Below are 1,153,433 nucleotides of genomic sequence, written 5' to 3'. Positions count from 1 at the left end.
AGAACTTTTTAATTAGAAAAATTAATGTATTAAACACCTCTTCTTCCTGCATTTGGAACCTGTCCCAACTCCTCCTGGCTGTGCTACTACTTCCAGAAGTTTTTGGTTCAATGCTTGCCGATGGCAAAGAAGTCATAGGGGGATTCATTTCCCTTTGCTGTGTTCCCTTAGGTCTCAGAATGCAGCTGGCCCATTAGGCAGGCCCCCAGTCTGCACAACCTCTTTGCCGTGTGTCGGAATATGTACAACTGGCTACTGCAGAATCCCAAAAACGTCTGTGTTGTCCACTGCTTGGTGAGTAACCTTTTCTGGGGTTGGTGGTGGTGGTTTGGTTTGGTCAAATGCAGGTGACTGTACACAGAATGATGGACAGGTAACATCTGAATTGAAAAGATTTTACTGAGTCCTTACCTGGGAGTTAGGTAATGGGGTATGCAAAAAGGAGAGGGGAATTTGTTATTCTTGGCTTCAATCTTGAGTTCTAGTGTGAGAAGCAGATGTGCACACAGCCTACATCATGCAGGGAATCTCAAGTATTGTGAAAGAGGTAGAAACAAGCACTGTGGGTGCACAGATCATAATGTCATTGAGTTTTATATGAATAAAATTGGCAAACATTTGTATATTCTTTCTTACTACTTGTACTTGAGTAAAAAGTAAAAAAAAAAAAAAACTATGCTCTTGTGATGGCATTCACGGATTATATTTTAGAGCAATTCCTCATGGGAAAGATGATTTTTTGACCGTTGTTTTCCTGGGACACTTTTTCCCAACTCTTTCTCTGAGACCGCTTATTTACCCTTAAAATCCAACTTTCAATAAAATCTTTCTGAGTCTTTCGAGTAAGTATTTTCATAATGCATTCCTGCTATACTCATAGATCTTCATGCCTTGTGTGGTATTTAATAAGTGCATCATAATAATTTCTTCTCCTGCCTGTATTCCCACTGGACAGTTAACATCTTGCAGGAAAGATCTGTGCCTTTTAACTTTTAAATGCCAGGTAAGAAATATTTGAATAAATGGTTGAATATGTGAACAAAGGACTATACAAATGGAATCTGAGCATAAATATTAGAACTGTTTGTTACTTCTATAAAATTAGGGCACATGCACACAGACACACACACACAGATACACACAGATATATAGTACTGCTGGATGATTTCCTCCTCCTGCTTTTTTTTTTTTTTTTTTTTTTTTTGACAGGCAGAGTGGACATTGAGAGAGAGAGAGACAGAGAGAAAGGTCTTCCTTTGCTGTTGGTTCATCCTCCAATGGCCGCTGCGGCCGGCACGCTGCGGCCGGCGCACCGCGCTGATCCGATGGCAGGAGCCAGGTGCTTCTCCTGGTCTCCCATGGGGTGCAGGGCCCAAGGGCTTGGGCCATCCTCCACTGTACTCCCGGGCCACAGCAGAGAGCTGGCCTGGAAGAGGGGCAACCAGGACAGAATCCGGCGCCCTGACCAGGACTAGAACCAGATGTGCCGGCGCCGCAAGGTGGAGGATTAGCCTAGTGAGCCGCAGCGCCGGCCCTCCTCCTTCTTTTGAGCCAGTTGGCTAAAACTAGAGATAAAGTTGAAGAGCTCATTTTGTTTTCTACTTCAATCTTCCTATTTTTGTTAATAAAGGAAAAACCCTTGTGTTTGTAAGAATTTAATATTAAAGGCCAAAGGATTTTCCTTTCAGAGGCACAATAGACTGTGCATCAGCAGAGATGGCTTTGAGGGATTAATAAGCAGCCTTAAGCATATTGATGATTTTCTCTTTGCTCAATACTTTTCTGAAAGCTCAGAGAGCCTAGGTCTGACAACTGCTTAAGGGAATAGGGTTCAACTCCCAGTTCTGACAATACAATCATAAAGAATAAAAACCCAGGAGTGGATGTTCAGCCTAGCAGCTGGTTAAGATGCCCCATGCCACTTTGGAGTACTCAGGTTCGACTCCCAGCTCCGTCTCTTGACTCCAGCTTCCTTCCAATATGACTCTGGCAGGCAGTGGTGGTGGCTCAAGTCATTGGGCTCCTGTTGCCTACATGGGAGATCTGGAATAAATTCCTGGCTCCTGACTTCATCTCAATCCTGGCTATTGTGGGCATTTGGGCAAGAACTACTAGATGAGAGCTCACACTCTCTCTTTGTTTACAAATTATTTTTTTTTCTAAGAAGAGGAACTAATAAAGAAGAAAAGAGACAAAGGGTTATGATTATACAAGGTGTTCAATAGGTGTTCTACGCTTGAAAAGGACATTCATGAATTGGAAGTTTATGCCAACTCTACAGAATGAAATTGAAGCTGGTGTTGGGAGCTTTTATTTTTATTTTGTATATATACAGGCTTGTTAAAGATAATAAGCACCTTTTAATCTTGTAATTACAAAAATAAAACTTTTAAAAAAGACATGCATAGCAGATAAAAGGAAAACAAGAACCATAGACCTGTCAGAAGAGTGTCAGGAAGGCTAAATTCTAAAAAGTATTAATAATGGGAACATTATATCTTTAAAAAATGCATTTGGAATAAGGACAACCAGAAGTTCTTGAGACACATACTTTAATCTTTACAGCTTTCTTCTGTGTCCTTTATCAGAGACAAATGCCTTGCTGGAAAGGAAGGAGTAATGATAATTAAGAAAAAGCTGATAGGTAGCAAGATAGTAAGAGAGCTTCACAGTGCTTGAAATAAATCTGTTCTCTGGACACCAGTTATGTAACAGGATGTTGAAAGCACTTGAAGTTACTGTGGATTCCCTAAGTACTGTGAGGAGACAGGAATAAGAGGTGCTAGGCAAGTGAAGAGAGGAGATTGTCCTCAAAAAAGAATGTTGATCTTGGACAGTTACAGGCTGTTTGAACCTGATAGAAATTCAAAGGGAAATTTTGATAAATTTTTGCACAGATGATTTTCAACTCTCTCTCTTTGTCTCTTTCTCTCTCTCTCTCTCTGGTTTAGTATTTTTGTTATTTAAAAAGTTTTTTTTTTTAAGATAAACCAATTTCATGTAGGTTTTCAACTCTTAAAGTCCACATTAATTCACTATGATAACATACATCAAGCTAACTGAACATTTTGTGACAAGACTAATGGATGAACTGAGATAGTTTATGGAATATCTGCAAGGTATTTCTTAGTTTCTTAGAGTCAAGCTGGAGAAATGTACACATTAATTGGATTATGGCTGAATATCTGCTTCCAAAGGTAGTGATTAACAGATTAGTATCCTCATGGGTGAAGATGTTATTTAGTTGCTCTCTTAATTAATAACTTTGCTAAAGATATGGAAATCAGGCTTAGCAGTTGTTTCAAAATTGGAAGGATCACATAATGAACTCAGATTTTGGGGAGCGTTGTTGTGGCGTAGTAGGTAAAGCCTCTGTTTGTGATACCAGCATCCCATACAGGCACTGGTTCCTGTCCTGGTTGCTTTGCTTCTGACCCAGTTCTCTGCTAATGGCCTGGAAAAAACAGTGGATGATGGCACAAGTGCTTGGGCCCCTGCCACCCATGTGGGAGACCCAGATGAAGCTCTTCGCTCCTGGCTTTGGCCTGACTCCGCCCTGGCTATTGTGGCCATCTAGGGAATGAACCAGCAGATGGAAAATCTCTCCCTGGTTTTCCCTCTCTCTCCCTGTAACTAATAAATCTTTTTAAAAAGCTCTTATAGATTGGTTAACAGAAACTAAGTTTGGTTAAACAGAAACTCTCTAAACTGATATTAAGTACAGTTCATAAAAAATTTAATGGGTTTATTAACTTTACAGATTGTTTGAAACAGCACTTACGGGTTTAATGATTGCAAAAATCAGTAAGAGCTATGGTATGACTTAGCCTGCATGTCAACTAGTTTGGCTTGAGGTTCTGTTAATAAAAGCATAGTCTCCAGACTAAGGAAGATGGTTCCTCTCAAGTTTGGTCAGAACTCATTTCATATCTGGAATTTCACATCTGGACAGCACACTTATGGCAGTTGTTTTAATCTGAGTTTGCTCAAAGGAAGTATACTAAATGATATATCTGAAAATAGAATCTCAGATGAGGAAAAATTAAAGGCACTGGGTTTGTTTTAACCTGGAAAACAGAAGTGTTGATGAAAAAGGAGAGTATTTCAGGTGTATGATGGGTTGTCACAGGCAGAGTGGGGTGGGTTTATGTTTTGTTCTCACAGAAAAAAAGGTCATTGAGAAGTTACAGAGGAATAGACTACCCAACTTTTTCAATCTAAGGAAGCACTTTGTAAATGGAGGAGATTACCTCAAGTAGAAGTAATCTTCCTGTCCCTTATGTATTCTAAAGAGACTGGGTTACCATCCATTGGGAATGTTACTGGATATTGTCTTAGCTCAGGCTGCTATGATAAATATACCACAGACAGGGTAGCTTGAATAACAGAAATTTATTTCTCACTACTCTGGGCTCTGGGATGTCCACTATCAAAGTGTCCATGGATCCAGTGTCTTGTTAGAATCCTGTTGCCTGGATGACTGATGGCTGTCTTCTTTTTGTATTGTTAAATGGCCAAGAACTGTAAGGGGGTGGAGATAACATTAAGTTTACAGCAGATTTATTTCTGTATTGGATGATGTTGAATTAGTTGAAGAGTCTTTCTTTTAGATGAATCTAGTAATATAGTTTGAGTCAAGCATATATGTACACATATATGTTTGTATATAATATATGTATATTATGTATAATAGCATATTCCAATAAGCAGCATTTAGTTAACCTGTGAGTTCTTTATTTCCAATCCTAAACCAACTATTAATAATGATTCTATAAGTCCATAGTTACTTTGAAAATTACACGATATTTTCATTAAATATATACAACTCAAATTTATTTTGCTGGATTTCTAGGGTTAGCATAGAGTCAGCTGTGTCCTAAGAAGAGGCCTTTTCTTGATGTTTTGTAATTTAAATAGCTGAAATAGGTTTTGGTTTTCAAGTGAACAATTTTGAAGTGAAAGTCACCCTTGGTTAAGACAATTTCTTCTCTCCTGCCTTACTCACAAGTTGATCATGTTCATGATGAGTTTGTGAATTTCCTTTGACAGGATGGACGAGCAGCCTCGTCAATTCTGGTTGGTGCTATGTTCATTTTCTGTAATCTCTACTCAACTCCTGGCCCAGCTGTTCGATTGTTGTATGCAAAGCGACCAGGAATTGGACTTTCACCGTCCCATAGGAGGTAAAGTAAGCTCGATGCAGGCTGGGCACAGACATGGTCTAATTGGTATCATATAGTATTTGAAATCTACTTTGAAGGTACTTTTGTTAACTTTCTTTTAATTCTTGTGGCATTATCATGAACTACAAAGACTGTTGAATTGGGTTAGGATATTCAGTTTTTATAGTTTCATACGCCCCCATATGAAAATTTGTAATTTTAAAACTAGAAGGAAATTTTAAAGTTGACTTATATTCACTCCCTGAATTGTGCTGGCGAGGAAACTGGACCCAAGCAGGTTGTGATTTGCTTCAGGTCTGACAATATCTAATGGACACGGGCAGAACATCACCCGACCCCAACCTCTGAGAGCAGTCCCCTTCTCTTTCATTATCTGCCATCAAAATACAAGCAGGTACCTTGCCATGCTAGCCACTAATTTTCATTCTGTGGAGGACAGAGTTAGCTAAAGGAAGTTAAAAACAGAGAGAGAACAGAGAATTTTAAGATTCACATTTTCTTATGACTTTGATATTAGGAATAAGAAAATAGATTACAAAAAATAATCTGAAAAGTAGCTTGAAGAAGAAAACTCTTTGTAGATGACTGATTTATTTATTCCTTTTAGTCATGATTTTATTTCTTTTCTTATTTAAACTTATTTCCTTTTTTTGGGTTAAAAATGCTTTTGGTGATAAGATTCTAAAATGTATCTAAAACCAGCCATTAGCTGATAAATTTATCCTGCTAGATAAAGTATAAATATACTTTTAAATATTGAGCTGGTTGAAAGTTCCTATAAACTTTTTTGATTTAATAAATACCCCCTTATGATTTCTGTGGGGAAGTACAGCTATGATAATAGATAAAAGCTTTCTGAAATTATTGTCCTCATTCTCTTTTGCTAGTTGATAATTAAAAAATTAACAGTAAATCTTTGTTGTAACTGAATAATTTGCAAGACAAACTTTATAGAAAAGATTGCTTTTTTCTCCGGATGTGATGGGCCCCAACAGAATGGCCACCTTCTTTTTCAGATACCTGGGCTATATGTGTGACCTTCTAGCTGACAAACCCTATCGCCCTCACTTCAAGCCTCTCACGATTAAGTCGATCACTGTCAGTCCAATACCTTTTTTTAACAAGCAGAGAAATGGGTGTCGTCCTTATTGTGATGTGCTGATTGGAGAAACCAAAATATATTCGACCTGCACAGATTTTGAACGAATGAAGTAAGTTGGGATGCTTTTGTTCACTTCTTATGTATTGCTCCGTTCAACATCAGTGGTAACTAGAAAAACGTAACTGAATCAAGAGATGCCGTGGCCCATTTCGCAGTGAGCTGAATGATTTGAGCTAAGGGACAAGCACAATGAAGGGTAAGACAGTGATAAAGGTCAAAGGACCTGGACACTTGAGAAGGGGATGGCTTTAATGGGATTCCATGAATGATGATTCTAGGTCAGTAAGTAGGTAGATGGTAATATACTTATATAAGTTATAGAATCCAAAGTAAAGAGCAGGTGTCGAGAGTATGTTGTAGGGGTATGAAGAGAAGACAATGAATGGTAACCTAAAGTGAAATTAGGTGAGAATAATTTAAACTTGGGATTGATGTCCAAGAACTTCACAGAGCATGACATTTCTATTTCTGTGCTGATCATGGTTGGATTTTTTTTTTTGTACCTTTTGTCCCTGCTTTTAATATTAATTTAAGATTAGACCAAAGAAAACATATATATGAGGGGTCTTCAAGGAGTTCCTGGAAAATGTGCATTAGAAAAAACTGTGCATGTATTATCTTTTATTCCATTTTTCCATGAATTTTTGGTGTTCCCTCATACCAGGACTGGATGTATTTGAGGAAAGCAAGCGATCTGCAAAGCTAGACCAGGTGATTACACTTCTGGAACTTCAGACAGGGTGAGAGAGAGGGTTTAGTGTCAGACTAGTGCCATTCCATTGAAGAACCAGTTTCCATTCAGTTGACCCTGGTTGTACTCCTGGTTTTGCTCAAATAGGACAGTGGTTTCTGGGTTCAGGCCTGGGAAAACAGATCCCCTGTCCAGAAGCACAGAGGACTATACCTGTATCTGTGTGATTGTACCAGATTGGACTCTCTTTCAGTACATGTTTTGGTTTCTGTTTAAAGAGAATACCGTGTTCAAGATGGAAAAATATTCATTCCCTTGAACATCACTGCTCAAGGAGATGTGATTGTTTCCATGTATCACTTGAGGTCAACCATCGGGAGCCGGCTGCAGGCAAAGGTATGGTTTTGGGAAGAATCATGGCATTAGCTCATCTGAGTTTTTATAGGGGGCATTTCTGAGTTTCTCCAAATCACTTTGGACGTGAGTGACTTACTTAATTTTTAAAGATGTATTTATTTATTTGAAAGGCATAGTTATACACACACACACACACACACACACACACACACACAGATAGAGTGATAGAGAGAGAGAATTGATTGATCTTCCATCTGCTGGATCACTCCCCAAATGGCTGCAGTGGCCAGGGCTGGGCCAGGCTGAAGCCAGGAGCCTGGAACTTCTTCTGGGTCTCCCACATAGATGCAGGGGCCAAAGCACTTGGGCCATGCTAAGCTGCTTTCTAAAGCACATTAGCAGTGAGCTGGAGGGGAAGTCAAGCAGCAGGGACTTGAACTGGTGCCTGAATGGAATGAGAGCATTGCAGGTGGTGGCTTAATCTATTATATCACAATACCAGTCCTGACTTATGGTTTAAAATAAGAAAGAACGTCCAAAATTGGTAATGTCCATCTTCTTTGTTTTATTGGCAAGGAAAGTGAGACTTGGAGAGGTTGTAACTTGCCCAGAGTCCTGAGCACAATGGCTGTGCCAGCAGTAGCAGCTCTAGAACTTTTAGCAAACCATGGTTTTTAGAGACTGTGCCTCTCTCATTGTGTCCCATTTAGATCAGTATAAAGAGGGAGATTGCTACTAGAGATGTGGAATTAAATAATTATGTATATTTTTCAATTTATATTTTACAGAGATAAAATAATATAAAGGTCCCTTTTTGAAGTGCACAATGCAGTGGTTTTTAGTATGTTAAAATCATTGTGTAACTATTACCACTGTCTGATTCCAGAACATTTTCATCACCCCTAAAATAAACCTATAGCCAGTAGCAAACACTGCTCATCCCTTCCCCAGCTCCGCCCCCTGACAACTATGAATCTACTTTCTGTCTCTATGGATTTGTTCATTTTGGACGTTTCATAAGTATGCGTATAGTCATATAATACAGGGTCATTTTTTGGCTGCTTTTGAGATTCATCTGTATTGTTGCACAAGTGCATACTTCATTTCTTTATACTCAAATAATATTCTGTTGTATAGCTATACCATATTTTGTTAACCTCTTCATCAGTTGATGGACCTTTGGGTTATTTCTATTATTTGGCTGTTATGAATATTGTTCCAAGTAATCGTATTTTGATTCATCAAATATTTAGTAAGTGAATTGTCTGTTCTAGCCTTTCCCTCGGTTGTTCTTGACAAAAATATGACTATGTTTCTACTATTAAAGAACTCAGACTAGTAAGGGAAATTCACACATGAACAAATATCCATGGTACTGTATTAGAGGAAGGGTGAAGTGCTGTAATGGGAACAGTGGTCCAGAAGGGCTACAGACAGGAGATGACATTTCAAAGTGGGTCTAAATGGATGGGCTCACCTGGTTGGAGTAGGGCATGCTGAATAGAAGTTTGGCAATATGCAAAAACTTGGGATGTTAGGGAATAGGGAGGTGGCTTGCTAAGCATGGAGAGGAGAAGCTAAACAAGTAGCTAGAAGGTTGTTTAGTCATCACGAGAAACAAAGGTTCAGATGTAGAAACAGTTGAAGGTGCATGGATTTCCATAATGTAACCCTTGGTTAGCTTCCTTTTCCACTGGTTGATTGTTATATGCTTCTCTCATGAATTTTTAGGTGACCAACACACAGATATTCCAGCTGCAATTTCATAGTGGGTTCATACCACTGGAAACAACAGTCTTGAAGTTCACCAAGTAAGTATTGCTCAAGCCCAGAGTCTGTTTCCATTCCTGCTGCTGTGAAAGGCTCAGGCTCTTCAGTGCTGTGCTGCGGGTGCCCCCAGAACCCTGGGCTCCTGGGCCGCTGAGTGTTGCTTCACCATACAGAGAGGCTGGGTACATTTTTAGACTTCTGTGGGATATGGTTGTCTTGAGAAGTTCACATGGATTAAAGATGTCAAATGGAAAGGTCTAAAAACTCCCTGTGAGGGAACAAGATTGAACAAAGAGCATAGTGTGTCACTGCTTTTATCCTTTGAATCTGTCTCCCTCTGTTTTTTCCAACAGGAATGACAGTAAACAGTTGTATCATATGAGAAATGACTCCTCAGAATGGAGACCCAGCCATAGCACTGAAGCACTGAAGCAGGCTTCCTGGGGGACCCCTCTGTACCCAATATTAACCCCTAGTTGTTATAAAAGTGTGGCCAGGGAACTGAGGGGTGGAAGAAGCTGGGGTGATAGGTGGGAGTTGCTGCGGTCAGGATACCGTAGACTTGCAAGGACTCCAGATAGTGGCTGTGGGCCCCTGTAACTATTTAACAACTGATTCTGGCCTTGCCGGAGCATTCTGGTTGGATGCATCAGCTCTGCATTCCCGGATACTTTCACATGTGGTGATATCCAAAATCCTTTGAGCAGGGATTAGTCTCCCCTTTTCTATAGATGAGGAAACTGAGACTCAGAGAAATCAAGTAACAAATCCAGTTGATGATTGACTCCCCCCCTAGAAATGACTCTTCAGTTAACCTAAAATCTGACCTAAGATAGTTTCTGTACTAAACATCATGCTGGTTCCATTGTTGTTCACTGGTCTTACTCTTTTAAATCCCTATTTAGGCCTGAGTTAGATGCATGTGATGTACCAGAAAAGTATCCTCAGCTATTTCAGGTGACACTGGATATAGAAGTACAGCCCCATGACAAAGTGATAGACTTAACCCCACCATGGGAGCATTACTGCACAAAGGATGTCAACCCCAGCATCCTCTTCTCTTCTCACCAGGAGCATCAAGATACTCTGGTCTTGGGAGGTATGAGTTACATGGCAGTTTGGTTTTTCAGGACAAAGCCTCTGTGTTGTTTATCCCATTGCCTTATTCTCTAAGTTTCACTGATGTCACTCTCTTGACTGTTTTCCTTGCAGGACAGCCTCCAATAGATATCCCTCCAGACAACCCCAGGCATTTTGGGCAAGGTGGCTTTTTTGCCTCTCTCTGTTGGCAAGGTACTTGCAAGCATTTACTTAAGTTACATTGTCCATTAATCTTGTTTTTCATTGCTAAAATGAAATAACTGATTCAAGTTAACTTTATAAGGAAAAGAACACACACTTTGGAGATTGAAAGTCTAAATCATCATGTGATACTGTTGATTCAGCCTTTGGTGACTGCCAAATTGTGTATGATATCACATCATAGTAGAGTGTGTGTGGGAGGAAAGAATCATGTCTTGGAACAGGAACTCAAAGAAGCAACTCAAGGTCAGGTTCTGGCTCTCATAACAACTTGCTCCTGCAAGAACTCACTCCAAGAGATGAGTATTTCCATCCAGTGGTGATATACCCAGTGACCTAAGGACCTCCCACTGGGCTCCATCTCTTAAAGATCCACCACTTCCCACTACCACCACACTGGGGCCGAACACATGAACCTTTAGGGGGACAAACAACATCTAACCCATAGCAGACAGTCAGATGCCTAAGTGACTAAATGACTTGGTTCTTCTGTAAATTCAGTTAGCCTTCAATGTGGTCTAAATTAAAGTAGCACTTAGAAGTCATCCAAGTCCTTTCTCCTTTTATTTCATGTCCTTCCTGTTCATTCCTTTTTCAAATCAGACAGCTCTCATACTTTCAACTTCATAGGTGCTCTCAGACTGACACCTACCTTCTATTTAGGCCGTGTTTTGGGCCACATCTGTTCTGGATTGATGATGAAGTGTGATGTTTATTATGATCTCCCTTCAGGCTACTGAAAACACAGAGAGCTTAACAAATACTCTTCTCTCCTGCCCTAAACTATTCTAAAAACATAAAATTAGGCATTTCTCCCAGGGTGCTGTAACAACCAGCTGAACAGAGCTGAGCTTCCCCCTGGAGCAGGGAAGACAAACACTTGACCTGTATGTCTTTGCTGCTTGCTTTATCTCCATAGCAGAAATTGGGCCTCAATCATTGTATTATTTTCTCTAAAACCTGGAGATATTTTCTGAATCCTTCTCAATACAACATTTAACCTTGCTGCCATCAGTAGGCTGGCTTAGGCATCCTGATCAATATGCACTGGCTGTCCTTGCTTTAGAGTTTTCTTTCTTTAAATATTTTTATTAATCTAAAGAGAACAGATTTCATGTATTTCAAAGATACAATTCTAAGAACATAAAGATACTTCCCTCCCTCCTCTTTCCTTTCTTTTAGTTTTCATGATAAAACCCTTTCAATTTACTTATAATCACAGCCTTAATACTCCACTAAATATAGTGTTTAACAAGTAAAAAGTAGAACAACTACTGTTCCACAAGAATATAGCCAAAGGTTATTAACAATAATAAAATTCAGTTTGTTTTTAGTGGTTTCATTTATTTATTTATTTGGATACTGTCTATGTTAGCCACTTCTCTGGGGTTTGCTAAAGCAAATGGCAAAATTTGGTAGAGAATTGAATAGTTAGTTTCATGTAGAAAAGGGATGGGACTGACTTTGGGGGTGATCTACTTAAAATTCTCTTGATTGACCTTCCTCTAATATATGAATATAAAACTATTTTTTTTGCCTATAGAAATTTTCAGTGTTTGGTGAAAAAAATTATGACATTCATTTGGATTAAAAGGCTTCATGGGGCAGCATTTAGTTTAGCAGTTAAAATGCTGGTTAAGATGTCTACATCTCAATTGGGGTACCTGAGTTTGATATCTGCTCTGGCTCCTGATTCCAGCTTCCTGCTAGTACAGACCCTGGGAGGCACTGGGGATGGCTCCTGTAATTGGAGTCCTGCTATCCATGTGAGTGACCGCAATGAGTTCCCAGCTTTGGCTCCTGCTAGGGGCTGTTGTGGACATTTGGAGACTGTGACTAGCAGATGATATCAATCTCTTTCTCCCTCTCTCTCTCTCAAAAGCAAAACGAAATCAAACAAAAGACTCTAAAGACTTCCTTTCAGAATTTTCTTTTGAGAAATTAAACTAGCAACTTCAAAACTTGGAAAACTCAGTGAAACCCAGATAGCATGGAATTTCTCAGGCCCCTGTTGATTTTCCTTTCCTGTTATCTTCTTTATACTAAGGACTTTTGGTAAAAATTCCCTTTTCCCTTTCCACTATCATTTTAGTAAGTAATTTAGAAATAATTCCTGTAGGCTCTGAAATCAGTTTTAGCACAGGTGCATAATCTCTTATCTGAACCTCTCTGAGCCAGATGTGTTTAGGAATGCAGATTTTTTGGAAACACTTATATGATATATAAACTCTGTGTTACTTAGTGTTCCCAGTGGCATCTCAGACAACAACCTGTAATTAAACATAATGGTGGCAGAACATATACATAATAACCTGGAATCAGATAAGTGTAAATGATTATGATTTCGTAGGCATCCTGGTCAAGTTTTCCACCAACAGTTTGTGCCAAACTTAGGAAAGAACTAGGAGTAAATGATGTGGACCTGTTCATGATTTGGAACATGGATCTGTCTGCCCCTAAGTAGCATAATCATCTCAGTGAGGGCCTGGAAGGTCGCGCAGCAGCCTTTCCTGGAGCTCAGTACATGCTGAAAGTATGATGGTACATCACAATGTCTGTGAACAAATGGAATGAAAAGATTCATTTTGGTACCAAAAGAAGTGGAAATCCATACGTATCTCTTCATGACATGCATTTTCCATGAACTTTTTGCAGAGTCCTTATATCTCCTTCCAGGTTGGTATGAGGGGCATCTGAGGGGCATTCTGTTCACTTACAAGGTGTATGGTTTGCTTATGCTTCAGACCAAGAGAAGGACCTTACTTTAGGCTGCAGGACATGTGAAGAAGTCAGTCAGATATAGATGTCAGCAGGGCCCTGGGAGATGAGGGAGCTGGAAAGCAGTAGTAGTAATGATCAGCATTCACTACTACCTGCCACTGATCTGAGCACTTTATTTTTTAAATTTTTTAAAAGATTAATTTTTTACTAGAAAGGCAGAATTACAGAGATGGGGGGGGGCGGGGTCGATCGATCTTCTATCCATTGGTTCACTCTCCAAATGGCCACAATGGCCAGGGCTGGGCCAGACTGAAGCCAGGAGCCTGAAGTTTCTTCCAAGTCTGCTGTGTGAGTTCAGGGACCCAGGGACTTGCGTCATTCTCCACTACTTTCCCAGGCACATTAGCAGGGAGCTGGATCACAAATGGAACATTTGGGACTTGAACTAATGCTTTTAAGGGAAGGAAGCTGGCATCGCAGGCAGAGGCTTAACCTGCTATGCCACAACGCTGGCCCCAGTCTTGAGCACTTTGTAACATCATCTCATGTAGTTCTCATGGTAGTGTGTGAGTTATGTACTAATTGTTACCCTGTTTTACTGAGAAAGGAGGCCAAGACACAGAGAAGTAAAGTAACTCTGGAATTGGGATTCAACTTCAGGCCACCTTGGTCCAGATTTCCTGCTCGTTCTTTCTTTCTTTCTTTCTTTCTTTCTTTCTTTCTTTCTTTCTTTCTTTCTTTCTTTCTTTCTTTCTTTCTTTCTTTCTTTCTTTCTTTCTTTTTAATTAAACAATTATTTGAGAGGCAGAGAAAGAGAGAAGGGAGAAAGGGAGAGGGAGAGGGAGGGAAAAAGAGAGAAAGAGAGGGAGGGCACTCCTGTCTGCTGATTCATACTCCAAATGCCTGCAGTGGCAATGACTAGGCTAGGCAGAAACTGGAAGCATGGAACTCCGTCCAAGTGCTGCCTCTCAATGTCTGTATCAGCAGGAAGTTGGAGTCTGGAGTAGAGTGAGGTATCGAATCCAGGTACTCTGACATAGGATGCAGGTATCTTCACTGCTGGCAAACACCCATCCTAGAGTTCTTGCCTGCCCTTTACCACCATGGTTCTACCTTCATGTGCTCAACAAATGGTGGTTGAATATAATGTGAAATATATCAAGTTCCCATTGGCAAGGGTCTGAATGCTTTGTTTGCTCAGGGATGGATCCATTCTTTCTGGAATTATATGTGTATAATACAAAAAACTCCATCGATGCTAACCACGTACTGACATACTCACCTTCCATAGATCAGAAATCAGAGAAATCATTCTGTGAAGAGGACCACGCTGCCCTAGTGAATCAGGAAAGTGAGCAGTCGGACGACGAACTTCTGACCCTTTCTAGTCCTCATGGTAATGCCAATGGTGACAAACATCATGGAGCCAAGAAGCCCAGCAAAAAGCAGCAGGAGCCAGCTGTCCCCCCACCCCCAGAGGAGGTGGATCTGCTGGGCCTAGAGGGGTCAGAAGTGAGTAAGAACTTCTCTCCACCGGCGGCTCCTCCCACCAATTCTGAACTGCTGAGTGACCTGTTTGGGGGCGGAGGTGCAGCTGGTCTTGCCCAGGCTGGACAGTCAGGGGTGGAAGACGTGTTTCATGCTAGTGGACCTGCATCCGCCCAGTCAACACCACGCCGCTCTGCCACTTCCACCTCTGCATCTCCAACCCTAAGAGTGGGAGAAGGTAATTTTTCCATGTTGCCCTATACCTCCCAGTTTTGAATTATAGTCTTTGGGCCACACTATAGAAATGGACTTTCCTAGTCAACCAGGGGAAGCTTTGCTAGTGAACTGGTTTCCCTGTCCTTAGAGGCTTGTCTCTCCATTGAAATGGAGAGCACAAGAGAAAATAGAAGTATTGCCCATTTTGCTGGGATGGTGTAAGTGGGTATTTGAGTCCCACACTCCTAATTTTAATTTTCTTTTTCAGGGCTTTAATTCCTAAGCTGCTGTGTCTGCTCCTGCTTGAAGACATAGGCTGATGAATTATTGTTAATAATAGCTAGTATCAGTGGAGTGTTTACTATTTTCCAGACATGGAATTTAACACTAAACATGATTCATTTCTTACAAAAACCCAACTGATGGGTGCTATTAGTGTCCCTATTAATGTGTGGTTGAGGAAAGGAGGCTTAGAGCTAAGTTAGTAGCATAAGTTCATGTAGTCAAAATTGATGGAGCCAGGGTTCAAAACTAGACCACTTCACTTCGGAGCTCCCCTGCAGTTTTCCTGTAAAGTCTTCCTGGAGTTGTAGTTTTCTGAGTACACTTTGGCTGTCAGAGAAATGTTTGGTTATTTCAAAATATACGGGACTCTTGCCAGCAGCACAGCTGACTGGAGTATAGCAGTTGGTATCACGTAAGAAGATTGAGCCCCATGTGGCTCAGTTTTACTCTGATCATAGCTATGGACTCAACCCTTCCCACCACTGCTTATCTGTAAATTTTTGACATTTGCAAAACAGTGTAACTGGGTAATCCTGGTCCATCACAGCTTCTGAAGAACTGACTCAAATGAGCTGCCTCTTGTTACTGTCACTATTAACCAAGGTGACAGCACATGGGAAAGAGCAAAGTGCAGGGATTCAAGTCTCCTGGCCTGCAGGGTACTGTAGAAACTCGCCCCACCTTCACTGCCCAGCTTCTCCTTCACTTCTCTGAAGGCTCCAGGCTGGTTTTGATTGATGGTGATTCAGCTGGAGGCCAATGGGTATCAGCACCAGAGAAAGTAGGGACTGAGGCTCAAGTTCCTCCACTGGTCATTGGTGGAACCAGGCTGTGAAGCCAGGAGCACTAAGTTCCAGCCCAAGGCTATTTTCTCTGTACTTCATTTCCTTTCATTAAGTTCTGACTCACCAAAGTGAATAAAAGTTCTATCAGGTTAAAGAAAAATCCTCAGGATTCAAGATAGCAAGGTACTCAATGTTGAGGTTTTAGGACAAAGCTGCTTGTGTGACTTTCAGTGATTTAACTCATCATAGTCTCATGTTGAGAGTGTTGTTCAGTGTCAGTGTAAGAGTATTGCACTCAGATATCTACTCTTACACCAAAATGGACAAGACTTCTATTTTCTCTTGTGTTTGACATCACCTGTGTCTCAGATTTTAGACAGTGAAACTGAAGCCTAGATATACTGACTTATATCTGAGGCCACCCAGTTGATGAGTGGCAGACCCAAGTCTAGAACTCAAATACAGTGAAAGAAAATACTGGAAAAGAAAACTAAACTAAACCTGGTCAATATTATTTTCTGCTTCTTATCTTAGCAGCAGAGTTGCTTTGACTGGTATTGATCAATTAATTCATTCATCATGAGCATAATTGATTGATTGATCAGCTCCTGTGGTCCAGCCATTGGTTCACCTTGGTTGATCCAGTCTGAAAGTTTGGATGGCTTTTATCATGCTGTTAAGATGTCCAAAGGCCAGAGGACCTTCATTTAGAGTCTTTGTGGTTCATCTCACAGATAACCCAAATGCTATTTTTTTTTTTTTTACAAAGATGAAATTATTGTTTTGTGTTAGCCTGGTAGGAATTTGTAAGTGGGCCTGGAGGCAAACATTATCCTGTTTATTCAAGTATTTGGCCTAGGACCAGGCAATAGTGGTAATTCTTCAGTATTATTTATTGAATAAATAAGCTTGCAGGACAAAGAAATAGATTTTTCCTTTTGTTTTCTAGGTGCCACCTTTGATCCATTTGGCGCACCTTCTAAGCCTGCAGGTCAAGATTTGCTGGGTTCTTTTCTGAACACTTCCAGTGCTTCTAGTGACCCCTTTCTTCAGCCCACAAGAAGTCCTTCACCTACAGTGCATGGTAAGAAAATATTTGTTGTTGTGTTCAGTGGAACATAGTTTTCTGCCGTGTGAGTGCATACTTTTTAAAGTAGCTACTCAGATACAAAAGCATTCTGTAGGTGCTATTTTTGGAAAATTTACATAATGTATCTGTTGGAAATTGATGATTAACATTAATACATTGAAGGCTCTGGGATATCTTATAGGAAAGAAACCTGCTTAACTTTATTATATTCAGCTTCCCTAAAACTTTTTTTTACTGTGGAATTATTTTTTGCACTAGAGCTTTATGCTAAGCATAAGGCACCGTTGGTTGTAGAGTGTATTATTTATTATGTAACAGTAAGAAAGAAGAATTTGCCACTTCTAACTGATTGAAAGATGCATCCTGGTAGGAGCATCTCTGAAGTATGGAAAAATATCAGTCTCAAATTAGCAAAATATATTTCCTTTTTATGAAATGAGTTTCACAAAACAAACTCTGGAATATACTACCTTGATATATTAGAGATATTCTGTCTAATATGATGGCCATTGGCCAATTGTGACCATTGAGCACTTGGAATATGGTTAGTCTTATTTGAGATATGTTCTAAGTATTTTATATATATATATATATATATATATACACACACACACACCAGATTTCAAAGGTGAGTACAGTAAAAGAATGAATAATATCTCACTAATATTTTCATAATGACATACTTTTTTAAACATTTATTTATTTACTTGAGAGGAAAGTTACAGGCAGACAAGGGAGAGACAGAAAGATCCTTCATCCTCTGGTTCACTCTCCAAGTGGCTACACTGGCCAGATCTGGGCTGATCCAAAGCCAGGAGCCAGGAGCTTCTTCCTGGTCTCTCACATGGGTATAGGGGTCCGACCACTTGGGCCATCTCCTTCTGCATTCCCAGGCCATAAGCAGAGAGCTGAATTTTAAGAGGAGCAGCTGGGACACAAGCCGGTGTCCACGTGGGATGCCAGCACTGCAGGCAGAAGCTTAACCTGCTATGCCACAGCGCCAGCCCCTATAATGATCTCTTAAAATATTATTTTAAATAGATTATGTTAAAATAGGTTGAAATTAATTTTACTGTTATCTTTTTTGCCTTTTTTTAATGTGAGTACTAGAAACTATAACTTGTCTAAACAAGAAATCAGTTCAGGAACAATCTTTAGGAGTGAGGTCCAATTAGTCTTTAATCTCATACTATTTGAAGTGTGTCCATTGAATAACATAGAAGAAATTCACCACTCACCCATGAATAGAGTCCACTTGAGAGAGTCTCCTGATTGGGTGTTGGCTGCAGATGGGAGGAAAGATGCAGAGATGGAAGCTAACACTTTTGCTCACTCCTTTACAGTGTAAGTCATGCCATTGCTATTGCTTGGCTCCTGGGGCTCCCTCTTGCACTCAGCATGAAAGCCCAAGTCCTGTGTGCCTTAGAGCCCCATGTGACCTCATTTCTCATTGTCTCCTCCTTGCTCTCTTCATTCCTGCAGTCCTGGCCTCTTTGCTGTTGCACTGGTGGTTCCCTCTGCCTCCAGCACTCCTCTCTAGACATCCACATGGCTGACTCCTTCACCTTCTTCACCTCCTTCAAGTCTTGGCTTCAATGGGGCCTCCTCTGATTTCAAATCACAGCTTATTCTATGCCCTCTACCTTTTCCTTTCCATTGAACTTACTAACTTCTAATATATGGAATATTTTTAAAAGACTTTATTATTTTACTTAAGTGAAGGGGGAGAGAGAGAGAGAGAGAGAGAGAGAGAGAGAGATCGATCTTACATCTGCTGGTTCCCTCCCCAAATGGCTGCAGTGAGTCAAGGCTGGGTCAGACTGAAGCCAGGAGGCTGGAACTCCATCTAGATCTCTCACCTGGCTGGAAGGGAACCAAGTGACTTCAGCCATCTTCCACTGCTTTCCCAGGCATATTAGCATGGAGCTGGATTAGCAGCAGAGCAGCCAGTCTTGAACAGACACTCATATGAGATGCCAGCATTGCAAGCAGCAGCCTAACCCTCTGTGCCATAGCACCAGCCCCGTGGAATAATTTTCTTGTGTGTATGTTTATATTTTACTGTCTATTTTTCCCTACTGGAACAAAGACAGAGGTTTGTGTTTATTTTGTCCATTAATGCATCCCTAGAGCCTGGAAGAATTACTGGTCCACAGCAGGTGCTGTCATCTTTCTTTTTTTCTAATATAGTCAGTTCTACATAGCAACAGATTATGCATCCACAGATCTGACCAACCACAGATCAAAAATATTTATTAAAAATTGCATCTCTACTGAACATATACAGACCTTTTTTTTCCTGATCTCATTCCCTAACTGATACAGTGTAACAAGGATTTATATAGCATTTGCATTGTATTAGTATTAAGTAATCTAGAGGGTGTGGACACTGTGGCACAATGGGTAAAGCTGCCGCCTGCAGTGCTGACATCCCATATAGGTGCCAGTTCAAGTCCTAGTTGTTCCAATTCTGATCCAGCTCCCTGGTAATGTACTTGGAATAGCAACAGAAGATGGCCTAACTTCTTGGGCCCCTGTGCCCATGTGGGATGCTGGGATGAAGTTCCTGGCTTTGGCCTGGCCCAGCCCTGACCATTGCAGCCATTTGGGGGAGAGAACCAGTGGGTGGAAGATCTCTCTTTCTCTGCCTCTGCCTCTTCTTTGTAATTCTGACTTTCAAATAAAATAAATAAATGCTTTTAAAAATAAGTAATCTAGAGATGATTTAACCTATACAGGAGGATATGTGTAGCCTATATGGAAATACTATGCTATTTTATATTAGAGACTTCAGCATTCTTGGACTTTTGTATCTACAGGGTTTCCTGGAACTAATCCATGAGGATATTGAGGGATGACTGTATATAAACATTAAATAAATTAACTCATTTTTTTCCTATCAAAATTTCTTTGGTGCATAGTGATGTCTGTGAAGGTATACATTCTCCTGATTTTAGTACGTAAAACTGTCTTTTTTTTTTAAGAGTTATTATTTATTTGAGAGGTAGAGTTACAGAGAGAGGGAGAGATAGACAGAAAGGTCTTCCATCCACTGGTTCACTCCCCAACTGTCCGCAAAGGCCAGGGTTAGGCAAAGCTAGGAGCCAAGAGCTGCATCTGGGTGTGGGGCCCTAAGGACTTGGGCCATCTTCTACTGCTTTCCCAGACCACAGCAGAGAGCTGGATTGGAAGTAGAGCAGCCGGGACTTGAACCGGCACCCATATGGGATCCCAGCACTGCAGGCAGCGGCTTAACCTGCTATGCCACAGTGCCAACCCTAAACTTTTATGTCCTGTGGACATGAGTGTGCGTACTTCAGCAGGGCACTTCTCTTTCTTGCAATGTGTTAAAATATGGTGTTTATCACCCACTTTAGGCCAGCCATCACTCTTTTGTCCTGTAGCCACATTTCTCATTTTGATCCGTACTACACAATGAGCAAAGAGAACATTTTATTATCCTTGTTGAGAAAACAGTGATCATTCCATGGTTAGTGGTTAGTTGCATCATCTTCATGTTGGAGAGTGTTAAGGTGAGACTTAGCTGTCACCCTGGGGACAGATTGCCCACCTTCAAATCCTTGAGGTGCTACCCTTAGGTTTCTACAAGGCATCACCAGTCTCTTCTGAAAATAAGGAGGTACCACCTTTGAGTTCAGCAATACTTATTAAACATGTATTTTAAAGAGACTAATCACTTGGGACATAGTGTTAGAAGAACAAGTAAGCAAATAACCATAATTAAAGGCAAAATAAAGATTAAGACACTCTATAGTTACATTTTGTCTATTCCTGTCTCCCCAAAAGATTATGTTTCTTGAGGAGAGACATGCCTTTCAGTTCTCTAATCCCTGGTATGGTACTTTGCATTTATTAGGTAGTCCTAAGGATCTATGGGCTTGGTTATAATAAGGTTGAAGTTCCAGAGCCTAGTTCTATGTCCTAGTTGGATGTAAGACTAAGATCAGGGTTTAAAGGGAATCACAAAGCAAATGATAGCAACGTTGTTTAATCTTCACCCTAGTTTGCATGGGTTATTGTGGAACACGAGAAGGGAGTAACAGAAAGGAAAGAACTGTTATTGTTGATAATGGCATATTCTTTTAACTTAATGATGAGAAAGTATAAGATGTCTTGGTTGGAACTAAGTAAATGAAACAGATAAATATAAAGCCCAGAATGCTAATTTTTGTGCCTTGATGATTCTTCTGGTGATAGTGTCGCTCCCCCTCTTCGTGGAGGAGCAACACTGAACCCTGCGCTGTTCTTTTCGTCTGCTCGGCCCTCCCCGGGTTTGCTGCTGGTTCTTCCCGGGTTGGCTACTATCCCTTCCACCTCCGTGGAAGGGCAGTTCCCCCTGGCCACTTTCCCCACTTCCGCAGGGGAGCGGCACACCGCCGGCCGGCTCTCTCGGGGGCTGCACAGGTGTTCCCTCAGATGTTACCCTTACATGTTCCCGGTGCATGCCATCTCTCTCCTCCTTTATAGTCCTCCTCCGCCAATCCTAACTCGGCTGCCCACATGCCGATTACGCTGCTCTCCAATCAGGAGCAAGTCCTACAGTTTATTGGTTGAACTGGAGGCAGCTGTGTAAAAGCTGTTTTCTTCTCTCCCAGCGCCATATTGTGGGAGAGCAGATGCATAGAATAAGTCTTAATTCTAGTAACTCAGTCTAGTCCGAATTGCTCCCCACAGATAGAATCTTTGTATGACTGTGTGTGTGTTTCCAATCACTTGTCTTGTTAGTTTAGTATTAGCATTTCACTCATTGATTTTTTTTTTTTTTGGACAGGCAGAGTGGACAGTGAAAGAGAGAGACAGAGAGAAAGGTCTTCCTTTTGCCGTTGGTTCACCCTCCAATGGCCGCCGCGGCTGGCGCGCTGCGGCCGGCGCACCGCGCTGATCCGATGGCAGGAGCCAGGAGCCAGGAGCCAGGTGCTTTTCCTAGTCTCCCATGGGGTGCAGGGCCCAAGCACCTGGGCCATCCTCCACTGCACTCCCTGGCCACAGCAGAGGGCTGGCCTGGAAGAGGGGCAACCGGGACAGAATCCGGCGCCCCGACCGGGACTAGAACCCGGTGTGCCGGCGCCGCAAGGCGGAGGATTAGCCTAGTGAGCCGCGGCGCCGGCCTCACTCATTGATTTTTAAGGATAAAACCTAGAAATAGATTTTGTCCAAAAGCATTATGCTTATATGGATTTTTGAGGTATAACAAAAGCCTACTGCCACTGTATATACCTTTATTATACCTAATTCTCTTTAGTTGAGTATTGCTTTTAAATTCTACATCTGGAACTTTTAGAGGAGTCACAGTGATCTGTTTTGAAGCTGTAAGGAGTTTATTTTGAGTGACAACAGACATATCCATCACACTAGCCTACTGGATGTGTGTGCCCCATATGTGCTCTGAATGACTTGGCCTTCTCAATTATGTCACAACAGAGGAGAAAACAGCGTTTTGGCTCTAAGTAGATCATACCACTTGGTATACTTGCAAATGCTAAGCTAAGGTGAATTGAGTGTCAGGTGTTTTTTTTTTTTTTTTTTTTTTTTTTTTTTTTCCTTTTTGCACATTCACTCTCTGTTAAGAGGTAGGACATTCAGGGGCCAGCGCTGTGACGCAGCAGGTGAAAGCCCCAGCTTGCAATGCTGGCATCCTATATGGGCACCGGTTCGAGTCCTGACTGATGCCCTTCTGATCTCTCTCCCTGCTAATGTACCTGGGAAATCAGTGGAAGATGGTCCAAGTGCTTGGAGACCTGGAAGAAGCTCCTGGCTGCTAGCTCAGCTCTGGCCATTTGGGGAGTATGAACCAGCAGATGGAAGACCTCTGTCTCTGTCTCTGTCTCTACCTCTGTAACTCTTTCAAATAAATAAATAAAATCTTTAAAAAAAAAAAAAAAGAGGTGGGACATACAAAGATGAATGAGATAATTCTTGCCTTCAAGGGATTCACAATTGAATGGAGACAGACACATGCAGTCATAATTCAAAGCGCGTGAATATGGAGGTTAAACAGAGGAAAGGCAAATAATATATGGCTCCTACCAAGACTCTTGTGAACAACCACAGACAAAGACAACATCAAGGCCGGCGCTGCGGCTAATCCTCCGCCTTGCGGCGCCGGCACACCGGGTTCTAGTCCCGGTTGGGGCGCCGGATTCTGTCCCAGTTGCCCCTCTTCCAGGCCAGCTCTGTGCTGTGGCCAGGGAGTGCAGTGGAGGATGGCCCAGGTGCTTGGGCCCTGCACCCCATGGGAGACCAGGAGAAGCACCTGGCTCCTGCCATCGGATCAGCGCAGTGCGCTGGCCGCAGCGTGCCGGCCGCGGCGGCCATTGGAGGGTGAACCAACGGCAAAGGAAGACCTTTCTCTCTGTCTCTCTCTCTCACTGTCCACTCTGCCTGTCAGAAAAAAAAAAAAAAAGACAACATCAAGTGTTACTAGGTGGTGTGGGAAGGGCTCAGAAGGAAGACTGAATCCCTTGGGATTGTAGGAAACTCTGCAGGCTTCATGGAAGGGACAGAATTACCTTTGTGAGCTCAAAGAGTGGGTTTGGGCATAGCTTGTCCTCATTCTGTTTCTTCTCCCATTTGCAGCTTCTAGTACACCTGCCGTGAACATTCAGCCAGATGTTTCTGGAGGCTGGGACTGGCATTCTAAACCAGGTAAAAGTCAGCATGTGATTTTTGTGTACACGTTTAATCAATTGCAAAGCAGAAGCCTCCACCCAAGATGAAGTGAGGACTCCTGAGGCCACCTATGTCATTTGTCGTGTTTCCTAAAGACTCCTATTCTGGAGGGGCTTTCCCAGTGTACTTGGCATGACAGTGCTGCTTGTTCTGTTACTTAACTTTTCTAAATCACATTTTGCTAAACTGTATACTCAGACAAATACAGGTGTATATATATCACTCTGCCACCAAAGCTCTTGCATTTTTTAAAATATTTCTATTTATTTATTTATTTGACAGGTAGGGTTATAGACAGTGAGAGAAAGAGAAACAGAGAGAAAGGTCTTCCTTCCGCTAGTTCACTCCCCAAATGGCCACTATGGCCGGTGCTGCGCTGATCCAAAGAGGAGCCAGGTGCTTCCTCCCGGTCTCCCATGCAGGTGCAGGAGCCCAAGCACTTGGGCCGTCCTCCACTGCCCTCCCGGGCCACAACAGAGGGCTGGACTGGAAGAGGAGCAGTGGGACTAGAACCCGGCGCCCATATGGGATGCTGGCGCCACAGGCGGAGGATTAACCAAGTGAGCCATGGCACCGGCCCCAGCTCTTGCATTTTTTGACAAGTCTTTTTGCCCCACCTTCTCACCCTCCAGTTGTATAATTTTAAATGAAGTAACTTATATGAGACTTTCTGGAGTAGAGCAGATGCTGAATAAATGTGAATACTCTGCTTTTCTTCATCAAGTTCTTAATTCAGGGGCTGGATTTGTCAATAGTAAAAAAGGTGTCTTTCTCATGGTTACTCTGATGTTGTTGAGTGCTGACTTGTGTGATTCGTCTTAAACACTGGAACTTAAATGCACACACGTCTATACCTACATCCATGCAATGTTCTTATCACAGCAACTCTCCAGGGTAGTTGATATTGCCTTTTATTTGTAATGTGGAGAGAAACCAAGATAAAATTCACTGTTCCTATAATTTCTAAGGATACAGTACAATATTCTCAACTACCTGCATAATATGGTACCATACCCTCCCATCATGCATAACTGAACTGCCACCTGTACCACATAACCACTCCCTACCTTCTCCCCTCCCCAGCCCTTGGCAGCCATCATTCTTCTGTTTCTATGAGCCTCACTACTTAGATTCCTCATACAAGTGAAGTCTGCAGCATTTGTCATTTTATGGAAGGCTTCTTTCACTTCACGTTATGTCCTCAGGGTTCATCTGTGTTGTAGCAAGTAACGAAATGTTCATCTCTTTAAGACTGAATAACATTCCATGGTATTTATATGCTGCAGTTTCTTTGTTCATCTCTCAGTGGGTGTTTAGGCTATTGTGAATCATTTTGTAATGAGTCTGGGTATGCAAATACCTCTTCATGATCCTGTTTTCAGTCCTTATGAGTATGTACACAGAAGTGCTAGATCATGTTTTTAATTTTTTTAAAGATTTATTTATTTGAAAGGCAGAGTTGCAGAGAGAGTTTTCCATCGCTGGTTCACTCTCCCAAATGGCTGCAAAAGCCAGAATTAGGCTGATCTGAAGCCAGGAGCCTGGTGTTTCTCCTGGGTCTCCCATGTGGGTGCAAGGGCCCAAAGACTTGGGCCATACTCCACTGCTTTCCCAGGCACACTAGCAGGGAACAGGATCAGAAGTGGAGCAGCCAGGACACAAACTGGTACCCATGTGTAATGCTGGCACTGCGGATAGCGGCTTTACCTGCTATGCAACAACGCTGGCCCCTGTCTTAAATTTTTGAGGAACCTTCATACTACTTTCTGTAGTACCTGCACCTTTTATATCCCTACCAACAGGGCTACAGGGTTCTAATTTCTCTACATCCTTGACAACACTTGTACGTTTTCTATTTTTCTCTTAATGACCATCCTAGTGGGTTGTGAAGTGATATCTCATATGTGATTCTGATTTGCGCTTCTCTGATGATGGGTGATATTGAGCATCATTTTATTTGCTTATTGGCTATTTGTACATCTCTGGATGTTTATTCAATTACTTTACTCACTTTTAAATTGGTTTATTTGTTAATTTGTTATTGAACTGTAGGAGATTTTTAAAGTATTTTCTGGGTATTAAGCCCTTATCAGATATATAACTGGCAAACATTTTCATTCCATTGCTTGCCTTTCCACTCTGTTGATTGTTTCCTTTGTTGTGCAGAAGTTTGTAAGTTTGATGTAGTCTCATTTGTCTACTTTTGCCTTAGTTACTTATGATTTTGGTTTCATGCATTTCCTTTTTGTTTTTAAGCCAGTGGTGAAATATTGAAGCTCAAAGACATTAAACATGATGCCCAAGGTCATTCAGATAGGAAGTGCAAAGCCAGAATTTAAATCCAGATCTGATTCCAAATCCACAGGAAAAGATGCAGTTGGACAGCAGGAGAAGTGAACACTGGAAATAATAGTTCACACATGTGGCCAGGAACCAGCCTTTTCTATGTCCTGTTGTCACTCCAGACCGCCATTCACCCAAATCAGAGAAACAAGGTCCAGCTATGTGCTGCACATTTTCTAATCTTCTCCTGATTTTCCCTGGAGATAGATGGGTAGTAACTCTGCAATTCAGAATTTCCAGAATTCATCCTTGGACTGCTAACTTATTTTCAATGATCTTATTCTTTTTCAGGAGGCTTTGGAATGGGAAGCAAATCAGCTGCCACCAGCCCAACAGGGTCCTCACACGGCACTCCCACCCATCAAAACAAACCTCAGACTCTGGATCCTTTTGCTGACCTTGGGACACTAGGTATAAACTTAGCAGGTGAAGATATCAGTAACATGTACTTCTGGCTGTACAGCCTTGGATCTAAATCTAGGGTGTCACAACAAGCTGGTTTTGCTAACTAGGACATAAAATAGTGTTCGTAAGCTCTGTTCTGAAAGCTAAGATGGACTTCTTAAAAAAGAAACTAGGAGGCCGGCGCTGCGGCTCACTAGGCTAATCCTCCGCCTTGCGGTGCCGGCACACCGGGTTCTAGTCCTGGTCGGGGCGCCGGATTCTGTCCCGGTTGCCCCTCTTCCAGGCCAGCTCTCTGCTGTGGCCAGGGAGTGCAGTGGAGGATGGCCCAAGTGCTTGGGCCCTGCACCCCATGGGAGACCAGGATAAGTACCTGGCTCCTGCCATCGGATCAGCGCGATGCGCTGGCCGCAGCGCGCCGGCCACGGCGGCCATTGGAGGGTGAACCAACAGCAAAGGAAGACCTTTCTCTCTTTCTCTCTGTCTCTCTCTCTCACTGTCCACTCTGCTTGTCAAAAAAAAAAGGAAAAAAGAAACTAGGAATCAAATAATAAAGCCAAAAATTATTAAAAAAATTAAAAGACATAAAATTACGCATGTCTATTGGGTACTGTGTAAGGTTTTTAAAAGATTTTGTTTATTTGAGAGGCAGAGTTATAGATAGAGAAAGAGAGAGACAGAGAGAAAGGTCTTCCATCCACTGGTTCACTCTCCAAATGGCCACAAAGGCCAAAGCTGGGCTGATCTGAAGGGAGGAGCCAGGAGCCTCCTCTGGGTCTCCCGCATGGGCACAGGGATTCAAGTGCTTGGGCCATCTGCACTCTTTTCTAGGCTGTGAACAGAGAACTGGATTGGAAAAGGAGCATCTGAGACATGAATGGGTGTCCACAAGGAATGCCAATGCCACAGGTGGAGGCTTAGTCCACTATGCCACAGCACCGGCTCTGTGTGCAATGTTTTATTACATGTATACATTATGTAATGTCCAATTAATATATTTTCAAACATTTGACATTGCTTTATAGTGAAAACATTCAAAAATCCAATTTTCTGGTTTTTCTAAATACAGAAATATACAGTGAGTCAACATCTTCACACTACTGTGCAACAGAACCCCAGAATTTCTTACTCCTGTCTAACTATGACCTGCTACTTGGCAATCTATTTATTCCAGTCCTTTCCCCCTGCTTCCCTCCCCAGCTTCTGGTAGCTGCACTTAGATTTTCAACTGCAAAATCATTCTGTTTTTTAAAATTACACAAATGAGTGAGATCATCTGATACTTCTACTTGGCTTATTTCACATAACATAATGACGTTCAGTTCCACCCATGTTGTTGCAAATGACAATATGCATCCTTTTTAATGGCTGAGGATATTCCATTATGTGTATGTACCACTTTCTCTGTTCATCAGTTGGTGGACACTTAGCTTGTTTCTATCTCCTGGCTATTGCGAATAGTTACTACAGTAAACAGGGGAGTGCAGATGTCTCTTTGACAGATGCATTTCATTTCCCTTGGATATATACCCAGAAGTGAGATTTCTGGATCATATGGTAGTTCTATTTTTAGTTGAGGAACCTCCATAATGTTTCCCTCAATGGCTGTACTAATCATAAAACTTTTAAAAATTAAGTAACTTTCGTAAAGCTACACAGTGAGTAGGTAAGATATGCAAGTCAAAATGCTTGACTCCTTAAACTAGCTGTCTGAGAGTAAAAAACTTCCAGACTGTATGGCAGCAACTCAGAAAAGGTAAAAGATAGTGCCTTTCTCCTTAAGATATCTTCCCATTAAACAAGAGTGATAAAACACCAATGCCTTGGTTCCTTCCATAGACAGTCTGGTATGATTGCTCTGGATGTGGCTTGGGTGTTTTAAGAGCTCCCCAGGGGCCGGCACCGCGGCTCACTAGGCTAGTCCTCCACCTTGCGGCGCTGGCACACTGGGTTCTAGTCCCAGTCGGGGCGCCGGATTCTGTCCCGGTTGCCCCTCTTCCAGGCCAGCTCTCTGCTGTAGCCAGGGAGTGCAGTGGAGGATGGCCCAAGTGCTTGGGCCCTACACCCCATGGGAGACCAGGATAGGTACCTGGCTCCTGCCATCGGATCAGCGCGGTGCGCCGGCCGCAGCGCGCCAGCCGTGGCGGCCATTGGAGGGTGAACCAGCGGCAAAGGAAGACCTTTCTCTCTGTCTCTCTCTCTCACTGTCCACTCTGCCTGTCAAAAAAAAAAAAAAAAAAAAAAAAAGAGCTCCCTAGGGGACTATGTCTGGTTCACAGCAATGGCAGTATAGCTTGAAAGCAGCTGGGGGACTGAATGAGTTCGCTGGGATTCTGAGGTCATGACCCAAGCCAGAATGTAAGGGATCAGGAAGGGCTGGCAAAAGTGGCTCTAAGTTGAAACCTGTGATATGATTAGGGTATGGCGCAGGGAAAGAGAAGGGAATTTTCTTCCCTCCCAGACTTTCTGCGAGGTCTTGGAAACTCTAGAGCAGAAACAGGTGGTTTGGAAGTCAGGGAAGCTGAGATGGGGAAGAAGGATCACTTCAACTCACCCAGGCAACTGGTTTCTACCCTTGCATATGAACTCCCTCATTTAGTAGGTTCGCATGCTGAGTATCCAGCATGCAATACAGAATAGCATTCCTGCTCTTTGAAGCTTACTGTACAGTGGGAGAGAAACCTTAATCAGTTGGAAAATATTCACTGTAATAGGGGATACATAAGATGGGACATTAAAAAAGAAAAACTCCCCAGGGGTAATTCTGATGGGCACTCAAGGTTGAGAACTTGCTTTAGTTTTAATGAGGGTAGCAGTGGCCTCTGGGCTTAGCTACTGCTTTGTATGTCTGCCAATTCTTTTTTTTTGACAGGCAGAATTAGACAGTGAGAGAGAGAGACAGAGAGAAAGGTCTTCCTTCCATTGGATCACCCCCCCAAAATGGCCACTACAGCCGGCACACTGCACCGATCCGAAGCGAGGAGCCAGGTGCTTCCCCCTGGTCTCCCATGCAGGTGCAGGGCCCAAGTACTTAGGCCATCCTCCACTGCCTTCCCGGGCCACAGCAGAGAGCTGGACTGGAAGAGGAACAACCGGGACAGAATCTGGCGCCCCAACCAGGACTAGAACCCGAGGTGCCAGTGCCACAGGCGGAGGGTTACCCAAATGAGCCGCGGCGCCGGCCTGCATGTCTGTCATTTCTATGCTTCAATAGCATTAACAATTAGAATTGCTGAACACGGGTAGAAAATATCCTACAAGGGTAGACATCAGAAGGTCCTGCAGTGTGGATGAGCCCCAAGACAGCAGGGTCAGCATCTGCCCTTTCACTGTTGAGTCTCAGCCCGGCATGTGCAATGCTCTACAGTGTGTCCGAAGTAAGAGAATGAATGACAGAGTGGCAGAAATATGCAAAGTTTTAGCTTTTCTCATATTTACAGAAATATTTTTATGTTTTTAAATTTGTACTTGCTGAATTTTAAAAGAGTAAACATATGTATTTAGAATAGAGTGAGCACCCTTAAAATAGGAAATGAAACTCCAGTTTGATTGAATGAATATTATGCAGAATGAATATCAAGCCTTCAGAGTGTGTTGATGTGCTCTTGGCAGGAGGGCCCTGAGCCACCTGGAAAACGCTTCCTTCTGTGAGTCAGAGTGGTGGGGGCACTGCCAAGCTGAGTACAAGCCCTGCCATTACTTTTTCTGTTACCAAGTATTTACTGTGCTCTTATGATGGCTCAAGCATGTGCTTGGCATATGACCTTGGGATTATTTTATTATATTTGATGCCTCTTATTTGCTTAAATCGGAGTTGTGAAGCACTTTGACATAGTTGTGTTTTTATAGTATACCTGTGATGCAGACATAGTTTTGATTTCACAGATGAGGAACTGGGATCAAAGGGACAAAGGATTTCAAACAGCTTTAGAAGAGCAAAGATTCTGTACACCCCGTTTCCAGCTATATGCATGTTCCTACCTGCCAGCATAGTACCATGCACTTAGTAAATGTTCAGCAAATTCTGGTGAATGAATATGTGAATAAGTGATTAAATGCATGAGTAACAGAGCTGAGACTCAAACCAAGATTGGCTCCAAGTCTAGTAACTGTAATACAGCATTCTCAGTGGGGAAGCAGACAGGAGACCCAGGATTGAGATACAAGGGAGGGGCTGGCATTGTGGCATAGCGGGTAAAGCTGCTGCCTGCAGTGCTGGCGTCCTGTATGGACAGTGGTTTGAGTTCTTGCTGCTCCACTTCCAATCCAGCTCCTTGCCAATGAGCAGAGAAAAGCAGCAGCAGATAGCCCACATGCTTGAGCACCTGCCACCCATGTGGGAGACCCAGCTGAAGCTCCTGGCTTCGATTAGGCCCAGTGCTGGCCATTGTGGGAAGTAAACCAGAGGATGGAAGTTCTCCTTTATCTCTCTCTCTGTCTCTCCCTCCCTGTCTGTAGCTCTGACTTTCAAAATTAATAAATCCTTTAAAAAAAAAAAGATGTAGGGGAAATATCTTCAGGAAAAAGAGTAAATGATGAGTTGTAGTGAAAGAGATTTGGAGAGGAATTAGAAATTGTGGTACAGCAAATGTGCATGACATTTGGAGATGTGATACAATATGATCAAGTCCCAGCTCCACTGACTACATGTGTGTGATCATGAGCATATGAATAAGCCTCTCGAAGCCTTGCTTTCCTTGTCTTTAAGTGGGGCAAGAAGTACCACTTACCTCTTAAGTGTGTGGTGCAGATCAAAGGCAGTATTGTACACACCCACATGCTGCGTTACTGTTAGCTATTTTATTATCACTGTTGCTTTGCACTTATTAAAAAAAAGGGGGCCTTGGAGATCCCATTTCAGCTGCTGCTTTTACCTCCTTAAACAAAGCCACAGCTGATCCACATATTTTCGAATCAGCCCACCATACCTGCAGTGAGGAGTTAAAAGTTTGGAGGTTGTAGAATAAGGATTCTACTTAAATTCCTGGAACTAATTAACACTGTTTTTTGTTTTAACGCTGAATAATATCTGTTGTCTTGTTCAAAGTTGTTGTCCATTTTTGCTTCCCTGAAATGAAATGGAAACCTGCTTGTGAAGTTTCACAACACCTTTACTTACTCTTGGGCACTAGCCCTGCTTGTACTTAAACAATGCGTAGTCCTGATCCTTGAAGTTTAAGGAGCTCCGTAAGGAGTGAACTTACTCTGTTTCACTCCCTGTTCTTGTTATTTGGTGGTACCTGTGAAGAACTAGCATCTGCTTTAGAAGGTGGGAGTCTGGAGGGGGTTGGCACGGGTGGAGGAGCCAGGGCCCTTCTGAGTTGGACTCAGAGATCTAGGAGAAAGTCTCAGGTCTGCCATGGGCTGGTGGGTGACTTTGAGAAAACTGACTTAACGACCCTGAGCTGCAACTCTTTCATCTGAAGAAAAACTGAGCTTGTGCATGCCTTGTGCATGCATGCCTAGAAGTGTAATTGGGAGGGTTAAGGAGATAACATATGTGCCTGCCATTGCTGTACCTATTAGGAAGGATGAGTACGCTATCAGAAGGCAGTTTATACTGATGTAGAAGCAGATAGAGATTGGTTTTTAAAAAAATATTTATTTATTTGAAAGAGTTACGGAAAGAGAGAGAGAGAGGGAAAGAGATATCCTCTGTCCACTGGTTCACTGCCTAAGTGGTTTCATTGCATGGGGCTGGGCCAGGGTGAAGCCAGGAGCCAGAAGCTTCAGCCAGGTCTCCCATGCAGGTGGAGGGGCCCAAGGACCTGGACCATCTTCTACTACTTTCTCAGGCCCATGAGCAGAGAGCTGGATAGGAAGTTGAGCTACCTAGTCTTGAACCGATACCCATATGGGATGCCAGCCCTGCAGGCAGCAGCTTAACCTGCTGCAGCATAGCGCCACCCCCCGCAGATAATATCTTGAGATGGAAGAGTGAGCGGCTGCCCAAAACAGGCTTATTTTCTCCTTGCCTCATTTTCTTTCTGTAGGTAGTTCTTCATTCGCCAGCAAACCCACCACCCCAACTGGATTAGGTGGAGGATTTCCACCTCTGAGCTCACCACAGAAAGCGTCTCCCCAGCCCATGGGTGGAGGGTGGCAGCAGGGAGGTGGCTACAGCTGGCAGCAGTCGCAGTCCAAGCCACAGTCCAGCATGCCTCACTCCTCGCCCCAGAACCGACCCAACTACAACGTAAGCTTCTCAGCCGTGCCTGGAGGCCAGAACGAACGTGGAAAAGGATCAGCTAACTTGGGTAAGGAGGACAGTTTGGGCCCTAGTTGTTGGATGTCATGTCTGTGTTGCCCTATTGCCTATTGTGCGTCTGAAGGAGACAGGAAACAATTCTGGTAGTTTCTGAGGCAATCTTAATGTTGTAGAGATACATTTGCCCTTGGATTGCAACTAGAGCTTATGTCTTGATATTTGGTCTTTATATTATGCCATGGTTGGTGGATTCTTGAAATGAATGGACCCCCTGTGAAGGTGCCAGCACTTAGTTTTGGAGGATACTTTGGCTGGGATTCTTGACAACAAGTAAAAACTAATATATTTTGTGTAGCCGGGATAGTTAGATTTGAGTTTGTTTAAAGTCCTGTTTTGATACAGTTTACATCCCCTGCACTAAAGGAATATCATGAAGGAACAGGCCTTTGTGCAGAACATGAGAAAGGCAATTCTTCCACTCTTCATAGTGTCAGTAGCTGACATTTGCTGAGTGTTTATGTATACATGCCAGGTGCTATTCTCGGCATTTTTTATGTATTGTTCCATATATTCTTCAAGATCAATCTCATGTTGTATTTGAGGAAGCTATGACACAAATCTGTAATTTCCTGTAAGTGACAGAGCTAGGACTTGGATTTCAGCAGTCTGACTCCAGAACCCATGCTCTTAACTACCACTCTGTTGGCTGTGACACAGATGTGTTCTCACCACATCCACGTGATAGGAATTCCATCGTTGGGATTGTGTAACATTATATTTTTATCATTAGTAGGTGCTGTTCCTTGGGAATTCAATAGAATCACCTGGTTTCCTGAATAGTTTTGAGGTATCTTCAATCAGAAAATATTTATGGAACATCTTGAGTGTAGGAAACATTGAGGACAGGACAGAAAATAATCCCTAGCCTTGGAGTACTTACACTTCAGTGTGTCCTCCTGTGAGTGTATAATGATGGCAAAAGGATTTCCATTAGGAGTGATTTTGTTTGGTGGGCATGGACAATTGGACTGCTGGTTTTGGTTCTGTTTTGTTTTAATTTAACAAACATTTAGATAGCCATGCAGCCTTCTCATTACTGAAAATGTTACCTTCTTTGCTCTTACAGCAACTCTACCAGGCAAATCATATTACAAATGATTCTCATTTTACAGATGAGAAAACTGAGGTATGGAGATGGTGAGCAGCTTGTCCAGGGTCACACCACTAGGAAATGGCAGGGCTGGGATTCATGCAGGGGGGTGTCTGGCTCCAGACTCTGTTGTTCACCACTGCACTTGGCTGCCTCTCCAAACGGACCTAGAAAGTCTGTGAGGCCACATCCAGACTTGGAGGGAAAGAGCACCATGACCAACTAAAACTGTCAGCTTCGTGTGGGCAGGGAAGTGGTAGCATGCATAGGTTTCAAGTGCCAAAGCCCAGGTCCTATTCCCATCACTGATCCTGATTAGTAGTTAAGGCAGGCAAATGATGAGTATCCTCATCTGAAAAGAAAGTATTGTGGAAATGAAACTGGACTTAGTGCAATGTTCCAGCCTCCAGCCCTAGTATTGCTAGGCACATGTTATCTGATTCTGGGCAGATAGTGTAAGTTCTTCAGACTCCATTTTCCTCATCTGTAAAATGAGTATGAGAATATTTTACTCTGCTCACAGGGTAAGTGTGAAGGGTAAGGGCCTTAGCACATGTAAGAGCATTAAGTGGTGTGAGATGATGATGCCATATTATGCTTAAGAATAAAAAATAGAATGATTTTCAAAAATTGTATTGCAGAAGGAAAACAAAAAGCAGCTGATTTTGAAGACCTGCTCTCCAGTCAAGGTTTCAATGCTCACAAAGACAAAAAGGGTCCTCGAACAATAGCTGAGATGAGGAAGGAAGAAATGGCCAAGGAGATGGACCCTGAGAAATTGAAGGTGCGTGAGCCCCTCACTCAGTGTGATTATCCTGTATGACAAGGTGATTATCCTGTATGACAGAGTCATGTGTGGTGTGTATGTGTGTCTATGTAGCCATCAGCGTGAGAATGACTATTGTTTTAACCCCTTTAGGCTACTATAACAAAATACCATGTAGTGTGTGTCTTATAAACGGCAGAGGCTGCAAGTCCAAGATCAAGGTGCAGTAGGTTTGGTGTCTGGTGAGGACTCTTTCTGATTCATGAACAGCGGCCTTTCCCCTGTACCTGCCAAGCCCTCTCTTAGGCCCCCTTCACAAGGGCACTAACGCCATACATGAGGGCTTTACCCTTGTGGTCTAATCACCTCTCAGAGGCCCTACTGCCTAATAATAAAATCTCAAATTCATGTTTTTTTTTTCCCTTTGGAGACAAACATTCAGACCAAAACACTTACAAAAGGCGCTGAGATTTCTGGCGAGAACCTCATTATGGTTGGTCCTCGGCTGTGTATTATTTTTTTTTTAAGATTTATTTTATTTATTTGAAGGACAGAGTTACAGGGAGAGGTAGAGAGAGAGGTCTTTCATCTGCTGGGTCATCCCCCAAATGGTTGCAATGGCCAAAGCTGAGCCAGTCCAAAGCCAGGAGCCAAGAGCTTCTTCTGGGTCTCCCACATGGGTGCAGGGGCCCAAGGACCCGGGCCATCCTCCACTGCTTTGCCAGGCACATTAGCAGGGAACTAGATTGGAAGTGGAGCAGCCATTACTCGAACTAGTGTCCATATGGGATGCTGGTGCTGCAGGCCAGGGGTTTAACTGCTGTGCCACAGTGCTGGCACTCGGCTGTGCTTTTTAATAGCTGAGTAGCGCTGGGATTGGGCTACACATCCTGTTTAATTTCTTCAGTAATGTAAGTTCTAATCCATAGTGTGGCAATATAGATTTCCTTTGTTTACTTGTTCGAATGACAAGGGCACTTTTTAAAATGTGATTTTTGGTCAATCAGATGGCATTCAGATTCTAAAAATAAATCACTTGAATTTGGTAATAAGAATTATTTATGTTTCTTCTCTGCCTTGAGAGCTTTTAATGAAACCAGAAGTTCGCAGGTTCCCCTGTAACATCAGAACTGCGGGTGTGGAAGGTGGAGGAGAGCAAGGCTTTAGGAGGGGGTTTCCTACCCTCCCCATGGACTCCCACCTTTAGCCAGAGCAGGTTTACTTTTATCTGTTTTTTCATTTTGGTGGTCTAGGTAAGACTTGCTTTTGGGGAAAAAGACTGTTTCTATACTTTTTTTTTCAAATCAGCGACTTGATAAAGTTGACGACAGTGTGAAGACATGGGAGTTTGTAAAGGCCAAGTGAACTGGAATGCTAGGCGGAATCCCTGTGTGGTGGCTCAGTCCGCTGAGCACCTTCAAAACCAGGACTCAGAATCTGACACATTTTGAAAAAAAAAAAAATCACCACTGTTCTCCATCATTTCTTGACAGATCAAACATTTATCTAAATGTATAGGTTCCCTGATATTTTGAGAAATAGAGAGCTCGCATTGGCTAGTTCTTCACCCAGCCACCCAAAATAGCCTTAACAGGATTGGCCAAAGTCTGGAGCCAGGAACTCAGTCAAGGTCCCTTGTGTGGGTGGGCCCAGTTCCTTGAGCATTGCCTCAGCCTCCCACAGTCTATATTAGCAGGAAGCTGGCATCTGGGGCTGGAGCCAGGCGTGGAACCCAGGCACTTCCATATGGGATGTAAGCATCTTAGCCAGCTTCTTAGCTGGTAGGCCAAACCCGTACTGCTTTGATACTTTAAAAAAAAATTTTTTTTAAAGGCAGATGGAGAAAAGGAGGCCGGGGGAGAAAGAATAAGAGAGATGTGGGGAGTGGAGGGGAGAGAGAGAGATTGAGAGACTGAAACCACAACCAGAGCTGGGCCAGGCCAAAGCTAGGTGCTCCATCCAGGTCTCCCACATAGATGACAGAGACCCAGGTACTTGAACCATTACTGTTCCCTCCCAGGGTGTACATGAGCAGGAATCTGGATTAGAAGCCGAGCAGCTGGGACTTGAACCAGGCACTCCTATGTGGGATGTGGGTGACCTAAGAGGCAGTGTAACCACTGCATCACAAGCTCACCCCTTGATACCTTTTTTTTGAGTCTAGTGTAGGATCCTTTATTTGCATTTGCCTTTCACCTCACATAACATCACAGAGGCTTAGTATTCACTCTGAAAATATTGTGCTCCTCAGTAACCTTTGTTCACCAGGCAGACTCTGACAATTTTCTCTAAAATAAAGTTGTGTGTTTCTTTTTTTTTTCTTTTCTTTTCTTTGATTCTCTTTTCTTTTTTTTTTTTTTCTTCTTTACTTAGAAACCTTTTATTTAAGGTACACAGACTTCATGCATTTCATAAATACAACTTTAGGAACATAGTGATTCTGTGTATTTCTTTTAAGCCATTTTTGGTGATTATTTAATGGTTTGGGAAAGGAGCCATGATTAGCCATGACTAAACCATTCATGCAACAACAAACACTCACCCAACTCCTCTGAGCTTCTAGATGCTGGTGTATCTTTTCCCATCCCTTCCACTATGGATGGTCTCAGTTTGAATGAATGACTAAATGGTTCAATTAATTCGATAAGGCTTTTTGAGCTCTATTCTATGCCAAGTATATTATTTCATTCTTGAGACACAGTGATATATTAGGAAGAATCCCTTTCCTCAAACAGTTCTGCCCAGTGTCAGGAAAAGACAGACAGACAATTACAATCGAATGTGACTCTTGTTACAACAGAAACGTGTTTAAGATAGAATGGCCCAGAGAAGTTTGGACTTTTTTCTTCAGGGATATGTAGTTAGTGCAGGGAACAAAACAAATGGAACACAAACCCTCACACAGTTTATACCCTAGGAGTGAGTAGTAAACTGGGAGTGGGGAGAATGAGAGGAAGGAATTCAAACTCTCAAAGATGAACGATGCAGAAGTCCTGAGCAGGCATTTTAAGGAGTACGAAGGCTTAACCAGAGCCACAGGCAGGAGGTGAAGGTGGAGTATGCAGGGCGCTGGGGCAGGAAGCATTGCTAGAATCCTGGTAGAAACCTTCTGGACTAGAAAGCATTGGAATTCCCTAATCCCCTCTGCATTTACAGATTCTGGAATGGATTGAAGGCAAAGAGAGAAATATCAGAGCTCTTCTCTCTACGATGCACACCGTGCTGTGGGCTGGGGAGACCAAGTGGAAACCAGTTGGCATGGCAGACCTGGTAACACCGGAGCAGGTGAAGAAGGTGTACAGGAAGGCAGTGCTGGTTGTGCACCCAGATAAAGTGAGTTGCATCCCATGGCTAGGCCTCACTTCATTTTTATTGGCATGGATTAAAACATTGTATTTTGAATTTGCTTGTTGATTATGCCATATTTTCAGTAACACTAAGTCCCTGGGGCTAGAATCAGGCATTTAAACAAATAGTTATACTCCATGAAGTGGGCAAAAAGAAATCAAAGTGCATATTACAGATAGTTAGAAGGGGTGTGATATTCACCAAGACATTACTTTTAGGGCTCAATGTCATCCTGGATTGCTGTGGTAGAGAAAGGCTGAGACCTGGAGGGACGAAACCTTCCGTCTTTGGGATACAGCTGCATCCTCAGCCCAGAGTTTTGTGGGAAAGCCTCAGGATGTAGTTGGCAACAGTGGTGGGAATCAATAAAATATTCAAAATGGAATAAAAGTCATCATTATTTTAGTTATGTCAGTTTTTATTGAAGTGCTCCACAGAAACTCCCACTACTTCCTGGCCCAGCAGCAATCAGTACACTACAGTAGAAACATGTTCTGTCATGGGACGGGAAGCCATGCTGTAAGTGCCACTGGAGCACACAGGCGTGGATTCAGTGCATTAGATTTCCACTTCTCCACACTTTTGTGACTGGTCTGAAAGCATGAATTAACTGTAAACAATGTTAGCACTTGAATTTTGATGGCCAAAAGAGAAACAGGAACACAGAAAAATCCACAAACTCTATGTCCCTATTAAGGGTCTTAATGTCCCTATTAAGTCAAGAACTTAACGTGTTTTAGAAATGAGATAATGGGAGTTCAGAAACACAGATAACAGTTGGAGATGGGCTGTTATTTGGTAGATGCTTCTGGAGAATGGAGACGTATCTTTGCTGTCTAGTGAGCTGTTAACCCCACTCCCTGACTGATGAAAACTGCCCTACATGAATTTCTCAGGGAAGGGCCTTCTGGGAGAGTAACAGTAATTATCGTCACATATCTGGCTGTAAAAGAGGAAATGGCATGATAGAAAGCATTTCAGTTGCTTAGAACCCACATATTCATGGTGAATAGCTTAATAAAATTTGGGTCTGTGGTGTCTAATGCATGTTTTTCTTTTTTCTGTAGGCTACTGGGCAACCCTATGAACAATACGCAAAGATGATTTTCATGGAGCTGAATGATGCCTGGTCTGAATTTGAGAACCAAGGCCAAAAGCCCTTGTATTAATTTATGAGCTTTCCTGTCTCTGCTGCAGACCTGTGCTAATGCTTAGTGTGTATCACAATTCCGAGGTTTTCACAGATGAACCAAAAACTCCAGTAACATGTTTCCAGTACTAGGCTGTTAAGTTAATCTTGAATTAATTTCTCATAAGAACTGTGGATGTTTGGTTTCTGGAAGAAACAGGTCCTAAGAAGGTCCTAAAAGAACAGGTCCCAGAAGAACAGGTCCAAAGCAGGAGAGAACTTTCAGTCAGAGGACACTGCTGAGTTCCCACACTCCAGCTTGCCCTCTGGGGAGCCTACTCAGTATTTTGCATGGGGGGAAATGGAAAACAGAGCCCACCAAAGGTAAAGGTGTAACACCCAGCTGTCTGAGAATAGAGAATAGGATTAGGAGGCTGAACTTACCAGAAGAGGAGTACGTGATGGTTTTAAATAATGGTTTTTAGATTTTCTTGGAAAGATAGAATTTCAGCAATGGCTTTACACAGACTCCAGGAATACAACCATCAAGTGTTTTTGTTTTCAAACATGAAATTTACTAGGGCCTTTAGCATAATACTGTACATGTCTTTTGGTAAAGAGGCCTAAAAAAATCAAAGAACTTGAATTGTTGGAAGTAATTACACTACAAATCCAATGATTACCACCAACTCTTCCTGGATACGCTCACAAACTAGTGGAAATGCTGACGGGAGAAAACAGAGAGTCTGAAGATGTAGAAATCTGTGTTCCTGGACAGGATGTTGGGCTGCTACCCTCCTTTCCTTTCAAAAACTGTGGTGATTAAAGCAAAAGTCTCAGCTCCGTAACAACTCTAGATCTGATTTAGAAAAAGCTTCTAATTTTGCCATAAGGTGTAACACTCTTCCTTCTGCTTAGCCAAAAAAACCTATTCTTAACTGGAAATTGTAAAGCAGTTGGGCCCAGTCACAGTCTTTCAGGGCCCGTACATAGCGTGGGGTCGGTGTTCTCTAGGTTTGTGGGTGGTCTTAGTGAGACACGGGGAGATAACTCTGAGAGAGTACTGCTCCCAGCAAAGGTACAGTGGCAGCGGGAGAGCTGGTGCGCCTTCAAACCCAGACAGGTGCTCTTCAGTATTTGGGCAAACCAAGTCCCCGCCAACCCGGTCTGGAGCACCTGGACCCTCTGGTCCAGATTATTACAGTGCGGTTTATTATTTACAAAGTGGCAGGGGGCCTGCAGGGACCATACTCAAACAGGGACCTTTGTGAAAGCAAAGCCAGAATGAAACCTTTTCAGACCCTAAACTGGCTGGATTTCAGTTCTGTGTTTTGGCTGATTCTTGTTCCAGAGAGTGAGCGGTTTGCTGTCCTGTGGCTGGAGTAGATCTCTTTGGATGTGCACATATACAATATGCCATAGAGAGAGAGAGCAGATGGGCATACAGAGTTTCATGCTAATCTTAAAAGGTTTATGCTCAATATTGTGAAAGGCTTTCAAAAGTTGTTTTTAAGACAATCATGTTTTGTTTCTGTTTAATTTTCTTGTGGCAAACTGTACCAGAAAAGCAGCATGTCAAAAATACTTTAGGTTCTCTCTAGAGCGCTCCTTTTTTTTTTTTTTTTCATTATAAAGGTTTATTACTTGTTTTACCTTTCACTGACAATGTGAAACTTGCAGAAAATATTCTTTTAAAATATACAGCTGTAAACTGTTCAAGATAACCATATCTAGGTGTTATTTATTAACATACTATAAAATAATGTTTGATCCAATATGTGCTTGTCTTATTTAAAATTGGAATGTGAGACATGTTGCTGTGACCTGTTTTTTTTCGTTTACATTTGTAGATATTGTGTGAACTACAGTATATAACAATAATTAAAGGATATTATGTGGATGTCACGTACATTTTGAAATGATAGAACTATATTAGCTTTGTATCATGTTTGGATAATTCATCAATGTTCACAGTTTAAAACCATCATTAAACATTATGTAATTAGCAATGAGAAAGAATCTTGCTTAAATTTGGGAACTTCCCCCCTCATTTCTTTCCCAGATGAATTATAATTCTGGACCCCTATTTATCTCAAAACTATTAACATGTGCAGACCAACAGGTTTTTTCGTTATTTTAAATACCTGGTTGTGACAGAGCTTGTTGTTGATCACATTCACTGTTTCATTCATATTTATTGTAATATATTTTTTGTTTTGTAAATATGTTACACACAATAAAATGTGATTGGTCTAAAATATTTGTAATGTATATTAAAAGGCTCAAAAATATTTGTTGAAGCCTAAGTTATTTTTGCACTTGTAGGAATATGATGATAAATTTGAATTATCCTCCTGATGTGATTCAGTTTTTTTTAAAAAGGTGTTTTATTAAAAATGTATTTGAAAGGCAGACTTACAGAGAGAAAGAGGGAAAGGCAGAGAGAGAGAGAGAGAGAGAGATCCTCCATCTACTGGTCCACTCCCAAATGGCCACAACAGCTGGAGCTGGGCCAGGCTGAAGCCAGGAGCCAGGAGCTTCTTCTGGGTCTCCCACATGAGTGCAAGGGGCCCAAGGACTTGATCCATCATCTGATGCTTTCCCAGATTCATTAGCAGGGAGCTGGTTGGGAAGAGGGAGTCAGGACTTGAACTAGCACCCATATGGGATGCTGGGGTTGCAGGCGGTGGCTTTACTGGCTACACCACAGCACTGGCCAGACTTTTTTTTTTTTTTTTTTTTTTTAGATGTATTTATTAATTAGAAGGGCAGAGTTAGAGATGAGAGAAAGAGAGGGAGAGCTCTTCTATCCTCTGGTTCACTCTCCAAATGGCACAACATGTGGGGCTTGGCGAGGCCCAGGCCAGAAGCCAGGAACTCCATCCAGGTCTCCCACATTAGAGGCAGGAGCCCAAGGATTTGGGCCATCTGCTGATGCTTTCCCAGGTGCATTAGCAAGGAGCTAGATCAGAAGTGCAGCAGCTAAGACTCAAGCCAACAACGATATGGGATGCTTGTTGATTGCAGCCGGCAGTTTAACCTGCTGCACTGCAGTGCAGAGCCCGGTGATTCACTTTAAAGGAAAACAAGTAATATACTTGTACCACAATGTAAACCAACATAGTATTGCTGGGTTTATACTTTAGCAGCCTCTGTCCTAGCATGCGTGTGCACGCACATATGCATGCACACACATACCTTTTTATCATGCTAAATGAAAATCGTGTTTCACAGACAATCAGCATAGAAATCCTGGGCTCCTAGCTGGAATTTCAGTTGATTTTCGAATGTGCATCTGTGAGCTGAGGCAAAGGGATTGATAAAAGGGAGTCTGGGACTTTACCATAGAAACAAAATCCCAGATGTTTTAGTTTTTTTAATTATTAAAAAAAGATGCATTGTTTAAAACAAAAAAGATTTATTTATTTATTTGAGAGAGTTACAGAGAGGCAGAAGCAGAGAGAGGTCTTCCATCCACTGGTTCACTCCCCATTTGGTCACAACTGCCAAAGCTGTGCCAATCTGAAGCCAGGAGCCAGGAGCTTCTTCTAGGTCTCACATGCTGGTGCAGGGGCCCAAGGACTTGGGCCATCCTCTGCTGCTTTCCCAGGCCACAGCAGAGAGCTGGATTGGAAGTGGAGCAGCCGGGACTCGAACTGGCACTCATATGGGATGCTGGCATGCAGGCGGTGGCTATGCCACAGTGCTGGCCCCATGTTTTAGCCTTTTAAGGAGAGAGACAGCATTTTCATTGGGAAACAGACACGGCAAATGAAAAGCATTTGGACTCTATCATCTACATTGGCCAGGGTTGAGGAGCCTGGAACTCTCCCTGAGTTTCCCATGTGTGTGCCAGGGACCCAGACATTTCTGCTGTTTTGCCAGACTCATTAGCAAGGAGCCAGATCACAAGTGGAGCAGCCGGGATTTGAACTGGTGCCATATGGGATGCGAGCAATGCAGGTAGTGGCTTAATCAACTACACCACAGTGCTGGGCCCACATAATTATTTCTAATTACTAAAACTCCTGCCTTTCTGGTGCATGAGATCTGTGGGAATGATCTCTGCTTCCCTATTCATTAGTTACTACCCAAGCCTTAGTTTTCCCATCTGTAAAATGGAAGACAACAAAACCTATCTCAGAGAATTGAATGAATGCAGGGAGAGAATATGAAAATTTATCCTGGAAAATCCACTGTAGTCCTAGGCAGCAGGACAGAGATCACAGATCTTTTATTTTTGTTAAAGATTTATTTATTTATTTGAAAGAGTTACACAGAGAGAAGGAGAGGCAGAAGAGAGAGAGGTCTTCCATCCACTGGTTCACTCCCCAGTTGGCCGGAACTGCGCTGATCCAAAGCTAAGAGCCAGGATTTTTTTCCAGGTCTCCCTTGTGGGTGCAGGGGCCCAGGGACTTGGGCCATCTTCTACTGCTTTCCCAGGCTATAGCAGAGAGCTGGATTGCAAGTGGTTCGAGTCCCGGCACCCACATGGGATGCTGGCACTGCAGGCAAAGGCTTTACCCCACTACTCCACAGTGCTGGCCCTTGAGGTCACAGATCTTATACAGCCAAGCATTTGACTGATGGCAGGTTTGGGGACAAGGACTCAGCTACTAGAGTTTGATTTTCTATTTGAGGACTCTTATTTTTGAACAAATGCAGAGTGAGTAGGCAGAAGAACATTTTTCCCAGGGCAACATCTGGTAAAAGAAAAGCAGACTTTCTCAGAATATGGGTTACGCCCCTGGCAAGATGACTTTCTCTTTTAAGTCTTTGGTAAGTTGGAGTTGGTAAAGCCACTGCCTGCAATGCCAGCATCCCATGGGTGCTGGTCCATGTCCCAGCTGCTCCACCTCCAATCTACCTCCCTGCTAATGGCTTGGGAGAGGCTGCAGAAGACCCAAGTGTTTGGGCCTCTGCCACCCATGTGGGAGACCCAGATGAAGCTCCTGGCATCAGCTTGGCCCAGTGCTGGCCATTATAGCCATCTGGGGAGTGAATCAGCAGATGGAAGATTCCTCTCTCCTACTCTGATTTCCATAACAAGTATATTTTTAAAAAAAAGCATTCAGTTAATTGGAAATGGCAGTTGGTGTGAGCAGAACATGTGTTGGAGACACTTCCCACTTTTCTGATTCCAGATCTTACCCTGGGGTGAACACCTCAATTTTTTGCTTCTCACCATCTTGTAGTATCTTACTGCCAAGCCCAAGACACTCAAACCAAGATGTGCCTCTGAAGTGTTGTTTGTTTTCTCCAACATCATGTCTGTTCTGTGGGGCAGTCAGCAGGCAGATAAGGCAGGCTCCTGCAAACCATGTAGAGGCATATTGCTTTCCACAGGCCTGCTGGGAGAATGGGAGGGGACATGGAGAGCAGTCTCATCCATCGCAGTGACGAAAGCCCTACTCCCTCATCAGGGGAGCTTGGCACTGCCTGAAGCTTACAAGCCACAGGCTTCCAGGGTCTGGCTGATGTGCAGGTGCCCTGAATGATTTAACATGTGATGGAAACAGTAGGATCCTCAACATAAGGAAACAGAGGTTCTTGTAGGGGAAGGAATAATCTCTTCCTTTACACATCTTAGTTACTCCAGGTGCAGTCCCGTTAATTAGACTGGCCAGAGACACATTAACCAGAGAAAACCAAACAGAAGTCTATTAACATGTGCATCGTACTTATAGCATGTGGGAGTCCCCAGAGATGAGTAATTGGCAGGTTTGGTTAGCACATGGGCTTATGCAGCATCTTGGCAATGGAAAAAGACTGACCAGTCAAAGGAAAAACCTGCATTCTCTAGGGGAAGGTCCTATTTGGGAAACTCACGGTAGACCAAGGCTAAAAGTCAAGTTGGTAACTGTAGATTGCTCTGGGGCTCACTCCGGACTGGTAAGGGTCTAACATGCTTCACCTCTGTCCCTCCCAGTAGTGTGGGCAGCAGCTTCACCTCTGCAAATTTGTGTTCTTTCAGGCAAGTAGGGGGAGAGCAAAGAGCTTTTCTTTCTTTTTTAAAGATTTCATTTTTTTATTTGAGAGGCAGACTTGCAGACAGATGAAGAGACATAGAGGAAGGTCTTCCATCCACTGGTTCACTCCCCAAATGGCCGCAATGGCCAGAGCTGGGCTGATCCAAAGCCAGGAGCCAGCAGCTTCTTTTGGGTCTCCCACACTGGTGCAGGGGCCCAAGCAAGCACCCAAGTGCTTGGGCCATCCTCTACTGCCTGCTTAGGCCACAATCAGAGAGCTGGATCGGAAGAGGAGCAGCGGGACCACGGTGTCGGCCCCAGAGAGCTTTTCTTGTATCCACTTCTCAATTGCCTTCAGCTCAAAATGCTTATGCCAAAGTGGAGTATGTTTTAGTCCCACTCTCAGTGATGTTGAATAGATGGCAGGCTATACAGCAAAGCATGCAGTGCAGGACTGGGTCCGCAAGCATCCGACTGAGCCTGCTATTAGCAACCCAACGTTCTCAGTAAGTGTGCCATCCAGCTATGAGGAGAAATGAGAGGAGCTAGAAGAATCAACTCACAGATAATGAAAATTTGTTGAGACAATAACATGCTCAGAGTGCAGTTTTGAAAAAGCAAACCCAGAAAGCCTCCTGAAAGCTGGTGGTGAGAATTTCTCCCCATTTCTCAGGGAGCCAGGGGAACCCGAGTTCCCACAGGGACCTTGTTCATTTCAGTCCCACTGAAAATGGAGAAAGCAGGAGAAGAGAGGGACAGCTTGGTAAGCTGAATTGGTTCTCAGCTGAAATGAGGAAGAAGTGGAGCCACAGCCAAGCTCCCCCAAAGAACGGTGTGGCGGAATTTCGGAGTCTCCTTAAAGGTAAGATGGAGCACCTGGATCAGGTGGCTTTGAAGGTGTCTTAGGGATTGTCCTCACCAAGACAAAACTCCCAACCCTGCGAAGAAGCCAAGCACAAAAACGTTGGCCTTGCTTCCCCGCAACTCTGAGGCCCCGAGGTACAAAACTAGTAGCTACTTAAAGTGCATGAAATAATATACATTTTCCACGAATGTTTTTGAAGACCTTTTGCATGCATGGATCTCAAAAAAAATATTTTTTGCACCAAAATAAACTTATCTTTTAATTTCAGTTTCACAAACTGGACTACGCTCAAAGCTTCTCGCCAAAATGATGCAGAAATTTGAAGTTGTTTCTTTTATTCTCCCAAGATCATTGATTATTAATTACACATTCATAAGTTTTGGATAAAGAAGCACTATTTAAAAAAAAAATTCATGAGCCAGCGCCACGCTCAATAGCTCAATAGGCTAATCATCCACCTGCGGCGCCGGCACACCGGGTTCTAGTCCCGGTCGGGGCGCCGGATTCTGTCCCGGTTGCCCCTCCTCCAGGCCAGCTCTCTGCTGTGGCCCGGGAGTGCAGTGGAGGATGGCCCAGGTGCTTGGGCCCTGCACCCCATGGGAGATCAGGGTAAGTACCTGGCTCCTGCCATCGGATCAGCGTGGTGCGCCGGCCGCAGCGCGCCGGCCGCGGCGGCCATTGGAGGGTGAACCAACGGCAAAGGAAGACCCTTCTCTCTGTCTCTCTCTCTCACTGTCCACTCTGCCTGTCAAAAAAAAGTTCATGAAGGCCTCAGATACAAAAAGACATTTGGAGTGGATGTTTTGCGCAGTCGTAAAGACGCTGCTTGGGACACCCACATCCCATACTGGAGTGCCTAGTGACAGTGCAGCTGCCCCCCGCTTGGGAGACGGCTTCTTAATGCGTTTCCTGGGAGGCAACAGGTGATGCCCAAGTACTCCTGTGCCCTCCACCTGCGCGGGAGACCCGGATTCAGTCACTCGCTCCAGGCTTCGGCTGCCCAGCGGCACCTGTTGCAAGCAGAGCTCTTGTTCTGCGCCCCCCCCCCTTTTTTTTTTTTTTTTTTTTTTTGACAGGCAGAGTGGACAGTGAGAGAGAGAGAGACAGAGAGAAAGGTCTCCCTTTGCCGTTGGTTCACCCTCCAATGGCCGCCGCGGCCGGCACACCGCGCTGACCCGATGGCAGGAGCCAGGTGCTTCTCCTGGTCTCCCATGGGGTGCAGGGCCCAAGCACCTGGGCCATCCTCCACTGCACTCCCTGGCCACAGCAGAGAGCTGGCCTGGAAGAAGAGCAACTGGGACAGAATCCGGCGCCCCGACCGGGACTAGAACCCGGTGTGCCGGCGCCGCAAAGTGGAGGATTAGACTAGTGAGCCGCGGCGCCGGCCTTGTTCTGCCTTTCAAATACATTTTTAAAAATTAAAGCACTTAACTTTTTTTAATTTAAAAAAATTATTTTTTATTTTCGCCAAAATAATGCAGAAATTTGAAGTTGTTTCTTTTATTCTCCCAAGAACATTGATTATTAATTACACATTCATAAGTTTTGGATAAGGAAGCACTATTTAAAAAAAAATTCATGGGCCAGCGCCGCGCTCAATTTTATAGGGCCTTGGAATCCACAAATGAACCGGGCAGCAGAGGGGCAGCGGCGCGTTTTCATACACTGTACCGTGGTTCCACCCTTACCTGGCCGCCGCAACCCCGACTTTCGGGCGAGACGCCCTGAACCCCGCAGCCTACTGAACCAGACGCGCACAGAGCTGAGCGCACGTCGGGGCTAAGTGGGTGCCCCTCTGTACCCACGGACTGGAGCTCTCCCCGCCTCCGCCTTCACTCAGCCAGGTTTTCCAGCGGGCGGCGAACCCCAGCTCCGTGCCGCCCGCCTCCAGATCTGCCTTGGGGAGCCTCTGGGCCCGAAGTCGGTGTGGAGCCGAGGTTCCGGCTCACAGATGGAAGCGCAGAGCTTGGGGCAGTACTGCACGGGCTCACGGCCAGAGTTACTCTGAGTAGATCTGGCTACGGACGTAGGTAACCCCGGGAGCCTGACTCTGCCAGCCGGGCGGGAATTTCTGGCCCGGCAGGGGTGGGGCTCTGCCTGGCAACGATCACGCCCAGTAGGGAGCGTAGCTCCGCTAGGCGTAGGCAGAGGCGGGACTCTGCGAGCTGTGGGCGGGGCTCTGCCTGCTGGGCTTGAGGACCAGTAGGCGCGGACTCTGCAAGCTGTGGGCGGAGTTCTGGTCCAGCGAGGGCGGGGCTGGGTCAAGATCCGGCCTATTAGGGGCTGGGCTTCGGGGGCTGTAGGCGGAGTTCTGGATCAGTAGAGGCGGGGCTCTGCCTGCTGGGGATGGACTCGGAATCCTTGGGAGGCACTAGGCCTGGCCTGGGCGGTGTCCGGGGCTGGGGCCGTGGCAGGAAGCCGGAAGCAGCCGCGGCCCCAGCTCGGGAGACATGGCGGGCGTTAAAGGTACATCCGCGGCCCCCCAGTCCGCTCGTCTTGCGGTGGGGTCCGCTACCTCCGTTCCGGGCTAAGCGTGGTGCTGTGCCTCCAGCACGCTAGCGGGGAACGGCTTTCCGTAGACCCGACACCTTTCCCGCCTCTCCGGGAGGGGAGGCAGGCAGGCGCTCGCTCCTTTGCCCCTTGAGGTGCGAGTGGAGGGGCGTTTCGGGGGGCACTCGGCCGTTCTTTGCAGGGTCACTGGCGGCAAGCTGTGGCCTGGCGTCTCCCGGAGCCCCCGCGCGGAGGCGTGCCCTGGGAGCTGCGACCCGAGCTGGCCCCGGAGCATCGCCCCCCGTCAGACGCCGCCTCAGTTCCGCGGGCGTCCCCTGCGCTCGGGCCGGGCTGTGAAACAGGGTTCCCACCCCGCGCAGGTCCGCCCTGGAGCCTCTCCCCCCGTTTCCTGCTCCTCCAGTTTTCCCTTTCTTACAAAGGAGGCTTTGTTTCCAGTGGTCATCGACACCGGGAAAGTTAAGCCTGTTTTTCCTAAGGCTTTTTCCAACGGGGCAGAATTGGCTGGGGGCAGGCGTCTGTGGGAGGCACCCGGCCGCGCTCCGTTTCTTTCGCGTTCGCTCTGTTAGCTTAGGGTAGTGTTGGCGTGGTGTGTGTTTTCGAATGGGGCAGTTGTTGCAAAACGGGTACCAAGAACACCAAGAGGACTGGGAGCGGAAACACTGGAGAAGTTACTGGAAATCTTCCCCTTGAGTAGGAAAACTCCGTTTCTTAATCTTTCGGGAAGAGTAGCGTTGCTTGTTTCTCTGTTGGGGTTCCTGTCTTCCTTGAAGTTGATGCACAAAGATGTCTCCTCCCTAGTTTTTATGCGACCTCTGCCATAAACACGTTACGGTGTGCTCTAACTGTATGCGTGTTTGCTATGCATTTATCTGGCTGTGTGAACCGTTAGCAGCAGGCACGTCTTATCATTATTGCTGGCTGACTTTTGTCCTATCAGCGTAGTAAACATGGAGTTTACTTGGACAGTGTCCAGTGTGTAATACATACATTTGCAGCCAAGGCAGAGAATAAATTGACAAGTCGTATCCCAATACTGCACAGTGCTGTCAGGACTAGACACTACCAAATAATAATGTTTCTTAGAAATTGTGGTGTAGTGAGAAGGAAGGTAGGTATGAGAAGGAAAGGGACCGAGGGAGAGCTACTTTTGTGTGTGTGTGTGTGTGTGTGTGTGCTTAATTTGTGAGGGAGAGCTTTTATTGAGGAACTGTTGTAGGTTGGAAATTTGGGATAAAAAGATAAATGAGCAGTTATTCCTAGGTGACAGAGCTGGAAAAAAAAGACCAAAAAGAAGTAAGCAGAGATGAGATTGTGAACCCTGGGAGATTGGTGTCGGGACAGAAAGCAGAGGTCTGCAGTTTCTAGCTTTGGCAGATCTCCTGGAGGGCAGACTCGCAGATGGTCAGGCGCAGTGGAAGGGTGAAAGCCGACTAGGAAAAGGGCATCTGCAATGACGCAGTGCATGGAAAGTTACCTTCTCTTGATGTGTGGACATGTTTCCATTAAAATGTGCCATATACAGAATTGAAAATGATATAAATTTTTTTAAAGATTTTAATTTATTTATTTGACAGGTAGAATTACAGACAGTGAGAGAGACAGAAAGAAAGGTCTTCCTTCTGTTGATTCACTCCCCAAATGGCCGCTATGGCTGGCTCTGTGCCGATCCAAAGCCAGGAGCCGCATACCTCTTCCTCGTCTCCCAGGCGGGTACAGGGGTCCAAGCACTTGGGCCATCCTCCACTGCCTTCCCAGGCCACAACAGAGAGCTGGACTGGAAGAGGAGCAACCGGGACTAGAACCGGAACCCATGTGGGATGCCGGCGCCGCAGGCGGAGGATTAACCTAGTGTGCCATGGTGCTGGCCCCGAAAATGATATAAATTTAACAGTCCTTCCTTGTCCCCTAACATCTGTATAATCCCAGATGGCTTTTAAAAAGCATTGTAGCAACTTCCTTTAAAATAGTGTTCCTGCCAGAGCTGTGATGCAGCCAGGAAAGCCACCGCCTGTGGTGCTGGCATCCCATATGGGTGCCAGTTCAAGTCTTGGCAGCTCTATTTCCGTTCCAGCTCCCTGCTAATATGCCTGGAAAAGCAGTGGGTGATGGCCCAAGTACTTAGGCCCCTGCACCCATGTGGGAAACCCAGAAGTTCCTGGCGCCTGGCTTTGATCTGACTTAGTACTGGCTGTTGTGACCATTTGGGGGGTGAACTAGCAGCTGGAAGAACTCTCTCTGTGTCTCTCCTTCTCTCTCTCTCTCTTTTTTTTTTTTTTTTTTGACAGGTAGAATTAGTGAGAGAGAAAGAGAAACAGAAAGGTCTTCCTTCCGTTGGTTCACCCCCTCAAATGGCTGCTATGGCCAGCACGCTGTGCTGATGTGAAGCCAGGAGCCACGTGCTTCCTCCTGGTCTCCCATGCAGGTGCAGGGCCCAAGCACTTGGGCCATCCTCCACTGCCTTCGTGGGCCACAGCAGAGAGCTGGACTGGAAGAGGAGCAACCGGGACAGAATCAGTGCCCCGACCGGGACTAGAACCTGGTTTGCCGGTGCTGCAGGCAGAGGATTAGCCTAGTGAGCTGCGGCGCTGGCCTTCTCCTTCTCTCTTTCTCTCTGTAACTCTGCCTTTGAAATAAATAAATTAAATCTTTAAAAGAAAAAAAAAAAACTATTCCTAAATCTCCTCTTAAAGTAAAAGGAAGAAGTGGAAAATATTCTTTAGTTTAATCAATAACTAATTGTGAGTATTATGAATTTTTTTCAGAAGAAAATTTGAATAACACAGTGTCTGTGTTTTTTATTTATGCCTTTATCAAACAACACTGCTAAAAAGAGTAGATATGTGCATCTCTCCATATTTATTTGTTGAACACCTCTTTTGGCCAAGAACTTTACATGGATTGTCTCACTTAATTCTCACTCAGTCAGATGGCACCATTCCCATATTACAGATGAGAAATCAAGTTTTAAGAGGCTTGGCTTGTACCCCAGGGCACATAACCAGTTGGTGGTAGAATTGAAATCTACTAGTAGGTCTAACTAGTATCTGTGAGCTGGGAATTGTTTTCTATGAACATATGAAAGCAGTCTTTAGATACTTGAATACTTTGGTTTGCAGAGGCGAATAATCAAAGGTGTGTTTTACAGGGAGGCAGTTTGGGATGTACAACATAGGAAAGGAGGCCTTTCAACATTTAGAGACTCGAGGCAAAATGACCTGCTCAGCTGGTAGTGAGTTTTTCACTGGAGTTGTGTAGGCCAGCTGGGGCCTTTATGATAAATACAGAGGGATTTCATGCGTTGGCTAGCGTTTGGGTACTGGAACTGCTTGAGACCTTTCTCCATGTTGTGATTTTAAAGTGGCAGGCATAGGCAGGTACCTTAACTAGTTTGAGCTGCTTTAACAAATATGCCGTAAGCTGTGTGGTTTAAGCACCAGCATTTATTTCTCATAGTTCTAGAGGTTGGGAAGTCCAGGGTCTGGTGAGGGCTGTGGTCCATTACTGCAGTATTTTCTAGTCAAATTTAGCATCAGTTACTGAATATATACATTGCTACATTTACTTAAATTTACTTTCTATTGAGATATGGTACACATACCATAACATTGATTCTTTTAAAATATAAAATTCCATGGCCTTTAGAATATCCATAAGGTTGGGCAACCATCAATACTAATTTCAGAATATTTGATTACCCCCAAAAGAAACCATACCCTGTATTAGTGGCCCCAGCTGCCATCTTTCCAGCTCTTAGCAGCCAGCGACCTGGCTCCTTTAACTCTTGGTTTTATTTTTCACAGCTCTTGTGGCTTTATCCTTCAGTGGGGCTATTGGGCTGACCTTTCTTATGCTGGGATGTGCCTTAGAGGATTACGGGTAAGTTTTTGTTTCCAAAAGAACCATTCTTTTTTTTTTTTTTGATGTGTGTGTGTCTTAGTCGCTGTTAGCAAGGGTGTTAGAGAGTTTGATTAATTTAGCACCATGCTGTAACCAGTGAGTTAGCGAAACTCAGATTGTGAATCCAGTTCCTTCATGGGTCAGGTGTATTTGTACAGGGAAGAGCCCTCTTCCCAAGTGATAAATCCATTTAATAACATTTGTTAAGCATCTGCTCTGGACCAGCTGGGCTATGATGTCCTCAAGGAGCCTACAGTTCTAGTTGTGAGTGAGAGACAGGCCAACTGCACACTCCATAGCATGACAGTTGTCATGCAGATGTGTGCAGAGTACAGAGGGAACTGAGAGAAAATACATGTGAGTTTCCTTGGGAGGGAACCCGTCAGAGAGGGCTGCAGAACAGAGGTCATATTACAGCCAAGACTTGGTAGATAAACAAGAATTTCTCAGGCTGATGAGTCAGACAGAGGCATTCCAGGCAGAGGGAATAGCCGATCTTTTTTTTTTTTTTTTATTCAACAACTATTGGTTGAATGCTTCCCAGTGCCGGCCACTGTTAAGGGCCTGGGATTCAGAAATAAGAAAGAAAAGACACCGCTCTTTCAGAATCTGAATTTCAGCGGGGGAGACAAAGCACACAAAATGATTTGCGTTGTGTTGGGGTGGAGGCGTGATGAGGAATCAGGGTGAGGATCCGAGGGGTAAGGTGGGCAGGGAAGGCCTCTCTGAGGGGCTGACATGTGAGCAGAAGTATTAAGAAAGTAAGGACACAGACCATATGGCTCTCTGGGGGAAGAGAGCTTTAGGTTGTGAGACAGCTGTTTGCTAAGGCCAGGTTATGAGTTTTAGTTGCCTTTTTTTTTTTTTTTTTTTTTTTGACAGGCAGAGTGGACAGTGAGAGAGAGAGACAGAGAGAAAGGTCTTCCTTTGCCGTTGGTTCACCCTCCAATGGCCGCCGCGGCCGGCGCGCTGCGGCCGGTGCACCGCGCTGATCCGATGGCAGGAGCCAGGAGCCAGGTGCTTTTCCTGGTCTCCCATGGGGTGCAGGGCCCAAGCACCTGGGCCATCCTCCACTGCACTCCCTGGCCACAGCAGAGGGCTGGCCTGGAAGAGGGGCAACCGGGACAGAATCCGGCGCCCTGACCGGGACTAGAACCCGGTGTGCCGGCGCCGCTAGGCGGAGGATTAGCCTAGTGAGCCGCGGCGCCGGCCCAGTTGCCTTTTTGTCTCTATAACAAGAACATCTGAGGCAGCTAACTTCACAAAGAGAAACGGCTTATTTAGCTCACAGTTTTGGATGTTGCAATCCAAGATTGACGGTGGCATTGGTGGAGGGCATGTGGAGAAGACATCACATGGGGATCTGTGCAGCAGAGAGACAACGGCTGGGCTGGACTCAGGCCTTTCTAACCAGCCTTCTAGCCGGAATTATCTCCTTGGGCCACCCTCCCCAGTGACCTACAAATCTCCCAAGGGCCCACCTCCCAGACACCATAATTAGATCAAATTTCTGCCCACTTAGGACCATTAACTTACGACGTTGGAGTTTATAATCCTGTTTGAGTTTAGAGACAAATAATGTCGAACTGTAGCAAAAACGCAGAGACTGTTCAGGGAACTACATGTAGTTCATTATGGTTGAACATAAATTATAGTTGAGAATAGAAGAGTTTGTCATGAATGTAGAACCAGCCCGTTAGAGATCCCTAGGCTGTGAAAAGGAGGTTGGACCTTATATTTGAGGAACTGGAAAAATAGTTTAGGAATGGCCTTGATGGGAAGGGGGTTATGTTAAAAAGTCATTCTGGCCAAAATGTGAAACTAAATAGGAGAGTGTTGAGGCTGCAGTAGGGACCAGTACCGTAGATGAAGCAAAGTGGAAAGGTCCTGGTAATGGGATTGGAAAGAAAAGAGGGAGAGCCACACAGGGACAGAACTGGCAGGTTTTGGTAATGGATGTCAGGGCTCAACAAGGGGAGAGAGCTGTTGGGTGTCTGCTAGGTGGTTGGTGTGAGCAGCTGGATAGATGAAGATGGCGTGTCTGGTGCGACCAGCTGGAGCCAACTGTTATGACATGATGAGCGCAAAACTATCATGGAAATTATTTCAGCACAAAAGGGATCCAAATCTAAGCAATAACTTAATTTTGTCTGTAGCTATCACTTTCTTTTCTAGCTTGAGGGATGTAAGTTATTATTACCTCATTCCTAGCTTGGAAATTAAAGCCCAGGGAAAGTTAAAGACTTACCAAATAGCACAGCAATAAATGGCAGAGATAGAAATGGAACTTTTGTCCTTAGTGTCTCGACCAAAGGTTTTCCATTATTCCAAAGCAAACTCCAGGTCCAGGTGTTTTAATTCCCTGTGATGTATCATTTTTCTAGAGTGTAAGAAAATGAGCTATTACTGCTCCTACAAAGAAGCTGATTTTATATTTTAATGATGGTGGCTCAAGATCATCCCCATATCAGAAGTCAGCAAGCTGGCCCACAGGCCAAATGTGACCTGCTACCTGATTTTATAATTAAAGTTCTGTTGGAACACAGCCATGCATGTTCCAACACACATTATTTGTGTTTATGTATTCTCTTCACCTGCTTTTGTACTGTAGTGGCAGAGTCTTTCGGACAGAGACATTATGGCTTGCAAAACCTAAATATTTACTGTTTGGTTCTTTGTTGAAAAAAAATTTGCCAATCCCTGGCCTACAAGTTTGTTGAATACTATCTATTTAAGCCTTAAGTTTTGCATATGAATGATTTTATTATTATTATTATTATTATTATTATTATTATTATTTTGGTGGCTTATTGTGAATGGGAACACAGACTCTCTTAGATTGTTTTTCAGAAAACGGTCATTGTGTTCCAGGAAGAATTGTGGGCCCTTGGCTGTGGGCAGGTCAGGTGACAGTGGATCTATTCTTGGCTTCTTCCCCTCTTTGTATCTGATATCCTCACTGGTAAAAAGCAGGCTTTGAACTAGAGAATCTAAAAGCGCTTTTTGACAGTATTGTTTGGTGATTGTTGAAATATGTAATGATCATTCTAGTTTAGAATTAGGGAGTCCAAACTCGGTATTTCATTCCTGAGTCCTGGTGGTGGAGGGTAGTTTTCCCCCTGGATTTCTGGGTACCATCTTGCCCTCTTGGGTCTGTGGCTAAAATAGCAAACTTTCACTGGTGTGGCTTCATTCCAGACTACTCCTGCTTGTAGGTGCTGACCACAAGAACATTGTACTGTTGTGATATGTGTTATTGTGGTGCGTATATTTAAAATAAATAGACTATTTTTCTATTTTTTTGAAATATTTTATTTATTTACTTGAGAGGCAGAGTTAGAGACAGAGAGAGGGAGAGACAGAGAGAAATGTTTTCCAGTTTCTGGTTCACTCCCTAAATGGCTGCAACAGCTGGAGCTGTGCCAGTCCAAATCCAGGAGCCAGGAGCTTCTTCCTGGACTCCTACATGGGTGGAGGGACCCAAGCACTTGGGGCATCTTCCACTCAGGCCATCAGTGGAGAACTGGATCAGAAGAGGAGCAGCTGGGACATGAATCAGTGCCCATATGGGATGCTGCTACAGCAGGTGGAGGTCCAACCTACTACACCAGAGCACAGGCCCCAAGAGTATGTCTTGATGGAGGAAAAGATACTAGTTTATTTCTGAAGTATTTATAGAGAAAACATAATTGGAAGCCAGATGGTGATGTTTTAGAAGTGCAAAACATTGGAATTTAGGAAGAAAACCATTTGTTTTTGCATTGCAGTATTATTGTGATCTCTTGTAATAAAGGTTAGTGCCCATCTAAAGCTTTTACCAGTGAGTATATTTATTTTCATGGTTTCCACTCTTGAAATCCATTTATTATTTTGCTCAGTGAATAAGCATAAATGGAACACCTCATTCTAGGCCCCAGAGATAATTGGTGACTAAGAGAAATCAGATTGTTTTTCTCATAAGCAAGAAAAAATGAGAGGTCAGAATGACTGCAGGCAGAAAGTTAAAAGGGTCATAAGCTCAAGGTGACTCGGGGTACTTTAGAATGGATGGTTAAGAAAAGCCACTGGGTGGGGTGTCACAGTGTACACTGCAAGGTGTAAAAGAGCCAGCCAATGAGAAGATCAGGGGAAGAGCATTCCAAGCAAATGGCATAGCTAGTGCAAAGGCCCCAAGGTGGGTTTGAGCTCAGAGTGTTCAAGGAACCAGAAGGCGGCTGGTGTGACTATAGATTAAGCAAGTGAAGGGAGAGTGTACAAAATGGATACAGGAAGTGGACAGTACTAGATCACGGAAGGCATTGTAGGCCAAGGCAAGAAGCTTGGGTTTTATCCTAAGCCACTGAGAGGCTTTAAGCATGCCTGCACTCAAGAACACCTTTACTGAATTAGCATGTGCGTAAGCCCCATTGTGCTATGTTCTATCAGGAGAGCAAAGATGACTTAGTTAAGATGCTGTCCTTAAAGAAATTATAGCTCAGCGCTACAGAAAATGCTATTGTTTCTAGATTATACATTGATAGTTGACACAACATATGTTACCTTCATATTAATGAATTAGTACTTTTAAAATTATCACTACCTCTCTGTTCTTGGTAGAAATCATGTTATATTCTGATTGTACAGTTGATTGAGTAACTTATTGACCTAAAAGTTGACAGTAACAATGACTTGGAAATGTTATATGTCTTTCATTTAAAATGTAACTGTGGCTTTTCTTTTGGGATTTCTTCTGGGTCCATCTGACAGCGTTTACTGGCCCTTGTTCGTCCTGATTTTCCACGCCATCTCCCCCATCCCCCATTTTATTGCCAAAAGGGTCACCTATGACTCTGATGCAACCAGTAGTGCCTGTCGAGAGCTGGCATATTTCTTCACTACTGGAATTGTTGTTTCTGCCTTTGGATTTCCTGTTATTCTTGCTCGTGTGGCTGTGGTAAGTTTTTTCTATTGTTTTGCTCAACTGTTGCTGAGTTTGTTTCAAAGGCTTGTTGTGTAGGACCTCAATTTCTTTTTCATTGTTTAGTTTTTATACTCAAGGCCAGCTGCATTTCTAACTTTTCTCTTCCTCCACTTTAGATCTACCTATCAGTGCCTTGGCCATATTTTCAGAATGCTTGCTTCGTTTCTCTTACAACTTTTAACCAAATCAAATGCTTTCTAGCTTTTTCTGCCTAATTCTTAAATCCTTACTTCTTAAATCTTAGGGCAATCCATGAAGTCTATATGACAATACTTTTCTATTTGTGAAGTAGAGATCATATCAAACTCTTCTTCAGATGGGATCTTGGACTCAGTTCTCAATACAGGAGGCATGTATTCTGAGGGACAAATAGCTTGCTTCTAGAAGATACAGTGAATAAGATGACATCTTTACATCTAGTATAAAAATACTCCTTTTGTCTCAAAAACACATGTTGTGGGTTATTCAGTTCTTTGATGTTCACTGTCTTCCTACTATTTGCTTTTATTTTGTCCAACTGCATTCTGTTTCAGTTTCACAAAATTCTTACTTGGGACACTGAATATCAACTATGTACCAGTTTTGTTTACTCATTCAATAAATATCTTTGGAACATTTGCAATTTATAAAATACCAGGAAAAAGAGCCAGATATAGTCTCTGCTCCTACAAAACACAGAAACTAGCCTGATGGGTAAATATCCTATAACTGTACAATGTGTGATAATTGAGACATTATTATGACACAGCAGGAGCACCTGCTGGGCAACTAAAATCTGTGGAATCATTTGGTCTGGTCCTGCCAAGGCAACCTCAGGCTTGACTTGAAATTCAATAAATCTACAGCGGGTCAATTTTTAAGTTGATAATTTTGTGTGGCCTGTGAATGATCCAAAGAGCCCTCAGCAGGTAAAACGTTCCCCAGCTCAAAAGGTTGAGGAAGCCCGATTAGCATGGTTGAATGCCATGCCAGTCTGAACCTTTGGAAATGCAGAAGCACAGAAGGATTTTAGATAGAAGACTATCATGAACATGTTTTTCTTGTGGCTTAGACTAGCCTTTCTTTTTTTTTTTTTTTTTTTTTTTTTTTTTGACAGGCAGAGTGGACAGTGAGAGAGAGAGACAGAGAGAAAGGTCTTCCTTTTGCTGTTGGTTCACCCTCCAATGGCCGCCGCAGCCGGCGTGCTGCGGCCGGTGCACCACGCTGATCCGATGGCAGGAGCCAGGTGCTTCTCCTGGTCTCCCATGGGGTGCAGGGCCCAAGTACTTGGGCCATCCTCCACTGCACTCTGGGCCATAGCAGAGAGCTGGCCTGGAAGAAGGGCAACCGGGACAGAATCCGGCACCCCGACTGGGACTAGAACCTGGTGTGCTGGCGCCGCTAGGCGGAAGATTAGCCTATTGAGCCGCGGCGCCGGCCTAGACTAGCCTTTCTTAGTATTGCTGTAAATACATTTTCCCCTTTCAATAACACCATTGTATTTTAGGAAGAAACTTTCATTGATGTTTCTTCTGACTAAATTAAAACAGAAATGCCCACTAGAGGGTACTCTCGCCCCCCAGTTGTGCTTCTGTAAAGCCTGCTGCAAGGCTAGAAAGCTTCTTCCGTTTATTTGCAAATTATTATTTAAAATATTTTCTTGCCTAGAAAAGAAACATAGTAATCCATAACTCTCCAGTTAATGTGTGCAGAGCGTTCAGTACCTGATACTGGATATCGTTGTTGGACCATTCATAATCTTTCTACATATATGTTGTTAGAGGCAATTGTTGTCAACTAAAAATAAGTAGAGAAATAGGTCTAATAAGGGAAATGTTAAGGATTATACTGAATGTAATTAACAAGCATCGGGGAAGTACTTTGGCTAATTAGTAAATAGCTCACTGTCTCCTGTCTTATATTAGGAAGCCTTTTACTGGCTTTGTATAATATTTCATTGGAGGTTTCTAATGTAGAAAATTGTATCAGAGATTTGAAAAGAGTAAAATATGAAGACAGTGTAGATTTAATCTCTCTTTTCTTGTGTTTCAGATCAAATGGGGAGCCTGTGGCCTTGTGCTGGCCGGCAACGCTGTCATTTTCCTTACAATTCAAGGTTTCTTTCTTGTATTTGGAAGAGGAGATGATTTTAGCTGGGAGCAGTGGTAGCACTTTATTCTGACAGAAGCATTGAGTTTCTTAGAATTTTTACTGTATATATATGTGTGTGTGTGTGTGTGTGTGTGTGCACATGTGGCATTTTACTATGGAATTTAATATGCTGAATTTTTTATACCTTTCTATCATGTTCATTTTAAGGAAGACTTCCTAAGGATTAGTTTTATTTCCAGAAAATAGACTTCTCCACTTACTGAAGTAAAATTATGTCATTTGTTCACACAGTCCTGATGCTCTCAGGAATCATTAACACTGTCTTACTGACATCTGTCCACTTAGAAATTTGTCCTGTCCCAGGTCTGTACCTGGGCTGGTAACACCGGAGCAGCTCTCTTATGGCCCAGAAAGACAGAGGTGGTGCTCTTTATGTGTTGTAGACCCTTGCTTCCCAAGTGTGGTCCACAGACCAAGGACATCCACAGCTCTCAGAAGCGTATTTAAAATGCAGAATCCGAAGCCCCACCCTGGACCCAGCGCATTTTGATGAAATCCAGAATGGATCAGACCCATGGTAGAGTTCGAGAGGCATTGTCGCCGAGGAATAAACACAACACTCCGCTTTCTTGTCTACCCCTTGGCTGAGCCACTTCACCTCTCTGGGTGTGACCTGCTCGTCTGTGAAAGGTGTTTCACCTGCGCTCCTGTTGTGACCACGCTCAGACTGTCTTTGGTGCTTGTGAGATGTTCAACCCTATCATAGGTGGACTGTTCCTCACCTTTGTGGAAAGTCTTCTCGGTGGGGACCAAATCTGCCGTCCCCTCATCTCAAAGGGAAGTGGCTGTTTTCACAGTGCCGGGAGCACAAGAGAGCCCACGAGCCTCACCGGGATGCGGGGAAGGAGGCTGGGCTGGAATCCTCTCCTCGGCAGGGAGGAGAGAGAACAGACAGGTCATGCTTGTTCATTTCCCTTTACGTGCCGGCATTTCTCTCTGGTTTCATTCTCATGCCACCCTGCCTGCAGTCCTCAGTGGTTCCTGGTGACTGTGGCTTCTTCCAATCAGCAAGCACAGTAGAAACTGTACTCCTTGTCCTTCATGTCCTGTGTAAACATAGAACTTTATGCTGCCTTTGGATCAATCATTGGGCATACATGTCTTGTTGGATCCCACAATCCCAGGTGTCTTTTTTAACTTATCTTTTTGTCCAAGACTTATTGAGAAAGGGGACTACAGGAAACAGAAGCAACTGATCAGAATATTACCAGTGGTATTTAAAGGTTGTTGATGTACAATAGCTGACATAAATACAAACCTTCAGACTTCAAAGTGCAAGATTGGAGTAATTAGCACGCCCTTCAGATGCTGACACGGTGCTGGGACCAGAAGATGAAAGTGAAACCTAAAAGGACAAAGTGCAATGTCATTTTTTTCCTTTTTTTTTTTTTTTTTTTTTACTATATTGTTGTTGCCTGTGACCTTGTTTTCAATGTTCTACGTATATACAGAGTTGTTAAGCTGTTGTTTCCAACATTGACATTGAAACATCATTTAGATACTTTACACTGTTAACCAGCATTTTTAATAATGGCACATGTACCTATTATATTGTAATACATTTCACTTTTAACACAGAAGAAAAGATTCATTGTGAAAGTCTTTAATCTGATGTGGTCTTGCTTACGAGGTAAAGAAGTGGCATTGTTTTGGTGCTTTTGAAATGGGCAGTTTTAGCAGTAATCCCTCCTACCATGGAACAGGAGTAATAACTTTGGATTGGATGTCCAGTTAGCGGTCATAGCTTTTCTTTCCCTACAATGGCAATGGAGATGTGTTCACACTACATTTGGGGTTTAAAGCATTACCTCTTGATTGTGTTTCTAGAATGATGCACTCATATTTGGAATATTTGAAGTAATAAGTTCTTAGAAGTGCCATGTGTCTGTAAAGAGAGACATTTGTTCCACAGTACCTAAGTATCATTTAAATAATAAATATCAACAGGAAATCCTGCTCTAAATGGATGTACAATACAAAAGATTTGTCCTGGTGTTGGGATACAAATGCTGGGCTTTTTTTTCTCCTTTATTAAAGGTTCCCTTTTTCCTCTAAAATGTAGAAAATATTTGAAGATTCAAAGCATGTTGATTATATTTTAAAACTGCGAGTGCACTTCAAACATTGCACACCAGTAAGTCATCTTAGGAGGGGAGTCCCTGAGACATCACAGTTGTCCCTGTGATGACTACTCACAAGCAGAATGGAAATGTGTTTTCTGCAGAACTCATGCCAGTAAGTGGCAGTGGTGCTCCTGGGCCAACCCTTGGGAGCCATGCATCTGACTTGGGATAGAGGAGGTAGCTGCCTGCATCTGGGGTCTCAACAACAGGCTGGTGTGAACAGTTTGTGAAGACAGTGGAGAGTCCACCTCTTTCCTAAGAGCAATGTGCTTCTCACCTTACTTCTGCACCCCTCTTCCGTCCCCTGCTGCCCTTGTGGTCCAGGCGTGCTGCTGTGAGTTTCACTCTCCACCTGTACCAGCTGGGGGCCTTCCTTTTAGGCCGCCCCTGCTCCTCAGGTTCTTCATATTCCAAAATCAGCCCCTTCTATACCCTCAAACCAGTTTTCTTTCTTTCTTTAAGATTTATTTTTTTATTTGAAAGAGTCGTAGAAAGAGAGGGAGAGACAGATCTTCCATCTGCTGTTTCATTTCCCAGATGGCTGCAATGGCCTGGGCTGGGCCAGGCCAAAGCGAACAGCTTCATCTGTGTCTCCCATTGGGGTTGCAGGGATCCAAGGACTTGGACCATCTTCTGCTGCTTTCCCAGGTGTATTATCAGGGAGCTGGGTTAGAAGGGGAGCAGCCAAGACTGGAACCAGCACCCATATGGGATACCTGCATTGCAGGTGGTGGCCTTACCTGCTACGCCACAATGCTGGCCCCTTGTGACCAGTTTTCTAAGTGCAGCTGATAACAGTGTGGTGTCCGAAAGAAAGCAGTCTGATCAAAGGTCTTCCCAGAAAGAGTAAACGAAGCTCTCGCCAGTGCCCGAGATGGCCACCACATGCTGTGGCTGCGTATCTGTAACAGAGGGTGCCTCATAGCCCACTGACTCTCATGCACAGAGAAAGGCAGTGTTTCCAAGTAAGCTGGAAGCACGTCCCAGAGGGCAGAGCCATCCTATCCCATCCCCTCCTCAGGGGAGCCCTCAGCCTGCCTTGCTTGTCACAGTTGTTTCTCCTCCGTAGAGGCCTCAGGAGTCCCTGCCTTGAAGGTGTCCTGAAGACTTCAAGAGGCTGACAGGCTTTGTGATGTTAGTGACGTTTGCTGTGTGCTCAGGGCAGTGTTCAGGTGGAGTCACAAAACTGTGCTTTTTCAAAAATCAGGTTTCTTTTCTTGTAATTTGAAAAGCAGAGAGAGGGCCGGCGCCGCGGCTCACTAGGCTAATCCTCCGCCTAGCGGCGCCGGCACACCGGGTTCTAGTCCCGGTTGGGGCGCCGGATTCTGTCCCGGTAGCCCCTCTTCCAGGCCAGCTCTCTGCTGTGGCCAGGGAGTGCAGTGGAGGATGGCCCAGGTGCTTGGGCCCTGCACCCCATGGGAGACCAGGAAAAGCACCTGGCTCCTGGCTCCTGCCATCGGATCAGCGCGGTGCACTGGCCGCAGTGCACCAGCCAAGGCGGCCATTGGAGGGTGAACCAATGGCAAAGGAAGACCTTTCTCTCTGTGTCTCTCTCTCACTGTCCACTCTGCCTGTCAAAAAAAAAAAAAAAAAAAAAAAAAAAAAAAAAAAAAAAAAAGCAGAGAGAAACAGTGATAGACGCAGAGGGAACTTCCATCTGCTGGTTCACTCCCCCACCTGACTGCTACAGCTGGGGCTGGGTCAGGCCAAAGCCAGGAGCTTCACACAGAAGCCTGGTCTCCCACCTGTGTAGCAAGGTCCAGAGCACTTGAGCCATCACCCACTGCCTCCCAGGGTGCACATTAGCATGAAACTTGAATTAGGAGCAGAGCCAAGACTTGAACCCAGGCCCTACAATATGGGATGTGGGCATCACCAGCAGTGTCTTAACTGGTGCCCCAAATATCTGCCCTGCAAAAGTTAAATTTTGTACCCTAATAGATCCTAACTATGCATAAGCATGCTAGCGTTTTCCAAGCATTGTAATTAGTTCACAACTGGAGCACATTATTTTTGTAGATGAATATGTTATGCATTTTAATTCTTTTCCATTCTGCTTCATGAATACTTTATTTACAGCTCATGAGCTGTAATCTACTTTCAAAGAGCTGTGCTGCTGGGGTGGAGCAGTGATGAGAGTTAAGCCCAAATGTGAGGTGAAAGATCTCTGAGATTGCCTTAAAACACATTTTATATGTGTGATGAGGATCATTATGTTTATATAAAACGTGTCATTTATACTTCAATAAAAGCTTTTATATAATTATTTTTCAAGGCGTCAGCATTGTAATGCAATGGGTTAAGCTGCCACTAGCAATGTTGGCATCCTATATCGGAGCATCGGTTCAAGTCCTACTACTCTGCTTCTGTTCCACCATTTCTGCTAACGCACCTGGAAAGACCTGCCACTCATGAGGGATACCAGGTTGGAGTTCCGTGACCCCTGGCTTCAGCCTGGCCCAGACCTGGCAGTTGTGGCCATTTGGGCAGAGAACCAGTGGATAGAAAATCTTTGTCTCCTCCTCTATCTGTCCTTCTACCTTTCAAATCAGTGTTTTTAAAAATGTTATTTGAAAATCAGAGAGAGAGAATTCCCATCCTCTCTTTCCTCAAGGACACATCAGCAGGAAGCTGGATCAGAAGCTAGCCAGGACTCAAACCACCCAAAGGGCAACTTGTCCACTGCATCAGACTCCTGCCCCATGTACATTATTAAATGAAACAGTTTATACATTTACTTTGGCATACATTGTATTTGGAAAGAAGAGCAGAAGCTTTATTTTTCTATTGCTTTAGTCTGGATGATCTAATTGTGGATTTGACTATTTTTGAGCCTGTGCCAGTAAGTAGTTGAAGAGAAGCAGGTGAGGAATGTTCTGCTGCCTGGAGGCCATCTGGGCCCTCATTGCACCCTTGCTGTGGCCAACCCTTTCCAAAGTGGACATGAAAGATTGTGTGGGGGAGGCTGGAGCAAGCTGGTTCGTCCAAGAATGTGCTTTATTGGAAAACAGTGAGAAATGAAACACTTTCAAAAAGCACTATACATAATCTGGAGTGTTTCTGGATCACTCTAGGAAAAAATGCACTAATGTAAAATCTCACCTAAGGAAATTGTGCCCTACTTACGTATGAAAAATTTGGGGACGATGCCATCTGATGTTTTACAAGTGAATTTAGGTAACTGGATTATAAAGAAATTGAACTAGCTTGCTATTTTCCCCAACTAAGTGTAGTTAAGTTTTAATAGATAAAACCAGCATAACTCTAAAACTTCCAAAAAGATAGAGTTCCCAAATGAGATTAATAGGTGATCATTTAGAAATAATTATTCATTTTCTCTCCTGGATATAGAGGCAAAGTGGTCTTGATCCTAAGATTGCTCGTGTGGAGAACACTCTTGGAGACTGCACGTTAGATCTTCACTGTTGGTTTTATCTTTTTCTAAATTGGATAATGATGTGTCTAAATGGGATCATTTCCTACAGTTCCAGATATTAAACTTATGAGTTTTATTTTCTTCTCAAAATAAATAATGAAACCTTCGGTTCAATTTTAGCAGCCTAATCATTTCACTTGTAATGTGAAGCATAAATGCACACAGGGCATCTGCCTTAACACTTCCTTTCAGTTGAGAAATGAAGTCTGTCACCATGTTCTGTGCATACTTGACTGTTACAGGCTTCGCCTCCAATCTGTGGACTTCTTGCCCTTCCAGCCGTCTTTGCTGCAATCCCCCATTTGTGGTTCCTTGACAATACTTTTGCTAAAATCAACTTGCTGCAGGTTGTTTTTGTTTTTATAAAATATTTTTGCCACTCTCAATTTAGTGTTTTTTTTTTTTTTAAGATTTATTTATTTGAAAGGTAAAGCTACAGAGAGATAGAGAGACAGAGAGAGAGGTCTTCCATCTTCTGATTTACTCCCCAAATGGCTGCAACAGCCGGACCTAAGCTGATCTGAGGCCAGGAGCCAGGAGCTTATTCTGCTTCTCCCACATGGGTGCAGGGGCCCAAGCACTTGGGCCATCCTCCATTGCTTTCCCAGGCTATAGCAGAGAGCTGGATCAGAAGAGGAGCAGCCAGGACTAGAACTGACCCGTATAGTGTGCAGTGCCAGCCCTTGAGTCCACAGATTTTAAGCTGAGGCTCAGTTTACTCAAGATAGCAAACATGGTCATGGCGGTGCATCTCCCAATGGTTCCCAAGTTGATGCATGGCAACCTGAGCCTCACCTCCTCACTTTGCCTGTGTCTGGTGTTTCCTGTTATGGAAACTGATGTTGCCTTGAGACCATCTAGCCAGGGGCTCCAAACATGTGTACCTACATTTATCTTGTCTTTCCCTGTAGCTTATCAGTAAGGGGAAGTTGAGGGTTGTGAGACAGATATACACAAGTAGTTCAAAAGTAGAACATTTTTGACCTAAGACACATCAATAAGAGATGGGTGCAAAGTGTCACATAAAACATACTTATGAGGGATAATTAGCGTTGTGTGTAGCTATGCTAATAGACTCCCACAAATTTAATTTGAAATTTATGCAATGGGAAATTATATGTATTATACATTAAAGGAATGCATTTTTTATTTGTTTCACAAAAGCCTCTCCTGTTCTTTTCTATTAAAGAGAATATTGGCTGGCGCCACAGTTCACTAGGCTAATCCTCCGCCTGCGGCACTGGCACCAGTCCTGGTTGGGGCGCTGGGTTCTGTCCCGGTTGCTCCTTTTCCAGTCCAGCTCTCTGCTGTGTGGCCCGGGAAGGCAGTGGAGCATGGCCCAAGTCCTTGGGCCCTGCACCCGCATAGGAGACCAGGAGAAGCACCTGGCTCCTGGCTTCGGATCAGTGCAGCATGCCGTAGCGGCCATTTTGGGGGTGAACCAACGGAAGAAAGACCTTTCTGTCTGTCTGTCTTTCTCATTGCCTATAACTCTACCTGTCCAAAAAAAAAAAAAAAAAATACTGATGCTTCTAGCTTCAAAATGTATCCATAACCAAATCAGGTGTTTGGCCAAGTGGTTAAGATGCCCACATCTCATAGCCTTTCAGCCCTGGCCATGGTGGGTATTTGAAGAGTGAACCAATAGATAGAAACTTGCTCTGTCCACCTGTGTCTCTCTTTAGGTCTGCCTCTCAAATGAATATTAACTAAATAAAAAAAGGTTTTTAAAATATATACCCATGGCCAAAACACTGCTTCAAAACTACGTCACTGTTATCACTGTGGTTCAGCAGGCTGTTGTGTCTAGATTATTGCACTAGCCTCCCAGTGGGTCTCCTTACACTTGCCTTTTCCCTCCTGTTGTTTTAATACAGCAGAATGAGCCTGTGAAGATCAGATCAGATCACTCCTCTGTTCCAATGGCTTCTTCTCACTTCAATATGAAAAGACAAATAACCCAGTTAAAAATGGTCTAAAGGTCTGTATAGACATTTTTCCAAAGAAAATACCCAAATGTCCAATAAACACAAGAAAAGAAGTTCAATATCATTAATCAGGATAATTTAAGTCAAAACCAGTATATCATTCACTTTGCATCTGCTACAATGGATATAATAAAAAAGACCATAACAAGAGTTGGCAAGGATATGGAGAAATTGGAGCCCTCCTAAATTGCTGGTGGGAATGTGAAATAGTAAAGCCTCTTTGGAAAAGTTTATCAGTTTCTCAAAATGTTAAACATGGAGTTAACATGTGAATTAGCAATCCCATTCCCGCACAAGAGAGATGAAAACATGCATCACACAGAGATTTGCTCATGACTGTTCATAGCAACGTTTTCATAATAGGCAAAAAGTGGAAACAATGCAAATGTCATCATCTGACAAGTAGATAATGTAGTCAATGAATACAAGAGAAAGTTGTTCAGCCATTAAAAGGAGTGAAAGATTGATATGTTCTGCAGCATGGAAGAGCCTGGAAAACCGAAGTGAAAAAAGCCAGCCACAAAAGATCACACACTGTACAATTTTGTTTATATAAAGTTTCCACAATTAGCAAATCAATAGAAATAGAAGGTGGACCTATAGTTGCCAGGGGCTAGAAGAAGGGAATAGGAATGATTGCTCAGTGGGCATGGGGTTTTTGGGAGGGTGATGAGAATGTTCTCTAGTGATGCTTACACTTCAAAGAGTGACTTCCATAGTATGTGAATTTCATTTTAATAAAAACCACAAAATGGCCCAGTGCTGTGGCATAGTGGGTAAAGCTCCCACCTGCAGTGCTGGCATCCCATATGGGAGCTGCTTCAAGTCCTGGCTGCTTTACCTCTGATCTGGCTCTCTACTGTGGCCTGGGAAAGCAGTAGAAGATGGCCCAAGTGCTTGAGCCCCTGCACCCATGTGGGAGACCTGGAAGAAGCTCCTAGTTCCTGGCTTTGGATCTGGTCAGCCCCTGCCACAGCCATTTGGGGAGTGAACCAGCAGATGGAAGACGCCCCCCACCCCAGCCTCTGCTTCTATAACTCTGCCTTTCAAATAAATAAACAAATCTTTAAAAACACACACACATACTAAATCAAAAAACAGTAGAATCAAGTGTATATTGACTGATAACAAATTTATCATGGTAGATGCAAATGTTCTAAATTGACTGTGTGGTGATGTTTGCACAACACTGATATAATAAAAACCATTGAATTGTACATTTCAAATGGATGAATGTTACAGTATGTGAATTATGTTTCAGTAAAATTGAAAAATATGAATAAATGAATTAACTCTCTTTGAACTACTAAAGTATAACAGTTAATCTTAGACTTTGTGTGAAAACATGAGAGGGTTTTCATTTACTTGCATTTTCATTTGTCTAGCATTTGTAATACTTATATTTCTCAGATTTTTTAAATTTGAAAATTTATTAAAAACACTTAGTTTTCTTAAAGAGGACTTCAAAATTGCCTAAGTATAAGGCTCTACAAGATGTAAGATTGAGCCTGGCCACATCAGAGACCATGCCAAAAAAAAAAAAATGAGGGTAATTAAAAATATCTATGGCAAATGCAATTAAAACATACATTTTTTGGGGCTGGTGCTGTGGCACAGCGGGTTAAAGCTCTGGCCTGAAGTGCCAGCATCCCATATGGGTGCCGGTTCTAGTTCCTGCTGCTTCTCTGCCAATCCAGCTCTCTGCTATGGCCTGGAAAAGCAGTGGAAGATGGCCCAAGTCCTTGGATCCCTGCACCAATGTGGGAGACCTGGAAGCAGCTCCTGCTCCTAGCTTCCCTATGGCCTAGCCCTGGCTGTTGTCATTTGGAGAGTGAACCAGTGGATGGAGGATCTCTCTCTCTCTCTCTCTCTCTCTCTGTAACTCTGCCTTTCAAATAAATAAATAATTTTTTTTATAAAGGGATGTCTTTATTTTTCTATTTGCCACTTTTAGCCCAAAGAGAAATTCTTGAGTTCTTCCTTTGCAGCGTTTTTGGGTTTGATGCAACTTTTAGCAACATGGGAATAAATAGTGTCCAAGTTACCAGCCGGATTAAATTAACTCACTGGTAGAACAGCATGTATGTGCTCTGTTGTGTTGTCTATTTGCTATTCAAAAATGCATGTTTACTACTTTTTATATTATTTTAGAAATAAAATGCTTTATTAAGCCTTTTTACTGTAATGTAAATTTAAAATATGTTATCTCAAAGACAAAGAAAAGAGAAAATTAAGAGAGAGAGAGGCAAGGAAGGAGAGAGAGAGTGAGGAAGGAAATATCATTATATTCTTAGAATTGTGTATATGAACTATGTTGAATCTGTTAAAAATGAATTAAAATTTTAAAAATAATTTAAATAAATGCTTCTTGAAAAATGCTGAGTAGATGTAAAAAAGATGAAAAAACAAAAAAAAAAACCTGCCTATGTATATCAGTATTGCTACAAATATAGTGTTTTGTCAAATTTGTTTTAAATCTTTGTCAAATTGTTAAGAATTATGTTACTACAGTTTTTTAAACTTTTATTTAATGAATATAAATTTCCAAAGCACAGCTTATGGATTACGATGGATTCCCCCCCATAGCTTCCCTCCCACCTGCAACCCTCCCCTTTCCCACTCCCTCTCCCCTTCCATTCACATAATGATTCATTTTCGTTTCTCTTTATATACAGAAGATCAGTTTAGCATACATTAAGTAAAGATTTCAACAGTTTGCTCCCACACAGAAACATAAAGTGAAAAATACTGTTTGAGCACTAGTTGTAGCATTAAAACTCAATGTACAACACACTAAGTACAGAGATCATGAGGAGTAAGTGCTCAGTGACTCCCGTTGTTGACTTAACAAATTGACACTCTTGTTTATGGCATCAGTAATCACCCTAGGCTCTTGTCATGAGCTGCCAAGGCTATGGAAGCCCCCTGAGTTCACTGACTCTGATCATATTTAGACAAGGCCATGGTCAAAGTGGAAGTTCTCTCCTCCCTTCAGAGAAAGGTACCTCCTTCTTTGATGACCTGTTCTTTCCACTGGGATCTCACTCGTGGAGATCTTTCATTTAGGTTTTTTTTTTTTCCCCCAGAGTGTCTTGACTTTCCATGCCTGAAATACTCTCATGGGCTTTTCAGCCAGATCAGAATGACTTTACGGCTGATTCTGAGGCCAGAGTGCTGTTTAGGACATCTACCATTCTATGGGTCTGCTGTGTATCTCACTTCCCATGTTGGATCGTTCTCTCCCTTTTTTATTCTATCAGCTAGTATTTGCAGACACTATTCTTGTTTATATGTGATCCCTTTGGTTCTTAGTCCTATCATTATGATCAATTGTGAGCAGAAATTGATCACTGGGACTAGTGAGATGGCATTGGTACACGCCACCTCGATGGGATTGAATTCGAATCCCCTGGTATGTTTCTAACTCTACCGTTTGAGGTAAGTCAGCTTGAGCATGTCCCGAATTGCACATCTCTTCCCTCTCTTATTCCCACTCTTATATTTAACAGCAATCACTTTTCAGTTAAGTTTCAGCACTTAAGAAGTATTGTGTATTGATTACAGTATTCAACCAAAAGTATTAAGTAGAACAAACAAAAAAATACTAAGAGGGATAACATATTAAGTTGTTCATCAACAGTCAGGGTGAGGGCTGATCAAGTCACCATTTCTCATAGTGTTCATTTCACTTTAACAGGTTTCCTTTTTGGTGCTCAGTTAGTTGTCACCGATCAGGGAGAACATATGGTATTTGTCCCTTTGGGATTGGCTTATTTCACTCAGCATAATGTTTTCCAGATTCCTAACAGAGATCACTTTTCAGTTAAAATTTAAACACCTAAGAATAATTGTGTGTTAATTACAGAGTTCAACCAATGGTACTAGAACAACAAAAAAGTACTAAAATGGATAAAGTATTACGTTGTACATCAACCGTCAGGACAAAAGCTGATCAAGTCACTGTTTCTCATAGTGTCCATTTCACTTCAACAAGTTTCCCCTTTGGTGCTCAGTTAGTTGTCGCCAATCAGGGAGAACATATGTTGTTTGTCCCTTTGGGACTGGCTTAATTCACTCAGCATGATATTTTCCAAATTCCTCCATCTTGTTGCAAATGACCGGGTTTCGTTGTTTTTGACTGCTGTATAGTATTCTGTAGAGTACATGTCCCATAATTTCTTTATCCAGTCTACTGTTGATGGGCATTTGGGTTGGTTCCAGGTCTTAGCTATTGTGAATTGAGCTGCAATAAACATTAATGTGCAGACAGCTTGTTTGTTTGCCAATTTCATTTCCTTTGGGTAAATTCCAAGGAGTGGATGGCTGGGTTGTATGGTACGGTTATATTCAGGTTTCTGAGGAATCTCCAGACTGACTTCCATAGTGGCTTAACCAATTTGCATTCCCACCAACAGTGGGTTAATGTCCCTTTTTCCCCACATCCTCTCCAGCATCTATTGTTGGTAGATTTCTGCATGTGAGCCATTCTGACCGGGGTGAGGTGAAACCTCATTGTGGTTTTGATTTGCATTTCCCTGATTGCCTGTGATCTTGAACATTTTTTCATGTGCCTGTTGGCCATTTGGATTTCCTCTTTTGAAAAATGTCTATTGAGGTCCTTGGCCCATCTCTTAAGTGGGTTGTTTGTTTTGATGTTGTGGAGTTTCTTGATTTCTTTGTAGATTCTGGTTATCAACCCTTTATCAGTTGCATAGTTTGCAAATATATTTTCCCATTCTGTTGGTTGCCTCTTCACTCTCCTGACTGTTTCTTTTGCAGTACAGAAACTTCTCAATTTGATGCAATCCCAAATGTTAATTTTGGCTTTGACTGCCTGTGTTTCTGGGGTGTTTTCCAAGAAGTCATTGCCGGTACCTATATCTTGCAGGGTTTTTCCATTGCTCTCTAATAATTTGATGGTGTCAGGTCGTAGATTTAAGTCTTTAATCCATGTTGAGTGGATTTTTGTGTAAGGTGAAAGGTAGGGGCCTTGCTTCATGCTTCTGCACGTGGAAATCCAGTTTTCCCAGCACCATTTATTGAATAGACTGTCCTTGCTCCAGGAATTGGTTTTAGATCCTTGGTCAAATGTAAGTTGGCTGTAGATGTTTGGGTTGATTTCTGGTGTTTCAATTCTGTTCCATTGGTCTATCCATCTGTTTCTGTACCAGTACCATGCTGTTTTGATTACAACTGCCCTGTAGTATGTCCTGAAATCTGGTATTGTGATGCCTCCAGCTTTGTTTTTGTTGTACAAGATTGCTTTAGCTATTCGAGGTCTCCTGCATCTCCATATGAATTTCAGCATCATTTTTTCTAGATCTGAGAAGAATGTCTTTGGTATCTTGATTGGTATCACATTGAATGTATAAATTGCTTTTGGGAGAATGGACATTTTGATGATGTTGATTCTTCCAATCCACGAGCATGGAAGATTTTTCCATTTTTCGGTATCCTCTTCTATTTCTTTCTTTAAGATTTTGTAATTTTCATCTTAGAGATCTTTAACGTCCTTGGTTAAGTTTATTCCAAGGTATTTGATTGTTTTTGTGGCTGTTGTGAATGGGATTGATCTTAGCAGTTCTTCCTCAGCTGTGGCATTGCCTGTGTTTACAAAGGCTGTTGATTTTTGTGCATTGATTTTATACCCTGCTATTTTGCCAAACTCTTCTTTGAGTTTCAATAGTCTCTTAGTAGAGTTCTTTGGATCCCCTAAATAAAGAATCATATCATCTGCACAGAGGGATAATTTGACTTCTTCCTTCCCAATTTGTATCCCTTTAATTTCCTTTTCTTGCCTGATGGCTCTGGCTAAAACTTCCAGAACTATATTGAATAGCAGTGGTGAGAGTGGGCATCCCTGTCTGGTACCAGATCTCAGTGGAAATGCTTCCAACTTTTCCCCATTCAATAGGATGCTGGCCGTGGGTTTTTCATAAATTGCTTTGATTATATTGAGGAATGTTCCTTCTATACCCAATTTGCTTAGAGTTTTCATCATGATAGGGTGTTGAATTTTATCAAATGCTTTCTCGGCATCTATTGAGATAATCATATGGTTTTTCTTCTGCAGTTTGTTAATTTGGTGTATCACATTGATTGATTTGCGAACATTGAACAATCCCTGCATTCCAGGGATAAATCCCACTTGGTCTGGGTGGATGATTTTTTTTGATGTGTTTTTGTATTCTATTGGCGAGAATTTTATTGAGGATTTTTGCGTCTATGTTCATCAGGATATTTTCTTTCAATGCTGCATCTTTCTCTGGCTTAAGGATTAAGGTGATGCTGGCTTCATAGAAAGAATTTGGGAGGATTCCCTCTTTTTCAATTGTTCTGAATAGTTTGAGAAGAATTGGAATTAGTTCTTCTTTAAATGTCTGGTAGAATTCAGCAGTGAATCCAACTGTTCCTGGGCTTTTCTTTGTTGGGAGGGCCTTTATTACCGTTTCAATTTCTGTCTCACTTATGGGTATATTTAGGTTTTCTGTGTCTTCTTGGTTCAATTTAGGTAGATTGCATGTGTCCAGGAATCTATCCATTTCTGATAGATTTCCCTGTTTGCTGGCATACAAGTCCTCGTAGTAATTTCTGATGATTCTTTTTATTTCTGTGGTGTCTGTTGTTACGTTTCCTTTTTCCTCCCTGATTTTATTGATTTGGGTCTTTTCTTTTTTTAGTTGGTTGGGCCAATGGGGTGTCAATTTTGTTTATTTTTTCAAAAAACCAGCTCTTCACTTGGCTGATTTTTTGTAATTTTTTTTTGGATTCAATCCTGTTAATGTCTTCTCGGATTTTAATTATTTCTCTTCTCCTACTAGATTTGGGTCTGGTTTGCTGCAGATTTTCTAAATCCTTGAGATGCATTGAAATATTATTTATTTGGTGCCTTTCCAATTACTTGACGTAGGCACCTATTGCTATAAACTTTCCTCTCAACACTGCTTTTGCCGTATCCCATAAGTTTTGATATGTTGTGTTGTAATCCTCATTTACTTCCAGAAATTTTTTGATTTTTCTTTTGATTTCTTCTATGACCCATTGTTCATTCAGGAGCATGTTGTTCAGTCTCCATGTATTTGCGTATGCTCTAGGGATTCCTGAGTTGCTAATTTCCAACTTCATTCCTTTATGGTCTGAGAAGCTGCATGGTATGATTCTAATTCTTTTAAATTTGCTGAGACTTGCTTTATGGCCTAGTATGTGGTCAATCCTAGAGAAGGTTCCATGCACTGCTGAGAAGAATGTAAAATCTTTAAATGTAGGATTGAAAGTTCTGTAGATATCTGTCAGATCCTTTTGGGCAATAGTGTCGATTTAATCTGCTGTTTCCTTGTTGATCTTCTGTCCGGTTGATCTGTCTATTTCTGAGAGTGGAGTATTGAAGTCCCCCAGTACTATTGTATTGGAATCCAAGTCTCCCTTTAAGTCCCTTAACATACCTTTTAAATAAACTGGTGCCCTGTAATTAGGTGAATATACATATATAATAGTTACATCTTCCTGTAATTGAACCCTTAATCATTATATAGTGTCCCTCTTTGTCTCTCTTAACAGTTTTTGTGTTAAAGTTTATTTTGGTTTATTTTGTCTGATATTAATATGGCTACACCTGCTTTTTTTTAGTTTCTGTTGGCATGGAATATCTTTTTCCAGCCTTTCACTTTCAGTTTGCATGCATCTTTGTTGGAAAGATATGTTTCTTGTATGCAGCAATAAATGGGTTTTGTTCCTTAATCTATTCAGCCAGTCTTTGCCTTTTAACTGTAGAGTTGAGTCCATTAACATTCAATGTGACTATCGATAAGTAGTGACTTTGCCCTGCCATTTTCCGAAAGATATTTTCTAGTAGATGCTTTGAACTTCCTATGATCTTTTACTGGTAGGTTTTCTTCCTTTACCTTCTTTCATATTGATGACCGTGTTTCTGTGTTTCTGTGTGTAACACATCTTTAAGCATCTTTTGCAGGGCTGGACAAGTGGCGACAAATTCTTTCAATTTCTGTTTGCTATGAAAGGTCTTTATTTCACCTTCATTCACAAATGATAGCTTTGCAGGATATAATATTCTGGGCTGGCAGTTTTTCTCTCTTAGTACCTGGGCTATATCTCGCCATTCCCTCCTAGCTTGTAGGGTTTCTGATGAGAAGTCAGCTGTGAGTCTAATTGGAGATCCTCTGAGAGTAATCTGACGTTTCTCTCTTGCACATTTTAGGATCTTTTCTCTGTTTCACTGTGGTGAGTTTAATTACAATGTGTTGTGGTGAGGATCTCTTTTGGTCATGTTTATTAGGGGTTCTGTGAGCTTCCTGTACTAGGATGTCTCTGTCCTTCTCCAAACCTGGGAAATTTTCTGCTAGTATCTCACTAAAAAGGCCTTCTAATCCTTTCTCCCTCTCCATGCCTTCAGGAACTCCTAGAATCTGAATTTTGGGTTTTTAGTAGTATCCTGTAGATTCCCGACAATATGTTTCAGATTTCTAATTTCCTCTTCTTTTCTTTGGTTTGACTGTATACTTTCCTGTTCTCTGTCTTCTAAGTGTGATATTCTCTCTTCTGCTTCACCCATTCTGTTTTTAAGGCTCTCTAATGTGTTTGTCATTTGATCTATTGAATTCTTCATTTCATTATGATTTCTCGTCACTATCACAGTTTCATGTTCTACTAGTTGTTTCATTTCATTTTGATTCCTCCTTAATATTTCATTTTCGCGCAAGAGATTTTCTATCCTGTCCATTAAGGATTTCTGTAGTTCAAGAATTTGTTTTTGAGAACTTCTTAATGTTCTTATCAATTTTTTGAGATCTGCTTCTTGCATTTCTTCTATCTCATCATCTTCATAATCTTGAATTGGGGTGTCTTTTTCATTTGGGGCATCATAGCGTCTTCCTTGTTCTTGTTACCTTGGTTTTTGCATTTGTTGTTTGGCATTGTGGAGATATTCTTTGATTTCTTCACTGTGGTGCTTTTTCTCGTTATACTATGACTCTAGATTAAGTGGACTGTCTGCTTTTGATGGATCCTTAGAGGCTGTGATGGGTGTGGCCAGAGAGCTCTGTTTGGTTCTTCTGCATTAAGGGTGTGCCAAAGGTGACTCACCCAGATTGTTCGCTCGCTTGCTTGCTTGCGCGCGCGCGCTCTCTCTCTCTCTCTTTTTGACTCAGTTGGGAAGTAATTCCACACAGCTGAGTGGAATTGAGGGTAGTTGATGTATGAAATCTGGCCCCTGTGGGTATTAGTCTGCTCTACCCCTGGGACCACACACAGAGTTTATGAAGCCCTCAGTGTGGTCTCAAATTTCTCCACAGTCTCTCACCGGGTTGCCAAGGTTACCGAGTTTGTGTACTCAGTGAGTTCTCTCGTCCCCCCACCGCTCTCAGATTTTCACAGTCTCAGTTCATTAGCTCTACACCTTCACTAGGTCCTAACCTCCTGTTTTTTCTCCCCACTAGAGTCAGGTTTTTCTGCTTGGCTGATGGCGGGCGCCGCTTTATGTATGTCCAAAATGGCACCTGCTCTTCGTCTTGCTCAGCTTTGTAAGGTGAGTGGAGAGAGAGAGGCTGGTGTCCGTGCCAGTTCCCCTTATTTATTCGTTTTTTTCTCTCCTCCAGTCAGCTTGGTGAACTTTCCCCAGTGGGGCTTCAGGCCTTGTTCCCTCTAGGCTCTTTCTGCCTTTCCCCACCAATGTCTCGGGTTACCGAGGTTTTTGTCTCATCTTCCCTTCCAGTGCTGGCATGCAGACTCTGCGGCTGGGCTTCCATGCGGTGGGCGACCTTGCTCTCCCCGTAGGTCCTCCATGTCACATCCACTAGATCCAGAAGAGTTTCCTCTGCAATTTTTTCCTGAGCCTTTTCATGAGACTACAGTAACTCCACTTTTATTAAACTATCTTTTCCCGGACTATCGGTGTGTGCCCTCACTATTCTGCCATCTTGGCTCCACCCATCATATTCTAATACAGTAGACAGACTCTGTTACTACAGTTTTAATGACTTTGTGACCATTTTAAAATTAACATTCTATGAATGAAATTCAACATCTTTTCATTCAATTATTGTTTATATCCCTTGTGTATATTCCTGCTGCACTATGGTCTTTTTACTTTTTAGTTGTTGATTTCACGGAGCACTATGTCTTTGTAATGTAAATCAAAAAATGTGTTATCTCAAAAATAATAAAACATTAAATACAAAATAACTATATGGGTTATATGTATATTAATTAGCTGGATTTAATTATCTCACAATGTATGGATCTTTTTTTATAGTTAGAAACTTCATACACATCCTAATTACAACTTTAGGAACATGGTGATTCCTCCCACCATGCCCGTACTCCCACCCACACTCCCACCCTTCTTCCTCCTCCCTATTCCCACTCTTATTTTTTACTAAGATCTATTTTCAATTAACTTTATACACATATGATTAACTATGTTAAGTAAAGAGTTCAACAAATAGTATATAAAAAACCAAGACTGTTGTGTAACAGTCAAGACAAGGACTATTTAAAGTCATTGTTTCTCAAAATGTCAATTTCACTTCTACAGATTACCTTTTAGGTACTCTGTTAGTTATCACAGGTCATGGTATTTGTCCCTTTGGGACTGTCTTATTTCACTAAGTATGATGTTTTCCAGATTCATCCATTTTGTTGTGAATAACCAGATTTCATTTTTTTACTGCTGTGTAATATTCCATGAGATATATATCCCATGATTTTTTTTAAAGATTTTTATTTATTTATTGGAGAGGTAGAGTCACAGACAGTGAGAGGGAGAGACAGAGAGAAAGATATTCCTTCCGTTGGTTCAGTCCCCAAATGGCTGCAAGGCTGGAGCTGCGCCGATCCAAAGCCAGGAGCCAGATGCTTCTTTCTGGTCTCCCATGTGGATGTAGGGGCCCAAGCACTTGGGCCATCTTCTACTGCCTTCCCAGGATACAGCAGAGATCTCGATTGGAAGAGGAGCAGCCAGGACTAGAACCGACACCCATATGGAATGCTGGTGCCACAGGTGGAGGATTAACCAGCCCCTATCCAATGATTTAAAAAAAATTTTTTTTTTGACAGGCAGAGTTAGACAGTGAGAGAGAGAGACAGAGAGAAAGGTCTTCCTTCCATTGCCTCACCCCCTAAATGGCTGCTACGGCCAGCACGCTGCACCAATCCAAAGCCAGGAGCTAGGTGCTTCCTCCTGGTCTCCTATGCAGGTGCAGGGCCCAAGCACCTGGGCCATCCTCTACTGCACTCCCGGGCCACAGCAGAGAGCTGGCCTGGAAGAAGAGCAACCAGGACAGAATTCAGTGCCCCAACCAGGACTAGAACCTGGGGTGCTGGTGCCACAGGGGGAGGATTAGCCTAGTGAGCTGTGACGCCAGCCTATCCAATGATTTTTTTTTTTTGACAGAGTGGACAGTGTGAGAGAGAGAGAGACAGAGAGAAAGGTCTTCCTTTGCCATTGGTTCACCCTCCAACGGCTGCTGCGGCCGGTGCGCTGCAGCCGGCGCCCTGCGCTGATCCGAAGGCAGGAGCCAGGTGCTTCTCCTGGTCTCCCATGGGGTGTAGGGCCCAAGTACTTGGGCCATCCTCCACTGCACTCCCTGGCCACAGCAGAGAGCTGGCCTGGAAGAGGGGCAACCGGGATAGAATCTGGTGCCCCAACCAGGACTAGAACCCAGTGTGCCAGCGCTGCTAGGCGGAGGATTAGCCTGTTGAGCCGCAGCGCCGGCCTCCAATGATTTCTTTATGCAGTCTTTAGTTGATGGGTATTTGGGTTGATTCCATGTCTTAGCTATGGTGAACTGAGCTACAATGAACTTGGGAGTACAGATAATTCTTTCATATGCTAATTTTATTTCCCTTGTGTAAATTCCCTTGAGTGGAATGACTGGGTCATCTATGCTCAGATTTATGAGATATCTCCATCCTGTCTTACAGAGTGGCTTTACCAGTTTATATTTCCACCAACAGTGGATTAGGGTACCTTTTTCCCCACATCCTCGCCAGCATTTGTTGTTTGTTGATATCTGTATGAAAGTCATTCTAATGGGGGTGAGGTGAAATCTCATTGTGTTTTTGATTTACATTTCCCTGATGGCTAGTGATTCTGATCATTTTTTCATGTGTCTGTTGGCCTTTAAGATTTCCTCTTTTGAAAAATGTCTGTTTAAGGCCTTTGCCTCTTTCTTCCTTTCTTCTTCTTTCTTTCTTTCTTTCTTTCTTTCTTTCTTTCTTTCTTTCTTTCTTTCTTTCTTTCTTTCTTTCTTTCTTTCTTTCCTTCCTTCCTTCCTTCCTTCCTTCCTTCCTTCCTTCTTTCTTTTTTTTACAGGCAGAGTGGACAGAGAGAAAGAGAGAGAGAGAAAGGTCTTCCTTTGCCATTGGTTCACCCTCCAACGGCCGCCGTGCTGCGGCCGGTGCACCGTGCTGATCCGATGGCAGGAGTCAGGTACTTCTCCTGGTCTCCCATAGGGTGCAGGGCCCAAGTACTTGGGCCATCCTCCACTGCACTCCCTGGCCACAGCAGAGGGCTGGCCTGGAAGAGGGGCAACTGGGACAGAATCCGGTGCCCCGACCGGGACTAGAACCCAGTGTGCCGGCGCCGCAAGGCGGAGGATTAGCTTAGTGAGCCGCAGCAACAGCCGCCTTTGCCTATTTCTTCACTTGTTTGTTTTGTTGTTGTGGATTTTCTTGATCTCTTTATATGTTTTGGTTATCAATTTTTTATCAGTCGTATAGTTTGCAAATAATTTCTTCAGTTCTGTTGGTTGTCTTTTCACTTTGCTGAGTGTTTCTTTTGCAGTGCAGAAACTTCTCAATTTGATGTAATCTCACTGATTTCTTTTTCTTGCCTATTGGCTCTGGGTAAAACTTCCAGGACTATATTGAATAGCAATGGTGAGAGTGGGCATCCTTGTCTGGTTCCAGATCTCAGTGAGAGTGTTTCAAACTTTTCTGCATTCAATAGGATGCTGGCTGTGGGTTTGTTTTAAATTGTCTTGATTGCGTTAAGGAATGTTCCTTCTATATCCAATTTGCTTAAGATTTTCGTCACGAAAGGGTGTTGTATTTTATCATGTGTTTTCTCTGCATCTATTGAGATAGTCATATGGTTTTTGTTCTGCAGTTTGTTGATGTGATGTGTCACATTGATTGATTTACAGATGTTGAACCTTCCCTGCATACCAGAGATATATCCCACTTGGTCCAGGTGAATGATCTTTCTGTTGTGTTGTTGGGTTCAATTGTCTAGAATTTTGTTGAAGACTTTTGTGTCTATGTTTATTAGGGAAATTGGTCTGTAGTTTTCTTTTTTAGTTGTATGTTTTGCAGGTTTAGGTATTAGGGTGATGCTGGCTTCACAGAAAGAATTTGGGAGGATTCCCTGACTTTCAATTATTTTGAATAGCTTGTAAAGAATTGGAATTAATTCTTCTTTAAATATCTGATAGACTTGAGCAGTGCACCTTCTGGTCCTGGGCTTTTCTTTGTTGGGAGTGCCTTTATGACTGATTCAGTTTCTGTCTTGGGTATGGGTCTGGTTAGGTTTTCTTCATCTCATGGCTCAATTTACTTAGTTTGTATGTTCCAGGAATCTATCCATTTCTTCTAGATGTCCTGGTTTGTTGTTATACAACTCTTTTGTAATGGTTTCTGATGATAGTTTTATTTCTGTGGTGTCTATTTTTGTTGCATTTCATTTTTCATCTCTAATTTTATTAATTTGTGTCTTCTCTCTCCTTTTATTGGTTAGTTGGGCCAATGGTGTATCAATTTTGTTTATTTTTTCCAAAAATCAGCTTTTCATTTGGTTGATCTTCTGTATTTTTTGTTTCAATTTTGTTTATTTCTTCTCTAATTTTAATTATTTCTTTTCCCCTACTAGTTTTGAGTTTGGTTTGCTGTTGTTTTTCTAGGTCCTTGAGATGCATTGATAGCTTATTTGTTTGATTCCTTTCCAATTTCTTGATGTAAGTGCCAATTGCTATAAAACTTCCTCTTATTTATTTATTTAACAGATAGACAGAGATAGAGACAGAAACAAAGGTCTTCCTTCTGTTCGTTCACTCCCCAAATGACTACAAGGGCTGGAGCTACACTGATCTGAAGCCAGGAGCCAGGTGCCTCCTCCTGGTCTCCCATGCGGGTGCAGGGGTCCAAGCACTTGGGCCATCCTCCACTGCCTTCCTGGGCCACAGCAGAGAGCTGGACTGGAAGAGGAGCAACCTGGACTGGAACCTGGAGCCCATATGGGATACCAGTGCTACAGGCAGAGGATTTAGCTAGTGCACCACGGTGCCGGCCCCTAAACTTTCCTCTTTATACTGCTTTTGCTGTATCATGTAATGTATTGTCTTCATTTGTTTCTAGAAATTTTTTGATTTCTCTTTTGATTTCTTCAGTGACCCACTGTACATCAGGAACATGTTGTTTAGTCTGCATGTGTTTGCATATGTTCTAAAGACTTCTGAGTTGCTGATTTCCATCTTGATTCCATTGTGGTTTGAGAAGATGCATGGTATGATTTTGATTTTTTTGAATTCGATGAGACTTGCTTTATAGCCTAGTATGTGTGGTCATTGCTAGAGAAAGTTTCATGCACTGGTGAGAAGAATGTGTATTCTGTGGCTGTGGTATGGAAAGTTCTGTAGATATGTCAGGTCCATTTCATCTATAGTGTTGATTAACTCTGTTGTTTCCTTGCTGATTTTCTGTCTGGTTGATCCATCCATTGCTGTAAGTGGAGTATTGAAGTCCCCCATTACTGTTGTATGGGGATCCATATCTCCCTTTATATCAAGAGAGAGGTCTTCCATCCACTGGTTCACTCCCCAGATGGCTGCAACAGCAAAGCTGTGTCAATCCAAAGCCAGGAGCTTCTTCCGGGTCTCCTATGAGGGTGCAGGGGCCCAAGGACTTGGGCCATCTTCTACTGCTTTCCCAGGCCATAGCAAAGAGCTGGATTGGAAGTGGAGCAGCCAGGTCTTAAACCGGCACCCATATAGGATGCTGGCACTTCAGGCCAGGGCATTAACCCACTGCGCCATAGCGCCGGCCCCGACAAATAATTTTTAAAAGGAGCAAATATTTGAGTAATGACATTTGATAGTAGTGAATACCGTAAAGTAATAAAAGAGGATTAAGGAACAGAGAATGACTTGCAGGAGGGGCTGTTTTAATAGGGTGGCTAGAGATAACTGATTTTTTTTTAACTTTTATTTAATGCATATAAATTTCCAAAGTACGACTTATGGATTACAATGGCTTCCCCCCCATACTGTCCATCCCACCCACAACCCTCCCCTTTCCCACTCCCTCTCCCCTTTCATTCACATCAAGATTCATTTTCGATTATCTTAATATACAGAAGATCAGCTTAGTATACATTAAGTATGGATTTCAACAGTTTGCTCCCACACAGAAACATAAAGTGAAAAATAATAGATGATTTTTTTTAAATGATGATGAAATCAGAGCAGACCTATTGTCATGTTTAATCCCAGTGAGAGTCAAGTTGGGAATTGATAATTTTTTTTTTTTAACAGAGGATCAGTTTAGTATGCATTAAGTAAGGATTTCAACAGTTTGCACCCCCATAGAAACACAAAGTGAAATATATTGTTTGAGTACTCGTTATAGCATTAAATCTCAATGTACAGCACATTAAGGATAGAGATCCTACATGAAGAGTAAGTGCACAGTGACTCCTGTTGTTGACTTTACCAATTGACACTCCTGTCTATGGCATCAATAATCTCCCTATGCTCCAGTCATGAGTTTCCAAGGCTATGGAAGCCCTCTGAGTTCTCCGACTCTTATCTTGTTTAGACAAGGTCATAGTCAAAGTGGAGGTTCTCTCCTCCCTTCAGAGAAAGGTACCTCCTTCTTTGATGACCTGTTCTTTCCACTGGGATCTCACTCGCAGAGATCTTTTGCCAGAGTGTCTTGGCTTTCCATGCCTGAAATACTCTCATGAGCTTTTCAGCCAGCTCCGAATGCCTTTAGGGCTGATTCTGAGGCCAGAGTGCTATTTAGGACATCTGCCATTCTACGAGTCTGCTGAGCATCTCACTTCCCATGTTGGATCACTCTCCCCTTTATTTACTCCATCAGTTAGCGTTAGCAGGTACTAGACTTGTCTATGTGCTCCCTTTGACTCCCAGTCCCTTCACCATGACCAACTGTGAACTGAAACTGATCACCTGGAACAGTGAGATGGCATTGGTACATGCCACCTCAATGGGATTGAATTGGAATCCCCTGGTATGCTTCCAACTCCACCACTTGGGGCAAGTCAGCCTGAGCATGTCCCAAATTATACATCTCTTCCCTCTCCCATTCCCACCACCATGTTCAACAGGGATCACATTTCAGTTAATTTTCAACACTTAAGAATAACTGTGCATCAATTACAGATCTAAACCAGTCATATTAAGTAGAACAGATAAAAAAACTACTAAGAGGGATAATGTATTTAGTTGTTCATTAACAGTCAGGGCTATGCTGATCAAGCCACCATTTCCCATAGTGTCCACCTCACTCCAACAGGTTTCCCTCTTGGTGTTCAGTCAGTCGTCACCGATCAGGGAGAACATATGGTATTTGTCCCTTTGGGACTGGCTTATTTCACTCAGCATGATGTGTTCCAGATTCCTCCATTTTGTTGCAAATGACTGGATTTCGTTGTTTCTTACTGCGGTATAGTATTCTAAAGAGTACATATCCCATAATTTCTTTATCCAGTCTACCATTGATGGCATTTAGGTTGGTTCCAGGTCTTGGCTATTGTGAATTGAGCTGCAATAAACATTAGGGTGCAGACCTCTTTTTTGTTTGCCAATTTAAATTCCTTTGGGTAAATTCCAAGGAGTGGGATGGCTGGGTCGAACGGTAGGGTTATATTCAGGTTTCTGAGGAATCTCCAGACTGACTTCCATAGTGGCTTAACCAATTTGCATTCCCACCAACAGTGGGTTAGTGTCCCTTTTTCCCCACATCCTCGCCAGCATCTGTTGTTGGTAGATTTCTGCATGTGAGCCATTCTAACTGGGGTGAGGTGAAACCTCATTGTGGTTTTGATTTGCATTTCCCTGATTGCTAATGACCTTGAACATTTTTTCATGTGCCTGTTGGCCATTTGGATTTCCTCTTTTGAAAAATGTCTATTGAGGTCCTTGGCCCATCTCTTAAGTGGGTTGTTTGTTTTGTTGTTGTGGAGTTTCTTGATTTCTTTGTAGATTCTGGTTATTAACCCTTTGTCTGTTGCATAGTTTGCAAATATTTTTTCCCATTCTGTCGGTTGTCTTTTCACTCTCCTGACTGTTTCTTTTGCAGTACAGAAACTTCTCAATTTGATGCAATCCCAATAGTTGATTTTGGCTTTGACTGCCTGTGCCTCCCGGGTCTTTTCCAGAAATTCTTTGCCTGTGCCAATATCTTGAAGGGTTTCTCCAATGTTCTCTAGTAACTTGATGGTGTCAGGTCGTAGATTTAGGTCTTTAATCCATGTTGAGTGGATTTTTGTGTAAGGTGTAAGGTAGGGGTCTTGCTTCATGATTCTGCACGTGGAAATCCAATTTTCCCAGCACCATTTATTGAATAGACTGTCCGTGCTCCAGGAATTGGTTTTAGATCCTTGATCAAATATAAGTTGGCTGTAGATGTTTGGGTTGATTTCTGGTGTTTCAATTCTGTTCCATTGGTCTATCCATCTGTTTCTGTACCAGTACCATGCTGTTTTAATTACAACTGCCCTGTAGTATGTCCTGAAATCTGGTATTGTGATGCCTCCAGCTTTGTTTTTGTTGTACAAGATTGCTTTAGCTATTCGAGGTCTCTTGTGCCTCCATATAAATTTCAGCACCATTTTTTCCAGATCTGAGAAGAAAGTCTTCTGTATCTTGATTGGTATTGCATTGAATCTGTAAATTGCTTTTGGGAGAATGGACATTTTGATGATATTGATTCTTCCAATCCATGAGCATGGAAGATTTTTCCATTTCTTGGTATCCTCTTCTATTTCTTTCTTTAAGGTTTTGTAATTTTCATCTTAGAGATCTTTAACGTCTTTGGTTAAGTTTATTCCAAGGTATTTGATTGTTTTTGTAGCTATTGTGAATGGGATTGATCTTAGAAGTTCTTCCTCAGGCATGGCATTGTCTGTGTATACAAAGGCTGTTGATTTTTGTGCATTGATTTTATACCCTGCTACTTTGCCAAACTCTTCTATGAGTTCCAATAGTCTCTTAGTAGAGTTCTTTGGGTCCCCTAAATACAGAATCATGTCATCTGCAAAGAGGGATAGTTTGAGTTCTTCCTTCCCAATTTGTATCCCTTTAATTTCTTTTTCTTGCCTAATAGCTCTGGCTAGAACCTCCAGAACTATATTGAATAGCAGTGGTGAGAGTGGGCATCCCTGTCTGGTACCAGATCTCAGTGGAAATGCTTCCAACTTTTCCCCATTCAATAGGATGTTGGCTGTGGGTTTTTCATAGATTGCTTTGATTGTATTGAGGAATGTTCCTTCCAAACCCAGTTTGCTTAGAGTTTTCATCATGAATGGGTGTTGTATTTTATCAAATGCTTTCTCGGCATCTATTGAGATAATCATATGGTTTTTCTTCTGCAGTCTGTTAATGTGGTGTATCACATTGATTGTCTTCCGCACATTAAACCATCCCTGCATACCAGGGATAAATCCCACTTGGTCTGGGTGGATGATCTTTCTGATGTGTTGTTGCATTCTATTGGCGAGAATTTTATTGAGGATTTTTGCATCTATGTTCATCAGGGATATTGGTCTGTAATTCTCTTTCAGTGCTGCATCTTTTTCCGGCTTAGGAATTAAGGTGATGCTGGCTTCATAGAAAGAATTTGGGAGGACTCCCTCTTCTTCGATTGTTCTGAATAGTTTGAGAAGAATTGGAGTTAGTTCTTCTTTAAACGTCTGGTAGAATTCAGCAGTGAATCCATCTGGTCCTGGGCTTTTCTTTGTTGGGAGGGCCTTTATTACTGTTTCAATTTCTGTCTCAGTTATTGGTCTGTTTAGGTTTTCGATGTCTTCCTGGTTCAATTTAGGCAGGTTGCACGTGTCCAGGAATCTATCCATTTCTGATAGGTTTCCCTGTTTGCTGGCATACAAGTCCTTGTAGTAATTTCTGATGATTCTTTTTATTTCTGTGGTGTCTGTTGTTACATTTCCTTTTTCATCTCTGATTTTATTGATTTGGGTCTTTTCTTTTTTTAGTTAGTTGGGCCAATGGGGTGTCAATTTTGTTTATTTTTTCAAAAAACCAGCTCTTCGTTTGGCTGATTTTTTGTAATGTTTTTCTTGATTCAATCCTGTTGATTTCTTCTCTGATTTTAATTATTTCTCTTCTCCTACTAGATTTGGGTCTGATTTGCTGTAGGTTTTCTAGATCCTTGAGGTGAATTGAAAGCTCATCTATTTGGTGTCTTTCCAATTTCTTGATGTAGGCACCTATTGATATAAACTTTCCTCTTAACACTGCTTTTGCTGTGTCCCATAAGTTTTGGTATGTTGTGCTGTTATCCTCATTTACTTCCAGAAAGTTTTTGATTTCTCTTTTGATTTCTTCTATGACCCATTGTTCATTCAGGAGCATGTTGTTCAATCTCCATGTGTTTGCGTATGCTCTAGGGATTCCTGAGTTGCTAATTTCCAACTTCATTCCTTTATGGTCTGAGAGGCTGCATGGTATGATTCTAATTCTTTTGAATTTGCTGAGACTTGCTTTATGGCCTAGTATGTGGTCAATCCTAGAGAAGCTTCCATGTACTGCTGAGAAGAATGTAAAATCTTTAGCTGTAGGATTGAAAGTTCTGTATATATCTGTTAGATACATTTGGGCTATAGTGTCGTTTAAATCTACTGTATCCTTGTTGATCTTCTGACCGGATGATCTGTCTATTTCTGAGAGTGGAGTATTGAAGTCCCCCAGTACTACTGTATTGGGGTCTAAGTCTCCCTTTAAGTCTGTTAATAAATCTTTTAGATAAACTGGTGCCCTGTAGTTAGGTGCATATACATTCATAATTGTTATATCTTCCTGTTGAATTGATCCCTTAATCATGATATAGTGTCCCTCTTTGTCTCTCTTAACAGTTTTTGTGGTAAAGTTTATGTTGTCCGATATTAAGATGGCTACGCCTGCTCTTTTTTCATTTCTGTTGGCATGGTATATCTTATTCCAGCCTTTCACTTTCAGTCTGTATGGATCTTTGTTGGAAAGATGCATTTCTTGTAAGCAGCAAATAGATGGGTTTTGTTCCTTAACCCAATCAGCCAATCGGTGTCTTTTAACTGGACAGTTCAGGCCATTCACATTCAAAGTGACTAATGATAAGTGGTAACTTTGCCCTGCCATTTGCCAAAGATAAGTTCTAATATATGCTTTGAATTCCCTGTGATCTTTTGCTGTGAGGTTTCCTTCCTTGGTTTCCTTCCTTTACCTTCTTTCATATTGATGACCGTGTTTCTGTGTTTCTGTGTGTAACACATCTTTAAGCATCTTTTGCAGGGCTGGACGAGTGGCAAGAAATTCTTTCAATTTCTGTTTGCTATGAAAGGTCTTTATTTCACCTTCATTCACAAATGATAGCTTTGCAGGATATAATATTCTGGGCTGGCAGTTGTTCTCTCTTAGTACCTGGGCTATATCTCGCCATTCCCTCCTAGCTTTTAGAGTTTCTGATGAGAAGTCAGCTGTGAGTCTGATTGGAGATCCTCTGAGAGTAATCTGACGTTTCTCTCTTGCACATTTTAGGATCTTTTCTTTATGTTTCACTGTGGAGAGTTTAATTACAACGTGTCGTGGTGAGGATCTCTTTTGGTCGTGTTTATTAGGGGTTCTGTGGGCTTCCTGTACTAGGATTTCTCTGTCCTTCTCCAAACCTGGGAAATTTTCTGCTAATATCTCACTAAAAAGGCCTTCTAATCCTTTCTCCCTCTCCATGCCTTCAGGAACTCCTAGAACCCGAATGTTGGGTTTTTTAATAGTATCCTGAAGATTCCCGACAATATGTTTCAGATTTCTAATTTCCTCTTCTTTTCTTTGGTCTGACTGTATCCTTTCCTGTTCTCTGTCTTCTAAGTCCGATATTCTCTCTTCTGCTTCACCCATTCTGTTTGTAAGGCTCTCTATTGTGTTTTTCATTTGATCTATTGAATTCTTCACTTCAGTCACTATCACAGTTTCCTGTTGTACTAGTTGTTTCGTTTCATTTTGATTCCTCCTTAATATTTCATTTTCACAAGAGAGATTTTCTATCTTGTCCATTAAGGATTTGTGTAGTTCAAGAATTTGTTTTTGAGAACTTCTTAATGTTCTTATCAATTTTTTGAGATCTGCTTCTTGCATTTCTTCTATGTCATCATCTTCATAATCTTGAATTGGGGTGTCTTTTTCATTTGAGGGCGTCATGGTGACTTCCTTGTTTTTATTACCTCGGTTTTTGCGTTTGTTATTTGGCATATTGGAGATATTTGGTTTCTTCACTGTGGTGCTTTTTCTTGTTATACTATGACTCTAGATTAAGTGGACTATCTGTTTTTGATGGAGCCTTAGGGCTTGAGATGGGTGTGGCCTGAGAGCTCTGTTTGGTGTGCCAAAGGTGACACTCCCAGGTTAGGCGTGGTAAATCTCTCTCTCTCTCTCTCTTTTTTTTTTTTTTTTGATTCAAAAGGGAAGTAATTCCGCACAGCTGAACGAAGTTGGAGGTAGTTAGCAGGCAAATAATATACCCACAGGAGCCAGAGATCGGAAGCTCTTTCCCAAGATCCCCACAGGGAATCTGTTCGGCCCTCAGAGTGGGCTCAAATTCTCCTTCAGCCTCCCACTGGGTTGCCAAAGTTACGGAATTGTAGCGTCTCTGGAGAGTGCTCACGTGAATTCCGTGAGTTCTCTCCCCCACCTTCTCTTTTTTCACAGTCTCAGTTCAGTAGCACCACAAATTTACTAGCTCCTAATCTCCTGTTAATTCGCCCCGCCCAGAGTCAGGTTTTTCTGCTAGGCTCAGGGCCGGTGCAGACCTGAGGTCGCTCTGCTTATGACGTATGTCCAAGATGGCGCCTGCTCTTTGTCTTGCTCGCCCTTGAGAGGTGAGCGGAGAGAGAGAAACCCGTGTCCGTACCAGTCACCTTTTTTTTTTTTCTCTCTCTCTCTTCCAGTTAGCCTTGTGAACTTCCCCCCCCGGGGGTCGTTCCCTCTAGTCTCCTCTCTCCGCTTGCCTGCCGGTGTCTCGGGCTATTGAGGTTCAGCTCACCTCGCGTTCCAGCGCTGGTGTGTTGAGTCTGCCGCTGATGTCCCGAACTGTGGACTCCCACGCTCTCCACGCAGGTCCGCTGTGAGTCACGCGTTCCGGAAGAGTTTCTTCTGCTGTTTCCTCCCCTACTCTTCCTTGAACCTGCAGTATCTCCACTTTTATTAAACTATCTCTCCCCAGACTATCAGTGTGCTCCCTTCCTATTCCGCCATCTTGCCGGAAATCTGAGATAACTGATTTTAAGCTGAGATGTGAATAAGAAGAAGGAAAAAACATGATTGAGCCTCCTTTTTAGGTTTACTCATTTCATTCTGGTGTTTTGTGTGTTTACTTTTTTTTTTTAAAGATTTATTTATTTATTTGGAAGTCAGGGTTACACAGAGATAGAAGGAGAAGCAGAGAGAGAGAGAGCGTGAGAGAGAGAGGTCTTCCATCCACTGGTTCACTCCCCAATTGGCCGCAATGGCTAGAGCTGTGCCAATCTGAAGCCAGGAGCCAGGAGCTTCTTCTTGGTCTCCCACATGAGTGCAGGGGCCCAAAGACTTGGGCCATCTTCTACTGCTTTCCTAGGCCATAGCAGAGAGCTGGATGGGAAGTGGAACAGCTGGGTCTTGAACTGGCACCCATATGGGATGCTGGGGTTCTTTTCAAGTCGATGATGTCTCATCCTTCTTAGTGATTCAAACTAAATCTTGTGTAGGCAGAACAAATTAGTATATGTTTATTTTGGTGCAATTTAAAAAAATCCTAACAGTTTTTTAATAATGCAATTTCCATGAACCTTTTGAAAACTCCTTTCTATGGTATGTTAGTGGAAGTGTAAGAAAAAGAAAAGGAAGAAAGAAAGGAATGCAGAATGTCTATGAGTATGTGTATGGGTGATGCTGATTTTAATTTATGATACAGTGGCCAGGAAGGGCTTACTAAGAAGATGGCATTTGAAAGAAGTGGAAAAGGACCCAGGCAATTATGGGGGTGGCAGTGTGGAAGATGATCTCTCCCTCCCCCCCAACAAAAAAGAAATGAGTAAGTACAAAGGTCCTGTCTGGGTCACACCTGCTGGTTGTCATGGAGGATGAGATGGAAAGGGAGGGAGATGGAGAGTGGAGGAGACAGAGAGTGGGGGCAGACAGAGAGTGGGGGGAGATGAGGGAGGGGGAGATGGAGAGTGGGGGGAGATGGAGTGAAGGGAAAGATGGAGACTGGGGGGAGATGAGATAGTGTGCGGTGGTTGGACAGGTTGTAGAGGATCTCATAGGTCATGGTAAAAAGTTTGGCATTTGCTTAGAGATGAGAAAAAGCTAGAGTGGCATGCTTTAAGTAGTTTTGAGATTATTCTAGTTGTGTTTTAACTGAAACTATTGTATAAACAGAAACGAAAACAGTTCTGCTCTTCTAAATCAAGTATGTTTATGTCTGAAACATGGAAACAAAAGAAAGCAACAAACCACAGAAAACATAATTAAATGCATTTTGTTTGAGACAGATGCCTGAAGTAATAAGGGTGAATCAGAGTCACAGAATCACAGTCATGTCTAAAGTACCCAGGAAATGGCTTGGTCCCTAATTAATCATTCTATGTTGTTAAACTCTGTGGAGATAAATTTAGGCATGAGTAGGTGGAATATGAGTGCTCATGAAAACATGTTTTCAAGGAAGTTGGCAAAGAACGCTGAGTAAACCCAAAATAACTGAATCTGCGTCTCAGTAGTGTTGATCTTGGTGTGCCAAATCCCCGGCAATGACCACTTGAGTCATCTGTTCCCAGGACATAAAAGACAGATGGATTTACAGAAGGGAAAGAGGAAAGAGCTAGTCCTGGAACATGTAGATTCCTTGGGGCTACCGCCCCCGAGTGGTGATCCTAGAAGCTAACTTTGTGGTGTGCTGCAGGCATACATATTTGCAGTTAGAGCTCACACTTGATTAAGTTGAAGTTATCGTGAAAAGGAAAGTTATTTCTAAATATTAGCCCTTGGGCTGCATTCCTATGGTTCATTTGGTGGAGCAAGGGGGAAGTAGTAATTTTAATAGCTGACGCACAATTCTTCTAAGGAGAAAACTTTATTTAAACTAAGATGAGCTATTTTCGTATCAAGAGCTAGGATTCAGGACTGGGAGAAAGGGGGTTTGAAGCGTTTCGCATAATAAAGAGAAGAATTTGGGTTTGGCATTAGAACTAAGAAAGGGCAGGTGGGATGGGGTGGAGGAGTACACACTAGTAGGAGTTGGAGGTGGGGGGAGAAGGACAGAAATCTTGGCCAGGAAGGACTGGGGCATGAGGCTACAACACTGCCAATGAGAGTTTCCTTTAGGGATGACCCCCTTCCCCCTTACATATTGCCTCTATATCCTTTGCCTGAATGCCCACCAAAAGTCTGGGATACGCACTGTGGTTGACTCCAGTGTTCTGGTTTATTGAGAGCATGGGAGTATTGAAGAAAAAGAATGGTTGCATGTTGAAGTTAATGTGGGCTAAGAGAGAAGAGGACAGCAAGGCCTGCATGAGACACAGGAGATTGATGAAGAATGTAGAGTAAAATGGACCAAGAGGTGAGTGAGTCCACCAAATGCTTCCAAGGTATTTGCTGGGCAGAATTCTGTTGAATCTGGGTTAAGACTCAATCTCACTAGACAAAGGGATCAGTTTCAGTTCATAATTGATCATAATGATAGGATTAAGTGTCAAAGGGATCACATAAATAACACTAGTGTCTGCTAATACTAACTGATAGAATTAAAAGAAGAGAACGATCCAAAATGGGAAGCTGGATACATAGCAGATTCATAGAATGGCAGATGTCCTATGTTGCAGTTGATTTGTTCTGAGAGGAGGAGCGTGGTGAGGGCAAGAGGCGTGGAGTCACCCCACAGACTCTGGGAGCTGGGTGAAAGCAGACCAGAGGCGAGCAGCCTGTAGACTCATTTATTTCAGTTGCTACAGCAGCTTATATAGCCAAGGCAGCCAATCTGTTCAAGGGGTGGTCTATGCCCTAACCAATCACACCCTGTTGCCAGGCAGTTTCTGAAGCCATCCACTCACAGCCTGTTGCCAGGCAGGCTCCGTTGTCATGTGGTTTCTGAAGCCATCCAATTACAGCCTGTTGTCAGGCAGTTTCTGTTGCCAGCGGCCATCTTGGCATGGCCTTCTCATTCCACCACAGTCCTAAACAGCACTCTGGCCTCAGAATCAGCCCTTAAGGCATTCAGATATGGCTGAAGAGCCCATGAGAGTTTCTCAGGCATGGAAAGCCAAGACACTGTGGCTAAAATAAAATAAAATAGACCTAAATGAAAGATCTCTGTGAGTGAGATCCCAGCAGAAAGAATGGGCCATCAAAGAAGGAGGTAACTTTCTCTGAAGGGAGGAAAGAACTTCCACTTTGACTAGGGCCTTGTCTAAATAAGATCAGAGTTTGTGAACTCAAGAGGCTTCCAAAGCCTTGGCAGCTCATGACAAGAGTCTCAGGTGATTACTGACATCATAAATAAGAGTGTCAATTGTTAAATCAACAACAGGAGTCATTGTGCACTTACTCCTCATGTAGGATCTCTGTCCTTAATGTGTTGTACTATGTGAATTAATGGAAAACTACTACTCAAACAGTACTCTATACTTTGTGCGTCTGTGTGGGTACAAACTGTTGAAATCTTTACTTAGTAAATACTAAGCAGATCTTCTGTATATAAAGTTAATTGAAAATGAATCTTGATAAAGCATGGGATGGGAGATGGAGTAGGAGATGGGATGGTTGCAGGTGGGAGGGAGGTTATGGGGGGAAAAAGCTGCTATAATCCAAAAGTTGTACTTTGGAAATTTATATTTATTAAATAAAAGTTAAAAAACTATTAAGGGAAAACAAAAAAAAATGGAAAGATGATCCCCAAAATGTTGGTGATGTTTGGGACACTGAAGAATTAATAGCTAGCAGGTTGCCATGAAGAAATTAAGAGGAAAGATATTGTTTAAAATTATGAAATTCTTAGCAGCATCATTTGTAAGAGCTGAAACTTGGAAAGATTCCAATGTCTGTCCATCAACATGATAACTGACAAGAAAATGGTGGAAATTTTATGTGTTGCAATAGTTTACAACACTAAGAATGAATGTGGTGCAAACACACACACACAGATCTGAGTGCATCTCACATAATGTGGCATGAAAGAAACTAGATCCACATGTGTATCTTTTGTGTGATTTTCCTCTGTGTACCAATACGGTTCCAAACGAGGCAAAGCTAACCCGTGCTGTTGGAGATCAGAACAGTGTTTCCTCTGGGCTACAGGAACAATAACAGCAAGAGTGTGCAGGGGGTTCCTGGAATGCTGGAAGGTCTGTTTCGTGATCTAGTGATGATTGCATTGAAGTTCCAAGTTTGTGAAAGTTGATTCAGTTGGGTACTTATGACATGTACACTTTTCTTTTCTTTCTTTTTTTTTTTTTTTTTTTAATTTATTTGACAGGTAGAGTTATAGACAATGAGAGAGAGAGACAGAGAGAAAGGTCTTCCTTCCATCGGTTCACCCCTGAAATGGCTGTTACGGCTGGCGCTGCGCCGATCCGAAGCCAGGAGCCAGGTGCTTCTTCCTGGTCTCCCATGCGGGTGCAGGGCCCAAGCACTTGGGCCATCCTCCACTGCCTTCCCAGGCCACAGCAGAGAGCTGGACTGGAAGAGGAGCAACCAGGACTAAAACCCGGCGCCCATATGGGATGCTGACACAAGGTGGAGGATTAACCAAGTGAGCCACAGCGCCGGCCCCAACACTTTTCTATATGCATGATATGCCTCAAAAAAAAAAAATGTAAAGCCAGCAAACACAGCTTGGGAACACAAAGATCCGATACCTGTGGAAGCTTACTACTCACTTCAGCACACATTGTGGAGGACACCAGACACGGGAGACTACACACATAAACTGTAGAGGGCCTTCCCTGGGTATCCATAGGGGATTGGCTCCAGGAACCCCACATGGATACCAAAATCAGCAGCTCTTAAGTCCCTGATAGAGAATGGGGTCTAAGCCACGCAATTCTCCTGGATATTTAAAATCACATCTAGGTTACTTATAATACCGTATACAATATAAAGCTTTTTAAAAAAATAAGATGTATTTATTTACTTGAGAGGCAGAGCTAAGAAAGGGAGGGAAGCAGAGAGAGAGAGAGAGAGAGAGAGAGAGAGAGATCTTTCATCCACTGGCCCACTCCCCAAATGGCCTCTATGGCCAGAGCTATGCTGATCTGAAGCCAGGAGCCCAGAGCCTCCTCCAGGTCTCCCACATGGGTGCAGGGCCCAAAGACTTGGGCCATCTTCTACTGCTTTCCCAGGCCATAGCAGAGAGCTGGATTGGAAGTGGAATAGCTGAGACTTGAACTGGTGCCCATGTGGAACTGGCACTGCAGACTGTGGCTTTACCAGCTGTGCCACAGCGCCGATCCCTGTTATACTATATTGTTGAGGGAATGATAAGCAGAAAGAAGTTTGTATCTGTGCCATATACACACAATTTCTTTTTAGCGTTTTCAATTTGCAGTTTGCTGAATCCATGGCTACCATGGGCCAGCTAAACAGCAGCTTGTGACACATGCACTCTAAAACACTGAGCAACTGACCTGCAGGAGTTATCAGCCCTGTTCCCAAGGACCTCAGACTGTAAGGCAGGGATAGACATGCATAAACTCATAATCTGATTCTGCAATATGACCGCTTATGCTGGTACCATGTGTTCAACATTGTATGAGTATTGTGTAGGTTATAATATGTATAACTGTTCATAGACTGCTTATGTACACATAACTGAGGGATAAACCTTACAAAGATCTGCAGTACTTGGAGAAAAATTTCAGTTCATTGCAGGACATATAAGCTCTAAATATTTAGAAAAATATACTATTTTATATTAAAGGATTTTATAGTAAGTACTCATAAATATTGGATAAATGATTAAATGAATTAATATTTAAAGGGGCTACATTTTATTTTCTCTTTCTCTTTTTTTGTATTCTGCCTTCATTTAACACCTAGAAGACTGCTTGATGCACAGTAGTGTCTCAAAAATATGGAAAGGAAAAAGAAGGAAGGAGAGGAGGTGAAGAAGGGATGATAACTTTATTTGTGGAAGGTATGATGAGAGGGCAAAAATTATAAAATATTTTGAATTCTTTGTGTTACATTACAATTTTTACATTTCTTTAGAAAAGGTTTTATTTTGGAGTCGGTGTTGTGGCACAGTGGGTTAAGCCAAGCCTGCAATGCCAGCATCAGCTATGGGCACTGTTTCAAGTCCTGGCCGCTCCACTTCTAATCCAGCTTCCTGCTAATGTGATGGGGAAAAGCAGCAGGGGATGGCCCAATGCTTGGAACCCTGCCATCCATGTGAAGCCCTGGATGAAGCTCCTGGCTACTGGCTTCAGCCAGACCCAGTGCTGGTCATTCCAGCCATCTAGGGAGCGAACCCACAGATGGAAGATCTCTATGTCTTTTCCTCTCTCTCTCTGTAACTCTGACTTTCAAATAAATAAATAAATATTAAAAATAAGTATTTTTATTTGAGAGACACAGAGAGTTGGAGTGCTCTCATTTGCTTGTTTATTCTGCAAATGCCCATAACAACCAGGGCTGGGCCAGACCAAAGCCAGGAGCTGGAAACTCATTTGGGGTCTCCTACACGTGTGGCAGGGGCTCAACCCCATGAGCCATCACTGATGCTTGCTAGGGTGTGCATTCACTGGAATCTAGAATCAGTAGAATCTGGGACTTGAACCCAAGCTCTTCAGTATGGGATGCAGGTGTCTCAAGTGATGTCTTACTAGACCAAGTGGCCACCCTCCCCCAGTTTTTGCTGTTTCTGACATTCTCTTGCTTTATTGTTGTAATAAAGTGTGTGTGCATAGTTATTTGTAGTTTAAAATACTTTTCATCTGCATGCTTTTATGGGGCTCACACAGCACTGAGAAAAAGCGCCATCTCTGGAGCATCTGGGGGCTCTCCAAGGTCAAGGAACTTGTTTTAGGTAAGAAATAATCTGAGTGTTACTCAGACACAAGTTTTCTGACCTCAGAGGTAGTGACTTTGCACTCTACGCATGTCAGTGGATGTGGCCAGCAAGGCCAATTGCAATCCTAACCGGGACACTTGAGTATGGAAGTAGGTGTCATTCCCAACACAGGGACAATGCATGGGAATTGGGATTACCTCAGACACATCTGTGGTACCTATTACCTATGGGTAAAGACTGGGTATAAATTACCCTCCTTACAGACAACACAAGCCAAAAAGTCCTTTACCAAGCACAGAAGTTAGAAATGCTGCTTCTGGCTTGTTTAATGCATTTTTGGACAAAATCAAAACCAAATGATTTAATGAAGGACGACTATACATTATGGCTTTTTTTGCAAAAGGAATATCATTTGCTTCGACAGGTGAATGTATGGCATGGGGGGCAGAGTTTCTGGGAAGTATCATCTTCCTTTGTCATTTGCTGGAGGCGGGGTGTGTGTGTGTGTGTTGGGGTGAGGGTGGCAGACATAAAAGGCCAAGCCACATTGGAAAACAAAGTGGCAGTCTAAAATACAGTTAATCCCACACTGACCATGCAACTCAGAAATCTTACTTTTAGGGATGTACCCAAGTGGCAGTGTGATTAAGATATCCCTGGGCTGGGGCCAGCGCCGTGACTCACTTGGTTAATCCTCTGCCTACGGTGCCAGCATCCCATATGGGTGCTGGGTTCTAGTCCTGGCTGCTCCTCTTCCAGTCCAGCTCTCTGCTGTGGCCCAGGAAAGCAGTGGAGGATGGTCCACATGCTTGGGCTCCTGCACCTGCATGGGAGACCAGGAGGAAGCACCTGGCTCCTGGCTTCGGATGGGTGTAGTTCCAGCCATTGTGGCCATTTCGGGGGGTGAACCAATGGAAGGAAGACCTTTCTGTCTCTCTCTCACTCACTGTCTAATTCTATCTGTCAAAAAAAATATCCCTGGGCACTAGCTGTAATTTTATCTTCCTCCTTAAAGTCTTTTAACGTGAAAATATGAATGGATCTGTGGGTAAGCTCATTCCCAAGATCAATGAATACATTTCCCCACCCCGTGGAGCTTTCAGTGATTACGTAAATTCTAGAGTTTTCTTTAGCCACAAATCTTTAAATATATTAGCAGTTTTAAGTAAAGATCTGGGCCTGTGCTGTGGTATAATAGGTTAAGTCTCTGCCTGTGGTGCTGGCATCCCATATGGGCACTGAATGGTGTCCTGGCTGCTCCTCTTCTGATGCTGCTGTCTGCTAGTAGTCTTGGAAGGCAGTGGAAGATGGCCCAAGTGCTTGGATTCCTGCACCCACATGGGTGACCTGGAAGAAGCTCCTGGCTCCTGGCTTCGGATCAGCCCAACTCCATCCACTGAGGCCATTTGGGGAATGAACCAGTGGGTGGAAAACCTTTCTCTCTCTCTGTAACTCTGATTCTCAAATAAATAAATAAATAAATCTTTTTTAAAATAAGCAACTTTAGTTATAAAGATACTGAATTTATGGATTTTTTAAATGTTACATTCTTGCAAATAAGCTTAAGGAAATTTCAACTTACAAATAGAACATTTCAGAGTTGATGTGGTGCAGCACATTAAGCCACCTTGGGCAAACATTTTATCCCATATCAGAGTGCTGGTTAGAGTCCCATTTACCCTGTTTCTGATCCAACTTCCTGCTAATATTCTTGGGAAGGCAGTGGAAGATGGTCTAAATACTTGGGTCTTTGCCACCGTGTGGGAGACCAGGATGGATTTCATGGCTCCTGGCTTTGGCTTGGCTCAGATCTAGCTGTTGTAACCTGTTGAGGAGTCCAGCACAGGACAGAGCATCTCTCTCTCTGTCTCCTTCTTTCTCTCTTTTTTCCCTCTCCCTCTCTCTCTGCCTTTCAAATAAGTAAGTAAGTAAATAAATAAATAATTTTTAATAAAATAGAAGACTTCATCAATTGCTCACTGTTTCAAACTAACCTGTAACTGGCTGGCGCCGCGGCTCACTAGGCTAATCCTCCGCCTTGCGGCGCCAGCACACCGGGTTCTAGTCCTGGTTGGGGCGCCGGATTCTGTCCCAGTTGCCCCTCTTCCAGGCCAGCTCTCTGCTGTGGCCAGGGAGTGTAGTGGAGGATGGCCCAAGTCCTTGGGGCCTGCACCCCATGGGAGACCAGGAGAAGCACCTGGCTCCTGCCATCGGATCAGCGCGCTGCGCCGGCCGCGGCGGCCGTTGGAGGGTGAACCAATGGCAAAGGAAGACCTTTCTCTCTGTTTCTCTCTCTCACTGTCCACTCTGCCTGTCAAAAAAATAAAAAATAAAAAAAAAAAATAAAAATAAAACAAATTAACCTGTAACTCTTTAACAGGCAAAATGCAACATTTTAACGACACAAAGTATCAAAGAAGCATATTTGATACAGAACCATAAATATTATGGACTTGATTCTTTTCAATATTTCTTTGCTTAATTTTAATCTTTCTGGGGATAAACCTCAGTTCTGCAATTTCAAGAGTGCATAGAATTGCCAGCTTTTAAATATAAGCCATCACAACAGGGACATAGTCATATTTCCTGGTGGTTTTAATATGTATTTCCCTAATGATTTATGAATGATAATGTTGAGAATCTTTTTATGGACTTTTTTTTTTTTTTTGACAGGCAGAGTGGACAGTGAGAGAGAGAGAGAGACAGAGATAAAGGTCTTCCTTTGCCGTTGGTTCACCCTCCAATGACCTCTGCGGCCAGTGCACTGCGCTGATCCGAAGGCAGGAGCCAGGTGCTTCTCCTGGTCTCCCATGGGGTGCAGGCCCCAAGGACTTGGGCCATCCTCCACTACACTCCCTGGCCACAGCAGAGAGCTGGCCTGGAAGAGGGGCAACCGGGACAGAATCCGGCGCCCTGACCGGGACTAGAACCCGGTGTGCCGGCGCTGCAAGGTGGAGGATTAGCCTAGTGAGCCGCGGCGCCGGCCGGGGGGGATCACTTCTAATTACAAAAGGAAGGGAAATTGACTTATAATGTAGCAGGTCACTTCACAACTATCAGTATATCAATCTTGGACAATAATTTAAGAAAACAGTAATTGGAATATTCTCTGGGGGTCATGGGACAAATACACAGCCCTCACTGAAAGGAGCTTATAGTCTACTCAGGGATATGGACAGTTAAGTAGACAGAGCCACCACAGAGGCAGACTGGAGAACAATGGCCCAGTAACCACTTGGTCAAGCAATGAGAGGAATTCTATCTAAGTCTCCTCTTTTTTCTCTTCCTGTATAAAATATTATAGCTCATATATTAGGATTATTCCCACCGTTTTCCCTTGCCCATTTTCTGCAACGTCACTCTATTTTTTAAAGTTTCATTCTATGTTTCTGTTCTACTCAATATTTATAAGGACCTGGACCTTGAGGGCTGGAGTCTTTTTAATTTATTTTTTATTTTTTGACAGATAGAGTTAGACATGGGAGAGAGACAGAGAGAAAGGTCTTCCTTCCGTTGGTTCACCCCCCAAATGGCCGCTACGGCTGGCGCTGCACCTATCTGACGCCAGGAGTCAGGTGCCTCTCTTGGTCTCCCATGTGGGTGCAGGGGCCCAAGCACTTGGGCCATCCTCCACTGCCCTCCCGGGCCACAGCACAGAGCTGGACTGGAAGAGGAGCAACCCAGACTAGAACCCGGAGCCCATATGGGATGCCGGTGCCGCAGGCGGAGGATTAACCAAGTGAGCCATGGTGCTGGCCCGGGCTGGAGTCTTAAAACAACTACATGATCATCAGGAGATAGGCAGAATGAATTGCTTATGTTCCTCTGCTCTTGGGATTTCAATCAATTAAAAGAAGTACAGCAGGTGCAATTTTTCTAGAACTTCTCTGTTGTCCTCTGTAGAGACATTCATGTCAACTTTTCAGAAGTTAGAAATTTTGATGAAAGTATAAAGCATTGATGAAATAAATCATCAAGGACACAAAAAATGGAAGGATACTTCTTGTTCACGGATTGGAAGGCTTACTATCCTTAATATGTCTATACTGCCTAAAGCAATCTACAGATTAAATGCAATCCCTATCAAAATACTAATGACATTCTTCACAGAATTAGAAAAAACAGTCCTACAATTCATATGGAATCACAAAAGACCCAGAATAGCCAAAGCAATCCTGAGAAAAAAAGATATCAAACTAGAGTCATTACAGTACCTGACTTCAAAGCATACTGCAAAGCTATAGCAATTGAAAAAGAATGGTATTGGAATAAAAACTGACATAGAGATCAATGGAACAGAGTAGAGAGCTCACAAACTAATCAACATACATACAACTAACTGATTTTTGACAAAAGTGCCCAGATCATACATTGGTGATGGATAATCTCTTCAATAAATGGTGTTGGGAAAACTGATGTATATATGTAGAAGAATGTAATTAGATCCCTACCTCTCACCATATACAAAAATCAACCCAAGTTGGATTAAAGCTCTAAATTTAAGACCCGAGACTGTGAAGTTGCTGGAAGAAAAAGTAGGGGAAACCCTTTAATATATTGATGTAAGTGATGACTTCTTGGATAAGACCCCCAAAGTACAGGCAGCAAAAGCAAAACTAGACAAATTGGATTATACAAAACTCAGAAGCTTCTGCAGAGCAAGGGAGACAACAGTAGAGTGAGAAACATCCAGCAGAATAGGAAAACACATTTACAAGCTAATTATCTGGCAAAGGATTAACATCCAAAATATCAGAAAATCAAAAAATTTACCAGAACAACAACAACAAACCCATACTGATTCAGTGAGGAAATGGGCACAAGACCACAATAGACAACACTCAAGAAATACAAACAACCAAGAAATATATGAAAAGATGCACCACATCACTAGCTATCAGAGAAATGCAAATCAAACGTATAATGAGATATCACCTCATCCCTATCAGAATGGTTGTTATCCAAAAGAAAGAGTAACGCACGCTGGCAAGGATGTAGAGAATGAGGAACTGTTACCCGCGGTTGGTGGGAATGTAAAGTAGTGCAGCTACTGTGGAGAACAGTAAGGAAGTCTCTTAAAAAACTAGAAATAGACTTGCATGTTACCCAGCAATCCCAGTACTTGGTGTATACTCAAAAGACTTGAACACAATGTATCAAAGAGGTACCTGCACCACCAAGTTTACAGCAGCACTGTTCACAATAGCCAAAATATGGAATCACCCATAGTGTCCATCATCAGATGAATAAAGAAAATGTGAATATACACAATGGAATATTATTCAGCTACACAAGAGAATGAAATTCTACCATTTGCATCAAATGGATGCAAGTGAAGGACTTCATGTTGGGCGAAATAAGCTGGACACAGAAAGACAAATACAGCATGTTCTCCCTTGTATGTGGGAGCTAAAATTAAAAAGAAAATTAAAAAAAGAAATGCTTGTGTATCAGTATTGCAGCAAATATAGTCTTGTAAAACTTGTTTTATATCTTTGTCAAACCAATGGTTAAAATAATGGAAATTCTATTTTTTGAACATTGGTAACAGTTTAGGAAGTTTTTGTTGCCATTATACACACCCGAACTGAGAATAAGTGCCTGAGGCTGTCCCTGGACGTTTGGAACAGTGTAGAGCAGAGCTGGAAGGTGGCAGTGATGAGAGGCATGAGCAAAGGCCACGGATTAGAACGTCACCTGGTTGTTTGGGGGACTGGGTAATTGGGGTAAGGGTTCATGGAGAGGAATGGTTACTGGGCTAGAAAGTTAGGTGGAGCCAGATTAAGATGGGCCTGGGAATTTGGAGTTTATGCTGTTGGCAACAGATGACCAATCAGCTTCTCTTGAAGGAACATAGGGCAGGAATCACAAGTTGCAGTGAGACATTTGACATTTACACCTAAGCTTTCTTTCCAGAAAGAGCATGGCAGACTAAATTAGTTAAGTATATTAATGCATTGGGTCAAGTTAGAATGAATGTTTTCTGGTGAATGATCAGTAGTATAATAGGTAACAGTGTGTGTGGGTGGGTGGGTGGGTGTGATATACATACATAATTTTTCTAGCTGGGTTAAGCTTACCTGTCTGGGCATAGTAAGAAGAGTTCCCAGGGGCACCCCATCTTTACAGCAATCAGCAAACACTGTAGCTATCCTCATTCTCCTTCCTCCCTCAGTGCCTCTTCACTCTCCAAGGATTATTGGACCGATCCAGAGCTGCCGAAATGGAGAAACCCAGGTGCGATATATGCACACTGCACACAGCTGTGATATTTGACCTGAGATAAAGCCAGCGTCAACAGGAAACCTTTTAAAGCGAGACATACGGCCAACACAATGAGAAGGGTTATTCTGGGAGGAAATTTCCCCCTTTATGCCTGGTTCTCTTTCCTTAGGCACACTGGCATCCTTCGCCTTAAATTCTAGTCTGTGGTTTTTATTTGAAACTCTCCAATCCCACTGGGCTACTAGTTGAGCATACTCCTCCCTAAACAATAGCACTGTACTTCAAAATGTCACTGTGCTAATGTTGGCATTTTAATACCTCAAGAGAGGCTGGAAAAATGACTCCTTGTCCACCACCATCTCCAAGGAGATCAAATATCACCTCAGGATTTACAGTAAGCCCCTCTGGTAAATGCACAAAAATCAGAGGCCAAGAAATTGGCAGCCACACATTTTAAGTAGGATTTTATTATTTGTTGGCTCTTCTTTACTAACAGTGAGTTGAAGTTAGTACTTTTCTGACTCCCATCTGTTGGTTCTAGTTCTGCCAATGAGGGCAGCTGAGAGCATTTTATATATGAAAACTTATAGTTATATATTATATGAAAGAGCATTTATTAATAGTAGCAGCTATTAGTATCCTTGACAGAATTGTAAATGAATAGTGTAAATGTCTAGCGGGCCCCTTCCCAATCCCTGCTGCCTTCCCAAATAAGCAAAGGGACATTGGAATTTAAGGGATATAGTAGTGATGATGTACTACTGATAATCCAGTGTTGTTTGTGACTTTGCTGATAAGATTTATAATTAAAATCTCTTATGTATATATGATAAGAATTAAAATTTATATGAAAGATAAACAATGAATATTCCCAGTATCCAAATGAGTGTTTTCTCTATCCAATAATTGGCATGGTGGGGCAGTTCTATCTGATTTCAAAAATGCCTAAAATATTTTATAATAAATGGATTATTTGAAGTCAAGGATTATTTGAAGTCAAGTACAGTGAATAAAGCAGATAGTCATTTGATGGCAGCGTGGTTCCTACAGAGGAACTCCAAAAGGTGTCCTTATTAGTGACAGTAAGGAACAACACTCATGGTGGTCGATAAACAAGTAATGCAGGCATATTTTATAATGAAACTTCCCTTGCTGATTTCATCATTCCTAATTTGCCTCCACATAAGGAGAAGCAGACTTAGGGTAGGATGCATTTATTTGCTCCATAATTGTTTCTTGAGAATGAGAACATTTTCTGGGCTGGCCACCAGGAGTAAGATGGAGAACACCGTGGGATTGATCCCTGTCTTCATAACTGTACAGTGATAGGTTTTACCATCCAGATATGGAAAAAAACAAAAGCAAATCTGTAAGGCAAATGATTGGAAATGTTATCCACATTTTCTAGTTAAATTTTTACTTTTTCCCAAAACATCATCTTGACAACAGTGTAGTCCTGTGAAATATTCGAGAATGCGGCAATGAATCAGTGGCAGGTCTTGTGCCTTTACAATGTTTGTGTTGTTCATGACCTTTGTGCTTGAATGCTTTTGTCCACGTGGCCAGTAAAAAAAAAAAAAAAAAAAAAAGAAAAGATCTGATTGACCTGTTTTCCCAAAAGACCTTTGACTGAATCTTTGATGGACAAACAGAGAATCATTTTTTCAAGAAGGATCTACTCACAAACAAAATTCTATATGCCATGCTTTTAAAGAGATGAGGACCAAAGATGAAAAAAAAAAAAAGCTGAAGTGAGGGACTTAGTTGAATATTTTTTTAACTTTTTGCTTGTAGAGGTGATGTAACATATTAGGAATTTAACTTGAATTCTTTTTTTTAAAGATTTATTTATTTATTTGAAAGGAAGAGTTACAGAGAATAGAGGGAGAGAGAGAGAGAGAGAGGGAGAAAGAGAGGTCTTCCCTCTGCTGGTTTACTCCTCAGATGGCTGCAAAGGCTGGAACTGTGCTGATCCAAAGCCAAGAACCAGAAGCTTCTTCTGGGTCTCCCATGTGAGTGCAGGGGCCCAAGTACCTGTGCCATCTTCTGCTGCTTTCTCAGGCCATAGCAGAGCACTGGAACAGAAGTGGAGAAGCCAGGACTCGAACTGGTGCCCATATGGGATGCCAGCACCGCAGGCAGCGACTCTACCTGCTACACCACGTTGCCGCCCCTAATTGAATTTTTTTCTCTGATTTAATGACCTAAAAAGTTAGACAGCGCTAATTCATTCAGCAAATACTTATTGAGCACTTACCATGTGCCAAATCCTGCATTCGGTTATATTGTTAGGAAAACAATATAAAACTGTAATTTTATACTTTAGTTAGAAGCAAATTTATAACCACATAGGTAAACACAAAACTACACATTTTGAGATGAAGAAGGAAAATGGTAGAACAGAGGGATCTAATGCAGACTGCAAGGTAGTCAGGATAGGTTTGAAGAAGTGACATCTTTAAGCAAAGACCTAAAGGCTGAGCAGAAAACGGCCTGGTCAGGGGTTAGGAGAGGTGGGTATAGGCCTGAAGAGTGGCAGGGGGCACAGAGCACACTTTGACTTTCATACATTGCATGTTGTGAAACTCTTACAAAGGCATGTAGGATCTTTGTCCTTAGTGTGCTGTACATTGAGATTTAATGCTATAACTAGTACTCAAACAGTATTTTTCACTTTATGTTTCTGTGTGGGAGCAAACTGTTGAAATCTTTACTTAATGTATGCTAAACTGATCTTCTGTATATAAAGAGAATTGAAAATGAATCTTGATGTGAATGGAAGGGGAGAGGGAGTGGGAAAGGGGGAGGGTTGCGGGTGGGAGGGACGTTATGGGGGGGAAGCCATTGTAATCCATAAGCTGTACTTTGGAAATTTATATTCATTAAATAAAAGTTTGAAAGCAAAAAAAAAAAAAAAAAAAAAAGAAAAGAAAATCTTACAAAGGCTGTAATACAAATGTAGCATCCTGTGAAATTAGAAAAATCTCATAATTTTACCTGTCTGAGCAGAAATGTGTCAAGAGGAGAAGCTCAGAGAATCAGATTTCATCCCTCTACAAACAGAATGCACCAAATACTTCCGTGAAGCTTGAGGTTCGTTTGCAATTACTCTTTCATCCTTCCAGAAGAATCTCCAAATGTTGGTAACACAGCACAACTCCCCGCTCCCTGCCTTTGTAAATAAATACACGACGCTAAAATCTGTTTCAAAAGCTAAAGCAAAGAGCAACTCAGGTCTCCAGAACATCATGTAAATATGAGGCATGATCAATCTTTCTTTAAAAAAAAAACAAGGGAGAAAATCATTCACCAAAGACGTGTCAGCGTGAGGTAGTAAAACAGAGCAGCTCAGGCCAGATGCTGGAATTAATAAACAGGGCTGTCATTTGCAAGAGAGAGTGGAGTGGCCAAGGACGTTAGCATGCAGTGTTTGTCCCTTCACTTTTTCCCATCCAACTACCCTGATTCCTCTGGGTCATTTAGCTCTGGCTGTAAGTAAAGATGACATATTCTTTTATTTCTTTTTTAGAGAATTAATTTTTATCTGTCTGAAAATTGTTTGCTTATTTATTTAATTTTATTTGAGAGAGAGAGATATTTAGACAAAGATGTTCCATTTGCTCGTTCATTTCCCAAATGTCTACAACAGCTACGGTTGTGCCAGACTGAAACCAGCTGCACAGAACTCAATCCAAATCTCCTCTGTGGGTGACAGGGACCCAGCTATTTCAGCCACCATCTGCCGCCTCCCAGGGTGTGCATAAGAAGGAAGATTGAATAGGAAGTGGAGCTGAGATTGCAATGTGAGTGTTGCCAAGAGTCTCGAGTCTTCTGTTAATAGCATTTGCTTCTAAACAATTACAGCAGCCTATTGATTAATATATGAAGTTAGGTTGACTTTACCCCTAGTTTCAGCATTGACTAGCTATCACAATCCAGGCATTCCTATTCTCAAATTATCAGTTTTCTCATCTATAGCATAAGGAAGATGGTGTTGATGATGTACAAATTTTTTAGAATTGTGAGAATTAACACAATGCATTTAGAATGTTTAGTGAGGCTGGCGCTATGGCACAGTAGGTTATGCCTGTGGCCCCGGCATCCCATGTTGGTGCTGGTTCTAGTTCCAGCTGCTCCTCTTCTGATCCCACTCTCTGCTATGGCCTGGGAAAGCAGTAGAAGATGGCCCAAGTCCTTGGGCCCCTGCAACCATGTAGGAGACCTGGAAGAAGCTCCTGGCTCCTGGCTTCAGATTGGCCCAGCTCTGGTAGTTGTGGCCATCTGAGGAGTGAACCAGTAGATGGAAGAACTTTCTCTCCATCTCACTGTCTGTAACTCTATCTCTCAAATAAATAAAGAAAGAAAATCTTCAAAAAACATAGAGTGCTTAGTATGATGTCTGGCCCTGTGTTTAATAAATGGTATTATTATTTCTTTATTTGCAGTAAACTAAACTAAAACAAGTATGACAGTTATCCAGATTTCCCTATATTCTGTGTTCATAAATTTGAATTTTATATAAAAATTAAGAAATTTAAAAATCTGTGCAAAATTTTATTATGGCTAAATTTCAGGCAATAATTCCAGCCAGAATTCTTGGTTCTGTCATTCAATATTTTTTTTTTTAAGGGAAAGGGTTTATTGGGAACACCCTACAGACTGGAGTGAAGGGGCGGCGAAGGAAAAAGAGAAGGAGACTGTAAGAGAGAGAGACAGAGAGGAGGAGAGGAGACAAGAGAGTGCAGGAGAGAAGGGCCAAGAGAGCACGTGTTCAGGAACAGGCCCTTTTAAAACTCTGCCTGAGGGCAGGCAGGGAAGCAGGAGCAGCGAATCCCATTAGGATGGGGGTGGAGCCTGGCTCAGGTAGCTGGGCCATGTGGCCACCTGGCTAAAACTGTGCCAGTTTCCTAACATTCCCCCCTTTTGTTTTTTTTATAAAGCAGGATTTGTATGGGGTTACATTAGTCCCAAAAGTCCAGGAGGGGTAGAGGGACGATGATCTGTCTTTAGAGCTACTTCCTGCTGACATGGGGCGATGTCTCAAGCTGCTGTCTCCTGGTTGGGGAGTATATTCCCGTAGCAGCATTTGGTTGACCACCTGATTGCTGAAGGCCTTCGTTTGTTCCATTATCACCTGCTATAAACACTTAGACACTGCAGTATAGAAGACAGGGTGAGAATAGTAACCAATGATCCTAAGAGTAGCATTAACCAGGTAATAAGAGGATTTTATAGAGAGGAAATGGAGGGGGTCTTTGGACCCTTGTGGGGACAGTTTGATGGATGTGGCTTAAACTGATTCCAACCAAGACTGGGAAAAAAGCCACTTAACTTTTACAGGTAGTGGGGTTTGTCTGTAGAGAAATTTTGAACAATCATACAACATTAAGTGGGGGAGAGGACCATTAGTACACACAGGTTGGGCAGGTTGGGAGTAGAGCCATTGGTGGTGATGTAGAGGTTATGATTACAAAGGAATGAAACCCAAGCAGGCTAGACAGGGTCTAGAACAAAGGACAGAGTCATTATTAGAGGAGCTAAGAAAGGTTCTGTCTAAGCTACATAAGTTTTCTGATTGAGAGGCAAATAGAACCTGACAGAAGGGGCTCGATAATAATCTGGTGGGCTTTAGGCCTTGTAAATTAAGAGGCCCAGACCTATCTCTTTACATAGGGTACATCCTAAGGGAGGTGTGAACCTCCTTGGGGAAGGCACCCTGTTGACTTCCATTACCTAGCTGGCCAGGGAGGAGAGCTGGCCAGGTAAAGGCAGGTGGCAACTCCAACAGGAAATATACAGCTCTGCCTGCAATGTTACTGACCCTACTTGGCCATTTCCTCAGTTGCAGTGGTCACTTTGAAAGCTGGGCTGAGTGAAGGGCTTTTCAGCTTAGAGCCAATAAGATCTGTGGCTCTGACCTGGGTGTCCTTCGACTCCAGGGCAGTTCCATTTCCACTGATCCAACTCTTGGCAGAGCTGCCAGGGCTCTTCACAAGCTGACTTCTGCTGAAGCCCAGGCTTACCACATTGAAAGCCGCTGCAATGGACTGGCCTGTTGGGTCTCCTTGAGGGCAGATCACTGTACAGAGCAGCCATTAACAGGCCTGCCACCCATTGCTTCTGATGCCTAATGTCCAATCATCATGCCTGATGTCCAATGCCTTCTATAAATTTTAAGAATACATATATTTGGAAACATTTCTTAAATATCTAATATGATGTAGCTTGTTTAACCAGCAAATTTCAGCACAAGCATATAAAATGTTTCTAGTTTTTTCTACCAACACATTTAAAACATATGATACAGATATTCAGGTCACACGAATTAAAATGTATCTTTGAATTATTTTAGCTGTTTAAATTTATGGACAATCTTATCTATAAGCCAATTAAAATAAAATTCTTAGTAAATTTTCCCATGTAGACATATAATATGTATACACACACAACATAATAGATAGAACAATAAAACAGTTTTAATAGCTTTTTTAAAAATCTAACTCCTGTTTGTAAATTACCAATTGATTTGAATTACTTTTGTTTTAGTAACCTCAGCTAACCATACGTTCTCACAGTTGGTACCTTTAATATATTATTGGCTTCATCTGTTTACAGAGTCATCCCAAAGTACTGAATACAATACAAGTGGCTGGAAAAAGTTCATCAAACCTATAGGAAGACAGCTAAACACAGAACCAACAATGCTTTAGTTTTATGAGCAACAAATCTGATATACCAAACTGTGGATGACAAAAGACTTTAAGTTGCCACATTTAAAATTATAAATTCATTAACCAACAAGAGGCACTTGCTTACTGCACACAGTATTTCTGAAAGCAGGATTTTACAAAGCATGTAACTCTTTTAGGCCTCTGGGGCTTTCTCATTAAGATAACCATTATGTCTAGTAACACAAGATTATTAGACTTTTTAATTCTCAGACATTTGTATTAGTGCCATTTTATATTATAGAAACTTAAAATTTAGCACCACTTCACATCTTGACAGTACTTCTAATATAGTCCAAATAGCCCGAACTGGAAAAACCAAAGTCAAAAATTTACTGGAAATTTCAGAGTCCAAATTCTTTGAAACTTTGATTTTTGATTTTTTGAATGCCTGTCAAGAATATCAAGAAGGCTCAAAATCCAAAATATCTGGTTGAAGTAAGATTCTTTAACATCATAACATAATATAGACCAAATTGGATCATTGTTACAAGGTAATTATTTAAATGTCTGAAAATAAGCACATATTTAAATAAATTATAGCTCTTAATAAAAATTTCAGCTGTTTTTAAACAATTAGAATTTAACAGACATCAAGAGAATATAATAATTACTTTAACACATTGCTTTAACAGAGAATCAGATCTTAATTTTATGTCAAAGAGAAACAGATGAGTATATTTGTGATGTTTTCCATCTGCCAATGTCCTTGATTTACATTTTGAGATAAGCTGTTAAAAATCTTCAAATTAAGATTAAGGTAATGCATCAAGTTTTAGCCTGAGTTACTTTAAACAGTGTTGAACTATTTTCATAGACAGTTTGTAAACTAATCCGAATAGTTTTTTTATAGAATATAACATGTTGAGTATACAAAAGTTTTACCCAATTTAAATTAGCAGTTACACCTAAATGACTTAAGATGCTGATATCTCATATATCTGAATTTAATTAAAATTAAAATTGCATTCATCTAAGACAAGTACTAATTACCCATTGCTGTTTCATTGAGTACTGATTACCCAGAAACCTGTTAAAATAAATTGCAAAAGAAATTCAGCATTTTACAAAGCAATAGTTTCAAAGGTAGTGGTATTCCTAGATTTAAAGAAAAATTACAGTGAGCCAGGTCCACACAGGAAATCTGATTTTTCTGTCTGGCTTGCTCATGATAAAACAAAAGAGCCATCAGAATGGTGGGATACCTAATTTGTTTCTCAATAAGCAGGGAGCCCAAAGGATGGGACTACCATTCCCTTGCTATTCTTATGGTAAGACTGGGACAAGAGAGGGACAAAAGACCAGTTGGAGACCATGGAGACTGCTATTCCCAGAGATAGTAGACTTTGGGCCAGGACTGGTTCTAAGGTGGGAGGGGGAGATATCATGAGAATGGGGGTAGGAGCTACGGAGGAAGTACACGTGGGCAGAGAATGGCTTTGAGAAATAGTTGAGCAAGGGGCTTCAGATAGGACAGAAGAGGTTGACACCACCCCCTGGAATTCAGCAGGAGGGGGAGGTGAGGACACAGCTGCCACAAGGGGGATAATGGCGCTGGAACTTCAGCCGCTGAGGCCTCAGGAGGCGGCTGAGCAGGTGCCTGTAGATTGGAGCAATAAGGAAGTTCATCTGCAGGATGACAGGATCAGGGCAGAAGAAAGGATTTTTTGCTCAGGCTTCTGCCCCCTAGTGCGAATCTTGGAGACCAGAAGGACTTGAGCGGGAGAGCAAGAAGTACATAGGGAAAGTTCAGTTCGAAGATTAGGAAAAGGCTTGAACATATAGAATTTCCTTCCATTTTCCCAAATGCTCACAGAAGTGTTAAAGGTCCTGAATGATATCAGGGTCAAAGGTACCGTGGAGGGGCCATCCCGGTTGACCGTCAAGGTCATACTTGGGCCACACCCGATTACAGAGAAAGATTAGGTGTCTCTGCTTGAGGGCTGGGGCCAATTTGAGAGGGACCATATTACTTAAAAGGCAACCAAGAGGAGAATCAGATGGAATGCGGGAGAAATTTCCCATGGCGACTCAGTAGGTCAGATCGGTGGACAGCAAGTGTCCTTGAAGCCCTGGCAGTCTGACTAAGAGAAGAATGGGAGCAGAAGGCAGGGTCGTCACCCAAGTGCCCACTGGAGCCCAGGGCCTAGCCTGTAAAGAGGCGAACAGAGATGGAGTCGTCACTCGCACCCACTGTTGCCTGGACACAGTGTCCGTAGAGGCTAAAGGCCTTAAGTAGAAGTAAGAGTGGTGGCTAGAGTCCAGTGCTACGACCTTTACGAGAGTATCCAACAGTAGACCACCACTCAAATAGCAGTCGCCGTGAGGAATTTTCGTTCCGCATCTTACCTCAAAATTTGGAAGGCCGATGTGTGGATGGAGATTGCAGACCATTCTGTGGCTTGGAAAGAGTTCCAGAGGTGTGCTTTGTGACCAGCAGAAATCCAGGACCCCAGAGCAGTGGAGGATGCTGGATTACCAATATAAGGCTATCTGAGTCACGGCACCAATGTTATATCTTAATGTTAGCCGTTGCAAAGCACACCGGACACCGGAGTAAGGGAAAGGGTTTATTGGGAACACCCTACAGACCGGAGTGAAGGGGCTGCGAAGGAAAAAAGAGAAGGAGACTGTAAGAGAGAGAGACAGAGAGGAGGAGAGGAGACAGAGAGTGCAGGAGAGATCTGTCATTCAATATTTTATTAGACCTTTCCAGTTTTGTGTCATTTGTCGAATAAACATAATTAATTAAACATAATTTCAATATCCCCAAGTGATTAAACAGAGAAGTCAGTATTCCCATTTGTAGGCACTGTTACCAGGGCTGCATGTGTGTTTCATGGCTTCATTTTGAATTTCCCCTGTGCTTTTCTGTGAGTATCCTACACTTCTTTCATTCCCTAATGATCCCTTGAGTTTTAAGCTTCCCCTGACCTATGATTCTGTAGATTGCCTGATATTGACATAACTGAATCTATTAGCTAACTTCTATAATAGAAACCAGGATAGCTGGGGCTTGGCAATAGCTTTTCCATTAATGTATTTAAGCTTTCTGCATGACTATATTTTTATACTTGTAAAATTGAGCAAATATTTATCATTTCCTACCTTTTAATGATATTGTGAAGATGGATTTAAAAATATACAGGAACATTGTGTCCTTTTTAAAAAAACATTTATTTATTAATTTGGGAGGCAGAATTACAGAGACAGAGAAGGAGCGACAGAGGGGGAGAGATCTTCCACTCTCTGGTTCACTTCCTATCAAATTGGCTTTGGGCCAGGCCAAAGCCAGAGGCCAGGAGCTTCTTCAGGGTCTCCCACAAGGGTATAGGGGCCCAAGGACTTTGGCTATCTTCTGCTGCTTTCCCAGGTGCATTAGCAGGGAGCTGAATCAGAAGTGGAGCAGGGGGCCAGTGCTGTGGCACAGCGGGTTAAAGCACTGGCCTGCAGTGCTGGCATCCCATATGGGAGCCGGTTTGAGTCCCAGCTGCTCCACTTCTGATCCAACTCTCTGCTATGTCCTGGGAAAGCAGTAGAATATGGTCCATGTCCTTGAGGTCCTGCACCCATGTGGGAGACCAGGAGGAAGTTACTGGTTCCTGGCTTCGGATCAGCTCAGCTCTGGCCCTTGCTGTCATTTGGGGAGTGAACCAACGGATGGAAGACCTCTCTCTCTCTTTGAATCTACCTCTCTCTGTAACTCTGTATTTAAAAAAAAAAAAAAAAAAGAAGGAGAGCAGCCAGGACATATTCCGGATGTTGGTGTTGCGGGCTGTGGCTTTAAGCCACTGAGCCACAGTGCCGTCTTGAACATTGTGTTCTTAAAATTTGTGACATACCACATATAAAAAAGTTTCTCATCTACTTACTCTCTAATTAGCCAAACAACTAAGTATTAGCAAAAGAAGTCACTGAGTAAGCAGTGTATGTGATACCAAATTTACATATTTATCACATGCATTTCACTCATAGACTCATTCTCAATTACAGCCTATCATTAATACACATCTAACAAACTTGGTTCTTTTAGTAGAGGGAGAAAATGGAAAGAGACTGCCAAAGGCAGGTAGATTAAGAGTGGCAAGAAACAGTCATTTTAAACAAGCTGGAACGGCCATTTGGGCACACTAGTTAAGATGCTGTTTGGGAGCCTTCATCCTATGTTGGAATGCCTGGGTTGGAGTCCTGCCTTCGCTTCCAAGCCCGCTTCCTCCTACAAATGTGCATCCTAAGAGACAGCAGGTTGTGGCTCAAGTAATTGAGCCAAGCGGGAGACCTGGGTTGAGTGCTCAGCTTCTGACCAAATCTGGTCCACTCCTGGCTGTTGCAGGTATATGAGGAGTGAACTAGCGGGCCAATGAACTTGCTCTCTCTCTGCCATTCAAATAAAATGAAGATAAATAAAAATCCAGTGGATGAAGGGAATTATAAAAATAGAAACTCAAAAATTAGAGAAGTCTGAAGTCCTCTAAGTAATGAGAAAAGTAGCTTTGAAGAGTTAAGTAGGTTCCAAGAGCATCACAGAATCGTAGCTTAGTACTATCATTGATGTTCAAAATGATCACCAATTCTTGTGTTGGAATTCTTTGTTTTTGCATGTCTAGCTTTCGTTTTGCTCTGTTCTGGAAGCAGTACTGTGATTTCTCCTTCAGTGAACTGCCCTTCCCAAGTAGTACTTGGGTCCAGAGGAGGTATTTCTTCTCTGGACAAGGTTAAGCCTGTGGCCTGTGCCAGGCCAGTCTTCTTCTTGTGAAAATTTGGATGTTGACACAAGCTGCTGGGCTGATTCACCCATATGTGGTACTCTGATGAGATGCTGCAGTCTTTCTTTCCATCTAAAACTCTGACCTTTTCCAGATTGGGTGTCTAATTTTTTTTTTAATTTGGGGGACTATTCTAAAGCATTCTTTTAAGATATTTGTTTGCTTAAATTAGCCAAAGGTACTTGCAGGCTGTTCACAACTGAATGATTCATGACCGTCACAGATTCACCAAATGAAAGGCTCAATTTTGTTTCATATTCCATGTTTAAAGATCCACAGACAATTGTAATAATAATTAAAAATATTTCCATCCAACTTTGCTAAAATAACATTGAAAATTTTACCATTAAAGCGATGTTTCCATCCTAAAGAATTTATTAACTTCTAATCAACCAAATAAATAAGTTGTTGGTCCATACAAACCCAGAACATGGTAACATTTTGTTTTATTGCTTGACCGTATCTTGGTTAACTTGTCCTCTCAGCATGGCTCTGGTTGTGCTTTATTAAAATGACACTGATGTCACAGAAACTCCCTGAGGTCGCATCTCAAATGAATGTGCTTTTAGTTCTGGTCAAAACACTTTGAGCATGCAGCAAATATTTATACGTGTTTTTGTGTGATGTGCTGTGCTAAGAGCTACTATAAAGCAATGCGCAAGGTGGGCACAGTCCCAGGATACACGGCGCTGTGCTGCAATAGCCCAGGCGGTATGTGCTGCATGAGAGGAAGAGCTGCCTTTGTTTGCGATGAGCTCATTCCCCATGTCTGTGGCTGTGCATTTCTCCTGCCTAGCAAATTCAGTGTCTGACATTTATTCACATCCTTTACCTATTCTTTACCCACATCCTGTTCCCTTTTCAAGGTCTAAATCAAACAGTGTGTTCTCCTTTAAGCTTCTCACAGTCATCATAATGGCAGTGGAGGGCAGCTGAGCGTTCGTTGAGCTTGATGCTGGCTTCTGCCACAGACTACCTCACTTATTTATCACAATCCCATGAGGTATTTGTTTATGACTCTTTAGTAATCCAGCTGGTGGAAATTTCAGGAAGATTTCAATACATATCTAAATTAAAATATATCTTAAAATATTGAATTTAGATATACCCAGATTCACCAGTGGTTTGGATCAGAGAATCTAAAATGTAAGATAGGAAGAAAACAGCTTGTCCGATCATTTCACATTGTTCTCTTAATTTTCTCATATTAGGAAAACACATCAGCAATATATGCGCTACCCTGCTCTCTGACCGTCCCTGTCTTCAGTGGCTATGCTGTTATCATATGGAAATTCACTATTTTCCATCTCATAGGTTAACATTTACCATCCTTTCTTTATTTTTGAAATTTTCTAAGTTAAAAAAATTTTTCCCATCTATTTATGAGGCTGAGAGATGGGGAAATTTTTTCTAAGTTTTAAAAAAAATCTATCTATTTATTTATGAGGCTGAGAGATTGGGTAGGGAGAGAGACCTGGGAGGACGGAATACAATCTGGGTCTCACACATGCCTAGGAGTTATCCAACTACTGGGGCCATCACCTGCTGCCTCTTAGGGTGCACATGAGTGGGAAGCTGTAATTGAGTGTGGAGCTGAGACTTGAACCCTGGCACTTTGATATGGACCCAAGGCATCCCAGGCCATGTCTCAACTGCTGTGCCAAATTACCCACCTCATCCAACTTTTGAAACTCTCTTTAACCATCATGTTCCCCATGAAGCTTTTCCAGATCTCTCTCCTCCTTCTTTTTCAGCTGGTTCGTGCAGTTCCTTCTCTGGCATCAGTCTTCACCACTAAGTCTAGTGGTGTGCTGTCTAGGCTGTGCATCACGATTGCTGGAAGAGGTTGTAAAAAACAGGGATGTCTGAGAACCTTCTTAACGTTTCCTGTTAAAAACACACAAGCACATGAGCAGAACACAGCACATAAAAATGTGCTCCAAATCCTGTCTTCTAAAGATCATCACAAACAGCACTTTGTTATGCTTCAGTTTTCCTTTGTGGAGCTACACACATTTAACCATAATGTTAGGTTGAATGTTGCCTTATCAATGAGCTCTTCCCTGCCATCTTATCTCAGATTATAACATACCTCTATTCTCAGTTTCCACTACTGATTCGTTTTTTTAAATTAAATTTCTAACCTTCTACTTATTAGTTTATTGTTTTCAAAAAAAGATTTATTTGTTTATATTTGAACATCAGATTTACAGAGAGAGAGAGGGAGAGTTGGAGAGATATCTTCCATCCACTTGTTCACTCCCCAGATGGTTGCAACAGATGGTGCTGACTTAGGTGGAAGCCAGGAGCTTCTCCCAGGTCTCCCATGTAGGTGGCAGGGACCCAAGCACTTGTGCCATCTTCAGCTGCTTTGCCCAGGCCATCCGCAGGGAGCTGGATTAGAAGTGGAGCAGCTGGGACACAATTGGCGCCCATATGAGATGCCGTTATTGTAAACCCACCACGGCACAATGTCAGCTCGAATTAGCTTTTAATTACTTGTTTTCTCTCCCCAAGAATAATTTGTTTCCCACCACACCCCTGTCCCTGCACATACTAGAGTGTCAGCTCCTTCAGGGCAGAGATGTTTGTTTGCTTTGTTCCCAACAGTATCTACAGCCCCTAGAAGGAGCTTTTTGTCCCATGATGGGTACACGAGTGAGTGGAACAGCAAACATGCCCTTCAGAAATGCTGCACTGTTTCCAGTCCTAGCAGAGGTGTAAGGCAGAGCCCTGCCAGAGCCCCAGTTTTAATAGGCAGGATGTTGAGGCAAGTCTTGAAAGCTTCTTAAGATCCCGATGGAGGGCACTGGGGACAGAAAACCTTGCCACACCAGAGCAGTACCCACTGTGGGGACACCTGGCCAACAGCAGATGCCACACACCAGGAGACCCCTGCTCTTCAGTGGATTCGGTAGGAATGCCCAGCTATTTTTCAGTACTTCCGCACATTACTTGTCCCCATTACAAGTTCTGGAACTTGTTCAGTGCTGTGTCCTGGTTCCTTTAGAGCCCATCTTTCTGCCACTCAGATTGCCAATTTTTGAACTTGTAAAGAGCAGAGTACTGCCATCAGAGCTATTTACTCATTTCCCACAACTCTATCCCTTTAGAGAAAGCTTTTAAAGTTACTTGGGCCATTCTGGGTAGAGGACATTGAGTTTCTGTTTTTGTTCAATGAAATAAATGGAAGGCTTCTTGGTATTATAAATGCTCAAAACATGCAGCAGGTCTAGGGCAGTGTGCGGGACAACGATGGCGACAGGCAGCAGGGATCTGCAGGTGAGCTCGGCCTCTTCTTTTTAAGATTTATTTATTTATTTATTTGAAAGACTTACAGAGGAGAGAGAGAGAGAGAGAGAGAGAGAGAGATCTTCTAGACACTGGTTCATTCCCCAGATAGCTGCAACAGCCAGGGCTGGGCCAGGCTAAAACCAGGAGCTTCCTCCAGGTCTCCCACATGGGTGGTAGGGGCTCAAACACTTGTGCCATCTTCCACTGCTTTTCGCAGGCCATTAGCAGGGAACTGGATTGGAAGTGGAGCAGCTGGGACATGAACCGGTGCCTATATGGGATGCCAGTGCTGCAGACGTTGGCTTTACCACTACACCACAATGCTGGTCCCTCAGCCACTTGAAATTCCGAAGTGGGAATGCTTCCGAAGCACTGAAAGCAGCAGAACACAAGCACAGAGGATACCAGCATCTGTTGGGGGTCTTCGTGAAGACTTGGAACTACACAGTCCATTTCTGTCCTTTAAACAATTGCTAAGGTCTGTAGCTTAATGCCCTAGAAGAAGCTTCCTTTTTGAGTTGACCTTTTTGGGCAGTCTTTGGATGAAGACTGCTGAGAAGTTCCAGATCCTGATCCCAAGCCTGGAGGGGCAATTGAAGATGAGGAGCTAAAGCAGATTCTTGATGATACTGGGACCACATGCAGCTTTCAATGCTGTTCTCTATGTGCCAGCCTAGCCCACCCTCCCTGGGTCTGAGGTTGCCTTGCAAGGAAATGCAGTTGCAGTAGACACGCGGGGCTTCCTCCTGTGGGAACAGCCCAGTTTCGTGTTGGCTTCGGTGGCTGTTCAAGTGTCACTGTTAGAGCTGGATGACTTTGCCATCATCTTGAAGTGGCCTTGTAGTGGCTGCCTGTGGCTTCCTCATGGTACCTCTCAGGAAGTGGACAGAGGAGGATGGGGTATAAGTTGTTGACTACCTCATACCAATTTTTTGGCTCCCACATCATTTTTTTTTTTTGACAGGCAGAGTGGACAGTGAGAGAGAGAAAGAGAGAGAGAGAGAGAAAGGTCTTCCTTTTCCGTTGGTTCACCCCCCAATGGCCGCTGTGGCTGGTGCACCGTGCTGATCAGGTGCTTCTCCTGGTCTCCCATGGGGTGCAGGGCCCTAGGACTTGGGCCATCCGCCACTGCACTCCTGGGCCACAGCAGAGAGCTGGCCTGGAAGAGGAGCAACCGGGACAGAATCCGGTGCCCCGACCAGGACTAGAACCTGGGGTGCCGGCACCGCAGGTGGAGGATTAGCCAAGTGAGCCGCAGCGCCGGCCCCCACATCATTTTTTATCCCTGAAGTTTCATATTCATTTAAATGTATTTATAGTTTATGGAACCAGACTAGGTTGTAGAAGATTTAGGTAGGGAAAAAAAGTCTTAGGTAAATGGGAAAGAAAGAATTAAACTCAAATGTGCAGAAGAAAGCAGTTAGACCTGGGGACCACTGTGCTAAGTGTTGTGGGGACCTTCACCGTCGGGTACACAAATACTTTGCCTGTTTTCCTGGGCTGTCTTACAGAGGGATTTGCAATAAATGTCTCTGAAAGCTCTCATTTTGTTACCCTCAAATTAAGATGTTTCCTTTATAGGCCAGACCTGAAGGTGTGGACTTTGAAGTCAACTCTTCATCCACTGGCTTAATACTTAGCAACAGGTGTTCTATGATTGGGGTATTGGAGCAGGAGGGAGTGTGTCCCTCCTGAGCCACTGCAGTGAAGTCACTTGATCTCTAGCTAGGGAGGGAAACACTATAATAGCTAAACGTTCTAGCCAGACCTTTCTAAATGAAAATAAACCAATTTTCTACACACACACAAAACATGCAACTCACACTCGTATTAACTGAAGATTATTTTGAAGTTGTTCTTTAGTTATAGATGTCTTAGCAAATAAGATAGTATATCTGAAAGTAGAAATCTGGAACTAAACACACAAAAGAGCATGAAGAGCTTCTTATCAAAATTAAGAGGGGTAGTAAAGTTTCTCAGACAATTACCAGGAATAGGGTTCAGGAGACTGAGTGAAGTAAAGATAAAAGAGTAGATGGCTATATAAATTTGGGAAGCTCTATGTTAATAATAAAATCAAACAAATTTATTTTTAATAAGATTCCTCATAGTCTTTCATATACCATTATATGCACATTGTGAAAATCTAAGAGATTGGCAAACTTTTGAAACATGGCTCCATTATTTTTCAAAGGATATCTGTGAAAGTTCATATTAATATTAAGTACACAGTAACTAACAGGAATTATCTTTTTTTTCTTTCTCTACTTCTTGAACAAGGGAAACCCTTTTGTATTTCATAGAACTAGATTTTTACTGAATACTATTTGGGAAATACCATCTCCAACTATGCAATTAATATCAAATGCCTAGCTTTGGATCAAATATATCTTCCTCCTTTGACTTCTGACTTGGGAATTATTTTAAGTGTCTGGAATTCATGGAGTAGAGGCCAATTTGTAGTAGGCTGAGCTATGACTCCGGAAAGTGGAGTGGGTTGTGTCACTTGTCCTGTGGCTGTGGAGGTAAAGAAGTAGGCCTTGGCAGGGGTGAGCAGTTGGTGTAGCAGTTGAGACCCCACTTGGCACACCATATTCCATGCCTGAGCGCCTGTGTTTGAATCCCAGCTCCATCTATGATTTCAGTTTCCTACTAATGCATACCCTGGGTGGCAGCAGGTGATGGCTAAAGTGGCTGGATCCTTGCCACCCATGTGAGAGACCTGGATTGAATTCTTGGCTTCCTGACTTTGGTCTGGCCCATTCCACAGTTTGTGTGAGCATTTGGGGAATGAACCAGTGGAGAGATCTCTCCTGTCTTTGCTTGTCTCTCAGCCCCGCAAATGAATTATATAAGTAAACAAAAATTAAAAAAAGAAGTAGCCCTAGCAGGTTGGGCCCAACAGAATATGACAATAGATTCTGCACAAGTATGGTAGAAATTGGGCTGTCATCGCGGGATCAGGTGTGACTTAGGTAACAGAGGACAAAACCTCAGCCTGGTAGAATTCTTGAGTGTGTGATTTGTGGTACTAGACTCATCTCTTTCCCTTCCCAAGTATCTTTCACACATATTTAGAGATACTTTAGATTGTTTTACTCTTTTTGTCCTCTTTATTTAATCTGTATTATAATTGGTCATAAAATTCTGTGGTAGATTTTTGGCCAAGTTGCTTTCATTAAAAAGCACTGATGGCAAAATTAATAACTAAAATTGTTACACACACAAAAAGCAAGTGGTCCACAAAACATTCTCCTTTCATTCACAGGTGCACTGTTATCATTAACCCAGTCTTTTACTATTAAACTTAAAGGGTTATTTGGGGGCCGGTGCTGTGTCTCATTTGGTTAATCCTCTGCCTGCGGCACTGACATCCCATGTGGGCACTGGTTCTAGTTCCGGTTGCTCCTCTTCCAGTCCAGCTCTCTGCTGTGGCCCGGGAGGGCAGTGGAGGATGGCCCAAGAGCTTGGGCTCCTGTACCCACATGGGAGACTAGGAAGAAGCACCTGGCTCCTGGCTTCGGATTGGCACAGCGCTGGCTGGCTGTGGCAGCCATTTGGGGAGTGAACCAACAGAAGGAAGACCTTTCTCTCTGTCTCTCTCTCTCACTGTCTATAACTCTACCTGTCAAATAAATAAAAAATATATATAAAAAACTTAAGGGGTTATTTAAGACAAACAGTTCTGAAACCACCCTTTGATTCCTGATTCAGACTGGGCTGGGGAGTATTAGAGCTAATACTTATTTAGCCTCCTGAGTTTTTTGGGAAGAGCTGGAGACCTTGCCAGCCCCAGCAGCCTTCTTATACCTTGCTTTGAAGACACCCCCAGCAACTGTCTGTCTCCTATTGCAAGGGCAAAACCAGAAGTTCTCAACACACATGGGTTTGCCCCACACCCTACCACTGATGGCAGCATCACCAGATTTCAAGAAGTTAGGGTGTCTTCCTGTTTCTTACTAGAACAGCAATCAATCTTTTCTTCAGGTTGGCAGACTTGGGCAATATAGCCTATGTGACCACTGTTCAAGTACATTGTCTGTCCTGATTTGGCCGGCATGATTCAGGATAATCACTTAAGCAGTGGAGCCAGCTAAAATTTTAGATCCTAAAATTAAAAGTGTAGACATGCAAGGTAAACATACTTTCAAAATTTTCGAAAAAAAGGAAATATTTGTGATTTATGGGAGGTAAATATTTCTTAAGATGCAAAGAGCCTGAAGACTGATTCATTCTCTCTCTCTCTCTCTCTCTCTCTCTCTCTGTGTGTGTGTTTGGCAAATAATTAGGTAGTTAGTATAATTATGCATTATTTTTGCAATATGCAATATTTTTATAAGTAATAGCATAAAGACAGGCAAAGCCATGAAAAGTGTTCTCAAACTCATTAGCAATCTTGAAAATGCAGATGGAAGCCACAATCAGATACCATTACATATTCTTCGGATAGAGGAAACACATTTTAAAAAGATTTATTTATTTATATACTTATTTATTTGACAGGAAGAGTTGCAGAAAGGGGGAGAGGCAGAGAGAAAGAGATCTTACATACCCTGTTCTCTCCCCAAATGGCATCAATGGTCTGAGCTGGGCCACACTGAAGCCAACAGCTTGGAATTCCACCTGGGACCTTCACATGGATGCAGGGGCCTAAGCACTTGGGACACATTCTGCTACTTTCCCAGACACATTAGTAGGGAGCTGGGTCAAAAGTGGAGAAGCCTGGACTTGATTTGACTCCCAAACAGGATGCCAGTGTTGCAGGAGGTAGTTTAACCCACTGTGCCACAACGTTGGCCCTGAAAAACATGTCACAAGCAACTTGTGATGATATTGAATGATGGGAGCCCTTAAACAATGATGGACTTAACGTGGAATTAATGTGAAGGAGTGAAGCCTAAATCTATCAAGTTTTGAGGGAGTTGTGATGTCCCAGCAGCCCCAGACCGGGTTGCCATCAGCCCTTGTTTTTCAACCACTACCAAGACCACTTACCATAAATTCAGTCTTTGAAATGCCCTATATAAGCATGGCCTCCATGGCCTCTCTAATCTCATATCCTATTATTTTCCCTGCTCTCCTGTCTTCCATCTTTCTTGCTACTTCTCACCTATCACTTCACTCTTGGTGTTCATCTTACTAGAATGTTCTAGATATGCACATGGCTCTCTCTCCATTCCAATGCCTGCTGGGAGGTTACCCCTTGGAAACAATTTACTGATCATTTTGTCTGAAAAGTGACCAAGTCCCACACCTGTCACCATCTCCTTTCCTGTTTCAGTTTTTTTATACCCTGTATCACTGCCTTACGCATGTTTTTTATTGCATGTTCATATCCTCCCACTAGACAATTAGCTCCTAGAGGGCAGGGACTTCCTTCATATTCCTACTGTAACCATAATTCCTAGATAGTACCTGGCCTAATGGAGCTTAATAAATATTTGTGTAAGCATGGAATACATAAAATTAGATAAGGTCTTATTTAATATGTTCACATCAACAAGGCATTTTATTTCTAGGTGTTAAAATCCAGTTTACTGCTGGTGCAGCGGCTCACTAGGCTAATCCCCCACCTGCGGCGCCGGCACCCTGGGTTCTAGTCCCGGTCGGGGCGCCGGATTCTGTCCCGGTTGCTCCTCTTCCAGTCCAGCTCTCTGCTGTGGCCCAAGAGTGCAGTGGAGGATGGCCCAAGTGCTTGGGCCCTGCACCCACATGGGAGACCAGGAAAAGCACCTGACTCCTGGCTTTGGATCAGCGTGGTGCGCCGACTGCAGCACGCTGGCCGCAGTGGCCATTGCGGGGTGAACCAACGGCAAAAGGAAGACTTTTCGCTCTGTCTTTCTCTCTCTCTCACTGTCCACTCTGCGTGTCAAAAAAAAAAATCCGGTTTACTAACATTAGTGTGGGCATTCTATTACATATAAATGCCCCACAAGACTTGTTTTTCTTCCTAGTTCATTACATACTTGTTTTTATTTATTTAAAATTATTTTAATATCACTTGAACTTTGGAGACAGAGAGAGAGATCTTTCATTCATTATTTCACTCTTCAAATGCCTACAACAGCCAGGGCTGGATTAGCTGAAGTCAGGAGCCTGGAATTCCACCTGCTCTTCTGTAGGTGGCAGGGACCCAACTATTTGAGCAGATACTTGTTGCACATTAACTAGAGCTGTATTGGAAGTAGAGGGGCCAGGACTCCAACCCAGGCACTCCAATATGGGATGCAGGCATATTACTGTGCCAAATGTCCACCCCTATACACTTGTTTGTAAGTGATGATCTGCTTCCAAGTCTATGTTGTCATACTTACACTTTTGGTCAATATTTATCTTGTTTGATTGTGGTTTATACAAAGAGAACCCCGTCACTGACTCTTGGAACACTGATCCTAGTCAATAAAAAGTAGGAAAAAATTGTAATACAGGACCCTGAAGTCCGGAGTAGGGGTTGGATGAGGCATAGAGACATTAGATCAGAATCTTAAGTGTTCCATGTAACTGAAAAGGTTTGGGGGCTGGCATCATGGCAGAATGGATTAAGCCATTGCTTGAGATGCCAGCATCCATATCAGAGTGTTCATTTGAATTCTTGCTGCTCCACTTCAAATCCAGCTCCATGCTAATTTGTCTGGAAAGGCAGTGGAAGACATCCCAAGTCCTTGAGCCCCCGCTGCCTATGTGGGAGACCAGGATGGAGTTCTTGGCTCCTGGCTTCCTCCTGGCCCAGACTTCGTTGTTGCAGCCACTTGGGGAGTGAACCAGAGGATGGTTGTCCTCTGTCTCCATTCTGCTCCCCCTGATTCCTCTGAAACTCTGCCTTCCAAATAAATAAATGATTAAAATAAATCTTAAAAAAAAAGAGAAGGGGGACCTAGTGGGAGGTCGTGGGGGTCTTCTCCCTTGGCAGGACCCTGGTTGGTTCTCCTGAGGGTGAGTTGTTATAAAAAGAACAAGACTTGCCCCTCCTATCTCTTGACTTCCTGCCTCACCATGTGGTTCTCCTCTCACATGATGCCTTCCGCCGTGATGTGGGATAGCTAGAGAGGCCCTTGACAGGGCCAGCACCACACTGAACTCTGAGTATCTAAAACTGAGCTAACTCAGCCAGTTTTCTCCACAAGTTATTTCACAAGGATTTCAATGTAGTAACAGAAAGAAAATGGACTATGAGGGTACTTCAAAAAGTTAATGGAGAATGAAATTAAGAAATAAATTTATTTTGGTGCAAATATTTTTTAAAATCCATGCATAATTGTTTCATAATATGATTTTTCATGAACTTTTTAAAGACCACTTATATGTGTTGATTTCAGTGTTTTTTTTCTTTTTTCTTTTCCTTTTTTTAACTTTTATTTAATGAATATAAATTTCCAAAGTACGGCTTATGGATTACAATGGCTTCCCCCCCATAACGTCCCTCCCACCCGCAACCCTCCCCTTTCCCACTCCCTCTCCCCTTCCATTCACATGAGGATTCATTTTCGATTCTCTTTATATACAGAAGATCAGTTTACATTAAATAAAGATTTCAACAGTTTGCTCCCACACAGAAACATAAAGTGAAAAATAATAGATGATTTTTTAAATGATGATGAAATCAGATCAGACCTATTGTCATGTTTAATCCCAGTGAGAGTCAAGTTGGGAATTGATAATTTCTTCTTCTTCTTCTTCTTCTTTTTTTTTTTTTTAACAGAAGATCAGTTTAGTATATATTAAGTAAAGATTTCAACAGTTTGCACCCCCATAGAAACACAAAGTGAAATATACTGTTTGAGTACTCGTTATAGCATTAAGTCTCAATGTACAGCACATTAAGGACAGAGATCCTACATGAGGAGTAAGTGCACAGTGACTCCTGTTGTTGACTTTACCAATTGACACTCCTGTTTATGGCATCAGTAATCTCCCTATGCACCAGTCATGAGTTTCCAAGGCTATGGAAGCCCCTTGAGTTCTCCAACTCTTATCTTGTTCAGACAAGGTCATAGTCAAAGTGGAGGTTCTCTCCTCCCTTCAGAGAAAGGTACCTCCTTCTTTGAAGACCCAAATAAGCATCCTTTCTTTATTTTTAAGTCTTTCAAGATGTGAGAGTGGCAGGGAGAGAGAGAGACAGTGAGAGCGAGTGAGTGCCTTTCTGCTTTGGCAGGAGGCCAGAGTAAGGAGCCAGAGCTGGGAATCAAACCCAAGGACTTGGCAAGGCTACACAAGCACTCTGTAAACTTCTCTTTTAACTCTAGTTTTCATGAACTTTGTGAAACACCCTTTTATAGGCCTCAGTAATAACTCATGGGGAAGGAAGGTTGTTTCCCACCTAAGCAGGGTTCTAGGTCAATGAGATCAAGATTTTTTGGTCAGTTTCAGAGCAAACATTGGGCTTATGATGTATCCTTCATTGTGGCTTACTAGAATCTGAAAATTCCATGCTTCTTTTGAAGAAAAGAACAAAGGAATGGGATGAATGGTTCAAGGATACAGCTGTGAGTTCTATTTTTTTAAAAAAGATTTTATTTATTTATTTGAGAGGTAGAGTTACAGACAGTGAGGGAAAGACAGAGAGAAAGGTCTTCCATCTGCTGGTTCACTCCCAGATGGCCACAATGGCCGGAGCTGCGCTGATCCCAGGCCTGGAACCAGGAGCCTCCTCCAGGTCTCTCACATGGGAGCAGGGACCCAAGGATTTGGCTACCTTCCACTGCTTTCCCAGGCCACAGCAGAGAACTGGATAGGAAGTGGAGCAGCCAGGTCTTGAACCGGTGCCCGGATGGGATGTTGGTGCTTCAGGCCAGGGTGTTAACTTGCTGCGCCACAGCGCTGACCCTGTGAGTTCTATTTTGAAATTAATCACAGTATATGTTTGTGAAAGTGTCTACTATCTAGTCAGTGAGAGAGACCATCTTTTAGGAAATTAAGTTCATGTTCATTTCATGTGACTGAAATTCCAATATTAAAGATGGCAGCCAGAGAGAATACACTTGAAGTACAGCTATATTTAGTAATTAGAAGCTACTTGAGTTTAAATTCTTTTTTTTTAAGAATTATTTTATTTGTTTGAAAGAAAGAATTACAGAGATAAGTAGAGCCAGAGAGAGAGGTCTTCCATTCTGCTGGTTCATTCCCCAAATGACCACCAACAGCCAGAGCTGAGCTGATCCGAAGCCAGGAGCCAGGAACTTTTTCCAGGTCTCCCACGTGGGTGCAGGGGCCCAAGGACTTGGGCCATCTTCTACTGCTTTCCCAGGCCATAGCAGAGAGCTGGATTGGAAGTGGAGCTGCCGGAACTCAAACCAGCACCCATATGGAATGCTGGCACTGCAGGCTGGGGCTTTAACCTGCTGTGCCACAGCGCTGGCCCCAAGTTTAAATTCTTTAAAACTACTTGGGCTAAGTTTCAGCTGTGCCATTTGCCATTTGACTTTGAGCATTTTACTTAATTTTGCTCAATCTGAATTTCCATAAAACAATTTTTAATCTAAAAATCAGGGAAGAGTAATGAGAAAATTTAGGTAAAACAGTTAGCACCTGCTTTTTTTTTTTTTTAAGAGAATTAAATTGTTTATTGATTACACATGATAATGGATGATACACAGCTTCATTCCCATCTGTAATTTTATCTGGTACCATTATTCAATTTAGATATATTGCAAAGGATGTGCCAACAATCATTCTTATAACCAAATAACCCCATGACTTTGCTTGGGTGGCTTTTAATGGTGAACTTCAGAAGGTCACAACAGTAACTCATGTATCTGAGAACAGCTTCTCCACCCAAGCATTTTGTAAATAAATCTCAAATGGAACCTGGCATCACCCTGATGAATTCTGACTTTACACTTTTTGGGGAAGTTTACCAAGATGGCTTCAGAGTAGACTAACTTTACACAGCACATTTAAAAAAAAGACACATTTATTCAGCGTCATGATCAGACTATTACATTTAGCAATCAACAGCATGGGTGCAAAAGAAAAAAAAAGAAAAAACTACATTAAAACCCTTTGTTGGAATGCTTTACACTTTCCACAGAACAGAAACTAAAATAACCTGTTATACAATTAGTCACAAATACAGTCCTCGAGTTTTTTTGCCCATACACATGAGTATTGTCTAAAACATGTCTTCTTTGTAGCAGCTAGGCCCTGCCACCACTGTGCTTGGCTGAGTTCACAAATCTGTTGTAACCTGTAGCTTCCCTGTCACTTCTCTGGCTCTCCTCTCCTGCTAAGCTTTGTTTCCTGGCAGTTATTAAAACCTTCTGCCACTGCCATAGCTGCTGCTGCTGCTAGAACCACCATAGCCACCTTGATTTCGTGGTTTGGCAAAATATTGGCCACCACCACCATAGGGTCCAGAGCTTCTGCCTCCAAAATTTCTTCCCTTCATGGGTCCAAAATTTGAAGATTGATTGTTGTAATTGCCAAAATCATTGTAGCCTCCGCTGCCTCCAAAATTGCTTCCGTCATTACCAAATCCATTGTAACCATCCCCACTGCCACCATAACCACCTCCACCGCGGCTGCCGCCGAAGCCACCACGACCACTGAAGTTTCCTCCACGACCAAAGTTGTCATTGCCACCAAAACCACCTCCACGACCACCACCAAAGTTTCCAGAACCACTTCGACCTCTCGGGGTGGACGAAGCGCTGGCCATCTCCTGCTTCGACAGGGCCTTCCTCACTTCACAGTTGTGGCCGTTCACAGTGTGGTATTTCTGAATGACAATCTTATCCACGGAGTCATGGTCGTCGAAGGTCACAAAAGCAAAGCCCCTCTTCTTGCCACTGCCTCGGTCAGTCATGATCTCAATCACCTCGATTTTTCCGTACTGCTCAAAGTAATCTCGGAGGTGATGCTCTTCAGTGTCTTCTTTAATGCCACCCACGAAGATCTTTTTCACAGGGAGGTGGGCACCTGGTCTTTGGGAATCTTCTCTCGACACAGCCCTCTTTGGTTCCACAACTCTTCCATCCACTTTGTGTGGCCTTGCGTTCATGGCCGCATCCACCTCCTCCACGGTGGCGTAGGTGACAAACCCAAAGCCCCTGGAGCGCTTGGTGTTCGGTTCTCTCATCACCACGCAGTCCATGAGCGTGCCCCATTGCTCAAAATGGCTCCTCAGGCTCTCATCGGTCGTCTCAAAGCTCAGCCCTCCGATGAAGAGCTTCCGCAGCTGCTCGGGCTCCTTGGGCGACTCTGACTTCGACATGACGGCGGTGGGGAGAGAGAACTAGACGATGCTTCCTCGGCGGCGTCCGCAGGCCAGCACCTGCTCTTTTTAATATTAATTTTATAACAATTGTATATTGAGTGCTCACTATGGGCCAGGGACTATATTGGGCTAAAATCTTTATGTGTGTTATTTTTCTTGAATTATTAAATTAGGTGTTGTGATTATATCCATTTTCCAAGTAAGTGGAAACGCGTAGAGTAGAGATTAGGAAGCCAGGACTGAAGCCCATGTCTCGTAAGCTCCAGAGTTTACATTTAAAATTCTTGGCTTTCTTGTTTCCCTCTGTCACTATAGGGAGCATTGCATCTTGGATGGGGGATTGGGACACAGATGATCTTCAATGTTGCTTATATAAAACCTTTAACACACCATATGTACAGACATAAACACATTCACGAAGGTCAGCCTATTTTCCTTTTTGATTAGAACTTGTGTAATTGTCCAGTGTTCTACAAGTTAATCACAATGAATCTTACAGCACTTCTATTACCAGTTTAACAGTCATCCTACAACATGGCTTAGAAATATTCTTTTGTAGTCACTGTGGGTATCTTTGAATGTTTCTGCAATGCTGTTTGCACACAGAGTACATGTGAAAAGAATCAGGATGAGGAATAATGTAATAAAGCTGTTGGGAAGCACTCTCTCTGAGGTATACTGGAATTTCTTTCTTTCTTTCTTTCTTTCTTTCTTTCTTTCTTTCTTTCTTTCTTTTTTCTTTTCTTTTTTTTTTTTTTTTTTTTGACAGGCAGAGTGGACAGTGAGAGAGAGACAGAGAGAAAGGTCTTCCTTTGCCGTTGGTTCACCCTCCAATGGCCGCCGTGGCCAGCGTGCTGCGGCCGGCGCACCGTGCTGATCCGATGGCAGGAGCCAGGTGCTTCTCCTGGTCTCCCATGGGGTGCAGGGCCCAAGGACTTGGGCCATCCTCCACTGCACTCCCTGGCCACAGCAGAGAGCTGGCCTGGAAGAGGGGCAACCGGGACAGAATCCGGCTCCCTGACCGGGACTAGAACCCTGTGTGCCGGCGCCACAAGGCGGAGGATTAGCCTAGTGAGCCGGGTATACTGGAATTTCATATGGAATTATTTTGTTTCTGAAATTCCATTTTAGAATCTTAGAATTAAAAGGAACTTTAGCAAATACCATAGTTACATCTTTTCTCCTATGCTGGAGTGACTTTGACAGTATTCCTGTTAGTATAGTTGAGGAGAGAAGCACAATCTCCTGGGATTTTTCACTTTATTTCTGGACTCCACTAATAGTTGGATAGTCCCTTCTTCTATCTTTTTGTAATTTTCATTCTCTGATCTGAGTTTGACTTCAAAAGCATCACAAAATAAAGCTATATTTATGCACGACAAGCCTTCAAAGTTTGAAGATAGCAATCAGATTTCCTTTTGAGGCAGGAATTAGATCAAATTTTGTGCTCCATTTTCATCACAGTAGTATGTAGAAAATATAGTAGGTACTCATTAAATGTCTTAATGAATGACTCAGTGAGTTTTTCTACAATGACAGCTTCAGAGTCCTAAACAATTCTTTGTGAGACATGTCTTCTAAATCTTTCACAGATCTATCATCTATCTATGAACATTGTCTAGTTTGTTGATGTCTACATATTTCTATTTTATATATATATATAGTCTTTTTCTATATATTTCACATGTGAAGCACAAAATGTGACCATTAACTCTTTAAAAATGTGAGTTCCATATGGTCAGGGATCACATATTATTCAAAGTTACTGCAAAACTTCATGGAAAATGGAATTTAAAAGATGTTTATTTTGGTGTAAATATTTTTACATTCATATGTACTTTTTCATAAAATACATTTTCCAGGGACATTTGAAAACTTCTTAATATATGCAATTTCAAATAACTACTTGAATGAATGAATGCTCAATGAGTGTTCTAGAAAAATCATTGTAACATTTGACCATCTGGTCAACTGGTCTTCAACCAGTTGAATTGTAACTACCTGATTTAATCTGGGTCAATCAGACTCCTTTCCTGCAATCCATTCCTGTCTCTGGGAAGATGAGCTGAAAGGTCAAACATCAAGGCTAGATGTGAGGACGTGGCCAGGTGTACCCTCACGGAAATCAAAGTTCCTAGCAGAACCAAGAGTAATACAGATTAATTTTAGGTAGAAGATGAGGTGGACCACATGGCTACCCAGATACATGGTGGCTTCCAAGTCCATTGCTCCAGTTTCCATGAGAATCAGCTGTTCATTTTTGTGGGATTTACGAATCCTTACAGTAATCATTGTCCCACCTTGACAGACACACACGCACACATCTTTATTAATGATTTTCTAGTTTATTTCTGTTCCTCGCAATCAAACTATTACTGAATTAAAGTATATTCAACCTAATTTAGCACACTACTTCTTAGCTCGTGTTCTGCACACAGGTCTTCTTCACACTTGATCTTAGCCAAAAGGCCGAGAAGCAATACGCAGGTCTTCTTATATGAATTGCTGTTAGCCAATTGTATAAGAGATTTTTTTGGAAAGTTTGCTTGTCCAACCAAGTCATTTAATAACAATATGTTAAGCAACCCTTGTATGTTAGTGTAGTCTTAATAGTTTCACAATTTGTCTGTTACCGCGTTTCTACCATTGTCTCTAACAATCTCCCTTTTCTATTTACTTCTTAGTAGCAGTGGAATGAAAAACAGCAGTATTACCAAATGCCAACCTTGTGAGCACTGATAAGTAAAATAAAAGTTCGTAGGCTCTGAGCCAGGTGTGATGCAGTGCTCTAAGTCCATGTTGATTTTGAGGGCAGAGAGAGAAGGGTCTACTGTTTGTTTCCCTCTTAGATTCTGGGTTGTTGAGGGTGTAGTAAATAAATATTGTATACATAGTGTTATGTGCAGCTTTATAAAGATATATATGTATGTATTTCATATAATTTTTATATAAATATATACACATAGCCTGGAAAAAAAATTGAGCACGGCTCTATCAGAATCCAGTAATGAGGAGGAGTTGATCATATTAAAATATAATTATATCTAGAGACCAGTGGATATACTTGTGACTTTCATCCTGTTTTACATCTTGAATAAAACTGAGGATTAAACATTCTCATTGATTGGATTTTTAATTCATCTCTCATCTACTAGTCAGTTTTTTCATTCTTCAAGGAAATACCCCAAACAAGCTACTTATGAAGGAAGGAGTTGTATTTTGGATTGTGGTTCTGGAGATTCATAGTCTAAGATGGGTGACCATAATGGTTCAGAGTCTGATGAGATGATGATGGAAGACAAAGCAGAACACTTGCAGAGGAAGAGTTACATGGTGAGCCAGGAGGTAGAGAAAGAAGCTGGGCTAACTCAGACTCTTGTAGCAAACCGCTCATGAGAACCATCCATCCAAGTGTATGTCTTCAGTGATCCAAGAGCTTCCTACCACAATTGGGTCAAGTTTCTACCATCTTACTATCATCAATTTATGACTTTGGGATTTAACCATCTGCAATGGTTTGGGACTCATATCCTATTCAAGCCATAGCATCTTCCATCCAACTTTTTATTTCAGTTCTCTTAACCAACGTGCAAACACCTATTTCCAAGTTGCTTTACTACAATTCAAATTTGTGTGGAATTCCACTGTCCCCTACCACTGTGGATCAATTTCAAGGATGAGAAGGGACATAGTCAACAAAGAACATTTTTTTTTCCCAAGCTCAAGCGCAAGCACAATAAACTAAGTTTGTAGCTGGCACATCCTCTATTTTCATTAGTAATGGAAACAATATAGTGCTGAGATCAGGGATTTGGGTCCTGACTCTTTTACCTTACATCTAGCCAAACTTTTTGCTTTTCTTTGATCCCAGGGTTTTTTTTTTATTTGTAAAAAGAATAATACTACTAACTCAGATGAATTGTTACAGGGTTGAAAGACTTAAAATCTATAAAATAATTAGCATAGTGCTAGCAGCTCATAGGTGCTCAATAGATGGTATCTTTTTTTTAATTCTACCTTTGCTGTGATTTAAAAAAAATTTACCTGAGAGTTAAAATTAGAAAGAGAAAGGGAAAGAGAGAGAGAGAGAGAGGGAGAGAGAGAATCTTCTCTCCATTGTTTCACTTCCCAAGTAGCTGAAATGGTCAGGGCTGGGCCAGGCTGAAGCCAGGAGCCAGGAGTTTCCAGGAGCCAGGAGTTTCCTCTGAGTCTCATACATGGGTGCAGGGACCCAAGCACTTGTGCCATTTGCTTTCCCAGGCTCACCAGCAGAGAGCTGCATTGGAAGAGGAGCCAGTGGGACTTGAACTGGTGCTAATATGGGATGCTGGCACTGCTGAGAGCGGCTTAACCTGCTGCACCACAGCATCAGCCCCAGTAGATGGTATCTTCTAGTGTTTTCATTACTAGGGAATTGTGCTGCCCAAGCTCTCAAAGAGAAAGATCGAAACAACTTACAAAGTAGAGGATTGAGGGAAGCATTTTATCAAAACATAGTCCATTTTCTGGTAGTCCTGATATCATTTTAAAATGTTAAAAATATGTCAGTGTAACACAATTTGATTAAAAATTTCATCCTAAAGATAATAAAAATTTTCCCATGAGGCTTCCTTATGTGCAAATTCCTTTGTGCATCTTAAATTACTGTTTTCTTGGTATAGAGCCTGTTTTTCTAATTCATTGTGGGCTTTCTGAACTTTTCCCCTTTCATTCCTAGTTGTTTCCATCTCAGCTGTGATAGGAAAGATATTTAGAGGAGAGAGATGTGAGAGAAAGGGCATCTCTTCGAGATGAAACTAGTGCTTTAAGATCCCAGATAATTTTAGGATAATTTTCCATCCCTTCTTAGATATTTTGTGAAAAACGACCTATCCTGTGGATTCTCATCCTTGGCTCGGAGCAGAAGTTCTTAGCAGCCAGCTGTTGTGCCTTTGAAGGCCGACATACTTCTAGTGTGGTCTCCACCCTCTTGGATGGCTTGTGGAAGCATCTTCCAAGCTTCTTTCTGAGTGAGTTTACTCAGAATAAAAAATAGAAAGGACTGTGTCTGTTCATAATATTAGCAGTGAAGATAACTTAGGGTGCTCACGGAACACAGGCTTAGACTCACAGAGGAGGCCAAGGGACCTGGATGCCTGACGATTTCTAACAACAGGATATTATTGGAAAAGCAGGGGACTAGGTGGATCCTGACCCCGAGATTACAATTCCAAAATGAACTCTGTGGGCCAAGCACACCAGACTCGTACACTTGGTTGTTTAATGTCTTTCTGTTTCCTTGCATACCCCACTAAGTCCTTGTTCCCAGCCTTAAGAATCTGCTCCTGCTCGTGGAGATGTGAAGTGGTTAATGTTTGTCATATTCTTAAAATCTGTTTATGGTAAATTCCAGGTGGAGATTTTCCAGTACACCCAGAATACATCAAGGGGATCAAAGAACTCGAGGAAGAGGGCCCATTTCCAGCTGACAGGTCTGGGTCTGTTTGGGTTTAGATTGCAAAACTTCAGAGACAGCTGAAGCACTTGTGCTACTGAAGCAAGAAATGGGACTTTAGGATATATCTCACTAGATAACTTGTGGTTGCTAAAAGACTGTTAGGGTCATGTATATCATCCTTTACCCATGTTTTAAGATTCCAGAGGGAATTGTGGTCCAATTTCTCAACGTGATGAGAATTTTGTCTTCTAGAACAGATACCTTTCTCTGATGATCTTCTGACCATAGAACTTCAGGATATCTATGTTCTAAAAAGCAAGCATCCTTTTCTTTTTCAGCAAATAGCCAGATATTATGGTAAGGAGTTATGTAGACCATCTGGATTGCTTTACCATCCATCAGAGCAGATATGGAAACATTGTGGGCTAGGAACATTGAGTTCCATTTTGATCAGTATTCTTGCCTTTTATAAGGTAGCTGTTAGGAGGCCGGCGCCGCGGCTCACTAGGCTAATCCTCCGCCTAGCGGTGCCGGCACACCGGGATCTAGTCCCAGTCGGGGTGCCGGATTCTGTCCCGGTCGCCCCTCTTCCAGGCCAGTTATCTGCTGTGGCCAGGGAGTGCAGTGGAGGATGGCCCAAGTGCTTGGGCCCTGCACCTGCGTGGGAGACCAGGATAAGCACCTGGCTCCTGCCTTCGGATCAGCGCGGTCCGCCGGCTGCAGCGGCCATTGGAGGGTGAACCAACAGCAAAGGAAGACCTTTCTCTCTGTCTCTCTCTCTCTCTCACTGACCACTCTGCCTGTTAAAAAAAAAAAAAAAAAGTAGCTGTTAGGAGTGCTTGAAGTAAAATGGACGGCTTCTAGAATTGTGAGATGAGCTATAGGATAGCGTTTCTATCTAACCAGGATTTTCCCCCCTTGTTTTGTGTTTCCTGCTGAGAAAAACTGAGTTGGATCGAAGCTATCCATTTATTGAAGTATTAGTTTGCTTTGAGTGCTTTTAGGTTGACTTTGAACATTGTTTCTAGCCATTCGAAAAAGTAAGCTCAGGTAATTTGCAAATTTCATTTCATATCAATTACAATTGACTTATTGTGCTCCTTTCTGTATTGTGACTGTTTAGCAAGCTTATTCAAAGTTTATGCCTCCAGTGAGAAAGACTGACAATAAAAAATTCTTTTCTATGCACAGATGGTGGTAGGACTATATTATACCCAAAATACCAAAATATCTCCAAAGCACCAAGGCTTCAAACTTCAAAATGATACATTATTTATCCATTTCCAACCTAATATTAAATCATTTTCATTTTGGTCCAAACAAATTTTTTTTCTATTTGTTCCTCTTTTTCCATTAACTTTGCCATTTTCTTAGCTCAGGCCCTCTTATTTCCTTCATTAAGTGTTTCTTTACTATCCATTAACTTATCAATTCAACAAATATTTATTATTCACCTACTAGGAATCAGGTGTTTGTAACTGTGAATACCAGCAATAATCAAGATGAAACCATGTGTTGAGTACAATATTCTTACCCAAGTCACTGAAAAGGCCTCTAAATAGTCCTTTTATGTGTTCTTCCACCTTGTTTCAATATGAGGATACTTCAAAGAGTTTGGGGTAGGTGGGATTAAAATATAAGATTATTTTGGTGCAAAACAATCCATGCAAATCTGAGGTCTTCAAAAAAGTTAAGGGAAAAATATGGAAAAACGATGTATAGATTTTTTAAAAGCTTTATTTATTTGAAAGCAGATTTATATATATAGACAGGAAAAGACGGATAAAGAGATAAATCTTCCATCCTCTGATTCACTCTCTAAATGGCCACAATGATGGGGACCGGGGCTGGGCCAGGCCAAAGCCAGGAATCTGGAACTCCATCAGTTTCTCCCACTTGGGCGGCACGGACTCCAGCACTTGGGTCGTCCTCCATTGCCTTCCCAAGGAGCATTAGCAGGGAGATGGATTGGAAGCAGAGCAGCTGCTCATTTGTGATGCTGGTGTCTCAGGTGGTAGATTAACACACAGCACCACGATGCTGGCTTCTATGGTTTTAAAGATTTTTTAAACAAAATAAACTTATCCTTTAATTCCATATAATTTTTTGAAGAGCCTTTGTTCACTAAAAAGCAGACCTTGAAGATGCATTTCATTTAATACGTGATTCTGGTTTGAAGAATTCTATTAGTGTGGCCCTAGTCTTCTTTCTGAGGTCATTTCACATTGTTCTCTTAATTTTCTCACATGTTAGGAAACTGCATCTGTAACGTGGACTTTAGCATGCTCTCCGGCCTCCCTAGCTTCAGTGGCTACGTTGTGATCATAGGGAAATGCTCTATGCTCCATCTCATAGGTTAAAATTTACCCATCTTTTGTTCATTTTTGAAATTTCCTTTTTTTAAAAAATCATGATTCTAGTGATTTTATTATGATTATATACTTTTCTTTTAAGAGATTACTTAAGGTACACAAATTTCATATGTACAGATTTAGGAACATAGTGGTGCTTCCTACCCTACACTCCCTCCCACCCACACTCCAACCCTTTTTCCTCCTCTCTCTCCTATTCCCACTGTTAAAAAAAAATCTATCTATCCACCCATCCATCTATCTATTTAGGAGATGAAGGGGAAAGGGAGAGGGAGAGAGAGAGAGAGAGAGAGAGAGAGGTCTTCCACCTGCTAGTTCACTCCCCAATGGCTGCAAAAGCTGGAGCCATGCTAATCTGAAGCCAGGAGCCAGGAGCTTCCTCCAGGTCTCTCATGTGAGTGCAGGGGCCCAAGGACTTGGGCCATCTTCTACTGCTTTCCCATACCATAGCAGAGAGCTGCTGGATCGGAAGTGAAGAAGCCGGGACTCAAATCGGTGCCCATATGGGATGCTAGCACTGCAGGCCTTGGCTTTACCCACTACGCCACAGTGTCAAACACCCACCCCTCATCCATCTTTTGAAACTCACTTTAACCATCACATTCCCATGATCCTTTTCTAGATTTCCATCCTCCTTCCTTTTCAGCTGGTCCTTGCAGTTTCTTCTCTGGCATCATCCTTCACCACTGAACGACTCCCCTGTATACCCACACATTTTGGACTGTTTATCCAGAACTATGTAGGGCGGGAGCTAGGGATGCCTGGAGCAGTTTTTGGGCAATTCCTGTGATTTTCCCTCTTACTAATGATGCTCTTGTCTCCTGCCTGTTTTCTCTGTCCTCTTTTCTCTGAACTTCCACATCAATTCTGGTTTTATTTTTGGCTTTTCTGTCTGTTCCATTAGCATTTGGTTATTGACTTTCCACAGTGGATTTTAATATAGCATTTTTGTTTCCTTCTTGAGTGGATATTCTTGGGTAAGATCCTGCCTTTGTTCTGTTCCCCCAAATCCAGTCTTGTCTGCAGCCCACCCAGTCAATGGCAGCCTTTCTCTCTCTTTTCTCCTAAGGGGCAACAGAGGTAAATCAATGGTCTTTGTTTACACTTATTTTCATTTGAAAAATTTAAAAAAATTGTGTTAAAAAAGACATAACAAAAATGCCGTCGTGTGCTGTACATTGAGATTTAATGCTATAACTAGTACTCAAACAGTATTTTTCACTTTATGTTTCTGTGTGGGAGCAAACTGTTGAAATCTTTACTTAATGTATGCTAAACTGATCTTCTGTATATAAAGAGAATCGAAAATGAATCTTGATGTGAATGGAAGGGGAGAGGGAGTGGGAAAGGGGAGGGTTGCTGGTGGGAGGGACGTTATGGGGGGGAAGCCATTGTAATCTATAAGCTGTACTTTGGAAATTTATATTCATTAAATAAAAGTTAAAAAAAATAAAAAAAAACAAAAAAAAACAAAAAAATGCCGTCTTACTCGTTGTTAAGTGTAAAACTCAGTAGTGTTAAGTCTATGTGCCACGTTGTGCAACCAATCTGTAGAACTCTTTTGATCTTGATCTTTATATTTTTAAACATCTACTTTTTCACTCCTTTTACTTTGCCTGTTAGACCATAAGTTTCTTCAGGTCAGGGCTGTGTTATTGGTCCCCTATTAAACTGGCATAATGAACTAATCATTGTTTCGTGAAGTTGAATGGACTCTGGCTCCGCTGATGTTCTAATCTAAAGTGCCATCACAGGAACTCTGTTCTGTTGTCAATGCAGTGGAAAGCATCTTGAAAACATTTCCACTGACGTCAGCAAGGGAGATGAAAGTCAACAGTTAGAAGTTGGCATAAGGGGTTGATTGCATCTGCTTTGGAGGTTTTGCTATTCGGCTTATCTGTTCCATGGTGCTGTTGTTTTTGTTCTGAGAGGTGGGACAGTTTTGCTTTATTTACTTTAAGAAGGCAGCAGGCCAGGAACACATAATTGAAAGGAAGTTTCTGTGCTGGCATCTTATTTTTCCAACTAAGATGGCAACAAATAAATTACAATTTCCTTTTGTTTGAAGTAGTGGATATGAACTGGAGCTTAACCTTGTATACTCATAAAATTGCATGTGGCAAATTCTTTCCCAATGCTTGATTTAAAATAGGCCTATACATTTACACACTACTGGTAAATAGGTCTCTTTACATAATGGCCTCAGAGAATTGTACTTTTACTTGTCACCCAAGTCCTTAAGACTTGGAGGAAACCCATTATGTCCACATACTCCCTTGTCCACATGTTTCCTAAGTTCTCAGGGGGCCTGTGTCCCTTATTGTCCCCTCTTGTTCTGATTTCTAGCCCCTTGAAATTCTCTTTCTGACCTGCATTTTGTTTCTTGTGACTGTCCTTGCTCCTTCACTCAACGTATGCCCCAAAGCGTCAGATTTTCCATAATTTCTCTAAAATACCACTTATTCAAGGCAGTTGTTTATAAGAGATATTTAATGGAGAAAGAGGTGGCACAAAGGTGGAGGTTACTATATACTACAATGGTGCAGAAAACTTTAAAGCGGATACAAGGCATCTAAACTTCCTTAGCCACTGGATAGATTTTGGAGGCTGATTTTTCTCTGCAGTTTCTAGGGTCTCCCACCATATTACTGATCTCCTTCTGCTACGTGGTTCATGGAGTATCACAACCTTTCTAAATTTAGTCCTCTGTTTATCTTGCTCTAGTCTCTATCATGCTTGTCTCTTAAAAGATAATTACCTCTTTAGCGGAGGGGAGAGGAAGAGGGAGAGGGAGAGTGAGAAATGCCCACAAGAGTCAGGACTGGAAGGACTGGGCTGGGCAGAAGCTGGGAGCCTGGTCAATCCAGGTCTCCCATATAAGTGGTAAGAACCTAGTTTCTTGGGCTATCACTGTTGCCTTGCAGGGTCTGCATTAGCAGGAAGCTGTAGTCAGAAGCTATTGGTGGATATTTTTTTTTTTTTTTATTTTTTGACAGGCAGAGTGGACAGTGAGAGAGAGAGACAGAGAGAAAGGTCTTCCTTTGCCGTTGGTTCACCCTCCAGTGGCCGCCACGGCCAGCGCACCGCGCTGATCCAAAGGCAGGAACCAGGTACTTATCCTGGTCTCCCATGGGGTGCAGGGCCCAAGTACTTGGGCCATCCTCCACTGCACTCCTGGGCCACAGCAGAGAGCTGGCCTGGAAGAGGGGCAACCGGGACAGAATCCGGTGCCCCGACTGGGATTAGAACCTGGTGTGCCGGTGCCGCAAGGCCGAGGATTAGCATAGTGAGCCGCGGCGCTGGCCATTGGTGGATATTTAACCCAGACTCTGATATGGAATACAGGCATGCTAAAGATTAACCTAATGCCCTCCCACCAAAACACTTTTATAGCAGGTTTAGTTCTAAAGAAAAATTTCAAAGATGGTACAGAGAGTTCTTCTATACCTTACATCCAGTTTACCCTATTATTGACATCTTACGTTAGTGTGGTTCATTTGTCATACTCAGTGAGCTGCTATTGATATATGATTATTAACTCAAGTACTTTATTCAGATTATCTTTTTTCTTAATTTCTCACTATTGTTCAGGATTCCAACCGGAGCAGCACATTACATTTAACTGTCATGTTGCTTTAGACTCCTCATAGCTGTGATGGTTTCTAAAGCTTTCTTTATTTTGATGAGATTGCCAATTTTGAAGCATAATGCCCAAGTGTTTTGTAGACTGTGTCTTAATTGAGATTTGTCTAATGTTTTTCTCATGGTTAGACTGGAGTAAGACCACAAAAGTGTAATTTTACATCATCTTGTATCATATCATATGATATCATAGATACATTAAATCAACATGCCTTACCAGTGTTGGTGTTGACCTTGGTTACTGGGTTGAGGCAGTATTTGTGTAATTTTCCACCCCCAAAGTTACTCTTTTTTCTCTCTTTTACATATTGTTCTGTGGATGGAAGTCATTCTGTGCAGCCACATGTAAGGACTTGAAGATCGAGGAATTGCACAAATTATTCACCTCTTTCACTTCTTTGAAGAATGAGAACTACACAAATTATTTAGAATTTGTCTGCATTTGAGAGTTAACTCTTGTCCTCCATCAATTTATTTATTCAATTATCTATTGAAATCAGTATATATTTATACAATCATTTATTGATATCAGTGTGAACTCATGGATATTAATTTTACATTCTGGGCTACAATGAAATACCACTTAATTTATTTTCTTGTTCAAATTGTTCCTGCTTTGGTCCCTGGTTCCCTTTGACATACCCCCATAGCTGTGGGTTTTTTGGAGCACTTCCTTACTTTCTATCACTATTAGATGCTCTAGGTCTGTTGTGTTCATTCCCTCCTCCAGCCCCAGTGTCAGTCATTTCTCCGTGATCCCTGTTCCTTTGACTGGAGAATGTTATTAGAAACAAGAGTGAGGTGCTAGGTATACTCATTGCTACTCGGTGCTCATGGCTTCTAGGTTGAGTTTACAGAACAAGGAAATACATGTGTGTTTGCCAACCCTGTACGTGCATGTGTCTATAGATATTACTGTTTGTATCCATCTAAATCTATATTAAGTAAGCATGAGTTGACACTGATGTCTCCAACTCTAATCTATTCCACATAGATCATTCCAGACATCTTCCTTTACTTGTTGCCAACTTACCATTCAAAGAGTGAGAAGCCAAGCTCCCATCATCTAATACATGTTCATCTGATCCATGCTTACTTATTTGTTCGATTCCAGTACATGTGTATAGTAGTTTCAGAATTCTCTGTGACAGTTTTGGACAATTTTGTCCCTGTGAGGAACAACTTTATCAACTTGAGTAAGGTGCTTATATACAGTTTATTTTGCCTTTAGTCTTAAGACTATCCTAATTTCTAGTTACTTAGGGCTGCACATTTGTCCCTAACCACCTTCAGTGAGGCTATTTCAAACATTTGTAAAATGATTAGATTTTTTGGATTGTATTCTTTATTTCTTCCTGTGATCCCATAAATCATACTGTAAAGTTCTATTGGTTTTTGATAAATATAAAATCCAAATTATATACATAGTTGAAATATCCTAAGAATAATCTTACTACCCTGAAAATCCTTGTGTTTATCTCCCCCTCTCTCTGAACCCTGAAAGCAACTGACTTTTAAATTTTTTTAAAAGATTTCATTTATTTATTTGAGAGGCAGAGTTACAGTACAGAGAGAGAGAGAGAGAGAGAGAGAGAGACAGAAGGGCCTTCCATCCTCTGGTTCACTCCCCAAATGGTTGCAATGGCTGGAGCTGGGCCGATCCAAAGCCAGCTTCTTCCTGGTCTCCCACTCAGGGGCAGTGGCGCAAGCGCTTGGGCCATTAGTAGAGAGCTGGATTGGAAGAGGAGAGGCTGGGACATGAACTGGCACTCATTTGTGATGCTGGCACCACAGGTGGAGACTTCACACAGTATGCCACAGTGCTGGCCCCAAACCACTGATTTTTTAAAATTACCTTATAAGTTTGTCTTTTCCAGATGTTAAACAGTTGGAAAACAGTATGAAGCCTTTTTAGATTGACTTCTTTTACTTACCAATGTAGATTTAACGTTCATCAATGTTTTTTGCATGAGTTAATAGTGCATCCTTTTTTATTGCTTAATAGTATTCCACAACATGGATGTTCCTATATAATTTTATTTTTTCCCTGAGAACACATTTTAACATTTCATGCACTTTCAGCTCTGCTGTCGATTAATTAATTAAGTATGTATTTGTTTGAGAAGGTCTTTACTTCTATTTGAGGTATAATTTCATTGGATATACAATTTTAGGTTGATGTTTTCTCTTTTAATAATAAAGTATCTGATCTACAATTTTCTTGCTTGTGTGGTTTCTAATGAGAAACCTACTAAGCCTTACCCTTGGTTCTACATAGGAAGAGGTTGAAAAAAACCTCTTTCTTCTTAAGAGAATTTATTTTTGTCTTTGATTGCCTGCAGCTTGATTATACTATGCTTAAATAAAAAAAATTCTCTTGGTGTTCTGTGTGCTTCCTGGATCTGTGCATTTTGTGTCTTTAATTAATTTTGGAAGATTTTCATCCTTTATTTACTTCAATGTTTCTTCTGCCGTATTATCACTTTTCTTTCTAGTATTCCAATTGAACATATTTAGTCCCTGTAGAAATTGTTCCACAGTTCTCATATATTCTTTTTTTTATTCCTTTATTTCTCTGAATTTCATTTTGGGAATTTCTATTGACCTGTCTTCAAGATTACTGATTCTTTCCTTGGCTGCCTTATTCACTTATATGCCCTTAGAATACATTCTTCACTTCTGTTGCAATTTTACATTCTTTTTATATCCTTTTACATTCTTTTTTTCCCAGAAGAAATCTTTTATTTAAGGAATACAAATTTCATGTATTTCATAAATACAGCTTTAGGAATATGGTAATTCTTCCCACAATACCCACTCTCTCACCCACACCCCCACCACTCTTCCACCTCTCTCTCCTATTCCCATCTTATTTTTTATTAAGATCCATTTTCAATTAAATTTATACACAGAAGATTAACTCTAGAAGAGTTTATCAGATAGTATAAAAAAACAAGACTGTTGCTCAAAAGTGAAGACAAGGTCTGTTCAAAGTCATTGCTTCTAAAATTGTCAATTTCACTTCTACTGATTGACTTTTAGGTGCTCTATTAGTTATCACAGGTCAGGGAGAACGTATGGTATTTGTCCCTTTGGGAATGGATTATTTCACTAAGTCTGATGTTTTCCAGTTTCATACTTTTTTTGCAGATGACTGAATTTTGTTTTTTTTTTTATTGCTGTGTAGTATTCCATGGTGTACATATCCAATAATTTCTTTATGTAGTCTTCAGTTGATGGGCATTTGGGTTGATTCCATGTCTTAGCTATTGTGAATTGAGCTGCAATGAACATGGGGGGTACAGATAACACTTTCATATACTGATTTCATTTTCCTTGGGTAGATTCCCAGGAGTGGGATGGCTGGGTCATATTGTAGGTCTATATTCAGATTTATGAGGTATCTCCATACTGTCTTCTGTAGTGGCTTTGCCAGTTTACATTCCCACCAATAGTGGATTAGGATTTCCCCACATCCTCACCAGCATTTTTTGTTTGTTTATTTCTGTATGAAAGCCAATCTAATGGGGGTGAGGTGAAACCTCATTTTGGTTTTGATTTGCATTTCCCTGATGGCTGGTGATCCTGAGCCTTTTTTCATGTGTATGTTGGTCATTTGGATTTCTTTTTTTGAAAAATGTCTATTTAAGGCCTTTGCCCATTTCTTAACTGGGTTGTTTGTTTTGTTGTTGTGGAGTTTCTCTATATATTTTGGATATCAATTATTTATCAGTTGTATAGCTTGCAAATAATTTCTCCCATTCTGTTGGTTTTCTCTTCACTTTGCTGAGTGTTTCTTTTGTAGTATAGACTCTTCTCAATTTGATGTAATCTCATTTGTCAATTTTGACTTTGATTGCCTGTTCCTCTGGGGTCTTTTCCAAGAACTGTACATTGTTTGCTATTCCAATTATAGTCCCCAAGATATTATTCATAGTTATTTTAAATTTCTAAACTGGTAATTTCAACATTTGTGCCATATTTAAGTCAGATTCTGATAATTCCTTTGTTTCTTCAGTCTGTATTTTTTTCTTTCCTTTTGTCATGTCATAATTTTGTTTGAAACCTGGACATGTTCTATACAGAAGTTGACTAAAAAGGTTTTTAGTATAAGGATTTAATCTGGCTAAGAATGATTTCATCTTTGATGTCTGCTATAGCTTTATTTGCTGGAGACTTCAAATTCCTCTACTAATTGTTTTGTTTTCCTTTAACTCCTTGTTCACTTTGTGTTTCCTTAAGAAAGAGTTCTTTCTTAGAAAGAATGTGTTTTGTATTTGTGTGTCTGGGAGACCTAGTCACTTGAATGCAGGTTGATTACATTGAACTTCTTTCACTCTGGAAGAAGAGCAACTATATATTGACTGAAACTGACACATTTCCCTGTCTATTATAAGTTAGCCAACTCTACTCTGTTGAGGGCTGTCAGTAAGTGTTTGATCCTCTAACATAACATTGCATTGGATTAACCTATTGGAACCTGTTTTTATTGCAACGATGTGGCAGGGGGCACATGGCCTTGGAACTATTGGTTCTAGCAACATGCTATAATCTGTAGATACTATTGGCCTGTTAGGATGATGGGGTGGCGTTGGTGGTAACAGCTTAGTCATGATCCGCTGCATGGATAGAGTGCTAACATGCAGGGTGCACTGTACATCCCAAGTGAATCATACAGTGTTCTAACTCCACCTAACATAATATAAGGGATGCATGGAAAATGTGAATTATGGAAAGACTATGCATGTATTTCAAATTTTTGCACTAAATAAACTTATCTTTTAATTTAATTTTCCATGACCTTTTTCCAATCACTTCATGTATGGGAAACAAGGTATAGCAATGGGTATTTCCCTGTTCACCATCGTCTCTCAGTGATCTATTTAGTAAATTTATGCTTTTGCATGACTAGAATTTCTAAATTCCAGGTGGACAATGATTTAACAGCAAGGGTCCTACTAAAAATTATATACTCCAGTTGACACCAGTCATTTTTAGGCTTCACAAAACAAGAGACAAATAGCAAAAAAGAGACACCATCCTGGAAAGCATGCTTTATCCTAGAGTGGTAGGGCTGCTGATATGTGGTGACATCAGGGCAAAGTGCAGTTCGCATCCAGATGGTCTACTAAGTTGCCTCTTGATATTCCCTTGCCTGAGTTGACAGTAAAGGCACAAGTGTAGTAACTGCAGTCTGAGAGGAAGACATGGCAACCAAGAGCTCATCCATCTTGGGAATGAGAATCCTGGGTCACTTACCAGTTAGGCTACCTGGCCATCAGAGATGCTAGCTGAGGGCAAAAGGGATTTAGAATATGAGTAAAATGAGGATAATGAGACGAATTAACTGTGACCCAGAGACCAGTTGCAGTGGTGGAAACTATAGTTTCTTCCACCCACCTCTATTTTGTGACATTTCCAAGAGAAAAGATCAACCAAGATCCCAGAAGAGCTCTTGCTGGATGAAGTCATTGTAACAGATGACCATGTATGCTGCTCAGGTTGCACCTTCAGAGCTGAGTCTCTTTACCCAGCTAATAGCAGTCCTGGTGTGTTGATCTCCCACAACTGAGTCCAACCTTAGGCCTTGTCTTTGGAGAAAGAGGGCAGACTCACTCAAGCTTATCCTTCCCTCTCAGGAGAAACCCATGTCTTGTGACTGATCAGGTCCCAGTTGTGAAGGTCCTCTTTGCTTGCCTCAGTTAGGGCTCTTTGTGGAATCTGGTGAGACAACGGTGGCAGTAAAATTTCCCTTCTTCTTACGTAGCTATCCAATCCTGCTCCTCTCACTCCTGGCAGGTGGATTTTTGTAAACTAATTTCCAACAAACCAACTGCTTACAAATCTCCATCTCAGAGTCCATTGCCTAGGGAAAAGAAAACCAACCTTTGATACATAACAAAAGGGGCCTGAGAATATATAAAGATGCTGCACCTTATTTTAGTCTTAAATTTTAAGTGGGAGGAATGCTGGGTTGAAGAATAGAAAAGAAAGATTAAATAGGGAAATGAATAAAGGATTTCAACTTTGCAGTAAGAGTGTGACAAAGTCAAGTGACAGGAATATTTAATGGATTTGATGGTACTTTACGTTTCAGGAAGGCAAATTAAATATGATGGAGATTATTCGTGGGGTTATTGAAAGGAGAACGAGAGTAATGGTGAGGTGTGTATGGTTGAGATTACTGAAGAAAGAAATTTTCAAGCTTACACTCAAACTGAACATGTAAATGCTAATCAGCCTGCAACATCTTGATGGATTTCTTATTTCCCCTGAGTGTCCCAGTGTACCAGTTTTTGAAATATGCAAGATCAAAGAGAGTCTCATGGGAGGTTTTCTGTCCCATCCTTCAAAGTGGGGGTGGGGTGGGATAGCTGGTGGGGAAGTCAATAGATGGGATTTTTCAGTTTTCGTTTTGTCTACAGTAGTTAGGTGAAAGGCTGCCCTGTCAAAGTGCCACAGGCATAGTGTCCATCCTTCTGGAGCCATACTGCTTGGAAATTCAGCAGAGCTCCTCTCTGAAGTTTGCTAGGCCTCTTGACAAATTCGGACGATGAACTCTTGCTCTTGGTCTCACTGTGATTATAACCAGTTTTTTGATCCTAATATCTGACAGTGCAATATGCTAGAAACAAATGAGATTTATCATACTGATGTACAGAATGCCGTTCAAATGGAATTTATCATAGGTATGTATTTATCATATGATGTGTTGTATGCTGTTCAGCTAGACTGTGGTCTTTGGAAGGCAGGAACCCATCTGTTTTGTTCATTGCTGGATGTCCAGCCCTGTACCAGATCTTGGCTGGGTTATATGTTCAGTAAATTCTTTGTATGATACCGTGAATTCTGAATAAGTCACTCACTATTTAAGATGTTCTGTTACCGCACATATTGCAGCAGGAAAACCATTTCACTTGATGGTTTTCATTATCTGTGTGAAAGTGTTTTAGCACTGAAAAGAAATAATCACATGGAATATTAATTCTGCTATGAAAAGCACTAGATCAAGCCATTTAGGTTTGAAAGGGAACACCCAGCCCGCTCTGCCAACCAGTGCAGAAATCTTTTCTGTAGCATTCCTGACAAACAGTTATTAGCATCTGCTTGCATACATCTGGTGATCTCAATCCAGTTTGTCCTAGTGAGCTCCATGGTCAGATAATTATAGAGCAGTGAGACTTGAGAGGTGGTCTTAGGCCTATCACCAGCAGAGTAACTTGAGACCTTGTTGGGAGTGGAACCTTAGAACCTAATCCAAGCTGAATCAGAACCTACATTTAACAAGATCTGTAGGTGAGCCATATGCACGTTAAAATTTGAAAAGTATGGCGTTAGAGGCTTTTAAAAGTTTGTTGACGTGAAAGCTTACTCTTTACAATATTCATTTATTAGTCTCAATTTAGTCTGCTTCTTATTCCACATAATATCTGTTCACAGATTTGAAGAAAAATCCAACTGTTTCCTTGGCTGGACTCTTCCTAGATCATTTAAGGTTGGGAGCCCTTCCTGGCCTGAGTTATCCAGAAGTACCTTTGTCCTGTAGGATTGTTTTAATGTGAATATTGGTTCTGCAATGGAAGGATTTATGAAAGCAAAGGCAGGCTACATCATCTCTCAGCTGGGAGGGGAATGAGAAAGAAGGAACATTATGAGCTGGTTGTTTATACACTCGGGCCCCAGGGCATATAAACAGGATGAAACCACTTATCTCACCCTCAGTGATTATTTTCTACAGATTGTGGCATTTTCCTAAATTTGCTATTCTCTTAGGTACAGTTTTTAAACTTAGTCCTCTGTTTGCTAAACAAAAAATACCTTGTTAATTCAATGCCTCTTGCATGACAAGATTGGAATGTGAACTTCTGGGGAGATGGGATAGGGTCTTACCTTCATCTTAAAATTTTTAAGTTAAATCAGTGCTTTGCACACGATATGGTCTTAGTAGAGGTTAGTAGAGGGTTTTTTTTTTTTTTAAATACACAAATGGATTAACGACTAGGGGAATGTGGTTGCAAGCCTTGGTTACCATTCAAAGAAAGCACTTTAGTGTGTTATTATCCCTGATAAAATGTGGCATCATGAATTGGGCAGAATACCCCACTTGTTGGATGACCATTGTAGAACAGTATTAATGTCTGTTTTTAATTTGTTTTTTTTTTTTAACTTTTATTTGATAAATATAAATTTCCATGTTGGATTGTTCTCTCCCTTTTTTATTCTATCAGTTAGTATTAGCAGATACTAGTCTTGTTTATGTGATCCCTTTGACTCTTAGACCTATCAGTATGATAAATTGTGAACTGAAATTGATCACTTTGTCTAGTGAGATGGCATGGTACATGCAATCTTGATGGGATTGTATTGGAATCCCCTGGACATTTCTAACTCCACCATTTGGGCAAGTCAGCTTCAGCATGTCCCAAATTGTACATCTCCTCCCTCTCTTATTCCCACTCTTATATTTAACAGGGATCACTTTTCAGTTAAATTTAAACACCTAGGAATAATTGTGTGTTAATTACAGAGTTCAACCAATAGTATTAAGTAGAACAAAAAAAAAATACTACAAGGGATAAAGTATTAAGTTGTACATCAACAGTCAGGACAAGGGCCGATCAAATCACTGTTTCTCGTAGTGTCCATTTCACTTCAACAGGTTTCCTTTTTGGTGCTCAGTTAGTTGTCACCGATCAGGGAGAACATATGATATTTGTCCCTTTGGGACTGGCTTACTTCACTCAGCATGATGTGTTCCAGATTCCTCCATTTTGTTGTGTTTTTTTTTTTTTTTCTGCTGTATTCTATAGAGTACATGTCCCATAATTTCTTTATCCAGTCTTCTGTTGATGGGCATTTGAGTTGATTCAGGTCTTAGCTATTGTGAATTGAGCTGCAGTAAACATTAAGGTGCAGACAGCTTTTATGTTTGCCAATTTAATTTCTTTTGGGTAAATTCCAAGGAATGGGATGGCTGGATTGTATGGTAGGGTTATATTCAGGATTCTGAGGAATCTCCAGACTGACTTCCATAATGGCTTTACCAGAAGCGGGATACACAGCAGACTCATAGAATGGCAGATGGCCTAAACAGCACTCTGGCCTCAGAATCAGCCCTTAAGGCATTCGGATATGGCTGAAGAGCCCATGAGAGTATTTTAGGCATGGAAAGCGAAGACACTTTGGCAAAAACAAACAAACAACCTAAATGAAAGATCTCTGCAAGTGAGATCTCAGTAGAAAGAACGGGCCATCAAAGAAGGAGGTACCTTTCTCTGAAGGGAGGAGTGAACTTCCACTTTGACTATGACCTTGTCTAAATAAGATCAATGTCTGTGAACTCAAAAGGCTTCCATAGCCCTGGCAACTCATGACAAGAGCCTAGGGGGATTACTGACGTCATAAACAAGAGTGTCAATTTGTTAAGTCAACAACAGGAGTCACTGTACACTTACTCCCCATGTAGAATCTCTGTCCTTAATGTGTAGTACAATGTGAATTAATGTACTGAAACAGTATTTTACACTTAGGTTCTGTGTGGGTGCAAACTGTTGAAAACTTTACTTGATATATGCTAAACTGATCTTCTATATATAAAGATAATTGAAAATGAATCTTGATGTGAATGGAATGGGAGAGGGAGCAGCAGATAGGAGAATTGCAGGTGGGAGAGAAGTTATGGGGGGGAAAAGCCACTGTAATCCAAAAGCTGTACTTTGGAAATTTATATTTACTTTATTTTATAATATAATAAATAAATATAAATATTTTATTATAATATTTTCATATTATATAAATCATATAATATAATTTATATAAATTTATTTATATAACAAATATATTTGTTTATGTAATAAAATATATTTATTTATATAATAAAACATATAATAAAATATAAATATATTATATACATATTTATATTTTATACTATATTTTATTATAATATAATAAATAAATATAAATTATTATTTATACATATAAATTTCCAAAGTACAGCTTATGGATTACAGTGGCTTTTCCCCCCCATAACTTCCCTCCCACCCGCAACCCTCCCATCTCCCGCTCCCTCTCCCATTCCACTCACATCAAGATTCATTTTCAATTCTCTTTATATACAGAAGATCAATTTAGTATATATTAAGTAAAGATTTCAATAGTTTGCATCCACACAGAAACACAAGTGTAAAATACTGTTTCAGTACTAGTTATAGCATAAATTCACATTGTACTACCCATTAAGGACAGAGATTCTACATGGGGAGTAAGTGCACAGTGACTCCTGTTGTTGACTTAACAAATTGACACTCTTTTTTTTTTTTTTTTTTTTGACAGGCAGAGTGGACAGTGAGAGAGAGAGAGACAGAGAGAAAGGTCTTCCTTTGCCGTTGGTTCACCCTCCAATGGTCGCCGCAGCTGGTGTGCTGCAGCCGGTGCAACGCACTGATCCTATGGCAGGAGCCAGGTACTTATCCTGGTCTCCCATGGGGTGCATGGGGTCCCATGGGCCGGCACCGCAAGGTGGAGGATTAGCCTAGTGAGCCGCAGCGCTGGCCACAAATTGACACTCTTGTTTATGGCGTCAGTAATCACCCTAGGTTCTTGTCATGAGTTTTAATTTAGATTTTAGATATTGATGAGCTCAGACTAAGAATAACATAAAAGGATATAAACTCCTCCATAACTTGAATATAGAAGGCCCAGGAGACTGCTATTAAGTTGCTTTAGTTTCCCCAGAAGGTGGAATTTGCTTTAAATGACAGTTTTAGAACTTTTTCTTTGGTAGAAGAAGGGCTTTCCATGATCGGGAAGGCCCTCCTGGATTAAAAAGTACTTATGTCTATCCCCATCCTCCTACCCATCGTTCTTTGCTTCCTCTTCCTTCCTCTAACTTCATTGGAAGGCACTGCCCTCACCTGAAATCACTTTTTCTCTTGGTAACTATTGCTGTGAAAAAGACTGTGGATGAGAGTGGTAAACGCAGAGTATATGGATAAACATAATGATCCCAGAATGATGATGATAAAATATGACATTATCTGGTATTGGATGTAATAGTGGTAGAAACAGAAATGGGAAGAACAGACTGGCTCTTTTGCCATGGCAACAATAAGTGCATCTGTTACATAAACAGGGGAAGGAAAAGCATTTATTTGGTCCCTGTGCTTTTCCTTCCTAATTCTCAGGTTCTTCTGCTTTTAGTTTAGACTTCCAAAGATAGCAGTCAGTTACCTTGCCAACGACATCAATCATTTCTTTAAAAGCTGGAGATAGAGAAATACATGCTTGACTTCATGATCTTTTATGATTTAAAAAGAAATAAATCAAGAAATAAATCAAGGATTTCTTTAAAAGCTCTTTGAAGAATAGCTTGAGTCCTCTTTTGTAAAAAAAAAAAAAATAGAAGAATGCTGTCCTTAAAAATTTTGTCTTTATATTGAAGCATGAATCAAGGTAGAGCATCATTCCCGTCCAGAGTCACTAGAAAATTGGCTGGTTCATTCATATTTGTCTCGAGGGAAACTGGTCATCAGCATGCCTCCAACAGAGAAACACTAAGTGAGCCTGGTCTAAAAGGCAGACTGACGTGCACCTGAGTGGCAGCATTCCCTTTATAGAGAGTTCAAAGAGTACTTTTCTTTACTTTGTCAAAATGCTCTTGATGTTCTCTGGTGCCAGAGGAAAATGGAAAGCTATTAAATGCTCATGATAGTGGAACATTATATTTTAGGAAATAGGAAAGATGGGGGAATAGACAACAAACAATCACAATTGAAGTACACACTGAGTTTCTGAAGCAGAATGTCTGCTTCCATAATATTCTTTTTTTATGGGGAAAAGGAAAAATATAAAGAGACTCATTTAATAAGTTTTCTTAGTAACCCAAGATTTTCAACATGAGCTGTAAGAGATGTGGCAGAAGCCTAAAAATATGACAAATTTATGGGTACAAAGATCAGTCCCATTATTTAGTAGCTATGTGACTTTCAGCAAAGTACTTATGTGCCTTAACCACAATCTGCACAAGTGCATTGGTCCTTCCTTATGCATGGGATATAGTTCAAGGCTCCTAGTAGACGCCTGAAACTTCAGACAACATTGAATGCTAGATATACTGTATTAGTATACATATAATCCTATGATGAAGTTTCAGTGATAAATTAGATGAAGTTAGAGATGAGCAATACGTAGTAATAAAATAGAATTATCACAGTATATTGTAATAACAGTTATGTGAATATGGTTTTCATGAAAGAATCAAGACAAATATTAATATTTTTGGATTATAATTGACTCTAGGCAACCCAAAGTGTGGAAAGCAGAGTCTTGGATAGGAGCCTATTGTATAATATCAGGATAATAAATTCTAGCAGAGAAGCATTGTTGGATTTAGTGCCATAACAAAATAATCAAGGAGTCCACAGGGCCTGGCCTATGGCAGAGATGGACGTGTATCTGCATTCTCACTGCCTCGAGAGTTGACAGCTGCAGACTCCCTTCTGCTACATTAATCTCCTTTAGTCTTTATGTAGCATCCATCAGGAGCTGGAGCCAAGTTCTGAAACCAAGCACTCTGACATGGGATGTGGGTGTCTTCATTGTTACGCCAAATGCCCACCCTGATATTCCTAGTTTCCCCTAAGAACCACGCTGGAGGTGTGCCGGAGACCAGCTCCAGCCAGTCCAGGGGCCCCAAGGTATGAGAGGTGTCGGCGCTCGAAGAAAATGAGAGACACTCACAGCAAGGCTGATGGCATGGCTCTGGCTTTTGAGCACCAGACTTTATTATTTTTATATCATAAGCCACATAATGATTCTTTCTTCTTACAATGAAAAGTCTGTTGTCCATTTTTTTTTAAAATTATAATTTCTTTGATTTTCCAGGACATATTTAGAGCATGGGTTACAGTCACAGACAGGTGCGAGATGACAGGCTGCCCACACAAGCCAAGGCCTGGAGTGCTGCTGAACTATGCAGAAACTGGCTACACAAGCTAGAATAGTACCTTCCTAATCTAATCTTTACTAGAAGCCCCAAGTTCAAAGCAGACCCTTTTTAAAATGTATCCCCTCTTTGAAGTTCTTTCTGTACTTCTTTTTTTTTTTTTTTTTTTTTTGATAGGCAGAGTGGACAGTGAGCGAGAGAGAGACAGAGAGGAAGGTCTTCCTTTGCCGTTGGTTCACCCTCCAATGGCCGCTGCAGCTGGCGTGCTGCAGCTGGCACACTGCGCTGATCCGAAGGCAGGAGCCAGGTGCTTCTCTTGGTCTCCCATGCAGGTGCAGGGCCCAGTGACTTGGGCCATCCTCCACTGCACTCCTGGTCCACAGCAGAGAGCTGGACTGGAAGAGGAGCGACCGGGACAGAATCTGGCGCCCAACTGGGACTAGAACCTGGGTGCTGGTGCCGCAGGCGGAGGATTAACCTATTGAGCTGCGGCGCTGGCCCTGTAATTCTTTAATTTCTTTATTGTACTTATTTAAAGGTTCACTTAGGTCTATTCTACAGTTTTGACATCCTAACCATTTTAGTATTTGTGGCATATATTGAATTAAAGCTTTAATAACATTTATCTTTATTCTAGTGGGAAGTATATACCAGGGAGCCTGTTGCCTTTTAACGCTTTTCCACAAACAGCTCAACCTTGCGTAAAGCATTAGCCCTTTGTCCTACACTAACATTCTGCTTGATTAAAATTCTACAAAGCAATGGACATTTTGGGGATAGTGAGACTAAGCATTCTTCCCTAAAATTAGGAATACAGCAATCATTAGCAGGACCACCAGGAAGCTCTGGCTTTCTTAAGCAGAGTGTAGTTCCCAACAAATCTAAAACCACCAAGAGGACCGAAGCTGTCCTTCTCATGCCTTGCTGAGACAGACCTTCTGCTGTGACCTTGTCAGGCAGCCGAAGTTGCCTTGGCCTCACCATCAGTGATAGGTTATTTTTTTAAAAAAAATATTTATTTGTTTATTCAAAAGACAGATTGATAGGAAGACGGGGGCGGGGGGGGGGGGAAGAGACAGAGAGAGTCAGAGTGAGCTGGTTCCTAAGTGTCCTGGCAGCCAGAACTCCAACCAGCAACCCTGATATGGGATGCCAACATCACAAGCAGTGGCTTAACCCATTGAACCACAACACCCACCCCAAGGTGCTAGATTCTTAAAAAAATCAATGAATATTACATTTGAAACAGAGTGTAATAGTATTTAATAAGGCAACACTGACAACATGACAATGTGGAAATTAAATAGGTAATACAGTGGTCCTCATCCATGTCTGCTTTTTTTTTTAAATAAAATTAATTTATTTGAAAGGCAGAGTTACAGAGGCAGAGGCAGAGAAAGAGAGAGAAAGATATATATATATATGTAGAAAGATATATATATATATATATACACACACACACACAAGAGAGAGAGAGAGAGAGAGAGAGAGAGAGAGAGAGACTGACTCTCTCCCATCTGCTGGTTTATTTCCCAGATACCAACAACAACCATTGTTGGGCCCAACTGAAGCTTGGATCTGGGAACTCAGTTCAGGTCTCCCATGGGGGTGGCAGCAATGCAACTACTTGAGCCATCACCTGCTGCCTCCCAGGGTGTGCATTAGCAGGAAGCTAGCATCGAGAGCGGAGTTGGGACTCAAACTCACGGATTCTCAAGCAGATTCTTAAAACTGTTATGCCAAACACCCCTGAAGACATCACTTAGGGGGTTGGAGGCATCACTTAGGAGGTTGGAGGGATGCTAGATGGAACAGAACATGACAAAACAATCTGTGTTACAAAAGTACGAAAAACTCTCACTTAAGGGACTACAGAGAAAAGTTGCTGACTATAAAATTCCCCATGAGGAAATGAGTTCTTAAATCAGCATTCATGAGCACTGGAATTGAATGATTAAGTAAATGGAATGTGGAAAGTGGGAACCAGTGTTCTTGCTGTTGAAGCAGGAGCTTATAGGAAGGCAAGGGGAGAAGGCTGCACGATCCACATGGTTATGAATTGAGTTGCAGGCTTCAGTATAAACTCATGCTTACATTAATAGACACACAGATGCTTATGTATGAAAATATTTATAGATACACGTACATAGGAGCTAGCCACACACACACACACACACACACACACATTTTGCTGTTAGCTGAGAGGGTCCAGAAGCAAGGTCATACCAAGCATCCATTGTAAAACTGTTTATTTCAGTAAAGAGAAGTAACTGGAGAAGTAACTGGCTGTCAGGAAATATATAAATTATCATGTTATAGGTCCATAAAGAAGTGCTTAAAAATATACACAGTAATGGGGCGTGTCAAAAGGTGACAGGAGCCAACATAAAGAATTGCTGTGGTGTAGCTGGTAAAGCTGCCGCCTGCAGTGCCAGAATTCCATATGGCCACCGTTCAAGTCCTGGCTGCTCCACTTCTGATCCAGCTCTCCGCCATGGCCTGGGAAAGCAATAGAAGATGGCCCAGTCCTTAGGCTCCTGCACCTGCGTGGAAGACCTGGAAAAAGCTCCAGACTCCTGGCTTCAGACTGGCCTAGCTCTGTCCGTTGTGGCCATGTGGGGAGTGAACCAGCAGATGGAATACCCTTCCCCTGTCCCCTGCCTCTCTGCCTCTCTGTTAACCCTTCCTTTCAAATAAATAAATGTTTTTAAAAAAGCAAAAAAAGAAAAAAAAAGAATTGCTATTGGCCAAAGATGAATAATTTGAACCACAAAATACATCAAGAAGCATTGAATTATACTCTAGAACATGGAATAGATACCTGTGAGTCTATATTGATATAAATAAACAAGTAAGTAATTAAATGGGAAGAAGGGTAATCTGTAGAATTCCAAATAATTTGTGTATCTTCCCCTGTCTTCCTGGAGGTAGAGTAGAACTTTCAGTGCTGGCTGTGCACTGTGACTTCCTTCCAGAAGGTATAGTAGGGAAAGAGGGAAAACAGTAACAGTGTGGGATAAAACCTGGTAAACACTGCCTGAGCCAGGTGGTCAAAGTCAGTATTCACAGTGGAAAGTCCTGTTGATGGTAGATACCCTTGGTATGATGTAACGACGGTGGCACTTCACCTCCGTGCTCTTTCTCCCTACACAACACAGAAGCACAGTCGAACTACGAGGAAAACGTTAGACAAATCATGAGTGAGGGGCATTGCACAAAATACGTCATCAGTACTCCTCAAAACTGTCAATGCTGTCAAGAACAAAAGAAGTAGGAGAAATTTTCATAGCCAAGAGACATGCCAGCTACAGAATGTGTAGCATCCTTGAGGAGACCCTGGAAAAGAAAAATAATGTACGATAAAAACGAGTGAGATCGGAACAAAGTATGGATTTTAGCTAAGAAAACTGCCCATTGGATTATTGATTGTGAACTATGTAGGATGCAAATGATAGGGCAGACTGTGTGTGTGGCATGTGGGAACTCTGTTATCTTTACAACTTTTCTGTAAACCCAAAACTCCTAAATAAAAATTTTATTTGAAAAATACCTCAACCTAGTTTCATCTCACACCAATTAAGCCAAAATGTTCAGGGGCATGAGCCAGACATGAACATTTTTCAAAGATCCCAGATGCTGTCAATGTGCAGCAAATTTTGGGAATCTCTGGGGTAGAAGTCCTGAGCCATGGAGGCTGTTACATTTTGGCACTTCTTAATTCATGCAAAATTCAAGTGTTGAGCATTGCTTCTATTTTATACCTATGAAGTTGAATTTTTGACGATGAGTGTGATAAAAATAAAATTACTGGAACATGTTGCCCATTTGAGCACCACTTGATGCTACCCTATTGGATTTCGAGTCCCTAATGGACAAATGTATCAGGCATATAATTACAAGCAATATTATGTCTTAAAATTTCTCTTGTAATTTTCCTGCAATTGGAAAAAAAAGGCATCCGGGTACCTACTTTCCCCTTTGTGTAAGGTGTTATGGCTGTCCCCCACGGCTGCCCCTTCAGTGTGCCCCACTGGCTGGCCACCATTTCTGCTGTACATATATGGCCTGCTCAGAGAGCTGACTTTATGAACTGCAACACTCAGACCACCTTGCCCCCTGACTTCCAGTTGGGTTCAGGCAGAAGGCAGGAGATAGCTGGCATAATTTAGCTCTACTCTTTTCATTCCTCATCCCAGTCTGGCAATGGCTATGTTTGTTGCAATCCCAGCTTCTGTCAACCCCAGCACTGACTTGGTCTGGCATCTCTGTCCCCTTCCTTTACCCCTACAGACTGAGAAGCAGTAATGGTTTCCTGCTGTGATTAGTCTCTGGCTAACTCACCATCCCTTGTTTGATTTCATTGGTTAACTTTCCTCATAGGTGTACACATCATCTTTTTAATGGAATGCTTTCAGTTTAGCCTTTCAAGGGTGCCAACTGTTCACTGTCAGAATTCTTTTTTTTTAAAGATTTATTTATTTATTTGAAAGTCAGAGTTATACAGAGAGAGAAGGGGAGAGAGAGAGAGAGAGGGAAAGAAAGAGGGGTTTCCATATACTGGTTCACTCCCCAGTTGGCCACAATGGCCGGAGCTGCGCTGATTCGAAGCCAGGAGCCAGGAACTTCCTCCAGGTCTTCCCATGTGGGTGCAGGGGCCCAGGGACTTGGGCCATCTTCTACTGCTTTCCCAGGCCATAGCAGAGAGCTGGATCAGAAGTGGAGCAGCCATATCTCGAACCGGTGCCCATGTGGGATGCCAGCACTGCAGGTGGAGGCTTTACTTGCTATGCCACAGCGCCAGCCCCTGTCAGAATTCTGAGTAATAACTGTGAGTATACAGTTCTCAACTCTCTGTTCTTGGGCAGGATGACACCCTGATGCCCCTTTTTAAGTTAAGCTCATGTCCTGCCTCCCCTATGGCTTTAAAATGTCCTTTATTTTGTGAAATGATGTTGACTGTAGAGAATAGTATTTTTGCTTAACCCTTGTTTGGTGGAAGGAAGAGTAAACTGGCTCCTTACACATTTTGAAATTTCACCACGTTTGAAATCCAGGGACTGGGAACCATTGATCTAAATGAATATTCAGCTTTCAGACAATAAGGGAATACAGCTGCACTTCATTTTACCACAAGAATCTTACAAATCTGGTGAAAGCTGCCAATGGTGGTCACAGTTAGACACTCAAGTTACTGGGCTCAGTTGTTTGTATAACTTATGTCCCACTCTGGTAGAGAGGGAAATAGTACAAGGGAGGAAATTATAAAACTTAAAGTGGTTATTTTGTGTGTCTATTGGCACAGCAGGAGACTTGGAACACACTTTGAGTCTCAAAAACACAGACCAGTATTGCATTTCATTGGAGATTGAATGGCGGGGGTGGGGGGTGGGGGGGAGACAGAGAAGGAGCATATGAGTGCTCCTGGAAGTTTAAGCAAGAAGTCTTTCAATGGAAGTGAATGTTTGGTGATAGTGACTTAAACTTTCCATGTTCACAGGTCCAGAAATGTTCACATCTGCACAAACCCAAGTTTTCTTTTTATAAATAATTACAGAAACTCTTTAAAGACGACTGCATCACTAAGCAACCCACATTGGACATTTGTGTTTATTGGTGTTTTTAACTCAACAGGCTTCATAATGTCAAACACATTCCATCTATAATTGAAACAAAAATTTTGAAGTACCTTATGCTTGGGCAAGGTACAGGAGCTCAGGGCACGTGTTTATCATGGTTCAGTCTCCTTGACAAAATTTTTTCCGTGCTAGGAATGTAATATCCTTCTTTGTTGTGTTCTGCTACATTTAATTTTGGCTGCAAAGATATTAATATATGGCTGTTTTTTGTTCTCAGTTTACAAGCATTTTTATTGTTTTTATTCTCATTTATCTATTTTTAGCTGTTGACACAAAGTAATCTTTTAAAATTAATTTTTCACATTCTATGTCATTAAAGAGGAACTTAAAAGGGCTGAATATCTTACTCCCAGAGAGTATTTTTTAGATATAATCCAAAACAAGCTATTGTCTATGTAGCATAGAAGAAGAGTTAATGGTCTCAAGAGTTCTTCCTCTTTACATTTCTGCTATTGAAATAAAATAATGGGAACTTTGAACTCTGATACAGTTATTTCCTTCTTCTGATGGTGGAAACTAGTCTATGAAATCTGGGAATGGCCAGCAACATGTTTTCCATGGGCAGAGTGGTCAGAAAGAAAGGCAAGCAGCATAGGTAGAGATGGGAAAGTTACTGGTGGTTTTAGGATCTCTTGAGACCATTTGGATATTTTATCTTCCTGTTATTTGATGGTTAAAGTCTTCCTGCTTCCATGAAATAAAAGTTATCCCTTTGTGGTTAAGCTGTTCCATTGGGTGGGACTCCATAAAGAGTGTAAGTGTAAGACATATGGCTAGGGCCGGCACCGCGGCTCAATAGGCTAATCCTCCACCTAGTGGCGCCGGCACACCGGGTTCTAGTCCCGGTCGGGGCGCCGGATTCTGTCCCGGATGCCCCTCTTCCAGGCCAGCTCTCTGGCCAGGGAGTGCAGTAGAGGATGGCCCATTGGGCCCTGCACCTCATGGGAGACCAGGAGAAGCACCTGGCTCCTGCCATTGGATCAGCGTGGTGTGCCGGCGGCAGTGCGCCAGCTGTGGCGGCCATTGGGGGGTGAACCAACGGCAAAAGGAAGACCTTTCTTTCTGTCTCTCTCTCTCACTGTCCACTCTGCCTGTCAAAAAAAAAAAAAAAAAAAGACATATTGCTAGAATTAGCTTCAGTAAAAAGAGGAAAACAAGGAAAGATCCTGAGATAGCTTACACGACTAAAGGAAGAGTTGATCAATTCAGCTTTAGGGAGGCAAGAGTAGGGACTCCAGGAGGGATCAGAGCCCAGCGCTGGCAGTTAGGGACCGGCAGGACTCAGTTTTCCTTCCTGAGGTCTCTGCTCCCTTTCTAGGCATTGTGTCCTCTGAAGAGGAGCATTTTTATTTCCTGATGTGTTTTTCTCCAGAACTTACTTTGCTTTGCCCTGAATCCTTCTACTTGTGGGTGCCTTTGTGTCCTTTGCCACAGAAGTAGCTGCTCTAGGAGATGGTATAGCACATTGTGTTTTGAGTCTCAAAGATACAGGTGCAGGGTGAATTCAGGCTTGGAAGACTGGAAGAGCTGCTCCACTTTAGGGGCAGGGAGGCAAGCCCAGAGGGAAGCAGAGATCTCAGTTGCTGTTTCACTGAGAAAGGGGCTCTGAACCCAGTGGGTGATTCCATTGCTAGGCAACACAGAGTGGACATTCATGTTTACTGGTGCTTTCTAAAAAGGCAGAGGGGCTGATGCTTTGGCACAGTGGGTTAAAGCCCCACCCTGCAGCGCTGGCATCTCATATAGGCACGGGTTCAAGTCCTGGCTGCTCCACTTCTAATCCAGTTCCCTGCTAATGCGCCTGGGAAAGCAGTGGAGGATGGCCCAAGATCCAGAAGAAGCTCCTGGCTCCTGGCTTTGGTCTGGCTCAGCTCCGCTGTTGCAGCCATTTGGGGAGTGAACCAGCAGATGGAAGAATTCTCTATTTCTGTTTCTACTTCTCCCTGTAACTCTTTCAAATAAAATCTTAAAAAAAAGGCAGAGTGACAAATGAGTGGGGGAGGGAGAGTGAGTGAGCGAGAGAGAGAATCATTTTTCCATCCACTGATTCACTCCCCAAATGCCTGCACTAGCCTGGGCAGGGCCAGGCTGAAGGCGGGAGCCAGGAACTCCACCCTGGTCTTCCACACGGATGGCAGGGGTCCAAACATTTGCACCATCAACTGCTGTTTTGCCAGGTGCATTAGCAGGAAGCTGGATCAGAAGTGAGGCCGCTAGGGCTCAAATCAGCACTCCAATATGGGATGAGGGTGTCTCAAGCTGCAGTTTAACTTACTATGCCACAATATATTTTCCTTTTGATCTGTTTTATATAGATATGTTTTATAATATCAGCTACAGCTAATCTATAATTAAAGCAAATTTTTGAAGTACCCCTCTAGGGAACTGAATTCTAAACTCCGTTGGGGAGGAGCAATGAGTTTGGGGAAAATTCAAGAGCTTAGAGAATCAGTTTAGAGAGAGCTATCTTCCCTCAAACTGGACAGAGCTAGGGACGAAGATGAGACCCCGGTGTCCTCCACAATTTAAGGTAACAGGAGGCAATATTTCAGAACTATGTGATGAAGGCAGTCAGATCTGAAGCAGCCTTGTACAATTCCAACTTGACTTGGAAGGTGTAGGAGCAGCAAATAAATCCTAAGCATAGCACAGACACAATGTTGGGCTGTGGAACGCTTCACCAAGGTGTCCAGAACCCAGAGCAGTGCTTGAGAACACTTCTTGGTACACTTTAGAGAGACAATAGTGGAAAGCCAGGACAGTCAGTGATCCTGTGATCCATGTGGATCAACACTCCACAAACAGACAGGATGAGAAGTTAGACACCACATTAAACAGATGACTGAGAATCAGAACTTCTGCTTGTCCTTGTACTGCCTACTTTATCCTCCTACCGTCCCTGCTTAGAAGTTAGATAGGAACTTATTAACTGAGTTTTAGTTTTTTTTTTCTTTGTTGACCACCTCTTTTTTCTTTTCTCCTTCCTTCCTTCCTTCCTTCCTTCCTTCCTTCCTTCCTTCCTTCCTTCCTTCCTTCCTTCCTTCCTTCCTCTCTCTCTCTCTCTCTCTCATTCTCTTTCTTTCATTTAGTTTATCAGTTGGCAAAATGGAATCTCACTGAAGAAGTTAAGTTCAGTTACACACACACACACACACACACACACAATTGAGCTACACTTTCTGAACACGTGGTTATGTGGCGGAGAACCTGGCTGCTGGCAGCAGCAGCTCCCAGCAGCAGGCATCCCTTGCTACCCAGAAGAGATTGGTTCCAGGATCCTTGCTTATACCAAAATCTGCAGATGCTTGAGTTCCTTATAGAAAATGGTGCAGTACTGGTGTATAACCATTGCACATTGTCTTGCATGCTTTAAACCATCTCTAGATTACTTGTGATATCTAATATAATGTAAATGTTATATAAATAGCTATTTATTTTAAAGTAATAATGACAAAAAAAAGTACAGGTTCAATGTGGACATAGTTTGTTTTTGAATGTTTTCAATCTGCACTGTTGAATCTGTGCATGGGGAATCCATGAGTAGGAGGCCAAGTGTGCTTAACCATCTGAAAGGAAATATGTCTTCACTCCTTTCACTTTCACACCTGGTAGCCCCACTGCATCTACCATTTGAAAGTCCTCAGGGATTAATTTTGCCTGGCTTTTCTCTGGTCACGAAACTTCCAGCTACGGAGTCAGAAGTGTGAGATACTAAGAGAGGTCCAGAAAGGTGGGACCATATGCTAAGTGGCTTCTGAAGCCCTGATGCCCCAGGGGCACCCCCAACTGAACCATGCTCTTGGAGTCAGTCAAGGAGCAGCTCCTTTGCCAAAAGAGAACACTTTGACCAGAGGGAGCAGGAGAGTTGCTGGTAAAACCAGTCTGAATTGTGTTCCGTTTCTCATAAGACCTTGCTAATAAAAGCTTCCTTAATTTCACTTGATATGATCAAGGCAAGAAATTCACATAATATACAAGAGACCAGGTCTTTCATAAATCATTAATTCAGTGCCAGAACTTGGACGGTGGAAAAAAATAACACTTAACCTTCAAATTGTAAATTCATAAACTTTGCAGCAGCTTCACTGTGAGTGTTGGCTTATAGGTCAGTGAATAGGCCTGGTGGTTTTGCTCTGAAATCCCATTATGCTCCTGCAGAGAACAAAGTGCTTGGTGCTGTGTGAAAATTGGTTTGTAGAATGGGTGTACCAATCAGGAGGATCAGAAATATCGGCCACTTTCCTTCTAAGGTCCATAGGGACTTGAAGCTGAAATGTCCTACAACAAAAATTTCATTTAGTTGTATAATCCTGAAGTGATTTTTATTCCAGCCAACTGTTTGTTTATAGCACACTTTCTGGCAATCTTCTAGAAGTAATTTCCCAATATTTATTCTCTTAACTTTATTTTCCATTATATTCTTTTGGGTACAAGGAAATAATACTTTGACTTAAATTAAAATTTGGAGAATTTTGTGTTTTTTCCTCATACACTGGTGCCCACTTCTGATAAATAAACAAAAACATAAGAAATATGAGGAAATGGCATGCGGTATTGAAAAAATGTAAACAAAAAGTTCTTAGGGACAAGCCAACCCCTTAGTAATAGTAGTGGACTTGCCTTTCAACTCAAATCAACTTTGCTGATGTCTCACTGCTGTTACATAGATTTCTTGGCGTTGTAACAATATTCTCCCATATTCAAGTCAACAGCATTCTGAAGGGCTAGAAAAGGTGAGCCAACAGGTCCGAGAGTGTAAATGAGGTGCAGGGAAACGTGGTGCTTGACTTCATGCATGGCTCTAGTTTGCAATAATAAATTTCTAAGAACACATCTTACAAGAGATATTTTCAAATCTCTGTATTTTTTCTGACAATAAAAGTAACATTTGATCACTGTAGATAACTTGAAAAGGTAAAATGAGTTCATCCATTAATCTACAACCCAAAGAAATCCACTGTCAGCATTTTCAGGCGTTTCTCTTAATTTTCCTCTCCCATATATGTATATATTTATTTATTTACATTATTTTATTTAGTTTTTTTATAAATATCTTTTTAAAAGATTTATTTATTTATTTGAAACTCAGAGTTACACAGAGAGAGGAGAGGCAGAGAGAGAGAGGTCTTCCATCTGTTGGTTCACTCCCCAAGTGGCCGCAACGGCCGGAGCTGCGCCGATCCAAAGCCAGGAGACAGGATCTTCTTCTGGGTCTCCCACGCAGGTGCAGGGGCCCAAGGACTTGGGCCATCTTCTACTGTTTTCCCAGGCCATAGCAGAGAGCTGGATTGGAAGTGGAGCAGCCGGATCCCTAACTGGCCTCCATATAGGATGCTGGTGCTTCAGGTCAGGGCGTTAACCCGCTGCGCCACAGACCTGGCCCCTATTTAATTAGTTTTTAAATATTCAATGTAATGTGTAGATACAATTCTAAGGACATATAATATTTCCTTCTTCCCTCCCCATTCCTCTCTACCTCCCACCCTCCTTCTTTCTCCCTTTCTGTATTTTTTTAGTTTCTAAGATAACATTTTAAATTTATGTTTCAGTAAAAAACATAATACTTCACTGAATAAGAAGTTTAACAAGTACAAAGCAAATAGATCCTCGTTTAGTGGGAATATAGACAACAGCTGTAAACATGATTGAATGGGAAAATGGCCATTTACCCATATACAGTTAATTTTAAAGCCATCACAGGTCATTAAAATTATAGTAGTCTAACATTCTTTTTTTTTTTTTTTTTTTGACAGGGAGAGTGGACAGTGAGAGAGACAGAGAGAAAGGTCTTCCTTTGCCGTTGGTTCACCCTCCAATGGCCGCCGCGGCCGGCGCGCTGCGGCCGGCGCACCGCGCTGATCCGATGGCAGGAGCCAGGAGCCAGGTGCTTTTCCTGGTCTCCCATGGGGTGCAGGGCCCAAGCACCCGGGCCATCCTCCACTGCACTCCCTGGCCACAGCAGAGGGCTGGCCTGGAAGAGGGGCAACCGGGACAGAATCCGGCGCCCCGACCGGGACTAGAACCCGGTGTGCCGGCGCCGCTAGGCGGAGGATTAGCCTAGTGAGCCGCGGCGCCGGCCTTAACATTCTTTTTTTTTAAGATTTATTTATTTATTTGAAAGACAGAGTTATAGAGAGGCAGAGGCAGAGAGAGAGAGAGAGAGAGAGGGAGAGAGAGACAGAGGTCTTCCATCTGCTGGCCTACTCCACAAATGGCTACAACGGCTGGAGCTGCACTGATCCGAAGCCAGGAGCCAGGAGCTTCTTCCAGGTCTCCCATGTGGGTGCAAGGGCCCAAGGACTTGGGCCATCCTCTGCTGCTTTCCTGGGCCATAGCAGAGAGCTGGATCGGAAGTGGAGCAGCTGGTCTTGAACCATACCCACATGGGATGCCAGCTCTGCTGGCGGTGGTTTTACTGGCTATGCCACAGCACCAGCCCCAGTATAACATTCTTAACCATTGGTTTGACAAAGACATGACAAAGTTTTACAAAACTATATTTGCAACAATACTGATACGCACAGACACTTCTTTTTTGTTTGATTTTTAAATTTTAGTTCCCACATATAAGGGAATACATTCAGTTTTTGTCTTTCTGGGTCTGGCTTATTTCACTTAACATGATGCCCTCCAGTTACACCCATTTTGCTGCAAATGGTAGAATTTCATTCCTTTGAATAATATTCCATTGTTTAATTTTTTTTATTTGATAGGTAGAGTTAGACAGTGAGAGAGAGAGACAGAGAAAAGTCTTCCTTCTGTTGGTTCACCCCCCCAAATGGCCGCCACGGCTGGCATGCTACGCCAATCCAAAGCCAGGAGCCAGGTGCTTCTCCTGGTCTCCCATGCGGGTGCAGGAGCCCAAGCACCTGGGCCATCCTCCATTGCCTTCCTGAGCCACAGCAGAGAGCTGGACTGGAAGAGGAGCCACTGGGACTAGAATCTGGCATCCATATGGGATGCCGGCGTTGCAGGTGGAGGATTAACCAAGTGAGCCATGGCATTGGCCCCTCATTGTTTAAATTTACCGCATTTTCTTTATTTATCTGATGATAGACACTATGGTTGATTCCAAATTTTGACTATTGTGAACAATGCTGCTATAAACATGGTGATGCAGGTATCTCTTTGATACATTGTGTTTAAATCTTTCAGGTATATACTCAGTAGTGGGATTGCTGGATCATATGACAAATCTATTTCTACTTTTTTTTCCCAAAGAAACTTTTATTTAAGGAATACAAATTTCATAAGGAAAACTTTTGGACTATAGTGATTCTTCCCGCTATACCCGCCCTCCCACCCACACTTCCACACCTCCACTTGCTTCCTCTCCTGTTCCCAATCCAGTTCTCCATTAAGATTCATTTTCAGTGAACTTTATACATAGAAGATCAACTGTATACTTAGTAAAGATTTCAACAATTTGCACACACAAAAACTGAGAACAAGTTTTACAGTTAACTCTCCGTAACTCATTGAGGACAGAGGTCCTGCATGGGAAGTTAGTGCACAGTAACTCTTGTTGTTAATTTAACAATTAGAACTCTTATGTATGATGTCAATGACCACCCGAGTTTTTTTGACACGAGCTGCCTAGGCTACAGAAGCCTTTTGAATCTACAGACTGCATCAGTATTTAGACAAGGCCACAGGCAAGGTGGAAGTTCTCTCCTCCCTTTAGAGAAAAGTATATCCTTCTTTGATGGTCACTTCTTTCCGCTGGGGATTCACTCACTGAGATCCTTCATGTAGAACATTTTTTTTGCCTCAGTGTCTTGGCTTTCTACTCCTGAAATGCTCTTATGGACATTTCAACCAAACCAGGATGCCTTAAGGGCTGATTCTGAGGTCAGAATGCTACTTAAAGTGATTGTCACTCTATGAGTCTGCTTGTGGACTGCTTCTCATGTTGGAACATTTTCTCCTTTTTTATTCTATCTATCATTATTACCAGACACTTAATTCTATTTATGTGATCACTTTAGCACTTACTCCCATCTATATGTTCACTTTAACATTTAATATGATCAGTTTAACACTTAAGATGGCATTTTTACCACCCAGCTTAATGGGATCTGGGGTCCCATGGCAAGTTTTTAGACTGTACCCTTAAGTAAGTCCATAGGAATGTATGCAGAACTATACAGCTTTATAGTTACAAACTTCCTCCTCTCTCTCTTATTTCCATTCTTATTTTTTACTGAGATCAATGTTCAATTGACTTTATACACATATGATTAAATCTATGTTAAGTAAAGAGTTCAACAATTAGTATGAAGAAAAAAAAAACCTGTTTCTCAGCAGTGAAGCCAAAGGCTGTTGAAACCATTGCTTTTTGTAGTGTCAATTTAACTTCTACAGATTTCCTTTTAGGTGCTCTATTAGTTATCATCGATCAGGGAGAACATATGGTATTTCCCTTTGAGACTGGCTTATTTCACTAAATATGATGTTTTCCAGTTGCATTTATTTTGTTGCAAATGAACAGATTTCATTTTTTACCACTATGTAATATTCCATAGTGTACATATCCCATAATTTCTTTATACAGTCTATGGTTGACGGAAATTTGGGTTGGTTCCATGTCTTAGCTATTGTGAATTGAGCTGCAGTAAACATGGGGGTGCAGATAGCTCTTTTTTACTGATTTCATTTCCCTTGGATCAGTTCCCAGGAGTGGGATGACTGGATCATCTGGTAGGTCTATATTTGGATTTCTGAAGTATCTCCTTATTGTCTTCCATAGTGGATTTACCAGTTTACATTCCCATTAACAGTGGATTAGGGTATCTTTTCCCTTACATCCCCTGCATTTGTTGTTTGTTGATTTCTGCATGAAAGCCATTCTAACAGGGATGAGGTGAAACTTTATTGTTTTGATTTGCATTTCCCTGACGGCTAGTGATCCTGAGCATTTTTTCATGTGTCTTTTGGCCATTTGGATTTTCTCTTTTGAAAAATATCTTTTTAAGTCCTTTGCCCATTTCTTACTAGGATGTTTGTTTTGTTGTTGTCATCTGTAATTTTGTTAACTTGGGTCTTCTCTCTCCTTTTTTTGGTTAGTTGAGCCAATGGTGTGTCAATTTTGTTTATTTTTTCAAAAAACATCCCTTTGTTTTAATGATGTTCTGCCTGCTTTTTTGTTTTAATTTTATTTCTTCTCTAATTTTAATTATTTCTTTTCTCCAACTACTTTTGAGTTTGGTTTGCTGTTGTTTTCCCAGATCCTTCAGAAGAATTGATAGCTCATTTATTTGGTGCTTTTCCAATTTCTTGATGTAGGCACCAATTGCTATAAACTTTCCTCTTAACACTGCTTTTGCTGTATCTCAAAGATTTTGGTATGTTTTTATTTTCATTGGTTTCCAGAATTTTTTTATTTCTTTTTTGATTTCTTCTATGATCCACTGTTCATTTAGGAGCATGTTATTCAATCTCTATGTTTTTGCATGTGTTCTAGAGATTCCTCAGTTGCTGATTTCCAGCTTCATTCCATTGTGGTCTGAGAAGATGCATGGTATGATTTCGACTTTTTTGAATTTTCTGATACTTGCTTTATGGACTAGCATGTGGTCAATCCTAGAGAAAGTTCCATGCACTGCTGAGAAGAATGTGTATTCTGTGGCTGCAGGATGGAAAGTTCTGTAGATATTTGTTAAGTCCATTTGGTCTATAGTATTGCTGAACTCTGCTGTTTCCTTGCTGATTTTCTGTTTGGTTGATCTGTCCATTGCTGAAAGTGGGGTATTGAAGTCTCCCATTACTATTGTATTGGTGTCTTTGTCTCCATTTAGATCCCTTAGCATTTCTTTTAAATAGCCAGGTGCCCTGTAATTAGGTGCTTATACATTTATAATAGTTAACCTCTCCCTGTTGAATTAATCCCTTAATCATTACATAGTGCCTTTTTTGTCTCTTTTAACAGTTTTTGTGTTAAAGTCTATTTTTTCTGATATTAGGAGGACTACATCAGCTCTTTTTTGTTTCTGTTGGCATTGGATATCTTTTTCCATCCTTTTACTTTCAGTCTGTGTGCATCTTTGTTGGTGAGATGTGTTTCTTGTAGGCAGCAAATGGATGGGCTTTGTTTTTCAATCCATTTAGTCAGTCTGTGTCTTTTAACTGGAGAGTTGAAGCCATTTCCATTCAAGCTGACTATTTATAAGAAATGACCTGGCCCTGCCATTTTCCCAAAAATATTATTGTTTTTTACTTTGGATTTCCTTTGTACTTTTACTGGGATATTGTCTTCCTTTGTTTACTTTCCTAGTGATGACAATGTTTCTGTATTTCAGTGTGTAGCACATTCTTAAGCATCTTTTGCAGGGCTGGGTAGGTGTTGACAACTTCTTTCAATTTCTGTTTGTTATGGAAGTTCTTTATTTTGCCTTCTTGCATAAATGAGAGTTTTACAGGGTATTGTGTTCTTGATTGACAGTTTTTTTGCTCTTAAGACTTGGACTATATCTTGCCATTCTCTCCTAGCCTATTGGATTTCTGATGGGAAGTCAATTGGAGATCCTCTTAAAGTAATCTGGCATTTCTCTCATGCACATTTTAGAATCTTTTCTTTATGTTTTACTGTGAGTTTGATTACAATGTGTCATGGTGAAGATCTTTCTGGTCATGTCTATCAGGAGTTCCATCTGCTTCCTGTACTTGGATGTCCTTTTCTTTCTCCAGATTAGGGAAGTTTTATGTTATAATTTCACTAAAAAGACCTTCTAATCCTTTCTCTCTTTCCTTCAGGAACTCCTAGAACCTGTATTTTGTGTCATTTGATGATATCCTATTGATTACCAACAGTGTTTTTAGTTTTCTAATTTCTTCTTGTTGTTTTTGGTCTATATAATTTCCTGAGCTCTGTCTTCTAAGTCAGATATTCTTTCTTCTGCTACACCAATTCTGTTGTTAAGGCTTTCCGCTGCATTTTTTTTGGTATTGAATTATTCATTTCCAAGATTTCATTTTGATTTCTCTTTAAGATCTCAATCTCGTGGGAGAAATTTACTTTCATGTTATATACAAATGTCATTAGATCGTGCATTTGCTTCTGATTACTTCTATTTGAATTCTTCTATTTGATTACTTCTTTTTGAATTCTGTTTCTGGCATTTCTTCAATCTCATCCTCTTCACAAAATAATATTGAAGTGTTTTGTTCTTTTGGGGGTGTCATGTTGTCTTCCTTATTCTTGTTTCTTGAATTGGTGCATTTGGTATTTGGCATTTGTGAGATACTTGTTGGTTTCTTCTTTTTTTTTTTTTCATTGTGGTGGCCTTTATCTTTGTACTGTTCCTCTGTAGACTAGTGGAGTGTCTGCTTTCAGTGAATACCCTGTGGTGTGTGGTAGGTGTGGCCAGGAGTTCTGTTTAGTTCTCCAGGTTGAAGGGTGTGTCTAAGGTGACACACCCAGGTTTGGTGTGGTAAATCTCTCTCTCTCTCTTTTTTTTTTTTTTTTTTTTATCAGAAGGGAGGTTTATTCTGTGCTGCTGATCTCTTCTCCTCAAAGGAGACCAGTGCCTGAGCACTAGCCCCAGGGGATATAATATTCATCTGCTCTTCTCCAGGGACCACACAAAAGGATCTGTGCCATCCCTGTGTAAGCACAGATTCCCCAGCAATGTCCCTCACCAGGTAACCAGGAAGCCCTGATCATGTGGACCTTCCCACAGTGACTGCCCAAAGTCCCAGTCACACCATGAGTCCTCCCCCACATCTTCAGTTTTTTTACAGGCCTAGCACATAAGCCTCCCACAGTCTTGAGCACCCACACCCCCTGTCAGTTCTCCCCACCAGACTCAGGAGTCTCCACTCTGCTGGTTGTTGCGTGCCATTGTGAGCTGGCTCAGCTGTTACTTATGTCAAAAATTGCACCTGCTCTTTTGGTTTGTTACAGGATGCTTGCAGGGTAATCTGAGAGAGAGAAATGTGCCCCTTCTTTTTTTTTTCTCCTCTGATTTGGCAGGTACACTATCCCCCTCGGGGCTCCAAGGCTGATTTCCTCTAGGCTCTTCCTACAGCTATATTGCCAGTGGCTTGGGCTATGGCAGTCTGATTTCACCTCAATCCCCAATGCTGGTGTGGTACTCTCAGCTGCTGGGGTCCTGAGTTATGGGTGTGTACGCCCTCCACATGGGTCCACTGTGTCCCTCTAATTTGCATAGAGTTTCCTTTGCCATTTTCTCCCTAACTCTTCTCTGAGACTTCACTCTCTTCACTTATTTAAAAACAATATTCCCCTAGACTAGAGCTCTAGTTTTTTTTTTTTTTTTTTTTTAAAGAAATCTCTACAGTTTTCCACAGTGGCTTCACTATTTACATTCCCACCAACTAGTGAATGAGTGTCGCCCTTTCTCCACATCCTCATCAGAATTTGTTACTCTCTGTGCTTTGGATTTTAGTCATTCTGACAGGGGTGAGGCAGCATCTAATTGTGATTTTGATTTGCATTTTCCTGATGGCTAGTGATGTCCAGAGTATTTTTCATATATTTGTTGGCCATTTGTATTTTTTCTTTTGAGAACCCTCTATTGAAGTTATTTGCCCATTTCTTTACTGGATTGATTGGTTTTTGGTTGTTCAGTTTGTCAGACTGTTGGTTTGCAAATATTTTTTCTCATTCTTTTGGCTTTCTCTACCCTGTATTGATCATTTCCTTTGCTATGCAAAAGCTTACACCACTGAAATACAAAGTAATAGGAAACTACTTTGAAAAACAATATGCTAATAAACTGGGAAAACTTATCTACCAAGAGTTAATCAAGATGATATAGACAAACTAAACAGATCCATAACAAGTATTGAGATTGAAGCAGTAATCAAAAGTCTTCCATCAAAGAAACGTCTGGGACCTGATGGCTTTACTACTGAATTCTACAAAGCATTCAAAGAGGAAGTAACTCCAATACTCTTAAAACTATCCCAAAATATTGAACAAGATGGAACACTGCCACACTCTTTTTATGAGGCCAGCATTACTTTGATACCAAAACCAAACAAAGACACGACAGAAAAAGAAAACTACACACCTATATCTTTAATGAACAAAGATGTAAAGATTCTCAACAAAATACTAGCAAACTGAATCCAAAAGCATATCAAAAAGATCATATATACTGGGGTTTATCCAAGAAATACAAGGGTGGTTCATTAATCATATCAATAGAATGAAGAACAAAAACCATATGGTCATCTCAAAAGATGCATAGATAGCATGTGATAAGATTCAACACCCCTTCATGATAATAATCATCCACAAATTAGGTATAGAAGGAGCATTTCTCAAAATTATAAAGGCTGTATATCACAAACAGCCAATATCATACCAAATAGGGAAAAACTGAAGGCATTTCCCCTCAGATCTGGAACAAGACAAGGATGTCCACTTTTGCCACTCTTATTCAATATAGTACTGGAAGTTTCATTTATTTCTTTGAAAGGAAGAGCAACAAATAGAGAGGCTGAGACACAGAGAGAGAGACTGGTTCACTCTCTAACTAGCTGCAATGTACAGGTTTGAGCCAGGCCAAACCAGGAGCCAAGAACTCTATCCTGGTCTCCCTCAAGGATAGCAGGGGCCCAAGTACTCAGGTGGTCTTTCACTGCCTTCCCAGGCAAATTAGCAGGAAGCTGGATCAGAAAGGGAGTAGCTAGTACTCAAACTGGCACTCTGATACAAGATGCCAGCATCACAAATGTGGCTTAACCCACTACTCGAGTACACCAGCTCCTGCATATATATTTTTAAAATACATTGAGATTGTGCTACATATATAATTCCCATCATATGTTCTATGGAAATTAAGAATAAAAATGCTTCTTTGGTATGTTAATTTTAAATAGTACTGAAGATTTATAATCATTGTGAAGTAAGTATTCATAAAATAAATCACTTTTGCTTTTGTTCTCCTTAGTTATACAAATAGAAAAGTATACAGTTTGCCTTTTATATATCAATCCAATGTATATAAACTGAGAAATTTCCACATCTTACTGCCACAAATATTTTAGGGTAGAGAAAAAAACCCAGCATTGATAAGACACAGCCCTGGGTAGGTATTGTGTTATTGTGGGTTAAGCCACCACTTGTGATGTCGGCTTCCCATATCAGAGTACAAGTTCAAGTCTCAGGTATTCTGCTTCTTTTTTTTTTTTTTTAAACTTTTATTTAATGCATATAATTTTCCAAAGTACGACTTATGGATTACAATGGCTTCCCCCCCATACCGTCCCTCCCACCCACAACCCTCCCCTTTCCCACTCCGTCTCCCCTTCCATTCACATCAAGATTCATTCTCGATTATCTTAATATACAGAAGATCAGCTTAGTATACATTAAGTATGGATTTCAACAGTTTGCTCCCACACAGAAACATAAAGTGAAAAATAATAGATGATTTTTTTAAATGATGATGAAATCAGAGCAGACCTATTGTCATGTTTAATCCCAGTGAGAGTCAAGTTGGGAATTGATAATTTTTTTTTTTTTTTTTTACAGAGGATCAGTTTAGTATGCATTAAGTAAGGATTTCAACAGTTTGCACCCCCATAGAAACACAAAGTGAAATATATTGTTTGAGTACTCGTTATAGCATTAAATCTCAATGTACAGCACATTAAGGATAGAGATCCTACATGAGGAGTAAGTGCACAGTGACTCCTGTTGTTGACTTTACCAATTGACACTCCTGTCTATGGCATCAGTAATCTCCCTATGCTCTAGTCATGAGTTTCCAAGGCTATGGAAGCCCTCTGAGTTCTCCGACTCTTATCTTGTTTAGACAAGGTCATAGTCAAAGTGGAGGTTCTCTCCTCCCTTCAGAGAAAGGTACCTCCTTCTTTGATGACCTGTTCTTTCCACTGGGATCTCACTCGCAGAGATCTTTTGCCAGAGTGTCTTGGCTTTCCATGCCTGAAATACTCTCATGAGCTCTTCAGCCAGCTCCGAATGCCTTTAGGGCTGATTCTGAGGCCAGAGTGCTATTTAGGACATCTGCCATTCTATGAGTCTGCTGAGTATCTCACTTCCCATGTTGGATCACTCTCCCCTTTATTTACTCCATCAGTTAGCGTTAGCAGGTACTAGACTTGTCTAAGTGCTCCCTTTGACTCCCAGTCCCTTCACCATGACCAACTGTGAACTGAAATTGATCACCTGGAACAGTGAGATGGCATTGGTACATGCCACCTCGATGGGATTGAATTGGAATCCCCTGGTATTCTGCTTCTGATCCATCTTCCTGCTAATGGGCCTGAGAAGGCAGCAGATAATGGCATAAGCACTTGTACCCTTGCCACCCATCTAGGAGACCAGGATGGAGTTCCTGGCCTTTGGTTTTGTCCTGGCTCAGATCTAGCTGTTGGTGCTATTTTGGTAATGAATCAGTGGATTGAAGATCTTTCTCTCTCTCTGCCTCTCTCTCTGTTGCTCTGCCTTTCAAATAAATAAATAGATATTTTAAAAATATACACAACCTTTTCCTTCAAGGCATGTGTTCAGCTGTATATTCAAGTAACCATTAGATGGATCAGATAGTGTTTCATGATAAAACAAAAATAATAAATTTCCCAATGATCATAGATGAAAACATACTTCCAATCTGGGAGGATTATTTCATTGGGTCTTGGCATGTTGGCTAGGATTTCAACCAGTAGGTGATGGTGATGTGATAATTGAGAGAGTATTATAGAATGGAGGAGGAACATTCAGGACAGAGTAAAGTAAACAATGTCAGGAAGTGGGAAAAAATGAAAGATATTTTAGGTGACTGTGAGTTGTCTCCTGTCATGGAAGAAAACACTGGTGAGGTAGCTAGGTTGATGAGTGTGAGTACCACATTGAGTTTGAACTTCTTTCTGTAGGCAGAATTCTTTTGAAAAGGAGCATAAAATGATCCAGACTGTACCTTAAGAACACTATACAGAACCTAAAATTCCTAAAAGAGTGACATGGCCATTGGTGTGTAAGTCATATAATTGTTTTCTAAACATCTTGTATTACTTGTTTTATAAGTTATTGGTATATTTTTATTTTTTTCACCCCAAGAATACCTCCTTAGAACTTCTTAGAAGAGCATAAGAATTTCCTGAAGTATCTTAATGTTTAAACTCTCTTGTCTTTATCACAATTTAGGACTTGTTCTATATATATTTGGGCACATTTCCTTTCATAAAATGCTATATTTATTCAAAAAGCATTAGGGAGCAACTAATTGAGTGGAATATTATATTAATTAATGAATATTATAGGAACTTTTGCCCTGGATAATTTGGGTTAAATTCTGAGCTTGAACACAGCACTTTAGTAGGAGATATTTTGAATGTCATTAATTTGAAAAGAAAATTGCTTGCACTTCAGATAGCTAAATTTGATTAGTTGATACTAATTAGCCTGTTAATTAAATATTGATACTCATATGTTCTTTATTTCTTCTTGAATTGCCTTTCTGAAATTTAAAAATACTTCTTTTTCATTGCTTATAGTTATTGTGTTTAACTTTGAATTACTAAAACCTTTTGAAATATGAAATACATCTTAAGGGTACCATTTGTGTTTAATGTGGAAAATTGATTTTAGGCTCTAATTAACTAGCTTTTACGTTATTTGTTCTGAAGTTTCCCTTGTTGAATGTATTTCTGGTGTAGGCAGAGATGCTGGTTATCCTTTACTCAAATAAAGGTGTCTGCTAATTATGTGCAAGTGGCATGCTAAGTGACACCAAAGTTTAAACATATTTATGTAAAAGGCTTTATTTCTATGTTTACTTTAGTCTCAGAATCCATTATTTAATTCAGCAGCTTTTGTTTATTCAGCTAATGCAATTTAGTAAAACTAAATATAACAAGGCATTTACTCAAATCTAAGAATGTACATTTTTATTAATTGTATCAATGAATTCTTTTTTAAACCATAACATCTTGAAAGTTTATGAATAGAGCTCTTTTTTTTAAAAAAGAATTTATTTATTTATTTATTTGAAAGATAGAGTTACAGAGAGATAGAGAGGGAGAGAGAGAGAGAGAAAGAGCGATCTTCCATCTGCTGGTTCACTCTCCAAGAGACTGCAACGGCTGGGGCTGGCCGATCCAAAGCCAGGAGCCAGGAACTTCTTCTTCTTGGTCTCCCACGTGGGTCCAAGGGCCCAAGCACTTGGGCCATCTTCTGCTGCTTTCCCAGGTGCATTAGCAGGAAGCTAGATCGGAAGTGGAGCAACCAGGACTTGAAGTGGCGCCAATATGGGATGCTGGAGCTGCAAGTGGTGGCTTTACCTGTTACTCCACAGCACTGGCTGGCCCCAGATACAGCTCTTTTATTGTTAGATCTAAGTGCTCTGTACCCATTTCAAAAACCTTATCACACATTCTGAGAATTCAATTTCGCTGCTTCATCATCCTTTTTCCCTTCCAAAGGAAGACTAAATCAGAGCAATTATAGTAACACAAAATAAAAATGAAGCTGAGTGGTGCTCTTTCAGATCTTAATAACTAAGCAGTGTCAAATCATTTTCATGAAGTTCTAGTGTTTGAGTGATTTCTCCTAGTTTCTAGACACCAATAGTAATATTGTTACCAGTATGTCCCAGACCTTTTGGACATTACAAATGAACGTGGAATATAAAGCTGGCCAAAGATAAGGAAACTTTGTATTCTGTAACTATAGATACAGTGGTTCCTGGAGGGAACCACAGAGCAGCAGAGCAGACACATTATAAAGTGTCAAATTACCTAGTTATTCTTTCACTACTTGACTAAGCTCCACAAGGCCCGTGTGTGTGTGTGTGTGTGTGTGTGTGTGTAATTCACATCAGTTAATTTTCTATTTGCCAATTCATCTTGAAAACTTCTTCCCCATCCAATGCTGTCCTATATTTCTTAAGGACAGCATTTAGCCTCTATTTAAAAACACCTATGATGAAGACCTCATATCCCCCCAGTAATCTCTTTCCACTTCTAATGGCTGTGTGAGTTATAAATGTATTCCTTAGGTTTGGTTTAAATCCAGCACCTATGCTTTCTACTCACTGATGTAGTTCATTTTATAGGACTTACATGGAATAGTCTTATCATGTCTTTTTATGACCATCTTCTTTGAAATGAATGTCATTTCTTGCCTTCTTCCCAAAGTATATTTTCCCTAGTTTCATTTGATGTACTTATTAAAACGCAATGTTTTTTTTCTTCACCTCCAAAATTTAAAAAAGATGTTTATCTTATTTGTTTTTATCTACTTGAAAGGCACGATAATAGATAGATCTACCTTCAATCTACTTGTTTACTACACAAATGACCATGACAGTCAGGGTTGGGCCAGACTGAAACCAGGAGCCTGGAACTCCATCTGAGTCTCCCATATGGGTGTCTGGGACCCAAGCAGCCATCATATACTGCCTCCCAGGATGCAATGACAGGAAGTTGGATCAGAAGCAGTGGTGCTGAGACTTGAACTGACACTTACTTAGATTTGGGATGCAGGTGTCCCAAGCAGCAGCTTAACCCATTGTGCCACAATGCCTGCCCCTTCAGAAATTTTTTTTCATTAGATCTTTGACCTATTTTGTATTGTTGTCTGTGCTTATAGCTGAGTAGTTTTTATCAGACTGTTTCGTGACTATATAGAATTTTTGGAGACCCAACAGCTTTTTTTTAAATGTCAAGCTAGGAGTGTTTTTCTACTGGTATAAAATTCCCAAGAATCTTATAGGTTTCCTGGGTATATTAAAGATTCACACCAAAAGAAAAGACGTTTTTCTATAGATTTTCCCTAGATAAGCTCATCTCTATTTTGGGATTCTACTGAAATGGCTGTGGGGATCTGAGTCACCTGCTTAATTTCTTCAGGGAGCCTTGTGTGACTGAATAGTCTTTTTCATTTTTCTGAGGTATCAGCAAAAGGTTGGGCAGCACACTCTCAGCTTTTGCTCAACAGTGTGCTCTCCTGACAGTGAATCCCTTAAGTTTTGTGTCTGCTGGAAGTCGAACTCTGTGCTTTGGCCATGGTTTGTCCTACAAAGGTCCATGTGCTGGAAGCTTGGTTCTCAGTGTAATGATATTGATGGGGTGATGGGACTTTAAAGAAGCTGGACCTGTAGTGAGGTAATTAGGTCATGGGAACACTGCCCTTGGAAGAAGGTATTTATGCCCATGGGTTTGGTCTTGTGGGACTGGATTAATTCCTGCAAGAGTGGGTTACTCTGAAGGGTCAGGCCACTTTCACACTCACTTTCTTCCACACATGCCCATCCTCTTCTCTCCCATGTGCTTTCACAATGTGATGCTATCATGTTAAGATGCAGTAGGAGGCTCTCATCAGATGCAGCCATCGAGACTTAGACTTCTCTGCCTCCCAAACTGTGAGCTAACTAAACTTCTTTTCTTTTTTTTTTTTAAATTATCTATCTATCTATCTATCTATCTGAAAGAGTTACACAGAGAGAGAAGGAGAGGCAGAGAGAGAGAAAGAGAGGTCTTCCATTCGCTGGGTCACTCTCCAATTGGCCACAACGGCTGGATCTGCTATGATCCAAAGCCAGGAGCTTCCTCCAGGTCTCCCACGTAGGTGGAGGGGCCCAAGAACTTGGGCCGTCTTGAATTGCTTTCCCAGGCCATAGCAGAGAGCTGGATTGGAAGTGGCATAGCTGGGACTTGAACTGGTGCCCATAAGGGATGCCGGCACTGCAGGTGGCAGCTTTACCAGCTACGCCACAGTGTCAGCCCCACTAAATCTCTTTTGTTTATAAAGTGCTCAGTCCAAAGAATTTTGTCATAGCAACAGAAAAATGTACTCAGATATTGGATAAGCTAAGAACTTTCTAAATCATCAAGTCCTGGTTCTGTTTTAACAGTTCTTTCTTTTATTTATCTCTTTCCTCTCACATTTTATTATAAACAACAAGAAAAAAAAACAGGATGCACCTTCAATATCTTGCTTGGAAATCTCCTTGGCTATACTCTCAATCTCATTGTTTACAAGTGTTTTCTATATAACAAGACACCATTCTGCTAAGCTTTCTACCATTATAATGAGGAAATATTGCCTTTCCTCAGGTTCCCAGTCATATTTCTCTGATTCCCTCCTGTGTCCTTACCAACAGTCACTTAATGTCCTATTTCTGCCAATAGTCTGTTTGCAATGATTTATGTATTCTCCAAGGTAATGTCAATTCTCTCTACCACACTTCTCACCTCCTTCTGAGAAAGGAGAGTTATTAATATCTATATTTCTATTAGAAGTCTGTTTCAGATACGATTGGTTTTCATCTTGTTCCTAAAAATTCTACTTCCTACTCACTATCAAATTCCAAAGGCATTTGTACATTTTTAGGTCTTGGTTACACCAGCTTTCCACTTATATTTACCAAAACCTATCATGTTTCAACTAGAAAGATAGTTATCAAGAAAGAGCTGATTGTGAGGAATCGGTTTGTGTAATTGTATCAAATGTCTGGGCAAATCCGAAGTCCATACGGCAGTCTGTCTGGAGACGCAAGCTGAAGCTCTCACTCGCAGGATGATGCTGCTAGCCACAGCTTTCTTCTTTTTAAGGGGGGGCTTATCTCTTTTCAAAGGCATTTCTTCTGGCTGGAAGGCCTGAAGAGCAGTCATCCAATGGCAAAGGCCTGATTGAACCAAACCAACTCTCTCTTCTGGGATAGTCTTCATTACTTATAGTTGACTGATTATGGACTTTAATCACATCTGAAAAATACCTCTACAGAAACTCCTAGATTAGTGCTGGATTGCATAACTGGGGATTGTAGTCATGTTGACATATCAAAAAGGCCACAGAAAGATCACAGTGTCCCTATAATACTTCTTTCACCAACAAAAGCTGCATCCTTACATATAACCCAGTAATTTTCTCTTGCGCATTCAGGCTACAAGATAGCAACACAAAAAACTTCCAGGTAGGTTGTGAAGACTAGATGAGAAAATAATAAGCAAAGACAGTAGACTACCAGGCAACCAGTTATCTTAACTACAGACATAGTTATTTTTCAAGGCAATTCAGAGAGGTGGTTATCAACTCCATTTTAGAAAAAGAAAAGAAAAAGGAAACAGAGACTTCAGGAGAATAAGGAATTTATTTAAGGGCTCACAGGGAGTATAAAAACTTAGGTGATCAGAATCCATACCTACATGCTTGACTATCCTGCCTCTGATCCATGAAAAACAACTTATAAAATGTTTTTTGTAAATGGAGTGTGTAACTGTTTTTATATGCATGTGTATAAATGTTTTGTATGCATTTATAAATGTGTTATGTACTTTTATATGCATGTTTATATACATTTATAAATGTTTCAAGTGTGTGATAATTAGGCATATAAACAATAGCAATTATTTTATTTTGAAAAAATTCCAGAAAATGTGTAGGGCACCATAAAAGGGATAAGGCACTGTTTTAATTAGCATTATAGTCCAAACGTCCACTGCAGTGGGTATATGTGCTTTTGGGGTCCGCTTTCCCTTTGGGAATAGCACTCTAATCTTATTTTGGGGTAGCACTTTACTCACATCCTTAGTTCTTCAGTTGAGGTGAGACCAGCCTTCCCCCCATACCATTCTCCAGGAGTAGACAAATGACTTACGCCGGGACAGTTGTCATATTCCAGCTCACTGGTCACATGGTTGGTTCAGGGGTGGGCACCCTGGTAATTCAATGAATGAGATGCAGATTGGCAGCTGTAATCATACAGGCTGATTGTGTAAAAATGTTAGGGTGGAGGAATAAGAAGGAGAGAGTAAGTCAGAGAGCAGAGGTAAACTATAAGAGAGGGGACTCAACCACTGTTTGTAAAGAGTTTAAGGAAGGGATGTATTAATAATATCAACTTAATAGTTGAGCAATCTTCATGCTTTTTAAACTAGCAACCAAAATACTTGGATAAAATATTTCATCTACTTTTAAGTATTTCTAAGTTCAGTCATGATTGATTGCTCCCTGCAGGATCTGATTCTGTGTAAATAGGCATCTTATTGATTTTTTTTTTCAAAAGAGAGGATAGATGATCTCATTAATTTCTTTTTTACATCAAAGGTTTACTTTTAGGGATTTTTCCATCATTCAAGAAAATACTGAATGAGTCAGAGTGTTAATCTGGTTTGCTCTAGTAAATTCTGTGTTCTTATTATAGAGATGTTTTTCAATGTGATAATAATTGTCTGGCTGATTGGTGGTGATTTATTTTTATTCATTTATTCATTCACAACTGTTTATCAGGCATCAGATACGCACAAAGCGTTGTGTCAGAGGAAATGAGATTCGAAGGTGGCCTCTAACCTAGAATGTAAACCGGGAGCTATAAGGAGCTCCTGACTCAGAGCCTGGTGTGTAACAGGCGCTCAGCATGGGATCACGTTATCAGAATACCACACATACGGATGTAGGATGTATTTCTGTAACAGTGGTAGCTTGTGTGTGGCCATGCTTGGTCTGTGATTCTAACATGAGTTTAGGGCTGGGGCTTTTGTATTTCTTTCACACTAGGCCGTTATTCTTCATAATGCCTAGGTCAGAATACTCATCTTTCATGGTTCACAATGAAATAATAATACTTTGTGTTGATACAATTTTGAATAATGATGTTGGAAGGACAACTTGATACCACAGTGAACAATGATTTTGGTCCCTATTATTAGCTTATCAGTTGTGGTGGGTTAAATATTGACTTCCTTCCTTCCCTGGAACCTGTGAGTGTGACTTTAGTTGGAAAGAGGGACTTTGCAGATTTAATTAAATTAGGGATCTTGAGATGTGATCATCCTGGATTGGCTGGAGGTCCTAAACCCAACGACAAATGTCCTTACAACAAGCAGAAGTGAAGGCACATACTCAGAGGAGAAGGCCCTAAGAGGATGAAGGCAGAGGCACCGGCTCAGAAACCCTGAAGCCACCAAAGGCTGGAGGAAGCAAGGCAGGATTTCCTCTGGGCGAAGCAGGGACAGTAAACTGTGGACATCTTGATTTTGGACTTCTGGCCTGTAGAACGTGAGAATAAATCTTTGTTATCTTAAAAAGCAAGCTTATGGGAATTTGTTACAGCACCCCCGGGAAATGAGTATGTTAGTTTATGCTGATAACTTAAGGATTGCTCTCGTGTTGTTTAGTTTTGTAATAATCTGGGGAACCTAGTGTGTCTACTGCAGTTCTCATTTCCATCCCATAGAGATACTTGTCTGTTTTTTGAGGTTGGGTGAAAACCCAAAGGATAGTGTTTCTGGGTTATTTTTGCCTGCCTTAGGTACCCCCAGAGGTTTATTTAGTAAGTATGACATTTCTGAATAAAGTGGCTTTGACAAGTGGTTCAGAGACCCAAATATTCTTTTAAAAAAACAAAACAAAACACAAAACGGTCCTGAGAGCTTATCCCCAAGTCCAGGAAGTTCTACGTGCAGAGTTCCCCCAAGTGCCCCGTTTGTGTATATAAGGCAAAGTGAAAACCAGTGAGCCAAGAGGAACTCTCCTCTGATGCCCCGGGACTGTAGGCCACTCATTTTTCTCTCTGCACTGCTGTCTCCCACCCACCCCTTTTTCCTCTGTGAAATCAATGTTCAGAGGCCTTGAAAAAATAACCACTCACCAGCTCTGGAATATAACCACTTCCGTTTATTGTTTCTCCCTTGGCCTCTTGGTTTCCAACTCACCCAGCACAACTGGTACTTTCATCTGGTACTTTCATGAGCTCCTGCTTATGTGTCTGTCCTCCTACCCCCAACTCCAAGGTCAAAGAATGCAATCACTGCACCTAGCATACTGTCCAGTACAACGTGGTCCTCAGCAAAACTGTATGAGATAAACAAATAAATGAGTGTGCATTTTGAGTGGTGAGCAAGAACATGCTATTTACCTCTGGATTGGACAAATTAAGGCTGTCAAGGACAGATTTTTGTTGTTGTTTTTTATTGGCGTCATGAGACATCACTAAGCTTCAGGACTGAAAGAGGAGTGGTCATTTAGTCCAGTGCCCTCCCGACACTCACGACCCTGATGCTGGCTGATGCGTCCTTGGGGACAGGAAACTCACTACCTAACCACGTCTATCCTTTTCCATTTCGCTCCCCTATCCCCACCCCCGCCAATTACTCCATCGTTACTGTGGCATTTTCTACACTTGCCACAGCAGAGGCCAGTCAGTCCCGGGGTACAAAGCACAGGGGAACACCCCACGGACAAGCTCAAGTCAGACGGGCACGCTCAGGGAGGGCGGCTTGGAGCTTGCTGCCCGCAACTCCCGACGCCGCCTTCCAGCGGGCAGGGGTCCCGCTCGCCAGCTCCCGGCCACTGCTCCCCTGGTCCCTGGCCTCGCGCCGCCCCGCTGCCGCTCGGGGTCCGCGGACCCCGCCCCGGTGCTACCACGGAGAGCGCGTGGCGCGCGGGCGCCGGTGCCGCGCTTCCCGCCTCCTCCCCGCCGCAGCCGCAGCTGCTCAGCCCCTCCTCCCCGCAGCCCTGCTGCCCTCCGCTCTCCGGAGAGTTTCCCGGCACCTTCGGCGAGGAGTTTGGAGCGGCCCGGCTGCGCAGCCCACGGCTGGCCGAGCGCGAGCGGACGAGCCGGCGACGCAGGTGCTAGGGCCCCGGGGCCGGCGCCATCTCTGCTTTCCGTCGGGGTTCGACCCCGGGACCAAGGTGAGAACGGCTTCTCTCTCCTCCACCTTCTGCCGCCACCTCTTCTGGCTCAGGGCGCTGGGACCGTGCGGCTGGCGGGGAGCCCGCGGGCCCCTTGAGGGGACCACCACCATTCTAGCAGGGCCACCAGAGTTGGAGGGGCCGGGCCCCGCGGGCGGCGGAGTGGGGTGGACGCGGGGCGCCGCTCGGCCCCGCGGGGCGAGGGGAAGGGGCGCCGCGCCGCGCCGCGCCCACCTGCGGGGCCCGCGGGAAGGACTTGGCCACCCTGACAACTTCTTTTCCAGGTCTCCTGCCTACTTGGGAAGTCGAAGGGACTGCGACGTAAACCAGTAAGTCCTGGGGCTCTGAAGGAGGATGTGTTGCTCCGAATGGCGAATGACAAAAGTTGTACGGTAGAAATGGATGGTGTAGACCCTAGCTTCCGTGTCCCAGCCTCTACACCTTCCCGCAAACAATTCCGAAAGCAAAAACACCCCAAAATACAAACTCTCCCTCCTCCCACTGCAGTCGCAACCGAAGCACTTACTTAAAAGGGATTTGTAGCGGTGAGAGAAGAGACCCAAATGAGGAATCGCTTTGGAAACTCCAGGTACGGTGATAGCATCTAGGAAGCTGGTTATTGCGGGGTCTGGCTCTAGGACCTGTGTTGACAGCCAGATGAGAGTGGCCCTCCTAAGCCCCAGAGGGTTGTTTATCTGGAGGATTGCCTGCCTCAGTGAGCATTTGTTTCCATCCGTGTAATGGAACAGGTCCTCCTTCCGAGCTTTGCCTTGGAATCAGAATATCTGAATTTTGGTTCTATTTCCCATTTATCCACTGTGGTGCTGTGGGGAGCTTAACCTCTGTGGGCCTCAGTTTCCTCATTTTTCAAATTGGAGGGTTGGGTTAAAATAATCTCTGAGGAGCTTTTGATAATATCCAAGGTGTATCTCAGATTTTAAAAGTCTGTAATTCTTGAACTCTTTTACCTGGTACAGTACTAGCTTCATAATTTCATAAAACTAAAAAAATTTAAAAAAAATCAGCGACCTATGTTGATCTTGGCATCAACTTAATACTTTCAGGATTTTCCAGCCAAAAGCTATAGAGAAAAGCATTTATAAAGAGCTCAGAAATATATGTGGTTTATATGTGGATGTTTAGGTCTCCTTTGAAAATGATTTAAAGAATCATATTTATCATTTTGCCAGTGTTTGTAACATTACAACAGAAACAAGTGGATTTAGCCTAGCACATATTTTATTACGGTGTTGCATATTTGGAGGAAATGAAAATTGTTTTGGAGGGAAAGAAAAATTGTACCTTTCCTGACAATTACTGCTGGTGAACAGTGTTTGGTGCTTTTTAGCATAAAGTTGTGTGCAGAATGTTAAAAAAGTGGTTTCAGACCACTTCCAAGCCTCTCTGAAATTAAGCTCACTAGCAGAGATGCCAATTTTAGAAATGTGTTTAGTCCTCTTGGAATGAAGCCCAGAAAATAGCAGAGGTTAACTGCTCAGGTAAACCAGAAATTAGGAATTGATGCCCACTCAAAAGTTGTACCAGGAGTGTGGACTATGAAGTGTCAGCATGCTTTTCTCTTTTTAATTAGAAACCATTGGCTTACTTAAGCAGGCAGAGAATGTTAGAGCCGCCTTTTGTTGCTGCTTGTACCAATAGCATTTTCACCGATAGCATTTTCAAATCATTTGAGATTTAGTCACTAACTAGTTGGGATAGGCATGGAAGTGTTTCTGGCTCTTTTTGGTGGATTTGACCTAAAATATAAACGAATCTCTTCCCACCCATGTGTACTTTGTATGCCATTTGGAAGAGCCAAGTGGATTTGAAGTACTCTTAGGAACACATTGAACTGACTTTCGATGCCTTTTCACCTTTGGGTTGGAAATGTCATGAATCACTCATGTATTCCTGTGAAATAGGTGGTCATCTTCTTAAAACAGACACTCAGAGTTAAGGCAATCGCATGTTGATTGAACAGGGAGTAGCCCAACTACAACGCCCTAGCTGCTAGTCGCTCAGAAAACAGCTGGGACGTGGATAGATCAGGCGGCTCCCCATCCTTGGCCAACTCATTCAAGGCTCTGGAGTGACATCGAGGCTGGCAGAGGCTCTATTCCTCTTTTGTAATGTGAGGCCTTACTTTCTCATGAATTTATCAAGGAAAAAACAGTCATCTTTTCACACTTAGATCACTGTTGTAGGACCAAATGGTTTGCGTTTGTGAAATGCAGTATTTCTGGGAGGTCTGGAAAATAAAACCTAAAAATACTCACAAAAGAACTGAATCCTCCTGGTAGATCCTGTACTGCATTCTTCATGCTTCCAGCCAAACACACACACTCCTGTGGAGTTAAAAATGAAGAAAAAGGCTTATAGTCTGCCCTCATTCTTAAGATTTTACGTGATTTACAAATTCCGATTTTAATTAAATTAGGAAGGCACAAATATTCACCTACTGGACAACCTTAGCACATACAAACTTTTGAAGTTTGTATTCAAATTTAATCTGCTTATGACTTGGAATATCCTTACACTCTTTTTGTGCCTCAACAGTGACATTATCTGTTGTGTTTTCACACACATGGTCCTATTCTTCTTTCACTTTTTTTAACACTTTGAATTAATATATGTATTTATATATGTATATAATAGTTGGAGAAGTTATGAAACTAATTTACAAGCTAACAAAAAGCAGAACACATTATAATTGATAGTTATAAAGCAAATGCCCCACTTCTCACCCACCACCCGAGAAAGAGAACATTGTGATTACCCAGAAACTTCTTGCTTGTTCCTTCTCCTCACCGCAGGTCTGATTTTATCTTGGAAAACGATGTTTCATAGATTTTTTTGCTTACCTTTATATTTGTGAGATTGAGTCATTTCTTCTCTTCCTCTTAAAGCAAAACTTCTTGAAAGCATTGCCTGTATTCCCATCTCCAGGTGCTCTCCTCACACTTTTCAGTAGAACGCCATTCCCTTCTAGCTTGTGTTTTCAGTGCTCTGCCAGGACTGCTTAGTCTGCAGCTGTGAAGGTCCCCAGTGACATCGCCTTCACTAATCCAACAGTTACAGTCAGTGTCCACCCTTCTTCACCTGTTGGTAGCATTGTAACAGTTGCCACTCTGCTCTTTGAAACAGTTCCTTACTGACACCATGCATTCTTGATTTTCCTCCTTCTTCACTGGCTACTCTGTCTGTCTCCTTCACTGGCCTCTCCTCTCACAGGTTTAAACTTGGAGTGGCTTCCGCTCTAGCTCTTTTCTCTCTACCCAGATGACTTCATCCAATCTCCGTGTTTGTGTACTGATACTGATGATTCCAGAAATGACAGCTCCAGCCTTGACTTCTGAACCTCAGGCCTGTGTTTCCAGCTGCCTACTCAGAATTTGTTTGGACATCCAGTAGATATCTGCATTTCAACATACTTCAAATGGAATCTTCATCCTGCTCCAACCTTTGCTATCTGCAATCTTCCCTGTCTCATATCTCATACATAATGTGCTGGGAAATCGTCTCTGCTATATCTTCAAAATAAATCCAGAATATAATTCATATCACTCCCACGGCTGCTACCTGGTACAAGTTGCCATTATTTCCCATATGCATGGATCATTGCAAGGATCTCCAGACTGGTCTCCTTGTTTTTATCCTTTGCTCCTCTCAATTCATTATCAAAGCAGCAACCAGAGCTCGCCTTTTACACTGTTAAGGCAGTTCATGACATTTTTCTGCTTCATACTGTCCAGTGACTTTCCAGTTTTCTACACAGTAAAGACCAAAGCCTGTAGGATAACCTACAAGGCCATACCTGACCTTTCTGCCCTTCCTTCTGGCCATCTGATCTTGTGTCCCACTGTTCTTCCTCTTGCTTACTCAGTTCCAGCCACACTGGGCTCCTTGTTGTTCCTTGAATGTGTCAGAAGCCATCTTTACACTTTAGCTTCCTTTGCTTGGAATGCTCTTCCTACAGATATCCACAGTTTGCTGTAATTACTGTCACTTCCCTTCAATATCTGTTCAATTGTCTCTTTTTCCAGGAGGCCTGGTTATCATGTTTAATATTCTTTCCCTTTCCTTTCTTTTTCTCATGGCATGTATCCACTTTTTACAAAAGATATATTTATTAATTTGAAAGTCAGAGTTACAGAGAGAGAGGGAGAGACACAGAGAGAAAGAGATCAGCTGCCTGTTGGTTCACTCCCCAGATGGCCACAACTGCTGGGGCTGAGCCATGCTGAAACCAGGAGCCAGGAGTTTCATTCAGGTCTCCTGCGTGGGTGGTAGTGGCCCATCTTCTGCTGCTTTTCCCAGGCCATTAGCAGGTAGCTGGATTAGAAGTGGAGCAGCCGGGTTGCTGACATCACAGGCTATAGCTTTATCAGCTATGCCACACACTGGCCCCTGTATTCACTTTTGAAAATTTTGTGTCACTTCTTTTTTTTAAAAAAGATTTATTTATTTATTTGAAAGACAGAGTTACAGAGAGAGAGAGAGAGAGAGAGACAGAGACAGAGAGAGACAGAGAGAGAGATTGAGATTGATTTTCCATCTGCTTGTTCACTCTCAAATGGCTGCAGTGACCAGAGCTGGGCCAGGCCGAAGCCAGATGCCTGTATCTAGATCTCCAGTGTGGGTGGCAGGGGCCCAAGCACCTTGGCCATCCTCTGCTGCTTTGCCAGGCATATTAACAGGGAGTTGGATTGGAAGCAGAGCAGCCAAAACCCGAACCTGCTCCTCATATGGGATGCTGGTGTTCCAGGTGGCAGGCTAACCCACTGCACACCAGTCCTTTGACCTCTCAATTACCTTTTTTTTTTCCTGTAGCATTTCCACTAGAATTTAACCTTCATGGGAGGTGTTTTTTTTCTTCTCATTTTTTTATCCTTAGTGGGAGATAGGGCCTTGCATATAGGAGCTGCTCAGTAATTTTTGTTGTTGATTGAATTTGCTGCTTCTTTGTTTCCATTGCTGGATCTGTTCCACTGTATGAATATAACACATTCATTTAAAAAATTGATTCTGGTTATGAAATCCTTCATCCTTCTTCCTTTTATGTTACTGTAAATGAAGCATCTATGATTCATCTTGTACATGAATCCTGGCACACAGAGGTAGAAGTTTCTTTAGATGAAACTAGGAGGCGATTACTGTGTCGCATGACTTTCAGACTTCTGCTATATTAGATAATGCCTTCTTTTTCAAGTGTCATTTTACCCATTTACATTCCTGCTGTCATTGCTCTATATCTTTGCCAAAACTTATTATTATCAGAACATTTGATTTCGACCCATCTGGTGAATATAAATTATTATCTCATTAATCTTTATTTTATAAATTAGTAGTGAGATTGAACCTGCTGTCTGTGAGGATAGGCTAGGTTATGCTGCAATAGCAAATAATACTCAAATTCCATTACATAATGCAATTTCTCATTCATGCAAAGTCTCCTGTGGATCAAGACAACTTTCCAGGGAACTGTCCTCCATGTAACAACATGGTCGGTTAAGGACAGGGAGGCGTCACCATTCTGCAGCCTTATGATCTGGAACACAAGACTTCCCCATTTGGTGGAATAGAGGAGAGCAGCATGGATAATCATGAACCAGTTTTAGTTTTAAATGCTGCCATCTGGAAGTAACATGGGTTATTTTTACTCACATTTTAGCAAATGTAATGCAATGCCTGTCTCACTTCAAGGAGTGAAGATAAGTAACTATGAAAATACAAGTGAGCAGGATAACTGTAGTTACCACCTATAGTTATGTAAAAAATTATCCCAACTTCAGTGGCTTAAGACAACAAACATTGATCATTTAAAATATTAACGAGTTGATACATGTGTGAGTCTGTTCTGGGGAGTCTGTACTTGTTTATGTGACCTCTCTGTGTATTTGCCAGTGTTACCTGGCCTCGATTACTACAGATTTAAGAGGTAAATCTTGCTATCTGATGGAGCAGATCCTCCTGTTTTGCATCATTTCCAGGAGTGCTATAGCCTTCTTTGGCCTTTGCTTTTCCATACACATTTTAGAATCAGCTTGTCAAGTTCTAAAATGTTTGTTAGAAACTTGATAAAGATGGTATTGAGTTTGTTTCAATTCTATACGATGAAAAGGAAATTATATCTTTTAAAATTTCAGTTCTAGAATATGTGACTATCTTTCTTTATATACTGAGGTCTTTTCTAATGTAAGAAATGTAAACTTTGGCTAACTTTTTCCTTAGGAGCCCTTGAACATTTTTCTATTAGACTTATTCATTGGAACTTTATAGTTTGAAATTATTTTAAATGACATGTTTTAAAATTTCATTGTCTATTTATTGCTGGCATATGGAAGTACACTTAATTTTAAAAGTGTTTTAAAAATAAGCTTTATTGGAAGCCGGCATTGTGGCATAGATGGTTAAGCTGCCTTCTGCAATACCAGCATCCCATCTGGGTGATGGTTTGAGACCTGGCTGCTCCACTTCTGATCGAGCTCCCTGCTAATGGCCTGGGAAAGCAGTGGAGCATGGCCCAAATCCTTGGGCCCCTGAGGTCCCATGTAGGAGACCTGGAAGAAGCTCCTGGCTTCAGTCTGGCCTAGCCCCACCAATTTTGGCCATTTGGGGAGTGAACCAGTGGATAGAACTTTCTCTCTCTCACTCACTCACTCTTACTCTCTCTAATTCTGCCTTTCAAATAAATAAAAATAAATCTTTAAAAAAATAAGTTTCATTGGTCAATCATTGACTATCATTCACATACCATAAAGTTTACCCCTTTGTTGTATATAATGTGCTGGCTTTTTGTGCACTGACAGAGTTTATGTGCCTTAACAGAGTGTTGCCATCATCACTACTGTTAAATACAGTGAAGTACATAAAGAGTATTTTATCAGCCCAGAAACACACCCCGTGCTCATTGCAATCAGTCCTCTTTCCCCAGTGTCCCCATCCCTGGCAACCATGGCTTCATGGCTTTTTTTTTTGTGCCTATGATTTTGCCTTTTCTGGACATTTCAAGTAAATGAAACTGTGGGGCCTCTCCTAACTGGCTTCCTTCAATTAGCATAATGTTTTCAAGGTTCATCTATGTTGTAGTATATCAATGCTTCATTCCTTTTTTATTGCTGAATAATATTTCATTGTATGGCCATATCAGTTTTTTTTTTTAATCTGTATATGAAGGGATGAATATTTGGGCAGCTTCCACTTTTTGACCATTATGAATTTTGTACAAGGAGCAGAATTACTATGTTGTATTACCATGTGACTATATTAAACACCCTTTAACATTAGAAAAATATGCTAAATTGTTTTCTAAAGTTTCTGTATCATTTTACTGCCCACCAGTGTTCTGTAAGTGTTCCAGTTTCTCTATATCCTTGTCAGTGCTGCTATTGTCTTTTGTATTATAATCTTATCAGGTGTCAAGTGGCATATTATTATAGTTTGATTTGCATTTGCTGATATCTTCATCAATATTTAAAACTGCTAAATTTCAGAGGGCACCAGCCAAAAACTGAAAAACAACCCCAAAAATAAAAGAAAATATTTATATGGGAGAAAAATCATGTACCTGATGAGGAACTTTTACCTATATATAAAAAACTCTTACAACACAGCAGTAGAAAGACAAATTACCCAATGAAAAATAAGAAAAGAACATTCTTCTAAAACTTTGTTATATGTTTAATCCTTTTGTATGTTACTGGATTTAGTTTGTTGGTCTTTTTTTGTATCAACATTCATAAAGGATATTGGTCTGCAGCTGTATTGTGATGTCTGTGTCTGGTGTTGATATCAGACTAATACTGGCCTCAGAGAATGAATTGAGAAGTGTTTAAAATTCTTGACGTTGTATAGTTATATTTTTCAACAGCAACCTTGGAAATTAAGTTAAAAAACCTACATGAGGATATTTTTGTATTTTATAACTTTCATGTCCTCTTTGAGTAATGTCAGTTTTGTTTCTTCTCTTGTAAACTTAGCATTCCCATCTCACTTCCCTACTGCAGTGATGAGGACCTCTAGTGTGTTACCAACGTGAAGTGCAGGTACCACTGGGAAGGAAATTTGCAGTGGGCTTGTGGGAGATATTCGTCATCAGATTTAGGAAATGCCCTTCTATTTCTAGTTTGTAAATAGTTTTTGTTGTGAATGAGCATCTGCTGTTATCAGATACTTTTTATATTTGAGTACTCATGTAGTCAGATGCTTTTTATCCTTTAATATATTAAAAGGGTTAATCATGTTAATTGTTTTTTTAATGTGTTAAATCAGAATTGTCCTGCAGTAAATTCTACACATGTTAAATGGTCATTGTTTTTGTATGACAGAATTTCATTTATTGATATTTGCTAAATCTTAAAAAAAATTTATTTCCTACATGAGAATGGCTATACTTTTCCTTTTTCAAATTGTGTTTGTGTTTTGGAATTAAGGTTATATTAACTATAAATATGTATTGGCAGATGTTCACTTTTTTCTGGAAGAATCCTTGCTCATTTACAATTATTCTTTAAATGTTTTGTAAAACTCCCTGATATTTGTGCATTTAATTTCTTTTTCTTTTTTCTTTCTTTCTTTCTTTTTTTTTTTTTTTTTTTTGATAGGCAGAGTGGACAGTGAGAGAGAGAGAGAGACAAAGAGAAAGGTCTTCCTTTGCCGTTGGTTCACCCTCCAATGGCCGCCGCGGCCGGTGCGCTGTGACCAGTGCACCACGCTGATCCGAAGGCAGGAGCCAGGTGCTTTTCCTGGTCTCCCATGGGGTGCAGGGCCCAAGCACTTGGGCCATCCTCCACTGCACTCCCGGGCCACAGCAGAGAGCTGGCCTGGAAGAGGGGCAACTGGGACAGAATCCGGTGCCCCGACTGGGACTAGAACCTGGTGTGCTGGCGCCACAAGGCGGAAGATTAGCCTAGTGAGCCGCGGCGCCAGCCTGTGCATTTAATTTCTTTCTTGTTACTGTGCTTATTCAGGTTTTTTCTTTGTTTTTCAAAATTTAGCCAATTTTGGCAAATTATATTTTCTGTGAATTCATATCATATAAAATTTCAAATTTATTAGCATAAACTTGGTCCTAAATCATTCTGTATTTGTACCTCTTTTTATTCTTATTATTGGTTATTTGAACCTTCTCTCTTTTGATTCATTAATTTTATTTGCCCTTTCAAAATGCTGATTTTATATTTGTTGATTCTCAATCTTGCGTGTTTGCTGTTTTTATATTTTATTAATTTTGTTTATTATTTTCTGTCCTATTTTCTTTAGATTCTGGTTTTACTGCTCTAATTGCTTAACAGAATGTTCTATCAAATATTTTAACCGCATATAAGGAATACTAACCATTATTTTCTGCCTTTTTTTCTGTTTTTTAAAGATTCATTCTAATTTATTTGAAAGGCAGATTGTCGGAGGGAGAGAATGATGCTGGCCCTATGAAATAATTTTGAGATGCTGTTTCATTATCATCAATTTAAAACACTTTCTGATTTTATATCTTTTTTGCCCAATGATTTACTTAATAATATTTTTATTAATATCTTAAACATATGGCATCTGTGTGGTTATGTTTTTGCTCTTTATTTCTGTCTTTTAAAACACTATAGTCTGTATGACTTTAACCCATTGAATTTTTGGGAAAGATATTTTTTATCTTTTTATATGATCAATTTTTTTAAGATTTATTTATTGAAAGGCAGAGCAACAGAAGGAAAAGGAGAGATAGAGGTCTGGGCCAGGTGCAAGAGAGGAGTCAAGAACTCTATCAGGCTCTCAAGTGGGTGGCAGGACCAAACTACTTGGGCCTTCTTATGCTGCCTTCCAAAGCACATTAGCAGGGAGCTGGACTGGAAGCAGAGTGTCTGAGATTCCAACTCCAATATGAGATGCCAGCATCACAACTGGGAGCTTATCCCCATGTGCCACAATACCAGCCCCTGATCAGTTTTCAGTCCTTGAAAATTATGTGTAATCTGCAATTTTTAGTGCAAATTCTATGTACAATTTGTTAATCTTATTCCAGTCTCATACTTCTTCACATGTTTTTTGGTGCCTGCTTATTTTCTTGATGGTTGAGAATAGTATATTAAAATTTGTGCCATATTTATATATTTTTGTCTTTTCCTTGTAGCACTATGAATTTTCACTTTATGCATTTTGAAACTACATTTTTATTATAATGTCTGTATACATTTTTTTTTTGACAGGCAGAGTGGACAGTGAGAGAGAGAGACAGAGAGAAAGGTCTTCGTTTTGCCATTGGTTCACCCTCCAATGGCCGCCGCAGCCGGCGCGCTGCGGCCGGCGCACTGCACTGATCCGATGGCAGGAGCCAGGTACTTTTCCTGGTCTCCCATGGGGTGCAGGGCCCAAGCACTTGGGCCATCCTCCACTGCGCTCCCTGGCCACAGCAGAGAGCTGGCCTGGAAGAGGGGCAACCGGGACAGAATCTGGCGCCCAACTGGGACTAGAACCCGGAGTGCTGGTGCCGCAAGGTGGAGGATTAGCCTAGTGAGCCATGGTGCCGGCTGTATACATTTTAAATGTCATATTTTATTCCTACCTAATTGAAATGCTTACCAATTTGGAGTAACCTTATTTCTCTGTGCATTATAGCCTATTTTGTATAACACTGCTATAACTTCACCAGCTTTTTTGTTTAGTATGCATATGATAAATGCTTCATTTTTTGGCTTTGCTTTCAAACTTCTATATATTTGTTTTAGAAGTGTCTGTGGTGTGTCCTTTTTCCATCTTTCTACATCTTTCTGTTTTAGATGTATCTCTTGTAAAGAACACTGGTTTATTTAAAAATTAATGTATTTTCATTTTATTTGAAAGAGGGGAGAGAGAGAGAGAAAGAGAAAGGGAGAGAAATATCTCTTTCATCTCTTCTATCTGCTGTTTTCCTCCCCAAATGTCTGCAACAACCAGATTGGGTGAGGCTGAAGTTAGCAGCTTGGATTTCAATCTGAATCTCCCATGTGTGTGGCAGTGACCCAAATACTTGAGCCATTACCTGCTGCCTCACAGGGCACACATTAGCTGGAAGCTGGAATTGGAAACGGAGCTGGGACTTGAACCCAGACATTCTCATATGGGATGCAGATATCCCAAGTGGCATCTTAACCACCATGCCAAACTCCTACTGCAAGAACGCTTCTTTCTTTTTTTTAATTTTTAGAATTTATTTTATTTTATTATTTATTTATTTATTTATTTGACAGGTAGAGTTACAGACAGTGAGAGAGAGAGAGAGACAGAGAGACAGAGCAAAAGGTCTTCCTTCCGTTGGTTTACTCCCCAAGTAGCTGCAACGGCTGGAACTGCGCTGGTCCGAAGCCAGGAGCCAGGGGTCCCATGCAGGTGCAGGGGCTCAAGCACTTGGGTCATCCTCCACTGCTATCTCGGGATGCAGCAGAGAGCTGGACTGGAAGAGGAGCAACTGGGACCAGAACCAGTATCCATATGGGATGCCGGCGCCGCAGGCAGAGGATTAACCTAGTGTGCCATGGCGCTGGTCCCAAGAGCGCTTATTTCGTTTTCTTTTTCTTTTTTTCTTTCTTTTTTTTTTTTTTTTTGACAGGCAGAGTGGACACTGAAAGAGAGAGACAGAGAGAAAGGTCTTCCTTTTGCCGTTGGTTCACCCTCCAATGGCCGCCGCGGCCGGCGCACCGCGCTGATCCGAAGGCAGGAGCCAGATGCTCTTCCTGGTCTCCCATGGGGTGCAGGGCCCAAGCACGTGGGCCATCCTCCGCTGCACTCCCTGGCCACAGCAGAGAGCTGGCCTGGAAGAGGGGCAACCGGGACAGAATCCGGTGCCCCGACTGGGACTAGAACCCGGTGTGCCGGTGCCGCAAGGTGGAGGATTAGCTTATTGAGCTGCGGTGCCGGCATGAGTGCTTATTTCTTAAGGTATTTTAAATTTAATGTCATATCATTGGAGAATTTAGTCATTTTACATTTTTATATAATTTTTAAAACTATTTATATATTTATCTGAAAGTCAAAGTAACACAGAGAGAGGAGAGGCAGAGAGAAAGAGAGAGGCCTTCCATCCACTGTTCATTCCCCAAATGGCTGCAACAGCTAGAGCTGAGCCAATCTGAAGGCGGGAGCTAGGAGCTTCTTCCGGATCTCCCATGCTGGTGCAGAGGTTCCAAGGACTTGGGCCATATTCTGCTGCTTTCCCACCCCCAGAGGGCTGGATCGGAAGTAGAGCCACCAGGACTTGTACTGGCACCCATATGGGATGCTGGCACTGCAGGCAGTGGCTTTACCAGTTACGCCACAGCGCCGGCCCCCATTTTCATATAATTAATGATATATTTAGACTTGTATTTACTTTCTTGTTTTTATCCTATTTTTTTTAAAGATTTGTCCATTTATTTGAAAGTCAGAGTTACACAGAGAGAGGAGAGGCAGAGAGAGAGGTCTTCCATTGGCTCGTTCACTCCCCAATTGGCCACAATGGCCAGAGCTGCACTGATCCGAAGCCAGGAGCCAGGAGCTTCTTCCTGGTCTCCCACAAGAGTGCAGGGGCCCAAGGACTTGGGCCATTTTCTACTGCTTTCTCAGGCCATAGCAGAGAGCTGGATTGGAAGTGGAGCAACTGGGTCTTGAACCGGTGCCCATATGGGATTATGGCGCTTCAGGCCAGGGCATTAACCCACGGTGCCACAGCACCGGCTCCTATCCTATTTTTTAAGTTCTGTATTTAAAATTGTTTTTAATCATTCCAAGTTTCGTTTCACTACTTAAAATTTATTTATTTCTATTATTCTGTAATTATTTAGCAGCTACTACATGAATATTTAAGTTATTAAAGTTAAAAATGAATCAACTTTGAATAGTAATGAATTCAAGAAAGTACTGAAGCTCTAATACTGTCTTGATATATATTATGAATATCTTGAATTCCATTTGTTTATTCAACATATATTTGTTGTGAACTTATTTTAGGTTAAGCAGTTTTCTAGATTCTGAACAAAATAGATGGCTTCCTTGTATTTACAAAACATAGCAGGGGATAAACATTACATGAAATCAGTAAATGATGCCATGTATTGAAAGGTGGTAAGTATTATGAGAAGAAAGAAAAAATAGAGGTGAGTAAAAGGGGTCAGAAGTGGACTGAGGGATAGAGGAATGAGAATGAGTAAGAGAGCCCACAAGTGAAAGTTAAGCAATGTGGGAATATGCCTATACTTGGACCAATAATTTACATAGTTTGTGAGGGCATAATAAATGTTTCTTTTTTCCTTTTGTTTGTACTAGATTTTAGTTAAAGGTTTGAGCCAAATAGAGATTCTCAGGAGCTTCCATAATGGTATTATAATAGGCTTTAAAAATGTGAACTCATGTGTCAGAACAGCTGTCACTAAATATCAGTTCTGTGAAGGCACAGGACAACTTAGTTTTTCTCCAAATTATATTTTCTCATTCTGCTTTAACAACAGCTGTTATTTGAATGTCTAAATCTATGAAAATCTAGAAACTATAAGCATGAGGTAATCAAACATTAGATTTCTGTGTGCAGCAACATAATTTCTGAACCAAACTGGTCAGTGTTTAGGAAATGAAAGAAAAAATTACACACATACATAGATACACAAACATGTTCACACAAATGTAATGTGCATGTGTGTATAATGGAGAGAAAATGTGCTGGTACATGCATAAACACCCATTAATTTTTGCTAGACTGTTAGTTAGATGTTATCTCTTTAGAGTTATCACATCCTCATCTTATTAAACTTACCTGAGAGGTAGCTGGGCATTTCTCTAGTGAATTGAATATCTTGCAACAATATAATTACTCAAAAGGCTGATTCAGGAGCACTGAACAATTAGGATGTAAAAAAAGTCAATAAAAGCAGTCATTTTGTTCTGGGATGTCTGGGCCCAGGTTCTTGTCACTGGTGCAAGAAAGCCCAGAGGATGAGCTATAGGTAAATCTTAGCAGAGGAATAGATTTATTGTTAGCAAAGTCAAAGTGTGCACTTGAGAGGGAGTGTTTAGCTCATGATAGTGAGCTGTGTCTAATGAGGTTCTGGTTATTCCTTTATGTGATCTGGAGGAACTGAATATTTATAGGGGGCAGTGTTTGAGTTTTTTAAAAAATATTTATTTGAAAGAGTTACACAGAGAGAGAAGGAGAGGTAAAGAGAGGGAGAGGGAAGGAGGGAGGGTGGGAGGGAGGGACAGAAGGAGAGAGAGAGAGAGAGAGCACTCTTCTATCCTCTTGTTCACTCCCCAATTGGCTGCAATGGCTGGAGTTGTGCCAGTCCAAATCCAGGAGCCAGGAGCTTCTTCTGGGTCTCCCACATGATTGCAGGGGCCCAAGGACTTGGGCCAATCTCTATTGCTTTCCCATGCCACAACAGAGAGCTGGATCGCAAGTGGAGTAGCCAGGACTTGAACCGGTGCCCATATGGGATGCTGGCACTGCAGGCAGTGGCTTAACCCGCTGTGCCACAGCACCAGCCCTGAGGTGGTGTTTGAATACTTCCCATTGACTTGCCCTTTTTGGAGAGAGATTTTCTAAGTGTCATGGCATCAGGTACTTGATGAGACTAGAAATGTCAGTCATGGTAATTTTATTATAATTTAATATATTAGCTTTGGGTCATTTTGGATATTCAGTCAGCATCCAGGTTGAATATTTTCAGCTGGCACTGGTTCTGGATGGCACTTTCGCAAAAATAGTAGTTTCCTTCAACACAAAGCAGGAGCTAGAGGTAGTGGTTTGGGTGGAGTAGCCAATGTTGTAGAGAGACTGGTGATTTCAGTGCTCTCCTTGCTAGCTACATGCCTATATCATCTCTTCCCTCTTAGAAATTTTCATCCCTTAAACTTTAGTGGAATTCAAGGGAAGTGGACCCATCCTTTGTAACTTCTTCATGCTGTGTCAGGGCTTGTCTCTGCCTAGCCCCTGAATGAAAACCCCTTGCTAACTGATCTAGAGGTTCCATTGGAGGAACTCGAGGTTTCTCACCAGACGTTGGTTATCGCTGGAATCACTAGTGATCATCATCTTTACTTAAACTGTTGGATTCTGAAAGAGACAAATTTGACAGTTAAGACAAAAAAGGAGCAAGAGCAAGAAACATTTCAGAGAAGGGAGAGTACTTTTTGCTACTTCCCATATGGTAGAAGCTGAGGGATTTCCCTTTCCTAAAATCGTGGAGTCACTTGGCTTGATCATAAATCCTTTTGAAACCCTCTTTCACAAATCCACTATTGTCAGTGTAAATTCAGCACATTTTATTAATCACCGTGCACACATACTCTGTACCGTTCTGACGGTAAGTAATTTAGGGCTAGTTGATTGTCCATGAACACATTAGCTAGGGAATCTAAAGAACCTTTTAGTTGCCCTAGGGTCTACTCAGCGGTCTGAGTTTCTTAAAGTGGCTTTATGGTATTATGAAGATTTTTCTCATTTTGCCATTATGGCAGACTTAATGGTATTAAGATTTTTCTTCTCTTGCTATTATGGTGGAGGGCTTTATCAGGGAATTTTCCTGCCTATGGCCATTACTCCAAGAAGACAGGAGAAGTATGAAAATCATGTCAGCTGGGAAGCATAATAGCCTGAGTGTCTTTCTCTTTAGGAATAAGTTTATGGCAAAAGCGAAAGTTTTTTTTTTTTTTTTTTTTGACAGGCAGAGTGGACAGTGAGAAAGAGAGAGAGAGAGAGAAAGGTCTTCCTTTGCCGTTGGTTACCCTCTAATGGCTGCCGCGGCTGGCGCGCTGTGGCCAGCGCATCACGCTGATCCGAAGCCAGGAGCCAGGTGCTTCCCCTGGTCTCCCATGCGGGTGCAGGGCCCAAGCACTTGGGCCATCCTCCACTGCACTCCCGGGCCACAGCAGAGAGCTGGCCTGGAAGAGGGGCAACCAGGACAGAATCCGGCGCCCCAACCGGGACTAGAACCCGGTGTGCCAGTGCCGCAAGCGGGGGATTAGCCTACTGAGCCGCGGCATCGGCCAAAAGCAAAAGTTTTATGTATTTTTTAGCTTTTTGAAGATAAACTTAGGTTCCTCAATTGGCTTACAAGAGTATACAGAGTTATACTCTAGGTGTGCCTTTAAGACTCAAAGGACGGAGGTTTATTATTGACAGACATACCCAGCTAGAAATTCCTTGTAATGTGACTGTAACAGGTAATAATAGTAAGTAGCATCTGATAGTTTCCTTTCCATTCAGGATGTAATTTGTCCGGGGGATCCCTGTATCCAAGTTTTTAACAAGACTAGATCTCCTGGAGAGGCTGGCTGGTCATTTATAATTTGTGGGCATTCTTGTTCTCATTGTCTGAGACTTCTCTATCTGACCTATGTTGATACTATGTATCTGAATCAAAGAGGATTTCAGAGATGAGGTAGGGTCTCCCAGATAACATCCTAAAAGGGCTGAGCTTTAAGATAGCCTTGAGTGCTATCGTCATCCTATGGAGGACAGCAAGAAATGGCTTAAACCAGGATTTGGAGGTCTTTTGACATTATTTTGTCAGAGTCTTAATATAATGGTTGCAGTTTTCAGCATTGCATGAGGACTAGGGCCTCCAAGAGGCGTGGAGTTGTAGGAGAATCTGAGTGGTGACTCCCTGATGAGTTGAGAGACAAAGAAGGGCAGTTGCCACTCTGGAGGCACCTTGGGAGTCCAAAATGTGGGATTATTTCTTTCAGCAGTACATTGGATACTTCTTGTGCCCTTTCTCTTTGGGTCAGAAAAGCTTCTATCTATCCAGTGTATGTATCAATGAGGACAAATAAATATTTGTGACCATTTTATGGGGGATGTTAATGAAGTCTTATATGCTAATCCTTACCAGGATAGGTTTTTCTCCCTTGTATGGAAGTCAGTAGGAGAGGTGAGTTGATGTGACTGCTGTGTTATTTTATAGAGAGAGGGGTCAGGGTTGGGTCTTTTCCTTTTCTTTCAAAGACATGAGTAACTATTTAATTTAAGGCCTCTCTTCCCAGATGGGAAGAGTTATTAATTTCTTTGATAATTTTCCACTGAGAGGCCACTGGGAACATTAATTTATGATCTAAAGTCCACCATCCATTGATATCTTTATTGTAATCCTGTTGCTGGGCCTTTTGTATTTGATATGGAGTTTGAACTTCTTGGTGGTTTATTCTCCAAGAAGTGTAGCAGTAACTGCCCTCAAATATCCAGGCCATCTGCAGCCACTGAGGCCAGCTATTTAGAACAGTCCTGGAAGTGGAGCTTATTTCTGGGTGAGTCATCCAGGTCTATTCCTTGTCTTTCAACTGCAAAGATTGTGAAGGATCTGTTTAAATTAGGAATCCCTGGTGCAGGGTCTTTTGTCAGCATACCCCTAGACTTTCAAAAGTCTTCTTGTTTTCTTGTCAACCTGAGTAGATCAGTATCAGGATTTGTTTATGCCTTATACAGGAGGTTGGCCATCAGTCCAAGTCATGGAATATATAACCTGCATAAACCTGCCATCCCCAGAATTGTTCTTAGCTATGTTTTTGTCTGAGGCAGCGCCACATGCAGTATGGCTTCCTGTTGCTTGAGTAATAGAGTAAAATTTCCCGAGGTCTCGGTGTATCCCAAGTAGGCTATTTCCTGTTTAGAGACATGAGCTTTGGTTGGGGGAAACTTTGCATCCTGATTTTCCTAAAAAAAAAATTGAGACCATAATGGTATTTTCATCTGAGTCCTCCTTAGACTGCAGATGAGGCTGTCATCTACATATTATAAATGAGTTCCACTCTTTAATTGAGCTCTCCAAGTTCCTTGGCAAAGTGGATTGCCAAACAAATGAGGGCTATCCCCAAAGCCTTGAGGAAAGATTGTCCAGGTGTACTGTTGAGTCATATTTGAGGATGCATCAGTCCATTCAAAGGTAAACAGATATTGAGATTCTAGGTATAAGGGTATATAGAAGAAAACATCTTTCAGGTGTAGAACTGTGACCTAAATGATGCCTCCATGTATCTGGGCCAAGATAGTGTACAGATTTTGTACAATTGCATAAGGCAAGGTTGTAGCCTCATTCACAACCCTGACTTCCTGAACCATTTGGCATTCACCATTTTGCTTTAAAACTGGCAAAATATGCATGTTACAGGGACTGGAATGGAACCAGGATTTCACGATGAGAAATTTATTAATCAAAGTTTGGAATCACCACTTGCCTTCTGGTTTTAAGGGAAATTGACTTTGATGAGGAAATCTTGCCTTGTGCTTTAGGATAGGGGCAGCATGTGTAGTCTGTCCAAGTATGTCCTGAATCTGGACCTGAGGATCTACTCTGTTTTTTATTTCAACAGGGATATTTTCCAGGGTCTTGTCTCAGCATCATAATAAAACATTTAGATTTAGGGAAGTTAACCTGAGAAAAGTGCCTAGAGAGGATAGATCCCTTCCTAGGAAAGAGGTCAGACAGTTCTGGCATTGCAAAAATCTGGTTGGAGATGAGGAAATTGTGTAATTGAGAAACCAGAGGCAGAGTAAATTGTCAGAAGCAGCACTAATTTTATATTTTTAGTACCTGTAATTGACCTCTTATCAAATATTCAGTTAATAGTTAAATCAATTTATGTATAGGTTTTAACTTACTTTGTTGGTTGGATGCCTACTTGGACTCAGCTCTGCTGGATTTATGATACCTAAATCTATAATTCACAATTTATCCTTTTGTAATTTTTAGGCATTAATTTGTGACAAGATCACACAGAGTCATATCAGGAGTTAAAGTACTTGAAATTGTGTTTTAAAAACAGATTTACTCCTCTGCCTGCAGCGCCGGCATCCCATATGGGCACCAGTTCTAGTCCCGGTTGCTGCTCTTCCAGTCCAGCTCTCTGCTGTGGCCTGGGAAAGCGGTGGAGCGTGGCCCAAGTGCTTGGGTTCCTGCACCCGCATGGGAGACCTGGAGGAAGCTCCTGGCTCCTGGCTTCGGATCGGTCCAGTTCCGGCCGTTACAGCCATTTGGGGAGTAAACCAATGGAAGGAAGACCTTTCTCTCTCTCTCTCTCTCTCTCTCTCTCTCTCTGTCTGTAACTCTACCTATCAAATAAATAAATAAAAAATCTTAAAAAAAAGATTTATTTATTTATTTAAAAGACAAAGTTACAGAGAGAAGGGGAGAAAGAGAGAGAGAAAGTGAGATCTTCCATCCACTCCCTAAATGCTGTAATGTCCAGGTTTTGGCCAGGCTGACGCCAGAAACCAGGAACTTCTTCCAGGTTTCCCTTGTGGGTACAGGAGTACATGTACATGGGCCATCCTCTGCTGCTTTCCTAGGCATATTAGCAGGGATCAGGATCAGGAGCACCTGGGACTCAAACTGGCACCCATATGGGATGCTAGCATTGCAGGGGGTAGCTTAACTCATTGTGTCACAATGTGGGCCCCAATATTGTGTTTTCAAAATGGCCTGTACTTATGCCAGGATGATGTGTATGTGTATATATATATGTGTGTGTGTGTGTGTGTATTTAAAGTAATTTAAATCTTTAGCAGATGGGAATAGCATGAAAAATTTTTGTGATAAGTGACAAAATAGAAGTAATTTTCAAAATGACAAGGCTACTAGAAATATATCAGGCTGTATTTATTGTATTAAATTTTGACACTTAAATAGCATCTTTCATTTATATTTAAATAAAATGCTTCAGAGGTATTACTTAAGTGAGAGATAATTGCTGCTCCAACAGAAAGTAAATCCAAAAGTCAGTGGCAGATGGAGGTCGTTGAGCTCACTCATCAAAGCAATAGACTTGTCAGAATTGCTATCTTATTTTTTTAGAACACTATTTTCAGTTAATTTACTAGAGCCCATGAGCCCCCACAATACTCCATATGATCTTTCTTTCTTTCTTTCTTTCTTTCTTTCTTTCTTTCTTTCTTTCTTTCTTTCTTTCTTTCTTTCTTTCTTTCTTTCTTTCTTTCTTTCTTTCCTTCCTTCCTTCCTTCCTTCCTTCCTTCCTTCCTTCCTTCCTTCTCTCTCTCTCTCTCTCTCTCTCTCTTTCTTTCTTTCTTTCTTTCTTGACAGTCAAGAGTGGACAGTGAGAGAGAGAGACAGAGAGAAAGGTCTTCCTTTGCCGTTGGTTCACCCTCCAATGGCCGCCGTGGCCAGTGCGCTGTGGCCGGCGCATCGCGCTGATCCAAAGCCAGGAGCCAGGTGCTTCTCCTGGTCTCCCATGGGGTGCAGGGCCCAAGGACTTGGGCCATCCTCCACTGCACTCCTTGGCCACAGCAGAGAGCTGGCCTGGAAGAGGGGCAACCGGGACAGAATCCGGCGCCCCAACCAGGACTAGAACCCGGTGTGCCGGCACCGCCAGGTGGAGGATTAGCCTAGTGAGCCGCGGCGCTGGCCCACATAATTTCTTTCTATTTATTTATTTACTTAAATAGATTTCATGTGGTGCATAGATACAATTCTGATTATAATGATAATTCCCCCCATCTCCTCATCCCTCCCTCTCCTCCTTTTCTCTTCCTTCCTTCTTTTTTTAAAGTTTGTGATAACATATTTTTAATTTACTTTAGTCACAGGCTTAATGATCCCTTTAACAAAGAATTCAACAAGTACAAAGTAGAAAGCAGAATTGCTTTATTTTTTAAAAAATATTTAAAACATTTATTTGAAAGGTGGAGGAACAAAGAGGGAGAGACAGAGATGGGTGTGGGGAGTGGAGAGAGAGAGAGAGAGAGAGAGAGAGAGATCTTCAGTCTACTGGTTCACTCACAGAATGGCTGTTGGAACAAGTTCTGGGCCAGGCAGGTGCAGGGCCCCAAGCACTTGGGCAATCTGCTGCTGCTTTCCGAGGTGCATTATCAGGGAGCTGGATCAGAACTAGAGCAGCCAGGACTCAAACCAGCACCCATATGGAATGCTGATGTCAAGGGGGCAGCATTTAACCCATTGTGCTACAAAGCTGGCCCCCCTAGAATTGCTTTCTTAACTCACAAGCTGTTTACAAGCTTCAAGACTTTTGAGATCCTGGAGCAAGTTGTAAATGATTTTGTTTTGATACATCACTTAAACACTGATTGAGACCACTCTTTATATTTAAGTAGAATTTGATAGATCAAAATAATACAACTAATCCTTTATATAAGAATTTAACAGTCTGATTTTTCTGAAAATTCATAATATGATCACTCAGTAGAATATAGACTTTGACTTTACTTTTGCTTGATGTTTATAGTAATAAATGAAAAGTTAGTGTAATGATTAATATGCTTACTGTGTTTTATATATAATGAAAATTGACTTATTGTTTGCAAACGCAAAAATCATGGACATATTATCATTTAGGTCAGATTACAAATGAGTCTTTATAGACTTTATAAAGATTTCTTCAGATGTTTGTGTATTTCAACATAGGTTCTCCCCGCTCTTTTTTTTTTAAAAGACTTATTTATTTATTTGAAAGGCAGAATTACAGAGATGCAGAAGCAGAGGCAGAGAGAGAAAGGGAAACAGGGTAGTCTTCCACCCGCCGGTTCACTCCCCAGATGGCTGCAGTGGCTGGAGCTGTGCTGATCCAAAGCCAGAATGTTTGTTTGGGTCTCCCACACAGGTGTAGGGGCACAAGCACTTGGGTCAGCTTCCACTGCTTTCCCAGGCCATAACAGGGAGCAGGATTGGAAGTGGAGCAGCTGGGATTCAAACTAGTGCCTATATGGGATGCCAGCACTGCAAATGGCAGCCTCACCTGCTATGCCACAGTGCCAGCCCCTTGCTCTTTCTAACTTCCTAAATAGCTGATAAAGTGTTCTCATAAACATGGGGGATAAGTATTATCTGCATTAATTGATTCAACAAATAATTACAAACCCTTACTATGTTCTAGAGAATACATTCACACATTTTCAGAAGTCTAAGATGTCTGAGAAACATGGTATGTATTCTTTTTTTAGTGTTAAATTTATTTTATTGTAAATAGTCACAACAGATTCTCACATAGGAAACCAACAAACAGGATATATAGCATTTTTCAAAATGCACTGTTAGTATACAAATAATTTGTTAACCTCAAGAATCCAATTGAAATACACCAAGACCTGGAGAATCCTGCATATTCTGATTCAGGAAAGATTCAGGGGGTATGATGGTATAAATGAGCTGTGGTGAATTATGTAAATTTAAGAATTGCCACAATATACTCCTTTGTTATTACTTCTGAAAAGTAGGGTTACCAATAAAACACTAATCAGAGTTATTTTATTTAACTTTTATTTAGTAAATATAAATTTCCAAAGTACAGCTTATGAATTACAATGGCTTTTCCCCCCATAACTTCCCTTCCACCCGCAACCCTCCCAACTCCCGCTCCCTCTCCCATTCCATTCACATCAATTATCTTTATATACAGAAGATCAATTTAGTATATATTAAGTAAAGATTTCAACAGTTTGCACCCACACAGAACATAAAGTGTAAAATACTGTTTGTTTCAGTACTAATTATAGCATTGATTCACATTGAACAACACATTAAGGACAGAGATCCTACATGAGGAGTAAGTGCACAGTGACTCCTGTTGTTAACTTAACAAATTGATACTCTTGTTTAAGGCATCAGTAATCTCCCTAGGCTCTTGTCATGAGTTTTCAAGGCTATGAAAGCCTTTTGAGTTCGTGGACATCGATCTTATTTAGACAAGGTCATAGTCAAAGTGGAAGTTCACTCCTCCCTTCAGAGAAAGGTACCTCCTTCTTTGATGGCCCATTCTTTCCACTGGTATCTCACTTACAGAGATCTATCATTTAGTTGTTTGTTTTTTTTTTTTTTTTTTTTTTTTTTTTTTTTTTTTTTTTTTTGCCAGAGTGTCTTGGCTTTCCATGCCTAAAATACTCTCATGGGCTCTTCAGCCATATCCAAATGCCTTAAGGACTGATTCTGAGGCCAGAGTGCTGTTTAGGACATCTGCCAGTCTATTAGTCTGCTGTGTATCTCGCTTCCCATGTTGGATCGTTCTGTCCCTTTTTTATTTTATCAGTAAGTATTAACAGACACTAATCTTGTTTATGTGATCCCTTTGACTCTTAGACCTATCAGTATGATAAATTGTGAACTGAAATTGATCACTTGGACTAGTGAGATGGCATTGGTACATGCCACCTTGATGGAATTGAATTGGAATCCCCTGGCATATTTCTAACTCTACCATTTGGGGCAAGTCAGCTTCAGCATGTCCCAAATTGTGCATCTCCTCCCTCTCTTATTCCCACTCTTATATTTAATAGAGATACTTTTCAGTTAAATTTAAACACCTAAGAATAATTGTGTGTTAATTACCCATCTATTTGCTGCTTACAAGAAACACATCTTCCCAGCAAAGATGCATGCAGACTGAAAGTGAAAGACTAGAAAAAGATATTCCATGCCAACAGAAGTGAAAAAAGAGCGGGTGTAGCCATCTTAATATCAGACAAAATAAACTTTAACACAAAAACTGTTAAGAGAGAGCAAAGAGGGTCACTATATAATGATAAAGGGATCAATTCAACAGGAAGATATAATGATTATCAATGTATGTGCACCTAATTACAGGGCACCGGTTTATTTAAAAAATATGTTAAGGGACTTAAAGGGAGACTTAGACTCCAATACAATAGTACTGGGGGACTTCAATACTCCACTCTCAGAAATAGATCAATCGGACAGAAGATCAACAAGGAAACAGTAGATTTAAACGACACTATAGCCCAAATGGATCTAACAGATATTTACAGAACTTTTCATCCTACACTTAAAGAATTTACATTCCTCTCAGCAGTACATGGAACCTACTCTAGGATTGACCACATACTAGGCCATAAAGCAAGTCTCAGCAAATTCAAAAGAATTAGAATCATACCATGCAGCTTCTCAGACCACAGTGGAATAAAGTTGGAAATTAGCAACTCAGGAATCCCTAGAGCATATGCAAACACATGGAGACTGAACAACATGCTCCTGAATGAATACTGGGTCATAGAAGAAATCAAAAGAGAAATCAAAAACTTTCTGGAAGTAAATGAGGATAACAGCACAACATATCAAATCTTATGGGATACAGCAAAAGCAGTGTTAAGAGGAAAGTTTATAGCAATAGGTGGCTGGCACCGCTGCTCAATAGGCTAATCCTCCACCTGTGGTCAGGGTGCCAGATTCTGTCCCGGTTGCCCCTCTTCCAGGCCAGCTCTCTGCTATGGACCAGGAGTGCAGTGGAGGATGGCCCAAGTCCTTGGGCCCTGCACCCCATGGGAGACCAGGAGAAGCACCTGGCTCCTGGCTTTGGATCAGCGCGATGCGCTGGCCGCAGCACGCCGGCCCTGGCGGCCATTGGAGGGTGAACCAACGGCAAAAGGAAGACCTTTCTCCCTGTCTCTCTCTCACTGTCCACTCTGCCTGTCAAATAATAAAAATAAAAAAAATTTAAAAAAATAAAAAAATATAGCAATAGGTGCCTACATCAAGAAATTGGAAAGGCACCAAATAAATAAGCTTTCAGTGCATCTCAAGGATCTTGAAAAACTGTAGCCAACCTGACCCAAATCTAGTAGAGGAAGAGAAATAATTAAAATCAAAGAAGAAATCAACAGGATTGAATCCAGAAAAGCATTACAAAAAATAAGCCAAACTAGGAGCTGGTTTTTTAAAAAAATAAACAAAATTGACACCCCACTGGCCCAACTAACTAAAAAAAGAAAAGACCCAAATCAATAAAATCAGAGATGAAAAAGGAAATGTAACAACAAACACCACAGAAATAAAAAGAATCATCAGAAATTGCTACAAGGACTTTTATGCCAGCAAACAGGGAAATCTATCAGAAATGGATAGATTCCTGGACACATGCAACCTACCTATTCAGAGTTATTTTTAATAGATATCACCTACCTACTTTCATGTGGTTTATGAGATCAGTATCCTTAGTGTTCTGTTGTAAATTGGTTTACTTTGGAAGTGGACATGTGGGCCTGTGCTATCCCAATCTACAATTATATTTGCCTTATGATGATTTATTATGGTTATTATGGGCATTTGCTTATTCATTTTAAAAATGTTCCCATGCAATCTATCATGTTTCTGCCATGATAGATAGAGAACTTTGGCAACTATGAATGTTTTTTAAAGTGCAGCCTTAGTTTTTTTCTAGTGAGAATGACTAACCATTTCCTAACCATAGCTCAACTCTAAGTATTGGTGATAGTGATTATATTTGCATGTTATATATCTGAGTTTTTTTAAAGATTTATTTATTTATTTGAAAGACAAAGTTACAGAGAGGCAGAGAGAGAGAGAGGAAGAGAGAAGGGAAGGGAAGGGAAGGGAAGGAAAGGGAAGGGCAGGGAAGGGCAGGGAAGGGCAGGGAAGGGCAGGGCAGGGAAGGGAAGGGAAGGGAAGAATGAGAGAGAAAGAGAAAGAGTGAGAAAGAGACAGAGAGAGTCTTTCATCCGCTGCTTTACTACCCAAATGGCTGCAATGGCCAGAGCTGTACCGATCCGAAGCCAGGAGCCAGGAGCTGCTTCTGAGTCTCCCACATGCGTTCAGGGACCCAAGGACTTGGGCCATCTTCTACTGCTTTCCCAGGCATTAGCAGAGAGCTGGGTTGGAAGTGGAGCAGCCAGGACTCGAACCAGGGCCCGTATGGGATGTCAGCAGTGCAAGCAGTGGCTTTACCTGCTACGCCTCAGCGCCGGCCCCAATATCTGAGTTTTTAATATAAGATGTAAATTCTACCTTCTGTTTGAATGACTTCTAAGGCACATGGTTCTTTTAACTGTCTATATATATGTTGGAATGAGAAGGCCATGCCAAGATTGCTGCTGGCAACAGAAACTGCGAGAAAACAGGCTGTGATTGGATCTTTCAGAAACCACATCCTGACTGACAACAGGCTGTGATTGAATGGCTTTGGAAACCACATGACAATGGAGCCTGACTGACAACAGGCTGTGATTGGATGGCTTCAGAAACCACATGGCAACAGGTTGTGATTGGTTAGGGCATAGACCACCATTTGACTGGATTGGCTGCCTTGGCTATATAAGCTGCTATACCAACTGAAATAAACTAGTCTGCGGGCTGCTTGCCTCTGGTCTGCTTTCACCTGACTCCCGGGGTCTGTGTGGTGACTCTGTGCCTCTTGCCCCCACCACACTCCTCCTCTCAGAACGAATCCACAGCAACATATATAGAATGCTTTTATTTTCTGAATTTTTGTGTTGCCCTAAAATTCAGATGTTGGAGGCCAGCACTGTTGTGTAGCAGGTTAAGCTACTGCCTGCAGTGCCAGCATCCCTTATGGGCACCAGTTTGAGACCTGGCTGCTCCACTTTCGATCCAGCTCTCTGCTATGGCCTGGGAAGGCAGCAGAAGATGGTCCAAGCGCATGAGCCCCTGCACACACATGGGAGACCCAGAAGAAGCTCCTGGCTCCTGGCTCCTGGCTCCTGGCTTCAGATCAGCACAGCTCTGGCCATTGCGGCCAATTGGGGAGTGAACCAGCAGATGGAAGACTTCTCTCTTTGGCTTTCTTTCTCTCTCTGTGTAACTCTGCCTTTCAAATAAATAAATAAATCTTAAAAAAAAAAAAAAAAAAACAGAGATTGAACCCTAGTAATCAATGCAATAGTGTTAAAAGATGGGGTCTTCAGGAGTGACTAGGTCAATATGTTGTGCCCAGATTGTTAGATCCCCGCAGAGACCCCCAGAGAGTCGATCACACTGAACTGCAAAAGCAAGGTTTATTCGGGAGTGCAAGCCACAACAGGGACCCCATCCAACCAACCAGCACAGTGGAGGAAGGAGTGAGGCCCTGGTCTTTGTTAGGGAGAGCTTTTAAAGGAAAAAAGGGCTACATCAGCAGGAAAAAAGAGTTACATACAACATGAAAGCTTTGGGTGCAGGGAGTTACTTTGTTTAGCAATCTCTACTGTGGTAAGCTTTGATATTTCTGGAATGCCGGAATGCCTGCTTTTACAAGGACTCGGGTCTACTATGGGAAACAGAGGCTGCTTTTTTTTTTTTTTTTTTTTTTTGGACAGGCAGAGTGGACAGTGAGAGAGAGAGAGACAGAGAGAAAGGTCCTCCTTTGCCGTTGGTTCACCCTCCAATGGCTGCCGCGGCCGGCGCGCTGCGGCCGGTGCACTGCACTGATCCGATGGCAGGAGCCAGGAGCCAGGTGCTTTTCCTGGTCTCCCATGGGGTGCAGGGCCCAAGCACCTGGGCCATCCTCCACTGCACTCCCGGGCCACAGCAGAGAGCTGGCCTGGAAGAGGGGCAACCGGGACAGAATCCGGCGCCCTGATCGGGACCAGAACCCGGTGTGCCAGCGCCACAAGGTGGAGGACCAGCCCAGTGAGCCGCGGCGCCGGCCTGTTTGTTTGTTTTAAAATAATGTCACTTTGGTTCTTCAATAAGGGTGTAACCCTCACAAATGGCATTAGTGTTCTTAGAAAAGAGGCCCAATGGAACCTGACCACCCCTTCTTCTGTGTAAGGCTATGGGTAGAAAGCACCATCCAGGAGGAATGCTTATGAACCATTCAGTTTATAGTACTTTGTTACAGCAACCTGTAAGAATTGACACCTACTTTCCAGGGGATTGTCAGAGAATATTATATCAAATGGACAGTTTTGTGTCCATCAGTGGTTCAATTTATGGAGCTATTCTTATGGGTGATTGCCTGAGGAAGGTGCACTGCATTTGTGAAAATTCAGGAACTCTTAACCTGGGAGTTTGGGCCAAATTTCAGAGGGTTGGCTCACTCCTTGAAATGGTGAACCATAATTTTATCTGCGTGGATTTTTTCCTGGCAATTGATAGACTTCTGTTGCCAAATATACAATGAAGTTCATGTTCCAAAAAATGGATAACAATCACCGTTCTCAAGTTCTTGTTATAAAGCCAGACTTTCAAAAAGCTGAATTTGGATAATATTTGAATCGTTTTTTAAAAGATTGCTTTTACTCAGTTTGTCTTGTAATGCAGCCCTTATTAGGAGACATTTCAAGAGAAAGTCCTGTCCTTCCTTTTGTTCATTCATTCATTCACTTCTTCATTCACTCTCTTAATGTATATGAAGTACCTGCTATCTGAGAGATGGGCTTATGTGTGAAGGACATAATGATGAAAGAAAAAAAACGAACATCCTTTGATCCAATGATGTTTACATTTCTACTAAGGGGTTATAGACAATACACAAGAAAAATAAAAGTGCTATTCCCATTAGTTAAGTAACAAGGAGAAAAAATTTAAGTAAAACAGCAAGTATGACATATCACAGTTGGGAAAACATAAACATTTTAGTTAGGATGGCCAGGGAAGGCTCCTTGGAGAAGCTGACTTGAACAAAAGGGAAAATAGTGGCTGATGAGGTCAGAGAGGCTATTGGGACCCAGGACCTTGAGGTCTTACCCAGGACTTGGATGTTTGCTCTATGTGACAAGGGAGTTGCCATAGTGTTCTGAGAGAGACATGCTCTATGTATGCATTAACAAGATTAATCTGATTGCTGTGTTGAGAATAGATGAATTGAGGAACAAGGGCAGAAGCAAGGAGATCAGTTGGGAGAGTCTTCTCATAGTCCAAGGAAAAATTGATGGTGATTAGAGCAGTGATTGGCAGTATATGGGGCAAGAAATGACTGAGTTTTGAAATTCCCTTGAAACTCTGGTACTGTTAGGATGTTTGTGAGAATGTTAACCACTGAAGAAGCTCTCCAGGGAACATTTCTTAGTGTTCTTAGTGTTTGAATTATTTTTACTCCTCCCACTCCTCCAGCAAAGTGCTTATATTCTCTGTGAATATATCTGACCATAAGAATGTTTAGAACACATTAATTACCCATGCTTAGGAAGCATATTCAACTTAATGGTATTTTGCATATTTAACTTACTTTGTCACTCTTCCATTAGTTTTCCCTTTGCTTGACATTTTATTACAGTTTTAAATTTCTGTCATTCTTTTTCATGTTTTTGAGGCTCTCCTAATATTCTTTTCTGTACAATTTAGGACATTTCTCTCATTGAATCTATGTGAGAAGCCACCTTTCACATTGTCTTAAAGGTAATGCTGGTATTCTTTTCACATTTGTGATTGCTCCTTTGCTATATAGGAAAGAAATTTACTGCAAGATTCAAACCATCAGAATAGCTTGTGTTTTGCATTAAAGATAGGAATGTTTATTGTATGTAAGGAAAACAACTTACCTATTTGGTTATTAAACTCAGCAGATCAGTTGAGTTAAAAGTGAGTCAAATAACAGCAGACTCATAGAATGGCAGATATCCTAAACAGCACTCTGGCCTCAGAATCAGCCCTTAAGGCGTTTGGATCTGGCTGAAGATCCCATGAGAGTATTTTAGGCATGGAAAGCTAAGACACTCTGGCAAAAACAAAACAAAAAAACAAAACAAAACAAAAACCTAAATGATAGATCTCTGTGAGTGATATCCCAGTAGAAAGAACGGGCCATCAAAAAAGGAGGTACTTTTCTCTGAAGGGAGGAGAGAACTTCCACTTTGACTATGACCTTGTCCAAATATGATCAGAGTCAGCAAACTCAAAAGGCTTCCATAGCCTTGAAAACTCATGACAAGAGCCTCGGGTGATTACTGATGCCTTAAACAAGAGTGTCAATTTGTTAAGTCAACAATTTGTTAAGTCACTGTGCACTTACTCCTCATGTAGGATCTCTGTCCTTAATGTGTTGTTCAGTGTGAATTAATGCTATAACTAGTACTGAAACAGTATTTTACACTTTATGTTCTGTGTGGGTGCAAACTGATGAAATCTTTACTTAATATATACTAAATTGATCTTCTGTATATAAAGAAAATTAAAAATGAATCTTGGCCGGCGCTGCGGCTCACTAGGCTAATCCTCCACCTGGCGGCGCCTGCACACCGGGTTCTAGTCCCGGTCGGGGCACTGGATTCTGTCCCGGTTGCCCCTTTCCCAGGCCAGCTCTCTGCTGTGGCCAGGGAGTGCAGTGGAGGATGGCCCAAGTGCTTGTGCCCTGCACCCGCATGGGAGACCAGGAGAAGCACCTGGCTCCTGGCTTCGGATCAGTGTGGTGCGCCGGTAGCAGCGCGCCAGCTGCGGCGGCCTTTGGAGGGTGAACCAACGGCAAAGGAAGACCTTTCTCTCTCTCTCTCTCACTGTCCACTCTGCCTGTCAAAAAATAAAAAATAAAAAAAAGAAAATAAAAAAAAAGAAAATGAATCTTGATGTGAATGGAATGGGAAAGGGAGCGGTAGTTGGGAGGGTTGCAGGTGGGAGGAAGTTATGGAGGGGAAAAAGCCATTGTAATCCATAAAATGTACTTTGGAAATTTATATTTACTAAATAAAAGTTAAAAAAAAAGTGAGTCAAATAGATTTTTGGGCTGAATTACTAGTCCTAAATTTAATTAAAACACTTAATTCAGTGATGTGTTGTATCTGTGACATTTCCTAATTTTGAAAGTTGCCCTTGGGTTTATTTGATGAGAACATTTAATATCATAAGCAGGTAACAAAAGAAATAGTGAGGAATTTGCTCACATTCAACATGATTAGATCTTGAGGTTTACAAACACTGAACTTGATTTCTAGAATCTAAACAAACATTGTTATGTTGGTATATATCAAACCAAAATTCTGATGAAAATTGATTAAAGTCTGAAAAGCAAATGCATCAGACTATGAACTGTTTGTATTTGCATACTTTCTTCCTAAGGAAATGTAAACTGTAAAATAAACAGTTTTTCTATCACTCATCACATGTTGCCATTTCTCAGATATAGGTTGATATTTTAATGCTCTTATGACATATTTCTCACTGAATGTTTTATAATATTTTTGGGGATAAAAGTGTGATTTCTATTTTAAAATAAAATCTCTCAGACTCATAGACACTTTGAAAGGGATTGTAGAGATCACCTAAAGTTCTGATTTGTAGATGCAAACCCTGAAGTCTATTATGTTGAAATCAAAGTCCAAGAGCTTGTTAGTGGACTCCTAACAACCAATTCAGGGCTTTAAGCAAAAATCTTGAATTACTGACATTCAGTGAACTGAATCCCTAGCTCTATGAGATCATCAAAAAGACTGAAACATCAAAGTCATGTTTTCATTACAAGTCCAAGCCCAACATATTAAAAGGTTTATTACCATTCTAATTAGTGATGTGCTAGTACATGGAATCTTCTGTGTGATATATTTCAAGGTGAGTAGAATTCATGGGAAAGCCTGTCTCTGCAGTCTCTCCTATCATTTGTATATACCATTATTAAGCCCTCAGACTTCCTGTCAATTACTTTTAACTCTCCTTTGTGAATATTACCTCATCTACAAATGAACAATGGGTTTCCAAAAGAATTCTGAAAAATTTCTCCCATTAGTGATAAGAAATGTGCCATAATTACCTCTGCTATAACCATTTGGCTTTGTGGTATCACAGTGATGATAAAAGCTTCAAAAAATAAGAGAAAGTTAAGCACTGAGCATGAAAAAATTGAAGTTTGTGATATTAATGATATTGGATTAGCTGTTACCTATTTAATCAGCATTTTGAATACATTAGTTAAATTGAACCTATCCTATAATTCCTGTCTTGATTTCTATGGCAAAAAGGAACTCTGCATTTTTAAAAATTATTTGGCTTATAGTTTAACTATGTACTACATATAGATTGTTCTCAGGAGTAAATTATAACTTATAGTTCAATGTGGGATGCTTCTCTGATATTGATGCAGACTCTTGCAAAGAATTAAAATGTAAAAACTTCTTTGAGAACCTTTTCCTTTAATGTTTTCCACAGATTGTGTATATGAGGTTTTTTTTGTGTATATATATATATGTTTTTGACTTACTGTTTTTCAGGTGCACATATCTGAAGTAAGATGATTTATCAAAAATTCTGCATGATTTTGTTACAATGGGGTAAGTTTGCTATTTTAATGCTCTTATGTAATGCTCATATATATGCTCATAATTAAACTTGCAAACTAAACGAAAGTATAAATGGGAAAATTAAAGTCTTCCTTACCTCCTGAAAACAACCTAATTGTGTATTCCTCTGGGATTTTAACAGACACACATTCTCTCTCTCTCTCTCTCTCTCTTTCTCTCTTTCTCTCTCTCCCCCTGTGTCTCTCCCTCTCTCTTGTTCTCATAATTGCAAAAATAGAATTGGTCTGCATTTTGTTCTGCATGTTTCCTTTCCCATGCAGCAGGTTTTCAGCTTATCACAACTGTTTTTCTTATCAGCTTTTACCAATGTGCTTGTCAATTTAATGGTCTTGTGACAATCCTGTATATGAGTGTATCTTAATTTATTTGATCAATTTTGGATCAGTAAATTCTTTTCTTTAGCAATAATAGTACATTGAAATCCATATATCTGTATCTTTATTTGGAAGCATATTTCTTTATGTTAATTCCTGAAGAGGAATTTACATGTTGAGTAGTACACACATTTTCCAATTTGATACTGTGATAGCTCCTCCACAGAGCATTGTACCATTTGTTGTCCCATCACGAATATGGGTACAAAAGAATGCTGTCCTATTACATTTCTGCCAAAGAAGCATATTATCATTCCTTTAACTTTTTTTCCTTTCAGAAAAGAAATATATGGCAGCTAATTTCAGTTTCATTTATTTGATTATTTATAATGTTGAGCAGTTTCTAGGCCATTTATATCGCTGATACAATTTTCTAGTTCATATACATTGATAATTTTTTACTACTTTTTATTGGCCTTAGTTGAAATTTAGAAATTTCTAAAATGTAATATATATTTAGCCCTATAAAAAGATCTAATAAAACGTATGTGTATAAAGAGATTTATTATGAGGAATTGGCTCATACAATTATGAAGGATGCAAAGTCCCAAGATCTGTAGTCAGCAAGTGGAGACCCAAGGGAGCCAATGGTGTGGTTCCAGTACAAGTTGAAAGGTGTGAAAACCAGGAGAGCTGATAATCTAAGTTCTAGTCTGAATGCTAGCATCCTCAAGACCAAGGAAAGGCTGCTCGAGGCCGTCAGGCAGGATCACTCTCTCTTATCTGTTGTTGTATTTGTGTCTTCAGTTGATTGGATGAGTTGCATTTTATTAAGGAGGGCAGTCTTCTTTCATTGGTCTAGCAATTCAAATGTTGATTTCATCCAGCAAGAACCTCACAGTCAAATGGAATAATGTTTGATCACATGTCTGGGTATTCTGTGGGCTCAGTCAAGCTGACACAGAAAATGAACCATCATATGCCTTAATGGGATGGTTCCAAGATGACAGAGTAGGGAGAGTGCTTACTGCTCTAGTCCAGGAGAAGACAGTTTAAACAAAGTGGAGAGAGTGTAGTCTCAGGGAAGAGTTAGGGAGAAAATGGCAGAGGAAATTCTACCAAAATTAGAGGGACACAGTGGACCTTAGTAGAAGGTATGGATGCCCACAGCTTGGGACTCCAGCAGCTGAGAGCCTACGCACCAGAGTTGGAAAGTGAGTTAAGACCAGACCACAGCAGCTCAAACCATTGGCGATAAAGCTGCAGTAAGATCCTAGAGGGAACCTGGCTTGGAGCTCCATGGGGAATAGTGTTCCTGCCAAATTAGAGGAGAAAAAAAAAAAAGGAAGGACACGTTTCTCTCTCCTTGATCACTTTACAAGAGCATCCTGTAACAAGCCAATAGAGCAGGTGCCATTTTGGACATATGTAACAGCTGCACCAGCTTGTGTCCATACCCAGCAACCACCTTAATGGGGACTCCTGACTCTGGTGGGGAGAATTAACAGGGGCTAAGAGCCTGTGACTGTGTGAGTCTTCTGTACTGGGACTGTGAAAAAAACTGAGGGTGTGTGGGAGGACTCATGGTGTGGCTGGGACTTTGGGCAGTCACAGTAGGAGTCTCCACAAGGTCCAGGGTTCCTGGTTACCCGGTGAGAGACATTGCTAGGGAATCTGAACTTACACTGAGGACTGAACAGATTCTTTGTGTGATCCATGGGACAGAGTGGATGAATATTATATCCACTAGGGCAAGCACTTAGGCATTGGTCTCCTTTGAGGAGAGAAGCTCAGCTGAGCAGAATAAATGTCCTTCTGATTAAAAAAGAAAGAGAGAAGATTTACCATGCCAAACCTGGGTGTGTTACCTTAGGCATGCCCTTAACCCTGGAGAACTGAACAGAGCTCCCTGGCCACACCCACTACAAGCCTCTAAATATTTACTGAAAACAGACATTCCACGTATCTACAGTACATACAAAGATAAAAGCCACCATAACAACAACAACAGCAAAAAACAATGAGTATCTCCACAAACGCCGAACAACAAACACACCAATTCAAGAAACAAGAACAAGGAAGACAACATGACACCCCCAAAATAACACTACACTTCAATACTAGATTGTGAAGATGATGACATAGAAGAAATGGGAGAGGTGGAATTCAAAAAATTGATCACAAGATTACATAGAAGTAATCAGAAACAAATGCATGAACTACTGAAATTCGTACAGGACATGAAAGAAAATCCCATGAAATTGAGATCTTAAAGAGAAATCAAAATGAAATGAAGAATTCAATAGAACAAATATAAATGCACTGGAGAGCCTTAGAAGCAGAATTGGTGAAGCAGAAGAAAGAATATCAGACTTAGAAGACAAAGCAAATGAAAGTAAACAGTCAAACCAAAGACAAGAAGAGAAATTAGAAAACTAAAAAACACTATGTGGAATCTATAGGATACTGCAAAATGACCCAACATATGGGTTCTACGATTTCCTGAAGGCATGGAAAGAGAGAAATTATTAGAAAGCCTTTTTAGTGAAATAATAACAGAAAACTTTCCCAGTTTGGAGAAAGAAAGGGACATCCAAGTATAGGAAGCACATAGAACTCCTAATAGACATGACCAGAGAAGATCTTCACCATGACACATTGTAATCAAACTCACCACAATAAAACATAAAGAGAAGATTCTAAAATGTGCACAAGAGAAATGCCAGATTACTTTAAGAGGATCTCCAATTGCACACACAGTGAATTTCTTACCAGAAATTCTATAGGCTAGGAGAGAATGGCAAGATATAGTCCAAGTCTTAAGAGCAAAAAACCTGTCAACACAAAATATTATACCTTGCAAAGCTTTCATTTGTGAATGAAGGTCAAATAAAGACCTTCCATAACAAACAGAAATGAAAGAATTCGTAACCACCTGTCCAGCCCTACAAAAGATGCTTAAGGATGTGTTTCACAAGGAAACACAGAAACATGGTCATCTCTATGAAAGAAGGTAAAGGAAGAAAATCTCTCAAAGTTCAAAGAAAATTCAAAGTAAAAAATGGCAATATATTTAGAAAAATGGCAGGGCCAAGTCGTTACTTATTAATAGTCACCTTGAATGTAAATGGACTCAACTCTCCAGTTAAAAGACACAGACTGGCTTAATGGATTAAAAAACAAAACCCATCTTTTTGCTGTCTATAAGAAACACATCTCACCAACAAAGATGCACGCAGATTGAAAGTGAAAGGATGGAAAAAAATATTCCATACTAACAGAAACTAAAAAAGAGCTGGTGTAGCCATCCAAATAACAGATAAAATAGACTTTAACACAAAAACTGTTAAAAGAAACAAAGAAGGGCACTACGTAATAATTAAGGGATCAATTCAGCAGGAAGATGTAACTATTATAAATGTATGTGTACCAAATTACAGGGCACCTGGCTATTTAAAAGAAATATTAAGAGATTTAAAGGGAGGCTTACACTCCAATACAATAGTAATGGGAGACTTCAATACTCTACTTTTAGCAATGGACAGATCAACCAGACAGAAAATCAACAAGGAAACAGCAGATTTAATTGACAATATAGACTTAATGAACCTAACAGATATCTACAGAACTTTTCTTCCTACAGTTGCAGAATTCTCAGAAGTGCATGGAACTTTCTCTAAGATTGACCACATACTAGGCCATAAAGCAAGTTTCAGCAAATTCAAAAAAATTGAAATTTGTTGGTAGAAAGAAGCTAAAAATATTTTTACATTTTTGTGCTTTAGTTTGCTGGTTAAACATGCTAAACTGTGTTAGAGATTTAAGGGATGTTTCTAAATACATGTATTCTTAAAATTTATAGAAGGTATTGGTAAATATTTTCATAAGTTTTCATTTGATATTGTTATTGTCAAAAAGTGATCTGGGAAGCTTGACTTTTTCCCCCATTTCTATATTCTCTTCAATATTGTAAACTGAATTCATACTGAAGGACTCTCCAGGATGTACAGTTTGATTTTTGGATCTTATAAAAGGGATGACTAACATTTTATGTAATGATAGCATAGCCAGAGTGAGAGCTTAAATTATGATCTCATGGCTAGATATACCTAACCATGGACACAGTAAACGGGCAAAACCTTCCTTTCAGACCAAAGGAAGGGAAAGCTTTAAAATGAGGACATAGCTTTCCTCATGGGCATTGTCTACCTCACAGAAAACCACTACCATACCTGCCTGTGACTATAGACTTCTAGTTTAGGCCACTGAAAATTAGAGATGGGACTTGAGCACCTCCTCCCCCCTGACTTTACATCCTCTTGTCTGCTTTAACAAAAACCAGGAGGTAAAGAAAGCCAGGCATCAGAAGCAATGTAAAGTTAGGTGGCAGGCCAATTAATGGCTACTTTGTACAGTGATCTGCCGTCAAGGAGACCCAACAGGCCAGTCCACTGCATTGATTTATATGGAAAGCCAGGGTTTTGGCAGAAGTCAGATTATGAAGTGCCCTGGCAGCTCTGCCAGCCAAGAGTTTGGTCACTGAAATGGAACTACCCTGGAGTCGAAGGACTATAGGTCAGAGCCACAGACCTTGCTGGCTCTAAGCTGAAAAGCCCTCACTCATCTCAGCTTCCAAAGTAACCACCACTTCTGAGAGGTTGGCCAAGTAGGGTCAGCAACTGCCAGCAGAACTGTAAACTTCCTGTTAGATATGCCACCTGCCTTCATCTGGCCAGCTCTCTTCCCTGGCCAGCTAGGTAATGGAAGGCAACAGGGAGCCTTCCCAAGGGGAGGTTCAGACCTCCCTTAGGATGTACTCCATGTGAAGAGATGGATAGGTCGGGGCCTTATAACTGACAATGCCTTAAAGCCCACCAGATTATTATCAGGCCCCCTTCTGTCAGTTTCTATTTGCCTCTTAATTGGACTACTTATTCGTGGCTTATCACCTTTCTTAGGTCCTCCAGTAATGACTGTCTTTAGTTCTAGACCCTGTCTAGCTCACTTCGGGCCTCATTCCTTTGAATTCATAGCCTCTGCGCTAATATCAATAGTTCTGTTGGAACTGGGAAGGGGGGAAGGGAGGAGGAGGAGAGGTGGGAATGTGGGTGGGAGGGCTGATATTGTGGGAAGAATAACTATATTCCTAAAGTTGTACTAGTGAAACTTATATTCCTTAAAAAATAAGTTAAGAAAATAACCCTTAACAATTCATTATGTTTGCAAATATTTTTTCACTTACCATTATTTGTTTTTAACTTTATCTTCTTTTTGCAATACTAAAATTTATGCACACACAACATTGATCCAATATACTTAGAAACAAGACCTATTAACATTTAAATATTTTAGTTGTTTTTAGGAAATGCAGCATTGGCGGGTGGGAAGGAAGTTATGGGGGGGGAGCCATTGTAATCCATAAGCTGTACTTTGGAAATTTATATTCATTAAATAAAAGTTAAAAACAAAAAGAAAATGCAGCATTACTCAATTGTAAGCAAATTAGATAATAACAAACATCTTTATTTTCTATATTAGATGATAATATTTAAAATAAATGACCATGACACACAATAAGCTTAGTGTCAGATGAAAAAGGAGATGCCATTTTAAATACTATTCACTATTATAATCCTGACAAACTATTAACAAATATGATGCTATAAGGGGATATTATAAAGGGGTGGTGATTACACTGGAAATTTCCACCTTGAATATATCTCAACAATGCTATTAGAAATTAGATGTATACTAGTCTGTCTTCATTCCCATGGAGGGAATATACTCAAGAGAAAGCATTAAATGTTCCTTTAATGCCTCGTGTTCAACAGCTGTGACCCATAGAAGTTTTTGTTTTTAATCATCTACATGTTGACCATTACTTTTTTGAACAGTGAAACTTAATTTATTATTTATCCTGTTTCTAATTTTTCTTTTAAATTTATTTTATTTAAAAAAAGTTGACATAGAAAACAGTGTGTTTATTATTTGCAACATAGTGTTTTTAAGTCTATATGCAGTGTGGTGTGGTTAAGTCTAGCTAGTTAACAGATGCAGTCATCCCCCTAGTTACCATTTCAGTGGTGAGAACACCCAACAACTTATTTCTGAACATTTTTTTAAAAACACAGCTCATTCACCTTGCTGTGCCAGTCTCTTAAACTTATCCCTCCTATCTCAGCATAAATATGTATCCTTTGACCAACATTTCCCCTCCACCAACAATCCTGTCCTCTAGTAATCACCATTCTACTCTACTTCTATGAGATCAACTTTTTAAAATTCCACGTATGAGTAAAAACATGTGGTATTTGTCTTTTTGTGCCTGGTTTATGTCACTTAACTTGATGTCCCCCAGGTTTTTCCATGTTGTCACAAATGGTATCATTTCTTTCTTTTTCATGGCTGAATACTATTCTGTTGTTTACATACACTGTGTTTTCTTTATCCATTCATTCACGGATGGACACTCAAGTTGATTCCAAATCTTGGCTATTGTAAATAGTACTGTGGTAAACATAAAAGTACAGGTACCTGTTTGATAAACTGATTGCATTTCCTTTGGATATACACCTAGTAGTAGAATTGTCAGATTGTGTAGTGGTAGTTATAGTATTAATATTTTGAGGATCTTCCAGAATGCTGTCCATAATTGCTGCACTAATTTACATCCCATACAGTACACAGGGCTCCCTTTTTCTCCACATCCTCACCAACACTTATTATCTTTTGTCTTTTTGTAAGTCATTCTTTTAAAAGTATTTTATTTTAAATTTTGGTTAACACATCATACTTACACACTTTTTATTTGGTACAGTGTAATGTTTCAACACCTATTCACAACGTTAAGTGATCAGAGAAGGCAATTAAGCTTTCCATTTCCTTATCTTTTATTTCTGTTTGAAGCTTACTAACTCCTCAGTTCCATTTCTTTATACAGAATATAAAGTATTATCATGAACTATTGTCATCCCATCATACTGCAGAGCACCAGAACTTGGTACTGTCTCCTGGCTGTGTTTTGGTACCCATTGTCAAACCTCCCCCAGTTTGATAACAGTCATTCTTTCAGGAGTGAGGTAAAACCTCATTGTGGTTTTGATTTGCATTCCTTTGACAATTAGTGAAGTTGAGCAGTTTTTCATAGAACTGCTTGGGATTTGAATGTCTTCTTTTGAGAATTGGTTATTCAGGTGATTTGCCAGGTGATTTGTCTTATTTGCTATTTTGAACTTTGAGTTTGAATAGTAACTCTTTATCAGATGTACAGGGTCTTCAAAAATTCATGGAAAAGGTATGTTTTGAAAAAACAACGCGTGGACTTCAAATTTTGTTTTGCACCAAAATAAATTCATACTAATTTGTCATCACATGGTTAAACAGGATCTAGTTTAAGAAACTGAGAAAGATAAGACATTGATTTGAAAACAGCCTCTGTTACAGCAACTTAAGTTCTGTTGATGCTGAGCGAGAACAAACTCCAATTTATGGTGAAGCTTGGGTGGGAAAATGTTGAAAAGTCACTTACACTTTCCAAAAAGTTTATGAGAACGATGCTCCAAAGAAATTGATAATTAACAAAAATATAATTTATTTTAAGAAGGAACAAGACAATGTTGTAGAAGCCTGCAGAAGCAGACCACCCACATCAACTTCTAAGAGAAAAACGAATCATATTTGTGCCCTATTTGAAGAAGATCAGATCAATGATTAGCAGAAGAAATAGTAATCAAACTTTCTACCAAATAGGTACCAAAAATTTTGCGCCTAGATTAGCTGAAGACACAAGTGAAGCCTTCAGTGGAAAATGTATACAAAGGGGACCGAGGTACTTATGCATTCCTTCAAAGCGTTGGAACAGGAGCTAAATATGGATTTACCAGTATGATACTGAAGAACAGCACAAAGAAATGGCTACCCAGAGATGGAAGAGATCAAGGCAAAGCCAAAGCACACTAGCCAGAAGCAAAAATGATGGCAACAAATTTTTGTGATGCCCAAGTATTTTTCTTGGTGACTTTCTGGAAGGCCAAATTGTGAGAATGTTTTGAGAAAGTAAGCCAAAGCTTTATCAGAAATACCTTGGGAAAATTTCCCCAGAGAGTTCTTCTCCATCCCGACAATGCTTCTGCCCATTCCTTTCATCAAACAAGAGCAATTCTATGAGAATTTCAGTGGGAAGTCATTAGGCATGCTCCTTACAGTTCTGATTTGACTCCTTCTGGCTTTTGTTTCCTAATCTTAAGAAATCTTTCAAAGGACATCCATTTTTCCTCGGTTAGTACTTGGAAGAAGATTGCATTGACATGGTTAAATTCCCAGGGCATTCAGGTTTTTAGGAATGAACGAAATGGCTGCTATCATCACTCCCCAAAGTACAAAAATGTCTTTAGCTTAATGGAGATTATGTTGAGAAATTAGCTTTATACATTTTATATTTATCTTTTAATTCCATTTCATCCACAAACCTTTTGATATCCCCTCATATTGTTTGCAGATACTTTCCCCTGTAGCTTGTCTCTTTACTCTGTTGATTGTTTCCTGTGCTGTGACGCCTTCTAGGTTGACGTGATCATGTTTGTCTACTTTTATTTTTGTTGCTGTGCTTTTCAGCTCATATCCAGAAAACCATTGCCTTCATCAATGTCATGGAGCTTTTCTCTCTTGTTTTCTTCCTGTAGTTTCATAGTTACGAGTCTTATATTTAAGTTTTTCCTAATCTAAATCTAAATTAGATTGTGTTCCAAGGTTTTGGCAACTGTTACCTGTGTGCTGACCAGTTCTGATCTCTCTGTTGCTACTTGACTACAAAGGGGCTCTTATAACCTTCCCTGCTAGTATTCCTTGTTGTGCATATGATCTTTTTCATTGCAGCTATCTGTATCCTACTGTTGAGATGAGCTCTGCTATTATAGTTTTCCAAAAAACTATACCACAGGGACTATCAAACAGAAATAACACATTATCTTTTATATTTTAAAGATTTTGTTAGCACAGAGAGAAGGCTCTGATCTACTGGTTCAACAGCCAGAGCTGAGCCAGGCCAAAGCCAGGAGTCAGGTCTCCCATGTGGTTGGCAGGAAGCCAACTATTTGGGCCATCACTAATACCTCCCAATTTGCATGTTAACAGGAAACTGAAAATAGAGGTAGACACTCTGATTTGAGATGTGGATGTCCCAAGTGATCACTCTCTCCACCTTTGTTTAAAAGATATATTTATTCATTTGAAAGACAGAGTTACAGAAAGTGAGAAAGAGAGAGATAGAGACACACACAGAGAGAGAGAGATCTTCTATCTGCTGTTTTACTTCCCAAATGGCTGCAATGGCTGGGGCTGGCTCAAACGAAAGCCAGGAGACAGGAGCTTCTTCCAGGTCTCTCACGTAGGTGCAGGGGCCCAAGGACTTGGGCCATCCTCCTCTGCTTTTCCCAGGCACATTAGCAGGGAGCTGGATGGGAAGTATAGCACCCAGACTCAGACTCAAGTATATAAGGGATGCTGGTACTGCAGGCTGTGGCTTAACCTGCTGTATCACACTGCTGGTGCCCCAAGTGACCTCTTAAATGCTAAGCCAAATGACCACTCCTCTTATATTTTTTAAACAATTTTTTGAGATGTATTTAATAGAACTCTTCATTGTCTTTTCCTTTAGCTAATTTTTGTTAGACTCTAATATTTCATATTGGTTTCTGAAAGGTTTGTGGTTTGATCAAGTTTATGAATCAGAAGAGCTCCTTGAATATTGTCACCTGACATATATGCCTTCAGATGAAAATTTAGGATCTTTTGTTGTTTAGGATTCTGGAGGGAAATAAATATTTGTAAAGGAAACATGTAAACAAAGTAGACCCATTTTTTAATTAAACTGATTCTATGTTTTTGTATCTATGAAGTTTATTATTCCATTTTAGACTTCAATACTTCTTTTAGAAGATTTTAGGTTGATTTCATGACAGTCAACTGAATCCTCCATGTGCAGGTAAAAATGCTCATATGTAGTGCTATTAGACATTTATGGTTTTATACAATCAAAAATCTTCTGTATTCACGAGATGTTTTATTTCATAATAATTTGTTAGAAGGATTGAAGTCTGAAGGAACACAATTGTAATGAGGATTTACTTTTGGTGATGTTATGGTACCTAATGTTAGTCATGTCAATCATTTTTGGTTTAATTTTTGTATCTACACATACTTATCTACATATTTATATTTTTTACAAATAGGTAATATTTAACAATAATTTCTTAGGTTGTTGAATATTTTTACATGTATGGACTTTATAGTTAAAACCACACTTACTAATTGGCTTTTACAGCTTCTATTTTCTTACATTTTTAAGTAGACTTTTTTTTTTTTTTTTTTGACAGGCAGAGTGGATAGTGTGAGAGAGAGAGACAGAGAGAAAGGTCTTCCTTTTGCCGTTGGTTCACCCTCCAATGGCTGCTGCTGCCGGCACACTGCGCTGATCCGAAGCCAGGAGCCAGGTGCTTCTCCTGGTCTCCCATGCGGGTGCAGGGCCCAAGCACTTGGGCCATCCTCCACTGCCTTCCTGGTCCATAGCAGAGAGCTGGCCTGGAAGAGGGGCAACCGGGACAGAATCCAGCGCCCCGACCGAGACTAGAACCCGGTGTGCCGGCACCGCAAGGCGGAGGATTAGCCTATTGAGCCACGGCGCCGGCCTTAAGTAGACTTTTAAAAGGAGTTTCACACTCCCAGCAAAATTGGGAAAGGTACAGAGTACCTCCTGCATAGCCTCCCCATTACCAGCATTCCCCATTCAAGTGTTACCTATGTAAAAATTCATGAACCCACTCTGGCATATCCTTGCCACCCAGTCTTTACATTGAGGTTCACTCTTGGTGCTCATTCTATGGTTTTTAATGAATATTTATCTTAGTTACAGAATCATAACAAATATATTCACTGCACTATTCACTTGTGTGTGCTGCCTGCTCATTGCTCCCTGTTTCCCACTCCACTAACTATTGGCATACACAGATCTTTTTATTTCTTCATAGTTTTGCTTTATCAAGAATGTCATATACTTGGAATCCTATTGGGTATAGCCTTATCAGAGCAGCTTCTTTCTCTTAGTAACATGCATTTAAGTTTCCTCCATGTCTCTTCATGGCTTAATAGCTCTTTCGCAATGAGTAATATTTCATTGTCTGGACATAGTCCAGGTTATGCAGCTATTCATCTTGATGACTTCTGTCTTCTTAGATTTTTACATTTATCATAACTCTTCAGAATTCTCATTCCATACAAATTCATACAGAATTCTCAGAATTCATTGCTTATTAGTATATCTGTAAATGATAACACTGTTGGATTACTTGAGTAATTTGAAAAAGGGATTATGAAGAACTAATTATTATTTAATTTTTAAACAGTTATTTAACTTTTGAGTGTTTTTGGGGGTACAGAATTATAGGAGTGTTTCTTTCATTATTCTCTTAAAACTGTATGGATAAAATACATAAAATCTGTTCCCTTTATATAAATTTTAAAAAGCAAAAAAAAAAAAAAAAAAGGTAACATGATCAACAGAAGCTTCCTGTAAGAAGTCTGTGTATATCACTTCTCAGAGTGCATTAAGAAAGTGTCGTATAAAAAAAAAAAAGTGTAGTATATGGTGTCTCCTATCTGGAGGAGCCTGAGTGGATTCAAAGATCCAGGTATCCTCATGTTGATGACACATCCTTTCTGTGGTGTCATTGAAAGCAATGTTCTCGTTTTGGTGTTAGTCTTTTTTAAGAAATACTAAAAGAACACTTTATTGTTTGCTTATCTTATTGCACACACAGATATTTATCATTTGTGCTGATGGTAGAATAACTTCAATTTGGAAAAGGGAATTAAAATATTTAGTGTTAATTTCCTTTTATTAAAGTATAAATATAAGATGTTAGCTTAATGAGGAAAAATGAAGCACAAATTTCCAAAAGGAGGTGCCTGAGAGTAGAGCTGTTTCAATAAATAAATAAATGAACCCTCTTAAGTATAACACATTGAACAACAAGAGCTACTCATTAGGCATTGATTGAGTGTTTAGAACATTAAATAGTTCTTATTGAGCACTACATGGTCTACTCTCATATACTTCCTGTTTATGTCTTCGTCAGAATGATTTCTCATTTTCTATGTCCTTTTAATGTTCTAACAGAGTTTGTTTGTGTGATAACTGCATTTAACTTGGCATATCCAGTTACTCCCTGGAGATTTAAGTTGTCTTGCATGCCAGCAAATGCAACCCATGACTATTTCCTCTTGCCTGCTGGAATCTCCAAGAACACTTCAAATTCTAGTGGACATTATGAAGCAATTATTGAAGATAAATTTAATTCAAGTGACACCTACTTTTCTAACTTATCCCAAACAACATTTTACTGTTGTTTTTGGAGTGAGCAAGATACTAACTGCTCTGTGCGTGCAGACAACATTGAAGGGAAGACATTTGTTTCAACAGTAAATTCCTTAGTTTTTCAACAAGTAGGTAAGTATTGTAATGCTCCAAGCATTTGCTGTTATTTTTAAAAATTATATTTAACAAAGTGTTTTAATTCTCTGAAACTTTAGGAAATACATGCCTTATGAATATGATTTTTATTGTATATTATCATTTTTATGCTAATAGAAATAGGATTCATCATGTGACCAAACTAATAAATAAACATGAAATTATTTTATATCCAATTAAAATGTAATAAGGGAACGTTTTCATCTTTAAGTACATGCCTTGTGGTCTTATAAATTTGCTTTAGAACAGAAAAAGAACATCTTAATTTTGTAAAATAGATAAAATATCAAATGACTATTAATACTATAGGATTTGTTAAATTTTAAAATGTTTATAAATAATTTGTTTAGGCAAAGAATCTCTCTGAAACAATATACTTACAACAGAGAGAGGAAGAGAGGAACAGAGAGAAAACGAGATGTCTTCCGTCTGCTGGTTTGCTCCCCAATTGGCCGCAATGGCTGGAGCTGCGCCCATCTGAAGCCAGGCTCCAGGAGCTTCTTTCAGGTCTCCCACGTGGGTGCAGGGACCCAAGGACTTGGTACATCCTCCACTGCTTTCCCAGGCCATAGCAAAGAACTGGATTGGAAGTGGAGCAGATATGACTCGAACTTGCACCCATATGGGATGGCTGGCAACTGCAGGCAGTGGCTTACCCGCTATGCCACAGTGCTGGCCCCACAATATACATTTTAATCAAGAGGTTTTTCTTGTTTGAAGTATAATGCATACTGAGCATAACTAGTGTATTTAGTAATTCATCTGTAAGTATAAACAATAAATTTGTTTCCTGGAAAGGCTTAAAAAAGCAGTCAGTTGAGTTAGCCATATAAAGAAACTTACAGGATGAAAATACAGGGTGTTTATAACATTCCTATTTAAGGTCAATCAGGATTTCTCAGTTGATGCTGTTAATTTTGGGGCAGATAATTCTTGGTCGTAGGGAGTTGTCCTTTGTACTGTGAGATGGTTAGCAGTAGCCCTGGCCTTTACCCATAGATACAGATACCAGCAGCATCTCCTGTCCAGTTATAATTACCTACAGTAGGAAATCATGCTTGGTTCAGCACTGTTGATTTAGTGGGAAAAATACTCCAGTGTGTTGAAATCAGTTTAGGAATAAGGTTAAAATCTAAAAATGCAATAAAAGCAGACTTTTAAAACAAGTTAGTAGTTATAACACTTAGTTTTTCCAGTTTCATGCATAGCCATTAATTTAATTTTAAATAAAGCACTTAAAAAATTTATACAGAAATTTAGCCGATTCAGGGATTATTAAAATGAGGGGTCTTCATGAAATCATGGAAGATGTGCATTAAGTAAAAACTATCCATGAAATTTTTTTGTACCAAAATAAACTTTCCACAGAATTTTTAGTCTACTTTATATATAAGAGTGCTAGAGATGAGCTATGAAATGATAAAAAAATTATCAGTTATGAAGAGGAGCGATTACTATACTATAGAATTTATTTTTGCAGTATAGATGAAGGCTATTACTTAGTTATTTTTTAAAATGAGCTTACCTTATCAAAACCATGGTGAGAATTTCAACACATTATTCTGCCAAGTCGACTGTTTCTTCATAGAGCTTAGCAGTGTTACACGGTTTTTCTATCTGGAAATGCTTCTGGTTTGATATTAGTATTATCTTACTGTTGTCATAGTTTTCAATAGTTGCTGTTCTTGCTTTCTAAATTACAAATCACAGTTGTTCATCTTCATTATTATCAGGTAAGTGTTTCAGCATGCAGTGAAATCTTTCATCAGTTATATTTAGGGCCAGTGACATTTGAATAGTGGGGCATTAAAGGCATACATCATATTTTGAAGGTGAACCACTGTACCTTCATTTACTAAAGCTGAGACTCAAAACGCTCCTCCAAATATGCTTGTACCTTGACAGTTCTTTTTTTTCTCTTGAAAAGTGAGAATAAACTGAGCCAGGTGAATTTGTGGCTATTTTACCCTACTCGGTTGGCTTGATTTTAAATAAAATTTTGGGAAACAATAATTGAATTTAATTTTCTTACTTTGCAAAAAAGGAAACTAGAGACTGGAGGGACTAAATTACTTGGGTGCATCCATACCATTAGTTCAAGCTGCCCTTTCTCTCTTAGACTGGGCTGTGGATGTTGTATCAGAACATTGGTAAATTTAATTTAGCTCATCTCTTTCATGGAATTGTTCAGAATGTTTTTCGGGTTTATTGTAGTTTGTTTTTAATTCAGGTGCAAACTGGGACATACAGTGCCAGATGAAAGGGGACTTGAAATTATTCATCTGTTATATGGAGTCATTACTTAAGAATCCTTTTAAGAATGTTGGCCTTAAGGTCCATCTTTTATATGTTCTGTAAGTACCAAATAAATTAACTAGGACATTGCTATTACCACAAATATGTTTTTTTAAAAAGTGGACAAGAGCTTATATTTATAGAAGTAAATTATGAAACCTCTTTAATTACAATGTTTCCTCTTAAATCTATGTCCATGTATACAGAACAGTTTTTTTGTTTTTGTCCCCCAAAAACCTTATATTTAAGGTATACAAACTTCATCTATTTCATAAATACACCTTTAGTAATATATTGATTCTTCCCCCACCTGCCTTCTCACCATACTCCCACCCCTCCTCCTCTCTCTCCTATTCCCATTCTTATTTTTTACTAAGATCTATTTTCGATTAACTTTGTACACATAATATTAACTCTATGCTAAGGAAAGAGTTCAACAAGTAGTATGAAAAATAAAACTATTCCTCAATAGTGGAGACAAGGACTGTTCGAAGTCATCACATCTCGGATTATCAATTTCACTTCTATAGATTACTTTTTTTGTTTTTTTAACTTTTATTTAATAAATATAAATTTCCAAAGTACAGTTTATGGATTACAATGGCCCCCCCCCATAACTTCCCTCCCACCTGCAACCCTCCCATCTCCCACTCCCTCTCCATTTCCATTCACATCAAGATTCATTTTCAATTATCTTTATATACAGAAGATCAATTTAGTATAAATTAAGTAAAGATTTCAACAGTTTGCACCCACACCGAAACACAAAGTGTAAAATACTGTTTGAGTACTAGTTATAGCATTAATTCACATTGTACAACACATTATAGATTACTTTTTTTAAAGATTTATTTTTATTTATTTGAAATACAGAATTACAGAGAGGGTAGAGATAGAGAGGTCTTCCATCCCACATGGATACAGGGACCCAAAGACTTGGGCCATCTTGTACTGCCTTCCCAGGCCATAGCAGAGAGCTGGATCAGAAGAGGAGCAGCTGGGACTACAACTGGCTCCCACATGGGTTGCCGGCTCCCACACCAGCGGCCCCTTCTATAGATTACTTTCAAGTGCTCTATTAGCTACCACAGATCAAGGATAACATATGGATTGTCCTTTGGGACTACTTATTTCACTAAGTATGTTTTCCAGGTGCATCCATTTTGTTGCAAATGATAAGATTTCATTTTTTTTACCTCTGTGTAGTATTCCATGGTGTACATATCCCATAATTTCTTTATCCAGTCTTTAGTTTCCAGGCATTTGGATTGATTCCACATCTTAGCTACTGTGAATTGAGCTGCAATAAACATGGAGGTGCAGATAACTCTTTCATATGCTGATTTCATTTCTTTGAGGAAATTACCAGGAGTGTAATGGCTGGGTCATATGGTAGGTCTACATTCAGATTTCTGAGGTATCTCCATACTGTCTTCCATGGTGGCTGTACCAGTTTACATGCCTACCAACTGTGGATTAGGGTACCTTTTTCCCCACAACCTCACCAGCATTTGTTGTTTGTTGATTGTATATGAAAGCCATTCCAATGGAGATGAGGTGAAACCTCATTTTGGTTTTGATTTGCATTTCCCTGATGGCTAGTGAACCTGAACTTTTTTTTTTAAGTGTCTGTTGGCCGTTTGCATTTCCTGTTTTGAAAAATTTCTGCTTAAATCCTTTGCCCATTTCTTAACTGGGTTGTTTATTTTGTTGTTGTGGAGTTTCCTGAACTTTTGTATAGTCTGGACATTAATTCTTCATCAATTTCATAGTTTGCAAATAATCTCTCGTCTTCTGTCAGTTGTCTCTTCACTTTGCTGAGTGTTTCTTTTGCAGTGCAGAAGCTTCTCAATTTGATGTAATCCCATTTGTCAATTTTGGCTTTGACTGCCTATGCCTGTTGGGTCTTTTCCAAGAACTCTTTGCCTAAGTCAACATCTTGTATGTTTTCCCCAATATTTTCTAATAATTTGATGGTATAAGGTTATAGATAAAGGTCTTTAATCCATTTTGAGTGGATTTTTGTATATGGTGTAAGGTAGGGGTCTTGCTTCATACTTCTGTATGTGGAGATGCAGCTTTCCCAACACCATTTGTTGAAGAGGCTGTCCTTGCTCCAGGGATTGATTTTAGCTTCTTTGTCATAAGGTTGTCCTTTGGTTAGTTTTTGGAGTTTCTGTTCTGTTCCATTGGCCTATTCATCTGTTTTGGTACCAGTACCAGGCTGTTTTGATTATAACTGCCCTGTAGTATGTCTTGAAATCTGGTATAGTGATACCCCCAGTTTTGTTTTTGTTGTGTAAGGTTGCTTTAGCTATTTGGGGTCTCCTGTGTTTCCATATGAATTTCAGCATCATGTTTTCTGTATTTGAGAATGTCCTTGGTATTTTGATTGGTATTGCATTTGTGCTTTTTATGCAACATTCATCTCATTAGGTTTCTTCTTTTCCTGTTGATTCAGGTGGCATGATAATAGATATCGGTGAGCATATTGTCTGAGGGAAGTGTAAACTCAAGTCAGGGATTTTGGCTATTTGAGTCAAAAAGGGGGGAAAAGCCTCATTTTATATTCCTTCAGGTAGTTTTTCATGTTTTGCTAACTTATAAATATTTAATATTTATACTAACTTAAAAAATAATTATTTAAAAATTACTTATTCTTGGTAGAACCAAGAGATTGATTTTATTTATTTAGAAATTATTTCTTTATTTTCATTGCATTTGAAAGTAGGGAGAGAGAGAGAGAGAGAGAGAGGGAGAGAGAGAGAGAGAGAGAGAGAAATCGGTCTTCTATCTTCTGGTTTACTCTCCAAATTCCTGAAACAACCAGGGCAGGGCCGGGCTGAAGCCAGGAGCCTGGAGCTCAGTCTGGGTCTCCCATATGAGTAGCAAGAATCCATGTACTTGAGCCATCACCTTCTAACTCTCAGCATGCACATTACCAGGAAGCTGGATTGGAGATGGAGGAGCCAGGATTCAAGCCAGGCTCTCTGGGCTTTGGATGTTCTGAGGAGCATCTTAGCCTCTGAATTAAATACTTGTCTTCAAGATGGTAGTTTTCAATAGCCATGCATCATTTGCCTGCTTATAACTCCAGCAGTAATATATACCATTCTACATGAATTGTAGCTTTTTTTAAAATTATCTAGTCATTTGAAAGTCAAAGATACAAATAGAGATAGAGAGATAGAGAGAGAGGAAGAGAGAGAGAAATTTTCTACCACTGGCTCATTCCACAGATGGCTTCAACGACCAGTGCTGAGCAAAGCCGAAGCAAGAGACCAGGAGCTTCATCTGGTTCTCCCACGTAAGTGGCACTTGAGTCATCTTCTGCTGCTTTTTCCAAACCATTAACAGGGAGCTGGATTGGAAGTGGAGCAGCCAGGATACTAACTGACACCCATATGGGATACTGGTGTTGCAGGCAGTGGCTTTACTCGCTATGCTACAATGCCAGCCCCTAAAATAACCTTTTATTTGTTCTTTAATTTGATGCTTAAGAATAAAGAGATTGGCCAGCACTGCGGCTAACTAGGCTAATCCTTTGCCTGCGGCGCTGGTACTCCAGGTTCTAGTCCCAGTTGGGACGCCGGTTCTGTCCCGGTTGCTCCTCTTCCAGTCCAGCTCTCTGCTGTGGCCAGGGAGTGCAGTGGAGGATGGCCCAAGAGCTTGGGCCCTGCACCCGCATGGGAGACCAGGAGGAAGCACCTGGTTCCTGGCTTCAGATCGGTGCAGTGCTGGCCGTAGTGGCCATTTAGGGGGTGAACCAACAGAAGGAACCTTTCTCTCTGTCTCTCTCTCTCTCATTGTCTAACTCTGCCTGTCAAAAAAAAAAAAAAAAAAAGAATGAAGAGATTTAATTCTTTCAATTCTAAAGTTCTTGAAACCATACCTTCGAGTAGCACATACAGATGTTAGACCCTCTCTGTATTAAGATGAATAGAGACAGAAAGTAGAATAGTGGTTAATAGGAACTGGAGGAGAAGATAAAGGAGAGTTATTGCTTGATGGATACAGAATTTCAGTTTGGGAAGATGAAGGACAGTCTGAAGTTGGATGACAATGACAGTTGCACAACAATGTGAATGTACCTTATGACACTGGACTCCACACTTAAAATGATAAATTTTATAATTGTCCACAATAAAAAATTTAAAAAAGGAAAACCAGAATATTACATAGTATCCCATAAGTATGTACAATTTTTATGTCTGTTAAACTTTTTAAAATTAAAAAATTAGATATGTTAAAAGAAAAAAGGATGAATAGTATCACCTGTGCCCTTGAGGTGCTCACAAAGTAGTGGTTGGGACAGATGAGTGCAGAGTTTCAGTTTTAGTTGTTACTGATATATATATATATATATGATATATTTATATGTATATATGTATATTTTATATATATATATATATTTGACGGTTAGAGAGAGAGAAAGGTCTTCCTTCCGTTGGTTCACCCCACAAATGGCCGCTACAGCCAGCGTGCTGCGCTGATCTGAAGCCAGGAGCCAGATGCTTCTTCCTGGTTTCCCATGCGGGTGCAGGGCCCAAGCTCTTGGGCCATCCTCCACTGCCTTCCCGGGCCACAGCAGAGAGCTGGACTGGAAGAGGAGCAACCGGGACAGAATCCGGCACCCCAACCAGAACTAGAACCCGGAGTGCTGGCACCGAGGAGGAGGATTAGCCTAGTGAGCCGCGGCACTGGCCAGTTACTGATATATATTTGGAAGCACATGTTGTCTTAGGAGCACATGACTGATGAGGGAGGAGAGGAGAGTTAAAGCTTCCTTAGGATGGAGACAGCTGACTTGAGTTTTTGAGACCAATAAGAGCAATAAGAAGGTGTACAGGCTACTGTGTTGTGTTGAGAGAGCGATCAGCATCATTTGGAAACTTGTTAGAAATTTAAATTCTGTGGTTTCACTCCAGAATTAGTGACTCCACAATACTAGGGTGGGATCCATTAATCTGTGTTTTATAAGGTCTTTGGGTGATTCTTAGGAAACTGAAATTTGAGAATTCTTGATGCAGGAGTTAATGTAACAGATTTTAGAGTCCGATGACATGGGTCCACCACTTTCTAAATGTGTACAGATAGTATTTGCTGTGCTGAACAGTGGTTCTTCCACTAGAAATTAACTCAGTGGAAGTAGTCACACTAATGCTTTAATACTATTTATTGAATAGATATGAATTGCCAAAATGCTTTCTTAACATTTGCCAATGTACTCTCCAGAAATGCCTTAATGAGCTAAAAAAAAAAAAATAGTGGTCAGTAGTTAGCCCGAGCATAGAGGTACATTAAGATCTGACTAATATTTATGGATTTGGCAGTGAAAGCAAGGGAGAATTTAGCCAGAGCTGGTTCAGGGAAATGAGAAGGGAGGTTTCCAGAGCGAAGAGAACCTTGAAGGAAAGATCATGAGGAGTTCTTCTGGCACCTGAGAAGGGACCCTGCAGAGCTGGAACTCATATATTCGAGGAGGGCACACCAAATGACAACAGGTGTAGAGGAGTCTCTGAGGAGGCAACTTTGTGGCTAGTTCTGAGAAGGGGAAAAATACTGGTTACTGGAACCAACTGTTGCTGCCAGTGAGGAACCTTCACAGGAGTGATTCTTCCTTTCTTTCTTTTTGTAAGATTTTATTTTTTTTATTTGATAGTTAGAGTTACAGACAGTGAGAGGGAGAAACAGATAGAAAGGCCTTCCTTCTGTTGGTTCACTCTGCAAATGGCCGCAACAGCCAGAGCTGCACCGACCCAAAGCCAGGAACCAGGTGCTTCTTCCTGGTCTCCCATGTGAGTGCAGGGGCCCCAGGACTTGGGCCGTCTTCTACTGCTTTCTCAGGCCATAGCAGAGAGCTGGATTGGAAGTGGAGCAGCTGGGACTCGAACCGGCGCCCATATGGGATGCCGGCGCTGCAGGTGGAGGATTAACCTACTGTGTCATGGCACTGGCCCCAGGAGTGATACTTTCAAGAATAGGAAGCAAAACAAGGAAAATCATGCCCCTTATTGCTCCATTATAATTGTAGTCTCCTCTGCCATTCCCATAGTTAGAATTCAACAAGAATCTAGGTAGTTTAGAACTGTGGCTTGCAGAATTGAAACCCCAACATGGCAAAAAAGGATAGGATGGGTTTAAAGCTGAGGGCTAATAGCTTAATCATCAGCATAGTTCATTGCTTTGGCTACTTAGCATCCACACACACTATTTTCTATAACTTTTCTATGAGTCCATACTTTCACTTAATAAGGTGTACCTGCATCTTAAAGCAAATTGTATGATGCTATGACCTAATTTTCATTATATCCATTTGTGGGCCACATTTACTGTATTGATCTCTGGGGATATTAATGGCTCCTCATATTGAGTTACAGTCCCAACTGAAGGAATATCCTGTAAGTTAACTTGTGAAGTTAATACCACCAAGAATATTTATATACAATAAGAGGAAGGAAGGTATTGAGAAGAAATTAGTTAATATATATAAGAATATACACACATGTACAATAAAAAGAAGAAGAAAATATGTGTAGCTGCTACTGTCCTCATTTTTATATTGATCACCAGGCTATAATTAATAGTTAAATTTATGTCATAGCATTGGATTAATTCTTAGAGCTACCCCAATGGGAGTAGGTTGATGGGGTGACATTGATGTCACATATGGAGACTGAGTGTCTGAGGTCATCATTTCCACCTTTAATACTGGCCACTGGTTGCCATCATGCCAATGAATCTAGAAGCCCTTGCTTTTTTGCACAGCTCTCCAAAGGGTCAATGTCCAGATGAGAGTTTCTGATTGGTGATAATTTGCCTTCACTGCCAGTGTTTCAGCCTTGTATGATGGTAGATGCACCAGTCAGATGACTCACACCATAATTTCTTTGTCCAGTTAACAGTTGATGGACATCTGGTTTGATTTCATATCTTAGCTGTTATGAATTGTGCTGCAGTGAACATGGGGGTACAGATAACTCTTTCATATACTGATTTCTGTTGGTTTGGGTAAATTCCCAGGAGTGGGATGGCTGAATTATAAGGGAGGTCAATATTCAACTTTCTGAGATATCTCCATACTATCTTCTATAGTGACTGCACCAGTTTACATTCCCACCAAAAGTAGAACAGGATACTTTTTCACCCATATCCCTACCAGCATTTGTCTTGTGTTGATTTCTGTATGTGAGCCTTTCTAACTGTAGTGAGGTGAAACCTCATTGTGGTTTTGATTTGCATTTCTCTGATGGCTAATATTCCTGAGCATTTTCTCAATTATCTGTTGGCTATTTGAATTTCTTCTCTTCAAAAATGCCTGTTCAAGTCCTTTGCCCATTTCTTAACTGGATTTGTTATTGTTGAATTTCTTGAGCACTTTATAGATACTAGGTGTTAAGCCTTTATCAGTTGCATAGTTTGCAAAAATTTTCTCGCATCCTGTTGGTTGCCTCTTTGCTTTGCTAACTGCTTCTTTTGTATTGGAGGTGCTTCTCAGCTTGATGTAATCCTATTTGTTAATTTTGGCTTTTATTGCCTGTGCTTCTAGGTTCTTTTCCAAGAAGTTTTTGCCTATGCCAATGTCTTGGAGAGTTTCCCCAATGTTCTCTAGTAATTTTATGGTATTGAGTTGTAGATTTAGGTCTTTGATACATTTTGAGTGAGTTTTTGTATAAGGTGTAAGGTATGGCTTTAGTTTCATTTTTCTGCATGTGGAGATTTAGTTTCTCCAGCACCATTTGTTAAAGAGATTAAAGAGATTTTTGTTTCTCTAGGGATCCACTTGAACTCCTTTGTCAAAGATAAGTTGGCTGTATGGATTGATTTCTGGAGTTTCTATCCTGTTCCATTGGTCTACAAGTCTGTTTTTGTGCCAGTACCAGGCTGGTTTGATTATATCTGCCCTGTAGTATGTCTGGTTTTTTTTTTTTTTTTTTTTTTTTGACAGGCAGAGTTAGACAGTGTGAGAGAGAGACAGAGAAAGGTGTTCCTTCCGTTGGTTCACCCCCCAAATGGCCGCTACAGCCGGCGCGCTGCACCAATCCGAAGCCAGGAGCCAGGTGCTTCCTCCTGGTCTCCCATGCGGGTGCAGGGCCCAAGCACTTGGGCCATCCTCCACTGCCTTCCTGGGCCAAGCAGAGAATGGGACTGGAAGAGGAGCAACCGGGACAGAACCGGGTCCCAACTGGAACTAGAACCCAGAGTGCCAGCGCTGCAGGCGGAGGATTAGCCAAGTGAGCCATGGTGCTGGCCAGTATTGTCTTGAAATCAGGCATTGTGATGCCTCTGGCCATCTTTTGTGGTGTGATTGCTTTAGCTATTCGGGGTCTCATGTTTCCATATGAATTTTAAAGTCATTTTTTTTCTAGATCTGTGAATACTGTCCTAGGTATATTGACTGGGATCACATTGAAGCTGTAAATTGCTTTTGGTGGTATCAACATTTTGATAATGTTGATTCTTCCAATCCATGAATATGGAAGATTTTTCCATTTTTTAAATGTCTCTTCTATTTCTTTCGTTAGTGTTTTGTAGTTTTCATTGTAGAGATCTTTGACATCCATTGTTACATTCCAAGATGTTTAATTCTTTTTGGAGCTATTGTGAATAGGACTGATCTTTCTTAGCCATGACATTATCTGTGTATATAAAAGCTATTGATTTTTCCAGGTTGATTTTATATCCTGCAGCTTTACCCAACTCTTTTATGAGTTCCAATAGTCTCTCAGTGGAGTCTTTTGGATCCTTTATATATAGGATCTTGTCATTTGCAAATAAGGATAGTTTGACTTCCTCCTTTCCAACTTGTATCCATATAATTTCGTTTTTTTTTTTTCCCTAATGGCTCTGGCTAAAACTTCCAAGACTATATTAAATAGCAATGTTGAGAGTGGGCATCCTTGTTTGATTCCAGATCTTAGTGGGAATGCTTCCAGCTTTTCCCCATTCAATAGGATGCTGTCCATAGGTTTTTCATAAATAACCTTGATTGTGTTGAGAGATATTCCTTCTATACCCAATTTGCTTAAGATTTTCATCATGAAAAGGTGTTGTATTTTATCAGATGCTTTCTCTGCATCTATTGAGATAACCATATGGTTTTTGTTCTCCAGTTTGCTAATGTGTTAAGAATAGCTTGAGAAGAATTGGAATTAGTTCTTCTTTAAACATCTGGTAGATTCAGCAGTGAAGCCATCCACTCCTAGGCTTTTCTTTGTTAAGAGGTTCTTTATTCTTGATTCAGTCTCCTTGGTTTGTTTGGGTTTTCTGTGTCTTCATTACTCAATTTTGGAAGATTGTATGTGTCCAGGTGTCTGTACTTTTCTTCTAAGTTTCCCTATTTGTTGGCATACAGCTCTTTGTAATAATTCCTGATGATTCTTTGTTATTTTGTGGTATTTGTTGTTAGATTTCCTTTTCATCTCTGATTTGATTGATTTTGGTCTTCTCCCTCTTTATTTCTGGTTAGTTGAGCAAGTGGTGTATCAATTTTGTTTATTTTTTCAAAAACCATCTCTTCATTTCCCTGGTCTTTTGTATTTTTTTTTTAGTTTCAATTTTGTTTATTTCCTCTCTAATTTTAATTATTCCTTTCTTCCTACTGATTTGGGGTTTGGTTTGTTTTTTCTAGGTCCTTGAGATGCATTGATAGCTCATTTATTTTATACCTTTCTAATTTCTTCATGTAGGCACACATAGCTATAAACTTTCCTATTTACATTGCTTTTGCTGTATCCCATAAGTTTTGACATGATATATTGTCATTTTCTTTTTTTCCAGAAATTTTGTTATTTCTCTTTGGATTTCTTCAATGACACATTGGTCATGTTGTTCAGTCTTTTTCTTTTTTTAAAGATTTATATGTGGGGCCAGCGCTGTGGCTCACTTGGCTAATCTTCTGCCTGCAGCGCCAGCATCCCATATGGGCTCCGGGTTCTAGTCCTGGCTTCTCCTCTTTCAGTCTAGCCCTCTGCTGTGGCCCAGGAGGGCAGTGGAGGATGGCCCAGGTGATTGGGCACCTGCACCCGTGTGGGAGACCACCTGGCTCCTGGCTTCAGATTGCTACAGCACGCTGCCCATGGTGGCCATTTGGGGGTGAACCAATGGAAGGAAGACCTTTCTCTCTGTCTCTCTCTCTCTTACTGTCTAACTCTACTTGTCAAATAAGTGAAAAAAAAGATTTATTTGAAAGCCAGAGTTACATAGAGAGAGAAGGAGAGGCAAAGAGAGAGGGAGAGCGAGAAAGAGAAGTCTTCCTTCCGCTGGTTCAGTCCCCAGTTGGCCACAATGGTCGGAGGTGCACCAATCTTAAGCCAGGATCCAGGGGCTTCCTCTGGATCTCCCACACTGGCGCAGGGGCCCAAGGACTTGGGCCATCATCTATTGCTTTTCCAGGCCATAGCAGAAAGCTGGATTGGAAGTGGAGCAGCCAGGACTTGAACCGGCACTCATATGGGATGCTGGCACTGCACGTGGTGGCTTTATCCCTGTGCCACAGCACTGGCCCTGATCTAGAGATTCTTGAGTTGTTGATTTCCAGCTTCATTCCATTGTGTTCAGAGAAGATGCATGGTATGATTTTGATTTTTTTGAATTTGCTGAGACTTGCTTTATGGCCTAACATGTGGTTTATCCTAGAGAAAGTTCCATGCACTGATGAGAAGAATGTGTATTCTGCAACTGTGGGAAAAAAGTTCTATCGATATCAGTTAGGTCCATTTGGTCCATAGTGTCAATTAGCGCTGTTGTTTCTTTGTTGATTTGCTGTCTGGTTGATCTGTCCATTGATGAAAATGGAGTGCTGACATCCCCTGTTGCTCTTGTATTAGAGTCTATATCTCCCTTTAGATCCATTAACATATCTTTTAAATAGCCAAGTGCTCAGTAATTCAGTGTGTATATATATATTTATATATATTTATTGACAGGCAGAGTGGACAGTGAGAGAGAGAGACAGATGTGGGGAGCAACTCGGACTAGACTAAGTTACTGGAATTAAGACTTATTCTATGCATCTGCTCTCCCACAATATGGCGCTGAGAAGGGAGAAACAGCTTCTACACAGCTGCCTCCAGTTCAACCAATAAACTGTAGGACTTACTCCTGATTGGAGGAGAGCAGCGTACTCGGCGTGTGGGTAGCAGAGTTGGGATTGGTGGAAAAGGACTATAAAGGAGGAGAGAGACAACATGCACCAGGAACATCTAAGGGGAACACTTGTGCAGCCCCCGAGAGAGCCGGCCGGCGGTGTGCCGCTCCCCCACGGAAGTGGGGAATGTGGCAGGGGGAACCGCCCTTCCACAGAGGTGGAAGGGACGATAGCCAACCCGGGAAGAACCAGCAGCAAACCCGGGGAGGGCCGAGCAGACGAAAGAACAGCGCAGGGTCCTGTGTCGTTCCTCCACGAAGACGGGGAGCGACAACAGAGAGAAAGGTCTTCCTTTGCCAGTGGTTCACCCTCCAATGGCCGCCACGGCTGGTGTGCTGCGGCCAGAGCACCATGCCTATCCAAAGGCAGGAGCCAGGTGTTTCTCCTGGTCTCCCATGGGGTGCGGGGCCCAAGGACTTGGGCCATCCTCCACTGCCTTCCCGGGCCACAGCAGAGAGCTGGCCTGGAAGAGGGCCAACCGGGAAAGAATCTGGAGCCCCAACCGGGACTAGAACCCAGTGTGCCAGCGCCTCAGGTGGAGGATTAGCCAATGGAACTGCGGCACCAGCCCATATATATATTTATGATAGTCACATTTTCCTGTTGAATTGATCCCTTAATCATTACATAATGCCCTTCTTTGTCCCTTTTTGCAGTTTTAGTGTTATAGTCTATTTTGTCTGATATTAGGATGGCTACACCAGCTCTGTTTTGGTTTCTGTTGGCATGGGATATCTTTTTCTATCCTTTCACTTTCAGTCTGCATGTATCTTTGTTGGTGAGATGTGCTTCTTGTAGGCAGCAGATAGATGAGTTTTGTTTTTTTAATCCATTCAACCAGTCTGTGTCTTTTAACTGGAGAGTTGAGGCCATTTACATTCATGGTGACTATTGATAAGTAACAACTTGGCCCTGCCACTTTTCCATAAATATTCCTATTGTTTACTTGTGATTTCTTTTGTACTTTTACTGGGGGATTTTTCTGCCTTCATGTTCTTGCCCAGTGGTGGTTATCTTTCTGTGTTTTCTGTGTGTTGCACATCCTTAAGCATCTTTTGTAAGGCTGGATGAGTGGCAACAATTCGTTCAATTTCTGTTTGTTGTGGAAGGTCTTTATTTCACCTTTATTCATAAATGAGAGTTTTACAGGGTACAGTGTTCTGGGTTGACAGTTTTTTTCTCTTAATACTTGGGCTATATCTTGCCTTTCCCTTCTAGACTCTAGGGTTTCTGATGAGGAGCCAGCTGAGTCGAATTGGAGATCCTCTGAAAGTAATCTGGTATTTTTCTTGTGCACCTTTTAGAATCTTTTATTTTTGTTTTACTATGGAGACTTTGACTACAATGTGTAAGCTTTCTATAATAATTTCTGAAATAGGCCTGCTAGCCCATTCTCTCTTTCCATACTTTTAGGAGTTCCTAAAACCCCTGTGTTGGTTTGTTTGATGATATCCCATAAATCTCTAACACTGTTTTCAAGTTTTCCACTTTCTTCTTGTTTTCTGTTTTTGTTGTTTGTTTGTTTACTGTAAGATTCCCGAAGATTTGTCTTCTATTTCGGATCTTCCTTCTTCTTCCTAACCAAGTCTGCTAGTAAGGCTTTCACCACCTTTTTTATTTGATCTATTGAATTCTTCATTTCTAATATTTCATTTTGATTTCTCTTTAAAAATCTCAATTTCATAGGAAAAATTTTCATTTTTATCATGTGTGGTTTTCTTTAGTTCATGGATTTCCTTCTGGTTACTTTTGAGTAATCCTATGATTACTTTTTTGAAGTCTGTTTCCAGCATTTCCTCAATCTCTTCATCTTCTCATTCTAATATTGAAATACTGTTATGTTACTTTTACTTTTTTTGGGGGGGGGTGTTGTCATGGTGTCTTCCTTATTATTGTTTCTTGAATTTCTGCGTTTGTTTTTAGGCATTTGTGTGTTTTTGTTTTTTTTCCCTCTGATGGCTTTCTCTTTGGACTATGTCTCCTTGGCATAGTGGAATGTCTTCACTTTCACTGACTATCAAGAGGTGTGTGGTGGGTGTGGCCAGGGAGCTCTGGACAGTGCTCCAGAGTGGGGCAAGTACCCAGAGTAAAAACCACGTTGGGCATGGTAGATCTCAGTGCCTGGTGTTAGCCCCTAGTGTGTTCCCCACCACCAAATGGACCACAAAATGACCTGAGCAGTCCTCACTGTGAGCACACTGAGTGTGTGGAGCTGCTCCTGGTGTTGCCCAGAGACCCAGCTATGCCCTGCACTTTCTCATATAACTACTGAGTCCCCACAGTCTCAGTACACAAGGGCCCCGCAGTCTCAGAGTACAGAGGTTTCCCTATGCCCTGACAGCCTGCCCACTCTAGAGAGAGGGAAATGCTCCTTGAGACAGCTCAGCCAGGCATCTTGATCTTGGGAGTGTGTGAGCACCTCACCATCCTGTGTGGTTTCCCAGTCACTTCCCATCCAGGCTCAAAGTCAGCAGGGACTGTGGATTGTTCCCTCTGACAGAATCGCTGGATCACATGCATACACAAGAGCCACTGGCTGAATGTTGCTGTCTCCCTGCTACTGCCACCAGTACTGCCTAGAAGATGGCATCAGCCTGTTGCTGTGCATGCACAAAGCCCTCCCATCTCCTGCCCCATCCCAAAGTGGTGCCCGTGCTTTCTCAGCTGAGCAGCAGGCACTGATGTGGGGAAGCTGGGGTGAGGCAAATGTCCCTTCTGCTTCTACTGGGTCTGCGGGCAACCGCTAGTCCCCATGGCTCCAGTCCAAACTCATGCCATGGTCTCCCTCTGGCTATGTCACCATGGATTGCCACAGTCTGGTCTCACCTCCGTTTCCAAGCTGCCACCTGCTCCGGCTCTTGGCTGCTGCAGCTGTGTGTTGTGTTCGTGCTGGACCCTCTGAACAGCTCCACAGCACTGCTCTTGCTCTTGTAGGATCTTCAATGCAGTTTTCTCTCTAATTCTCCCCTACACCCTTTTCCTGCACTGTTTATCCTTTACCTAGCACAGCATGTCGTTTCCTGATCTGCCATCTTGGTTATGCCTTGTGGTCTTCATTTTCTGAAAAAAATATATATAAAAGCATGATAAATTTAATAACCTAGCTGAAGCTGAGAATTTTAACTTTAATTTGATTAGCCGAGTATTCATCTCAATGATAGGACTCAGAATAATGTGAAAATTATGGTAAGTAGATTTTCCAGTTTGCCTGTTTGATGGATTTAACAGATTTTTGGGGGCCTGCTTTCCTTTCAAACTCAAGTTTCTTAAATACAGTAAAGCCTATTAAAATTGCATGCCATTTGAGACATGTTATCTCATTGTTTGCTGCCACATACCTTGTATGATTTCATTAATATATCCATTATGCCAGTTATCACATGGTATTTCTGCCTTGAATTTTATATCTGTGGGGAGCAACTCAGACTAGCCTAAGTTACTGGAATTAAGACTTATTCTATGCATCTGCTCTCCCACAATATGGTGCTGGGAGAGGAGAAAACAGCTTCTACGCAGCTGCCTCCTGCCAACTTGAGTGATGACCTCCAGGAGCTGATCCTGCTCCTGATTGGAGGAGAGCAGCGTACTCGTCGTGTGGGCAGCCGAGTTGGGATTGGCGGAAGAGGACTATATAGGAGGAGAGAGACAACATGCACCAGGAACATCTAAGGGGAACACCTAAGGAACACCTGTGCAGCCCCCGAGAGAGCCGGCCGGCGGTGTGCTGCTCCCCCACGGAAGTGGGGAAAGTGGCTAGGGGGAACTGCCCTTCCACGGAGGTGGAAGGGTCAGTAGCCAACCCGGGAAGAACCAGCAGCAAACCCGGGGAGGGCCGAGCAGACGAAAGAACAGCGCAGGGTCCTGTGTCATTCCTCCACGAAGAGGGGGAGTGACATAATGGTGCCGTGACTCGGATAGGAAACTTAGGAGGGAAGAAACGGGAAGAAGTGGAAAATACCGGAGAGAGAGACTAGCGAAGAGCCTAGGGGAAAGCCGGACGAGAAAGGTGCCGGAAGAAGCTATCGAAAGCCTAGGCATAGACTCGGATACGGACTGTGGGAAAGAAGTTAGGATTTAAAGTGAAAGCAAGAAGAAACTTAGACTCAGATACGGACTGCAGGTTGAAAGTGAAAGTGAAACCTAGAAGAAACTTAGACTTGGATATGGACTGTGGGGAGAAGCCAGGAGAAATGAGAGGGGAATATTGTTGGAAGAAAACTTAGGGAAACATACCGGGTAGAGAAAAATGTTAGGGGGGAAGCCGCCGCGGGGGAGGCGCCAAGAAGCAGCCTCAGGGCGGGCGCCGGGAAGCCGTGGGGATAAGAGAAACGGAAGTTTAGAAGTAAAATGAGAGAAATAGGAATGCTGGCAGATAGAAGTAAAATGGGAGAAATAGGAATGCCCGGAGATAGAGAAATAGAGAAAAAATAAGGCCTCCCCACAACACAGCAATGAGAGAGCTTGGATTCGGTCTGCCTGATTAGGACGATAAGCACCTGCGGGCAGCTAGCAGCTTATGCGCCGCAGGTCACCGAAGACAGGCACGAATTAACATCAATAAGTCTCCCCACAATACCGCAATGAGAAGGCTTGGATTCGGTCTGCCTGATTAGTAAGGTGGTAAGCACCAGCAGGCGGCTCAACCAGAGTATGAGCTGCAGGTCACCGAAGACAGGCACGAACCAACACTAATAAGTCTCCCCACAAGACGGCAATGAGAGGGCTTGGATTCGGTTTGCCTGATAGGGCTTGTAAGTACCTGCATGCAGTTCTAGCAGAGCAGAGCATGCGCTGCAGGGCACCGAACTCAGGCACGCATCAGCGCCTAAAAACCTCCTCACAACATGGCGAAGAGAGGACCCGGATTCGGTTTGCCTGATTGATAGGACTTGTAAGCACCTGTGGGCAACTCCAGCAAGCAGAGCAGAGTGTGTGCCGTGGGGCACCGAAGACAGGCGCGTATCATCGCCAAAAATAAAAAGAAAGGGGGATCTGTGGGGAGCAACTCGGACTAGACTAAGTTACTGGAGTTAAGACTTATTCTATGCATCTGCTCTCCCACAATATGGTGCTGGGAGAGGAGAAAACAGCTTCTACGCAGCTGCCTCTTGCCAACTTGAGTGATGACCTCCAGGAGCTGATCCTGCTCCTGATTGGAGGAGAGCAGCATATTCGTCGTGTGGGCAGCCGAGTTGGGATTGGCGGAAGAGGACTATAAAGGAGGAGAGAGACAACATGCACCAGGAACATCTAAGGGGAACACCTAAGGAACACCTGTGCAGCCCCCGAGAGAGCCGGCCGGCGGTGTGCTGCTCCCCCACGGAAGTGGAGAAAGTGGCTAGGGGGAACTGCCCTTCCACGGAGGTGGAAGGGTCAGTAGCCAACCCGGGAAGAACCAGCAGCAAACCTGGGGAGGGCCGAGCAGACGAAAGAACAGCGCAGGGTCCTGTGTCATTCCTCCACGAAGAGGGGGAGCGACATATATCTGTGTGGCTCTTTAGGTAAGATATCTCCAAATAATTAAATAAGACGATTCAGCTTAGGAGAAATGCTGGCCAACAAAAGTATAACAAATGAGACCTCCATGGAGGAGAAAATCTATAATGGTACTACTTTAGAAACGTTTTTAATCGAAATCATCTTTTCTGAACATCAGAGAATTCACAAGAGAAATATTTTGAAGGCTTCCATGTGTAAAAAAGTATATTTGTTAGGAGTCTAATGTTTATAAGGGATTTAGAACCTCATAAATGTTTCCGTTAAGGGAAAGTGATGTTTGAACTTAGATATTAATGTTTGTCAGAGAGTCTGAAGGAGAGGTACCTAGAAATGTGATGTTTTAAAACTGCTGTAGATATTTTATCTTAGACCCAGGAAGAAATCCTCTTCTTCCTTTTTTAGATGGCTGCTGTGTGTATCAGGCTGAATGTGGGAAACCATGTTTAACAGCACTGACTCACCCTCTGCCTTCTGGAGCCAACAGTCTATGGTGAAAGCAGAGAGGACAACAGCGAAGTTTGAAAGCCCTGTGGTGACATAAGTGCACGGTCTTGTGGAGACATTCTAGGGATATCCAGCCTAAGTCAAGAAGAGGCAGAGGATTATGAGCCTGAAAGAGTGAAGACCTTTTGTAAAGGCCCAGAGTCACAAACAGTTTATGTGAGGGCTTGGAAAACTAAGTGTGGGTGATTTGGGAAGCTGGAGAATGAAGAGAAATAGAGGTGGAAGAATAAACTGGAGTCATAGGAAGAGCACTCCGGGTCATGTAGGGGAGTTTGGAGTTTTGTAACCATCAACACCTGGTTTACTCTGTGTCTTCAGCATTACTCTTCCAGTGTTCTTGGTGATTTCAACAACCATGTGTATGAGCTTCAATTCCTTGACTTCTTTATATTCAATTCTCTTATTTTTTTTCACCCCACCTAAATCACCCCTCCTCATGGAGGTGACTTTGTGATCACTGACAAGTGTGTTCTTTCTACAATTCCAGTTTCAAGAATCCCACTTGTTTACCACCTCTCTCTTCACCCCTCACGTTATCTCTCTATGACCCAACTTCAGAAATAATTCTCCGTGATCCTTGGCTCCCCCTTCTGGGCATTTGGTTCTGGCCTGAGTCTGTGTTCACGAAAGGTAGCCACTATCTGCAGTCTTCTAGTTGTCTCAGACTGCTTCCTCTCAGCACAGTTTTGGGAAGTGCATAGCTTTTTTTCTTTCTTTCTTTCTTTCTTTCTTTTTCATTTTACCCTTTCTGTTTCCTTCAGTCTTTTTAAAAAATTTTTTTAAAAAGATGTATTTATTTAAAACACAGAGTTTACAGAGAGAGAGAGAGAGACAGAGACATCTTCTATTCACTGGTTCACTCTTCAAATAGCCACAACGACTGGAGCTGGGTGGGTCTGGAGCCGGGAGCCAGGAGCTTCTTACGAGTCTCTCAAGCGGGTGTAGGGACCCAAGTGCTTGGGCCATCTTCTGCTGTTTTTTCCAGGCTCATTAGGGACCTGCATTGGAAGTGGAGTAGCTGGGATTCCAACCAGAACCATCCATATGGGATGCCAGAATTGCAAGTGCAGCTTGACCTGCTGCGCCAGAGTGCCGGCTCCCCTTTCAGTCCTTACATTGTCAGTGTTTCTGCTAGCCTCTCACAAATCACACAGGCCTCCTGTGAAACAGCGTGGGGTTCACTCGATTACATAAAAGGTCACAAATCTGTTCAAGATAATCTCTGATGTACCTTTGCTTCAATCTTTGTTCAGAGGCCATTTCTTAATTTTAACAGCATTTGCTATCTGGAGAGACTGGTACTTCAAACCATAAAGTCCGGGTCGCTTCTACCTCACATCTCTTTCCTCAGTGTCTTCCTTTCCTCATAGCAGGAACAAACTCAGAGGCCACTTAAATGCTTGCTTAGAAATCTGAATCAGATCACACAGTTTAGCAGGTGCTTTCCACATAACCAGAGTGGTAACTAAGCTTTCTGTCACTATGCAAGAAACATCCCCATTCCCCCAGTTTCCGATAATATGTTCCTCATTGCTTTTTGTCCTCACCGGTGGTGTCTTCAAAGTCCAGATTTCTATCAACAGTCTGTTCAGCAAGTTAGACTTTCGTTCCCATGCTTCTCCAAATCCTTCTAGCCTCTGTCTGGGTATTTGTTAGGCATCACTTTTGGGTACGAATCTCCACATTAGTGATCTATTGTTGCATAACCAATTACCCCAAAGCTTAGTGGCTTAAAAGAACAATCATTTGTTATCTCACAGGCTCAGTAATCCAGTTGTGGCTGAGCTGGAGATGTGTGCCTGAACGTAGCTCACAGGGCTGCAGAGGTACCAGCCACCAGTACTGCAGTTCACTTCAAGCTGCAGTCTTAAAGGGCTCTGCTACTGAGCTCACTGCTTGGGCTTCCAAGTTCTCCTGGGCTGTTGGTCTGAGGGCCTCATCCTTGCTGCTGATTGGTGGGAGGCCTCCAGTTTCTGGTCATGTACGTCTTTCCAAGTTCAGCTTACAACATTGCAGCTGGCTTCCCTGAGAGCAAGCCAGAGACCCACTGATGACTTGACTTTGGATTTCCACTGGGAAAACAAAAGCAGGTGCATATTTTCAAATGGTTTCTTTTCTCACCCAGATCTACTAGATTGTCCACATTTGTGCCCATGCAATTTCCTTCTCTTTATCTGTGTGTGGATTCTGTGTACTCCAATCTAATGTGAACCCTTTCTCAGATGTTTTGAGCCCTATCCCCTGTTACTTCTCAAGGACTTTATTCTTGGCATTATCCCCTGTCTTGCCTGCAAAATTAAGTTTCCTTTGCAGCTGGCAGATATGCTGTAATAATTCACATTTAAAAGAATAAATCTTCCTTGATCAACCATTTCCATCAAGTAACCACCCAGTTTCAACAACTCCTTTTTAAAGAAAACAGAGCTTTAAACAGTGTGAGAACTTGACCTCTTTATTAAAAAGTCCATAAAAGTGATCCTGGCAATGAGTAAATAAAGTGGCTTTGGATTATTCCCCAGTCATAAACAACTAGGAAACTGCATAAATTTCTGGAGACAGAACATGCACAGGGCTGAGGGGCTTAAGCCAAGCCAAGCAATATTTCTGCACTGAGGAGACAGAGATGTGAGTTCAGATAGAGGTAAGAGGCTCAAATTCTGGGGGCAGAGTACTTGGAAGTAAAGATGTACACAGAAATTTTCATTGTGGTTACTTTGACTTTTGGGCTGAACACCAATCTGGTCATGAGGTTGGCTAAGAAAAATTCTAGGAAGAGGACAATTATCAAGGAGCTATGAGCTAAATTAATTCATTGAAGTCATCCAAGGCTCAGAATCACACAAGTTACCACAAAGCAGATTAGAGAGACCTTATTGAATATCAATGGCATTTCATAAATCTCTGTAACAGCCGCACTTTTAAAGTGTATCCAAATTATCCTTAAAGACAAAACTTTTCCATGCTCTCCCCAAAAAGCTTACAAGAAGGCTCAAATAATTCCCACTGGTGCTCAAATAATTTAATTGATTGCTGAAACACAATCCAACACTCTTTAAAGCAAAATAATACAGTAAACTACTCAAAATGTAACTTTTACAATGTCTGATACCCAGTAAAATAATACTAGATAAGTGAAGAAATAGGAAAGTGTGACTTGTAACCAAGAGAAAAAGAAAAATTATTCAATAGGACCAGGTCCGGAAATCACAGAGATAATGTTTTAGCTCTATGTGCTCATGAATGGACAGGGAAATATCAAAATAGCAATGAAATAAAGCGAAGATGTAACAAGTCAAGTGAAATTCTTAGAGACAAAAATGTATTATTTCAGAAGTGAAACTACTAGATGTTAATTGGGACATTTTTGTAATAGTGCTGTTCAGTCAGGAAACATTTAGTGTGCATAGCCAATAGTGCTAGGTTCTGTGGGAGACACTCTTCCCTCCCTGGTGCCCATCTCCTCTCCTCGCCTCGCCTCGCCTCGCCTCGCCTCGCCTCGCCTCGCCTCCCTCCCCTACCCTTCTGTCCTCTCCTCTCTTCTCCTCTCCCCCCTCCCCTCCCCTCCCGTTCCCTCCCCTTCCCTCCTCTCCTCTCCTCTTCCCCTCTTCTTCCCTCCTCTCCCCTCCCTTCCCTCCCCTCCCCTCCCCTCCTTCCCTTCTCTCCCCTCCCCTCCCCTCCTCTCCTCTTCCCCTCTTCTTCCCTCCTCTCCCCTTCCCCTCTTCTTCCCTCCTCTCCCCTTCCTTCCCTCCCCTCCCCTCCTCTCCTCTCCTCCTCTCTCCCCTCCCCTCCCCTCCCTTCCTGCTTTGCTGCCTTCCTTTCCTTCCTTCCTTTGTGTCAGGGTGGACTCACAGATTCTTATTTTACTTCATGGACTATAATTACTTTCTTCCTTTATTTTATTACTTAGATTGTCCCAGGTTTGGCCAAAAGGAGTCTATTTGATCTGGCTTCTGTGTCTTTTACATTTTTATTTATTTATTTTTGAGGACTTCCTTACTTTCTAGCACTATTACCCTTTAATGTTGGTCTTATAATTTTCCTGACGTAACTCTGGAATTAGCCATGGTTCCTTTTATTGGAGATATTTACAAAGGGAAGTCTGAGGCAGATTGCTCATTTTTACTGGGGTGTCTCTCAGAGATAGCTACATGTGTGTAATAGACATAGCTCTACATTTCTGTATCCCTGAATGTACATACATTAAAAGCACGCATTTATACTGTGTCTCATTCTAGTTCAGAATCACATGGTTCGTGCTAGACTCCTTTCTTCCTCCTTTTCTCTAGCGCCTTCTCCAGCAATGAGAAACCTGGATTCTTTTCTCCACATTGTATTATTTATTTGTTCAGTCCTATAATCGACTTGAGATAGTTTTGACGTTGGAATTAATAAGCCATACCACTATGAAAAACAAAACCACACCAACTAGGGTTTAGCAGAATACTGTTTACACTCATTTTTGTCTCTTCTAAGACCAAAGTTATGTCATCAAAGTATTATGTTCTAAAGGTAATTAGGGTAGGTCTTCCCCTTTCCTTTATGTGATTATGTTATTTACTTGATAGGTATCAAGGTCTGTCTTTTCCTGTTTTCATTCCTCTTTTTTTTCTTTCTCTCCTCCCATCCTGATACTCCATTTGTTTGGAGATATCTTATATCTGAAGAGTGCTTTCCACTTTACGATATCCTTCTTAAACTTGTCTTCTAATAAGATTCATCTCTAATAAGATTCATCAGTTCTTTTCACCTGAGTCTGATTCAATAGGTTTGCAGTAGAGCAAGATTGTTGATTGGAAACAGGATTGATAGCCTCAGGCCTACTGAATTCCTCAAGGAAAGTTAGGAATCTATTAACAAGTGCTCTAAGGAATTCTTATTATGAGACTAGTCTGGGACATTAACTTAGTCTTCAAATGATTTGAGAGTGGCAAGATAAATTGTTTTGGTAACATTTCTATCTATTACCTGAGATTTAAAATAAGTGACTTGGTTAAATAATTTGCAAAGCTAATAGCAAATTTTTGAATTGCCTTTTTATTGATTTTTCTACTAAGTTTAGTAGTCAGTTTATATAACAGAAACTTGTGTGTCACCCATTTGCTATTGTTCTTATAAAATTTAGTGTAGGTCTTGGTTAGAGGGTTTTTAATATATCCAAAGATTTGGGGGGCGGTCAGAGAAATTGTATATAATGTATAGCTAACAAAAATGAAATTTCAGTACTTAATACCATGTCTTCACTTATGTGGAGGAAAACTGCTAGAAAGGTAAAATTTGCAAAGAAGCCAAGTTTAAAATTTGTTTGGAAAATGTTTTTGTACTATTTTCACTTTAAGTAAAGTTTAGTCACAAGAATAGGGATTAACTCAATAGTGGCACTAAATTTTACATGTGTTTTGACAGAGCATAATGTATATTTTTTTTAGAAAAAACTATATTTGAAAGGCAGAGAGAGAGAGAGAAAGAGGCAGAGAGACAGAGATCTTCTATTTGCTAGTTCACTCCCAAAATTTGGCCAGCACTGGGTCAGGCCAAATCCAGGAGCCTGGACTCAATCCAGATCTTTTAAGTGGGTTGACAGGGCCTTAGTTCTTGAGGCATTGGTTGCTACCTCCCAGGGTGCAAATTAGCAGGAAGCTGGCTCAAAAGTAGAGGAGCCAGAGCTTGGACTAGACACTCCACAAGGGTAGCAAGCTTCCCAAGTGGTGATTTAATGGCTGCTCTAAATGCCTACCCTACATAAATTATATTGTTACACATAAAATTTTTAAGAGTTTCAGAAACTCTTAATATTTGGTTGATTTAAGCTAAGTTTATTGTCCTATTTAAAAATTTTTTTGGTTCTTTTAACCTTATGCTTTAAAATGATCAATACTTTTAGACTATCATGTGACATTTATAAAGACTGACAATTTTACAAGTCCTTTGGCAGGCAAAATTTTGTAAATTCTTACACTGACTTTGGCATGTAACAAGGCTGGTGAGTTTCAGGTCTCATACAAAGCTGGAACAGTTTCTCCTCTCATTAGCTCTCATTAGTTTGAGAAACATCAATGCTTTTTCTGAAAAAAATTGAAATATTAATATAATTCTCTAATTCTCTAATTTATAAAAGTATAAACACCACCCAGAGTCTTATTTAGATGTGAGTAACAATATCTTTATTAATCCACTGATAGAATGCCAGTGGCAACAGTGACATTTACCCTGTCCTAGAGAAGGCTTCTTGGTGTAAGGAAATGACTAAGCATGGAGCACAAGGCTTCTGTTCTGCATCTGTGTTCTCTCTGGACTCCAGCTCTCTGACCTGTAAAGTAGATGATATTAGTCCTCTCATTTAATGGTTTGAAAAATTGCACTGGATAGTGTTCCTCAAAGTGTTTCATATATGTTGAAATGATGAAATTTGATAATATATTTAATGTGCTTTCTCTACTTTTGTCATTTACCAATCAGTTGGGGTTAGAAAATGTTTTTCGCCTATACCTGAGGTGGGCACATTTTTTTTTAAAGGGGCAGGTGGTAAATATTTGGGGCTTTGCAGATGATGTAGTGTTTCACAGCTGTTAAACTCTGCCTTTGTTGTGCAAAAGTGGCCACAGTTAATATATAAGTGAACTAGCCTGACTGTGGTTATGATCAGGGCAGTTTGAATTCCATATAATTTCCATGGATTATGAAAAATTTTTCTTTTTTAAAAACCTTTTGAAAATGTAAGAAACTATTTGTAGTTCAGAGGCTATACAAAAGCAGGCAGAAGGTTAGATTTGGCCTGTGGGCTGTAGTTTGCTGATGCCTACCTCAGAACATTTGGAAATCAGTTTAAAATAGATTCCTATAGTTTCTTGATGAGGTTATTTGCTGGAGTAGTTTGAATAATTTATTAAAGGAGTTGTTTTTCTAAAACTTTTGAATTATAATATATCATAGTAAATATATATTATATAGTATAAACACTATTATTTATATAGTATGTATTATATTTATATAGTATATAGTATATTTGTATAGTATAAATTATATATAGTTGATATCGGAGATGACCCCCTAAAATCTGTACAGAAATATGGCCCTTTAAAGTTCCCCAGAATCACCATCTGGGATGCCATATATGCTACCAGAATTTGAGGTGCCGTATGACATCACCATGTGCTTATTAATAAATCCCCAATATTAATAAGCCTGAGAGCATCCTTGCCTAATATTTAGAGAAGAATTCTAAATACTGGCATCAATAAACGAGGCAGCATGGTACATTTTAGGCTTTTATTTAGTGCAAAAGGTACATAGAAAGGTGAGGGCTTTAGTTCAGTTTGAAGAGAGGGGAAAATCTGGAAACTAGAGTAGCATCCATACCAAGCAGAGAGCAGGCCAAAAGCCACATGTAGCAAGCGCTTTGAGCTGCTATCCACCGCTTATCACCGGCAGCAAAGTACAGGCAGAGAGCCTTTTGGGACGCTCCTTGCCTTTTATATATTTTTCACAGGAGAGTGGCTTGTGGGCAGGTGGGTGCTCAGGTATGATCAGGTAGAGCATGATGTCACACGGGGGCATGGTGAGAGTATCAGGTAGGGTGCAAGGTCACACAGGGGCATGGCGAAGGCATGATCTTCAGCTCACAAACCTAATTGGTTTTAGCCTGTTTACTTCATAGTCATTGATAACATATATTCTCTATACTCTGTATATCAATGAACAAAATGAAAACTGAATAAAAAGAAAACACAAAGTGAAGTGATAGAGAAGTTATTGAGATAATCTAATTGGTAACCAGTCCTTTAAAAAATATCTACCATATTTAGAAAAGGATGGCATTGACAAGCCCATCTAAAGAGTAAGGTCATATGATTCTAAGTTCATTTTAAAAATGAAAAATATTGTTGCGGTTGGAGCAGCTGTGAAGAGAGGGTCTCAGTTCTTTGTCTCATGGGAGAGAAGAATTAGCACACGGACAAGGTAGCAAAAGAAAAGCAGGATTTATTGAAGTTGGAAACCTCCTGCCCAAGCAGATGAGAGGGGAGCTCCAAGGGAGGAAAACTCAAGGGCTGATGGTAGTAGGGTTTTAAGCACAACCTTGGGGAAGAAACTGTCAATCAGTACAGGGCAGGGACAAACCCATAAAAAGATCTGGTTTATATTACAATTTTTTTTACCCTGTCTGGTTTGTTTATGATAAAACAAAAAAAGCCAACAGAAGGCTGGGGGTGGGATACCTAATTTACTTTACAACACACTTGGAGCTCAGAAGGGTGGAATCACCACTCCCTGGCTATTCTTATGGTGAAATTAGAGATTCTTAAAGAAATAGGGCAGGCACTTTTGATCTTGCTAAAGATAACTTTTTTGGGGAAAAAAGCATTTTGCTCCCTCAGTTTCCACCGAGACCACCCTGACTGCCTTTTAACCCATCTGATTCCTCACAATATGAATGAAATTCCTGTCCTTTTAAAATTATCAGTGGAGAATATATGTCCTATTTTGTGTTCAGTTCTATTTTTTCTGTTGAAAATTTTGGAGTGCTGGCATAAGCAGTTAGTTTAGCGGTTAAGACATAGGTTAAGATGTCTGTGTCCCATGTCAGATTTCCTGAGTTCATTACCCAGGTCTGTCTCCTGACTCCAGCTTCCCTCCTGCTAGTGAAGACACTGGGAGGCTGCAGTGACAGCTCAAGGAATCCTGCTACTCCAGGGAGACCTGGATTGAATTTACATCTCCTGGCCCAGCGGGTCAACCCCAGCTGCTGCTGGTATTTGGGGCCTGAACTAGCGGACAGGAGATATCTCTCCCTGTCTCTGTCTTTCTCTACTTCAAAAAAATTTGGGATTTCTTTAAAGTATAATACCTTTAAGCATATTTCTGACAAAAAAAATACCACAATTTATTCAATTTCCTCCTGTTTTTCTTGTAAAAAGATTTTTATTTTAAACTGTGAAAAACACATATGGGGCTGTGGTATAGCAAGTAAAGCCACTATCTGTAGCACTGGTATCCTATACAAGTGCCAATTCGATTCTCAGCTGCTCCACTTCTGATCCAGGTCCCTGCTAATGCACCTGAAAAAGCAGCAAGAAGATGGACCAGGTGCTTGGACCGATGCACCCATGTGAGAGACCCAGAGGAAGCTCCTGGCTCCTGGCTTTAGTCTGGCCCAGTCCCAGCATTGGCAGCCATTTATGAAGTGAGCCAGTGGATGGAAGCGCTCTCTCTTTCTGTCTCTGTGCCTCTCCAACTCTTTCTTCTGTAATTCTGAAATCGGAAAAGACCCCCTAAAATTTACCCTGAAATGTGGCCCCTTAAAGTTCCCTAGAAATGTTATCCGGGGTGCCACATGCGCTACCGGAATTTGGGTGCCTTACGATTTCACCACGGGCTTATTACTAAATCCCCGATATTAATAAGCCCGAGAAGGTTCTTGCCTAATAGAGAAGAATTCTAAATACCGGCACAGATAAACGAGGCAGCATGTACGTTTTAAGCTTTTATTTAGTGAGAAAGATGCATAGGAGAGTGAGAGCTTATTTAGGGGAGAGAGATGAATAGGGGTTCATACCGAGCACCAGGAACCAGCCACGTGGATGAGCGTCTAGGCCAGGAAGCCTAGAGCACATGGCCCGAAGGCCCGCGCCCTGGAGGCACAGGGCTACACCCAGCCCTGTCCTGGCAAGAGGCCAGGGAAGAAGAACCGGCCCAGGCACACTGTGCCTTAGGCTTTTAACCCACTCCAAAGGGGAGTGGTTAATTAACCTGAATGGCTGGTGGGCACCCCGGTGTGGCCAGGTAGGGGAATGAGGCCACACAGGGGCGTGGCAAAAGCATCAGGTAGGAGCATTAGGTCACACAAGGGCGTGGTCTTCCAGTTCACAAATCTGATCAATTTTATCCTGTATGCCTGCCTACTTCAATTCTGCCTTTCAAATAAATAAATAAATCTTTGAAAGAAAAGAAAAACACATAAATAGCCTGGTTTGGTACTTTTGAAAATCACATTTCATTGGCTTTGTTTAAAAATTTAGAACTCTGATGATTCAAAACTATTTTGTGGATATATATGGAAGGTTTTTATTTCACCTTCATTCATAAATGAGAGCTTTGCAGGGTACAGTATTCTAGGTTAATGGTTATTTTTTTTCTCTTGAGACTTGGACTATATCTCACCATTCTCTTTTAGCCTATAGGGTTTCTGATGAGAAGTCAGCTGTAAGTCTAATTGGAGATCCTCGGAAGTAATCTGGCATTTCTCTCATGCACATTTTGAGAATCCTTTCTTTATGTTTTACTGTGGAGAGTTTGATTACAAAGTAGCATGGTGAGGATCTTTTCTGGTCATGTCTATTAGGAGTTCTGTATAGTTCCACTTCCATTTCTTTCTCAAAATTAGGGAAGGTTTCTGTAATTATTTCACTAAAAAGACCTTGTAATCCAGTCTTTCTTTCCATACCTTCAGGAATTCCTAAAACCTGTATGTAGGGTTGTTTGATAGTATCCCGTAAATCTCTGACTCTATTTTTTAGTTTTCTAATTTCTTCTTCTCTTTTCTTGTTCTGACTATAAAATTTCAGAGATTTGTCTTCTAACTCAGATATTCTTTCTTCTGCCTCATTGAATCTCTTCTTAAAGCTTTCCACTGCATTTTAAAATTTGTTTTACTGAATTCTTCATTGCTAATATTTCATTTTAATTTCTCTTTAAAATGTCAATTTCATGGGAAAAATCTTTGTTCATGTCATGTACAGATTTCTTTAATTCATGAATTTCCTTCTGATTACTTCTATGTAATCCTATGATCAATTTTTTGAATTGCATTTCTGGCATTTTAGTCAATCTCTACATCTTCACATTCTAGTATTGATGTGTTGTGTACTTTTTGGGGCATCATGTTGTCTTCCTTATTCTTGTTTCTTGAATTGCTGCATTTATTATTAGGCATTTGTGGTGATACTTGTTTTGTTTTATTCCTGTGATGACTTTTCTTTTTTTTTAAGATTTTATTTATTTATTGGAGATGCAGAGTTACAGACAAGAGAGGAAGAGACAGAAAGAAAACTTCCATCCGCTGGTTCACTCTCCAAATTGTCACAATGGCCAGAGCTGAGCCGATCTGAAGCCAGGAGCCAGGAGCTTCTCCCGGGTCTCCCACACGGGTGCAGGGGCCCAAACACCTAGGCCATGTTCTACTGCTTTCCCAGGCTTTAAGCAGAGAGCTGGATCAGAAGAGGAGCAGCCAGACTAGAACCAGCACACCGAGGCTTAGCCCACTACACCACAGTGCCAGCCCCCTGTAATGGCTCTTGTCTTTGGACTATGACTCTGTGGCTTAGTGGAGTGTCTGCTCTTTCAGTGAACACTAAGAGGCATATATTATATATTGGGTTTTGTCAGCAACTCTGCTCAGTGCTCCAGGATGAAGGTAGTGTCCAAGGTGACACCCATGTTGGGCATGGTAAATCTCCTGGAAATTTTTTTTATCAGAGGGGCTTTGTTCTGCTCTGTTGGCATATTCTCATACTCACCTCCACTCCTCAAAGGAGACCAATGCCTGTGTATAATTTTCATCCACACTGCCACAAGAAGCACACAAAAGATCTATGCAGTCCTCAGTGTGAATTCGGATCCTGCAGCAATGATCCTCACCAGAGAATCAGGGAGCCCTGAGCATGTGGTGCCACCCACAGTGAATGCCCAAAGTCCCAGCCACATTGTTTTCACAGACCTGTCATACAAGGCTCCCACAGTCACGAGCACACAGACGCCTGTCAGTGCTCCCAGCCAGACTCAGGTGTCTCCTCTCAGCTGGTTGCTGGGCATGCAGATATGAGCGGGTGCAGCTGTTATGTATGTCCAGAATGGCCCCTAGTGCTGGGTGGTTGGGGAGAGAGAATTACACCCCCTTTTTAATCCCTCTAGGTTGTCAGATAAACTCTCCCCCACAGGGCTCCAAGATAGGCCCATGCCAGGCTCTTCCCACAGCTTTATGGCCAGTGGCTTCAGCTGCATAATCTAGTCTCACCTTACTCCAAAGCTGCTGCTGAGGCTCCTGACTGCTGTGGTCTCAAGCTGTGTGTCCACACTCTGCACATAGGTCCTCAGCGTCCCCCAAGTTTGCATGGAGTTTCCTCTGCCATTTTCTCCTTAACTGTTCCCTGAGATTGCACTCTATCCACTTTTTAAAAAACTATCCTCCCCTAGACTAGAGCAGTAAGCTCCCTCCCTATGCCACCATTTTCTTATTTTGTTAATTTGTGTAGTTCTTTAGTTTTCCTGGTCAGTCATCAATTTTATTTACCTTAAACTGCTTTTGACTTTCTTGATCTCTGCTATTTCTTTGTTTTCCATTTTGTTGCATTCATATCTGATATTAATTTACTATCTCTTGTTCAGTTAGGTTTAATGTTCTCTTATTTTCCACTGGTGTGTCAGGATGGAAGCCGAGGTCTTTGATCTTTCTTCTTTTTGAAAATTGGTATTCAGTCTCTGCCTTTAATGTTGTAATTTTCCTTGAAGTTATCACTTTAAATAATGCCTCACATTTTTATATGCTGTGTTTTCATTTTTATTTACTTTAAATTATTTTTCTGATTTCTTCTTTGATGGTTATTTAGAAGTGTATTTTTAAGTTTCCAAATATTTAGGGCCTTCCCATATATCTTTATTATTGATTTCTGTTATTTATTCTATTTTTGTGTAACTTGAATATTTTTTAAACTTGTTGAGATTTGTTTTGAGACCCAGAATATTGTCTGCCTTGCCAAATGTACTATGTGCTCTTGAGTAGAATGTGCATTTTGCTATAGCTGGATGAAGTATTCTTGCAATGATTATTAATCAAGGTGGGAGTACTATTAAAGTCTATGTCCTTACTGGTCTCTGTCTGCTTGTTATATCAGTTATTAGGAGAAGGATACATAAATTTCCATCAGTAGTTGTGGGTTAGTCTGTTTCTATAAACTTTTTGCTTCATGTACTCATTTTATGAAATTCTTATGAGCTGCATAAATGTTTTGGATTATTATGTGTTCTTGGTGAATTGACCCCCTTTTCACTGTGAAATGACCTTCTTTACTCTGGTAATGCTTGTTGCTTTGAGAACTACTTTGTCCAATGTTAGAATAGCCATTCCAGCATTCTTCAGAATAACCGTGTAATGATTTATCTTTTCCCACCTGTTTCCTTGTACTTATTTGTGCTTTATAATTGTTTCCATGAATGCAATCTATAATTGAATTGGGCTTCTTAATCCAGGTTGATAGTCTCTGCCTTTTAAACAAGATGTGTAGAATGTATTTAATATGATTATGGCTATGTTTAGGGTTTTTTTCTCATTTGTTTTTTGTTACTTTTTCTCTTTTTAATGGAACTTTTTTTTTTTGACAGGCAGAGTTAGACAGTGAGAGAGAGAGAGAGACAGAGAGAAGAAAGGTCTTCCTTTCCGCTGGTTCACCCACCAAATGGCCGCTACAGCCGGTGTACTCGCCAATCCAAAGCCAGGAGCCAGGTGCTTCCTCCTGGTCTCCCATGCGGGTGCAGGGCCCAAGCACTGCCTTCCTGGGCCACAGCAGAGAGCTGGCTGGAAGAGATTCTGGGACAGAATCCGGCGTCCCAACTGGGACTAGAACTTGGTGTGCTGGCGCCGTAGGCAGAGGATTAGCCAAGTGAGCTGCGGCGCCGGCCAAATGGAACATTTTTTTATGATTCTATTTAATCTCCTTTATTGCTTATTAGCTACATCTTCTTGTTTTATTATTTTAAAGGTTACTTTAGCATTTACAATATATATATCTTTAATGTAGTATAGTCTAAGTGGTATTTTATCTCTACGTGATGTGCCACTTCATATATATGTATGTAACCACTACAGCTGTATATTTAGAGTTCTCCCTTCCTAAGGTCATGCTGAAGTCATGTACTTTACTCTGATCTGTGTGACAGATCCCACACTTTTGTTTTAAATATTCCATAGATATTCATCCTTTTCATTCAGTTTCATTCTTTGTATGAAACTGGATTTTTGAATGTTCTCATTTTCCTTTTCCTTAAAGAAGGCCATTTTGTAACAGAAAGGGGGCCAATTCACTAAGACTGTATTACATTCTTTAGCATTTTTTATAATGCAGGCTTCATGGTATTGAACTCTTTATATTCTGGGCTACCTGTAAAAACCCTTCATCTCACCTTTATTTTGAAAGATGTTTCAGTGGGTGTAGGGTTTTAGGATTGCAGTGTTTCTCTCTTTTTAGTACTTCACTGTGATTTTTTCCATTTTTTGCTTATGCAATATTTGATGATAAACCTGCTGTAATCCTTATCTTCATTTTTTGGATATAATATATCTGTTTTTCCCCAGATATCTTTTAAGCTGGATGTCCATAAAGCTTATTTCAATTTGGATACAGTGTCCTTATTGTGAAACCTGCCTAATATGTTCACATCTATGTTAATATTTAGGTCTTATTTTTAAATATAGGCCTGAAATGTTAGAAGATTCTCTTCTGGTCCCCCAGAAAGGCACTTTCCAGATGGTGCAGTGCAACTGCAGTGTTCATGAGCGTTGTGAGTGTCATGTGCCTGTGCCAGCAGCCAAGCTCAACTACACCCTTCTTATGTATTTCAAAGTCACATCTGGTGGAGTGTTTTTGCAGTCCCCTCTCATGTCGGTTCAGCTCATAAATGTCGGTAAGTTGTACATAAAATGGTAATACAGTTAAACATCAGCCATCCAGACAGGCTAAACGTTGTTGACAAAATTTTTCTCTAGCTTATCTCCCATTGACCAATGCTATAAATCACGGTAAGTGTAGCACTAGGGGTCACTATGGAATGATTTAACAGCAGGGTTGACTTCTCTATCATGTCACTTAAATTCCTTCTTAAAAGCAGTTTGGTTTGTTTAAAGCCTGCATCAGTCTCATGGACATGTATTGTTCGGTTGTCAGTTTTTCACATCTCAGATAATTCTTTCTAGAAATAAATCAAATAATTAGAGGGATGCTTCTTGCCTGCATTTATTGCTTCAATAAATATTTCTTAAAGGTTCAAGTCTATTCGAGGATTTGGAGAAATAGCAAAGAATGAGGCAAGGTTCCTACCTCCTAGAAGGGTATAAATATTGGGCAGGTGAAATGATTAAAAAGGTAAATCAGCAAGTAATTTAGCATACAAACTTGATTGTAAGAAGCTGAAACCATAGGCAGTGCCCCATTTTCTTGGTACAGAAATCCTTAATAACTTGAACACACAATTACAAATGAATAATAAAGCCAAGTGTTAACTTGAAATGTTTCATTTATTAACTCAGTTCATGTACATATGTTAAATTGTATATTAGTTATGGATTAGCAGTGTTATTAGTTTCCTCTTAAATTTCCTGAAATAATTATAATCCAACTCTACATCTGATTTGCATCATTGATTTTACCTCATTGGAACAATTTTTTCAAAGTATCTGACATTATTTTCTCTACACCTCCAATTTCTTTCTATTTACTTGAGGTATAACAGTTTTAAAATCTGTGCATGATCCCATATCTTAAGATTAGGGCTTTCAAATAACTTTCCTCTGGGGATATATTTGTGATTCCCACAGCATGATTACATTAACATCCATGTAATTCAAGCAAGAAATTATAACCCAGAAAAATTGCACATTCTTTATTAAATGCCATCTTCTTTTCTTTCCAAATCCAGTTCCCCCTTGGTGAATTTTTAAGAAGTATTTTGAGTCATTATCAAATTGAATTGTTTTTCAAATGAAGTAGTTAAGGGATAATATTATGATAGAATTTATAATAACTTGAAAGATTTCTCTTTTTTTAAGATTTTATTTATTTATTTGCAAGGTAGAGCTACAGACATAAAGAGGAAGAGACAGAGAGAGGTCTTCCATCCTCTGGTTCACTCCTCAAATGGCCACAATGGCCAGAACTGGGTTATCCGAAGCCAGAAGCCAGTAGCCTCCTCCGAATCTCCCACACGGGTGCAAAGGCCTAAGCACTTGGGCTATCCTCTATGCTTTCCCCACGCCATATCAGGGAGCTGGATCGGAAGAGGAGCAGCCAGGACTCAAACTGGTGCTCATATGGGATGCCAGGCAGAGGCTCAACCTACTACACCACAGCATTGGCCCTGAGAAATTTCTTAAATTTGTCTTCTTACAGGGATGATTTTGAAGAAAATCTTTTTCCATATATTTGAGCATGTTTGACAATATCCCAAGATTGTAGGTGTCCTTAAAGAAAAATGGTAGTGTGATGGAGTGTCCAGATTGCAGTTGGTATTCCTTCTAGGGAGGTCAAAGACTTCTCTTTTAGGGCTTGGCTTTTTAATTGAGTGCAGAGGAGGCATTCATGCCAACATCCAGAGCAAAAGGTGCTCCAAGCAGGAAGAACAAAATTCACAAACTCCTTGAGATGGAGTGAATTTGTAAATTTGAGAACAAAAGAGAAGGCTCCGGTACTTGGAGTAAATGAGATACGAGAATATTAGGAGTTGTGGTTCTACTTATTACTAGGGTATAGAGCATATGAGGCCAGTATTGCAGAGTTTGGGCTTTATTCTAGTTGCAATGGCAACTTTGGAATTAGAGGACTGATATGATCAGATGTGTGTGTGTTTAAATTTACTCTGCTCTTTGGAGAATGAAATTGATAGGGAAGGAAGTGAGGCATATTTGGAAGACTGGAGGAAGGAGCCAACATGGGGGGCTTTGGGGATAGTCCAGGTGGTTTAGAGTTCTATCAGTGAAGAAATGAAGAACTGATAGATGTGGATCCCTTTGGATCCCTTTGGAAGATGGTGCTGACCACTGTAGTGGGTTGGATTAGAGGATATGAAGGACAGAGAGGAATCAGGATAAGCCTTAGACTGGTACAGAGACAGGGACACTCAGGGAGGATTAGGTGTGTGTGCAGAAATTGTTCTATTTTCAACACATTATATTTGAAATGCCTGTTAAAATTTCAAGAGATGTTGAGTGGACAGTTGGATAATATTAGTTTAAATTTCAGGGCAGATAAAGTTGGGAATTATTAGCAAATAGAGGTTTATGGGATTGTGTGAGATCACCTGTTTACAGTTCAGGAATAGAATGAGGGGGTGATCAGTGAGAATGGGAATCAAGTGAAGAAAGTATTTCAAGAAGAAGGGAGTCGCATCTGTGTGTAATGCTGCAGCAGGGAGAACAAGACGAACTAGAAACTGACATTGGATTTGGTGAAGGGTAATGACCTTGATAAGGGCATTTTCAGTGGGCTGATGAGGAAGATCTGACCAGAGTTAGATTGGTCAGGGCATGGGATATGAAGAGTGAGAACCACCAGCTTTTCTGAGGAACAATGCTTTGAAAGAGGCAGATAGGTGTGTATGTGTGTGTGTGTGTGGGGGGGGTATCTATATATATATATATATATATATATATATATATATATATATATATATACAGCTGATCTATAGGGGATCCAGGAAAATTTCTTTTTAAATTTCTAATGCTGATGCATAATGGTATGCAGTTAGGAAATGGGTAGTAGTTTGTACTTTTTGATTTCACTTCTCTTTGGTGTCTTTGTTTTGTTTTGAATTTCACATGTGGTTTCCAGACTGATGTTTAGCTTTATAGTAACTAAAATTTGTAATTTGTCAAATTTTGACCAAAGCAAAAGAGAAAACTGTCCAATTTCCTGAAAATATGCAATGTAGATAATATATTGTGCTATTTTATTAAAAATAAAATTTAAATCACTAACTGCTTCAGTATAATGATAATTTCTGTGTATATGAGTGATTCTTATTAATTGTAAAAACCTCGCGAAGTATTAAAATGTGCAAAGAAGAAAATACATCATCTGTTATCTACCATTTTGGAAACACTTTTATTTTAAATATACATTTGTTCATATCCTTTTTATTTGCTAAATTTAACAAATCAGAAACCCAAGAATAAATATGAAACATTTTGAAAGACACCATGGAGCAAAACAAAGACACAAAAGAACAAATGAAACGTTTTCAGTATTCTTCTACATTATGATTTTTATTGTATGTTTTATAGATTTCCATTATGATATGAACCATTGTTAAGATGTTTAAATTGTTTCTACAAATATTTCAAAGGTTTGGTTTGTTGTTTGAAACTATGTATGGGTGTGCACATATATAGCCACATACTTATAAATACAAACACATATGCATACATCAATATACACGCATACATTTGAACACAGAAGTCATCTACCAAGTTAAACTCATTAAGTGAAGAAACTTCATGCCTACTTCTGGTGACAAGGCAGGGCCTGCTGATGCTGCATTTATGCATGTTACTATTTGTGTTCTGGGTTACTTTAGTAGGTATGTCTTGATTGTTATTATTTTAAATCAATAGATATGCTAAATTTTGGGTATTTCTATGTGTGTTCCAAATGGTTTCACAAGTGAGGTGGGTAGGGTTGGGAGGAGACTTCAAATAAATTTGAGGAATGCTGGATTAAATAATGTTAAGTGTTTTTACAGTATTACTTATCAAAATAATCTCACTTACTGATTAACCACTTAAAAGGAAGGAAATTAAGATACATGGCTTGCTCTGATAAGGGGCAAGGAGGAGACACAGTAGTATAACTTTGTTTTGGTTCTGTAAACAGCTCTGAATAAAGGCACCCTTTTAAATAGCGGAAAAGCAGGATATGCTGAAAATTAATTCTGAGTTCCTTTTATTCAGATATGATTATCATGAAATTTATTTGACTTAAAATTGCTCTCTTTGTGTCAATTGTTAAATCAACAACAGGAGTCACTGTGCCCTTACTCCCCACGTAGGATCTCTGTCCTTAATGTGTTGTACTATGAGAATTAACGGTAATACGAGTATTCAAACAGCACTTTATACTTTGTGTGTCTGTGTAGGTGCAAACTGTTGAAATCTTTACTTAGTATATACTAAGTTGATCTTCTGTATATAAAGATAATTAAAAATGAATCTTAATGAAGAATGGAATGGGAGAGGGATTAGGATATGGGATGGTTTGCAGGTAAGAGGGTCGTTATGGGAGGAAAAACTGCTATAATCCAAAAGTTGTACTTTCACAATTTATATTTATTAAATAAAAGTTTGCAAAATGTTGCTTTTTTTTTCCTTAAGTGAAGCCTGATGCACCGTTAGGCTTGCGTATGGAAATCACGGACAGGGGCAATTTAAAGATTTCTTGGTCCAACCCAGCTCAGGTACCATTTCCACTGCAATATCAAGTGAAATACTCAGAGAATTCCACAACAATTATAAGAGAAGTAAGTATATTTTGGTAAACAAAATCAGAAGTTGAAGAGTAACTGAGGAATCCTCAAGTCCTCAGAAATTACGTTCTGCGTACTGAATATACCTGCTCAGCAGGATGAATTGTAACTGAACATAATCCTTATGGCTCTCATATAGAGAGAGAGGCACTTCAAAAAGCTTGTGGGAAATGGAACTAAAAGGTAAGTTTATTTTTTTGCAAAAATTTGTGAAATCTGTGCCTACAAGGGTCCTTTAAGGCATTAATGAAAATGTGTATTGTGAAAAAACTATGCATGGACTTCAGTTTTTGCACCAAAATAAATTTATCTTTTAATTCTATTTTCCATAAAGCTTTTGAAGTACCCTCATGTATGTGTGTGTGTGTGTGTAAATATATACACGTATTTGTTTGTGTATATATATGTATACAATCATGTTGCTTAATGACAAAAATATATTCTGAGAATCTGACCATTAGGTGATTTTATTTTGTGAACATCATAGAGTATATTTATATACACCTTGATGGCTTAGTTTTTTTAATTTGTTTTATTTGTTTGAAATGCAGGGTGACAGAGAGAGAGGGAGAGACAGAGAAAGAATTGTTGACATCTGCTGGTTCACTCCCCAGATGGCTAAGGTTGCGCCAGGCCAAAGCCATGAGCCAGGAACTCCATCCTGATCTCCTACATGGGTGGCAGGGGCCCACGTGCTTTTTTCATAAGATTTATTTATTTGAAAGGCAGAGTGACAGAAAGAGATCTGTAGTGTAAGTCTTGGCATCACTTCTTGATGCAGTCAAGAGTCCTGGGAAACCCACAATGTGTGAGGCTGTGACCTGATACACAGCATACCATTTTACAGTAATTTTATTTTTTGCCATACAAAAATAACAATAAAATTATAGTGTAGCAAGTGTATAAATCAGTAACATGGTCATTTATTGTCTGTGTCAAGTGTTAAGTACCGTTCATAATTGTATATGGCTAGCAATACTGTTTGTTTATATCAGCGTCACTACAGACCTCTGAGGAATAGTTTGCACTGTGAGTGTTATGTTGCCTGTGATGTCATTAGGTGGTAGGAATTTTTCAGGTCTATTATAACTTTATGAGACCCCTATCATGTGTGCTGTTTGTAGTTGACCAAAATGTCATTATGTTGAACATGATTTTGTGTGTGTGTGTGTGTGTCCAGTTAACAGAGACTTGAATTCATAATCAATTTTTTTTCACATGAAGTTTACTGATGTTACATTTCAATCTGACTTTTTAATTGCTCAGTATATTTGTTCACAGGCAGTGTATGCATTTTTGCTGTAACATGTGCCAGGTCATTTTTTTGCATTCATTCATTCACTTGTTGTGACCCTACTAGGTGTCAAGAACAGTTCTCTGTGCATCAAGCAACACTGGTATATATTAACAGGCTAAGGGGAGTTTGGGAGCACTGCTTGGGGAGGGATGATTGTACATTAAATGGACATTGGTGAGGCCTGCTGGAGAGGGTGCCATTTGAGCAAGGAGTGGGAGGAGGTGATGATGTCGATGTCTCCTGGAACTGGGTTTCCAAACAGAAGAGCAGTGCAGAGGCCAGGGTGGCTGAGCCGGAAGGGGAGTGAGTTAGCACAGTGGATGAGGATGGGCAGATACAGGGAGGGGAAGAGGAAGAGGAGCTCAGGAAGGGCCTCTTGGGCCTTGTGAGTACTTTGGCACTTTATGAAATGCAGTGTATGTAATTTAGCAATAAAAACCATTCTTTTAAGATAAAGGCTAAGTTTTTAAGACTGTTTTCACACAGAGCTGCAGGGGAGTCTTTAGCGTTGGGAATGGAAGGACCAGAGTTAAGGCTTCTGCAGGCTTCAGCTTTCTCATCTGTGAATCAGAGACGATAGGAGTTTAAATATCAGTAACCCAGTCCTGTTTCATTTATTACTGACGCTTTTCATCATTTTTAGTCTGTGACACCCTCACCCACAGTTTTCAAAGGCCAGAGAGTTGAATAACTGAGTATTTTATTGGAAAACTGAATGTGTTTGGTAGGTAATGCTCAGCTCTTGGCTGTTTTAAACAAACCTTCCCTCTGGTTTGTACCCTGCATTTTGGTCCCTGCACTACAGCTGCTTATCATTCCACTCTGCATGCAACACATGGCTGTAGAAGGCAGTGGCAGCCGGAAGCTCCCCTATCTTTGGCTGCATTTCTCAAAATTCTAAAGGTCATTTGTTCATTACCATTCAGTTACAATTGTTGCTAATTGTCCTTATGAGGTTTCTTGGACCCATGGACTAATAACATTTCACTGACTAATGTGTAAACATTTGTTATTTTGCTTTTTGGTTTGTTTAATACGGTTATGGCCAGGTAACTACCATGTAAGATTTTACTTCTTTGAAATTTGTTGGGGTCTGCTTATGGCCAATTTTGATAAAGATCCCATCACTTGCTGCTCTGATGTTTTAAAATAATATTCAACAGGTTGCTGAGATTGTATCAGCTACATTCCTGCTAGTAGACATTGTGCTTCCTGGGTCTTCATACAAGGCTCAGGTGAGGGGCAGGAGACTGGACGGTCCAGGAACATGGAGTGACTGGAGTACCCCTCAAATCTTTGTCACGCAAGGTATGTTTTCTAATAGTTTTTGTTGAGAGGGAAATCCGTTTACTGAGTTTGTCTTTGGTATATATTAATTTTAAATTTTACAGTCCTAAAACAAAAGAGGGCACATGGTGTTAGCTTTTTATTTAAATTTTGAATTGGCTAATTTGTTCATTAAAATTCCTTCAGAGTTCTAGATTTATGTGCTTTCATAGCATACCTTGTTGAATTATTATTCTTATCAGAAAGATGAAACAGTTAATTTAAAATCTCTAAATTAACAAATTCAGAAAACCATTTGTATTGATGTTTCCTTAAATTAGATTTGAAAACCTAGGATAACCTGTGTTTATCTGACATACATTTCAAACTTTAAGATTTTGTTTTAATATTATATATTATCTAAAAATATTTTTGCTACAGTGCTTGCTTTTGAGAGTGTTCAGTGTTAATTTGTCATATTTTTGAAGTTATTTTTAACATCAGAAGAGCCACAATTTTAGTCACAACCTGCTTATGAAGATGCTGTGTTTTACTGAGGAATAGTCCCAATCCGCCACGTGCTAAGTTGTGACTATGGGGACACCTACTAGTCCCTTGACTGGTGGCCTGAGCTGTCAAAGGGGCAACAGTTTCTTATTCAGACTTCCTCTGCTTGATTATGGAAATGTGGAGACAGCAAGTACCAAGTGAAGCATGAAACAAATATTCAACCCACTCAACCCAACAGGTTCATTTATTGTTGCCTTGCTACTTGATACTGCTGGTTTAACAGCCCTGACTTTGGAGTCTGATGGAAGTTTGTACAGTCCTGGTCTGCACCATTTATTTGTGAAGTCTGTTAACCTGTCTGTATTAGTCTGTTTTCTATTGTTATAACTGAATACCTGAGCTGGGTACTTACTTATTAAGAAAAGATGATTATTGAAGCTCAGAGTTTTGAAGGCTGAAAGTCCAAGATCGGGCAGTCATGTCTGTTTCTTTTGAGGGCCCTGCTAGCTGTGTCACAACAGTGGTGAAAAAGCAAAGGGCAATGGCTGCATACAGAAGGGACAAAATGTATGGGGTGGCCTCGCTGATAATAACCCACTCTTGTGAGAACTCAGTCAGTTGACAAGACCAGCATTAATCCCTCCAGAGGGTGGTACTTCCATGACCTAACCACCCTACTCTAGGCTCCACACTAAGGAACAGGGTGACAGCACATGCACCTTTGGGCAAAAACCATGTCTAGACCATAGCACTTTCCATGCCTCAATTTTCTCATCTGTAAAATAAGTAATTTTATATGGATAAAATGAAATAATGTACATAAAGTGCTTACTAGGCACTCAGTAAATATTCGATATTATCAGTTTATAATCCACATGTTCAAAATCTCTAAGTGTGCTGAGGGTGAGCGACTGACAAATGTGTAACTAACTGCTTAGCACCAAGTTACTGGCTGGGAGAGCTGGGATCTTGGGTGAATAGATTTAACTTTTCACCTTTATTCTTCATATCATTTTCTTTTTTTTTCTTCATATCATCTCTCCTCCTCAAATAATTATTGACTATCACAATGTATGTATTTTGATGCTGATAATTCAGCGTTTGCAATTTTTCAAAGGAAGGCTGAATCTTCTATTTTCAATGATTATGTAATTGCTTAAGAGCTGAATGATTATCTGGGCAATATTTAGAGAGGAATGAATTAACAGCATCAAATTTTAAAGATGTCCCATGTGAAGGTTTTTACATACTTGTGTATGGTGAGATGGTTAGGGATACAGCGAACTTTTGTAAGGAAAGTAGAAGGCCCTGGCTTCTACATCCCCTGAGGGACCTGTGCCGCCTTATCTGGCTGTAATTGTCCACTGAAGTGTTTTTCTTTCACAGTGAAATGACATCATTCTTTACCTTTTTATTTCTTAATTTGAACTGAAAACCTACCCTCTATGAAAAAGAGATAAATTCTAAAAGAAACAATGTTGATTTTTGAGATTTTCTAGGATTCTAGGTATACATTAAGACTTTTTAATAATAATTCTTAGAAATATTGTGTATTTAGCTGGATTAAAGTGACAAACAATCCAATATAATATAATGGATTTTGTGTTACAGTTCACCCATGATTTTATTTTGCATTTTTCAATTTGGGTTTTTTTTTTTAAATTAATTTACTTATTTGAGAGACAGAGAGGTAGAAATAGAGTTCCCACCTACAGGTTCACACCCTAAATGCTTGCACAGCTGTAGCAGAGTTAGGAACTCAGTCTAGGTCTTCTGTGTGAGTGGCAGGAACTCAACCTCTTGATCCACTACCTAGTGTCTACCATGGTCTGTGTTGGTTGAAAGCTGGAGTCAGGAGCCAGAATCAGGAATCCACTCTGATATGGAATGTGGACATCTTAATATGTATCTTTAACCCCTAGGTCAAATACCTACCCCTCAACTTAGATTTTTAGGTCAATGGATAGTCATATTTTTACTTCCATTTTATTTTGTAGAAATCCTTTTTATAACTCATACCAATATCTACAAGGTTAAATTTGCTTGTTTTAAAAATATGTTGGCTCATTTTTGTGTTTTGTTCATAAGGTAGTCAGATTTATTAGCATACACATAGATTTATTTATTTATTTGAAAATCAGAGTTACACACACATATACACACACAGAGAAAGAGAGAGAGAGAGAGTGAGAGAGAGAGAATGGTCTTCCATCTGCTGGTTCACTCCCTGATTGGCCATAATGGCCGGAGCTGTGCCAATCCAAAGCCAGGAACCAGGAGATTCTTCTGGGTCTCCCACACTGGTGTAGGGGCCCAAAGACTAGAGCCATTTTCCACGGCTTTCCCAGGCCATAATAAAGAGCTGGATCAGATGTGTAGCAGCCTGGACTGGAACTGGTGCTCAAATGGGATGCCGGCTCTTCAAGCAGTGGCTTTCCCTGCTACACCACGGTGTTGGCCCCTAGCTACTTTATTTGCTAGTACAATACTCAGCAATATTACCATTAGCAATACTTAGTCACTACTCAGCCATCTGGTGACTTTGGACCTCCAAACAGAAAATCTGAAAATAAAGGAAAAATTCAATAGTAAACAGTTGCCACAAGGGTAGAATTTACTGATTTAGCAATGACTGTAAAGTGAAGCTTACTAATTTAATGAACCTAGATAGCTTAGTAGCAATTGAATGGTTATACGTGGCCATTACAGGAAAGGCAGAAACTCAGCAGATAGGATATCAAGGACACCAAGAGTGAGTACAAAAACACCCATTCAGGTTGCTCCCAGGTATATTTTTGTGTTATATCACTATTTACCATAATTATGTAATGAAATAATGATGTGTACTGAATCACAAACAAAATGTAAGACTAGGTTCAAAATTCTCTACTGAATCATGATCATGATCATAATCATAATAGTTGATGGCATGCTTCCTGAGTTTGAGGCACTGTTCTAAGTACTTTACATCTGCTTTTATCCTTTCAACAGCTCTATGCGTTAGGCACTGCTATTCATATATTATAGATAAGGAAGTTGAGATTTAGAGAGTAAGGCAAGCAATACAAGTTCACACAGTAAGAAAGTAGAACTGGATAATTACAAAGTCATAAACATTAATAAGGCAGAAAAGGGCATAATGGATGATTTTGATGGATTTCCTGTGGCACTAAAAACATAATCAAATCCAGAACATTTTGTGGAACCCTTCATTTTCACTATCCCTAGGATTATGGAGTTTAGTGTTGCTTATGTTTTTTAGGTTTCAGTTGGCTGAATTACCTTTACAGCAGTTTCTACACATCACAGCACTTACCACTAATGAGCCTTGACCTCTGGATGGTGTGTAACAGAAAAGGATGTTTCTCCAAACTTGGGAACTTCCCATTCTTTGTGTAAAGGGATTTGAATCTAGGTATTTAATATCATTGTTCACTGGTAGGTGATATAATGACATTCACCAAACAGAAACCTTCTTTGACATTGAGTCATTATTTAGAGTGAATTAGCACACTTGCCTGATTGTTTCCAAATACTCTGGGTTTTACTGAACTATTTTTTTTTTGAACATAGGTTTCCTGGTGTAGTACAAACAGTATGAATTATCAGTACCTTTGTAGTTACAGCTTTTTATCGATATAATTTTACCTATCAAATACACAGTTAATAAAACATTAACTACTTTTTTTTTTTTTTTTGACAGGCAGAGTGGACAAGTGAGAGAGAGACAGAGAGAGAGAAAGGTCTTCCTTTTGCTGTTGGTTCACCCTCCAATGGCCGCCGCGGCCGGTGCACTGTGGCCGGCGCACCACGCCTATCCGAAGGCAGGAGCCAGGCGCCAGGTGCTTCTCCTGGTCTCCCATGGGGTGCAGGGCCCAAGCACTTGGGCCATCCTCCACTGCACTCCTGGGCCACAGCAGAGAGCTGGCCTGGAAGAGGGGCAACCGGGACAGAATCTGGCGCCCCGACCGGGACTAGAACCCGGTGTGCCGGCGCCGCTAGGTGGAGGATTAGCCTATTGAGCCGTGGTGTTGGCCCCATTAACTACTTCTAATCAAGAAATTCTTATGAATTGTATTGAAATTAATTAGCTAAAGTGTTGCTATCAGAGGTCTTGGATGATTAGAGGAAAACCAAGGACCTTTGCTAGAACTTAGAGTTCACAAATATTGCAATTAGATTGTGCCGCATACTGAAAACAACTTTACAAATGCTGAATTCTTGTAACACCTTTATTAACTTTATTTGTGTTGCTACCAAGACAGAGAAAAGACAGATATTTGGCAATTTCTATATTTTGTATTTGACAGCTCTTATAATGGTTCAGAGAATATATTTTCCCTTAAAGAAGAATAGGTGCATCTGCTCCAAGAATTAAAAAAAAAAATCACTTTTCCTGGAGCTATAAGAAACACATTTAAAAATAACTTTACCTAAATGTTTTGATTCATGATTTGCATTTTTTAAGTAATTCAACAATGTTTACCAATAGAATTTTATTATAACAAAGTTCATCAATGGAGATCATGTGAAATTATTGCTACTTGGTCATGAGAAGCAAATCATTATGGTTTTCTTATTCAAATTAAATGCTGCATCATGTTTCATATGAGGATAAAATTATATTATTTTGTAAATTAAATACTCGACATTTATCTCTTAACAATCTCAATACATTTCTTCAATGTAAATTTTATAAATTGTTTTTTATTAACATTTAAAAATTTTTTTATTAACATTTAAAAATTTTAGCTAATGTTTAATTATGCCAAAAAACTGTGATTTTAATCTTACTTCTCAAATAAGCCTTATTATCTGATTTGATTTTGAAGTGAAATGCTTTGAAGCTTTGTTTTATCATCTTTAAGATAACAAGCTTCAACTTAATTTATGAAAACTCATACTTTTTTAAAAAAATAAGTATTATACTGAGACATTTGAGTCAGCTCAGTAATGAGGGTGTGGAGCAAATTGAGGTGGATTACGAGCTCTCTGGTCTGCAGTAAGGAGTGGACAAGAGAGGCTCAAATGCCACCCTTGACCAGGGTTAGGGTTAGCCTCACTCAGGCTCAGAAGACTTGTGTTCTGGCTCTGTCCAGTCATTTCGTGCTACAAGATTCTTTTCCTGTTTTTATTTGACTACATATATACAAAATGCAAATATCATTCAGATTGTATGTAAGTATGAAGATGTTGGAACTTACCATGTATTACAATGTAAACTTGGGCAATAAAAAGCAATAAAGTGTTTTTTTAAGCATGGTCCAGGAGATATGTAAGAAAACAGATCTCCTATTCTATTAGCAGAAAATGACTTGTCTTAAATCATGCTTGTGAAATGCACTGATATTCCTATAATGCACTATGACAGAAATACTTTCTATCATTTCATTTTATCCTGTTCTCACTAAAAATAATAGGCAAATGAAATAATAAGCAACAACACAGGGCTGAAAAACAATATGAAATTGTGTGTGGACACTTAAATTAAGTTTTATAAAAATATTGGTTTCTTTTATCCTTGTTGACAGCATCTTGGTATTAAATAGCTAAAGATGACATGATAGATATTGATAGCTTTCCCAGCTTCGTATACTGTGCATCATTCGTATTGCTTTTCCTAACCAATTTTCTTAATTATACTTCACTTTTCTACTTTACCTGCTTATTGAAATTTTCATGTATCCAGTCAAGGTAATAGCAAACACCATTATTTCTTCAGGATTTTTATCTCATGGTGGTTTGTTTTAAGAATTCATTCTAGGTTTTATTGATTCTTCAGACAGGATCTGATGGAGAACATGTTATTGTGGAATTAAGCTATTATTTCATTTTAGTTCATTTTCTGCCTATAATTTAGCAGGTGACAAATACTGAGTAAAACATTTTATGATGAACAGCCTTTGTGTTTAGAAAATAGTGAAGACATTCATGGAATGAATGTCAATTCGTTCACTTAGGATGAGAGTGCTTGGAACACTGAATAACTGTACAAGAACAGGCAGTTAGAGTCGTCCTGTTTCTTAGTCTGCTCATTTTAGTTTTGGCCCTGCGATGTGATGTGACTCTTTTTAACAATGCTGTAAGTTGCTTATGTGATGTTTTCTGTCTTTATCTGATATCCTGCTTTTCTTCCCTCTTCAGATGTCATTTACTTTCCACCTAAAATTCTGACAAGTGTTGGGTCTAACGTTTCTTTTCACTGCATCTATAAAAATGAGCACAAGATTGTGTCCTCAAAACAGATTGTTTGGTGGATGAATTTAGCTGAGAAAATTCCTCAAAGCCAGTATACCGTTGTGAATGATCGTGTCAGCAAAGTTACTTTTCCCAATTTGAATGCAACCAAACCTCGAGGGAAGTTTACCTACGATGCAGTGTACTGCTGCCGTGACCATGAATGCCATCATCGCTATGCGGAATTATATGTGGTTGGTAAGAATACTGAGGTTTTATTTATTTTGTTCCATGAGGTAAATTTTTATGGCGGACCCTATTTTAGAATCCTATTAAAAATGTAAGAAATGTTTTTCATTGGTGTTTTTGCTTTATATTAATATTTTAATGTGTTTTAAATAGATGTCAATATCAATATATCATGTGAAACTGATGGGTACTTAACTAAAATGACTTGCAGATGGTCAGCCAATACAATCCAATCACTTGTGGGAAGTACCTTGCAGTTGAGGTATCATAGGTATGTGTTATTTTTGTTGTTTTTTTTATTTCTGTGGGTATAGTGAGCTAACCATTTTCTTTCTATCTGTTTTTTTAAAGATTTATTTATTTATCTGAAAGGCAGAGTTAGAGAGAGGAGAGGCAGAGGCCGCGAGAGAGAGATGCTCCATGTGCTGGTCCACTCCCCGAATGGATGCAATGTCTGGGGTTGGGCCAGGCTGAAGCCAGGAGCTTCACTAGGGTCCCCCACATGGGTGCAGGGGCCCAAGCACTTGAGCTGTCTTCTACTGCTCTTCCCAGGCACATTAGCAGGGAGCTGGATCGGAAGTGGAGCAGCCAGGACAGGAACCAGCACCCTCGTGGGATGCTGGGCAGGGGGCCTTACCTGTTATGTCACAATCTCAGCCCTGTTCATTTATTCTTACAATCTTAATTTTCAACTTGAAAAACAAATCGCTTTCCTCAGATACTATATTCTGAATACTATCCCTAGCACTACAGTCTATTCTTTGGAAATAGAAAACTGAAGCGATCTGCCTGCCTTGAAAGGCAACAGTAGCTCCTCAGACTCCTGGATGTGGGCATTTTTAAATCAAGGGCATATTCCTGCTATGCTGTTTCCTTTTTAGTCTGTCTTCACATTGTTCTCGTGGTGGTCTCCCATGTAGGAAGGTGTCAGTGGAGGGTGAATATGTCAGTCCACTGTGTCAGTTATCTCACTGACATTTACAGAATAACCATGAGAGCAGCTGTGTAGACTTGGTTGAGTTTCAGCCTCACTAAGCGTCAACATTCTGTGTGTAAACTGGGGAGAATGATAGGACTTACAGGGTTTCTGTGAGAACTGGGTGTCTTTCATTTGCTATGAAGAAATGGCATAATTTCTCCTCGTAAACGTTCAGTGCATGGTCATTGCTGTCCTGATCGCATGGATGCTGACCTTTCTCTACCCAAGGAGATTCCCTCATCCCTCGTTTTCATTTCTCCCCATTCACACACACATGATCGTAATATTGAGGAAATAAGAAAGAAAAGTGTAAGAAAAATTAGCAAATGAGAGAAGGTACATCTTTCCTCTCTCTGTTACCTCCTTACTCCCATTCCAAAGGGAAAGAGTGTCTGCTACATTAGCCATTAATACCAGATTCCGAGCAAACAGTGATAGAAGAGCTGTTTCGCAGAAGTGGAGGAATGCTTTGTACATTCTGAGGTGGAGTGTCGCTCCCCCTCTTCACGGAGGAACGACACTAAACCCTGCGCTGTTCTTTTGTCTGCTCGGCCCTCCCTGGGTTTGCTGCTGGTTCTTCCCAGGTTGGCTACCGTCCCTTCCACCTCCGTGGAAGGGCGGTTCCCCCTGCCGCTTTCCCCACTTCCGCCAGGGAGCAGCACACCGCCAGCCGGCTCTCTCGGGGGCTGCACAGGTGTTCATTCAGATAGATGTTCCTCGTGCATGTTGTCTCTCTCCTCCTTTATAGTCCTCTTCCACCAATCCCAACTCTGCTACCCACACGCCGAGTACGCTGCACTCCTCCAATCAGGAGCAAGATCAGCTCCTGCAGCTCAGTCAATCAAATTGGCGAGAGGCAGCTGCGTAGAAGTTGTTACTCCCTTCTCAGCGCCATATTGTGGGAGAGCAGATGCATAGAATAAGTCTTAATTCCAGTAACTTAGTCTAGTCCGAGTTGCTCCCCACAGATCCCCCTTTCTTTTTATTTTTGGCGTTGATACGCGCCTGTCTTCGGTGCCCCGCGGCACACACTCTGCTCTGCTTGCTAGAGTTGCCCACAGGTGCTTACAAGCCCTACCAATCAGGCAAACCGAATCCGGGTCCTCTCTTCGCCATGTTGTGAGGAGGTTTTTAGGCGCTGATGTGTGCCTGTGTTCGGTGCCCTGCAGCGCATGCTCTGCTCTGCTAGAACTGCCTGCAGGTGCTTACAAGCCCTATCAGGCAAACCGAATCCAAGCCCTCTCATTGCCGTGTTGTGGGGAGACATATTGGTGTTGATAACGTGCCTGTCTTCGGTGACCTGCAGCCGCCCACAGGTGCTTATCGTCTTACTAATCAGGCAGACCGAATCCAAGCTCTCTCACTGCCGTGTTGTGGGGAGGCCTTATTTTTCTCTTTCTCTATCTCCGGGCATTCCTATTTCTCCCATTTTACTTCTATCTGCCAGCATTCCTATTTCTCTCATTTTACTTCTAAACTTCTGTTTCTCTTATCCCTGCAGCATCCCGGCGCCCGCCCCGAGGCTGCTTCTCGGCGCCTCGCCCCGCGGCGGGTTCCCGGTTCTGCGTCGCTTCAGCCCGCGCTTCTCTCATCTGCGCGGCTTCCCGGCGCCTGCCCTGCGGCGGGTTCCCGGCTCTGCCCGGCTCGGCTTCGCGCGCTCCGCGGTCTCCACGGCCTTCGCGCCCGCACCACGGCCTTCGCGCTAGCCCCACGTTCCCTATCTATCCGCGCCCCGTGCGCTCTCCCCACTTGTGCCCCGCGCACTCTCTCTGCGCGTGGCGGCTTCCGCAAGTCACACAGCCCAGCTCACATTTCCGCCACCGGCATTCAGTCCAAGTTCCCTGGGCTAACCTGGTAAATTCCAACCTGGCGGCCCACGTCTCTGCCTCTGGTTCCAGATTTTCGCCTTTTGCTCCCCGGGCTGACTTGAAGAATTCCAAGATAGCTTACGTCTCTGCCTCGTCCTGCCCCCGCGGCTTTAATTTCCCTAACATTTTTCTCTACCCGGTATGTTTCCCTAACTTTTCTTCCAACAACAATATTCCCCTCTCATTTCTCCTGGCCTCTCCCCACAGTCCGTATCCGAGTCTAAGTTTCTTCTAGGTTTCACTTTCACTTTCAACCTGCAGTCTGTATCTGAGTCTAAGTTTCTTCTTGCTTTCACTTTAAGTCCTAACTTCTTTCCCACAGTCCGTATCCGAGTCTATGCCTAGGCTTTTAATAGCTTCTTCCGGCACCTTTTCCGTCAGGCTTTTCCCTAGGCTCTTTGCTAGTCTCTCTCTCCGGTATTTTCCCACTTCTTCCCGCTTCTTCCCTCCTAGGTTTCCTATCCAAGTCACGGCACCATTATGTCGCTCCCCCTCTTCATGGAGGAACGACACTAAACCCTGCCTAGGCTTCCTATCCGAGTCACGGCACCATTATGTCACTCCCCCTCTTCGCGGAGGAATGACACTAAACCCTGTGCTGTTCTTTTGTCTGCTCGGCCCTCCCTGGGTTTGCTGCTGGTTCTTCCCAGGTTGGCTACCGTCCCTTCCACCTCCGTGGAAGGGCAGTTCCCCCTGCCGCTTTCCCCACTTCTGCGGGGGAGCGGCACACTGCCGGCCGGCTCTCTCGGGGGCTGCATAGGTGTTCATTCAGATAGATGTTCCTCGTGCATGTTGTCTCTCTCCTCCTTTATAGTCCTCTTCCACCAATCCCAACTCTGCTACCCACACGCCGAGTACGCTGCACTCCTCCAATCAGGAGCAAGATCAGCTCCTGCAGCTCAGTCAATCAAATTGGCGAGAGGCAGCTGCGTAGAAGTTGTTACTCCCTTCTCAGCGCCATATTGTGGGAGAGCAGATGCATAGAATAAGTCTTAATTCCAGTAACTTAGCTAGTCCAAGTTGCTCCCCACAGTGGAGTGTTGATTTGGACTCTTTTAGAAAATATTTTTAAAAACTTTTCTTCTCAGTATATTGGGCTATATGCTTCATACACATATCAAGGATTGGAATTATTTCAAGCATATTAATTTGAACTTGAAAACAGGAGTGCACCATTAATTGAGCTATAATTGTTGTCAGTTACATTTTCAATGTGTGGTGGAATTTAAGTCCCTACTTAACGGTGTGAAGAATTTGCCTTTCTTCCATGCCAGGAATGCTCTATTACCTTTGGCTATACTTCTAAAATTGTTTTATTAATATATACTAACAGTTTAATTTTCAAACTATTGTAGGTTCTATCTCTAATTAATTCATTATCTCCTTGATAGGACACTTGTTTCACTGCATCCCCACTTAGTGTCTAATGGAATATTTAATAAGTTATTATCTGTTTCTATGGAAAGACATAAAATCGGGATATAACTGGGAATTCAAGTGAACCAGCAGACGGAAGACCTTTCTCTCTCTCCCTCCTTCCCACTGTCCGTAACTCTACCTCTCAAATAAATAAAATTTTTTTTTTAAAAAAAAGACTGCTTTTCTAGTCAGGACATCTATTTCGAGATGGAGCAAAAAAGTCTCTATTTTAAATGAAAAAAAAATCAGTATTCTCCAATATTGTTTTTAGCCATGTTGTATATTAATTGACTACTTTTGTTTCTCTCAAGGAGCAGCCTTTATTGTTCTGATATTCCATCTATTCATCCCATATCTGAACCCAAAGAGTGCCATTTGCAGAGGGATGGTTTTTATGAGTGCATTTTTCAGCCAATCTTCCTATTATCTGGTTACACAATGTGGATTAGGGTCAACCACTCGTTAGGTTCACTTGACTCTCCACCAACGTGTGTCCTTCCTGATTCTGTAGGTATGTGAAACTGTGTTGTGTGCCTTCATTTTTATCAGCAGATTTGGGTACAGATTCAGGATTATTTAAAAATGTATTTTGCCATTTTCTGATCACACTAGATTTTGGAAAAAAAAAAGTGTTCCAGTTTACAATGGAATTAAGATGATAATCAGTCTGAGAAAGTTTTACAGTTTTGAGTTCATTTTAAATTATTAATAGCATACTTTTTCAGCAATTGGAGTACTTTTAAGATGTTTCTTGATGAATAAACATGAGTCACTGTGAACTAAATTTAATAATGTTTTTATAAATAATGCACTATTATATGTGTTCTTCCAGTGGACTTAGGAAAACATTTGATATTTTCAAAAGTCATCTGGTAATATCTCAAAATCTAAACTGATTTTTTAAAACAGATTTTATATATTTATTTGTTTACTTGAAAGTCAGAGTTACAGAGAGAGAGAGAGGGAGAGGCAGAAAAAGAGAGACATTTCCCATCTGCTGGTTCACTCCTCAAATGGCCTCAGTGGCCAGGGCTGAACCAGGCCAAAGCCAGGAGCTTCTTCTGGGTCTCCCATTTCAGTGGCAGGGGCCCAAGCACTTGGGACATCCTCTAATGCTTTCCAAGGCCATTAGGAGTGAACTGGACCAGAAGTGGAGCAGCCAGAACATGAACTGGGGCCCATATGGGACCCTGGTGTCATAGGCAGTGGCTTAACACTATGCCACAATGCAGGCCCCTAAACTGGATATTTCAAGTGTAATCTGAGTGGTCATAACTGAAGGCTTTAATTGATGTGACTGGATTGGAAGCAGAAGGAATTGAAAAAACTAAAGTGAAGTGGAAAGAATAGATAAGAATGATAACATTCATCATGCTATTTAAAACATTCTTTTCAAAAGATACTTTGTTTTTAAAGGATCAAGAAAGATCTAATATCATTGTGAAATCTTAGAGATGTGACCCACTAATGATTGTGCACTAGGAAGGAAAGATTATGGTGCTAGGTACTGTTAGGAAATTCTGCCAAAAATCAATGTTATTGTTTTTTAGTTAGTTCATATTTGAATTAAAACCTACGTTTTCTTAAATGTAGGATAAAGTTGCTTAATTGATCCAATGTGAGATCGTTTCTACAGCGTTGTTCCCAGGAGAACAGTTTTTCTAGTTGATGAGGAGCTACTTAAAATGTTAACAGCTGGTTTAACCAGTTGATGATGTGTCCTCTGCAAAGGAATGCTCACTTGGTGCAGAGAATCCAGGCAGGACTATGGAGTTCAGCACTGAGACGGAGACACTGAGTCAGGATGAGGTCAGGAGTGCCAGAGGCTCCCTGCTGTGCCCAGGCTCTGAGTTGTAAATATGTTGAGTTTCTGTGTTGCCTTTTACTATTAGAAAGGGCTCTCCAAGTAAACTATTAAGAATTTGAGGACCCTTTGTGTAGTGGACAGAAGCCTGAACTAATGTTTTGACTTTAGTTCTGAGATCAGTAGCATAAATAAGGGATAAGAAAAGAAGAAAGATAGGGGCCAATATTGTGGTATAGCAGGTAAAGCCGCTGCCTGTGACACCAGCATCCCATATGGGTACCTGTTTAAATCCTGGCTGGCTCTACTTTCCATCCAGCTCCCTGTTAATGTGCCTAGGAAAGCAGCTGGGGATGGCCCAAGGTATTGGGCCCCTGCACCCATGTGGGAGACCCGGAAGAAGCTCCTGGCTCCTGGCTTTGGCCTGGCCCAGCACTGGTTGTTGCAGCCATTTGAGGAGTGAGCCAGCTGATGGAAGATCAATGTCTGTGTGTGTGTATGTGTCTCTCCTCTCCCTCTGTAACTCTGTCTTTTGAATAGATAAATAAATCTTGGTTAAACAAAAGGAAAAAGAAGAAAGATGACTCTTTTCTTTGCATTTCTGTGGTTTTTCCATTATACCTTTTGTTTGGGTGTGTATAATTACTTATGGATGTATAAATGTAATTATTTTTTAAAAATCACTTGCTATTCAGATCATCTTTATCTCTGTATCTGCCCATTAAAAGCTTGTTTTCCTCAGACTGTAAAAAATATCAAGGTTTTATGCTGAGACACTATCTCTGATTTTGACCAAAAATACTCAATGGTAGCAAAAGAGTTTGAAATTCATACATGTGGAAATTGATGCAGTGGATTTTTTTTGCTTTTAATTACAGCTCTGGATAGAAAATGTTTCCTATTGATATTTATTATGTATTCAGTATGATAGCTTTTGCGTGTAAAAACCAGTGTCTCAATTTCCAGTCAGAAATGACTTAATTTGCAGAGTCACATGGGCAGTGTACTGATTTTTTTCTATTAACCTCTTTTTTTGAAAAATAGAGATAGTCCTTTTCTTATGTGTCACAAAAGTTTTAGGGGATCAAATAAGAGAATGAATAAGTTTTCAAAAATAGATACTGCTTTCTAAATAGTAAGTTATAAAAATAAAGCAATGCATTTGAGCATGTTACTGTTTTGTATAATAGTGTTTTTCAAATTTCTAGTGAAACCGTTGCCTCCATCCATTGTAAAAGCAGAAATCACTGTAAACATTGGCTTACTGAAGCTATCTTGGGAAAAGCCAGTCTTTCCAGAGAATAATCTCCAGTTCCAGATCCGCTATGGCTTAAGTGGAAATGAAAAGCAATGGAAGGTAGATTACTTAGAGCGTTCTTCAACTTGCCTCATGAAATGCTATTTCTTGTATGTTTAACATTTTTAATGATAGTATTTCAAGGATGCCCTTCTGTATTCTATAGCTATTTTCATTAAGTAGTTTAAACAAAGTCTAGCCCTTTTAAAGAGCAAAAATTTCCCGTGATATGTATCCCAGATAATTGCTCCCATAAAGATTTCCTTGAAATAAGGAGCAAGCTGCGTTGCTGTGTCATCCTAGTGTAGAGTCACAGTATATATATATATATATTTTTTTTTTTTTTTTTTTTGGACAGGCAGTTAGACAGTGAGAGAAAGACAGAGAGAAAGGTCTTCCTTCCGTTGGTTCACTCCCCAAATGGCTGCCACGGCCAGTGCACCGTGCTGATCCGAAGCCAGGAGCCAGGTGCTTCCTCCAGGTCTCCCATGCAGGTGCAGGGCCCAAGCACTTGGGCCATCTTCCACTGCACTCCCGGGCCACAGCAGAGAGCTGGACTGGAAGAGGAGCAATCGGGACAGAATCCGGCACCCCAACTGGGACTAGAACCTGGGGTGCTGGCACCACAGGTGGAGGATTAGCCTAGTGAGCCGCCATTTTTTTAAAGTTTTGGAGAAGTTTCTACATTGAAGAAACTTTCATAACTGTTTTACCCAGGTTCCCTAAACCCATTTTTCCAAGGCAGTCTTTTTCCTCTAATGTCTTTTAACATCCATCAGTATGCATAGGCTCAGTGGGCTGCATTTTGGAAGAAGCTGCATTAAACATCTGGAATCAGAGTCATGGTGGCAAGTGTGCACATTGTAGCTTCCCATGTTGGCTCTGTGACAGCAGCCTACAAAGACTTTCAAGTGTCAGGAACCCTAACTATGCCATTAGATCACAGTGATTATAACTGAAATGAATACAATGAAATGCCTGCTTTTTGAAGGAAACTGGATACCAGAGATTCTCCACAGTGTGTTCTAACTACTGAGTTAACATTCTTAAAGGTCATTGTAGACAAAGATAAGTGGTGGGGTCAGAGAATGAGGTTGTAAGTGAACCAGTCCAAAATCTCATTGCCATCAGAAAGGTAATGACACAATGAATAAGAAAAATGCTTGACTTGAAAGGACTCACAATCCAAACCTGATGGGACTATTTCTGAAGGTAGAAAACACAACATCAGTTCCCTCTTGGTTGTGGGGAACTGTTCAAGTATAAGATTAAATGCTGCTGGCACCGTGGCTCAATAGGCTAATCTTCCGTCTTGCGGTGCCGGCACACGGGGTTCTAGTCTTGGTCGGGGCGCCGGATTCTGTCCCGGTTGCCCCTCTTCCAGGCCAGCTCTCTGCTATGGCCCGGGAGTGCAGTGGAGGATGGCCCAAGTGCTTGGGCCCTGCACCCCATGGGAGACCAGGAGAAGCACCTGGCTCTTGCCATCGGATCAGCGCGGTGCACCGGCCGCAGCGGCCATTGGAGGGTGAACCAAAGGCAAAAGAAGAACCTTTCTCTCTGTCTCTCTCTCTCTCTCTCTCTCACTCTCTCTCTCTGTCCACTCTGCCTGTCAAAAAAAAAAAAAAAAAAAAGATTAAATGCTGGCCGGCACCACGGCTCAATAGGCTAATTCTCCGCCTGCGCCGCCAGCACCCCAGGTTCTAGTCCCGGTTGGGGTGCCAGATTCTGTCCCGGTTGCCCCTCTTCCAGGCCAGCTCTCTGCTGTGGCCCAAGAGTGCAGTGGAGGATGGCCCAAGTGCTTGGGCCCTGCACCCACGTGGGAGACCAGGAGAAGCACCTGGCTCCTGGCTCCTGGCTCCAGATCAGTGGGATGCACTGGCTGCGGCGACCATTGGAGGGTGAACCAACAGCAAAAGGAAGACCTTTCTCTCTCTGTCTCTCTCTCTCTCACTGTCCATTCTGCCTGTCAAAAAAAAAAAAAAATTAAATGCATGGGGCCAGCGCTGTGGAGTAGCGGGTAAAGCCACTGCCTGCAGTGCTGGCATCCCATATGAGTGCCGGTTCAAATCCCAGTTGTTCCACTTACGACCCAGCTCTCTGCTGTGACCTGGGAAAGCAGTAGAGGATGGCCCAAGTGCTTGGGCCCCTGCACCCACATGGGAGACCTGGAGGAAGCTCCTGGCTTCGGATCAGCTCAGCTCCGGCTGTTGTGGTCATTCAGGGATGAACCAGTAGATGGAAGACTTCTCTCTCTCTCTGCCTCTGCCTCTCTGTAACTCTGCTTTCAAATAAATAAAATATTTAAAAAAAAAGATTAAATGCACATCAGGACCCTTTAGATACTTGTGTGCAGTAGCCATGAGTTTAATGCTTTGGCTTATTTTACAGGTGTTTGAGGTACATGATTCAAAATCAAAGTCTGCCAATCTGTCAGTACCAGACCTGTGTGCCGTCTATGCTGCTCAGGTGCGCTGCAAGAGGTTAGATGGACTAGGATATTGGAGTAATTGGAGCAAGCCAGCCTACACTGTTGTCAAGGATGTGAAAGGTCAGCAGAGATTTTGCAGCTGTGTCTTGAAAGTGCATACAGATATCTTTTATATTTGGCTGGAAAATATTCCTTCTAAAAAGACATTAACAATTGGGCTCCTTGTCAATTTTGCAGTTCCTGTGAGAGGACCTGAATTTTGGAGAATAATTGATGGAGATGTTACTAAAAAGGAGAGAAATGTCACCTTACTGTGGAAGGTATTCCTGCTTCTTATATTATTCTTAAGTTTTACTTTCATGCTCTTAAAAGATAATCCTGTCATTATTAATCTCCAGAACACTCTGCAATCCTATGTTTTCATTTCATTTTTGAGATTTGATAGCAGACAGCTAAGAGTAGGGCATCTGGAGCTTTGGCATGGAATTAGGAGATAATAATTCCGTTTCAATGTACTATAGTTATGTCAGTACTGTTTTGGAAAAGTTATTTAGAATTGTTGAGCCTCAATTTTGTCAGCTGTATAAATGTAAGCTTGGCCTAGATGATATCTTGTATTACTTTGAGTTCAAAATATTATTCATGTTTAATCCTGAGCAATATAAACATGACCTTACTTACATACTTCAAAGATATCTAAAACATAAGAGATTATTCTGTGTGTTTGATGATGTATAACAATGACTGTTACCATAAACTCTGGGAATTCTGCCTAGTAATTCTCTCTCCCAAATGAATTGATTTCTATCACCAGGGAATAGATTATTGGGTCAGCAGATACCAAATTTGAGATTGATTTGGAAATAAGGCACATGAAGTAAAATACTGTTTTTGATACCTTACACGTGAAATTTAAATGCAGAATTTTAGTTTAATTCCCAAGATTGAATGAGCACATTTGAAAATGGTTTTCTGATCTATGATTAATTCCTAAGTAAAAATTGAGGTTTATAAGAGTTTATGGAGGCCAGTAAAGCAACCTCCAGCAGCACTGGCATCCAACGTGGGCACTGGTTCCCATATGGGATGCCGGCGCTTCAGGCCAGGGCATTAACCCACTGCACCACAGTGCCAGCCCCGACAAATTGCTTTATTAAAATTAAAAAGTTTTGTTCTGTGAAAAGCTATCAAGAGAGTGAAAAGAGGGACCGGTACTGTGGCACAATAGGTTAATCATCCGCCTGCGCGTCCACATCCCATATGGGCGCCGGTTCGAGTCCCAGCTGCTCTTCTTCCAATCCAGCTCTCTGCTATGGCCTGAGAAAGCAGTAGAGGATGGCCCAAGTCCTTGGGCCCCTGCACCCGCGTGGGAAACCAGGAAGAAGCTCCTGGCTCCTGGCTTCAGATTGGTGCAGCTTTGGCCATTGTGGCCATCTGGGGAGTGAACCAATGGAAGGAAGACCTCTCTCTCTGTCTCTTCCTCTCACTGTCTGTAACTCTACCTCTCAAATAAATAAAAATCTTTAAAAAAAAGAGTGAAAAGATAAGGCATAAACTATGTGAGCATATTTCCAAAGCATGTACCTGATTACTAGATTACACAGAGAACTTAAAATTGAACAATAGGCAAGCAAATAGAAAAGTTACAGATGGGCCAACTATCTGAACAGACACCTAACCAAAGTAGATATACAGATGGGAAATATATTAAAAGATTTTCAACATCATTTGTTATAAACGAATTTCCAATTAGCAATGGATATGACTCCATACCTATTAGAATGGCTAATATCCAAACAGTTGACAATGCAAATTGCTAGTGAGAATGCAGGGTATAGAACTTTTACTTACTACGGGTAGAAAAGCAAATGGTACAGCCACTTTGGAAGGCAGTTTGGTAGTCTCTTAAAGTTAATGCAACATTATGATACGTTATTGCGGCATTGCACTCTCAGGTATTTTTTCAGGTGATTTGAAAACTTACATCTATGTAAAAGCTTGCATGTGAGTGTTCAAGTAGCTTTGTTCACAATCACTGAAAACGGGAAGCAACCAAGATATCCTTCAAAAATGAAACTCTCATGTATAATATTGAAATTTTAGGTATGTAGAACCATGCATTTATTAATACTGTAGAACTTTATAGTACAAAGAGTAAACCTTAATGCGTGTAGTTAAAAAAGCCATTGACGAGGCTGGAGGCTCCTGGGATGGAATGCAGGCTGGGACAAGGGCATCTAACTTCATTGCGAGTGTGTGAAACAACTTCACTGAAGGTGGCAGGAGAAACTTTGGAAATGCCTAGAATCTTAAAAATTAGGGACAAAAGAAGCTACACAAGTGCTGTATTCCAGTTGATATATATATTTCATGGAATAATGGGTTAACAATTTTTATACCACTATACATGTATCTTGGAATGGAGCAGTTAAGTAAAATGGATAGTGAATGGTGTGATAGAAGTTCTTCACTGTAGGAGTGAGAGGTTACAAGCAAGCAAGGGAATAGTGCCAGGATGGTCATGTGGTGACAGATTAGAGTTGGAGACATCGACATGAACACATATTTAGCTTAGTACAGTCAATGTCTTCCTCCCTCCTTCCCTTCCTCCCTCCCTCTTTCCTCCCTCTCTCTTCCTTCCCTCCCTCTCTCCTCTCTCTCTCTCTCTCTCTCTCTCTCTCTCTGTTTGTTTATTTTGAAAGAATCACAGGCTGGGTGTGGGGGAGAGGGATCGAGATCCACTAGTCTACTCCCCAGATGACTGCCACAGCCAGTGATAGGCCAGGCTGAAACCAGGAGCCAGGTGCTTCATCTGTGTTTCCCACATGGATGGCAAGGACCCAAATACTGGGGCCATCTTCTGTTGCTTTTCTTAGGTGCATTAGCAAGGAGCTCCATTGTAAGTGGAACAGCCAGGACATGAACCAGCACCCATATGGGATGCTGGTGTCACAGGCTGTGGGCTTTACTCACTATGCCTCAACACCGGCCCCCAGACAATTTCTTATAGGAATACTTAGAGATATGTATATATACAAGGATTAGTATATACACACATTTCTTTGATTATAAACTAAGAGGGCCTAAAAGTAATGACACGGCTAAGTAATAAGCAGCATGCACTCATAGTTTTATTTCTAATATCATTATTTTTTTAAAGATTTATTTATTTATTTGAAAGTCAGATTACACAGAGAGAGGACAGGCAGAGAGAGAGAGGTATTCCACCCACTGGTTCACTCCCCAATTGGCTGCAACTGCCGGAACTGCACCGATCCGAAGCCAGGAGCCAGGAGCTTCTTCTGGGTCTCCCACGCGGGTGCAGGGGCCCAATGACTTTGGCCATTTTCTACTGCTTTCTCAGGCCATAGCAGAGAGCTGGATTGGAAGAGGAGCAGCCGGGACTCGAACCGGCACCCATATGGGATGCTGGCGCTTCAGGCCTGGGCATTAACCCACTGTGCCACAGCGCCCCTCTAATGTCATTGTTAAGAGGAAACAGCTTTGGGGAGAAATGGTTAATTTTAGTGTTGGGGCAGGAACTATATCAAATGAGCCTGGAACATCTTATAGAACCAGAAGATAACGATGTTTATCATTATTTTTACCTGATGGTTACAAAATAAGTATTTGTCTATTAAAATTGACATGGATCTTTAAATAAAATACAAAATTTGAATGGAGACGTTTCTTGCTGTGACTGCTAAAATCTTTGTCCCAGCCTACTCAGATGATTGCACATTGTGATGGGATACATGTGCGTATGTTTATTTTTCTCTGCCCTTCTTACTTGGAGATATCTCGATGGCAAACAAACAAAAGCAGTGTTGTAGTGTGAGGTATTGAGTCCAGCTTTCTCTGCCTTTCTATGAATTGCTAGTAATGCTACCAGCAACAAGTGAAGGTGAATGGAGGAGGAAGCTATATTGTAGAATTCTGTAAAATGGAAAACAGAATTGGACTAGATACATGTTTTATACTGGAATCTTCAGGGACTGGAATGAGTTGTTTAACTGTAAGACAGAAATTCTGGGTTGCTGTATTCACTGGGGTGCTTGTTAACCTTTGCAAACTCCTACCATTATAAATAATCTAAGCATGTCAGAGGAAGGGAAATGAGTGACAGATCTTGCTAGATTAATACACATGATGATATGCACCATCTCAGCTCCTCCTTGTTAACAGAATTTGAAGGCTCTTCCTTGTTTGCTTTTTAGATGAGAAAATTCTACCCATCAGTGCTTTTTTTTTCTAAGTAAAACATGTTAGCAGAAAAATGTCCTAATTGTATTATTTTTTAAAAAAATATTATTTATTTATTTGGTGGGCAAAGTTAAGAGAGAGAGAGAGGTCTTCTCTCTGCTAGTTCACTCCCCAAGTAGCCACAACTGCTGGAGCTGGGCCAAGCTGAAACCAAGAGCCAGGAGCTTCTTCCAGGTCTCCCATGTGGGTGGAGAGGCCCAAGGAATTGAGCCATCCTCTGCTGCTTTCTCAGGCCAGCTAGATTGGAAGTGGAGGAGCCAGACTTGAACCAGCATCTATATGGGATACCAGCACTGGGGACAGTGGCTTTACCTACTACTCGACAGCGCACCCCCACATTGTATTCTTTTTTTTCAAAGATTTTTTAAAAGCAGTTTTCATTTCACAGCACAATTGAGAGTGAGGTACAGAGTTTTCACATACACCCCAGGCGCTACATAATGCATTGCCTCCTCCATTATCAACATCCAGTACTTTGCATTCAAGATTAACTAAGATAATACCTGCAAAGTACATAGTACAGAACACATGAGATAAATTTAAACAAACAAGATTTATGCTAGTTTTAGGGCAATGAATGATAAATCGGAGTCCACAGTCCTGAATTTGAGTCCTTTCCCTGTCATTGGCTAGATTTATGACATTAGAAAAATCTCTTCATAGTATTCGTCTTCAGTCTTCCAACATGTAGCACCATAATAGATTTTTTTTTTTTTTGCTGATTTTTTTTTGCCTGGCTTTAATTAGAGGTTGTCTCCTTTATTTTTTTTTAACTTTTATTTAATGAATATAATTTCCAAAGTACAGCTTATGGATTACAATGGCTCCCCCCTCTCCGTAACTTCCCTCCCACCCCCCACTCTCTCTCCCCTTCCATTCACATCAAGATTCATTTTCAATTCTCTTTATATACAGAAGATCAGTTTAGTATATATTAAGTAAAGATTTCAACAGTTTGCACCCAAACAGAAACACAAAGTGAAAAATACTGTTTGAGTACTAGTTATAGCATTGATTCACATTGAAGAACACATTAAGGACAGAGATCCTACATGAGGAGTAAGTGCACAGTGACTCCTGTTGTTGACTTAACAAATTGACACTCTTATTTATGGCGTCAGTGATCACCCAAGGCTCTTGTCATGAGTTGCCAAGGCTATGGAAGCCTTTTGAGTTCGCCGACTCTGATCATATTTGGACAAGGTCGTAGTCAAAGTGGAAGTTCTCTCCTCCCTTCAGAGAAAGGTACCTCCTTCTTTGATGACCTGTTCTTTCCACTGGGATCTCACTCACAGAGATCTTTCATTTAGGTTTTTTTTTTTTTTTTTTTTTTTTTTTTTTTTTTTTTTTTTGCCAGAGTGTCTTGGCTTTCCATGCCTGAAATACTCTCATGGGCTCTTCAGCCAGATCCGAATGCCTTAAGGGCTGATTCTGAGGCCAGAGTGCTGTTTAGGACATCCGGTATTCTATGAGTCTGCTCCTACATTCTATTCTTACTTCATTATCTTCAAGTGATCTATTACATTTTTTAAAAGATTTATTTATTTATTTGAAAGTCAGAGTTACAGAGAGAAGGAAAGGCAGAGAGAGAGAGAGAGAGAGAGAGAGAGAGAGGGGTCTTCCATTAGCTGGTTCACTTCCTAATTGACTGCAATGACCAGAGCTGCGCCAATCTGAAGCCAGGAGCCAGGAGCCTCTTCCAGTATCCCACGTGGGTGCAGGGGCCCAAGCACTGGGCCATCTTCTGCTGCTTTTCCAGGCCATAGCAGAGAGCTGCATAGGAAGTGGAGCATCCAGGACTGGAACAGTGCCCATATGGGAAGCTGGCACTGCAGGTGGCGGCTTAACCCACTAAGCCACAGCGCCGGCTTTTTTTCTTAAGAAAAAAAAAACCAAGATAGGGAAAGTAACTTTTGTGTGCTCCATAGCCACCCAGACAGCTCTGCAAAGACGGTGGTCAGAGGCAGCCTCTTTCCCTCTCACTTTCCCGGCCCATGAGCGTTTTTAACAGGCTGTGTTGGCCTTGATCTGACTCCTGCCTTCTGTGCAAATGTACTCTCAGAGTTCCCTGAGTTGTTTGGGTATAAGAAGCACTGCAGCCCTGAAACTAATACATTTTTGTGTTTCCTGCAGCCCCTGATGAAAAGTGACTCACTGTGCAGTGTGAGCAGATATGTGGTAAACCATTACACTTCCCACAATGGAACATGGTCTGAAGATGTGGGAAATCACACCAGATTCACTTTTATTTGGGCAGAACAGGTGCATACGGTTACAGTTGTGGCCATCAATTCAATTGGTGCTTCGTCTTCCAATTTTAATTTAACTTTCTCATGGCCTGTGAGCAAAGGTAAGAGGTAGAGTAGAAATCCATTGAGGTGTAATCCATTTCCCCTTGTATTGCTTAGGCTTTGGAAACCTCTCACACTGTCCCAGGAGCCTGAAATTATCTGAATCTGAGAGTGTATCTTTTACTCTTCCTGGTCTCTGTCTGAAAAATAGAAAAATGCATTTTTCATTGGTATGTAATGCAGTCCTTGGGATTCCATTTGGTAAAATGTTATTAACATGGTATTATAATAAATGAAAATGTTCTAATAAATCTAATACTTAAGCCTTTGAAGATTGTAGGTCAATGTCTCTCTCTCTCTCCCTCTCTCTCTCTCTATATATATATATAAGCATATAAATAAATATGTAGAAATAAGTTCATATATATATATAGTATTATATATGAAGATACTTCAGAAAGTTCACAGAAATGTGTATTATTAAAAATTTATACTAAAATTAATTTATCTGGTATTTATTTTTCTATGAGCTTTTTGAAGTATTATCATATATATGTATAAAACCAATATGATAAGTTATATGAATGCTAGTTAAATTTGAGACTTAAAAATTACTGTGGGCTTCATTTACTGTGATTGGAGAATGATTTTTCCCTCATTTTGGTATGTTTTATGAATCAGAGAATTGAGTACAGCTTTCTGTGGGAGTCTGTAATCTGTTTATATATTTAAAGTGTAAATTTTATGGAAAATACAATTTCTGTATCCCTACCAACCAATAAAGGCATTCTCAATTGTTAACCTTCACCATAAAGGCTTTACTTATTGCTTCAACTAATTATGCACTGTCTCTTTTTATGAATCTCAGAGTGCTTTCTACCACAATTAGGGTATTTTATATCCTGCCTTATATTATGATTACTGTTGTACTTACAGTATAAGTTATTTGTAAGTTACACAGCACCCAGCACAAGGTTTTTACACTTCAGAACTTTTTGATAAATATACTTGGAACTCTAAGTTGCGTTGTTGTGCTGGGTGATGGGAATGCCAACGTGAGAAAATCTATAATGGTCACAGCCTTCAGTCCCTTCAGTCTAATTGGTGTGACAGATTTTTTTTTTTTTTTGACAGGCAGAGTTAGACAGTGAGAGAGAGAGAGACAGAGAGAAAGGTCTTCCTTCCATTGGTTCACCCCCCAAATGGCCGCTGTGGGCCTGGGCACTGCGGCAGCGCACCGCGCTGATCCGAAGGCAGGAGCCAGGTGCTTCTCCTGGTCTCCCATGCGGGTGCAGGGCCCAAGTACTTGGGCCATCTGCCACTGCCTTCCCGGGCCACAGCAGAGAGTTGGACTAGAAGAGGAGCAACCGGGACTAGAACCCGGGGTGCCAGCGCCACAGGCAGAGGATTAGCCAAGTGAACCGCAGTGCTGGCGGGTGTGACAGATTTTTTTTTTGACAGGCAAAGTTAGACAGTGAGAGAGAGAGAGACAGAGAGAAAGGTCTTCCTTCCGTTGGTTCACCCCCAAAATGGCCACTATGGCCAGCACTGCAACCGAAGCCAGGAGCCAGGTGCTTCTCCTGGTCTCCCATGTGGGTACAGGGCCCAAGCACTTGGGCCATCCTCCACAGTACTGTGGCCAGCCACAGTAGAGAGCTGGACTGGAAGAGGAGCAACTGGGACAGAATCCGGCACCCCAACCGGGACTAGAACCCGGTGTACTGGCGCTGCAGGCAGAGGATTAGCCTAGTGAGCCGCAGCGCTGGCCGGTGTGACAGATATTAATCAAATAATCTAATATTTACAAACTGAGATAAGTATCCTTGGGAAAGGAATATAATTTTAGAAAAGAAAAGAGAAAAGGATCCTGAGTTGGCATTATAGGCCAGAAAAGCCACCTTGAGGACTTGGGGTTGAGTGAGAACCTGCAGTGGGGGTGGGGGTGGGGGTGGAGTACTGGCTTTGATGAAGGAACAGCCTGAGCAGAAGTCTTCATGATGTAGCAAAGGAAATGAAGACCAGGGTGGCTTCATTGTGGAGAACGGAGAGAAGTGGAGAGGGAGGTTGATACTTGGTCCTTGGGGCCTAGGAGCAGTGGTAGGAATTTTACCTTCCAATGTGGACATCAGTTTGGAGGGTTTTAACTGGGATTCTGTGCAGAGAACATTGCGATGGATGGATTTGTGCTGTGAAAGCATCACTCTCTCAGGAATTTAAAGTGAATCAGAGAGGGTGCTTAACAGGCCTGTTAAACTTTCTGAGACCACTTTCCGGATGATATCACAAAGTTCCTTTTTTTAGATTTTTGAGTAGAATCGTGTTTCTCTTCAATGTTGTATATGCCTAGGTTTCTCTGCTTATATAAACTCTCATGATACAAGAATAATCTCCATGTGTTACATTATTTGTGTAAATTGTCTGCCTTCTTGTCCTTCCCCCTCCCCCAGTATACAGTAAGTTCTGAGAGTAAGAGTAGATTATTATTAATTTTGAATTTAAAAATAAATTTCCTTCTTTTCCCCTCAGTAAATACCGTGCAGTCACTCAGTGCTTATCCTTTAAACAGCAGTTGTGTGATTCTGTCCTGGATACCATTGCCCAGTGACTACAACCTAATGTATTTTATCATTGAATGGAAAAACCTTAATGAAGATAATGAAATCAAGTGGCTTAGAATCCCTTCATCTGTTAAGAAGTATTCTATCCATGGTGAGTTTACGCTGCTTTAATTACTTACTTTCATGGATTAGTGTGATACTGAACATTATTAATTCAAATAATATAGCCAGTGAGTTAAGACTTCAAAACTGTAGAAGATACCATCATCTTAATACGTATGATCCTATCACCTAGTCACAGCATTTAATTGTTTCCTTTGGTTGTTTTCACACTATTTGTTACACTTGTAATTATGTTATGTGTTTTCTTTCTGTACTTTCTGCTATTAATATTTTTAATGTACTTTAATGTTGAGTGCTTATTTTTAAATTTTATTATTTGAGAGGCCGAGATTTAAACATTTAAAGAGACAGAGAGATGCGAACAGACACAGAGAGAGAAAGTGTCCATTTGCTGGGTCACTCCCTAGCTGCCTTCAGCTGTCCTTGACTGGGGCCAATGCTGGGACCTGGGAACTCATTCCAGGTCTCCCACGTGGGTGGCCAGGGCCCAGTTACTTGAGCCATCACTGCTGCCTTCCTGGGTGCAGAAGTCAAAAGTCGGAACCAGATAGTCGAGCCAGGCCACTCCGATATGGGACACAAGCATCTTCACTGACATCTTAACCACTAAATGAAGTATCTGCCCTTCTGTCATTATTTTTAATGATAATATAACATTTCGCTCCAAAATATATTTATTGATTGATTTAATATTATCTATGTTGCTTCCAGAGTTACCTTTTAAAAAGCCATTTTTAAAATGGCTTCTGTTATCTACTGCCAAATTGTATCCCTAACTGTGTGTCAACCTATAATATCACTAGCAATGAGTGGGAGTGCTGGGCTGAAGGCCTGAGGATCTAGCACCTGAGCTATGTCAGTGTAATCTCGCAAAGGTAGACTAGTTATACCAAGAGGTAAGTAGAGTGCACAGGATAAGGTACTTCCTAAGTTTGTAGTAAATGGAATTAAGAGATATGTTTGTTTTGGTGCAAGAAGTTTTTTATTTCCATGCTTGCAAGTGGTCTTCACAAAGTATTATAGAAAACTGTGCGTGGGTTCAAAAAACTTTTGCTCCAAAATAAACATCTCTTAATTCTGTATTTCCACAAACTTTTTTGAATATGAAGCACCCTCATATAAGTACACCATACAACATCTCCAAGTTTGAGTTTAGACTTAAAGTTAAGTAGGAAGCTCAGGATTGCCATGATTCTATTATATGGTACGTTTCCAAGGACTTACACCTCTGCTGCATGCCAGAGACCTAGAGGTTAGGATAAATTTATTTACCAATTATTGATAGAGAGCTGAGTTCAGTTCATTACCATTGTTGTCTGGGAGGTTACTCTTCATGCTTTTGTTTAAGCCTTGGGGCTACAGAATGTTGGCTTCAAAGAGACACTTCTCTTTCGGAGAAATATTTGTGTATCTTTAGTGTTTGTAAAAATCATCGCTGGATCAATTTTGAGCTTTGCTACAGGGATGACCATTTGGACGCCTGTTCTTCACCTGCATCTCCTCATAGGATTTCTCAATCTTGTTGAATGCAGAAACTAAGTAAACTATGTTTTCTAAAAAAAAGGAAATATTACCTGCTTTGGGGATAAAGGAGAGGAGAAAGGGCATGTTGTCCTGGAAAGGAAATGAGGGAAAGAAACAGCTTTTACATCCTGAACCTGACCTGTCACTGCTTTATGACCTTGGAACATTGCAGTCTTCTATCCCTGGAGAAGATTCCCCAAAAAGTGTTTGAAAATTACTGTTATTGCTAGAGAATCTGAACTACTTAGGTTATTTTTGCAACTCCCTAGATCATCAATTCAGTTTGTATGTTTGGATATAAAGGATACTTGCTTCCTTTTAAAAAAAAAAGTTCTACTCATTTATGTTAATTTGGTATAAATGAGCCTTTGCTATGTTTTTCTCCTCAGATAATTTTATCCCCATTGAGAAATATCAGTTCAGTCTTTATCCAATATTTATGGAAGGAGTGGGAAAACCAAAGATAATTAATAGTTTCACCCAAGGTAAATCCTTCACTTGTTCTTTTTACTCTGATTTGTGTTTCCTGATTTGTTAGAAGTAATGTTACCCTCATCTTACTCTTTCTGATGGAATCCTGGATGTACCCTGTGTGGACACATCCCGGGGTATTTCAAGAGAAACTGTGTTTTCCTCTAAGAGTAATTCCGGAGAGATAGAGAAGTGAGTACGCTGGGCCTCTTGTATTTCTGATTCATCTTGCCACGTTTGAAGTGGCAGCATTTTGATGGCATTATCACTCTTTAGATTTTCTTCAAATCCAAGAAAACAGCAGTGAAGTTTCAAGGGAGAAATGTTTCCTCTGCTTTGAGAATCAAATCTTAAAAACCCACTTATATATTATTCGGCAAGTACTTATTGAGTACTGTTCTGAGCACTGGGGATTGAAGAATAATCTCAAGTCTACCATCACAGAGCATAAACTCCCATGCTCCACTGGGAGTGGTGGGCAGCAAAGGAATTAATACCATATGATGTCAGATAGAATTAAAATCACAGAAAATAAAAGTAAATTGAAAGATTGGGGTGGAACTGGGGTATCTCAGGGTGACCCTAAGTGGTCTTCCTGTGGTGGTGATATCTGAGGGTCATCATGTACACGGGCCCTGGTGAGCGAGCATCTTTCGAGGGAGGTGGTGTGTCTGAAGTGAACAGACTGTCAGGTGTCGGAGGACGGCTTCCTCAGAAGCAGATGCTGAGACAGAGTCATCACAGCTTACCTAGCGCCTTGACTCATGAAACTTAAAAATTATCAAATGAACAGGATTGGCAAAGCAACCATTGTGAAAGAATGTCTTGTTGAAGAATGGTAAGACTGAACAAAATTGCTATTGTGTTAATGTGATCATAGCAAACTTTTATATTCCTTTTTTACTTTCGTAGTTGAAGTTAATATAGATTTATGATGAAATCAGGAAAAAGCCTTTTATAATTTTTGATGCATAAATAAATTAAGATTTTATTAAGTTTCTGAGCTGTGTGGATTGTGTTTCTTTTTCAGATAATGATGAGAAACTCCAGAATGATGCTGGTCTATATGTAATCGTGCCAATAATTATTTCCTCTTCTGTCTTGTTGCTTGGGACATTGTTAATATCACACCAAAGGTATTGTATTTGATGTTCAGAATCTTAATCGTAGAAACCTCTAAGCATATGAGAGCTTGACTTGAAGTTGAAGTCATGAATATTAAAAAGCATTCTAAATATTTTTATATATATTCCATATACAATTAAGATGGCATAAAAAGGGAAGACCTGTTTTCAGAAAACAATATTTCATTTTGCTGTGACACATTAAAACTTCTAGAAAAAATCTAATTTTAAACATATATACATTAAGGAAATAACAGGCTTATAATGGGAAATTCTGGGAATATGTGCTTGAAAGTGGCAGGCATGGCTTTCAGAGTACGGCAATTTGGGTTGAGAACTTTGAGTGGTGAAGTGGACTTTGAAAGTGGGCTCTTAGGGGTGACCTGGAGCAGTCAGTTCGTTTATGATCAGCAGGCACCCAGCTCTTTAGAAATCAGCTGCATGGCTCCAGGCTGTCTGGTTTTTCGGCAGATGGCCTTGGATTTCCTGGCTGATTCCAGGCTGCCACGCTACTGTGTGCTGAGGAGGCCAGATCGATGGGGTACTTCACGTATGCCAGATCTCTGTAGAAACTTTTGTGTTCAAGCAAAGAAGCTGGAAGAGGTAGCTTTAGAATTTGAATGTATCTTTTAGTCAAGTGAGTTGGTTGGAGCCATATCAAGTGCAATTCTTTCTGACACCCCCTTAATGGCCATTTATCTTATTTTATTTTCTGGGAAGCACCTATGCAAAGTGTCTAGCACAATGCCTGGCACACAATTTTCAGTAAGTGCTGGCTATTTTTATGATTATGGTGATTATGAATCTTCGTCTGCATAGAAGTTTCATGGAAATCTTTATGGAATAGCATGTAAAAGTGAATCTGACCTAATTTCTATTCTACTATTCAGTAACTGTTAATGTTTTCAATATGAGTATTTTTCTGTAATCCTGATTTCTTGGTTATCCTTTGTAGAATGAAAAAGCTGTTTTGGGAAGATGTTCCAAACCCCAAGAATTGTTCCTGGGCACAAGGACTTAATTTTCAGAAGGTCGCTTTTTAAATTTTCTTAACCCAGAACACGTAATACATCAATGTAGACACCACATGTATTCTTGAGCTTTAACCATTTTTAAATTTTAAAAGTTCTTATTTTATTCAAGTAATTTTAAATATGAGGCTATATATTATATATTTGCAAAAATAACAATATAGAAATTTGAAATCAGGAGGAAACAAAATTCAGTAGATGGATTGCCATATGAGAGTTGACTATATATATATATATATATATATCTTGTGCCTCATTACATAATAAGTAAATACTAGAATATTGAGTCAACTCTGATGGGTATTTGAGTGTGTGTGCGTGTGTGTGTATATATATATATATATATAATTGGTATAAGCTGCTTTCTTTAGACAAAAGGCTGGAATCAATATACCTTTCAAAAATATTTTTTATTTATTTGAGAGTCATGGTGATGGGGGATAGGGCAGAGAGTGAGACAGCACTTTCATTCCCTGGTTCACTCCCCTAATTCCTGCAAAGACCAGGGCTGGGTCTGAGTCAGAGCTGGGAGGCAGGAAGACAACCAGCTCTCTTATGTGGATGGCAGGAAACCAATTACTTGAGCCAATGACACTGCATCCGAGGATCTGCATTAGTAGGAAGCTGGAGTCAGAAGCCAAAGCTGGGAATCAAGCCCAGGCACTCATGAGTGGGACCTGGGCATCTAAACTGCTAGGCTAAATGCCCATTCCCTGGAATCGGCATTATTAACCTCGGTAGTTACCTCTATTAATTCAAACCTATATGATCTTATCCTCAAATATTATAATCTAAAAAATACAGTTATTGTAATAAAGCAGATTTATGCAGGTAAACTACTTTGTGAGATAAATTAGTCAAAAATAATAATTGGTAAATATTTTTATAATTGGATTTTTCAGACAACCTAGAGTTTAAGGAATGTTTTATTAATTCTCATGATTTCTCTTGAAACAAGGCAAGGCTGGCTTTCTACTTGGGTAATTGAAAAAATAAGTTTAGTTTTCATGTTAAAATACATGATTTTTAAAACTATGATCGGGGCCGGCGCTGTGGCGTAGTAAGTTAAGCCCCTGCCTGTGGTGCCAGCATCCTATGTGGGTGCCGGTTCCTGTCCCAGCTGCTCCTCTTCCGATCTAGCTCTCTGCTTACGGCCTGGGAAAGCAGTAGAAGATAGCCCAAGTGTTTTGGGCCCCCTACACCTGCATAGAAACCTGGCTCCTGGATTTAGATCAGTGTAGCTCTGGCCGTTACAGCCATTAGGGGGGTCAACCAGCAATTGGAAGACCTCTGTCTCTCCCTCTGTCTCTAACTTTGCCTCTCAAATAAATAAATAAATCTTTTAAAAAACTGTAATTATTTGGGGTTATCTTTATCATTAATCACTTGTTAAGAGTCTCCAGTGGTTTCCTTCTGCTACCAGATAACATGCAGTCCTCTTAAGCTACTTCTCAACAAACTTCCTCTGCAATATGTTGTTATCCTACATATCCAGTTATTTCTGTCTCTGGCTTCGGTTATACCTTTACTAATCCTTTCCACAAAATACAGAATCTTCCTCATCACCAAAGGTCTTGCCTTAGACCCTTCTTTCTGAAAAATTTCTGCCCCATTTGAGTTTCTAGAGCATTTTATTTATTGTGGATGGTGCTCTGAGTTCTGGGACTGTGTTCTATCCTATGCAAATATTTGTGAAATTCCTTCTGCTATGTGCAAGATATTAAAGTAGGGATTCATTAAACAATTACTGGAAATCATAATAAGAGCATCCATTTATTTATGCGAAAGTCACTGATACAGTCTAAGATTTAATAAGAGTTTTACTTCATTTCTCAGTGTCTAAGTTTCTTCTGCAAAATGAGATTAATAGTGCTTATTTTATTGAATATTTTTAGAGATTAAAAAGGATGGTACTTGTGATATAGTAAGGTTTCAGTAAATATTATTTTATATATTTAAAATATGCAAATACTTGTATTAATCTTTCATGTATGCTTCAGATAAGAATTATTATCTCCCTTTTGTGGAGAAAAAAACTGAAGTTGCTAGTGGTTAGGTGATCCGTTTTAGAGCTGGGATCAGTTTACCATTTGTCTGCTTTTGGATCCTGTTCCCTGTAGCAGTAGCTATCAGTTTTGTTTTGTTTTGACTCTGGCCCACAGTGAGAAGGACGTTTAACTTCGCAACTGAGTACATGCCTGTATATGGATGTGTAAAACATGCACAGAAGTGTTTTACTGCTTTCTTGAAATGTAATAAATAGAATGTGAAAAACAATCCTATTTCATTAAAAAATTCTGGTTGCAACCCACTACGTTGATTTCACAACATTCAAATGGCTGTGATTTGCAGTTAGAAAAACACTATTATGCAGTTTCTCAGTGAATGAATACATAAGTGATGTTGTAGACACAGTGAACAATGCAGAAGATTGAATTGTAATCTTCTCTTAGGAGAAACAATGCCCTGCGTTCAGAACAGGCAGAAGTGTGCATTTGCATAAAACCATCCTTTTTATAGACACCTCCGTTTGCTTGAGTCTGGCCAGCTGCATGTCTGTATACTCCTCAGCTGTGCTGCTGCTCACTGGAAGCTGGGGAATCACCTTTCGTGAAAACAGTGGCTGATTTTTTTCAATTAATCAAATACTTATTACTCTTCCTTTTCTTCCATTATGAATCCATGCAGTAACATTTCATGTAATCATGGTGATATCTCAGGTTCATGTACTTGTATATGTCATTCATTCATTTGTTCAACAAGCACATAGTATTTATGTCAGGCTAGGCTGTTGGTAGGTCCTGGGAGAACAGAGTTTTTAAAATTCTCCTTTCTACTTAGTGAATGGGGCAGTATGGTCAAAGAAGTGTAGCTGGGTTGAAAGTAGAATAGGAAGAATGTGTCTGTTTTTGCCTCTCTAAAATAGTTTGTTTCATTCATTGAGAATATTTTTGAAAACCTCTCCCATGCCAGTCACTATGCCATTCCCTAGGGCTATAATGATGTGAAAACCACTGCACTTTCCTGCTGTGTACAGTTTGGTGGAGAAGATAAGCATAAACCCATTTATCATGGAATTGAGGTTGCAATTTTAATCTACATGTTATAAAAGAAGGGGACCCAGTGTTCTAACTCCTTATGATGTGGGGACCTAGCGTAGTGTATAGAGAGAGGGTGAGTGGGTGAAGTTAAGAAAGTGACATTTGGGCCGGCACTGTGGCTCACTTGGCTAATCCTCTGCCTGTGGCGCCGGCACCCCGGGTTCTAGTCCCAGTTGGGGCGCCGGGTTCTGTCTCAGTTGTTCCTCTTCCAGTCCAGCTCTCTGCTGTGACCCGGGAAGGCGGTGGAGGATGGCCCAAGTGCTTGGGCCCTGCATGGGCACGGGAGACCAGGAGAAGCACCTGGCTCCTGGCTTTGGATCAGCGCAGCGCGCTGGCTGTGGCAGCCATTTGGATGGTGAACCAATGGAAGGAGGATATTTCTCTCTTTCTCTCTCTCACTGTCTAACTCTGCCTGTCCAAAAAAAAAAAAAAAAAAAAGTGACATTTGAGCCAGTGTCTGGTAGATGAATAGTCACAACCTAGGCACCTGCAAATACAAAGCCTTGTGCTAATGAGGACCAGAGCACATTCACAAACTAGAAGTAGAGAGACTAGGAGTCATCAGGAGAGTTTTTGTTTGTTTGTTTGTTTGTTTTTTGGGCTGGGGAGATTCTAAAGTAGAACGTTTTTGGCAAATCAGCTAAGGACTTATGTAAATTATCTAAATTAAATGTTTTTACTATATAAGTATATATTCAGGGGATGACCATCTGTCTCTTTAAAAAAAGATTTTATTTATTTGAAAGGCAGATGACAAGGAGAGTGAGAAAGAGAGACACACACACAAACACAGAGAGAGGGAGAGAGAGAGATTGATTTTCCATTCGCTGGTTCACTCCTCAAATGGCTGCAATGGCTGGGGCTGGCCAGGCTAAAGCCAGAAGTCTGGAACTCCATCCTGGTCACCCATGTAGATGACGGGCCCAAGTTCTCATGCCATCTTCTGCTGCCTTCCCAGGTGCATTAGTAAGGAGCTGGAATTGGAAGCAAAGCAGCCAAGACTCAAACCCATGCTCCAGTATAGGATCCAGCATGGCAGATAGCAGTCCACTGACCTTCATCTATCTCTTAAAAAAGAAGCCAAGACACTCCTTAGCATGTCAGTCTCTGAAATCTTACATATGAACCACCACAGACATGATTTCTGTGTGTTTACCAGGGCAGGGGGATGATGAAGCCCAGGTCTGAAAACCCATGGATTAAACTTTGACCAAGTGATGTTTCCCTCACCCAGAAAATGCCTGGCACAGAGAAACTACTGAGTGGGTGTGACTTGACTCAGTGCCTGGTTGTAGATTTTGTATGCCCCCACTGTCTCGCCTATATGTCCTAAATGAGCATATGTGTTAGCAGCTCTTCTGACATGTATACAAGTAGGCTGAAATATCAGCTTTCCAGGTTTTGATAAATTAAGAAAATGTGAAGAACTTGTAAGTGGGTGTGCATTTTCTTGCTTGTGAGACTGTTTCTACCTTTGCAAATATTTGACTATCTAATCCTACAAGTTGTTCTTAAGCATAACTAAAACACAAGATACTTAGTTTATTACTGGGGCTTAATAAGTGTGTTAGGAATAAATCACATTTGGAATATAATGGGAACATTTAGATGGTGAAGAATAATATAAGATTTTGTTATGATAAAAATTCTTCTAAAGGAGATAAAAATCTTCTAAATAGCTAAAATTTACTTTTTGAAGGAAAATAATGCAGTATAATTCTAAAGGTAATATTAGTAGAAAGGAAGAGGCAGATTTACTATCTGTCCTATGTCTTCATATTCTATTATTTTATCTCATTCTTTTGCAGACTTATTAGCCTTATCTGTCTGCTGACAGACATCAGACTCAGATTAGGTCAATAACTTGTTTTGATCCTCAGCCTGTACATGCAAAATTCTGGTGTCCTTTCCATCAATTTCATATTAATGATATATCCTTTCATGTACTTAATGATAAGTTGTACACTTAAATATTTAAAATGAAATCTTATGTTTTATATATATTTTAAAATTTATTTATTTCATCTAGTTGAAAATACAGCAAGAGAGAGATAAAGAGAGAGAGCAATCTTTCATCCACTGATTTATTCCCAAATACCTGCAATAGCTAAGGCTGGGTCAGGCCTCACTCAGGAGCCTAGAACTCCATCCAGGTCTCCCATGTGTATGGCTGGGGCCCAAACAGCTAAGCCATCTTCTGGTGCCTCCCAGGGTGCATTAGCAGGAAGCTGGACCGCAAGAATAGCTGGGACTCAATTCCACACTCAGATATGAGATGTGGGCATCCCAAGAAGTGGCTTAGCCTGCTGTGCTACAACACTGACATATACATTTATAAATACAGACATATATGCACTTGTTTTATACATGTAAACACAATTTTTAAAAATGAGCAAACTATATATGAATAGGCATTTACCCAAAGAAAGTACACAGATAGCCAATAAGTACAAATGAAAAAATGTTCAACATCACTATATATTAGGGTAATGCAAGTCAAAAATACAAGCTATTACTTTACACCCAGTAAGACTGCTATAGTAAAAAAAATGTTGGTGAGAAAGTGGGGAAATTAGAACTCTCATACAGTGCTGCTAAGAATGTAAAATTGTGCAATCCTTTAGATTCACAGTTCTTCAAAGGTTAAACTTTGAATTACTGTGGGACCCATCAATTCTACTCCTCTCCTCTTCTCCTGTCTCCTCTCCTAGTGTTCCCCCCTCCTAATGCTCCTACTGCATTTTCTTTCAATTCCTATGCAACCTCAGTAAAATCTCCTTAAATGTCCATTTCTTATTCATTACATGAACACTCTCCTGGAGCTCTCCATACCTTTTTTTTTAAAAGATTTATTTTATTTATTTGAAAGAGTTACAGAGAGAGAGGTCTTCCATCCTCTGGTTCACTCCCCAGATGGCCACAACAGCCGGAGCTGTGCCAATCCAAAGCCAGGAGCCAGGAGCTTCTTCTGGGTCTCCCACGTAGGTGCAGGGGCCCAAGGACTTGGGCCATCTTCCACTGCTATCCCAGGCCATAGCAGAGAGTGGGATTGGAAGAGGAGCAGCTGGGACTAGAACTGGTGCCCATAAGGGATGTTGGTGCTTCAGGCCAGGGCTTTAACCCACTGTGCCTCAGTGCCGGCCCCTCTCCATACCTTTTTCTTTGTAAAATTAAAGGACATTAACCCTCTTACCCATTACCCCCATTTCTCCCAATACTTTCCATTATCTCTGTAAAATATAACTTGAGTCTATGCTATAATTTATGGGTTAGTAAAAAATATCAAACCAATAAATTGAGTTTATAATATTGTGATAATGTAAATACGTTCCCAACAGAACTAGGCAATATAATGTGATTATATTTCTTGGCGATTCCAATGTTAAAAGGCAATTTTTTTTAAAAAAAGGAAGCATTATACACCAGTTGATCAGAATTGACTTTAAATTAACTTCATTTCTGTCACTTTTGGTTTTTGCTCTTTTTTCACTTACTAAAGTTTCTCAATGTCTATAATTTCCTTGTCTTTCTTTCTTTCTCCCTTTCTCCCTCCCTTCTTTGTGTCCTCCTCCATGTCTCTCTCTCTCATCCTTCTGTGTGTTTCTTTTTTTTTTTTAATTTTTTTTTTTTTTATTTTTTGACAGGCAGAGTGGACAGTGAGAGAGAGAGACAGAGAGAAAGGTCTTCCTTTTGCCATTGGTTCACCCTCCAATGGCCGCCGCGGCCGGCGCGCTGCGGCCAGCGCACCGCGCTGATCCGATGGCAGGAGCCAGGAGCCAGGTGCTTTTCCTGGTCTCCCATGGGGTGCAGGGCCCAAGCACCTGGGCCATCCTCCACTGCACTCCCTGGCCACAGCAGAGAGCTGGCCTGGAAGAGGGGCAACCGGGACAGAATCCGGCACCCCAACCGGGACTAGAACCCAGTGTGCCGGCGCCGCTAGGCGGAGGATTAGCCTAGTGAGCCGCGGCGCCGGCCCTTCTGTGTGTTTCTGTTATATGAGCTACTTTACCCAGCAGTTGTCTTCTCTGGAGACCTCATTCCTACACACTCTGTCCAGGAGGTCCCCTGTCCTCCTCCTTTCATCTGAATTACACTTGGATAAAATTGCTTGAAGCCATCACTCTGAGCTCTCTGGTAACCAGTTTCTGGTCAGTACTGTTTCTTGGATTCCTTCTCTTCCTCTTTCTTAACTGCGTTCTCGTAAAGCCTTTTAAGTAACATGTGATAAGGTCTTGGTCTTTGATGCCTGAAGCTCCTTTTGTCCTGCCTTCCTTGATGCGTAGTTTGGTGGGGTATCAATTTCAAGTTTGAAAAAGGCTTTCCGACTGAACTTGGAGCACTTCCTGCCTTCTCCTCCAGCATCCAGAGTTATTTCTGAGAAGTCAGATGCCATTCATATTTTGATTTTTCAGTTTACTTGCAATTTTTCTCTTATAAAACATTGTCTCTTATAAAACCTTTTTGATGTTCTGAAATTTTGGTGTTGAGTTTACACTGGTTCTTTTTCCACTTTACACTTTGGATGTCATGTGAAGAGATTCAATTCTGTGTCTCCTGTAAACTCTAAGAAAATCTTACGTTTTCTTAGACAATTTTATTTCCTCTTATTTCTTTGGCTTTCTGTTTTGAGTGTCTGCATTTGTTGGATGGAGTGTGTGCATAGATCATCTGTACTTTTTATCTTTCAGTTAGTGTTTTGTTTCTTCTAGTACTTCTGTTGAACTTGTGTTTAGTATTACAGTTGCAAATTTCCAAGTATTCTTTTTCGGAGTTCTTTGTTTTGATTTTATGAATGCAGTAGTTCCTTAAATCTTACTAGAAATATCAGTTGGAGGATTTAGTTTGTTTTAAAAATTCTCTTGGGGTGGGCATTTGGCTGCTTGGGATGCCTGCATCCACTGTCAGAGTGCTTGAGTTCCAGCTCCTGCTAATGCACACCTGCTCAGCAGGTGATGGCTGAGGTCCTCGGGTCCCTGCCATCCCTGTGAAGGATCAGAATTGAGTTCCAACCTCCTTGCCTTGACTTGACCTAGCACTGGCTGTTGTGAGCGTTTTAGGAGTGAACCGCTAGGTGGAAGAGCTGTCTGTCCTCTTCCCTCACTGATGCCCCCGTCTCAACTCTGTCTGCCTTTCAAGTAAAAATAAGTACATAAATGAAGAATTTTAAAATTCTCTTTTCTTCTACTCCTGAACCTTCTGTTCCTGTTGGGTCATGTTCTCCTCTAGTGTATCCTGGCCTTTCCTCTACTATCTGAGCCTTTCCTCAGATCCATGGTAATCCTTTCACGTGTAGGAATGAAGCAGTAGACAGGCTGTCTGCGAGGGTCGTGTATGTAGGAACCTGTGTTCTGAGATAGTAATCTTGATCTCACGACTGCTGTGCGCCTCCTCAGACCGTTTCTAGGTGCTTTTGAGAACAAGTCCTCAGCTGGGGTGTGGAGGTGGTTCTTACACCAAGCTGCCTCCTTGTTGGGCAGAAGAGTAGGAGAGCCACACCCCATATGCAGAACTGGCGCTGGGCTCCAGTTTTCTGCTTCAGGTTTCTTGCTTGCTTGTGGTCACTGGCTGTTTCTGCACCACTGTCTCCACTGCGTTCAGCAGGCTTAACCAGCCCTGTCTTGAGACAGCTGCCACCGCCTTCAGCTTCTGTTGCTCGTTTTCCTCTGAACCCTACTTGTTGTTTTCTGTCTTTCAGAAATGAATTTAGATCACTCGTTTTCTAGAAGCTCTCTCAGATCATACTTTTTTGAGGGCCTGATTTGATTTGTTCACATACTTTCATTCTAACAAATTCAAATTTCACACTGTAGAAGACTATAACCTTTCTTCATTTGTTTTGTACATTTTTTCTCTTCGGCATTTTTTGCCTAACCTGTTATTTTTTTCTTCCGAATACGAACATCTGATTTTTTTCTGTTTATTAAGCCTTTTTTGGTTCACTTTTCATTCATTTCCCTTTCATTAACTTCTTTTTCTTTATTTTACAGTATTTTTCTCATCATTTATATTTTTGTTGTTGTTGTTGTTCAAGCCTGCTCCTTTTATGTCAGTTTTCACAAGAGTATATTCCACCTAACTTACTTTAGGAGGGCTGAAGTTAAAACCAAATGGGTTTTTCCTTAAAGACTCCCCTAGATTCCTTAGCCTGCCCTGTGTCTCAAGGGAAGCAGATCAACAATCCATGGATTCCAAGAACATCCTCCTCACAGACCCGAGGCAGAAGCATCCCTGAAATTGCTAGAATGGATCTGCAGGTGTCTGTCTGGAAGAGCTGGAATATGTTACAGTTAGAAGTTCTCTTTAGAAGCAGTCTTACCCCTTATGCCTGGAAGTGCATGTTACTGGCCTACAAGAGTGTATTTCATTCTCTTAAAATGTGATTTGTTTTCTTTATCTTCTTGTCCTATATAACCCTCAGCTTATAGAGAATCAGGAGATAGTATCAATTAATCTGTTAACTATCACAGCAAGTAGAACAAGCAAAGTAAAGAACAAGTTCTTCTTCCTGTTTTTCACCCTCCACTGTGTTAGGGAAAGACTGTTGGACTAGGAAAAGGGGGACTAAGTCAGGGTCCTCATCCTGCTGTGATTAGGTGCATAACTTTAAGCTGATCACTTTATTTTGTCTGAAAAAGGGAGGGACCGAGACTTGGACCAGTTGACTTCTTAGATCTTTTCTCTATATGAAAAGAATCCATGATAATGGTCTTGTGATCCTGTTCTTTGCTATTTCAATTCTTCTCTCTTTTAATTTTTCTTTCATTTCTCTCAACTTTTATTTTTTCTTGTTGCAAACTCTCTACTAACACTGCTGGTTCCTCCCTCTTCTAATTTTCCCAGCTCCTTGTTTTCCTCTCCCTGTGCCTATCCTGCCATTCATCTGTAGTTTACTATTTCTTGAGGTAATCAGAACTATCAGAGTGTGATATTAAACCCTTGATTTAAAACATGGGAGATGCTATTGGTTCAAATGGTACCCTTTCCCAGAAGGATGTGTTACTATCATGTAACGTAAGAATTTATAGTCCAGAGCCCAAGCCTGACAGAAAATGTTTTGAAATCTTTTAACTGGCTTTTTGAGTGATTTTTTGTTTTGCTTTCTTATTTATTTTATCTAAACAGAGAACGGACATTCTTTGAAGTCTAATCATGATCACTGCAGATGAACCCAATGTATCAACTTCTCAACAGTCTATAGAGTATTAGAAGATTTTTACATTTTGAAGATGGGGAGAAAATCTAAAACATTTTGGTTGAACTGTTGAGAACTAATATATGGTGGATTATGTTGATTTAGAACAAAATAAATGTGTAAATTTTGGGTCAAGATACAGGTTTAAGTCCAGTTCATTTTGGATGTATGATTACTTTTCAGGTCATTTAAAGTTTGAAAGTAATATTCATGATTTTTGGCTTTTGATTTATCATTTTCCTGGTCATAAAACATTAAAATATTATACTTATTGTGTCATTACATATTAGATATCAAATATTTAGTAGCCAGTGATGTAACTAAATGAATGCTAAATCTACAGTTTCTAGCACAGAACTTTGCAAATACAGTCACTCTTAAGTATAGAAAGCAGTGGAAATATTTAGTTTTTATTTTTAATGTCTAATTTTGGGTGTTATTTTGAATACCTTAAAGCTTTTATGTCTAACTTTGGTCGACCTGAGAATTTTAGCTTTCAATAACCTTGAAGTGGCTTTTGTGCAAACTCCCATTTCAGTTCAAAGAAAGCCATAAGTTGTGGTCTGTGCTTGTCACAGGCCAGTAGAAATTACAGTTCCTATCAGTATGATCCAACATATCCAGGTCAGATTGCCCCGTTCAGAAAAGAACACTAGCATCCAGCCCAACCTCTTGTGAAATTCTTGCCTAAGTCTATTTATTTCCACCGAACTACCTAGGACTTCTGGCTGGCAGGGAAGTAGGCAGTGATACAAGAAAGGGAGACTCTTTGGCACTTTTATAAGTAGTTCATGGTAAGGACAGAACTTTTCCTAGTTGAAAAAAGACCACTTGCTAGTTCCATAAATTTAGCATATGAAGTGTGTTGTATTGTTCACATTCAGGCTAAAACAAAGCCTCTGTTTGATGAACCTAAATAATATTTAAATTTAGGATATATATGTGTAGGTCACTTATATTTAAATTTTATTCAAAGTTTCAGTTGAATATTAAAAAAAACTAGAGAATAGGAAGAATGTGCCTTTTTCCTTTTCATTGATTATTAACAGATGTCACTGGAAAGTAAATCTAAGAGTGGAATTGTGAGAAGTTACTTAATTCCTTCCAGATGAATACATATTTAATATGTGCCCAGGCTGTTGTAAAATCTCCAAAATAATGAGATGCATGGAATGAAATAGTTTTCTAATAAACAAAGCTAAAAGTTTTGTGACCCATTGATAAAATATATCTTAATAATATATGGATATTTCCTATTATTAGTAGAATCTTCTGTCTGTATTTGTAGACATTTACGCTACTTGATTTCAAGGATTAGCTTCCTGTTATGAAGTCTTTCAAAGTATGATCCCTACCATACGCGTCATCTGAAGATCCTCTGTGAGCTGGACTACATGCTATCAGTTACTTCTACATATTTTTGTTTCCATTTTGATAGCATCTGATTCCTTTATTTAGTGATCTGAATTTCTAGGTCCATTTAAATTTTAAGACCATTCAATGAATGCATCATAGAAATGTTAAGAACAGACAAAATAGACCAAGCAAATATTTGAAGAAAATCATAAATGTATGGATTTCTGCCAGAAAGAAAATAGAAATAGAAACTCTTCCTCTTAAAATGTTATATTCATAGAATAACAAGAAAAATTGTATTAACACAATATTTGTCATTATACAGTATTTTAATATCTATGTAAGTCTATTTCATTTTTATACTTAGTGTTTGATATATTTATTCTTTTATGGTTTCAGTCACTAATATATTTCATTTAAAAGTTTTACCTGTGCTAAATAAATTGTAGTCTTATATGGAATATACTTGCTATTATTAAGAACAGTTGAGTATTCCATTATTTCAGGCAGTAGATTTGAATTTATTCCATTAGCTTAAAAATTATAAGATTCAAAAGTTAAAATACATATATGACATATAAACTGAACACATTTTCTATAGCACTAAATTTAGTTGTATTAATTTTTCAACATGATGTATCTACAGAATTTTTTTTATATTCATTTTTTCATTGTGTTTACATTGTATGAATTGGGCTTTTTGCACGTAGATTCTTGATTTGTAGATGCTTGGCAAAACTTTTGTTGTGATGTAACCATTGTTTCTATAAAAAACATGATGTGCATTTGTCCTGTGTATTTGTCTTATTTCACGTGTCCTATAGTATATATTTTCATATGAAGTTATTCATAAAGAATAGTAGTTTACAAGTCTGTGATCACCTCTTTCACCCCCATTGTTTCTGACAGATAAGGATGATTCTTATTTTTAGGTAGTCCCAAGAAGAGTCTCAGTATGACATTAGGTAGATACGTTCTTACTAATCACAAATTTCTTTTTTTAAGCTTTATTTATTTTATTTGAAAGGTGGAATTACAGAGAGGTAGAGAGAAATAGGTCTTCCATCCACTGGTTCACTCCCCAAATGCCCACAACGGCCAGAGCTGTGCTGATCTTCAAGCCAGGAGCTGGGAGCTTCCTCCGGATCTCCCACGTGGTGGCAGGGTCCCAAGAACTTGGGCCATTCTCCACTGCTTTCCAGGTCATGGCAAAGAGCTGGATTGGAAGTGGAGCAGCTGGGACTAGAACCAGCAGCGGCCTTACCTGCTACTCCAAAGCCCTGCCCCTAATCACAGTTTTTTTCTGCCTTCATACTATATTATATAACATAAAAAGCTATTGTAACCATCCTTGAAAAAGTTGTTTTGATTAACGGATTTTGTTTCGATGTACTTTTTAAATTTGAGGCTTACATTTTCAGTTTGTAGAAATGTAATTTACTATAAAATATTAGAAATTCTTTATAAGACCCCATTTTCCAATTATAGCAGCCAATCTTTGTTGAGAAATTAGCACTCTCAGCCACTATTTCATTTATTTCTAGCGCAACACCATGAAGGAAAATTTGAGAACATTTTTAAAGATGGAGACACTGAAAGAAAGAGTTTTATGCACCTGTTCATGGTCATAGAATAGAACTCAAGTCTAATAAGTCTCTCTTGTCCCCCTTTTAAATATTATCTTAGCTGCCTCTCCCCTGTGATGTTTGTGATACCTGGCTCAGTCCAAAATGAGGTACTTCTGGTTGACTCCTGTCTTTCATTATTGACCTGACAGACCTCCACGTCTTCAAGTATGATATAAAGAAGCATCCATTTTAATACAATTGAACCTTAAAATGCGTGTCTTTTCTTTTAGCCAGAAACGTTTGAGCATCTTTTTACCAAGCATGCCGCGTCAGTGACATTTGGCCCTCTTCTTTTGGAGCCTGAAACCATTTCCGAAGATATCAGTGTTGACACATCATGGAAGAACAGAGATGAGGTGGTGCCCGCAGCTACGGTCTCACTGCTTTTGCCATCTCCAGATTTTGAAAAGGATTCTATTTGTATTGGTGAGCAAGGCAACAGTGCTAACTTCTCAGAGGTGGAGAGCTCCCAGGTAACCTGTGAGGATGAAAGCCAGGGACAGCCCTCCGTGAAATACGCCACACTGGTCAGCAGCTCAAAATCAAGTGACACCAGCGACGAGCGAGAGCTGATCAACAGTTCAGTGAGCAAGTGCTTCTCTAGCAAAAATTCTCCGCTGAAAGATTCTCTCCCTAATAACTCATGGCAGATAGAGTCCCAAGCATTTCTCTTATTATCAGATCAACACCCCAACATAATTTCACCACATCTTACGTTCTCAGAAGGATTGGACAAACTTTTGAACCTGGAGGGAAGTTTCCCCGAAGAAAATAATTGTGAAAAGTCTGTCTATTATTTGGGTGTTACCTCAATCAAAAAAAGAGAGAGTGGTGTGTTTTTGACTGACGAATCAGGAGAGCTGTGCCCGTTCCCAGCTCACTGTTTATTCACTGACGTCAGAATCCTCCAGGACACCTGCTCACAATTTGCAGAAAATAATTTCGACTTAGGAACATCTGCTAAGAAGACCTTTGTATCTTACATGCCTCAATTTCAAACTTGTTCCACTCAAACTCATAAGATAATGGAAAACAAGATGTGTGACTTAACTGTAATTCCATGAGAGAGACCTGAGTAGTGTTATAATGGACTATGTGAAGTGTAATATATTCCTCTGCACTTGTGGATGAGGGAGAGAAAACCATTAGAGTCAAATTTGAAAATGATTGTCCCAAACTTCATGGTGTCTGTCATCCCTCAGTCATACAGACAAAAAATGTGAAGAAGCCTTCATAAACCTCCTGATGCAGATGGACTCTTCTAACAATTTTATTCACAAGCTACAGGGGGAAGGTCTCTTTGTTTCTTGCTATAAATAAGCCCAAGAAATACTGTCTTTTGTGAATAGTAGATCTGTGTAGGAAGAGCTAATCTTCTGTATTACATCAACACCTGAAAGAAGACTTCTAACTGACATTTGTGAGATGTAATTGTTGTTTCAGGGGTGTTTGTTTTGCCATGAATTGTCTTTGTTTTGCGCATGCCCCCCCCCCACGTTTACACCTAATAGGTATCCTTGTACATTTTAAAAGTAGGTGTTGTGTTTGTATTTTGCGCTATCAGACTGTGATTTGAAGTAAGTACTTCACTCAGTGTTGAAGATAAATAGAGAGCTTAAGCCTTGTTTAGTGAGTGCGACTTGTGAAGCCTGGTTGTCCCAATCTAAGATGCATTTCATAGAGTGACACCACCCATTAGAATGGTAATACCCATAACCATTATCTTAATGACAACAGAAGCAATTTTGAAAACATAATGTGAATTTTAAGTCCTCTTGAAAAGATCTGAAATTGTCACTTTCTGATACAGTTAGAGTGCACGTCACTGTTTATCACTCTGGAATCATTGTCTTTCCCATGCCCATTTGCACGTACACTGTTTTCCCCCCTCGTGCATTGAGCATTCTCTACATAAACCAACACTGTGCTAATACTTTACCTCAGCTAATTACTGCAGTCATTGTGGGGACATGCTTTACTGTTAAACCTCTTTTAATAACAAGGACATTATTTGCCCAAGGTTACAGAGTTACTGGGTGATGAAACCAGAATTTATATTTAGGTCCACATATTTTAATAATAATGATCTTGTTTTTAATATCTACCTTATATTACAAATCCATTAAGTATACTTACTTGTAATCAAATAAAATTTCTTAAGTATAAATATAATCCTGGATGGAAATAAGTGAGAATTAGATCTCATCCATGTCTTTAAGGACTTAACAGTGAATGCAGAAGTTTGTTATTTGTTTCAGCTTTTGGTATGGTAAGAAAACACAAAGATTGCATATTGGCAGTGAGCTAGGAAATGGCACACACGGATGTCCAATGACAAGAAGTAAGAAGCTGAAGATTACTGATATCTTCAAAATGAGTATTTTTGTGTTAAAAAATATGCCTCTGGGTTTCTAAACAGCATTAGAGTTTCACATGTAGAATTCTGATTTTACTGTTATCCTAAACAAATTCCTACATCCCATTTATCTTCTAATTGTGCCATATGACCTGAGCAATTATAGGCAACAATGAGGAGCCCAGACCCCAGTTGATTTTTTTTTCTTATTTTATGGTCATTTCTCACTCAAATCATTAAAACTGTTTCATTAGTTTGAGAGTATTTCAGCAAGCTCATGGAAAAGTGGAATTAAGAGATGTTTATTTTGGTGAAAAAAATTTGAAATCCCTGAATAGTTTTTCGGAATCTGCACGTTCCATGAACTCTTGAAGCCATCCTGTGTTGTTAAGATGTCTGAGGAGCTGACATACTCAGCTGATGACCCTCTTAGAAGAAAAAGCTAGAGTGTCCATGCCAACTCCTGAACTAGTGTGGTGTGAAAAACCTTTGTTCTATGCCAATACAAATGGAGAGTAAGTTTTCATTGCTTTTTAAGTGGCTTTAGAGATTTAGAGATAGACAAATTATTATATGTATGGAAATTTTGGTAAAGTTATTGTGAGCTTATGCTTATAGGATATAGGTATTTAATTGAAGATGCTATAGAGAAGAGATAAAAAATTAACTTTTGCCTCACTCTCGATGTAACTGGCGATTAAGAACTGAACACATCCACTGAAACACAACATACTCCTGTCATCTGTGACTCAGAACAAGGCAAAAGGAGACTGATACAAAGTCCCTGACACCTGCCCAAGGACACCCCGTGCTGCTTGTGTGCTGGAGTAAATTCGGAAGTCCGAAGATCGCTGTAGTGCTGCAGTTCTGAGTTACAATGTAGTGAGATACTAATCTGAGCTCCTCACCACCTGGGTGGCTTCAGTTCCCAAAACAAGCAATTCAACAACAAAAGCACTTCAGAAGTACTGAGGTTCCAAGGCACTGTCTTCATACTGAGGGCTGAGTTGGTATAGGTTGACCCATTGGGAAATAGATTTAGATCATATTTACTGTCAGTGTTCTAAGTTCTACTTTGGAGGATATCTTTCATGACATATATTTTTTTGGAGCCTTGTGAATATTATCTGATATTAGTGTTTTTTTTCATAAAATACAGAGAAAATTTTAGAATGTTTTATAATTTACATACTCTCCATTTCCTCCCAAAGCTTCTGTTAAAAAAAAGAGGTTGAAGGAGCGAGGAGCTGAAATATGGACTTTAGATTTCAAACTTTTGATAAATGTGGAATTTTGACTAAAAGGATTAAATTGCAAAAAAAGTTACTATTCAACCTCTGTATATTTTAATTTCACTAAAAGAAACTCAGAAATGAACAGTTTGAGCTGTGGCTTCAAATTTAAACAGACTAGAGAGAAATCCTTTGTCAGGGTTAGCAGGATTATAGATTTCCTAGCTGAAAATCTCTAAGAATAAAGATGAAGACAGTGGATGCAAAACCACTCAGAGTTGGGGCCTCTTGTTGGTGTCCTTTTTTCCCATTTGGAGATGAGGTCCATGTTGACGGAGGAATAGGGACAGATACTGTTTTCTTTTTAAATCTGGTGTTCAAGTACTAAAAGAACATGGATGACGTTTCCAAACCAACTGGAGACTCTGGGCTGAGAATAAGCTTTTATAACACTAAGCATGACATTCTTATACTTGCTGTCATTCTTCTCCAATAAAACCAAATCCCTCTTTCCAAATTTCAAACATATGTTCCATTCCTTCGGGAATATTGAGATTACTCAAAAGCTGAAGAAAGACAAACTTTAGGTTGTAAGTATTGTTGAGAGTTGCACATCCAGGGCTCATACGTAGAGTTGGACAACATGCTAATGGATTAAATTATATGCAACCAGAAAGTTCTGTGTCACTTAGATGTGAATGAAAAATACTTCTTCCTAAATTATTTTCTGTAGTCTTATTTTAAGAGAAATTTCTTGTACTTCTCATATTTTAAGAGTCATCTTAGTTTATCAAACTCTAGTATTCAGTATTGAGAAATACACTCTCAATTTTAAAATAGTAAAGGATAGTATAATCATCCACCCTACGATGATTAAAACAGTTGCATTTGAGAAAACATTTAAGCACAGTTACTTGCAATGTGAAGAACTAGTTATAAAAGGAAGCTACCTAAGTCAGTAATTTTAGTCTTTCTTGAATAACGATTTTCTAAAACAATAAAGCACTCCTGTACCTAATCACAATGTTTCAGAAGCAATTTAAGATACAAAAATCCAATAGAACTGAAATGTTATTTCATGTATTTGTATGAGCATCAAGAAGTGGTTTCCACGGTGTTTTATATTGAATGACTTATTTTTATACAAGTTTATTTATTTTAGAAAGCTGGTGAAAATGTCTATTTTTCAAAATTAATTATGTTTAATATATAGGGTATTTAGTTCCATTTTGTGAGGATCTCTGACAGGGTATTTTTAATAATGTTTATTAGAAAAAAACCTGGAACTAAGAATGAATTTGGATGATATTTAATTTTATAGTGAAATACTTATATTGTACATGTTGTATTTTTAAAACCTGTCATTAAGTGGCATGCAGTTAATACTTTCTAGTCTCAATTGCTTTGTTAATAAATATTAGAAATATAAGCGTTGAGGTATGCATCAGTAATTGTCCTATAAAATTTAATTATCCTAATTATCTTGTTTTTCCAAGAGAGAAGGAATATTTTCATCTGTTTGTCATTATGAATCATAAGCAATGTTAAAAGCTTTGAGGAGTGAAAGTCCAAATAGAATTACCATGAATTTATTTTAGTATTATTTTTATTCATTGGATAATAAAATCAATAAATATTTCAAAATATAAGGAAGTAATGCTTACAGTTTATGTAAGTTTTTGTTCATTGTTAAGTTTTAGTTTTAACTTCTCAATTCCTACAAACATGTGTGTTGCATTTGAAGGGGCTTGAAAATATTTTGGATCCAAGTACTTCCAATTACTGTACCCACTCAAAAGATCACCCCACCTCCATGTCATGCTGGCATAGCCACTCGTAGTGAAAGATTACTCATGTTAATCATCAAGAGCTCTTTATTTTGATCTCACAGTTCTTTAAGAAATCTTATTTGTAGTGATTTATGACATGTGTTTTGTCATTTAGGTTCCTAACAATGTGGATTTTGCTTCTATGTGAGCTAGTATTCAGATCTATCCTCCTTCTCACTTTGTAATTTTAAAATGTAATTAAAACAAATTAAAAAGCAAAACCAAATGCACACAGGAAAAAAAATCCATCAAATAGTATAGATAAATATAAATAAAAAGTGCTACGCTTCCTTTGTGCACAACTCTCAGTTTCTATTCCTCAAAATAACTTCCATCGTCCTCATTCCACAAATCCTTTTAATGATTTATACAGTTGGGAAAGTATTCTGCTTGCTGTTAGGAAGTCACCCGCTTCCCACAGCACAGTATCTTGGTGATATTTTTTATATAAATTACAAAATACCTGTATCATTATTTTTAATGGTTGTATATTGTTTCATTTTATCAAAGTACAATGGTTTATTTAACTGTTCACAACTGATTAATATTTAGGTTGTTTTCAATATTTTACTATTATGAACAACACAGAAGTGAGCATTCGCATACATAACTATGTCTAGTCATACTTTCACAAAACTACTTGTTAGGACTTTTGGTTGCAAAGGTGATAACTAACTCAAATTGGTGTATCTTTTTTGATACTTTAATTTTAATATAGTGAATGCAGTTGAATATATTTTCATAAGTTAAGACCATTTTTTTCTTCTTTCATATTCTTTGACTAATTTTCTAATGGGCTATTAGAATTTTATTGATAGCTGGCGCCATGGCTCACTAGGCTAATCCTTCACCTTGCGACAATGGCACACCGGGTTCTGGTCCTGGTCGGGGTGCCAGATTCTGTCCCGGTTGCCCCTCTTCCAGGCCAGCTCTCTGCTGTGGCCAGGGAGTGCAGTGGAGGATGGCCCAAGTCCTTGGGCCCTGCACCCCATGGGAGACCAGGATAAGCACCTGGCTCCAGCCATTGGATCAGCATGGTGCACTGGCTGCAGTGCGCCGGCCGCGGTGGCCATTGGAGGGTGAACCAATGGCAAAAGGAAGACCTTTCTCTCTGTCTCTCTCTCTCTCACTGTTCACTCTGCCTGTCAAAAAAAAAAAAAAAAAAAAAAAAGAATTTTATTGATTACTTGTAACTCTTTTTTACATTGTTCTTGAGACATCCATATATACTGTAAGGTGCACAAGCCTCACTATAAAGCTTACTGAAATTTTACACATTTTCTTCTGGGTAGATAAGAGTAGAATTGCTGGATCATAGGATGGGTTCTTTTACTCACCTTGCCTCAATGCTTAACTTTCGTTATTTTTTAAAAACTGTATTTGATGATACTAATTATGTCATTTGCTGTGTGTAGTGAAACCCATTTGTTGAATTCTGTCCTTTTAGCAATTTTAATGGATTTTAATTGTCTCTTCAAATGTGATACTTCCACTTCATCCATCTTTTCCTTTAGTTCATTAAATATATATGCTTATTATAGTTGTTTTCACCAGCCTTGTTTCTGTACTTTAGTATATGAATGAATGATTTCTGATTCTATTCACTGTTTTTTCTCTTTATTTCTTGATTGTTCACATGTAATTTTTGTTTGGATGCTGGGTATTATGAATAATATGTCTTAGAGACTAGATTTCTGATCTTCCCAAGAATATAAATTTTATTCCTTTAGGCAGTTAGATTATTGATGGGTCACTTTGATGCCATTGGGCTTTTAGGCTGTGTAAGGGAGGTTATATTTAAGCTTTTCTGATCCTAAGCATAGTCTTTACTATCATCCCTAGAAATTCGCTTTCTGGGCGTGCAGCTAAGTTTCCCTGGTGTTCTCAGTGTCCTCCCATTCTGGCTGGGGTGAAACTATAAAACGTTCCTAACTTCACACTCTTATCACTAATCAACAGTAATCCACAAGCAGCTCATTTCTATTAGGGATGTTAGACTTTCACCCCACAGAGGTACAGGTTACGATTTGGCCAAGGGCCCAAGGGACACCAGTATGGATTCTTGGAGATTCCTCTCTACAGTTAGCTCATACTGAGACTCTTGCCTCCAAATCCCAACCTCCTTGCCATTTACAACTATGGCACTCCCTGGGATACTGCTTCTGTTTCTTTAGGCCCTAGTCCCCTATATTTAGAGAATAATCCTAGGGAGAAGTCATAATAAATATGGCTTATTTTGTGCACTTTCTTCCCTCATATCCCTGTGCAATCTTCTGGCTAATGTATTCTATATTCTGTCTAGTTTTGTAGATGCTTTTGGGAAAGTAAAACTGACTCTGTCACCGCCGGCGCCGCCGCTCACTAGGCTAATCCTCAGCCTAGCGGCGCCGGCACACCAGGTTCTAGTCCCGGTCGGGGCGCCGGATTCTGTCCCGGTTGCCCCTCTTCCAGGCCAGCTCTCTGCTGTGGCCAGGGAGTGCAGTGGAGGATGGCACAGGTGCTTGGGCCCTGCACCCCATGGGAGACCAGGAAAAGCACCTGGCTCCTGGCTCCTGCCATCGGATCAGCGTGGTGCGCCGGCCGCGGCGGCCATTGGAGGGTGAACCAACGGCAGAGGACCTTTCTCTCTGTCTCTCTCTCTCACTGTCCACTCTGCCTGTCAAAAAAAAAAAAAACAAAAAAAAACAAAAAAAAAACAACCTGACTCTGCCATGGTCACCACTGGGACTGTGCATGAATTACTTACATATTAAAAATCTGTTCTTTATCTTTCAAATATTTAAATATTTATTAGTTTTTCAGTTATATTTTGGCTTTGTAGTATTTTTGTCTTTTATGCATTTTACCTTCATACGTTATTACATTTTCAACCTTTTAAAATTTCTTCTGGATTTCCATCATCTTTAGAAAAGTAACCCCAATTATAAAAATTCATTAAGAATGATTTTTCTGGTATTTTATATTATATTTTTTGGATTTCTAATTTTGGTTTCTTTGGTATTTAAGCTGTTGTACAAGTGGAAAAAGGATATAGCTTTTATTTTTTTTAAGTGGTTAGTCAGTTGTCCCAATAGATTTGATCTGGGAAAATAATAAGCAAACAAATCTTTCATTCCACTCATGTAAAATGTCACATTTTATCATTTAGTGATTCTCAAATGTATTTATGTTTATTTCTGAGCTATATTCTTTTCTATATAGATTTTCAGCCTGTTTTTCTCCAGTATTAGATGTGTTAATTACCACAGATGCTCAATAAATTTTAATATCTGGAGATACTCTGTTCACTATAACTAACGTATTCTTTCCAGAATAATTTTAGTTTAAATTTTTATGAAAAATTCCTTTGATATTTCAATTGGAGTTAAAAGTGTTGAAAAATGTCCTCATTGCAAAATTTAGTTCCACAAGGTTATATGTCAATTATAAAACAAATTTGGGCTGAAGATATTACTTGAATCTTCCAAAATAATGATCAAGATAAATACATCAGGGCCAGCGCCGTGGCTCAATAGGCTAATCCTCTGCCTGTGGGTTCTAGTCCCGGTTCCAGTCCAGCTCTCTGCTGTGGCCCGGGAGTGCAGTGGAGGATGGCCCAAGTGCTTGGGCCCTGCACCCCATGGGAGACCAGGAGAAGTACCTGGCTCCTGGCTTCGGATCACCGGCGGTGCGCCGGCTGCAGCGGCCATTGGAGGGTGAACCAACAGTAAGGGGGACCTTTCTCTCTGTCCCTCTCTCTCTCACTGTCCACTCTGCCTGTCAAACAAATAAATAAATAAAAATAAAATAAAAATAAGAAAAAAAATCTTGAAAAAAAAGATAAATACATCATATTATATGCAATATTAAATTCCTCCCATAATCTACATTTGATATTAGAGAATAGGGATTTGACAGGTGCTTATCTTAATTCAGACTACTGTAACAGAGTTCCATGGAAAGAAATGGATTCCTCACTGTTCTGGAAGCTGGAAATCTGAGATCAGGCTACCAGCATGATAGGGTCTGCTGAGCACCATCTTCCAGCTTGCAGACTCTCATTTGCTCTTGGTATCCTCACGTGGCAGAAAGAGAGCTATGGAGTGGCCTGAGGTGCCTGAGAACTACTCATTCCACGCGACGGCTTCAGTCTCATGACCTCATTAACCCACATAATCTCTATCTCCTAACATTAAATTAGGAGTTAGAATTTCAAGATACAGATTTTGCAGGGACACGGTCAGTTCTTTGCAGTGCTGCAAATTTAATGCTTTAAAAGTGAAGCTGTAACTAGGGTGGCTCCCTACCCCAGTGTGTCTGACCAAGTTTCCTCTTAGGAACCCTTTGCTAGGCAACATACCATCTCTGTTCTCTTAGGGTCCCTTGTGGAGCTGAGAAGTAAATGGATGCAAATAGGTCAACAGGAGAAAAGCACACAACCAGACTTACTACAAGTTTTATGTGACACAGGAACCCTCATAAGGAAATGAGTCTCAGAGCAGCAGATAAAGTGACCTTGACTGCTAAACCAGAACAGTGGATCGTAAAATGTGATACAACAAAGGGGCTCGAGCTAATACAGAGAAGTAACTAGGAAGCTCAAGATTTCCCTCAGCTGCAATGTTCTGTACCTGATAAGAATCTTTTTCCCTCTGGTATAAGGATATCTTGCACGTGGGAATTCTGTCACCTGCTTTTAAGAAACACAGTGAAAGCCAGAGTGATCTCTTTTCACCTGCTGTTTTTTTTTTTTTTTTAAGTGTCTTTAATTAACAATGATCAAAATGCTAGAGCATTTTGGGATTGGTATGGTCTTAACTCCTTCAACTCTTAAATGTGTCCCAGTTGAGACAGTGAAATTCTCGTATATGGTAATCCTAAATATAAAGAACCAGCCTTGCTGATGTTAGTTGTAACTGTTGCTTCCATCACTTTGATATACCAGGGGTTTTTAAATGTATTCACACATAGAACACCTGGAAATCATAGTGTTCTTTAAAAAACAGCAAGATACTGATACACTTCTATCTTATTATCTCAGAGCAACTGCATTGTAGCAAATGGCTATTATTTGTGTACGTATATCTGCTGCTCAAAAATCAGATAAAGGCTTTTTAAAAAAGACTTATTTATGTATTTGAGAGGGTGAGAGAGAGAGAGAGAAGGGAAGAGGGAGAGAGAGAGCGTCCATCTGCTGGTTCACGCCCCAAATGGCCACTATGGCCAAGACTGGCCCAGGCTGTAGCCAGGAGCCTGGAGCTTTTCCCAGATCTCCCGCCTGGGTGGCAGTGCCCTGAGCAGTTGAGCCATCTTCCAGTGCCTTCCCAAGTTGGATTGGAAGTGGAGCAGCCAGGACACAAACTGGTTCCCATATGGGATTCCTGCGTCACAGGTGGTAGTTTTACCTACAACATCACAATGCTGGTCCCAGATAAAAACTTTTTTACCCAGCAACGTAGTGAGCTAGATTTTCAGAGAAAGCTTTCCCATTACAGCGTAAATTTAAAAATGCTAAATTATAAACAATCATTTTAATTTATGGCTGCAGTGAAAGGAAATGAAGGGACCTCAAGAGGAGGATGTACCATTGGAGTCAACTGCCTTCTCGGACCTGTAGTCTTCCTGTGAGTGGTCCACATGTAGAGGGAAATGGAGATGAGCCAGTGGCCTCAGAAGTGAATGGGATAAAACTGTGCCCAGCACAGGAAGACAGGCGGGTGTACCTAATGTACTCGTGTCTGAACGGAGCAGAAAAAGTGAAAATATTATGGGAATATGTATCTTGATTTTATTCCGAGTTCTTGTCCCCACAGAGATAAGAATTCAAAGCAAAGGCATAAGTAAAGGTGCACAGGTGAGAACCAGATTATTTGAAAGTGAGAGAGTGAATATATGGTCACATGTGAGTGTAGGCAACCCCACTTCGGGAGACACCTGCTGTGACTGGGCTGGAGAAAAACCAAGTCAGGGTGCTGAGGAAGTCATGGAAGAAACAGGGAACAGGCGTGGTCCATGGGACTGTAGGAACTGCCGCGTCCACGCCCTGACTTCCTTCTTGTGGACTCCTGAAAGAGGACATACGTTTTTCCCGTGGGTTAAGCCATTTTAACCCGCTGTCCCGCTGATACCTGAGGGCATCTCAACTAGTAGAAGAGACTGACGTGGGAGTGAGCTGATTACCAAAGAGCAACACGGCTAAAACAGCTCCTCCCAGGAGGAGCCTGGGTTATCTATTTCCGGTTTTGGAGAATGGTCCCTACTAAATTGAGAAAGAAAAAATCAAACGCTAATTTTCAGGTTGAGAGAAACACACAAACATTAACACTAATCGTGAGCTCAGTAAAACTAAAGAACATTTAGTATGTTTCTTTTTCTTTAGAAATAATGCAATTCATGTAAATTCCTGACTGCACACCATGCTTTAAGTAGCAATATGAAGACAAGTAAACAGGTATTGGTCCTGAGACAATACAGATAAAGAGAACTTCAGCAAAAATTAGACTGAACTTGAATTTTACTTGAGAACTTCACGATTTTTGATCCTCGAAGAATGTTCCATTTCCTTCTCACAATGTAGAACTCAAAAGGATTTATGTTTGTGCCAGTGCCATGGCTCGCTAGGGTAATCCTCCGCCTGCGGCGCCGGCACACCAGGTTCTAGTCCCGGTCGGGGCACTGGATTCTGTCCCGGTTGCCCCTCTTCCAGTCCAGCTCTCTGCTGTGGCCCGGGAGTGCAGTGGAGGATGGCCCAAGTACTTGGGCCCTGCACCCGCATGGGAGACCAGGAGGAAGCACCTGGCTCCTGGCTTTGGATCAGCGTAGTGCGCCGGCCAGAGTGACCATTTGGATGGTGAACCAATGGAAGAAGACCTTTCTCTCCGTCTCTCTCTTTCACACTAACTCTGTCAAAAAAAAAAAAAAAAAAAGGATTTGTGTTGAATATCATCAGAAACTTTTTCTGAAGTGCCCAGAAAATCTTTTCTTGTAAGGTAACAAGGTTGTCTATTCCTGTCCCCATGTGTTTTTTTTTTTTTTTTTTTTTTTTGACAGGCAGAGTGGACAGTGAGAGAGACAGAGAGAAAGGTCTTCCTTTTGCCGTTGGTTCACTCTCCAATGGCCGCTGTGGCTGGCGCACCGCCAGTGATCCGAAGCCAGTAGCCAGGTACTTATCCTGGTCTCCCATGAGGTGCAGGGCCCAAGCACTTGGGCCATCCTCCACTGCACTCCCTGGCCACAGCAGAGAGCTGGCCTGGAAGAGGGGCAACCTGGACAGAATCCGGCGCCCCGACCGGGACTAGAACCTGGTGTGCCGGCGCCGCCGCAAGACGGAGGATTAGCCTAGTGAGCCGCGGCGCTGGCCCTCATGTGGTTTTGTGACTTTTGGAGATCCTTCCCCTTTCTGCATTTTAATTGCCTTCCCTGATAAGTGAGAAGCTGGCTTTATTTAATTTCTCCAGTGCCTCTTTTTTAGTATAGCTTTAAATATGTGTATTATATTTATCTATTTATTTAATTTGAAAGGCAGAAAGACAGAGAGAACGAGATCTCCCATCTGCTGGTTCACTCCCCGTATTCCTGCAATATCCAGGGCTGGGCCAAACCAAAGCCAGAAGCTGCAAACTCCATGTAGGTCTCTTACATAGGCAGCAGGGACTCAACGACTTGAGCCATCACCTGCTGCCTCCCAGAGTGTGTATCAGGAAATCGGAATCAGGAACAGAACCAGGACTCTAACCCAACCACGCTGACAGGGGATGCAGGAGTCCCAATGGTATCTTAGTTGCTAAGCCAAATGCCCATCCCTCTGAAGTGTCTTTCAGCTCCAAATTTCCTTTTTTTTTTTTTTTTTTTTTTTTTGGTTTGGTTTGTTTTTCGCCAGTACTCTTCTTTCCCAAGATTACCAATCTCACCAGTGAGGACAAAATAGATGCTGAGCCAGGGGAGCATTTTTCACTTCCAAATGCATTTTTCTTTTCGACTCAGCACTCTGGGTTCTGCTGTGCTGATTTTAATTTCAAGAGCTGTCCTGAAGCTGCACTCAACAGGCTTTAAGCACGTCCACGTGCACACATGTTCTGCAGCCAGGAGGCACGTAAACCTCTGAGAAGGGTCTCATGTGCGTAAAACTGATGGGAACTGTCAACAGCTTGTGTTAGGTGATAGTAGAGCCAGCGGCATGCAAAATTGCTTGTAGTTTCACAGGGACTATGTTGACAACACACTGCGAAATATGGTGGGAGAAATAAATGTATCTATGCACTTTTACATTTTAGAGCTACGCACACATTATATATGTATGTAATATATGTGCATATATATGTGTATATACACATACCTTATATATGTGTGTGTATTGCATTAACGAGAAATAAGAGCATATTAAATGAATGATGATGGCTTATATATATGAAAACATATTTAGTAAAGGAGTCATCTGTAGTCTCTCTCTCTCTTTCTCTCCCTTTCAAACAGAGAGAGAGATAAACTTTCAAAGAGACAGAGAGAGAGAAAGGGAGGAGACCGAAAGAAAGAGAGCTTCATCCTCTGGTTCACTCCGCAGACGGCCACAACAGCAAGCATTGAACCAGACCAAAGCCAGAAACTAGAAGCTTCTTCCAGATTTCCCATATGGGTAGCAGGCGTCCAGAAACTTGGGCTATTTTCTGCTGCTTTTCCTAGGCTGTTAGCAGGGAACTGAATTGAAAGTCCAGCAGCCTACCTTTAAGTTACCAAATATTTCTTAAATTTAAAAATTTCGATGATACCCTTTTAATTTGGCAAATAATTCTTTTAAATCTTCCTAGTCATTTTATGATATCTTCTTCTACATTTATTTTAAAAAAATCTGACATCCATTTTTTTGAGATGGAGGGAGGCAGACGGAGGGAGGCAGAGGGAAAGAGAGAGAGAGAGAGAAACCAACCTACCATTTACTGGTTCACTCCCCAGTGCCTGCAATGGGTGGAGTTGCTGGTCAGATCTGGAGCTTGGAAACCAATCCGCATCTCCCGCGTATGTTCCAGGACCCGACTGCCTGAGCCATCACCTGCTGCTTCCCCAAAGGTCTGCATTAGCAGGAAGTTAGAATTGACAGCAGAATTGGGACTCTTACCCAGGCATCCAGTACGGGATGTAAGTGTCCAACTAGCATCTTAACTACTAGGCTCTTAAATGCCTGCTCCCAGCATCTATTTTTAATACAGTTTATCAGTAATTGTGTTATAGCCTGTAGCCAATAATGCCAGTGTTTGACATCTGATGTCATCTAAATCTATCAGTATTTCTGCAAACTCTAACAAAAGTGGACTGTGTACTCATATTTTTGCATGTTTATTTTAATTGTGAATTCATGTTTAGATAAACTTAATTTTTAAAAATTCTAAGAGCTCTGAGTTAATAAGCTATTCCCCAATGTAGATTTGCATAGTCTTCTTCCTGGTGTTGGGGCACTACTATTCTTTTAGAATCTTATTTCTCAGCTTATAGTTTCACACAGTGCATTGCAGGTATGAATTTGAATTCCAGTTCTACATTCTCATGAAGAAACCGATTAGAGTTACTTCTGTTTTTCCCTGCCTAGAGATATAGGCAAGAAAGATGATTTATTCCTTTAAAATTTCTTATTTTTTTAAAGATTTATTTATTGATTATTTGAAAAGCAGAGTGAAACAGAGAGGAAGAGACAGAGATCTCCCATCTACTAGTTCACTCCCCAAATGCCCACAGCAACCAGATCTAGGCCAGGCTGAAATGAGGAGCCAGGAACTCCATCCAAGTCTCCCACATGAGTGGCAGGAACCCCAGCACTTGGTCCATCATTGCTGCCTCCCATGTGCATTAAACAGAAGGTGAATCCAATGTGCAGGCAGCTAAAAGGAAGGAAGGAAGGAAGGAAGGAAGGAAGGAAGGAAGGAAGGAAGGAAGAGAGAGAGAGAGAGAGAGAAAGAAAGAAAGAAAGAGAGAGAGAGAGAAAGAAAGAAAGAAAGAAAGAAAGAAAGAAAGAAAGAAAGAAAGAAAGAAAGAAAGAAATAAGAAGGAAGGAAGGAAGGAAGGAAGGAAGGAAGGAAGGAAGGAAGGAAGGAAGGAAGGAAGGTTGGAGGGAAGGAGAGAGGGAGGAAATAAAACCATTATATTCTCAGATTTGTATCTATGAACTACATTGAATCTGTTCTCTGTGCATGAATATCATATTAACATGCAAATAGAAAGCATTAAAAAAATTGAAGTGTAGAGTAGCCAGGTCTCAAACCAGGCACTCTGGTATAGGATGTGGATCTCCAAGCAAGGGCTTAACTAGCTGTGTCACAATGCCTGACCCTAAGTTTTATTTTTGACTGACAAGTAAAAATTGTGCATATTTATAGGGTGCCAGGTGACATTTTGGTACCTGTGGTTTTTTTTTTTTTTTTTTTTTTTTTTTGGTAATGGTCAAATCAGGATAATTAACATAGCTGACATCTCAGTTTCATTTCTTTTTGGAGAGAATATTCAAAATCCTCTCTTCCAGTTCTTTCCTTGGACAAAAAGAGGGTCCTGGCTTTATGTGATGCTCTCAGGCCTAGAGCCCCCTGCTTGTGTACACAGAGCGTGGTCTCTTGGTCCCATATGGCATTGAGGGTAGAGTTGCCAGATACAATACAGGTCACTGAGATATGTTAGAATTTGGATAAGCAATAAATGATTTTTTTCTTGCAAATATGTTTTATGTAGTATTTGTTTACCTAAAATTCATGTTTGCTAGAGATTCTGTGTTTTTGTTTTCTAAATCCAGCATCCAAGTTTTGGTTTTCTTATCTTTCTGGTTTCAATTTCCTGCTCAAGTCTTTTGGCCTTAAGGATTTCATCAATTTTTGATGTCATATTGTCACAGGCTCATCATTGATGCAATCATTGGCCATCACGGTGGATGTTACCTTTCCCCTGCGGTGGAGCTGGGAGGGAATTTAAGGCTCAGAGTGTCGCTCCCCCTCTTCGTGGAGGAACGACACAGGACCCTGCGCTGTTCTTTCGTCTGCTCGGCCCTCCCCGGGTTTGCTGCTGGTTCTTCCCGGGTTGGCTACTATCCCTTCCACCTCCGTGGAAGGGCAGTTCCCCCTGGCCACATTCCCCACTTCCGCAGGGGAGCGGCACACCGCCGGCCGGCTCTCTGGGGGGCTGCACAGGTGTTCCTTCAGATGTTCCCCCTAGATGTTCCTGGTGCATGCTGTCTCTCTCCTCCCTTATAGTCCTCTTCTGCCAATCCCAACTCGGCTGCCCACACGCCGAGTACGCTGCTCTCCTCCAATCAGGAGTAGGTCCTACAGTTTATTGGTTGAACTGGAGGCAGCTGCGTAGAAGCTGTTTTCTCCTCTCCCAGCGCCATATTGTGGGAGAGCAGATGCATAGAATAAGTCTTAATTCCAGTAACTTAGTCTAGTCCGAGCTGCTCCCCACAGAGGAGAGCAGATGCATAGAATAAGTCTTAATTCCAGTAACTTAGTCTAGTCCGAGCTGCTCCCCACAGATCCCCCTTTCTTTTTATTTTTTGGTGTTGATACGCGCCTGTCTTCGGTGTCCCGCGGCACACACTCTGCTCTACTTGCTAGAGTTGCCACAGGCTCTTACAAGTCCTATCAATCAGGAAAACCGAATCCGGGTCCTCTCTTCGCCATGTTGTGAGGAGGTTTTTAGGCGCTGATGCGTGCCTGTGTTCGGTGCCCTGCAGCGCATGCTCTGCTCTGCCTGCAGGGGACTTACAAGACCTATCAGGCAAACCGAATCCAAGCCTTCTCATTGCCTTATTGTGGGGGAGACTTATTAGTGTTGGTTCGTGCCTATCTTCGGTGACCTGCAGCTCATACTCTGGTCGAGCTGCTTGCTGGCGCTTACCGCCTTAATCAGGCAGACCGAATCCAAGCCTCCTAATTGTTGCATTGTGGGGAAGCTTTACTGATGTTAATTCGTGCCTGTCTTCGGTGACCTGCGGCGCATAAGCTGCTAGCTGCCCGCAGGTGCTCATCGCCTCACTTGATTAGGCAGACCGAATCCAAGCTCTCACATTGCAGTGTTGTAGGGAGGCCTTTTTATTTCTCTATTTCTCTATCTCCGGGCATTCCTATTTCTCCCATTTTACTTCTATCTTCCAGCATTCCTATTTCTCTCATCTTCTAAACTTCTGTTTCTCTTATCCCTGCGGCTTTCCGGCGCCCGCCCCGAGACTGCTTCTCGGCGGCTTCCCGGCTCTGAGCCGCTTCAGCCCGCGCTTCTCCGATCTGCGCGGCTTCCCGGCTTTGCGCGGCTTCCCGGCGCCTCGCCCCGCGGCAGCTTCACGGCTCTGCGCGGCTTCCCGGCGCCTCGCCCCGCCGGCGCCCGCCCCGCGGCGGCTTCCCGGCTTTGCGCCACTTCAGCCCGCGCTTCTCTCATCTGTGCAGCTCGGCTTCGCGCGCACACTCCGCGGTCTCCACGCACTTCGCGCCCGCACCACGGCCTCGCGCCAACGCCCCGTGCTCTCTCTGCACGCGGCGGCTTCCGCGAATGTTTCCGCCACCACCGGCATTCAGTCCAAGTTCCCCGGACTAACCTGGCGAATCCTGGCGGCCCACGTCTCTGCCTCTGGTTCCAGATCTTCGCCTCTTGCTCCCCGGGGTGACTTGAAGAATTCCAAGGTGGCTTAAGTCTTCGCCTCGGCCTGCACTCGCGGCTTCATCCTCCCTAACATTTTTCTCTACCCGGTATGTTTCCTTAAGTTTTCTTCCAACAATATTCCTCTCATTTCTCCTGGCTTCTCCCCACAGTCCGTATCCAAGTCCAAGCCTCCTCCAGGTTTCACTTTCGCTTTCAATCTCCTAGCTTCCCCGCCATAGTCCGCATCCGAGTCTATGAAAGCTTTCACTTTCGCTTTCAATCCTAACTTCTTTCCCACAGTCCGTATCCAAGTCTATGCCTAGGCTTTCAATAGCTTCTTCCGGCACCTTTCTCGTCTGGCTTTCCCCTAGGCTCTTCGCTAGTCTCTCTCTCCGGTATTTTCCTGCTTCTTGCCGTTTCTTTCCCTCCTAGGTTTCCTATCCGAGTCACGGCACCACTATGTCGCTCCCCGTCTTCGTGGGGGAACGACACAAGACCCTGCCTAGGCTTCATATCCGAGTCACGGCACCATTATGTCGCTCACCCTCTTCGTGGAGGAGCAACACAGGACCCTGCGCTGTTCTTTCGTCTGCTCGGCCCTCCCCGGGTTTGCTGCTGGTTCTTCCCGGGTTGGCTACTATCCCTTCCACCTCCGTGGAAGGGCAGTTCCCCCTGGCCACATTCCCCACTTCCGCAGGGGAGCGGCACACCGCCGGCCGGCTCTCTGGGGGGCTGCACAGGTGTTCCTTCAGATGTTCCCCCTAGATGTTCCTGGTGCATGCTGTCTCTCTCCTCCCTTATAGTCCTCTTCTGCCAATCCCAACTCGGCTGCCCACACGCCGAGTACGCTGCTCTCCTCCAATCAGGAGTAGGTCCTACAGTTTATTGGTTGAACTGGAGGCAGCTGCGTAGAAGCTGTTTTCTCCTCTCCCAGCGCCATATTGTGGGAGAGCAGATGCATAGAATAAGTCTTAATTCCAGTAACTTAGTCTAGTCCGAGCTGCTCCCCACAGAGGAGAGCAGATGCATAGAATAAGTCTTAATTCCAGTAACTTAGTCTAGTCCGAGCTGCTCCCCACACAGAGCACCTTGAATGCTGTGTGCTCCAGCTCTTCAGGGCTTCACTAAGGTCCCCAACCACCTATATGTAGCATTATCACATCCCTTACCCTTCTTTTTATTTATTTATTTATTTTTTATTTTTTGACAGGCACAGTGGACAGTGAGAGAGAGAGACAGAGAGAAAGGTCTTCCTTTGCCATTGGTTCACCCTCCAATGGCCGCCAAGGCTGGCGCACCGCGCTGATCCGATGGCAGGAGCCAGGTATTTATCCTGGTCTCCCATGGGGTGCAGGGCCCAAGGACTTGGGCCATCCTCCACTGCACTCCCTGGCCACAGCAGAGAGCTGGACTGGAAGAGGGGCAACCGGGACAGAATCCGGCACCCCAACTGGGACTAGAACCTGGTGTGCCGGCGCTGCAAGGCGGAGGATTAGCCTAGTGAGCCGCGGCGCCGCCCCCTTACCCTTCTTAATGTCATTGTCAGAACATCAGAGGAAGGGATGATTCCTATCTAACAAAGCCATGGAGACAGAATGCGGAAAGGAAATGCATCTTGCTGAAGTGGATGAGAGTTGCAAGGGAGGCGGTTATTCTTTCAGATCTGCTAGGTATTTGGCCTCTGGTCGAGGGCACTTGAAGTGAGAAATGTTAATTATTTTCTCCAGGGCAACTGGTCCATTAGAGTCCTTGTGACAAATTGGCTGCTTCAGTTCCCTAAATTCCCCTTTCAGCAACTTCAGCAATAGGCGCCTGGCATTGTCTGTACAAGGCTATCTACCACGCACACTCTGTTCATAAAGAAAGAGCAGAGAAACTGCTCCCAAGGTGAGAAGTACAGCTGAATCCAATAGCTCAGCCTGGTGTGCAGGATAAGAGTGCTGGAGAGTAAGGGAACCAACAGAGGTGGTAGAGCTGTGGGAGCATAGCATAATAGAAGAGAATCTCTCTTGGAAAGTCAAACCCAGAAGGGAGAGATTCATGTTGAGTGCCGTGTGGAGGTATAAGGATTGCAAGTCAACCAAATCACCCTTAGCTTCACTACAGGTACAAACACTGAAAGTCAGAAAAGCGTATGGTTGTAAACCATTGCATATGAGGAAATTAACTTTCTAAAATAAAAATCTTTTGCAGGACTTCAATGCTATCAGATTATGATCATTAGTTCCGAAACTACCCAGTTAAGGGCAAGCATTTTTTTTTTTTTTTTTTGACAGGCAGAGTTAGAGAGAGAGAGAGAGAGAGAGAGAGAGGTCTTCTTCCATTGGTTCACTTCCTAAATGGCTGCTACGGCCAGCGCGCTGCACCCATCTGAAGCCAGGAGCCAGGTGCATCCTCCCGGTCTCCCATGTGGGTGCAGGGCCCAAGAACTTGGGCCATCTTCCACTGCCTTCCCGGGCCACAGCAGAGAGCTGGACTGCAAGAGGAGCAACCAGGACAGAATCTGGCGCCCTAACCAGGACTAGAACCTGGGGTGCTGGCACCTCAGGCGGAGGATTAGCCTAGTGAGCCACAGCGCCAACCTAGGGCAAGCATCTTAATTATTGGGAGGTATATGCCAGGTAATCTACAGATTGAAAAACAGCCATTGGCGTTGCTGTATGTGAAATATTTTAGCTCCAGCAAAAATTTATCTTTAAATGGCTTGATTTGAAACTGGAAGGCAAAGCTAACCCAGGCTAAGTGGGTGGCATTGTGTATTTATGTTGTTTTATTGTGCTTGAAGCATCTGTCAGCAATCTAGACCAACTCCCTTGTATGAGAGTGTGGCTTACTTACGAAATGTCTAGGTGGGTGGATGCTAATGGATTGTTGCTGGCAAATGAAGAGAAACAAACTTAGAGCTCAGGCCTTCAGTCTCAAGTTCATTATCAAAGGTAATTTTTGAGACCTAATGGTAATTTTTGAACACTTAAATGGAAAGTATACCTATTCATTCGGGTGGGGAACCTTTTATCTGTGATGGGCCATTTGCATGTTTAAAACAATTCGCGGGCCATCTAAAATTATCAACTTCAAAATTATCCTGCTAGACTTAACGAATTTCAAGTCCCACCTGTGCTTGCCTTGTCAGGGCTAAACCAGCTGATTTTGTGGGCTTTATATGACCTGTGGGCCAGATGTACCCTACCCCTGATGGTGTAATAGCTTCAATTCTTCAAAGATTAAAGAACTTACATGCAGTTGGAACAAACCAAGATTGTAAGCAAAACAGATTCCAGCGTGTAAGCAATCGTTGAGTGTGGGAGATTTATATTAGAGCTGAAAGATTAAAGTTGATGAAATGACCCTTGTAGTTCCTAAATTCCAAAATTATTGGGAAGTGCATCAGACAATATCTAGGTGATGTCCTTCTGTTTCAAGGGTCTTTTAGAAACAAATGATAAAATAGCCATCTCTTTTCTCCGAAGTTTTGCTATAATGCTAAAAAGTTAAAAACATTAAAAAGCTATTAGGCAGTCTTCGAGATATTAGCAAAATGATTATTTGATGATATTTGGGAATTATTGTCAACATTTTGTGTGATAACAGTCTGGTTATGTAGGAAAATGTCATCATTCTTAGGTAATATCTGTTGAGGTTTTAGGGATGACTTAAAATATCCACAACTTACTTTCAAATGATTCAACCTATGATATATAATCCTTACTTACATATACTCTGAGTTAAAACATAAAAATGTAAGCAAGTATTGAGTGCAAGTAGCAGATTTGCCGATGTCCATTATTCTTTTACCTTTCTGGATGTTAAAATATTTTCATAATAAACATTGAAAAAGAGACAATGAATTTAGAAAAGAAAAGCCTCATTAGCCAGTGTGATTTGCATATCATCTAGTATAGGATCTGCTCTCAAACATTTCCTGACCTCACTCCCCAGTCATTTTCCTGGTATGATATAACTGTAGGCTTAAGTTTATTGGTCTAAGAGGTGATAGGTGCAGGCACTGTAGCAAGTGGGTCAAACTACCACTTAGGATGCCTGCATCCCACATTGGAATGCCTAGGTTTGAGTTCTGCCTCCACTCCTGATTCCTGATTCCTGCTAATGTATACCCTGGGAGGCAGCAGATGATGGTTCAAGTGCTAGGGTCCCTGTCAGCCATGTGCGAGACCCATGGAATCCTGGCTCCCGGCTAAGGACTGGTCCAGCCCTGGCTATTGCAGGAATTTGGAGAATAAACCAGTGGATGAAGATCTCTCTCTCTCTCTTTCTCTTACTCTCGCTCTCTCTGCCAGTCTTCCTTTCAAGTAAACAAAAGTAAATAAGCATATTTGCATGGGCTTACAACAAGAGGGAATTGAAAACCAGGGCCATAAGCAACTGAATTTCCTGTTGATTCTCTGTGATATCTGCTGATTTAAGTAACACAGAGGCTTGTGGATTAAGGCATCTTAAGGGCAGACAAGATCTTGGGCCTTTAAGAAGCAGAATTTAGAACTAAGATCAGGTTATTTGAAGGCTACTTGTAGGACTCCATCTGCAGGGAAGATATTAGATAAAATCTAGCTGTTAGCAAGGAAGTATAAGAATAAGCCTATGAAAGTTGTTTTGAGATGTGAGAGGGAAAGAAAAATCTTTCTCTGAGATTTCTTAGTCAGAGTCCTATTGCAATTCAAATTTGGGAAATGAATTTATTCCATTTGCAAGGTTGGGTACTGGTAAGTCAAGATGGTAACTAGAAGTGGTCTTTTGTTGTAATATCCTCATTGCTTTGCCAAAACCAAGTTTGAAACCACCCTGGAGGGACCCATTTTTAGCAAAAGTCTGACAGGATTAACAAAAGATCAGCCAAACATGAACTCATGGTCCAAAGTTACAAAGCTTGCAAGGATACGATCTTCCATGAATGGAGGGGGAAAAAATCAGGATTTAAAGAAAATGATATTTTCAGATGTACACCCTGAATGAATATAAGTAACTTAATTTAGGAAATCGGAATTAAATATATGAGAAAAGAGAGCAAACGTCGAAAAAGACACAAGTGCAATTTATAGAAATAAAATGTAGTCATTGAAATTAAAGTGATGACTACCACTGATAAATCAGAGGTGAATGGCAGGAGGATTTGTTAAATCTCCCTCACTAAAGAGAAGTTCACAATCAAAATTATGCACTATGAGAGTAAGTCATCAAACCCAATTAAAATCAGGGTTAGAGCCAAGAAGAAGCCAAAGAACTGAAAGTGATGTAAAAAGTTCATTAATCAAACACAATGGATTAAGAAACCATTTTTATTCATTTGAAACATACAGAGACACAGAGAGACAGAGACACATAGGGATATTGTCTTTCATTTGCTGTTCACTCCTCAAATGCCCACAATACCTGGTACTGGGCCAGGCTGAAGCCAGGATCCTTGAATTCAATTCAAGTCTTCCCAGGGGGTGGCAGGCACTGAAGTACTTTATTCATTGGCTGCCTCCCAGAAGGCACATTAGCAGGAAGCTGGAATTGAACGTGGATTCAGAACTTGAACCCAGGCATTCTGATATTGGATGAAGGCATTCCAAGTGGCATCTTAACTGCTGTGCCAAATACCTCTCTCTACAGCAGATTTTAAAATGACTAAATACAGCTTTTAGAAATGAAAACAAAAGTCATTACAATTTTTAAAAATGCAATTCAATGTCGGGGTCTCTAGCCCAATGCTAGCCCCTGACCAGCAGGAGCAGCACAAGCACTCCCCAACAAGGCGAATGGGAAAGGTAAGGTCGAAGGTCAAGAACACAACACAAGCACCTGTGAGTTATGTTGAAGTAGGAACCACTTTATTGAGGAAGTGTGCAGGCTTAAAAAGCTTACGAAAGACATGTGCAGTAGGGGAGCCAATCAGCAAAAAGGTCATGCAGGCACGGGTGGACCATGCACAGGGGCATCTTAAGCAAAGTATAGGGATCACACACTGTCCACGTGTCTGGAACTAAAGCGGACCTACAACTGCCAGTTGTCTGATCTTCCGTAGCTTAACTGCAGTGGCCGCCGCAGACATCTGCCAGGTGCCATATTGTAATGGAGATTTTAGGCAATGCCCAACAATTCAACATCAGAATAAACACAGCCAAAGAGAAATTTGGTGAGTTAGAAGATAAAGCTCTTGAATTTATACAAAATGCTGCCCATGGAGAAAAAAGGAATATAAGAAAGAGAGATCTGAAGACATGGATGTAGTGAAAGAGGGCACATCAGGTGTCTAGCACAAATTCTAGAGACAGAATGGAGAAGAAGGCAAAAGGTAATCAAAGTTTCTTTGCAAAACAATGTTTCAGAATCAATGAAAAACCTGAATCTTGAGACCCAGAAGTCACAAGATCTAACTGAGGAAAAAAACTGAGTATCTTAGCAAATAAGTTCAGTGATGGTATGTAAATAAAATGTGACAGTGATGTTGCCATGGTAGTGATTCTCCAGCAGATGGCACTGGTAGCTCCTCCTCCTGGAGAAGAAAGCTGAAGAAGTCCATGGGGAAGGAGGACTCACTGGAAGTCTCCTCAAGTCTCGTCCAGTAATTAACCTGGAGTCTGGCTGATCAGAACGTGGCAACTTGGCTCCCATCTAGTGCCCGTCAAGTGTGATGGGATTCTCGTCCATTTTTGCATGGGTCACTCCCTCACTTCAGGCAGATGGTCACTCAAGTTGATTTCCACAGAGAGACATTCAAGACTAAGCTATCTAAGGTTGTGCCTTTTCAAATCACTCTTCATTTTAAATGAAACCATTCTTCAGCTAAAATTATATTAATATTTATCTGGCTTGCTTTTTTATTTCCTGTGCCTTTCAAGGTAATAGATGCTTCAAAGGAGCATAGAATTGTGTTGTCTGTGTTTCTATTCTTAGAGCAGTGCTTAAAATGGAATAAACCATTTTGGCAAGCTCTTTGGAATTATAGTTGTATGAAGTGCATTTCTCTGACAAAAAAAGTGCATCTGTCTTCCTTGCACCCCCCCACCCCGTAAATGCATATTCAGTTGTGAGAAGTCTGAGCATACTTGCGGCATCACTGAGTTCCTCATTACATCATAAGCCAAGTGCTTTCCGAAGCTAATCTCTCCTGCACAGAGTACATCGATGTGGCTCAGAGTGGCCACTAAGTCCAAATTTGGGGGCACAATTCCTTGATGAATTCCTTGAAAGATACAAACTACTGAAGCCTAATCAAGAAAAAAAAAAAGAAATAAGCAGAATAGACTATATCTCTTAAAGAAATCGAATTTATTATTATCAGTGTTCACACTGGGAAAACTCTAGATCCGTATGGTTTCATTTGTGAATTTAGTCAAACTTTAAAACAAGAAATAACACCAATTCTGCATAATTTCTTCCAAAATAAAAAGAATTCACTTCTTCCCAATTTATTTTATTGACACTGGATGCTCCAATACCTAAATGAAACAGAGACAATAAAAGGAAGAAAACTACACTCATAAACACAAAGATCTTTTTAAAAAATTAACAGTAAAACCAAGCAGAATATATAGAGGATAATATATCACAATCAGTTGGGGTTTATTCCAGGAATATAAGGCTGGAACATTAGAAATTATTCAATGTAATTCATTATATTAATGATTTTTTTTTGACAGGCAGAGTGGACAGTGAGAGAGGGAGAGAGAGAGAGAGAAAGGTCTTCCTTCCGTTGGTTCACCCTCCAATGGCCGCTGCAGCTGGTGCACTGCGCTGATCCGAAGGCAGGAGCCAGGAGCTTCTCCTGGTCTCCCATGCGAGTGCAGGGCCCAGGCACTTGGGCCATCCTCCACTGCCTTCCCTGGCCACAGCAGAGAGCTGGCCTGGAAGAGGAGCAACCAGGACAGAATCCAGCGCCCCGACCGGGACTAGAACCCAGTGTGCCGGTGCCGCAGGCGGAGAATTGGCTTATTGAGCCGCGGCGCTGGCCAATAATTTTTTTAAAATCTGATTTTCCTAATAGATATAAAGAATTTGACACTATTTGTGATTTAAAAAAATTCTCTAAGAATTATAAATGAGAGGGAATTTTAATCTGATAAGAGTATGTGAAAAAAAAAATCCTCACAGTTAACACCATTTTAATGGTGGAAGACTTAATGTTTTCTTCTAAGATTGGGATCCAGCTAAGATATCCTCTGTCACCATTTCTTTTTGCCATCATACTGGAACCCCAGGTCATTGTGATAAGAAGGGGGGTGGGGAGAGAACAGAAGGAGGCAGAGGAGGTAGGGGTGGGGAGGAAGAGGACTAAGAGGAGAAGGAGAAAGAAAGAAAAAAAAAGGAACTTCCCAGCAGGTTTTTTCAAAGATTTTGACACTCTAATTCCAAAATTTATATGGAATGTCACAAGAACTAACATGGCATGATTTTCAAAAGCAATCCAGAAAGGATAGTCAGCAAGTGGCGCTGGCGCAACCGTGTCGTCCTATGTAAACCAAGAACAGCAAAGAAGGACCTTAGTCTACACTTCGAACTGTGTGAAAAGTTAACCAAAACATGGACCACAGACTAAGTGCAAAATCTAAAGCCATACAGATTCTGAAAGAACACCAAGAGAAAACTTGCATGATGTTGGATTAGGCAAAGAATTTTAAAATATGATGTCAAAAGCAAAATTAGTAAAAGAAAACTTGTAAAATGGACCTTGCATTAAAATTTAAATCTGTTAAAGGTTTGAAAAAGCAATCTCCATACAGGAAAAAAGTATTTGCAAATCAATTTCTGAATAAACGCTATATCAGTGATTAGAAAATACTCAAAACTAAACAATAAGAAAATAACTAAATTTTTAAAAATGAGCAAAATTCTGAACAGACCCTTCATGAAAGAAAATATTTGGATGGGGAATAAGCATATGCACAGGGACTCAGAATAATTAAAAATGAAGGAAACTAGAGAGATACTACTGTACATCTAGAAAAATACCTCAAATTAAATGAATCCGTTAATTCTGTTTGGTGGAGCCACTGGGACTCCCTGACACTGCTGGTGACATGGAAAGGAATGTGTCTTCGTTAGAAAACAACTTGGCAGTTTCTTGTAATGTTGAACATGAAATAATTGCGCAGAAAACTTCTGGTCACACAAAAATGTGTTAACACATGGTTATAGCTGCTTTATAACTGGAAATTAAAGTGGTCAGAACTTAGAAACAACCCAGATAGCTTTCAGCTGGTGAGTGAGTAACCATATGGTGATATACCTAGAAAATAGAACAGAACTCAGCAATTAAATGATCAAGGCATTGATTCTGAAAATCACATGGATGAACCCTAAATGCATTTTGCTAAGCAAAAGGAGCCATAGCGAAGGGTCACGTGTTGTTTGATTCCACAGACAAACCTAGAGGGAGGGAAACAGATCAGTGGGTTCCAGAAATGCGGATAAGGAGGAAGAATTTTATGTAAAGGAGACACAAAAGATTTAGGAGTGGGGCATGTGATAGGGGTTTTCTGTGCAGATAACCAACTGTGGATTTGCTAAAACCCATAAAATTTTACAGCACAAAAAAAGGGGGATTTTTATTGCTTGTAGGTTCAAAATTTTAACCAGGACATGGGCCAAGAGAGAAAACCCATCATGACAAATGGATCTGAATGTTCTACAAATGAATTGCCTAACCGACGCTGAGGGGGACGGGGAGGTAAGGAGCTGATCTGTGTAACTCTGGAAAACTGCTTTCACGAGACGGATACTGCACCACTAAAGACAAGTACTGCACAGGCACATTGTTCTCAGTAGGCAAGTTTGCTTCTAACAGGACTGTGGGCTAGAAATTCTGAAACTAATTCACCTGGTTGAACAAGTGAAATAAGTACATTGTGTTGGGAGAGCTAGGTTCCCAGTGTGGGAGAAAGAAGTCGCAACAATGAAAAGCAGGAAAGCTGGACCTGATCCTGTGATGCTGTTGTCTTGGGCTTCAGGTAGGGGTCAAGGTCCCCAGGTTTGTTGCGCTGGAGCCCCACCCTCAACTTTCAGCCCTCCCTGCTGGCCTGTACCACACTCGCCTCTCTCCCAGTGGTGCAGGGCAGGTGTTTGCTCCTGGATTCTAAGCTCACAGTGGGAGAAGAGGATATTCTCTCCTGTTCTGGTCCAGCCACTGTGTGCCTGGTCTCAGGAGTGAGGTTATTTTTGCCTAATTACTTCTGTTGCTTTGCTGCTGTCTGTGTATTGTTCATCACCAGAGAATTGCGCCAAGCAGTGTCTTGCTTAATTTTGTACCTCAAGCATCTGTGACAGTGCCCAAACTTTCATTGAATGTAATCGAACAAACCCAATTTGAGTAAAATGTTTCAATGAGGTGTTGGCATTGCTTGCATCCCACAAGACAGACAGTTAAAAACGAATTAAGGAAATTTCTTGTTTGAGAATCCTTTTCTCCACATCTTTCAAACTGGTTGTAATGACACTCCCCCTCCCCCCCATAATAGATTATCTGCTCCCCTCACTTGTCTAGAAGAGGCAAGATAACTGGCATTTACTGGGGACTTCTCGTGTGGCAAGTATTGTGCTGGTCATTTAACTCTCATGTTCTCATTTCATGATGTTTAATATCCTCAATGAGAAAATGAGGGACCAAGGGCACACAAGTATCAAGGCCAGTTTGTCACATGGACTGCTTCTCCTACCAAGACCCCTTGTGAACTTGGAGATGAGAACGCTTCATGCTGTAACAACTAGAGTGGGCAGTGTGGGGAGGACACAAGAACTCTAGGCTCGGGACCTCCTAGGGGTTAGGAAACAATCATGGGGCGGACAGAAGGGTGAACTCATTCAGTTGTTCTTAAAGTGGTCAGAAGTCAACCTGTGTAAAAAGGGCAGATGCTTCCCGACTTACGATGGGGTCGCGTCTGTATTGAGCCCATCGTAAGTTGGAATATCCCAAGTGGAAAATGCACTGAATCCACGGAAGTCACTGAACATCACGGTTCAGCAGCAGGACACACTGTATGTAGCATGTTCGTTTTCTCTGGTGGTCGCAATGGCTGCCTGGCAGAGGGTAGCCTTCTGCACGCATATCGTCTGCCCAGGAAAAAGGTCAAAATTCAATATTTGACACGGGGTTCTACTGAACGCGTTTCACTTTCACCCCATCGTAGTCAGAAAGTCGTTAAATCCTAAGTCGAACTGCGCCAAATTCATCACCCACCGATTAATGAATGGCTCCTGCCTGCAGTTACTCTGGATTTGCGTTGTGTTTTGCTGCCACCTGCTGGTCACTTACGGGAAGGTAGGAGGAAGCTTCGCTGCACGCGGTCAGAGCTCTGGGGGCTTCGCCGGCCCAGCCCTGGCGAGGACTACACTGCCACCTGCAGTTGATCTCAGGGAGCTTGTATTTACGCACAGGCTGTAACTTCTTTCCGAGGACTCTGAACAGGCCCTAAGTCTGAACTACAGTTTTCAAACAGGTTGTGGGCCGGAGCCTGGCCTTCGGGTATTCCGGGTAACGAGGGAGGTGGGCAGCTCCTGGGAAGGGTCCCCGCTCCTCTCGCTGCCGCAGAGGTTCCTCGGGAGATGCTGGGCTCCTGCAGGTGCCCCATTTGGAACACGCTGAGAACCTGGGGTAGTCCCAAGGACGGGGACTTCTCCCTGGCCGTTAGGACCCCTCCAGCTAACACATCTGCCCGTGGACTGACACAGGAGGGAGCCCCCTCGTGGGGGAGTGTGCGCACAGCGACAGTCTACAGGCAAAGCAGGCAGGTGGCAGCCGACCTCCCAGGAGCCAGACGCCAACCTGGGCAGTGGGCCTGGAAAGGACCCCAGACCGCTTTACAAGGTTGCCTGTTACTTTCCACCCTAAACCTAAGGAAAACACTAGAACCAATGTGTGTGTGTGTAAGTTCACGCATATACAGAGAAGATAAATTTGCAATAAAAGACCAAATATGAACTACTTATCTTAATGTGATAGGATTATTGCTGTTTGCTTATCTTCATCTTCTAGGTTTTTTTCTGTAGTGCAAAGTTTGTTACTAGTGTAATATCTCTCAACCTGAAAAAAGTGTCTCTTAATTACACACTCTGGTGTGTTCCTAAGACTTTAGAAAAGGGTTATTTTCATCTACTTGACAAGGAAGGAGGGAGGGTGGTGAAAGAGAGAATGAGAGAGAGAGAGAGAATCTCATTCATTGGTTACTCCCCAAATTCCCACAACAGCCAGGGCCAGGGCTGGGCCAGGCTGAAGCCAGGAGCCTGGAACTCCATCTGGGTCTCCCACATGGGTGGCAGGGGCCCAAGCACTTGAGCCATCATCTGCTGCCTCCCGTGCTGTATTAGCAGGAAGCTGGATCAGAAACAGAAGTAGCTGGGGCTCAAACCAGCACTCTGATCCATGATGTGGATGTCCCAAGCAGTGACTTAAATGGATACATCGTAACTCCTGCCAATACCTGAGACTGTTGTTGTTAGCAGGATAGACAAAGATTTCCCAGGCAGGAGATAGGAAAAAAAGAAAAAAAAGCAGCTCTATTTCATGATTGCAACTCACTCACATCAGCAGTTTGAAGACAATGGAGAGCTGCTTACATTCTCTGATGCTGTCACTAGCCAGGCAGCTGCTATGACTGGGGTCCAGGGTCTGGCACTGCGCGCTAGCATTTTCCCTCCATAATTCTGAGCTATTTAGACATCCCTGGAAGCAACTCTTCTTCTCACTGAATGCCCTGCCTGCCAATCCCTGAGACTGCAGGCATTGTTTCTGTTTGTGCTCCGGCCGCAAATTTTCCCAGCTTTGGAGACATCTGCCCTGTTTTTCCCTCAGGATGAGCTATGCTGTGTCACAGGAGACATACCTTGGCAGAAGGAGACCTCATATCAATAGGACATGGCTGGAAAGCCCTCCTGACCTACATCCTACCCAAGGTTTTCCCAACCGAGTCGATCATCATCTCTTTTCCCCATTGGGCCATCTCTCTCCATGTGTCCCTGCAGTGAGTGGGAGACTCTCGTGTTCACTGAATTGTACCGATTAAAACCTAGCTGTCCATTTTACCCCTGCTTCTCCCTCACGTCCCATATACAAGTCAATCCAATAGAGCAAAAGTTATCACTTGGCGCTGGTGCTGTGGTGTAGTAGGCTAAGCCTCCGCTTGCAGTGCTGGCATCCCATATGGGCGCTGGTTTGAGTCCTGGCTGCTCCTCTTCCCATCCAGCTCTCTGCTATGGCCTGGGAAAGCACTGGAAGACTGCCCAAGTCCTGTACCTGCGTGGGAGATCCAGAAGAAGCTCCTGGCTCCTGGCTTCAGATCAGCTCAGCTCTGGCTATTGGGGCCATTTGAAGAGTGAACCAGAGGATGGAAGATCCTTCTCTCTGTCTCTCCCTCTCTCTGTCTTAACTCTAATTCTCAAATAAATCTTTTTAAAAAAATGTTATCACTCAACAAACTGATTTCATCACTCTCACAAGTTTACTTCCATAGCCTCCTTACAGGTATTTCAGCTTCCAATTATGCTATACTAATGATTAATGTCCACACAAAAGACTCTTTCCCCAAATAAAAATCAATATCTCTCACCTGTTCAAGCTCTTGTGGCTCCAATTTTACCTGTAGAATAAAGCACACTCCTACTTCCAGGCTGGCTTTTTAACTCCATTTTATGATCTCGTGGAATGCTCCAGATGGCAGCTCTATTTAAGAAAGAAAAGCTGCTCTTTGAAGGCTTCCAGTTCTAACATTTCCAGGAGTGAGGATGAAAGGACTTAGCTTGGAAGGATCACTTGGGTCCTCTGTGTTAATTATGCAGACGTTAGGCAAGCCTGTACCCATTGTCTTGCAGGAAGGCATAATAGGAGTTTTTGAAACTTGGCACAGGCTGACTCTTGCCTCTAGGGAGGAAATCAATAGTGCTATTGAATTTCCTGGTAGCAAAAAGAATGCACTTGACCTCTTCCCCTTTGAGTTCTGACGTTATAAGAGACTCTTTGGTGGATTGACAGTCTCAGCTGATATATTCCCAAGAAGCATGGGAGAAAGGTGAGTTTGGATGCTAAGCGGATCTTACTGATAGGAAACATAACTGGTTCCCATGCACAGTGTTGACACCTACTAGAAGAGGCTCTGAACTAGCAGGCAGACAGAATGACTCATCAAGTCATCGTTGTCCTCAATCACATCACTGCTTATGAAATGGGCACATGAACATAGGGGTCATTTTGGCAGGAAGAGATGCAATTTTGGGGTCCAACTGCAGGGGTTTCATCACTCCAAAGCTGATCTATGTCTACTTCCTAGGATGACCAGCACAGGCCTCTCAGACTATGTAGCCATTCTTACTGAGGTTCTTCCTGTAGACTCTGGCGTGCAGAAGTGAGTGCCCCGATGCGGCTGGGATGGGCTTCTGAAGGCTCAGTCAAGCACGTGCTCTGGGACAGTACAGTTCAGGGATGTCTGTTCTATGCCACACAAATCAATGGCCCATATACCGTGAGTTCATGAAAAATGTGTATTAAACACACTATGTATGGCTTTCAAAAAAATTTAAGGGGCTGGCACTGTGGCTTAGCAGGCAAAGCCGCTGGCTGCAGTGCTGGTATCCCATAGGGGCACCTGTTTGAGTCCTGGCTGTTCCACTTCCAATCTAGCTCTCTGCTAATGGCCTGGGACAGCACTAGAAGATGGCCCAAGTGCTTGAGCCCCTGCACCCATGTCAGAGACCTGGAAGAAGCTCCTGGCTCCTGGCTTTGGATCAGCTAAGCTCCAGCCATTGTGGCCATTTGGGGAGTGAACCAGTAGATGGAGGATCTCTCTTTCTCTCTCTCTGCTTCTGCTTCTCTGTAGGTCTGCCTTTCAACTAACTAAATAAATCTTTAAAAAATTTCAAAATAAACATCTTTTAGTTCCACTTTCCATGAAGTTTCTTTCCCTCCCTCTCCCATCTCTCTCCCTTCCTTCCTTCCTTCCTTCCTTCCTTCCTTCCTTCCTTCCTTCCTTCCTTCCTTTATTTCTTTCATCTTGATTTGTTCATTTGAAAGGTAGAGTTACAGAGAAAGAGAGGGAAAGACCAAGAGATCTTCCATCTGTTGGTTCATTCCCCAAATGGCTGCAACAGCCAAAGTTGGGCTGGTCCAAAGCCAGGAGCCTGGAGCTTCTTTCAGGTCTCCCACATGGGTGCAGAGGCCCAAGCATTTGGCCTATCCTCTGCTGCTTTCCCAGGAGCATTAGCAGGGAGCTGGATCAGAAGTGGAACAGCTGGGACTCGAACCAGTGCCCATGTTGGATGCCAGTGCTGCAGGCGGTTGCTTTACTGGCTATGCCACACCAGCCCCTCTATGAACTTTCTAAAATACCCTTGTGTGGAGTTAAGCTCTCAATAGCTGAAATATTTGGATTTATGCAGCAAGAAATGAAAGTAAATGTGACCTTATCACTTCCAGTGACTCAGCTGGGAAGTTTATGCTGTCTGTCCTCAGAATCTTGAGTCTACTGGGTGGAGGTCCTGCTTCCCTCAGGAGTGGGGGTGCCTCTTCCAGGGCGGGTCTCACTTTGTGAATTGGATGCTGGGACTGCCATCTGGCTATTTTGGACTCCTCATGCACATAACCCATCAAGCAAATAAAGGAGCGACTGTACTTCTTGGCACGTTGGACTGGTGATCACCATGAGGTGCTGCTGTTGCTGCTACGCCATGGGGAGTTTGAAGGAATATGCTTGGAACTCAGAGAATTCATTGAGTTTCTTTTTTTTTTCCCAGCCACTAGATCAGGAGTAGGCAAATGTTTCTCGAAGGGCTAGATAGCAAATGTTTTCAGCTTTATAGGTTATACGGTCTCTGTCACAACTCTTCATCTCTGCCTCGGAGCATGAGGTGGTCACAAATGTTACATAAATAAATGGCATGGCTGTGTTCCAAGAAATGTTATGTCCAAAACAGGCAGCTGGCTCAGTGCTCTCATTTTTGACCTCTACTGTAAATTTAACCTCAAGTAAACAAGAGGAAGACATTAGATGCCACCGTGCAGTCAGCCAATCCAGAATGCGGGAAATTCTACAGAACAAATGACTTGTTTTCTTCTTCAGCAGGTAAATGGAATAAAAACAAAAAGAAAGCACTTCCATATATTAAAAAAGATTAAGAAACACAGTGATAAAATTCAATGTTGCCCCTCAATTATTAAAAATTTAGATTATCAGGAAAAATTAAGCATAAGTTGGCAATGATATCATGTTAAGGAGTCAAAAAAATTTTTGTTGGGTATGATGATGATATTAGGTTATATTAAAATCAAAGGCCTCATCTGTAAATAAAATATGATAAAGTGAGGTATTTATAGTGGAATACTGTATCTGCAATTTGCTTTAATTTAGTTGAGAAAAAAAAAGTAATTTTATGCATGGCTGGTGCTGTGGCATAGCAAATGAGGCCACCAGCTACAGTGCCGGCATCCCATGTGGGCACTGGTTTGAGTCCCAGCTATTCCTTTTCCGATCCAGCTTTCTGCTATGGCCTGGAAAAGCAGTGGAGGATGGCCCAGGTCCTTGGGTCCTTTGCACCCACATGGGAGACCTGGGCTCCTGGATCCTGGCCCAGCTGCAGCCGTTGTGGCCATTTGGAGAGTGAACCAGTGGATGGAAGACTTTCTTCCTCTCTCTCTCTCTCTCTCTCTTTATCTTTCTCTCTGCCTCTCTGTAACTCTGGCATTTAAATAAATAAATAAATCTTTTAAAAAAGTAATTTTATGTGTGTGTAGTGGGAGACAGGTACTGAGGAAATAAAAATAATGCTAAAATATTGACATTAGTTGAAATGGGTTGTTAGGTGCTTGAGGTTTTGTTACAGTATTTTCTCTGCTTTTATGTTTGGAAAAATCCACAATAAAACATTTTAAAATGGCAAAAGTAAGTTTTTGTTTAATGAAAATATTGAAGATGTTGCCATGCAAAATTTTCTGTTCCTTTGCTGTTCGGGTACTTACCAGATGAAAACACATGTGCCCAATTCTGTAACTACACAACTTTCCCAGTTGCCTCTGCTGTAGTTCAGTTTCCAAGCTAAACCCATAGGTAAGTACTTTGTTCTATTAAGTTTTATTTCCCACCAGCAATTCTTTAATCTTTTGAGCTAAAGTATATTTGTTTAATATGTACAGAAGTATCTGAAAGGGGTCCCTCACCTCCATCCCATTCCCTATTTCCTTCAAATTAGGGAAATTACTTGTCTCGATATTAGGCACATACACCCATGTGCCTCATATGCCACAAATCCAATTGCTGCAAGACTGGCCACTTCCCAAATTAACCCCAAGGGTCTGGTCCCTAAAGAAATGGGAAGTTACAAGTGTCCATGACATTGCCTTCAATACATGGAAATGGTCCATCCCTGCATATCCTACATGCTTTCAATTGTTCTGTCTCCTGTTGTAATGTTATTTTCAATTTGAAGGGAATGTCATATGCAGCGCCCCTCTTCATCTTAGTGAGCTTTATTGGCTCCTAAGCTTTCAATAACCATGGTAGTGAATGACTTGCCTTTGACCCCAGGCCCAGGGATTTTGTGCACACAGAATGCATTAGACGTTTAGCTTCAGATCAGCCATAATCTTGATGCTGAGCCAGAGAAGATAATGGGACACAGACACTGGGTGGAGAAATTTAGCATCTCTGAATATCCTTTTGAGGGGCAACCTGCTGAAGGGGCGGGGTGAATGCTGCTAGAAAGAAACTCAGGGCCAGTGCCACGGCTCAACAGGCTAATCCTCCACCTAGCGGCGCCGGCACACCGGGTTCTAGTCCCAGTCAGGGCACCGGATTCTGTCCCGGTTGCCCCTCTTCCAGGCCAGCTCTCTGCTGTGGCCCGGGAGGGCAGTGGAGGATGGCCCAAGTACTTGGGCCCTGCACCCCATGGGAGACCAGGATAAGTACCTGGCTCCTGCCTTCAGATCAGCGCGGTGTGCCGGCCGCTGTGGCCATTGGAGGGTGAACCAACGGCAAAAGGAAGATCTTTCTCTCTGTCTCTCTCTCACTGTCCACTCTGTCTGACAAAAAAAAAAAAAAAAAAAAAAAAAAAAGAAAGAAACTCAGGCTTCTCCACCTCAGCCTTCAACCTCACCCCAAGCAGAGCCTCAGATCCACCTGCAGGCCTCTTACCCTTAGGAAGGCAGCTTCTTACCTCCGAGTCTCTTCCCCTCCTTCCTCCCACCTGCTTAATCCTAGCTGGAAATACAAAGGCCCTGAGTTTCGCCCAAGAAGGCTACATATTCTTGTAGTTCATCTACCTGGGGGGCATGTCTTTTTCCACTTTGCACCAAGACAACATATGTTCTAGGGCAACGCATGGGCCAAAAGCTTACAAGCTTACCCAGGGCTTTCTTCACACAAAGAAAACTGTGAAAATTGAAATGAACAAATGCTATATTAAATGTGTTGCAAGGGAAGTATTTTAATTGCCAATTAATTGAAACATATGTGTAATATATTAAGTGAAATATGGAATGTGGCTGCATTTTCATAGACTTGATGCGATGTAGGGTGGGGCCTTCAATAGCAGGAGAGCCCAGGTGCCTTTAAAGGCTACAATATTGTCCCAGGACCCAGCAGCACTGAAGGCCCCTGTAGATTACACCGGCAGCCCATCAAAAATCAGAAACTCACCGTGCTCACAGCAGGCTCCAATGGAGTGTACACCCCGGGACAGGGGTTTGATCATTGTTGACTCTCAGTGTGGCCCTGGCGACCTATCTTGCTTCATTTCCTTTTCATGGAAATAATTTATGTTCTGAGGGAAGTCAAGGTCTTGGGAACGGCAAGGAGTGCGTTAAGTGAAGGTTCAGTGTAGTCCCCTAGCCCCTGCGGGCAATTTTAGTTAAAATTTTGTCATTTGTGGGGCTGGACTCATCAGCATTCCGTATCAGTTCTAGTTGGAGTCCTGGCTGCCCCACTTCTGATCCAACTCCCTGACAATGCACCTGAGAACCCAGCTGAAGATGGTCCGAGTGCTTGGGTCCCTGCCATCCCTATGGGGGACCTGGACAGAGTTCTGAGCTCCTGGCTTTGACCTGGGCCAGTTCCTACCATTGTGACCATTTGGGAAGTGAGCCAGATCCCCCCCCCCCCCCCGCCCCAACTCTCTCTCTCATTATCAGTCTACCTTTGAAATTAATTAATTAAAATCTTTAATTTTTTTGTCTTTTGCAAAATAATGATGGGTAATATTTACTATCTGGACAGTGACTGAAGGATTAAATGCTCCATGTATGCATTTAATACTCAGTGCATGCTCCACACTTGGCTTTCCTTGTCCTTCCAACCTCCAACATGGTGTTCACCAAGAAGTCACCTTCTGCTGTAAAAGCACTCCTTATTGAAGAACGTAAACTGATTTTGTCCCAATACCTACCGAATAATGGCAGAGGTGGAATTTCACTGTCCAACCTATTCCAAGTGGGAGTAGTGAAGAGTAACATGGCATTATAGTCACTAAGGGGAAATGGACCGGAAATGATGCCAGTTAATTTATCAGAAAGGAATATCTTCTTATGAAGGAAATATATGGGGTTTTCAAAAAGTTCCTGGGAAATACCTGTTGTGAAAATCCATGCCTGGATGGATTTCTCTCTCTCACCCTGGGATTTCTCTCTCTCTCTCTCACTTTTTTTTTTTTTTTTGGTTACCAAGATAAATTTATCTTTTAATTTGATTTTTCCATGAATTTTTTGAAGTACCTTTCATTACCAGGAATGCAACAAAACTGAGAAAGTAACTGGGGATAGAGCCATTTCATTCTCCTTGCTTCCTTGCAGACTGCCAAACAAAAACCCACGATAATCTTAATTTTCCCAAATTCATGATTTGCTTGACCTTTTCCTTTGGGCATGGATTTAATTGCCATGTCCTCACACTTAATTAATTGCTGTGCTATGTATGCACTCATTCCTCACCCTACAATTTTCTTTCTCTTGGAATCCTGCATATCCTCCACAAGTGTCTGTGTTATTGTGACCAAGGACCATTTGAACACTCACTATTTATAATCTAATATTTCTGAAGGGTATTTTGGCAGAACATATATATATATATATATATATATCAAAAGCCTTATCATAGGCATGCACTGTAAGTTAGCAATTCCAATTCTAGGAAGTATTTCAGTGGAAATAATTGAAACACGTTAAAAATGTATTGGGGCCGGTGCCGTGGCTCACGTGGTTGATCCTCCGCCTGCGGCGCCAGCATCCCCTATGGGCGCTGGGTTTTAGTCCCAGCTGCTCCTCTTCCAGGCCAGCTCTCTGCTGTGGCCTGGGAGGGCAGTGGAGGATGGCCCAAGTCCTTGGGCCCCTGCACCTGCATGGGAGACCAAGAGGAAGCACCTGGCTCCTGGTTTCGGATTGGTGCATCGCTGGCTGTAGCAGCCATTTGGGGATTGAACCAACAGAAGGAAGACCTTTCTCTCTGTCTCTCTCTCTCTCACTGTCTAACTCTATCTGTCAAAAAAAAATGTATAGACCATCACACTATTTATGCATTGAAGTACCCTTACATTGTAAAGGGATTATGGAACAGTATCCAGCTATTAAAATTGTGTTGTAGAAGAATAATGGAATGGAAAATGTTCACAATTAATTTCTAACCAGAAAAACAAGTAGACTATAAGGCATTTAAGATAATAAACCTACTGCATTAAAAGCTAGGTTTTATAAAGGGTCTAGAAGGAAACAGGCAAATTATTTAGTGATTCTCTCTGAATGATGGAGTTAAGGTAAATATTTGTTTTGTTTCTTTGTGACTTTCATGTTGACTTTCTGATGAAAACGTATAGAACATGGGTTACCAGTGCTATTCAAACTAAACAAGTATTCTATGATGATGGAGAAGAAGTGGAAGGAAGGAGGAGAAAGTAGAAAGAGAACAGGTGAAAGAGGAAGGGGAAGAATAATGGCAGAGGAGATGCTTATAGAGAAGAAAAGGAGTCCAAGGGTTTGGGAACATCCAAGGAGTCTTCAACACGTTCACAGACAATGCCTATTACAAAAGCAAAAACAAAACAAAACAAAAACAAAAAAAGCTATGCATGGTTTTCAAAAACAAGCATCTAAATACACTTTTCCACAAACTTTTTGAACTCCGCTGTAGAACTTGCCCACTCCTGTGCAGAGAAAGCTGAGCCTGGAGTTTCCTGCATGCCCTTGGGGGATTCCTTGCCTTTCCCCAGAGCCACTGCTGCCTGGATACCGCTGAAGAATTGCAGGATCCTCAGAAAAGCTTGCCGGCCACTGACTTAATTTGTTTCTGGATAATGGTCACAAGTGTGCCTTGGTGGATGGAACCCTTACTGCCCAGCATTTTCAGATTTCAGGTGTCTTTTCCTGATAAACATTCCTACAGCACATATAGGCAGTCCCATTGTTCCAAGGAGTTTCAAAATGCTTTCAAAATGCTGTTATCTACCTTAAAAATTTATGGTCACTGTGATATACATAAATGCCTCAGAAAAGCCTCTGATGGAATAAGGGTTGAGGGGTGGAGACTTTGCACGGTAACTTTGATTTGTTTAATGATTCCTTACTCACAACAGAGTGAGTGTGACTTCAACCAGCTAGCCACCAATGCTCATCTGCTCACGGCTGTGTCAGCATCCATGAGTGAATTGCATTTATATTTTAGTGTCCATCACTACTATGGTGTTTATTTTTAAGAAAGATTATAATAGCAAAATTTTGCAGGTCAAACTACTGTAACTCCATTTGAGTGATCAAATAATATTTGTTGTCACAACTGACACGAGTGGGTCTTGAGAATAAGGTTTCCAGAGCATATGGAATGAGACGTTCATGTAACACAGATCACTCTGCAACACTGCAGATATCTTCTCTCTCAGTTTAAACATTTGGTACAGAGGCTGTGTGAAATATCCTTGTAGCACAACTTCTAGGCTAGGCAGCTAGCTTATGAGGTCTTCTTGTCACTCAACTAGAAAGGGCTCTCCAAGTACCCATCTTATATCCATGCATTTTTTTCAGGAAGGCATTGCATTTTGCAAATATAGCACCCACTTGGATGTCTATTTGAAACTACAGTTGTTTGATGAAGAGGGAAAACAACTACCATTTATTTAAAACATTCCAAGTGCAGTCATCTTGTCACTAATTTGACATGTATCACCACGTCTCATTCTCAAGACAACACTTGGAGGTAGGCACCATGTATGTCCATTTATGAATGGGTCCGAGTCTTTGGCTTGTCCCTGGTGATACAGCTGGTAAGAGGCATGATCAGAATTGAAAGCAGCGTATCTGACTCCGGAGCCTGTGTTCGTGACCGCTCTGGTGAATAGGCTCTTGTAATGCTTTTCCATTAGAACCGTATCTTTATTCATTCTAATTGTTCTTCCACAGTGTAGCACACAACAGGCATTTAAGAAGCACTTGTGTAATGAAATCATATGGGCAACAATGATGATCTGGTTCGAGTTGTGAATACCAAAATAACACTTCACTCACTTCTGAAAGACACGTAGTCTCTAGTCGGTTTTCTCTGTCTCTACTGTCACCACTAGCCCAAGCCACCATACATTTTGCCTGGATGCCTTCAAAAACCACCTAACTATTCTCCGTATTCTTGGCTGCCTCTAGTCTGTTCTCACTGCAGCAACCAGAGGCAGCTCAATAAAAGTCAAAACCTTTCTCCTTCACACTCAGAAATTCAGAGGTTTTCCTTTGCTGCTAGGATTGAGTCTCAGCTCTTTAACATGGGAACCAAAGCCCATTCAGCCTCACCGCATACCAAGTCTCCCATGGTCCTCTGGGTCCAGCCACTCCGCCTGCCTTCAGTTCTCACAGTGCTGGTCTCTACCACAGGGCTTTTGCCTATGCTGACTCCTTTGTTGGAAATATACTTTCCTCTTCCTTCAACCTTCTAGCCCTACTTGTCTTTCATCTTTTTTTTTATTTAAAGATTTTTATTTATTTATTTATTTTAAAGAGTTACACAGAGATAGAAGAAGAGGTAGAGGCAGAGAGAGAGAGAGAGAGGTCTTCCATCCACTGGTCCACTCCCCAGTTGGCCACAACAGCCAGAGCTGCGCTGATCCGAAGCCTCTTCTGGGTCTCCCACACAGGTGCGTGGGCCCAAGGATTTGGGCCATCTTCAACTGCCTTTCCAGACCATTGCAGAGAACTGGACTGGAAGTAGAGCAGCTGGGACTCAAACCGGCACCCATATGGGATGCCAGCGCGACAGGCAGCGGCTTTACCTGCTACGCCACAGCGCCGGCCCCTGTCTTTCATCTTTTAGATCTCAGTTCAATTGCTTTTGCTCAGAGAAGATCTCCCAGATCCCTGTCTAGATTAAATTATTCTACAATCCCTTTTATGGTATCTTGAACTTCTGTAGCACTGGTCACTGTTGCAATATTACACTCAGTTGGTTTGTGGGTTGTCTCTCGCAGTCAACTGAAGTTTCATGGCATAAAGGTGATGAAAAATTTCCCTTGCTTTTGTGAAGGCAGTCAGTGCCTATCTAAAGCCAGGAGCCAGGAGCTTCTTCCGGGTCTCCCACAAAGGTGCAGGGGCCCAAGCACTTGGGTTGTCTTCCACTGATTTCCCAGGCCATTAGCAGAGAGCTGAATTGGAAGTGGAGCAGCCGGGACTTGAAACGGCACCCATATCGTTTGTTGGTGCTACAGGCAGAGGCTTAATCTACTATGCCACAGCGCCGGCCTCTAGGCAATTATCTTGCTCAAGGGGCTGTGCTGGACAGATAATAAAAGGAAGCCACAGGTCAGAATGGCTGGGTCACTGCCCACTTACGTGCTGCCTTCTTTCTCTTCTCATTACCATCTTCCATTTTCCTTCAAGCATGAGAAAAGGCTAGTCCAGAATGCAGATTGCCTGCCAGCCTGGGTGCTACAGAGAGATACTGATTAAAGGTGGAGATGAAACCCCTTTTCTAAGTTTCATCTACTTGAACCTTAGACCAGCTGGGATACAAGCTGCGCTACCACACAATCTGCTGGGAAGCCAACTTGCTGCCTGATGCCACAAAAAAAGATGACATTTGTTCCTTCAAGTGAGAGAGATGATCAGCTCATTAGGAACTCAAAGGAGGAAACACAGTTTTAATTAGGTGTACACTTTTAAGTCTTTGACTAGTTGTAAGAGCAAAAGCACTAAGAGGCGTGTGTGTTTAATGTGTGCACGTGTGTGTGCGTGTGTGTGTGTGTGTGTGTGTTGAGCAATGCTGATCTACATCTTTTAATTCAAAGAATCCATCATGGTGGATAAATTCAACTTCATGAAATGGACATGGTGAGTGCTGTGCTGACTTTTGAAAGTACCTCTGGCCCAAAGTGCTGGAGTTTTTATCTGCTTTTTCTGTGTCCCCTCTGTCTCCATTTGCAAATCTGGAACCAAGAGAAGCAGAGTACAGGCAGCCTCCCAGAGCACATTGTTAAAAAGCGTGGCTTCTCCCCCAGGAAGAGAGAGAAGCCAACGAGAAGGACAAAGCTTTTCTGTACTGGGGCACAGCATGTTTATTTTCTAAGAATTTTCAGCACTCACTCTAGAGGAAAGAAATTCAATATATCTTTCTAAGGGGAAAAAATGAAATGTGCAAAGATGGATATTTCTGTTCAAATGTTGCTCATCCCATCTGTCCCGTGTGATAACCCTCTTCATGAGTGTTTTTGTTTGTCTTACAGATTTGCTTATTATTGAATTTAGAAGTGTTAGAATGTTAGGTACTCCTTGGGGTTGAGAACTTTGGGGTCAGATTGTGAAATTTGTAATTTAAATATTTCTCACCCTGATATCCAGAGTACCAAACACACAATTTCATAGAAGCTAAAATTATCTATCAAAGTAAAGACATTTACCTCTCTGGGTTATCAATACAACTGTTTTTTAGGAGATAAACTTGGGATATAGCGTAGAATTCATTCTGGACAAGACCAATGTCTGTCTTGTTCTTTAATGAATAGCACAGTGTGTAGCTCACAGCAAGCTTCTAGAAAACAGGATGAACAAATAAATGATTCTTGCAACATCACTATTATTTTCAGCACTATCGCCTTAAGCCTCTCATTGTTCGAGCGAGTTTGGGAGGGTCCTTGTTTCTCCAGCTCGGCTTACTTAGCCTTAGACATCAATACCTTCTGCCTGCAGGTCAGCATCTGCCCAGGCTCTGCACTTGCGCTGGATGCTCTTGTTACCCTTACCACGCTCACAGTGCCTGGGTTCTGAAGGCAGCCTTGTTGCTGTAAGCCCAGCACCTGCTAGGCCTGGATGAAATCTGTAGAGTGCAGCGCTTCCGTGCCTGTCCCCCAGCAGCCTCCTTCCTGTGGCTCTGAGCGGTGCTGTTAAGGCCTTCAATCCCGTGGCCCTCTTTTACTGTCTTGTAGGGATTTTGTTTCCACCATAACCAGCCATTGGACAGCCACAGACAACCTGACTTTGAGTTGCTTCTCTGCCTGGCGTCTCCTCCCATGCAACATGCATAGAATGTGTCTTTGCAGTTCAGAGAAATTAACATTAACAGCCAATACTTACTGAGCATTTATGTGCTTGGGATAATTCTAAATGCTATGCCTATTTCATCTTACTTAATCTTTATAGGAACCCTAAGAGGAAAGTACTATCATTATACTCTTTTTTTTTTTTTTAAGATAAGGAGATTAAGTACAGAGCAGCAAAGAGAATTGCCCTAAGGTTTAACAGCAGCATGATTCAATTAAAGTCATCTAATTTCAGAGCTCATATTCCTAAGTAGTTTGCCACAACTAGTGTCAATTTAGGCAGGAAGAATATTCAGCCATTCCACAGTGATAAGTTTATCGGCTGCTGTTTACTCTGACCGACTGGGAATTCATTCTGACTGTCAGGTATTTTGAACATTGGCTCATCCCTTGGGGTGTTGTGAGGGAGACTCTTGGCCGTCTCTTAGAACTTGCTTTGTGACTAAGTCCATGGTGCTGCTCTGTCTGGATCTGGATTCTGTTGCTGCTTAACCAGTCCTACCTAGGAGGTCACGAGGTGACTGCAGAGTTGAAGTGGACTAAGACAAACCCTTGCTTTCAGTCAAGACAGAACTTGATTATCAAATAACAGGCAATGCTTGATCCAGGGCAGCAATGAAGAGATACAGACAAAACCATACTGGAGTTCAGAGAAGGGGAAATCACTAAGACATAAATGAGGTGAGAGTGAGCTGAACCTTGAAGGAAATGCTGGACCTTTAAGACGATCAAGAGAGCCTGAGAATACCATGCGTGCAAAAACCAAGTCAATTTAAACTGATGTTCAGCAGAAATAACTGCTAATCAGCAGAAGGTATCAAAGTTCAAACTCTGAAATTCTTCTAGGTAGATGTTGATAAAAAAAATGGAAGTGAAATTATGCTTCTGGGTTCACTTCCCAGGACACTGGCAAGCTTTCTCTTGTATTGAAACGGTGGTCAGTTGACGTTTTCACTGAGTACTAGTGGCACATCTGACTGTGCACGTACGAGAAGATGAGCAGAAGCATTATTTCAGGTGCTCAAGATGTTGAAAGGGAAGTCCCAGACAGGGGACCTAGTGGGAAAGCTCTATGTCACTTGGGGGAGGGTGGAGTCACTCCTTTTAGATTAGGAAGTGAAAGCATGAAAAATGCGCAGAAATCCAAGTGCCTGAACTTGAAATCCAGTCTTCTTCCTTTACTAGGACCGTTGGATGTATTACTAAATACCCAGAATGAGAGTCTTGGCCTTCTATAAGGAGGTACAGTGGTTGAATGGAAGGGCTTTGACTTATTGGGTTCAAATGCTCACTTTGCCATGCCTTATTTGTAAAATATTTGTAAAGTATTTGTAAAATATTATTTTTTAACCTCTTAGTGCCTTAGTCTCCTATCTGTTAAATGGAATAAATAATAATTCATAAAGTTATTGCAGATGCCATTAACTCATTTAAAATTAGGATAGTAAGCAAATTGATGAGAATTATACACTTATATACTGCTGTAGTTTTAATGATTTTGTGACTTTTTAAAATTTATATGAGTGAAGTTGAACATCTTTTCACTTGATTAATGTTTATAGCCTTGCCTATATTTCTGCTGGAATATGGTGTTTTTATTTTTTATTTGTTGAACTCTTTATTTAGTAGAGCCATTAAGCCTTTGACTGTAATGTAAATTAAAAATTAAAAAAACTAAAATAAAAAAATAGTGCCTGGCACAGGAGAGGTGTTTAACAAATGTTAGTTACTGTTAAAAATCTTCCAAGTAGATAAAATGGCATGACTGCTTCATTATCTTTCTTATGAGAGTTCCAGAAGATGATAACCTACAGTGAAATAAGCTGGTGTATGTTAACTTCTCCATGTAGGAGAAAGGGATGGCATTGCTCCTCCTCTCGGGAAGCCTACATGACAGCAGGTGTTGTGTGTGGTGGGTCAGGCTGCTGTTCTGGACATCTGCATTCCTTACCACAGTGCCTGGTTTACGCTCCAGCTATGTTTCTTCCAATCTGGCTTCCTGGTAATGAATTCTGGGAAGCAGCAGGTGATGGCTCAAGTACTCCTGCCACCCACATGGGAGACCTGGATGGAGTTCCAGGCCCCTGGCTTTGAGCCAGTGAATGGAAGATCTCTCTCTCTCTCTCTGTGTTTCTCTCTCTTTCTTCTCTCTCGTTCTGCCTTTCAAAGAAACAATAAAAGCCAGAAGCTCCCATGCAGGAGGACATCGGTGTGGTGGTTAAGATGCCGTCACATAAATAAGGGAGTGCCTGGGTTCAGTAATGGCTCCCTTCCCAATTCTTGTTTCCTTCCAGTGCACACCTGAGAGGCAGCAAGTGATGGCTCAAGTACTTGGGTCCTTGGCACCCATGGGGGAGACCTGGATTACTGAGTTCTTGCTCTGGATTACGGCCTGTTCCAGCCATGGCATTTTGGAATTGAACCAGTGCATGGAAAAATCTGTTTTTCTTTCTCTCTTTCTTTCTCTCTCTTTTTTTTTTTAATGAAAATAAGTAAAAATAAAAAAAAAAGATTTTCCAATTTTATTTGGGAAACATGATCTTTGCCTTCCCTCTCCCCCAAATTATTTATCCTAGGAAACTGAAGTCCCCAGGCATGGGGTAGTTTCACTATGCTAGTCCTGGGAGGATGACAGACTGCCCTAAACCTCTGCAGGTCTTTGTCCCTAGAATGTCCATCAGGAGTGTCTGATGTTTTGGGATACGATTTTTAAGGGGTGCATCCAACATTGGAACCTGGTGGATTTTGGAATCAGATTGCTAAGTCTGTAGTCCTCACTCTAGGTGAGCTTTGTCTGATTAAACTCTTTGTGTGTCAGGATCCTCCCATGTAAAATGGGGATCAAAGTAATACCTACCCTTTGGGATTCTGGTTAGGATTCAGAGTCAAACACAAAGCATTTAGGACGGTGCCTTACATACAAGCAAGTGTTAACTCTCAGTATGTTTGCCATCATTTCCCATCATTGGTGTTAAACGGAGGAAATATTTTCCTTTTCTGAGGTAAAACTGTCTCTGGCAGGCTCCCATGGGCAGTTCTGTCTCTTTCGGTTTCAAATCTGTCTGGATTCATAAATTAAAAACGTCTGGGTCAAGACACCAGCTCTCCTTTATATGTGTTCAAAGGTAGGACCTGCCCCGCTGCTGAGTCACCAGCCTCCCAGGAAGGAAGTCGGGCTCTGCCCTTTCCCATTGGCCTCTTCAGGATCTCTGCAGTTTCCGATCCATCGCAGGTGGCTTCATGATCTTGGTGTTTCAGATGGACTCACTTTGATGATGCTCTTGGGGGCTCTCATTAAGGTTTCCCTGATGTAGGCAAAGCGTGGCCTTTGACTCACACCCCTGCTTCCACCCCACCCAGCCCCTGGATTTCCCGCTAGTTCTTCAGCAGGTTCTCTTTTATTGGAATTCTCATCAGGACTTGAGTTCAGACTGGCTCTCCTGCGTGTGGCTCATACTCTGACCACAGAGACCAGGCACCATCCCTTGCACAGAAAAAGTCTGCGATGGCTTGTTTATTGCAAATGTGGCTACTTTTATTCTCCACTCAAAGACCACTTTGTCTTTCTCACATGAGGGTCATGCAGCATTCCTTAGTGTTTTCCTGCTTCACAGGGAAAGTTCAAGGTCTCCTAGAGGCCAGTGGAAGCCCCATCACTCAGCTTAAAGTGGCTAAGAAAAACCTTCCGCTCCTTTTCTCCAAGGCACTCTTTTCAGACTCCCTCCCATCCCTGTATTCACTCTCTGCACCCTTTGTAAACTTTGTCTGCAGTTTGATATCTGCTGTGTGCTATATTTGTCAAAACTGAGATAGAAAACTGTCTTCTCTAACATCCTGTTGTTTAAAAAAAAAAAAAAAAAACAAAACTACAGTCTCTCTCTCTCTCTCTCTCTCATCAAGGAGCTAAGGATTCAGCTGATGAAAACCGGCTGGCAATCCTGTTTTGAAGAGCACTGTAGAAGAATCACCTGTATAGAAGCAATTAGACGGCAAGAAATAGCTGGGTCAAATCTTAGGTGGAGGATGGCAGAAGTCCCAGGCTGATGTAATCCGTTTCTTTGTTGCTTATTTCATTTAACCACTGGAAAGAACGCCAATATTCTGCCTTAGGGACTTGGTTAAAAGCTTTTCAGATTGATAGCTGCAGGATCTTGAAATGAATAACGTTTTGAGGTTTTATAGTGGCTTTGCTGAAAACAAGCAATTCTTAATACATTTAATTTAGCTACAGGAATAATTAGGATTATAGATTTATTTTAAACTTTTATTTAATGAATATAAATTTCCAAAGTAAAGCTTATGGATTACAATGGCTTCCCCCTGCCATAACGTCCCTCCCACCCGCAACCCTCCCCTTTCCCGCTCCCTCTCCCCTTCCATTCACATCGATTCATTTTCAATTCTCTTTATATACAGAAGATCAGTTTAGCATATATTAAGTAAAGGTTTCCACAGTTTGCACCCACATAGAAACACAAAGTGAAAAATACTGTTTACTAGTTATAGCATTAAATCACAATGTACAGCACATTAAGGACAGAGATCCTACATGAGGAGTAAGTGCACAGTGACTGCTGTTGTTGACTTAACAAATTGACACTCTTGTTTATGGCATCAGTAATCACCCTAGATTCTTGTCAGGAGTTGCCAAGGCTATGGAAGCCTTTTGAGTTCACCGACTCTGATCATATTTAGACAAGGCCATGGTCAAAGTGGAAGTTCTCTCCTCCCTTCAGAGAAAGGTAGCTCCTTCTTTGATGACCTGTTCTTTCCATTGGAATCTCACTCGTAGAGATCTTTCATTTAGGGTGGTGTTTTTTTTTTTTTTTTTTTTTTTTTGCCACAATGTCTTGGCTTTCCATGCCTGAAATACTCTCATGGGCTTTTCAGCCAGATCCGCATGTCTTAAGGGCTGTTTCTGAGGCCAGAGTGCTGTTTAGGACATCTGCCATTCTATGAGTCTGCTGTGTATCTCACTTCCCATGTTGGATCGTTCTCTCCCTTTTTGATTCTATCGGTTAGCGTTTTCAGTCTTGTTTATGTGATCCCTTTGACTCTTAGTCCTATCATTATGATCAACTGTGAACAGAAATTGATCACTTGGACTAGTGAGATGGCATTGGTACATGCCACCTTGATGGGATTGAATTGGAATCCCCTGGTATGTTTCTAACTCTACCATTTGGGGCAAGTCAGCTTGAGCATGTCCCAAATTGCACATCTCTTCCCTCTCTTATTCCCACTCTTATATTTAACAGCGATCACTTTTCATTTAAGTTTCAACACTTAAGAATAACTGTGTATTGATTACAGATTTCAACCAAAAGTATTAAGTAGAGCAAATTAAAAAAATACTAAGAGGGATAACATATTAAGTTGTTCATCAACAGTCAGGGCAAGGGCTGATCAAGTCACCGTTTCTCATAGTGTTCATTTCACTTTAACAGGTTTCCTTTTTGGTGCTCTGTTAGTTGTCACCGATCAGGGAGAATATATGATATTTGTCCCTTTGGGACTGGCTTATTTCACTCAACATAATGTTTTCCAGATTCCTAACAGGGATCACTTTTCAGTTAAAATTTAAACACCTAAGAATAATTGTGTGTTAATTACAGAGTTCAACCAATAGTACTAGAACAAAAATATACTAAAGTGGATAAAGTATTACATTGTACATTAACAGTCAGGACAAGAGCTGATCAAGTCACTGTTTCTCATAGTGTCCATTTCACTTCAACAGCTTTCCACTTTGGTGCTCAGTTAGTTGTCGCTGATCAGGGAGAACATATGATATTTGTCCCTTTGGGACTGGCTTAATTCACTCAGCATAATGTTTCCCAAATTCCTCCATCTTGTTGCAAATGACCGGGTTTCGTTGTTTTTGACTGCTGTATAGTATTCTATAGAGTACATGTCCCATGATTTCTTTATCCAGCCTACTGTTGATGGGCATTTGGGTTGGTTCCAGGTCTTAGCTATTGTGAATTGAGCTGCAATAAACATTAATGTGCAGACAGCTTGTTTGTTTGCCAATTTAATTTCCTTTGGGTAAATTCCAAGGAGTGGGATGGCTGGGTTGTATGGTAGGGTTATATTCAGGTTTCTGAGGAATCTCCAGACTGACTTCTATAGTGGCTTAACCAACTTGCATTCCCACCAACATTGGGTTAGTGTCCCTTTTTCCCCACATCCTCTCCAGCATCTATTGTTGGTAGATTTCTGAATGTGAGCCATTCTAACCGGGGTGAGGTGAAACCTCATTGTGGTTTTGATTTGCATTTCCCTAATTGCTAGTGATCTTGAACATTTTTTTCATGTGCCTGTTGGCCATTTGGATTTCCTCTTTTGAAAAATGTCTATTGAGGTCCTTGGCCCATCTCTTAAGTGGGTTGTTTGTTTTGATGTTGTGGAGTTTCTTGATTTCTTTGTAGATTCTGGTTATCAACCCTTTATCTGTTGCATAGTTTGCAAATATTTTTTCCCATTCTGTCAGTTGCCTCTTCACTCATCTGACTATTTCTTTTGCAGTACAGAAACTTCTCAATTTGAATGCAATCCCAAATGTTAATTTTGGCTTTTACTGCCTGTGCTTCTGGGGTGTTTTCCAAAAAGTCTTTGCCAGTACCTATATCTTGAAAGGCTTTTCCAATGCTCTCTAATAATTTGATGGTGTCAGGTTGTAGATTTAAGTTTAATCCATGTTGAGTGGATTTTTGTGTAAGGTGAAAGGTAGGGGTCTTGCTTCATGATTCTGCATGTGGATATCCAGTTTTCCCAGCACCATTTATTGAATAGACTGTCCTTACTCCAGGGATTGGTTTTGGATCCTTGATCAAATATGAGTTGGCTGTAGATGTTTGGATTGATTTCTGGTGTTTCAATTCTGTTCCATTGGTCTATCCATCTGTTTCTGTACCAGTACCATGCTGTTTTGATTACAACTGCCCTGTAGTATGTCCTGAAATCTGGTATTGTGATGCCTCCGGCTTTGCTTTTGTTGTACAAGATTGCTTTAGCTATTTGAGGTCTCCTGTGTCTCCATATATATTTCAGCATCATTTTTTCCAGATCTACAAAGAATGTCTTTGGTATCTTGATTGGTATCACATTGAATGTATAAATTGCTTTTGGGAGAATGGACATTTTGATGATGTTGATTCTTCCAATCCATGAGCATGGAAGATTTTTCCATTTTTTGGTATCCTCTTTTATTTCTTTCTTTAAGGTTTTGTAATTTTCATCCATCGTAGAGATCCTTAAAGTCCTTCGTTAAGTTTATTCCAAGGTATTTGATTGTTTTTGTAGCTATTGTGAATGGGATTGATCTTAGAAGTTCTTCCTCAGCCGTGTCATTGCCTGTGTATACAAAGGCTGTTGATTTTTGTGCATTGATTTTATATCCTGCTACTTTGCCAAACTCTTCTATGAGTTCCAATAGTCACTTGGTAGAGTTCTTTAGGTCCCCTAAATAAAGAATCATATCATCTGCAAAGAGGGATAGTTTGAGTTCTTCCTTCCCAATTTGTATCCCTTTAATTTCTTTTTCTTGCCTAATAGCTCTGGCTAGAACTTCCAGAACTATATTGAATAGCAGTGGTGAGAGTGGACATCCCTGTCTGGTACCAGATCTCAGTGGAAATGCTTCCAACTTTTCCCCATTCAATAGGATGTTGGCCGTGGGTTTTTCATAGATTGCTTTGATTGTATTGAGGAATGTTCCTTCCATACCCAGTTTGCTTAGAGTTTTCATCATGAACGGGTGTTGTATTTTATCAAATGCTTTCTCTGCGTCTATTCAGACAATCATATGGTTTTTCTTCTGCAGTCTGTTAATGTGGTGTATCACATTGATTGTCTTGCGCACATTAAACTATCCCTGCATACCAGGGATAAATCCCACTTGGTCTGGGTGGATGATCTTTCTGATGTGTTGTTGCATTCTATTGGCCAGAATTTTATTGAGGATTTTTGCATCTATGTTCATCAGGGATATTGGTCTGTAATTCTCTTTCAATGCTGCATCTTTTTCCTGCTTAGGAATTAAGGTGATGCTGGCTTCATAGAAAGAATTTGGGAGGATTCCCTCTTTTTCAATTGTTCTGGATAGTTTGAGAAGAATTGGAGTTAGTTTTTCTTTAAATATCTTGTAGAATTCAGCAATGAATCCATCTGGTCCTGGGCTTTTCTTTGTTGGGAGGGCCTTTATTACTGTTTAAATTTCTGTCTCAGTTACAGGTCTGTTTAGCTTTTCAATGTCTTTCTGGTTCAATTTAGGTAGGTTGCATGTGTCCAGGAATCTATCCATTTCTGATAGATTTCCCTGTTTTCTGGCATACAAGTCCTTGTAGTAATTTCTGATGATTCTTTTCATTTCTGTGGTGTCTGTTATTACGTTTCCTTTTGCATCTCTGATTTTTTTTTATTGATTTGGGTCTTTTCTCTTCTTTTTTTTTAGCTAGTTGGGCCAATGGGGTTTCAATTTTGTTTATTTTTTCAAAAAACCAGCTCCTCGTTTGGCTGATTTTTTTTGTAATTTTGTTTGGTTTCAATCCTGTTGATTTCTTCTCTGATTTTAATTATTTCTCTTCTCCTACTATATTTGGGTCTGGTTTGCTGCAGTTTTTCTAGATCCTTGAGATGAATTGAAAGCTCATCTATTTGGTACCTTTCCAATTTCTTGATGTAGGCACCTATTGATATAAACTTTCCTCTTAACACTGCTTTTGCTGCGTCCCATAAGTTTTGGTATGTTGTGTTGTTATCCTCATTTACTTCCAGAAAATTTTTGATTTCTCTTTTGATTTATTCTATGACCCAGTATTCATTCAGGAGCATGTTGTTCAGTCTCCATGTTTTTGCATATGCTCTAGGGATTCCCGAGTTGCTAATTTCCAACTTCATTCCTTTATGGTCTGAGAAGCTGCATGGTATGATTCTAATTCTTTTGAATTTGCTGAGACTTGCTTTTTGGCTTAGTATGTGGTCAATCCTAGAGAAGGTTCCATGTACTGCTGAGAAGAATGTATATGCTTTATATGTAGGATGAAAAGTTCTATAGATATCTGTTAGATCCATTTGGGCTATAGTGTCGTTTAAATCTACTGTCTCCTTGTTGATCTTCTGTCCTGTTGATCTGTCTATTTCTGAGAGTGGAGTATTGAAGTCCCCCAGTACTATTGTATTGGGGTCTAAGTCTCCCTTTAAGTCCCTTAACAAATCTTTTAAATAAACCAGTGCCCTGTAATTAGGTGCATATACATTGATAATCGTTATATCTTCCTGTTGAATTGATCCCTTTATCATTATATAGTGCCCCTCTTTATCTCTCTTAATAGTTTTTGTGGTAAAGTTTATGTTGTCCAATATTAAGATGGCTACGCCCGCTCTTTTTTCATTTCTGTTGGCATGGTATATCTTTTTCCAGCCTTTCACTTTCAGTCTGTATGTATCTTTGTTGGAAAGATGTGTTTCTTGTAAGCAGCAAATAGATGGGTTTTGTTCCTTAAGCCAATCAGCCAATCTGTGTCTTTTAACTGGACGGTTCAAGCCATTAACGTTCAATGTGACTATTGATAAGTAGTAACTTTGCCCTGCCATTTGCCAAAGATATTTTCTAATATATGTTTTGAACTTCCTGTGATCCTTTGCTGTGAGGTTTCCTTCCTTTACCTTCTTTCATATTGATGACCGTGTTTCTGTGTTTCTGAGTGTAGCACATCTTTAAGCATCTTTTGCAGGGCTGGACGAGTGGCGACAAATTCTTTCAATTTCTGTTTGCTGTGAAAGGTCTTTGTTTCACCTTCATTCACAAATGATAGCTTTGCAGGATATAATATTCTGGGCTGGCAGTTTTTCTCTCTTAGTACCTGGGCTATATCTCGCCATTCCCTCCTAGCTTGTAGGGTTTCTGATGAGAAGTCAGCTGTTAGTCTGATTGGAGATCCTCTGAGAGTAATCTGACGTGTCTCTCTTGCACATTTTAGGATCTTTTCTTTATGTTTCACTGTTGTGAGTTTAATTACAACGTGTCATGGTGAGGATCTCTTTTGGTCATGTTTATTAGGGGTTCTATGAGCTTCCTGTACTAGCATGTCTCTGTCCTTCTCCAAACCTGGGAAATTTTCTGCTAGTATCTCACTAAAAGTCCTTCTAATCCTTTCTCCCTCTCCATGCCTTCAGGAACTCCTAGAACTCGAATGTTGGTTTTTTTAATAGTATCCTGTAGATTCCCGACAATATTTTTTAGATTTCTAATTTCCTCTTCTTTTCTTTGGTTTGACTGTATATTTTCCTGTTCTCTGTCTTCTAAGTCTGATATTCTCTCTTCTGCTTCACCCATTCTGTTTTTAAGGCTCTCTAATGTGTTTGTCATTTGATCTTTTAATTCTTCATTTCCTTATGATTTCTCGTCACTATTCCAGTTTCATGTTCTACTAGTTGTTTCATTTCATTTTGATTCCTCCTTAATATTTCATTTTCATGCAAGAGATTTTCTTTCTTGTCCATTAAGGATTTCTGTAGTTCAAGAATTTGTTTTTGATAACTTCTTAATGTTCTTATCAATTTTTTGAGATCTGCTTCTTGCATTTCTTCTATCTCATCATCTTCATAATCTTGAATTGGGGTGTCTTTTTCATTTGGGGGCATCATAGTGTCTTCCTTGTTCTTGTTACCTCGGTTTCTGTGTTTGTTTGGCATTGTGGAGATATTCTTTGATTTCTTCGCTGTGGTGCTTTTTTTTCGTTATCCTATGACTCTAGATTAAGTGGACTGTCTGCTTTTGATGGATCCTTAGAGGCTGTGATGGGTGTGGCCAGAGAGCTCTGTTTGGTTCTTTAGGGTTAAGGGTGTGCCAAAGGTGACTCACCCAGATTGTTCTCTCGCTCTCTCGCTCTCTCTCTCTTTTTGACTCAGTTGGGAAGTAATTCCACACAGCTGAGTGGAATTGAGGGTAGTTGATGTATGAAATCTGGCCCCTGTGTGTATTAGTCTGTTCTACCCCTGGGACCACACAAAGAGTTTATGCAGCCCTCAGTGTGGTCTCAAATTTCTCCACAGTCTCTCACCGGGTTGCCAAGGTTACCGAGTTTGTGTACTCAGTGAGTTCTCTCACCCCCCCCTCAGATTTTCACAGTCTCAGTTCGTTAGCACCACACTTTCACTAGGTCCTAACCTCCTCTTATTTCTCCCCACCAGAGTCAGGTTTTCTGCTTGGCTAATGGTGGGCGCCACTTTACATACGTAAAATGGCACCTGCTCTTTGTCTTGCTCAGCTTTGTAAGGTGAGTGGAGAGAGAGGCTAATGTCCGTGCTGGTTCCCCTTATTTATTCGTTTTTTTTTTCTCTCCTCCAGTCAGCCTGTTGAACTTTCCCCAGTGGGGCTTCAGGCCTCGTTCCCTCTAGGCTCTTTCTGCCTTTCCCCGCCAATGTTTCGGGTTACTGAGGTTTTTGTCTCACCTCCCTTTCCAGCACTGGCGCACAGACTCTGCGGCTGGGCTTCCATGCGGTGGGCAACCTTGCTCTCCCTGTAGGTCCTCTGTGTCACATCCACTAGATCCGGAAGAGTTTCCTCTGCAATTTTTTCCTGAGACTTTTCCTGAGGCTACAGTAACTCCACTTTCATTAAACTATCTTTTCCCGGACTATCGGTGTGCGCCCTCACTATTCCGCCATCTTGGCTCCACTAGGATTATAGATTTATATTCATAGAAGCTAGAGATTTGATGTGGGGTTCTGTGATTCTGATGTGGGGTTCATTAAATGGGGAATAATCATAATCCCTTAGGGATTCATTAAAATACTACTGACCTTTGTCCCTTTGTCCTATTAAAATTTTTTAATTTTTAATTGTTTTTCATTTGAAAGAGTCACACACACACACATAGAGGGAGGGAGGGAGAGAGAAGAAGAGGGAGAGGGAGAGTGAGAGGGAGAGAGGGAGAGAGAGAGAGAGAGCTTTCAATCATTGTTTCGCTCCTCAAATGCCTGCAACAACTGGAGCTAGGTCTACCCAAAGCCAGGAACCATGAACTCTATCTAGGTGCCCTGCATGGAATGACCAGAACCCAAGTACTCGAGCCATCATCTGCTGCCTCCCAAGATGTGCATTAGCAGGAAGCTGGATCAGAAGTGGAGGCAAAATTCAAACCCAGGCACTCTGATAAGGTTTGGAGTGTCCCAGGTATGTACCACAATGCCTGACCCTTGTCTACTTAATTCCTATATCAACTACTTAATAAAAAGATACAACTCAGACTGAAATTAGCATAAGTGTGTGAATAGTTAGTATTTAAGAAGTGTAGGGGGGCTGGCACTGTGGCACAGTGGGTTAACGCCCTGGCCTGAAGTGCCGGCATCCCATATGGACGCTGGTTCAAGACTCAGCAGCTCCACTTCCAATCCAGCTCTCTGCTATGGCTTGAGAAAACATCAGAAGATGGCCCATGTCCTTGGGCCCCTGCACCGGCGTGGGAGACCCGGAGGAAGCTCTTGGCTTCAGATCCTTGCAGCTCCAGCTGTTGTGGCCAACTGGGGTGTGAACCATCAGATGGAAGACTCTCTCTTTCTCTCTCTCTCTCTTTCTGCCTCTCCTCTCTGTGTAACTCTGGCTCTCAAATGAATAAATAACAAAAAAAAGAAGTGTAGGAAAGCAGATACATTTTTGTATACCAGGTGGAAGTGTAATTATTACAGCTTTTCTGAAGAATGATTTGAGAAAATACAGCAAAGACCTTAAAAATTACACACTCTTCAACCCAGTAACTCTCTTCTAGAAATCTATCTTGAGGAATGAAAAAATATTCAAAGATATTTTTCCAAAGATATTTTTGTTCATAAAGAAACTTAAAATCTCCACGATAAAGGTTTTACTAAATTACCGTTTATACATATGGTAAAATTTTATGGAATCTTTTAATAGTAGGATATGAGACTATATAAATATGGAAAACACCTAAAGAAAAACAAGTACAAAGGAATATGTAGATTCAAACTCCATGTTTGTTTTAAACTTTTTATATTTACATATAAGTTATATTTAGATCATGAAGAACCAACATTTTAGCAGTGGTTATCACTGAATAGCAGAATTTTCAATGATTGAGTCATTTTCTTACCTGTATTTTTGAATTTTTATATGAGTCATGAATTAAGATGCTTTGAATAAAAGGTAATAATCACAAAGGACTTTAAGTGATCCAGTAATAAGAAATATATCAAAAAGGAGAGTTACATGCATCCAACATTAAATAAAGATCAACTTAAGAGAAAAATATAAGTAACAAAACTGGAATTTTCTTATCAATGAATGTTGATAAGTTGTGTGAGTCTGAGCAGCAGAGAATTCCCAAGATATATTAGACAAAGGGTTTGGAGATGTTTTTGCCTTTTTTTTTAAAAAAAAAAAAAGGACATAAGAAAGCATTTTTCAGGAATGAGTATAACTCAGTTTCCTATATTCTGTGCAAGTGTTCTCAATAGTCCATCTATTTATGTCAATAGATTTTGAATTGTATCTTATTCTTTTTCTTAACCGGAGCAAATTAGTTTTTAAAATTTGCGTTTATTTCTTCCTATGCTGGAAGACATCAGTTATGTTGTAGTTTCAGTTCCTTTGAGTTCATTGGAACCCTTGGAATCACCTTTATACCGAATTCTTTAATCTGCAATGCGAGTTTATTATTCTTCAGGGCAAATGTTTGAAGGGAAACTTTGTGGAAATATAAAAACTCTTGCCGGTGCCGTGGCTCACTAGGCTAATCCTCCGCCTTGCGGCGCCGGCACACCGGGTTCTAGTCCCAGTCGGGGCGCCGGATTCTGTCCCAGTTGCCCCTCTTCCAGGCCAGCTCTCTGCTGTGGCCCGGGGCCCAAGTCCTTGGGTCCTGCACCCCATGGGAGACCAGGATAAGTACCTGGCTCCTGCCATCGGATCAGCACGGTGCGCCGGCCGCAGTGCACCGGCCGCGGCGGCCATTGGAGGGTGAACCAACGGCAAAGGAAGGCCTTTCTCTCTGTCTCTCTCTCTCACTGTCCACTCTGCCTGTCAAAAAAAAAAAAAGAAAAAAAAAGAAAGAAAAGCTCTCAACATACCATTTTATACAACATACAAGAGAGAAAATTTATGCATTCATAAATAACCAACCTGATTGTCTTGGGCCCAACTGCATTGGTTGTGTCTGTTCAGGATGGATAACAAATAACAAAAGGAGATGCCCTTGCTCTAAGCATGCTGAAGAGAGAAATGTGCTTATACTGTCTCTTAGCTATAAAGCACAAAAGGGAGAAAGTATTTGTGGGAATAAATGGAAAATCATTAGCAGGTCTCTGTTAAGAAGGCAGGGGAGAGAGCTAATGCATTAAGGTCAACCTGGCTTCTCAGAATATGGTGATTGAGCCCATCACCCTCCTCCCTCAACTCTTCACCCTCATCACTTTCGTCACTTTCTCTTTCCAGATGACCTGAAGCCTTGGCCTGTAAAAGAAAATGGTGATAGATACCTAGATGCTGTATGTGAAACAGATGAACCATGCAATCTGCTGCCCACATGTCTGAAACTAGACAGGAAGAGGAAAGACCTGCCCCTTGGAAAGGACTCTATGCAAAGCAGTGTGTTCTGAGAGCAGACTGAAGAGTAAAGAGCACAGTCTGTGGTATGTGCATTGCATAGAGCTAGAAATGGAAAAGCAGAATAGTGTAACTTTTAAAATATATAAAAATTTTGCTCTTTAAGAGACATAAAAAGCTTTAAATCCATTCAGTGAAGCATCTTGCTCTGAGATGGGAAATCTATTATGAAGATGTTAATCCCAGATTAATTTAACCCTATATGGAATTCCAATCAAAATTCCCCCGAACAAAACATTTTAATGATCATCTAGAATGGGGGTCTGCAAGCAGAGTCCTTGGTCAACCTCTAACCTGCGATTTTAATAAATAAAGTTTCATTGGCGCACAGTCATATTTTCTTTACATATTGTCCATGACATCTTTTATTCTACAATGGCAGAGTTGGGTTGTGACAGAAACCATAAGTCCTGCAAAGTCTGCAATTTACAGAAGATTGTCAGCCACCAATCTGTTACCGGAGAAATTGCAGGGTTCTTGTCTTCGCACAAGAAAGAATTCAGGCCTTAGACAGAGTAGTAGAAAATAAAAGTAGCAAAGTTTATTAGGGAAGGGACATCTGTAAGAACGGATGGGCACCTCTCCAGACAGAGCCTGAGAGGGTGCCCAGTCACTCAGACTGGGTGGGGGGGAGTGAAGTTACATGATTGAGTGGAGAGATCACACCTGGCCAGACCAGGCGGGTGACTCAGCAGAGAGGCTAGGGCTGAGCACACAGTCCCGTTGAGGCCAGGGTTTTTAAGGAGATGGGTCTTGCTTCCCCACCTCTTCTCCTCTTGGAACAAAGGGCTTTTTGGATGTAAATAGAAAAACTTCTATCTGAGTTTTCCCCTGAAGGTATCAGACAGGAGGAAGCCTAGCTGGCACCATCCTGTGTTTAGAGGAAGGGTGAGCAAGACCCCCTGGAGAATGGGGATCTGGAGCAGGGTGTTTGAAATGCAGATACTGGGCTGCATCTGGGAGATTGTGGAAGATTTGTCAGGCAGAAGGGGCGGGGACCCCCACCTGGCAGGTTATCAGGTAGAAGGGGGCAGGGCAGGATGCGAAGGCCTGGCTGCCACTGAAACATTGTTGGGATGACTTTGAGATGCAGATGCATATGCTGGACATAGATGTCTTCTCTTTAGGCCTTTATGTCACACACACATAAGCTCATAACTGACTTCCTACCTAACAAATCTAGAAGGCAAAAACTGAAATAAAAGAATACATGGAAATTAAAAGTGAAATGAAGTATGCACATCTACATTTTAATGAACAATAAAATCTTAATATCCAATGTTCCTTGTTTCCAAGAAACAAATGTTTTGTCACATTGTAATGTCCTGCAATTGATACAGAACACCCTAAAATTGGTAGGAGGAGTTGCTAGAGAAAGTGGGCCCCCTCACTGATAAACAGAAAGCCAATCACTGACAAAGAAGAAGTGGAAAAAGGAAATACTTATCGCAAAGTGCAGAGCAAGGAGCCAGGCACCCATCACTTAATTTCAAGGCTCCCTGAGGGGTTTGGAGTGGGAGTTTTTTTTTTTTTTTAAGATTTATTTATTTATTTGGAAGTCAGAATTACACACAGAGAAGAGGCAGAGAGAGAGAGAGGTCTTCCATCCAATGGTTCACTTCCCAATTGGCCACAGTGGCCGGAGCTGTGCCGATCCAAAGCCAGGAGCCAGGAGCTTCCTCTGGGTCTCCCACATGGGTGTAGGGACCCAAGGACTCGGGCCATCTTCTACTGCTTTCCCAGGCCACAGCAGAGAGCTGGATCGGAAGAGGAGCAGCCGGGACTAGAACCGGCGCGCATATGGGATGCCGGCACTTCAGGCCAGGGCGTTTACTCACTGCGCCATAGCGATGGCCCCGGGAATGCGAGTTCTTACAGATGAAAGTCAGGGTTGAGAGGTGCGTGCTCAGCTGTGTCCAAAGTCCTGGTTGCTCTGCAGTGCTCACAACCCTTCTTCTCTTGGTTAGCAATATGTCCTTTTGGGAATTTTGACGATGGCAGAGTGGGCTTTAGTCACTGTGGAGACTACATGTAACTGGCAGCTATCTTTTACTACTTGTCTAGAGTTCCTTGTGTTATGCCCACAGTCTGTGGTCCCCGGAAAATCACACCCCCAGAGACCGAAGTTGAAGCCAATTAGCAGGGTCGTTTTTATTACGAGTTCGAACCCGGGCCTCTCTGTGCCTCCAGGAGAGGAAGCCCCCAAGAAGTCCCCGAGCCCAATTCTTACAGAGCTTTTATTATCATGTACAAGCAGGCTTTAGGGGAATGCTATAGATCAAGTTGACACTTCTGATAAGTCCCGAGACACCTGTCACTGACTCCAGGGTAGGGGCTGGTTGTTATCTCAAGCTTTAAACCTCCCTTTTACATTCCTGGACCTGGGTCAGGGTAGGGTCACATCTGGCCAGGAGGAGGGAAGGGGGAGTGTACGATACAATAATCAACTTAATGTAGTTACTGGATTACTTAGCTCAAAGACACTTAGCATTGCTTATTATTACTACTAGTTGCCTAATAAGCTAATGTGATTACACTTTAGGTTACATTAAAATAATGATAATATTTTCTAGCACTATTATAATGGATAATAAGGGCATAGTAAAAGCTGGTTGTGCAGGTGTCTTCTCACTTGAAAAGAAACCCCCTGAAGCAAAACCAAACATTGAGACATTATCTATAGGGGCAATAAATGACATCAGAGTTCAGTGATTAGAAACCCCCAGAGCCAATGATTAGGGACCTTGCGGAGCCAAGGGACACTGCTCCCCGAATTCAGTGAATTTATTCTACTAAGCAGTTGTTTGCCATCATAAAAGCAGGACAAGCAAACTTTAAGGTAAAGGATGGAGGCTGGGAGATCCAGGAGACTAAGACCTGGTGCTATCTAGCATCTGAGTTCAAGCACTATATAGGGGCTTAGTGTCAAAATTAATTTGTGAATGTCACAAAAACTACAGAACTAAAGTTATTATCCATCACACAGAATAAGAGTTGTTACTGTCTTTGCTTGTCCAAAGCTAACTTTCTGTAGAAAATATCTTTCATCTTTGCCACCTTGTTGAGGCTATGTGTATTGTTAATAGTACACACTGTTTAGCTGAGATAAATCTGAGATCTTGTCCTTACATTAAAAGCATAAACATGCTACACATACATCCTAAGGCAAAAAACTGAAAGCATGTATAAGCATCGATTTGTAAAGATAGTAACACAAATTTTCAGGCTAAGAAAATAGATACATGATTTCAAAGTTTGTTAAATGATTGGAGCATACTTATTTCTATATACACAATTCTGTCTAGCCATCAACCCTCTATTAAGGCTAGACTGATATGCAGCAAGATCTTTTATTTTTTTATTTTTATTTATTTATTTTTTTGACAGGCAGAGTGGACCGTGAGAGAGAGAGAGACAGAGAGAAAGGCCTTCCTTTGCCGTTGGTTCACCCTCCAATGGCCGCCACGGCTGGCGCGCTGCGGCCAGCACACCGTGCTGATCCAATGGCAGGAGCCAGGTACTTCTCCTGGTCTCCCATGGGGTGCAGGGCCCAAGCACTTGGGCCATCCTCCACTGCACTCCCTGGCCACAGCAGAGAGCTGGCCCGGAAAAGGGGCAACCGGGACAGAATACGGCGCCCCAACCGGGACTAGAACCCGGTGTGCCGGCGCCGCTAGGCGGAGGATTAGTGAGCCGCGGCGCTGGCCTGCAGCAAAATCTTAACAGTTATGTCCAAGTTGGGAAGTTATTAAAGACTTCCCATGTTTTTAATATACTTTTAGTTATTTAATATTTTTTAAAAAATGGTGTATATGAGAGGTCATCCAAAGATTCACAGGGAATGTACATTATGTAAAAACTTTACATCAACTTCAAATTTTATGCACCAAAATAAACTCAAACTAACTCGATAGAATGTGTCTGAACGATCTAGCTTGAAGTCCTAAGAAGGATATGTCAGTTTGGAAAGAGCCCGTATCAGATAAACATGATTTCTGCTAAAATTAAAGCAGGAACAAACATCAAACTGATGTTGAAGCTTGAGTGGAAGTGTTAAGTAGGAAGTCAGTTATGAGCTTATGTGTGTGTGACATAAAGGCCTAAAGAGAAGACATATATGTTCAGCATATGCATCTGCATCTCAAAGTCATCCCAACAATGTTTCAGGGGCAGCCGGGCCTTCGCATCCTGCCCTGCCCCCTTCTACCTGATAACCTGCCAGGTGGGGGTCCCCGCCCCTTCTGCCTGACAAATCTTCCACAATCTCCCAGGTGCAGCCCAGTATCTGCATTTCAAACACCCTGCTCCAGATCCCCATTCTCCAGGGGGTCTTGCTCACCCTTCCTCTAAACACAGGATGGTGCCAGCTAGGCTTACCTTCAGGGGAAAACTCAGATAGAAGTTTTTCTATTTACATCCAAAAAGCCTTTGTTCCAAGAGGAGAAGAGGTGGGGAAGCAAGACCCATCTCCTTAAAAACCCCAGGCCTCAACCGGACTGTGTGCTCAGCCCTAGCCTCTCTTCTGAGCCGCCCACCTGCCTGGCCAGGTGTAATCTCTCCACTCAACTATGTAACCTCATCCCGCCCCCCCCCAACCCCCAGTCCAAGCGACTGGGCACTCTCTCTCAGGTCCTGTCTGGAGAGGTGCCCATCCGTTCTTACGGATGTCCCTTCCCAAATAAACCTTGCTATTTTACCTCCCACTACTCTGTCTCACGCCTGAATTCTTTCTTGCGCGAAGACAAGAACGCTGCATTTCTCCGGTAGCAGAAGAATGACAAAATCAGAGACATTTTGATGACAATTTATGGGGACCTTACCTCAAAGAAATAAACAGTTTACAAATGGATGATTTCTTTTAAGAAGGGAAAAGACAATGTTACAGATGAAGCCTAAGTGGCAGACAACCCAGGTAAGTTTGCAACAACAAGAATAAAAAATTAACCTTGCTGGTGCCCTATTGAAGAGTAGCAATGAGTAGCAGACATGTCCATTGGTTCAGTTTCTGCTTTCTGCTGGATGGGTGCCAAAACTATTGAGCCCTGATCAGTTACAGACAAGAGGAGAGATTTCAGTGGAAATTTTACACAAGTGAAATCAAAATCCTGAAGCATTTCTTTGAAGAATTGTAACAGGAAATGAAGTATGGCTTTACCAGAATGATCCTGTAAAAAAAGTACGATCAAAGCCATGGCTACCAAGAAGTGGAAGTGATCCAGTCAAAGGGAAAAGCAAACTGGCCAACAGTGCTGTTCTGACCACAGTGTTTTGTGATGTTTCAGGAACTCTGTTAGTTTTCTGAGGGAGTCAGAGAAACATAGCTTGATAATTACGAGAGTGTTCTGAGAAAGTCAGCCAAAGTTACCTAGAAAATCCCCTGGAGAGCTTCACCAGAGTGTCTTTCTCCACCAACACAATACCTGATCATTCCTCTCACTAAAACAAAGGCAGTTTTGTGAGAGTTTTGTTGGGAAATCATTAAGCATACGCCGTAGGGTCATGATTTGGCTTCTTCTGACTTCTTTTTGCTTTCCAGTCTTAAAAAAATCTTTACAGAGAATCAATTTTTTGTTAGCTAATGTCAAAAAGACTGGCTTGACATGATTAAATTCCCAGGACCCTTATATTCACGGACAGGCTAAGTGGCTGCTATCCTCACTTACGTAAGTGTCTTGAATTGATGGAGCTTATGTTGCGAAATAATTTCTGTCCTTTATGTTTTAATTCCATGTTCATGTTCCATGAAATTTCTGAAGTCCTCTTTTATAATCTTTAAAGAAATGAAAGCTGTTTTCATTAAAATAAACCCAAAAAGCAAATGGCAAATTGGAATTTTTTATAATAGATATAGGAAATTATTATTCTCCTTCCATATCATGTATTACTCATCAACAGTATCAAAAGATGAATCTCCAATATGTGCAGAGTTAGAGGACATGAAGAGGAAAGTCACAAAACAGTAAAAATGTTCATCCTGAAAGCAATCAGAGTAGTGCATTAAAATTAGATTCCTTGGAGCCAGCGTTGTGGCATAGCAGGTTGGGCTGCCACCTGAAGTGCCTGTATCCCTTATGGGTGCCTGTTCAAGTCCCAGCTGCTCCACTTCCAATGCAGCTCCCTGCTAATACACTTGAAAAGCATCGGAAGATGGCCCACATCCTTAGGCCCCTGCATCCATGTGGGAGACCTGGAAGAAGCTCTGGCTTGTGGCTTTGGTTTGGCTCAGCCTTGGCTCTTGCGGTCATTTGGGGAGTGAACCAGCACAAGGAAGATCAATTCTCTCTCTCTCTCTCTCCCTCCCTCCCTCCCACCCTCTCTGTAACTTTAGGTTTCAAATAAATAAACAAATATTTAAAGAAAATTAAATTCCTTTCCTCTTCCCTATCAAGATACAAATTATAGTTAAAAAAAATGTATTTTATTTAGCTGAAAGGCACAGTTAACAGAGAAGGAGGGAAAGACACTGGTTCACTCCCCAAATGGCCACAATGGTCACGATTGAGCCAGGCTGAAGCCAGGAGCTGGGAACTTCTTCTGGGTCTCTCACATGGAGACCCAAGCTTGTGGACCATCTTCTGTTGCTCTCCCAGGTGCATCAGCAGGGAGCTGGAAGTGAGCACCCGGATCTCGAACTGGTTCAGGCAATGTCTTTACTCACTAAGCCACAACCGATCCCACGAATTATTTTTCAGGTTAAATAATTTAATGCAGAGGCTGGTGCCGCGGCTCACTAGGCTAATCCTCCACCTTGCGGCGCCGGCACACTGGGTTCTAGTCCCGGTTAGGGTGCCGGATTCTGTCCCGGTTGCCCCTCTTCCAGGCCAGCTCTCTGCTGTGGCCAGGGAGTGCAGTGGAGGATGGCCCAAGTGCTTGGGCCCTGCACCCCAAGGGAGACCAGGAGAAGCACCTGGCTCCTGCCATCGGATCAGCGAGGTGCGCCGGCCGCGGCGGCCATTGGAGGGTGAACCAACGGCAAAAGGAAGACCTTTCTCTCTGTCTCTCTCTCTCACTGTCCACTCTGTCAATAAATAAATAAATAAAAAATAATTCAACGCAGAGTATTTAGCAAAAGTTTGAGAACAGCCATTTGTTTTGGTGCATGTTTACACATGGAAGGATTTAGCTAGACTGACACTTCTGATTTCTCTCTTTCAGCCCTCCATGACACTCTCTACTACTCCCCTTGGAAGGTGTGACTTGTGAGTGTGCATAAAGAGCCTTGTTCACCTATACGCTATTTCAGTGCTAATCCTGAGCCGTCTCTCTGCGTGTTATCCGTAGTCTCTTCCTTCAGTGTGATCAGCTTGTTGGCCAAGACCCCAGCAGGGCAGGCCGTGAAAGTCCACCTCAGCCAGGGACAGGGGCTGTAAATCTAGATGTTAGCTATTAACAAGTTGGCTTGACAGCAAGTCTAACATGTTATCTTCATTTCTATTTTGTGTCTCTCTCTCAAAAATCTCAAGAGTAAGGGTAAGGGGAGAGGAGACTCATGGCCTTTTAGTAGCAGCACAAAGGGACCACCTCTCTGGAGGGCAATTGCAGCTTATTGCAATGTCTTTCCTCCTTGCTAAGGCACTTCTCTTTTCAAGGATACATGCAAAGAAGGTAATCTGAGGAATGGGAAAATGGGTCTATGTAAATATTTATCTATCATTGTTTGTGGTAGCAAAAATCTAAGGGAAAATGAAATGTGTATCATACAAAGTTACCAAAGTCATCTTGTGGAAGAGTATTTTTGATATAGGAAAGTTTCACTTCATATTGTTAAATTTTGAACACAAGCTACAGAATTATATATGCTCTGTGATACAAAGTTTGCGGTAAAATTATAAAATTTATAAACTTCAATAAAAATTATAGAGAAGGGGTCAGCACTGTGATGCAGTAGGCTAAAGCCTCTGCCTGTGGTGCCAGCATCCCATATGGGCATTAGTTCCTGTCCTGGCTGCTCCTCTTCCAATCCAGCTCTCTGCTATGGCCTGGGAAAGCAGTGGAAGATGGCCCAAGTGCTTGGGCCCCTGCACCTTCATGGCAGACCCAGAAGAAGCTCCTGGTTCCTGGCTTCAAGTTGGCCCAGCTCTGGCCATTGTGGCCATTTGGGGAGTGAACCAGCGGATGGGAGACCTTTCTCTCTGTCTCTCCCTTTCTCTGTAACTCTGTCTCTCAAATAAATAAAGTCTAAAAAAAAGACCTTACTGGGAAAACACATACTAAAATATTTATACTTTTGGATAAGAAAAGTTATTATTCCTTTTTTCTTTTGCTTTTCCAATTTTTCTATAGTATTAATTAATATGGTAATTAGAAAAATATTATGAAAATATAAATGAACAGTGTATGTGGCAAATCAATAATGTGAATTTATGACTTCTTTTTAAAACCTTTGCTACCATAGAATACTGATTTGTTAATAATTGTGGTCATGTTTAAAACAATTTACTTGTTGAGCATTGTGGTTGGTGGTGCTTTAACTCTGATTACAAAGTAAACTGAAATTATGTTATTTTAAAAATTTAAGAAAAAAGGAAAGAAAGGAGGAGGGTTTGAAGGAGAAAGGGAAAATGATTACCTTAGGATTGTATCTATGACATACATGGAATCTGTTCTACTTATATCAATACAAATAAAAGATGCAAGGAAGAAAAAGTGCTGATTGAAATGAATGAATGAATGTGCTGTGAGTCAAAAAGAGCTGAGTTAATATCCTGGCTATTTTGTTTCTATGGATTTGTATCTTTTAAATCCCAAGGGATTAAAATACATACTTTGCAGAACTGTGGAGGATGAAGGATCCTTTCTAAATCAGTGAGCTTGAGACAAAAAATTATGATCTCAACCAAAGGTGATTTTTATCATAATATAAAGAACATACTTCTAAAGCGTTGTAATGTGTGACCACATATTGAATCCCCTATCCACTAGAGCATTTATTCAATGATACATTTCCATTAAACAAGGAGGTTTTTGAAACACGAACTAAGAAGACAGAGATTGTACTGAATGAGCTCCGCTTATGGCCAAATTCATTGGCAAACAATTCTCATAGGCCACCCCGTTGCATCTAACCTTGCTGCCATAATTAAGCATTAGAGAAGTCTCCCCTGAAAATAATGCTGTCAAATAATCTTTGTTTCTGTTGAATTTTTATACTCTTGTGCAACATATCATTGTGAGACTCTGGATGGACGGTTGAAAGATGTACACTCTAGTCTTTTTTCTAAGTAAGAGAAAGACTATTGTGCACAAGGAAATGGGAAAGAAGACTTTATGTGGTATTAGGAAAGGGTTCATATAGAAGTATAGAGCCTGGAAACGGATTCCTTTAAGCTATAGCTAACCACATTCCTTTTGGAGTGTTCAGGTAATCCCAGAAGGATCGCATCCCAATTTAAAAGTCAGTCTTGGAAAATGGAATGGTTTTGCCCAATATTACATATTTCGTGAAGGAGCAAAAATGAAGTAAATTAGTATCAAACATAGAAAAAGATAAGGTGGATTTATTCATATAATAACTAGAACAAGTAACATCTGGTTAAGTTTACAAAGTGCGATATCAGAAATAATTCCTGGGGTCTTTATGACACCACACTGAAGAGGTTAAAACAACAGCCTTTCTTTAAAAGAGGAGGTTGGGATTCACAGAGTGTAAGTGGTTGGCTAATGGGAGGTGGCAGAGCCAGTACACGAAGTCAGTCTTAAAGATGTGCACTAGGTAAAAGTAATTACCTTCACCATATAAAGTCTGGCACCACTTTAAGCAACCATTTCAAATCTTTTTCAAAGATTGATTTTTTAAACACCTTATAAAAATAGAGTTTTAAACAGTTTTAGGAAAGGAGCATGTGGAATATTCAGATGTTTTTTTTAACTGCAAATATTACTTTTTTTTTTTAACTTTCAAGCTAAAAGTTCTATTGCTAATTAGTTTTTAAGCCCATGGTGGGGGGGCGGTGCTATGGTGCAGTGGGTTAAAGACCTGGCCTGGTGCGCCGGCATCCCATATGGGCTCCAGTTCTAGTCCTGGCTGCTTCTCTTCCAACCCAGCTCTCTGTTGTGCCCTGGGAAACCAGTGGAAGATGGCCCAAGTCCTTGGGCCCCTGCACCCACGTGGGAGACCTGGAAGAAGCTCCTGGCTCCTGGCTTCGGATCAGCGCAGCTTCAGCCATTGTGGCCATCTGGGGAGTGAACCAGTAGATAGAAGATCTCTCTCTGTAACTCTGTCTTTCAAATAAATAAAAATAAATCTAAAAAAAAAAAGCCCATTAGGGAACACAACAGAGCCCACATAATGACTCACCATCAGTAATGACATCATAATAGTTTCAATGGCCAAAACTTTTTATATGAATTATTCAGTATTTTAGTTTGAGATGTGAAACATTAAAGAAGTCAAATGTTATTTGTAATATATAACTGGGTACTAGTACTTTTAGTTAATTAGAAATTAAAGCTGATATATTATTTTCCAAAATATTCTTTAAGATGCTCTTGTTGTATGGATTTTCTGTCACAAAAATGTGATGATATTTGTCATTGCTAATTAAAAATTTAAGCTCTTGTTTTTGGAGGAGATTACCACAGAAAATTCTGAGTCTAAAAATCTTGTGTTAAGAATAAAACACTTCACCAAATATCATGTATGCCATTTTGTAAAACAGTATCACTTTATAGATATGGTTAAGCAATGCTAATTTTTATAAATACCATCTTACAAAACAGATGTCTTCAGAAATGAGTAATCGATTGCTCTTCTATGTGGGCGGGCCTCCAAGGGTGTATCCTACATCCCAAGGGAGGCCCCTTTTGGAAGCCTGGATAACTAATTGCTTCCCATCACTGCTAACTGACAAAGGAACTAAAGGTTCTTTCCTGTCCACGAAAGCCAGTCATCATGTCACGAAAGGAAAATAGCAGATCTTTCTTGTACTGCAGCATACCCATTCCCACAAGATGAATGTACTCGGGTCAGAAATCACTGTCTATTCCCCTAAAGATGGTTGTCTAAATTAGAAACATTCACCCGGAAATATAAAAGTATGGAGTTCTTTCATTTAAAAAATCATTTTCTTAAGCCTGGAACATAAGTGGGAAATTATCTCTTGATGAGAACGTTGAATAGATGGATTTAAAGAAACTGTGAAGACACTTCAGAGTTTAGGAATGGGAACAAATTGGCAAAAATGATTAAATAGAGCATACAAATAGAAAAGTTTCCAGAATTCTGACATTAGGACAAATGTCACTGTTGTAAGTGCAACGCATTGAGTTTTTCTTTCTTTCTCTTTCTTTCTTTCTTTCTTTCTTTCTTTCTTTCTTTCTTTCTTTCTTTCTTTCTTTCTTTCTTTCTTTCTTTCTTTTTGACAGGCAGAGTTAGACAGTGAGAGAGAAAGAGACAGAGAGAAAGGTCTTCCTTTCTGTTGGTTCACCCCCTAAATGGTTGTTATGGCCAGTGCTGCGCCGATCCGAAGCCAGAAGCCAGGTGCTTCCTCCTGGTCTCCCACGCGGGTGCAGAGGCCCAAGCACTTGGGCCATCCTCCACTGCCCTCCCGGGCCACAGCAGAGAGCTGGCCTGGAAGAGGAGCAACCAGGACAGAATCCGGCGCCCCAACCGAGACTAGAACCCGGTGTGCCGGCGCTGCAGGTGGAGGATTAGCCTAGTGAACCGCGGTGCTAGCCGCAATGAGTTTTTCTTAACATTATTTTTAAGATTTAGTTATTTTGAAGTTATTTTGAGAGCCAGAGTCTCTCTCTCTCTCTCTCTCTCTCTCTCTCTCTCTCAGAGAGAGAGACTGAGAGATCTTCCATCCTATTGTTCACTCCCCAGATGGCTGGCTGCAATTGCCACTGCTGGGCCAGGCTGAAGCTGGGAGCTTCATTTGAGTCTCCCGCGTGGGTGCAGGGACTTAAACATTTGGACCATCCCCTGCTGCTTTCTGCAGGCCATTAGCAGGGAGCTGGATTGGAAGTGGAGCAGCTGGGACATGAGCTGGCACCCATATGGGATGTTAGCATCACAGGCTATGACTTGAGATCCACTATGCTGCAATTCTGGCCCCTCATAATGTTATTTTTAAAAATGTGGTAAGTAAATTGCAAGATATTGTCTCTCCTATTTTTTTGTTGTTTCACTGATACTAAAGCACTCTTTTTCAAATGAGATAGTTATGATAATTAACAATAGTTCATTTTCTTTTTCCTCTAGGTTGAAAAAATAGAAGCTGGCATACTCATGTGGGGCCGCCTTCTACTGTGTCTAGACCTACAAGCCTATATAACAGCATGGTGCCCTAAAGTCTGAGAGCCCCTGTGTGAAGGTGGAGCAGGCAAGCCTGTGAGAATAAGGACTTGTGAGTGTCCTTCAATGCACTTCCCATGAAATCCAAACTTCTTATCTTGCCCTTTTAGCTCCCACATGGCCTTCCCACATGGCCTTCCCCCTGCCCACCTTTGTGACATCACCTCTTCCGGTTCTCCATTTGCTCAAGAAGCTCTGGATACACTGGCTTCCTTTCTCTTTCTTCAAGAGCAAAATGCTTGCCCATGGCCTTTGCATTCACGGGTATTTATCTAAAGTAGCTTCCTGCGCTCCTACAGTAACCTTCTAACAAATCAATTAATTTCCTTCATTGCACTAAGTGGTAATTGTATTATTTGCTTATTTCTAACTTATTTATTGTCTATCTCCTCCTGCTAGAACATAAGCTCCAAGAATGCAGAATGTTTGTTTTGTTATATCCCTATTTCCAAGAGTGGTGCCTGGCAAAATAGTAATAGGGCACCACTAATTAGAAGTAAGGAAGGAGAGAGGGAGGGAGGAAAGAGGTTGTAACGAGACTGAAAAGGAGTGGGGGAGAGAGAGAAAACTGAGTTGATTTTGGCCATAGCATGAGTTTAGGGATATTTTGATGATTCCTTTATTTGATGTCTGTGATCTTCTCCAGAGTGAAAACTTTGCTAAATACAAGGACCTTATTGATTTTTCACTATTGTATTGCCATTGTTTAAACAGGGCCTGGAATAAAGCACTCAAAAAATATTGGTTGAATTAATGGATAAATGGTGAGCTAAACTTAGGATATCCTGTGAAATATGAATGAGACAAGAATATTCTGAATGACAAGAATTAATTTTTCCTAGCATTTGAATTTGAAGATACATGAAAAATAAAATTACACATAATGTTAAATTAGTCCTAGAGAACTCTTCAGTGACAATGTTGAAAATAATCATGGATCTTTTGATGTGAATTGCTCAGATTACCCATTTTGCTCCAAACTGAATCAAAAAAGAATGTATGTTAGTACCTTGTATAGCCCAGGCATTATGCTCAGAATGCCTACCTGTGTTATCTTACTAGGTCCTCACTAATAAATCATGTCAGTTTCACAGATTCACCAGTTGTGTTGCTTGGCAGCTATTCCTGGGAAGTACAATTAGAAAGAGTCCTATCCCATCCAGGTGAGCTCCAGGGCATAGAGGTTCCTTGCAGGTGGACAAAGTAAGGTGCATTTCCCTTACTTTGCTCATTTGTACCCACAGATCCACAGAGGAGCTGAGTGTTCTGGGTGAAGGGCTCAAGGCTGTCAGTCACCGGCTTTCAAGCATGTATAGATCTGTGGCAGATTCACGGAACCCCGACGAATACCGGTTTTTAGGAAAACAAATGGCACTCCTGAGAGTGACATTACTGTAAGAAAGGGAGAAGTCTGGCAGTAGTAGCCAAACAATATGGCTCATTTTCAGGGGCCCACTCTGGGGTCTTCGGAGATCCGTATGGTGCTGGTAATGGAATTTGCTTTCTTTTTGTTATTATTATTTTTTTTTGACAGGCAGAGTGGACAGTGAGAGAGAGAGACAGAGAGTAAGGTCTTCCTTTTGCCGTTGGTTCACCCTCCAATGGCCACCGCGGCTGGCGCGCTTTGGCTGGCGTGCTTTGGCTGGCACACCGCGCTGATCTGATGGCAGGAGCCAGGTACTTATCCTGGTCTCCCATGGGGTGCAAGGCCCAAGTACTTGGGCCATCCTCCATTGCCCTCCCGGGCCACAGCAGAGAGCTGGCCTGGAAGAGGGGCAACGGGGACAGAATCTGGCGCCCCAACTGGGACTAGAACCCAGTGTGCCAGCGCCGCAAGATGGAGGATTAGCCTAGTGAGCTGCGGCGCCGGGCCGGAATTTGCTTTCACTCAGCTGCTCTGTTGCTAAGTTTGCACCTGGGGAGAAGCAGGCTGCTCTGTCAGGGCTTCGGTTCCAGATCATAGAAACAACCGGAAGCAGAAAGTGATTGAACACAGATGCTTACTGGCTCAGCAGTGGCCCATGCCAGCACAATGATTGCCTATGCCCTGATTCTTGACCACAAATGCCAGGGACCCCTGTTGTCACTGCTGCAGAAAATCCTAGTGCTTCCATGGTCAGGATTCCCAGCAAAGATGAGAAACATGCAGACGGGCAGCCCTTACCTCATTCTTGCCTTCTAAATCTGGGCTTGCAGCAGCCAGGGTGCTGCTGGAGGCTGAGCTGTAAAAGCGTCTGAGAAAGGTTGTTTTTAGTGTTCTACCCTCTGGAGTGCAGAGAACCAGCCTGCAACGTCTGCTACAGACCACATGTGTGAATTGAAAGTCAAGTTTCTGGATGCTGAAAAGCCATGTAGCATAAGTAACTGAACTCACTGAGCACTGAACACACAACTGAACAGCTGAACACACGAAAGGCATTCTCTCCTCTGTTATATAAGAGTGGAAGTAGAGATCCTTGGCGTAGAGGTGCTGGGATGGCGTTTTAGGGCCAGTACTATCCAGGCATAAAGAAATCTTGCTCCACTGCCACTGCAGCAGCACAGAGAGGAGCAAGTTCCCCTGGGAACAGCCATCATGGGGAACTGTCATCCCTGAAAGTGTGGGCTCTAAATCAAGGCTGACTCATGAGCATATGCAACATGTAACTCCCTGTGGATTCTCTAGAGAACTGGGGCCCAGCAACTGTGACCCAGTGTCAAAAAGGAGGGGGTTAAAGTCCCCAAGATCTGCACATTGCTATACCTTCATTTGGCTTAATGTGGCTCTTTTGGTTATACTGATAAAAATAATGAAATTTAGGGTTAGGTGACCAGCTTGCATAGTGATCTACAGGAGGAGCTACTATTTAGCTCTCTGTAAAGTGGGTGATATTTCTATCAGTTAGGATACTGTGGGTCAAAACCAGCAGACAATGTTGTCTTAAATTCTCTTGAACCATGGCCTTGATCTCCCCGCCCCCTTCCTCAGTCATAGGAAACCTGCAGGTACTGGGAGTAGGAAGGCAGGGCTCCACGTCTACCTCTAGATTCTTCCTTACTCCAGCGCTGGCATTTCTTTCTGGTTGGAGATCAGTTGGATTCCAGGTTGCAGGCCTCACATTTGGGCATGACAGCGGCCCTTAAAAGAAATGAGTCACTTTCAGCTCTGGTGTTCTTCAGACCATGCAAGCTGCTTTCCCATAGCCCCCCAGCAGATTTCCTCTCATGGCTATTTCCCCAGAACCAACTCCCTCCTCTAAACCTATCCTGGGAAAAAGGAATGAGGCCAACAATCACTACCAGCTGCACGAACTGAGATCACCCACTGGCTGAATTGGATCACCATTGGCTGGATAGTCCCCTGCAGCACCTGGCTATGTGAAAAAGTGATCGTTACCTGAACAAAACCAGGGTTGTGCTAGAAAGAGGGAAGGTGAGTGTAATGGAGGTTTGGTAGGCAAGGAACAATGTCAACTGTAATCTCTCTATTAAATAATTAAGTGTTTATTACGATAAAATTATTCTCGTGGAGGCTGAGGGATGTGTTGAAGAATGAGGGAACACCCAAATGCTGGAGAAAAAGTTAGAAGACCATTCCAAAGGGCAGAACACAGAGCGGAATCTGTTGTACAATAGGCACACGAAGTGCTTGCCCCCAATGTGTGGACCCTGCTAAGTTTTTATGAGAAGGTCCTCTGAAGAGGAGGCAGGACACAAAGACTCAGGATGTAGAAAGGAGGGTCTGAAAACTGAGAGCCAGAACAAAGTTACAGGTGAAAAAAGAAAGGGAGGAGGGGATTTCAGGCTTGTAATTAGTCAGTGGAAGGTGCTGTTGCTGGGATACCTGTTCAAGTACTGCTGGGAATTACAACCCCGGGCAGCTGGCTTCTGAAGAGAAGGCGTGGCTCTTAAATAGCTGACATCCTTTGTGCCTGTGGTCATTAAAAAATCCTATTTAATGATGAGGGAATTCAACAGAGCTGTCATTCTGAGGTCATAGCCTTGCGTTTCCTGCCAACGTGGAGAAGTTGACCCCTCCTCTGCTTTGCTCCTGCTGACTTGGAGGCTGTGGACGCTGAGTGTGGACTGTACAAGAGGCAAGTGTTCAACATTCTAATTAACGACATGTTGAGTCCTCTCAAAGTTTGCCCTGAATTCGAAGTCACTGAACCACAAACCTCTGCTGTGGTCCAGGACGTCACTGTGCAGACGCTTTCCAGGAACCCTTTCAAGCCTCAGCTCTCTGTCTCCCGTGATTCTTGCGTTGTGAGCGACTGACAGCATTATTGAGTAGATGTACAATGATATCTGAATGTGAATTTCAGCTTTACGGATACTTCATGATCCGGGTACCATTGTATAACGCAGGAATCTGGTGTTTGCATTTAAATGAAGCTGACTTATCTAAGAATAATGCTAACAATAGCCTTCTCCTGCTCTTGCTTAAACTATTCTTGTTTGACTCTTTCTCACATCCCTGTTCCAACTGCTGCTGCCTGACAGAGGTTCCATGCTTTGCAATCTCTTTGCAAGCTATGTGCAGTGACTTCATATGTTGGCCCCATTCTCACCCCTCCACTCAAAATATTCCTCTAATTCCAGCTCCCATGGATTCCTAGAAAAGAATTTCCTGTTGTGCTGGCTCTGCTTCCAGTCCTCATAGTAGAAGGGTCTGAAAGCTAGTCTGCAGGTAAATCTATTTGTGAACATCTCTTGGCTGTTTGAGAGCCAGGCTGATGTGTTGTGCACATTGTAGTTACAGTGTATTTTATTTTAAACTCTAGTTTTGTAAAAAGAGTCAGAGAAATCTCTCTTTCACTGATTCACATCCCCAGTGGTGTTGCGATGATGGGTCTGGGCCCAGCTGAAGCTTAGAGCAGGGAACTCAACCCAGGTCTTCCTCACGGGAGACAGGAACCCAATTACTTGAACCATCACCACTGGCGCTGAGGATCTGCATTCGCAGAAAGCCAGAGTCTGAAGCCAGAGCCAGGAGCTGAACCTGGGTACTCCCATCTGGGATGTGGGCATCTTAATTGGTGTTTCCATGGCTCAATGCCCTGCCCTACAACACATTTAAGTTAAGATTAAATCATATGTTCTACTCACGTGCCTAGGCAGGAAACAAGGAACAGGTTGGCTTTCCTTTGGCAAGTCAAGATTCTTTATCAGGAGAAGAAAGCATAGATGCCAGACATCAAACATGATAGATGTTTGCAATAGTTACCAGCAAAGAAGTTTCAGAAATTCAATGGTGTATCTACTCAAAATAGTTACATTTCAACCATTTGTAGTGATTTCCTATGATTTCATGTTCCCTTGGCATCGTTTTGAATATGGATTTTAACTTTTTCATACCAGAGTGGGTTTAATCACCTTTCACACAATTTTTAGTTCTTCCCATCTCCCACTTGCTTGATGTGGTCAGTCCAGATATCTGCCTTCTACGACTGGCCACTGTCTCCCAATAAGATGGTGAGGTATAAACCACTTAACTTGCTCCACTGACCCTATACCCTGAATGGACTACACAGGTATGCTATAGCGATAACCTCTCACATCATGGCCCCATGGAGGCTGCACTGCTTTGCTCTAAACCCAGGAATTAGAACTTCTCACAGGTAATCTGCTTGGGTACCACTTGGTCCTTGATGAAGACTTATCCCACCAGTCCCTCTTTCTCTCCTGTATTCCCCACTTGTATGTCCTGGATGGCTCCCCCTTCTCATCAAGCTCTGCAGCGCATGCTGCCCACTTCTCCCTGGGATCTGGAATAAGCTGCTTTTGTTATATTATGTGTTGTTGAGTTATCTCCTTTGTGTTTCACCTGACTGCCACATATGAATTTAATTTCTTTCCAGGGCAGAGCTCTCTTAAGAGAGGTAAGAATAACCTGGACATAGGTCAGATAGGAGCTACAAGAGTGTCCACAAATCTCTCCAAGTATTCTGTGAGATGGATACCTGGATATGGACCAGACAGATGTTAGGCTCTCTTCTATGATAAAGATGTATCCTATGAGAGGCACATTGTAAACAGCCAGGATCAAATCCCTGGAGCCTTACCAAGGCAGATCTGAGTTTATAGCTACTCTCCTGAGAGAAACTTCAAGACAAAATTAGAAAACAACATACAACATTGTGTAATTAGATTTTTCAAATAAAATTTTCTATAATCGAATCTAGAAACCTTAGACCCTTTACACAATATATCCTGAGAACTTTACATCTCGTCCTGGTTATTTTAATTATGTACAAAGCTAGTTTAAAAGCTCATGGAAGAATGAAAGTTTATTTTGAGGCAAAAAATTCTGAAATCCATACATAGTTTTTCATAATACACAGTTTCCATGAACTATATTAAATCTCATGATGTCTGGATTTTGAAATTTTTTTCTTATTCCATTTTCCATGAACTTTATAAGCTTTTTTATGTCTAAGAAAGGCATTATTTTGACTGACTTAAAAAGGTCACATCACATTCAGTTATTTAGTGGAGTAATTTCAAAAAATGTAAAGCTCTGTCAATATTTCTAAGGACTGAAGTCCTGAAGTTTAACATGTAAAGTAATGTTATAAAGAGGATTGTAGGTGTCATTGCCATGTGTGATTAAGTGTTAACACATAGCAGAATGTAACAAGTAATATTAAACTACAAAAATTTTCATAGTGGGGTATAATTATGCACTATTGTATTTCTGATTATGGAACAAATATGTGTTCACCTGTACCATGAATGTTCCAATGTTGCACAGTAGGCACTTACTCTGCTCTATGCGTGCAGCACTTGATTTGGAAAGTGCTGTGTTGCTTAACAACATCCCCGGATTTTTTTTCAATAAAAATTGAAGCAATTCCCAAACCATACCCAGTCTTGACAATCTCCTGTGCACAAACAGGAAACAAAGCTATGGCTCATGCTCTCCTTTCCTACCAACTACTCAGGGCAGAAAAGGCTAGAGGATAATAAGATCTGTGATTTCAGTCACTCCAGTTCCTACTCCTGTATGTTGATGGAGTGTAGTATACCTTATATGCCTCTGAAGCTGGAGATTCACAGAACTTACTCAGTTAACACAGTATGATTGCTTTGTTTCCCTTGTATTCTTAGACTCTACACTGGACTATGATTCCGTGTCTCCAAGGCTTATATTAAATAAATTGTTATTTGTGATTTTAGTTCTACAGTTCTTTGAATACTAACATCTTTCTTTTATGAGAGCGGTCTTTCTGCTTTTGTCAAAATTTTATTGGAGATAAGAGAGAGTAGCAATCAGCTGACCATGTAGACTGGGCTAGGGGTGTGTGCTCAAGTAGGGAACTTGTAAAGTTCATGAATTAGCAAAGTAGTAGAATCAGAAGTACTATAGACATTGCCCTTTATTTGCATTTTTGCTTACCACAGTTTTAGCTATTTGCTGTCATCCACAGTTTGAAAATATTAAGTAGTAAGTCCTACAAATAAGAACTTATGTTTTAAATTGTGCATTGTTTTGAGCAGTTTGATAACATCTTGTACTGTCCTACTCATTCCACTAGGACATGGGTCATCACTTTTTCCAATGTATACATAACGTATGCATCACCCATCCATTAGCCACCATTAGGAGCTGTTTTGGTTATCAGTCAACTGTCATAGCGTTTGGGGGGCCAACAGGTCCAGGTTCTTATCTCTGATGCACAAAAGAATTCAAGGACAATATGTAGATAATATATCTTTCCTTTGCTAAGTTTTTTTTTTTTTTTTTACAGGCAGAGTGGACAGTGAGAAAGAGAGAGAGACAGAGAAAGGTCTTCCTTTGCCGTTGGTTCACCCTCCAATGGCCGCCGTGGCTGGCGCACCACGCTGATCCGAAGGCAGGAGCCAGGTACTTATCCTGGTCTCCGATGGGGTGCAGGGCCCAAGCACTTGGGCCATCCTCCAGTGCACTCCCTGGCCACAGCAGAGAGCTGGCCTGGAAGAGGGGCAACCGGGACAGAATCCGGCGCCCCGACCAGGACTAGAACCCAGTGTGCCGCTGTGTCACAAGGCGGAGGATTAGCCTGTTGAGCCGCGGTGCCGGCCTCCTTTGCTAAGTTTTAACAAAGTGAAATACATGCTCAAATGGAGCGCTGCCATGCTCTAAAGTGAGCTGCAACCCATGAGTTTCTGGGTTATAACTTTATATGTTCTGGAGGCATAATTATTTAAAACACCCTTCAAGGAATCCCAGAAAAGACAAAATAACTGGATTATATATCCTCCATCAGCTGGTTCACTCCCCAGATGGCCACAAAGGCCAGCACTAGGCCAGGCCAAAGCTATAACTTCATCCTGGTCTCCCTTTTGGGTGGCAGGGGCCAATCACTAGGGTCATATTCCACTGCTTTCCTAGGCCATTAACAGGGAGGTGGATCAGAAGTGGAGCAGCAGAGACATGAACTGGCACCCATTTGGGATGCTGGCATTGCAGGTGGCAGCTTTACTGGCTATGCCACAATTCTTGCCCTGCCCCTTTGTTTTCTTATCTGTCACATGAATAATTATTGCTATCCTTACTTTAGAGAAGAGTGTTTTGGTGTATTTTCTGTTGTTGAGGCAAAACACCTGAGTCAGGGGACTTTATAAAGGAAAGACTTTTATTTGGCTTGCAGTTCAAGACCATGGCACTAGTATCTGTTCAACTCTAGGGAGTTGACTTTCTCATAGTGGAAAATATCACAATGGTAGGAGAATATGCAGAAGAGATCATGTTGGCAGAGAAGAAGCAAGAAAGCAGGGAGGGGTCAGGCTTGCTGGGTGACAACCCACTCTTGTGGGATGTAGGTCACTCTTGCTAGTCTTTAGCCACTCCAAGAGACCAGCATTAATCTAGGCATACGGGTGGAGCCCTCGGTGACCTAACTGCCCCACTAGGTCCTGTCTCTTAAAGATTCCACCACTTCAACACCACTTCACTGGGGCCAAGCTTCTAGTACATGCACCTTTAGGGGGGACATGCTCAAACCATAGCACAGAGGAAATAGTTACTTGGGGAGCATAAGTGACTTGTCCAAAAGCATAGTAAACTTTTCAACATGTTATGACTTTTCCATGATGCCGTGTACTGAGGTAAAGTAAATTAATGATAGGAAAAGCACTTTGGAAAGGAAAATTTGCCTGTTGCGTTTTATGTTCTAATTCAATTCTTTGTGCTAGATGCTAGTAAGAAATAAAGATAAAACACGACCCCTCCTTCCTTTTTAAAAGTGGGAGATAAAGAAGAATTTTATTTCTGCTAGGCTCATCTCTATTGACTCCACCTACCTCTTGTATTCAATGTATAACTGTGTATTAGGAGACAGTTATTTGTCTTGCCCCTAATTTAGTTTTTTGTAGGATGATCTTCATCTACTATGGTATTTGATCACTGAGAGCAACAAAAATGTACCCACAGGCATGCGGGAAATGATGGCTCCTTCTGTTTCTTCTTTCCACCCCGCCATGATGCCCCAAAGTGGCTGATTCACTCAAGAGGAAGAAAGGCAGATGGAGTTTATAATACATCAGTACGTGGAATGGAAAAAAAGCACACCAGGAAGAAGGCTTCCAGAAGAAACATTATGATAGGACATTTATTAAATAAATGTGAGTTCAAACATATCTCATCCCTGTAAATTAAGTTAAACATACAGGCTTGATGCACTTGCTCTTTCTGAAGCAGTTCCTGTCTAGCTTTCTTGAAGCTGTCCAGACAGGGCTAGGTTAGGATCTTTCCAGTATTTCACAAAACAGGCATCAGCAGCAGCAAAATCTTGTGCTTTCTGCGTACTATTTAAAAAACTTTGGTGCTTGGATCATTCACTCAATACATATTAAGTTCCCTAAATTTACCAGGTTCTGAGTTAAATAAGAAAATATTCTTAATAGTCAATTTCTGTGTTGTTAATCAGTATTTTTAAAAAAGATTATTTTATTTATTTGAAAGACAGTTACAGAAAGAGGTAGAGACAGAGTTCTTCCACTTGCTGTTTCACTCCCTAAATGGCCACAATGGCTGGAGCTGAGCCAATCCGAAGTCAGGAGCCAGAAGCTTCTGCCGGTCTCCCACGTGGGTGCAGGGGCTCAAGGACTTGGGCCATCTTCTACTGACTTCCCAGGCCACAGCAGAGAGCTGGATAGGAAGAGGAGCAGTCGGGACTCGAACTGGTGCCAATACAGGATGCTGGTGCTTCAGGCCAGAGCTTTAACCTGCTGCCCCACAGAGCTGGCCCCAAAATCAGTATTAAAATATTTCTAAAGCTGGTTAGTTAGGGTTCTCTTGGATCCCATAAACAGCAAAATGGTGGACTGCCCTGGCTTCAGGGTAGTCGCCTACATGTCCCAAACTGTTGTATTCACCCTTCTTTCTTCCTTGCTTTTATTATTGCTCCTATTTTCTCCATTTAAGAGAAGATATTATGAAATCTATTTATATCTGCTTATTAACTTGGTTCTCCCAAGCTACTTATTCCCACAAGCATGCAGTTTTCAGCCACAGTGAACTCTGGACTTAATTCCCCACAGATTTATTTCTGGAGAGGCAAGCAGGCTTCCTTCAACCAGCTTCATCCAAGTGGAAGGAGCCTGCTTGACTGAGGAGGTACTCAACTATGGACCAGGTGGTCGGGTTCAGCTGTTGGTCCACTCATGGTTATATGCCCATCACTGGGGCCAGGAAGGTCAGGTCTGTCACCAGACTATGAGGTGGAAGGAGGAGATAAAGGGCACAATGTTACATAAAGAAGAGCCACCAAAATGAGAACAACTCATTAGTGTGCTGTTACAAGAGATGCCATGTAAAAAAAACTATCTAAAATTATATATTGTTTGCTTGAAATCAGATACAATTTCAACAGGAAAGTACAAAGCATATGATCAGAAAATCTAAAAATGATGAAATAAAATAACCAAAAAAAATTAAAATGTCTGATCAGCACTACTAACCATCAATTTTTACCCAAATCTTCATTTTCTTCTAAATATTTCCCCTGTCCCCTGTCTCCTTATTACACTCCAGTAATCCTTGTGGTACCAATACATCTCTCACTGTTACCATAATAGTAATTGGTTAATTATGAGTTTGAAAACCTTTTCTCTTGTGAGATTGTAATCTCAGAGCAAGGACAAGTCTAATACAGGGCCTGACACACCATAAACACTACATAGGGCTGGCGCCGTGGCTCGTTAGGCTAATCCTCTGCCTACGGTGCTGGCACCCCAGGTTCTAGTCCCGGTCGGGGTGCCAGATTCTGTCCCGGTTGCTCCTCTTCCTGTCCAGCTCTCTGCTGTGGCCCAGGAGTGCAGTGGAGGATGGCCCAAGTGCTTGGGCCCTGCACCGCATAGGAGACCAGGAGGAAGCACCTGGCTCCTGGCTTCAGATCGGTGCAGCATGCTGGCCACAACACACTGGCCATAGCGGCCACTTGTGGGGTGAACCAATGGATAAAGGAAGATCTTTCTTGCTGTCTCTCTCTCTCACTATCTAACTCTGCCTGTCAAAAAACAAACAAACAAACAAAAAACAAAAAACAAAACAAAACAAACAAACTACATAGATGTTAATAATGAATACAATGAATTGAGAATAATTACATATATATACTTGTTGTATTCAATATTTGCAAGAATATTCTAAATTTTTAGTTATGCTGGACCATTAAAGTGCAATTCTGATGTACACTTCTGGGTAAATTATACACTGATGTACATTTCTAGAGGACATTTTGGCATTTGGGTTTAGAGTTCAGAAGTATTCATAGTCTTCAAATTGTATTCAGACATTTAAGGAAATAGTTACATACAAGGCTATTGCTACAACTGCCTCTTTAAATTTCTTCTGCCTTCTTAACAACCCACATGCCTAGCTTTTTTTTGTGGCAAGTAGAGCATGTCTACGATCTCTCCTTGTGCAATTATTTAAAGATTGTGGACCACTTCCCCTTCCCCCTGGAGACTTGATCTGTTGGCTCATTACCAATATCTCTAGCACTGCTCCAGTCTTGATTCTTTTATTAGTTATTTATTTGAGAGAGTTACAGACACAGAGCGAAAGGGACAGACAGAAAGGTCTTCCATCCTCTGGTTCGCTCCCCAAATGGCAGCAATGGCCAGTGCTGGGTTGATCCAAAGCCAGGAACCAGGAGCTTCTTCCAGGTCTCCCATGAGGGTGCAGGGGCCCAAGAACTTGGGCCGTCTTCTGCTTTCCCAGGCCATAGCTGAGAGCTGGATGGGAAGAGGAGCAGCTAGGCTATGAATGGGTGTCCACATGGGTTGCTGGTGCCTCAGGTGGAGGCTTAGCCCACTCCACCAGTGCCGGCCCTGGTATTGATTTTTGACGCTTTCATCACCTGCATTGGTGAGCCTACTGAAACCCTGGCCTCTCAGTTCCTAATCCTTGTCTTGTCTTGTCTTGTTGTTTTGAGCTCCATCCCACCTGAGAAATTCACTGCCATGGTTAAGCCACCCAATACCAGAATCTTGAAACACCACCTTCTGTCTTAATGATTCATTTCCTCTAAGACACCCTTACGAAGAGCATTAGATGCACGGTACCCTAATTCTTTCACTCTCCAGGACCTACAATCCATCCCCCCATGTCCTAATTTTCCTCTTTATTCCACTAGATTCTGCATTCCTTCATTATAATCCCCGCTCTCCCACACCCTGTTGCACTCACATGGCTTAAATAAAATTGTGGCTAAAGAAACTTCTCCGTTTAAACCTGCATCTGAGTTGCCATGTTGACGGGAGAAAAACAAGAAGCACAGTGACTGCTCGCAGTTGAATTTCACCATCTGCAATTGCAAGTGGAACCCAATGTCTGGCAACTCTGCTTTTACACTTGACTTTTTCCTTTCCCATTAGTTCATTAATTCTCCATAGTTGCCCCATTCTCTCCTCTTAAATGTGATGCTTTTGATTTCTACTTAGAAAAATAAGATCAATCATAACAGAATTTTTCTACAGTAGCTCTCCAAGCACACTTACCTGCCTACCTAAACCTATGCTTTCTCTGCTCATTGAAAGCAAACTTGTACACTGCATCTCATCCCTACCTACCTACTCAAGGACATCACTCTGGAAAATCTTTCTTCTCACACAGCATCAATGTTTTGTTTTAAACCGGATCATTCTCCATGTACAACATGCTGTTATTTTCAGTTTTTTAAAACAACACCCTGGGGCCATCACCATGGCATAGAGGGTAAAACTGCCATCTGCAGTGTCGACATCCCAGTTGCTCTACTTCCGATCCAGCTCCCTGCTTATGTGCCTGGGAAAGCAACAGAAGTTGGTCCAAGTCCTTGGGCCCCTGCACCCACATGGGAGACCCAAAGAAGACCCTGGCTCCTGGCTTTGGATCAGCCCAGCTCCAGCCATTGAGGCCATTTGGGGAGTGAACCAGCATATGGAAGCACTCTCTCTCTCTCTCTCTCTCTCTCTCTCTCTCTCTCTTTCTCTGTTACTCTGCCCTTCAAATAAATAAATCTTAAAGAAACAAAACTCCAAAACTCTCTCTGCTTCCTCCTCTAGCTGCCAACCTTGTTTCTCTGTTATCTTTACAGTAAACACTGTGGAACTTTTATCTATTTTGCTTCTCATATTTTCTTTTCTTTCTTTTTTTTTTTTTTTTTTAAGATTTAGTTATTTGAAAGTCAGAGTTACACAGAGAGAGGTGAGGCAGAGCGAGAGAGAGGTCTTCCACCCGCTGGTTCACTCCTCAAGTGGCCACAACAGCTGGAGCTGTGCCGATCCGAAGCCAGGAGCCAGGAGCTTCCTCCAGGTCTCCCATGTGGGTGCAGGGGCCCAAGGACTTGGGCCATCTTCTACTGCTTTCCTAGGCCATAGCAGAGAGCTGGATTGGAAGTGGAGCATCCGGGTCTTGAACTGGAGCCCATATAGAATGCTGGCACTGCAGGCTAAGCCTGCTAAGCCACAGCGCCGGCCCCACCATATTTTCTCTTGATTCTCCCCATCTTGGGAATTCATCTCTACCACTCGCAAAATCAGCCCTTGTCAGAATCATTATCTACTTCCTTGTTTCTGGATTGAGCAATTAATTCTTAGTCTTTAGTTTATCTGACTGCCTCCAGTTGACTTCAATACTACGAATCTTCTGATTTTCTTCCTACTTTATAGTTAATGCAAGTTTAGCCACTTTTGCTACTTCCTTTTCCTGCTCTTGACCCCTAAATATTAGAATGCCTTGATCCGCTACCCTTAGATTTTCTTGCTTAACTCTCTGCACTGTGTCCATTTGAATGGCTTAAATACCATGTAAGTATTAATGACTTATGAATTATTTCTTTGGGCTAGATTATTTCCTGAACTCCAGACTTCTTTCCAACTGCCTACTTGATTTTTTCACTTGGCCATTTACTTTGCAGGTCAAACTTATCAAACATCAAATCCTGACCATCTGCCCCTTCTAGCACGCCCTCTTAGACATAGCTCATTAAGTGACATATCCATCCTTTCAGCAGTTAACATCACTAACTCCTTTCTTTTCCTTGTGTTATCTGTTAGAAAATTCTGCTGGCACTACTGACTACTTCTCATCACTTTCCCACTCTCTTCAGTTCAAGACATTTTACTGAAATACATTCTGATTGGTTTCCCTGCTGTTGCTCTGTATTTTTAGTTATTATAAACAAATACAGGAGGTTGGGTACTTGTAGAGGAGAGAGATTTATATGGCCCACAGTTCTGGAGGCTGAAATTCCTAACAGCATGGTTCTGGCTCTGGTGAGAGCCCTCCACCCCAGGCTGCATCGCTTCAATGTGGATGCCGTCATGTAGCGAGAGCGCATGGTGAATGACGAGAGGCTGGAGTGACAGGGGTGGATCGATTTTTGAGACATCTCACCAGGTCCTGCCACTTTTTAAAAAAATGCTTATTTATTATTCATTTTGTTATTACTTGAAAGATAAAGGGAGACAAAAGGAGAGAAAAGAGGGAGGGGGGTGGGGGAGGGGGAGAGGGGGAGGGGGGATGGAGAGGTGGGAGGGGGAGGGGGTAGAGGGAGATGGAGAAAGGGAAAGAGAGGGAGAAAGAGAATGGTGGGGAGAGAGACAGGGGGGAGAGAGGGAGAGAAAGGAAACATGAAGAAAGAGATTGATTGAGTGCATCTGCTGGTTCACTCCCTAAATGCCCACAACAGCTGAGGCTTGACCTAGGCCAACCAATCTAGGAACCAGGGACTCCATTTGTGTCTCACATAGGGGTGTGAAGGACTCAAATACTTGAGCCATTCCTACTGCCTCCCAGGAGCATTAGGTAGCTGGATCTGTAGCAGAGAGGCAGCACTGGATCCAGGCACTCTGATATTGGATGCAGGCATTCTGAGCGGTGGCTGACACAACCTGCACTCCAGGTCCTGCCTCTTGAAGGTCTCATTACCTCTTTGCTTTGCCACACATGAAGACCAAGCTCTCAATAATGAACACTCAGGGACTGCCCTCAATCCATAGCCAAACCATAGTAACCCCTTATCTCATTTTTGTCCACTCAATAGAGCATTAGAGTGATTCTTTAGAAGCATTGAGTCTGATAATTCTTTCCTCTCTGTAAGCAGCTCCAAGACTTCCCAGTTTCCTCTGACTGCAAGTCAGCTTCACCAATATCTACCATAATCTGGCCAACACAAACTTTATGACCACTTCTTCTATAATTTATCCACTTGCTTGGTCCATGCCAGTCACTCTGGTCTCCTTGTTATTCTTTGAATACTTAAGCAAAGCTCTGTCTCAGGACATTTGCACTGGCAGTATTTGGGATGCCTTTCCACCAGAAAGCATGCAGCTCATTCCTTTTTTTTTTTTTTTTTTTTTTTTGACAGGCAGAGTGGACAGTGAGAGAGAGAGACAGAGAGAAAGGTCTTCCTTTGTCATTGGCTCACCCTCCAATGGCTGCCGCAGCTGGCGCGCTGCGGCTGGCGCACTGCGCTGATCTGATGGCAGGAGCCAGGTACTTATCCTGGTCTCCCATGGGGTGCAGGGCCCAAGTACTTGGGCCATCCTCCACTGTACTCCCTGGCCACAGCAGAGAGCTGGCCTGGAAGAGGGGCAACCAGAACAGAATCCAGCGCCCCGACTGGGACTAGAACCCGGTGTGCCGGCGCCGCCAGGTGGAGGATTAGCCTAGTGAGCCGCGGCACTGGCAAGCTCATTCCTTAAGTCTTTGAGTTCTCTGTTCAAATTAGCACATCAAGACGAGATCTCACGTTACTCTTTTTTCATTTATGTCCTTTTCTAGAAAGTCTCATCCTTATTCCCTGCCTTCTGTCCCCTCTAATTCTTAAATATATCATCTGTTTTTCTTATTTATTGCATGTCTTTATTAGAACATAGGTACCATGAGGGCAGGACATTTGTCCTCATAACCTAGAATTCTGCCCATCTCATATTGTCACTGAATGCATTTCTGACAAATGAATAAATGAAACACTCTTAGTATGGTAATGCTCAAATGAGTTGTGGCAAATGAATCAAGTTTCTACATGATGAGACAAATCCATCAGAAGTCACATTAAAACAATCTTTGAGAAGAAAAACATTACTTACAAGGAAACTAGTCTCCTATTTTTCCTATTTTTTAAAGATTTATTTATTTATTTGAAATTCAGAGTTACACAGAGAGAGGAGAGGCAGAGAGAGAGAAAGAGAGAGAGAGGTCTTCCATCTGCTGGTTCACTCATCAATTGGCTGCAAGGGCCAGAGCTGCTCTGATCCAAAGCCAGGAGGCAGGAGCTTCTTCTGGGTCTCCCATGCAATTGCAGGGGCCCAAGGACTTGGGCCATCTCCTACTGCTGTCCCAGGCCATAGCAAAGAGCTGGATCAGAAGAGGAGTAGCCGGTCTCAAACTGGCGCCCATACGGGATGCCAGTGCTTCAGGCCAGGGTGTTAACCCACTGTGCCACAGCGCTGGCCCCTAAGAGACTAGTTTTCTATAGAAAATAATTCTATTAAAATCTGTAGGTATGTTCAGTTTAGAAAATAATGTATGTTTTTAATTAACTCTGCAAATACATAAAAAAAAAGGTTGGAAAGAAAACTAGAAAACTAATAATGGTGACTATTAGTATTTCCATGAAAGGATTAGTCAGCTCAATTAGACAAGATAATTAAGTTAGTTTCACTTTATATTTTGATTCTACTATCATTATTTGCAAATGATATGATCGTATATAACCAGAACACCCAAGCAAACCCACTGAAAAACCACTAGAAGCAAAAGAAATCAGTAAGGTAGTGGGTTTGAAATTTATTAAAGTTTCCAAATATATAAAAAAGCTACTAAGAAATTAATATGAAAGAATTAATAGCACCAGAAAGAAAAAAAAATCTAGAGATAAATTTTATAGTGAATGTGTAGGGCCATATCAAGAATATGTTTAAAATCTGAGAGATGAATGAATACTTAAACACATGAAGGACAAACACCATGTTATTGTTTGTAATTGAATTTATTAATACAATATAAATTCTAATATAATACCAATGGATTTGGGGAATAAAGAAAACAACACTGAAATCTGTATGGAAAAATAAACACCCAAGTATATCTTGAAAAAAAGAGTAATGAGTATGGACTTGCCATATTATTTATCAAACTATCAAAATAAATTACAATAATGAAATAATTTCAGGCTAAATAAGAAATAGAAATTTAACGGCATAGAGTTAAGATACTGAAAGAAATATATATCAGAGTTTATTTTACTTTAAATACATTATTTCAGAGAGGTTGGAGTAAAAGTTCTCATTCACATGATGGTGTTCAAGCAGCTGATTAATATTTTTTTAAAAAGGATCTATTTAGGGGCCAGCACCGTGGCTCACTAGGTTAATCCTCCACCTGCAGCACCGGCATCCCATATGGGCGCCAGGTCCTAGTCCCGGTTGCCCCTCTTCCAGTCCAGCTCTCTGCTGTGGCCCGGGAGTGCAGTGGAGGATGGCCCAAGTGCTTGGGCCCTGCACCCGCATGGGAGACCAGGAAGAAGCACTTGACTACTGGCTTCGGATTGGTGCAGCTCCAACCGTAGCGGCCATTTGGGGAGTGAACCAATGGAAGGAAGACCTTTCTCTCTGTCTCTCTCTCACTGTCTAACTCTATCTGTCAAAAAAAAAAAAAAATCTATTTAACCCAAGCTGCTCCCAAAAGTTAATATCACAAACATCTAATATAAATCAAAACATTTCGATGTATAAAATAATAAAGGTTTTCAGAAAAATTGTGATTTTTTTTTTAAATCTTGAAGTTGGGAAGGCCTTTCTACAAAGGCATAAAGTAAAGAAACCAGAAACCATAAAATACAGGACTGGATTGACAACAAACATTCCTTGCATCACAGAGTGCACATATAAATCAATAAGGGAAATAGTGAATCATTCAGTAGAAAGTTGAGGGAGCGTCATGAAAAGAACAGAAAGAGAAATACTAATTTCCATTGCATGTGTTGAAAGTGCTCAGTCTGAGTCAACTCAAGTCACAGTCAAAATGACAATGAGGTCATTTTTAATCCCCTTTGGACAAAGGTAACCTGTGATGATACCCAGTGTTTGTGAAGTAAAGGCTGCTGACATATGTTAATGTTATGTATATGTTGGTTAGACTTAGCATTATTGCATCTTTTCTTTTTTTTAAAAAAAGATTTATTTTATTTTATTTGAAAGGCAGAGTTATAGAGAGGTAGAGGCAGAGAGAGAGAGAGAGAGAGAGGTAGGTGTCTTCCATTCACTGGTTCACTACTCAGATGGCTGCAATGGCCAGAGCTGAGCTGATCTGAAGCCAGGAGCCAGGAGCTTCTTTCAAGTCTCCCATGTGGGTACAGGGGGCCCAGGACTTGGGCCATCCTCTACTGCTTTCTCATGACATAGTGGAGAGGTGGATCAGAACTGGAGCAGCCAGGACTTGAACTGGCGCCCATTTGGGATGCTGGCACTGCTGGCCATGGGTTTACCCGCTATGCCACAGTGCCCACCCCTGCACCTTTTCTAAGTGACAATTTGTTAGTTCAAACAAAATTCTATATAGGCCTGTCTTTGGAAGCAGGGACTTGATTGCCAAGAATTCATTCAATAGATATATGCACAAGATTAACTAAGATTTGTATAATGATTTTTAATTAAAGTATTATTGGTAATTACAAAATGGAACATATGACTATCAGTGTTCATCAGTAGAAAATTGGTTACACAGAATAAACTTTCATCTAATACCATGTTGCCAGAAAGTGGAAGAAATGGCTCTGCATGTGGTAGCATGAAAAGATCAGCAAAAATATACATGGCACAGAGTATTCTTATGTGTATCTATATGCATATGTATCCTTTCTCTTGTAAAAACACTTTAACATTTTATGTATGAGAATACATGTGATGATGTACACATAAACCCTTTCTGAATAGAAACAAAAGGAACTCTTTCAGTGGTTGTCCTTCGGCAGAGCAGCAGGTGAGAGGTGTGCACGAGAACTTAAATTTCGTTTTTTTACTTGACAGGTAGAGTTATAGACAGAGGGAGAGAGACATAGAGAAAGGTCTTCCTTTTCCATTGGTTCACCCCACAATGGCCACTGCGGCCGGCGCAGCGCGCTGATCCGAAGCCAGGAGCCAGGTACTTCCTCCTGGTCTCCCATGCAGGTGCAGGGCCCAAGCACTTGGACCATCCTCTACTGCCTTCCCGGGCCATAGCAGAGAGCTGGACTGGAAGAGGAGCAACTGGGACCAGAACCCAGGGTGCCGTGCTGCAGGCGGAGGATTACCTATTTAGCCGTGGCACCGGCCAGGTCTTCCTTCTGTTGGTTCACTCCCCAAATGGCTGCTATGGTCGGTGCTGTGCCTATCCAAAGCCAGGAGCCAGGTGCTTCTTCCTGGTCTCCCATGAGGGTGCAGGGCCCAAGCACTTGGGCCATCCTCCACTGCCCTCCTGGGCCACAGCAGAGAGCTGGACTGGAAGAGGAGCAACCAGGACTAGAACCCGGTGCCCATATGGGATGCCAGTATCTCAGGCAGAAGATTAACCAAGTGAGCCATGGCGCCAGCCCTAAGTTTTCATTTTTTATCCTTTGGATTGTTTGCCTAAAATACTTTCAGGTGCTTTTAAAATTTTCTTCGTATTGTCATGTGTTATCTGCATGGCAGAACTATGGAAACTTTTATTTTGTTTCTTTATATATGTGAGAATGATAAACAATATGAATTCTATTCCTATTTATTTTAATTCCCCATAGTCTGGAGTCTGAATAATTCTGTACCCCATGTGCCCTCCAGGATAAACCTTTACACCATGTATATCTATTAAGTTAGTAGTGTGTTCTGTTCTATAGAAATTTAGAGTACATATAAAAAATTCATTTATAGTTTGACAACTGGTAATCTGTAGCTTTCTCTTTTGCAGCATTCAGATGATACAGTAGTTGATCTAGAAGCCACTCCTCAACAATGTTATAAAACCATTTTTTTCATCATAAAGTGATATGAATCTGATTGTTCTCAATAGCAAAAGAACATACAATTGCCTTTTCCAAAGGGAATTGAGTTAGTTACTTCAGAGCAATTTGAAAGTATAGAATTCCATCTTATAATGTATTCACTGCCCATCTTTAAAGTCTTTCATTGAAAATACAGACTATCTTGAAGGCAAATAAAGCATATTCACTTGATATGTGACAATGGTATCACCAATTATACAGGAATAAAGACGTTTCACAGACGTTGATCCATTTAAATTGTCAGGAGAACCCATTGAAATTGGTGTTACTATCACAGCCCTTTTATAAAAGCCAAAGTGGGTCTTGGAGTGAGTCACTAAGGGAGGTTTCCAGCACTAATGACATTACCCAGAAGACACAAAGCAATGATAATGTGCATTGAATGAATGACTTCTTAATATCATACTGATAATAAATTCAAGAGCAGAGAAAGGAAACAACATATAATGAGCATCACCTAGGTGTTAACATATTGATCTTTTTACACTTGATAAATCATTTAATCCTCACAGTGGTCCCATGAGGCAGACACTATGATGGCAATTTGACATACAGGGAAATAGAGGCCAGCATGTTTAAGTAAACTGTGTTCTTGAAGCATTTGGATGGGCAGCGAGGCATCATTAGGAGCCTCCAGCCGGGCCAGATCACTGCCCCTTATATCTTGTTCTTAGCTCTATGTGTGGACAGTGTGGTCCCATCAAGCTGGCAATCCAACAAGTTGGCCACCTGACCTTTGTCTGGTGCAGCAGCCTACAGTCATATGCAGAAGTACACGGGGTTCCTGAAGGAGGCCTTTCTAGTTTTGCCCCTGGATGTAACCACAATGGCACCTTTCTCTCTTTGCATGCTTACTCATCCCCTTTGACTACCCCAAGGCAGTTTTCTTTCTATGGCCTTCTGTTTCAGACATCATGTGCTTCAGGCTTTGCATCCACAGTAGTGCCTGTTTTTTCTGCACACACACTCCCTCTGTGTATCTGCCCTGATTTGAGCTCATCTACACCCCCTGGGCAGTTTCTCCTTGCCTGGAGACTGTGAACTTTGCAACCTCGTGAAACTTCCACTATCTCCCACTCCCTTAGAGAGTAGGGACCTTCTTCAGGTTTTCTTCCTCAGTCCTATGATACTGTTTTGAAATATCTTTCCAAATTTATGGTTACTCTCATATGGCAGCTTAATAATTCTTTATATTAGTATTTCCCTTTTAACCAATACAGAGGACTAGAAAGAACAGTAAGAGTCTAAATAAAGGAAATGGTGTTCTCCCTACTCTAACAGCTAATCTGGAACTCAGGCATTCATACCTGACTAGTTGGTTATTCTTTTTTTTTTTTTTTTTAAGAGTTATTTATTTGAGAGGTGGGGAGAGGGGGACAGGAGGAGAGAGAGAGAGGTCTTTGATCTGCTGGTTCATTCCCTAGATGGCTGCAATGGCTGGAGCTGTGCCAATCTGAAGCTAGGAGCCAGGAGCTTCTTCCAGGTCTCCCACGTAGGTGCAGGGGCCCAAGGACTTGGTCCATATTCCACTGCTTTCCCAGGCCAAAGAAGAGAGCACCATCAGAGCTGGAGCAGCTGGGACTTGAATCAGCGCCCATATGGGATGCTGGCACTGCAGGCAGCGGCTTTACCTGCTATGAACGCTGGCCTCATCTTTAACAATGCTATATATTCCAATGGACAAAGAAAAACATAGTGATCATTATAATTCACTCTTTGCAAAATGTTTGGACAATAATAAACAACACCTGTTTATCTTATTGCATATGAACTACATTCATTTCGCAAACTCCAGGGCTATTTTGCTTTTATATCCAGGAATCAGACTTAGATAGATGTGATTCTCAGTTGTTCAAAGTTCCTTTCCATGTAAATGGTGAAATAAGAGCTTACAAATGGTTTCCCATATTGATTATCTTATTTGATTTCTGTTTTATCATTATCAATGCCATTTCTCTTTAGTTAACGTTGCTGGACTTCACTCATGTTTAAAGCAGTCTCTAAGAGTTTTGGCTGGCTTTATTCTGATTAATGTAGCACAAAGAACAACTGAGCAAGGAAGTCAAAGGGCTTGTCCCTTCGATTGCTAAATATTTCTAGGTATGATGTTTTATTTACTGTAGTTACACACTGTAACCTCTCTTTCTGCCAATGTCATTTGCTAAGGCCAGAAGCAGCCTTAGGACATGAAAAAGAGATAAAGATAAAAATGAGTAGGCTGGTGTGGGGAGCAACCCGGACTAGACTGAGTTACTGGAATTAAGACTTATTCTATGCATCTGCTCTCCCACAATGTGGCGCTGGGAGAGGAGAAAACAGTTTCTACGCAGCTGCCTCTTGCCAACTTGAGTGATGACCTCCAGGAGCTGATCCTGCTCCTGATTGGAGGAGAGCAGCATACTCGGCGTGTGGGCAGCCGAGTTGGGATTGGCGGAAGAGGACTATAAAGGAGGAGAGAGACAACATGCACCAGGAACATCTAAGGGGAACATATAAGAGGAACACCTGAGCAGCCCCCGAGAGAGCCGGCCGGCGGTGTGCCGCTCCCCTGCGGAAGTGGGGAAAGTGGCCAGGGAGAACCGCCCTTCCACGGAGGTGGAAGGGTCAGTAGCCAACCCGGGAAGAACCAGCAGCAAACCTGGGGAGGGCCGAGCAGACAAAAGAACAGCGCAGGGTCCTGTGTCGTTCCTCCACGAAGAGGGGGAGCGACAGGCTGGTGCTGCGGCTCACTAGGCTAATCCTCCTCCTGCGGCACCGGCACCCCCGGGGTTCTAGTCCTGGTTGGAGTGCTGGATTCTGTCCCGGTTGCTCCTCTTGCAGTCCAGCTCTCTGCTGTGGTCTGGGAGGGCAGTGGAGGATGGCCCAAGTGCTTGGGCCCTGCACCCGCATGGGAGACCAGGAGGAAGTACCTGGCTCCTGGCATAGCGGCCACTTAGGGCGTGAACCAACGGAAGGAAGACCTTTCTCTCTCTCTCTCTCTCTCTCTCTCTCTCTCTGTCTAACTCTGCCTGTCAAAAAAAAATGAGATGGTGATATATATACTCCACATATAACAAGTTATGTGCAACAAAGATCACTGGAAACCCAGGTGTTCTAACATACAGCTAACATTTAGGAGGCATGGTGTATTTATCTGGTATATGTTAGTGCCTACAGGAAGTATGAGTATTTCTCATAAAACTTTCAAAGCTCACTTTTTTAAAAGATTTATTTGTTTGGGTCTGCGACTCTGGTGTAGATGGTTAAGCCTCTGCTTGTGGTTCCAGCATACCAAAAGGGCACCAATTCTAGTCCTGGCTGCTCCACTTCTGATCCAGCTCCTTGATAATGTGCTTGTGAAAGCAGTGGGTGATGGCCCAAGTGCTTGGACCTCTGCACCCATGTGGGAGACCCAGAAGCTCCTGGCTCCTGGTTTCAGCCTGGCCCAGCCCTGGTTGTTGCAATCATTTGGGGAATGTACCAGAGGATGGAAGATTTTCTCTCTCTCTCTCTCTCTAACCCTGCCTCTTAAATAAACAAATAAATATAGAACAGTGGCAGCTTGTAAATAATAGAAAGTGCTCGTATAAGAAATGTGCCAGTTCTGAAGATACAGCAGTGGACCATGGTGTCTTGGGCCAGGAAACAACAATTGCAAACAGTGGTGAAATTGATGATGTGTTTTTTCTCCTAGGTCTGATCTATAAAACCCTTGCATTGATCTTATTCTTTTCATTCAAAACAATCAGATTCTGGATACATTTTGAAGACAGACCTGACAACTACCCATGATTACAGAGTTCATGAAAATGGGAGTCGAATAGATTAGATTGTAGAGCATGGGGTTTGTCGCTCCCCCTCTTCGTGGAGAAACGACACTAAACCCTGCCTAGGCTTCATATCCGAGTCACGGCACCATTATGTCGCTCCCCCTCTTCATGGAGGAGCAACACAGGACCCTGCGCTGTTCTTTCATCTGCTCGGCCCTCCCCGGGTTTGCTGCTGGTTCTTCCCGGGTTGGCTACTATCCCTTCCACCTCCGTGGAAGGGCAGTTCCCCCTGGCCACATTCCCCACTTCCGCAGGGGAGCGGCACACCGCCGGCCGGCTTTCTCGGGGGCTGCACGGGTTCCCTTAGATGTTCCCCATAGATGTTCCTGGTGCATGCCGTCTCTCTCCTCCTTTATAGTCCTCCTCCGCCAATCCCAACTCGGCTGCCCACACGCCGAGTACGCTGCTCTCCTCCAATCAGGAGCAAGTCCTACAGTTTATTAGTTGAACTGGAGGCAGCTGTGCGGAAGCTGTTTACTTCTCTCCCAGCGCCATATTGTGGGAGAGCAGATGCATAGAATAAGTCTTAATTCCAGTAACTCAGTCCAGTCCGGATTGCTCCCCACAGGGTTAAGTCACCTGGGAGAATCATTGTGAGCATTTCAACAGAAGCAGCTAAGTCTTGGTAAGATGCAAATGAGAACTGTGTGCTTTATAGCTTATTTAGTAATTTTCAAATGAATTTTCTCCCTTGAGCTTTAAAACATGAAGCGAAGTAGAAAGGAAATTACTTAATTCATTAAATGGAAGAAGAATGAAACAAAGAGAAACCATATGATTGGCCAAGGAGACCCATTAAGGATGAAACTCCTGTATTTACATTTCTATCCCTGAGCGCTCTCTACTGTGCCACCATGGCTCTCAAACATCACCACCTGCAATGAGAGAGAGACAGAGACAGAGAGACAGAGACAGAGAGACAGAGACAGAGAGACAGAGAGACAGAGAGGGAGAGAGGGAGAGAGGGAGAGAGGGAGAGAGGGAGAGAGAGGAAGAGAAAGAAACATGTACCTGCTCCTATGTGAGACACCAACTCTGAAAGCCAGAATCAAGTCATCCCACAGATAAACATCTATTATTTTAGAGCAACCCATATTATAGAACCTTAGAAATTATGATAAAAGCATAATAGATAAAAAACATGCTTTCTTTTTTATTTGCTTATTATTTATCCTCAGATACTGTGATCTGCTGGTGTGAGCCATATCCTGTGAGGCTTTCTGTCCAGTTTTGCACTCGGCCACTTTTTCTTTTTTTTTTTTTTTATTGTACACAATAACAGCCACTACTGCACACTCAGAATGTTATTTTGCCACCCTACTGTGAAAGTTCATTTCTTGAAAAAAAAAAAGACATCAATATATTACCATTTAGAGATTCTAAAAAAGGATTGAGTAGTATATATAAACTAGGTATTAATCAGAAATTAATTGCTTTCAAATACCAAGAACAGTCAATAAATACTTGATGAAAAATTAAAAGGTATCTTAGAAGAGTGAGTTACTGAAGAGTGGAATCTTACTGTGTAAGCGCTCTGTTACAATAGCAGTAGTGAGAAGCTTACTTCTTTATAAGACTTGAATACAAGGGGATAAACAACATAAAGCTTTTGTGTTTCTGTGTGTGAGGATGGGAATTCTTACAAATAACCTGGAGAGGATCATATAATTAGCTTGCTTTTTCCACTGCAAACTCAATACATCTTAAAGAGGGAAACAAACAAAATATACCAGTATCTTCTCTTGAGAGCAGAGGCAAGGCTATAACCCGTTATTTCTAACCTCAGTCATCATTTTAACTTGATTTTATTAGGCTGCTGGCCATCTAAGTTTTCAGAGTGGCTTCTTTTAAAATTGCTTTTTATAGTTTTACTCAAGTTCCTCGCTTACTTTATCTGGTTTGTAGCATCATTTCAATCATTTTCAAGTAGCTATTCTCAACAGAAAACCATAGCAGAATATCAGAAGCACCTAAGAAGCATTTCAAATCACAGGTCTTTCCACTTTTCTCTTCCCTACTGCATTCTGATTCCACCCTGAAGGCCATTTCATAGAGCACTCCTTATAATAGTTCTTGGACAAAGTTTATGGAAGTACTGGTAACAGCATTCTCTCCCAAGCCTTTTAGGCAGCATAATAACCAAGACAGCAAAAAAAATTTTTACTGACTATGAATGAGAGTCACAAATCACCCAAGCTTAGCACAAACTAAATGAGAGCAATAACATATAAGAATCAAATTCCAGATTAATATTATTTTCATGTTAATAATCTCTAAACTGTTACTGACAATAGTGGTAAGGAATTTAAAAATGCATTACTTCTGTAGAGGCATGCTTCCAATGGTTTATTATAATAAGATTTTAATCTTACAAAGTAGTTTCAATTCATTCCTCTAAGATGCCATTACTTTGCAGAATAACTAAAAGATGGGAAAGTGATTATCTGGTATACTCTAGGGTGTTTATCATTAATTCTGAATGTCTGTACCTGAAGACTTCATACAACTGATTGCTATACTTACAAATTAACTGGATAAAGAAAATAGTAAGCATAAGTAGCTTAGAGGCAGCTTAGGTGTTTCTGGGAAGAAAAGCTGGGAACTGGTGTGGGCCAGGGAGACACATTCCGGAGGTATGAGCAGAGTGAAGTGGAAGAAGAAAGAATGAATGTGAAACATTAGACCTCCCTGAGGAGGTTCTTGGTGTCTCATGTTTCCAAGCCTTAAAATCACAAATATCTGAAAGCCTTGCCTTCCCTGAGGTCTTCCTCAGTGCTTGTATGTGGGAGTGATTCTCTTCCTGATGTATTCTTACAGCAATAACTGCGTATGGGATCTGCCCCATTTTTAGTTCCTTACTGATGAGTCTCACTGTCATGGCTGTCCCAGTCATAGCTAATTAGATAGGGGACAAAAACTGAGCTCAGCAATAAGTTGGCACAAACCTGTAACCTGGAGTGAAAATACAGGATTTCTCGCTTGGGATTCTGGAATTGAAATCTAGTTTCTGGAAGAGAGCCAGGGTGGAAAATCATAAATGCAAAGACTGAGTCTAGATCAACAAAAGATGTATTTGTTATTTTTTTTAAAGATTTATTTATGTCTGTTATTTTTATGCAAGGTATAAAATATTAACCATTCTAACAGAAAATGGATAATTAAGAAAAATTATCTAAAACTTGAAATGGACACATGGGATCACCGGGTTTTCTCTCGGCCTGTACTGAGCTTGAATTTATGTTGACTGGAGTAACCCAATGAGAAGAAAAGATAAGTTAAAGAATTTAGCCTATGGAGAGATAAATGATGTCTATCCAGTGGAATAGATAGATACAGCAAAACTTCAATCTTATTGCCCTAAAAAGTATGAACTACTTCTTGATCTAACCTAGCTATCATAATCTAACATTCTTTTATTGAATTCCTTATATACATCTTACTCCTAAAAGATTTTTTGGGATCTTTTTAATATATTTTTATTAATTAATGAATTCTATACAAATATGACAAGCATGCATTAAATATTTTATATAACTATATTTTTAAAATATCTTGAAAATTATTCTTTGTTTTTGAACAACACACCCTATAAAACTCTCCCAGCAGAAACAAATAGTCACCAGAGTTGAACACATGATGGGCTATTATCCCAGATACCTTTTCTTGGTTCCTACAATGAATTCCAAGTGATAAGAGCACATTAATCTTTGCTGTCTATAGTTCTCCTCTGTAGTTGCATTTCCCCTCTTTGCTTTCTTGTGGTTGATGAGTTACTCTCTATGGGTAGCAGGTGAATCTCTGTATTGGGTTTGTGCTTTGACCACTGGGTGATTGTTCTGTAAGGCTGATGGAAGCCCATTGTCTCTCTGTTGAGAAATGGTAGAATCCAGTTGATCTATTTTACTTGTGTCTGTTCAGGAGCTTAATTGATTTCAGTTAAGAACTTCACACCTATTAGGAAGAAAAATGGTTTGTTGGAGATCCAGACCAGTGAGTTTCTGCATTATGTTTACTTCTGATCTGTGGCTGAATTGTAAAACAAGCTAAAAAGTACATTTCTGTGTGCCTATGATCAGAAAAGCCTTTACCTCTTCTTGTGTGAATGTGAAATATTTTTCTTACTCTACAGAGTATAATATATTAGATTATATTCCTTAAGTCATTGAGTCTTTTTTTCTCATTGGTTTGATAAGATAAATAAGTGGTTGTTAAAATAGAGTCTTTTCTAAACTCATGAAAATAAGGAAATTGGGCCGGCACCGTGGCTCACTACGCTAATCCTCTGCCTGTGGTGCCAGTACTCCGGGTTCTAGTCCCGGTTGGGGCACTGGTTCTGTCCTGGTTGCTCCTCTTCCAGTCCGGTTCTCTGCTGTGGCCCCTGCTGTGGCCCGGGAAGGCTGTGGAAGATGGCCCAAGTTCTTGGGCCCTGACCCGCATGGGAGACCAGGAGGAAGCACCTGGCTCCTGGCTTCGGATTGGTGCAGCGTGCCAGCCTTAGTGGCCATTTGATGGGTGAACCAATGGAAGGAAGACCTTTCTCTCTCTCTTTCTTACTATCTAACTCTGCCTGTCAAAAAAAAAAAAAAAAAAAAAAAGAAAGAAAGAAATTGAACTTACAATTATATTAAATGTGTTAGACCTTCAAGAGAAAAATAGTCTACATAAACTGCTAGTTCAGAATCATTTTCTGTGCAAGAGTCTAAGTTAATATAATTATGATACTTGGACAAATTAGGTTGGCTTAATAACTTTCTCTTTAAAAATCAATAGTAGCCTTTTATTTTTGAATTTTTCATTATGGAGTATGAAGTAAGTATATAAAAAAGATTTTGTCTGTTTTCTTAAGAAAAGTTTGCTTATCCAGAATTTCTTAACCCTTTAATATTGATTTCCTGATCAAATAAGTTAACATTACTCCTACATAGTATTTACAACTAGGCAAATTTGTGTTCAACTGTATTAGTCATAATTCCAATAAACATTTTATGGCAGCAATCATGTTTTAGAGTATGTCAGCTTATATATACTTTACAAAAATCCTTAGATAATTTGGATATTTGTACTCATGTTAAATAGTTATTTTTGAATAATCATTGAGTAGCTTGATAATTTATAATTAAGATGGACATTGAAACTTTGATTACTAAGCATAAAGAGTTTATAAACATTTGCTGCTTATTTTAATGTATCCAGTGAACACATCTTTGGGTTATATTAATGGGCATGCTCATTTTTGCTTCTTTAACAAAGTGAGAAGGGATGTATGAAAGGCGTGTGTGGCTATAAAATACTGAATTATGAGCATTCATCAGATTTGATCATTTGCTAAAAGGCTTGTAAATGACATTGTCTATTTATCTTTTGTTTTTTCCCTATAAAACAGGGATTATTACATTAAAGTTATAACTAATTTGGATGGTTAAGGTTATCTCAGCCAAACTATAACTGGGTAAATAATTTTGCTTTTCAAGTGAAAAGGAGAGTGTTTTTGTTCTGAAGTAAAGAGTCACCCTGTTCTGGAACATGAAAGGGCACAATGAAGGACACAGCTTGGGCACTGGGACACACATAGAATCGTTTGAAAGAGGTGAATTTGCCTACATTGGTTTATAGCGTTTAAGCCTATAAGGGACCTGTAAAATTTGGCAAAGTTCATACAGTTTTGATAGGCATTTTCTTGAAGCTAATTTAAGAAAAATAGAGCTTTTATGAAACTCTTACTATCAAATATATTAATGTAGAACCAGAATTTGGCTAACACTGATAAGCAATTGAATTAGAGTTTTAACATTCCATGTAATCTATCCAAACAGCTAAGATTCCAAATCTCATCTAATGATTTCTGGATTGTTTTTTGCTTCTTCTTCTTCTTCTTCTTTTTTTTTTTTTTTTTACTTTGTCTTGTCCTCTTTTTTTTTTTTTTTTTTTTTAAAGAATTGTTTATTTATTTGAAAGTCAAGGAGAGAGAGAGAGAGAGAGAGAGAGAGAAAAGGAGAGAGAGAGTGATATCTTCCAACTGTTGGTTCACTCTCCAGATAGCCGTAATGGCCAGGGCTGGGCCAGGCCGAAGCCAGGAGCAAGGAGCTTCTTCCAGGTCTCCCGCATGGGTGGCCTGGGCCCAGACACGTGGGTCATCTGTTGCTGCTCTCCCTGGGTATTTATTAGCAGGGAGCTGGATCAGAAGTGGAGAAGCCTGGGAAGCTGGCATCGTGGTTTTACCTGCCACTCCACAATGCTGGTCTATTCTTTTACTTTTTTAAAGGAACAAAATATATTCAATTCTGAAAGAGCTAAGTTTCCATAATGTGCTTTTATGTCTGTTTGAAAATATCTATTGTCACCTTGACTAAATTGGTAACTTATTTCTCAGGGGTCCAATAGCTGATATTAATCAAAGTGCCCTATAGTGTTCTAATTTTTTTTTATTTCTCTCCCTCTCCCTCTCCCTCTCCCTTAATCAATAACTTTTCATCTTGAGAAACTAGAAAAATAGCAAGCTAAATTGAAGTAAGACAGAAGAAAATAATTAAGACTGGAGTGGAAATAGTGGAATAAACAATTGAAAAAAATAGAAAAAGTTGGCTCTTTGAATATAAACAAGAATGACACATTAGACTAACATAGAAAAAGAAAGAAAATTCAAATTACTAAATTAGTAATGCAAAAGATATCAACTTCTATTTTATTGAAATTAAAAAGGATAATAAAGGCATGAAAAAATTGACAAAATTCATTGTCAACAAATCAGAAATGGGAAAATTCCTGGAAAGAATTCCTAGATAGATGAAAACCTTGACTGATAAGACAAAAATTCTGGATAGACCTATAATAAGCAAAGAAATTTTATTAGCAATCAGAAAACTTTCCACATAGAGAAGCTCAGGCCAAAATGTCTTCAGAGATGAATTATCAAAGTTTAAGTAGAATTGACAACTCTTCTTCATCTATTCAAAAAAAAAACCAGAAGAGGAATAAATGCTTTGTAGATCATTCTATATGGCCAATATTCTCCTGATACCAAAACCAAAGGTATCAAAAGAACAGATCAACATGCCTTATGTATATAAATACAAAAAATCCTCAACAAAATACATTTCCTTTATGTCATTCCTCCACTCTTTAACAACCTAGATTCTATTGTCAATTGTTGGATTTAATCCCTGACTTACATCATTAACTTCTTCTGTTGGCCTAGTTAAAAAAAAAAATATATATATATATATATATATATATAGAAATCTGATTTAATCAACATTGTGTCCACTGTACTTGCCTTTGTGTAGCTGAATGTGGTTGGAGAAAAATGCACAATGTGTTCTTGTTTTACATTCACGACCATTAACTTCAAGGCAGTCCTTGTGCTATCTGGCAAATTTATTTTATGTTTATCACAAGTTAATTGACTCTATTCTTTCTAAAAAGAAAGAAAACCAACTTTCTTTCCTTGTATTTCTTCAGACTTCCAATACCTCAAATCTTTGCCCTGTACTGATGATGCTTCATCTTTATTTTCAATTTAGAAAACAGGTACATCCATAATATTTCATTGTAGTGCCACTATCACATCTCCTTTGCAACTTTATCCATAGACTAAGCCTACTTCAGTGGATAAACTGTCCTTGTTCCAAAGGTAAAGGCAACCTCCACTGGTGCACATGATCCACTCTTCTTTTCTTCTCTGTGATACTGCTTCTGCGATTGTCCCTGTTTTCTACTACATCATCATTTTTTTTCCATGCTGCTGGATTATTCCCATATAGCATAGCAGTGCTCTAGCATCTCCTTTATTTAAAAAAATTACCCCTCCAGCTGCTGCCTCATTCTCTTGTTCCTGTTTACATAGTGTCCTCAGAAGACCTGCCTGATTGTATCTACTTCTCATCCAACCCCTCCATTTTTTTAAAGAAGAGACTTTTAAAATTATTTTACCCTTATTACATAATAGTGAATACACCAGATTGCATTTTCTCAAATGGCAAATGAAATATAGGATAATATTTCCCTTTGATTCCCTCAATAGCATCTGTCTTTAGGAGGATTCAGTTTCTTACGACATCTGTGATACTGTCCATGAAGATACCAGCGGTGCTTAGTCCTAAATAACAATTTTCTATGTTGTTCTATCATTGGTCCTTGTTCAAGGTGCTCGTTTTTCTTCTAATCTGGTTGTCAATACTTGGTCATGTATCATTCATTATTATGCACAGAATATGGTTGAGGGATTGGTTTTATGTATTCATAGGGAATGTCTACAGAAGGGTGGTATCATGCGACTGTACTGCCATCAGATGTCAAAGCAAGCCCTACTTTGCTATTATGGTCATCTAAAAGATAAGAATACATAGATTGTGATAAAGACAATATGAAGCTCTGTTATAGAATGGAAATAAATGTTTCCAGATAGTTCTGTCTTTTTAATTTTATACATCTCCTTTAAAAAGTTATGTACTTATTTATTTTTTTGAGATGGAGACAGAGAGTGTTACCATGCATTAGATCACTCCCCAAATACCTGCAACTGTTGAGATAGCGCTGGGACCCAAGCCAGGAGTGAAGAATGCAGTTTAGGTCTCCCATGTAAGTGGCAGCAATCTAGCACTGTGAACCATCACTGCTACCTCTCAGGGTCTGCATCAGGGTAGGTGGAGTCAGGAGTAGGGCTGGGAGGGGAACCCCAGCACTCTGATAACGGGATGTGGGTGTCTGAACTGCTAGGTTAAATGTCCTCCCCCTTAAGATAGTGCTACTACTGCCATGATGTACCAAGATGATTATCAGGGGATTGAAAAGATGTTTTGAAGAGAGACTGCTTTGAAACTACGCTTCTGGGCACACTGTGTTTCACACTGTGAAAGCTTCTCTGCAGAAGCCTGCCATCTTCTTTCTTTCATTCTTTCTCAAATCCACTTTATTCAAGCTTTTCTCCCATTCCTTTGACTCTTACTGAAGTCATCAGTGGTCTCCACATTGACAAAAATTAAGCTTAGTGTTCAGTATTCATATAATTTGAAAAAAAAAACCAGCATTTGTTATGATTGGTAAGTCTCTTCTTTAAACAATTTATTCAGTTGCTTTAGAATGATCACTTTCTTTCTTAGTTTTCCCTTGGATGTTAGTCTTCATGGCTGGGTTTTCCTTATTTCTCTGATCTCCAAGTTTTGGTGTCTTAGAGCACATCCTTCTCTTCTCAGTCTAAATACATTGCGCAGGTGAACTTACCCGTAATTATGACTTTATTTATAATCAACTATATATTGATGGATTCTAAATTTATAGGGCAATATTCCATGAGATGGGTGTGTATGTGTTAGTGTGCATGTGTGTCACAAGCTTACTCCTTCTATCTGGTGGCAGTTATTCCACTGATTCTTGGCATAGGTCATAATGTAGTTTTAGAAAATGAGAGCCCATTGACAAGAAAGATGGGATAGTGTCGCTAAATCTTAGCCCACAGTTGAACTTAGACCTCTGTACCTTAATCTGAGCTTAAAAGTTTGTACCTTTGAAGCTTAAGCTACTCTTGTTAAATCAGTGCTGTGCTTTTTCTAGAAAAATTAACAGAACACGAATGGCTGCCTGAAAGTCCCTTGGCAGATTCTGTGAGAAACTGTTTGTCTATTCATAGTCATTGATAAGCAGGATATTCACTTTATTCAATACTGTATTATAAGTGCTTAGTATCACTGCATACAGAAGTATTCACATGTTACATGTTTGATTAATGTTGATTGTGTTCATTTATTGCTCAATCATTCAAAGTTTTATAATACTGTTCATTAAATAAGACTTTCTTTTCTTTTTTTTAAGGTTTATTTTTAATGTTGCCATCAGAATTGAGAATGTTTTCTGCCCTTCTGTATGTACAGAGTTAACATGATGTATAAATGAGTTCTTGGAACTAAATATGCTACATTCAAATTCAGATTTTTCATAGCACTTTTTCCTTTGTGGGACTAATTATATTTGTGATGAGACTAGAAGTTACTACCACTAATAATTTGGTAAAAATATATTGTCATAATATTCCATGAAAATGGCAAAGAAATATAATTTTTCAGAAATATCAGACCATTCATTAATAAATTATGTTCAAATTCTCCAGACTCCTAAGGGAAATGTGGTTGATCTCATTGTGGCCAAGCAAGTTGATTTTAAAATTCATGCCAAGAGTTCAACAAGCATTTTCTCACTTGAATTTTCTAAGTTTTCTGGACCACATATTTTTCTATACATGTTACAAATGATTTTGTATCCAGTGTTGTGGAAATGTCGGCATCCCATAGAAGCATCCATTTGAGTCCTAGCTGTTCTACTTCCAATCCATCTGCCTGCTAATGTGCCTAGGAAGGCAGCGGGAGATGGTGCAAGTGCTTGAGCCCCTGCTACCTATGTGGGAGACCCGGAGGAAGTTCCAAGCCCAGTCCAGAATCAGTGGATGGGAGATCTTTCTCTCTGTGTGTCTCTCCCTCTCTGTAGATCTACCTATCAAATAAACAACTAAATCGCTAAAAACAAATCAAACCAAATGACTGCATTTTACAAATTTTCAAGACTATACAGCATTACTTGTCAACTTCTACTGAAAGGATACTATGGTATAATCTAGTATAAAAAGACTGTCAACATTAGTTGTACTGCTATTGCTCTAGATCTTGTAGATGAAATTAGGGGACTTTTAAACATTGTGTGTCACAATCTTTATTGTACTTTCGAAAACCAGGAGGAACTGGAATTTATGTGTATATTGTAGAAGGAATATGAAAACTTAAATTGGCTTGAAGCCATGTTTTTATGTCAAAATAGGTTACTGTCTATTTATACTTGTTCTTCCAAAGGATAGGCCATAGAAGTGAGACCAGAACAAGTGTACAGTTTTCCAGACTACATATAACACTATTGTTTCACTATTGACAATGACCCTTATTTTTAATTTTTGCCAGAGGCCCTTGGTAAGATGAACTGGATATTCTGATGTTGGCATTATCAGAGGATGACTCTGCTACCACTTGTGGACTGAAGTTTGAGAACAGTCGAGTTGAATTTGTAGGTGTTAAAAGTTCAATAGGTGGCTGGGCTCAACTTCATTCTTTGCCATCATCCAGCTTTGCCTAAAGTCTAATATAGAAGAGCTTTCAAACCAGGTATGGATAAATATATCATTCCTTTAGAAGTTGTCATTCCTTTTTACGTTGACTATATGATTAATTAATGAAAAGGAAGACTGTGTACCTGAAATAGCTGTGTGAATCATGCCTGCTAACATGATTATACCTTGCATGTGAAAATTAGTTTGACCTTTTCATAGAAAGAAATCACTTGTAGCACTATTATTATTCTGTGGCACATCACATTTCCCTCCCAACATCCAAGAGAGCCTGGCAGATAAAAACACATAATTCATATCACATCTAATAAATTTTATATTTTATTTAATGTTAAATAGGTATAGTTATCATGATTTTCAAATCAATGTAAAAATTTACTGAGAAGCTTGTCACCTGCGTCCTTGACCCCATTCTATTTCCAGAGATAACCACTTTTGTTTGTTTGTTGGGTATCCTTTCCTTTTGTGAAAATTTATATTCAATTAACACAGACTCACATTTATAATTTTAGCCCTTTGTTGTCAATGATGACCTACCTTTTAAAATTTGATAATATATCTTGGAAAAATTTCCATGTCAATAAGTGTAAGATTTTCTCTCTTGTGTTGTAGCTGCATAGCTGTATCTTTGTTAAAATAACTTTTGACTATTTTAATATTTGCTATTCCTAACAATTTATTTTATACCAGTTTGCCATTTGCCTTTGCTTATGCTGTTTTTTATTTAATATATCTTTTCATTTTCTTTTCACTTTTGGCAAACTGAAGTTTTCTTTTGGTTATATAAAACTTTTCAATCTACTTTTTATGGCTTTTGGATTTAAGATCTTTGCTCATGTTTTCTTCTAGAACTTTTCTTGTTTATTCTTCTATATGAAATTTAAACAGCTTTTCTAGATCCTAAAAAATTCTGTTTTGGGATCATTACTTGAATTTAACAAATTGATTCTTACTGTCTTTATGATGTTGAATCCGCCTACTCAAGAACATGGAATGCCTTTCTGTATTCATATTTTCTTTTGTGACCTTTTGTAGTCTACCACCCTTTTCTGTGTATTGTTGTCTAATACCCTGCTTAGTTTATTCATAGGCATTTTATTCACTATTGCATGTAACTGCTTATTCTTTATAAATATAAAGTTTGTTTTTTCTGTATGTTGATATGATTCTTATTGTTCATAATAATTTTCAGTGGATCTGCTTGGGTCTTAAAAGTACTCTTTTTTTTTCTTAAAATAGTGAAGATTTTATCCCAGTATTAGAGTTCTCCCAAAAGCAGAACCATAGGATAAACACATGTACTTACATGAAACGTACAACTTCAAATATTCATGGAAAATTATATTATGAAAAAATACCTAGATTTCTATTTTTTCAATAAACTTCTTAGAGTATCCTCATACAAGTGCGTTATGAAGAATGAACTCACTACGTACTCCTCATGGTAGTGACAGTGTGGTTCCATGCTCTGCCACCTACAAGCTGGAAACTCAGGAAGGCCGATGGTGTGTTTCCAATCTGACACAGTACAGAGTTCTGAGGGCCAAGGGAGCTGATTGCAGGAGTCCTAAACCAAGGGCAGGAGAAGGCCCATGTTCCAGCTCAGACAGTCGAGGAGAGAGAGAGAATCCTTCCTTCCCTGACCTTTGTGTCCTGTTCAGTGGATTGCATGGTGCCCAGCCACATTGGGGAGGGTCATTTGCTTTACTCAGTTCACTAATGCAAATGCACATCTCTTCCAGAAACACTCTTATAAACAGACTCAGGAATAATGTTTACCCAGATTCTGGGTATCCTAATAGTCAAGATGACTTAAAATTAACCATCACAACATTCTTTATTTCTAATGTGCAGACTTTTAAATTCTTTTGCTTCTCTGCACTTACTTATAAGCCCAGAATAATGTTACAATACCTGTATTGCAGTGTTTTTTCTTACTTTAATGGAAATGTCTTTAGTGTGAATCTATAAGTATGGTTTTGACCTGAGGTAGATGTTTTCATCTTGTTACAGAGGTATAAAAATGTCTCAAAAAGTTCATGGAAAATGGAATTAAGAGAAAAGGGATTTTACATAATTTTTGAATGCCTGTTGTGATGATAAAGGGTTTCCTATGGCATTAAGAACGACTATGGAATTTTTCAAATGCCTTTTTAATGTCCTAGAGATAGTTCTATGGCTTTTGCTGTTGGATCTTTCCCTGTTATTATTTACCTGGTTAGATTTACAAATGTTAAATTATTCCTTTTATTTTTGGATTCTGAATTGGTAAGATTGGTCAATGTGTTTTATTTACATGAACATCTTGTTAGCTTTTGGTATCAATGTTATGTGCTTTATAAAATTTAATTGAAAATATTCCTTCTTATTTGTGTGTTTTTAAATAGTTTAGATATCATAGGAATTATCTGTGCTTTGAAAATCTAGTAAATTCTCCTGGGAAAAACATATTGCTTTGATAATTCACTGAAGTGGGACAAGGAATCAATAATTTTCTCATTTTTTTTTCTCTTAAGTTGGGTCAATTTTAGCTAACTATATTTCTCCCTGAAAGTATCTACTTAATCAGATCTTCAAATGTCTTTTTCTACAGTAGAACATATATTCCTAATGGGAAAAATATGTGAGAATCTTTGACATTGAGTGTTTAAATATTCCAAAGTTTTTCTTGGGTGAGAAAAGTTGAAAAAAGGATGGAAAAACATTTAATAGATTAAGGAAGTCTTTAGGGTTATATTAACATGGTATTTTCTATGTTTTAATCATCGATTATTTTTCTTTTTACATTTTTTGTTGATTAAGATTATTTTAGATGTTGTTACATTTTTTGAACACCAGTTTGGAAATATGTATTAGTTCTAATCATCTTTCCCACCTAATTAATTTTGATTCTTCCAGATTGCTTAATTTCTTTCTTCAATTTCCCCTGTTTATTTATAGTTTTTTCTAACTTTTTAAAAAATATTTATTTATTTATTTATTTGAAAGGCAGAGTTATACAGAGAGAAGGAGAGGCAGAGAGAGAGAGAGCTCTTCCTTCTGCTGGTTCACTTCCCAGATGGCTGCAGTCGCTGGAGCTGCGCCAATCCAAAGCCAGAAGCCAGGAGCTTCTTCTGATTGTCTCGCACGTGGGTGCAGGGGCCCAAGGACTTGTGCCACCTTCCACTGCTTTCCTAGGCCATAGCAGAGAGTTGGATTGGAAGTGGGGCAGCCGGGACTTGAACTGGTGCCCATATGGGATGATGGCGCTGCAGGGGGCGGCTTTACCAGCTACGCCACAATGCCGGCCCCTAGTTTTTCTAATTTTTTGAGTTGGTGCTTAATTCACTATTTAAACTAAAGCCACAGCAAAGAATTTTGATAAAAAGCATTTTATTGGTCATTATTTTCTAGAAATTCTACAAGTTTTGTTCACAAGAGTTTTTGCTTGTGATTTCCTGGTGGATGCACTTTTGTTTTTCTGACTTTTTAATTATTTCCCAGTTTTGTGATATTGTGACCTTAGAATGTTGAACAAGATCCCTTATCATTGCATGTGGTCCTTATGACTTAGTACATGGCTAGTTTTCATGAATATAATATAGGCCCTTAAAAAGAACATGTAATCTCTATTTATTTATTTATTTGACAAATAGAGTTAGACAGTGAGAGAGACAGGCAGAGAGAAAGGTCTTCCTTCTGTTTGTTCCCTCCCCAAATGGCTGCTACGGCTGGAGCTACGCTGATCTGAAGCCAGGAGCCAGGTGTTATTCCTGGTCTCCCGTGCGGGTGCAGGGCCCAAGCACTTGGGCCATCCTCCACTGCCCTCCTGGGCCACAGCAGAGAGCTGGACTGTTAAAGGAGCAACTGTGACAGAACTGGCACCCTAACCGGGACTAGAACCCGGAGTGCCAGTGCCGCAGGCGGAGGATTAGCCTAGTGAGCCGCGGGACTGGCCTGTAATCTCTATTTTTAAGACATGAACTCTGATATATCTAGAGTTAGACTGAGAGATGAGTAAAACTAATTTTTTGTATATTTCTTTTTATATGTCTTTCTATGTCCTGTAATATCTGCTTCATACATATTGATGCTATGCATTTAGTTCAGATATTCATAACTTTCACTTCTTCGTTGTGATGTTTACCTTTTGTATTATAGCATGTCATTCTTTGTCTCACTTAATACTTATTTTTTCCTCCATCCAAGTTCTCTGATATTTAGGTCACAACTTCTGCTTTATAATTATTCCTATAAAAGAAAACATCTATATATGTGGTGATGGGGCATTATATGGGTAAAATTTTGGTTTCCTTTTATTTTTAACCACCTAAATATTTATTTTTCAATGTTTGCCTGTTGTTCTATATAGTTTAATACAATTTGAAGATCATTTAAAAATATTTTGAATACTTGTTGATTGAGAAGTATGTGTGTGTAGGGTTTTTGTGATATTTAGGAAGGTGTATATTAAGGTGTAGATTTACTTTCTTTTGATTACCTTTGTAATCATATCTTTATATGGTAATCATATAATAATCATTTATTGTTTTTGCCATAGTAATTATCTATGCACCTCGATAAATTGGCATGGATTCTCTTCTCTGTAATTCATTTTACTCATTGTCCTATTTTGTTTAAAATTGGCAACTCATGACTAGAGCCTAGGGAGATTTCTGACGCCATAAACAAGAGTGTCAAATTGTTAAGTCAACAACAGGAGTCACTGCGTACTTACTCCTCATGTGGGATCTCTGTCCTTAATGTGTTGTCCAATGTGAATTAATGCCATAACTAGTACTCAAACAGTATTTTACACTTTATGTTCTGTGTGGGTGCAAACTGATGAAATCTTTACTTAATATATACTGAATTGATCTTCTGTATATAAAGATAATTGAAAATGAATCTTGATGTGAATGGAATGGGAGAGGGAGCAGGAGATGGGAGGGGTGCGGGTGGGAGAGAAGTTATGGAGGGGAAAAAGCCATTGTAATCAATAAATTGTACTTTGGAAAATTATATTTACTAAATAAAAGTTAAAAAAATTAAATTTCTTAGTGTTTACATCTACCCTTTTGTACATGGTCATTCTATTATCTGTATGTCAGCTTGAAATTATTTTCAACCTTACCAGTTATAGATGACTCAGTGCATTTACTGTAATTATCACCACTTTCTTCCTTTCCCTTCCAAATATTTGTGACGTGTAATTTCTATGCTTTCAAAGGCTGTAACATTTATATATTTTATTGTCTTAGTTTTATATCAAAAATATATTTGTTGCACACCACTAGTCTTTTTGAAGAAGTTTTCCCGGATTTATGATGGTTTATTCTCCACATGGGAGGAATGTTCTTCGACTTGCAGTGTCTTACAGTTATGACCTTTATATCTGATGAGCAGTTGGCTAGATATCCTGCTCTTAGATCACATTTGCTTTCCCTGAGGATGCACAGGTTTGGTTCCATTGTCATGAGGTTGTCAGTGCTGCTCAGGAGAAGACTGAGGGTGGGTTGATAGAATTTTCCTCGTACAAGACTCGATCTTTTTGCTTTTCTGATACAAGGATTCTTTCTTTATTTTTATTTTTTTATTTTTAAAGATTTTATTTATTTATTTGACAGGTAGAGTTACAGACAGTAAAAGGGAGAGACAGAGAGAAAGGTCTTCCTTCCGTTGGTTCACTCCCCAAATGGCTGCAATGGCCGGAGCTGCGCCGATCTGAAGCCAGGAGCCAGGTGCTTCCTCCTGGTCTCCCACGCGGGTGCAGGGGCCCAAGCACCTGGGACATCGTCCACTGCTTTCCTGGGCCACAGCAGAGAGCTGGACTGGAAGAGGAGCAGCCGCGCCTAGAACTGGCGCACATATGGGATGCTGGCGCCTGCAGGCAGAATATTAACCTAGTGTGCCATGGCACCGGCCCCATCTTTCTTTATAGTTAAATGTCAATAATTTGCCAGCTTGTCTTGGCTCCACCATTATGAATCAATTTTCTCCATTACTTTTAACATGTGGATATAATTCCTTTTTTTTTTCAATTTCAGAAAAAATATTTCTTTTTGTTTCAGTGTGTTTGCTCTGAATCTTTTTCAGAGTCTTCACTTATATGTGTGTTGGCTCTGCATTATATTTCTTTTATCATGAGTTTCACAAAAACAATCAAAAAATATTTCTCTCCTTGTTTTTCATTCAATTTAATTTCACAGATCTGTCTTCACCATCTTACTTATGTGTGGTCCTGTTTCCCAAGTTGTTTCTCCAAGTATTGTCTTCATTTCTGTGATAGTTTGGTTTTATTTTTCTTCTAAAACTTATTTACATCATCTCTTCCCTGCACTTCTTGATCTGTGCTTTGTAGTCTCTCTTAATAGGTTATACTGCCTCATTAACATTTTAGTAAATATGCTTCATTTAGAGAGGGATTTTAGCATACTGAATAAGAGCATAGACTCTGAAGCAAGACTGGGTTTAAATTCTGGCTCCTCTCTAACGAGCTGTGTGATTGTATTAGTCAACTTTCCATTGCTGTAATGAAATATCTAAGCCAAGCTACTTATGAGGGAAGGAGGTTTTGGCGCTTTACAGTCTAAGATCAGGCAGCTCCATTGATTTGCCATCTACTGATGGTGTTCATGCTTGCAGAGTCCTGGGGTGGCACAGAGCATCACACGGCAAGGGGGAGCATGCATGCATGTCTGTGTGTCTCCTTATAAAGCCACTACAATTTGATCATGGGGCTCCACCCCAACAAATTAATCAAATCTGGGCCACTTTCTTAATGTCATAATAGATTAGGTTTCTTCTTCCCTAATGCCATTCACACAAGCTTTTGAGGACCATGAGACTTTGGAGAATACTTTGGGAAAGAATGCAAGTCTTAATGTGTGTCTCATTCTTTCCATCAACATAATGGGAATGATAATACCTAACTCACAGGTTGTATTGAAAAACCAATTTAGTTCATATTTGTAGAGTGGGTAGGAGTGCTGTCTGCATCAGTAAGTACTATGCAGGTGTTTGTTTGCTTTTTAAAATTATTCATTATAAAGTATATAGTCAATTTTCATTGGCTCTGTGGCAAAACTTCTCCTCACTTATGTAAGTTTTGATGTTTCTTTCTAGAATTCTCCTTCCTATATCTTTATTGGTCTTGCACTAGTTTCCTCTTTATTGTAAATGATCTTTTTTCTGGTCAAAGGCTTTTTTTTTTTTTTAAAGATTTACCTGTTTTATTTGAAAGAGTTATAGAAAGAGAGGGAGAGACAGAGAGATAGGAGTCTTCCATCCACTCATTCACTCCCCCAATGGCTACACACAGGAGATGAGCCAATCAGAAGCCAGGAGCCAGGAGTTTCTTCCGGGTCCCCCATGCCAGTGCAAGGGTCCAAGGACTTGGGTGTCTTCCACTTCTTTCCCAGGCCACAGCAGAGAGCTGGATTGGAAGTGGAGCAGCTGGGACTCGAACTGGAGCCCATATGGGATTCCAGCACTGCTGGCGGCAGCTTTACCCGCTATAGCACAGCAGCAGCCCCTGGTCAAAGTCTTTGCAGAAAATTCCTGAAGGGGAGGCTTCAAGACAGCTTTCAAATTCTCAAACCAAAAACCTCCCAATTTTTTCACTAAATCGTTATATTCATGACCTCCAATAATTCCTTCGTAAATCTGTGCTCTTATAAAATCCCTGCCCACATTGGTTCTGGATTTAGCCCTGTGAGCTGCTTTAGCCAAGGGACATTTGCATATGCAGAAGCATGAAAGGATGTGAACATGCAGCTTGCCCTGTCTCTTGTTCCTCGAATCCTATCTACCTCCACATGCAAAAACCTCAGTAGCTTCCTGGAAAGATGCCTTAGGTGTCCACACCACTCCTCTGAGGCCCAGATATATGTATGAAACCTGCTGACACCAATGGAGGCAAATAATTGGTAGCTTTTTAAACCATTCTTTTGGTGGTTTTTGGGCAGCAACAGGTTGCAGCATCACTTTTATGGCTGATTCAAGAACAGAGGGCTTCCCTTAGTCATAGTGTCTTCCTAGGTAGACTTCTCTGAATCTCTGAAGTGAATTGGGTCAGGAGACCTTCTGCCAGGAGTTCTGTGCTTCCCAGCTATTACAAACAAGGAATAGAGCTTCTACATTTCCTTGTGATGTCATCAGCTTCAAGGACTACAGTTTGGCTCTGTCTGTCCCTCGTCCTCACCTCTCGGATTTCCATGCATCTTCTCTGCCTTACTTCTTACTTCTGCTTCTGTTTTTGAGAGACAAAGCTTTTGCATTTCATTGTAGACCCTTTGTTTTATGAAACATGGTTTTATTAGCACTTTCTGCTATCTCCACTGCTGGTTCCCTTTGCCTCCCTACACTTTTCCCTATGACTTCTACCATCTGACAACTTTTACAAGTTTGTTGGAATCTGTGGGTAAAATCTGTATAAATTGTTTGAAAATAACATTTAACTTTTTTTTTTGCCATTTTTCTTGTTAGTTTATAGGACTTCTGCGAAGAGGAAGGAAAGATGCTTAAACAGCTGACATTTTCATACTGGAGTCCCCTTAATTAATCTGGAACAAGAGCCCTTTGGAAATATTTTTTCTGAACATGATATAATGGCCTCAAGAGCGCTGGTAATCATAAACACCTCAAAGACTTTAATATTCAGAGCAGGGGAGCATGCCCCTCAAGCTTCCTTGACTGAATCACAACTTAGGTTCCCATTCGCATGCTCTATAGGCAATGGGGTCTAATAAATTAATCTTCACTGTAGTTCAAGAAAAGATTATATGGTCATCACTTTGCAAATGGAGAGTGTGCCAAGACTATAACTATATTACCGAATTTCTCGGCTTCTCTCCAGATGCTCACAGCTTTAGTATTGCTAATTTTGGCTTTGGGCTCCATTTCAAGGTGATCAATATGGTGGATGGTATAGAATGCAAAGCAACAAGTCCAGGGAGGCAGGATTACTTTTGGATGCTTGGCAGTATCTCAGCTGTGGAGAACTGGATGGTGTGCACTTCAGTGGCTGGTGCTTGAAAATATTTTCCCTAAACACCATGAAGGAGAAGTAGTGCAGAGCAGGAATCCATCCAGCCCCTACATTGATAAGCTCCCAGGCATGCCTTTCATTGCACAGGTATGCAAAGCTGGCTTAGATCACAGATTGAACACCAGAGGTTGATTCCCCTCCAGTAGCAAGCCCCTATTTGTCCTTTAATAAGTAGTTCAGGTGAGATGTCATTCCCTGACCTATACAGAGAAAATAGCTTCCATTTATGTAATTAGTACGTGCTTTTGTTGTGTTATAACCTATTGCTTATGGTGGGCTTTGCAGGTTGCTTCTGCCACGAGACAGCTCCTCAGGTACTGAGGCTGTATGGGAGCCATCTCAGCGCCCCCAACATTTGGCACAGTGCATGGTGCTCAGGGCAAAATGGGAGAGCCTCAGTGTTTATTGGAATCAATAGAGAAATCGGTGAATTTTAACTGTAAGTCTTTCTGGTCTCTAGCTACTTAAACAGTTCAAAAAAGTTGCCTCATCCTTCCCTCTCTCCTGTTTTCCTCGCCCCCTTCCTTCTCCTTTTCTGTTAACATAAAACGGCTGGAGGACTCAGGAAAAGGATACCCGGGCTTTCCCACATCCCTCTTCATCACGCGTGAACTTGCACACGCACACACACACATTCACACACATGCAATGGCAGAACTGCAAGCTGCGTTCTTAAAGCAGGATCCCTCAGTCCCCCGGGTGCTTGTTACTGGGTCACACAAATTCCCAAGTTGTGGAACCCAGTCCCAGGAGGTCCTTGGTGGAGCACCTCCTTCACTAAAGTGGTGTGACCCTTCGGTGACCAGCCTTGCACTTATTCACGCGGGAGCCCTTTGTGCAACAGGATTGCAGGGGGCTCCCACCTCGAGCCTCCTCCCTCCACGGGGGGCTACCTCATTGCTCGGAGGCCGCCCCGACCTGGGTTCCACGCGCCCCTGCCCCAGACCCCGCTGCAGCCCGTTGCTGCGGGAGCTGCCTGCAGGCGCGGGACTCCCGGCAGATGCGTGGCGAGGGACTGCCTCGTTCCGGGGCGGGCGAATGGGAGCGCGCGCGGGCGGCGAGGGGGCGGTGTGTAGTGGCAGACGCCGCTGGGATTATGAATGGGGGCGGAGGGGGGTTGGCGGTGTGGGTTCAAACCCGGCTCGGCGGCACCCGGCTTCTGAGAGGCACGCAGGCTGTGCGTAATCCTTCAGCGCTGGCTGCCGGGAGATGCGGGGAGCCACCGGGAGGGACTGAAGGGTCATTTTGCCGAACTCCCTTGGTATCGCGCCCGCCGAATGCCCAGGAGCCAGTGAGGTAGGTGCGGAAGGGGGGAATAAACTGCGGGCTGGGCGGCATGCCCGGCTCCCGGGGATTGACAGGTGGTGGTCTCAGCAGTTACAACCTACTACACAGCGGCTAGCCAGTGCCACAGGGTCACGTTAAGTCCCCACCCCAGGCTGGGGCGCGGAACCAGTGGCCCCCGCGAGAGGGATCCAGAAAGGGGCTTTGGAGCTCCGGTGGCGCACAGAGGAGCTCTGGGGCGCTTCGCCGCGGCCTCGGTCGCCCTGGCGCGGGTCCCTCACGCCAGCTCGTCCGCGCGCGCCCCGCAGCCGCTCCGGCCCGCGCGTAGCTTCCCTGGGCTGCCAGCCAGTTCTGGGCGGCTGCAGGTTTCTTACTGGTCACCGGCGGGGCTGCACCCGCGGGTCCTCCGGACTGGCGCTCGTCCCCTGAGAGCGAGGGAGGTTCGCTCGCGGTGCACGGTCCAGCGGGGCCGCGCGGAGCCGCGCCAGAGCCCGGCGTCCAGTGCGCGGCGGCCACCGCGGTGCAGCAGAGGCGCCTCGGGCGGCCTCCCCCGGGGTAGCCTGAGGTAAGAAGTGCCTAAGAAACTGCGGGTTTATTTGCCCCCTTGCCTTACTTTGCACACAGAAGCCGAACTGGAGAGTGGGTGATGCGGGGTTGAGGGGCCGTGAAGAGGGATTGCGGCTGCCCGGCGAGGAGAGTCGCTTTGGCGATGTCGTTGTTGTCCCTTTTAGGGAAACCGCCAACCGGCCCCTTGCCCACCGCGCCTTCCTCTGCCCTGGCCCTAGAATCCCTTGGCGGGTCGCCTGGAAGGAGAGCGCCAAGGGAGGGTAGAGAGAGGCTTCAGGATTCCGGGTGATGGATGGGTGTGCGGTGCCCAGTGATTGATGGTGGGCACGGGCGGGAGCCCCAAGTACCCAAGAGTTTGCAGGGCTGCGGCCCCAGGGTGGTCCTGCCTGTGCCAGTGGCGGGGGGCACCAAGGAGGGCGCGCCAAAGCCGCAGCGTCGCGAAGGCTCTGCCTGGAAGTTTTGGGAGCTCCGTCTGGGGTTTGGTGAGATCTGAGCTGTGCTCAGGGCCTGGCCCTTTCTAAGCGACAAGAGTGTGTGTTTGGGGCGTGAGGGGGGCCCCACATTCCTCCTCACCGTCTGTCCTTTTTCCTCTTCCTGTTTTGGTTCCTTCCTTTTCCATAGACCACATTCCATGTGCCATACTTCGAACAAAAATCAGTGTGGCCCATAGCTCTGAAGCAACAGTAAAGAGAAGTGCACAGAGGAACAAGCAGTCCTTAATTGCAGAGCGGTTTATTTTTAATATAAATATGTAGGGTAGTTTTTAAACAAGACTTTCGAGATCTCACCTAAAATTACAACGCATTTACATTTTGTTTACATCACATGTATTAGATGCTACTCAACAGAAATGGTGAATCTATGCATCGCACATCTTCCATCTGTGTGAGATGTAATTATTCTAGACGTTATGCGAATCTTTGAAACTCAGAGGTTTCCCGCTGCTTGAAAGCTGTGGGCCACATGTATGAATCGAAGACATTTCGTCTTTTCTTATTTTTTTTTTTTAAAAGTAGATTGTACACCCTCTACTTTTCTTTAGGCAGAAGCTGATTGTTATGTGCGTATATTTCATAAAAACAACTCAAGGATATCCAAGTGCTTCTACTTCGATCTGGGGTGCATGAGAGGGATCTGGAATGTACTTGTATATGAATTGACAAGAAATGGATAAAGCCAGGGTTTTCACTTTGGGCAAGAGGAAATCCAGCTGCCAGTACCTTATTCATCTACTGACATCCCGAGAGAGAAACCCTCTTCACATTCAGCATAACCTTGGCCTTTACTCTTCAAATCAATACTTGTAGGTCTTGGTTAGTAATGTCTTCGCTGCTGTTTCTGTTCTTCTTTAAACAGCAAAATGCCAATTTGTTAATTTATAGAACATTAGTATAATTGTTAAATAGTCTAGAATGGTGGAAATGGCATAAGTGATTCATTGAGGCTGTGTATATATATCTATCCTTTTGTATATTGCTTATTATAATTGTGAGCTAAACAATTTTGCATGTGTCTATTTGTATTTTTCTCAGCTGATTTGCTTCTCAGTTTATTTCTGGCTTGACATATTATGCAAAGATGAATTATCTTAAATTTCTCTAGAGGAAATCTACATGGGCACACTTGTTTGCTTTTGGAATGGAGCTGGTTTTGATTTGAGGAATAATCAATCAATCATATGTAGTTTTCTGATTTTGGAGCGCTTTGTCAGTTGAGAGACAGGTATTTAAAAATAACAGATACTGTGTATGTTATGCAAGTAGATGTATAGGATTTGTTTGACAAAGGTACTAGACACAGAACTGATACTTTCATTTCAGCTTACAAACTGCATATTTAACATTAACATAGGTTGCTCTTAATATGAACAAGATACACATGAAGAGAACTTGAGTTAGATCAGGGATTTACTGATTTGAATTTATCTTTTATTATTATGACACTAAACTTCACCAATTGCTCTTTCCAAGAAAATATAAGTAGCACAATTTGCACAAGGTGTGGGGATGTTGTTGGTCATAGGACAAATAGGATCCTGTGAGTATTAGTTCTTGCAGCCACCTTCATGTAATATGGCTCACACCATGATGTGGCAAATTCTTCAAGGAAGGACTTGCCCTAGCTTCTGGGAACACTGTCAGTAGGTGGTCTACAATGATCAGACCCTTTGGGATTATCAGAGCTGCAGAAATCCTTCTTGTCTAATGTCACATCCCTTTCCAAGGCAGATCCAATCCAGTAGCTGATTCTTGTAGGAATACAGAGGTTGGGCCATCTCAGCCCAACTCTGGATAACTCTGAAGGAAAATTCTACCTCTGGAACTGCTTGTGAGACTTGCCTGCAGTGCAGCTCAACTTTCCTCCTTGCCCATTTCTGCTGCTTTCCTTGTCCTGTGTCAGGTGTGGATAACAAGGAATTCTTAAATGAAAGTGTGAATCAAACTTCATTTCAGAGTTGGCTTGTCAGAGAAACCAATATGTGATGATACTCTTCCACACACATCCATTTTGCCAGCTTTAATCAATTTATTTGAAATGTAGTACCATTGCTTGCTGGGGGACATTTCCTTATCGTTGCTCCTCTTCTGTCCTTCCATGTTTTATCTTTCTTTCCTGATTTTTATTGGATTTTATAGAATTTCTGTATTCTCATGTTGATCTGAATTTTATATGTTCCATTTCTATCCTTTCAGAAGTTTTTTTTATGTTTTTGGCATTCATATTCTGCCTTAACAAGTGAAATGGATCAAAATATATACTTTTGAAAACTATAGGTTCATTACAATATTCTGATTCTGATTATATCTTATATTTCTTAATTCTGTAGTGATGTAATTCCACCATGGTTTTTATACCCCTATGTCATTTTTAATATAATTAGTTTAATTTTTTACAGTCAATGCGTATACTTTTCACATTTTGACTGTACTTATTGTTTCTTCTTGATTCACCTTTTTTTGGATTCTAATTTCTTCTTGTGAAATTCTTTGGTAAGCATGTGAAAATGATGAGTCTTTTTTTTTTTTTTTTTTTTTTTTTTTTTTTTTTTTTTTTTGACAGGCAGAGTGGACAGTGAGAGAGAGACAGAGAGAGAAAGGTCTTCCTTTTGCCGTTGGTTCACCCTCCAATGGCCGCCGCTGCAGCCGGCGCACCGCGCTGATCCGATGGCAGGAGCCAGGATCCAGGTGCTTTTCCTGGTCTCCCATGGGGTGCAGGGCCCAAGCACCTGGGCCATCCTCCACTGCACTCCCTGGCCATAGCAGAGAGCTGGCCTGGAAGAGGGGCAACCGGGACAGAATCCGGCGCCCCAACCGGGACTAGAACCCGGTGTGCCGGCGCCGCAAGGTGGAGGATTAGCCTATTGAGCCACGGCGCCGGCTAAATGATGAGTCTTGATCTTTTTTTTTAAATGGTAGTTCATCCTAACAATGGAATAATAGATCATCTAGGAGTAGAATCCTAAGCTGATAATTGTTTTTCTTATCAATTTGAAGGTATGGTCTTCTAATCTCCTTGTTTAAGAGTAGAGGCTTGTTTCTTAGTTGCTAAGATTATTGTCTTTGTTGCTCTAAAGTTTTACTATGGCATGCTTATATATGGGTTTATTTTTATTGTTCCTTTTTGGTATTACTTCTACTTTAATCAGCTGACTTATATTTCATGATTTATTAAAAATTTGTAGCAGGATATCATCATATATTGTCTACATTCTCTCTATTCTTTCTTCTAGAATTCTTATTAGGTGTGTTTGACCTTCTTGTTATATCTGTTGTTTCTATTACCTCTGTATCACTTTTCAATTAAAAATATCTTTAAGAGGGATTTCAGTAATTACTGAAAATTATTTTTAGCTAATTCTAATTCATTGATGCCATATCTATTACTTAAGTTATCCATTGAACTATGATTTACTTTATTTCTAGAAGTGCTGTTTGATGCCTTTTCATATCCATCTTCTTCATCCTGCCACCTCCCATCCTTGCTAAAACTTTTATCCTTTTACCATGCATTTTATCCTTCCATTTTCTCTTTATTCATTGTACTTGTCTTTATTTTACAGTATCTTTCAGATTGTTCTCTTACTTGAAATTCTTCTGAGATAAACAGAGAAAAATAAAAGAAAACATAAAAATATTTGCCATTTCCTTAAGGGTTCCATGGTATATGTCGAGAAATTCATGGTTTGAAGTTCTCCTTATAGGTGATATGCTATTTCTCTCTGGATTGTTTTAAGATTATTTTCTTTGTCTTTAATTTTTCAGGAATTTAATCATGATATGTCTTGGCATGGGACTTCTTTAAGTTCTATTTGAAATTTGATTAGCTTCTTACATGTGTAGGTTTGTCTTTCACCAAATTTGGGAGGTATTGGGAATTATTTCTTCAAATACTTGTTCAGGTCCTCTTTGTTTTTCTTACTCATCTGTGACTTCCATGATACAACTTTCGAATCATTTGTTATTGTCCCACAGAACCTTACATTTCTATTTTTATATTTTTATCTTTTAGTCTATTTTCTCTTTTTTGTTTAGATTGGGTAAATTCTGTTGCTCTGTTCTCTAATTCTGTCTTCTGTCATCTCTACTACTGAGCCCATCCAATAAGTTTTATTTGGGTTACTGTATTTTTCAGTTTCAAATTTTTTTTTTGACAGGCTGAGTGGACAGTGAGAGAGAGAGACAGAGAGAAAGGTCTTCCTTTGCCGTTGGTTCACCCTCCAATGGCCGCCGTGGCCAGCGCACCGCGCTGATCCGATGGCAGGAGCCAGGTATTTATCCTGGTCTCCCATGGGGTGCAGGGCCCAAGGACTTGGGCCATCCTCCACTGCACTCCCTGGCCACAGCAGAGAGCTGGCCTGGAAGAGGGGCAACCGGGACAGAATCCGGCGCCCTGACCGGGACTAGAACCTGGTGTGCCAGCGCCTCAAGGCGGAGGATTAGCCTAGTGAGCCGCGGCGCCGGCCTCAGTTTCAAATTTTCTATTTAGTTCATTATATATTTTATGTTTCTTTATTGATTGTAATAGCCAGCTTTTAATCACTAAAAATCTATCTAAAACAAGCTCTTTATAAAGGAAAGAAGTTTATTTTGGCTTACAGATTTTAAGGTTCACAGGTGAAGATCAGACATCCCCACTGGTTTGGCATCTGGTGATGGCATTATTGCTGGCAGAATCCTGAAGGGATACAGAGAATTATATGACAAGAGGAAGTAGTTGACTGTCTCTCACTTTATGAAGCCACTATGATTTGATGGTGGGAGTTCCACATTAAAAACCTAATCAAACCTAATCTCTTCCCAAATCTCTTTACCTTTATTGGATTTCCACCCTCTTAGTACCATTATCTTAAGACTTTCGGGACCAAACCTTTAACATGTGAGTCTTTGAGGAACACTCAAACTAATAGACAAACCAATAGCACTAAGATGTTTCTCTTTTTCCCCCAGGTGTTTCTAGAGAATTGATATTTTCTTGTTGAAGTATTTTATTTTATTTTTTAAAAAAGATTTATTTATTTATTTGAAAGTCAGAGTTACACAGAGAAGGAGTGGCAGAGAGAGAGCTTCCCTCCACTGGTTCACTCCCCAATTGGCTGCAACAGCCAGAGCTGAGCTGATCCGAAGCCAGGATCCAGGAGTTTCTTCTGGGTATCCCATTCAGGTGCAGGACTTGAGCCATCTTCTACTGCTTTCCCAAGACATTGCAGAGAGCTGGATCGGAAGTGGAGCAGCCAGGACTCAAACCGGCATCCACATGGGATTCTGGCACTGCAGGCAGCTGCTTTACCAGCTACACCACAGCACCAGCCCCGAAGTATTTTATAAATGAATGCTTTATAGTCATTCACAGATAATTCTAACATCTGATTCACTTAAATGCTGATGCAGTTGATTGCTTCTTCTCTATCAGTGATCACTAATAGACTATTAGAACTCATAAAAGAGTTTGGTTAAGTTGCAGGCTATAAAATCAACACACAAAAATCAATAGCCTTTGTGTACAGAGACAATGCCGCTGCTGAGAAAGAACTTTTAAGATCAGTCCCATTCACAATAGCTACAAAAAAATTTAAATAACTTGGGCTAAATTTAACCAAGGAGGTGAAAGATCTCTGCAATGAAAATTATAAAACATTTAAGAAAGAAATAGAAGAAACCATAAAAAATGGAAAAATATCCCATGTTCATGGATTGGAATACTTAATATCATCAACATGTTCATAGTACCAAAAGCGATGTACAGAATGAGTATAATCCCTATCAAAATACCAATGACATTCTTCTCAGATCTAGAAAGAAGCATGCTAAAATTCTTATGGGAAAACCAGAGATCCTAAATAGTAAAGCAATCTTATACAACAAAAACAAAGCCAGAGACATCACAATACCAGATTTCAAGACATACTGCAGGGTAGTTGTAATCAAAGCAGCTTGGTGCAGGCACAAAAGTAGACACATAGACCAATGGAACAGAATAGAAATCCAAGAAAACAATCCATGTTTCTATAACCAACTAATCTTTGAAAAAGGAGCTAAAATCAATCTCTGGAGAAAGGACAGTCTCTTCAACTAATGGTGCTGGGAAAATTGGATCTTGGTGTGTACAAGTGTGAAACAAGACCCCTACCTTACACCTTATACAAAAATAAACTCAAAATGGATCAAGGATCTAAATCTATGACCTGATACCATCAAATTACTAGAGAAGAACATTGAGGATACTCTGCAAGTCATTGGCATAGGCAAACAGTTCTTGGAAAAGACCCTAATAACACAGGCAATCAAAGCAAAAGTAGACAAGTGTTATTACATCAGTCTAAGAAGCTTTTGCACTAAAAAGGAAACACTTAACAAATTGGGGAGGCAAACAACAGAATAGGAGAAAATATTTGCAAACTATGCAACTGATAAAGGGTTAATATCCAGACTCTGTAAAGAGCTCAAGAAACTAAACTACACCAAAACAAAAAATCCAGTTAAGAAATAGGAAAAGAATTTGAATAGGCATTTTTAAAAGTTGAAATTCAAATGGCCAACAGATACATGAAAAAACTCTCAGGATCACTAGCCATCAAGGACTGCAAATAAAAAACTGCAGTGAAATTTCACCTCACTCCAGCTATAATAGCTGTCATATAGAAACCAAAATTTAATAAATACTGGTGAGGATGTGGGGGAAAAGTTACCCTGCCTTTGGTGGGAATGTAAACTATTACAGCCACTGTGGAAAACAGTCCAGAGATTCCTCAGAAATCTGAAAATAGATTTATCATAAGATCCAGCCTCCTAGGAATTTACCCAAATGAAATGAAATCGGCATATGAAATGGTTATCTGTACCACCGTGCTTACTGTAGCTCATTCTACAATAGCTAAGGTATGGAATCAATCCAGATATCTATCAGCTGATGAATGGATAAAGAAAATGTGATATATATACATGATGAAATTCTACTAAGCCATAAAAAGGAATGAAATCCTGTCTCTTACAACAAAATGGATGCAATTAGAAACCGTTATACTTAGTGAAATAAGCCAGTCCCCAAAAGATAAATATCATATGTTTTCCTTGATCTGTGGTAACTAATAGAGTATAAAAAAGTAATGAATATGAACAAAATTGACATTTTGAAATCTGATTATTGTTTACAGCTGTTTGCACTGTTGAGGAACAGTGTTTTTTTTTCCTTTGTACTTTTTTTTTTTGATTCTTAGTGCAAGGTTAAGCTTATGATTTTAAAATAAACTGAAAGTATGTCATTGTAAAAATTGAAAGAAAGAAGAGAGGAGGAAGGAGAGTGGGAACTTGGGTGGAAGGGATTGTAGGGTGGGATGTATCACTATGTTCCTAAATCTGTACATATGAAATACATGAAACTTGTTTCTATATGAATAAAAATTATTTTAAAAAACTGAATTGCACTCAAATCCATTATTTTAGCTATTATGTTGGGAGGTTTTTGGTCCTTTTTAAAACTTGTGTTTTAGCAGACATTCTCATTAAGATTAGTGCACAAGTACTGGATTATTTTGTGACTTTATGGTACTATTTTGTTTGCTTGATTTGTCTGGTGCTTATGCTGAACACTACTCTTACTACATGAAAAGGCAGAAGGAGCTTTCCAAGTCTGAGCTCTGTGGGGTCTCGAGGGATATTTCAGCCTACAAGGGTAAGGAGAACTCATAGACTTGGAGGTTTTTGTGGAAGGTGCTTTGAAGTCAGCTGGTGTTATCATCTAGACCTCAGTTAGATGCAACCTTACCTGATTATCTTCTGGTAGGTTGGATGTTAGGAGGCTGTACCCTAGTCACCTGTTCTTGGGTAGGGCGTCAGAAACCATTCTACTGTTTTGTTTATTGTTCCTTTCTATGCCTCCCTCTCTCCACCATTCTAAGTCCTCTTTTGGCTGTCTCTTGCATTATTTCTAGAGTCTGCAGTTGTACTTTTAGGAAGATAGGCAGGGGGCAAAGAACAGATGTCATGTTATCAGGAGTGGAAGTGTATGTTTTTGGAAAACTAACTCCCCAGCCACATTATCCATTAATGGATAATACTAGTTTGATTGGATAATACTAGTTTGAAAATACTAATTTGATTGGATTTCCTGTAGTGTTGCACTTATTCCAGAGACAGTTTTTTAAAAATCGTATATTTAAGTTATTTATTATTACTGTAATTGGGAAATTAAATGTCAAGTCATACCTAGTCAGTGGAATTTAAGATAAAAATCTTTGTGATATTTTTTATATGGAACATTTTTCTACAAGTTGTTTTAAAGCATTTGAAAAAAATTATTGCTTCTTGTCTGTTGCCATCTCTGTGGGAAATGGTAAAAAAATCCTTTATCAGAAGGATACTTCAAATCTTACAGCAAATAAATGACACTGTTTGCACAAACAACTTGCTGATATTTTGAGTGGACTAAAGATATCAGGATTCCTCAGTTTTTGGCTCTCCTGGTCTATAACACAATGCTAACTCAAAGAATTACTATATTTCCAGAACTGAAAATCATCTTAGAGATCACCTCTTTCAATCTTGTTTTTGGATACATAAGAAAACTGAGAACTTGAAAAGCCATAAGGGAATCCAAGTTTTCTGACTTCTTGGTATTTCCTGATTTTATGTTTCCTTTAAGAAATCAGAAATGCCTTCCTTTGATAAGGCATAATGACAATTTATAGGCAAAGATTTTTAAATACCATTTTCTAATGACAAAAAACACTCTAACACTCTAGTAAATTGAATTAACATGATGGTTCTTTTAGAAAGCAGTAGGTGGTAGTTGGTTGTTGTAGAGCATCAGGTTTAGCTGTCCCATGGGATCCCAGCAACCATTTCGGAATGTTCATTTGGGTCCTGGCCATTCTTTTTTCAATCCAGCTTCCTGCTAATGCACCTAGGAATCAGCAGACGATGGTTCACATACTTGCATTCCTGCCACTCACGTGGGAGACCTGAATGGAGTTCCGGGTTCCTGGCTTCTGCTTGGCTCAGCTGTGACTATTGCAGCCATTTGGGGGAGTGAGCCAGAAGATGGAAAGTCTCTCCTCTCTGTCACACTGCCTTTCAGACAAATACATAAAAATAAACATTTTTTTTTTACAAAGCAGTGGACATATTTGAAAATCTGAAATATGTGGACAAATGACCAGTAAAAGGAATATACACTCAAAAATATGCATCAAAATTGAGGGATTATGAACTCCTAGAGAAGATCTCCACAATCTGTTTTGTGTTTTTCTTGTCCTATGTTAACTGTGGATTATTTTTTGCTGGGCAAAATGATGGAGGGTTAATGACTCATTTATATATTCAGATTAACCCTTGAAGGACTGTGGAGAGGGGCAGTTGTGGTGGACATAGGGCTCCAGTCTGGCAGAATGTATTTTCCTACAGATTGTAGAGAGCCAGTAGGTGGGAAGGATACATGACCAACAGGTGTTCAAGCAGACTGTGCGAAATAAAACAGGCAACTCACCCACAGTGCTTATTCTCCTCTCCTCCTTAACACATGAGTGCGCGCGCACACACACACACACAGACACACACCACTTAGGGCTCCTTGGAAAGAATCTTTCATCTGCTTCCTTCTGCCCTCACTCAGAGAGCAGAAACAGTACTCCTTAGAGATCGTTGCCCCTTTTTTTTCTGGGAAGGCTGTTGTTGTGGTCATTTAAAACTAACTGTAGCCCTATCACATGTTAAGGACTGAAAAAAGAAAGCTTTCAGTGGCATTTTCTGTATTTACTGGGGGAATTTTTGAGGGTAAAAAGAAAACCACCTCCAGGTTTTTCTTATACCATGGATCAAAATAATTTAAGAATATACAGTGATAAATATCCCTGAATTTAGAGATCAGGGAGTAAGTTCAGTATTTGTTAAACTAAGAAATTAATCAAACACAGCTGCCATTATATAGAAGAGTACTTAAAGGATGCTCCTGTATACTCCTGTTGAATAGTGTCATTCCCTGAATGAGAAATAATACTGAATTGTATATCAGGCTGAAAAATTCAATGCAGAAAGCAAGAAGAAAGTAAAAAAAAAAGACATAATAGAATAAGACTGTGTTTTTCTAGTGCCTTACCAGCTGACATATTTTAAAATTCAGATGAACTTTAGTTTTCAGGGTTCCTCTTTAACAGCTGACTGAGGACCAGGAATTGTAAGACATAAATTGCAGAACTGCTATACCATTAATTGGGTCAGTGGCATTTGTGTAAGCCTCAAAGCATAAAATAAGGTTTTGGATTATGATAATCTCTAATTTTTTTTCAAACATTATGATTTGGTGGAAGTTCAGATTAGTGATGTTATTTGACAAAATATTAGGGACATTTTATGAAGGCCCATGTCTTTTAATTAAAATATAAAAATTTTAAAATTTAAATTAGTATGATGCCTTGATTTGCTCATAAATTTATATTAGTAGGAAAATTGTAGTTGGGTATAGCACATAGCACAATTTGGGGAACAAATACTTAATGCTGTCAATGATGCTAGCAGTGATGATGAACATGTGGATGGAGTTAGCATTTATTGGTCTAGAGGTATGGTAGGTATTGTAGATTGGCTCATTCGACTTCATTTATCCCTTTCATGTTTCATCTTCCTCTGCTACAAGTCAGAAAGCAAAACATTCAGCTTTCCAGTCCGCCTTCCTTGAAGCTAGGAGAGCCCCATATGATAAAGATCAGATGGATATTTCTGGGTTAGTGCTTCCTTTCTTGAACAAAAATACAAAGCTTCTGCAGGAGAAGGCTCTTGTCCTTGACCCTTAGCCCTTTCTTCTCCATAGAGCATCAATGTCGTGGTGAGCAGCACCCTTGCAAGCATGAGGAATAAACACAAATGCTTATGACAATGAAGCAGAATAAGGTGTAGCTTGGATCTTTAGTGACATCTGAGAGGAAATGTATCATTCCTGCACTGCCTACCTCCAGACGTATTATTTTATGAGAAAAATATAAGCTCCTTAATTGTTTCTCCCACTATTAGGTTTTCTATCACTCTCACCCACTTTACCAACTGAATATATAAATTAATTGTGAAGATATACATTTTATATCTTTGAAGGATGAAATTAATGTCTACAGATCTTTGTAATTACTGATCTCGAGCTGCAAAATTTTGACTAGTTAGTGGAAATGTTCTCATTCTGAAGAAGTTTGGGTGTGAACATTCTGAATAATTTGTGAAATTTTCGTTTTATTGTTCATGGCGTAAAGAATTGCATGACTCTGAGTTTCTGTTTTGTATTGCTTAGAGAATATTTCAAAGTTTATTCAATGAGTGAAATTTATGTGAAGAAAACTCTATTTTTGTGAGTCACACCTCCTACTTAGCTGTAATCTTTGGTAAGATGGGAGTATATCAGGAGAATACCAATGAGTCTTAAAAAATGTCTTCTTTTAGATTGTAGGCAAAATGTAAAGCATAGTGAGTTTACTTTTTTTTTTTTTTACCATTGAATGTAAGTTTGTTTCCAGCAGTTTCCTTCTGACTTCACACTTCAACATGACTGAGAAACATTTTAAAAGGTTAAAGAAGGCTGGCCTTTTCAATAAAGGGATGTAGAAGATGAAACTTTTTTTTGTTGTTGTCATTTGACATAGCATGCACACATACTACATTTGGCATTTGCATGACAAGTGAAGATAATCTTTACATCAAGCCATTGAATGAGAGAAAAAGAAAGGTCCATTCAGGATATACTGGTCATATTTTATCAGTATCACACTCATTTTTGAGTGATCAAAAATTTGACATTTAATGACAAAAATGAAGAGTTTATTTTTTACACTCCATAAGATACCTGGAGGGAATGATCTTTAATAACAAGGGAGGTCATTAAGAATTTGGACTGTTTTTTGCTTGTGGCTGAACTATTAGTTGTGAAAAGACAATGAACTTCCCATGTGTGCATCTGAATGCCGCAGGCGGCAAGAATGGGCTAGGAACAAGGCACACAGCAGCTGAGTCCACCCTCTTTTTGTAAGGAAAAAAATAGTTTCTTGGAGAAAATGCACCTGGTAGACTTCTAATAGCTTATTGACCAGAACTATATCAATGGCCATCCTTAAGTGCGAGGAAGTTTGAGAATTCGATTTTCTTTTTTTTTTTTTCCATTTTAATATTTGAAAATTGATTCCTCCCCAAATGTCAGGATTCTGTTATGTAGTGAAGGAAGAATAGATTCAATCATGCACTGCATAATGACATTTTGGTCAATAGCAGACTGAATATTTAACAGTGACTATACAATACAGCCTCAGTATGTAGTAGGCTGTACCATCTAGGTTTGTGTAAGTATGCAGTAGGATTGTACAATGACACAATTGTCTGATGATGCATTTCTCTAAATGTATACCTATTGTTACATAATGAATGTGTTATTTTGGTAATAACTGTTTTCATTGCATATGAAGATTTTGAAATCATATTTTTAGCATTGTCCCATAAATGTATATTCTGGTTGTCTTAAACTATGATACCTTTAAATGTGTTATTAATTAGTATTTATATTAAGTTCCTAAGAAGGTAAAATCATTTAAAATTTTGTATCAATTGTCACTTTGTGTCAAGATAGCTGACTAAGACTGAATACATAAGACTGAAAGTATATATGATAGTACTTAATAGTTATTAGTGTTAACCTAATTGTGGGAAAACAAGTAATTTCCAAATACAATTAATATGACATAAATGAATGTGAAATTCTAAGAAATCTGATAATAACAATTTATGCACTTTCTTCATCAAATAGTGTGCTTTATTTTTGTTTTAATTTGCATCTAGTTTGTTGTCTACTTTACTTTTATTTTTATTTCTTTGAGAGACAGCATGAGAGAGGGAGAGAGACAGAGACAGAGATGGAAAGAGAAAATGCCCATGTGCTGGTTCACTCCCCAAATGTCTGTAACAGCTGGATCTGGGTCATGGCTGAAGTCAGGTGTTGGGAATTCATTACAAGTCTCACATGTGAAGTGGTAGGAACCCAGTAACTTGAGCTATCACCACCAACTTATAGGGTCTCCATTAGCAAAAAGTTGAAATTAGCAAACTGATCTGGAAATTGAACCCAGGAACTCTGATATGGGATGCAGACATCCTAACTAGGGTCTTAAGGTTAGGCTAAATAGCTGCCCTGTTGTTCCAGTATTTTTAATAGCTTCTATAGATAATACTCATGATCATAAGTTTATTTTATAAAGATTAAAATTGGCTGAATCCCAGCATTTCTACTTTGCTATTCGAAGTCAGGTATTGACAAAAAGATTCTGAGTAATTGAAGGTTTATTCTTCAATTGATGTAGGCACTGTACTTAGAAGCTGTTTATCCACATCAAGAAGGGTAATGGATCTTTTCAGTTTAAATGTTTGCTTATTAAAACAGGGTGAGGCAACAGCTCTCAACACACTTCAGAGGGATAGTACAAAGATAAATGAAATAATGGATGTGAAGCACATTACTGTGCTCCAACATATGCTGTAAAATTTCTATAAATAGCATTATTAACATCTAAACAAGGTGAGAGTTGATCATTTCTAAAAGTGAGTATCATAACCAGGAATTTTGAGTGTGATCCTTTTTATCAGTTTTTTTGAAAGACAGTAGTATAGCAACACATTATTATGTTCTTGTATTAAAATATCAAAGATAAATTTCATGATGGAAATGAAATGTAGAGAATGTATAGATAGGTGATTTATTGAACAATGCACATAGCAATAGATTTTGCTCACATATGAAAAGTCCTTTGGGTCTCTTAAGTGGTTAGTGAAATAGGAAACTTTTAGTAAAATGTATGATTTCAGTGCTAGAAATTAAATCTTAAAGCTAGAATGGAACTTCCAAGGCTATATCTTGGAAATAATGAAGTTTTACTTGATTTATAACAACCTTGAATACATTTTATCTTCAATACATGTTTTTGTCATAACTTAAGCCACATTTAACCAAGGTTTTTATTGCTTGAAATACAGTTTATGATAGTAAATTGTTCCTATTTGTAACCTAAGTGTCATGCTATTTGTGTTGGTGACCAGGGAAAATGAATTGCGTGATATAGTGATAATCACACTTGGCCTTGGTCCAGGGAGCAAGGTTTATGTTTCAGTTTTGCCACTAATTTATCTGTGTAATTAGAAAAATTATTAAATTTCTTTAGTTCAAGAAACATAAAGTATACAGTTCTCCACTGTATGCATTCTAGTCCTAAGATACTAAGGTGTCGGGGCCGGCGCCATGGTCACTTGGTTAATCCTCCAGCTGCAGCACCGGCATCCCATGTGGGCACTGGGTTCTAGTCTGGGTTGCTCCTCTTCCAGTCCAGCTCTCTGCTGTGGCCTGGGAAGGCAGTGAAGGATGCCCTAAGTGCTTGGGCCCTGCACCTGCATGGGAGACCAGGAGAAAGCACCTGGCTCCTGGCTTCGGATCGGTGCAGCGCCAGCCGTAGCGGCCATTTTAGGGGTGAACCAATGGAAGGAAGACCTTTCTCTCTGTCTCTCTCTCATTGTCTAACTCTATCTGTCAAATAATAATAATAATAAAAAGATACTAAGGTATCAGTCAGAATCCTAGGGGAAGGGCACTGTACTGTGGAAAGAATAGTGGGTCTCCTGCATGACAGTCTTATGGTGATGGGTGTTTAGCCATAAAAGTGACAAATGGAAAATGGTCAGGAAACAGGTACAAGAAAGGAAGTTTTTCTTTTCATGCTACTTATTCTTTTGGGCAATTTGTTGAAGATAAATGCTTAGATGTGAGCCCATAGGTGCTGTATACTAGAGACAGTAGCTAAATGGAACAGTTAGTCCATTAAGATCAGCATGCCATATTTTGTAAATCAAATTGCCCAGATTTTTTTTTTTTATTTCTTTTGCTCTTACCCTAAGTTTTCAGAAAGTCTTATTTAATTGCATTGTTGGTCCTATGAAAATTAAGGGAAAGGTCAAATTTGGACAAATGCTTGGGTGGGAAGAATTGCCTTAAGGGACTAACTGTTGTGATTGTAGAAGTAGCAGCAAGTTAGAGCATAGGGAAGTTCTAAGAGATTTATAGGAGCAGTTAGGGAGTTGTGACTGACAAACACCAGAAGTCCAGCTGCCATTACTAAACAGAGATTTTTCTTTCACTGTGCGTGGCAGACTTACATTTCTTCATCATATGACAATACTGAACTTGTCCCAGGTATGTTAGGAGAGGGAGTAGAAACTCTAATCTGCTATTCCAGATGAGTGGGGTGGGTGCTGCTCTGCTTTCTGCTGTCATTGAGGGAACCTCTATTGGAAAAGTCACTTCTGTTCTCAGTACATGGATTCCAAACATGTCATGGTCAACTTCATTCAATTGGAGAATGAAAAAGAGGGAGGGCCGGCGCCGTGGCTCGATAGGCTAATCCTCCTCCTGCGGCGCTGGCACTCCGTGTTCTAGTCCCGGTCGGGGCGCTGGATTCTGTCCTGGTTGCTCCTCTTCCAGTCCAGCTCTCTGCTGTGGCCCAGGAGTACAATGGAGAATGGCCCAAGTGTTTGGACCCTGCACCTGCATGGGAGACCAGGAGGAAGCACCTGGTTCCTGGCTTCGGATCAGCACGGTGTGCTGGCCGCAGCGGCCGTTGCGGGGTGAACCAACAGAAAGGAAGACCTTTCTCTCTGTCTCTCTTTCTCACTGTCCACTCTGCCTGTCAAAAAAAGAAAAAAAAAAAGAAAAAGAGGGAGACTTTGTGCTGTAGTCCTGGGAAAAGCACAAATCCTTGAAAATTTGTCTAGAAGTCAGTCTTAGGGACAAACCTAATTGCAAGAGAGGCTGGATGGCTTTGTCCAGCTGTATCTTTAGGAAAAAAAAGGAAATGGGTTTTGGTCCACAGCTAATTATTCAGCAGTAAAAGAATGTTGCAGGTTTCTCTACCTCCTTTATGGGATTCCTTGTTTCTGTTATTCATATCTTATTTTTTTTCTTGGCTGAATCCCTTGTATTGATGTATAGAGTACATCTTCCAATATCTGCCTAAATTTGATTACATTATATTGCATTGACAGTAGACATTTTGAAATGGTTACTTTTGAGAATGGATATCTCTTCTATTTTATACTCCATGGAAAGGTTTTCAGAATGCAACATTCTGGGGAGTCATTTTATTTTGGAATTTTGAAGAACATTTGCTGCCATTATAGCCATTGAGAAATCTGATGCAATTATGAATCTTGGTTGTTTAAATATGAAATTTTCCCTAATTTGAAGCTTTTAGCATCATCTCATTATCTTGGAATTTTGAAATTTCAATATGTGCCTTGGTGCAGGTCATTTTTCATTTGTTGTGCAGAGGAAGTCAATGGGTATTTTCTATCTGGAGGTTTGTTCATCAGTTCTGGAATTTTTTCTGATACTGAAGTCATTTTTTCTCCATAATTGAAGGTTTCAAATCAGGAAATCTGGATGCATCTTAAACTGATGATGTCTTTTAACAGCCAGATGGTAGTCATGATGTGATTATGTAAACAACATTCTATTGACACTTTTTGATATTATTTAAGAAAGTGCCAGCATCAGCAATCCTTAGATGCCATGACATATTATAAATTCTTGCATTTAGTTTTCTTGATTCTGTTTTTCTAGAACTTCTATTACTATATTTCATCTAATCTTCTTTTAATTGCAATATGCATCATTGTTTTTTGTATCACTGAGAAAATATTGTTAAACTGTAAATAATGTTTTTAGACAATTTTATTTTTATTGATAGAACATGTATAGACTTAATTAAATCTAAAATATCAATGTCTCTCTTATAAAGGCATAAAAGAGAACATATAAAGTAGATGAGTTATTCTAAAACTTAGTCCCATTTAGAAATTTTTAATTCACATTTATAATCCATATCTTTTGAAGCTTGAGGCATTAATATTTGTTGTTTATCCCTGCTGTGGGACTTCAGGTGCCAGCCACAATGCTTACCTTGAAAAGATACTTAGCCATTACACTGATAGGGTTTGCCTTCTGATTCCTGCTTTGGGATGTTGTTAAACATGTTTGATATCCCACTGCTTCTACGAGTTGCTCTCATGTACGTGATTACTAAGTGTTGTCGCTTGGATTTTAATCAACCTCAACTAATACTCGTTCTGCAAGTCTTCATGAATATGCAGGTCATTTACTGCTGACTCTCTGACAGTAATTTTAAGACCCTATCAATTTTAAGCTCCATCCTAATTTCAGCACTGTAATAATGTGGAAAATGTATTTAGATGTTTTGCTATCTAGACTAATGCTCTTAAAATTTCTTATCTTTTTAAAGCTAATTTTCTATCGCTTCTCGGCCTTTTGGCTAAGATCAAGTGTAAAGCTAATTTTCTTTCACAGCTTACATATTGTTACACGATATGTTGAGTCTTACTCTTCTAACATATGCCTTAACTGAATGGTGAAGAATTTGAATTTTCTCAAGGTGAACTAGAAATGGCAATAATACCTGGGATTTCTTTTCTTTTTAAACCAGCATATGTGCCAGAAGTACCACCTGAGCTGAGAGGTAATCAAAACATAAGGAGTACCACATTTCTGACCCAGCCACCACTTTACAGGTACCTAAGAAATCATGCCTGGAAGCAGTGGGAAACATTTTTTTCCAGCTGTCTCTGCATAGATTCATAATCACATTCTACATGCTCTTTTACAATTTGATTTATTCACTCAAATTTGAGTGAAGATATAGATTTCTAGCATCTTTATGAGGGACTGCATAGCAAGAGTATTCTAATAAATAAATGGACTATGCTTTATGTAATCCATTCTCGTGATGAGTATTCAAATTGCTTCCACTTTAATTTTCACAATTTGCAAATGCTCAAATATGTCATAAAACAGAATTATTGCTGAGTTAAGGGCCAGAAACATTTAAAAAAATTATTTTATTTAAGTTATAAAAGTTTTACATATTTCATTTATACATAATTATACTTCCCCCCTTTCTCCCTCTCGCCCATGCTCTAACACTTCCTCCTTGTCCCTCTCACATTCCAACTCTTAATTTTTACAAAGATCTATTTTCAGTATACTTAATGATTGTTTAGTTAACCCTACACTAAGTAAAGGAGCTCAACAAATAGTATGAAGAGGAAAATAAAACTCTGCCTCAATGGAAGAGAAAATCTCAAAATGTTTATTTCGCTTCAATACATTACATTTCAGGTACTCTATTAGTTACCTTGGATCAGGAAAAACATAATAGCTGTCTTTTTGGGACTGGCTTATTTCACTAAGTATGATGGTTTCCAGTTGCATCCATTTTGTTGCAAAAGACAGGATTTCTTTCTTTCTTTCTTTTTTACAGATGAGGAATACTCCATAGTGTATATAAACCATGATTTCTTTTTCCAGTAAACAGTTGATGGATATCTGAGTTGATTCCTTATCTTAGCTATTGTGATTTATGCTGCAATGAACATGGGGGTACAGATAACTCTTTGATTTCTTTTGGTTTGGGTAAATTTCCAGGAGTGGGATGGCTGAATCATAAGGTAGGTCTGTATTCAGATCTCTGAAGTATTTCCATACTGTCTTCCACAGTGGCTGCACCACTACTGATTTAATTTCCATCTTGGTTATTGGTCTATTTAAGTTTTCTATGTCTTCATTATCAGTTTTGGTAGATTGTATGTGTCTAGGAATCTATCTATTTCTTCTAGATTTCTCAATTTGTAGGCATACAGATCTTTGTTGTAATTCCTGATGATTATTTTTATTTCTGTGGTATGTGTTACATTTCCTTTTTCATTCCTGATTTTATTGATTTGGCTCTTTCCCCTCTTTTTGTGGTTAGTTGGGCCAACGGTGTATCAATTTTGTTTATTTTTTTTTTCAAAAAACCAGCTCTTCATTTCATTGATCTTTTGTATTTTTTTTGGTTTCAATTTTGTTTATTTTTTCTCTAATTTTTATTATTTCCTTTCTCCTACTAACCTTGAGTTTGGTTTGCTGCTGTTTTTCTAGGTCCTTGAGATGTATTGATAGCTCTTTTATTTGGTGCCTTTCCAATTTCTTAACGTAGGTACCAATTGCTATAAACTTTCCTCTTAACACTGCTTTTGCTGTATCCCATAAGTTTTGATATGTTGTATCCCATAAGTTTCATATGTTGTCATCTTCATTTGTTCCCAGAAATTTTTTGATTTCACTTTTGATTTATTCTATGACCCACTGTTCATTTAGAAACATGTTTGGTCTTCATGTGTTTGCGTATGATCTAGAGATTCTTGAGTTGTTGATTTCCAGCTTCATTCCATTGTGGTCAGAGAAAATACAGGGCATGATTTTAATCTTTTTGAGTTTGCTGATACTTGCTTTATGGCCTAACATGTGGTTGATCCTAGAGAAAGTTCCATGTGCTGATTTGAAGAATGTGTATTCTGCAACTGTGGAGTGAAAAGTTCTGTAGATATCTGTTAGGTCCATTTAGTCCATAGTGTCAATTAGCTCTTTTTGTTTCTTTGTTGATTTTCTTTCCAGTTTTTCTGTCCATGGAGTAAGGTATTGAAGTCCTCTGTTACTACTATATTGGAGTCTATATCTCCTTTTAGATCCACCAATTTTTTAAAAAATAGCTAGGCATCCTGTAATTGGATGCATATATATCTATTATAGTCACACCTTCCTGATGAACTGCTCCCTTAATCATTACATGATGCCGTTCTTTGTCTCTTTTAATAGTTTTTATGTTAAATCTATTTTGTCTGGTATTAGGATTGGAACGCCTGCCCTTTTTTGCTTTCTGTTAGCATGGCATATCTTTTTCCATCCTTTCACTGTCAGTCTGCGTGTATCTTTGATGGTGAGATGTGTCTCTTGTAAGCAGCAAATAGATGGATCCTATTTTTTAATACATTCAGCCAGTCTGTATCTTTTAACTGGAGAGTTGAGGCCATTTATATTCAAGGTGACTATTCATATAGAACAACTTGGCCCTGCCATATTTTCTTAAATATTCCTATTGTTTACTTTATATTTCTTTTTCTACTTTTCCTGGGGAATTTTCTGCTTTCTCATTCTTTTATAATGATGGCTATCTTTCTGAATTTCTGTGTGTGGCTCATCCTTAGGCATGTTTTGTAAGACTGGACAGGTGGTGACAAATCCTTTTGATTTCTTTTTGTTATGGAAGGTCTTTATTTCACCTTTATTCATAAATGAATGGTGCTTACCCTTTCTCAGCCTGGCAGCGGGTACTGTTGTGGGGAGGTTGGGGCAATATAACCAAACCCTCTCTACTTCCACTGGGTTTATGGGCAACAACTAGCAACCACTAGCTCCCAGGGCTCCAGTCTGGATTCACACTACACTCTCCCTCTGGCCGTATCCCATGGTTGCTGCAGTCTGGTCTCACCTCTGTGTCCAAGCTGCCGCCCCCTGTGGCTTTCAGCTGCTGCAGTTGTGCTTGTGTGCATGCTCATGCTGTGAGTCTGCACCCTCCACACAGGTCCACAGTGTTCTCTTACTCTTGTAGGAATCCCAGAGCAGTTTTCTCTCCAATTCTCCCCCGAGAGTGTACTTTCTACACTTATTTAAAACTGTTTATCAGTAGCCTAGCACAATATGTCATTCCCTAATCCGCCATCTTGGGATCTTTCCCAGGGTCAGATGCATTTTAAATCCTTCTTGACTTTACATTTCCTTCCAGGAAGGTTGTATTGATTCACTAGCTATCCATCAGAGAGATTGCTTCCTCAGGTCTCCCTAATTCTGAGTTTTGTCAGTAATTGGACTCTGTGAAGAAAGAAAAATGATCTCTTTGCTAGATTCATTATTAGGGGGAAGAAAAAATACTTTTTAGTGCATTGTGGTGTCCTTTAAGAGAGAAAGAGCATACCTAAGAAGAATGGTCATGAACAGGGCAGCAGGCTATTCTGTTGATAGTCATAGAAGCTATCTCACAGTGAATGAGTAGTTATTTCTTTTAAGTCCTGGAATGCCTAGAGAATTCCATGGTTACAATCCTTTATCCCTCAAAGAGATCCTTTTCACTGACTTCCCGAGGTGGCTGGCTGCCTTCGAGGTACCAGAGTTATTGTTACTCTTACTTTGGTGTCTATGAATATAGAGGCACAACCTCCAGACTGCAAATTGGTGAAATGTAACTGGAGCTTTGAGTAAAAGTTGATTGAGGGTACCACAGTGCATATGGAAAAGTATAAACTTTTTAAAAAATAAGTATTACTTATTTAAAAAGCAGAGTGGCAAAGAAAGAGAAAGGGAAAGAGAGAGAATCTTCCATCCACATGTTCAGTTCCCCAGTGGCCTAATGGCTGGGTCTGGGAAAGGCTGAATCCAGGAGCTGGGAACACTATCTGGGACTCTCATGTTGGTAGCAGGGGACCAAACCCTCGGTCCATTATCTTCTGCGTTCTCAGTCATATTAGGAGGAAGTTGGGTGGAGACTAGAGCATCTGGGACTCAAATTGGCACTGAGAAAAGGCAAGAGGCTGCTGTTAACTCACTGTGCCACATGTAAGCTGCAGCACAAACTTTGAAAGACAAAGTATATTGAGGGAGCAGTCACTTGAGACAATTTCCCATATAGGAAAGGAATGGCAGGACATGTCTGAAGGAAGACCTGAGATCATGTTGTGATTTTTAAATTAAAAGTTATATGAGAGGCAGAGAGAGAGACAGGGAGGGAGAGATGGGACAGGAGATTAGACAGAAAGAATGAATCTCCCATCCACTAATTCACTCCCCCAAAAATCTCCAACAGATGGGGATGGGCTAGAATCTCAATCTGGGTCTTCACATGGGTGACAGTGACCCAACTCTTTGAGCCATCATCTACTGCTTCCCAAGGTGTGCATTAGCGGGAAGCTGCTAAAAGGGAGGTGGAGACTTGAATCCAGGAACTGCAGTATGGGATATGGGCATTCCAAGTGCTGTCTTAAGTGCTACACCAAATGCTTACTCACTTACTGAATTTTGAGTGTGCCTTTAATGTGAATTTATGGAGTTTTTGTCTTGATGGTAGTGGAGGACTTCTGAAATTTTTGGAATCTTGGTATGGTGAGGCTTGCCACATGTCACATTTTAAGAAAGTAAACAGCATTGCATGACATTGAAAATAGATGCAGGTGATACAGAAGTTTCTATTATTAATATTCATATGTGTGCTATAGTTGATAAAGGATAGAATGTTTTTTGCTTGTGAAAAATTTGTGTTGGGAGGATCACAGAATCAGTTGAATGCTTCCAGTAGAGGCTGCTGTTATTCTTTTTTAAAAAATGTTTTATTAAAATGCAGTGTACATACCAAGAAATGAACTTAGGTGTGCACATTGATGATATTTTTGTCATCTGATCACACACATAATCAACACCCAAATTAAGAACAAAGCATCACTAGTACCTGAAGAGTCTTCACTATTCCGCTATCTACATTTTTAAAAAAATGTGTGAAACAAGAGTATATAGTCATTTACATGGTATGATTCAATGAAGATTTGGTATCTATGCACAAAATGATCTGAAATTCACACAGTTTTTATCATCTCTGTATTAACTACCACAAATAATAGAAATCACAATTCTTTTGGGGGGCTTGCTTGTTTCAATTTGCATAATGATCTTCAGTTGTATCCATTTTGTTGCAAATGTCAGGATTTCATTTTTTATGGCTGAGTAATAGTCCATCATATATGTATATGAAATATATGTATTATATATATATAAAACATTTTCTTTAGCCACTCATCAATTGATAGACATCATGGTTGATTCTATATGTTAACTTTTTTGAATCAAGCTTCTATAAACATGGGGATGCAGGTAATTCTTTCATATGCTGCTTTCATTTCTTCTGTATATGTTCTCAGGAGTGGGATAGCTGGGTCATATGGTAAATCTATTTTTAGTTTTCTGAGGAATCTCCTTACTGTCTTCCATAATGGTTTTATAGTTTGCTTTCTCACCAACTTGTGTTAGGGTACATTTTTCTCCACATCTTCACTAGAAGCTGTTGTTTTTGATTATTGGATGATAGCCATTCTAACTGGAGTGAGGTGATATCTCATTATGGTTTTTAATTGCATTCTCATGATGGAAACTGATCCTTAGCATTTTTTCATGTGTCTGTTGGCTATTTTTAATTCATCCTTTGAAAAATACCTGTTTATATAGTTATGCCATTTCATAACTGGGTTGATTGTTTTGTTCTTGAGTTTCTTGAGCACCCTGTATATCCTGGATACTAATCCTTTTTGTGATGCATAGTTTGTAAGTATTTTCTCCCTTTATGTTAATTTCCTCTTCACTTTATTGAGTGTTTTCTTTGCTGTGCATCAGCTTCTTAGCTTGATGTAATCTCATTTATCCCTTTTTGCTTTTATTGCTTATGCTTCTGGTGTCTTATCCAAGAAGTCTTTGGTTGGGCCAATATCTTTAAGTATTTACCCTATGTTTTACTCTAGTAATTTGATGATATCAGGCCATAGAATTAGAGCCTTGATCCATTTTGAGTTCATTTTTGTGTAAGGTTAGGGTCTTGTTTCACACTTCTGCACACACAGATCTGATTTTCCAACTACCATTTATTGAATACTGTCCTTACCCTAGGAAGTGATTTTACCTTGTTTGTCAAAGATCAGTTGGTTGTAGATGTGAGGATTAATTTCTATGGTTTCTATTTTGTTCTATTGGTTGGCATGTCTATTTTTGTGCTAGTACTAGGCTGTTTTGATTATAACTGCCCCATAGTATGAATTGAAATCTTGTATTATAATGCCTACAGCTTTGTTTTTTAGTTTACTTTGGCTGTTTGGGGTCTTTTACTTTCCATATGAATTTCATGATTTTTTCCGTAGATATTTGAAGAATTTAATTGGTATTTTAATTGGGATCACATTGAATATGTAAATTGCTTTGAGTAGTATGGAAATTTTGATTTTAAGTTTTCCAATCTATGAATATGGAAAATTTTGCTTTTTCTGGTATCTTCTATTTCTTTTATTAATGTTTCCTAATTATTGAAGAGATCTTTCATATCTTTGATTAAGTTTGTTCTGAAGTATTTAAATTTTTTTGTAGCTATTGTGAATAGGTCTGATTTTACAAGCTTTTTCTCAGCCAAAGTATTTTGGTATATAAGAATGCATTAATTTTTGTGTGTTGATTATTGTATTCTGCAACTTTGCCAAATTTTCATGTGAGTTACAATAGCCTTTAATTGGAAACTTTAATTTCCTCTATATAAAGATCATGTTATATTCAAAGAGGGATAATTTGACTTTCTCTTTTCAAATTTTTATTTTTTGATTACTTTTTCTTGCTTAATGGCTATTGCTAAAACTTCCAGAACTATTTGGATAATAATGGTGACAGCATCCTTGTATGGTCCTATATTGGTGGAAATTCTTCCTACTTTTCCCCATTCAATATGATCCTTGTTTGGGTTTGTCATATATTTTACCTTGATTGTGTTCAGGTATGTTCCTTATATACCCATTTTTAAGGTTTTTATTATGAAGGATGTTTTTTATCCAATGCATTCTCTGCATTTATTGAGGTAATTATACAGTTTTTATCCTTAATTTTGTGGATGTGCTGTATAATATTTATTGATTTGCATATGTTGAACTATTGCTATATCCCTGGGATAAATCATACTTGGTCTGGGTAGATGATCTTTTTAATGTGTTTTGGATTCAATTAGCTAATATTTCATTGAGGATTTTTCCATGTATGTTCAACAGAGATATTGGTCTATAGTTTTATGTTTTGTCATATCTTTCTCTGGTTTTAGAATTAAGGTAATGGTAACTAATATACAGAGTACAAAGAATGTTATGTATATGAGCAAAATTGACTTTTGAGATTTAATTATTATTTACAACCCTTGTCTATACTCTTGTGAAACAGTGGTTTTTCTACTTACTACTTGTTGAATTCTTTATTTAGTGGAGGGTTAAGTTTGTGGTTATAAAATAAACAGAAAGTATGTCACTGTAAAAATTAAAATAAAAAAATAAAAAGGAGTGAGGATGGGGGTGGGAACATGGGTGAGAAGGAGAGTAGGATGGGAAGTATCATTATGATCTTAAATCTATATATATGAAATACATGAAGTTTGTTCACTTTATTAAATAAAACATTCAAAGGAACCCATTTCAAAGGAACCCATTACAAAAAAGATTTAAGTAATGCTGGCCTCATAGAATGCGTTTGGAAAGGCTCCCTCCCTTTGAGTTCTGAATTATTTAAGAAGGGTTGGGATTAGTTCTTCCTTAGAAGTTTAGTAGAATGCAGCACTGAAGCCATCCTATCCTGAGTTTTTCTTTGTTTGGAGGTTCTTTATTACTGAATCGATTTCTTTTAGTTTTTGGTCTATTCAGATTTTCTATGTCTTTATGCCTCAGTGTTAGTAAATTATATAGGTCTGGAAATCTAATCATTTCTTCTAGATTTTCCAACATTGTGGCACATAGCTATTTTAATAATTCCTAATTATTCTTTGTATTTCTGTAGTATTGGATGTACCATCTCCTTTTTCATTATTTTATTAATTTGAGTCTTCTCCCCCTCTCCCTTTGGTTAGTTGGGACAATGATTTATGAATTTTATTTTTTTAAAGAACCTACTCTTTTTTTCACTGATTTCGTATAGTTTTTTTTAGTTTCTATTTTGTTTATTTCTTTAATTTTTATTAATTCTTTCCTACTTAGTGTAGGAAACTTATTGTGTTTGGTATGTTCTTGTTCTTCTTAGTCCTTGAGATAGATGCCTTGTTAGATCATTTATTTGATACCTTTACAACTTTTGATGTAGAGACTTATTGTTATATACTTTCCTCTATTATTGCTTTTGCTATATCTCATAAGTTTTGATATGTTAGTTTTAAATTATTTGAACACATTTTTTGAGTTCCTTTTCATTTTCTTCTTTGATCCACTGTTGTGTTTTTTTTTTTTTTTTTTTTTTTTTTTTTTTTTTTTTTTTTGACAGGCAGAGTGGATAGTGAGAGAGAGAGACAGAGAGAAAGGTCTTCCTTTTGCTCTTGGTTCACCCTCCAATGGCTGCCACAGCTGGTGCGCTGCGGCTGGCGCACCGCGCTGATCCGAAGGCAGGAGCCAGCTGCTTCTCCTGCTGTCCCATGGGGTGCAGGGCCCAAGCACTTGGGCCATCCTCCACTGCCTTCCCGGGCCACAGCAGAGAGCTGGCCTGGAAGAGGGGCAACTGGGAAAGAATCCGGCGCCCCGACCGGGACTAGAACCTGGTGTGCCGGCGCTGCTAGGTGGAAGATTAGCCTAGTGAGCCGCGGCGCCGGCCTGATCCACTGTTTATTCAGGAGCGTGTTGTTCAGTCTCCATAGGTTTGTGTAGTTTCTATTTTTGATTTCTATTTCATTCCTTGATAGTCAGAAAAGATACATGATAAAATTTAAATTATTTTTGAATTTGTTGAGACTAGTTTTATGTCATAGTATATGGCCTATCACGGAGAAAGGTCCATGCACTGATGAAAAGAATGTATATTCTATAGCTATGGGATTAAATATTCTGTAGATTATCTATTAGGTCCATTTAGTCTACAGTGTAGTTTAGTTCTATTGTTTATTGATTTTTTTGGACTGGTTGATCTGTCCATTGCACAAAGCTGGGTGTTGAGATATCTCATTATTGTTGAATTGGAGTTCACATCTGTGTTTAGTTACATTAATGTTTGTTCATAAAACGGAATGCCCTGGCATTGGGTAGATGTACATTTAACATAGTCACATCTTCTTGTTGAATTGATCCCTTGAGTCTGGCATTTTGGTGAGGGGAGGAGAAAGAAGCAACATGGTCTCCTTTCACAGGAAAAAGAGCTGCTTAGCTGCCATAAGTTCCCCAGGCTAGATTCAAAGCCTGTAAAGAGGGACCGTCGTGGCATAGTCACTGCCTCCTGTGACACCGGCATCCCATCTGGGCACTGGTTGGAGTCCTGGCTGCTCCACTTCTGATCCAGCTCCCTGCTAATGGCCTGGGAAAAGCAGGAGAAGAAGGCCCAGGTGTTTGGGCTCCTGCCACCTTCATGGGAGACTCTGATGAAGCTACTGGCTTTGGCCTGGCTCAGTGCTGGCTGTTGCGGCCATCTGAGGAATGAACTAGCAGATGGAAGATCGTTCTCTGTCTATCTTTCTCTCTGTAACTCTGCCTTTCAAATAAATAATTGCATCTTAAAAACAAAACAAAACCGTGAGACCATGGAATTCTCCCTTAGTGAAAGCAGCTAGTGGTAGAGGCTGCAGGAATCCCTCCTGGGAGAATGGAGTTTCCCAGCTGGGCACCAGCTGTGCGTATGCAGGAGTCCCTGGAGGGGCATGACAGGGGGTTGTGTGTCTGTCCTCTCTCCTCACTGCTCCCTAGAGTTCTGTTCCTTTCTGTCCATTTTTCACTGGATATTTCTCTCAGTCAGTCCCCTGGGAATGTAATTCTCCCTTTGTTTTTCTTGTATCTGGCTGAGGTCCATGGAGATTCTCTCTATTCAGCCCTCTTGGATCCTTGCTGTTCTTCAACTTAAAGACTAGCTCATTTTCTGACAGACTGGTTAGGCCATTGGAATATGGGTAGATGGTTATAGAAAGTGAAACAGTTTTTTTTTTGTACTTTTATTTAATAAATATAAATTTCAAAAACACAACTTTTGGATTATAGCAGTTCTTCCCCCCCATAACCACCCTCCCACCCACAAGCCATCCCACCTCCTACTTTCTCTCCCATCCCATTCTTCATTAAGATTCATTTTTAAGGCCGGCGCCACAGCTCACTTGGCTAATCCTCCGCCTGCGCGCCGGTATCTTGGGTTCTAGTCCCGGTTGGGGCACTGGATTCTGTCCCCGTTGCTCCTCTTCCAGTCCGGCTCTCTGCTGTGGCCCAGGAGGGCAGTGGAGGATGGCCCAAGTGCTTGAGCCCTGTACCTGCATGGGAGACCAGGAGGAAGCACCTGGCTCCTTGGCTTTGGATCGGCCATTTGGGGGGTGAACCAATGGAAAGGAAGACCTTTCTCTCTCTCTCTCTCTGTCTCTCTCTCTCACTGTCTAAATCTGTCTGTCAAAAAAAAAAAAAAGATTCATTTTTAATTATCTTTATATACAGAAGATCAACTCTATACTGAGTAAAGATTTCAACAGTTTGCATCCACACAGACACACAGAGTATAAAGTACTGTTTGAAGACTTGTTTTACTGTTAATTCTCATAGTATAGCACATTAAGGACAGAGGTCCTATATGGGGAGCAAATGCACAGTGACTCCTGTTGTTGATTGAACAATTGACACTCTTATTTATGATGTCAGTAATCACCCAAAGCTGTTTTCATGAGCTGCCAAGGCTATGGAAGCCTCTTGAGTTCACAAACTCCAACCTTATTTAGACAAGGCCTTAATCAAAGTGGAAGTTCTCTCCTCCCTGTGAAACAGTTTTTGAACATATCATGCAGTATCTGGAAGGATATTTGGCCCATAAAAATGCAAAGTGAATTCAGAAAATGCATCAAAGATAATAGACTTGCAATAAGATCAGCTTTGCCAAATGGTAGCAAATGTATAATTTCAAATGGAAAATGAGCTCATTAAGTCACTTAGATTAGCACTATTACATTTGTTATATTTTATAATTTCTTTGTATGTGGATACATCTTTCATACTTGAAATATTGGCTTAAGTGAGCTCTGAACTCTGCCTTCACTTGATTGGGAAATTGTCTTAAGCTCATGGTATGGAATATTTAAAAAGATAATAGTATGGGGTCCAGGGCTGTGGCATAGTAGGCTAAGTCTCCGCCTCTAGTGCCAGCATCTCATATTGGCACCAGTTCTTGTCCTGGCTTCTCCTCGTGTGATCCAGCTTGCTGATATGGCCTGGGAAAGCAGTAGAAGATGGCCTAAATGCTTGGGAACCTGCACTCCCATGTGAGACTCTGATCAGTTCAACTCTGGCTTTTGCAACCATTTGGGGAGTGAATCAGCAGATAGACCTCTCTGTCTGTCCCTCTCTCTGCCTGTAATTCTATCTCTCAAATAAATAAATAAAATTATAAAAAGATAAAGCATGAAATCAGATGGTTTATGATTTTTTTTCTTATTTTCATTGATGTTTAAACTGTATCTTCTGAAATGAAATTTATTATACATTTACATATAATCTATCTTGGCTGGGAAGTCAATTATTGAATCAGTAATTTCTTCCTTGATGTTACTGCCTGAAAAACAGTGATTTCTAGGAATGATCATGAAAATATCATTACTGATCAATTTTAGAGGTAGAATGACAAATATATTCTGACAAATTATGCCTGTGCTTAGTTCTTTAGAAGAGTTCTTACTGTGATTCCTTTTGGTGCTCATAAAAGGCAGTTAAATTTGTAACTCAAGAATTCAATTTTTATTTTTCCAGTAACTGCAGCCAAGGGCTGTATTCATTCTAGATAAGTCAGAGTGACATTCCTGGGCCAAGAGGATGCTGTTGAAAGCTGTGGGTGGTGAGAAGGAGGTGCAGTGTGTAGCTTTCCTTTCAATGCTGTTACAGGGCTTCTCCAAGGTGGAGTGTTTATGAATTATGGAGTATTCTAGAACTCATCAGTCTCCACTTTCAGTCTAGCAAAGCCCATTTTTACTAATGATTTAACCTCTTATTTTTATAAATATTATTCTTCTCCTTTGGGAGGAAGGCAACTAATGTTTATTGAACTCCCACTATATGCTGAGCACCTTGTTAATGCTTTGTCTCATTTAATTCTTTTTTTAAGATTTATTTATTTATTTGGAAGGCAGAACCACAGAGAGGGAGAGGGAGTGGGGGGGGCGGGGGACAGAGGAATATCCATCTGCTAGTTCACTATTCATATGGCCACAAGGGCTAGAGTTGGGCCGACCCAAAGCCAGGAGCCAGGAGCTTCTTCTGGGTCCCTCACGTGGGTGCAGAGGCCCAAGAACTGAGCTGTCTTCTTCTGCTTTCCCAAGCACATTAGCAGAGAGCTTGAATGGAAGTGGAGCAGTTGGGACTGGAACCTGGGCCCATATGGGATGCCAGCACCTCAGAGGGCAGTTTTACCCACTATCCCACAGAACTGGCTCCTCTTGCAATTCTTATTGTAACTTTCCAAAGTGTGTTCTGAAGCAGAAAACACTAAGGCTCATCCAAGTAATTTTCTTCCTTAATTTCATATTGCAAGGGATGATTATTTTCCCTCTATCAACAGTCTGAAATCTATGCTTTTTCTACTTCTTATTTAAGACTCCACATGTTAAAAAAAACTTACCGAGAGTTTTATTATTTTATAAATTACCTAATTTAATATGTACTGAAACTTAAGTAGATATATTTACTTTCAGTTTAAATATAAGGAAATTAAAAGGTTCAGATTCTAAGTAACTTAAAAGCACATAGAGCTAGGATTTAAACCTAGGCTTGTTAGACACCAAGGGCTGTGCTGCTGCTTTGTTGGCTTGTAAGACATTTTCTTAAGGTGATATATAGAATTGACATTTTTAAACAATATTTTTGCATAATTATTTTGCTGCTGATATATGTAAATGGTATGCCATTTTCATGTAAGCATAATGACTTAATGTGGAGGGCCTACTAAATATTTTTAGTGCTTTGCTGAATGCTTTGTCCAAATTAATGGAGAAGTGGTTTGGATTTTCCCTTTATGAGATTATTACTTATATTTCATTTCAATTAATTTAGAAAAAGAATCACTATGTTCCTAAGTCTATCTATATGAAATGTATGAAATTTGTATACCTTAAATAAAATTTATTAAAAAAGAAAACATTTTTTGTTTACTTAGCATAACTTGGAAGTTGTTCATTCATTCAGATTAAATAAAAATATTATATAACATTAAAAAGATGATAAATGAGGGAAGTAGAAGGAAAAAGTAAAGCTAAACATACAAAAAGCATAGGGCCATTAAAAGGTTAAAATTACTGAATCACTTATACCTCAATGAAGAATCCAGTTGGTATGTTTCATTGCAGCAAAGAGGTATTGCCTCTCTTGTTGGATCCAAGGAAAGGGCTTCTTTTGGCCTTAGGAACAGCTCAGCTGACTCATCCCTGACCTCAGCCCTCAGCCTTCTGCTGGTTTGGCATCTCTTGCTTCCTTCCCTGAGGTCTGACCTTTTTCCACATTTCCTCTGACTCATTTTTGGGTTTTGCTCTTGGCTTTCAGCATTTGTTTTGAGGTTTCCTCTTCTAGGTGCGGTGCCTGTGTCTTCTTTCAGGTTAATTATTGGCTTGATTTAGACTCTACTAGATGACTCCTTCTTAAGGGATGATACTCCATACCTTGCCTTGCCTGAGTGGTATTGACTCATCAGAGCCAGCGTGTTTTTTTTTTTTTTTTTTTTTTTTTTTTTTTTTTTTAACTTTCTGATATTTCTCCTAGCAGTGCCAACTTGCACGAATCCCTTCCAAATGTGATTGACTATAATCATGTTGGTTTTCATTATAGGTTGCTGATGTAGAATTTACCAGACAGTAAAATGCCACTTGATGTTCTTTCTTTATTTTAAATACCTCTCATTTTGTTTTCAGGTTGGGGTACACTTTAGAAATGCTAATGTTTGCAGGAGACACTGAGATACCCATATAAAGCTGTTCTTGGTTCCAGGACTTGTCTGGCTAGCCTAGCAATTGACAGGATGAATATTTGCATATCACTACCCTGGGCAAAATTATGTATAGAGAGGTCCTGAGTGGAAAACTATATTTTAAAGTTCCCAATGAAAACACAATTCAGTAGTACTGGGCAGGGACTAGGGGAGAGTGTCAAACTTTAAACAGTTATTCTCTACCATCTTCATTTCTCTTTGTCTATCAAATAATTTCTGAAAGTCCCAGCCAGTTCTAAAAATGTTATCCCAGGGATAGATAGCCTTACGAATAACATAAGGACACAGAAGGAGTATGTAAATCCATTTTAATACACTGTAGGATATTTGAACTATAAAATGATTGGGAACAGGGAGAGTTGGGAGATTATTGAAGGAACTCAGGAATGAAGTGTTGAGATATGTGAAATATTGGTTACCAAACTGGAAAGGAATGAGTATGGAAGCTTACACAATGGGTCAGCTGTTACACCACATTGCACCTCATCAAGTGCGTGAAAGTTATCAGGAGACAGAAGGCAATAATACTCAAATTACTATTTTAATCAGTTAGCAGTATTGTGTTGCCATTCACTGAGAGAAGGTGCAAGAAAAATATACATTTTGGGTACAAGATGATGTGTTGAATTTTGAACATCTTGAATTTAGATATTTGGTAATATAAAATAACAGCTACTTGAAAAGTATTTGGAAAGTAGTTCTGGAACTCATAGAGGGAGCCAGATCAAATAAACCAGATTTTCAAAGTGAACAAAGTAGAAAGCTCTATGTTTACACTGTGGCTCCTTGGGTATCATATACAAAATTGCATGAAAATTGTTATGTGTCCGAGTTATCTTTCTGAGGAGAGGGAACTCCACAGTTTAACAGGACTATTGCTACAGACTGTAAATTAATATCCAAAAGATAAATTAGCAGGAATTAGAAGTTTCAAAATAAAAGAGAAAAATAAATCAAATATTGAGTCAGAGTATTTTTTTTCCCACCATAATGCAAGAGTATGACAAGGAATTAGTTTGGGAAGATACATGATTGGAAATACTGAATTTCAGTTTGGAAAATGCTTTTCCCGATAAGCAATATGAGTTGTAGTGAAGGAACACAGGTGAGAGATTTGAAATATAGATCAAAGCCATTGTGTATTCATAAGCTTTCAGCAAAGGATTAGAATAAAGAGAACCATGAAGAAGGCCAAATTTGAGCTCTGAGCATTCTCCAGAGTGGAGAGCCAGGTGAACAGAAGGACTGGGGCATTCCGGGCACTTGACAGAAAATTCATTTGTGAGTTGACTAAAGCGCATTGCTTGCCAAAGCCTTGCTTGAGACAGCTGCTGGCTGAGAGAAACAGCTCAGCATACATAGCAGTACTCTTCTACCCATTTGCTAGATTCTTGGTCTTCTAATCTTTTTGTTTGCTCATCCCTTTAACTAAATTAATTTAAAGCACTTTGTTATATGAATGTGTGGAAGCTGTGGAGAATACATAAAAATAGAAATTTATAAAATTGAGATATAGTAATAAAAAAAGAATTAAGAAAGTGGATATTAGGTTTAGTGGGTAACATGCTGGTTAAAGCGCCAAATGCCATATTGGGGTGTATGGGTTTGAGTCCTGATTTGGCTCCTGATTCCAGATTTCTGCGAGTGCAGACCCTAGGAGGCAGCAGGTGATGGCTCAGTAGTTGAACCCCTACCACCAACATGGGAGACAGGATGGAGTTTGTGGCTCCTTGCTTGGGCCTGGCTAAACCCCAGCTATTGTGAGCATTTAAGGAGTGAACCAGCAGGTGAGAGCTCTGCTTGCCTCTCTTTCGGTATCTCTTTATGTCTATGACTCACAAATAATTTTACATGAGATGAATGATCATATATATCACTCTAACAAATGTGTTGTTTTATTTTTTTGCAAATTTCAGTTTTATCTATGTATTATTTAGCTTTATATTACTACAGTGAGATACCCGAGATAACTGACTTTACAAAGAGAAAAGGTTTTGTTTAGCTCACAGTTTTGGAGGTACAAGTCCGAGACTGTACAGCCCCATTGTTTTGGCCTCTATGAGGATTGTGTATATTACTGATAGACCATGTGTGGAGCAGGGATCACATGATGAACCAGGCAAGAGAGTGAGAGAGAGAAAGAGAGTGCGTCAATGAATGAGAAAGAGAGACAGGCTTTTATAACAACTCTCTCACAAAAATTTTCTTCGGAGGGCACGCTCCCAGTGACCTGAGGACCTTCCACTTGGCCCCTCTTCAACATGATACTAGGATGAGGTTTCTGCATTCTTAGTCTCACTGAGCTACAACTTTTAAAATCCTGCATGTGTTTGGGAACCAAGTCATATTCAAACTGTAGTAACTGGGATATTCCTTCAGTACAATAGTATACATATCTTTAAATCCTACAACTGAGTGGTTTTGAAAAATGCATTTAATTGTAAAACTCTGACAATCAAGGTTCTTTTATTAATCTAAAAAATTTCCTTGTGCTACATTGCAGTTCCTTTTTCTCTCTATTCTAGCCCCTGGAAACCAATGATCTGATTTCTTTCTCTGTGGTTTAATTTATAATTTGTATAATTTTATATAAATAGATGCTTGTAATAACTAGCTCTTTTCTCATTCAGATTATATGTTTTCTTTTTGTTGCTGAATAGGATATACCACAGTAGTTTATCCATTTCCTGTGTATTGGAATTCAGATAACACAAACTTTTTTTGTGTAAGTCTTTTAAGATTTATTTATTCATTTGAAAGTCAGAGTTACAGAGAGGCAGAGGTAGAGAGAGAAAGATCTTCCATCCAATGGTTCACTTCCCAGATGGCTGCAATGGCCGGAGCTGCACTGATCTGAAGCCAGGAGCCAGGAGCTTCTTCTGGGTTTCCAACTAGGGTACAGGGGCCCGAGTACTTGGGTCATCTTCTACTGCTTTCCAATGCCATAACATAGAGGTGGATTGGAAGAGGAGCAGCTGGGACTTGAAACAGCACCCATATGGGATGCCAGCACTGCAGGTGGCCCCTTGTGTAAGTGTTAATATGGGAATATTTTCATTTGTCTTGGGCAAATACCTAGTTATGGAATCAGAAAGTGCATGGCTATACTAAAATTACTTCACTTTCCAGAATAAATAGATTCATTCACTTTTCATTCAACATACATTTTTTAACAAAAATCCTGTGCCATGAGAGCCAAAATTAAATACTGCATGTCTGCTTTTGTAGAAATATAACATAATATAATAAATTTGGATGTCAGTTATATTATTAAATTGCCATTTCAAGTTATGGGAGGACACAATTATTTATCAAATGTCTGGTCAATTTGAGAGAAGAAATTAAAATGTGTTGGCTATAGACCAGAAAGAAATAGAACTGAAATTAAAAATCAAAGTGAGATTAAATGCAATATGGTACCCTGGGCTGGATGCTGGAATAACAAAAGGACCATTGGTGGGAAATTGAGTCATTTATGGGGACTATGTACTGTTTTTATAACATTTCTGTAAATAAAGAGATTTGAAAATTAAAAAAATGGATTCACTGAGATGCTAGCTGTATTAGCTTTGCTGCTCAATAGAATGTATCCTAAAGCTAAAACAAAATTAAACTAAGAAAAACATTTGATGTACATAGAAAAGATATATCCTTTAAAAATAAAATACATGTGTAAATCAATAATAGAAATAGCAATTCCCTGAAAAATGATTTCACAAAGGCAATCAAAACTAATTTTACATATTGCTATTTAAAGAAACAGCTGTATTTTCCTGCCACATGTTTCTGCTTAGGAGTACTACAGCTGGTCTATCACCTTGGCCAATTTCCTGATTCTTCAGTCTGTCCTAAGAGAGGAGCAATTATGTAACCGATTTCTAAAATAATTTTTGGGCAAAAAAATCACACATGTCTGGCTTAGCTCATCCTGTTTTCCTCTGCTGCTTGTGATTCAATTTTAGTCAAATCTTGGGGGACCCAATTATTATAAAAAAAGTAAATATTCATTTATAACCAGCCTAAAACATGCAGAAAGCTATTGTTTCATCAGCATAATTTTGTGTGTAGTGGGAGGCTGGAGAGAGAGAGAGAAGGGTGATGTGGGGACTAGGCATAGAGTTTAATTATTGCAAACTCTGACAGCTAATACATACTTGAAGATATTTTAATTTTTAATAGTAGTAAAAGAAATACAACTTAAAGCAAGGGCATATTTTTCTGTTACTAAATTCATAATTCAGGTTCTGGTACTGTGGCATAGCAGGTAAAGTTGCTGCCTGCAGTTCTGGCATCTCATATGGGTGCCAGTTCAAGTCCTGGCAGTTACACTTCTGATCCAGCTCTCTGCTAATAGCCCAAGCTCCTGGCTCCTGGCTTCAGATCAGCTTAGCTCTGGCCGTTGTGGCCATCTGGGGAGTGAGCCAGCAGATAAAGATCTCTCTTTCTCTCTCTCTCTCTCTCTCTCTCTCTCTCTGCCTCTGCCTCTGCCTCTCTGCAATTCTGCCTCTTTTTATGAAATGAGTTATGTTTAAAATATTTTCCTAAAACTGTACATTTGGAAAATAATTTTGTAATAGATCATGACCAGATGTATTCATAAATATATTGGTGGTAAAGAAACAGGAAGCATAGACATCCGACCATATTTCTCTGTCTTCTTTTTCTCCTCCTTCTAAAACTACTATGTCAATTATGAGGGCTCCCCCCTAACAGTTTACTCCAAACTAATCATTCCCAAAGGCTGCACATCTAAACTGCATAATTGGATTAAGTGTCCACCCTCTTACTGCCATTAACCTAAGACTGGGTACTAAATTCCTGAGTTTTGGAATGCAGATACTGAAATCATAGTAGATGTTTCTTCTCACCTTCACAACTGTTATTATTCAACATAAGTCTAGCTTTCACTGGTCACAGGAAGAGAGAGGAATGCTGAATTAGTTTAAGGTTGAAATTTAAAAATGAAAGGCTTGCCTTAATATCAAAGCAAGAATGTTCTGTAAGTTTGTGTGTGTTTATGTCAGTGTGCATGTGATTTATTGAGGGACCCTAAGTCATTGGAGTATATTCATTTTATTTTATTTTTCCTACTGTGGTATCTCAAGCTATAGCAACTTACACTGACATGTTGACCAAATTTTAGACATAGTTTGCTTTTTGCTTCTTGTAGAATTGTAATTATATTGTGTTCATTATGAATAAATGAAAAGGGCTACAAGGATATACCCTAAAATAATAGTAATATTTTTTGTAGTAGAATTAACGGTTCATTTTATTCACATCTTTGGAATTTTCAAAAAATAAAAGTGCATAATTGATGTCCTCACGAAAATATATATTATAAAAATCTGTTTTGTAAAATTGTCCCCGAGGGTGGTGTCCATTTTATTACTAATTCACCTTTTGTCTACACATCACTTTCATTCTTAAGTGATTCACATTTCGAGAAAATGTTTCTCCAGGTAAACTTGTAAGATTTCTTTCATCAGATAAGAATAGAAGGCCTCTTCTGGTTTGGCTACTAGCAAACAAAACTGAATTTATCTCCCGACTGTCACTGCCATTGGTTTTGCCCTCATCACAGATCACATGCCTTGGAGGCCTTGTAACTATTCTGTGCTCTCCTCTCTGCCACCCTGGGCACTGCCTGCGAGGGAGAAGTCTGCAATGCAAACTGTAATGTCCTATTTCACTTGAAAAATGCAGTATTTGGTAAATTTCCTGATCTATTATAGGCCACTTAACTGCTTTGTTGACCATTGCAAATCGAATACTCTGCGCCTGGTGCATTGTAGGGCTCAGTGTCTGGCAACTGAATGACTGTCAGAGAGCTAGTAGGTGAGCTCCAGGTTTGATTTGATTAGTGTGAGGTCTGAGGTCTCTCTGAATGAGTTTGCTCTTTGTATTTCAAAGGCTCAGTAATGTCTTTGCTCATTGTCCCTTGCTTCTGTTTTGTTTTAAATTGTTCTATAAATAGCAAGGAGTTAATCCTTGTGCCCACAGAAGAAGTTAGAGAAAGAATAACCACAGTGGTAGAAATAGGCCAGGAATATATATTTTCAGAGAAATAATGTGAAGAAAAAAAATTCATAGGAAAGGAATAAAAGATTATGGGGAAAAATCACGATTTGATCAAAGGAGGTTTACTTCAGTGGAACCACAGGGGCAGGTAAGACAGGGTGGAAGTGATAGTGACAGTGTTGTCTTTCAGGGCATCCTGATACTGGATGGGGCCAGGGAGACTGGTGCAGCTCCCACAGTGGAGTAAAGGGAACTTTTAAACTTTTTTCTGTGCAATGTGTTCACGTGGCTCAGTTTTCCTTTTCTTCTGATACAGAGGAGGAAACGTCTTTAGAAATGAAGAATGTATTCTCTCTCTGAATAGCCACCTTAATCTCAGAGAATGACTGAAATCAATCTCAACAATTCATGATAGAGAAAAAGTGAAACTTCAAGTTAATAGGCAATAGGCACTTTTTGAAATTCTGGTAATCTTATTTGTGATTAAAGTAAAATATGAAATCATAAAGATATATTGAAGCATTGGTTTCTCACTGATGAGAATGTTTACGATCAAAAATATGTGTAATGCCAGAGGTTCAGTAGGTGTGATGTGAATTTCCTTAAGAGGAAATCTAGAGACCGAGAAAGAGCACACGTTTTAAGTAAGGTGAATGTAGGTTATTTTTAAATACTTTTAAACCTTTGGATTTAGATTTTAATTGAAATTCAGCCTCTATTCCTTGATAGCAGTGAGTCTTTAGGAAAATTCATTAATCTCATCTGTTCATCCCTTCTACATCGTTAAAGAGAGGATGTAATATTTATATTGACATTTGTTTGGAAATAATGCAGGTATCGATCAGTGGTAGCTCTGCTGATGTACCTACTGGAAATAATTGTAATGTTAATTAAGTGCTTGCCTGTTTACTTTTAGTTCTTAAGAAAGTCAGGAAATGTCAGATTAGAAGGACAGAGTTTGGTCAACTCTGATTTGCAGACATACCTTGGTGATATTGCAGATTTGCTTCTAGACAAGTATGATAAGGCAAATGTCACAATAAATTGAGTCATGAATTTTTGGTTTCCCAGTGAATATAAAAGTAATATTTATACTGTGTTGTAGTCTAGTGCTAAGTATGCAATAGCATGTTGTCTTAAAAATAACACTCTTCTGGCTCTAATTAAAAATACTTTACTGTTATAGATGCTAATGATCATCTGAGCTATTGACAAAATGGTGCTGATAGACTTGCTTGAGACAGAATTGCCACAAACCATTAATTTGGAAAAACCACTGTATCTAAAAAGCACAATAAACTGATGTACAACAGAAACAGGTATGCTTTTTGATGCATTTTGATTTCTCCATAAGGCAAGTCAGGCTTAAGAGTGCTACACTGGGGTCCCCAGCTGGAGAAATTTCTTTCCCCGAAGCCTCAGAATTCTTAATCAAGAGTTTCAGGACTCTAGTTGCAATTTGCTAAAGCTCTTGTCTGAATCCATTGACAAGAGGTGAAAGCAGAGCAGGAGACAGGGCACTCTGTCTGCAGTGTGGACTCCAGATTGACCACAGCTTGGTCAGGCACAGTGAAACTCTGTCACACTGCCCGAGAAGCTTCAAGTGGTATGTGATTTAAAAACAACCAGCCTTTTGTTCTTGCTTGAGATTTCAGGACAGTAATTGCCATAGCAACAGCTGTCCTCTCCAAGGCAGATGAGTGCAAGGATAACCCTTGTTAAAAAGATTAGAGGTATAGGAAGTGCTGATACTGTTAGGATTTATTAAAAAAGAAGCTCTTTAATTTTAAAGTGATTTAACAAGTTTTTTGATACATTTTCCTAGAAAGTAGCATAGATTCTGTATAATAGTTCTTAGGGCTAGAAGTACTTCCTAAAGAAAGCCACTTTCTCTAGTCCTGCTTTTCAGAATTTAAGTTTTTTTAATTAATAGTAAGTGCACCATTCGGGACATGCTCAAGCTGACTTACCTCAAACGGTAGAGTTAGAAACATACCAGGGGATTCCAATTCAATCCCATCAAGGTGGCATGTACCAATGCCATCTCACTAGTCCCAGTGATCAATTTCTGTTCACAATTGATCATAATGATAGGACTAAGAGCCAAAGGGAGCACATAAACAAGAATAGTGTCTGCAAGTACTAGCTGATAGAATAAAAAAGGGAGAGAACGATTCAACATGGGAAGCAAGATACACAGCAGACCCATAGAATGGCAGATGTCCTAAACAGCACTCTGGCCTCAGAATCAGCCCTTAAGGCAGGCGGAGCTAGCTGAAAAGCCCATGAGAGTATTACAGGTATGGAAAGTCAAAACACTCTGGCAAAAAAACAAGCAAACAAACACCTTAATGAAAGATCTCCACGAGGGAGATCCCAATGGAAATAACAGGTCATCAAAGAAGGAGGTACCTTTCTCTGAAGGGAGGAGAGAACTTCCACTCTGACTACGACCTTGTCTAAATATGATCAGAGTTGGTGAACTCAAAAGGCTTCCATAGCCTTGGCAACTCATGACAAGAGCCTAGGGTGATTACTGATGCCATAAACAAGAGTGTCAATTTGGTAAGTCAACAACAGGAGTCACTGTGCACTTACTCCTCATGTAGGATCTCTGTCCTTAATGTGCTGTACATTGTGATTTAATGCTATAACTTGTACTCAAACAGTATTTTTCACTTTGTGTTTCTATGTGGGTGCAAACTGTTGAAATCTGTCGCTCCCCCATTCATGGAGGAACGACACTGGACCCTGCGCCTGTTCTCTTTGCTCGGCCCTTCCCAGGTTTGCTGCCAGCTGGACCCTGCGCTGTTCTCTTTCCCCGGCTCTTCCCGGGTTAGCTGCTGGCCCCCCCACCCCGCCTCCGCGGAGGGGTGGCACCCCCGCCGCTTTCCCCGCTTCCGCGGAGGAGCAGCACATTGCCAGCTGGCTCTCTCAGGGGCTGCTCAGATGTTCCTCAGGTGTTGCCCAGTGCATATTGTCTCTCTCTTCCTTTATAGTCCTCTTCCACCAATCCATGCTCTGCTGCCCATACGCCAAGCACGCTGCTCTCCTCCAATCAGGAGCAGGGTCAGCTGCTGCTGCTTATCAGTCAAATTGGCGAGGCAGCTGTGTAGGAGTTGTTTGCTCTCTCTGCGCCATATTGTGGGAGATCAGATGCATAGAATTAGTCCTAGTTCCAGTAATTTAGTCTAGTCTCAGTTGCTCCCCACAGAAATCTTTACTTAATATATGCTAAACTGATCTTCTGTATATAAAGAGAATTGAAAATGAATCTTGATGTGAATGGAAGGGGAGAGGGAGTGGGAAAGGGGAGGGTTGCGGGTGGGAGGGCAGTTATGGGGGGGGAAGCCATTGTAATCCATAAGCTGTACTTTGGAAATTTATATTCATTAAATAAAAGTAAAAAAAATAGTAAGTGCACCTATTTATGCGATATTTCAACACACACACATATAATCTGTACTGATAAGAATAGAGTAACGAGCATTTCCCCTGTTTTAATATTACTTTATTATTAAAGGCTTAGAGCTGCTTTCTTGTACTTGTTCATATGATATGCACTAGGCTATTGTGAGCTACAGTCTCCAACTGTGCTGTGTAACCCCAGGAACTTAAACTTTTGATCTAACTCTGATTTGGTACCCAGTATCTTTTATCCCCTATAGCCCTCCCATCCTCTGGTAAGTGTTCAGATTGAGTTCTTTTTTTTTTTAACTCTCACATATGAGGAGAACATGTAGTATTTATCTTTCTGTGTCTGATAAAATGATGTCTTCTATTATATCCATTTTGCTGTAGCTAACATGATTTCAGTATTCTAAATGGCTGCATAATATTCCATTTTGCATAAATATTTGTGTCTTCTTTAACCACACATCTGATGATGGACATTATGGTTGATTTCAGATCTTGCCTGTTGTGAACAATGCTGCGATGAACATGGTAGAGTGGGTGTCTCTTTGAAACAATGATTTCATGTGTTTTGGATATATACACAGTGGTAATCCACCACACTAGTATTATAGTTTATATCAAACCCAAACAAAGAGACAACACAAAGAGGATAAAACAGGCCAATATCCTTGATAAACATGGATGCAAAAATCCTAAACAAAATATTAGTACTACATCAAAAATATCATATATCATTATCAAGAGAGATATATCCTGGAGATGCAAGAATGGGTCAACATTTGCAAATCAATAAACATGTTAAATGATATCAACAGACCAAAAACCATATGTCTATCTTAATAGATGCAGAAAAAACATTTGATAACAAATTCCTTCAATAATTTGTTGATATTTATCATGATATTTATCAACAAATTATGTATATAAGAAACACACTTCAAAATTTTAAAGGTATATATGAAAACCCACAGCTAATAGCATATTGAATGGAGAAAAGATAAAATAATTTTCTCTCAGAACTGAGAAAAAATGAGGATGTCCGCATTCACCACTTTTATTCAATTTAGTATTGGAAATGTTAACAAGAGCAATTAGGAAATAGAACTAAATGGCATTGAAATTAAAAAGGAAGAAGTGAAAATATCCATGTTTGCAGAAGAAATGATTCTGTCCATGTAACAATTTAAATTCTCCACCAAAAAACTGTTAGAATTTATAAACCCATTCTTTAAAGTCACAGGATACAAAATCAACATTCCAAAAGTAGCATTTTTATATATCAGTAATGACCTTACTGAGAGAACTCAAGAAAGAAATCCAATTCACAATAGCTATTAAGATTTATATATATAAGTATATATATAGCTATAAAGATTTAAATATTTAGGAATAAATATTTCCTAAGTAGTGAAAGCTCTCTACAATAAAAATTGTAAAACATTGATGGGAGAAAACATCAAGAAAACACACAACAAAGGAAAGATATTCCTTATTCATGCATTGGAAGAATTAATATTAAAATGTCCATACTACCTAGAGCAATCTACAGATTTAGTGCAATCCCAGTAAAATACCCATGACATTCTTTACAGAATTAGGAAAAAATAATCCTAGAATTCATATGGTACTGTGAAAGACTCAGAATTGCCAAATAAATCCCAAACAAAAGAAAATCAAGCTTGAGGTGTCACAATGCATGATTTCAATGTGATAATACTGGTGTAAACACTGACACATAGATCAGTGAAACAGAGCAGAGAACCCAGAAATTTATCCATGTGCATACAGTCTACTGATTTTTTTTTACTTTATTTTATTTATTTATTTTTTATTTTTTTGACAGGCAGGAGTAGACAGTGAGAGAGAGAGAGACAGAGAGAAAGGTCTTCCTTTGCCATTGGTTCACCCTCCAATGGCCGCCGCGGCCGGCGCGCTGCAACCAGCGCACCGCGCTGATCCGATGGCAGGAGCCAGGTACTTATCCTGGTCTCCCATGGGGTGCAGGGCCCAAGGACTTGGGCCATCCTCCACTGCACTCCCTGGCCACAGCAGAGAGCTTGCCTGGAAGAGGGCAACCGGAACTAGAACCCGGTGTGCCGGCGCCGCAAGGCGGAGGATTAGCCTAGTGAGTCGCGGCGCCGGCCAGTCTACTGATTTTTAACAAAGATGCCAAACCATACATACATCAGAGGAAGGATAATTTTTTTCAATAAATGGTGCTGGCAAAACTGGATATACATAAGTGAGAGAATGAAATTAGATCCCTATCTCTCACCATATTCAAAAATCAACTCACAATGAATCAAAGAACTAAATATAAGATCTGAGACTATGAAACTGATAGAAAAAAACAGAGGTAACACTTGAAGACTTTGGTATTGCTAATTTTTTTGGGTAAGACCCTAGAAGAACAGGCAATAAAAGCCAAACTAGACAAATGGGTTTATATCAAGCTTAGAAGCTTCTGCACAGCAAAGGGCACAATCAGTAGAGTGAAGATACATCTGAAACAATAAGAGAAAATATTTGCAAGCTATTTATCTGATAAGGGATTAATATCAGAATATTTTAGGAGCTCAAAACAACACCAACACCAACATTAGTCCAGCTAGGAAATGGGCAAAGGACCTGAGTAGGTAGTTTTCAAAAGACAAAATACAAATGACCAACAGGAAACTCCAAATCAAAACCACAATGAGGTATCACCTCACCTCTGTTGGAATGCTATCATTAAAGAGACAGAAGTAACAAATGCTGGTGAGGATGTGGAGAAAGGGGGACTCTTTCACACAGTTGTTGAAAATGCAAATTAATCACAGCCACGGTGGAAAACAGTATGGAGGGTGCTTAAAATTTAGAAACAGAACTCACATATAATCCATATACATGTTTTCCATCTTTTAAAAATATTAGTATTAACTGTTTCATACATTTGCTTATACGTTATTTTGTTGCCATTTCTATATAATCCAGTTCTCCTGACTTTCCATCTTGGTTAACAGTGCCCGTTTCTCTTTATACAAACAGAAAAACTCAAAATTGAGTGTCACTTTATCCTTTTTACCCCACAGTCCAAAATTGTTGATCTCCTGCCAATTTTGCCTGCCTATAATGGTGGTTCTCATTTATAGTGTGTATGGGAGTCCCTGTGGAGCCTTTAAAAAATGTCACTTTGCAACCCAGCCCTGGATGTGTTAGGGTATGATGATCCAGTTTATGTATTATGAAAGCTTCATAGATATTAAAAAATAAGTACATGGTAAAATAAAAATAATATATAATAAAATTACTGTTAAGCTATGACCAGCTTAAAAACCAAAACATTACTAATATGCTTGATGCATCCTGTATTCTCCTGGTCTACTTTCCCTTCAAAGGCATTTCCTATCCTAAATATTATATTTTTACTTCCCTTAAATTTATAGATATCAATGTTTCTAAATAACTTATAGTCAAATTTTATTTGCTTGAATTTATATAAATGTCTTACTACAGATAATGTGTGACTTGCATTTTTATTATCTTCAGTTTTGAGATTCATTTGTACTGGTGACCATAACTGTGGCTCATTTATTGTTAGGATTCTGCTAATGACTAAAGCCCACTATATTCATCCACTCTCCCATGGATAGATATTTGGAATGTTTCCAGTAGTTGCTTTCCAGGTGCACACATTAAACAATGTGTGTAGGGCATTTATCTATGAGTGAAATTGCTGAGCTACAATTTTGCTTTCACATTTTAAATTTTGCAAAATAGAACCACACTTTTTTGTGGTTTTATTTTTGCCAAAATGGTAGTATCGATTTCTTTCCCATTTGTGAATGAGAATCTTTGTTATTCCGTATCTCTCTTCCTTGTGACCACCTGCTATAGCTTGAGTATGTGTATCCCTCTAAAATTCATTTGCTGGTGATGAAATGTGGAAACTTATGCAGGTGATTGGTTCCTAAGGGCTCTGTCCTCATAGATGAGATTCATAACCTTACAAAAAGGTGGAAGGAATTTGCCTTTCCGTCCCTTCCACCATCTGAGGATAGAGCATTTGTCCCCTCCAAAGGACACAACAACAAGGCACCATGTTGGAAGCAGAGAGCTGGCCCTCATCAGACACTGAATGTGCCAGTGTCTTGTTCTTGTACTTTCTAGTCTTCAGAACTGTGAGGAATAAATTGCTTTCTGTGTTTTTTTTTTTTTTTTAAACACTGGTAGGATTGTACTGAGATACCACCTGAGTTGTGTTTTTTGTTTTCCTAATAGACAATGTAAAGAGTTATCTCCCAGAATGTTTTTTTTATGAGCAAGATGGGAATTTTCTTTGCTTTACCATGGTGAGTTATGGGAATTGATTTTTTTTAAAATTTTATTTAATAAATATAAATTTCCAAATTACAGCTTTTGGATTATAGTGGCTTTTCCCCCCCATAACCTCTCTCCCACTTGCAACCATCCCCTCTCCCACTCCCTCTCCCATCCCATTCTTCATCAAGATTGATTTTCAATTATCTTTATATACAGAAGATCAATTTAATATATACTAAGTAAAGATTTCAACAGTTTGCACCCACACATAAACACAAAGTATAAAGTACTGAGTAGTAGTTATACCATTAATTCACATAATACAACAACATATTGACAGAGATCCTACATGGGGAGTAAGTGCACAGTGACACCTGTTGTTGATTTAACAATTGACTCTCCTATTTATGACGTCAGTAATTACCTGAGGCTCTTGTCATGAGCTGCCAAGGCTATGGAAGCCTCTTGAGTTCCCCAACTCCGATCTTATTTAGATAAGGCCATAGTCAAAGTGGAAGTTCTCTCCTTCCTTCAGAGAAAGGTACCTCCTTTTTTGATGGCCCGTTATTTCCACTGGGATCTCACTCACAGAGATCTTTCATTTAGGTCATTTTTTTTTATGCTTGAAATACTCTCATGGGCTTTTTAGTCGGATCCAAATGCCTTAAGGGCTGATTCTGAGGCCAGGGTGCTGTTTAGGACATTTGCCATTCTATGAGTCTGCTGTGTCCTCGCTTCCCATGTTGGATTGTTCTCCCCTTTTTAATTCTATTAGTTAGTATTAGCAGACGCTAGTCTTGTTTATGTGATCCCTTTGACTCTTAATCCTATCATTATGATCAATTATGAACTGAAACTGATCACTTGGACTAGTGAGATGGCATTGGTACACGCCAATCCCAACAGGGATCACTTTTCAGTTAAATTTAAATACTTAAGAATAATTGTGTGTTAATTACATAGTTCAACCAATGGTATTAAGTAGAAAAAAAATACTACAAGGAATAAAGTAGTAAGTTGTTCCTCAACAATCAGGACAAGGGCTGATCAAGTCATTGTTTCCCATAGTGTCTATTTCACTTCAACAGGTTTCCTTTTAGGTGCTCAGTTAGTTGTCACTGATCAGGGAGAGCATATGATATTTGTCCCTTTGGGACTGGCTTATTTCACTCAGTATGATGTTTTCCAGATTCCTCCATCTTGTTGCAAATGACCGGATTTCATTGTTTTTGACTGCTGTATAGTATTCTAGAGAGTACATGTCCCATAATTTCTTTATCCAGTTTTCTGTTGATGGGCATTTAGGTTGATTCCAGGTCTTAGCTATTGTGAATTGAGCTGCAATAAACATTGAGGTGCAGACAGCTTTTTTGTTTGCCAATTTAATTTCCTTTGGGTAAATTCCAAGGAGTGGATGGCTGGGTTGTATGGTAGGGTTATATTCAGGTTTCTGAGGAATCTTTAAACTGAACTTCCATAGTGGCTTAACCAGTTTGCATTCCCACCAACAGTGGGTTAGTGTCCCTTTTTCCCCACATCCTCTCCAGCATCTATTGTTAGTAGATTTCTGTATGTGAGCCATTCTAACTGGGGTGAGGTGAAACCTCATTGTGGTTTTGATTTGCATTTCCCTGATTGCTAGTGATCCTGAACATTTTTCATGTGTCTATTGGCCATTTGGATTTCCTTTTGAAAAAGGTCTATTGAGGTCCTTGGCCCATCTCTTGAGTGGGTTGTTTGTTTTGTTGTTGTGGAGTTTCTTGATCTCTTTGTAGATTCCGGTTATTAATCCTTTATCGGTTACATAGTTTGAAAATATTTTTTCCCATTCTGTTGGTTGTCTCTTCACTTTCCTGACTGTTTCTTTTGCAGTATAGAAACTTCTCAATTTGATGCAATCCCAATTGTTAATTTTGGCTCTGACTATCTGTGCCTCTGGGGTCTTTTCCAAGAAGTCTTTGCCTGTGCCTATATCTTGCCGGGTTTCTCCAATGTTCTCTAGTAATTTGATGGTTTTAGGTCACAGATTTAGATCTTTAATCCATGTTGAGTGGATTTTTGTGTAATGTGTAAGGTAGGGGTCTTGCTTCATGCTTCTGCACGTGGTAATCTAGTTTTCTCAGCACCATTTATTGAATAGACTGTCCTTGCTCCAGGAATTGGTTTCAGATCCTTGATCAAATTTAAGTTGGCTGTAGATGTTTGGATTGATTTCTGGTGTTTCTATTCTTTTCCATTGGTCCATTTCCTAATAGACAGTATAAAGGGTTATCTCCCAGAATTTAATATGCATTTTCCTGATATCTAAATGAGACTGAACATTTTTCTTAGGTGTATCTACCATTCTTACTTCCTTTTCTGCAAAACTTTTGTTCTTCTCTCCCGTCCCTTATCTGAATTTTTAGTCACGCAGATAATTCCAAAGAACATCCAACAGGAAGAGTGATCTGCCTTTATGTCTCTCTCTCTCTCTCTCTCTGCCTCTGCCTCATTCATCCCAGTGTGTCTACCTCTGTTCATTTTTCATATCCTCACAACATTGCATATCTGCAGCATTCTTCCTACTGGTCTCTGAGCCCCTAGTTCATCATCATTTTTTTATTTACCAGGTTCTCTTCTTGGACCCCCATTCTGAATGATCATCCAACTCCTTTGTTCAAATTGCTTATATTTCTCTTATTCTCATACAATACTTTCTACCTGATCTTTGCCAGGCTGTGAATGTGAAGTCACAATCTTACAACCCACGCCACTCCCATTTTATATAGTAGATCATGGTACTGTTGTTGTGAGTGAATTAAAAATAATAGGATTTAATCTCCTGTTTCTCTTTCTTAAAACCAGTCAACTTCTTCAAGTCAATAATTGAGGCTTCTGGCCGGCGCCGCGGCTCAATAGGCTAATCCACCTAGCGGCACCGGCACACCGGGTTCTAGTCCCAGTTGGGGCACCGGATTCTTTCCCGATTGCCCCTCTTCCAGGACAGCTCTCTGCTGTGGCCCGGGAAGGCAGTGGAGGATGGCCCTAGTGCTTGGGCCCTGCAGCCCATGGGAGACCAGGAGAAGCACCTGGATTCTGCCTTCAGATCAGCGCGGTGTGCCGGCCACAGCGCGCTGGCCGTGGTGGCCATTGGAGGGTGAACCAACAGCAAAAAGGAAGACCTTTCTCTCTGTCTCTCTCTCTCACTATCCACTCTGCCTGTCAAAAAAAAAAATTGAGGCTTCTGAGGCTTATGTGTTTGTTTTTTCCTAACTAGAGTATTTCTTTCATGCTAGCTGTGAAGATAAAAGGAAGCCATAAACCTTATTATTGTTAATAAGTAAACACACCTAAAATTGCACCACCAACTGTACCCTTAATCCTAAAGACACTTGAAAAAAACAGTTTTAGTGATGAAAAATGTAAATACTTTAGTGTGATTTTGTTAAAAGAGCTAATTTAAATTAAATAGGAATTAAATATAGTAAATAAAATTAAGTAACAGAAATATTATATTTCTTAAAACTATTGAAAGTGCTCTTTATTCAAAAATATGAAAAGGTTAATTATCTGGAAATATAAAGGAATAAGATTGAATTTCTTATGAAATTTGTGAGTTGCCTCTTAAGTAATTTTTACTTTAATGTTCTGAAAAACACTTTTATGGAGAATATCATCTTACACACACACACACACACACAATTTCCAACAAAAATATTCCATATGCATATGGGAACAATTCATACACAAATTTTGTTGTGTACATATTTTAAAACAATTCTTTGTATTTTATGATTCCATCTTATAGCACACTCTTGGTAATTTTTCATGCTGTTGATACTGAATGTGACTTTGTTGCAGCTCACTCAGGTCTCTGAGTTAGGTTTGTACATAGACAACAAGGAGGACCGGCTTTCTGACACCCAGGTGAACCAGCTCCTTAGTGATGCCCCAGACCACTAGTTAGTTTAGATTAGCATTGATTACTTTGGGTGATTCCAAAGGTCCATAAAAGCAGCCTAACTTTCAGAACAATGACAGAAGAATGTGGCTTTCATGAAATCCCCCAACATCATTTAGATTGGGAGCAGACTGGATTGGTGACCTGAAAGTATTTATTATCCTTTGCCCTTTTTATCTCCATTAGACATTGAAAAGCCGGATATTCACATATGACCTTCTGGTGGTCATAGAGATTTAAGGGAAAGACTGTTGAGGATATTCGAGAAAGATAATTTGCTTCCTGATGAAAGAGATAGGCAAAGAAGTCATTGGCATTTCTCTTTCCCTTTATTTCTTGGAATGTTGATGAGGTAATACCATATGTGGAACTGTTATAGTCATCATATGATTTCTAGAATGAAAAGCTAGAAAATTGAAGTGGTGGAGCATGGAATGGAGAGATTGGTTCATGATGATCCTGTTGAGCTATGAATAAACCTTAGAAATGCCTAACTACATTTTCCATATGCATTATTAAGAATTAATGTTTTCTTGTTTACTACTTATTGGATTTTACTATTTTTTATTTTTATTTATTTTTAAACTTTTATTTAATAAATATAAATTTCAAAAGTACAGCTTTTGGATTATAGCAATTTTTTCCCCCTATAATCACCCTCCCACCTGCAACCATCTCATCTCCCACTCCCTCTCCTATCCCCTTCTTGGATTTTACTATTAAAGCTGAGTATAATGTACTTCAAAATGTTCATGGAAAATGTATTTAAAATATAAGAGTATTATGATGCAAAAAATTTCTCTCACTCTTCCATGTCAACAATCAATTGATGAGTTTTCTGTTATCTTTCCTGAAATGAGCTTCATGAGTCTCCTCAGTTTTTCTTTCCTGAGAATTTTTTAAATCAACTTCTTACTCATTCTCCTTATATTCTACAGAATTCTGGCACTAGTTGTGAATGCTGTTACAGTAACAGTGTTATCATCTTTACGGAAATCTGACTCATATTCAGATTTCTCCACATTTTACATCTGATTTAACATTAGATGGTCTGTTCTCATCTACATGGAGGATTTGTCTGGCCTACTAATTGCAAATTTTGTCCCTTAAGAAGTTCTTTTTAACAAACTCCTCAAGTTAGGATAACTTTCATTTTAAAGTCTAAATTTCCTAGAAATTAATGAGATTTCTTTCTCTGAAAAACTTACCTTATGGGAGGTAGGCATATCTGTAAATCCTCTTGAAGTGGTTTTTTTTTTTTTTTTTAATTTACTTATTTGAAAGGCAGGGGGGGGAGAGAGAGAGAGAGAGAGAGAGAGAGAGAGATTTTCCATCTGCTGGTTCACTCACTCCTCAAATGGCTGCAACATCTGGAGCTGGGCTAATCTGAAGCCATGAGCCAGGAGTTTCCTCCAGGTATCCCATGTGGGTGCAGGGACCCCAGAACTTGTGCCAACTTCTGCTGCTTTCCCAGGTGCATTAGCAGGGAGCTGGAATGAAAGTGGAATAGCCAGGACTCGAATAGGCACCCATATGGGATGCTGACGCTGCAGGCAGCTGCTTTACCTGCTATGCCACAGCACTGGCCCCTTGATGTGTTCTTGTAAGATAACCTTTGTAGTAGTAGATGTTATTTTATTTTATTTATTTATTTTTTTGGTTCTTGGTGCCTAAGTTCCTGATCATTGATCTTGCAGTATAAATATTGCATAAACATGGGCCTTTTTAATTCTAGAGCAGGAGTTAGCAGACTGTCCTATGAAGAGAAAAATTGTAACCAAAGTAAGTTTTTGGGCTACCAGTGGTCACTGTTGTATATTTTATCTTGATTGTATAACCACTTCAATATGTAAAAGGCAATCTTAGCTCATAGATCATAGAAAAGCAAGATGCAGGATATATTTGCTCCATGGGCTATAATTTCAGGTTCCAGAGGTTTATTATGGAATGTAGGGTTAGGAATTCCCTACCATGCCAAAATTATAGAGAGAAGAACTTAGAATACCTAACAAAAAAGTCATGAGGGAGAGAGAGAGAGCAGAGAAGGACAGGCAAATAATGACTTTCCAGCATTTGCATTCATGTAATAAATGTTGTAGTAACTTTTGGTTTAAGGTTGGAAATTTAAAGATGTGTAAAAATATAACTCCTACATTTACAACAAAAACAAAGTGTGACAAATTGAAAATGAATGGTTTTTAAAGAAATTGTCAGGGAACTGAGGTCTCAGGGCAAACATAATCTTGAAATGCAGAGAGTCAGGTACGTGCAGGGAGAAACAGAATCTAAGTTTTTGCTTACATGGGGTAGACAATGTGAGGTGCATATAATCTGAGTGTATTCAGTTTGATTTTTTCAAAAAAAAATTAGTATGGCTTGGTGTGGCCTAGCATGATAGCATAAATTCCTTGGGGCTGTGAACTATGGCTTCATAGTTTCATTTTGTTTGTTTGTTTGTTTTTCATAGTTTCTTATAATCCCTTTCTTCCCACCAAGTACTCAGAGTTACTCTGAACGAAGCATTCTAAGTTGCCCCTAATGTCCATAGTGCTTGCTATGGGAAGGAACAGTAGCCATGCTGAAACTTCCCAGACCTATCTGGCCAGCCTTCCAGATGCCTTAATCTGCTGGGAAAAGAGTAATAAAATCTGTAGCTCAAGACTGCTAGCGAAAATCCATCGCGTCTTGGCGAAGAAAGTGGGAAAAACATACTCTGGGAAATGAGCAAGAATATGTTTAGTCCAGCAATATTCTGGAGGAGGGGAAGGAGCACTTGTGAAAATCTCACTGCTTACTATGACCCAGGTTCTGAATACCTGTTTAAAAATTAGGCTGGGAGCTGGCGCCGTGGCTCACTTGGCTAATCCTCCGCCTGCGGCACCGGCATCCCATAAGAGCACCGGGTTCTAGTCCCGGCTGCTCCTATTCCAGTCCAGCTCTCTGCTGTGGCCCGGGAAGGCAGTGGAGGATGGCCCAAGTGCTTGGGCGCCTGCACCCACGTGGGAGACTGGGAGGAAGCACCTGGCTCCTGGCTTTGGATTGGCATAGCTCTGACTGTGGCAGCCATTTGGGGGGTGAACCAATGGAAGGAAGACCTTTCGCTCTCTGTCTCTCTCTCTCACTGTCTAACCCTATATGTCAAATAAAAAAAAAATAAAAATTAGGCTGAATCTGAACATGAGATGCTTTTCAACTCTGAGTCCTACCAGGTCAAACTAGGATTTTTCTTTTGAGGGTAATACCAAGGGGTGGCCCAAAGTCAGACCTCTGAAAAAGTACCACACATATCAAGCACAGGTATCACTAGAGAAATATGAAGTATGGGATGTGTTGTCTTTGGATAGCAAACACAAACATCAAAGACAGCCCAATTCTTGATTATGTTTAAAAAGTCCTCCCCTTACCGCACCTACCCCCTCCCTCCTGCTCCACACACACTTAAGGTCTAGCAGAACAAAAGCCTTAATCATGTTCATACCTAAGAAATTTTATTTCATTATGTAGTGTCCAATGTATATCTTGTTTCAACAGAAATTACAAGACATTTGAGAAAGGAAAGAAAAATTGTCTAAAAAGTCAAAGCAATTATCACAGCCAAACTTAAATATGAAACAGGCATTGGAACTCTCTAAAAAGGAATTTAAAATCACTATGATTAATAAGTTAAGAACACTATTGGAAAATTAGACTGTATGCAAGATCATGTGAATAATTTAGGCCATGAAATGAAAGCTGTTAGATAAAATCAAATGGAAATGGTAGGAGGGGAGAAAAAACGCATGGTAACAGAAATGGTCCTTTCAACTGCATACTTGTAGCTGAGAAAAGAATCACTGAATTTGAATTTGAGTAAATGGAAATTTCCCAAACTGAGACTCAAAGAGAATGAATAGTAAGGAAACTTAAGCACAATAGCATGTCCAAGAGCTGTGAAACACTACAGTCTACAATATATGTAATAGGAATTCCAGAAGGAGAAGAGAGAAGAGAAAACTGGTCAGAAAAAATATAGGAAGTAATGGGAGGTAATTCTCAAAATTATTAAAAGGACACAAAACTGCAGATCTAAGAAGCTAGGAAAATAATACGCTAGATAAATGCCAAAGCACCATAGGTAGTCATAGGAAGGGTGGGAGGGAGAAAAGGGTGGGAAGGATTATTATGCCCTTAACTCTGTATAAATGAAATACATGAAATTTGTTCACCTTATATAAATGGAAACTCTTAAAAAGGAAAATTGGGGCTGGCACTGTGGCATAGTGGTTTAGGCCTTCGCCTGTGACACTGACATCCCATATGGGCGCTGATTCAAGTCCCAGCTGCTATACTTCTGATCCAGCTCTCTGCTGTAGCCTGGAAGAACAGTAGAAGACAGCCCAGGTCCTTGGGCCCATGTGCCCGCATGGGAGACCCAGAAGAAGCTCCTGGTTCCTGGCTTTGGATTGGTGCAGCTCCAGCTGTTATGGCCATTTGGGGAGTGAACCAGCAGATGGAAGACCTTTCTCCCTGTCTCTCCCTCTATCTGTTTGTAACTCTGCCTTGCAAATAAGTAAGTCTTAATAAAAAGGAATATTAAAATATATTAAAAATCCAAGGTGAAGGGAAAATCTCGAAGGCAGGCAGAAGACAAAAATATCACAATATGTGCAGAATAACCAGGGTAAAAATTATAGCAAACTTCTCTTCAGAAAATATGCAAACCAGAAAGACACTGAATTCACATATTTAAAGTGCAAAGAAATCAGTTGTCTGAATTCTTTAGCCAAGGAAAATATTCTGTAGAAGTGGAGGAGAAATAAAGACCTCTTCAAACCAGCAAAGCCTGAGAGAATTTATGGCCATCTGATTGAATCCAAAAGGAATGTAAGGGAGGAAGGAATTTGATACAGGTCAGAAACAGGTATCTATACAAAGAAATGAGGAAGGTTAGTCATGAAATCTATGGAGATGTAATATTATCTTTATGCTTAATTTCACTTACGGATAGTTGACTATCTAAAGCAACATTATAAAAAATTTTGTTTATAGCATATGTAAAAGTGAAATGTATGACATAAATGCACAAGGGAGGGGAGGCATAAATGTACTGTTGCAAGCTATTATACTATGCATGAAGTGAGGTAATATTATTGGAAGATAGAAATGTACATTTTAAACCCTGGGAAAACTACTTAAAAAGTAAAAAAATAGGTATATTAAATAAATGTAGGAGATAAAATGGAATAATAAAAATGCTGACCTCGAATCAGAGATGGCAGAAAATAGGAAAAGGAAACAATGAGCGAACTAAACCAATAGGAAACAGCTAGCAAGATGGGACACACAAATTCCACCAGAATAATAGTCATTTAGGGGCCAGCGCTGTGATATAGCAGGTAAAGACCGTGCCTGCAATGCCAGCAGCCCACATGGGCATCGGTTCCAGTCCTGGCTGCTCCACTTCCTGCTAATGTGCCAGAGAAAGCAGAGGAGGATGGCCCAGGTGCTCAGGCTTGTGTGGGAAACCCAGAAGAAGCTCCTGGCTGCTGGCTTCTTAGCCCTGACCATTGTAGTCACTTGGACAATGAACCAGCAGGTGGAAGATCTCTCTCTCTTTCTCTCTCTGCCTTTCCTCCTCTCTCTAACTCTGCTTTCAAATAACTAAATAAATCCTTTGTAAAAAAAGAAACATAGGGATCATTTTAAAAAATAATCATTTAAACATGAATTATCTGAACACACTAATTAAATGACAGATTTTCTTATTTATTCAATAATTTATTTAAAAAATTTTAAGGTGAACTAATTTCAGTTATTTCACATATACAAATTTAGGAACATTGTAATATTTTCTACCCTAAACTCCTTCCTGTACCTGTTCCCACCCTCCTTCTTCCTCTCTTGTTCTCTTAATTTTTAACAATGAGCTACTTTCAGTTTATTTTATACTGATAATTCAATTGTACACTAAGTAAAGAGTTCAACGAATGGTAAGAAAAAACACTGTTCTACTACAATAGAGGCAAGGGCTGTTAACAATCATTGAATCTCAAAATGTTAGTTTCACTCCAACATATTACATTTTTGGTACTCTATTACTTAGCACAGATCAGGGAAAACATAAGGTGTCGCTTTGGGACTGGCTTATTTCACTGAGTATAATGGTTTCAAGTTGCATTCTTTTTGTTGCAAAAGACAGGATTTCATTTTTTTTACAACTGAGTAGTATTTCATACTATATGTATTCCACAATTTCTTTATCCAGTCATTAGCTGATGAACATCTTGGTTGATTCCATATTGAAGTATTATGAATTGAGCTGTAATAAACATTGGGATACAGATAACTGTTTCCTATGCTGATTTCCTTTCCCTTGGGTAAATTTCCAAGAGTGGGATGGCTGGGTCATATCATAGATCTATTTTCAGGTTTCTGAGTTATCTCCATATTGTCTTCCACAGTGGCTGTACTAGTTTATGTTTCCACCAACAGAGGATTAGGGTACCTTTTCCCCCACATCCTCTCCAGCACTATTACTTGTTGATTTCTGTATAAGAACTATTCTAACTGGAGTGAAGTGAAACCTCATTGTGGATTTTATTTGTGTTTCCCTGATGGGTAATGATCCTGAGCCTTTTTTCATGTATCTGTTGGCCATTTGAGTTTCAATTTTAGAAAAATGCCTATTCAAGTCCTTTACCCTTATCTTAACTGGATTGTTTGTTTTGTTGTTGTTGAATTTTGTGAGCTCTTAATAGATTCTGGATATTAATCCTTTATCAGTTGCATAGTTTACAGATATTTTCTGCTTTTCTGTTAGTTACCTCTTCATGTCGCTGAGTGTTTCCTTTGCATTGCAGAAGCTTCTTAGATTGATGTAATCCCATTTGTTTATTTTTACTTTTTTTTTTTGACAGGTAGAGTTATAGACAGTAAGAGAGAGACAGAGAGAAAGGTCTTTCTTCATTGGTTCACTCCCCTAATGGCCACTATGGCTGGGGCTATGCTGATCCGAAGCCAGGAGCCGGGTGCTTCCTCCCAGTCTCCCATGCGGGTACAGGGACCCAAGTACTTGGGCCATCCTCCACTGCCCTCCCGGGCCACAGCAGAGAGCTGGACTGGAAGAAGAGCAATGGGGACTAGTACCCGGAACCCCTAATTTTACTTTTATTTCTAGTGTCTTTTTCCAAGAACCCTTTGCCTATACCAATGTAATGCTGAATTTCCCCAATGTTCTCTTTTAATAATTTGATGGTATCAGGTTGTAGGTTTATCTCCTTGATCCATTTTTTTAAAGATTTATTTTACTTGTTTGAAAGACAGAGTTACAGAGAGAGGTAGAGACAGAGAGAGAGGTCTTCCATCAGCTGGTTCACTCCCCAGATGGACGCAACAGCTGGAGCTGCGACGATCTTGAGCTGCGACGATCTGGAGCTGCACAGTTCTGAAGCCAGGAGCAAGGAGCTTCTTCCAGGTCTCCCACGTGGGTGCAGGGGCCCAAAGACTTGGGCCATCTTCTACTGCTATCCAAGGCTATAGCAGAGAGCTGGATCAGAAGAGGAACAGCTGGGATTAGAACCGGCACCTATATGGGATGCTGGCGCTTCAGGCCAGGGCTTTAACCTGCTGTACCACAGCCCTGGCCCCAATCATGGATCCATTTTGAGTTTATTTTTTTGTAAGTGTAAGGTAGGCATCTGTTTCATACTTCAGCATGCAGAGATCTGATTATCCCAGCAACGTTTGTTGAAGAAGCTGTTCTTTCTCCAGGGACTGATTTTAGCTACTTTGTTAAAAAGTAGTTGGTTATAGATCTGTGGATTGATACCTGGAATTTCTATTCTGTTCCATTGGTCTACATGTCTATTTTTGTGATAGTACCAGGTTGTTTTGATTATAACTGCCCTGCAGTATGTCTTGAAATCTAATATCATGTTGCATCCAGCTCTGTTTTTGCTATATACAATTGCTTTAGCTATTTGGGGTCTCTTGTGTTTCCTTATGAATTTTAGCATAGGTTTTTCTAGATCTGAGAAGAACGTCGATCCTTTGATTGGGATTACACTGAATGTTTCAAATGGCTTTGGTAGTATGGATGTTTTGATCATATTAATTCTTCCAATCTGGAACATTTTTATATTTTTTGTGTCTTCTTCTATTTCTTTCTTTAATATTTTGTAATTTTCATTCTAGAGATCTTTCACCTCCTTGGTTAAATTTATTCCAAGGAATTTAAATTTTTGTAGCTATAGTTAATGGAACTGATCTTAGAGGTTCTTTCTCAGCTATGGCATTGTCTTTGTATACAAAGGCTATTGATTTTTGTCTGTTGATTTTATATCCTGCAACTTTACCAAACTCTCTTATGAGTTCCAATAGTCTCTAAGTGGAGTCCTTTTTTCCCTTTACATGTAATATAATTTCATCTGCAAACAAGGATAAACAGGGATACTTTGACTTCCTCCTTTCCAATTTGTATCCCTTTGATTTCTTTTTCTTGCATATTTGCTCTGACTAAAACTTCCAGAACTATGCTGGATATCAGTGGTGAAAGTGGGCATTCTTGTCTGGTTCCAGTTCATAGTGGAAATGCTTCCTACTTTTCCCCATTCAATAATATGCTGGCTGTCAACTGTTGCTTTCATTGTGTTGAGGAATTCTTCTATACCCAATTTCTAACTTCACATTCTTTTATAATGATGACTATCTTTCTGTGTTTGTGTGTGTAGCACATCTTCAAGCATCATTTTTAAGGCTAGATCAGTGCTGACAAATTCTTTCAATTTCTCTTTGTTATAGAGGGTCTTTGTTTCACCTTCATTGATACATAAGAGCTTTGCAGGGTACAGTATTCTGGATTGACTTTTTTTTTTCTTTCAAGACTTGGACTCTTCATTCTCTCCTAGCCTGTAGGATCTCTGATGAAAAGTCAGCTGTGAGTCTAACTGGCGATCCTCTGAAAGTAATCTGGTTTTTCTTTTATGTACATTTTAGTAACTGAACACAATATCAAGATTCATCTATATGCAATCTACAGATAACTGCAAACACCTTAAAATATTATGCAAAATTTATGTTAAATCAAAGAGGTACTGGAAAGATATGCCATAAATATGCTAACCAAAAATTAGGAGTAACTATGTTAACTTCAGACAAAGTAGACTTCAGAAGAAGTATTGTCAGGGATACAGAGATATTACATTCTGTATCAGTTCTCTAGAAGACATAGATCTTGAATATGTCTTCAGCTAGTGATACAAATTCCAAGTATATGTGGTAAAAACTAAGATATCTGAAAGGTAAATAGATAAATCTACAATTATATTTAGAAACATCAACATTTGCCTCTCAATAAGTAATCTAATAAGTAAGTAGAAATTTATTAAAGATAGAGGTAATGTTCTACAAAAAGTTGGCTCTAATTGTAATTTTTGGAACATTACAGTCAAAAACAGCATGCTTTATCTATAGTGCATATTGAATAGTTGCTAAAGTAGACTTATTTTCTGGACCATAAAGCAAATCTTAATACATTTAAAAGATTAGAAGTCATATAAAATATGTACTTTGACCATAATAAAATTAAAAGATAAATGAATAACTTAAATAATTAGTGAAAATCCCTAAATATTTGAAAATGAAACACTACTCTTCTAAATAACCCATGGTTCAAACAAAATGTCTTAAAAATTAAAAAATTACCTTGTAATCAAGGGGAAGGAGACAAACTGAAAAAAAAAGTTATATCGGTTTATATTCAGAGATACTGGTCTCAACTCATGTATAGCATAACAGAGGTGCAATTGGGGACACAGAAAGATAATTATAGTTATATGTGTATATTAACTGTATTTTTGAGAAAAACTAGCAGCAGTGACATCCCAGTCGAATGAGCATTGCCCAAGTATTGAATTATAAATACCATTCTTCTAAAAAGAAGCAGGGATCCTTGGATAGATATCTGATTCTAGAGGTGGAATGGGAAACTATAAGATTTATTTATTTATTTGAAAGTCAGAGTTTCACAGAGAGAGGATAGGCAGAGACCCAGAGAGAGAGAGAGAGAGAGAGAGAGGGAGAGAGAAAGTCTTCCATCCAATGGTTCACTTCCCAATTGGCTGCAGTGGTCAGAGCTGTGCTGATCTGTAGCCAGGAGCCAGGAACTTCTTCTGGGTCTCCTATGTGGGTGCAGGGGCCCAAGGACTTGGGCCATCTTCCACTGCTTTCCCAGGTCATAGCAGAGAGCTGGATCAGAAGTGGAGCAGCTGGGTCTCAAACCAGTGCCCATATGGGATGCTGGTGCTTCAGGCCAGGGTGTTAACCTTCTGCACCACAGCACGGGCTCCCTGGAAGTATCTGGTAGTGTGGAAAAGTAAGTGTCCAGAAAATTTTATGTTGTGTCTCATTGCCAATGTTGGAACAATTTGAACAAGAAATGAATAATGTGGCACTGGGTTGTAACACAAAGTATAAAATAAATATATATGAGTCTACACTGATGTAAGAAATGATTGAAGCAAATATACTGAAGGAGATAAACCTCACAGAAATAGTTCATATACTCTGTAGCATATACGGTTTAAGCTTAACTCTCTGGCTTGAATGTGGATTGTATTTCATTTCTTTCTTCAAAATAGTCTAATATGAAAGGGGGGAGAAAGCAATTTTCCAATGTAAAACTGTGTTAAATACTATCTTGGTTGGATGTTTATATTACCTGTGATGAATCATGTTGATAGCAAGTGCCCCCTGATAAAATGATATGAGGACACCTCAATTCTGTAGCATTCTTCCCTTAATTCCTTACCAACTTTACAATAATAAGCAAAACATCAGACAGATCCAAATTTAAGGTCATGCTACAAAATACATGAAAACTATTCCTCAAATTTGTCATGGTTATCAAAAATGAGGAAAAGATGGAGTAGCTTTTACAAACCATGGAATGATAAGGAAACATGACATCTTAATGTGATGTGTTATGCTGGACTAGAGGCTGGAATTGAAAAGGGACATTAGTGGAAAATCTTGTGAAATCTGAACATTTGCTGGAGTTTAATTATTGGTTTCTTAGTTTTGAAAAATATACCATGGTTTTATAAGTTGGAAACAGGGTAATGGGTACATGTAATTTCTATGTATTGTCTGAAATTCTCTTGTAAGTCTAACATTCCAAAGAATAAAAGTTTATTAAAAATATTTGAGGGGCTGGCATTGTGGTGTAGTGGATAAAGCCGCTACCTGCAATACTGTATCCCATATTGGTGCTGGTTTAAGACCCGGCTGCTGCAGTTCTAATCCATCTCCCTGCCAATGCACCTGGATGGCCCAAGTCCTTGGGCTGTTGCCACCCATATGGGAGACCTGGATGAAACTCCAGGCTCTTGACTTCAGACTGTCCTAGCTCTAGCCATTGCAGCCATTTGGGGAGTGAAATAGTGGATGGAAGACTTTCTCTCTCTCTCTCTCTCCCTCTTTCTCCCTATCCCTCCCCCTCCCCTTCTCCCTCTCTCTCTCTTTCTCTTTGTAAACTCTGCCTTTCAAATAAATAAATAAATCTTAAAAATTTTTAGTGAAATGAAAATGTAACATGTTGCAATTTGTGGGATGCTGACAAAGCAATGCTGAGAGGTACATTCTCAATACTAAAATGCCTATATGAGGAAGGAGAATGAGCTAAATCAGAAAACCTAGGCTTGCACATTAAAATTTGAGAAACAAAAGTGAATTCAACCTAAAGCAAGTTGAAGGAAATAAATAATGTTAGAGCAGACATAAGTGAAAATGAAAAGCTAATAAAGTTATGTTTTTTGTTTCAAAATTTTCTCTTTACAAGGATCAATGTAACTGATAGTTCTTTTTGCCAGGCAGGCCAAGAAAAATAAAGAAGAAATTGGTATCAGGAGTGAAAGGATGGAAGTCATTACTGAATTTACAAACATTTACAGCATAATGAGGGGATTCCATGAACAATTATGTGCCCATGAATTTAGTAATTCTGGTGAAATGGATTAATTCCTTGAAAATTAAAGCCACCAAAATCTGCTTAAGAAGATTAGAAAACCTGAATGAAATTATTAAACTAAATGAATTGAATTTTTCACTTAAACTTTTCCCAGGAAGAAATTCTAGGCCCTATTTCAATTGCATATTCTATAATACATTTAAGGTGAGATATTCCCATTTCTTCATAATTCAAAATAGAAGATGAGAGAATATTTTCTGACTCAGTATATAAAACCAGTATTACCTTAATATTCAAATCTGACAAAGATATAAGAAAATTCCAGGTGGGTGTCTTGAGGAATATTGACACAAAAATTCTCAACATAATATTAACCAATTGAATTTGGCAACATATAAGTGAAAGTCATCTCACTGTTGAACATTAGTAACATATGAAAGCAAAAGTCCCTTAATTAATTAAGTCAGCTATTTGTGTTTCATTAAATAACTATTTTTGGAACATGCTGGAACATGTAACAGTGCTTGAGGAATTGCTAAATAATGATAGGAAAAAGAACTTCTGTTGTGATTTTTAAAGAAAGAAATCAGTAACAACGATTGATACCTTCTTTTTGAGAGACATAAAATATAGTTGATGCCAGATTTCAGGTAATGGTGGCAAGTTTACTTTAATGACATCTTCTGACTTCTAATGATTCATTTAAGATTGGCAGAAATAATCACAATGTCTAGGGAGATTCTTAGAGGCAATTTGAGTTAGGGGATGAAACAGGGATTTTTGGAGCACATGGATTTTCTATTGCAGGATGAGACTTTAGGAGAGACATCATGATGTGAAAGTTGAACATCTGCTCTCTGAATAGAGCCGAAATAGCTCTTGGCTAAAGATAAAAGTGATCCCTGTTAAATATAAGAGTGGGAATAAGAGAGGGAAGAGATGTACAACTTGGGACATGCTCAAGCTGACTTGCCCCAAATGGTAGAGTTAGAAACATACCAGGGGATTCCAATTCAATCCCATCAAGGTGGCATGTACCAATGCCATCTCACTAGTCCAAGTGATCAATTTCTGTTCATAGTTGATCATAATGATAGGACTAAGAGTCAAAGGGATCACATAAACAAGAATAGTGTCTGCAAATACTGATAGAATAAAAAAGGGAGAGAATGATCCAACATGGGAAGCGAGATACACAGCAGACTCATAGAATGGCAGATGTCCTAAATAGCACTCCGGCCTCAGAATCAGCCCTTAAGTCATGCACATCTGATTGAAAACCCCATGAGAATATTTCAGGCATGGAAAGCCAAGACACTTTGTCAAAAAAAAAAAAATGACCTAAATGAAAGATCTCTGTGAGTGAGATCCCAGTGGAAAGAACAGGTCATCAAAGAAGGAAGTACCTTTCTTTGAAGGGAGGAAAGAACTTCCACTTTGACTACGACCTTGTCTAAATGTGATCAGAGTCGGTGAACTCAGGGGACTTCCATAGCCTTGGCAGCTCATGACAAGAGCCTAGGGTGATTACTGATGCCATAAACTAGAGTGTCAATTTGTTAAGTCAACAACAGGAGTCACTGTGCACTTACTCCTCATATAGGATCTCTGTCTTTAATGTGCTGTACATTGTGATTTAATGCTATAACTTGGACTCAAACAGTATTTTTCACTTTGTGTTTCTATGTGGGTGCAAACTGCTGAAATCTTTACTTAATATATGCTAAACTGATCTTCTGTATATAAAGAGAATTGAAAATGAATCTTGATGTGAATGGAAGGGGAGAGGGAGTGGGAAAGGGGAGGGTTGTAGGTGGGAGGGACGTTATGGGGGGGGGAAGCCATTGTAATCCATAAGCTGTACTTTGGAAATTTATATTCATTAAATAAAAGTTAAAAAAAAGATAAAAAAAGTTGATCTGCATGTAAGAAGTGCATTTAATTGGCATCTAGGTAACTTGATTGAGTGACTTAAACTAGATGTGGAAGTATTTAGGGGGAATTTTGCCCAGATAAACAGATAGACTTGGTTTCTATGTGTTGAGTATAAAGAATGAATATAATGCTAAAAGTTCTGGGGGCACTAAGTGACTTATGGGAGGAAACAATTAAGAAAGGGGTCAGAAACGTTAATTCTACCTCAGGTACAAATCCACAGAGCACAAGAAATATGCATAGAATATAAATTGAGTTTATGACTTGAGGGAGTAAAATTGACTGTGTGACGGAACCTTTAGGGGATTGAAGTTATCATCAGAAGTGGTGAAAAGATATGTCTTCTTCTAACAATTTCAGTCAATGATTTTAACAGGGAATTGAACTAATAACAGTGGTGAATATCTGAATTTCAAGTGGGACTTTTGAAGATGTAAGTGTATAAATTTCTGGTTAAAGTCATTAAGTGGATCTAAATAGTAAAGCCAAATAATTTGAAGATTGCAGTTGACATTGTTGTGACTCTGTAATATTTCTGGTTTTACTACAGTAAAGTGCAGGGAGTATTGCTCTCCTTTCCCTTTTCACTGAAGTTATGTCACCATGCGACTCTCTAGGATGCATGAAAGTGAACAAAGTGACCAAGGTTATAAGAATTTAGAGTACATTTGCATAAGTGAGAAGCAAACTTTTGTTATACTGAACTGTTTAGATTTTAAGAGTATTTTGTTGCTGTATCATCTAGCATAACTTCACTGAGACAGTGACACATGTTATTGTGAACATTTGCAGGTTGGTAGTACTATATAATGTAGAATTATGGGGATGTGCTTCAACCAAATTTTCTCTAACACAAACTTACAGAGATGTCTAATATTCAAAGGGATAAATTATGCAATTGTTTGTTAGAAGCAGAAGCTGGTCTGACCTCCTCTAATGGCCTTTCTTTCTCCCTCTTCATCAGAGTTTAAGGCCTGTGAGGTCCTTGAGGTCCATTTGTAGAACTTTTCAGGTTTAACAAAGCACAGTTGAGAAACCCACAAGTACAGAAGATGAATTCTAAGTGAGTAAAAGGAAGTACAGTCAGAAATGTCCACAGATGCAGTGTGATGCTAAAGTACTGAGCTGCCATCGCTGGAAGTGCTAAAGCACTACTTGGTTAGAGGTCAAATGTGGTAGTGGATAGTATTCTGTCATTAGCTGGTCATTTCTAGCTTCAGAAGTTTTGATGCTTGGACTTTTCCAGTGGATGGCCTCCTTTGTTATTCTTTATCCCTTTCTCCATCTTATTTTTCATCACTGAATTCATCCCTTGCTTATATTAATATTCATCTGCTAATCTATTTTCTATCCATCCATCTATCCAGGATTGAGATAAACCAATTTTCAGGAATGTTTTGATTTAATTAAACTTAGATATTATTGAAAATTAAATTATATAAACATAAAATTATATAAAACTAAGTAATAGTACTCCAAACTCATTACTTCCTAATTATTTTTGTTACATTTTCTTAGTCTGTGCTACTTAGCATATTCACATCTGTTGTATCTGTGTGGTGGAAGCATTATAGTCTATAATGGTTTGCATCTCCTGGCTTTGCATTTGTAATTCACATTTGTACCTTGAAATCAATCAGAAAGAGAGTACTTACACCACTGATTCATTAAATACAAGTCAAAGCCAGTTCTCTGGAGATCTGCTTGTTAAACATTTACCAGCACACCACTCTGTCCATCTGTACCTCTGCCCCTGAAATTTGAGCTGAATAAGCTTACAAACTTTGTTGTGCTGTTACCGGTGCTCAGAAATATTTATGTATTGAATATATTAATGAATGAGTCTCAGTAGGGCCAGGAGGAACTTTAAAAGAAGGAGAATGAGAGAGACCAGAGAGCATGAGTGGGGAGGTTTAAATGTGTTTGAGATAGCTTTCTGCCCTTTTTGGTGTGTTTGCCTTGGCTGCTTTATAGGCACAGTACATAGGAAATGTCATCATAAACAGCTCAGTTTGCACAAAGAAATGATCTCTCCCAGTCCTCCAAAGACAGCCCCTAAAGCAATCCTTTTGCCATCCATAAGCTGCTGAAGAAAATTTGATGTTCCTCTTCATTGCGGTGTTCAATGCAAGCGTATTTGCAGGCTAAGGTGTGGATTTTATGGGCGCAGAGATTAGATCTTAGCTCAGGAGAGTTTCAGTCTCCAAAATGTGATCTCAGGAAACCTAAAGAAGAGGATAGGCTGTGAAGCGTTGTGTTTGTCTGGGGAAATCATTCCCCAATAGATGATCCCCAGGGGAGGTTGGGTAAGTGAAAATGAAGGCAAATCACAACAACCATTTTTGAGGTTTTATAGAAAAGTTCCATAGATTGAAACATTTGGCTATTTTAAGTCATGATAAGCAGCACTCTTTGATCAGTTTGATCATATTTTAAAAATGTTTTCTGAGGACATTTGCACTGCTGGAAGAGCAGGCTTCGTGAGTTGGAAACCTGTTAAGTAGTGTCTGGGCTTACTGCTATTTTAGTGTATAAGGCAGTAAAAAACTGAATTTGTTCCCAACAATTAAACTTCAGAAGGTTTCCACTAAAAGTCTGGGTTTCTGGCTCTTAAAAATTTAGTAAATCAGTAATTCCAGACCTGTGTTACTGTACAGCAAAAAAAAAAAAATATCATTCTGTGTGTAGTACTTTACATGGGCCATACACTCTCCAGCTCATGACCATTGTCACCATGTCCTAGTGTTCTGTACTTGATCATGCCTACTCTGTAAAGTTAATTGCCTCGTCTTGTATTCTTTTGATGTTTGCTCTATAATCATTTTCCCCACATGTTATTGATCACACTTGACAATTGAGTAGCTAACCTATAGCAGTAGGTAAATCTCCTTTTTCTCAAGTGTAAGTGAGTGAAGTTGTTGGACCAGGTAGTCACTAAGTCTTTTTTTTTTTTTTTTATTTGACAGGTAGAGTTAGACAGTGAGAAAGAGAGACAGAGAGAAAGTTCTTCCTTCCGTTGGTTCACTCCCCAAATGGCCGCCATGGCCGGCGAGGTGCCAATCTGAAGCCAGGAGCCAGGTGCATCTCCTGGTCTCCCATGCGGGTACAGGGGCCCAAGGACTTGGGCCATCCTCCACTGCCTTCCCGGGCCACAGCAAAGAGCTGGACTGGAAGAGGAGCAACCGAGACTAGAACCCGGCTCCCATATGGGATACTGGCACCACAGGTGGAGGATTAACCAAGTGAGCCATGGTGCCGGCCCCACTATGGCTTCTTATTACTCTGATATTCTTTGCTTGCGTTGAATAGCCCCAACACATAAAATTATCTTATAGTGTTAGTTGCCAACTCTTATTTTTCTATTGTTATTGCCCTATCTCTCCCATCCTTCTCTATCTCTATCTCCATCTCCACCTCCATCTCTATCATCATCAAATGTTATTTTTCTCCTACTCTGTGATTTAGAGAGGATGTGGACAAAGTCATCTGTGGTAGAGAGGAAGAGCATGGGACTTGACAGTGACCATCCACTGCCTGATCTCTTTGTAGTTAAATAAAGAGATTAAAAAGAGGACTCCAGAACTCAGGGAGACTTTCCTTTTCAGTTCCATCATAATTTATGTGTATAATTTGCTCATGTTATATAGAGACCAATTATTGGCAACTTTTATTGTATGATTTTCAAAGTCAAATATAGCAGCAAGCACTGGTTCTTTATCATGAAGCTACTATGGTGATAGATATCCTAGGCTCACAAATAGATAGAACAATTTGCATTTTTCAGTGTTTACTATACAAGATAGTAAACAAGATACTTTACTATACAAGATACTTTACAAGATAGTAAAGCCTAAAGTGCTTATCACATCTAAAGGAGTAACTCTGAAAACTGGTTCATAGTATAAGGATGTTGATAGGGAATATGATTTTGTTTCAAGGATATCTAATGCAATACACTATGATGTACTCCTCTCCCCACTTGGGATATAAAACATCATCATCAAAATGAAATGCATTTTATTTTAGTTTCATAGCTATGTGGAAAATACAACATTGTGTGAAGAGATTGGACTTTTCCTCTCTCCTTTTGTTTAGACTAGAAAAGTATTTCTAGCCTGTGAAGTGTCTGTATATAATTTGAATTTAGAATGTCTAAGAAATGACATTGTTTTTTGAAACAGGTAAGATATTTCACTAATATTTTCATTATTTTATATTCTAGAAAATGAAGTAAATTTGCAGTGATAAAAATTTAGTTGATTCTTTGATATGCAGCATGATATTAGAGAATATGTGGAAATGAATTCTATAGAAGCTAATTTTCAAGGTTTAATTAAGTGTCTCACTTCAAAATATTTTTAAAGAAATGTTTGCATTTCAGTTCCATTGATTTTTTTTCCTTTCTCTAGATCATTACAAATATATACAGTTTTCTCATTTCTTTATCACAAGAGTAGATAATGCTAGTGATGTGTGCATCCAGTCCTGGGAGATGATTGGTAACACTAAGTTACTGTAATCACATTTCTTTACTTTCTTTTTCCTTTCATACAAAAAGCTGAAAATTTTTCCATTTTCCTTGGGAGTTTGGTAAAGCTCTTCTAATGCTAATCATTCTAACTTATTCATAAGCTCTTGAGTTCCTGTTTCTAAAAGACGACAGGTACAAGTACAAATCGAGGTTTTTGTGGAAACAAAAAGGACTTTGAAGCTAATGCTTTGTATGACTATTATGTGAGATACCTCATAATTTATTTCTAAAAACTATTTATAACTAGTGGTTTGTCAGTGAACATATTTAAGAGATGGAATTCATACTCGAGATTTTGGGATTGAAAAGTAATTATAACAACTGAAGTAAATATCCCTACATTATCAACTTTCAACTTTCCAGGATTGTATTTGAGTTCTTTTGTTAGATTCACATTTTGTTGTAATTTTAAATGTAGAAAAGAAATTAGTGAAGTGAAGGTAATATGTGTATAGTTCATGTAAAATAAAGCTGATCAGTGAAGTTAATGCATAGCTATATTGTGAAATCTAACCATGTCCTTAAAACTCATCTAATAAATAGGTTGATTGTTTATATTGTTCCTCAGAAAAGATTATCAGAGTAGTGATTTAATATACTAGAGGTTTTCAAAAAATTAATGAAAAAAGCATGGTATGAAGAAACTATCTGTGCATTTCATGTTTTTGCACCAAAGTAAATTTATCTTTTAATTTAATTTTCACAATGACTTTTTGAATTACCCATGTTTGCATGTATAAAATGATCAAAAGTATGGAAAAGATGTAATGAAAGCAAATGAATGTAAATTCCTCCAATGAAATGTAGGTTAGACCAAGAAGCCATATTCAGTGTAGCACACTTTAAAATAACAGATTTGTAAGAATGAAAGTTTAAAAAGAAAAGTAGTTTAAATGTGAAGTCAAAATCACCTCAAATTCCATGTAAAAGAATTAATTTTTATGATATGAAAATTATTTTAATTTTAATATTCTGATTATTTACAATTTAAAAAAGTATATTGGTTCCTCTTTAGCTTTTTCAATATTATTATAAACAGTAGCAATACTAAAAAACAACCAACACTGAATTGATTATGCAATCTGCAAGAATAGTAATACCAGTAAAACAAAAGTTCCCAGAAAATATGAGATATTTAAGCCATGAAACACCTCTTAAAATATTTTAGTTCAATAAATACCTCAAGAGTAGTTTTTAGCTACCATACCCTGTGCTAGGCACTGGATGAATTAAACACATTGCCTCTTTCCAAGGACAAATGAAGTGGTTAACTTTGTTCCTTCTATGTGTACTGGTTATCTCTGTATTTTCAGTACCTAGCATAGAGCTGAACACACAAAAAGCAATCAATATCTATTTGTTGCATTGAATCTAATATTTTTTGTAAGCATGAACAACTGAGATTTCAGAATTACTATGTTGATTCATGTTTGGTCTAAGAAATGTTGTAATTGGAAGAGAACACAGGTGTAGGATATTGAATTTATTTGGAAATAAATTATATAACAGTATTCAAACAAAATCATTAGTTATAGTATTACATATTTTTACTTATTAATTATTATTAATAATTATTAATTATTATTAATAATTATTATTAATTATTAATACATTCAAATGAGTAAGAGTTTGAGGGTAAGTAAGATACCAGTGTAGCCTTGGGCAAGCAGCCTTACCATTGTTGTGCCTGAGATTTCTCTATTTTTAAAAAGAGGCCCAAAGAAGTGTCCTGAAGCTGAAGTCATATATGACCTTAAGGGAGGCTTTGCATGACTTAGAATGAAATGAAAATGATATTAACATGCTTGAGGATTTTTTTTTTTTTGCTTAGAGAAGATCCAAACTTAGTAGATAATAAAGAAGCCTATATCCCAACTCCCGAGCTTAATTTTTGGTTGTAAGTATCTTTACAGTTTAGTTTACTTTGAAAAATAATCTCTAGTGTAATAAGCAAACTTTTAATCAATATATGAAAATTGGAAAACAAATTTTTCAGCTTGTCATTTTATGAGAGAAACACCATTTTGAGCTGTTCCCTGTTTTCTACCCTAATAGAATAGTTAACCTATCAAGCGGCTAATGAACATTTATTGATAACCGTTATATAATCTGAACTATGATAACAAAGGTAAGTAGTAAAAGATATACCCTACTTTCTTTTTTTTAATTAATTTTTTTTTTATTTTTTGACAGGCAGAGTGGACAGTGAGAGAGAGAGAGACAGAGAGAAAGGTCTTCCTTTGCCGTTGGTTCACCCTCCAATGGCCACCGCGGCGGCGTGCTGCGGCTGGCTCACCACGCTGATCCAATGGCAGGAGCCAGGTACTTCTCCTGGTCTCCCGTGGGGTGCAGGGCCCAAGTACTTGGGCTATCCTCCACTGCACTACCTGGCCACAGCAGAGAGCTGGCCTGGAAGAGGGGCAACCGGGACAGAATCCGGCGCCCCGACCAGGACTAGAACCCGGTGTACTGGCACCGCTAGGCGGAGGATTAGCCTAGTGAGCCGCGGCACCAGCCAACCCTACTTTCTTATAAGAATTCACTAATTAGGCAGATTAAATCAACCCAATCTTTCAGTGTAGTCATGGAGATGAATCTTAGACCATGAAAAACTACAGGGAAGTTATATGTAAGACTATACTGGCTTTTTAATGAAATAGTTAATTATAGTAGATTTATTAAGGATAAACTGTTCTCAAGGTTTTGTGCTAATCCACTTATGCAAGACACATTTATTGAACCCTGACTGTATTCCAGGCATAAAATATTCTAATAAATAATAAATGTTTTTCAACATTAAGGACAGTTTTGGTGTAGGAAGTAGACACTGAGACAAATAAGCAAATTGTGTTGTGATTCAGTATTTTAATTTGGATATGAAACAGTTGCATGGGAAAAATTGAAGAACCTCTTCAGGGTACCCTGTTTTGTTCTGACTCTAAGTGGTCTGGAGTCTAATTGAGTGTGGTGTACAACTAACCTAATTTAGTGTGGTACACAACTAAAACCTAGGGCAGAATGTGTTTTATCATAATTGGCTACAAGTGTCTTTCTGCTTCTGGTGTAGGAGAGTTCTCTGTTATCTATGGGAGAGCAATCAAAATTAGGCTTAGTGCAAGATGTGGAACCATGATTGTGGTGCAATCTAGTATACTAGAGATGTAAATAGAAGGAGTAGCAGCCACAGAGATATTGGGTGAGGGTTTAATTTTGATACAACACATCTGCTTTACCTGGCCAATGAATAATTTGCAGAGGCAGTTCTCCAGGATTTAGCAGTTGATGAGGTGTGGGAGTGAGCAAGGGAGAAGGCAAAGATGAGTCAGGGCTTTTTAGATTTTTTTTTTTTTTTGCCTTGGTCACTAGGAGGATGCTGTTGCTATTGGTAGAAGTTAGAAAGTAAGCAGAATGAGTTGTTTGAAGAAGGAATCATAGTAATGAGTTTAATTTCCACTGAGATCAGTGTGGGGGAGAATAGTCAAGTAAAGCTTAGGCACTGGGTTTTGACAACAAACGGAATTTCTTTTCTTAAAAAAATTTATTTAATTGAAAGGCAGAGTTACAGAGAAGCAGAGGCAGAGGTGTTAGGTAGGAAGTTAGAAATTTAGCTTATGTGCATGTGAGACAGGAAGACCAGTACCTACTGCCAAAGCTCAAGTCCTGCTCAGACTCTGATAACTGTCCAGGTGGTCCCAGCCCTTCCACCAAGGACAGCTCTCAGGAGAATTCTCTCTCCTCAGGACCAAATGGGTTGCCTGATAACATGGGGCAATAAAATCTTCACAGACACCCTAAGGGAAGCCCCTCTACTCTGCCTGGTGTCAGCAAATCTGGGGAGGAATTTGCTAATTTTTACCCAGCAAAACCTTCCAGTAGGGCTCCCCTTCCTTTGTCCTGGAGGAGAGGCGGAGGTGGGTAAACAGACTCCATTAAAAACCTAGGGAGTCCAAACAGATCATGAGCTCAGCCCTCTGCCTCTTGGCTGAGCCACCTGCCTGGCTTGCCCAGGTGTATTCTCTCCATTCAACCATGTAACCTCCCGCTCTCCCCAGTCCAAATGACTAGGCACTTTCTCTGTCCCTTCCATTCTGACAGATGCCCTATCCCCAATAAAACCTATCACTCCGGCCGGTGCTGCGGCTCACTAGGCTAATCCTCCGCCTTGCGCCGCTGGTACACTGGGTTCTAGTCCCGGTCAGGGCGCCAGATTCTGTCCCGGGTGCCCCTCTTCTAGGCCAGCTCTCTGCTGTGGCCAGGGAGTGCAGTGGAGGATGGCCCAAGTGCTTGGGCCCTGCACCCCATGGGAGACCAGGGAAAGCACCTGGCTCCTGCCTTCAGATCAGCGCAGTGCGCCGGCTGCAGCGCACCGGCCGTGGCGGCCATTGGAGGGTGAACCAACAGCAAAGGAGGACCTTTCTCTCTGTCTCTCTCTCACTGTCCACTCTGCCTGTCAAAAATAAATAAATAAATAAATAAATAAATAAATAAAAATAAAACCTATCACTCCGCTCTCTGTCTCACGCCTAAATTCTTTCTTACATGAAGACAAAAACCCCATGGTTTCCACAGCCTTTCCTCTGGTGACAGAGGGAGAAAGTGAGAGAGAGATCCTGTATCATCTGGTTCACTCCCCAAATGGCCACAATGGCTAGAGCTGGTCCAATCCGAAGCCCGGAGTCAGGAGCTTCTTCCCAGTCTCCCACATAGACACAGTGGTCCAGCAACTTGGACTTTCTTCCACTGCTTTCCCAAGTGCATTATCAGGGATCTGGATTGGAAATGGAGCAGTTGGGACTCAAATAGGAGCCCATATGGGATTCTGGCTCTGCAGGCAGTGGCTTTGTTACTGATGAATGGCAGGGTTCTTGTTTGCGCAAGAAAGAATTCAGGCATTGAGACAGAGAGTAGTGGAAAGTAAAATGGCAAGGTTTATTAGGGAAGGGACATCCGTAAGAATGGATGGGCACCTCTCCAGACAGAACTTGAGAGAGAGTGCCCAGCTGCTCAGACTAGGGGAAGAGGGAGGTTACATGGTTGAGTGGAGAGATCACACCTGGGCAGGCCAGGCGGGCGTTTCAGCAGAGAGACAGAGGACTGAGTGAGCATGCAGTCCGGTTGAGGCCAGGAGTTTTTAAGGAGATGGGTCTTTGTCTTCACACATCTCCTCCTGAAACAAAAGACTTTATGGATGTAAATGGAAAAACTCCTATCTGAGTTTTCTCCCTGAATTTATCAGACAGAGGGAAGTCTGGCTGGCACCGCCCCCATTAGAGGAAGGTCAGAGAAGGTGTTTGAAGTGCAGATACTGGACTGCACCTGGAAGTTATCAGGCAGAAGGTGAGGGGACCCCTGCCTGGCAGGTTATAGGTTAGGAGGGGGCAGGGCAGGATGCGAACACTGGGCTTCCCCTGAAACATTGTTGGGATGACTTTGAGATGCAGATGCATATGCTGGACATAGATGTCTTCTCTTTAGGCCTTTATGTCACACACACATAAGCTCATAACTGACTTCCTACTTAACAGCTTTACTTGCTATGCCACAGCACTATCCCACAAATTCCTTCCTTCTTTCCTTCTTTCCTTCTTTCCTTCCTTCCTTCCTTCCTTCCTTCCTTCCTTCCTTCCTTCCTTCCTTCTTCCTTCCTTCCTTCCTTCCTTCCTTCCTTCCTTCCTTCCTTCCTTCCTTCTTCCTTCCTTCCTTCCTTCCTTCCTTCCTTCCTTCCTTCCTTCCTTCCTTCCTTTTTTTCTTTTTGGTGAAGTTATAAAGCTTTATTGGTAATAGGGCATCTGTCAGAATGGAAGGGACAAGATAGAGAGTGCCCAGTCTCTTGGACTGGGGGAAAGTGAGGTTACATTATTGAATGTAGAGAGTACACCTGGACAGGCCAGTCAGGCAACTTAGCCAAGAGCAGAGAGCTGAGCGCCCTGAATTTCAATAAATGTAGAGAAGAGTTTGGATGTTCCAGAAGCTAGGACCAGCATGCATGGAAGCTCATTAATAGGATTATTTAAGAAAACCATAACAAGGACTCTCATTTAATTAAGCAAATGTTTATTGGTTGCCACTTGATTGTATGTTTTTTAAACTTCATCTGATTTATTACTCCAAGCTTAAGATGGCATATGGCATTTGGCATGCATTCAGTAAATATTTGCTGAATAAATAAATGAAAACCCACTCCATGGCAAGAATTGGACAACGTAGGGAGAACAGAGGCAAAGAATGAGTCTGTACTCTCAAAGAGTTCACAGAAATTATGGGTAACACACACACATATTACAAAACCATGTGTTACATAGTAGTATGTAGTAATAGAGTTGTATGCCAATTGTGGGACTTCACAGAAAAGGTTTTGTCATTCTCAGAAAATGAGTGGCATCTAGGTAAATGAACAGGATTCGGTGCCAGGAAATACAGAAAGTCGTTCCAGGCAAAGGCTATCGCTTTTGTGTGTGTGTGTGTGTGTGTGTGTGTGTAGGCATGAATGCTTGAAAGTGCATGATTGTTGAGAGCATGATTAGTCAGAGGATGTGTATGGATAAGGGAAGGAAGAAAGATGAAACTGGAGGTGTTCATGGAGTTCATCTCTTAAAGGACTTGCCTGTGGTGATAAATAACTGTGAATGGTTCTGAAGGCGTGGGCATACTGAGACGTTATGAAGAGAAGAGGAGATGTAGGAGTTCTACTCTTAGTCAATGTTGCCAGCAAGAGTGAGGCTGAGAAGGCCCAGCATCCTGAACACTAGAAGCATAGTCAGGCCACTGGAACAATCCCAGGAAAATCACCAGGAAGATATTTTTAAAAACTTCATTTTCTAGGAGACATTCTTCTCTGAAGGGAGAAGGGAACATCCGCTTTGCTTATGGCCGTGTCCAAATACCGACGGAGTCCAAGGTCACAAAAGGCTTCCATAGCCCTGGCAACCCATGACAAGAGCCTCAGATGATCACTGACATAATTAAAAAAAGAGTGTTAATTGTTAAAGGAACAACGCTGTACACTTGCTCCCCAGGTAGGACCTCTGTCCCTATTGAATTGCAATATGAGAATTGACTGCAAATTCTCTCCCCAAACTGTACTCTATATGTTGTGTGTTGGCATGGGAGCAAATTGTTGAAATCTATGATTAGCATAGAGTTGGTCCTCTGTATATAAAGTCATACTAAAAATGATCCATAATGAAGAAGGCAATGGGAGAGGGAATAGGAGGCGGGAAGGGAGTGGGATGGGGGACATGGGGGGAAGAACCTCTGTATTCCTAAAGTTGTATCTATCTATGTAAAAATGCATTCATTAAATAAAAAGCAGAATGATAAAAACTTCATTTTTCTGACTTTTCTTTCATCATTTGGCCTTACCCTCTAGAGTCTTGATATCCTAATTCCTGAAACTTTGCCCTTTCCTTCTCCAAGGTACAGCTGTTAGGAGAGCTCATGAAAATGTACCACTTCTAAAGTCAATGGTAGCTGTGAGAGGCACCCATGCCAATAGCAAGCTTGATAATTCTGGACTCAGCCTCTCCATTTCCTATGTGCCATGGGGGCATGTGCATTAGCATATCTAAACTAGAATTTATTCACCTGAAAAACAATGCTTAAAGCATATAAGTCAATATGTATATTTACTTGATTTGTTGTGTTACATTTAAATCTGTATATTCTGAAAGACAGAATCTATTTTTTCCCAAGCCTGCCTTCTTTTACATTTCCAAATAAGAAGTTTTGTACCCAAAAATATTATTCTTCCAAAATTTTGAAGGATAAAGTTACATTTTAAAAATGCTATAATTTGGAATTTCCTTTTGGTTAAATATAATTATTCTAAAACTGGTATAATCTCTATATATGCTTGCTTGGTGACATGGAATATTACTTGCTTGTTTCTCAAATGTGACATAAAAAGGATTGAATATCTGTTGATCTCTGACTATAGGTCACTCCAGCCAGCTCTGAACCAAGTAGGAATGGAGAACATTGAGACCCTAACTGCAAAAGATCCCCTGTTGATCCATTTGGGAACTTCTATGACTCATGTGCATGCCTAGAATAGCCTGGTACAACCCATGTACAACCTTCCTGGGGGGAGGGGCAGTAGTGAGCAATGCTGCCTGTTGAGCATATGTGTTCAAGAAGCAATTGTGCCTGTGTAGAACACTGAGCCAAGGGTAAACTGAGGTGCCATGTGGTGAGGGGATGAGCCAGAGACTTAGAGGTTGTGGCCACATCTCCCCAACCCAATGAAAACCCCTGTTCAGCTCCCTTGGATAGGCGGTTGGTGGGACCTCTTACTGCTCTATTATCTCTCTTGTGTTCCAGCATAATCTCCTAATCTTCTATGAGTTGACTGTTGACTGCTTGTCAGTTTCTGTTACAAGTGAGTCAAGAACCTCATCTCAGTTACAGGAATGACAGTTATGGACAATTTTGTTAACAATGTTTCTACATAAGATTCTATGAATTAATGATAGGACTAAGAACCAAAGGGATCACATAAACAAAAATAGTGTCTGGAAATACTAGCTGATAGAATAAAAAAGGGAGAGAATGATCCAACATGGGAAGTGAGATACACAGCAGACCCATAGAATGGCAGATGTCCCAAACAGCACTCTGGCCTCAGAATCAGCCCTTAAGGCATGCGGATCTGGCTGAAAACCCCATGAGAATATTTCAGGCATGGAAAGCCAAGACACTCTGGGAAAAAAAAAAAAAAAACCTAAATGAAAGATCTCTGTGAGTGAGATCCCACTGGAAAGAATGGGTCATCAAAGAAGGAGGTACCTTTCTCTGAAGGGAGGAAAGAACTTCCACTTTGACCATGGCCTTGTCTAAATATGATCAGAGTCAGTGAACTCAGGGGACTTCCATAGCCTTGGCAGCTCATGACAAGAGCCTAGGGTGATTACTGATGCCATAAACAAGAGTGTCAATTTGTTAAGTCAACAACAGGAGTCACTGTGCACTTACTCCTCATGTAGGATCTTTGTCCTTAGTGTGCTGTACATTGAGATTTAATGCTATAACTAGTACTCAAACAGTATTTTTCACTTTATGTTTCTGTGTGGGAGCAAACTGTTGAAATCTTTACTTAATGTATGCTAAACTGATCTTCTGTATATAAAGAGAATTGAAAATGAATCTTGATGTGAATGGAAAGGGAGAGGGAGTGGGAAAGGGGAGGGTTGCGGGTGGGAGGGAAGTTATGGGGGGGGCATTGTAATCCATAAGCTATACTTTGGAAATTTATATTCATTAAATAAAAGTTTTAAAAAAAGAAATCTAAAAACATTGGAATAAAACAAAAGCTAAGTGAGTTTCTTGTAATTTCTTTTATTATTGGCAGTTTTGTCCAATTCTTTTTATGGAATTGTTAACAAGTTCTGAGATGAAAATGACTTGCAAAGCAGCTTTATTTAGCAGTAGTGTGTGGATGTTTGAATTACCTCAGTGTGTTGTAGTTTGACCTATGAAATGGTCACCATCAGCAAGACCATTCCAAATGTTGAGTTTGCAGCTATGTGGAGAGCTCTACCCACTCCCATCTGGAGTCTGGCATCTCCACATATCATATTTCTGTATTCTGCGCTTCTATGACATGCTATGTTTTTTTAATTCATATTGAAGATTTTTTTTCTTCTCTGTACAATATCTTGGCATATAACATAACATCTAACATAACTTCAGTCATTCAAAAGTGAGTTTATAAAACATATCTATTTCCATAATAATAAATAATTATAAATGATTTGTTGAGGGGATATACATTCATTGCAATATGAATATGAAACACTTTCATTTTGTTCCAGCCCAAGTTGTCAGTCCTACTATGTGAATCCTATTTGGCATCCTTATCGGCACCTTGAGTAGTTTCTAGAGCTTTCTAGTCATTTTTCAGTTATCAAAACTAAATTTATCTCAGTTTAAAACTTCAGTCTCATGTGAGATTCAAAGCTGCCATCCTAAAATGTGGACTAGAACTGTAACCCTGATTTTTCTTATATTGGTGAGGAATAGTCTGGCTCTGAGATAACTTCTACATTTTGCTCTTTGCAGTTAAGCACTTCTGGTTTGTGGGGAGGATGGGCAGAATGAAGAAATTAGGAAGCCAAAATCTTGTAGTAAAACTTTCTCATATTGGTGATGCTGGAAAGTGCTCCTGCTGTCACTGTAGTTTATCTAGGTTCCAGCTGGTCCTGGTGGTTGCTGTCAAGGGGGAACAACATCCACCTACATGCTGTGCCTAGTCTTCTTTGGGAGGTGGTCAGCTTTTCCTGTGGTCTAATTTTCCCCAAGGATTCTTAGGTTGGAGAAGTAAAATCTTTGTTGAGTTTTGCACCTCCATTCTTTAGATGGTGTATCATAGAAATCCACGAGAATTTCAAGGATTTCTACAGTGCTTTCCCCGGGTCTTAGAGAATAGGGAAGTGGGTTCGCATGTTATTTTTCAAAGCATATTGTATCATAATATCTTTAAGCCTTCTTGGTCTGGCCACTTTAGTGGGCTTTCCATCTTCAGAAATGTTTTTCCAGAAAATGCTCTCAAGCTATACATTTACATCTCCTTTAAACTTCAGAGATTAAATTCTAAGCTTTCCTCATCTTATTCAATTCCATTATAGCACACAATAGGTCTGCAGGTTGCTTTTCTCTAGAAAGTATCCAATGAGCATATATAAAAGGGATATTCCAGTTTGGAGCCTCTCTTAATTCCAGCAAGGAGGAGGCGCAGAAAGTGAATGGCTTCTCCCCATGAACTCTACGTTCCTCAAAAGAATCAGACAATGACATCAACTTTTAGTATACTGAGTTAAAAATTGGATAAATTATAATTCAGCATATAAACATTGGACAGGATTGTGGGATTTCAGATAGGATCGCAAAAGTGAAAATGGAGAGGAATGCAGTAGCATGTTTGGAGACAAATAGTATAGTTTAGTTGTGGTATAAGGAGATAATGAGAGCCGGCGCCGTGGCTCAATAGGCTAATCCTCCACCTTGCGGCGCCGGCACACCGGGTTCTAGTCCCGGTCGGGGCGCCGGATTCTGTCCCGGTTGCCCCTCTTCCAGGCCAGCTCTCTGCTATGGCCAGGGAGTGCAGTGGAGGATGGCCCAGGTGCTTGGGCCCTGCACCCCATGGGAGACCAGGAAAAGCACCTGGATCCTGGCTCCTGCCATCGGATCAGCGCGGTGCGCCGGCTGCAGCGGCGGCCATTGGAGGGTGAACCAACGGCAAAGGAAGACCTTTCTCTCTGTCTCTCTCTCTCACTGTCCACTCTGCCTGTCAAAAAAAAAAAAAAAAAAAAAAAAAAAAAAAAAAAAAGGAGATAATGAAATATCAAAATGAAAGTCTCAATAAGGAGAACACTGGAATATGTTATAGAAGGCCTTGAATGCCATGTTACGAACCTTTGAATTAATTTACATTAGGAAGGGTGACAAAGCTCAGATCACAAGGATAAGAGCTGTGAGCTAAAGAGAGGATCAGATTCTTACAAGTTTGGATGTTCTTGTCTACATTTCACTTTGAAGGCTTTTTTTGGGGGATCAAATTTTCTTGGATCAAATAGTTCTGGAAAGTCCAGAATTCTAACTGTCTATTGCCTGTTGGAGTTGTTTCTATATAGATATAGAGAATTTGAGTAGTCATTTTAGTATAATGGCATCTTTGTCATCAGAAATTTGTATTATTAACAATTTCTTCATTCTCAGCAGATAAGCTTAATAAAATACACCAATCCATGATAATCTTGGAGTTATAGAGAAAAGATGACAATCTTTATATATAGTAAAGAACTGTTCCTGGATATTGATTCAGTATAGGAAAAATCATGACAAAACTGTAGCAAGATGGCAGTAAATTATTGTTGAACACATTCACTGTTGTGGATTAAAAAAAAAACAATTTTCTACTAACAGTCATAATGTTACTGGAGAACGGCAGGGTCCTTGTCTTCATGCAAGAAAGAATTCAGGCATTGAGACAGAGAGTAAGTAGAAAGCAAATAGCAACGTTAATTAGAGCAGGGACATCAGTAAGAACGGATGGGCACCTCTCCAGACAGAACCTGAGAGAGAGTGCCCATTTGCTCAGACTGGGGGAGAGCGAGGTTACATGATTGAGTGGAGAGAGTACACCTGGCCAGGCCAGGTGGGCAGCTCAGCATAGAGGCAGAGGGCTGAGCGCGCAGTCTGGTTGAGGCTAGGGGTTTTTAAGGGGATGGGTCTTGCCTTCCCGCTTCTTCTCCTGGAACAAAGGACTTTTTGGATGTAAATACGAAAAATTCCTATCTGAGTTTTCTCCCTGAGATTATCAGACAGGAGGAAGCCTGGCTGACATTACATGGGTTAGAGGAAGGTTGAGCAGGACCCCCTGGAAGATCAGGATTGGAGCAGGATATTTGAAATGCAGATAGTGGGCTTCACCTGGAAGATTATCAGGCAGAAGGGACAGGGACCCCCACCTGGCAGGTTATCAGGTAGAAGGGGCAGGGCAGGATGCAAATATTGAGCTGCCCCTGAAAGGTTAACAGGATGACTTTAAGATGCATATGCTGGACATAGAAGTCTCCTTAGGTCTTTGTCACACACACATAAGCTCATATCTGACTTCCTACCTAACAATAACATGTTCTGATATTGTTGGGCAATTCCATTGATTGTGTTGTGATCACTCTGGTATAAAATAATGAGATATAACATTTATCCAGATCTCACTGTTACCAAAGGGAAGGCCATGGAAGCCATGGGGTTCTTGTCTTCAGCAAGAAAGAATTCAGGCGTGAGACAGAGAGTGGAGTGATAAGGCTTTGTTGGAGATAGGGCATCTGTCAGAATGGAAGGGACACAGAGAGAGCTCCCTGGGGGAGAAAGGTTACATAGTTGAATAGAGAGAATACACCTGGACAGGCCAGGTGGGTGGCTCAGCAGAAAGGTTTGTTGGGTTAAATTTAGCAAATCCTCCCCAGATTTGCTGGTGCCCTGGCAGAGTAGGGGGGTTTCCCTTAGGGCATGTCTGAGAAGGTTTTATTGTCCCATGTTGTCAGGCAACCCCTTTGGTCCTGAGGAGAGAGAATTCTCCTGGGAGCTTTCCTTGGGGGAAGGGCTGGGACCACCTGGGAGGTTATCAGGGTCTGGGCAGGACTTTGAAGTGCAAGATGCTATGCTTCTGGAGCTTTGGCTGTAGGTGCTTGTCTTCAGGCCTTTCTCATACACACATAGGCTCAATTTCTGACTTCCTACCTAACATCACCAGATACCTCCCATTTGTGAAACACTTCCCAAAGGCTCATTTGAGCTCCATTACAATCCCATGAGGAAGTTACTCTTACTATCCTCATTTTATGGTTTTTCTCTTGGCCATGATCACATCCGATGTGAAGGAGGAGCTCACATACAACCCAGGCATGGGGGTTCCATGTTGTTGAACTTATTACTATTGCTTGTTTCTGTGGAACTCGGGATGAATCACATGTTACATCCAGATGTATAAAGAATGGGTGGTGGGATTACTATGAGTAGATTGTATTGCTGTGATTTTCAGATCTTTATTTAACATGAGTTGTGATTTTCAGAAGTTCTCAGTAGCCTGTATGTTAGTGGCACAACTGGATTCTTTGTCCTTTCATTTTCCTTATTCTAACCTTCCTTGGCTATTTGAGCACATAGAGAACTCAAAATAGCTGATATCAGACGAGAGTCTAGAGAGGTGGCTATTCTGAAGTATAATGTCATTATTCAGTATCATGTCCTTAGATTAGAGTGAAGCTCACCAGCTTTTACCATCATTTGCCCCACAAGGAAATTCACTCCCTCCCATTACCAAAACTTAGAGTAATAGGATCTGTATCCTTATGGTGGGATTCACATCAAGCCAGGAATTTGGGGTGGAATTTTGATAGACAGAAAGGAGAAAATGCAAAGAATATTCTGCAGCAGGCAAGTGGAAGAAACTCAGGACTTATGGATGAGAGAAATAGGATAAAAAGTGAGATACCCTAAGAAAGACTTTGGAGAAGTTCAATAAAGCAACCATAATACCTAATTTCCACATGGATTTTTATAGCTTCAACACATCTTGCATACGGCACCATCATTCCATATGCTGGTGGAATACAGACAATTCATTCATCAGAGTGTGGAAGTGTTGGGTACTTAGGAATAGGATGGTTCTCACTGTGAACTGCCCTAAATAACTTGGTAGAAAATATCTAATTTCCAGACCACTCAAGAACATCAAACCCTAAGGTGTGGTACTACTTCTTGTTATTGATGTTGGGCCAAAGAAACACAAATTCCCAAACTTAAACTGAAAAATAAGAAATCTCACTCCCAACAATTTGTACATTACTTTTAGATAATCCCTTCCTTTCCTCTCCCCTTCTCCCTTTTAGAGTCATTTTAACCAATATATGAAAAGCAAAATGTATTTGTAACAGTATACCAGACTACTACAAATAGGATAATGTATTTGATAAGAGAAGTATTTATGATCTCTACTCCAGCCATTGTAGAGTGGGTATAAGGTAAGAAGGAGGGGAAAACACTGACAAAATATAACAAGGGTTACAGTCTGGAACCACACTCTCAATCTAGAACTCCGAGTCAACAAAACTCCAGGACAAAATATTTTATTTGCATGATGGTTCCTAGACAGACATGATAATTGGGCATTTGTGAATTATTACAGTCAATCCCACTGGCTGTAATCCCATTAAAAAGAAGATAAATACGACCTTCCTATCCGTGCCTAGAGAAAATTTCCAAGAAATTCAAAGAAACAGATTTCTCACTGAGATACAGAATAACTCAGAATTTGCTGATTATTACATGTCATAATACTTACGCATTGTTGCACTGAATACTGTTGGTGTCTAGCCAGATTCCCTTTTCTGGCTATACCGTATGGCATTTACTATAAGTGTTGGAGATAATAATGAATAATAATAAAAAGCTTACCCTTATTCTAGAACTGACCTAAACCTAAACCAAACGGGAGCCACCTTTCCCTTCCCAACCAGGGCTAACTCATCCAGTGACCTGCTGACATGAGATACATAAGGTTGTCCTTGGGCCGGTGCCGCGGCTCACTAGGCTAATCCTCCGCCTTGCGGCGCCAGCACACCGGGCTCTAGTCCTGGTTGAGGCGCCAGATTCTGTCCCAGTTGCCCCTCTTCCAGGCCAGCTCTCTGCTGTGGCCAAGGAGTGCAGTGGAGGATGGCCCAAGTCCTTGGGCCCTGCACCCCGTGGGAGACCAGGAGAAGTACCTGGCTCCTGCCATTGGATCAGCACGGTGCGCCGGCCGCAGCACGCCAGCCATGGAGGCCATTGGAAGGTGAACCAACGGCAAAAGGGAAGACCTTTCTCTCTCTCACTGTCCACTCTGCCTGTCAAAAAAAAAAAAAAAAAAAAAAAAAAAAAAAAAAAAAAGAAGGTTGTCCTTTCTGTCTCAAGGTAGGGCCAGCTCTGTCATGTAATTTGTCCTCCATAGTGTCTGGTAGTATAAGAAGAATTCCAGTCTCTACTGAGACCATAATTCTTCCTTGACATTTTCCCCCTGCTATGTTTGGTTTCTTCCACTTGCCTTCTCCTGGGTCTACATATCAACCACTTAAACAAAAAACCCTACCTCAATTTTGTTGTGGGGAACTCAGACCAAGACCAGAAGTTTTCCTGGGAATCTGTCAAGGTGAGTAACATGAAGTCAAGCATTTCCCAAATGGATGGCCATGAGGACACAGCATTGTGACAGAGGAAGGACTGATAGTCACTAGCATGCTGGTGCTTTGATCTGGCTTTCACCACAGGTGACCTATGATGGGTACAACTGGAGAGGATGTGTGTGTGTGTGTTTGTGTGTGTGTGCGCGTGTGTATCCAAAATGGAGTTCAGAGAAATAAAGAGCTGAAAGCAATGAACAATCGGATAAAACACAATACTAAGAGATCTAACATTAGAGATCTACAATTAGAGTTCAGGAAGAGATGAAAGATAGAGAAAATTGAAATGTATTAGCCTCTTGTCCTGACTGTTGAGGAACAGCTTAATATTTTATTCTTTTTCATATTTTATATTTCTACTTAATATCATTGGTTGAACTCTTTAATTAACAAATAACTATTCTTAGGTGTTTAAACTCAACTTAAAATTGATCCCTGTTAAAAATAAGAGTGGGAGTAAGAAAGGGAGGAGATGTACAGTTCATCACATGCTCCCTCAGACTTACTCCTGAGGGTAAAGCTAAAAACTTGCCATGGGAATCCAAATCCCATTAAGTTGGCAGGTACCACCACCACCTTACTAGTTAAAGTGATCAGTTTAAGTTCATAGCTGATCATAATGATAGGATTAAGTGTCAAAGGATCACATAAGAACAGTGTCTGCTAACAATAATTGATTGAATTAAAAAGGAGGGAATGATCCAACATGGGAAGTGGGATACACAAAAGACTCATGGAATGACAAATGCCCTAAACAGTACTCTGGCCTCAGAGTCAGCCCTTAAGGCATTTGGATCTGGCTAAAAAACTCATGAGAGTTTCTCAGGCATGGAAAGCCAAGACACTCTGACAAAAAATGACCTAAATGAAAGATCTCTGTGAGTGAGATCCCAGCGGAAAGAACCGGCCATCAAAGAAGGAGGTACCTTTCTCTGAAGGGAGGAGAGATCTTCCACTTTGTTTATGGCCTTGTCTAAATAAGGTTGAAATTTGTGAACTAAAGAGGCTTCCATAGCCTTGGCAGCTCATGACAAGAGCCTCAGGTGATTACTGACATCATAAATAAGAATGCTTAATGTGTTGTACTTGAGAATTATCAGTAAAATCCATCTTCAAGCAGTACTTTATATTTTGTGTGTCTGTGTGGGTGCAAACTGTTGAAATCTTTACTCAGTATAGAGTTGATCTTCTATATATAAAGATAATTGAAAATGAATCTTGATGTGAATGGGATGGGAGAAGGAGTAGGAGATGGGATGGTTTGTGGGTGGGAGGTTGGTTATGGGAGAAAGAACCATTATAATTCAAAAGTTGTACTTCAGAAATTTATATTTATTAAATAAAATTTTTCTATTGAAAATATAAATATATTGGCCAAACAATGGCTAAAAATTTTAATAAGTTGAGTGAAAATTATGAACCTATATCAAAGAAATTCAATAAGTTCAAGTGGGATTAAACACAAGAAAAGCACATCAAATACATCATAAAAATTGTCAGACAAATGATAAATACAAATAAATAAAAGAAACCACAGAAAGAAAAATCCATTGCATATAGAAAAACAAATATTAAAAACATCATAGACTTCTTTTTTTTTGACAGGCAGAGTTAGACAGTGAGAGAGAGAGACAGAGAGAAAGGTCTTCCTTTTTCCATTGGTTCGCCCCCCAAGTGACTGCTACAGCCGGCTGGCGCATTGCAGCCCGCACTGCACCGATCTGATGGCAGGAGCCAGGTGCTTCCTCCTGGTCTCCCATGCGGGTGCAGGGCCCAAGGACCTGGGCCATCCTCCACTGCCTTCCTGGGCCACAGCAGAAAGCTGGACTGGAAGAGGAGCAACCAGGACAGAATCCGGTGCCACAACCAGGACTAGAACCCGGGGTGCCAGCGCCGCCTGGGGGATTAGCCTAATGAGCCATGGCACTGGCAAACATCATAGACTTCTAATGTAATCAGTCAATGGAACTATGTCTTCCAAATGATGAAAGGGGAAAAAAAAACTGTCCATATAGAATTCTTTTACTTAGAGAACATACATTTTTTCCTTTTTTTAGGAAACATTTCCAGTTTTTACGCACAAAATTGTTAACCAAAATTAAAAAAGTAGATTCACAAAGACACAGATTGATAATTGGTAACAAAACAAGAGGAAATGAAACATTCCACAATCTTTCTGAAGTTCTAAAGAGACATACACTAGGCTAGAAATCTACATTTCAACTGTAGATGTACTATAGGTTATGCTTATATTGTATACTTAAGTTATACAAGTATTTCATATATGCAGATTTAGGAACACAGTGACACTTCCCCCCCAATCCTCCTTCCTGCTCATGCTCCAGCTCTTCCTCCTCCTCTCTTTCACATTCCTACCCTTAATTTTTACAAAGATCTATTTTCAGTTTAGTTAGTGATTGTACAGTTAACCCTACACCAAGTAAAAGAGTTCAACAAATAGTATGAGGAGAAAAAACACAACACTTTTCTCAATGGAAGAGACAAGGGCTGTAAGCAATCATTGAATCTCAGAATGTCTATTTCTCTACAATACATTATATTTCAGGAACTATATTAGTTACCTTTCATCAGGGAAATCATGATATATGTCTTTTTGTGACAGAATATCATGGTTTCCAGTTGCTTCTATCTTACTGCAAAAGGCAGAATTTCATTTTTTTAACAGCTGAGTAATACTTCATGGTATACGTATAACTTAATTTTTTTGTCCAGTCAACAGTTGATGGACATCTGGGTTGATTCTATTTCTTAGCTATCGTGAATTGTGCTGCAGTGAACATTGGGGGAAAGATAACTCAGAAGCTGATGCTGATTTATTTCGGTTTTGGTGGTATTCCCAGGAGTGGGATGGCTGAATCTTATGATAAGCCTATATTCAGATTTCTGAGTTATCTCCATACTGCCTTCCACAGTGGTTGCACCAGTTTACATATCCACCAACAGTGGACTAAAGTACCTTTTCCCCCACATCCTAGCCAGCATTTGTCATTTATTGATTTCTGGATATGAGTTATTCTACTGGAGTGAGGTGTAAGCTCACTGTGGTTTTGATTTACATTTCCCTGATGGATATTGATCCTAAGCATTTTCTCACAGGTGTCTGTTGGCCATTTGTATTTCCTCTCTTTAAAAATACCTGTTCAAGTCCTTTGCCCGTTTCTAAACTGGATTATTTGTTTTTAAATTTCTTGAGTTCTTTATAGATTAGGGGTGTTAACCCTTTATAAGTTGTCTAGTTTGCAAATATTTTCTCCCATTCTGTTGGTTGCCTCTTCATTTTGCTGAGTGTTTCTTTTGCAGTGCAGAAGCTTCTCATCTTGATGTAATCACATTTGTCAATTTTGGCTTTAATTGCCTGTATTTCTGGGGTCTTTTCCAAGAAGTCTTTGCCTATGCCAATGTTAGTATTACAGAGCTTCTCCAATGTTTTCTAATAACTGGGTCATAGATTTACATCTTTGATTGAGTGGATTTTTTGTGTAAGGTGTAAGGTATGGGTCTAATTTCATACTTCTGCACATTAGCTCCAATTTTGCCAGCACCATTTGTTAAAGAGACTGTCCTTGTTTCAGGGATTGATTTTAGCTCCTTTGTCAAAGATAAGTTGGTTGTAGATGCATGGATTGATTTCTGGAGTTTCTATTTTGTTCCCTTTGTCTACAAGTCTATTTTTGTGCCGGTACCAGGCTGTTTTGATTATAACTGCCCTGTAGTATGTCTGGAAATTAAGTATTGTGATGTCTCCAGCTTTGTTTTTGTTGATTGCTTTAGCTATTTTGGATCTCTTGTGTTTCTCTATGAGTTATAGCATCTTTTTTTAGGTCTGTGAAGGATGTCATTGATATTTTGATTCTGATCACATTGATTCTGTAAATTACTTTTGGTAGTATACACATTTTGATGATGTTGCTTCTTCCAATTCATGAACATGGGAGATTTTTCCATTTTAATGTCTTCTTCTATTTCTTTCTTTAGTGTTTTATAATTTTAATCACTGAGTTCTTTGACATCATTGGTTAAATTTATTGCAATATATTTAATTCTTTTTGGAGCTATTGTGAATGGGACTTATCTTAAAAGTTCTTTCTCTGGCCGGCACCGTGGCTCAATAGGCTAATCCTGTGCGGCACTGGCACACCAGGTTCTAGTCCCGGTTGGGGCGCTGGATTCTGTCCTGGTTGCCCCTCTTCCAGGCCAGCTCTCTGCTGTGGCCAGGGAGTGCAGTGGAGGATGGCCCAAATGCTTGGGCCCTTTACCCCATGGGAGACCAGGAGAAGCACCTGGCTCCTGCCTTCAGATCAGCGTGGTGCGCCGGCCACAGCGCACCGGCCGTGGAGGCCATTGGAGGGTGAACCAACGGCAAAGGAAGACCTTTCTCTCTGTCTCTCTCTCTCACTGTCCACTCTGTTTGTAAAAAAAAAAAAAATTCTTTCTCAGCCATGACATTGTCTGTGTATACAAAGGATATTGATTTTTTCTTGTTGATTTTATATCCTGACATTTTACTGATCTCTTTTATGAGTTCCAATGGTCTCTCAGTGGAGTCTGTTGCATCCATTATATATAGAATCATGTCATCTGCAAATAGGAATTGTTTGATTTCCTCCTTTCCAATTTATATTCCTTTGATTTCCTTCTTTTTTTTTTTGCCTAATGGCTTTTTCTGCATCTCATACATTTTGATATGAAATATTCTTATCTTCATTTGTTTGAAGATTTTTTTTGATTTCTCTTTTGATTTCTTCTGTGACACACTGTTCATTCAGGAAAATGATGTTCAGTCTCCATGTGTTTGCATATGTTCTAGAGGTTCTTGAGTTGTTGATTTCCAGCTTCATTCCATTGTGCTTAGAAAAAGATACATGTTGTGATTTTGATTATTTTTAACTTGCTGAGATTTGCTTTATGGCCTAGCATGTGGTTTATTCTAGAGAAAGTTCTATGCATTAATTTGAACAATGCGTATTCTGCAACTGTGGGGTGAAAAGTTCTGTAAATATCAGTTACATCCATTTGGACCATAGTGTCAATTAACTCTCTCTTTTTTTTTTTTTTTTGGTTTTCTATATAGTTCATCTATCCATTGATGAAAGTGGAGTGTTGAAGCCTCTGGTTACTATTGTATTGGAATCTATGTCTCCCTTAAGATCCATTACTATTTCTTTTAAGTAGCCAGACACCCTGTAATTGGACATGTATACATTTATTATAGTCACATCTTCCTGTCATCTTCCTGTTGAATTGATCCCCCCTTTTTTTTTTGACATGCAGAGTTAGGCAGTGAGAGAGAGAGAGACAGAGAGAGACTTATAGACAGTGAGAGGGAGAGAGAAAGGTTTTCCTTCCATTGGTTCACTCCCGCAATGGGCACTATGACTGGCACTGTGCCAATCTGAAGCCAGGAGCCAGGTGCTTCCTCCCAGTCTCCCATGCGGATGCAGGAACCCAAGCACTTGGGCCATCCTCTGCTGCCCTCCCAGGCCACAACAGAGAGCTGGACTGGAAGAAGGGCAACTGGGACCAGTACCTGGTGCCCCAACCGGGACTAGAACCCAGGGTGTCAGCACTGCAGGCGAAGGATTAGCCAAGCGAGCCATGGCGTTGGCCTGAGTTGATCCCTTAATCATTACATAGGGTCCTTCTTTGTCCCATTTTACAGTTTTTTGTTGTTGTTGTTAAAGTCTAATTTGTCTGACATTAGGATGGCTAATATTTTTTTCTATCCTTTCACTTTCAGTCTGTGTGCACCTTTTTTGATGAGGTGTGTTTCTTGTAGACAGCAAATAGATGGATCTTATTTTCTAATCCACTCAGCCAGCCTGTATCTTTTAACTGGAGATTTGAGGCTATTTATATTCAAGGTGACCATTCATATGGAAGGATTTGGTCCTGCCATTTTTCCATAAATATTCCTATTGTTTACTTTGGATTTCTTTTGTAATTTTACTGGGGGATTTTCTGCCTTCACATTCTTTCATAATGATGGCTATCTTTCTGTGTTTCTGTGTGTAGCACATACTTTAATCATCTTTTATAAAGGTGGATGAATGATGACAAATTCCTTTGATTTCTATTTGTTATGGAAGGTCTTTATTTCACTTTCATTTATAAATGAGAACCTTGTATGGTACAGCATTCTGGGGTTTTTCTTTTTAAGACTTGGACTATAAATTGCCGTTCCTTTCTAGCCTGTAGGATTTCTGATGAGAAGTCGGCCATGAATCTAATTGGATATTCTCTGAAAGTTATCTCTCATTTCTTTCATGCACCTTTTAGAATCTTTTCTTTATATTTTACTGTGGAGTGTTTGACTACAATGTGTCATCCTTAAGATCTTTTGTAGTCATGTCTGCTAGGAGTTCTGTGTGCTTCTTGTACTTTGATGTCCCTTTCTTTCTCCAAACTGGGGAAGTTTTCTGTGATTATTTCACTAAGTAAGCCTTCTAGTCCATACTCTCTTTCCACACCTTCAAGAATTCCTAAGACCCATATGTTGGGCTGTTTAATAGTATCCCATAAATCTCCAACACTATTTTTTTTTAATTTGACAGGTAGAGTTATATGAGAGAGAGCAACAGAGAGAACGGTCCTCCTTCCGATGGTTCACTCCCCAAATGGCCGCCACGGCTGGTGCTGCGCTGATCTGAAGCCAGGAGCCAGGTGCTTCTTCCTGGTCTCCAATGCATGTGCAGAGGCCCAAGGACTTGGGCTGTCCTCCACTGCCCTCCTGGGCCACAGCAGAGAGCTGGACTGGAAGAGGAGCAACCGGGACTAGAACCTGGCACCCATATGGGATGCCAGCACTGCAGGTGGAGGATTAACCAAGTGAGCCACGGCGCCGGCCCTTCAACACTATTTTTAAGTTTTCCATTTTATTCTTTTATTTTCCTTTGGTCTGACTGTAAGATTCCAAAGATAGGGCCGTTGCTGGGGCATAGCATGTAAAGCCACAGCCTGTAGTGCTGGCATCCTATATGGGCACCAGTTTGAATCCTGGCTACTCCACTTATAATCCAGCTCTCTTCTATGGCCTGGGAATGCAGTAGAGGATGGCCAAAGTGCTTGGGCCCCTGCACTCACATGGGGGACCTGAAAGAAGTTCCTGGCTTCAGATTGGCCCAGCTTTGGCTGTTGCGGCCATTTGGGGAGTGAATGTGCAGATGGAAGAGCTCTTTTTCTTGCTCTGTCTCTGCTTCTGCCTCTCTGTAACTCTGTCTTTCAAATAAATAAATAAATAAATAAACAACAAAAAATAAATCTTAAAAAAAAAAAGATTCCAAAGACATGTCTACTAGTTCAGATATTCTTTCTTCTGCCTCACCAAGTCTTCTGTTAAGGCTTTCTACCACATTTTAAAATTTGATCTACTGAATTCTTCATTTTTAATATTTCATTTTGATTTCTCTTTAAAATCTATTTCATGGGAAAAATTTTTGTTCATGTCATGTATGGTTTTCATTAGTTCATGGATTGGCTTCTGATTGCTTTTGAGTAATCCTATGATTAATTTTTGGAAATCCATTTTCTTGGAGTCATTGCTCTAACCCAGTCTTACATTACACTCACTATTGAAGGAAGTTTTGTCAGTTCTGCAGTCATCATAATCCCACATCTTGTCCCCATTTCTACTGCCACCATGCTGGTGCCTGTCACCATTATTTTGGCCTAGACTATTATAACTACATAAATTCACATTCTAATATAGAAATGTTGTTTTGTCTCTTTGGGCAGTTCATGTTGTCTTCCTTATTCTTGTTTCTTGAGTTTCCGCATTTGTTTTCAGGCATTTGTGGAGTTGATTTTTTTTTTCTCTGATATCTTTTCTGTTTGAACTTTCCCTCTGTGGCTTAGTGGAATGTCTACACTTTCAGTGAATACCAAGAGGTATGTGGTAGGTGTTTCCATGGAGCTCTGGTCAGTGCTCCAGTGTGGGACAAGTATCCAGGGTAACACCCAAGTTGGGTGTGGTAGATCTCAATGACTTGATATTAGCCCCAGTGTGTTCCACACCACCTTATGAACTGCACAAATGATCTGTGCAGTCCTCACTGTTAACATAGTTCCTGCTGCTATGACCTGCTTTAGGCAACTAGTGAGCTCTGAGAATGTGAAGCCACACCCAGTGATTGCCCAGAGACCTAGCTACACCCTGCATCTTCTCATGTAACCACCAAGTCTTCGCAGTCTCAGCACACGGAGATTCCAGAGTCACTGGGTACAGAGGTCCAGTCAATAGAAAGGCAAATGTTCCCTGAATCAGCTTCTATGCATCTTGATCCTGGGTGGCTGCATGCACCTCACCATCGTACCTGGTTGCTCAACTACCTCCAAGCCAGGCTCAAAATCAGTGGGGACTGATGATTGTTCCCTGTTGTAGAATCTCTTGATCACATGTGTACACAAGATCCATTGGCCTAATGTTGCCCTCTCCCCACCATTGCCACCAGTACTGCTGAGAAGATGGTGTCCTATCTCAAGCAGTTGCTTTGCCCACACACAAAGTCTTCTGTAACTCCTGCCCTAACTCAAAATGGCACCTACCCTTTCTCAGCTGGGCAGTAGGCACTGCTGTGGGGAAGTTGCAGTGAGATAAACATGCCTCATCTACTTCCATTGGTTCTGTGGGCAACGCTAGTAACCACTAGCCCCTGGGGTTCCTGTCCAGACTCACACCATGCTCTTCCTTTGGCCCTATCACCACGGGTTGCTGCAGTCCAGTCTCACCTCCATGTCCAAGCTGCTACCCACTCTAGCTCTCTACTGTTGCAGTTGTGCATTGTGTTCGTGTTCATGCTGTGTGTCTGCACCCTCCAGACAGGTCCGTGGTGTTCCTCATCCTTTTGTAGGATTTGCAGTGCTATTTTCTCTCCAATTCTCCCCAGAGAGTGCACTTCGTATATGTGTGTGTATATATATATATATATGTATAGTTGTCTTCCTTATTCCTTCCTTATTATTAAAATATATATATATATATTAAATGTTTATTCCTAGCTTAGCACAGTATGTATTTACCCAATCTGCCATCTTAGAATCTTCTTTTTTTTTGATTTATACAACAAAAATTTATTTTACCACAATTTTGGAGAATAGAAGTCCAAGATCAAGGTGTCAGTAAGGTTGATTTGTTGCAAGTCCTCATTCCTGGGCTGTGGGTGGCTGTCTTCTCCCTCTGTCACTTTCCCAGTGTGTTCATTTTTATGCCTGAAAATGTTTTTCAGATATTTCCTCGGTTTTCTTCCTTTTTTTCACAGTGGGAAGATACATTTGTTTTCATTGTTTCAGACAAGAAGCAAAATTATCCCAATTAATTTTTGATAGAAGTTAAAAATTTCTATGACTAAAATACACCTGTTTGTTACCCTGGATACTCTCTCCCTGATAATACTCGGGCAATTGAATGAATAGTGAACGCTCTCCAGGTGAGCATGGAATAATGTTCAGAGAGAAGAAATTAGTGGTTTGCTTGATTTAATCACAGAAAAGTTTCAGGAACACTGTCAGCTTCAGAAATAACACTCCTCACCTCAGTTAAATGCAACTCTGCTTTGCTAGTGAATCATGCCAAACATCTTGGAGTCATTGCTCTAACCCAGTCTTACATTACACTCACTATTGAAGGAAGTTTTGTCAGTTCTGCAGTCATCATAATCCCACATCTTGTCCCCATTTCTACTGCCACCATGCTGGTGCCTGTCACCATTATTTTGGCCTAGACTATTATAACTACATAAATCCCTTACAAACCACCTGTACCTTTCTCTCCAGTTTAACAGTAACTAAAATAAAATAATATTGTTAAATGTAAGTCAGGGCATATTAATCCTCTATTTAAAACTTCTAATGATTTTCCATTTCACAGAAAGGAAAAACCAATTTCATTAGGATATTCCATCAACCCTACAGAGATGAGACTTGGTCACTTCTATTTTCCCATAACTATCTGTGTTCCAGACGAATGGTGTCCTTGCTATTATTCAAACATACTAGGAATATTTCTACTCTAGGGTCTTGATGTTTATGTTCTCTCTGCTATTTTTTATTTGATTGTTTATTTTTGTGTCATATCTACTTACTTCAGCATCAGCAAATTTTATTCAGTCACCATCTTGTTAGATCTTCTCTGATCAACATGTTTAAAGTTGTAATTCTCTTCCTTCCTCCCTCTCTTCTTTATTTTTTCAGCAGTATATCATACAATATTTATCATACAACATAACTGCGTATTTTATCAGTGTATTGTTACTTTGCCTGTATCCCAACTAGAATGTGATTTTTTTTTCTATTTCAATCACTGAAATATCTCTCTTGCCTAAAACACCATTGAGCCATAGTATACACTTCAGAGAAATTTCTTAAATAAATGAATATTTGAAATCAGTTTTCTTAGTGACCAAAAACTTGTGCCTTTCAGACCCAGTGTTTCTTTGCCATTGACAATGTTGCTCAAAAACATTCAGGTTCTTATCCTATGGCTGCCTTTTTTCCCTAGGCTCACACAGGCCCCTGTGTTACCACCTTTTCTTTTCTTGCAAGCAACTTACATAATATAGACGACTAGGCTGGAACTCTTTTGTTTTCAGGCATATTTTTCTGGCTTTGTAGACTAGTTGTTTGGATTTGGAACTCCCCAACCAGACTCAGGTATAGAACTTTTGGAGTGAGTAATTTCTGCTGAGAACTAATTTTGTCATTTGTGATTTCTTCATAAAGTTTTTATTTGCAGATGGTAATGTTAATTTAAATTTCAGGACAACCCATTGTAGTCACTAAGGGACCACTTTGAAAATGTTAAAAATGAGTTCATTTCAGTTGTGAACATTTGAATTCATATAATCAGTATTTGTTCTCTGCCACCTCCTTATTATAGGTAGTAGTTAGGTACACGTGCCAACCCACAAAAACCTATTTTGTCTTGTGAAACTGAACTGTCATAATAATATTGTATGTACATGATTTATAATCATTTTTAAATGAGAAAATGTGTCCAAGTTCTAAGCAACTGTGAGGGCTATTTGGCCATAAGTTCCAACTAATTGATCTATAAATATTTGAAATGTAGATTGATGGCAAATTGACAAATTAGATTTTATGTTTAATTGGAAACATTTGGGATAAAATGTGACAACCAAATGCTGATAAATGTTATATATATATATATATATAAATTGAATATTTAAAAGTTAGCATCATTTAGGATTAATTTTATAGTATGTTTTTAATGTTCGCTTATTTATTTTCATCTACTTGAAAGGCATAATGAGCTAGTGAGAGAGGAGGGTGGGAGGGAGCAAGTGAGCCAAGACTGGGTTAGGCTGAATCCATGAGACTGGAATTCCATCTGGGTCTCCTGTATGGGTGAAGGGACCCAAATGCTTGAGCCATCACCTGCTGCCTCCCTTGCTTTAGTAGGAAGCTGGATTAGAAGTGGAGTTGCTGGGACTCAAACTGGCACTCTGATAAGGGATGCAGGTGTTGATTTTATGAAAACACAGTGACTTTTCTTAGTAGCCTATATGCAATATTTTCTTCTTTTGTGCCTGTGTCTCCTGGTTAATAAAGCCGTTAGAAAGACTGATTATTTTAGTACTTAAAGTTTAGCAATTCTGTTAGTAGGACAGAGAGTTTGCTCAGAATGGTAAAGGACTGTTCTTGTGGGCCTTACTTTGTTAAGTGACCTCTTGCTAGGATGGATGAGAAACAAGAGGTGCAGTTCAGTTCTGAATTCCTGTCTAGAACATTTATGCAGATAGTCTATGTTCTGCTTTAATGTTGCTGTGACTGTGGTCCCTTAGAATTGTAGAGAGACGTACAGAAGAGACCAATATCCTCCAGAGACACGAGTAAACTTCCACATCTCATGATGGCTATTAACAATATGAAATTTGACTGTGTAATGTCTCCAGGCTGATTCGGTGTTTTTACAAAGTCTCTGTATACTTCATTCTGTATCATTACTTAACAATCTGCATTCTATAATAGACCATTGTCAAGAAGATGAGGAGAGGAAGCTTTTTGTTTCCATTTCAGAGATGTTTGCCATTGGCAGTGTGTGAATTATTTTTCTTTTCAGCTAATGAGTTCTATGAGTGTTACATACTGTACTGCCACATTATGGCATGCAAGTATTGTAGTTCAGATGGTTGTGTGTTGTCTTTTGGTGCCTAATATTTCTCAAACAGATACCCATAGAATCCCGGATGTTTGAGAATCTGTTTTTGATTATCCATGAGAATGATGAGAATGCTTAGTTTTTTTACTTGATGATATAAAATAATTTTACATAAAATATTCTGGATTATATGAATGTCCTTTTTAAAAAAGATTTTATTTATTTATTTGAGAGGTAGAGCAACAGACAGTGAGAGGAAGAGACAAAGGTCTTCCTTCCGTTGGTTCACTTCCCACATGGCCTCAATGTCCAGAGCTGCACTGATCCCAAGCCAGGAGCCAGGTGCTTCCTCCTGTTCTCCCAAGCTGGTGCAGGGGCCCAAGCGCCTGGGCCATCCTACACTGCTTTCCCTGGCCACAGCAGAGAGCTGGATTGGAAGAAGAGCAGCCCGGACTAGAACTGGTGCCCATATGGGATTTCAGCACTGCAGGTGGAGGATTAACATACTGTGCCATGGTGCTCACCCCCAAAATGCCCCTTTTTTATTGAGTTCACATTTAAGTTGCAGCAAAATGAATGCCAATTAGCATAATAATAACTAATTCAAAGTTTAGCTTTAGCTGGAATTGAGAAGAGAGTTAATATAGGGCTTGTATTATGGCACAAGTTAAACCACTGCATGCAATGCCAGCATCTCCTATGAGCACCTTTTTGAGTCTTGAATGCTCTACTTTCCATCCAACTCACTGCTAATGTGTCTGAGAAAGCAGTGGAAGATGGCTCAAGTACTTGGGCCCCTGCCACACATCCATGTGAGAAACTATGATGGAGTTCTAGACTACTGGCTTTGGCCTGGCCCAGCCCCAACTGTTGTGACCAATGTGGAGTGAACTAGCAGATGGAAGATCTCTCTTTCTCCTTCTTTGTCTCTCTCTCTCTGTAACTCTGCATTTCAAATAAATAAAATAAACCTTAAAAAAGAATGTTCACACTTCCTAATATTGAGATGTCAGATACAAAAGAATATAGATCAGGCTATATTGGGTGGAACCCATCTTTGTAAAATTGCCACATTTCTTTCTTTTTGCAGTGCAATGACATTATTTTCATCATCTTTTTATAATTTGATATTGTAATTTGGAATACAGATATGTTGATTTTCATATAAAATGATCAAATCATTGTCAATAAAGAAGCTTGCTGTTAGAAAAAGTAATGTCAATTAACCAATGGCAAATATATTCTCAAATCAAAATTAATCAAATCAATAACTTACATGGAATGTATAAATACTATAAATTAATCAGCTTTCCATTAATATACTCAATGCTGGAAACTCAGCTTTAGAAACATGTTATGTATAGACATAATAAATCACCTTGAATTGATGAAGTTATGCTGATCCTTTGTTAAGAAAGTTCTGCATCCTTCTAATTTTGCCATAGAATGATCCAGATTACAAAATTACTTCTGATGTTTTGCACTGTCTCTAATTCTTGCCTCTGCAGGAAGAGTGAATTATGAAGTTAGGAATGAAAACCATTGTTCAGTAACTACTACTACTACTACTACTGTTACACTTCCTGAAAGGAGGAAACAGCTAGGGTGTGTGTATGTGTGTATGTGTGTGTGTAGTGTGCAAACAGTGCAGGAGCTTTCAGAATGCTACAGAAAGAATTAATGTGTGAAAAGTCATGACGGTGATCCACCATCCTGGATTTAAGTGTCAGTTGTGAATTTCCAATAACAAATGTTGCATTCAGAATATCAGAACTCTACTCTGTTTTTCTGAAGGGGAGCTGTATGGTTTCTGCACATTTATTAAGAACTGAATAAATCACTTGTCATAATTTCAGAGAAATATTTATATTAGTTTATTTGTTTTAATTTTAGTCACCAGAATACTAGAAAAAGCTGTACTTGTTTCTTGCCTTTATCACACTTTAATAAAATGTACATTTTTGTGTTCATTTCAGTAGGAATGACAAATTTCCAGCTTATTTTACTTTATTGCTGGTGAATTTTAAAAATCAGCTCGTGGGAAGGCAAAAGTAGCCTTTAGTCATTATGTCTGTAATTTGACCACTCACATCAGAGATGGTGAAGATGAGGGTGTGATTGTGAGAAGGATCTAGAAACTAACACAGCTCACATATGTCATAAAATTAATTTTAGACCAGATATTTTTCCATTCAATGCTCACTTACTTTCTCCATTTTTACATTATCTTGCTAAGTTTTAAAATATCCAAGAGATTTTCGGCCAGCGACAGAATTGTTTCCCAAGAGGGTGATTCATTATACATTTATATGCTTCTCAAGCTGAATAAATTGCAGAAGTAGGCCAAGAAATGTGTAAGAGGTTTGCATATCCTTCCTGCGCTCCAGAACTCACATATTAATGCTGGGAGGCGTTATTTCATCTTCAAATCCTGTCCTGAATGCTCACAGTAACACTTTCAATTGCTTATTGAGCATAAAGTATACTTTTTCTCAAACCTTCCATTAACCCCATTCACTTCCTTGCCACTAAGCCTAAATAAATAAATAACACAAAACAAGCAACAACAACAACAACAAAAAACTAAAATTTTAAGGAATAGTAAAAATTACTTTCTATTTAGTATTCATCAAAATTATCCAGAAGTTATTTAAGGTTTAAATTTTAAAATTAAACAGAAATGAATTAATACATTTCCATTTGGATACTGCGATGACACTACTTAGGAAACAACCTTCGAGACTCAACAAGAAAACTAGCAAAATAGTTTCAATGCATTAATTCACCATTCAGTTTACCAATAACTGGTTTCTAGTTTCTGTTTCTAGTGAGAGGATGGAAATGACATTTTCCTTACATTTATCAGATCATTTATGTAAATCATCAGCAATAAGATGTATGGGTATGACAAAGCCCACCCTTGTTTAACTTAGAACCAAGCCCGATGATCAGAGATCATATGATAGATAACAATATGCTGTGATTTAAAATAAAAAAGATTTATTTATTTATTTGAAAGTCCAAGTTACACAGAGAGAGAAGGAGAGGCAGAGAGAGGTCTTCCATCTGCTGGTTCACTCCCAGGTTGGTCGCAATGGCCAGAGCTGTGCCAATCCAAAGACAGGAGCCAAGAGCTTCTTCTGGGTCTCCCATGTGGGTGCTGGGGCCCAAGGATTTAAGCCGTCTTCTACTTCTTTCCCAGGCCATAGCAGAGAGCTGGATTGGAAGTGGAGCTGCCAGGACTCAAACTGGCACCCATATACTTGCTATGCCACAGCGCCAGCCCCAGTGTTGTGATTTTAATTATCTAAAAGCCATATAGGTAAGAATGACAGTATCTAGGTCAAGAAAATTAGATACATAGTAGTGGAGAGCTAAAATTAGAGGAAGGATCATAGTATAGGAATAATTCTGCAGTCAGCATTACAGTCCTGGGGCATAATCAAAATCATGATTCTGGGCAGAAAATTTAGATTCAGGAATAGGAGGTGATGACAGGATCCTACTTACCAGAAATGGGGTTCTGAGTATATATTTATTCCAAAGGACGATCTGGAAGTTGTGTTATTAAGGTGAGACCTAGAGTCAGAAACCTTCAAATGGCAGCCTAATTAGAATGCTCTAAAATGTGACTCAATCTCTTTATGACCATTATCAGAACTGGTGTTGGGCTAAGGATGTAGGATCAAGGCTAAGAGGTGAGAGTCAAGATATAAAATTTTCCCTTTAGTGGTTTATTCCCTGGTGAAACACAGTTCCTTTTTGCTCTCATCTGAACTGGTCTGTTTGTTTAACAATTAACTGATGTGTAGGATGATGGTTAGAGGTAGAAGCTGTAATATTAAACATATGTCCTTGCTTGTTTTAGGATACAAGTCAGGGTATTTAACGTCTCATAGCCCATCTTTCTATAAAATGCAAATAAGAATTATTTCACAGCATTATTATTAGGAGTGATGTAAAATACTTGGCACATGGCCTGCACATAGCTCTGAATTTTTACTTAATTTTTATTTCTGAGTTACCAAGTAGGAAAAGAATATTTTGTTTGTAGGGTTGATACTCAGTCACCAGTTTTCTGTCATCTGACCATGTACCTGACTACATTCTGTAGACTGCTTCTTCTCTTTCATTGTACTTGTCACATTGACTGAATTTTGTGACAGTTCTGTCATAAGTATCAACAACAAAAACCCAGCAATAATGTGAGCCAAGAGATAGAACATCTGAGATCCTATCTCTAGAGGTCTATTTAATGTATCAATCAATTTCTCCTAAGATTTAAATATAACTCTTCACTCCTGAATACAATACAATATGGAGGTGGTTGTTCTATGGATATGATTTCCTTTGGGGAAACATGAGCATTTTGCTAAAACTAAGATGCACCAACAATTTTAAAAATAGTAGGTGAAGGTAGAAATTCACTGGATGGTCACTGTTTTAGATTCATGTACAATTTTATGAGAAAAACATATATAAATTATATATAAGCTATTGTATAATTTATTCTTTTGTGCTAATCAAACTCATATTTTCCCCTAAATTAATGTGCTGGATTTATTCATATTTCAGAAAATGTGAAATTTTAGAAGATTTATGTCTGACTATCTACCAAATTATTTAAGACCTTGTCTGAACTCATTCTCAGAAAAAAAGGTCACATTTATGAATAATGAAAGTACAGGTACAATGTATTGGCTAATTGTTAATGACAAATAATGAACCATAGTCAAGAGACAGATTCTGGCCTACAATAATTTACAGTCCTTAAAATTATAAGCAGAAAGCTGTCAGGATGTTCAGTGTTTTAGTTGACACTGGGTTCACTCTGAGAGCAGGAAGTAAACAAAGAACAGTAGTGATTTAATGCTACTGTATTTAATATTTAGATGAAAAAGTTACTAACAATTTGCAGTACCTTTCCAAACCTCAGCCCTGAATGAACAGATTGCCAAAGTAAATCTCATTTTGTTTAATGTACAATGTAGAAGGAGAAAAAAATCATCTATTAAGCCATCACAATTTTCAAAGGATGACAGTATGACAGTGCTAATGGATATAGAATTTTCTCCAACTTTGGTCATGCTTCATTGAATACTGATTGTATGCAGAGCACTGTACACACAGCACTGTAGAGTAGGCAGTAAGGAAGGAAATGAGGAAAACATAAGAGAGACACTTGTCTAGCACATTTCAGGAAAAATTTCTTCAGATGCTTACATATCTTCTCATATGATCTTCACAGCGTCCCTGTGAGGTAAGAATATAGATATCATAATTTTTACTTTATACATTAATTGAGGTCTTTTGAAATTAAATGACCTGCTCAATGGTCTGTAGAGCTGGCATATGTATTAAAAAATTATTTTGGGGAAGACTACTATGCCAAGTACTGGTGCTATTGCAAAATAGAAAGCTCCTGTTCTTCTTGAATTCCTACTCTGTAAGAGGGGTTACAAATACAATTCCTAGTAGAAAACACTGGGTTCTGGACTGGTGGTGCAGAGTGAAAGATACTGACAGGAAGAGAAGTACTTTTCACTCTAACAAAAAAGATAGGATTTCTGCTGGGCTTTGAAATGTGTGTGTGTCTGTGTGTGTGTGTATGTGTATATGTGTGTAACACTCTCAAAGGGAGAAGAATGATGGATGAATGGATAAAGAAGATGTGATATCAATACAGTGTCATTCAGCCATAAAAATCAATGAAATTCTCTCATTTGCAGCAGCATGGATAGAACTGGAGGATGTTATGTTAAGTGAGATAAGCCAGATACAGAAAGGCAAATATTGCATGTTCTCCCTCATACTTCTATAAAATTAAAAAAAAAAAGTTGATTTCATAGAAGTAGAGAGTAGATAAAGTGGTTACTAGAGACCAGGAAAGGTAGGGAGAGAACAGGCAGAGAGAAGTTGGATAATGGGTACAAAGTATAGTTAGCTAGGAGGAATAAGTTCTAAAGATCTAAAGCCCTGCAGGGTAACTGTATTTTGCAGCAATTATGTTTATAGATTTAACATTTTTTGCCATTTTTCATACTAGAAGAGAGGAGTTCAAGAGTTTCCCACACAAATAAATGATAAATATTTGGGGCCAGGGCTGTGGCACAGCAGGTTAAAGTCCTGGCCTGAAGCGCCAGTATCCCATATGGGCGCTGGTTCGAGTCCTGGATGCTCCACTTCCGATCCAGCTCTCTGCTATGGCATGGGAAAGCAGTGGAAGATGGCTCAAGTCCTTAGGCCCCAGCACCCACATGGGAGACCCTGAAGAGGCTCCTGGCTGCTGGCTTTGGATCTGCGCAGCTCCGGCCATACGGCCATCCATGAACCAGCAGACGGAAGACCTCTCTGTCTCTATCTCTCTCTGTAACTCTGTCTTTCAAATAAATAAAAAAATAAATCTTTAAAAAATGGTAAATGTTTAAGGAGAGGAAAATGCTAATTTCCTGATTTGTCATTGTACGTTTTACATTTGTATTGAATTATCACACTGTGCCTCATAAATATGTAAAATTTTTAAGAAGGAAGGAAAGGTGGCACAAGCTGCAAGATGGAGCCCAAGTGAGATAGGAGGCAGCCATGACAAATGATTGGAATGACATACTAGGGCACAAGATTGAACTTCATGAGGTAGGGGTCACTGAGGGTTCTGAGCATTAGAGTCATCTGAAAAATGTACATTAATATAGTATAAAGTGATGTGTTCATTATAAAGTATGGGATTAGGGGAAAGAAATTATTTTTTAGCAATCAGTTAAAACATTCATCTTCTAAAATTAGCTATATTGTACAATGCAGTTATAATTATCATAGACTTTTCTCAATTATTCTTTTGAAATATTTTATGTATATTTCAAAATATTTGGGGATAATAATTTTAAAAATTAAGAATTTAATCTAAAAGAACTTAATTAATATATGCAATGAAATTCCCTTTTGTTACCTAGATTTGTTTTCATCAAATCATTATCTAAGACTTTTATTTCATAGAAACATGGTATTCTACATATATGTGTTAGGGTTTGTCATGATTTTCTAAAACTGAAGTAGAGATTTTAAAAGAAGTTCTAAGTTCTGATTATTTTTCTTCTCTATAGCTCATTCAAGGATACTTTTTCTAAATTCATTTTTCCTTGTATTATACTTATCTTCATTCCTTGCACTTAAAGCAGAAGATGGTATTTTGGGAGGCCTGGATAGAGTTCCAGGCTCCTGGGTTAGGCCTGATGTAACCCTGGCTGATGATGCCGTTTAGGGAATGAACCAATAGATGAAAGATCTGTGTGTTTGTGTGTGTGTGTGTGTGTGTCCCCCCCCCCCCCAGTAACTTGCCTTTCAAATATTAAAATAAACAATTATCTCTTCTTGCCAGTAAGTACTGATAAGACCCACAGTGGGCATAGCTTTATTTTTGTACTTCCAAGCTCCTTTTTCTGGGATTCATTATGGTCTTATATATGTATGTGAATCTTACTCTTTAAAAGTGATATAGAAATGCTAATCAAAGCAACCATAAGCTCCCAATTTATGCCCCAGAGTCAGCCAATGTAAAATATAATAGCAACCAGTACTGTTGAAATTGTTCTGGTGCAGATATATTTACAAAGTGTTGATGGCATTGTAAACTAAAATAACTCTTGAGAAAAATAACATGACATACATATCATTATGCCATTTGATCTAATAAAAGCATTTTCCTGGGAATTTGTTTCTATGCAGTTAAAAGGAAGAACAAATCTATATGCCCACATGTCATTTGTTTTGGAAGAAGAGACTACCACTCAGTTTCTGAAATAAAATAGTGCTTACTGTTTTAATCCAGGGAAGGCCTTGATTTCGAGGCAGAGACTTTCTGTACAAACCATGAAGCTGATTTTATATAGAGTTTAAGAAGTATAGAGCCCAGGGATTTGGGGGTTTTCTGAGATTGGACTGTTTAGTGGTTTGTTGCCTCTTAGTGGTGGAAACAAGATTGCTAGTGTGTTACTGGTTGGCTAATGTTAGAAGTGCAATCTGACTTTCAGAATACAGAGCTGCCATTGATTGGTTGTCTTTTAGAAACAGAGTTCTTGAAGTGAGTTATCACTGGCCAAATATACCAGTTAAACTCATTTCCATAGCTACTTTATTACCATGGTTACTGAACAATCAATATTTTCCTAGAAGTACAGGAACTTTTCATTCTCAATGGTATAATATTTAACAGAAACCTGAACATAACCTCAATGTCTAATAATATACAAATTGTTATGTAAATTATAGTGAAGACATAATGCAATATTATAGTTAATAACCATTACTAATATTAAATAGCTATGGAATAATAGGTTTACAACATGAGGATAGGTTAGGTAAATGATTTGGAATTGAATTTTCTTGCTGATGGCAAGTCAAAGACATTTCAATAAGCATGGGGAAAAAGGAATTAAAAGATAAGTTTATTTTAATGAAGATTTTTAAAAATTTGTTCATTTTTTCATAATATGCATTTTCCATGAGTTTTCTGAAGATCTCTTGTATTTGAAAAATGGCATGTCTGCATAAAAAGACCAACTTATAGAATTGTAATGGATGCAGTTTTTATATACATTTATTTTTACATGTATTATATATATGTATGTGTGTATATAATTTTTTTCAGTAAACATTCTAAAAGAAAAACAGCTATAATCTAACAGATGACAGGAACATTTGAAACAGGAATGTATGAAAATAGGTGCTGTAGCTTGAATATGATGTCTCCTCCAAGCTCATATTGAAATCTGTTTGCTGCGGTGGCAGAGTTAGTAGGTGGGATGTAGTGGGAAGTGTTTGGATCACAGAGATGAAGCTCTTATGAATGGACAAAAGCCTTTCTCCTGGGAGTGCATTCTTATTCTCAAAGGATTGAGTTAGTACCTAAGAGAGTGGTTTGTGAAGAGGCTAGGCTGCTGACTGTGTTTTGTCTCTTTTGCACGTGCCTACTTGCCCTTGCACTTTTGCAGCACAAGACTCTAACTAGACACAGGTGCCCTATCTTGGATTTCCCAGCCTCTAGAACCATGAGCCAAATAAACCTCTTTTCTTTATAAATTACCCAGTCTGAAGTATTCTATTACAGCAATAGAAAATGGGCTAAGACCAGAAGGATAGTTGAAAATAAATGTGCCTTTAAGATGCAGATATATTCATTTCAATTTAGATTTTAGGAGTGGTAAGGACATTGAACTTGGAGTTGACATCTTAATTTTAGTATTTGATGAGTCACAATATTGCTTATCTTATTTTGGGTAGACCATTTGTGCTTTCTGAGCTCCATATGCTCACCTTCAACACAGGACTAATAATTACATTGTAGGAGTAAAAGAATTAGGGGAGACTCCTATGTGAAAGTGCTTTGTACACTACACCATTATATATACTCTGTTATTAATGCCTCTGCTTGTCACAGTCCAGTATGTTATGAGTAACTCAAAGCCAATTGCAAAAAAAAAAAAAAAAAAAAAAAAGTAAAATGAAATGGTAAAGTTTCTGGGAAAAAAAAGGAAATTGCTTCATTACATAGGGTATATTTGAACTGTAGCCAAGAAAAACACATGCTGCTCCTGAAAATATTTGTCATTTTTCTGAGGTCCAGATAACTCAGTTGTGCACTGTGTGGCTGCCACTTCCATGGACACTCTAGCATAGTTGTTCTGGCAATAAGGGCCACTGTGTACCTCTGCTCAGAAACTTCCTTTGACTTGGGGTCATTGTGTGCAGTAGATATCCTAGTGGAAAAGTCACAATTTTGTTTTTACAGAGTGATACAAAAGATAAATGTGGTATTCTATTGCAGAGGGTCCACTGGCTCCCCGACCCTATTAAAGGCAAAACATACCCCGGAATTGAATCATGTCAAGATTGTTTAGCTATTAATTTGTTGAATTTGTTGAACTCAATAATTCTGGAGTTGAACTTTCAAAAGTATAAAACATCTAAACTATAAATTACAAAAAAAAAAACCAACTCATTTATGCCATTGAGAAGATGAAGAATTTAGAACTGCTGGATGATAAATCTTATGATTTGGGAAATTCTATGATTCAAAGCTTGATGAATTTTTTTTCTTCCTGTCTGGCAAAAGCTGATGTCATCTTTGCTTAGTTCTTAAAATTCAGTTTGATTCTTATGCTTAAGTGAAACCAAAAAATTGAAAGATAAATAATTTGCCTTATGTTGGCTTGGCATTTTACAGAAAGATCATTTCTGTATATGTAATATTTATATGTAATGATATATGTGTTTGAGGGAATGAAGAATCAAGTTTATTTTAATATAACTAAAATCCAAACCTTTATTTCTTTGAAACTAGAGAATTCTGGAATTAAATATGTGGTTAAACTAGACCTTAAGGAATATGCAAATATATGTCTCAGTTGGGATTTTTCTTCTTGTTTCAACTCTAGCATCCAAACTAATTTAATCAATTAACAAGCTAGACATTATGAGAGATTGAAGCAAACATCTTATTAGTATTAATGCAGTTTCACTTTAGCTTTAGAAACAAAGTAAACATAATGAAGAATATATTAAGGAAAAATAGAAGGCAGTTGTAATTAGAGTTCAGCAAGGAAGAGTCCCAAGAGAGAGGTAGGACTTAAGTTGATATTAGAGAATTTGAATACATGGAAGAACACAGGCAAGTGGTAGAAAGAAGTGGATCTCACAATTTCATATATACTAAGTAAAGATTTCATCAGTTTGCACCCACACAGAAACACAAAGTGTAAAATATTGTTTCAGTACTAGTTATAGCATTACTTCACATTGGACAACACATTAAGGACAAATTCGACATGAGAAGTAAGTACACAGGGACTCCTGTTGTTGACTTAGCAATTTGACACTCTTGTTTATGGCGTCAGTAATCTCCCTAGGCTCTAGTCATGAGTTGCCAAGGCTATGGAAGCCTTTTGAGTTCGCCAACTTCGATCTTATTCCAACAGGGTCATAGTCAAAGTGGAAGTTCTCTCCTCCCTTCAGAGAAAGGTACCTCCTTCTTTGATGGCCCCGTTCTTTCCACTGGGATCTTACTCACAGAGATCTTCCATTTAGGTGGTCTTTTTTTTTTTCCAGGGTGTCTTGGCTTTCCATGCCTAAAATACTCTCATGGGCTCTTCAGCCATATCCGCATGTCTTAAGGGCTGATTCTGAGGCCAGAGTGCTATTTAAGACATCTGCCATTCTATGAGTCTACTGTGTATCCCGGGGAAGGATGCAATTCTGCACCCTTAATTTCAAATGACATACACCCACACTCCTGCAGAATTAATGACAAATGGACTGAGATGAAGCAGCTGGTGTGGTAGTAAGGAGCATTGGCTCTGGAGTTGATTACGTGGTCCCAACCTTTCTTATTAGCTCTGCGACTTTAGAAGACTTAATTACCTAGTCTAAATCTCACAAAAAATATGTAAAATGAGGATGATTACAATATCATCTGATGGAATTTTGTGGAAATGGAAAGGGAAAGTACTTAGAATAGTGTCTACCCTGTAGTTAGATTTTTTGTAAATACTTAGTGTTATAATCTATTTGTGGCTCACATGTTCATACTTTTGACATTATTCTGAAATCACATTGAGTCCAGAACCCATGCCTTTTATTTTTTAATGAATTAATTCATTCAACCTTCAGGTTTTGAGCATCTATTTGTACCAAGGGTTCAAGATGAGACAGGTTACATAATGAAGGCTATCTAATCTTTGTACATTTTACATAATTATTACTTGTTGCATTAAAATAACAGCCAGCAGATGAAAGTGCATCTTGTCTTAAAAGTCAGTCACTCCACTCCTCCACGTTGGTGGCTCCTCCAGCACTTAAAGCCACTATAAAGTTATAGGTATAACTTTATACTGTATAATTTTTCCATACATCATCTTCTGTGTGTCTGTCCTAATAAAGAAACTAACCTATCCTTGTGTGGTCATGCTCATTGTTCCAAACATGCTTTTCTTATTTAAATAATAAAACTCTGAGTTATGTATGAAGTATTGAATAGTTACACCAATGTTACTAATCAGTTATTTTATGTGTTTGCTATTTCGGTGTTTTAATGTTTTTAAGGCTGATATCTTTTTTCATCTAGTGAAAATCATGGCAATATTTCCAAGGTGCAATGTACTAATCGTGGTTGGCATCTGTATAAATATCCTAACAGATTGCATGATTACTATTAAAAATAACTTTTATTTCTCATCATAGAAAATGTAATCAACATCTTTTGGATGTCAAACAGTGTTCTAGGAATCATTCATAGAATTGGATGCTGCATCAGATGATCCATAATGTTAGGCTCTTGCAACCTGATAATCTTAATACATGTCCTTTTCTAAAGTAAAGATGCTCTCATCTGTTTTTAATTTTAATTTATCTATTTAAACCTTGATATTGGAGAAATTATTTAACTATAATCCCCCCTATTTTTCCTCTGTGCCTTTTAAAACCTGGTAAAACATGAGATCATGGAATTCTATTGGGAAGATGAAAGGAAATGGTCTTCCACAATAGCTTTATTTCACTTAAGAGGAATCTGAGATCCGCAGACTTATCAGACTTCCTGAAGACCATAAAGGCAAAGTGAAATCAGAGCTAATGTTTTCTGTATCTAGAATCCAGAGAGGCTTCTGATTGTGATAGTATCCAATTTAATAGCATATGACTTAGAAACTTTGACTGGGGGTTCCATAAATGAGTTGTTATTTTAAGTTGAGTGACTTTGTTTAAATAGGTAAGGATCTTGTTTTACAGTTAAAGGGATTAAAACTAATTAAAAATTTAAAAAAGTAACAAGCAATAACATGAAAAGAAATAAACATAGTTCATACAAAAACACACTGCCGTTAAGGTTTATTGTACCCCCTAAGGCCTGAATAGATGAATTAATGGATGGTGATTGTAGAAGGGAGATCTTGGAAAGAATATTTTTTTGTGTACCATGTTCCTTCATCACTATTTGGATCTTTGAGAGGCTCATGGTTATCTTACAGTCAAATTGCTTGTAAAAATAAAGCCACATTAAGCTTACTTTTGGTTAAATTTGGAAACATTTCCTAAATTTATATTAAATGCAAAGGGTTTTGAGTAGCTAAATAATTTTGAATAAGAAAAGTAGAACTGGGAGATTTATACTAACTAACTTCAATACGATGTTATATTGCATAGGGATGGTCCCTAAAGATCAATGGAACAGGTATAGTCCCATACAAATATATGATCAAATAATTTAACTGTAGTGCCTAAATAACTCAGTTAGGGAAAAGTTAGTATTTTCAACAATAGTGCTAGTGTTTTGATATACAAATGGAAAAAAATTGAACTCATGCTCTTTCTAAGTATGTACACACATATATATTTACTAAAAATTAACAGACATATATGTAAAACTTAAACATATATTTATAGAAGAAAACATGGAAAGTAATCCGTGTGATCATGGGTTAAACAAAGGTTTCTAGGAAACAGAAAAATCTACAACATAAAATAAACAAATTGGAAATCATCAAGCAGAACCTGTTGCTCTTTAAAGGATACTATTAAGAAAAGTAAATTACATGCTTCAACCTTAGAGGTAATATTTGTGAAACATACATCTGGTAAAAATTTGTTTTTAGACTATACCAATAACTCTTAGAAATAAATAAGGAGAATACCAACCAGATAAGGTTATTGGAAAAATTTGGACATAAGAGTTCACCAAAGAAGTTATATGAGTGGAAAATAAACACCTGAAGGTTGGTGGGCATTTGGTCTTAATAAGATGCTTCCAGGGGAAAAGGAGAGAGCTTTGTGGCTCAGTGGGTTACAGCTACAACTTGGGATGCTAGCATCTCACGTTGGAGTGCGTGGGTTTGAATGCTGGCTTCAGTCTCAATTCCAGCTTCCAGCTAATGTGGATCCTGGGATGCAGAGGTGACGACTCAAGTGGTTGGGTAGGTGCCACCCATGTGGGAGAACTGGATTGAGTTTCCAGTTCTTAGCTTCAGTCTGGTCCAATCCTGGCTGCTGAATGCATTTGGGGAGTGACCCAGCAGATGGGACCTGCCTTTCTGTCTGACCTTCTCTCTGTCAGTTTTTTTCTTTGTGTCTCTGTCTCTGTCTCTACCTATCTCTTGACCTCTAAGATAAATGAAAGAAAAGAGACAGGCGTTTGAAGCAGCAGTTAAATTGTCTTTAGAGCAGGCAGGACTAGAACCATTGCCCATATGGGATGCTGGCATTGCAGGCGACTGCTCAATCCACTATGTCATCATGCTAGCTGCTAAAGATGCTGATTTCATTCCATAGCCACTTCAAATCAAGCTTCTCCATATCATTTTCAGTTTTTTTTTATCAAAGGTAGATAATGACCACAAAATTTCCCTATTTAAAAATCATTTATCTTCTGTCTTTATGTTGTTTGACCTGTTAGTGTTGTAAGATCATGTCTATTGTGCCAGCTTTTTCAAGCTCCTTATGCTTTTTGCAACTGTCACCATTATCTCTATTCCTTCTCATAATTTTTAAAAATCTTTTAGTCTTCTCACTGTCATTCTTTTAAGTTCACTCCTTTCAGAATAATTTCTTATTTCCACAACATTTTGATCCCCTGCTTATAATTATTCAAAAATGTCTCCCCTCAATATTAAAAAAGTCATGCCATTAAGAATTACATTAAGATAACATGTTCTGTCTCTTACATGTCTTTCCAAATGTTCTCTACCACTCCTCATCCTGTAGCTCTTATTGTTCAGAACCGTTCAAACTACATATAATTTATCAAATATGCCATGAAGTCAAATGTCTCTGTAATATTTCTTCCAACAAGATTATTCTTCCAATGATTTTTTCCTCTGATGAAATCCATGCACCACGGCTCCATGCTCTAGTATGAATCTATGACTTTATTATTCATGCAAATCAGTCCCTTCCATGCATTGTTTTCTACATAATGTACAATGCTCATTACTGTTCATTCAACAATGTCTGAAACTATGAGCTCTTTGGTACGCAAACTGGTTGTCTTCTGTTGTTGACAGTGTCTGTTAGCAAATATATACTATTCATTTTCTATAAATAAGTAAATGATTGTCTTGTAAGATTTAGGATTGAGGTCATTGCCTCATTTCCCATGAGATGTTACAAATCACGAGATGAAAATGAAATAGTACTCACAGATATGCTTGTGCACTGTAAAGGTGATTTTCTTTCTATTCAGTGTTACGTACTATCATATTAGACTTAACATGCTGAACAGTGATAATGATAGTTGCTTTATCATCTGATGCTTTGGTTGTAATATAATTGGCTCTCCAACTCATGCAGTTTAAACCCTTAAATCTCATGTTAATGATATTTAGAGGGTGAGAACTTAATCCAACTATGCATTTAGAGGTAGGGTCTTTGGAAAGTGATTAAATTGGATTCAGTCTCTTGGTTGGAGACTCCATGATTGAATCCTGGTGATTTTTTCAGGAGAGGAGGACCACACAGATATAAATATAGCTGTCTGTCTATTGCTATGTAATATCCTTCACTTACTCTGGACTTTGCCAGGAAGAAGGCCACTGCCACATGAAGTCCCTAGAACTTTCACCTCCAGAATCATTAAACAAGATAGACTTCTTTTCTTTATAAAGTATATCTGCCTTAGGTATTGCATTATAGTAACAAAAGCTAACATGTCTTGGCACATATTAAAAAATGGTATTTACTCAAATAATTTCCAATAATTACCTAAGAAGTGAATAGGATGACTTTATGCAGCCTTTGAATTCTAAATTTTTTTTAAATTTTTTGTTTATTTGGAAAGCAGAGAGACAAAAAGACACAGAGAGATCTTCCGTCTGCTGGTTTATTCCTCAACTGCTTACAACAGCAGGGACTGGGCCAGGCAAAAGCCAGGAGCCTGGGTCTTCCACATGGCAGCGGAAACCCAACTACTTGGACCACCACCTGCTGTTTCCCATGGTGGATGTTAGCAGGAAGCTGAATCAGAAGAGCCAGGACTTGTGGCGTAATGGGTTAAGCCTCTGCCTGAGATGTTAGCATCCCATCTGGGCACCAGTTGGAGTCCTGGTTACTCTACTTCTGATCAAGCTTCCTGTTGATGTGCCTGGGAAAGAGACAGAGTCCTTGGTCCTCTGCACCCACATGGGAGAACTTGATGAATCTCCTGGCTCCTGACTTCAGCCTGACATAGCCCCTTTCAATAAGGCCATTTGACGAGTGAACCATTGGATAGAAGATCTCTCTATATATTTTTCCTTCTTTCTCTCTCTGCCTTTCAAAAAAAATAAAATAAATCTTAAATAAAAAAGATCCAGGACCTAATCCTCACTGTAATATGTGATAGAGGTATTCCATTGTGCAAAATGACCATCCTCAAATTTGAATTTTATATTTGAAGTCTAATAGATTTTTTAAAAAAGATCTTCATTCCCACTATTTTACTATATAATTTTAAGAATATATAATTGTCTCATATATAGTTGTGTCTAGTATATATATCATAAAATATGTAATTACCTTTATTATGATGTGTATGCTTGTGTGTGTGTGTGTGTGCATAAAATTTCTTCAACAAAGCCAGTAGAAGAAATACTAAGCTCTTTCCTATGGATTGGCTGTTTTTAAGACCATGAATCATTTACAGTGACAATCTGAAGGTAAGACAAAAGTCTTTTTTGTGACCTATGTTATATTATTTAGCTTTATGAAAAAGAGAGACATTGCTTCTTATTTGTTATTTTCTGAAGAAAAGTATTCTATATTACCTTTGTGGTTGGATAATCATTTATTAGCTTTTGTTACTTTCTATCATCATTCATGAATAGACTATAGTCTAAAAGTCCTGGAATTAATGCCATGTCAGACATTATCTTATTTCCTCATTTTATGGTTTGTCCTTTTGTGATAATTGCAATGTTACCCTTGTCAAATTCATCTGGACCCTGCACAGATCCCTGAAACTGGTGTCTTTTGTGAAGCACTTGTTACATTCTCTTGTAATAAAAAAGCTCAGGCATAAATAGCTCTAAAGCAGAGTTACATAAGGTCATGTCATTCCCCTTGTTTTCTTGCATATTTTTTGTGGAGGGTTGAAAGAGGGCATCTTTGTGGTGAAGTGAGAAGAGTAATACAAGTGAAATAGGATTGTATTTCAGCAAGTCATTTAATGAAGACTTGCTATATGAAATCTTGCTAGGTACCACTCACTATTTCATTTAATCCTCACAATAACCTTCCAAGATAGGAGACATTATCCCTATTCTTATAAATCAGAATATAGCTTCAGAGAGATCAAATAAATTGTTGAATGTGCCGCAGATAGTAGGTATGACAGAACTGTAATCTCATCTCAGAATTTTCGCTGTCTGGTATTAGAGAACCTCCTTGTACACAGAACTGCCTTGCATCGATTCTAGTTCATATTGGAAAATCTGAAAATGCCTACCACTAATACCAGAAATATTATTGCCCCTATCTTCCTAAAGCATTTAACATTTTATATTATATATTACTGCAGTCATATTAGCAATATATAATAAATAAATGTTTTCATCAATAAAAATACAAAATTAGAAGAATCAAGAGAATGGAATGACTCATTAAATTCCTTAGTCACCAGTCACCATTGAGCTGTTATTGATCACTAAAGATTAGCAAGAGGAAGTCTTATTTTGTTCATGAATTAACTGCCCTTCTATCTTCTTGATAAAATTCTACTTACCTTGTCAGAGCACAGTTCAGATTTACTTTCTCTATGAAGCATTCCCTCGTACTCCTAGGCAGATTTGTATGGCCTTCCTGTATGCTATTGCTGTTGTAGCATTTTGTAAATACCTCTATAATACTTGTAAAACGAGTAGTAATTGTTCATTACCACTCTAATGCTTGGACTCTCTGATCCTTGAGAACAGAAACCAGTCTCTTCCTATGTGAATCTGTGGTGCCCATACAGTACATGACCCTTGAGATTGCTGAATAAACGTTTGTGGTTAAATGAATGAATAAATGAATGCCTGGATACATAAGTATATGAATTGGTAAATAAATTTCTTGGTCATTATTTTTTTAGGATGCTTCCTAATATGTAAATACATCTTTGCTTTAAAAAAAAAGAAAAAAAAACCCTGTCTTTTTAGTTTAGAGGCAACAGATGTAGACACTCTAGCAGAACAAACTTTGGGCCAAAAACTAGGTTCCTGAAATTTTTGCCCTAGTTGTGTCACTAACTAGGTGAATGACAAATCAACTTTTATGGAACTCTGTGTTTCATCTGTGAAATAAGGGAATCATGTACGGCAGAAGTTACAAAGACAGTACTTGAATACATGAAGTTTGAAAACCACCGCTCTCAGGCACTCTATGGGGGTGGTACTGTGGACGATTTCCAGCTTTTTTTAAGTGGCAGAACTTCTTGCCAAATGAAATCTTACACCAAGCTCCAGAAGGTAAGATGGATAAAAATGAAGATCCTGGGACTACTAAGCCTCCTTGTCTTCTTATGCCTGCTCTTTGTAGTCTCCCATCTCCTACATGTGAACTGTATGAGGTGTTTCTCAAATTCATGGGTGAGTTCATTTTGAAGTCTAATTTTGCACCCTTAAAGGTAAACAAGAAAATGATACTTTCTGAATATAAAGATAATTAAATTTCAATCGGAAGGCTCCCTATATTCCTTTATGCTCTATCAAGACAATAGTTCATAGCATGTTGGCATTGAACATTAGTTTTAGTTTTTTGCTTTTTGAGATTACTTCTGTTTTTCTTATGTCCATGCAGATATGGATTTCCTGACCTTTCAGTTAAACTGAGGCAGAATGTCTAGACTGAGACTGGATATCTGCCTAAATAAATAGTGATCACACAGAATTAATACCCCAATTCAGTTAATCTAGTAAATAAGAGATTAAGTTTCCTTGATGTCCTGGGATGATCCTTCATAGTTTTCTAACACTCCCAATAGAAGTCTGTTAGGACGTAGTATTTACATTTCTAAGAAAGGCATATACAGAAATTTTGTGAGAAATCTTGCTTAAAAATAGCACTTTATTATTTTATTCTTCTCTAAAGAAATGAATATTTCTAACTATTGATTAGGATGTGAGGTCTTTGAGTCTGGAAAGAAGACTTTGATCTAAGTCTTGCTTACCTCTCACGTGCCTCAGGGAGCAAGTTTGAACAGCATTATGTTGGTGGGTGATTTTAGAAGTCCAAGGACATGGCACTAGTGAATGAATGCCATGGTCTTCCATACGGCCTTGAAAAATTATATATGAAACAAAGACCTAATTTAGATAAGAAAAAACTACTTTTGGATTCTTGTTCATGCATAAAATAAAGCAAAGGCAAATTATTATGCCTTTTTAGTTATGTTTTAGATTGAGGTTTTATACACATAAAATAAGTTTTCTAATTTAATGTAAATGCCTATGAGATTATGTAAAGGAGTGGCTGTTCAGAGACTCCATATGTTCTGCAAACTGCAGTCTTCTCTGTTTTCTTTTTCATCATTTAAAAAATCTGGTTCCTTTCTTGTATTAAAATCCTACTTTCTCCCCAGTTATCCTTTGATCCTGGCTCATCTGTCCTTATTTGCTGTTTGTTACCTGAGAATTCATGTTTGTTGACTGCTTCCAAGGGGTCGTGGAGGGCAATGGTTGATTTCATTGGCTCTGCAGGCCTAGTGTTAAGGTGTGAGTCCCTTCTCTGCCTTTCGTGGAGAAGTGAGCTTGGATGAGTCGCTTACCCTTTCTGTGCCTCTGAATCTCACCTGTAAAACGTGCATAAGCATAGTTGTATTAAATGTGATGATACATTTGAGGGGGCAGGGCCTGCCCACACCTATTTGCCTCCTTCTTCCAGAGTAAGAATATGTATCCTGTTAGGATTTATGAGCTGATGCTTGTGGTTTGCCAGACATTAATATTGTTTGTCCTGCCCCTTCCTATCTGCTGCCTTTGGATTCTTATACCTTCAGTGCACCCAGGCAAAGGTATATTTTCAGGAAATATTTATTGTTTGGCACTGGGGATATAGTGATTTGCAATATTCACTATGAGCTTTTGGAAGGTATAGAAATCTTCATTCATACAAATCGATATATAATTGTGATGAATACTGTGACTTAGAAGAATGAAGTGGTGAGACCTTGAGACAAGTAGAAGAAGTCATTGAAGGCTTTTCTGAAGAGATGACATTAAAGCCGCAGGCTGAACAATGGGTTAGCCAGGCAAAATTCAGGATGTGTAACAGTAGAAGAAGAGTTCTGAGGCAAGAAAGACATGCTGGATAAACTCTGACTAAGATAATTGGGTTAAAGTGGACGGCTGTGTGGGATAAGGCGGGGGAGCAAGTGGAAGCCAGAACAGAAGTTGAGGTGACAAAGGCAAGCACGAACCAGGTGTGTAAGGACTGGTATTATTAATTATTGCATCAAGGGTTTTGTGTCATGCTAAAATTAACAGGAAGTCACAAAGAATATAAAGCAAGGGAGTCATACAAGGAACTTTGTATTTTTAAAAGATCACTCCTTAGAAAAAGGAAGAGCAGAGGGTTTATTTCTTTGTTGCTTAATTACAGTACATGTCAAAGTACCTGAGGGTTGTCAGTGAGGCTTTCCTTGATAATGTTTTGACCATGGTGGAGGTGACCTTCACTTCCTTGTTCACTTAATGATCCCGTTGTCTGTTCCTGCCACAGTACCTCTCCCAGTGCACTGTGGGCCTGACACACGCCAAGGGCACTTTCAGTACTTTAGGCAGAATAATCATTGATTCTTCTCTCCTAAGACTAGACAGTGGCCTTTTTGAGGTCAAGGACTTTGTTGTATTCCTCTTTGTACTGCCCAGATCATCCAGCAAGCCTTCGTCCGATGTCAAGTTCTCAATTGTCCTTTGTTGTTAAGGACCCAAATGAAAAGAAATGATCAATATTTATGATGTATGCAAATGAGGATTTTGGATTATGGCTGCAATTGAATGCTTATACTCTCACTGAGAGTTAGAAATATTACTTGGGATCCTAGAGCAGCCATCATAGACCTATGAAAGCAAGTAAATAACTCTGCCAATGGTATTTTAAGATCTAAATTTGAGCATCAGCAGGCAACCAGCAAATACTTAAGTGAATTGAATATGTTTCAGCCATACTTGCCCTTTACATCTGTTTGTAGACCTTCGATGTTATATTTTAGGGGATGGTAAAAATTCCCCCAGGCCTTCCTAAATCTTCCCTAATCATGTCTTCAGTTTGGTACAGTGATCAGAGAGGGAAAGAGAGCTTTCAATATCAAATCCTTCTTGGATTTCTGTGTAGAGATTTTTTGCCTTTTTCTCCCTTATTTAATAAGTATCCAAAAGTGGCTGAGAAACAAAACAAGTGATATTCACCTTATATTTTAACCTCTGAAAGATTAATAAATGACACAAATTATTTAGAATATAGAAAAGCATTCAGTTCTTTAAAAGCTTTTGTGCTTTGTATTTACTATCAGGAAATTCCCCAAGAAATTCATTAAAGCATTATTTAAATAAGGAGAGACATGGGACTAGTTTCACACTTTCTGTCTGTTATGCTATTATTGGAAATTAATATTATACAAATAAATTATATATTAAAAATTAATTTCCTGTTTTGCCAATTGGTGTATTGATTTCAGTTTGTGCTCTATTAATAATATAAGAAGAACACATTTTATAGTGGAAATTGGTTTTAAGTGGTTGTTCAGGAGACACATTTTACTCAGAAAAGCATTTAGCATAGCTACTTTACTGTGTGACTATTAAAAGAATGTCATTATCTCTTCACTACTTATCATTTTCTCTGGCTGAGCTAATGGTTTAAGTTCATTTAATTCTTAGCATTTTGCAATTTTTATCTCAGAAGTCCTTGGTACTTATTACCTAATTGAACAAACTGATGATTTTTTTCTCTCCAAGAAATGCTTACATTTGAATGTTAGATGTACAGTGTTATATTCCTGAATAATTTTACACAAAATGATTTTTCTTTTTTAAAAGATTTTATTTATTTATTTGACAGGTAGAATTACAGACAGTGAGAGGGAGAGACAGAGAGAGAGTTCTTCCATCCACTGGTTCACTCCCCAAATGACAACAATGGCGGGAGCTGGGCCATCCGTAGCTAGGAGCCAGGAGCTTCTTCTGGGTCTCCCACATGGGTGCAGGGGTCTAAGGACTTGGGCCATCTCCCACTGCTTTCCCAGGCCTTAGCAGAGAGCTGGATCCGACGAAGAGCAGCCAGGACTAGAACCGGCACCCATATGGAATGCCAGCAATGCTGGTGGAGGATTAACCTACTGAGCCACAGCGCTGGCCCTGATTTTTCTTAAAATCTATCTTTTTTGCCCTCAAATTGTAGTCCTGACTTTCTGAAAGGGTAATAAGACCAGTGGATATAAACTCAAGGAAAATAATCTTTATATATATATATATATATATATACACACACACACACATATATTCAAATTTTGAGATGGAAGCAGGGTTGATTGAACCAGTAAATAGAAGTTCTCTCTATATGTCTTCATCTGTCTTTCTCTACCTGTCAAATAAATAAATAATTTCTAAAAAAAATTGAAAAGAAAGATGTATACCTGCCTTATTATATTATCATCATTTCATAAATAGTACTTTTTATAACTGAAAGGATGATAAATTGAAAGCTAGAAAGAGAAATGGTACCCCAAACAGTAGACTAACAGTCATCAAAGTACTCCACATTCTCTAAGGAGATCTGAACACAAATTTGATCAGATACTTTTATGTCTTAGCTGGACAGGTTCTAATACCAATCATTCTGGCAATACCAGAAACCTCGTATGAATAGAATTGGTGAAGGAGAGAATGTGAGTAGTTGTTGAAGTGAGTAATGGGCCTACTGAAAATAAGAACCATTTTTGGAGATGAGGATGTCTTGAACATAGGGAAGTTTAGCTTCGTATATCTTAGGTTTCCATTATGAAAGTAAAAAGGATTTAATACAAAAAACTGATTGTACAGATATTGGGGCCAGCTAGGGAATCCAAAATTAGTTAATGGCAAGAAGCAACTACCATTTTGGTGGTAGAGGAAGTGCAAGGGAAGAGAGTGTTGTGAGAATTTTGGAGTACAAAGGAAAGGTTGTCATGGTAGGAACTAAAGGACCACCAAGTGGTCACTGCGCAGCTAGTGGTCAGATCTCTGAGGAGGATGTCATATGGCTGGTTCTGAGTCTACCAGGAGAAAATACCCAAGTTGTATCATCCTGGAATGAGGAGGAGGATTCCTTCTCTCCAAATCTCTTCATTCTTGTCTCCTACTAGTGATTCTCTTTGTCAGCATCTAAAGGAAGCCAACTCGGAAGAGAATCTGTGAAATGTAGGGTGTGGTGTAGGATGTGGTGTCTCAGTTCCAGCATCATGGAGCAGAATTGAGAATGGTTGGTTTGAGGCTTGAAGACATTGGTAAATAACTCAGAGTATCTTATTTATAAATTGATCACTTAAGCAGAAGACTTTCTGATATGCTTGATATGCCTTCTTGAATAAGGAGAAAGAGAAATGGAGAGATGTATCAGAGAGGAGAAATATCAGCAAAGCAGCCTCTCACTGTCACTTGAGCCAACATGTCATTCAGCCAATCAAGAGAGTAGACTATTGGGCAAAGGACCCCTACTGGCCAAAGTTTTGGTGTACACCAATGGGAATTGGAGGTGAGGAGACTTCAAAATTTATTTCTTCCTAGTGTGAAAACTACTCGCTGCTACGAAGAGAGCCAGCATTTGGACCTGCCTTAGAGAAAGTACTGATGCACTGATGAATGGTCTGATTTTGTTGGAGAAACAGTGGTACTCAAAAGGGTACTGCAGATAAATGCCCAGTTAAGCAGTAAGGAATTTGCCCCTTTTCATTAATTCTGCTATTCTGCCACAATGTGGAAGCAGCTAAAACTTGAAAGAGAAAGTAGAGAGGAAGAATTAGAGAATAGACCATTCCCTCTCTTACTCCTAGTTCTATACACTGAGCTGGGTAAGTGGTAGAGGAGTGCTTAAAGCAGTTATAAAAATGGAGTTGTAGAATAAATTTGAACTCTTATTAAGGAAAAAGAAATAGATTTTACCTTGCAGGTAGAAAGCACTTATTGGAAAAAATTTAAAATCTGTACTGTGTAGTAAGATCTATCATATATCACTGATGTAGGATTTTTAAATGATTACTGTTACTCATTGAAATTCCTGCCAACCAGGGATCACTGTGTAACCATACTCTGCCAATGGTGAAATTCACACTATTGCTGTGAGAACAGCAGCCAGGAACCTTTCACTCAGTTTAGCCTTTAACACTGTGGAGAAAGAATATGGGAAATGTGCAATTGTCTGAAGAAGAGTATAACCTTTGGATGTAACAGAAAGTGATGAAGAATTAATGTATGTTTAAATGTATCCTTTAAGTGGTAAAATAAAAAACAGGGAAAATATTCAACTACATCAGAAATGAAATTTATAGCCACCCTACTTACTCACCACCATAGACATTCTTAGAAATACTTTGTTTTGATGAATCATATGGTATTCTATTTATTGTGAAGCAAATTTTATAATGGAAGAATTACTCAAATACAAAGAGTCTATATTTAAATTTGAGGCATTTTAAAATTTCAGTATCTTTTAAGAATTATCCTTTTGCTTAGACTATTGGGAAGCATGTATACAGAAAGTAGATCAACCATCACTACCTGTGAGTAAGGACATCAACCCACTTCTGCTTCCTGAGAACAATGTGAGATGATGCCAACTGGCCTTTGGTTCTCAAAGTATTACAGCCATTCTGAAACTGCAGCTAGATTTTATTCATTTATTCTTTGAACAGTTATTTATGGAGGCCCTATTTGCATCAGTCACTGTACTAGGTACAGAGGGATGTTATTTTAATTTCTTTGTCTGATTTTGTAAAGTTGCAGAAGCAAGTTTACATCAGTCAGGGTCCTTGTTGGAAAAGGATTACCTTTCAAGATGGGCTGAGGAAGAAAATTTAATGGAGGTATTTGTTAGGAAATGTATGAGTGGGGCTGAACGATAACTAAAAAGTGGTTGGTTGGGGCCTGTGCTGTGGCATAGCAGGTAAAGCTGCTGTCTGCAGTGCCAGCATCCAATATGGGTGAGGATTCGAGACCCAGCTGCTCCACTTCCAATCCAGCTGAGTGCTATAGCCTGGGAAAGCAGTAGAAGATGGCCCAAAGTCCTTGGGCCCCTATACCCACGTAGGAGACCAAGAAGAAGCTCCTGGCGCCTGGCTTCGAATCTGTGCAGCTCCGGCTGTTGTGGCCAACTGGGGAGTAAACCAGCGATGGGAGACCTCTCTCTCTGCCTCTCCTTCTATCTGTGTGTAACTCTTTCAAATAAAGAAATAAATCTTTTTTAAAAAAAGTGGTTGATGAGCTACCATGAGCCAGCAACATTGCAAAGCTGATACCAGATCTGTGCCTAAAGAGGAATGCCCATAGGAGATGTGACTTAGAGTGGAAGACTTCAGCCACTGCTGTATGTGACCCAGCAGAGTTGGACTTCTCCTTCCTCGTGCCCTCCAATCTTCTGTTACTGCCTTTGTTTGGAGACACCTAAGAGGCAGAAGTCTGGAGAGACAGTGGATGTGGGCTGTGGACTGGCCTCCCAGGGAACAGACAGGAGACCTGCAGAGACTGGGGAGCAGAGTGGGTCCAGCAGGGCAGGTGAGGAATGTTCAGAAAATAATCTTTCTCACTTTCTCTTTTCTTGTTTTATATAACAGATGATTTTTTTTCTGACTACAAAAGTAATATATTTTTCCTGTAGACCATTTAGAAGACTTCCTTCTAACTTGTAATCCTGCTTTTTCTAGCCAGGGCATGTTCCTGGTTGAAGGCACATGAATTTGTTTGGTAAACTCTGATACTGAAAGGGTTATAAATCATAAAATTTATTTTCATGGCTAAGACCTCACGAAAGTACTCCTGCTTGCCGAAAGATCTGCTAATACTCTGGAACATTCAGTCTTTCTGCCTCTCATAGATTTCGTTACCATGCCGTCGTCTTACATCTGTGACATTCTTGGTACATTGAATTCTTTTCTACATTTTTTAACATTTTCTACACTCTCTACACTAAATAAATTCTACTCATTACTTAGAAATAGGAAGAGGGGTGGATATTTTATACATTGATTAAGACACCATTTGGGAGCTGGCGCCGTGGCTCACTAGGCTAATCCTCCACCTTGCGGCACCAGCACACCGGGTTCTAGTCCTGGTCGGGGCGCCGGATGCTGTCCCGGTTGCCCCTCTTCCAGGCCAGCTCTCTGCTATGGCCCGGGAGTGCAGTGGAGGATGGCCCCAGTGCTTGGGCCCTGCACCCCATGGGAGACCAGGATAAGTACCTGGCTCCTGCCATCAGATCAGTGTGGTGCGCCGGTCACAGCCCACTGGCCGCGGCGGCCATTGGAGGGTGAACCAATGGCAAAGGAAGACCTTTCTCTCTGTCTCTCTCACTGTCCACTCTGCCTGTCAAAAAATTAAAAAAAAAAAAAAAAAAGACACCATTTGGGAACCCTTATCAGAGTGGGCGGGTTCAAGTTCCAGCTCCATTTCCAATTTCAGCTTTCTACTAAGGTGCGCCTTGGGAAGCAGTGGTGATGGTCTCTGCCTGCCTATGTGAGACCCAGAATAAGCTCTGAGTTCCTGGCTTCATCTTGCCCCAGCTGTGGCTGTTGCCGGCCTTTGGAGAGTGAACCAGTGGCTGGAAGATCTTGATCTGTTTGTCTTTGTGTGTGTCTTTCTGGCTTTCCTATAATAATAATAATAAAAACTTTTTAAAAGTGAAAAGAAAGTCTTTTGTAATTCTTACTTTCTCTATATTCACGTTTAGTATTATTGTCGTTGGGTATATATAGTTCTGTATCCTGCATTTAAAACTTAAATTCAGTCTTTTTTAAAACTTAGGAGTGTGTATTTTTAAAATTTATTTCATTCTTAAAGATGCTGAACACTGATTATAACTCTGGTAAAATATCTGTTTATGGTCTACTTTTGTTGGATTTTGAGCAGACTTTGAGTGAAAACTTTAAAATCCTATCTGCTGCTGTTGGTCAGCATCAGAACACAGTAATTATGACTGTGCTTTGGTGTATGCTGAGAAAAAGTCTTGTTCTGGGAATTAAATACCTAAAAGTCCGTTGAGTATCTCTCTCTAGAACACATACAGAGGCAATGTTTCTCCCTTCCCCCACCTTATCTACTTTGTCAGCTTCACTACCAACTCCTGCATAATATAGTCAAATTATGTGTTAGAAATTCAACCCTGGTTTCCTGGGTGATGGTACAATGCCACTGCTTAGTATTGCTAGTCACATAGCTACAATTCCATCATACTCTTAATCTATATATAACTTCATGTTAGACAAGCAAACTTTTCCAATCAGGCATATATTAAGCATTTAAATGTACACAGTGAAAATGCAAATAGGAGTTCTTGAATTTGCAATAATATAGGATGTGTTGATACCTAGACTTTGTGAAATCACTGTATGAACTAACACTTTATGGACTGATAACTTTTAGAGTACATCTTTTTCCAGTTGAATTCTATAAATTCAGAATTCTTCATATTTCCTTATAGCCTACTGTATGATTAAAGTTTAAATTTGATCCTATTTGAAAAGGCTGAGTCTTTGTAAACTAGTTACCAGGAACTAGTTTTCATGTAAAGTTACACAACCAGAGTGATGTTGAAGTTCTCTGCTTTTGAAGTGACTTCCAATGATCTACATGGAACAATGTCAGGAATGGCAGTATCCCATCAAAATGGTCAGATTAGTGTGATTTAAACCTGGAAATTCTAGATCTTTCTAAATAGTGGTTGCTAAAATTTTCTGTGATGGATATTTGCCTATGTACTTATGTAAAGGTTAAATTTGTGGTATATATTGAGGTTAACATTTTTTCTCATACATGTATTCTCTCTGTTGGTATTCTATTTATTTCTTATTTTTTTTTACATTACCAAGGGCCATATTGCTTAAATTCTGACTCTGTCATGTTTAGCTGTTACCTTGGCTAAATACTTTTTATGAACCTCTTTTTCCTTCATTAGGAAAAAGAGATGAAAATAATTTCACACATTTTGATGGGAACTAAGTGAAATCCTTTAGAGGAAGTACTTTGTCATCTCTAAAGCCTTACATGAATCCATATTATTTGTATATTTTTCAGGTTACCAAATAATCATTGGTCATAACTGTTGCTCTCTATTCTTATTCTTCCCTCCAAAATAGATTTGCGCTGGTTTCTTGGAGTTCTGTATTTTGTGAACCATTTTTCTCAGCATGTCAAAGCTTGGGAAATAGTGGTGTTTGTTTATACATGTACCTTGTACACATTTCAAATGTTAGAAAACATGCCACATGTCTGTATTCAAGGATACAGAGCTGTTCTTTATTTTGTATTTTTTTTCTCCTGTAGGTTGTAAAAGCTTTCAGCAAAGCTGAACTGAATAACAGACATCCTAAGAAGAAATATTTTCTACCTCTATAATGAAGAAAAGCAGGAGTGTGATGACAGTGACGGCAGATGATGTAAGTCCCAAAAGAGCAGAATTGTATTCCCCTCACATTTTTGTCTATTCAGGAAAGGCTCCCATAGTTCTGTCCAAAGAGCAGAGAAAGGTGCTGGACACCAGCACTTTGTGACTAGATGTCTCTGTGTCTGCTGGACCTGGCATTCTGCAAGGTAGACAACAGGAACAATTTCCTCTCTCATTTGCAGATGGTTGAGTTTCAATTTTGTGGTCATCATTCATACAGCACCAATCTCTGGTCTAGACCCAAATCTGACTCTAGATAATTCCTGTGTTCATACTGCTTGCATTATCAGTCCTCTGATGACATCCTTCCATACTTTTACCCGCATAATGCGAATTCTTGAAAATCACTTCTTACGTTGGGGTCTTTAGCACGTACACATCCTCCAGGTCTTTGCTACCAAAGTGTGGTCCTTGATCAAGCAGAGTAAGCATCACCAGAGTATTTATTGGAAGTGCAAACTCTCAGGTCACACCTCAGATATGCAAGTCAGGCTTCTATTTTAACAAGCCCCTGGGGTAACTGAGTACCCAGTACATGAGGCTGGAGAAGTCCTACAGCTAGTCGTCTGAGGGATTCTGTAAGCTCACCAACTTCACAGCTTTGGTCTTGATCAGCTGGGATTAATGAGCTCCTTGTTTTCAGGTGATCTCTTCCCTATCAGTGTGTCTCTAATTGTCTATTCATTGCCCAGTTACAGTTTGTAAGCTGAACATTATTTATGCCAGTAGGATTTGCAATAGAAAGGGAAAGGCAAATGAGGGAAAATAAGTAATTTTTCTAACAATCTCAGCTGAGATAATAAATGAAGTTGGTCATTGGTACATAGATTGGATGGTGAGAATAGGGTATTTGTGGTAGGCAATATGAAGAGATGCTATAGAGGCTAGGAGGGAGGGAGTCCTGTGAAGATCTGGGGAAAGATCATTTCAGGTGGAGGGAACAGTGGGTGAAAAGGCTTTGACCATGTACAAGAAGTTCTATTTGAGTCTGTGGGAATTGAAAAATGAGTGAATGTGACTCTTGCCTTTTTATACTAGTACTACATGAATAGCTTCAACAAAAGACTTACTTGAATGGATGGCATAGGAATGCTATGCCAATCCTTTGCATTTAGGAACTAAGTTCTAGAAGTAAAGTGTAGGTTAAGTGCCATTCAAATACTGAATATAAACAATTTCAGTTAACAATGATTATTAAAAGTTTAGTAGAGGTAAGGAAGTTAGAGGAGTAGGAGGAGTTGAAAAAGGGGAAATAACTAAAGATACTAGGAGAGAAGATCCAGGAAGTATGTGTATAAGTGAGAGAAAATAGCTAATATATGTAAATGATGCATATTATGAAAAAATGATGCATAGGTTTCAAAATTCATTTTGCAACAAGAGAAATTCATACTTTTAATCTTGTTTTTCATGCGCTTTTTATAATACTCTCACATATATGCCAGATGTGTGTTTACCATGCTGTAGTTTAGTATGTATAAAACATATTGTATATATCATACATATACATTATAATGTATAACGTATGCTAAAATTTTCCATGTACATATACGTTACATAAACATATATGCAAATGTGTATGTACATATATTTATATGTATGTAATATTATAGCCTAAAGACAAATATCCTCATGTATGCTTGAGTTCTAATCATGGATGTTAGGAGATTATTTTTAAGAAGGGAAAGGAGTCAGTAAAAGTGATAAAAATGACCTCCTGGCTAACTACTCTTGTAATTGATGGTATGTGCCTATAATAAAGCTGCATTTTTCAAAAAAGACAAGATGACTTTTATTATTATTTCATGGAACATCATGACATTTTGCCTTTATAGGGGTCCTGAATGTCATTTGATATTTCCCAGAATTTTTATTTCTCCAGTCATTCAGACTGTAGAAAACAAGGTTACATGGTTAAATAGGGAGAATATACCTGTCAGGCCAGGCAGGCGGCTCAGCAGAGAGCTGAGTACTGAGCATGTAGTCTGTATTCAAACTGGGGCTTATAAGGGATAGGGGTCCTGTTCTTCCCACTGTTTCTCCTCCTCCTCCTCCTTCTCCTCCAGGACAAAGGGATTACTGAGTGTGAATTAGGTGAAATTCCTCCCAAGGGTCACGACTCAGTGTTTTCAGACTGGGGAGCCCACCTGGTACTGGGCAGAGCAGCCTCCCCTATGGAGCCTGCTTTGGATGAAGGATATTGTCAGGAAAGATACCCCATTTGGTGCTGAGGAGAGAGGATTCTCCTTGGCAGAAGGGCTGAGACCACCTGAAAAGTTATCAGGGTCTGGGCAGGACTTTGCAGTGTAAAATAATGGGCTGCTTCTGAGGCTGTTGCATTCCTCTGAAGAAACTTCTGTTCTCCTCAGCCCCTCTCACACACACAGAGGCTAATTTCTAGCTTCCTACCTAACAGTCTCCCCTGCCTCAAGAGAAGACACCCATGATCTTATGGGGATAGAATGGAAGAAGATCCGTCTTCGGTAGTTTCTTCAGAGCTGACAAATGGGCATAGAGCTGGTTATAGGTATTCTTCTCTTGCTATCTATCCTATGGTGTTTGAGGGTGGCCTGGTCCTGCTTGGTCCAGAAGACTGACCAGCTTGTCTGTTGGGGTAGTCTGGAAGCCCTGTCTCAGGGGCATCTGGAGCTGGATAACTTGTATTCTGTAAGAGACAAAACGAGAGCATTAAAACATGGTAGTCTAAAGAGAAGCAGAAAGTGTGTGTAAGCTCTGTCACCAAGGGGTGGCAATGACCAGGATTTCCATGACCAGATGCTAGGCCTGATATTTTAGCCTTGTTTAAATTGGTCCTGGAGTTGTCTGGCCTCATCCAAGAAAGTATGAATATGATTTTGTACCCATATAGTTTGACCCAAAAAAAGCATTTTGGGGGCAGTCACTTTCTTGGGTAGGGCCTGCCTGTTTTGAAGGACTGGGTTTAGCAATCCTATTGTTGGGCACTTGTCATGACAGCTTTACAATGGATGAAAGCTATGTTTTTGTGTGTTTGTTTTTCCCAAAGGAGGGGGCCTTTGTTTGGCTTGCTGTTGAGAGCCTGATTTAGGAACTTTGCAGTTTCCCATATCTAGGAATTTGTAAACCATTAGGAAAATGCAGGGACCATCTTAAGGTTGAGGTGTAGGAATTTGCTACATGGCCTGTATCCTCTCTTGGGCTGGTCTTCTCTCCCAGAGGTGAGGATAAGGGCTAAGTAATTAACTTTCTGGCAGACTAGCTTTGCTCTTCCCTGGATGCCTGGTAGCTATGTTCTGCCAGGAAGTTATGCATATTAGTTAAGGCACAAGACTAGAATCTGGGGTTGGGGGAGGAACAGACTAATACGCCATCTACTTTCTGCATTATTTTGCACCCTCTTCAACAGATAGGTCCTTTAAGTCTTCTGTGAGGGCCTGTCAAAATAGGTGCAGGACTGGCCAAGTTAGCTGTTACTCTAAGCCCTATTTTTTAAAAATTTATTTAAAGGCAAATAGAAATGGACAAGAGGGGTTTTTAAAGTTTATTAATATTCTGATAGGCTTTAAGGCCTGGCCAGGTATGTGTGAGGCCCAGACCTATTCATGGGGTGTTGGAGAGGCATTACAAGAGGGGTGTGAACCTCCTTAAGGAAGGCATCCCATTGACTCTCACAACCTGGTTGGACTAGGGGGAGAGCTGATCTGAACAGGAGGCTAGTGCAGAATAGGCAGTATCTCTAAATGGAAATTTACAGTTTTATCTGCAATTGCGCAGACTCTAGGCCATCCCCTCAATGGCAATGATTGTTTTGGAAGCAGTGCAGAATGTAGGGCTTTTTAGCTAGAGGCCAGCAGGGTCTGTGGTTCTGACTCAGGAGTTCTTCGACCCCCAGGGCAGTTCCATTTCCATTGGCCTGGCTTTTAGAAGGCTGACAGGATTCTTCAGAGCTGGCTTCTGTCACAACAGCTGCTTGCCAAATGCCCTGGCTCCTTGTGTTGAAAACAGGTGCCATCTAGGGTGGACTGGCCTTGTTGGGTCTCCTTGACAGCAGATCACTGTGTAAAGCAGCCATTAATTAGCCTGCTACCTATCCTTACATTGCTCCTAGTGCCTAGCCTGGTCCTCTTCCTCCTGGTTTCTGTTAAAGCAGACCATGGATGCAGCCTTTTTTTTTTTTTTTTTTTTTGAGAGGCAGAGTGGACAGTGAGAGAGACAGAGAGAAAGGTCTTCCTTTGCTGTTGGTTCACCCTCAATGGCCGCCGCGGCTGGCGTGCTGCGGCCGGCGCACTGTGCTGATCCGAAGGCAGGAGCCAGGTACTTACCCTGGTCTCCCATGGGGTGCAGGGCCCAAGGACTTGGGCCATCCTCCACTGCGCTCCCAGGCCACAGCAGAGAGCTGTCCTGGAAGAGGGGCAACCGGGACAGAATCCGGTGCCCCAACCGGGACTAGAACCCGGTGTGCCGGTGCCGCAAGGCGGAGGATTAGCCTAGTGAGCCGCGGCGCCAGCTGGATGCAGCCTTTTGATGTAAGTCAAGGAGGTGCTCAGCCCATCCCTACTTTTTGAAGCTTTCTTCTAATATCAGGGGCAGTGAGAGCTAGAAATCTATCTCCTAGTGTGGCAATTCCTACAGCAGAGTGAGGATCTATATCAGTATACTTATCAAGGCCCTCTTTAAGCCTTTCCTGGCTTAAGTCTTTTCCTGAGACCCTTGTTCTATGGTTGTTGGCTTATTAAAGATTTTTGGGCTTGTCTTCCTAGCTGCCCTTAATCCTGCCAGGATACAAGCCAGCATATGATCCCTTTGTTTCCTTCCCTCAAAAGTATTATAGTTCCATGGAAGTTCCTTAATTGGTATGGCTGTTTCTGCAATTGGGTGCCCTTCGTCTTGTCTGTGTAAGGTGCTTCAATAATCATTGACGTGCTGTGACACTGTTTTTCCCCATGAACTAGGGTAGTGTTTAGAAGGAATACTATGTCCTTCCAAGTAAGTTCAAACATGCCAGTTACCTTATACCATCCCTCTAACTACTTTTTAGGGTCCTCAGTGAAGCTTCCCGTCTCTCCTTTCATCTCATTTAAAGCGTGTATTTTAAAGGGGACCCGTATTTTGATGGGGCAGTTGAGTCCCACCATTTCCTGTAGGGGAAACATTCCAAAGGTTTCTGAAGTTGAGACTGAGGTTGATACTCTGGGCAAGCGGCAGGGGGCAGTTGGCTTGACAGGAAACTGAAGGTGTAGTGACCTTGGGGTGTCTGTGGGGGTGCTAGCCTGTGATGGCAGTCCTTTTGGCTTTGCCTTACAGTATACTCTTGATGGTATATCAAATGAAGTTCACATAGCTGAATCCAGCCTGCAGATTTTACAGAGGCCACGATTTTCTCTTGGTGCCATAAAGGCCTGTACATAAATGATTTCTGTCCATTTTCTATGCTCACGGCAGTAAAGATATAATTGTAAAATGGTATTATAATCTAAAGTCCTGTTATTTTGGCCAGGTTCCCTGATTACCTAGTTTATATTGTGACCAGATGGGGTTACATAGAGGAATTAGTGATTTTTTTCTTTAAGGCCTGGGGGTCAAACTGCAGCCAGTTTTTGAGAATGCATGCTAGTGGTGAATCACTCGGTAATGAGAGTTTGTTTCCCATATGAAAGAGAACAGAAGACAGTCTCTAAGTCTCTTTTTGGGATCTTTTCTCCCTTTAATCCACAATTTGACTTGGCCTGATGATGCCTGCTTATTCAATACTAGCTTGACTAAGCCTGTTAGTCAACCTTGAAGACAAAGAATGACTGGCAAGGCTGCCAGCTCAGGCGAAACCAAAGTGCCCTTTTATTTGTTTAGTTTAGTTGTTGCTGGGCTATTTATTTTTTTTTTAAAGGTGCAGCCTGATAACGCTTGTCTATCAGCTAACTCCCTGTCCCAAATGCAGCTATGTTGATTAGGAGTGGAGGCTCCCAGTGGGTACCTCACCCAGACTCCTCCGCTCTCAGTGCCAAGACATGTAAGGTGCCTAGAAGGGACAGGGGAGGGCTGCAAATAAGGACAGGAGTGCAGCAGGGAGTTTAGCCAGCTCCCTGTCCTGGATCTGACGGGGCCCTGGTCAGACACCAGAAGCAGGGAGAGTACATACATCACCACTGCCCTCACTGTCACACATTCAACATGCAGGACAAACCAAGGCCATGGGGGATGGGGTCTACTCAAACTGCTTCCCATCAACAATACCTAACGCCAGCAGAATCAGACCCTTATATAAGCATAATATAAACCTGCCATCACTTTATAACATTACAAAGAAATTCACATAGCCTAAGTTAATTTAAACAGCTATCAAAGCAGGATTTTAGACCATTGTAAGAATAATCCATTTAACCCAAGTATTTTAACCAAAGCTGTAGACCAGATATAATCGAATTTACTATAATCAGTCAATCATTAAAAATAAGTAATATTAGCTCCTTTAATACTCAGTTCCCCAGACAACCGAAGCTTAATAACAGCAACAGAAAAATGCACAAAACCTTCCCAAGATGCATGAAAACTCCATCACGAAAGAGGCAGAAAAGCATGTACTCCTATAGTCAAGAGCTGAAGGAAGAAGCTAAAACTGCAGAGAAGGGAGAAAACATCCAAAAGGTTAGGGAGGGTTAATGGATTAAGGCCTCTCTCTTGTTTAGGTGGGGAAACCTTTCTGACCAGCTGTGGCAGAGGCATTTCCCCTTCCCTACCTGACACCTGTGAGGAAGGGTGTTGAACTGGAAGCAGAGAGCAGAGAGGGAGGGAGGGAGGGAGAGAGAGAGAGAGCAAGCAAGCACACTCATCTTTTGCTAGAGCCTTCTGGCTGTGCCTGCATGGGTGAGGCAAGGCATTTGGACTGAAGGGGAGAGCACGGAGAAAGGCCGAGGAGGCCAGTTTAAAAGGAAGAGTGGGCACACCTCAGTCTCCATGAAATATTCCTAACGGGACTGGCCGTGGGATTGGACAGGTGTGTTGTTTACTGAGTGCCTGAAAAGTCCTATTGCTCATGACTACCTGCATGCTAGTTGTCTGAGTTTACCTGGAAGGCCAATATTAGCGTAGGTCAAGGCTAATTCCCGCTCACATAGCAGAGACTGCATGACCAGGTGTCCCTCCAAGAGAGAGGCAAAGTTCTCATGTTGCAATCCAGCTACAGGAAAGCCAAAGCAAGCTTGAGGGGTCTCCAGGCTCTCGAACATTTGCCCTTCCTGGTTTCTCTCCCCCATTTACAATCCTGGAGTTTCAGCTACAGCTAAGCTGTGGCCAGGAGTACTCCATGTTCTCAGAGAGCTGTGAGGTGCAGAGCGATGAGCACTCTCACAGATCCAGTACCACTTGAGGGAAGGAATGCAAACCTTATAGAAGTCTTCTATCAAGTTCTTTTGTGGTTGCCAAAATGTTAGTGGAGATGTGTGGGGTTCTTGTTTTCCCACAATAAGGAATTCAGACATGAGACAGAGCAGTGGTAAACAAGGAAGCAAGGTTTAATGGGGTAGGGCATCCGTTAGAATGGATGGGCACCTCTCCAGACAGAACGTGGGAGAGAGTGCCCAGCCACTCAGACTGGAGAAAGCAAGGTTACATGGTTAATGGGGAGAATATACCTGGCAGGCCAGGCAGGCGGCTCAGCAGGGAGGTGGGTAGTGAGCGCCAGTGTTTCCTTTTTCTGAAAGAGAAAAATATCCATCAGCTGTGTTAGGAGGCACTGGTGGTTGATGGTTTAACTAAATGATGTCTTCATTTGTGTCATACATAAGGTGAAGTAAGTAACCAAGACTTTGCTTTTCAGATAGTGAATACTTTCTTCATATATGTATATTTGGAACTAAACTTATTTATGGTTATGATTTTTAGTTTGTTTGTTATTAAGTCTCTTCAGGAGGACTTTTTATATCCTCAACTAGTTTTTTTTTATTTAGTGAAAGATATTTACATATACTGTTTTTCCTTCAGCCTCTAAGTTCTCTTTCTCTCTCTACCCTCCCATACACGCACACACACACACACACACACACACACACCATACAGTAAGTGCTAGGCATCCTGGGTATTTAATAGCTAATTACTAAATAGTAAAATGCTGATGCATTCCGGGATATTTCCTTGGAAATTCTAGATTGTTTTGTTTTCTTCCTGTTATTGAGCTGTGATTCCATTGATTTCAAATAAATGACAGTTCAAAACCATACATTAAGCACAAAAGCTATGATGACTTTATGGGTAGACTAAGGCTCCTGGAAGTGCTTAAGCCTTTTCTTGCTCAGGTTTCTGTCCTCAAAATCTGGTCTTGTGTGGATGGAGTAAGTATAAATCACTGGAGTGAAGGTTCAATGAAAACGGATACTGTCTCTTTTTGCTGCTGTGTATTTCCTAAGTACCACAGTGCAAAATGTTGATGCACATGCATCAGGTACTTGTTGAATGAAACCAGCTAGACCCTCAGACTTGAGGATAGGGTCAGTGAGGTGGAGGAGTAAGGACAGAGAACTCTGTTTAAACCTTACCAAGTCTAGTCTCATGTCCTCATAGGCCTAATCTGAAGGGCTAGGAGGAAGTACCTGTCTTTTTAGGGCCAAAGAATCATTTTCCGGTAAGTGTAGAGCTTCCATCATTCCTTCTTAAGGTTAAGTGTAGAGAGTGAGTATTGCAGTTTTTTTTTTAGTACAGGTTGCTATTAGTGTCCATTGCAGTGCTATATGGTTTTCTCTTTGAACTGCATAAATGGCCCACTAGGGAAGGGCTTGTTTGAGACTTCCTCTCCCAGCAGTAGTAAGAGGCATAGTCCCTAAGGGATGTGGGAAGAATGAACAACTCTTATCATTAGTTATAGCACAAGACCTTTGTCTTCTCACATTTCACTAATGTCCACATTAAGACATGCATTGAAACATGGCAGTTCAGGATCGACTGAATATACCTCCTCTTTTTCTGAGCACTTGTAGAATTTAACTATCCCCTACTGCACGGAATCACCAATGATGATATTAATAAAACATTTGTAAAACCAGGAGCAGTCAGTCACCCACATCTCCTGCCCTAAGAGAAAATATTTTTACTTTAAAACACTGAGCAAGGAACTTTATACTTCAGTTTCTTCGTATGTTGTACAATGGTAACATTGATTTTTAAGGTATATTTTCAGTTGAGCAAATTGATTTTAGCAAATTCAAACAGAAAGAAAAAATAAGTCCCTCCAATCTGCATGCTATAAATGGCAAATGTTATCTACATGCTCTAAGCTCTCCAGGAATATACAACTGATAGGTTTAATTCTTTTTTAAAAAAAAAGTTTATTTATTTGAGAAGGCAGTGTTACAGAGAGATAGGGGATCTTCCATCTGCTGTTTCACGCCCCAAATGGTGGTGGCATCGGCCAGAGCTGAGAGGAACTGATCAGGAGCCAGGAGCCAAGAGCTGCTTCTGTGTCTCCCACATGAGGGTACAGGGGTCCAAGCAGTCTTCATTGCTTTTCCAGGCCATCATTGGGGAGCTGGATCAGAAGTGGGACAGCCAGAACTGGAACTGGTGCCCATGTAGGATGCTGGCACTGCAGATGGAGGCTTAACCCTCTAGACCACAGCATTGGCCCTTGATAAATTTAATTCTAAAAGTTGAAAACCAGCCTCCCTTTCTCTTAAGCTTTGGATACCAATGTTAGATTCCAGTTTTGAGATGATGAATCGGGACCTCGCGAGGGTTTGATATCGTAGTTGCTTATTTCATATTTCACTCCATCATTTTTAACACTTAGTTTTCATTTTCTTCTTCTTCCCTCCCCTATGATTTCTCCAGAATGTTAAAGATTATTTTGAATGTAGTTTGAGTAAATCCTACAGTTCTTCCAGTAACACACTTGGGATCGACCTCTGGAGAGGAAGACGGTGTTGCTCAGGAAATCTGCAGTTGCCACCATTATCCCAAAGACAGAGTGAAAGGGCGAGGACCCCCGAGGGAGATGGCATCTCCAGGCCAACCACACTGCCTTTGACAACACTTCCAAGCATTGCTATAACAACCGTAAGCCAGGAGTGGTGAGTACCTTACAATTAAATGCCAATTCTACATTGTTCCCTTCCTGTTACTCCAAATATGTCATGCTGTTAAAATGTTAGTTAACTGTGGAATAACTAACATGATTGGCACTTTGAGAATTTGTTTCTCTTTGGGTTGCAAGATGAGGCCTTTGGAATGGTAGAGATATTTTCTGCTTCCTAAGATTAGAAGGTGCATGTTTTAGATAGAACCCATTTAGGTAGGGATGGGACTCATTTGCATTAATGTCAAGGGAAAGCAAAACTGCTGCCTAGGATCTGGTTATAGAAAGAACTGTTCAGTGTGCATCAGTATATTTCAATTTAGAAAAGCAAAATTAAGTAAGATTACTTTTAGAGTACATATATAGTTGTGGTCTTCTAAAAGATTGTGGAAAATGTGTATTATTAAAAATCTATGCATGCCTTTCAAAGTAAACTTATCTTTTTATTTCATTTTCATTAAAATGTTTGTTTCCTCAATGTGGTATTTATATTGCTATACTCTACACATATCCATAACTTCTTTATAACTCTGCTTAACTAATCTGTTTATGATTTTCTATAAAATAAGAAAATTTCATTGTAAATCAAAAGGGGAGGGAAAATTGTGCTGTGAGAAATACTTGGACAGTTTTGCAGTCTTTATTTGTGAAAGAGGCTATTTTAAACTAGTGTTGAAATGTTAATCAAGAACATGCAATCTTTTAACTGTGCTTAAAATTATACCCTGACACTGCTTCAAATATGTGTTTTAGCATTTATTTAACCATTAATATTTTCTGTATTTTTATTTTCTTTTTTTCTCTACATAATTTCAAGTATTCCCCAAGAGTTGCTTGCTCAAAGAGCACAGGGATTTATTTTTAAAGTTAAAAAATTTGTCTATATTTCATGTAAATTTAAATGACAATAATGTGGCACTTTTAAAATCACTGCTTGTTTAAATCAAAACTAAACTAAACAAAACTAAACTAAACTAAACTAAACTAAACATTAAATTATTGTGCAGCATGACTGCAATAAACATAAAGTCTGTGATCTTTGTGGAGTGCCCTGTACCCCATCCTTAGGCTGAGCCCTGCAGTGCTGCTGCTGAGTAGCCCAGTAGGTGCTTTTCGAATGACACAGGCTGTCTTTCAGGCATTTGCTGTTTATTTACTATTCCAAGAACTAGATCACCAAAACTCCAGTCATCTCAGTTAATAGCATGAAATGGTTCACCAAAAGAGCTCTGTGTGATCAAGAAACAGGTTAAATATTGCATGGAAAAAGCTGAACAATTTTAGAAGTACTGCCTTACATCTTCTGCTCATCTGAATTACCATTATTACAATCTTAGCTGATCATGGGGCTAAAAGGGACATATTTTTCTTACTCAGTGATATAGCTCATGTTGCTAATTTTAGTTATGCTTCTGTGTAATGATGGATTTAGAGACTTAAATTTGTTTCTAGATTTGTTTTTCAGGAAGTTGGCACTGGTGCAGATGTATCAGTTGTTAAAACAGTAAAAGATGTCTGTAACAATGGGTGGGGATTGCTTTTCCTGGGCATCTTGATTGCCACACTGCCATCTCTGATTCTCCCCAGACACCTCCCATGTTCACCATAGCCAAGCACCAAAGAGGTGGTGAGTGGCACAGCAGAATCCTGGTTTTGATGGATGTTAGTGATACATACCTCATTGGATACTTTGAATGCCACCCTAGGTAACATATACCTTGTAAAGTTTGAGTTCATTTAATTCATGAGCTTTGGAGAGTTATGGAATTATTCCTCCCATGGAGGTATGAAATCTAGATTCTAAAGTTTGGGGCAGTCTTGTTTTCTTCTCTAAGTTGAATGTTTTTTTCTGTACAATGAAGGTAACAGTATTCACCTCATAGGCTGCTGTGAGGATGAAAGGAAGTAATATCTATGAAGAACTTACTATAGGCAGTCAGAAAATGATAGTTTCCCTTCTCCTGGTCAATATCCAGTAAAACTTTTTGAAAATTAGAAACCATGTCTCAAGTATCAAGCACCCCATGCTGGAAGCCAGCAGTTTAGGGTGAGATAGAGGATTTAGCCATTCCAGGAAGTTTATGCTATAGTATCATCGGCCACTTCCACCCCACATATTAGTAATTCATTTTAACATAGCAGTTTTATTTAAATTAACTAGATATTTTTGAAAGTATGAGAGTATTCAGTCATTAATGCTAAGTTTATTCTAAAATGCAAACAACTGAAAACATTTCTATATATCCCTTCAAAATGCTTCCATTGGAATGTTTATAATTGAAGACTGGTAGAATTGCTTGCACAGGAATCTGATAGGTCATTTGATTAGAAGGGAAAAAGTAGGGATTCAACTATCATCACTGTCATTGACTTAATGAAAATTAATATAAGTAAGGGATGCATCCTAGGACCACGTGTGATAAAGAATTATACTTGCCACATAGAGCACTCAGAATATGAGATCAGTTTCCATGTCTGGATCAGTGGTTAGCGAACTTTTTCTGTAAAGAGTTAGATAAAAAATATTAGAGAGCTTCAAAAAGTATTGAAAATTCACATTATCTTTTAAAAATTTTAAATTAGTTTTTAAACATTTATTTCAAGAGGGGAGAGTCAGAGAAAGGGAACATGAAGAGAAAACAAGTGAGGGAAGAAGGGATGAAGAGAGGGAGGGAGAGAGGGGCATGGAGAGGGAAAGAGAGAAAGAGAGGTTTTTCCATCCAGTAGTTCACTCCCCAAATGCCCACACCAATCCAGACAAGGCCAGGCCAAACCAGGCACCTAGAACTCAATACAGGTGACAGGGACGCAACTACTTGGTCCATCCATTACCTGCTGCCTCCCTGTGAGAGCTTTAGCAGGAAGCTTGTTTGGAAACAGAGCTGTGACTCAAACCCAGGGACTAATATGGGATGTTCATGTCCTAAGTGGCATCTTAACTGTGTGCCAAAATGCCTGTTCCCACATTATCTTTTTTTTTTTTTTTGGACAGGCAGAGTGGACAGTGAGAGAGAGAGACAGAGAGAAAGGTCCTCCTTTGCCGTTGGTTCACCCTCCAATGGCCGCTGCAGCCAACGTGCTGCGGCCGGCGCACCGCGCTGATCTGATGGCAGGAGCCAGGTGCTTCTGCTGGTCTCCTATGTGAGTGCAGGGCCCAAGCACTTGGGCCATCCTCCACTGCACTCCCGGGCCACAGCAGAGAGCTGTCCTGGAAGAGGGGCAACCGGGACAGAATCTGGCGCCCCGACTGGGACTAGAACCTGGTGTGCTGGCGCTGCAGGTGGAGGATTAGCCTAGTGAGCCGCGGCGCCAGCCCCACATTTTTAATTCCATTTTTTCCATTAAGTTTTTGAAGTTTTTACATATTGTTGGTTTTGTGAGCTTGTGATCTCAGTACTGTTGTTGTATTGTGAAAGTAGCTATGGACAATGTATAAATGAATAAGTACAACTCTGTTTCAGCAATACTTTGTTCTTAAAAAAAAAAAAAAAAGCCATGCACTGGATTTGGCTTACCTTTCAGTTTTTGCTGACCCCTGTTCTTTATCAGTACAGAGCCATTGGATGCTATTCCTGAATTGCTAGTAGCTATTGTTTACCATGGACAGAAACTGATCCTGAGTTTCTGACTTATATGATAAATAAGTCTTAAGTATGGGGCTATGTTGTCTAAATCAAGCCATTGAAGCCAATGAAAGAATTTGGATGATTGATAATGAAAGATAATGCCCATTTCCAAAATTAAATAGAAAAAAATGATATAAAATTTTGGGGGGGAGGGAGAAGAAGGCCTGGGAATAAGGACAATGGTTATATTTATCATGGAGCAAAGAAGAGCTAGAAATGACTCTAGCTTAGTTTTATTGGGTGACTTCCATCCTGTTGCTTTTTGCATGACTGTCTTTATCCTTCAAGAGAAACAAATAAACCAACAATAAAGAGGATAATACTTATTTTTAAGTGTTAAGAATAGGTGATACATGTAGCACAGTGACTAGTACTCAAGGCTTATTCTGACATTCTTAATTATTACTACTTTTTTTTCTATATGTAGACTGAGTTGCCAGAATTATGCGTTTTCTATTTTTGGAGGTCCTAGGGTAACTCTACGACCAGAGTTCTTGGAATCACCATAGAAATAAGATGAAAGAGGAAATCAGATTTGATGATAAAATGTTACTTTTATTACTGATAAAGTTTATATTGAACTATGTAATTTATGTTTGTGGGCGAGTGGTTCCTAACACTGAATACCATTATTACTCCATCTCACCACCAGTAATATGAGATTTTGGATGGTGAGCCTCCCTCCACCTACCATGCACTCACAGAGGGAAAATCTATCTTTGAAACTTGTGTGAGAAATTAAAGGGAAGGGCTGAGTTTTCCTTTCCTTTTCTTTCTTTTTTTTTTTAAGATTTATTTTATTTATTTTAAAGAGTTACAGAGAGAGGTAGAGCCAGAGAGAGAGAGAGAGAGAGAGAGAGAGAGAGAGAGTTCTTCCATCCGCTGATTCACTCCCCAATTGGCTGCAACAGCCAGAGCTGAGCTGATGTGAAGCCAGGAGCCAGGAGCTTCTTCTGGGTCTCCCACATGGGTGCAGGGGTCCAAAGACTTGGGCCATCTTCTACTGCTTTCCCAAGCCATAGCAGAGAGCAGGATGGGAAGTGGAGCAGCTGGGACTCAAGCCAGTGCCCATATGGGATGCCAGCACCGCAGGCTGGGGCTTTAACCCACTGCACCACAGCGCCAGCCCCAGGACTGAGTTTTCCATGGCTAGTTTCCCCTTCTGGAAACACTGAGAAAGATTCCATTACTCCTCCTAGGAGAAGAATGTGTAAGGAGGCTGGGAATGTTGTGCTGATGGCATTGTTGACACTTGGAAGGCACATTAAAGAGTGATAAAAACATGTTCTTTCTTAGCATTCGCCAACTTAAAAAGGATCTTTTCACGTGAAATCTAGGGTCCCACGAGGTGGAGGTGTGTAGCTAGCTATTCTTTAGAGGTGTCAGCAGTACACCAGTCAGTCTTTCTGCCACCCTGTGAAGCTTTTCTTCCAATACTAACTGCTGTCCTTTTGAGTATCTAAAGGAAATAAAATCTGAAATCAACATTTCTTGACTATGTAAATGTAACCTGAAGTTCAAAGAAATGAAGGCTTTGAATTCATTGTATTGTCTTTCTCGCATTTTGTTAGTGGACACTTGAAGCTCTGTTTAGAGAATTTCCTAACCAGCCTAAGCCATCTTCCACCATGATGGCTGAAGTTCCATCAGTCCCATATGAATTATATGTATTCAATAGCAATTCTCTGATGGGCTTCCCTTTTTAAATATTAAAAGGAATTTATTTACCAAATGTATTAAGGCAATACTCTGTCACCAAATTAAAAATGAGCCAATTCTGAGTCTTGAAAGTTTACAGTTAAAACACAACTTAACCTTCCTCATTAAAGAATTTAGAACACTTTAACTTTGTAGTTCCTCCCTATTTATAATTGTTTACAAAATCTATTTTAATTATGTATTTTTAACCCTATAACACATCATTATTTTTTCCATTCATCTTTAATTTTCCCATTTATTTACTAATATCTTTGATTTTAATTCCTTCTTATGTCTCAGACTCTCTCCTAGGATCTCAGGATTTTTTGCTGGAGGTAAATGATTCAGAATTAATTTTTGTTCCTCTGAAAATATATTTATTTTGCTTACATTCTTGGAAATATTTTTAAATTGTATAGCAGTTATTTTATTTCAAAAATTTGAAACTTTTGGCTTCTGAGTCTATTGTGGAGAAATGACCTATTATAAGTTTTTTTTTTTTTTTTTGGACAGGAAGAGTGGACAGTGAGAGAGAGAAACAGAGAGAAAGGTCTTCCTTTGCTGTTGGTTCACCCTCCAATGGCTGCCGCAGCCGGCGCACTACGGCCGGCACATCGCAGTCATCCGAAGCCAGGAGCCAGGTGCTTCTCCTGGTCTTCCATGGGGTGCAGGGCCCAAGTACTTGGCCATCCTCCACTGCACTCCCGGGCCACAGCAGAGAGCTGGCCTGGAAGAGGGGCAACTGGGACAGAATCCGGCGCCCTGACCTGGACTAGAACCCGGTGTGCCGGTGCCACAAGGCGGAGGATTAGCCTAGTGAGCCGCGGCGCTGGCCGACCTATTATAATTTTTAATAAATCTAGAATTTTGGTCTCTGTATTCTGGCAGTCCAACTTTGATATTTTAGAGATGGATGTCCTTTTTCTTATTTTGTGCAGAATTTATTGGATCCTTGAATATGTAAATTTGTATCTTTCTTGTCAGATCTGGATTATTATTTGTTATTACCTCTTCAAATAGTTTCTCTGTCAACACCTCTCCTCTGCTTTTTGGCTTTTGTTAAATGCATTTTTGATATAATTATCTTCCCTCTCAATCTATTTCTTGTGTTATTTTTACATACCACACATACACATGGGGTATTTTTCAAAAAGTTCATGAAAAGGCCGGCGCCGCGGCTCACTAGCTAATCCTCAGCCTGCGGCACCGGCACCCCGGGTTCTAGTCCCGGTCGGGGTGCCGGATTCTGTCCCGGTTGCCCCTCTTCCAGGCCAGCTCTCTGCTGTGGCCCGGGAGTGCAGTGGAGGATGGCCCAAGTGCTTAGACCCTGTACCCCATGGGAGACCAGGAAAAGCACCTGGATCCTGGCTCCTGCCATCGGATCAGCGCGGTGCGCCGGCCGCAGCGCGCCAGCTGTGGCGGCCACTGGAAGGTGAACCAACGGCAAAGGAAGACCTTTCTCTCTGTCTCTCTCTCTCACTGTCCACTCTGCCTGTCAAAAAAAAAAAAAAGTTCATGAAAAAATATTTTGTCACAAAATTATTTGTGGGTTTTAAAAAATTATTACACCAAAATTAACGTATCTTTTAATTCTGTTTTTCATAAACTTTCTGGGCTACATTCTGATCATTGCTTCTGATCTGCCTTTCAGTTTGTTAATTCTGTCTTCAACTATATCTAATTTGTTGTTAAACCTAATATAGTGAGGTTTCCCATTATTATTGAATTTTTTATTTTTACAGTTTTTATTTATATTCTTTATATATATATTTATATATATATATTTATATTCTAGATAATTTTATTTAGCTTTCTGCTCCCTGTGGGCAATAGTTATCCATTGGTATGTATCAAGTAATCTCTGAATGCAGTGCTTTAGAATGAAAAGCAATTATCATCTCGTGTTTTTGTGGTTCAGGCCAGCTGTGAATCACCTGGTTGCCTCACACTTGGGGATCCCATAAGGCTGGAATCAAGTTATTGACTAGTACTCTGGTCATGTAAAGGTTTGACTGCATGGATAGGAAATGGATGGTGTGTTCCCAAGCTTTCTCACACAATTATTGACAGACTCAGCTCCTTACTGCCAGAAACCTTGCCATAGTGAGCTCGTAGAACCTCGTGAAGGCTATTCTCCTGATGTCAACTTGTTTTCTCCAGAGCAAGAACTTAGAGAGTGAGAGACCAGCAGAAAATAAACAAGGTAGAAGTCAGCGTCTTTTTATAACTTAATCACCTTTACGGATTCTACTCATTATGCACAAGAGGAGGGGATTTTACAAATGAATGGACACAAAAGTTTGGGACCATTGGAAACTAACTGAAGGCCACATTTTACACTGCAGTTATCTCAAGCTTTTTAAGATGATGACTGATTATTTTACTGTCCATTTTAATCTAAAGATTGTAATGGGTGTGCTTTCTATTATCTCTATTTTCTAATGGTTATCCCTGATGATTTGTAAAAACAAAAACAAAAACAAACAAACAAACAAACAAACAAATGGCACTCTGGGTTCTAGTCCTGGCAGGGGCCCTGGATTCTGTCCTGGTTGCTCCTCTTCCAGTCCAGCTCTCTGCTGTGGCCCAGAAGGCAGGGGAGGATGGCCCAAGTCCTTGGGCCCTGCACCCACATGGGAGACCAGGAAGAAGCATCTGGCTCCTGGCTTCGGATAAGCGCTGCACGCTGGCCGTAGCGGCCATTTGGGGGTTGAAGCAACGGAAGGAAGACCTTTCTCTCTGTCTCTCTCTCTAACTGTCTAATTCTGCCTGTCAAAAAATAAAAATAAGAAAAAACCTTTATTAAAGGATAATGTTCATACATTAGCATATGCATATCATATAGGAGCAGCCTTATAAAATTTCACTAATTGAATGCAACCACATATCCAGTAACAGAATCAAGAAACAGAACTTTCTACTTCCCAGAAACCCTTCTGTTTTTAAATTTTATTTAAGTTATACAAGTTTCATGTATTTCATATGTATAGATTTAGGAACACAGTGATACTTCCCTTCCTACCCAACCTCCTGCCCATGCTCCAACCCTTCTTCCTCCTCCCTCTCCCATTCCCACTCTTAATTTTTACAAAGATCTACTTTTAGTTTACTTAATGAGTGTAAAGTTAAAACCCTACACTAATTATGCCTCCTTGTTGTCACTAACTCCTCCTTCTAATAGCATTAATTAGTTTTAAGCTTTGGAACTGTGTATAGATTTAATCACACAATGTTTACCATTTTGTATTTGACTTATTTTCCTCTTTATTAAGTTTAAGAGCTATTCTTAATCTTTTGAAAATATTTATTGTGAGTATCTCATTGTCATTGAAATATTATTTATAAGCATAATTTAAGACATAAGAATAAATTCAGCACAGAGAATTTGCAGTACTGCAGTACCTTGGGGTACTGGGGCGTTACCAGGCTTTCTCAACCACTCACGTTCCTGGATCTGCCCGGCTTGAATGTATATGGCAGGTGAGTGTGGAGTGGTGACTTCTTGTTCATGTTTGTCCTGAGAGATTGGCCTTTGAAATACCAGTTTAATTTAGGAAGAGTCTGCTCTTGAATTCTTTACCATGGGTGTGACTGACTTTGATTGCAATCCCCCCTTGGTCATCAAGGCCATGAAACAGTGATGACAGTTTCTTTGTGGCAAATGTGCTCAGGGCAGAAGTAACTTTGCTGAGAAACATTCCCTTAGATTCTGACTTGCCATTTCCTTACTAACTTGTTTTTCTTTAATTGTGTCATGAAAGTCGGGGGCGGGGATAGTATTCATTCTTTTAAAGCGGAGGTTTAAATGAAATGACCTAATCCTATATTACCAGAAACCTGTCATAGCTCCTTGTTATGGAGGTCTTAGGTATTTTCGTTACACGTTTGTTTCAGGTGTAGAATTGCCTTTAGTACATTCCTGAACTGAAGCTTCTGTTACTTTTAATCTTGTCCAGCTATGGACCTAGTGAAAACCTATTTCTTTGACATAGGCTTTTGAAGACATAACTCTTTCCCTAGAATCTGAATGTTTGTGGCTTTGAGTCATATATTTGCTTATTTCCTGTATTAGTGATGAATGTCTGTATTGTTTCAGAAAAACACTCGAGTTTGTAATAGCTTGATCTGATTCTTGCTTTAGTACCTTCTCTTCTTTAGTACATATGAGGCAATGTGGATCATTGAATTTCTTTTTTTTCTTTTTGACATTTGATCCTGACATCTGGTATTTAATAAAGTCATAAATTTTTGAGATCTGGATTTGATGAAAGCATCCACTATACAAGTAAATCTTATCTACCTTCAACTTTCAAGAATAGATCACGCAACCTATGAGATATGTTCCAATCTGATCAATATATACTCTAACTTTGAACTCTTTTCCTATACTTTGTCTTTTTCTTTTAATATGTCATCTTTATTATGCTTTTCTTTGAAGTTTTAAATCCATAAATTTGGGAGAGGGGTCTATCTTTCAGAGCAAAGGCAAAATTTGAATATTAACCTGCAGTTAATAGTATTACTTGGAAAGCTACTTTGTAGTTGATGGTATTCTTGTACTTTTGAACTTTATACCCTTTGGGCAGCAACATGAATTCATGGTTTGTGTCTGTATAGTTTTATCCTATACATTTGTAGCTGTAAATGGAGATGAATTCAGGAAAAACAATTAATGCTGCTCATATATGCTTATTTTTTAATTTTTTATTTTTATTTATTTATTTTTTGACAGGCAGAGTGGACAGTGAGAGAGAGAGACAGAGAGAAAGGTCTTCCTTTTTGCCATTGGTTCACCCTCCAATGGCAGCCGCGGCCAGCACACTGCGGCCGGCACACCGTGCTGATCCGATGGCAGGAGCCAGGTACTCATCCTGGTCTCCCATGGTGTGCAGGGCCCAAGGACTTGGGCCATCCTCCACTGCACTCCCGGGCCACAGCAGAGAGCTGGCCTGGAAGAGGGGCAACCGGGACAGAATCCGGCACCCCGACCGGGACTAGAACCCGGTGTGCCGGCGCCGCAAGGTGGAGGATTAGCCTAGTGAGCCGCGACGCCGGCTCATATATGCTTATTATCAGCAGTTTTATACTGGAACTTTACTACTACTATGTAGAACATGAGGAGATAAGCTGCTTTGAAAATGTTGTTAACCTGGAAATGCTATGGAAACACTTTTTTTCCATTTAATCTAACTTTGTCTCAGCTTATACCTGTTTATAAACTTATAGTTAGAGTTCAAGCTGAGTATACTAATATGAGATAGAGAAATTCCTAGTTATTATCCAGTTAGGGGGCCAATAAATTCAGGGAGGAACTATACTTCCAGAAATCTCAGCAGTTTCTCATGATGAAGAACTAAGAAAGAGTGCCCTCTGGCTCAGTGTGGGAAGGAGGAAAGTAATCATTATTATGTAAGCCCACAGTATTCTCCAGAAAAATCTATTTCATAAGAATATTTATACAGATTTATTTATTTATTTTGAAGGTCAGAGTTACAGAGGGAGAGGGAGGGTCAGATAGGAAGAGAGAAAGATCTTCCATTGGTTGGTTCACTCCCCATTGGCCTCAGTGGCCAGTGTTGGGCCAGGCTGAAGCCATCTGGGTCTCCCATGTGACTGACAGGAACTAAACACTTGGGCCATCTTCCGCAGCTTTTCCCAGGCCATTAGCATGGAGATGGATCAGAAGTGGAACAGCTGTGACATGAACTGGCCCACATATGGGATGCCAGCATTGTAGGCAGTGGTTTTACCACTGTGGTTATGCCACAACAAGATGAAATATTTTATAAGAGCCACTTCTCAGGCTGGCGCCGCGGCTCAATAGGCTAATCCTCTGCCTGTGGCGCCTGCACACTGGGTTCTAGTCCCAGTCGGGCACCAGATTCTCTCCTGATTGCCCCTCTTCCAGGCCAGCTCTCTACTGTGGCCCAGGAGTGCAGTGGAGGATGGCCCAAGTCCTTGGGCCCTGCACCCCATGGGAGACCAGGAGAAGCACCTGGCTCCTGCCTTTGGATCAGCACAGTGCACCGGCCGTGGCGGCCATTGGAGGGTGAACCAACAGCAAAGGAAGACCTTTCTCTCTCTCTCTCTCACTGTTCACTCTGCCTGTCAAAAAAAAAAAAAAAAAAAAAAAAAAAAAGAGCCACTTCTCAACTTCTCAGATAGGAGGTGGACACAGCCGAATTGCATCTTCTATCCTTATTTTTTCAGCATAAGGGTGGGAGAAATCAAAAACAGTTGTGAAATTCACAGTCCAGGGATACAGAAAACTGAGGTTTAATAGTAACTTTAATACTTCCTCTCCCCAACTCCTTACCACAGTATCTACAGAGCTCCAGTGTAATAACAATGGGTTCTACTTTAAAAAACTGCAAGAAACAGATGTTGTATAAGGAAGAGTTTTTAAAGAGGCCAAAGGAAAACAGAGGAGATAAAAATAAAGACGTTAGAGGCATTTTAAGACTAGCACCTGCTGTTACAGAAGATACTTCGGTCCATCCAATGGAAAAGCAAATGTCACACCAAAGCCCAATTCACCTCTGTTCCTGCTACCTACCATATCATGTTTGACTTTCAATAACTATAAAAATAACAAGGCTTATTATAAGATAAGAAAAAAACATTATCTGAAGAGACAAAAATAAACTCAAATATGACACAGATGTTAAAATTATCAAAAAGGGAATATGATAAGGGTTCTAATGGAAAAGTAGAAAATATTCAAGAAATGAGTGGTATAAGCAGAGAGATGGACACTTTAAGAAATAACATGAAAGCATACTTATAAATAAAATGCTCTAAACTAGAAATGAAGAGTGCCTTGCAAGGACTCATTAGTAGACATTACATGTCATTGAGCTTAAAGATCGATAGACAGGAACACCCCAGACATGAATGTAAATGTACAAAAGCATGACATTTAAAAGAAAATGTTGCAGAACGTATATGAACTATGAGAGCATTTCAGAAGATCTAACTTGTATTTTGGAATACCAGAAGAGAAGAAAGAGAAGATGGAGTAGAAGAAATATTAATACTGACTGCAAATTTTCCAAAATTGATGACAAACAGATCCAGGAGGCTTAGAATATATCAACCAGGATAAATAGAAAAAAAATCTACATATTCAAAGTACAGAAAATCAAATTCAAAATATCAAAGGGATCTGAAGAATACAAAAACAGGAGAATAAAGATAATAATTAAAATGGGGAGCCGGCGCCATGGCTCAACAGGCTAATCTTCCACCTTGCGGCGCCGGCAAACCGGGTTCTAGTCCCGGTCGGGGCGCCGGATTCTGTCCCGGTAGCCCCTCTTCTAGGCCAGCTCTCTGCTGTGGCCAGGGAGTGCAGTGGAGGATGGCCCAAGTGCTTGGGCCCTGCACCCCATGGGAGACCAGGAGAAGCACCTTGCTCCTGGCTTTGGATCAGCGCAATGCGCCAGCCACAGTGTGCTGGCTGCGGCGGCCATTGGAGGGTGAACCAACGGCATAAAGGAAGACCTTTCTCTCTGTCTCTCTCTCTCTCTCTCTCTCTCACTGTCCACTCTGCCTGTCAAAAAAAAAAAAAAAAAAAAAAAAGAATTAAAGTGGGCTTCTTGACAGAAACACAAGAATACTATGAGCTAAATTATTTAATGTTGAAAGAAAAAGACCTCATTAACTGAATGCTAAAGCCAGAAAAATCATCCTTCAGAAGTGAAAGAGAAGGAATTTCGGACTAAGGGAAATTAAGGGACTCTATCGTTAGGCTTGCTTTGTATTCTGTGTGATAAGAGGTTATTCAATGAGAAGAAAAATGATCCAGGGCACAAGCCCGGGTCTATATAAAGAGAGAAAACGTAAGAGGAGAAAAAAATGGAGATGAAGTAATGCTGGGCAGCTTTCTCGATTAAACTTTCTTAACCATGCAAAACATACCTGTTTATTTAATGAATAATATTAACAATATATTGGGAGATTATCATGTATGGATAAGTGAAATGAGAGACAACAATGTCATGATGGACAGGTGGGAACAATTAGTAATATTCTCTCCTTTTAAAGATCTGTTTATTTATTTGAAAGTCAAAGCTATACAAAGAAGGAGAAACAGAAACACACACAGAACACACACACACACACACAGAGAAAGAGAGAGTGAGAGAGAGAGATTGATCTTCCATTGGCTGGTTCACTCTCCAGATGGCCACAATTGCCAGGGCTGGGCCAGACCAATGCCAGGAACCAGGAGCTTCTTCTGGGTCTCCCACGTGAGTGGCAGGTGCCCAAGTGCTTGGGCCATCTTCCACTGCTTTCCTAGGTGCATTAGCAGTGACCTGGAACAGAAGTGGAGCAGCCAGTACATGAACCAGCAGCTGCATGGGATGCCAGCATTGCAGACAGAAGCTTTACCTGCTATGCCACAATGCTGGCCCCAGCAATATTCTGTTTTAAGGTATCTGTTCTAACAGGTGAGGGTAGACTTAGATTACTTAAAAACATATATTTAAAACTAAATAAATGGCTGAAAAAATAAAACAAGTGTAACTGATGCACTGAGGAAGAAAAAAAAGATGGGGGCCTAGAAGACACTCAAAACCAGAGAAGGTAGAGAAGCATGTGTGTGTGTTTGTGTGTGTGTGTGTGTGTGTATAGAGAGAGAGAGAGAGAGTGAGTCAGAGAATAAGCAGAATGAATATAAAGCAGCTACAAATATGGTAGATTTTTTTTAATTCTTTATTTTATTTTATTTGAAAAGCTGCCAACGAGGGAGAGAGAGAGATAGAGAGAGATAGAGAGAGAGAAAGGAAGGGAGGGAGGGAGGGATGGAGGGAGGAGGAAGGGAGGGAGGGAGGGAGAGAGAATGAATCTTCCATTAGCTGGTTCACTCCCCAGATGACTGTAACAATCAGGGCTGGGCCAGGCCAAGGCCAGGAGCCAGAAATTCCATGAGGGTACAAGGACCAAAAGACTTAGACCATCTTTGAATGCTTTCCCAGGTGCATTAGTATGGAACTGACTGGAAGTGGAACAGATGAGTCGCTAACTTGCACCCAGGATGCTGGTGGGATTGCAGGCAGCAGCTTAACCTGCTGCACCGGAATACTGGCCCTAAAAATGGTCAATACCAACATTACTGTACCAAGAATTCCATTAAATGTGTATGTTAATTGTCTAATGCACAATTATAAGAAATAGATTGTCAGAGAGCATAAACAAGGCCCAATTACATGTTGCCTATAAGAAATTCACTGTAAATATAAGATGTCCATTTATTTAAAGTAAGGTGATGGAAAAATTTAGTATGCTTACAGTAAATGAAGAAAGCTGCAGTATCATATTTTAGACAAACAAGTCTTCAACATAAAGAGAATTTTCTTGGATAATGAAGGCCATTGCGTAGCAACTATGAAATAAAGTCCCCAAGAAGAAATAACAATTGTTGATATGTAGGAAACTAACAATATAACATCTAAGTATATAGCTAGCATGTATAAAACAATGCTTAACATCACTAATCATCAGGGAAATGCATCTCGAGACCCCAAGGAGAGACCAACTCACTTGAGTTAGAATGGCTGTTATTAAAAAAAAAAAAAATAAAGAAATGCTTGTGAGGATGTGGAATAAAGGGGACCCTTAGGAAATGTTGATGGAAGTGTAAATTCATACAGCCTTTATGGAAAACAGTGTGGAGATTCCTCAAAAATATTTAGAATTTCCATATAATCCAAAGAATCAGTACGTTACAAGAAACACCCACACTTACATGTTTAAGCACTGTTCACAATAGCCAAGAAATGGAAATAATCTACATATCCACCACATTTTTTACAATGTGGTATATTACGTAATGGCATACTATTTAAGTCAAATAATAGGATGACTTATTGTTATTTACAACAACTGGAGCTAAGGCCATAACATTAGGTGAAACAAGCAAGACACAGAAAAACAAATACCACGTGATCTTATTCCTATGCAGAAATAAAAAATGTTCATTTCATAAAAATTGAGAGTAGATTAGTGGTTACCAGGGGCTCTGAAGACTATGGGGAGAGGGGGGATGGAGGTTCTTCAGTGGATTGTAAATTAAAGTTGGATAGGAGAAAGAAGTTCTGGGGTGCTATTGCATAGTAGGTAGATGACAGAGAACAACAATGTTCTAGGTGTTTCAAGAAAGAAGGAGGAAATGATTTGGAATGCTTCAACCACAAAAAATGGTAAATGAGGAAATAGGCATGTTTACTCTGAGTATTAATGTATATATGTATCAAAACATCAATGCAGTTTCTTTGATCAAATAAAAAATAAAACTGTCAAAATATATGCAGTAAAAATTGATAGATCTACAATTTTGCAGAAACTAACAATTATAGCTATATTTTTTATATATAAAAATTATAGCTATAGAATTCAAGTCTGTTATTTCATATATTGATAGATCAAGCACTCCAAAAATCAGTAAAGATATATTTGACCAACCCTAACAATTCACTTGATTTCATTGGCATTCAACAATAACAAAAATACGTATTTTACCAAGCTTGCGTATAATTATCACCATGCAGTACTACATTCTAGGCCACAGGACACACATGAATACATTTAGAAAATATAAATAGAGTAAGTACCCTAGGTCTAAATGGAACTGAAACATTAACAAAAGTAAGAATTTTGGAAAACATTTGGTATTTAAAGATAAATAACACACTTCTAAAACTTGACTTATAATTGAAAGGGAAATTTCCTGAGAAATTAAAAAAGTTAAACAAAATAAAAATAAAATAAAAGTAAAACTTGTCAAGATATGTACTCTTAGAAATTTGTTTCATTAAATGCTCATATTTGACAAGAGCAAAGAACTAAAAACAAATATATATTCAACTAATAATAAATATCAAAGCAAAAATCAATGAAAATTAAAACTAGAAAATACAATAAAACCAAAATATTGATCTTTGAAAAATCGATGAAATTGATAATTTTCCAGCTAGCCAGGTCAAGCAAAACAAAACATAATAAAACCCACACAATATCAAAAATGAAATACAGATTGTCACTCTGAAGTTATAAATGTTAAAATATAAGGAAGGGATACAATGAACATTCTATATTTGATAACTTATACTTGATAACTTAGATTAAATGGACAAATTTTTTGAAAGAAAGTTAAGTGCCCAAATGCACAGATGAGAACTAGAAAAGCTGAACACACGCATATCTACAAAGACTAATGCCTAACCCAAAACAATGCACCTGAGATAATTTATTGGTTAACTTCACCATACATTTAAGCAGAAAAAAATACCAATTTTCACAATATGTTTGAGAAAATTGAAAAAGGTGGAGCACCTCCTAACTCATTTTATGAGGCCATCATTTCTTTAACAACAACATCAGATTAAGTAATTAGGATAAATGAAAACTATATCTCTTGTGAATATTGATGCAAAATCCTAAAAATTAGTTATAAAATATAAGCCAATATTATATAAAACTATTTTATGCTATAATGCTGTTACATATATTCCTAATATGTAAGCCTGGTTCAATATTTGAAAACTGCTCACTGAAATCTAATATGTCAATAGACTAAACAAGATCAATCACATGATCTTATCAACTGTTGCAGGAAAGGATTTTGGCAATACATACCAACAATTCATGATTAAAAATGCTCAGCAAACTAGGAAGAGAGATGGGAACTTTTCCAACTTGTTTAAGTATCTCTACAAATACCCTGCAATTAATATCACACTTAATGATGAGAAACTGGACACTTTCTCTTAAGATCAGGACCAAATTCAGGATGTGTCTTACAAATCTTGTTTACTAATATACTGGAGGTCATAGCTACTGCAGTAGATGTGATATGAAATAAAAGGTATATAATTTGGGAAAGAAGAAATTGAATGGATCTTGTTTCGGAGATCATATGAATGTCTATGCAGAAATTCTCATGAAACTGACAAAAAATTTCTGGAATTAATAAACAAGTAAACCAAGGTTCTACAATACATGGTAAATATACAAAATCATTGATTTCCTATACACTGACAATGAACAATTGGAATTTGAAAATGTAATTCAAAAATAACATTTACAGAAGTGACATCAGCAAGATGGTGAAATAGGGTGTCTTCTACTCCCCCCTCTGATGATTAATTCACACCAATTCTATAACAATTCACAGAGAAATTTCCTTCATTGGGAAAAAAAAATGGTTGAGAAGCTCTTTCACACAGAAACATAAAAACCAATAGGAAAATTCAAAATACCCTTTCACTCACCAGGATCCCTAAACCTAGCACAGAATGATTTGATTGGGAAGAAATCTCCCATCTCCCAGCTGCTTCCTGCAGAAGGGAGAGGTTGGACCATATGTCCTAATCCCCTTTCTGGTGTCTTCCCAGAGGAACTGCATCTTTCTATCAGCCTGGGGGTGGTGATGGAACTGAGCATAATCTAACCATGTGGGTAGTGAGAACACAGACATAAATTTGGGTTGCCAGACTTCATACCCTTTTGTCCATCTCAGCAGACAACTCCTTGCCTGGTCCAAGCTTATCTGCAGATAGGGAAAGAGTTGAATAGGGTATCAAATCATTGAAACTTTCTGGGGCTTCTCAAGGAATGGGCACTAATGGGACCTGGAACACTCTAGATGCCTGGAGGCTGCTAAGAACAAAGATAGCAGGATGCAATTATATTGTTTTGTTTTTTAGTCCCTGTAACAAAATACCTGACATGTGCTACTTATGAATGAAGCTCAAAGTTTTGGAGGCTGATAGTCCAAACAGTATAGTCCAGAGTAGGTGAGAGTTGCAAATTAGCTACATCATCTCATGGTGCAAAAAGCAACAGTGGGAGCACATACAAAGATGGAAACTTAATACATATGAAACTAACAGAAGAAAGACACTAGGATCCCACAGTCTCTTGTAGTGCATGATCTCAACTGACTAGGCACATCTAAATTAGGTCCCATCTCTTAAATATTCCACAGCACTTACCATTACTACCACCCTGGAAACTAAACTTCCATTCGTAATGAATCCTTGAGCGACATTAAAACCAAACCCAAACCATAGCAAGTGTCTCTGGACACTCATTGATCTAGGTGTTCTCCCATTTGAGGCCAGTCTGTGAAGACTGGGAGAAGAGGCTGTTTTGTCCCATGTGTACATGCCAGTACAAAGACTTAAAGAGAATGAAGAAATGGGGACGTATGTTCCAAACAAACAAGATAAATCTCCAGAAACAAACTCCGGTGAAACAGAAATGTATGACTTATCTGACAGAAAATTCAAAGTAATTCTCATAAAAATACTCACCAAGGTCAGTAGAACAATGCATTGATAAAATGAGTATTTAAATAAAGAGAAAGAAAATATAAAAGAGTACCAAACATAAATCCATGGAGCTGACAATTATAATAACTAAGCTGAAAAATTTAGAGGAGTTCAATGCCAGACTAGATTAAGCAAAAGAAAGTATCAACAATTTTTAAAGATTAATTAGTTTATTAAAAAGTCAGAGTTACAGAGAGTCGGGGAGACAGAATGAGATCATCCATCCTCTGGTTCAATCCCCAAATGGCTGCAATGGCCAGTGCTGAGCCAGGCTGAAGCCAGGAGACAGGAGCATCATCTGGGTCTCCCAAGTGGGTGCAGGGGTCCTAGCTCTTAGGCCATTCTCTGCTGCTTTTCTAGGCACATTACCAGGAGCTGGATCAGAAATGGAGCCAGCTGGGACTCAAACCATTCCCTATGTGTGATGTTAGCACTACAGACAGTGGCTAAACCCACCATGCCACAGTGTTGGACACAAGAATCAACAAATTTGAAGAGAAATACATAATTGGAAGTTATTCAGTTGGAAGAGCAAAAAGAATAAAGAATTAAGAAAACTAAGAGTAATTATACCACATCAATTAGACTAAGTCATATATTATGAGAGTCTTAGGAGGAGGCAACAGAGAGAAAAGATCGAAAGCTTAAAGAAATAATGACTGGAAACTTCTCAAATATGGAAAAGAAAACATGTACACTTAACTCTAGGAAGCTCAATGGGCTCCAGATAGCCAAAAAAATCCAGATTCAGATATATTATAATGAAATTGTGCAAAATGAAGACAAAGAATTTTGAAAGTAGCACAAGAGAAATGATTTATCACATCCAATGGAGTATTTATATGTCTATCAGTGGATTTATCTTCAGAAGTTTAGCAAGCTAGATTAGTATATTGGGATGAAATATTGAAAGTGTTGAATGAAAAAAATCCAGTCCAAAATCACTATACATGGCAAAACTCCCCTTAAGAAATAAAGGAGAGGTAGTGACTTCCCCAGATAATCAAAAGCTAAAGGAATTAATCACCACCATCAGACTTGCTTATAGGGAATGCTAACAGTAGCTCTTCAATTTGAAATAAAATTATGCTAAACAGCAACTTTAACACAAGAAAGTATTAAAATTGTTAATAATTATATATTATATATATAAAGTCAGAATAGTCTAATACTGTTACTGTAAAACACTTTTAGTTGTACAAAGTTAAAAGGTAAAAACATTTAAAATAACTATAAATAATGTTAGTGACTATACAACATAAAGAGATGTAATTTGCAAATTGATAACAGTTGTGGGAGAGAAAGTATAGAGTAGTTGTATGCTATTGTATTTAATTTCTTATTAGCTTACATGACTAGAAGATATTTTATGTAAGTTCCATGGTAACTCTAAAGAAAACACTTACAAAAAGTACAACAAAAAAAGAGAAAGGAATTAAGTCTACCAACACATAAACATTTAACATAAAATACGAAAGAAGACAGCAAAAGAGGAAAAATAATAAGAGCTAGAAATCATACAGAAAACAATTAACAAAATGATATCATTGACAAGGGTGCCAAAAACACAAAATGGAGAAAGTCATCTCTTCAAGAGTTGATATAGGGAAAGCTGGATATGCTCTTGCAAAAAAGGATGATGTTGAGATTTATATTACATCTCACACAAAGATCAACCTAACATGAGTAAAAGAATTATACATAAGATTTGAAATTGTAACACTACTAGAAGAAAACATAAGGCAGAAAAGTTGTAACATTGATCTTGGTGATTTCATGGATATGACACCCAAAGCACAGAGAACAAAGGAAAAAAAAAGTGGGACTACATAAAAATAAAAAGCTTCTGTAGCAGAAGGAAATAATAAACAGATGAAAAGGTAGTCTATGAAATTGTAGAAAATGTTTGTAAGCCATGTACCTGATAAGGGGTTAATTTTCAAAATATGTGATAGATGAAAAGAACTCAGTAGTAAGAAAACAAATAACCCTGTTAAAAATAGATAAAGATTCTGAATACACAGTTCTTAAAAGAAGATATACAGAAGACCAATAGGTATAATGAAAGATACTCAATATCATTAATCATCAAGAAAATGCAAATTAAATATTTTAGTGTGTTGTTATGTTTTTTAAAAATCAATAAACCAGTAATGCTAGGATGTGGAGTCATTAGAACTCTTGTAAACTATGGGAATGCAAAATGATACAGCCACTATTGAAAACAGTATGGTGGTTCCTCATAAAGTTAAATTGAACAACTATTTGAACCAACACTCCCATATATGGGTACTTACCAAAACAATTGAAATCAGAATTTTTGAAGAGATGTAAAACTCACATATTCATTGTAGCACTATTCATAATAGCCAAGATGGGAGAATAATAACCTATTATGGAAAATTGGATAGATAGATAGATGGATAAATAGATAGATAGATGGATAGATAGATAGAATGAAAATTGGAAACATGCAACAACACAGATGAACCTGGAGGACGTTGTTAAGTGAAATAAGCAGTCACAGAAAGCTACTGCATATTCCATTTATATGAGATATCTTAACTAGTGAAACTTATGGAGTATAAAAGTGGAATTTTGGTTACTGGAGATTAGAGAGGAGCAGATGGGGGAGTTGCTAACCAATGGGACTGAAGTTTCAGTTATGCAAATAAATAATTTCTAGAGATCTTCTGAATGACGTGTGTCTATAGTTAATGATACTGAATTGAACACTTAAAACTTATTAAGAAGGCAGATCTCATGTTAAATGTTCTTACCACAATGAAATAAAATAAAATACTATTTGCCATAGCATCAGTGAATAAATGAAGTACATACATATAAATCAAACAAATGTGTCCAAAATATATATGTAGAAAACTATATAACTTTTATGAAAGAAATCAAGGATCTAAATAAATGGAGTGATATTCTGTGTTCATGGATTAGCATATTCATAACTGCTAGCATACTGTTCTTATAAACTTGATCTATAAATTCATGCAATTCCAAAATCCTAAAAAAATAATTTTGTAAACATTGACAAATGCATGGTCAAGTTTATATGAAAGGCTAAAGATCTGGAATAGACAACACAAGATGGAGAAGGAGGGGGAGGAAAGAAAGAGGGAGGAAGGAGTCAGAGCAATAACTTAAGTTTCAGAGCTCACATACCTGGCTTTTAAGACTTATGATAAAGCTTGGCCTGAGTTTGGCAATGAGGTTTTAGATATAATACTAAAAGCATATTGATGAAAGAAAAAAATTGATGAATTATACTTCACTAAAATTCATGACTTATGTTCTGTGAAAGACATGTTAAAGGAATGAAAAGGAAGAATGTTGAGGGAATGAAAAGAAAAGACTGACTGGGAGAACGTATTTTCAAAATATATACTGAATAATGGAATTGTATCCAAGAAATGCTCCGGAAACCAAAAACCAACAGCCCATTAGAAAACAAGAAAACCAACAGCCCATTAGAAAATGTGAAAATCAACTGAATTGACACCTTGTCAGAGAAAATGCGTAAGCGGAAAAATACACATTCCAAAAGATGTTCAATATAATTTGTCATTAGGGAATTGCAACTTAAAACAATAATGACATTCTTCTACACATCTGTTAGAATGGTTAATATCCAAAATATTTGCAATTCCAATTGCTGGTATGGATGAATAGTCACAGGAACTCTCATTACTGGTGGAATTTAAAATTATATAGTTGCTTTAGAAGATACTTTGGTCAGTTTTTTATCAAATTAATCATAGGGATAACATATGATCCTGCAACAATTGTCCTAGTTATTTATTCAACCAATTTGAAAATTTATCTTTACACAGAATAGTGCACACAAATATTTATAGCAACTTTATTCAGAAAGGTACAAAAATAGAAGCAGCTACGATTTTTTCAATAGATCAATAAATAACAAATTGTGGAATATTATTCAGAACTCTGAGAGAAAGCAAATCAGGTAAGTTGAAGCTATGGATAGAGATATGGCTGACACAAAATGGTGGCAAAGCTGAGTTTGAAAAGGTGGTCAGAGTCAGACCTTAAAGAGTATAAAAATTATTCTTTAATAAATTGAAATCACCAAAGTTTAAAAAATGTAGTGATACAAGTCTGTATCTTACAAACATGATAATAGGCAGTGTAGAAGTTGTTTGGAAAGAGAGAGGTTGGAGTTTAGAGAAATAGAGAAGAAATGTTCAGGGATTTGAATATGGAAGTAGCTGTGAGAATTAAAAGGAGGAGGAAACTGTGAGAAATATTGGAATAAAATACATGGGAAATGATGCTCAGTTGATTGCAGATTTGGAAAATGTTGGAGAAGCAGTCGAAATTTCTACTTTGGTCAGCTAGATTAATGGTATTGCCATGAACAAGGGCAAATAGTAAATGAAACATGGGTAATATATGAGGCAGAATATGACGGGTTCAGTTTTGTATAGAATTTAAAGAACTTTAGACATATGCTAAATAGACAGTGTTTGGGAGCAGTATCAGTTTTTAAGAAAGCCAAATACAGTACTCTGCCATTCACCTCTTGCTTCACAGAGAAAAAAAAAAAAAAAAAACATTGAACAGTGGCTGGTGGTCCACACACCTGGCCAACTGGCAGCACTAGCCAAACCTGCTCCTGTTACTAGAAAATCTGGTCCCTCTCGCCAGCAGTATCTTGCAGACTGTGCCAGAGATGTAAGCAATTCCAGTGTCCCTAGGAGTGCTCCAGAATCCCACTGCTGCTACCATCAAATACAATGAAAAAAGGCATAGAAAGAGTACACCACAGTGCCCAAATGGAACTAAAGCCAATGTAGTCTACAAAACTTGCAACCCAAAATATATCTTTAGGAAAAAAAATCCATCAATTCAGAAAATCCACATTTTAAAACCAATAGAAACATCTGATCTGCCACTTGTGTAGGTATCAACGTGTTGCACAAGAAGTAAGAAAAAAGCAATATGACACCTCCACCTCCAAGAGAAAAAAATAATGTTTGAGTATTAGACTACAACAAAAGGCAGATTGATGAAATAGCTGATAAAGAATCCAAAAGAATTACAAGACTACTCAAAGAGATGCAAAAGTATAAATGAACATGGTAAGAAGGAATTAGAAAATAAATGCTTAATCTGAATGATAACTTCAGCAAAGAGGTAAAGATCATGAAAATGAACCAAAAGAAATCTTAGAAATTAAAAACTGAGTAAGTCAAAGAAGAAATACACTTGAAAACCTCAATGGATTAGAAGAAAGAATATCTGAATTTAATGATTTTTTGAAATATCCTAGACAAAAAAGAAAGGAAGGGAGGCAGGGAGGAAGGGAAGAAGGGAGGGAGGGAGGGAGGGAGGGAGGGAAGGCGGAAAGGAGCAAAGGAGAAAAGGAGGAAAGGAGGGAAGGAAGGGAGGAAGGGAGGAAGGCAGGAAGGAAAAAAATGAGGATGATCTCTGGGATATTTTTAACATTATTAAATGAACAAATATTCAAATTTTTGGAGGAGTGAAGGCATTGAAAAATCTATTCAATGAAATAATAGCTAAAACCTTCTCCAATCTAGAGAAAGATATGGACATCCAAATACATGAAACACACAGGATCACATATAGATATGATTAGAATAGACATTCACCACAACATATTATAGTCCAATTACCAGAAATAAAACACAAAGAGAGAATTCTAAAATTTTTAAAGAGGAAAACACCAAATTGAGGAATAACTTACTATTTTATTCCTTTTAGAATGTTTTTGTTCTACTTAATAACAAACTTTTAAGGCAAAACTAACAGCAGTTCTTCTTAAAGTGTTTCGAAAACGTTAAAGCAGAAGGAGCCTTCCCAAACTCATTCTATGAGCTAAAATTGCCTTGATTCCAAAACAAGACAAGAATAGAACAAAAGAAAAAAAAAATCACAAGTCAATACCCTTGATGAATATCAATATAAACACTTTTAACAAAATATTAGCACATTGAATCAAACAACAATTGAAAATATTATTTATCACCATCAAGTGAGATTTAACTCAGGGATGCAAGGATGGTTCAACATGCATGAATCAATAAGCATAATATGTCATTAAAATTCTGTGACAATCTCAGTAGGCAAAGCATTAAATGGAAACTTATTCAAGGTAGGCAAGATCAAGGGAAAGTGTTACAGGACTTCCCTGTATATGCTAAATAGCAGGAACCAGCCAATGGAGACAGATTGAAGGTAAGAGAGAGGAGCAGAAGCTGATATTAGCTACAGCAGGGGAAAATGTGAGTTTTATTTATTTATTTATTTTTTTTTGACAGGCAGAGTGGACAGGGAGAGAGAGAAAGGTCTTCCTTTGCCGTTGGTTCACCCTCCAATGGCTGCAGTGGCCGGCGCACCGCGCTGATCCGATGGCAGGAGCCAGGTACTTCTCCTGGTCTCCCATGGGGTGCAGGGCCCAAGCACTTGGGCCATCCTCCACTGCACTCCCGGGCCACAGCAGAGAGCTGGCCTGGAAGAGGGGCAACCGGGACAGAATCCGGTGTGCCGGCGCCGCAAGGTGGAGGATTAGCCTAGTGAGCCGCGGCGCCGGCCGAAAATGTGAGTTTTAAAGACATATTTGAAACTTCTTTTAGGAAATATAAACTCCAAGACAGTAAGGAATGAACATGTTGGGAATGACAAGGAGAGAAACAGGAGGTCCTGATTTCCAAAAGTGAAGGTCAGTGGTTGTAGATAGTAGAACGCAACAGAATCATCTGGAAGAGTTATTAGATCACAGATTTCTGGACCTATAGGGTTGAGGCTCTGGAATAGTACCTGATATTTAGTGTTTCTAACAGGTTCCCAGATGATGCTTATGGTATTGGCCATATTTTGAGAGCTACTGGGCTAGATTTATCAGTGAAGTATGTCATAGACTTAGACTAAGTGGGAGTGGGTCCTCAACTCTCGTTCAGCCAAAACCAAGCATGTTCCACAACACTGAAGCATGCTAAGGCGAGAGGTTTTAGTGGGGACATTTCTTTTTCCTATACCAAACCAATTGAACTGTGGTAGGATTGAACTACCATATGTTAAATACCAGTACTGATTCCAGAATGCTCCGAGCTTAATGGTACAATAGAACTGTTGTCAGCCCCATTTTCAGTTAGATAGGACAAGGTGCAGAAATAAAGAAAGCAGGAAATCATATTTCAGAGTTTTCCTGATGATGTAATCTTTCATAAGGAACTGTTCTCATTTTTCTTTGTTGTTTCCTTAAAGAAGATTATAAATAATTTTACTTGTCTCCCACCTCCATCTGCCTGCAGGCTGTTTTTTGCTTCTCTAAATGTTCCAGTTGTGAACATGATGATTCTATTTGGGCATCTATTAACTTAAGACATGTTGCTCTTAATGTTCACTGTCCCACATTTCCCCTCCGTTGGAGAGAGTGATGCTGACTTCCCTGCTGCTGCCTGGAAGGCTGAAAGTGATTTCAGCTGTTCTCATTATCGTGGAGGGTAAAGGGTTGGCCCACTGGTGGCGGCTCTGCAGATGGGGTGTGCTTTATTGTTCCCGTGGCCTGTCACAAGTTGACAGTCTGAAGAGCTTTGCAGTAAGAATATTTTAGACGTTTGTATTGTTTCTCAACCACAGATCATAAGCCCTCTTTGAAAGAACAAAATAACCACAAATGTGGTATGCAAATGGCAGAGATTCAATAAAAGGTGGTGTGAAGATGGGAAATTGATGACACACACATCCGTTCAGGCTTCACCCACTAAAATCTTTTAACTACAGAAACTGCTTTTGTGATTTGTGCATCAAGCATTACAACTGGCAAATCAGCAACTCAGAGTTCCCTCCAGGCACCCCATCTCAGGTATGTAAGATGATGGATAACAGAGACGTAAACTTATGCCTCAAATCCTATGTACCTCATTGCTTACATATCTGTGGTCAGTGTAGGCTTTATAAAAAAAAAAGGTGCCTAGAATAGATTCTGGCCTTTGTGATGATAGTAATTAGTGGAATTTTTTATAGGATAGATAGTATTCTTGTTCTAAAAAGGATAGTGTATAATGTCAATTTCCTCATCTATATTTGACTCCACAATGACCTTGTGAGATGGCAATATTCCTCGAAGTATAACAAAAATAAACACAAATGGCTGCAGTTGAAATTTATTACTGGTTATTATTGGTATCAAGGGTTTCATAATAAAGAGAAAAATCCATTTTTGATGTTTCATAGCTGAGAGCTTAAAACTCCTGCCTTTCTCCTTTCCTATTCATCCCACATTTAAAAAAGATAAGGAAACCTTGAAAGTCCCTTTGTTGATGCTAGTGGGAAAATTCAAACCACACAAACTTTGCCTGCTTTGGGAACTTCATGCCAGGCCCAATCCCTTATCCATAACAGCAATGCTAAACCACCATCACCTTCATTTCAACTTATTTCACCTTAGAACATGTGCCGTTCTCCTTGGAGCATGTGTGAGTAGTAAACTTAACTTTATATCTATTATTCTTATGTGTCTTTAAAAATGATATCATAAATTCTTGTATAAGAAGGTGTTTGATATCCAACAGGGGATGCTGTGTGACCAGTTTTAATTCTGTTTTGAGTTTTACAGATGATTTATTCCTTCAAATGTATGGTCATTTATGACAAAAAACTATTAGTTATAGTCTACTATGAGAGGTAAACATGTAAATTTAAAAAGAAACTACAAAACAGTCTTACATGTATCATGAACAGGGTACTGTGAGAAAGCAAAACAGGGAGTAGGTGGCTCTATCTGAGTTGACCGATGTGTGTGTAAGGTCACAAATATGTAACAGAGGATTGCTTGCTACTGAAATTTTACTTAGCTTTATTTGGTTGGAGAGCAGGGTGAGTGTGGTGAGATGCAAGTGCAAAGGGACGTGAAGGCATTGAGGGTACAGTAGATTTCATCCTGAGGGTACTGGTGAGCATATGAAATCTTGTAAGGAAGTAAATTTAAAAAGAACATGTTTATTTTAAATAATTCACTTTAATAGTGTGTAAAACAGACAGAAATGGATACACAAACCTAATTCTGGGGTCAGCATCATGGCACAGCAGGTTGGGCCAATGCTTGTGATGTAGGCATACCATATCAGAGTGCCAGTTCAAGTCCTGGCTACTCTGATTCTAATACAGCTTCAAGCTAATGCACCTGGGAAGTCAGAAGAAAATGACCCAAGTGCTTGGGCCCCTGCCACCCATATGGGAGATACAGGTGGAATTTCTGGCTCCTGGATTAAGCCTGGCTCAGACCTGGATGTTGGGATCATTGGGGAGTTAACCAGTGGTTGGAAGATTCTCTCTCTCTCTCTCTCTCTCTGTGTATATATATATATATATATATATATATATATATATATATATAAATATATGTGTGTGTGTGTGTGTGGTGTGTCTGCTTTCCCCCTTTTTTCTGTCACTCTGCCTTTCAAATAAATAAGTAAATAAAATAAATAAATCTTGAAAAACACCATAAGTTCAAACAATACAACCTTATTTCAAGTGAGTGATGGTGATGGCTGAATCACAACAAAGGCAGGGAGATTGGTTAGAGGAGGCTATGTGTGCCAGGCCCTTTTCTAAGTGCTGTGATACATGGTCAAAGAGCATGGAGAAGTTCTGCTTTTTTATGGAGTTTAAATTTTAATGGGGGAGAACCCCTAATATCCATTCTTTCCTGTTCTCCAACACTAACAAAACTCCAGAGTTGTAGTTGAGCACATGGATACCCAGAACATAGACTTTATTTTTCTGCCTTTCTTGCAGCTTCCTTTCAATCTATCTTGAACCCAGGTAAACTAAGTTCTGGCTGGACTATGCGCCTGAAATTTGGAGGCTTTCTTCTCTCCCTTTCTCCTTTCTACTAGTGGGAATGAGTGTGCCATGCTCAGATTATGCCATATCTTCAAGGTAACGCTGCAGGTGTCATGGAGCAGCAAGACTGAAGGCTTTGAACATGTGACAGTTCCATGAAGTAGAGCTGCTATGACATATTGAGACTTTCTTACTTTTTAAGATTTATTTCTTTATTTGAAAGGCAGAGTTACAGAGAGGCAAAGACATGGAGACATAGGCAGAGAGAGAGAGAAAGAGAGAAAGAGAGAGAAAATCTTCTATCCCCTGGTTTACTTCCCAAATGGCTGCAATAGCTGGAACTATATTGATCCAAAGCCAGGAGCCAGGAGCTTCTTCCTGGTCTCCCATGTGGGTGCAGGGGCTCAAGCACTTGGGCCATCTTCTGCTGCTTTCCCAGGTGCATTAGAAGGAGCTGGATCAGAAGTAGAACAGCTGGGACTCAAATGGGCACCCATTAAGGATGCCGGCACTGCAGGCGGCATCTTTACCTGCTATACCACAGGGCCAGCCCCAGGACTTTCTTGTGAAAACAATAAAATTATAACTGGCTGTTTTGGATTTCTCTTTTTCACAGAAACTGAACCTTCATCATAAGTAATACCAAGGGAGACACATATGCGAGGTGTTCAAAAATTTCATAGAAAATGTGTACTATGAGAAAATTATGCATGGGTTTAAAGTTTTGCAACAGAATACCATCATTTAATTGCATTTCTATAAACTTTTAAAAATTTAAAAATTTTAGCAGATACTAAATATATTTATGTTTATGGGGTACTATATGATATTTTGATATGTATGTATATTGTGTAATTACCAATCGGGGTGGATATATCTATCCCTTCAAACATTTAACTTTCCTTTGTGGTGAAAACATTCAAAATCATGCCTATAGTATTTTTGCATTAGAGAAATAGGCAGTATACTATTATTATCTATGTTTACTCTACTGTGCAATAAAGTACCAGAATTATCTGACTGACTAATTATAACTTAGTATCCATTCAAAGCTTTTCCCCATCCCCAGTCTCTGATAACCACCATTATACTCTTAACTTCTATGAGGTCAATATTTTTACATTCCACCTGTGAGTGAGATCACAGGATATTCCTGTTTATGTGCTTAGCTTATTTCAGGTAGCGTGATGACCCCCAGTTCTATACATCTTGTTGCAAATGCCAAGATCTCATCATCATTATGGCTGAGTAATATTCCCTTGTATGTATGTATTACATTTTTTAATCCACTCTTCAGTTGTGGGCACTTAGGTTGATTCAATTTCTAGTGAGAATAGTGCTATACTAAATATGGGGCAAAGATGCTTCTTTGAAATACTGATTACGGGGCCGGTGCTGGGGCACAGTGGGTTAATGCCCTGGCCTGAAGCGCCGGTATCTCATATGGGCACTGGGTTCTAGTACCAGCTGCTCCTCTTCAATCCAGCTCTCTGCTATGGCCTGGGAAAGCAGTAGAAGATGGCCCAAGTTCTTGGGCCCCTGCACCCATGTGGGAGACCCGGAAGAAGCTCCTGGATCCTGGCTTCAGATCGGTGCAGCTCCGGACGTTGCAGTCATCTGGGGAGTGAACCATCAGACGGAAGACATCTCTCTTTCTCTGCCTCTCTTCTCTCTGTGTAACTCTGACTTTCAAACAAAAATAAATCTTTAAAAATATATACTGATTTCATTACCCTTGTTTTGTGATTTCTGGATCATATTGGTAGCTCTAATTTTAGTTTTTTAAGGACTCTCCATACTGTTTCACTCAATGGCTTTACTTATTTACATTTCCACCAGTAGTATGCAAAGGTCTTTTTTCTCCACATACTCACCAGAACTTGTTGCCTTTTTAATAATAACCATTCTAACAGAACGGTATAATATACTGTTGTAATTTCCATTTGCATTCCCCTGATGATTAGTCATACTTAGCATTTTTTCATGAATGTTGACCATTGATATGTTTTATTTGGAGAAATGTGTGTTCAGATCTATTGCCCATTTTAAAATAGGATTTTGTGTGTGTGTGTGTGTTTCTACTATTGGGTTGTTTGTGTTCCTTATATAGTCTAGTTAGTAACCCTTTATCAGATATGTCATTTGAAAATATTTTCTCCAATTCTTTCAGATATCTCTTCATTCTGTTGTTTCCTTTTCTATGCAAAACTTCTTAGTTTGAGAAAAGCTCTTTTATCTAATTTTTCTTTTGTTTCCTGTGCTTTTGGAGGCTTATCCATTTAGCCATTGCCTATGCCAATAATTTGAAATCATTTCCCTATGTTGTTTTCTTGTAGTTTTATAGTTTAAAGTATTATGTTTCAGTGTTAAATACATGTTGAGTTGGTTTTGTGTAAGGTGAGAGATCAAGCGGGGAGATCAAGATTCAATCTTCTTTTTATATATATATTCCATTTTCCTTACACAATTCATAGAAGAGATAGCCCTTTCTGTGATATTTGTTCTGAGACTTTTATCAAAGATAATTGAATGTGGATATATGGTTTACTTCTAGGCTCTCTATTATGTCCCATTGTCTCTGGGTTTGTTGTATGCCAAGGTTACGCTGTTTTAATTACTGTAATTTTGTAATATATTTTAAAGTCAGATAGTGTAATGCTTTCTTCTTTTTTAATGTTTTTGTGACATAGTCCAGCTCTAGCAGGTCAACCTTGCGTAAAGCATTAACACTTTCTCCTACACTAACATTCTGCTTGATTAAAATTCTGCAAAGCAATGGACATTTTGGGAATTATGAGGCTAAGGGTTCTTCCCTAAAATTAGAAATATAGCAATCATTAGTGGGACCACCAGGAAGCTCCAGCTTTCTTATACAGGGTGTAGTTCCCAACAAACCTAAAACCACCAAGAGGACCACAGCTGTCATTCTCCTTGCTGAGATAGACCTTCTGCTATGACCTTGTCAGCCAGTCAAAGTTGCCTTGGCCTTGCCATTTTTGAAATGCAGAGTTACATATATAGAGAGAAGGAGATAGAGACAGATCTTCTGTCTGTCAGTTCACTTTCCAAATGGCCACAACAGCTGAGGCTGGGCCTGCCATTCTGGTCTCTCTGTGGGTCACAGGGCCCAAGTACTTCCCAGTATCATTAGCAAGCAGCTGGATCTGAAGTGGAACAGCTGGGACTCAAACTGGTACTCATATAGGATGCTGGCACCTTTCTTCCTTTTGCTCAAGATTGTGTTTTGGGATCTTTTGTGATTCCACATAAATTTTAGTTCTGTTGTTCTAGTTCTGCAAAAAAGTCATTAATATTTTGATAAAGATCTCATTGAATGTGTGAATAGCTTTCAGCTGTATGTACATTCTAATGATATTGATTCCTCCAACTCATGAAGGCAGGATTTCTTATTTCTTTCCATTTCATTGTTTCCTTTAACATCTCTCATCAGTGCTTTATATTTTTTATTAAAGATATTTTTCATTTCTGTAGTTAAATTTATTCCTAAATTTTTTTGTAACTGTTAGAAATGGGATGTTTTCTTAAATTCTTTTTCAGGTGACTGGCTATTGTATAATATCATTGCTGAATCTTGCAAACTGACTTTGTATCCTGCATGTTTATCTAGATGGATTGGGCGGCAAAATCTTGGCCACCCAGGCAGGCATTAAGCTACTCACACCTGGGTCTTGCAGTCACCAGGCCTTGTTCAATCTGTTTTTTTAATTAATTTGACAGATAGATTTAGACAGTGTGAGAGAAAAACAGAGATAAAGGTCTTCCTTCCATTGGTTCACCCCCCAAATGGCCACTACTACCAGAGCTATGCCGATCTGATGCCAGGAGCCAGGTGCTTCCTCCTGGTCTCCCATGCATGTGCAGGGGCCCAAGCACTTGGGCCATCCTCCACTGCCTTCTCGGGCCACAGCAGAGAGCTGGACTGGAAGAGGAGCAACCAGGACTAGAACCTGGTGCCCATATGGGATGCTGGCGCTGCAGGTGGAGGATTGACCAAGTGAGCCAGGGTGATGGCCCCAGGCCTTGTTCAATCTTGAGGGTGCATTCCAGGCCCACATGAGACTGATAGCGAAGTGTGCTGTAATGAGTCTATCTCACTCTGGGCATAGGTCTCTGCCAGGGTAAGACTGGGGCTCCATCTGTGAGCACTGGCCTTAGGGACTTTTTAAATACTCAGTCTCACAGTGGTAGCCCAGTACTGAGCTCCAAGTCATTTCAAGCCTAAATTCCTTTTCTTGCATTAGTCTTCACAAACCTGAGTCTTTCTCCAAGTTTTGTCAGAAGTTTGGCAGGGAGGTGATGGAAGCAAACCCTTGGCTATCTGGCTAAGGATGGTCCAAAGACTCAGTCTGCAGGTACAGGCTTGGGGGAAGGGGCTATGGAGTTCTGACTTTTGTCGTGCCAGTTTGGTTCTGAGATTTGAGCCTGAGGTTTGTACTTAATTCCCTCACCCTCTCTAAGCAAGCGTTGAGCCATCTCCCACACTGTGCTACTTGGAGTTGCGGGAGGGGTGAAGCAGGCAACTGTTTCCTTCCTGTTCTCTTCTGGGTGTCTTTTCTTACTATTGTACTAAAGCAGGGATTGTGGCCTCTCACTGGAGCTTTCATAGCTCTTGTGAAGGCGACTGGTTGTGTGAATAACTATTCCAGTTGGTGTCCCCGTGAGGAGCTGGTTGCTGAGACATTTTTCTCTGCTGCCATCTTGTTCCCGCCATGAAGTATCGTTGTATAATAATAGTGGAGATTTGTTAAGGGGATGCTAAGACCATGAACCCCATAAAGGCAGCTACCTATGTGGATAAATACATTATGTCAATACAAATACTTACAGGCTAATCTTTAGGCTCAATATATTATTGTTCAAAATTAGCCTGAGGTGCGCTTTGTATGCAAGGAAGAAGTTTATAGACTGCATGAACTGGTCAGAGAGAGCTCAACAGACAAGAAAGATCCATCTGCATCCGGGTGCAGCAACTAGTGTGATGGAAGAGACTAGAGCTGATTATCCAATCCTTATGCCTTATTATTTGATTCATTTCCTAATACTATACTAAACATTTGGTTAATTAATTGATAAAACACAAGTCTATTCATAGAGGTTAAAACTGATTGCAGTAATAATTGCAGTTATTAACATGAAAAATTATAGACTGAGATAAATATGTTGAAGCAAATAAATATGGTGATGTGGTACGGTTAGTGTCAGGTGAGCAAAGGGATGCTACTTCACGTAATGTAGGTATGGAAGTCCTCAAAGAGGAGATAAGGTTTGAGTGATACCCAAAGAGCAAGATTTCTATGTAAAATATAGGGGTGGATGAATAACTTTGTAGGCAGAAGAAGTAGAAATAGAAAAACCATGAAGTGGGAAATAGTCTGTAACATTTAAATAGGAAAAAGAAGACAAGTGTGACTGGAGCAGGGAAAATTGAGAGAAAAAGAAAAAAAGTTGAGATTTAGAGATGAGGAGCAGTTAGTTCACCTAATCATTTCAAAGCTGTCGTAAGGAATCCTGTTCTGCCCCTCAACCCACAATCTAGGTTGAGAATGACATCAGCAAGATGATCTTTGTTTCCTTTAAATTACTGAATTAATCTTAAAAGTTTTTTAAAATTTTTAATTGACAAATAATAATTATGTATAATCGCAGAATATGGAACATTGTAGGATGGTCAAACCAAGCTAATAATATTTCTATCACCTTGAGTATTTCTCATTGCTTTGTGGTAAGAACCTTTGAAAGACTCTTTAAGCTATTTTGAAATACACATTTTTCGGTTCATGTCCCAGCTGCTCCACTTCCGATCCAGCTCTCTGCTATGGCCTGGGAAAGCAGTAGTAGATGGCCCAAGTCCTTGGGCCCTTGCACTCAGATGGGAGACCTGGTAGAAGCTCCTGGTTCCTGGCTTCAGATCGGTGCAGCTCCAGCTGTTGAATCAGTGGGTGGAAGACCTTTCTCTCTCTCTCTCTGCTTTTGCCTCTCTCTCTCTGTAACTCTGCCTTTCAAATAAATAAATAAATAAAATCTTAAAAAGAGAAATATGTTTTTAATAGCTATAGCCACTCTGCTCTGTAACAGAACAATAAAACTTATTCTTCCTATCTTATTGACACGTTATACCCACTAATCTACATCTGTCTTTTCACTGTCCACTGCTTCTCCCTCTGTAATGACCATTTTACCTTCTATTGCAGTGAACTTGACTTTTAAAGATTCCATGTGTAAGTGAAATCATACAGTATTTGTCTCTGTGCCTGGCTTATTTCACTTAGTGTCCATGTTATTCATCCATGTTGTTGCAAATTACAGAATATCCTGTTATTTTAAGGCTGAATACTATTTCATATTTAGTACATTTAAAAAATCCATCCATCAATTATTGGATGTGAGGTTGTTTCTATATTTTGGTCATCGTGTATTATGTTTCAGTCAGCATGGGAGTAATGGGAGTAATGACATCAGAATGCTGAGGAATTTGTTTTATTCTAACAGCCATGTGAAGTGTTACGAATTTTCAAGCTAAAACAAGACATTATCAGACTTTAAAAAGTAATACATTGGGGAGTGGCCATTTAGCCTGCCCATCAAGACATTTACATCCCACATCAGGATACTTGTATTTGATTCCTGGCTCTGGACCCTTATTCTAGCTTCCTGCCAATGTTGACCCTGGAATCAGTAGTGATGGCTGCACTAATTGGGTTCCTGCCACCTGTGTGGGAGACCTGGATTGAGTTCCCAACTCCTGGCTTTGGCCTCACCCAGCCCCAGCTGTTCTGGATAGAAAGCTGTGAACCAGAGGATTTGATCTCTTTTTCTCTGTCTCTCAAATAAATAAGTATAATTTTCAAAGTGATGTTTTGAATATGGGCAGAAAGGATAGTAAAGACAGAGTGAAAGCAGAGAGTTTTGCAGAAAAGTGATATAAGGTGGGGTAGACAGAAGTAGGATTTGTAATATTTGCTACCAAGTGCATGTAGGGGTCTGGAAAGAAGACATCTAAAACATATGCCATGGATTTTGGCTTGAACAGCTGGGTTGATAGTGCTGGCAACTGTTGAATTTGAAAAACCCCAGGGGACAGGTTTGGGGTATAAACCAAAAGATCTGTTTTGGACAAGTCGAATGTAAAGGTCACTATGATTTATGATGACAGTAGGCACTTGGGCATGTGAGTCAGGCTTAACAATAAAAAACACAGTGCTTGTAGAAATGTGAGGACAGAACAAAAAATTTCTGGAACAAAAAAGTAACTTTTTAAATATAAAAGTTGCATTTGAACACTTGTGCACAATACACGTGGATCACCTACATATTCACTCATGTCCTGAAAGATCATATGGGAAGAGTAACTGAAACAGGATAGAAAAAATATGCTTGTACAAAGTCACAATAATTAAGCAAATATCAAACAAATGTGTAGAGAAATTAAGAAACTCCTGAGTTTTCAAACTGAAAGGACTTGAGTTTCAGGCAAGACTGATGAGAACAGACTCTTTACCTCTTAGTAAAGCATCCAGATTACAAGGAGGTAGGCAGGAAGGCTGAATTGAGTTTGGCAATTTGGGGACTGTTTATGGCTTCTCATTCTCACTATGATCCTGGTTCCTAGATTGGGGGAACTCTTGTTAGGAAACACAGTACGTATACCTCTAAATTTAAAACTACAGTTGTTATCTGGCCACTTTGGGCCTTTATGCCAATAAACCAGTAAGAAAAACAAAAAAATTACCATAATACTGGGGTAATAAACACTGATCATCATGATATAGTAGGGCTGCTGCTAAAAATGGAAATAGGAAACTCAAGTATCCAAATATCCAAGGCAGCTTAATGATGAGTGAAACTACTCCTTCTTTCATGTCTTGTTCCTTGGCCCATGGATTCTCCCATTTGGGACCATGTAACTATTTAACATCTACTGAGTTAAAATGTGTAGCTCATTCCAAATGATAGTGCCCCATTCTAAAGGGTGTCATCTCCATGCTGGCACTTCAATGGCAAATTTAAGAGTCAATTACATTCCTTTCTAAGGTTAACAGCAAATGAATTGTGTGGTGGTACTGTTTCCATTCTATTGTATTTCCTTGTCAATAAAATGATCCCTTGACTTGAGTTTATATTATGTGGTACTTCAATTTGGCTACAAAATTACTTTTAATCTTTTGGTAGTAGGATAACTGAGACACTGTAGGCACCACAGGCAAATCCAGACCAAGAACACATGTTAGTTCTGGCTAGTCTGAGCTTACTTTATTCCAGAGGAAAGAGAGTTCTATGTCATCAGCTTGCCACTAGGTGGCAGGTTGGTTTCCCTGACAGATGTTACACCATTGCTTTCTGTTGCTAGTAGGTGCAAAATTCATCAACAGTTACTGGATTAGCTTTGAAGAGGTGCAAGCCATGCTTTTATTCCATTCATAGCTGTCGCTCCCCGTCTTCGTGGAGGAACGACACAGGACCCTGCGCTGTTCTTCTGTCTGCTCGGCCCTCCCCAGGTTTGCTGCTGGTTCTTCCCGGGTTGGCTACCGTCCCTTCCACCTCCGTGGAAGGGCGGTTCCCCCTGGCCACTTTCCCCACTTCCGCGGGGGAGCGGCACACCGCCGGCCGGCTCTCTCGGGGGCTGCTCAGGTGTTCCTTCAGATAGATGTTCCCCTTAGATGTTCCTGGTGCATGTTGTCTCTCTCCTCCTTTATAGTCCTCTTCCACCAATCCCAACTCTGCTACCCACAACGCCGAGTACACTGCTCTCCTCCAATCAGGAGCAAGATCAGCTCCTGCAGCTCAATCAAATTGGCGAGAGGCAGCTGCGTAGAAGTTGTTACTCCCTTCTCAGCGCCATATTGTGGGAGAGCAGATGCATAGAATAAGTCTTAATTCCAGTAACTTAGTCTAGTCCAAGTTGCTCCCCACAATAGCATCTGTCTCTACCACTGTAACTATTTATTCTGTTTAATGATACCATGACCCAGGCATCAAGGTGGCCAACTATAGAAGCTGTATGACATTTACTCTGTAAGTCATTTGGGGGTCCTTTCAGTTTCTTCTCCAGTGGATTCTCTGGTAGGCATGAATGTACACTATAACAATTCCTACAGTTGTGTGTACTCTCACAGTTCCATCCACTGAACTTTTATGCCGATCCTGTCATACTTGTCCTCATACTTGATTGATCTTTCTAATGCCCTAACCAGTCATTTAGATAGTGTCATTAATCCATGTATTCTGACATCAGGCTGCTTCTTTTCTTCCTTTAACTGTAATTTTTTTAGGTTACTCTTTAATGAAAGTGATTCATTTCCAGCTTACATTCATATATTGGGTTTATCTATCCATATACCAATCTTGAGCTCTTTCTGCTTTTAAAAATAGGTCATGAGAAACCCTCTGTGAGTTCATGCATGTGAAAATAAAACCATAGTTGCAACAGTAAAGATGGATGGCATGGAGAGTTGGGGTATATGTTTGTGTAGCTTCCTTATATTCTCTGAACCATTCTCACATTTGACTTTGGAAGTATCACATCCATGTTATGGTGGGTTGCTGCCAAGGTCATCTGACTTTATGACTTCTTTATTATTGTAAATATTTAGTAATAATCTCTGAAAATTCCTGCCCTGGATATAGCATTTGCTGAATTGTATAGGGTAGATATTTCCACTATGGTTGGTTTCAAGTGTCCAAGCGATGATATAGAATATGGAGTTGGAAGATACTTGCTGGTACAAACTGACTTCGTTGTGCTCAGTTAGTGACAGACAGCTCTGATCACATGGTCTCTGATACAAATTCGATTTTTTTAATTTTTAGAAATGTATTATTTTTGTGGAAGTATATTTAATGTCATTTTCAGGATTACCCCGTTGGTCTTTGCTGTAATAACATCTTGAACTTTATAATTCAAGGAACAAAATTAGGGATCTGCCAACTACTAAGCACGTCCATCCCAATTTTACACTTAGGAGGGACCACCAGTGTACACTGTGAAACAGTTGTGGTATGAACTCATTTCTTAGCTGACTTGCACATACCTCTATTCTCGCCAGCAGGACCACAGTAGTGTTGGCAGTCTTTGTCTACCTGCATCGATCTATATTCAATACTTTTGAAAGATCTGGGTAATCCACACATCACTGATGTTGCAGGGCCTTTCCTTTTCTTTAGTGATTTATTCTGGGTTAGGAAAATGGCAGAGGCCTAAAATTCTGATAAGAGAACACAGCTTTTCACTGGGAGTGGCTGGCATTGACCTTCTGCTTCTCAGCCATTGAGGTATTTTGAAAATATATACATATAACACAGTACCCTTATTGGCTGCCTATATATCTTGACCCTATGGACAAATTGTTCTTTGAGCCATTTATGTAAACTCTGTGGGTCAGAACATACTGACTCATTCTGAGCTTGCTACAATTTATGGTAATTCTGTCCACTTTCTTTCTAACAGGTACATGCTGCCACCTGGCCTTTGCTATTCTCAGATTCTATCATCCTCATTATTATTATGGAACTAGTACTCTAACAAAAGCCTTTTGAGTGATGCAGCTCTGACCTTATTGCCTAGATAAAAGGAGTGTTTTTTAGATCTCTCTAACGAATATGACTAGTGCAAAGCTTTATTTCTGATAAAATGGACCAATTCCTTACAAGCATGAGGTTTTCAGTCTTTTAAGCCCCTCTTCTATGGTTTTCTACAGCAATTATGGTATCTCCCCATATAACCCTTTCTTTTTTTTTTTAAGCTTTCAAGGATCATTCCAATAGCCTATTATAACTGTCACCAAAGCTCTTGCTGAGGTGTTAAATCTCTTGTCACTGGAAAGTACCCCCATATTGAAAAAATTCTCTCCCTGATACAACTTTCGATTTTTTCCCATCTAGATCTAACCCCCCTCAGTAACCACTGCCACTTCCTGATGGTAAAATTTTATCCGGGCCTGAAGCTTTATGGGTATATCACTTATTCTTTGTAGGCTCAATACCTCTTAAGTCAGATTATACTGATATTTGACTATAATTATGAGGCAAAAGAGAGGAGGTAAAGAAAACCCAAAGAAGGCAAATAACGTCATCTAAGATACCTTCCTCACGTGAGGCCTTTGTATAACTTTAAGGTGTGTGTGTGTGTGTGTGTGTGTGTGTGTGTGTAACAGAGAAGGAGAGAGATAGAAGAGAAAAGAGAGAGAAAGGATTCAGGATAGCTTCAGAATTCAACGTTCTTGACCCTGTCTACACAGATTCCCCATCCAGAGGTCAGACTCCAATTCCTTCCCCGTAAGGGCCCTGTTTGTCTTGCAGCTCTTGCTAGGATGAGATTTAGATCTCACGGAAGCTTTGCTGACAGTTAAGTCTGGATCAGGTTCTTCAGTCATGGCTGCCCTCCAAGCTGCAGGAAGGCATGACTCTAAATGCCACCAAAGAGACCCTCTTACTCTCACACTTTGATTTGTATGTGATTAATAGACCTGAGCTTATCGTTTTCTCTCCTTAAACAATGGTGCTTAACCATGACTGACAGAATCTACAGTTCTTATAGTGATTATTTGCTTATATCTATAAAAATACCAAAGATATTGTTCCAGGTTCTATATCCTCTCCAGTTGTACCCATAATGGGTCAGTGGTGGTAAAAGCCAGACGAAAGCACCAGCATGCTAGTGACTATTAGTCCTTCCCCTGTCACCAGTGATGGGTCCTCGTGGCCATCCATTTGGGAAATGATTGATTCCACATTATCCAACTTGACAAATCCAGGAAAACTTCTGGTCTTAGTCTGAGTTCCCCACAACAAAATCTGAGGTAGGGATTTTTGTTTAAGTGGTCTATTGATATGTAGACCCAGGAGAAGGGAAGTTAAAGAAGCCAAACATAGCAGGGGAAAATGTCAAGCAAGAATTATGGTCTCAGTAGAGACTGGCATCCTTCTTATCCTACCAGACACTATGGAAGACAAATTACATGGCAGAACTGGCCCTACCTTGAGACAGAAGGGACAACCTTACGTATCTCATGTCATCAGGTCACTGGATGAGTTAGCCCTGGTTGGGAAGGAGAAGATGGCTCCCATTTGGTTTAGGTTTAGGTCAGTTCTAGAATAAGGGTAAGCTTTTTATTATTATTCATTATTATCTCCAACACTTATAGTAAATGCCATATGGTATAGCCAGAAAAAGGAATCTGGCTAGACACCAACAGTATTCAATGCAACAATGCATAAGTATTATGACATGTAATAATCAGCAAATTCTGAGTTATTCTGTATCTTGGTGAGAAATCTGTTTCTTTGAATTACTTGTAAATTTTCTCTAGGCATGGATAGAAAGGTTATATTTATCTTTCTTCTTTTAAATGGGATTACAGTCAATCCCACTGGCCATAATTCACAAATGCCCAATTATCATGTCTGTCTAGAAACCCTCATGCAAATAAAATCTTTTGTCCTGGAGTTTTGTTGGCTCTTAGAGTTCTAGATTGAGACTGTTGTTCCAGACCACAACCCTTGGTGCATTTTGTCATTTTTTCTCCCTCCTTCTTACCTTACTCCTACTCTACAAAGGCTGGAGTAGGAGAGCGTTAAGTACTTCTCTTCTCAAATACATTATCCTATTTGAAGTAGTATGCTATAGTGTTAAAAATACTATTTTGCTTTCCATATATTGGTGAACATGAGTCTAAAAGGAGAAAGGGAGATATATATATATATAGAGAGAGAGAGAGAGAGAAAGAGAGAGAGAGAGGAAATGAGGGTAAGGGAAGGGAAGGGAAAAGAAGGAAAGATTGTCCAAAAGTAATGTACAAATGGTTGAGAGTGAGATTTTGGCTTCCTATTTTTCAGTTTAAGATTTGGAAATTGTGTTCCTTTGGCCCAACTGCAATAACAAGAATTATTACCTTACCTCAAGGTTTTGATGTTCTCGAGTGGTCTGGAAATCAGACATTTTCTCCCAAGTTGACTTCGGGCAGTTCACAGTGAGAACCATCCTATTCCTAAGTCCCCAGTGCTTCTACACTCTAATGAATGAATTATCTGTGTTCCACTGACATTGTAAAGATGGTGATGTATGCAAGGTGTGTTGAAGCTATTAAAATCCATGTGGAAATTAGGTATTATGGTTGCTTTATTGAACTTCTCCAAAGTCTTTCTTAGGGTATCTCACTTTTTATCCTATTTCTCCCATCCATAAGTCCTGAGGTTCTTTCACCCACATGCTGTAGAATATTTTTTACATTTTCTCCTTTCTGTCTATCAAAATTCCACCCCAAATTCTCAGTTTGATGTGAATCCCACCATGAGGATACAAATCCTGTTACTCTAAGGTTTGGTAATGGAGTGGTGAATTTCCTTGTGGGGCGAATGATGGCAGACACTGGTGAGCTTCACTCTTGTCTACTTAGATTCACCTTTCTCTAAGAGACTTGCTTTCTGTGTATATAGTGGTCTCAAATATGGTTCCCAGGCCAGAATATTAGCATTGCCAGAGGACTTGTAAAAAAAAATCAGTCCATCCAAGATATCTTTAAAACTTTGGTTGTGGGACCCTACTTTAGTTAACTCCTTTAGAGACATTGAACCCTGTTAAAATTTAAAACATTATCTGATGCAATCTTTTATTGATCACTTTTGATACCATCGTGCTGGCTTCAGAAACTGCCCCCCCCACAACTGACAACTTTAGACTGAATAAAACTTTGTCATGGCAGTGTTGAAACATTCACACTAATTTTCCCAATGACTTATCCACTAAAAGAGAAATTAGTTCTCAGAGTAAAGCATGATTAGATACAATGATTAATAAGAAATAGAAATGTATTACAGTGGTTTAAAGTACCGCTTTTGTAGGCAGACAGATTTTATCCTGGCTTGTCACTTAATGATATTCCTATTAAGCTTCTGTATCTGTGAAATGATGAAAATAATAATATATATCTTTTATGACTGTTGTGAGAATTAAGTGAGATAAAGTAAAACAAAGTTCCTGACTCATAGAAGGTGATCAACAAATGCTAAAAAAAATCATAATTTAACTTAGTCATCATTTGTTATGTTCTTGCATCAGTGTGGGTCTGATATAGTGGCTCTTGGGCTGCCTACCCAGGGCATAGAACACTCTTCGCTCTGGGAGTTCAGAAGCAGCCGTACGTATGTCCTGGATCCTTGGAGTTTAGGCCAAGGATCTCTCTTCTATGTGTAACTCCCTTAGTCCAAATTCTAGTTTCTGTTTCTTTGTTTTGTCTACCCTACTCTCACCTAAGTAACTGTTGTTGGGAAGCTTCATACCTACCCTTGACATTTATAAGACCTGAAACATGAATACAGTTTGGAGGTTGACACACCTTACATTTATATTTGTAATTTACAAAGCAGGCCAAAAATGTATTATCCTCTGTGTAAGCAGAATACCAGCCCCATAATCCCTGGATTCTGAACATGTGTTACCTTACATGATTAAAAGACTTGGAGATGTGATTAAATTAAATCCTTCAGATTATACTGGGTGATCACGTCCCCTCTGTTCACAAGAGTTCTTATAAGAGGGAGGCAGGAGAGTCAGAGGACATATTACAAAGGAAGTAAAAGCTGGAGTGAGATTTGGCTATGAGTGGTATTTTATTATTACAGGAATTAGAAATAATGAATTTCTTAATGTGTACACACATGTTTTTTAAGAATGCAAGTTGATGAGGTGTCAATGATGATTGAATTTAATAATTCAATAATAATAATAATAATATAGCTAGCTCTACACTGGCCAGAATATAGTCTCAAGTTTATTTGTATATGAACCTTCTGCTTCATGTTCATGCAATCATTTTTACTCTATACTAATTTTTAATATTTTGTTGGAATATCTTGTTGCATATTTCACAAACACTTTACTTCAATTTAGAAAAAAATTAAAGTATATCTTTTATTCTTTTTACAGTAAGAAGTATAAATCTGTGTTTATGTAAGTTTTTTCTTAGATACTAGTAGAAAGCATAAATTCATATTGCACTAAACTTGTGAGTACCTTAAGAACCATGAAAAAGAAAACAGAGGAATTGGATGTTGCTTAAAAATGAGACAGTGTTTTACAAGCATCTATTGCCTCCAGCCTGAGAGGAGAGGTTGAGCAATTAATTAGTCTTTTCTCTTACTTCAGTCCCTCCATACTCTGAGGACATTTCCATCAGATGTCATTTTCACATAGCCTGTATATCTGTATATCTGCAGGCATTCACACACAATGGCCTTTTGTTCTTAAGTCAGGGACAAGAGATGTCAAGAAGTATTTCCCTGGGATGTGGACAGTATATGTTATATGCTTTTCTTAAAAAGAATTTTATTTAAGTTATACAAGTTTCATATGTACAGATTTAGGAACATAGTGATACTTCCCACCATTCTCTCCCTCCCTCCCATTCTCTAACATTTCTTCCTCCTCCCTCTTCCATTCTAATTCTTAGTTTTTACAGAGATCCATTTTTAGTTTATTTAAGGATTGTATAGTTAACCCTACACTAAGTAAAAGAGTTCAACAAATTGTATTAAGAATAAAAAAAACGCTGATCCTCAATAGAACAGACAATGACTGTAAACAATCATCAGATCTCAAAATGTCCATTTCACTCCAATACTTTACATTTTAGGTAGTACTAGTTACCCCTCTCAGGGAAAATATATGATATTTTTCTTTTGTGGACTGGCTTATTTCACTAAGTATAATGATTTCCAGTTGCATCCATCTTGTTGCAAAAGACAGGGTTTCATTTTTTTATAGCAGAGTAATACTCCATAGTGAATATATACAATAATTTCTTTATCCAGTCAACAGTTGATGGACATCTGGGTTGAGTCCATATTCTAGCTGTAATGAACATGGGGGTATAGATAACTCTTTCAAATACTGATTGCTTTGGGTTTGGGTAAATTCCCAGAAATGGGATGGCTGGGTCATATGGCAGGTCTATATTCAGATTTCTGAGGTATATCTATACTGTCTTCCACAGTGGCTGTACCAGTTTACATTCCCACCAACAGTGGACCAGGGTTCCTTTTTCCCTACATCCTTAGCATTTGTCGTTTGTTGATTTATGTATGAGAGCCATTCTAACTGGGGTCAGGTGAAACCTCAATATGATTTTGATTTGCATTTACCTGGTGGCTAGTGATCCTGAGCATTTTTTCAAGTGTCTGTAGGCCATTTGAATTTTCTCTCTTGAAAAATGCCTGTTCAAGTCCTTTGCCCATTTCTTAACAGGGTTGTGTTTTGATGTTGAATTTCTTGAGCTCTTTATAGATTCTGGATGTTAACTCTTAATCAGTTGTGTAGTTTTAGTTTACAAATATTTTCTCCCACTCTGTCAGTTGCCTCTTTATTTTGCTGAGTGTTTCCTTTGCAGTGCAGCAGCTTCTCAGTTTGATGTAATCCCATTTGACAATTTTGTCTTTGTTCTGCTTCTGGATTCTTTTCCAATAAGTCTTTGCCTATACCAATATCTTGCAGAGTTTTTCCCCAATGTTCTCTTGTAATTTGATGTTATCCATTGTGGACAGAGAAGATGTGTGGTTGTGGTATGATTGCAATATTCTTGTTGATTTTCTTTCTAGTTGATCTGTTCTTTGATGAAAGGGGGGTATTGAAGTCCCTTGTTACTATTTTATCAGAATCTATGTCTCCCTTTAGATCCATTAAAATGCTTTTAAATAGCCAGGTAACCTGTAATTGGGTGCATATACATTTATTATAGTCACATCTTCCTATTGAATTGATCCCCTAATCATTACATAGTGCCCTTCTTTATCTTTTTCAACAGTTTTTGTGTTAAAGTCTATTCTGTCTGATATTAAGATGGCAACACTTGAACTTTTGTGCTTTCCATTAGCATGAAATATCTTTTTTTCTATCCTTTCACTTTCAGTCTGCTTGTATCTTTGTTGGTGAGATGAGTTTCTTGTAGGCAGCAAATAGATGGGTCTTGTTTTATAATCTATTCAGTTGGTCTGTATCTTTTAAATGGAGAATTGAGGTCATTTACATTCAAAGTGACTATTGATAAGTAACGACTTGGCCCTGCCATTTTCCATCAATATTCCTGTTGTTTATTTTGGATGTCTTTGTATTTTTTTTTTTTTTTGAAGTCAATAATAAATTTTTATTTAACATTAAGAAAGTCCCCATGTTGCAGTTCCTTCCACTGTCCAAAGTCATCTGGTTAGCTCTTTTAAATCTTCGGCCCTTTTGAACAAACTGATGTTTCACCGTGTTGTACCAGCCCACAATTTCTGGTCTGTTAATCCTCACTCGAATTACATAATAACTTCAAAATTCCACCTAAAATCTTTGGAATATAATTTCTTCAAGCAATTTACTCTTGGGCTTTCATAGGGTAGATGCACTTGCCTGATTCTTGACACACACCCATGTGAATGGCTGTATTTTTTTCCTAAGCCATCACTCAAAAATAAAACTTATCTGGGGTATTCCAATACATTAAGATACACCTTCCACTCCAGACTTGTTCAAGATAAAAGCCTTCGTTCAGTTTCCTGTTGCTGTCTCCTTTTCAGGAGGTTCCATCTTCTGTGCAGTGTTTTTGACTTTTGAGGCTCTCTTTTTAGATGAAATGGCTTCTTTCACATTCTGTTCTGAATTCACATTCAGTTTTGGGAATTCCGAATTTATTATGAAACAACTACTGTCAACCAATTTGATATCACATTCCTCCTGTTCAGGGTGTGCTGCTTCCTCATCCTCTGCTACTGATTCTTCAATAGGAGATATAGATCCATCATCATCCAAATACTTGTATCTTCGACTGTCAAGATCTTCCTTTTCTAAATCATCACCAACATCCATTTGTTTCAGAGATTCTTTCAGGTGATATTCATACTTCAGTTTTTCAATGTAATTAAAAAATCCTCTTGCAACTGCTTGCTCAAAGGTTAAAATTTTCCTCCAAGGTGATGGTTGAGTTCCATTCTCTGATTCTAAAAATGAGAACCTAGGTCCTTTGTCTTTAAATTGGTTTTTATCTACATGTGATATTTTAGTGTTTTTCCGTCCTTTAGGCCTGCCTACTGGCCTTCCTGTTGCCTTGTATTTCTGTTTTCTCCTTTTACGTTTCTTTTTCTTAAATTTTGCAATAAGCGCTTTTAGTGTCAATGGTCTTGGTTCTACAGATGAATCACTTGAAGAATCTGTTGTTTCGACAATTTTAGATGAATGAACAGGTTTTCTAATGGTGTTTTTTGGCCTCCAATTAGGTGAGGAAGGAACACATTGAGTTTTAAACACACTGCTACCAGATGAACTGTCATCACTTTCATTATCAATTTCCATAGTTGCATCAGATGTCATGTGGTCAAGAGGGTCCATTTCTGACTTGTCCATCACTTACTGTGTTACAAGCTTCCTCTTCCAACCGCGCGGAAGGAAAGGGATGTCTTTGTATTTTTATTGGGGGATTTTCTGCCTTCACATTCTTTCATAATGATGGCTACCTTTCTGTCTTTCTATGTGTAGCACATCCTTAAGCATGTTTTGTAAGGCTGGACAAGTTGTGACAAATTCTTTTAATTTCTGTTTGTTATGGAAGGTCTTTATTTCACCTTCATTAATAAATGAGAGCTTTTCAGGGTACAGTATTCTGCATTGACAGTTTTTTTCCTTTTAAGACTTGAACTATATCTTGCCATTCTCTTCTATCTGTGAGATTCTGATGAAAAGTCAGCTGTGAGTGTAAATGGAGATCCTCTGAAAGTAATCTGGTGTATCTCTCATGCATATTTTAGAATCTTTCATTTATGTTTTACTGTGGAAAGTTTGACAACAGTGTGTCATGGTGAAGATCTTTTCTGGTCATGTCTGTTAAGAGTTCTATGTGCTTCCTGTACTTGGACACCCCTTTCTTTCTCCAAATTGGGGAAGTTTTCTGCAATCATTTCACTAAAAAGGGCTTCTAGTCCATTCTCTCTTTCCACACCTTCAGGAACTCCTAAAACTCATATGTTGGGTATTTGATAGTATCTTACAAATATCAAACACTGTTTTGAATTTTTCTAATTTCATCTTGTATTTTTTTTTGTTCTGAATGAAAGATTGCCAAAGATCTGTCTTCTAGCTTGGATATTCTTTTTTCTGCCTCACCAAGTCTGCTGTTAAGGCTTTCCATTGTATTTTTTATTTGATCTGTTGAATTCTTCTTTTCTAATATTTCATTTTGATATATCTTTTAAAAAATCTCTTTCATTGGAATAATTTTCATTCATGTCATGTATGGTTTTAGTTAGATTATGGATTTGCTTCTGATTGTGTTTAAAAATAGCCCTATGATTAATTTTTTCAATTCCATTTCTGGCATTTCCTCAATCTCTTCATCTCACATTCTAATGTTGAAATGTTGTGTTCCTTTGGGTGGGTCATGGTGTCTTTCTTATTCTGGTTTCTTGAATTTCTGTATTCACTTTCAGGCATTTGTGGAGTTAATTGTTTTTTTTTTTTCCTCTGTTGGCTTTTATCTTTGGGCTATGCCTCTGTGACTTAGTGTAATGTCTGTAATTTCAGTGAATACCAAGAGGTGTATGGTAGTGGTGGGTGTTGCTAGGGAGCTCTGGTTAATGCTCCAGAGTGAGGCAAGTATCCAGAGTAAAACCCAAATTGGGCATGGTAGATCTCTCATTAACAGAACCAAGGAAATAGTCATGTCTGTTGGTGTGATCACCCCCTCACCTCCTCTCCTCCAAGGTGATCGATACACAGTGTTACCTCCCAGTGTGTTCAACACTCTTCCACACTGCTGTATCAACCCACAAATGATCTGCACAGTTCTCACTGTGAGCATTGTTCCCACTGCAGTGAACCACCCCAGGCAACCATGGAGCTCTGAGCATGCGGAGCTGCACCTAGTGATTCCCCTGAGACCCAGCTACACCCTGTACCCTCTCATGTAACCACCAGGTCCCCACAGCCTCAGCACACAAAGCTTCCACGGTTGCTGAGTGTAGAGGTTATGATCTGCCCTGTCAGCCTGTCCAGTCAACTGAGAGACAGATTATCCTGAGCCAGCCCTGCCTAGGCATCTTGATCCTAGGATGCTAGGGTCACCTCACAGTCCTACATGGGTGCCCAACCAGGCTCAAAGTCAGTGGGGACTGCCGAATGTGCCCTCCACTAGAATCTGTCTATCACACACATACACAAGAACCATTGGCTGAATGTTGCTCTGTCCCTGCCACTGTCACCAGTACTGCCAAGAAGATGGCATCCTGTCTCAGCCAGTTGCTGTGCAAGTGCACAAAGGCTTCTACATCTCCCACCCAAACCCTAAATGGCTTCCACCCTTTCTCAGCTGGGCAGCAGGGCCTATTATGGGGATGTTGGAGTGAGATAGATATGTCCCCTCTACTTCCACTGTGTCCATGAGCAACTGCTAGCCTCCAGGGCTTCAGTCCAGTCTCAGACCGTGCTCTCCCTCTGGCTAAATCACCACGGTTGCTGCAGTCTGGTTTCATCCCCATCTCCAAGCTACCACCCACTCTGGCTCTCAGCTTCTGTAGTTGTGTGTTGTGTCCATTTTCGTGCTGCATGTCTGCACCCTCCACACAGGTCCACAGCATTCCTCTTCCTCTTGTAGGATTTCCAGTGCAGTTTTCTCCCCAGTTCTCCCCTGAGAGTGCATGTTTTGTTTGTTTTTTAGTATTTACCCCAGTATGCTGTTTCCTAATCCACCATCTTGGAATCCCTATGGTATACTCTTTAAAGTCAAGCATGGTAATGTGGGTGACATTAGCATTCTCTACCTACAGAGATGTGTCTTCTTCCTATTACCTGAAAAATGATGGCAGCAACAAAGTCGTAGCCTATGATTACAGTGTAACATAATGAGCCAAGTGGTCCATGTATGCACACTGACACACACACACACACACACACAAACATTGAGAATTTAAGTAGTTGTTCAAATTTATGTTAGTGACAGTCAGATCTGGGTAACAAGCTCAGGTCTGCTTCATACTGAGTTCATTCTGATATATGGCTTGTTACCTCAACAGCAAGGTTTACTCTTCCTTCATTAGCTTAATAACCAGGTATCCGGCATTACTGATGTTTGTTAGCCCAAACTAGCCCATATTTCACTTATTTGAGAAAAACTTCCTGATTCCCTTTATGCCCACAATTCTGATGTTACAAGAAACACACTGTTTATTGGGTTATGTACTACTCATCCTACTGGTCTCTGAATTCAGGAGGACAGATTTTGTGGTTTTACTAATTTCTTCAATTTCTAAGACCCAACAGATGACCTGTGACAATATTAGGAGCTAAAATGTAATAATAAGAAATCTATTGATTTATAAAAAGAAATCCTCTACCATTGTAATTCACCAAAACTAGAACTGTCAGTAGAGGCATGACATTCAGAAGTCACTCAAATGTCTTGAGATCCCAGATGATAGCTTGTGGGATATTTTAAGAGGAATCCTGAAAAGATTCTAGTTTTATTCAGTAATTTATTTAAAAAGAGGGCTGTTCCATGCTGTCAGCAAATTCATTCTGATATTTAACCTGAAGCAGTAATCTTAAAAAATAGCACATTAAGCCTCTGAGAGTTACTGTAGTTTCCAGTATTTAAGGTTTAGGAAAGTGTTAACTCGGCACATTTTAAACAACAGTATTTTTAGTTCCTTGGGCAAATGGTCCTTTTTTAATTCAGGAAACAAAAGGCACTGGTTTTAACTAACAGTTTGATAGCACTTCAAATACTGTTTTACATTCACTGAAGCCGGTCCATCATCAGCACATATTCACTCTTTCCTTCATTTGTTCAAAGCTACTTTATTTTCGTTTAAGATTTTTTTAAATTATTCGAAAGGCAGAGTTACCGAGAGGGGGAGGGAGGGAAGAAGGAGGAGAGAGAGAGAGAGATCTTCTATCTACTGTTTTACTCCCCAAATGACCTCAATGGCTGAGGCTGGGCCAGGCCGAAGCCAGAAACTTGGAACTGCATCTGGGTCTCCCATGTTGTTCACAGGAGCCCAAATACTTTGGCCATCTTCTGCTGCTTTACCATTAGCATTGAGCTAGATCTAAAGTGGAGCAGCTGGGACTCAAACCAGCATTCCTATAGCATGCTGGTATCTCAGGTGGTGGCTAAACCCACTCTGCCACAATTCCAGGCCCAATTCAATTGATTTAAACAGACAAATATACACACCTGCAGGAACATACGCACAATATTACAGTTCTGCTATTGTATGCTGTTTTAGATGTAGAGATGGGAGACAGTAATATTACAGTTCCTGGGGTACCTGAGGGCTTTTTCCTTGTCTCTCCAGTGACTTTACAGTGAAATAATAAATTTCCATCCAGTATTTGTCACACATGTGACTAATAAATGAGAGAAAATGAAGTGGAGCTTGAAATAATCTTGCTGTCTTTGTTTCTACAGTTGTAAATATTATGCTTACTTGTTTCCTGGGGCATGTGCAAGATTTTTCTCTAAAAGATATGTGTTGGTGTGACTACTTTCTTAGACTGTGTGCATATCCTGAACCTTACTAGGAAAAACAAATTATTTTTCAGAGTAATTGAAACTTTACATTCTCTCCAGCAGTGTATAAAAGCTCCTACTTATCTCTGCACTCTTTCACCATTGAGATTGTCCAACTTCTTAATTTTTCCAATCTAGCCAATAAAATGATAGCTTATTGTTGCTTTGTTTTTGTTTACATATTACTAACACAGATAAGCAATTTTCAAATGTTTATTTGCCATTTGTTTTGTATTAATATAAGAGAACAGCTTTCATGTATTTCATATTTCAGTTCTAAGAATACAATGATACTTTTCTCCCTCTCTCCCTTCCCCTTCCTTTTTTTCTTTTAATTTTGATGATAGCATATTGTGATAACATCATAGGCTTAATGCACCACTAGATAAAGAGTTCAACAAGTAAAATGTAAAAAGACCACTGCTGTTGTTCCACAGGAATATAGATAAGAGCTATATACAATAATCAAATAAAAAGATGTCAATCTCACTCATATACATCGTATTTTTTGTATTCTATGTATTAGCTAGCATAAATCAGAGAAAACGTGATATTTGGGGTTTTTTTTGGAGGGATCTGGCTTCTTTCACTAAGCACAATGGTCTCTAGTCACATCTATTTTGTTGTAAAATTGTGTATATGTACATTTTTTATCCAGTTGTCAGTTGATGAGCATCTGTGTTGATTCCCATATTTAGCTATTGTGAACTGATCTGCTATAAAAATTCATATGATGATTTCATTCTTTTTGGATATACTCTCAGGAGTGGGATGACTGGATCATATAATAGATCTATTTGTAGATTCCTGAGGAATCTCCATACTTTCTTCCATAATGATTGTACCAGTTTTCATTCTAGCCAACAGAGTATTGCAGGGTACCTTTTCTCCCCTTTCTTGCCAGCATTGATTATTTTTGGATTTTTCAATGATAGCCTTTCTAAGTGAGGAGAGATGAAACCTCATTGTGGCTTCCATTTGCATTTACTTTATGGCTAGTGATCCTGAGCATTTTTTTCATGTGTCTGATGGCCATTTATATTTTTTCCTTTGAAAACTACCTGTTCTGGTCTTTTCCCATTTCTTTACTGGATTGTTTGGTTTTTGTTGAGCTTCTTGAACTCCTTGTATATCCTGGATATTAATTCTTTATCAAATACATAGATTATAAATATTTTTTCCAATTCTGTTATTTGCCTTTTCACTTTGTTGAGTGTTTCCTTTGCTGTGCATACATAAGTATGAACCAAGACTGCTATGTTACACCGCATACAAAAAGCAACTCAAAATGGATCCAAGTACTAGAGGAAAACATAGGGGAAACACTATAAGACATTGTCATAGGAAAGACTTCTTGGATAAGATCCCAGAAACACAGACAATGAAAGCAAAAATACACAAATGGGTCTTCATCAAGCTAAGAAGAAAATTGTTTTTTAATTTTCTGTGACTTGCCTGTGCAAGTGCTTTGTCCATTTTTCCTTTATTAATGATTTTAAAGCATTTTTACAAATATTAAATATTTATATTTTGTCACCTGTGTGCTGAAAATATCTTGGTCCAGGCTGGCTTGTCTTATCCTTCTTGTGGTGTTTCTTAATGATTAAATGTTCTTTGTATTGATGTAGTTGAATTTTAACCTTTTGTTTCATGTGGTCAGTGCTTTGTGCTCAAGCAATCTTTTCCTACACAATGTTCAGAAAGATATTCTCCTATATTTTCTCTAAAACTCTCAAGATTGGCACACCATTCACTGACTCAGTCATCTCCTAAAATCTTACAATGCTATCTTTGTCATTTATCAAGATTCCAGGTATGTAGGGATGTGATTCTGGTTTCTCTATTCTATTTTTATTTGTTTGCATTATGTGTTTGTCCCTGAGACTAATAAGTAATATATGTCTGGGAGGCAATTTTCTCCATTCTGTTATTCTTTAGAAATTTTTTTCTGGGGCATTCATTTACATTTTAAAAATAACTGCTTCTATCTTATGAGAGTTTTGATTGTATTTACACTGAATATATAGAGCTATTTATGAAGAATTGTCACTTTTAAGGTATTGAGTCTTCTTAGCCATTAACATGCTATATTTTATATTTCTCCATTTATTTATAAATTTAAAAATATTTAGTAAAGATTTATAATTTTTAAAACTAGGTCTTTTTTTAAACTGTTACATAATAAATATAAATTTCCAAAGTACAGCTTTTGGATTACAGTGGCTTCCCCCCCTATAACTTCCCTCCCACCCACAACCCTCCCATCTCCCACTCCCTTTCCCCTTACATTCACATAAAGATTCATTTTCAATTCTCTTTATATGCAAAAGATCAATTTAGTATTACTAAGTAAAGATTTCAACAGTTTGCACCCACACAGAAACACAAAGTGTAAAGTACAGTTTGAGTACTAGTTATAGCATTACTTCACATTGTACAACACCTTAAGGACAGAGATCCTACATGGGGAGTAAGTGTACAGTGACTCCTGTTGTTGACTTAACAAATTGACACTCTTGTTTATGGCATCAGTAATCACCCAGACTCTTGTCATGAGTTGCCAAGGCTATGGAAGCCTTTTGAGTTTGCCAACTCCGATCTTATTTAGACAAGGCCATAGTCAAAGTGGAAGTTCTCTCCTCCCTTCAGAGAAAGGTAACTCCTTCTTTGAAGGAACATTCTTTCCACTGGGATCTCACTCACAGAGATCAGAGATCTTTCATTTAGGTCATATTTTTTTTTTTTTTGACAGAGTGTCTTGGCTTTCCACGCCTGAAATACTCTCATGGGCTCTTCATCCAGATCTGAATGCCTTAAGGGCTGATTGTAAGGCCAGAGTGCTATTTAGCACATCTGCCATTCTATGAGTCTGCTGTGTATCTCGCTTCCCATGTTCTCTCCTTTTTAATTCTATCAGTTAGCATTAGCAGACACTATTCTTGTTTATGTGATCCCTTTGACTCTTAGACCTATCATTATGATCAATTGTAAACTGAAACTGATCACTTGGACTAGTGAGATGGCATTGGTACATGCCACCTTGATGGGATTGAATTGGAATCCCCTGGCATGTTTCTAACTCTACCGTTTGGGGCAAGTCCGATTGAGTATGTTCCAAGCTGTACATCTCCTCCCTCTCTTATTCCCACTCTTATATTTACAGGGATCACTTTTCAGTTAAATTTAAACAACTAAGAATGATTGTGTGTTAATTACAGAGTTCAACCAATAGTGTTAAATAGAACAAAAAAATACTAAAAGGGATAAAGTATTAAGTTGCACATCAACAGTCAGGACAAGAGCTGATCAAGTCACTGTTTCTCATAGTGTCCATTTCACTTCAACAGGTTTCCTATTTGGTGCTCAGTTAGTTGTCACTAATCAGGGAGAACAACTAGGGCTTACAATGTTCTATTAATTTTTTGTTTTGAATACCCATTACTTTTGCTGCTATTGTTAGTATATTTTTTTTCAGTTAGTGACTGATCATTCCCACCAACAGTGCATGTAGATTTTAAAGTATCCTTTTTCTTGTAATTTCTAGGTGGTCTTTAATTTCTTAAGATGTTAGAAATTGTGTATTTTCTTTGAACTACCTTTTAACTCCAAGAATAAACTTAGTCAAGACATATTATCTTTTTGCAATCCTTTACTGGAAATAGTTTGCCTATATTTCATTTAAATTTTTGCATGCAGTTTCATGAGTGATATTGACCTGTTTTTTGGCCAACATTGTTATGTTTTTATGGAAATGATAGAATTTCATTCTTTTTTTTTTTTTTTTTTTGACAGGCAGAGTGGACAGTAAGAGAGAGAGACAGAGAGAAAGGTCTTCCTTTTGCCGTTGGTTTACCCTCCAATGGCCGCCGCGGCAGGCGCTGCGGCCGGTGCACCGCGCTGATCCGATGGCAGGAGCCAGGTACTTATCCTGGTCTCCCATGGGGTGCAGGGCCCAAGCACTTGGGTCATCCTCCACTACACTCCCTGGCCACAGCAGAGAGCTGGCCTGGAAGAGGGGCAACCGGGACAGAATCCGGCGTCCCAACCGGGACTAGAACCTGGTGTGCCGGCACCGCTAGGTGGGGGATTAGCCTATTGAGCCGCGGCGCCGGCCTCATTTTTTTTCATAACTGAATAAGATTCCATTTTGGCCGGCGCCGCGGCTCAATAGGCTAATCCTCCGCCTGCGGTGCTGGCACAATGGGTTCTAGTCCAGGTCGGGGCGCTGGATTCTGTCCCAGTTGCCTCTCTTCCAGGCCAGCTCTCTGCTATGGCCCGGGAGTGCAGTGGAGGATGGCCCAAGTCCTTGGGCCCTGCACCTGCATGGGAGACCAGGAGAAGCACCTGGCTCCTGGCGTTGGATCAGCGCGATGAGCTGGCCGCAGCGCTTCGGCTGCGGCAGCCATTGGAGGGTGAACCAATGGGAAAAGGAAGACTTTTTTCTCTGTCTCTCTCTCTCACTGTCCACTCTGCCTGTCAAAAAAAAAAAAAAAAAAAAAAAAGATTCCATTTTGTGTGTGAGTGTGTGTGTGTTGTGTGTATGTGTGTGTATTTTCTATATCCATTTATCTGATGATGGATGCCTTGGTTGATTCCCTATTTTGGAACAGAAATTGCTCTCTATATATACAGATAACTGATTTTTGACAAAAGTGCCCAGACTATACTTTGGAGAAAGGATGATCTCTTTAATAAATGGTTCTGGCCGAACTGAAACTATGTGTATATAGAAGAAATTAGATCCTTACCTTTCATCATATACAATGTCAACTTAAGATGTATTACAGACCTCAATGTAAGACCTGAGACAAAGAAAATGCAGGAAGAAAATGTAGAGGAAACACTTCAAGATGTTTGTTTAGGTCATGGCTTATTAAGACTCCCAAAGCACAGGTAACAAAAGCAAAACTAGACAAATAGGATTATATCAAATGCAGAAACTTTTACACAGCAAAGGTAATGATGCATTGAAGAAACATATAGCCAAATGTGGAAAATAACTGCAAGTTACTTATCTGACAAATGATTAATATCCAGAATAAATCAGCAACTCAAAAAACACTCAACAACAAAGAAGTAACCAATGTTGTTTAGCAGAGAGCAAAGGACCTAAATAGATAATTCTCAAAAGAAAAAAATACTGATGGCCAAGAATATATGAAAAAAAAATTTATTATAGGTAGATATCAAGGTAGTGCAAAGCAAAATCACAATGAGGTATCACTTCACACTTGTTAGGATGGAAATTAACCAAAAGACAGAGAGCATCAAGTGCTGGAGCGGATGTGGAGAAAGGGTAACTTTTACACACTGTTCGTGGGAATGTAAGTGTAGCCATTGTGGAAAACAGTGTGGACTTTTTTTTTAAAAAACGGAAATAGACTTCTTATATTGTGATAATCATTTTGGAATAGCAACGTTAATCCATTCATATCAATCAAGATTATATGTATCTAAATTTGTTTCTACCATCTTTTTGTTTCCCGTTTGTTCTTTTTAAATGAATTTTCCTTTCTTTTGATATTGATTTATTAAATTAGTTTCTCTTTGTTATAATTCTGCTACTGTTCTTTAGTGGTTACTCTTAAACTGCTGCCTACTGAACAAGCCTCACATTTTAATTTTAAAAGGTTTTAAAACTAACTTGATTCTTTCCCTCACAGAGTAACACTGAAAATATTTACACTATATTATGAATTGTAGTCCCAGAAAACATTTAGAAAAAGTCTAGGGGGATATCACTGCAAAATTAAAAATTGAGCCCCTCAGAGTTGGAGTCAGTCACAAAAGGTCATCAACTTGCTTTCTGGTCTCGTGTTTTCTCCAAATAAAGGGGGTGAAACTCTGATTTTCAAAGCACTATAAGTTCTGTGATTTGAGTCATCCATCGTCTGTCTGTACCTTGGAGACCTTGGGGACCAACGTACTTTCCAACTTTAGGGCCCTGTTCCCTCCTTGCCTCTGTGTTTTATTATTTTATTCTTCTCTTGTCATATGCTTTTGAGCTGTGGCCATAAATAAAAGGAAATGGAAAAGATAGCTAAAGGTACTCTGCTATCACAAAGAAATTCCATATGTTTGCTTATTTCTCACATAACTCTTAAAACTCTTGGGTGTGGCATAGATGCAGAGCTGGCTTCAGGGTTATGAGCCTGTATTACAGGGGTGCCACATTCAGAAGATCCCACTGTTGACTTAATGCTTTTGCCAGCATGAAGTTAATAATTATTTTTTAAAAATTTTTGAATGTATACCAGAGGCAGAGAGAAAGAGAGAGAGTATGTGCCCCCATCCTTCGGGTGTCTCCCCAAATGCGCACAATGGGTAGGGTTGGGCCAGGGCCAGCCTGAGGCTGAAGCTGAGAACTCAGTCTGGGTTTCTCTGATGGGTATCAGGAACCCAAGTACATGAGCCGTCACTTCTGCCTTCTAAGGTCCACGTTAGCAGGAAGCTAGAATGAGGAGCCTGGAATTGAACCCAGGCACTCTAAAGAAGGACAAGGACATCTTAACCAGTGCATTAACTGCTAGGCCAAATGCCTATTCCACAATTATTTGTCTGGTCCTGGCTAGACATTTTGGTATAGAGGAATGTGGCATTTAGAAATCTAAAAGATGTGGGATTGAATCATAGCTCTGTTCTCTGGGTTGTATGGATTCCTTTCCTTGCTGGGAAACAGGGCCTACAAGGACTTGAAGTTTTATGATAAAAATATAATTGGTAAATATTGGTATAACAGCTACCATATTAAAAAGTCAGAATTTGTAAGGTTCAGCCAGTAGATTCAGAAATCAGGGTTCCTAGAGTAATATTCAAGCTCTGGAATTTACCATTTGTGATACTTAAACTAGTTCCTTAAGCATTTTTGTATCCTATTTGAAAATCATAAGATTGTTTTGAATGTTAAATGAGCTACTTTTTAACTTCTCAGTGTGAAGTTAATACCTGGTAATTAGTATTAATTTAAATATTACTTATTGATGATTTCAATAGATAACCAAACTTTTTAATTAAAGATTTATTTTATTTGAATTGCAGAGTGAGAGAGAGAGAGAGGGAGGGAGAGAAACACCAGAGAAATAGATCTTCCATCTGCTGATTCACTCCCCAGATGGCTGTAACTACCAGAGCTGGGCCAGTCTGAACCTAGGAGATAGGAATGCCATCCTGGTTCCCCAACTTGGGCCATCATATGCTGCTTTCCCAGGTGCATTAGATGGTAGCTGAATCAGAAGTGGAGCAGCTAGAACTCAAAACCAGTGCTCTGAAATGAGATGCCAGTGTTGCAAGTGGAAATTTAACCTCTGTGGTATAATGCTAGCCCCATACTCCAAGTCCTCTAGAATGTGCAGCCTATGGAAGGGAATAATAAAGGTATTCTTTGACAGAAACAATTGCGAACACACACCAACAACTCTGTGATGAAGGGTGAAATGGCTCTTAAACACAAGTTAAGTATGTGTTGTTCGCAGCATAACAACCCACTTACACTGCACCTCTGGATCTGTCAGTATGCCATTGAGGAGAGGGATAATATCTTGTCAGTATATTCTAACTAGGTAATTATTATATAATGTTTTGAAGTTATACCTTTCTAATAGAAATACTGGAAGCACAGATTCCCTGTGATGTTTATATGTGTCGCTCCCCCATTTGCGGAGGAATGACACCGGACCCTGTGCTGTTCTTTCTGCCCGGCTCTTCCCGGGTTAGCTGCCGTTCCTCCGCGGAGGGGCGGCAGCTAACCTGGGACGGCGTTGTTCCTCCGCGAGTGGGGGACCGGCAGCAAGCCCGGGAAGGTACGGCAGCTAACCCGGGAAGAGCCAGGCAGAAAGAACAGCGCAGGGTCCGGTGTTGTTCCTCCGCGAATGGGGGAGCGACATAATGGTGCCATGACTCGGATATGAAACCTAGGAGGGAAGAAGTGGGAAAATACCCGAGAGAGACTAGGGAGAGCTTAGGGGAAAGCTGGACGGAAAAAGTGCCGCAAGAAGCTAGCGAAAGCCTAGGCATAGACTCGGATATGGACTGCGGGCAGAAGCTAGGAGAAATCTAAGATTGAAAACGAAAGTGAAAGCTAGAAGAAATTTAGACTCGGATATGGACTATGGGGAGAAGCCAGGAGAAAGGAGAGAGAAATATTGTTGGAAGAAAGCTAGGAAATGTACCGGGTAGAGAAAAATATAAGCTAGGGAAAATGAAGCCGCGGGGGTAGGCCGAAGTGGAGACATAAGCTAGGTTGGGATTCGTCAAGTTAGCCCAGGGAGCAAAAGGCGAAAAACTAAACTGAAAGCGGAGACGTAAGCTAAGTTGGGATCCGTTGGATTAGCCCGGGGAGCAAAAGACGGGAAGCCAAACCAGAAGCGGAGACGTAAGTTAGGTTGGAATTCGTCAGGTTAGCTCGGGGAACTTAGACTGAAAACTAAACCGGTAGTGGAAACGTGAGCTAGGCCGTGATTTGCGGAAGCCACCGCGCGCAGAGAGCACGTGGCGCACGAGCGGAGAAAGCGCACGGGGCGCGAGTAGATAGGAGAACACGGGGCTAGCGCAAAGGCCTTGGGGCGGGCGAGAAAGGCATGGAGACCGCGGAGCGCGCGAAGCCGGGAAGCCGCGCAGATGAGAGAAGATGAAAGAAGCATGGGCTGAAGCCGCACAGAGCCGGGAAGCCGCTGCGGTGCGGGGCGCTGGGAAGCCGCCTCAGGGTGGGCGCCGGGAACCCGCGGGGATAAGAGAAACAGAAGTATAGAAGTAAAATAAGAAATAAGGATGCTGGGAGATAGAAGCAAAATAAGAGAAATAGGAATGCCCGGAGATAGAGAGATATAGAGAAAAGTAAAAAGGCCACCCCACAACACGGCAATGAGAAGGCTCGGATTTGGTCTGCCTGATTAGTAAGGCGGTAAGCACCTGCAGGCAGCTAGCAGAGTATGCGCTGCAGGTCACCGAAGATAGGCACGTTATCAACACCAATAAGTCTCCCCACAACACAGCAATGAGAGGGGTTGGATTCAGTCTGCCTGATTAGTAAGGCGGTAAGCACCTGCGGGCAGCTCGAGCAGAGTATGCGCTGCAGGGCACTGAACACAGGCACACATCAGTGCCTAAAAACCTCCCCACAACATGGCGAAGAGAGGACCCGGATTCGGTTTGCCTGATTGGTAGGGCTGTAAGCACCTGTGGGCAACTTGAGCAGAGCAGAGCAGAGTGTGTGCTGTGGGGCACCGAAGACAGGCGTGTATCAACGCCAAAGAATAAAAAGAAAGGGGGAACTGTGGGAGCAACTGAGACTAGACTAAGTTACTGGAATTAAGACTTATTCTATGCATCTGATCTCCCACAATATGGCGCTGGGAGGGAGCAAACAACCTCTACGCAGCTGCCTCATCAGTTTGACGAGCTGCAGGAGCTGATCCTGCTCCTGATTGGAGGAGAGCAGCGTGCTCGGCGTGTGGGCAGCAGAGCATGGAGTGGTGGAAGAGGACTATAAAGGAGGAGAGAGACAACATGCACCAGGAACACCTGAGGGAAACATCTGAGGAACCCCTGAGAGAGCCGGCCGGCGGTGTGCTGCGCCTCCGCAGAAGCGGGGAAAGCAGCGGGGGGTGCCACCCCTCCGCGGAGGCGGGGGGTGGGGGGGGCGGCAGCTAACCTGGGACAGCATCGTTCCTCCGCGAGTGAGGGAATGACAGCAAACCTGGGAAGGACCGAGCAGACAAAAGAACAGCGCAGGGTCCAGTCTCGTTCCTCCGCAAATGGGGGAGCGACAATATGTTCATTGTGTTTATCTTTATACTCTTGGCACCTAGTTGGAGTTCAGTAATTCTTTCAGTCACAATTTATTCTCATAGTAATCCCAAAGTAAGGATCTAGGATAAACTCTGAGATGGAAGTCCAATTTCTTGTAAAATTTTGCAGGATAGACTCAAGGTGTGGTACACTGAATAGCTGAACAAAAACAAAATAAGGTATTATAAAATAGACTTGTTCTTTCTCTTGATTATTATATTCCTGCTGTGGAATAAGTTGTGTTGCCCTAAATTTGTGTGTTGAAGCTTTAACACCAATATGGTGGCGTTAGGAGGTTGGACCTTTGACAGATATTAAGAATTAGATTAAGGGGGCCAGTGCTGTGGCATAGTAGGTTAAAGCATCTTCCTGTGGCACTGACATTCCATATGGGCGCTGGCTCGAGTCCCAGAAGCTCCACTTCTGATTTAGCTCCATGCTAATGGCCTGGGAAGGCAGAAGATGGCCCAAGTGCTTGAGCCCCTGCACCTGCATGGGAGACCTAGAAGAAGGTCCTCTCTCTCTCTCTTTCCCTCTCCCTCTCCCCCTCCCTCTCTCTGTCTATAACTCTGCCTCTCAAGTAAATAAATAACTTTTTTTAAAAAAAAGAAATTAGATTAGGTCATGAGGGTAGAGCCTTCATAATGAGACAGAACCTTCATAAGAAGAGAAAGATAGAAAAATATTAGATAGATCGAAGAAAGCTAACTCTACTTATAACCAGAACAAAGAAGGGCCATGCGAGGACACGGTGAGAAGCGGTCATAGCAGGCCAGGAAGTGAGATCTCACAGGAGCCCAGCTGTGCTGACACTCTGATTGCAAACTTCCAGCTCACAGAACTGGGAGAAAATCCATGTCTGATATTCACACCACTCAGTTTATGCTATTTTGTTAAGCAGCCCAACTTAAGACAGTCAATTTTTGACAATTTTCTTCTAGCATGTTTTTTTTCTCTATTTTGTTAAGCAACCCAACTTGACAGTCAATTTTTGACAATTTTCTTCTAGAATATGATTTTTTTCTCTATTCTCTTGAAATGCAGTTCTCTGATCATTAGTTAATTAATTGCCAGAAAGATGTAGGTAAAAATTGAATTTTCCCCACCTTCAGAGTATAAGGGAGTATTTCCTTGGCTGTTGTGGGTTGAATTATGTCTCTCAAAAGATATATAGAATCTCCAAATAGTTCAGGAAGATGTGTACTATGAAAAAAGTACATATAGGTTTTAGTATTTTTGTGTACCAAATAAACTTGTTTTAATTTTATTTTTCCATGAACTTTTTGAAATTTCCTCATATGTTTAAGTCCTAACTTCTAGTACCCATGGATGTGATCTTGCCTGGAATAGGGTCTTTGCAGATGAAATAAAAATGAGGTTAAACTGGAGTAGAATGGAAGCATGAATCCTTGTGACTGGTGTCCTTTAGAGAAGAGGGAAGTGCCCTGTGTAGAGGGAGACACACATGAAGAATGCCTTCTGGTGATGGCAGCAGAGAGAAGAGTGTTGCAGTGGGCTGCAAGCCAAGGGATGCCAGGAACCTGTGACCCTGCCCCCACCAGAGCTGGGAGGAGGCAAGGAAGGTGACTCTCAAACACAGAGTCAGAGGCAGCATGCCCTTGCTGACACTTTGATTTTGGAGTCAGCCACTGAATTTTTGGTCCCCTGTTATGAAGGAAGCAGCAGAAAATGAATATATTCATCTTTTTCATTCAAACAGTGTTTCATTTTTGGTTTTAGTTATTTCTCTCAGTGGCTGTCTCTAGGAGCATTGCCATTCATACAAATGAATAAGATAGATAGGTGTGAAGACCTATTAGATTCTACTGTTCTAGTTGTGTACAGAAGATGACCTGGAGAGGAGAGTTGCAGAGGGCATGGAGTCCATGTCACGAGGCCCTTTTGCCCCAAGCCCGGTGCATGCTCTCCCTTGTTAAGTAAACCCAAGCAATCACCAACAAAATGTATATGTGCACTTGATGGCATACAGGAGGTTATTTTGGGCTGGGGTCTTCCCAAAAGTTTTAATTGACAATTTTTGATACAAAGGTCATAAAATGTTTGACTTTGGTGTGTGGGGAAATTTAAAAACTGGAAAGGACCTTAAATCCACTTGACAACTAGTACAGATGTTTTGTTTATGGAATATCACTTTCAGTTGTGAACATGCTCTTCTAAAATTTCTGTTGAAAAATTCAAGATTGTGATGATTTATCAGAAGGGCATTACAGAAGTTTTTAGGTCATTTAAATATGAGTCCATTTCTTGGTAAGCAGAAACAAAACATTTTTGTTTGTTTTACTTTTCAACACAGGGGGGCAGCATTGCTGCACTGATCATTTCATGCAGGCTTGACATTTCTGGTGTAGGTTTCAGTACTCAGGGCACCTCTTCCTAGTGGGTAATCATTTGAGAATTGTGCAAAAGTAGACCTAGGCTCTTTATCACTTAAATGATATTCATTTTAATGGAACTTTAGAAAACAGCACCTTCTGATGAGCAGTCATATACATTTCATACATTGTATATTTGCTTCATTGTTTGTGATTCTGTAAGAGTCACCAGATTCTGAGAAGGCAGCTGGGGCCTTTTGCATTGTACAGTGTTTATGGATGCTGGTCATTTAGAAATATTAATTACTTTAATGGAACTTTCAAATCGTGTTACTGGAAAATAGGTAAGGTTTGATATAAAGGGTGGGTAACCTACCGAGCAGATGTGCTTCCTGTGGGATATGACACAACAGATTTGCCAAATACATACAAATCAATTTATTAGGAACTGGAGGGTTGGAATATCATAAACAAGTACCTTTTTGTTGCTTATTGTAACTTAGAAACTTTTGTTTCAGTTATATTCTTTTTTATAGAATAAGCTTACAAAGCGGGTATTATTACTTCCTTATTTTCAGGTGAGGAAGCAGAAGTGTGGTGTGGCAGAGGGAATCACCCCTCAGGCCACTTTGCCCCTTTGTCAGTAGAGAAGGGAATTGAACTCAAGCGAGTCAACAACAAGAAGTTTTATTTCACATTTGATTTTATTCATCTCCTGTTCCATCCAGGTCATGCATTTGATTTGGTTACCTTAAGCCAAATACAAAATGTTCTATAAAGTCTAAATTTTATTATTTCATTTTTTCTTTTATCTCTTTATATCTGAGCAATTATTTAATGCATTATGTCTGAGAACTTTTTTAGTTTATTTATTTTTTTTTTCTTTACAATCAAAAAGAGTAAGATTTAGAAAGAAAGAGATACAGAGAGACAGAGATATCTTCTACCTGCTGATTCGCTTCCCAGATGCTTACAATGGCTGGATTGTGCTGGTCTGAAACCTGAAGCCAGTAACTCAACCTGGGTCTCTCAAGTGGGCGGCAAGGGTCCAACTACTTGAACCATCACTGCTGCTTCCTAGAGTGTGCAGTAATAGGAGCTGGAATTGGGAGCCAATGCAGGGATCTGAACCCAGACATTCTGATATGGAATGTGGGTGTCCCAACTGGCATGTTAATCATTGTACTAATGCCTACCTCTGTCTCAGAATCCTGATATCAACAGAACTGTGGGAGAGATTCCAGAAGACACGAGGACCTTTTCTGGTTGTTTCATTGTGCCAGTCCATCAGTGATGAGGGGTGGTGATTTGCTTTTGCATGTAGCTCAGTGGATTCATACGACACATTTTCCTCTGAGGGGCCTGAGACACAAGCAAACATGACAGCTCACCATCCTCATTATCTTCCCATGGTAGATAGGAAGGATATATAATTCTGCCTTAATTTTGAGAAAGAGAAACCAAGGCGAGAACAAATTTCCAAGGCGAACTGTCCATGATTGCTTATGGTTGAAATTCTTGAGCTAGCGCCACTCTTTCTCCTGTCCAAGGATTGTATCTATTGAGTTTTGTATCTCCTTAGAAGTCAGATCAGCTTGAATCTTTGTTGTAGCTTTGCCTTTTCCTGGATCTTGGCTCTGAACAAACTTCATGGGCCTCATCTGCGAAAAGATTAGATTCCTCATCTGTGAAAGATAAATAAGAATGATAGTAGTTTTTCAGGACTTTAAAATATATTTTCACACATATAACATATGTATATTTTTTTAAAAAAATACACACAATCAGTATGCAGTGGCTATATTTCATGAATCTACTTGCTTTGTAACAAGGGCACTCGTTCTGTTTTAATTCAAACCCATCTGCAATCGGAGCAGTGCCCAATGCGGCCACTGGGTGTCTCTAGAAAGCTTAAAGTTTAGGAAAAAGAAAAAGGATTCTGAACATGCTTTATACATACTAAAGCCTCGTAGAAATATGAAAGCATTATAATGGCTCCCTTCCGTGAACCCAGCTCCCACGTGATACATATCCAGACTTTTGTGCTTTTCTAGTTGGCTAGAAATACACACGTAGTGACCACCTAAGCTATGCTAGGAAGCATTCATTGACTTTAAATATTTCTTAAGAATCCAAATGTGCTATCAGAACACATTAGGTCATATGAAGCATGTTTGGTAACAATATGGAGAAAACTAAAACTGTAAGGAATGCTTTCAGATAGTTTCCATGAATGAGTAGAAACTCAGCAAAGATATGAATGAAATACAGCAATAACTATGCAGACATCACAAACACTGAGTTCTTGGAAGAGGGAATAGAAAGCCAAAGGCCTTGAAATGAGGAAGTGTGCTCAGTATGTTTGCGAAACAGCAGGGAGGCCTGGGCAAACCATACTAATTAGTGAGTTTTCTATGTAATTTGTTGTTTTTTTTTTTTGAGAGATAATATCTATTATAATTTTATAGTTCCTGTTTTATAGGTGCTCATAATAGGAAGAATGACAATAATTAGTGCTTATTGAGTACTTGCTGTGTGTTAGGTTAGTCCTTACAATCTTACCAGATAAATGTAATTATCTGCTACTATTCAGAGAATCTAAATAGCTTTCTTAAGGTAGCATATCCAGTAAGTTGATGAGGCAACACTTCATTTTACTTTAAAGTTCAGGCTGCAGGACAACTCGGCCTGAAGACAGATGATTGAAAAATGAAGAGTCATTTTCAAGGTTTTTTTTAACTTTTATTTAATGAATATAAATTTCTGAAGTACAGCTTATGGATTACAATGGCTTCCCCCCCATAACGTCCCTCCCACCCGCAACCCTCCCCTTTCCCACTCCCTCTCCCCTTCCATTCACATCAAGATTCATTTTCATGTTCCGGGTGACATGACACTATGGAGGATGACAATGAGTTCCTTAAGGGAGGTAGGATGGCCTAGGAGTGGAGAGAGGGTCTCCTGGCAGAAACAGAGGCATGGAAGCTTGGAAGAGCATAGTATGTGCAGGAAATAGCCAACAATTAAGTGAGGCTGAAGACTCTGAAGCAGCAAATATAACAGTTATGTCCGTGTGCCTACAAAGCAGCCACGCAAGACTCCTCTCAGGCATGGCTGATTGGCCAGAGATGGAACTTTGACCTAAGCATATCAGAATCTGTCAGAGATGACTTGTGTTGTTGGACTCAAACAGATGACACGGTTGAATCAGATTCTGTCTCTCAAAACTTTGAAGCAAAGCTGCAGGGACTGTGAGTAGTCCATGGAGGGCCCTGGACAAGGTAGGTAATCCAAACTGAGAACTCAGAAGCCATTGGAGGCCATGTAAAAACTAATTAGGAAGCTGTCTACAGTAGAGAAAACTGGAGCAAACCCAGAGGGAGAGAAGAGGAAATGTCATGAAGTCTCTGAGAAAAAGAAATGGCAGATTCTTAGTTCTTTGGCAATTCCAGTTTCCAGTTCTTACAATCTCACAAAGCAGGTCCATTTCCTGTCCTGCATCCCAGCAATCTCTGCATCCTAAAATTAGAAGAACAATGGAATTTTTGAGCCATATTGCCACACTTCTCAGGGTGAAAGTGGGTACTAGTGTGTGTGGTGGGCAAGGCAGTGTTTAACCTGTGGCTCTCTAGAAAACAGCAGTAATGGTAACAACAACAATGGACCCAAATATGATTGGTTGTGTTTGCAAATTCCCATGATGTAAAACTTCCTATGCCTTTAACTTCACTAAGATTTTTTATGTGTGTGTATGTGTGTGCATTTAGTCCTTGCAAATCAAGAAATAATCAGTAGACTAATAGGTGCATTTGAACCCGAAAGTGTAGACAGTCACAAGCCTTCTCTTCTTCCTCTTCTGGAGGGAGGGACCGTCTTAACTTTCCTTTTTCTTTTTACCTACCATGGTGCCCAGCACTAGGCGTATGCAGCATCTGCTAGTAAGTAGCTTCTGAATTAATACTTCAGGCATCACTCCTTGCACCCTTTTGCAAAGTTACTAAGCTATGTATGATTTACAATTTGATTGCTAGTAATGGGCAAGTAACTGTGAAAGCAGCAAGCAAATGTTCTCGAGGTATTTTGAGACCTGGGCTTTGACATTCTCACCCAGATCTAATTGTTGTCAACTCATCACCTCTGTCGAACTCTAGGCTTCCATATGCAGAAAATGAGTCTTGTTAATTTATTTAAGGGATGGTTTAACTTTGTGGCCACCTGGATACTAGCTGCTGGATCAGGATTCTCCTTAGCCTTCACATCAGCTTGAGGCAAGCACTGTCACACTCATTCTTTGTTCTTCATTCTTCAAGTAACATAATCTTTGCCTTCCAAAAAGTAGAATCTTCCATCTTACTTTAGAAATAAACTTGACTCCCAGGCATATAAGTTGAGCTTGGGTTGTACAAATACATTTCTCCCTAAAATCGAGATTTCTTTTCCTTTCTTTTCCTCCTGTTTCTGCTTGTAAATAAAAATCTTTATATGTTTTAAGAGATTAGTGAGATATCAGAAGAACTCAATTTCTATCAGATTTCCTAAAAGCATTTTTTCTTGTTATTTCTAAAAAGGGATAAGGATGGAAGACATTTCCTCAGAACATCCCAAGTGGATTATTGTCAAATGATTGATATGGCAATATAGCCGAAATACTGAGACAAAATTTATTCCAAATCAAGTGTTTGTGAGATCTGATCTCCCCCTCTCACACATACAAACACACTTTCTTCTCCAACAGTTTTCAGCATAAATAGAATTAAGTGAAATGACAATTTTTCACTTGTACTAACATTATTCTTTCAAAGTGGCTTGCTTAAAATCTTGTTTACTTAGAACATTCTCCCCAGGTTATGTGCCATGCAATAAAATGATGAAAATATTGAAAGTTTTCCAAGGCAAGATTATTCAAAAATGCTGTAACAATTAAGCCAAGAATTCAGTCTTGTACCTGAGGCACTTAAGTATTGGCTTTCAGTACAGATGCATTAGTATCAAGAAGGCCAAGAATTCCTGTTACTGGTACTTTTGCTTAAAGCAAGAAAAATGCACTTTTTTTTTTTTTTTTTTTTTTTGACAGGCAGAGTTAGTGAGAGAGAGAGAGACAAAGGTCTTCCTTCCGTTGGTTCACCCTCCAGATGGCTGCTATGGCCGGCGCGCTGTGCCGATCCAAAGCCAGGAGACAGGTGCTTCCTCCTGGTCTCCCGTGTGGGTGCAGGGCCCAAGGACTTGAGCCATCCTCCACTGCCTTCTTGGGCCACAGCAGACAGCTGAACTGGAAGAGGGGAGACCAGGACAGAATCCGGCGCCCCAACTGGGACTAGAATCCAGGGTGCCGGCGCCGCAGGCAAAGGATTAGCTTAGTGAGCTGCGGTGCAGGCCAAAATGAACTTTTTTTAAAAAAAGATTTTTTTATTTATTTGAAAGTCAGAGTTACACAGAGAGAGGAGAGGCAGAGAGAGAGATGAGAGAGGTCTTCCATCCGATGGTTCACTCCCCAATTGGCCGCAACAGCCAGAGCTGCACCAATCCGAAGCCAGGAGCCAGGAGCCCCCTCCAGGTCTCCCACGAGAGTGCAGGGGCCCAAGGAGTTGGGCCATCTTCTACTGCTTTCCCAGGCCATAGAGAGCTGGATTGGAAGTGGAGCAGCCAGGTCTCAAACTGGCGTCCATATGGGATGTGGCACTTCAGGCCAGGGCGTTAACCTACTGTGCCGCAGTGCTGGCCCCTAAGCAAAATGCACTTTTATAAGCCATGAATTCTATGTGCTTATAATGTATCCATTAATGTTTCGGTTAATGTAAATTAATGACAATTTAAGTCCAAATAAGATGTTCATCAAGTATACAAATTTTATATACTTTTTGAGATATTTTCGAAAGCATTGTTTAAAATTCTGAAAAAACTTAAAAATCCTTCATCTCTCATGAAGGGGTATGAGTTAATTTGCAGCCAGAAAATGGACTGCTGTTTGCCCAATTAAAACTGTGGTGTAGAAGAATATTCGGAGGCCGGCACCATGGCTCAGTAGGCTAATCCTCCGCCTTGCTTCGCCGGCACACTGGGTTCTAGTCCCGGTCGGGGCGCCAATTCTGTCCCGGTTGCCCCTCTTCCAGGCCAGCTCTCTGCTGTGGCCAGGGAGTGCAGTGGAGGATGGCCCAAGTGCTTGGGCCCTGCACCCGCATGGGAGACCAGGATAAGTACCTGGCTCCTGCCTTCAGATCAGTGTGGTGTGCCAGCCGCAGCGCGCCGGCCACGGCGGCCATTGGAGGGTGAACCAATGGCAAAGGAAGACCTTTCTCTCTGTCTCTCTCTCTCTCACTGTCCACTCTGCCTGTCAAAAAAAAATAATAATAATAATATTCGGACTGGTTAAAGCAAGCAATAAAACATTATGATAACATTTTAAAAATACCTCATGATAAATACAAACTAGAAAAATAACAGTGATCTTTCTACTTTTTCCTTGTTGAACACTATATTTAGTGGAGTTTTAAGCCTGTTATTATAAAGTACATTGAAAGTATGTTATCACAAAAGAAAAAAAAAGAAAGGAAGGAAGGAGGAAGGCAGAAAAGAGGGAAGTAGTCTTACGATCTTAAAATTGTATAATTGAAATACATCATATCTTGTCTCTTTACATAAATAAAAAATTTAAAAAAGAAAGATATAGTATGTTAACTGTGATTATTTACAGTAGTATTCTGGGTGCACTAATTAAAGTCATATCACTTTACTCTCCTTTTTATACTTTTCACTGGGTTCTGTTTTTGCTGTATTGGGAATGCTGGACTATGGATAGTTCAAGGAAAAGTTATCCTTTATGAATGTGAGGGAACTTCTAAAAGTTCATGATAAATGCATAGTATGAGTGGATTTCAAAAAAATTGTGCACCAAAATAAACTTATCTTTTAATTCAATTTGCCTGAACCTTTTAAACAGTCATTATATGTATGTGTTAAATTTATGGAGCAAGAACATGTATGAATGTCAGCCCTTTTATTCAAGGATAGGTTTTAGAAAGGCTAACTGGGGTAACCTAGAGGTAAGAGAGCACCTTGGGCAACATAAAAAGAGCTAAGGCATCTCATCTCCCCACAGAGCAGAGAGAACAAAGCTTTTACTGTACTATTAATTAGAATGCAGCTTTGCATAGTCTGTGGTTACAAATACCAGTGAAATTCGTACAGGATCCTATTCTCCAAAGGGCACAAAGCACATATTGTTGTCAAAGTAAATCCAGTACAGAAAGATGGCATCCTTGGAATAAAAAATTACATACATTTTACATGGAGCAAACCACATTAAACACGTTCATAGGTTTAAATATTCAACAGTGGTGAGCAGTTCTAGGAGTCTTTTCGTTTTTTTTTTCCCCCATAAAATGAATGCTTTTATTTCCCAGGAATCCAAGATTTAATATTTTAACAGTTGATCTGATAGGAAAAAAATAACCTAACTGGAATATAAATAGTCAACCATAATGATTCCTAATTAAAACATCAAGGCAACTATGAATACATTTCTATAAACTAAGAATTACATAGGGTTCACCTTCTACCTCCAGTGCTTTATGTAGTGGCTGACATAGTAGACACTCAATAAAAGTGTGCATACTTGATAGGGCCAGCAAAGGTGCTTACCTGAAGGTTTCTAATGCATACTTGATGTTGAATAGAATGGTGTGGTAAAATAATGCACTAAGACCAGAGTTCACTTTCTAATCCTAGCTCTTCTATTATCCCAATGTATGTCATTTTCTCTTTTTGGCTCCATTTACCCATTTGTTTAAAGGCGATTGGAAGGGCCAGCACTGTGATGTAGTGGGTTAGACCTCCACCTGTGGTACTGGCAACCCTATGGGTGCAGGTTCGCGTCCCAGCTGCTCCTCTTCCAATCCAGCTCTCTGCTATGGCCTGGGAAAACAGTAGAAGATGGCCCAAGTCCTTGGGCCCCTGCACCCTCATGGAAGACCCAAAAGAAGCTGCTGGCACCATTCCTGGCTTTGGAATGTCTCAGCACTGGCCGTTGTGGCCATCTGGAGAGTAAACCAGTGGATGGAAGACCTTTCTCTCTTTCTCTCCCTTTTTCTGTAACTGCCTCTCAAATAAATATATACATAAAGTCTTTAAAAAATAAAAAGGCAGTTGGGCTAGATTAACTCCAATGGGTATTTTTGTTCGATATGAGCACATATCGTTCTAAGGTTATCCTTCAGGACTTTTTCCTTCCCTTTTGCAAAAGCTCATGCATTTATTAATGCATTCAACATATGCCTATTGAACTTCCACTTTGGATGTCAAATATTGTGCTGTGCCATGCAGAATAGGCCTTTTGTAAACAAAACACACACAGTCTCTGGCCTTGAGGTCCCTTACTGCAGTGAGTGAGTTATGTTCTTTACTTGGCTTACTGTGATTTTTAAAAACTTGTACTCATAGTTTAAAGTAAGATCTTAGAGGGATGAAAAGATATTTTTGGGGAGAATTTCTTGTCACTCTTTGATGAGGTAGAGGAATTTACAAAGATTTAAGTTATAAGTTGCATTTTCCTACAGATTGTTTGAGTGGAGCAGAATAATGACAAAATTGATGTTTTCTAGCTTTTTAGTGACATCCTGGGTATATCTTACAATATCATGTTGACATATATTTAAAGTGCAGTTTATAAAATATGTTTTATAAACTGTTATGTTTTTATTGTACCAGCATAAACTGTTCATTTAAATGAATACTTTAGTAACACATAATGAATCATATTGTTATGCACGTATTATCCAACCTACATTTTTATTTCAAGATTTTTCATAAGACAAATCATCTCAAAATGTTATTATATAAGAAATTATTATACTATAATAGTCGTAACCACATTTTGACATAGCATAGCTATGTTTAATGTAAAAGTATGCAGAAAATAGGATATAATAAAATTTCAAGTTTTATTTGAGAAACACCTTACTTTCTCAGGATAAATAAGTCAGGATGGGCTGATCATGATGCTGTAACAAACACCTCCAAATTCTCAGTTTTGAAGTACTGCAGATTTTCTTCCTGTGCACATCAGACATTCATTTTGGTGATGGATGAACTAGACTTTACTGTAATAACTGTGGAACCCAGGCTGACAGCAGCCAGCATTTCAAACATTTTCATGATAAGTGTGAAAGGACATAAAGAGCTCTGGAGGGTCTCCCTAGGCAAGAAATTGTTTGGTTGCCTGTGATTGCAAATCATGGGTCAGATTTTGTCACATGCTCCACAGTCGCCCGAAAGGAGCCAGAACCTGCACTCCTACCATCTGCCTGGGAGGAAGACAGCTGGGGAACACGATGAGTAACACTTGTTACCTTCCTGCCATAATGTGGGATGAAAGGATTGTTTTCAGGCATTAGGTCTCTTAATTTGCTAGGAAATCAATTAATTGCTAGCTGTATCCTGGCAATGTGTTTAGTTGAGAAATCATTTTTAAAAATATGTTGAAGTATTAACTTTCTTGAGCACATAAATTGCATTATATGATCTACTAGAATTCTGTCAATATCTTTGCCTTTTAGATTTCTGGCAAATGTATGTAACAATGTGTATTTCTACACTTTTGCTGATGAATATTAATCCCTTTGTGTTACTGTGATTTGCTAAAGCATTAGAAAAGATGAGAAAGGTTTGGTTATTGTAGAAGTTTTGTTTCTTTAATTCTCTTTCTTTTTATGTTTTCACTAGACCATATTGGGCTTTACTCCAAATTTCTCTTTCAGTATTGTTCCTTGCATGAAGCCTGCTAGTGCTTATACATTTTCAGTTCTAATGCTAGTTTTGAATTAGAATATATAAAAGAATTTCATATAGGAGGGTCCTTTTAGACTTTCATGTCCTTCTTGATATCAATCTTAAAGATTCATTTTAGTTTTCTACTTTCTAATGTAGTTATAAATAATGTATGAGTATCTTTTAATTCACATCTTCAAACTAAAGTATTATTTTTATATGTATTAATAACTTTATTTATCCACTTATCCAACACACTTGCTTTGTGTTCTGCCTATGTAGCAGGCATTCACATTTAATTATATGGATAGTACTAGAAAGTAAAAAATGGGAAATGCATTATGAAATATATCTTCAGTGGTAGAGGCTAGATGATACTCTTTCCTACATTCTTTTGTAGAAGAGTGAAAATGGAACTAAAGGGTAAGTTAATTTGGAGACAAATTTTTTTCAAAACCCATATATATGAGAGATATTCAAAAATTTCATGGGAAATGTATATTATGAAAAGACTAGGCATGGATTTCAAACTTTTTGCCCCCAAAACTTATCTCTTAATTCCATTTTCCAAGAATGTTTGAAATACCCTTATTTGCATTTGGAAGATGATAGACTTGAAAGTACAAGCATGGTATGTCACAGTTAAGTATTCTGGAACTATGCTTGTTGTTACTTAACCAGGCAGAAGTGACTATGTGTCTACATTGGCCCATGCCTTGGTAACACATCTTTAAGAAATAGGCCATTTTCTCATGGATATCATGTTCAGTTGGTGGAAATATATATGTAAATATATTATTAACAAATGTCGAGTATAATAAATGCTACGGTAAAGGTACATACCTCGTGCAATGAAAATATCAAGAGGTTGTAGAAAAACTGACCTGGAGGTGTCTGCAAGATCTTTGAGGAGTGGGAGAATCAAGTGCCATTTGACATGGGCCTTGAGGTGGAAGGCTCTGGGACAGAGGAAAGGAAGGTCACTGGAAGTACAACAGGTAGTCTGATTAAGCATGCGTGAAAACACATGATGCCGGAGGGTTTTATATGGGAGGTGTGGAAAGGGGAGGCAGGAGACGGAGCTGGAACAAGATAATGGGCCAGGCAGAACAGGGCCTTGGCTTTGGTCTGACTCAGAAGAGTATCTTTTCTAGATAAGAAAAGAGAACAAAAAGAGCCCCTGAAGAGGCATTAGCACGAAGGGTTGGAATTTGTCTTGTGGGTACCTGGGGTCAACAATTCCTATAAAGCTAGAGAATGGTATGGCCAGGCTGGGGTATCTTCAGGCTGTTAAGTAACTGTAGTGGGAAAAGAAGAGGGAGAAACCAGAAATAAGACTTGGAGGCACTGGTAAGTTAAATCTCAGCATCATCAGTTTGATTCTTCAGTGAGTAAGTTCTAGGCAATTGAAATAGGTGACTAATTCTTATATTCTAAGTTATAATATTATGACTATGTGGTTAGAAAGTGGCAGCTTGTCCTTTAATAACCGGATTGTATTTTTTTACATAAAACATCTCCATGAAATTTTCTTTGAAGTACCACTGTATTTGTTAGAAAGCAGCAGACATAGTAGTAGCAGTCATTGCCTCTCTCTGCTATGAAAATCTAGGCAACATTGAGTACTTATTTAGGCATTTCTATGAATAGACAGCAGTGAGTATAGTGGGGGACAGTCCTCAGGGATTCATTTCAAGAAAAGTTTTCTGTGACTTAAATGCAAGAACCTATTAGTGAATAAAGGAAAGAGTTGATGTCAAATACACTGGTACTTCAAAAATTTAATAGGAAATGGAGTTAAGAGATAAATTTATGTTGGTACAAAAAGTTTTGAGAACCATGCATATGAGGGGCCTTCAAAATGTTCGTGGAAAATAGTATTATGAAAAAACTGTGCATGGATTTCAAAATTCCTTGCATAAAAATAAACTTATTAATTCCATCTTTCCCACAAAGATTTTGAAGTCCTTTTGTATGTACCCATTAGCATAGTTTGAAGAATGGCATGTATTAAAGTGTAATGAAAGGATTGAGAGTGATTTTTATTTCAGCTATTTCAAATGGAGAGTATGATTGTGCATGACAGTGTTCAGAGAAGATGCTATCGTTAGCAATATCAACTGTTTTTGACAAATCAAGAATAAAAATAGAGGATGATTGGTGTTAAAATTGGCTAGCCTGTAAATAACCATCCCTAGAATGCCTAAACAGGTGTTTTGCTGGGTTCCTGTAGCTGTAACAATACATTATTTAAGAAGGCTCAAAAGTGAGAATCATTATCAAAAATGAAACAAAGTAGGTCATAATTTTTCCATCCTTGGACTTTTAAATGCAATCTCTTGTAACAGCCAATACTTATGCTACCAAGAAATACCTACCATCATTACCTCTCTGTTATAAAATGGCAACATTCTTTCCTGCTACACTGGAAACTGGTACAATAAAACCTTGTTAACTATTATAGCTGCTTTTGTTGAACCTTTTGCTTCTTTTAAGCTGATATATTTGATATTTAAGTTTATAAGCATTTCAGACCTTGCACTTTCATATACAGATGTGCTTTCATGGCCTACTGGGCACATTTGTACAGTTTTCTATCTTGGAACAGTACACAGAGGCTTTTTTTGTCATTTGGATTACACATCCAATAGAGCTGTTGACAAGTCAGGAAATGTCTTCAGGACTTTTTTCTACAATTTGTCATTGATTGAGATTATTTGATGAGAGGTATGGTAAATCTGAATATTTCCCCCCAAGAAAGGAGTAATTTGTAATCTTCTGGATCAGCCTTCCTGTGATGGGAAGTAGCTTTGCCAAAAAGTGGAGATATTTTTCAACTGGTGAATGTGGAATTAATAAGAGACAGAATCATCCTGAAGTCTATGCTGTTTCCCGAGAAGTAGATTGGAAGTGGAGAAAAAGGTATCAGAGGCATCTGATATGTTCTGATTTACTTGGAGTTTCTGCATGGCTATATTTTTATCAAAATTTTCCCTGATTTACCTAGTGTTTCTGCATTGCTATTTCTGAATTCTCACATTTTTCCCTAACCTAGTAACTGTTGCACTATAATTGATTGTCTTACAAATACTTGGTTTTTCCAGTAAAGAGAGAAGAAAAAGCATACTCTATTGTTTTTATTTCTTTAGGACCAAATAATTATTTAATGCCTACTTCATGTCATGTATAAAATTGAATATGACAAATTAGCACTTTATAAAAGTTCTATGCTAGTGAATATTTTATCTTGAATATTCTTTGGATTATATTTGGGTAAAGTTCTAGTAGCAAAGTGTTCTGTTGGCTGAAAATCCATCCCTTCTGTTTTTATCAGGAAAACTCAGGGCTAGCCAGCTTTCAGCATTAGCTAATTGATAATACTGGGAAAAACACCAGCTCCAAAATGAGCTCCTTTTTGCTTTAATTGAAAAAAATCATGCAGAATTATTCATTACTGTAGTTTAATTCCACATAACTAAACTGAAGGTAACTGAATGTTAAAAAAATGCTTTAATTCACAGGTAATTATGAATGAATGTAGGTTTGCTAATGTAGGCATTTAAAATCAGTGATTTTTATATTTATTAAAGTGTGTTCATTTGTAAAATGATATTTACTCTAATAAAGTAGTTGCATTTTAGAGAAGATAAATTAGTTGGAGAAGGAACTTTGGAGTGAGACTGAGATGGGTTTGAAAAAAGCCTTTGGTACTTACTACGTTTTGGTTTTGAATCTCAGATGCTGAATTTCTTTAAATCTGAAATGGGAGATGAAAATATTTATCATGCAAATTTATTAAAATATTTGCAGCTGACCACTAGGAATTGGTAGCTATCTTTTCTTTTCTTTTTTTTTTTTAAACAAATATTCAAGTGCTGTTCTGAGCAAAAGATTGTAGGAAGTTATTGTGGGGAGAATACAAAGAATGCAAAATATTAAATCTCTGTCTTTCAAGGAGATTGTCACAGTTTCATTAGGAAGATAGGTATATTCACCCATCATAGAAATCTGTAACAATCACAATAGGAGTATAAAACAATGAAAAACATTCAGAGGGCAGAAATGTAGTGTGGAATAGCTTTTCTGTCACTGAGATAAAAATTCTAGATGATTCTTGTTCTCTCTTCTAATCTTTACATAGATATCTCATTCCCACACATGACTATAAAATAGAATATTCTTTAATTTTTATTTTTAGAAGGAGAGAGAGAAAGAGAAAGAAAGAGGGGGAGAGAAAGAGAAAAAAGAGAAAGAGAAAGAGAGAGGGAGAGAAAGAGAAAGAGAGAGAGAGAAATCAAGAACTCCTACCAATTGCTTCACCCATGCCTCCAAATGCCTTATAGCCAACAACTAAGGAACTCAATCTAGGTCTCCCATAGGTCTCCCATGTAGATGGCAGGGACCTTACTAGTTGAATCATCACTTGCTTTCTCAGTGTGTGCATTAGCAGGAAGCTAATGTTAGGAATGGAGCCAGAATTTGAACCCAGGCCTTCTGATAATGGATGCAGACATCCTAAGGGGTGTCTTAATCACTGTAACAAATGCTGACTTCTAGAAAACTCACAAATGTTTGTGAGGACTATCATAAATAACAGGAGTATTCAGCCACAGTAAATAGAACTGTGTAATTAGAATGGGTTGCTTCAACTCAGTTCTGTATTAAAGTCTCATTGTTGTTTTCAATGAGCCATCTATCTCTAAAACTACAACTTTATGTTGGTCTTTATACTCAGATGTTAAAATAATTACAGGTGCTTACAATGGATCATCCTGTACTCCGTGGGTGCTGCCATTCCCTTCTTCCTGGTCCATAGCAGGTGTTACTAACTGATCAGGGCATTCTTTCCTACTGAATTCAGTCTCAAAAACCCTATCATCTCATTGTTTCAGACAGTCACAACCAATTAATTTGACTTGGCATGTGAGATACCACTTGTTTTTCACCCTGATGTAATAAGCATTTCTAAGTTTGAGAACATCTATGCTCACTATTTTAACTGAAGCTATCTTCTAGCCCAGTTAATCTATATTTGGGAAAATTATACGAGCTATAGATCCTTTTTCTTCCCTTTTTCAGTCTCATTATATGCCATAACTCTGGAATAATTACTCTGAAAACATGATGCAATACAGTGGTTCACATATACATGTGTCCAAATCAGTGGAAGTCTCCTTGATGCCCGGGATCACCTAAGCATTTCTGACTCAGAATGTAGTAGTCTTTAAGAACAAGTCCAGAGTACTTTTAGGAAATATATAAAATCTCGAGTGATATTGGTGGTTCCAGTCATGGAACCATAGTTGGTGAATAAATAGTATAATGAAAAGTATATAGAATTACAGACAGAAAAGCCTTAGGGCATCACTACTCATGCTTTGACTAGAAGTTTCTTGATATATATAAAGGAATTAAATTCATACCATGAATTCCTGAGTATTACCTGAGAAACATTTCAAACATTTAATAATAATAATCCTGTGACAAAACTTTATTACCTTTCTTGTACTTTTTTTTTTTTTTTTTTTTTTTTTTTTTTGCTCTTTGCAATCAATAGAAAACTGTTCTGGATGGTGTAGGGAAGTGGAGACTGCTGTGATGTGTTGTTCTTGCTCATTCTTCCAGCAAATGTTACACATTCTAGTCTTCAGAAACACACTTCATATTATTTTAAAGATCATACCCTGTTTATTCTTTGCTCTGAAAACCTTGCGTTAGGTTAGGAGGAGAGAGTTTTTACTCTGAGTTTAGAAAAGTTGGTAAATTGCAATCCAGTAGGTGACTGTGGGTAAAAAGGAGCCACATTCAGACTGGAATTCCTCTGTTTATTAGTAAATAATTTTAAGTGGATGTGATAACATCTATAACACTTTTTAGATCTCGCAAGGGAATGCATTATCTAGATATATACACCATATTGCATTGCAAATGCAGTTCCATTTACATTTTAAATTATAATGTGTTAATTTACATGAATTACCCTGCAGAATACTTGATAGGAACATTTGCATCTATGGATAAGGAACTAAGAAACTGAAAGCTTGAAAGAATTGCCCAAGGTTGGGTTAGGTTTGATCTCAAAGCACAGACTACTGTTAAATAATTCATTCACTTACGTCATTCTCCTACTTGATTGCTCTTCAATTTTCCAGATAATTATTTTCACATGCATTCACATTACTGTATTTTTATGTTTCATAAACTTAATGAAAATATCAAGAGTCCTTTTTAGGAAATATGTTAACTATGGCAAAATAGTTCTTAATTATAATGCATTGTTTTTGGACAGTATAAATGATAGCTTAGAATTGAAAATAGACTTACTATGCTCATCATAAATCTCCTTGACAACAAGCTCAATGTTTTGAATACTGATTCATTTATAATTTTATGCAGATATACAGGTCTCTCACCTTGGCATCTCATCTTTTTGTTAATCCATCTGAGATTTTAACAACATTCTTTAAAATCTATTAAACCTTGTTGCTTTACTACATGTTTGTGGCCATCTAACTCAGTTGTATTTGAAGCATTTCCCCAAATTTTTACCATCATCATTATCATCACCTTTTTCCAGTGTTTAGAGTTATAGAAAACTGTGAAAACAGTATTCAAACAACACTTTGATTATTTTATCAAAATGAAGCTCTTATTGGAACTCCACTGCAGAAAAAAAAGTGCTTCACAGGCTGTGGTCTTTGGCCTGAGGGATATGCAATGTCACTGATGCTGGGGCAGTTACCATCCCCCAACCGCTGCTTCTCACTTTGAAGGGAAGAGAGCGCTCTCAGCAGATCGTGCTCAGTGCAGATCGCCTTCCTGCCTTTGGCGGAGCTCTTGTTTCTCCTGTGAATCATCCCTGCACACAGTGTTACCATTGTGTGTCTGAAAGAGCGATTCCTGCTGGGTGGTGGTGCAGCGACTCCACCGAGAAGGTCACAAGTTCATGTCTGCTTTGCCTTCCTGCCAGTAAGAAGTGTTCCTGCGAAAGAATAGGAAATTGCGATCTTTCTCTGCTTATGGAGGGTTAGACTTTTGATGGCTGCCCAGCAGTGGTGGCTAAAAGGCCATTAGTAGTGGTGGGTTCAAGACAAGGTTTGTCCTTGACTGTGGTCTCTCATTCTGCCTGTCTTTTTTTTTTTTTTTTTTTTTTTTTTTTTTTTTTTTTTTTTTTTTTTATTTTTTTATTTTTTGACAGGCAGAGTGGACAGTGAGAGAGAGACAGAGAGAAAGGTCTTCCTTTGCCGTTGGTTCACCCTCCAATGGCCGCCGCGGCCGGCGCGCTGCGGCCGGCGCACCGCGCTGATCCGATGGCAGGAGCCAGGAGCCAGGTGCTTTTCCTGGTCTCCCATGGAGTGCAGGGCCCAAGCACCTGGGCCATCCTCCACTGCACTCCCGGGCCACAGCAGAGGGCTGGCCTGGAAGAGGGGCAACCGGGACAGAATCCGGCGCCCCGACCGGGACTAGAACCCGGTGTGCCGGCGCCGCTAGGCGGAGGATTAGCCTAGTGAGCCGCGGCGCCGGCATCATTCTGCCTGTCTTTTATCATCTCTTTCCCAGTGGCTATAAAAATGAAATTTCCTAAGAAGTTGGTTGAAGTGACTGAGAATGAGGCAGATGGTGCTTCATGGGAGCCAGGAGCAAATGTTCTTGCAATTTAACTAAGTAACCTTTCTGTATTCTGCAGATTTATTATATACCAGGCATTGTTTTAGGTGCTAGCTGCAGTGTGGTAAACAAAACATTAAAGGTTGCTGTCCTCCTGGGACGTCTAGTGGGAATGTCAGACAATAGTATTGCAGGCAGTGATAGAAACTGTCAGAGGAGTAAAACTCAGTAGGTGAGAGTGTGGCTGGGAGCTGTTTTACACAGGGTCATTATGAGCAGCCTTTCCCACAAGATATGTAAACAGATGCCTGAAGGAAGTAAGGGAGGAGCCCAGGGAAAGATGTTGAGAAAGAGCCTTCCAGGCAGAGGTAAAAGCAAACACCCCTGAAGAGCAAGTGTCCTTAGCCCTGAGATGGGTCACATATATATTCAGCATTTATCTGAAATAAGAATGTTTTGTTGATAATGATTATGCAAATATGTATAAATACATTTTAAAATATTACATTAAGGAAAAACAGCCATTGCCACTTTTAAATTGTGTGTATGTAAAGAAGCATAAAATAATACTTTTGTCAGAAATCTTCCCAGTAGAGCCATCACAGGGTTAAAACAACATACTTCAAACCTAATTTAGTGTAACTGCTTTCTTAACAACTGAAAATGTACAGAAAATGTTGTTTGGACTGTCTATCTTTAGTCTTCAGCTGTTGCTGTCACGATTCAGAAATCTGTATCTTTGCCTTAAGAGGCACATTTCCTTAGCTGTAAAAAATCTGATGGAATCTACAACTGTAATCACAGGCTGTGATTTTAGAATATAAATCATTTCACATAATGGGGCGAGAGTGTTGGTGTTTCTTTTCATTTGATTCTCATGTTCTCAATATGCTTTGTTTTGAGTTTGTCCAAAATTTGATGCAGATGAAATTTTCTTTGGTTGCAGTGTGGCAAGAAGTGTCCATTTATCTTAATGGATACTGTATGAGAAAATCCCAACATGTGTCAGAAAACCCAGAAAACTGAACCCAGAAATGGTGCTAGTCACAGATAGGACGGAAGAATTAAAGAATTCTGACATGCTACTTTGATGGTTAATGTAAAGTGGGAACCTCATACTGCCATCCAAAATGCACTTACATTCAGAAAATTGAGACAAATTTAAGGCAATTACACAAAGCAGTATTGTTGTGTGCTAGGTGGAGTCTAAAAATCCCTATTCCAGGATCTTGCCCTTTTATCTAGAGAAGCATTCTACATACAGGCACAAATAAACTTACAAAGTGAGAAAGTTTATCAAAAAGGTGAGGAATTCAACATGTGAGCCATGTTCAGGAGTATGGTGGGCTGGGAAGTGAAAAGATGAGGGGAGGAGATTTCAGTAACCTGCCTCTGCTGAGTCCACAGGAAGAGAAAATGCCTGCATCCACTGCTGTGCTTCTTTTGAGCTTGGAGAGGTAATGGTCTCATGGTACCGCCCCCAGGTCAAGGGAGGTATTTCCAGGAGAAGGGGTCATTTGATTGACAGGTGGTTGGATAGGATTATGTGAGCAGGGAGGTGTGGCTTCAAGCCTGTGGCCCTAATTTAGCTATCTGCTTTATCCCAGATCAGTATCATTAGTAATTTGGTCTTTTACCTCTAAAATGTATGTATTATCAAAAATAATATGAAAACACTGGTTATAGCTAATGTCACTATATAATGTAAATTAAACAGTTGAAAAATCCTAGTTCAGAGCTTGCAAATTCATCCACATTTCACCACAAAATATTATTCATAGTAATGAAAGCCATGAGAATTTAGTATTAAACTTAGGAATTTCCAAATATATATCTTAGGAGTATCTGTTAGAAGGTAAAAAGACTCTAGAAATAGAATCAGGACTGTATTTCTATCTCTAATATTTAAGATAAGACGCAAAGAAAACATGGTAGATTTTAACAACATGTGAAGGTCAAATAAATTTTAAATTTGGGTTACCAATGAATGAACCTACTAAAGCACAATAAACTAATACTCTCTGTTCCACAATTGGCATAAGAGTGCATTCAGCCAAAATTAAATTTTTAAAAGTTTTTTTAATTTTTTTATTTGAAAGGCAGAGATATTGAGAGAGAAAGAGAGAGAGAGAGAGAGAGAGAGAGAGAGAGATATCTTCCATCTGCTGGTTTACTTCCCAAATGGCAGCAACAGCCAGGGGTGGACCAGGCTGAAACCAGGAACCAGGAGCTTCATCCATGTCTCCCACATGGATGTAGGGGCAAGTACTTGGGCCATCTAATGCTGCTCTCCCAGGTGCATTAGCAGGGAACTGGATTGAAAGTGGAGCAGCTAGGACTCAACTGGGGCCCATATGGGATGCTGCCATTGCAGGTGGAGGCTTACCCCTCTGTGCTAGAACTCTGGCCATCAAAATTAATTTTTAATTTTTTTTTGACAGGCAGAGTTAGAAGTGAGAGGGTGAGACAGAGAGAAAGGTCTTCCTTCCGTTGGTTCACCCCCAAAATGGCTGCTATGGCCAACGCGCTGTGCCGATCTGAAGCCAGGAGCCAGGTGCTTCTTCCTGGTCTTCCATGTGGGTGCAGGGCCCAAGCACTTGGGCCATCCTCCACTGCCTTCTTGGGCCACAGCAGACAGCTGGCCTGGAAGAGGAGCGACCGGGACAGAATCCGGCTCCCCGACCGGGACTAGAACCCAGGGTGCCAGTAGCCTAGAAAGCCACGGTGCCGGCCAAATTAATTTTTAAATAACTAAATAATAAAATTATTTTTTGCTTGAATAAAACTTTGTTGCATATTCAAATTACATTGTGTTGTTTACAAAAATTGATATTCTTTGTGTTGTTTTGATATATGACATTTATGGAGGAATATGTAGGATTCTTGTTTTAGGATATAGTGTGATTGAATACGTTTTTATAAAATGAATTTATTATTTTTATTTAGGGCATATCTTTATGCTTCTTTTCCATTTTTGCTTTGTAATGAAGTATAAAGCTTTAGAAAACATGATTTGAGGGGCTGGTGCAGTGGCATAGGGGGAAAAGCAGCTGCCTGCAGTGCTGGCATCCCAAATGGTGCCGGTTCGAGTCTCAGCTGCTCCACTTCCTATCCAGCTCTCTGCTAAGGCATGGGAAAGAAGTAGAAGATGGCACAATTCCTTGGGCCTTTGCACCTGCATGGGAGATGTAGAATTAGCTCCTGGCTTCGGATTGGCGCAGCTCTGGCCGTTGCAGCTGTCTGGGGAGTGAATCAGTAGGTGGAAGAACTCTCTCTGCCCCTGCTTCTCTGTAATTCTGCCTTTCAAATAAATAAATAAATCTTAAAAATACCAAACAAACATGATTTGAAATCAATGCCTTTGGATTCCAATCATTTTTAACTGGGTGATCATGGTAATTAAGTCACCCTCTATAAAATTCAGTGTTTCATATGTCAATAATAGATTGTATTCTTTAAAGAGGAATTAAGAGGTTTAAATATATATGTATAAAATGCCTAGTACACAGTCAACTCTTAATAAATACTAGTAATTATATTTCATTTTCCAACTAGCTCTTTCGCTGTGCCTCCCTTTCCTTTTTTGAGAGAGACCAGGAACAGACTGTTTCCTTTCAGCCTTAAGAACCTTTCTACTAATGCATTGATTTTTTAAAACTGTGAAACGATATGTTTCTGGTTTTTAAGCCACTCTGCGGTACTACCAGGAAGTAATAAGGTGGTGCTGAAACAAGTACTTTACAATCTGAAAATAGCTTTGGATTTGGCTTTGAGTAGAGATTGAAGGAGGTTTGAAGTGTTTGATAGAAAAGGGCTAATTTGCCTTGAGGAAACTATTGGTAGAACCCTCAGTGTTAAAGGTGCTTCTGATAAGGTCTCAAAAATCAGCAACATCTTATTGGAACTGGAGGAAGAGTCATCTTTGTTCCAAAAATAGCAAAGAATTTGGCCTAATTGTGTTTCGGTGTGGGTGGGGGGAGTGGGTAGTAGAACTGGTAAATGATTACATTGGATGAACAGGCATTGTGCATTGTGGAACAGTGGCTTAAACCACTGTTTGGGACACCTGCATCCCATATTAGAAAGCCAGTTTGAGTCCCAGCTACTCTACTTTCAGTTCAGCTTCCTGCTAATGTACAGGAATGTAGGGGATGAGGGCTCAAGTATGTGAGTTCCTGTTGCCCATTTGGGAGATCTGGATGGAGTTAGTGGCTCTTGGCTTCAGCCTGGCCCAGCCCTAGCTCATGCAGCAATCTGGGAAGTGAACCATCATGTAGAGAACTTTTCTATCACTTTCAATTAGATAAAGATATATTCAAAAAATACGACATTTTGTATTTAAATGAGATTTCTAAGTGTGGCCAGTACATTCTGATTTCTTCTTGCTACACTGAAGAAGTAATTATCAATATAAAAATAACAACGCTTTGAAGATTTGGAAAATTCTTGACCAGTCTATATTGCAAAATAATGAGAAAATATGCTCCAGAGAGAAAATATGCTCCAAGGATGTGAATGGAAAACTCTTTGCTAAAAAAAAGATTAGGTGTGTGACTTCTGGATCCAATAAACCATCCAAGCAAAATCCAGGAATATAGAGATAATTGTCCAGAAAAGCTCTAAAGAGGACTCTCTTGTTTCATGGCTTGAACAGTTTACGATCAACAAAATTTTTGAAAGCTTTATATTGGCCAAAATGCCACCTATTTAACCGAGGAGGATAGAGACTGGATGGAATCAGACTTTTGAGATTCTATAGGCAGGACATGGATTCACAGAGCTATCTCACTGCAGATATATATTATCTTTAAGAAAAAGGAAGAATAACCCTGACAGAAGTTCAGAGTCCAGTGGAACTGCTACTGCTACCGCAGATCCAGAGGACACAAGCCTGGGGAGGTAGGGCCATTTCTTTTGTTCCAAAAGATAAGGCCACCCTCTTGGTGTCAGAGGCAGGGCCAATATTGCCCAAGTAAAGAATACTAGTGCCATCACACTAGCAGACCAGGGACACAGTGTTCAAACAAAATAAACTTTTCCCAGACTAATCTAATTTTTCCTGCTAGGTTTTGAATTTGCTTGAGATTCATGACTGATTTCTTTGTCTAGTGTCTCCATTTTGAAAGAGGAATGTCAATCCTATGCCTATCCCACCTTTGTATTCTGGAAACAGATAACTTGTTTGGTTTTATGGGTTCACAGGTGGAAAGAAACATTGTGCCTGGATGACTTATGCTCTTAAATTTAACCCATGATTTATTTGGATGATTTAAATGAAATGTAGGACATTGAGTTGATGCTGGAATGATTGAAGACTTTTAGGGATATGGGTTGGGGTACATGTATTTTGCGTACAGCAGACTGTTATGGGTTGGATTGCTTCTTCAAAAAATTCATATGTTGTAGTCCTAATCAAAATTTCACCTAATTTAGAAAAAGTGTCTTTACAGAGACAATTGTGTTAAAACTAGTTCATTATGGTGGCTCTTTATCCAGTATTATTGATATCCTTATTAAAAAAGGATAGATATCAATATATATATTATATAAAATATATATTTGTATATATATGGAGAGAGAGAGAGAGAAAGAGAGAGAGAATGAGAATATGAATACTGGAAGAAGCTAGCCATAAATAAGCCAAATCCTCAGAAGGCAACTCCTGCTGACATCTTGACTTTGGACTTTTAGCTTCCAGGACTTTGAGACAATAAATTTCTATTGTTTAAGTCACCTGGTGATTTGTACTTTATTATGGCAGCCATGGAAAACAATATAACCGACCCACTGCTATTGCTTATGTCAGTGATTCAGTCTAAATATTATTTAAAAGTATTTAATCTATGTTATATAATGAATAGTTGAAGAATGATAGCTATTTAATATGGAAAAGGGAAAATTTTAGAAAGCACATCTTTGAAAGGCTATATTTTTAGGTGACTAATCCATTGTTATTACAGGTGGTAGAACTAGACCCTCTGGGAAAGTATTATTGGGAGTCATAGTATGGTTCACTGTAAAGAAAAAAATGCATTTGTAATGTGCAATTAAAACTGAACACAGCTGTCCCTGTCTTCTAGTCAGTATTCAATTAGAGGTAAAATAAGCTGGTTTTGTGTTCATTCATTGATTTTGATGCATTTGTTGCTGTATGTGATTGGATTGGCATTTACATACCTTTGATATTTCAAAAAAATTCATATGCTGAGTTATGAGCAAATAGTAGGGACTGAGTAGGCAGACTAATGGAAAACATGTCTAGATACTCTGGATAAAGAAGAGATCCATATTTTATATATAGGAATATCAGTATAAGGTTAATCCCCTGTGAAACAGAGAAGAATACAAATACAGAGGTAAACAATAAAGAGCTTGTTTTTGAACTACTTTTAAAGGAGAGAAGGCGAATAAGGAGACAAGTGGATTTATAAATATAATAAAACTTAGACTGTGAGTATTATGAAGGCAGCGTATTTGTTGCAGCATTCCCAAGACTGGCACATTCTGAATAAATAATGTATAGTCATAGTCCTGTGTTTTCAAACACTCATTTAACACACAATGCATTTTCTGTGTTTTTAAAAGTTTTAGATAAGAAGTTAACACATAAAGAATAACTTGTAATCTTTTATCTCTAACACTATAGAGATTTTTTTTTTAAGGTTTACTTATTTATTTGAAACTCAGCGTTACACAGAGAGAGGAGAGGCAGAGAGAGAGAGGTCTTCCATCCGATGGTTCACTCCCCAGTTGACCGCAATGGCTGGAGCTGTGCCAATCCGAAGCCGGGAGTGAGGATCCAGGTCTCCCATGCAAGTGCAGGGGCCTAAGGGCTTGGCCGTCTTCTACTGCTTTCCCAGGCCATCACAGAGAGCTGGATGGGAAGTGGAGCAGCCGGGTCTCAAACTGGTGCCCATATGGGATGCTGGTGCTTCAGGCCAGGGCATTAACTCACTGTGCCACAGCACCAGCTCCAACACTTTAGAGATTATTGTGAGACATATATATCTGAAAAAGTGATTATTAAGGCTGATGCTAAAATATTCTTAAGTAGTATACTGCCTTACTAAAGAAGACTTACATATTTACAGAATAGATTCGCAAAATACAAAATAGACAAAAAGTTCATTAATTATAAGATTATGTGAAAAAGTTGATCAAGTCATACCTGTTTTAGAAATTTTAGGAGGCCTTTGAAAGTTGTAATTTTGTGTTCAATGATAAGTATGTAAACTTCAGCAATAACCCAGGCCTACCCATCAAGAATCACATTTCTGGCACATAGTGCCTACTCAGTAAGTATGTTTGTAGAATGTATGAATCAGTAGAAACAACCAGCAAGGAGAGGAACAAACAGATCCTTTGGGAGCACAATGTTTTGAGGTAAGCATGGGACCGCAGCCAGCAGTGGAGAAAGAGGTCTGTTGCTTGGAAAGTGGTCAAGATTGGACATACAGAATAGAAATCACTTAAAGTCAAATTCTAGCAGGATTTCTTCCTAACTATAAAAGGCACCAAATCTTCTGCTGTTCCTTAGAGATAGCACCTTTCAGTGGCACGGAGGACTAATTATAGGAAGGGTGAGCTGTAAGAAATCACTGTGAATGGTCCCAGATGCAAACTCCACAGATGAAATAGTGAATTCCAGAACGCAATCACTGAAGATTTTGGGAAGAGAATTGATCAAGTAAAAGGGTTCTAAACTATACACCAATTTGAAAGTTTGGGAATTTTTAAACTGATATTCTACTGAAGGCTCTTTTTTCCAAGTAAAATGAGAGCAATATGCTGCAGTCTATCTCTGCCACCAGTTTTAGTTTTTGGACAGAAAGTATAGAGCAGCTATTTGGAGAATCTGAAAAGTCAATGCTAGTAGGCATATTGGGGAAGAAAATTCATTTGCAAGAAAAAAAATCCATCCTTTCTAAGAATGGGCAAGAGGGTATGTGGATAGAAAATAAGCACATGAAAAAATGATCAACGTTATCCATTATGGAAATGCAGACTAATACCATTATGAAATACCACTAAATATCTATTAGAATGGCTAAAAGACTGTCAGGAAGAAATCCTGGAGAATAGAAGAGCAACTGGAACTCTCATATATTACTGGTATAAATACAAAATCATACAACAGCCATTCTGGAAAACAATTTTCAATTTTGTTGTAAAGATAGGCCGGCGCCGCGGCTCACTAGGCTAATCTTTCGCCTTGCGGCGCCGGCACACTGGGTTCTAGCCCCGGTCGGGGTGCCGGATTCTGTCCCGGTTGCCCCTCTTCCAGGCCAGCTCTCTGCTGTGGCCAGGGAGTGCAGTGGAGGATGGCCCAAGTGCTTGGGCCCTGCACCCCATGGGAGACCAGGAGAAGCACCTGGCTCCTGGCTTCGGATAGGCGCGGTGCACCGGCCGTGGTGGCCATTGGAGGGTGAACCAACGGCAAAAGGAAGACCTTTCTCTCTGTCTCTCTCTCTCACTGTCCACTCTGCCTGTCAAAAAAAAAAAAAAAAAAAAAAAAGATGAACTTACCATATGACTCCAGAATCCTATTCTGGGGTATTTACCACAGAGATATGAAAGCATAAGTTCATAGAAAAAACTGTACATGGTTCCCTACAGAAGCCCTCTTTATAACTGTTCCAAACCAGAAACAGCTCAAATTTTCTTCAGTGGGTAAATGAATAAACAAGCCATGGTATATCTACACAGTGGAATACTATTTAGCAATAAAAATGAAAAATATTTAGTAAGTGTGACATTTTGGCTAAACTTCAAAGACATTTGCTGAGTGAAAGAGGCTGGTTTCAATACTTACGTGATCTTATTGAGACGACATACGTACATTGGTAGAGAATAGAGCAGGGATACTGGGAAGTAGGGGTGGAAGGAGGCTACGACTATGCATGTTTAGCATGAGAATTTTTGGAGAGTGACAGAACTATTCTGCAAACTGATTGTGGAGATTATTATAAAGATCCACATGTGTTAAATTCCACAGAACAGTGCATCAAAAAAAGATCAGTTTTATTGCATGATAAATTTAAAAATAAATAAAAGATATAAAAATAATCCTGGAAGCTTTAGAAAAATATAGCTTCTCCTTTACAATCCCTGTTATAAAGCTCAGTGTGCTTAATATAAACTGTTCCAAGCATTTGGTTTCAGATACACTAATATTGTACCACTTTGATTTATGAAATGTTTTTATGTAACTAAATTTGAGTTACTTCATAATTCTAGGATTTCATAGTCAGTCTTGATAAAGAAAATTATGTTTTCTGTGTTAAAAACCAACAAGCAATTATTATTAATGTGAATGGATTTTTAAAATATTTTTTATTTATTTATTTGGCAGGTAGAGTTACAGACAGTAATAGGGAGAGACAGAGAGAAAGGTCTTCCTTCTGTTGGTTCACCCCCCAAATGGCCGCTACAGATGGAGCTACACCGATCTGAAGCCAGGAGCCAGGTGCTTATTCCTGGTCTCCGACACGGGTGCAGGTGCCCAAGCACTTGGGCCATCCTCCACTGCCTTCCCGGGCCACAGCAGAGAGCTGGACTGGAAGAGGAGCAACCGGGACTAGAAACCGGGGCCCATATGGGATTCCGGCGCCGCAGGCAGAGGATTAGCCAAGTGAGCCACGGTGCCAGCCCAACGTGAATGGATTTTTAAAAGTTTCTAATATGAGCAGCTTTTTAGTGAACCCATTATATAGTTAATAAACAGATCTTGAATTGAGTGAGCTGATATTGATCTAACCCATTATTTTTGAAGCATTTTCATATTGATAGATATTCTGTATTTCTTTAAAATTCATATTATTAAAATATTAATTTAGGAAAATATCACTTCTGTGAAATAGTATATAAATATTTTATTAAATATGAAATTGATCCTTAAATATTATTCTTTTCTTAAGGGCAACAGAATGATTTTGATTTAATTTTCATGTGTGATATAGTTTTTCTATGATGTATTTAATATCACAGTTTATTAACATTCTTTTTTTTAATTTTTAACTTTTATTTAATGAATATAAATTTCCAAAGTACAGCTTATGGATTACAATGGCTTCCCCCCAATAACGTCCCTCCCACCCGCAACCCTCCCCTTTCCCATTCCCTCTCCCCTTCCATTCACATCAAGATTCATTTTCTTTTTTTTTTTTTAACTTTTATTTAATGAATATAAATTTCCAAAGTACAGCTTATGGATTACAATGGCTTCCCCCCCCATAACGTCCCTCCCACCTGCAACCCTCCCCTTTCCCACTCCCTCTCTCCTTCCATTCACATTAAGATTCATTTTCGATTCTCTTTATATACAGAAGATTAGTTTAGCATACATTAAGTAAAGATTTCAACAGTTTGCTCCCACACAGAAACATAAAGTGAAAAATACTGTTTGAGTACTAGTTATAGCATTAAATCTCAATGTATAGCATGCTAAGGACAGAGATCCTACATGAGGAGTAAGTGCACAGTGACTCCTGTTGTTGACTTAACAAATTGACACTCTTGTTTTTTATGCCATCAGTAATCACCCCAGGCTCTTGTCATGAGCTGCCAAGGCTATGGAAGCCTTTTGAGTTCACCGACTCTGATCATATTTAGACAAGGTCATAGTCAAAGTGGAAGTTCTCTCCTCCCTTCAGAGAAAGGTACCTCTTTCTTTGATGACCCATTCTTTCCACTGGGATCTCATTCGCGGAGATCTTTATTCTTAACTGTAGATTAATACTACCGTCAGTAGTAGTATTTCTGCCATCAGTAGACTGCTGACAAGGTAGAAAATAAGGACAAGATAAAAGCTCGTTGTAGAGACGGAAGTTTTCCTATATATGCTTTTGTTTCCAATATGTATATTCCTGGTATTTTATTCATTTGAAATCACCTTTTTAGACTGCATTTATCTTTGGGAACAAGAGTACCCTCTTTTAGTGTGGTTGGAAAACACCTAACATGGAACACGTTCTTTCCTTGTATTTAGGTATTTGGTTTATTCTTGGTAATATATCTTAATGTTAACAACGACCTGGGAAACAAAGGCAGGAACTTCCATAGCATTTTCATTCTATGTGACTTTGCGTTCTCAGAATGTACCTTGTAAAAGAAACACCTAATTATCCTGCCAAAGTCACAGTGAGGGAAGAGCCTGGCCAGTCTATCCTGCCAGTCAGCTGCCTAATTAATAGATATTAAGCATGCTGGTATTTTGCTTTTGCACTTCAGTGAGGATGAGAATAATAAAAATAAATGGTATTTTAAAAAAACTGCTTTTGGTTTCATTTCAGTTTGGAATAATTTGTAAGTTTAAGTACAAAAAATTAGGGTACTAAGCTGGAATAGCTTTCCTTTTTTTATTTAAAGATTTGTTTATTTATTTGAAAGGTAGAGTTACAGAGAGGCAGAGGCAGAGGCAGAGAGAGAGAGAGAGAGAAAGGGAGAGAGAGAGAGAGAGGTCTTCCATCTGCTGGTTCGTTCTCTAAATGGCTACAGCGGCAGGAGCTAGACTGATCTGAATCCAGGAGCCAGGAGATTCCTCTGGGTCTCCCATGCATGTGCAAAGGCCCAAGAACTTGGGCCATTTTCTACTCAGGCCATAGCAGAGAGCTGAATCAGAAGTGGATCAGCTGAGACTTGAACCGAAGCCCATATGGGATGCTTGCACTGCAGGTGGTGGCTTTACCCTCTACGCCATAGCACTGGCCCCTGGAATAGTTTTCAAAATACTAAGAAAAATACAGTGGTAACAAGAGGGCATGATTTTGGGGCATGAAATTCATATTCTATTCATATTTGTATCAACAAATATTACTCAAAATGCAATATCAGACTGTAGAGGCACAAAGATGAATCCAATAGTTTCTGTCCTTGGAGAGCATGTGGATCAGGACAGAAGACATAGGAAAACAGCTTCTATGATACGTTTCAGAACATTCCGAGGGCTTATCCACCCAAAGCTGGTGGATACAGATTAGAAGAAACAGCTGCCTCTGCCTATAGAGGTTGGGAAAGATTTTATTGAAGTTTTCTTTTGAATTTCCCTATCTGTTCCATTAGGTTTCCTCTGTCATAAAAATCTTGGGTGGCAATTGTGTACTGTAATAAAATAGATGCTGTAGTAGAAATAGGAAGACCTGAGTTTGATTATTGGATCAGTTCCTTAAAAGCTACACATTTTTGTGGTGATTTTCTCATCTGAAAAAGCACAAAATAATGCACCGTCTACAATTATTTCTTGAGTGTCTACTCTGTGCCAGACTCTGTTGCATAATATAGTATTACTCTATTGAGCAAGACTCAGCCCAGCCCCAGAGGGCCATATAGTTAATACTGTGTAGAAGTAGAACAAGGAATTTGAGTAGTATTTGTCAGATAAGTGTATGAGATCAAAAGAAGTAATTTACTAGAAGTGCTCACTACCATCTCTGACTCTCAGTAGGTATGCAATAAATGTAAGTTACATGTTTTTAGTCTCTTTGTTCTTAGGTGTTGTCAGCCTATTGTTGTTTTCAAAGAAAGATAATTATTTTTATTCAATTGATTCTAACTTTTTTCAGTCCTGTAGACTAATTCTCTAGCTCCATTTCTTAAAACTGAAATAGAAAAATCTAGGGAAGTTGCAATTTGTAGTGAGCTAGTTACACATGATGGTACTGTTATGGACTGTTGCTAGTGGAGACTGCAGTTGATGGTGTGCTTTTGAACTTACTACCTTGCTTTTGACTGAAGGCAGGGGTCTGGTATATCTTTAAATGAACAGAGTCTACTATCTGTGATCAGATGGTGTATCATTTTAGAGGAAAAGGAACTTGATAGTCAAATAAAGATATACTCTTTATAATATAATTGAACTCTTAATAATGTTATTTAACCATTGAACATTTATTTGAGTGGCAGAGGCAGAGAGAGAACACGAGTTCCCATCCACTGGTTTACTCCCCAAGTGCCTGAAACAGCTCTGGCTGGACTGGGGCCAGAACCAGGAACTGGGAGAACACAGTGATGTTTCCCATGAGAGTGACAAGAATAGGATTACTTGAGCCATCACTGGTGCCTCCCCGGCTCTGCAGCAGCAGGAAGTTTGAATGAGGAACTGGAGCTGGGCATCAGACCCTGGGGCTTTGATGCTGATTGTGGGCATCTTAATTGCTAGGCTGAATACCTGCTCCTGAGATTAGCTTTTGATGTCTAAATGAAACTGGATATAAAAAGAATGTAATTATTTTGATCTAAAATAATTTTATAAGGCTTTTGAATTTTCAAAATATTTTAATATTTTATTGAAAAACAATATTCATACCATCAAATGTAAATGTACATAAGTGTGCAGATAAATATGTTTTGCCCTCTGATCACACTCATAACCAACACACAAATTAAGAACAAAACATTACCAGTACCCCAAGTACTGGTACTTGTTTGTACTGTAAGTTGATAATTTTCTTTGGGGTGTGATTAATTGGCCTACCTTTTCAATTGAATGAAAATCAAAATGTTTCCATAATATTTATAATAAGTAATACATTATTTGATTGTTATTGCACATACAACGTTTTTCAAATTCATCAGTGGTATTTTATTGTGATAAAGTCTCAATCCTTATTGCTTTGATAGGATGTGGATACCAGAAATTTCATTATTTAAAATTGAGACATAGCTATAATTGGAATCCTGAAATAATTCCCAAGAGCGAAATCTGTGCACATATAAATTGCCCGAGCATTACTCACTCCTTCATTTGAGGTGCCAAAGGCTAAGAATTACATGTGTACAGGAAGTTTTTCATTTTATTCACTAATCTGCTTTTTAGGCATTCCACAGAGAAGTTAAACTCCATTTGTTTTCTCTCATGTTCTCAGAATACTGTTCTTTGCTGAAACATAGCTGAATGTTTGCTTTTACTATGCTGTTGTTTATTTTTTCTTAGTATTTCCTGTTTCCTACATCTAGATTCACTTTTGATCTCATATATGTTGCCTCTAGACCCACACTTTCATGCATTTATGTAGAAATATGCATTTTCTTTCCTGGGAGATAATTAATTGTTTAGATTTTCAAACAGTCCGATTACCTTTTATGTTTAGTGTTTCCGTTAACTGGTATTCCTATTTTTTTTTTCTTGAGTATTTGGAGTTAATTGACTTTACATATTTTAAGAACTTTTTTTTTAGAGTGATTCTCAAAATGTCTTTAATTTGGATTTTGGCTATCAAAGCAGGTGAAGTGAAAAGAGTAATGCTTAATGCCACATGATGTCACATAATTTGGCAATATTACAATTAGAAAGTATTTGAGTCACACTGTCTTGCTGGTTAAGGTAAGTTTACATTAGCAATTTAACATTCAAAACTGCTGTTTACATACAACTAAATGTGTATTTTGAAATTTGCTATAATATTTTGTGGAAGAAGTTCCTCAAGTGCTTACTATATTTTGGCATATTTGAAAAGTAAATATTAGAAATATCTTGTGTGACTATAAATTGCTATTTTATGTTTTGCTAATAAATCACTCTGAATAAAGACGAATTAACAGAATTACATATTCCTGTTTAAATAATATAATCAGAAGAATGTTCTCAGCTTGTTTTCATAATAAAGCAAAAATAGATAACATTGTACTGTGATTCATGATATTACAAGTGATCTGTGTTTTCAAATAAGACAGTTAAATATCTTCAAATATAAAAAATGTACACCCTAGGGCCTCACTGGACAAAATTAAACCTTGCAATTGAATGAATGCTGCACTGTTGGGAATAAGAGAACCTGGGTTTCAGTTTTAGTTCTAACATAAACTACCTGTATGACTTTGGATAAGTCACTTAAATTCTGTAGCTCATCCTTGGAATGAGGACCTGAGTTGGGGTTCCTAGGATTCAATATGAGTTTAAAATTCTGTGATGGTGCTTTTGTTCATAATATATTTCAATTAGTGATTGAAAAATCAACATACTTTCCAAGGGAGTCCATGTCAACAGCTAGGTTAAGCCTTCCCTGTTATGTTTGAACCACCTGCCCAAGGGTAGTTTGAGATCTATTCTTACATGTAGCTCTGTTCACGTGTAGCCTGTTTAGACATTTAGCGCATTTTTAGCCATATATGTGACACAAGAGGGGTCTTCAAAACGTTCATGGAAAATGTGCGTTATGAAAAAAAAAAAAAGAAACCCGACATGGATTTCAAAATGTTTTTGACCCAAAACAAACATACCTTTTCATTTCATTTTCCACAAAGCTTTTGAAGTTCCCTTGTGTACAAATGGTTTTGTAAGGGCAGAAGACCTCACACCTTCATGGAAAAATAAATGTCACCCTTTTCGCCTCAAATCGCACTGCAACTCATTCCTCTTTTGTCATTCTTGCTGATGAGCCTTGGTTCGGCTTTGTTGGATTTGGTTGAGATCAGGCTGACCCTGGTGGCAGTTATTGCTGGTACAGACTTTTCACAAAAGCCCAAAAGTTCAGAGTCATGACCTTTTTTCCTACTCCCATGTGCCTTTTATAGAATCTACATGCCACTGTATTTCTAAATGGAATGCCAGGTTACAATGCTCTACCATTGGACTTGAGACATTTTTTTAACTCACCTGCACTTACATGTCACCTGCATCCCTTGTGCACAAAATGCACACACATTCACTCCCAAGTATAAATACCCATGCACAAGCATTCAGTGTCTTGTGTCCCTACCTACACACTCAAACATGGGCATAGTGGGCTTTGTACCATGCCTGCATGTCTCTGGCTTGTGCTCCCCAATTCAGGTTTGAAGAGCTGTGACTGTCTTAAGTGGTTCTGTTTTTAGCATAGAGGGGCTGTTGTGAGCACTCATGAACAATTAGCTTTAACTAGAAGGAGAGGGGTCATGTCTATGGCAATAAAAATTAGGCTTAAATTCCTTGGGGAATTGAACCAACTCCAGTGTTTTCCTTGTTTGCTGACAGCTTTTAAAATGTGGATGCAGTATGGGATCCACTGGAGAAAGGAGAGGAAATAAAAAACTTTGGCAAATTAGCTTTCATTCAGAAATGGAATGTAGAAGGCAGTTGAGTTAGACTTTTTGACAATCCCTGATTTGGTCAATTTTCACTCTGATGAGGACAGTAACCTCACAGATTTTGAGAAAATCTGAGCGATGAAGGGTGTTGTTGAGAGGGAAACAGAGTGTAATTGTTTAAATAATCCTGAGCCAATAGCATTTGGTAGGTGGAGTTACTGTTGTGTGCATTACGGAGCTAGATAATTCTGAATGAAGACTTTAAGCATGACAAATGCTGGTTCCGCGTTTTGTGCGAACAAAGCAAGTGACTAGGGGACTAGGCTTTGCTTACTACCCATTAATGAATGTAGCTCGTCTGATAAGATTTGGAAAAATACATGTAAAGGATTTATCAGAAGCTCTTATGAATATTTCATGAGTTGATCTATTCAGCTGAATGAATTCAGCGAGTGTCAGTGTGTAGCTTGCAGACAAACCTCATCCACAAGGAGGCTACTGACATAGGAAGCACTTTGGCGCATTTTCAGAGGCAAAGCCAGGCTGATACTGCTCCTTGTGACTGCCTGACTTGCCATTCTTCGAGAATGCTGCTCTTGCTCTGAACAGCTCCTACCCTGGAGCCACAGCTCCCCAAATTAAACTGGAAAAGAGTGTGACTTCTCAGCCTTCTAACCTGCAGCAGTGTCTTTGCTATGTTTAAGGTTTTTGTTTTGCATGGTGAGAGCTAGCACTCCATACAAGACATGACAGCAAAAAATTCTTCAAAGGAACTTACTGCTTCTGAATCTGAGGTTTGCATAAAGACTTTCAAGGAGCAAATGCACTTAGAACTTGAGCTTCCAAGACTACCGGGAAACAGACCCACATCTCCTAAAATTTCTCCACGCAGCTCACCGAGGAACTCACCGTGCTTTTTCAGAAAGTTGCTGGTGAATAAAAGCATTCGGCAGCGTCGTCGCTTCACTGTGGCACATACGTGGTAAGACGGGACTTGGAGGCATCTAGCGAATTTTCTCCTTCCTGCCTTAGCGGCAGTGATTTTGAAATGTAAAAAATGGAACGTTCAAGTTTTGTTTCTAATACACAGCGCGGGTGTGATATGAATGGAGATGGGTCAGCTGAAGAATACATGCATGTACCGTATGCTAAGTGCTGAGTGTGCTACCTGCTGTTTCCAGATACAAATAAGCCTCTACAGTAGAGAATCTTTAAAATTACTGCTTAGAAAAACACACGGTTAATTCTAGGTAAATGGAGTGATGAAGGAGTTGTGAAAGGTTGATTTTTTATTTAACCTCTGTTGAGGTGGTTGGTGACTTTTTTGTTTTGTGATGTTGTTGATGATTTTTAATAGTCTGTTTTTGGCAGGAGAATACATACCTTCATCTTAGTTTTAGTTTATTTCTTGAGACAACATATACAGTCAAACTTAACTATGTGCCACCATGATTACAGTGCATAAACCAGTGAGTTTTTAATTTTTGACATGCATCTTTACACTATTTAACGGAAGGGAAAACTAAGTTTCAACTTTTGAAACTGCATGATTAATGGTTAATGTTTTATTTATGATTCTACACTGCTGTTATCTTTCAGAACCTCTTGTTTTAAAAAGGTGACTTAGAGTTTATAGATATTTTGAGAATGCCACGTAGATAAATTAAAAAACTTTCAGTAAAAATTTGCACTGTGACTGCTACCTTGATGTATATCTATACTAGGAATATAAACACACTAGATGGATTCCTTAAAGCAGTGTAATAATGAAAGGTAAGGAAAAACACAATAAAGTTAGATCACCTTTACTTTAAAAAGCTAGGCCTTTTCAGATATCATTAAAGAATTTATTTTCTTTCTGTTTTAGATAACCTTCAAAAGTAGGCATCTATACCTCAGTTTTATTTAATAGGGTTATAGCAATAAAGGGAGTTAGTGCCTTATAAAGGAAATCCTATAATAGTGATTTTCTGACTGCAGGCTCAATTTCCAACCAACAAATAAACTGAAGATATCTAATTTTTAAAAATTAATATTTAGCTGAATTCTTCTCAACTGAAGTGTTTGTCTACTTCCTCTACTGCGTAGTACATTGACAAAAGTTATCCTCAGAAAGATATAGCTTGCCTTTGATGGATACCACATGTTTAGCATAGTTTACCTGGCTAAATGTGATATGGTTGTTTATGTTTGTTGATGGTAGACAGTTGTTTGTATAACGCTTTATTGGAGAATTTTTGGGGGTCATCTTGTGGATGAACTAAATATTATTACTTGTAGAACACACATGAGTAGTTTTTCAAAACCTACCAATAGTAGTAGCATTTGTAGAAAGAGAAGGTTGATGTATAAGGGGGTGAATTGATTTGTAGAAGTCTTATGTCTTGTTCTTTACCCAACCCCTAACATGTGGGCATTTTTATATTGCTAATTAGTGTAGGTGAGTAGGGGAGATGATGAGATATATTGCTAATTAGTTCTCATAAAAGGAATATATGAAGAAAATATACAGTCAGTTAACAGATGCACATATTTTACTCATTGAGTTAATATTAAGCCATTGTTTTGACCAGAATGGCATTTACTTTTAGGTAGCTATTATTCAGTTAATGGCAAATCTTCTTAAGACCACGGTAATATTTTCCTTAATGTAGAGTTTTGATTCTTGAATATAACAATGTGACCTTTCTTTTTCTGAGAATAGATGTTTGATGTGCTAGGAACATAGAGCTATAAATACTGTTTTTTTTTTTTCTTTTCAAAGGAACCCAAATTTTAAAATGATTAAAGAAGCCAGTTTTACTCATGCATTATACAAATTTTCTTGCAGCAAATTGCAAAAAGAACATTTTAGTGATATTTGAGGTTACTTATGCTAATAAAATTATCTTCTTTTAGACAAGTTAAAATTTTCCACAATTGTCAAAAAAGAAAGCATATGACTTTGGTGTAATATATCATGATATAAGTTTAAATAACTGATTAATCATCAAACTTGTAAAATAACTTTCATTATGACTGTGATTCATTTTCACCCTTTTATTCCCTACAAACTCTCACACTCCTCTTCTAATGTTTCTTAGTAAAACTCTACAGTTTCTTTTCAGCTCTTGATTGCATCAGTATTTACTTCTACAACTGTTGTGTTATATGGCTATAAGCTTAAATTTTTTGAATATATTGAAACACAAGATGAAAATATCTTTTGGAAAATAGACATCTAGCTTATGTATTTGAATGACTTTTTCCCCAAATATTATTAACTATGTGAAGCTTTTTTTTATACATCATATGAAGTAGTTACATGAGAAAATAAGAGCATAAGCTCTTTATGTTTGCCTCGTTGTCATCATGAAGTGTAACCAGCCTTTCATGATCAATGATTGGTATTTTCCAAACCATGCATTTAAGTTAGAAATTCCAAGATACACACTTAAAAGTCTCTAAAAACCTGTTATTACTTTACAGTAGACAGTAGCCTTCTTTTAAGAAGACTGGATTGTTTTGACTCCAGCATTGAAATTAAAGTAATTTTCATGATGAAGCTAAACAATGCAGAGGATACAGTTTATATCTAAACCCACTGAACAGTTTTTTTTTTTTAACCTTGGGTTATTTGTAAATTTCATAATTTGGTCAGATTAATGTATAGTTCTTGTTTTGAAAACCTGTTATGAAGTATGGACTAATGGCAGAAGATTTAGCAAATGTTTGAAATTCTGACTCTGGGATTGTTTTTAAAATATCGTGAGAAAAGCAGATAGTCAATGTGTTGTCACTAATCAGAGTATTTACACAATCCAAAATCTGGAAGGAATTTGAGTGATTATCTCACTGCTTTCTTTTACCCTTGGGTAGAAGTACAATTACTCCATCTTTACCATATGGGAATTTGCCCTACTTTTAAGACTATAGGGAAAACAGCTTTATATCATCACTTAATGCACACTTAGTACTTCATAGTACACCTATTTCAAAATTTTTCTTCAGAAGTTACGTGTATAATTTATAATATAATATGTACTCTTCTCCCCACCCCCCCCCCCCCCTTGGATGTTAAGAAAAGACTTCTAAGAACTTTCATGAATGCGGAGATCATTATTAACTGATCTCAGGGTTTTTGTCCTTTCCTATTTCTTCAACATATGTGATTGAGCACTGCTGTGAGCCCCCCCCCCCAAAAAAAAACCATCCGATTTAACCCATAAGCATTCCAACTCTTATTATATTTTATATTTCTTTACTAGAATGTTCATGACTATTTATCACATTTCAGTTTTATTTGGAGTGTAAGTATAATTAAAATTCATGTTACTTTCATTGTTACATGCATTTACCGAAAATATTCTGAATTTCTTTAACTGCTTTTAAGCAGCTCTGCTATTAATCGTTACTTGACTTTGAACCATCACCAAATTTCCAAATTCTTCTTTTAATTCTGAAAAACAAACATGGGTATCATATGTGGTGCATTGGTGAATATCATCCCTTCCCTGTCCATACTTGCGCACAGAGCACAATATGCTTTTAATTAGTAGTACAAGGAAAAATGGACTTACACATTTCTGTCTTTTCCCCATTTAATTTTACTTATATCTTGGAACTATTTCCTCATTAAAAAAAGTTCATGATCTTATTATGAAAAGTATGAAGGATCATAGTTTAGACACCAAATTGACATGTACTGGGCAAGGCAAAGTTGGAATAACAGGAGAAAAATATAAAAAATAATAAATACTAATATTGTTTACCTTTCTCTAAATTTTAGGCACACTAATTGTATTTTATAATTTAGTCTGGTTGGTAACTGAATCTATTGAATTTGCGCCTGGTATTATTCTTCAACTGTCTTGTATTGTTTCCCAGTAATATTAGAAACTTTTTGAGAGATGCTATTCCTTTACATATGTATCGATTGAAAATAGATTTCACAAAAACATTTATGGGAAACTCTTATTCTCCAGGTCCTTCCCTGGGCTTAGGAAGTAGAAAATGAGAAAGATAGCTCCTTTGCCTTTGAAACACCCAGGCCAATCTTCTGTATTAATACTTAATACATAGAATGTACATAATGGTATTGAAGAATGAAGTTCTATTTGCCATGAGAGCATAGAAGAAATAACTACTTCTAAAGAGAATCGACATGTTAAGGAAAGTTTAAAGGAAAGATACTATTTGGGGGTCTTGAGGAATGAATAAATGTTTTTTCCAGAAGAGTATGAGGGGAGAGTAGGAGAAAGGGCATTCTTTTGTTGGCCAAGAAAGCAGTAAAAGAAAATCTCATTAGCAAATAATAGCAATAATAGCCTTCATTTATTTAATACTTACACTGTATTTTACATTGTTCTGAATGTACTTACTCATCCTCAACTAGCGCATGAGTTCTGTACTATTATTATTTCTATTTCATAGGAAAAAAATTGAGAGAGGATGTTATTTGATCTAGTTTACACAGCAAATAAGCAACTGATCTGATCCTTGATTGTGCACATGGAGGAAATATGCATTTTTCACTGAAGTTCCAGTATAAGATGCAAGGTGGGGAAGACAGAAGTACTCTAGGTCTCCCATTGCCAAAAAATAAGACTTGGGACTTTTGTCTATCATCCGAGCAGAGCCACACCAAGGTTCTGAGGACAAGATTGCCTTATGGTATATAGTTTTTACTTTAGAAGAGCATTTTAAGGCAGTATGGGGAATGGATTGGAGTATGAGGAGATTAGAGGCAAAGAGAATGTGCATTTGAGATATAATAGCTTCCAATTATTTTGTATATTTATTTCATAGCTTTGAGAACTGTGCTTATGACATTCCTTATGACTTAACAAATTACTGTTTGTTGAAGTTACTTTAACTGGAATACCTGAAAGGAGTTTCTTTGTGAAAGAAAAGGTTTGTTTCATCTTACAGTTTGAGCTTACAGGATTGGGTGGCTCCACCTTCTGGTGTCCGGTGGAGGCTGATTATAGTGTGTACGGCAGCAGTGATCACAGTGAGCCAGGAAGGAGAGGGAGAACTTGGCTGAATGAGCACTGAATATTCAAAACCTGTGATGGAAATCACCCACCAAGGCCGTGTTCCTAGTGACCTAAAGACCTCCCACTGGCTCTACCTCTCAGACACCATCATGACATCAAGTCTCCACCCTTAGTCAGTCAGCCTTTAAAACATGAGCTTCATGAGTTTTGGAGAGAAAAGTCCTGCTCAATCCATAACAGTAAGTGAACTTGGTGCCCCTTGCACTTTCTTGCCTACAACATCATGTTATGCGTGGTACTAGCTGGTACACTGAGGTGGATGGGAAAATAAGTGCATCTGGGGAAATCCTGTTAACTCAATGCTAATGTACAAGAGGTGCTTTGTGTTTTGCTTAAGTGCTGCCTCCTGGTGGGATTTATTATAGGAATTATCTTAGTCCACTATCTGAATCAAATGCCAGTGGAAATCTATGCCACTTACTCGTAGCTTAAGTTTGTTGCTTTAATCAGAGCAAGCATTTCATCAGTAAGATTATAAATGGTGTTTTCCTGGCCTTTAGTGTTCTCAAGTCTTCAATATATTGAATTTTTAAAATGCTTACTGTAACAAGGGCTTTATAAAGTAACGGTGACGTTCCCCAGGACACCTGCCAGAAGGTGGCCCAGCAAGCTCATCTGCTGCCTGACTGCCACAGTCTAAGCCCCTTTTGTGAAATTCCATTTGCTTCCTCTTTCCATTTCTCGCTTTACATTGCCTCCCAGTTTTTACTGTGGATGTTTATAGTGTTTCCTTCTCTAAATCACTGTCAAGAGAGCAGCAACATTGTTCCAGGGGCATTTAAGTGATTCTTATAAAAGCATCTAAAATGCTTACCATGGTTTCCCAGGCCCTCCATTATCTGGCCCCAGGCTATCTCTGATCTCATCTATTCTCCAGCCACGTCAGCCTCTGTTTCTCAACAACATGTTTCCACGTCCAGGACTTTGCACTTGGTTTTCTTTTTGTTTGTTTATTTTGCTTATTATTTGAAAGGCAGAGAGACAGACAGAGAGATCTCAGATCTTCTGGTTCACTCCCCAAATGCCCACATTAGCCAAGGCTGGGTTGGGCCAAAACAGGGGCCTGGAACTCAATCCAGGTCTCTCACTTGGGTGGCAGGCACCCAACTACTTAAACCATCACCTGCTGCCTTCTATTGAGCATGTTAGTAGGAAGATGAAATATAGAGTGGAGCTGGGACTCAAATCCACTCTAATATGGGATGTGCAGACATTACATGGAGCAGCTTAACTACTACACCAAATACTCATCCCTTGGTTTTCTTCTGCATTTAAGATTAGCTCCTTAGGTATTGGCATGATTCACTCCTACTTGCATTCAGGGTTCTACTCAAGCATCACTAACCGGAGAGGCCTTCACTGAGACCCTGTATCTAAAATAGCACCCTTTTCTTTTCCAAATCCTTGGTCTGCTCTATTTTTCTTCTTAGTACTTGCTTACTGTTACCTGGAAATACGTTTTAGAGATACTTGTTTGTTATATTAGGGATTTTTCCCCTTTTATTATCTGACACCCTTGCTAAATTGCATGAAGACAGGGATGTCTGTTTTTTTTTTTTTTTTTTTTTTTTTTTTATTCCAGGAAACTACAAGAAAGGCTGACATCTAATAAATATCTATTGAAGAAAATAAAAGAAGCAATGAATATGCTTCCTGTTCCTGCTCTTAATTCTTAGAGCACTTTTCCTTTATCTTGATGTGCAGATAGAGGCAGAGAAGCTTAGTTGGTGGTTATTCTACAAATGTCCTTACTTCATCTCTTAATAGCTGTATTCTCTTTCATAGTAGGTCTATTCTACCTGGCTTTCTATTTTATCTTCTATGATATTGCACATATAGGCCAATTACAATACTTCATTATTGGCTAAGCATTTTACATTGCAACTCATATAATGGATCCACTGTGTACAAATCATACGTTCTAGGCTCTATTGCTGTAGAACAAATATTTGTCTATAAAGTGCTATAGAATAATAATTTGTCTATAAAAATGATTTGTTTGATTATTCTTCATGCATCAAACGACACAGTTGGTACGTCAGCTCAGGAAAGTTCTACATATTTCATTAATTGTTGAGTGGAAGTATTGTGCAGAAGAATCTACTTGCTATTTTGCCTTCATAATGTTTGCATATTATTTATTGACATTTTCCATTGACACAACATTTACATTATTGAACACTAGCAATAGGTACAGCCTCTTGAGCATTTTATAGGATTTCTCCAAGAAACTTAGAAGTAAGATTCTGTGATGTGCAGAGGGAAGAATATGCAAATGAATATTCTTTTCACTCAAGAAGGGACATCCCCAGGAGTGAAACTTTTCTCTTGACTCTGGCTCATTTTCTCTGAACCAAGGGATTGGGAACCTCTGTCACTTTCAGCAACTTATCTGACACTGATATGTTTGAATTCCTTTATGTTAAAAAATGTAAATTATTGACTTTCTCAGGTTCTTCTTCTTATAACTTAGACATTTTCTCTTTAAGGGAGAACAAGAATGACTGCTTCTGAACCCTTTATGGAAGTCCCAGAGTTTACATGGGGCACCCTTGGTAGTGTTGGCTTGTCCTCCTCCTCCTGCCTCCAACCCTCCTAACCTAAGATTACTGCAAATTATGTACACTGGAGATAAAGAGACAGGAGATAATTTGGCTTCAAGGAGAACTTCTTTCAAATTGTATTTTATGGAATATCAGTGATCTAGAAACCATTTTTGAAATTCTTTTAAAAAATAGGTGATGATCTGTTTTCTGGTCTGTTTTCTGGTCCAGCAAAGAAATTGGATAACTAAAGGCTTGAGAATTTAGAAGAATTCTCACATGGACTCTGTCATGTTCAAGTACTTGAAAACCTGCAGTTTAAGAGATAAATGAATGGAGAGAAATAAAAATATGTATAACTGTGTCTGATAAAATCCCAGAAATTTCCAGATAATTTATAACATTAAAATGAAATGCACCTAATATGACCAGAAAGGACAGTGGGTAAATGAGAAAGATGGAAGTATCTGGTGCTCAAAGAGAGGTCACTTTAGTAGAAATCTAAAAGTTCAGAAAGTTGAAAGAATCTTAGCATGGAAAACATTTATCTAGATTTACTAATTGTTAATATTTTCACACATTTATCTCTACATCTTTATTCATACATAAAGTCACAAATATGTTTTCTTTAGGTTGAAGAGAGCTTATTAATGTGGAGAACAGTGGTTTCAAGTTCAAGAACAGAGTAGTATTTTTTTTAATTTATTTTTATTTTTTTATTTTTGACAGGCAGAGTGGACAGTGAGAGAGAGACAGAGAGAAAGGTCTTCCTTTTTGCTGTTGGTTCACCCTCCAATGGCCGCCGCGGCCGGTGCGCTGCGGCCGGCGCACCGCGCCTATCCGATGGCAGGAGCCAGGTGCTTCTCCTGGTCTCCCATGGGGTGCAGGGCCCAAGCACTTGGGCCATCCTCCACTGCACTCCCTGGCCGCAGCAGAGAGCTGGCCTGGAAGAGGGGCAACCGGGACAGAATCTGGCGCCCCGACCGGGACTAGAACCGGGTGTGCCAGCGCCGCAAGGTGGAGGATTAGCCTACTGAGCCGCGGCACTGGCCAATATTTATTTTTAAAGTACAGAAATATTTCCATTCCATCAGCGTGTTCTTATATCTATTTAAGAGTTGGTTTCGGCCAGCGCCGCGGCTCTCTAGGCCTTGCAGTGCCGGCACCCCGGGTTCTAGTCCCGGTCGGGACACCGGATTCTGTCCCAGTTGCCCCTCTTCCAGGCCAGCTCTCTGCTGTGGCCCAGGAGTGCAGTGGAGGATGGCCCAAGTCCTTGGACCCTGCACCCCATGGGAGACCAGGAAAAGCACCTGGCTCCTGCCATCGGATCAGCGCGGTGCGCCAGCCTCAGCGCGCTGGCCACGGCGGCCATTGGAGGGTGAACCAACGGCAAAGGAAGACCTTTCTCTCTGTCTCTCTCTCACTGTCCACTCTGCCTGTCAAAAAAAAAAAAAAAAAAAAGTTGGTTTCTTAATACTGTACGAGCATACTTACAAATTATGAATATTTTTTGGCCCCATTTTTTAAAGACAACTGTTGAAATGGTTATAGTGGAGAATCAGACAGCTGTAATAGTTTATGACTTTCCCTGGTGATAAATTGCTGGTCTTAGGTATGAGAAACAGTTTCTAAGAGGATGTCTGCAGCATTCAAATTTTTCTTCCTTAAGAAGAGATGATATTCTATTTCTAAAAGATAAAAGTTGTATCCATCAGTATGGAGTGCTGTATAATGTCTTTTTTTTAAAAAAGATTTTATTTATTGATTTGTAAGGCAGAATTACAGAGAGGCTTGGGCATAGACAGAGGGAGGTCTTCCATCTACTGGTTCACTCCCCAGATGGCCTCAATGGCTGCAGCTATGCCAATCCAGAGCCAAGTGGTTCTTCACCCACACAGGTGCAGGGACCCAAGGACTGGAGCCATCTTCCAGTGCTTTCCCAGGCCATAGAAGAGAGCTAGATATGAAGTGGCACATTTGGGACTTGAACCAGTGCCCATATGTAATACCAGCACTACAGGCAGCGACTTTACCAGCTATGCCACAGCACTGGCTCCGTATTATGTCTTTTTAATTTAATTTAATTTAATTTTTTTTATTTTTAATTTTTGACAGGCAGAGTGGACAGTGAGAGAGAGAGACAGAAAGGTCTTCCTTTGCCATTGGTTCACCCTCCAATGGCCGCCGCGGCCAGCGCGCTGAGGCTGGCGCACTGCGCTGATCCGATGGCAGGAGCCAGGTACTTATCCTGGTCTCCCATGGGGTTCAGGGCCCAAGGACTCGGGCCATCCTCCACTGCACTCCTGGGTCATAGCAGAGAGCTAGACTTGAAGAGGGGCAACTGGGACAGAATCCGGTGTCCCCACCGGGACTAGAACCTGATGTGCCGGCACCGTAGGTGGAGGATTAGCCTATTGAGCCGCTGCGCCGGCCCCGTATTATGTCTTAACACACTACACATGAGGTTGGATCATTACATCATTTTGATGTTATCTTAAATTTCTTAATCTATTATGTATTTTCTTTATTTATGCTGGTTTTGTTCTAGTATTTTTTTTAAAGTTTTTCTTATGTATTTGAAAGAGTTACAGAGAGAAAGGTAGAATGAAAGAGAGAGAGACAGAGACACACACACACACAGAGATCTTCCATCCACTGGTTCATTCCCCAAATTTCCACAAAGGCCCAGGTTTGGCCAGGCCAAAGCCAGGAGTGTGGCACTCCATCTGAGTCTCCTACCTTGGTGGCAGGGGCCGAAGTTCTTGGGTCATCTTCCTATGCTGAAGTCTTAGATCATTTAACTGTCTTAGACCCCAATTCCTTCATCTGAAGAATGGTGAGAAAAGCCTTATATTCAAGTATTTTCAGGTGTTATTTTTAAAAACATATCTATCTGCTGCTAGGCACATATTTTGAAATAATTTATTAAATTACTGAGCATAATATTTTATACATTATGTCACCTTATTGATATAACTGTTTGTCTTATTTAATCTTTAAAATATAGATACCCAGAGATTTTTTTTTAAAGATTTATTTATTTGAAAGACAGAACTACAGAGAGAGGTAGAGACAGAGAGAGAGGTCTTCCATCTGCTGGTTCACTTCCCAGATGGCCGCAATGGCTGGAGCTGTGCTGATCCGAAGCCAGGAGCCAGGAGCTTCTTCCGGATCTCCCATGCGGGTGCAGGGGCCCAAGGACTTGGGCCATCTTCTACTGCTATTCCAGGCCATTGTAGAGAGCTGGATAGGAAGAGAAGCATCTGGGACTAGAACCGGCACCCATCTGGGATGCCGGCACTTCAGGCCAGGGCTTTAATCCACTGTGCCACAGTGTCAGCTCCCTTGATTATTTTCATTTTTTAAAGAGCATTGCTGTACATAAGATGTACCAGTCTGAAAGAACCAAAGTCACTAGGGTTTGTAAAGAAATACATTTAGAAATACATGTGACCATTCAGTATACTGGACAAACAAAATGAGATTAGTTTACTGCCTAAAATAACCACAGCCTAATGAAGCAAGCTGAATCATCCTAACGTGTTCATCTAATTATAAGAACTAGTGTGAATAGTTTATGTCCCCAATAAGAAATCTATAGTCTTGTTTTGCTATCATTAATATATATATTTATTTATTTTTGCTATTTTTTAAAAAAATTAATTGGTTTTTTAACTGAACCAGTATGGTTTGTAGATATAATTTTAAGACCATAATGATATTCCCTTCCTCCCTCTTCCTCCCATTCTCATTCCCACCTCCCTTTCTTTTCTGTCTTTATTTAGTTAACATTTTAAATTTAAACTACAGTAAAAAGGCTTAATACTTCAGTGAATTAAAAGTTTAACAAGTGATAAGGAAAAAGACTAGTTTAGGAAGGATATAGACAATGTCTATAAACAATAATTGAATGGAAAAATTACCACACCACCCATAAACAGCAAATTTTAAAGTAATCACAGTTGTTAAAACTACAGTAGCATAACATTCTTAACCATTGATATGACAAAGGTCTGGAACGAAGTTTCCCAAAACTATATTTGCAGCAATAAAGATATAATATATTTTTAAAAGCCATTAATTATCATCAACTGTGTGAAAGAGATAGGAAGACAACCACTTTGAAGTCATTCCATCCACTTACATCAGTAAATTTAAAATCAAAAAACAAAAACAAAAGCAAAAGCCAAAATCTAAAAAGAGGCCTTGTCTATTTCAGGATCCCATATATAAAAATCAATATAAAATCCAGTGAACAAATACCTTGGAAGGATCCCAGTACCATCAAAAACTCATTTATCCCAAAATGTTTCCTTGCTGCTCTTTCTATTCCCCCGCAGCATCAATAAGCTTGACTTGTTTGTCACAGCTCAAAGGATTAGAGAGTGCTGCTGTGGCTTATTTGTGCCATGATTGCCTCCGCAGCTTACACATTTTAACTCAGCACCAGGACTCTTACGGCCCTGAGATAGAGGCCAGGACACAGTGCATTATGGTATCCAAGTCTCTCTCCCTGGTGGCTTAATTCCCCAAGTCTTCTCTCTGAGATTTTAACATTGACATACATATGAGGATTTTAACTTTGTTGGAGTCACTGTGGCTTTTGTCCTTACCTATTATCTGGCTGAGCCCGCAATGAACTCACCCATAAAACACAGTTGTGTCTCCAACATATTTGTGTTTACTCAACAGCATAGAAGCCTTTGGTGAGGACTTGTGAAATGATAGCAAACACTGTGGCATTTGAATTCCAACTCCACCTTTTACTTGCCCCTCATTTTCAGACAAACCATTCCACCTACTTTAATTCCTCTTCTGCATCTGAAAACCTAGAAAAAATGCCATTTCTTTCTCATGAAGCCTGTATGAAGATTAATTGACATAATAATACCAGATTAATGACAGACAGTCATCAGATATTAGTTCCTAATGCACTCAGAGTTATGATTTCAAGAATATTTATAATATATATCATCATATCAATTGCTTAAATATTTAAATGACATGGTTCAATAAGTTTATGTTAAACAATTTTAATGTTTCTTGTCCAATTTTAGATCACTTAGGCATTACTCATTTTCATGGAATACTACTTTAATGCTCATATTAAGTCTTGTTACCACAAAATAATTTAATTTTTTTTTAAATTTTACTATATGTTATGAAGTATAATTGACACCCATTTTTACAAAGACAACAGCAAATTATTTTGGCTGTAAAATAATCTTTCCTCTTTAAAATTCTAGTTACCTTCTTGAATTTGATACTTTTTTCGATTAGTAAAACTAGATACCCATGAAATACATTTCAATAAATTTCCACAAATTGAAAAAAATTAATGGTTTTTCAAAGGACCAGAATGTCTCTGCAGTTGTTTTTCCTAGTCGGTAGAATCTAACCTCCTAGTGACCTGTTTATATAAGAAAGTTTACTTTTGGGAGTCAGTAGACAAGAGCTGAGGATCTAGAGTCAAATAATCTAGACATGCACGCTGGCGCCACTGCTGACAAACTACTCTTTATTTATTTATTTTAAAATTTTTTGAGTGAGGGAAAAAAGAAGTCATTTAACATTTGGGAGCCTCAGTTTCCTGATCAGTAACTTAGAAAAAACGATAGCAATTATTTCCCTATTTACATATTTAGAAATATGAATTAATATTAGTCAGATGGAAAACATGAGAGATGAAAGATGTTTCCTGGAGAGAAAGTAGTGATAAATTATGACAAATGTATAAAAAGCAAAATGCTTTACTTAAATGCTGCAGGTGTATTTGAGTTTTATGTAAAGAGCATCCTGTTAATAAACATTATTAAACACTATAAACACTGCTCCAGATTTCTTGTATAAAAGGAAGAGGAATTTCTGCTGTAAGGGATTACATAAATGAGAGACTGTATGGAGATAGTAGTTAGACTTAATTGTATCTTTGTACTTTAACTCCAAATGGTCTCGTTCATGCTTCCTGCAGAAAAATAGTAACAAAGCTCATGTGACCAACATGCAGTATAGCAAAAGTTGTATTTAACCTTTATCGAGATGACTGTACAGCATTTAAACTGAATTGCTCTTTATTTTACTGGTCATTTCCAAGAACATTTAAGGATAAACGTAGAAATAAAGGTTATTGCTTCTATTTTGACAAAGATTTCCTTTTCATATTATCTTTAATCAGATTGATTCTGTCTCATGCCAATTGAAAGACTTGAATTAGGTATGTCTTTAAGGCAGATTATTCTGTTTAAATGAGCTGGTGCCTCATTGAAATAATGACCATTCAAATAAACACAAAGTTTAGCAACAAGGAAAAAAAATAGAATACTTTGATGCTTCACAAGATCTAGTGATTGTGAAGCCTCTGCTTCTGTCTGAAACAAAAATAAGACTTTTAGGAACCCATCTGGATTTTGTATATTAAATATATTGATTATTTCACCTAAATAACACTTTGCAAACTTTGATATTATGAAGAAACAAACACTCTTCCTTAATATTCAAGGTATTTGAGGTTTAATATCAGCTGAATCCCAATTGTCCAGGAAGTACATATGCAGATATTAGCTGATGTTAGCTACTTTTTAAAAATTATATTAATAATTACTTGTTCTACAGCACTTACCTTATTCCTGATGGTATGCATATCCAAAACCAGTATTTTCAGAATGCTTTGATTTTCGGCAAAGCAACACGATATAGGTATTCAGGAAAAAAATGGCTCCTAAAAATGTTGTGGATGTATCAGATATTAAAACTGTGTCTTGGTTTTTTTTAAAGATTTATTTTATGTATTTTAAAGACAGAGTTACAGAGAGAGGTAGAGAAAGAGAGAGAGAGGTCTTCCATCCACTGGTTCACTCTCCAAATGGCCACAAAGGCCGGAGCTGAACCAATCTGAAATCAGGAGCCAGGAGCTTCTTCTGGGTCTCCCATGTAGGTGCAGGGGTCCAAGTACTTGGGCCATCTTCCACTGCTTTCCCAGGTGCATTAGTAGGGAGCTGGATCATAAGTGGAACAGCCAGGATTTGAACCATTACCCTTATGGGATGGTGGCTCTGCCAACTGGGGCTTTAACCTGCTGAGCCACAGTGCTGTCCCCTGTGTCAGTTTTAATATGCATTAATTAATTTTATATTTTTGTGAACTAGCCTAGAAACGTGCTTGTCAAATACCCTAGACCTATATCTATCCAATTGTGTTGTTAACAATCAAAACTTAGCACATCCAAAGCTGATATCAAGATTCTTGCACCCCCACCCCATCCTTGTTGCCATGTTTTCAGTCTTCTCATTAGACTGCAATTTCATTTTTCTGATTGCTCAGGCCAGAAACACTGGAGTCTTATGTGACTCTTATTTGCCTTTGATATTTCACATTCCAAATGCATCAGCAAATTTTATCAGCTCTGCTTTTCCAATGAATCCAGAATCTGACTACTTCTCAACATCAGTTACCACCATTTTGATCCAAGTCACCAGCATTTTGTAAGTGAGCCATGTAATGAACTTACCACCTGATCTCCCCACTTTTACCTGTTCCTCTTTACAGTATATTCTTTATACAGTTATCACAGCGATCATTTATAATGTGCGCACAGTTGTGAGACTTTACTAGGAATCCCAAAGTAGCATTCCGTCTTGTTCAGAGGGCGGATCAACATGTATGTACCATGCTTACAAGTCCCCATTGGTCTCACCCAGTTGCCTCTCCGATACCTTTACAGTCACAGTGGCGTACCTGTTGGTCTTCAAATAGCCTAGCAAAGCCCCTGCTTTTTCTTGATTCAAGAAAAAATTTCCTCCAGATACTTGCATGACCCTTTTCTTCTTCCAAGTCATTGTTTGAAGTCACCTAATTGAAGAAGGTATTCCTGACCATCTGGATAAAAAGACACTTCCCATCCTAGCTTCCCTATTGTCCTTAACCCTGCTTTGGTTTTGGAGACTACTTGCCACTACATGATGTATAAATCTGCCTCTATATCTGCATGGATACACCTACAGCTACACGTATATTATTTCCATATCATCTGTATCTGCATCTATCTGTCTTCCACTAGAATATAAACCCCATGAGGCAATGGACTTTATTTTGTTCATCTCTGAAACTAGAATACAATTTCTGAAACTAGAATACAAGCTAGAACATGCAGATAATTAATATATATTTTATGAATAACTGAATGAAAGACAAATGAATTACATACCCTTTCACTACCTTTCAATGTAAAGCATTGAGCCACCAAGTTGAATGAACTATGCTGTCTTCAGTAACATAATGGTGAAGCCATGTTTCACTTCCCATTTCAATTCTTCAAATAAGCATTTCAGAATTTTGATGCTGCTTGATTCAAAATTCTATTGAAAACTCTGCTGTCACCTGCAGCTGACCTGGGTACAACAGTTTTGCCACCATTGTATATTGAGTTTGTTGCACTTTATTTTTTCAGTAAGAATTGAGTAAGCTGAACCAATTGAGATATCTATGATCTTAGGTCTTATTTATACTGGTAATCATCAGTGCTCTTCAATTAGGGAAAGAGAAAGATTAATTTTTACTTACAAATTATTGCAACTGGTTTGTCACTGGGGACTTCATCTTCAACCTAATTACATCCCATCTTTAAACTGCTGATTTCTTTGGGACATTTTTCCCATAAACTTTTCATATACCATCTATGATTTCACCATTATTCCATCTGAATTTCACATCAATTTAATGGTTGTTCTTGGTGTAATTTTAGCAAAATTCATGTTCCTCAGCTAGAGGCCCTTTTCAAACCAATGTCTTTCTTTTTTTAGTTCCTTAAAGCTATCCTGTTCGGACATGTTATGACAGGGTATTTTGGGCTTATTTTGGTGTCAAAAATTTTTTGAATGCATGCACAGTGTTTTCATAATATGAATTTTTTAAGTAAATATTATATGTGTTATGTGTTCATAGAGAGGCAGTATGAAAATTATATTAAATTTAGAGTGAGAAAACTTAAATTCATTTTAATTATATCTTTACTAGTTGAGATATAGACAAATAACTAATATGGACTATTCGTTCCATTGTATCTACTATGATATCAAAGTTGTTTTTTTTTTATTTGTGAAAGTTAGATAATATAATGCATAGTAGTCATTAGATAGCTACAGTTCTTTATATCCAGTTCTTCACCATATGTTCACAATTTAGCCTTCTATAATCTATTTTACTAATTTGTAATTTCTCAATGTTTTCTAAATCCCCATCTCATTCATGTTCTGTCATTCTTATCCTGTAAGATGCTATGGTATCTTGTGATGCCAAAATCAGACTCACCATTCTCTCAAAGATTAATTATTATGTCTTCTTGCTTCAATCATATCACAAATAGCTGTTAGAAGTATGTTTCCTTCACACTCACTAGAACAATGGTTCTTATCACGTCACTCATGTCATGCATCAGAAGTGAAAAGGGTATTCACCGAGCAAATTCACAGGGAAGTGTACATAAATCAAATCCATGGCTATTTTTTTTTCTCCCTATGCTCCAGCTGGGCTATAGAAACAATAATAGCAACATGAGTTTCTTTCTTTTTTTTTTTTTCAGGAAACAGTATCAGGATTGTAAATGTTATTTGAAGGGCATTATGTGGGAGAAAAAATCATGAGTCATTGTATTAGACTAATCTCCTTGAGGACAGGTGTTATTTCTTATTCACATTGCTTGGTAACTGGCAAATAGTTGTTGAAGGAAAGTTTTTATTTTATTTTTTCTTCTTTCTGCACTTTTGGTGTTTGTAGGACAAACTAATTTTGGTTCTTATTTTGCCATTGGGGTATTGGCAGGCAGAGAGTCATATAAAAATATAACATCTGAAATTATATATTATGAGGGAACCCACACACATATTATTTGTCAAACATTTGGGATATTTCTAAAATGTAAACAGTTGTATAATAGAAATTAGCAAAATGAGATACTATTCAGTTTTTTGTTTTTATGTTAACCTAATGAAATTATGTTTTATATATGGTTTTCTAGGTTATGCTAGTTAAAAGTTTTTCTTTCTAGGTATTCAGTTAAGCCAATAATTGAGGCCTACAATTTATTATTGTTTCTCTTTTCATGTTATAATAATGACCATTATCAGGAGTTATATCATCACTTTTTGCCGGGATCCAAGTGCTGTTTTTTAAACCTCCATTCCAGATTTTTTTAGCCAGGTTTTCACCAGTTGGGAACCCTTAGGATTGTTTAGTTTTCAATGAAAGGCAATCTTTTAAGGAGTTTATGTCCCAAATATTTTCTGGTTTTGCAGTAGCATACATCAGACATAGTCATTGTGTTTGGATTGGGATTTTCATTTTTAACATGCTCTCAAATTCTCTAGGCATTTAATGTTTCCATCTGGTCCTCATAAAAGATTTCCCATTTGTAATGCAGCTCAGGCTCCTGCTCAGAGAGCATCATTATAATTCTATCCATGACTCTAGTTTGATAGAACAGATACTTTTTAAATTTGGACTTGTTTTGCTTTTTTTTTTAAGTTCTTAAACCTAGGAATAATACTTTATCTTAATGGTCCATTTCTCTATGAAAATAAATACAGTGTTCACTTTGTGGAAACAGGCTTGCTCTTACTTCCTTCTGTACAGTTTGAAGCTGCTAAGGCAGGAGAAGTAACCACACTGTAAGCTTACCACAAGCAAACTTAGAAGTTGTTATACTTTTTCTCCTTTCACAGTCTGCTTTCAGTCATCACAGATGGAGGGGATATTTCAATGAACTTGAACATATTCTTGAAATAGCCAGAAAACTAGGAATCCTGTTTTGCTATGTTAAATAGTAGTTTTGAGCAAAGTTCACAGCTTGTAACATGGTCTTTTTTATGCAGTTGGTTGTATAATACCTGTTTGTGGATTTGTTTAGTGAGTACTTATGTGGCTCTGTAACAACTTCACAAATATTTCATACTCAAAACAACTTTATGTATTGGGTATCCCCATTCAAGAATGAGGAAAACAAGGCAAAAAGACCATAGCTAGCAAGTGGTAGAGCCAGCATTTAAACCTAGGTGGCTAGGTTCCAGACTCCACGGTCTTAACTACTAAAGTATGTTGAGATTGACTGTGTTCAGATGGCAGAGTTCCAGAAATTTGTTGTTACTTTCCCAGAATTGAGTTGCACATTCTGTGTAATTCCTTTCCATGCTCTTAGCACCGTGCTTGACTCATAGTTGGCACTCAATGAATATTGTTTGTCTTAGAGCTTAATTAAAAAGAATTGAAATAATAATCAAGTTTTCCATAGTTTGAAATAGGAAGAAACAAAGGCAAATCACAATAGTTGCCAGTGGAGAGGCTGCTTTTCATTCAGAAATGCCAATAGGTCGTATCCAAGAATAACCTTATTTAAGGTCTATATATTCCTAGCATGATACTGCAAATTTTACATATTCATATCTGAGAGAATGGTCTTTATTTCAATAATTGACCCCAGCTGATTAAAATATTAATTGTGGTAAGACACAGCATAAAGTTCACCATCTTAACTGTTTTTAAGTGTATAGCTCAATAGTGTTAAGTACTTTCACTTTATTGTGCAAGCAACCCACAGAACTCTTTTAATCTTTTGAAACTGAAATTCTACACCCATTAAACAATTACTCCTCATTTCCCCTTCCCTCCAGCTCCTGGCAATCACCACGTTATCCCTTCAGCTTTTTAGATATTCCGATTGCTTCCATTAATATTGTGAATAATGTTTTTATGAACATGGATATGCAAATGTGTTTTTAGACCTTATTTTCAATTCTTTGAGGTATATACCTACAAGTAGAATCATTAGATCATAAGATAATTCTACTTTTATTTTTTGACCAACTATCATACTGTTTCCATAATAGCCATACCATTTGACAGTCCCAACAGTGCACATAGATTCCATTGTTTCAATATCCTAACCAACATTTGTTATTTTCTGGGCCTTTTATAGCAGAAATATTAGTGAATGTGAAGTAGCACATTATTGTGCTTTGAATTTGTATGTCTCTAATGAATAGAGTATCTTTTCATGTTCTATTTGGCCATTTGTATGTCTGTGTAGGAGAAATGTCTATAAAAACCCTTTGTGCATTTTTTAATCATGTTGAATTTTTAAGTTGTTGAATTGTACAAGTCCTTTATATATTCTGGGTATCAAGTCCTTATTTTATATATGATTTCCAAGTATTTCCTAATGTTTGTAGGTTGTATTTTTACTCTATTTATTGTTTCCTTTGATGCAAGATGTTTTCAATTTTAATTTAGTCAATTTATCTATTTCTACTTTGTCACTCGTGTTTTTGGATATCATGTCAAAGAATTCATTATCAAATCCATTCTCATGAGATTTTCTCATATTTCCTTGTAGGGGATTTATAGTTTTGACTGTTGTGTTTAAGGTTTTGATTCATTTTGGGGTTGATTTTTGCACACAGTGTAAGGTAAGATTTCAGTTTTTTTTTTTTCCTTTTCATGTAGATATTCAGCTCTCCCATTGCCATTTATTGAAAACACATACATATTTAAGTGAAAATCATACCCACACAACTAGAAATCTGTAGTTTCTCTCATAGTTTGGTTCAACTTAAATAGATTTGGAAGGAATATTTTGTGGCATTCTCAACTGGGGGCAGTTTTGTTCACTTGGGAGACATTTGATGATGTCTGGAGAGATTTTTGAGTGTCACGTCTTGGTGTGGAAGAAAGTAATGGTTGCTGTTGATATATATTGGTTAGAGGTTAAAGACAATTCTAAATATGCAATGCACAGGATGACTACTTAAAACAAAGAATTATCTAATTCCAAATGTCAGTAGTGCTGCATTAAGAAACCCTGGCCTAAGAGTACATGAATAAGGGTAATGCTAGAGTAATGGCAAATTGAGAAATGCTCATTTTTTTAAGGGACTTGTTTGTTTCTTGGAAAGGGAGAGTTAAAGAGAGAGAATTCTATCTGCTGGTCCACTTCCCAAATGGCTGCACTGGCCATGGCAGTGTCATGCTTAAGCCAGGAGCCTGGAACTCCATGTAGGTCTCTCATGTGAATAGTAGTGGACCAAGCACTTGGGTCATCCTCTGTTGCTTTTCCAGGTACATTAGCAGTGAGCTGAATAGTAAGTGGAGTAGTCACGACTTAAACGGTTGCTCATATGGGATGTTGGCACTGAAGGAGCAATTTAATATGCTGTTTCACAATGTGGCCCTGAAATATTCATTTTTGCCATTTAAAAACCTGGAAATGATGATCGTAGAGGTCCTAATTATATGGCTAGGTAATTTAAAAATAGATCTGAATTTCATATATATGCAGTTATGATTTTAACAAAAGAATAACATTTTATATTTTGTTTCAGCATTCAAACTTTTTTTGCTTTCTTTTTTCACCATGAATTTGGCCATGTATACTTTCAATTTTTCCTTGCAGTTGAGAAGTAAATAAGTAATCATAGGGTTATCATGGAATCTGGAATCCTTTTAGATTGTATAATGGACAAGAATTACAAGAAGACCTACAGCCAGTCTTGGCCTAGCTATTCCTCCTATTTCTGTGCTATTTGCTGGAGAAAAATTCTAAAAGGAAAATATAAAGAGGAAATGAGTAATTTCATAATAATAAGTTAATTTACAGTACCTGGACTTGTATTTGAAACTGAACAACTTGGTTGTCTGCTGAACTGAGATAGAATGAAGTATTTGCAGATTCCTCTCAAACTTGCAATTGACAGGTGTGTAAGAAACTGATTATGTATTGCATGATTGGCTCATATTATCAATTATTCTTAAAATATTCATTCCTTCATCAAAAACTACCAATCACATTGTATATCCCAGGCATGGTGCTCATTCTAGCTCTAGATATTGGATGGACTGAGAAGAGTAAGACACAATGTTTTGCAAGAAGCTCAAGATATAATTTACAAGGGGGAAGTTTAATAGAATTGTTCTAATTATGAACTATGCAACCTTAGGTAACGTACTTAACTCTCCATGTCTATCTCCAGCTATAAAATCTATGTAGTGAGAGATCTGTAGTACCTGCCCATACAGTTGTTGTTTGGATTGAGTTAATACTTTTATTTTTTTAACTTTTATTTAATGAATATAAATTTACAAAGTACAGCTTAGGGATTACAATCTCTTCCCCCCCATAACTTCCCTCCCACCCGCAACCCTCCCCTTTCCTGCTCCCTCCCCCTTCCATTCATATCAAGATTCATTTTCAATTCTCTTTATACACAGAAGATCAGTTTAGCATATATTAAGTAAAGATTTCAACAGTTTGCACCCACATAGAAACACAAAGTGAAAAATACTGTTTCAGTACTAGTTATAGCATTAAGTCACAATGTACAGCACATTACGGACAGAGACCCTATATGAGGAGTAAGTGCACAGTGACTCCTGTTGTTGACTTCACAAATTGACACTCTTATTTATGGCATCAGTAATCACCCCAGGCTCTTGTCAGGAGTTGCCAAGGCTATGGAAGCCTTTTGAGTTCACCAACTCTGATCATATTTAGACAAGGTCATAGTCAAAGTGGAAGTTCTCTCCTCCCTTCAGAGAAAGGTACCTCCTTCTTTGATGACCCATTCTTTCCACTGGGATCTCACTCGCGGAGATCTTTCATTTAGGTTTTTTTTTTTTTTTTCCCCAGAGTGTCTTGGCTTTCCATGCCTTAAATACTCTCATGGGCTTTTCAGCTGGATCTGCATGCCTTAAGGGCTGATTCTGAGGCCGGAGTGCTATTTAGGACATCTGCCATTCTATGAGTCTGCTGTGTATCTTGCTTCCCATGTTGGATCGTTCTCTCCCTTTTTTATTCTATCAGCTGGTATTTGCAGACACTATTCTTGTTTATGTGATCCCTTTGACTCTTAGTCCTATCATTATGATCAATTGTGAGCAGAAATTGATCACTGGGACTAGTGAGATGGCATTGGTACATGCCGCCTTGATGAGATTGAATTGGAATCCCCTGGTATCTTTCTAACTCTACTGTTTGGGGCAAGTCAGCTTGAGCATGTCCCAAATTGTACATCTCTTCCCTCTCTTATTCCCACTCTTATATACTTTTAAAGTATATAAAATAGAAAAAAGGATGTAGTAATGACTTTTTTTTTAAGATTTGTTTATTTTATTTGAAAGTCAGAGTTACACAGACAGAGGAGAGGCAGAGACAGAGAGAGAGAGAGAGAGGTCTTCCATCCACTGGTTCACTCCCCAGATGGCTGCAATGGCTGGAGCTGAACCAATCCAAAGGCAGGAGCCAGGAGCTTCTTCTGGGTTTCCCATGTGGGCGCAGGGGCCCAAGGACTTGGGCCATCTTCTACTGCTTTCCCAGGCCATACAGAGAGCTGGATCGGAAGAGGAGCAGTTGGGACTAGAATCAGCGACCATATGGGAGCTGGCGCTTCAAGCCAGGGCATTAACCCACTGCACCACAGCAACAGCCCCGTAGTAATAACTTTTTTTTTTGTACAGGCAGAGTGGACAGCAAGAGAGAGACAGAGAGAAAGGTCTTCCTTTGCCTTTGGTTCACCCTCCAATGGCCTCTGTGGCCGGCATGCTGCAGCTGGCGCATCGCGCTGATCCGAAGGCAGGAGCCAGGTGCTTATCCTGGTCTCCCATGGGGTGCAGGGCCCAAGCACTTGGGCCATCATCCACTGCACTCCCGGGCCATAGCAGAGAGCTGGCCTGGAAGAGGTGCAACCAGGACAGAATTCGGCGCCCCGACCGTGACTAGAGCCCGGTGTGCTGGCGCCGCAAGGTGGAGGATTAGCCTATTGAGCCACGGCGCCAGCCCAGTAGTAATAACTTAATAACTATTAGCTATTATTTTTGTTGTTGGAATGGCAGAAAAAGTCTAGTGAACTCAGTTCCAAGTGTTAGAAAACTTTAAAGATAAGATAAAGTTTGGAGGGGAGGAACTGCATTCTCAAGGGACAGTTGGAGAGAAATTTGCAGTAGAAATTCTACAGAAAGAAGTGAAATGCTGTGGAAGAGTGGAGATAGTGGAGATGGTACAGTTACCTAGCAGTGAGTGGAACACCAGCAGCTACTTCCACAGCCAGGGGTTAGAAAAGACAACATGTTCTTAAAGCAGGGTGAGAGAAACCTGTGGCAGCCTGCCTCACTGGTGATATTGCCTAAGGGAGAACCCTGCAGACCCCACTGACTTTGAGTCTGGCCTGGAGTGCTGGCAGGGAGCAGGGTCCCCACTCAGCTCCATGAGGGGAGAGGACATTATTTTCTTCCCTTCTCTCTCACAAGGGCACCTAGGGACAAGTAGGAAGGAAGCACATTTTAATAAAGTGAGTATAGGTTGCTGCAGCCCACATGGGATTGGGGGCTTTTATTGAAGGGATAAATCCATGGTCCCCCCTGATTTTGAGTCTGGCTTGGAGGGTTGGTGGGGGGTGAGGCACCCTCTTTGGCCTGTGCAGTGTTTCCCTTGCCTTGTCCTATCAAGATGTCTGGACTTGGCCTCCAATGCAGAAAACCAACCAACTTCTACTGGGCAAGTCGTTGGCTCACACCATGGCTCTCTCCCTGTATGAATCCCCTGCTCCCTGTGATGGTGGGAACCATGTGCACTATGGCTGTGTGAAATCTGTGACTTCTGTGACTGCATGATAGTGCACGGCTGTGGCTAGGTCCTGTGCAATCACTATTTCTGGCTTCAGAGGCTCAGATTTCCTTGAATACCCAGGGTAGTTCATTGCAGAGTGTTCCATGCTCCCACTGGGGAGCACATAGATCCTTTGTGCAGATCATGTGTCTGTATGGCTGGTGTGTATGGTAATTGTGGGCTCATGCTGAACAGTTGGTGAACATTGGTAGAGAGGAGGGAGGCTGTGATCATGCCAGCCAAGATGATCATACTCTCCCCTTTTGCTGATGATAGAGGATATCTACCATGCCCAATTTGGGTGTCCATCTTTTTTCTTACTGCAAGAAATACATATCACCATCAAAGATTCATAGCTTACCAACTCACATATACATAGACTGAAAGAAAAAGGATAGGAAAAGACTTTCCATGCTTACAGAAATTAAAACAAAGCTCTTGTAGCCATCCTGTTATCAGACAAAATACACTTTAACACAAAAACTGTAAAAGGAGACAAAGAAGGGCATCATGTAATGTCACTATAGTTAAAGAAAAAAAGGCACCAAATGCCAGGGTGCTTGAGCCCCTGCACCCACATGGGAGACTTGGAATAGGTTCCTGGCTCCTGACTCTGGATCAGTGCAGTTCCAGCCATTGTGGCCACTTGGGGAGTGAACCAGTGGATGGAAGATCTCTTTCTCTCTCTCTCTGCCTCTCCTTTTCTCTCTGTGTAACTCTTTCAAATAAATAAATAAATATTAAAAAATAAAATAAATGCTATCAGATATAAAGGGAGAGTTAGACTCCAAAATAATAATAACAGGGTTACTTTAACAACAACAACCAAATGAAAGAATAAACAGAGCTAATCTGCATTATTGACCAAATGGACCTTAATTGATATCTATAAAACATTTCATCCCACCGTTGTAGAACACATTCTTTTCATCAATGCATGGAACTTTCGCTAGAATAGACCATATGTTAGGCAATATAGAAAGTCTCAACAATTTTTTAAAAATTGAATCATATCATGTGTCTTTTCTGTCTACAATGGGGTGAAGCTGGAAATTAACAACTAAAGAAACTCTAGAAAATATGCAAACACAAGTAGACTGAATAACAGGCTCCTGAATTAAAGTGGGTCATAGAAAAAATAAAAAAGAAATTTAAAAGTCCTAGAAACTAATAAAGATAGCAGCACAGAATATCAAAATTTATGGGATGCAACAAAAGAACTATAAGCTAGAATTTATTTCAGTTAGTGCCTACATCAGGAAATAGGATAGGCTTCAAATACTTGATCTAACAATGTTTCTCAAGAATCTAGAAAAACAACAAGCCAAACCCAAATTAGTAGGAGGAAAGAAATGATTAAAATTAGAGAAGAAATAAACAAAATTGAAACAAAAAAGGTACAAAAGATCAATGAAATAAAGAGCTAGTTTTTTTAAAAAAATAAAATTGATACACTATAGACCCAACTAGGAAAAAAATAAAATAAAGGAGAAGACCCAAATTAATAGAGTCAGAGATAAAACAGGAGATGTTACAGTGGATACAACACAAATAAAAAAATCACCAGGAATTACTACAAACAGTATAAAAGCTGTTTGCCAACAAATTGTAAAATATAGAAAAATCAATAGATTTATGGACAAATAAAATCTATCAAACTTAATTCGTGAAGACATAAGAAAACCTAAATAGCTCAATAACCATAATGGAGACTGATCAGTAATAAAGACCCTCCCAACAAAGAAAAGCCCAGGATCAGATCGCTTCACTACTGAATTCTATCAAATTTTTAAAGAAAAACTAATTCCAATTCATCTCAAATTATTTAAAACATTTGAAAGGGAGGGAATCCTCCCAAACTCCTTTTATGGTGCCAGAATCACCTTAATTCCAAGCTCAGTAAAAAATACTAATTTGAAGCTCAGTAAAAGAGTGCTATAGACCAATATCCCTAATGAACATCATTGCAAAAATCCTCAGCAAATTACTAACCAGTTGAATCCAACAACACATCAGAATGATCATCCACCCAGACCAACTTGGGAATGATATGCAGGGATGGTTCAACATTCACAAATCAATAAATGTGATTCATCACGTTAACAAATTGAAGAATAAAAACCTTGTGATTATCTCAATAGATTCAGAGAAAGCATTTGATAATGTACAACATCCTTTTGTGATTAAAAAAAAACCACTCTTAGGCAAATTGGGTATAGAAAGAACATACCTCAACATAGACAAAGCAATATATGACAGTCTCACAGCCAGTATCATATTGAATTTGGAAAAGCTGTAAGTATTTCCACTGAGATCCAGAACCAGACAAGGATGCCCACTCGCAGATTACTATTTAATGTAGTTCTGGAAGTTTTAGCCAGAACCGTTAAGCAAGAAAACGAAATCAAAGGGATATAAACTGGAAATGAAGAAATCAATATCCCTGTTTGCAGATGATATGATCCTATACATAGAAAAACCAAGAGTCTACTAAGAGGTTATTGGAAATATTGAGTAAGTTTAGCAAAATTGCAGGATATAAAATTAATTTGCAAAAATCATTAGCCTCTTTATACACAAACAATGCCATGACTAAGAAAGAATTTGTAAAATATGTCCAATTCAGAATAGCTACAAAAATTTAAATACCTTGGGGTAAATTTAACCAAGGATGTGAAAGATCTCTACAATGAAGAAACATTTTTTCAAAGGATGAAATACAAATGGCCAACAGACACATGAAAAGATTCTCAGGATCACTAGCCATCAGGGAAATGCAAATAGAAACCACAATGTTTTACTTTACCCCAGTTATAATGGCTATGATTCAAAAATAAAAGTATAACAAATTCTGGCAAGGATGTGGGTAATGTAATAGACTGTTGGTTGGAATGTAAACCAGTACAACCATTGTGGAAGACAGTATGGAGATTCCTCATAAATCTAAAAACAAATATCTGATATGACCCAACAATCACACTCCTGGGAATTTACCTAAAATAAATGAAATCAGCATATGAAAAAATTATCTGTACCCACATGTTTATAGTAACTCAACTCACAATAGTAAAGGTATGGAATGAATCCAGATGCCCATCCACTGATGACTGGGCAAAGAAATTGTAGTATATGTACACAATGGAATACTACTCAGCCATAAAAAGAATGAAATCCTTTCTTCTGCAAAAAAGGGATGCCACTGGAATCCATTGTGCCTAGTGAGATAAGCCAGTACCCAAAAGGCACATATCATATATTTTCCCTGATATGTGGTAATTAATAAACAGAGTACAAAAAGTAATATGTATGAGTGAAATTGACATTTTGAAATTTAATGATTTTTCATAGCCTTTTTCTATACTCCTGAGAAACAGTGGTTTTTATACTTACTACTCATTGAATTTTTTTTATTTGGTGGAGAGTTAAGCTTATGATTATAAATAATATTGAATATATGTCATTGTAAAAATTAAAAGAAAATTAGAGGAGGGGGAGAGTGGAAGTGAGGGAGTGAGGGTATGGTGGGACGAATCATTATGTTCTTAAAATTGTATATATAAAATACCAAAAAAAGTTAAAGTAAAAGTTAAAGAAAAAAGAAAGGAAGAAGGAGGGTGGTTTGAGAGATAGAGGAAAGAAGGCAATATGGTTATTTTTTAAGAATTATATCTATGAAATCTGTTATATTTATTAATAAAAATTTTAAAAGATAAAGTTTGATTTCAACTGTCTCATGTATTTATTGAAGGAATATGTATTTAGTATCTCATATGTTCTGCATACTGCTTTTCTTCCTTTGTGTATACTTTCTTTTTTCTGCCTATATAATCTTTGACAACATTATTCTGCTGTCAGATTTTAATATCTGCATAATTTTCTTTAATGAAATACCTTCATTGCCAGGAAGAGTACATATATTAGAGATATGAGTTATATATATAATTATTTATTTTCCATTGTGAGCAATGATAGCAAGTGTAATCTATTCAGTGAGAGGAAAAATCAGAGAGCATCTAAAAATGAATCATGTGGACATTTCCTAGCTAAGTAATGTGATGGGAGAGAGAAAAAAAATGCAGGAATGGAATAATCATTAACTCTGTAGAGTCCTTATTCCCATATTTTATGTAGTTGCATTTGCTTACTGTTCTAGTGGTTAAACACAATCAAAAGGGTTATAATGTTTGTTTTTGAGAAGTGATAAATGGAAAAAATGAGAGCAATGCTTTCAACCCTAAGTCAGAAGTGTGTTGGAAAAGATGTTTGTGGAGGGATTGTTCCAAGAGACAGAATATGATGAGCACCTGTTGGAATTTAGGAATGTGAGATCACAAGATATCCATGAGGAGAACAAAGGCAAACAGGATGGAGTGAGATATGATGGATCCAGGGATTGATTCAGAAGATCATATCCACTAAACTTAGCCTACAGTCTGTTCAAGATTGATATGCTTAAAACATTTGACAATACCTGCACAAAAGGTCAAACTGTAATTTGTGATTGCCATAACCAGAATTTATTTAGTATTTCTAAAAATCAATAATCTTTCATTTTATCCTACGGGTAACTGGTGGTTATTGTAGACAATGACCAGTTTTATGCGGTCAAAAGTTGCAGATAGAATCAATATATGTGTGATTTACAATTCTGTTTTGATTTTAAATACAATAAACCTACTGTCTTGCTAATTTTATCTGTTTAAATAGAGCGAATATCATGGAAAGAGCAAATGCTTCCCAAATTTTCATGTATTTTCTCATTTATAAAGGTTTACTGTGACTTAGAGAATTATAAATGTCTTTGGATATTGTAAAATAAAATCAAATAAGTAATTGTTTACTGGGAAAAAGTCCCTATATCACACGCTTCTTGGGTTTAGAAACTCTCAGCTCAGAGAAACTACTGATTGTTCCCCGACTATAGCCACTTGTGTGGCACAGAAATCTTAATGATGGTGACCCAATATTAGTGAGACTTAAACATTTATTTTAAGGTGTGCTTTCTAAGAGCAACTTATGTTTCACCAATTATATAAATAGTTGCATATGGAAATCAGAATTAACTGTCACCATTTATTCCAGTTATATTTTAAAACCATGTACAGATTGATGCTATATGGTACTGGATAAATCATAGACTTCTAGAGATGGAAATTATTTTTTTTCTTCCAATTATCCTTGAAATAAGATGTAGAAAGCTATTTTAGTAAAGGTAAAACAAATATTTCCACCTAAAGGGTATATGGTTTGAGTTTTACAATAGATTCTGATTGAATAAGTTTTAAGATTAAGTATTTCAATTTTGTGCTTTGCTTGTGTACACCCAACAGAAATTTCAGAAGACATTTCCAATATGAGGTTAATATTTTAATATCCCATATCAAAATATCTGAGCACAATTAACAGAGATAATAAGCAACTTAGATGACCCTCACAAAAATTCAGCTTCATTGTAGACATTTGATTTGGAAACAACTAACATTATCAGATGGAAAGTGATATTGTCTTATAAAAGCATCTATGGATTTATAATCTTAAATCAGTGGGATGTGTGAGTGTTATACATTTATCCAATCAATATCAATCGAGGTTCCAGTGCATCTTGAGGCAGATAATAAATGTGTTTTATAATTGTTACAAACTGTTTCAAATTGATACAGACTGTGAAGTGAGGATAAAATTGCTCTGTGATGTAATAATCATCACTTTTCATATTTTATGATGAACCTGCCTATGTAATTGGAAACACCATCTCTTTATTAATTTTTGCTTTTGGAATGAATTGTAATCATAAACTAAAGGTACAAGTTCTTATTTACTGTTTTCACATTTAAATGCATTCCAATATGATGGCATATAGTTTTGATGGGCTAGTTAACACTGATGAAAATGTTCAATGACATTGCCTCAGGTTAGTAGTGTACTTCATACTTTATTGCAATAATAACTAAATGTGTTAGTGCTTTTTCTAGCCTAAAGATCATTACTTAAGGAATCAAAGCCCAATTTATTTAAAAATCAGTTGTTAAACAAGTAAACTCTTCATATGTAGTTATTTAGATGTCCTATTCAAGTGTATGGGATGTTCAGGCAAATAATTTTTAGAAAATTATTTTTCATAGGTCATATTCTTTGCAGTCATTGCAAACCAGTATTACATGAAGTTATTTTGCATACAAAAACACACCTGGATATCTGTACATCAAGCTATACATTTTTGTGTAGTTTTTTATAGTGCTAATCTAAATCCAAGATGGACATCTTTCTGGATCCAGTCTGGGAGCCTACTTAAGGAGAAAATGCCATCAGAGAGATACAGAAGCTAAGTGTATGTTCTGGTTTATTTATGGACATTATTCAAGCCTCATGTTTGGATTCTTCAGGGTAGGTAAGCCAGTCAATATTAATTCACTGAGTCATCACTTGTGTCTAGGACCTGTACTAGACTGTATGCATAGAAGTAAAAGAAAAATGGTTATTATCAACAAGCATCTGTTGAAACATTTAGGCACATTTCTTTTTTTACAAGTCTGCTTAATGTTGAGGAGACAAGACAGTTATATTTTTAAAATGCCCATTTGAAATTTGGCCAAGAATTTTGTTGTCAGTCAACAGTGTAATTGGGCCAGTTGCAAGAACATGTCAGATACAGTAAGATTCAGATTAAGCCAAGTGTCTGGCATCATAATAGTGGAAGCCAGAAAGGTAGGAATCCGGTGATGTCATATCATTTAACCATTACTATTACTATTGGGTGGAGACTAAGTGGTAACAGCCCATTGGTACCTTGGAGAGCTCCCAATATCTTCTAACTTTGCTTTTATCTTAATAAAAGAGGCTGTTGGTCCTCCTTGGAACTAAAAGGTAGTCAATATAGCAGTACTCAATTCTCTTTAATTAGACTCTGTGGCTCTAGGACATCATCTTCAACCTAATAAAACCTTTGACTTTTACACCAGATCAATGGCAATATATTTAGTTCCTATGCACTAGAGAAGATAAATAGGATCATCAAGAGTTCACAATGTTTGAATCCTTCTCTCCAAAGGAGAAGGAACAATTTTTGGACAAGACAAGAAGAGTGTTGCCAATAACAATATGGCATATCTTCACTTGCCATTAGTGGCAAAGACAATAAACACCATGAATTCAGAGAAGGAAGTTGTTGCTGAGCAGGGTACAATCACTGAAAGATTCCACCTGAAAGTTGGCTCCGTAGTAATGAAACTAATTGATAGAATTAAAAATGAGAGAATGATCTTACATGGGAAGCAGGATGCACAGCAGACTCATGGAATGGCAAGTGCCCTAAACAGCACTCTGGCCTCAGAATCAGCCCTTAAGGCATTCGGATACGGCTAAAAAGCCCATGAGAGTTTCACAGGCATGGAAAGCCAAGACACTCTGGAAAAAAAAAATGACCTAAATGAAAGATCTCTGTGAGTGAGAAAGCAGAAAGAATGGGCCACCAAAGAAGGAGGTACCTTTCTCTGAAGGGTGGAGAGAACTTCCACTTTGACTATGGCTTTGTCTAAATAAGATGGGAGTTGGTGAACTCAGGAGGCTTCCATAGCCTTGGCAGCTCATAACAAGAGCCTAGGGTGATTACTGACATTGTAAACAAGAGTGTCAATTGTTAAATCAACAACGGGAGTCACTGTGCACCTGCTCCCCATGTAGGACCTCTGTCCTTAATGTGTTGTACTATGCAAATTAACGGTAAAACTACTACTCAAACAGTACTCTATACTTTGTGTTTCTGTGTGGGTGCAGTCTGTTGAAATCTTTACTTAGTATATGCTAAGTTGATCTTCTTATATAAAGATAATTGAAAATGAATCTTGATGAAGAATGGGACGGGAGAGGGAATGGGAGATGGGAGATGAGATGGTTGCGGGTGGGAGGGAGGTTATGAGGGGAAAAGCTGCTATAATTCAAAAGTTGTACTTTGGAAATTTATATTTGTTAAATAAAAGTTGAAAAAATGAAAAAAAGAAAGTATTCAGACAATTCAAGAGCAGGGATAGGGAATTTCAAATAGAAAAAATGGTTGATATCAACATTCCATTGGTGTTAGGGGAAGTCAATTACAAGATAAATTCCTGATCTTTAAATAGCCTGTAATCCATCTGAGGGAGAAAAGGAACCTGCATGCATGAGCCAACACCAGAATAATTACCAGTTAGATAGTAAAAAGAGTAATAAAGTAGAGTATAAACTTGTTAGTGATGCTTAAGAATCAGTTTTAGGCATAAAGGATAAATATTGGATAGGACTAGTTAGGGAATGATGTGGGGATTTGCCCCTGGATCTGAGTTATTATTTTTTTGTTTTTTTATATTTGTACCTCATAAGTATATATTGTATGTGCTTACCTGGAAAACTGAACTTGTTAGAAAAGATCCAAAATGAAGGAAAAACCTCATATGTAGGGAGATTTAAGTTACATATATTTGATCATTGATAATGTGGGTTATGTTAGGCTGCATTTACTTTTATCCCATGTACTTACTATTTACAACTGCTCATGCTTCTGTCTGCCTCTGGTCTTCTGGAATCTTCACTCTGGGACACTCTCCATCCAAATATCCTCCATTAAGGAGGAACCAAATTGATTACACTTGAGAAAAGTCTTAAAAGTTGGAAAAATGATCTATAATGGGCACAAGCAACAGATAAACATCATTTTCCTTCGTAATCAATTAGGTCTTAGGCAAGACATTTTTAGAATGTCCCTCAATAATATAAATTTAGCATCACAATCTCTAGAAGTCAGAAGTACTTCAAAGGTCATCTCATTTATTTCTTACCCAATCTTGTAACCACCCAGCTTGTATAATATCTCTGACAGCTGGGCACCAGGCTCTATGTGAACATTTTCAAAGGTGAGAAAGTCACTGTTCCAGAGGCAGCTATTCCTGTGTTGACTAACTTTAACACTTGGAATCATGTTACATTAAGGTGTTTGTACCCATACCTTTAGAGGTGGTGTTGCAATTTCTTTCTAGGGAAGTTCCATCAAATAGACTAATTCGCATGTTTACTCAACAAAACGTATGGGACACATGATATATGTGAGAACTTTTGTAGGTCCCATAAATGATAAAATTATAAATAAGGATATATTTACCCTCAGTACAAGTACATGGATGGATAAGAGAATAAATTACAATATTTTCTCCTTTTCACCATGAAACACTGGATAAACTCTTCATATATAGGTAATTTTGGTGTACTCTTTGACCAGGAAAGGGTGTGGATGGAGCACAGTAATATCCTAGTATCCTTACAAAAGATGATCTAATATTTTATTGCATATCCTTTCATTTAAGAAAATCAGGCAGGGGTAGGTGTTGTGGTGAAATGGGTAAAGTCACTGCCTGCCAGCATCCCATATGGTTGCCAGTTTGTGTCCAGCTGCCCCACTTCTGATTCAGCTCACTGCTAATGGCTTTGGAAACACAGCAGAAAATGGTCAGTGTTTGGGCCCCTGCCACCCACTTGGGAGACTCAGAAGAAGCTCTAGGCCCCTGGCTTTGGCATGGCCCAGATCTGGCCTTGTGGCCAAATGGGGAGTGGAAGATCTCTCTGTCTCTCCTTCTGTCTCTGTAACTCTGGTTTTCAAAATTAATAAATAGACCTTTAGAAAAGAATCTCAGGCAAATCAATATTAATTATCATATATTCAAATTATAAAAATCAATTATTGAACTAAAATGTTATGTATGAACACTAAACAGAAATATTTTATTTTTAATGTTTTTTTTTTCATTTATTTGAAAGGCATAATGACAGTGAGAGGAGAGGAGATGCAGAGAAAGATTGATCTATCTGCTATTTCCCTCCCCAAATCCTACAAAAGGCAGGTCTGGGCCAGGTAGGAGTCAGGGCCCAGGAATTCTACCTCATCTCCCACACGGTGGCAGGTGCCCAAGTACTTATGTAATCTTGTGCTGCCTTCTCAGGCACATTAGCAAGAAGCTAGATTGGAAACACAGCAGCCAGTACTTGAACTGATCCTGTGATACGGGATTCTGGCATCACAAGCGGAGACTGAAACTGCTGTTCCCAACACTGACCACTAGATATATTTTTAAAATTTGTATACAAGAATATATATTCCAATAGTATATTCCCATATCTCCATTAAGTATTTTACATATCCCACATTGAATAACACATGACATAGCATAAGTTTTATAGCCTGGTTAGATGTTCAACTATATAGTCTCTCTAGAAAGCCAGCATTTTACTTGTCCATTATATCTTTGTTCTTTCTCATTGGAGTCAAGTGACTGCAATATGTTAGCATTTAAAATTTGGCTCAGGGACACATTGTAACTTATCAATTTTTAAAAAATGTGCTTTGAGACAACATTAAGAAACTTAGAGTACCTTAAGGAAGGGTTTGATAGAAATAATTCCTGAAAAACAATTTATAAGAAAACCATATATATTTAATATAGAGTAGTATATTAAAACTAAACCCTATAACATTACACAAAAGAGTGGAAATTTGAGGCAATACTCTAAATCTAATATTTTAATCTCTTTAAAGATTAATAATCCAGTTGGAATACCACACAGTGTAAGATTTAATGATTTTATTAAAAGCAAATCTTTTCAAATAACTCAACTGTAAGAGACAAAATTTAAGAAATGGAAACAAAAAATAGACAAAATAATGTCTTTCCCTCTTTCCTGACTGGCTGCTATGCTAATTTGGATGACTACACTACAATTTTAACAGACTAGAGACTAACTCATCATTTCTCCTCAGACTGATGCTTCCAGTGGTGTTCCCTGATTTTGTTTATTGTGTCACCAACCTTTAAGTCTTCCATGCCCCCAACTTTAAGCTCAGCATCCTCTCAATTTCATACCAAATTGGTTGCCAAATTCTTTTGGCTCTCCACAAAATCAAGCAAGCAAATTGTACTACTTGCCGAGGTACAATGGACAGTTGATTTTTTACCAATTATAGTGTTTTATGCTTTTAACTTAATTGTGAGATCTGGAAAATTTTGTAGTATTTATTTTCATGCTTATGTGTCAAATAGATTTTAGTAATTTTATCTTCAATTTTAGTCTTTAAGAATCTCTTGTGTCTGTCAGAATATACACTTTGAATAATGTCCATTTCCTCCCTGCTCAATAAAATGTTTTAATTTTTTACTTTTTTTGAAAGCAAATCTTCAGTGTCTTAGCGTTTGCTTATATTTCCTAATAGACAAAAGTATAAATTCAAGCCCAGTTTTTCACTTTCATAAACTTATTAAATGCCTTTGAAACATCAGTGATGGTGTTTATCAAGGGTAGAGTCTGGTAGAGTCTGTCATGACTCACAGCTACCCTTTCTGTTTTGACCCACTCTGGACATGGATCTTGGTTAAATGAGTAGTCTCACTCAGAATCAGGGTTGGATTTTATAGTGTCAACAGTCCCTTTCTAGATCTATCATGTCTCATGGCTAGAATATCATGAATATCTAGAATATCTTGTCTCAAGGCTTCTACTACCCTGTGTGGTCCTGAATAGGTGAAGCTATATATAGCATGAGTGCATAGCTTCAAGGTTAAGCTCAGGCTTGGGGTCTGATTTTTGGATATGCACAAATTTCTTGAGTCTGTTAACTATGCCAACAGGGAAAACATACTCCATTTGTTCGTGTTTTGTTTCCTGTTCTCTAAATTAGAGCTAATAATAGCACTCAATTCATAGGGTTCATGTGAGGATCTACAAGTTTATATATAATAAGTAGTTAGGACCTCAAGTACCACATGATAACTATTCTGTGTATGCTAATGTATACTCATGTAAAGCATTGAACAGCACCTGACACATAGTTTGTGCTCTGTAATATTTGTTGTTATTCTTATTGCCAGAAACTCCATTCTGATTTCTGTAAGCCTTATTTTAGATTTTGATCACAAAGCAAAACAAATGGGTATGTACCCTCTTAATAACAAATCCATGTTCTCACTTTGATGAACAAACCCCAAAATTAAGTTTGGTAAATGACGTACTGAGGAAGGATGCAGGCTATGCATTGTAATGTTATGAATATACCTGCAAAGGACTATGTTACAGTACATGACTTAGTAAGCTTACTTTTTTCACAGCTGAAAACCAAGATTTTCTTGGAGTAATCCTATTAGTTATACCCACTCTTATTGTGAAAGTGTGTATTTGAATTCCCAGCCCTTGTTTTACCTGTTAGTTTTAATGCATTTTCCTTTTCAGTATTGTAATGCAGTAAAATTTTAAAATGTATGATCAGGTAGGAAGCTTTCTCTAAGCTGGTAGAATGTAATTTAGTGTAAAAATATTTGAGTAGAAATATTTTGAGATAAATATGGTTTATATTTTAGAACAAACTTTTTTCCAATTTACCATTGCTAAAAAATGTTTTAGATTTAAATATAAAGTCAATTGACTTACTTCTCAAGCTAAATTAGGTAACTCCAGTATTATTTGTATACAGTATTCACGGATGATCCTTTTACATTTTGATATGAAACAAAAGTCATATATACTACATTGAGTATTAGTGACAAAATCTTTTCTTCTTCACTTTATTTATTTTTTTTTTTTGACAGGCAGAGTGGACAGTGAGAGAGAGAGACAGAGAGAGAAAGGTCTTCCTTTGCCGTTGGTTCACCCTCCAATGGCCGCCGCTGCAGCCGGCGCACCGCGCTGATCCTGGCAGGAGCCAGGAGCCAGGTGCTTTTCCTGGTCTCCCATGGGGTGCAGGGCCCAAGCACCTGGGCCATCCTCCACTGCACTCCCTGGCCATAGCAGAGAGCTGGCCTGGAAGAGGGGCAACCGGGACAGAATCCGGCACCCCAACCGGGACTAGAACCCGGTGTGCCGGCGCCGCAAGGTGGAGGATTAGCCTATTGAGCCACGGCGCCGGCTCTCTTCTTCACTTTAAAAGATTTATTTATTTATTTGAAGAACAGAGTTACAGTGAGAGAGGGAGAGAAAGAGAGATCTTTCAACTGCTGGTTCATTCCATAAATGGGCTGGAGCTGGAGCTTCACCAGGTTCTCAGATGTGGGAGGCAGGGCCACAAACACTGGCTTGCACCACATCCTCCTGCTTTCCCAGGCACATTAGCATAGAGCTGGGTTGGAAGTGGAGCAGCTTAGACATGAACCATCGCTCATGTGAGATGTCAGCACTGCAAGTGGCGATTTAACCTACTGAGCCATAGTGCCTCCTGTTCTTTTCAAAGTATAAAATTTGATGGTTTTTAATATATTCACAAAATTGTGAAACCACTACACCAGTCAAATTTAGAAGGTTTTCATCATCCTAAAAAGCAATTTCGTTCCCCTTAGCAGTGAATCACTCCCATCTCGATTCAGCAATACTTTCTGTCTTGATAGAGTTACTTATTCTGAGCATGATAAAAATTCATCTCTTGTAATTTAAGGATACAAAAGACTGGATTCTTTCACATACTATAATGTTTTAAATTTTCATCGATGTTGTGGCATGTATCATTACTATGTTCCTTTTTGATGTCAAGTAGTATTCCATTGCATTAATTAAAAAAGAGCCGTATCCATTGATCAACTGTGGAAATTTGTGTTGTTTCTACATTTTGGCTATAAACAATGTTACTATAAATATTCATCTATATGAATTAATGTGTTGACATTTGCTTTCATTATTCTTAGGATTTTCTAGCAGAAGAATTGCTGCGTCATGTGGTAACTCTACATTTAATCTTTTGAGGAGCTGTCAGACTGAAAATGCTTGCACGTTTTACATTCCCACTAATAGTGCGTGAGAGATCCATTTTCTTGCTGACCTGCATTATCTGATTTTTAAAAAATATAGCCATCATACTGGGTCAGAGATTGACCCATTTCCTTGATGGCTAATGATGCTGAGTATCTTTTCACATGATATATCTATTTCAGATCTTTGTATATATATACATATATATATATACATAAAAACTATATATATATATATATATATTTGAAAGGTACAAAGAGATAGACAGAAATTTCCCTTCCATTGACTCACTGTCCAAATGCATGCAATAGTTGAGGGGCTTGGATAGATGGAATCTCTTCTTAATTGTCATCATAATATATTGAAATCAATTCCCTATACCTAGACATGAAATAATGAAATATCTTAACCCACTCAATTCCAAGTTTTTAATATTGTGAATACTTCAATGACATAATATTTATTTCAATAAATAGTATATTTGTTGCTCAATTTATGTCTTTATAGGTGTCCTAAATATAAAATCATGGGATGATGGTACATAATGAGTATATTGAATTTGGAATAAATTTGAATTTAAGTAATGTGAAATTTGAAATCATTACTCTTGATTTTCTCACCCAGTGATAATTATGATAGATGATATTTGCTTGGTATAAAAATATCTTTGAGTAGTACACCTTTTCTTGCTCACTATGCATTTTTTTTTGACAGGTAGAGCTAGACAGTGAGAGAGAGAGAGAGACAGAGAGAAAGGTCTTTCCATTGGTTCACCCCTAAATGGCTGCTACGGTTGGCGCACTCGCCAATCCGAAGCCAGGAGCCAGGTACTTCCTCCTGGTATCCCATGCAGGTGCAGGGCCCAAGCACTTGGGCCATCCTCCACTGCCTTCCCGGGCCACAACAGAAAGCTGGACTGGAAGAGGAGCAACCGGGACAGAATCTGGCGCCCCATCCGGGACTAGAACCCAGGGTGCCGGTGCCGCAGGTGGAGAATTAGCGAAGTGAGCCGCAGCGCTGGCCCCACTATGCATTTTTAATACTAATTTTAGAAGACTTTGGCAGTTTAAGTGATGTCATCGAGCATAACCACTGAATAGCTGCTAGAACTGAACATCTGGTGCCAAATGCTGGATCTACAGATTTTTAAAGTAAATTGACTACACAAGTGCCAAGAGAATTGTAGGTGAGAGTATCAGTCTTTCTCCATGGGTTAATGAAGAAGGAAAAAGACATTCCCTTTTAAAACTCTCATCTGGTTTTCCAGTGAAGAGAAGGGCCTTGGGAAGAGGGGAGTGCAGGAAGAGATGGCCAAGAAAGGAAAGTGATTCACAGCCAGTAAACATGCTTTTGCCATAAGGAAAGAGAGATCTTGTTGGTGAAATTTCAGTGCAGTACACCCAAAATAAAGCATCAAATTCATATTTTTAAATTTGCAAAAATTTTGAAATGGTAATTTAGAAGGAAAATAAAATATTTCAGTGACCTATATATTTATTTTTATGTGTGTATGTGTGTGTGGGTGTTTTCATTTTTTGCCTATTATTCAGAATTGGGCCGCAGCCTGTGAGTAAATTAGAGAGCACTTGTTGTTTTCATTTTTAATTATTGATCAGCTGCCTGTAAGGTTCATTTTCTATTAATGTGGAGGTGGAATTGTGTTTTTTTCCTTGCTCTTTAGTTCTTGATGAACCCCATATGGTTCTGGTGCTCACAGCTCTTCAATTATTCAAGTTTATCATATAAAAAACCCATTAAGTTTGAAAAATCTGAATCAGTGGTTTTCCAACTTTTTTCCTTATTAACACTAGAAATGCTTTTTCAAGTTAAATTATAATCTAGACTCTTAAAATGTATTTAAGCAGAGCTGCTTGGTTTGCCTATAAGAAGGAACATATCTCCGTGGCTCATTCAATTTTCAATCCATGTCTGGTGGCCCCTGAAGTGGTTCCTTAAAAGCCTAGGGCTGCCATTTAAAAGAATTTGCAGTACAGTGGTGTAGCTCAGGCTCAGGCTGAAACATAAATGATCTGGATTCAAAATATAATCTTACCTTCAACTACTGTTGTTACCTTTAATTAGTAGTACATCTTCTCTAATGTCAGTTTTTCCTCAGCAGAAATCAGAATAATAATGCCACCTCATAAACTTTTTCAGAAATTAAAGCAATGCAGATAAAGTGCTTGGCACAGATTCTTACTAATAGCAATAGTTAATAGTGTATCACTCTGCAGTGATACAGTGTTGCATAACACATTTTTTATGAAAGACCCCAATATTTCAAATTATAATCATGAGACACTAAGGTAGTTTTTTTTAAACTCTATTTTGTGTAAAGACAAATAAATCATAAAATAGTGCATGCCTCAAGACCCAGCATTGATAAATATTCTTAACATGCTGGGTGATTTTCTTTTACAGTATGTTAAAATATTTAAGATAATTTTACAAGAGCAAGATGGCAAATCTACTTTTTCCACACAAAAATAGCCTTTGTTCCTTCTAGTGAAGGCTTTTAATGCCATGATATTATTTATTGAATTCTTAATAAACAACCCAATTTGCTTCCCTTCTTCCCCTCATTCTCTTCTCTGTTCCTTCCCTTCCTTGCTTCTACTTGGTAGCAAACAGTGTGTTTTATTTATGATGTTAAACAGTAAAGTGAGTATCATAGCCTTAGATGGTAGCTGGCCACTAGTGGCTGGCGCTTTATCCCTAGAAGTCACTTTAATCTCAACACTGGGCAAATAAACTTTTCAGCAGAATCATCAAATGGGAACTCTAGGAGAAGGTATCCTACAAGACAGTATGAGGAGAGTGAACAGAGAATACATTACTTCCACACCTGCTCTATTTGCCTAACTACCTTGCTGCGCACGGAGCCCTTGCCAGGTTTTACTTGGCCCAGACTCCTAGCTCATCCGGCCATGCTGGAATTTCTTTCTCTGAGAGCTGCATCAGGCCCCAGGGGTTAGTGCTTTATTGGCTACTAATTCCCAGGCTTGGTGCTTACTGTGCTTCAATTTATTGAAAACTTTAAATAGTCTCTTTATTTTTATTTATTTATTTATTTATTTGACAGGCAGAGTGGACAGTGAGAGAGAGAGACAGAGAGAAAGGTCTTCCTCCAGACAGAGAGAAAGGTTCACCCTCCAATGGCCGCCATGGCCAGCGCGCTGCGGCCGGCACACCGCGCTGATCCGAAGGCAGGAGCCAGGTGTTTCTCCTGGTCTCCCATGGGGTGCAGGGCCCAAGCACTTGGGCCATCCTCCACTGCACTCCCGGGCCACAGCAGAGAGCTGGTAAATAGTCTCTTTAAAAAGTTGTCTGCCACTGGAAGTAGTACACCTGAGGGGACACTTTAACCTTATTTAGAGCTGTAGTCTCAGTGTTAGCAACCAGCTGAAAGAAAGACTAACTCAGGAAAGAAGGCAGAGGACAAATGTGTCAAACAAGAGAAGACAAGAGCACCAAATGGGAGGAGTGGCAGAAGAGGCTGAAAGAACATTTAGTCTGTTTTCTTTTCCTTTTTGTAATTTTGCCTTAAATTTTCCATTCAAATTATCTTGTGCTCCTTGACTAGCTATTTATATTGGACTTTTGTTTAATTAGCATTTCAAAGAGATCCAGAGGATGAGGAATGCTTCCGTGAGTCAACCACTCTACTGAATGACAGCTTGATTAACCCAGTGACAGGGGTCTCAGTCCCGCCCCTAACCTGCGCTTCAATTTCCAGAATTCTCTCCCTTAATCTTGATCTTAATGTACCTCTATCTCGTTCCATTTTATGAGTCTGTCCTACCTCTTGTATAGAATCCTATTTTCCTGCTCTTCAAGCCCTATCACTTTCTGTATTTCTATATTTCTTTCTCTTTGGGAATAAATTTCCCTTCTCTTTTTTTCTCTAAATGTTTGCATTGCCCCTTAACTCTTATCTGCTCATTTCATGGAATTTTGAGGTACATCTTTAAAATATTAATGATAGTTATTTAATAAAGATTTACAAAATTTTCACAGAAAAAAACAAATAAGTTGAAAGTTTAGAATTTCACAATTCAAAGGAGAGGAAAGGGTTTTGTTGTTGTTACTTTGCTATCTGATCCACTCCTTATTGGACTTTAGGTTACACTATTTCAGTAGAAAAAAGAATGATCAGCCCTAATTTGAACTGTCATTTTAATCTTATTAGATAATAAATTTAGTTTAGACATGGTGTCACGGAATATTACTGGGTTTCCTGACCCTCTAGTTTTATGCCACAAAGTTTCATGAACTGGATGAACTACAAAACCATTATTTGAAACACACAGAATATTAAAAGGGTAGAAAAGAGCACGTAAGAGACCCTGCAGACACTGAAAAATCCTTGTGTAAGCCTCAGCCTTCAGTCCACTGAATTCACTGGCAATGTCTGTTCTTTTCTGTTCATGTGGTTTGGAAGAAATATGCTTTTCTCTTCAGACCCCTAGATCTAGGAACTTATATTTCATGTGTTGGAACTTGGAAATGACTGTATTTCCTTTTTATTTCTAACTTTGTTCAGCTTCATCTCCTCTAGTGTTTCCTCTCTGGTCATAAAATTTTGATCTTGCCAATTCGCTTTCTCCCAGAAAGCCCCTGAACTAAATCAGCTGTGTCGTTTCTGTCTGCTAAAGCATGCTCACCAGTGTGATGGAATGGGGCAGAGTGGGGGCTTCAGGGTTTACTCTGAGCTTTCACTTTGGGGTCACCATTGTAGCTCCCTCCTCTCCAGTACTGATTTTCTCTTTGTTAGCGTATCTTCCCAATCTACTTTTTGCATCTAAATCTTCCAGTACTTCTGTTCATTAAACTCATAGTAAATGTAGTTTGGCTCAGTTCCCACTGACAAGCTAAATTAAATTTTGGCTTAAGTAAACATTGACATCATTTTCAACTATAAAGAATTCTGAAAATTTTTGTGTTATAGTAAAATTTTGTTTTGTTTTGTTTTACCCTATTTTCTCAAAGAGAGTTATCGCTACTCTCCAAAATCCCACAAAATTCTGTTTCTATCTCTGGTAGTGAGCACTCTGTGAAACAATTAATTATTTATGGTCTTGTTCCCAGAATAAAACTGTGAACTTCCCATGGGCTAGGAGAGTTGCGCATTTTTAATGGAGCAGGCACCTAAAGTGGAACCTGGAAAATAGTGACCACATGTGGATGTTGTAACTGATTGACTGACTGCCTCAAGAAGCCACCATTGTCATTTTCTCAATATTTTTCCACATAGAATCTGGTTGTTTAGTTTATTGATGTATCTTCAAGTAAAAGACTTCATACTTTGGAGTGAGTGAGTGAGCCAATGTTTTTCTTGATGAAATCAGTTTAATGCCCAAAGCTGAAAGACTTTTCAAAACACAGGGTGAGTGATAGATGATTGATTTAATAGTCTTATTATTTAGTATCCAGTTTGATACTTATAAAAACTCTTCAACATTTTCTGCTTCTCTAATTGTAGTGTCTGATCTCAGAGGTTCCCCAATGTAATGTGGGTCTCTCTCTTTCTTTCATCTCTGTATCTATTGAGCCCTCTATCCATTAATATATAATGACATTTGCATACAAATGTACAGCCTGAATCCAGATAAATATCCATTTAAGTGTTCTTAGATTCAATCTGTTGTGACTCAGCAATATCACGTCGTAAATAAATGAGTGTCTTTGTCTGTATCTGAAAATAATGCAGATTTTCTCTTGTCTTGCAATGTTTATGACAGGATTACAAGTAACATCTTAGAAGTTATTAATTATTACACAATTCATAGGAGATATTATTCTTGTGTGTTTTATAGTGCTATTGTTAGAGTTGCAAATTGGCATAAATGTTTATTGTTTTCCATAAGGAACATGATATTTTCTTATCAATGTTGATGTACATCTGGGAAGAAGAATTAAACGTTAGTTGGAAGAAGGTAGGATTCTGCATTCTTTTCTTTCCATTAGAACCCACACTGCAGCATTCAGGATAGAGGGCAGAGGGTCTCCTGTTAGGAAGGTAGATGCACCGTCTCAACCCTGGTTGTACCTGGTACTCTGTGTTCACCTTTCAGCATTGTGAACTGGGATGACTACTGTATTAGCAGGAAAAGTGCTTCTTGATATTGGGTTGTGTCTGTGCCCAACTCCTAACACAGCAATCTTAGCAGAAGGCACCTAGGATACTCACACTCTGGCTAATATTGAATGGAGAAACAGGCACCTTATATTATTTAGAGGAACTGAGAAGCTCTTACGGTGCTGTTCAGTTCTCTCCTTTTCCTGATCCAGCAGGAAGAAGGGGGCTGGATACACAAGTGCACATTTCTTCCTACTCCCAAAGAGAAAGGCTATGGATAGGTGTAGGCTGAGTGTTATAATTTTTTTGCTGCATTAAGAAATTAAAATGACGAGTGACATGTCTCTTTTATAAGTTAGGATCCCAAGGAAACAAAAGTTGCTTGCTCTGGATTTTCTTTTTAATAAGAAGAATACACAGAAGCACAGGGTGTTAGAAATAGAGTAGGTGAGAGATTTGATGAAAGGCTGGAAATAAAAGCAGTTGCATTTCTAGTACAGCATAAAAATGCAATACTGAAATGTTTGACACTTTTGGATGAAGTTCTAAAAGAACTAACTACACAGGAAATTGAGTTTTTGATCAAGGAGAGCCAAGTTAAAGAGGAGCCTGAGGTTTGAACCTATTTTCAGAAGGGAACCTCAGGTGCACTGGGTGCCCATCTGGGAAGTCGAACCTTAACTCAGAGTGCTGGGGAAGGAGAAGGGGAGGAGGCCCTATAAAAGGAAGTGAGGAAGGCAAAACCAAGCTGTGCTCACTAGAGAATTTTCCTTAAAATGCGATATGCCTCAACCACTTTGGCTTCATGGCCCCTTCTTTCAAAGCTTTCAGTCCATCTTTTCTGGAACTGATAGTAGATAGGAGCTCGGTGCATCTTCAAATGGTTCTTGTTGAACAGAATTACTGTTTTCAGAACTGCCCATTCTAAGATGTTGTAAATAGAAGGAATGGGTTGGTATGATCTAGTTATTTCTCGGACAAACATGCCAAGGAAAGCAGCTTAGAGAGTGCAGTGGTCCAAAGGTACACAGCTGGTGTTCCTCCTGCTTAGAGAAATATAATTTAGAATGACTCAGTTTAGTTGTTGGCGTCTAAATTTATTTACCATCCAAAATCCACAATGTGAGAAAATTTTCAAACACTTCACCAATAATTGAATGATCACTGTCTTTGTCCTGACAATGCCCCTTGATATCAGTTCATTGTACATTTCATCCAAAGCCAAACATTTTTGGTGTAGCATCTAATACTTTCCATCACTATACCTTACTGACCTTTCTCCCTCTTTTTCTCCAAACTGAAGATCCAACTGTATGGAAATATTAGTTGCTTCTATAGCAAACTGTTTTTTTTTTAAGATTTACTTATTTTATTTGAAAGTCATAATTATACAGATTGAGGGAGGGTTCTATCTATCTATCTGGAAAGAGAGACAGAGAGAGAGAGAGAGAGAGAGAGAGAGAGAGAGAGATATCTTCCATCCACTGGTTCACTCCTCAAATGGCTGCAATGTCCTGGATTTGGGGCCAGATCCAAGCCAGGAGCCAGGAGGCAGGAGCTTTTTCTGGGTCCCTCATTCTGGTGCAAGGGCCCAAGGACTTCTGCCATCTTCCACTTCTTTCTCAGGCACGTTAGCAGGGAGCTGGATAAGAAGTGGAGCAGCTGAGATTCAAACTGAAGCCCATCTGAGATGCTGGCACTGCAGACAGCTTTACCCACTGCTCCGTGGGGCTGTCAGCACACTCTTTTTGTTTATGCTGTTCCTTAGTGATTGGGACATTTTCACTTACTTCTCCACTGCCCCTCATCCTACTGTATACTGAAGACAAGGCTGAAAATCTTATAGGTGGCCTGGTCATACACTTAGTGGAGAAAGAAGGGAGGCAAGGAAGGGAGGGAAGGGAGAGGGGAGAGTGATCCTATTCACTGGTTAACTCTGTAAATGCCTGCAATGGCCAGGGCTGGGTTTGGGCTGGGCCAAAGCTGGAGCTAGGAACCCAAATCAGGTCTTTGACATTGACAACCAGAACCCAGTTACTTCTTAACCAACAGGCCAAATGCCCATCCAAAGAGAATTACGTCAGTAGTACCATTTGCAAACCCAAAGTAGTGTATTTTCTGAAAATAGGAAGCTATACTACTGTGACTTAATTTATACCACGTTTTAATACTGAGAGAAAAATAATGATCTATTTATTAATTTAACTGAAGAAGGAAATGTTAATGCTGAGAGTTTCTTAATATGCTATTCATGGCTGCATACATAATGGCAGTAATTCTCATGCATCTGAATGACATTTTTGAATGACAAGTTTACTTACTGAAGTTAAAGGATACAATAATAAATTAGCGTAAAGTATTAAAGCATGGCAAGCACTGGGAAGAAGTGGACGAAAATAGTGGAATCAAGCAAACTTGAGTTCAAATTCTGACTTCTTTACTTAAAAGCTCTGAGAGTTCAGTAAGTTGCTTCCCCTTCCTGAGCCCTCTTTCCTCATCTGGGACAGGTTGATAGTGTGACTTGGTTCAAGTTGTTAAGAGATTTGAAGGAGATAATGAAGGGAAAACACTCAGCTCAGTTTCATCACACAGTAAGTGCCCAGTTAAGTACCATTTCTCTCTTAAGTATCTTGATCTTAAAGCAGAATGTTGGAATGGTTTTTGAGTCATTCTGGTTTTAAGAAGACATTTCTCTGGCATTATAAAGTTGCTGATCTATTAAGGGAAGATCATTATATTGAAAAGATTGAATATTTTATATTCACAAAAGTAGTACTGATTGTTCTTAGTATAAAAATAGAGTTGATGCATTACTTAAAAATCTTTGACTATCCAATGCCTTTCCAAACACCAAAAATAGTATGAGCCTGATAAGCAGTGAATCAAATTGAAAGTGGTCTCTAGCGATGATGGAGTTTTTTGTGGTATAATCTATTATGTTAACTATTTTCCTACTGTGTGGAATTCACATGGTCTTTTCAGGGACCTGGAATTTTAGAATGTCTGAGAAAATTTTTGAGTTTAGGGTCATGAATCCAGCTTTAAGAAGGTCTCATGAAAGAACGAAAGGGCAGATAGATCTCTGTGCCTACTGTGTTATTCTAGTGCCTACTGAGTGCTTTTGGAACAAAAAGATGAATAAATCAGATCCCTTTAACAATAGTTCTTGGGAGCCTGTAGAAAAGAAAGTTAAAGAATATTCCTTTGAATTTTTGACCAGTTATAAAATAAAGTGAACCGTAGAAGTCAAATAATTGGATTTATTTCAGTTTTTGAGTCAATCTCTTGAATCTTTGAGCAAAACTGGTGGAGCAGCTCATATGACAGCTTTCCAAGTAAATGGAAAATTTCCTAAGCTCATGCTGGTTAGGAAACAGAAGGCCTCTTTTAAGGCAGTGCGGAACTCAGCAGTTTGGGTTTCATTAAACTGGTTTAGTGGTTTCAACTTCTATAACTTCCATATGGAAGCTTGAAGGGAACATAGAAATTAAGCCCTCTTATTGTGCCACCTGAGAGCAGCTGCTATTCTAGGAGTCGCTGCTAAGTGGCCTAAGACCCTTTTTTCCCTCAAAACCTGTATTTCTTTCCAAAGACCAACACAGCCATGAAAGTCAAAGTTATGAAAACTCATTTCTAATGGCCACGAGAGCAGGAAATCCAGTTTAATCTCCTTTTTAAAAGTACAGGAGTACTTGAAACTGGTTCACCTAAATATCAGCAAAGCGTCCAGGCAGAACCCAAACCAGACAGCAGAATTGTTTTCTGTAGTGAAGCAGGAATGGTGGAAGAATTTTGTTTTCCTATTGCTTATAGTCTGGGAGCAAATGAGAAAACTAAGTTGAGCATAGTAATTCACAGATAGCTAGGATTCAGTGATCAATAAGAAGTAAAGTTGCAGTTTTCGAAATGAAAGTGAACAAACCAATCAATATCTCCCTTGGTTGTGGGAGGGCATTGAGAATCATTGAGGTCGATTGAGTATTTTACTAAGCTTCTTACATGTGTTTTATCATTTGATTTTCTCTCCACCTCTAGGCATCATTGGCTTTTACCTTGTTTTAGCTTCTGAAGAGACTGACCAAGAGACATACTGTCTTTTTGAAGGTCACGTGTCTTAGAAGGGGTAAATCAAAGATCCAATCCCATGTGTATCTCTACATCTTTTCACCAATGACACTATATTCATGTTTTAGGATGTATACACATAATAATAAATGGAGCCATACTCAAAATATTGACAGATCTCATTAACAAAGAATTGTAAAATGGAGAGAACTTTTGGCAATGGGTTAATATGCCTCTTGGAGTACCAGCACCCAATGTAGGAGTAGCTAGACTCAAGTTATGGCTTAGTCTCTGATTCCAGCTTCCTGCTAATGCGCACCCTGGGCAGCAACAGTGATAGCTCAAGCAATTGGGTCCCTGACAGGGTGTGGGAGATATGGATTGAAGTTCAGGCTCCTGGGCTTTGGTGGAATGAACCAGTGGATGGGATGTTTGTCTCTTTCTCTCTGCCTCTCAAATAAATCACCTATTTTAAAAAAAGAGTTGGTTCAGTTGTTTGGCACAGCAGTTAAGGTGTCACTTGGGAGGCAAATCTCATGTTGGATTGTCTAGATTTGAGTCCCAGCTGTTTTTTAGCTTCTAGCATCCTGTTAATGTGCACCCTGGGAGGCAGCAGGTGATGGCTCAAGTACTCAGGTCCTTGCCACCCACATGAGAAACTCAAAATGAGTTCCAGGCTCCTGGGTTCATCCTGGTTCAGCCCCAGCTGTTGTGGGTATTCATACAGTGAAGTTGCAGATGGTTAATCTCTCCTTTCTTTCTCTCTCTCTTTCCTCTCCCTCTCTCCTTTTCAGATAAAATAAAAATAATAGGTCAAATTTATTTAAAATTTATTGTAGAAGATTTGCAAGCCTGAAACTTTCGATAAACTATGGAAGCCAGTATCTAGATGTTAGAGATCTGTTGGAAAATGACCTTTTAGATGAGAAAAATAATGAACTATTTGTTGATTGTGCAGTGTGTTTATCTGGTGACTTAACTCACATGGCTTGTTTGGATGACTTTAGCACAAAGGTCACAACCTTGATCATTTTAAGTAATATTGGAAACATTGAATATATCTTTAATTAGATAAAAATTTTGGACTCTCATTGTGCAGAAGAATTTGAGAAAATCAGTATAGGTTAAAATTCACATTTCTAGCAGAGTTGCATTACAATTATTTTATGCTTCTTGATGAATAAATGAAATATTCCACATAACTGAAACATACATTTTAATTTTGTGAGGGAAAGGTTTTATTTTTAGAATTTTAATAAATATATCTGAAAATAGTTTGTATTACTCTGCCTTATGTGTTTATTTTCTTGGTAAAATTTTATTTTTCTTAGAATCATAGGATACTATTATAAATGCAAGCTATTGAATTATTCTGCTGACTTACATTGATGCAGTTCGTTTGAAACATAATCTTGAGTAATAACTAGCTCCAGTTTTTAGTTTTTTTTTAAACTTTTATTTTATTTATTTGAAAGGTGAAGAGAGAGAGAGAGAAAGAGAGAGAGAAATAAAGAGTGTCTATTCACTTGTTCACTTCCCAAATGGCCATAATGCCTATGGCTGAGCCAGTTCAAAGTCAGGAGCCAGGAGCATCATCCAGGTCTCCTTTGTGGATTTAGAGGCCCAAAGATTTGGGCCATCCTCCACTGCTTTCCTAAATGCATTAACAAGGAGCTGGAGTGGAGGTGAAGCAGCTGGAATTTGAACTGGTGGCCATACAGGATGTTAGCATTGCAAGTGGCGGCTTAACCTGTTATGCCACAATACCTGTCCCAGTTTCAGTTTTTAAAAACAAAAATGAAATTATCCAATTCTCTCTAATGACATATTTTAAGTTCTCTGTGGCTGTAGTAAAGTGACCCATTAATATAAACAAGGACTTCATATTTTGGTGCAAAAATGTTTGGAATCTATTCATGTTTTTTTTCATAATACAGATTTTGCATGAACTTGATGAAGACAACCTCAAACATATTTGACACCCCTACATTCTAATTTTTTCCCTACGGTATGAGTGAAGTTTTCACCAGGTGCATGATCTTTTTTTGACATTGGAACCTCTGGCTATTTCCAGACTGAACTTTTAATTAATCTTATGACTCTTTCCTTCACTTTAGAGTCTCAAAATATTGCTGGACCTTCTGTCTATATTACATATTTTAATATTAATGTTACAGACCTACTCTGGATTCTGTAGCTCCCCAAAGATAATGCGAATTCCCAAAGAGAAGGCGACTTTAGAGAAATGATCAAATTTCCTAAGATCCTTCCTAGCATATTTTACTGAAATGATTCTTATCACAAATTACCCTGTCAAAATATTCTCCTGATATGTATGTCTTAATTGCATTCAAGAATGTAGGTGGAAGTTCATGAAACATTGATAGGTAGCTTATTCTATGGAGGTGCTCTCTTAGATGCTTCATACTCAAAGATGGCAAAGACACATGCTGAATTCCCAACGTATCTATATCAAAGTGGAGGAGAGATGGGGCATGCATTGTGTGGCAGAGGATTAGGCTGCTGCTTGGGATGCCTGCATCCTATGTTGGAGTGCCTGGAATTGAGTCCTACTTCTACTTCTGATCCAGCTTCCTACTAATGTGTATCCTGGAAGGCAGTAGATGATGTCTCTAGTAGTTGGGTCTCTGCCACCTACGTGGTAAACCTGGATTGAATTCCTGGCTCTTAGTTTCAACCTGGCCCAACTCTGACTATTACAGGTAGTTGGGCAGTGGGTGGAAGATCTCTCTTTTTTTCTTTCTCTCTTTCTCTCTCTCTCTGCCTTTCAAATAAATAAAAATAAATACATAAACTTATTAAAAATGAGGGACAGAATGAGAAGATAAAATATGTATGGAATAAAGATACAATATGTATGGAATATGGTGCAGGGATATGTATATATAAGATTCATTGAAAAAGAGATGGTCTTGAAAAATGAGTCTTGCAGAGTGAGTAAGATTATGACTAAGAAAATGGGAATGAGCAAGGCAGGCAGTGAGACAGACCATTGATATGGAAATAAAAGCTGTAACTTCAGTAACTAAGTACAGTGAAATAATGCTGAGCATGAAAGTAAGAGAGGTGGAGGAGTGCAGGATGAGAGCTAGACCATGGATGAGCCATGCTAGGAACCAGCCTTGATTGTATACATGGTGAAGCACTTCTGAATTATTGGCTGAATTATTCCGTAGCAGTAGCGCAGAAGAGACATTTGAAAAGGATAATACTCGAGGCAGATAAAGTATTTAGGATCATTCTAAGTGATCTAACTTGGATATGACGACTTAGACTAAGCCCATGGTGCCAGACAAGGAGAAGGAGACTGTTCCATAAAATATCAGATCATACATGAGAATCCTAAATATGTAGATGGATCAACAGGAACCAATATTATTTTTATGGGTTTTGAGATATAATGCAACTTATGAAAAAGAAAGCAAGGTTAGTACTTCAAAATTAGACATGCAAGTCATGAGAAAAGTCACAAGAATACATGTTTTAGGAAAATGACAAAAGCCACAAAGTCAAAAAATTCAGAAAAAAGATATAGATCTTTTTAAGTACAAACTGAATGTTTTGCAATCTCAACTTTATATCTCAAAATTGTCTGTATCCATTTTGACGTCTTCCAAAATGAAGAAATAGGGCAGAGATGAAATCAGAGTTCAAAGAGAATTAGGAGAGCTCAGGATACACCCTGGAATATTTTGTTCTTGGTGGCAAGTTGAGTAATCATTTCTGGTAGATTGCTAGCCCAGATAAGGACTTATTCTTGTCCTTTCTTATCTGTATGAAATATTTTCAATTTTTATCAAGAAGAGTCTGAATTATCAGGACTTACATCAGGAATTATTTGGCTGTATAAAAAGCATAATGACTATGATTATTAATAATAAGGAGTGATGGAGACTGTTCAATAGGAAAATAATTTGTAACCTTGGGTCACACAGGAACACTTATCAACTTTAATATTTAATCATTTTTGTATATTGCTGAGTAAAAAAACTACCTGATATTAGAGATACAGTGGGCTCTGGTCTGATCTTTAAGAAACAAAAAGCACAACTTATAATGACTTAATGCTTATAGACTTTTCTGAATTTTAATTAGATTTTTATCTAATTTGATGTGTATAGGACAAATAAATAGGATTTTGCAAATTTCTCAATTAGAGAATTAATATGCCAGAATTAATTTTGGTTCCTTTGTTATTTGTGAGACAATGAGCCATTCTAGGGAGAAATATGGTGAGATTTGGTGAAAGATGCCATTTATGAAATTTTTTCTCTTTACTTAGAGACAATCCAGCACAGAGACTGAATGCAGGCACTGGGGCTTGGCTGGCGGAGCTGGGCCCTGCACTTCGCTGCTCACTACTTGAGCGTAACCTTTTTGTACCTCACTTTCCCCATATGGTTAAGTGGAGATGATAGTAACAGTCATCTCACTGGGTCATTGAGTGGATTGTAGATATTAAACTATGGAAAGAACTTAGAAGTTCTTAAAACCTAACACTTTTAGGTATTAGATCAGTGTTTTTGTTGTTGTGGTCTGAGAATCTAACAGTTTTCCTTAGACTACCCTGGAAGTCCCTGTGCAAGGGAGTCTGATTTCCAAATTCCAATCCTAGCTGCTGTGCCAAGAGTGCTAGACTCCACTCGGTGTTTCCTGTTTTTTTTTTTTTTTTAATATTTATTTATTTATTTGAAAGACAAAGTCACAGAGAGGCAGAGGCAGAGGCAGAGGCAGAGGCAGAGGCAGAGAAAGGTCTTCCATCCACTGGTTCACTCCCCAGATGACTGCAACGGCCAGACCTGTGCAGATCCAAAGCCAGGAGCTAGGAGCTTCTTCTGGGTCTCCCACGTAGGTGCAGGGGCCCAAGGACTTGGACCATCTTCTACTGCTTTCCCAGGCAATAGCAGAGAGCTGGAGGGGAAGTGGAGTAGCTGGGACTCAAACCGGCATCTATATGGGATGCTGGCACTGCAGGTGGCGGCTTTACCAGCTACACCACAGCGCCGGCCCCTCCCAAGTGTTTCTGTATATGGATATTCTGAAGTAATTTGGAGACCCAATAAACACTGAGCTGGGTTAAACGACGAACTATCTTTGAGGTAGCAGAAACCTCTGTATGGTTTTTAATGTTAAAGACCCTTAACTCCAAGTTGACAAGGGTGTGTTCTGCAGATGTTTGAGCAATAACCTTTCTATTTGAGGAGATCTGGAAAATACTGTTACTACCTCTGAGCTTTCACTGAGTGTGACTCTACTGGATTTTTGTGCTGACTTTGGCCTCTCTTACTTCTTTTTTTTTTTTTAACTTTTATTTAATGAATATAAATTTCCAAAATAGGCCTCTCTTACTTCTGGTGGTGCAAGTTCAGACCCTTTGAAGAGGCAATTTGTAAATGCCAGTCATATAAATCCCACCCCAGCATTAGCTGTCCTGTCCTGCCAAGGAAAGTGTGGCTTGTTTACATAGCACTTGTGATCTTGTTCATACTGGTGATGGACACCAGCCATCTGTGGGTGTGAATAGGGCTAACAGGCTGTTAAGTGACAGATGAATCATTTCCACAGGGTGTTCACATAAATTCTGTTCTTTAGATCATGACGAGGTTTGTCCTTGGCAGACCATGGTCATTTTCAGACTTGTTTCCAGTAGCTTCTGTTATTTTGTGGCATCCGGCAACTTGTATGCTAACTCTGGGAGAAAAATCACGGTTCTCTCATTGCTGTACCTCTTGCCTTATCCTCTGAATGCAAGGTTTAGGTAACTGTCATCACTGCTTCCTTGGGCTTTGATCACTGAACTTCAATTATCCAGGCATCACTTGTATTTATGAGTAAACCTTTCCCTCTGAGCCACCCCCATACTCCAGGGTTTCTAGAGGACCCGATTCCTGACAGCAAAGGAGCAATCAGCTCCACAATCCTCCTACATAACAATGAATAATCTTTTCTGCAGTCAATAGTACAGGCTCCCATGACTGTATCCTCCTTTGACTTGGAGATGGTGGTAAAGAATTTTGACCAGCTGTTACTTGATTAGGGAGAGTATGACAATATGAGTTTAGTATTCAACTTGCTTTTTAATAGTTAATCTGTTATTATTATATCTACCCTTACTCTAAAAAATAGTTTGTGTATATACATATTTACATATGACACAAATAGGATAAAATGTTAAAAATTGTTTAATGTGGCTGGCACCGCTGCTCACTAGGCTAATCCTCCTCCTGCGGCACCTGTAACCCGGGATCTAGTCCTGGTTGGGGCGCCGGATTCTGTCCCGATTGCTCCTCTTCCAGTCCAGCTGTCTGCTGTGGCCCAGGAAGGCAGTGGAGGATGGCCCAAGTGCTTGGGCCCTGCTCCCGCATGGGAGACCAGGAGGAAGCACCTGGCTCCTGGCTTTGGATCGGCATAGCGCACAAGCTGTGGCAGCCATTTGGGGAGGTGAACCAACATAAGGAAGACCTTTCTCTCTGTCTGTCTCTCTCACTGTCTAACTTTGCCTGTCCAAAAAAAAAAAAAAAAGTTGTTAAATGTATGCCTGGTCATTGAACTCTTATGTATGCTTTTCTGTTTGAAATATTTTAAAATAAAGACAATAATGTTAGAAAAGCTAGTTATCTGTGTTAAACCATATTTATGCTACAAAGAAAGTAGTCAAAAATAAATGAACTATACAAATCTTGAATGTTACTGACAAAAGGCATGATATGATATGATGTCTACTCTGGCTCTTTTGTTTTGTAGCAAGGGAAGCTGAGGCCAGGTAAAGTTGGCTTAATCAAGACAACACAGTCAAGCGCAATGGTGACATTGGATGGAGTCTTGATTCACAGCCCAGTGCTCTTCATTTCTAAACGTTTTATACATGCAGTATGTCTGAAAATATCTAAATATTGTTGGTTGGGAGGCTATTTGAGATCACTTCCTTTTCAAATGGCATGTCAGAGCAAGCATCAGAGGTCTAAGTAAAGTAATGAGTAAGGCAGTGACAGATTAAGTGGAGTAAGTTACACTGTTGGTGAGAGGGGAGAGAGCTCCCAGTGCATTACTTCTAGGTCTTTCTTGAATCTATTTATTGTCATTGCTGTGGTCATTCATTGGCCTCCTGAAGTATGGAGCTTTTACTGGGTTGTCCATATCCTATATTTGAATTAAATGTTAAAATACTCATTATATGTTATTGTGAGAGTAAAAAAAGAGTAGAACCTTAGAATTGGAGATTAGGTTCTGCTCCAGATTTTAGTGTGGCCCTGAAGTCTAGCCGTGAAAAAGCCACTGCACAGCTCTTTGCCCTAGTTTCCTTGTGTGTAAAGCCGAGTGTTTCTGTAAATGACACTATCCAGAATTTGCTTAAGTTATTATGCATGGGAAAAGCTACAGTTCCTGTATGCTACAACTGTCAGTTCAGTTTATATCATGCATTCCATACATTTCTAATGACTAGCTGCTGGAAGATGGGAAAACATAGGAATTGTTATCTTTGTTAGAGTAGGTGGCGTAAATAGCGAAAAGACCTTCTTATATCATGTCACCAACTAGTGGACCATTGCTCAAGAGAATTTCTGAATAAGCTCATTTGGATATTTTTTACACATTTTTAAACAGGGTCTCCATTTCATATTTTTTAAAAAAAGTAATGATTATGTAGCAGACTTACATTAAAATTCGTATGTTGACAGGCATATTTTCAAAAACTGGGTCACATAGCCTGGGTTTCCAAATAATCCTTCAAGGCAATAGAATGAGAAATTAGAGTTATAGGACCTTATTTAAACTCATTCACAGAGTAATAGGGGGTCTTCCTACAATTATAAATAGGGAAGGCAGCAAGGTCTGTCTTTATACCAATGACACCAAGAGTGTGAGTCCAGCATTTCTTGGCTCTTAGGGCTCAGTTGTTGTGTATCTCTTCAAAATACTCTGCACTTCTTTGTGGAAATATGTTTCTAAGTTACTTTTTGTCATTTAGATTAAGGTTCCTACTCTTCAGCTAAGAATCAAAGAAAAGCAGTGTGAAAACTCCACAAGAAGAAATCAAATATATTTTTAAATGTGCTAGATAAATAATTTGAAAAGGAAGTAATTTTGGAAGATAGGCAACAAAAAAATCCCTTCTACCTAGGCTTCTTTAATTGAGATTCACTATACAGACTTATGGAGATGGGTGATCCGCAATGAATTAAAAAATATTGGAATTGTATTGTTGCTATATATAGTACTGGGAAATTTTCAGATGTGTTTCCATAAATACTCTGTTTAATTGATGTTACATTTAATTCAACATCAGTAGGAAGTTGATTGTTTTTTACAACTGACATGGCTGCTCAGATGATCTAGTGTAGCAGTTGCTAGTGGCAGGAATGAGGCTATGGGCAGTTTAGTAACTGGAACATTAGTGACATCACTTAATGTAAACAGGATTTGGAACATTTGGGAAACAAAGCAGTGACTTCTTTGTTCAACTCTGTGCAAGCTGAATGAATGCTAAGAAAATGTAGTGGGCAGTGTTGATTTCTCTGTATGCTTAGCAATTTTATAAATAGGCACACACATATGCATACATACATGCAACATGTTTTATATAAATTTTTCTACTAATGTTGAGATGCACAATGCCTGTGGGATGTGAAAAGGATGCTGAACTGAAGTTGCAAAGCTATACTCTACTTTAAAAGCAGTATCTTTAGATTATAAAACATGTGGAATCCACAGGACTCACAAAACATGTAACCTTGATGCACAAAGATGCCTTCAGTTTTTCTTGTCTGGCCTTCATTGACTGCCAGTGATGGAAGGAAGGGATCCTGCATGACTGTTAGTCTGTGGTGTTGGCGATCCATGAGGGGACTATTGTTGTTACTATAGAAACAAATGTTGCTCCTGTTGTGGGCACACAAAGAACAAACTGAAAATTGAGGAGTGGAAAGGCAATGGGAGGAGGAGATGCTTCCCAATGAGAACAGAAGAAGAAGAGCCTAACTGAAGTATGGCATTGAGAAAAGAACAGCGTAACAGAGCATAGGGCCTAGACATTGAGAATGCTGAGGGAAAGGTATAAAAAAGTATCACCCCTTTGGTGGGTAAAAGAAATGATGACTCTTCTAGTTTTAAAAGTTGCCTTTTGTTCTAAGCTAGGCATATCCTATCTTTTTGCTGTTGGAGCTACTTTTGGAATCCTGTAGTCATTCTTAAAAATTTTGAGAGAAAACAAAATAAGGAAAATACTCAAGTTTATTCTAGAGTATGTATTTGAAAATTGAATCTTGTAATTTGGAAAAATCAATTAATTTAATACACATAATTTTAAAATATTTATTTCCATTTTATTTGAATAGTAGAGAGACAGAATCTTCCATTTACTGATTTGCTCCCTAAATGCCTGCAATAGTCAGGACTGGGCCACTCTGAAGCTAGAAGTCTGGAACTAAATCAGGGTCTCCCATGTGGGTGGCCATCATCTTGCTGCCTCCCAGGGTGTGCATTAGAGGAATCTGGATAGGAAGTTACCGAGCCAGGTACTCAACATGAGATGTGGGGATGCCAAGTGGTGTCTTAACTTCTGCATCAAACAACTGCTGCATCCTTACTTTAAAATAGGGAAAATAATGACCTCACACTTCTGGATTTAGTTTATGAGGGAACCAAATTCATGGAATGTACATTTCTGTTTGGGGGAAAAGATTAGGATTGGAACCTAGGAATATATATCACTTGGGCATTTCAGAATTGAAAGAAAAAGAAATTATTTTTTCTCATTCCTTTTTCTAAAGGTGTGAATGACTTTTTCATGTTTGTAATCCATAGATAGATGCAGAAAACTTTTACTGTGCATGTATAAATATATAATTGGATGACACTATGCAAAGTGAATGAACAAAATGAAGTTAAAATATTACTTTTGGCTCTAAAGAAGATCTTTATAGGATTAATATCATTCAGTCACTTGCTAATTTGGATAGATTGTCAAAGTAAAATTTTATTTTACAATCTCTTTATTACTAAATAGAATTTAAAAGGTGGCATTTGTATAAAATTGGATATATATAGAAATATTTCTGTATGGGTTAATATCATTATATATTCTAGTAGATGTTCCATTCGACTCTTCAAAGAAACACTTGCCCTAGCTCCTGCCTCCTTATCCAGGATGACAATGTTCCCAGAGCCACCTGTTTTCATGGTCGAGGTGGGTTTGTGAAAGTCCAGCCACTTCTGTCCAATATGGAACAACTCCGATGTGCCATTTGATTGACCAAGGCAATGGCTGGGCCTGCATTTGTGTTCAGCTTCTTTTCCTGACAATCCCATTTTCTCACCTTTACTTCCACAAATGTTGAATCAAACATCTCTCCTCCATAAGCATCCTGCTTGTGACTTCATCTCAGAGTCTGATTTTTGGAGAACATGACAGATATCATGTACTTATTTGTATTAATGCAAGTATATGGATTGCCAGTTTTCAAATGAATGTTTGGCCTCAAATTACCTATATCATTCTTTAAGAAGTCACGAAGAAAGAAATAATTACTTGTGAAATGTATGTGCAGAATTTTAGTAATTAAAGGGCTTTGGGACAATGCCTTTAATTATAGGGTTAAGAATACTCTGTGAATCTCATCAAAGTCACTCATGCTGGTGAGAAAGCTATAGCCCAGGAAGCTCAAAGGACTCTTTCAAGGTCATGCTAGAGGTTAGAACACAGGGCAGGCCTGCTACTCATTTAGCTTTCTGTGTTCAGAGAGGATTTTTTTTTTTTGACAGGTAGAGTCAGAAATAGGATTTTTCTTTCTTTTCTCCTTTCCTTCTCTGTTCCTTTAACCTAATTGCCTTCCTCATATGGCTGAGCCACAGCTGTTTGCAGAAACTGTGTAACCTTTTTGCAGAATAACTGTTAGAAGTTTGGTTGTGTGGAGGGAAATACTTATAGGGTGCATATAGCTCATGCAATTCTGTCAACTTGTACCTGTGCTTAGAATGTATCAAATTCAAAGGTGCTTTCTGAACCCTATGAGTCTTAAGTATCTCTCAAAGATGAAGTGTGGATCTGCCAAGGCCTCCTCTGAGTGTCCAGGAGGCAGGCTGATGGACAGCTTCTTCATTTCACATTCCGGACCGCAGGCTTGTGCCTTCCTCCCATGAACACAAGAAGTCCATTCACTATTTCTTAGACATTAGTTTCAGTAAATTGTCATTAGGGGAACAGCAACATAGATAAGTGCACTCTTTCAGAGCCCATTTTGGCTTCTCAGTGTGGGAAGACAATGTTTTTAGTGCTGTGTTCCAATGTATATGTCCTGGATTTGTTCTGCATTCATCTCATGTATAAGCAGATATTTAAGTAACCGTGATCTGCTTTTCTTTCTTATTTAATGTCTACACGATATATTTGCAACTCTTTAGCATGTAAAAAATTCTTTCATATAAATATACATCATATATTTGTTGACTACATAATCCTACACATATTTTTATATTCAGACACTAGGAAAGAAATTATGTAATAATCTCACTTATTTTAAGCCTCAGAGTAACAATATGAATTTTATCATCTCTATTTTCAGATAAGAAATCTAAGATTCTGTACATGTAAATTTAGATAGTTGCTTGCATTCACTGTTTACTATGTCCCACGCATGTTCTCAGAGCTGTATGCATCTTAGTTATTCATTTCTCAGAACAACCCAATTAAAGTTGCTACCAGTATTATCACTTTAAAAGAGTATACAGAGATACAGAGAGATACTATAACCTGGCCAACGTTACATGGTAAGTGTTGGGTGTGAGATTCAGCCCAGGTTAGGTGAACAACCATCCTGGTTAGCCCGAGCCTAAGGGCTGTCCCAGGACACAGGACTTTCAGAGCTAAAACCCTACCAGTCTCAAATAAATGAAACTGAACATCTCACGTGTAGTCTGTCTGCTTGCATGCCCACACTCTTCAGCACTGTGTTCCTCTCTTTTTCAGACAGAAGATGGTAGATTTAGGATTTTAACTCTCACTGAGTGATTCTATAGCCTGTTCTTTTCTATTTTCATCATGTTGCTGTGACTTGTGTTTTTATACAAATATATCACAGAAGTGAGCACTTTGTTAGCTTGTAATATTTTGGCATAAATAATCATATGCCATGGCCTAGCAAATTCAACTCTGAAGGAACATATTTCAGATGTCTGTGGTGATTCTTTTCTAAATAGTTTCATCAAGTCCGGATAGATGACCCAAAACAGATATTTAATGTGTACAATTTGGTAAATTTGGACATATGCACATACCCATATCTATAAGCAAGTTAGTAAAAAAATATCCATTACCTCTAAAAGTTTGGTCATACCTCTTTCCTTTTTAAAAATAAGTTGTAGATGTGCTATACAACATAGTGCTTATAATTAACAATCCTGTACTGGGTGTTTAAAAATTATTAGGTAGGCGTTTAGATCTCCTGTTAGGATTACTTTTCAAATTTATTTGTTTATTTATTTTCATTTTAGTTTAAAAGCAGATAGATAGATGGAGAGAGATCATCAACACTGGTTCACTCCCTAAATGCCCGCAACAGCCAGGGCTGGGCCAGGCCAAAGCAAGGAGCTGGGAACACAATCTAGGTCTCCCATGTAGGTGGCAGGGACCCCACGACTTGAGCGATCACCTGCTGCCTCCCCGTGGGTACATTGGCGGGAAGTTGTACCAAATGTAGAGTAGCAGCGACTCAAACCAGGCACTCTGATATGGGAAGTGGCTTCCCAACTGGCAACTTAACCTCTGTGCAAAATGCCTACCCTGTGTTACGACTCTTAATTGGCTTCATCTCATTTGTCAATAAGCCATTTTTTCTGTTTGCACTTTGCTTTCTCCTAAAAGTCTATTTCCATAAGCTGCTATGGACTTCTAGTACAGATTGATGCCTCTTTCATGGGTCAGTCCTGAATGGTATCTTTCTCAGGGGTACCTCACCTCCACCTCACTCACCATGTAAGTCTGAGTTTGAGGATGGATCCACTCCATATGCACAGATGCTGCTCAGTGTCCTCTTCTCCCTTATCCTGGCCTCCCACAACTTCCTGATCAGTTCCTGGCCTCTCCCAATAGCAGTAGCCATCAAACACCATAGAATCGCATAGAAGAGAGGAATGATTTAGACCAGTGCTGCCATGCTCTCTTGTAGAGATATGAATGCAGCTGAGTTTTTGAGGAGAGCAAACAACTTAGATTATCATCAGTATGATGGAAGGCTTGATTTTACTGATCCAAGTGTTGACATATTACAGTCTAGGAACTAAAAAATATTAAATTAATTGTTTTGGATTGTAAGACCTTAATCGTGAGTAACCTAACTGCTGATTGACTTGCATACTCTCTTAAATCTCTGTATTTGAGGGTAGTGATTCCTAAATACATGGAAGCTCATGGTGGCTTACTGTGTTAGAGGTTGATTTTGCCTTGGAAAGACCAGGCATGATTAACCCTTATAAAGTAGATGACTTTTGGCTAGCTTTTATTTAACTTCTCTGAGCATCACTTACCTTTTGGCTACCAATCTCTAACACATAGAGTTGGCATGATGGTAGGAATAGATACAGGCTTAATAAAATAGCTAGTTTGGCGTCTGGTACACAGTAGCTATTATTAGTCTTACTTTGAAAATTATTATTCTGTTCATGGATGAAAGCACATTAAAAAACAACTGATTTCTGCTCCTTGCAATAATCTGATGAGATAACAAGGGGGTGCATAACTGTGGTTAGTACTCTAGGTCAGGAATAAGAACTTATTTTTAAACTCATCCCACGCTTTCCCTCTATAGCAATGCCGCCTTTGTCTGGGTTGAGATTTATGTGGGTACCTCCCCCTGTGCATTGTTATTAAATGTTTAAGAAAACTAGATATTTTAGTGCTTTTAAACCACACCTTTTCATATAAAATGATGTCTTAGAGATCTGAACATTAACAGCAGAAAATTTTCAGATGAAAGTAAATTGTGGCCAACTGAAAATATTTTAAGCAGAAACATGATATATTAGATGTTAGAGTGAGGTAGACAGGGAAGATGTGGTTGCATACTTGTCCACAAAAGATAGCTATCAGAGTTCATTGTGTAACAGTTTGTACATGTATTTTTGATAGACTGTTTATTATAAATACCAATATCTAACTTTTTCCGGTTATAATTCTCTGAAAATAAAATAATAGAGGCAAAAGTGGTTTTAATTTGTACTTTACCCATGATGGATTAAACTTTACTATTTGGATTTATTTTATAGTCAAATATATATTTACTTTATCTCTGCAAATGATTTTTTTCAAAAAATTCTATCGTATATGATTTTCAGGCTGATGAGGATTCTATAAGCGATAAAACAGCTAGAGGAAATAAGAATTTTTAATTTTAATTTAATATTATTTGCATGCAATTTTTTTTCAGACTCTTGGTCTACAATGGGATTGGAGGAGGCAGGCAGAAAGGGAAAGGGGATGAGAGTGGCATGCCAAATAGCCTTTCCCAGGGCAAGTATTTGGCCTGGTGGTTAAGACCTTGGTTGGGAGGCTGGTGTCTCACACTGGAGTCCCCAGGGTTTGATACTTGGCTGTAGCTGTAGCACCAATTCCAGTTCCTGACTCCACTAAGAAGCAGTAGTGAAGCTGGCACTGTAGCATAGCGGGTAAGGCCGCTGCCTGCAGTGCCAGCATCTCATATGGATGCCAGTTTGAGTCCCAGATGCTCCACTTCCAATCCAGCTCTCCACTTCCAATCTAGCTTTCTGTTATGGCCTGGGAAAGCACTAGAAGATGACCCAAGTCCTTGGGCCCTTACACTTGTGTAGGAGACTCAGAGGAAGCTCCTGGCTCCTGGCTTTGGATCAGTGCAGCTCCGGCTGTTGTGGAGTTGGGGAGTAAACAAGCAGATAGAAGACCTCGCTCTCTGTCTCTCCTTCTCTCTGTGTGTGTCTCTTTCAAATAAATAAATAAATAGTTTTAAAAATGAAAAAGAGGCAGTGGTAATACTCCAAGTAATTTGGTTCCTGCCACATACAGTTGAGAGACCTAGATTGAGATCCTGTCTCCAAGCTTCACCAACACCCTCCACCACCACCTTCAAGTGCTATTCTGGACATTTGGGGAGTGAACTAATAAACAGGAGTTTCTCTCTCTCCCTCTTTCCCTCTCTCTCTCTCTCTCTCCCTCTCCCTCTCTTCCCATCTCTCTTTGTCTCTCTTTCTATTTCTCGAGTAAATGATAATAAAAATAACTTTCCTGGTTGTGGTCAGAGGGTCATGTGCCTATGGAAGAACGGTTAGAGAGATGCAATGTTGATGGCTTTGAAAACGGAAGAAAGTGATTAGGAGCCAATGAATGCAGACAGCTTTTAAATGTGGGAAAGGTAAGAAAATTCGTTGCCTCCACAGAAGTATCCACGGATGTCTACACCTGGATCTTGGTAATCCATGAATTTCTCAAATTTGCTAGAAGAGGCATGGGATATATGATTAAAGATTGGACTTTGAGATAAGGAGGTTATTGTGTATTATCCAATATGTCCTATTTGATCACTTGAATCTTTTTTTAATTTTTTTAAATATTTATTTATGTATTTGAAAGGTAGAGTGACAGAGATGGAGGCATACATACACAGAGAGAGAGAGCGAGAGAAAGACAGAGAGAGACATGGACAGAGAGACAGATCTTCCAGACACTGATTCATTTCCCAAATGGCAGCAATAGCTAGAGTTGGGCCAGGCTGAAGCCAGGAGCCAGGAACTCCATCTGGGTCTCCTACAGGGTGGCAGGGGCCCAGGAACTAAGGCCATCATCTGATTCCTTCCTAGGCACCCATAGCAGGAAGCTGAATCACAAGCAGAGTAGTCAAGACTTGAACCTGCACTCCCATATGGAACGCTGGCATCGCTCCCTAGCAGTGACTTAACCCACTTGTGCCACTATGCCCAACCCACTTCAGTTTCTAAAAGTGGAGAGCCTTCTTTGTCTTTCCTAGATGTGGTCAGAGAAGGCTTGGACTACAGAAGAGTTGTCAGAGTGGTATTGTGAGCCTTTGAAGGTAGAGGAGTTGGTCTTGAGTTGGGATATGCAAGCAGCTTCTGGAAAAGGTGTGGAAATGGAATCTCTCCTGGAGATTACAGAAAGGAGTGTAGCCCTGCTGACACCTTGATTTTTTTTTTTTTTTTTTTTTTTTTTTTTTTGTTCAGTGAAACTTGTGTCAAGTTTATGACCTCTGGGACCTTATGATAATAAATCTGTGTTGTTTTAAGCCACTTCATTTCTGTGAATTTGTTATAGCATCAACTGAAAATGAATGCAGCCTTGAACACATTTCATGTGGCATGAAGGGAAAGAAATATACATGTGTTTTGAATTTGTGTGTATTCACCTCTACCATCATCTCTTAGCAATGTATACTTAATGTATTGCCAACTGTTACCCAAGGCAAGTTCATGTGTGAGAGCCCACAGTTTGTTGCATCATGAAATTACAGAGAGGGAGACTTTTTCCTTCATTAGTGGTTATTTACAGATTAGTTGGTATATATTGAAAGCAAGTATTCCAACTACTGTTAAATGCTGTAGATCCTGCAAATAATAGTAGACACATTTCCTACCGTTTTTACATTATTGTAACACGAGTTACTAATTGTGCCAGATTTTCTCCTTTTATTGTGTACATTTCTCGAGGGTAATGACTCTTCCTTTGTTTTCAATCAGCACTGTTTTGGCATTATGATAACAAAAATATTTTTAAAGAATGAAAGTCTTTTGGAAGCCTATACAGATATACTGAGGTTACTAGACACTTCCCAGTATGATGTGGAATCAGAAGATAGCTAGGTTTCTTTGGTTTGATTACATTGTTTTATAAATATAAATATCTCTTACAGTGAAACCCTGAAAATGTAAAACAAATTCTGGCAAAAATGCCAGTAAGCAAGAAAAAAAGCCCAAATAGGTTTCCAAGTCTAGACACAAATTTGGAATCCAACCAGGGCTTCAGACATAGTTTTTAAGTTGTTCTGTGAAAATTAAATCATAAATGACAGATATGCCAAGATTAATTCTTTAGCTACTATAGTGTAACGTGCTTCATGAATGTCAACAGCTCTTATTTGATTCAGAAGGCACCGCAGTCAAAAAATTATATCTTGTGGTCTTCAATCTGGCTTCATTTGTCACTGGGTTATGAAACTTCAGGATTAAATTTTGCCTGACTAATGGACATGTAGATTCTCTAGCGTTCTTGATGGCTACTTCAAATTTTGCACATCATGCAAGAAGCCAAAACAATATATAGAATCTAAAATTCAAGTAGTTTTCACTTGCCTAAAATTGTTTTCATACTTGAAATATAGAATACAATATCCCTTTTCTACTAAAAGAACATTAAAAATATGTGTACTCTTTGTGTGCTTTATAATACAGTAGCTGCTAGCTACATGTGTGATTTTTTAGCATTTGGAATGTGGTTGGTTCTGTATGTAATATTGTACATATATTGGATTTTGTAGACTTAGTACAAAATAAAGAATGCAAAAATCTCTAATAATAAATTTTGTATTGATTATTGATGAAATGGTAGTATTTTGGATGCATTTGACATATTGAAATGTTATTAAAATAATTTTACTAATTTTTTTCTTTTTTAATATGAATGCCAACAGATTATTAAAACAATTATTAAATAGCCACACTGTATGTAACAGACCCTCCAGTAGTTCGAAAAAATATTATAGATATAGAGGGAAGGATAGAAAAAAAGAATGAAGGCAGATTATAAAGCCAATGGGGTAAAATATTAAGATTAGGGCAGTTTAGGTAACTATATATGAATGTTCATAGTAATATTTAACTTTTACAACTTATTTGAGCTTGAAATTGTTTCTCAATAAAACATTTTATAATTAAGTGAATTGTAACAAGAGTTTCCAGTGAGCATCTAAGAAATTCTGTTGATACCAGATGTATGAGTTTGCTTTACTTAGAAGGCAGCCTGACTGCACAGAGAATGCTGGCACTGCTCCTCTAATTCATCTTTGCTCACTAACACACAAGAAGAAAGCCAGCCAGCTGATAACTTGTTTCTTGTGCAAAGTGAAAATAAATTGAATTAAAGTATACTTTAAAATAAAGAAAATTCACAATTATGTAGGTGCTTTGCTCTTGTAACTCAAATTATATTTCTCTTGGTCATTGCTGCTCCAGAAGATTAAATTAGCCAGTCCCATTGTAGGAGAACACAGGAAACCATGTCTGGGAGCTTAAATGCTAAGAGTTAGGTTGGTGACTCTTTCTTTAATAAGCTACTCTTACATGGTTCTTTTTGTTTTCTTGAGCCTAGTGAAGTCTTTCTTATAATAGGTGTAATAAATGTAAGAGAAAGAGAGCATTATCATATGCTGTCAAAGCAAGTGAACGAAATTGGGAAGAAGTGGGCAGCATAATCTGTCAGCTATAACTATGTACTTTGTCCTTTTTCTGAGAATCTCTAGAACCTGTCCATTGAAAATGATTAGAGACAGCCTGTCTGTTCACTAAGTAAAGATTACATGTGACACTTATCAAGAAATGTGAACCTAGGAGAGTGTGATAATGACAGATTTTAACCTTATTTGAATGGAAAGGGAAGAACTGGGTAGGATGGATTAAATATAGTGATTTCATACTATCTTCATTCTTGATAATGACTGAAATTAATTGACAATAGAGCAGCTATTGTTTTACTGAAATACTGTTATCAGGACATGGGGAAGTGGTTATCAAGTGCCATGCTTCCTAGAGAAGCAACCAAAGATGTTGTTCCCTGTACAAGTTCAGACTATTTCTCACTTAGACTTCTTAGTTTCATGAAGAACAGGATGGAGGCAGACAGACCATTCGCAAAATGAGTACAGGGAGAGGAGGTTGAATCATTATGTCTGAATCCAATTATGAGATTTAAAAAGTTTTCTTTCCAAGCTTCTTTTAAGTTCTGGAGACTACTCTTATTGTGTAGAATTGTTAAAGGTTGAGATTATTACCATCTAGTCTGCTGAATCTTGTTTTATTTGAGCTAATATACCAAAGGAAACCATGAGCTCTGTATTAGCAAAAAGGGAGAGATTTTCAATATCCTCTTACTGCTTATTAACATTATTTTAGTTGTTCTCCATTATCCCCAGAGAAAGAGGGACATAATTGTGAGGTTCTTGTGGAAGCAATTTAAAAACAATCACACACAGTTCTCCAAATGAGTCTGCTTTCTCTAGGAGCAAGGTGGGAGGTGTCTTATTCATCCAGTTTTCCAAATGTTGAATATTATGGTCAATTTAGCATTTGAAAATTGCTAGTATTCTGTATTCTGAGCCATATGAAATGGATAATTTTATCTAAACTAGCAAATCCAAATAATATAATATCTTGATTAAAACAAAAAGTGGAGGATATTATAGGTTTCTTTGTAAAATGGAGTTTTTTATTCTACAATAAATTCTTTAGTGATGATCATAGGAACTGTGGTAACAAAATGACATAAAAATGGCACACTATTTATTAGCTTCATGTTGAGCTAACAGGAGATGGCTTTCTTTAAAGATTTATTTGTTTATTTGAAAAAGCAGAGTTAGAGAGAGAGAGAGATATCTTCTATTAACTGGTTCACTCCCTAGATGGCTGGATCTGGGCCAGGATGAAGTCAGGAGTCAGGAGCTAGGAACTCTATCCTGAACCCCAAACTGAGTAGAGCAGCCTTAGTCCATGGACCATATGTTGCTGCCTTCCCTGGCACATTAGCAGGGAGCTGGGTCAGAAGCAGAGTGGCCAGGACTAGAACCAGTGCCCTGATATGTGGTGCCGGTAGTGCAGGAGGTAGCTTAAGTTGCTGTGCCTCAACACTGGCCCCAGGACATGACTTTTAAAGATTTGGTTTGAGAGACAACTTAGGAGTTCTGCATAGCTCTCTTCTGAGAATTTAAAATATTGTCATATGGTGGAGGAAATTAGACTTGTTCTGCGTAACTTTTGTGTAGTAGGAAGAGTAATGATAAGGAAATTTTGTGTAAGTGTAACAAAGAGATTCCTAACAAGTATAGTTAACAGTGAAATTGAAAGCACTTGGAGACCCTGTTCACCCATGAGAGTAAGTATTAAGCAGAGGATTGACAATAGTCTATGAAGTGTGCTAAAATGGGATTTCAACCTTAGGTAGAATATTAGACAACCTAATCTTCGAAGATTCTTCAATGTTCAGATTCTATGAAAAGGAATGATTGATTTGTTTTATGAGACTTCTGAAAAGAAATTGTCAGTATCAGTGTTGCATTACTCAATGCAAATCTAAATGAAATACACTTATGTATTTAAAGCTGCAGACTATTGGTGTTACCATTCGGTATGGTGCCTTTCACATCCCCTCTTTAGTGCAATGAGGAACACATTTATTATATGGGTCACCTCATTCCAGAAGATGTCTTTTTCTTGGAAATAAGAGTGTGGGTGCTTCTGCAGCCCTTCTACATACACATAGCTTGGTAGCTGATAGTTCTATTATCACAGCTTATCTTTTTTCTGACTTTATTAAAACATGATCAACTAAGATATCATGAAACTAATTTGTAAACAATTGCCTCATGGTAAATATCATTCATTTTTCATAAGGAATACTTAAAAGATACCAAACTTAAGACTGTGAAGATGGGAATGTGTCTTTAGTTTCTCAGTCAGAATGGTAAAATGTTAGAGCAAGAAGAGAAGGTGGTCATTATTTATTTCATTGGTTCTAAAACTTGGCTATTTGTAATTATCTGGAGATTGATATGGCTTCTACTCTCATATTAACGGAGTATGGGCCCCCTTCCTGGGGATTCTGATGCAACGAGTCTAAAGTACCTGCCGGGCTGTGTTGTTTTTGAAATCTTCCCAGGTAATTCTAATGGGAAGCCAAGGCCGGGAAGCACTAGTGTTTTCCAATTAAATTTATATTTGTAACATATGTTCAAAATCTGTGAGTTTGGGCAATGTACTCAAGAGAACCAGGACACTGAATGGCCTTGCAAGTCGCCAACTGATAGTTTCAACACAGCACACTCACTTTTGCTGCATGATGATGGCTTCCAATGTCCACAGAGGCATCCCCAGCTATTGTGCTGGCATTCTGGTCAGCTTGGTAACTACCTACCTAGTGTCTTGATCATATGCTCTTACATACTCATGGTCAAAATGAGTAGATTCTCGGAGATTTGCTAAATTTCTGATCTTTCATGTTACTGCAACAAGGTACCTTCTTTGAATAGTAACTCTGTGACCTTTATTGCATAGTCTTCCATCCATCTAGCAGACATTTCATTGCTTCATTCATGCAACACTGGAGGTATGGGAGGCTACACATTCATTGTGCTCCAAATGATTTTTATTAGACTTTTTAACAAATATAAAATTATATCTGTGACAAGAACAAAGAAGCTCTATGAGAAAAATGTAAATGGGGAAGTCTGGGCAAGGCTCCCCTGATGAGGAGAAGGATAAGCAGGACTTAACTAAGCAAAGAATGAAAGGGAAGGTCATTCCTGAAAAAGAATATTAAAGATTAGTTTCTAACAACTTGCTACTCAGTTGTGAGAAAATAATTTTATATGTTGATCAAAGTTTAGCCTCATACCTAAGAATGGCTCATGTGCCAAAGGATTTCCATTTTGAATCTAACAAATATAATGAGTCAAAGTGACCCATTTGCAAAACTTGCAGCTGATTAGTTTGTTAGAAATTTGGCCCCTGGTTCTGTTAAACTCTTAAATCTGTACAAATAATAAGAGATGATGTTTTTGTAAACCATCTCATAATTAGAGATGCTATAAAAACTTTAATGAACAGGTACTTCATGTAATGACTTCTACTGTATTTGATGGGGACAGTTTTCAAAGAATAATCATCTTTCCCTGATGTTGAATTACAAGATGAATAAATTATGTTTGCTTAATATGGATAATGTTTCTTCTATATTATATTTTTCTTTCTAACAAGTAGAATAAATCAGTTTCTCTTGAAGCACTTCAAATTATTATGAGAAGTTAGACTTTCTGAGGTGTTGTTTGACAACATGCCAATGTACTCTGTAACTTTGTGAAACGACAGAATAATTAGTGGATGAGCAATTATCAGCTTTTTTATTGAGTTTACATAATGGATGGCATAGGTCTGTGGGTATGTGTTGTTGATCCAGTAGTTCTGTGTCCTCTCCTGTTTCTTCCAGGCATGAAGAAATATCTGAATACATATAAATAAAAGGAGGTATCATTGAAGCTTGAATTAAACAAATACCTGTTTTAAAACTTCTGTACTGTATTGTATTTTCTCCTTTCCATGGGTGATCATGGTTTGCCATTTATCTATTCCAACCCTCTGTCTTAAAAGTTTTGCTGTGGCCTGGGAGGGCAGTGGAGGATGGCCCAAGTGCTTGGGTACCTGCACCCGCATGGGAGACCAGGAAGAAGCACCTGGCTCCTGGCTTCGGATCAGCGCAGCGCCAGCCGTGGCGGCCATTAGGGGAGTGAACCAATGAAAGGAAGACCTTTCTCTCTGTCTCTCTCACTGTATATAACTCTACCTGTCAAAAAAAAAAAAAAGTTAGGGAACTATTGTATCTTCTCTTTTTAAATTAAATATCTGTTAAACTGGGAAGAGAGACTATCCTAACAGCTGCAACATCAAACAATATTCAATTCTTTGGGGGAAATTTCAACTTGGGTATTTTTAGAAAAGACAGTGAGAGTGCCACCACTCCCTCTTAACTAACCTAACAATTATCAGAGGTGATGGATATTGTCTTGAAAGAAGAATTAAAGATATAAAGACAAGACTGTTCTTTTCTGCTTTCCAGTCTTTGCACGTGCAATGCCATCAAACTGATATGGTCTGTTCTTCCTTTAGACCAGAGAATGCTTTACCACCTTAAAAATCCAACTCTAGGATTCTTCTTCATAAAGTCATCTTTAATGCCCTCCAGGTAGTATTAGTGTCTTCCTTAATCAACATACTCAGTCCATTTCTCTTCTATAAGATGGATTCACTTTTGTTAAACAATTTATTCATCTTTACATCAAAATCTAAAATTTCTCAAAGCTAGGCATTTTAATCTATTGGTGTATTTTCTAACATAGTTTTGACATGTACACTAAAGAAGTATTTACCAAAATAAAAAATATGATTAGGTAAATGCATGAATGAATGATTTTCTGCCTTGAACTTTAAATACTAAGTATACAAGGAATGTCTCAAAAATCTGACTTTTGTCATCTAACATCTTGGCTCTTGAAACAAAAGCTATATAAAAGCAAGGTGGAGGACTCTCAGGAAATGGTAATGTCAGACTGTTTCCTAGCAGTTTGGGGGAAGATGACATTTTGATTTAAGAATTAGACTTTCTTATAGTTTCCAATGACATAAGCTGAGTTATAAAAACTATAGAAGTCAGGAGAGTATGGTTTCCAATCTTCTGGCTATTTATCTAAGTTTGTGTGTTAGAAGTATCTGGACCCTATTTCCTATACATAGGTTATGAACCTCTTAATTCCTGAGGGACCAAGTGTTCTTCATACCGCTCATGCTGAGTGCTTTCCCAACTTTGAAAACCTTAGTCCCAAGAAAAACTGTAAGTCTATGGCCAACAGACCCATTCAGTTGCTACACTAATAATATAAGGAAGATGACCTTGTTATCTAGGTGCTAATTAGCAAGTGTAGTGATCTCTCAGGTATATATCATGTGATACCTGTCATTTTTTCCTTTACTTACTCTAGCTTATTCCCCCTGTGTACCACCAGTTCTACAAGAAGTATTGCCTCTGAGATCTTATGGGTCCTCCAGCCATAGATGTAGCTATCTACAATATGATTATGGATGAACGATTCAATTAGTATGTTTCCAAGTCCTGTAAAATAGCTTATATGTAAAATAGAGCAATGATTTATAAAAATAATAACATTGGATAAGGAAATGAGTTCACTTTTCATTTTTATCTGTTCATTTCTTAAATTCAAAAGAAGAAATTTCTAATTGTGATAAAATAAATGAGCTATCAATACCAAAATCAGAAGCAAAATGTTTTATGGAGGATGCTCTTGCATAAAGTGATCCATAAAGAACATCCAGGATGTTTTCTCTGGGTCCTCTGAGATGAACAGGTGCTTTTTAGCTAGAGCTCTCAATACTGAACATTACAATGAGGTATGGGAAAGATCAGATTTAATAATGGGCCATTGAATTATTCAAAGTTGAGTCAGTGCTTTTCTCCTGAGAGTACTGAGATAACCCATGGAAAAAAATGGAATAATTAAAGTTAGATTTTCATGCTCCTCAACATTATTCACATTTTAGGTTATACCTAGGGTTTTTTGTTTGTTTGTTTGTTTTTGTTTTTTTTTTTTTTTTTTTTTGCTTTTGTCAGAGACCCAGCAAAAATTAATCCATTTCAGATGATTCCGGTTAGGAGATGTTAATGCAGGAATTACTTACAGAGGTGTGGTCACTTTAAGGGGTAATGCAAAAGTTGAAGGGACACAACAAACAAAGGGCAATGGAATGCCCAAGTTTGGCAGAACAAAAACTAAAATAGTAGGTCCATGAGCTGAAGCTGAAGAGAAGGGCCACACAAAGGAGTAGTGGAAATGGAAGACTATGACTTCCCAACAAAGTAAGGAAAGAAGGGAAGGGAAAGGGGAAATAGTGGGCAGAGAGAAAGAGAAGGGGAGGAAAGATGGTAGCCTCAGGCTAGAAAAGAGTCAGAAGAAATAGACCTGGTTTGTCTCCCATTTTGCCCCTCAATTTCCTGCTGTTGTTTACCACTGGTCATATCCAAGTAGAGGCATGGGTGTTGTGGTGCAGAGGGTTAAGCCACCATTTGGGATGTCCACATCCCATGTCGGAGTTCTGGTTTGAGTCCTGGCCGTTCCACTTCCCATCCAGCTTCCTGCCAATGCGTCTTGGAAGGCAGCAGATGATGATCCCATAATTGAGGGTAGGAGCTACTCATGCAGGACACTCAGATGAAGTTCTTGGTTCCTGGCTTCAGCGTGGCCCTGCCCTGGGAGAACCAGTGAATGGAAGATTTATCTCTCACTTTCTCTCTCAAATAAAGAAATAAATAATTTAAAATATATAAGTGGAAGCCAAGAAAAGCTTCTTTCTTGAACTGTTTACCAGTGGTGATCTCTCTGGATTTTTTCTTCTGGTTTATTGTTTTCTTAGCCTTTGAATAGTTATTTTTTTTCCTCCTACCTATTATGGAACCATAGAGCTGCAGCATGTTTTATTGATTTCTTGGACTCTGCGCTTGCTCTCCTGTCTTTATTAGAATGTTATCCCATATGTTTCAACTTGAGTGCTAATTCCTATCAGTAGCATTTACTAAAAAAATTTCAGAATAAGCTTTATATCTTTGGTACTTCTTGCCAAATCAGAAGTTAAAAAATTTTATGTAGAATTTTTTGGAGTTTTTTTTCCAGAAACTATATTTTTGCTTTTTCTATTTTTAAAACTCTGCAATATGAGTCTAAGAATAAGGTAAAATTTTTGTTCCTTTTAATAAATATGAGAAAGTTTCTGGTATTTTTATTACTGATATTTAAAACATTTTACATACTTCTTTAGTTTTTAGAATTTTTCTTTCAATACTTTAAATTGCAGCCCAGCATTTATATAGAGGTAGATTTTTAAATGTCATATTTATTTATTTAAACCACAGAGAAATCCCTTTGGCATCAGTAATAGAAATGAAATTAAGTAATAAAGTCAATTTGTTATTAGTTCACACTAGTCTTTATTATTTCATCAATTCATTTATTGATGAAATGTTAATTGAGTGACTATTACCATATATAATTGAATGTAAGTTACCATCAATTGTATGTAGCATTCTGATTTTAGAAAGTTTTATGTGTTAAAAAGAAATACTGTGCTTTAGAATTGATGAAAAAAATTAATGTGATAACTGTTTTCATTTTTAATACCTCATAGGTAGGAAACAACTTATGATCTGTGATTTATAACCATAGGCAAGCAAAAAAAAAAACAGATTATGTGAGTCTTAGTTGTCAATTTTGTATGTTGCTCTTCTTTTCTCAGTAAGTCTGTTTGTGTCCATTTTTAAGATTTATTTTATTTATTCAAAAGGCAGAGTTACAGAGAGAGAGGGAGAGACATGGAGAAAGAGAGATCTTCCATCTGCTGGTTCACTCCCCAAATGGCCGCAACAGATGGGGCAGGGCCAGACCAAAGTCATGAGCCATTAGCCCCTTTCAGGCATCCAACATGGATGCAGTGCCCCAAGCACTTGGACCATCCTTCACTGCCCTCCCAGGCACATCAACAGGGAGCTGGATCAGAAGTGGGAGAGCCAGGACTTGAATGGGATGCTGGCATAGCAGGCAACAGCCCAATCTGTTATGCCACCTGCAGGTCCCTGTTTGTGTGAATGCAGGAACTGTGTTAGACTTGGACACTCTCTGTAGTGTGATTACATAGTATAATCATAAAATGTTAGTGATGGAAGATCCTTTACAGATCATCTGGTGATCAAAGTCAAATAGACAAGGTCACTTAGCTAGTCATTAGCAGAGTAGACACTGAAATCCAATTCTCAAAGTTTTGATGCAATATTTTGTCCATTTTAAAATGACATTATTATGAGACAGATATCAATTAAAAGTAGTACAAGTGCCTACTGTATGCTTAAAATGTACAAATATTAATTCCAATGCTCCACTTAGGTGCTATATTTATTTATAATTTAAACTTAACATAAAATGCTTCTTGATATCTTGTGTTGCCATTTGGTATACATGTATGTTAATAAAAGTTGTTACCCTAGGAAATTTCATCCATTTCCTGATATATTAACTGGTTCATCCAATCTTCTGTTGGGTGCCTGTGTTCTTTATGCCAGCCACAAAAATTAGAATTAAAAAAGTATAAGTAATTTGCATGTATAAAATTTAATATGTACAAATGATTTAGTTATGTCTGCATTTTTATAAAGCACTTAACTTACAGTGTCTATGATGAACATTCTCGCATCCTTACATATTCTGTTGTACTCAGTGATGAGATAATGCCTTTATTCATCCTCCCTTCCAATTCCTAACTTAACTATAGATTTTGGAAACATGTAGATACAGTGGGATTCAGAAAGAGATGTGTATTGAACATACCGAGTTGCCATTTGTTTTGTTATAAGAACTAATCTGTGATAATGTGCTTTTAATCTACTGTTTTCAAGCATATAATTGTCTAAATCTACTTTTGTATCACTGATTACATGAAAAGGAAAAGTTTGCCCCGAAGCTTGGCAGATTTGATGAGTGGTACTTATTACACAAATTTCCCAAGTGTTCAAAGATAGATGATTTTTTAACATAAGTAGGAAATGATTGGTAATATTTCTATTGAGTATAAACAAACCTGATTTTGTCTTTGAACTTCCCACACTTTGGCACTAGCTTTATTGAAATATTAATGTGGATGTGATGTGTCAATATTCAGAAAAAAGTATATATAATTGGAAAGTTTCAGGTGGGATCATATATTCTTTTAAACTGCAGAATATTATTATGCATGCAAATACCAAATGACCTTCTTCATTCTAGCTAAAAAAGTAGAGTTTAATGTTCATTTCCTCCTTCCAGTGCTTTATATCTTATGTGTTATTCACATTTCTCTACTAGTCTTTTGAAGGCAGAACAGATGAAGCCCAATATTTGTGAATGTTGTTTCTTTAGTTCCCAAGGCTTTGGTATGGAGCTTAAGCTCAGACTAATTGTAAGTACGTTACTTGATCTTCTTATTTAGTTTTCAAATGTGTAAAATATAGAAAATAATAAACTTCTCAAGATTACCCTTAAAATTTAGCCAGAAAATGAAACAAATGTGGTTTGTTGTAGTTATTCAGTATACCATGTTGGATTCAATTTAGGTGCTATTTGTATTTTGTAATGTTTATTTACCAAAACTTTGGTTGCTAAAGCATAAAAAATAGAATAGCCTAAAGTACATGTCTTACACTCTGGCAAAAAAAAAAAAAATGACCTAAATGAAAGATCTCCACAAGTGAGATCCCAGTGGAAAGAACGGGTCATCAAAGAAGGAGGTACCTTTCTCTGAAGGGAGGAGAGAACTTCCACTTTGACTATGACCTTGTCTAAATACCATAAGAGTTGGTGAACTCAAAAGGCTTCCATAGCCTTGGCAACTCATGACTAGAGCCTAGGGAGATTACTGATGCCATAAACAAGAGTGTCAATTTGTTAAGTCAACAACAGGAGTCACTGTGCATTTACTCCTCATGTAGGATCTCTGTCCTTAATGTGCTGTACATTGTGATTTAATGCTATAACTAGTACTCAAACAGTATTTTTCACTTTGTGTTTCTATGTGGGTGCAAACTGTTGAAATCTTTACTTAATATATACTAAATTGATCTTCTGTATATAAGAGAAATGAAAATGAATCTCGATGTGAATGGAAGGGGAGAAGGAGCGAGAAAGGGGAGGGTTGCGGGTGGGAGGGAAGTTGGTGGAGGGGGGGGAGCCATTGTAATCCATAAGCTATACTTTGGAAATTTATATTCATTAAATAAAAGTTTAAAAAAAACATAAAGTACATGTCCTAATGGGCTGTATCTATAATTGTTCTTATCCTTTTTGAAAATCAGAAGTATATAATGCACCTTGGAGAATTCTCAATGTGAAAGAAATTCTTTTTTTTTAAGATTTATTTATGTATTTGAAAGGCAGAGTTACACAGAGAGAAGAGAGGCAGAGAGAGGTCTTCCATCTGCTGGTTCACTCCCCAGATGACCGCAAGGGCTGGAGCTGAGCTGATCCAAAGCCAGGAGCCAGGAGCTTCTTTCGGGTCTCCCACATGGGTGCAGGGGCCTAAAGACTTGGGCCATCTTCTACTGCTTTCCCAGGCCATAGCAGAGAGATGGATTGGAAGTGGAGCAGCCGGGTCTTGAACCGGTGCCTATATAGGATGCCAGCGCTTCGGGCCGGGACTTTAACCCGCTGAGCCATAGTGCAGGCCCCAAAAGAAATTCTTGAAAGAAATTCTCGGAGGAAAACCACAACTGAAAAGCAGTTAAGCTCCTCCTGGGAAGCAAGGTAGGAGTCAGCAAGCATTTTGCAGAATGAGCGTCCAAGGAGAGGAGATTCCTTGGAGACTGGTGCAAGAGTTATTAGAATTAACTAATAGATGAGACCATAGGTACAGAGGTGATGAAGGGTTGATGAGAGTTTGAAAGTTATGACTTACCATGTTTTAAAGTCCAAAGCACACTCAATCCCTCACTTACAAAATTTATATTTTTAACATTTCCAAATTTAGAATTAATCTTACCACTTAAGTTAGTGTTCTGTCTTTTCCTATTAAATTAATTTTGTGGCTTGTAATCAAGTCATATATCTGGATTGAAGAAATAAGATGTGTTCTTATATTAACTAATGCACTTTAAATAATTGCAGGTGAAGATAGGGAGATATTCTCCTCATTTAAATATAATCTCAAACTACAAGCACACTTTTATATAAAGCTGTTATAGCAAACCAAAGTGGGATGTAGAATACAATGGGGCACTCATGAAGTCTAGTCCAGAATCATAGGAAATGAAGATGCAAATGAGATCAGAACATACACATTCTCCATTGTTTGATCAGTTCCTTAACTACAGAATCACAAGAATGCTATTCATGGTTTTCAGTCACTGTTTTGCTAACTGTAGGTAGATTTCATCTCACAGGATAACTAGATAATTTTTAATGAAAATGTACATTATCTCCATAAAGTCCTGAATTATAAGGATAATTCCATTATTTTACAAGACCAGATGGACACCTAAATAATGAATGTAATAAAAATTGCTTGAAAACGAGTGGATGGAATAGACTGTAGCAGTTCTCAGAATGATTTCCAGATAAGCCTATTTCTGTTTGGTGATTGTGTTAACTTTCTGCTCTGTCCTTACATGGTTCCCTATTGTCTATTTCAGCTTGGGCACTGGAGTTCATTAGTAGGCAGGTTCTGATTCACAGCTCTAATAAACTTTTCTAACCTCATTCCCATTACTGAATCTCTGACATCCAAATCAAAGTCTATCTTTCTCCTAGTATGTTTTTTCTCTCTTGACGCCACTCCCTCCATCTGAAGTACCATTTCTGCCTTATCTCTGTGTGACAAAATTTCATAACTCAACTTTAAGACACAACTCAAATTCTCACTATTCACAGTTTTCTTGATTATCATAGTATTAATCTCTTTTCTCAGCTCTTCCCTGGCTCATTTTTGTACTTATCTGCTTTTAGCATTCACTGCGATTATTTCTGCATTATCTTAATTTCTGTATATCCTTTAATTATCTATAACTATGCCTTTGCCAGTAGAGGTCACACGTTTATTGAGCACATACTATATTTGGCCACTAGCAGTGTGTAGACGAAATGGCAATGCTTCCTGTTCCCCGCCCCCTCCCCATGTTTTAAGACTAGTGAGGACACGAAGAATATGCAACATGGTGTATCAGTGCTATCCTAGGCACAGATGGGTGATGCCAAAGTTATTTTAGGTAGCAGTAAAGGTCTGATCAGAAAAACTTTCCAGGAGGAAACTAAACATTAACTCTGTAAATAGCTGCTTCCTTTATTCACCATTTAACTCATTTGGGGTAGAATTCTGTTTCCTATAGGGCTTTATATCATGTATTTGTGATTATAAGAAAACAGAATTATTCCCTTTTAATTCTTGATGCAAACCTGTTTAGTATTTATTCCATGCTTCCTTAGATTTACATGGGTGTGCATGTATGATTACTATCTATTTGTGTGTTTATCTAGTGGGACTGTAAAATCTTGACCCAAGTGTACATGATGTTTTTGTACACTTGTAAACCATGAAATGATCTATTTAGCATCTGTACACCCTTAAAAGATCCTGAATTCTTGGGCATGAGTGTCATCACCTACTCAGATTCTTATCCACAGGTGGTCAGTTCAGTGCCTACAAGGCAAGTACTCAATAAATATGTTGAACTTGATTTGTTAACGTGTCTGTATACGTCCTTTAATTTCATGAGGAGCAGATCTGTTGTCAATTTTAGTTGGAATACATGAGTGTCCTTGTTACCATATATAGTCTGTAACTACATGGATGAAAGGCTTTGAGGGTGGACGAGACAGATTTGCAAGCTGGAGAAAAAAGAATGTGCCAGTTTTCAGGAGAATGGCAGAGGGAGAAATCAATGGTGTGGGAAGCTGAGCGTGGTGAAAGGTGGTAAATTGAGAAACAAAGTGACAATAAAGCATTTAAAAATAATGTGTCACAAAGCATTGGTTATTCTAAATTGTCTTTGCTCAGAAATTCTATACTTTTGGATCACCTTTGGGAAGGTAGAGATTTAGGCTAGGCAAAAAGTAGGCAAGCTCAAATTTCCATGGAAACAATTACCATAAAATATTGATCGACAAAGATATTAAGAAGCAGGAAAGAAAAGAGATAGTTGCCATGGAAACATGGACATTCAGAGACATGCAGTTGAAGTGATTCCTTCTTATTTATTTTAGCTATAACGTTAAAATTGCATTACCTTGGTTTGCAGTTTCTTTTTTAATATTCCTTAAGATTTGTGTAAGAACAGTGTTTTTCTAAATTAGTCAATTACATTCACAGTAATTTAGGGAGCATGCTTTGACCTTCTATTGTGTAAGATGCCATTTTTATGATTATGAAATTCATTAATAATATAGCACATATACTGTAAAAATTATAGAAGTATTATTTTATAAGTAAGTTTTTAAATGTATTCTTTCTTTGTACTAAAAGTGATATTAATAATTATATTTTCTTAATGGAACATAAATTATTGCTTTTAATTTTCATGAAATAGCAACATAAAAGACTCTAAAATATTGAGAAGATCATTGCAAATATTATGATACAATAAAAGCAGGGTCACTTTTTTTCTCTTTACAGTTTGAGATCCTTCTTAGGTTAATGATTTCATTTTGGTTATTTTGGATGTCAGATTATCATAGAAATATGAATAAGTCAGCATTAAGAACAATATGTCTATTGTTGATAAGCATATAGAACTTACATGGTTAAAAATGCCTCTTGTAGAAAATTGAATTGATAAAGCAGGATGCTGAATTTTAAAGTTGCCTGTAAATTTGTAGGATTCAATTTCAAAGCTCCCTTTGCTGAGCACTTTAGATAATATGTCCTGAAATGATCCTTCAGTTCTGTAAGATGGAAATATAAAGAGCTTACAGAGATACCTCCAAGTGGCACACTTAGATTGAGTTGCCTTTTTTGAGAATTGCTTTCCCTGGCTGGCTGTCACCTCCTGTCATCTTTGGCATTCAGAGTTTCACTTTGCAAAAGAAGGACATGTAGACATTCTTGTGTGGGGCCCCTTGTCATTACTGATCCTTTGTATCTTAGAAAGTTGGTTATTAAAAAAAGCCTCTTTTGGTGATCTAGGTATGTGTGCTATCCATAATCTTAGGAAAATAAAGCATGTAGATTTTTCAGACTCAGTGGGCAACTGAAGAATCCTCCCATTTTTTTTTGAAGGTCACACAGTTTTACAGGGAAGAGGAACCCAGAGGTTCACTTGCTCGGCGCTTTCATTTAAAGAATAAAAACTGAGTTACAAAGAGGTTAGTTGATGTACTTAAGACCTTGTCTTCTATTAGCCAATTTATTGTTCTCTTTACAACACCAGTAAAATCTCCAAGGCGTGACGTGGGTATACTTTGGGTTACAACTCCATTTCTATTAGCCTATTCCTAAGTCACCATGAATAAAGATATACAGATATTCAGCTCATCAAGCAAAGGAAATTTCAAGACAAATTCTTCACTCCATGTTGCTTCTATAAAGAAAATTCTGCAGGTCAAGAAATACCAGAAGGGTTGCTTAAGGGATTTCAGAAATGCAGTGAAGAGTGATGACTATATATCTAAATAGAAGGAATCTTCTCCAAAGACATATATTCAAGTCGCAGCCAAATGAAGGAGACAGACTTGACTTCTATTATAATTTGATTACGACATTTCTTATTACCTGGTGCTAACAGTTTTCACTTCATTGTGAGCACATATTTTGGTCATTTCTCTGAGAGAAATGCTATCACTAAAATGGTTTTCTGAGTTTTAGTCTTTGGGAGAACGTTCAAGGTAACTCTCTAGGTTATTAGGTAGATGCCTGAGGATACTTCCCTTTTTATTGAGTGAACATGGCAGCTTGAGGATGTTGGTGCCTGTGCAGAATAATCTTTCAAAATGGCCCTTACCTGGCCAGCTCACTACAGTCTCATCATTCTGCTCCAAAGGAAAAAAGCAGGCTATGTTTCAGTTATCTAAGTGCCCAGAACAAACATCTGAAAACCTGCCGGCTCTCTCATACATGGTCTTTGCTCTTACAGTTGTGGTGGGGAAGAGAGGCAAGCAAACCGCAAATAGTCTAATGCACTGGCCTCATAGACAGGAGCTCAGAACAAAGACATCTAAGGCACACTCATGGAAACTAAGTAGGACTGACGGAGCTGAAGGTAATATCAACTGTCAAGCAGAAAAAAAGTGAGTCCTACTTCATTGATGGAAATAGTTCCTAATATGAATCCTTTTTCAGATAATTTGGCCATTTCCTTTTAAGAAAATATTTGCCAGCAGACAATGATTCAACAGCATTCCTGCTCTGGTTTGATGATGGGTCCTGCCAGATCTTGTGATTCTTTGGAGAGGGATTGGGTCCTGCTGTGTTTGGTATGAGGTAATGTACATGGGACATCTATGCACCTGTCTTAACAATTGTCTCCTCTTAGTTAAGAGCAAGCACTGTGGGATAAGGAAGCTCTAGGTCAGCATCGTCTTGGGTAATGACTATTTCTCCAAGTCAATTTCTTGGCCTTATGGTGAGGATTTAGTGAAGAATCCACTCATCAATTCACTTATTCATTCAAGGAATGTTCATGGTTTTAGGAACTTTATTGGGTACATATGCAAAACTTGCTTCCTGTGTCTAAGAAATGTAACCTTAAATACATCAAGATCAGATGCATCAACTCTGGCAGCAGAAAATGTGACCAGTTTTGTTTTCTCCTGTAGATTATGTGGATTCTCAGCTAATAGTAATGAAATGGAAATGGGTGTCCTGAGCTCGCTCTCCCACTATCTGAGTTTCTCTGTGTCTTTGCTTTTGTCGTCTTTTTCTTTGCTGCTTTCTCAACGCCAGTTAAAGCTTTGTAGACTATTGGGGGTGGACAGATGGTTCTAGTTAAAATATCTATTTCTAGTAAAAATTTCCTGTTGATTGCTCCCTCCTTATTGGTGACTTGAGGGAGCTATTGAATTCTGTTTCATTATCTCTGTCATCTTTCATGGCTGGTAACCTAAATGTTACATGGAATATACGTCACCTAAATCTGCTAGTGTTCTGAATTCCCTGTGGATATTCAGCAGAGCGGTCAATCAGGTGGATTGTACATAACTGTTGAAGTACACGTGTCAAGCTACATGCAGTGGGGCTCAACAAATGCCAGTAAATTAAAGAAACTTCTGAGAATGCACCACAAACTGATTAAGAGAATGGAAAGAGTTATCTAAAGAAAAGATTAAAGGAGCTAATTATGCACAGCTTGACTGAACAGAAACTAAAGGGAGAGTTAATGGCTCTTTGATATTATTTGAAGATACTAAGTGTCAAAGAGAAAAAAAGATTTTGTGTAATACAATGAAGTGCGATTAAGAGCAATGAGGCAGAATGGAGAATGATAATATTTAAATGAAGTATGTATGAACTCTATTAAAGTAAAATTTATAAAATTATGCAGTATTCTTTCCAGTGATAAGGTAGAACTTTTCATCAAAGAAATAAAAATAAGAATAGAAAAATATACAAAAATATTTTATTAAAATCATTTTTAATACTTTCAGTTTAAATGAACTGCTATTTTTAATCTGGCAATTTCCAATTTGAGCAATCTTTTCATTCTAACAGTGGCCAATTGTGTTCTAGATGATTCAATAACATATATCCTGAAAAATCTTGGATCTCAATCTGTATGAGAGGTCCAAGATACCAATATTAAAATAAATTGTTTTAGGATTTTGTTTTATTGCCACATTTTTGAGAGCTATTGACCAGCCTGTGACATTTCCTTGTTTCTTTATCATTGTGTTTTACTTTCCTAAGTGAAAAAGTCATTCCAGTACACACAGGAAAATTCTATCAAAATGTTGTAAATCAAATGCTACAAATCACCATGAAACTAACAATATAACATGTCTGTAATATAAATTATCAAGAAACTGAGCAAGTAAAATGAACTTAAATCATTATGTTTACAAAACTAACCAGTTTAAGTAATTAACTTCTAAGCAAGTAAGTGACTTATAAGTTAAATTACAGAATTGGAGAGAAAAAGGAAAGAGAAGAAGCTTACTTATGTAGTAAAATTCAAAATATAATAATTGGAAACAATGACAAAGATTTCAATATTAGAATGTTGAAAATGAATCTTGATGTGAATGGAAGAGGGGAGGGAGAGGGAAAGGGGAGGGTTGCGGTGGGAGGGAAGTTATAGGTGGGTGGGAGCCATTGTAATCCATAAGCTGTACTTTGGAAATTTATATTCATTAAATAAAAGTTAAAAAAAAGAATGTTATTGCTGAGATAATTTGAATTAATATAAAATGATAGGAAGGGCAACACTGATGGGATCTACAGTGAACCAAGTAGATGTCTCCACCAGAGTTTTCCCAAGTTCTAACAAAGAGGAATCAACTTTGAGGCAGATCAAGGTGGTCACTGTGTATACCTGGTATACTCTTTTTTCTTATCGCTGATTATAATATATACATTTTTAGATGAGGAAAGATCTCCCATATTATACTTGGTTCTTAGTACAGATTTTCTAAAGATTCTTTCCCTTTTTCATGGTCTTCCATGCTTATGTATATCCTATAAAAATGTGCTCATGATCTTTCTCTTCATGTGAGGAAATTCGATTTTAACCTAGTATTTCATGTTTTTCCTGCATAAAAATTCTATTTTGTCTTAAAGGATAAAAGATCCTCACATTGGAATAGATTGAGATTAGAATGATCCAGTATATGTCTTTCTATTGTTAATATTCTCAGTCTTATTCAATGTCAATGATAAGATCTATATCTAGTTCAAAGCATATGACCAGAACAGCATCAAACCACAAAAGAAGAAATAAAGTTAGGAAGAAAGAAAACTAAAGGCATCAATCCATGTATTCAAACCCTAAGCAGGATAAGTGGACTTTTTATAGTACAGTTGCTAAAAACCAAAGAATAATAAAAACTTAAAGCAGCTAGATATAAAAGGCAAATTCTCCTCAGTGAGCAACATCTGTACACTGATAGCACATTTTTATTTTCACTTGAAACAATAGAAATAGAAGACAGTGTAATAGTTTCAAATTAATGAAGGAAAATGATTGCCAAATAACAATTCTAAACCAAATAAAATATTATTTTAAAAAGAATAACTTTCTGACACAAAAATAAAGAAATAAAAGACATAAAAATTAGAACAAGAATTTCAAAATGGCAGTGGTAGATCCTTACCTAGTAACAGCTATCTCATATGTATACAGATTAAATTCTCCAGTAAAAGGATAAGTAGAGTGGCTGAGAGGATTTTAAAAAGTAGGAAGATCCAAGCAAATGTTGCCTGTAAAGGATTCATTTTACATTTTATAAGGAATAAAAGTCAAGGGATGCAAAAAGATGCTCTACAGAAGTAGAAACCAAAAGAGAACAGAGATAGCTAAAATTATATCTGAAAATATAATTTAAATCAAAAGTATAAAAATATATTAAGGTCATTATATAATATTAAAGTACCAGATTAATTCACAAAATATATAACAAATATAAATATATATGTACCAACATTGGAGCATTTTAATATATAAAACAATTTTTAAATAATCTGGAGGAAGAGATAGACTACAATAGCATAGTAGGAGAGGACCATATTACTGCACTTTCAACTATTAACAGTTTATCTTGACAAAAAAAAATCAAAGAAAAAACATAGGACCTGAATTATGCTTAGATAAAATGGGACTTACAGACATATTCAGAGCATTCCATTTAATAGCAGTCAAATGCACATTTTTCTTAAGTGCATATGGGACAATCTCCAGGATAGATCAGATATTAGGTCATAAACCAGACCTTAAAAAATGTAAGAAGACCATGATCATACCAAATATCTTTTTGGATCATAAAAGTATAAAGCTTGAACTTGTTAACAGAAGGAGTTTTTGAAAAAACAAATATGTGGAAACAAAACAGTGTGCTTTTAAGTAATCAGTGAATCATAGAAGAAATAAAAAAAAGAAAAAATATACCTGAGGAAAACCAAAATGGAAACAACATTTCAAAACTTATAGGATAGCATAAAAGCAATCCTAAGAAGGAAATTAAGACCAATAAATGCCTATGTCTAAAAAAAAAAAAAGATTTCATTAATGTTATACCTCAAGGAATTAGAAAAAGAATGACAAAGTAAACCCTGAGTTAGCAAATGGAAGGAAATAACAAAGATTAGAAAGATATAAATAAAATAGAGACTTAGAGACTAAAAATGCAGTAGAAAAAAACAAATTTTTTTTTTAATCTTTATGTGTGTTTTTTCTGACTTCAGAATTAGCCCTTGAGGCTTCCTGGTCTGCTGTGAAAGACCTGTGAGAGTATTTCAGGCATGGAAAGCCAAGAAAGACTCTGTGGCAAAAAATATCCTACACAGAGGATCTCTGTGAGACCTCAGTGGAAAGAAAGGGCCATCAAAGAAGGATGTACTTTTATCTGAAGGGAGGAGAGAACATCCATTTTGCTTATGACTGTGTCCAAATACTGATGGAGTCAATGGTCACAAAAGGTTTCCATAGTCTTAGCAGCAAGAGCCTTGGGTGATCACTGACGTCATAATTAAGAGTGTTAATTGTTAAAGAAACAACAAAAGTCACTGTGCACTTACTTCCCATGTAGGACCTCCATCCTTAATGAGTTGTAATATGAGAATCGACTGCAAATCTTTTATTTATTTATTTATTTGACAGAGTTAGACAGTCAGAGAGACAGAGAGAAAGGTCTTCCTTCCGTCGGTTCACCCCCAAAATGGTCCCTATGGCCTGAGCTACGCTGATCTGAAGCCAGGAGCCAGGTGCTTCCTCCTGGTCTCCCATGGGGTTGCAGGGCCCAGGCAAATGAGCCATGGCTCCAGCCCCTAGACTGCAAATCTTGTTTTCAAACTGTACTCTATAGTTTGTGTGTGTGTGGGTGGGTGGGTGGGTGCAAACTGTTGAAATCTATGCTTAACATGGAGTTGGTCCTCTCTATATAAAATCAAACTAAAAATGAACCATAATGAAGAAGGAGATGGAAGAGGGAGAGGGAAGTGGAATGGGAGTCGGGGTGGGAGGGTGAGTAAAAAAAACCCACTAAATTCTTAAAGTTGAACCTGTGAAAAAAATGCATTCATTAAAAAAACTTAAAAAATAAAAGTAAGTATAAAAACTTTGTGTGTTTTTTAATACTTCAAGGAAGTATTAAAATAATTCCTTTAACAATTATCTCCTTGATGCTTACTCACATAAACATGTATTTTTATATATTCCTTTGAAAAATGTTTTTATTTATATAAAGGGAACAAATTTCACATATTTTATATATACAATTTTAAGAACATAATGATACTTCCTATCCTACCCTTCCTCACTCTCACCTTCCTTCTTCCTTCCTTATTTTTTCAAAAACTAAAACAGAATTGACAAACCTGCAGCTAGACTAGTAGATACAAATCAAATAAATAAGGTCAGAAGAGGAGATATTACACCAAAGTACAAAGGAACATAAGAAACTACTATGTACAGTGTATGCAAACAAATTGGACACACTAGAAGAAATATAAGAATTCCTAGGCACATATGAATTACCAGACTGAACCACGAAGAAATAAAAAATCTGAAGAGACCAATCATGACTAATGAGATTAAATCAGTAAAAGTTCTCCCAAAGAAAAGCTCAGAATCGGATGACTTCACTACTGAATTCTACCAAGCATTTAAATACCAGTTCTTCCAAACTCTTCCAAAAAACTGACATAGAAAACATACTTCCAAACTCATTTTATGAGGCTAACATTACCCCTAGACAAAAGCCACACAATAACACCATAAGAAGATGAAATAATAGGCCAAATTCACTGATGAATGCAGATGGAATAATTCTCAACAAAATATTAGCAAGCTGAATTCAGTCATCCACCATGATTGAATGGAATTTATTTCTTGGATGCAAAGATAATTAAACATGTGCAAATCAGTCAATGTGACATGTCATACTAACAAAATGGAAGATAAAAATCAAGTTCTCTCAGTAGATGCAGCCGATAGTATTTGACAAAATTCAACACTCTTTCATGATGAAAACTCTCAACAAATTAGGTAGACAGGGAGTGTACCTCAATACAATAGTATATGCCCATGTGACAAGCCAGCAGCTAATATCATTCTCTTTTTTTTTTTTTTTTTTTTTCTGACAGGCAGAGTGGATAGTGAGAGAGAGAGACAGAGAGAAAGGTCTTCCTTTTGCCGTTGGTTCACCCTCCAATGGCCGTCAAGGCTGGCGCGCTGCGGCCAGCGCACCGCGCTGATCCGATGGCAGGAGCCAGGTGCTTTTCCTGGTCTCCCATGGGGTGCAGGGCCCAAGCACCTGGGCCATCCTCCACTGCACTCCCTGGCCACAGCAGAGAGCTGGCCTGGAAGAGGGGCAACCGGGACAGAATCCGGCGCCCCAACCAGGACTAGAACCCGGTGTGCCGGCGCCGCTAGGTGGAGGATTAGCTAGTGAGCCGCGGCGCTGGCCTAATATCATTCTTAATGTTGAAAAGTCTTTTCCTCTATGACCATGGACAAGATCAGGATACCCATTCTCACTATTTCTTTTCAAAATGGTACTGGCAGTGCATGCCAGAGCAAATAGGCAGTACAGAGAGAAATAAAAGCCATCCATCTTAAAATGAAAGGAGAAATAAAAGTGTATCTTTTTATTAATGACATAATCTTATTAAAAAACTAAAAAAAAACCACCAAAATTGTTATAACTAATAAACTCAGTAAAGTTACAGGGTATGAAATTAGCATATAAAAGTAGTAGCATTGCTAAATAATAATAAAGTATACAAAAAGGAATTTTCAAAAAATCCTGTTTATAACAGTCATAAAAATAAATAGTTGTAAATTTAACTAAATAAAGAATGATATATTGCGGATTGTAAAACACTGATGAAAGATATTGAATAAAACACAAATAATTGAAAATATATGGAGAGAACCTCCACTTTGACTATGACCTTGTCTAAACAAGATAAGAATCGGAGAACTCAGAGGGCTTCCATAGCCTTGGAAACTCATGACTGGAGCATAGGGAGATTACTGATGCCATAGACAGGAGTGTCAATTGGTAAAGTCAACAACAGGAGTCACTGTGCACTTACTCCTCATGTAGGATCTCTGTCCTTAATGTGCTGTGTATTGAGATTTAATGCTATAACGAGTACCCAAACAATATATTTCACTTTGTGTTTCTATGTGGGTGCAAACTGTTGAAATCTTTACTTAATGTATACTAAACTGATCCTCTGTAAAAAAAAAAAAAAAAAAAAAAAAAAAAAGAAAAGAAATTATCAACTCCCAACTTGTCTCTCACTGGGATTAAACATGACAATAGGTCTGATCTGATTTCATCATCATTTAAAAAAAATCATCTATTATTTTTCACTTTATGTTTCTGTGTGGGAGCAAACTGTTGAAATCCTTACTTAAGGTATACTAAGCTGATCTTCTGTGTATTAAGATAATCGAAAATGAATCTTGATGTGAATGGAAGGGGAGAGGGAGTGGGAAAGGGGAGGGTTGTGGGTGGGAGGGACGGTATGGGGGGGAAGCCATTGTAATCCATAAATCGTACTTTGGAAATTTATATTCATTAAATAAAAGTAAAAAAAAAGAAAATATATGTTATATTCATGAAATATAGTAAATATTGCCAAATATCTACCACAATGTCTGTATCCAGTCATTAGCTGATGAACATCTTAGTTGATTCCATGTCTTAGCTATTGTGAATTGTGTTGGGTGTACAGGTAACTCTTTCATATGCTGATTTAATTTCCTTTGGATTTAATCCCAGTAACAAGATGATTGGGTCATATGGTAGATCTGTTTTAGAATTCAAAGGAATCTCCATTCAGTCTTTCATGAGGGATGTACCGGTTTACATTTGTATCAACAGTGTATTAGGATACCCTTTTCGTCACATATCTTCAGCATTTGTTATTTTTTATTTTTGGATTATAGCCATCATTATTCATTAGTGAACTTTGCTTAAAATATTGTTAGTATTTTCTAAGCTTATAATACTATGCTGGGCATTGGTGAGTAAGATAGAAAGCATGCTTTTTCCTGTGGAATACAGAATCTAGTGGGATAAAAAGACAAAAAATAAACAATTAGAAGGACAATTACTGTGTTAGGGTGGACCTTTGACTTCTTTGTTTAGTCACAAAATCGCCTCCCAAGAATGGTTACATATATTTTCTTTAAAGTGCTTCAAAGTCTTGGCTTTGCAGTCTATTACCACCTGCCTCATCCTGTACTTTGTTACTTTGTGCCTATTATCACAACAGCCTTCTACTTAGTGTTCATGGCTGTAGCATTTTCTCTCTCATTCTGTGCCTACAGAGCCACATTAATCTCCTTTAAATACTACTTTCATCATGTCACTGCCCAGTTCACAAACTTTAAATAGCTCACTGTTCTTCCTTTCTCAAGTCCAAAGTTGTCTTCTAACTTACAAGACCATACAATTTGTGTCCCCAACCTAACTATGTAATTTTTGCTTTCTACTTCTTACTAACATAGCTGCTCTAGTGTGGAGAAAATCTGCATACCAGGATACTAAGTCCCACCTTATCATTATTGTTACTGTATACTGTATAGCTAACCTATGAGTGCTTAAGATATGCTAGGCATTGTACCAGCTCTGTACATAGTTTATCTCTAATTTTTATGAAAGCAAACTCTTCATAGGCACTATTATCCTGAAGTGAAAATGAGAAGGATCCTGAGAGGTTAAGGAATTAGATTGAGAATCCCATGTCTGTTTTGCCTCAACTTTTCTCAAGAATACATTTTGCAGTGCCTCTACTTTTTACTATTCATTTGACCTAGGATGTCTTTGTGCTCCATTCATTAATCCAAAAATCTCAAAGCCTCTCCATGACCTGACTGCTAGATCAAATGTGTTATCTATATGTTCCAGTCTTCTTTCCCCAGCTGCACTGTGTGTAATTTATATGGAAGTACTCTTCATAATTCCTCAGAGGAGTTGCAGGTTTTCTAAACATTAGTTTAGTGTGTAGTGCATGCTTGTTGACAGGATTATTTGTCTTCTTTAGCCTTCAAGTTACATTCTTCCACTATTTTAAAAAAAGATTTATTCGTTTGTTTGAAGAGTTAACAGAGAGAGAGAGAGAGAGAGGGAGAAACAGAGAGATTCTCCATCCGCTGGTTCACTCCCCAAATGGCCACAACAGCTAGGGCTATGCCAGGAGCCAGGAGCTTCATCTGGGTATCACAGATAGGTGGCAGGGACCCAAGCATTTGGACCATCTTCCAGTGCTTTCCTAAGTGCATTAGCAGGAAACTAGATCAGAAGTTAAAACAGCCAAGACTTGATTCCTACATGGGATGCCAGTGTCATGTGTACAGCTTTACGTGCTATGCCACAACACTGGCCCCACTTCTTAAATTAATTAATTTATTTATTAAAAAGATTTATTTTATTTATTTGAAAGGCATGGTTACAGAGAGAGATGGAGAGATGGAGAGAGAGAGAGAGAGAGAGAGAGAGGAGAGAGAGAGAGAGAGAGAGAGAGAGAGAGATGGGTTATATTCTTAACTTGGGTCCACATGACCAGTGCAGGAATGAGTCAAGAGTAAGTCATATTTCAGATCTTTTTTTAAATAAGACAAATTTTTTTTTTTTTTTTTTTTTTTTTTTTTTTTTTTGACAGGCAGAGTGGACAGTGAGAGAGAGAGACAGAGAGAAAGGTCTTCCTTTGCCGTTGGTTCACCCTCCAATGGCCGCCGCGGCCGGCGCGCTGCGGCCGGCGCACCGCGCTGATCCGATGGCAGGAGCCAGGAGCCAGGTGCTTTTCCTGGTCTCCCATGGGGTGCAGGGCCCAAGCACCTGGGCCATCCTCCACTGCACTCCCTGGCCACAGCAGAGAGCTGGCCTGGAAGAGGGGCAACCGGGACAGAATCCGGCACTCCAACCGGGACTAGAACCCGGTGTGCCGGCGCCGCTAGGCGGAGGATTAGCCTAGTGAGCCGCGGCGCCGGCTAAATAAGACAAATTTAAGGATATATGAGAGTATGACAAGGTAGCATAAACTGAGATAAAAAAGAAAGTTGGAAAAATCAAAGTATATACAATGTTGCTGGGGATGGTACTTAAAACATATAGCTTAATCTAAGATGTGGCTCTCTTTCCCTAGCAGTCAAAACAGAAAACTTCTCAGAAAATTTAGTGTCCTAGAGATAAAAAAGAAAAACAAATAAATTGCTCACAAGAAGTAAATCTATTTATGGTATTAATACTAGACATAAATTTCTCCCACCAATTCTACTTAGGAGTAAATTGGATAAGATAGTGGACAACATCCTTGCCAACATCATCATATTTACCATCAAAAATTTCATGGGGATCTTGCTTATATTATGGGGTTAAGTCTAGCCTGTAATATCACAACAACAGTGCAAATACAGTAAGTATTCTCCAGGTGAGGTTCAGGGCAGACACTGAAATTTAGACCCCAAGAGACACATGCAGGGCTGAGGGACTAACTGTGAAAGAAAACATGATCCAAATCCATCCTCTAGGGAGGCTCAGACACAGAAATTGGAGGAATAACATGTCTCCATGGGGGTCATAGAAGGCAGGACTGGGCTGTCAATAGTCTTTTTTAAAGGGATGAAGTAGTTTATTTATTCTATTTAGGGGTCTATCTGGGGTTTAGGTAGATATTCATATTATGACTGTGGCTACTTCCTGAAGGTAACTTGGCAGAGCCTGACTAAATTGGGCTGCAATTCTAGATATACTAATTGCTTTGGGTGGAAGCAGAAGTACTAATCAGGAAACCAAAGCTAATACCCAGCAAATACATCCAGTTAGGCAGATGTGGAAGGCATGTGGGGTTACTTGGACGAATTCTAAGGTGTGCTTGAGTATACCAAATGTGAGAATAAGTGAGGATAGGGCTAGAGATATGCTTGTGCCAGACTGCCTTCTGATCAACTCAGCAGTGCCCCTCAGTGTGAAAAACAGAATCACCCAGGGACGCCTATGATCCTTGTGCCTCACAAAGGACCTTCTAAGTCAGTGTGTTTGTCAAAAAATCTTGTACAGCTGCATTTTTAATGAATTCTCCATGTGATTCTCATGTAGACTAAAATTTGAGAACCTGAATTCAGCGGGGGCTCAACCTGTATAGGCTTCGGGTTAAGGATTTGCTCTTTGGATGACTTGGAGCTGACATTGGACAAAGGACAGTTTTAGAAGATTAGATACCATTACATTTTTTATGAAACATAGAGTGATGAAGTGGCTTGGAACTAGCCACTGAATTAAAAAAGAGATTTTAATGAGAAAAGAGCAGATAGGGAAATGTAGAGGTCTTCTTAATAATGGGAGAAGGTACAAATTTAATGAATGAGGAAGTTTTAATATGAACCAGCAGCACATCCTGCCATCTACCTTGAAGTGAAATAGCTATCAGAGCATCTGACAAGTTTTATTCTGGTAAAAGGGAAATCTAGAGTGTCACTGCATGCAACTAGGGAAATAATACCTTGGCATCAAGCAAAACCACAAAGGTAGTTTGACATAGTAAGGTGACCGGATGGCACTCTGCCTCCAGAATGTTCTCCTGGTTTTGGTATATTTTACCAGCAAAAGTACAAAGATCCCGGGGATGCAATGCAAATTTCCCTTGTATTGACAGGTTATGGGAAATCATGAAAAGCTTTGTTTGTGTTAGGCTCAGAAATAGGTGTTGTGACTGTAAGTCTGTGCAGCTGTCTTTGAAGAGGAGGAGCTCAATCCACGCAGCTATGTGTTGTGTTATTGTTTCATTTATTTGTTGTGGAGATTTTAAATAGAGAAAGAAAGGAATTGAGGAGAAAGTTTGAACCAAAGCAATCAGGCAACTTCAATAATGAAATGCTACCCAAGCTTTTGCTATAGGAAATCTTTGCATTCCCACTGCTAATGCTATTCTCGCTATAGGAATTCATTGAGCCTATTTTAACAGCTCAGTGGGGTTCAATGCCTCTCTACTCTGAAGAGGAAAAAAAAAGTCAGAATTATTACCAGGATAATGAAAAACACCCCTCCCACACATAAGGGGCATTTTAAAAAATATGTTGCTTTGGTCTTACCTGCCAGTTAAACATGTTAGTAAAAATGCCAGAATAGCTCTCAAGGGAAACACTTCCCTTTGTGCTAATTTAAAATTCCTCCAAGAGCATGCAGTCAGGTGTGATGCTATAATTTGTAACTTTGCCACCTGAGATTTTCATAAAGGAAATGTTGGCTCAGTACAGTTGAGGTCAGCTGAGTTCTGGAGCCATCTGACTAGGGCCAGCAGTTTATTGTGGCTTACTTTTAGAAAACATCACCTTCCTGATGTTCCACCTCTCAAATGTATTTTCTGATGTCATTTATCATTAAGGGATTCTGATCAGCATTCTTATTGTTTGTAGACCAATATTATTTTCATCTATTATTACTGTCACATTTTACTTTTTCTGTATTTCACTTTCTGTTTGCCAGTGGAATTTTTACACTTTGCTCCTAGTTTTTGAAATCTGAATCCAATCTTGTTTTTTTCGCAAACTACACCATTAGTTCCATACAATTAGCATTTCATTCTCTACCTCATCTCCATCTCAATTCTCCTAAAACTTTAGGGCCCATATTAAGTTCTAGGACAATTAATTCCATCCACAGCATGTTGTCTAGTAGAGGAAAAAGACTTATAAAGAAATAATCCCAAGACAAAGTAATAAGGATAATAATAGAGGTGTTTGAAGAGAGAATGTGGGATGGAGAAAGTGATACTTGAGTTGAGTCTTAAAGGACTGTGTGTGGATTCACCAGACTTTGAAGGAACAGGCACCCATGCCAGGGAGAGAGACCTGTAAACCCAAGGCCATGTTGTCAAGGAAAAGCGGAGGATTTTTGGTAGTTCCATGCTTGTGAAGTAGGGGTGAAGGGTACAAGATGATGCCAGAAACCTAGGATCCAAATTGTGAGGGCCTTATGTTTTGCACAGCTGGTCTTGGACTTTTTCCTCTGAGTATTAATAGGCAGTTAGTATTTTTAAAAGCATCCTAGAACTATTACTCTAGCAGAAGGATGAAAATTGATTTGGAGAGAGCCAGAACAGCAACAGGGAGTTTAAGCCAATAGTTTTGAGAATACCTGAGAGGAACCACGACTTGGGCTAAGAACTTAGTGATAAAGATACATTTCTAAGCAAAGATTAGTGAGTTTAGTGATTGGCTGTTTGAAGCAGAGGAAGGAAGAGGACATGGGAGTTGGTGGAACCATGTCAATTCACATATCACATGTAGGAGAAGGGTGTTTATTTTTAAGAGCAAGAAGTGAATAAGTTCAGTTTTGGATTTATGCATATCTCTGTGTATCCAAATGAAAATTTCTAGCATTTAGTTAGATAAAGAGGCCTGGAACTCAGGAAGAAAATGTGGGCAGGAGATTTGGGTTCGGGAGTATAGGGGCTTTTTATTGGCTTGCACAAGTAGTGACTTTATAGTGTGATTAACATTAACATCTGTGCTTCCACCTTATATAGATGGCTCCTTTAGAAATTCTACTGTAATAATTCTTAGGTATTTTTACATCAGCTGCTGCTGTAACAGATCTCTCTGCTGTACTTTATTTCTCTACTATTTCAGGGTAAATGCAGTGGAAGCCAGTTGTTTTTTATCTTTATTCAATGTCATTCTATTGAAGATACAACAAGGCAAAGAGGATAGATCTTATTCTTTGAAGCCTGATAGTCCTTGGTGGTCTGTCTCTCTTCTGCCTGGAATAACATGATTGCAACCCTTGTCCCCCTTTGAGTTAGATTTTAGCTATCTAACTTGCTTTTAGATCTTGAAATGTGAGTAGATTAACCATGTAATTTCCAGGAAAAAGCTTTGTTGATTTGCAATTCCCCACATCCCACTTTCCTACCTCGGTAACCTTGGAGATAGGAGCCCCCATCAACCAGGGTTCCTGAATGACTAAAATGAGCAGAGTTCCTCATATGACCCACATGACACAGGTAGTATGAGTGATAAATAAAACTTGCTGCATTACACCACTGAGATTGTTACCATCCGCAAAACATAAATTCCCAATGTGACTGGTAAACAGGTAACCAGACGTAAGTTCAATTCCTGGCTCTGCAAATAATTAACTAACTATAAACTAGTTACACAGCTTCTTTGAGCCATGGTTTCTTCATTTTGAAACTGAGACTAATGATACTGAGTTTGTCAGAACTCAGTAATAGGTAGAGACCAGATATGCCTAGAACCTTAAAAGTAGAAGTCATTCATTATATTACAGATATCCTACTTTTCATCCATCCTTTAGATAAGTTTCCATTTAATAGATTGCTTCTTCCATAGCTTACAGTGTGTATCCTTCTCAGACTTGTGTCTCATTCAGATTTCTTGAACATGTTATCAGGTTTATCTGAATGAAATGGCCAAGGACAGGGCCAGGTGGTCTTGCTGACATAGGTCTTCTCACAGATGCTCCATTTATTAATAGATTGTCTTTAGATAGAGTTGTACAAGTAATTTACCTCGCAGTAGCCCTGAATTCTTCATCTTGTTTTTTGCAAAGGTACCATACAAAAGGGATGCCATATAAAAGGGATACACCTTGCTAAGAGTGCATATAAGATGATCACACAGGCTTCTTGAACAATTTAGCTATTCTCTCTACTTCCAATGTAATTCTGCACCAACACTTCTTTTCCTCTTCCATCAGTTATTTTTCTGTCATGATTTGATTATCTGCTTATGTCATCTTCTTTAAAAAAAATTCCCATTGGTCCTGTAGGAACATTATCTACAGAATTAAGTTTATAGATTTTATCCATTTGGATGTCAACTGAAAATCCAAATCTGCTAGAAGAGCATTCAGTACACCTTTGATTTATATGGTTGGCAAAAATCAATGGAAAATAGAAAAAGAAGGTATCAGAAATTACATTTCATAATGTCATTTTGCCAGGTGAGAATTGGTTGGTATTGTGGAAGATATGGGGATTTAGGGACTAATGGTTTAGGAAAAAATAGTAAATAGCACAAGTTCACCAAAGCCTTAGGTGACAAAGTTGTTTCCATGTATATGTGTACATATGTATAGTAACATTATGAAACTAATAGGTAAAGGAATTTTAATATTTTCTGAGGGTAGTCTTCTCTTACTCTTTTTAAAGGAAACCTAGAGAATGTTTGGAAATACTCATTACAAATATGTTTTCCTTAAAATCTGCCGCTCAGTTGAAGTGACAGTAGTTCTCCCCATACTCGTTTCCCTGGGTAGACAAATTATTTGGAAAAAGGAAGAATGCATGCTTTGGAGTCAAGTCTTCCACAGGATCATGGTACACCTTTCCATCAGCCCTGACAGCACCCTATTGTGTCCCACTACCTACTCTACCTGGATGATGGCTTTCAGAAATGACAAGTGGTTTCTCGGCTAGAAAGTTTTAATAGGCAATTAAAGAGCCATCCTAGGTTTAAAAAAAAAAAGTAACTGTAACTTCATAATTTTATTTCCTAGCATCTGTTCTATTCAAGCCAAGCCTACTGTGGTGATCTTCATCTAGATAATTCAGTGGTATCCTAGCAACCAAGTTTCCTGTGGTTTCCTTGGTTATATGCAATGACATAACTCTTGTGGGAAACTTCAAAAGCACAGAAGAAAGCCCTCCTAAAGAATGAGATCCCAAAGACTCAGGTTACTGCTTGCTGAGCACCTACCATGAAGAAATTCTCCCTATGAGAATTCATAACACTATTAAATGATTGTATGGATATTGCAAAAAAAAAAAACCCACATTAGAGTATACATTCTTTTTCAGTCTTTGTCTATGACTGATCTTAATTATATTTCTGAATCTGAAATCTTTTTCCATATCTTCTAATTGACTTCTATACTTAGACATATCTAGCAGATGATTTGGATACTTAAAAAAATTACATGAGAGCTGATTTAAGAAAACTACAGAGTTGTAATTACTCTTAGGATGACCAAATAAAACACTGTCTTGTTTTCACTAACAATATATATTTTAGAGAAGTAGATGGGAACATCAAGGGTTGTTGGTAGAGTCCATTAAATAGGCATTAACTCAATCCCATTTACAATAGCTACCAAAAATCCCTTGAAAACTTAGAAGTATATTTAATCAATAAAGGTGAAAAAACCTGACACTGACAGGTGAAAGAAATTGAGGAAGACTCAAGTAAATGGAAATATATCCTATGTTCATGATTAGAAGAAATAATATTATTGTCTATAACTATCCAGATGTATCTACAGATATAATGCAGTCTGTACTTTAATTCAAGTGACTTTTTCATAGAAATAGGAAAAACATTCTGAAAATCATATGGAATCACAAAAGGGCCCAAATAGCCAAATCAATCTTGATCAGAAAGAACAAAGTTGGAGGCATTATACTGTCTGAATTCATAGTATACTACAAAATTAACATCATAAAAATAACAGCGTGGTGGCATAAGAACAAATATAGAGATCAATGCAAGAGAGCAGAGAACACTGATATAAACACCCCACATCTATATTCAATAGATTTTTGACAAAGGTATAAAAAATATACAATGTAGAAATGACAGTCTTTTCAATACTTGTACAAATGAACATTAAAAATGAAATTATATCTTCATCTCATACCGTATACAATACTCAATTCAAAATAGATTAAAGATTTAAATATACCCCTGAGCATGTAAAACCACTAGAAGGGAAAAAAGGCACATTGGGAACAGCTCCATGACATTAGTTTGGGCAATGTTTTCTTTGGATATGAACTCAAAATCAAAGACCACAAAAGCAAAATTAGAAAAATGGGATTACATCAAACTAAAAAGCTTATGCACAGTGAAGGAAGCTATCAACAGAGTAAGGGTGAGAACTAAAGGAATGGCAGAAAATATTTGCTAATCATATATCTCATAAGGGAATAATATCCAAAATATGTAAGAAAATCAAACAATGCAATAGTAAGAAAAATTACCTGCTTAAAAGATGGACAAAGGATCTTGAAGCTATTTCTCAAAAGACATAAAAATGGCCAATAAGTACAATTAAAATCATAACAAGAACTCACTGTATACCTATTGTAATGGCTTTTGTAATTTTGATACCTGCTGTAATTATCAACAAAGGAGGATGGCAAACATTGGTGAGGATGTGGAGAAAAGGGAATCCTTGTGCAGTGCTGAAAGAAATCTAAATTAGTACAGAAATTATGGAAAAAAGTATGGATTTTCATCAAAAATTAAAAAAAAAAAGACAACTACTGTAAGAGCCAGGAGTTTCACTCCTGGGTTTATATTCAAAGAAATTAAATAACTAATTTGAAGATATATATCTGCTGTCATGCTAATTTTGATAATATGCATTTTTTCAGGAAATCTATTTAGCTCTAAAAGAAAACAATTCCTGTCATTTGTAATAAGATAGATGAACCTGGAAGAGATTATATTAAGAAATAAGCCAGGCACAGAGAGACAAATACTGAATGATCCACATATGTACAGTATCTAAAAAAGTTGCACTGACAGAACTAGAGAGAACAGTGATTGCCAGGAATTGCAGGGAGGAGATATTGGACAGCTATTAGTCAGAGCACAAAATTTCAATAAACTTGGAGGAAGAATACTTTCACACAGTCTATTGTACAAGGTGGCTATAAATAGTGACAATGCATTGCATTCTTGAAAATTTCTGAGAGTAGAATTGAAGTGTTCTCATCACAAAAAAATGAAATAATGCCTATGTTAATTATTCAATTTAGCTGTTCCACAACATAAATATTTTGAAATAAAGAGTTGTGCATGATAAATATACACAATTTTTATTTGTCAAATGAAACATTTTTTAAAAAATCTATTAATTTCTATTGATCAGCAAATTGCTAGTGCCTCATGATCAGCATGTGATTTTTATGTACTTGCTCTTTCCTTCTATTTATTTCTAAATGAAAACTGTGTTGGCTCACAGTGTTATCTTATGGCATATCTATAACGTCAACAGGAGTAAATAGAAGCTTGCACGAGTGAGAATGGAATTCATGCTACATAGGCTTCAGCCTTGCATCCTCAAAACTCATGATAGAATTAGCTTGTGATTATCTTCTGTATATTAAGATAATAGAAAATGAATCTTGATGTGAATGGAAGGGGAGAGGGAGTGGGAAAGGGGAGGGTAGTGGGTGGGAGGGACGGTATGTGGGGGAAGCCATTGTAATCCATAAATCGTACTTTGGAAATTTATATTCATTAAATAAAAGTTAAAAAAATAAAAAAATAAATAAATAAAAGAATTAGCTTGTGATTAAATAAGAAAAGTTGTAGTAATGAATGTCCTGGGAGCTGTAGCTTCTTTACTTTTTCTGGTGGAAATAAGGATTTTGTATGGAGATCATCAGGCTAAAGTGATTCACCTTTTGGAAAAAGAAAAAAAATATACTGAGTACTGTATAAAAGAAATTTTAAATTTTGAGCCAGAGTATGTTCTTTTGCATAATATTCAAATATTCATTTGTTCATTCAATTATTTGTTATGGACCTACTAGGTGCCAGGCTATTTGCTAACTGCACAGAGTACAGTTGTGAGCAAAATTAAATATTATTCCTGACTAAAAGAGTTTGAAAGTTAAATTATTGGAAATTACAGATTAAATAACTCAGTACAAAATTAAAATTAAAACTTGTTAAATTCTGTAAAAGCAAAATACATTACTCCATGGGTTTAACAAGGAAACCTATTCTAATGTTGGAGTGAGGTAGTCAGGGATAGTTTCTCAGAGGAAGTAACATTAAATTTGATAGATGAAGGCTTGATCAGGTAACTAGGAGAAAGATGAGTGTAGGTGGAGAATAGTACAGATAGAGGGACGAGCATGTGCTAAGGGCCTGTGATACTTTAAAGGAACACAAAGAAGTCCAGTGAGAGTTCAGAGATTAAAGATAAAAACAGAACAAGAGGAGGTTTCAGATGGTTCAAAAAAATCCTTTGTAGGACTTTAAAGGCCACTTTGAGCACTGAGAAACAATCTAGGAAAAACATTAGGAGACACGGTGCCTAGTTGTATTTTAACATTTATAGTATTACATATATTTTTGAAAATCTCCAAAGACCTTGATCTGGAGATAGAAATTTAATTTTGAAGCTACTGATATAGCTAGCACTAGAGGTAGGGCTTGAGGCCTGGCTGGGGCTTTGTACAGACTGTGCTAGTGAATGAGGAGTCCAACACATGGAAAGTTGAAGGCCAGGTAGAAAGATCTGTAAGTAATTCAGGCAGCTTTCACATATGAGTGAAACATCTGATATTTCTCTGTCTGCATCTGGCATATTTCACTCAGTATAATGTTGTCCAGTTCCATTCATGTTACCTCAAATGACAAAATTCCATTCCTTTTAGTGGCTAAAATTCCGTTAATGGATGGGTATTTGGTACAGTTGGTAAGATGCTTGTGACGCCCACATCGGATATCAGTGTCTCCACTTCTGATACAACTTCCTGCTAATTTATACCCTAAGAGGCAACAAATAATGGCTCAAGCACTTGGGTCCCTGTCACCCACATGGGAGACCTGGAGTGAGCTCCAGACTGCTGGCTTCAATCTGGAACAGCCCCAGCTGCTGTGCCCATTTATAGAGTGAACCAGCATGTATCTCTCTGTCTCTCTCTTTCTCTTTCTTCTCTGCTTTCAAATAAATAAATAATTATAAAAATAATATCCAATTATCTGTACATACCATATTTTACTTGTTTATATGAAGGCAACAAAAGCTGTTGCCATAGAAGTAGATTGTAGAATGGGTGTTCTCATAGGCTGCAAAAGGTAGGGGAATGGGGAATGTGAAAATAGCAAGTTTGGATAACTAATACCAAAATAGGGTTAGACAGAAGATATTAGTTCTGTGTTCTATAGCATAGTAGAAGAACTATAGTCAACAGAAGTTATCATGAAGTATTTCAAAATAACAAAGTGTTCAAAGGTTCTCCACCACTTAGAATTAATATCTATGGAAATAGGAAAGCTAATTAACCTGACTTGATCATTGATCATATGTATCCAATTTTCTTACCATACCCCATAAATCTGTGCAAATATTATATCATTTAAAAACATTTTAAATCTAAAAGCAGAAGATTAGAGGTCTAAGAGGGGGAATAATATTTACTTAAGGTGGTTTTATAGCAAGTGCTTTATGCATATCATTTCACTTAATTCTAAAAACTGGATCAAGTTGATACAATACTTTTCTTCCTTACTGTGATATTAAGAAACCGAGAAATGCAGGGATACTTCAAATAGTTTATGGAAAAATTAAATTAAAAAGTATATTTTGGTGCAAAAATTTTAAAATAAATGCTTTTTCATATACTGCATTTTTGGTGAGTGTTTTGGAAATATTCATATGCGTGAAATCCAAAATCTTAATACCAACAGTAAGTTATCTTTCCAGTCCATTTTCCACAAACATTTTGAAGTAACCTTGGAGACAGTGTCAGTAAAATGTCTTAGATGACATGATACCAGCAATGCTATAATTTTGATTTAGAATTTTCTTGGATTGTAAAACTGCTTTGATTAAGTATTCTACATCATATTTCCAATCTTCTGTGTGGTAGTTGTGTCAAAGAGTCTTTATAGCAAGATGGCCTTTGTATGGTAACTCACAAAAGCTAGTGAAGTAGGTAAAGGTTTTTCCTGATTTTTCTTCCTGAGCCTTCTGGATAATGGGCAACACAGTCTAATTTCACTGAAGCAAGTGCCTTGTTTAACCATTTGTAATAGAACCATTTATTTGTGTGTTTACTTATTCTGGTACTTTACTGAGTTTCGTTCAAAATAACATTCTTAGCCATCATTTTGAAATCATATATTTGAAATTGGATGTATTCAATTTTGTGTCAAGATGAGGATAAACAAATCACTTGACCCTTATGCCCCTTTTAGAATCAAATATTGAGGTAACTTGGACCTCTGAGGTTCATGCATTCATTCAATTATTTTGTTATTGTTGAAATTGTTCTATATGCCTGTCACAGTTCTAGATACTCTGGATATTTCATTGGACAAAGTCCTTGGCATCATGGGAAATAGACAAACGCATTCTAGAATGATGATTTATTGTCAGGGAGTGAGAAATGACATGAAGTAAAACAAGTAGGGTAGGGCAGCAAGCGGTGGTCAGAGAAGGGCTTTCAAGGGGAAGTGGCCTCTGATCAGAAACACCAGGGCAACTTTAGAGTGTTGTGTGGGTGAAGAGAATTCAAGCTGAGGGAACAGAAAGCACTAAGACTCTTAGACAGGTAGTAGGCTTGGTAGGTTGGAAGAGTGGCTAAATTTAAGATTTTATGAAAACTTAGTGATTAATGATTTTTCCAGCTAATAAAACTGAGTTTTCAGTCCTTGTGTAACAGAAGAGAGTTTCAAAGATCTGTCACTTGCCTAATAGGCACTTGCAGTTAAAACCGTACAAATCCAAATTTGGCCTCCTTTAATTTGAACAACTGTATTAAAAAGCAGTTTCCTTTCAGTATAGGATTGACTCCTTCAAATGAAAAAAAGACACTCATTTTGGTTTTAAAACTTTGAAAGTCATTTTGGAATTAGTTGAGTCAAAGAAACTGGATCAATTTCAGAGTGAAAATGGTTCTCTGTGGGTTGCACAACATTTTGTAAATTATCAAATCATAGAATTCTAAAGTTTAAAGTGATCTCCAAATTCATTGAGAAAATAGTGGTAATAGCTGACATTTATAGAAACAGCTGCCATTCTAAATGCTTACATCTCATGAGGGGTGTCTTCAAAAAGCACATGGAAAGTGCTTCTTATGAATATACCATGTGTGGTCTTTATTTTTTTTTTAAGATTTATTTATTTACATGTAAGTCAGAGCTAGAGGAAGAGAGGGAGAGAGAAAGAGTCTTTCAACCACCGGTTCACTCCCCAGATGGTCACAAAGGCCAGGGTGAGTCAGGCTGAAGCCTGGAGCCAGGAGCTTCATTGGGTTTCCCACATGAGTATAGGGGCCCAAATACTTGAGTCTTCTTCCACTGTTTTTCCCAGGCCATGAGCTGGCAGCTAGATCAGAAGTGGAGCATCTGGTACACAAACCAGTGCTCTTATGGGATTCTGGCATAGCACACAGTTGCTACCCCACAATGCCAGATCCTGAATTTCAAATTATTATGCATGAAGTGGCCAGTGTTGTGGCTCAGTGGGTTAAGCTACTTCCTGCGATGCTGGCATCCTGTATCAGAGTGCTGATTCGAACCCTGGATGCTCTCACTTCCAATCCAGCTCACTGCTAATGCACCTGGGAATGCAATGGAGGATGACCTAAGTGCCTGGGCCCCTGCCATCCATGTGGGAGACTTGGAAGAAGCTCCTGGCTCTTGGATTCCACCTTAACAAGGCCTGACTGTTGCAGCTATTTGAGGGAATGAAACAGCACATGGAAGATATCTGTGTGTGTGTGTGTGTGTGTGTGTGTCTTCCTCTTTCTCCTCTCTCTTTCAAATAAATAAAATGAAGTTTAAAAAATTAATTTGCACAAAAACAAATTTATTGTTTAATTTCATTTCTACAAATTTTAATATATTTTGTCCTCATGACCTTTGCAGAAGTTATTATGATCTCTGTTTTCTTATGTATTTATTTATTCAACTAGAGAGACAGAGACAGAAAGACAGAAATCTCTCATCCTATAGTTTATTACACAAATGCCTGCAAGCACCCAGCCAGGTTGAGGCTAGGACCCAGGAATTCAATGTGGGTTTCCCATGGGGGTGACATGAACCCAGGTAATTGAGCCATCACCAGCTTCTGCCAGGGTGAGCATTAGCAAGGAGCTGGAATCAGGAATGGAGCCAGGACTTGAACAGACACTGCTATATGGGCTGGAGCACTCAAGCCTCATTTTAGCTACTGCACCAAATGTCCACGTTTGATTTCTGTTATAAGATGGGGAAACAGAGGAACATAAATATTAAGTAATTTCTTTAAGGTTACATTGCTATTAAGCAATGGATCTATGCAGTCTGACTCCAGATTCTTTGCCTTTAACCATTTAATACTAGGTAGGAAAAAATGGAGACTGAGTTGTTAAGTAAATATTCCAAGATCACCATCTTAGGAAGCAGAGATGGGATTTCAGCCTTGTCCTACAGACCCTGTAATTTGAGTTCTTAATAGCTACTCTGTGCTCTTACTGACCCTGGAGAGCATCTAGTTTAAACTCTACACTGGGAAGCCATGCTATTTAGTACAATGTATGTGGACTGTTTGAACTAGAAAAACCTCTTTTTAAATCCAGTTCTGTATTTCCAAGCTTACAGTCTTGAGCAAGTTGCCCAACTTCTCTAAAGTAGCTTATCTATAAAATTTGGATCATCATACTTACCACACTATGTTGCAGAAAGGAGTGATGTGTCTAACATAGCACTGAGTATAAATGAGGCAATTAATACATGGAGTAATTATAATTCTGAGGAATTAAGGACATAGGAATTATATCACATAGAATATCCAGGATAAAATCATCTTTCCTGACAGCTGTGTTTCTTGCATTGAACCACACAAAGGACTTAATATCAAGATTCATAGAAAAATCACCTAGTTTTTCTGTAAATATTTTCAAAAGAGAGAGAGAACCTGTGATATTATTTCCATTAGCTAATTTGTTGAACTTGAAATTGGAATGTGCTACTTCTGTAATACATATAATTTTGTGGATTACTGAGTAATATATATTGTAATACTCTTGTTTTCCCAATGAGATTATAAAATATTCATGCAGGGAGATGTTTCTTGTTTGTTTCTTGTGTTTCTTCTGTAGCCTTGAGTTTTGCTTTCTAGGGTAGGAGGTCTTTTATGTTAGCAAACCCTGTCAAATGTTTTAGTTACTTTTTTATGTCTGCATTGTGGAGAGATAATTTACACACAATAAACTGTACTGATTCAAGTGACTAATTCTGAGATTTGACAAATGTATTAAGTTGTGTAACAACCAACACAATCATGATATGGACTAATCCATTCAGAATGGCTGCCACTAGCATCTGTCACTCTTAATAACTTGAAATGTAGCTAGACCTAATTAAGTTATGATCTAGGTATAAAATACACAGTGGTTTACAAAGACATAGTATGGAAAATTTTGAAATAGCTCATTAATTACTTATGTTGATTATATATTGATAATACTTGATATATTAAATGATATTATAATTAATTTAATCTAGTTCCTTTTTTTAAAGTAGCCAGTAAAGTAATCAAACTTTGTAAGTGGCAGACACTATGTTTCTATTGGACAATATTTACACTGAACAATGTTGGTGCCAGCATTGTTGTGTAGCAAGTTAAGCTACTGCTGCTGGCATCACGTGCGACTATCAGTTTGAGTCCTGACTGCGCACTTGGATCCAGCTCTCTGCTGATATGTATGGGAAAGTAAAAAAAGATGGCCCAAGTACTTGGGTCACTGCCATTGACATGGGAAACCCAGATGGAGTTCCAGGCTCCTAGCTTTGGGCCAGGCCTAACACTGGATGGTGTGGCCATTTGGGAAGTGAACCAAAGATTGACTCTCTCTCTCTTTCTCTCTCTCTTTTTCTCTCTCTCTGTCTCTCCCTCTATTTCTATAACTATGCCTTTCAAATACATTAAAATGAAATAAGTTTTTTAAAAATGTAGAATAATGTTATCACTTCTAAAAACTTTGCCCTTCTACAACTGTCGGCCATTACTGCTATTCTGTCACTGTAGTTTAACCTTTTCTAGAATATCAAGCACGCATAGGTTTTTGTACCTGGTTTCTTTCATTTAGCATGCTTTTGAGGTTCATCCATGATTTTATGGATCAGTGGTTTTTTTTTTTTTTTTTTTTACTGTTGAGTGATATGTAAGTATGAATACCCCATAATTTATTTCTCTACCAACTGATGTGCATTTGAGTCATTTCCAGCTTTTCACTATTTTTAATAAATCTGGAAGAGCATGTGAGTGCAAGTCTTTATGTAGACATGTGTTTTAATTCCTATTGGACTAATATATCAGATTGGGATTGTTGGATGGTATTGTAAATACATGTTTGACTTTAGTATAAACTGCCGAGCTGTTTTCCCAAGTGCTTGTAACAATTTACATACTTTGTTTTAAAGATTTATTTATTTATTTGAAAATCAGAGTTACACACAGAGAGAAGGAAAAGCAGAGAGAGAGAAGTCGCCCACCTGCTGGTTCACTCCCTGGTTGGCCGCAACGGCCGGAGCTGCGCTGATCTGAAACCAGGAGCCAGGAGCTTCTTCTGGGTCTCCAAGTGGGTGCAGGGGCCCAAGGACTTGGGCCATCTTCCGATGCTTTCCCAGGCAATAGCAGAGAGCTGGACTGGAAGTGGAGTAGCCGGGTCTCGAACCAGCACTGCAGGTGACAGCTTTACCAGCTATGCTACAGCTCCAGCCCCCAATTTACATTCTTATTAATGATGTATGAGAGGTGCAATTACTTCATATTTTTATCAGTTTGGTATTGTCAGTCTTGTTTCATTTGAGCCATTCAAGTGAATGTCTACACATTTCATTGTTACCATTGTCAGTTTGTGTTTTCCTCTGGTGGGAGATGTTGAAGATCTTTTCATGTGTTTGTTTGTCTTTCATATTTCCATTTGGTGAAATGTGCCATTCAAATATTTGCCCATTTTCCCCATTTTATTTTTCTTCTGAGTTGAAAGAGTAAGGAGGTTTTTTTTTTAAATTATTTCTTTGCAAAGCAGAGTGACTGCGAAAGAAGGAAAGACACAGAGAGAAAGAAATCTTCAGTACTTGGGCCACCTTCTACTGCTTTCCCAGGTGCATTAGCAGGGAGATGAATCAGAAGTAAAGCAGCTGGGACTTGAACCAGCATTCTGATACGGAATACTGGCACCATCAGCAGTGGCTTAACCATCTGCTCCACAATGCCAACCCCTGCACATTTTAGATTTTAGATTGTTTGCTACCGAATTTTGTTGTTGTATTTTTTAATAGTGTTATATTTTGTCCTGGCACAGCAAGGCTATAGGGACTCAGTTGAATTTTCTGAAGCTTGTTGTTAAGCTTTGCTGGAATGGGTCCAAAGTAGTCATTAGTTAGGACTAATTAACCTCTACTATTACAGTGATAGTTGTATGATGATTCTTACTGGTGTTCCATGGAAGCACACTGGCTGGATATATGAATTGTGGTGAGCTATCCATGAGCTCCAAGGTTTGTTTAGAATGAGGTTTTTCCTTGAGCTTTGTGTACTTTCCTCTCACATAGTTGCATATCCTTATCCAAGCAGCCTCGAGGGGACTCCATACCAGGTCTCTGGAGCTCCATCTCTGTGCAGTGTCCTCATCTCTGGTACTCAATCTCTAGTTCTCTTCCCTCCATTTCCTTCCTGAGTCAGTGTGAATGCTAGTCTGCTAGGTTCCCCAACTCTGAACTCCAACCAGCAGCTATCTACAGGTTATATGCTGGGCACTCATTGGATGCACCTTGTTTCTTTACCATTTCTCAGTAATCACCGCCCATTATCTCATTGATATTTCTGCCAGTTTTTAGTTATTCAAGGTGTGTGTGGGGTTATGGATTATGGTTCAATCTATATCATAATTACATCATGGCTAGAAGTGTAAGACTAAATACTTTAACTTTGAAATCAAACATTATATTTGAAACCTGCACATATTACCTCTGTAGTATGAGATTTTCCTTTTCATCAACAATTCAAATACTGATTCAAGATATCAGTTCGGGAATTTTGCTCTATCGGTTACAAGAAAAATCTATTAACAGTGTTAACACATGGGGCAGGTGTTGTGACATAGACAGTAAAACCACTGCCTGTGATGTCAGCAACCTATATTGGCAGTGGTTCATTTCCTGGCAGCTCCAATTGTGATCTAGCTCCCTGCTAATGGCCTGTGGAAAGCAGCAGCAGATGACCCAAGTGTTTGGGACAGGGCCACCCATGAGGAGACCAGATAAAGCTCCTGACCCCTGGCTTTGATTTGGTCCAGCCCTGACCATTGCAGCCATCTGGGAGTGACCCAGTGGATGGAAGATCTCTCTCTCTCTCTCTCTCTCTCTCTCTCTATCTCTCTATCTCTGTGTGTGTGTGTGTGTGTTTCTCCCTCTCTCTCTGTAACTGTGACTTTCAAATAACTAAATAAATCTTTAAATAAAAAAAGAATGTTAACACATAAACTTTCAACAGAGTAAGTGTATAATAATAAGGAACACACCTGATTCTAAATCTTTAAGGCCTCATTTCTGTTTCAGTTAGTGAATTCAAAGCATTTTAATTGAAGTTCTTTCCTTTAACTGACCATAATTACTCCAGCAAGCCATATTTCAATATTGGGATTTTAGCTTTTATTAAGGCCATATAAAAACATATTGTAACTTCTGTTCAAACACACACACATGCGCACACACACACAGACATGGACATATCAGAACTGGACCATCATAATACATCTTCCATAACTTTTCAGAGCTAAATCTAATATTAGATCTTTTATTCCTTGCTAGGTGAAAATGTAAAATAATAAAATTAATAGATGTGTGGTTTTGACTCCTATTTCAAGTTGCTTGCTCTAATAAGTTTTCCTCATTTTACTATGATTTTTAAAGGCTTATATATTTTTAATTAAAATGTTGATCGCATAGAAAGAAGATAGAAGGGCGATTGCCAGAGGCTGGGGTTGAGTGTGTATGTGTGTGTGTGTTTGTGTGTGTGTGTGTGGTGGGGGTTAGGGAAGGGAGTCGTTTCATGAAATGGGAGATGTTGGTCTAAGGATACCAAGTGTCAGACTAGAAGAATATGTTTTAGTGATCCATGATATTAAAATTTTAATAGAAGAATATACATTTTTAAGATAATGAAAGAACATAATTTGTTTTTCTATTTTGACTGTGCTGGATACCCAGCAAATTCAGATAAAATGGAAGTGCATGGCAAATAGACTTGAGCTAGTGAACATGTCCTTTCTTCTTTGCTGGGATACTGCAGTGAACAAGAGGTGGGTTAAAGTCAGTTTATCCCAGTCTCAAGCACATGCTGGTACCTACAGTGCCATGTGTTGTGGTGGGTACTAGGAAATAAGATGAGTGGGACTGGTCCAGGTTGGACCTTGTTGATGCTGTCAGAACAGATTGCTTTCTCTGCTTGCAATGCCCCTTTCCCCCTGCAACACACCGCACCCTGATGACTTCTGCTCTTGCTCCTTCATCCAAGCCCTAGGTTAAATGGTACATCAAAGAATTCTCCCCTGGTTATTTTTCCTAGTTTAGGAATACCTCTTTGTACTTCACTCCTGATTCTTCTTAATTTTTCTTTAGAGATTTTGTCATTGCATTTGTTTCCATGTATTTCTGCTCCCACTCTCACTTCACAGTAAACTCTGAAAGGAAGGGGACTTTGGGTAGTGTATTCATCATAGTAACAAGTCCTAGAACAGTGCTCACAACAAGCAAGTGCTTAAATACTTAATCGATGAATGAAGGAAAATGTATTCTCTATTGTTTATCTGATTGTACATATGTCTAAATTTAGCTATAGTTAATTAGTGGTTTGCTAGAATTTCTCACTGTCTGCCAGCTCTATTAGATCTCACTGAGAATGGTTTCAAATGACACAATTGTTTCTTAGGAGGATATTCTATTTGTAGATTTTAGTTAAACATCCCCATAAAAAGCACTGTGGCAGGGTCAAGATACATACAACCTCTGTTACTTATCCATGGCCAAGCTAATCTCTAAGTTCCTGAACTTTTATCTTTCGATTAAATAGTTAATTCTAGCAGACTCCAGTAGTTTTGTTACCTAGGATCATTCAGAGAATTTTTAATTTGCTTTTAAGAAAGGGATTTCTGGCCGGCGCCGTGGCTCACTAGGCTAATCCTCTGCCTAGCGGTGCCGGCACACCGGGTTCTAGTCCTGGTCGGGGCGCCGGATTCTGTCCCGGTTGCCCCTCTTCCAGGCCAGCTCTCTGCTGTGGCCAGGGAGTGCAGTGGAGGATTGCCCAGGTGCTTGGGCCCTGCACCCCTTGGGAGACCAGGAAAAGCACCTGGATCCCGGCTCCTGCCATCAGATCAGCGCGGTGCGCCGGCCGCAGTGCGCCGGCCGCAGCGGCCACTGGAGGGTGAACCAACGGCAAAGGAAGACCTTTCTCTCTTTCTCTCTCCCTCTCACTGTCCACTCTGCCTGTCAAAAAAAAAAAAAAAAAAAGAGAGGGATTTCTGCATTGTTCCAGGACTCTGCTGCAAATGAATTTTATTTGCATGATTTCAGGAAAAATAGGTATGTCTACTTAAATATTTTTATTTAGAGATGTTACAAAAATATAACTAGTCCTAGACATTAAATTCTGTAAATTAGAAATTATTCTAGCAGCAGATGGGAAATATTGGGGTTAATTTTTCTGTGAAGCCGGCGCCGTGGCTCAATAGGCTAATCCTCCGCCTTGTGGCGCCGGCACACTGGGTTCTAGTCCCGGTCAGGGCGCCGGATTCTGTCCCGGTTGCCCCTCTTCCAGGCCAGCTCTCTGCTCTGGCCAGGGAGTGCAGTGGAGGATGGCCCAGGTGCTTGGGCCCTGCACCCCATGGGAGACCAGGAAAAGCACCTGGATCCTGGCTCCTGCCATCGGATCAGCGCGGTGCGCAGGCTGCAGTGGCGGCCATTGGAGGGTGAACCAACGGCAAAAAGGAAGACCTTTCTCTCTGTCTCTCTCTCACACTGTCCACTCTGCCTGTCAAAAAAAAAAAAATTTTTTTCTGTGAGTACAGCTGGTGAAATGAGTAGGATTGTTGTACTTAGATTCTTTGATGTTTTGGAAGGTTGATAGTAAACCCTTTTAACATACATTTTGGATTTATAAGAAAATCTCTGGAGTTATTAAAAAAATTCTGACAGCTGACTTCTAATAAAATTCCTATAAAATCTATCTTTTTTCATATTTTATTTGACTTCCATATTTCTTTAAGAAGATAAAGCAAACAAATATCTTTTATTACTACTTAAAAATAGAGAATCTGTAAGATCTTTTAGGTTAATTTATTTTATTTACAGATGGAAAAGACTAAGACACACTTTCTCAAATCAGAACATGAATTTCTCAAAGACTGGAAGTTAGTGTCAGTCAAGATTGGAAGTCATAAAACTCCTGACCAATTAACAAATATACCAAATATTACTGGCTGCAAATATTTTAGATATCAAGTCTTAATGTTTACTTTTAATATTAAAGATCTCTCTAGAGAAGATACTTCAGATAATAAAGCAAAAGTCTAATTTGTTTAAATATTTATTTATTTATTTGAAAGGTAGGGTTACAGAGAGAGAGGAGAGAGAGAGAGAGAGAGAGAGAAAGAGAAAAAGAAAGAGAAAGAAAGAGAAAGAGAAAGAGGAAGAGAAAGAGAGAAAGAGAAAGAGAGAAAGAGAAAGAGAGAAAGAGAAAGAGAGAAATCTTCCATCCGCTGGTTCATTCCCTAAATGGCCACAAGGACCAGGGGCTGGACCAGGCCAAAGCCAAGAGCCAAGAGCTTCTTCTGGGTCTTCCACATGGGTGCAGAAATATTTAGCTTAATTGTAGGACTGTATTGTACACATACAGTAAATTGTTCATTTTGCTACAAATTGGCATCTGCTGCTTAAGAATCACTGTGATTCTTCAATGAAAGGTCAAAATTAGTTGCTGATCTTGTTGATCATTATGTAGTAAGAGAAATCCCACCAAATGGAAGCTTCTTCATGGTTCATTTTTCTCTACATTTTAGGAAGATCTAGGAGCTGTGACAAAGCTGATGTTAAATGCATATCCCTAAGGGTTGGAACTTTAAAAGATGTTGTCCTTTTGTTTCCTGTTTTCTGTCTTAAAATTCTGATATGGAGCCAGCATAACATTGGAAAATGGCTTTGGAGTTCTTTTCTTTTGTGAAGTTGAAATTTCTGTGCATGTTGATAGTGACATCAATTTAGTGTGATAAAGCTGTAGACAGAAACATGGATATTCTAGTGAGGATCAGGAAAACCTCCCTCATTCGCTTATAAGGATTTCAAGATAGTAATAAATGCATAGAATAAATAAGAAAATAATACAAATAATAAAAATAATTCTCTAATATTGAGTTTGTATGATAACCATGCTACACAAAGAATTAGCTATAGGTTATTTTCCTTCTCTGCAATCTGTCCAAACATTTTGGGCTTCCATGTGGTCTTTGAGTGATATTCATGTTTCATTACAAAGTCTGTACTGTTAAAACATATGCCCCATCACTTTCCCAGAAGTAGAAAGTGATTGCCCACTGTGAATGCATGAACACATCAACTACATGCAAATTAATTAAAATTAAGACACATTGTTCACTGTTTTCAGTGTGCACCTGAAGTGGGAAAAGCTCAATAAAGAACTTGTTTTTATCAACCCTTTCCCCTTACTTCCTAGAAACCATCATAAATGATGAGCTTAAGTACTACTTTGAGTTTTGTGCTTTAAAATATCTTTAATTGTTCATATAATTTATAACATATTTGTCTTTCTATGAGACTCATCATGGTAAGTTCAGCAGGATAACTAAAAAGACTTTTTGTTAGTTTTTGCCATAGGAGATGATATATGATCATGTGGATGTATTCATTTCCAGAAAATATACCAAGTTATTTTCTAGTGTTTTTCCTTTTAGGAGTTTTCATGATTCTAAACATTTTATGAGACAGATAAAGCAGATCTTTCTGAAGACAAATGGCATACTGTAGAATACAAAACTATTCTGAGCTACCAGGTGAACATGATCAATCTCAATAGTGTATGTGTCAACGCAAGGCAATAACAACTGTTTTGCAGTGTGTATTGATGCAAACTAAATGTCAATATAAAACAACTGCAACAACAAATCTGAACACATTACAGCAAAACTAGAACTTGGCTATTTGGCAAGTTAGGAGTTTTATTGCACAGTAGGTTGACTATAGATAATATGCCATTTATTTCTCTATTAAAAAAACTAAGAGGTAGAATTATGGCTTTTTATTTACTTATTTATTTTTACTTTTAATGTTTTTAGCTTTAACAGATTCAATATAGAATATATAGAATATAATTATATTCCTTTCCTCCCTCAGGTAGAATTTTGGATGTAATTTCCATAAAGAAACATTAAATGTTTGAAGAGATTGATGTATTTACCTAAAAGACATTATACAATTATACATGGACATAGTACTCCATGAATATGTATAATTTTATGTTTATTAATTTTTAAGATAGAAAGATTGATTAATAATTATGGATAGTACATTCTTTTTTTAATTGACAAAAATATGCAAATAGGAGCAGCATGTATCCCAGAGGTTAAAGCACTGCTTATGATGCATGCATGCCACATTACAGTGTCTGGCTTAAAGTCCAGGCCCTGCCTCGCATTTCAGCTTCCTGCTGATACATACCCTGGGATGCAGGGGACAACTGTCCAGCACTTGGGTCCCTGCCACTCATGGAGGAGACTGGCATTGAGCTCCAGGCTCTTGGCTTCAGCTCGAATTACCCCTGCTGTTGTTGGCTTTTGGGGAGTGAACAGCAGAAGAAACATCTTTCTCTATCTCCATCTCCACTTTTATCTCTGCCTTTCAAATATAAATGAAAAGCCCCAAGTGGTGGAGTTGGAAGCATACCAGGGGATTCCAATTCAATCCCATCGAGGTGGCATGTACCAATGCCATCTCACTGTTCCAGGTGATCAATTTCAGTTCACAGTTGGTCATGGTGGAGGGACTGGGAGTCAAAGGGAGCACATAGACAAGTCTAGTACCTGCTAACGCTAACCGATGGAGTAAATAAAGGGGAGAGTGATCCAACATGGGAAGTGAGATACTCAGCAGACTCATAGAATGGAAGATGTCCTAAATAGCACTCTGGCCTCAGAATCAGCCCTAAAGGCATTTGGATCTGGCTGAAAAGCCCATGAGAGTATTTCAGGCATGGAAAGCCAAGACACTCTGGCAAAAGATCTCTGTGAGTGAGATCCCAGTGGAAAGAACAGGTCATCAAAGAAGGAGGTACCTTTCTCTGAAGGGAGGAGAGAACCTCCACTTTGACTATGACCTTGTCTAAACAAGATAAGAATCGGAGAACTCAGAGGGCTTCCATAGCCTTGGAAACTCATGACTGGAGCATAGGGAGATTACTGATGCCATAGACAGGAGTGTCAATTGGTAAAGTCAACAACAGGAGTCACTGTGCACTTACTCCTCATGTAGGATCTCTGTCCTTAATGTGCTGTACATTGAGATTTAATGCTATAACGAGTACTCAAACAATATATTTCACTTTGTGTTTCTATGGGGGTGCAAACTGTTGAAATCCTTACTTAATGCATACTAAACTGATCCTCTGTAAAAAAAAAAAAAAAGAAAAAAAAAGAAATTATCAATTCCCAACTTGACTCTCACTGGGATTAAACATGACAATAGGTCTGCTCTGATTTCATCATCATTTAAAAAAAATCATCTATTATTTTTCACTTTTTGTTTCTGTGTGGGAGCAAACTGTTGAAATCCATACTTAATGTATACTAAGCTGATCTTCTGTATATTAAGATAATCGAAAATGAATCTTGATGTGAATGGAAGGGGAGAGGGAGTGGGAAAGGGGAGGGTTGTGGGTGGGAGGGACGGTATGGGGGGGAAGCCATTGTAATCCATAAGTCGTACTTTGGAAATTTATATTCATTAAATAAATGTTTAAAAAAAAAAGAAAATAAAAAAATTTAAAAATATTTAACAAAAACATGTACAATGAAATAACAGGATGTTTAATAAGTGTACCCATTACCTCGCATACCTAATTTTTTTTTTGTAGCAAGAACATTTAAAAATCTGCTGTCTTAGCAATTTTCAAGTATACAATAAATGATTAACTATAATCACCATGTTGAACAATCAATTCTCTGAATTTACTCCTCAGTCTAGCTGAAATTCTGTATTCTTTGAGCAAGATCTCACCAGTTTCTCCTCATCACACCTCAACTTCTGATAACTGTCATTCTCCTTTCTGCTTCTATTAGTTTGATTTTTTTAGATTCTAAATAATAGATTTATATAATTGGGATCATGCAATATTTGTCTTTCTTTGCCTGATGTGTCCACTCAACATAATGTCCTGTAAATGAATTAAATTTTTAAATGTAAGACCTGAAACTGTGAAAGTACCAGAGGAAATCATAGGGAAAATTTCTTGGTATTTATATGGGAGACTTCTTGGCTATGACTTCAAAAGCACAGGCAACAAAAGCAAAAGTAGACAAATAGGATCACATCGAACTGCAAAGCACAGGGGCAGCAAAGGAAACAATCAATAAAATGAAGAGACAACCTACAAAGTGGGAGAAAACACTTGGAAACCATAATTCTGATGTGGGACTTATGCCAAAAATAGATAAGGAACTCAAACGACTCAGTAGTAATTAAACTAGGAACCCACATAAAAATGAGCAAAGAATCTGAAAGACATTACTCAAATGTAGGCATTCAGATAGTCAATAAGAACATGAAAAATGCTTGACATCCCTAACCATGAAGGAAATGAGTGTTTTCATGTTTTTATTAATGGCGTGATGGTGCCAATAGATATTTGTTAGTATATTGTTAGTCATGGTATCCAAAATAGAGTTTCTAGTTATAAGGGTGTTTTAAATTATTTTTATTCAACTGATTCACCAAATCAAATAAATGATTTGGTTTTTTCCAATGAAATTATCTTGCCTAATTCTCATTTCTAACTGAATTTATGTCAAATCAAGAAACATAAGATGGTTGACTGTTTATTTAAGATGTGTGATTGTATCAATATTTTTATTGTTCAAAGTTCTTATTTTTTAAGGTATTTTCAAAACAATTCCAAAGTTCTAACTCCAAATTCTTGTGTTCTTTCTCTCCTTGCATTAGGGCAACATTGAAAGGAAACGCTAAGACTTTATAGCAATGTTAGAGCCTCAGGTGCTTGGCCAGGGGCAAAAAACAGGGAGGGGGGGGGGAGATTGTTACTCACAGAGATAGGAACTCCATCCAAGGCATTGGTTTACTCAAAAATACAGAGGAATGCACAATTATTTATTTATTTGAAAGTTACAGAAATGGAGAGGCAAAGGCAGATGGGGTGGGGGAGAGGAGAATGTCTTCCATCTGCTCATGCACTCCCCAGATGCCAGGGCTGGGTCAGGCCAGAGACAGGAACTAGGCGCTCCATCTGGATCTTGCACATGGGTTCAGGGGCCCAAATACCTGAGCCATACTCTGTTGCCTTCCAGGCACATTGGTGGGGAGCTGGATGGGAAGCAGTGCAGCCAGGACTTGAACCTGCACTCTGATGTCAGATGCCAGCATCGCAGGTGGCAGCTTGGCCTACGGCATCACAACAACAATTCCCAGCTGCTTTTTTTTTAAGCCAATAAAATTTGGGGACAAAATGGAAAAAAAATACAAGTGTAATAGGTGATGATGAGGCAATTCATTGAATTAACTTAATCATATTTGTGTATGTGAAGTTAAAAGGTCATATTGAAATCATTAGTTTTTTTTCAATAATTTTTTTATTAATATATCAAGGATTTGAATCTATAGAACTCTTTAAAATGCTGCAATGGTGACTGGATTAATTTCTATGCAGTGCTTATACATTAGAGGTTTTCTAATCTGTCTGGTTTCAGAAAGATCACATAATTCAGTGCCAACATTTTTCAATTGAAATGCTAGCCTTTAGCATCATAGTCATTTAAACCCATAATTGATCTCCGTCATTTCCTCTTCACTATAACACTCTCTCTGCTGCCACAATGCAAGTATAGTTTGGTATTTTTGTTATTGCCTTTTTTTGAGATATATGTATCTATACCTACCTGTCTATATCTTATATCTGTGTGCATACGTATATAATATATATACACACACAGAGAGAGATACAAGTGTACACACACACCATTGGCAGTCCTTTCTCTGTGGATTGGGATGGGGGTGACATAATTTTCTCCAGTTTAACAGGAGTGCTTAACCCAAGTCAGTCATATTTATGATATTACTGTTCTTTATTTAAAATTAAATTTGGGTACAGGAAGCACATAAGAACATTCAGCTTATTTTGAAAGTCAGAAGTTCAGAGCACCTTTTCAATCTGGAGACTTGAAAACAGTAAGTCCAAAGAGGAGCTATATGTGAACAGTTAATGACCCACCTTAGAATTTCACAAACTGGTGAGAAATCTAGGTAAAAGGCTGCCCTTGATTCTAAACTTTGTAAATTTTTTGTTTACATTTTAATTCTAAATGCTTTTAGGAAAACCCAGGTCCTTGGTTCATACAGCATTATTACCATATAGGTGTGTTTTGGACAGCACATTTGGTCCATTATTTGTACAAATCAGGAATTTGGATTTTAGTTGGTAGATTTGAAAGGCAACATCCATTGGTGGCTTGTGTGCACGTGGTAAGTTCATGGGAGAACACAGTGCTTTTATATTAGAAATGTAAGTTTTAAAAATGGAGTTGCCTTCTAATAAGTTCTCTGAGACTTTTTAATTTTTGTCACTATTATTGCTCATATGATTATGGTCAGAGGCCTCTTTCCCTTTGCCCCTTACTCTTCCTCATGAAGAATGTTGGACAAATAACAGCTTAATCTTAAAAAAAAAAAAAAAAAAAAAAAAAAAAAAAAAATGCTAGCCTTGATGTAAATTTCCAGTCCTGAAGTACGGCCTAGGTACCATATAAACCTGATTGTTCTAGCAAAAACTTTTCAAAGTATTTATAAATGCAGAACAATGCTGGTGAAAAGGATCCTGATTTTTTAAATCATTGACTAAGTCTTTGTTTGCAATAAAGGATAGAAGTCAAGGAGCATTTGAGTGAATAATAACCAAAGGACACAGTCAAAATTGTACCTTTTGATTTCTAGGAATGGAATTGTAAAAATGGGAGTGTGTTTAGGAACTGGGAGCTCATTAGAGGCAATAATTTAGGCAGCTTTAACTAGACTGGGAGAGTTCTAATGTATATGGCTGCAGGTGTTTACTATTTGAAAACGTAGAAAAAAACAATTGATGAACATACTTCACAAGTTATGTTTGATAGAGTGAAAAAGTAGATAGCACGGTTACTGACATGTAGTGAAAGTCAAATTCATGGTAGATATTACTGAGAGAGGTAGTAATGCTTAATGGCTAAAATAATAGACTCTGAAGTCAAACCATCTATGTTTTCGTCTTGCTTATATAATGCCAGCTGGGTAAATTTGAGAATGCTATTTAGCTTCACTGAGGCTTACAGGATAATAGTAGTATCTATCTACCTCATATTGTTGCCGGGAAAATAAGAGAGTGTAAATATATACAAAGCAATTAAAACAACAACTGGTATGTAGTAAACACTCAATTTAAATATCACTTACTTGTAGTACAACTGAAATAATGATGAGGATGACTGCTACTATCACCACTACTTCAGGAACTACTGTTACCTTGTCAATCTTATTAGGAATTGGTAGAGAAATTGTAGAGGCTTTGAATAAGCAGATTTGAATGTATTAAAGGTGACCAATATAACAAATGTGGGTAGGGCTAAAATTTACATTGGATACTTATGTATAATATGGGAAAAAGCAAGTTGTCATTAGGATTTAGTTGTTCTGTGAAACAAAGCACTTCTATCAACTTTAGCAAATTTTATTTACAATAAATGATGAATTGATGCTACTTTAATGACATATTTAAGGCGTGCCAAAATCATACCAAAATGAAAAGATGTGAGCTCTGAGATTCATTCACAAAAGACTTGTATGACACAAACTTTGAAATAGTTTTCTAACAGTTATTTTATTTATTTTATTGATGCTTTTTATTGAGGTAGAATATATACAAAACAAAATTGCTTATTTCAACCAATTTTTCAGTGTACAGTTCAGTAGTATTAAGTGCATTTACATTGTTGCATAGCCATCACCATTCTTACCTTTCTTCTTATACATTCTTCTTCCCAAACGTAAAAATCTTTTTTTTTCAAATATTTATTTTATTTATTTGAAAGAGTTACAGAGAGAGGTAGAAACAGAGAGAGAGGTCTTCCATCTGCTGGTTCACCCCCCAGTTGGCCGCAACAGCCGGACCTACACCGATCCAAAGCCAGGAGCCAGGAGCTTCTTCTGGGTCTCCCATGTGGGTGCAGGGGCCCAAGGACTTGGGCCATCCTCCACTGCTCTCCTAGGCCAAAGCAGAGAGCTGGATCAGAAGAGGAGCATCCAGGACCAGAACTGGCGCCCATATAGGATGCCGTTGTTTCAGGCCAGATCGTTAACCTGCTGCACCACAGCGCCGGCCCCCCAAACATAAAATCTTAATCCATCAAACAATAACTCATTTTTTCTTCCCCCCAAGTCCCTGGTATTTTGTGTCAACTACATTCTACGTTTTGTGTCAACTAGGTGCTTCATACAAGTAGAAATAGTATCATCTAATACTGTTCTTTTGTGTATGGTTTGTTTTAATTGATATAATGTTTCATAGATGCTCTATCATGTATCATAATCCCCTTCTTTTTTGAAACTGAATTTATATATCACATTTTGCTTATGCTTCTATCTGTTGATGGCCATTTGGGTTGTTTCCAACTTTGGTCTAGTGTGCAAAACATAACTAAGCTCATTTATGCGCCTATTGTTATTTGAAAATACTGTTATTTGACTTTCATTAAAATAAACTTACTGCTCTAATAGCCCAAATTAGTGAGGTTTTCCTCTGTCTCATTTATTTATTCTTAGAATGTTACCTAAAAACAATGGTTATCAAGTCTTACCATACATCAGAATCATCTACATAGATGACTTAAGTATTTATTAATTTTCATTTTATTTGAAAGGCAGAGAAACAGGTAGGGAGAGATCTCTCATATGTTTTTTCACTTGCCAAATGCCTGTAACAGCCAGGTCTGGGCCAGGCCACAACCAAGAGCCTGGAACCCATCGAGGTCTCCCATGTAGGTGGCAGGGACTCGAGTAGCTGAACTGTTATTTGCTGTCTTCCAGGATGCAGGAAGCTGAGTTGGAATTGGAGTAGCTGAGAGTGTGACCAGGTACTCTGATATGAGATGTGGAAGTCACAAGCAGCAACTTAGCCACTGTGCCAATTACCTACCTCTAGGAGTCTTCTTAAACACTTGGTCCATTTTCCACTGCCTTCCCATTCATATTAGCAGGCGGCTCAACGGGAAGTGGAGCAGCCAGGACTCACTCACACCCATATTGGTTGGCAGCACTGCAGGGCATGGCTTTAACCTAATGAGTCACAGTGCAGGCCCTGATAGTTTGAATTTCTTATACATCACTTAATGATGCTGTTGCTGCTGGTCTGGTAACCACATTTTGAAAACTGTCTTATAGCATTGCCCTAGTTGATAAAAACAACTTCTGATACTGGTTTCATCACTAGCTTTATCATTTCAGCAAGCAATTTTCTCTCACTTCACCTACAAACTGAGCTGGGTACACTAACTTGGATGAACTTATTCCTAATCTACAATTATGAACATATATGTAAGTTAGTGTCCTGATAAGAAATGGATGGTGCTCTCAAGCTTGCATAATTTGAAGATATTTATTTTTAAAAAATTACAAAGGTGTCTATAGGCAGCCATTTAAGATAGTTCTGTTTTTTTACTTTAGAAATGACAGTACTGTTTACTGTTCCTAAGTTTTCAGAGGACAGAACGAGGCTGAGTTTACAAGATGTAAAACTTGTAGTTGGTTCATGATGACACCTTAGGAAAGAGGCTGGAGAATAAGTTCCTCTTCCTTCCTATCTCTACTTGCCATCAACTGAATGCAAGGAAAAGTTGGAGCAAGAGGACCAAGTGATGTGAATTATGTAGGTCAGCCTTGCCTAGCCAAAAGGGTAGAGACTTCATGTAGAGGGAGCAAATAAGGTGTGTCCAGCACAATAACATTCATATATATAAAAAGGTGCTGCTGGAAAAATCACACACATATATTTGTATATATCAGACATCAAAGATATATATCAGAGATACATATGTATAGATACAGATTTTTTTTTTTTCTAATTGCAACTAAAGTGTCTCAAGACAAGATTTCAAATCCTGATTTTGGCTTTTTAGTCCCAACTGAGTGTAATTGTTGGCGTCTAGCAGATGTTGATGAGTCATTCTCATTATCGTCTGAGACCTTGTTTATGTCACAAAATGTTTGCAGGTGTGATTGGATGTGGAGCATGTGCTTGGAGAAGGACAATGCCCCCCCTCGCTTGGTTTCAGCTTTCCCCCTGGCCATGGATCATTAAGATCCTCTAGTGTAACCCGATTTGTAGTTGATTGGAAGGGCTCAGACTTTTGATCAGGTATTTTCATATTGTCTGGTTATGGTTTCTTGCCAAAACATACTAATGCCAGATTTTACTACAATCGCTATTTCCTAGTGATGAGACAACTAAATGGAGTGGTCTTAGCATTTTGACAGGACTAAATCTTTTATATTTGAAGCCAGCAACTTCTGAGTATAACTAAATCTAGAGCCCCACCCTGTTGTAACATTTGCATTTTATCCAAGGACAAATCTGAGACAAACAAAAGATCAAAAGACAGTGTATAAAATACTTTTATTACTATATATACATTGATACTAATTATAGGCAAAAAATTCTCATGAGATGCTGAAATGATTACAAAAATCTGACTGAGTCATACCTTAGGAGCTAACTTTATTTGTACAGAAAAGGGAAATATGCCTGCAAAAATAGTAATTAAAATGTAGAGATTTCCCTTAATTATTTCCAGGTGGATGCCCTTATGTTGATTCCTTTTATGCCTTTCATACAGGGTATTTATTATAATTTAAAATTTTATGTTTAGGGAAATTACTTGCTGAATATTTGCTTCATCCTATACTAATGAATGCAAAATTATGTCATGGTTTCCACCAATGTGATGAGGTGAACTAGTAAACATCTATTGAATTAATTAAATAACTAGATAAATGCAAATATAAAAAATAAGTCAAGGGTCAGTGCTATGGTGTACTGTGTAAAGCCACTGCCTGTGGCTCTGATATCCTATATGGGCACTGGTTTGAGTCCTAGTTGGTCCACTTCCAAACTCCTTGCTGATCCACCTGGGAAAGCAGCAGGAAATAGCCCAAGTGCTTGGGATCTTGCATCACATGGGAGACCCAGAAGAAGCTCCTGACTTCTGGCTTTAGCCTGGCCTAGCCCCAGCTGTAAACCAGCAGATGGAAGATCTCACACTCTGTATCTCTATCTCTGTAACTCTGCATTTCAAATAAATAAATAAATCTTTAAAAAATAAGTCATAGATTAGTAGTTGAATGTGGATAAGCAAAAATTTACCAGTAGTATAGCATGAGCAAGATACCTTACATAGGATCTCATTTACTTGGTATTGCCAAGATGACAATAGACAAGGGAATGAGAATACAGCAAACTCTGCAGGATTCTGTGCCTTTGAAACCACCTGATGGTTTTACAGAGTCAGTGAGTCTCCCTTTACCTATGCTGTCATTTGTGTTTACCTCCTGTGCCTCAGCATCCACATTTTACAAATGGGCACCCAGCCCATAGGTCAACAAAACCCCACAAGGACCATGTGGAAGAGATATTGTACCTCCCCATTTTGCAAAAGATGAAACAGTCAGTAATGCGGTGACTTTCCCAAGACAGGAATGTGAGTAAAAATCAGTACAGAACTTAAAATTGGATCTTCCATTTCCAAGTCAAGTTATTGCCCCCAAGCTGTAGCATTGTACTGCGGTTTATCTGTAGTGCTTGTGACAGCTTCTGAAAGGGGCAAGTTCCTTTTCTGTTCCTTTTCTCCCTTGGCGCTCAGTTTTGGAGTCACAATTGGGATCTGCATTTAGAATTCTCAAGCTCAGAAAGGTGCTTTCCCCCCATGGATTTGAATCAAATGTGTGAATAGCATCCAAAAAGGTTAATCTGTTTACCCAACTAGAACATTTTGCACTGCAGAAAAACACTAGGAGTTGCATTGCTGGGCTGTTCCACATGTACTATGCTTTGAGCTGCTTTATTTGCATTTGGTATTTCAAAGCTGGTGATCAATTTACAATTATAATTGCCTTCAAAATTTTACTTTAACTAGCACTTTGTGAAGGAAAACATCAATTTATATTATTTCACAAAGTTGCAAAATATCTAATGGTTTATAAAACAAAATGGGTTTTTATCAAGACAAGTGAGTACAAAATTGCTGTATCTGCTCTGTTATAATCATTTTCTTATACAAGATCCTTTATTTTCATACATGTGTTTTATATTCCTATGAGAGTCCATAATAAGATAATTCTAATCATTGAATTATACAACTGCTAGAAAAGAATGAAGAACATAACCATGAATAAGAAAATGAAACAATTGATTATAAAATGTGCATTGAATATCTGTTTTAACAAGAGTTGCAACTAGATTAGCAGTTAACCATGATTCTATACACAAGATATTTCTTAATTTTCATGACTCCTTTATAATACACAAAAACATATTCCATAAACTATTGGGTCATTGAATTTGAGGAATTCTTAGAAATATATCTTTCTTTAAACTATAAAAATTGTAGGAAAAACTGATCATAGATTATGTATTGAATATATTGTTTTGAGGGTTAACAGACAGTAATAGTAAACATATTATACCCTTACTTTGAGCTGGCTCTATCAGTGCTAAGAACATTATAGGTAGATGTTCATTTAATACTTGCAAGAATCATTTAAGAGCAATCACTTCAACTTTTAGGAACTGCTAGCTGGGGTCTGAGCTTGTGTCCCTGCCAAATTCATATGTTGAAAAGCTAATCACTAATGTGATATAAGTAGAGATCATGATCTATGGAAGTCATTAGATCATGTGGGCGAAGCCTCCATAAAAATGATTAGTATCCTCTTAAAAGAGGCTCCAGGGGGGTGCCATACCCCTTCTACTACATGAACATACAGTGAGAAAGTATTCTCTAGAAGCCAGAAGGTGGGCCCTTACCAGATATTAAATCTGTTGGTGCCTTAATCTTGGACTTCCCAACTCTTAGAACTGTGAGAAATAAGGTTATGTTGTTTATAGGCTACTAAGTTTATAGTATTTTGTCATAGCATGCTCACACTAAGACATGAACACTTTTTCAAAGAAGAGGAAACAGGTTTGGAATGTTTTAGCTAGTTTCTTAGGATTCTATAGCCAATAAGAGGTAAATAAAGCATTAAATAATAAAGTAGATTTTTAAATAAAAGTAAAATCCAGTAAAAGGCAGAAAGTACTAATATTTGATTCTAAATTTTATTATTAGTCTAATAAAAGTAAAATAATCGATGTATAAATTATGCAAATTAGAATCCTTAGCTTGAAGAATCCGTGAAAACAAAGACTATTTTACTCATAACTGGATTTCTTTACATAAGGTAGCCAACAGAAAGTATTGAATTGAATTTTGTCCAGCTTCAAAGCCCTTTCTAAGGTTAGAAGTTTAGAATTCATTCTACTCCTGAGGAGTTCTAGGTATCAAAAGTTCTCTTACATGCCAATCATCTGCTCCATAACTTTCTTCTGTTGAAATTGACCATGGAGCATAAATAAGTACAATAAACATTGATAATGTAATATTGATGTTCAAAATGGATGGTGCAGTCCATATCAAACTGTCAGGAGCCCAATATTAATTTGAAATCCTGGTCTACAATTATTTACTGATAGTTTTTTTCTCTAGTTTATTTTTGGGTCAATGAGGAAGTACTTTAAACACACCAATGCTCACTTCCTAGTACAGATTGAATTGATTTGAATATCTGGAGTTGGTCTGAAGAGAAGAGTTTTTAAAATAACTCCTTAGGTAATCCTAATATGCAGTCAATATTAACCATTATTATAGAGAAAAACACATTAAATATAGATGACTATTACTGGGTAAGGAGTTATCCAGCTGCTTAGCCATAACAGTCCAGTAAGGCATTGTTGATTGTGAATTCATCAACATTGAGGTCCACGATTTGATTTTAATCCTGCATAAATGTTGACCAGGAAACTGACAACATGTTCTTCAAGCGAGAGATCATCTAATATAGAATACAGTTCTTGGAACTCAGACTTTCAATGGAGCATTTCCTTTCACTTTCAGAAAACCTCTTCCTTTTTTTTTATTTTATTAACTAGCCAGACAAATTTATCAAATCATTACTCTGGAAAGCTAGTACCTCAGCAGGAAGAATTCAGTGTTGGAATGTTTTCCTTAAGGTACAGAGAATCCTGATAAAATGTATTTGCCTAAAAAAAAAAAAAAAATCAGTGTCATTGCTCTCTTGTCCATATTCTGATATTCTGCAGATTCGAGGTCTTCTGGATATTCTAAATTGACATTGCCAAATCTACTAATCTGACTCCCATTTTTCAATGATCTTATACTGAACCTCATTGTCTCTTTAATATATAATACTTTATTTTACAGTTTTTAGCATTGGTAGCATTTTTCGTAAATGTGTTCAGGGTGCTAGGGCTCCGGTAGCTTTTAAAAGCTTCCTATAGACACTCACAGAATGTGCAGAACACAGACTGATCATTAGAAGGACTGTTAGTTCTTAGCCTATTTTTCCCTTTAGACACTCATCCAAGTTGATGTTCACTAGCATGAGCATACTCAGATTTTGAAAATCTTGTCAAATTATCTCTATGTCTGTTCCTTTATTTGGTTCTCTTTCATTATTTAAGCTTTTCTCCAATGTCTAATGACTCTCTTGATTTTCCATTTTGGAATGAGTCAGTGACAAAACTAATTTGGAGCTGAATGTTCAAGAGTAGTTCTAGCTTTAGGGTAATCAGACAGAGAGTAGAGAGAGCATTTAACTGGGTACTGTGTACTGGACTCCTCTCGAATATCCTGAACCAAACTAAGAGCTTGGCAAGAAGCAATGCTCTGGTTTTCCCATACAGTTTGGTCAAATTCTTTAGGAGAGCTCTAGTTCTCTTCAAGAGGAACATATGAGGGTATGAGGGTATAAATATCTGAAGATCAACGTGCAGACTTTCAGCTGTTTTTCCAGTTTTCAAATCTGCAGTTCATTATGGCTCCCTTACAGCTGCAGCCTCCAGGATGTTAGTGGGCTGAGGCTATCTCTACCCTTGCTCATGATTTGCTACTCCTCAATCCAGCTTTGCTTTTCCAAGCTGCTAATGATTTCCCACTATCCTCCTCTTCATAATTTTACATTTAACACTATCTTGAAAGTCCCATTTTTATTTGTAAAATCTCTAAGGAGGAAAAGGAGAAAAACTCTTGTGGATACAGACAAACATGAATTTGGAAAATTATTGATTGTGAGCTGTACCATAGATGCATTACTCTGGTTGAATTATACTGTGTTCCTTTGTCTTAAGAAAATTCTTACTTATTTCAAAAAAAAAAAAAAAAGGAAAAATGATGACAGTACTTAAATTTTTTAAATCAAATTAATGCACCCAGGTAGTTGAATGCTAATAAGAAATTACTTCCAACCCTATTCATAACTGTTTATGAAAAGGATTCTGTTGTCGCATTAATTTAAAGCAGTTTCATTAAAAGATTTTAGTGCCCAAAAGATCTTCACAAACTATAGTTATAAAAATTTTCTTGCAAGGTAACCTTTAATGCTAGTGGTTAAAAGATTATACTTGTCTGGGGCTGGTGTTCTGGCAGGAAGGTTAAGCAGCCCCCTTGATGCTGGCATCCCATATGGTGCCAGTATGAGTTCTGCTGCTCCACTTCTGATCCAGCTCCCTACTAATGGGCCTGAGAAAGCAATGGAGGATGCCCAAGTGCTTGGGCCCCTGTACCCATGTGAGGGAGCTGGAAGAAGCTCCTTGCTCCTGACTTTGGTCTGGCCCAGACCTAGCTGTTGTGGCCATTTGGGGATTGAACCAGCAGATGGCAGATTCTCTCTCTCTCTCTCTCTCTCTCTCTCTCTCTCTAATTTTGCCTTTCAAATAAATAAATCTTTAAAAAAGAGAGAGAGAGAGAGATTGTACTTGTTTGCAGAAAAATTAGGAGATTAAGTATACATGTTGGAAGAAATATGATGGTAACTACAATCTACCAAGGCTTTTTAAATTTCCCAAGGCTAGAACTATTTCTAAAGTATTTTTGTATCTCTCTTATACCATCCTGCAGAGTTTTATCCATAATGAGTCCTCAGATTGACAAATTGAGTTGATTTCTGGGACACTGACAATCCACTAACTCGTAAAATATTAGAGCTGGAAAGAATTTATCAGATTGCTTAATTTTCCTGTTTCTCAGTTGTTTGTTTTTCATATGTCATCATTGCTAAAAATGAGGATGCATATGAAAAATTGATACATACAGAGTTAGAGTTTCCTTTTCTAAAAGAAAACAAATGTTATTACATTTTTGGATTGTCTTGAAGTTAGTGTCGTTTAAGAATTGAGTAAACACAATCCTAACTTGTTCCCATTTTTGCTGTATTTTTTTCTACTTTTGCATATGCAGTTTGTTGGAAAGCTCATTCTTTCTTGTTGCTTGGTAAATTCCTAATCTTTTTTTTTTTTCAAAATGAGATTATATGTTCCTTCTTGGGTGAAACCTTCCTGGATTCTCATAGGAACCTCTAAACGTTCTTCCTTAAAGGATAAAGGATATCTCCTCCAGGGTATCATTGTCTTTATTTATATACATAACCTTCTTCAGCATCTTTGCTTTTAAGCTTTCTCCCTTTCAATTAACCATAATATTTGTAATAATTACAGAAAATAGTATGATATTTCAACACGTCTACATTGTGTACTAATCAAATACAGAAATCTATTTCCTTATTATTTCTTTATGTCTGGAGCCTTTCAACTCCTCTTTTCTAGTTCTTCAAAAATATATAATAGGTTATTGTGAACTATATTCATTCTACTATGCTACAAATCACTAGAACTCATTCCTCTTATCTAACTGAATTTTGACAGCTGACATCTGATCTCACTCTGTCCTCCCTTCCTAGCTTCTAGTAATTAACATCTTGTTCTCTTTTGATTTGAGATCAACTTCTTTAGCATTCACATATGAGAATCTTTCTGTATCTGGCTTATTTTATTGTATATAATGTCTTCCAATTCCATTTACTTCCCTACAAATATCGAGATTTCATCTTTTCTTATGGTGAATTGTGGATATATACTACATTGTCTTTACTCCTCTATTGATGGACACCTGGGTTCATACTGTATCTTGGCTATTGTGCATGGTGCTGAAATAAACATGAGAATGTACATATTTTTTTAAAAAAGAGTTTTATTTATTTATTTGAAAGGCAGAGTTACAGAGAGAGAATTACAAACAGAAAGAGAGACCAGCCCACTGGTTCACTCCCCAGGTGACCACAATGGCTAGGACTAGGTCAATCAGAAGCCAGGAGCCAGGAGCTTCTTTCAGGTCACCCACAAGAGTGGCAGGGACTCAAACACTTGGGCCATTGTTTCTTTCTCAGGCCATAAGCTGGATCAGAAGTGGAACAGCCAGGACAAGAACGGGCCGCCATATGACAATGTTGCAGGTGGGTAGCTTTACTCGCTAAAGTACGAAGCAAGCTCCAGGTGTCTCTGACATGCTGATTTTACTTTCTTTGGACATATACCCCTAAATGATATAGCTGAATCATATCATAGATCTGTTTTTAGTTTTGAGAAGAATGTGTATACTGTTCTTCATAATGCATGTGTTAGTTTAAATTCCCATCAACAATGTACAAGAGTTCTTTTTCTCCACATGCTTGCCCTCATTTTGTGGTTGTTTTTATTTTATTTTATTTTTTCTGTTTAATAGAGCATTCTAACTGAAGTGGGATAGTATCTGTTTCTGGTTTTGAATTGCTTTTCCCTGATGACTAATATAATGAGAATTTTTCATATATTTGTTGGCCATTTGTATGTCTTCTTTTGAAAACTGTTTATTCCGATAATTTATCCAGTTTATTTGGATTATTTGACATGTAGTTGTTGAGTTATTTGAGTTGCTTATATTACTGAAAATCACTCTTCAATAAAATGATTATTCTGTACATAGTTGTTCCCATTGTGTTAGTTGCCTCTTCAGTTCTGTTGGCTTTCTTTGCTGTGCAAGAACTTTTAAATTTGATATATTCCTATCTATTTATTTATTTATTTATTTATTTATTTATTTATTTATTTTGACAGGCAGAGTGGACAGTGAGAGAGAGAGACAGAGAGAAAGTTCTTCCTTTGCCGTTGGTTCACCCTCCAATGGCCGCCGCGGCCGGCGCGCTGCAGCCAGCGCACCGCGCTGATCCGATGGCAGGAGCCAGGAGCTTTTCCTGGTCTCCCATGGGGTGCAGGGCCCAAGCACCTGGGCCATCCTCCACTGCACTCCCTGGCCACAGCAGAGGGCTGGCCTGGAAGAGGGGCAACCAGGACAGAATCCGGCGCCCCGACCGGGACTAGAACCCAGTGTGCCAGCGCCGCAAGGCGGAGGATTAGCCTAGTGAGCCGCGGTGCCGGCCGTATCTATTTATTTTTACTTTTGTTGCCTGTACTTCTGAGATTTTACAAAAAAAAAAAAATCATTGCCAGTACTGATGTCTTGAAGTGAGTCCTTTTTGTTTTTTTCTTGAGTTTCATAGTTTCAGATCTTACATGTAGGTCTTTGGTACATTTTGAGGTGATTTTTTGCTTAAAGCAAGAGGTAAGGAGGGATTGTTTCTGTCTTTTGTGAGTGTATATCCAGTTTCCCAGCACCCTTTATTGTAGAGGATGTCTTATCTCCATTGTATATTTTTAGTGCCTTCATCAAGAATTAGAATATTGGTTCTGTTTCATTTGTCTGTGTGTCTGTTTTAATGCCAGCATCGTGCTGTTTTGACTGCAATAGCTCTGTCATATGCCTATAATAGGTACTGTGATGTCTCCAGCTTTGTTCTTTTTGGTCAGATTTCTTTGACTATTTGATGTCTTTTGTTCCTCCATATGATTTTTACTTTTGTTTTGTTTTTAACTCTGTGAAGATATCACTGGTGTTTTTAAAAGGATTACATTGAAACTCTAAATCACTTTGAGTAATCTGGACATTTTAACATTAATTTTTCAAGTCCATGAATATATAGATGGAGGAGGTTCCATTGTTTTTTTGTCTTCAACTTGTTTCAACAGTGTTTCATTTGTGAAATTTATTTCTGGGTATTCAGCTAATGTAAATGGGATTGCTTATTTGATTTCTTTTTCAACAAGCTTTTTACTAATGTGTAAAAATGCCACTGACTTAAGAATTTTATGATACCTTATTTTAATATTAATATAATATTAATACAAAGAGAACAGAGTCAATGTAATTCATAGATACAATTCTAAGAATATAATGATATCCCCTTCCTCCTTCCTTTCCTCCTTCCTTTCCTCCTTCTTCCTTTTTTTTTCATTTTTGAGATGACATGTTTAATTAACATTATAGTCAGGAGCTTAATTTTCAACTAAACATTGAACACTTATTTACTTGTCAAAAGAGACAAGCAAATAAAAAGTAAAAAACCCTAGTTCAGTGGTAATATAGGCAAGGACTATAAATAGTAATCAAATGGAAATATGACCAAATCACTCATATACAGTAAATTTTAAAAGAATCACAAATCCTTAAAACTATCTTAATATAACATTCTTAACCATTGGTTTGACAAAGATATAAAACAAACTTGGACAAATATATTTTCACAATATTGATACACACAGGCATTTCTTTTATTTTTTTGTTTTTGTTCTAGACTTTGTTCTTTTTAAATCTAATCTCCCACACATATGCAATATTTGTCTGTGTCCAGCTTATTTCATTCAATATGATGTTTTCTAGCTGGATCCATTCTGTCGCAACTGATAGAATTTCATTCTTTTTATAGCTGAATAATATTCCACTGTATATATACACCACAGTTTCTTTATCCATTTATCTGATGATGGACACCTCTGTTGATTCCATATTATGACTACTGTGAACAGTATTGCTGTAAACATGGTGGTGCAGGTATCATTTTAATATAACATGTTCATGTATTTTGGTATATATCCAGTAGTTGGATGGCTGGATCATATGGCGAGTATATATCTAGCCTTTTGAAAGATTTCCCTTCTGTTTTCCACAGTGCTCAGAGTAACAGTGTGTAACTGTTCCCCTTTTTCCACATTCTTGCCAACGTTTGTTACTTTGTCTTTTGGATAACAGCCATTCTAAGGAGAGTGGGGTTATATCTGTGGTTTTTATTTGTATTTTGCTGATGGCTAGTTATGTTGAGCATTGTTTCATGTATTTCTGGCTATTTGTATTTCTTCTTTTAAGAACTGTCTATTGATATCTTTTGCCCAAATCTTAACTGGCATGCTTTGTTGTTTAGTTTTTGAGTTACTGATATATTCTTGATATTGATAATTTGTTGGGTAGGTAAAAACTTGTAAATATTTTTCCCATTCTGTCAGATGTCTCTTCACTTTATAGATTGTTTTGTTTGCTGTGCAGAAGTTTCTGAGTTTGATATAGTCCCAGTTGTTTAGTTTTGCTTTTATTGCCTGTACTTTGGAGGTCTTATTCAAGATGTTATCACCTGCATCAATATCTTGGAGTGTTTCCCCTGCATTTTCTTCTAGCAACTTCATAATGTCAGGTCTTAAATTTAGGTCTTTGATCCATCCTGTGTTGATTTTTGTATATGGTTAGAGATATGGATCTAATTTCATTCTTCTCCATATATACATTCAGTTTTGCCAGCACCATTTATTTGAAGAGATTCTCCTTTCTCCAAGGTATAGTCTGGACATTTTGTTAAAAATCAGTTGGCTGTATTGTAAGTGAATTAATGTCTGGCTCTCTATTCTGTTCCACTGATCTGCATGCCAGGTTTTATGCAGTACCATGGTATTTTAATTGTTATTTTGTAGAATGCTTTGAGATCAGGTACTGTAATGCATCCAATTGACCCCCACCCTCCCAGGATCATTTTGGTTATTCTGAGACTTTTGTGATGCTATATGAGCTTTAGTATTTTTTTTTCTAATTCTGCAATGATCATCATTAGTATTTTGACAGGTATTACATGAATTTGAAGATGGGTTTAAGTAGTATAGACATTTTAATTATATTGATTTTCCAATCCATGAACAAAGAATATCCTCATTTTTTGTGTCCCTGCTTATTTATTTCATCAACATTTTATAATTGTCATTGTAGAGATCTTTCACTTCTTAATTTAAATTTATTCCAAATATTTGATTTTTGTGTTGTTCTGAATGGTGCTTCTTTCTTCATTTCTCTTTCAGTGAGTTTGTCATTAGCATATAAAAAAGCCGCTTTTTAATATGTTTATTTTGTAACCTGCAACTTTACTGAATTGGTTTACCAATTCTAACAGCTTTTTGGTGGAGTGCTTAGGTTTTTGCGTGTATAACATCATCTTATCTGCATGGATAATTTGACTTCCTCTTTTATAATTTTGATGCCCTTTATTTCTTTCTCCTCCATAACTGCTCTTGCTAAAACTTCCAGTACTATGGTGAATAAGAGTGACAAAAGTGGGCATCCTCATCTTGATCCAGAACAGAGGGAAAATGATTTCAGTTTTTCCCCACTCAGTATGATATTTAAACATTTGTTTATTTAATAGGGCCCTGTAAATCTAGGAAGAATATTTATGCATTCATTCATTCATTCATGCATGCATGCATTCATTCCTTTTTTTCCTGACTGGGTATTTCAAGTTTAGAAATTCTTTCTTTTGTTTCATATAATATGTTATTCAGGCTCTCAACTGTACTTTTTATTTGAATTATATATAGAATTCTTTATCTCCAAAATTTCTTTAGTTTTTTAAGATTTCTATATCTTTGATAGATTTCTCATTCATATCTTGAATTATTTTCTCAAATTTTTTCAATTATCTGTATCACATTGACTTTTCTTAGAATCATTCTTTCAATTCTTTTTCAGACATTCCATCAGTTTCCTTTTTTTGTTGTTGTTATAGAATTATTTACTTCCTTTCAAAGAGATAATGTTACTTTGCTTTTTCTTACCTCATATGTCCCTATGTTGATATTGCACATCTGGAAGATCTTTGATCTCTACCAATTTTATAGGATGGCTTTTTCAGTAAAAGACTCTCTTCTGAAGATGTATCTTGGGGTATTTTTTGGTAGGCTATCTTGGCTTCAACTGTAATTAGTACTGTAGTTTAGTTTCCATATAGCTTCTTCAACTTTAGTGAATGGTCATGAGTGAGTGCATGTAGCAACAGGATTGGAGGCCTGTTTGTCTCCATGGCTTACACAGGAGTAGGGACACTCTACTGGCACACACAACAGTACCCACTGAGTGACCACTCCTGCAGGCCCAGGAAGCAGTGCAGGGCACAAGCACAGGCACAAAAGCAAGAGTGTACTTGTCAGTCTCAGTGGGCCATGCAGGGATGGTGCTACTCAGTGGAGTCTGGTGGTTGAAAAATAGCTCACGCATCACTGAGGATAGGCATCTGTAAAGCACATAGCACACCTATCACTCTCTAGGTCCCATGTTGGGGTGAGATTACTGCAGCAGTGTAGCAGAATGAGTTAGGCAAGGAATTAGAGACAGGGTGCAGTTAATATTGGTTTCAGAATAATATTGCAGGGCCACAGCCTTGGAAAGGGAGGGTAGTCCATAAACTGATTTCACCCTCTGGAGTTTTGCAATGATACATATTTCCCACCAGTTTTCCATTTGGGCTCAGAACCCACAAGGGCTACAGAATTCCCCAGCAACAAAAATTTTAGGTGTTCTTTGTATTAATGTGAACTGTTGGGTGCCTCTCATTTACCTTTTTATCATTGTAGGAACCTTTCCTTGGTTCAACCTGATCCAGAGTGCAGTGATGGGATGGTCAATACAGTATGCCGTTGCCTTCCTCACCGGACTGTCTAGAGACTTTGTGTTCCATAATTTCTTTATTGTATCCAAATTATACTCTAGTTTTTTTCCCCTTGAATATTCCAGCAAACAGTAGCTGGTTATTCTTTGGTTTTGATCCTTTTTTTGTGTGGAGGAAGCACATTCTACACCTCTGCTCAGCCAGGCTAGAAATCCATAGGCTTCTTCATTTTTCAAGTAGCCAAACTTGTCCATAGAGATGAAGCAATAATTTCAATGTTAAACATCAAGGTTAATTTCAAGATTAAACCTCAGAAGGGCCTCATACATAGGAAAATCTCATTCTAGACCTATGTGAACTTCATATATCCAGCTGTGTGGTAGCCCAGCTAGGATCTGGTTCATCTCTCTTTTGGTTGAATTCCAAATGTGTTTGAGAAGGAAATAGAGGAATAGAAAGGTCAAGAGTTCATTGTAGGAAATGCGTTGAATGACCGCTTTACTACGTAATTTGTGTATCTTTAGAGGCTCAGTAGTACATTTTCCACTGTGATTTTGGCCAATGTGCAGCTACACAGAGGCATTCAGTATCATTAGTCCCATAGAATCATGTAGAACATAATCCTTCAAGATCATTAATCTGGGGTAGGACACAAAGAACAGCTAAATTTGTGTAGCTACAATGTGTACAGATAACAGACTGTAGGGAGGAAATAAATGTGTCTATTTAGTTCTATAGAAAAATAATATTGAGCCTAGCAGTATCCAGACAGCAAAGTAGAAAAGCAGTTCTGCGTTTCAGGACTGTAATTGCTGTTACTGCCACAATTCCCAATTCTCTTTCCCTGACCCAAGCTTCTGCTGAAATTTCTAAGTAGCAGAAGGGATTGTGCAGTTTACTAGAATGTGGGCGTTGCTGCTGCTGTGGATTGAATTACGTTTTCCACAAAGATGTTAAGTCCTAACTCCCAATCCCTGTAAATGTGACCATATTCAGAAATAGGGGCTTCGCAGATGATCCAGTTCAGATGAGGTTAATCCAAATTGACTGATGTCTTTATCAAAAAGAGAAATTTACACAGAGAGACAGCTATGTACAGAGGGAAAACAATGTGAAAACACAGCGAGAATGTCATCTACAGGCCAAGCTACCCCTGGGGCTGCAACGTTACGTGAGAGGCATGGAGTGGAGAGGGATGAACACTACTTGCACCTTGATTTCAGACTTGGAGCCTCCAAAACTGGGAGACCATAAATTAGCGTTGCTTATATCATCAGTGTGATACTTTGGTTACAACAGCATTAGAACGCTGGTCCAGCTGCTGACTTGCTATCATCAAGGTGTTGCCTCTGCAAATCTCAGCTCCTTGTTTCTAAAAGAATCAACCTGATCTCCCGCTCAAATTTCCCTGACTCTCTGTGAGTAAACTGACACACTGATTGTACACCCTGCCTTTCTTGTCACTTCTCGCTTGAGATCTTTCTGTAGAACCATGGTTCGGTTGAGGCATGGCTAGGGGTGTCTCACCCTTCTCTGGTCTTTTCTAAGTTTAATTTAGGTAATTGCTCCTCCTGCTCAGCATTCATGGCAGGAACTAAAGGAAAGACTCAGTGTTTCATGTAAATGCCATAGGTCTCTGACCCCATGTCCTTCTGTCACATATGCCTGGAAATTTCTGGCTAGATATTCTGTGCTGATGATCACAGCCTGGATGCGGCATACAAGTGAGTTTTGTTCATGTGTGCTCTATATGTTTTTTAAATAAAAAATATTAGTTGATGAGATTGAAAAATTACAGTATTTCACACCCAATTCTGAATTTCTGACTTGCATTCCCACACAGTGATCACATATACCTCATTTCATTTGAGGGGTGATCGCTTCTGAAGGGATATACACTCTCCCATTTGCCATCCCCATGGGCCCTCTCTATTCTACTTACACAAGACTCTGTTTCGACTTCTTTTGTAAATACTTCCTCCAAGGTTATTCTGTAGATATTATGATGAGAACTATTTATTTCCCTCCTATTTTCTCTGAGGCCACAGAATTTAGTTTAAGTCATTTTTTATGCCTCACATGTTAGTCAAGTGTACAGTACATGTTTATATATCTTTATGCCCCATAATGATTAGGGATATATCCCCTAGCATTATGTACATTATGGAAATTAACAGGGTTTTATAAAATATTTTTATCCACAATCTAAGTATCAATTTTTAAGTACCATTACGTCCATAAAGATAAACCAGACAATGATGCCACTTCAAGAGTGGCTACTTTGAAGGATTAAGATATTGAATCATAAAGTCAAGAAGAAAGTAAAAAGTGTTAAAACATTTGCAGACAACATTTGTTCAGAACTGAAAGGAATGAAAGAGTACTTCTGATCGGAGCCATCAGGGAACTTTTGTAGTGTGGGAGTACATTGTATCTCTGAGATGAAAAAATGGTATAACTTGGTCAAACATGAAGAAAAATGAGCATTTGGATTAACTGAGAAAAATACAGTTTCATTTGACTGACTGGGAGAAGCTGTGAGGAATAAGCTAGAAAGGATAATTTGGAGCTACATAACTGAGGTATGAATGTCAGGACTGAGAAGTTTGGGCAGCTCTGAAATGTCAGCTTCTTAAATGAGCTATATTTATTCTTTGGCCATGACTAAGAATTAAGCCAGAAGGCTGTACTTAACCACTGTTACTCAAAAAGAAAAAAAGAATGGCCACTTTTGTTCATGTCCACAGCAGTGGTGTGTACGGCTCTTGGCTGCCTGGTGTGAGTCTCCTAGGCCATGCACTCCCATGCCCCGTGTCCGCCCACACTGTGATGGGTAAGAGTACCTGCTCTCCAATATGTTGAACACCTGCCATCTGATGGGTCAGAACAGCAGTCATCTGGGTTTGCTCCTTTCTGGTGAGGTTGGACAGCTGTTCTGATAACCTACTGCTACATTCTAAATTTAGTGTCAAGATGGAAAAATCTGCCTGCCTCCTTCTTATATTTTCCTTCATTCTCTTATGAGTGACATTTTTCAGGGAAAACGGTCTACACAGTTCTTGGTGGGCAGTTCTATAGCAGCAGTACAACAGTCTTATTTCTGCCACAACTCTCCCACCCCCAAGGTTTCATAAGTGGGTGTGTGAGCATTCTTCATTTTCACACAAGTAGCCCCAATGACTTATTTGCTGAGTGTCACGGCTGTTTGGTGAAAGAACTAATTTGTCATTTTGAAACTTGAGTTAGATAAATCATTTCTTTTCACATCTTTTGCTATCTCCCCTTTTTTTGCTAAACTTTCTCTTCTCTCTCTCTTTCACTTATCTCTGTCTACTTCTCTTTTTGTTGTTCTTTCCCCATTCTTTCCTCCCTTCTTTTTATCCCCTCTTCCTTCTTTGTCCCTACCTATTTCCTTTCTACCTTTACATGACAATGTAGGTTTAAGAGAAATACTTTGGCATTCATATGCCATGCATCATAATCCTCCTGCTGCTACTTACTAATTATAGAACCCTGAGATCACAACTTAGCTTCTTTGAACTTCAGTTTGGTCATCTGCAAAAGACAAAATAACAACATATGCCTCCCCTAGTAATAGAGAATATGCACATATTAAGACATATAAAACAGAACAGTTCCAGACACGTGTTGTATACTTAGCAAATGTTTGCTATTGTTACTGTTGCTGTAACTGTTGCTTTTCTTTTTCACATTCATCTGCATTGAGGATATTATTTTAAAAATAGGAAGAGAAATAGTTATGGCTATCCATTGTTTAATGTTAAGCCTGAAATTTATTTTTCTATTGAAAAGGAGTTATATCTGTTCCTTGGCCTTGACTAAGAATTTTTTTAAAATTTTTGTTAGTATGAAATAACATATGGTCTTTATAACATAAACCTATGTAACTAATAAAATGAATTATTGGATATTGATTGATAAGTGGATGGATTATTATGCTCATAAAAACTAAGATGACTGTTAGGAGAACATGGCTGTGTTAAAGATAAATTATTCTATTTGCTGATTGAGATAGAAAACCTTGACTGTCATATGACATATTGTATGCATTAGGGATAAGAAGGTCTTGAGTTTCTTTGGGACATTTCAAGAGTTGTTCTGTTTTTTTTGTTGTTGTTGTTGTTTTGTTTTCGTTTTCTGAGAGATAGAATGGAGAGAGAGAGAGAGAGAGAGAGAGAGAAAACACTCCTACCCACTGGTTTAACCTACAAGGCTGACCCTGAGCCTTGCCAAAACTGTGAATGCAATACAAGCCTACATGTGGGTGACAGGAATCCAGTTACCTGAGATATCATCACTGCATTCCAGAGTCCATATCAGCAGGAATCTGGATTCAGGAGCTGGAAGTGTACCTCACACTCAGGACCTTCAGTATGGGATGTGGGCGTTTCAACCACTAGGCCAACCACCTTCCCCAAGAGCTGTATATTTTGACCATTTATCTATTTCTGTTTTCTTTTTCCTTTTTGGGAACATTCAGCCTATCATATCTTGACATTTAAAAAGGTCAGTGTTTTTCCACACACTAGTAAACATATTTTACTTGAAATAGGTAGAACAATAAAATTCTTATTCCTTTCTGGAGTAGGGAGGAAGGACAGTGGATTTTAAGCACGAGAAAAAAATGTATAGCTTAAGCCTGTTCTAAAAACCTAGAGTTCAACAGCTTTGATAACTGAGATCCTAATAGGTTTGGCAAGAAAGAATACAAGTGTAATATTTGACACCATTTGGAAGGTCATCCTTCCATAACACATTTATATAACTGTGGAACTCATTTCCTACAACATTATTTTCACCAGCTCTTTCAGATACTTGAATTACAGCTTCTGATTTTTATTTCAAATGAGATGATGTGATGATATAAGTGAGAGTGCAGCCTTTGCAACTTTTTCTTTTATTTTCTTTTTTTTCTCCAAATGCTTTTAATATCATTCTGCTTCTGTTAAACTGACAAGAGTTGTGATTAAATTCTCACCACAGACCATTTCCATCTCCTCTTTTCTATTCATCAAATAAAAACAAATTAGTTATGTTTGTATACCATTTATCAAATTGAGTGCATTTTGACCAAGAATAAAATATCTTTCAAACAAGCTAGAAGAATGAATTTACTCATGTGTGATCATGAAAAATCTCTTAGCCTCACTGTGGCTTTATTATTTGACTTATACACTAAAATAAAGAATCTTGTTCTCTCCGTCTGCCCCTGTCATTATCGCATCACAATAATATTAATAATAACACACAACTTCGGTTCAGCTCATGAAAGTTTTAAAAGGTCCCCAATACAAGATGATGACTATGAAATCTCTTTGGAAATACAAAATTAAAAAAAAAAGTATTGTACTTTTTCATTAGCAAATTTAAAGAAGCATTCTATATTGAAATAAGCCTATGTGATACCATTATTCATCTAATTATATTTCTCAAATTATCGATTTTTCCATGAGAGGTGATGCACTTAACAACATCAGCATAAATGAAGCAGGATTGGTGTACCACAGAAATGTAATTCCAGAGTTGAGAAGGCACCAAAAAAGTACTTGCTTTTGCTATAGTTTCAAATGGAAAATGATCATTCCCCTTGGTTAATTCTAAAGATGTTACAGATAGACAATAATATGAAATAGAATCCAATTTTACACTGATGCAATTTATATAAAATATTAAAAATTGAGGTGTAAGGAAGAACACATGTATTTGCTTATAAATTTTATTCAGTTGGATAACTTGAAAAGGGTATATAGTACTCATATTTCCAAAACATCCAAGTAAATATTAAAATGATGCAGTGAATTGTTGTTGAAAGTGATTTTATGGGTCATCTAATCAGTTAACTTGATTGGCAACATGAGACTCAGAAGACAGTGATTTTGCTGTGTCCACATGACTTTAAAATAGCTGAGCCACACTTTTTAATATATTGTCTCCTATATTTTGCCTATAATAATTAAAATTCTCAAAAAAATAAAGACCCTGAGTGTAGGTACTTTATCTCATCCATCCTTCCAAATATCCTTCCAGAATTTATTAAATGTCAATTTAATGCCAGAGATCTTGAGAAAAGCATTTGGTAAGATACCACTTGAGATACATACATCTCATATTGGGGTGCTTGGATTTGAGTTTAGGCTTCTCTGCTTCTAATTCAACTTCTTGCATACCCTGAGAAACAGCAGATGATGATTCAAGTACTTGGATATCTGCCACCCTTGTGGGAGAGCAGAATTGGATTCTGATGTCCAACCAGCAGTCTGGCTCAGTCTTGGCTAATGGACACATTTGGGGAGTGAACCTACATTGGAAGATCCTTCTGTTTGTCTCTTGCTCTGCTTTTCATGTAAAGTGAAAAATATTTATGTATTTTTAACCCACTCATCTTAGTCTATTTTCAGTTGCCATGCCAAAATACCTAAAATACTTAACACATGGTAATTTACAAAGAAGATAAGTTTATTTGATTCACAGGCTCAGGAAACCCAGAAAAATGGCACCTGACAAGGGTCTTCTTGTTGCATCATAACATGGAGAAGGATAGAATCATAGTGAGATATACAAGACTTTTAGCTCAGTAGACTTACTCTTATAAACCCACAATGCTGTCATGGAAGCCCTATCTTCAGGACCTCACCCAATCTGAATTGCCTTCCAAAAGCCTTACCAAGAAACCCATTAACACATGAACTAGAAGATTAAGTTTCTGACATAGGAACTTTCAGGAGAAAAATTCAAGCCCCAGGACTACACACATATTAGCACTATGCTGTTAAGTGATAAAAATAAAAGAGCAAGGGTTCCAAGATGGCAGAAGAGGGACAGGACGGTCTGATTCACGCGGGTCTAAAACTGGAGAAAGTACACTCTTGGGATAAAGCTGCAGGAGAACTGCAGCAGGAGACCCTACGAAAGCAGAACAACAGGTGACTGAGCAGTTCAGACTCACACCGAAAGAGCAAATACACAACAAAAAACAACAAAAGTTTGGAGCTGGGGAGGAAGATGTTGCCAAGGCAAACCAGGTGAGAGGGGAATCCATGGCCCCATGGCACTGCTGATAACAGCGGGAGAGAGAGCTTGGAGTTCCAGGTGGACCTCTTAAGAGCACTCAGAGGTGGCGGGGGTGGGGGGCAATTGGCACATCTCTCTCTCAACCCCCACTTCCTGCTACAGCAGAGACCTGCAGCCAGTAAGGGAAGGGCTCATGACACAGGCAGGGAGTTGCCGCCCCACCTCTCACACATGCCCATCAATAACAGGGTTGCCCCCCGACCCAGTCAACAAATTCAGAAGAATTTTTTTCTCCTCCATGCCAGCTGCACTGCATCAGTTCCCCAGCAATGGGAGGGGAGTGGGAGCTGCCCCTACAAAGGGGAAATGCCAACTACGACTCTCATACCCACTCAGCACTATTGAGAAGTGAGCCGCATTGCAGCGCACGGGTATTATGTGTGCCTTCAACCACAGACTTAATCAGATAACTTATCCAATTTCCCACTGACACAAACCTGGTTGGGAAGACCACACACAGACAGTGGCTCTGGGAACAGATTAGTTTCCTTATAGACAGGATTGGCTGAAGTATGGATGTCCCACTAAGCCACAGAGACACAGACCAAAGATTAAAGCCATCAGAAAAAAAAAAAAAAAAAAAAAAAACACCATTCTACAAATGCCAAAATATAAAAGCACAAATTCAAAAATAAAAATAAGAAAGACACTATGAGGAGCCCCTCAAAGGAATAGTACAACTTTCCAACATTAGAAGGTGAAGATGAAAAGATTGAGAGAATGCCAGAAATGGAATTCAAAAAACTAATCATCAGATTATTCAGAAGCAATCAGAAGCAAATTCATGAACTAAATAAAGCTAGATATGGTATGAATGAAAATTTTTCCCATGAAATTGAGATCTTAAACAGAAATCAAAATGAAATGCTAGAAATGAGGAATTCTGTAGATCAAATAAAAAATGCAGAAGAAAGTGAACAACAGAGTTGGTGAGGCAGAAGAAAGAGTATCTGAGCCAGAAGACACATCTCTGGAAATGTTACAGTCAGACCAAAAACAAGAAGAAGAAATTAGAAAACTAAAAACCACTGTTGGAGATCTACAGGATACTATCAAATGAACCAACATACAGGTCTTAGGAATCCCTGAAGGTGTGGCAAGGGGGAAAGGATTAGAAGGCCTTTTCAGTGAAATAATAACAGAAAACTTCCCTAATTTGAAGAAAGAAAGGGACGTCCAAATACAGGAAGCACATAGAACTCCCAACAGACATTTCAGAAAAGATCTTCACCATGACACATTGTAGTAAAACTCTCCACAGTGAAACATAAAGAAAAGATTCTAAAATGTGCATGAGAGAAATGTCAGATTGCTTTCAGAGGACCTCAAATTAGACTCACAGCTGACTTCTCATCAAAAACCCTACAAGCTAAGAGAATGGCATAATATATTCCAAGTCTTAAGAGGAAAAGCTATCAACCAAGAATACTGTACCCTGAAAAGCTCTCATTTATGAATGAATATAAAATAAAGACATTTAATAACAAAAAGAAATTGAAAGAGGAGCCAGTGCTGTGGCCCAGAGGTTAAAGCTCCAGCCTGCAGTACTGGCATCCCAATTGGGTGCCAGTTAGAGTACTGGCTGCTCCACTTCTGATCCAACTCTCTACTATGGCCTGGGAAAGCAAGAGGATGGCCCAAGTTCTTGGGCTCCTGCACCTACATTGGGAGACCTGGAAGAAGCTCCTGGCTCCTAGCTTCAGATCAGCTCAGCTCTGGCCGTTGCAATCATTTGGGGAGTGAACCAATGGAATGGAAAACCTCTCTCTCTAGCTCTACCTCCATCTGTAACTCTGTCTTTCAAAAAATTAAAGTAATCTTTAAAAAAATGGAAAGAATCTGTTACCATCTATCCAGACTTATGAAATATGCTTAAAGATGTGCTTAAAGATGGACACTATGAGAAACAGTGACTTGATCAGCTCTTGTCCTGACTATTGATCAACCAGACAGAAAATCAGCAGAGAAACAACAGAGTTGATCAACAATATAAGCCAAATGGACTCAACAGATATCTACAGAACTTTCCATCCCACAGCTGCAGAACACAGATTCTTTGCACCAGTGCATGGAACTTTCTCTAGGATTGACCACGTGCTAGGTCATAAAGCAAGTCTCAGAAAATTAAAAAACAAATGGAATCATACCATGCATCTTCTCTGACCGCAACAGAATGAAGTTTGTAATCAATAACTCAGGAATCTCTAGAACATATGCAACACATGGAGGCTGTACAACATGCTCCCAAATGAGCAGTGGGTCATTGGAGAAATCAAAAACGCTCTGGAAACAAATGAAGATGACCACGCAACACATAAAAACTTAGGGGATACAGCAAAAACAAGTTTAAGAGGAAAGTTTATAGCAATTGGTGCCTACATAAAAAAATTGGAAAAGCACCTAATAAATGAGCTGCCATTGCATCTTAAGGACCTAGAAAAACTACAGCAAACAAAATCTAAAGCTAGCAGGAAAAAGAAATAATTAAAATTAGAGAAGAAATAAACAAAATTAAAATAAAAAAATACAGAAGATCAACAAAACGAAGAGCTGGTTTTTTGAAAAAATAAATAAAATTGACACAGGTTGGCCTAACTAACCAAAAAGAGGAGGGAGAATACCAAAATTAATAAAATTAAAGATGAAAAAGGAAATTAGTGACAGACACCACAGAAATAAATGAGTCATCAGAAATTACCACAAAGAGCTGTATGCCAACAAATTGGGAAACCTTGAAGAAAGAGATAGATTCCTGTACACATTTGACCTACCTAAAGTGAGCCATGAAGACACAGAAAACCTAAATATTCCAATAACCAAGAAAGACTGAATCAGAAATAAAGATCTTCCCAACAAAGAAAAGCCCAGGATTGGATGGCTTTACCTCTGAATTCTAACAGACATTTAAAGAAGAGCTGATTTCAGTTATTCCTAAGTTATTCAAAACAATTAAAAGGTAGGGAATCCTCTCAAATTTTTTATATGTAGCCATCATCACCTTAATTCCTAAACCTGAAAGAGATACAATAGAGAAAGAGAACTACAGACCAATTTCCCTGATGAACATAGATGCAACATTCTGAACAAAATACTAGCCAATTGAATCCAATAGCACATCAGAAAGATCATTCACTTGGACCAAGTTGGATTTATTGCTGGTATGCAGGGATGGTTCAATGTTCATAAATCAATTAGTGTGATATATCACATTTACAAATTAAAAATAAAAAACATATGATTATCTCAATATATACAGAAAAAAGCATTTGATAAAATACCACAAAGTTTCATGATGAAAAGTGTAAGAAAACTGGATGTAAAAGGAATATTTCTCAACATAATCAAGGCAATTGATGACAAATCCATGCCCAGCATCCTATTGAAATGGGAAAAGTTTGAAGCATTCTCACTGAGATCTAGAAAAAGACAAGGATGCCCACTCTCACCACTGCTAATGAATATAGTCCTGGAAGTTTTAGCTGAGTCATTAGGCAATAAAAAGAGAAATCAAAGGGATAAAAACTGGGGATGAGGAAGTCAAACTCTCCCTATGTGCAGATGACATGATTTTATATTAAAGGTATTCAAAACACTTAACTATGATATTATTGGAACTCATAGAAGTGTTTGGAAATGTAACAGGATATAAAATCAACACACAACACACAAAAACCAATTGCTTTTGTATATTCAGACAATGCCATGGCTGAGAAAGAGCTTCTAAGATCAATCCCATTCACAATAACTACAACAATAAAATCAAATACCTTAGAATAAATTTAATCAAGAATGTCAAAGATCTCTATGATGAGAATTATAAAACATTAAAGAAAAAAATAAAAGAAGATACAAAAAAATTGAAATACCTTCCATGTTCATGGATTGTAAGAATCAATATCATCAAAATGTCCATACTACTGAAAGCAATTTACAGATTCAATGTGATACCAGTCAAAATACCAAGGACATTGCTCTGAGATATATAAAAAATGTTGCTGGAATTTGTATGGAAACACAGGAGACCCTAAATAGCTAAAGCAATATTATGTAATGAAAACAAAGCAAGAGGCATCATAACACCAGATTTCAAGACATACTAACAGTCAGTTATAATCAAAACAGCCTGGCCATTGGAGGGTGAACCAACGGCAAAGGAAGACCTTTCTCTCTGTCCTCTCTCTCTCTCTCTCTCACTGTCCACTCTGCCTGTCAAAAAAAAAAAATTAAAAAAAAAAACAGCCTGATACTGGTACAAAAACTAATGGATGGAACAATAAAACAGAATAGAAATGCCAGAAATCCATCTAAACCTCTACAGCCAACTTATCTTATACAAAGATCAATCCCTGGAGCAAAGACAGTCTCTTCAGCTAATGGTGCTGTGAAAACTGGATCACTACAGGCAGAACTATGAAGTAAAACCCCTACCTTACATCTTTCACTAAATCCATTCAAAATGAGCTGAAGACCTAAATCTATGACCCAGTACCATCAGATTATTAGAGAACATTGGGGAAATATGCAAGACATTGATATAGGCAAAGAGTTCTTGGAAGAGACCCCAGGGGTACAGGCAATCAAAGCCAATAATGACAAATGGGATTACATCAAATTGAAGCTTCTGTCTACAAAAGAAATAATCAGCAAAGTGAAGGGGCAACTGACAGAATGGGAGAAAATATTTGCAAACTATACAACTCATAAAGGATTAATAACCAGAATATATAAAGAGATCAAGGAACTCAACAACATCAAAACAAACCACCCAGTTAATAAATGGAAACTTTTTCCACACCGCCTGGTAAGGAGTCCATACGGCATTATTCTTGATTCTCAGTGTAACTTAAGAGGAAGCTGTCACAATGTGCGGAGCTCTTGATGTCCTGCAAATGAAGAAGGAGGATGTCCTCAAATTCCTTGCAGCAGGAACCCACTTAGGTGGCACCAACCTTGACTTCCAAATGGAACAGTACATCTACAAAAGGAAAACTGATGACATCTACATCATAAATCTGAAGAGGACCTGGGAGAAACTTCTGTTGGCAGCTCGTTCTATTGTGACCATTAAAAACCCTGATGATGTCAGTGTGCTGTCCTCTAGAAACACTGGCCACAAGGCTGTGCTGAAGATTGCTGCTGCAACTGGAGCTATTCTTGTTGCTGGCTGCTTCACACCTGGAACCCTCACTAACCAGATCCAGGCAGTCTTCCATGCACCACAGCTTCTGGTGGTTACTGATCCTTGGGCTGACCACCAGCCTCTCACAGAGGCATCTTATGTGAACGTTCCTACCATTGCTCTGTGTAACACAGACTATCCTCTGCACTATGTGGACATTGCCATCCCATGGAACAACAAGGGAGGACACTCAGTGGGTCTGATGTGGTGGATGCTGGCCTGGAATGTTCTGTGCACATGTGGTACCATCTCACATAAACACCCCTGGAAGGTCATGCCAGATCTCTGTTTCTTTTTTTTTTCCCACATTTTTTTTTAACTTTTATTTAATGAATATAAATTTCAAAGGACGGCTTATGGATTACAATGGCTTCCCCCCCATATCGTCTCTCCCACCCGCATCCCTCCCCTTTCCCACTCCCTCTCCCCTTCCATTCACATGAGGATTCATTTTCGATTCCCTTTATATACAGAAGATCAGTTTAGCATACATTAAGTAAAGATTTCAACAGTTTGCTCCCACACAAACATAAAGTGAAAAATAATAGATGATTTTTTAAATGATGATGAAATCAGATCAGACCTATTGTCATGTTTAATCCCAGTGAGAGTCAAGTTGGGAATTGATAATTTCTTCTTCATTTTTTTTTTACAGAAGATCAGTTTAGTATACATTAAGTAAAGATTTCAACAGTTTGCACCCCCATAGAAACACAAAGCGAAATATACTGTTTGAGTACTCATTATAGCATTAAGTCTCAATGTACAGCACATTAAGGACAGAGATCCTACATGAGGAGTAAGTGCACAGTGACTCCTGTAGTTGACTTTACAAATTGACACTCCTGTCTATGGCATCAGTAATCTCCCTATGCACCAGTCATGAGTTTCCAAGGCTATGGAAGCCTTTTGAGTTCACCGACTCTTATCTTGTTTAGACAAGGTCATAGTCAAAGTGGAGGTTCTCTCCTCCCTTCAGAGAAAGGTACCTCCTTCTCTGAAGACCTGTTCTTTCTACTGGGATCTCACTCACAGAGATCTTTCATTTCGGTGTTTTATTGTTGGTTTTTTTTTTTTTTTTGCCACAGTGTCTTGGCTTTCCATGCCTGAAATACTCTCATGGGCTTTTCAGCCAGATCCAAATGCCTTTAGGGCTGATTCTGAGGCCAGAGTGCTGTTTAGGACATCCACCATTCTATGAGTCTGCTGAGTATCTCACTTCCCATGTTGGATCACTCTCCCCTTTATTTATTCTATCAGTTAGTATTAGCAGGTACTAGACTTGTTTATGTGCTTCCTTTGACTCTCAGTCCTTTCATTATGATCAATTGTGAACTGAAATTGATCACTTGGACTGGTGAGATGGCATTGGTACATGCCACCTTGATGGGATTAAATTGGAGTCCCCTGGTATGTTTCTAACTCTACCATTTGGGGCAAGTCAGCTTGAGCATGTCCCAAATTGTACATCTCTTCCCTCTCTTATTCCTACTCTTATGTTTAACAGGGATCACATTTCAGTTAAATTTCAACACTTAAGAATAACTGTGTATTAATTACAGAATTAAACCAGTCATATTAAGTAGAACAGACAGAAAAAACTACTAAGAGGGATAATGTATTAAGTTGTTCATTAACAGTCAGGGCTATGCTGATCAAGTCACCGATTCTCATAGTGTCCATTTCACTTCAACAGGTTTCCTTTTTGGTGTTCAGTCAGTTGTCACCAATCAGGGAGAACATATGGTATTTGTCCCTTTGGGACTGGCTTACTTCACTCAGCATGATGTGTTCCAGATTCCTCCATTTTGTTGCAAATGACTGGATTTCGTTGTTTCTTACTGCGGTATAGTATTCTAAAGCGTACATATCCCATAATTTCTTTATCCAGTCTACTGTTGATGGGCATTTAGGTTGGTTCCAGGTCTTGGCTATTGTGAATTGTGCTGCAATAAACATTAGGGTGCAGACTGCTTTTTTGTTTGCCAATTTAAATTCCTTTGGGTAAATTCCAAGGAGTGGGATGGCTGGGTTGAATGGTAGGGTTATATTCAGGTTTCTGAGGAATCTCCAGACTGACTTCCATAGTGGCTTAACCAGTTTGCATTCCCACTAATAGTGGGTTAGTGTCCCTTTTTCCCCACATCCTTGCCAGCATCTGTTGTTGGTAGATTTCTGCATGTGAGCCATTCTAACCGGGGTGAGGTGAAAGCTCATTGTGGTTTTGATTTGCATTTCCCTGATTGCTAATGACCTTGAACATTTTTTCATGTGCCTGTTGGCCATTTGGATTTCCTCTTTTGAATCAGAAATGGATAGATTCCTGGACACATGCAACCTACCTAAATTGAACCAGGAAGACATCGAAAACCTAAACAGACCCATAACTGAGACAGAAATTGAAACAGTAATAAAGGCCCTCCCAACAAAGAAAAGCCCAGGACCAGATGGATTCACTGCTGAATTCTACCAGACATTTAAAGAAGAACTAACTCCAATTCTTCTCAAACTATTCAGAACAATCGAAGAAGAGGGAATCCTCCCAAATTCTTTCTATGAAGCCAGCATCACCTTAATTCCTAAGCCGGAAAAAGATGCAGCACTGAAAGAGAATTACAGACCAATATCCCTGATGAACATAGATGCAAAAATCCTCAATAAAATTCTCGCCAATAGAATGCAACAACACATCAGAAAGATCATCCTCCCAGACCAAGTGGGATTTATCCCTGGTATGCAGGGATGGTTTAATGTGCACAAGACAATCAATGTGATACACCACATTAATAGACTGCAGAAGAAAAACCATATGATTATCTCAATAGATGCCGAGAAAGCATTTGATAAAATACAACACCCGTTCATGATGAAAACTCTAAGCAAACTGGGTTTGGAAGGAACATTCCTCAATACAATCAAAGCAATCTATGAAAAACCCACAGCCAACATCCTATTGAATGGGGAAAAGTTAGAAGCATTTCCACTGAGATCTGGTACCAGACAGGGATGCCCACTCTCACCACTGCTATTCAATATAGTTCTGGAGGTTCTAGCCAGAGCTATTAGGCAAGAAAAAGAAATTAAAGGGATACAAATTGGGAAGGAAGAACTCAAACTATCCCTCTTTGCAGATGATATGATTCTTTATTTAGGGGACCCAAAGAACTCTACTAAGAGATTATTGGAACTCATAGAAGAGTTTGCCAAAGTAGCAGGGTATAAAATCAATGCACAAAAATCAACAGCCTTTGTATACACAGACAATGCCATGGCTGAGGAAGAACTTCTAAGATCAATCCCATTCACAATAGCTACAAAAACAATCAAATACCTTGGAATAAACTTAACCAAGGACGTTAAAGATCTCTACAATGAAAATTACAAAACCTTAAAGAAAGAAATAGAAGAGGATACCAAGAAATGGAAAAATCTTCCATGCTCATGGATTGGAAGAATCAATATCATCAAAATGTCCATTCTCCCAAAAGCAATTTATAGATTCAATGCAATACCAATCAAGATACCGAAGATCTTCTCAGATCTGGAAAAAAATGGTGCTGAAATTTATATGGAGGCACAAGAGACCTCGAATAGCTAAAGCAATCTTGTACAACAAAAACAAAGCCGGAGGCATCACAATACCAGATTTCAGGACATACTACAGGGCAGTTGTAATCAAAACAGCATGGTACTTGTACAGAAACAGATGGATAGACCAATGGAACAGAATTGAAACACCAGAAATCAATCCAAACATCTACAGACAACTTATATTTGATCAAGGATCTAAAACTAATTCCTGGAGCAAGGACAGTCTATTCAATAAATGGTGCTGGGAAAACTGGATTTCCACGTGCAGAATCATGAAGCAAGACCCCTACCTTACACCTTACACAAAAATCCACTCAACATGGATTAAAGACCTAAATCTATGACCTGACACCATCAAGTTATTAGAGAACATTGGAGAAACTCTTCAAGATATTGGCACAGGCAAAGAATTTCTGGAAAAGACCTGGGAGGCACAGGCAGTCAAAGCCAAAATCAACTATTGGGATTGCATCAAATTGAGAAGTTTCTGTACTGTAAAAGAAACAGGAGAGTGAAGAGACAACCGACAGAATGGGAAAAAATATTTGCAAACTATGCAACAGATAAAGGGTTAATCACCAGAATCTACAAAGAGATCAAGAAACTCCACAAAAACAAAACCAACAACCCACTTAAGAGATGGGCCAAGGACCTCAACAGATCTCTGTTTCTACAGAGATCCTGAAGATATTAAAAAAGAAGAGCAGGTCACCTCTGAAAAAGCTGTGACCAAGGAGGATTTTCAGGCTGAATCACAGCCCAGCACCGGAGTTCACTGTGACTCGGCCTAGGGTTGCAGACTGGTCTGAAGACATGCAGGTGCCCTTGTGCCTATTCAGCAGGTCTGTACTGCAGACTGGAGTGCTCAGCCTGCCACTGAAGATTGGTCTGCTGCGCCCACTGCTCAGGCCACTGAGTAGGAACACCCACTGAGTGATCTTAAACTCCTTTTCACAGTCTCTGAAGCAAACGTGGAAATGAGGATGATGGAAACTAAACACCAGTTTGTACAAAGAAAAATAAAATAAATGTACAAAAGGCTTAAACAGGCATTTTTCAAAAGAGGAAATCCAAATGGCTAACAGACACATGAAAAAATGCTCAGGATTGCTAGCTATCAGAGAAACGCAAATCAAAACCACACAAGGTTTCACCTGACCCCCGTTAGAATGGCTTTCATACAGAAATCAACAAACAGCAAATGCTGGCAAGGATTTAGGGGAAAAGGTACCCTAATCCACTGGGTAAAAAATTATGGGATATGTACACCATGGAATACTACACCATGGAAAAATCCAATCATTTGCAACACAATAGATGAAACTGGAAAACATCATACTTAGTGAAATAAGCCTGTCCCAAAGGGATAAATACTATATGTTCTGCCTGACCTATAATAACTAATAGAGCACCTAAAACGCGGTCTGTAGAAGTGAAACTGACACTTCGAGAAGCGAAGACTTTGAGCAGCTCTTGCCTTGTTTGTTGAAGAACAATTTTTTTCTATTTGTATGGGTTTTTTTAAATTTAATTGAATTTCATTTTTTTCTTTCATACTAATTGTTTAATCCTTTCAAATCATAAGCACAAACAAACAAAACAACTGTCCTTCAAACTTCTCCCTTCTGAAGAATTCCTATTAATAAATGTAGAGAAATGAGAGGAACATAAAGAATGCAGAAGTATAATGGTTTTAGGCAAAATCTACCAATGAATGATAAAACTTTTGGGTGAAAATTTGAGAAATGGCAGGGATTTCCATAGTTTTAATTTACTTACTCTGTTGTACTTATTAATTACAAAAGCAAAATTGCTAACTTTATGGTGGAGAAACCTAGCAGATTTCACCTTAACTAAATGATCAAATTCAATATTAGTGGTAATGAGATATATCAACCTCAAGTACCTCCTTATAGGTACACTTGAAAGTTGGATCACTTATGACAATTCTACAAAGTGATTGATCAGTCTTTTCAAAAGAATCAATTTCATGAATGGCAAAGAGAGGGAGGAGCTGTCACAGACAGGACATAAATGAGAAAATTTAAAAATTAAGTGTATGTAAGACACTAGATTTGGTCATGAAACAGTGAAAGGATATTATGGAAAAACTGGTAAAGTACTAAGAAAGACTGAAGTTGGGTTAGTCGTAATGTCCCATTTTGATTTCTCAGTTTGATAATTGTACATGATGTGCAATATGTTAACATTAGGGAAACTCTATGAGGGTAGAAATATACACAACTTTCAACTATCTTTGCAGATTTTCTATAGGCTTAAAATTACTTCAAGATTTTAAAAAAGTTGTAAAAGATAACTATCTTTACACACTGGGGATTCTTCTAAGCTTAATCTATGCATTAAAGGAAATATGAAACAAAGAGAAAAAAAGATGCATTGTTGTAACATATTTACTCTCAACTTTAAATAAAGTATAGAATTTAATTAAGCATATATGAATATTGTAACCATGATAATCATTTTAAGCTCTTTTATTCTTAAATAATGTCAGAATTAGCCTTACCTGTCTAGTGCCTCATCTATGTTCAGGTCTTTACCCTAAAAATAGCTTATATTATAAAAGAAAAAAAGCACATGCTCTCCTAAATATATCTGGGAGGTATAAAAAAGTGTATGGCTCTCAGCCCCATTTTTTAGCAAGGAAAACAGAATAAATTTCCTTTAGAAAACATTTCTCCCAGATGTTATTTTTTGAGACAGTATTGACTCTCTCATTATGCAACTTTCTGATAACTAATATTTTTATTACTCAACTGATGCTTTTCTCAGCTTTTTCTTTATGCCAAAAGATTATTTTTATCAGCTGATGATTTTAATTGGAGGGCTTTCTAAATTATTCCAGTGTAAGAATTCTTGGGAAATTCTACTTCTGTGTTCAGAATGTAAGGCATCTGGACTTTTAAATCATATAAAGGTTTATTTGTTTGACCTTTACTGAGCTAAGTGTGTTTTATTGCACATTATTTCTAATAATATCATGTGTTTTGAAAATTTCCCTGGTTTAAAATAGGTAGATTCTGGACCTAATTACTAAATTTTCTTTGCTTAAAATTCTGTGCAATCAAGGTGAAAGGGTTTGTTTCCAAGGAAACAAATGCACTCCATTTTTATCACATAAGATGTTTTCTGCAAGAAAATTCCATAACCAGTCTCCAGGGAGATACCATGTCACAAGATAGCTCTCATTGGAGATTTTTTTAAAGACTTTTATTTTTGTTCCCTGAAAATCACCCTGTATTTGTATAATAATCATTGTATCAGATTTCAAAGGAAATTAACAACTGAGCCATTGTGATCCCCTCATTGCAGTCATAAAATGTACAGTTTTGGAAGAATGTGATTTCTCTCTGGCCATCAGGTTACATTTATAGTGGAGTCTAAAGAGCATGTATTCAGATGCTCACTTGAGAAGACACAGCCTATTCCATGGATGGTTTTCTATCATCCTGAAGGCTGGAAAGGAATTTCCCTTTTTATTGGTATTTATATGAAGTCATAAATTACTGCTACTTCTTAAGAAAGCTTTAAAAAAAAAAACCACATAAATAGCCTGGTTTTGCATTCTCTTGTGATTGAATAAAAATAAGGAAATTGTGCAAGGGAGACTCAGGTGCTAGAAATTTGTGCCTTTGTTCTGACCTGTTGTAGTAGCTGGTCTTATCCATGTAAGTGCTTGCATCTAGAGACATTGTATAATTTTTCTTGCATCCTGGACCTGCTGTATAAGAAATGGTACAAAAATGCTTCATAATGTATAATTAAGGAATTAATTAATTTGCTGTTAAAAAAAATAAAATTCTAAAGTAGAAAACAAAGTAGTTATGAGGCCGTGGGGGATGGGAGAGGCCTAAGAGATAAAATTGGAAGTAATAGTCTGCCCCATACTAATTCTGTGACTTGGAACGCCATTTAAACATCTCTGTAAAATAGAATATTGACCTCATAAGTTGCTACCTAAAATAGTATTGTTAAAACTATCTGTATTCGAAGAATTTCAACATAAGGAACAGTGTGAATTCTGATTTTGTATAAGCAATAATCACATAACAGGACTTTCTGTTAATTCAAGAGATGTATCATATTTTCCTTGATTCTACTGCAAATCTCATATATAGGTCAACTCATGTGAAGTAATTTAAAAATATTACCTTGCTTGCAGTGTAGCCTAAAATATAAAAGTATCTCTTTTCAAAATTTTGTGAAAGACTACTTCTGTCAGTATAACCCTTAAATATTACACATTCCCCAAATTCTATCTTCCAAGGTCAAATTGGTAGCTGCATAACTCAACCCACCTAGCGCAAGCCTTTACATGACTTTGACTATCAAAGCAAATGAGAGAATGAGTTCGTATGTGAAATACTAACAAGCTCCTCCTGGGGACCCTGTAACAACTCTTTAGAAAATGTGGTTTATGCATTCATATCCTTTGGAGAAAAAGAGACACATATCACAGGCATAGCACAGAGGAAACAGGAAACACTGGCAAGATGTGCATCAGTAAAGCATTCATCCACTCATTCTTTCATTCATTTATGTGATTATTTATTGCGTACTAAGTGCTGGATGCTGTCCATATATATGATCTTATTTGAGATCACTTGCAATTTGGAAATATGATTAACCTCACACAGTGGACACTGTTGGCATCACCCTGATCCCCTTTAGGGGTGGAACCATGCTCACTCTCCAGGCTGCCCCCAAGACACTTGAAGGCTGACTCCCTGGGCAGCAATCAGCCCCCAACCTGAGACAGCTGCCTCACCCAGGGGCATGATTCCTCCTGTGGGCAGCCTGTATCCAGTGGCTGATGTATGCTATGCCTCACTTCAGTTTGGGACATTACTAAAAGTCACCCCAATGTGGAGCTCAAGCAGAGTTCAGCTAAGGCCTCGGTTGCAATGGAATCATTGCTAACTTCCCTTTGCAAAGTCCTGTTTCCTCACGCTCATAGGTGTGTGGTTCCCAAAAGCACTGGCCAATAAACCTCCTCTGCAGAAATCTTAAAGACACAGAGACTTCACCTGGAAATTTGTTTTACAAAGGAGAGCTCTAAGGTTAGAGCCGTTTTATCATTTCACCCAAGCTTGCACAGGCAACATACGGCAATACACTTCAAAAGGAATTAGAAGTGAAGGACTACTAAGGCTGAGACTGGAACATTCTTTCTTGTCTCTCCCTTTTTCTCATCACCTTGAAATCATTTACCTCAAGCCTGCTGTTTTTGTTGTCTTCAGTTCATGCAGAGAAACCTTAGACAGCAGCCTGGGCTGGATAGAGAACATTTTTTATGAGTGTGAGCATTTGCTTTTGATGCTCCTCTTTGTTGCGTTAGCAGTGATTCAAGAACAAGGCACTGGGGAAAATCCGAGTCCTCCAACTTGCTTACCAGGCTTAGTGGAACTTGCAGATTCAGGGCCCCCAGTGGCATGACATGGAAAATGCTGCTTGGAAGATCTGCTCCTCTGAGGTAGTAGCCAGATGCAAGAGTCGATAAACCAAGTCTACTTGCTTATAGGGCATGCATCAAGATAAGATGTTAAAGAAATATCCTCACATGTTTCAGTTTTCTAACTTTATTTAAAATGGAGGACATGAAAAGAGGCAGAGGAGACCTGGAAATGAGGACTCAGGATTAGATAACTTAAATTGGATAATTAGGTACACAGGTGGGAAGTTTGCCCCTGTTTCCCTTTAATGAGTGATGGTGGCTAGGTGCAGTGCTATCCATGGTTGTCCCACAAAATTGTAAAGCCCAGCAGATCCGCTCAATGTTCCATAGACTGTAGACAGCTTCTGATATCATTATCAGTCAGGTACCTGAAGAAATCTCTGTTTGTTATTGTTAGCATTGCTTACTGATGAATCTCAGTTCACAAACTGGGGAATCTAGTAAATATCACTCTTTAATTTCAATAACACCATAAGTGTTGTTTCTGAGTCCTATTCTGCTTAACTGGAGGAGAACTTAACCTTAGGTCACCCTGGTGTCCTCATCTTTTTGTTTTGTTTTGTTTTGTACAGGCAGAGTGGACAGTGTGTGTGTGTGAGAGAGAGAGAGAAAGAGAGAAAGAGAGAGAGAGAAAGGTCTTCCTTTGCCATTGGTTCACCCTTCAATGGCTGCCGCGGCTGGCGCGCTGTGACAGGCGCACTGCGCTGATCCGATGGCAGGAGCCAGGTGCTTCTCCTGGTCTCCCATGGGGTGCAGGGCCCAAGCACTTGGGCCATCCTCCACTGCACTCCCTGCCCACAGCAGAGAGCTGGCCTGGAAGAGGGGCAACCGGGACAGAATCCGGCGCCCCGACCGGGACTAAAACCCGGTGTGCTGGTGCCGCAGGTAGAGGATTAGCCTAGTGAGCTGCGGCACCGGCTCTCTCTCTCTCTCTTTTTTTTTGTTTTAAGATTTTTATTTATTTATTTGAAAGGCAAAGTTACAGACAGAGAAGGAGAAAGAGATCTTCCATCTGCTGTTTCACTTCCCAGGTGGCCATAATGGCTGGAGCTGCAGATCTGAAGCCAGGAGCTTCTTCTGGATCTCCTGCATGGAAGCAGGGGCCTAAGGACTTGGGCCATCTTCCACTGCTTTCCCAGGCCACAGCTGAGAGCTGGATAGGAAGTGGAGCAGCTGGGACCAGAACCCATAGGGGACGCTGGCATTGCAGGCCGTGGCCTCACCTGCTACGTCACAGCGCCGGCCCGTCTCATCTTCTTACTAATTAATAAGAACCTTGTCTTTGGTCTTTGGGCTTGCTGGATGAGTCGACCTTGAGACAAAGTCTGCTGTCTTCATCCTCATCGCTACTTTAGGGCTGCTCTGCTGACCTGCTGACCTTTTATTCCCTCCTTGCCATGACTGGAACCAGGATTCTTTTTTATTTTTAAAATTTTTTTAAAAAATTATTTAAGTTATACTAATTTCATATATCTCATATATACAGATTTAGGAACATAATGGGACTTCTTGCCCTACCCTCCCTGCCACCCACACTGTAACCCTTCTTCTACCTCTCCCCTCTCGGATTCCCATTCTTAATTTTTACAGTGATCTATTTTCAGTGTACTTAATGATCATATAGTTAACCTGCTCTAAGTAAAGGAGTTCAACAAACCGTGTGAAGAGAAAGAAAACAACAGCAGCAACAACAACAACAAAACAATGTTCCCCAATAAAAGAGACAAGGACTATAAGCAATCATCTGTTCTCAAAATATCTATTTCACTCCAATACATTACATCTCAGGTATTCTACTAGTTACATCAGATCGGGAAAACAGGATATCTGTCCTTTTGGGACTGGTTTATTTCACTAAGTATAATGGTTTCCAGTTGCAACCATCTTGTTGCAAAAGACAGGATTTCATTTTTTTATTACAGCCAAGTAGTACTCCATAGTGTATATAATACCATAATTTCTTTTTCCAGTCAACAGTTGATGAACACCTGGGTTGAATCTGTATCTTAGCTATTGTGAATTGTGCTGCAATGAATATGGGGGTGCAGATAATTCTTTCATATACTGATTTCTTTTTGTTTGGGAAAATTCCCAGGAGTGGGGTGGCTGGATCATGTGGTAGGTCTATATTCAAATTTCTGAGATAGCTCCATACGGTCTTCCACAGTGGTTGCACCAGTTTACATTCCCACCAACAGTGGACCAGAGTATCTTTTCCCCCACATCAGCATTTGTTGTTTATTTATTTCTGTATGTGAGCCATTCTAACAGAGTGAGGTAAAACCTTGATTTGTATTTCCTTGGTGGCTAGTGATCCTGAGCATTTTCATAAGTGTCTGATGCCCATTTTAATTTCCTCTCTTGAAAAATGCCTGTCCAAATCTTTTGCCCATTTCTTAACTGGATTGTTTGTTTTGTTGTTGTTGACTTTCTTGAGCTTTTTATATATTCTGACTGTTAACGTTTTATCAGTTGCATAGTTTGCAAATATTTTGTCCCATTCTGTTAGTTCTCACTTCACTTTCCTGAGTGTTTCTTTTTCAGTGAAGACACTTCTCAGCTTGATGTAGTCCCATTTGTCAAATTTGGCTTTGATTGCCTGTGCTTCTGGGGTCTTTTCTAAGAAGTCTCTGTGTATGCCAATACCTTGCACAGCTTTCTCCACAATCTCTAATTATTTGATGGTATCAGGTCATAGATTTCAGTCTTTAATTCATATTGAGTGGATTTTTGTGTAAGATGTAAGGTAGCGGTCTAGTTTCATACTTCTGCACATGGAGATCCAGTTTCCCCACTACCATTTATTAAAGAAACTGTCCTTGCTCCACAGATTGATTTTAGCTCCTTTGTCAAAGAGAAGTTGGTTGTAGATGCATGGATTGACTTCTGGAGTTTCTATTCTGTCACATTGATCTACAAGTCTGTTTTTGTGCCAGTTCCAGGCTGTTTTCATTATAAATGCCTTGTAATATTTCTTGAAATCAGGTATGTGATGCTTATAGCTTTGTTTTTGTTGTATAAGATTGCTTTAGCTAATTGAGGTCTCTTCTGTTTCCATAAGAATTTCAGCATAGTTTTTCTAGATCTGCAAAGAATGCCACTGGTATTTTGATTGGGATCACATTGAATCTGTAAATTGCATTTTGATGTTGAGTCTTTCAATCCATGAATATGAAAGATTTTTTTCATTTTTTAAAGATTTATTTATGTATTTGAAAGTCAAAGTTACACACAGAGAGGAGAAGCAGAGAGAGAGAGAGAGAGAGAGAGAGGTCTTACACCCTTTTCAGATGGCTGCTACGGCCAGAACTGTGCTGATCCGAAGCCAGGAGCCAGGAGAGAGAGAGAGAGAGAGAGAGAGGTCTTACACCCTTTTCAGATGGCTGCTACGGCCAGAACTGTGCTGATCCGAAGCCAGGAGCCAGGAGCTTCTTCTGGGTCTCCGACGCGGGTGCAGGGGCCCATGACTTGGGCCACCTTATACTGCTATCCCAGACCATAGCAGAGAGCTGGATCGGAAGTGGGGCAGCTGGGACTCGAACCGGCGCCCAAATGGATGCCAGCGTTTCAGGCCAGGGCGTTAACCCACTGAGCCACAGCGCCAGCTCCTCCAGTTTTTAATGTCTTCTTCTAATTCTTCCCTTAGTGTTTTGTAATTTCATCATAGAGATCTTTGACATCCATAGTTAAATTTATTTCAAGGTATTTTATTCTTTTTGGAGCTATTGTGAATGGGACTTATCTTAAAAGTTCCTTTTCAGCCATGACATTATCTGTGTATACAAAGGCTGTTAATTTTTCCATGTTGATTTCATATCCTGCCTTTTACCAAATGCTTTTATGATTTTCAATAGTTTCTCAATAGAGTCTTTTGGATCCCCTGTATATAAAATTGTATTATCTGCAAATAGGGATAGTTTGATTTCCTCCTTTCCATTTTGTATCCCTTTGATTTTTTTTTTTTTTCCCTTGCTTAATGGCTCTGGGGAAAAGCTGGAAGCATTCCCCATACGATCCAGAACCAGACAAGGATGCCCACTCTCACCATTGCTATTTAATATAGTTCTGGGACTAGGACACTTAAGTAAGGCTTTCTTTGCTCCTGTCTGTTTAGAAGCCCCAGGAAGCCATTTCCCTCTTGGAGTCTTCCCATTTGTTGATGAGATTATTGGGGAAAAGAGACTAGAATCTCTCTAATCCAAAAATCCTAGCCCAGGGACTGGGATTGGGTTCTCACTCCCTATATGTTTCCTTTATTTCCTGTTCTAAAAGTTTTCTGATCTTTCCCATTTATCCTTTGGGGGCAGTGAGCTCAGTGTCTACCTCTTACTTTAATGAAAGAAAAAGAATCAGAAAAATGCAAGGAGAGGAAAATGTAAGACATTATTGCAAATATCATTTAAGGACTGCCAGGTGTTTGGCCTACTGGTTAAGATGCCAGTCAACATGCTCAGGTCCCACTCTATGGGTCCCAAGCTTGAAACCTGGCCTCCTGCTCCTGATTCCAGCTGCCTGCTAACGCAGACGCAGGGAGGCAATGTTTGTAACCTAAGTAATTGGATTCAGACTTGGATTGTTGGAGACCTGAATTGAATTCTTTGCTTCTGGCTTTGGCAACCTGGACATTTGGGGAAGGAACCAGTGAATATGAGTTCTGTCTATCTTTGTCTCTCTGCCTCTCAAATAAATAATAATCATTTTAATAAAATTCATGTAGACAAAACTGGAAAAAGACTATTAAGAATGCCATTAAAGAGTGAGAATACTTTCCAAGATGAGAAAGAGATCCAGATAAATGTGTTGAAACCAAAAGAACAATTTTTCTTTTCATGCCAAAACCATGTTGGCTTCCTGTGGAAAACATACTCTGATTCAGTGTGAGAAACAATGTGTCTTAGGCAGAGTGATATGGAGTTGGCACTGTGGAATTGCCTTGGATATGCCAATGTGATTTAGTAGTAATTTAAAACCTCCATTTAATTCTAGGATGTACTAAGATAGATAGGGACCATAAAACAGCAGAGCTCTCCAAGGCAGCATGACCTTTTACCACTTCTGTCTGCATTCACACAGCTTAGCCCTTTGTTTTATTTTCAATAGATTTAATTCTTCTCTTTCAGATGTTTCAGGGCTGCAGGAAATAACCTGTCAATGTTATCAGACACCCAACTCCTTGTTTCCCAGTTCCATTTAGATTTAGCATCTAAGGGGTGCTGTTGTGACTCAATGGGCCGAATCACCATAGATCTTGGATCTGGGGACACAGGGACACTTCATTTAGCTATTTAGGACTGTATCCCTATTTTTAAAACAGAAATTAAAAAAAATGTATATGCTATTTTTGGTGAGAAGTAAATAAAATAATGTGATGCAAGGTGATTTGAAAATACTGTTTTATATGATTTCTTCCTTCTTTCCAAAAATATTTATTATGTGTGTGCCATGTGCCCAGTACTTTTTGTGGTCTAGACTTTTAGAGCCATGCACAGGCATACCTCGTTTTATTGTGCTTCACAGGCATTGCTTTACAAATTGAAGGTTTGTAGCAACCCTGCACCAATTGCATCTATAGATGCAATTTTTCCAACAGTATGTCCATGTCTCTGTAACACACTTTGATAATTCCCATAATATTCCAAATTTATTTACTATTATGATATCTGTGATCAGTGATTTTGATGTTACTGTTAATTATCTTGGATCACTATGAACTATACCCATGTAACATCATAAACTAAATTGATAGATGTTATGAGTGCTCCCTATATCCTGAGACACAGTAATATTGATACTAAGCCAATTAGTAACCCTCCAATGGCCACTACATGTTCAAGTGAAAGTTGCAATTCTCTCACTTCTAAACAATGCTAGAAAGGAATAACTGTTTGAGGAAGACATCTTGAAAGTGAGATAAGCAAATTGCTAGGCCTCCTGTATCAAACAGTGAACCAAGATGTTAGTACAAAGTGAGAGTTCCTGAAAGAAATTGAAAGTGCTACTGTAGTGGAACACATGAATGACAAGTGAAACATCTTGTGGCTGATATGGAAAAGATTTTGGGGTCTGGACAGATCAAATCAGCTGCAACATTCCTTTAAAGCAAAGCCTAATTCAGAGAAAGGCTGTAGCTTGCTTCAATTCTATTAAGGCTGAGAGAGGTGAGGAAAATATAGAAGAAAAGTTTTATGCTAGTAGAGATTGATTCATAAGGTTTAAGGACAGGAACAGTCTTCAGAACATAAAAGTGTAAGGTGAAGCAAGTGCTGATGTAGAAGCTACAGCAAGATCTCCAGAAGATGTAGCTAAGAAAATGATCAATATCTGTCTGTTGGGGACTAGCTTACTTCACAATGAATAATGATCATTGTATAATGAATAATGAATAATGATAATTGTATCCATTTTGTTGCAAAAGACCAGATTACTTTTTTTAAGTATCTGAGTAGTATTCCATCATGTATATATATATATATATATAATACACATATATATATGTATACACACAAAACATATATATACACATATATACACACACACACATATATATATATATATATATATATATATATATTACAATTTCTTTACCCAGCCATCAGCTAACAGACATCTAGGTGGATTCCATATCTTAGCTATTGTGAATTGAGCTGAAATAAACACAAGGGTAGAGATAATTCTTTTTTTAATATATTTTTAAGGAATTATTTATTTATTTGAAAGTCAGAGTTACACACAGAGAGGAGTCAGAGAGAGAGAGAGAGAGAGAGAGAGGTCTTCCATCCAATGGTTCACTCCCTAGTTGGCCACAATGGCGGGAGCTGCACTGATCCGAAGCCAGGAGCCAGGATCTTCTTCTAGGTCTCCTACGTGGGTGCAGGGGCCCAAGGACTTGAGCCATCTTCTATTGCTTTTCCAAGCCATAGCAGAGAGCTGGATTGGAAGTGGAGTAGCTGGGTCTCAAACCAGAGCCCATATGGAATGCCAGCACTTCAGGCCAGGGCGTTAACCCGCTGCACCACAGCGCTGGACCCCATGGAGATAATTCTTATATATGCTGATTTCATTTTATCTAGGTAGATTCCCAGGAGTGGGATGGCTAGATCATATGGCAGACCTATTTTCAGATCTCCATACTATCTTCCACAATGGTTGTAATAGTTACATTCCCATCAGTAGTACATTAGGGTACCTTTTCTCCACATCCTCACCAGCATTGGTTGTTTTTTTGTTTTTTAATGACAGCCATTCTAACTGGAGTGAGATGAAACTTCCTTGTGTTTTTTTTGTTTGTTTGTTTGTTTTTGTTTTTTGTCATTTCCCTGATGGCTAGTGATCCTGAGTATCTTTTCATGTGTCTGTTGGTCATTTGAATTTCATCCTTTAAAAAAATGCCTGTTCATGTCTTTAACCCATTGATTATCTGGATTGTTTGTTTTGTTATTTCTGAGTTTCTTGTGTATTATGAATATTAATCCTGTATCAGTTGCACAGTTTACAGTATTTCCTCCCATTCTGTCTATTGCCTCTTCACTTTCTTGAATGTTTCCTTTGCAGTGCAGAGGTTTTTAGCTTGATGTAATCTCATTTGTCTATTTTGGCTTTTATTGGTTATGCTTCTGGTGTTTTATCTAATACTTTGAGTATTTTAAGCCTACTACTGAGATTCCCTTTTTAGGAAAAAAAAAGGTTTCCTTTCAAAATGTTACTGTTCATTGACAATACCTTTAGTCAATCAAGAGTTCTGATGGAGATTAGACAGTGCAATTAATGGTATTTTCATTCCTGCTCCAATATTAACTGATTATTTGTGACCCCCCTCACCCAACTTCACTTTTACAGTGCTGTTTTATAATGGTATCTTGAAGCCCATGGACCAAGGATTAATCTTGACCTTTTAAATATTACTAAGGAGATATATTTTATAAGGTTATAGCTTCCACAGAGAGTGATTCCCTTGATGGATCTGATCAAATAAGTTCAAATCCTTGTATTCTAAATGCCATTAAGAAATTCATGATTCATGGAAGGAAGTCAAAATATCATGATTAACAGGAGTTTGGAAGAAGTTCATTCCAATGTTACAGATGACTTTGAGGAGTTCAGGGATTCAGTGGAGAAATAAATACAGAAGTACTGAAAATAACAAAGAAGTTGAATTAGAAGTAGAGCTTGAAGATATGACTAATTGATGGAATCTCATGATAAAACTGTAATAGATGAGGAGTTCTTGCTATATATGAGCAAAGAAAGTAGATTTTTGGAGGAAAATCTAACCCTGGTGATGATTCTATGAAGATTGTTGTAGTGACAAGAGCATATTTAGAATATTACATCTGCTTAATTGATAAAGCAGTGTCAGGATTTGAGAGGACTGACTCCAGTTATGAAGGAAGTTCCACTGTGGGTAAAATAATGTCAAGCAGCATCATACACTACAGAGGAATATTTCAGGAAAGGCAGATTCAATGGTGAAGCTGCCACAGCCATTCCAACTTTCAGCAACCAGCACCATGATTATTAAGCAGTCACCAACATTAAGAGAAGACCCTGTGCTAGCAAAAATAGTATGAGCTAATTGAAGGCTCAGATGATTGTTGGCATTTTATAATAATAAAATATTTTAAATTAAATATTTACATTTTTAGACATAATTCAATGTTTTGCATTTAGTTGACTACAATAGAGTATAAACAAAGCTTGCAGATGCATTGGAAAACCAATGATTGTGATTGCTTCATTGTGGTTTTTTGGAATCAAACTCACAATAGCTCCAAGATACACCTGTAGGTAACTAAAGTGTGATCAATTTCCTGAAGCAACATAATCTTGTGAAGGAAACAGATAGAGGCTGACTGCATAGTCTGTATAAAAGGGTAGTACTAAAATTGCCTTCCTGAAGAAGTTGGTTCATGAACTGATTCTTACTGTGTAAATAGTTGGGTGTGAGGTGGATAGGTGAGAAAAGCACTCTAAAGTATAACAGAATGAACAAAGGGAAGCAGCAAACACTCATGTGATGGTATGAGTTGGTGAAAGCAAGTCAACAGACTTATCAGTATAGTTGGAACATTCAATTTGAAGAAAGGCATAGCTAATATAACTAATGACGAATATGTAGAGGAAGTTAAAGGCCAGAATTAAAGGAACTGAGACACGATTCTTTAGGTGATGAGAAGTCATTGAGATTTTCACTATCAGAATTTCAGTTTTAATAGATAACCCTAATGAAGGGATTAACAGTGATGGGTGCAGAGTTGCAACATCAAGACCAGTTAGTCTAGTAGTCCACTGTAGCAATGACAAGCACCAGAATTAGCACAATGACCATAGGAATAGAATGTAAATATTAGAACAAAGCTTGGAGATTGGTTTGGGTCTTACAATGTTGACTTATTAAAACTATAGTTTTAATGATCTATGATTACTTTAAAATTTATTGTATATGGGTGAAGTGGTCATTTTTCCATTCAATTATTGTTTATAGCCATTGCCTATATTCCCACTAAACTAGGGTCTGATTGCTTTTTACTTGTTAGACTCCTTTTTCAATGAAGTATTGAGCCTTTTTACTGTAATTTGAATTTAAAATATATTACATCAAAAACCAAAAAAAAAAAAAAATAGGGAAAAGGAAGAAGGGTGGGAGGGAAATAGGGGGACAGTGGGAGGAAGGGAAGAAGGGAATATCATTATGTTCTTAGAATTCTATCTGCAAATCACATTGGATGCTAAAAACTAATTAAAAACTAAAATAAAAGCATTTTAAAAATATGGAAATCAAGGATTAGCGATGCCAATAATTGAGAAATAATATACCATGGTAGTGCTGCTTTACAATGGTATGCTAGTATGATTCTAAACTAAGATATCCTTTTCACTCCAAGTTTTTCTCAGGTGCTATGGCACTTGTCTCTGAAATATGCCACTAATTGACATCCATTGACTTGTTATCCCAATCAAAACTGAGGTGTAAAAAATTCCCATTTTATATCCTGTTTCAAAGATGTGAGAATCCTTCTGTTAGAAAGATTGAGATGGTGAGATCCTTCATTCTTCCAACCCTCTCCCTGACAGCAAAAATGAGTAGGCTGCTATAAGAAAGGTGACAGAATCAACGTATCAGATGCTGTGAAGAGATTCAACTAGATAAGGACTAGGATAAAAAATGTGAGATTTAGAAAGAAGGAGATAAATTGCTATTTCAGCAAGAAAATCCAGTTAAACTTTGGGAGATAGTGATGGCTTTTTGAGACATTCAGATGAAAAAAAGAGAGATAATGGGTGTTGGATAGAGGATATGAGGAGTCAAGGTAGATTTTTCAGAATGGGAGATTCCTAAGCAATGTTCACAGCATGAGAGAAAACAGGCATTGGTGGGGGCTGATTTGAACATCTAGGAAAGAGGATAGCCGATGGCAGGTTGCTAAAGCTGAATATTTCCTTTGTGGAAACTTCCATGGCCTCATTGGCAATATGAAGGAAGAGGATCAAGAAGTCAGCGAAGAGGTTACGACTGATTAAGGGAAGGATCTCTCCTTCTCTGAAAAAGGAGAGCAGTGACACAAGCATGCATTTTGATGTTTATTCATGATGGCAAAAAGTTAAAGGATATCACGTCTGAAGGCTTTAGTTCAGCGAGGGATGTAGCTGTCTGTTTAGTGTGTGAATCACTCCTTGAGTCAGTTATTCTAATCCACTAATTGAAAGACTGAGTTGTGTGGAGTGGTATTATTATACGTAACAGAGGTGGAAACCGATTCAGACACTTAAGATGCTTGCTTGGGGTCACCCAAGTGGCAAAAGCTGGGATCTAGACTGCATCAGGAGTCTCCAGATGGTTAGGCTATAGGCACTTCATGGTCTTAAGAGATTTTGATGTTTTTTCTTTATCAGACCATAAACAAGCAAGAAGTAAAAACAGAAAATTACAAAAATAGTTCTAAATTTGTTCATACTTAATTACCTTTATCTGCTCACTTTTATAACCAAACTCTAACATTTATTTACTGAACATCTAGTATCTTCTAGTTACAGTGATAGTTACTATTCTGGGAAATCAAACATGTATTCAATATTCAGTGGGTGGTTACTATGTGCTGGGAACTTCTCTAAGTGTTTTTCAGATATTATCTCTATATTACAGAGAAGGAAACCAAAGCTGAGTGAACTTAACACATTTACCAAATGACAAACTCAGACTTGTCCAGTTTTATCCATTACAATATAGACAGTTTCTATTCTCAATGAACTCATCTTCTTTTGCTTAAGAAGAAGGAAAGCAAAACTGATTTTTAAAATATTATTTATCTGAAAGGCAGAGATACAGACACAGAGGGAGGTACAGAGAGGGAAAGAGCTTCCATTCTCTGGTTCACTCACCAAAATGGCTCCAGCAGCTGGGACTGGGCTAGGACAAAATCAGGATACAGGAGCTTCTTCCAGGTCTTCTACATGGATGCAGGGGCCTAAGCAACTGGAACATCTCCTCTGCTTTCCCAGGCACTTTAGCAAGGAGCTGGTTCAGAAGTGGAGCAGCTGGGATATGAGTGGGCGCCTATATGGGATGCTGGCTTGCAGGCAGCGTCTTTACCCACTATGCCACAATTCCAGTCCCACAGAATTGATTTTTTTTTTTTTTTTTGACAGGCAGAGTGGACAGTGAGAGAGAGAGGCAGAGAGAGAAAGGTCTTCCTTTGCCGTTGGTTCACCCTCCAATGGCCGCCGCTGCAGCCGGCGCACCGCGCTGATCTGATGGCAGGAGCCAGGATCCAGGTGCTTTTCCTGGTCTCCCATGGGGTGCAGGGCCCAAGCACCTGGGCCATCCTCCACTGCACTCCCGGGCCATAGCAGAGGGCTGGCCTGGAAGAGGGGCAACCGGGACAGAATCCGGCGCCCCAACCGGGACTAGAACCCGGTGTGCCGGCGCCGCAAGGTGGAGGATTAGCCTATTGAGCCACGGCTCCGGCCCACAGAATTGATTTTAACAAAACAATCATATGGGGCCGACGCTATGGCATAGTGGGTAAAGCCACCTCCTGTTGGTGCCAACATTGCATATGGGCACTGGTTGGAGTCCCGGCTACTCCACTTCTTATATAGCTCTGTGCTATGGCCTGGGAAGCAGTAGAAGATGGCCCAAGTCCTTGGGCCCCTGCACCCATGTGGGAGACCGGGAAGAAGCTCCTGGCTCCTGGCTTTGGATCGGCACAGCTCCGGACATTGCAACCAGTTGGGGAGTGAACCAGCAGATGGAAGATCTCTCTCTCTCTGCCTCTCTTTCTCTCTCTGTGCAACTCTGACTTTCAAACAAATAAATAACTAAATCTTTAAAAAAAATAAAAAATAAACTAATCATAGCAGAATGATATAAAAAAACAAGAAAAAATATGACACAGGGCATGATGGAATGCAAAAAAGACTAATGCAGGCAATTAGAGACAGGCATAGAGCTCAGTGTGGACTAGATTGCATAGCAGTTGTGATAAGGATGGTTTCACTTCCTCTAATCAGGGAGAGGTCATAAAGATAAAGCTTATAGAATTCTACTAGGCCCAGGGCTGGCGCCGCGGCTCACTAGGCTAATCCTCCGCCTTGCGGTGCCAGCATACCAGGTTCTAGTCCCGGTTGGGGTGCCGGATTCTGTCCCGGTTGCCCCTCTTCCAGGCCAGCTCTCTGCTGTGGCCAGGGAGTGCAGTGGAGGATGACCCAAGTACCTGGGCCCTGCACCCCATGGGAGACCAGGATAAGTACCTGGCTCCTGCCTTCGGATCAGCGCGGTGCGCTGGCTGCGGCGGCCATTGGAGGGTGAACCAATGGCAAAAGAAGACCTTTCTCTCTGTCTCTCTCTCTCACTGTCCACTCTGCCTGTCAAAAAAAAAAAAAAATTCTATTAGGCCCACCAGGATAATCCAAGATCATTTTCTTATCTTGAGAATTGCAACCTTAATGATATCTGCAAACTCCCATTTGTCATTTAACAAAACATACGGATTCTGGAAGATTTGGTCATGGACAACTTTGAAAATCTTTCTGCCCAAAACACCTTCCCTCTGGAGTCAGTGAGGCATTCCTCAGGACAGCCACAGAAGCCATTCTTCCTTTTATTTATTTGTCTATTTATTAAGATTTATTTATTTATTTGGGAGTCAGAATTAGAAAAAGAGAGCGGGCGAGGCGGAGAATTCTTACATCTTCTGGTTCACTCCCCAAATGGCCGTAATTGTCAGAGCTGGGCCAATCATAGCCAGGAGACAGGAGCTTCTTCCAGGTATTCTATGTGGGTGTAGGGTCCCAAGCACTTGGGGCATCCTATGCTGCTTTCCCAGACTATTAGCAGGGAGCTGAATTGGATGTGAAACAGCTGGGACATTAACCGGCACCTGTATGGGATGCTGGCACTGAAGGCAGAGGCTTAACCTACTATGCCACAGTGCCGGCCCCACCATTCCTCTTAAAAGAATCTGTTCCTGAGCTCAATATCTTTTGTCCCTGCAACTGTAGTCAAAGAAAAATAGACATGATTTTTTCCCAAAGAAACCTTTCATTTAATGAGTACAAATTTCATAAGTACAACTTTAGGAATATTGAGGTTATTCCCCCCATACTCAGCCTTCTACCACCACTCTCATCCCACCTCCTCCTTCCTCTCCCATCCCATTCTCCCTTAAGTTTAGTTTTTAATTAACTTTATACACAGAAGACCAACTCTATACTAAGTAAAGATTTCAACAATTTGCACCCCCCCACACACACAGAATATAAAGAACTATTTGAGAACATTTAATTCTCATAGTACAACTCATTAAGGACAGAGGTCCTGCATGGGGAGTAAGTGCACAGTGACTCTTGTTGTTAATTTAACAATTAGCACTCTTATGTATAACATCAGTGATCACTTGAGGCTCCTGATATGAGCTGCATAGGCTGTGGAAGACTGAGTCCACAATATCCATCAGTATTTAGAAAAGGCCATGAACAAAGTAGACAATATCTCCTCCCTTCAGAGAAAAGTACATCCTTCTTTGATTGCCTTCTTTCCCCTGGGGTCTCACTCACAAAGATCCTTCATGTAGGACATTTTTTTGTTTTGTTTTTGCCACAATGTCTTGGCTTTCCATGCCTGAAATGCTCTCATGGGCTTTTCAGCCCGATTAGAATGCTTTAAGGGCCGATTCTGAGGAGAGAGTGCTGTTTAGAGTGTTTGTCATTCTACAAGTCTGCTGTGTGGACTGCTTCCCATGTTGGAACATTCTCTCCTTTTTAATTCTGTTTTAACTACCAGACACTTGATTTTATTTATATGATCCCTCTAATACTTAACCCTATCCATATGATCAATTAAACACTTAATATGGTCACCTTAACACTTAAGATGGCATTATTACCACCCAAATTAATGGGATTTGGAGACCCATGGCAAGTTTTTCCCTTTCCCTTTTAGCTTTACCTGTAGGAATGTATGCAGAACTATACAACTCCTCCCTCTCTTATTCCCACTCTTATTTTTTTACTGAGATCTATTTTTAATTGACTTAATACACATATGATTAACTCTGTGTTAAATAAAGAGTTCAACCAATGGTATTAAGAAAGAATAAAAAAAAAATTCCTCCACCATTAAGACAAGGGCTGTTCAAGTCATTGCTTCTTATAGTGTCAATTTCTCTTCTACAGGTTTCCTTTTAGGTGCTCTGTTAGTTATCACAGATCAGGGACAACATATACTATTTGTCAATTTGGGACTGGCTTATTTCACTGAGTATATTTTCCAGATTCATGCATTTTGTTGGAAAATACCGGATTTCATTTTTTTCACTGCTGTGTAGTATAAATAGAGCACAAATCCCATAATTTCCTATCCAGTCTTCAGTTGATGGGCATTTAGGTTGATCCCATGTGTTAGCTATTGTGAATTGAGCTGCAATAAACATGGGGGTGCAGATAAATCTTTTATTTGCTGATTTCATTTCCCTTCAGTAAATTCTGAAGGGTGGGATGGCTGGGTTGTATGATAGGACTATATTCAGATTTGTGAGGTATCTCCAGACTGACTTCAAGAGTGGTGTTACCAGTTCACATTCCTACCAACAGAGGATTAGGGTACCTTTTCCCCTAAATCCTTGCCAGCATTTGTTGTTTATTGATTTCTGTATGGAAGTCATTCTAACAGTGATGAGGTGAAACCTCATTGTTTTGATTTGCATTTCCCTGATAGCTGGTGATCCTGAGCATTTTTTCATCTGTCTGTTGGCCATCTGGATTTCCTCTTTTGAAAAACGCCTGTTTAAGTCCTTTGTCCATTTCTTAATTGGGTTGTTTGTTTTGTTGTTGTGGAGTTTCTTGATATCTTTATATATTCTAGTTATTAATCACTTATCAGTTGCATGCTTTGCAGATAATATCTACCAATCTGTTGGTTGCCTCTTCACTTTCCTGACTGTTTCTTTTGCAATACAGAAGCTTCTCAATTTCATGTAATCCCATTTGTTAAATTTGGCTTTTATTGCCTATGCCTCTGGGGTCTTTTTCAGGAACTCTTTGCCTGTGCTAATATCTTACAGGGTTTCCCCAATGCTCTCTAATAAGTTGATGGTGTCAATTCATAGATTTAGGTCTTTCATTCATTTAGAATGTATTTTTGTGTAAGGTATAAGGTAAGTGTCCTGCTTCATCCTTCTGCAGCTGGAAATCCAGTTTTCCTAGAAACATTTGATGAAGGGACTGTCCTTGCTCCAGGGATTCATTTTATCTCCTTGGTCAAATATAAGTTGGTTATAGATGCGTGGATTGATTTCTGACATTTCTATTCTGTTACATTGGTCTGTTCATCTGTTTATTTATCACTATCAGACTGTTTTGATTATAAATGCCTTGCAGTATGTCTTGAAATCTGGTATTGTGATGCCTCCAGCTTGAATTTGGTTGTATAAGATTGCTTTAGCTATTCAAGTTCTCTTGTGTTTCCAAATGAATTTCAGTAACATTGTTTCTCTATCTGAGAACAATATCCTTGGTATTCTGACTGGTATCACATTGAATCTGTAAATTGCTTTAGGTAGTATGGACATTTTGATATTGATTCTTCCAATCCATGAAAGTGGAAGATTTTTTCCATTTTTTGTATCATTTTCTATTTCATTATTTAATATTTTGTAATGCTCATTGTAGAGTTCTTTGAAATCATTGGTTAAATTTATTCCAAGTAGGTTGATTTTTTTTTGTAGCTAATGTGAATGGAATTGATCTTAGAAGTTCTTTCTCATCAATGGCATTTTCTTTTTTTTTTCAATGCTGATGAATATTTGTCATTGTTTATTTTTTAACTTCAATTTAATAAATATAAATTTCCAAAGTACAACTTTTGAATTATAGTGGTTTTCCCCCCATAACCTCCTGCCCACCTGCAACCATCCCATCTCCCACTCCCTCTCCCATCCCATTCTTCATCAAGATACATTTTCAATTATCTTTATACACAGAAGAAGATCAATTTAGTATATACTAAGTAAAGATTTCAACAGTTTTTACCCACACAGAAACACAAAGTATAAAGTACTATTTGAGTACGAATTATGCCATTAATTCACATAGTACAACACATTAAGGACAGAGATCCTACATGGAGAGTAAGTGCACAGTGACTCCTCTTGTTGATTTAACAATTGACACTCCTATTTATGACGTCAGTAATCACCCAAGGCTCTTGTCATGAGCTGCCAAGGCTGTGGAAGCCTCTTGAGTTCACCAACTCCAATCATATTTAGACAAGGCCATAGTCAAAGTGGAAGGTTTCTCCTCCCTTCAGAGAAAGTTACCTGCATTTTCTATGCATACAAAAGCAATTAATTTTTGTGTGTTGTGTGTTGATTTTATATCCTGTTACATTTCCAAACACTTCTATGAGTTCCAATAATATCATAGTTAAGTGTTTTGAATGCCTTAAATATAAAATCATGTCATCTGCACATAGGGAGAGTTTGACTTCCTCATTCCCATTTTGTATCCCTTTGATTTCTTTTTCTTGCCTAATGGCTCTGCTAAAACTTCCAGGACTATATTCATTAGCAGTGGTGAGAGTGGACATCCTTGTCTTTTTCTAGATCTCAGTGAGAATGCTTCAAACTTTTCCCATTTCAATAGGATGCTGGACATGGATTTGTCATCAATTGCCTTGATTATGTTGAGAAATATTCCTTTTACATCCAGTTTTCTTACACTTTTCATCATGAAACTTTGTGGTATTTTATCAAATGCTTTTTCTGCATATATTGAGATAATCATGTTTTTTGTTTTTAATTTGTTAATGTGATATATCACACTAATTGACTTATGAACATTGAACCATCCCTGCATACCAGCAATAAATCCAACTTGGTCCCAGTGAATGATCTTTCTGATGTGCTGTTGGATTCGATTGGCTAGTATTTTGTTCAGAATGTTGCATCTATATTCATCAGGGAAATTGGTCTGTAGTTCTCTTTCTCTATTGTATGTTTTTCAGGTTTAGGAATTAAGGTGATGCTGACTTCACAGAAAGAATTTGGGAGGATTCCTTACCTTTCAATTGTTTTGAATAACTTAGGAATAACTGAAATCAGTTCTTCTTTAAATGTCTGTTAGAATTCAGAGGTAAAGCCATCCAATCCTGGGCTTTTCTTTGTTGGGAAGATCTTTATTTCTGATTCAGTCTTTCTTGGTTATTGGTCTGTTTAGGTTTTCTGTGTCTTCATGGCTCACTTTAGGTAGGTCAAATGTGTACAGGAATCTATCTCTTTCTTCAAGGTTTCCCAATTTGTTGGCATACAGCTCTTTGTAGTAATTTCTGATGACTCTTTTATTTCTGTGGTGTCTGTCACTAATTTCCTTTTTCATCTTTAATTTTATTAATTTTGGTATTCTCCCTCCTCTTTTTGGTTAGTTAGGCCAACCTGTGTCAATTTTATTTATTTTTTCAGAACATCAGCTCTTCGTTTCGTTGATCTTCTGTATTCTTTTTTTTTAATTCCAATTTTGTTTATTTCTTCTCTAATTTAATTATTTCTTTTTTCCGCTAGCTTTAGATTTTGTTTGCTGTAGTTTTTCTGGGTCCTTAAGATGCAATGGCAGCTCATTTATTAGGTGCTTTTCCAATTTTTTTATGTAGGTACCAATTGCTATAAACTTTCCTCTTAACCTTGTTTTTGCTGTATCCCCTAAGTTTTGATGTGTTGTGTTGTCATCTTCATTTGTTTCCAAAACATTTTTGATTTCTCCAATGACCCACTGCTCATTTGGGTGTATGTTGTTCAGTCTCCATGTGTTGCATATGTTCTAGAGGTTCCTGAGTTGTTGATTACGAACTTCATTCTGTTGTGGTCAGAGAAGATCCATAGTATGATTTCCATTTTTTTTTTAATTTTCTGAGACTTGCTTTATGGCCTAGCATGTGGTCAATTCTAGAGAAAGTTCCATGCACTGGTGCAAAGAATCTGTGTTCTGCAGCTGTGGGATGGAAAGTTCTGTAGATATCTGTTGGGTCCATTTGGCTTATATTGTTAATCAACTCTGTTGTTTCTCTGCTGATTTTCTGTCTGGTTGATCTGTCCATTGGTGAAAGTGGGGGTATTGGAGCTCCCCAATTGTATTTGAGTCTATGTCTCTCTTTAAATCCATAACATTTCTTTTAAATTGCTGGGTGCCCTGTGATTAGGTGCATATACCTAATATATAATAGTCAGATCTTCCTGTTGAATTGGTCCCTTAATCATTATTTTGTGCCCTTCTTTGTCTCTTCTAATGGTTTTTGTGTTAAAGTCTATTTTGTCTGAAATTTGGATGGCCACACCAGCTCTTTTAGATTTCTGTTAACATAGGTTATCTTTTTCCTTCCTTTCACTTTCAGTCTTCATGCATCTTTGTTGGTGAGATATGTTTCTTTAGGCAGCAAATAGATAGGTTCTGTTTTTTTTTTTTTTAATCCATTCAGCAAGTGTGTGTCTTATAACTGGGGAGTTGTGATCATTTACATTAAGAGTGACTGTTGTTAAGTACTGAATTTGCCCTGCCATGTTTCAGTAAAGAGTTCTTTTTTTTGTATTTTGGATTTCTTTTGTACTTTTGCTGAGTCATTTTCTGCGTTAATCTACTTTCACAGTGATGTTTATTTCTCTGTTTCTGTGTGTAGCACATCCTTGATAATCTTTTGTAGGGCTGGGTGAATAGTTAAAATTCTTTCAATTTCTGTTTGTTGTGGAAGATCCTTCTTTATCCTTCATTCATAAATGAGGGTACAATATTCTGGGTTGATAGTTTTTTTTTTTTTTTCCTCTTCATTCTTGGATATATCCATTGTCTTCTTGCCTATATAGTGTCTATTGAGAAGTCTGAAGTGAGTCTAATTGGATTTCCTCTGAATGTGATTTGGCATTTACTGTAGAGACTTTTACTCCAATGTGTCATGGTGAAGATCTTTTCTGATTGTGTCTATTCAGAGTTCTGTGTGCTTCCTGTACTTGGATGTCTCTTCCTTTCTCCAAATTAAGGATGTGTTCTGTTATTATTTCATTAAGAAGGCCTTTAACCCTTTCTCTTTTTCCATGCCTTCCAGAATTCCTAGACTTCATATGTTGGGTTGTTTGATAGAATTTTATAGATATCCAACTGTGTTTTTTAGTTTTCTAATTTCTTTTTCTTCTATTTGTTCTGACTGTAATCTTTCCTGAAATTTATCTTCAGTTTCTGATATTGTTTCTTCTGTCTCATTTATTCTGTTGCTAAGGCTTTCCACTGCATTTTTAAATTTGATCTATTGAATACTTCACTTTTAGTATTTCATTCTGACTTCTCCGTTTTTTAACTTTTATTTAATAAATATACATTTCCAAAGTACAGCTTATGGATTACAATGGCTTCCTCCCCCCGCATAATTCCCTCCCACCTGCAACCCTCTCATCTCCCACTCCCTCTCCCATTCCATTCATATCAAGGTTCATTTTCAATTCTCTTTATATACAGAAGATCAATTTAGTATATATTAAGTAAAGATTTCAACAGTTTGCACCCACATAGAAACATAAAGTGAAAAATACTGTTTGAGTACTACTTACAGCATTAATTCACATTGAACAACACATTAAGAAAAGAAATCCTACATGAGAAGTAAGTACACAGTGATTCCTGTTGTTGACTTAACAATTTGACACTCTTGTTTATGGCATCAGTAATCACCTAAGGCTCTTGTCATGAGTTGCCAAGGCTATGGAAGCCTTTTCAGTTCACCGACTCCGATCTTATTTAGACAAGGTCATAGTCGAAGTGGAAGTTCTCTCCTCCCTTCAGAGAAAGGTACCTCCTTCTTTGATGTGCCGTATTTTCCACTGAGATCTCACTCACAGAGATCTTTCATTTAGGTCAATTTTTTTTTGCCAGATTGTCTTGGCTTTCCATGCCTAAAATACTCTCATGGGCTCTTCAGCCAGATCCAAATGCCTTAAGGGCTGATTCTGAGGCCAGAGTGCTATTTAGGACATCTGCCCTTCTATGAGTCTGCTGTGTATGCTGCTTCCCATGATGGATCGTTCTCTCCCTTTTTAATTCTATCAGTTAGTATCAGCAGATACTAGTCTTGTTTATGTGATCCCTTTGACTCTTAGACCTATCAGTGTGATCAATTGTGAACAGAAATTGATCACTTTGACTAGTGAGATGGCATTGGTACATGCCATCTTGATGGGATTGAATTGGAATCCCCTGGCACGTTTCTAGCTCTACCATTTGGGGCAAGTCAGCTTGAGCATGTCCCAAATTGTACATCTTCTCCCTCCCTTATTCCCACTCTTATATTTAACAGAGATCACTTTTCAGTTAAATTTAAACACCTAAGAATAATTGTGTGTTAATTACAGAGTTCAACCAATAGTATTAAGTAGAACAAAAAAAAATACTAAAAGGTATAAAGTATTAAGTTGTACATCAACAGTCAGGGCAAGGGCTGATCAAGTCACTTTTTCTCATAGTGTCCATTTCACTTCATCAAGTTTCCTTTTTGGTGCTCTGTTAGTTGTCACTGATTAGGGAAAACATATGATATTTGTCCCTTTGGGACTGGCTTATTTGGCTCAACATGATGTGTTCCGTATGCCTCCGTTTGTTGCAAATGACCAGATTTCATTTTTTTTACTGCTTTATAGTATTCTATAGAGTACATGTCCCATAATTTCTTTATCCAGTCTTCTGTTAATTGGCATTTAGGTTGATTCCAGGTCTTAGCTATTGTGAATTGAGCTGCAATAAACATCAAGGTGCAGCAGCTTTTTTGTTTGGCAATTTAATTTCCTTTGGGTAAATTCCAAGGAGTGGTATGGCTGGGTTGAATGGTAGGGTTATATTCAGGTTTCTGAGGAATCTCCAGACTGACTTCCATAGTGGCTTAACCAGTTTGCATTCCCACCAACAGTGGGTTAGTGTCCCTTTTTCCCCACATCCTCGCCAGCATCTATTGTTGGTAGATTTCTGTATGTGAGCCATTCTAACCGGAGTGAGGTGAAACTTCATTGTGGTTTTGATTTGCATTTCCCTGATTGCTAGTGATCTTGAACATTTTTCATGTGTCTGTTGGCCATTTGGATTTCCTCTTTTGAAAAATGTCTGTTGACGTTTGTTTTGTTGTTGTGGAGTTTCTTGATTTCTTTTTAGATTCTGCTTATTAATCCTTTATCTGTTGCATAATTTGTAAATATTTTTTCCCATTCTGTTGGTTGCCTCTTCACTTTCTTGACTGTTTCTTTTGCAGTACAGAAACTTCTCAATTTGATGCAATCCCAATTGTTAATTTTGACTTTGACTGCCTGTGCTTCCGGAGTCTTTTCCAAGAAGTCTTTGCTGGTGCCTTTATATTGCAGGGTTTCTCCAATGTTCTCTAATAATTTGATGGTGTCGGATCGTAGATTTAGGTCTTTAATCCATGTTGAGTGGATTTTTATGTAAGGTGAAAGGTAGGGGTCTTGCTTCATGCTTCTGCACGTGGAAATCCAGCTTTCCAAGTACCATTTATTGAATAGACTTGGATCATTCTTGTTGGTATACCACCATCTTGGGCTTCCTTTTTTTTTCTAGACATGATTTTGAAAGGAAATAATGAAATATGTCCTTTGAAACAAAATGAATGCTACTGGAAACCACTATACCTAGTGGAATAAGCCAGGCCCAAAAGACAAATATCACATGTTTTTTTCTGATCTGTGGTAGCTTAGAGTGTACAAAAACATGTGCTGTATATGTATATGAGAGAAATTGACATTTTGAGATTCGATTATTATTTAAAGTGTTTGTCTCCACTGGTGGGAGATAGTTTCATTTTGTTGTTGTTGTTGTTTTTACTACTTATTGAATTCTTTACTCACTAGAAGGTTAAGCTTATGATTATAAAATAAACTTAAAGTATGCATTGTAAAAATTAAAAGAAAGAATAAGTAAGGAAAAGGAGGTAGGGTGGGAATGTGGGCAGGAGGGGTGGTGTCTCTATGTTCCTAAATTTGTATATATGAGATATATGAAATTTGCTCACATTATATGAATTAAAAAGTTATTTTTTTAAAAAAAAAGGATCCACATCGGGTCTCCCAGGGTATATACATTGGGTAGTGGACAGGACTCTGCCTGTATGAGGTACTCAGTAAACCATTGTTGTGTGATGAAAGTGATGGCAGTGTCTGGTAGATATAACACGAAACAGAATGCTACTGACTAATGCAGATTCAAAGCAAATCAAATATAAACCTAGGAGAAAATGGCAATTGAACAGGTCAAGACAAGATGGAGCAGTAAATGTCTTGAAAAAGTTACTTCTTTTTTTTCCTTTTTGATGGTTGTTATTGGTCTCATTTTTGGCTGTCTTCACCCAGACAAAAATGATACAACTGTAGAGAGTACCGTTTGTTACCATGTGATCTGACCTGATTGCCGCTCACCCCACGCAAGGCTGACCTTCCGAATCCAGGAAGGCCACCACTTGCTGACACCTCCTCAGAGAGGGCCAGGAACTGGGAAAGGTCAGCAGAGCCACTCGGATTTAAAAATAGAGAACCAGGAAACAAAAGACTCAGTGCAACGTTTTACAACTACAAATTAAATGCAAAGAATGACACATCATTACATAAGTAGCATAAAATATAATTTAAATGTCAAAAGAACTGAAGATTCTTTAATCACATAAGAAAAACTTGCAAAATGTACTAAACATCTCAATTTGTACTATATGAAAAGAGTGAAAGTAAAAATGGCATTGTTTTATAATGTAAAAGTACAGAAATCAGTCAGTTTTGTTTTCCTGCTGTGTATAGGAATCCTCCTGTTTATGTTACCCAACTTTAAAAATATTTATCTTTTAAAAATCCTCATGATTCTCAGGGATGTTGGATATATTTGCATACAGCAGGGAATTCTTTAACCTATTAAAGTTTTACTTAAGGCTTGCATATGAAGGACGAATTTTTACTGGGAGCTGTGGCTGTATTGCAGATTGCTCTACTACTTGGAATATGGATTCCACATGCATTTTTGCTCTCTTGAAAATCAGCTTTGTGGCAATTCGTTTTCCTACTTCTGCCACCCACTTGTATTTTAGATCTCTGTTTTGAATCTTGTGTGATATATTTAAAAACATCATATTAACATTTTAGGTCTCTGTCTGGGTACAGTGTTCCACATATGCTGTTCTTTGGAAGATACAGGATTTGACTACTTGTTCATTGTCAAAGATATCAATCTAAGCACTCTAAATATATACATATGTATGTATGCATAGCCTCATGAGTTTGTTTCTATTTACATATAAGCTAAACCTAGAAAATTTACTCTCCATTAACTTATTAAATATTTACTGAGCTCCTGCTGTTCCCTGAAATGACCTGCATACTGAGAATATTAAGGTTATTAAGTGATACGACTCTGGATTCAGAGAGCTCCAACAATGCTGGCTGAGGGCAACTTGGAAGGATACGTTGCAGTGAATGCAATGCTGCAGTACCAGCCAGCAGTGCATCTAAGAAGCTTTGGGAATACACAGAAGTGAATCTTGCTTTAAACTAGGGCAGAAAGAATTGAACACGTTCTGGGAGATATCTTTGTTTTAGTGAATCTTTAGAAGTAATTTGTTTCTTCAGGTTCTTTGTATTTTTGGTATCTTTTCAGATTGACTGGATTCTATAGTTCAGTGGAGAGCGAGAGATAAAGGAAAGCAATGGAGAGTGGTTAAAAAAGAGCAGTAAGAAGTTCTGTTAGATGATGTTTGTGGTTTTCCCTGGGCTAAAAAGCCCATTACAGGCTATCGTTTCCCTGGTCTGAACTTCATAGGATCAGAAGGCAGTGACCATCTCCCTGCTTTTTGGTAAAATCACAGCAGAGATGAATTCCTTTCTGGGTTTATGAGAACATCCTAGAAGGGCTTGAAGAACATCTAAGAACAGCTGCCTGTAGAGCATTGTTCTCCATGGATGATGCTGCATGTAGTCACGCAGGCTTCCTATCCAGGTCAGTCATTGTTTAAATGAGGACACCAACACAGTGTTTTGTGCAGTTGAGAAATCATGAACACAGCACAGGAATAGAATTAATTGATGTAACCTGTAAGCTAGTCAACAAATGGTAGTGCTAGAAGATTCAAAGTCATTTCAAATGGTTTATGTGTTGCTTTACTTAGATTTCTCCAAAGTTAGAAATTCTTTGCCACAAAATCAGTATGCAATCATTTTATAATAATGAAAACCGTAGGAAGAACATGGATTTTGTTGCAATGTGCCAACACGCTGATAGAGTGCTTTTTTGTTGATAGAATGCAGCATTAGAAAGCAAATACAATAGAGTTCATTTACAAGAGCACCTGCATTATTTATTTATTTATTTATTTATTTATTTATTTTGACAGGCAGAGTGGACAGTGAGAGAGAGAGAGACAGAGAGAAAGGTCTTCCTTTGCCGTTGGTTCACCCTCCAATGGCCGCCGCGGCCGGCACTCTGCGGCCGGCACATGGCACTGATCCGATGGCAGGAGCCAGATGCTTCTCCTGGTCTCCCATGGGGTGCAGGGCCCAAGCACTTGGGCCATCCTCCACTGCACTCCCTGGCCACAGCAGAGAGCTGGCCTGGAAGAGGGGCAGCCGGGACAGAATCCGGCGCCCCGACCAGAACTAGAACCCGGTGTGCCAGCGCCGCAAGGCGGAGGATTAGCCTAGTGAGCCGCGGCGCTGGCAAGCACCTGCTTTAAAAATAACACTACTCTTAGAAACAACTTCTGGATCAATAGTGTGTGTGCACATGTGTGTTAAATTCCAAAAACATTTAGGAAATATAGTAAAATTGCTGTTAGTTACACACACAGCATTTGCATTGTGGGCAAAGCTTTACATTTCATTTGAAGGGCCACCCTCATGTTTTGATGTAACAATACTGTAATGTCTGTATTTCATCTCTTTTGTTAATGTCCATATGTGGTAATGTTTTGTGTGTGTAGCTTTCATTCAAAAAGGAACTAGAAGGAAAGAACATTTGAGAGCAGTCCAGCACTCATATCAGCCCCCAGAGAAGTTATCAAAAGCATGAGATTATGGATGGCTTAGATGGAGAAATAGCTTAGGTAGATAGAGTAGTGAAGGTTACATCCTGCTTTCTGTGTTGCACAGCAGGCATTTAGGAGAGGCTTCACCAGAGGATCCGGCTGATGGATTAGAATAAGGAAGAGAAAATGCGTGAAGAATCGGAAGAATATCACATTAGTGCAAATAATACTTATTGAGGACCTCTGTTTTGATAGATACTGAACTTCAATAAAAGATGAGATTTAGCTCTTATATTCAAAAGTTAGTCTTCTAATGGAAACAGGCTCTTTAAAAACTGTTTTATGAGCCTTTTATACATTAAAATGCTGATTTATTTTGATCAGAAGAAGTAATAAGTCTTTGTTGAATAGAAAACATTTGAGTGGAGCCTTGACAAATTGGGACAATATCTGCAGGTGAAAAATGGGAAAGTTAGGAGGAGGTAGGTCAGGATCAGTTATCAGACCTAGAATACAGGGCAACAATCTGAAGATGATTGCAGAGTAAGCCAGGGCAGTGAGCTATAATAGGTGAATTGAATTAGGCCAGTGCAGTCAGAAGACCCTATGCCACCCTAGTAATTGTAGGATGGGTGGTGATGCCAGATGGTGGTATAACAGGCACTGTTAAATGTTTCTCTGGTGCCCAAAGCCCTAAATTGGGAGTCCAAGTGCCCACATAAAGTCACCCACCTTCTCAGAACTCCCTTTTAGCTTGGAATGGCTACACAATCTAGTTTTAGCCAGTGAGTTAGAAGTCCAAGTTGTTCAGAGGATATTCTGGAAAGTTCTTAAGATTGGCAGACACAGCTGATACCTGTTTTGTTTTTTTTTTTTTTTGTTTGTTTGTTTGTATTGCCTTACACCCTTTTTGACTCAGTTCACTAAGGGCATCCACTAATCATCCAGAATGCTTGAAGTCTTACTGTGCTAAGGATGATAGAAGAGGAAGAGAGAGGGAGTCTAGTGCAGCAGGTGCATTGGTCTGGGCTGCCTACTGTGCAGGCCTCTTGATTTGGGCAGCAACTAAGCTCATTTGTTTAAACCACTGTGGCTAAGTTTCTATTAATGCAGCTAAAGTCAGTCTTGTCAGATATATATGGCTTGCAGTGAAAACGAATACAGGGAAATAGAAAAGCTAAGGTGGCTGACAAGAGGTTACAAACCTAAGAACAGTGGGGAGGTAGAAAGGGCCTTTCCATATCTTTCCAAGTCTATACTTTACCGAGGACCCCAGGATTTTTTTCCCTGTTGAAGAACTGGGTGTTCTTAGAACATCTACCCATTCATCAATTAGTTACCATGCCCCATGACAGGTGCTGGGTATTGTTCTGGATGCCAGGGATACAAAAAGGGATAAGACATGGACCTTCATGAGCAAATGGACTCAAAAGTGTCAAAATTAATCATCAATAGCATGGGTTTCAGAAATGTGATTTAATAACAATATTCTGAAACAATAATAGCAATACATTTTTTTCTCCCAGCCACACCAAAATTTTGGATTGTAAACTGGCTACTGATTCATCAGGGCCACAGAAGAAAAGAAGCCATTGTACTTTACCACCAATGACCTTGAATTAAGCGAAGACAAAATTCTTGTCTCTCTGAAGAAAAGTGAATTGTGTAGCTGAAGATAGGTCATCTTAGGACACATGTAAATGCCACAAATAGATAGTTACATATGACTACTCTGTTTTGGTAGACTTCTAGACACTCCCACTTTTTTTCTTTCAAAAACTGTGGCCTTTTACCCAACTTTAAAATTCTTAAAGCAATAGAATAGACTAGAGTATGAAATTAAACCACTTTACACCTTGATAAAATTCTGATAGCTATGAGTAGTAATCCACACATGTGAGCATTAATGTGTTCCTTCCCAGGTGTCCATCACACATTACTGGTTGTGTAGCAGGTGTCAGACACCATGGCAGGTGAGGAAACAAATGAGGGCAGCATGGTGCTTACCCTCAAGCTCCTGGGAGGAGCCTGTGCATGCAAAAGGAAACACTCAGGTCACAGGCACCTAAGAGAGCAGCAGAAGGTACATGGATGGTTAGCTGATAGAAAGCCAAGACAATCTGATGGCATCGGTCTTCAAGAGAACTTTGTAAATAGTAAGGCATGACTCAAGCCCTGCTAGAGAGCATGTTGTAACAACGGGCAAAGTTATCATTTCTATGACCTATGACCTTACTGCAAATAAGTGAGTAACCGGCCCCAGAGATATGTTTACCCTTAGGAGATACAAGCTCCTGTGTACTGTAAAAGTCAAAATGCAGGCCTTTCATGGGGATAAGGGTGACTCAATATGCACTGCATGCATTATGCAAAGGTGGATGAGATCTTCAGTCTCAGGGACCTTTGGAAGTTGTTTCTAAGGTTTTTATTTAAGTAACAATCCTGTGGTTTTTGGGTGATGGTAAAGACTTTCCACAAAACCTTTTATTCCTTATTATTGCTTGCCCTTTAAGATGTGGGATGAGAGAAAATGAAGACCGTGCCGCCCCAACCAGGTCATTTGCTTCCCACAGAAGATGTTGTGCTTTTCTGGATAGTTACTGAGTACTGTTTTTCAACTAATTATTTGCTCAGAGTGATACTATCAGGCCTCTAACATTGAGCAATGATCTCTGCTATTAAGAATTTGTGTGTTTTGAAAATTACAGGAGTGCTGTAACACTGCAGTATTTTCATTGCTTCACAAAAGTCAGAGGAAAAACAACAACAACAACAAAAAAACCCTAGAAACATTTTACAGATCACCATGTCTACTTCCTACATCTTGAAATAATTTCCAACACCAGATGTCAGGCATTCTTCTCCTTTTCTTCACACAGCATAACAGGAATATGACAAAACCACTCATCCTGAATGAGACTTAAGAGATGACCATAGCATGTGGGCATGATTTTTAAAATTATATTCATTCATTTTCATTTGTTTGAACTGGAGAGAGAAAGAGCAATACAAAATATGGAGTTGGGCCAGATCAAAGCCAGGAACCCAGAAGTCCATTTGGGTCTCCCAGGTTAATAGCAGGGACCCAAGTTACTGGAGCCATCATCTGCTGCCTTGCAGAGTATGCATTAGCAGGGAGCTGGATCAGAAGTGCAGTGGGGGCCTCAATCCAGGCTCTGAAATATGGGATACTGGCACCCCAGCAACATCCCAAGCACTGTGCCAAACATCCAACCACACTGCATGATTTTTATGGACTGAGTCTACCATGACCTTTCCCAGGGTGAGCAGAGACACAGAGTTGCTGCTAATGCATTACTCCTGGTGAGCTGTCAAACCAGAGTCTGTGTGGATGGTAGCTTTGAAGTTGCACCATGCACTCTGCAGACAGCGAAACCTCACAGCTCTGAGTTAAGATACTGAGAATTTGTCCATCTTGGCATCTGACCCTTCAGGAGTCTGTGTGCAGTCCTGAAGACTCCAGGATAGAATTTCATGTACATTTTGCTTCTATTCCAACATAGGACTATTTATTTTAGGACACCAATTGTGTTTTAAATTATTTACCATGGAGGAAAATTAATGTTCCAGAAAAACTTTCCATGTTTAAAATTGTACTTTCTTGTACCTATTGCACACCAAAAATGATGAGCACACAAAGGACACTTTCTCAAGTAAGAAACTGTATGCAACTCCAGGGCCTGGAAATTCGATCTGTTCTGATTTGTGGACCTGTGCTCCCCAGGGTTTACATAACTACATTAATAAACAGTGAATGGCCTTGAAATAGCTTAACAGCCTGTGCAACCCCAGTGAGCCAATTTGTGTGGTAATGAACAATTCATATGGAAAAAAATGACATCTTAAATTTGATGTTTCACATTCACATTGTACTTTAGAAAGTGCTGGCACACTAGACTGTGAGCTCCTCTACCCAGAGACTCTTTAAATGCTTTGTGTTCATATTGCCATGGATCAAAGTAGATCCTCAATAAATATTTATATAATTAATTTATATCTATCATATTTGACAACCCAAATAGATACATAAGTTGGGAAATATGGCCATTTTGCAAAAGATGGAACTGAGGTTCATATTGTGTGGTCCAAGATAGCAAGGTTAGTTCATGGCAGAATTGGGAGAGCATGACTTCAGATACCTTTTACATGCCCTCATGCACAGCTACCTCTCAATAACTGCACCATTTCAGGAGAGAGGAAAAATGGTCCACACAGATCACATTACCTTTTCTGGTTCAAATGTCTGATGCAGATAGAGTAAAAGCTATTTTCTAAATCCGGTAAATCTTCTTGTCAGTTTGAATTCAGTTAGACTTCAGGATGGAATGAACAAATTAAATATGGCAGTAGTGGGGTGCTTTTGGGATACTAGGGGACAGCATTTCCTATCTACTTTATTCTGCTTCTTGAAGTTCCACTTGGAAATATTTTAAAACACTCAGGAGGAGGAACTAGAATGTGATATCCAGTCTTGTAGCAAGAGTTATACCCTGACAGTAGTCTTTAATGATTTGGAATTACTCTGTCATTTGAGACTAATTGTTTGCACTATAGCAAAGTAAATCTGCAAGTCTTCCCGAAAGACAATGGAAATGAGAATAAACTTGTTATCTCTTCTTTTGGGCATGACTATCTCTCTGTATCATTAAAGGGATGCATTCACACAAATATAATAATTTGTTCTTCCTGTGGTTTAGCTTATGTTTGATTTTTTGATTTTAACATATTTATTGAGTTATGATTCAATTCACATGCCACAAAATATGTCAATATGAAGTATACAATTGAATTGTTTTCAGTATATTCATAGATCTGTATAATCATCACCAAGATATATTTTGCAATGTTTTCATCACCCCTTCAAAGTAATTGTATTAGCATTCCATCTTCATAGTGTTCACTCTCCACTCCCACCTCCTCAGCCTTAGGCAACACTAATTTGCTTTCTATCTGTAGACATTTGCCTATTCTAAACATTTCACATGAATGCAGTCTTATAATATGTGATTCTTTCACTTAGCATGTTTTCAGACTTAACCATGCGGTTTGTATAAGCACTTCATTCCTTTTTATTGTTGAATAAAATTCAGTTGTATGGACACATATCGTATTTTGTTTGTCCATTTATCAGTTGATGGACATTTGGGCTGTTACTACTCTGACAGTCAAGAGTAATTGATTCAGTCAGGCTTTGATTACTCAACTAAATACCAAAGGCAAGCTGTATCTGAAGGAAAGAGGTGTATTTTGGCTCGTGACTGTGGAGGTTCACAGTTTAAAATTGGGCAGGCCCCATTGGTTCAGCCTCTGGTGAGGCCAGAGGGTGGTTATGACAGAGCTTATGCAGGGGGTGTAGCACATGGTGAGACAGGCAGCTGAGAGAGCTGTTAGGCCCAACCTAGCTTTTACAACCAACACTCTCATGAGGATGCCTTCTAAGGTCGCTCTCTCAGTGACCCAAGGACTTCCCACTAGGCCACCTCCTGAACTCCATAACTGGATCTAGCTTCCACTCTCCTGGATCCACTAACCTGTTACTGTGGGGTTGGAAACACCTGCATGAGTTGAGGAGTCAAATCCTATTTGAACCATAGGATACTGTTGTGAGCATTCATGTACAGAATTTTGTGTATAACTACAAGGGAATTTTCCAGGCTGTGTGATCATTCTGTGTTTAATCTTTTGAGAAACTGCTAAACTTTCCCAAATTGGTTGTACCCTTTTATAATTCTACCAGAAATGGATGAACACACTAATATCTCCATATCTTCACCAACATTTGCCTTTGTTGGCCTTATTATTTTAGCCATCCTAGTGGGTATAATGATATATAACTATGGTTTTAATGTGACTCTCCCTTCAATAATGGTGGTTAACTATTTTTCATGTTCTTTTTTTTAGAAAAAGATGTATTGATTGATTGATTGATTTGGAAGGCAGGGTTACAGAGCAAGAGGGAGAAAAAGGGAGAGAGCAAGAGAGAGAGAGAGAGAGAGAGAGAGAGATCTTCCATCTGCTGGTTCACTACTCAAATGATTGCAACAGCCAGGGCTGGGCCAGGCCAAAACCAGGAGACTGGAACTCCATCCTCATCGCCTACATGTGTGGCAGGGTCTCGAGTACTTGTGCCATCTTCTGCTGCTTTCCCAGCTGCATTAGCAGGGAGCTGGATCAGAGGTGGATCGTCTGGGATTCAAATTGGTGCCCACATGGGATGCCAGCATTGTAGGCAGTGTCTTAACCCCCCATGCCACAATATCTGCCACCCCTCTTTTCATGTTCTGAGGGATGTTAGTATATAGGTTTAGATAAACATCTATTTAAATCCTGTATCTGACTTTAAATTATATCGCTTGTCTTAATTCTTGAGTTCTCTGTATATTCTGGATATTAGCATATCCAGATATCAATTATATAATTTCCAAATATTTTCTCCCATTTTGTTTCTTTTTTCCACTTTTTGATGATATCATTTAAAGCTATATTTATTTATTTATTTATTTTAAATTCAGTTACACAGAGAGATAGAGAGAGAGATGGAGACACAGAGATCTTCTACCCAGGGATTCACTTTCCAGATGGCTACAAAGGACAGGACTAAACCAGGCTGAAGTGAGGAGACAGAGGATTCTTCCAGGTTTTCCATGTGGGTAGCAGAGACCCAAGCACTTTTGCCATTTTTGGAGGATTTTCCCAGGCCATTAGCAGGAAGGTGGATTGGAAGTGGAGCAGCTAGGACATGAAATGGTACCCATATGGAATGCCAGCATTGCAGGTGGCAGGTTTATTCTCTATGCCACAATGTCACCCATCCCCCACCCCCATGTCATTTATAATGCATTCATTTTGATGTAATAAAGATTATTTTTTCATGTGTCACTTTTGAGGGTCACATCTAAGAAATCATCACTTAACACAAGGTTACCAAGATTTACTCATGTGTTCTCTTCAAAAAATTAAATATTCAGCCATACCATTTGTTAAAAAGATTATTCTTTCTGCATTGAATCATCTTGCCAATCTTGTGTAAAATCAACTGATCTTAGACAAATGGGTTTATTTCTTAATTCAATTATTTTCCTTTGATCTATATGTCTGTCTGAATGCCAGCATCGTGTTGTCTCGATTACAAGTTAGGTTTTGAAATAAGGAGTTATAAATTCTCCAACTATGTTCTTTTTCAAGATACATTTGGCCATTTAGGAGCCCTTAATATGAAATTCTGCAAAAGAGGCCATTGAGAGTTTGATAGGGATTACATTAATAACTAGATTATTTTAGAGAATATTGTCATCTTCAAATTACTAAGTCTCCTAATCAATAAAATGTTTTTTTTTCATTTATTTCATTCATTTTTCTAGTAATGCTTTAGACTTTTCAATGTATAAGCATTATATCTCTTTGCTAAATTTATTCCCAAATATTTTTTGATGCTATTATAAATTTCAAGATTATATCACTATAATTGATTTTTGTATATTGATCTTGAATCCTGCAGTATATATGAAGTCATTTATTAGTTCTAATAGTGCTCTAGTGGATTCATTAATGTTTTCTATTCACAAGATCATGTCTTCCACAAATAGAAATAGTTTTACTTCTTCCTTTACAATCAGAGTGTCTTTTAAATGTCTTTTAAATGTTTTCCTTGACTAATTGTACTAGCTAGAACCTCTAATACAATGTTCAAAAGGATTGGGGAGAACAAATAGCCTTTCTTGTTCTTGCAAGGAGAAAGCATTCGTTCAATTTCCACTGTTAAATACGATGGTACTTATGGAATTTTCATAGATGTATTTCATTAAGTTGAGGAAATTCCCTTCTATTTCTACTTTGTTGTGGTTCTTTATCATGTAAGGATATAGAATTCGTCATTTGTTTTCATTGTATTTAGTGAGATCATCAGATGGTGTTTATTCTTTGAACATGGAATACTGTAGCGCATTAATTGATTTTTGTATGTTAAGCCATCCTGAGAGTCTTTGGCTATATCCCACTTGATTATCATGTCCAATATTTTTACATGTTGCTGGGTTTAAATTCCTAGTATTTTGTTGAATATTTTTTCATCTCTATTTATAATGGATATTGGTCTGTGATTTTCCTTTTTTTGTGACAGATCTGTCTAGTTTTGGAACAGAGTAGTACAGGATATTTTTAAAAGTTCATGGAAATAGAATTAAAAGATTACTTAGGTACAAAAATTTTGAAAATCCATGAATAGTTTTTTTTTTAGAATATTCATTTTCCATGATGGCTCTTTGTATTGGTCTCATGGAATAAGGTGGAAAACGTTTCATCTCATTTTATTTCTTGATAAGGGTTTATGTTAATTCTTCTTTAAATATTTCATAGAATTAACCAGTAAATCCATCTAGCCCTAGGCATTTTGCTGAGTGTTTTGTGATCAAGGGACTTAGAAAAAAAGATTAAAATAAAATATAAAAGAATCTGGTTGATTTTTTATGAGCGCAAATGAAAAGCCAATACAGTTGGAGCTAAAATGATTCCCCATTGCCTACGTGTTAAAATATAATTTCCTTAGCCTGGTTCATGAATCTTATGTGGAACTTGCTTAAGCTCTGCGGCTTCACTCATCTCCTGTCACTTCTTCTCGCATGCTATAAATATCATTCAATGCTTAGCTAATGATGATAATAGTTGTTTTCTTCCAGGTACCATGTGAAGGCTGTGACACAATTTCAATTAACAATTACATTCAATTTCCTGGAAATAAGGACCCTCTGATTTCATGACTTTGCTCATGACTCCTCTACTGCACAGAATTATCTCCCCTCTTTATTCACACCTGCTTCTTCCCTGTTTCTGTCTCATGCAACTAACACCTGCTCCTTATGGCTTAAGACTCACTTCAGGCTGGCGCCACGGCTCACTAGGCTAATCCTCCGCCTAGCGGCGCCAGCACACCGGGTTCTAGTCCCGCTCGGGGCGCCGGATTCTGTCCTGGTTGCCCCTCTTCCAGGCCAGCTCTCTGCTGTGGCCCGGGAGTACAGTGGAGGATGGCTCAAGTCCTTGGGCCCTGCACCCCATGGGAGACCAGGAGAAGCACTTGGCTCCTGCCTTCGGATCAGCGCGGTGCACCAGCCGTAGCACGCTGGCCGTGGCGGCCATTGGAGGGTGAACCAACGGCAAAAGGAAGACCTTTCTCTCTGTCTCTGTCTGTCATTGTCCACTTTGCCTGTCAAAAAAAAAAAAAAAAAAAAAAAAAAAAAAAAAAAAAACCCTCACTTCATATATCACCTTCATTATGAAGATATTTTTATGTTCCTAAGTAAAGCATCATCTAGCAATCTGGGTACTTCTATTAATCTACTTCTCTCCTATTATAAACCTTTGATGACAGAAACCGTTATTTGATTCTTTTTTTTTTTATCCTCAGGCTATTAGAGTGTCCTCAGTCTATGTTAAAGACTCAATGAGGATTTGTTGCACTAATGGCTAAAACCAGCTTTCCAGAATGAACATTCCCCCAGCATTTTTGATAGCTGAGATATTACTGTGTTGCTTTATGTTTCTCATAGTACCTGATATGACACTGGTAAATGCTTATTGAAGTTAACTCTACTGAATGACAAATTAATATTATAATGTCAGTAGCGCATTTTGAACTGTTCAGAAAAAGGCACCATAAAAGCCTCAAAATAGCTGTAATAAATAGAAATGATAAAAATCTGTTTGGATGACATCTCTTTTTGAAAACACAAAAATAATTCTGTTGTGTTTTGATATGTAATTACACTTGAAGACTTTTGGTGTAACAGAGCTGTGTTTGGGGATTCTGGTGATCATAATAACATTGCTTGATAGTAGGGGAAGGGAATGCATTTGAGAAACTTTCAATGGCAAGCTTTGTTTTCCTCTATCCAGCAGCAATTCCCAGTGTTGTTTAATTAAATGCCTTATAATTTGGGAAAGTCAGGGACACTGTGAGGACCCCAAAGAGAAGAGCAGATTTAATGTTTCTTATACTGTTCCTCTGTCACATAACAAAGATGAGCAGGCAGAGTAGAAACACTGGCTGTGGTAGGAACAAGCAGCACACCAATGCCACCTAAGCAAGATCTGTGCCTTTAACATGGCATGTGAGATCTGTGTCAGTCAGGGTTCTCCAGAGAAACAGAACTAATAGAGGAGATAGCTTTATGTAGCTACAATTGTGAGGTCTGGCTAGTCCAAACTTTGTAGGGAAAATCAGTATACTAGAAACGCAGGCTGCAACTGATGTTACAGCCTCGAGTCTGAATTCTCTGATAGGCTAGCAGGCTGGTCAGTAAGGCAGGTGCCAATGCTGCAGTCTTAAGGCAGACCTGCATCTTCTTTGGGAAACTGGTTTGGCTCCTAAGATCTTCAACTGACTAGATTAGGTACCACCCACAATCCTGAAGGTATACTTAAAAGCAACTGACTGTTGATGTCAACTACATCGACAGAACACCCCACAGCAGCACACAGATCAGCATTTGATATAATTAGTGAGTACTACAGCATAGCCAAGCTGATACCTAAAACACTCATCCCAGAATCCTTAGTCGCATGATGCCTCACTCTCTCCTACCTTGTGTCTTCCATGCCTTCCTGCACCAGACTCCATACCGCTAACTGCTAATCCTGTCTGAAGGAGCCATGCCCTACCTTTTCTTTTTATCCCTTTGCCGGTTCCCCCGCCTCTACTCTAGCTTCTCTCCTCCTTCTGCATCAAATACCTGCCCTTCTTACTGCATCCAAATGCTGTTTGCCTTCCAAACCTTGCCTGCTTTCAGTTTAAATATCATCCCTCACTCTGACACCCAACAAATTACATTATTTCTATATGTATTTGTAGCAGCTGACACCCTCCCTTGTGGTCTGAGGGGGTTATGAACCTCATGATGCTTTGTTTTGTTTGAACTTCTTTGTTCTCTACAGAATATAGAGCGTTCATTCATACTGCAGTATTTATCTTTACTCTGTGCCTGGTGCTGTGCTAGATGGCAAGGAATACAAAGATCAGTTCGAGAGTTTCTAGCACTCTGAGATGTCATAGTCTAGTAGGGAAGAAAAATAAGTAAGCTGAAGTGTCCAGAAGTATTAGTTTAACTAAATTAATTCGTGCTGTGAAATGCAGTCATGTTCGCCTCTACATTTTCTCACCTTAATACTCCTGTATATAGACATGAGCCAGAGCAAACAGAGTCTTTTTAGAGTAAGCTCTGTCCTCATAAGACTTGTAGAGGAGTAATGCATGCGGTGTGATCTGAGAGCATTAAGGAGGTCAACTGTTCCAAAAATATCCCTGTTGCTAAGAAGCCCGACATGCCACTGTCGATAATTCATTCATTTGGGTTCAGAGTTAGCCTATCTCCAAGCACATCTGGAAGGAATTACTAAACACCTCTGCGAATATCTCTTTGAAATTCCATTCATTTCATTACCTCCACATCTTCCTCCTCCTTTAGGACATAGCTAAATTGCCCCCTTTGATAGACTCCCACAGTGCAAGGGAGTTAGGATTCTCTTCTCTGGGCCCCCGAACGACTCTGTACCTGTTACAACAGATTTTCACTCTCTATTGTTCATCTGTTTATTGTTTACTTGAGTTCCCCACTAGGCTGCACTGTTAATGGAAACAAATGGTCTTCCATAATCTCTGCTACCCCTACACTGATCAGAGAGCCAAACCTATGAGAGGCTCTTTAAGGGTCTGTGGAATGACCAGGAGTTCTCTGTGAGGATGAGTCTATCAGTTTCCTTTTCTCTTGGATGGAATAAGCCTGGAGCCTGTCTAGGTGACAGGCTTGATGAAAGAGTACTGAAGCGTAGAGAGGAGAGGTGAGAGAGAAGAGGCCTTTAGGAAAACACTTTCCTGCTCAGGACCATCCTTGATCCTGCTGTCTGCTGTTGTCTATTTCCATTCAGGGATAAAGTGCTTTGTGAATTAAACATGCTCTTTTCTTTTGTTCTGAAATACACAACCTGAAGCATCCTCAGCTGACAGGGGTTGTTCTGGAGGCATTTTGTCAAGTGTAAAGGTTCCTGCACATACTTCATTTACAAAAGCAAAAATGCTTTCAAAATATCTTTTTACTTCTGCGTGAACTGAGAACACAAAACTTCTTCTCTTTCATGCCTGTCTCTTCTATCCACTAACCCCTCAGCTATGCTCAAAGGAAAAGCTAGCAAAGACAGACAAAATGGATTTTTCCAAGTTTCTTATGTTTGCGAGGAACACAAACCTATAAAAGTTTTCTCAACTTATAAGGCTTCAATGTTAAAGATGCATGTAGATTGGGCATGGAATCCAAATGGAAGCCAAGACCAAAGCCCTTGGAATCTGCTATTTATCTGTTTCTCTCTCACAAACTGAATGGGTTCTTTTTCACATGACTTTGCTTTTCTCATTAGAGTTGCTCTATTGGCCTTGTGCTCCACATGCCCCAAGTATCTCTTCTTGGTCTTCAGATCTGCTTATTTGTGTTCTCTGCAATGTCACAATGTCACATGACCCATTTTGGCTGCTACAGGCTCCCACTTCCTTGTGACCTTTTTTTTTTTAAGATTTATTTATTTATTTGTTTGAAAGTCAGAATTACAGAGAGAAAGACGAGAGACAGAGATATAGATCATCCAACTACTGGCTCACTCCCCAAATGGCCTCAACTGCCGTGGCTAGGCCAGGCAGAAGCTAGGAGCCAAGAGCCTCTTCTAAGTGTTCTGGTGGAAGCAAAGGGCCCAAGGATTTGGGCCATCCTCTGCTGCTTTCCCAGGCACGTTAGCAGGGAGCGGGATGTGACGCAAAGCACCTGGGACTCACATGGATGCCCCTATGGGATACTGGAGCTGTAGATGGTGGCTTAATCTGCCACACCACAGTGCCAGCCCCTTCTTTGTGACTTTTAAGATTCAAAAATACATGCCTCCAATGGATACCCTCTGGCTCATAAAAATTTTAATTTTTCCACAAATATGTTCTGAAAATTTTCAGCAGGGTTGATCAACAAATAGGTTTACATAATGTAAAGAGCTATTTACATAATGTAAGTACTTGTCTATTGGTTGTTACCTGTAGACTATTTAGTATCTATAATATACTCTCTATCATAATGGGACCTATAGGACACTAGAAATTGTCTAGGTTCTGGGATACCATAGTCTCCATTGTCTGTTGCTGACAACACAGTACCACAGATTGGATAAGTTATAAAGATAAGAGATTGATTTTGACTCATAATTCCCACCTAGGACACATCTGGTTTTCCCTCATGCTGGTAAAGTCCTGAGGCAGTAGAGAGCACTGTGAGAGAATTTGCACAAAAGATCTAGCCAAACTGGCTTTTATAATAGCTTTGTTGTTAAGATCATCCATTAACCCATTAACCCATTAATCACACAAATGGATTAAACTATTCATGAAGGCAGAGCACTAATCAAGTCTTAAAGGTTCCAGCTGTACCCATGTCTTCATATCTCATGGTGAGAATTAAATTTCCATGTGAGTTTCAAAGAAAACTAACTATATTTAATCCATAGCATGAGGATTCCATCATGAGAAGATAGAATCCTCTCCTATTGGTAATAACTGCTAAGTGATACCTTTCCTCTCACTTAACTTCTTCCAATCTACCTTGGAAAGGCTAATCTTTCCAAAACTTGAAGCAAGTTATGATATTCTCTGCTAAAAATCATTAATGACATTTATTATCAAAACTAGTAAAAGGATGATTATTTCTTTTTTTTCTTTTTTTTTAACTTTTATTTAATGAATATAAATTTCCAAAGTACAGAATATGGATTACAATGGCTTCCCCCCCATAGTGTCCCTCCAACCCACAACCCTCCCCTTATCCACTCCCTCTCCCTTTCCATTCACATCAAGATTCATTTTCGATTCTCTTTATATACAGAAGATCAGTTTAGCATACATTAAGTAAAGATTTCCACAGTTTGCTCCCACACAGAAACATAAAGTGAAAAATACTGTTTGAGTACTAGTTATAGCATTAAATCTCAATGTACAGCACACTAAGGACAAAGATCCTACATGAGGAGTAAGTGCACAGTGACTCCTGTTGTTGACTTAACAAATTGACACTCTTGTTTATGGCATCAGTAATCACCTAAGGCTCTTGTCATGAGCTGCCAAGGCTATGGAAGCCCCCTGAGTTCACTGACTCTGATCATATTTAGACAAGGCCATGGTCAAAGTGGAAGTTCTCTCCTCCCTTCAGAGAAAGGTACCTCCTTCTTTGATGACCCATTCTTTCCACTGGGATCTCACTCGTGGAGATCTTTCATTTAGGTTTTTTTTTTTTCCCCCCAGAGTGTCTTGGCTTTCCATGCCTGAAATACTCTCATGGGCTTTTCAGCCGGATCCGCATGCCTTAAGGGCTGATTCTGAGGCCAGAGTGCTGTTTAGGACATCTGCCATTCTATGGGTCTGCTGTGTATCTCACTTCCCATGTTGGATCATTCTCTCCCTTTTTTATTCTATCAGCTAGTATTTGCAGACACTGTTCTTGTTTATGTGATCCCTTTGGTTCTTAGTCCTATCATTACGATCAATTGTGAACAGAAATTGATCACTGGGACTAGTGAGATGGCATTGGTACATGCCACCTTGATGGGATTGAATTCGAATCCCCTGGTATGTTTCTTTTTTTTTTTTTTTGACAGGCAGAGTGGACAGTGAGAGAGAGAGACAGAGAGAAAGGTCTTCCTTTTGCCGTTGGTTCACCCTCCAATGGCCGCCGCGGCCGGCGCGCTGCGACTGGCGCACCGCGCTGATCCGATGGCAGGAGCCAGGAGCCAGGTGCTTTTCCTGGTCTCCCATGGGGTGCAGGGCCCAAGCACCTGGGCCATCCTCCACTGCACTCCCTGGCCACAGCAGAGGGCTGGCCTGGAAGAGGGGCAACCGGGACAGAATCCGGCGCCCCGACCGGGACTAGAACCCGGTGTGCCGGCGCCGCTAGGCGGAGGATTAGCCTAGTGAGCCGCGGCGCCGGCCTCCCCTGGTATGTTTCTAACTCTACCGTTTGAGGTAAGTCAGCTTGAGTATGTCCCGAATTGCACATCTCTTCCCTCTCTTATTCCCACTCTTATATTTAACAGCGATCACTTTTCAGTTAAGTTTCAGCACTTAAGAAGAATTGTGTATTGATTACAGTATTCAACCAAAAGTATTAAGTAGAACAAACAAAAAAAATACTAAGAGGGATAACATATTAAGCTGCTCATCAACAGTCAGGGTGAGGGCTGATCAAGTCACCGTTTCTCATAGTGTTCATTTCACTTTAACAGGTTTCCTTTTTGGTGCTCAGTTAGTTGTCACCTATCAAGGAGAACAAGTGACTTGATCAGCTCTTGTCCTGACGGTTGATGTACTATGTAATACTTTATCCATTTTAGTATTTTTTTTTGTTCTAGTGCCATTGGTTGAACTCTGTAATTAACACACAATTATTCTTAGGTGTTTAAATTTTAACTGAATAGTGATCCCCGTTAGGAATTTGGAAAACATTATGTTGAGTGAAATAAGCCTATCCCAAAGGGACAAATACCACTTGTTCTCCTTGATGGATGATTATTTCTTACTGTAGTTTTATTTCCTGATCCTGCCCAATTTCTTATACTTTCCTAGGAATAACACTAAAACATCAGTGAAATTTGTTCTGTTATTCTAGGTTCTTACCTTTGCACATGGCAAAATCAGAAGAGACTGGAAATATAAGGTGAAACAAAGATAAATTTAAGACAGGTTGATGAGATCCAATGTCTAAGTGATATTATTGACTAATGTGTAAATCTTACAATACCTATTATTCTCTCTACATGTAAGCATTTGGTATATTCTCGTCGTAATGGATTAAAAAATGGCATTTGCTTTTCAATTGGCTTCAGATCTGGTAGGAATGAGTGAGTGAAAGGAACCTAAAAGGGTGAGTTCATTGGTACATGAACAATTTCATCCTATTTCAAATTCAATAGCTATTATTGTGGCAAACAAAGCAGCTGTTATAAGTTCAACACAAACAAGAAGTAGTCAGGAAAGTGCTTATGAGGTCATCATAAATATTTATAATAAGGACATGATACAATGTTTTCTGAGATGTGGGTTAAGAAAGGTTCAACTGTGAGTGTTATGTAGATCATATTATTAGACATTTTTATAGCCTTTTCTAGTTTTTAAAGCACATTCATATTTATTATCCTACTTAATCTTCAATTTCTCCATCTCCACTGGATCCTTACATTCAGTGTAAAAGCTTTGTAGTATCTCCATCTTTAAATTCGCTCCTGAGTTTCCACGTCCTTCACCAGCAGCAAACCTTCTGTCTTCTATAGAGTTCAAGAGCTGTTTATCATCACTGCCTCCACTTTCTCACCTGACGTTCTTGGTCAACTCGGGTCTTGTTGTCATCCCCACAACTCCACTGAAATTTCTTCTATCACGGTCTTTAGGAACGTCCACCTTGCCTCTTCAGCTATCCTTTTGGAAACACTCATCTTCACTGGGCACCAGGCACAGTATAGGAAGGATCTTTAAAAAGTCCACGGAAGATGCTTATGAACAACATATGCATGCATTCCAAAATGTTTTGCTTCAAAGTAAGCTTATCTTTTAAATCCATTTTTCACGGTTTCCTAACAATCCCACTGGCTGCTCTTCCTCCAGACCAATAAGTATCTCACTGCTCCATTCTTGTCTCTATCTACACAGCGCCTGGGGTAGGGCGGGAGATACCAGCCAGATCTTGGTTTTCAGCATTATCTGCAAGCTAATGATTCCCATTTTTATGTCTTCAGTCATTTATTTTCCCTAAAACTCCAAAATTGTGTATCCAATAGCCTTTTTAAACTTTCTCTGAATAGGCATCTCAAGTTTCTTTTTTTTTTTTTTTTTTTTGACAGGCAGAGTGGACAGTGAGAGAGAGAGACAGAGAGAAAGGTCTTCCTTTGCCATTGGTTCACCCTCCAATGGCCGCCATGACCTGCACGCTGAAGCCGGCATCTCAAGTTTCTATTCCTAAAACAGGACTCTGGGAGAACCTGCTTTAATGCTAGTGTTCCCTTTCTTAGGAAGTGGTATTATATTCATCCAGGTGCCCTGGACAAAAACAGATATAACGTTTAATGTGTCTCGTTCCTTAGGCTCAGTGTTTTATTAATCAGCAAGTCCTGTGAGCTTTACGTTCCAAATGTACTTAGAGTATGGTTAGTCACTACTTCCTGTACCAAGCTAGGCAAATTCACCCTTGTCACCAGCCTAGGCTTCTGCAACAGCTTTATAACTGGATTTTCCACTTTGTTTCTTGCCTGTTTTGCAGTCACTTCTCCACAGTGCTTTCTAAATGATTCCTTCATAGAAAACTGCACGCTGGGATTCACTTCACATTTTATCCTTTAGGATACTTGCACCTACTGGTGTTATCTGGAATGTTTTACCAGATCTTCCCATGATTCAAACCCTTACTTCTTTCTTATTCTACTCAAAAGTCATCCCTCTTCTATTGTCCTATAGATTTTTGTCCCTGAATCTACTTTATTTTTATTTGTTCACTTATTTGTCAATATAGTATATATTTGCTTAATTGTTTATGATTCCCCTTTCCCTCACCAGAATGCAAGTCTAAGAGATTTGTCGTCTCTTACAGTCCTGGCATCAAAAAGAGTTCTATATTATTGTAGGTGCCAAACAAATATTTGTTGGATGAAGGAATGATACTTAAATATAAATCTTTTAATTAGAAATCAAGTGATATTTCTATGACCCAAGGCTATGTAAAAAGTAGTCATCTTTCCATAATTTTGTTATCTCCAAAATATTCTGAAGAAACATTTTGAGAACCTTGATTTACAATTCTTTTAGATAGATATAGATACAATTTATAAGAGTAATTATGTAATAACAGGGGCTAGCTTGGTGGCAAGGCATGTTGAGCTGCTGCTTGTGGTGCAGGCATCCCATAGAGTACCAATTTGGATATCAGATGCTTCACTTCTAAACTAGCTCCCTGGTAATGTGCCTGGGAAAGTAGTGGAAGATGGTCTAAGTACTTGGGACACTATCATCCACTTGGGAGACCAGGACAGAGTTTCCTGGGTCCTGGTGTTGGACTGGTCCAGACTGTTGTGACCACTTGGGGAGAAAATGAGTAGATGGAAGACTGATTCTCTTTCTCTCTCTCTCCTCTCTTCTCTATCTCTAATTCTTTATTCCAAATAATTAAGTAAATCTTATAAAAATGATGTAATTGTAGTTTGTGTTGTTGGGTGTGGGCTTATGACAGAGACATCAACATTATCTCCTTTGGTGCAGTCATGTCACACTGATGTTCTACTGCATATATTAAGGCATAGTACAGAGAAACCTCCCTGAGAAATAAGAGTTCTGATATTCACACACTTTGACCAATGAAACTAAGAAGAGAAGTGAAATATAAGTTTATTAAAGTAACTTCAGATAATCCCATTGTAAAATACTTGGATAAAAGCATCTTGGTCACAGCCTTGAATATCTTAAGGGTCCAGCCTGGTGTCCCAAACTAGCCTACTGGAGTAGGCTCTTTTCACTCTGTAAAGTTACCTTTAAAAAATTCTTATATTCTTTGTCCTTTTTGCCCATGACTTCAGTGTTCTCCAATCTTGCCGAGAAGACATTTAAAATTACTTCAAGAATATTTAAGATTCACTGTTAAATACAGCAGGTGCCATTGTTGAGAACCTACTATGTGCCAGGCATTGTAAGTCTGTTATCTTACTTGGACATTTATAGTATTTTTTTCTGTACATAATAACCTCCTCCATCTATTAGGAACTGCTCTTTTCTCATCAAAACCCTGGCAGTTTTGTTAGGGGCTTTGCATATAGCTCTCACTTGCTGGCCAGAGGAGTTATCATGTGACAGGAATGAACCAATTAGAGTTACCACACAGAATTTTTACAAGAGTGCTGAAGGGAGAAATTGTTCTTCACCCTGATCACAAAGCTGCAAGGTGTGTTTTTGTCGCTCCCCCTCTTCGTGGAGGAACAACACAGGACCCTGCGCTGTTCTTTTGTCTGCTCGGCCCTCCCCGGGTTTGCTGCTGGTTCTTCCCGGGTTGGCTACTGTCCCTTCCACCTCCGTGGAAGGGCGGTTCCCCCTGGCCACTTTCCCCTCTTCCGCGGGGGAGCGGCACACCGCCGGCCGGCTCTCTCGGGGGCTGCACAGGTGTTCCTCAGGTGTTCCCTTTAGATGTTCCTGGTGCATGCCGTCTCTCTCCTCCTTTATAGTCCTCTTCCACCAGTCCCAACTCTGCTACCCACAACGCCGAGTACGCTGCTCTCCTCCAATCAGGAGCAGGTCCTACAGTTTATTGGTGGAACTGGAGGCAGCTGTGTAGAAGCTGTTTCTCCCTTCTCAGCGCCATATTGTGGGAGAGCAGATGCATAGAATAAGTCTTAATTCCAGTAACTTAGTCTAGTCCGAGTTGCTCCCAGTTGCTCCCCACATGTTCTTCCCTGTGTGGAGGAGCTGAAATGAGAGAATTACTTGACATACAGAGAATAAAGACAGACAGGAATCATAGAAGCCCAAAGGTGTTTGAATCATTCTATTATATCTTTTTTAGACATTGGCACTGCCCATTTCCTTCCAATTATAACAATGGTTTCATTATGTAAACCAACAGTTTCCTCTTTTTTTAATTATACCCATTTTAATTGGATGTATGGGCCCTTACAATTCTAAGATCTCTAAACAGCACAGTACATTGTATCTCCATTTTATAGATTCAAATCTCAAACATAAAGAAATTAAACTACTTGTTATCTGTGAAGTGGCTAAATGAGATTAAAATTTGTAGGCTTCTAACCTCCCTCTGCTCTATCTACTACACAACATTTCCACTCCCATCCATCTCTCTAAAGAAAGGATTTAGCACTCAGCAAGTAGTTAAATATGTGACACGATCTATTTTTATTTTAATGGGGACAAGCATCTCATGTAATTACAGAATAAGAATTCTAGCTAAGACTGTAAGTTCTGTATCTGTAAAATGACCAAGTTGGATTCAATAACCGCTGTGATTTTTTTCATGGAAAGTTTTCTAAAGTGAATTTGATTATTAATGCCTCTGAAGATCTAATTATACTGACTATGCCTCTAGGATTTATTTAAATATGAAAACAAAATCATCAAGAGGAGGTGCCTCTATCAGACTTCATGATCATGAGCCAAGTTGGCTTCCAGCCCTCCAGCAATAATGCTAGAGCAGTACTGTGAGAACATCAATATGTTATTATTTCCAGATCAGAGTCTAAAGGACATGTGTGCACTGCCAGCAAGGAATTAAAAAATATTCATAGCCAGTACTATAGAATATAGGCTTATTTTTTCTTGAAAATTATAGTCTATACTTCTAAATCTTGGAAACACTATTTTGGAATGATTATCCATCAGCACTTTACATTGGCATTCAAATTGGGTGCCCAACAAAAACTCCTACAAAATATTGGGTATTCTATAAATGCCTACATTGGAAATAAAATTGGTACAGTGACACCCATGTCAGGGCCAACACACTCAAAAAGGGATAGGCATACAGACCTGAAGGAAGCACACACACACACACACACACACACACTGGTCTTTTTTTGACTGTGTTCTTAGACTGGGTGCTAGGAACTTTTCCTCTGTAGGAGCTTTTTGATAATTGCCCAAGTCTAAATATCAAGATAATCTTGCCCTGAATGCATTTTAACTCTCAATTATTTGGATAATAAAATCAATTCATCCTTTTAGATTATATTTTCTACAGAAGTTCTAATTATTTTAAATTCATCAATATATGATATTTTGTTTACCAGGTATTTTATGTAAATTACCTGCTTAAATTAAAAAATCTATAAGATCAGTAGAGTTATTATTTAGGCTTTTCCTGCTTGTGTTTCATTGTCACAAGAGCTCCGTTATTATTTGCATTTAAGGATGAAGATACTGAGCCTCGGTAAATAAATGACTTATCTTGAACATCCGGTTAGTAAGTGGTGTTACATCCCAAGTTACGTCATTTATTCCACGATGTCTTCTCAGGCTTCAGAGAGTGCAGAGAGCAAGGGCTTTACAACTAAACACATTTCTTGGAATCTTAAATTCATCTACTCATTTTGTGACCTTGAGTAGATGACTTAATTTCTTAGATCTCTGGTTCCAATATCTTTGAAATGGAGTGAATAGGAACTAAATTATAAGCTTATTGTGAGTTCTAAATGAGAAATTACATAAAGCCCTTGGCACTCATCAGTGCCAATGTAGATACTCATTGATGTGAAGTAGGCACTCATCAAATGGCACTAGTTTTAATCCAAGAGTGATGGAGGGCAGGGAGGAGTGCCCTATTCAGTGTTGATAAATGAGATCTATGAAAGCTACAAATGTTCAGTGAAACTTTTTGAGTTTGAAGTGGTCCATCTTCAGGTATAGCAAGGCTCCAGGGATTTTCTAGGGATTTTTAATTTCTAATTGAAAACTAATGCACATGGATAAATTCTGGGGTTTTTACAGAGTTCTTTGGTGGTAAGGTTCATGGATTTGCCTGTTTTGATTTTTCCCATTCTAGTGCTCCTTCAAGGGTGGGGAACATCTAGTCTGCAAGCCATATAAGGCCCACAAAATCATTTGGTCTGGACCTTCCAAGGTAACCACGGGTGGGACTCAAAGTTCAATTAGTCTATAGCAAGCTAATCTTTAAGTTGATAATTTTGGATGGCTAGTGAATGATATTATAAATATCCATATAGCCCCTAACAGAAAAAAGGTCCCCCACTCCTGCTTTACACAAACACACACACACGCACACACGCACACACACACACATACAATCTAGCATCTTGTGGCTTCTAGGGAAGGCAAGGTTCCTGCCTTCCTTGGTGCTGTCATCTGGGACTGGTATCTAAAGCAGTTTGTATACTCTAGTACAGAGTTCATCAGATCTGCAACCAGCTTCTCTCTCTTCTATAACTACAGGTATCAGTTTGCTGCCCAGTCTACTGTGGCTTCTTGTGATACTGTGTGTGGATGATGTGGTACTAAACCTTAGATAAACTAAAGAATGAGTTCAAAAGGATCAGTTGTTAGGATAATGGGTCAAGAAATCAAGTGCATTTTGATCTCTAAGATATGGAAGACCCAATTCAACATGACTTGGACTCTTAGTTTTACTGTGATCATAAACAGGTTACAGAACTTCTCTTATTTCAGTTTTACAATGCCCTAAGTGAGACAATAATGCTGCCACCTTTCTAGGCTTGTGTAAGATTTCTTACTGGAAGAGCACTAGCCTTAGACTCAGAGAACTGTGCTCAAATCCATTCCTTGTCACTTATTAGCTATAGGATTGGGGAACTTTCAGTTCGCATCTTACAAGACTCATCTGACAAATGTTATCTTCAATACTTGACTCAAAAGGTGCTGTGAGTGGTAAAAAAGATTTGTTGGTAGATAAGATTGTAAAGGTGCACATGCCTGAGATGGGATCCCATTGACTTTATTGAGACTGAATCCCAGATGTAAGTTTCCTTATCTTTAGAATGGAGCTAAGGATACTTTTAAAAAAATATTTATTTATTTATTTATTTATGTGAAAGGCAGAGAACAGAGAGGCAGAGGCAGATTGAGAGATAGAGAGAGAATGGTCTTCCATCTGCTGGTTCATTCCCCAAATGGTCGCAAGGGCCAGAATTGGGCTGCTCCAATGCCAGGAGCCAGGAGCTTCCTCTGGGACTCCCATGCAGGTGTAGGGCCCAAGTTCTTGGGCCATCTTCATCTTCTACTGCTTTCCCAGACCATAGCAGAGAGCTGGATTGCAAGAGGAGCAGCCAGGTCTAGAACTGGCACTGTATGGGATGCCAGCACCTCAGGCAGAGGATTAACCTACTGCGCCTCAGTCCCAGTCCCACTAAGGTTACTTTTTCAGAAGATTTTTGTGGGGATTAATTGCAATAATATATGTTAAGGCAGTTTAGAAACTCAAATAATACTTAAAGATAATTACTAGTGCTGTTATTAATCTCTTATAATTATTCAAATAAGATTATGTTATTATTATTATTACATCGATCATTGTTGGTAGTTTTATTGTTTCCAATTCAAATAGTAAAGACGTTGGTTGTTCCTTATTGAAGCAGTAGTAAGGTAAAGAGATTGAAAATTTCCAAATTCATCAGTCCATAAGATTTTGTTCAGAAATGAACACAGTATTTTTTATAATATACTTTAACCAAGAAGTCACATTTTAGCATGTAAAATTATTGTGAGTGAAATGATTTTTAAGGTGTCATTTAAAACTAATAATGTTAAAATTAGTAAAATAAATAAGTGCTGCCCTGTTTGAGTACTTGATGGCTGTGTAGCTATTCTCACATTTCAGATTTTCGGTGTTAGGGTGTAGATCTTCACGAGGTACTGGTGTGTGATTTATTACTAAATGAGACTAAGGCCGGATTGTTTAGGTGTCTTGCATACTGTTATCTGTTGATGGACTATCTGTGTGCCTTTGTGCTCCCTGATAATATTCATTGTTTGTTGCTTTTCTTCCTGGTGTGCTTGAAGCACTCATCTTGTGATGTATTTGTCTATAAGTATGCAAGTGCCTGCCATTGTGTTTCTGCCATTTATATTCAGCCCTCTCTGCTGGAAATTGAGATTCAAAGGATCAGTAAGATTTGCTTTAGTAGAAAGCCAAGAGAGGTATTTGCAGACATAATCATAGAGTGATGTATTTCATGTTCATGGTCTTTTATTCCCCTATCCTGAGAAATTTCTACTACCAGTAGTTCAACTTTTTGAGAAAAGACCAACAATCTCTTTTACTGTCAGTAATGAATACTGCAGGTGAATTATAGAGTCAGAGGACTTAGATTGTAGCCATGACTTCTAGATAAGTGATCTTGAGTAAATTTAACTCTCAAATGTTGTTTCTTTAACTAATATTTGAATCCTTATGCTGACATATGTTTAATTGTATCCTAAGACAAGTCATGTAACCATTGTTAGTCTCATTTTTGTTACAAAATGAGGATAAAAGTGGCTCTTATTTCAGAGGGTTGTTATGAAGATTAAATGAGATAAAGTTGAAAAATATGTTTCTTGGAATATTTAATGGTTATTATTATTATAAGTCAATATTAACAAGGCAACATTTGAGAAGAGATACAATTCACAGTTCCTTATTTTCTTTAAGACTATTATCTCAGAGTCAATAGGTTTCTCTTAGGGAACTCAAAAAAGGAAATTATTCTGCCTCAATTTTGATGTTAAAGCTAAATAATTTATTTGACAAAGGGCTTAATCTTGCAAATAAGATAAAATTTTTAAAGATTTATTTATTTATTTGAAAGTCAGAATTACAGAGAGAAGAAGAGAGATCTCCACTGGCTCAACCCTCACTGGCCACAATGGCTGGGGCTGGGCAAGCCAGAAGCCAGAAGTCAGGAGCTTCTTCTGAGTCTCCCGTGTGGGTACAAGGGCCCAAGCACTTGGTCCGTCTTTGCTGCTTTCCTAGTCACATTAACAGAGAGCTGTATCAGGTGGAGTAGCCGGGACTTGAACTGGTGCCCATATGTGAATCTTGCATCACAGGCAGTGGCTTTACTTGCTAAGCCACGATGCCAGCCCCATAACATAAGTTTTTATAGAGATAATCATAAGGAATATACACATACCAAACAGAAAACTAAAATAAATAAGTTTAGCAAAGTTGTAAGATGTAAGATCAATATATAAAATCATTTATAATTCTACATCCATTAGCGATGAACACTTTGACAATTAAATTAAGAAAAAATTACATTTACTGTAGTATCAAGATCAAATCTTTAAGAGTAACTTTTCTAAGGAAATTCAAGGCTTGTGCATGGAAAAAATATAAAGTATTGTTAGAAGAAATTAAGGAAGGCCTAAATAAATGGAAAGACATCCTGTATTCATGGACACAAATAATTAATTTTTAGATGGCATTAATACCCACATTGATTTATATATTCAACACAATCTTGACCAATATCTCCAATTGTCTCTTTTGGGGAAATTGACAAGCTAATCCTAAAATTCATACAGAAATGCATGGGAGCTAAAATAACCAAAGCAAACTTCAAAAATAAGTTCTAGAATAGCAAAAACAAACTTGAAAACAAAATTGGAGCTCTCAAATTCATCCACTTGAAATCTAACTTATAAGACAGTACCATGCAAACATAAATAGATTAATGGAATATAATTGAGAAGCCAAAAATAAATCCATACATTTATGAGGCCAGCAAACTGCCTTGTGACATCACCACCCCATATCAGAGTGCCAGTTTGAGTCCCATCTGCTCCACTTCTCTTCCAGCTACCTAAAATGCACCTGAGAAATCAGAAAATAGGCCAAATACTTGGGCCTCCACCACCTGAGAAATCAGAAAATAGGCCAAATACTTGGGCCTCCACCACCCAGGTGGAAGATCAGGATAAGGTTCCAGGATCCTGTCTTCAGTGTGGCCCAGCCTTGGCCATTGTGGCCATATGGGGAGTGAACCAGGGAATGAAAGATCTCTTTCTCTGTCTCTAAATTTCTTTGTCATTCTACATTTTAAACAAAAAATAAATCTCTAAAAATAATTATATCTAAATATTGTGATCAATCCATTTTTTTTTACTTAAGTGCCAAGGCAATTCAGTGGAGGCTAACAAATAGTCCTTTTAGCAAATAGTAACAATGCGAAGGTATATCCAGATACAAAATAATGGAGTTAAGCTCCCATTTCACACCATATATAAAAATTAACTCAAAAATGATTCATGAAACGAAAAGCAAGAAATAAAACTACAGAAAGCTTGGGGCCGGTATTGTGGACCAATAGATTAAGCTACTGTTTGCAACATTGGCATCCCATATCAGAGTGCAAGTATGAGTCACAGTTGTTCCACTTCTGACTCAGCCTCCTGCTTGTGTGCCTGGGAGGGCAATACATAAGGGTTCAAGTACTTGGGACCCTGCCACTCATTTTAGGAATGTGAATTAAGTTCTTGGCTTCTGCCTTTGACCTGGCTCAGACCTGGTTTTTGCAGCCATTTGGGGAGTGAAAGTGTGGATGGAAGATCTTTCTCTCTTTTTCTGTCCCCCTCACCCCGTTTATCCTTCACTCTGCCTTTCAAATAAATAATTTTTTTTTTTTTGACAGGCAGAGTGGATAGTGAGAGAAAGAGACAGTGAGAAAGGTTTTCCTTTGCCGTTGGTTCACCCTCCAATGGCCGCCACGGCCGGCACGCTGCAGCCGGTGCACCACGCTGATCCGAAGGCAGGAGCCAGGTGCTTCTCCTGGTCTCCCATGGGGTGCAGGGCCCTAGCACTTGGGCCATCTTCCACTGCATTCCCAGGCCACAGCAGAGAGCTGGCCTGGAAGAGGAGCAACCGGGACAGAATCTGGCACCCCAACCGGGAATAGAACCCGGTGTGCCAGCGCCACTAGGTGGAGGCTTAGCCTATTGAGCCGCGGCACCGGCCTCAAATAAATAAATGTTAAAAAATAAAACTACAAAAATCTTATGAGAAAACATAGGAGTAAATACTTATGATTTAGGTTAGTAAGTTTCCTAGATATGACATCAATGGCAAAAATGACAAAGAACTAAATGAAATAGACTTCATTAAAATGAAAAGCTTTTGTACTTCTAAGGACACTAATAAAAAATTAAAGGACAACATACCGAGTGGTAGCAAATGTTCATAAGCCATGTGTTAGATAAGAAAACTATTTCCAGAAAATGTAAAGAATGCTTACAACTCAATAATAAAAAGCAAAATACCCAATGTAAAAATAGGCAAAGAGTTGGAATAGACATTTCTCCAAAGAAGATGTACAAATGGTAAGTATATAAAAATTTGGTTGATGCCATTAGCGGTTAGATAAATATAAACGAAAACCACAGTGAGATACCACTTCACACCCGCTAGGATTGCTATACTGAAAAAGACAGATAAATTCTGGATAGAGTGTAGGGAATTCAGAATTGTCATCCATTTCTGGTGAGTTTTTAAAATGGCATGACCACCTTGGAACATAGTTTGGCTATTTTTTTAAATATTAAAAATAGAATTATAATTTCACTTCTAGGTTTATATCTAGGAAAAATGAAAACACGTATCTACGCAAAAACTTGTATATGAGCGTTCACAGATGTGTTATTCATATGTAATGACTAAAAAGTAGAAATAATTCAAATCGCAATCAACATAAGCAAAATATGATACATTCTTGCCATGAAATAAAATACTAATAAATGATATTATATGAATTATCCTTGAAAATTCTATAGGTGAAAGAAATCACATATTGTAAGATTCAATTTATGTGTTTAAGTGGACAAATTAATAGGAACAAAAACATAGATTTATGATTGCTAGGTCCTGGGGAAACAGTAAATGGAGATGGAGTTTCTTTTTGGGTTGATAATGTTACAAAATTTAAAAAGTGGTAATAGTTAGACAACAGTGAATAGATTAAAACCATTCACATTGATACTTTATAAAGGTATATTTGACAGGATGTAAATTATATCTTAATAAATTCATCTTATAAAAGAGAAACAAACTTTTTGATGATTCCATGTAATAATCATAGTAATTTCATATGATTGTGTCATGGTTTAGTGATGAATTAGTCACATGTCATCTTTAAAATTTTCCTTATCTGATATTACCAGATGGCCTTTTTGATTTAATATTTTCTCCAAAATAATCTAAAAATACTGATTTAGTAGCATTCTCAGAAGTAAGCAAGTTACCTGATTAGATTAAATTGAACGCATTCACCAATGCTTCTTTCTTTTCTTTTGAGTCTTTCTTCATAACTACACTGCTTCCCAAACCACCCAGAAAATAAGTTTTTTTCCTATAAGAGAATTACCTTGAACATTCAACCTGACACAAGGTATTATTTTCATAAATATCACTTTTGTTTAATTATGAACTAGGCCAACTAGCTTCTTTCTTGTTAGTTTTAATTCTTTGGACTGACATTTCTTTCTATTATTTTATCAATTAACTCATTTCTCAGCACAAATTTATTGAGCACATACTTTGTGCTGGGCAGTAAAGTAGACACTGAAAGTCATGTAATATACAGATATCCTCTTTTTCTTGGAGTCACATTCTAGTGCAAAGATACAGATTACATACCTAATAAATAAATTATATGATATGTTAGACAGTGGTAAATATTGTGCAAAAAAATAAAAGAGCAAAGAAAGGAGAGTGCCAGAGTTGGGGCACACAGGTTAGATCTCATTCACAATGCCTTCGGGAAGCTGAGAGCAATTGGGGAAGAGCATTTTAGGCAGAAAGAACCGCCACTGAATACTTCCTGAGCCTGAAACATGACTGGCATGGTCTAGAAGTAGCAAAGGGCCACAGTAGCTTCTGCAGTGAGAAGAAGGTGCAGCACTGAGATTAGTGAGATAATGGGGAACATGTTCAGGGCCCTGGGACCGTTGTAAAGACTTTGGCTTTCATCTGAATGAAATGGAGACCAATTAGAACAGGTTTAGCTGGTGGAAGATGTGACCTGAGTTAGATTTTTAATGAATTATTCCAGCTACTATTCTGAAAATAAACTATGGGGGTGGGGGCAAGAAGTCGAATCAAAAAATTAGTTTTCATGTCTAGACTTTGATCTTTGGTGAAGATGTGGTTTTTTTTTTTTTTTGTTTTGGATTTATTTATTTACTTGAAAGTCAGAGTTACATAGAGGGAAGGAGAGGCAGAGAGAGAGAGAGAGAGAGGTCTTCCATCCACTGGTTCACTCTTCAGTTGGCCACAACGGCTGGAGCTGTGCTGATCCGAAGCCAGGAGCCAGGAGCTTCTTCTGGGTCTCCCATGTGGGTGCAGGGGCCCAAGGACTTGGGCCATCTTCTGCCGCTTTCCCAGGCCACAGCAGAGAGCTGGATCAGAAGTGGAGCAGTCGGAACACGAACCGGTGCCCATATGGGATGCCAACACTGCAAGAAGTGGCTTTACCTGCTATACTACAGCGCGGGCCCCGAACCTGTGTTTTTATAAACACGTTGCCAGCATTGCATCCAATGAGCCCTGCCTTAATGTCAACTTCTCTGAGACATTGTGAGGATTGGGAGACTCAGCTGTGGGGATCACTCTGAAACAAAGAAGCCAGACATCCCTCCCAGCAACACAGATACAATTAAAATACAGAATTAGCAGGATCCAGGCAGAAGACGGATAAGGATGATGCCAAAGGAGGGCATTTGGACATGTATTTCATTCGATTGCAAACCAGTGTTGGTCAGCGTGAGTAATGATGCTATTCTCCTCAGAGATCCAGAATGCTGGGACCCTAGTCCTCTCTGTTGAACGTCTTTGGGGTATAAACTGTCACCCTGGGATATGCCTTTCAATCTGAGAATCTTTAAAACTATTATTGTTTTTCTAAGTTACCAGTGATCCCTGTGGCCTTCAAGAGCTACTGTGTCAGTTAAGAGGCCAGTCTTTCTGGACTGGAGACGGAAGTTTAAATACATACCAGCGTGCTAAGAGCAGTCAGGGGAATTGATCCCAAACCTGAAAGTTGATGTCATTATTCCAGTCTCCCTGTTTCTTTGTGTAGCAGACATTTTCGTTGCCCTGTAATCTTCTGCGATGAAAAAGACGTATAACCTCTCCAGGGTTTTCTCTTTTGCTGTGGTCTAACATATGTCATTCAGGAAATCTGACCCCGTGTGTTAGGTGTTCTCTGATCGTGCACTGAATGGGCTAAACAATGCAGAACGAGTCAGACAGGAGGTTTGATAGCTCCAAACGCAATGCAAAAGGTAGCAGGGAGAGAATTGCACCTGACTAATCTGATCACTGTGAACTTCGACTAAAAGAAAACCCAGAAAACATGCTGAAATAGCACAAGGCGTGGAGGAGAAAATGCAAAATGAGCAAGAACACAAAGGCTACTGTTTAAAGGGAGATTTTCCTACAGTTTTGGAAACTCAAATTCTTTCCTTCCCCGAGGTAAATTGGAAGAGATGCTACACACACCCCGTAGGAAGCTATCATTCAGATGTGGCTGCAGATCGATTTTCTCATTTGATTTCTAAAGGAAACTACTGAAGATGCTCCTGTTGAATGCATACACCGTGATTGCTAAGTCATTTGTATTCATATTGAAAATGATATCTAATCTGCAATGGGAAGTGACATGCCAGCAGGAAGGAAAATAAAAGGACAAAGAGCCCAGCAACTCTGGGGCAGCAGGAACGCAGGGAAATGAATGAACATGAACAAAGTTGCTGAGTGGTGGGATACCGATAGCACCCCACCTCTGCAGGATGTTGCGTGTTCAGGATCTGCCTCCCCCTCGGCGACATTCGTGGATATGGTAGGTGCTGGTAATGCTACGAGCAGAGAACTTTATCTGACAATTCAGGACAGCTGGGAGATGCTTTCATATCTAAATCACTGGATAGCAAGAAATTAAAAATAAGCAAAAGTCTAGGGGAAAATGTTATGCTTGCTAAAATGATATGATTTTAGTAAAAATATTTTGAGTCCAAATATGAAAAGTCCTTTATCTTATTTTGAGTTATAGAAATATAGAATGGACTTTTTCTGTAAGAATAAATTATCAGTTTCCTCAGGCCAGGGTAAAACTAGTGAATGCTATTCATTGTTCTTGACTTGAAGTTTAAAATAAGAATATTTATTAAACGCTTTCCCCTATCAAACTCTTTTAAAAATGAAAAATAAAGTTATGAGCAGTTAGATTAAATTGTCAAGATTTTTTAACCGTTTTCAAATATTTTTTGTGTGACTAATGAGTAGTTAGTATTTTTCTCATTTTATTTTTAGAGCTATGGGAGAAATTTAAAATACTTTGGTTTAAAATACTTCTGTTGCTAATGAACTGTGTGTCCCCTTTTGAGTGTCATCTCAGTAAGAAAAATGGAATTATGGGTACATGGAGGATTTGCGGTAACATAAGCCAGGACCATGCAATGATCTGGTTCAGCTTTGTATAATTGCAAAGCACCCAGATTTACAATGTAACAAAACAGGAACATGAGTGCAGATTTTCAGCATTGCCATTGCTTATGTGAGGATCATTGCACTTTTGAGCCACTCTGAATGCCCAGGTTTCCTGAGGGCAGACATTATGGCTGGAGTAACATTTTAGTTTCTCAGACATGGCTTCAGTGGTCCATTCAATACGTGGTTTGTGGTGATATTTATGAGAAAATTAACATTGCAAGATATTTTTAATTTTGAACATAAATAATTCTGAAAAATCAGAGCAGATTTTTCCTGATGACATTTTTTAAATAGGATCAAATGAAAATATTGGGGGCATGCAAGGGAAAAGAACATAATTTTTTTTTTTTACTATTCTTATCAGAAGTGGAGTTCAAAACAGAATTTGGAGTAATTGGGCCAAAAAGGAAGCCTTTTCCTCCTACTTTAATAAAACATTTGAAAGTAGTAATGTACTGCTTAAAGAGGAAAGTAAGGTTGTGTGGGAAAATTTATTAAAAAGCAGTTTCTTTTTAAATGTTTTGTTATTTATTTATATATGCTTGCTTGCTTGTTTATTTTAAAGAGACAGAGATTCCCCCATTGCTGGTTTACCCCTCAAACACTTGCAATAGCTGGGGCTGGGCCAGACCAAAACCAGAAGACAAAACCTGCCTAATCCAGGTTTCCCAAGTGAGCAGTAGTGACCCAACCACTTGAGCTCTCAATCTTGGTTCTCAGGGTGCACATTAGCAGGAAGCTGGAACTGGGAGTGAAGCCAGGCCTTGACCTGAGCTACTCGAGTATGGGCTTCCGGCATCCCAGGTGGCCTACAGTTATTGCCAAAGGCCAATCACAGAAGTGGTCTCTTTAAAACTAGAAAACACTTGGTGATACAGATTAGCACAGTCTTGATGGTCTCCAGACATGTGATACACAGCTAATATCATGGGGAATTTCTAAAAGGATGATGTATTTAAAAAGAAGGAAAGTAATTTATATTTGGCTGAGTGTACAACCCTCTTGGGAGTGAAATGCACGTTAATATCCAGGGGGCTCTAGAACACAGTCTAGGTGATGTGATATTATCTCCATGACGTTGTCTGCCTAGACAATGCTGAAATGGCAGAAAGGACTGGATAAGACCTCACATTAGCTTTGACTCTATCCTGAAAGTTAGACAGGACCATTACACAGTAGAATTATGGACACAGTAGAATTATGTTGTATTTTAGGAGCTAGTGCTTCTATACCCACAGCAGTCCATTTGCATGTATCTATAATCTTTGAGAAATCCCAGTGGTTCCTTCAATTCTTACATACTCAATCTGAAAATGGAACATCACAATTACACTATTGAATTTAATGGTGAAATCCTTTCAAGGTTCAACAGTTAAGGTTGGAAATATGCCTAAGTATCCTTTCAAGCTTTAATTATTTATTTTTTTGACAGGCAGAGTGGACAGTGAGAGAGAGAGAGAGACAGAGAGAAAGGTCTTCCTTTTGCCGTTGGTTCACCCTCCAACGGCCGCCGTGACTGGCGCATCACGCTGATCCAAAGCCAGGAGTCAGGTGCTTTTCCTGGTCTCCCATGCGGGTGCAGGGCCCAAGGACTTGAGCCATCCTCCACTGTACTCCCGGGCCATAGCAGAAAGCTGGCCTGGAAGAGGGGCAACTGGGACAGAATCCGGTGCCCCGACCGGGACTAGAACCTGGTACGGGTGTGCCGGCGCCGCAAGGCGGAGGATTAGCCTATTGAGCCACGGCACCGGCTGCCCTTTCAAGCTTTCTACCTGGAAAAGATCTATCTCTTTTTATATAACTCCTTGAGAATTAAGTGTAAATTATTCTTTATGTCTGATTGAACACATTTCACATACACACACCCCCCCACACTCACACCTACACCCACACACCACATTACCTATTTAAAAATTTTTATTTAAAAGGAAGAGAAAGAAAGAGAGAGACCTCACATGTGCTAGTTCACTCCCTAAATGCCTACAACATTTGGTACTGAGCCAGGCCAAATTCAGGAGGCTTCATCTCAATCCTTGTCACCCATGTGACCTAAGTCACCCCAATATTTAAGCCATTGCCTACTGCTTCCCAGGGTGCACATTAGTAGGAAGCTGGAACGGAGGGAAGAGACGGGACTCGAATGGAAAGACTTTCTAATGGGGTGCAGTTGTCTCAAGTGATGGCTTATCCCTCTGCGCCAAGTGCTGGTCACACCTGTATTTTTTCACCTACTTTTTTTTTCTAGTGAACCAGAGCTAATAGTGAATTCAGGTGAGAAAATGAAATTGAGCTCTCTATTTTCATTTACACCCACATCAATTAATCATATGTAAACAATCACTTCACAGCACAAAGGAATCTAGAATTTAAAGGAACCTTCTGGGAAATCCTTTAGCAATGAGGATTATTTGTATAGTAAAACTGCTTCCCAATGTATGTGTTTTATACGTATCCATTTTGTCCCAGGTGATTCTCTAAAAGTGGGGCACATCTCCATTTAGTATATATAGTAGGTAAGACTATGGGCTTAAGCTAAAAATAGTGTTGGCTACTATGGTAGTCATATTCAAAGCTAAGTTACAGATTTATAAAAATTCCAGAAACCCATAAATGTATGTTTATTCTGTGAACTAATTGGGAAGGAAATATGGTTATCTTCTTAGAATTGTATCTATGAAATGCGTGAATTTTGTTCTGTATTCATACAACATTTAAAAATTAATTGTACACAATCTCAGACAACCTAGAGGATTAATTTTTATTTCATTGTAAGCACTTTTATACATTTACAAAGTGCCTTGTCTCTGAAAGTCTCCTCAAAAGCTTATTACTTAGTGTATTTATATCTGCAAGAATAACTGCTGAAGATCTGTAATTCCTTTGCTCTGCAAAATAGATTACCTGCGTATGAAGCACCAAAAAAGAAAAAAGAGAAAGAAAGGAAGAGAAAGCATAGAAAATGGCACAGTGTATTTTTACTCCTAAATCCTGAGCAGAATCTAACATTCAAGACAACCATTCAGTTACCATCCTGTATGTGGTTCTGTAGAAAAGGGTACATTTTTAGCTCAAAGAAGACCCTTTGCTTTAATTACCCAAACCAGCATGAGAAAAAATGTACCTAAGACTGGGCCCATGACAAGGGAGCTCTATTCCTGGAATTTCTCAGATTGTCTTCTTATTAGCAGGTGGCTGGGTCTCCCACTGTAGGACAAGTTCTTTCTAGCCAAAAACTTAGCAAGGACCACTTACTGGCAAGGATTGTATCACTGGGGTCAGTGCACACTGAGCATGCTAGACAGGTGTTCAGTTAAGAAAAGAATGTATTTATTCTACCATTAACAAAAGAAAGATTAATTGTGGAGTTAGTGGTGATTAGGATGATTCTCTGTGCACCATCCACACTGAAGGTTGAATAATTTATCAATTTAGGAAGTATTTTGCTTGGTGGAAAAAAAACCCGTATTTTATGTGAAATACATTTTTTTTGACAGACAGAATGGACAGTGAGAGAGAGAGACAGAGAGAAAGGTCTTCCTGTGCCGTTGGTTCACCCCCCAACCAATGGCTGCTGCGGCCAGTGCACCGTGCTGATCCAAAGCCAGGAGCCAGGTGCTTCTCCTGGTCTCCCATGGGGTGCAGGGCCCAAGCACTTGGGCCATCCTCCACTGCCTTTCCGGGCCACAGCAGGGAGCTGGCCTGGAAGAGGAGCGACCGGGACAGAATCTGGTGCCCCAAGTGAGACTAAAACCCGGTGTGCTGGCGCCGCAGGCGGAGGATTAGCCTATTGAGCCGCAGCACCCGCCGACATGACTAACTTTTAAGATGGCTAATTTCATCTGTACTGTATTCATTTGAATTAGTTGAAGAGAGTTAAGATGTGTACTTTCTTTAGCCTTCTAATTATAACAGGAAAATTAAACTAGTTTGTTACTTGAAGAAGGAAACTTAGCTATTCGAGTGACTTACTATGATTGGCACAACACAGCTTACCCTAGGGAGCCACAACTTAAAGCAGGGAATATTCCAAGAGCGGAGGGGATGCATCTGCCCAGACAATGCTAAATATTGATTTTTTTGTACTTTTCATTTACTTGAAAGGCAGAAAAATAGAGCTGGGTTGGGAGGTAGATCTAGACTCCACACACTGTTAGATCTGTGGTTTTGTATGTGAGGTTCTCCCAGGCCAATTTATATAAGATCTGCTGCTGTATTTTTGCCAGTTGACCAATGTTGGAACTTTTCTTCAGCTGGTGCAAATTTGCCTTTGTTGATTCAACTATGCAGTGAAAGAGAAGGCTGCATTTCTGACATCAAGGAAGACCTTGGGAGCAAGCTAACATCCCTTCCTACAATCAACTGTTAGGATAATTTTAGGTCTTCTAACTGAACTGATAGCCCTCTCTGTTAGCCATGTTGTAAGTACTAAGTAGCTTTTATACTGAATAAGAAGGTGCTCCTTGCTGTTTTCCCTCCTGCAAATAAAAAAAAATCATTTTGATGACTTTTTAATGAAATAATCTCACAGAGGGAGAGTGGTTTCTGCCTCAAATTTGCGTCTAGGGATTTCACTCTTCTTTTGCACCCCCAACTCTTATGTTACGTTGAACACAGCAAAAATATTCTGATTAATCAATGAACTGATGTATATGTGTGGTCTGATAGAATAGGATTTATGCAGATTTTTAAAACAGCACAATGTGGGTTTTTTTTTTATATACATTCTTGCTCATCAAAGGAGGGCTACAGGCATTTCACTCCAGTTCTGCTACAGCTAACATCTCGAGGCGACAACATTCATCAAAAAGAAATAACATGAACAGGCCGGCGCCGCGGCTCACTAGGCTAATCCTCCGCCTAGCGGCGCCGGCACCCCAGGTTCTAGTCCCGGTCGGGGCGCCGGATTCTGTCCCGGTTGCCCCTCTTCCAGGCCAGCCCTCTGCTGTGGCCCGGGAGTGCAGTGGAGGATGGCCCAGGTGCTTGGGCCCTGCACCCCATGGGAGACCAGGAAAAGCACCTGGCTCCTGGCTCCTGCCATCAGATCAGCGCGGTGCGCCGGCCACATCGCGCTGGCCGCGGCGGCCATTGGAGGGTGAACCAACGGCAAAGGAAGACCTTTCTCTCTGTCTCTCTCTCTCTCACTGTCCACTCTGCCTGTCAAAAAAAAATAAATTAATTAAAAAAAAAAAAAAGAAATAACATGAACATATTTTTTAAGGACTTGGGTATTTATAAGTTGTTGATTGAAATGAACTTTTCTGCTGTTTGTCCTTATCGGTGACTATCAGTAAAAGGGAATACATTTGAATTTTTATGAGTATTCACATTTTTGTTGGTTTTCATCCTGTTCATGGGCCTGAACTTAGGCACATCTTTTTCTCATGCTGGTTTAGGTAATTAAAACAAAGGGTCTTTGAGCTAAAAATAAATGTAGCCTTTTCTACAGAATCACAGGCAGGATTGTAACTTAATGGTTGTCTTGAATGTTGGATTCTGCTCAGTATTTAGCAGGAACAATGAAAGTTAGCAAGGTCCTCCCAGAGGTAGTGACATTTGACTATAGTCTGACAAGGAAAGCATCAAAGGTGAATAGCATGGGAATGGAGCTAGAAATGGGAAGACTGGCCCAGAGAAGAACTAAGCCTTCAATACAGAATTTGTGGATTATTTCTGTTCTCGCTCCTCTCCTTTTATCCCCTACCACAAGCCGAAAAGGGGATGCCATGAGAGCAGGGAATTTTGTTTTTCCAAGTGTTATATCTCAAATGCTTGGAAATAGTGCACAGCACATAGTAAAGGCTCAAAAGTATTTGTTAAACAAGTGAATGCATGTGTGTGTTTGTATGTTGAATTGTGTGACATGGGACTTTTTATCCAATAATTCAAGTGAATTTTTTAAAACATATTTGATGATACATTTATTTTATTTGAAAAGGGAGGGATAAAAGAGAGAGAGGAGAGAGAGAGAGAGAGAGAGGAATGAATCTCCCATCTGCTGGTTCACTCTAGAAATGCCCACAACCCCACAACAGCTGGGACTGGGGAGCAGGCTAAAGTCAGGAGATGGGAACTCAATCTAGGTATCACAAGGAGGTGGCAGGAACACATAAACTTGCCTCCCCGGGTGCATATTAACAGGAAGCTAGAGTTGCAAGTGGAGCCAGGACTTGAACCCAAGCACTCTAATATAGGATGTGGGCATCTAACTACTTGCCCCTCAAGTGACTATGGAAATAACATTTGGTCTACAGCCAGATCTCGGAAGCTAAGCAAGGTTGGGCCTTGTTAGTGCTTGCATGGGAGAAGTAACAGTTGAAGTACCTTGCTATTTGGCCCTCTTACCTACTTAAGAATAGTTGGCCTGAAGAAAGATTTGTTTGAAAACTAAGAATCACTCAATAGTTTTATTCTGATAGCAGTAAATTGTCAAAGCCTGAAAAATCTACTTGTCCTTGAGCTTCAGGCTGGAATAAGTCAACTTTACATTTCTGTTCATTGAAGCCAGGTAACAAATATTCAGGCTGAGTTAGATTTTAGAAACCTGAGTTCAAGGGTATTTAGTACAGACTTTTAGTGTTGAATTGATTTCCAAATAAGCACCCGGAATGCCCAGGAGCCTTACTTATAAGTGGGGTGTCATGATGGCTCATAGAAAAAGCTTCAAGAGATTCAACACAAGCTTCGATTAAGCATTATTTTTAGTTAATATTCAGTGAAATTTCAGGCACATGATCAAAAATCACATTCTAAGATACAATGCATGCAGTCTTAGTATTGAAATTATAATTCTCATGGTAAAATACAGTGAAGTCATATCACAGCACCTATGATTCTGTAAAAAAGTGACAATAAAAGGAGGAGATTATATACGCATTTCTTTCTCTTTTGTGTTGTTTGAAAATGCTCAGAACAGATGACATCTTCTGAAATTATCTGGTAATGTTTTTCTCCTTTTCTACCCCCAAATTCAAAATAAACAAACATATTTACATTTTTTAAAAATATTAGATATTTAATCTATGCTAGTTTAGGGTAGCTTTTACATGTTCATTTATTCTTCCTAACAACCTCCTAGATAGATATTCTTATCCCTATATAACAGAATAAAAACCAAGGTTTTGATGGCATTAATTTTCCAATTTTAATGGAACAAATACTGAGCAAAATCTCACGGAAAATTCAATTTTGAATGATTCTGAAAGCTTTGCTCTTTCTACCATGTGATAAAGTTTATAAATACTAAACTTGTAGTTAGTAAACATACATAAAATATTCTGTGACCTTTATGAACAGAAAACTATATGTTACATAGTTTCTTTAGAACTATTTCATGCTCTTGACTAAAAATACTTTGATTGCTTACAAAAGCAACAGTCAGCAGATTTTTATGAAACAATTCTTACAGGCGAGGAAGAGCTGTGTGTGCTCAATCTGTTGTAAATAAGTGAAAAACCCTTAAATTCCATCCAATTACTTTGAATAACCTATATGAAGGGGCTTCAAAAGTTTCATGGAAAATATGCATTAGTAAAAAAAAAAAAACTATTCATGGAGTTTTAAAAAATGCCCCCAAATAAACATCTTTTAATTACATTTTCCATGAACTTTCTGAAGTATCCAGATTCATGCTGGCATATCAGTCATCTGTCAGCTAAGACTCACCTCCACTTCTCAGTGCTTTGATTGATCCAGTCCCGGATTCTTTGGCATTTGCTACACTTGCCATGGAATCTTAGTTGGAGACTGTTAATATCAAGCCACCATGAAATGTTGGGCAATACCAAACTACGTGCACATACTTAGAAGTTGTATTTGTCTTCTTCTTCTTCTTCTTCTTCTTTTTTTTTTTTTTTTTTTTTTTTTGTCATTTAGCAGTGAAGTCTACAATAAAATAGGTAGCAGCACAGGAAAAGGTTGGAATAGGACTGAAAATGGAAACAAAGGTTACATGGAGAAAAAGATTCAGTGTATGGCATGCAGAGAAAGATCTATCCATTTAAAAAGGGAGCCCGTTTCATGGGCTGATCACATATCAGAAATATATCATTAGGAAAGAAAGTACCATAATAAATGCTCGATGAGTAAAATCCAATCTTTTTGCCATCATGAAAGTTACAGTGTCTAAGATGTCATAGTTGTTGCTTAATATTTGTTCAATATTTGCTGAACGAATATGTAAGTGTCCAGGTATTTAGTTCATTTGGACAAATGTGATTATCAATAGTTAATTTGCTTGCTTTTTTGAACTGATGTATATTCTCATCTCTGACTTCACTGCAATTTCTGGTCAGTGTGGCAGACTACACACTTGTTTCAAGATTAGGAAACAAGTAGAATGTGTGGACATGAAGTATACTTCTTTGAACCTATTTCTGGAATTTCTAGTATCTTTTTTCTTGCTCCAGAATCCAGTGCCTGTTTCCTAAGTGAAAATAAGGTTCATAGGGGAAGAAATCAGTGCCTGTCTGGCCAAGAAGCTGCTTAAGTTCCATCCCTATTCATAGAAGGGATTCTGAAACCTCTTTCATAAGGTAGATCAACTGAAATTAAAAAATTCATTTAGCATTTTGTAAGAACAGCATGCCATTCTGTGCCTAGTTAGGGGAAAGAGAAATGAGTAACGTGGTTGTTACTTTTCAGGATTTCACAGTCACATGGGAAGGAAGCAGACATGTGAATAAATACATGTATTGCAATCTGCTTAGTGTCAGTCATCATAAAAACATTTATTAACAGGAATTAGAAGATGAAAGTGGAGGCAAAGGGCAGAAAATACATGAAAACATGAACTAGCACAGCAAGCTGAAAGAATTAAAAGATTATGCCATGGGTAGATATTAAGAGTCACATCAGGGAGGTAAAGTGAGAAAGTTAATAAAGCCCCATATCTTACAGGGTGTGTTGTGCTATGCTAAGAAAAAGAGACTTTTTTCATCAAAGCTTTGAGAAATCATGGGAATTTTTAAGCAGGGAGTAGCATGGACAGATTTATAATTTTAAAAGATGATCGTGTAGGTAGAGCCCCAGGCAGGAAAATTATTTAGAAGCTGTTGCAATAACCCAAGAAATACTGATAAAGACATGAATGAGGACATCTAAGGCTGGAGAAGGAGGAAATCAATTTGAGAAAAGCAAAAGAGGTAGACTCCTTCATGCTAGGTAACCAGTTGGTGGTTCTTATCCTGTTTATTACACTGGCAGGGTTTGGTGAGCCACTGGCTGGTAAGAGACTCCTCACAGCTGAGAAAGACTCCTTTTCTGTTTTCACTGGTGTTGGTCGTGGTGATTTGACAGGTGAGATAAGAATGATTCTCACATTGTTATCTTGGCTTACTCTTTGGATTATGGTGCATGTGCCCACCACCTACACTGAAATATTACAATAATACACATTTTTTAACAAACAAAAGTAATAGCTATCACACTTAGAGTGCCTCTGAGGTGTTTATTCCTGAATCATTTCATTATCAGTGAGCCAATGCAGAGTCATCCAAAGACATATATCTATTAAGAGGTGGAGCTGGATAGAAATTCACATCAATCAGGCGTCCATACCCATATCAATACTATCATGCTGAACAAAACCAATGATGAATCCAGTAGTGGAAGAAAGTTTAGGGATGGTTCTCTTAGAAACGATATAATATTCAAGATACTTGCTAGCTCTGGGATGTAATGACTGCTTCACAGCTAAATGAAGGGAAGAGGTTAAAATCCAAATAAGAAAGATCATCATAGATGCCCTAACATGGATAAACATGACCTGATGGCATTAAATGTATTATTCTAGAGAACCTAAACTGTCAAAAATGACATTTAAACATCTGTTATCCTATTGGTTCCTCATTTAAAAAGCAAGTCTCCTGCATATTTTTGGAGTCTATTATGAATCTATATGAATCATGTGAGTCTATATGAATCTTTTATATTTTTGGAGTCTATTATTAAGTTTGAGGAATATCATCATTAATAATATTAGCTGATATATTATTAGCAATATTATTATCAATAATATAGATTTCAATGAGGATACCTATTGAGCCATAAACAGCTGTAGAAGTGTAGTGTTTTCTGATTCTGGCCCTTGGTCATTTGACCGTCTAGACTAAATGACTTTAGATTCTACTGAGTTTGACTACATAACCTTGAGAATTATATTGATGTTTTCACCCTTATTTTTTACTCCCAGTCTTCTCTCTACTCCTTTTATACTTATTTTGTCAATTTCATTGTTTATCAACATTCCAGAAAGAATGCCATATTGCAGTTAGTTCTGTATTCTTGGCTCTGGTAATAGGTTTTTATGACTAGTTCTCCAAGGTATTTGAAAACAATAAAAAAATTCATCAGGGGCATTCATTAGTTAGATTTGCTGACTGGCTTTGAATATCCCTAGTAACGTAAGGTTTCCTTCTTTAAAAAAATCAGAAAGGAAAAGAGACAGAGTGGAGACCTTTCCTTTAAAAACAATGTAATTAGATTAAATGCTGCATTTTTTCACATTTCAATATACTAAGGCAAATAAGACTATTCCTTAGAAGAACTTGAAAAGTCAGAAAATAATATGTTATGCTTAACAAACAAACAAACAAAAAAACAGTTGGCTCTGCTTTCTTCTTTTTGGTTTTATTTTAAATGTTTTTGAAAGAAATGTTGACTCACAGAACACCAGTTTCCTTCCTGTCAGTTGTACAGGGTTGTTTGCTGTTCTTGTTCTTTCCTAAAGAAGAGTAAAGTTTGTACTACATACACCTATTTTTTTCCCTGGACATTTCTTAAAGGTTGGTTAAAGCTTATTATTCGGCTTTTATTAATGTTTTTAAAAAAGGTAGTTTTATTGTTTTGAATTTTTTACTCAAAATATATGTAGAGAGATTAATTTTTAATAATTTGATAAGGGAAATGATAAAGGAAATTGCTCCCATATTTAAATTAAATATTTTAGTAAGCATTCTCTTGTTTAATTCAGTCTTAATTGTATTATTAATTGTCAGGGACAAAATATTCCTAGGGAAAAAGCTGAACAGTTCATCTAATTGCAGCTTTTACTGCCTTGAATGATAAAGTGCCTTTGATTTGGTGCTGAGCCAGGAGGGCTTGATTGATAATATCTGTCTCAGATGTCACCCTGGGAGAAAAGAATAAAACCTCAGTAGACTTGCTGCATTGCAGCTGTCTCTGCTGCTCCAATTTCTCTGCCCCATTGACGTCATTGGGAGGTTTCAAACCAGTCCAGGATGTCTAGTAAACCTGCACATAAATGAAATGAAGAAACAGAAAAACACTGATTCATAACCCAGCCCTCACTCCAAAGAGGTGGCTGCTCTGTTCTCTCAGATAATGGGCAGATGTTTTCTCCTTTCCTGCATTTGAAAAAATAAAATAAAGTATCATCAGCTATCCAGAAATGTGGGAAAGCCTCAGACGAGGAATGTGAATTGCGTAAGACCCTCTGAAATCAGATTATATCACAATGAGCCACATTTGTGCAGGGTTCTCAGATATCGTAACCTGCATCCAGCTTGTCTCTAAAACCAGGACTATCTGAAGCAGAAAGTGGCATGGGAAACAGCTCTATCTGGACACAGGACCATTCTCGCCATCCAGGCTGGCTCCCAACAGTGCTTCCTCCTTTTTTTCTCTTGAAATACCTTTTTTTTTTTTTTTTTTTTAGCTGAATTCTAACTGAGAGACCCTATAGATGTGGATTAAATTTATAGTATTTTCCAGGGAAGATTGCTCATTTTGGGATACATGTTTTTGAAAAACCCTTCTACATCAGCTTAGAATGTTAAATGTATGATGAACACTAACCTTCAATATAATTTATCACAGAGAACTTTTCTAAATGTTGTCACATGCAATGTAGTGACTTGACTAAGAGTAATGTTAAAATATGTTCAGATGCAAATTTTTCATCTGCTGGGCAATTTGGCTGCTGGGAAAAGAAGACTCTCCTTTTCCCATACTCATTCTCAATGAAACATTCAAGAGTAAAACTCACAATAACCAAGTAGATTTTACTTCTTATTCATCCAGCAAGTTCCATGACATATACTTTCAAACATAAATGAGGCCGGCGTGGCGGCTCAATAGGCTAATCCTCCACCTGAGGCGCCGGCACCCCAGGTTTTAGTCCCGGTCCGGGCGCCAGATTCTGTCCCGGTTGCCCCTCTTCCAGGCCAGCTCTCTGCTGTGGCCAGGGAGTGCAGTGGAGGATGGCCCAAGTGCTTGGGCCCTGTACCCCATGGGAGACCAGGAGAAGCACCTGGCTCCTGGCTTCAATGGCAGCACACTGGCTGCAGCGGCCATTGGAGGGTGAACCAACGGCAAAAGGAAGAGCTTTCTCTCTGTCTCTCTCTCTCACTCTCTCACTGTCCACTCTGCCTGTAAAAAAAAAAAAAAGAAAGAAAAAAAAAAAAAGAAGGAAAAACATGAATTAATCATCAGAGCACTTTAAAGTTTGCAAATCAGTATCAGGTCCATTTTCCCATATAAGTCCCATAGGCAACACGGTGCAGTAGCCATTACAATCATTGCTGCTGTTGCTGACCATATGACTTATATATTGGGATTACTTAAACTTAGTAGGTAGGTATTGACCATTTATTACATGTGGTGGAAACTTCAGGGTAAAAGACAGACTTTGGAGAGCTCAAAAACTGGGAGCTGCAGATTCACACGTAGGAAAATGAAAGACTGGTGATGTGTGACAGTGGATCTTGAAATATTGTATTTCAAAGAAATATTTAAGAATTGGTGATATTGGGGATGGTGCTGTGGCATATTAGGCTAAGCCTCCACCTGTGGTGCTGGCATTCCATATGGGCGCCAGTTGGTACCCCGGCTTGTACTCCTCTTTTTTTTTTTTTTTTTTTTTTTTTGACAGGCAGAGTGGACAGTGAGAGAGACAGAGAGAAAGGCCATCCTTTGCCATTGGTTCACCCTCCAATGGCCGCCGCGGCTGGTGCACTGCTGCCGGCACACCGCACTGATCTGATGGCAGGAGCCAGGTACTTATCCTGGTCTCCCATGGGGTGCAGGGCCCAAGCACTTGGGCCATCCTCCACTGCACTCCCTGGCCACAGCAGAGAGCTGGCCTGGAAGAGGGGCAACCGGGACAGAATCTGGCGCCCCGACCGGAACTAGAACCTGGTGTGCCAGCGCCGCAAGGCAGAGGATTAGCCTAGTGAGCCGTGGCGCCGGCTCCCGGCTTGGACTCCTCTTCTGATACAGTGCTCTGCTTATGGTCTGGGAAACCAGTGAAAGGTGGCCCAAGTGCTTGGGTTCCTGCACCCATGTGGGAGACCTGGAAGAAGCTCCTGGATCCTGGCTTCAGATCTCTGTGTAACTCTGACTTTCAAATAAATAAATAAATCTGGAAAGAAAAAAAGAAAAAAGAAACTGAAGCCTGGGATCGGGTGAGCGTAGCTTAGAACTATTAATGGCTGATGTTAAATGCCAATTTGAGGAGTTTGTAATAACAAGGATACACTTAAAATCATAAACAAGGGATTGAAACAAATCTATACTTTAATAAAATCATTTAAACAGCATGGTAAAGTAGAAGAAAGAAAATAAAATCTGATTGATTGGGGCCGGCGCGGCGGCTCCTCTTCCAATCCAGCTCTCTGCTGTGGCCTGGGAAAGTAGTAGAAGATGGCCCAAGTCCTTGGGCCTCTGCACCCACGTTGGAAACGGGGAAGAAGCACCCAGCTCCTGGCTTCGGATCGGCATAGCCCCAGCTGTTGCAGCCATCGGGGAGTGAACCAACAGAAGGAAGAACTTTCTGTCTCTCCCTCTCACTGTTTGTAACTCTACCTCTCAAATAAATAAATAAAATCTTTTAAAAAAAATCTGATTCATGTTATCATTTAGGAGGTTCTATAGAAATCTAGGATTTCATGGGATGGGTTGAGGAAACAGAATAAAGTAAGGTTATAGGAATTCAGTTATTTGTTTAAAACTATTTATAGCTGATGCAGTGGCTCACTAGGCTAATCCTCTGCCTGCGGCGCCGGCACCCCAGGTTCTAGTCCCAGTTGGGGCGCCAGATTCTGTCCTGGTTGCCCCTCTTCCTGTGCTGTGCCCAGGAGTGCAGTGGAGGATGGCCCAAGTGCTTGGGCCCTGCACCCTCCTGGGAGAACAGGAGGAAGCACCTGGCTCCTGGCTTTGGATCAGCGCAGTGCGCCAGCCGCAGCAGCCATTGAGGGGTGAACCAACGGAAAAGGAAGACCTTTCTCTCTGTCTCTCTCTCTCACTGTCCACTCAGCCTGTCAAAAAAAAAAAAAATTAAAAAAAAAAAAACTATTTAGTGAGCATCTCCTGTCTGTCAAATACTACTCTACGTGTCAGACTATAACAGTCACACTACTAAACCATGCCTTAATAAAAAGGCAGCTGTGAAGGAAGAAATAAGAAAGAAAGGAACAACTCACCTAATGCTGTTGGGTAGAAGTAGAAGCAATAGATCATGGGCAATTGTGAATAGTAAAGACTCATTCTTGACTTGGGAATTCCTTTGCTTAAATGAACATGCCTCATAACTCATTAGCTAAAATTGCACTCACTCCCCAAAGTTAGCCTTCTTTGGGTTTTATACTTTGTGTAGATGCCATGTAGCTCAAATTTTATGAGCTATAGTACATGTTTGGCAAAGCATGAATTGCTACATAAATATTAGCATTATTAGTTGTAATTGATTGGTTTTGGTACATTTTTATTGTAAAAATAAAATTTCAGAGTGTTTAATCTGATAAATTATTTCCATTTGTCTACCTTTTGTAAGCAAAACTGATGTATTTATATTATGTATGTTCAAAGAATCTCAGGAAATTTATCTCAGAGGAATGTTGTTTGGAACTAAGCCTACTTAATAATAATATATATTATGTAAGGATCTCCCCTGTCTTTTATCTAGGGTCTTACACATAATGTAGATGGGACTCTCTTCTGCAAAGAGTGTACCTTCTGTATTGGTACATTTGGTAAACTACATCATAATAAGCATTTAATGCTTCAGACATCTAGCCATCTTCTTTGAGTTTACTTATGTGAATGATTTCTCATATAGAGTTTAGGTGATTTTTCCTATACATATACAAGTCTCAGAGGTTATTTAGAATGATGATTTGTTGTGCTTGCTATTAATGAGATTCTTATGTGCATATTTTAAAATTAGCAAAAATTAGAATCTTGCCTCACTGCCAAGTAATTGTGAGCCACATAATCTGATCATTGTCCAGTCAATAGAATGCCTGGGAATCTCAACAATGGCCTTATTTATGCATCTACCTTTTGATACATTAATGATGAGACTCTCCAGCCAGGAGGAAATGGAGAATTGAAAATATTAACTGGGGCCAGCGCCGCCGCGGCTCACTAGGCTAATCCTTCGCATTGCGGCGCTGGCACACCAGGTTCTAGTCCGGTCGGGGCACCAGATTCTGTCCCGGTTGCCCCTCTTCCAGGCCAGCTCTCTGCTGTGGCCCGGGAATGCAGTGGAGGATGGCCCGGGTACTTGGGCCCTGCGCCCCATGGGAGACCAGGATAAGTACCTGGCTCCTGCCTTCGGATCAGCGTGGTGCGCTGGCCACAGCATGCCGGCTGCGGCGGCCATTGGAGGGTGAACCAACAGCAAAGGAAGACCTTTCTCTCTGTCTCTCTCTCTCACTGTCCACTCTGCCTTTAAAAAAAAATAAAGAAAATATTAACTGGGTAGTTTCTTTAAGTATTCCAGTTGATAAAAACAAGATGATACTAGAATAACCTTCTTACTTTGATAATTACCTCTAACAGATAACAAATTTATTAAAGGAAACTTACTCAGTAAATACTTAGTGATACCCTCAAATGTGTATGTGGCAAGTCTGGTACCCAAAATTACTTCATTATATTGTTTTTCCTCTCCTTTTTTCTTTTTGTACCTGTTGAAGATTCTTGTGATTGCCCAACTGAATGAATATGAAGCATTTAAATAACTAATTTGATTGTTGACCTCTTTTTGTCTATAAAATTTTAGTTTAAAACAAAATTTAGTGTTCCTGATCTCCGATTGTCTTCTTTAGAATTTAAGAGTCCTCTGATCTGATCCCAGTCTCTATAAACGTTCACCAGTTCTGCCCATTGCTCTTTCCCATGGGGTGCAGGGTCCAAGCACTTGGGCCATCCTCCACTGCACTCCCTGGCCACAGCAGAGAGCTGGCCTGGAAGAGGGGCAACCGGGACAGAATCCGGCACCCTGACCAGGACTAGAACCCGGTGTGCTGGCACTGCAAGGCAGAGGATTAGCCTAGTGAGCCGTGGCACCAGCCGCTCTTTCCCATTCTTCTAACCCTTCTTACTAGGTCCTGTCCTCATGGCTTCTTCTTCCATAATTGAGTTTATCTGTTTAAAGAATTCTTATATCTCTAGGCCATGAAACTCTTGGTGATCATGACTATGTCCCTCATAATTACACTCACGCACCTAGTAGAGTTTCTGACATATCTTAGGTCTGCTGGAAATCTAGGAACTTTCTTTTCACAATGGAAACATGGCTTTTATAGCTTCCAGAGATGTTTTGTGGTCCTAAGAAAGATCCCTTTTAATATTTTATACCTAACAGGAAAGCTATGTCTTTCATCATCTTTTAGGCTTTCTGAGTATTAAAATATAGGCATAATAATGATGATGATGATGATATTAGCAAGGAGCTGGATTGGAGATGGAGCAGTTGGGACTGGAACCAGGGTCTATATGGGATACTGGTGTCAAACCTACTATGACACAATATCAGACTTGAGGCTTTGGTTCTTGACTCCAACTTCCTTTGTGGACATTGGCAGCTCAAGTAATTCAATTCCTGCCACAAATGTGGGAATCTGAATTGAGTTCCTATCTCCCAGCTCTGGCCCTTCTCGTGGGCTACTGCAGATACTTAGGGAGTAAATAAGCAGATGAGAGCTCTCTCGCTCTCTCTCTCTCTCTCTGTCTCTCTGTGTGTGTGTGTGTGTTTGTGTATCTTTCAAGTTAAAATAAATTAGCATCTTTAATTTACTGAGCACTGAGTGTTTTCCTGGCCTGTGGTAAACACCTAACATATAATAATACCTCAGTCAATCTAGGTAAATCTAGGTAAATATTCTTATCTTCATTTTGCAACTAAAGAAATATATAGGTTCAGTTTCTTGCCCAAGGTCACATGAATTAAGACTTGGTGAAGTCAAGGTTAACACAATTATTTTTGTCTCTACAGCCTACATTGAACAATTAAGGGGAATTGGCTAATTGACATATAAAGAACCCTAAAGGAAAGTTATGGATTTCACTTGTATACAAATCTGGAATACGCTAGTCACATATTAATGGAAAAACTATGATATATGTAGCGCGTTGCATTAAGATCCCCAAATTCATCATCATAGTGTGGAGTGAGAACCTTATTTTTTACAAGAAAGGAATTTTGTATTGTTTGTCTAGTTTTTCAAACATCTGGGTATATGTATGCTTGAAACATAATTTTTAAATTGCTTTTGCTTTGAGTCTCTGACAAGTGAGAATGTATTTTATGAAACAGTCACTGTACAGTGAGCCAAAAGACTTGAATTCTAATCTCAGCTTTGTGTTTTGCTAAATTATATGATCCTACACAATTCCTTAGACCTCTGAGCCTATTTCTTCGTCATCAAATCGATGAACTGTACGTAATGATATCTTGGGTTTGCTGTACCTCATTTATTCCTGTTCCTCTGCTGAACTTTTGATTCTGAGCAACCCCTGAAGACACATATCATATTAATTTGGTGATAATGTGCCTGAAACTTGCAGAGGAGGTACTAGCAGGGGAATTATCATCTCAGAGCTTTAAAATAATAATCTCCACTGGATCCTGCCTGCTTTGGGATTACTATGAAACTTAATGAGCAAAGGGGATACCAGTTTTCAAAAAGTTAACGATTTCCTGTGTTTGGCCTTATAGCCTTTAAATCATTGACTAAGTCACATTTAAATGGGTTGTACCTGAATTTTGGAGAAAACCCATGAATAGAGATTATTACCTCTATAGGAAATATATTATCTATGGAATGCTTATATTGAGCTATTGGCAAAGTAAAAGGGAGACTTTAAGTACACTGCACAAAAATGCTTTTAGTATCTGAAATCATCATAGTGATGGAGTGGTTGAGCTGGAAGAAAACTTGATAAGCATCTAGATCACCTTGCTGCCTGAGGCCATGTCACATTTGAACCATAAAAAAAAGACTAGAAAAATTTTTAAGGGAAATTCCATAACTTTCCTTGGTATCTTGTTCCAGTAACTGACATCTCATCTGTCAGCAAGTCATTTTCATAGCTAACCTAAATCCCTAGAGCTGCAATTTAAACTCATTTTCTTCTACCCTTTGAGGTAAAAACCAGTTTGTAGGCTATCTCCTTGTGTGCATAAAGATTGTCATCAAGATGCTATTTAGCTCTTATCCTACAGCCAAATTCCTTGAGCCTTCCTTCATAATTTTTTTGGTAGAGGCCTTTAATAACCTGACTTTGCACATTTGGCTCTCCCTAAGTCTTTATCTTCTCAATTATGAAACTCAGAATAATATATGATAGCATAGTCAGCTATTATACCCTATGAATTGCTTTGTTGAATAAGTTCTATGAACATGATATATTGGATTAGGTTTCTATTAAAGCAAATGTGATGAAAACGTTTAACAATAGAAATGAAACACATTGAATTGATAAGAGAAATTACAAGGGTTTGCATTCCCTTAAAAATCTCATTTACAAAAATCACAATCTCAAAACGAATAATAGAGGTAATTGAACAAATATGTCCATGACTCCTTCCTCTAAATTTCTAATGCCATAATAAGCAGAGCATAATGCAGCCAGACAAGAATAACTTTTGATATCTATCAAACAACTCCAGGTTTAGTCTTGGAGGTAAATAGATTCAATGAGCAAGTATATTCTAATTTCTGAACCTCACGGACCTCGTATGTTATGGAAGATGGTACTAGTAAAAAATAGTGAGTTTCTTGAAAACAAGGCCCGTTCTTCCTTTTTTTTTTTTTTTTTTTTTTTTTTTTTTTTTGACAGGCAGAGTGGACAGTGAGAGAGAGACAGAGAGAAAGGTCTTCTTTTTGCTGTTGGTTCACCATCCAATGGCCGCCGCGGTCGGCACACTGCGGCCAGCGCATCGCGCTGATGCAAAGCCAGGAGCCAGGTGCTTCTCCTGGTCTCCCATGGGGTGCAGGGCCCAAGCACTTGGGCCATCCTCCACTGCACTCCCTGGCCACAGCAGAGAGCTGGCCTGGAAGAGGGGCAACTGGGACAGAATCCGGCGCCCTGACCGGGACTAGAACCCGGTGTGCCAGCGCTTCAAGGCAGAGGATTAGCCTAGTGAGCCGCAAATCACTTTTAATGATTTCAAAGGAGCCATTTTTAGTAATGCATTAAAACATTTAACTGTGACTTGGCACTTTTTGTTCCAGGACCATTTGTTATTTATTTGTTTTGTATCCTGAGAGAAGTTATCTAAAAATGAGCTTCTTAATGTTAATAATCAGTGGTGTAATGCTTACTGCTTGAAGTTTAATGCTCAGTCTCCTCTGGTGAGCAATCTGAGAATGATAAGTGAACTCAGATGTGACTCAGTGACCTCCCAGAGCCAATCAAAAGTCACTCTGGCACTGTAAGAACAGAACTATTCAGAAAAATTTATACTTTTCCCGGGCTTCCATGACCTTCTGTACATTTCCCTATGTTGGAGAGAAAAACAGTGCTATCTTTGGCTGACAGAAGCACCCACAAGTTTAAATAGCATGGCTTTATTGATTAACAACATGACTAAAAGGAGTCTTCTAAGCACTTGATCTTCTACCATGGAACACTGCCAAAGGGCCAGAGGAATAATATATGGAACACATTTATGTCAGGGATGTTAAAGCAGTATTTGTGAATCATATTTTTTATCTTTCTAAAGAGTACCTTTCCCTGTCTTTCTACTTGGTTTACGGGTATTTAGTTCAAAGAACATGAGCTGGTCGGCGCCGCGGCTCACTAGGCTAATCCTCCGCCTTGCGGCGCCAGCACACCGGCTTCTAGTCCCGGTCGGGGCGCTGGATTCTGTCCCGGTTACCCCTCTTCCAGGCCAGCTCTCTGCTGTGGCCAGGGAGTGCAGTGGAGGATGGCCCAAGTGCTTGGGCCCTGCACCCCATGGGAGACCAGGATAAGTACCTGGCTCCTGCCATCGGATCAACGTGGTGCGCTGGCCACAGCGCGCGGGTGCGGCGGCTATTGGAGGGTGAACCAACGGCAAAGGAAGACCTTTCTCTCTGTCTCTCTCTCACTGTCCACTCTGCCTGTCAAAAAAAAAAAAAAAAAAAAAAGAACATGAGCTGTGGAATCAAAGAAGTTCAGATTGATGTTTTCACTCTGCCATAAGAGTAGATCTTTGGGAAAATTACTTAGCCTATCTAATTTCTGTTTTCTTTTCTATAAAATGGGAACTGTATTACCTAACTCATAGGATTTCTGGTACTGTTGAGTACTTGGTAATTAGTACTCCTCCCCCAACCTGTGTTCTTCTGCGTTACTTATCTTTGTAGTAAAATTTAGCTGTCTAGTATGATCTACGAGAGTAGTATGTTCAATGGTCTGAAGAGACCCCTGCAAAAAGCAGCTGAAATTCTTTGCTAAAATGTCTCATTGAATTTCTTTCCAAGAGCAATATTGATTGCTTGATGATGACACAAAGCTATAAACCTCCGAGAATGTGTTGCTTTTTGAGGAAATGAGGGAAAAAAAGAAGAGGAAAGAAAAGAAACAGAAAATATATAGTGTGTTAAAAAGTGAAAATTGATTACAGCCTGCCAAGGCCAAACAGCATGGGAGAGAATTCTGGCCAGGGAATCAGAACCCTGGGTTTAGGCCCCACTCCACCACAAACTAGATACCCATAGGCAAGTCATACTTCTTTTCTGGACCTCACTTGTTTCATCTTTAAAAAAAAAATAGCCTGTGATGTGCTATGCCTTTTCCTGCATCAGCCCGGAGATGCAGTCATTGTTACTCCCTCAAACAGATATTGCCTAAGGCATGCCAGGGTTCAGGCTCCAGCCTGTAATGCTGTCAAAACTTCAGACACTGAGGACCTCTGCAGAGTGATATGCCCCTGAGGCCAGCACATCTCTTTAAGGAAACTATCACTTGTTCCAGTGTGAACGGAAGATTCTGGAGACACTATTCCTCACATTTCTTTTGTGGATGAAAATCGTGCCATCTGGTTTGGTGAAAAAGTCTGTCACTAAGTCAAAAGTGAAAAAACTACAAAAACAACAAAAGAATTGTGAGCTTGAATTCAGGATGAAGCAAATAACAAAAAGGGAGTGAAAACCATAGCAATCTGAAATCAGACACAGAATTGACTTTGATAAATCCAATTTCAAAGATTAAAGTCTGGATCATTGTATTTCTGCAATCCCTCTTGAATTTACCAAATTGGAATATCACTCTTGATAATTTAATTTCAATGGAGCTGGAAGGTATAGGTTTTTGTGAATCTCCCACTTAAGGCTTTAATTAGATTGCTTTATTTAGAATAAACAAAATATTTGGGAAGCTTCTAATTTATTTTTTCTCTCTATTTCCTACATATGAAAGATGTCATATTTAATTGTAAGCTCAGCCTAGAGAGATATTATTGGCTATAATAGATGATAAATCGATTTATTTCATTCATCCGAACAAAAAGCAAAATAATTTATAGAACTAGCACCAGTCTTTCTTATTTTTAGTGGAATTTAAAAACCAGAGGCACACATCATATTTATGCTTATTTAAAATAGAATATTTTGGGATGATGTTTTTCACAGTTAAAACTGAACTAAGGGGCTGGCATTGTAGGGTACCAGGTAAAGCTGCTACCTGTGATGCCAACAACCCATAGGGACACTGGTTCAAGTACCTGCTGCTCCACTTCCAATTGAGTTCTCTTCTAGAGACCTGCAAAAAGCAGCTGAAGAGGGCCCACGTACTTGGGCACCTGACACCTACTGGTTGTGTCTCCTGGCTCCTGGCTTTAGCCTGAGTCATTGCCTTCATCCAGGGAGTGAACCAATCGATGGAAGATATCCCTTTCTCTTTCAATATCTCTTGTTCGCCCCCCCCCCCGTAATTCTGACTTTCAAATAAATAAGTCTTAAAAAACTGAGCTGAAATACTCTCTCTCTATATATATGCCCCCTAAAAATACAATGAAATACATTGAAGAACCACCTTTGTTCTTTTTCTATGTGCTAATGAGAGACACTGTAAATCTTAACTAGCAAAAGCTTTCTTCAGAATCCCCTAGCTGAAGACATGCCATTAACCCAGATATCCATCAGCTGATGACTAGATAAAGAAAACGTGGTATAGATACACAATGGAATACTACTCAGACAAAAAATGAAATCCTGTCTTTTGCAACAAAATGAATGCAACAAAAATCATTATGCTTAATTAAATAAGCCAGTCCAAAATACAAATATGTTTCCTCCGTTGTGTGGTAGTTAATATAATATACAAAACAAAATAGTGTAAGAATGAAAAAAAAAAAAACCCTCTAGCTGGAACCCCTATTTTGTGTAAATTTATTTTTCTACAAAGATCAAATTAAAATAAATGTATTTAAGGCAAATGAGAAATACATAGTCAAAGTTGGAAATGCCCAGTCATTCAGAATTTATACTGAAAAGTATTTAAAGTGCATTAGCATTTAATTTGAAAGAAAGAAAAGGAAGACCTTACTGGTATACATTTCTATTCAAAAGTTACTGCACTTTCTCTGGAAGGGAAAGGAACAGGATTCTGTTGAGTTGGCAAATTAATATGCTTGAACCAAATAGAGAGCAAGCCAAAGAAATCACATTGCTTTAAATACTTTCTTTGCAAAGAGCTTTTTTGGACCATGTCCATTACTGCTACAAGTAAGTACTCAGTTGCAATAAGGATATGAATGCAGATCAACTAGGCTGGGCTTTGGGTTAGCACACTATCAATATTACCAATATTATTTTGAATCTGGAGACTTGCAAACAAATCAGGTGGCTAATATTCTGCAGTGAGCCCTGGTTTCCTTTCCTGTAGAGTCCTGTGCATAGCAATAATTTCTAAAACTTGATATAAAATGGCACTCTTCTGAGTGATTCAAAATAGCTGGTGCTAAGAGTTTTGCATCTTATCTGTCTAATCTGTCTACTCTTTCAATACATGTATGGCTACTTTTAATATGTTTTTATTTCCAAATATATAAGAAATGCATGCCCATCATAGAAAATGTATAAAAAGTAACCAAATGTACAACATTCCCCCATCCACGGTTTTAGTCATCCACCATAGTCCAAAACTATTAGTGGAAAATTCCAGAAATAAACAATTCCTAACTTTTAAATTTCTGTTCTAAAGAGCATGATGAAATCTTCCCCCATCCAGTTTGGGACAGGACTCATTCTTTTGTGCTGAGAATCCACACTGTGTTTGCTACTTACCCCATGAGAGTTGAGAAAGAGACAGAGATCCCAATCCCATAACTGTTATTATAGCAAATTGTTGTAATTGATCTATTTTAATATCATTATTGTTAATCTCTTATTGTACCTAATTTATAGTTAAAAATTACCATGGGCATGTATATTTTTATGAAAGAAACACAGCACATACAAGATTCAGAGTTAGCAACAGTTTCAAGCATCCCCAAGTTGTGTTGGAACATATTTTTTGAAGATAAGGGGGGACTACTATATGAACTCCAACAAAAAACTCCTTGTCTTTGATGAGCACTCAGAAAGCATAGTCAAACTTGATCAAGGAAAGTGTCATTTATTATAGGTATAATGAGGTATGTTAGCAGCACTATGGTAAAAAAAAGCACATAGTTCCAGAGCCTCAAAGACCACTTGGCTTAATTTGTGATTTCTTTCTGCTTGTCTCTGTATTCTACTGTGTATTAAGTTTTGGGCAGTCCAGTATTTTCTAGCTCATGTGACAGAAAGCATGGCCTCAGAGCACCCACACTTTAAAATTTATGGCTCAGCTCGGCAGAGAAAAGCTTACCTATCTTATCTTTTTTCCATTCCATAACTTATTTGTTAGAAAGCTGCTCATGGGCTCTACCTATCAGTGGGCCACCCTGGCTCAGTCATGTATAGCCCAGCTTGATAGTGGAGCATAATGAGAGAACACAGTTGCTTCCACTGCACCCAAATGCACTAAGGCATTGAGCATACATTCTCCTAAAAAAGGATACTGACAGACATTCCAATAAATCTCAGGTAATTTCTCTATCCAGAGATAATTACTGATAACATTTTGATATATGTTCTTTTGACTTTCCCCCTTGACTTACGTATTTTAATGCTAATAAATTTTTTAATTTTGTTTTTCTCCAATTACTATTCCATCATTAGCATTCACCCATAGTTTATTTTTATCAATAACAGCTATGAAGTAACCACAAGCACAGTAAGTAGCATGCTGCAATTACTATATCATTATTCAGAACTTTATAGCATCTTATTCAGTCACACAGTAGTCACACAGTAGAATGTTTATCAAACTGTTCACAGTGTGTTACAGGTTGTGACACACTTTCATAGATATCATTCCACTTAATCATCCCAACAATGCTGTGAAACAGAGTATTACTTTAAATTTCTACATTATATATATATGTGTGTTTGTGTGTGTGTGTGTGTGTGTATTTAAAAAAGCAAGTCATACTTCTAGTAAAGGGTCCTTTCTGGTCAGATTTCAAGTCCTTTTCTCTTAATTCCATTCTCTGGTATTTTTCTGCATTCAGATAGACTGGTTGTGCTTAGTTGTTCTCCAAGGCAGTCATTTACTAGGCAATAATAGCCCTTCTCTACCAGGGACTCTCTGAAAACCCACAGTGACTGCAGAGACAAACAGGGAAGGCAGAGAGGAGAACTCAAGCAACATTCCAGGAATCAGTGATTTGTCAACGATGACCTCCACGAGCATTGGTGGGGTGGCTGGAGGTAGCGCAGCTTCCAAATCAGCAGGCCCCATCTTCTTTTTAACCCAGGACCTCGGTGGCTCCTCCCCATGGCCTTCCCCTCCAGACACCCTCACTCCTGAAGGTGTTCTTTCTGGGATCCCTTTTTCCTTCACCCTCCAATCCACTTTCCTCCACTGAAACAGAATATACCCTACAGGAACAATATGCAATTACCAGCTAGGTTCAAATGACCTAGCATGGCGCTTCTGTTTCATTGTCCGTGAGCATTCAGCAGTAGGAGGCTGCGTTGCCTGGAGCACAGACAGACCCATAGGCAGTGATGCTGTCAAACCACACACTCTAGCATCTCATCCCGGGTGGAGCCAAGCCACCAAAGCGTGGAGGTAACCTGGAAGCCCTGGAGAGGAACCAGCATGAAAACAGAAGACTCGGTCATGCTAGATGTACTAGTCATGTTGTAGCCACTTCCTATATTTAAAAAAATAAATCCTTTGAGTGGAATAATAAAAAATGATACTGTGAAACATGATTCACCTATTATAATGACCTTCATGTATTTTGCCAGCAGCTGGCTTGGTTTAGAAATATGCTTGCCAGTGAACTGTCACAGGAAAAGAGAATAGCAAAGGGCAGAACTGAAATTGCAACTAGGTAATCTGAGTGACTTGAGACAACGTGAGAAGCCAATTACAGCCAGGGCGACAGTATGGAAGTTACGCCAATGTAATCATGTGTGGCACTTGGAGACCTCTGGTCCTCCAGCTCAGCAGTTGGTTTCATTTTACTCTGAATCCATAACATGCAAGTCTAATACATGTTAAGTTAAACTGTATATAGGTGCTAGGGTAAACATGAACAGGAGGGTACATCCTAGTGCGGGTTGCAAAGGAATGCTTTGCTGCCATTTCATACACTTTTATTTGTCTTCTTCATTCAAAAACTCGAAAGCTGAGCCCATTTCTTAGTGGAAGATTACCAAGGTTTGTACTGCAAAGAATTACTACTTTCTTGTTGTTGTCGTTGTTAAGCCATAACATTTCTAAAAAGAGTAATGGGATGACTTAAAGTACAAGTTACAGGAGAAGTCTATAAATTCTCAGTTCATATTGTACATAAATGGAGAGTTAAAAAGATTGAGATCTTTATTTTTGCTTTAGAATAACTTAATGACAGCATATTGTTTCTTAAGATCTGTTATATTTTTAGTCTTCAACTGATATAATATCTTATTAATAATATGCAGATTTATGATGTTATAATATTCTATGATTGAATCTCAGGCTGCAGGATTATAACGTTTAATGTTTTTTAATGTGATTTATAGTGTTAGCCTCAAGAATTTAGAAATTGAACCCCAATTATTTACAGAAATGGCATTTTACTATTATAAATATTTATCATCCACAGGCTACTGAAGATATAAATTAATTTTCCACCAGTTAAGACAACAAATTTAAAGCAAATTAAAAAATATCTTCAAAACAGAAATTCTTGTCTTTTTAATACTAGTTCACATCTGTTTCTGACCTTGTTGCTGGCAAGGATCTCAGAAAGAATCACATTTTCAGGGTTTTCTAAAAAACTATTGAAGTTATTAGGCAATATAGTTTGCTTAATTTCTTATATGATACACAAAGGGGAAGACACTATTCTAGGATGTGGTCTCAGATGTAATGGTGAGTCATTGCCGGCAGCAGTCATAATGATAAAGGAATCTATTTATTGCTGTTCTCCAAGCCTTGCACAATGAAGCCATGCAGAAATTATATAATTATTCCTCCTGGGTGGATCTTCTTATTGGTTTGTAATTACCTAATACTCTTAGTACTTGCGTATCCTGAAATTAAATCTTCAAAATTGCATGAAGAACCATAAGGCTTGATCTCAGTTTGTTTATCCTCTTTATATTTGATTTTACCAATTAATAGTTTAGCTTCCTAGGTGTTAAAGTGTGACTTGGCTCAATTACTTAATTTTAACTAAATCCTAAGGGAAACTTCTTATGTTCACAATGACATATTTTCTACTACTTATAGCTGTTTCCTGAATAGATTAAATAGCCTATGTTGCTAATGTTTGGGCCTCTGTAGGTGTGCTCCCTTCAGTATTTCCTTTCATTTTTGGCAACTGATCAGAGTTACTAATTATTCTTTTTTAAGATCTATTTATTTGAGAGGCAGAGTTAACAAACAGGGAGAAGGAGAGATCTTCCATCTGCTGGTTCATTCCCCGAATGGCTGCTGCTGGTCTCCCATGTAGGTGCAGGGTCCCAAGGACTTGAGCCATCTTCCATTGCTTTTTCAGGCACATTAGCAGGGAGCTGGAACCAGAGTAGAGCAGCTGGGACTCGAACCAGTGTCCAAATGGGATGCCAGTGTCTCAGATGGATGCCTACCCTACTATGTCGCAGCACCAGCCCCCTAATTATCCTTATGATTGTCTCTTGTAGGAACTTTGAGGAGTAAGCATAACTTTTTTTTTACATAAGCTATTATTGCTATTGGTTAAGCTATTTAATCCCCAGATAATAATGGGGAGAAATAAATGGATCCTCAAAGAATTCAGCATGTGGGTAATATCTATTTTCAAAGCTGTCTTTGCCAGCACCTGCCAGTTCTAGGGAGATGTACCCATCCAGGTCATTCTAGAAACTAGAAAATGGCAACAGATCAGGACTGTCTTGATTCCAGAAAAAGATGTCCTTACATAGATTCTTGCACTGTGTGATGCTCGGTCATCTATGCCAGGATAGGAATCCTTAGTCTCAAGCTTAAGTCTTTTTCATATCTGTTATAGATAGTGACCTTTCAACCTAGTGATGATTTCTTGTCAGACAGCAATCTTCATGGAAGCAGTTACCAATATATACTTTGCTCAGAAGTCAGCATGTGTGTAGCACTGCTTAAAGCACAAGGAATCTGGTTTGGCTGTTTATTGAAATTATTATTTATTGAGTTTCTACTACATGCTGGGCGGTTGCATGCTTTATCTCTTTTAACCTTATAATAAAATTGATGAGGATACCAACTCTCTGTAATCTGTGGTAATTTGCCCAAAATTGTATAGCTACCAATGGATGGAGTATTTTGGATTCAAATCAACTGTTTGATTCCGTCTGTACCAGAGCTTGTGTTAAGGCAGTGCTTGTGTTTATCACATGTGTGTGCCACTTGCATCTGATTTCTGTCTCAGTTTTTTTGATGTAAAATTTACATAAAATAAAATGCACACATTCTAAGTATGATGCATTTGATGATACTCGAAAAGTTGTTGCATCCTTGTAATCACAACCTCACTCAAGTGATGCAACATTCTATCAGCCAGTGCATTGCTCTGTAACTCTTTGCAGTTGCCATTGCCCCTTGTCTCAGGCTACTACTGATCTGAATGCTAACACTCTAGATTAGTTTTGCCTGTTCTAGAAATTAATATCAAAGAAATAGTACAGTATATACTCTACAGTGTCTGCTTTTTAAACTCAACAAAGTTTCATGACATGTGTATTATATTCTATATCAGTAGTTCTTTTTATTGGAGTAATGGATAGTAGTAGTTCATTGCAGCACTACACCGTGTTTGGTTTTCCATTTGCCTGTGGATGGGCACATGGTTGTTTCTAGTGTGCAGCTATTGTAATAAAGCTGCTGTGAACATCCCCATTCCAGATTTTTAGCCCATTGGGCATCATTATCCCAAAATACTTTTTGAACTCTGCATTTGCCCTGAGGGATGTGCTGATTGCTCTTCACACTAGTCCAATCTCATAGAATACAACATAGATTCTATTTTTGAAACCTATGTTAATAGCAAGCATTTTTTTCTCATGTGTTTGGTTAGACATTTATAAACGATTTGCCATTTCCATTGTGATGTGTTCTTCCAATTTATTACATTGCTTTTATGGTCACTGGTTATTTTCATGCCCCATGCAAGTTGTATTTATTCCTTTATCATTCAGGCTTCTTAGTTCCAAACAACTGAAACCAATTTTGGCTTTCTTAAAAAGTAGGTGAAATAGTGGACAGATATAGAATAGTTCATAAAATCACCAGGAACCTGTAGAAGGAGGTTTGAACAAACAGACAAGAGCAAGGAAAGCTAGACAGCTTCTAGAACTACAGCCAAGGTCGTATCACAAAATGTTGTCACAGCTGCTGACACGAGACTCCAGTTTTGCTCTTGATACTAAAACCATAATTAGTCATGCATGACTCACTTTCCAGTACCTATTCCATTTCCCCTTTGCTGTCAGATGGCTGTGCCTAAGAAACTTCCAGTGAGGCCATTGATCTGGGTTGGAGCTGGAATAATAGAACAGCAGGAGTAGGCACACAAGAGGTGTGGGCCAAAAGTGCTTGCCCTTTAGTTGTGATAGCAAGATTTGCTTCATTACTTCCACCTGAAACAGAGCACAGCACAGAAGAATATGCCTGACCTGAAGTCCAGGAAAATAAGATACACTGTTCAAGAAGTGCATCCTGGACACATAGTCACCTGAATTCACAGAAGTACAAGCTTGAAGGATTTAGCCTTTCCTAAAGATTCAGATACTAGAACATGCTACTTTGTACTTATGGAAAAGGCATGAGTCTTCTCCAGGCAATCATCCTTTTTGCATTCTGTGTCCACACTCCTAAAATTCTTAAGGAGTATTTTACACCTTCACTTCTACTCAAACTTCCATTATCTCCTTCCCCATGCTTATTCTCAGTGGCGATCTTTTTTTCTAACTCAATAAATAAACTGAAACCATGAGAAGAGGACTTCCAGAGACTCCCAATTATTAGCATCTGAACTCAAATATCCTACCTTCCTGCCTACAGGTGAATTATTCATGCTTCGATCTAGGACCAATTAAATAATAATGTTGTATATTGGAGGAAATACTTTTGGTTTGTTAATACTAAAATAACATTGTGCTAAGTACTTGGATGCGTCATCTCATTTAATCCTCTCAGCAACATTTCACCAAGGTACTTTATTTAGCTCTGCTTTATAAATAATGAAATTTCATCTAAGGAATGCTAAGAGACTTGTCTGACTTTCAATAACTAGTACATGGCAACAGACCATGTTGGCTTAACATTGAAAGACAGCTTCGTAAGCTTTGTTTCCTCAACTTTGTGGTGTTCTTTATTGTGGTGCAGAATATGCTACTGCTGTTCAGCAGGTTCTTTCCCACGCTACCTGATATTCCTTCAGCCTGCATCCCAGCTGGTGGATACTCTTGCCCAATAGGAAATCCAAACCTTAATTCATAGTCTATTCCTTGAGATTCTGAATGCACTGAGCTCACAGGAACTTTTCTGTCCTTCTCCCACTGAACGGGGAGTATCTGAAAGTACTCCAGAGGATTTCTTGGATTCCCTCAATTGTTTCCATATTCCCTCTGTATAGCAGCAAATATCATGCATAGCCTATGAATAAATTCGGATTTGTACCTAGACTCCTCTTCCAAGACAATGGACGACAAGATGTGGCACATAGATTGCAGCTGGTGGGAAAACTTACCCCATTGCTTGTCATGGGCACCCCAGGTGACAATTCTTTTTCATGGACAGAATATTTGCAGTTGGCACCAAAGCTTTGAATTCTCTTTGTCTCATTACTAAAGTGGAGGCCATATTTGATCCAACTGTCCATTATTTCTCTAATTTTTACTTCTTTGACTTCTGTTCTTCTCCCTTTTCCCTTCAACCATTTAGGCCTCCACGCTGTTCTTCAAACACAGCATGTATGCACAGTCTTGCCTTAACAACCTTCGCTCTGGCAGCTTCCTGTATATAAACTGCTCCTAACCACATGTCCACCTGGCTACCTCCTCACCTCTGCCAAGACTTTTCTCTATTCTCATGAGCTCCAGGAGGCCTGGCTCTCCCCTCCTCTCCCACCAGAACTCCTGATCTCACTCTTCTATTTTTACTTTTCCTATGCATTTATCACTTTCTAATGTACTTTATAATTTACTTATTTCCTATTTTAGTCTTTATTACCTTCTCCCCTGTATAGAATGCAAACTTCTTGACATGATTTCTTTTGTGTTCACTGACATGTCATAAGCAACTAAAACAACCCTGACCCATATGAAGCTGTCATTAAATGTTTCTTGAATTGAACCATATCTTCACCATTATGCTCTTTCTGAGACTTGATCTAGATTACAGATGGCCCCCTAGTTTATGTTCATGTAGCATCATCAGAAGGCTTAATAATAAGAGTAAAGTAGACCAGCTGCTGACACTGCAGCACAGCCCAGCAGCAAGGCCTTCTCTGGCTATGGACCTTCCTCAAAGCTGGAAGCTTGGGATGGATGCTGTGTCAGAGTGGGTTAAGCCACCAAATGGGTTGCCTGCATCCCCTATTGAGTGCTGACTCAACACTTGGCTCCTCTGCTGACCATCCAGCTGCCTGCTAATGTACTTGGGAAAGCAGCACAGGATGACCCAAGTACTTGGGTCCCTGATACCACATTTCCTGATCCTGGCTTTGGCCTGACCCAACCCCAGCAGTTGTGGGCATTTGGGAAATAGACTAGTTGATGGCAGATCTCTGTGTCACCTTACCTTTCAAATAAATAGATTAAATAACTAATTTAAAAAACAAAAACAAGCAAAAGAAGCTAAAAGCCTTTCAAGACAGTTGGCCAATAAGTCTGAACAGCACAGCATAATGTGGTATCCATTGCCTCTGAAGTCTACAGAGACCTTTTAAGTTTTGTTTCTATTTCTTGATGATAGCTCAATCAAACCTTATTTTCCAGACAGGAATTTTTCTTTTCTAGTTATGTTCTGCCCATTTATTTTGTCCCTAGAGACCTATGATTGATTAACCTTTATTTCCTATAAATATTCTTTCAATATGCATCATTAAATTCCTAAAGGAAGTCTCCTTTTGGAGGAATCTCTGTTTCTACAGCTCCTTGAGACTGAACTGGATATCTCAGTGGTACAACATGAAACAGAGTCCCAAGAAAGGACCAAAGTATCTTGATTATCTTCTTCAAAGTGATTTTTGCTGCCCTCCCAGGGAATACTTTCCAGGTATTTTTTTCTTCAGACATCTTAAGTCCTAAAATCACTTCAATAGTTACCCAAAGGTGCCTGTTAACTCTGCAAATGGGAACTTTGGCACCAAGACCTCATATCCAAATGTTCCATGGAATATCTTTATCCCTAGGTCTTTGCTAGATATCAATGAAATTTCCCTTTGCACAGTAACTTTAGCTAAACAGTATCATCATTGTTACAGCAAAATCATAGGCTACCTAGCATCTGCATAATTTGTGCTTTTCTCCTTTTAGAATTTTTCTTGGAAATCTGAATATATAAGCAATCACCAATTGTTTATTTTAAAGCCAAAATTTTTCTTCTTCCTGCTTGATGGGGACCATATGTATGGCTGCACTTCCCTGTGCTAATTTGTGCTTGCTGCTCAACTATGTTTCAGGGTGCTTCAAAATGTTCATGGCAAAAAGGAATTAAAGACCAATTTTCAAAAATAATTGAATTTCATACGTAGAATATTCTTTTTAAAGTTTAAAGTTCATGGAAAAGTTGTATCCTGAAATAAGTTTGCAGGGTTTCCATTTTTTGCAACAAATTAATTTTTCTTTTAATCCATTTTCTAAAACCTTTTGGAAATACCTCCTATTTACTTTGATGTGGAATTGAAGACTGTTTGTGGCTTTTGGCTCCAGTGCAGATTTAGAGGACTTCTACTTTTGCTCCCCCATTTCTTGGTAACACTGATCCTAAATGCTATTTTAGAAATGCAAATATTATTATTTGATGATCTCATTCATACTTATAAAGACAGGTTCACAATCACTTTCAGGAGAGAAATTTAAACTAATTAGCATAATAAAATGCCTCTGCACAACTTTGTCCTGCTTGCCTTTCCAGACCTTTCTGCCAACCACACAGTTGCCTACCACACAAAAATAATATTTCTGTATCAAAAAATTGAAGTGCTACCTGAAGTATACTTTCAGTGAGACACACACTAGGATCATGGGCGTAAGCTATTGAAAGCTAACTGGCAGCCCTTTTTGAACAGTGAAAAGCTTTTTATATTCCTGGTCCACAAAACATCTCCTACCTCCAAAAATACAATAACCTTTTCCTCCAGGAAGCCATATATATCGAACTATCACTATGTGTACACTTTTGAAGAAAAGTCTCTTTTAATGCAACAAGAAAAATCAAGGGTCAGCATTGTGGCATAGCAAGTGAAGCTGCCACCTGCAATACCAGCACCTTATAGGGCACTGATACATGTCCCAGCTGCTCCACTTCCTATCCAGCTCCCTGCTAATGGCCTGGAAAAAGCAGCAGAAAATGGCCCAAGTCCTTGGGCCCCTGCATCCACATCAGAGACCTGAAAGAATCTCCTGGCTCTTGGCTTTAGATCTGCCTAGCTCCGGCCTTTGCGGCAATTTGGGAGTGAACCAGTGGATGGAAAGATCTCTCTCTCTCTCTCTCTCTCTCTCTCTCACTCACTGTAAATGTTGCCTTTCAAATAAATAAATCTATTTAAAAACCATGGAATTTTTTTAAAAAAAGAAAACTCAGAAATATCTTCAGAAGTTTTGTTTTATTGATCCTTTCCTTTCCCTCATTTATTTATTTTTTAAAAAGGTTTATTTATTTATTTCAAAGGCAGACACACACACATACAGAGAGAGAGGGAGAGAGAGAGAGAGAGAAAGAGGTGAGAGAGAGAGAGAGAGAGTGATCTTCCATCTGTTGGTTCATTTCCCAGTATCTGAGGCTCCAGACAAAAGCTAGGGGCCAGGAACCTTACCCAGGTCTCCCATGTGAGTACAGGGGCCCAAATTCTTGGGCAATCTTCTACTGTTTTTCCAGGCCATAGCAGAGAGCTGGATCAGAAGAGAAGCAACTGGGACATGAACCGGGCCCATATAGGATGCTGGTGCTGTAGGCAGAGGCTTAGCCTACTATGCCACAGCACCACCCCCTCATTTATTTATTTACTTGATTATTTTTGAATTTTGAGAAAACTTTGAAGAGAAAGGAGGCAATGAGGGTGAGAGAAGTCACATATACAAGGAGATGGAAGGTGATTTCCCGTGGTGGGTACTTACTCCTGGTTAGAGATTAGACTGAGGGCTCGTACATATATCATTGCATTAATTATTTTAAATTTTATATTTATTTTATTTTTAAAATTTTTGTTATTTACTTGAGAGGTAGAGTTTAAGTCAGAGAGAGGGAGAAACAGAGAGAGGTCTTCCATTGCTTGGTTCTCTCCCCAAATTGCTGCAACAGCTGCAACTGGACTGATCCGAAGCGACTCTCTTGGGTCTCCCACACAGGTGCAGGAGCCCAAGCACTTGGGCCATCTTCTAATGCTTTTCCAGGCCATCAGCACGGAGCTGGATCAGAAGAGGAACAGCCAGGACTTGAACCAGTACCCATAAGGGATGCTGGAGCTTCAGGCCAGGGCAACAAGCCCCTGCAAAGGTTAGCATAACCTGATGACAGCAAATATTTTCACTCTATAGACAAATTATTTTTACAGACACTGAACAAGATGGTTTTAAAGAATGGCACTTGGGTACATCCCAGGCCTGGGAGATGCCATGGAAAATAAGAGAGCCAGCATCAACACGATGTGAGCAACCCGAGGCTTGATGTTTGAACTCTCAGGTCCAGCTGGGCTGTGCTCCACTAGAAAGAGGAAGAATTGCACTCCTGTAGCTCTTTCGGACTTCACATGAGGAAGGTTAACACAGAGGAATAGCAACTGTGAGCTGGCCAAGTTACTGCTGGTCAAGTAACACAATATTCTACTTACGGCTGTGCAGGGGCATAGATTCTTTCAGAGGACAAAGCAATATGATGGCTTCTTTCTGCGTCTGTGGAGACAAAGAACTGGGTCAAAACTGAACATGGTTCTGGAAGAGCCATATACTCCTTCTGCAGGGAAAACAGTTCATCAGCGTGACCCCTATGGAGACCAGGAAGAGCTGTCTGGATCAGTAAGTGGCTGGTTACCTATGGCGTCGCCACCTCCCTTGTTCTTCCCAATATCTACTCTAGCCTCAGAGAAGACAGGCCTTAGAAGAAGTGAAATGGTGATGCAGCAACACGTTCTATGTCCCATCTCATGAGGTGTGGGACTGGGAAAAGGAAAAACATGGCAAAAGCCAAGCGTCTAGCCAGTAATAAGAGAAGAGAGAACATGACATTTGATAGGACATTGGGGGTTTATTTTTTTTTTAAGATTTGTTAATTTGTTTGAAATGCAGAGTGACAGGGGTTGGAAGAAAGAGGGAGAGAGAGGGAGAGAGAGGGGGAGAGAGAGAGAGAGAGAGAGAGAGAGAGAGATTCCATCTGCAAGTTAACTCTGCAAATGGCCACAAACAGATGCCAGGAACTCCATCCTGGTCACCCACATGTGTGGTGGGTCCTCTTCTGCTGCATTCCAAGTTACATTAGCAGGAAGCATGTTGGAATCAGAGTAGCCTGGCCTCAAACTAGCCCTCCAATATGGGGTACTATGTCTCAAACAGCAGCTTAACCCACAGCACCACAATGTCAGCCCCAAGATTGGAATTTTAAAATAACAAGGATGGAACTTCTACAACTGAAAATGCTTGCAAAATGGTGGGATCTGCCCAGGATATTAGTAAAGTGTCACAGCAAAGAGAATCACAAAACAGGACAAGTGATGGTTCATCTTATGAGTCAATTTGACTGAACCACTGAGTGCCCAGGTATTTGGCAGACATTATTCTAAGTGTATTGGTTGTAGTGTTCCTGGATGAGATGAAGTTTGAATTGGTAGATTGAATAAAGCAATTTGGCCTCTGCAGAATTGGTTGGCTTTAGTTCCTATTGGTTCTGTTTCTCTAGAGAAACCAGACTAATCTAATATATTTTTAAGACAGCAATTAGAAATGGAAAAATCAGTCTTAGTTTACTCCCAACTATTTGTTTTGCAGTAAGTTGACTGTAGTAGTGTTATAAAGAGATACTACTGAACTCAATAATGAATATCCAACCACATCTCTGAATTTTTTTCCATTACTTTTGTGGATTCAATTCTGGTACTTCTAGCAAACTACTCTTTAAATATATTACTTTTAACAAAAGCATACCACATTATTAGACAAGGCAATGCAGCAATGCAATTTGACCAGGAGTCTGTTTCTTAGGACATCTTGGAAAATGCCTCAAAGCCTAGCCATCTATTAGCTTGGGCTAGAATCTGATGTATTCACATCCCGACTAACCCATTCATGGTGTACAAGACAATAAAGAGGATACTGAAGCAACTCATTTCAGCCACAGGAAAGGGTAGGATGTTTGGAAAAGAAGGCAGCACAGTCATTACTTTTCCTAATTCTGTCTGAATTGGGCTGTGACCCTTTGGGTAGCATGTTTTCCAACTCAGCCTTCCTACGTGTGCAAGCAAGGTGAATTGAGGACAAATTAGGATCCTAGACTGCAGTCCCATATATAAACTGTCTTACTTTTAAGGTGAATAAAGCATTGGGTTTAAATTGCTTTTTTCTTATGTCATCCTACCTGCTTCAATTGCTCCATGTTTATTCTTCCAAAGTGAAATACAAGGGAGGTCAGTAGTTACCAGAGGGAATGCAGTGTGTTGTGGCCTCAGTTAACTTTCTCCAGATCCTTGCCTGTGTGTATCATTTGTGGCCACAGTCCAATGGATCTTTTCATCTTTTGTCATTCTTGAAGGCCGTAGGAGGCCATTACCTTTAGCCATTGAGTGCTTACCCCAACGTTGGGAACACAAAACACATCCTGCTAAGATTGTAAATGGCATTTGACAAAGATTTATTCACAGACATGTAGGCAGTGTTAAGGGAAACAATAAGGCATGCTGAGACTCCCAAGGACTAGCAACAATGCGGAGTGATTATTACCACTGGACCTGAAGGAGCAGGAGGGGGAACTGGGTTTAGTGTTGTGTAGAGAGCAGTGACCACCAGAACTGCCATGCCAAGCAGGAAGGAGAAGAATAGAAGTGTACTGACATCTTTCTCCTCCTGCCTGACTGGCGCTTGTTGGCATTGCCTGTTGGTGGAACTCAACCAAAAGTCAGAGGACAAAGGAGCCCTTGTTTAGCCCCCTACATCTCAGAGAAGCATGGAAGATGGATTGGATGGTGCAGGTGGACAGGCAAATGGGGAATAACCCAGATGTTTTGAGTACTTGTGTGATTTTATTATTTTTAGCCTTGCATTTCTTATTAAAACAGCATGTATTCAAAAAATTGATTGTTTTTGTCAAAGACTAATTTTTTTAAACTTTTTTTCAGGCATTAACTTTTATTTAGTAAATATAAATTTCCAAAGTACAGTTTATGGATTACAATGGCTTCCCCCCTCCATAACTTTCCTCCCACCCGCACCCCTCCCATCTCCCACTCCCTCTCCCATTCCATTCACATCAAGATTCATTTTCAATTTTCTTTATATACAGAAGATCGATTAAGTATATATTAAGTAAAGATTTCATCAGTTTGCACCCACACAGCACATAAAGCGCAAAATACAGTTTCAGTACTAGTTATAGCATTAATTCACATTGGACAACACATTAAGACAGAGATCCTACATGGGGAGTAAGTACACAGTGACTCCTGTTGTTGACTTAACAATTTGACACTCTTGTTTATGGCGTCAGTAATCTCCCTAGGTTCTAGTCATGAATTGCCAAGGCTATGGAAGCCTTTTGAGTTTGCCGACTCCGATCTTATTTAGATAAGGTCATAGTCAGAGTGCAATTTCTCTCCTACCTTCAGAGAAAGGTACCTCCTTCTTTGATGGCCCTGTTCTTTCCACTGGGATCTTACTCGCAGAAATCTTTCATTTAGGTCCTCTTTTTCTTTTTTCTTTTCTTTCTTTCTTTCTTTTTTTCTTTTTTTTTTTTTTTTTGCCAGAATATGTGGCTTTCCATGCCTAAAGTACTCTCATGGGCTCTTCAGCCAGATCCAAATGCCTTAAGTGCTGACTCTGAGGCCAGAGTGCTGTTTAGGACATCTGCCCTTCTATGAGTCTGCTGTGTATCCCGCTTCCCATGTCGGATAGTTCTCTCCCTTTTTATCCTATCAGTTAGTATTAGCAGACACTAGACTTGTTTGTGTGATCTCTTTGACTCTTAGACCTATCAGTGTGATCAATTGTGAACTGAAATTGATCACTTGGACTAGTGAGATGGCATTGGTAAATGCAACCTTGATGGGATTGTATTGGAATCCCCTGGTACATTTCTAACTCCACCATTTGGGGCAAGTCAGCTTGAGCATGTCCCAAATTGTACATCTCCTCCCTCTCTTATTCCCACTCTTATATTTAAGAGGGATCACTTTTCAGTTAAATTTAAACACCTAAGAATAATTGCCTGTTAATTACAGAACAAAAAAAATACAAAAGGGATAAAGTATTAAATTGTACATCAACAGTTAGTACAAGGGCTGATAAAGTCACTGTTTCTCATACTTTTATTTAATAAATATAAATTTCCAAAGTACATATTTTGGATTACAGTGGCTTTTTCTTCCCCATAACTTCCCTCCTACCCACACCCCTCCCATCTCCCTCTCCCTCTCCCATTATATTCACATCAAGATTTATTTTCAATTATCTTTATATACAGAAGATCAATTTAGAATATATTAAGTAAAGATTTCAACAGTTTGCACCCACACAGAAACACAAAGTGTAAAGTACAGTTTGAGTACTAGTTATAGCATTAATTCACATTGTACAACATATTAAGGACAGAGATCCTACATGGGGAGTAAGTGTACAGTGACTCCTGTTGTTGACTTAACAATTTGACACTCTTGTCTATGGTGTCAGTAATCACCTTAGGCTCTTGTCATGAGTTGCCAAGGCTATGGAAGCCTTTTGAGTTCGCCAGCTCTGATCTTATTTAGACAATGACATAATCAAAGTGGAAGTTCTCTCCTCCCTTCAGAGAAAGGTACCTCCTTCTTTGATGGCCCGTTCTTTCCACTGAGATCTCACTTGCAGAGATCTTGCATTTAGGTTGTTTGTTTGTTTGTTTCCAGAGTGTCTTGGCTTTCCATGCCTAAAATACTCTCATGGGCTCTTCAGAGAGATCTGAATGCCTTAAGTGCTGATTCTGAGGCCAGAGTGCTGTTTAGGACATCTGCCATTCCATGAGTCTACTGTGTATCCTGTTTTCCATGTCGGATCACTCAAATTTTGCCAAACAATTATTTTTTGAGTATCCAATAAAATTCCTTTATAGGGTAACTGAACCTAGGATCTTCCAAAGTATATGTCATTTATATATTGCTATAACCATGAGGGGAATCTATTAGCTCCATTTTACAGTTGAAAACAACAACAACAACAAAAGTGGAGTTGAGATGGGGTTGTAGTTCACTTGGTTAAGCCTCCACTGAAGATGTCTGCATCCTGTGTCTGAGTGCTTGTTCAAGTCCTGGATACTCTGTTTCTGATCCAGCTTCCTACTAATGTTCCTGGGAAGCAACAGTGGCAACTTAACTACTTGAGTTTCTCCACCCAAATGGGAGACACTGATGGAGATTCTGACTCCTGGCTTCAGTCTGGCCCAGCCCTGTTATCTCTCTCTCTCTCTCTCTCTCTCTCTCTCTCTCTCTGTGTGTGTGTGTGTGTACCACCCCTGCCTCAGTAGTCTGCCTTTCAAATAAATAAATAAATGTGTTTTTTTAATGAAGTTGAGAAAAGTTGAACTTTCCTAGGTTTTATAAGTAGTAAATGGCAGAACTGATATTTAATCCAGGTTCTTTGATGCTCAATCCATTTTCTCTCAAGAACCATGGTACAATTTAGCATGGATGTACTGGTTTGAATGTCTGAATGTCCTTAATATTCATGCATTTATATTTTCACTTAATCATCCATCCATTCATCCATCCACCAACTTAGCCATCTATATCCTCTATTTCTTCTCCCCCTTCCTCTATCCTTTCTTTCTCTAAAATCCTTTGAGGAATATCCAGAGACAAGGGATTGGACATTGAGTTACTGAGTATTTTCCTGCCACATCTTTTGTGTAACCTTTAGCAAGATCCATTAACTTTCTGAGCCTTAGATTTTTCGTCGAAAAATGAAAGAGTTGGCCTAGATTGGTAGTTTCAAGCTTACTCTTTTAACCACAGTAACTTCTTTTAGAAAAAAAGATCTTACTCAGAAATTTAAGCACTATTAATGAAATTGCAATTCTCTGGATAAAGCTGGGAAGAATATCCCTGGAGTTCTATTAAGTGCTTTCCTAGATCCTGATCTCACCTGAGTTTACTTCTTAGGGATTCCCATAGAATTGAAGTTGATAAGCACTGAATTGTCCCTGATTCCTAAGATCCAATGCAACTTGTATACTTATGTGGGTCTGTAATTGTTCTAAGGCACCATGTAGATGAAAGAGCAGGATGCAGGCTTAAGGCCATATTTTCAGCAGCAATTAATGCCAGCACACTGGGTATAATTTCTAGAACATAAGAAAAAAGAGAATGTTTATAACTCCTTAAATTAGTGGTTTTGGGCCAGTTTGTGAAATCACTGGATTTTTCCATACTTAAATTTCTAAAAAATTATCCTCTGTGATTCTGTTCTCTCGCTCTTCTTCTACTTCCAAATTATACCTTCATTTTCAAACTATAGTGGTGCATTTATTTTCAAAATGCTGCCAAAGATGAGGCTATAAAATTTAAGAGAGTGTTTCCAACTCTAGATAAAAAATGGGCTATATTTCTTTTGCTATGACCTAGATAAGAATAAAAATAAATGGTAAATTGCATTTCAACTTCCAAAAAATATAACTTGTGTGTTCCTGGTATCTAGTAGAATAGCAACCACATTTTCTGAATAAATACGTATTGCTAACTATTTATATAACTCTCCCATTATATGATGGATTTCTTAACAGTAACTATCTAAATCCTAAGTATCATGACTAGTACTGTGCTATATAGTAGTTGTTTATTGAATATCTTTTGATTAATTCAAAGAAAATTATGTTTATAATTCACACAGTATTACTTGAGATAGAATATGAATGTTTTCTTAAGATAATACTCAAAAAGATCTTTGGAGGATGGCTGATATTTGAATAGTGGGAAAGATGAAGTTCTTTCCAAGTTTTAGAATAACAGGCAAGACCCAGAGGCAGGAAATGGAGTTGTTTACATGCAACTGGAGAAATTCAGTTTAGTCGTGGCCTAAGAATTAAAAAGAGAAGACACAAAAATGCACAGCTGGAAAAGCAGTTAGAGTCCAGATCATCTAGAACTTTCATGGACTGATGAAGAATCTGATAGGCATGGGAAGACACTGACAGATTTTTGAGGAAGCAAGTGGCTTATTTAGAAGTGGATGACAGAAAGATTAATCTCATAACATTTATGTCAAGTGTATTGAAGGGGGAAAAATTAAAAGAAAGGAAAGCATTGAAGTAAGCAGCATTAGTCTGGTGATAATTGTCCCAACACCTCTGTATGGCTGTTGGCTGTAAGTTAGCAGCTGATTCTCCAAGACAAAGGACAACCAAGAAGATTCAATGGCCATCCAAAACAGGAGCACCTAACTACTAGATGGAAACAAAGACGAAACTGTGGTACTTCCAGCTGGAATCAACTGAGATCTTAGGAGCACTGACAAAGAGAGCATCTTCATGAAGTCCAAGGGCAGAGTCAGTAAACCAGGGATTTCCAGCCACCATGAATGAGACATGAGAGTGTCCCCAGTCTTCCACTGTGGAATAAACTCAAGATTCACACGGTCTTTCTCGTTCCCAGCTGTCTGGAAAATCCAAGGGAAGGGCGTGGGAGGATGACTCACCAGTCATACTTAAGGCTCAGTGATTACTGCTGTTTCTTCTCCTTAATAGTCTTATTTCTATTTACCAAAAGTTATGTTCCTCCTAGATAATCAATCCTTTTCAATATTGTGCTCACCACCTGTCACTAGCCCAGCAAATTTTGAACTTCATATGACTGCCCTGAGATCTCTCTAGCCTTCAGAATCCTGGGATCTTGGAAGAAATCTGCTGTCAGGTCCTTGTGCTCATGTGATTCTATCACTGGATGCAATGTTCTTAAGAGCAAATATGATATTCATTCATCTTAGTAGATAGCAAAATCCTAGAACTTTATGGCCTTAAATAAGTTTGGGTTGAAAGATTATATACCATTATAAGAATACCAGTAGCTGTCTTTTTCAAAAGATAGGTGTGGAGTAGGCTTCTGGCACAGCAGTTAAAACACCTCTTGGGACTTCACATCCCATATCAGAATGCCTAGGTTTGAGTCCTAGCTCTGGCTATGATTCCAGTTTCCTCCTAATGTGCACTCTGGGAAGCAAGAGCTGACTGCTCAAATAGTTAAGCTCCAGCCACCCACATAGGAGATCCAGACTGAGTTCCTGGCTCCTGACTTCAGCCTGACTCAGCTCCAGCTATTATGGACATCTGAGGTGTGAACCAGTGGATTTGATTTTCTGTCTCTGACTCTCTGCCTTTCAAAATAAATGAATAAGTTTAAAAAATTAACACAGAGAAAAAGAAGTTTCACAGAGATTGGAATTGGTTAGTAAACCATTATGCAGAAATGGTTAGGGTTGATATATCATTTAACACATGATAGCATTTTACTAACTCGTGGTTTCAGTAGTGGTCACAAAGTGTATCACCACTATCTGTATCAATTGTATCTTTGGTGATAGAGACCAAATCATAGAGAAAATTGAAACCCAGAGAAGTGCAAAAAAATGTAATATTATTCCTTTTTGTTGTTCCCAGTCTATATTTGCATTTTACACTCCAATTTTATGTTGAAATATGTTTTAATGATTTCTGGGTTGGGCAATATTGTTTGAAGGGGTGCTACTTTGTTTTGTCAAGACAGAGGTCAAATTCCCAAATAAAACAAAATAATAGGCTGGAAATCGTCAGTTCAAGTACTGGCAAAAAGACTGTTCTCGAGCAGGGGCCCTGCTTGAACTTTCAGAGAGAAAAATCACATGAAGAATATGGATGGAGATGAGTCTCATTCTTAATAAATCAGTGAAGGAGGGGCCGGTGCCGTGCCGCAGTAGGTTAATCCTCCACCTGTGGCGCCGGCATCCCATATGGACGCTGGTTCTAGTCCCGGCTGCTCCTCTTCCAATCCAGCTCTCTGCTGTGGCCCAGAAAAGCAGTAGAAGATGGCGTAAGTTCTTGGGCCCCTGCACCTTCATAGGAGACCAGGAGGAGGCACCTGGCTCCTGGCTTTGGATCAGCGCAACTCTGGCTGTTGCAGCCATTTGGGGAGTGAACCAACAGAAAGAAGACCTTTCTCTCTGTCTCTCCCTCTCACTGTCTATAACTCCACCTCTCAAATAAATAAATAAAGTCTTTAAAAAAATTAAAAAAAATAAATCAGTAGAAGAGTAAATAGGGCTCTAATCACCTTGTCTGTAAGAGAGTTAGTAGGAAGAACCACAGTTGCATACTTCATACGGTTCTTGAAAACTTTACAATTTCTATAATATATGATTTTATGACCTGTTGACAATTGTCCTATAAAAATGATTAACATGGTAACTCATATGAATGACCTTTATACTTATCTTCTAAGGCAAGAAGAAATTACAAACTAAGAAAAAATTCCCAAGGGATGGAGAGGAAGACTACTTAATGACAGAGGAAACTAGGAAAAGGGAAGAAAGGGGGAAATTCATGAAGTATCTGAAGCCCAGGAGGTAGTCTGGGTCTGAACAGAAAGCTGCCAGTAACATTGGATGTTTTACTTACTATCGAGAGAGAAGAGCAGAGTAGCTGATAACAAGAATGCACTTTGATCTCCTTCTACTTCAAAGCACTGTAACTTTAGATTAATATTCAGTACTTCTTTGTTCAGGTTCTTTTCTCTTAGCCTCACCCCCCTTCCATTAGAGTGAGAAAACATTTTATAGTTTCCAAATTGTCTCTTCATAAGTTTCAAGGGATAAAATGGGAGACATTCAGGAGCCTGGTACATTAGCATCGTCTTAATGCCGGATGAAGTTGAGGGACTTTTAATGCAGATGTTAGTTATCAAAGCTGATCATTGAAACTGTGAAGAAGCCATGTATGCTGCTTGCAGGCTAAGACAGATGATGACAGTGGCGCCTTTTGCATTATACATTAGAATGGATGTTACCTTTTCAAGCCATTGCTCTTTCAGCTTGCTAATTTATCTTTTTATCTGTGATTTATACTTCCTCACTCACATTTTGAACTGATTTTCCCTCTGCTACTGTTCTTAATGGCATAGGCTTGGATTTACTGTGACTGATTTGGCAAATTTAGAGCTTTAGAAAGGTGTCTAAGAATTGTTGCCAAGAGCTTTCTGGAGATGGGTAATAACATTGATTGGAATTGATAGTCCCTTGAAGGAGAAGAAGTTGAAAATGTTGCCAGGGCACGAGGGAATGACATGAAGCTGATACCTTCATTTATTTTTCCAATTATTTCTTGGCTATTTCTGTCTAAAGTGGCAAGCAGACATGTTATTTTTGCTGATATTAGTAGTAGCAATAGCAATAACAGTATTTGTGTGTGTATATATATATATATATATATGAATATATCAGGGCATTTTGCCTTCTCACAACAGATATTGACTTTGCTATCTTAAACAAAGGAAGCTATATGGAAATGATGTTGGGAGAATCTACATTCACTGGGAGCCTAGAGAGGCAGCCCTAGAAGTAGACAAGAATCAAGGTAGCCCTAGAGACAAAGAGCAGGACCTTCCAGAAAGGCCTCCCAACCACAGCCATCTGACAATGGCCAGCCCCACTAGGATGGAAAGGATCTCTGGCCACCTTTTACCCTCTTAATTCTTCTAGCCAGGATATAATATTCAAAGATAGGGCATTTATTTGGACTACCTGGGATCACCTGCAAGCCCTTTATTTAGGTTGTATAGGATCTATAATTATTTATTATGGTATCAGACTTTATCTAACAGGGAACATGGAATTGGTTAAGGACAAACTGGGACATTATTAAAAGCAGGAAATGAGGCCGTTGCTGCAGCTCAGTAGGCTAATCCTCCACCTGTGGCGCCGGCACCCTGGGGTTCTAGTCCAGGTCAGGGCGCCAGATTCTGTCCCAGTTGTTCCTCTTTCAGTCCAGCTCTCTGCTGTGGCCCGGGAAGGCAGTGGAGGATGGCCCAAGTGCTTGGGCCCTGCACCCACATGGGAGACCAGGAGAAGCACCTGGCTCCTGACTTCAGATCAGCGTGGCACTCTGGCTACAGCAGCTACTGGGGGGTGAACCAATGGAAAAAAAGGAAGACCTTTCTGTCTGTCTCTCTCTCTCACTGTCCACTCTGCCTATTAAAAACAAAAACAAAAACAAAAACAAAAACAAAAACAAAAACAACAGGAAATGAATGCTGGGACACCAAAACAATAAATTCACTGTACTTCATTTTTCATAAAAAATGTAAAACATTATGCAACTTAATCTTTGCAATAGCATTCTAAGAATGTGTCTAGTATTATAGCTCTTTTATAGATTAGGGAATTAAGGATGAAATACATTAGATAAATCCTCCCAAATCATGTGGTAATTAAGCAATACAATAATACTTAAGCCAAATTTCCTGATTATATATATATAGTGTGTGTATATATATATATATATATCTTTCCATGTTTTCTCTCTTATTATTTTCAAATAGATAAGATCCCTGAGGAACTTTGTTCCAAAATCTATTCTCCTCTCCTCTGACACTTCTACCTTTCATCATCATTCCTCTCACCTTCCCTTTTTCCTTGTGGTTAATATTATCAAAAAAATCACTGAATTTTCCTTTAGTAATTATTTTTAATGTGCAAAGATGGATTTCAGATAATATGTGCTTTGACAAGTTTTGTTCTATCATCATAACTACATTAAGATTAGTTTTGGCTGAATATCTAGGAAATTCTAAATTAATAATGATTTAAACACTAAAAAGTTTATTCTCTCAGATGAGGTAACCCAGGTCTATTGTGGAAGCTCTGAGAAGTCCTCAGCAAGCCATCATCCTTCCAGCTTTCTGTTCTATAATCATGGTTGTTGCTATCAATTTCAAAACCTCCTTGTCAGTCTTCATGACTGTTGCACCCCAAATCAGCACTTCACACTTCACATCTAGTCCAAGGGTGAATGGAATCTCTTTGTGAGCTGAATTTCCTCACCTTTAACCAATGATGACATCTAATTTTTTGTATTGTTGCAAAGTTCAAATGAGACACTGTATGTGTGTTTCCTAACAAAAAGACTTGGGAAATAATAAGTACCTAACAAGAGTTGATTCCTTTCTACTCTTTTCCTGAGGCCTGGATTCCATGCTGCCTCCAGTGGTTCAGTTTCCTTTGTGTGTGTGTGTGTGTGTGTGTGTGTGTGTGAAATTCGATGGACTAAAAGAGAACATAGGAATTTTAAATACTTCAGATGTTAGCAGTTGTACTTGCTATGTGATTTTTTTTTTTTTTTGACAGGCAGAGTGGACAGTGAGAGAGAGAGAGACAGAGAGAAAGGTCTTCCTTTGCCGTTGGTTCACCCCTCAATGGCCACTGCGGCCAGCACACCGTGCTGATCCGAAGCCAGGAGCCAGGTGCTTCTCCTGGTCTCCCATGCAGGTGCAGGGCCCAAGCACTTGGGCCATCCTCCACTGCCTTCCCGGGCCACAGCAGAGAGCTGGACTGGAAGAGGAACAACCGGGACTAGAACCCCGGGGTACAGGCACCGCAGGCGGAGGATTAGCCTATTGAGCCACGGCACAGGCCACTATGTGATCTTAAGAACATTTTCAACCCCTCTGATCCTCAATTTTTTCACTGTTCAATATGAATAATAAAACATACCTCATGGAATTGTAAGAATAATATTATACAATGTGAAAACATGGGGCCACTGTTGTGTAGGAAGTAAAGCTGCCTCCTGTGACACCAGCATCCCATATGCGTGCCAGGTCATTTGGCAGCTGCTCTGCTTCTGATCCAGCTCCCTGCTAATGGCTAGGAAAAATAGCAGAAGATGGCCCAAGTGTTTGGGCCCGTGCCATCCACATGGAAGACCCAGTTGAAGCTCCCAGCTCCTGATTTCATTGAGGCCATTTGGAGAGTGAACCAGTGGTTGGAGGATTTTTCTCCCTCTCTATATCTCCCTCCTTCTGTAACTCTGCCTTTCAAATAAATAAATAAATAAATAAAGCTTTTTAAAAATATTTATTTACTTATTTGAAAGTCAGAGTTGCATAGGGAAAGAGAAGGAGAGGCAGAGAGAGAGAGAGGTCTTCCATCCTCTGGTTCACTCACCAATTGCCTCAAAAGCTGGAGCTGCGCTGATCTGAAGCCAGGAGCCAGGAACTTCCTCCAGGTTTTCCCACATGGGTGCAGGGGTCCAAGAACTTGGAGCATCTTCTACTGCTTTCCCAGGCCATAGCAGGGATCTGGATCAGAAGTGGAGCAGCCAGGACTTGAATCAGCACCCATCTAGGATGCTGGCACTGCAGGTGATGGCTTCACCCTCCATGCCACAGCACTGGTCCCTAAATAAAACTTTAAAAACAAGAATACATGGTCCTCTATTCCTATCCCCATCACAAAGATTTATAGTCCTTTATTGATAGAAGCCTTCATCTTTGATGAAAAAAAATCATCATATTGGTGGTTGTTAAGAATGTTTTTAAAATATTTTAAATATTATTTAAAAGATTATTGGTAATGATCACTAGAAATGATTTTTAAATAAAGGCACAATAAAAGATCACCTAAACAGCTTTGTTTTTCTACATGTGAGCTCAGACTACTTCAAATAGGATTTTTTCTTCATTATCATTTTTTAAAGGATGCATGAGTGTGAACATATATTCACTGAGTGCTCACTGTGTGTCAGGTATAGTCTAGTCAATAGGGATCCAGCAGTAAACAAAATTTGACAAGGTTTGTTTTCTGGAGCACATGCTAGAGGCAGAAATAAATATATAAATAATGAAATGTCGGGTAGTGATGCATGCTATGAGCTATTAACAGGAAAATGAGATAGGGAAGGATGGAAGATGCCATCATGGGTAAGATTCTGAGCAAAATCTCCCTGCTCATCACAGCAAACAGCCTGAGGGACCATTCGTAAGAGCTAACTACTCAGCTTCACCTATAAGTCTTCAGGACTAACTACAACTTGTCTCACATGAATGTCCCTCGGTTACCATGAGCAACCAAATCTCCCATAATCACCCTGACCTGTCGCCCCCTAGGACCTGTCACACCCTCTAACACAAACTCACCTCCCCTAATCTTTCCACCATGCTGCAGGAATTTAGTCTTGCAATGTCCCCAATTCTCAGTCTATCCTAATTGTTCCTTTTCCTTGCTCAGACAGACAGCTGCTTCCCCCTTGTCCCTTGCACTACCCTTGAGGTGTTCTTAGGAGTTACTTTCTTTCCGTTGTTGCCTTCATATTCATTCAGTGAACTGTAGTGTCTAGAAGTGGAAGAGGCACAAAGATGTCATTGCTGCTTAGAGACCATCTTATTATTTGCCATCCCACCCCCAGCTTTCATTTTTAAAAAAGTTGGCTCCTTTGAATTGCATGCTATCAGGTTACACAGCCTATTACCCGTCTTTGGCGTACTCATCCACATGCCGTCTTATTCACTGAATAGTGTAGCACTTGGCTCACTGTGTCTACCGAAAGATTGTGTCATTATTTGTGATGGCTTCTACCTCCATGTAGGTGATGTGTTGAATACCCTAGTTTTATCATTACTTGCTATCACTTTGAATAATCTTTTCTTCCATGCCAAAAACCACCTGCCATACCTTCCCTCGAACTTTTAGTTATCAACAACTGGTCTCCACAACTCTGATGTCAAACATTCCACTGTCCGACTCCTACTTGCCATCTTTCTCTCTATCCCTCTTTGTTTAAACTTAAACTCAGTGCCACTTGCTTTTCCTAGACTCTACCACTTTCACTATTCCTCACTTCCCTCAGCCCCTCTCATGCATTCATTGCTTCTTTCCATAGCATCTTAGATTCCAATGTCTGTAATTAAAATCACTCCTCTTAAATACCCCTAACTACTCCTCAGAATTCTGGTAAAATTTCAGAGCTGGTTATATCAATTCTTGTATACTTAGAGTTATCAAAAGAGGCAGCTGAACATGGATGGAGAAAAGTACTCAACCACACTTATTGGCCTCATTCTAAATTGATGACCACAAAGATGAGATGAGCAATTTTATTGCATGCCTGTGTCCTCTAATGCTCCCAGCCCTCCCAAACAATTTTATACCATCTTACCCCTCTGTAAACCTCGAAAACTATGTGCATCTGCTCACCACAACTGAAAGAGGAGAAATCACAAGAGAGCCCATTATCTAGCTGTTGTAAAATCTATCCATGTGTACTGCCTTTTGTTTGGATACAAATCCATGAACCAAGTACACTATCTCCACTGTACATTCAATACCATTCCATCTCACCTCCTTGAGGACTTTACACCTAACATCTCTCTGCTCCCTGAGCTTGAGCATCAATTTGTCCCACTCTCAAACACACAAGTGCAAAATCAAAGAAGCTTAAATGGACTCCAGAACCCTCTGCAGTTACTGTTCCAGGTCTAGCCTGCCCTTCACAACACAACTCTTTAAAAAGTTGTCTGTTTTATTGTTTTATTACCTCCATTTATTACCTCAGCTCACTTCAATCAGATTTTTGTCCACTATATCTAAGTGGAAGCTACATCATCAGAATCACCCTTTTTGCCAAAATCTATAGCACATTGTCAGTCTTCATCTTACTCTAATCAGTACCTAGTATTTCTAAGAATTCTGCATTATTAGTGTGAACTCAAATGTTTTTCCACTCTCACATTTTTTATTGTCTTTTTTAACTTCAGAAGAGAGAGATGGACACACACAGAGACAGCCCTCTTCCCCAAATACCCTCATGACCAGAATTGGGCCATGATGAAGCCAGGAGCTAAGAACTCCATCTTGGTCTCTCACATGGGAGGTGGGCACTCAACCATTTGAACTATCACCTACATACTTCCTCCCAGGGTTTTCATTAGCAGAAACTGAAGTTGGAATCCAGGGCCTGGGCTTGAACCCAGTTACTTCAGTATAGGACAGAGACATATTAACTACTACATCAAATGTCAGCCACTTACCCCCATGATTATTGTAGTTCAATTCATAATAGCTAAGACATGGAATCAACCTAAATACCTGTCAACTGAAGACTGGATAAAGAAATTATGGGATAAATACTCTATGGAATACTGCACAGCAGTGAAAGAAAAATCCAGTCATTTGCAACAAAATGGACGAAACAGGAAAACATCATACTTAGTGAAATAAGCCAGTCTCAGAGGGATGAATACCATATATTCTCCCTGATCTGTGATAACTAACAGAGCACCTAAAAGGAAATCTGTAAAAGTGATACTGACACTTTGAAAAGCAATGACTTGTCTTGATTGTCAAGGAACAATTTTTTTTCTTTTCTCTTCTTCATACTATTGATTGAACTCTTTACTTAACATAGAGTTAATCACATGTGTATAAAGTCAATTGAAAATAGATCTCAGTAAAAAATAACAGTGGGAATGAGAGAGAGGAGGAAGGTTGTAACTGTAAAGTTTTATAGTTCTGTATACATTCCTATTGACTTACATCTAAGAGTACAGTTTAAAAACTTGCCATGGGACCCCAAATCCCATTAAGCTGGGTGATAAAAATGTCATCTTAAGTGTTAAAAGGATCATATTAAGTGTTAAAGTGATCATATAGATAGGATTAAGTGTTAAAGGATCATATAAATAAGATCAAGGGTCTGGTAATAATAATAGATAGAATTAGATAGGAGAGAATGTTCCAACTTGACAAGCAGTCCAAACAGCAGACTCATAGAATGAAAGTCACTCGAAATAGCACTCTGACCTCAGAATCAGCCCTTAAGGCATTCTGGTCAGCCTGAAAAGCCCAGGAGAGCATTTTAGGCATGGAAAGCCCATACACTATGACAAAAAAGCTACTGCATAAAGGATCTCTGTGAGTGAGACTCCAGTGGAAAGAAGTGGCCATCAAAGAAGGAGGTACTTTTCTCTGAAGGGAGGAGAGAGCTTCGACTTTGACTAGGGCCTTATCTACATACTGACGGAGATTGTGGACTCAAAAGACTTCCATAGCCATGGCAGCTCATGTCAAGAGCCTTGGGTAATCACTGATGTCATAAGTAAGAGTGCTAATTGTTAAATCAACAACAGAAGTCACTGTGCACTTACTCCCCATGTAGGACCTCTATCCTTAATGAGTTGTACCATGAGAATTAACTGTAAAACTTGTTCTCAAACAGTTTTTTATATTTTGTGTGTGTGGGTGGGTGCAAATTTTTGAAATCTTTACTTAGTATAGAGTTGGTCTTCTGTGTATAAACTTAGTTGAAAATGAATCTTAATGGAGAATGGGACAAGGAATAGGAGAGACAGGAGGAGGTGGGGTGGGAGTGGTGGTAGGAGGGTGGGTATGGTGGGAAGAATCACTTATATTCCTAAAGTTGCACTTATGAAATTTGTACTCATTAAATAAAAAGTTTCTTTGGGCAAAATGTCAGCCACTATTATCATATTTTGTAATGCTGTCCCTGAGGGATATGAACTCCCTTGCACCATTAAGTGGATCTGAAGTGAATTAAATGAGGAAGATCCATATCTCCTTGAGTACAGATTCACTAGTTCCCATAGTATTTCTCCTGATGGGCTTTGAAGCACAATCCCAGTCATGATCCATCTAGACTTAGGCTCTAGAAGCTATAAACTAAATGCTGGGGTTCAGCAACCAGGGAAGGAATATTTGATGCTTACCCAAATGTGAAATCTTTCTAGAATAAACTTCTATTCATTTATGTAAACCTATACTATTTTTGAGGCTCCAGATTTATTTGATTTTCCAGGTGATTGGGGATTATAATTCTTTATTTTTGTTTGAAAACAAAAATTTGTTTCAATGAACTTTTAATAATTTCTAATTAATAATTTCCACAATAAGGGGAAGGAAGTAACACATGCATTGTGTGAATTATGTTTGTCTTACAGAAAGCCTCACTAACTAGAACATTTTTTCTGTTGGTGCAAGCATTGCAGATCCAGGGCAAATACACTTCATGAGATTAGAGGTACTCATTAACATACTGAAATTCACTGTCATTCTGCTTCTATGTTTTCAGGTCATCAGTTTTATGGAATGGATTAGAATAATTAGGTCAGGAGGTAAAGTGGTGGATTTCAGAGATTATAAATTCCAACAAATCTTTTTATTTAGTCCCAGATTATTTTTAATTAATTAAATTAATTAATTAATTTGAAAGGCAGACTTACAGAGAAAGAAAAGGAGACACACACATACAGGGGGAGAGAGAGAGAGAGAGAGAGAGAGAGAGAGAGAGAGAGAGAGAAGGAAAATCTTCTACCCATTGGTTCATACCCCACATGGCCACAATAGCTAGGACTGAGCCAGGCTGAAGCCAGGAGCCAGGAGCTTCTTCCAGGTCTCCCATGTGGATGCAGGAGCCCAAGCACTTGTGTGATCCTCTGCTGTTTATCCCAGCACATTAGCAGGGAGCTGGATTGGAAATGGAGCAGCGGGACTCAAACCAGCATCCATATCGGATGTAAGCGCTGCAGGCTGGGGTTTTAACCCACTGAGCCACAGCGCCTGACCCAATCCCAGATTGTTTTAAAGAAATTTGTCTGAATTCCCTTATAATGAACCCCAATAATCACTTCATGTTATCTTATATTCAATCAATTTTATTTGATAAATCTTTACTGAGGGTCTCCTATGTGTCAGACACTGCACTAAGCACTAGAAATATAGCAAACAACAATATCATGTGCGGTCCCAAATGTTATGAATCCTGTATTCTGATGGAATAAATAAATTATCAAGATAATTTCAAACAAGTATAAAATGCAATGGAATAAATAAAGCATAATGATGTAGTGGGGAATGTTTGCAAATTGTGAAGGCCAGGAAGGTTGTCCTGAAAAGCTGACTTTTGCTCGATGTCTCAATGCTATGAATAAGATACGATGTGAAGAACCAGAGAAATGATGCTGAGCAGGGCCAACAGTGAGAGCAAAGAGCCTGTATCAAGGAGATTTTAGTTTGTTCTAGGAAAAAGAAAGTCAGTGCAAATTATGTGTTAAGAAGAGGAGTAGTATGAAATAAGGCCAGAAGGTAGCAGAAAGTAGATCACAAGGACTCTGACAGGTTGTAAAAGTGATAGACAGCCATACATACTCTTAAAGCATGATATCATTGATATTTTTAAGCTTTATTCTAGTACATCACATCGAAGAATGGAAATAAGACTAGTTACTACCGAAAATAATCCAGGTAACCAATAATAGTAATGTAGCTGAACACTGGAGGTATTAATGAGACAGAAAAGCAAATATGGGGTAGGTATTGGAAACAGAGCCATCCAGCCTTCCTGGTGAACTTTGTCAGATGACGAAAGACAGGAATCAGTGGCGATTTCTGAGTTATTGGCTTGAGCAACTGGGAATTTGACAGAAATGAGAAGGACTGAAGGAGGAGCAAGTTTAGTAGTGAAAATAAGGAGTTCTGTTTTGGTCATTTGGAGTCTAAGATGCCTGTTAGACATCCATGTGTAACTACTGAGGAGATATTCAAAATAGGCATCACTGAATACATTTACATCATTTCCTAAGATCTTTGAGTCTGTAAGTCTCACATAGTATGTAAGTTAAGAAAAAGTAATTCATACAGCAGACTCATAGAATCACAAATGCTCTAAACAGAACTCTGGCCTCAGAATCAGCACTTAAGGCATTCAGATCTGACTAAAAAGCTCATGAGAGTATTTCAGGCATGGAAAGCCAAGACACTGTGGCAAAAAAATGAACTAAATGAAAGATCTCTGTGAGTGAGATCCTGGTGGAAAGAACTGACCATCAAAGAAGGTGGTACCTTTCTCTGAAGGGAGGAGAGAACTTCCACTTTGATTATGGCCTTGTTTAAATAAGGTTGGAGTTTGTGAACTCAAGAGGCTTCCATAGCCTTGGAAGCTCATGACAAGAGCCTCAGGTGATTACTGACATCATAAATAAGAGTGTCAATTGTTAAATCAGTGACGAGAGTCACTGTGCACCTACTCCCCATGTAGGATCTCTGTCCTTAATGTATTGTACTATGAGAATTAATAGTAAAACTAGTCTTCCAACAGTACTTTGTACTTTGTGTGTCTGTGTGGGTACAAACTGTTGAAATCTTTACTTAGTATAGAATTTATCTTCTGTATATAAAGATAATTAAAAATGAATCTCAATGAAGAATGGGATGGGAGAGGGAGTCGGAGATAGGATGGTTTGCAGGTGGGAGGGTTGTTATGGGGGAAAGAACCACTATAATCCAAAAGTTGTACTTTTGAAATTTATATTATTTATTTATTTGACAGGTAGAGTTACAGACAGTGAGAAAGAGAGACAGAGAGAAAGGAGAGAAAATTCTTCCTTCCGTTGGTTCACCCTCCAAATGGCCACTACGGTTGGCACTGCACCAATCCAAAGCCAGGAGCCAGGTGCTTCTTCCTGGTCTCCCACACGGGTGCAGGGCCCAAGCACCTGAGCTGTCCTCCACTGCCCTTTTGGGCCACAGCAGAGAGCTGGACTGGAAGAGGAACAACCGAGACTAGAACCTGGCGCCCATGTGGGATGCCAGCGCCGCAGGCGGAGGATTAACCCTAGTGAGCCATGGTGCCAGCCCCTTGAAATTTATATTTATTAAATGAAAGTTTTCTATAAAAAAATAAAAAGTAATTCAGATCTTGCAGTTTAGCACATCTGTGATCTTGGACAAGATTCCTAAGTTTTGTAGACCTCAGAATCCTCATGTATATAATGAGATTAAAGCAAGATAGATTTCATAGTTTGAGTGCAAAGATTAATACATGCAAATTATCTAACAAAGTGCCTGGAAAGATGAGTATCAGTACATATTATGTGTTATTTACTGGATACCCCCTCAGAAATGTGCTCTTTGTATACATAAATTGATCGAATCCTTCCCACATTCTTCCATCCTTGCTGTCAGTTAAATATACTACAGTGTACTGAGACTAGATAGATACAAACACAGATTTAGTCTCCACATTTCCAAAAATGTGCACACTTGCACAGACCACCCTTGAGTTATCAATCTTGGAAACATTCAACTAAACTTAAAACATGTGTGTCATCACTGAAATCCAGATTCTTCTATCCACTGCCTATTTGACATCATGTATCTCAAACCTAATGTGATCCAATCTTTCCCTCCAAATCCGAACCTTCTCTATGCATCTTGGCGGATGACATCGCAGGCCTTCTCATTTCCCAGGTGTAGCACCTTTCGTTATCCTCGGTGCCTGTTTTCCTTACAGATGCTTTATGAAAGCCACATGGAAAATGACTTTGTGCTACCCTCTTGCCTTCACTGCTGCTATCCTCTTCACTCAGTTTGATTCCTGGCCAGCTTGATATTACTCAGATACACTAGGCATGTTCTTGCCTTTGCACTTGCATTACCTCAGCCTGACCTCATATATCCAGATTGTTCCCCCAGATGCCTGCTTTGCTGCTGAATGCCCTGTTTAAAATTGAAGCTATCCTAGTACTTCCTCTCTTCTCTTCTTTTCCCTTCCCTCCCCTCCCCCTCTCTCCCCTTCATATCCTTTCTCTTTTGTCAGATCATGTTGCCTCCAGGGACAGCTTCAGGCTTGTTTCTCCTCAAAATGGTTTGCTCATCCTGAGAGGCACTGTACACTCTGAAGCCAGCTTCTGTGGCACTAGTTCTCCCATCCAGTAAAGGTACATTGGTCCTCTACCTGTGGATTTGGCACAATGGCATCAATTAAGTTTGTTGTGAGCAGCAATGTAAGATATTCTTCTACAGTGACTAAACAGGGCTTTGCCTCATGCAGTGAGAATTGCAGGGGTAAGTAGTCTAAAATTTCATACTGCTACAGTGGTGTTGTCAGACTGAGAACCCCCTTTTCTTGGTTTTCCATTAGCCTAGTGCTTATCCTCAAAGTTGAATATTGCTATTGATCATCTATACCTTGAGTCCTCTGTTCCAGGCAGGAAAAAAAAAGAAGAAAGGACAAAGAACAAAGGGTAAAATGGTTCCCCAAGATAGTAATGTTTGTCTTTTATACACTGAACTATCTGAAATTCCATTTTTCATCTATAAAATCAGCACTTCCTTGTGATCTCACTTAATATTTAGGAGGGAACGCCTTCCCCAGAGACTTTGCTCTATATCTCATTGGCCAAAAATTGTCACCAGGGTACTCTTACCCTCATAGCAGAGTAGGAGATGAAATTATGTGAGCCTTTATAGCAGCTAGTTCGTTGCCTGCCATGTACAATTTGGGTCTTCTTGAGTTGCCAATCTCCCAAGAATCCACTCAGCCCATTGATTTGGGGCCACCCTCCCAGGCCTTCTGTTATGGGAGTGCTCCCATCCTTTAGGGATCAAAGCATTCTCAACTCATGACTGAAGTCCTCCACACCTCAGCAGCTTCCCTGGCTACGTGAGAACTTTTGTGTCTACTGTATGATGTCTGCACATCTCAAGGAACTGCACTTCAGCGAGTGGACAAGATTTTTGTCAGTAATTACAAAGTCTCAGGCCCTGTGTTTAAATAACTGTGCTGCCATTTCTGTTCTCTGTCCTGTGCTGACATGGGCAGAAAACTACATCTAAATCTTTGCATACATTATTTAATTTAATCCACACCTTAAGCTTTTAACCTTCTCTTTTTTATGCAGTTTTTTGGCAATTTTAAAGTTTTATAAATTTTTGACCTTATTTAATTTTAGTTAAGGTATACAAATTTCACATATTTCATAAATAAAGATTCAGGAACTTCTTGATACTTTCCACCCTACCCTTCCTCCCACCCACACTCCCACTCTTCTTCCTTCTTGCTCACCTGTTCCCATTCTTATTTTTTTTACAAATGTCTATTTTCAATTAACTTCATACTCATAATATTAACCCTACACTAAGTAAAGAGCTCAAAAAATAGTATGAAGAAAAAAAATACACTGTTCCTCAACAGTCAAGACAAGGGCTGTTAAAAACCATGGCATCTCAAACTTCCAGTTTCATTTCTATAATGAACATTTTAGGTACTTATAAAAAGGTAAATCTAGAGATTACCTTTAATAGAGATTAATCTATTAGTTACCACAGATCAGAGAGAACATAAGTATTTGTCTTTTTGGGACTGTCTTATCTCACTAAGTATAATGGTTTTCAGTTGCATACGTTTTGTTGCAAACAACAACATTTAATTTTTCATCACTGTGTAGTATTCCATAGTGTATTTATATCATAATTTCTTTATCCAGTCTTCCATTGATGAAAATCTGGATTGATATTTTAGTATTATGAAATGAGCTGCAATGAACATGGAAGTACAGATAACTCTCTCATATGCTGATTTCATTCCCTTGGGTAAATTCCCAGGAGTGGGATGGCTGGGTCATGTTTTAGATCTATATTCAGATTTCTGAGGTATCTCCATATTGTCTTCCATAGCGGCTGCACTATGGAAGTCCTACCAACAGTGAATTAGGGTACCTTTCGCCCCACATCCTCACCAGCATTTGTTGTGTGTTGATTTCTGCATGGCAGCCATTCTAATTGTTGTGAAGTGAAACCTCATTGAGGTTTTGATTTCCATTTCACTGATGGCTAGTGATCCTGCGCATTTTAGTCATACTCTTCTATCACTGTCTTATACATGAAGAAATTATGTCTAAGAGAGGTTAAATACAAAGCCATTAGGTAGTAAATAGCAAAGCTTGTATTCAAACCAGTTCTGCCTTCATCCAAAGCTTCTCCCTAGCCTGTGACATTAAACTACTTCGAACTACAACTTCCCCAGCACAAGCATTCCCTACTGTCTACAGGACACCTTGAGTTACTCCTGGTTTTTCTTAATGGGATTGACAAAAAGGGGAAGCCTAAAAGATTTTAAGCAGCCACTCTCAGAATTAGAGATGCAGAATTTGCTCTAATTCCTGGCCTTTCCATCCCCGATCCTGGACCTTCACTCACACATGTATTTCGATTTGCAGAAATGTTGGAAAGTTATTCTAGATGGAGGCATAGACTAGGAATAGAAAGAACATAAGCAAAAGTAAGTAAATATGGCACGGACAGAGTGTATGATTCAGCTTGTTTAGTGTACACATAAACAGTAGTGACATGTAAACCTAGAAGGTCAAGTTCAAATTATATCATTAGGACTTAGAGTGTCAGGAGGGGAGTTTGAACTTTATTCTTTGGCCATGGTAGATATTAAAGATTTTTTTTTTTTGACAGGCAGAGTGGACAGTGAGAGAGAGAGACAGAGAGAAAGGTCTTCCTTTGCCGTTGGTTCACCCTCCAATGGCCGCCGCGGCCGTCGTGCTGCAGCCGGCGCACCGCGCTGATCCAATGGCAGGAGCCAGGTACTTATCCTGGTCTCCCATGGGGTGCAGGGCCCAAGCACTTGGGCCATCCTCCACTGCACTCCCGGGCCACAGCAGAGAACTGGCCTGGAAGAGGGGCAACCGGGACAGAATCCGGCGCCCCGACCGGGACTAGAACCCCGTGTGCTGGCGCCGCAAGGCGGAGGATTAGCCTAGTGAGCCGCTGCGCCGGCCAATATTAAAGATTTTGATACAGGAGAGATAAATTATACTTTGTACTTAGTGTTATCACTTAATTTTTTTTTTAGTTGCCTTTAGTACCAAGAGAACATGATAATGCTACTACAGGGATTACCAGGAAAGTTTTTAGACTTCTGTCTTTTTCTATCATATTTTGTCTCCAAGATAAGCAATGAAATTTACAGTTAGTGCATCAGAAAAGCTGTAAGCCTTTAAACAGACAAAACAGAAAATCATCTCCAAACTCGAATTTCCTAGTAAGAATAAAAGTTGCTGCTACTGTTATATCTCCCAATTCTATGTTAAAGGAGTTTCTAATAGTAAATTCAACATGGAAAATGGAATGAGGATTATGGTTTTCTTGTCCATAGTAGAATAACTGAAGTTCAGAATACAATTAAGAAAAAACACATTATTGAAGTTAAGTGACGCATTTATAAGATTGAAAAGCAACACACAATCAATTCAGCTGGACTACTTAAGGTAATGATATTTATTTGTCCAAAATAATGTGACATTTTTGAGGTGGCACAGAAGGCAATACATCCTTCTGTAGGTCAGAAATCCATGGATTGGAAACACTGTGTTTGACAAGCCCTCTGTTTAATTACTGAAACTGATGTTTTGACTTGATAATTTGCCTGCAAGTTACAATAATCAAATATGAAAAGGGAAATCCATGTTGAGTTGGTAAACTGAGAAAGAGGAATTATTGACAGAACTAAGAAGTGTTCAGAAGTGCCTCTACCCAATACATCGATTCTTCAAGTGAGTGTTTCACTGCTGGTGAGTGATGCAAAGGAAAGGGCTGCAAGATAGGCAATCCAAAGGAATGCTTTGCAAATGTGTTTCCTCAAGTACTTAGTTTTGAAGGCAGCAACTGTTATGAAAAACATGGATTTATGGCCGGCACCAAGGCTCACCAGGCTAATCCTCCGCCTTGCAGCGCCGGCACACCGGGTTCTAGTCCCGGTCGGGGCGCCGGATTCTGTCCCGGTTGCCCCTCTTCCAGGCCAGTTCTCTGCTGTGGCCCGGGAGTGCAGTGGAGGATGGCCCAAGTGCTTGGGCCCTGCACCCCATGGGAGACCAGGATAAGTACCTGGCTCCTGCCATTGGATCAGCGCGGTGCGCCGGCTGCAGCACGACGGCCGCGGCGGCCATTGGAGGGTGAACCAACGGCAAAGGAAGACCTTTCTCTCTGTCTCTCTCTCTCACTGTCCACTCTGCCTGTCAAAAACAAAACAAAACAAAACAAAACAAAACAAAACACCATGGATTTATAAAGGAACAATGCTCTGTCCAAAACAGAAATCTCAATACAATTGATAAGTGAAGAAGAAAATGAATTCACAAAAGTAAGGACTTCTCTGTCCACTTCAAAACAGTGGCCCTAACTCCTTCCTTTGAAAGGACTACTGTGGAAAGAAAAACTGAAGCCTGTCACAATGATTTAGGATGTCTGTATTGCATGTGAGGTCCCAGAGTGAGGTGAAGGATTGCCTCCATTCCCTAAGGATACTGCACTGCTGAGGCCATCCCCCAAACTTGCCTGGTTCCTTTGTACCTCGCTTTGGGGAATAAGACAAAGGACTGCCCAGCCTGATGAAGGGTAAGCTATGACCTGCTCATAGGCATTTGGTTTAAATTACAGGAAGATTTAATTTCTAAAAATAATCGCAAAGAACAGCAAAGCTTGGAGACTTTGCTTGAGCTCTAATAGAATCACGATACCACTTATTTTTGGAATGTTGACATATCTGAAACTCTTCAGATACAAAATCGATGCTAAGCAGTTTTTAGAAATTGGATGCATTTTACGTAATACTACCATGAGGGCTGAGAGCAGTGATGCACTCAAATAGTGCTAAGAACAGCCTCCAATACCCAGAAAACAGTTTGGGGACCTCTCAGGCAACACCTGGCATCCATCTGTACCACGTCTTCAAATCTTTATCCTTTATTAAAGCATCTCCACCTTCTTGAGGTGTCCTGAGTGTTGCTTTTGTTTGTCTATCTGGATTTACCGCTCACCATATTCTTCCTGTAGTTCTCACTATTTTAATAACATGGTGGGAACAGGGGGCTCACTAATCAATAGAGAGTATTTTGTACCATAACAAAAGCATCGATAAAATCATCAAAGAGTATGGGTAAATAAAAGAAAGCTAAGCTCAGGGGTCTCCAACATTTGAAGTGTGGGGAGAGGCTAGTGACAAACTATGAAAGCCAATGCAACAGGAAGAAAAACCAGGAGAAAGTGATATTCTGAAAGTCAGATGGAGATAATTTAGGACAAATATTCCTGACATTTTAAAAAGGTGTTGGCGAGAATTGGCCATTGCTTTGGGCATGAAGTAGGGCACTAATGATCTTGACCAAAGAGTTTTTGGAGGTGTTATGGAGCAAATCCTAATTATAGTGTTTAGAAAAAAAATACGCATTGAGTAAATGAAGACCCCGATATAGACGGTCCTTTTGTTTTCTGCTGTACAGATATTCAAAAGCCACTGCATCTTGTATTTGCTTTGCAGGGTTCCAATGATTTCATTTTTATTCTTTAATTTTTAAATACAATTTATTGTGTATCCTGAGGATTTATAGCATGATCTTATAATTGCAATAGTGAAGTAGATTCATGATATTATTATCTCACATAGTTACATTTTCTTGGAAAGATCAGCTAATGTTTACTTACTTAACAAAAGCCCCTAATACATGGGTACTCCAGAAAGTCAGCAGCAAAGAACATGGAATTAAACGCTAAACTTACTGGGGGTAGCGTGGTGGTGCCGGGGGTTAAGCTGATGGCTGCAATTCCTGCATCCCATATCTCAGCTCTGGTTTCAGTCCTGACTGCTCTACTTCCTGATAATGCGCTTGGGAAGGAGCAGAGGACGGCCCACGTGACTGATCTCCTGCGATCCATGTAGGAGACCTTGATGGAGTTCCTGGCTCCTGGAGTTAGCCTGGCCCAGCCACAGCTGTTGAGGCCATGTTGGGAGTGAACCAGTGGATGGAATATCCTCTGCCTCTCTCTCTCTGTCTCCCCCTTTTCCTCTCCCTTTCCCCTTTGGCACTCTGCCTTTCAAATAAATAAAATATTGTTTAAAGATAAATTTTCATTCAAGAAATTTCAAAATCACCCACCTCATCCTTTCGAGGAGATTAAATAAATAAATGTTTGTGACACAGCAGATTAAGGCACGACTTGGGACACCCACATCCCATACCAGAGTTTCAGCTGGAATCCTGGCTCCCCTACTTTCTCTCCAGCTTCCTGCTAACTCATTTGGGAGGCAACAGACGATGATTCAACTGCCGGGGTCCCTGCTAGTCACATGGGAGACCCAGATGGAGTTCCTATTCTTAATTTTGGCCTGACTCAGCTCAAGCTATTGTGGGACTTGGGCAGTGAATCAGCAAATGGAAGACATTTCTCTGTCTGTCTGTGTCTCCCTCTCTCTGTCACCATGACTTTCAAATAAATCCGTTTTTTCAAAAAGGATAAATTGACTTTAGTTCAAAAATGTTCAAAATTCCCCACTCTGCCTTTTAAGGAGATGAAACAAATAAACAAATACATGTATTTTTAACTGGGGTGAGTGTTGTAGTGCAGCCAGTTAAGCTACCATGTGGGATGACCACATCCCTTTCCAGAGTGCCAGTTGGAGCCCAGGTGCTTCTACTTCCTGCTACTTCCTTCTACTTCCAGCTTCCTGCTAACTCATCTGGGAGTAGCAGACGATGGCTTAAGTGCCCAAGTCCCTGCTACTTACATAGGAGACCCACATGGACTTACTTGTTCTCAGCTTTGGCCTGACCCAGCTCCAGCTGTCCTGCACACTGGGGCAGTGAACCAGTGAATGGAAGATACTTCTCTCTCTGTCTCCCTCTTCCTTCTCCCTCTCTCTTGCCCTGCCTTTCAAGTAATTGAAATAAATAAACATTAAACAATTTCAAAATCCACAGTTTTTCATAATACACATTTCTGAAAACTTTCTGAGTACCTCACATACTCACGGATTCAAGATTTTTTCTATGAAATAAACTCATCTTTCAATCCAGTTTTTCATGAGCTTTTTGAAGTATCTCATACAATATAAATATATTAACTTTAGTACTCATGTTAAGCATTAGATCTCTGGACTTATTCTTTCTACATTCTGCCATCTTGTTTCCATTTACCTTCACACTTCCTATCTGCTATCCCTGTCTGTGGTAAGGACCATTTCATTTTCTATCTCTGGGAATTTGATCTCCTTTTGTTTTTTCTTTAATGTGTAAATAAGACCATATAATGTTTTTCCATCTACATCTGGCTTATTTCATCAGACTAGCATCCTCCAGGTTCATTCAAATTGTGGCAAATGGCAGAATCTTCATCCTTTTCAAGGCTGGAAAATATTTAGTTCTGTTTATCTCACATTTTCTTTATCCATTCATCCATTGAAGACATTCAGGTTGTTGCAGATTTGGACTGTTTTAAATAAAGCCACAGTAAACATGGGAGTGCAGATACTTTCACAAAGTTGTGATATCATCTACTTTGGGTATAGGCCCAAAAGAGGGACTGCTGGGCCATATGGAAGTTCTATTTTTTATTTTTTTAGGAATCTCCATACGATTTTCCATAATAGTTATGCCAGTCTATATAACCATTAGCAGTATTTTAGGACCCCCTATTCTCCAAACTCTTGACAGTTTTTGTTATCTCTTGGAAAACAACTTTTTGAAGTCTGTTGCTTAAAAAGAAGTCACAAAAATGAAGTAATAAAGATAGGGTTGCATGGGATAATCATGTTCTTTTTAAAAAATCGTCTTTATTGAGATATAATTGATGCCCCAAATGCAATGTTTTAAAAGATTTATTTTATTGCCAGCACTGCAGCTCACTAGGCTAATCCTCTGCCTTCAGGGCCAGCACCCCAGGTTCTAGTCCCGGTCGGGTTGCCAGATTCTGTCCTGGTTGCTCTTCTTCCAGTCCAGCTCTCTGCTGTGGCCCGGGAGTGCAGTGGAGGATGGCCCAAGTGCTTGGGCCCTGCACCCGCATGGGAGACCAGGAAGAAGTACCTGGCTTCTGGCTTTGGATCGGTGCAGCGCCAGCCATAGCGGCCATTTTGGGGGTGAACCAATGGAAGGAAGACCTTTCTCTCTGCTTCTCTCTCTCACTGTCTATAAGTCTCTCTCTGCCTCTCTCTCTCACTGTCTAACTCTGCCTGGCCCAAAAAAAAGATTTATTTTATTTATTTAAAGCAGAGTGACTGAAAGGAGAGACAGAGACAGAGATCTTCTACCTGCTGGTTTATTCTCCAAATGGCCACAATGGCTGGTGCTGCATCTGGCTGAAACCAGAATCCCAGAACTCCATCTGATTCTTAACTTGTGGGAGGCCAGGGCCCAAATATTTGGGCTGCCTTCCAGAGCTTTCTGATGTGCATTAGCAAGGAGCTGGGTGGGAAGAAGAGCAGCCAGGACTCGACCTGGCAGTCCAATTTGGGATGCTAGCATTGTAAGCAGTGGCTTAACCTAACTACACAATTTGAGTACACTCACAAAACCATCACTATAGTCAAGATAATGAATATGTGTCAAATCCCAAAGTTTCCCTTTGTAACTCTTCCTAGCCACTACCTGCTGCCTGCTAGGAAAGCACTGATCTTCTTTCTGTCACTAGACACTAGTTTTATTCTCTAGAATCATATAGAAACTGAGTCACACAGCATATGCTTTTTCATCTGCTTTCTTTCCCTTAGTATAATTAGTTTAGGATTGATTCACATTGTTGCAGCTATCTAGTTCATTACATTGTGTTGCCAAGTAGGATTATTCTGTATTATAATTTGTTTATCCATTCCTCTGGTACATATGGGTTCTTTCTAGTATTTTCTGACAACACAACTGAAATGAATATTCTATGTAGCCAATCATGCCATCTATGAATAAAAGCAAATTTACTTTCTCCATTTTAGTATTGGAATTTTTATATCTTCCTCTGCCTTGTTGCATTGATTAGAAACACTGGTAAAAAGCTGAATATGAGTGGTTAAGGACAGACGTTCTTCCCTTGTCCCTAACTTTAGGGGGACATAAGTCACAGTCTTTCACTTTAAAGTCTGATGTTGGCTGAAGCTTCTCACAGATGCTCTTTACCTGGTGGAGGAATTTTCCTGCCACTTCCAGTTTTCTGGAAATTTGTACCACAAGTAGATGTTGAACTTTGTCAAATGTGGCTTTTTTTTTTTTTACATCTACCAAGGCAATCTTTTTTTTTTTTTTTGCTGCTTTCTGTCTTTTTTTTGTGATGAATTACATTGATTTTGAGTGTCACTGCAATCTTATATTCCTTGAAGAAACCCTGCTTAATCAGAATGTGTCACCCTCTTCACATACAGTTCTGTTGTATTTGCTTTTATTTTGTTAAGAGTGTTTTCCAGGGGTTAGCTTTGTGGTGCAGTGGGTTAAAGCCCCAGACTGCAGTGCTGGCATCCCACATAGGCGCCGGGTTGTTTTCTGACTGCTCCACTTCTGATCCAGCTCTCTGCTTATGGCTTGGGAAAGCAGTAGAAGGTGGCCCGCATTCTTAGGCCCCTGGAAAGTTCTTGGCTCCTGGGTCCTAGCTTCTGGCTTCAGATCAGCTCAGCTCCAACCATTGCAGCTATTTGAGAAGTGAACCAGTGGATGAAAGACCTCTCTCTCTGTCTCTCTCTCTCTCTGTCTGTCTCTCTCTCTCCCTCTGTAAACTATCTTTCAAATAAATAAAATAAATCTTAAAAAAATTCCAAGTGTGGTATCAGAGATACTATCTGCAGTATTCTTTTTGGGGGGATTGTCTTGTTCTGATTTAGGGAATCACAGAAATCCTGACCTTATATAACAACTTGGGAAATTTTCCTTCCTCTCCAGTTTTCTAAATGGAGACATAGAATCAATAGAATTTTTCAGTTTCTGGTGGAGTTGACCAGTTAAATCACTTAGGAATGCAGCTTCCTTTGTGGGAATGTTTTGAACTTTATATTGCAGTTTCAGTAATAGATACAGGTCTGTTCATGTTCACTGTATCTTCTTGAGTGAACTTTGATAGTTTGTGTCTTTCAAGGAATCTTTCCATTTTCTTTAACTTATTGAATTTATTGGCATAGAGTTGTCCATGACATTTCCTTATTATTTTTTGTAATATCTTTAGCATCTGTTCTGATATCGCCTCTATATTCTTGACATTAGTAATTTTTATCTTCTCTTTTTTCCCTGGTAAATCTGACTAGAGGCTTGTCAATTTTATTGACCATTCAAAGACTCTGTTTTAGCTTCATTGATCGCTCTCTTTCTCTTTGTTTTATTTATGTCCACTTTCATCTTTTTTTTTTCTGCTTACAGTGGGTTTCATTTGCTCTTATTTCTGTTTTTTTAAGGCAGAATTAGAAGGAATTTAGTTTCCAATAAAGGTATTTAGCTCTAAAGAGTATTATGTAAGTATTGATGCGGCCACATCTGACAGATTTTGATATATAATGTTTCATTATCATTCAATCAAATGACTTTTAATTGCTTTTTGATCTTATCTTTTACCCATGAGTTATTTAGAATGAATTTAATTTCTGAATGCTTAAGGATTTGCCAAAATGTTCTTGATGCGATATGTTAAGAGACTTGCTTATAGTTTGCAATATCATCTATTTTGGTAATGTTCCACCAACACTTGAAGGATGTATATTCAGCTACCAATAGTTGTAGTGTTCTATCAATGTCAATTAGATCAAATTGATGTTGTTCAGGTCTTCTATATCTTTACCAGGTTTCTACTTGTTCTACCAATTATTGCAGCTGTAATTTTGGATTTTTCTGTTTATCGTTTCAGCTTTATCAATTTTTGACTTAGGAGTTTTGAAATTCCATTATTAGGCAAATAAACATTTACAATTATTAAACTGTCTCCTTTATGATTATTCTTGGTAATATTCTTGGCTCTGAAATCTATATTAATATCTACATTCTCAATTTCTTTTTCATTTAAAGATTTATTCATTTATTTGAAAATCAGAATTAAAAATAGAGAGAGATAGGTATCTTCATTTGCTGGTTTACTCCCTAGATGGCTGTAATGGCCAATGCTAGGCCAAGCCAAGCCAGGAGCCAGGAGCTAGGAGCCAAGAGTTTCATCTGGGTCTCTAATGTTGGTATCAGAGGCCCAAACATTTGGGCCATCTTCTCCTGCTTTCCCCAGGTCATTAGCCTGGGGCTGGATTAGAACTGGAACAGCTGGGACACAAACCAGCACCCATATAGGAATGCCAGTGTTGCAAGTGATAATTTTACCTACAATGCCACCATGCTAGCCCCATTCTCAATTTCTTTACATTACAGTTATTATGGCATATCTTTTTCCATTCTTTTCCTTTTAACCTGTTGATGTCTTTATATTTAAAGTGGCTTATCGTATATAGCAATATATGTTCATTAAAAGGTCTGCTTTTTCATTTCTGGCATTTAGACCATTTATATTTGAAGAGATTACTTCCCTGGGCAGGCTTAGATCTACCATTTTGCTCTTTGTTTTCTGTTTTTCTTATCTGTTCTATTAAAAGAAAAAATTCATGGTGTATGTTTAGTAGGCTAAGACTCTGCCTGCTGTGCCAGCATCCCATATGGGCTACCGTTGATGTCCTAGCTGCTCAACTTCTGATCCAGCTCTCTGCTTATGACCTGGGAAAGCAGTGGAAAATGTCCCAAGTTCTTGTGCCCCTGCACTCATGTGGGAGACCTTGAAGAAGCTCTTGGCTCCTGGCTTCAGAGCAACCCAGTTCCGGCCATTGAGGCCATTTGGGAAGTGAACCAGTGGATGGAAGACCTTTCTCTCTGTCTCTGCATCTATCTGCCTGTAACTCTGCCTCTCAAATAAATAAAATCTTTTTTAAAAAAAGAATTATGCACTATTATAATTTTGATTATCTATGACTATTTTAAAATTTACTTTATATGAATGCAATTCAACATCTTTTTATCTGATTATTGTTTAAAGCCCTTGCCTAAATTCCTGCTGAACTATGGTCTTTCTACTTTCTATTTGTTGACTCTTTATTTAATAGCACATTAAGCCTTTGAATGTAATATAAATTAAAAGTGTGTTAACTCTAAAATAAGAGAGAGCAAGACAAAGAAAGCCCCACTCAGCAAGGTTAGGTAGCCTGTGATTGACTAAATTTTTTTTAAAAGACTTATTCATTTATTTTTGAAAGAGTAACAGAGAATTAAGGAGACACACACACACAGAGAGAGAGAGAGAGAGAGAGAGAGAGAGAGATCTTTCATCTGCTGGTTCATTCCCCATATGGCTACAAAGTCCAGCACTGGCCAATGCCCAGAGCGAGGAGCTTCATCCAGGTCTCCCACATGGTCGGCAGGTTCCCAAGCACTTGAAACACCTTCTGCTGCTTTCCCAAGCCACTAGCAAGGAGCTGGATCAGAAGCTAAGCAGCCAGGACTTGAACTGGTGCCCATATGGGATGCTGGCATCGCAGGCAACAGCTTTACCAACTACACCACACTGGCAGCCCCAATTAACCGAATTTTGACTACTGTGATTGACTGAGACTCAGATATTTGTTATAAAAATGTACTCCTCACTTGGCCTCACTTCAGCTTTCAGTTATTTTATACACTAAGTTAGGTGGCAATTCATTATTTAAGGACTCAAAGTACAAGGACATCCTCAGGCTAAATTTAGTTTAATTAATCATTCATTGTATATTTTTTCTCTTTCTATGCTATTTTGATAGATAACTGTTTTATGATTCCATTTTCCTTCTTTTGTTTATTAGATATAACTTTTTTATTTTAATGAATACATTAGGATTTGTACTGTAAATTTTAGCTTTTTGCACTCTGCCTTGAGTAATATTGTACACTTCATGTGTAGTATAAGAATATTTCCATAATATATTTCTATTTCTTCCTTTCTTGCCTTTGTCTCTTTTTTAGTAAATATAAATTTATTTATTTTTATTTAGTAAATATAAATTTCCAAAGTACAGTTTATGAATTAATTGGCTTTCCCCCCCATAATTTCCCTCCCATTCACACCCCTCCCATCTCCTGCTCCCTCTCCCATTCCATTTACATCAAGATTCATTTTCAATTATCTTTATATACAGAAGATCGATTAAGTATATATTAAGTAAAGATTTCATCAGTTTGCACCCACACAGAAACACAAAGTGTAAAATACTGTTTCAGTACTAGTTATAGCATTACTCCACATTGGACAACACATTAAGACAGAGATCCTACATGAGGAGTAAGTACACAGTGACTCCTGTTGTTGACTTAACAATTTGACACTCTTGTTTATGGCGTCAGTAATCTCCCTAGGTTCTAGTCATGAGTTGCCAAGGCTATGGAAGCCTTTTGAGTTTGCCGACTCCGATCTTATTTAGATAAGGTCATAGTCAGAGTGGAATTTCTCTCCTCCCTTCAGAGAAAGGTACCTCCTTCTTTGATAGCCCATTCTTTCCACTGGGATCTCACTCACAGAAATCTTTCATTTAGGTCTTCTTTTTTTTTTTTTTTTCCCAGAGTGTCTTGGCTTTCCATGCCTAAAATACTCTCATGGGCTCTTCAGCCAGATCCAAATGCCTTAAGGGCTGATTCTGAGGCCAGAGTGCTGTTTAGGACATCTGCCCTTCTATGAGTCTGCTGTGTATCCCACTTCCTATGTTATATCGTTCTCTCCCATTTTGATTCTATCAGTTAGTATTAGCAGACACTAGTCTTGTTTGTGTGATCCCTTTGACTCTTAGACCTATCAGTATAATCAATTGTGAACAGAAATTGATCACTTGGACTAGTGAGAAGGCATTGGTACATGCCACCTTGATGGGATTGAATTGGAATCCCCTGGCACGTTTCTAACTCCACCATTTGGGGCAAGTCAGCTTGAGCATGTCCCAAATTGTACATCTCCTCCCTCTCTTATTTGTCTCTTGTCATACAGCTTACTTCTACATATGTTGTGAAAGCCACAATCTACATTTTTGCTTTCCAATCAATTTTTTAAATTTTTGTGTTTATTCATTTGAGGGGCAGAGAAAGAGAGACAGAGAAGGTGCCTATCCACTGATGCATTTTCCAAAACTCAATCCAAGTCATCCACATGGGCAGCAAGGACCTAAACTGTTGCCTCCTGGGGACTGCCCTAGCATGAAGCTAGAATCAGGAACCAGAACCATGAATCCAGTCCAGGCGCTCTGATGTAGGACCCAGACATCTCAACTAGCATCTTCACTGTTAGGCTAAATGCTTGCCTCCAGTTGATGGTGTTTTGAGAAATTTTAATAAGAAGAAAAAAAATCATTCCTTTGTGTAGGACCAGATTTCCATCTGGTGTTATTTTCCTTCTGCCTGAAGGATTTCCTTAGCATTTCTTTCGCTTCAGTTTTGCCAGTGATGCATCCTCCCAACTTTCATATGTCTGATGGAAATCGTGTTGTTTGATATTTTTGTTTGTGAGTTGATTTGTTTTAGATAGAAATAACTATTGTTTTCTGATGTACGAAATGGAAAATGATGATGCAGAAGAGAGTAAACTTGCTGTTTATACTTGCACAGTCCAAGCATAGGCAAGAAAGACAGGATTCAGAACACAGGGGCTGGCTTCATAAAATCATGGAAATATACCCAGAGTAACAAGAAGATTGATGAACAGATGTTTACAGATGCAAGTGAATGGACTTATTTGTTAATGGATCGATCAAGCTGCTTTAAACCCAAGATCTACCATTAAAAACCTGAATCTTTGTTAAGCTATTTAAATGCTTTGAACTTCAAAATCAAGTTCATTCCTTTCTCACAAAGTGATTATGGCAATGAAATGAGTTAATATATGCCAAATGCTTAGGACAGGGCCTGGCATGATGTGCATGCTTAATACCTGTGAGGAAAAAGAAAACATGTCAGTTTTCCATGCTTTACTAAGAAAAGGAGAAAAGATTCTGAGGTCTCATATCCCTACTTGCTCTTCTCCCCCCTCCTCTCACTCCTCCTTCCTTCCTAAAAGAAAATATTTAAAATCCAAATGCCAAGCTGTCTGCAGGTGCACTGTTCGAGACTGATAACATTTGGAGGCCAGATGTTAACTGACGTAAACACTATTAAGTGCTATGTAGCCCGGAGGCGGGGGCATTGATTTCCAATTTCATGATCATTGTTTGAGTTTACTGCCACTCCTTCCACCCACCCACCCCTATCAAGAAGGAAATATAAGACCTATGCATCTTCAAGAGAATGTAACTTATTTTTTCGAATAAAATATTCCTAAAGTGTTAAGCAATGGCTGTTTATAAGTGAAGAACTACATCTTCGATGTAGACCTCAACACCTCCATGAAGTTGTCTCAGAAATGTCAGTGACTTGTGATACCTGAACTCAAAATCAGAAATAAGCTGGGAGTAATAACCATAAAATGCTGTAAATCTGTGACAAGATTTTATATCCATTAATATTTTAAATTTGAGCTTGCTTAAGATTGGTGTGTGACCTGGTCCAATTACAAGAAATGAATCCTATTCTGTTTAAAGGAATATTTTTAAAATATAAGAATAAGCTGGGATTCTTGCAAATCACTGAAGTGATTGTTGACTCAGTCAATTATTCATTTTTCAACCCATTGATATAGCAGACATTTCTTCAGGATTAGCACTATGTCCCAAGCAAGTACAGGGTGATACTTAATACATTGGTAAAGATGAGATAGCCTTGGTGGGGGTTAGAGTCTCATGAGAAATAAAAGCAATTTAAAAGTAAAAGCAGACAAATATGGCAAAAACCTTTAGTAAGTATAAGGAAGAAAATGGATCTACTTAAATAATGGGTTGGGCAAGGAAATTTTTCATATTTTTTTAATTTTTTTTAATTTTTGTTTTGAAAGGCAGAGAAACAGAAGGAGAGAGACTGAAATACAGATATCTCTCATCAGCTGATTTGTCGCTCCCCGTCTTCGTGGAGGAACGACACAGGACCCTGCGCTGTTCTTCTGTCTGCTCGGCCCTCCCCGGGTTTGCTGCTGGTTCTTCCCGGGTTGGCTACTATCCCTTCCACCTCCGTGGAAGGGCAGTTCCCCCTGCCACATTCCCCACTTCCGCAGGGAAGCGGCACACCGCCGGCCGGCTCTCTCGGGGGCTGCACAGGTGTTCCCCTTAGATGTTCCTGGTTGCATGCCATCTCTCTCCTCCTTTATAGTCCTCCTCCGCCAATCCGGACTCGGCTGCCCACACGCCGAGTACGCTGCTCTCCTCCAATCAGGAGCAGGTCCTACAGTTTATTGGCTGAACTGGAGGCAGCTGTGCAGAAGCTGTTTTCTTCTCTCCCAGCGCCATATTGTGGGAGAGCAGATGCATAGAATAAGTCTTAATTCCAGTAACTTAGTCTAGTCCGAATTGCTCCCCACACTGATTCACACCCCAAATGCCCACAATGGCCAAGATTGGGCCAGGCCAAAGCCAGGAGCTGAGAACTAAGTTTGGGTTTCCCACATGGGTGGCTGCACACAACCACTTGAACCATCACCTGCTACCTGCTAGGGCACACATTATCAGGAATCTGGCATCTGGAGTAGAGCCAGGACTTCAACCCAGGCACTTCAATTTTGGAGGTACATGTCCCACGTGGCAGCTTTGCTCTTAAGTGCTTATACCTAGTAGATCATTTAATCCAAGGCTTAAAGAATGAGAAGAAGGCTGGCATTGTGGCATAGCAGGTTAAGCCATCACTTGCAAGGCAAATATGCTGGTTCAAGTCATGGTTGCTCCGCTTCCAATCCAGCTCCTTGTTAATGTGCCCAGGAAAACAGCAGAAGATGGACCAAGTACTTGGGCTCCTGCTTCTTACATGCAAGAGCTAGATGCGGTTCTTAGCTCTTGGCTGCTGGCTTCAGCTTGGCCCAGTCCATTCTGTTGTGGCAATTTGGAGAGTGAATAAGCATATGGAAGATCTGTATCTCTCTCTCTCTCTCTCTCTCTCTGCCTTTCAAATAAATAAATAAATAAATCTTCTTTTAAAAAATGAGAAGACAGCCATACAAAGAGTAGAGAAGGAAACAAGCAGAGAGGCCAGAATTTATTCATTCCTTCAATAAATATTTATTCAGCACTTTCTATGAGCCAAGAACTATTGGAAGCCAGAAGATACACCAGTAAACAAAACATACTTGTGCAAAAGCACTGAGGGTAGAAAGGATTTGATATGTTTCTAGAACAGCAAGGATGCCCCTGAGGCTGAATCATATTGAGCAAAGGCAGTGTGGTACCAGAAGTTAGGGGGCGACAGGGGCGAGTGTATTGGGAGATTGCTTATCCATGGTGGGATGGGATTTTATTCTGAAGGAACTGCAAGGTATTGTTATGTGGAGAGGGTTTGGAGGATGGGGTGGTGAGAGTAGAAGCATGAAGACCCACAGAGCGGTTACATTAGTTCTGATGAGAGTTTAATGCCCTGAAACAGTGTTGACAATAGAGAAAGAGAAGAATGCAGCTTTGAAACAAGGTAGACAGAACTCTTTGGTCAACAGAACAAAAGAAAGGAAAGGGAAGAAGAAAACAAAAGCATGGATAACTCTTATGTGTACAACTGGATAGATAGTGCCTCCATTTACACAATGAAGGAGAATTGATGAGGGGCGGGGCGGGGGGGTACTTTGTGGAGCAGGCAAGGTGGGACAAAATCAAGTCAGGATTCCTGTCTCAAGTCAAAAAATTAAATCAATCTAAAAATGGAATTCACTGTCTTGTGAGATTAACATATTTCCCATTACTGGAAAGGGCCAACAGAAGGTAAATGACCACTTATACACAATAGTTTAGCTACTGATTTAAAGTATATTTCTAGAACTGATTTCCAGATGCTTTATGAAGACTTAGCAAAAGAAAGCAGCAATTGCTTGAAGCCATCACTGGTTGAGTAAAAACTAATTTTCCTAGATCAATCTCATTTTCCTAAATTCCTTTCAGCTACCAGAAACTGACACCATATTATCAACAGGTATTTTATTTAATTAATAGATTTTTGTCATCAGCAGAGCTACCTCATTTACAAATTGGATTATTTCTATCTTAAGAGAGTATTTGAATATTTGTTGTAATAACTTTTCTAAAATTTATTTTTAGTTTGACAACATTTTTTAAGTGGTGAAAGTCTGGGAAATATTGAGCAGGTCGGATAATTTGTATGCCTGATGTGAATACCAGGGCATCATCAATAAAAAGTTGTTCTTCCCCTTTGTAGTACCTACATGAACAGCACATTCCCACATGCAATCATTCTCATCTAGGGAATCCCTTTCTCTCCTGAGAGTGAATGTGCTATAGAAAGTGACTATGAGTTGTCATAGGTGACAGGATCTTTAGTGGGTGAACATTTGAAAGAGGATCTGTGAAGTTTCATCCATAATTAGAAAATTAAAAAGATGTATACATATTTTATTATACTCCTATTTCTGAAAAAAACATTTTTACCTGAAAATAAATGAACAAAGTATTTTGTAAATTAGCTAGAAGTAGCATCCTTATAATTATGAAGTAGGATTGTTTCTGTATGCTCTTGTTTTCTTTGTGTATTAAATCAGGTGGCCTAGGAATAATACAAGGTGAAATTATTAAAGGCTTACACTAAAATATGCTCCAAAGCATTTGAAACAAAACTTTTCAAAAAGGGCCACTACCTGACAACTTCACTAGAAAAACTGGATGTTGATACTACATATTTGTTCACCACTTTCTTTAATGAAATGTTTACAACCCAAGAAGGATTCTTAAGCAGCACATAAAACAACTTTCAGGATAAAGTCCTTGGCAAAATTAAAGCTCTCTACCAAAGGACGATCAAGAAGAATGTTTGTAGCATTTCCATCTCTCACATGAGTGACACCAAGGAAAGAGAATGACAGCTGCCATATGTGGTCGCTGGCCATCTCCAAGGGGCATGGCATCCTGCGGAAATCATCCCAGCCTCCTCTCGGCAGATGGTATTTGATAGTAAGCCCATGGTTCTTCTTTATGAACCTAGCTTTTTGGTGTTGATTAGAGCAGAGTGAAAGAGTTGTCTCTGAGTCTCTATGCCACTCACAGCCCTTTGCAGTATGTCCATGCTGTCTGTGTTGATTATAAAGGGGAATTTGTAAAAGTTCCTTGGTCCCAAACCATTCATGCTTCCATGTGTTCATGTTTCAGACATTGAATACCTATACTCCTATAGACACGACCTTAGCAAGGGTGTAAATAAATAGGAAAAAGGTATTCTTTATTCTTAATGAACATAACTCTTTGGGCTCAGACTAGTAAACTAACAGTTACACTGGACAAGTGCTAAGGTAGAGATAGACAAAGTCTCAGAGACTGCTGTGTGGAGTGACGGGACCACAGATGTGGAAGCTTAGATCACTAGCTGTAGAGATGGTACCAAACTTAAACCCAAGTCATCATCTGACTCAATTATTTGGCTAAAGAGAGTGTAGAAATGCAGCTAGGAAAGAAGCTAAGAACAATCTATATCACTACCTCTATCAGATCTCATTTCAGGTGACACTGAAGGAGAAAGATGGGTGGTGCCGCCTGCATTAGGGCAAGACAACATATGTGGCTGAGAAGAGTGCACCCACTGACTTCCCAAACTAGAAAGCACAATCTTCTCCCTATCTGCCCCGACCACATTATTATATTTAACGTTCTTCACAACTTTTACCATTATTTCGAATAATCTTATTTGATTGAATTATTTTCCCTGCTCCCCACGCCCCGGGACTTTATCTGTATTATAGATTTATGCATTGCTCATTTCTCAGAGCAATGCTTTTGTTTCATAGTGGGTGCTTTATAAAGATACTTGTTGAATTATTAATGATCATCACCAAAAATATAAAACCACACTTGAGAGCCAATTCTTCTTCTAGCTCCGAAATGTCTGTAAAATGTCTAATCTTACAGGCACTTCAGAGATCTCATAACCACAGCTCCATTTCATGTGGGCAAGACTGGATTATAAGAGCCAGAATACAGGAAGTCTCTGTTTCATTTCAGTTTGTGCCCCACAGAACAGGAACTGGAAGCCATCCTTTGTTGCTTCTGTGTAAGTCTTTCTGTGCAGAAAGCAGTTGGGGATTATTGTCCTGGATTTGATTTTCAAAACCCTTGGGAAGAAGAGAAAGCAATAGAAGATGCTTCTAGAATTCAGATGAACTGAACCTCATAGCTGTCCCTAGTCTATGGACAAGAAGCCAAAGACTTTGGAACTGAACTTGGGATAGAATTGCAAGATTCTGCTCTAGCCATCACCAGGGGAGGTCTGCCTGCCTTTGGCTAGGGTGTGGACGCTGCAACAGCTGGCAGGCTGTGATCTTGCACAGTTAAGTCTTTCATTGAAATCAGGACTGGCTGTAGTAAGCAGCCATTAATCACATAAAGGTGATTACTGTTCACTGTTGGTAAAATGCAGCCCCCTGTATACCTTTCTCATGTATAAGAACCAGAAAACACAATACATGATGTCCTACACAAAATACGTAACTAAGTATGAAAGTACTATTTATTTTCATCAAAAAAATCAAGAGTTTGAAAGTGTTAGTTTCTACTTTTCTGGCAGAATTTTAAAAGAACACAGCAATTTTTTGTGAATATACCATCTCAACATGTGTGTTCATGTTATAGGCACAACAATTCTTAAAAGCAAAAACTCCTGGATGGAATTCCTGGGATACTGTGGGGTACCTGAAAAAGAGCCTAGGTACTCCAGGTAGGGATCCAGAAGTCTTCACCTGCCAGAGGCTTTAACTCAAGTGAAACAGGCTTTTTGTCAGCTGAGAGATACAAAGTGTGAGATGTTTGCCTTCATTCAACAAATCTGTGTTATGTGCCATCTGGTGTGAAACTCACTGCTGGGGTCTGGGAATACAACAATGAATGAAGGCTGCGTTCCAAGGATGTCACCGTGTTAAGACCTGAACAAGATAAGTAAACTAAGAAACAGACCAGTGTGGCAAGCTTTGGGATCAAAAAAGGTCCCCGGGGAAGTGGAGGCGAAGACTCTGGGCACAGATTATTCAGTTTAATTAAAGGAGGTCACACCTGAAGGCTTTTCAAATGAGATTCAATATTTTGAAGCCTCAATTTTCTCCTCTTTGCAACTGGATGAAGAGAATTAACCCACCAGAGATATTGTGAGAATGCAATGACATAGAAGATATTTACTAAGTATGCAAGTAATTTTTTAAAAAGTAAAATTAAAACAGCAGCTCTCTCTCTCTCTCTCTCTCTCTCTCTCTCTCTCCTTCTCTGCAAATGGCACAAAGAGTTTGTTATCTTTTCAGTGGGACTATTAGGATAAGCCAAATAGGATCTGCTGGGGAATGACAGAGTTGAAAAAGAAAAATCTCCTATGGTTCCAAAATGAATTATTCCTAGGATGTTGCTTCATAATCCTTTGTTACAGAAATTGGGACTGTGCAGGTAATTGAGAAATCAGGAAACAATCACCTTGGGGACAATTGCAGGCAATTCTGCACCTGGCTTAGCTTGAATTCTTGCAGGTAGAGCATCTCTTAGTTTAATCACAGGTTTCATGCACACCTTGTAGTTCTGATCTGTATCCTTGATTTTTCCTGCCAGGCTTATGAGTAAGGCTTCAGTCATATTTCTTGCTCCGACACTGCCAAGCATCCCCACCTGCTAGGATTGTAGGCTGGGTAGCACAGCCTGAAGAAACTGTGGTGGTCTCCTGCCATCTGCTGGCTGGCTTCCGTTACCACTCACCTCTGGCTCTGCAAGGATTCCTAGGGTGTGGAAACCACCAGGAGAAAGGAAGTGTGGGCAGGGAATGTTCCTGCTTTGTTTACCAACATGGAGATGAGAAGAGGGCAAACAGAAGCAGGGACAGGAGGGCTTCTCCACTCAGGGGATTGTGTAAAGATGTCACTGTTCCCAACGTCTTGGCTAGTGATAGTTCCAACCGTGTTTGTTTTGCTCAGAAACAACATAGTCATGCTTTTCAAAAATTTTGTTTTATTTTTAGATCATTGCCTTACAGGGCTGATCAAAGAAATTCATGTCAAATCTCTATAGTTGCATCTGAAGGAAATGTCAGAAAGTCATGTCTGGTGAGGTGAGGTGAGGACAGGATGTCAGAAAGAGGGAAGGGAGAGAAGAAACCTTTCCCTGCAAGTTACAGTCTTAATTGGTTCAGTTGACCTTTTTTGAAGACCAACTATTTACAAGATTCCGACCCAGGTGCCTGGGATACAAAACTGCATAATACTGAGTCCCCTTTCTCCTGAAGGTATCAGTCTATTGAGGAACAGATAAATAAATGAGGAAAAATGAGAAGTGCAAGTAACCGTGATACAGTGTGACTGGCACTCCTTATCTATGGGTTCCACGTCCATGGATTCATCAACTGCAGATCAGAAATATTGAGGGAAAATTCGCATCAGAACTAAACATGTACAGACTCTTTCTTGTTTAAATTCCTTAAACAACCGAGTGTAACAAATGCTTACACAGCAATTACATTGCACTAGGTAGCAAAAGTCATCTAGAGATGATATAAAGTAAATGGGAGGATGTTCATAGGCCATTTGCAAATACCGTGCCATTCTATAGAAGGGACTGGAGCGGCCATAGATTTTTGGTATCCAAGGGTAGGGGGTCTTTGAAGCAGTCCCCAGTAGATACTAAGAGGACAACAGTGTGGTCTCAGGGAGTCAAGGGCACAGCAGAGGAGGAGCATGTATTCAAATTGAATGGAGGATACTGCATGCAAGAAAGTGTACTGGAGACAGACTGATGAATGAAGATAGTGTCTTCTTGGAGATGCTGGGGGATGGCATTCCAGTTACAGGGAACACTGCTTCTCGCACACAGTATCACCCATCACCGCCGCCAGCAGAAGCTGAGAACTCCAGACAAGAAGAAGGAGAAAGTTGTTAGCACATTAGGTCTCAGGGAATGAGGCATTGATTCAATCCAGGGAGATCAGCAGAGGCGTGGAGAAGCCAGCACGTGCCTGTGCAGGAGGCAGCATGCAGACCCTGGAGATCGGAAAGCAGGACGCGGGAGAAAGCAGCTCTGATCCCAGAAGAAAGGCCACTTTCATTGCTACTTCAGTCCGTGTGTGCATAAAGGAAACCCTTTCTGGAAGATAGAAGTCCCAGGCAAATATTCAGAAGTATGTGAGTGATATCCTCTCTTCAGCTACCTGAAAGGGCTGTGTGGGCTAATGTAAGTGTTAAAGTAGCTATACGTTCAAAGAAATCAGCTGTAACATTTTTAGAGTCATAAATAACATGATCAAGGGTAGGGAAAATGTTTTTTTAAAAATGTGGTACAGCGAGGCCATTACATAGCCCATGGGAAGTGACAATTCTAGAAACTGCAGTTTCATGATAAATTCTTCTTAAAAAATAAAAATACAAAGATACAGGAAAAATATTCAGATGGAAAATGCTCAACTTCTAGTAATCTTGCGGGTATTCTCCATTTTCTATGTTTCACACAGCAGTCTTATATCACTTTTCTAATGATTGTTTTTAAATACAAAAGGCTATAGTTGAATTGCATGTCCTGATTAAGGATGCGGCATAAACTACTCTAAATAAATAATGACCCGGTACCTGTGTTTGTTTCTGCTGTTTCAGATCCAGTTTTCTTCTGAATTGTATTTCAGTTTGTGCAGTTTGCTTGTTAAGTCTGTCCTCGGTCCTCCCCATGCCCACACCCCTCCTTGCTCCCTGGATCTGTGGGACGTATTGTGATGTCTGTCCACTAATTTTGCTGTGACTGGGGCTGGTGTCTGGTTGGTGATTCATGTTTGTTCCAAAGTTGTGCATCTGTGTTAGTTGCTTTGGAACAGTGCCCCAGGGAATATGAAAGGCCACTTGTCTCACTCAGACGGCTCCTTAGCCCCCAAGGATTATTCCCTGGCTTCTTCTGAGTACCAGCAGGCTCTCCTGTGAGTTTCAGCAGGGTAAGCAAGAATGAAAACAAAATCAAAGAGGAGCAACATAGGGAGAGCCTGGGTGCCTGGTGTAGTCTGAATTCATGTAGCAGGAGTGAACTTCCCAGACACTAACACCATGGACCCACGCAGGCCAAGGGCACTCCCCTTCAGGGTAATGGTATGTGCACTGACCTCCGGCCCACAAGGAACATCTCTAGCTGAAAACCCTCAATGGAAAAGTTTCTAAGAAATTTCTGGGCATACCCTCTTGGCACCTCTTCTAAGATTTTAGCACAGATGCACACAGTGACAGGCATAACATTTATGACTTCTTCCATATGAACACTGACCAACGCAGGGGTCTCACGCCACAGTGCTGGAACCTTTGTAGACAGGAGCCTTTGAGCTAGTGGATCTCTGGCAAGTCTGACTGACCCTCGAGGGCCTGGGGCAGCAGCTGGATGCCAACTGTTGAAAAGGTTTTAACATCTGTCCAGATGCATACCAGTTGAGCAACACATGAATACACGTGAAATGTAAAGGCTTCTTCTCACTGCTGGACTTAGTGTACTCCCATCTCCACCTTGTTCAGAAGCTTGCATTTTTTTGTCTTTAGGAAGCGGTCAGAGTCAGAATCAGGACTTACTGGTTCTACAGGATAAAGGTGCCATAAAAGAGTTCTTATCCACAAGGGAGATCTCATGGTTTGCTGAACAACTAGTACAGGTCTCTCCCAAGAGAAGTTTGCAAGCTTGCTTCATTATGTCTTCATTTGTTGCAATGTCTGTGGCTTACAACAGAGCTCCTCTTCCAGGCAGCCTGGCAAGCAGGGTGGTATGGATGAGTGACTGCTTGCCTCACTGCCCGTGTGCCGTGTATGAAAGGCAGCCCATCCCCGACGATCTGAGAAAACCCATCTGCCATATCTTGAAAGCCCAAATACATACTGGGCTGCTGCGGTTCTTCCTGGTCTGTTATCCAGAGATTCTCACTCGCTGCTTCTTAACAGACACCTGGAGTTTGGGGGTTGTCTGGGAGCAGCTCCTCAGAAGGATCTCTGGGAAAACATTATAACCCTGTATTCTGTCATTTCTTCCTCTCCTGTTTCAAGGAAACCAACAGCTTCAAGGCAGTTTGCTGCCTCCCCTATCTTCATTCAAGATAGCAGCCACCTTCTTGCAGTCTCATTGACTCTTTACATACCAACCGCAATTTGTGTTTGGATGCAGAGAATGGGGGAAATTTTACTCCGTTATCCTATGGGCTGTTCCAGAACCCTGTGGTTAGGGAAATCTGAGGTTGTAAAGAAGTGAATTGGAAGACTTGAGTCTTTAGATTCTTGTTCCACAAGTTACTAGCCTGTGACTTTAAGCAAGATATCTACATCTCTCTAAGTCTCATTTACCACAAAGGTAGAGTGGTATCTTACTGTATACTTCAAAGGGTCAGGAGTAAGTTGAATGATACAAAGGTGTATCAGTTGTTCATATAAAATGGAATTATGTTTATTTTTGTTCCAAAAATTTTTAAATCCAGGCATAGTTTTTTCATAATATGTGTTTTGTTGAACTTTTTGAAAACTACTTATATGCATGGATTTAAAAATCTGAGGCACCCAAGTTAATTTAACTTTTAATTTCATTTTCTATGAGCTTTTTGAAATATTTCTTATATCAGAAAACATTGTATGAACTGAAGAAATATCAGGAAAATCCATCTGAAGATAGCAGTAAGAACTACTGGAAGAAAAGAACAAAGAATGAAGAAATACATGATGGCAGCTGGATGAGTGTAAAGGAAGCCCACTGTTGTGGTCTGACTTAGAAAAGTAGCCCTAGCCCTGTACCCTTTTTGCACAATCTCTGCAAAGCTTTACCTGGGCAGCCGTAAGTGTCTACAGAAATACTAGGCAAGACAGTAACTATCAATCTGAGCCTGAGGGAGGTAGTATGGGTGCAGGCAAAAATGCATTTGGAATGATGAAGGAGAGTGTGGGAAAGACACAGTGGCTATGGTAGTTCCAGGATAGGAAGAGAGCTAACAACAGGCAGAATCTCTGCTACACCCACCTGCATATTTATTGGGTAGAACTTTCTTAAGAATCCTAGGCTAGTAAGCACTTTTGAGAGTGAGAGAGAGTGATCAGGACTATCAATAGTGCAGCTCTGGAGGTGCCGCTGAGTGCATCCTCCAGAGACGGATCTCTGCAGTCCTGGGGAGTAATTAGGTGGTGTTGTCAGATCAATTCAGTCATTTGCTGTGTTTGAACCTGCACATGAATGTGAATGCTCAGGCTGCACCTCTCACCTAATCTGCCAGTGGAGGTTCTCAGGATAACACTGTTCCCAAAACATCTGGGGTGTGCATGTTGTGTCTTTAATGAGACTGTGGTCTTTATTAATGGCAGAAAGAAGTCTTCCCACTAGGAAGACCCATTCAGGGACTGACAGTGAACGCTGTGCTAGATACTGGAGTTTCTTCTTATCACCAATTGTTTTACAATTATCTCTTATTCCAAATTGGTCGAAGTTGCTCATATTTCTGAAAGGCCTTCGGGGTCTGTCCCTGGCTTCAAATTCGGGCTCCACTATTTGCTAATGGTAGACTTAGCTGGATGACTGAACTTCGAGGGGACTAGTTTCCTCCAGACAAAATGAAAACAATAGCAACTATCACTCAGAGCTCTTTTGGGGGCCAGAATTTTCCACAAAGTGGGAAGTTTTCTGTCCTTGTTACGTGTGGGTTCTCAAAGCATGTTAGATGTTGATGTCCTTTTTGGTAGTTCTCCTGTGACCAGAGTTCCCTGCTTTCTTTTTAAGCTTTGACGTGGAAAATGGCCCTTCTGCAGGCCGGAGCCCGCTTGACCCCCAGGCTGGCTCTTCCTCTGGGCTGGTGCTTCACGCCACCTTTCCCGGGCACAGCCAGCGCAGAGAGTCCTTTCTCTACAGATCAGACAGCGACTATGACTTGTCACCAAAGGCAATGTCGAGAAACTCCTCACTTCCAAGCGAACAGTAAGTACAAGCTTGTCTCACACTTACCTCATCTTTAATCCTGTTTCACCAACAGCGCCAGCGTTCTCCTTTCACCTGTACAAAGGAGGGAGAGAAAAATGAACACAAAGAGAGGTGACAGTGATGTCCATCTCAAGGGTGTTAATGCTCTATAGCATGAGCGGTATGTAGCCAGGGTCGACAAGGCCATGAGAAACCCCAGGCACAGTGTCCAGTTTATATGTTATTGAATCCTGAAAAAATTCATTTTCTAAACTGCTGAATCATTGTATGAGATGAGAACATCAACGCTTTTTGCAAATCACACTTGAATATGGGGCTGCACGCGTGGTTTGCCTGGGGCTCCAGCAAGGAAGAAGAATGGTGGCTGGTTCCACGCATACCCTCCCAGTGGCCATTGCTCAATGACATTTAGTAAACTGCCATCCAGTCACATGCCTGTGTCTGTTCTCAGGAACATTCACACAATGCCCACTTGTTGCCCAGATTGTGGTGAGACACAACACCCTCCACCACCCGATTGAGCACAGCTGATGTTTTTGTTTTGCTGCTATTAATTGTAGATCTCTATTTCAGGAGCAATGACTGGGTGGTGTCGCCTATTTATTAAATTTCTGAAACCGAATAAAACTGGATACTGAAAGTCGTGTCTTAAAAAGGGTTCTGGGCATGCATACAATTGTATTTACCATCATATGTTACAAAAATATCAGTAGCTCCCTAAAGTGTCCAGCCTGGAAAATTCCACTGGGTTCTGTTCCATTTTTGGAAAAGAAGCCAAAACAGTTCACCCTCTTGTGAAAAGGGCAGGGGACATTTTAAAGCTACCAGTAAGGGGGCCGGTGCTGTGGTGCAGCAGGTTAACGCCCTGGCCTGAAGCACCAGCATCCCATATGGGCGCCGGTTCAAGACCCAGCTGCTCCACTTCCTATCCAGCTCTCTGCTGTGGCCTGGGACAATGGTGGAAGATGGCCCAAGTCCTTGAGCCCCTGCACCCACATGGGAGACCTGGAGGAATTTCCTGGCTCCTGGCTTCAGATTGGCGCAGCTCTGGGCATTGCAACCATCTGAGGAATGAACCAGTGGATGGAAGACCTCTCTCTCTCTCTGCCTCTCCTCTCTGTGTAACTCTGACTTTCAAATAAATAAATAAATCTTTAAATAAAAAAAAAGTAAGAAAACATCACTGAGGGTATATCTGTCAACCAGCCAATTTTTATAGAAACCCCTGACCTACAATATCTCAATCACCATGTGGGCCAAAATTCACTTTTTTTTTTTCTCATTTGGCAAGTGTTTACTGAGGCTCTGCTATGTTTCTTTTAAAAAAAAAAAGCTTTATTTATTTTTTTAATTTATTTGAAAGTGTTACAGAAAGGAGGAGGCAGAGGCAAAGCAAAGAGAGAAAAATTTTCTATCTGCTGGTTCACTCCCCAAATTGTTGCAACGGCCGCTGCTGATCCAGACTGAAGCCAGGAGCCAAGAGCTTTATCTGGGTCTCCCATGTGGGTGCAGGGGCCTAAGGACCTGGGTCATTCTCTACTGCTTTCCCAGGTGCATTAGCAAGGAGCTGGATGGGAATTGGAGCAGCCAGGACTTGAACCAGAACCAATATGGGATGCTAGTGCCGCAGAAGGCAGCTTAACCCACTGTGCCACAGTGCTGGCCCCTCTCCTATGTTTTTTATAGTGTGCCAGACTCTGCAGAAAAAAAAAGATGAACAAAAGAGTGGAAAAATCACATATCAGTTAAAACCCAATCTCATTCTTTAAAAGTTTCCATGTGCTCAGCACGAGGATAGCGGTAAGATGAACATATATGTACAGCTAACTCTACAAAGTAGAAGGAAACTAAGAAAAAGAGCACTTAACATGAGGCTGGATCCACTCGTGCATGTTTTCTCTGTTAATCTGCACAACAACCCCAGCCAGTGTGTGCCATTACTACCCCCACACTTTAGACGATGAAATTGGAACTCTGATTGAGAAACTTGCTTCTACCATGAGCATATAGCATGTTAAATCCCGTGATGTAGCTAACAATGATGTGTTAGTCCATTTATTGTTGCTATAAGAAAGTACCCAATGCTGGTTATTTTGTAAAGCAAAGAGGTTTATTTAACACATAATTCTGTTACTGGCTGGTCCAAACAGCCTGGTGCCAGCGCACTGGCTACATCTTAACATGGTAGACAAACAGAAAGGGAGCTAGCTGGGGCCAGGTGCATGGAGTGACCTTGCTTTATCAAAACCCCTTCTCAAAGAGTTAGCCCCACCAGACCTACCTACATCCCTTCTGTGGGTAGCACCCTGTTGACAAGTTCCCACCTTCTAGAGAGTCTGCTGCCTCTCCCATCATCACACTGGGTGTGTGTACTTTCAGCAGATGCACTCTTGGAGGACACAACAAAACTATGATAAAACCATACCATTGACCATATTAAAATCCTGTGGACTCCTTTAGCCTCTACTCTTCAAACTGCAAAGTAGCATCTTTCCTACCAAGGAAGAAAATGGATGGATGCAGAGAGGAGATATCTAAGACTAGTGGAAAGGTAGCCCTTTTGCCATAGATCATGTAAGGACTGGCAGTTTCTGACTAACATTTGACAATGAATGTAGTAGGAATTCTCTCCTGCATTGAGATAAAAACCTTTCTAGACTTCATCATGGGGGAACATGGCAATGTGGTGAGCTCAAAGTAATCAAAGCTTCGCACTCACAATGTTACAGAAAAAAAGACTAGTTTTGGGAACCGGTTATTTACTAAATTAATTTACTAAATTAATTCTTCAATGAATAGTTCTCCGAACACATGCCAAACAGCGTGATGAGTCTTGGGGTCATTTGCAGTCTTTACAGAAGTCTCTAACCTAAATCCACATTAAATTCTGAAGATTCATTACTTGGAATCATAAGATTATAGAAATTGCCACTGTGAAAAGACCTTAAATATGACAATTCAACTCAATCTACAGCTGTTGAAACAAACATGGAGTTCTGGACGACTCCATATCCAATATCCATGGCAGTAGTGATTTACTGACTTCTCAGTGTTACTGACCAGCAAAATTTCCCCCCAGTCTTAGAACCCATGGTGTTGCCAACCTTAAATTTAGGCAGGCAAGGGTAATATAAATGTAAATTATTTAGTATCATTTTCAACTTTAAAGGATAAGGACTTTTAAGAAAAAATAGAAAAAGTAGAAAGAGTATACTTTCATGCTATAAATAGCCTTTTCCAAGAAAACAGTTGACAACATAATAATATCACCCTATCAGAAATACTGATAAATGAATATATTGAAACCTTTGCATGAATAAAAATAGTGCAAGATTTTGCTTTGTCAATGTTTCAACTTTACAATAAAAAGTTTTATGTATTTGTCGGTTTAGGAATTTATATTGTCAACACAACAAAAGGCAGAGTTTGAATAATTATCCAAGTCTCTGGTATTTCATTAACAGGACCATATTTGAAAATCCATTTTCACACAGGCATCTGGATCTCAACTGAAGTAATGTTCCTCTAGCTGTTTCACCTGATTGTTACTTTTCAGGATGAACTGAAATACAAAGAGGAACAGTGGCCCTCAAGTTTCTCACTGCTTCTCCTACCTCTTCCTGTCAAAAAGAAGGGTGGTGATAAACCAGGAGTCTTCCGCGAAGGCCATTGTATGGGAGCTCTGAAAGCCTGCTAGGAGCCCCTTATAGAGAAGTCATTAATTTATATAAAATCAGGAACCCTTGTGAAATTCCAGTGCATTAAATTCTAGTCATAGAAGACACTTCTATAAATTTCATAAAATGTCATAAAATTTCTGTCTAAATGCCTTCAGAAGACTAAGAGGGAAAAAAAGAGAATAAGTGAAAAATATAAGAGGAAAAATATAAAATTAAAAATGGATAGGGGCCAGTGTTGTGCTATAGCAGGTAAAGCCTCCCCCTAAAATATCAGCATCCTACATGGGTGCTAGTTCAGTCTCTGCTGCTCCACTTCCCATCCAGCTCCCTGCTGGGGGTCTGGGAAATGCAGTGGAGGATGGCCCATGTGCTTGGGCCCCTGCCACCCAGGTGGGAGACCCAGGTGAATCATGTGGCTCCTGTTGGCAGCCTGGCTCAGCTCTGGCAGTTGTGGCCACTTGGCTTTGTCTTTCAGCAATAAAGGAGAGACCAAAATAAGGTTTTCTAGTAAAGCAAAACAATATTATCACTAGGTCCCCAAAGGAAATTTTGGATACTTCCCCAGATGTGGCAATAGTCTGCTGGTTTTCCGCAGTGCCTTTCTTGTCATCATCTCTCATGCAATGCCTTTGCAGATTGAGGTACAGAGATTTCCCAAAGAGTACATAATGTTCTGCAAACAGATGAGATCAGTGTTATTGCCCCCAAACTGTAGCAGGAACCATTCTGGGCAGGATGGAGTTTTGATCATCAGCCTGCAAGTCACAAGATTTTCTATATTCATTGGGTCATCCCATTGGCAACACAGTACACAGACAAGAAGGTTTGTAAACCTGCCATTTACATGAGGATTAAGTGGTCTCTTGAGACAGCTGTCAAGGGAAATGAGAACTTGGAATCGTCCCCACTGAAATTTAAGCCATGTTTAGTGATGGTTCACCAGAACGTGCAGTGTGCTGTCTAAAGCTTGCCTTAGCCTTGTTGTCACCACAGTTACTAGCACCAAGATTTCCCTTTATCATCTCTAAATGATCTATAAGCAAGTCAGACATTTATTGGGCATTTCCTATGGAGATGTACTATCCAAAGTAGTATATATTGCTTTAATTCAAAGTCCTTGATAGTATTTTAATTAATTTACTCTCCATATACCCAGTGTGGTAGGCATTATGATTATCTTTTAAAAATCAGACACTGGGGGGACTGGTGCCGTGGCACACTAGATTAATCCTCCACCTGCGACGTTGGCATCCAATATGGGTGCAGGTTCAGGTCCTGGTAGCTCCTCTTCCAGTCCAGCTCTCTGCTGTGGCCTGGGAAAGCAATGGAGGATGGCTCAAGTGCTTGGGCCCCTGTATCTGCATGGGAGACTGGGAGGAAGCACCTGGCTCCTGGCTTCAGATTGGCATAGCTCTGGCCATTGTGGCCACTTGGGGAGTGAACCAACAGAAGGAAGATCTCTCTCTCTCTCTCTCACTGTCTGTAACTCTGCCTGTCAAATAAATAAATAAAATCTGGGGCACAGAGAGGTAGAATAATAATAAATAGAAAGCAAGACTTAAATACAAGGAGCATAAGTAACTAAACCACATGGATATGCAGCACATAAATGGGCTGTAAATGAGGCTGGAAAATAAAAATGTAACTTACATATGATTTTAAGAATTTTTACAGCAAAGTAAACTTATCTTTTAATTCTATTTCCCATGAACTTCTTGAAGTGCTCTCATAGCGGGTTCATCTGTGCTCTACCTGTCTTTCCAGCTGCTAGGAGGATCGCATTTATTCTTTCTTTTAATAAATATTTACTTAAATTTAGGCACTTTGCTAACAAATAAGACAATTCCAGTGTCTCCAGGAAAGCTGAATGTCCAGTAAGTTAAAGCTGCATTTATATCTTCAGATGAGGGGAACTATTCAGCGGTACACACAAGACTTTGAAAGGTCTGGCCCAGCAGGGCAGGCAGCCTACCGAGGACATTATGGTTCAGCTAAAGGAGTCAGCAGGTGTAAGGAAGGATGTGCAGAGGAAAGGCCACGTGCTGACCAGCACTCTACGCATGGGAAGCATTGTGGGCAACCGCAGCGCAGTACGGTTGACACAGAGAATGTTAGGGATGGGGAAGTTGTGGAAGATGAGGCTGCACAAGCGAGCAGGAACTTCTGCATGAGGGCCATCTGCTGAGGTAGCCTTCATGCCATGGGTGAGCAACGGGAAGCTACTAACGGCTCTTAGGCAGGAAAATACATAATCAGAAGTATGTTTAGAAAGATGGCTCCAATTCCGTTATGAAGAATGGTTTGGAGGATTAACACACTAAAGACCAGTACCCAAGACCCAAATGGGGGAACAGGTAACAGAGCATAAGGCTCTACATGAAAGTGCATCCAGTAGGCAGTTAAAAAATCTTTGCAAGTTGGGAGCAACAGAGTTGGCTGATTGACTTTGGGATGAGAGAGATGGAGGTTTCAGTCTTGGCCAACACGATAGGTGGTTGCACCATTTCCTAGCATCCGCAACCTTTTCCTATTGCATGAAATAAAGTATATAAAAGTGTTTTATATACTGTTAGGTACAAAATAAATATGAAATTCTCTTGATTGCAACCATAAAAGACGTGAATTTCTTAAAAGGGTCTCTTAACAGCTGGGAAGACAGGCATGCAAACTTACTTATAATAATAAAGATAGTGACTACATAAAAAGAATGACTATAACTAAATAAAGTGTTTTTATATGCCCACCAATTTTATTTAAAGTTCTATAAGTATAGTCAGTCATTTAATTCTCATAGAACCCCATTTTGTAGATGAAAAAAAAATTGATGGAAAGGTTACCCAACGTCTCACAGCTAGCAATAATACAGCTGACAAACCAATATTAGAGGCTTCTAGATCTGTGTTCTAGAACAGTGTGGAGTGCATCTCTTTATAAGGAAGGCTAAAATCTGTACAAGGAAAATACAGTTCTGTGTAGGGAGAAAACAGAGAAAAGTGAAAGTAATCAATTAAATTCAGAATGTAGCGATGTAAAGCAGAATGTTTGCTTTCTAAAAAATCATTTCATTCTTTAAAGCAGACTTAGCTTCAGTTCCAAGATCCATTTCTAAGAATGAATTCCAAGATGGGAGTTTTCGTCTGAATTTTTGTCAATCAAGTTGTAATGTGCTGATTTGGTCACTAGGTGTTGCTCGTGTAATTGTTCTGAAGATTTAGTCTCTCTCCTAAGAGAGGACTTCTCTAGTGGCATGGGAAGAAACAAATGCATCCTTTTCATATAACCAATCAAGTATTTTGTTACTGCTATCCCAGTTTATTCTTCTTAATAGCATGGGAGACCAGGAGGAATCACCTGGCTCCTGGCTTCAGATCGGTGCAGCGCAACGGCCGTAGTGGCCATTTAGGGGGTGAACCAAAGGAAAAGGAAGACCTTTCTCTCTGTCTCTCTCTCTCACTTTCTAACTCTGCCTTTCAAATAATAATAATAATAATAATAGTAATAGTAATATGTGAAGTCATGATATCAAAAAAATTCTATGGATAGATAATCTGGCTGTACTCAAACAGGTGTTTTATTTGTGTTTTGTTTCTTTTCTAATATTTACCACAAGTTATTTGGTAATGTCTCTAGCAGCTGTTATCTGACAAACTGCATTAGCTGTTGCAGCTCAAATCAATTAAGGCAGCCAGTGCTGGGAATCTATAAATCCATTTCTTGCTTCTGAATGTTCTGCTCTCCTAAAATTAAGAAGTGCTGTAGTGCTAAAGTCACATTGCCCCTTGTGTTTTCTTGCCTCTCTTTAATCATTAGTTTGTGTAATTCATTCAACAGTACATCAGCTCCAGGCATTACAGATGTATAAGTTTGCTTGTATTATTTCTCTTTCATTAGATATTTAAACTCCAGAAGTCCTGGAAGCATAGAAGACCTACTTAACTGTAAATTCATTACCTGGAACTTCACATCACAGATATCAGCAAACAGCAAGATCTTTCACTCATCTCAGAATCCATTTAAAGAAAATAGATGAGGAAGGAAGAGCTTTTGACATTCATCACACTGCATCGATCATGACTTCTCCTCTCTTCATTCTTTGTTCTGTCACCCCTACTGGCCACTTTTCAAGACCCCAGCTTTCTTACCTGGACTCACATCTATATATACTGCCACCTAAGGAAGCCAATCCCTGTCATTGCCTTCATTATCCCTACTTCTGTAGATAACTCCTGAATCAATGGCTCTCATCCCCATATCTCAGTCTTCCTGCCTGATCTCTCAACCTAGATGTCCATATAAGTACCTTAAAACTCAACATGTACCTCAAAAACTCAAGGAAGCCTTAAAAATCCCCCAATTTCTCCTTACTTTTATTTCTGTCATGGACTTGCATTTTTCTGTTATCTATTTTTTAAATGGAAAACACTATTTCTTTGTATCACTTGTACAGTTAAATGAGAGGTTCTGGGAAGACCTCCAGGGTGCCTTCAATTATCTCCTCCTCTTCCTTTCTTGGCCTTACCTATTCCTCTTATCACCTGAATCAGTTCAGTGTCCTCCTAACTGTTCCTTCTGGATTTCTCCCCTCTCCAATTCACCCCTTGACATCCATAGCATTTTACTCTCTTCTTTCAAAAAAAAAGTTTTTTTAATTAATAGTAAGTGCACCATTCGGGACATGCTCAAGCTAACTTACCTCAAATGGTAGAGTTAGAAACATACCAGGGGATTCCAATTCAATCCCATCAAGGTGGCATGTACCAATGCCATCTCACTAGTCCCGGTGATCAATTTCTGTTCACAATTGATCATAATGATAGGACTAAGAGCCAAAGGGAGCATATAAACAAGAATAGTGTCTGCTAATACTAGCTGATAGAATAAAAAAGGGAGAGAACGACCCAACATAGGAAGCGAGATATGCAGCAGACCCATAGAATGGCAGATATCCTAAACAGCACTCTGGCCTCAGAATCAGCCCTTAAGGCACGTGGATCTGGCTGAAAAACCCATGAGAGTATTACAGGCATGGAAAGCCAAAACACTCTGGAAAAAAAAAAAACACCTAAATGAAAGATCTCCGCAAGTGAGATCCCAGTGAAAAGAACAGGTCATCAAAGAAGGAGGTACCTTTCTCTGAAGGGAGGAGAGAACTTCCACTTTGACTATGACCTTGTCTAAATAAGATCAAAATCAGCGAACTCAAAAGGCTTCCACAGCCTTGGCGACTCATGACAAGAGCCTAGGGTGATTACTGATGCCATAAACAAGAGTGTCAATTTGTTAAGTCAACAACAGGAGTCACTGTGCACTTACTCCTCATGTAGGATCTCTGTCCTTAATGTGCTGTACATTGTGATTTAATGCTATAACTAGTACTCAAACAGTATTTTTCACTTTGTGTTTCTATGTGGGTGCAAACTGTTGAAATCTTTACTTAATATATGCTAAACTGATCTTCTGTATATAAAGAGAATTGAAAATGAATCTTTATGTGAATGGAAGTGGGGAGGGAGAGGGAAAGGGGAGGGTTGCGGGTGGGAGGGAAGTTATGGGGGGGGAGCCATTGTAATCCATAAGCTGTACTTTGGAAATTTATATTCATTAAATAAAAGTTAAAAAAAACACACTTGCACATGTGGAAAAGGAGACCTAAAAGTATAGCCTTTTTGTAAAGGTGAAAAATTGAAGACAGTGTAAATGCTCATTAGTTGGGGAAGAAAAGTAAAGTTTAGAATATGTCTCTAGAGGAATATTAAAGAATAAAATGAATAAAATATTTAAAAAAGCAACCTGCTAATCTTTAACACTAAGCAAGAAAAACAAAACACCTTAATTAGAGATATGTTTGTATATTTCAGGATTCTTCTAATGCCTTCTATAAGCCATCGTCCCACCCTTACTATAGTTTCTCATTATTGGCACTATTAATATTTGGGCCAGAGTCATTCTTTATTGTTGGGGGTCATCAGGTACACTGTAGGATATTTAGTAGCATCCTGACCTCTATGTACTAGATTTCAGTAGCAGCTCCTTAGCCCTCTAATTATGATAATCAAATTTTCTTCACATTGACAAATGTCCCTGGCAGGGAAAATCAACCCCAGCTGAGAACTACTGTGTCACTAGAAGCTCATCCCAATCATAAAATACTTACCAAGTACTTTTACGCATATTATTACTGCAGGTTAATCTGATATAGCATTTTAATTTCTGAAAATTTTCCCTGCTTGTTTATCTCACATCCCATCTCTCTAAAATCTTTCACTAGCTGGTATCTGCCTACAGAATTAAGCACAATTCCATAATCTCTGTCTAGATTGTCCTTACTGTAGGTGTGGGAGATACTCTAGGCTCTTCCTCTACAAACATCTACATTTTTTTTTTATTTATTTTTTTTATTTTTGACAGGCAGAGTGGACAGTGAGAGAGAGAGACAGAGAGAAAGGTCTTCCTTTGCCGTTGGTTCACCCTCCAATGGCCGCCGCTGCAGCCGGCGCACCGCGCTGATCCGATGGCAGGAGCCAGGATCCAGGTGCTTTTCCTGGTCTCCCATGGGGTGCAGGACCCAAGCACCTGGGCCATCCTCCACTGCACTCCCTGGCCATAGCAGAGAGCTGGCCTGGAAGAGGGGCAACCGGGACAGAATCCGGCGCCCTGACCGGGACTAGAACCCGGTGTGCCGGCGCCGCAAGGTGGAGGATTAGCCTATTGAGCCACGGCGCCAGCCAAACATCTACATTTAATATGCTCAGTTCCACCCGAAGAGACACCAAGCGTCTCAATGATCATGCTCAAGATCTTTCCTATTTGTGTGTCTTTGTTCTACTGTTTTTCTCATTGGTAGCAACTGATATTCCTGCCTTTTTAAACTTGGCCCTTTGAAGTTCATCTCAAACACCACTCACTCACTCAAGCCTTTCCTACTCCTCTAACCTTAAATTAACCTCTTCCCCTACCCCCCAAGTATCCATTGTTTGTATTTTTCATTCTATATTTATAATGCCTACTAAAGATTTTTTGAATATTTATGTCTCTCCAATTATGTTTTAATTTGAAAAATCTTGAAATTTGTATAATTGGCTTTGTCAGCTATGTCGTATCAGCATAAAATAGGAAGCATAGTATTTAAAAACACAGATTTGGGCACATCAAACAGGCTTTCTTTCACTTGTTGTTTATGTGCTAACTAAGCAGCTGTGTAACTGCTCTGAGGCTTGACATCATCTAAAAATGAGAATATTAAGAGTATCCACCTCCCGCCCTCGTTGCAAGAATTCAGCAACAATCTACATAAAGTGCTCAGCACAGGGTCTGACATACAATCACATGGCCTTCTTTGTATTATCACACAAAGTAAGCACACAAAGGTTTGCTTGATTAAACTGAAGGAGGAATTCTAGCTATATAGACAAAGATGGAAAGGGAAATATTGCATTAGGTGAGACCCTGGGTAAACATTGTGGTACAGCAAGTTAAGCAACCACTCAGGAATGCCTGCATCCCATTTCAGAGTGCCAGTACCAAAGTCCCTGATCCTCTGCTACTGATACAGCTTTCTGCTAATGCATCCTGGGAGTAGCGAATGATGGTCAAAGTACTTGAGTTCTTGCCACCCATGTGGGAAGCCTGGATTGAGTTGCATACTCCTGGTCTTGGCCTTGCTCAACACTGGCTTTTGTGGGCATTTGGGGAGTTGAACCAGTAGATGGAAGGTCTCTGTCTCTGTCTCTCTTTCTCTCTTGTGCTGCCTTTCAAGTAGGTGAAAAATTAAATTAACCATTAAAAAAGGCCCCATGTCAAATGCCTAAATTAGAGAAAAGGTCCAGAGGGTTGTGTATTGTTGAACGTGGATTTCCTGGCCTCATATAAGGTCTGTTACAGGGCAGATGCTTAATAATTATTGGTTGCCCTCATTGTAGCTGATGAATAAGGTACCATATTTATGTGGCAACTTTGAGGACAGAGAAGACAGACCAGAGAGCAAAGAAAGGTCATTGTCCACCAGATTCTGTGCTGCTGTTAATATTTCACATCATGATAGAAAATTGGCCTGATTGTCTGACTGCAGCACAAGCCAACATGTCTTCTAATATCTCGACTAGAGAGCTTGCCGGAGGTGGGCTTAAGTAGGTTTACTGAGGTATATGCCATGGAAGGAAGAATGAGTACACTTCTGAAAACACATTTATATAACACTGGGTACAGCTTAATCAGCTCTTAGGAACAAAATGAGTGGCAACAGCATGTTGTAGTAGGCTCAGTCCGTACACTCCCATCAAAAGCTTTTCTTGGGTACTTTAAGAAAAAAGTTATATTAAAAACAAAAAGTAATGGGATTCCCAGACAGAAATCTGTGTTTAAATGGCATTAAAGCTGTGGTTCAAATCAACAAAAGCCAGGAAATCCAAAGTTAACCTTTATCCAGACTGTTATACCATTTTTTCCAACTCTGTGTGTGCCTGTGAGCAGCCCTCCCTTTGAATTTCCTGGCTCTGGCAACCAAAATCCACAAGTCGCTTTGAATTACAGCACTCTGGGTCTGCTATTTAATGGGGCTATACCCTGAGGATATATGCTTACTTACAAAGGCTTTTATGTGTAGTCACTGCAAATCCAGGAGTCATGAACCTGGTATTTTTTCTTTCAAGCTCTCAGGATCCCCATTTATGCCTAATTGTTGAGTCCTTTCTTATATTCAGATAAAAAGACTTGCTAACTTTTAGGCTGCTAACATTGGTAAAGTGTAATATTACAGTTTATAAGTTACAGTTATAATTCAAGTGCATCTTTAAGTGTTGTCTTCTCTTTTTCCCCAGACACGGCGATGACTTGATTGTAACTCCTTTTGCTCAGGTGTGTATCATGATGGCCCTGGCTTGCTCTCACTCTGTCTCTTGGTGTGGTTTCTAAGTGTGGTTTCTGAAACTGGCCACTTGCATCCTCTGTTTGTCCCTAACTATTTGAAACATTTTCTTTATAGGTCCTTGCCAGCTTGCGAAGTGTTAGAAACAACTTCACTCTGCTGACAAATCTTCATGGAACATCCAACAAGTAAGCATTGACCTTGGGCAGGGTTAGGAACCCCTTCCATAATGGCAAAAGAGGTTGAACAGCATTGAAAGAACAGAAACAACCCAACATTGAATAGAGATTTGTCCTCCAGCTAGGATACACAATGAAAACAGAATGGAGCATCTATATTGTTTTAAAACTGGTAAGGCATTAGGAATTATCTAGTCTGGAACTTATTAATCATTATACTCTTAACATTTTGAACACAATAAGAGTTAAACAAATGAAAGAATGAGATTAGGATTTTATTGTTGTTGACTTTTATATTTGCCATGTTGGCCATTATTGAACACAAATTCTATTACAATTCTTCTTGAATAAGTTATTAATGAATTCAGAAATTTAAAATTAAAATTAAGGGTACCAAAAAGTTCAACTCCAAGGTGCATATTTTTTGTCACATATAAACAGGTTTATGCAGTTTGAGGAGTAAGAGAGGGATTGTCTTCTCCTCTGCCCCCAAATGTATGACCTTTTTCATTTCTGTTGGCATTGCTGATCTTCAGTCTCTTCATTTGTAACATAAAGGGTTGGAACTTGACATCGTCTGCAGTAAATGTCTCCTCCAAAACAGTTCTAAGCTATGAAACCTAACCCAAGTGCTACACAGTTCATGCTGCTGCATGTGAAAAGATCATAGTAGGGGTCGTAGGGCCATAGAATACATGATCCCGGGAGGGATGGAGAAGGTCTTTTGACACATTGATTCAACCTCCTCATTTTACAGGAGGAAAAACTCTAGCCCTCAGGAACCCAGAAATTGGCTTACAACCATACCATAAGTTAGAAACCCATGGGGGCCCAAACCTCAATCTCCTGGTTTATCAGCCAATGCCCACTATGGAGTAACCTATCCCTTCACATCTGTGAATTGTTAATCAGTCCTCTATTTTGCTACATTCAAATTTTGATAGAGTGAGCTTGTTAAAAGTGGGAGTGCACCCTGCTTTGAATGCTTACTTCTTTTTTTCACCATCCTATAACTGGGCACTAAGCATTCTTGTGACATACCCTATTGGACTGGTATCTCCTCCTCTAAACTATCATTCAAACTTCAATCCCAGTGAACTTTCTACCATGTTGTTTAACCGTGTCACTCTCAGGCTCACAGCACTGAAGCAGTCCACCCTTATTAGTAAGATAAAGTTTAAATGCTGAAGTCTGACACCCAAGGCAGCTCATGACCCAGTTCCAGTTGATTTGATTAATAGTGCATTATATTATATTTGATTATATTTGATGCAATGCACAGAGAATTCCTGACCCAAAATTCTCTAAAATCCAAAATCCAAAGATGTTGAACACTGATATGATACCACAAGTGGAAAATTCCACACTGACCTCATGTGACAGATCACAGTCAAAATGAAGATGCATGAAAAATACTGTACAAAGCTATTTTCAGACCATTTTGCATAAGGTATATATGAAACACATATGAATGTCATGTTTAGATTTGGGTCTTAATCCCAAAATATCTCATTGTATATGTTCAAATACTCCTGCATGAAAGGAAATCCAAAGTCTAAAGTACTATCAGCCCAAACCCTTCAGATAAAGAACAGTCAACCTGTGTATGAAAACTAGAAGCTTGTCTCAGCTTCTTTTGAAGTGGTTACTCCTATTATTCATTTATTAATTAATTCACCTCACAAGTATTTGTTTAGTATGTGCTATTCATTTATGCATGCATGTATGCATTAAACAAATATTTTCTGAACAGCTACAATATACCAAGAACTAGTAATATAATAGTGACCAAAACGGACAGGTAGACAAGTTCTCTGCAACATTCTAATAGGAAGTACCTGGGTATATGGCGGTGAATATCAGGCCAGGTCTGTAGCTACAAAAGATTATTTTCAACAACCATGTTCTGGTTGTTCTCTACATGTTCTCTTCTCCATCCAAATTATGGACTTACTGTTCTGTCTTTCTAAAATTTCTCTTTCCACCTGCCAACCTCTGCTTAGCCAAATCCTGATTGTCTTTGTGACTCATCTCAATTACCATGTTCACAAGGTGTTTTCCCTGACCCCACCAAGCTTGGCTGAATGGGCTTCATTTGGCCCCGGAGCACTCTGCCAACCTCTCCACAATCTTTTATGGATTCCTGTCCACAGTAGACTGTGTGCCCCTTAGGAGCAAGACATGTGTTTATTTGCAGAATACGTGACATGTAGTTTGAACTCTCTACATATTCATCAGACCTGTGAATTTCTAAATAAAAAAGTATTGAAAGAACTACCAATCATTTAGGAAAGTGTGTTTCTTAGGAGTGATACCTTTTCTATACCCACTTTTTTTTTTCTTTACAGAATATGGCCTCTGGACCCATATTTACAGGTTCAGTTTTACCACTTTTAAACTATATAGTCGAGCAAGTTAATTACCTTCTCAGTAACTCAGTTTGCTAATCTGTAAAATAGGGCTGTTGTTTGGATTAGAGGGATTGATACTTGCAAAGCACTTAAAATAGGATCCAGTAGAGTAAATGTGAGCTATCAGAATTGATAGTTACCTTTTTCTTGATTTCTTGAATAAATCAAGGAGTCAGAGTTAACATTCAAGAGAAGGAATCTAACACTTTAGGGTTTTCAAATTCATCAGTTCAGTTACAATCACCATAAGCGATGTTCCTGACAGGTATTGTTAACTGCATTCTGGGGATAAGCAAACAAAGTTTAGGGAGATTCATTGATTGTGTCCGCCATTACTGTTTCCAGTGAGCAACAGAGCCATAGTGAAACCTGACATCCTGAAAGACCTTTGTAAGAAGAACAAAGGGAATAGATGAAGGCAGGGACATTAAAAATGTCTTCAGGAAGTAAAACGTGAGAGTGAAGTTCCAGACCACAATGATGGAGGTGGGAATGGGAGGATGGGGTGAGTAACGACAGAGCCCAAAGGCCTTGTTAGCATGGACTGTCTCCGAACCACTACTGCATAGCTCCAATGAGAACGCTGGTCAGGGCAGGTGCTTCTCTTGTCAGCATGAATTTGAGTTTTCCTCCTCAGTAGTACTTCTGGGGCATGCAGTCTAATCATACTGCTTAGTAGTCTTGCGTCAGCTCAAATCACATTCTTAAGAATCCGGTGTTTCCGTAATGCGGTGTTGCAGAACACATGGACTTTCAGGAACTTTGTGCCCTCTGACCGTGATTCCTCTAGACAGAAGAGATCCACAGTGCATTCTCACACTGTGACCCCTTTAGTCACCTCTGGTCAAAGCCAACCACACGTATCCAACACTGAGGGATTTGTCTCTAATGATCTTGCTGAAATCCATACCCACATTTGTACAGTGGATCCTATTACTGATGACAAATACTTCCTCGGAGCCAACATTACCCACAAATCAAAATCAGCACACATTCAGCACCAGACGTCACCAGGGGCAGCTAAAGGGGCCTCACTCTAGTTCAGGCTGAGGATTGGAGGATAGGTTTCAGCCACAGATGGAACAGTCTGACAGGGGCAGGTTGGAAAACAGAGGGTATGCTTAATTCCCTCCATTCTGTTCCTAGATAGTCAATGTCCTCAGACAAGTATGGGAAATCTACTGGAAGGAACTGAAGTTAGAGTATCTGCCAGGAGGGGATGCAGCCTACAGAGAGCAGCCCCTGCCCCATTCTGCTAGATATTGACTTATCTTGGCAACTGGGACTGTAAGATTTGTGGATCTCAGACTTTGCTTTCTGGGATATTTGACTTGGGTTCCAGCATACCACTCCTCTGCCTTGACTGTAACATTTAAGAGATAATTATGTCCTTGGAGTGGTTTTCATGAGACATCCAGATAGTACGGTTTATTACATGTAAAGGAACTCCCACATAGAACTATACTTTGCATGAGTTAACATTTCTTTTATCTTTGGCTCTTTACTTGGCATGCAAGCAGTCCATTGTCTGCCTGAGCTTTACCACACAAAGGGTGAAAATCTCAAAATTCCTGTTGAGGTGGTTTCCTTGCACCTCCATGAAGTGTCCCACTGAGGGAAGCTTGATTGGGCCTGTGCTTTTTGGCTGCAAATGAAAACCCCCATTTCCTTTGTCACAGAAGTGAATTTGAAAATATGGCTTTCGTTTAGAATTGTTAATTCATATAAGCATTCCTTAAGCATTCACTGGCCTCCAACCGACTGGTGGAGTAAGTCAGGTTGTGTGAGTGGGAATGCTCACCACGCAGCAGTCTGTAACCAGAGAATGGGCTGGGAGCAAAGGCACAGCCTCCTTTATCATTCGACCTGCTCTCACCAACATCAGGAACAGCACCTGTGGCTATGAGGAAATCATGTAACATCTTTGTTTTAACATTCTGCCCGAGCATAATTTAGTCAACGTGCATGTACTCTTTGGGAAAGAATTAATAACCACTTAATTTTCTTTCAGTATATATCTGAAGTGTCTTTCATTGCTTTATGTACTTTGGCATGGGATTTAAATTAGCTGAGAATCGTAAAATCTTGAGCATTCAGAGCTGGAAAGAGCCTGGCCAAATTTCCTCAAAGTAAGTAGGGAAATATAAGTCAAACCCCCCACACAGGACCTGGCACATTGTAAATCAGCAGTAAATCGTAGTTGCTGCCTTCTCTCCCCAAGAGAGGAAGAAACTAAGAAGTTCAATGAGCTGCCTAAGGCTGAACAGTTGGGAGGTGTCAGAGCCAAGGAGTAAGATTCCTGTCTTCTTACTCATAGTCCAGTTCTTTCTCCACTGTGCTAATCAAAGATGGAAAGTAGCAACTTCTATGGCCACATCATCCTCACAATTCCTGTCGCTATCTGCAGCACGCAGGCAGATCACTCCTTATTCCTTTTCTATAAGTTAGGGACTATAGGAAAGGGGGCAACCAATACTGCTTTCCTTTGACACTCTTTACAATTTTATATTTGACACCCTCATGCCCTAAAAACAATGTGGTTTCCAAAGGCCACTCATGCATTTGAAATGTGTTGAGTCTCTTTTTTGCAGCAGGCATCCGTAATAAGTGATAAACCTAATACTCATGGTCCTGCCTTTCCAGAGCTCACATACAGAGGTACTTTTCTCAATTAGCAACTCTAAACAAAGTCATATTTTGAAAATTAACATCTGGACTACAGAGTTTTTCTAATACATGTCATTTCCAAGAAGTAATTGAGATAATTGAATGATGTGAATAGCCATGGTACAAAGAAAGTGGAAACTTTCAATATTTGTGGTCTCTGAATTCAGTATCTCCTTTCATACAAAACTTGCTTTGGGAAAAGCTACAAAATAAAATTATTGAAAATATGTGGTTAAACCATTGCATATATATATTCAATACCTACATCAAACCAAATATTATGCTAGTTCCAAGGCTACCAGCATGACTCAGTTTTAGGTTACATTTCCACAGGTGAGTTGAGGAGACAGGAAAATGGGAATTGTAATATGGTGTGAGGAGTGCATGATGGGAGAAGCATAGGAAATTGCATAGCACAGGTGCAGGCCACAAACAGGGCAGAAGGCTCCGCTGAGGAGGTGATGACTATGTGCAGTCCTGGGACATGTGAAAGCATCAGTCACTTTAAAAGAAGGAGAAAAGTTTTCAACTGAGCAAAATGTATGCAAAGGCACAGCAACAAGAGAGCATCCTGTGTTCAGGGAACAGTGAGCAGTGTGTAGAACCAAGACTGTATGTGGAAAGGGAATCAAATCAAACATTCATATCAGGGCCAGTGTTGTAGCATAACAGATAAAGCCAACTCCTGAGATGCTAGTATCCCCTATGGGCGCTGGTTCAAGTCTTAGCTGCTCCACTTCTGATCTAGCTCCCAGCTAGCACTGTTGAATGGAATTGAGTTGGGAACCCACGTCAGTCTCTCATAAGTTACTTCTATAAGATTTAGTTTATTTATCTGAATAATGGGAAAGCTGCAGAAGATGGCCCAGGTGTTTGGGCCCCTGTTCCCATGTGGGAGACACTGAAGAAACTCCTGGCTCCTGCCTTAGGTTTGGCACAGCCAGCCCCAGCCCCAGCTCCAGCTGTTGCTGCCATTTGGGGAGTGAACCAGCAGTTGGAAGATTTTTCTCTCCCTCTAACTATTTCAAATAATAAAATAAATCTTAACAAAAAAACCATCATGTCAAGCATTTGGTTCCTCCCATCCCTTAACCTCATGCACATATTTGGAGTTCCTCCTGTTTACCAGGCAAGTTGAGTGGGGGATCAGAACTGGATCCTGCTATGAAAGAGTCAGAGTAGTGATGGCAAAACATGTGCCCATAAGCTTTGTAACATGGAAAAATGTCCAGAGGGTACAAATAAAATACCATGAGAGATTTGAGGAGGGGTACTTTTAAGCTAAACGTATGGCATCCTTTGGACAAACTAGCAATGCACCATGGAAGGGTAGGTGATATTACTGAGTAATGGCAGGAAAAGGGCAGCATGTGTCCAAGGAAACAAGAAGTGATCAAGTTGGGCCTTGGCAGAGTGAGTCAGTTCTTGCCCTCATGCACACATTTATTCATTTGTTTATAATCCCATTCAATAAATACTTAAAAGTGCTTGGCTTATGAGAACCTATCTTGGGTGCCGGAGACGCAGTAGTGACCAAATTGCTTCCTGCCCACATAAAACTTACATTCAATCGAAGGAGTAATATATTGAACACTAGTTAGACTTATTTTAATTGCAATTGTAAAGTGCCTACAGGAGAAGAGCAAGATTCATGAGAACACACAATCAATCAGTGGTTTGAAAAGAAATGTCAGGAAGAATTCTGACAGAGAAAAGGGAGTAAGTGCCTGGAGGCCAGAGAGTAAAGGACTTTGAATGCCAGGCTAAGGAGTTTCAAATTTAATCTCTTAGATTTCCTGAAAAACAACCCTTGGTATTAGTGCAGAGGTTATCAATCTATGGTATAATGGGGAAAATCATTCATTTAAGATTCAGACAGACTTACCTGCGAATCTTGGCCATGCTGGTTATAAACCATGTTTGCTTCAGTATCTCTCTAAACTCTGAGCTGCACTTTCCTTTTCCTGAAAATAAGATGCTGCTACTCCCAGGGAAAGTCAGGAGTGCTCGGCACAATGACTAGCACAGGACAGCAATCACTAGATTATCATTTCCTTTCCCTTGTCACACATAAAAAGTTCATGCCACAAAGAGCTTAAAAGAACCCTGCCTAGGATCAACCTGTTAGTAAATTAATGATGGATATGAAATCTGTCCTTTGAGTCTACAGCCATAAGTTCTTGTTACCTGGATGTTCTTGTTACCTGGAAGCTAGACTAATATGAAGAGATCAGGTATTGATCTGGAGTACTTGAAACCTTGGAACATAATTATGTGGCCAAACCATATGAAGATTTCTTAGCAACATCATTTCAGGCCTTTCTCTGTCACTTAAAATGTGATTTATTTCTCAAACTTGCCTGTGCATGGGAATTCACAGAGGAGTAAAAAAAGCATAGATCCCCAAGTTTCTTTCCAAACACTGAAAGTAAATAGCTCCCCAAGTGAACCTGATGCTTGCTTGTGTTTGAGAACCACTGGCCCAAGGTCTCACTCTCCTGCTCATTTCTAATATCCTGTGGCTCCTTGTGGGGCAGAGCATCCTTCATACCAGTGGTTCTGAGGATGCAGACCCCAGTCCTGCAGCATCAGCACCACCTGAGAACTTACTATAAACACAGATGCTCAAGCTTACTCCAGGTCAACTGAATCAGACACTGGGGGGATGGCATTAAGGCCTAGCAATCCATTGCCATTTAGTCTTTCCGGTGATTCTGATGCAATTTGAGGTGCTCTAGAATGCTCACTGGGGGATTCTCCCGCCATGCACTGGGAGTCTGAGAGAATGTAGCGCACAAGGTCCTGCAAAGCATGGGAAGGATGGTGAGAGCAGCAAAACTGAGGGTGCGGGGAGGTGTGAAGAAAGAGAAATAAGGCAAGGAGGAGGAGCCCCCGTATTAGTAGAGTGTGGGCTTGTTTACTTGATGCACTTGATTCTTCACATCCACAGGCTTGTTATGATGCATATAAAACCCGGTTCCTCTAGGAAAAGACTGTTTCCTAAGTTAAGCAAGATGAATCACTCTTCCCTGTGGCTGTGTGACCTCTGGCAAGTGACTACACATCTCTGGTTCTCAATTTCTTGAGGTGTAAAAAAAAAAGCAAATCCTGAACCCTGGGTCCCTCTGGCTTTATCTTTTCTATGGCAGTGCCCAGAGAGAATAGGACTCACCCTGACTTGCGGAGAGGGTGCCTGAATCAGGGTCTCTTCTTCCAAGGGTCGCCTGGAACAGCAAAACCTGAAACAGAGGGGCTGGCTAGGGACCTGGAGTAAACAATTTCCTTCCTGGAGAGTTGGCACATCCTGAGTCTGTGAGGGAGATTCCAGGCCATCTGGATGTGAGAGAATTGCAGTCATCTGCCCGTGTTACAGCAGCCTGCCTTCCGGACATAGCGTGATGTCACCTGGTAGCTCACTGTGGCCTGGAAAACTCCTCAGTGATCTCGGGGGGCTGGGGTTGGGACACACAGACTCAGTCCTTCTCTTGTCTGTCTCCACAGGAGGTCCCCAGCGGCTAGTCAGACTCCTGTCTCCAGAGCCAGCCTGCAAGGTAGGCCTTGCCACGAGGTCCATCTCGATGTTTCAGAATCACAAATATGCCTCTTGTTGTAAACTCTTTCGGAATAATAACCTATGTTTGCAGACGATGGCCCTTGAAAGTATGTCTCTTGGTGACTTTTGTCAAAGGCATACTGGAGCTTTGCTTCATTCCATGTGAAACCAAGTGAAAGCAGAGTTAGATTAATTTGCCTGTGGCTTGCCCAGGCTTTCAGAACGTAACAAATGTGTGGTAAGGCTGCTTCCCAGAAGAGGAGCAGAAGGGAGCTGTGTTGATAGTGCAACTTGACCTCAGCTTGCTGGCCCCAGTGAACTCCAGGAGCGCTAACCTCAAAGACCCCGAGGTGGCCCACATTGGCCTGATGGCCCCCAAGGGTTTGTTAGCGGTTTTCCTTTTACCGTCAACCAAAGATCCCACTTGAATCTACATCCTTTCCAGGTGTGAAACCCAAGATTCTTTCCAGGTTTCCAATCATTTCTCTTGGAGGTCATCCAACTCTGTTTCTCAGAGGTGTTTTTTTAAAAAGACCCTAACCTCCCATCTTTCAGGACCATGCATCCACTTGCCATGAAACGTTGAGAGCTGAGGACAGGAAAGGCCACCCTGAAGAATGCCATGGAGAAGTGTTGAACACAAATTCTTCTTGATATAGAATGCACATGACATTTTAAAGTCCAAATGGAGTTCTCTCCCTTGAACCTGTCCCCCTGTTGCAGCAGTAGATTTCAGAAGCAAATTGACAGAAGAAGCAATTAACACAAACGTGTACCAAAATCACCTAACGTCTAGTGTTGCCTGGTACACTTCTCTGTGTCCAGCAGTGCTGTTCCCTTCACTTTAGACTTGTGATCTGCCTCACTGGGCTGTTGAATTCTTCTGCCAGAATCGTGGCCATACATACTACCGGGAAAAAAATGAGAGAAACCCCACTTCTAAAACAAGAGAACAAAGACAGTGGATTCCATTGCCTCTTGGCTTCTGAAGTATTTATGGTATACACTTTTTAGAATATTTTTATATGGCAAAGATTGAGGACAAGAATAAAAGTGAAAGAAACCCATTAAGTAAAGGCGAGTTTACTCGAGAGCCCTATCATACAAAGTAGAAAGAAGTAGTACTCTCTCCATGGACCTCAGAAACCTGCTGTGCTGGATGCGCTATTTCCTTTTGAAGTTTTCTAAAAGGAAACAAAATAGAGTGCTTTAAGGGATAACTGGTGTTATATACTTGGAGATCAAAGGAGCTGGTTTTGAAACTCCTATCATTTCATAAAATTGGCCTGCCAGTGAGGCACTGATGCTGACAGTCCCACTAGCCAAATTTGCTAAGATGCTTGCGACTTCAATTTGAATATAAAGATGATGTTTTCTTTTTCTTGTAATAAACACTGACAAACGTTAGAAGATGTGATATTTATGGTTCTATAAATTAGCTCATTAGCCAAAGATGCTGTTGGGAAGATTGTTTTGTGATTATTGGCAAAGTAACTACAGCTTGGCAACTCAAGGCTCTTTTGCTAAATTCTTTTAAAACAATGGAGTAAGAAATGACAATACCATCTAGGCAATTTGTTTTCATCCGTCTTTGCAGAAAACAACAAAAATTCTGACTTTTGATTGGAAAGAGAATGCAGTGATACCAACTATTACGTAATTACAGGTTTCAAAATCTTTTTAACGTTTAACCACAGTCAGAAAAGGAAGGAGGAGACACACATCCCGTGTTTTGTTCTTATTATCAGCTTAAATAAGCCAGGCAGATTTTTCCTGTTATTTTAATATTTATCAGCATATGACAAAGAGGTGTGCTTAAATAGAAACTTTAAAGGGGAATGAAAAATAAATGGCTGTGAGCAAACGGAAATGAGAACCAGAGGGCAACATTAAAATATGTTTCATGATAATAAGATCAGGTTTTCATTTATCAGTACTGAAGCTGAACTCACATTTTTCAGTTGAAATCTAAGATAAAAAGGCACAAAAAACCACATAATTTAAACAGATTTGGCAACCTAGTTTGTTAAGAAAGACTAACTGACTTAGATAATTGTATTCTCACTTAGAAGTTAGAAAAAGAAAGAAAAATCTAAATCTCTTTAAAAGGCTTCTTTGTTTTGAAATATCTAAGTGAAGAAAATGTAGTTGCCTTTAACAGCTAATTGTCAGAAGCTATGGTTAAAATGGTATGCTTACAAATCGATCATTAACTGAAGTATTCGATGAAACCTCCCAGTCTGAAAGCCTTTCTTCTCACTGTTGAGCCAAGGTTATTCTCAGTTCTTATAGAGCAATACAAATTTTCCTCCACTGCAAAGACATCTTAATTTTCTAAGTTGGAGTCATTGCTCATTTTCTCTGCTGTGGCAACAATTTAATTCTAAGATGTATGATCATCTGTAGCTTGCATGTCTCCTCCATTGGAGCCTGGGCTCCTCAAGTCAGTCATTGTAGCTTATTCATCTTCTTATCATTTGTGGTGCATTAGCATAATTATTTTCATCTAGCAAGAAGATGGTTTATGTTGAATTGGCCAGGAGAACTACATAAAATCTGAGGACTTTGAAGGAAAATGCTCATAAAATAAAGTTATAAATGGGGCGGGCGCCGTGGCTCACTTGGTTAATCCTCCGCCTGTGGCGCCGGCATCCCATATGGCCACTGGGTTCTAGTCTCGGTTGCTCCTCTTCCAGTTCAGCTCTCTGCTGTGACCCGGGAAGGCAGTGGAGGATGGCCCAAGTGCTTGGGCCCTGCACCCGCATGGGAGACCAGGAAGAAGCACCTAGCTCCTGGCTTCTGATCGGCGCAGCGCCAACTGTAGCGGCCATTTGGGGAGTGAACCAACGGAAGGAAGACCTTTCTCTCTGTCTCCCTCTCTCAGTGTCTAACTCTGTCAAATACAAAAAAAATAAAGTTATAATAATGAACCAATATTTTTCTTTTTCTATGAATATGTGAAATGCTCACTTGTTTGGGTTTTTTACTATTAAAATTAGTTACTGCATTGAAATTCAAAGAGGTTTGAAATGCTTGCTGTAGTTGCTTATCTATGTTAGTATGTTCATATAGTTTTGAATACAAAGAGTTAAATCAAAGAACTTGTCATTTTTGCCCTTCGGAAAGGAAAGTCAGAGTAAGCTAATGGAAAATTTGTTTTCAATTTTTAGAAAATTATTTATTTTGTTTATTGAAAGACAGAGAGAAACAGAGATGGACAGATAGCTCCCAGCCAATGATTCATTTACCAAATACCCACAATGGCCAGGAATTCAATCCAGGTCTCCCACCCCAGGTGGCAGGGACCCAACTACTTGACTTACCATCTGCTGTCTCCTAAGAGCTGCATTAACAGAAAACCAGAACAGGGAGGGGAGCTGAGACTGGAACCCACGCTCTCTGATATGGGACTCAGGCATCCCAAACAACCACTTAACCACTAGGCCACATGCCAACCCCAATAATGGTGAATTTTAAGCCCAGGAATAGGGACAGAATGGAAACCATCTGTTCTCAGGTTGAGGACAAAGATAGAGCAGATCCTCCCTGTGGTGCTGGATGTGTTGATGCTATGTAGTTTAAGGGGCATCTCAATTTATATCACGTTTTGCCTTTCACAAGCAGGAATCCCAGGATTTCTTGATCTGGTATGTAGTGCTAAAAGGGGAAAGAAAAAAAAAATAGAAGAAAGGAAACTCTGAAACAAGGGCTTGAAATATGTCACTCATGCATTTTCAAAATGGCACACTGAAGTAATTCTCAGGATTTCCAGCCCCAAAACTACTTTCAACAACAAAATAAGATAATTGATAAAAATTGATACGCATACTTGTTTCACTTTTCCCACCTCATCCTTGCTTTTGTATGCATTGCAATAGTGATGACAAGTATGTGGTTAAAGTAAGGATTGACTGAAGAGATAGGTGATCAAATGTTCACTGCATTTGCTTTACAAAAGATTTAGAGAAGTATTCCTTGTGATGGCCACAATTTGCAGCAATATATATCATACCTACAATATTTTAGCAGCCAAACCAATGTGTAAGATGGGTCCCCTGTACTAATTTTCTTGTTTTGAAATTTACCAGTCAATGTATCCAGCAGAACCATCACCACCTGTAACAGATCAGCTCTCCTGGGGAATAGTCTCTGAGTCTATAGGTCATTCGAAATGATCTGCAAACCACATAACCAAGATGTCTACACACTTGCCTGGAAGATCTCAGGCCAGATTGCTGCAGACATGAAGTCTGTCATATCCATTGCCTTGGTTGATGGTGGTTTTCAACACCAGTCGGTTCGAGTGTGTTTTAAGGGAGAAAACTCTGCTCAGTTGTCCTGAGCAGCAACCTCTTAAAGTTTTCCAGTATAATGGCAATTCGATTCTTCTAATTCGTGTGCAGGCCATTCTGGGGAGGAGATGGCTCTCCACCAGCTGAAGAAGTGGCTCTCTCCTAGGAAGGTGGTCTCCCCGTCTGGGTACCTCCCATTTCTGGATTGGGACAATCCCGCTCTATGTTCCTGGGTGGGCACTGGGTGTAGGGTCTGAGGGAGGAAGGACAGGGCCTCAGTGAGTTATCTTCCATTCCAAGGAGTTTGGAAAGAAGGCAGGCCACCTCACTGCAGGTCTCATTCCTTGGCAGGCCTTCCAGGGCCTGGAATGAGCGCGGGATGGTGTGGCCGCAGGTAGAGGGCTCTGTGAGCACCGCAGCGGGGCTGAGAGCTGAGCTGTGTCAGATGACTGGAAATGAAGCCCGGCCTAAGCAGAACCTCTGCTTGGTTTCTACATTAAGCAAGAACTGTCGGGCAGGATTACAACACATATGAGCAAATAGGAATAAAATCAATCCGGTTACCAAAGCCTGTGACCGTTCAGGATAAAAGAGGAATTGGAGAAAATTACAAAAAAAAAGTCAAATAAACGTAGGAAAAGGAAAAAGCAAAGAAGAAAGAAAGAAAGGAAAGGAAAAAATAGAAGTATGGCATTTTATCAGATTCGGTTTTCTTCAGTGTTCTGAATGCTGTGCAGCCCAAATTCTTGGATAATCAGCTTAATTACTTACCTTGAATGTGTAGACAGTGTACATACAAAATGACAGGGCAAAGCCTCAGTAATTCTGAGAATAATTCCCCAAGTGGTTGCTATGTAAGTGTTGCTTTTGTCTCAAATAGTTCTCTTGTGAAAGTTTACCCCATAGTGTCAATGCTGAGCTGTTCGTATGGATTTGCAATTATTCCAGATGTGTCTAACATTAAATTCGGGTATCCCCCCCTACAAACACTCACAAGTCAGCAAAGTGAGAAGTGTTAATATATCACCCTAGAGCAAACATTGCCAAAAATATCACCCTGCTCATTAATGGCTATTTCAGTAATTCCAAATTAAGTCCTCAATTTAGCATGAATCTTTGTTCCTATTAAATGGACCCCAGGGAGACCTGCAGCATTGATCTCATCTCCCACTAGCTACTTCAGGAGTGGAGTTCAGTCCGCGTTGACTCCACTTCGTGTTTTCGTACTGCCGAGAAACACCATCCACCCAGCCCCCCCTGAAAGTTGGAATCATGCATGTTAGTAAGTATTTCAGTTATGCTATTGACGTCAATGGAGTCATTAAATAGATTGCTGGCCCTCCCAGAGGCAAATCACTGCCAGGGACCTAGATACAGACACGTTTCTTACAAAGACAACCATCGGGTTTTGCTAGAGCAGTAAGCCAGAAAAAGGGAAAAGTTTATACTGTAGCAGACCAATCTCCAAACACAGTTTCTTTCTTTCTTTTGCATTTTAGTTCCGGCCTTTCTTTCTCTTTGGTTACAGTAGGTTCAGGAAGATAGCAGATATTGTTGCCTGAATGTTTTGTGTGCAAAAGCATCTCCTGTAATTGAGCGTGAAGGGAGGGACCCCACTTTCCAGACTGCGTCTCACCTTCTCGTCTGCACAGCCTGGCTTGATGTTTATTCGGCTGCGTTCAGTTCGTTATCTAGGCATTCACTATTGTCTGCCAGCAAGGTTGGGTTTGATATATAGCCCCCTGAATAAAGTTTCCTCCAAACACACACGATTTTGTCCTCTCTGCCACTGCTGCGTGGCTTGTGGCTGCAGCCCCTCAGCTATGAATTGGTTTTTATGCCACTGGCACCGTGCTGCCTGCTGCACTGGGGCTCTCTAGCGCAGGGTGGAGGGGGAGGCTGGGAGAAAGCTTGGCGTCTCCGGGCGGCCTCCTCTGCAGTGCTCCCGCAGGAGGCAGGAGGCTGTCCACGTGCCAGTGGCCTCCCAAACCCCAGCTGCTGCCTGCATCAAGTCTAGTCCTGCCGCGCCCAGGCGCCCAGGCGAGACGGAGAGGGCCCTTCAGGCAACATCTGCCTCTTTTTCTGGGTTTTCTTGACAGCTCTGTTCACCTGAACAGCCCCAGGAGGTCAAAGCCATAGCTCCACCCGCCACGTGGACCCCTCCTCCTCCCAGGCTCAAAGCTAGGGAGGCATCCTCAGCAGATTTTTAGATTGCTTCAGGTCTAGTTGTCAGATCTGTCTTAGGACCCCATCTCCCTCCTGGATCCCTGGCTCTTTGCGGCCACGGCATTCCTACCCTCACTCATCAGCAAGTGTGCAGAGTGAGTGTCGGATGTCTGACTGCCTTGGGTTACCCCTTATGGTTTCTCCAGGGACCCAGTCCACCTCTCCCCACTACCCCCGCCGCTTCCCCCACTGTTCCTTTTCCTGCTTTCCTGGCTTTGAACAGCAGACTCCTATCCACCCTTTTGCCTCTCTCCTCACCTACCATAGCCACTTCCTTCAGTCTTTTTTCTAATTCTCCCCCCTGCTTTCCTCTTCTGCTTTTTACCCTGGTTGATTGTCCTTAATTTTCCCCCACTCCAATCCAGCCTACATCCTATTAGTGGAATTATTCTTCTAAAACTCACTTACGGTTGTTATCTTATTACTTTGCTCTCCTTGACCTTGAAGATGAGATTTTACCAGATATATAAAGGCCCTCAGAATTTTGCCTCTAACATATCCATTGTCATCCCCCACTGTCCGCCTACACCATGCACAGCTGGCGGCTGATGTGCATTGAATGAGCTGTTGCTGAAGGATTCCAGACTCTTCTGCAGTGCTTCTTGTGTACCTACTGCCCCCTCTATCTGGGATGCCCTTTCCCAAAGATATTGTGCGCATACGCAGCCCTGAGATTTGCAGATTTGCATACATTGTCACTATGCAAAAATTCTTTATCGTATCTGATTCTTGGCTTCTGGAGTCAGGGATAAAATAAATAAATAGTCTCAATCCAAGATCTAGGATCTAATATGTGCTTAAGAAACACTACTTCCTTAGTTGTTCCCATCTGCTTCCTTCCAGACTCAGTATAAATGCTGTTTTCTTGATGTCTTCCCCCTTCCCCAGAGTACACTCATGGTTACTCTTAATAATGTTTTCAAAATCCCTCTTGTTACATTGTGTTGTAATTGTTTAATTAATTTTCTGCTCCTCAAAGCATAGAACATCACAAGTTCAAATACTAATCCTGTTTTTTAATATCTCCAATTTATAGCATAAAACCTAGAACACAGTAGATTCTCAGTAAATGCTTACGAAATGGACAAACACAGTAAGTGAATGAATGCCTGTGCCTGAATCAGAAAAGACTGGAAAGGAACTGAGGCTTTGTTCAGTTTTGACTAATGGTTTACATGCAGACTCTAGGGCATGTGCACAGCACAGACATCCCTAGCTAATTTTTTTCCTTTTTTAAAAATTTTATTTAAGATATACAAACTTCATGCATTTCATATGTACAAATTTAGGAACATAGTGATTCTTCCCATCCACCCTCTTCCTGCCGGCACTCCCACCCTTCTACCTCCTTTCTGTCTTATTCCCACCCTTAATTTAAAAAAAATCTATTTTCAATTTCCTTTATGCACATAAGATTAATCCTAAACTAAGTAAAGAGTTCAACAAATAGTATGAGAAAAAAAAAAAAAAAAAGCACTGCTCCTCAACAGTAGAGACAAGGGCTGTTAACGATTATCAAATCTCAAATGTCAATTTCACTCCTATACATTACATTTTAGGTACTCTATTAGTTACCCTAGGTCAGGAAAAACATATGGTATTTGTCTTTTGGGGACTGGCTAATTTCCCTAAGTATAATGGTTTCCAGTTCCTAGCTAATCTTGACTACATGTGCCTTTCAAGGCACTAGAAATGATCCACCACTTCAAGAAGAAGTAGCAATGTTAAAACAAATGAAGGGAGGGCAAAATATAACTCACTGATCACTATGTTATTCTCTTAGTGCCTAACACTGTGGCAAACACAAAGTGAGTACTCAAAGAGCATATTGAATGTTAGGAACCCAAGTTGGTCTCTCATAAGTTACTTCCATGAGACCCAGTTCATATGTCTGGCTAGTGGATATTTTAATATTCTAATTCCTGAGATTACCATGAGGGTTAAATGAGAAAAGATATGAATAGCAGTTCAGAGTGAAGACTCTACCTCTTTCAAATTCCAGTGTGACCCATGGACCTTAGGACAATATAGTTAATCTCTCTCTGTCTCTGTTGCCTCATCTCCAAAATTGGGACGGAAATTGTACGTATCTCAGAGTTGGTTGCAAGGATTAGGTATGCTAACAGATGCAGAGCATTTAAAAGGGCCAGTACTGGTATTGGCATTATTAGTTATATACTGCACCTCCTCTACCACCCAGCACAAAGCAGATAGCCAGTATATGGTACTTAGGAGCCCAGGCTTTTTAGTTTCAGTAAGGAACCAAAACAGAAAGCCCTGTTGAGAGCTTTCCAACAGATATGGAAATACTTCCCTTCCATAGTAATGCAATCTAAACGCAGGAGGGGGATTCCTTTGTTAAAGTTTTTCTTCCCCCTTGCAACCACAAAAATCTGGTTACATAGGAATATATTGCAAACTAATTGTAGAATTCTCCAAGACAGCCTCTGGAAACCTGAAGGAACAGGCAGGTGAATGGAGCCGATATTGTGTATCAGAGGATACTATCTAATGATGCCTCTTTCTTTCAAAGCAGAATACACAGAAAAGTGCCAAATGACTTAGGATTCTGGTAAGCCTGGGCTTTGTTAACTGAGAGCTTTCTTTTCATTAAGACTGAGAGGATGTCCTTTATAAAAGAGCATGGTCACAGCTCCACAGCCAAGTCCAGCGGTGTTTAAGGCCAGCACTCGAAATTCACACACACCTCTACAGATAGGCAGAGCAGTATCAGGGCAGGCAGCTCCGCAAGGAGGAGCAGCAAGCGCTGGTGCAGCTTCCCTTTGCAGAGAAGACAGAAGCTACTGGCAGCAGGGCCAGTGTCAAAAGGGCTTTGACTCCGTTTGGAAAAACCTTGTCCCCTCAGTGACTGCTGGAAAGGGGAAAGCACGCTCCATCCACCTTACCCCCTTTCCTCTCTTTGTTGGAAAGGAAGGAAATAAAAAGGAGGCTGGGTTGGCCTGGATAAGAATGAACATGGAAGTTGGCTAAGAGAGAAAGCAGGAAGAAGAGGACCTCTCACTTCCCTCTTCTACCTCCTGCATCTCCAAGACAGCACAATCCTGGAGGCAGGGTGAATTCTGCCTGCTTTCTTCTGATTAACCCTGGCCAGCGTCTTACAGAGTTGCCTCCAGAGCTGTTCTCGGAAGCCAGGAGCCTTTTAGGGAACAGTCTTTCACCCGAGAGAAGAGAAACAAAGCAGAGACTGTCCCCTGGAAACAGAACGGGCAACAGAACTCACTGGATCTTTCTCTTAGTTTGTTGTCTTGACTTCCTTTGCGCCAGAGCTGTTGACAGTTACCAAAAGTGACCCCTCAAGTGTTGTGTGTACTTCCCTATCCCATCTTGGGTTGTATCCATGGAGTAAGCTGAGGCCAGGGCAATCACTCAACCCACTTGACCTGTGGAAGCAGCTGAATCAAACAACTTGGTCTTTCTCTGTGCTCCTTGAGCTTCAAATGTTTAGGGTCTAGTCTTGCTGGTGCAGCCTCTCCAGCCTCACATGCCTACCTCTGATTTCAAGAAAGACAGGGACAAAACAGTTCTATGCCAGGCACTGAGCTCGCCCTTTGTATGCATTATTTCACCCAATTCTCTCAAGTAAATTTTCCTGGAGATAGACTGTCCCCATTTCACAAATTTGAAAAACAAAAAAGGAGGGTTAAGGAGTATGTGGGACTTTTTCAAGATCACATAGTTAGTAAGAGATAAAGTCAGAACAGAAACCAAGGTCTGCATTTCTTGAAACCCACGCTCTTTCCTCTAAAGTCTAAATCATGCTTTTCCTTCCTCCACCCCACTGGAAACCTTGGTGTGAAGCGCATGAAAAGGGGAATGATGAGAATATCACAGGAGCTGTGGTTGTGGCCCAGTGGCTAAGGCAATGGAGTAGCGAATATCACAACAGGAGAGCAAAGTTGTTGGATTATCAACAACCTTATTAATTGCTACATGATACAAGACTTTCCTTTGGCACCTGTCCATCTCATTCTAAGTTGCAAGCAGATGTGTAAGTCTTGAGAGAAATATGTGTCATGTCTGTCGTTATTCATTCCGTTGTTCATCAAGCATTTATTAGCATTGTATACAAAGCACCATGTTAGAGGCTGAGGGTGCAGTGCTGAAGAGAATGTGTTGAGACCTTGATCTCATGAAATGAACAAACCAAGAAATAGCACGTGAATAAATACATGACTTTTGATCATTGTAAAGGAGGAAAGTACAGAATGATTCTGATTTTGCCTCCCTTTTTACCTGCAACAATGAGAACAATACTAGTATTTACCATTAGTGTTGTAATATTCCAAAGTGTTGTTATACATAAAGATATTAGAACACTACCTGCCCTCCAGTATTATTTAAGGTTAGCTCTAATTATTATTGTCATTAGTTAGTTTGAAGAAATAGATGTGGAAAAGGAAAGGCCTCTGTTAGTAAGTGACCTTGACGTTGAGCTCTGAACACTGAGAAGGAACCAGGGAGGGTGGAGGATTCCTGAGAGAGTAGCCAACATCTCAAAGGCCACCACCAGAGACCCAGGGTGCTTGAAGGGCAGTGAGGGAAGAGGCCAGAGACTGAAAGAGGCCAGGTTTGGCAGAACATCCATAGGGCATGGTAGACTTGTAGATTTTATTGTAAATACAGTTAGGAGCCATTGAAAGATATGGAGAAATAGATTGACGTGGTCTGATGTGAATTTGAAGCACAGATCTTGTCTCTGAGTTTCAAGTCTGAGTTACTGGCACCTCCTATGTGCTCCCAGTCCCTGCACTTTCTTTGTCATAATTGTCAGTTCCTGCCCTTCCATCCCCTCGGGCTTTCAAGGCAGGCTCTGGAACTAGACTGCCTGAGTTTCGTTCTGTTCTATTCCTTTCTTTCTGTATGTCTATAGACAAGTATTTCACCATCTGTGGCCTTGGTTTCCTTATCCTTACAATGGGGATAATAATAGAACTTTTTGCATAGAATTGTTATGAGAGCAAAATTACTTAGTCGTGTGTAAAATATTTAAAACAGTGTCTAGCACACAGATATCACCAAATAATTTTTTTATTTCTAATGTATTATATTTGCTTATATTCTTGATGGCTTAGACTGTTAGGCTGCATGCTCACTGCTGGCGTAGGGTACGTGCTCAAAAAATATTTGTTGGAAAAAAAAGGGGGGGTTAGCACTGTGTTACGCCAATGCCTTCAGCATCCCATGTGGGCACTAGTTCAAGTCCCAGCTGTATCGCTACCAATCCAGCTCCCTGCTAATGTGCCTGAGAAAGCAGCAGAAGATGGCCCAAGAGCTTGGATCCCTGCACTCAAGCGGAAGACCCTACTGAGGCCGGCGCCACTGCTCACTAGGCTAATCCTCTGCCTGTGGCAACGACACCCCAGGGTTCTATTCCCAGTTGGGGCTCCAGATTCTGTCCCGGTTGCCCCTCTTCCAGGCCAGCTCTCTGCTGTGGCCTGGGAGTGCAGTGGAGGATGATCCAAGTGCTTGGGCCCTGCACCCCATGGGAGACCAGGAGATGCACCTGGCTCCTGGCTTCGGATCAGTGCAGCGCACCGGCCGCAACGTGCCAGCCGTAGCGGCCACTTGGAGGGTGAACCAATGGCAAAGGAAGACATTTCTCTCTGTCTCTCTCTCTCACTGTCTAACTCTGCCTGTCAAAAAAAAAAAAAAAAAAAAAAAAAAACCAAAAAAAAAAACCTACTGAAGCTCCTGGCTCCTGGCTTCAGCCTGGCCCCACCTCCAGCCCCAACAGTTGCACCCATTTGGGAAATTAATTCACAGATGGGAGATCTCTCTCTCTCTGTCTCTCTCTCTCTCTCTCTTTCTCTCTCTCTCCCCCCATATCCTGCTCTTTCTGTAACTCTGTCTTTCAAATAAATAAATAAATACATAAACCTTTAAAAAGAATGGAAAGAAAAGAGAGGTGGTAGAATAAGCTGCAAGTGAAAGGAGAGAGAGCTGCTGTTCTATTCCTGGGGAAAGGGGCTTCCTGGAGTCAGCAGTGCATTCTTGACAGGGAAGAGTCTGCTTTTGGCACATAGAAACTGAGACTTTGCAACTATTCAACTGCTACAACTTTGGGGAACTCGAAACAAGTCCATGGGACAAAAGCTTGTTTCAAAACCTGTGATGCCAATCTGGTCTGCCACATGCACAAAACGCAAACCAGGCTTATGAAAGAACTTTGTCATCGTCTCAGGCTAGGTGGCTATTTCTCTGAAAGGCAAAGACAAGGCTAACCCTCCTGTTGCCCTTGGAAGGACAGTCCTGCCGATGGAGCCATAATATTGGCACTTCCTTTTCTCCCCTCTGTTGCTAATAGGACTTCAGATGAACAAGGGTTCCGTTCTGGAAAGTAAATGCATACCTTAAATATTTGTGACCTCACAAGTCTTAGACATTCAGGGGTACCACAGTTCTTTTCTTTTTTTTTTTTTTTTTTTTCATGCATCTGCACAGGGTACGTACCTTGACAGACAGCTCTCTGAAAATTCCAGTTCTTTGCTGTATGTGTATGTGATGCCTGTGTGTCTATGTGCTGGTTTGTTACTGTTTTATCCCGGGAGAAACTAAGGGTTTTTCACATGCTTTTTGTCAACACAATGGGTCTCTGTTCTCTCTGACCTGGTTTTCCACTGTTCCTTCCCTTTCTCATCACAAGTTCAGCCGTTTGCCTCTCTGCACCCACGGATCACTTCTCAGCCTTCTCCCTCATTTGCTACTCTCTCTGTGCCCCTTGCTCTCCCAAGCAATGCTCTAGATAGTCCTCTGTATCTAAAGGCTTACCTCTTCAAACTCTCTGTGCACTAGTCTTTATTATCAGTAATTTCTCACTCCATTTACATTCTATTGGGTCTACTCATTTTCCTCTACCATGCACCCCTTTGTTCAGACATGTGTGTTTTCTTGGAGATAACACTTTTATCTTGGCTGTCAATGAGCCAGGAGGCACGAGGGGGTGGGTACCTGAATAAAACCCAGCTCTGGTCTTGAGTTCTTCACCATCTGCAAATGAGAAGATGGATATGTGAAAATAAAGATTATATCAGGATCCTACAGAGAAATACAACTAAGCACATACTATTTATTTTAAGGCTTTAGCACATGCAATCATGGGGGTTGGCAGGTTTGGAATTGCAAGGTGTTCGGTGCATAACAAATCTTCAAGGTAGATGAATCAATTAATCCACAAGCTTTTATTGGGATTCCGCTCCGGGCGGTGTTCCCCGATCCCAACAGAGCGGGGGCCAGGGAAGTCGCGTGTCAGAGGTTGGGAGGGCTCCTTTTATAGATACAGGGCGTGTGGGTTAAAGGTTGAGCAGGTCTGATCCTCATTGGTTGACCTTTAGGCACCCATGGGGACCTTGACAAGGACTTTTCTTTCCCGGAAGTATAGGCCTTCCCTCCTTGCAGATCCCAAAGCTACCATCCCGACCTTTTGATGATAGGAAAGGGGGCGATGATGAATCTCTCTGGCTACTTCCTGCTGACTGGGGACATCGTCTACAGGGGCCCGCTGAGGCTATCTTGGGGCTTTGCAGGGACAGGCATGTATGGATGGAGAAGCATCTGGTTGACTGCCTGGTTGCTGAAGGCCTTGGTTCGTTCCATTATCACCTGCTGTAAACACTTAAGCAGACACTGTAGTATACAAGTCAGGGTGAGAATAGCAAACAATGATCCTAAGAGTGGCATTAACCAGGTAATGAAAATATTTCATAGAGAAGAGGAAATGAGGGGGGATCTCTGGACCCTTGTGAGGATTGTTTGATGGGCATGGTTTAAATCTGATCCCAGCCAAGAATGGGAGAAAGGCCACTTAACTTTTGGAGGTAGAGTTTGTGGAGAAATTCTGAATAATCATACAACATTAAGTGCGGGAGAGGACCATCAGTACACATAGGTTGGGAGCAGAGCCATTGATGTTAGAGTAGAGGTTATTATTACAAAGGAATGAGGCCAAAGTGGGCTAGACAGGGTCTAGAACAAAGAACAGAGTCATTATTAGAGGACCCAAGAAAGGTGCTGTCTAAGCCACAACTAAATTTTCTGATTGAGCTGCAAATAGAACCTGACAGAAGGGGCTTGATAATAATCTGGTGGGCTTTAGGTCTTGTAAGTTAAGAGGCCCAGACCTATCTATCTCTTCACATAGGATACATCCTAAGGGAGGAGTGAACCTCCTTGGGGAAGGCACCCTGTTAATTTCCATTACCTAGCTGGCCTGGGAGAAGAGCTGGCCAAGTAAAGGCAGGTGGCATCTCTAACAGGAAATTTACAGCTCTGCCTGCAATGTTGCTGACCCTACTTGGCCATCCCCTTAGCTGCGGTGGTCACCTTGGAAGCTGGGCTGAGTGAAGGGCTTTTCAGCTTAGAGCCAATAAGATCTGTGGCTCTGACCTGAAGTCCTTCGACTCCAGGGCAGGTCCATTTCCAGAGATCTAACTCTTGGCAGAGCTGCCAGGGCTCTTCACAAGCTGATTTCTGCTGAAGTCCAGGCTTACCACATTGAAAGCCGCTGCAGTGGACTGGCCTGTTGGGTCTCCCTGATGGCAGATCACTGTACAGAGCAGCCTTTACTAGGCTGCCACCTATCTTTACATTTCTGATGCCCAGCTTTCTTTTCCTCCTGATTTTTGTGAAAGCAGACCAGAGGATGCAAGTCAAGGGGGTGCTCAAGTCCCATCTCTAATCTTTAGTGGCCTACACTAGAAGTCTATAATCACAGGCAGGTTCTGATAGTGTTTTTCTGAGGTAGATAATGCCCATGAGGAAAGCTATGTCCTCGCTTTAAAACTTTCTTTCTCTTTGGTCTGAAAGGGAGGTCTTCCCTGTTTACTGTGCTGATGGCGAAGTAGATCTAGCCGTGAAATTATAATTTAAGCTTTCATTTTGGCTATGCTATTAAAGAAAAATGTTAGCCATCCCTTTTATAAGATCTAAAAATCAAATCGGGCATCTTGAAGAGTCCTTCAGAGTAGAATGAGTTTCCTACCTCGAAGAGAATAGAGAAATGAGAGAATGAGTTAGACTTAGAATAGAGAAATGGGGATGCCAGTCCCAGATCACTTACTGACAATAGCAATATCAAATGAAAACTTAGAAAGCAGTTTCATAAACAAGAGTGTCAATTTGTTAAGTCAACAACAGGAGTCACTGTGTACTTACTCCTCATGTAGGATCTTTGTCCTTAATGTGCTGTACATTGAGATTTAATGCTATAACTAGTACTCAAACAGTATTTTTCACTTTATGTTTCTGTGTGGGAGCAAACTGTTGAAATCTTTACTTAATGTATGCTAAACTGATCTTCTGTATATAAAGAGAATCGAAAATGAATCTTGATGTGAATGGAAGGGGAGAGGGAGTGGATAAGGGGAGGGTTGTGGGTTGGAGGGACGTTATGGGGGGGGAAGCCATTGTAATCAATATTCTGTACTTTGGAAATTTATATTCATTAAATAAAAGTTAAAAAAATTAAAATTAAAAAAAGGAAGCAGTTTCAATCATTAGATAACAAATACAGCAGTTTCAATACTAGCTTTTTAAACTGTTTAACTGTTTTTTAATTTACCAGTTGATTCGAATTACTTTCTGCTGTTAGTAACCTCAGCTAACAATGCTTTCAGTTGGTACCTATAATACATTATTGGCTCCATCTGTTTACAGCGCCATCCCAAAGTACTGAATACACTAGATGTGGCTGGAAAAAGTCCATCAGAACCTATAGGAGGACAGCTAAGCACAAACCAACAATGTTTTAGTTTTATGAACAGCAAATCTGATATATAAAACTGTGGATGACAAAAGACTTTAAGTTGCCACGTTTAAAATTATAAACTTATTATACACTCAACAAGAGATGTCCAGCGCATAACAAATCTTCCCAGGTAGATGAATCAATTAATTCACGAGCTTTTGGGATTCTGCTCCTGGGTGAGGTTCCCCAGTCCCAACAAAGCGAGGGCCGGGGAAGTCGAGTGCCAGAGCTTGGGCAGGCTCCTTTTATAGATACAGGGCATGTTTAAAGGTTGAGCAGGTCTGATCCTCATTGGTTGACCTTTAGGCACCTGCGGGGACCTTGACAAGGACTTTTCTTCCCCGGAAGTACGGGTAGGGACTCTCCATTCCCGGAAGTATAGGCCTTCCCTCCTTGCGGATCCCAAAGCTACCAGAAATCCATAGGGCGGACTGGAAACTCAGGTAGGAGTTAATGCCGCAGTCTTGAGGCAGAATCCGTTCTCTTTTAGGGAACCTTTGTTTTTGCTCTTAAGCGCTTCAACAGATTGGAGGAGGCCCACCAGCATTATCCATGGAAATCTCATTGATGTTAGTGCCACTGATTACAGATGTTAACCACATCTACACATTGCCTTCATAGCCACACCTAGGTAAATGTTGGTTCCATGACTGATCCATGGTCTAGCCAAGGTTACACACAAAAATGGAGCATCACCAGGACCACACAACCAAACAACCAACTAACAACAACAAAAACCTGTCTTAGCATTCAGGCTAGAATTTTGCCTAGTGTTGCTACAAGATCTATCAATCTATCTATCTAAGTAAATAGATAGAGTCTCATATATAATACATATAATATATTTATTAGATTATATATTATATTATATTTATAAATTATATTATATTAAATATAATAAATATATAGTCATATATAAATTACATATACATATGATCCAGGAGAATATAAATCTCTATCTTCCTTCTGACTAACTGAGAGTTTATTTTAAAACAGTGAAATAACTGCTCATCCCAGATCACAGAGATGTTTTGAAAGCCGAAGGATGGTTTCAAAGACCGGAAGTGCAGAGTGTTGCTTCTTTGAACACCTTGCCCTTCCCTAGCAGTGGCAGCAAACTTACTAGATCCTGGGCAGCACCAGTGCGTCACCATTCCCACCTCTCTCTGCTGAGCGTTCATGGGAGCAGAGAAAATCTGAGCGTGCCAGTCATTGTATGCTCAGCGCCTGTCCAGTGCCTGCCCACTGCCTGGACCCATGATCTCAAATCCAATTAAGATAAACATCTTCAAAGTTAACTTGGATCAGAACTATCTCAGTGGAGATAGCATGAGGTGGAATTCTCTCTGTGTGTATGACTTACTTCCACAGAGTGGGGATGGAAGCAGTCACACTCTCTTATTCAATTTGGAAATTTGAATGTCAGTCCCACGCCCCAGGTCATGCTTGAGACTTCTTTCTCCTCAAACCTGAATATGAAATTGTCCTTGTCTCCATTTGCCCTCTGCCTTGCATTCCTGTCACTGACCGCCTCCAGAGCACCTTGGCTCCAGGCAACTCTCCCAGCCCAGCCAGTTCAGAGCCTTCCGCTCACCAGAGATACAAGCTTCTGGTCTCACCTCTTTATCCTCCCATCTCCAGGAAGGCCTTTTTAACCCAAAGGCACTTGGCTCCTGTAACTGCCTCTGGTCCTGACTATCTTAGGCTAGAATCTTCAGAAATGAGCAGATTAAATGTGGCTTAAGAACAAGTGAGCATTGTGGAAAGAAAGCTGAGAGTGAATGGAAGAGCAGATGTCAACATTGTCATGAGGCTGTGTGCATCTGAGATGGGTGGGGGTGGGCACCACTGTCACTCACCTGAGAGCACACAGAGTTCCCAGGCCTGAACATCTTGGAGCCTGCCGTCAAAATGCACTTCTCCCCTCACTCTCATTTGTCTTTTGATAGCAAATTGTTCTCAACAAATTACTAAGCAGAATGCACTGTTCGTGTTTTCTGGGATTTAAAGAATTAGCATCTCACCATATACTTTTCCCAAAAATCGTTCTATTTTTTCAGGTCTTGAATAACTTGTTTTCCTAAAGTTGTAGAAACATGTCCACCTCTCTCCTCTTTATCTGCAGCAATGGAATATGCTTCCACCCTTCCACGTTCTGAATCTGTTTGATGGGATTTTACTTATTGCCCCATTCCCCTCATTTCTATGGAGATTTTTATTTCATTTAGAAAAAGGGTAGGGGCCAACGATGTGACACAGTAGGTTAATCCTCCACCTGTGGCGCCAGCATCCCATATGGCACCTGTTCTAGTCCTGGCTGCTCCTCTTCCAATCCAGCTCTCTGCTGTGGCCTGGGAAAGCAGTAGAGGATGGTCCAAGTCTTTGGGCCCCTGCACCCACATGGGAGACTGGGGAGAAGAACCTGTCTCCTGGCTTCAGATCAGCATAGCTCCAGCCATTGCAGCCATTTGGGGAGTGAACCAACGAAAAAAAGACCTTTCTTTCTGTCTCTGCCTCTCACTATCTGTAACTCTACCTCTCAAATAAATAAATAAAATCTTAAAAAAAAAAGGGAGGGGGACTCGGTCAGTTCTGCAGAGGATGGCTCAAGTACTTGGATCCCTGCATTGATGTGGGAGACCAGAAGAAGCTCCTGGCTCGTGGCTTCAGCCTGGCCCAGCCCTGGCCATTGTGGCCATTTGGGAGTGAACCAGTGGATGGAAGATCTCTCTCTCTCTCTCTCTCTCTCTCTCTCTCTCTCTCTCTCTCTCTCCCCCTCTGCTCTTTCTGTATTTCTGCCTTTCAAATACATGAATAAATTGTTTAAAAAAGAAGTCAATATCATTGTCCCATTTTTTTTAAGCCAAGGAAACTATGCCTCAGTAAGAGTAGCAAGTGTTAGAAAGACAAACAGCTGGTAATTGACAGAGCTAGGATTTAATCTCTGGCTTGTTTATGCCAAAGTCAGTACACCTGGCACCAGCCCTCTGCATTATCAGGTAACTAAGAGTGCTGCAAGAGATGTCCATGCCAAGTACCTGTATTACAAGGACCTATATATACAGAGGTATATACACCTTTGCGATTAAGTGTGCAACTGCTATTGCACTTACTCTTAGCTTTCTCTGGATAATTCCCACTCATACCTGTATTACATTTCATTTATTCCTTTCTTGAGATTCCAAAACTAGAGAGAATGGAAGAGAAAACAGGCTTCAAGTTCTTGTCTTCCCCTCAGGGGAATAACCAAACCAACAGGAAGATAACAACACCTTTTTCCCTTCTAAGAATAAGTCCCCTTTGCTGAAAAACACTTGGGTTTTGATAGGCTGTCTGTCAGGAAGAGGAGGCAGAGGAGAATGTCAGAAGGGAGCAGAGCAGTGGGAGACTGATCTCCAACCTGAGCATGAATCACTGCCTAAGAGATCCCCCAGCCTCTGACATCACAAGGAAAGAGTGTTAGATTTCAGATCTGTAGTGAAACTGGGGCGTGCCTTGCTTGCACACTAGGTAGGCAGCCATCCAATTCTAGGCTAGCACTGGAAAGTCCCATTTCGAATGATTTGCTTCTTACTAGTCTTTGTTCAACTTTCCTCCCTCAAATGAAACTGTGTGACTTAAGCGAAAGTGCACTGGGCTGGAACTCAGGAAACCTAAAGTTCTGATCCAAACCAGGTGTGTGGCCTGAGGTAAATCTTTTAATCCTCCCACTGTTAGTCACCTTTATTTCCAATTCTTTTGAGTCTGTGAGTCTAGAATCCAGTCTTACTGGGCCCTCAAATCTTTCCAGACCCAGATGGAGTGGAGCATGAATGCTGAGATTGGATAATTTTTATGTCAGAAAAGTAAGAGTCCCTGAGCCATAACACATTAATCTGGAGTTCAAGTCCAAGTCATTCTGGTTTGGCACCGAAACCTGGGCTTCTTCCACACCCTCCCATCCTGAAGTGAGGCTATACAGTTTTTCCGAGGTGCAGTATATCTTTATTATTTTCCCAATCCTTATTAGCCTGGTAGTTGGCACAATGCAATAGCAAACATTCATTAAGTGCTTATGAGTGCTAGGGTAACAACAATGAAGGGGACATGGTGCCTCACCCACTCTTAAAAGCATTTTTACAAGGAGATTTTGGAGCCAGATTGCCTGGGTTTAGACCTCAGTTCTACTGCTTTTTAGGCTAATTACTTCCTAAACTCATGGCACACCTCTGTGTTTTCATCCTCATTTACTTCACTTTTTTAATTTAAATTTTTTATTTATATAAGGTGAACAATCTCACATATTTCTTATACACAATTTAAGAGCGTAATGATACCTCCCACCCTGTCTTCCCTCCTGCCATGTCCCACTATGCCTCCTCCCTCCTTATTTTTTCTTTTAATTTTTAAAATGACAGGCTTTCAGTTTCTTTTATAATCACAAGCTTAATCTTTCACCAACCAAATAAAGAATTCAACAAGTATTAAGTAGCAAAATGACTTGCTCCTCAAGAATCTAGACAAGGACTATAAAGAATAATCAAATCTCAAAATGTCAATTTGGCCCATATATATATATATATATTACATTTTTGTGCTCTGTATGTTAATTGCCACATATCATAGAAAACATATTTGTCTTTTTGGAACTGGCTTATTTCACTCAGCATAATGGTTTCCAGTTGCATATATTTTGTTACAAAAGAAAGGATTTTACTCTTTTTACGTCTCAGTAGTATTCAATAGTGTATATATACCACATTTTCTTTATCCACTAGTCAGTTGATGGACATCAGTATTGATCCCATATCTTAGCTATTGTGTTGCAGGTAGCAATTTCATATGATGATTTAATTTGTTTGAATAAATTCCCAGGACTGTGATGGCTGAGTCATATGGTAGATCTATTTTCAGATTTCTGAGGAATCTCCATACTGTCTTACATAATGGTTGTAAAGTTTACATTCCCACCAACAGTATATTTTTGGTACATTTTTCCCCATCACTCATTGTATTTTTATTTTTGGATGATAGCCATTCTAATTGGGTGAGGTGAAACTTCATTGTGTTTTTTTTTTGCATTTACCTGATAGCTAGTGATCCTGAGCAGTTTTTCAAATGTCTGTTGGCCATTTGAATCTTACCCTTTAAAAGATGCCTGATTATGTTCTTCTCCCATTTCTTGAATGGATTGTTTGTTTTATTGTTGTTGAGTTTCTTGAGCTCTTTATAGACTCTGGGTATTAATCTTTTATCAGTTGCATAGTTTGTAAATATTTTCTCCCATTCTGTTAGATGCCTCTTCACTTAACTGAGTGTTTCCTTTGCAATGCAGAACCTTCTTAGATTGATGCAATCACATTTTTCTGTTCTTACTTTTATTGCCTGTGCTTCTGGGGTCTTTTCCTAGAAGTCTTTGCCTATGCCAATGTCTTGCTGAGTTTCCCCTATGGTTTCCCCTAGTAATTTAATAGTATCAGGTCATAGATTTAGATCCTTGATCCATTATGACTTGATTTTTGTATAGTGTGAGGTAGGGTTCTTGTTTCATACCTCTGCACACCAAGGACTAATTTTTCTAGTACCATTTTTTTTAATATTTATTTTATTTATTTGAAAGACAGAGTCACAGAGAGGTAGAGACAGAGAGAGAAGTCTTCCATCCGCTGGTTCACTCCCCAGATGTCCGCAATGGACAGAGCTGCATTGATCTGAAGCCAGGAACCAGGAGCTTCCTCCAGGTCTCCCATGTGGGTGTAGGGGCCCAAGGACTTGGGCCATCTTCTACTGCCATCCCAGGCCATAGCAGAGAGCTGGATCAGAAGAAGAGCAGCCAGGACTAGAACCGGCACCCATATGGGATGCTGGCACTTCAGGTCAGGGCTTTAACCCACTGCATCACAGCGCCAGCCCCTCCAGTACCATTTTGAAGAGACTATCAATGCTACAGGGATTGATTTTAGTTCATTTGCCAAATACTAGTTGGTTGTAGATGTGTGGATTAATTTCTGGGGTTTCTATTCTGTTCCCTTGGTCTAAATGTCTATCTTTTGTGTCAGTACCATGTTGTTTTGATTATAACTACCCTGCAGTATGTCTTGAAGTCTGGTCTTGTGATGACTTCGTTTTTGTTGCTTAAGGTTGCTTTAGCCATTTGGAATCTCTTGTGTTTACATATGAATTTTAGCATTTTTTTTCTAGATCTAGATGCTTTTTTCTAGATTTTTTTGGTATTTTGATTGATATCCTATTAAATCTGTAAATTGCTTTGGATATTATGGACTTTTTGATGTTACTAATTCTTCCAATCCATGAACATGGATGACTTTTTTTCATTATTTTGTATCTTCTTCTATTTCTTTATTGAATATTTTGTAATTTTTATTGTAGTCATCTTTCATATACTTGGTTAAATTTATTCCAAGATATTTAAGTTTTTTTGTGGCTATTGTGAATAGTATTGATCTTACAAATTCTGTCTCAGCCATGGCATTATCTGTGTATACAAAGGCTTGTTGATTTTATATCCTTCAAATTTACCAAACTCTCTTATGAGTTACAATGGTCTCTAAGTGGAGTCATTTGGTTTCCTTGTATATGGGATCATGTTCATCTGCAAACAAGGATAATTTGACTTCCTCCTTTCCCATTTGTATTCCTTTGATTTCTCTTGCCTAATGGCTGTGGCTAAAACTTCTTTAGAACTAGATTGAACATCAGTGGTGAGAGTGGACAACTTTGGTTCCTGATCTTAGTGGAAATGTTTCTAATTTTTCCCCCTTTCAATATGATGTTGGTTGTGAGTTTGTCATATATTGCCTTGACTGTGTTAAGGAATGTTCTTTCTATACCCAATTTTTATCATGAAAGGATGTTGTATTTTATCGGATGCTTTCTCTGCATCTCTTGAGATAATCATATGGTTTTTATTCTTCAATCTGTTAATGTGATATATCACATTTATTTAATTTGCATGTGTTGAAGAACCATCCCTGCATACCAAGGATAAATCCTACTAGATCTAGGTGAATGATCTTTCTGGTGTGTTGATGTATTCAGTTAGCTAGTATTTTGCTGAGGATTTTTGCATCTATGTTCATCAGAGATGTTGATCTGTATATCAACATCTTTTTGTTATATCATTTTCTGGTTTTGGAATAAAGGTGATGCTGGCCTTATAGAAGGAGTTCAGGAAGATTCCTTCCCTTCAATTGTTTTAAATAGTTTGAGAAGAATTGTAATTAGTTCTTTTTTAATAGCTTGGTAGAATTCAGCAGTGAAGCTATCTGGTCCTGTCTTTTCTTTGTTGGGACGGTCTTTATTACTGGTTCAATTCCCATCTCGATTATTGGTCTGTTTAGGTTTTCTGTGTCTGACTCAATTTTGATAGATTGTATGTGTCCAGAAAACTATTGATTTCTTCTATATTCTCCAATTTGTTGGCAGATATCTGTTTGTAGTAATTCTTAATGATCCCCAGATTACCTTCAGAGTATCTCCAATTAGACTGACAGCTGATTTCTCATCAGAAACCCTACAGGCTAGAAGAGAATGGAGAAACATCATCCAAGTCCTAAAAGAAAAAATAACTGTCTACCCAGAATACTGTACCCTGCAAAGTTCTCATTTATAAGTTGAAATAAAGACCTTCCAAAGCAAACTGAAATTGAAATAATTTGTCATCACTTGTCCAGCCTTATGAATGATACTTAAGGATGTGCTACACATGAAAAAGATAGTCATAATTATGAAAGAATGTGCAATCAGAAAATCTCCTAATAAAAATACAAAGGGAATCCAAAGAAACAATTGGAATATTTATGGGAAAATGGAAGGACCAAGTCATTACTTAACACTAATAACCTTGAATGTAAATGACCTAAATTCAACAGTGAAAAGGTACAGACTGGCTGAATGGATTAAAAAACAAGATTCTGTTTGCTACCTGCAAAAAGCATTCCTCACCAACAAAGATACACATAGTCTGAACATAGTCTGAAGGTAAAAGGGTAGAAAAAGATATTCCATGCTAACAGAAAGCAAAAAAAGCACAAGTAGGCATCATAATATCAGACAAAATAGACTTTAAAACAAAAACTATTAAAAGAGACAAAAGCATAATGTAATGCTTAAGGGATCAATTCAACAGGAAGATGTGACTATAGTAAATATATATGCATTCAATGCCAGAATACCAGGCAATTTAAAACAAATGTTAATGGATCTAAAGGGAAACAGGGACTCCATTAGTAATAATTGGGGATTTCAATAGCCTGCTTTCACTAATGGACAGATCAACTAGACAGAAACTCAACAAAGAAACAGTAGAGCTAATCTACAGTATGGACTATACTCTTTTCACAAGTGCATGGAATTTTGTCTAGAATAGACTATATGCTAGGCCGTAAGTCTCAACAAATTCAAGAAAATTGAAATCATACCAACTATCTTTTCTGACTACAGTAGAATGAAGCTGTAAACTATCAAATTAAGAAGCTCTAGAAAATATGAAAACACATGGAGACTGAACAACATTCTCCTGAATGCACAGTGTGTCATAGAAGAAATCAAGAAGGAAATAAAAAAAATTCTTGAAAGTGAATGAAGATGACAACACAGCATATCAAAACTTAAGGATGGGGCCAGTGCTTTGGCATAGCAAGTAAAGCCATAGCTTGCACTGCCAGCATCCCATATGGGCACTGGTTGCAGTCCTGACTGCTCCTCTTCCAATCCAGCTCTCCGTTAATGGCCTAGAAAAGCAGTGGAAGATGGCCCAAGTGCTTGGGCCCCTGCCCACTATGTGAGAGATCTAGAAGAAGCTCCTGGCTCCTGGCTCCTGGCTCCTGGCTCCTGGCTTCAGATCGGCACAGCTTCAGCTGTTGCAACCATTTGGGGAATGAACCAGTGGATGGAAAACCTCTCTCTCTGTCTCTGCCTTTGCCTCTCTGTAACTCTAACTTTCAAATAAGCGAATAAATCTTTTAATAAAAACTTAAAGATATAGCAACTACAGCATTAAGAATGAAGTTTATAGAAATTAGTGCCTATATCAAGAAGTTGGATTGGTATCAAATAAACTATCTAACAATGCATCTCAAGGACCTATAAAATCAAGCAGAAACCAAACCCAAAATTAGTAAGAGGAAAGAAATTATTAAAATTGGAGAAGAAATAAACAAAATTGAAACAAAAAAATATAGAAGATCAGTGAAATGAAGAACTGGTTTTTTGAAAAAAAAAAAAAATGATACAGCATAGGCCCAACTAACCAAAAAAAGCGGGGAGAGCGGAGAGGACCCAATTAATAAAACCAGAGATAAAAAAGAGATGTTACAATGGATGCCCCAGAAATAAAAATCATCATCAGGAATTACTTCACTTTTAAAACCTTTTCAGAATGGATGTTTTTTTTGTTTGTTTGTTTGTTTGTTTTTGTTTTGTTTTGTTTTGTTTTGTTTTGACAGGCAGAGTGGACAGTGAGAGAGAGAGACAGAGAGAAAGGTCTTCCTTTGCCGTTGGTTCGCTCTCCAATGGCCGCCGTGGCCGGCACGCTGCGGCCGGCGCACTGCGCTGATCCGATGGCAGGAGCCAGGTGCTTTTCCTGGTCTCCCATGGGGTGCAGGGCCCAAGGACTTGGGCCATCCTCCACTGCACTCCCTGGCCACAGCAGAGAGCTGGCCTGGAAGAGGGGCAACCGGGACAGAATCCGGCGCCCTGACTGGGACTACAGAATGGATGTTTAGCCTGTGCATCCCTTATCAGCATCTTGAGTTTGCTTTCCAGGTCTGGCTCCTGACTCCAGCTTCCTGCTAATATATGCACTGGGAGGCATCTGAGGCACCAAGTGATGACTCAAGTGACTGGGTGACCCAGATGGAATTTCTGGCTCCTGGCATTGGCCCCAAACTGGAACCAGTGATTATAGGCATTTGGAGAGTAAATCAGTGGACAGAGGTTCTCTCTGTCTCTCTTTCTCTGACTGTCTGCTTCTTGAATGACTAACTAAATAAAATATAAAACCATCATCTTACAAATTATTGTAAGGATTAAATGAGTTATTTAATGTAAAATACTTGGATCTTAATAGTCATAGAGTAATGACAGTTACATCATTGCTCTTACAGCTACTCTTAACATATGTTGGTCATTTTCTTGTGCGAGGAGTCTTGGTATGTTGAAACTGGTTCTTTATCATTTTCACTTAATAAATGTTTGTTGAATCCAATCAGTCAACAAATATTATAATGCTTCTATGGTGTGCAAGACCCTCTGATAGGTCCTTGGTATAATCCAAACTTTCACAACCTAGGAAAAATGATAATGCTTTAGAACTTACTGAAGTATAGTTTGGAAAAATTTTTCTCTCTAAATGTTCCTCTTCCTTTTTACTTTCCTCTTGCTTATAAAGTGTTAAGTCATGGGGATGAAAATATTCCATGTCTACTTACTAACTTGATCAAGAAGATCAGTCTGGAAAAGGTAAAATTAACAACAAACCAATAGAAAGATCAGTCTTTCTTAAAGGAGAATGCTCTTGGACCATTGTTGCGGCACGTCTTTAAGCCACTGCTGTGGATGACCTCATCCAATATCAGAGTGCCAGACAAAGTCTCTGCTAGTCTACTTCCAAGCCCTGCTGATGTGCCTGGAAAGCAGCAGAAGGAGGCTCAAGTATTTGGGCCCCTGACACACATGTGGGAGCCTCAGATGGAGTTTCTGGATTATGATTTCAGCTTGATCCAGTCCCGGGTTTTGTGGCCCTTTGGGAAGTGAACCAGTGGATGGAAGACTTCTCTCTGTCTCTCCCTCTCTCTCCTTCTTTGTCTTTAAAATAAGATACATAAATATTTTTAAAAAGAGAAAGTTTTTTCAGAATGGAGAGTATCACCTACTTTTATGAGGTTTCCTATGTTAGGAAGAAAGAGTGAGAGAAAGAAATAGAGAGAGTGAGAGAGACTATTAATCATTCTCTTATTCATTTACCTTCTTATTCACTCATGCATTCAGTCTAAAATGCCAGTGAGTACTCACCACAACCTGAATCAAGTATTGTGCTGGGTATGAAGATACAGGAATGAGTAAGACACAGTTTCTTCTCTGGAGGAGCTCACTGTCTTGTGGGGTATTTATTACATAGTGACAAAAATGTGCAGAAAGTGCTCTGAAAGTGCAGAGGAAGGCAAGTTTTTAGGATCAGGGTCCTGCCCTAGGTGTACAAATAACCTTCTGTATTGAGATTTACGTAGGACATTTATAAATTGGGTTTTATTAAATTTAAAAATTAGTATTTCCCATGTGAGCATTATATGTTTGTATTTTTCAGCCATTTTGGCTCAAATGAGCACATTCAATGAGCACCTATTATAATTGAGTGGCTTAGGAGATCACAAATTAATTTCAACCAGGGCCATTAAGACGAGGAAAGTATAGGAGATATTATTTAAACTTTGCCTTAAGGGATGGGTAAGATTTCATAAGGTAAAGTGAGAAATAGTGTTTAAGAAAACAAACCATGCTCCAAGGCAAGTGTGGAGCCAAAAGTGTGGGTTTGGTATTTGAATGAAAACCAGCCTGTAAGATTTGTGAAGAAAGGAGAGAGGACCTGGAAGTGATGGGAGATTAGGCAGGAAAGCCGAGTGGGAAAACTAGAGATCAGTGTAGCATACCTGACACACAGGCTGAGAGTTTATTTTATGTGCAGTGGGGATTTTATGTGCATTTATATTTGTTCAACAAGGGAGCATATTAACAGAGCTATGCTTCATGGAGATGGTGACTGGAAGCAGTATCAGACTTGGGACCAGAAAACGTGGAGGAATTGGATAACTCTCAGTCAACCATCTGGGTGACTTGAGCAAGTCTGTAACCATTTCTGAGCTTTGCCCCTCTCATCCATACAGTAAGCAAAATGAAGCCTCCTAAAAACAATAGCAGCAACAATCACAATTATGTTTATTGATCATTACTCTATACTTAGTATTATGCTAGTCCATTTCCTTGTAACATTTAAGACTCAAAACAACTCTGTGAAATCTGAAAGAAGTTAAACCTAAATTTACTCATATGACCCACCAAGTCCACTCCTAAATATCTACACAATGACCTGAAATTATATATTCACACAAAGTCTAAACACACATATTCTTAACAGCATTATGTTAACAGCCAAAAAATTGCAATTAACTTTAGAATGTGTGTTAACTTCTGAATGGCTAGAGAGCAGGTATTATATCTACATAGTGAAACACTGTTCAGCAATAAGAAGGAATACGTTAGAGGTACATGGTACAGATGACATGAATGAACCCCCAAAATACAATGCTTAGTGAAAGAATCCAGACCAGATATACCAGCATATCATGTGATTCCATTTATCCAAAATATACTGCAAGGCGAAGATTTTCAGACAAAAAAGGTATTGGTGATTGCCTAGGGCTGGAGCAGGGAGAAACCATCAGAATGCATAAGAGATCATATTAAGGTGGTAAAAGTATTTAAACTGACTTGTGATGATGACTACTCAGCTTAATAAATCTAATAAAAATCACTGAATTGTCCACTGGAAAAATAATCTGCAAAATACACCTTGATAAAATCATTTAAAAATAAAACAACTCTGTGTGAAGTAGCTATTAGTCTTTACAGATGAACATAGTGACATTCCAAATTCTCTGCTAAAAAGTAATACAACTCAGATTCAAAATTCTTTCTGCCTGATCCTGAGCCCATGCCCTTGGCCTGTATCCCACTGTGTGAAGGTATTTCTAAAAATTTGCAGAAAAATGCAATTAAAAGATAAGTTTCTTTTTGGAGCCAACATTTTCTTAAATCCATGCTTAATTTTGTTGTAATATGTATTTTCCATGAACTTTTTGAAGACCCTCTCATAAACTTGGATTCTAAAATTTCATTGTACCCAAATAAACATCTTCCAACTACAATGTCTATGGCCTTTTAGAAGTGCCTTTGTGTTCTTCCTTATGTCATAATGTGGTGACGAGAAGTACAGCATGTGTAGGAGACATGTTTGATCACATTATGCACAGAGTAGGTACATGGCCCACTCTCAGAAAATCTTAGTTGATTTTGATTTTTGTTGGCCAGATGGGTTGGAGGGAGAGGAGAGGAGACCATTAACAGAGCTGGAGAGTGATCCAGGCAGGAAGCCCCAGGAGTCTGGCTGGGGCACTATCAGGAGGAACAAACAGTAGGTGCAGAAGATGAAGCCAAACTAGGGTTATGCTCTCACTCCTACCATATTTTAACTTCTCTAAACAAGCATCAGGATGCTTGGTTTTATGAACAAGAGAAGACAAAGAACAGAGGTCTTCCTTTCCTTCAGCAAACAGCTGACACACTTTCCCATCATAAACTTTGTCATTCAGGATGTAAAACCAAACCCAACAACCCAGCCCAGCCAGAAGGTTAAGTAAATAAGTGCTAAATAAATAAGTGTAGACTTTTTCCCTTGGCCCATGAGGCTGCATAGAAGATGCCACGTGCTTTTGGCAATTGAGGTCTGCTAGTCAGTTTTTCTTCCTTAGTAAATCCGGGGGAATAGCTTATTCATGAAATTTGGAGGAGTTGAAAATCTTGTACATGTGCCTTATATTTTTCCAACGTGAGTCCCTTTTAATGATAATTCTGAGTCACAGGTGAGAGAGCACACCTACCATTATGTCTCTTATTTCTGAAATGATGCTAAAACTCAAAAGGCAGAAACGTAGCTTGTAGTCTCAGCAGATACAGACCTAGGTGACTTTATGGGAGGTTTTCCTTCATTACTCTCTATGACTGATACTTTGTGGTCCAGATGTGCCTGCTATATTGTGAAACTTTATTATTAATAAATCCACATCTCCCAAAACAAACAAGGCAACACGGCAAACAGTGATGTTTGCTCTGTATACATTTGGGTTGGTTTTTCATCATTTTCTATGACCAAAGCCCTGTTTCTTCCCATCGCATTGGTGGAAAAAAAAATGTGAGAATTCACAGTTTGCCTATTTTGGCAACATAAACATGGGACAGTTTGTGGTTAGAGAGTCAGGACTACTTGTTCCGGAGGACTTGGTTGCAAGCCGAAGGAGCTGGGAGGCTCATTAAGGAGTACAATGTTGAATCTGGAAGTGCACAGCACTTAGTCCATGTGGTAAAGAGAATATTCCGAGTATACCCTGGTTTTATGGCATTCAGTCTTTGAGTCACTGTCCCAAAAGTGCCAGGAAAAGCTAGTGTGTGCCTGCTGTGGTAATTAAGTGTTCAAGCTTGAAGAAGTTTGATGAAATCCTAAATGTTGTAAAACTAACATTGCCAGCTTTGTTAGCTACTGTAAAAACTCGACCAGTCACAACTCATTCGAAACATCTCTGTTAGACACTGCGTGTGGAACAGAGACCCATTCTGAGTCCTGAGTGATTCCTGGTAAAATAGGACTAATTCCACCTACTTCATAGTAGCTGAGAGGTTGCCTGGATTGTTGGTCAAGAATGAAGATGCCGCAGCTTCCTTACCTGGGCCCAAATTCTGGCCTGCTTGTTAGCTCCAGAGTTGTGAGCAAAAACTTACCTTTGCCTCAGTTTCTCAAACTATCAAATAATGATAATAATATATCTGCCTCTAAGATTTACTATGAAGGTTAAATGAATACTGTACCATTCTTAAATGAGGACCTGGTACATACTGTATTCAATGAGGATATTTTTTAAATAAAAAAATAGAAATCAAAAATTTGAAATTGATTGTGTCAGCAGTCTTCAAAAAGTTTATGGAAAATGTACATTACAGAAAACTATGCTAACCTCAAAAATTTTTACTCTAAAATAAACATATCTTTTCTATTCTTAGTACTATTTATGTTAACTTGATGGAATTGTATAAAATGATAAAAATTGTATATATATTACCATCAGATGAATAAATAATTAGAACTATAAAAAAAACAGAAATCAATTTGCAATGAGAATTAGTGAATGTTAATGCTAGAAAAAGTTTGACTTAGGCCATCCAGAAGATGCTAAATAAATATTAATTTAAAGAACTTTCAGTTTGAGCCCTATTTTCTAAATCAGTGCCTGGCTTATAATAGATGCACAAAATGCAATGCAACAATTAATTGAGTGCCACCTTAACTGAACTGCCTGGAACCAGAGAGTAAAGACTGTGGATTATTTCAGATTTTGGAATATTTGTATACTTAATGAGATATCTTAGAGTTCTAAACATGATATTCATTTATCTTTATATACCCACAACCTAGGGTAATTTGGTACCATGTTTTTAGTGTGCTCCAGTTTGACTGCAGCTTGTCCCTTTGGGTCAGGTGTGGATTTTTTTTGCTTGTGACATCATGTAGGTGCTCAAAATTCTCAGATTCTGGGGCATTTTGGATTTCAGATTTTGGATTAGGGATTGGAGATGCTCAGTCTGTGCAAGTTTTCTGAGGGTTGAGAGGACCTGGTAGGCTAGAGATATAAAGGATGACTTTCGTTGGAGCTACGTTTGAAACTAAATGGCAGAGGTAAGGAGTTCACAGAGGACACACGCAATCTGCAAAGGCTGGAAGAAGAGATGATCGGGTCCTAGTCACAAGCACTTCCATCAGTGGACTTGGCCCCAGTTTCAGGAAAATAATTTGTCATGGTCCAGCATTCTAACTGAGGTTGTCCAATGCTCTGCTTTCTTTAGTCATATAATTTCACCTGCTCAGAGTAATATTTTGATGACCATTTATTTGTTCATTCATTCATTTATTGAGCAAGTATTTATGTAGATCTCACTATGTGCCAGGCATTTTGTTAGACTTTGGGGAATAAATTAGAAATGAATACCATCCCTTTGGGACTAGGAGGGGGAGGCAGACTATGAACAAGAAAATAAAACACATTTTGATAAGTGCTTTGAACAAAGTTCAGAGCATACCACCATAGAAAGTAATAAGCAGGGAAAGATTATTTAGATGAGGAAATGGGAAAATCTCTCTCCCCAAGGAGGTGACATTTTCACTGAAGCCAGAAAGCTAAGAAGGAAAAAGCGGATTATTCCAGACAGGAAAACGTAATGTTCAAAGGTCTTGAGAATGGTATACTTCATAAAGGTCAGTGGCTGTAGAGGAATGAGGTCAGGTGAGTGGTAGAAAGCAGGGTTGATGGCAGCTGGACATGGGCCAGATCTTGTAGAATTTTATAGGCTCTGGTAAGCAATTTGATTATGTTAAAGCAATTAGAGCCACTGGAAAAAAATGGAAAAAGTGGAGGAGAGGAGATAATGCTACATCATTTTTCAAATGCTCACTCAGAGTTTAATGTATATGTAAATTGGATTGGGAAGGGCCAGGGTAAAGGGCCAGGGTTGTGGCATAGCAGGCTAAGCCTCTGCCGGTGGCACCAAAATCCCATTTGGTGCCAGTTCGAATCCTGGCTGCTCCTCATCCCATCCAGCACTCTGCTATGGCCTGGGAAAGCATTAGCAGATGGCCCAAGTGCTTGGGCCCCTGCACCCATATGGGAGACCTGGAAGAAGCTCCTGGCTCCTGACTTCAGATCGACCTGGCACTGGGCACTGGCTGTTACTGCCATCTGGGGAGTGAACCAGCGGATGGAAGACCTTTCTCTGTCTCTCCCTCTCTTTGTCTGTAACTCTGCCTCTCAAATAAATAAAATAAAATCTTAAAAAACATAAAAATAAAAATAAATTGGATTGGAAAAAGAGATGTCAGAGGAATATTGAAGCAGTTAGGCAATGAGGTAATGTTTGCTTAGCCCAGGATGGTAGCAGAAGGGATTGAGAAAAGTGGAAAAATTTGCAATATATTTTGGAGGAGGAATAGATAAAAATTGCTGACACAGTAGCTATGGAAGGAGGGGAGGTAGAAACAGAAAGGGTAAGACAGTTTCATGAATGACATCCTGGCTTCTGGCTCGCACTGGATGGGTGTCAATGCTACTGACTTATGTAGAAAAGATTAGAAGAGGAACTATTGGAAGGTGGAGTGAGAATAAAATTGAGAGTTTGGTTTGGTTATTAATTTTGAGTGCCCTGATGCATCCAAAAGTTGATGGCAAGTCAGCGTGGGAAAGATTAGGCTAGAGAGAGAAGTCTGGAGTTGTCAGCATACGCATTATGAATGAAGCAATGGGCACATGTGAGAGAGTAGGGAGCAGAGAGTCCAGGACCGTATCAGTGGACAGCACAACCATTTAGATTCTGAGTAGTGAAGGGGCAGATGGGGAAGAAAATAAAAATGGAATGATCATAGATGTGAGAGAAAGCCTTAGGAAGTGGAAGTGGAGTGTCAGGGAAGCTGAGAGAGAAAAAAAAGCCCTAGCTCTGATGAAGTACATTGAGATGGAAGCATGACCACTAGTTTGCCAACATGAATGACACTGGTGACCCTGACAGAAGCAGATTTATAGGATAGCAGATTTGTGAAATCACAGAAGCCAGATTCAGAGTGATTTGAGTACAGTAAAGCAGACTTGTATGCCACTGAAAAAAATCAGAGAGAAAAGGTTACTGATGGAAGGAGAGGGGAGATAGTCAAAGGAGCAATTCTGAACGAGGTAAAGGGTAGTATAGTGCAGAAAGTGGGGGGCGCTATTAGCTTTCAGCAGTGGCAGGCACACCTGGTGACAGGGGGAAGAGGGAGGAACCGGGTTTAGGTGCTGATAATAATCACTGTTATTGCTAATATTTATTATGTTTGCTATGTATTAGATAATGTCCTAAGTAATTTTCATTTATGAACTCACTTCATCCTCATAGCAGTCTTATGAGTTAGGTTTGTACACACAGTGAATCAAAACTGAAAGTTCTCATCTAAAGGTTTAAATGGTAGAGAAGGAAGCAGGAGGGAGATTTGAGAAGAAACATGGTAGGCCCCAGTTGTCACAGAAAGTGAGCACTCAATGGGACACCTCAGCACTGTTCAGCATTCATTTGAGATTTGAAATTACAAATATAAAATGAATATAACACAAAATGCGAATGTTTGCTACTGCAATCAGCAACCAACAGCCTGCTTAATTGATACTCGGTTTGGATAATTTTCAATGCAGGAATAATAATCAAGTACTCTAGCATTCCCTACTAGCATCCCAACCCTTAATGTAATTACATGAAGTTGCTTTAGAAACTTAAGTCCCAACTCCTCATCCGCAACTCAGAGGAAGGAACCATGGTGTCCATTGAAAAAATGATAGGGAGGGTGCTGGGTAGCCCATCGAGATGGTGGAAGCTGACTGCGGGAGTTTGAACTTTGTATCTTGAAGAGGTAGTCTGGGTGTTCTGTTCTGTCCCTTACAGCTGGCCAGGTTTCTCTCAGCTGCGTAAGGCTACCTCCTCTACAAAGAAGTCACTTCAGCACTCCTCACTGCTGAGGTATCACGATTTGAGAAAAGGTGCAGAATCTTTACTTGACATAGAATGCTGTAGATCTACAACCAACAGCAATAGCCAACATGCACTGAGAATTTTCGCAGAATCATGCTGCAGGCTAAGTGCTTCTCCGTGCAGTAACTCCCCTAATCTTCCAAAGAATTCGGTGAGGGAAGCATCCTTACACTCTGTATTCCAGATGAAAATAGTGAACTTTCAGATTTGATAATTTTTTAAAAGATTTATTTATTTACTTGAAAGTCAGAGTTACACAGACAGAGTGGGAGAGAGAGAGGTCTTCCGTCCGCTGGTTCACTCCCCAATTGGCAACAACAGCTGGAGTTGTGCCGATCTGAAGCCAGGTGCCAGGAGCTTCCTCCAGGTCTCCCACACAGGTGCAGGGGCCCAAGGACTCGGGCATCCTCTACTGCTTTCCCAGGCGATAGCAGAGAGCTGGACTGGAAATGGAGCAGCCAGGACTTGAACCGGCGGCCATATGGGATGTCAGCACTGCAGGTGGTGGCTTTACCTGCTATGCCACAACACTGGCCCCAAGAGATTCAATAACTTTTCTAATATGAGAGAGTTCACAAGTAGAGAAGTCAATCATGGAAACCAGGCAGTCTGATTCGAGAATGTGCCACACTCTTAACAAGTACAGCACAGCAGCAATTCCTTGCCATATCCCATACCAAGCTTTTGTGCATATGCACACAATATCACATGTTACTATTATTCTATACTTTTTTAAAGAAAATATAGGTTTATTTTATTAAATCTTGTTTCTACTTCTTCGTGTTCTCAAAATAAAGGACTAATTCTTTGGAAGTGACTACAGAATTAAAGAATTCTGTTCACATTTCCTTGTCTTGATAGCAACCAGCCTTTTAAAGGAGAAAAATTTATGGTAATTTCTTGTAAGCCTGGTGACCTACGTTAAGAAGATTTCCCCTGAAGTCAAATGTGCTGACACATCTGACAGAGCATAACCTCCATGTGCCCCCAGGACTGGCAATGACCTTAGCTTTTCCCACCATGTAATTAGGAATTGAGATTTGAACTTTATAGCAAATTGAAGTGAATATAAAACTGTTACTCTGACTGAGTATATTAACTACCTAGGATATTTGTGAATGTACTGGTGATAAACTCTTGATAACAATCTGCATTTAAATATTCATAGCCTGGGGATTTTTGAAAAATAAATTAAGGATATATGAATTTTCCTGGATGCATCCACATACTCAAGATATAATTAGAGCCAAATGGTACTCAGCTAGAATCAACCATGAGCTTTGAGTTTCTGGGTAAGAGTTCAGGGAACCTTCATTTTAAAATAAAGCCACAAGTGCTTCTTTTTTTAAAGACTTATTTATTTATTAGAAAGGCAGAGTTACAGAGAGGCAGAGATGGGAGGGGGGGTTCTTTCATCTGTGGGTTCACTCCTCAGGTGGCCGCAACCGCTGGAGCCGTGCCGATTTGAAGCCAGGAGCCAGGAGCTTCCTCCAGGTCTCCCATGATGATGCAGGGGCCCAAGGACTTGGGCCATCTTCTACTACTTTCCCAGGCCATAGCAGAGAGCTGGATCTGAAGTGGAGCAGCTGGGACTCGACCCGGTACCCATATGGGATGCGGCACTGCTGGAGGCGGCTTTACCTGCTACACCACAGCACCAGTCCCACCAGTGATTTTTATACCGACTAAAGTTTAAGAACCACCAAATAGATGTTCTGTAATCATTTGATTCCTTTTCTTTCCTTCTTTATTAAGGATGAGAATGACTAGATAACCTCCTAACAGGCTTGAAGGTCACTACAACAGTAATAAAAGCAAATAGCTTAATGAATGCTTACTCTGTGCCTACTAATGCTTTCTGTGTCTAGTTCATGTAAAAAATTTCCTATACAGAGACTACCATTAGCTTTTAGAAGATAAAATGAGATGGAGTGGAGTAACTGGCCCAAGGTCTCCCAGGGCCTAAAAGGCAAAATGAGAATTAAGACTGGTTTTGAACGCTAAATTACTATCTGGACCGACCTATAGCCATGGATGTAAATCACAGCTTTACTACTTACAAGTTTGAAGAGGAAGCTAATAATATTAACTTTGCATGGTTATGGTAAGAATGACAAAAGAATGCACACACAACACAAAACACATGCCTACCAGGTAGCCTATGCTCATTAAATGGTAGTTATCATTGCTAACTGCAGCAAACTAGACAATCTGGTCCTATATAATTTGGAAAGTAACATAAATGTTTCTATTGTCTTTCTTTCCTTTCTGAGTCAACATTAATATTCCTGTTGTCTTCTGACCTTTCTAAGTAAGTTTGAATGAATCTAAGATATTTTCCTGATGGCTTTAGGTAGTGATGTTTGCAAAGGGCCAGAGCTCCCTGGGGGTAAATTGAAAAACAAACCCAGATAGAGGATTTTGATGACCTCCCAGCCCAGACCTACCATAGTGACCTATTTGAGGATGACATGGGAATCTGGTCCATGGCATTTGGGTTAGTGGTTCCAATTGTGACATATGATGATTCAAATTTACTCATGTACACACCAGAGCTTTACAAAAAGACCTTTCTGAGGGCCTTGAGGTCAGGCAGGGAAAGAAGGAGGAGCACTTGGGCACTCTGAACAAAGCCTTGTCTTTCACACCACTTGTTTGGACAAATGTCCTCTCACGTGCACTAGCCACTTGCTGTGAGGCTCTTGGCAGGGTGGCTGAAATGTGACAGAAATGAAGGGCAAATTCTGAAATCTGAAAAACAACCCTTCCCAACAAATGTTAGCCATGGGATTATACATCAGCAAGTTGCTTGTTATTCAATTTCTTTGCTTGCTTTCTTCCTTTTTAACCCTTTTAAAGGGGAGTTAATTGAATATTTCTTGACTGCTATGTGTATTTCACATACTGTCCTAGGTCTATGGAAGATAGACAGTGGGTTGAAATCATTGCTTAACTCAGATTCATTAAACTGGCCTGCAAAATGGAGCACTTGAACTATATCAGTGATTCCCAATTCAACACATAGTTTATTGAAGCATATTAAAAATTGCATTTTTAGTTTAAACATAAAAGAAAATGTTTTCAGAAACCAGAAAAAAAAATAAACTTTGAATATCTTCTTAGCTATTTGTGCATAAAAAGTATAGAATCTCAACCAAAAAGCCATCTGAATTTGCATAAAGGCCAGGTATGTAATAAATTTATTTTCTCAAACATATAAAACTAGCTGGAAATCTCTGGGCCAGATAATTACTACTATTTATTCTTTTAAGTTCAAAGTGTCTGTGAATCTAAGAGAATTCCTCTCCATTGTGTTGGTGTTCATATAGCTCAGAGAGATACATTCTTAGAGAAGGATAAATCATTAGGACTTGGGAGATAATTAGTCATTTTCAATGTTGACTTCTGCTTGTTTATTTATAGACAAATGCATATATTGATCCATAGAAGATGATTTTCTGATTAATTCTATTGATAGTGCCAACCAAATCTAATTAATTTAGGCCCCAAATATCTTCTTGACTTATTTTAGCTAAATAATTAGTCAGATGAGTAGTATTTGTTAAACAATTTCCATCAGTTTGCTCTCTGACTCATGAGCTTTGAAAAAGTTGGGTAATACATCCCAAGTTGTTTCTTGCTATGGCCATATTTTACATGTATTTTTTCTTACGTACTTTTTTATTAATTCAGAATGATGAGTCAAAAGAGGAGGGACACAAGATCAAACACAGTAAAGAAAAAACAAAGACCACAGAAAATGGCAAGGGATTGGTTGAATCAGAAGAGACAGTAAAGGATAAAACTCAAACTGAATTTTTAGGGAAAATCCCTGAGTGATCCCTGGAAAAGCAGAGAAAGATACGACACTGGGTGTGTTTCATGACTCAGGCTTCGGCTCTGTACCTGGGTGATTCATTTGGTGGAAATATCGTTGGCTCAGAGAACTTTTTATGGGCCCCAAACTTTCTTGAAATCATTTGAATCTTTATTTCTTGTGAATATATTCTTCGTTTCTCTAAAATAGAAATATTCAGCTATAGCCCTGATTATTGGAGTTTTTCTGAATGGCCGCTTGAGATTTAGAATTAAATCATGGACATTGTTGTTAGGAAAATGTTTAAGAAGCTGGGGCAGGTTTATTCCTGGAAGTGTTTGTCTCCCAACACATGGCAAGTCCCTCAAGGAAGTCCAATTGGCTAGATCCAAAGGGGACAATCACTTTATTTGTTTGGGGGTTACATGTATCTGATTATAATAAAGTTTGGATTGAGAGCCACCTCTCATTGTAGGCTTCTTGTATGGAGTGGGCTAACTTTTTGGTAAGCTATCATTGCTGTGTCATAAACAAGAAAATATACTTTTATGGGAAACGCTCATCTGCATTTCAGTTGATGTACTGACTCTCCTTCGAGTCCTTTATCTGCTGCTCATAGGCAATAGAGTCGCAAATCAGTTAAGATCTCAGACTTTGGAACTGTGCAAAACTAGATTTGAATTCTGGATTATGTCACTAGCTCTGTGATCTTACGCAAGTTACTCCATTTTTTTTAAAATTTCGACTTTCTCATTTGCAAAATAGGAATGATGCCTTCTGTGGGTGTTAGGACTGTGTGGCTATTATTAAATGGTGGCACATAAGTGCCACGAGGACAGGGATTCTTGTCAGTTTGGTTCATTGTAATGGGCTTAGACAGTGCATAGCACTTTTTTTTTTTTTTTTTTTTTGACAGGCAGAGTGGACAGTGAGAGAGAGAGAGAGAGAGAGAGAGACAGAGAGAAAGGTCTTCCTTTTGCCGTTGGTTCACCCTCCAATGGCCGCTATGGCCGGTGCTCTGTGGCCAACACATTGCGCTGATCCGATGGCAGGAGCCAGATGCTTTTCCTGGTCTCCCATGCCGGTGCAGGGCCCAAGCACTTGGGCCATCCTCCACTGCACTCCCGGGCCATAGCAGAGAGCTGGCCTGGAAGAGGGGCAACTGGGACAGAATCCGGCAGCATGACCTGGGCTAGAACCCGGTGTGCCGGCACCGCAAGGCGGAGGATTAGCCTATTGAGCCACGCCGCCGGCCTGCATGGCACGTATTGAAGCAGTGAATGCTTTGTTCGTGATAGGTTCTCCACAGTTTACAATAGCTGTTATTCACATGAACTTCTCATCAATACTTACACTGGATTTCTTGGAGTATGTATGATGTATATAATTATTTATAACTTTTGAATCAAAACTTAGTCTTCTATCTGTGCAGTGACCCTTCCATGAGTCTCACATTTAGTGATGCAAAATACTTGTAAAAACATTTACTTCCCTAAAGAGTGGTGTTTTTCAAGCTGCTAGGCCATAATTAACTTCAGTCCTTTTGAGGGCATTTGCTTTTGCGAAGTTCACCAATTCTGTTTTTGAATCACCACATATGGACATTTGATTCTTTGTCTGTTTCTTTCTCATACAGTATATCACTATGCATTGCATCAGATAGATTCACACAGATTCTGATTCCAAGTCTTAGGAAAAATTAGTGAATTTCTCTGTGTTCCGAGAGTTGTTTCACTCCCTTCCTACAAAGGTCTTGTGTAAGACCCACAAGTGTGGGAAAACCATTATTACCTAATGTCCTTTACTGTTTTCCACTTCATGAATGGATTTTTTGTATTCCAAGATTTTATTTTGGGCCTTCCCTGTTTTCAGTACTTTTTCAGTACTTGTGTCACATAACAAAGGTATTGTTTTAAACATTTTTGAAGTTTATTGGCTTACAGAGATATTTATCTCTAGTGGTTACTGTTAACTCTCTCTGCATATTATACTTCTATACCTCCCCAAAAAAACAAACAAGTTTTGTAAAGTATTTCTAAAATACTTTAACAAGCAAAGCCAAATAAAATGATAATAATGTATTATTTCCATCATATATTTTTTAATATTTATTTTATTTGAAAGACAGAGTTACAGAGAGAGGTACAGACAGAAAGAGTTCTTCCATCCAATGGTTCACTCCCCAATTGGCCGCAATGGCCGGAGCTGCACTGATCCGAAGCCAGGAGCCAGGAGCTTCTTCCCAGTCTCCCATATGGGTGCAGGGGCCCAGGTACTTGGGCCATCTTCTACTGCTTTCCCAGGCTATAGCAGAGAGCTGGATCAGAAGAGGAGCAGCTGGGACTAGAACCGATGCCCATATGGGATGCCGGCGCTTCAGGCCAGAGCTTTAACCTGCTGCACCACAGCACTGGCCCCCTCCATCATATATTTATTTATTTATTTATTTTTTAAACTTTTATTTAATGAATATAAATTTCCAAAGTACGATTTATGGATTACAATGGCTTCCCCCCCATACCGTCCCTCCCACCCACAACCCTCCCCTTTCCCACTCCCTCTCCCCTTCCATTCACATCAAGATTCATTTTCGATTATCTTAATATACAGAAGATCAGCTTAGTATACATTAAGTATGGATTTCAACAGTTTGCTCCCACACAGAAACATAAAGTGAAAAATAATAGATGATTTTTTTTAAATGATGATGAAATCAGAGCAGACCTATTGTCATGTTTAATCCCAGTGAGAGTCAAGTTGGGAATTGATAATTTTTTTTTTTTTTTTTTTTACAGAGGATCAGTTTAGTATGCATTAAGTAAGGATTTCAACAGTTTGCACCCCCATAGAAACACAAAGTGAAATATATTGTTTGAGTACTCGTTATAGCATTAAATCTCAATGTACAGCACATTAAGGACAGAGATCCTACATGAGGAGTAAGTGCACAGTGACTCCTGTTGTTGACTTTAGCAATTGACACTCCTGTCTATGGCATCAGTAATCTCCCTATGCACCAGTCATGAGTTTCCAAGGCTATGGAAGCCCTCTGAGTTCTCCGACTCTTATCTTGTTTAGACAAGGTCATAGTCAAAGTGGAGGTTCTCTCCTCCCTTCAGAGAAAGGTACCTCCTTCTTTGAAGACCTGTTTTTCCACTGGGATCTCACTCACAGAGATCTTTTGCCAGAGTGTCTTGGCTTTCCATGCCTGAAATACTCTCATGGGCTTTTCAGCCAGATCCGAATGCCTTTAGGGCTGATTCTGAGGCCAGAGTGCTATTTAGGACATCTGCCATTCTATGAGTCTGCTGAGTATCTCACTTCCCATGTTGGATCACTCTCCCCTTTATTTACTCCATCGGTTAGCGTTAGCAGGTACTAGACTTGTCTATGTGCTCCCTTTGACTCCCAGTCCCTCCACCATGACCAACTGTGAACTGAAATTGATCACCTGGAACAGTGAGATGGCATTGGTACTTGCCACCTCGATGGGATTGAATTGGAATCCCCTGGTATGCTTCCAACTCCTCCACGTGGGGCAAGTCAGCCTGAGCATGTCCCAAATTATACATCTCTTCCCTCTCCCATTCCCACTCCCGTGTTCAACAGGGATCACATTTCAGTTAATTTTCAACACTTAAGAATAACTGTGCATCAATTACAGAACTAAATCAGTCATATTAAGTAGAACAGATAAAAAAAACTACTAAGAGGGATAATGTATTAAGTTGTTCATTAACAGTCAGGGCTATGCTGATCTAGCCACCATTTCCCATACTGTCCACCTCACTCCAACAGGTTTCCCTCTTGGTGTTCAGTCAGTCGTCACCGATCAGGGAGAACATATGGTATTTGTCCCTTTGGGACTGGCTTATTTCACTCAGCATGATGTGTTCCAGATTCCTCCATTTTGTTGCAAATGACTGGATTTCGTTGTTTCTTACTGCGGTATAGTATTCTAAAGAGTACATATCCCATAATTTCTTTATCCAGTCTATCGTTGATGGGCATTTAGGTTGGTTCCAGGTCTTAGCTATTGTGAATTGAGCTGCAATAAACATTAGGGTGCAGACACCCCGGTTAGAATGGCTCACATGCAGAAATCTACCAACAACAGATGCTGGCGGGGATGTGAAAAAAAAGGGACACTAACCCACTGTTGGTGGGAATGCAAACTGGTCAAGCCACTATGGAAGTCAGTCTGGAGATTCCTCAGAAACCTGAAGATAACCCTACCGTTCGACCCAGCCATCCCACTCCTTGGAATTTACCCAAAGGAATTTAAATTGGCAAACAAAAAAGAGGTCTGCACCCCTCCATCATATATTTAAACAATATAATAAAAAGAGAGCAAGGGAATATTCTTACCTTGCTGTCATTTTCTCATGCATTTATCAAAAATTTCTTTGCATTATATATTCATTACAGAATTTTTAAGTGCAGAGTGAAATAATTGATATTATTAGTCCATTACAGCTGTTTAGCTTACATTGCATAGGGATGAAAATCAGGGGTAAAGATCAGGGTTGTCCTATCACCTACCCTACCCTACAAAATCTGTTTTACTCATTTGTTAATGAATGTAGGTACCATCTCAAAGTGTTCTTCTTACCATAAATTCCTTAGATACATACTAAAAAAAGTATATGTAGAAGAGATCGGTAAACCATGCAGCACAATGGCAATCTTATATCTCATGAAGTTCTTCAACAGAACCATATACATTTGTTCTCATGCTAGATTTTGTTTTCAATATTAATACTGTTCAAAAGACACTACAGTAATATCATTTTTTATGGGGCTTTCTGTTAAAATTTTGAAGATAGGGGTGGACATTTGGTATGGTGGTAAAGACGGTCATATCCCATATCAGAATACCTGGATTTCAGTCCCAGCTCCACTCCCAATTTCAGCTTCTTCCTGATGTGTACTCCGTGTGAGGCAGTAGCTGATGACTTGCCTAGTTGAGTCTCTGACCCTCACATGAGAAATTCCCATTGATTTCTTTGCTTTCGGCTTTAACCTGGCCCTGCCCTGGCTGTTGAAAGCCTTTGAGGAGCAATCCAGTGGACAGAAGATTCTCTTTCTCTCTCTCCCACCCCCGCCTCTCAAATAAATATTTTTTAAAAATTTTTGAAGAAAAGAGGAGCATATTTTGGGGGAAAGAAAATACTTTTTGGCATGTGGAATTATGAGAAAGGGAAGCTTATGTGACCCTCTAATGGGTCTCACTTAGTTGGTTCAGTGATGGGTAACAGAGTAGATCACAGAAGAGCAGAGCTGTCTGAAAGGAAGGTTACTATTTCTGAAATTCCTACTCTCTGGTAAGTGTTTTCACAGGTCTTTTCCATCCTTATATTATAAACCTGAGGCAAATTATTGTTTCCATTTTAAAGTTGACTGTTACCTATCTAAAAAAATTCATTCAGCTATCCAAAGTGATACAGTTCCTATGGGCCAAGTCTGAATTTGAATCCAAGACTTCAAAACTAGTGGTATTTCCTCTAACTACATCAGATCCTCCAGTTAAACCAACTATACGATAAGCCAGGAGTGTGTTACACTTGACATCTTTTAGGTTTCCACTTTAAAACATTCCCCTACAGCTGAGAAGAAAGTTTCTTACAATCCCATAGAACTTGAGACATCTTCTTTTCAGCCTTCTACCCTGAATGGTTCCTCTAAGGGCACCACTGTAGCCTGAAATATCTTTTACATGGATCTCAAAACCTTTAGTGAAGTAGAAAGTGTTATGTTTACAGTAAGCCAGTACTATAGTACTCTTTCAATAATAATAAATTGGGTTGCAGAAGAACATATTACAGGAAAAAGTAATGTGCTGTAACATGAACTTGGTAATGAATATTAAAACCCAACCAAATGCGTATTGGGAATGTTTGCTCTACAATACAAACACAGAAACCCAGAAGAATGTCTTTCTGTCTAGTGTTCTTCCTTTTACCTTCTTTATTCATGGATAGGACATTCAAGGGGTCCTATTTCATTCTTAGGGTTGATAGGATCACCCTGAAACAAACAGTGGACATTAGAAGCCAGCAGCTTAGGTGAATAAATTCCTTTTCTGTTAACTTTAATTTCCCTCTTCCCAAGATTTCCTGAGATACTGACAATGAAAGTGAATGTTAAGGCCAATGCCGCAGCTCACCCGGCTAATCCTCCATCTGTGACACCGGCACCCCGGGTTCTAGTCTTGGTTGGGGTGCCGGTTCTGTCCTGGTTGCTCCTCTTCCAGTCCAGCTCTCTGCTATGGCCCGGGAGTGCAGTGGAGGATGGCCCAAGTGCTTGGGCCATGCACCTGCATGGGAGACTAGGAGAAGCACCTGGCTCCTGGCTTCGGATCAGCACGGTGTTCTGGCTGCAGCACACCAGCCGTAGCAGCCACTGGGAGGTGAACCAACGGAAAAAGGAAGACCTTTCTCTCTGTCTCTCTGTCACTGTCTAACTCTGCCTGTTCAAAAAAAAAAAAAAAAATTTTGGGAAAGTGAATGTTAACAGCGTCGGTCTCGGCACTTGGTCAGAACTCGAGTGCATTCCTGAGTGCAGCTGGAACATAACTGCTTGCTGGCATCACTTCCCCTTGCCCATCAAGGAACCTGAAAACCACAGTGGGGTGGAGAGGAGAATGTGACACCATGTCCCTGCTCAGAGATCAGCCAGTTCTCTGTACATTATTGAGTGTGGGCTACTCATTTATCCAAACCCTCTCACTTCACATGTTGGCGAGTGGAGAGATTTGCAGTGACTTCCCTATGCTCACATAGCTAGCTGAGTGTAGAGAATGTGCTAGAATCCATATCTCTTGACTGCTATTCCAGAACTCTCTCCACTACCCAGTCTTCACTCACTTATTCATACATTTACTGGACGCCTACAATATGTGAGTAGCTGTGACTACATAGATGAATTACACACAGACCTGGCACTCAAAGCCATTATTGTGTTGTGTTTTGATCTCCCAGAGGGTCTGAGTTTCACTGGAAACTGACTGTACACCAGGGCGGTATCTCCACCATGGCTGGATTAGTCAACCACTACTGGCCATAGGCAGACCCATTTCCAGTGTCCAACTGTGTTTTTCATAAATAACCTATTCTCTTGGTCTTTCAGCTTTCATACTGGCGTCTCTTGCTCAAACATAGCATGACTGATAAATATTTCAGTGAGTGAGCTCTGAAGATCTAGCTCTTCATTCTACAAGCAGGCACCGTTTTCTCTCTAGTAAAAGAGTGTGTGTGTGTGTGTGTGTGTACATGTGTGTGCATGGAATGGGACTTTCTGAGACACTTGGAAGAAAAGTGCCTATTTGCTCATGAGCAGACCAGAGGATCAGCTACATATATAGTCAAGACCTCACATGGCTGCACAACTCACAACAAATCAATATTGAATGAGCAGATTATTTTTTTTCAATTGGTGATTTTTTAATACTCTCAGAACACTCTTTTGTCATTATTTTCAAAACTCAACTTGGAGTTTCTAGCTTAACCAGTAAGTATTTCCCAAGGGCCTATTTTATTCCCAGCCCTCTTAGATGTAAAGGCCATGGGAGACTGAGAGATGAGAATCCTCAAACCACTTTCACATTCTTTTTGTTGCTATCATTTGTGCGCCGTTTGATCTTGCGGCACGAAAGGACTAGTAATATCAGCACCGGGTCAAGGAGGAAGCTGAGGCCCTGAGTGACTTACTGACCTGCCAACACCCTCAAAACTAGTACACAGTAGATATGGGGCAAGATCCACAATCTTCTTGCTTCATTTTTTACTATCCAAGATTGCCCACTCATTTTTTTAATGTAGGAGGAATTATGGAAAGAAATTTTACAAACACATGAATCTGAACTCCGAATAATAACAGCGAAATGAAAATGTTAAAGTTTATTTAAATACTATCTAAAAGTAGGTCATGAATCCAACCCATAGCCTTTCTTCCCTGTGGGCATAATTGTACTCCTTTCCCAAATGACAGGTTTGGTTGCTACACCTATATGAGTTATAAGAACTTTCCCTTGCAGGGATCCCTGTTAGACTTCTCCTAACCTAAGTAATGACTTTGGGTTTTTTTATTTTTTTAAATTTTTTGACAGGCAGAGTGGACAGTGAGAGAGAGAGAGAGACAGGGAGAAAGGTCTTCCTTTTGCCGTTGGTTCACCATCCAATGGCCGCTGCGGCCGGTGCACCACGCTGATCTGCAGCCAGGAGCCAGGTGCTTTTCCTGGTCTCCCATGCGGGTGCAGGGCCCAAGCACTTGGGCCATCCTCCACTGCCTTCCCGGGCCACAGCAGAGAGCTGGACTGGAAGAGGGGCAACCGGGACAGAATCCAGTGCCCAGATCGGGACTAGAACCCGGGGTGCCTGCACCGCAGGCGGAGGATTAGCCTAGTGAGCTGTGGCGCCAGCCCTAAGTAATGACTTTGTGATGTGAGAGACACAAATATGATGTTTACTGGGCTTTTGTCACTCTAGAGAAGGCTCCTTCAAAACCTTGGAGCTTACTGTTCATCCACCTGATTGACTTTGTCTGGAAAGTGACCACTACTTGCCCAAGTTCAAACCTCAATTACAGAAAGCCTGGGAAGAGAGAAATATTAATATGCAGCACCACTGGGTGATAATGAGGAAAGCTCAACTGCTTCCAAATTGCAGTGCACTGCCACGTATTACTTTCTGGAAGACTTCAGAAAACCCTGGGGCCAAAGAGACCCATTGGCTTTGGAGGCAGGAGACGTGGAAATTCACAGGTCAGTCACAAACCATAGTGTCACCCATTAGCTAAATGATACTCATAAGACCCATCCCTGTACCAGTTTCCCTGTTTGCCAAATGAGTAAGAAAAACAAAAAAGATATACAGATTTCTCATTTTTATAAATCTCTCTGACATTCATCTTATTGTTGTCAATACAAATGGATTGTGGTATTATGAGGTCTGGGAGAACCTAAAAGCTGATCTTTTGGCTTTTGATCACCTGTTTGATTGACTGACAGATGATATTAAAATTAGCTTGCATTTGCCCTGCACATCTGGATGGGTGATGGGGGATGGAAACAGGGAGTGACCTGGGCAGTAGCCAGAATAAGAGTAATAATCTCTTGTGTTCCTGAGGTTGCAAAGCACTTTCCCACACACTGTCTCGTTGGATAACTACAAAGTGCTGTGAAGTCATTTGAAAAATGAGAAATTTGTTGTTCCAGAGAGTGAAGTGATTGGTTAGGGTTCACACACACACACACACACACACACACAACCACAAAATGCAATATAGACAGAAGAATAAAAGCTAGTGGTCTTGCTTCCATGAATGACTCACCACAGGGTGAGTATCATCTACAGTAATACTTTTCAGCTGTACTCAAGACAGTCAGCACTTGATCATAACACTGTCAACACGTACTCCAGTTCTCTATTCTTTTGGGGCCAATGTATCCACTCTTCTAGTGGCTCTCTTCCCTCCACCCCTTAATCTGTGTACCCCTCAGTTTACCTCTCAGAAATCACTTCCTCTGACAGTCCCCAAGACTGAATCAGCTGCCCATTGTTAAGGTTTCCATGTCATCAGAGATGACCACCTCTTTATCCTTACAACTCTTGTCAATTACCTGTGTTGGACTATGCCTCCATCTAGATATTAAAGCTAGCTATTCAGTCATTCATGAGTGGCTGGTTTTTCACCTTTGTTGCCCTAGTATCTAGTACAGTAGACTGTGGATATATATGTCTTCAGTACATGTCACATGATCATTTGTGACCAAGAATGAATTTTGCTTCCATGTCATCTTCAGGGGAAAGAGGGAATTTAAAACTCTTTCCCCATCACACCACCCTTGCTTTATTAATATATAATTGACAAATAAAATTTATGTATATTTGTGGTGTACAACATGGTATCTTTTGATCATTCTGACATGATACAATTAAGCTGACTAACATTACATTACCTCCCAGACTTAATCATTTATTGTGTGGAAGAACATTCAAGATCCACTCTCCTGGCAGCTTTCCAGCATATAATACGTTACTATTATCTGTGGTCACCATGCTGAATAATAGATTTCCAGAACTTACTGCTGCTGTCTATCTGAAAGTTTGTTCCATTTGATGAACTTTTAAAGGCATCCAACAGAGTACCTTTCCCAGAAAGAGGCTCTTAGGAATCCGAATTAGACATTTCCCTGGAATATTAGCTCATTCCCAGAAGTAAGCCTTAAAGTTGGGAGAAATTAGAAGTGTAATAAGGATAGAGGCTAGTGTTTGTGTGACTATATGTGAAAAGAAATAAGAGCAAATATTTTTGTACTTACTGGAAAAGTGAGCCATAACACTTGGCCTGCTCACGTGCCTGGTGCTGTTGCTGGGAACCAAACTTCATGCCAGACCTCTAGCTGTCAGATATCAGTTTCGGGAAGAGACTTAAACTTGCTTTTGTGGTTATTTATAATTATATTTTCTCATTTTATATCAGGTTAGAAGGCCTGGAGTGCATGTTCATGGTGTTTCCTCTTTTATATCAGGTTAGAAGGTCCAATTGAGATTTTATTTATTTATTTATTTATTTGACAGGCAGAGTGGACAGTGAGAGAGAGAGACAGAGAGAAAGGTCTTCCTTTGCCGTTGGTTCACCCTCCAATGGCTGCCGTGGCCAGCGCGCTGCGGCCGGCGCACCGCGCTGATCTGAAGCCAGGAGCCAGGTACTTCTCCTGGTCTCCCATGGGGTGCAGGGCCCAAGGGCTTGGGCCATCCTCCACTGCACTCCCAGGCCACAGCAGAGAGCTGGCCTGGAAGAGGGGCAACCGGGACAGAATCCGGCGCCCCGACCGGGACTAGAACCCAGTGTGCTGGCGCCGCAAGGCGGAGGATTAGCCTAGTGAGCCGCAGCGCCGGCCCCAATTGAGATATTTTATCAGAACCACATATGGGTGGAATATGAAAAACATGGCAAATGATTAATTAGACGTAGGGCTCACAAATCATGGAAATACGGAGCCCAGCATTTAACTTAGTACCTGAATATGCAAAGTCATTTGGAATATTAGGAAATTAATTGATATACCTGAATATGCAAAGTCATTTAAAATATTAGAAAGTTAATTAATGTATGAATATAAAACTATAATAAGATGAGTCTTGCAGTGAGGCCAATTATATAGTAACAGAATCTTAAAGGACACAAAAGGCTTGATGAAGGACAGGGGTTATAGGCATTGAGCTGAAATTCCAGAAAAAGTAGTCATGCCCTACTAAACAAACAGGCACAGTTGTGTTCTGATAAAACTTTACTCACAATAAGAAACAGATCATATTGGTTGCACCATAGTTTCCTGGCTCCATTATAAATTATAGTTAATAATTCCCATTTTCACTATTTGATTTCTATCTGAGAGTCCTTCCTGCATTCTTCATTGTCCAAAGCAGAGGCTCAAACTCCATTGCTCTCTGCACGCATTGAATAGTACTTTCACACCTCCTGATCCTTTTCCTCTTAATGTTCTTCCTCTGTGCTCAACTCACTTTGTTCTGTGCAGACAGACAATACCATCCTTAGTGGTTTCTGCTTAGTCGATTCCTATCCATACTTGATGTGAAGTGAAGTCTCAGGGTCATATCAGAATCATATAAGAAAGCTTTTTATAGGAAACATAGTACATATATCCCATAACAAATGTTCTTACTCCCGGTGAGGAGAATGGGGAGGGCAAGATAACATATCATCTGAAAATGGTCCTCAGCTTATTCAAGCAATCCCTACCTTCCCCCAAAAGATAAGTGTCTGTAATTAAGCTAAAATCTGACTGCAAAGAACTGGAGGAAACAAATTGTAGACAGAGGGAACATTACAGTTTCATCCTTTACCATCTACAAATGTTATTCAACATAGAATGTCAAAGTGGAAGGACTCACAGAGATTATTAAAAACAGTTCTCCCATTTAGGAATGCCATATACAACATGGTTAAATTTCAATTTCAGATAAGCAACAAGTAACTTTTTTATTATAAGAATGAATTGTAGTATAAGAACTAAAAACCAAGTTGTCTCTCAGAAATTTAACTGCATCTCCTGATTTTCAGTTTCTTTGTTTTTGGCCAAATCTGACAACCTTTTGCTTTATTCATAGGAAAAGTGGTCCAGGGTGATTGTCACTAATGTCATCTAGCTCCTTTGGAGCAGAACTGAAATAAACCCTTTTATTTTTTTTTTTTAATTTCACTCATACACAGTTAATTTTAAAATGATCGCAGATCATTGAAACTATAGTAGTATATCATTCTTAACAGTTTGTTTTGGAAAAAAAATCTAAGGCAGCTGCAATTCAATTTGGTATAGCTGTTTCAGAGGATTCCATACCGTTTTCTAATTGTCTTGTTTGATAGCAATCTGTCTCCCTGATAACGCCATAAGGGCAGGCTGCTGTGACTTTTTTAAAAAGTCATGTACTAAGTGCAATATTAAGTGCTATCACATTCTTTTATCTCCCTTCTATTGTAAGCCAGTAACAGAAATGTTTTTGTGGATTAAGAAGGTGACACAGCCTCTGGCCTCAAGTGTGATGGGAAGAATTAGCACATATAAGTCATTCTAAATCAGCATGGGTCAGGGGCCGGTGCTGTGGCACAGTGGTTAAAGCTGCAGCATGCAGTACTGGCATACCATATGGGGGCCAGTTCAAGTCCTGGCTGCTCCACATCCGATCCAGCTCTCTGCTATGGCCTGGGAAAACAGTGGAAGATGGCCCAAGTCCTTGGGCCTCTGCACCTACGTGGGAAAACCCAGAGGAAGCTCCTGGCTCCTGGCTTTTGGCCTGGCATAGCTCCAGCCATTGTGGCCAACTGGGGAGTGAACCAGTGGATGGAAGACCTCTTTCTCTCTGCCTCCCCTCTCCCCATGTAACTGTGACTTTCAAATAAATAAATATTTTTTTAAATCAGCATGGGTCTTGTTAAAGGACCACAACAGAAGTGCTCCACGAGTTGGACTTCTAAGCAGAGACAGATAGCTCCCATTCATGGAAATCCAGGAAGTCTTTCATTAGGAGTTAGCATCTGACTTGGACCTTGATTGACAGAAAAACTTACAAGGAGGAAATGTAGAGAACGTCACCTGGGGAAAATGGCCCAAACAAAGAGAAGCTGGTGAGCACAGTGGGACTTGTTTTGGCAAGAAGCCCATCTCTGTAGTTGCAGCAGAGAATAACTAAAGGAGAAAGGCAGGAGAAAAGGATAAAACCCAGGTTGTAAAGAACCCTGATTACTGATGCCATAAACAAGAGTGTCAATTTGTTAAGTCAACAACAGGAGTCACTGTGCACTTACTCCTCATGTAGGATCTTTGTCCTTAGTGTGCTATACATTGAGATTTAATGCTATAACTAGTACTTAAACAGTATTTTTCACTTTATGTTTCTGTGTGGGAGCAAACTGTTGAAATCTTTACTTAATATATGCTAAACTGATCTTCTGTATATAAAGAGAATCGAAAATGAATCTTGATGTGAATGGAAGGGGAGAGGGAGTGGGAAAGGGGAAGGTAGCGGGTGGGAGAGACGTTATGGGGGGGGGGGAGCCATTGTAATCCATAAGCTGTACTTTGGAAATTTATATTCATTAAATAAAAGTTTGTTTTTTTTTTTTTTAAAAAAAGAACCCTGACTAACAAATAAAAGGCCTTGAATATAGTCCTTATCTGTTTTTGAGGTGGTACTTGATCTAATAAAAGACACAAAAGGGGAAACCCGATCTAATGGTGGCGTCAGGCATGGAGGCTGGATAGAGAGTGAAAGGGGAGCTTGATTCTAGTTTATAACAGAAAAGGCAGGATGGGACTCTACACAATGGGTATTTTTCAGGTAGAAAGCCCTGGGCCTTCTCTGAAGGGAAGAGAAAACTTCCACTTTGCTTATGGCCTTGTCTAATTACTGGAGGAGCTTGTGGTCACAAAAAGCCTCCATAGCATTGGAAGCTCATGGCAAGAGCCTCAGGTGATCACTGACATCATAAATCAGAGTATTAATTGTTAAATTAAGTCACTGTGCACTTATTCCCCATGTAGGACCTCTGTCCTTAATGAGTTGTACTCTGAGAATTAACTGCAAAAGTTGTTCTCAAATAGTACTTTATCTGTTGTATGTGTGTGGGGGGGTACAAACTGTTGAAGTCTTTTATTTATTTATTTTTATTTAGTAAATATAAATTTCCAAAGTACAGTTTATGGATTACAATGGCTCCCCCCCCCCCCAATAATTTCCCTTCCACTCACACACCTCCCATCTCCCACTCCCTCTCCAATACCATTCACATCAAGATTCACTTTCAATTATTTTTATATACAGAAGATCGAAAGATTTCCTCAGTTTGCACCCACACAGAAACACAAAGTGTAAAATACTGTTTCAGTACTAGTTATAGCAGTACTTCACATTGGACAACACATTAAGGACAGATCCCACATGAGAAGTAAGTACACAGTGACTCCTGTTGTTGACTTAACAATTGACACTCTTGTTTATGGCGTCAGTAATCTCCCTAGGCTCTAGTCATGAGTTTCCAAGGCTATGGAAGCCTTTTGAGTTCGCCAATTTTGATTTCATTCCAACAGGGTCATAGTCAAAGTGGAAGTTCTCTCCTCCCTTAAGAGAAAGGTACCTCCTTCTTTGATGGCCCATTCTTTCCACTGGGATCTTACTTGCAGAGATCTTTCATTTAGGTTTTTTTGTTTGTTTGTTTGTTTGTTTGTTTGTTTTTCCCCAGAGTGTCTTGGCTTTCCATGCCTAAAATACTCTCATGGGCTCTTCAGCCAGATCCAAATGCCTTAAGGGCTGATTCTGAGCCAGAGTGCTATTTAGGACATCTGCCATTCTATGAGTCTACTGTGTATCCTGCTTCCCATGTTGGGTCGTTCTCTCCCTTTTTGATTCTATCAGTTAGTATTAGCAGACACTAGTCTTGTTTGTGTGATCCCTTTGACTCTTAGACCTATCAGTGTGATCAATCGTGAACTGAAATTGATCACTTGGACTAGTGAGATGGCATTGGTACATGCCACCTTGATGGGATTGAATTGGAATCCCCTGGCACGTTTCTAACTCCACCATTTGGGGCAAGTCCGATTGAGCATGTCCCGAATTGAAGTCTTTACTTAGTATAGAGTTGGTCTTCTGTATATAAATTTAATTAAAAATGAATCTTAATGAAGAATGGGATGGCAGAGGGAGTAGGAGGTGGGATGGGAGTGGGGGTGGGGATGGGAGGGTGGGTATGGGGGGGAAGAACCACTATATTCCTAAAGTCATACTTATGAAATTTGCATTCATTAAATAAAAGCTTTTTAAAAAAATAAAAAGAAAGCCCTGGGCCTGACAAATAGTAGGTTGTAGAAATGGAGGAAAATAGAAGGATTAAGGATAAAACTGAGGTTGTGAATGTAGATGGCTAGGGGAATGAATGGTGGCACCATTAATAAAAATATTTAAGTCAGGGAGAGCGGTGAATGGTGGAGGGGGGGATGATGACTTTAACTTTCTTAAACATGGCATTATAGATTTCCATTGCATAAAAGTCACAATAATGTCCAATCCCTTATTTCATGTAGAAGAAAATCCAGTGAATATAAATTACTTGCCTGTGATTACTCAGAAATTTAGGGGGCCAGCCAATGTTGAAAATATGACATCCTGTTTTCTGTGAACAGTGTTTCCTCCATAAGGTGGTTTGTGCAGTTACTCCTTATTCCTTATCTTGTTTTCTTTTTATTATATGAAACTATTTTATTCACTCTTTGGGGCACATCCTGTTGTCTGTCTTTCTGTGTCATTGGAATGGCATCTTCAGAGGAGAGTCATATGGATGAATTTACAGAAATGGCATAATCATATGATGAGATAGATGCCATGGTCAATTGAAAAGTAGATGTAACACACTGACAACAAGTCAGGTCTGGTGATTTGGGAGGCAAATTATTGAAAATGACTACATTTTGAGGTATAGAAGCAAATGAGATTGCCAAAAGAGACTTAGTTTGTATGTCAAATGTGACAAATGAAAAAGAAGATGAAGAAGTGTCCAACAAATTTCTCATTTAAAAAGGCATTGAGGGCAGAGAGTACAGAGAGAGAGGGAGAGAGAAAGCAGTCAGGATAGAATAGAGAGAACAGAACCAAGAAGCAACTTTATAAACATCTTTTTAAGATTTATTTAATTTTTGTGAAAGTCCAAGTTACAGAGAGAGGGAGTAACAGAGAAAGATCTTCCATCTGCTGGTTCACTCCCCAAATGGCTGCAACAGCCAAGTTTGGGCCAGGTTGAAGCCAGGTGCTAGGAGCTTCATCTGGGTCTCCCACGTGGGTGCAGCAGCCGAAGCACTTGGGCCACCTTCTACTACTTTCCAGGCCCATTAGCAGGGAGCTGGATCCAAAGTGGAGCACCTTGGGCTTGAACCTGTGCCCATATGGGATGCCAGCATCACAGGCTTAATCCATTAGGCCATAACACCAGCCCCTCTGTAGGATTGCAAACATTTAAACGAGAGACTGGCAAAGAAGTGGAAACAGGTTTTACAAGTATCTTTCTGGAAGGTGGCAGTAAAAGAGGAAAGATAGATAGGCTATTGTTGAAACAGTGCCTGATGCTAAGTTTTTAGGTATTGCTAGATGGTAGGTGTTGCTGGATGGAAGGCAGAAGTAGTGAAGCCGTGGGGAGAAAGAGTTTCAAGGGATAAATGAATGAGGGTGCAAGTGAAATGAGTGAGGTCTTGCAAGAAAGTGAATGGGGATGGAGATGCAGGGACTGAAGAAGACCAGGAATGCTATAAGGAGGGCTCCTGAGGCATGAAGGCTAAAGTGGATGGAATTTAAAGTGGCCTTTCCCATGTCAGTGAGGTAGGAAGTTGCATCCTCCATTAAAGGTGAAGATAAAAATGATAATGGGAATGTGTGAATAGTTGCAATGTTTTGAGCATAACAACTTTCCAAAATGTATATTGGACCCTGCTGAAGTTAGAGAATCTTATCTGTGTAGAATGCATCAATCTAGTGAGGTTTTTCAATGATGGATGCAAAAGTGAAAATATAGACAATGGTATTTTCCTGAGAAATACCCACTGGGTATTTTTGTTTGTTTGTTTTTTGCTTTGTTTGTTTAAATATGACTGTAGAGATAGTATGCATGTCAGGTAAAGAAGCAAACAGACTGGGCAAACGTGGGCAGTAGAAACTATGAGAATGAAGTCACACTGAAGGCCAAGTTCAGGTTTCCATGGGTCCCTGCTGGCTCTTGCATATATTATTTCATTTCACCCTCATAATGAGTAATCACAACATTATGAGGTAACCACCACTACCCTAGTTTTGCAGATAGAGATCTTCAAACTCAGACTGAGTAAGCTACTTACTCAAGAACGCACAACAATAAACTAAATGGCTGCAAACCATGCCTGCTACTTTCTGTAGTAGCCAAGGAGAACATGGTTGAGGTTGGATGAGGAATATCAGAATTAGAAGCAGAACAATTCCCAGTGGTAAGCTACAAGGTACAGCAGTAGTGACAGAAAAAAAATCAGACTCCTAGTTCTAGATCACATGGTCCCAGGAATCAGAGTTAACTAATTTATTAAGAGACTTTTTACTGAAGTATAACATGTGGAGAGAAAAGTACACAAATTGCAACTGTAAAAATCAGTTAATTTTCATAAAATGAACATACCATTGTAACCAATACCCATATCAAAAATCAGATCATGTAGCAGACATTCAGCAAAGTGGTTAAAATGCTGTTGGGATATTTGCAAACCCTATGAGAGTGCCTGGGTTTGAGTCCCAGTTCTGCTTCTGATCCCAACTTCCTGTTTGTTACTGCACAGCCTACGAGGCAGCCTACTACGCAGCCTACCTTGTAAATGGCTACCACTTCCTCTAATGAGTAAAGAGCTCAATTATGTGAGACCAATAAGCAAAATAGTATTTACATTTACTATGTTCTATATTTGAGTAGAAAGTGGGGAAGACTTGACAAATGTCTCTGATATTTTTAAAGCAATGTTAAAATTTCATTTAGATATACTTTTTAGAAAATGAATAAGTAAGTTATTTTTTTTAACTTTTATTTAATGAATATAAGTTTCCAAAGTACGAATAATGGATTACTATGGCTTCCCCCCAATACCGTCCCTCCCACCCACAACCCTCCCCTTTCCCACTCCCTCTCCCCTTCCATTCACATCAAGATTAATTTTCGATTATCTTAATATACAGAAGATCAGCTTAGTATACATTAAGTAAGGATTTCAACAGTTTGCTCCCACACAGAAACATAAAGTGAAAAATAATGGATGATTTTTTTTTAAATGATGATGAAATCAGAGCAGACCTATTGTCATGTTTAATCCCAGTGAGAGTCAAGTTGGGAGTTGATAGTTTCTTTTCTTTTTTTTTTTTTTTCAGAGGATCAGTTTAGTATGCATTAAGTAAAGATTTCAACAGATTGCACACCCATAGAAACACAAAGTGAAATATATTGTTTGAGTACTCGTTATAGCATTAAGCCTCAATGTACAGCACATTAAGGACAGAGATCCTACATGAGGAGTAAGTGCACAGTGACTCCTGTTGTTGACTTTACCAATTGACACTCCTGTCTATGGCATCAGCAATCCCCCTATGCTCCAGGCATGAGTTTCCAAGGCTATGGAAGCCCCCCGAGTTCTCCGACTCTTATCTTGTTTAGACAAGGTCATAGTCAAAGTGAATAAGTAAGTTATTTGAAATCTACTCTGTAGTACCTCATCTAGCCTTATCATCAGGACGGAAGGCTCAAAATTCAGTGTAATTTGCATACACGTTGTCAACTCAGGAAAGAAGATGGGGTTCAATGAATGAACCATCATTTCAGAATAAGTAAGCTGCATCGTCACAAGGGCTTGGGACTCTAAGAGTCACCCAACTATTCTTAGTTGTTTGGAAATGATGTACACTTAGTCCTGGAAAAAAGTTTTAGGAAACACCAGCTGCCGTTCCGTAATATCTCTCCAGGAAGGCCCTATGTTAACCATTCTGCAATACAAATATAAATAATTGGATACACACTACGACACAAAACATAATGTTCTGAAAAATGATGTCCCAGAACAGTCAGAAACGAGACAAGTACATGGCTCGTGTAGCGAGTGGGTTTTTAAACTGCTAAGTGACTCACCCACCCTTGAGACTCAGTTTCCTCTATAAAGTAGGGATAATGCTCTTATCTATCTCTCTGGGCTGCCATGAGAATCAAACGATATGACATGTGAGAACGGCTTGCCAGTTGTCAAGTAACGGTCTGGTATGGTTCCAATTGGTTGTATATCCTTTTCACTTGCTCTTTGCAGTTCAAAGGAAAAGGGAAAGGCCCAGATTGGAAGCACCACTGACTTTTTAGCAAGGTGATGCAGAACTGTGCCTTTGCGTCAGTCCTGTATGCGAATACAGGTTCCAGTACTTACCAGTGGCTGTGTGACTTTAGGCAAGTTATTTAGTCTCTCTTCGAGCCACAGATTCATTTCTAAAATGGAGATAATAATGCTTCTTAAGTTTGCTGAGAGGAATTTGTAATTGTACCTAAGTTACCCCTCATGGTTATCCTGATATATAGTGCCCATTACCATAATTCTGTAATGTTAATAATAATATGGCTCAATAGGCTAATCCTCTGCCTGCGGCGCTGGCACCCGGGGTTCTAGTCCCGGCGGGGGTGCCGGGTTCTGTCCCGGTTGCTCCTCTTCCAGGCCAGCTCTCTGCTGTGGCCCGGGAGTGCAGTGGAGGATGGCCCAAGTTGCTTGGGCCCTGCACCCGCATTGGAGACCAGGAGAAGCACCTGGCTCCTGGCTTCAGATCAGCGCGGTGCGCCGGCCACAGCGCACCAACCATATGGGCCACTGGGGGGTGAACCAATGGAAAAGGAAGACCTTTTTCTCTGTCTCTCTCACTGTCCACTCTGCCTGTCAAAAGTAAATAAATAAATAAAAATAAAAAATAACAATAATAATAGTATCATAGCTTCAAGCAGCCACTTGTTGGTTCTGATGTGCAGGGCATGTGACAAACATTGATCTTCGGGGGCACCTGTCAAATTTTCCACTGGTTGGTGGTTTCATTATTAGGGGAGCACTTCCAGGCTGATATAGAGTAGGCCTGGGACCCTGGTAGCACATGCAGGTACAGGACTCGAGTGCTGAAGGGGCCACATGTGGGAGGGCTTCTGATGAACTGAACTACTCCCCTCCTCTCAGTCCCACCCTCCTAGGTAACTCTGTTTCTTCCTGCACTGACTTGATGAGTCTTAGCCTCATGGAGCATCAGGACTAAAAGAGGACATCTTGATATCAACTGTTCTAGCACACATGCTTCCCAACTAAAGGATCCGAGCTCAGAGAGGCTGAGGGGCTGGTCTAGAGTGAACTGGTGTTGATGCTGAGACTAGAACCCGTGTCTCCCAACTACCAGTGCAGAGCCCTTTCTTCTACCTGACACGACCCTCAGGAGGAAGCTGCATCTCTGCTTCTTCAGTGAAGAGGGAGGGCTGTTGCCCCCTTCAGAGTTGGGCTTGAATCGCATTCCTTATAGAACCCACTGGCCAATGCTTTCCTTATAGAACCCACTGGCCAATGCTTTGCATGTAAGTTACTCAGAAGAACATTTTAAGTGGGATTGCATTTGTTGGATATCCTCTTCTCATATTCAGGTTGTAGCTCACACAGCAGCCTTAAAGATCATCTTTAAATGACCAGGTTCATTTCCCATTGCTGTCGTATTTGCAGCTGGGCTACGTCCCAGTGAAAGCCTTCCCTTGCTGCTCTGGTTGCCAGCTTTCTCTTGCACTCTCACAGCCCTGGTGTTGAGCTGTGTGCTGATGCTTTTTGTTGACACGGAACAGCATGGCGACTAAGAAAATGAGATCTGGGGTCAAGAGAGAATGAGAATTCTGGCTGACACCGACTAGATACTTAATGACTCTAAACCTCTCTTCTTATCTGTAAAATGGGGAAGATAATATCTACTTTGCAAGATATTAAACATTAATACCATGTGATATCCTTCATATAGTGACTGGCACATAGGGCTCAATGAATGTTTTGCCATTAGGTTGTATCACAATGAATGCAGTGACATGTCTGTCTCTCCTATGGAGCTGTTGTCTTTGTTAGATCTAGAGTCTTACTTAGTTAACTTTGTATCCAGGGTACCTTGGGTTGTATTGTCTGGTCTGTAGTAGATACTCAAGATCTCCAGAAGAGAGAGACAAAGAGAAAGAAGGAAAGAATGGAGGAAAAATTCTGAGATGTGCCTGAGTAACTGGAAATCTGTGTTCAAGCCCCATTCTTCAGTATGAGCTGCAGAGCTCTGTCCAGTGACTCCAATTCGCACTGTCAGCAAAATGGCTGTGCTAACATTCACTTCATAACACTGTTACAGGGTAATTGGAGACAACGTGTGTAAGAGTGTTTTGTAGACTGAAATGTACTTTCTGGATTTATGAGAATCATCATCATTATGAAAAGCTCTGTTTTAACTGGCTCTTTTATTTTACTGTGGGGTGACTACCCACCTGTAGGATAGAAGGCACTGGGTTAGGTGCTATGGGCAGGTCTCTGTGTTCAAGATGTTTACAATTGGAAGGGAGGCTGTAACCCACAGGCTGTGCCTGCAGCTGTGACAGGTAGCTTGGTGGGGACCTGTGTCCTCCATTTCCCCGGCCTGGATGAGTGCCCTGCAGCAGTGGTCTCTGAAGTGACCCCTGACTGCAATGTGCATGCCAAGCCTGCTCAAGCTCGCCTGGGGAGCGTCTGCCCCTTTGTCAAATGCCACCAGCATTGTGTTCTCATTTTCCTCTTAACACAGCAAACCATATTCCCCATGACGTCAATGGGACAGTGCACAGCATGGGGCAGAGAGTGGCTCAATGCCAGTGGAGTAGAATGTCAGGGCTGATTTCTAAGAGTGCAGACCCCACTCTGAACACCACATACAGGGACTTGCTCTGAGAATTCCATCTCCACCCTCCCACACAGAGGTCCTCCTTCCTGAGGTAGAAATCCCCATGTGTGCAGCTCTGCAAATCCCAGGAGTCGCACAAATAAAGAGAATTTCATATCGGGGCCTCTTATACTTCACGGGAGACCCATGAAGCCTTCACAGTAGTAAAAGCAGCTCTTTATTATAAACTCTCCCAGAAAGCATTGTCTCTTCCTCACATCCAGGTCCAGGTTTCTTTAACCTACGCTCTTCATTTGAAGGAGGCCTTTAAGTGGCTGACAAATCTGCGTTCTTCATTCTGGAGGCTGGGCTTGTCCTGAATGTTTGGAAAGTTCGTTCACAGGTGTATTTGTATGAGTTTTCTACCGCTGCAGTAACAAACCACACAAACACAATGCCTTAAAACAACACAAGTCAAGGTTTTGGCAAGACTGTATTCCTTTCTGGAGCTTCGAAGGGAAAATCCATTCTTGCCTTTTGCAGTTTTGAGAGGCTTTGCAGATTCCTTGGCTCCTGCTCGGCTGGCATCCTCAAAGCCATCAGTGGCAGGCCAGATCCTCCTCATCTCCCATCACTATGACATTCTGCTGTTTCTTTCACATTTAAGGACCCTTTGGATTATATTGGGCCCACCAGATAATCCAAAATCAATCTCCTTTTTGAAAGTGAGCTCATTAGCCATCTTCATTCCTTCTACTACCTTAATTCCACTTTGCTGTATAACGTAACACATTCAAGAGTTGCAGAGATTAGGGCATAGACCTCTTGGGGAGGCCATTTATATTGTGTACCCCAGATTTTGAGAGTGGCTTCAGGATCTGAAAATGTCTCTCTAGCAGGATTAGCAAAATGTGGCCTGTGGACCAGCCATATGTTTTTGCAAATAAATTTTTTATTAGAATACCCCCAAAACACATGTGTTTATGGCTTGTCTATGGCTGCTTTCATGCTAAAATGGCAGAATGGAGTATTTGCCATAGAGACTGCAATGGTTGGTCCATGACATAAAATATTTACTGCTTGGCCCTTTAAAAAAAGTTTACTTACCTCTTCTCCATAGCACTCCATATAACTCTGGTTCTGATGCTATAACATCGCTCGCAGCTCCTGTGAGGATTTCTTCATGTTTTTTGCACATTCCTCAGCCCTCTTTCTAAATTCTAGCAGTGCTCTGGCTGCCTCTGCAGTTGTTCCTCCTTTATTCTCAAGCGCCATGAAACTACTGAACCTTTGTAGTAATTCCAAAAAAAGGTCAAATCTCTTAATTTTGATAAATGCTCCTTTCTCTGCTTGGAATGCATTGATCTTCTTTCTATATCTCTTGCCAGGCAAGCTCCTGTTCATCCTTAAAACCTTGCCAAGGCATGGCTTGCTCCAGGAAGCCTTCCCTGAAGTTGCCCTCCAAGGAGAAGTAATTACTCCTATTCTCGAAACAGTCCTTCTGGGCTCCAAGTGCCTGGGTGTCGGTGATTGCTACATTTACCCCTCTGCGTATCTCCTGTGCTCAGCTGTGGAAACTGATTTCTCCTGCTTCATTTCTTCTGTTTAGGGGAAAGAGATGTTTTCTTGGAAATGCAAGTTCCCTTCTCCTGTCCGGAGTCTTATCACCTGCAAAGAGAAAAGTTGGGTTAAATATGGTTGCTGTCTAAAGCCCTTCCACTTTAATGGTCTTTTCCATCCCAGAGGGTTTGGCCTAGTTCCTTTGAAGAGAAACATCTCCATTAAGCTTGTGCCCTGCACAGTTGGAAATCATCCAAGATATGTGTCACTCATAGCTTTGACTGTGTGGCCAGTAGGGCAGGGAAATGGGGAATGAGGAAGCAGAGGGGAGCAAAGAGCTGGTGGGATAATCGGGAGGTATAAAGCATTTAGTTATCTTTCTCCAGGCACCAATTAGGAGGCAGCACACATGGCCTACAGAGTCCTAATCCATGCCTGGAGCTCTATGCACTTGCTCAAGACCCACCCTAAACCCTTTCTACCATATGGGAATCAGGCTAAACTCAATGTGGTCCACATTAACATGTTTCCCTTCCTCTCCCAACTCCCTCACATCTGTCAATGGTTCTGCTTTTTTGTCCCACCCTGTCTAGAAAACATTTTGGGCACCCTCCTTTAACTAATTCACTGTATCTCATCACAGTGAGCGTATACTTCTTCCCTTCTGAACATAACTTAACTCTTCTCTTGCATCCATTATCCTCTGGTAATCTTGTCTGCATTGCTGTAAGCTTCAGTCGCAGCAGCAGGGCTTCCAGGTTTCCAAGCGACTTCCCTTTGAGAACCATCTTCTCTACCCCACCAGCCGGACTGCCCCACCTTCCTTTCCCCTGTTGAAGATCTCACAAAAGCTCCTTGCTGTTCCCTTGTCCAATCCAGACTCCTCTGCCTCACATCATCAGCGGGCCCTGCTCTGTGTTGGGGTTTTTTCCAACACTCTGTTCAGCGAGACCCAGCTCCTCTCTGCTTTGCATTTCATTTGACCCTCACCCCTTTCCTCCAGTGACTACCTGTACCTGACCTGAAACTCGCTTCAACTCAGGGCACTTCCATAGGCATTTAGAAAGCCCTCGCTCTCTTCAAGGCCCAAGCACACCTCTGCTGCCCCCAGCCGCTCCCTGATGATCCACCCCACTGCCCATGCTGTTTCCATTCTGTGTTTTGTCCCTGCTCCCCTCCTGGACCACACATACTTCTTGAAGATAGAAACAAATGTGTCCTTTTTCTAAAAGAATATTTATTTGAAAGTCAGAATTATACAGAGAGAGAAGGAGAGGCAGAGAGAGAGAGAGAGAGAGAGAGAGAGAGAGAGGTCTTCCATCTGCTGGTTCACTCCCCAATTGACCACAATGGCCGGAGCTGTGCCAATCCGAAGTCAGGAGCCAGGAGCTTCTTCCAGGTCTCCCATGTGAGTGCAGGGACCCAAGAACTTGGGTCATCTTCTACTGCTTTCTCAGGCCACAGCAGAGAGCTGGATCGGAAGTGGAGCAGCTGGGACTTTAACAGGCACCCATATGGGATGCCAGCACTGCAAGTGACGGCTTTACCCGCTACACCACAGTGCTGGCCCCACAAATGTGTCTTTGCTGTCTGTATCCCCCACTAGGACCAGCTGTTAAGTACATACACCCAGGCCACCTTTCCATCCCCAGCCACTGTTTCCTCTCCACTTGTTCATCTATCATTCATAAATTAATGATAATAAGTCGACCTTATAAAGCTGCTTTGAGGATTAGATGTATTTTGGTCAGGGTGGGCCCTTGAATGATGATTGTGATGACTGACATTATCCTTTTTATCCATCCTTCCCACAGCCTTCAGTTTTTGGTACACAGACTCCTTAGCATTCAGAGCTACAGAAAGTAATAAAAGAGATCTTCTCCTTCCTGGACATAGACATTGTTCCTGCCACTAAGTCTTGATTGAAAAATTCCACACTCAGCCTCACAAGTTACAATAGGTTAAAGCACCTCATTTCACTTGTTCATAAGACAAGCACTTATGAAGTGCTTGCCAGTTAACAGGTACTGTTCGGGGCTTTCCTTAGCAACGCCAGTGTCCTTTCTCATAGACGAGTCATTCCCTCTTTCTCGACTCAGACCCAGCTCTTCCTACCTAACAGGAAGTGTGCAATTCAAAGTTTTCACTGAGGGTTTGGTCCTCAGTTTTGGCCGTGGAAACCTCATTTGCTCTCCACCCTCTGGAGTTCTTCCCCTGAGGCTGTGGGTGCCAGGTGCCAGCTGGGCCTTCTGTCCGCTGGCTGCCTGGACTATTCAGTTTCAGAAAAATAATTTCTAATCTAAACTACAACTACTTAGAATTCATTCAAAGTATAGCTGTAATTCATTCATTCAGGAACTCCAATCAGTGACTAAATCCAATTCAGTAAAATTGCTAAATGAAAGCAACTGCTCAGATAGACTGACAATCTCAGAATGTCTGCTATATGTTTCTGTAATAAAATTGTTGGCATAATTTATTTTTTTCAAAGATTATAAATCTTTTGTTTGCTACTATTTCAAATAATATAAATTTTTATAATTCAATAGCCTTTTAAATTAGATAGCATGACATTATATGATGAATGCTAGAACCACCAAAACAAAAACTAAAATCAGTGAAGTTTGACTAATAAGAAAAATCACTTAAAATATTACTGTAGGAATCTATTATCTACATTTCCCCAATTTTATGACTGTTCTGAATCTGTGTCCAATTATTATATGTGTGAGCTGGCAAAGAGAAGCCAGAATGTCAGAAGTGACATGCAAAATACTCCCAGTCCTGGTCTGTACGTGTGTGTTCAGAGAGAGAGAGACTGACTTAAGCCAATATTTTCTACCAAGCCTGCACATTTATGTTGGCAGGATTTCACTGGTAAATATTGGCTTAAACCAAACACTGAAATCTTTAATCACATTTAAACAGACCTTGCATTATTCTGCATTAGACACTGTGTTAGAAAGGGAATAACAAGGAAAGAGTAAGTATAGCCGATAGGTACGATTTTTCAAGGGTAAAAGCGAAAAATCTGAATTAAGAGAAATTCTTCAGAGGGAGAAATGCCAGGGAAACCACTGCTGAAATACAAAATTTTGTTTTTCTAAGGTCTGGAGCTGGGTTCAGTTAAGTGACGTAGTTTACAAACCAGGGGAAATTAGGGCAGGAACGGAAGTACTGCCAAATTAGGGGAAATCGGCTGAAGGAAAGGCAGCTAGCTGTCGTACACAGCGTTTGCTGGCTTCCTCTGATTCTCAGACCATTCTTGTTTGCTGCTGTGTCAGGCTGGGTTGCCATGAAACTCAGGCCTAATTTTATATTTCATTGGAAGTTCTGAATCTTGCACATAAAGCAACTACTTGTCTACTCATAGAGGCTACAGAAAGCAAACTTAACCTTTCCTACCACACACACAACCTTGACCCTGAAAGAATCACTTGGCTCTGTCCTTTCTGTGTCTTCTTTCACATCCAGTGGTTGTTGACTGAGTCATTCAGAAGCCCGTAAGTTGCCCGGAGATCTATGACTCTGTTGCTAAAGCGTTCCTTCCCCTGACTCCTGCCACTTCCGCACTCCCCAAATCTGCACCCCTCACATTGCAGACCCAGCCAGAGGCTGCGCCAGGGTTTGTGGAAATTCTTCAGGAGCACTGGCCCTCCATTTCTTTCCGAAATCCATGATTATCCCTGCTCCAGTCAAGCCCCGCACTTCACATTTGGGGGCCCAGGATAAGGCTTGGAAGAAGCAGGGCTCCAGCTGAGGGGAGTGCTCAGCTCCGTAGAGGCTGCCTGAAGGAAACGCTGTCTTCATTTGTGTCTTTACTTTTTAACTCTCGGAGGGGAGAGTGAGGAGGTGGAGTTGCTAGAAATAAAAGTGGAAGACTCGGATAGGATGATGATCGCCCAACCAACCTGAGGATGGGGCTCTCCTGGAACAACTCTGAAAACAAAGCCTTCTCCGTATCCGTGTTGCAGGTGCTGCGTCAGACATCCGGGTTTCTGCCTGAAAATGGCCCCTGCAAGTCAGAGGAAGCTCTTTTATAGACTAGTGTGGTGATGCATATCAACTTTGAATTCAGGCTGGATTAGAAACTGCGTTCCAGCCCGTACTTAGCGGTGTGCCTTGGGGCAAATTGTGTAACCTCTGTGAGCCTCAGTTTACTCATCCATAAAATAGGAATAATAACTATTTACTGAGGTTGTTGCAGAGATTAAGTGAGTTAATAAACAAAGTCTCTCATGCACTGCCTGACATGGTAGGTCAAAAATAAACTTAAGCAGATCCAAATGTCTCCTTGGGGCTTACCCAACAGAGGCAGCCACGAATCATTCCTGATAGCACTGGAGGCAGATTGCCTAAGTCTCAATTCTGGCTCCACGAAGTCTGTGACCCTGGGAAAGTTGCTGAATTTCTGTTTCTCATCTATAAAACACAATGATCTATTATATGTAAATAATACTTGGGTCATCAAATTATAATAAAGGTTAAATTATTTACTGTGCATAAGTGCTTAGGAACAGTGACTAGTACTCAATAAATGTTAACTACAGTCATTATTTTTATTATACCCCTTTTAACACGAGCACTTACAGTAGAATGAATGCTTGCCTTGGATTGTTCAAGTCCAGGCTATAGCCTTACGATCTAAAACAATGCTAGCTAATGGAAGCATAATGCAAGCCGAATAGATCATTTAAAATGTTTAGTAAACACACAAAAAGAAGCCAATACAATTAGTTTCAATAATGTATTTTAATTAACTCAATACATTTAAAATATGGTCCCCTTAGCATGTAATCGGATATAAGCATTGGGCTAGTTTACATCATTTTTCCTGCAAAATGTTTGATGTACCTATACACACTGCACATCAGGCCAGCCACATTTTAAGTGCTCAATAACCACATGTGTCACAATGGCTACCATATTGGACAATGCAGAAATTCCAGATCCTAAAGCAAGTCCCTTCATCTTAATGAGCCTCAATTACCTCATTTGTAAAAATGGAGATCATTTTAATGGCTTCACTTGCAGGAAAAAAAAAATTTAGCAAACGAGCAAACTTGGAAGTACTTTGTCAACTGGACGAGACTTTATATGGCATTTCTACTCTTCACAACACTTACATTGCCAACTGTAATATCATTCTCACAAGGTGTTGTGCCCAAAGGCCTGAGTGATATATCACCCAGGATAGAAACAGGTAGCCACTTTCCTCTAGACAGAAGGGAGATTTTAGCTGATAATGTTTTGGGAGATTAGAAAACGTGTAGTCCTCTTTCTCTGCCCACTCAACTATTTTCACTCTGAGTAGAAAACACTTTTGCTTCTACTCCCCAGTGATTTTTAAAAGTTCTTGGACAACTTTCATTCTAAAAATAAAGATGAAAATAAAATAATACATTCTCTGGGATTACATTTTAATTTGAAGCCTCCTTATTTCTTAAAAACTCCCAACTATGCCTACACATAATAATCTCTGATATTAGTAATTTACCAAATTTTTATTCTCTACCCTGTCTTTTAACTCTCATAGCTTTTTGCTATCAGATAAATAATTCATCTTTTGATTGGCTGTAGAGTGTATAGCAAGAGCACCAAGCTTGGGGTCAGAAAGCCTGAATTCAAGTCTCTGGGTTTTGCATCACTAGCTATGGGATTTGGGTGAGATACTTAAAGTCCCGGAGCTTCAGTCTCTTCCTCTACAAAACAGAGACAATAATACCTCTCTCACAAAGTATGATGGGGATTAAAAGAGATGACACAAAAGAAAGCAGTTAATAACTGCAAAGCATTAGACATGTGTAAAAATGGTATCAGGAGATTTATAAACCACTTTGTTCTTGCCATTCTTTTGTCAAACAGTTTTCTTTTCTTTTTTAAAGATGTATTTCTTTATTTGAAAGGCAGAGTTACAGAGAGGCAGAGGCAGAGAGAGGGAGAGGGCTTCCATCCACTGGTTCACTCCCCAGATGGTGGCAGTGGCTGGAGCTGTGCGGATCTGAAGCCAGCAGCCAGGAGCTTCTGGGTCTCCCACGTGGATGCAGGGGCCCAAGGACTTGGGCCATCTTGTACTGCTTTCCCAGGCCATAGAAGAGAGCTAGATCAGAAGAGGAGCAGCTGGGACTCGAACTGGTGCCCATATGGGATGCCGGCACTGCAGGCAGTGGCTTTACCAGCTATACCACAATGTAGGCCCCTGTCAAACAGTTTTCAATGGCTCCTTCTTTCCTGGCTAACAAAATAAGATTCCTTAGATTAGCATGGAAAGCTCTCCTAGATCTGGCCTTACTTTTTCGCATCTACCTGTCTCACTCCCTGACTCAGACAAAATGTTTTCACCAAATAGGACTGTTATATTTGCTTTCATAACCAGGACTGAGTACTGTGGCATGTTCCTAGCCCCATATCTTTCTTCATGTTTTCTATTGCTTCACCTGATCTTTTCATCTCTCAAAAATCCAATTTTTAAATTATTCTTTTTATTCTATTTGAAAGGCAGACATAGAGAGAGAGAAAGAAGAGAGAGAGAGATCCTCCATACACTGGCTAAACTCTCAAAGTGCCCACAACATCCAAGGTTGGACAAAGTCAAAGCTTGAAATCCAGAATAAATATCCAAGTCCCCCATATGGGTGGTACAGACCCAGCTGTCTGAGCCATCACTTGCTGCTTCCAAGGTGAAAATTAGCTGGAAACTGGAATTAGGAGCAAAGCTGGGAGTTGTACCGTTATTCTGCTACAGGATGGAGGCATCTCAGCAGCATCTTGAAGCACTGTGCCAAATCCCCAGCACTGCCTTTCCCACCCATTTTCCTTTACCTAGCCTCCAGATGTCTCCTGATCTCCATTTCCCCAATGTCCTTAAGCGCTTTCTACTAACTGTGAACTTTGATTGTGTTTTTCTTATGACAACTGTAAGAATCTATCTGGGATTTTCAGCAATGCTTGGTACACAGACACTGGTGATGACTAAATATGGCTAGTCAAAGAGAGTAAAATAACAAAATCTGCATGTGATTTTGCAGAAATTCCACTGAGAGGCAAAATGTCTCCCATATGAAAAGTAGCCAGCCCAGAAATCTAACCAAGACATGAGTGCAAAAGAAATACAGAGCTCATTAATTGTGGTAACTCTGAATAAGTCAGCAAAATTAAGGTGATTTGTTTGGAGACTACAAAGAAAAAAAAGACATTGCGTCTCCAATAACGGTCAGTTGCAAAAGTTCCTTTCCTTCTGCAATTTGTATCTCATGTATTGATATCTTGGGCAAGTCAGCAGTGCAACCAATATTTTTGAGATTCTACCAAGTAAGAGATGTTCTGCTGCATAACGGACCAGCAAAAAAGATACCTTCCCTGCTCTCAAGAAGGTTAGCTTCTGATAAGTGAGCTACAGCAAGAGGAATAGTTGCAATAAAGTTGGTCAGATGGCATTGTGAAGCCTGATAGGAAGGCAGCTTCATCTAAGTTTAGAATAGCTACAGAACTTCACGGAGGAGATATGTCTAGACTGGGCCCTAGAAGATAGGTAAGATAGGTGAGCAAAGTTGGGAAAGATTCTTTGGGTAGATGGAAGTGCTTGAGCAGAAATATCTACAGTCCACCTCAACGGAGGAACTGAATATAACAGACTTAAAGAAAGGAGTCATTTAAACCGTCCAACTAACTCCCCTGCTCTGTTTTGATTTCCTACCTACCAAGCAATTGTATGATTAGAATTTGATCTCCCGTGTACTGGAGAATCTGATAATGATCCAGAAAACAGGAAAAGGTTTTTGTAAATTATTACTCTCTGAATATTAATTCATTGGTTTCTGGTTTGTTACTGGTTGTAGTGAGTTGTGAGTTGAATTAACCTTAAAAAAACTAACAAAAATCACATTTCTAGACCCAAAAAACTGAGGTGATTATTAATTTTGTTCATCAGCTAAACACCATGGCTTTTGAGACTAAATGATTGCAACTCATAAATGTCTCAATTCCATTTCTCTCTCTCCATCACCACTGCTACTAAATAGTTCTAGCCATCATCTCCCACATTGTCGCTCCCCGTCTTCATGGAGGAACGACACTAAACCCTGCCTAGGCTTCCTATCCGAGTCACGGCACAATTATGTCGCTCCCCCTCTTCGTGGAGGAATGACACAGGACCCTGCGCTGTTCTTTTGTCTGCTCGGCCCTTCCCGGGTTTGCTGCTGGTTCTTCCCGGGTTGGCTACTGACCCTTCCACCTCCATGGAAGGGCGGTTCCCCCTGCCACTTTCCCCACTTCCGCGGGGGAGCGGCACACCGCCGGCCGGCTCTCTCGGGGGCTGCTCAGGTGTTCCTCATAGATGTTCCTGGTGCATGTTGTCTCTCTCCTCCTTTATAGTCCTCTTCCACCAATCCCAACTCTGCTACCCACACACCGAGTACGCTGCTCTCCTCCAATCAGGAGCAGGTCCTGCTGTTTATTGGTTGAACTGGAGTCAGCTGTGTAGAAGCTGTTTCCTCCTCTCCCAGCGCCATATTGTGGGAGAGCAGATGCATAGAATAAGTCTTAATTCCAGTAACAGTCTAGTCCGAGTTGCTCCCCACACCACATAAACTACCACAATTAAAAAATGCTATTAATAATGATGCACATCCCTGCTACAATAACAAAATATGTAGAGACTGGGTGATTTATGAAGGAATTTACTTCTTTTTTTTTTTAAGTTCCAGCAGCTGAGAAGTCCAAGGTCAAGGTGCCAGCAGGTGCACTCTCTGATGAGGGCCACTTTCAAGAGAAAGAACCATGTTATTGCATCCTCTTACTTGAGACAAAAGATGTGTCCTCAGATGAAGGAAGGAACAGAGGGCAAAGGGGCCTAATTAGCTCCTGCCAGCCCTTTTATAAAGTTGCTAATCCTATTCTTGAGGGAACTGCCCATTTGACGTATTCACCTACTAAAGGGCTCCCTCTTAAGATTATCATATTAGTAATTAAGTTTCAACATGCAAATACTGTTATCATCCTTACTACATGGGTAAAGAAACTGAACCACAGAGTATTTAAGTAATGTCTCCAAGGTTAGCAAAATGTAAGTGCTTGTACTAGAATATGAACTGAGTCAGTGTGGATCCAGAGACCAAACATTTAATCACCACTATACAGTCTTCATAATTCTTCCTTGTCTATATTAATTTGTTAGAAAAATAACTGGACTGCAACTTGCCTCCATCACTGATCACTTTCTGGTGCCACTAGTCTTTCATAGCTGTGCAAATTAATCATTTCAGTCCTTGAGCAGCCTTTCATGTGGGTGATATATGTTTTTAACTGCAGGGAAATAGGTTATCATCAGTAAGTAAATGCCGAAGTAAGTCGTTCTGAAAGCAGGTTTTGGTAACAGCATAGGTGAATTCGGACATGACCCCTAAATTATACAAAAATGTGGCCCCTTAAAGTTCCCCAGAATTGCCCTCTGGGGTGCCACATGTGCTATCAGAATTTGGGGTGCCATACAATTTCACTATATGCTTACTAATAAATCCCCAATATTAGTAAGCCCAAGAGGGTTCTTGCCTAATATTTAGAGAAGAATTCTAAATACCGGCACAGATAAACGAGGCAGCATGGTGTGTTTTAAGCTTTTATTTAGTGCGAGAGGTATCTAGGAAAGTGAGGGTTTAGTTCAGGTTGGAGAGAGGGGAAAGTCTGGAAACTGGGGGAGCGTCCATACGAAGCAGGAAGCAGGCCAAAAGCCACGTGCAGTGAGCACCTTGAGCTGCTATCCATTTTAAGCTTTTATGTAGTGAGAAAGATGCATAGGAGAGTGAGAGTTTTATTAAGAGAGAGAGGTAAATCTGGGTTCATACCGAGCACCAGGAACCAGCCACGTGGATGAGCATCTAGGCCAGGAAGCCTAGAGCACATGGCCCGAAGGCCATGCGTCCTGGAGGCACAGGGCTATAGCAAGCCCCCTCCTGGCAAGAGGCCAGGGAAGAAGAGAAGGCCGGACACATCATGTCCTAGGCTTTTAACCCACTTCCAAAGGGGAGTGGTTAATTAACCAGATTGGCTGGTTGGCACCCAGGTGTGGCCAGGTAGAGGCAAGAGGTCACATGGGTGTGGCGAAGGCGTGGTCTTCTAGCTCACAAATCTAATCTTTTTTCTTATTTTTTTTTTTTTTTTTTTTTTTGCCAGAGCGTCTTGGCTTTCTATGCCTCATGGTCATGGGCTCTTCAGCCAGATCCGAATGCCTTAAGGGCTGATTCTGAGGCCAGAGTGCTGTTTAGGACATCTGCCATTCTATGAGTCTGCTGTGTATCCCACTTCCCATGTTGGATCGTTCTCTCCCTTTTTGATTCTATCAGTTAGTATTAGCAGACACTAGTCTTGTTTATGTGATCCCTTTGACTCTTAGACCTATCAGTATAATCAATTGAGAACTGAAATTGATCACTTGGACTAGTGAGATGGCATTGGTACATGCCACCTTGATGGGATTGTATTCGAATCCCCTGGCACGTTTCTAACTCTACCGTTTAGGGCAGATCAGATTGAGTATGTCCCAAATTGTACATCTCCTCTATCTCTACTATCCCCACTCTTATATTTAAGAGGGATCACTTTTCAGTTAAATTTAAACACCTAAGAATAATTGTATGTTAATTAAAGAGTTCAACCAATAGTATTATGTAGAACAAAAACAATGCTAAAAGGGATAAAGTATTAAGCTGTTCATCAACAGTCAGGACAAGGGCTGATCAAGTCACCGTTTCCCATACTGTCCACCTCACTCCAACAGGTTTCCCTCTTGGTGTTCAGTCAGTCGTCACCGATCAGGGAGAACATATGGTATTTGTCCCTTTGGGACTGGCTTATTTCACTCAGCATGATGTGTTCCAGATTCCTCCATTTTGTTGCAAATGACCGGATTTCATTGCTTATCACTGCTGTATAATACATCTTAATAAAGCAAGGGTGGTGGGGTGGGGGAGGAGTTTTAAATTCCCTCCTCCCCCTGAAGATAACCTGTATGCCTGCCTGTTTCATAGGGAGAGGTAGAGGAAAAAGGAATAGTGCTATGAGGCTGACACACAGCAAAGGCCTGAAAGAAAGAGAAAGTTAGACTACTTGTTTGCAAGAAGTCCCGTGGCTTAGTTAAAATGACCATGGAATTTAGAATCAGAGAACTTACATTCTTCCTCTTTCATTCTCTTTTCCCTCTTCTCCAGTTTCTCTCTCTCTCTCTCTCTCTCTCTCTCTTTCCCTTTATCATGTCCAACCTCAGTTTTCTCACATGCATAATGGAAAATGTGTGTCATAATAATAATAGTAATCTTGATCTCATGGGGTTTAGTTTTCAAGGGAAAAATGAGATGCAACTGAAAGTGCTTGGTAAATTGTCAGGTTATATATACAAAAACAAGTTGTGATTGGAATTTCTTTAACTTGCAGTCTTAGAAAAATTTGCTAAAGAAATCTGCATTAAAATGACCCACTTTTCATTGTTCTTTCCCTTGAGGGCTGCTAACCTCTTCTGTGAATCCAAGCAGGGTGAAATCCCTGTCATATGCAATTGCAAAGTTCTGCATTCAGAGGGACACATTAACAAAGTGCTGCCTTAAGAAAGGCCACAAAGGGCTTACAAACTGTGCCTTCAGAAGAATTGCATTCAGAGTATATTCAGGGTGCTCTCCAGATCCTGTGATTTGTTCTTAGAATGTTTTAAGAATGTTCTAAGAATGTAAAAGCAAAACATGTTCTTGAAATGTTGAGCTCTAACACAGGTGTGTTTCATTTACTAAATATTCATCAAAAGAAAAGGGGAAGCTTTGGGCATGGTAACTTATTGAAGTAGGCAGGCATTCATTATGATGAAGAAAAGATACTGCTAAGAAAAACAGGGGGAAAGTCATAGCCAAGACCACCAAATAAATAACTAGCTCAACACAATGCCATTAAATAGAGGCTGATTTCCATATGCACGAAGCTAGTTTATATTTTAACAAATACACTGCACTTTGGGAAGGAAGATAAGAATGATATAAGCATGCTAACTTCAAAAGCACTTAGAGTCTGGCAAGGAACCCAGGCATAAGGACGTCTACAGGACTGGAAGCTTGTAGATAAAACTAGAGTCATAAGGTGAATGTAAAACATGCAGTTAGCACACACTTCCACCTTCCAAAGATCAGGAGAGTAGGGCAGGAAACCTGAGAAGGCCCCTATCTTGAGAAACCTACCATTTGAAGTATGGGAAGAGGATTTCCAATATAATAATTTTATGCAATGAACAATACCACTTCTACAGTATCTTGTTCATTGCTGTAACCCATCACTCCACTCAGGCTTGGTTAGAGTAGATGCTCAATATACCTTTGTTGAGGCCGGCGCCGCTGCTCACTAGGCTAATCCTCTGCCTTGTGGCGCCGGCACACCGGGTTCTAGTCCCGGTCGGGGCACCGGATTCTGTCCTGGTTGCTCCTCTTCCAAGCCAGCTCTCTGCTGTGGCCCGGAGTGCAGTGGAGGATGGCCCAAGTGCTTGGGCCCTGCACCCCATGAGAGACCAGGAGAAGTACCTGGCTCCTGCCATTGGATCAGCGCGGTGCGCCGGCCACAGCGTGCCGGCTGCAGCGGCCATTGGAGGGTGAACCAACGGCAAAGGAAGACCTTTCTCTCTGTCTCTCTCTCACTGTCCACTCTGCCTGTCAAAATATATATATATATATATACCTTTGTTGAATGAATGAGCAAACATCTTTCCATACAGTTTACAGCGTCTGACAGGCCACTGTCCTGCTGTGTCAGTCAGGATTTGGTAAGGAATTCAGCAAACTCTAATCAGATAAGTATCAAGAAGGCAATTTTCTGACATTTTGCCTAGTGAGGTATAGTGAGGTATAGTGAGGTATAGTGACATATAGTGTCATTGCCACCCTTATACTACTCCCTTCCCTAGGACCAGAGAAAAACTCTACCCAATTCGCCTATCAAAAATGTCAATGTACTCTCAGAAAAGTGACCCAGAACCTGGGAAAGGGTGGTAGAGAAAGGGTGGTAGAGATGGTGGAAAACTTTCTTTACATGTTTGGTACTATACTTTGGCAATGTTGATTCACTAGGGTCTTACAGCTGGTTTAAACCATCTTTCAGTTTTATAGGTGAAGAAACAGAGGCACAATAGCTACTTACTTTGTGTGAGCTCACACTGCTAGTTAATGGCATAACCAGGATTTACAAACAGCTAGGTCAGACTCCAAGATGTTCTGCTGAGTTTTGAGTTAGTAGGAGCACCCTGGTTTATGTCATGACAAAACCAACAGCTTTTGTTGTTGTTTTTTAGCACTGTGAAACTTAGTTAAACTCTGTTGATACCCATTGCTAGAACTCAACAAAAGGAAACAAAATGTGTTTGTAGAAATCCTACTTTTTTTTGAGATCTTTTAAAAATTTGAAATACAGAGTGACAGAGAGAAAGAGAAAGAGAAAGAGAAAGCAAGCTTCCATCTGCTGGTTCACAGCTTAAATGCTGGCAACATCCAGGGCTGAGATTGTCTGAGGTCACAAGCCTGGAACCCCATCCTGGTCTCCCATGTGGTGGCAGGGACCCAAGTTCTTGAGCCACTACCCACTGCTTCCCAGATGCATTAGCCAGGGAGCTGGAACCAGAGTGGAGTAGCTGGAACTCAAACCAACCCTCCAATACAGGATGCCAGTTGCTGTTACCGTGCCTGCCCCGTTCTTGTTTTTATAAAGTGACCTTTCCCTAGATGACTCTTTGTTGAAAGGCTGCATGGAAAGCCACAAGGACAGAGGGGAAAGTGCACAAATCCTAAGTGTAGAAATTTGTGAATTTTTATAAAGTGGACACACCCAGGTAACCAATACCCAGACCAAGAGCTACTCATAGATCATTCTTAGCTGCATGGAAGGCCCCTCAAGTCCCTCCTCATCACTAATCCCTTAAAGTAAACCCTACTTTGACTTCCAATATCATAGACTAGCTTTTGCTTCTTTGGAACTTTATTGAGTCATACTTCTTTCATGTACTTTTAACATTTGACTTTTTTTATTCCACATTTCTGATGTTCATCCCTGTTCTTGAATGTGACATTTTTCCAATTGATTTGATCACTAGCATAGCACTGAAAATAATTGCCACCTTTGCTAAAGGGAAGACTCCAATTCTGTGAGGCCCATAAACAAAAGGTTTTATTAGTTTCCTTCTAGATGCTTTCTTTGGGTATAAAAAGGAGGAGATCTGACAGATATGTTTCTGATATATACAGAACTATGTTAAAATTGCATTTAGAAAACAGATAATTCAATTAAAATGGTTGGGGGCCAGCACCACGGCTCAATAGGCTAATCCTCTGCCTGCGGCGCCGGCACCCGGGGTTTTAGTCCCTGTTGGGATGCCGGATTCTGTCCTGGTTGCTCCTCTTCCAGTCCAGCTCTCTGCTGTGGCCCGGGAGTGCAGTGCACCTGCATGGGAGACCAGGAGGAAGCACCTGGCATCTGGCTTCAGATCAGCACGATGGGCTGGCCACGGAACACCGGTCGCAGTGGCCATTGGAGGGTGAACCAATGGCAAAGGAAAACCTTTCTCTCTGTCTCTCTCTCTGTCCACTCTGCCTGTCAAAAAAAAAAAAAAAAGATACAATTAAAATGGTTAGTATATCTAAAGAAACATTTCTCAAAGGAAGACGTGTGCCAATAGGTACATGGAAAAAATGTTCAACATTACTAATCATCAGGGAAATGCAAATCAAAACTACAAGAAGATGTCAGCTCACTCTAGTAAGATTGACTGAAATATAGAAAAGATAAAATTTAGCAAGCCTTGGTTAGAATATGGAGAAAACAGAACTTTGCACACTTTTGATGGGAATATAAATTAGTACAGACATTGGGGAAAACAGTACGGAGCTCCCTCAAAAAACTAAAAATAGATATACTATATGATTCAGCAATCCCATTACTGGGAATGTATATCTAATGAAAAAGAAATCAGCCTATCAAATAGGCATCTGCACTCTCCCATGTTTATTGCAGCACTGTTCACAATAGACAGAAAATAGAAGCAATCTAAGTATTCATCCACCAATGAATAGACAAAGAAAAAGTGGTATATATGCACAAGGGAGTACGACCCAGCCATAAAAAGGATGAAATATTGTCATTTGCAATAACTTAGATGGAACTGGGTATCATTATATTAAGTAAAAGAAGCTAAACACAGAAAGTCACATCAAGTATCACATGATCTCACTCATATGTGGAGTCTGGCAAATAGCTGGACTCATAGAAGTTAAAAATATTATGGAGGGGGTCAGCTCTGTGGCGCTGCAAGTTAAAGCCCCAGCCTGCAGCACCGGCATCCCATGTGGGCACCGGATGGAGTCCCAGCTGCTCCACTTCCAATCCAGCTCTCTGCTATGGCCTGGGAAAGCAGTAGAAGATGGCCCAAGTCCCTGGGCCCCTGTACCCGCAGGAGAGACCTGGAAGAAATCCTGGCTCCACACTTCTGATCAGCTCAGCTCTGGCCATTACGATCATCTGGGGAGTGAACCAGTGGATGGAAGACCTCTCTCTCTCCCTCTCTCTCTGGCTCTACCTCTTTCTATAACTCTATCTTTCAAATAAATAAATTAAATATTTTTAAAAATATATATTATGGAGTTTACCAGAGGCTTGGGAGAGAAGTAGGGAGGAAGGAATGGGAAAAGGTTGGTTGACAGGTTATACTTAGGTGGGAGTAAGACATTAAGGTGTTCTATTACACTTCTATATTTCTCCATTTATTAAAAAAACCTAAAAGATAACATTTGGGATACTTTCACTGTAAAGAAATGTTAAACGCTTGAAAGGAAAAATATATTCACCCTGATTGGCTATTGCACAATGTACATATGTAACATAACATCACATAGTACCACACGAACAGGCACAATTTTATATGTATATTAAAATTTTTAAATAAAAATAATGTTAAAATTTCATTTAGATATAATTATTAGAACATTGTATTTTGGGTGTATCCTGATGCTTTCACTTGCTTATTATGTGCAATTTCGGGCAGGTACTTCCCTCTCAGAGCCTCGATTTTCTAATCTATATTGAGTGAGGATACTTAAGGTTTCAAACTTAAATGACATCAAGTATATAAAGAGCCTCTGCCCCTACTTTTCCAACAGATGAGTCAGGTGGTAAAAGCACGCTTTCATCTGCAGATTGCAGGGCCAGCATTGAAGGGCACCTGAAGTTATTACCGGGTTGGCCACTGACTCCCTATTGGCTGAAATCCCTCGCCTGGCTTTCACACTATGAGCAGCTAGTGATTTGTGGCCAGGCTGAGTATCTAATCACTCTTTCTTCTCTGCATCTCTCCCTTTTTCCAAACCACTCTGCCAATGCACACACATTTCTACCATATTTTCATGAAAAGTAGGGGGAAATTGAACTATACCTAACTGTTAGGGGAAATGGAAAATTATGAAAACAGAAAAAAGGAAAGAAGATAGACTTAAAAAAGAATATTGTTCAGCAGTTTGTACAGTGTGACCTTACCATGGTTGTGTACAAGGTCACTTCAAAGAGCTCATGGAGAGTGGAATTAAAACATGCATTTATTGTGGTGCAAAAATTTGAAATCTACACAGTTTTTTTCCTTTTATTTATTTATATGAAAGGCAGAGTTACAGAGGGAGATTCAGAGACAGAGTGAGAGTGAGCAAGCAGTGAAAGAAAGACAGAGAGAGAGAGAGAGACAGAGAGAGAGATTTTCCATCCACTGGTTCACTCCCCAAATGGCTGTAATGGCCAGGACTGGGCCAGGCCAAAGCCAGGAGGCTGGAAGTCCATCTGGGTCTCCCATCTGGGTGCAGGGGCCCCAGTACTCGTGCCATCCTCTGCTGCTTTCCCAGGCACTTAGCAGGGAGCTGGATCAGAACAGTGGGGATTCAAACCAGTGCCCATATGGAATACCAGTGTCACAGGCAGAGACTTAACGTACTGTGCCACAAGGCCAGCCCCTGCACAGGTTTTTCATAATACATATGTTCCATGAACTTTTTGAAGACCCCTCATACATATATGTGTATACAAACATAGACATGAACAGATATGTAGAAAGATTAACCTCCCCATGGTAAAAATGTGAGATTTTTATTATTTCCAGCTTCTGTTTTTCCACAATGCACCTATCTCCATCTGTAATAATAAATGAGATATTTGTGCATAATACTTAAAGGTTTATGTTCTGTTTTTGTGTGTATTTTTTTATTTTCCCTTCCCTGTGAGAATATGACATTTTTCTTACCCTCACTTTACAGACGAAAGCATTTGTCTCAGAGAGTTTAGGTAATTTGCTTGAGGTTACCCACTGAAGCAAGGTGCAAGATGAGAACCATCCCAGCTCTTCTGAGAAAATATTACGCAGCCTCTTCGGGCTAAGGGCTATGTTAGGTAGACCAGAAAAGGGAAGCAGAGGCTCATGAAATGACAACATTTAGAAAAGTAATTACACAATTGAAAACAGAAAAATCCCAATGGTAAGGTGTAACTTTGAATGCATCTTTCAGTGCTGAGCTGAATCCTCTGGGCCTGGGTCAGGCAGAAGCCAGAAGCCTGGAACTCCATCTGGGTCTCCCACATGGTTGGCAGGGGCCCAAGAATTCAGGCCATCTTCTTGTGCATTCCCAGGTGCATTAGTAGGGAGCAGAATAGGAAGTTGAGCAGCCAGCAACTGGGACTTGAACCAGCGATTTGATAAGAGATGCTGGCATTGTAGGCAGTGGGCTAATCCACTGCACTATGATACTGGCCCTAGACCAAAATATACTCTTTCCAGGAATCTGGAGGGGACTATTTGCTCTAATAATTTAACCTGTGCCTTAAGGTAAATTAGAGATCATCATACTTCTTCCATTCTATCACATAATGATGTTGCAAGGATTAATGAATAGTATGCTAAGAGCTTCTTTGACAAAAGAGCTATTTGAATGACATGTATTATTAGCAGATTAATATTAATTAGAATTATTCATCCATTTTTTTCTCTTCCAGTTTCTCAGGGTCAAATGCAATATCTACAGACTCACAGAGGAAGAGAGTACCCCTTTGCTTCTTGCAGTGAGAGTTTGGAAAGCAGAAGGAAACAGAAGGGAGATGGGTTCTTCTTGTTGCTTCCCACTGTAAATTTTTGGAAACTAGAGTTACCTGCATGGTCCCATGACCTGCTTTTCCTCTCTTGAGATTTGCTTCTGTGGTGCTAAGCCTGTTCCTTGTCAATATCATCTTACACAAGACAGGAGCAAGAACAACATCCTGAGAGTATGGCCAGTGTGGTTACAGGGCCCAGGCTCACAGGGTTCCATATTTGCTCTTAAAAATTTTCTTTGCTTATTTATTTGATAGTCAGAGTTACAGAGAGAGAGAGGGAGAGACATAAAGAGATCTTTCATCCCCTGGTTCACTCCCCCAACTGGCCACAATGGCCAGAACTGAGCCGGGCCGAAGCCAGGAACCAGGAACTTCATCCTGTCTTCCACGTGGGTGGAAGGCGCCCAAGCACCTGAGCCGTGTCCACTGCTTTCCCAGGCCATTTGCAGGAGCTGGATCAGAAGTAAAGCAGCCAGGACATAAAATGACACACATGTGGGATGCTGGCACCACAGGCAGGGGCTTTACCCACTATGCCACAACACTGGCCCCTCCATACTTGTTTTTAAAATTTGTAGCAACGGAGTCTCTGAATTTATGTTTTGAGAGTGAAGTCTAATGGGACAGTGGAATCTGTGCCAGTGGCTTAGAGCCTTGTCTCATGTGTTGTTTCACATCTTGCCACCTGTCGGTGTGCCCTGGAATGATCCTCCATCATTTTCTTCTCTGATCCAGGCATCCCAGGGATCATGCAGTTCCCTTCTCTCCCCTCCCCCATCTATGACCACTGCTTCCCCCTTTCCCAGCAGGACTCTTGGTATATATAGGGAGGATTCGAGTTAGGCATGTGTGGGTTGCCAAGGCTCAGGTGGGGCATGACAGTAATTGTCCCTCCCCTTGGCTGACATAGCTATAGTGTGGTGCACAGATGCCATGACTTGATTCTCCAGGGCCTACTCCTGGCTGGGCAGAGGACATCATTCTGGTAGCTGTCAGGAAGGGGTACGTAGCAGCTGGTGAGCTGAGTATGTGCCCTAAGTCAGAGGAAGCAGGGCCTCTCAGTTCCTGCAAGAGTTTTATGGTATCTTATGCCCCAAAATATGGTATTAAATACCATACCAAGTTAGTTGTGACAAATGTACTATAACAATGTATGACACGTGCAACTTTTTGGCCAATCTACAAGCATTTAAAATAAAAACTTCATTGCAAAACCAGTAGCAAAAAACATCTTGACAGATTGAGAGACAAAATGCAGAACAAAAGGATAAAGCTTCATTCATTAGTACCTGTAATAGTGCATTCTCCTGTTTTCTGAGCAAAGGATCCCACACTTTTATTTTTCAGTGGGCCCTGCAAATTATGCAGCTGATTCTTACTATAAAATCCCTTGCTGAGTATATCACTCTGCTGTCTCTCTTTCAATGCCAGCTCACACTGTTTCCCACCTTTCAATGCCAGGGCTTTGAGTTCTTTGATTATCATTAGTAATGGCTCCATGTGTTGATAACCTGTGAACTAGCTACCATACCAGGCACTTTAGACACTGTACCTCATTTACTCCCTTTATAACTTATGAGATAAGTATTCTTAGCCTTGTTTTATAGATGTATGAAATTGAGGTCCAGAATCATCCCCTCAATGGTAGTAGAGATAGTCAATTTCTCTGATTCTCACTCCAAAGCTACTGTTCTCTAGACCCTTCTACCTCCAGGTGCCCAACTATTTGGCGTGGACAACTTCCATTCTCCCCCGTATTGACTCAGTACCAAACAAAGGATATGGTGCTAGAACTATGAAGTCACAGCACGGGGATCCGTCCTGACTGTACTGGTCATTTTCTTTGCCTGCGTCCACAAGTATCAGGTGTTTGAAGACCCCATTCTGAAATCTGTGCTTTCTGCCTTAGTTATCTGACAAGAAAGCTATGAAACGGGGCACAAAAGAAGTCTTGATTGTGGATTGGGAATTTTGGAAGTGAGACAGATCTAATGTAACTTCAAAATGTAACCAATAGCAAGTAGAAATTCTACTGTGGTTGACCTGAAAAAGAGGGGAAGTGAAGTGAAGTCCTATCCCATCTATCAGCCAGTTACTTATGTCTCATATTGGCCCAGTTCAAGAAGCACGTGGGTGTTTGTTCTGTGCAAAAGATAAGAAGTGAACGATGGCAGTAACATCCAATCAGTCTATCTTTGAAGAGGCCTCTTCCCCCCTCCCCACCCCCAGTGGTTCTATTATTGTATTTCCTTGGCCAAGCTTGAATGGACATCAGATCCCTTTTTCTCTTCATGACCAAGAGATGTGAGCTACCACCTTAGAGTTGGTTTGTGCATCAGCCTGAGCAACTTGCTGATCCCCCACTGTTCCGGTGCATGCCTGCCCTAATCACAGACAACCACAGGCCGTGATGTGGAAGACACCAGGCGCTGAAGCCGCAGTAGCCGGAGTAGCTGAAGTTTTTCTTTCATTAGCAGCAGGGCATGAGGATGGGAGGGTTCTGTGTCTTCAGGAAAAGCTTCTTTGGGGGAAAAAAAAATGCTTTTCTGGAAGGGGACAGAGGAAGCACACTGGAGTTTTGGTCACACTAAGGGAGAGTGAAGAGGATCTTCCTGTTGAGGCGACATTGCAAAATTGAAGGAAAGGAAGGGAGGGAAGGTTTGGCTTGAAATGCGTTTTATTAAAAACACCTCAATTCTTGTCTGCACATTTTTGAGGAGTGTGAAAAAAAAATAGAGGAAGTTACCTCCAGTGGTTTTGTGGCTTTTTAAGCATGACATACAGGATATTGAATTTTAACCCCTGTTTCTCCTGAAGTGTACTCACATTTCGGGGATAAACAAAGCAACTATTCTTTGAAAAGTGCGCCTGTGGCCAAGTGATTCCAGTCGGTTTATTCCCTTTTCGGCTTCAAGTATTTGAGTGCCACACATGTAAAATTATTAATATAATAATAAAAAAGCTAAGTGGTCTTACTAGGATCTCTGTATAAATGTATAATAAATGTATAAGAAGCGGGCTCCAACTCTGACAGAACTTTTATACTAAAACTCAATATGAGATTTATGGCTTTGTTAATGACTAGTGTGTGTTTGTGTTCCAGAAGGTTTGGTAGGGTCATTGTGTATTGTCCCCCGTTACAAAGAGTCATGTATGTTGGAGATTGCTTTTTATAGCCAGCTGTTGCTTCATTAAATCATCCAGCATTTATAAAATTAATTCAGTGTTTATTAACATGGGTTTCTTAAGTCAATAACCTGAAGTATGTGTTTAGACCCACAAACTTTTGGATACAGATCGCCATGTTGTGGATACATAAAACGTTTTAATTGTGCAGTCAAAATGTGATCTTGCAAAGGTTGGGGTTTGTTGTTGTTGTTGTTTTTTTTTTTTTTTTTTTTTTTTTGTCTTTTGGTGGTAGGGACCACCGTGAAATATTTCCATAAAGTCTAGATAACAAAAAACGACAAACCGGAGCCCCCGGCTTTAATCGAAATGAAAAATCTGCAGCATGCCCGTCTGGCTCCACCTGAAACTCCGGGTCAGAATTTCCCTGTGATCCTGGCACCCGCGGAAGGGAAGTTTTAGCTTTGTTTAGTATAACAAGAGCCGCAGGACTCCCAGGCCAATAAACGTGTTCACGTCAAACTCCAGACAGTTTTTCTTAGACTGAACTCTTATCAGGGAGACCTCATTTTGCCTCTAATTAAAGGAGTCAGGGGAGAGAAAACAAAAATCGCCTCGGTCTCGGACTGGTGCGAGGCAGCGTTTGCTGATTAAAAGTCATTCCCACCAAATACAGCGCCGCACCCCCGACCCGCACTTCTTCCCCCTCGCCCACCTCCCCGGAATGAATGACCGCTTCTCCCCGGAACGTAAGGCTCCGTCTCCCGCCCCCTCCCCCACCCCCACCCCCCACATCGGGACCGTCTGTTTCATTTAGAAGAAAAGCCAGATGAGGAAAAGCTTTCCTCATTTCTCCTCTAGACTGCAAACACTCCGAAATGACATCAGGCGCCCTGAACAGCGCGGGATGACTAAGGCCGCGCGCGCCTGTGAGAAAACTCTCCCGGCTTCGTGGCCTCGGGTTTTCGGACACATGTATGCAGATGAGCTTGCCAGAGCCGGCTCCCCGCCTTCTTCCTCAGAGGAAGTTTCTTGGTAGATCACTGACACCTCATCCCGGCGGGCGGGGGCGCGGGGGGCGTGAAAACTTGGCGGCGGCCGGCGCGCACAGCGCCTCACGTTGATTTGTTCTCCGCGAGGAGCGAGCTGCAAGGCAGGAGTCGGCGCGCAAATAATGAAGGAGCTCGGCGGCACCTTCAGTAGCGCCGGGATCAGCGGTGGCAGCCGGGCCCCTGCTATGGACAGCCTGCAGCCGCTGCAGCCTAACTACATGTCTGTGTGTTTGTTTGCAGAAGAATCTTATCAAAAGTTAGCAATGGAAACGCTGGAGGAGCTAGACTGGTGCCTAGACCAGCTAGAGACCATACAGACCTACCGCTCTGTCAGCGAGATGGCTTCTAACAAGGTAAGAGAGGACCCTGTTACTCCGGAGAAGGGGACCCTTTGCAGAGAGGGGGCTCTGGCTGCCCTGGCCCCTGCCCGCCGCCCCTGTGTAAGAATCTGTGTGTGGATCCGTCTCGGAAGATTCCGGTCCGACGTGCCACAGCCTCCCCTGTGTTGTGGTACCACAGCAAAAGTTGAAAATCCTCAGTAAGCCGTCATGTCCTGGAGCCAAACTTCTGTCTGCTGGATGCAGTACAGAATGTAAAGCTTCTTTATCATAGAAATGAAAGCTTTGTTGTTGTGGTTGCTGCTTCTGTTTGTCTTTTCCATTTATCAGGAAACTAAAATCTGAATGAGTCCATAGCGTAACGTATACAACACCTTGCGTTGCCATCAGGTGTTGTTCATAGATTTTTTAAACAGGAAAGTACTCTGACCTCCTTCTGTCCATGGAAGAAAATGACTTGCTCTCAAGTTTGAAAAATTTCTTCCGAGGACGTAGTAAGATTTTGTCGTGACCTAAGACAATAAACACAATTTACTTGGTTCTCTGAAACAGAAAGTAATTTTTTTAAAAGAGTTTGCTGTTTTTCAAAGTGGAATCATTTGAAATTAAGTTCCACTTATATGGCAAGAAAAAAAAAGGTTTTATTTACAATCTCCAGACAAAGCTTAGTGTTGAAGAGCTTTAATTATGTATCATTATATCATTTGTTTAATTAACACCTGGACTTAGAGTGCTAATTTATCTAGTGAGAGTTGTTGCTTGTTGTTTCTGTTTGTTTGTATTTTAACTTGGAGAATATTAGCTATGCAAGCACAGTAAAAGCAATAAAGTTATACGTATGTATTTGTGCGGAGTTGTGTATATACATGCACGTACCTACTTGGACAGAAAGCCTTCCCGCTGTTGCCCTCATAAAGGTGTGTTTTCAGAGTCCTCGATCTCTCTAGCCTGAGGAGTTGTGTGCTTGTCTTGGATTTCTGGGACTGGGAAGAGGTTTTGCTCCTGCACCCCCTAACATGCCCTTGCCAGCCCTGAGGTGTACTCATGAATAGGAGTCCCTCCTCCCTCTCTCCAGGGCTTGGAAGTATCACCTTTGGATCCAGACTTGCTGGCTCCAGCACAAAGGATCTGAGCAGAGGAAGCAATGCATCCTTAGGAGATCCTGAAGGAAGGGAGGGGAAACTTTTCTTACTCTGCAGCTCTGTTTATTGGTTAAGAAAAGGGCAAAAAAAATAAGTCCCTTTCTGAGCTTTTAGTCCAGAGTTCACAAGTTGGGGGTGGGAGGTGGGACACCTACGAAGTTTAACTATTTACAGACTTTCTCTGAAGGCTACATTCAGGGACTTTCCAGGTTGGTGCAAATCTCAACCAGCTGCTTCCCCATGAGGAGGGCTAACTGCCTATCTTCTTGAGATCCTGTGAGGATCCCAGGTAAAAGGACTTTCACACAGGGTTTCACACACTTTGGAGCATTAGCGAACACTCTGTTCTGCATATTTTGTGATATTTGGTATCCGTACATGATGTAGGTCCATTATTTAGGGGTAATTTTTCAGTAGGTTAAAACATAGAGGAACTTGGGCAGTCACCAAGATAAAGCAGGCAACTAACTGCAGGAGGAGGTAAAGAAGACTTCTTAAGAAACTCCACATTGTCTTTACTTTTCCTTTTTAGTGTTGATATGCTGTAGCCTTCTAACCAGATTTGTGTCTGGAGTGCTGACATTGGACAGTGTCTGTCTTGCAAACTTACTCAAAGTAATTTCATATTCATCATAGTAGTTAACAAGAGTCTGAGACTAGGAACCACACAGATCTTGGTGAGAATGCCAGTCCCTCAGGCTTCCGCCCCTCCACTATGGTACAGTGTGCAGGAAGCAATGAAAGTTGAATAGAGCTAACCCTAAAGAAAGGGCAAAACCTTAAGGCTGACTATTAGCTTAAGTAGAAGTCATGTCACCTCAACTATTTTCACTGGAAAGGTTGTAGGGCAAAGCAACTATCCAGGCCCAACTGACAGCTAAAGGCAATTTCAATTTTTTAAAAAATTTAAAAAAACTTTTTTTTTACTTAACTACCTTTTTTGGTAAAGTCTTAAGTACTTGGATAATTGTCTTGGGTGAAGTGTAAGCATAATGTCAACCAGGCTACATATAATGCAATGAGAATAATTTTATGACCACTAAAAAGAAATTGATCTATATTAGTTTTGGGGAGAAACAAATGATTTATTCCATATAAAATTTTAATTGTTGTTGAAATTATTTGAAATGTTTAAGTTGCTACTTAAAAATATTATCATTGTCATTACTATCATTACTATGTATCCTTATTTGGTCATATTTCTTACTAAATGAAGAAGCCAAGACAGATCTCTGATTTACAGAGTTAGAAGTGAGTGTGAATATTTTTTAAAAAGATTTTATTTATTTATTTGAAGGTAGAATTATAGACAGAGAGAGGGAGATGCAGAGAGAAAGGTCTTCTATCTGCTGGCTCGCTCCCGAAATGGCCACAACGGCTGCAGCTGAACCCATCCAAAGGCAGGAGCCAGGGGCCTCCTCCTGTCTCCCACACAAGATCAGGGGCCCAAGCACTTGGGCCATCTTCTGTTGTTTTCCCAGGCCATATGAGAGAGCTGAATCAGAAGAGGAGCAGCTGGGACTTGAACTGGCATCCATATGGGATGCCGATGCTGCAGGCGGAGGCTTTGCCTTCTACATCACAGCACCAGCCCCATGAAGACATTTTTATAATAATAAAAAAAAGGTTTATTTTGTTGAAAAGCAGAGTGACAAAGAGAGACAGAGGCAGAGATCTCCCACCCACTGGTTCATTCCCAGTACCCATAAACAACCAAGTCTGGGCCAGGCCAAAGCAGGAATTGGGAACTCAGTCCAGGTCTTCCTTGAGGGTGGCAAGAATCCAGCTACTTGAGCTATCACCTACTGCCTCCCATGATACACATTTTCAGAATGCTAGAACCAGGAGCGATGTCAGGTGTGAAACCCAGGCATTCCAATGTTGGATGTGGGTGTCCCAAGCAGTATCTTAACTGTTGCGCCAGACCCCTGCCCCTATAAAGTGGTTTTGAAGAGCCTGGGCTTTTCAGTTAGAAATCAGTGTCTGAACTCTGCCTTTAGTATTTACTAGCTATTTGACCTGGACAGCTTAACTCTTCCAAAACTCAATTTTCTCATCTGTAAAACAAGAATAAAAAGGATGCCTTTTAGGGCTGCTGTTGTGGTGCAGTGGGTTAAGCCTCAGCCTGCGGTACGGACATCCTATGTGGGTGCCACTTCAAGTGCTGGCTGCTCCACTTCTGATGAGTTCCCTGATACTGTGCCTGGAAAAGCTCTAGGAAACTCTCTTGGTTGTTGTATGGATTAATTTAGATAATGTGGCTAAAGGCCCGTGGCATGAAGTAGTAACTCAGTAAATGGTAACTTATTCACAGAATCCACTACATTTTTACAAAGAATCTGTGTTTCTAGCTCTGTTGTATTGTTTTAACTTACTTAAAAGTGATGATGGGAGAGCCAGTGTGACCCATAGCTTGGCATAAAGGGTCCATTAAGAAGTTTATGGATAATGGAATTAAAAGATAAAACTTCTTTGGTGCAATTTTTTTTTTTTTTTTTTTGGACAGAGTTAGACAGTGAGAGAGAGAGAGAGAGAGAGACAAAGGTCTTCCTTTTCTGTTGGTCCACCCCCCAAATGGCTATTATGGCCAGCACGCTGCGCTGATCTGAAGCCAGGAGCCAGGTGCTTTTCCTGGTCTCCCATGCAGGTGCAGGGCCCAAGCACTTGGGCCATCCTCCACTGCACTCCCGGGCCACAACAGAGAGCTGGACTGGAAGAGAAGCAGCTGGGACAGAATCCGGCGCCCCGAACGGGACTAGAACCCGGTGTGCTGGCACCGCAGGCAGAGGATTAACCTAGTGAGCCATGGCGCCGGCCTGGTGCAACTTTTTTTAAAAAGCTTTATTTATTAATTTGAAAGTCAGAGCTACACAGAGAGAAGGAGAGGCAGAGAGATACAGAGGGAGAGAGGTCTTCTATCCGCTGGTTCACTCCCCAGTGGGCCACAATGGCTGGAGCTGAGCCTATCTGATGCCAGGAGCTTCTTCTGGGTCTCCCATGTGGGTGCAGGGGCCCAAGGACTTGGGTCACTTTCTACTGCTTTCCCAGGCCACAGCAGAGAGCTGGATAGGAAGTGGAGCAACTGGGACTCGAACCGGCACCCATATGGGATGCCAGCACTGCAGGCGGTAGCTTTACCCGCTATTACCCGCTATGGCACAATGCCGAGCCCCCAATTTTTTTTAAATCCGTGCATGCAAGTGTTTTTCAAAAGACTAGTTAAAATGCATATTATGAAAATAAAGAAACAAACGGTGGACCAAAATGAACTTACATTTTAATTCCATTTGCCATCAGTTTTTTGAAGTACCCTCATATTTGGGAATGACATATGTGCCAGTCAGCATTCAGAGGGGCACTCCGGTATGTCTGGTATATGGAAAGCAAGAAGTCTTTCATCCTTTTTTCATTGTTGTTCATTTTTTGGTTTGCTTTAGTTAACCGCTTTACATTTTGAAGACAACTGAGTAATTAAAAGATTGTAACTGAATTTCCCAAGTGTGCTGCAGAATCCAGGTAGTTAGATAAGGAACTGGCTTTTTTAAATCTTTTTTTTAATTTAAGATTTATTTATTTATTTGAAAGGCAGAGAGAGGGAGAGGTAGAGACAGACAGAGATCTTCCATCTACTGGCTCACTCCCCAAATGGTCTCAATAGCCAGGAGCCAGGAGCTTCATCCTGGTCTTCCAAGTAGGTTGTAGGGACTGAAGCAATTGGGCCATCCTCTGCTGCTTTCCCAGGCGCATTAGAAGGGACCTGGGTTGGCAATGGAGTAGCCGATACTCGAACCAGTGCCCATCCGGGATGCCGGCTGTGCAAGCAGAGGCTTATCCTACTGCAGGCAGCACTATGCCACTGCAGTGCACTGGCCTGGGGAGCTGTTGCTGTGACTTAAACAAAAACAGTCTTCCACTTGGCCCAAGGCTCCTTTAATCCCTTTACATGGCCACAGGCCAAGTGAAATTTCAGAATTTTAGAGAAAATTGTGGCCATGTGGGCTAGTAGTATAGATTATTTATCCCCCTAAAAGTTCAAGAAGATCGGTAAGTTCAGTAGGAGCTTTACAAAGCAGCGGACTTGTTTATCAAGAGGGGAAGGATGTCTAGTGAACCTGCTGCCAACAAGCCCAAGTTCAGTTAGACACATTAGAGCTGTTTTGCTTAACGACGGATTGCCTTAGATTTGCTCATTAATTTTTGTGCTGCAACTTTCATCACCTCCTGAATTAGAAGAATTGTCTTACACATGAGTTCCTCAGTGGCAAAACAGTCAGATGTTTTGAAAACAGGATGCTTTGGCTCTGCATTATAAAAAGAGGAACGGAAAGAGAAACAGTATAGAAAGGAAGAAAGCAAATAACCTCAGCAGGATCCCCAGCCCAGCGACGGCATAAACACTGACCTATCTTCCTGACCTCCGCTGTGGCTCAGTTCCTGACCTCCTGTCACCAAAGCCCATCGACGTCATTGCAGGAGGATAGGAGGAATGGCACAGCTGCTGTGAGGGTGACTAGAATTTCCTGTCTCCTTCCTGACAGACGCAGTCAGAAAAGTACAGGGTTGCAACAACAGTGGCCGAGGAAGGACCAGCCCAGAACAATCCCAGGGAGGCGTAGTTGTGACTGATGGGGCCCAGGGGGAGGGGTTCTTTTCCCCATGTGACTGGAGCTTCCAGGTGAAAGATTGCATGGCGAGCGTTTTTCAGTTGAATGTGTCATGGCATTCAGTAAGGAGCTGTACTCAAGCAACTAGTCCCTGTCTTAACTTCTCCCCGAATGCCTGCAAGGGTCCTGTTCATGGTCTCCTAGCTTTGCCCTGTGTTATGTGCAAAGAGGCTTGGGCTCTGTTAGTGAAGATGAATGAAAGAGCTGTCCTGCCTATCAGTACTTTCTTTAGAATGAAGCACCAAGACCTAGCACTTCAGTAAATGTTTGCTAAGGAAGCTTAGGAGATAAGAACGGGAGATAGGCAGTCCTTGTTCTCCTAGGGCATCATGAAGTCAGCTCCAGATACCATCACAGGAGAGATGAGTCCCCCTGGCTATGCAGGTTTATTTTTCCATTTCTGCAGGAATAGCCATCCTGCAATACAGAACATTGAGAATAGAAGCAACTAATTGCCTATGCTCTTAGATGAGAGGGAATAAAGACATACAATTCTACCAACCCAGAGCCACCCAAGAGCCAGGCTACAAGACACTGGGAGATGAACGTGGCAGACTGACTGCCTGTACGTTGTATGAGTCATTTGCTAGCTAACTGAATATTCAATAACTATGGGAAATGTTGGACCCAGCAGGACTGTAAGGAAATAGATCTTATTGACCAACAGATTCATCCATCAGGAAGACAATAGCAGGTGACCAATTCTTGAAAGAAATGAATGCCACTTTTGCTGAAAATTCCAAATATCATTATTGCACTGCCACACTTAGTGCAAGATGGGTCTTGGGCCCAGTGCCTTAAGAGAGACTTAACCTGGTCTGGCTCAAGCTCGCCTCCATCCCAGGAAACAAGCCGACTGGGTAGGGCAAGCGATCACATGTGCTGCCACTCCTAGACCACACTTGGCATCTGCTGGACCCCCACCCCTACTCCTTCTGCCCTTTGAACCCACTTCTAGGCCCTGAGCGTTCTGTGGGAGAGGACTCAGAGCTGGGTGGGAGAGGATTCACAGAGTCCTACACGAGAGGTCCCTGGCAGTGGGGAAGGGGAAGGCAGGTCATGACCCAGGAGCAAGGACCCCCTGTGCCACCATATCAAGAATTCCTTTTTCAATCGGACCTTTCAGGTTGCTATGAATGAGTATCGATCAAGGGAGGAGTAGAGGTGATAGTTCAATTCATGTCTTTACATAGGAGTATTCAGATATACAGTCTGTGGCCCCACAAATGTGAGAGGAACCCTGGATTAGAGGGCAGAATAGAATGAAATCAGTTCTGACAGCCTAGGTGGGCACTCCTATGTCTCTTGGTCCAACTTCTCTCTCTTTAGGAAAGCTCAGATTTATATAGAAAAGTATACAATTAACTCGAATTTATTTTATATAGTATAAAATGTAAAGCAGTAAAGTTAAATGAAAATAGCCTGAGAATAAGCCATGTTTGAATTGTAGCCCTGCCTTTATTTAGTTGTGTTATCATGGGTAACTAAGTCATTTTGAATCTTTACATTTTCTTATCTATAAAACAAAATAGTTAGAGAAGATCATCTCTATGGTCTTGTGTAGCTCTTGTTGTTATTGATAAAATAATATAAGTAACTAAACTACTTTTATAGTGTACACTATGTGTACAGAGATTGGTGCTAAGCTCTTTTCCTACATTCTGTCATTAATATTCACGGCAAACTTTTGAAATAGTGTTGCTATTATTATCCCTGTTTTACAGATGAGTAAAGTAAGGCTTAGAGAGTTGAAATAATTTTCCAAAAATAAATAAATGAGAAATAGAATTCACCCAAGGCCATCTGACTCATCATCAATGATCCCAATGAGACAGATAAACATAGAACAAAGTTTAGACATATTAATTCTTTAAAGAGAATTTTGTAGTGATTGGTGGGAGATGTTATTTTTCTAACGCTGGCTGTCCTGAGCTAGGTCTGGTTCAAAATCTCAATCGGCATCTACCTATTCTCAGCCTCTAGGCCAGCCATTTATCACTCCAAGCTCAATTTTCTTGGCTGGGAAACAGAGTCTACTAACATAGATAAAGGAGAAGAATAACCATAGTTCTAGGAAATGATTGCAAAGCACTTATAAAAATATAGTTTTATTAATCTAATTCACTGCCTATTTTGAACAAGTTTGCCAAATTCAAGATATGTTTGTTGCCTAAGAGATAAGATAGTAAACTTTTGCTTCATGGCCTTTAGTTAGGCATCCTCAAATTCCTTTTTTACCTGTCACCTAAAATAGAAAAGAAAATAGAGAAACAATTCCTATTTTTAATTTATTGTCATTGAAATTATTGGGGTGATTTTATCGTGTATTGTGTCGTTTTCAGTGCATGCAACATGACCATAAAACAGAATGATGCTTCAAAAATAATAATTTATGTAGGGAAATTTCCTGGAAGTAAGATGTAGATGGTTCTCCATTGACTTTGTCTGAAAACCAAGATGAAAGGAAAGATTAAGCTGTTTATTCTTTATCCATCTTTGTTTCAGCTACTCTTTCTATGATAAAACAGTTGTATTATTTAGTATAATTTAATATCCAAGTTATTGTCTTTTCAAAACTTACCAAATCAGAGTTTGAAAGTTATTTGGTGCTTGGTAATAAATTTAATTTGCAGTCTGCTTTGCTTAAATTAAATATTTCTGCATTGGTATTTGCAGAACCATTTCCTTCACCGTATTCTAATTCATTTGGCCCAGACTTTCTGCTAACTCATGTGGAATTCCCTGAGTGAGCAAATCTCTACAGTGCAATTAGGAGAAGTCGGGGACATTATCTTTGATTGTTGCACCTCTGACTAGTTGATAAGAGAGCATTATACTCTCAAAACCTAAGAAATAAGTCACTTTAAGGAGAGCCTCTCTTCAGGTGGGAAAATATCACAGAATTATGTTTAGAATGCAAAGATAAATCTAGAACACTAGTTTTGAAAAATTGAATTCAGATATATTAATGGGATAAATGTTCACTTTCCTTTTTCGTATACTTCTTGTCTTAAATATTTTTTCATCTTTTAGAATATCTCCCAGGCTAAAAGGCTCCCAAGTTCTATGCCATTGTTATCTATCAAAGAAAAGCCAACGGTGGAGCTTGCTCTTGTAGTATTCTTCCACAACATCTCACGTCTTAGGGCAATTGCACTCAGCCAGTGGAGACAGCTCAGCTATCTGGAAGCCAGGTCCTACTGAACCAGAGATGCCAGGATGAACTTGTGCCATAGTCAATAGGTTTCACACTCTGTAAGGCATTGTGCCAAGTGCCGATGTGCTTGCCTGCACATCCCTTCATTTGAGTGTTTTCTCAGGGAACTGCCAGCCTGTCTCTATCTTGCCCACTTGTACGTGATGTTTCCCTCAACTGGTGCCAAACTGTTTAGTCTCTTGGATATTTTACTGTAACTTCCTTTGTTTGATTTACTTTAAAGTAGCCAAGTGCTTCCACAAAGAAAGGACTGTTAAGTTCTTTAGAAATGAAGATGACAGTAAAACTCCTGTTTCTTTTGTTTTTGTTTTGGGAGGTGCTTGATAATCTTTCTTCTTTATGGAATAGATTTTAAATCAGGCCATTCTGCTCATCAATCACAGCATTTTTCCTTCTGCTAATGACCTGCAGTTTAAAAATATACCATTGAAACCCAAAGTCCTCAGGGACTGAACCTTAGCAAACTTACTAAAATAAAATTCTACTCATGACTCAATCACCTTATCTTTTAATTTTTGTTATTCAAAATAGAGCAATGTTTTTTGATTAATAAAAACTTTGAATGGCCACATCTTCTTCACTCTGCTCACAACTAGCGTACCATGTTATAATCTCAAGCAATTAGAAAAAATGAAATTTGAGTAAGGATATCAAAATTAAAACTTATTAAGATCATTAAACAATTTTAGATTCAGAACATTTTATATCTGAAAAGGTAAATATTACATAGCTATTTTGGAAATAATGTGGTAAGAAGATAATTTGTCACTAAATAAAGATATCTTTCCAGCTCAATTACGAAGGCTGTGCTAAATCTGATCAAACAGGGAAAAGTGAAATGTTACTTTGACAGCTATCTTTTTGTAAGATTTGTTATCTGAAAGGCAGAGTGACTTAGGGATAGACAGAGACAGAGACAGAGACAGAGATATCTTCCATCCACTGGTTCACTCCCTAAATGGATGCAACAGCAAGGCTTAGACCAGGCCAAATCCAGCAACCAGAAACTCCGTTCTGGTCTTCCACATGGGTGGCAGGGGCCCAAGTACTAGGACCATCTTCCGTTGCTTTCCCAGGAGCATTAGCAGGAAGCTGAATCAGAAGTGGAACAGCCAGGGCCTTAAACAGCACTATGATACAGGATGCCAGTATCACAAACAGTGTCTTAACCTATTGTGCCACCACACTGACACTAATATGACAACTATTTAATAAATGTCTTTGGTCACTCTGGATGGCTAAATTTGATAAATCTAACCAAAAAAGATGTAGCCATTTCCTTTCTATAATTTTACATGGTTGCAGTAGACAAAATCCTAGAACTTTGATCCCCAAAGGGAGCCTTATTCAAAGTTGTTTTGAAGATGAGAAAACTGATATGTTGGTTTTCTTATTAATAAAAAATGAGGATTAAATATCTAATGTACTTCAAAGACTTTTGTAAAATATAAAGCACAATATAAGCTAAAGGTGATTTTATTCTGGCATGACTTCTCCAGTGTCGTAAGGCTAATTGGATTAAGATAGTAACATAGATTTCAGCTTGTATTCTTCTTCTATGGAAGAAAGAAAGACATGGGACATGGGACATTCCCTCTTTAGTTTGCATTGATTTGAAACCTTCTTATTCTCCATTTATCATTAGTGAGTAAAAGCTTTATGTAAATGCCTATGGTATTAGTTGCTTTTCTTCACTTTTTGCTATTCTAATTTCTGAATTAAAAAACATAGACACACACACATACATATACATACACAGTCATATATAAAGCATCAGAAAATAAAAGCCTCAACTTTCAAAAGTAGCTAGGGTTAACTTTTGTCATCCATTGAAATGATTCCATATAGATAATTTATTTCCAAATTTTTTATTCAATCCTATCTCTTCACGTGATTAATTATCTTTACTAGTATCAATGGGTGTATGATACTCAGTTGTGTAAAATATGCTATTAATAATTTATGTGATTAATGTTTCCTGTTATTCATTATCATTATACATCATCATTATGATTTTATAGTAGCTCTGGTCATTTTCTTAATTGTATTAGATTACTGCAAATGGAATTAATAGATTAAAGGGTATGAACATTTTTGAGTCTCTTGATACTCATTTGCCTTCTCAATAATCTCAGTGTCAAAGTTTAAGCAGCAAAAGTCTCCTGTTTAGTATAACTGCCTTTAATTTCATTATTTTCTTTCCTTTCTTTGCTCTAAAACTGGAGGTAATAAGTGGGAGAATTTTACCATGCTGTGGAAACATAACCAAGCCTTCAGTTCTCCTTGCCACTTAGCAGAGCTGTGAGTTTGGGAAATTGAGTTTATGGTAATCTCAGTTGACCATCTCCTACATCTAAGAATGTTTTTTCCCACTGATTCAGACTACCTAAAACTCTCAGAACTCAAATATGATTTATAAGTTTGCTTTCTAAAAATTATGTAATTATTTACTTCATTTTATTTGAAAGGCAAGAAGATCCAGAAAATTCTTCCATCTGCTGGTTCATTCTCCAGGTGTTTTCAATAGTGATGGCTGGGCCAAGCCTAAACCAGGGGCTCAGAACTCAATCCATGTCTCCCACATGAGTGTCAGGAACTCAGGTATTTGAATCATCACCCTTCCTCTGAGGGTCTGCATTAACAGAAAGCTGGAATCTGAAGTGCAGCTAAGGGGTCAGCACTGTGGCAAATTGGGTTCAGCTACTTCCTGCAATGCTAACATCCCACATGTGTGCCAGTTTGAAACCCAGCTGCTTCACTTCTGACTCAGCTCCCTGCTAATGCACCTGGGAAAGCAGTGGAGGATGACCTAGTCCTTGGGACCCTGCACCCATGTGGGAGACCCAGATGATGCTTCGGGTTCCTGACTTAGGCATGGCATAGCCTTGGCCTTTGCAGCCATTTGGGGAGTGAACCAGCGGATGGAAGATTCTCTCTCTCTCTCTGTAGCTCTGCCTTTCAAACAAATTTTTTTTTAACGAAAGAGTGGAGGTAGAACTTGAACCCTCACACTGAACGTGTTGTGAGCATTCCATGTGCCAAATACCCAATACCCTGATTTCTTGATTCTTGAGTCTACACAAACATTCTAGTGGAGTAAGGTTTAAAGATGTTGACAGTTACCTAATGAGAAATAATGTAAGTATCATTAATACCTTATAAACTTTTAAAATTAAGGAATTTTTAGTATTTGTTTCTTATTTAGACTTCTAAGTTAAGCAGATACTGCAGATATTTTGGCATAAAATATGGTCAATGAATGAATGAGTGAGTGAACTATTAATCTGAATATTTTAAATGTGAATATGCAGGGGGAAATAAAGGGAAAATGGGAGAAAACTGATCATCTTTATATGTTTATTAAAGGAAATTATTCCATGCCTAAAAGATCCTTGACTGTTTTTTTAGTATCATCTCATTTTAAATCATAATTTGTATTATGAAGTAGGAAAATTTAATAGAAAATTTCCTTCCATATAATGAAAGAAATGCAAAGTCTAAATTTTTCATTGGGTAAGGTCAGTGCTTTGGCTATTGGAATAATATATACATGGTTTTAATTAAACACCTAATCTCTTTGAGAGGAGATTCCATTTGGTCAAAAACCATTTTCGAGAAAGGGTAATCATTTGCATGGAAGAAAGAATTGGACACACATAAGAAAAATAGACTAGAATTGTAGTAGCTCCTGTTGACCCCAATCAGTAGACTTCTAGCTTCCTCTCCACTTTTGATTGAGATAATCTATTGAAAACATACCTTAAGGTACCAGTAAGAATTTTATTATCACTTGACAATGAAGAAATACAAGCCTTCCCTCCTTTCTTGGAATTCCATTGAAAACAGAATGTCCCTTTGGCTCAAACACATTGTCAGACCCCGAACTATGAACCTACTCCTTGCATGCTGAGCTGCTTGGTCTTCTTTGAAAGCCTGGCTGAGCTACTCCAGTCCCATCAGATTCTCATAGGCCATCTCCTTCCCTGTCTTATCAGTTAATACCATAGCTAACACGTTTATTATTCTATATTTTATTTGTGTCTCTTTCAGCTTGCAAACTCTCAAGGCTTGAAATCATGTTTTGACTGTTCGAGACTCCACTTTGCTTATGGTATTAGGGCTAAAAAGTACCAAGGAGTCACTGCTCTGTTTCAGCTTAATTGTAAGGAGGGAAGTGAAAAACCGATAAAAGCTTTGTCAGTTGGTGGTAGTTAATTTTTGGTTTATTTTTAAAAAGCTGCCTGTAATTTTACTAGGTTTGGTTATTTAATAAATTCATTGATCTGGTGACTTTCAATATATGATCCTGCTTTAAATAAGTACTAGAATATGGATAATAATCTCACTAATGGGCATAGGATGATGGAATTTTTTAGCACTTAAAAAATTAAATTTATAAGACATCCCTAAGACTATCCAGTGGTAATGTGCATTTCCAGGGTATGCTGTTGTAGGTCTTTTTGATTATGAGAAGCTAGGAACCTTCTGATTGGTCACTAAAGAAATGCATTTAATCTCCCACTCTGGATACCCACAAGGGTCAATTTAACCAGCCAGATGCTACCCATTTACCAAACTGAAAGGACACAGTGCCCTCCCTGTCGGTAGCCTCTCCCTGTCCATTGTGATTGTTCCTGCTGGCTTCATTCTGAAATTGAGTCAGATGATTCAGATATATATGTGTTTACTGATGCAATGGATATGTTTTCCTTGGCCAGGACAATCCATTATCTGTGTTCTTGATAGGGTAAGCTGCCACTGAGTCTTCCCTCTCTGCATTTTAACACTTAGCATTTGGTTTCATAAAGCTTATTTGCATCTTTCTTATTCATTGTATTGGAGCTTTCCTAAGAGTAGCTCATTAAGACTTCCTGGTATTATTTTTTTAAAATATTTTAAAATCAGTGTCATGTAAATTCATAGAATTTGTTTTATATTTATGAGAATTAATTTAAAATAATATTCTTTTATGTTTAAGGTATTAAAATGAGATGCTGTATTTTATACTCATATGTCTAGCATAGTGAAAATTGTATTGCTTTTCAAGAAAGATTCTTTAGGGCCGTTATAAGTCCTAAAATTCGAGAATCTTGTGAAAAATACACAAACAAAATATGAATCCTTGGGCAAGAATATATTCTCTTTTTTAAAAATTAAAGTAAATTTATTAGGTTAAAATGAATAAGCTATGAGTTCTTTTTTGGTAAATGTATAAGGGAAGAGTAAGCATCAGTTAGAAAAAATTCAGGAAAGACTTTTCCTTTATTATTACTGCTTTTCAAATCTAATCACATGACCTGAAATTCTGCATCTGCCTGAGGGATAATTAACGATGGGAACATAGGAAGACTTTTAAGACCTATTTCTCCACCTGTAGCTTATTTGCTTTCAATGCTTCCTGTGGTATCAGGGTAGATCTTGGTCAAATAAAGGTTCATTCTCTTTAAGTGTATAGCTGTGTATTACTTTTGTGTTGCCAGATCCAAGCTAGCATGCTAATGAAACATATCTGAAAACCCTTTCCTGCATACATGATGCTTTCGTTGAAGTTCTTTATGATCCTTACCATGAGGAAAGTATTACTAAATCTCTACTTTCAGATGTGGAAATGAGAATCAAGGGAGAACTATTTTGCTCAAGCCATTTAGCTAACTAAATATTTAGGCTTATAGTCAAATCTTGTTCTCTTTGCTCCCAAGTTGAATGATTTAAAAATAAAAAGTGGAGGTAAATGATGATATTCTTCTATAACTTCTCATAAAAACATATAATCATAGAATTCTAGAGCTACAGATTGGTCAAGGCTCTTTTTTTTTTTTTTTAGACATCAGTTTAGATGCTATATCTTTGCAGAGAAATCTAATTCCATTGTCTCAGCAGCTTGTTGGCTTTACAGTTTTCTATCACAATTTGTGATTTCTGTTTTTTATTGTAAAACTTGGTTTTTCCTCGTCATCTACACTAGACTATGTATCTGGGGGCATGAATTGTGCCTACCCTACTCACTATTGTAGCCCCAGCACTAAGAATAGCTCTAGACTCATGGTGGGCATTTAATATTTTTGCAATCAATTTCATGAAGTTCAGAAGTTTAATTTAATTTATTCAGAACCAAATATGTTGTTGATGGCAAATCACATAGAACCCAGGAATCCCGCCCCCCGCCCTGCTTTTCTTGTTGTATCTCAATGGGCTACATGGAGGCGCTTGCCTGAAATCTAATTCCAGTTTTTCCAACCGTGTAGTTGGCTTACAATGATTTCTTGAATTACTCTAAAAGGCAGTGAAAGGCACTGCTCCTACATTCAAAGTCAGACGTCAAAGAACAAAGTTTTCATGGACAGATGCTGTTTTCTTGTGAGCAGAGATGTGAAGCAAATTTGTAATTGTTGTTGTGTGTGTTTGGGGTTGGCTCCTTGGTTGGTTTGGTTTGGTACTATGTGGCTTACCTTTCTCGTTAACAGTCTGCATCCTGTAAATGAGAAGCAGAGCCTCCAGAGACTAGCAAGGGTGGTTGCCCTCTAGCAGTGGTGGTTGGGGAGCAGAATCACAAGCACATACGTGCCCGTGACTCAGCCACTCCCCATCTCTGTTGTGCCTGGAGAACAGGAGCCTGATCATTTGGTACTGTTTGCTCATGTTTGCCCTTCCTAGCATATTGCTGCCACCCTGTCACCTCAGCCACATATTCAGTTGGTTCATAGATGCTACTGCATTATTCTGAACTGTGCAAATCTCAGCAAAATGCATACTGGTACAGTGATCCTTGTACCCTGCAATCATGGCCATTCATACATGTGGTCAATACATGAAGAGTCCTCAAGTTCTTAATTGGAGGAAATTGGCCAAGTAAGGCAACGTGAGTGGTGTTACCAAGAGCTGAGTGCCTGTAAATCTGCTTTTTTTAATGGTATGACTTTAACAACATGAAGCCACTGTGAGTTATGATTTTCATTTGACATGCTTTACTTATCTTTCTGACAATTCTGGGTGAATAAGATAAATGTCAACCAGCGCGTCTGAACTTCTGTTGAGTAACTCATGTGTCACATAATGTATATGACATTAACACTGCATCACACCTGCAGCAGCATATTGTGGGAATCCAGCAGATAATTATATAAGCTGTTGTCAACAATGAGATAAAAACAGTTTAGGTGCCAAAGAGCCAACTGAAACCTCCACCCAAAAACCAATCCAAAGTGAGGAAAGTACCATGAGTTCAAATCTTTTAAAATTCAGAGATCAAATCTAGCTTCAAATACAAATCTTGTGGAATAAAGAGAACCTACTAGATCTCACACACCTTGGTAACCACTTTACATATTTTCTTGCTGATCTTCCCATTTTGAGTATGGATAAACTTAGTCTCTTAGAGACTCAGAGGCCTGCTCACTTTCTCAGTACAGGCTTTCGTTTCTAGACTCAGTTGGATGGCCAGATACTCCCGTGCCATGCTGCTATGATGTTGGGTTGACTGCTAGAATCTCCTTTGTGCTGTTGGAGCCCACTGGTAAGGCAAGCCTGTAACCAGCACCGCCTTTGCTTTATGTATGAACTTAGTGGCCAACTCTGAAACTACTCTGTAAGCCTTCCATGAATACAGCAAACCTATGCATCTTGGGGTGCATTGATGTTCAAAACATCCATCAATTCCTCCAAAACTATGGTGGCTAATAACAGGAAAAAAAGCAAAATACAGTAGAAATATAACTTTATTTTGTTGATTGGATAAAATGACCTAAGATTACTATTTTCATCCTTTCTAATTTAAAAATATGTTCAAGCTTCCAACCTGGGGCAGATTCTTCTCAAATTGCCTGTGCATATTCTAGCATGAGGTGAACAAAAATACCCAAGCAGATAACATACATGCTTTTAGGGAAGAAAATGATATGTCTAGGTAGCTCAGAGTTCCACAGGCTTCAAAGTTGATGTTGAAAATTGCCAGACTAGCGAGCTCTCCAGTCCTGAGAAACTGCTAATTCAGATTCCCTAGGCGGGTTTTGAAGCTTCCCATTGTCTTTTATCTCTGCACAATCACTAGCTGAAATCAATATAATTAACATAAGCACAATGGATGCCAGATGATGTTTTGCAGGGGTAGAGTAGGAATCTCAAAAGTAAGCTATGGCAGATTTTTGTACCTGCAAAAAATATTGGAAATTTTCATAAGGCAGGGTTTAGAGCAAATCAGGAGATGTTATAGACTAAATGGAAATCTGTTCTTATACAGAATCATATCTAATGCTTATGGGTTATAAAAAGAAAGCAAGGGTATTTGGGAGTGATTTCCTTGGTCCCTGTCATTGTGTATAAGTGAGATGTGAAGATCCTGAAGCTCAGTAGTCAGGAGGGGACCCCCCTACCCACCCATCTCCTACCCCCTCATGTGCCCCCCCTCCTGCACTGGACAGCACTTGGTCTGATCCATAACAGGGGTTCCCCTTTGTTAAAATACTGCCAAGAGTAGAGCTTCAGGCTGTGAAATGTGTCAACAGAAACCTTAGTCATCTACTTTGGAATCACATTGCTATCCTTCGGCCTTAGAATTGGCTCTGGAAGCTTGCAGTTAAATATTAGCCATTTTGCCTCTGCAGAAAAAGGTGTAGCTGACTTAGACAGAGAAGTAAAAGAGTAACTCAAAAGTGTATCTTGATTACTTGATTTTTTTTCAGTTGCTACCATGATTTTTATCATCTCTTGAATTGTTAAGCCAGTACCCTAAATCTGACAAAGTACCTTTTTTCTTTCTTTTGGTCTGTATTAACAGATAGATTAAAAGGCAGGGTTCAAGTATATGAAATGATTGTGATGCTCCAAAAACAGGAAAAGGACAGATCTGCTTATGTTTCCCACTAGAAGGAAAGATCTCTGTCCAGAATAACAACTTGGAGAATTGTAAATCTTTTAAAAATATGTAGTATCGCTAAACCTGACATATTATGATGAGTGTGTGATGTTGAAATTCAATGTCTTCAGGGAATATTTGGACACATAATATCTGAAACATACCTATACTAAAAAATTGCTTGTCTGAAATTTAAATTAAAGTGGGTATCCTTAGATTTTGTTTGCTAAATCTCACAATCCTATGTATGGGGAAGCATATATGCCATTTATAAATATTATATATGTATATAGATTTTAAAATGCACAGTGGACATATCAGTCTTTATATATAAATAATTGTGGTGTCTGTCTACTTAATCATGTCACTACAGCTACTTACCAACTTAAAGGAATGTTGAGTAGTGAGAAATTTCTATAAACATTCTTATGGGAATTAGTTTGGGTCTAAGAGAGGTCATTTTTTCAGTGTTCCAATATTGTGTGTCATATCTCTTTGAAAAGTTTTCACAAATTCTAAAATGGACAGCAGCAAGGGGAATACCAAGATAAGAAGAAATGTCTATGATTGAGGCTGTTTAAAACCTAGTCACAGAAACAGATACAAGATTCCAATCTTTGGATTTTTTTTTTTTCATTTCTATATATGAAAGAACTAATGGCTTGTCTGTACTTTTCCTTTTTTTTTAAGGTTTTATTTGTTTACTTAAGAGAGAGAGTTACAGAGAGAGGGAGAGACAGAGAGAAAAGTCTTTCATCCACTGGTTCACTCCTCAAATGGCCACAATGGCCAGGGCTGAGCTGATCCAAAGCCAAGAGCCAGGAGTTTCTTCTAGTGCAGGGGCCCAAGTACTTGGGCCATCTTCCACTGCTTTCCTAGGTGACAGCAGAGAGCTGGATTGTAAGAGGAGCAGCCGGGACATGAATTGGCAGCCATATGAGATGCCAGCACCACAGGCTGGGGCTTAGCCTACTATGCCACAGCACTGGTCCCTGTACTTTGTCTTTTACTATGTCACTTGAGCAGCACTATTTGTGATGAAGGCACCTCACAAAATTCATGGAAAAAGGACTGGTGCTGTGCCATAGAAGATTAAGCCTCTGCCTACAGTGCCAGGATCCCATATAGGCACTGAATTGAGACCCAGATGCTCCACTTCCAATTCAGCTCCCTCTACTGTGCCTGGGAAAGCAGTGGAAGATGGCTCAAGTGCTTGGGCCCCTGCACCCACGTGGGAGACCAGAAGAAGCTTGTTCTGTAAGCTTGTTATGGAACTTGTTCTGTAACCAACAAGTGGAATTGATTCTATTTTTGCTTCATCACAAAGGCCAATATTTTGTTGCAGAATTACGGTATAGATGTTCATGCTTGCTTTCCATTAGATAGATATTTATCACAGAGTACAATCTCAGTGGACAGTGAGGAGGAGAATCACTCAATTCTAGTATGTTTGGGAGAGTTTCTTTCTGATTTGGCACAGGGACAGTGAAACCGACCTAACTGTGCTCCCTGGTGTATAGAGATTTGCTCCAGATGCTAGTACAGTAGAACTCGATTACTCAGATGACCCATTTATCAGTTAAGTAGATGTTCATGAATGATGGCAGGCCTGTTCTTCCTTCTTTTACCATGTTACCAACTCTCTCAATTCACCTGCCTCTCAAGTCAGGCAAGCACGTCATTAAACTGGAAATCAAACTTCAAATAATAGAGTTTATAGGGAAAGACAGAAACGAAGTAGGAGATGAGGTGGGCATTATCAGATAATCTGAAATGCTAAGAACTGGGGATATTGTGAGTTTTATAGAGAGTTTTTAAAAAAGCATACTGTGTCCTTGTTCTGGGTTTTCTTCTTCATTTTAAAGTCAGAAGTACAAAGGACAGTGTCAGTGCTTAGGAATTAAAGTCCACCTTTTTTTGATTTTCATTTCTTCGCATGCAAAATAAGGGTGTGCAAGAAGTAATTTTTTTTAATTGAGAGACCTTAGAAATTAGCTATTACACATCTGAAAACTGAACCCTCAGCTACAGAAACTGAGCCCCAAGAAGCTAATTCATCTTTCCCAAGATTACACATTCGGTTACTGCCAGAGTTAAGAATGACACAAGCTTTGCTTACCACCATTTCCCACAAACTGGTGCCACCACAGGTTCCGCTTCTTTCCAGCACTACTAAACACTCAGGATTTCAGAAGGAATTTTCAACTCCTTGTCTTTACTGATGCCCGGGAATTCTTATTAACGTATGACTAACAAAGTATAAAATATGAGTCAAAAGTTAGTCCCTAATAAAGTCATTGTGACTCTAATGACTTCGGCAGTTGTTTCATACTGCAAAAACAGGAAGATCTCACACAATAAGGCGCCTGTCTCGCAGCCGGGATCCTGCGTAGATGGCCACCCACCGGAGTAGCTACTTGGGTTGTCTTCCTCTCTTTGGCACCTTTATTTTCCGTCCTTAGAATTTTCTCCTGCTGACTTCTCTTGGAGGTCATCAATGAGAAGAAAGTGCCAACTGCAGCTAGCCTTCGTTAGGCTGCGTAACATGTTTTGATCACTTAGGATTCATTCCTAATGATTTCCAGGTCACTCCTAACAAGTAGTATAGTCAATGTGCATGGTACTGGCTCCTTGTGTTGTCACTCTTCTGAATTGTTTTATTCTTAGGGACACAAAATTACTAAATTTTAGGTTTGGAATGACTGAGATTATCTAGCTGAACTAACACTTCCTTACTGAGATAGTGCCTAGCTTGCCTGTGGGTCTTTGCACAAAGCTCAAACTGCTCCGCTGATGAGAAATACAGAGAAATGATGACGTGTTCTGTGACTTCAGAAGAAACCAGCTCAGCAGAAGATTATTTCTGATGTAGCACTGACGCTAAAGAAATATCGATGCCATCAAACAAAATGTTCATGTAAAGGATACTTGATTTTTAGTTTTTGCTAGTTATGTTATATTAAAAAAAAAAAAACTTCTCACTACTAAAGGCAATCTATTAAAATATTACAGATGATTTTGTGAAGATATTATTGGCATATTCTAGGTAAATAATAAATTACTTCCATAGAAAATGAATGCCTTCTTCCCTTTTCAAGAAAGTCGTTTTAACTGCTAGCCGTGTTTGTGAATCTAGTGTCATGTATAAGCTTACAGAGGCCTTGGAGGAATTTGTGTGACTAAGGGTTCATTCACAAACTTTGCTTGTCTGTTGCACAGGGGCTTTGGCTATTTCCTCTGGGGACATTATTTCTAGGTAGGCTCTAACAGGGTTTCTTGTGAAGGCAGATTCTTACAGAAAAATCAGATCTGTGTACATTTGACACATTTATCTTTGAAATAGTGTGCTCCTGTTCATGAATTTCTCTGCTGTATTTGATAAAGTCAGAACTTTTCTGTCCCCTTCAGCCTTGTAATTCCTTGAGACATAGTTCTACTGAGGAGTTATTATACCTTTGTATTTTTTACTGACCTTAAAACTTGATAAACAGACAGGAAGACCCTAAGAGTCCTAGACGCTAAAACTCTGAGGCATGATAAATACTTCTCTTCCTTTGTTGGTGACTTATTCTGATAGACTGACACATTTCCTATCCGTGTTGTTTTTCTAAGTATCGTAGGAGTTTTATTTTCTGGGAAGTGTTGGTTGCTGGTAAATAACATGTCCAGACTGTAGGAGGCAGCCACACAATTTATCATAGAATCCTGAAAGGTTAAAGCTGGGGAACTGGGATCCTAAAATCACACATCGTCTTCATTTCACCTATAACAGATAAAGTGACTTCACACGACTGGTAGTGAAGAAAGCTGAGAGTCAAAGCCTGGTTAGCTACATCATGGCTACCTCTGTCTCCCCAGAAACAGCTTCCATCTGGGAATCCAAAAGCCCAACTACACAGCTCCTGAGCTCTCTCCCCAGCCTTAACCTCAAATGTCAATTATGTCTATTCCATGTCTTGATGTGTCTTGTCACACAGCATAGCGCCAATCTTACTAATAGGACTCTGGCAGACACCCCCGTCTGCTTCTTGAAGGCCCTATGTGCCTTCTTTAGCTTGTACAGAGCCCAACATAAGTGGGCCCTTCATAAGTGCTTTTTGATGACAGCAATGATTGCCTTAGTCAGTGTGGTCAGGCCCCTCCCATGTGGAGGAGGAAAACCAACAGTTGTTGCTAAGCAACATTTAAAGGACTGGGTTGGTTTTTGACTCTGGGTGACCTCCATTTGCGTACTTCATCGTGTTGTGTGTTTTATGGTTGCCTTGAGTTGACTTTAAGTTTTTGTCACATTGCCATGCCTTTAGCAAAAGGCTCATCGGATGATTATTTAGGCCCTGGAAGGAGGGGTTGGTATTCATCTGTTAACTACTTACTTGAGTGTGCTGACCTCTTAAGCAAGGCAGGAGAGGTGAGGGGCTTGGTTTGCTGCCACCCATACCTGAGATCTGTCCCTCTCTTCCCACATTGGCAATGTATTCCAACAGGGTTCTGTGCCAATGGGAGGCCATGGAAAGAAAATAAGGAGGAAAGTCTCTTCTAATCTTTTATGATTAATGTTTTACCTGCTCCTGTTTTCTGAGGTGTGGGGCCAATATGGCTAATAAAGAACTGGGCCCCACCCTCTTCAGACTGCCAACTGTTGTGGTTAACCAATGTGTCCAATACATCTCACTATTTCTACTAGAATGAAAGCTGATTAAAAACATGAAGAAGTTTTGTTTGCTCACTTATTTTTACTGCTATCTCTTCACTGCTTTGCCAGGTCATTTTAGGTATTCAATACATATTTATTAAATACATGATCAAATGGCATGATTGATGTACAAACTTGATTATCTCCAGAGCATTCCCAAGTATTTCAGAGAGACCAAAGGAACAAAAATAAGGATGCTTCTTTGATTGAATGTTACATTTGGCTTAATTCTTATGCAGAGAACATTGTGGAAGTAATCCTCCATCTCTGGTCTTTTTGCAGATTTGGTTACAGTGGTCCAAGTGAAGTTTGCTTGTTTGCCAGTCTTTAACAGATTGATAAGAGCACACAAATTGTCTTTCCCAGTTCTAATTCTTCAATGTAAATGTCTGTCTTTTGAGGGCTGATGAGGAGGGACCATTGTGACTGAGCAGTTATATCGTAAAAAATAAATAACTGGGGATTTATGTGATTCACCTAAGCTCAAAATTGCACAGAGGTTCAATAAGCAAAATATACTGAGAAGACTGATTTAGAGATGCTTGGTTACTGTTACTAACATGTTGTCTCCTGGGAAAATACAAAGAATCAGGTAGAGTTACCCACAATAAAAGATGGCTGTGCCTTTTCCAGGACAGTGGCCCAGCAGGCAGGAATATTAGCTTCACCACAAAAGGCAGGTCTTCTTGGCATCAGCATTGGCAGGACCGGACCAGGGGCTTAGATGTTTGAGGTGAAGCCATTGTTGGGTTCAGGATACTCATTTGAAAGGGGAATGCCTCACAGGAAAGAAAGCCAATTGCAAGTTGGGGCTGTTGCCATGGTGCTTTGCTATATTCCTCCAATTTGCTGCACAGGAACTCCTGGGAGTCCAGGGGTAGGAGAGGAGGGAGGGACGGATGGGATGGGCTTGGGCTGGGAATCCCACTGCAGTAGGGCTCTATTCTTAGACCTTCCTCTTGCCTATTCGCTAAAGCTGACAGGGTGAGCGAAGAGAGGAGGGAGAGGGAGAGGGAGAGAGAGAGAGAGAGAGAGAGAGAGAGAGAGAGAGAGAGACCTCTATAGGAAAGGAATGTTTTTCTCAACATGCCCAAGGTTGCTAAAATAAAATAAAAATAATTTAACTTCTAAATACTTCTAACATAAATTGCAAGATGTAGCACTAAAATGCCAAATAAGCCATCACTCATAGCTGCAAATAATTCACCATTCATACAGCAGGATATTTAGTGTTTCCTAACACACTGTAGATCCTAGATGGAAATATTAAAGGAGCTCAATCCATTTGTCAAATGCATTCTAATATGCATATTACTGAGCTGAAGGATTGCAGAAAATTTCATGCTGCATATGAAGTACTTTTCAAATAAAACAAGTTAATCCTATTCCCATTCATTTTATTGTGAAAAAAGGCTGCATGCCTCAGCACACCATCTGTGGGCAAATAATCCCCCAACAATCTTGTTAAAAAAGCAAAACAGAAGAAAACAAAACTTCTCGTATACTGGAAACCTAGTCTGTGAACAGCCATAGTCCTAACCTTTTGCCATTTTTAAAAAAGGTTCAGAGAGTAAATGAAGCAAGGGCACCAAGCCTTTGAAAGGATTGGAGGGGCTGAGCGTTTCGCAGAGCTGCATCGGCAGCCAGCAGGTCTGTGGTGGAGAGAGAGGGTTAAGGAACACCTAGTTGAAATGGGGGAGGGTACGGACTTCAGATTTGCTTAAATATTCATGGGGCTTCCTCCATTTTAATCTTCTCCTTTTAAAAAGATGGCTGTGTTTCCCTGCCTGGCAAGTCCTCAGGAAAGAATTGCTGCTTCGTTGCAGAGTTCAGCTGAGTAGGACTAATCTAGAGTGGAAACCCCTTCGGCCACCAGGACTATTCATAATTCATAAATGCTGCAAAGCAGCCAGCTGAATACATTTGGACAGGCTCTTGCTCCTTCGTGCAATGCCTGATTTCATTACTTTCTCCTGCCAGGAAATAAGCAGGCAGCACAGACTTCTTGCAAGAATGGAGTGCGAAGATGGGTTTTGCTTGGATTAGGAAATGCCAGCAATTTTGGAAGCTTTGTCTTTTCTAAGTTGTGATTCTTTTACCACTGGATCTGCAGGGCTTCCCTGCTCTTCTCGGGACTGCTCTCTCAGAACTGTGAATTCTTTTCCAAGGGATTTGTGGATTGTGGCAAGGAGAACATCCAAAATGCCTGAGGCAAACTATTTGTTATCTGTATCTTGGGGTTACATCAAGGTGGGTTAATTTGATTTGTGTTATTTGTCTTTGATAGAATGTGAAACACATCTATATGTTTTCTGTGAAGGAGAAGACAGCTGTAATGATTTATTCTGTGCATTAATTTGACCCAATGGGGTTTCTGACTATGAAATAAGGGCATGTTACATTACATTGTATTTAAACAGATTGTGCCATATTTTAATTCAATTCATTTTAGTCAATTCTGTCTTTTAATGGATGCCTCTTTTTTCTTTAAAGTTTTCATATATGATCTCCTCTTATTCAATATCAGATTATTAACTCAAATGATATTTTAATTTCCAAGGCATATACTTTTAAAAGTAGTTATATTTGAAGTGAAATTATCTTGACCTCTATTAAGATCTCTTTTTTTATGTTTGCATCTTGCAAGGAAATAAAATATTAATTTTCACAAGTCTTAAGAAGGTGATATTAGAATAATGTCAAATGAAAGAGCCACTGTATTTTGTAGAACCAGTATTATTTATCTAGTGGTATCTGCTTGTTCAGTCTCTTGGTGCCGGGCGGTAAAGTTGGAGACAATTTAAAGTCATAATTTATTCTTTTTCAGTTGGTTGATGCATTTTTGTTCTTTATTAAACAGTTCAAAAGAATGCTGAACCGGGAGCTGACACACCTCTCAGAGATGAGCCGATCAGGGAACCAGGTGTCTGAATACATTTCAAACACTTTCTTAGGTAAGACATTAATGGGGAGAAACCTGTCCCATAACAGCTTTTCTAGCAGGATTCTCTGCAATTCATCAAGCATCCGCATATGAATATGGAGTATGTTTAGGTCCTAGAAAACCAAACTCATGTAAAATAAGAACTAAGGACATTTCTTATGGGGCAAAGTAAAAGAAGGGAAATGATTTTTTTAAAAACTGAATGAAAATATGTATGAAAAGCAGAAGGCTATTAGGGACTGATTGGATTTACATGGGCACAGTCCCCCTACCTTCTCCTGATCCAGTTCCATCACTGTTCGGACCTCGAGGTGATGGGGGGCCAACCCCTCACACCTGAGAGACGGCTCCATTGACTCTGTTGACATGGTATTCCTTACATGTGTCCAGCAACTGGGTTTCTTCTAAAGCGTTTTGTAAGGCATGAGGCTCAGGAATAATTCTGTACTGATCTTGTCCATGAGAATGAGCTTTGGAAATAGTTGGACAAATGCTTTGCTATTTCTTAAAGATAAATGGGCAGGGGAGGGGGGTTGGGCTTTCATCTCTCTGAAAGATTTCATTTTCTGCAACCAGCAGTCTTATCTCCCCAGTCTGGTCCTTTTTCTATTTGTCATTGTTGCTACATTGCTAGTATCTAACCCATGACGCTAACTGAAAAGGTCTGCCTGATGATCCCCAGCTACCGTCATGCACCCTGTTTGGTTATTAGGGATTTCTGATCCCAGGCTTAAAGGCAGTTCTACTGTCTGTGAGCCTATTTGGACTATTTTGATTTAATAAAGCCTACAGAATCTGCAAATCGGTACTCCAAAGTAAATGGGTAGCATTTAGATTTTGATTATGTTGACTTTCAATTACTGCTTAATTAAACCTGTTTGCAAAGGTTCATTTACCAGGGAAATGACCTATTCTTACAGCTAAGCAGCATACCCTTCCTTCTTTTTGGCATTGCCAGCCATCATTGACCTGTGGGCATTTGTCTTGATGCTTTAGGGAAATACTTACCTCTTCAGGTTTTATGTTTAAAAATCAATTCTATTTCTCTAACACCAAGGCAGTTCCTGCTGCCAGCAGATCAATTAGCTTTCTCTTTGAGCAGCCTAGTACAAAGCCCACCGCATTACTCTGCAGCCGAGGGTCATTCAGCACAAGGAACAAGTGCCATTCTAACTGTTTTTAGGATGTGGTGTCTGCAGCACTTGGTTTTCTCCAGCTGCACTTGCAACAAAGAACAAAGGAGAAGAATTTCTCATGCGCCTGAGCTCCCAGCGGTGGTTAGATTGTACTTGAACAGAAAGCGTTACATCCTGAGCCTTTTCATCTCCTTTCTCCCCCATTGTTCCTCTTCCAGGGACCATTTTGGATATATCCTATTCTGTGACACTTCCAGCTTATGAAAAATAACTGAGGGGTGTTTCAGGGACATTTTACAAGTTAATGGCGATGGGATAGAAGAATAACATCAATAAGTGAAAGAACCCATTTTTGTTTTCATAAGTGTACATTTTAAAAGCCTTTTATAAATGGCTTGTCTGTCTTCTTGGAAGACTCTCAGTGCTGTGTTCGAGCTCCATGAAGTCTCTGAGCCCTTCATCATTCAGAACTGGACTTAGAGTCCTTTTCATTTGTGGTCTTCAATACCACTTACCAAGGACAAGAAGGATATTTTAATCTACTGATTAATTAATCTTTTTAATCAGCAGAGGCTATGAAGGAAGAAAGATGGGAAGATAATAAAGATGAGCTCCAAGTCTCAATACTGTATCTCAAGAATGGCCAAATGTCAACCCTTTCTTGAATATTCTATCTGCTATGTCGGCTCACATTTGGCTTCTCATTTTTCCAAACATTAAATTATAAGAGCAAATTGTTGAGGAAGGTTTTTAAAATTTTCAATCCTTACAGACTGTTAGCATTAAGAGGATGGTGTGACAGTGGGTATGTGTGTGAGTATGTGTTTGAGTGTGTGCCTGGCAAACCCCATTAAACAGAAGAGATAGCCAGTAGAATTTAGATCTTCTTGAGAAAATATATAGGGAGAAAAAAGATATCATATAAACAAAAAGATGCCTTTGTTAAAATGGGAGTGCTGGAATATATGAGGTCACAAATTCTTTCCAAATCTAACATTATATGACTCTGATTTGCAAAGACGTAACTGACAACCTGGGTTTTTGGTGATGACTCCTGATGTTACAATGTGACAATCCTAAGAACAAACAAACAAAGCTTGCTGCTGGTGTCTGGAACTCTGAGCTGTATCTTGTGAGCAGGGTAGGTGTCCCTGGAGGACCATCAAGCCTACTTCATAAGCTGTCACATCTGCCAGGACTTCAGTGGCATCAGGAGGGAAAACAGCGTCCCACAAGGATGCAAGAACTCCATCAAAGTCAGTTGCCTGAGATATCCCTGAGCTAGAAATAGGACTTAGCTCCCTTGACATCTAGACCTGAATATCCTATTACTCTTTTAACCAGCCAAGAATGATGCGAGGGACTCAGAAAGTAATAGAAGAAAGTCACATTTAAGGACAGTTAAGTAGTATGTACATTGTTTTACGAAAGAACATGGTAATTCTGTCAGTGAGCACAAAATGAGAAAACCTCAGCATTTTCTGTGAGACTTACAGAATACATCCGAAAGAGCCATTGGATGTTGAAATGCACCATCCAGGGAAGAGACAAAAACTTACATTGTGCCCATCTAAAAAGGTGGTGTCCAAATGGCCACACAGAAAGGCAGGCTAGAGACCATTTACCAACGCAGGAGCTTATTGGTATTGTACTATGATATGGGTACCAGGTTGCTGGCATAAGCAGAAATAAAGCTATCTGACTTAAGTAGAAATAAAACAGGACATCAGCCGGTGCCGCGGCTCACTAGGCTAATCCTCCGCCTAGTGTTAACTCTCCGCCTGCGATGCCGGCACCCAGGGTTCTAGTCCCTGTCAGGGTGCCGGGATTCTGTCCCGGTCGCTCCTCTTCCAGGCCAGCTCTCTGCTGTGGCCCGGGAAGGCAGTGAAGGATGGCCCAGGCCCTTGGGCCTTGCACCCGCATGGGAGACCAGGAGGAAACACCTGGCTCCTGGCTTCAGATCGGTGCAGCGCGCCGACCATAGCGGCCATTTGGGGGGTGAACCAACGGAAGGAAGACCTTTCTCTCTGTCTCTCCCTCTCACTGTCTAACTCTGCCTGTCAAAAAAACAAAAAAAAAACAAAAAAACAAACCAAAAAAAACAAAAGAAACAGGACATAGATAAAGGAAGCATAAATAGAGGAAAATTTGTAGGTGTGATATTACAAATTAGTTAATATTTTACAGATGGATAAAATTTTTTTAAGTTTCCTACTTAACATCTCAAAACCTAGAATTTACACTTTCCAACAGGCGAGGAAAAGCCCTTAGGAATTTTGCATGATTCAGCGATGCTGGGATCCAGCAAAAAAAAAAAAAAAAAAAAAAAAAAAAAAAAAAAAAAAACCTCAGTTTGATTAGACTTTATTTTTTGCATCTGTTTCTTGTTTGTTTTACACCGGCCAACTGTTTCCCTACTGCATTGTGACTGCTCTGGTAAATTCGAATTCACCGAATGTTGCTGGTGATGTTCGGTTTCTGTGTTTCAGGTTATTTCCACACAGTGCTGGCTAAGCATTTAACAGGAGGGAATTCCGAATAGGGAAACTTACCAGCGGTTCCGATGCCTGCACAGGGAAACACCCACTAATGTCAAGTTGGCAGTACTCAGGAATAACGGTCTCCTTTATTGCCGTGTTCCAGACACTGGCGGGGTTCAGCTCAATCACTCGGGGTGCACAGGATTTTTCATTCAAAAGGGAAAAAGCTGCTAGTGTCCCTGCAGATGGGTATGGGTGCTGCAGCACAGCCTCACACCTGATGTGAAAAATGGGGTTTGGGACGGGCTGAGACTGTTGCCTTTCATTTTAGCAAAAGCTACTAATAATTAAGAGTGAAGCGACAAGGAGAAAAGTAATTTCAAACATAATTTAATACATAGTTTTTATGCCAGAGATTGCCCAGCAGGAAAGAGATTTTTTTTTTTTCCACAGGAACCCAAGTGCATGGGTTCTAAGCTATTCAGTCACTGTGTCTGGAATAAAGTATTGCAAAATAAATATCTGTTAAATAAGCTGCCCTTTGAGCTTGGGAAAGTTGCTGACTTCATCTGAAAAGTGAAAGTGTGGGATTGTTATTGGTTCCCAGACCTGCCTCTGCTCATCCAAGTCATTTGGGAATCTTTTTAAAAATACTGATTCAGTAGGGTGGGTGGGGCCCATAAATCTGTGTTTTTCCAAAGCTTCCTGGGTTCTTCTGATGTCAGACTGAGTTGGAAACCACTAAACTTTCTGAGATGATCCCTAACAATCTTTGCAAAGAAAAAGCCATAGGCTATGAGTAGGAGTTTTGGGGCAGAATATCCTGGGATATTCAGGCTGGAGAACACCCGTGTGACAGCCCTACAGCCAGCCAAGTGGTGAGGTGTAATTACACTGGTACTGTCTCACTGGGCTTGCTTTGATTTGATGATGTGTCCTCAGGGGGCTGGGACAGGCAGAGGTCCATGGGGAGAACACGTGACCAGGCCATCATCTGCAAGGCTCCGGAGGCAAACGGTCTAGATCCCAGCGTGCCATCTAGAAGCATGTCATTTCTTTCAAAGGGAGAAGTCCTCTTTCTACTGATCTTCACAGTAACAAGCAGAGATAAATGGAGGCACTTTTGAAAGCTGCCTTAACTCTTTCAGCCACAGGGTGTCATTTAGTTCAATAGAGCAGCAGTTAAGCAATTCAGTGACTCACTGCCTCTGTGGACACACCAGCATCCGTGTGGCCTGAAAGAGTTAAGGCATTTTTCAGAAATTCCCGCATCTCCCATGGGGTGAACTAGAATATTTGATTGCTGATATTTTAAACAGCATAATGTAAAGACAAGAGCTTTTATAAGCAGACAGACCCTTGTTTTTCACTAATCCTACCTCTGCTATTCACATGTTTGTAACATAACTTTAAAAATATTACATGATTGTTTTTCGGCCTTTCGGCTAAGATCAAGTGTAAAAATATTAAGTGAGATGATCACAAATATTTTAATAAACATTAATATGTGCATAAGTATAATTCCTGTTACAAATAATAGATCTATTATTAGTAGAATTAATAGACACAGATATGGAATAAAACTAAAATTATAAACCTCATATGGTAATAAGCCATGGCTTTCAGTAAATATTTGAACATTATGAACACTTAATTTTCTAATATATATACTGCCCATTTAACTGAATCCAGCTAAAGTCATATGGATTTTTTAAATTAAAAAATAAATGAAAATATAACAAAATGAACAGAACATGAACCTGTTTTTATTAACACAGTTTTCACTAGTGGAGGTTTTCAATTATACAAGCATACAAATTACTCACGTTAATTATAAATATACATGGAAATATGTATGCTCCACTTTGAAAATGTATCAGTGTAACTCTCCTAAATTACACTGAAGACAACATAATTGGGCTTGAGTTCTATCACTGCTACTGCTTGAAAAAAATAAAAGCCTCAGTTTGCCTAAGAATAACATGGAGCACCGAATGCCCAGATTTTCCCGCACCAGTACAAGACTGCCCTGGAGATCCTGTATGATCCTACTAAGAGAGTCCTTTGTAAGATCCCAAACTCATTCCAGATGGTAGAGCGGTTTTGAATATTGCCGGGGATTCCCATTGACACATATGTGCTGAAAAACATATTCCTTTATCTGTTGCAGATAAGCAGAATGATGTGGAGATCCCATCTCCCACCCAGAAAGATCGGGAGAAAAAGAAAAAGCAGCAGCTCATGACACAGATAAGTGGAGTGAAGAAGCTGATGCATAGTTCCAGCTTAAACAATACAAGCATCTCACGCTTTGGAGTCAACACAGAAAATGAAGATCACCTGGCCAAGGTGTGTATGCGCTGGGTGTGTGTGCATGTAGCACTCTGCCTCACAGTAAGCGTATGCCCATCTACCATTTAGCAGATAGTCAGGATTGTCTTTGCTTTGTTATTAAATTTTATAAGGAAGCTGATGAAGCACCTTTGTACCTTGCTGGGACACCTCACTGAATAGCCTTTTCCCATGTTAGTTTTTTGCTTGTGTGTTTGTTGTTTTGCTTTCTGTCCTGAGTTGGGTTCTGTAAAGGGCAATTTCTCATGAATAAAGAATCCTTCTGAAGGGACACTGAGGAAGTTCAAGGGAAGGCCAGTAGTAGCTCTGTATTATCCCAGAGGACATGTGTTGGGACAGTATGCCAAAGACCAATGGGAAAATCTGCAGTGAGTGGTAGGGCTAGAGCAGAAATGAAGAGACACTGACAGCACTGACTGTGGAGCCTGGATCCCAGCAGTGGAAGAAGGCATCGAAAAAATTCACTCCTCCTCTAAGCAGCTCTACAAAGGCACTACTGAGATCCTCTCAGCCTGTGGGGATATGAAATGAGCTTACATGAGCAAGTGAACATTCAGTGACAACTTCTGAAAGCTGTCACTGGAATGAACTTGACAAAATGCTACGCCAATCCTCTGTGGGAGAGCCTGGATCCCATAATCTGGGAAGTTACTCAGAATGGGATAAATTGTCCCCTAAGTCAGATAGCCTTGGAATAATCCCCAAACACAGGTCTGAATGAAGCTTCTTCCAGGTCTACCTGTGGTGAGGGAGTCCTGGGGTATAATTCATGGCTGGCCTTCTTCATGGCCTTTTACATTATATTTCGGTTGAGTTCTGCATGCTGTGGCAGCAGTGGCTCCTTAACCTACTCTTAGTGATAATAAACAAAGGGCAGAGGAGTTTCCATGAGACTGTTTTCTGACAGCTACTAATGGGCCAGTGAGCTGTGAGGGAGAGATAGAACAATGGGACCGGAAAGATCTCTATGAACTTGAGGCTTTGAAAACAACATTGGTTAAGGATTGATGCATGGCAAGGTCAGCAACTGCATTTATAAATCAATAAATGTACAGAGACCTGTAGTTGTGAAGAGGATACCCAACCTCCTGGACTATTCCATTTTCAGACTGTCATGCGATTAGAGCACTGTAGATAGAAATTCCAGACGTAGGCAGCCATTGTCCAAAAAGTTAATGTTTAAAAAATGAGGTTTGCTAACAAAATCGTCCTCATTCTTAAATTTCTCTAAATTCGATTGCAGGAACTGGAAGACCTGAATAAATGGGGCTTGAACATCTTCAATGTGGCTGGATATTCACACAATAGGCCCCTAACATGCATCATGTATGCTATATTCCAAGTAAGTAAACAGTATTGAATGTCGATCATCCAGTTATGTGTTTCTTCATGATTTTTTCTCATCCCAGTTCACCTTTTTGATTTAAACTTCTTCCATGTTTCAACATCCACTTATTTATGTCCTAATCCTTTTGACTACACAGGAAAGGGACCTCTTAAAGACATTCAAAATCTCATCTGACACATTTGTGACCTACATGATGACTTTGGAAGACCACTACCACTCTGATGTGGCATACCATAACAGTCTCCATGCTGCTGATGTGGCCCAGTCAACCCATGTTCTTCTTTCTACACCAGCATTAGATGTGAGTAGTTATGATCTATTTTGCATATCTGTCCATGCTCTTTGAAAAATGGAATTCAATATATATTTACAAAAATAGTATAACTGGGTGAGCTTGAATCCTTTAACTGGTGCTTTTTAGTACAGCGTCCATAAATTGGATTATTTATAAAAATGGATTTCATCTTGCTTTGCCTTCATCAGGGAAACATTTTCTTAACATCCCTTACATTGAAAACTAATTTTTTTATTTGACAGGTAGAGTTATAGACAGAGAGAGAGAGAGAGAGAGACAGAGAGAAAGGTCTTCCTTCTGTTGGTTCACTCCCCAATTGAAAACTATTTAATTATCAAGCAATTAACAAAATCCTCAGTGCAGGGACCATGCTTACTCTTCGTAATCCCAGTAAGGGGCTACATTGTGTTTCAAATGGATTGGTCTGAATCACCCAACACCATTCCAGGCACTGAAGAGGGAATGACAGGAATGTAATAGAACTGTTAAATAAAGTTCCTATTAAGAATAAGTATCCAGGGGCCACTGCCGTGGCTCACTTGGCTGATCCTCCACCTGCAATGCCAGCATCCCATATGGGCACCAGGTTCTCATCCCGGTTGCCCCTCTTCCAGTCCAACTCTATACTGTGGCCCGGGAAGGCAGTGGAGGATGGCCCAAGTGCTTGAGCCCTGCACCCACATGGGAGACCAGGAGGAAGCACCTGGCTCCTGCCTTTGGATCGGCGCAGTGCCTGCTGTAGCAGCCATTTTGGGGGTGAACCAATGGAAGGAAGACCTTTCTCTCTCTCTCTCTCTCACTGTCTATCTCTATCTGTCAAAAAAAAAAAAAAAAAAAAGAATAAGTATCCATTGGCTTGTTCTCCTAAGAATTTCGTAAAACTGTGTGGGGTGAAGAAAAAGTAACTAAATTCTAGAAGAACAGAGGAATTAGTAATGGTTAAGCAAGGAACGAGGGCAGTGTTCCATCTTACCAGGTATGATTTGAGAAGGTGGCCTTGACTCCTTCCTTCACACGTGTAATCAAAAACATGCCCAGCAGGCTATGATCTTCCTGGACAGATGGAAATGGTGGCCCCAGGTACATCTGAAATATGCTGCCCTACTCTGAGAAGTGACTGGCCATATCCTATCCAGCCCCAATCTGGAAGAGAAGAAAGTTACACTGTCCTCAACCCTTGCTTTTTTTGGTTCACCCTCCAATGGCCTCCGCAGCCGGCGCGCTGCGGCCGGCGCACCACGCTTATCTGAAGCCAGGAGCCAGGTGCTTCTCCTGGTCTCCCATGGGGTGCAGGGCCCAAGCACTTGGGCCATCCTCCACTGCACTCCCTGCCCACAGCAGAGAGCTGGCCTGGAAGAGGGGCAACCGGGACAGAATCCGGCGCCCCGACCGGGACTAGAACCCGGTGTGCCGGCGCCACAAGGCGGAGGATTAGCCTTTTGAGCCACGGCGCCAGCTAACTCTTGCATATTTTCTAAGAAAGTAAACCCAAGAAGACTTGAGAGAGTGAGATAAATCTAAAGGTGTTTGATAAATATCACAGAGTGGGGAAATAGTGTTTATCAATGACCTGCTAGTAATGATAAGATACCTACTGTGTGGCCAGAAATTGGCTATGAGCGCTACAAAGTTTTTTTTTTTTTTTAAGAGTTTATTTATTTATTTGTGAGATAGAGTTACAGACACAAAGAGTGAGAGACAGAGAGAAAGGTCTTCCATCTGTTGGTTCATTCCCCAAATGGCTGCAATGACCAGGACTGGGTCCATCCAAAGCCAGGAGCCTGGAGCTTCTAGGTCTCACAATGGGTGTAGGATCCCAAGCACTTGGGCCATCTTCTACTGCTTTCCCAGGCCATAGCACAGAGCTAGATCAGAAGTGGAGCAGCCAGTACTCGAACCAGTGCTCACATGGGATGCCAGCACCGCAGGCAGATGCTCAGCCCACTACGCCACAGCATTGGCCCCTGCTACAAACTTAAAGAAGAGAGATTTCAACGTGTCCTTTAGTGCTAGGATAGGTCCTGATGGGACAGGTGGAAATGTAATGGGCGTTTGAAGGGCCAAAGACTTAAATAGTCACAGAGAATCAGGAAAGACATTTCAGCCCCAGAATCTGCAGCAATATATGCCTAATAATACTAGATCATTTCAGTCATTATGCATGCCTGTGGGCGGAGACGTTATCATGATATTAACCTGAAAGAGTTGAGCAGCAAGGCCTTAGCTACACTTAGGGATGTTCTCAAATGTTGCCCATAGTAAACATTTAGTGAATACGTGTTGGATGAGTGAATTCTTGAACATATTAAAGTTTGTGACCAAACTATAAAGTTAACTTTGGGAAATAATTTATTACTTATCTTATGAATCTGGAATTTGGCCTTTTTAATCTAAGTTACTCAGCCTGAAAGCGTATGGAGGTTGTTATATCAGAGCCAGTCTGACTTGCTTTTTCAACTTGTATGTGCTTGAACATAAGTACCGTGCTGTTATACCACTCCTTCAAGAAGCAAACATCAGGTGTTTGCACACACCGCAAACACTGTGCTGATGTTTTCCAAGCCTCAGCCTACAGGGTTGATGTGGGGATGAGCTAGAGCCATCATCTCCAGCACATCAGAGACTTTATGATAAGGAACAGAATCTACATTTAATTAACTTACCATACTGAGGTGTGTTATAAGTCAACAATACCCTTACCAAGAATGAAATGAGGTACTTTGAAATGAAGTTGAATAACCAGGCTAGGGCAATTGGAGGTGGACCTAACTGTGCTCCCTTGGCTCCACAGGCTGTGTTCACAGATTTGGAGATTCTGGCTGCCATTTTTGCAGCCGCCATCCATGACGTTGATCATCCTGGAGTCTCCAACCAGTTCCTCATCAACACAAGTGAGTTCACCACTAGTACAGATAATTGTATGATTCACTATACTTTATTCCTCCCAAAGTTTTCGTTATGGATAATAACAAGGGTAATAATGAGGTAATCTTCCATTCCACTCAGACGGGTCAGGTCTTTCCTGGATACCATGTCCAGTCTGGCAGCACAATGTTTGAGCTCCATGGAAAACCTGGAGAGGGTCATAGGAGAGCCATAAAAAGTACTCCAAGTTTGTAAAATACAATGTGTAAGGGAAGAATAACAGATGTGGAATTATCCAGTAAAGACAAGGAAGGCCTTGGTAATAATGTGATAATGACTTTCAGTATGATGCAGGGCTCTCACACAGAGCAGAGTAACCTACGCGTGTCCTTCTCTGCTGAGGAAACAGACACAAATGTGGGATCGGAGCATGGCAGCCTCCCAACAATTCCCCGAATGCACTGAAATAGGTTTCCACAGGTCAGAAGGCAGAATCATAAACAGTTCTTCACACTCTCTTCCAACGGCATAGGTTTGTTGCTGGATGGTCTGTAGCGTAGAGGGTGACTCCTGTGACCTTTAGACTTGGTCTGTCCTTAGGATTCCAAATAAAATTCAGAGGTTTTGTCGTGCTCACACTGTTTGGTTTCTATGCTAAGGAGAACTCGCCTGTTCTCTCAGATAATGCACTATCTCTAGGAGCTTAAAATCTGAGTACTTTTTCTTCTGAGAATACTGGTTATCATGCTGTGGTCATGACTGACATCAAGTGCTGACGTTTTAATAGAAATGAGGTTTGAGCTACTTGCAATGAAAGAGTCATCAGTCCTCATCATGACATTTTTACCATGAAACTATCTGAGTAATCTAGGTGTAGGGTGCCCTCCTTTTTTTAATCTCATACTTCTATTGAAAGAATGAAAGCTTTGAGTAGTTGCTTGTCTCCTTTGGTTATACCAGTTGTCATAGTGTGGAGCCATGAATCTATCCATATATATATATGCCACAGGAAAAAAAATGGTCTTTTTTGCTATAGTCACTTGAAGCATTGCAACATATAAAGCCTGCTTTTGGATCTGTGCCCTTGATCACAGTGTGAACAGGCTAGGAGTCCTCAAATGACTTCATGGAGCCTTCCGCCCTTCCTGAGGATGTTCCTGAAAGCCCACTGTTAAATAAATGACCGATGAGGGGCAGAACCTGCAATTAGCAAACACATCACCATCACTGCTTCTTATTCTTGACGAAGAGAAAAAGTGGTTGCCTAACTTTGGTGATCATACTCCCAAGTGCAGAGTTTTGTGTAACTGAAGATTCTGTGATTCTTTTGGGTAAAAAGAAGGCTAGAGGCTGTATCCAGACATTGTAATTTTTGGTGTAGAGAACCAAGAAGACAGAAAATTCAATATCTGAGTTATTCTAAAAAAACAGTTTGGCTATCATATTTATGGGAAGCTCCAAAAAGCTGTGTTATTTAGGTAAAATGAAATTTCAAACCAACATATTATCTTCTCTAAAAATTCGAAAGCCAGATTTGCCAGAGGTAGAAGGTGGCAAAATGAGTGTGGTTTGTAAATCTTAATATATTTGATAAAGTTTAGTGATATTTTAGCCTTTTCCAAAACATAGTATGTTACAATATAAAGGAAATCACAAACTGAAATTTAAACAAATACCTTTTAACTGCTCAGAAGTGTCCTTTCCTGATGTCAAATTCTTTTTCTGTGGTGTAGAATGAAAAAAAAATGAATTTTAGAGATAGTTAATTTTAATCAAAAAGTAAGTTTGTGCTCCAATATCCACTAGAAGAATTTTTTTGCTAGAAACTAATTGTATTCATAGAGGGACACTTCTCTAGGAGGAAATGACATGTGGATGGTGGTTCTTGCAATAATTTGGGGAGAGCTAGATCTGATGCCATGTTGAGGTATTGCCAGTGTTTGGATTGTATCCCTTTGTATTCAGTCATCATTTTTCCTTGTGTGTTAGATTCAGAGCTTGCTTTGATGTACAATGATGAATCTGTGTTGGAAAACCATCACCTTGCCGTGGGTTTCAAACTACTGCAAGAAGAACATTGTGACATCTTCCAGAATCTCACCAAGAAACAGCGTCAGACACTCAGGAAAATGGTTATCGACATGGTAGGAATTCAGCTTCTACATTCCCCACTTACATTTACCCATTCTCTCTGGTAGAGTGAATTTATTAAGAGAGTTTTTTTTTCCTTTCTATCCAAGGTATTAGCAACTGATATGTCCAAACATATGAGCTTGCTGGCAGACCTAAAGACGATGGTGGAAACCAAGAAAGTTACAAGTTCAGGTGTTCTTCTCTTGGACAACTATACTGATCGTATACAGGTATTTAATTTGAAAGGGAAAGCCAAAGCAATTCAAATAACAACTAGAAAAGGAAAAGAAACATAAATTCAGCTTAGTTGTGTGTCCTAGATAGCTACTACATATTAGGGACTATTTTAAGAACAAGCTAAGGAAAGTGAACATTCAAGTTTGTCCTCGAATTTATGAGGAAAAACATAACCCTATTTATTGAATTTCTTACTTCTAAAAATAAATTGCAAGATCTATTTGTAATAGGACATACGTGACTGTTGGTCCCAAAAACTTGTGTTTGGATACAAATCCCATAGACTAGAAGCTTTTAGGTCTGTTTTGGGTTGTACAAATTATCATCAGATGGTCTCCTCTTTCCACAAGTGGAAAATATGAAGACATCTAGTTTGAGTGATTTTTTGCATTCTTTCCAAACTGAGGAAAGGAAACGATAGCAGCATCTGACCTCTTATGTCCCTTTCAGTTTTTAAATTCGATAACTGTCAGCCTGAGAAGACATATAGTTTTGCCTTTGGGACCGTGTAATGGTAAATAAGAAACCCTGGTCGACACCATTGCAAGATTGCATTTCTTGGTGCACACACTGAAATTATTATTCAACTAAAACATTCTTGGGTTTTGACACTGAGCACACTAGAATGAGGAGAAGATGTTCTGGCAGTACGTGCACCTACTTTAGTGAGGTTTCTTAAACTTGGTTGCAGGTCCTTCGCAACATGGTACACTGTGCAGACCTGAGCAACCCCACCAAGTCCTTGGAGCTGTATCGACAATGGACCGACCGCATCATGGAGGAATTTTTCCAGCAGGGAGACAAAGAGCGGGAGAGGGGAATGGAGATCAGCCCGATGTGTGATAAGCACACAGCTTCTGTGGAAAAGTCTCAGGTATCTAATACGAGATTTTCAAAGCTTTTGTGAGCTCTGCTGGTTGTAGAACTGGAGGGTTCTAGCTATTTCCTTTCCCTTAACAGAAGATACGTAAATGATAGATGGAGAGATAGACGCGGATATGAATATGATGATAATGAAGCAGTTATCTACTTTGTTCCATTATACTCATGACGAATTTCCCTGCTCCATTATGCTCAATTTCACATGGTAGGGACAGTCATCTTTAGAAACCCATCGAAATTTAGACTGTATACCCTCCAACAATTTGGTAACTGCCTGTGACCTAGCAGTCCATGGGATTGGCCTGAATGCTGCTCTCCTCCCATGCATCCGTTCAGATTTCTTCCTGCTCTGTCTTCCCCAGGAGCTCTACTCCTCACCCTGACTTCCAGCATGTTGTTCTTGCTGCCTCTTCATAATCAATACTCTGCTGCCATTCCCAGAGGTAGTCTCATAGTCAAAGCATTGTCCAATGTTCCCTTCCAAGATGCACCTACACATTTTGGAACATGTTGATATTTTCCGGTTGTGTCCAAAGCTACAAGTTCTCATGTGCTGCATATGGAAGACAAAACTCTAAAGAAAAAGAGGGTAGAAATGCCCCAAACATCAATAGCTGAAGAGTATGGAGCACTAGAAAGTGTAGGTGTCCCTACAAAGCCTTCACGGCTCATGGGACTGTCATTTCCTTCAGGCAACACATGGATTTAGCAGGTGGCTGTGATTGAGAATAGTTCTTGGGCTTGTCCATAGTCTTTATCACAGAAACATCAGGAATGCTTTTGGTAGTGTGGATTCCCTTTCCCCACTGTCTACAAACCCCGCATTTACATATACTTCTAATATCACTGTATAGTTCCTTTGTAATTATTATTTTATTGCTTTCTTTGAGAAAACCAATTAAAATCAGTGAAGGTACTCTAAAGTACATCATAAAATGCAAGAGAACATTCAGTTAATCAGGGCCAACTCCAAGATTCTGAAGCCTAAATTGGAGCAAATAAATAAAGAGGAATCAGACTCTTTCACTCGCAACAGTGATGTTTTACATTTATTTGATGCTCTTTTGTCTTTCGTCACATTTTTCTATACATCATCCCATTCGGACCTCCACACAGCCTTATGAGATAGATAAAGCAGCTGTTTTCCCAGTGTATCAGGTGAAGAAGCTGTCTTCTGGATACACGTCTCGGTGACCCCGCTGTCCTCCATCGAGAGCTCTTCACTCCCCACTGTTATGGATGGGGCTCCCTGTTGCCATGACACCATCTTCCCTCTGGTGTTTCCTACAGATGGGCCCTGTTGAACACTGCCTGATGAGTCTCCACTAGGTGCTCTTACAATCTGTGGAGCTCTTTTATCCCCTGATCTAGGAAGGAAACAACTTAGCAGCTACCTTTCAAAAAGCCCTAAACATTTTTCAGCAGGAGCAAAGCAAAGGAAGAAAGGAAATGACTGCACTGTGCTCAGCTTATTCAATTTTCTCCCTTGCCTTGAGCTTATTTCAGGCCCCTGGAAAACACCTTGAAAACAGTCTCTAAAATCCATTAAACACATTTAAAGAAGGAAACAGGAGGAAAAGGGAGTAGGTAGAAGCAAGAGAAATATCTGAGTCATCCACACTTAATTTCTCATAACCGATGCAGATTAGAGATGCCCTGACTTTGGTGTGAATCTTATTTGTTAAGTGCAGGAAAGCACCAGGGTGAAGAATGTATACGAAAAAGCCTCATATGACAAAGGCCTTTGCATATGATACAGTTTAGATGCATTAAGTAACTGGCCAACTACCAGAATGATAATAAAGGGCAGTTTCCAGCGTGGAAAGACAGCTATACAATGTCCCGTGGGTGGCCTTGCTCATCTCCTTTTGAATCCTAATGCAGCCTCTCTCTGGTTCCCTAGACCATGACAGGGGAATTCCATTCCCTCATTCAATGAGTGCCTATTCTTTCTTTCTACCTGCCCTTCCCCCAGTGTTTCCTGTTTGTCCGACAATGTGGAGGTCAGCATAAGGCCACAGAGCTAGCTCATGCAGGATGCATAGCCCCTGTGTAAACCATAACAGAGCCATAAGCCTCGTATTTATTCACAGGAACACAGCAAGAGGAACTGCTTAATTGTTTTCATTCGCCCTTCTTTCTCCTGATGGAAATGACTGTGTGTTCTATACATCCAAAACAATTGTAGACGTGTTCACAGAGGGGATCTTTGTTTGTTTAGGGGTATGAAGGATTTTCAAGTGTTTTATTGAACTCTGCTACGAGCCAAAAGCATCCCACGGAGCTTGAGAAATCCCATAGTAGTCAGGGGCCAGCTCCCCATCATTTTGGCACAGCGGCATCGTTTAAAGGTATCAGGGAAAGAATGTTGAGTCAGACTCCCTTAGACCTGGGGCTTCCTTCTTCAGAGGATGACTCAGAGAATGCAAGCAGTGAAAAGTCCTTCCCAGCCAGGCTTCCATCCAGCCTCCTGAACCTGGCACAAGTCAGAGGAAAAGCAATCTGTTGTAGTGAGACAAACACAGGCTCTGGATTCAGACCCTGGCTACGCTAAGTCCTAGCTCCACCACGTATTAATTACATGAGCTCTAACAAGATATTTAATCTCAGTGAGTCTTAGTGTCCTCCTTTGCAAAGGACAGATACCGATACTTACTTAGCAGGATTTAGAGGGATAATTCATATACTGCATCCAGTGTAGGACCAGCCATACCAAAAAGTGCTCAAATCGTGGAATCCGTTATTGTGATAGATCTTCCTGGCTTTGTTATTGCCCTCCGTTTGCAGGAGAGACCAGGAAAGCTTGTGTGGTGTTCAAGGGCTCATCACCATAACAGATGAATCCTCTTCTTTTTCTCCAGGTTGGGTTCATTGACTACATTGTCCATCCACTATGGGAGACCTGGGCAGATCTGGTGCAGCCTGATGCGCAGGACATTCTGGATACATTAGAAGATAACAGGAACTGGTATCAGAGCATGATACCCCAGAGTCCCTCCCCGCCGCTGGACGAGGGGAACAGAGACTGTCAGGGTCTCATGGAGAAGTTTCAGTTTGAACTGACTCTCGAAGAGGAGGATTCTGAAGGACCTGAAAAGGAGGCCGAGGGCCACAGCTACTTCAGCAGCACAAAGACACTTTGTGTGATCGATCCAGAAAATAGGGATTTGCTGGGAGAGACTGACGTGAGCATTGCGACAGAAGACAAGTCCCCAGTTGACACATAATCTCCCTCTCCCCGTGGAGATGGACATTCCACCTTTGACAAGCATGCCAGCTATGTGGCAGGGTCAGCCTGCCATGGGGGCCGAGGCCTGCACAGGACAAGGGCCACCTGGCCTTTCCAGTTACTTGAGTTTGGAGCCAGAATGCAAGGTCATGAAGCAAATAGCAGCTCAGGAAATCCCACACTTGACTTGCCTAGCTTGCAAGCGTGGTAGAAAGCTGAAGCTTTATGTGGTAGTGGAGGCCAGTTTCGATCACAACTAAATGGCTTGAAAATGGAAGACACAAAACTGAGAGATTTTTTTCCGCACTAAGTTTCAGGAACCTGTCCCTGCTAGTGAGTGAACTTACTAATAACTTCATTGGTAAATCTGCTCCCCTGTCCCTTTGTCTGCCAACCTGTGTGCCTTTTTTGTAAAACATTTTCACGTCTTTAAATGCCTGTTGAATATCTAGAGTTTAGTAGCAACTTCTACACAGATAAGCATTCAAAGTTGACATAATCTTTTTTTTGGCTGTTTCTGGGGAGGAAAAATAAAAGGAAAAGACACGGTCTTCCTTCTTTCTTGGGCAATATCTTTCACTTTACTACAGTTGCTTGCAAACAGACAGAGAGTATACACTTCTAACCACATTCTACTTCCTTGCCCTGTTGTCCAATCCAGCTCCACCAGTTGCCCTTATACTTATCTCTGTTTGCCTGCTTCTAACAGTATTTCTTCTCGTCTAGAGTTTCACTGTTTTGCTGTAAACAGAATAAAGTTGAGCAAACTAGGGGGTAGGAAGGGGTAGTTGTATTGTACACCATGACCATCTGTATCAAACTCAGCTCACTAAGGCAGTGTGTCCTATTCTGTCCTGGACCCTTTGTGCCACTGCGAGTTGCATGGTCCCCCGGCCCCCGCCCTCCTCTCTTCACCCAATGATGCTGTTTTCAACTTAATGCTGCCGTCTTTCTCTTGCACTGCCTTCTGCACTAACACCTCCATTCCTGTTTATAACCATGTATTTATTACTTAATGTATATAATGTAATGTTTTGTAAGTTATTAATTTATATATCTAACATTGCCTGCCAATGGTGGTGTTAAATTTGTGTAGAAAACTCTGCCTAAGAGTTGCGACTTTTTCTTGTAAGATTTTGTATTGTGTATTATATAACCCAAGCACTGCTTCAGAGCGACGTATGGCCCCCGCGGCAGTCACGACCTGGGGCTTTTGTTCAGAGAGTCTGCCTTTTCCCTGTCTGAGTTGTTAATAATGCACCAAGCCCTTTATGAACCGGTTTTGCAAACAGGATTCTCACATTAGATACTAAATGGTTTATACTGAGCTTTTACTTTTGTATAGTTTGATAGGGATAGTGGGCAATGGGATGTAGTTTATACCCATGTTCTATCCAAATCTGTATACGCGTGAGTTGGGTTCTAACTGGGTTCTACTCTAATTGTGACTTCGGTTCCAAAAGCAACACTACATTTGCTCACAGATGATTCTTCCGCGTGTTCACAAACTACTGACTTTGAAGAGCTAGCCTCCTGCCTGCCATTGTGCAGGGATGTCATGTTCCCATTCATTACAAAAGAAAACAATAAAACAATGTGAATTTTTATAACAAAATGTGAACTGATGTAGTATCTTACGCAAATGTGAAGCTTCTTCTGGTAACACTTGTTAGGCCTCTTCCTGGTGTCAGTTTCAGTTTGTAAAATACGTTCCAGGCTTCAGTTCAGCATTGTGACTCAGTAGTTGAAGAAAGTGGCACAAGTGGGCATGACCAATGGGTTTGTGTGTCTATGAACGCTGCGTTGTTTCAGGTGGACATTTTATTTTCTCAAGCGTTTCTCACAGTGTATGTTATAATATTATTATATATTGTGCGCAAATGCATTCTTAAGAGACTTTTATATGAAGTGAATAAACAAACGCATGATTAGATTAGATTTGATTTGTAGGCCCGATTATTTCATGGTTGGTTCTGATCTCTTCTTCTCGTCTCTCTTACCCCAGCCGACCACTCTGCTGGCCAACATTACGCAGCTGAACTTTCAGAATCCGTGTCCAAAAGTCCCCCCAAGCTTAGAATGTTTCACTTCTTTCTTAGCAACGGTTCACTCAGCTCAATGGTGCAGGAAAGCGGTTGGTGAAGGGAAACAAACAAAACCACTTTGTTCACCTTGAACCATTTCCTCCTACCTCTTTAAGAATGTGAAGTGTTTAATCTACCAGATAAATAAAAGGAATCCTCAACTTGGCTGAGTCCTTTAGAAAAGTGAATCACAGGCTCATAAAGCACAAGGGAGATTTACTCAGGTAGCCTTGTTGACTCACGACACATGAAGAATCTCAACTCCAAAGAACTCTCACCACCATCCAGAGAGCACAAGGGGACCGCATGGTCTTCTCAATGATCTGTGCCGTGCCTGGGATCATGTGGTTGTGCTCTTCTTTCTGGACTGAACTGTTTAAATATCACAGGTGAAGTACACAAATGCTCCGTTGGAATCTTAAAGTCTGTATTTAAATAAATGTATCCCGAGACCGGTGTTGCGGTGCGGCAGGTTAAGCCACCACCTGCAACACAGGCATCCCATAGGAGTGCTGGTTAAAGTCTTGGATGCTTCACTTCCTATCTAGCTCCCTGCTAATGGGCTGGGAAAAGTAGTTGAAGATGGTGGCCCCAAGTGCTTGGTCTCCTGCCACCCATGTTGATGACAGTAAAACTACTTAACAGGAAGAACATAGGTTCTATGCCATTTACCTCTCAATTTCTCTCACTCCATTGAAATGATTTGTCCTCAGATCTATCTCCCCGCTCAACAGTGAACCCTTCCGAGAAAAGTCAATGATTTTTGTCTGTTTCCTCTTTTAATCTTTCTATTCCTCTCCAACAAGCACTGGGCTGGTCTTAAGCAATAACAGTGCCCAGTGATGCTTCTTGAACTAAGAATCCCAGAAAAACCCTCTCCATTTAAATTATTTGCAAAATATGTCCATCTCCTGGCTGGGCTTGTGTCCCAGACTTTTTCCTGCCACCTTTTTAGCTGTGGGAATTTAAAGAAATCAAAATTAGTTTGCATCAAAATAAACTTATCTTTTTTGCCGTAACTTCAAGCATATAATTCTTTTTCTAATCTCCTTTTCCAATTGAAGATAGAACCCACATTTCTCAAGTTTTTGACTTTGTGACCTTGAGAAAGCTTATATGACTTTTCTGTGTCTCCTCATTTATAAGATAAAGCTAATAATGACAGTACCTACATTGTAAGATTATTGTGAGAATGAAATGAATTAAAATTGTCAGGAAGCCACTTGAGGTGCCTGCATTCCATATTGGAATGCTTGGGTTCAAGTCCACCTCAACTTCCCATCTAGCTTCCTGCTAATGTGCATGCTGGGAGGGAGAACTGGATTGAGTTCTGAGCTCCAGGCTTCAGCTTGTCACAGCCCTGGCCATATCAGGCATTCAGGAAGTGAACCAACAGATAGAAGATGTGTATCTGTCTCTCAGGTCTTTCAAATAAATGGAAAAAATACAAATAATAAAAACTATAAAATATTTAGATAGTGTGTGGTTAATTGTATACATTTACAGGACTATATTACATATAGCTAGTGGTAGCTCATTTTGAATATTGTAGCTTCTTCAATAATTTTTATATGACTATGTACACCATTCTGGTCCAAATATTTTGGTGTGCTCAAATTGACACTGCTTCTCCTGTGATATCCAAATATCACATTCATCCATGGTAGGGCACACTGTGACTCTTGCCCTTCTTATTCTGGGCACCATTCCATAGCCCAAGATTGTGTTCATTTGGGGGGATGTCAGTTACTCAACTGGATGATTCAGTAGATGCTTACAGACAGACAAAACCCTTCACACTTTTTCACATGAACTGTTAAACTGAATCAATACGTTCTGCACTTGTGCAATTGAGTTTCTGACAGAAAGTACCAAATCAATCTTTTCTGATACATTTTAGCTAAAAAAAAAAAAAAAAAGGCAAAGTATAGGAAAGAGGGTTTTCAGTTTTGGTGTCAGATTGACTTTTTTTTTAAGATTTATGTATTTATTTGAAAGACAGAGTGACAGACAGACAGGGAAAGACAGACACAGAGAGAGAGAGAGAGAGACAGAGAGATCCTCCTGCTGGTTCAGTTTTCAAAATGGCTGCCAAGAGTTGGAGCTGGTCCATGGTGAAGCCATGAGCCAAGAACTCTGTACTGGTCTCCCACATGAGTGGCAGGGATCCAAGAACTTGGGATATTTCTACTACCTTTCCAGATGTATTAGCAAGGAACTGGATCAGAAGCAGAGCAGCCAAGACTTGATCCAACACTCCAATACGGAATGCTTGTATTGCAGGCAGCTTAACCTGCTGCATGACCATGCCAGTCCCATAAGATTGACCTATTTTTAGATCTCAGCTCCAGAACTATCTTTGTGACCTTACAGAAGGCACTGGTTTGATTCTGAGTTTATGGAGAAATGACAGCCATATCAGAGGATTATTTAGAAAAACTAAGTGAGATAACTCATACAAAGAGTCTGTCACATTCCATGTATACAATAAATCAGAGTAAGTTAATAATACTAATCCACTACTATGATGATTAACTGGGATTCTATGTACATGGAAAATCTTCATAGTATTGGTTTTAATCTATCACTTTGTTTTTTAAAAAATATTTATTTATTTATTTGAAATTCAGAGTTATACAGAGAGAGAAAGAGAGGTCTTCCATTTGCTGGTTCACTCCACAACTGGTTGCAATATAAGAGCCGCGCCAATACGAAGCCAGGAGCTTGGAGACCCTTCTGGGTCTCCCACAGGGGTGCAGGGACCCAAAGACTTGGGCCATCTTTTACTGATTTCTCAGGCCATAGCAGAGAGCTGGATCAGAAGTGGAGCAGTCGAGACTCGAACTGGTGCCCATAGGGAATTTGGCACTGCAGGCAGTGGCTTTATCCACCATGCCACAGCGTCGGCCCCAATCTATCACTTTAAACTGAAAAATCATTTTAAATTTTGATTCTGGCAATTCATTGCTATGCCCCACCACAAGCATTTGTGATCTCCATCATTGACAATAATGTATTTTATATTTTAATTTATATTTAGTGAAACTATTTCCCATGCCAAGGCCAAGACAAGGGATACAGAAATGTTAAGCCACCAGTCATCTTTCAGATCAGAATTGATCTTAGTTAATGTCTCACTGGCAAGGTTGCTGATTTAATTAGAGTATTCACTTGTGTATACCGTCATTTAGGACAACTTGACCAAAAATACATCAGGAAAAAAGGGATCAAAATCTTTTCAGAAATGTGCACATATTGTGTCTGAAGCCTTTCTCTCCTGCATAAAATTTATTAACCCTCAACTAACGAAGACTATGGTAGTCTGACTTGTCCTGAGAGAACTCATGCTAGTTACTTCCCTCTCAAAAGGCCTACAAACCAAATGCTTAGAATTTATTCTAGAAATTTTCATGCAATTGATGTTTTACTTGAAAATCTGTATTTCTAGACTCTGTCTTTCTGAAGAGTGGACTGTATTTGTCTAACACACACAATCAGATTTCTGGCCTTTTTTTTTTTTTTTTTCACTCTGATTTCTCAAAGATTGACAATTATGAACCAAAACCGTGTATCAATCCCTTCCAGTGTTTTGGGAAATCTTGTGCCCAGATGTCCTAAACGTCTTACTCTTCTAACATCTCTTATGGCTCACCTCAGGGGAGAATGAAGAAGACCTGGGAGTGTAGCAAGAGCTCAGAGAGAAACTTTGCTTCTGAGGTCTTCATTTTGGGATATCATTTTCTGATTCCCAATTAGTACCTAAATTTTTTAAGGACTGTTCTTTTTTTATTTTAATTTTTTTTATTTATTTTTTGACAGGCAGAGTTAGACAGTGAGAGAGAGAGAGAGACAGAGAGAAAGATCTTCCTTTTTCCATTGGTTCACCCCCCAAATGTCTGCTACAGCTGGTGCTGCGCCGATCTGAAGCCAGGAGCCAGGTGCTTCCTCCTGGTCTCCCATGCTGAGGCACTGTCTCTGTTTCTTATGCTTTGAAGGATCTAGGAAAATATGTGCAAATAAAAAATTCAACAATATTTTTAAAGTGCTAAAGTAGAGGTACACATGAAAAATGCAAAAATGGGAGGTAACCAGAGAGCATTTATCATAGGAGGATAAGATTGAATCTTCAAGGAGGAGTGGGAAGAGGTCAACACACCCAAGGGATCAGGAGAGGAAAGGCAGGAAGACCTGTATTCCAAGTGGAAGGAAGAGCATGTGAAGAGTGAGGAACATGAGAGATTATTTTCAAGACTCATTCATACATTCATTCAGTTCAAAAATTCTTACTGAGTACCTTGTGCCAGGGACTCTACTGAACACTGCAGATACAGAAATGTGCAGAGAAAAATCTTCATGAAATACAGCTGCAGTTGGGGAGACAAATGTTAAAAAATGTTTTAAAGTGAATGTATTATTAGGAACTAATACAAGTTCTCCAAAGAGTAGAAACTCAGCTATGTAAGAATAAAGATAAGAAATCGCCTTGGCCAGTTTGTAAGGAAAAGGGGAGAGAAGATTTTTTTTTTTTTTTTTGACAAAAACAACTTGTACCAAAGCCCTGTAGTAGGAGGCTGCAGAGCGTCTAGGAGGAAGTGAAAAGATCGGTGAAACTTGTGGTACAGAGGAGTAAGAAATGATGCTGGTGAGGTGGCACAGGCCAGGTCCCTTAGGATCCAGGGGGTTATTAAAAGAAGTTTGCTCTTCCTTAAACACATGGGAATCCACCAAAATTTTACGTAAGGAAATGATATGATCAGACTTCCATTTTGGAAACTATACTATGCCGACAATAAGGACTGAAGGAGAGAAGAAAGCAGCCTAGTGCAGTTGTCAAGACTAAAGTGGAGCTGTGAGGATAGAGCTATGGATGCAGACAGTTCTTTAGGCCTTGCATTTAATGACCTTGGTTGAGAGAGTATATTAAAGAAGAAGGTGGAAGAAAAGGCTCAACAATAAATCTCAGGTGTTTGCTGTATGTGATTAGAAAGGTGGTGAAATTGTTTTCTTGGGAATAAAATGGAAGAACCACCAGGGAGGTGTTAGTTGGCGGGATTTCAGTTTGCAGGCATGGACTTTTGGGTGTCTGTGACATCCAAGTGCATGGGAAGTAGTCAGCTCAGGACGTCAGTCTGGAACTACAATGAGGAGACAAGATCATAGTGTAGCTTGTAGATAACAGGTAAGGCTTCTGAAGCCGTAAGATGTCCTCAGGGAAGAGCGTGAGAGATTCAGAAAGGTGAGGCCTCTATAGGAGATTGAAAAGGAAAACTAAAGCAATTGGAAGTTTACCAAGAGAATCAAGTACTTAATGGAAGAGAATGTCTTAGGAAGGAAGTAGCCATGATATTAAATCCTTAGAGATGGAGTACTAACAAAAAGGGGCAAGGTATAAGGGGAGGGAAATAGCCATTTTATTGAGAAATACGGATCTCACTGGTGAACTTGGAACATGTGTGGTGGAGTGATGGCCCAGTAGCTGATTTGCAGTAAGTAAAGACACAAGGCAGGCGAAAAAATGAACACAGTACAAACAGATAAAAACCTCAGTTATATGAGGAAGATTAAGATCAAGTGGTACCTAGGGGAGAATGAGAGGTAAACAAATTTGTCTTTTAAAGTATGAGGGAGACTTACATAGTTTTAATGAAAATGGAAAGTATCCTGACAAGAGGAGGCAGTGGAAAATTCAGGAGGGAGAGGAGATCACTGACAATGGTGCCTGGGATGGCAGAAAGAATGCGACCCAAGGCATCAGTGGAGAAACCACGCTTGGAAGAAAGGTTATTCTCGCCAACACAGTGCAAGAGGAGGGGAACAGAGGTAAGTAGACTTATTTCACTCATTAGAGAGAAGTTGAAGGAAATCTTTCTTCTGATATTTGATATATTTTTTTTAAAGAAAGAAACTTCACCTTTTCTCACACATGTTTCTTCAACTAATAGGAGTACTTAGTTAAAATCAAGTTAAAACAACCTCAGAGGATGCTAAAAGGACTCAAACATCTAATTGTTGGAGAAAAACTAGAGTACAAGGGCTGGTGCTGTGGAGTAGTGGGTAAAGCCGCCACCTGCAGTGCCGGCATCCCTTATGGGCACTGATTCGAGACCCAGCTGCTCCACTTCCGATCCAGCTCTCTGCTATGGCCTGGGAAAGTGATGAAGGATGGCCCAAGTCCTTGGGCCCCTGCACCCACGTGGGAGACCTGGAAGAAGCTCCTGGCTCCTGGCTTCGGATCAGCAGAGCTCCTGCCGATGTGGCCAATTGGGGAGTGAACCAGTGGATGGAAGACCTCTTTCTTTCTCTCTCTCTCCCTCTCTCTCTCTCTCTTCCTCTCTCTCTCTCTCTCTGCCTTCCCTTCTCTTTCTCTGTAACTCTTTCAAATAATAAATAAATCTTAAAAAAAAAAAAAAAGAAAAACTAGAGTGTTGGAACTGAAGATGTGATAACTCAACTTGGCAGAGGAAATGATATCAACTTCAAACACACCAAGAATTTTTGTGTGAAAAGTAATTCAGCTTGTTCTCATTGACACTAAGGATGAGACCCAGGCCCACAAAGCTGTGGAATGGTTTGTTTGGACTCAGAAATAAGACACAGTGGATTCTCTGACTGATGTTTTTGTCTAAAAATAGATATATTTTATGAGTAAATGGAAGAGATGAACACAAAGGCTCCAGACATTAAGTAGTGACAATGAGATGGAAATAGTAATTATTCAGATTCAAGTAGTATACCTTGTGAGTTACTAAGTGTTAATCAAAAAATTTTTATCAAATATTTAAGGAGGTGGCAATTGGAGCTAACCTGATGGGCCATTACTCTTAGAAAACTTGTGCTGAATTATTGCACTGTAACCCATAAGCATGTACAACTAAAATTTTTCAAAATAAATTTTAAAATGAAATAATTTAAGACATGGTAAGGGGCCTGCGCCGTGGTGCAGTAGGTTAATCCTCCGTCTGCAGCACCAGCATCCCATATGGTTCTGGATCTAGTCCCGGCTGCTCCTCTTCCAATCCAGCTCTCTGCTGTGGCCTGAAAAACAGTGGAGGATGGCCCAAGTGCTTGGGCTCCTGCACTCGCATGGGAGACCGGGAGGAAGCACCTGGCTCCTGGCTTCAGATTGGCATAACTTCGGCTGTTGCGGCCATCTGGGGAGTGAACCAACGGAAGGAAGACCTTTCTCTCTGTCTCTGCCTCTCACTGTCTATAACACTACATCTCAAATAAATGAATAAAAAAAATCTTTAAAAAAAAGACATGGTAAACCCTCAGTTGCAGGAAGTGGTTCTTCATGGATACTCTGCCTTCCTAGGACAGATACAAAAGGGAAAATTCAAGCGTGAGATGGGCGATTGGACATTGGGAGTTATTATTCTTCAATGTTTTTCTCCCCTTCATAGCATGGTGACCACTTGTTCTCCCCTTCTGTAGCATGTGAATGCACACACATAACACCTGAAGAGCTTGTTAAAACGCAGTTTCTCGCTGGGAAAGTGAAGATGGGAAGAAAGAGTTATCTGCATTGTGTCCCTTTACACTATTCGCCCAAACTGTTAGACTCTCCTGACTTTGATTGTGTTTGTGTTTGTGTGTGTGTGTGTGTGTGTGTGTTTGTTGTCTGGCTTGGTTTCCAACAGAACTTTGAGTGCTCTCTTTATTGTACTTAGCAATTTCTCATCTGGCTTATTCTCGGTTTTCACTAAGCACATATTAATGTCCATCAAGTGGCATATTTGACTCTTCTTTCATGGCCATGTATTCATTCTGAGAAAGTTGCTTCTCTTATTTTCATTTTTATGCCTGTTATTTTACAACCTGAGATCTTGGTAGAGCACTTTTGTACACTCATAAAAGTTTTTCTCATTTCCTTCCTAAAATCCAGAATACTGGTCAGGTGCATCACACTTTATGGGCTTTATATCATCCATGCCCAGGCATTGCTGAATGTGGCTACCACAAAGACTCCACCAGCTACACCAGCTCCTATAGCAACCTCACCACCACCATCACCTTCCTAGTTATCTCCACCAACTCCATTTTAAAGAAAAAAATTGGGGTCCAGAGAAAAATAGGGAAGTAACTCTAACCATTCCACTGGAGACTGGAAAAGTAGAGACTCATGAGACATCTGTGGGACCCTACAGTCTAGATTCTTTCCAGATGTACAAACTCTTTCCAGATGTAAAGCCACTGCTCCAGGCTACTGGGCTATCATCAGTTTGAAGCTGGCATTTTCACTTTCTCCAAAGCTGCCTATTATTTCCTCCTCAACAACAAGCTCTTCCTCTGGTTATAATTACGTGAAATTTCAGTTCCCTTAGTAACTTCCTCAATTACAAATTACGTTTGTAGAATTCTTGAGTGAACTCTCTGAGACCCTCTGTGATCAAATTCCCTGGAATATTCATGTTTCTTAAGTCGTCTGAGCCATCTCCTCTGCGTCAAATTATTTTTTCTTTTGAGATTTCTATCTAAATTTTACTTATTTTCTAAAAAGTATGTATTTGAAAAGCAGAATGAGAGGGAAGTAGAACACCTACCCACCCCCCCACCCCCCCACCCCCACACGCACACAGATCTTCCATCCACTGATTCACTATCCAAATGTCCACAACAGCTGGGCCAGGCCAAAGTCAAGAGCCTACAATTCAATCCATGTCTTCTGTGTAGGTGGCAGGGACCCAAGCTCTTGTGTCATTATCTGCTGCCTCTCAGGTACTTTAGACAGAAAGCAGGATTGGAAACAGAGGAGCCAGAGGAGCTAAACATGAGCCAGCACTCTGGTATGGGCTGCAGGCACCCTAAGCAGCAGTATAACCCACTGCACCACAGCGCCTCACCTTAAATCATCCTTCCTAAAGCCATATAAATGCCAATCTTGATAATTTTTCTAACCACTAAATCTATTGGCCAGTCAATAAAAAAAAAAAATTACCTGACACTTGCTAAGCACCTTATGGACTTAGAATAGAATAGTGAAAAGGAAAATAAATACATAGATTTATAGAGACTTAATCAAGTAATTGTAAAAAAAAATTTAAGTGGGGTAAGTAGTTGTCTTTTTTATTCATTGTTAGCTCTTTTATGCTTCCTTTTGTTAGATTTAGCAGTTCATAGGACAAACCTACTCCACAAATTTATGTCAGATACTATGAGTTTTCCACAATGTACTTTGCTCTCTTAGAAAACCATAGAGCTTTAGAATTGAAAAGGAACTTTGAAATTAACCAACATTGCACATACATAACACCTGAAGAGCTTGTTAGAATGCAATGTCTTGGAGCCAGTGCTGTGGCTTAGAAGGTTAGGCCTCCACCTGCGACACCAGCATCCCATATGGGTGTCAGTTCATGTCCCAGCTGCTTCACTTCCAACACAGCTCCCGACTGCTGGCCTGGGAAAGCCCTGGAAGATGGCTCAAATGCCTGCGGCTCTGCACCCGTGTGGGAGACCCAGAAGCTCCTGACCCCTGGCTTCAGCTTGGCTCAGCTCCAGCCACTGTGGCTTTGTGGAGTGAACCAGTGGATGGAAGACTGTTTTCTGTCTGTCTCTCTCTATCTGTAACTGCCTCTCAAATGAATAAATAAATAAATAAGTCTTTAAAAGAATGCGCTGTCTCGGTCCATTCATCTGGTATGACACTCAAGAGTCTGCATTTTTTGTTTTTACTTGCAGGGTGGAGGGAGTTCTTCCATTTTCTGTTTACTCCTCAGATGCTCGCAATCACCAGAGCTAGATCATAGCAAAACCTGGAGCCTGGAACTCCATTCAGTCTCCCACATGGGTGGTGGGGATTCAAGTACTTGGGAGATCACCTACTTCTCCCAAAGTACACATTAAGGAAGCTGGATTGGAAGCAGAGTCAGGACTTGAACCCAGGAATGGGATGATATGGGTGGGAGCATCCAAAGTGGCGTCTTAACTTCTGCACCAAATGCCTACCACAGATTCTCCTTTTTTTTTTTTTTTTTGCAAGCTCCCAGGTTAGGCTGCTGCCACTGGTATGCGGTCAACAAAAGAGAAGAGAGATCCAGTCCTCTCTTTTATAACTAGGAGTAGCCATCAGCCTATCCTGTGTCTGCATTAACACAGGTTCTGAGTCATACTCCAGCAATGGGGTTGGGACGATTGCAATTTGGAAAACAGTATCATATTTCTACTTCCAGTCAGTATGGAGTAATAGGAACTGGATTTGCCATTCTGCCTGAAGTAACTAAAAGAACAAAACCTGACAAAGCATGATACAATAGTTTTCAAGATAGAAGAAACTGGTCAATGAGGGGGCGTGATCCCTGAGAGACAGAGAACAAGTGAAGTGAGTCCCATGATGGACCCAGATTTTTGCCCTTTAGAGCTTCCAGGCCACAGCACTGACAGCAGCAACCTAAGTAAAGCCCAGCTGATCAGGGCCGATGCCGCAGCTCACTGGGCTAATCCTCCGCCTGCGGCACCAGCACCCCGGGTTCTAGTCCCGGTTGGGGCACCGGGTTCTGTCCCGGTTGCTCCTCTTCCAGTCCAACTCTCTGCTGTGGCCCAGGAGTGCAGTGGAGGATGGCCCAGGTCCTTGGGCCCTGCACCTGCATGGGAGACCAGGAGCAAGCACCTGGCTCCTGGCTTTGGATCGGCGAAGCACAGTGGTCATAGTGGCCATTTCGGGAGTGAACCAATGGAAGGAAGACCTTTCTCTCTGTCTCTCTCTCTCTCACTGTCCACTCTGCCTGTCAAAAAAAAAAAAAAAAAGCCCAGCTGATCTTCCAGTTGAAGAGACCAAGCCAAGAGCCATGGGAGGACAAGATGACCAGAGTTCTCAGAACAGAGTGCCAAGAAAGAGGAAGCTACAACAGAGAGAACTCCAGGAAGCCCCTCAGATGTCCAGCAGATAAGTCTGGGAAAATTCCTCAGGGCAAACCTAATAACTACTTATGTGGATAAGAGATAACAATGCCCTGTGCCCACAGAGGACTAGTAATAGTGGCTGTACCCATCAACCAAACTGGAAAATGTTATGATTATCAGGGTGCTAGTTATATCACATAGGAAAGACTTCCTCATGTACGGAAAAAAGAGACCCCAAACTGAGGTCTGCCACACCCCACCTAAGAACTGTTGAAAGTGAGACTCAGAAGGATGAAGTGTTCCCAAATACCATAAATGTGTCACAGAATAAATCTCAATAACATTTATAGAGACACAAATTCTCCAGCATCAAACAAGGTAAAATTCACAATGGATAGCACTCAATAAAAAATGATCAGGCACAGAAGGAAGAGAATATAACTTAAAAAGAAGGGGAAAATGAATCAGACAAAACTGATAAAAATGTTAGAATTAGGAGATATGAATACAGTAAAGGCCACTCCTTATATTTTCAAAATCTCCAGTAGAAATAATGACAATATAAACAATACTGATTAGACATTATGGAAGACAAATTTAGTGACCTTAAAGACAGAGAAACAGCAATAATTAAAATTAAACACAGAGAGAAAATTTTTAAAAAGGATGAGCCAATGCTTGTGATCATTGTGCTTTGGGACAACTTCAAGGAGTCCCTGAGGAGAGAAACTCCAACTTATTTCCTTAACCAAATCTAAGGAAAATATTACTGAGGAGTTAATATAATTATATCTATTAAAATTTTAAAAAAGATGGAAGATCTCCAAATTTGATGAAAACTGTACACATATAAATTCAAGAAGCTTAGTGAATCCCAGTCACATTAAATGAAGAAAACTACATCAAAGAGCATCGTAATCAAATGACACATAGCCAGTGACAAAGAAAAGAAGCCAAACTGGGGGACAGGGGCCTTATTTTATACAGAGCAACAAAGGAAATCTCAACAGATTTCTTGTAAGACATAGTGGGAGCAAGAAGACAATGGAACAAGATCTTTAAAGTACTGAAATAAATAAAAAATTAAAAACTATACAAAGTGAAAATGTCTTTAAATAATAAAGGTGAAATTGATATTCTCAGATACACAAAGGCTATAGGAATGCGTGATCAATAGATGTGCATTGCAAGAACTGCTAAAGAAAGTTCTCAAGCAAAAAGAAAGGACACTTGATCAAAAGTTGAATCTACATCAAGGAATGAGAAGCATCAGAACCAATTACTATACCATTTAACAGATTTTTTCTTATTTTAAAAATATCTTTATAATTGACTCTTTTTAAAAAGATTTATTTATTTGAAAGTCAGAGTTATACAGAGATAGAGAGAGAGAGAGAGAGAGAAAGAGAAAGAGAGAGAGGTCTGAGGTCTTCCATCTGCTGGTTTACTCCCCAATTGGCTGGAACCATGCCAATCTGAAGCCAGGAGCCAGGAGCTTCTTCTGGGTCTCCCATGCATGTACAGGGGCCCAAGGACTTGGGCCATCTTCTACTGCTTTCCCAGGCTATAGCAGAGCTGGATCAGAAGTGGAGCAGCCAGGACTTGAACCGGCACCCATATGGGATGCCGGCACTGCAGGTGGTGGCCTTACCCACTACGCCACAGTGCTGGTCCCTATAATTGACTCTTCGAACAAAAAAAGCACAACATAGTATAGAATCTGTGACATACACAAAAGTAAAGTGAACGACAACTTCTGCATGAAGATTCAGAGGCGTACATGCCGTACACTAACACAGAGGTTGGCAACAGAAAGTACTCAATAATATCTGAGAAATACAATTTTTAAAATTTATTTATTTGAAAGAATGACACACAGAAAGAGACAGGCACACTCACATTCACATATACACACAGGGTAGAGAGAGAGATCAGTCTGGTTCACTCCCCACATGGCCACAACAGCTGGGGTTGAGCCAGACCAAAGCCAGGAATTTGAAACTCCATCTGGGTTTCTTATGGGAGTAGTAGGGGTCTATGTACTTGGGCCCTCGTTCACTACTTTCCCAGGTGCATTAGCAGGGAACTAGCTAAGAAACAACAGCTAGGACTCAACTGGCACTCCTATATGGGATGCCAGTGTGGCACTCAGCAGTTTAATTGACTGTACCCTAGTACTGGCTCCAAGAAACAAAAATAATTCATGTACACAAACATTTAACTCAACAGAAACAACCTTTGAAGTTCTATTTTGTGCTTGTTTTTCCTTCCTACACACATACTTTGGAAGACCTTCAGCTGCTCTGCTTTGACCTGTGTTTAAAGATTCTCCCCAATTTGGCTTACAGATTTCTTATCAACACATCTGCCTTTGCAACTATTTTAGGTACTAGATAGGCTGTAACAAAAGACCAAAAACTTGGTGGCTAACAGACTCAGAAATTTGGTCCCTCACAATTTTGGAGGCCAGAAGTCCAAAATCAAGGGCCATCTTCCCTCCAAAGGCCCCAGAATAATCCTTCCTTGCCTCTTTTTTTTTTTAAATTTTTAAAGATTTATTTGAAAGGCAGAGCCACAGAGAGGCAGAGAGAAAGAGAGAGAGATTGAGAGAGAGAAAGAGAGAGAGAGGTCTTCCGTCCCTAAGGATAGTTGTCATTGAAGTTAGGGCCCATTCAATTATTCAGGATGACTGTATCTTGATATATTTAATTATATCTGCAAAGACTCTTTTTCAAATAACTTTCATTCACAGAGTCTAGGGGACAGGATGTGGGCCTATTTAGGGGGTCACAATTCAATCTACTACAGGGGCATTTCCAACAGGATCAGGACCACAGTAAAAATGGTGATACACTCACTTCACATGTAAAAGTTAAGGGGAAGTTCCCAAATTCAAGATGAGACTTTATCAAAATTACTGCAAAAAAGTCAATGGCAAACAAAATGTAAAAATTATAAAGCCAAGCTCAATATTGCTGATTTTTCCTTCCTTTCTGGTCTGCAGAATGGATGAGCATTGCACTGAATTCCAGAAACAGCCTACGCTTCTGATCTACTGTGAGAACAAGCTTAGCCCAGCCCGCCATTCCCCTCATCACAGTTCAGTTGATCCTTCTCAGAAATGATGTTCCAGGGAGCTTTGCCCAGGACACCAGGCTACTAGGAACTCAACTTCACACTTGCGCTGAGGGCTTCTTTCTCTTAGGAATCGTGCGAACACCTCCTGAGAAGCTAATTAAAATGGAAGTCAGTGATGCCAAATCCGGGAAGCCTCCAAATGAGCATCATGAGGCTGCCAGAAAGTGTTATTAATACAAACACCCAACTCCTCCCCGTGGCTCACAGGGAGCAGAGGACGCCCAAGGACACATTCATTCTGAAGGTGATTGTGGGGGTGAAAGTCTGAGCCCCAGCCCCACTGCCCAGCACAGCATAAGGCTAATGAAAAGCACTCAATATGTATATGACTAAATAAATACTTGCTGGTTGGTAGGTGGATATTGAACTCTCTGCTCCCTAGTACCACTAAGAAAAATTTATTTATTTACATAAATAAATGAGTCGCTCTCCTCTGATGAGGCCCGTTTCTTCTGCCACTCGTCCTCGTCAGAGTCGCTGTCACTGTTGCTGTTCTTGGGATGTCCTTCATCAGCAATCTTCAGTTTATCCTCTATTTACATCTGATTTGTATGTCACCATTTGGAGATAGGCAAGTTGGGCCCAGTACAAAGATGAAAATACAAAATCTAGTTTGAAGTAATAACCATTGAAATGTGTAATAGGGGGGCTGGCGCTGTGGCACAGTGGGTTAAAGCCCTGGCCTGAAGCGCCGGCATCCCATGTGGGAACCGGTTCTAGTCCCGGCTGCTCCTTTTCCGATCTAGTTCTCTGCTTTGGCCTGGGAAAGCAGTGGAAGATGACCCAAATCCTTGGGCCCCTGCACCCGTGTGGGAGACCCAGAGGAGACTCCTGGCTCCTGGCTTCGGATCGGTGCAGCTCCATTCGTTGTGGCTATTTGGGGAGTGAACCAGCAGATGCGAGATCTCTCTCTCTGTCTCTACCTCTCTCTGTAACTCTTTCAAATAAATAAAATAAATCTTAAAAAAAAGAGAAATGTGTAATAAAAATAATATGTTTTCACATGGAAAAGTGTAATAAAAATGATATGTATTCACAATAGCTCTGCTAAAATATTTTTGCATGCCTCGGCATACATGCAGATGTTAAGCCTATGGATTAATAGACTGGCTAAGGTGCCCACATCCTACATCCCAGTACCCGGGTTCTGTAACAGCCTCCAGCTCCTGGCTCCAGCTTTCTGCTAACGCAGACTCAAAGAGGCAGTGATGATGGTTCAAGTACCTGAGTCTCTGCCACTCTCATGGGAGAAGTGGATTGTTGTCTCTGACTCCAGCTGCGGGCTGTTGTAGGGGTTTGCGGAGTGAACCAGCAGATGGGAGTTCTTTCTTTCTGCCTGTCTTTCTGTCCTCTCTAATACTCTGACACCTCATATTGGAGTGCCAGGTTTGAGTCCCCACTGCCTTGTTTCAGATCCAGATTCCTGCTGATGCAAACTGGGAGGCAACAATGGTGGCCCAGTAATTGGATTCCTGCCACTCACATGAGAGACTTGATTGGAGTTCTAGGCTCTTGGCCTTGGCCCAGCCCAACTTTAGCTCTTTCAGGCATTTGGGCAATGAACTAGTGAATAGATTTTTCTCCATCTCTCTCTCTCTTCCTTTAAAGTAGATGAAAATTAAATAAACAATGAATTTTTAAATATCAATATATTAAATACTAGGAACAACTTTAAGAGGGAATAAGTAGGACTTACACAAAAAATAAACCAACTCAGAAACATTAATTAAGAGTATAAAGGAAGATTTTAGTAAGGGGGAATACACACCATACTCCCTGTTGAAGATTCCATATCATAATATAAATCCATCCCAAATTAACACATGAACAATGTACTTTCAAGAAAATGATAATTGGAAGGTAGTTTTGAGGGGGAGAACTTAACAATTTGATTTTAAAATTCAAAGCAGCAGAGCATCTAGATAATTTTTGAAAAGAAAAAACTGACAATATGAACTTCCAGATAATTAGAATTATTATACAAATACAATAATTAAGACAAACAATAGCATTACAGGTTAAGAGAAGATACACATGAAACAGCAGAAAACCTACAAACTTGGCCACCTCATATAAGATTTTTATATATAATAAAGTCTATATGATAAATCATTTCTTAAAAGAATGCTTAACAAAAATTCATCAAACTTGGAGTTATTTGTTAATTATTAGAGTAAAATAGTTTCCCTTTTCATATATACAAGTATGCTTAAAAATTAGAACAAAATAGAATTAAGCATGCTTGTTTTCCTGTAAAAGTTTTTGAAATCCACATGTAGGTATTTCCCATGAACTTTTTGAAGTTTAAGTTGATTAGTGAGTTAAAGGTAGAAATTAATTAATTAATTAATTAGACCCTTGAGCAGGTTCTGAGTTCCTTTCTCCAGGACCTGGAATGCTCCATACATATCTAAGAGATGAATGAGCTGAGGAAATCAATTAATTCTACCCAACTCACATCCAAGTATACTATCGCTCTCCACCCCGCCCCAATTATTAATTATTATTATTATTAATTAATTACTTATCTCAAAGTAGAAAGATTTTTCTAAGCATCAAACAGGGAAAATACCATAAGGGAAAATATTAATCAATTTTTACTCTATAAAAATTAAAACCTTTATGTAAAAACTCACCATAAAAAATTAAAGAAAAGAATGTAGAAAATATATGTCACATATGAAAGAAAAATGATTATTGGCCTTTTTGATGTTGATTATCAAAATAAATCAGTCTCTGGCCTCAGAATCAGCCCTTAAGGCATTCGGATATGGCTGAAGAGCCCATGAGAGTATTTTAGGCATGGAAAGCCAAGACACTCTGGAAAAAAAAAAAACAAAAAAAAAAAAACAAAAAAAAAAAAAAACAACTAAATGAAAGATCCCTGCAAGTGAGATCCCAGTGGAAAGATCAGGGCCATCAAAGAGGGAGGTACCTTTCTCTGAAGGGAGGAGAGAACTTTTACTTTGACTATGACCTTGTCTAAATAAGATCGAAGCCAACGAACTCAAGAGGCTTCCATAGCCTTGGCAACTCATGACTAGAGCCTAGGGAGATTTCTGACACCATAAACAAGAGTGTCAAATTGTTAAGTCAACAACAGGAGTCACTGTGTACGTACTCCTCATGTGGGATCTCTGTCTTAATGTGTTGTCCAGTGGAAATTAATGCTATAACTAGTACTCAAACAGTATTTTACACTTTATGTTCTGTGTGTGTGGGTGCAAACTGATGATAGCTTTACTTAATATATACTAAATCGATCTTCTGTATATAAAGATAATTGAAAATGAATCTTGATGTGAATGGCATGGGAGAGGGAGCGGGAGATGGGAGGGGTGCGGGTGGGAGGGAATTTATGGGGGGGAAAAAGCCATTGTAATCCATAAACGGTACTTTGGAAAATTATATTTAATAAATAAAAGTTTAAAAAAATAAATAAATCAGTAAGAAAAAGAATAAATGAATACTCACAAAACATGTGAAGCTCATAAACACAGATTTCATTTAAAAAGAAATCCAAATGTCCAGTTTCATGTGAAAAATATTAACCTTAAATATAACAAAGAATGTAAATAAAAAACCAAAAATATAATTTCTCAAATTGATACAGTTATTGTTAAGAAAATCAAGCCCTCTAGTGAGATTCCAGAAAAACTTATATTTCCACACATGCAATTGTGGCAGAAGTGCCCATAGTATACACCTTTGGCGTTTTTTGAGTACTATATACCAAAAGCCTTAGAAAAATCCCATTATTTATCCTGAATATTTAATTTTATGTAGAATTGACTATGGAAATGGTTTAAGTGTATACATCACTTTATAAACAAAAGCCACTATGCTATTATTTATAATAGTAAAAGTTTGATATCCTCAATATCCAAGAACATGAAATCATTATATAATGACATTCTATGGTATCATTAAAATCATAATTTTGAATAAATTATAATTTTATAATTTAATGCTATATTTTAAAGTTATTAAAAGTTATATAATAGTGCCGGCTCCATGGCTCACTTGGTTAATCTTCCACCTGCGGTGCCAGCATCCCATAATGGCGCCGGGTTCTAGTCCCATTTGCTCCTCTTCCAGTCAAGCTGTCTGCTGTGGCAAGGGAGGGCAGTGGAGGATGGCCCAAGTGCTTGGGCCCCTGAACCCACATGAGAGACCAGGAAGAAGCACCTGGCTTCTGGTTTCAGATCGGCGCAGCGCCGGCCTTGGCGGCCATTTGGGGAGTGAACCAACGGAAGGAAGACCTTTCTCTCTGTCTCTCTCTCTCTCACTGTTTAACTCTACCTGTCAAATAAAAATTAAAAAAGTTATATAATAAGCATAAACAGAAACACATGGGCAAACATATATATATATATGTACATATTATAGGAAAATAATTTAAATAAATATGGTACCTTTTTTCAAGGTTAAGCTTTAGAATTTCTACAATTAGAATGCATGATTTTGTTACAAGAAAAAAAGTAAAACATACTTTTAAAAGACTTGGCCACTAGCTCATGGGATGTCAATACCAGAAAGAGCATTATAAAGAGCTTTACCCAAGAACTTCCTCATTCTCTCCATTAAAGAAAAAAAAAAAAAAACCTCAGAAAGCTAGATGGTTGGCAAGAACCAAATGTTATTTGCAAGCAAAATAACTATCTCCCCCAGAGCCAGCCTATTTTAGAGCATCCCTCCACAGGCACACAAAGGGAGGAGTCACCAGTCCCCCCATTCTAGGGGACATGAAGGTCAATCAGTTGGCAGTTGTCCAAGGCATCTCAAGCTCTGGCCATTCTTCAATAAAACCTCGAGACTATAAAGTGAAGGACATGACCAGACCCCCAGTCCTGCTGCACAAGAGGCCAACACACAGCTACCTGGACCCTTGAGCAGGTTCTGAGTTCCTTTCCCCAGGACCTGGAATGTTCCATACACATCTAAGAGATGAATGAACTGAAGAAATCAATTAATTCTACCCAACTCACATCCAAGTATACTATCGCTCTCCACCCCTGCCCTAGACACTCAGGTCCCCTTCATCCAAAAGCATGTGATGGTAGTTCAGAGTAAGGCAGACTTATCACGTGGTAGTCCTGTCTAGAAGCACTTAAAATAATTTGCCATTGAGAGAGGACAGAACTGGATGGGTTTGCCAAGCAAAAGGAATAATGTGTACAAAGGGCCAGAGCTGGGATTAAGTATGATGAGAAGTACAGCAGCCTGAAGTATTTCAGTGAAGAAGAAGACAGTTGATGGGGTTGAATTGTGAAAGACCTTGAAGGTTGGTCAAAGGAGGACTTCAGGAAGTTATGAGCAGGATGTGGTCATGGATGGAGTGGGAAGTGTGCAGAACAGGGCCCAGGCTCCAAAAGAAAAAAAGTAATCGCCACCAAGGGTGGCTCACTGGCCCAGGAAGAACCGGAAGCGTGACCTTGGCCAGGAGCCACAGGCAGACTCAGCAAAGCCCCCAGTCCCAGGCTCAGAAGGAAGGTCCAGCTGGTTAAGCCAAACTTCCTACACGTGCTGCACAGTTTCCTCTTCTGAAGTTCAGAGTGGACAATCGGCAAGAGATCTGTGTGTCAAGGGAAAGGGTGAAGCAGAGGAAAAGCTAGAGAGGAAGTGGCAGAACTTGACTCAGGTAAGTTTTCATCTGGGAGGAAACTAATCCGAAATGCTGAAGAGGCCTGGCCCACAGCTGTTTGGCTGAGAACAGCCAGCTGTCTGCAAGGATGACAGACACAGCTGGGTTTCAGGTCAGCTTGGAAAACAGCAACCTGTGATCTCATTCCAACTGCACCACTTCCTAGTGTGACGTGCAAGCTCTTGGTCCTCTCCAAGCTTTGGTTGTCTCATCTGTACAAAGAAGATAATAATTGCCCCATCCATAAAGAAACAACTAACAGGGACAGTCCTGCCCCCAGGATTCAAAGACAGCCTGCACCTATTTAGACAATTCCTCATGGAGAATGTCAAGGATGAGTCTCTTGAGAGGGATGGAGAGATGTTCTAAAATGTCTGTTCCCCCACCCGAGACTCCAATTTTGTACATTTGACCAGCACCCTTAACTTTCTAACAGAATGAGTCCACCAGGTGTCCAAACAAAAAGCACAAGTGGTCTGACAGGAAGTAAAAACTATTCAGGGCACATCCTCACCTCGGGGTGGCAGAGACAAGCCCCCTAGAGGATACAGGCCGTGTATCAGATTCCTACTCCTACAATCTTAAGATAGCTCTGGGCACTTCTTGGGCTAGCAGGTTCTGAAGTCCCAGGTAGAGTGAAACAATGAAGCTCCTGTATCAGGTTCTCAAGAACAAGCCAGAACAGGGCCCCTTCCTTTGGAAAGGAAAACAAAAGACAGCCTTCACCCAGTTAAAGGTTGTCATGGCAAGGCCCCTGTGCTATGGTTGCTAAACCCAATCTTTTAAACAGGAAAGAAATTAGGCTAACTGCTGCCCAAGAGGGCCTCCAGGCCATGCTCCAAATATGTGCTTTTTGGGGTCAATCAAACTAGACAGGTACAAAATCATATTCACTGTTTCTTGGATGAGGCCAGACAACTCTAGGACCAAGATGAACAGGGTTGGAATTTCTGGCAGCTTTGGCTTGTGGTGTTACGAGACAATGCAGATGACCCTTGCTCTTGTCTCACGCCAAAAATTATTTCCACACAGACAGGGACAGTGAACAAAGTGAGATTTATTGATATGAGAACTTGCTGCAGCAGTCAGGAAGGGGGTTCCTAGGGAGAAGCTGCCCAAGAAGCTTTGGGTACTGGCTCTTTGATGCATAAAGTGGGCCCTAGATTTAACTCATCAGGGGAGGAGCAGAATAACAGCTAACAACCCATAGAGGATTAGAAAAATAAGCAATCAGAGGGTTGGAATAGCAACCAATCAGAGGCAGGGATAAAAATCCATTTGAGAGGTGAAACTTGTAATCTTGTCTAGCTTATTTTGATGATAAAACTAAGTGTGGCTAAAGCCAGCCTCTGGGAAGAAGCAAGAACTTTGTCCAGTCTTAAAAGGACTCTACCCTTTTGCTCATTCTGACAGGGACCTGACCTAAATGCTCATTATCCTGTCTAACTCCTCACAGTGGAAACCCTGGTTATTGTCTCCCTCATACATAATGCTTCTCTTTGGACCATGTGTCTTTGATGCACCCTTTGTTTTGTCTGTAACAGAAAATAGGCCATGCAGCTCCAGATAGTCATGAGGCAGGGCTTCCAGTCTGTCCCATTAGATGACGTAGCCAAGCCCTCTGCACTTCACAAGAGAATCTTTCCCAAGGCTCCACTGAAACTCCAGAGGATAAAGATCAAGAGAACAATACCCACAACAAGTTTTGTGCCCAGTTACCAGCTCGAAGAAAATACAGAAGATGGACTTTTACCGATTGCACCATCGTAAGATTATGGGTTACTTCTCTTGATGGAGAAATGTTACAGAAGCTGGGTAGATATTAGCCTAGCTATGTCTGGGAGATTGATGACTGGTTAAAGAAAATCTGGTGTGTATATACACTATGGAACACTACTCAGTCATGAAAAAGAATGAAATCCTGTCTTTCACAATAAAAGAGATGTGACTGGAAACCATGACTCTTATTGAAATAAGCCAGTCCTTAAAAAACAAATACTGGATCTCTTCTCAGAAATGTGGTAATTGATATAGAGTACAAAACTGTACAGGGATAAAATGGAAATCTTGTGATTTCATTGTTGTTTTTGGCTCTTATAAATACTCCTATGGAACTGTGGTCTCTCTAGTTTTTATCTGTTGAATGTTATGGTTGGTGGTATATTGAGCCTGTGATTATGGAATGGATTGAAAGAATGTTTTTGAAGGAAAAAAAAGAAAGAAAGGAAGAGGAGAAATTGAGGGATGGAGAATACGTACATATGATGAATTGCCTTGGGGAAGGGATCTAAGTCTAAACATGAATTCACTTATGTTTCATAGGAACTTGGGACACATTGCTTGAAATCATTTCATACAGCAATTTAGATAACCATGTGCGTGAAATGAACCTTCATGGTGTGAAATTTTCTACTAATGGTTTCATGGTGGTAAAAGTTTCAGTTTTGGAGTATTTTTGGATTAGGAATGCTCGATTTGCATATTACAAAGGGAATGGATAATATAGGATCATTACCGCTTCTCATTGTTCTGGGACCTAGAATCATTATTGGTATCAGTGTTCAATGGTAGGGACAAGTGAGCATCCTCTTCCTGAGTCTGTTTGTATGAATGATCCTGCTTCTTCTCCCCAGGACCTCATGAAGAGCATTAAAGTCTCTCTTCTGCAGAGAAATTGAAACTCAGAGAAGCTAAATCGTTTTAGTAAGGTCCTGAGCTAATTGGAGACAGAAAAATAATTCTGCTTCCTCCAAAGCTCCTGCCTGCTCACCAGGCAGGCTGCCCCCAGCCTGAGCTGCCTTCCCCAGCTCAAACCCCCACACACTGGTGGTGCCACCCACCCGACACACCTGCTGCCATGGGAACAAGGCTTCTGCCCCCTCAGTCACGCAGACCTGGAACATGGCGCTTGTTTTACTGGCCAAGCTGACCCAGGCCAGGACATAAGCAGCTGTGCTACTCCTGTGCTCAGGACTGCTGTGGGTCACAATGAGACACGGCACCCAGAGCCCAGTGCCTAGCTAAGCACAGGAACACAGGGTGAAATAAATCTGTGTGTGCTGTACCTCACAGGGACTTTCTGGGAAGCCTCTTGGGGGCCCCGTAAACTCAGAGGTCTGTGTCTTGAACCCATTCTAATGAGGCAGAATCGTAGCGGTGGGGTTCAGAGAGAGATATTGGACATACCCTATGGCACTGTCATTTGGTTTAGCCCTTTTGCTAAGCAAAGAAAACAGGCTCAGATACAACACAAAGAGGCTGCGTCACTGGGTAGAAAGAACTGGGCTTGTGAGGCCTTGAGATCCTTGTTCAATTTTCAGTGCTTATTCTTCTTCACGTTTTATGCATTCGTTTGAAAGGCAGAGTTTGCATAGAGAAAGAGAGAGAGATATCTTCCATCCGCTGGTTCACTCCTTAAATGACCCCAATAGCCAGAGCTTAGCCAGTCTGCAACCAGGAGCCAGGGCCTTCTTCTGGGTCTCCTACATGGGAGCCCAAGGTCTTGGGCCATCACCTGCTGCTTTCCCAGGCTAATTAGCAGGGAGCTGGATGGGAAGTAGAGCAGCCGGGATTCGAACCATTGCCTACATGGGATGTTGGCGTCCCAGGAGGTGGCTTAAATCTGATGCGTGTGTCACAATGCTGGCCCTACAGTTTTAATTTCTTTATTATTTTGCTGTGTGATCTCAAGCAAGTGGCCTAGCTACTGTGATAACATGGCAGTCACAACTACCATGGCCATTAATTGAGTGCTTACAGAGGGCTAGGCTTCGTCCTAAGCTCTGAACATTGCCATCTTCACAATAACCAGATGAGATGGGAGGCATATTTGCTCTCTTCCATGAACAGGATTGAGGTCCAGGGTGGACGGCAAGCCCTTCCTTAGGGCTCTGAGTGTTCAACACAGGCACAGAACCCACAGGAGCAGATACCTCTTTACAGGGCGAGTGAGTCTGAGAGTCAACAGCTCGTGTCACAACGCTCTTTCCTTTCAGAAGCCACCACTCCGGATGGGTCTGGGGGACATTGTTGGGGGAGGGGAGGCCCCTAGAGACATTTACAGCAGTTTAGGAAGGCAGGGGCTCTGGGGCTGGGGCCCCATTGGTCACACTCAGTCACCGAGGCTCATTCACAGAGGGAGAGTGCCCCGCCCCTCTGCTGCACTCGGTGTTTCCGGAGCCTTGGGCTCTGCTCTCTAAGAGTTTCGAAACTCTGTAGAATTCAGGGGAAATCTTTGCTGGGTCAGAGCCTGCGCAGTTAGCCCTCTGGGGGTTTCCAGCTTTGTGTGGGCTCAGTGTTTATTCCAGAAGCTCTAGAGTTGGCCGAAAGCCAATGCTCTCTTTACCATACCCAGGTTGTGGGTAAGAAAACTCAAAGGTTAAACTTTTAGGAAAGAAAGAAGTTGCCAAGGCTGGTTGCCTCACCAGAGGAGACTGGCAGGAGGGAAGAGGGAAGAGCCAAAGTTTGTCTTATACCCAGTGTGTGCAGGGGGTTTACAAACGTCCTGGAGACCAGGGGTGTTAGGCCCATTTTAAAGAAGGGAGAACTGAGTTGGCTGAGCTCACCCAAGACATGGTAGGATTGGGAAATCCTTCTGTTTTCATTGTCTGTGATTTCTTGCTAATTCCCCAGCTAAAAGGTAGTGGTTTAAGAACATAAACTCTGAGGCCAGGCTGGGATTAAATCCTGGCCCTCTAAGAAACAGCTGGGTGATTTGGGACCTGTTCCTTCATCTCTCCGCATCTTGTTTCCCTCAAATATGACGGACAGTGCCAGTATTTGCTTTGCTGGGCTCTTGTGAATTTTAAGAGGGTTCATCTTAGGAACACGCTTGGAACAATGCAACATGACCTAGCGTCAGCTAGTTGAATGATATAAACTGACCCAAGAAATGGACTGTCAGGGATGCAGAGTGCCCCGGGGAAAGGAAGGCAATTCCTAGAGAGCAAATCAGACTCTGTGCTTGAGGGCACTTCAGATTCATAAACCACGTGGATCCGCCCAGCCCTCGTGAGAAGGAGGCATCGAGCTGATGAAGAACTTGAGGAATCCGGAGCTACAGCTGGAACTGCAACCCCAGCCTGATGCATCCCCTGGGCATGCTGTCCGCTGCCTCCTGGTGGACATGGAGGAGCCCACCCACAAGGCAAGTGTCTGTGAGTGCTCCTGTGTGGACTAGGGGAGCTCCAGGGGCAGGAGTTGCCATCTGACTGTGTGGTCTTAGTTTACAAAAACACGGTTTTCCCTACCAGCTCCTCTACACATTTAATTGGGGTTAATATTTAAAAAGTGCAATGCACAAAAGGAGCTGGCAACTCGGGAAAATCCTGAAATGCTTCTGAGTTTGAACACACTGGTCTGTATTATTTGCTCATTGTCTGCCTACTATGTAACAGAGCTGGATCTGTGAAGTAAATGGAGTGACACATTGATGAAATAATGACAGTGTAAATGCATATCCACAAATGACAAGTACTATTCTAGAAAGTTCTAGGGCATTCTGGAGAATACATGGGAGTCTGATCTTGAGCTGATGGCTCATGGCTCATGGCAGTATGCAGAGTACTGAAGGATGAAGAGAAGTTAGCCAAGCAAAGAAGCAAGAATAATGAGAAAGCAGTGTTGAGAGAAAGAAGAGAGCGTGCAAAGGCCCTGTGGGATAAGGAAATGTAGACTGAGATACCGAAAGGTTCTCACTGTGTCTGCAGCACAGAGAAAGAGAAAGACAGAGGTCCAAGATGAGCCCGGAGGGGCCAGCATTGTTGTCTACCGGATTGGACTGCCACCTGCAACACCAGCATCCCTTGTGGGCCCCCATTTGAGTCACAGCTACTCCACTTCTGATCTAACTCCCAGTGAACGCTCTTGGGGAAACAGTGGACACTCTTGGGCCCCTGCCCCCCACGTGGAGACCCAGATGGAATTCAAGGCTCCTGGCTTCAGCCTGGCCCAGCCCCAGCTGTTCTGCCATTTAGGGAATGAACCAGCAGACGGAAGATACCTCTCTCTCTCTCTCTCTCTCTCTCTCACACACACACACACACATTCACTCTATGTAAGTTTGCCTTTTGAGTAAATAAATAAATTGTAAAAAAAAAAAAAAAAAATTAAAGGTGAGGCTGGAAAAGCAGGCAGGTTCCAGGGTCTGCAGAACATTGGTCAGCACAACACTGGTCAGCACATAGAATGGGCCTTTGTTCTAAGAGAATGGAGAGGCATTTAGATGCCAAGAATTAAGACTTTTGAGATGGCTTGTAAAAATTCAACCTGTTCAGGATATGGCTAACACAACACTACTGACCTTCCTGTGACAGGATGACCACTATTTCTCTAGCTGCCTGCCATCTCTGAAAGATGTCTCGTGGCCATGGAAACAGTATGTCGAGGATGCTGTAGGGGTCTCTGAACACAGGAAGGATGAGTATTGTTAACCACTCACAATGTAGGCCTGGAACAGGCTGGAGCCAGCTGCTGCTGCTTGGACTGCACAAACCCCGGTGGCTGTGACCTCAGCAGGACCTAGGGCCAAATGACATCTCTGATACTTGGTGTCTGTTGGAGCTTGGCCAGTTGATTTACTAACTCAGTCTCTCAAGCTTCCTTAGCAGTAAAAAAGATCTAACAATGCCCATCTTCAAAGGGTTTTGTTAGTATTATAGGAGTTAAACTGTTTAACACCCTAGCATATAACAGACTCCATAACAATAACTTCCTCAGTTGTAAAGGGAACTCAGGAGTAAAATCATAGAATATTTAAAGTTTAAAATACCTTAGCATGAGCGGGAAGGCAAAAATAGAAAGGCTAGTTTGTTTCACCTTTTCACAACAAATTTTGGACTTGTTTTCTGTGTACTGTGAAAGCTCTTAGCACAGGAACCTGATAGCCAGCACGTAGGCTGTTTTGAATGAAGCTTCCAGGGCACGGAGCAATGTTTTGGAGAACACAAGTTACCCTTAAGTATGAGTGCTGTGCACTAGACATTTATTGAAACAACCAAGAGAACAGGTTTGTGCTCTGCATTTATTTACTATGTTTGATAAATGACCTATTAGCCCTTTCACCTCACTTATGTAAGAGAATGTCAAACTGTGGCACCAAGGGACAGATGAGATATTAGACACTGAAGTTCATTTTCAGGCTGTCCACAAGGAGACTGGAGAAAGGAAAGAGTTAGGAACCACTGGATGATTCTCACAGAGAGTGTATGGGGCTAATGATTAAAAACAGTTTTGTGGAAGCTGGTGTTGTGGTGTAACTGGTTAAGCCGCAGCCTGCAGCACCCAACATCCCATATGGGTGCTGTTCATGTTCACACTACACCTCTTACAAGCCAGCTCCCTGCTAATGCACCTGGAAAAGCAGCAAAAGATGGCCCAAGTGCTTGGGCTCCTGCGCCCTAGTGGGAGACCCGGGTGAAGCTCCTGGCTCCTGGCTTCAGCCCGGTACAGCCCTGGCTGTTGCAACCATTTAAGAGGTGAACCAGCAGATGAAAGATCTCTTTATGTATCTCCACCTCTCTCGCTGTAACCCTGCCTTTCCAATAAGTAAAAATAAATATTCTTTTTTTAAGAGCAGTTTTGTGAAGATTTCTTCAGAGAGCGCCACTAGTGAGCTGTGAGTCCCAAAACCCAGGGTTTCATTATATGGTAAAATGTGTATGGTGTAGTGCTAGACACAGAGTAGATATTCAACTAGAATTATTGAAGGAATAATTGAGTGAATAACTAACACATGATTATAATCAGAAACAGACACAGAGTAGGAAAAGGGCATTAAGATTCTTTAACCGAGGGCTTGTGAAAGCCTACTCATTATAACACACAGGGTTGGGAATGCTTGTGACGTGTGATGGAGTCATTTGTTACACTTTGATAAGTATGGAGTAGGGAATGCTTGTGACGTGTGATGGAGTCATTTGTTACACTTTGATGAGTATGGAGTAGGATTCCACAATGGAAAGAGATTTCATTTTCAAAAGAGCTGAATTTCAGAAATGATACGACTGTGTCATCAATTTGGATAAAACCCCTGAGCATATTTCTAAACATTTAGTCATGAGAATAGTTATCACTAGGAGCTAGCAGTTGTCTACTGGACCTACTGGAAGCCCCCTGACCAAGAACATGCCAAAAATCATATTCTAATTCCAGAGGGAGAAGAGATGGCTAGGTTAACCACAGAAATGCGGATGCCATGGCAACATGGGCAGAGTCACGGTGGTTAACCACCTGGCCCAAGGCCATTCATCGTGAATTGACTGGTCTAGGTGGGACCCCTAAATTCTTTCAAGCAGTTCTGGCCAACTGTGAGAACACACAGGGAAACTTTGGAAACACATCAACATCTGAAGTGATACAGGTTGCATTGGTCCGGTAGGGACCATTTGAGTATCCCCCAAATTCACTACTTTTCTAACCTGCAAAGATCCAGCAGCATTTTCGTAATAGCTCCTTCTTGGCCACAGGCTCTACAACATGTTCTTAAGGAACACATTGGGTGAAGGCAGAGAATCCACTTGAGTCAAAACTCTGAATTTATGGGATTAAGCTTAAAATAAGCAAACACAAGCTTTCAACAAGAGAGAAAAATGAGCAAAGACACGATTGAAAAAAGATCTTGTTGCAGAGATACTTTGCCAGTAACATGAGTCAACACATGTAAAGAATTTGGAGTGAATGAGGCGCAGAGTAGATGCTGTCAGTTCAGGCACCACATTGGATGCTCTTCGCCACAGCCAGGCCTTATCAGCTCCATGGGGCGCAGCGGAAGGGGCTTTCTGGCCCAAGTTCAGGCAGCAAGTGGAAAACTGAGGCCTCAACCTCCTGGTTGACTTCAGCATCCACGCTCTTACTGTCCTGGGTTGGGTTAGCAGTATTTACTGTCTTGATATGAACTTTAATTTTAAGGCTCAGAGGGATGATGGGAATCACTTCAGACACTTGACAGAGGGAAGCGGAGCCTCAGAGAGGCTGAGTAACTGGTGCAGACACACGATCAGAGACTGGTAAAGCCAGCACTTGGAAGTAAGTTTTGTAAAAACAAACAGACTAACTAAAACACCAAAAGAGGAAGAGGAAGAAGGGGGGTAGGGAAGAGAGGACACCAATTCCTGTGTTCAGGGACGTTTCCAGAGTAAAGGAAACTTGGGAAGGCCCTGACTTGTTCCACAAAAGTGGAATGCACCCGCAGGGAAACCCCCAAGGAAGCTCTGAGAAACTTCTACAGAAGGCCCTCGAATTCTAATGGACAGTACTTTTTCCTCAGTAATACTGAGACCACCCTAAGGGGCAGATTCCCTCCCACTCCCAGCCCAGATCTAGACCAAAAGATTAATGGAAGAACTGAACTTCCCTGTCAAGGAGACTGTTAAGGATAAGAGTTGAAGTCTGGGCCGGTGCCGCAGCTCACTAGGCTAATCCTCCACCTTGCAGCGCCGGCACACTGGGTTCTAGTCCCGGTCGGGGCGCCGGATTCTGTCCCGGTTGCCCCTCTTCCAGGCCAGCTCTCTGCTGTGGCCAGGGAGGGCAGTGGAGGATGGCCCAAGTGCTTGGGCCCTGCACCCCATGGGAGACCAGGAGAAGCACCTGGCTCCTGGCTTCAGATCAGCGCAGTGCGCCGGCCGCAGCGGCCATTGGAGGATGAGCCAACGGCAAAAAGGAAGACCTTTCTCTTTGTCTCTCTCTTTCACTGTCCATTCTGCCTGTGAAAAATTAAAAAAAAAAAAAAAAAGAGTTGAAGTCTGTTTCCTCTGGCTTAGAGAAACCCTGTCCCAGAGAAATGGAGAAGGATATAGAAGGTGTTCTATAGCAAAACACAAAACCTGTGATCAGGAGTTAGTTCAGAAAGACCATCTGATCTGCACCATGGCTGGCTTTTGCTTCGGCTTGCTGCTGAAGAACGCATCCCTATCCCCAGGAGTGGGGCCCGGTGATTTCTTCGAGTCCTCAGTGGTACCTGGGGACCCAAGTGAATTCATGAACAGGCTTTACTGGCTATCATGTTCTTCTCTGCCAGCACACACACTCCATGAGGCTTTTCATTCCTCATGAGCAAGGGGATTAAGTGAGATGACATATGGTAGGCATTCAGTAAATCAAAACTTGTAACATTGAAATTAGTAATGAAATTAGTTTAATAATGAAATTCATTGAATGTTGATTTAAACTAGATGTCCACGAGAATCCAGAGGGACTAACAGGAGCTAGCTTGGGATATTGAAAGGAAAAGCAATTCTTTTCTAAAGATGGCTGTGACTCAGATTTAAGCCAGGAGGGAGACTGAGTCAGGATGCAAGAACCATTCCAGGGCCTCTTAAACCAGCTCCTGGGGGACACCTGACCTAAGAGCACCCAGAGCCCGGAATCCTTCAGCCTGCACCTGTCAACTTCTGCCATCTGGGAGAATGAGGACAAAGAGAGCAATCAGCCTGGGGGAAGCCTGGAGAGGGACAGGGCCCACGCTACATGCTGCCAGGAAGGGACCTCATCTGGTCTACGCAGCAACTCGGGAAGCCAGTACTCTTGACAGAAGGGGATAGACACAGGTTCCAGTTGTTGAATAGTTTGCCCAAGGAAGAATCAGATTTCCAAGTCAAAGACACTTCCTTGACTCCTTTGGATGCCTTGGGAATCTGGTGGGTGTCTGCATCCAGACCTGCAGGAAAGGCCTCCTCCTCTTCCCTTCATCTACTCAGACCCTGAAGTCATCCCCACATCGTGGACTGCTCCCTCGCTGGAGCACTTTCCTTCCCTCTCATGGGAGTCACTGTGGGGGATGAATTCCTGGCTCTGCACCTTTGCGTCTTAGGCAGAGAAAGGGCTCACGTGACGCTGAGTGCCAGGTCCCTGGGGACAGCACATCCACACACCAGCTGCAGCTCTGACTACTGCTGCACACACTGTTTGGGAGGTGCTGTTGCACACCCTCTGAGGGTCTGAGCACCCTACCTACTCCTGTCTGAAGGGCACTGAAGAAGTATTTGGGGTCATTGCGCATGGATCAAAAAAGTCTGCCTCTCAGCAGGAAAAGGCAGCTCCCCTTAGCATGCCTAGAACAGAAATGTCTGCTGTCAGGGAGATGGGACACGGCTCGAAAGAGCTGGCGCTGCTCCACTGCACTGGCTCTCCGTGTCCCAGGCCACTTGCACCATTTTCTTTTCCTGGAATGGAGGCAGCATCCACAGGGAAGTCTCCTCCTGCTGGCATGAAGATTCAGCGTGAGCAGCTGCTGCATGCGGCATTTCCAGGAAGAAACCTGGCATGCTGCAGACACATATGCCCCAGGCTTGAGGGTTTTTGCCCTTCCACAGTTCTATGTAGGCCCTTGAAAGGCCTAATAGAGCTTGTACTTGTGTGTGCCTCGAACTCCAACAACCTGTCTCAGCCGCTCCAGGTGAGATCTGGCACTTGTTTGAATACTTCCAGAAAATGCTGCCCTGAAACCACATTATGATTCTTGCTAGAGAATTGTCTGGCGAGTCTGTTAAGGGTGTGGCAAGAAGGCATCTGTGCTCTCCCTTGTTAACACAGAACCCCAGTGCAGCAAGCCAAAGAAAGCTTGAGATCAGAGAGACTGAAGCTAAAGTTACTTGAAGGGCCATTGATTAGGTTCCATGGACTCAACCCCGAGCAGGGAGATTTGTGCCCAGAGGTTCATTGGGGAGTGCCCACTGGACCATCTACAAGAGAGTGAGAAAAATAGAACAGAGGGAGAACTGGACAGAGGGAGAACTTGAACTGCAGTGACAGAGTTTTCAGCTGACCTCTGGGTGTGGGTGCTCTAAAATTGGGCTGCACCTTTAGAGATGTCCCACGTTAACCTTTGTATCTACGCACAGATCTGGCCCCAGGATGGTGGTTGTGTGCAACCTTGAATAAAGAAGTTACCTTTGGCTGGGAGACAGCTATACTCAAAGAGGAACTCAGCTATGGACCATCAGCGGCAAACACTCCCAGCCACAGGGGGCACAGAAGACTTTTGTTTTGAAGAGAGCATCAGAGTGGCACACCACAACATCTACTACATATCACAGGAAGCTGAGTCCCCCCAGAGGAAAAACGGATGGCCAGGCCTTACAATAATGTGATGGAATAAAGAGTCTTGTGCAAGACAACAATCCTCAAAGAAGTACTTGCCCTCCTAACACCACTTCTCCCACTTGCGTATGTCCCCTGTGTGCTGACCAACCAGGTAAGCAAGGCACACGACTGCATAGATTAACTGATCAGATGGAACCCCATAGGGTAGGCATGAATCACTTTCCTTTTGTAATGGAAGAAACTGAACTCTCAGATGAATTCAGTAGTCTAGCAAAGTGCCTGGCACATATAAGGTTCTTCAATGAGTTTACAGAAAATGCATATTATGAAATAATTGCATAGGTTTCAGAAAAATTTTTAAACCATATAAACGTATCTTTGTGTTTATGTTTTTCATGAACTTGTTTCAGTTAAATATTTATTTATTTACTTATTTGAAAGGCACAGTGACAGAGAGGGAGAGACAAAGAGAGAAAGAAATCTTCCATCTGCTGATTGACTTCCTAAATAGTGGCAATGACTGGCAGGCCAAAATCAGGAGCCCAGAACTCCATCCGGGTCTTCCACGTGGGTGGCAGGAACTCAAGCACTTGGCTCACCTTCTGCTGCCTTCCCAGGCACAATAACAGGGAGCTGGGTTGGAATCAGAGACGCTGGGACACGAACTGGCTCTCTAATATGGGAAGCCAGCATTGCAAGCAGCAGCTTAACCTGCTGTGCCGCACCACCGGCCCCTTCCATGAACTTCCGAACTTCCCTTGTAATAAACATCAGTTTGTCTCCACGTCGGTCCTGACAATTAATCATCAGCCTTCACTCTGCCGCTGCAAACTGTTCAGCCATGGCCCCTGGTCATTAGCAGTGAAGAGAGGAGCAAGTGACCATTCCCTCCTCAGCAACATTGTGAGAACACGCACCTGAATTTCCAGTCTTCGAGAGGAGCCAGAAATATGCATTTATGTGAAATATCTTTTAAATTTGATGAGTAGCCCAATCATCCTGTCATCATTAATGCAAACTAAACAAAAGGCCTATGTGGGCAGATTAAGCTCTGTGTTACTGCAAATGCCACTCCAGTCTGAGACTCCCAGAGTATTAGTTCACCTGAATCCAGAATAATCTCACTTTGAAAGATCAGGTGCACCCTACGCTCTCTGCAAGGCTTGTCACAGGAAGCTCCAAATTGTGTCCAAGTTTCCTTGCTTGAGGAGCCTATAACCTCTGCAGATCCTTTCTCTGACTCCTTGTAGCTCCATTCCTTCCTGAGTCTGGGCTATTCACTGACATGCTTCTGTCAGGAAATAGCTTGGTTGTGGGCGTCTGCAAACAGCAAGAGAAGGCTACGTGACCACTGCTCACAGCCTCCTTCCCGCTCCGTGTTCCCACTGCCACCAGATGGTCCTGAGATAATGCCACGTCTTTCCTGCAAGAAACAACAGTCGCGAGCTGTTCTGCTGATCCTCTCTGATCATCCTGGGAATGCAATTTCTCAGCCTCTCCCCTTCTGTCATTGCTTCCCTTGTCTTATCTCCAGAGGGCTGGGGGACCTGAACTGGTTCCTTTCCAAACAGAGTCAATCATCCTCCATGCCGGGAGTCCAGGGGCTCACGTAGGCAGCGTAACTGTGCACGCTCAGAGTTCCGGCTCACCCGTGGATGCTTACAATATGTTTGGGACCACCCTATCTTTCACAAATTATTTATGATACCAATGTCACTCATTCTCTAATCAAACAAATGGAGTTCTTGTCTCACAAGTCCTCTGGGAAACAAAAAACAAAATGATCTGAGTCCATAAAGCTGGCATCTAGCCTAACTTTGATCTGATCCCAAACCATTCCCAGTCCTCAACATGATTCCAACCACAGGCAGACAATATCTCTTTCTAGCTCTGCTGATGACATAAGAGGCAATGAGTAGAGATCTGATCAATAGTTACTGCCTGTTCCTGGATTCGTAGGAGGGAGAATTAGGCCCCAGCAATGAGATCATGATTAGCTGGAAGAAATGATTAGCTGGCAGTATAGCTGGCACTCAGCCTGGGTCACTCATCTTCCCAGGCACAAAACTCATGGCTGACATGCAAAACCCAGAGAATGTTGAAGATATTTAGAGTATATTGCTAACATGAGCAAATCTTAGAAGTTATGATTTTACATTTCCAGGTATTTTCAAGCTGTCCTCCAAAGCTATGTCATACTATCATTTTAAGACTGTGGCACTGTGGCACAGCAGGTAAAGCCACCGCCTGCAGGGCCGGCATCCCATGTGGGCGTCGGTTTGAGTCCTGGCTGCTCCACTTCCTATCTGGCTCTCTGCTGTGGCCTGGGAAAGCAGTGGGGGATGGTCCAAGTGCTTGGGCCCCTGCACCCACGTGGGAGACCTGGAGGAAGCTCCTAGCTCTTGGCTTCTGATCGGTGCAGCTCCAGCTGTTGCGGCCAACTGGGGAGTGAACCAATGGATGGAAGACCTCTCTCTCTCTCTGCCTCTGCCTCTCCTTTTCTCTCTGTGTAACTCCAACTTTCAAATAAATAAATAAATAAATAAATCTTAAAAAAAAAAAAAGACTTTACCGAGGCACAAATTCGGATTACCTGATGAGAAACAAGTCATTTAGCAAATAAATGGCCTAGCTGACTGCCTGGCACCTACCTCCCTCCAGAGCTTTGGCTCCTCAGTGCATGATTTCATGGAATCCTCACACAGAATCCTATTGCAGAGGTGTTATCCCCCTAATTTTACAAATGAATACATAGGGGCCAGCGCTGTGACGTAGCGGGTAAAGCCGCTGGTTGCAGTGCCGGCATCCCATATGGGCACCAATTCAAGACTCTGCTGCTTCATTTCCGATCCAGCTCTCTGCTATGGCCTAGGAAAGCAGTAGAGGATGACCCAAGTCTTAGGGTCCTGCACCTGCGTGGGAGACCCGGAAGAAGCTCCTGGCTCCTGGCTTCGGACTGGCCCAGCTCCAGCTGTTGCAGCCAATTGGGGAGTGAACCAGTGGATGGAAGACCTCTCTCTCTCTCTCTCTCTCTCTCTCCCCCTCTGCCTCTCTGTAACTCTGAGTTTCAAATAAAATAAATAGATCTTTTAAAAAAAGAATGTATAGGAGAGCATGGGCTATGGTAATATTCATGAAGATGAGGATTTGAGAAAATCTCAAAAAATATTTCATTTGCATGTCAGGAGTCTGCTAGACCAATCTTCCTCTTCTCTACTTGGAGCAATCCAGCTGAAGGTGAAAATACACATGTGATGATCTTCAAAGTGTCTTCTAACTATAGCTCAAGCATCAGCGAAGGTCTCCCTAGAACTGAAATCTAAATCAAGTCACTACAGCCTCCAATTCTGCCTTCTAGAAAAACCTTAATCCCAGACTTGCTTGCCAGGTCTCTGGGCTTTACATTCACATGGGCAGCTCCTTTGTCTCTAAGTGCTATCTCTATTCCTTTGGGGATATTCCCAGGCCAACCACTCCATACACTTACATAACAATCCAAACACATGTTTTAGTGTTTGGTAGACTATACAGAACTTGGCTTGCTTATTTGTTTTGAGAGAAGGTGCTTAAAAAGAAGTTTTGTGGAGAAGCAAATAGTTTACCACCATTTTACTCACCCTTCCTTTCTCCTTTCCACCTTTATTTTATTTTATTTTATTTGAAAGAGAGAGAGAGAGAGAGAGAGAGAGAGCGCGCACTCCTACTGTTGGTTCCCTGTCCAAATGCCTAAAACAGCTGGGACTGGGCTAGTGCTGGAGACAGGAGCTGAGAACTCAATCCAGGTCTCTCATATCCCCCCTGGGTCTGCATTAGTAGGAAACTGGAGTAAGGAGACAGAGTAAGAAAATCAAGCCCAGGTCCTCAGTGTAGGATCCCAGCATTTTAACCACTTGGCCAAATGCCCATTCTTGTCCTCCCTTTCTTATGTTCTCATTCTCCCAGCCCTCTGGCAGCTGCAATCTGTGATCTCACATGAAATCCCCATTCCCTTTCTCTGGAGGGCCTCAACCAATTACAAATCTTGAAAGGTTTAGATTTGCCTTAGGTAAGGCTATCAAAGTTTTCCTATGAAATATTCCTGTGTCTGCTACGGAAAGAATATAAATTCTCTTCCTTTGATGATATAACCATAGCAACTGTCCTAAAACTGAACAGGCTGCCCCAGGAAGGTGATAGATTTATTTATCTGTGTCAAAGGTCTAGAAAACTCTTTAGGAGGACATTGGAGAGGTTGAGGTGGATGATTTGCCAGATCATCCTAGTCCAGAGATCTTCTGGTGTGAGGGTTCTAGGCACTCCCTGACATTGACAGCAGCCAGATGTGGACTTGAGCCAATGCTTCCTCTCTAGCTGCAGAAGTATGGGATGTGACACATCCTCTTCAAGACTAATTCCCCATATCTTTAAAGTGCAGGTGATCATTGATGAAAAAATATTTCTCAGTTATTTAACACAGGGCTTGCTGTAGAATATGGGAATAGCATAGTAGAAGTAGATTGCAAGTATAATCTTTAGTTGACTGTCATCGTTTTGTTGTTAGACTTTCCAAGTTAGGCTACAGAACTCAATAAAAAACATACTCAGTTAGGAGTCAAAAATAAACTCGAGTAGCACATGCATGATGTAACAGCTAGTGATATAAATCAGGTCACTTGACTGATCTGAGCATCAGTTTCCTTACTCGAAATGTGGAATGATGATAATGATCTTATTTGACTATCTCAAATGGTTGTCACGAGAGTTCCATGACAGATGAAGGGAACTATACTTTGAAATTTTTAATTATTTTAAAAATTAGTCCAAATGGTGACGTCTGCCTTTGCTGCGCACCCTCTTAGTGTTTCCAGGTCCTTTCTCCCTGCTGCACACCTGCTTATCCACGCTCTTGGAGAAAAACTCAAATCTGTTCTGCCTGCGCTCTCCTTCCCCATCAAAAGCTTGCCTAGCCAGTGGTCCCTATTAAGACTTGTTAATGGGGGGTCAGCACTGTGGCGTAGCGAGTAAAAGCTGCATCCTCCAGTGCCAGAATCCCACGTGGGCCCCAGTTCAAGTCCTGGCTGCTCCACTTCTGATCCCGCTCTCTGTTAAGTCCTGGGAGAGCAGTAGAAGGTGGCCCAAGTGCCTGGACTCCTGCACCGCCATGGGTGACCTGGAAGAAACTCCTGGCTCCTGGCTTCGGATCTGCCCAGCTTTGTCCATTGTGGCCATTTGAGGAGTGAACAAGCTGATGGAAACCACGCCCCCACCCTTCCTCTGCCTCTGCCTCTTTGTAACTGTGCCTTTCAAATAAATAAATAAATCCTTAAAATAAAAAACCTTACTAGTGACTTTGTAAGCTACTATTCTCTTAGAACATGTTTGTATTTCAATAATGACCTTCTAGAGACATCAACCAAGAGGAAGATAAGGATGTGGTATTATTTTAAGTAAGATGGACCTTACAAATCCATGCGGCAGCAGCCTGCTTTATCTAAAGCTAGAACAGAGCTTCTCTGTGTTGTGTTCCATTGGAGCCTCTGTCTGAATCCCATCAGTCAGCTGTATGGTCCTTGGACACTGGTGTTAGTGGAGCAACTTTCATTTGATATTAAACTGCTCTCCTTTAGGGTCAGGTGCAGAGGCATGGGGACCTATGACCTCCAAACTTCACTTCTAATTCTTGGAATCAAATATCAAAGAGATTTTAGGTAAAGCAGTGACGACTGTCTGTCATTTCTTCATCAACAAACATTTACAGAACTCCACTGAACCAGGCACTAAGCCAGACTCTGAGCCCACAAATCTGAACTGGATGCAGTGTAACCCTGAGCTGAGTGCTAACCTCTTTCCACAGAACTAAATAAAAGTATCATTATTTTCTATTTGAAACAATACAAAATAAAACAAGCAAAAACACTTTTCTTTTTAAATTTTTTTTTATCTCATTGTCTCACTTGAGCTTCAAGCAACTCAGTGTTCCAATAACTGATATCCCCACTTTCCATAGGAGACAAAGGAGGCCTTGAGGGCCGTGAGGGATTTGCCTAATGTAAAAGCTCCATTATGCAACAGAGCTGGAATTTCAGGGGAACATACATTTCCAGTGCCAGTCAAGTCCATTGTCCATCTATCCTTGGGATTTTGGACCTGTTGAAAGCTTGGATGTGAACCAATAGAAGTATGTATATAATCTACTCACTGTAGTCTTTCTATTGCATTGGATGCCCCATCCCTACTTTCTTAATTTCTCTGGTATCTGCAATGTAAGCTAGGCTGGGGCAAATACAAAGAGAGGGTGGATTTGCACCCTCCAAGGAGGCTGCATACACCCTGAGGGGCATGTCAGCTGCTTGAGTCATTATTTTCTTCTCTATCAGAAGGGCTCTGGCTGCAAAGCACATTTCAAAACTGGAATGAGAGAGGCATGCACAAAACCAGAAGTCAAGTTTTAGAACAGTCTAGAAGCTTCTAGGCTTTTTGCCTGGAGACAATAATTTGGTTAGAGGGCTTTTAGCTCCTCATTTGGACTCAGGGGAGAATATCGTTATCTGTAGTTTCCATGACAACCACATGTTTTTCTCTATAAGTAGATCTACCCCAAACAGAGTGCAGGCATGTAATGAGTTCTTAATTAATCTTTACAAATGACTGATCAATGACTGGAAATGCATCTCCCTTCTCCGGTATCCCTCATTCTAACAATGATTGCGTTCATAGGACTTCTTTTGCATTACAAAGAAATGTAGTGTTTGTGAGGGCTAACAGAAGTAGATTCAAATAAACAGTCTCTATGCTTTTAATGAATCACCCATGTCTAAAAATAGTCTAAACTAGCATTTCTCCAGGCAAAACCAGCTTGAGTCTCAATAACTCAATAACAAAACAATATTTCCCTGACTCTTCCCTGCCTGCAATTGCAGAAATTCCTGCCCTGTCTTGCCCCTGCCCCAAGCTCTTCTCTCGCTTCTGGAAGTCCTCAGAGAGTGGCCCATCCCTTCCATGTAGGCTCCTGAAGTGAGGTCATGGCCACCATTTCCCTCACTTTCTGCCCAGGCTTATTGCGCTGGTGTTTTCTGTCGTGGTTGATGCGAAGGCCCATGGTATGAGCTTGCTGCTGGAGTGTGGTGACCTCTTCATTCCAGATGTGAACTTGCTTTGGCCCAGGCAGCAGTCCTCCATCTGGAAATGCCTTTGGAGGCCCACCTCACCTCTCCTCCATATGCCTTTGGAACTGTCTGTAACCAATGATGAATACAACACAGACTGCCAAAGTGGAACACCTGCTACAAGTGAAAACGATCCAGCAATGGCCCTGGTTTGCATCAGGGGCTGAACCAGCCTGGATTAGACTAAGAGGTAATGATACATGTGCTGGAAATGGCTGGGTCCATTGTATCCCTGACATAAGGGTTAAGCTAATCCTACTTCTGGTCTTAGAGTGACTGGAGGGAGAACAGAGCTCATTGACTCCATCCCCTGGGAAAAGGAAAGCAGAGCAGAAACCTGGGGCAGAGTCCCTAGATGAACAGTCACCTGAGTGGCATAATTTCTCAAACAGAAGTTGAGTCACATGTCTGACAAGTGAATTTCCAAAGGCAGTGGAATAGAAGATTTGAAATTAAGATTCTTTCAAATTCTGCATTTTTTGACTTCCTGCATTGCTGCATGCAAGAGTTAGTGTAGCTGTTAAAAATATTTAAAGACCACAAAGAGATATTTCAAACAAGCAGTACACATAAATAAAATTGGCAAATACAGTTGAGGTATAAGATAAAATGGGAGTGAAATTCATGCAAAAATGCCACACTTGAGGCTCTAAGCTTTTCAGAATTGACAAGCAAGGAGAAGCCCACAATAAGTTTTGAGATTCCTAGATTTTTGAGAATCTGTTTTACATTTCAAAGAAAAGCTAGCTATTATTGATATAAAATAGAAATACGTTTATCCTGATAAGCCTTATAAAATGTGTGCCATGAGTAATTCTAGCAAATGTGATCAAGAAAACCAAAGAAAGCAATCAATGGGAGACGGTAAGTATACAAATGGCAGAGCTTAAGAGTGGAAGATGAAAGGACTCCCAGCCAAAAGCTGAAGGCTCTTCCTCTCTTCTTCTCCATCTTCCTCTGTGCCTCTCTTGCATGTTTTTGGCTCCATTTGTCATTTCTCTTCCTACCGCTTATTTTTCTTCAGTGGCTCAGTCCCTCGACCAGTCTCCCTCTTTCACTCTCACCTTCAGTGAGGTCAGTTCCTGAAGTTCAGAAAGGACCACACACCTGCCCAAGGTCATGCAGCAACAATGTAATTTACACATCATAAGGCTTTCAATCCGACCTATGTTTCAACCCAGTCTCTCTCCCTGAATACCAGTTAGCAAATATTTATTGAGTTCAAACTGAGGGGATCTTATCTAGTGACAAGATTTGACATATCATGTTCATATTGTCCAAGTGTATACCTGTGGTCCTGATTTGTTCCCTTAAATCTCAATTTCTATATCCGATGTCTATGAGTATGTCCACTCAGAATGTCTAGTAAGTATCCCAAAGTATCCATATCCGAAGTATCATGAAGTTTGGCTTTTTCCTCCAAAGCTTTTCCTATGTAAGTCTTCTCTGTTTATGCAGTTTCTTAAGTTAGCTTTCTTTCCCTGTCCCCATTGAATACATTAGGAAGCTATCTGTTCCACCTTAAACTCCAACCTCAGCCACTATTTACTATCTTTAATACCACTGTCCCAGTTCATGTTCTCTCTCTCCTATTCTATAGCTAGCTTCTTCCTACCTACCCTTGCTGTTTCAAATCTTGCCCCTGGTCCAAGCTACTACCCACAAAATAGCTGTAGTAATCTAGCTACATGGCATTCCCTTGCATAAAATGTTCCAATGCTGCCCTTGTATTGAACAATTCCTAAGTTTGGGAGTAGCTTCCTAATTTGTAAGACTTGGCCCCTGACCATCTTTCTGAACTCAGCTCCGAACATACTGCCCTTTATTTACCGCTACCTTGCCCACCAGTCCTCTTGTCTCTGGAACAGACCAACTCCTTCCCCACCTCAGGGCCTTTGCTCTTGATATTCTTAATACTTGGAGAATAGTTCCCCAGATCTTCATAGGGTCGATTTGTTTTTCATTCTTGTGTATCAAATCCCATCTCTTTGAAGGAGACATCCTTATCACCCCAACCCCATTATTCTCTTCTCTGTCCCTTTCTTTGCTTTTTTTTCCCATAGCACTTATTGCCTCTAATTATCTTATACACTTGCTTAGTTTTTTGGTTTTCTGACTCCCTCAGGCAACATATAAATAAATTCAGTGAGGTAAGAGCCTTGCCCAGCTGGTTTCTGTGGTATCCTTAATATCTAGTAATAGTGCTTGGCATGTTAGACAAATTCAATGTGTCTTTGTTGAGTGAATGGTGGGATGTGCTAAACGCACAGTGAAAGCTGAGTATCTGTTAACTGGAGGAATCAACATAACCATTTCTAGGGATACAGCAGTAAACCAGACAGATACACCTGCATGCTTATGGTATTTGAGTATAAAGACATCATTAAATAAATTATAGCAATAAACCCAGAAGAGTGTTATGATAGGGGAAGCTCCAGGAAATAGCAGGAGTTTCTAATCCAATCAGGCTTAAAACTTAACACCTTTGAGTTATGACTTTAGGAAATGAACTTCTCCCAGTCCTACTATCCACCTCTATGAAATGCAGGTGTTGATTGTATGGCTGTTGCAAGAAAGAAAGGGAATGTATGTAAAATGCCTGACACATAGTAGATGCCCAATATGTTTTAGCTATTATTGCTATTATATTCACATCTGTTAGACTTCTTGGCACCCTTCTTTGAACTACCCTTCTACACTTGGAAAATTGGTTTATATTTTTTTTTTAAACTTTTTCATTCACCCCTTTTTTTAAAAGATTTTATTTACTTGAGAGGTAGAGTTACAGACAGTGAGAGGGAGAGACAAAGAGAAAGTTCTTCTATCCGCTGGTTCACCCCCTCAAACGACTGCAATGGCCAGAGCTGGGCTGATCTGAAGTCAGGAGCCAGGAGCTTCTTCCAGGTCTCCCATGCGGGTGCAGGGGTCTAAGCACTTGGGTCATCTTCCACTGCTTCCCCAGGCCGTAGCGGAGAGCTGGATCAGAAGAGGAGCAGCTGAGACTCAAACTGGTGCCCAAATGGGATGTGGGCAGTGAAGGCAGCAACGGCCTCATGTTTTACATTTTGAATTCTTCTATGCCAAGCTAGAAATCAGAAATCCTTTTCCCAGCCTTCCTTGAAACTTGGATGGCAGTGGATGAAGCTGTGCTGTCACACTCTTTGATTAGGAGGAGGACAATGGGATGGTGCATTCACTCACAGACTCCATCTGTTAACAAAGAGAGTGGCAGGAATGTTCAGCTTTAGGGCACAGTTTTGACTGAGAGTTCAGTGTCCTCCATCTAGCATCATCAATGTGGGCTGAAATGTTTGTTTCTACAAGTAGGGTTGGTGAGGAGACCTTACCCACTAGTGGGGTTTCGTGTTGTTTCTGGTTTAATGTCCCCTAAGATTCTGTGGTTCTTTGGAAATGCTGTGAGTTCTCTAAGGTCCTTAGTACATTTCCTTTTAAACTAGTTAGGGTGGATTTTGTGTTTGCAGCTAAGAACCTGGATGGCTCACAGATGATGTGAATTATTAAGTGGTTGAGGACCCTATGCTCTGCATACTGTGTGGCTACTGATCAGAGGCTTGTGCAGGTCAAGTGTATTCAGGAAGGGACTCTGAGAGGTGAGGGGAATCATTGCTACTTCAAAAGCACTCTTCCTCCTGGCCTTTTCCGGTGGCGGTTGGAGGGGCTCACTCCATCCTCTCTGCCTCTTACCTTGTACGTGGTAGCTGTACTAACATTATCATGATCACTTAGCCTGATACACAGGGAGCCTGTGGTTCATTCTTGTTTTCCCACCCAGGATGCACTCATTCAATTTCACTGAACTCCTACTATGTGCTAGACACTGAAGGTGTGAACAGGAAGGTGCTGCATTTCTCTCCAAAGAATGTAGATGTCTCCTCAGATAACTGGACAGACAGCAAGAACTAAAAGGCCTGGGTTGGTGGGTCATCTGTAACAAAGAAGGATAGTGTTATGACACAATTCATAGACTTCAGAATCGTATTAACATATTACAAATTCTGGTTTTGACACCAGCTGGTGATATTTGCTAAATTATTCAATCTCTTAAACCTCAACTTCTTCATCTATGAAATAAGAAAATGACTAATGCTAGGGTGGCTGTGAAAATTAAATAAAATAAAGTACATGAGTAGACTGCCTGCTTCTTAGCTACGTTCAATAAATATTGTTATTAAAAACAAGTCTGTCTGAGGTTGTCAGGAAATCCTTCAGAGGGAAAAATCTTGGATGATTACTTAAAGGAAGCGTTCTTAAGCTAAGCAGGCAGGTGCACTTGTACATTTTGCTTCTTAGTCAACAATTATTCACTTAAGAAAAATTGTTTCTTGTAACATCCTAGGCTGAGGAGTATCCTGTTTTGGTTCTTTTATTTTGCAAATAGAGAAAAATACCAGAAGTTAATTAGCTCATCCAAGTGCTTACTAGTTTTGTTGTTTAACCAGTAAAGACCTTCTGTGAGAAAAGATTGTGTAGAAAATCTGCATTGCATATCTACTCTGTAGGGGGTACAGAAATGCGCAATCAGTAAGACTGGGGGAAGTGGGGCTGTTGAGATAAGTCCTCCGCAAAGGCACACAAGATAGCATGATCATATCTTGGGTCTGGTCTAGAGCTACAAGAATAAAGAAGACATCAGGTCATTGTTGAGCGGGGTAGTCAGAAAAGACTGTTATAGAGGAGGAGGACTGTAAAACCTGGACATGAAAGATGAATAGAACGTTGACAGTGGGAGAAGAGCGGGAGGGGTATGTTTGGAAGAAGGCACAAGCACTCAGCAGACATCAAGTGGTTGAAATCCTTTGTTCAGCAAGTTCTTATGGAAGAGGCGTGAAGGAGGGGGACTTCAGAGAGTTGCAAGCGGAAGGAGTTTGGGTTTCATGCTACAGACAACTAATGATTAGTTTTAATGGGAGGATTTTTCGGAAGAAAATAAACATATTGTAGTTGGAAATAATAGGGGCAGGAATTCAAATCAGAAGCCACTGCCATCATCCTCACATAAAATGGATGACATTATGGTGAGAGTAAAAGAAAGAGGTGGATGAGGCAGACTGCCTGGGTAATCACCAGCTCTCAGTGACTGGTTGGACTAGAGAGCAAGACAGGAGCGGGAGGAGTCCTTAGCCTGGAAATAGTTCTGCAAGTGTTGTCTACAGATTACCTCGAGCAGAATCGCTTTAGGGCTTATGAAAAATTCATTCCTGTGCCCAGTTTTAACCTATTGAATCAGTCAGTGGGTCATGGAGCTCTACATTCTGTAGTTTAATAAACTTTGCAGGTGATTAACGCCTGCTGAAAGTGTGAGAACACCTGTGTTAGAGATGATTTATCAGCTGCATCAGTTTCAAAGATGTGGGAACAGGTATTCAAACAGGTCAAGTGACTTTTACACAGCTACTGGGGCCAAGATTAAGTCTTCTCATTTCCAATTTGACTTGTTCTGTCACTCTGCAAATTTATATCTAATGGTTGGGTATTCCAAGGAAAGCATGGTTTACTCTCATTCAAAACAGGCGTGGGGTGGTTATTTGGTGCAGTGTTTACAATACCACTTGGGGTGCCTCTGTCCCACCCACATCAGACTACCTGGATTTGAGTCTCAGCTCCACTTCTGACAGTGCATGTTCTCAGAGGCAGCAGGTAATGGCTCAGGTAGTAGGCATCTGCCACCCGCATGGCAGAGCTGGACTGAGGTCCTGGCTCCTGGCTTCCATCTGGCCCAGCCCTGGCAGTTGTAGGTATTGGAGGAATGAACCGCTGGACGGAAAATTCTCTCTCTCCTTTTCTTTCCTATAAAATGAAAATGAAGCAATAATTTAATAAAGCCAGAAATGATGAGGCAGAAAGACTAGAAAAAACAAGGCTTAATGGATGCAGATGTGGTTGCCTTAAAACCCTAGCGGATTGATGTCTACCTGCTATTGCCAAACAGGACCATCCTGTAGGGAGAATGTTGCTGCCAACCTGGTGCTGTCACGTATCCCGGCTCTCAGACTCTGAACGTATGGCTTTGTTGGGCATACCGGGGGCCAGGTGACCTCAGGGCAGTCCATCCACATGACCATACAAAGGGGGTTGATCCACATGGATGGGGTATCCTGACTCTTCCAGGTAGCATTTCTTTTTCTTTCTTTTTTTCTTTTTTTTTTTTTTTTAAAGATCAATTTTAAAAGAGAGAGAGAGAGAGAGAGAGAAACCATCTGCTGGTTCACTCCCCAGACAGCTAAAACTGCCAGAGTTAGACCAGGCTGAAGCCAGTAGCCAGGAGCTTCTTCTGGGTTTCCCACATAGGTGGCAGGGGACCAAACACTTGGGTTATCTTTTGCTGTTTTCCCCAGGCCATTAGGAGGGAGCTGGATTGGAAGAGGAGCAGCGGGGACACGACCTGGTGCCCATACTTGATGCTGGCATACCAGATGGCAGTTTCACTTGCTTTGCCACAACGCCAGCCCTGGGCAAGCATTTCTTGACTTAATCATTCTGGAGAAAGCAAGATCTGCGGACCCCTTAATTAACTGCTCAAGTGCCATCCCATTCGATAAACACTGTTATTTAGAAGACCATATACTGAGTTTGAAATAAGAAGATCTAGGTTCAAGTCCTTTTCTAGCTTTGTAATTTAAGACAAGTTAAGTATGATACAGTGTCACAATAGGATTAACTATACCAATATGCCTATTTTACAGGTTAAAAACAACACTGCCCCTCAGAAAGGATCGCTTTTTAAAATTCATATAATGTTAAATCTCTAAATTTCCATTTCTTCAAAATGAGTGTAATAGTATCAACTCTACCTTTCTCACAAAATTTGTACGGAGCTCAAATAGGAAAATACAGATGAGAGTATACAGTGGCATTTGATATAGATTTCAGAGGCCCCCCCAACCTTCTCGTTTTGTGTGAGTAAAATGATAGTAATCATTCTCCCACATACATACTCTCCATACAAATACACCTATAATATAGCACACATATATGTAAGATTTATTTAAAAATTTATTTATTAAAAATTTCTTGAGAAGAAAAAGATTAACTTGGATAAGAATGAACTCTGTTATGTGATGTCCTGAAGCCAGGTCCCTACTACAACTGCTGAGAGGTTCTCCAAGCGAGCTCACCACAGCCCACGTCCAGAAAGGCTGTCACTAGCACACTGTGTCTATTCTGTTCCGCCATCTGCCTCGCCTTTACTGGGGAGCAGGGGGTGGGCATCCAGCACAAATATGTCTAACCAGGTCGTCCCAAACAAAGGGAGCCTGAGC

At 39.9% G+C, this 1,153,433-nt stretch overlaps 6 protein-coding genes and 1 long non-coding RNA gene across 35 annotated transcripts in view; 4 read left to right on the top strand and 3 right to left on the bottom strand.

Annotated features, from left to right (window-relative positions):
- DNAJC6 (DnaJ heat shock protein family (Hsp40) member C6) overlaps window positions 1–41,375 on the top strand; it is a 193,126-nt gene extending 151,751 nt beyond the window's left edge. For 8 of the 11 annotated variants that reach the window (XM_070078346.1, XM_070078344.1, XM_070078349.1 and 5 more), the window contains 15 exons: window positions 172–294; window positions 5,050–5,183; window positions 6,200–6,394; window positions 7,315–7,432; window positions 9,125–9,204; window positions 10,069–10,262; window positions 10,376–10,456; window positions 14,478–14,912; window positions 16,910–17,044; window positions 23,648–23,716; window positions 26,375–26,509; window positions 32,479–32,742; window positions 34,485–34,627; window positions 37,766–37,942; window positions 39,025–41,375. In XM_070078346.1, coding sequence (XP_069934447.1) covers window positions 172–294; window positions 5,050–5,183; window positions 6,200–6,394; window positions 7,315–7,432; window positions 9,125–9,204; window positions 10,069–10,262; window positions 10,376–10,456; window positions 14,478–14,912; window positions 16,910–17,044; window positions 23,648–23,716; window positions 26,375–26,509; window positions 32,479–32,742; window positions 34,485–34,627; window positions 37,766–37,942; window positions 39,025–39,126 — 2,385 coding nt within the window. In that variant the 3' untranslated portion in view covers window positions 39,127–41,375. The remainder of the gene's footprint in view (window positions 1–171; window positions 295–5,049; window positions 5,184–6,199; window positions 6,395–7,314; window positions 7,433–9,124; window positions 9,205–10,068; window positions 10,263–10,375; window positions 10,457–14,477; window positions 14,913–16,909; window positions 17,045–23,647; window positions 23,717–26,374; window positions 26,510–32,478; window positions 32,743–34,484; window positions 34,628–37,765; window positions 37,943–39,024) is intronic. The other 3 variants (XM_051856406.2, XM_051856405.2, XM_051856404.2) reach the window with 1 other exon arrangement.
- A 1,112-nt stretch (window positions 41,376–42,487) lies between these two features.
- LOC138850638 (uncharacterized) lies at window positions 42,488–48,064 on the bottom strand. The gene is made up of 2 exons (XR_011390675.1): window positions 47,609–48,064; window positions 42,488–42,810 (listed from the first exon to the last, which is right to left on the bottom strand). It is a non-coding gene; the product is annotated as an uncharacterized lncRNA (long non-coding RNA).
- Window positions 48,065–48,236: 172 nt separating this feature from the next.
- On the top strand, window positions 48,237–61,024 carry LEPROT (leptin receptor overlapping transcript). 2 transcript variants are annotated; one of them, XM_002715941.5, is made up of 4 exons: window positions 48,237–48,386; window positions 52,232–52,307; window positions 57,075–57,261; window positions 59,320–61,024. In XM_002715941.5, exons 1-4 carry the CDS (start codon window positions 48,371–48,373, stop codon window positions 59,434–59,436), a joined length of 396 nt encoding a protein of 131 aa, XP_002715987.1. In that variant the 5' UTR covers window positions 48,237–48,370; the 3' UTR covers window positions 59,437–61,024. The 2 variants fall into 2 exon arrangements, with proteins under 2 accessions (XP_002715987.1, XP_069934443.1); XM_070078342.1 differs by lacking the exon at window positions 48,237–48,386 and adding an exon at window positions 48,502–49,121.
- A 44,827-nt stretch (window positions 61,025–105,851) lies between these two features.
- Window positions 105,852–319,557, top strand: LEPR (leptin receptor). Of its 11 annotated transcripts, none has more exons than XM_070078336.1 (21): window positions 105,852–105,982; window positions 133,341–133,500; window positions 133,884–133,962; window positions 214,993–215,052; window positions 227,569–227,898; window positions 230,153–230,276; window positions 261,831–262,039; window positions 266,496–266,641; window positions 269,108–269,252; window positions 275,865–276,155; window positions 276,300–276,417; window positions 280,724–280,923; window positions 283,425–283,573; window positions 285,902–286,061; window positions 286,179–286,261; window positions 292,338–292,554; window positions 295,022–295,204; window positions 297,090–297,185; window positions 298,202–298,307; window positions 299,251–299,326; window positions 312,834–319,554. In XM_070078336.1, exons 4-21 carry the CDS (start codon window positions 215,013–215,015, stop codon window positions 313,665–313,667), a joined length of 3,507 nt encoding a protein of 1,168 aa, XP_069934437.1. In that variant the 5' UTR covers window positions 105,852–105,982; window positions 133,341–133,500; window positions 133,884–133,962; window positions 214,993–215,012; the 3' UTR covers window positions 313,668–319,554. The 11 variants fall into 11 exon arrangements, with proteins under 11 accessions (XP_069934437.1, XP_069934439.1, XP_069934436.1 ...); XM_070078332.1 differs by lacking the exons at window positions 105,852–105,982; window positions 133,341–133,500; window positions 133,884–133,962 and adding exons at window positions 182,399–183,149; window positions 183,434–183,478; window positions 212,141–212,194; XM_070078333.1 differs by lacking the exons at window positions 105,852–105,982; window positions 133,341–133,500; window positions 133,884–133,962 and adding exons at window positions 182,399–183,149; window positions 183,434–183,478; window positions 183,657–183,738.
- LOC100343444 (heterogeneous nuclear ribonucleoprotein A1-like) lies at window positions 127,172–128,542 on the bottom strand. The gene has a single exon (XM_002708722.5). The coding sequence runs from the start codon at window positions 128,486–128,488 to the stop codon at window positions 127,526–127,528; it is 963 nt and encodes a 320-aa protein (XP_002708768.2). The 5' UTR covers window positions 128,489–128,542; the 3' UTR covers window positions 127,172–127,525.
- Window positions 319,558–428,482: 108,925 nt separating the features above from the next.
- On the top strand, window positions 428,483–1,107,202 carry PDE4B (phosphodiesterase 4B). 8 transcript variants are annotated; one of them, XM_017346216.3, is made up of 17 exons: window positions 428,483–428,701; window positions 553,837–553,949; window positions 563,753–563,991; window positions 956,609–956,803; window positions 969,303–969,339; window positions 969,467–969,537; window positions 978,108–978,157; window positions 1,062,699–1,062,811; window positions 1,088,224–1,088,317; window positions 1,094,094–1,094,272; window positions 1,095,519–1,095,617; window positions 1,095,760–1,095,924; window positions 1,098,710–1,098,809; window positions 1,100,773–1,100,927; window positions 1,101,024–1,101,146; window positions 1,101,845–1,102,027; window positions 1,104,897–1,107,202. In XM_017346216.3, exons 2-17 carry the CDS (start codon window positions 553,908–553,910, stop codon window positions 1,105,260–1,105,262), a joined length of 2,211 nt encoding a protein of 736 aa, XP_017201705.1. In that variant the 5' UTR covers window positions 428,483–428,701; window positions 553,837–553,907; the 3' UTR covers window positions 1,105,263–1,107,202. The 8 variants fall into 8 exon arrangements, with proteins under 8 accessions (XP_017201705.1, XP_051713616.1, XP_008263324.1 ...); XM_051857656.2 differs by lacking the exon at window positions 428,483–428,701 and adding an exon at window positions 429,118–429,254; XM_008265102.4 differs by lacking the exons at window positions 428,483–428,701; window positions 553,837–553,949; window positions 563,753–563,991 and adding an exon at window positions 660,796–661,520.
- LOC103350157 (TATA box-binding protein-associated factor RNA polymerase I subunit D-like) lies at window positions 609,987–610,929 on the bottom strand. The gene has a single exon (XM_008265101.3). The coding sequence runs from the start codon at window positions 610,886–610,888 to the stop codon at window positions 610,037–610,039; it is 852 nt and encodes a 283-aa protein (XP_008263323.1). The 5' UTR covers window positions 610,889–610,929; the 3' UTR covers window positions 609,987–610,036.
- Window positions 1,107,203–1,153,433: the final 46,231 nt, after the last annotated feature.

The sequence above is a fragment of the Oryctolagus cuniculus genome, chromosome 7, assembly GCF_964237555.1.
Source record: "Oryctolagus cuniculus chromosome 7, mOryCun1.1, whole genome shotgun sequence".
NCBI classification, from domain to species: domain Eukaryota; kingdom Metazoa; phylum Chordata; class Mammalia; order Lagomorpha; family Leporidae; genus Oryctolagus; species Oryctolagus cuniculus.
Note: the sequence above shows the minus strand (reverse complement) of the source record. Positions and strands in the feature narration are given on the sequence as shown.

Excerpts from the sequence above, each read along its gene's own strand:
- LEPROT (XM_002715941.5), top strand. Across the intron at positions 52,308-57,074 it reads TGTGCCTTAGAGGATTACGG|CGTTTACTGGCCCTTGTTCG; the intron begins GTAAGTTTTTGT and ends TCCATCTGACAG. Across the intron at positions 57,262-59,319 it reads TTCTTGCTCGTGTGGCTGTG|ATCAAATGGGGAGCCTGTGG; the intron begins GTAAGTTTTTTC and ends CTTGTGTTTCAG.
- LOC100343444 (XM_002708722.5), bottom strand. The coding sequence starts at position 128,488 with ATGTCGAAGTCAGAGTCGCCCAAGGAGCCCGAGCAGCTGCGGAAGCTC.
- LEPR (XM_070078338.1), top strand. The coding sequence starts at position 215,013 with ATGATTTATCAAAAATTCTGCATGATTTTGTTACAATGGG. Across the intron at positions 266,642-269,107 it reads CCACAACAATTATAAGAGAA|GTTGCTGAGATTGTATCAGC; the intron begins GTAAGTATATTT and ends AATATTCAACAG. Across the intron at positions 292,555-295,021 it reads CTCATGGCCTGTGAGCAAAG|TAAATACCGTGCAGTCACTC; the intron begins GTAAGAGGTAGA and ends TTTTCCCCTCAG.
- PDE4B (XM_017346216.3), top strand. The coding sequence starts at position 553,908 with ATGAAGAAAAGCAGGAGTGTGATGACAGTGACGGCAGATGAT. Across the intron at positions 1,095,618-1,095,759 it reads TCATGTATGCTATATTCCAA|GAAAGGGACCTCTTAAAGAC; the intron begins GTAAGTAAACAG and ends TTGACTACACAG. Across the intron at positions 1,095,925-1,098,709 it reads TTTCTACACCAGCATTAGAT|GCTGTGTTCACAGATTTGGA; the intron begins GTGAGTAGTTAT and ends TTGGCTCCACAG.
- LOC103350157 (XM_008265101.3), bottom strand. The coding sequence starts at position 610,888 with ATGGACAAGTCAGAAATGGACCCTCTTGACCACATGACATCTGATGCA.